Source organism: Lissotriton vulgaris, chromosome 1_1, assembly GCF_964263255.1.
Source record: "Lissotriton vulgaris chromosome 1_1, aLisVul1.2, whole genome shotgun sequence".
NCBI lineage: Eukaryota > Metazoa > Chordata > Amphibia > Caudata > Salamandridae > Lissotriton > Lissotriton vulgaris.
The window spans coordinates 1,620,795,539-1,621,867,114 of NC_141685.1; the positions used below are offsets into that span (position 1 = coordinate 1,620,795,539).

A 1,071,576-nucleotide genomic window follows, 5' to 3' on the forward strand; every position below is an offset into this window, starting at 1 on the left:
TCACCTGCACATGTGTTCTTTAATGTACGTTCAGAACTCAGGCTTGGGCCATGTTCACTTATCACTCCTGAACTTCCCAGCACGCCAAAAACCTTGCCATCTGATGTGAATGAAAGTGTGCCATGAGTGCTAGCCGGGTCTTCTAGGGTGATAGCCCGCCATGTGCTCCGGCTCCTTGCCCGCATACTTCAGGTCAGGTGCAGGCTTGACGTAAACCTGGCGGCACACACATCTATATTATTTAATGACTGGGTTCCTTACTTCGGAGGATTATCATTGCATAACTTAAGACGCTAACTGCTGTGCCGGTGCCTGATGTTTCCTGGTAACATGCTGTTCACTACATTAATTGCGCCTTACTTTTGATTGTTCTCTCTGAACAGCATGATTTCATGACCTTGAGGGGACAGGCATTCTTTTATGGCCTGTTTCACAAACTGATTTAAATTCCACTGCTGGAAAATTCTCATAGCCCCGGTACTCTCCCTGTGTACCCTTTCTCCCCTGTCTTTCCAATGGAAAAAAAAAGTGTTGGAGGGAATTATCGCTAAAAAGAAACAGCACGAAAGAGAAAAGTTGACAATCCAATCTGATGTCCAACGCACTGTTCAAAAACAGTGGCTTATATACTCTTAAAACCGCAACAGAAAAAAGTTACAAGCATAGTATTTGCATCAAAAATGAGTAGATTAAATCAGCAGATATAACATTTTCTTAGAAATAAAGTGTATATAGATGTGGGCCACATCCACCTCAATTCGCAAGCTGGCAGAAACCCCCTCTGCGGAGGCGCTGAGGAACGGAGGGACTGGGAGCAGCTAAAGATAAACTCAGGGATCTTCTTTGGTCGACCTCCGGTGCGGTGTTCAACAGTGGCACACGCCTAACAGCAGCAGCGACCTCTGTCCCCACCCAGACACTCTGTCCACAGTTTCACTATCTGGTTCCACCATAGGCTAACCAACTGTATCTGTACATGATTCAAAATTATGTTGTCATTTACCCGCTGTCATCACATTTTCTTTGTGTCCGTGTAAAACAGAAATGCATTTCACCATAGCAATGCAGTTATCAAATACATGTGCATGTTTATCCAAATCTAGTCAACACACACACACAAACTTATCAACATTGACTGCATACAAATAGAAATCACTGGTATGCAAACACTCAAATGCACACACCACGGACAAGCCCACAAACATCACATGCATATAACCACATACAATAGCACACACATAAATATGCACATGTACCACATAGACACATTTTATACATTCATCTGCACAAACATTCCTATAAGCACGAATTCATCCATACGATCACACATTTTTAGTTAAACCTCCAAACACTGTTTCTCAGGATGTGGAAACATTCCTTCTCAGATCTCTTGCTCACTCCTCTTGCTGAATGTGCTGCCAACATTTGCTTGCACCAGAAAGGAGGAGATGAGTTTGTACAAATGCGCCCTGTGTCTCATGTCCATATCTTTCTGCAACAGAATACGCCCATTCTCCTGACACTAGAGCAGCTTATAAGAAGTCCTTGTTCGCACATGCTGTTGGAAAGAGGGAAATAAAGTTCAAATGACATATCCAGTAATTAATGCATAGGGCTGACTGGACAATGGGGCATCCGGGCATTGCCTGGCGGGATAAACTACAGGTCAATGTGTGGGCTGTTTTTGGGCTGTTTGTAGGCCTGCTTATGGTCTGGTGGGCCGTTTTACTGTTGATTTCCTTCACATTAACACAAACGTTGAGTGTAGGCAACACAAATACATGCCGTTTCCCATGCCTTGCAAAACATCTACACAGCGAGTCTTTACAAGTTTAAAACTGCATTGATTTGCAAATGTGGGCCAGTTTTGTAGCCAAAGGTAATTCACATTTATTTTGATGCCTGGGAGGTAGTGACTGGTGGCTTTATCACAGAAAACTGTCTCATGCAGAGCAAGGCGACCTGAGTGTCATCATGTGCCCACTCAACAGAGCAAATATCGCCAACTTGTTCACTCCCGAAACACTGCAACATTGATAGATGCACAGCTGTATGTGTATGAAATGATAATTCTCCTACCCCTGACACGCACATGCCCATACTCAACAGGCTCAACAAGCTCAACACACACACGTGCTCGGAATGCAAATACAGAAGTGCAGGTGCTCACTTTTAGCGTACCTGTTTGCTTCTGAGAAGTGACAGTACTCTCCCATTAAATGTATTGCAGCATTGGTGAGAAGTGCAAGTCCTAAGTGCCGGGCAGGACCTGACCATTTAAAGCACTGGTCACACACCTTCTACTGTCCCCTGCACAGTACTGAAGTTTAGAGTGGGGCAGTGCTACATCAAGGCTAAAATGGCTCCGTATGGCAGCCTTCAAAACAGGCTCCCACCCCTAGCTGGGTGGTGAAGCAATCATAGTGGGCATGCAGTCAGACAGTTCATCTACGGGTCCCAGTGCTTCTGCACCTCCTGCACCGATGAGAGCTGCCCCCATGGGCGAGCGGCAATGGGGTTTCTTTCAGTATGGCCCATGGCAGTGTTAACAAGTGTAGTCTTGCATATATGTCAAGATGAGGCATGGTTTGGTAATGTCACATTTTCCTTACTCTTCAGAAGTGTTTCCTCTGCAGTTTTCAATTTCACATAAATAAATAATCATCACAGAAAGTTCTCCTTCACATAACATTGTCGGAATGATAATCTGCTCCCCAGATTATGCAGATTGGAGGGATGTAGGATTATCCTGTGGATGCGAGTAAACCAATGGAAAACAGATGGGCCTGGAGTGAATCCATACTCTATGTTACTCAATTCAATTCAAAAGACCTTTATTCGAATTTCATAAAATCCATAAAAGTACAACAATAAAACAAACAGTACCATTTCATAAATAGATCAATTTACAGTGATCATAATCAAAAATGTTGTTATAGCTCTCATAGGTAAAATTTTGCGTACGCGAGATATCAGTCTCAAAAAAGTGCTTGTGCGAAAAGTTAGTTCATCTGTGTCCAGTGAAAGCAACATTAAATAAGACTCCCCTAAAGAGAGAGGTCTTCTTTTTCTAAAATATGGGGTTAAAAACCAGTTGATATACTTTAAATAAAATTTCCAGAAAAATAGGAAGTGCAAATCATTCTGTGTACTTGTACCATCGCACGGACATGTGTTATAGTGTGCTATATGACAATAACCCAAAGGGAAACCCAATAAAAATTTCACAGAGCCCGCCCTGAGGCGGAATAGCAATGATCTTTCCCAGTTGTTCATGGGGAGAGTGAGGTAGGATGGAAGTGGTTGTCTACACAGTTCATTCCCCATGTATGTCGCAACGGTGGATTTAAGTGTTTCCCTTCCCATTCTTTCTGAGTTATAAAATGCATATAGAGCTTGTTTGATCTCATTCTTATCTTTAGGCTCTATCCTAAGTGGATCAGAGAAAAGATCTCCCCAACCCACGGCATGCAATGTCTTTGAAACTCCCGCAAGCCAGGGGATAGCTAGGCCCTGTTCGCATTTAAGACAATCTTTCATAATATCCTGTGTAAGGGCAGCTGAGTTGTTCCTCCAGATCCTAATCCAGAATAGAGCTGGTCTAGTTCTGATAAAATCACATGTATAAGGGAGGTTTAATTCATTATGACAAATGAACTCAGATGATGAGATTGGGGCACCAGGCATTCTTCTACAGAACCGGTTTTCCTCTCGTTGAATGCTGGGACTTGTCCCTAGACCCCAAACCTCTGCCCCATATGTTGCTGCAGGTACGCACTGTAGCCTCAAATTTTTTAAAATAGCTCTAGTGGCGCCTATTTTCTTTGCGCGTGGCAAGCTCAAAATAGAATTGGTGGCTTTCGAGAACTTGCCCGTGGTGTGGGCCAAATGCCCATTCCATGAGCCATTCGCAGCGAAAACCAACCCTAAATATGGGAATGTGTTCACAGATTCTAATTTATCTGTCCCTACATGTATAGTGTTGAGCTACCGCTTCCCAGGCCCACATGCCATAATAAAAGATTTTTTAAAATTCACACGCAGATCTAAACCCTCTATATATTGAACAAAAGTTTTAATAAGTGAGCGGAGGGCATTAGGTGTGCGGCTCATAAGAACCGCATCATCTGCGTATAATAAAACTGGTAATGGTTGTCCCTGGATAATTGGCACATCTGTAGTCACTTGTTTTAGGAATTTAGCTAGGCCATTGATATAAATGATAAAAAGCAGGGGAGATAAAACGCACCCCTGTCTTACCCCCCCACCGATTTTAATAGGTCCTGATACTTCCCCGCCTGTCCCGATCCTGACTTGTGCCTTAAGGTCAGTATGGAGATAAGCCAAGAAATTAACAAGAGCTTCGTCCAGTCCGTAGTCCAAAATAATAGACCATAGTTTGGATGTATTGACTAGATCGAAGGGGGATGAAAGATCCATGAAAGCAAGGTAAATAGGGAACGATCGAGCGATGTTATACTTGTCAATTATTAACTTCAAATTCAAACTTTGCTCCACCGTGCCCACCTTGCTCCTGAATCCCATCTGACAGGGGTCCAATAAGTCACTATCTTCTGTCCATTCCAAAATCCTGTTATAAAGGACTCGCCCCAGGATTTTTAAAGTGTTATCCAAAAGTGAGATAGGACGATAATTGACCGGATCTGATCTATCGTCCTTTTTAAAGATTGAAACTATGGTGCTCATGGACCAAGAATCAGGCATGGGCACAGAGGGCAAACTATGAAAAACATTAAGAAGAATCGGTGCCCATAGATCTAGACTAAACTTAATAACATCTATAGGTAGTCCATCAGGACCTGGAGCCTTGTTGCCAAGGCTCTGACTGATGGCTACTTCTACCTCATGGAGACCAAACTGTAGGCAGTTGACAAGGAACAAAGCTTATTGTTATCTCACTTGGTAAAGCATATATTATTGAAAAATGGGCCTCCCAAACACTGCTGGTTATATTACAGCTAATCAGATTTAATTGTTTGCCCATGTCTCGCATTTTCCTGACGGCAGTCCAGAAGGGGCCACTGCTCTTCTGATTTGCACTTCCAACCAGTGACTCCCACCGCTCCGTCAGTAATGCTGGTTTCCGTTCAGCTATTTTAAATTTGTAATATTTCCTAGCCCCCTGTATCTATGCTGTGCATCTGGACCTATTAGTTAGTGCCTTACGCAATGCCCTGTTTGCCAATGAACAAGCGGGGTCAAACCACCTCGGGTCTTTCTCTTTCTTTGGCAATGGGACCGATAAACAGGTTTTTATAACAAGACATAATTTGCCAAAGTCCGCGATTATCCTGAGGGGATTCCCATCAGAGGATAAACAGGAGGAGATTAGGTGGGGATGTTTCTTTTTCACATTTTCTAATATGGTCCCACTATCAACTCCCCTCCATTTTAATCGCAGGCCATCTCCCGAGGGTGTAATGTTACTAGCGCCATTTAAATTAGCATAAACTGGGTTAGGCCCTACATGCAAGGTGACTCAAGCTCAATGTTACTCGTGCACAGAGGGTGTGGCAATATAGTTTTAAACAATTGAGAATGAACAGCTGGTTGCATTTAAATGCCATATCATGCGCCATTTAAGCAACAAAAAACGTCACAACAAAATGGTTAGTAGGAAAAGTGTGAAAATGTAAAGTTTTTTGACTTTCTAAAACACACACACACATAATTTGAGGCTGTCATGCTTTTGTCGCTGTGTGGAATGATATGAAAAAGAATGCTAAATATCCGTGTTACCAGATTTAAGAAAGTCTGATTATGGCTGTTCTTCTGAACAACCTTACTTCCTGGAAACCTAATCAGGACACAATTCAAAAGCCCTTGTCACAGCAAGGGTAGGTTATGAGTAAACAAGAAGAGAGTGGCGACATCTATTACAGCATACCCAATGCTTAATTTGACCCGGTGATTTCAGGGCGTGGCCCTAAATTGTCAATACCAGCACTTTAACACATCTACATTTACAATGCCAATAGCTCTAACTCTAAAAAAAAATGTGAGAGCGAACGCATTGCAAGTGCTTGTTATACTTCTTGAATGTACTACAGAAGAAATTTTGCCCCATGGTAGAACATCAAATTGATGGAGATTTGATGAATTGATTGTATATATTTGAAAAGAGTTTTATGAGGGATATGTTGGAGAGACATCCATGTTTAATTGAACTGATCTAGGTGGTGAATCAATGAATAGTCGGTCTTAAAAATCTTTTTATCCACCCGATCTGATACTAGATATACATATACGTGATGATGATTGTATGTAATTAATTTAACAGTAACTTGCTTATATGATTTTAAGGATAATCTAATGTTGAATAAATATTTTATGTTGATGATTCCTCAAATTTCTAACTCAAGAGCTGGTGCAAAAGCCTTTTCTGTGGTTGCTGCTTACCTCTGGAATGGGCTACCAGTTTCCCTTCAGTTAAAGGAAAATGTGCAATCTTATTGAACATTTAAAAAAAAAATCTTTTTATTAGTTTTAAAACAAGAATAATAAAGGCATATCAGGTGCAATACAGTCAATTACGAACATTAAATCAAACAATTGAAAGATCAGGATATATGCAGGACAACAAGCAGGACACTGAGACCCCAACGCCTATAATCAGTCGACAATACAACACAAATAAAATTCACGATATACCCTAAGCGTGCAGCTCTCAGGCCCCGCCCACCCATAAAGTCAGGATAACGAAGCTTGTATTGCCCCCTTGATACTAGAACCATAAGCAGGTTAAACTTCAGACATCTACACATAAAATAAACAAATCAGGATAGTAAAGCTTGTATTGCCCCTTGGTACTGGAACATAATCAGGATGAATCACGGATATTTACGAACGAAAGAAGCCAAAAAAGGAAGACAAAAAAGAAAAATAAACAACGTAACATGCGCAACTCCACACCCCCCACCCTGCATCCCTGCATGTAGCTTACGCTGGACCCCAACTAGCAGTGTGCCTGTCGCCCCATCTAATCTACAATAAAGAAAAATAGTAAGTGGAGGAGGACCTTCGTTCAGGCTCCCGGCCTCCCCCCACCAGATCTGAGCCTCCCGTTTATTTACGGATTCACTAGCAAATTATCAATCGATCAAAAATCAGGGGATTCATTGTTCGCCTACTTCGCCTCCCGTTACCAATATTGTAAAGTGAGTCCCGCACAGTCACCAAGTCAACAAATGTCATCAGACGGTCAACCATTTTCACCCTTGGCCCGTCCGATCAGGCGCATGGATGTTTCCTAGCCGAGCTGTCGCCATCTCAAGAGATTTAAAGGACCCAAAGTTTTCATCCAGTTGCACACTGAAGCGAGCCGGGAACAACTGAGCATATTCAATCCCATTGTCCCCGAGTTCCCACTACACCGACAAGAACTCCTGGCATTGTTTCCGGTCCAGTTGTATAGAATCCGGGAAGGAAGAAAGGGCCGTATTGTCGAACCACATTTGAGTCCCAGCATGAGCCGTCAGAAGAATAGCACGGAGCAGTTTTCCCACAGTCAGAGTTGATGTCGGACACACTGACTCTTCCAGGACTCCCTGTGCTTGGACATAAGTCAGGTTGTAGTCCAGAAACTCCTGCACCTCCCGTTTCATGGGGTTTACGTCATTGATTAGTTTGGCCTTTGTGGGTGTCAAGGCTCTCATTTTGTCATGCAATCGAACAAAGGCCATTCTCATAAGCCCCTGTTCAAACGTAACTGCGACCAGTTTATTTTCCTGGGCTTGAGCTCGCTGGCCCAGGGATGAATGTAGACCACCGATAGCCGCCATGACAGCTCCAAGCGTCGGTTCAACCCTGGCCAGCGCCAATTCTTCTCCCTCGATAGTGGCAGTCTTTTCCTCTTTCGGAGACCCCTTAGACAGGATACATCGTCCCAATTCATCTGTTTGGTCTTTTCCGGTCACTTTGGAGGAGCAGGTCTGAAGTGTACATAGGTCGGTATTGGGCGCCATTTCGTTCAACTCATTCGCGATCTATGCCTCGTGTCTGTAGATGTAGGCCCACGTATTAACCCACTGATTTGCTGGGATACTTCAGGTTAGCCTTCCAGGTTACGCCCGCATTCATCGGGCCGAGTTTCAGACGATGTCCGAGCCGTTCACACTCCGGGCTCCGTCATTTATGGCACTCCAATTGCAGCCGCCGTGTTATTATTTTGCTCCATTTTTGCCGCTTATCAGTTTGGATGTTCACCACTAGAATTGGGCAAAACTCCACTTCCATACCGGTTGACCGGTCCCTCCCGGACTCCCACGGCCGATGTTGTTCAACTAGTAGCCGGCTACTCCCTTACTCGAGGCCCCGGCTCCAAAGCTGATGTAGGCCTCAATCTTAAAGGCGATGTTTCTCCGTCCTCAAATCTGGTGGATCACTCAGGATCACACGATCAGGCTTCGTTTCGACTCATCTATACGGGGGCGTTGCATAGGCGCAGGATAAATAGCAGGATCTTGTGGCAGGATAAGGAGGTCCACGGAGCCGGGAGTCTAAGCGGCCATCTTGGCTGCCAGCTTGGCTCCTCCTCCTTTTAGAACATTTTTAAAATTCATTTATTTTGCTAGGGACTTAGATTGTTTTGTCTCAATTGGAAGCACCGTGAAGCCTTAGGACATCCGTGTGTGCTTTTCAAATCTCCATTCATTCTCTCGTTAATTGAATGGTTTGTTTAAATTCGGACCCTGTGCGAATGCTTCCAGGAAAAGGTTTTGTTAGCTGAGTCGTTAGTAAGAAGCTTTCCTTCTGCTCAACTACAATTTTAGGAACTCTCCGAACACACATCACTGCAGGAGTAACAATAAAACTAATGGCAGAATTCATATTGTAGAACTATCAAGAATTCCTATTGACCACACAAACCCTGTGTTGAAATGAATGATGCACCCTATCGAGATATATAATATTGCACAGAATACTACCGAACCAGGGCACTTAAATGCGCCTTGTTCCTGCTGAATATAATAACATCTACAATAAACACCTTATGAATTCGGCTCTGCAGCTCAGCATTTTCTTTGAATCGTCCATATGATTTATGTAAAGAGGGACAGAATTGACCTTTTAATCCCTCTAAACCCTGGCTTTGGGAGTTGCTGGACCCATACCCCAGGTAAAGGAGCGCTTTACATGAGCACCAGTTACATTACACAGGACACATTACTTTTTGGTAGGCACAGGGAAATTAAGTGATTTGCCCAGAGTCACAGGATGTTGAGCCAATGCCAGACTCAAACCTGTTTCCCCAGCCTCAAGGTGGCTAACTATGGCCATTATGCCATGTCCTCTCCCTAACATTAACAACATTAAATTTGTCCATTTGTTCTATATTTAATACTTGCTCACTTACTAATGTGGACAGTACCAGCAAACCCCATTAACTAAGAAGCAATTGTGTCTCTTAACAAAGTTTTTTTTAAATGATTTTAACACCCATAATTTTTATTTACAACTCTTGTTCTTTCTGCCCGGCTGCAGGATCCCTTTCAGAGGCTGAATCTGAAGTGAAGTATTATTTAGTCTGCAGTCATTCACCCATGTGAGGAGCAGCTGATCCCCTTGACTTGAAGAGACCTTATGACTCCTCTCAACCAACCCCGCAATAAAACCATCCCCTCTAGGGCATCTCGAGCTGCTTCCATCCAGTCTTTGAAAAACATTTTTTTTAGCATCAGAAGAGAGCAAAGATCAGTCTTGTGTTGCCAGGCTACCAGAGAGTGCACTTTTTGTATTTTGTCAGGCATTTTTTACAGCGTCCTAGGACTCAAATTCAAAACTAGCTGGCATGACCTGTGGCTAGAGTCCTTTTTGCACGCAACAATGGCGGTGATAGCGGCTCAGCAAGTTCTCCTCTGCTTGTGTCTGGCACTGGTGCCCACCACAGCTACGCCACCAAATATTGTGCTGATTTTGGCTGACGATTTGGGCTACGGTGATCTGGATTGTTATGGTCACCCTTCCTCCTCGACTCCAAACCTGCATCGGTTAGCAACTCAAGGACTAAGGTTCACTGATTTCTATTCCAGCAGTTCACTGTGTACTCCCTCCAGGTATGTGCTGTTCACCTTCTAGATCACTTCTCGCTACCACAAACACAAACTAATTAATATCCACACAAGTTTCCTAAATTTGAGCATGATTGTCAAGAGTGTGACGGTGAGCCTGATTCCCTTATGGGCTTTTTTTATGTGTTCAAGTTATATACATCAACATTATAGCTCAAAATGGAAAGACCTAAACCTCCAGATGTGTAAACATTTAACATTTAATGGTTTCTCAATCATTTGAGTTATGTTTTCCGGTAAACAATTACATTCATTTGCAGTAGTGATTTGTTAAATCCATAGTTTGAATTTCACAGCGAGCAGTTAACTTCAGTGATGATTAGACCTAAGAGCTTTAAAGGCATCAAGGTACATAACAATAAACCTATTATTACGGGGTTATTAATTATATAAACATGTTAATATTTACATTTAGACTTAAGTATTGTTACAGGTTTCATGTCTTTTTAATTAAATAAAATATGCATCTCCGAGGAGAGTGACATATCTTTTACTGGGGAACCTAACCTGAACCTCCAAGCTGCAAATCTTAGGTTTTGGGAACCAGTTGCTTTGTGGTGTTTTTTGCTTTGAAGAACTTTTTTTAATCCTTTTAGCATTGTTATATATTTTGTCTAGAAAAAGATCTGGCACAGTACCAATACACAGTCGATGTGAGGGATGTGCAAGTAATGAGAATATGTAAAGAACAAACAAAACACACAGTAATTGTCTCAGTTATAGAGCAACCTAGTGTGGTCATGTTTCTGTACCCTCTTTCTGTATAACAAACCCCTACATTGTCTATATTGCGGCCTTTTTATATAACCACCCACCTCTCTGACTCTTTTTTGACGTACTATACCGCAAGAAACTAATCCCGTCTGTAAAATATATTTCTATAGGTGTTGCTCCAAATACATTTTCTGACATATTATAACCAATTTCCTAGCCTCCTCTTAAGCTCAATCTAAGTCCTATGTGGTGACTGGTGAAGTAAACAGATACCCAAAATATAAAAAATTAATTTAAAAAAGTTGCAAGGACCCTACTATCTCTCTTTCTATCTCTCTCTCTCTCACTCTCTCTCTCTCTTTCTCTCTCTCTCTATATATATATATATATGTAATATATATATGTGTGATATATATATATATATATATATATATATATATATATATATATATATATATATATATATATATTCACTGAAAAAAACATAGGTTTCAGGCACTTTATAGTTAGAAATTAGCATTTAAAAAACCTCAGAAATTCACTGAAAGAACCATAGATTTCAGGGACGTTATAGTTAGTTGGACATTTCACTCTTACAAAACCATGCAAATTTGCCCATTATAGTTAGTTCAGCTAACAATAACTCGGGCCCCGCAATGCACTGCAGATGACGTCACATATTACATCATTCATGACATGGTCAGCGACATCACTGATGACATCACTGATGATATCTCAAATGACATCACTGATGACATCATCCAGTGACTGTGTGTTTCTCTAAAGTTTAAATATGTTTTATATATATATGCCACGGTGTATTGAAGAATGAGTGGGTGTATAAGTATCTGGATGGAGGATTTAGTATGTGCGTGACTTACTGTATAAGTGAGTGATTAAATGTGTCTTACTGAATGCATGGGTTAGTGACTAAACTCTCTGAATGCGTGTATCAGTATGTCTGTTGTTGTGTAAGCTGCTGCATGTGTTGGTCAGTAGCTACATAAGTGTCTTTATGCGTTATTGATTGGTTGCCTGAGTATTTGTATGGGAGACTGAGTGTGATGGTGGGTGTGTGGGAGGTGAGTGACTGTGCATAGATGTATGAGTGGTTAATTCACTGGGTGTATGGGTTCAAGAGTGCATATGGAAACAGCTGCATGGGCGGGTGAGTGTGTGTATGGGTGTGTTGGTGAGAGATTGGATGTCTCAGTGGTACCTGTCCAAGTAATTACAAATGTAAGAGGCAGTGTATGTGAGACTTGGAGTATATAAATGACTATACGTGAGATTCAGTGACTGTGAGAGTGGCTGTATGGATGAGTGTGTACTTGTATCAGTGATTGTAAGTAGAGTAAGTATGTGTTAGTATATGTTTGAATAAATGAGGTGGTGTGTTTATAACTGTATAGAGGGGGAAATGGGAGTGTGATTGATTATTTGCATGACTGACTAGGTGTGTGAGTAACTCCATGGATGAGTGGTGGGGTGTGAGTGTCTGTATAGGTGTATGAGTGCATATGATAGTGTTGTATTGATGAGTGATTGTATGTATGGAGATTGTATGGGTGTATGAGTGAATATATGTGTAGAACTAGGAATCAGTGAGTGCGTATATTGTAACTGGTATTGGTGTGTCGATGGTTTTGAAAATGGAAATCTGTATTTTACAGTGGGTGTATCACAGATTATATTAGCGAGTGAGGAGGTGCATCAGAATTTGACGTGGATGATGTCATCAGTGATGTCATCAGTGATGTCATTTGAGATGCCATTAGTGATGTCATCAGGGATGTCACTGACCATGTCAAGAATGATGTAATATGTGACGTCATTGGTGCATTGCGGGGGCATGAGTTATAGTTTACTGAACTAACTATAACGGGAAATTTCTATGGTTTTGTATGAGTGAATTATCCGACTAACTATAACGTCCCTGAAACCTATGGTTTTTTCAATGCTAATTTCTAACTAAAACGTGCCTGAAGCCTATGTTTTTTCCAGTGAATTTCAATGGTTTTTTAAATGCTAATTTCTAACTATAACATGCCTGAAACCTATGCTTTTTTCAGTGAATTTAAATGTTTTTTTAAATGCTAATTCCTAACTATGCCTACAAACTTAGGACATGTGAAGAAAGAGGAAGAAAAGCGCAGCAAGCAGCAAGACAAATGTAGAAAGAGGCAACAGAAGTCCAGAAAGACGAAGAAAAGTACAGGAAGAAGCAAGAGATGTGCAAAAAGAGCCAACAGAGGAGCAGAAAGTCCTCCCCTGCCCCCAACTTTTTAGTGACGGGTACTCGTGGTAAATGACTCTGACTAACCAGGACCGGAGTCAGTGCTATGCTAAAAGACACTAAGAATACAGTGAAAACACCTATATACACTAGGGAACACTATGCGTTGGGGTACCCCTGTAAAGAGCATGACCTCCTCTGTATTTGCTATGAGTTAGTGCCTGGGTCATTGCATGAGTACACGGGTAGTGACTGGATGATTAGTGTGCCACAAGGACTGTACATGGTGATTTTATAACTGCTTGGGTTTTGGCGGAGTGATTGGATAAGTGCATGATGCTGGATGGCCGATTGGAGTAGTGCATACATAGTGACAGAGGAATTTCTGGAGTGCATGGGTACAACCTGGGTAATTGTAGAAGTGAGTCAGTACTGTGTAGGTGGTTAGAGGTCTGCATGGGTAGTGCACATGGGATTGTAGAAGTGCATGTGTTAGTGCCTGGGTAACTCCATGAGTACATGGGTACTGACTGGAAGATTACAGTACTGCAAGGAGAGTGCATGGTGAATTTATAAGTGCCTGGGTTTTGTTGGAGTGATTGGATAAGTACATGGTGCTCGCTGAGTGATTGGAAGAGTGCATGGGAAGTGACAGGGCAATGGCTGGACTGCATGGGTACTGCTCAGGGTATTGTAGCGCTGCATGAGTTAGTACATGGGTCATTGCATGAGTGCATGGGTACTGACTGGTTGTTTAGAGTGCTGCAAGGAGAGTGCATGGTGAATTTATAAGTGCTTGGGTTTTGGTGGAGTGATTGCAAAAGTACACACATGTCCCATCAGGCCCGCCCCCTCCCTTCACCAATGTGCAAACGCCCCCTGGTGGGTTTTAATTTGGGAGATTGATTCCCCTTGAATTCTGAGGATCCTTGTGGGCCAACAAGCCCACCATGTACCTCCAGTAAGCGCCACAGCGCTGCTTTGCAGAGAGGTGGTCCGAGGCCACGCCCCTTTTTTCCTGTCCATCACGGTCAATTACAGTAAACAATGTACTGTTGCATAAAACTTAAACGGAATAAAAACCTTTGTACAGAAATAATTTTGGTGTTGCGCTTTAGAGAAATATGTGTATTCAATTAGTGTGTCAACAGAGTCTTGGGCTCAGCAAATTATTCATGATACTAGTATTGTAGGTTGTGATTTAATTCCTCTTTTAAATTAGGTCTAAGACCATTGTCTTTTGTATCATATCAAACCCAGGTCCAGGACCACTGGGTCACCCCATTTTCCTAATGGCTGCCATAGCAAACAGCAGTGTCCCGGAGGTGGGCACCCCGGCACACTGCAGGAGCCATCCCTGGGGGGTGGCGGACCCCAGGGCCATGAAGGGCTCCAGGAGAGGGGGGCCGCATAGCCCCCCTCCCAATGTTTGCAGAGCCCCGGAGGGATGGTGGTTCCTGGGGCTCGGGGGCCCGTAACAGATCCCCACATTTGTATCTTAGTGCCCCAGGGAGGTGGCAGTCCCCGGGGAATGTGAGGGGGCTTGAGCCCCCCACAGGTTTAATTATTTCTTTAAAAAGCCCCGGGCCAGTGGGGAGGCCGTGTGCCCCCGCAAATAATTAATAAAAGCCTTGGGGTGGCCCTCCCCAGAGCTTGGGGGGCTGTGTGCCCCCCCCCACAACTCATAAATCAATCCTCGGGGCCCCCGGGAACTGGCCCACCCGGGGGCTTTAATACAACTAAGCGCGGGAGTCCACACCTCGTTTTTTTTTTTTTTTTGCTGCCAAAGTCGCGCACCCAGCACCAATTCGGCCATTTAAAAAAAAAATGTAATGCTATTTTGGGCCCTGTGGGTCCTTGTGGGATCCCCTAAGCAGAACTAGGGGGTCAGGGTGTTTCTACCCTGCCCCTTTTTCTTGTTTTTCGCGTTTGTTTTTCTCTTTTCTTGTGACTCGGTTCTAGTTGAGTGAACATTTCACTTGTACAAAACCATAGAAATTCCTCCGTTATAGTTAGTTCTGCTAACTATAACTCGCGCGCCCACAATGCTCTGCTGATGATGTCACTGATGACATCTCAAATGTGAAATGTCCAGCTAACTACAACACCCCTGAAATCAATGTTTTTTTCATTGAATTTCTAAGGCTTTTTAAATGCTGATTTCTAACTCTAACGTCCCTGAAACCTATGGTTTTTTTCAGTGAATCTCAAAGGTTTTTTAAATGCAAATTTTTAAGTATATTAGTAGGTATACCTATGTTATTTGTACTGAATTTCAAGAGTTCTTAACAGTTTTTTTGTAAATATATTGTTTATTAAACAATATTATATACTTTTCTAGAAATTGCAATAAAAAAATGTAAAAGTAAAATATAGTATAATTATTTTGTTTTATTTTTTTATTTTAATATATTTATTATTTTCTTTTTTACATTTTTTTCCTACATTTTTGGGAGTCGCGCACCCAAAGCGTACCTCACACAGGGGTGCCCGTATTCAAGCCGCCATTTTGGAAAAGTTGTGAAGGATCCGCGTAAGGTGTGCAACAGGTACGTGTTTTCCAGTTAAGTCATATAAGTATAATATTACTTAGTGTGCGAGATTGGTATGCGACCGTTCCGCCACTCCTGCTCCCACATATTCGTGACACATGCTCATTACGGTACGCGACGTTTGCGTGGTGGCGGGCCCCACGTGACGGAATATACGTGCTGGGGCGCGCTGAGTGCGTGACTCCCGCGAAATGTTTTATATTTTAAAATGATATGTATGTTAACCCTGGGCGTAGTTCGCGTAGTAGCGCTACGCGTAGGTACTCAAAGTTCACTTCACATTATGCAAGCTACGCGTAGCTACGCAACTGCGTAGTGTACTGTGCAAAATGCTGTTCGCACTGATTGCACAGTGCCGGATGCTTGTCCGCACTGTGCAATCAGTGCAAACCGCATCTTGCACAGTGCAAGTAGTTGTTTTCTGCCGCTCGAGTAGATTTCTACTCGAGCTGCAGCTTTCTCAACGCGGACTGGTAGTTTCTCATCACGAGCAGTTGCAAGCATATGCGACCACTCGCAATGAGAAACCTGACCCCCCCCCCGCGTTGATAATCTCGCCAGGAGGATTATTTTCCAAGCTCACGATCTGCAACTTGATGTTGCTGATCGCAAACGAGGAAAAAGTCTTGCCGGGATGTCATTTTGCTCGCTCGCAGTCCCCAACTTGACGTTGAGGACTGTGAGCAAGCAAAAAATGACAGCTAAGCTACGCGTGTTTGCACTGTGCTACGTGCAATTTGTGTAGTGCGAAGCAGCGCAAACTTCGCAAACTACGCAAGCATAGCATAGTACTTCGCTCAGAGTTAATGTATGTGGGCCTGATTCACAGAATTCACTTAAGACAAAATCCTGAACTTACTACTTTTGGTATTCACAGTATGCACTTACTACTTTTGGTATTCACCAAATGGATTTACGACTACTAACTTTACGTCCGCACTGGGGCTGGAAATTCCGGCCCGGAGACGGAGCTTCTGGCTTGGAGGCAGAGCTTGCAGCCTGGAGGTGGAGCTTCTGGCCCGGAGGTGGAGCTTCCGGCTCGAATGTGGGGATTTAGCCATGACTGATGACTGAAATCTCCAACTTTGGGCCAGAAGCTCCGCCTCCGGGCTGCAAACTCCGCCTCCGGGCCAGAATTTCCAGCCCGAGTGCGGACGTAAAGTTAGTAGTCATAAATCCATTCTGTGAACACCAAAAGTAGTAAGTGCATTCTGTGAATACCAAAAGTAGTAAGAGCATTCTGTGAATACCAAAAGTATTAAGTTTAGGATTTTGTCTTAAGTTAGTTCTGTGAATCGGGCCCTGTATCTTTAATGTACATATTAGGACAAGAGATTATCTAAGGTATTCATAAAAATTATATATTTCTACTTGTAATAAACGTATATTATTTTAAAATATTTTTCGTGGAGTCGCTTCGGTGCGTTCTTCGTGCGCGCTGGATGCGCCACTCTCATGTGACCTTAAAAAAAGGATTTGATTGGTTCATAACATTTTCCACTGTAACTATTGAAGGACCCCACCCATTTTAATCATTCTTGTTGGAGCATCTTTTGAGGAACATCTCATCTTCTACAAGAACATCTTTGGCATTTTTTGGGTGTTTTTCTAAAACTAACTAAGAAAACGGCATCGGGACAGCAGCAGCAGGTGGAAGTATCTTCGGAGGAAGAACTGTTGGAGGAGGCACCATCTAAGCAGAGGCCAGAATCTGTTGTTTGGAAGTTTTTTTTACTTTTCCACCAAGGAGAAAAAAAAGTCAATGCCAGTCAGGTGACCTGCATAATTTGCGACAGAATCCTTTCAAGAGGCAGTGAGAAGAAATACTCATTTGGCACTGCCAGCATGTATAAGCATTTGCGTACTCTGCATCCTCGCTATCTTGCTCGGGAGGAAATGAGGCAAGCTGCTCAAAATCCACCAGCAGCTGGAGCTAGAACATCAGGAGCATCATCATCACAGCCTCCTATGGAAATAAGACCGGAATTCTTGGAGCAGCACTGTGTCAAGTGCAAGAAAGTAATCTGCTATGGAGAACAGTCGGTGGATGCTGTTTGTGCTGCTCAAAGAAACCACCTCTGTTAAATTTTTTGTTTGTTTGTTTGTTGTTGAAATGATCTTTAATTCCAAAAGTTAGCTGTTTACTTTGTTCCTTTTGTTGTACAGTTTTTAGAAAAACACCAAAAAATATACAAAATTGTTCAAAAACTACAAAAAAGAAGAAAAAAAAAGTTCTTGTCAGAACTGCGTTATCTGGGTAAAAACAATCACTATAATTGCATGGTAATGTCTGAAAGTTTGGTTGAATATATGTGTAGAGCATGATTGACTGAAAGAAGCATTAGTAGTGTATGGTGAATTTATAGGGGCAGATCTATGAGGAAGTGCTGCAGCATGGCACCGCAAGCCCTTTTGCTGCACCGCGCTGTGACACTTTTCTGTGCTTCCCTCTGCACTGGCGCACAAACTGTAGCCATGCGCTGACGCAGGCACCCTTGCACCGTGGTGCAAGGATGCCTGCACTTGTGGGGAGATTGTTTTTGTGCAGGAAGGGACACCTTCCTGTACAAAAACAATCACTAAAGGCATTTTCCTCCTTCAATGCGTGCTGTGGAATGCAGCAAGCATTGAAAGAGGAAAAAATGAGGAGAAATGAAAACATTTTCTCCTCGTTGGGCCTTGCTACTCCAGCTCAAGGGTGGTGCAGCATTCACACGCATCTCCAGATTTACGATTTCTCGTAAATCTTGTGATGTGTCTTGTTCCATAGGTGTTATGTGGGAACATACACAGCAACACCCATGGAATGCCACTTCAATGCAAATTGCTGTGTGTGTAGGGGCCGTATTTACAAGAAGAGGAAAAGCCACAGAGGGTGGATTTTTCTCTCCTTGTAAATATGGAGGTGCCCCGGCGCCACCACTATGTCACAAAAAGTGACTGTAGCACTTATTGTCTTAATGCCTGAGTCACTGTATAAGTGCATGGACAGTGACTGAATAGGTAGAGTGCTAGTAGTTCACAGCAGGGTGAGTTTATAAGTGCGTATTTTTCAGCACAGAGATTAGATGAGGACATTGTTTTGTCAGGATGATTGCAGGAGTGGACAGAGAGTAACGGTGTGATTGCTGACTTGCATGGCTACTATCTTGATTTTTACACGACTAAATCACTAGTCTGCAGGGGGTTAGGAGACTGCATATATTGTGCACATTTGCCTGTAGCACTGCTTGTCTTAATGCCTGAGTCATTGTGCAAGTGCATTCACAGTGACCGGGTACCTAGACTGCTGGTAGTTACCAGCAGGGTGAGCTTATAATGCTTATTTTTCAGCAGAGTGATTAGATAAGGACATGGTTCTGTCAGGATGATAGCACGAGTGGACAGAGAGTGACAGTGTGATTGCGGAACTGCATGACTAGTACCTGGATTTTTGCAGGAGTAAATCAGTAGTCCACAGGGGGTTAGGGGACTACATAGATTGTGCACATTTGGCTGTAGCACTGCCTCTCTTAATGCCTGAGTCATTGTAGAAGTGCATAGACAGTGACTAGATAGTTAGAGTACTGATAGTTGACAGAAGGGTGAGTTAGAAGTGCTTGTGCTTCAGCACAGAGATCAGATAAGGACATGCTTCTTTCAGGATGACTGCAGGAGTAGACAGACACTGACAGTGTGATTGCTGACTTGCGTGGCTACTATCAGGATTTTTCCAGGGCTAAATCAGTAGTCTGCAGGGGGTTAGTGGACCGCATACATTGTGCACATTTGACTGCAGCACTGCCTGTCTTAATACCTGAGTCATTGTGTAGGTGCATGGGCAGTGACTGGATAGGTAGAGTGCTAGTAGTTCACAGCATGGTGAGTTTATACATGCTTATATTTCAGCACATGGAATAAATAAGGACATTGTTCTGTCAAGATGATTGCAGGAGTGGACAGAGAATGACAGTGTGATTGATGACTTGCATGGCTACTATCTGCATTTTTGCTCAACTGAATCACTAGTCTGGAGAGGCTTAGGGGACCACATACATTGTGCACATTTGACTGTAGCCCTGCTTGTCTTAATGCCTGAGTCATTGTGCAAGTGCATGGACAGTGAATGGGTACCTAGACTGCTGGTAGTTGACAGCAGGGCGAGTTTATAAGTGCTTATGTTTAAGCAGAGTGATTTGATAAGGACATGGTTTTGTCAGAATAATAGAGGAGAGGACATAGTGTGACAGTGTGATTGCTGAACTAGATGACTAGTACCTGACTTTTTGCAGGACTAAATCAGTAGTCTGCAGGGTATTAAGGGACCACATGGATAATGCACATTTCACTGTACCCTGTGTGTCTTAATGTCTGAGTCATTGTACAAGTGAATGGACAGTGACTGGGTACCTAGAGTGCTGGTAGTTGACAGGAGAGTGCGTTTATAACTGCTTATGTTTTAGCACAGGGATTAGATAAGGACATTGTTCTGTCAGGATGATTGCAGGAGTGGACAGAGAGTGGACAGAGATTGCTGAGTTGCATGGCTACTATCTGGATTTTTGCACATCTAAATCACTACTCTGCAGGGGGTTAGGGGACCGCATACATTGTGCACATTTGACTGTAGCACTGCTTGTCTTAATGCCTGGGTCATTGTACAAGTGCATGGACAGTGACTGAATACCAACTGGGTAGCTACAACAGTGCATCAATAGCATGTAGCTAATTAGAGGTCTGCATGCATAGTGCACATCATATCTCAGTAGTGTTACTGTCTACACCATTCCATAAGTACATGACTAGTAACTAGAATAATTACAGTGCTGCAAATAGAGTGCATGGTGAATTTAAAAGTGCTAAGGTATTGGTGCAGTGATAGGATAAGTAGATAGGACTGAATGGGTAATTGGAGAATTGCATGAGACAGACAGGATGATTCCTAATTTGCATAAGTACTATCTGGGTATTTACAAGAGTGTATCAATAGTATGTAGCTGGTTAGACATGTGCATGCATAGTGCACAGAATAACGTACCTGTAGTAGTGTTACTGGCTAGGGCATTCTATAAGTACACAACTAGTAACTGGAATATTTACAGTGCAGCAAACACAGTGCATAGAGAATTTATAGGTACTTAGGTATTCGTACACTGAATGAATAACTGTATGGTGCTCGATGGGTGATTGGAGGAGTGTCTCAGTACTAACAGGGCAATACCTGCTCTGCAAGCAAACTCTGTATAGGATTAAAGTACTGCATACATCTCTACTGCCACATTACTTTTCTACAACTACTTTAAATACTACACCAAGCCAAACACAAAGCAGAAACCATTCACATTTCTCTGCTATAAGTCTCACCGTATCACTGAAAAACATAAATGAGTGTCTCTCTAACATAACACTATCTACACCACATAAATTCACAGAACAAACTTTAAATAGAAAAAATGATGTCGCATATTTTAACTGTACCTCTTTAGAGACTTATAAAAACTAGCCTCATCACTAATACCTTAACTCAACATATGCATTTCCTATTTGAAATCAACACCTAAAATTATGCAGGTATCCTACTAATGGACATATCCACACACTGAAACAAACTGCCATAATCAGCAATCCCTATTCGAAAAAACACACATAATACTATACTAAGTGTATGTTAAACAACATTTAAATACATTACAAAAACTGCAATAAATATTTCTTCATTACAAAATATATGACTAACTTCAAATTTTATGATTTATATTTAATGTTAAAAAACAAAGGCAACACATAGTACACCTCACAAATTGATAACTCACCTTTCAAATTGATTTGTAGATTGTGATGTATCTGAATCACACACAAGATTTTCTTATGCACACAGTGAATATACTGCACTGCTCTTAGCAAAAGCAAAAAATGGCAAGGTTTCCCTCTCATTCTCCACACATATACATGTAATTATCAAATCACATTGCTTCCCAGGTTAATTCAAATTGTAAAACACATTTCTATTGGTTACACATATCAACCCTTGCCAACTAACCTCAAACTGAACCAAAATTGCTTCTGGAATTTTCTGGAGTCGCGCCTGGACCATGCACCGTTAGCAATGGAACTGTGGATCCATACGAGAATTCAAAAGTATATTACAAATAATTTTTGCTTTTTTTTAATAACACACCACTTCTAACCATACCAGTGACTTGGGAAATCTCACTGCAATAACATATTACTTTAATAGTTATAAGAAATACAAATTTGGCACCTTGATGCCCTTGGGCTAAACTGCGCTCGACAAATTCCCCTTCATTCATTCATTCATTCACATTTTAATGTCACACATAACTTCCAACCCTACCCCCATTCTGCTTAATGCCTGTTTCCATAGTAACAGTTCATGGAACACTCAACACACAGGTCACAAGTTCAGCACACAATGTTGTAAATTCAAACAGCAAGTGTGCTTGGCTTTCCAACGTATCTGCTTATCCTATGTAATGTACCTTTCAAACATTTTTTTGTAACCAATAAGAAACATGCTTTTTAAACACCGAAACATGCACCCTATTTTTCACTCTATAATGTTCTCATTTTAGAGACCTCTTATTCTACCAACTGCCTAATTCCCCTACAGACATCTAGTCAGTGCATCCAGACTTCCCTTCAAGATGCTTAGAGTGTGAATTGTGGGACACAGCTATGTTTTCTGGTGCAAAGGTATTGACAAAGACCTAGCTTTGCAAAATGTAGACATTAAATGGATTGGACAGAGAGGATTAAAGTGGCACCATTTGATGCCATTGGTTAAATCCTTTTTGCATCTCCAACCCCCTGACCTCATAATTGTGCACTGTGGGGGCAATTACCTAGGCACATTGACTGGGGTAGGTCTGGAAATGCTAATGAAGGATACCTTTACAGAATGGATGTTACTTTTCCACCAAACTGCCTTTGTCTACTCTAACATATGCCAAAGACAGAAATGGAACTGGTCTAATCAATTTTGTTCACAGATTGAGAAAGCTAGGAAAAATGTCAATAAATCTGTTTCTGCTTATCTCAGAGATCATAGTATGGGGTCCGTATACAACAACAATCTGCGTTTTAATATGGATGGCATCTACAGGAGAGATGGTGTATATTTCACAGATGAGGGAAACAGAGTCGTTCTCAACAACTTCAGAATCTGCATTGGCACTTACATGTAGCCACCAAATTCTCCTAATAAACACAAGGGGTCTTTTTAGAGCCACCCAAGATCCAAACATACAACCTAGATTTGTAATTAAAAAATCTCACATTTTTTCAGTTTGGAGTTGCGCACCCAGTGCGGCTAGGAGTAGCGCACCGCTCGCATTTACATCACAGGGCCGTGCTGGGAGTCACGCACCCCACGCGTTCACACCAGGGTGCCGCATTGGGAGTCACGCACCCCTCGCGGTCACACCAGGGAGTCGCGCTGGGAGTTGCTCACCCCTCACGTTCACACCATGGGGCCACGCTGGTGGTCACGCACCCCTTGCGTTCGCATCAGGGGTTTCACGCTGGGAGCCGCACACCCTTCATGTTCACACCAGGGGATCATGCTGGGAATTGCGCACCCCTCGAGTTCACACCAGGGGGCTGCGCTGGGAGTTGTGCATCCACCATGTACACCCCAGGGGTCCATGCTGGGAGCTGCGCACCCCTCGCGTTCCCACAGGGGGCCGCACTGGGAGTCACGCACCTCTTGTGTTCACACCAGGGGGTTGCACTGGAAGTCACGTACCCCTCGCATTCACACCAGGGGGCCGCACTGGGAGTCACGCACCCCTCACATTCACACCATGGGGCCGCACTGGGAGTCGCGCACCCCTCGCATTAACACCAGGGGTTTCACGCTGGAAGTCACGCACCCCTCATATTCACACCAGGGGGTCACGCTAGGGAATTGCGCACCCCTCGTGTTCACACCAGGGGGCCAAATTGAGCACCGCACTAGAGTCGTAACTTCAAATTTTTTGAGAAAAAAACGGCTCCTACCAGAAATGTATATTCGCCCCGGGACCCCATCCCCCAGGGCCTATCCACTTCATTGGAGACCATGGGGAGAGCCCCAATGCCATCGAAGGCTCCAGAAGGGTTGCCGCGCGGCCTCCTTCACAACTCATGAAAAGCCAAGAGGTGGTGGTCCCCGGGTCCAAAAAAGACCCCGCAATTTTAACGGTTAGTACCCTGGGGAGGTGATGGTCCTCGGGGCATGTAGGGGGGCTTGAGCCCCTTGACACAGGCTTTTCTTTAGTCATAAAATAGAGCCCCTGGGAGGTGATGTCCCCTGGGCTGCGGGGACCCCAACGGGCCCCCGCTTTACATTCTCCAAATCCACCCAGGACCTGACCAACCCGGGGGGTTAAAAGTAACAAAGCGAGGAAGCCCTTGTTTTGTTTATTTTTTATTTTTCGTCCAGATCCGCGCACCCAGCGAGCATTCTGCTGTTTGACCCCCTGAGCAGGCCTAGGGGGTCATGGTGTTTCTACCCTGCCCCCTTTTCTTCTTTTTCATCTTTGTTTCCCTGTTTTCTTTTGACTCGGTTCTACCGAGTGTTGACAGCTTGTGGTCGGGAGGGTCAGCGATCCACTGTGCCTTTAAATAACAAAACTTTTATTTTTGGATTTTCTCAGCAACTTCCGAACGGATTTACACAATTTAAAAAAAAGGTTTCTTTTTGAACCAAGTACTACCTTTGTGCCAAATGTGGTGTAATTCCGTTCAGCAGTTTTGACTATAACTGTGTCTAAATTTTCAATAAGAAATTGATTTTCCAACCTCTATTTTTTTAATTTCTCAGGAACTACTGAACGGATTTACTCTATTTAAAAAAAAAAGGTATCTTTCTGAACCAAGGGCTTCATTTGTGCCAAATTTGGTGTTAATTCCGTTCAGCAGTTGCGGCTGTAGCCATGTCTAAATTTTCTGCTGGGAATTAACATGGAGAAAACATGTTTTGGGACCCCCCTTTTTTCTCTGCCCCCGCTTGCCGAATCACCCCAAAACTTTCAAGATAGGAGCTGACGGGGGGAGCCATAAGTTTTGAAAATGTTGCTAGGATTCATCGACCGGCGCCAAAGTCATTGGGAAAAGAAGAAATGCTTTTTGAATATAAACTGGGTCCTAACTATAACTACCTACTGGGCTTTCCTTGTGTGCTGTGAACGGTTTAATCTAATCCAGTTTATTTTGGGAATAAGGATCTGAACTCCTACAGCTGAACATTTCCAGAATTGTAACTGAAGAGAGGTTATCATGTTGATTTGACTCTATGCTGCAGAAGGGAGCTGAGGCTGACTGGCCGGGCGACCCCTAGTTTCACCATTAGTACATGGAATATGCAGAGATCTGTCCTGGTGCCCTCATTGCTTAGCCTTTATAAAAATCACATGCTACACATTTTACAGGAAGTTCTCATTTCGGACCAAAGGAAAAGAAAATCACACCGTATCTCAACTCTTCAGGAATTATTCTGTTTTGCTCTTCAGGAAAGTCAACAATAGCCTTCAGCAACTGCTCAACAAAACAGCAACTTACCACTAATGCATCAGCAAGAACGTATCTAAACAAATTGACTGACATCAATAGAAAAAGTCCTCACAAAACAATCTAGTTATTAGAGCTTTGGAAAAAGCCAGACGATTTGATGAAACTGGGTGTGACATCTTCTTGTCCAGCAGATTGAGGACTGGGAGGCTCATGTATGCTTTGGTGGGCAGCCCAGCAGTTATTCCACTAGGTTAACTGAGGCTCTGGGCTGTGCTCCACTGGAGGAGGATCGCCCACTATAGTTAGCATTCTCCAACTCTAGGCTCTCTGCACCTAAATGGCATTCTCCAACTCTAGGCTCTCTGTGTCTAGTTAGCAATTTTCAACTCTAGGCTCAATGGCCCACATGCATCAATATGGGCTTTTGCGATTTCTAATTTGCGAAAAATAGCGATTCGCAAATAAGAAATCGCAAAAGCCTATGCATGAATATTTTTGCATTTTTTATGCAATTCGGTAAAAATCGCAATTTTTACCGAATCGCATAAAAAATGTCATTTTCAAATTGCGAATTCGCAATTCCCATTCATTCCTATGGGCTGAAATGCCCATAGGAATGAATGGGAATTGCGAATTCGCAATTTGAAATCGCAATTCAACAAAGCATTTCAAGGGTGGAGAGGGGGGTCCAAATTACCCCCCCTGCACGCATGAAATGCACTTTTACCTATAAGTTACATACATACATGTCCTAAGGACATGTGTGTCTGTAATTTAACAGTTTAAAAAAGGCATTTTTGTGCATTTTTAAACAATTTCGCAAATTACAACGAGGTTCAACTTCATGGTAATTTGCACTTGCAATTTCAAATTTCCCAATTTGAAATCAATTGATGCATAGCATTTAAGAAATCGCAAAATTGGGATTTCTTAAATGCTATCGCAATTTTAGAAATCGCAAAAAAGTTGCAATTTCTAAAATTGCATGATGCATCCCAAAAAGCACTTTTGGAATCGCAAACGGCCGGTTTTAAGGAATCGCACCGTTTGCGATTCCAAAAATGCTTGATGCATGTGGGCCTCTGTGCCTAGTTAGCATTCCCCAACTCTCGGCTTTCTGTGCCTTCAGTTTGTCCGCTGGCATATTAGATGCACTGTTGGTAATACTAGTGTAAGCATTTTAAAAAGTGGGACTTTGTTTCTGAAAAGGAAAATCCCAATCACCCTGACTCATATGAGGTTTCCTTCATGCATGTCTGGACCATTTCATGATTTCCTCACCTGGGGCCGCCTTTGATTGTGATCCTGTGCAGGGGAATTCAAAGGCAGCCACCCGCCTTAAGCAAGGTGGGTGACCATCACATCACATGGTGATCTAATGATGGATGGGAACACGGGCAGCTGAGGTTCTCTGTGTGTATGGTTATATATGTAAAAGTATATGTATATACCGAGAGGGATATTCCATCACCTCTTGCGACATGGACAAGAGACATTTGCAAAGGTAAAGCGGCAACACTAAAAAAATAGCAAAATATTTACTTCAGTGCACCCTACGAGATCATATGCACTTTGCTTGGACTGGTACTTACTGTGATGGTGCATTGTGGGACTTTGAGACTTTGACAAAGCTGCTGAAAGTTTGTTATGATTAAGGCTATTAAGTTGAAACGTGTCAGACCAATAATACGTGCTGCCGCCCAAAGGCATTATAAATGCTCTGTTTCATACTTCCGGTGCTTCGACAATTTCTTATTTTTGCTGGTTGTAACATAGCGTAATGCTTCGTTCCCGTGGTCCGCCGAAGCTGCCCTGGAGGGTCATGGGCTCTCGCTAAATGAAGAGACTTTTGTGGCATTAATGACGGGAGACTGACCCGCTCCAAACCCAGGATTTCCTCATAAAAAATCACTTGACCAGAGGGAGAGGAGCAAGGGAACCAAGAGGGATATTCCATCATCTCTTGCGACATGGACAAGAGACATTGCAAAGGTAAAGCGGCAACGCTAAAAAAAGCAAAAGATTCATTTCAGTGTACCCTACGAGATCATATGCACTTTGCCTAGACTGGTACTTACAGTGATGGTGCATTGTGGGACTTTGAGACTTTGACAAAGCTGCTGAAAGTTTGTCTATGATTAAGGCTATTAAGTTGAAACACGTCAGATCAATAGCACGTGCGGCCGCCCAAAGGCATTATAAATGCTCTGTTTCATACTACCGGTGCTTCGGCAATTTCTTTTTTTTGCTGGTTGTAACATAGCGGATGCTTCGTTCCCGTGGTTCGCCGAAGCTGCCCTGGAGGGTCATGGGCTCTCGCTAAACGAAGAGACTTTTGCGGCATTAATGACGGGAGACTGCCCCGCTCCAAACCCAGGATTTCCTCATAAAAAATCACTTGACCAGAGGGAGAGGAACAAGTGAACCGAGAGGGATATTCCATCACCTCTTGCGACATGGACAAGAGACATTTGCAAAGGTAAAGCGGCAACACTAAATGAACAGCAAAGGATTCACTTCAGTGTACCCTACGAGATCATATGCACTTTGCCTGGTCTGGTACTTACCGTGATGGTGCATTGTGGGACTTTGAGACTTTGGCAAAGCTGCTGAACGTTTGTCTATGATTAAGGCTATTAAGTTGAAACGCGTCAGACCAATAACACGTGCTGCCGCCCAAAGGCATTATAAATGCTCTGGTTCATACTACCGGTGCTTCGGCAATTTCTTTTTTTTGCTGGTTGTAACATAGCGGATGCTTCGTTCCCGTGGTTCGCCGAAGCTGCCCTGGAGGGTCATGGGCTCTCGCTAAACGAAGAGACTTTTGTGGTATTAATGACGGGAGACTGCCCCGCTCCAAACCCAGGATTTCCTCATAAAAAATCACTTGACCAGAGGGAGAGGAACAAGGGAACTGAGAGGGATATTCCATCACCTCTTCAGACATGGACAAGAGACATTTGCAAAGGTAAAGCGGCAACACTAAATAAACAGCAAAAGATTCACTTCAGTGTACCCTACCAGATCATACGCACTTTGCCTGGACTGGTACTTACTGTGATTGTGCATTGTGGGACTTTGAGACTTTGACAAAGCTCCCGTTAGCGCTATTTCCGCGAACGAAAACATCATCGTGACGTATCACGTAGCCGCGTCCGCGTGATACGCATGGCGTAAGCGCACCCGGAAGCACTCGAGCGCATATGATCGCGCTACGTAACCATCTGACAGGCTTACGCAACGCCCCCCGGGGCACATAGCATAAGCGCGTCGGGCTATGTGACCTAAAAATAACACTTTTTATTGGTTCAGGACAGTTTTGGTTTCCAAATGATGAAAGCCCTGGTCATGTGACCTGAAAATAACACTTTTCATTGGTTCAGGACAGTTTTTTTTCCCTAATGATGAAAGCCCCCACCTTTTTTCCTCATTCTCACTTTGTACTTTGACTGAGGAAGACCTGTTTCCAGAGCTATTACTAATTTGTACTCAGAAATGGCTTCAGTAGCAGCAGCAGCAGCAGGAGCATCTCAGCCACCACCACCACCAAGAGGACCACCACAACACCACAGTGGTGGAGATGAAGAAGAGGAGGAGGAGGAGGAGGAGGAGAGGAGGAGGTTCCTGCCAGAAGATAATACCCCATGTAAGCCAAAGCAGCACATTATCTGGGAGTTTTTTTCAATCCCAAAGGACCTCAAAAAAGTAAATGCGCCAAGGGTTACTTGCCTAATCTGTGGCACTGAACTTTCAAGGGGGAACCCTAACAAAAAGTACTCTTTTGGCAATAACACCATGATTCGCCACATGCAACGCCGGCACCCTAACAACTATGCTGCGGCAGAGGTCAGAGAACTGGCCAGAAACCCTCCCCAATCTTCACCCAGCACCTCCAAAAGTAAGCAACCCACTCCATCGGGTCCAGAGACAAGGGAGATGGTCCCAAACATACAACCCCAGTTTGGACAATACAAAACCAGTTGTATATTTTGTGGTAAAACAATTACCTATGGTGAGCAAAGCATAAAACTCATCAACCGTGCTGGTGACAACCACAATTTCCCCAAAAAACCTTAATTTTTTCCTGATGTCTTTTTGCTCCAGTTGAGCCATTTACAATTCCCTGTTTTTGTTTCTCCCCATAAAAATAACAAAAAAATATATAAAATTGTTCATAAAAGCCATAAAAAGTAAAAAATGTTCAAAAAAACAATAAAAAAATATAAAACAACAAAAAGAAGAAAAAAAACAGTTCTTTTTAGAACTACCTCCAATTTATAAAAAAAGGCTACATTTTTTAAAAACTCTGTCATTCTTTTTTCTCTATGGTACGCTCCCCGGTGCGCGTACCGGGCGCTCCCCCGCGCAAATCGATTTTTTTTATTTTTTTGCCCCGCCTGGCCCTTTTATGGCCCCACATCAAACCTAGGGGGTCAGGGGGGGTCTATTCTGCCCCCTTTTGGTCATTTCCCCCTTTGTTTTTGCCACCTCTTGTGTCTCGATCCTACCGAGACACAAGATGGCGGCCGCTCCGGACTGTTTGGAATATTGACAGACACCCGAGAGCCAATCAGTTTTCCGCACGCAAACTCGCGTAGCGTGCTGGTACACGCCCCGGTGCACGTACCGGGACGCGCTTATAGATATATATATTTTTTTGAACCTAAATTACTCAAAATCCACTGGAGCACATATCTTGAGACAGCAAAGGCACATCGGGCTACCAGTCCCTACAATTTTGCCAAGTTTGGTGGTGGTGGAAATCCATTCAGCCGTTCGGGCCGTTCGGGCCAAAAGTGAGTTCAACCGCCCTATGGAAATTAACATGGGGAAAACACGTTTTGGGACCCCCCCTTTTATCTCGGCCCCCACTTGACGAATCCCCCCAATCTTTCAGGGAAGGAGCGGAGCGCCGCGAGGCAAATTTGAGGAAATTTTCAGGCAGATTCCTCAACCGGCACCAAAGTTATTACCAATAGAATGTTGCGAATTCCCTATACAAAATAATCCTAACTATAACTACCTACTGGCGACCGGTCAGTGAGCAAGGGCACAGCCGGTGCCCAAAACGCGTATGACGAGGCTTGCACCCTTTTACCACAAATGAAATAAATCACTTTTTGATTCCAAGACTGGCTCTGGCGTTTAATTGAGTGGACCGCGTATCTGTCGGCGCAGCACGCGCATTGAAGGCAAGTTGGAGTGTATATATATATATATATATATATATATATATAAATTACCTACTGACGGTCGCCAGTAGGAAGTTATAGTTAGGACCTAGTTTCCATAGGAAAAGCGTTTTTCGTTTTCTCAATATCTTTGGAGCCAGTTGACGAATCTTCGCAAAATTTTCAAAACTAGTGACCCGCTTTGGTCAGCTCCTGTCTTTACAGTTTCGGGATGATTCGACAAGTGGGGGCTGAGAAAAAAGGGGTGTCCCAAAATGTGTTTTCCCCATGTAATTTTCCATAGGATACTTTAGACACAGCTACGGCCCTAACTGTTGAACGGAATGACACCACATTTGGCAAAAACTTAGCCCTTGTTTGAGAAAGAGCCCTTTTTGCTAAATGGTGTAAATCCGTTCAGTTATTCCTGATAAATTTGAAAAAGGACAAGTTTCTATATCTAGGGACGCGGTGGAGTCGCAACCCCTCCCGAGCACAAACTTCACTGTGATTGGCTGTCAACACTCAAACCAGGAAGTGTTGGCAGCCATCTTGTGACTCAGTAGAGCCGAGTCAACAGAAAACAGTAAAACAAAGGTGAAAAAGAAGAAAAGGAGGCAGGGTAGAAACACCCGACCCCCTAGGCCTGCTCAGCGGGTCCCACAAGGACCCCTAGGACCAAAAAAGCATTTTTAAAAACAAATTTCTGCAAAATTTGTGCTGGGGTCACGAATCCCGCCCCCCCCCAAAAAATTGTTTTATTTAATTGAGGCCCCCGGTTGGTCCAGGTCCCAGGGGCATTGCAAAAAAAGATTAGCGGGGCCCCCGCAGCCCCGGGGACCACCATCTCCCGGGGGCTGCCACCCCCGGCTTGTTCAATTTGTGGTGGGGGGCCTCTAAGGCCCCCCCAAGCCCTGGGGATCACCACCCCTGGGCTTTTGTCAAATATTCACGGGGCACACATTCCCCCCTGCAGCCCCGGGGAACCGCCACCCCAGAGGGCTTCAACTTAAAAAAATTATTAAAAACGTATGGGGGGGCTCAAGCACCACTACATGCCCCGGGGACGGCCACCTGCCTGGGGCACTAAAAATGTCAAATGGGGAGTCCCCCTCCAGGAGCCCTCAGTGGCCCTGGGGACTACCACCCCCCAGGGCCAGCTCCTGCAGTGTCCCAGGGTGCCCTCCCCTGGGAAACTGCTGGTTGCTATGGCAGGGCGCCCTGTGGCATGTTTTAAGTTGGAGGATTAAGTCCCCTTCAATCCTAATAGTCCTTAAGGGCTAACTAGCCCACCAGGTACCACCAGTAAGTGCCAGGGAGTCGTGGTCCAAGACCATGCCCCTGAAACCTATGTTTTTTTCAGTGAATTTCAGAGTTTTTTTAAATGCTAATTTCTAACAATATCGTCTGTAAAACCTATGGTTTTTTCAGTTAATTTCAAAGGTTTTATAAATGCGAATTTCTAACTACAATGTCCCTGAAACCTATAGTTTTTACGTACATTTTAAAAAGACGTGCATACTTTTTGTAGTGAAAAACTATCTGTAACAGTAGTCTGTTATAAGTTATAAGTTAACAATGTTTAAAACTTAATTAGCAGTAATTAACATATAAGTGTGGAAAAAGTGTGATGCAGCAACTATGATACCTGACTTCGTACAACAGCATTCACAGTTCAATTCCCAGCTCCAGTGGCATGTTAGCCCACCACCATGTCACTGTGGAAAACACCTTTTTTTTTTTTTTATAAATTTGTAAACAAAAAGACAGTGCAGCTGATCAGTATACATATATCTCATACATGTCCGTAGGCGCCAAAGGGAAACAACACAGAGATTGGTAAAAAAAAGGAAACATGGAATCAGGAAGTACAAACAGTTCATCAGTAGCAATTTGTCCATACCACAATGCTCAATCATCTGTAGAGCGGGTCAGCATGTAGGCAGTGTACGAACCCCATACATCACAAGGTTGTGACGCACTTGGTAGGTCTTCTGCGTAGCAAAGAAGTTGATCACGGCAATAAGCAATATCATGTAGCCAGCTTTTCATCATAGGTGAAGGTCAACCATCCCAGTTTAATGCCACTCTACGTTTAGCCAACTGCATTGACAACACCACCAGTTTGCGAGCACCTGACGGAAGCTTGGAAACATTACCCAAAAGACACATCTTCACATCTCTTTCAATCGAAACACCCACCATTTCAGTTAACGTTGTTACCACTCCATCCCAGAAAGCAGCCACTTTGGGACACACCCATGCTAAATACATAAAGTCTGCATTGTCCATACCACATCATTTGCAGCACTGCGAGCCCTGCAGACCATATCTATACAGTTGTACAGGCGTATATTACATCTGATGAATGTACTTGTAATGAATGAACTTAAAAGTCCTGTTAATCACAAAACTCCCAGTCATTCTACAGCTTTCTTTCCATTCCTCATCCGTAAGTGGCTGTGCCAGACACGCATCTCATTTGTCCCTGGAGGCAACCTGTGCTGCACACTCATCCAGCTGCGAGATGCGATATAATCGTGAAACCAATTTAGTCTGGGTTTGCGTAGTATAAAGGAGCTGCAAAGCCCCCAGCTGTAAGGGTTCCTCAGGAAAGCATGGATATAAGCTACGCATAGCAGAACGAAGCCTAGCATATATAAATGTGGACATTGCCTCACAAGTCCCATCTTTCAAAAAATCCTGTAGGTATAGACATGTCCCACCAGGAAATACATCTCCCATGGTCAGCACCCCTGCTGCTTGCAATACCTTAAGGGTTCCTGCTTCACCCGTCACAGACAATGCAGCATGATGTAGCAAAGGCATAGCTGGAGCATACAGTGGAAGTCGCATTGCCCACCGTCCCAGCTCATGCCATGCCAGAGCCGTGCTTTGAACCGTATCCACCTCCTCCTGTTCGAACACTGAATGTGGATTTGTAACCATTGCTTTCAGGGGTAAGGGGTGGACAGCCCCAGCTTCAACCGCCATATGCGGTGTAAATGGTGGGGCGTTCTGCCAGTAATACGCAAACTGTGCCTGAGCACAGAGATAATATAAGTCAGAGTGTCCCAACCAATGCAGGATTTCTTGCCCCCCCCATGCAAGAGTGATCAACAGTGATCGTAATGTAGTAAAAAAATTATGCGGTAAAATAATAGGGACATTAGCAAATAGATATAAACATTTTGGCAGCACTACCATTTTGATTATTGCTACCCTGTCAGCGAATGTGAGAGTCAAGTGAATCCATCGAGCCACTTGATCTTCTAACTTTGATATAGCAGTTCCAAAATTGGTCCTAATAACAACCTGAGGGTCCCTATGAATCCAGACCGCAAGATACTTTACTGGGTCTGTAGCCCACTCCAGGGGATAATTCAACACAAAGGGCTTGGTACAATCCGTAAGTGAGAATAATATAGACTTGTTCCAATTAATGGTTAACCCAGACAACCACTCAAAACATACATACTCCAGTATAACCTGCTCTAGATGTGTCGCCGGCTCCCTCACATACAGGACCATGTCATCGGCATACATGGATACTGCCAACGGCCTTTGGTAAAATCTTAGTGCAGACCAAGCATGCCGCTGCCGTAGCACGCACGCAAGTGGTTCCAACACGACCTCAAAAATCAAGGGCGAGAGCAGACAGCCCTGTCCAGTACCCCTCTTAATTGAAAACAGCTCTGACGTATGACCATTTATGGGCACTCGGGCTACCGGCTCAGGATATAGTAACTTTATCGAACTGGTGAAAAAGAAAGGGACCCCCATTCTATGCATTACAGCGAACATATACGTCCAGGCAACAGAATGAAATGCCTTCGCGGCATCCAAAAGGACTGCTGCCGCTGGGAGTTTGGGTTTTAAAAGATGCAGAACCGCAAATAGTGCCCTCAGATTATGCGCCCTGGAGCGGGTGGGAATAAACCTAGACTGATCTGGAAGCACCATAACAGTTAACAACCGGTGCAACCGGGTCGCCAAAACCTTTGCTAGAATGTTTTCATCATTGTTCATGAGGGAGAGTGGCCTATATGACTCTCACCGGTCCGGTGGTTTGCCAGGTTTTAGCAATGCGTCAATTAGAGCTTCACGAAGGGAATCGGGCAGCCCTTGTTGTTCAAAAGCCTCGTCATACATAGCTGTTAAAGGAGGCAATAGTACATCAACATACTCCTTATAGAACTTGGGCGGTAGCCCATCAGTGCCCACTGCTTTCTCACTGGGCAAGGACGAGATGGCATCTGTAATTTCGTCGGCCGTTAGCGGGTGCATCAGGAAATCTATTGTCCTTTAGACAACCAAACCAACACCACATCATCCAAATACTGTGCTAGGTCCTCCTCACTAGCCGTTCCCCTGTCCCCTAACATATCTGTAAAATGCCTAACAAATTGTGCGAAGATACCAGCCGAGTCTGAATATATAGCATCCCCCTCTGTAATCCCTTGTACCGTGCAGTATCTTGCCCGAGGTTCTAGAATCCTGTCAGCTAACGCCCGCCCTGGTCTACCACACTCACCGTAATATCTAGCCCTGCAACTCCAAGTCATATGTCGCACCTCCTGATCTGCCAACTCATTGTACTCAGTGACCCTCGACCATATAGCAGCCAAGGTCACACTATCATGCGTCTCCTCATACTGTCGCTCTACCCTCACCAGGTCCTGTTCTATCTGTTGCATGTAGCCGCGCAAAGATTTAAGCACACCCACCCGCAGGCTCATACATGCCCTCTGAATAGTGACCTTGAATGCCTCCCACAAAGTGCACAAACTCTGTACCGAACCAGGATTGTCACTGAAATAACTTTCAACGGCTTCCCGTATGCTTTCTTTGAACACTGGTTCTAGTAAAGCCGAGGGCTGCAGTTTCCAGTGGAACGGGGCCGGAGCATAAGTGGGCACCTGCAGAACAAGCAACATGGGAACATGGTCCGACAGAGTGTGTGGTAAATGCGAGACACGGGACACCCATGTACTGACATCTTGCGTCGACTCGTGTGCCAATAATCCAAATGGGACCATGGATTATGTGCGGGTGTATAGCATGTCCCCTCCCTCAACCCTGGGTGTCGCAAACTCCAAACATCAAGAAGTCCAAGGTCACTCATACCATCATGCACCCCCTGCACAGTTTTTTTAACAGCTACAGATGTCCCCGCACACTGATCCAACCCTTGATTTAGCACCACATTAAAATCCCCCCACAAATTATGGCAGATGTCGGAAATTTATAGACTTTGTTCCACAGCACTTTAAAAAACTCTGGATTGTCGATATTCGGGCCATATACATTCACCATTGTGATGAGAGTGCCACATAACCTCCCCTGTACAATTATATACCAGCCTTGATCATCAACCTCTTCAAAACTACTTTCAAAGGAAATGCTTCTTTTAACTAGTACCATCACTCCCCTTGCATACGAGGAATAAGCAGAGGCAGAAGGTGCCCCCGCCTACATTTTCGCCACAGCTGAGACTGCATGCTTACTGAGATGTGATTCCTGAAGAAACGCTACACGAACATTGTGACAGTCCAAATACGCCAGTACCTGCCTTCTTTTCTTCAGGTTATTTAACCCCCTGACATTCCAAGTTGTCCAAGTAATCTTCCCTGCTCCCTCCATTATATGCAGTACTGAAACAGCACATAGTGTATAAAATCAAACTTTGCACTACCAGACATATGAGATAAGATATTAACACTCCAATTTGTACAGCTGCACATAAGACTATTCCCAACAGCAGCCACGCCCGTCCCACTCTAGCACCACAACTATGCCAACAACATCCCTAGACCCCCGGTACCCACCACTCCCCCAATCCCACCGAGATAACACAAACCATACAACAAGAAACCAAGAACCCTAATCCCTCCCACTCATCGTGAGTCACAAATACACTCATCGCACCCACCCCCAACACACAACATCTTGGGGTGCTCCCTCATGAGGGACACCAGCGGTCCATTGAACACCTCAAGAAAAAGAGGGGAGGTCAGGGCTCCTCTCCAGTAACATACCCCCACCCTCCAAAAGTAAAGTTATGCGTGTGCATTTCACAAACCATTCCGAACTTGCCCCTCAGTAGACAATATATAATCCAACACTCAGAACTAGGAATATTGCCCACCCATGTAGAAAAGGAGGAGAGGGATATCTAAACATACCATAACTGCCCCTGTTCGCAGTACAGCATCACCAAAGACTCTAAGCAACTAAATTCCACGAGGTAACAGTTAAACAGAAACAGTGACATACCCGTCAATACGCCCTGGTGGGACACATCTGATGTACTCTTTAGCAATAGGTATACAACCCTACAAGTCAGGGTACCAGAGCCTTGCTAGAGGGGAAAAAAAATTGTTATTAGCACACATATTACATCAGTCTCAACTTCAAATTATATCAGAGTATAAGATAGTGAACCGGCATCCTGTAAGAACATCAGTCTTCAGCATCTGCCTCTGCCCCCGTATTTTTGGCCTTCTACTTACGTTCCAGCTGTGTGATTAACTGTAAGGCATCCTTAGGTGTAGTGAAGATCTTTGGCTTGCTACCGTGTTGAATTCGTAATTTCGCCGGGTAGAGCATTGCATATTGGATTTGCAGCACTTGTGGTGTCTTCTGAACGAGGTGAAATTCCCTCCTGGCCTGTTGCACGGCTGCAGTAAAACAGGATATATCGCAATCTCCATCGCTTGATACTTGGTCGTGCCCATTTCTCACGCCAGCGGAAGAGCTGTGTCCCTGTCCCGATAATTAAGGAGCCGGGCGATGATTAGCCTGGGAGGTGCTCCCGGGAGATGTCGTGGCACCAGAGAACGATGCGCTCTTTCCACCACCATAAGTGAGGAAAAATGTTCCGCACCAAACATAGACTTGAGCATCTCCTCCATGTACAGCTCCATTTTCCCCACATTGGTTGTCTCCGCCACTCCCATGACGCGCAGATTATTTTAGCGCGATCTGGCCTCCAAGTCCTCATTTTTGGACTGTATTACTGCTAGCAACTTGTCCATTTGCGCACAGGAGGTAGTGACTGCCTCCACCCTATCCTCCACAGTGGATATACGTTGTTCTGCTTCCGTTAAGCGATCACCATGCTTATCCAACTTCGAAGCCATGGTGTCCATGCGGAGGTTCAGATTGTCTATTTTCCCATCTATTGTACGCAAACTCTGTTGCATGGCCAGCATCATGCCCTCCAACTTACTGGAGCCGCTAGCCTCCATTTCTTGTTCGCCGTCCGACTCCGCAGGGGCAGTGGATTTCTTCTGTCACTTGGATTCGAAGGACTGCTTAGACTACAGCTGCCAGTCCGCCTTCCCCATGATAGCCTTACGAACACTACCTGCCTTCCACAAAGCCCACCAGCACAGCACTCCAACTCAACTAGTACCGCCACCCAGCGTCCACTAACCAACCACCTGCACAGTCCAACCAGCGCCGATAAGGGGAGTCTCAGCAAAAGCACAGCAGCAGGGCACCAGGCTCCACAGCAGGCTCTTATCCACAACGTAGCGAGGCGCAGCTTCACCATAAAGGTGCAATCCTCAGATTCCTCGCACCCACAGCAATTCACAGGGAACAGCACCTCAGTGTCACTCACATACAGGGTCAAGGCGACAGCAGTGCCTGCGGAAACACACCAATATGGCACCAGGCACCTCAGCAGGTTCTGCACCGCCACGTGGCACAGTCCAGAGTCTGCATAGAGGGCTCAGTACTCAGTTCCAGCACCCCAGCAGTGTCTCACAAGTAGCACACCAACAACGACAGCTGTATAAGGGGCCGGGGTGTCAGCGACAGCACAATGTCCCTTCTTTCCACTCTCATTGAGAGGTTAGCAGCATGCAGGTTCCAGAGTCAGCAATTTAAAAATGGCAGCATGTCCCAGCGCGAGGGTCAGGAAGAGGGCCTCAGCACCACAGTGTAGTCGGATCGCAACCCCGGGTAAATAGCCAAGCAGCTTCGTGATGTATGTTGGCAGCCGCTGCCACCACAGACCGTGCCGCGACAGTCACTCTCGAGTGCAATGAATTGCGAGGAGCAGCGCAGTCACACTAGCGACCACTCCGCCGCCTACCTGCGCTCCGACCATCGAGTGATTAGCGGCCGCACAGCACCGTCCTCTCTTCCGCCACAGCCGGCGACCACCTCAGCTGCAGTGCTCCCTGCCAGCTGCAATCTCGGAGAGCCACCTCACAGCTTTGGCTCCCCACCAGCAGCAGCGTCACGTCCAGCAGCAGCGGGTCCCGGGACAAACAGCAGCAAGTCTCGGGTCAGACAGCTGCCATGTCTCTTCTCGCAAGCAGCCAGCCGTCCGACAGCAGCATGTACAGGCGGCAATCTCCAAATGCCGCTGCGCATCCAGACAGACACTTCAGAGCGACATAAACCTATCGGTCCGATGCCCTGAACTTGCAGTTTCCAAATCCTGCACGTAGAGTTGTGGATGGTATGTTAAAAGCAGGATAATAGCCCCGACCAGCAGAGCTGCACTAAGGTGCGGACATCTTGCTTTGGGCTCGCTGGCGCCCCCCACTGTGTGAAACACCTTGCTTAATCTTCCCTACGCCCCCGAGTGCGGGCACAGCTTTCGGGGGTAGCTTTGCGCTTTACAAATGCTGGCATTTTTTTTAATTTAAAACCACAGTGAGGAGAAATATTATCACATCTTTTTTTTTATTCTATTTTGAACGATATTTGTTTCATGTCTTCTATTTAGAATTGACAATTACTAGATGTTTTTAGTCATGAGAATGGAAGTGACACGGTTTGCCGGGTAACAGTGTTAGGATCGAAATCGAAACCTTTACTGCTTCACATTTTGTAACTTTTCCCAACACGTGCACAAGTTAAACAGTTAAAACGTGAGCACGTGTGAACTGTAAAACGTTACATCTAAATGTGCGGAGCTGCATCTTCCTTCCATAGACTACTTAATAACCAAAAAGTATGTAAACCACACCCGTTATTCGATTAGTTTTGTTTTTGCAAGTTATTTACCCTTGTCCATTCTGTGATGTAGGTTCCATTTTCTAGTGTTGGATTCTTGTTTTACGGCAACAAAACATATTCCAGAGTTGTAAGTTGTTTGATTATGGTATTGTATATATATTCATAATACATAGCTATTTGTGAATATTTAAACATTTGTATTAAAAAAAAGTGTTATTGGCTGTTTTTGCCTTTTTTCTGTAATGTCAGCAGCTTGTTTTCAGAAACATACAGAATACAGCAAACATTGCTAGTTTTCTGGCTCATTTGCGCTCATATACTGTGACTTTTTATACCATAATATTGACACTGTACTTGACTTCAGAGGTGTTGGTGACCCGTCAGCGAGAAGACTAAAGATTTATATGTAACGTCATCAGCTTCTGGTTGTTACTGTGTTTCCCCCTTGAGATCATATACTGTCAATAGGTATATTATAATATTAGCAGTGATGGTGATCTCAGAGGAGTTCATGACCAGTCGGCGCAAAGAGTAAAGATTTATATGTAACGTCAGCACCTTCTTGTATCTAAGTCTGTTTCCCCCTCTGCATTATATAGTGTGAATATGTATATTATAATATTCACAGTCATTATGATCTCAGAGGAGTTTATGACCTGTCAGCGCGAAGAAGAAACATTTCAAAGACCCAGAGAAAAGAAACTCTGAACATCTTCACCGCTGGAAACTATTTTGTTATTGATCTTGTTTACTCTATTTTCCTTTTCCTTTTTGTGTAACAACAGTGACACTCATTATATTGTAATAGAGTGTCATGTTGTCACAAAAAAGAAATTGGAGATTTGTCGGCGCCAGGAGTAAACCATCTGAAGCACAGCTTACTGACCTTTATAAATTACTTGATCAGATATTTTTACCGTGAGAATATTTTTCGAAATTGCAGTCTAAAAAAAGTTCTTTTTAATAGATACTTTCTTAGTGAATACCTTTGATAAACCCTAAATTTCTGAATATTTAGTCATTTCTATTTTCCTCAGTTGTGGTTTCTATTCACCTTCTCCCTATAGAATACATAGGACCAGTAGTGTATATTATAGTACTACTATCCAATATATTCTTAACAGAGTACGTGATTTGTTAGCGGAGCAGTGAGCAAGCTCTAAGCACTATGACAGAAGGTTCCCGAATTCTACAGAATAGAAATTGTAAAAAAGGATAAAGCGTACATTTCTATGTAATATAAAGTCATTTGAGTTTAACAGTTTTTTACTTGTTGTTGTTCTTGTGACCTCAGATGATGTAGTGCGGGAGTGTTTCTTGTAGCACTTCTTTTCTACTTTATCTAAAAGCAATTCATGCCCTCTTATATTATCAAGAACATGGGGCAACACTTTTACAAACTATATCAGAAAAGAGTGAGGGTGTGGCCATGCTTAAGTGATATTTTATGAATTGCGTTTTTATTTGTCACTTCTTTGATATATACAGCGTTAGTTTCCGAAGAAAGTTTATTTGTAATTGCTTAATAAAAACTGTTTCAAACCTAGACTGGAATTTTTGCTGCGCAACCAAACCTCCCTGTCAGAAAAGTAAACACCACATTCTAAGTGAATAGGGCTTCTGGAAAGTATCACACACACACAGACTTAACAAAAAGAAGACCGCAATACACTCTGTTATTTTCCCACCGTGATTTATAGGCCCCAAGCAAATTATATAAATGGCCCTTGAAATATTTAAAAAACTATTTTTACCGTAACAATCCCTAACCACAACCGTGTCACTGTACAGAGTTATGAGTGTTCCTTCCCTCCTTGCTATTACTTTGTTTTCCTGTATTCCATTGAAGTGCATCACAAAATGACTGACAACAGTGAACCGATCCCAGCCAATAATGAGCAAACTTGTACATAGAACACTTTAACCAATAACATGTTCATGGTGTTCCGCAGAGGGGGAGGGAATCACTCCCAACACTTCTACTTTTAATTATTCCCACCCAATGAACATTAAGCTTGGGAAGGTCCTGCTTCGAACATGTTACCCAATTGGATATCCCTGATTCTCCGTGCAGGGGAAAGGAATGGCTGGCAACACTTCTACTTTCAAGGGTTGATAGACAATGAACATTAAGCTTGGGAAGGCCCTGATTAGAACACGTCAGCCAATTCAATGTCCTTGCTATGACACGGAGGGGGAGGGAATGGCTGGCAACACTTCTACTTTCAATGGTTTACCGCCAAGGAACATTAAGCTTGGGAAGGTCCTGCTTGGAACACCTCAGTCAATCAGATGTCCTTGCTACTCCAAAAAGGGGGAGAGAATGGCTGGCAACACTTCTACTTTTAATTGTTCACAGCCAATGAACATTGAGCTTTTTGTTGGTACACTTCTGCCAATTAAATGGTAATTTTGTTCAGCTCACAGGAACAGAACACGCCCTCCCACATAATATTAAATTTAATTTAACAAAGTGACACTGTCCATGATAAAAGTGAACACCGCATTATAAGTAAACATTTCTGCCCATTATATTAAAGGAAAGCTGTAATACGGCGCATTGTTTTCCCAATATGATTTCCACAGCCTAGTGAACATTGTTGCAATAGCATTGCTTTTCCGACGGGATTTCCAGAGCATACACAACCTTACTGCTTGCCGCAATATGGCGCATTGTTTTCCCGATGGAATTTCCAGAACCTATGCAACATTCAAACTCCCTGCCTCTACACCGTACAGACTTCTTAAACTAAGACCACAGTGTTTCTACTATACACTCTTATACAATTTTTCTCTTTTTTGCCCCCTACTCCTTTCAACTGAGTCACAGAACTGCGGACCCGATGGCTTGTAGAAGGAGAGATGCGAGCTGATGGACGGAATCACAAAATGGCTGCCAACACTTCCTAGTTTCAACCTTTCACAGCCAATCAGCCGCAAGTGCGTGCTCGTAACCCCTCAGCCAATCAGATGTCAGAATTTCCAAATAACGATATCTGTATCGTTTGATATTTCTCAAAAACTACTGAACGTATTTACACCATTTAAACAGAAGCATGCTTTCTGGACCAAGTCCTTTCTCCCTGCCAAATTTGGTGTAATTCCATTCAGAAGTTTGACCTGTAGCCTTTTCTAAAGTTTCCTATGGAAAATGCATTGAGAAAACATGTTTTGGGACCCCCCCTTTTTCTCAGCCCCCCCTCGACCAATCACCCCCAAACTTTCAAGATAGGAGCTGATCAAAACATAGAAACCTTTTTTTTAATTTTTTTTAATTTCTTTTTTTAAAACCTTTATTACGAGAAAAGCAGTACAATTACAGACCTACAACCACAGAGGCCGGCCAGTAGTAATAAATACCAAGTTCACAATGATACACAGCTCATCAGCCGACAACCCGAGGGCCCGGCAGCGATACCGCATGATAGTATAGAGAACCTGTGGCGATAGGAGGATAAACGAAAGGTTTCACATTTTATATTTTATAAAACAAACACTTAAACAAAAAATTTGAGGCGATAGACTATACATTTTAGTGGCTGTCTCGAACAGTAGGGGGAGCGATCTTGCCAAAGGAGCAATTTAATGAAGGATGAAAGATCTCGGAGAGGGAAGGGGGCCGAGAGTAGACAAGCTAGTCATACACAATAGGAAGTAAATAACATGAAATGCACGGTCACGGGGACAGAGGAATGTCAGAGACTTCTATGAAAGGGGGGGTGCAAATCTCTCCACGATACGAATTCCATTGGCCCCATATCCTCCCCCACTTATTGGGCCTGCCACGGGAAACATATACAATTTTTTCTCTGAACATGCACCAGTCCATATTTTCTTTCCATGTTGAGACTAAAGGTGCCCTTTGAGACTCCCACAGTTGGGCAATGTCCCTTTTCGCTATCATGTTGCCGAGGGTGGCCCATTGAGTCTGAGCAACACTGTAATCATTCGGCTCCCAGATGTTTAACAAACAGGGTCTGGCCTCAGGCAATAACGCAACACCCGTCACCTCTTCCATAACAGCATGCGCTTGGTTCCAAAATACCGCAGCATCCGGACATTCCCATATAATGTGAAGGAAAGTAGCAAGCATACCGCAGCCGCTCCTACACAACCCATCCACAGAATAACCCATACACATCAGGCGTGGACCCGTGACATAGACACGGTGCAAAATCTTCAGTTGCACCAGCCGGAGACACGGCGGAATCGCGACTTCCTTGGGGGAAGATATCGCAGCCTGCCAGTCTTCATCATCCAACTCCAGTCCATCGCTGGTCCAAGCCCCACGAAGCTGTACAAGGAGGTCAGAGCAGTCATTGATAAGTTTTTTGTAAATGAGTGAGATAGTGCTATCGGGGATGTACCCGTCAAGCACTCTATCGTCCAGGGGAGAGGACTCTGGAATAGTGGTTCCGGCTGGGAAGGCCGACTCAAGCGCATGGCGGATCTGGATATAGCGGAAGTGTTCCCTATCACTCAATGTATATTCCCGTTTGAGTTCGTCGAAAGTCTTGATTCTGTTCTTGACCCAAAGGTCACCGACCTTACTGATGCCGATGAGGTCCCATTTGTCGAATCCCTTTTCGTCCAAAGACTCCCCAGTCTCTCCGCCGCATACAGGGAGGTAGCTATAGTTAGCTTGTCCGACCACCCTGTGGCCGCGGTTGCACTACCCCACACCCGTACCGCTACCCCAGTGGGGCCAGTCAGATTCTTCCTAGCCGCTCTAGAGTAGAGTGCCCTATTATAGTCTCCTCCCGGTAGCTGCCATCTATCCATTTCAAATGCGGGATTCGGAACAGGACCGTACATTGCATGGTTAACTGCACTCAATTGGGATGCCCAATAATATCGTTTGATATCGGGCAACGCTATGCCGCCATCGTACCAGGGCAAAGTCAATTTCGCCAGTGCAATACAACAAGTGAGGTACAACAATACCGCATACAACGATATACGATCCTCGAAGTCAGGGGACCACCTAATGCCTTCGAGCGATGGTTCCCACCGAAGCCACGCTCAAGGGCAAGCGCAAGGGCAAGCGCGAAGAGCAGCGGCGACAGAGGACAGCCCTGCCGTGTGCCCCTTCCGAGGACAAAGGGTTCCGAGGCCCTGACGCTGACCACCACTTGGGCTAGCGGTTGCTCATATAGGAGTCTAACCCACCTGATGAAATTGGGGCCAAAACCAAATTTTACAAGGGCCGCCCACAAATACGGCCATCCCACCGTGTCAAAGGCCATCGAGGCATCCAAAGAAACCAAGATGGCCGGTTCACTAAGAGACCCCGCCCTTGCCAATACGCCGTGAAGACGGCGAAGGTTGAGCGCGGTGTTTCGATGGGGAATTAACCCAGACTGATCCGGGTGTATCAAATCACTGACCACCTTTATCAGCCGATTTGCCAAAAGCTTCGCCAAGATCTTTGGCTCTACGTTCAAAAGCGAAATCGGCCGGTATGATGAACATTGTTCACGGGGCTTCCCATCTTTATGGATGACTACAATGGACGCCAGTCTCTGATCCCGGGGAAGGGATCCGAGATCTCGCGATGCCGAAAACATTTGGCGAAGATGCGGTGCCATTTTGTCGGGGCACAGCTTGTACAGCTCAATCGGGATACCATTCGGGCCTGAGGCCTTCCCCGAGCGAAGGGAGCGGATAGCGAGCGCTATTTCATCGGTGGAAAATTCGGCCTCCATAAGCTCTCGAAATCATCCAGCTGACGGGCAAACAAGTCATTAGATTTTCGGAGATTACGAACTTCGGTCTGAAGATCCGAGACATCCATAGTGAGGCTTGCAGTCTTGATGTCCAGGGACTTGACCCGCTCATTGGTCTTCGCAAGATCCGTCCTGATGAGGTTGACTTCGATCGCCACCGTGTCTATCTTAGAAGCCAGTGTCTCGTACTGCTGGCCCATAGAGGTCTTAACACTTGCGATGGCGCCCATGACGCCCCTCAATGTCAATTCCTCAGTTGCAGGAGAGCCATCTCCAGTCTCGTCCAAGACTTTACCCACACCACCAGGGGATCCTTTCGGGCGGGTGATGCGATCCATAGTATTGGATTGGGTAATACCCCCTCGGCATGTGCCCCTGGTTGCTCCCTTCTAGCTCTCCGTCTTGCCTGCCATTTTGAGCGGCGAGCCCTGACAGGCCTTTTGGGACCTGGTTAGAATGGCTCTCCACAATACAGACTTGTAGAGTCAGGGGACGAAGGCGAAGGACAAGCTTAGAACCGGCAGCAAGACCCAGGCCAGCCGTGTCAACAGGCAGCAAGTCGCGGTAGACAATGACCAAAAACGAAACCGAAAGTACCACAGGGGCAGTGGACGAGTCTCACTGGCCGTTGTTGTTCAATTGCCACCCGGGTACCTCGGGGACTCAAGTCCGTGGATAGTCCTCGATATAGGCCACAAAGTTCGAAGTGCAGTAAGTCCAGTTCCCGGCGGCAAAATCGATTTTTGAAAAGAGATATCGTGTCAGCAGGGCATCAGCTAGTAGAACCCGTCGTCTAAATCAGGATACGTGGCAGGATATATGCGGGTGGCGGAAAGGGTCTCGGGGGCCCTGTGCTCACGCGTCCATCTTGGATGCGCGTGAAGCTCCTCCCCGTTAGAAACCTTTTTGAGAATTTCGTAAAGATTCGTCCAACGACGCCAAAGTTATAAGCACATGAAAAAAGGCTTTTCCTATGAAATGTGGTCCTAACTTTAACTACCTACTGGCGACCCCCAGTGGGTTATATGTATATAGTCGATCACTCCACTTCCAGCAGTCACTCCCGCTAGACCTTCAATTCTGTAAGAATGGAGCACGGACCACAGATAAGGTGCATCAGAATGGTTTATTCACCCCTTGGTGTGTCGGCCATGTGTATATGTGTATATTACCTACTGGCGGTCACCAGTAGGTAGTTATAGTTAGGACCTATTTTCCATAGGAAATCAGCAACATTCTATTTACAATAACTTTGGCGCCGGTCAACGAATCTTTGCAAAATTTTCAAAACTTATGGCCAGCTCCAATCCACTCCTATCCTGAAAGTCTCGGTGTGATTCATCAAGCCGGGGCAGAGAAAAAAGGGGGGTTCAAAACTTGTTTTCCCCCTTGCATTTTCCTATAGGAACCTTTAATTGTAGCTACAGCCCGAACTGCTGAACGGAATTACACCAAATTTGGCAAAGAGGTAGTCCTTGGTTCACACTCATGCCTTTTGGCTAAATGGTGTAAATCTGTTCAGTAGTTTTTTTAGATATTGAAGGAGAAAAATACATATATATCTGGACGGAGCCTAACGACACATCTCATCGTGAGATCTGATTGGCTGTCAGCACTTCATCAAAGAAGTGTTGGCAGCCATCTTGGGACCAATATACATGATAGCACCTCATTAAAAAGCATTGCAGTTAATAGAAGGTTTTAAGACTTTTGTTACATTATAAATACTATGTTGATGGTACCCTGCTCATTTTAGGAATTGTGGTGTGTTTGTTCTAAGGTGATTTTACCATGTGAAAAAGCCTTCTGCTGGGATATCATGAATCATGTTTGAGAGAAAACTATTTTCTCATGCTTTTCCCACAGAGGTTTGGAAGGTGATCTATAAGCTAAACTGAGAGCATATTTTCTGTAAATTCACATTATCTTTCTCAGTCATGTGAGAATGAAGTCTAACATTCTCAGTAAAAACTTATACATCCAGCAAGGGCGGAGACTGTCAGTTGATTCCTTTATGTTCTACTGCAGCTTCCTAGAGTGTTCTAAAGAACAACTAGAGTGCTAACAGCTTAATTATGACAAAAGTATAGCTCACCTGAAGCCATCTTGATTGGAATAAAGTTCTAACTCTTAAAACATTTAATTTAAAAAGGAACAAAATGAGGGGGTTCATTTTGCCATAGAAAGTATGATTAGTGCTGCAGAAAGAAAAATTAGGGCACATTTTGAGTGACTTTTCAAATCCTCTTCTATTTCATTAAAACAAATTCTGACATGCAGACTGAAACATGTACTTTAAGCAGCAGACTTCCCTGGTGAGAAGTAGCTTTACTACAGTGATCTAATGAGCAACCAGAGTGCTAATATTCAGAATTTATGGCAAATGTGTGACACATCTGAATGCCTTCTTGATAGAACTAAAGTAAAACACTGAAAGTATTTACAACTGAGGAGACTGTAGTAAATGAGGAAATTAGGAAAGTTCATAACAAATAAGTCTCCCAAGATGGCCGCCAGAGACAAAAGAGCCCAAATGTAGCACAAATATCATCCAGATGTAGCCCAAGTATAGCCCAATGACAGAATGTCCCAGAGTGTTCTAAAGAACAACTAGAGTGCTAAATGAAATGAAATGAATTTGTACTTGTAAAGCGCACTCATACCCCAACCGGGATTTCCTGGCGCTGTACGCATACCGCTCAGGAACCCTTCCTTGATTTTCCCTGTGAAATGTCCACTCCTGGGCACCCCTAAGGTGAAGCCAGGCATCCCAGCGCTGTTGGGGCAGTTGTGGAGATTAAGCAAGCTATTGCCCTGAGTTGCAGAGTGGGACCCATGATTAGAATAGGCACCAAGGCGAGAATTATCAGGTCTGAGGAAATTGAGCCCAAGACCCCCCGAGGCAGGAATTGAACCCTGGTCCCGTGTTAGACATCTGCATCAGGGTCTACAGCTCTAACCATTGAGCCACACTTCTCCGCTAACAATCTTATGACAAAAGTATGGAACACCTGAAGCCATCTTGGTTGGAATAAAGTGGTAACACTTAAAATATTTCATTTGCATAGGAACAAAATGAGGGGGTTCATTTTGCCATGGAAATTATGATTAGCGCTGCAGAAAGAAAAATTAGGGCACATTTTGACTTCTCAAATCCTCTTCTATTTCATTAAAAAATTCTAACATGCAGACTGAAACATGCAGTTTGAATACCAGCAGCAGACTTCCCTGGTGAGCAGTAGCTTTACTACAGTGATCTAATGAGCAACTAGAGTGCTAACATTCAGAATTCATGGCAAATGTGTGACACATCTGAATGCCCTCTTGATGGAACCAAAGTAAACAAGCATTGAAAATGCAATAGGTCTCGCCCTCGTTTAAGTTAAAGTAATTCTGTTTGTAATTTGGTGGCTTTTTAGCTTTGCTTTTATTAGTGTTTTTCAAACTTTCATGTACATAACATGCATATTTATGCATATATGTATATGTATGCATGCATTTATTTTTGTATTTATATAGATGTGCAGATTATATATATGTTTATATGTTTATATATGTATATATATATATATATATATATATATATATATATATATATATATATATATATATATATTCAATGAAAAAACCATTGGTTTTAGGCCATATATAGTTAGGGATTTGCATTTACAAAACCTTATTTTACTCGCATAAAACCATTGAAATTCCATATATAGTTATAAGCGCTAACTATATATCGCGCACCCGCAATCCACTGCTGATGATGTCACATATTACATCATTCATGACATGGTTAGTGACATCACTGATGACATCACTGATGACATCTCAAATGACATCACTGATGACATCACTGATGACAACATCCAGTGATTGTATGTGTCTGTAAAGTTTAAATATGTTTTACATATTGAAGAATGAGTGGATGTATAAGTGTCTGGATGAAGGATTTAGTAGGTGCATGACTGACTGTATGAGTGAGTGATTAAATGTGTCTCACTGAGTGCATGGGTTAGTGACTAAACTGTCTTAATTTGTGCATCATTATGTCTGTTGTTCTGTAAACTGCTGCATGTGTTGATCAGGAGCTATATGAGTAACTATATGGGTTATTGATTGGTTGCCCAAGTATTTGTATGGGAGACTGAGTGTGTGTGTGGGTGGCTGGGAGGTGTATGACTCTGTGCATAGATGTGTGAGCAGTTGATTCACTAGATGTATGGGTTCAAAAGTGCATGTGGAAACAGCTGTATGGGCGGTTGACTGTGTGCATGAGTGTATTGGTGAGTGAATGGATATCTCAGTGCTACATGTCAAAGTAAGTACATATGTAAAACACAGTACATGTGAGAGTTGACATATATAAATAACTGTGCATAAGAGCCAGTGAATGTGTGAGTGGCTGTATGGATCATTGTGAACTTGTATCAGGGATTGTATAAGAGAGTAAATATGTGTTAGTATATGTTTGAATAAGTAAAGTTTGTATAACTGTATATTTGAGGAAATGGAGGTGTGATTGATTCTTTGCATGACTGACTAGGTGTGTGAGTAACTCCATGGATGAGTAACAGTCTATGAGTGTCTGTTTACACTGATTGTATCTAAGGTTATATTAGAGTCTGAAGAGGTTCATCGTATTATCACATGAATGATATCATCAGTGATGTTATCAGTCATGTCAAATGAGATGTTTTCAGTGATGTCATCAGTGATGTCATTTGAGATGTCATCAGTGATGTCATCAGTGATGTCACTAACCATGTCATGAATGATGTAATATGTGACATCATCAGCAGTGGATTGCGGGTGCGCGATATATAGTTAGCGCTTATAACTATATATGGAATTTCAATGGTTTTATGCGAGTAAAATAAGGTTTTGTAAATGCAAATCCCTAACTATATATGGCCTAAAACCAATGGTTTTTTCATTGAATTTTCAAGGTTTTGTAAATGCAAATTCCTAACTATATATCCACTATAACCTATGGTTTTTTCTGTGAATTTCATTGGTTTTTTAATAGCAAATATGAAAAGCTTAAAAATGTCAAGTACGTGATAAATAAAAACATTTTCGTATTTATGCACGCTGATGTGCTTTGAACGCTGCACCCCCCACCCCCCCCCCCCTCTTTTGTCATAGTAGTACTCTCTCTTTGCAGATACTGAAGGGTAGTTAACGCAGGCCTTTACCCCCGTTGTAATCCGTCGTGGCTGCTTGTCTCTCCATTTGATTGATTGTTGTCCAAGCATTTACTGTTTTAGAATTGGTTCTCTTTGGATCATTCTCTATTTACAAACAAGCACAAAGTCGCAATACTCTGTTTAGTCTTTGCAGATAGTGAAAAATCGTGTAAAAAAAATAAAAGTAATCGAGCAAAATCAGTAGGCCACTAATTGGATCTCTTTTTGACCTCGCTAAAATAGAAATATTAGGAACAACCCTTCATGAGAAATACGAAAATAGTGAGATGAACTGAGCTCCACACCATGAGGGCTGCAAGACAGCTCGGCTCCATCACCCATCCCGCACAAAATAACGACAAACCGTATGCAAATATGAAAAATATAGACAACACACCAGCAAAGAAACAGGGTAAAACATTTTATTAAAAAACTATTTACATAACGTTGGTTTATAAGATGATGTCAGTAGTGGACCGATGTGTGAATAGATCGAAAGCAGCACAAGGCTCCAAGATCCGGATGGCAAGCTCCTGGATGTTGGGTGCCATAGTTTAGAGTTCTGAATTTGAGCCTTTTTGAATGTCTGTGCTTAGTTGAATCAAATTTGCGACTTGACACAAAGCTGACTCAAGCGTTGCTACTGATGCTATGCAGACCAAAACTGGTTTTCAGTTTGTACATTTTTCTAGATTTTTAATCCAAGTTTGGTTGACTTTGTAGAACGATGGCTTCAAATTTTCAACATACTGTGTGGTGGCGCTGACTGGGAGGGGGCGCTTTGCTCCTGCCCCCTCCCCAAGTAAGATTTTCATACGTGAAAGTACGTTAATGGTTTTGGTCCCTGAGATGCTTCGATGTCACTGCCATTCTCAAATAGCATAAGTTCTGGATGTTGGGTGCCATAGTTAAGAGTTCTGAGCAGCGCTTGTAACACTGTCTGAAGCTTATTTCCACCTACTGCAGCTTCACTATTCTCAAAGTAAGTGAGTGTCGTTTGTGGACCTGACTGCATTAGAAAACAATGTGATATGTTACCTTCCTAAACAGCTTGACGGAGGTCCCTGAGGGGCGGTGTGATGGCCATGGACTCGGAGAAGACGCTTGGCTCCGACACCCTCCCCAAGTCTTATAGCACTGGTGTAGCCTGAGATCGCCCCCGACATAGGCGGCCGGCTCCCGGGATCCGGCGGAACTTTTTGCCTTTTGATGACTCTTCAATTCTGAACCTTGTCCCATCCAGCTGAGTTGCGCCCACTCTTGCGGCTACAGCGTCTTGCCCACCATCCAGCTGAATTGCGCCCACTCTTGCGGTGCAGCGATAGGCGACTGCCACAGGACTCTCAAAATGGCGGCCGGCTCTTCGGTTTTGGGCCTGGTCCACTAAAATGGCCCTGGGACACCTTTGAACTCGGACGCTTCCCTGATAGGGCTTGGGTCCCATTCTCGAAAAGCGTCCCCTCAGCCGTGAAGATTCTACAAAAGTCTTGGGGGCCTCCGACTCCCGCAGGCTTCTGGTGGGGAGCGGCTGCCATGATTGCTCGTGGAATGGCCACGACGGAGCTACGAGATGGTAGTGGTCTCATGCTGACGCCAGCTTTAGTCTGAAACATCCAGAAACACTGTAGACTACCAATTCGATCAGTTCCGGTAGCGCCCCAACATGACCCGGAAGAGAAGAACTTGCCCTCCCCTCTTTGACTGATGGTTCTTGTTGCCTGTCCCCTCTGTTGTCATTTAACAGAACTTTTTGGACTGCTGAAAGGAGTTGTGTTCCGAACGCTGGTTGGTGGAGACATTTTGACTATATTCTTGACCTACGTTGTCGCGTAATGCGTTATATGACACGCCGCGTTACCGCACCCGGAAGTGATCCGCGGCGCGGCGCGCAGCGCGCAACGTAAGCATAACAGGACATGTGACTTGTTAATAAAACTTTTCATTGGTTCATTTTACTTTTGTTAATTTAATGATGAAAAGCTTGGTCATATGACCTAAAAATTACGCTTTTTATTGTTTTCGAACAATATTTTTTTTTCAAACATATGTTATAATATTCCAGGCTAATGTACTTTCCCGGAAAATCTACAACTGTCTTGAAAGTAAAATATATTCCTTTTTCGAGAAAAAGGGCGTTTCTTCCTTCCATGACGGAGCCGTTGAGTAAAAGAGATTCGGCCTGCTATCTTAGTCGCCGATACGCCTGATTATCAGATTCTTATCGATCACTTTATATTGCAGACATGAAAAACACAACTGCTATTAAGCATTTATCTTTACTGCGTTCCTACATATTATACCTTTTATCCGTCATGTAATTGGACTGCTTTATTTCACTTGCCTTTACTGATTCGAAAACAGTGACTAAAAGTAAAAACTTTACCAATGTAAATACTACTACCGTGTTTTGTTTTAAAAACCTTTATTGTGAAAATGTCAGTATACAAATACGGGCCTATAACCACGTGGGCCGGCCACGGAGCAAACTGAAATCGTATATGATGAGGAGACATTTACACTGTAGAAGAACGTAACGAGCGGGCCATTAGGTTGCAAGAACAAAGGTGTCTAACAGTTGCGGAATCGGTGGACGTACATTTTGTAATTAAAATACGACACGGCCACTTACAATAACATTTTCTAGATATACATTTGCGGGCAAGGAGTTACGAGTCCCATTTATACCGGCGCCATTTTGGGCGAGGCCGGGCAGGTCCAAGATATAGTCAAAATGTCTCCACCAACCATCGGCCAGACCAGAACCCCTTTCGTCCCTTTATGCTACAAGATGATGTCTTCCATTCAGAAAATATTGTTGGCAGCATTTTGAAAGGAAACAGAACCAGCCATTGTCCTAGTGAGTTTCACATTGTTACATTTAGGAAGAATGTTGAAGAGTAGTATGTGGAAAATCTGAAGCCATTTTTCTACAAACTCTCAATCAGACTTGGATGGAAAAAAAAATCCTGAAGAATGTACAAACTGAAAACCAATTTTTGTCTGTATAGCATCAACAGTAACGCTTGAGTCAGCTTTGTGTCAAGCCGCCATTTTCATTCAATCAATAGCGTCCCCCTGCACACATTCAGGGACCTGGTCGTGTCTTCAGATGAAACGGATTGTAGGAAAAGAAGCAGAAAGGAAAAGGCAAAAAGTTCCGCCGGACCTCGGGAGCCGGCCGCCTATGTCATGTGCCACCTTTGGCCACACCAGGGCAATAGTGAAGCTGCAGCAGGTGCAAATAAGCTTCAGACAGTCCTACAAGCACTGCTCAGAAATCTCAACTGAGGCACTCAACATCCAGGACTTGCCATTCGGATCTTGGCGCCTTGTGCTGGTTCCGACCTATTCACACATCAGTCCACTACTGACATCACCTCATAAGCCAACGGGGCACCCCACGCCGACTTTCGGCGCAGCATTGTAGGATGGCCACACCAGTGCGGCCACTTGCTGGACACCACCTCGGTGCCATCCGGATCTCGGCGCGTTCGAGTCACTGTGCCGGAAGAGTGACCGGAACTCAGCTGAACACGCCGTCTTTCGGCGCAGCATTGTAGGATGGCCACACCAGTGCGGCAATTTGCTGGACACCACCTCGGTGCCATCCGGATCTCGGCACGTTCGAGTCACTGTGCCGGAAGAGTGACCGGAACTCAGCTGGACACGCCGTCTTTCGGCGCAGCATTGTAGGATGGCCACACCAGTGCGGCAATTTGCTTGACACCACCTCGGTGCCATCCGGATCTCGGCGCGTTGTGCTGCCTTCGGCCTATTCGCACATCGGTCCGCTACTGACGCCGCCTCACGTGCCAACGGATTTTCTACGCTTTTTGTAGCCCTATGCCGCATAACAGGTCATGTGACTTGTTTATAAAACTTTTCATTGGTTCATTTTACTTTTGGTTTCCTAAAGATGGAAGGCTTGGTCATATGACCTAAAAATAACACTTTTCATTGGTTTAGAACATTTTTTTTTCCCAAACGATGAAAGCCCCACCTTGTTTCTGGATCATTCAGACTGAAGCTGGCGTCAGCATGAGAGCACCACCATCTCGTGGCTCCGTCGTGGTCATTCCGCGAGCAATCATGGCAGCCGCTCCCCACCGGAAGCCTGCGGGAGTCGGGGGCCCCCAAGACTTTTATACAATCTTCACGGCTGAGGGGACGCTTTTCGAGAATGGAGCCCAAGCCCTAGCAGGCAAGCGTCCGAGTTCCAAAGTGTCCCAGGGCCATTTCAGTGGACCAGGCCCAAAACCGAGGAGCCGTCCGCCATTTTAAGAGCCATGTGGCAGCCGCCTATCGCTGCACTGCAAGAGTGGGAGCAACTCAACAACATGGTGAGCGAGACGCTGTGGCCGCAAGAGCGAGCGCAACTCAGCTAGATGGCCGCCACCTGGGGAGGCCCGTTCACGCCGGCTCCCCCACGCCCCCCCCCCCCGGGCCGCCGCACGCCAATTTTCGGAGCAGCATTGTAGGATACCAAAACCAGTGCGGCAGTTTACTGGACATCACCTGGGTGCCTGTCGTACATGTTGTGTCAGCCATGTGACACTGGACACAGACCGCTACTGACGAGGCCTCCCCCCGCACCACCCGGGACGCCCCACGCTGTTTTTCTGTGCTGCATTGTAGGATCCCTAAACCAGTGCGGCACCCAGGCGACATCACCTGGGTGCCGTCCAGAACTCTGCACGTTGTGCTGCCTTGGGACTATTCGCACAACAGACCGCTACTGACGAGGCCTCCCCCCGCCCCACCCGGGACGCCCCACGCCAATTTTCGGAGCAGCATTGTAGGATCCCTAAACCAGTGCGGCACCCAGGCGACATCACCTGGGTGCCGTCCAGAACTCTGCACGTTGTGCTGCCTTGGGACTATTCGCACAAAAGACAGCTTCTAACCATTGTTGCTTTTTGTGTTGAAAAATGTTTAAATGTTTTTAGTTTTTGTTCCGTTCGTTATAGTTAATAGTTAATAAAGTTTTATAACCTTACTTTGTTGGAGTGTTATCTATTTTTTTTAAAACGGGTGAATGGGGCCTTGAATCGGGTTATTGTCATGGGTGGGCTTTGGAAGTGTGCTGCTGCAGGATCGGACATTTCAAACTCAAATGCACGTTCTTTTTCTTACCTTTCCGAAGCATGGAGCGCAATAGCAGGCAGAGAAAGGGTGATGCACGTGTTGAACACTACCTGACCTGGCAAGTTGCTGGCAATGCCCCCCCGCCCGCTCCTAAAAGAGGGCACACACACACCGCCGCCCCGAGTACTTCACAAATCTTTAAAAGACCATGCGCTTGTTCATGAGGCTTAAATGGTTTATCACCTCTTCTAGAACCCCTGCATCGACCCTCTGACGTTTCCTGGAAAAATTACCATGTAACACAATACCAAGCCCTGTCAGCTGAAACCCCCAAGGAATCGTGGGGCATATTATCAAGGGGGTTTATCTCCGCTTTTTTGGCTTTAAAAGCCATGAAAGCGGAGATAAAATTATCTCCCTATTACCAAGCTGTCGCTAACACCAGTTAGTGACAGCTAAAAGGAGATAGCGACCATCTTGGGCCCCGCTTTGCATGTCAGTGATACTTATCACTAATGACATGCAAAGTGGGCGTGCCAAGATGTTAGCGACTGGAAACAGTCGCTAACATCGCTATCTCCTATTACCAACTTTTGGAGATATTCGCGCTAAGCGCGAATATCTCCAAAATCTAACACCTGCCCTGAGCAGTTCTTAGCCATGTTATCCAATGGGAGGTGGATAACATGGCTAAGAGCATTTGCTCGATAATACATGAATATCGCTGACTTTTCTGCGATAATAGCAAGGTTTATCTGTGATAAAAATCGCCGATGTGCGGCGATAATTTTTGTCTCTAAACAAGTTAGAGACAAAAATTATCGCTAGTTGTTCGTAATATGCCCCCGGGTTTTTGCTTGCAGAAATCGGGAGGCGGGAGACTAGCACTGAAATCAGTAGTCACACGCCTGAATCAGGAGAGTTGGCATGTCTGAATTCTCTACAGCTGGGGCCATAAACTACATCCGCAGGGTTAGGTGATAGCCTGGGACCAGCCTGGCATCTAAAATGGCTGCCGTGCACGACAAAATTGTGGCATTGGAAAAAAGGCAAGATGGCGCAGCCGCTGGAAGAGATGTATCAACATATATCAGCCTCCTCAGCCACCCTCAGGAAACATAGGGAATTAGGATACGTCTCCCGCACCCCCTTATACCTAGTACTTTAATTAACGAAGCACAAAATGGCGAATTCCCGTTTCGCTACCAGTTTGCGGCCCAGTTCGCGGCCCGTGAAGCGCTTCTACCGTTAAAAAGTCATTTTTTTTTTATTTTCCCCACGGGACCCTTTAATAACCCCAACAACATTCCTAGGGGGTCAAGAGGGGGATACCTTGCCCCCTTTCATTAAATTCCCCCTTCGTTTTTCACCTTTTCTTCTCTCTCGATCCTACCGAGAGACAAGATGGCGGCCGCTCCGGACTGTCACGCAGCAAAAAAAAAAAAAAGCTCACGCACAGCCGCTGGAAGAGATGTATCAACATATATCAGCCTCCTCAGCCACCCTCAGAAAACATAGGGGATTAGGATACGTCTCCCGCACCCACTTATAACTAGTAATTTAATTAACGAAGCACAAAATGTCGAATTCCCGTTTCGCTACCAGTTCGCGGCCGCGCTTCTACCGTGAAAAATCATTTTTTTTTTATTTTCCCCACGGGACCCTTTAATAACCCCAACAACATTCCTAGGGGGTCAAGAGGGGGATACCTTGCCCCCTTTCATTAAATTCCCCTTTCGTTTTCCACCTCTTCTTCTCTCTCGATCCTACCGAGAGATAAGATGGCGTCCGCTCCGGACTGTTTAGAATGTTGACAGACACCGGAGAGCCAATCAGCTTTCTGCGCGCAAAGTTCCGATAAGCGAAAAGTAAGCGGACCGGATCGCTGCCCAGAGCGCTGTTACAGATATATATCTTGGTTTGAACGTTAATTTCTCAAAAACTACTGGAGCACATATATTGAGACCTAGCAAAGGCACATCGGGCTAACAGTCCCTACAATTTTGCCAAGTTTCGTGCAAATCCATTCAGCCGTTCGAGCTAAAAGTGAGTCCAACCGCCCTATGGAAATTAACATGGGAAAAACGCGTTTTGGGACCCCCCTTTTTTCTCGGCCCCCCCTTGACGAAACCCCCCCAAATTTTCAGGGGCTGCTCAGAAACAAAATGTGCCATTTTCCTGAAAATTTCAGCCGATTCCGTCCACAAACGCCAAAGTTATTAGACATAGAATTTTCAAAAGTCCCATAGAGAAAAAATCCTAACTATATATACCTACTGGCTATCGCCAGTAGGTAATATATATATATATATATATATATATATATATATATATATATATATATATATATATATATATATATATATATATATATATATATATATATATAGTAGTAGAGAGTGAGTAGTAGATACTAGAGTAGTGGAGAGTGACTAATAGAGAGTAGTAGAGAGTGTGCAGTAGAGAGTGAGTAGTAGAGAGTGAGTAGTAGTAGAGAGTAGTAGAGAGTGAGTAGTAGAGAGAGAGTTGTGGAGTGAGTAGTAGAGATTAGTAGAGTGAGTAGTAGAGACCAAGAGTAGTAGAGAGTGAGTAGTAGAGTAGTAGAGAGTGAAAAGTAGTAGAATGAGTAGTAGAGAGTGAGTAGTAAAGTGAGCAGTAGAGAGAGTAGTATAGAGTAGTGGAGTAGTCGAGAGTCAGTAGTAGAGAGAGTAGTAGAGAGTGATAGTGAGCGAATAGTAGAGAGTGAGTAGTAGAGAAAGAGTAGTAGAGAGTAGTAGAGAGTGAGTAGTAGAGAGTGAGTAGTAGAGAGTGAGTAGTAGAGATTGAATAGTAGAGAGTGAGTAGTAGAGAGAGAGTAGTAGAGAGTGAGTAGTAGAGAGTAGTAGAGTGAGTAGAAAAAGAGTGAGTAGTAGAGAGAGAGTAGCAGAGAGTGAGTAGTAGAGTAGTAGAGAGTGAGTGGTAGAGAGTAGTAGAGTGAGTAGTAGAGAGTAGTAGAGAGTAGTAGAGAGTGAGTACTAGAGAGAGAGTAGTAGAGAGTAGTGGAGAGTGAGTAGTAGAGAGTGACTAGTAGAGAGAGAGTGGTAAAGAGTGAGTAGTAGAGAGTGAATAGTAGAGAGTAGTAGAGAGTTAGTAGAGAGATAGCAGTAGAGAGTAGTAGTAGAGAGTGAGTAGTAGAGAGTAGTAGAGAAGTAGAGAGTGAGCAGTAGAGAGTGAGTAGTAGAGAGTAGTAAAGAGTGAGTAGTAGAGAGTGAGTTGTAGAGAGTAGTAGAGAGTGAGTAGTAGAGAGTAGTAGAGAGTGAGTAGTAGAGAGTGAGTAGTAGAGAGAGAGTAGTAGAGAGAGTATTAGAGTAGTAGAGCCTAGTCAGTCAGTGTAAGTCAGCATCAGTCAGTCAGTGACAGTCAGTCAGTGTCAGTCAGTCAGTGTCAGTGTCAGTCAGTGTGAGTCAATCAGTGTCAGTCAGTCAGTGTCAGTCAATCAGTGTCAGTCAATCAGTGTCAGTCAATCAGTGTCAGTCAGTGTCAGTCAGTGTCATTCAATCAGTGTCAGTCAGCCAGTGTCAGTCAGTGTCAATCAGTCAGTGTCAGTCAGTCAGTCAGAGTCAACTAGAGCAGCTCTGCCGACCTGGTTCTCTGGCTCTAAAGCAGCTCTTATGACAGGGTTTCTCTGGCTCTACAGAGGATCTGCTGACCTGGTTCTCTGGCTCTAGAGTGCGCCTGGACCAAAGAACCCAATTCAAGCCGACAGGCGGTGTCAATTTCACCGGAGCCCGTCGTATGGAAGGAGTCAATCCATCATTTCCAAACGAAGTTCCATTTGTCCGACGGGCTCCGGTGAAATTGACACCGCCTGCCGGCTTGAATTGGGTTCTTTGGTCCAGGCGCCCCTATTACCGATTCTTTGGCTTTCAGCCAACTACACCGGCGCAGCAAAAAATGTGAGCTGTTCATTTACCCTGAGTGTGTACCGCATGGCGGACATCACGTTTTCAGTTCATCATTGTGTGAATTACAGAACTGATTGCTTTTTGAGAATTACCCACACTACGGCAACGTTTGTGCCCTTGTGCAGATTTATCATCCCCAGTCCCTGTCCTGAAGAGAACCTATAACATCCAGGTTCGAAACGCGTCGACACCCCACCCTGTGGCAACCTCAAAGGGTGCCGCTAGGATACAACTAATTCCACTTCATTGGACCCTAGCAGTGCAACCCCATATAAATACCTGACCACAGGTTTTGGTAGACAGGCAGGCACCCACTTCCATCTTTATCCCGCCTGTCCCTTGGTTTCATAGTTCTAAGGACTGGTTCTCCTCTTTGTTTTATGCATTAGTATTGCACTGTTTAAACTGCAATTGAATTGAATCACTTTATGTTTCATTGTCTTGGTGTGTTATTATTCGTCTCGTTTGACTCGATTGTTGTAAATACTGTACATTTGTAAATTTGTATTTTTGTAGATACTGTGTACATGAGCCTACTGCTTTGATGGTTATTTTGTTTGTGCTCGTGTTTTTGAAACTTTAAGAATCTGAAAAAAAGAAAATAAATATGTTTGGAATATAAATCCAGTGATCTTATGCTCTAGAGCAGCTCTGCTGACGTGGTTCTCTGGCTCTACAATAACAGCTCTGCTGATCTGGTTCTCTGACCCTAAAGCAGCTCTGCTGACCTGGTTTCTCTGGCTTTACAGAAGCTCTGCTGACCTGGTTCTATGGCTCTAAAGCAGCTCTGCTGACCTAGTTCTCTGGCTCTACAGCAGCTCTGCTGACCTGGGTCTCTGGCTCTACAACGGCTCTGCTGACCTGGTTCTCTGGCTCCAAAGCAGCTCTGCTGACCTGTTCTATGGCTCTAAGGCAGCTCTGCCCACTCCTACAATCACCCTGACAGAGGCATGTCCTTATCTAATCACTCTGCTGAAACATAACTGCTTATAAACGTATCCTGCTGTTAACTACTAGCACTCTAGGAACCCAGTCACTGTCTATGCACTTGCAGAATGACTCAGGCATTGAGACAAGCAGTGGTACAGTCAAAAGTGTACAATATTTGCGGTCCCTTAACCTCTTGCAGACTACTGAGTCAGTCCTGCAAAAGTCCAGGTAAAAGTCATGCTTGTCTGGAATCACACTGTGAGTCTGCGTCCACTACTACAATCACCCTGACAGAAGTATGTCCTTATCTAATCCCTCTGCTGAAACATAAGTCCTTATAAACTTATCCTGCTGTCAACTGCTAGCACTCTAGGAACCTATTCACTATTTATGCACTTCAAGAATGACTCAGGCATTGAGACAAGCAGTGTTACCGTCAAATGTGCATAATGTGTGTGGTCCCTTAACCCCTTTCACAATACTGAGTCAGTCCTGCAAAAGTCCAGGTAATAGTCATGCTTGTCTGGAATCACACTGTGAGTCTACATCCACTACTACAATCACCCTGACATAAGTATGTCCTTATCTAATCACTCTGCTGAAACATAAGTCCTTATAAACTTATCCTGCTGTCAACTGCTAGCACTCTAGGAACCTATTCACTATTTATGCACTTCAAGAATGACTCAGGCATTGAGACAAGCAGTGTTACCGTCAAATGTGCATAATGTGTGTGGTCCCTTAACCCCTTGCACAATACTGAGTCATTCCTGTAAAAGTCCAGGCAATAGTCATGCTTGTCTGGAATCACACTGTGAGTCTGTGTCAACTCCTACAATCATCCTGACAGAAACATGTCCTTATCTAATCTCTCTGCTGAAACATACGTGCTTATAAACTTATCTTGCTGTCAACTACTAGCACGCTAGGAACCCAGTCACTGTCTATGCAGTTGCAGAATGAGTAAGGCATTGAGACAAGCAGCGGTACAGTCAAAAGTGCACAATGTATGCGGTCCCTTAACCCCTTGCAGACTACTGAGTCAGTCCTGCAAAAGTCCAGGTAATAATCATGCTTGTCTGGAATCACACTGTGAGTCTGTGTCAACTCCTACAATCATCCTGACAGAAACATGTCCTTATCTAATCACTCTGCAGAAACATCGGCGCATATAAACTTATCTTGCTGTCAATTACTAGCACTCTAGGAACCCAGTCACTGTCTATGCACTTGCAGAATGACTCAGGCATTGAGACAAGCAGTGGTACAGTCAAATGTGCATAATGTGTGTGGTCCCTTAATCCCTTGCACAATACTGAGTCAGTCCTGTAAAAGTCCAGGTAATAATCATGCTTGTCTGGAATCACACTGTGAGTCTGTGTCAACTCCTACAATCATCCTGACAGAAACATGTCCTTATCTAATCACTCTGCAGAAACATCGGCACATATAAACTTATCTTGCTGTCAATTACTAGCACTCTAGGAACCCAGTCACTGTCTATGCACTTGCAGAATGACTCAGGCATTGAGACAAGCAGTTGTACCATCAAATGTGGACAATGTATGCGGTCCCTTAACCCTTTGCAGACTACTGAGTCAGTCCTGCAAAAGTCCAGGTAATAGTCATGCTTGCCTGGAATCACACTGTGAGTCTGTGTCCACTCCTTCAATGATCCTGACAGAAGCATGTCCCTATCTAATCACTCTGCTGAAACTAGATGCTTATAAACTTACCTGCTGTCAACTACTAGCACTCTAGAAACCCAGTCATTCTCTATGCACTTGCAGAATGACTCAGGCATTGAGACAATAACTAAGCACTTATAAATTAACTGAGCACTCTGTTAGCAGTCATCGTTCTAGTTACTAGTGATGTTCTTATAGAATGACCTAGGCACCAACACAAGTACACATACAATATACTGTGCACAATCCCTACAAACCTCTAAGCAGATACATACCATTGGTACACTCCACTACATACTGAAGTAGTACTCATGCAGCCTAGGATACCGCCTGTTAGTCTCATGCAGTTCGTCAGTCAGCCATCCAGCACTATGTTCTTATTGTATCACTCTGTCAATACCTAAAGCACTTATGGGGCAGAGTTACAAGCCCCCTGTGCCACCAGTACGTCACTTTGTGTAACGTAGTGATGGCGCTGGGGATTCCTCCATATTTACAAGGAGAGGAAAAGCCACCCTCTGTGGCTTTTCCTCTCCTTGAAAATGCGACCCATTCAAACGCACCACTTTGCGTTGAAGGGGCGTTCCATGGGTGTTGCTGTGTCTGGCTGTGTCTGTTCCCACTCAACACCCATGGAATAACACATCTCAAGACTTACGAGAAAGTGTAAATCTGTAGATATGTGTGAATGGTGCGCCACCCTAGAGGTTGTGTAGCGAGGCACAACAAGGAGAAATATTTTCATTTATCCTTGTTGTTTCCTCTTTCAATGCATGGTGCATTCCACAACACATATTGAAGGAGGAAAATGCCTTTAGTGATTGTTTTTGTGCAGGTAGTAGTCCCTTCCTGCACAAAAACAATCTCCCCACGACACAGATATCCTTGCACCATGGTGCAAGGGTGCCTGCTGCGTCACAGCATGGCTGCAGTTTGTGTGCTAGTACAGAGGGAGCACAGACTTGCAACATATTCACGTAAATATGTCACATCCCTGTGCTTCAGGAGTGCCACAGCGCAGTATAGCTAAAGGGCTTGCAGTGTCACACTGCAGCACTTCCTCATAGATCTGCCCCTATAAATTCACCATACAGTACTAATGCATTCTTTCAGTCAATCATGCTCTACACATACATTCAACCAAACTTTCAGACATTACCATGCAATTATAGTTCTCTTTTTAAATCAGATAAGGTAGTTCTGAACTTTTTTTCCTTCTGTTTTTTGTTTTCTTTTTGTGTAGTTTTTTTAACAATTTTGTACATTTTTTGGTGTTTTTTACAAATTGAACAAAAAATGAACTAAGTAAACAGTTAGCTTTTGCAATTCAACATAATTCCAAAAACCAAAAAATATAACAAAATTGCATTTGTGGTTTCGTGGAGCTACACAAATAGCGTCCACTGACTGTTCACCATAACAAATGATGGTTTTTCACTTAGTGCAGTGCTGCTGCAGAAGCAAATTCTGGCTGAATGTCTACTGGTGGTGCTGAAGTAGATGCTCATGTTTATACATACCCACTGTTCCACAGGAGTATTTTTTGTCATTGCCTCGTGACAGGACCCTGTCACACAGCAAGTATGTGACTTTTCTTGCGGCAGGAAAGGTAAAAAATGTCCATACCACTGATTCAGGCCTCTGCTTGGGTGGATCTTCCGCCAAGATATCTTCATCTGAAGAATGATGAGGAGCTTGCGAACCAGATGCCATTTCTCCAATGCAATTATTTAAAAACACCTAAAAAATTCCAAAACCAGCTCTGGAAGAAGAGATATCTCTCATTAACTGCTCCAAACAGAATAATTAAAATGGGTGGAGTCCTTCAATAGTTACAGTGCGAAATGTTATGAACCAATCAAATCTTTTTTTTTTCGGTCACATGGGATCCGCGCACCGTGCGCTCACGAAACGTGCACCCGACTTCGCGGAAATATATTAAAAAATAATATAAGTTTATTACAAGCTGAAATATATTATTTTTATGAATACCTTAGATAATCTTTTGCCCTAATATTTACATTAAAAACACATACATATCATTTTAGAACAAAAAAAATTAATGGGAGTCGCGCACCCAGCACCCCCCAGCACGTATATGACGTCACATGGGCCCCACCACCGGGTAAGCGTTGCATACTGTAATATGCATGTGTCACAAATGCACGGGAGCAGGAGTCACGGACCGGTCGCATACACCACGTACCATTGTACGTATATGATGTAACTGAAAAAAAAACACACTCGTCGCTCACCATATACGGATCCTTCACGACTTTTCCAAAATGGCAGCTAGAATACGCGAACACTCTGCAGTAGGTACGCTTTGGGTGCGCAACTCCCCAAAAAAAATTGAAAAAAAAAATTACAAAAGAAAATTATATAAATATATTAAAATAGAAAAAATATATATATTTCAATTTTAAATTTATTTATTTATTTTTTGCAATTTTCAGAAAAATATATCATGTTGTTTAATAAATAAAATATTTATAAATAAACAGTTAAACAACTGTAGAAATTCAGTACAATAAAATAGGTATAACTACTATTGCACTTAAAAATTAGCATTTAAAAAACCTTTGAAATTCCCTGAAAAAAACATAGGTTTTAGAGACGTTATGGTTAGAAATGAGCATTTAAAAAAAACCTTTGAAATTCACTGAAAAAACCGTAGGTTTCATGACTGTTATAGTTAGCTGGACATTTCACTCGTACAAAACCATAGATATTTCTCCGTTATAGTTAGTTGTGCTAAATATAACTTGCGCGCCCGCAATGCACTGCTGATGATGTCACATATTACATCATTCATGATATGGTCAGTGACAGCACTGATGACATCTCAAATGACATCACTGATGACATCATCCACGTGCCAATCTGACACACCTCATCACACACTAGTATAACCTTTGATCACTCACTGTAAAATACAGAGTACCCTATTTGAAAGCATTGACACACACATACCAGTTACTACATATGCACTCACTGATTCCTAAGTCTACACACACAACTGTCCATTCACCCACAGAACCACTTATACATAAAGTCACTGATCAGTGATAACACTATCAAATGTACTCATACACCTATATAGACATTGACACATCAGCATTGATCCTAGTTTGTTATGCAGTGATGCTATTTACTTATGAAAAGAATCAATCACACTTATATTTACTCACCTATACAGTTATACACACAACACCTGATTTATACATACATATAGTAAATCATAGTTACTATGTTAAAAAATCGCTATTACAATTATACACTCATTCATACAGTTACTCTCACAATCACTGACTCTTACGTATACTTATTTATATAAACCAACTCTCATATGCAATGCCTTTTATTTTTCTTCTTTATTGGAGATGTTCCACTGACACATATATTGTAAACTTGGGGATTTATAGAGCGCAGTTGTTGCCCGAAGGCGTCCAAGCGCTAGGATAACCGTGACCTACAGAGAGCAGGGAAGGGGAAAAAAAAGACAACGGTTTAGCAGGCAGATGTAAATAGGTGAGTCTTCAGTTGCTTGCGAAACATAGTAAGGTTCTGGGTGGCTCTAAGATGAAATGGTAGAGTATTCCAGGCCTTAGCTGCGTTGTACATGAATGTCCTTTTCATTTACCAACACACAAATAAAAACACTCAGACACCCAAACAACTGTTTCCATAAACACTCCTAAACCCATATGCCTAGACAATCAAACACTCACACATCTATGCACAGTTACAACTCCCCCACCCAACCACAGATACACTCAGTGTCCCTGTTCCGATGCCGACCAGCCCAACACCGCAGGAGTGAAGAACGTCCCAATCCTCTACCCTCACCGTGACCCCCAACACCCGAAATCAAAACGGATGGTGGAGAACACGACACCGGGAGAAGGTGGGTAACAAAACAAGGGAACCCAAGGTCTTGGGGAACACAACTCGTCTCCTCTGGCTTCTTGGCAGCTGACAGCTTGACACAGACGAGACTGCTAAAATGAAAGAAGGGGAAAAGATTAAATACAACCCTATTACTATGACCAGTGCCAAGTACACACGCAAACCACTGACCTCCCTGCTTACCCCGGATAACAAACGGGTGTAGCTTGATACGAAACAGGAATTCTTCCACTGCAATCGTATTGGTTGTTACTTTGCGTAACCCCAGACCAACCACGCCCCCTCGGGAAACACCGAGAATGACTATGGGGTGCAATTCACAATTCTTTGGACAAAAAGGGACAGGGGAAAAATGGTATCAAGGGAATATGAAAGATACCTAAAAAACCCCTGCAATCTAAAAAAGAACACGAAGGTAGCACAAAAACGGCCGTTATTCAGCTCCTTCGTGAAACCACCCAAACAATGCGCAAAACAAGATGGTTAGGATACAAAAAGGGGATAATTACGGGACGATACAACTCAAGGAAACGCAGCCGCGAATCCTGGAACGTCACCAAGGATCAAAAACAGGTCCCAATAAAAAGGGTTCAGAAATACCCAAGGGAATAGGAAAACAGGGAGGGGGCATGGCAGGGAAAAAAGGGGATCAAAATCCAGCACTAGAAAAGACCGCTGGAAGGGAGCTCGAAGGAAGGGAAACAAGGTAGAAACACAGGAACAGGAATCACTCGGCAAGGGACCAATAATGAAACTAAGCACCTGTTTCCTGTTGGCAGCCCCCTTTTAAAGCAAGCTCTAGGGAGCGTCCACAAATTCACATATGCACTTGGCACTTCTAAGGATTTAACACTAATGGGGAACTAGACAGAAAGACCCAGGCCCCCTTGAACCCCAACAGTACCTCCTCCTGAAAGCCTCCCTACAGGCCATGGCTTCCTAGGGTGCAGGCGATGAAACAGACGAACCAACTGGGCAGCGTGAACCCTACTTGCAGGAACCCAAGAACTATCCTCAGGGGGATAACCCTTCATCCGCTTGGAATTCAAAACAGTTCTAACCTCATACTCCAAGTCTATATGATCCGTATAGATGGTAATGGGGTGACAAGCCCCCCAAAGATAATGGCGCCATTCCTCAAAAGACAGCTTTATGGCCAATAGTTCCCTTTCGGCTATAGTACAATTCTGCTCAGCAGGTAGTAGTTTCTTTGAAAAATACGCAATTGGATGCATCAACCCAGGAGCAAACATAAAAAGCCCAATCAATATTTCCAAAGCCAACTGAGCCGCAGGCGTCCACTCAAACACCACTCCCTTCATCAACAATGAAGTCATAGGCGAAACAACGTCAAAGAAATGACTGATAAAACGCCTGTAGAAGTTGGCGAAACCAAGTAGCACCTGTATCTCCTTAATACATGTGGGTATGGGCCAGTTAACAATAGCCTTGATCTTCCGGGGATCCTTCTTTATACCATCCACAGATATCAGGAATCTCATAAACTCAACATGTGTCGCACTGAAAGTGCATTTATCAAGCTTGACAATTAAACGGTGTTCCAACAACTTAGACAAAACCTGCGAAGCATGTGCAACATGTTCCTCAAAGGACGGAAAAAAAAACCTAAATATCATCAATGTAAACAATCACACTGACATCCAAAAACTCATTTATAAAATACTGAAAAGCGACAGGGGCGTTACACAAACCAAAAGGCATAACGTAATATTCAACCAAACCAAACTTAATACGGAACGCCGTTTTCCATTCGTCGCCCTAGCGGACGAGAAAGAGATGGCAAACACCTCTTAAATCTAGCTTTGTGAACACCTCCTTATATGCTACCAATGACGGAGGCAAACCATTCTGATCGCAACCACTCGCTGCACAAGACAACGGAGACACCCAATCAGTCCTCTCACAATAACAGTGAAGAAGACTATACTCCACATCAAGCGTAACCAGCCTCCGCGCCCTATTGACTCCGGGATCACGGGCCTGCAAACAGGGCACCCCTAGTACCACCCCAAAGGCCGGTGCGGCAACTAGATCAAAACAGACCGTCTCAAAATGTCCATTATCGAATGTCATCAACAAAGGTTCGGTTTGTCGTACAATCGACCCAGAAGTTAGCTCCGTACCGTCAATAGCCCTCACCTGTTCAAGTTGTTTCTTCATCACACAGGGAACAATCAACGACTCAGCCAACCCAATGTCCATAAAGTTCCCTGTGGCCCCACAATCCAGTAATACCGACAAGGAAGCCCTACCACAAGATGAATAAATGAAGCAAGCCGATACCGTGAAATGATGCGGGACTCTTTGAACCACTCCTTGTACATCACATGGGTTACAAAAACCACTATCATGGACTAAAGGACGCTCATAATCCCTACCCACAATAGCCACAGCCATATTCTCCGGGGACCGGGACGGTTTCACTGGACACTCTCGAGCAAAGTGTCCAGCCCTCCCACAATACAAACACAACTGCATCAAGCGCCTTCGCTCCTTCGCTCCTTTTCCTCCTTGGATAAGGCACCCCGCACCCCACCCAAAGGCACATGTTCAGGATCTGTTTTCACACCTCCACTCTCTGATGTTTCTCTCTTGGTTACAGTTGTTCTTGGGGGTTGAAACCTATTCTTTTCCCCTTCTCCTTCACTCATTCGGTGGTTGAGTTTGACAACCAAATCGATAAACTCAACACAATCTGCAGAGGGGTCTACAACCTGAGAGACTATATCTTTCAAGTCCTCGCACCAGCCCTGATAAAACAAGGAGGTTCTTTTTGTCATGGGCCATTGTGTCTCTGCTACTAGGCGATTAAAAGTAGCCACGTAACCCAAAAGCTCCTGCTTACCCTGCCGTAGTTTTAACAATTCAACATCACTTGCCTGCATAAAAGCATGCTTAGCAAACAAACTATGCATCTGGTTCTTAAAGGCCGGAAAACTATTCAATACAGCATCATTGTTTTCCACTAAGGGGACCGCCCAGCTAGCTGCAGTACCCAAAAGATATGAGATCACAAACGCAACTTTAGTAGTGTCGTCAGGAAAAGCGGTTGGTCGACACATAAAGTGCAAATGGTACTGATTCATAAATATAGTGTATCTGCTACTATCTCCGGTAAACCTCTCTGGAGCTGCTAGAGGCACCGGCACGGGAGTGTTCACTGTAACGGACAAAGGAGAAGAAGAACCGCTCTGCCCCCCACTCCTCTCATATTTAAATGTGGCTGGTTGAAGCAATGGGGGCTTAGTCTTAACTTCACTCAGTGTCCCCCGTAATTCCTGATTCTCCTGACGCAGGGATTGGACTTCACCCTGTATACGCGCCAAAGCCCGCAAAATATCATGCATCGAAAAAGCCCCCCCTGCTGCCTCCTCATCCATTCTTCACTCTGGCGGTGTGTTAATTCGTGGGCTTGGTTTTCTGTTCCGATGCCGACCGGCCCAACACCGCAGGAGTGAAGAACGTCCCAATCCTCTACCCTCACCGTGACCCCCAACACCCGCAATCAAAACGGATGGTGGAGAACACAACACCGGGAGAAGGTGGGTAACAAAACAAGGGAACCCAAGGTCTTGGGGAACACAACTCGTCTCCTCTGGCTTCTTGGCAGCTGACAGCTTGACACAGACGAGACCGCTAAAATGAAAGAAGGGGACAAGATTAAATACAACCCTATTACTATGACCAGTGCCAAGTACACACGCAAACCACCGACCTCCCTGCTTACCCCGGATAACAAACGGGTGTAGCTTGATACGAAACAGGAATTCTTCCACTGCAATCGTATTGGTTGTTACTTTGCGTAACCCCAGACCAACCACGCCCCCCTCGGGAAACACTGAGAAGGACTAAGGGGGTGGAATTCACAATTCTTTGGACAAAAAAGGGACAGGGGAAAAATGGTATCAAGGGAATATGAAAGATACCTAAAAAACCCCTGCAATCTAAAAAAGAACATGAAGGTAGCACAAAAACGGCCGTTATTCAGCTCCTTCGAGAAACCACCCAAACAGTGCGCAAAACAAGATGGTTAAGATACAAAAAGGGGATAATTACGGGACGATACAACTCAAGGAAACACAGCCGCGAATCCTGGAATGTCACCAAGGATCAAAAACAGGTCCTAATAAAAAGGGTTCAGAAATACCCAAGGGAATAGGAAAACAGGGAGGGGGCATGGCAGGGAAAAAAGGGGATCAAAATCCAGCACTAGAAAAGACCGCTGGAAGGGAGCTCGAAGGAAGTCAAGTCAAGTCAAGTCAGAAATTTGTATAGCGCGCTACATACCCAGAGGGTCTCAAGGCGCTTGAGGGAGGGAAGGGAATTACTTGTCGAATATCCAGGTTTTAAGTTGCTTTCTGAATGCTAGGTGGTTCTGTGTGAGACGTAGGTGAGTGGGGAGTGAGTTCCAGGTTTTAGCAGCGAGGTAGGAGAAGGATCTGCCTCCCATGGTGGTTTTATTGATGCGAGGAATGGTAGCAAGGGCTTGGTTGGAAGATCGTAGCTGGCGAGGGGGGGTGTAGAAGGAAAGTCGTGTGTTGAGGCATTCGGGTCCAAGTTCGTAGAGTGCTTTGTGAGCGTGGGTTAGGAGGCGGAAAGTAATCCTCTTATTGACGGGGAGCCAGTGGAGGTTTTTCAGGTGGTTAGAGATATGGTCTTTACGCAGGATATCTAGTATGAGTCTGGCTGATGCGTTCTGGATGCGTTGGAGTTTTTTCTGGAGTTTTGCGGTGATACCGGCGTATAGGGTGTTTCCGTAGTCCAGGCGACTTGTAACCAGTGCATGGGTGACTGTTTTTCTGGTTTCTGTGGGGATCCAGCGAAATGTTTTTTTGAGCATGCGGAGGATGTTGAAGCATGAAGATGAGACTGCGTTGACTTGTCTGTTCATAGAGAGTGAGGAGTCCAGGATGATGCCCAGGTTCCGTGCGTGGTCCGTCGGGATGGGTGCTTTTCCAATGGCCTCTGGCCACCAAGAGTCGTCCCAAGCGGAGGGGGAGGTGCCTAAGATAAGGACTTCTGTTTTGTCTGAGTTCAGTTTCAGACGGCTGTGCTTCATCCACTCTGCTACCTCTTTCATACCTTCATGTAGGTTGGTTTTGGCGGTGTTGGGGTCTTTGGACAGTGATAGGATCAGTTGGGTATCATCTGCGTAGGATATGATGTTGAGGTTGTGTTGGCGAGCGATGGTCGCGAGGGGGCTCATGTATACGTTGAAGAGGGTGGGGCTGAGTGAGGAACCCTGGGGTACGCCGCAGATGACTTCAGTGGCCTCGGACTTGAATGGTGGGAGGCGGACCCTCTGGGTTCTTCCGGTGAGGAATGAGGTGATCCATTCCAGTGCTTTTCCTTGGATCCCGATGTTTTTGAGGCGCTGTAGAAGAGTGCTATAGCAGACTGTGTCGAAGGCTGCGGAGAGGTCTAGGAGGATGAGGGCGACTGTGTCTCCATTGTCCAGTAGAGTTCGAATGTCGTCTGTTGCTGCGATGAGGGCGGTCTCCGTGCTGTGCTTGGCTCGGAAGCCGGACTGTGAGGAGTCGAGGGATTTGTTGGCTTCGAGGAAGGCGGCGAGTTGGTTGTTGACAGCTTTCTCGATGACTTTGGCCGGAAATGGAAGGAGCGAGATGGGGCGGTAGTTTTTGAGTTCGGTGGGGTCCACTGTGGGTTTTTTCAGAAGGGCGCTGAGTTCGGCGTGTTTCCAGCTTTCCGGGAAGGTGGCGGAGTTGAGGGAGCAGTTGATGACGTCTCGGAGGTGTGGTGCTATGATGGAATCTGCTTTGTTGAAGATGTGGTGAGGACATGGGTCTGTGGGGGATCCTGAGTGGATGGAGTTCATCAGGCGGATGGTGTCCTCGGTGGAGATTGGGTTCCAGTCGTTAAGGATGTTCGAGGGGGGTGAAGGTACGGCAGGAGATTGGGTGGGATGGTCTCCGGGTTGGTTGTCGAAGCTGTTGTGGATGTCCCTGATTTTGTTGTGGAAGAAGGAAGCTAGGGAGTCGCAGAGGGCTTGAGAGGGGGTGATATCGTTGGAGTTTGCTGAGGGGTTGGTGAATTCTTTGACGATGTTGAATAGTTCCTTGCTGTTGTGGGCGTTGTTGTCTAGTCGGTCTTTGAATGCGGCTTTCTTGGCAGTCCGGATCAGTTGGTGGTGTATGCGGGTGGTGTTTTTGAAGGCGTCCCTGGTGCTGGTGTTTGGGTCTTTTTTCCAGGCCTTCTCGAGGGAGCGGCAGAGTTTCTTCGATTTCTTAAGATCATCGTTGAACCAGGAGGCGTTTTTGCTGCCAAGTTTGATTTGACGTTTTTTCGGTGGTGCTAGGATGTCGGCGCTGTTGGATAGCCATTGGGTGAGGTTAATCGCTGCTTGGTCGGCGTTTGAGGAGTGGGCAGGGGGGTTTTGAAGGAGCGATGAGGAGATCTGGTCGGTGGTGATTTTGTTCCAGTTTCTTCGTAGAGTCGGTTGAGGTTGGTTGTTAGTTGTGAAACAAAGTAGAAACACAGGAACAGGAATCACTCGGCAAGGGACCAATAACGATACCAAGCACCTGTTTCCTGTTGGCAGCCCCCTTTTAAAGCAAGCTCTAGGGAGCGTCCATAAATTCACATATACACTTGGCACTTCTAAGGATTTAACACTAACGGGGAACTAGACAGAAGGACCCAGGCCCCCTTGAACCCCAACAGTCCCTTACAAATACTCTGCCAATGAATCAATAACTAATATAGACACTCATGTAGTTAATGGCCAATTGATGCAGCAGGTCATACAACAACAGAGACAGTGATACACACATTCACATAGTTTGGTTACTAACCCATATATTTAGTGAGACACATTTAATTACTCACTTAACCACTTGGAAGCTGATGACGGAACCGCTCCGTCATCAGCTGCGGGTGCGCTGTGCTGATGACGGAGCGGTTCCGTCATGGCCCGCTCGGAACACCTGCGCGACGCAAATTCCGCGCCTGCACTGATCGTTCTATTGAGCGGGGCGGGCCATGACTGAACTGCTCCGTCATGAGCACAGCTCAACCGAGGCTGGTGACAGAGCGATTCCGTCACCAGCATGCGGCCGCCGCGCGGCCGCCCCGCCCCCTTAGCACTGCGGCGGAATAGCCGCCGCAGTGAAGGGGTTAAACAAACAGTCGGACAGCTACTAAATCCTCCATCCAGACAGTTAGATATCCACTCAATCTTCAATACAGATTGGTATATATATAATAGATATTTAAATTTCAAACACAACCACATTCACTGGATGATGTCATCAGTGATGTCATCATTGATGTCATTTGAGATGTCATCAGTGATGTCATCAGCAATCGTCCCTCTAATTTTTTTCCTCTGTGTGCGGCAGTGGAGGGTCTTTGTGCGCTGCAACCATGGCTATGAGCGCCAGAAACCAGACAACGCGTGTACAGCGCCAAATGTCACTCCAAACGTTTGCTTAACAAAGTGAAAAGATGGTGCATTTTCACACATACAGCTCCACGTTAAGGGTCTTAGGGCCCATTTGTAAATTGGATAACGACGCCATGACATTGAGGCAAGTACACTTAAGGTTTAGAAAAGCACAAGACTGCAAAAGGTGGTACCATCATAAGATTTTACTAAATATTCTTACTTGGAGCAATGTTCATTGGTTGGGGAAATGTTGAGAGCCTATACAATGTCACATATTCACAAAAAGTTAAAAAATAACATAACATTTACAATTTGATGTGAAAGCTACTGAGTAATGTTGGGCTATCCCGCCCGGGATAGTTTGTAAAACTCTGACATCCTGGACAACATGGACTGTGGGAGAGGGACGGTCAGACAAGTCAAGTGGCATCACTAGATGGGTGACAGGGTTGCTTCTCACGGTGATCCTTGTCATTTTTCCAGTGCTTATAAACTTTATCAAGGTCAACTTTCCCATTCAGGAGGTAGGCCTTTGTCCTCATCAGCATAGCCAAAGGCTTCTGCTCTAGTCTATTCCTCAATTTATTCTTGATAGTTTTCATGAGGCTGTATCCTCGTTCACAATCTGCACTATATGCTTGAAACTAGCTGAGACATCACACTATACTGAGTGCATTGCGTACAGTGAAATTCACCATGTCTTGAAATGTGGTAAATAAACAACCCTTTACTTGTTTTGCCACCACATATGTATAGTCTCTGTATTGTCGAACAACATCTTCTGGTGTTTCACAATCACCCAGGACCAAGACATTTTTATACTTTTCAACAAGTCTTTGTATATTCTCAGTCCCAAAACCAAAATGTGATTGTGTTGATATTGCCTAGATTTCAAAACTTACCCATTCTTTCAGCTATCCTCAGGGAACCTTTTTTGCATGTGCTCACAAAGAAGAGAAACAAAAGACAGAATAGGCCCACTGTCAAATTCTTGCCTTTCCTTGTACAACACCATTATCTCTCTTACATTGCTGCTCCAAAAGACAGTGTCCCCCAAATACTGTTACTTAATTTGGCCAATCTTTGCTCTTGCATACTGTACAGCTTCAACAGTAGTCAAAGACTTTTTTGGAACAGTTTGCACAATGATGCAAATTCATTCAAAATGTCATTAAGTACTGTAAGGGAAATATGGTAGTTTGAGTCAGATAGCCTTTTGTAATAATATTTAGCAACTGGATCATTCTCTTCAACTTCCTCATGCTCAAAGTACTTAAGAACAGCCTCGTAATTCCAAATTAGTGCACCAACTGCAAAATGCCTTGTTAGCCACCGGACTTCATTCAGTGGTCAAAAAGAGACCACTTCACAGTCAGTAACAATGCCATTTCATCCAGCTTGGACTTCTTTGCAGGAGATCTAGAGAACACAGTGTAGACATTCCTCAATAATGTCTTCATCTCTTTAATCATTGGAACCCTCTTCCAGGCATCATCAACTACCAAATCTTCTCGATGAGCGACACAATGTTGCTCAACTAGATGGGGAATAGATTGTTTAAGGCGAGTAGCAACACCATTATTTTTACCCAGAATCACAGATGTACCATCGGATGTGAACATGACCATTTTCATGAGGTCCAGTTCGTTGGCAGTGTAGAATTCCTTCACAGCAGTAGTGATAGCCTCAGCATTACAACTAGTCAGCTTCACTATGCCCCTAAACTGTGTTTTGTGCTCTGTTGAGGTTACAGGTCGGTACTTGGAGTACAGATTGAGCCTTTTTGTAACAGAAATATCTGTGCTCTCATCAATTATCAATGTGTGATACAAAGCGCTACGAAGTTCTATCATACCCTCAGAGTGTATCACGCTATTGAAGGCCTCAAGGAACTCAAAGGCATAGTTCTTGCTCCTCCAGCTGTCTGGTATCTTCACATACAAAGCTAGGTGGTCATGGATGTCTTGTACAGATAACATTGAAATATGCATCTTGACTGCCAGCACCACATTGTTGATGAGAATCTTTATCTCCTCAGGCAGGGATCTTTGTCGTTCAACTACTTCCATTCTATTTGCTTTGTCAGTGGCAGTTTCTGTCAGCATTGCCTGCACTCCAAAACCAAAACCTGGCAGCAGCACTTCTGTTTCTCAATATCACCATGGCAGACTCATGAACTTTGCTAATTAGATGGCGTTTCAGGTAATCCAGTTTTCAACCATCACTCCATTTCTTCCCTGTGGAAAAGCCCCCAAAAATCTTGGCTTCTGCACAAGCTTTGCAAATCAAGCCCACGTCTGGACTGTATTGAAATAGTTCCCCAAGTTAGATTGTAGTTCCGTAGTTTGAGGGTCTGTGGTTCGGTGGTCCGAACCCGTTCAATAAAGGTCGTCGGAAATAGACGATGTTGGTATCAGCAGACCGCAAATCACGAGTGCGGTATGTACAAGTGTTTTTGCATTAATCGATCAATGAGAACACTACGTATTCAGGGATTTAGTTTGAACCTTCGGGTTCCATTTTGTGTACGGCAGCCATTTTGTGTGGTTGCCCTAACATAGGCCGATGACTGCGGCCGAACGAGTCTTTGGGACACGTACACCTTAGCTGACTACCGAATGACCTGGCCGAACTGACTCCCTTGCCCGAGGCTGACCTCATTGAGCCAGTTCCTTGCTAAGCAGCTGGTCAGAAAAAGATCAAAGAGCAGGACATGCTGAAGTTTATAGTACACTGCACCCACTTTTCTATCTTGCTACCAATCTGTTTCTGCTCCTTCCTTTACGACATAATCAAGGATTTGGGTTGAGGGTTTTATGATGGGTTTGTCCGGCCTGACCGAACAGGATATTGGAATGTGCTTGGTCATTTCTGGTGGGCTGGACAACGGAAAGTGGGATTGTCGTCATACGCTACTTTTAAAATGTCATGTTTCTATTGGTCAGTTTGTATGAACCCAATGCTAATTTGGAATGTTGCCTGAGGCTTGATTTTTGGCATAAAAGACCATGCTCCGCTCATTGAATTTGTGCAGTCTCTAGCGAACCACCCGTGTGTGCTTCGTAGACCTCTGTTCCTGGTTGCAACCAATAAACTTTGGTCTTTGACGTCATCAAGAAGTGTCCCTTGTCTCTGTTTGCCAAGGCAGGGCAACTCGAAGGCATCGGGCATTTTCCCTGACGCCGTTGGGTTCTAAAACCCGGTCCTTCAGCATGCGAGCCTTGCTTCATGATATCTGTGTCTCAGCCTCCACAATTTCTTTCATCCACTCTTCCTTGAATACAAGGCAACATTTCTTCCTTTGTGGTGAAGGATCACACTTTGCAGAAGGTACAGCTTTGCGCTTGAACATATTTGCGATAACTGGGTTTAGCCTGCTGTGCCACAAAGCCTGCAAAATAAAGGAACATGGTTAAAGTTGATGCCTATGATTGCAATCTGTCACATAATACTGAGGCATCGACGGCAAAACATAGAGTGTAATTACCTGGATTTTTCTGTCCACTGCCCTGCCCTTTCAAACTTAAATGTAGCACTGTCTGTAGAGCCTGCAATAGAAGTAAAGATTGTTACAGCACATTGTGAATTTGTAATACAGAAATATACCATGTGCACCATAAGGGAACTCTACCAAACAATTACCTGTTGTGCTTGTACTCACGTATGCCCGGTCAAATGTGTGGGGTACTGTCTGCAAAACCTACAACAGAAGAAAAAATGGGTAAGGCATGTTGTTATACTACAATGCACAAGATGCACCACAGTTTAACTCTACCAAACAATTACCTGCTCTGCTTGTACTCGCGTATGCCTGTTCAAATTTGTGGGGTACTGTCTGCGAAACCTACAACCGAAGAAAACATGGGTAAGGTATGTTGTTATACTACAAGAGTGATGTCACTTAGTAGTTCGTAAATATCGCGATATTATGCTCGCAGAGGAATTTGGATGTTCCACCAGCCCAAAGGCAGACTATTGGTTCCTATCTCGGATGTCAAATTTGAATACTATTTTGGGAGCTGGCAATTGGTGTTTTCTATCTACTGGCATTTGCTAATGGTCCTTCCTGTTCAGAGACACTATTGGACCATATGCCTAAGTAGCCACTATTTAAAGCACTATGAGTGGTCCAGTCCTTGCCTCCCCCTGACTCAGGATCCGCCATAGGCAACGACGGACAGGTAGGCAAGGTTCTTTCCTGCTGTTTTTCCTAGTTCTACCAGATGTGAGTCGCTTTGATTGGGACTTTGTTTCTTTTTCTACAACTTAGTCATAATATTATCCTTGGGTTATTTACATCTATACCCCTGAAACTTAGATTGGAGATTGCGCTCCAACTTTTCCAAATCTTTCTTTTTTGTAATACAGTAACTTTTGGTGTCTTCCCTCACAGGGTGAGCCTTGTGGCACTGATGAGAGGTTAAATGGGTTACTCAAGGATGTGAGGGAAATATTTGGTGGTTACACAGCTAAACTATAAGGGGCAGTAATGATAGTTCCCAGGTTTATGTTAAGCCACTACTTTCCTCACACCTTTAGAGCGGGCCTCCAAATTCCTGAGCCTGGTCCAGGAGAGGTGAGGTCTGGTCTCCGGACAATCCGGGTGAGTGATAATTTACTTCTTACCTAATATTGGTGAATAGCATCAAACTTTTACACAGTATTCTTCATATAGTGTTTTGTTGTTTCAGGTGTGAGACATATTGGATTGACATGGAGAAAAGAGTAATTAGTTTCCGGTCATACATATCCTTTTTTGTATAGCTTAATCACCACTTCTCAAAAGTAAATCATATTCTTTTTGAATAGCACATGCAGTAGCATTAAAAATTAAAGAACAGAGGCCTGAAGAAAGCCTAGGGTATTGCCCTTAAGGCTGAAACATGTTGGCCCCTATACAGTTATTTGTTTGAAACTGTCTATTCATGCACTGTTCCTGGTTTTAATTAGGAAGAGGCCAATCTCTATTAAAGTTTTTCTTTTTGCCCTCTATCCTATTTTAACTCACTACTCCAACAATTTCTTTTTGGTTTTGCACTGCACTGGTTCCCATCACACACCAATGTCTACATGGTCCTGGAGTGATTGTGGGTCGGAACCCAACTCCGACCGGGGTCTGGTAGAAACGTCTCAATGATCTAGAGACACACCATCCCGAAGGATGACCAGATGATAGTATTGATCACAACAAGACTTTGATGGGAATCCAACATTGATTTGTTTCACCCACAATCACTATTTGGGTCTGTGTGCATTGTTTGAATGCTCAATTTAGCAGCAGGATCGCCTTGGTATTCGGTATTCTTGATGGATATCGTTACCTCTAAATAGAGGTTCCTCTTTTTTCCTCATACTCAACACCCCTAGGTTTTCTAGTAGTGAATAGTATTATTGGGGATTGTAACCTAGGCTGGTCTATAAACTTCCCTTAGACCCTCCATACAGTATTGGTTTTCATGTTATACTACAATGCACAAGATGCACCACAGTTTAAATCTACCAAACAATTCCTGTTTGTTCTGCCTGTACTCACGTCTGCCTGTACAACTATATTTGTTGCAGTCTCACAAACCTGTAAAAGAAAAGGGGTGCAGATTGTGAATCTATTTACCAAGCACCCCCCCAAATCCAACGTGGAACATATCAGAATTACCTTGTCTTTGTGGGTACTCACGCCTGACCATTCAAATACAAATACCTTACAGACTGCAAACCTACAAATGAAGACAACATGGTTAGCAAAGACTCTAAGAGTTGCAAACAAATGAATGGGACTGGCCCAGATACTCCACTAGGAAAAACGACCAAATAGTTACCTGGGATTCCAGTTTAGGCAAGTAGGCACGTGCCCCTGTGCTTCATTATTAGCATCCATTAAGCTAAATTTATCTGCACCTCCCCGCACAATCCAGCCACTCTCATGCATTTTGTTTACCTTTTGCCATGTCAATGTTTTAACCGAGACGCGTCCCATTCACACACATTTGCATGTAATCACATTTACAATGGACCATTTGAGTGGCGTATGTATGGTGTGGTAGTGCACCACCATTACAGACAACACATTTCCCATTGAAATGAGCAAAGCAACTGTCACCACCAGACCCAAGGGGTTTGCGTTTCATTTGGCTTCCTCTTCCATAGACAAAATGCAGAAAATCAGAACAGCTGTTGTGCTGAGAGCGGTGCACCCAACACATCACCACAGTAATCCCCTTCAGCAGCCCACAACTTTTCCTCCATCACACCAGCCAAACCTTCACTTGTTTCCTGTTTATCCAAAAGCCTCAAACGCAACAAGAAGAAGCAACAATGGAAATGTCATACATAACCAATCTGAAAATGTGGTGGCTATGCCGTAAGTCATGATCTCCTATTCTTACACTCACTTTCTATGCTGTGAAAATGTGCCTTTCCTGGCGCAGTCACTTTGCTTAAATGGGTGTAATTTCTGATATATATGTTTAAAATGGCGAAAATGTTTGTCCACAAACGACACTGACGAAGCCTTGAGCGAAACGCGTCTGTCGGGGGTGTAGGGGGGTTCGGAAACGAAATAAAGAAGGAGATCACATCATCTGTGTGCTGGCCGTCTTTTCTGGTAATTATCACTGGAATCGTGTGATGATATATTTATATATATATATATATATATATATATATATATCTCCAAACAAACAGTCTGTAACCGGTGCGCTTCTAATGTAGCGGGTGACGATGTCGAGACCAGACCAAGCATCGTAATTGATTGACCAGCAACTTTTACAAAAATCGCTCTCCCTAACACAGGAACTTTTCCTGAAGCTTGTATATTAAATCATAGTAGAAACCGCCACCACCACCCACCAACGTTTCGAACAAGAGATGTTCTTTTTTATATATATATATATATATTGAATAATCCTTAAATTCCCCAGTCACTGTCAACGCATTATGTAGATATTTTTATGGTTTTATCTAAAAGGATTTATCCTGAAATCAATTGTGTGATACCATGTTTTGAGAAACTGCATTTTTTCTCCTTTTTTTTTAAAATGTGACATCTCATTGTATTTATAGCGTTTGTTATAAATCAATTTACATACTACGTGTAATTTATACAGAAATGAAATGTTAAAAAGGAAAAATGTGATATGCAGCACCTCTCTCCTTAAGACAGGAGAAGTATGTCTTCTATGTCTACACAAAACCAACATCATGTGACTGGGCGGGCTAATTGGGTGTGCACAGCATTATAAAATAAAAAAATTGAAACTGGCTCACTTTCATGTGAACAAGGGCTTTCCTAGCCCGAAACGCGTAGTGCCCTCTTGCCTACCGGCTTCTCTGCAAATAAAGATCCTGTGAAGCGCATCTGGTGGTCCGTCTCCTATGTTTCCTCGCCGGTCTGACTCCCGTTTGACCTGGAAGTGGTGTTTGGAGTTTCCGCGTATGCTAATTACGGAAGCCGGCTTGCTTTCGTTCCGGACCCCCTTTCCAGTTCGTGGCGCCACTGTCAAGCCATTTTGTATCAAAGTTTTCCTGGAGGAAATCAATCGTGGCAGCCCCTTCACGCGACCTGAAACAAGACACTTTCAACCGGCTGTGCAACCCGCGCATTAATCGGCGGATTCGGAAGGCTCTGCCAGACGAGTGACAGCGGTGTACGCGGTGAGTTTAAACTTGCTAAAAGAAGCGGAGGTGGAAAGGTTTTTCCCGTTTTCGGGGAATAGCGCATATTCAACACACCATTCGGAACTTTAGATCATCTCGGTGGTGTCAATTGCAATATCTTTAAGCCGGGCAAAGCAGAGGTGATGTCTGCGGAGGAGTTCCGTGCAAGGGAGGAGGAGGCGGAGTTACTATTTAGTCAAGTTATGGCGCCAAGCAATAACACCAGCGCACCAGCGATAAGCACAGAATCACAAGACAAGCCTAATGTAAAAACACTATATAAAGAATTGGAAAAACAAAAACGGCTGGAAATAACTAAATGGTGAGAACATTATTCCCTTTCCAAATATGCAGAAGTTAAAAGGGTGCCACGAGGGCTAAGAATCATGTTAGCACCAAGCTTCGAAAATCCCAACCCGTTAATGCTAAAAGAGTGGGGTCAGAATAATCTTGCGGCTTCAATGAATCTAGTCCTTATTCTTATCAAATACGCCGCCATAGACAGAGATGCTATTCTGAAAATCATTGCTGAGTTGGAAGAACAAATAAATGCATTGGGTGAAGTGGAAGGGGCGAAACAGTTGAAAGAAGGAATGATCGCATAAAAAAGCACGCTGAGAAAATCAAAGCGAGAAAAATCAGCAAATTCGCCCGAGACGCTTCTGACTATGCGAATGGACAAATATTCACCTTCGCAAGGAAATATAACGCAACTAAAAGACAACAGTTTAGAGGCGCATCTAATCCCACACCCAATGCTCAACTCACAACAGTTGAAAATGAAGTCTATGAGGAAGACGCAGCTGGCGCTAGCAGCGACTCATTGTCCAGCTACAGTGGATCAAGTGGTTCAAGCACAGATTTAAATGTCAGTAACCAAACTTTGCCCGTTTTGAATATTGATGAGGAGCGGGGTTTTTTAGTGGCAGAAAGACTACGCACATTAAGGCCACGCCAAAAAACGGCAATAGATCCCGCCGTAACCAAAAACGCCGGGAAAGGCGGAGAAGATCCAAACAAAGGGTCCAAGAAACAACAAAAAAATCAATCAACAATGGAAGAAAAAGAAACAGTAATGGACAGATCCATCATTAATCTGTCTGATGTGGTCCTTACCAAAGCGGAGCAACAACTTCTGGCTTTAGGCTTAAATTACTGTCCCAATCAAAATTTCAGCTATGCTTCTACCAGAGAGGATGTTTATTGTTACATCCGCAAATTAAAGCTACGCAAATTCTTCGCTTTACAACGCCTCAAAACCCCTGCTGGCACAAACAACCCTGCCAATCTAAATATCACCGACACAGAGCAACCCTTTTCAGTGTCAGATGCACCAGCACTCCTTGCCATTCACGATTTAATAAACGATGACAACTTTGAAACATGCAAAGAAAATGAAGTGGAAAGCACGCAAAATCAACTTGAAAGAATTAATATCGCTAAATCAGGAGCTGGCATCACTCCTTTCAAGCGAAAATCTGACTTTGTACCAATTATGACCCGTGATGCAGTTGACGTTTTTCAAGATTGTGTCATTACAGAAATGAAAAAGCTGCATAAAACTACCAAAATCCGCAAAAAAAGAAAGAAATTTGATGTAAAACAAGCACAATACTCTTCATTAATTAAAAAACTAAAGAACAATCAAGACATTGTTGTCAAAATGGCAGATAAAGGTGGAAACATAGTTATTTGGCCTAAGGCAGCGTATATTCTAGAAGCCCAAAGACAGCTATCGGATCCAGCTTGTTACAAAAAATCTACAAACAAAGAATATACTAAGGCTAATGAAAATCTGAATAAGCTCCTACAGAAACATCGAAGAGGGGGCCTAATCTCGGAGGAAGAGTACCAATTTATGCTCAAAGAACATCCCACTTTACCAACTATGTACCTGATTCCCAAAGTTCATAAAGGACAATCACCAGTGCCAGGTAGGCCGATCATCTCTGCGATTAACAGCTGTGGAGAAAGAGTAGGCCAATATGTGGACTTTTTTCTGCAGAAGTGGGTAAGCAGCCTGCCTAGTTTTGTACGTGACACTGGAGACTTTCTAGCTAAAATAGAAGATCTAGAACGGCAGAATGATATGCTGCTAATAACTTTGGATGTTGAACAGCTATATACCAGCATTTCACACACAGATGGTATGAACGCAGTTTCTCATTTTCTGGGCCGTCGGCCAATTGACTTCTATGAGCATAACAAAGTGATTCTGGGCTTAATAGAGTGGTGTTTGTACAACAACTATTTTTTATTTGGCAAAGAGATTTGGAGGCAACTGAGGGGCATGGCTATGGGGGCCTGCTTCTCCCCCAGCTATGCGTGCTTGCACGTTGGCTGGTGGGAGGAGAGGGTCCTCAACGTCACGCATCAAGTGTGGGTGTCACGTTTTAAGCCATATAGTGGAACTACAAATCCCAGAATGCTTGTTGTAGTCCTTTGTCTCTGTCTCTACCTGTCTATGTCCGTTTTCTATATATGCCTTCCCAGCGCTTGCCGCGGTGCTTGTCACCTGTGTTTCTTCGTAACTTTTGGATTGAGCCTCGTGAATCTCGTGCATGCCCTGGATTGAGTTTTGAGAAACGGAGTCGGGAAACTTTCTTCCTCGCCCGCTTTGTTGGAGTGTGGACGCTAGGATCAGCGGAGAGCAGCGTTGGGGATCCGCGCTGACAGAGAGCCACGCTGGGTGTTGGAGAGAGAGAGGCAGCGTCGGGGAGCCGCGCTGCCAGAGAGCCGCGCTGGAAGCAAGGCAGCGTAGAAGAGCCGCGTTTACACGGATATCGGCTGTGGAGCCGTGGGGTGAGCTGGGGTACAAGTTGAGCCCTGAATTCGGAGCAATGACTATGAAGTGTGCTGTTTATCACTATTAACTCCAGTGACTGACATTAGTCCGTGTGTATTCTAGCGGTTGCTAGTATAGAAGGGTGCTTTTGAAACTCTTCTGGTTATTTTGCACAACTATTTTTGACATTTGTTGTTTTTTTGGCAAAGGTACCTTGCTGAACATTTTGTGGATTTCTCATGAGCTGTTGAGTGGCTCGGATCCAGAACTCTGTTACTTTGTGTTTGCTTTGAGTCTGATTTTTGGAACATCCTATTGGATCTTTTGATCTTATGGTTTAGTACACCAGCCTGTGGCATCACTGAAGAGTACTGTAGAAGTCTTGTGCTTCTTTCCTGATATAAGGATTCTGGGCAAATCCTTTCTTCTTTTCTTTTCTTTTATTTTTCCTATTTTGCCTTCTTTTTCATTATGCAAGAGTGGAAGCCTTATTGAGTACGTGCCAGTCCTCCTATCTAATACAGAGAAAGGTAGAGAGTGGGAGGGCAAAAGGTAACTGTCTTGCTCTTGTATTCCTGTGCAGGTACCTACTTACAACCTCTACGTTTGGCGTTTCTCCTGCTGTCAAGTCCTGTAGATGGTTTCTGGCTGCCACATCTTTATATTTTATTTATCCACTTTTCCCCTTCCCGGGGTGGGGTCCTATATGCGAGTGCAAGTCTTGCGCTCGTCTGTAGTACCGTGTCCAGGGAGGAAGGAAGTTTGCTTCGGCCTCGCTCCTGCTGTACCGGATATCCAGGTTAGTCAGTCTGGCTAAACACGACAGAGTGACAAGCCTACATTCTACTACAGCCTGAGCGATGGAGACTGAGAATATTTTAGCATCTATGTTAGAAGCCCTTAACGCTTTACGGGTGGAGGTAGATGCCGTTAGAGGGGAAAATCATGAAATGAGAAAGATGATGGGTACTCTACGTCAGGAAGTAGCAGGAATGGCACGTACCAGTCCTGCTGGTTCAAGAGGAGCCCATTACATTAAAGAAGCTACTTTCCAACCTCCGACGCACACTCAGAACCCCACTATACAGGGAGGAGGGCAAGGGCCTTCTACCATTCAAGTAGTACAACCAATTCAATTGCCTCTGGCGCCTCCATAAAGGTTTTTGGGGGACCCTAAGAAATTTGGTACCTTCCTGGGTCAGTGTAGGTTACATTTTTTATGTAAGCCAACGGTATTTCCTGATGACCACTCTAAAACAGCCTTTATGTTGTCATATTTGGGGGGTAACGCAGCTAGTTGGTCGTTCCCGCTCATTGAAAGGAAGGATCCCGTATTAGACGACTTTGAGGGGTTTTGTGATGAGATGCGTAAATTGTTTGATCGTAAGGCACATATGCTGTCTTTAGATAGGGAGTTGATTACATTGAAACAAGGATCCCAAGACTTGTTGTCTTATATTACCAATTTTAATCGTCTTGTTGTTGAAACTGATTGGCCAACCTCAAAGAGAATCTGCTTGTTCTATCAAGGATTGCGAGGTGAATTAAAGGATGTATTGGCGCAGGTAGTCACGTTGCCTACCACCTGTGAAGAATTGATTGACCTCACAGTTCAGCTGGATCATCGATTACAAGAACGCAGGGGCGACAAACATCGGTATGATTTCCGGTTTCCCATGGTAAAACCTAAAGCTGCTGCAGAAAGCGCTACAACCTCCGATACCCCTGAACCCATGCAAATCGGAGGTGTAAGAGGACCATTATCTCCAGAAGAGCGTACTCGCAGACGCAATCTAAAACTCTGCATGTACTGTGGGAAATCTGGACACTTCATTAGAGAATGTAGAGCAAAGACCAAAGGTACCCGTTCTCTTTCTGTGGTGGAACATCCCCTCAACGTGGCGGGAAACGAGAATGCTCAAGTGAGTCCCAGACCCCTTGCTTGAGCTCAGACATCGAACAAGAGGTCTACCATGCCGTAGCCAATACAATGCAGCCAGCTGTACCCCACATGAATGTCTGCGTTACAATACAATGGCCAGGCGGTCAACCTGTGATGGTACATGCCATGTTGGATAGTGGAGCAACAGGAAACTTCATTGATCTGCAATATGCCAAAAGACTTGGAATTCCTTGTATCCAAAAAGAGACCCCTGAAGCTGTGAAGGCCGTGGATGGGTCTGAATTAACTTCCGGGCCGGTGTGTTACCATACAAGTCAGTTGGTGATGCGAGTGGGACAAAATCATCATGAATATATAGCCTTTGATTTGATAGATGCCCCGCAGTTCAAGCTAATTTTGGGAATGCCCTGGTTAACTTTGCATGATCCTGTTGTTAAGTGGGCTGCTCGTACTATCACCTTGAGTTCCACGTACTGCAAGGACCATTGTTCCCTCCCTTGTATCCATGAGACCATACACGTGGAAACCCCAGCAAGCACTCTAGCAGGACCAGGAAAACATCTCGAAGTGAATGCCATCTCCTCTCTTCCTGAGGTGTATAACCAGTATCGAGACGTCTTCGATGAGAAAGAAGCCAGCAAACTACCCCCTCATCGGGATTATGATTGTGTGATCGAGTTAGAACCTGGGGCCAACATTCCATGTAGCAGAATATACGCTCTCACAGAGGCAGAAAATGTTTATCTTCAGGAGTATCTAAAGAAGCTCTTAGCCTCAGGTTTCATACGTCCCTCCACGTCTCCAGCATCATCTCCTCTGTTCTTTATCCCGAAGAAAGAAGGGGGTTTGCGAACCTGTATTGACTACAGAGCCATCAATAGGGTAACCAGGAAGAACAGATACCCTCTTCCATTGATACCAGTGCTATTGGATCAGCTAAAGGATGCGACGATCTTCACCAAACTTGATCTGTGGGGGGCATACCATTTGGTGCGGGTTCGTCGCGGTGACGAATGGAAGACTGCTTTCCGCACTAAATATGGGCTCTACGAATATCAGGTGATGCCCTTTGGCTTGTGCAATGCCCCGGCGGCATTTCAATTTTTTATGGATGAGGTGCTGAGGGGTTTATTGGATGTATCATGCATAGTTTATATTGATGACATCCTCATCTACTCTGCCACGCAGGAGGATCATGTTAAGCATGTAATGGCAGTATTGGAAAGGCTCCAACGGCACGAATTATACGCCAAATTGGAGAAATGTTTGTTCCATGCCACTGAAGTGGAATTCCTTGGATACATCATTGGCCCTAAGGGATTACAAATGGATCATAAAAAGATTCAAGCTATCACACAATGGGAATCACCAGTTAGTGTAAAAGCATTGCAAAGCTTCATTGGTTTTGCTAACTTTTATCGGCGATTTATACAAGGATTTTCCAGGATTATACAGCTGTTAACCCTTCTCTTGAGGAAAGGAGCTACATTCAAGTGGACTGAAGCTGCAGAACAAGCTTTTCAAACTCTGAAAACATGTTTCATTTCGGCACCCATCTTACGCCATCCAGATGCCAGACAGCCATTTGTGTTGGAAACTGATGCGTCGTATTTTGCTCTTGGAGGTGTATTATCCCAGCGGAATCCGGATACAGGCCAGCTGCATCCAGTAGCCTATTTCTCCAGAAAACTGTCTTCTAGTGAGGTCAATTACAGCATAACTGATAAGGAGTTATTGGCTATCAAGCGAGCTTGCGAAGAATGGAGACATCATTTGTTGGGGGCAAGACACACCGTGGAAATCTTTACAGATCATAGAAACCTTCTCTTCTTGAAGAGTGCAAAAGCTTTAACACCTCGCCAATTGCGGTGGTCACTATTTTTCTCTGATTTTGATTTCATAATCAAGTATCGTCCTGGCCCACAAAATGGCAAAGCGGATGCTTTATCAAGACCTGAATCAGTGCTAAAGAACCAGCCTTCAGAGATGGAAGATCCCCCCTTTCTTTTACACAGAGCATCCTTCAATCAAACAGTAGCAGCGGTTGTCGGTCCTGCGGATTTCCTGAAACTAGTCGAAGACAAAAGCAACCTTTTAGACGCACAAGCCTGGTTAGCCAAGGAGCCACTGCAACGGCAGAAGAAAGATAATCTCCTCTTCAGAAACAATCAGTTGTTCCTACCAGATCATGAAGTGCAGGGTTTAGTCCTTCGATGGACCCATGACTCATCTTTGAGTGGACATCCAGGTATACTCAAGACTTTCCAGACTACCTCCAGGTACTTTTGGTGGGAAACCATGCGGAAAGATATTGAAGAATACGTTACCAAGTGTCCCATATGTATCCAGGCTAAAGCACAACATCAAAGAAGCACTGGATTGTTGCGTCCTATACCTGTTCCTCCCTATCCATGGCATACAGTTTCAATGGACTTCATAGTGGAAATGCCTATCAGTTTCGGCAACAACACCATTCTAGTGGTGGTAGACCATCTCACCAAAATGGGTTATTTTATTGCATTACCCAAATTGCCCACCTCAGGTGAATTAGCTATAGTCTTTCTACAGAATGTAGTACGGTTGCATGGGCTTCCTTCTGTTCTAATAACAGATAGAGGCACTCAGTTCACTTCAAAGTTCTGGAAAGCATTGTGTGAAGTGATGAAAATAGATGCTAGACTATCAACAAGTTACCATCCGCAGACGGATGGTAAAACAGAAAGACTGAATCAGACGTTAGAGCAGTATTTAAGGTGCTTTACATTACAACAGGAGGAAGAGTGGAGGACGTTGTTGTGGATGGCTGAGTTTGCCTATAATAACACGACTCACTCTTCGTTAGGATGCTCTCCTTTCTTTTGTCTCACTGGGTATCACCCCAATTCTTTGCCATTTGATCAGTTATGCCCCTCCACTCATCCCTCCATACAACAACATCATGCCCATCTTCAATCTGTTTTGAAGTCAGCCAAAGAGCAATTGGAGGCAGCCAGAAACCATGACAAAATGCAGGCAGACAGAAAGAGAACCCCAGAAACTTGCTATGTAGTGGGAGACAAGGTATGGTTGAGTACTAAACACTTGAGAGTGAAAGGCAACACACGTTTACAACCTAAGTTTGTGGGTCCATATCCCATCGTTGCTGTGATTAATCCAGTAGCCATGAAATTAAAGCTTCCTTCTTCCTGGCACATTCATCCCGTTTTCCATGTGTCCTTGCTGAAACCATATATCCAAGGGACAAGAGCTGTAGCTAAACCTCCGCCGGTGACGGTGGAAGGGGATGTTGAGTATGAAGTCAAAGCCGTACTGGATTCCAGAAGGGTGAGGGGAGCCTTACAATATCTGATTGATTGGAAGGGGTATGGCCCTGATTAGCGTTCTTGGGAACCTCTTGGTAACTTGCACTGTCCTGGGTTGTTACGGCGTTTCCACGCTAAATTCCCTACGAAGCCTGGTGGACCGCCGAGACGTCGGTCATTGAGAGGGGGTTCTGTCACGTTTTAAGCCATATAGTGGAACTACAAATCCCAGAATGCTTGTTGTAGTCCTTTGTCTCTGTCTCTACCTGTCTATGTCCGTTTTCTATATATGCCTTCCCAGCGCTTGCCGCGGTGCTTGTCACCTGTGTTTCTTCGTAACTTTTGGATTGAGCCTCGTGAATCTCGTGCATGCCCTGGATTGAGTTTTGAGAAACGGAGTCGGGAAACTTTCTTCCTCGCCCGCTTTGTTGGAGTGTGGACGCTAGGATCAGCGGAGAGCAACGTTGGGGATCCGCGCTGACAGAGAGCCGCGCTGGGTGTTGGAGAGAGAGAGGCAGCGCCGGGGAGCCGCGCTGCCAGAGAGCCGCGCTGGAAGCAAGGCAGCGTAGAAGAGCCGCGTTTACACGGATATCGGCTGTGGAGCCGTGGGGTGAGCTGGGGTACAAGTTGAGCCCTGAATTCGGAGCAATGACTATGAAGTGTGCTGTTTATCACTATTAACTCCAGTGACTGACATTAGTCCGTGTGTATTCTAGCGGTTGCTAGTATAGAAGGGTGCTTTTGAAACTCTTCTGGTTATTTTGCACAACTATTTTTGACATTTGTTGTTTTTTTGGCAATGGTACCTTGCTGAACATTTTGTGGATTTCTCATGAGCTGTTGAGTGGCTCGGATCCAGAACTCTGTTACTTTGTGTTTGCTTTGAGTCTGATTTTTGGAACATCCTATTGGATCTTTTGATCTTATGGTTTAGTACACCAGCCTGTGGCATCACTGAAGAGTACTGTAGAAGTCTTGTGCTTCTTTCCTGATATAAGGATTCTGGGCAAATCCTTTCTTCTTTTCTTTTCTTTTTCCTATTTTGCCTTCTTTTTCATTATGCAAGAGTGGAAGCCTTATCGAGTAAGTGCCAGTCCTCCTATCTAATACAGAGAAAGGTAGAGAGTGGGAGGGCAAAAGGTAACTGTCTTGCTCTTGTATTCCTGTGCAGGTACCTACTTACAACCTCTACGTTTGGCGTTTCTCCTGCTGTCAAGTCCTGTAGATGGTTTCTGGCTGCCACATCTTTATATTTTATTTATCCACTTTTCCCCTTCCCGGGGTGGGGTCCTATATGCGAGTGCAAGTCTTGCGCTCGTCTGTAGTACCGTGTCCAGGGAGGAAGGAAGTTTGCTTCGGCCTCGCTCCTGCTGTACCGGATATCCACGTTAGTCAGTCTGGCTAAACACGACAGTGGGTACGAGAAAAAATTGACCGATACCTTCGCTATATTGATGATATTTTTGTAGTTTGGCAAGGTGATGAAACAGAAGCTTGTGCTTTTATCAATGCTATCAACGACAATCCATACAACCTCAGATTTACTTCTAAAATGAGTAACAAACAAGCCGAATTTTTGGATGTCACTGTGTACATTGATGAACATAGTAGGGTCCAAACTACTCTCCATCGTAAAATGTAAATGTAAATGTAAATGTACATGTATTTATATAGCGCAAATCGCCCACATCGCAGGCATCTATGCGCTTGCTTAGGGAACCCGTCCCGGTATTCCCCTGTGAGATACCCCGGCAGGGTATCCACAAGGTGAAAGCCAGGCATCCCGCCGCGAGGGGCCGTTGTGGAGATTAAGCAAGCTATTGCCCAGAGTCGCAGAGTGTGAACCCGTGAGTCGAGTAGGCACCGGAGTGAGAATTATCGAGTCCGTGGAATTATTGAGCCCAACCCCCGTCGGGGCGGGGAATTGAACCCTGGTCCAGGGCCGATCTCAGCTTCCGTGTCTGCCACCTCTAACCCCTGAGCCACACAAAGTACTGCAGGCAACACCACCCTTCATGCCTCTAGTTTACACCCTAGGCATACAATCCAAAGCATTCCCTATGGTGAAATACTCAGGCTGAAAAGAATATGTAGCAGTACTACTGATTTTGAGATGTGTGTCAATGACCTACGCAGCCGTATGAAAGCCCGAGGATACACAGAAAAAATGTTTAACCTAGCGTTAGCAAAATCCCAAGACAGAACCCGGGCTAGTCTGTTAAGTAAACCTTCTGAGATTATTGATTTACCTGATGAGACAACAGATACCATCAAACAGGAATGTCCCAGATTTATCACCAACTACAGTAGCCAACAGAATAAAATAAGACAAATTATCAACCATCATTGGCCTATTATACTAACGGACAATGTATTGGGCAATATGCTTCCTAATAAACCCATGGTTACTTTCCGACGTGCTCTAAGTATGGGTGCTGTGCTCGATCAAAGCAGTCCGGAGCTCAAATGCAAACAAAACTGGCTAACTAAGGAGGGATTCCGGAAATGCTCTACCTGTAGGGCATGTAAGTTCGGAATAAACAAGACACACTACAAAACCCCCTTTAGTGATACTGAGATTCCCATCAAAGGCCAGCATACCTGCAAAACAGAATATGCAGTGTATGTTCTGACATGTACATGTGGCCTCAATTATATAGGCAGCACCATACAGCCTGTACATGTCAGAATTATGCAACATATCCGAGCCATTTTGTACTCAGATCCTGCATACCCAGTTGCACGTCACTTTTTGAGCTCTCACAGTAAGGATATCAATTGCTTATCTCACTATGTATTAGCCTCAATCCCCAAATTAAGACGTGGTGGTAACCGTGAGCTCAAACTCAGACAATTAGAATCACGAATGATCCTCGAATTTGATAGTAAATGGCCAAATGGGCTTAACATTACTGAGGATCTTTGTCATTTTCTGTGAGCCCCCTAGTTGCAACACTGAGTCCTGGATACCTTTATGAAATCTTGATGTTCTTCCCTCTAGATAGTCAGGTTCCCTGTTATCTAGTGGGCCAAATTTTCTGGTCCAAGTGATCAATAATGGTGCTTATATAACTAAGTGTGAGTTTGGCCAGTCAAGTTCCTTGTTGGCCATTCTACTATTGATAGATGTAACTCTTTACCTTCTCTGAATTTTGTAAATACTGTTATATAATATTTTGTATACACTTTTTATCTAAATTTTGTACACTTTTTAGCACTGTATTTTACACTGGGTGTTTTTAGCGATAATGAATTTTACATATTGCAGTTTTATCTAGTATCAAATGTTTTTACAGTATTTTATGAGATATATAGAAGGACAGGGTCCTATTTCTTACTGTTTGCATTCATGCAATGACTACACAGGATACTTTGCAATATGTGGATTTAGCACTTTATTCCCATTCCCCTCATTTCCCTATGCACTTTAATACTCTCCACTAGACGCAGGCTTGGAACCAGTCTAAATTGTATATATTGGCACATTGAATAATCCTTAAATTCCCCAGTCACTGTCAACACATTATGTAGATATTTTTATGGTTTTATCTAAAAGGATTTATCCTGAAATCAATTGTGTGATACCATGTTTTGAGAAACTGCATTTTTTCTCCTTTTTTTTAAAATGTGACATCTCATTGTATTTATAGCGTTTGTTATAAATCAATTTACATACTACTTGTAATTTATACAGAAATGAAATGTTAAAAAGGAAAAATGTGATATGCAGCACCTCTCTCCTTAAGACAGGAGAAGTATGTCTTCTATGTCTACACAAAACCAACATCATGTGACTGGGCGGGCTAATTGGGTGTGCACAGCATTATAAAATTAAAAAATTGAAACTGGCTCACTTGCATGTGAACAAGGGCTTTCCTAGCCCGAAACGCGTAGTGCCCTCTTGCCTACCGGCTTCTCTGCAAATAAAGATCCTGTGAAGCGCATCTGGTGGTCCATCTCCTATGTTTCCTCGCCGGTCTGACTCCCGTTTGACCTGGAAGTGGTGTTTGGAGTTTCCGCGTATATATATATATATATATATATATATATATATATATATATATATATATATATACATATATATATATATATATATATATATATATATATATATATATATATATATTACCTACTGCCGGTCGCCAGTAGGTATATATAGTTAGGATTTTTTCCCTATGGCATTTCTGAAAATTCTATGTCTAATAACTTTAGCGTTTGTGGACGGAATCGGCTGAAATTTTCAGGAAAATGGCACATTTTGTTTCTGAGCAGCCCCTGAAAATTTGGGGGGGGTCGTCAAGGGGGGGCCGAGAAAAAAGGGGGGTCCCAAAACGCGTTTTTCCCATGTTAATTTCCATAGGGCGGTTGGACTCACTTTTAGCCCGAACGGCTGAATGGATTTTCACGAAACTTGGCAAAATTGTAGGGACTGTTAGCCCGATGTGCCTTTGCTAGGTCTCAATATATGTGCTTCAGTGGATTTTGAGAAATTACCGTTTAAATCAAGATATATATCTGTAACAGCGCTCCGGGCAGCGATCCGGTTAGCGAACTTTTCACGTATCGGAACTATGCGAAGCGGAGCTGATTGGCCCTTCGGTGTCTGTCAACATTCTAAACAGTCCGGAGCGGCCGCCATCTTGTCTCTCGGTAGGATCGAGAGACAAGAGGAGGCCAAAACAAAGGAGGAAATGAAGGAAAGGGGGCAAGGTAGACCCCTTCTGACCCCCTAGGATTGATGAGGGGATATTATAGAGCCACGCTGGGCCCCAAAAAAAAAAAAAAAAAATCCGTTTTTTTCGCCGTAGAGACGCGTCTTGGTACGCGAACTGGGCAGCTAACCGGGAAGCTAACCGGCAGTGTAACGGGAGTCTGACGAGTAGCTGATTGGCTGTCAACATTGTAAACAGTTCGGAGCGGCCGCCATCTTGTCTCTCGGTAGGATCGAGAGACAAGAGGAGGCCAAAACAAAGGGGGAAATGAAGGAAAGGGGCAAGGTAGACCCCTTCTGACCCCCTAGGATTGATGAGGGGATATTATAGAGCCACGCTGGGCCCAAAAAAAAAATTCCGATTTTTTCGCCGTAGAGACGCGTCTTGGTACGCGAACCGGGCAGCTAACCGGCAGTGTAACGGGAGTCTGAGGAGAAGCTGATTGGCTGTTATCATTGTAAACAGTCTGGAGCGGCCGCCATCTTGTCTCTCTGTGGAATCGAGAGACAAGAGGTGGAAAAAAGGTGTAAATGAATGAAAGGGGTAAGGCAGACCCCTCCTGAACCCCTAGGATTGATGAGGGGGCTATTAAAGTTCCCTGGGGGGTGAAAAAAAAATGCGATTTTTCGCGGTAAAGGTGCCTCCTGGTACGTTAACCGGGCAGCTAACCGGCAGCGTAACGGGAGTCCGACATATTGTGTTTTTTGAACGTTTGTGATATGTGCACATGTGGATTTTGTCTAATTAAGGTTAAAAAAATATATATATATCTTTAAGCGTGTTTTGGCGCGCTTACGTTTTGGGTTTGGTTTGCGCTGCAGAGACGATACGTCACGGTTATGCGATGCATCATGAGGCGTCTCACGGGCTACGTGATACGTCACTTAATAAAGAATATATTTTACAGCTATAGATATTAGCTTTTAAAAAACCAATGAAATTCACAGAAAAAACCATAGGTTATAGACCATATATAGTTAGGAATTTGCATTTACAAAACCTTGAAAATTCACTGAAAAAACCATAGGTTATAGACCATATATAGTTAGGGATTAGCATTTAAAAAACCTTATTTTATTTGCACAAAACCATTGAAATTCCATATATAGTTAGTTGCACTAACTATATATCGCGGACCCGCAATCCACTGCTAATAATGTCACATATTACATCATTCATGACATGGTCAGTGACATCACTGATGACATCACTGATGACATCTCAAATGACATCACTGATGACATCACTGATGACATCTCAAATGACATCACTGATGACATCACTGACATCTCATTTGACATTACTGATTACATCACTGATGATATCATTTATGTGATAATACATCTTCAGACTCTAATATAACCTTAGATACACTCAGTGTAAACAGCCACTCACAGACTGTCACACATCCATGGAGTTACCCACACACCTAGTCAGTCATGCAAAGAATCAATCACACCTCCATTTCCTCAACTATACAGTTATACACACCTTACTTATTCAAACATATACTAACACATATTTACTCTCTTATACAATCCTTGATACAAGTTCACAATGATTCATACAGCCACTCTCACATTCACTGGCTCTTATGTTCAGTTATTTATATATGTCAACTCTCACATGGAGTGTGTTTTACATATGTACTTACTTTGACATGTAGAACTGAGATATCCATTCACTCACCAATACACTCATGCATGCAGTCAACCGCCCATACAGCTGTTTCCACATGCACTTTTGAAACCATACATCTAGTGAATCAACTGCTCACACATCTATGCACAGAGTCATACACCTCCCAGCCACCCACACACACACTCAGTCTCCCATACAAATACTTGGGCAACCAATCAATAACCCATATAGTTACTCATATAGCTACTTATCAACACATGCAACAGTTTACAGAACAACAGACATAATAATGCACAAATTAAGACAGTTTAGTCACTAACCCATGCACTCAGTGAGACACATTTAATCACTCACTCATACAGTCAGTCATGCACCTACTAAATCCTTCATCCAGACACTTATACATCCCCTCATTCTTCAATATGTAAGACATATTTTAACTTTACAGAAACATACAGTCACTGGATGTTGTCATCAGTGATGTCATCAGTGATGTCATTTGAGATGTCATCAGTGATGTCATCAGTGATGTCACTGACCATGTCATGAATGATGTAATATGTGACATTATTAGCAGTGGATTGCGGGTCCGCGATATATAGTTAGTGCAACTAACTATATATGGAATTTCAATGGTTTTGTGCAAATAAAATAAGGTTTTTTAAATGCTAATCCCTAACTATATATGGTCTATAACCTATGGTTTTTTCAGTGAATATATATATATATATATATATATATATATATATATATATATATATATATATATATATATATGTATATATATGTATATATGTATATATGTGTATATATATATATATATATATATATATATATATATATATATTTATATATATATTTATATATATATATATATATATATATGTATATGTATATATATATATATTCACTGAAAAAACCATAGGTTATAGACCATATATAGTTAGGAATTCGCATTTACAAAACCTTATTTTACTCACACAAAACTAATGAAATTCCATATATAGTTAGTTGCACTAACTATATATCGCGCACCCGCAATCCACTGCTGATGATGTCACATATTACATCATTCATGACATGGTCAGTGACATCACTGATGACATCACTGATGACATCTCAAATGACATCACTGATGACATCTCAAATGACATCACTGATGACATCACTGATGACATCTCATTTGACATTACTGATCACATCACTGATGATATCATTCATGTGATAATACGATGAACCTCTTCAGACTCTAATATAACCTTAGATACAATCAGTGTAAACAGACACTCACAGACTGTCATTCATCCATGGAGTTACTCACACACCTAGTCAGTCATGCAAAGAATCAATCACACCTCCATTTCCTCAACTATACAGTTATACAAACTTTACTTATTCAAACATATACTAACACATATTTACTCTCTTATACAATCCCTGATACAAGTTCACAATGATCCATACAGCCACTCACACATTCACTGGCTCTTATGCACAGTTATTTATATATGTCAACTCTCACATGTACTGTGTTTTACATATGTACTTACTTTGACATGTAGCACTGAGATATCCATTCACTCACCAATACACTCATGCACACAGTCAACCGCCCATACAGCTGTTTCCACATGCACTTTTGAAACCATACATCTAGTGAATCAACTGCTCACACATCTATGCACAGAGTCATACACCTCCCAGCCACCCACACACACACTCAGTCTCCCATACAAATACTTGTGCAACCAATCAATAACCCATATAGTTACTCATATAGCTACTTATACACACATGCAACAGTTTACAGAACAACAGACATAATGATGCACAAATTAAGACAGTTTAGTCACTAACCCATGCACTCAGTGAGACACATTTAATCACTCACTCATACAGTCAGTCATGCACCTACTAAATCCTTCATCCAGACACTTATACATCCACTCATTCTTCAATATGTAAGACATATTTTAACTTTACAGAAACATACAGTCACTGGATGTTGTCATCAGTGATGTCATCAGTGATGTCATTTGAGATGTCATCAGTGATGTCATCAGTGATGTCACTGACCATGTCATGAATGATGTAATATGTGACATCATCAGCAGTGGATTGCGGGTGCGCGATATATAGTTAGTGCAACTAACTATATATGGAATTTCATTAGTTTTGTGTGAGTAAAATAAGGTTTTGTAAATGCGAATTCCTAACTATATATGGTCTATAACCTATGGTTTTTTCAGTGAATTTTCAAGGTTTTGTAAATGCTAATTCCTAACTATATATGGTCTATAACCTATGGTTTTTTCAGTGAATTTCCAAGGTTTTGTAAATGCTAATTCCTAACTATATATGGTCTATAGCCTATGGTTTTTTCAGTGAATATATATATATACATACATATATAAACATATATCATCTGTATATCTATATAAATACAAACATAAATGCATGCATACATATACTTATATGCATACAGATGCATGTTATTTACATGAAAGTTGAAAAAACACTAATAAAAGCAAAGCTAAAAAGCCACCTCATTACAAACAGAATGGCTTTAACTTAAACGAGGGCGAGATCTATTGCATTTTCAATGCTTGTTTACTTTGGCTCCATCAAGAAGGCATTCAGATGTGTCACACATTTGCCATAAATTCTGAATGTTAGCACTCTAGTTGCACATTAGATCACTGTAGTAAAGCTACTGCTCACCAGGGACGTCTGCTGCTGGAATTCAAAGTGCATGTTTCAGTCTGCATGTCAGAATTTTTTTAATGAAATAGAAGAGGATTTGAGAAGTCACTCAAAATGATCCCTAATTTTTCTTTCTGAAGCACTAATCATACTTTCTATGGCAAAATTAACCCCCTCATGTTGTTCCTTTTTAAATTGAGTGTTTTCAGACTTACCACTTCATTCCAATCAAGATGGCTTCTGGTGTGCCATACTTTTGTCATAAGTAGGACTGTTAGCGCTCTAGTTGTTCTTTAGAACACTCTGGGACATTCTGTCATTGGGCTATACTTGGGGCACATCTGGGTGATATTTGGGCTACATTTAGGCTCTTTTGTCTCTGGTGGCCATCTTGGGAGACTGTATGTCAGAATTTTTTAATGAAATTGAAGAGGGTTTGAGAAGTCACTCAAAATGTGCCCTAATTTTTCTTTCTGCAGCACTAATCATAATTCATATGGCAAAATATACCCCCTCATTTTGTTCCTTTTTAAATTAAATGTTTTAAGAGTTACCACTTTATTCCAATCAAGATGGCTTCAGGTGTGCCATACCTTTGTAATAAGTAGGACTGTTAGCGCTCTAGTTGTTCTTTAGAACACTCTGGGACATTCTGTCATTGGGCTATACTTGGGCTACATCTGGGTGATATTTGGGCTACATTTGGGCTCTTTTGTCTCTGGTGGCCATTTTGGGAGACTGCATGTCAGAATTTTTTAATGAAATAGAAGAGGATTTGAAAAGTCACTCAAAATGTGCCCTAATTTTTCTTTCTGCAGCACTAATAATACCTTCTATTGCATAATATACCCCCTCATTTTGTTCCTTTTTAAATTAAATGTTTTAAGAGTTACCACTTTATTCCTATCACGATTGCTCCAGGTGTGCTATACCTTTGTAATAAGTAGGACTGTTAGCGCTCTAGCTGTTCTTTAGAACACTCTGGGACATTCTGTCATTGGGCTATACTTGGGCTACATCTGGGTGATATTTGGGCTACATTTGGGCTCTTTTGTCTCTGGTGGCCATTTTGGGAGACTGCATGTCAGAATGTTTTAATGAAATAGAAAAGGATTTGAGAAGTCACTCAAAATGTGCCCTAATTTTTCATTCTGCAGCACTAATCATACTTTCTATGGCAAAATATACCCCCTCATGTTGTTTCTTTTTAAATTAAATGTTTTAAGAGTTACCACTTTATTCCAATCAAGATGGCTTCAGGTGTGCTTTACCTTTGTAATAAGTAGGACTGTTAGCGCTCTAGTTGTTCTTTAGAACACTCTGGGACATTCTGTCATTGGGCTATACTTGGGCTACATCTGGGTGATATTTGGGCTACATTTGGGCTCTTTTGTCTCTGGTGGCCATTTTGGGAGACTGCATGTCAGAATGTTTTAATGAAATAGAAAAGGATTTGAGAAGTCACTCAAAATGTGCCCTAATTTTTCATTCTGCAGCACTAATCATACTTTCTATGGCAAAATATACCCCCTCATGTTGTTTCTTTTTAAATTAAATGTTTTAAGAGTTACCACTTTATTCCAATCAAGATGGCTTCAGGTGTGCCATACCTTTGTAATAAGTAGGACTGTTAGCGCTCTAGTTGTTCTTTAGAACACTCTAGGAGGCTGCAGTAGCAAAGGAATCAACTGACAGTCTCTGTCCTTGTTGGATGTACATGTTTTACTGAGAATGTCAGACTTCATTTTCACATGACTGAGAAAGATAATGTGAATTTACAGAAAATATGCTTTCAGTTTAGCTTATAGATCCCCTTCCAAACCACTGTGGGAAAATCATGAGATATTAGTTTTCTTTCAAACAATATTCATGATATCATAGCAGAAGGTTTTTTCACATGGTAAAATCACCTTAGAACCCACCACAATTCCTAAAACGAGTATGGTACCATCAACAAATGATTTATAATGTAACTAAAGTCCTAAAACCCTCTATTAACTACAATGCTTTTTAATGAGGTGCTATCATGTATATTGGTCCCAAGATGGCTGCCAACACTTCTTGGATGAAGTGCTGACAGCCAATCAGATCAGATATGTGGTTAGGCTCCGCCCAGATATATATCTTTATTTGAACCTAAATTACTCAAAATCCACTGGAGCACATATATTGAGACCTAGCAAAGGCACATCGGGCTAACAGTCCCTACAATTTTGCCAAGTTTCGTGCAAATCCATTCAGCCGTTCGAGCTAAAAGTGAGGCCAACCGCCCTATGGAAATTAACATGGGAAAAACGCGTTTTGGGACCCCCCTTTTTTCTCGGCCCCCCCTTGATGAAACCCCCCCAAACTGTCAGGGGCTGCTCAGAATCAAAATGTTCCATTTTCCTGAAAATTTCAGCCAATTCCGTCCACAAACGCCAAAGTTATTAGACATAGAATTTTCAAAAATCCCATAGAGAAAAAATCCTAACTATATATACCTACTGGCGACCGCCAGTAGGTAATATATATATATATATATATATATATATATATATATATATATATATATATATATATATATATATATATATATATATATATATATTCACTGGAAAAAACCATAGGTTTCAGGCCCTATATAGTTAGGAATTAGCATTTAAAAAACCTTTAAAATTCACTCAAAAAACTATAAGTTTTAGGGGTGTTATAGTTAGCTGGACATTTCACTCATACAAAACCATTGAAATTGCTCCTATATAGTTAGTGTACTAACTATCACAGTGCGGCCAGGTACATTTAGAGGCACAGCGCCATTGCTTCCCTAAGACTCACCACTGCGCTGATGAAGGCCAGAACAGGCCAAAATGCATTCGCCAAAATGAAAGAAATAAATGGTGTCACCTTTCCCCGATGTGGCTTCTGCTCTTTTCTTCGGGAGGAGTTCTTTGCATACTTATCACGCGCTCTCCAGAAGCGCGCTACAGAAGCCCCCCCTTCACAAGCTGGCCTGGAGTCTCTGGCACCTGCTCCGGCAAGACTTTTCCTTCAAGTTATTGAATAACTCCAGGCCCGCCTTCAGCACGAGTGAATTAGAGTGGTACAGCGAGGTTATTAACCTCTGCCTGGGCGGGATGCATGGTTCATTCTGCCCCCGTGATGTGAAACCCGTGCCCAAGGCTGAAGAGGTCAAAGGGGACTCGAGGTGACTTCGTGCAGTTTCTTTCATCAGGGCCACTGGTATGCTGTGCAGAGTACCCGGCCATCTGCTGATTACTTGGACTATTCTGAGTACGACCCTGGGCAGCACCTACCTGGGAGCCACTGGTGCATCCTGGGAATTTGAGTTCTGGATTCATCCAGGACCGAGATCAACGTCAGCGATTTCAGCTGCTGAGGGGCGGAGCGGACATCGCACCTATCACAGTGAGGCCAGGTACATTTAGAGGCACAGCGCCATTGCTTCCCTAAGACTCACCACTGCGCTGATGAAGGCCAGAACAGGCCGAAATGCATTCGCCAAAATGAAAGAAATAAATGGTGTCACCTTTCCCCGATGTGGCTTCTGCTCTTTTCTTCGGGAGGAGTTCTTTGCATACTTATCACGCGCTCTCCAGAAGCGCGCTACAGAAGCCCCCCCTTCACAAGCTGGCCTGGAGTCTCTGGCACCTGCTCCGGCAAGACTTTTCCTTCAAGTTATTGAATAACTCCAGGCCCGCCTTCAGCACGAGTGAATTAGAGTGGTACAGCGAGGTTATTAACCTCTGCCTGGGCGGGATGCATGGTTCATTCTGCCCCCGTGATGTGAAACCCGTGCCCAAGGCTGAAGAGGTCAAAGGGGACTCGAGGTGACTTCGTGCAGTTTCTTTCATCAGGGCCACTGGTATGCTGTGCAGAGTACCCGGCCATCTGCTGATTACTTGGACTATTCTGAGTACGACCCTGGGCAGCACCTACCTGGGAGCCACTGGTGCATCCTGGGAATTTGAGTTCTGGATTCATCCAGGACCGAGATCAACGTCAGCGATTTCAGCTGCTGAGGGGCGGAGCGGACATCGCACCTATCACAGTGCGGCCAGGTACATTTAGAGGCACAGCGCCATTGCTTCCCTAAGACTCACCACTGCGCTGATGAAGGCCAGAACAGGCCGAAATGCATTCGCCAAAATGAAAGAAATAAATGGTGTCACCTTTCCCCGATGTGGCTTCTGCTCTTTTCTTCGGGAGGAGTTCTTTGCATACTTATCACGCGCTCTCCAGAAGCGCGCTACAGAAGCCCCCCCTTCACAAGCTGGCCTGGAGTCTCTGGCACCTGCTCCGGCAAGACTTTTCCTTCAAGTTATTGAATAACTCCAGGCCCGCCTTCAGCACGAGTGAATTAGAGTGGTACAGCGAGGTTATTAACCTCTGCCTGGGCGGGATGCATGGTTCATTCTGCCCCCGTGATGTGAAACCCGTGCCCAAGGCTGAAGAGGTCAAAGGGGACTCGAGGTGACTTCGTGCAGTTTCTTTCATCAGGGCCACTGGTATGCTGTGCAGAGTACCCGGCCATCTGCTGATTACTTGGACTATTCTGAGTACGACCCTGGGCAGCACCTACCTGGGAGCCACTGGTGCATCCTGGGAATTTGAGTTCTGGATTCATCCAGGACCGAGATCAACGTCAGCGATTTCAGCTGCTGAGGGGCGGAGCGGACATCGCACCTATCACAGTGCGGCCAGGTACATTTAGAGGCACAGCGCCATTGCTTCCCTAAGACTCACCACTGCGCTGATGAAGGCCAGAACAGGCCGAAATGCATTCGCCAAAATGAAAGAAATAAATGGTGTCACCTTTCCCCGATGTGGCTTCTGCTCTTTTCTTCGGGAGGAGTTCTTTGCATACTTATCACGCGCTCTCCAGAAGCGCGCTACAGAAGCCCCCCCTTCACAAGCTGGCCTGGAGTCTCTGGCACCTGCTCCGGCAAGACTTTTCCTTCAAGTTATTGAATAACTCCAGGCCCGCCTTCAGCACGAGTGAATTAGAGTGGTACAGCGAGGTTATTAACCTCTGCCTGGGCGGGATGCATGGTTCATTCTGCCCCCGTGATGTGAAACCCGTGCCCAAGGCTGAAGAGGTCAAAGGGGACTCGAGGTGACTTCGTGCAGTTTCTTTCATCAGGGCCACTGGTATGCTGTGCAGAGTACCCGGCCATCTGCTGATTACTTGGACTATTCTGAGTACGACCCTGGGCAGCACCTACCTGGGAGCCACTGGTGCATCCTGGGAATTTGAGTTCTGGATTCATCCAGGACCGAGATCAACGTCAGCGATTTCAGCTGCTGAGGGGCGGAGCGGACATCGCACCTATCACAGTGCGGCCAGGTACATTTAGAGGCACAGCGCCATTGCTTCCCTAAGACTCACCACTGCGCTGATGAAGGCCAGAACAGGCCGAAATGCATTCGCCAAAATGAAAGAAATAAATGGTGTCACCTTTCCCCGATGTGGCTTCTGCTCTTTTCTTCGGGAGGAGTTCTTTGCATACTTATCACGCGCTCTCCAGAAGCGCGCTACAGAAGCCCCCCCTTCACAAGCTGGCCTGGAGTCTCTGGCACCTGCTCCGGCAAGACTTTTCCTTCAAGTTATTGAATAACTCCAGGCCCGCCTTCAGCACGAGTGAATTAGAGTGGTACAGCGAGGTTATTAACCTCTGCCTGGGCGGGATGCATGGTTCATTCTGCCCCCGTGATGTGAAACCCGTGCCCAAGGCTGAAGAGGTCAAAGGGGACTCGAGGTGACTTCGTGCAGTTTCTTTCATCAGGGCCACTGGTATGCTGTGCAGAGTACCCGGCCATCTGCTGATTACTTGGACTATTCTGAGTACGACCCTGGGCAGCACCTACCTGGGAGCCACTGGTGCATCCTGGGAATTTGAGTTCTGGATTCATCCAGGACCGAGATCAACGTCAGCGATTTCAGCTGCTGAGGGGCGGAGCGGACATCGCACCTATCACAGTGCGGCCAGGTACATTTAGAGGCACAGCGCCATTGCTTCCCTAAGACTCACCACGGCGCTGATGAAGGCCAGAACAGGCCGAAATGCATTCGCCAAAATGAAAGAAATAGATGGTGTCACCTTTCCCCGATGTGGCTTCTGCTCTTTTCTTCGGGAGGAGTTCTTTGCATATATATATATACATATATATATATATATATATATATATATATATATATATATATATATATATATATATATATATATATATATATATATATATATATATATATATATATATATATATTCACTGAAAAAAACATTGGTTATAGACCATATATAGTTAGGGATTAGCCTTTTCAAAACCTTATTTTAATCACACAAAACCATTGAAATTTCATATACAGTTAGTTCCACTAACTATATATCGCACACCCGCAATCCACTGCTGATGATGTCACATATTACATCATTCATGACATGGTTAGTGACATCACTGATGACATCACTGATGACATCACTTGCATTTACAAAACATTTTCAAGGTTTTGTAAATGCAAATTCCTAACTATATATGGCCTATAACCTATGGTTTTTTCAGTGAATATATATATATATATATATATATATATCAACGCTCCAACTTGCCCTCGCAAAAAGCAGCACCCAAAACCAGTGTTCCTTGAAAAGGCTTTATTCAGGTACAAACATCCACTGCCACACGATGTCGGTTTCAGTTATCCCATTCTTCATCGCCTGACGCGTTTCGAAGGAGTTTCCTTCTTCCTCAGAGGCTGGATGGAACAAGTACGTCCACGCCTCCCACTTCCTGTTAATTGTATGTTTCCACACCCCTCCTGGATTGGAGGTCATATGGCGCTGTGGAGCATTGTGGGAGACGTAGTTTATTCGTGCTGTCCTGTTAAAAGTTCAAAGCCCGCAGATGAGCCTCGTGTGGTAGTGTCCATTTTAAATCCTTCGCTGGTTTCCGCAATGTAGTTCTTGTGGATTCCGAACTTACGGCCCCCGTTGTGGGGTGGTGCCAGCTTTGGCGGCAGGGCCACCGCCTAATATCAACGCTCCAACTTGCCCTCGCAAAAAGCAGCACCCAAAACCAGTGTTCCTTGAAAAGGCTTTATTCAGGTACAAACATCCACTGCCACACGATGTCGGTTTCAGTTATCCCATTCTTCATCGCCTGACGCGTTTCGAAGGAGTTTCCTTCTTCCTCAGAGGCTGGATGGAACAAGTACGTCCACGCCTCCCACTTCCTGTTAATTGTATGTTTCCACACCCCTCCTGGATTGGAGGTCATATGGCGCTGTGGAGCATTGTGGGAGACGTAGTTTATTTGTGCTGTCCTGTTAAAAGTTCAAAGCCCGCAGATGAGCCTCATGTGGTAGTGTCCATTTTAAATCCTTCGCTGGTTTCCGCAATGTAGTTCTTGTGGATTCCGAACTTACGGCCCCCGTTGTGGGGTGGTGCCAGCTTTGGCGGCAGGGCCACCGCCTAATATCAACGCTCCAACTTGCCCTCGCAAAAAGCAGCACCCAAAACCAGTGTTCCTTGAAAAGGCTTTATTCAGGTACAAACATCCACTGCCACACGATGTCGGTTTCAGTTATCCCATTCTTCATCGCCTGACGCGTTTCGAAGGAGTTTCCTTCTTCCTCAGAGGCTGGATGGAACAAGTATGTCCACGCCTCCCACTTCCTGTTAATTGTATGTTTCCACACCCCTCCTGGATTGGAGGTCATATGGCGCTGTGGAGCATTGTGGGAGACGTAGTTTATTCGTGCTGTCCTGTTAAAAGTTCAAAGCCCGCAGATGAGCCTCGTGTGGTAGTGTCCATTTTAAATCCTTCGCTGGTTTCCGCAATGTAGTTCTTGTGGATTCCGAACTTACGGCCCCCGTTGTGGGGTGGTGCCCTTGCAGGGCAAGTTGGAGCGTTGATATTAGGCGGTGGCCCTGCCGCCAAAGCTGGCACCACCCCACAACGGGGCCGTAAGTTCGGAATCCACAAGAACTACATTGCGGAAACCAGCGAAGGATTTAAAATGGACACTACCACACGAGGCTCATCTGCGGGCTTTGAACTTTTAACAGGACAGAATCATTTGGGAAAGTGAGCTGGTTTTAACAGAATAAAAAGGATGTTTCCTGTTCTTCTGCGGAGTGGCGTCTCTGAGCTCTGGGGCATCTGGAATAATATATATATATATATATATATATATATATGTTTCCCTCTTCTTCATTGCTTGATTTTGCGCACAAGAAAGTTTCACTCATAGTTGTTGAAATGTCAATCATAATTACACTTAAATTATGAAAATGTCACACACAGCAATCTGAAACCTTGCCAACTATGCATAAGGAGTGGAGAACCGTCAATCATAATTACACTGAAATTTTGAACATGTCACAAATAGCAATCCGAAACCTTGCCAGCTATGCATAAGGAGTGGAGAAATGTCAATCATAATTACGCTGAAATTTTGAACATGTCACACATAGCAATCCGAAAACTAGGCAGCTATGGCTTCCTCTACCCAGACCAGCTGCCTATACCAATAGTCCTTCACACCCCCTCTCCTTAATTCCTGTGGTAGTTTGTTGGCAGTAGCACCACGAGTAGAGACCTTCATGAAGCTTCCTCGGTGCTACCCATCCCACGCACTTCATTTACATGCCTTTCCTCGCTGTATTGTTTTGTTAGTAATGCGAGGCTGCGGGACAGATTGAGTGCGTTTATTTAAGTAATCATGTTAATTGCAGCCCCTTCACGAGCTGCAATTAAGATGGATACCTAAATAAATGCACACAATCTCCCCCGCAGCCTCTCGTTACTAACAAAACAACATAGCAAGTTTAAAAACACAGCGTTTGTCTTTTAGGCTAATCTGCCTTGTTTGCAGACTTGTTTTATTTTTTTTGTAGTAAAACAATACTTTAATCAGTTGATTCAGAGTGTAAGAGACTGAGAAATTACACTGCTTGTCATTTAAAATTTTTGTAAATCAAAAGGATAGGTATGAGGAACGGTAGATCACTTATCATGAATGTTAGCAAAGCTGCCAAAATGCGCTCTTTTTGCAAATTAGAAAATAGCATATGACATTTTAAAATATATATAGATATTTATAAAAACATTCTGAGAACTGGATATAAAATTTATTTTCAATGCAGATCTAATTTAAGCACAGACATTTCGCTTCTTTATGTCCACAATAATTAGAAACAAACAAAACAAATGACAATGTACTGTATGTAGAGCTCTAACATTTGAGTTCTGCAGACAAATGCAAATACATTCTTCGTAGAGCAGTCACAGTTTGGCAATATTTTATTTATTTGTTATTTTATTTAGGAATTTATAGAGCGCATGGCTCACCCCATAAGGGTATCTCCGCGCTAGGACTCCATGACACTCCATCAGACAGATCAGAAGAGAAAAGTTTTCAGTTGTCTTCTGAATAACAGAAGGTCAGGACACTGTCGCAGGCAGATAGGTAGACTGTTCCAAAGCAGGGGGCCAAGATGGAAAAAAGGCGTTGCCGCCTTGTCGTGACTTGCTAATACGTGGAACCTTAATCAGAGCCTTATCTCCAGAACGGAGCGATCTACTGGGAACATAGTTTACAAATTTCTCATTCAAGTAGCTAGGACCTAATTTGTGAATAGCTTTAAAAGCCATGCAACAGATTTTAAAATGGATCCTTTTAAATATAGGCAACCAGTGTAGTTTCTTAAGCAGAGGGAGAGAGGAAGTTATGCGTGGGACATCAGCCATGAGACGAGCAATAGTATTTTGGACTACCTGCAGTCTATTGATGTATTTTTCAGATGCTGATATAAGGAGCGCGTTGCAATAGTGTAGGCGACTAAAAACTAGTGCCTGAATTAAGGTTTTCCTAGCAGACAAGGGTAAAAAAAGGAAATACTCTTCTGAGCATTCTGAGAACATGAAAGCAGGCTTCGACAGTCGTGGAGACATGATCTTTCAATGTTAGTTTATGGTCAAGGCGAACTCCAAGATTTTTCACTACTGATTTAGGAGAAGGGATAGGGCCCAGTTCCTCTGGCCACCAAGTGGGTGACCAAATGAAAGCTGCCTCTCCAAAAAACATTATGTCCGATTTTGAGGCATTCAACTGGAGATCATTATCTTTCATCCACTGTGCTATAGATTTCATACCATTGCGATAGATGGTTTGGCAATTAGGGTCAGATGTGTCTAGTGGCAGAAGTAACTGGATATCATCCGCATAAGATATGGGGATGAATCCCAGAGTTCTCAATAGTCTCGCCAGGGGCGCCACATAAAAATTGGACAAAGTAGGGCTCAGACATGAGCCCTGTGGTACTCCCTTGGTGACCATTGAAGTTTTGGAATGGTAAGGACCTAAGTTGACTGTCTGTGTTCTGTCCGAGAGAAAGTTGATAAGCCATTCCAAAGCAAGCCCAGTAACACCAATATCACTCAGTCTCCTGTGCAAGATTTGATGCAATATTGTGTTGAATGCTGCTGAAAGGTCAAGCAGCACTAACAGTACCACCTGACCCTTATCCAGCAGTATTCTGATAGTGTCTGTAACTGCCACTAAAGAAGACTCCTTACTTTAGCATGAACGAAAGCCAGATTGAGAGGGATCTAAACTATTAGTGGTTTCAATGTAATTAGAGAGGTGTGTGTTAATATGTTTTTCAAGAATTTTGGTGTGAAGAGGAAGCAGAGAGATAGGACGATAATTTGTTATGTCTTCTGAGGGAGATTTTAAGTTCTTTTGAATTGTCAGAGTCTGTGCGTCTTTCCAGGCTGGAGGAAGGACTCCTTCAGTCAGGGAGCAATTAAGAATATAACAGATGGGTTTAGCCAGCTGTTTAGCCAAAGTAGATCTTATTTTCGCAGGAATCTAGTCAACCGGAGACCCGGATTTGGCGTTTTTAAGGTGCATTTCTGCCTCTTCAATCGTAAGCAAAGGAAAATTATCAAGAGAGTAGTTAGGTAAAGAGGTAGGTTCCAGCTCCCTGACTACTGTAGAGTGGAGATTGCCAGTCAGGATGATATTATTATAAATCATGTCAATTTTCTCAGTGAAATGACTAGCAATACTGTTGCACTGTGTTTGAGAAGGTAAAGAGGACGTAGCACAGGCTGCAGTACTAGTGAAAGATTTTAAGATTTGGTAAAGACATTTCTGAGAGTTCCCAGCCTGTAGGAGTGTGACTGCTATATGGGTTTTCCTGGCATTTTTAAGATTGCGGTGATACTGCTTAAGAGCCTCTCTGTATTTTTCCTTGTCAGCCGAATGTGTAGATATCGATGCCAGACGCGCTCTAATCTTTTGCATAGGCCTTTTGTAATCAATATGCTTGGATAACTAATTTCCTCTATCGGTTGCAAAGTCTTTCTCTCTTCATGATGATGATCAATTTCTTGAGTTCTGATCACTTTTACCTCCACCTATGGGTTGATGATGTATTCTAATTAATCTGAATATTCCTTTTCAAGTTGCTCGGAGCCTTAAAGTCACCCTTCAAAACCCGGTTAGTGTTATTGACCACCAAACGCGAGGCAAGATCCCAGTAGCAGCCTCCTTATTGTTACACCCATTCTGATTGGTTTTCCACATCCAGGGTTGCTAGATGTGCCTTCTCGTTGATCTTTCAGTTAACAGTTAATAACTATTCCATAGCAAACCTTGAGGAGACCGCCGCATTTCCTTGTATTTTCAGCAAGATTGCTGCCATTTCAAAGTTGCAGAAACTGATCTCTGTTCTGCTGAATCTCTCACACAAAAGCAGCCGCTAGCTGGAGAGCTTCAGACCGCAGACTTGTTGTATTGGTCTTTTAGTAAAGCGAGGCTTCGGGGGAGATTGTGTGCATTATTTAAGTATCTGTGTTAATTGCAGCTCCTTCACGAGCTGCGATTAACATGGATATTTAAACAAAAGCACTCAATGTCCCCCGCAGCCTTGCGTTACTAACAAAATAATACAGCAAGTTTAGAAACACGGCAGATTAGCCTAAAAAACACACACTGTATGGATATTTAAATAAACGCACACAGTCTCCCCGCAGCCTCGCATTACGAAATGAACAATACAGCGAGGAAACAGTGCGTGCAGCCTGAGGGAGTCAAAAATAAGAAGCGGCAGAAACAAAAGAAATACAAGGGGGCACATAACACTTACCTCCGGTCCTGAGTGATACCTTTCGCGAACGTCCTCCGTAATCTTCGTAATCTCGAAATTCCCGTTTTTCAAGCCGCGCGCTTTTTAAAAGCGGCGGCGCAAATACTCTAGCGGAATGTGCGCGCTCCACAAATGGGAATGCGTGCTCAGGGGTTGGCAAGTGCGCACACGGGCACGTGCCTTGTTGGGAACAGTGGTCATCGGTGATGTCAATGACCATGTGCATGAATGATGTAATATACGGCATCATCTGCAGTGCATTGCGGGCGCGCGACTAACTATAACGGAGGAATTTCTATGGTTTTGTACCAGTGATATGTCCAGCTAACTATAACACTCATGAAACTTATGTTTTTTTCAGTGAATATATATATATATATATATTTGAAAAAAAGGGTTGCCCTACCGTTGAGGAGCACTCGGATGCAGCATCCAGTTGTAGAGTCAAGCGCTCAGGGCACAACATCAATCTCAATGCTTGCCTACGCGTTTCGGGCTTTACACCCTTCTTCCTGGGCAAGCAGCAACAGAAATGGCTGCAAAGTTCATTTAGAGAGCTAAAGAAATCTCGCTCCTGTACGCCTGCATGTCACACGGCCTCCACCTCCTCACGCCATGCCGTCTCAATGGACCCCCACAGAGTCCCGCGGTTGTGCTCCTCGTGACCCAGGCTGGCCACAAATATTTGAAAAAAAGGGTTGCCCCCTCCGTTGAGGAGCTCTCGGATGCAGCATCCAGTAATAGAGTCAAGCGCTCAGGGCACAACATCAATCTCAATGCTTGCCTACGCGTTTCGGGCTTCACGCCCTTCTTCCTGGGCAAACTGCAACAGAAATGGCACACAAATGACTTCAAGAACATCCCCTTTATTTTCCACAGCGATTTAACACAGGTGAGTAAAATGCTCAGATTTCTGAGACTTGAAGTTTAAAGTTTAAAACCCCCAGTGGGTCGCTTCCATCTCTGCTCGCTGCAAAGTTCATTTAGAGAGCGGAAGACATTGCGCTCCTGTGCGCCTGCATGTCACACAGCCTCCACTAAGCATGGGCTGAAAATCCGTTCCGCGAGTGGAATTTGTGAATTTTTGACAATTTCGCGGTCCGCGAATTCGCAATTTGCGAGTTAGCAGATTATTTTTGCTTGGTCCCACTTCAAAAATACAATCTCGCGCGCGCAGCGTTGACTTACTGTGATTCTGAGTTCTCCGAGTTGTTTTCCTTCCGCTTTGCGTGCGCTGTACCATTTTCGCTCTTGCTGCGTGATCGCGCGAGACTTTTCGACCGCGACTACGTCATAGCGTCCCGCCATCTTGCACTGCAAGACTTGTTGAACGCGATACGTCATAAGGGCCCGCGATCATGCACTGCGAGAGAAAACACTTGCGAAGACGTAGATGCGACGCACAGCTGACATCCGGCGGGAGATTTGAACAGCTCGCTTTCGCGAAATTGCACAAATTGCAATTCTGCACAAGAAATCTATCGCTGGCACCATAAACCTCCTGAAAATGAGGATTTGGATCAGAATAACTCCTCAGATTGACATTTGGCTGCATTGTTTTGTGCAAGGAGTCCATTTTTGGGGGGGTGGGAGGGAGGAAGTGCCCCACAGTCTCAATCAATCAATCAAGTAATTTGTAGAGCGCGCAACTCACCGGTTAGGGTCTCAAGGCACTGGGAGGGAGGGGAGTCGCTACTTCTTGAACAGCCAGGTCTTGAGTTGTTTCCTGAAGGGGAATTGCTCCTGGGTCAGCCGTAGGGGGGTGGGGAGGGAGTTCCATGTCTTGGCCCCCAGGTAGGAGAAGGATCTTCCTCCGGCGGTGGCTTTGCGAATTCGTGGGACGGCGGCGAGAGCGAGGCTGGCAGATCGGAGCTGGTGGGTGGGTGTGTAGAATGTGAGGCGGCTGTTGAGGTATTTGGGGTCCATGTCGTGGAGAGCCTTGTGTGCGTGGGCGAGGAGTCTGAACGTCATCCTCTTGCTGATGGGGAGCCAGTGCAGGTCTTTCAGATGGGCAGAGATGTGGCTGTGACGGGGGATGTCCAGGATGATTCGTGCAGAGGCGTTCTGTATGTGCTGGAGTCTTTTCTGGAGTTAGGCTGTGGTTCCAGCGTAGAGGGTTTTCCCGTAGTCCAGTCGGCTGGTGACGGTGGGGATCCACTGGAAGATCTTTCGGAGCATGCGCAGGGTGTTGAAACAGAATGACGAGACGGCGTTGACTTGCTTGGTCATCGTGAGGGATGAGTCCAGGATGAAGCCCAGATTGCATGCATGGTCCGGTGACTTGGGGCGGTGCCCAGCACAGAGGGTCACCAGGAGTCGTCCCAGGCAAAGGGGGATGGTCCCAGGATGAGGACTTCCATCTTGTCTGAGTTCAGTTCCAGACGGCTGAGCTTCATCCATTCTGCGCCGTCTTTCATCCCTTCTTGGAGGCTGGCTCTGGCGGTGGCGGGGTCGTTGGTGAGGGAGAGGATTAGCTGGGTGTCATCAGCGTAGAAAATGATGTTAAGGTATGTTGGCGTGAGATGGCTGCGAGAGGGCTCATGTAGACGTTGAAGAGGGTGGGGTTGAGCCAGGATCCTTGAGGAACGCCGCAGTCTCCAACTTCCTGTTCCTGTCCAGCAGGCTCCTCCCAGTGCTTTGTCCATGTCCTGGTCACTTTTCATTTGGATCTGGAGCTGGAAGGATTACTCTTTGTGGCTGCTGCTGGATTTGAGGACTTTTTTCGGGATCACTTTTGGACTTGAGATTTTACAAGTAAGTTGATGTTGTTTGTTTGGGGCATTGCAGTTTGTTTGGGGCATTGCAGTTGCTGCAACTAAATTTATAAACTTTTTCAAGACTTTAAAAAATATATATTGTGGGTACCCACAGTATCCAGTAGGCCCAGGGTTAGTCATGGGTGCATGATAAACTGTTTCTGTGAGCCAGGCAGTGTGCTTTGTGCCATAGGCCTGCACCAAGTCTGCCTTGCTTTCATCTATTATGCCCAGGGGTAGTTAGTGGTGCATGGACCAAGTCTTTCTGTGGGGTCTCTTGAATTTGAACATCATTTAGGGCATGGATGGTATTGGATTGAGGTGATTTTTGTGTGTATTTTGATTTTTTTGGTGTTGTTGGGGCCTGGTCCAGGGCCTGGCAATGTGGGTGGGGGTCTAGGGGTCATTTTGAAGCCAAGCAGTGTGCTTTGTGCCATAGGCCTGCCCCCAGTCTGCCTTGCTTTCATCCATTTTGCCCAGGGGTACTCCGTGCTGCATGGACCAAGTCTTTCTGTGGGGTCTCTTGAATTTAAACATCATGTAGGGCATGGATGGCATTGGATTGAAGTGATTTCTGTCTGTATTTTGATTTTTTGGGTGTTGTTGGGGCCTGGTCCAGGGCCTTGCCAGGTGGATGAGGGCCATTTTGAGGCCTGGTCCAGGGCCTGGCCATGTGGTTGGAGGGGCATATGAGGCCAGGCAGTTTTTTGCCATAGGCCAGCAAGCTTGCGGGCCAGTAAGCCTAGGATTATGAATGGGTGCATGAAACAACTCTCTCTGTGTGGTCTCTCTTCTATTAATCTAAACATCCATTTTTGATTAGAATTGCAATTTTTATTTTGGGTCTTTCCGTTTGTGGGTGTGTTGTGTTAATAATAATAAAATGCCTAGCTGCAATAGTATTAATTGAAGCACAACATATGCAACATTTATTTAAGTGATGTTCCTCTGGTTTCTTTGCTTTTAGGTGCACAAAGACCGAGAAGTGAGAACCAGGAATCATCCTCATCATCATTCATCACTTATTGTAGTGCCAGGAAGAAGTCATGCTGCAGTGTGTGCACAGCGTCACGTGATGTCACGTGGCCACAGACAACTCTGCAACTCGTGCAACTGCGTCCTGCTGTTCTTTTGACATCTGAAGAAGATGGGCCCAAAGAAAGGTAGCCGCAGTTTCTATACCAAGAAAGTTGCCAGTGTCACTGCCATCAAGAAGGAGCAGAAGAAGCAAGAGGCACTACTTACCAAGGAGACTGGTGTGTCGACCGACACTTTTTTTGGGAAAAAAAACTATGCCTGCAGCAGCAGTGTCTGCCGCCGGGGACCAAGCTGGGAGCAGCACCTCTGCTTCATTGGTCTCAGTGCCACCACGCCAAGTTAGGCTCAAGCCCATGAGTGCCGCAGAGGCAGCCACTTTAATTGTTCTTTCACCATCGACCAGTGATGTTGGCGCTGATTCATCGCAAACTAACATCCAATCAACGCAGGGTGTAACTCATCTGATGAGTGTTCAACCACAGGTGCAAAAAGGAGAGTCGCAAGGAGAGGCGCAAGGAGAGTTGCGAGAAGGGGCGCAAGGAGAGTCGCAAGGAGAGTTGCTAGGAAAGACCCAAGGAGAGTTGCAAGGAGAGCTGCAAGGAGAGTTGCAAGGAGAGTTGCAAAGAAAGGCGCAAGGAAAGTTGCAAGGAGAGGCGCAAGGAGAAGCACAACTGCCGACAAAGCTTGTTCCTCCAGAAGTAGCGACACATGAGGAAATCGAGATTCATGCGGAGGTATCAGCCGAGCAAGCCACTCTGATTCCTGATGATCCATTGTCTTCCAGATCCCCAGCAAGGAAAAGGAGGGCGAGCACAAGTTCTTCTTCAAGCCCCCTTCCTTATGATGAAGAGCCTCCATCCAGCTCGACCTCCGTTACCTCAAGTAGTGGTACTGTAACTTTAAGTGCACAACAGAGTCAAATTCGGCCACGCCCATCCTCCACTTCATCTGGCATTGAAAGTAGCATCTCCACCACCACCACCAGAAATCTCAACTCCCCAGTTTGGGACTTCTTTAGCATTAGCAAAAAGGTGGAAAACCTAGGTATTTTTTCGATTTGTAAACAAGTAGTTAGTCGGGGTAAGCTTGGTACCAACTATGGTACCAGAGGCCAGAGAGGTCATCTAAAAAAACACCACAATATCCAGTGGGAGGCACACCTAAATAAGATCCGGGAAGCCAAACATACCACAAATCCAAATGTATCCATTGATATTGCATATGATGATGATGATGAGGGGCTAATTGTGCAGGGGGGAGGTGAACAGACAGACATTTTTTCTGGTACACACAGTACCCCTGGCAGCAGCACTGCAGTGGTAGCGCCCACACCCTCTACCCCAGCAACATCTATGAGGCACAGTAAGAGTCTGGTAGAGACACCAATGTGAAAAAGTATATCAATGAGCCTAACTGGGTTAAAGAAATCTGGATCATCATCATCATTGGTCGGAGGCGCCATTTGAACGCAACCACCCAACGGCACGTCTGTATAATGCAATGCTGGCTAAAATGCTATTGCTGGACCTACTCCCTTTTTCTTTCGTGGAAGGGGTGGGTTTTCTAGAATTAGTGGCAACAGTCTGCCCTAAATGGAAGGTTCCTAGACGGTCCTATTTTGCCAGAGTTGCGGTTCCAGCACTACATGAAGATGTGCTGGAAGTGATTGGACTCAAAGAACAACGGAGAGTTTGCTCTACATCAGTTAGGCTGAGCATTTAAACATAATAGACCAAAAGATATGCCAGAACTGAGAAGTTGATTTAACCTGAAAGTTTTTGTTCATAAGTTAGAAACAACCGTTGCTCACGATTGGTGATACACTCGGACCCCCTACCTGCTTCGCAAAAACGCCGGAATTAACTTCTAGGCGCCCATAATTGAAACTTTCATAGCGACGAACGTGCTCAAGCAGACCCCCTACCTGGTTCAAAAAAATTGCCGGAATCAACTTCTAGGCGCCCATAATTTAAATTTTCACAGCGAGGAACGCACACAAGCAGATTTCCTCGCTCTGTCTAATCATTCAATCCAAGTAGGACCCTCGTCTAATTTAAAGTGACCGAGCGCTACCTGGATCATCAAATTGAGAGACCCTTTTGATTAACTATTATATTCTCTCCAGAAAGCAACCTCCAATTCAGTTTCAGCATCAAAATATCATCCTTGCCTGAGAATGCATTGGCAAGTTTTAGGAAGCTCATCAGTCCTGATGATGATCTAAAGCTATATAGATCGAAACGCCGTCGACATACCCAAGGATTTTTTACTCATTCTATTGTATATAATTGTTGTTTTTTAACCTTGTTGTTGTTGTGTGACAGTTCGTTCACTTTGATCACTTTTGTCACGTCCTGCACCGTACTATTCACCTGAGCACCTGAAATACAGTATAAATATTTATGTATACTCTATAAAAAAGAAAAGATTAAAATAAATAATTTTTCTACCTACACCTACAGTCTTTGCTCCCCAGCGTTTATTGAATACTCGCTACCCAGACCTTTTCTCCAGGACCTAATCAGGCCAAAAACTGAACCATTGTGACTTAAAAAGCATCATTCCACCCCAGGTTCTACTAAGTGGAGTTCCCTTGTTTATTAAAAACAGTAATATAGTTAAGGCCATGAATGATGGTGGCTATTTCAGAGTGCCATGTTTGGCGCACAGCATTAACATTAATGATCAAGATTTCTTGAAAAAAGAAAACACAGTCAGCAACTTACTGACCACCTGCCGAAGAATCTGCACACATTTCAGCCATTCTTTTATGGCCCGGATGCAGCTGAGGACAATTCAACGTAACCGTAGAGTGCCAGTCAGAGGACTCATCCAGGAGGTGGCAACACATTGGAACTCAACCTTCTACATGCTTGAGCATCTGTTTGAGCACTACTTGGTAATCAATGAGTATGTCTTTAACGCACGGGCTGCTGCTATGAAAGACATGAGGCTAGAGGTGGAGGTATGACACCGAGTTAAAAGCCTGACAGACATGCATCGTCCTTTTGAGGTCTTCACCCGTGAAGTCAGCAGGGAGGATTGTAGTTTGGGCAAAGCTATCCCATAGTTGCGCATGCTAGAACACCAACTGAAGGCGGTGTCTTCAACGTTCCGAGTTGATGCTGAAAAACAAGGCGCATATCTGTTGGCGGACAGCCTAATAAGCCGCCTAGTTGACAATGTAAGGCTTAAAGGCATACATTCACAACAACATTACGGTTGTGCCACTATTCTGGATCCACAGTACAAAAAGGCACTGGCCAGCAATGAATTCATTTCTTTTTCTGAAGAAGATGTTACAAAGTACAAACATTGGCTAGCTCTGTCAGCCGCTCGGTTTGAAAAAGAGAGGCAGGAAATTGAAGGAACCACCACAAGTACTACTGAAGCAGCAGGCCATCCGGCGTCAAAGTCCACTTCTGTGGCCGAAATCAGTCACTTTCCCTCAGAGCCGTTAAAGACACCAGCAACTGGATCATCACCTGCACCAGGCCCAGCCATAATATTATTGGAAGCAGATTGGATAACTCATCAAGGGTTTGCTCATTCCAGTGTTGATGCAAAGGCAACAGATGGTACGCAAAGTGGAGCACCCCTGGAGGACACTGAGCGGATGGTGCAGGCCTATCTGGATGACCCAACAGAGGTCTTCTTTGATCATAACCCATTGGTGTATTGGTAAGGGAAAAGGCCTCAATGGCCACTGATCACCAGGCAGGCTATAAATTATTTGGCTTGCCCACTCGCAAGCGTGTCTTCTGAATGTGTTTTCAGTGCTGCTGGTGCCATTGTCACTTCAAAAAGGACCCGCCTCTCGCCCAAAAATGAGGAGAAGTTAACAATGATCTAGATAAATCAGCACTTCATACCATCAGATTACAAAATATGTGAATCCATGCAGGAAGAAGAGGACACTGACTTAGGTGACGGAAGTTCTTCTCTGTTAGCTGACCTACTCCATGTTCAATTCACAGAGTTTGAGGACCAGCTTTACTTCCCTGACAACTAGACTTGAAATACTTACTTTTTTTTTCTTCCGTCCTTATTGACTTTTATTTTTGTGTGTCTTTCTTTGATTTGCAACTTTTAGCACAACAAAACTTTAATCACAACAAATCCATCAGCAGCACTATCTTCGTCTTATTTCCATTGTGACGTGCCGCTGTCTGCATTCCTGAAGTTCACAAGTTCACAACTCAGTCATGCTCCTCTATCCTCCTCCTCCAGACTCCCCCTATCCATTTCCCTCAAGGCAGATGGCCGGATTACACAGAATCAAGAAACTGTCGCTTCGTAGACGAGTCCCCTCAAAAGAAGTAGGACTGGAATGACTGACTATGCTGACTGTTACTTCTGAAATTGACAGTAGAGGCTGCCCTGTGGCCCTTCACTTAAGAATAAGATGCTGACAAGTGGAACAGGTAATGAATGATGAGATGGCATGCAGTGGACAACACTGGCTGTTTGGCTCTGATGAAAGCAATTGTTGTTTGTTTATTGTGCATGAAGTGAATCCTATCTATGTGTTCTGTTATTATTTAATCTTTTACACACTAAATGCAACTCAAGTGTACTCTGTTTACCTCGTTTAATACAAATTGTACTTCTACTGCAGGGGCCACTACGTTGCATTTTTCAATATGGAAAATGTCCTTAGACTCACTCTGTGTAGACTGTGACTGCATGAACAACATTGAGTTTGCAAACACCATGATGATGATGATGATGAGTCATGATGACCAAAGTTACATAATATCTTTACAGTCGCTCACTGAGATGGATGAATCATCATTGTCGATTTACGGAAGAACTATGGCTATTTCGTGAGTGGCAAACAGGTAAAGAAGTCGACAACAACCACAGCAGAACTACATGTCTCTCTAGTCGTGGTATGGAGTGGTCGAGCCAGTGTAGTAGGGTTATGCTAGAGTCCAGACAGCAGTTCATGTAAAATTGCGGCTATGTGGCTTGCTGTATAAAATTAGATCTGCTTTGTCTGTCTGTGTCAAAGAGGTATGCTACATGGAGGTTGGTTCACTCAGTGGTGCCTGCCTTGACCGTCTGCATGGCCCTGCCCCTGGCCTGCTGTGTGCTATAATTATCCTGGAAACAGAGACTCAGAGTTTAGAAATGATGCATGTATGTAATACTGTCGCCTTTGAAAGTGAAAGTGTTTTTTTTTGCACTACACAACGTACCTTATATTTTTCCTCCGTTGTGTTTTAATATCCCTTTCTGTTTTTCCATCAACAATTACAGGCCGGCACTTACCCTGTGCGATGGGAAAAACATTAACTCAGGCTTACCATAGCAATTCCGCATTCGGCAGGCAGGCAGTGGACAGTGTGGTCCCCAAGATTGGTCGACGGAGCGCCCGATAAAATGGAGGAGTACCGCGAATAAGAGGAATAGCTGGATGCATGCAACTTCCCAATTTGACCAGGACAACTACAACAACATACAGTTACAGTATCCACTTCACTTGTCCTTATCTTTTAAATAATGTTATTGTTGTGAACTTCTATGAGGCTTGTATCCAAAGATTTGTTTTTCTTCATTTGTTGTTTGTCTATGCTGTAGTTTTTTTCTCTCTCCAAAAAACTTTCCCAAAAACCCCCATTCCCATCCATTTTTCAAACCCTAACCCTCTTCCCCCGGGCTGTGTGGTTTTCATTGAGGTGTGTGGGTAAATAACACCAATAATTCCACACGCTTGCTGGGGAGTATAAGGTCAAAGCAACAGAAAAACAATTTAAAGGCAGGTCAAGGAATCCGCGGATATATTCCTTTTCTGCTTGACACACATCCATGAGTATTTGCAAATCATTTCAGAATTTCATGTACGCCATCGAGTGGATTCAGCAACAAAAACATCCTCCTACAAGTAACAAAAGCTTACGCTGCTGTGTTCTTCAGTACTAGTTCTTGTAGTAATAATCCACAAAACTACTAGTTCACTTTTGATTGAATACTTAAGCATTGCTTAGGCTACAATTTAATTTGTGGCACTGTTCTTGTGTACTGTACTAGCGCACTGTTCTAATGCTCCTCTCAGGCCACTCAATGTCTCATTTCCTTTTTTTTCATATGCTGCTACTGCCAGTGTGTACCACTACTACTACCACCACAACGATGCCGTTTCATCCGTCCAGGATTCCATAGCTAACCTTAATCGCCATTTGCCATGCAGCCAGCCCTGAGCCTAGCCCTATTCTCAAACACTAATCACAGGTAAGATAAGAATTTTGGGGGAGGAAGAATAATGGAGTAAGAGGAGAGGAGAGACTGACGGAAGTACTAGTAAAGTAGGGGGACAATTGAATTCACTAACTCTGTCAGTGGCACTTTTGTAAAAATGTGGGCGATTATTACTTAGGCAATTTGAATCAAGCAACCAGTTAAGTTTCAGGAATGCAAACGTACAGTTACCCCCCCCCCCCCCTGCCTCCCCCACAAAACATAAAAACAAGTATGCTATGTTTAAGTAGAAAATAAATAATTATATTGACCCTAACAAAAATAAACTATCCTGCAAGACCCGACCCACCCTCTCCCTAACCCCAACCAATGTCCATGAAATGTCCAAAAGTCCAAAAACCCCAACGCCCAATCCCCACCACCTCAAATGTCTTTAAAAAGGGGCAAGGGAGAGTCTCTACTTTTGCCGGCAGTGTCCTGTGGCCAGGTGGTTGTGCAGCTCTATACGGATGGCCTTGAGCAGGGCTTTCTGCCTCGACAATGTCGCCACCTGCTGCTCAAGGTAGGCCACTCGCAGGCTCAAACCGGTGCATCTGAGCCTTGCAGGCACTGTCGAGGGCAGCTGTTACTTTCACTGCTCGGCAGCGGCGGGTGGCTGCTCGACCATGGCGCTGTACCGCTGGAGGATTGCGCTGACTTCATGACCCTGGGGCAGTGGAGGAGGATACAGCTACTGTGTATGTAGTAGTAGACTGTGAGTCATCCTCCTCCTGGGCCACCAGCCGCCGATATTCGGCGACAATTGCCTCCAGCTTCCAGCGCCTGGACCGGATAGCCAACTCCTTCCTAGATAGTTTAGAAGGAGTATCGATATGAAGAAAGGGAAAATACTATAACCAACACTCTTTAAGATTAACACAAAATAATTCAACAGAAAGTTGTGTCACAGCAGCACTAGCAACTTGCAAGCACAGTACATAACATTTGTGGCATGTATCTTTCTAACCTCCCACTTCGTGGGCCTCTGCTCTAACATTAGTGGGAGTTTCAGGAATTCTAGTAGCACTATATGGAGTCACTACATTAGACTCAGACAGTACACCAGTCTTATTCTTCTCTCTTGTTTAGCGAAATTAGTACGTAAACTTGTGGAAGCCGGCATAATGCCAGCGCAGTCAGCTTGCACCCAAGAACAACAGATGCAAGCCATGATGACGCAGACTTGCGTTACTGTTATCAGTCCAGTACATGCAGGTGGTGATTGGTGAAGCTCTTACTTTTCTATTACGGGTCGCACTGGCCATACTATGTTACAAGGGCTACTGCTCAATTAATTTACCTTCCACCCTTCCCTGTCTCTGACTACTACAAAAGGAAAATGAAGAAGATAATATGATCATCTATCCCTTCACAGGATATTTGCTTATATAAGGGATGACTATAGGTGCTTTGTTTTTATTGATTGAGTGAACACCGATAGGCCACACATGAATGACAGAGTTAAAAAAAATTATTAACAGAGGTAGTGAGTGGTCCCCGTAATCGCCGGAGGAAGGCACTTGTGAGTTGTGCCTTGACTTGATAATGCGAACTATACAATAGATACACAATATATGCTGTGCTTGCAAACTACTGTTAGTCAAGGGAGTATTCTGAAAAATTACAACTTCTACTTTCCTCTGCTTTGCTACTCTGGCACGGACGTGCGGTGTTACATGCTCTTCAAAGTAACACTCTTCATCGAGTGACCGTCTACTCTGTCTACTCTATGTACACCTATGCTATCTATGAGGAAGATACCATTCAGGCATCCATCCATTCAAAGTAAATATCAATCCTTCTTCTTAATAGCTCAACTGGACAAACCTTACTTTTTCTCACCGAAAAGTACCCTTCTTATTTTGTTTTGTAAACCGCCAGACATGCATCCGTGCTTGACTTGTTTGAATTTGCACCAAAGGATATATTGCGCACACATACAGTTTCTGTTTCACCAACCCAGGCAGTCCTCTTTTCTTTCTCCTTCCACCCATCCTTGCTTCAGCCTTCAACCGGCCATGCATCAGATATCCAGCCACCTATGCCTGCATTCAAAAGCACGTATCATTCTTTGCCAGTCATTAATTTAACTCGCCTGTCCCTCCTCACTTGTTTCTTTCCCTTTTCGTTCATCCCATCCATCAAGTTCATCTCTGATCTGACTTGGCTTCTCGATAAAACTTGCACAGCTGAGTTGAAGTCAAATTTAGAGGAGGCCATTAGTTACTCGTCAACTCCTGCCGCTAATGCTATTGCTAATGCGAAGTCAAGGGTGACTGTCTTCTACCTGGTTGACAAAAGCTTAGCTCTAAATTTGTAAGTCTTCTTAACAGTAAAGTGTACTTACTTGTACTGTACAACATATACACCCCTGCAGCGAGTGTACTCTGCAATCTCAATAAGGAAGGAATATTATAACTTAAGCTTACTACTGCCCGCCACCACCGTGGCATCCCCCACAGCAGTTCCTGCTGGCACCGCATCCGCCCCTGAAGTGACCGCCTGGCCCTGGCACTGGAGGTGGGCTGTGCCGATGGTGTTACGCCTAGAAAATACATTTAATATTTTTAGATGCCATATACACCACTCCCTATTTTGTCTAGGAATGAAAAAATGATATGTTACTACATAGACAAATTTAATTATTTGTGACTCTCTAGTCTAAACTAAAAATTCCTCTTTCGGAAGAGGGGGGGGGTTTATTTATGCTTAGCCATAACATGCTACACTTTTTGGCACAACTGATGAATGCTTGCTTTTTAACACGCACCATTTTTCTCATAACAGACGCTTCCCTTCTACGAACAAGAGCAAGATGTTACTCGGAGTCGTCATCATCACCACCAAGACTTTATGTTCCAACCAGGTGAGGGATCTCCCACAATTAATGTGTAAAATAAGCCACTGTTCAGTTTTAAAGAGTTCACCGTTTATCTTATATGAATTAAGTTGATTTTAATAAATGTTTTATATAATGCACGATTGAAATGTAATATACAGAGTACACACAGAGCTAGCTGTTTTACTTTTTATAAAGCTTTAAAACTTACATAGACTCTGTGGTTTTTGGTCATGAGTGAGTGAGCGAAAGGGTTTGCAATTTGCAAACACGAGTCCGGACTCTGAGAGGTCGGGACTCTGACTCCGTAGTCTTATGTTCTGGGTTGTATAATCACTGGGGAACATCGCTGCATTCGGGAGATAAATAATGACTGATACACTAGCTAATGAGTACAGAGATTGGGGGTTCAACTTCTGTTATGACTGAGGTATGTGGAAAGTCTAACTGCGCCTATTATCACCAATGCCCTATTTCTTGTCCATAGTTATGTTTGTGCAGAATAGTCCCTGCTGAAACAGTAGTAGTATGTCCTCCTATCCAATCAAAAAATAAACTAGTATCTTATTCTTGGTGGCCACTGCCATTTTATTGTTGGGAATTGTCAAAGCATAAACATTAAGAAGACTTCAATAGACATTATGGACAACCCCGAGGACTACACTCAGTGCCTAGAGCTATTGCTGAGTGAATAGGAGTCGAGGCAGGATAATAATTTAGAAACAGTCTACAAGAAGATCAAAGACGAATTAGGAAAAAATAGAATTATAATGAACGTTTGGAATAAATAGGTGCTGTAAAAGTTAGGGAAGTATAATTATTAATATTAACCGGAAGACTTACTGAGACCAGCAGAGGAGCCCTCGGCGGAACCATCTTGGCCTTCCTGCTCCGCCGGCGCCGCTACCTCCTCTGTCCTCTTGCCCCTGGGAGAAGCTGATGCACATGAAAGAAAGACAAAAACATGGATGATTGTTGTCAACTAAAATCAAACATTTCAAAACAAATATTAAAAAATTATTTCGGGGAAATAGACAACAATTGCACTAAATGTATTGACCTACCTGATGTGGTCTACTAGGATATTAGTATTGCTGGATTTGCGGACTGTCTACTTGGAAAGTTATGTAACTCACTAATCCAACTACAAAAAGGTTCTACTAGATATGGCAGGCAGCACTCCACAGCACGCGAAGTGATAGACACAGTCCGCCATGATTACAGACCACTAAAAAGTTTCCTACTAAATAACCAGTCATAATATACTCAAACTATCAATCCACCACCACTATCTCTTCTTAGTGGCAGGAGAACAAAGGAAGGACTGGACTTGAGTCTCTAGTGTCTAGCATTACGCAGTTCTGTAAAGTACACTCATACATAATCACTCAGGCCAAATGAGCACAACATTGAAAACAAGTAAGCGTACTAGCACACCAGGGAGCAGGCATGCACCTGCAATCACAGAAGCTTTTGAAACATAATTTACCTGCAGTGTAATCTCTAGTGTCTAGCATTACGCAGTTCTGTAAAGTACACTCATACATAATCACTCAGGCCAAATGAGCACAAAATTGAAAACAATTAAGCATAGTAGCACCGCCAGTGAGCAGGCGAGCGTCTGCAATCACAGAAGCTTTTAAAACATAATGTACCTGCAATGTAATCGGCAGCATTCTTGCTCTTCGGAAAAAAATATATTTGCAATATCATAACAAAGAGCAGAAGACAACAAAGTAGTGATTAAATAGCTACTAGTACTCACCAAGCCTAGGGATCTCCACGCCAAGCAGGTCAAGCAGGTTGTGTTCCCGGTCCAGTATGTCCGACCACCGATGCGTCACCTGGTTGTAGGTGCACCGAAGCCCAGACTCCCTATACATGGCTCGGCACACCTTACCCCATAGCTGGCGACACTCCCGGAGGCCGTACCCGGTACTGGGCCGGCCGCCTGCTGCGAGGGTCTTGGGGAGGTGGCGCTGCACGAAGAAAACCAGTGTGGCCACCTCCACCGTGCTGAAGATCTCCCGGGCATTTACTACCTACCCCCTTAAGCACCCGGAAGGGAGCCGGCTACGGGATGCAGGACCCTTCCCCTTCAGGATTTTGCTGGCTCCCTTTCGGAATGGTCCTGGACAGTTAAAGGAAAATAAAATAGGAAAGAATAGGAAAAAAGTAAATAAAAGAAAAGAGAGTTAAAAAAAGTAGTTTTAAAGTAACGAAAAGTAGAAAAAAACCAAAATATAGGTTTACAAAAATAGAATGATAGATAATGAGTAAAAAAGATGTTAAAAAAGTTCAAACAAACAAAGGATTACAAAGATTGAAGGAGGATTGAAAAAGCATGCCCAGAACCTTAGCAATGAATGAAAAACAAGATGGCCGCGCCCATGTGGGTAAGTTTGTGCAATATTTCCCCCGCGAGCACGCGAAAACGGACGCAAACACGCAATTGCGCACCGCACGTAGGAAATGCACAACGCGAGCATGCACGCAACGGGAACACTGAAAACAAGATGGCTGCGTCCATGTACGACCGCATGGGTAATTTCGCGGTTGCCGCGTTGAAAAAAATCCTGCGAACACGCACAAATAAAAAAATCTGCAAGTTCGCAAAAGTTCACAGGTTTTGCGGACCGCGAGTACGAATTCGCAAAATTCGCCCATACTTAGCCTCCACCTCCTCACACCATACCGTCTCACTGAACAGCTGCGGACCCCCGCAGAGTCTATGGGTGGTGCTCCTCGTGACCCAGGCTGGCCACAAATATTTGAAAAAAAGGTTTGCCCCACCATTGAGGAGCACTCAAATGCAGCATCCAATCGTAGAGTCAAGTGCTCAGGGCACAACATTAATCTCAATGCTTGCCTACGCGTTTCGAGCTTTACGCCCTTCTTCCTGGGCAAACAGCAACAGAAATGGCACACAAATGACTTCAAGAACATCCCCTTTGTTTTCCACAGCGATTAAACACAGGTGAGTAAGCTGCTCAGATTTCTGGGACTTGAAGTTTAAAGTTTAAAACCCCGAGTGGGTTAATTTAGAGAGCTAAAGACATTGTGCACCTGTGCGCCTGCATGTCACACGGCCTCCGCCTCATCACGCCATGGCGTCTCAATGAACAGCTGCGGACTCCACAGAGTCCCGGGGTGGTGCTCCTTGTGACCCAGTCTGGCCACAAATATTTGAAAAAAAGGGTTGCCCCACCGTTTAGGAGCACTCTACCGAGGCACAAGATGGCTGCCAACACTTCCTGGTTTGGAGTGTTGACAGCTAATCAGCATGAAGCTCGTGCTCGGGAAGGTACAGAGTACAGTACAGTATACAGTACAGAGTAAGGTACTTCATATATAGATATATCTATGATTTTACTTTTGATTTTCTCAAGAACTTTTGAACAGATTTACACCATTTAAAAAAAAGGGTAATCTGCGAACCGAACTCTACCTTTTTGTCAAATTTGGTGTAATTCCATTCAGCCGTTCGGGCTGTAGCCCTGGCTAAAGGTCCCTATTGAAAATTGTATGGGGAAAACATGTTTTGGGTCCCCCCTTTTTTCTCAGCCCCTGCTTCACGAATCACCCCCAAACTTTCAGGGAAGGAGCGGAGCAGAGCAGGCCATTTTTCCGGAGAATTCTGCGTGTATTCGTCGACCAGCGCCAAAGTTATTTCAAATTGAATGTCGCGGATTTCCTATGGAAACTAGGTCCTAACTATAACTAGCTACTGGCGACCGCCAGTAGGGAATATATATATATAAGCATATTAGCACAACCAGATGGTGTTCCTACCATGCACCCCAATTCCTGGTTCTTTTTTTTAGGGCAACCTCTCATCTTGTAGGTAGTTTTTTCAGTTATTACTAAGTAATCCATTCCAATGAGCCATTAAGTAGTGGGCAGGGCTTGAGAGACTCACCAGTTTCAGGCAATATCCCTTTTCGCTAAGATAAAGCCACTTGCCACCAAAGCTTTGGCTCCTCTCTGACCATCGCATTCAGGCACAGTTAGTTCCTAGTATGGCCTCTTTAGGGTTTTTTTCTAGTGCTATTCAAATCACATCTTCTAGAATATTGCATGTTTGAGACCAGTACAGTGTGAAGGAAAGTGCTCCTGGCTGCTCTGCATCTAAGGCAGTTTGTGTTAAAAGCATTCCCCATCTTCCATAGGCTTTCAGGTGAATCATAATTTGGGCTCCGGGATTTATGGTATTTTTTTTTAACATTTCCGTCTGTATTTATCCATATTTATTTTGTGGCAATTTTTTCTGTATTTATCCATGTTTATTTTGTGTTTTGTGTATAAATGCAGCTGTAAAACTGTACATTTCCATATTTATTTAAATGATGGACGTGCACTCATCCTTTAATGTCTATCGTCTTTTAGCTATTTAAATTGTCAAATAATACATAACAGTACATCCACTGGCAAATATCAACATTATACCACAAATGTATGTTGACATGTGCAGTTATTTAAAGAAATGTCATCCTGTTTTTTAATTTTTCATGCTTTCCATTCGCTCAGCTGTTGGGCTATAATTCATGAAAGAGACCACAAAGAGTCTCTTAAAAGAAGCAAATGTTCTGTATGAATCCACTTTTAAAAAGAAACGCAGACAGAAAACACATTGTTTTCTGCCTGTATTTATCTGTAAAAATCTGTAAAAAAGGAAAACAGGGAGCCTTAATCATAATACCCTAAGAAAATAGTTTAATTGGATGAAACATAGGTGAGCCAAAATCACTGAGTGACACCATCTTGGCATCTATCCAGTCCTGATCATCGATGGCCCTAAAATCTTGTTCCCAAAAAATTATCACGTCATCAACCATCAGAGCTTAGTAGAGACGAAAAAATCTGCCCCCTCTGTTTTCTCAGTAATTAGTTTGGACTTGACCGGATTAAAGTCTAGTGTGGGCCTATTGCCCTCTAACACGTCATAATTGGAAATAATGAAAGCACTGCAACATGTAAAGTTCAATGTTTATCGCTAATTGTTCAAATGTTTGAAGGAATTGGATATCCAAACATCCAGGAGTTTTGAAATCCCTACCATGTCCTATCCCTGAAATCCCTACAGTTAGGCCACTTCAGATATCCAGGTCCTGCACCATAAACGCATATCCCTGGTGATTGGTGTGTTTTTTCCTTGTACAGTTGGGAGAGTAGACACATATCTCCACAGGTATCAATTTCTATCTACCTGCATGATCTTCCCGATTTTCAAAAAGCCAGTCATTCAAAAGGAGGAGCTGAGACAACCAATAGTACGGTTTTAAGTCCACAATTTCCAATCCAGCTTCATGTGGCGATTGCACACACACAATATGGGAAACCCTTGGTGGCCTAACCGCCCAGAGCTAAGTTGTCAGAGAGGATTGTAGTGTTGTAAAGGTTGTGGGGAGAGTGTAGGAGGAATTTTTAAGAAAGTACTATAACTGGTGCAATGCAATCTTCTTAAATAAAGTGTCCCTCCCCATATTTGATAGACAAAGTTTACTTCAAGCATCCATTTTTTTCTTAACATTTTTGCAAAAGGGAGTGAATTTGGGTCACAGTATTTTAGGGGGAGTCACACGAAATGTGCATACCTAAGTAATTAAAATGATCCATTGTCTGTTTGGCTATCGACTTCTACTATCGGAACAAGTGTGGGCCCAATACCTTGAGTATTTGCATATTCTGTGGAACGGCCAGCTTGGGGTTTTGAACAAAAAACAGCACATCCTCCACATTGAGTGAAATGCGGGTCTCATATCCCCCTTTCACCCAATTTCCAAACCAACACATCGCCCCTCACCCATTCAGAAAGTGGCTCCATGACCAAAGCAAATAAGGTGGCTTCACAGGGTGCAACCTCGCTCTATATGGAAGGGATTTAGAGAACACTCGACTGACAGGAAAATTATCTTTGCAGAGGTCCAGAAGTGAGGGTCAAATTTCATTCTCTCAAGCACCTGGCAAAGAACAAGCCAGAATACCGAACTGTAAGCGCATTGAAAGTCCACCAGAATCAAAGCAGCAGGGTCTTGGATCTGCCCCAGGTGCGCCATCGCCCCTGATGCTGCCTGTTACAATGCAGCGTCCCCCATACCCAGCAAAAATGCATAAATCATTTCAAAATAGCTTTATTCGACAGATGTGTCATAAAAGCACAACATAGACATTACAACATACACATTAAAAAAATTACATAAATATTTCAGACCTAAAAACATATTTAAGAAATTATTAAACGTTTATTAACTGATGAATAAGATGTATCTAAAAATTTAAAATATTCAATACCATAAAAATCAACATTAAGCCACCAGCAGCATTTCATAACTCCAGGTCATTACTTGTATTACAGGGTAACATTAAAGGTTATCATTTGGTGTAAGCCTGGGGAAGCACCCTAGATCGAATAAACCAGGCCCATCCCAAAAACTTGGCCATTGCGATTGCTATTGGTAGGGTTGGATCCGTAGTAAGGACTCTCAACGCCTCTTCATGCCTTCTAAAGCCAAATAGCTTGCAGATGGGTATAACCCACGTAGAGCGGGGTTTATTATATAATTGGAAAGAAAACAACAGATGACTGATCGTTTCGTGTCTATCTGAACACTTTGGGCATACATTCTTGGTGACCTTCCCATTTACATACCCTGGGCATGGGACGGAGTCCGCACTGGTCACCGTACTGGACAATCTTCGTTCACGTGTCGACAGTGGTCGGGCAGCCTTTTTGGTGCTGCTCGACATGTCGGCCGCGTTCGATACGGTGTGCCATCGGACCCTCATTAGGAGACTTGAGGAGTGTGGGGTCACAGAGAAGGCTAGAGACTGGCTGACATCTTATCTCAGCAACCGGCAGCAGCTGGTTGTGCTTCCTCCATTTCAATCGGAGCCACGGAAAGTAGGGCAGGGGGTTCCACAGGGCTCGGCCATCAGCCCTATACTCTTTAATCTGTACCTCCGCCCTTTGGTCCGGCTTATAAAATCTTTCGGCATCTCGGCCTGTAATTACGCCGATGACACCCAGCTGGTCTTTTCCCTGGAAGGTAACAACGCGGTTCTGCTGGAGACTTTTCATCGCTGTATGGCAGCCACAGCAGATTGGCTGCGGGCCAACTCTTTACAATTCAATAGCACTAAGACCGAGGTGCTCTATTGCTCCATTGATCGGATTCCGCGGACACTTCCGGAGAATTTTTGGCCTGCTACCTTCCCTGAACCAGTATCAGCTGCGGAGTCTGCCCGTAATTTGGGGGTGATTTTCGGCCCAAATTTACAACTTGACATGCACGTCCATAAGACCGTCGCTTCATGCATGATGTTGCTACGTATGCTGCGTAAAGTTCTGCCCCTTCTCCCCACTCAAGCTAGACCAGAAGTAGTTCGCGGGATCATACTGAGTCATATAGACTACTGCAATGCGCTGCTTCTGGAAGCACCAAAAAATCTGTTGGGGAAGCTACAGCGGGTGCAGAATATGGCTGCCAAGTTGGCTCTTTCTCGCCCTAATTTCAGCTCTTCCACTCAAGCTCTAATGGACCTACGTTGGTTGCCGGTACATTCGCGTGTACTGTACAAAGCGGCGTGCCTGGTGTTTAAGGCGGTACATCAACAGGGCCCAGTGCCCTTACAGAACATGTTCGTCTGGTACTCGGCCCCGCGGCTCCTTCGCTCCTCTTTGGCGCAACTGCTTGTGGTCCCAAGGTTCCAAAGAGTTAGGATGGGTGGCCGCTCATTTAGTGTAGCAGCGGCCAAACTTTGGAACTCCCTGCCACTCTCGCTGAGAAGCCATAGGGAATACCTCTTGTTTAGGAAGGCGCTAAAAACGCATCTCTTCCCTAGAAATGCCTGAGCAGTGAAAGCATGGCTGTCTGAATCTAAGCGCCAGGATGCCCTTTGGGTGACAGGTCTGCGCTCTATAAGTACACCTACATACATACATACATAATGAATGACCTGACAGGTAGGGTACCGACCCTCAGCTGGAAATACAATTTCCATTCAAAGGGTTTTTCAATGGCATCCCAATATTGTTCAAAAGCGGGCCTTGTCTTGAATTCTAGGAACCGGCCTGTTAAAGGCTTTGCTGATCCACTAGAGCATGCTGTAATCATAATCATTTCCCAGTACATTTCCTTCAGGATCTTCTTAGAAGGAAAAGCAGTGTTAAGGGGATCGTCCCACAATTCGCTCAGGCCAGGTTCACCAACAGCGCCCTAATCTCCTTCAACCAATTAACCTTGTGGAAGCAATCTGCATCCATTACATCTTTGAGACCCATGGCATAACGCGATAATTCAACCGTGCACCACAATCTTCGCCAGTATAGAAAGGGGCGAAGTTTCGCCAAATCGATTACTGCTTTCCTGCCCAGATCTAGCAGTCGTGGTCGCATAGGTGTACTTTTTGGAGCGCTGGTGACCTTTAGCAAAAAATAATTTTCAACTGGTGAAGGCATCAACTTTTTCAAGGGGTGCATTGTTCTTATATACCTTGCCCCGAAATGATCTATGTTCGTTGAAAGACATGAACTTTGTCTTTGCCGTATTGATTACTAGGCCCCGGATAGAACAGAAGTCCTCAAACCTACGTAGGGCTTTTTGCAGGCCACTAGGTGTCCTGGAGATAAACAGGGTGTCGTCCGCGAACATGAGGATGGGTATATGTTCATTTGCCAGCCTGGGGGCGTCAGAGGGGACCACCGAGAGGAAATCAGCCACCCCGTTTACAAAGAGTGAGAACAGGGTAGGTGCTAGCACGCATCCCTGGGGCACTCCCCTGTTCACAGCAAATGACTCGCTAACCTCACCCCTGGCCCCCCACCGAACCCGTGCATGGTTGTCCTCATGTAAGCGGACGATCAGGGTTAGCAGTTCAGGAGCCAACCCCATCTCACTCGAGACACGCCACAGCCTGCAACGCGGTACTAGGTCGAAGGCTGCCTTCAAATCTACGAATACCGCGTACAAAGCCCCTTTCCCCAGAACAACTGTCTTCCAATAGATAGTAATTAAATGGACGACCTGATCTATGGTGCTTGTGAGGGGTTGAAAACCCGCCTGGAGTGGGGTTAGGATTTGCTCATCTTCTATCCATAACTGGAGGTTTTGTATAATCAGCCTACTCATAATCTTTTGGATAGAGTCTATAAGGCTAATTGGCCTATAATTAGCTGCCACTGATTTGTCACCCTTCTTAAATACAGGAATTATCTCCGCCCCTTTCCAGGAAGGCGGGATTGGAGCGCCACAAGCAATTGCATTTGCTACATGTCTAATATACAGACGCCAAGATGGCTTATAATTTAAGAAAATATCCGCGGGGATGCTATCAATTCCAGGGGCATGTCCTGGTGTGATAGAATTTAACGCCTTATCTACCTCCTCTAGTGTAAATGCCCCACTAGTAAAAAAGTGTGGTCAAGCGGATCAATATTCCGCTCATCATCAAGGGAGGAATACTGAGATTTGAAGTGTTCAACCCATAGGTGATGGGCAACATTATTCTGCGTGGGTTCTGGGCACCCTCCCCTGTCCCATTTGTACTCACTCCAAAATAGTTTAGAATTTCAAGACTCACATGCTTCCTTGAGCTCCTGCCATCTTGCCTGGTCCCAGAGCTTTTTGGCTTCCTTGACTGCTTTTCTGTATCGGTCCCGCGCCAGCCTTACTCTAGCTGAGTCACCAGAACCTAAGGCTACCCCCAGAGAGCTCCGTGAGTGCCGACATTTCTCGTTAAACCACCCTTCTGGTTTCTTGTTCGTGCCTTTCTTGGTGGTACCAGGTTTACAGAAGAATAGCTTTAAACTGCCATGTCCGTTCTGGGAAGGACATGGCTTTTGCAGTTCGGACTGAACTGTTCCCATGGGGCACAGGGTCAGAGCTGATTTGCATATCGCCATTGTCTAACCCAGGGTGGTGTGGAGTGCAAAAAAACGATGGATTTGGGCCCAGATCTTTGGACTGGTTGAGTGTGTGACATTGATCCACATTCGGTCCATTACCTGTTGTGTTTGCATATTCCGCCCTAAGTGCGCTGGGGATGCCCAGACGTGGGTCCCAGGCACTCCACACCACTGGAGTCAAGCTAGCCGGGCTGATGAGAGGTGTTACCTCGAAACCGGTCCGGTCCTCGGATGCTTGATTCCGTTCTGGGAAGGACATGGCTTTTGCAGTTCGGACTGAACTGTTCCCATGGGGCACAGGGTCAAAGCTGATTTGCATATCGCCATTGTCTAACCCAGGGTGGTGTGGAGTGCAAAAAAACGATGGATTTGGGCCCAGATCTTTGGACTGGGTTGAGTGTGTGACATTGATCCACATTCGGTCCATCACCTGTTGTGTTTGCATATTCCGCCCTAAGTGCGCTGGGGATGCCCAGACGTGGGTCCCAGGCACTCCACACCACTGGAGTCAAGCTAGCCGGGCTGAGAGGTGTTACCTCGAAACCGGTCCGGTCCTCGGATGCTTGATTCCGTTCTGGGAAGGACATGGCTTTTGCAGTTCGGACTGAACTGTTCCCATGGGGCACAGGGTCAGAGCTGATTTGCATATCACCATTGTCTAACCCAGGGTGGTGTGGAGTGCAAAAAAACTATGGATTTGGGCCCAGATCTTTGGACTGGGTTGAGTGTGTGACATTGATCCACATTCGGTCCATCACCTGTTGTGTTTGCATATTCCGCCCTAAGTGCGCTGGGGATGCCCAGACGTGGGTCCCAGGCACTCCACCCCACTGGAGTCAAGCTAGCCGGGCTGATGAGAGGTGTTACCTCGAAACCGGTCCGGTCCTCGGATGCTTGATTCCGTTCTGGGAAGGACATGGCTTTTGCAGTTCGGACTGAACTGTTCCCATGGGGCACAGGGTCAGAGCTGATTTGCATATCGCCATTGTCTAACCCAGGGTGGTGTGGAGTGCAAAAAAACGATGGATTTGGGCCCAGATCTTTGGACTGGGTTGAGTGTGTGACATTGATCCACATTCGGTCCATCACCTGTTGTGTTTGCATATTCCGCCCTAAGTGCGCTGGGGATGCCCAGACGTGGGTCCCAGGCACTCCACACCACTGGAGTCAAGCTAGCCGGGCTGATGAGAGGTGTTACCTCGAAACCGGTCCGGTCCTCGGATGCTTGATTTCGTTCTGGGAAGGACATGGCTTTTGCAGTTCGGACTGAACTGTTCCCATGGGGCACAGGGTCAGAGCTGATTTGCATATCGCCATTGTCTAACCCAGGGTGGTGTGGAGTGCAAAAAAACGATGGATTTGGGCCCAGATCTTTGGACTGGGTTGAGTGTGTGACATTGATCCACATTCGGTCCATCACCTGTTGTGTTTGCATATTCCGCCCTAAGTGCGCTGGGGATGCCCAGACGTGGGTCCCAGGCACTCCACACCACTGGAGTCAAGCTAGCCGGGCTGATGAGAGGTGTTACCTCGAAACCGGTCCGGTCCTCGGATGCTTGATTCCGTTCTGGGAAGGACATGGCTTTTGCAGTTCGGACTGAACTGTTCCCATGGGGCACAGGGTCAGAGCTGATTTGCATATCGCCATTGTCTAACCCAGGGTGGTGTGGAGTGCAAAAAAACGATGGATTTGGGCCCAGATCTTTGGACTGGGTTGAGTGTGTGACATTGATCCACATTCGGTCCATCACCTGTTGTGTTTGCATATTCCACCCTAAGTGCGCTGGGGATGCCCAGACGTGGGTCCCAGGCACTCCACACCACTGGAGTCAAGCTAGCCGGGCTGATGAGAGGTGTTACCTCGAAACCGGTCCGGTCCTCGGATGCTTGATTCCGTTCTGGGAAGGACATGGCTTTTGCAGTTCGGACTGAACTGTTCCCATGGGGCACAGGGTCAGAGCTGATTTGCATATCGCCATTGTCTAACCCAGGGTGGTGTGGAGTGCAAAAAAACGATGGATTTGGGCCCAGATCTTTGGACTGGGTTGAGTGTGTGACATTGATCCACATTCGGTCCATCACCTGTTGTGTTTGCATATTCCGCCCTAAGTGCGCTGGGGATGCCCAGACGTGGGTCCCAGGCACTCCACACCACTGGAGTCAAGCTAGCCGGGCTGATGAGAGGTGTTACCTCGAAACCGGTCCGGTCCTCGGATGCTTGATTTCGTTCTGGGAAGGACATGGCTTTTGCAGTTCGGACTGAACTGTTCCCATGGGGCACAGGGTCAGAGCTGATTTGCATATCGCCATTGTCTAACCCAGGGTGGTGTGGAGTGCAAAAAAACGATGGATTTGGGCCCAGATCTTTGGACTGGGTTGAGTGTGTGACATTGATCCACATTCGGTCCATCACCTGTTGTGTTTGCATATTCCGCCCTAAGTGCGCTGGGGATGCCCAGACGTGGGTCCCAGGCACTCCACACCACTGGAGTCAAGCTAGCCGGGCTGATGAGAGGTGTTACCTCGAAACCGGTCCGGTCCTCGGATGCTTGATTCCGTTCTGGGAAGGACATGGCTTTTGCAGTTCGGACTGAACTGTTCCCATGGGGCACAGGGTCAGAGCTGATTTGCATATCGCCATTGTCTAACCCAGGGTGGTGTGGAGTGCAAAAAAACGATGGATTTGGGCCCAGATCTTTGGACTGGGTTGAGTGTGTGACATTGATCCACATTCGGTCCATCACCTGTTGTGTTTGCATATTCCACCCTAAGTGCGCTGGGGATGCCCAGACGTGGGTCCCAGGCACTCCACACCACTGGAGTCAAGCTAGCCGGGCTGATGAGAGGTGTTACCTCGAAACCGGTCCGGTCCTCGGATGCTTGATTCCGTTCTGGGAAGGACATGGCTTTTGCAGTTCGGACTGAACTGTTCCCATGGGGCACAGGGTCAGAGCTGATTTGCATATCGCCATTGTCTAACCCAGGGTGGTGTGGAGTGCAAAAAAACGATGGATTTGGGCCCAGATCTTTGGACTGGGTTGAGTGTGTGACATTGATCCACATTCGGTCCATCACCTGTTGTGTTTGCATATTCCGCCCTAAGTGCGCTGGGGATGCCCAGACGTGGGTCCCAGGCACTCCACACCACTGGAGTCAAGCTAGCCGGGCTGATGAGAGGTGTTACCTCGAAACCGGTCCGGTCCTCGGATGCTTGATTCCGTTCTGGGAAGGACATGGCTTTTGCAGTTCGGACTGAACTGTTCCCATGGGGCACAGGGTCAGAGCTGATTTGCATATCGCCATTGTCTAACCCAGGGTGGTGTGGAGTGCAAAAAAACGATGGATTTGGGCCCAGATCTTTGGACTGGGTTGAGTGTGTGACATTGATCCACATTCGGTCAATCACCTGTTGTGTTTGCATATTCCGCCCTAAGTGCGCTGGGGATGCCCAGACGTGGGTCCCAGGCACTCCACACCACTGGAGTCAAGCTAGCCGGGCTGATGAGAGGTGTTACCTCGAAACCGGTCCGGTCCTCGGATGCTTGATTCCGTTCTGGGAAGGACATGGCTTTTGCAGTTCGGACTGAACTGTTCCCATGGGGCACAGGGTCAGAGCTGATTTGCATATCGCCATTGTCTAACCCAGGGTGGTGTGGAGTGCAAAAAAACGATGGATTTGGGCCCAGATCTTTGGACTGGGTTGAGTGTGTGACATTGATCCACATTCGGTCCATCACCTGTTGTGTTTGCATATTCCACCCTAAGTGCGCTGGGGATGCCCAGACGTGGGTCCCAGGCACTCCACACCACTGGAGTCAAGCTAGCCGGGCTGATGAGAGGTGTTACCTCGAAACCGGTCCGGTCCTCGGATGCTTGATTCCGTTCTGGGAAGGACATGGCTTTTGCAGTTCGGACTGAACTGTTCCCATGGGGCACAGGGTCAGAGCTGATTTGCATATCGCCATTGTCTAACCCAGGGTGGTGTGGAGTGCAAAAAAACGATGGATTTGGGCCCAGATCTTTGGACTGGGTTGAGTGTGTGACATTGATCCACATTCGGTCCATCACCTGTTGTGTTTGCATATTCCGCCCTAAGTGCGCTGGGGATGCCCAGACGTGGGTCCCAGGCACTCCACACCACTGGAGTCAAGCTAGCCGGGCTGATGAGAGGTGTTACCTCGAAACCGGTCCGGTCCTCGGATGCTTGATTCCGTTCTGGGAAGGACATGGCTTTTGCAGTTCGGACTGAACTGTTCCCATGGGGCACAGGGTCAGAGCTGATTTGCATATCGCCATTGTCTAACCCAGGGTGGTGTGGAGTGCAAAAAAACGATGGATTTGGGCCCAGATCTTTGGACTGGGTTGAGTGTGTGACATTGATCCACATTCGGTCAATCACCTGTTGTGTTTGCATATTCCGCCCTAAGTGCGCTGGGGATGCCCAGACGTGGGTCCCAGGCACTCCACACCACTGGAGTCAAGCTAGCCGGGCTGATGAGAGGTGTTACCTCGAAACCGGTCCGGTCCTCGGATGCTTGATTCCGTTCTGGGAAGGACATGGCTTTTGCAGTTCGGACTGAACTGTTCCCATGGGGCACAGGGTCAGAGCTGATTTGCATATCGCCATTGTCTAACCCAGGGTGGTGTGGAGTGCAAAAAAACGATGGATTTGGGCCCAGATCTTTGGACTGGGTTGAGTGTGTGACATTGATCCACATTCGGTCCATCACCTGTTGTGTTTGCTTAAACTGTCAAAGAGCGTGGTGTGCATCTTGGTTATTTGGGGCATCAGGGTCTGGCTTTCCTCACTAGTTCCCCAAACTTCCAATACCCTATCTACCTCATTATTCATGGCTAGCAGTGTTTCCGGTTGTTCTATAACGTTACTCCATTTCAAATGCCGGGTATCGTTAGACAGTACCAGGTCACTGGCCACTGCCTCTTCCCTGCTGGATAAACCTTCACCTAACAACCCAACCATTGTGATGATAAGGGGGTTATGATCACTTTCAACTCGGAGAGTAACAACCAAATCTTTAAGAAACTGCCACAGGGTTAGGCTCCCTAGCACATAATCAATACGGCTAGACCTGTGTCCGTTGTTAAAAGTATCAACCCCCATCCTGTCGGACAGTGTACGCCCATTTGCGGTCCTCAACTGGTAACCTATAGACATCCCCTTCATTTGAATGGCCGCCTCTGACCATTTTTTGATTGGCTCAATCTCGAGGATAGGTATACCCCACTTTGCATCTTCTTCTTCCATGAGACACTGGTCCTCAAGCCCTAGTGGTTCAAACGTGGTGTTGAAATCCCCTACGACTATCGGACTGGTGTTACTCGGCGTACCATCCAACAACCTCTCCACAACTGCTACAACTTCTGAACGTCGCCCACCAATGAGGCCTCTTGTGTAGACGTTATAGATATTCAAACTAGGACCCTGCTCTGGAATAATTCTTATTGCAAGAATATCAATGTTATTTGTGGATATTTGGGATACTTTACAGGGCAAAGCCTGCCGAACCCAGATCACCAGGCCCCCCACTGGATGGCCTTTCAATTGTTTTACTGCTGGAACCTGGAAGGTAAGATACTTCGGACGATATACAGGCTCTACCGCCCATGTCTCTTGAAAGAGACATATGTTGTGAGCTTCTATGAAATCTGACCAGTCAGGAAGTGCTAATTTAGAACCCAGCCCTGCAATGTTCCAGGATAAAAGTGACACAGTATTGGACCTTTGGGTACAGAGATCCAATCTTAAAGGACAGCCATCCTGAATAGAGGGCGGTCCAAGACTCCTATTCAACCCTGTGATCGTTAACAAATCTTTGACACCATTTTCACTAGTAGGTATTAGATTACCATTTACAGGGACTGTACCTGTGTTCTCTGTACAGGATGTAACTCTGCCGAGCGGGGGATTAGTTGAACTAGGGTCACCGTGTGCTAGATCATCCAATCTACGGCCAAAGTTATAGGGGATATAAGCTTGCAGGGCACATACGGGAACGCTATGATTAGGAGTGATTTGATGTCAATCACACTCTTCTAGTGCATTATTTTTGAGTCTCCCAAACGGGGAGCACTTTAGGAGACTGGTCCTCCTTCCACTTGCACTTTTTTGTACACCTTTTTACTTTCACGTCCCTTGGTTAGGGTGGTCCTTAGTGCGTCCACACCGCTAGGGTCTAGCCCACTATTGTCCTGATGAACGCCTGGTAAATTGACACCGTTTCAAGACAGAAACATGTTGACTGACCATTATACTGGAAATAATCAAACAATTTATTTGGACAAATTTTCCACGCCTTAACTTTTAATATGTCCAAGTGATCAAACATTAAATCTTCTTTTTTGATACACTATAGACATTTTTAACATCACTTTCACCTTAAATCACTCACTTACACGTCTACTCACTAAAAACATGCTCCACAGTAGTTCTGGTGTTGTAGCACACTGGGGAGGTACTCGGCCTCTCCAGTGGGTCTCAATGATGAAGCATGTCACCTACCAGGTAGGTGAGTGAGGGCTTTTTATACACACCTGAGTGGGGTCGTGTATTTACTCTATACAGTTGCTCCCTTTGTTGCTTTTGACTGACCTTGGACACTCTTACTATCCTCAGGATCACCCACAATACCATCCCCGCTCGTGGTCCCGTCCGCAGACCCAGGCCTGCTATTATCTTTGACCTTGGCCCTTGCAGATTCTAAAATTGTGAGTCTCTTTTCAATGGTGTCCAGTCTATTATAGATGGGGGTACAGGACCTATAAAAAAGCTGTTCAAGTTTATCCCATACGTCCTGGCTCCATTCCAATGGAGACTTCATCCTAGTTGGCATCACTGGATCCACCACGACAGACTTCAGAGTCATATCCTCTGCACTGTTATTTAATGATGCCAATGTTACCCCAGGAGTTTCTACAAAAGCATTTGGCTTCTTGACTTTAGCTTTTCTGCCCTAATGAGCTGCACCCCCACGTTTCCTTTTGGTGACCGGTATTGGTTTCCCAGATTTTGCACCACGAGTGAGTCGAGCCCTTTCAGTACTCTCCGGGGGTCGGACAAAATGCTGCATTCAGGGGAGCCTATTCGCACATCAGACGTATTACCTTGAGTTGAGCTTGGACAATCGGGATCACCCTGGGCAGAATGGACTTGAACAGAATGAGCCCCATGATCCACCCTAGCACCTTCACTTAAGGGAGCATCAGGGCCTGAAATGGTGGTAGGGGACACCACCCGAGCCAGCCTTCCTATTGAAGACCTTTTGTTAAAAGCAGGGGCCAGTGACAGTCTTTTTTCGGTGTGGTCTATTTCATGAGCTAGGATTGACGAAGCCCGTACAATGAATTGATCCAACGTACCCATAATTGTGCCAGTAGTTGTCGTTTTCCCTCCCTTCACCTCCTTTAAGGACATTTTGTCAATGTATGTAATCTGCCTTCGGTATGATATTCCGGTGACAATAACCTTCGTGAGGCAGTTTACCAAGCTACAAGTTACAAATCCATGGAGAGCACCGAGTAACAATTGAGAACTAACCTTGGCAAATCAGTGTTAGAGGGTGGCCTCATCCCGTCCTCGAGCCGTTCTCGAACGGGCTCAAACGGGCCTACCCTTGGCACGGGCTTTGCCCGGCGCGCGATCCGCGCAACGGATGTGACAATGTGCTATGTAGGCACCGGTCAGCAGTGAAGCAGACTCAGGTGTGGGCTTGATAGCACGCCCCCTGGGACTTGTAGTTTTCAGCCTCCAATGTTCAGCAAAGTGGCAAAGCGTCAAAGCGGCTCCTGCGCTAGCGGGAGCAGCAAGGCGCTATGTAGGCGCCGGTCAGCAGTGAAGCAGGCTCAGGTGTGGGCTGGACAGCACGCCCCCTGGGATTTGAAGTTTTTAGCCTCCAACATGCGGATTATTGGCCATATCACCTTAAACAATCTATTAGTGAGGGCCTTTACAAGCATTTCACAGGTGGGGACTTGTGGGGCTAATAAATAACTGTAGTGGTAGCTCCTAGCATCAAGTAGATCACATGCAATATGTGTGTCCGGAGGGGTTCTTCGAACATGGCCATAGGGTGGGGGACCATGTTGGAGGTATTTATTTTACGATTGCAATTCCAAACAATCAAATGAGTAGAAGAATGAATCAGAAGGGAGAAAAGACTTGTTGCTGTGTGATAAACAAATTATTTTGACTTGTTCATGCACTTAGTTTTAGTTTTCACTCATCTGATATTGAGTACTCCTAAAAATTTGAACTGACTCATGCTCTATTTGATTTGGGGTTTTCAGCCAGGAGTCAAGGGCTCTTGATGACCTAACAGCCTTCTTGTCTACCGTCCCTGATAACTTTTTATTAATCGTTTGTGATGATTTTAATTGCAAATTTAAGGCCCTTGGGTGGCCTGAAAGTTGGACATTTCAGTGAAGAAGATCAATACCTGGGCATCCCAGAGACCAACATTCTGCCAGCTAAGGCATGGACTCCATTGGCGCTCCAGATGAATTCCCTCACACTAAAACATTCACAAAGGACATGTAATGGGTGAACAAAATTGGACTCGCTAGGTAACTATACCCTTAATAGAACTGAGCATGCCTCCATTCCAGATTACATCCTGATAGATATAAAATCCTGGCAGAGGGTAATAGATTTTAAGATTGTGCCTCACCATGATAGCGACCACAGTGCCCTGATCCTAGACATGAGTGAGGAAAAGGAGGGGTTGTGTCCAGTTTAGCGCTGGGTAGGACACGATAATATGTAAGAAAACAAATAGGAACCCAGTCGCTTTTTGGTTCTGCCACTTATTTTATTTTGGGCAGATTTTTACACCCTATTGTATTTAATCAATGGGTGTTTTGATTGTTTCTTTGGAAATATAAGTTGCTACACTTGGATGAATATTTATAGTAGTCTGAGGACTTACTTTGTCATACACAACATGATATTCGTTATATACAAATTTTTACATTTAACACAAAATACAAACAATTGTGATACAACTATACATAGACATTTCAATTTACATGTTACATAAAACGAGGTTTAGACTGTACCCTACTAACGGATTTCATCACCAGACCTTCCTCTAGTGTCTTTGGTATATTTAAGGTCTGCTATCGCAAGGGCAGAGTTTGCAAAAGTTATTCTGTTGACTGAAAGAGTAACTTAGTATATAACACCCTTTGCGCTAAAGCAGTTCGTCTATTGGAGTGAACAAAGGTAAGCCGACGCGTTTCCAAGCCTGTGTCTTGATCGGATCGTCAGGCTCTTCTTCAGGGCTTTTGTTAGTGGGTACCTTTGCGGGGAAAGGAGTCTGAGTCTGTCTTGATCGCGACTTCTGACTGACAACTCATTCTATTTTTCTTGGTTGTGGTGGCCGTGTTTCAGAGTCTTATTTTATTCTTTAATCAGGTGTTATTAAAGCGGCGGCGGCAGGGTTTTGGATTTCAGCCCGCAGGCTGGCCGCTGTTCTCGTAATACTGACGGCGTCTGTATTCTTTCAACTAGGTGTTAGTCGTGTTTGCTTTAGAAATCTTTCGTGGCTCAGTGATTTTCCTGCCTGCTTCCGTGTTAGACGGTTTGCTACACCCTGAGAGCGTAACTGGCTCGGAATTTTCAGCTGATGACAGACTGATCCTTGCCAACTGCAGGAAAAGAGTTCGATGGGTGGACATATGTAAATCACAAGAAAAGCTGTCCTCCTTATATCATACTACTATCCCGAGCCTCACAATTGCGATGCAATCAATTCTGGCTGACAGCACAACAATTGAACTTTAGAAAGTTGCTGAGAATCACACAACATTAACAACAACAATGGCCAATTTCTTTTACCCCAACAAAAGAATCAGGGCATGCAAAAACATCGACACCCTTGGTTCAATTAAAGCTTTTGTACGGCCAAATCAGCGCTAATTTCTGCAATTAAGGCCAAGGATAGGCTATTAATTAAAGAGAAAAGAGCGATCAACAGAAGGAACATGGATGAAGTTAAAAAAAGGTTGGGAATGTGACAAGTGGGAAACCATGAGAAGTTCCCTGAGCACACATCATATGAGGACTTTTGGAACTTGGTAAACACATGCAGATCTGAAGGCAAACAGGCAATACAACCTGACCTAGGGGCGGACGTGTGGAGGAAAGACTTTGAGTCCCTATACTCCAGGGCAGAGATACTAGATACTGCAGTAGGGAACAATCTTATTCCCTCACAGGCTAACTGTATTGAGGTCCACATGACAACCTCTAAGGTGACAGCAGACGCCCCTGTGATAACCCTTAAAGAGATTTCTGCAGCCTTGAGCACATTAGCACCATCTAAAGCTCCTGGGCTTGATAAGATCCCCGGTGACCTCTTCTGCAGTGAACCTACAATCTGGGCATAGACCCTATTTAACGCCATCCTGTTAGGAATGGCGATTCCCAGCACCTGGGCAGGTGCGGATATCATACCAGTCCACATAAAGGGCTCACCACTTCTTCCCACGAATTATAGGCCCATAAGCTTCATCAACATTAGTCAAAACATATTTTTTCAAGTGTTGTTGGGTCGCCTGAGAGCTGGATGGAGGAGCATAATGTTCTTAGACCATTTCAAGCCGGGTTCAGAGAAAGGATGTCCACATTAGATCAAATTTTCAGGCTACAATTGTTACATTGGAAAACTGGGTGCATATAGGGTGGCACTCTCTACCTAATATTTGTGGACCTAAAATCTGCCTTTCGACCTGGTGCCGAGGGACAACCTGTGGGCAACCCTACTGGACCTGGTGATTTCAGTGTATCCTTGCCAACTTTTGAAATGATTACATGAAGGCACTTTGCCCAAATTTGGCTCTGTATACACGATGAACTTACTAACCCAATACCCGGAGACAGAGGTGTCCGTCAGGGCTGTGTCTTTGCCCCAACTCTTTTTTGCCTTTTTGTAAATGGATTAGTTAAAGTTTTAACTGCAGGGAAGGACATAGATTCCTCCAAGTTGCCAAACCGTAAAGTACCGGTCATGATGTTTGCTGATGATACTCTGTTACTTTCTAAAACATCTATGGGTATACAGAGGGCCCTTGATAAGTTTGACGTCATCTACATTGAAAGGGGGCTTGAGCTCAACCTGCAGAAAACAAAATGTATGGTGTTTAATTCAGGTAATAACACCCGGCCAAATCCGTGTTTGGAAGGTGGACCGCTGGAGACAGCGTCCATTTTTTAGTACCTCAGCATTACGATCACAGAAAAAATTGACTGGGGAGCCCAAATTACAAAAGCCAGCCTGGAGCTTACTCAGACAACGGGGGGTTTGACAAAAGTATTTCGAAATTCTATTCACAAACCTTTTGGCCTGGTAGGTGAAACATACAAAGTGCAAGCTAGAGGTGCTGCCCTATATGGGGATGTATTTTGGGGCCACTGTTCACCTGGCAACATAGCAAAAGTCGAGAACACCTTTGCCAGGCAACTATTTGGCCTCCCTCATAGCTCCCCCCTCACACCGCTTCATCTGGACCTTGGGGTCAGATCAATCACAGACCAATCCGCCATTAGACCAATTCTATTCTGGCAACATCTGTGGGCCAACCCACAATTGGTTAAGTACAGGGAAGAACTGAAAGAGGTGTTGAGTATACAAAGGGTGGGGAAACTACAGTGGCTGCCGTTCATCCGGGATACATTTATGGCTACGGGAAGGGGCAATTTGTGGTACAACCCAGAAGTAACCTGTCCCATAGTATCAAGGAAGGACTTGAAAGAGAGCTACTGGGAGAATAAACTGGCCCGCATCCAGGGGAGTTCTACAGTAGGCAAGCTTACCACAGTGTTTTTAGAAAATACTAGCAGCCCGTCCCGACCTTGTCCGGGAGCAATCAGGCTTCCCCGACCCCCGCCTGCCCCGACATTGGCCATCAGCCCGGGTTCCCATCCGCCCCGTCCCCCGGCTGCCCCGACCCCCACCTGCCCTGACATAGTCCTCCGGAGGCTTACCTCACACAATTATGCCAGAGGCCCAGTGTTGCAGTGGTGACCAGCAGCAGCGCCTGAGGCACTGGGGAGCTTTCCGGGTATGGAGCGGCCAGCTGGAGTTGGGAGCTTGAGCACAATTATGCCAGAGGGTCCCCCGCCTGTCCCGACCCACGCCTGCCCTGACATTGTCCCCTGGAGCCTTTTTGTTGTAACTCCCCGACCCCCGCGAGCCCCGACCCCCGCCTGCCCTGACATTGTCCCCCGGAGCCTTAATTCAGTCGCCGCTCCTCAGTTCAGTGCTCCTCGCCGCTGCGCCGCTCCACTGCTGCTCACCGCCAGTGTGCCGCTCGTCAGTGCTCCTCCCCCGCGCCATGTCCGCCGCTCAGCCGCCGCTCCTCAGTTCAGTGCTCTTCGCCACTCCGCCGGTCTGCTGCTGCTCACAGCCTGTGTGCCGCTCGTCAGTGCTCCTCACCCGCGCCATGTCCGCCGTTCCTCCTTGCGTACCTCGCGCTCCTGGACGACGTCAGCACGCAGGTCGCGGCCGGCGCTACTTCGAGGGGACTACTTTTTTTTAAATGTAAATTTTTTTAATATAACGTATTTTTTAAATTTATATAGCCTATGTCCATCTGCACACCCTGAGGATTCCAACGATGTATCGGGTGTGTGGATTGGCGCTGTGGTTCCCGACGAGTTTAACCACCTCAAAGCCTCAAAGTTCTTCCTTTATAATAGTAGTATAGATAGAACAGTACAGATTAGAGCCCGTACTGGATGAAATTAAACCGGATGCTGCGAGGAAGTTATATCTAAAGTTTAGACATAGGGTTCTCCTGCTGTGTGCTTTTACAAATAAATGGGGGCTTACAAACTTTGGGATGCAATAACGCAGAAGAGACGGAATATCATGTACTCTTTTTCTGCCCAATATATAAGAAGGTGAGAAAACGATGACTGATCCAGCTATGTAGAAACCTGGGAACCAGGCACTGCATAGTGGCTTACAGGATATTGAAATATAATACGTGTCTCCCTGTCGCATTTTCGGTCGCAGGCTTTTTATTCTCTATGTTGTGCACTCACAGAGCTTTCTTGAAGTTCGCACCCATAGATTTTGGCTGATTACTCTATAACATTTTTACTGAACTTTGAATGTCTTTTTATCTGTATGTAATATTTATGTTTTTTACTGAGCTCTTTTAACTATATTAGCGATGTATATTTAGTTTCATGAATAGTGTACATGCAACTAACAAGATGAAATGTGGTTTCTGGGATAGGGTGTATGCCATGTAAACAGTTTACAGTTGATAGGCACAGGCACTTTATAAAAATACTACTGTAATGGAGAGCCAGTGGGCTTGAGCTTGTCCTTACGAGGCTTACTGTGTGTTTACATAGGCTCCCTTTATTATTGCACATAAATTGCACTGCACTTTAATGAAGTTTTTGAGTTCTGGCCAGCCAAAACACATTTAATTTCCATTTCATATTTATGTGATGAACATGCACTCCTGTGAGATGAATGGATTTCCTTTTACTATTTTATCTTTGAATCGAATGAAATGTACTGTATCATACATATACTTTTATGGTCAGTCAAATCAGTCAAATTAACTTTATTCGGTTACAAGTACCATAGAAGTTTGACAAAAACGTATTGCGAAAATAAAATTAACATATCATAATTACAGAGGCATAGATAAAAAACAGATAATACTAGCAATCAATAAAAAGTACTTACATATTAAAAGGAAATATAAGCCCTGGTGTCAGGTACCCTAGACATCCAACTCCGACATCACCTATATAGTATAGACTGTGTAACTCATTTATAGGGAACGGTTACTCAAGATTTCTTCAATTATAATAGTTCATAGCGTTTTCTTATGGACATTGCGACTCTAATAAATTTCATAAGAGCAGTGCAAATAGTTAACGTAGACAAGGACAGTAAATAATTAAAGCCACCTTTGAAAGTACATGGCCTTACATCCCTTAATAAATAAAGTGCTACGTGCTTTGTACTGTCGAATTGTCACACTGACAAGCTGACAAACTATAAGCCCAGGTTGATTTTTTAGGAAATGCCACTAAATAGTGCACTGTATTTAGTCGAAACCTAGTTAGGTAAAATCATGCCTGAACTTTAGTGGTAAAAGTTGAGTAACATTTCTGTTCACCAGGGAATAAACATGGGATCTGTCCAGGACCTGCAACTGTCGGAATTTATAGTAGCCCCAGAATCCCGCCCCTTATGATGCCACCAACAAGCATTTCGCTTTATAGAGGGTAACTAGTTCAGACACTGGTTTATGGCCCAGCTTACACGACCCGACTGGTCTGTTTTCCCCTAGCTGCATGCAATAAGATGATCCCAAGTCATAGTTTCATTAAATATTTTCCCTATGTATGTAAAATTTCTTAACTTGTCAATGGTCTTGCCCTTAACCGCAAATGTTCTTGTTTCAGTACCTTTAGGGCCACAGACCATGACATACGATTTAACAAAATTCACTTTTAAATCCAATGGCGCCATAAAATCAGTAAAAGCGTTACCAGACTTTTGGAGGCTATTGGCAGTCAAAGCCATTAAAATGGTATCATCTGCATAAGATAACAATGGGATTGGATTGCCTCCAATTTAAGGGAAATCAAGTTTCTTCTCTATTAAAAAGGTCTCTAATCAATTTGTGCATAATAAAAACAGAAATGGAGCTGAAATACAGCACTGACGAACTCCTTCCGTAGAGACAATGGAACCCTTCCTCTCCCCCCCAGGGCCATAGCGTACGACAACCGTTGTGGAGGTGTGAAGGCTGCGTAAAAGGGATATAAGAGCTTCTTCGAATCCTATTCGCTCCATCAACCCCCACAACTTCTCCTGGTTCACTGTGTCAAAAGCACTGGACAAGTCCATGATGGCCAAATGAATGGAACCCCTCCTGGCCCTCATGAACTTTTATGGTCATATTGGCCGAAATAAAGTTTAAAAGAAAAATAAGTATTTTACTCCTTTGGCAAAAAGTGTGGACTTCCGGTGGGTCTGCTCCTATGAATTGAGACCAGGCACGGGATGGCCTACTGCTTCATCTTTTGCCGTTTCTCCAGCCCACACTCCAAAGTTGTTTTCTATTTTGCCACATCTGCGGTACAGATTTTGGCGATATTCGTCAAACTGTTTTACTGCTCTCGCTGTCAGGTTTAGGAGAGTCCCTTGCTCCATCTAAAGAATGTATTGAGGAGATACCATACCCACGCCTGCAAGCAAACTCAGGAAGGCACATTCCCCACAAAGTCTGTCCCTGCATCTAAAGAGTTTAGGCTTAATTCCCACATCCATACCCAGAATCAACAGAGTCTTTCCCTGCAGGCCCACAGCCTTATTATTAACTTCAATCGACTAAGCGCCATCATCGGAGCAGTCTTTTTTACAAATAAAGTGAGGTCTGGGTCCTCTTGTAGGACTTGAAAGGCGTAACTGGTTGCTGTATATCCACGCTGATTCTCACTCCCATAAGCAACCTTAACGCTATGGTGTGTTAGAGAGGCAGCACTTAAACACCTGCAAAGCAAGCAGTCTAATTTAGGGTAGAAGTCAAAGGTCATTTTCCCTGCAAAGCAGAAGTACATCACAAGCAAGATAATCAATCTTCTGCTGTGATGCATGCCCAGCATTTCCAATAAGTTATCCAAACTGCTTTACTTGCTGCAGGGTTTATCCACTTCTGTGTTATTGCTGTTTCTAAGTAGCCTTGCTTGTGTTGAACATCTGTCCTGTTTTGTGTCCTATCTAATCACCTGCCTTTCATCCCCAGGGCTGCCTTACTCACTGGCAGGTTCCAGACCCGCTCTGGAATGTATCCGAGGATCCTCGAGCCAGGATCCCGGGGAGGCCTTCCACTCAGTGAGATCACCATGGCAGAGGTGCTCCAGGCCCATGGTTACTCCACTGCAATGGTGGGCAAGTGGCATCTGGGTTATGGCGCCAATGGAATGTATTTGCCTACACACCAAGGCTTCCAGACATTCCTGGGAACACCTTACGCTCATAATCAGGTAAGTGTGTGGTGAGAGTGAAAAAGCACTGGCAGATCATTGCACCATTGATGTATGCACATCATACCGTCTTCTAAACTGTGTCTGGTACTCCTGTCACAGCACCTGTATTTTGAACTATGCAGCTTTCTCAGCACAACCAAGGATACCCAAAGTAAATTCCAAGCATTTGAGTAATGTTTTTAGACCTATAATGCCGGGATTCAGGGCAGCCTTAACTATTAAATCATTTAAAAGACAGGCATTAATCAACACAAAATAGCATTTGATTGTAAAAACACGTTCAGCACCAAAGAGAACTAGAAATATAGGAATTAAAAGATGCAAAACAAAACCTAACTTTCAAAAAGGACCACGAAGAAGGGCACAATTGACAATATGGTTGAGATGGTTAGGAGAAATATATAGGTTCATTCTTCACCTACTTTCATTGTCCACACCTTAAAGTACAAAATCCTGAAACTATTCTGTTACCTTTTGGTGATCTGTTAATTATTTTATTCAGCAGTTCAAGATCCCCCTACAGTTTTGCCACTTCCTCCATGTATTTAAGGTGAAAGCGACTGCAAAATTATTTTTCTTTCAACCCAAATTTGGCATACCTTATTTTCACTATGCTGCTACAGTAACACAGTTCTCTGCACCTCTCTCCCTATAGTTGGGACACAACGTGAAAACTCGCTGATTATTTGAAAAAATGCTGCTAAACTAAAATATTGTGTCCAGCTAGGCCCTTCACTGTACCCGGGACTCAATCAGCTAGATTGTGGCCCCTTCTCTGAGCACCAGTGTCTGGACACCAGGTCATCCAGGAGACCTCCAGGAGAACACAAAACTATTTTTGTGGGTGGGCACCTTATTGTTTCGATGGTGTTTGGGATTGGGCCATTTTTTTGGCTTGCCATTTAATTTAGGGACTATTTTTAAGGGTGACACTTTATATCAAGAAATAAAATGGGTAGAATGCTTGCCTTAATCTCAGCAAATGGAAATTGCTCGCCCCATTCTAATCAGTTGTTTTCTGCCTAATATACCACAATAGCCAGAGGTTAGTACAATGGAAATCTGTCTTGGTGCTGCTTCAATAGGAATAGTCAGAGTAGCGAAATGGTGCAGAAATTCTTGAGCTCACTAGGATGGGCAGAAGGTTTACGCAGGTGCAACTTGACATTTGTGTGCTTTCATGCGTCTGGGACAATGGCCGTGGTGATGGAAGAGTTGAGGATCTCTGTGAGGCTGCTGCTGCTGATTGCTTTTCTTCCTGGGTTGTAGATGTGGTGCAGCCAGGGGTCCATGGGCGCCCTGGAGTAGACTGAATTTATGATGGTGGTGGTATCTTGGATCGAGAGCTGTTTCTAGTCAGTGAGTCGGTGGCTGAGGGTAGCATCAGTAGGCGTGTGGAGGTAGTTGAAGTCTGTGGGTTGTGGTTCGACGTTGCTGTAGATGTCTGTGATCTTGTGTTGGAAGTAGTCCTCCAGGCTGACGCAGGGGGCCTGGATGGGTAGATCATATTCTTAGTGGTGGCTGGCGAGGAGAACTCTCAGGCGATGATCAAGAGTTCCTTTGCATGGGTCACACTTGCCCTGATGAGGTTGGCGAGGGCATCCTTCTTGGCAGCCCTGTTGAGGTGGTGGTAGTTGTTGAGGTTGGACCTGAAGGTGCTGAGATTGGTGGTGTTCTTGTTGGAGCACCAATATCTTTCCAGTCTCTTGCAGTTGCATTTGAGGGTGAATAGTTTGGGACTGAACCAGCTGGCATGCTTGATGTGTCTGCTTCTGGTGTTGTTCCTCATTGGGGCAATGGAGTCAGCGGCGCAGAGATCCAATATCAGAAGCTCCGGACATTGCAATCAAGGGTGTCAGAGAGGTCGAGTATGGTTTCTTTGAGGGCAGAGTTCCAATGTCGTTCTGTGACTCTATTTCGGCAAGGTTTGCGTGAGCGGTTTGGGCGGGGGTTCTGGAGAGGTGGCGATGGTGAAGTGGATGAAGCTGTGGTCTTTCCAGGTTAGCTTAGTTGTGTGGGAGGCCTTGATCATGTCAATGGCGGAGAGGATAGGGTCCAGGGTGTGTCCTGCAATGTGCATGGGGGTGGTGACTAGCTACAAGAAGCCAATGTTGCGCATGCTCTCCAGGAGAATGGGGGGTTTGATGTTGTTGGAGCCTTCAAAGTGGAAGTTCAGGTCTCCCAGAAAGATGTAGAGATTGGATTTGAAAGCAAGGGGGGGTGATGTCTGGGATGACATTGCAGAAACTTGGAAGGGGCCCAGGGGTCTGTAGCTGAGGGTTCCTCTGATGATATTATTAGCATCTAAGCTGATCTGAAAGTTGAGGTGTTCCATTCTCAACGTACTATGATCCTCCATGGTGGTGCATTGGAGGGTATCCTTGTGGATGATGGCGATGCCTCTACCATGTCTGCAGGGCTGGTCGCGGTGAAGCATCTTGTAGTCAGGGGCATTGCAGTGATGATGTGGGGTGCCGATAAGGGGGTGAGCCACGTTTCTGTGATGAACTTCACATCAGAGCGAGGGTAGTGATGGTGTCCCAGATTTCGTGGTGTGTTTGCAGAGGGACCAGGCATTAAGCAGCATGCAGTGGAGCGTTGGCCAGTGAACGGGTGTCGGCTGAGTCGGAGTTGTGGGTTCTTGACCTCGCAGGTGAAGTGACAGTACTGGCAGGTGAAGTGACAGTACTGGCAGGCGAAAGGTACGTCTGTGGCACTCTGTGAGGCGCTGCAGCAGTTGGTGTCCCTCCTAGGATTGAGGGACCGAAGCTCGTCAGCAGTGTACTGATGAGGGCGGAGAGACCAAGGTTCCTGGGGCTGGGCATGGTCCAGTCATGGGCGGGTGCACACAGGCATGCCAGAGGAGCACCTTCGGTACGCCGGCGGCATAGCCGCCCTGCGGCCTCCATTAAGTGGGTCCTGGGGTTGGGAGGGTCACTGGGAGGTGGGAGGCATCGGCGGAATATGGCAAGAAAAGTGCAGCTTGGTGAGGGCTGACTGCAACAGCAGACCTGTGGGGGCGGAAACAAAAGCACAGAAACAATGGCACAGTGGAGAGAAACATGTGGAGAGAGCTCAGGATAGCAGAAGTTTCATGGGGAGCTGGTGCAGAACCTGTATGGGTACAACACGGACCAGGAGCCTGCATATCGCCAAAGTGGTGACAAAATATTGTAAGAAAGAAAAAATAAGAAAGCAAGTCGTCTACTTTCATGCTTCCAGGATCTAGAATCTATTCAACATTAGATCAGATCAGCACCAACTTCCATGCATGTGAAAAAAAGCTGAACAAAAACCACTTCAGGGAGCACTACCCCTGATCCAACAGTCTGCTCATGAACTTTCCCCAACAATGATATCTTATCAGGGGCCCTGCTGCCTGTTTAGGACTCCATTGCTCTTGAGCTAGGTTTGTAGTAAATTCTTTATTTGATTAAATACACCAACACAGGATCCGCGTAGCAGAGCGCAAGGAATGCTGTCGCTCTGCTTGTCATCAGCTGCCCAAATCAAAACAAACTGACAGTTGGTGGCAAGGGTGGTGGTAAAGTGTCTAACGGGGACATATGAACAGAGGAACAACAAACTGTGTCCTCGCAGGGACATACAAGGCAAACATAACACATCCTCCTCCTTTGGAAAGAGAGAAAGAAGGAAAGGAAGGAAGACAGAAGAAAAGAAAGGAAGAACAAACAGTGAGAAGGGGGAGAGAGAGAAAGTGAGAATGGAAGAGATAGAGAAAGAGTGAAAGAGAGTGAGAGAGAAGGAATTAGCATATGGCATAAAACATGTGGTAGCTGCGTTAGTGGGGTTACTCACACATGTAATGCACCAGTTTGATGGGAGGTAGCAAATTGCTGCCTGCTCTGCTAGTAGCGGTGGAATGCGAGGGGTCATGCACAGGTGTGACAGGTAGTTGCCTTCCGGGTCTGTTCACAGTGCTTCCATCGGGTAAAACACACACCGGTGCAGTGGTGGGCTGCACAGCCGTGTTGGGTAAGCAGGCATCGGTGGTGCAGGATTCAAAGTCAGAGTCATTGTCAAATAAACCTGTGGATTTACATCTGTCATTCCTGGTCGTAGGAAACTCACTGGAATCATTACAGGGCTCCCCGTTGGTGGGCTCCTTCAACATTTTATTGTACAAGGAGAGGGCAGAGAAGTGCCACACTTTACCGTCGCTCAAGAGAGCGGAATTGCAGAACACTTAAAGGTGGGGAGTACCTATACTGACATTTGCCTATGTGCCCACTTCTCTTGACCTTGACAGAGTCACTGATGTTGAGCTCAACAGGTTTGCAGCTACGCTTTAGGTCGTATCTGGCCTTACTACTGGATTGAGCCCGTATCAGGCTCTCTGTAACCCGGTCGGCTGACCATTGTACTCTTTTTGTGGCAAAGGTCCAACCCACATTTATTTTGGACAACGGTGTCCAAAAACCGCATAAGCTCAAAAGGGCTGTGACCAGTGGAGTCCATGGGTGTTATGCGATATGCCCTGATAGTTTTAAGAATTTCTTGTCTCCAACTCAGGCCGTTGCTGCAGGCCAGTTGTACAATGCCCTTGAGTACTCTGTTAAAGCGTTCAAAGGCACCGTTGACTGCTCGGTGTTAAATAGAGGTAGTTTTGTGTTCAATTTGGTTTCTCAACATATAAGCTTTGAACACTTCTGACATGAATTGAGGTCCATTGTCACTTACAATCTGTTTTGGGAGTCCTTCATATGTGAACACATCGTCTAAAAATCTGACTACGCATGTGGAATCCGCTTTCTTATCAATCTTGAGTTCGGGCCACTTGGAAAAATGGTTGATGACTACAATGATATACTATTGCTCCATATGCTCTAATATGGGACCCATTATGTCCACCCGTATCCTCTCCCAGGGCATAGAGGGGCACGGAATGGGGAGAAGTGGTGGTCTGAAGGTGACCTGCGTTTTCTTGAATTAAATCATAGGGTGCAATCTCTTATTTTTCCCTATGCCTAAATGTCCTTCGTGGCACAAGTTCAGTATTTTCCCCCTGAGACTACTGGGAGGGATGGGTCTACCCCCTCTTGATGGCAGATCATTTTAGAGTGACAGATCATCCTTGACCTCCCAGAAGTGTTGCAGCGACTCGGATAAATTGCCCTTACATGACCACCCATTATTTAACATTTTCACCACTTGTTTTAAGTCTACGTCCTTGTCCAGCTCACTTAACCATACCTCCTTAGAAATACCATCAATTGTACCATCTGTGGTGGCTATTCATGACTCATCTACCTCCTGCTGTTTGTCAGCGTCCTTTAGCTAAACTGGCATTCTGCTCATAAAGTCTGCTACAACATTCTTTACATCTGGCACATACTGAATGTTGTAATTGTAGTCAAACAGGCGCACTGATAAACGCACCAGCCTTGGTGACGCCGCATACAGCCCCTTTGTTGTGAACACTTTAGTTAGGGATTTGTGGTCAGTGCGCAGAGTGACTTTGTTTCCCCAAATGAATTGTCTGAAATGTTCCAGAGCTCATACGCACGCAAGTAATTCACGCTCAATGACTTAGAATTTCTCCTCAGAGGGGGTCAAGGCAGGCGATGCAAAAGCTATTGTACACTTCACCCCTTTTTTGTCTTTTTGGGTGAGTACAGCTCCTATCCCTGTGGAACTTGCATCTGTAGTGACAAAGTTCTCTAGAGACGGGTCAAAACCTTGCAATGGAAAGGCGGATCACATTTCTTCTTTTAATGTACAGAATGCTTGTTGACTCACCTCAGTCCATTGGAACTTGTTTTTCAGCTTCAGAAGTTGTCTCAATTTGAATGTCTTGAAAAGTTCATACAAACTTCGAATAAAACTCAACAAGGCCCAAGAAGAATCTTAATTCATCCTTGTTGCTTGGCACAGGTGAATTCTTGATTGCATGTAAGAGTTATTTTTAGGTTTTATACCCTCTCCTGTGATTTCATGGCCTAGATAGTTCACTGAATAGCATGCAAATTTGCACTTCTTGTGCTCTGCTGTTAATCCTTTGGCATCCAGGATATCTAGAACTTGCTTTACTTTGGCATTATGTTCCTCCTTGGTCTTACCCATTATAAGGATATCATCTTGGAACATAGGGATTCCAGAGACTTCTTTGAAGGCATGATGCATTAGCCTCTGGACTTCGCCGCAGCTGAAGCCATACCGAATGGTAAACCTGAAACATCCAAAGGTTGAGATGAAGGTAGTTAGCTGTTTGCTGTCACGATGCAGGGGTACCTGGTGGTAGGCCGACCTCAAATCTATTGTAGAAAACCACTTAACCCCCTTGGTGTTGGCCAACACCTCGTTTATCCTTGGGAGAGGAAATTATTTGATGACTATGTTGCTGTTGAGGTCGTGCAGATCGACGCACAACATCAATTTTCCATTGGGACGTTTGGCCATCACCAATGGTGCAACCCACTCTGAGGCCTCCACTCGTTCAATGATGCCTTCTTCAAGCAGCTTGTCCAGTTGTGTTTTTACTTAAACTTTGATAGAGAACGGTAGATTTCTTGCTTTATGTAGGATTGGAATGGCATCTGGTTTTATTTGGATTCTATGTTGGTACCCCTTCAGTGCACCTATTTTACCGCTAAAAACCCTCAGGTATTTGTGCAGCTTGGATTCGCCATATTTGTGCAGCATGGATTCGCCGATTTGAACTACCAAAACAGGATCAGACTTACTGGGGTCGAGTATGATTCCTAGGTTACCCTCGAACTGATGGTCCAACCGCAGCCACATACAGTTTTCTGGTGAATTGCCTTCCCTTGAACTCGAAAACTAGTTCTTGAAACCACATACATCAATTGTTTCACCTGTGAAGTACTTGATGATGATGTCGGGTCTTTCGAATTGTCCACTAATGTTAGGCTTGAACTTTTCCTCTCACACTTTGTTGTTGACTATTGTATATGGCGAACCGGAGTCAGATATATTACTGATCACGACCCCACCAATGGTCATGTTGCAGACTGGCTTTTTGTTTTTAAGCGCACTGTCGTCATTGATCTTGTCGATCTGATCTTCCTCTATGTTTAGCACAAACATGTTGACATCATCCTCTTCTGATGTGTCTTGGTATTCTGCTCCCTCCTCATCCACAACTTTGACTAAGGTGCATATTTCTTATGGCATGCTTTTTGAAAATGTCCAATTATTCCACAGTATTAACACTTTAGGCTGTGATCTGGGCATTTCATGTCATATTCCATGTGGGTAGTGCTTCGACACCTGTAGCATCGCCTCTTGTTGCCCCCAACAGGTTTGATGTAAGTACATTTTGATCCCTGTTGCTCCACCTTTGTTTGGGATTGCTTCTGAATTCTGTTATTTCATTTACGGTCTTCCCCTCCTTCTTTGGCGCAACGACCTGTAAGTTCTGCTTTCTTCGCATTGTCAGTGATGTTCTGTAGGGGACATTCACCTTTGGCCCTCAAATTGTCCTGTATGTTGGAAATTGACCCTTGCATGACAATTTGGTCCCCCATGAATTCATCGTGCAGACCTCCAAAACGGCAATTGATGGCAAGGTTTTTTGGTGCCGACACATAGTCGTCAATGGACTCATCTTTCCCTTGCTTTCTGTGGAAGAATTTATTCCTGTCCACACCTACTCTAACTGTAGGTTTGTGGTAGGTGTTAAGATTGTCAATTGAATTTAGAAATTCATCACCCTCATTCTCCCCTCTGGCTTTCTTATTTATTTTATTGAATACTTTAATACCACCAGCACCTAGACAGTGTAGCAATATAATGTATTTCTTTTCTGCTTTAAAATCTTTGCCATCCTCAAAATTCGAGGTATAGTTTATGAAATATTCCCTCCATTCCTCCCACTTGAGTAATGGTTCACCACTTGTGGACAGGAATGCTTGAGGGGGTGGTAAGTTCCACAAATGCCCAGAAGCTTTGTTTTTTTAGGTTAATGTTTTAGCTTAAGTACTGTTGTGACTATATTGCATAAGAATCTTCTAACTGTAAATAGTTCCTGAGCAGGTTTCTGTTGAATGTGTTGCTACTGTTTATTATGCTACTATCCTTTATTATTTTGGCAAAGCTCTGCTTGGTAACCGTCACTATACAATGTGCTCATCTTTGTTGACAGTTTCTCCAACAGTTTTCTGTGAGCTGAATAGTACTTCTAAGAGTTGCAAGTGTGTTGCTCCTTCTGTGCTCCGGTCAATTTTGTTTACTTTCCTTTTTGTCTGCTGAAGGCTAAGATGGAGGCACGTTTACGTGTGGCTGCATGATTTAATAGGCTGAAACGTGGGTTACTGGTGACTTAAGATGGCCGCCGGTGCATGACGTCAGCATGGTTCTCTTATCAGCTGTTGCAAATACCTGCCACTTCTCAGCTGACAGTTGATGCCGGTGGTTGATTCCGTTGAACTGTCACAGTAGAGTCGTTGGTTCTTCACTCTTAACCGAATAACTTCCAACCGTTTTTCACATGCAGTAGGTTTGGGGAATTACTAAACAGTTGACAACCTGTCACATTTTCATTCCATTCCTTCACCACAATGAGTTATGCCACTTTTCAATCTTCAATCATTATCATTCTGTTCTCATACATCGCTTTGAACTTTTCAGTATTTCATTGTCCTTTTTCACTGATTTGACTTTTGCTGACTGACCTTTTTTTAAAACTCTTTTTTTTTTTTTATTCAGCTTTGGCAGCGTATTATTTCGTAAAATTCTATCATGTTTCATCTTATGAAGTGCTGATAGAACTTGCTTCTGGTGGGTCCGCATGTTGGTGCTCGTCGCCAATTCTTTAAAGAATTGTCTGCACACGAGGCTAGTGTAGTAAATTCTTTATTTGAGTAAGTACACCAACACAGGCTCCTAGTAGCGGAGCACAAGGAATGTTGCTGCTCTGCTTGTCATCGTCTGTCCAACTCAAAACAAACTGACAGATGGTGACCTCACGGGGACACATGAACAGCGTAACAACAAACGGTGTCCTCGCAGGGACGCACAAGGTAAACATTACACATTCCACATGGGGATAAGGGAGACAGGGTATGCAGCACCCCTATATCTGCTGACAGCACGACAGCAGCCCACAACTGTACAAACACAAGGGGAGAGAAGCGCCACAGCAGCACTGAGCTTTTGGTGCTTCTATGTTGCAGGAAGAGAGGAGCCCCCACCCCTGATAAGCCTGCAGGTGAGAGGGTCATGTATAGGCCCGCAGTGTCCATCGGGAATGATACATCCCCTGGAGCAAGATGAACTGAGCCGGCAAGGAAGACGTGGCCCACAGCGTCGTAGCCCCTTCAGATAAAGTGTAGTGACACTTACTTGGGCACGTGGTGTAGAGCGGCCAAGGCAAGAGTTCAGACAGGAGGAGCTTCCCTGCTGCCCCAGCATCAGCAAGCCCACGTTTGCAACTCAACCCCTGTGCTGCCCACAGTTATAGAGAGACTGCTGCGGCTGATAAGGTGTAACTGCATTGTCAACTAGTCCCTGTGCACTCCACGCCACCTGAGCGCTGGTGAAGCATGCGGCATAAGGAAGACTGCCTAGTAGGAGTTTAATGTTCACCTGAAAAGGCCAGCAGATTCTTACCAATGTACAGGGAGGCTCTACTTGCCTGAATCAGCACCTGCTCCAACTGTGGACAGCCTCTACTACGCCCGCCTGATGCGGCATAGGATTAGTAGTCCCAGTACCTTCCTGTGCTGTGGCGAGAGAGCCAAGTGGGTCCGCAGCATGAGGAAAGCTGCCGGGCCTCTTTGAAGTTGCTGGCAGGGCCACCCAGTGACGGCGAGTGGGACTGCATTCCAGTAAAGAGCATAGTCAATAAAAAATAGAATAGTGTCCCTCAAAGGAACACGGGTACCTTCTATAGGCATCCTTGCATGTTACAAGACTAAATCAGTGGCCCTCAGCATGACGGAGTGAGGCAAGCCCCCAATAAAGTATTTACATGCAGACATGTGTTTGAGCATTATTGTTACAAGCACTTCATAATAAAAGGGTGAACTGTAATCACACACCCTGCATTGGGAAAAGTGGCTGCAGCACCCCTGGGCAGTCACTCCACACTCTACACCTCAGACAAAGGCCACAGCTCCAAAGTAAGATGATGCTCACCCCTGCACAGAGTCCCTGCCAAAAGAGCTGCCAGGGGTACGGAAAAAGCCAAGGCTGTGAAAACATGTGCAGCCAAGGAAAGTTTTCTGTGAAAGACTTAGCAAAAACCCCAAGGAAGCAAGCCCACGAAAGGCGCAAGGAGAATGTGTGCTGGGTGTGCGTTCCAAGTGGCTGTATGATGCCACTGCAAGTGAGGGGACAGTGCCATATGCCCCATTGGTAAACAACCACCACAGCAAGCCAGGAGAACGGGAATGCAGAGCACCAGCAGAAGGCAACCAAGCCAGGAGAATAAAAGGCACAATGTCAGAAGTTTTCAGAGGGCCAAACCAGTGAACCAGACACCACAAGCAAGAACCCAGGAGAGAGAAACCTCTTTCCAAATTGAAGAATCAGGCATACAGGGAGCCAGCCGAGAGTACCCTCAGAAAGACAAAGCATGTTACAGTAAGTGCCTGGTTGCCCGCCAGGTGCCTGCAAAAGAGATGCTGAACATGGCCAGCGTTTCCCGCAGAAAAGAGGGGAGTAAAGGCATAATGTGACCTTAATGCAGGAGGAAGAGACTCTACATCTCCACTGCACTTGCACCGCCTACAGTGGGCCAGAGACAATCAAGGGAGTTCCCCAACACAGCTGTAACCGGATGAACATAGGTGCACTGGAGAGATCAACAAGGGGAGAAGACCGAGTACTCATACCACCACAAGACAAGAGTGTTTCATGGTGAAACACAGAGCTGACAGTGGTGATGGAGTCATCACTATTGGCCTGGAGAGGCTATTTGGGAGAGGTGGCGATCAGAGAAATCTTGTTGCGGCTTGAAACTGAACTGCATTTTAACTTGAAGTAATGGGTGATACGCTTCACATTGAAGACCTTCCTACCAACAATCAGAGTGCTGGCACATGTCCTCACAGACACTACCACTGCCATGTGGTACTGCAGCATACAGGGCAGAGAGGGGTCATGGATCTTGTACTGTTATATTCCATATTGGTACCCCATATAGGCACAGGTAACACTGCAACCTTTCACCTATATCCTTCCCTACATTACATACGTAACGGTTCTTAGGGAATGACCTTTTACCTAGATATGACACTGCATTCAAAATGTGGGTTTTCCCTAGTTCAAATCTCATACATTATGCTTGAGGTTTCTTGGAAGCACAGCAGGGCTACCATCTCCTGTATAATATATCTGTATAAAGTTCAGGCACAACTTCATCCTTTAGGCTGACACAGTAACACAGCAAAGTAGGAACCCTGGGGAGACCTATAGGTATATATATACATCACATCTTGCTCAGCAGAACAGAGGAGACAGTGACTTCCCAGCTGACACACTTACCAGAGATGCTGAGGTTCCTGCATGCAGACACTCCAGCTCGCAGTGGTCTAACATCCCTCGCGGGGTGCTACCTCAAGCCCAGGACAGGTTCCCATATTTTCTCATTCTCAGGTAATGGGGTTGACTAGATTCTAAGGGGATTCTTGGCATAACACCTACATAGATGCTAGATACATTTAGATATATCTAGTTAGGAAGGCATAGTAGGAGTACACACTTTTATCATGTGTTTCATATACTTGTATGTATTCATGATCATTGCAAAATGGTAGAACTTTACCATCTTTTACTTTCAAAGTACTGCTAATCATATATATATGCTACTGTCTAATTGTTGTTACAGCTCATAGATTCTAATGGCACTGTTAGCTAGCTTTTACGAATAGGCTAACATATCCAGTGGGGGTGCACGGAACCAGTCTGCCACCAATCCCACAGTTTATGTTTCCAAACGAGCAGATCCTATATAGGGTATATAGGAACTACACAACATGGCGCCGCCAACGTTGGTTGGGTACCTATTTAATGTAGAATCTGAGTAGTTCAGTCGTGCTATTCTCAGAGACCCCTACTCACAAAACACCAGAGACGTCTGCAGTGGGTGGGCACAAACTCCTCCACAGCTGACTAAGCGAAAAGATCCTATTTATTAGCTGTTGATTAATCAAGTTTGAAGGACACATAATTCCTAAATTTTGCAAAACACCTTATCATAGTTTCCTTGAAAAGTTAGTTTGTGTTCTATACACAATGACTAACCAGATCACAGACCCAATACAACAAGCACACCCCCTCACAGACGAGGAGGAAGATGCGGACGCAATACAAATTGCACCAAACTTTTGAACTATAGTCACCCTGAAACTGCTAGAGCATGGTTTATCATCTAGGGGTGGCACAGTAGTTTTTGTGATAGAGGCACACAAATCAAACAAAACAGAGGTATTTTATTTATGGGTTACATTCCCAGCAGCAAATGCCAGATCAAAAATATTTCACTCCTACACAGATGGAGATGCACCAGCAAAATAGTGTCCATTCAAGGACATAGATGTTCTGCTCACATATCAGGAACACTTATACTGGTTTAGAGGCGCCCTACCCCATACAAGAAGAAAAGTAAGACTCAGCCCACTATGAGGAGAAGGGGCAACATGGCCAGTATTAGCAGCCTACACACCACATCCTGACATTGATACAATGCCAGTAGGAGACTTACTCAAACAACACAAAGAAGTTATAAAAATATATAGAAACTTGACTGAATTCGTCATGAGGACACTTAAAGTCCACCTAGCAATAGTTGCAACAAATGGACCTCAAGTACAGGTACAGAAACTAAAATCACACCACAAATATTACAAGCAGTGATTTGTAAAAAGCCCAAAAAACTTGATCAAATGCCATTCTGGGTAGCTCAGAAAATAACACAGCTAGAGGTAGTATTCCCAAATACCACCCCGTATGAAAAACACAGAATGCTAACAATCTGCTTGCCCATGGGGATTACACCACAAGTAGAAGACTGTACCACTTGGGGGATGAAGTTACTAGGTAACTATGCCCAGGTATCAGCTATAATATTAGCTAGTATTAAAGGGGAAGCAGCTTCAGCCAACGCCTAAGGGAGTTCAATCCTTTATAACAGGAATATAAACTACCAAAAAATTTTGAAAATGCATATGCAGAATTAGGCAGAGACAGTTTAGGTGGGAAAGCTTTAAAACCACAACTAATGGGCAGTTCTGAAAAGGGCACTTCCAAGTAGACACTTGTTTCAACTAAAAAGACGTGGGATAATAAAAAACAACAAACATTTAAAGTAAACAGATCTCAATTCAGAGGAAGATCTCCTTCATAGGAGCCCTCTGAAAAGAGGTATAACCTCAGGACTAGGGATAATATTAGGAATCCTAACAGGTATCAGGATACTGATACACGTACCTCTAGTTCCTTTCAGAGTTCATCGAAAAACTCTTAGATGGAAGGACGGTCAAACAGACCAGAAGAGCATACAAAGTGCAGAGACAAGCAGCACGCTCAGGATTACACTTATAAGAAAGAAGAGAAGCCAAAGCAAAAGCCACAGTTCAAAAAGAAGAAGGTTGCAGGTCTAAAGATCAGACATGCCCAGAATTCTGAGGATGCGACTACTGAATGGGCTCTGACGATGCTAGACAGTGCGGCAGAAGTAACAACAGCTCACAAGAACCTGATGGAATTTCTGGTGATAGCAGACTTGAATGATTATATCACAGTAGAAACATCCGATCCTGGGGTAAGTGTCCCACATAAAGTATATGAAATAATGCTCCAGATGGAGGGGGACAAATGTAGAACAGGGAGAGGTCTCTTTTGGGAAAACCTGATGTTTGGCTATGACATTTTGTTAGCTGAAAGAGATTTGCCACCAGCGTTAATCATGGATTGCCCTAAAGGAGGAACAGTAATTTTTCTCAGATCATATTCCCAGGCACTTGCAACACACATATGCGCAGGAGTGGGCGGTAGCAAAGCCTTCTGCATTATACAAAAACCAAGTTGGATGGGATGAGGCTTCAACCCACCACATAATTCCTTTAAAAAATACTCCAACTGCACAGAGGCGGTATCCAATAAATCAAGAAGCTAAAAAACAGGTCAGGGAGATCCTAGATCAAATTGAATACCAAGGGGTGATCGAAAATTGCACCTCATCGATTAATAATCCTTTGTTTCCAGTCTTGAAACTCAATAATTTATATAATCTAGTTTTAGATTACAGACATTTAAACACTTGCACTAAGACATTTGCAGTCCAAAATGCACACAGTGCCGCATTAATGAATAAAATTTTGAGGAAAAAATTGCACTTGATAGCTCAAATGGATTTTTCTGCCAAAATATAACGCCGGAAAGCAGCTATCTGACTGCAGTTTTGTGCCTCTAAACCGGCGATAATTTTAACACCATCCTTGATAATATGCCCCTAAATTATTTTAAAAAATGGATAAAGAGGCATTGTCCTATGTGTATGATATTTATCTGATGGACGATGACCTGGAGGAACACTTGAACAGAGTGAATACCATAATTTTAGGATTTGTATCTTATGGCTACAAATTAAACTTTAAAAAATCTAACATTGCCCATCTCAGTGTCCTGTTTTTAGGATATGAGCTTTCAACTGAAGGGAAAATTCTGGCAGTCAATTTTTTAGAAAAATGCGCACTGCTTCAATTTCCAAAATCATTAAAAAATTTACAATCAATCCTGGGATTCATAAATTTTGGTAGAACATACATTTTTGATTACGCAGAGAGAGTAAAACCTTTCTACGATTTCATAAAATCTGATTTTTTAGTAAGACAATGGACACAGGAACACACAGATACACTTTGTTCCTTACAAGCTGACATGATAACTTCCAAACACTTACAGACACGTGTAAACATATGCAACCTGGTGATCCGTATAATTGCGGGTCAATAGGGGTACACCTATATGACATATAATGAAGGTGACTATTGCAAAAATGGAGGACCCCCTCTATTGGAGATACTTTAAGACTAGGGAGGAGAGGGGAAAGAGACAACACACAGCTAAATATCCTTCCTCATAGCCTATTCATGCTTTACATCAAGACGTGGTTCTTGTCAATTAATAATACACATATATTCACAACAGTGACATTAAACAGAGAGCATTTTTCATTGTCTTTATTTTTTACATAACTTCATCATTTTTGTTCTTTTTATTCTTCTTTCTTTTTTGTTAATTCAAAGTCAAAAATTCTTTTTAGCAAATACAAAAGTAAGTACAATCATTACAATAAATATTCTTTAGACAAATCTATACAATAAAAAAGCAGAACACCCCTGAACTCTATTCAATAAATACACACATATCATGCCCATTCAAACACATCCACACACTCACAAAACTTCATAAGACTTGCATCTGCACATGGTAGATGTTACAGATGACCAGCTGAACCTCTGCAGAACACAGATGTCAAAATTAAGAGCACAAGGCTCAACAAAGGGTTGACGCGTGTTTCAGTGGTGTAAAAAGGATTAAACCACCTTTATCAGCATGTGTGAGGAGGGGGAGGAGGAGTCGCGTCAGCAGCAAGCAGTCCATAGCACCAGGAGTGGTAGGAGCAGGAGACCAAGCGGACTGCAGCAGTAAGCTGAGAAAGAACACGGAACACGGGGAGGACCCGGGCCAAACCAGGGTCAAGCTACCGGGATCGAGTGGTCGAGCAGAGGCGGAGGTGCGCAGGACGAGGTTGTGCAGCTGAGCAGGTTGGTGCGGCTTCCCTGCTTCCCTCGCCCCTCCCCCAGTATCTGCACCGCCACCGCCATCTCCCCCACCCGCAGCCTTTCTGCTGCTTGCAATCCCGCGTATTCTCCTCTCCCCTGCACCGAAAGAAGCAGGCCACCGGGGTGAGTCGAGTCACGGAGGAGTGAGAGAGACTCTGGCCCCGGTCTCAGCCTCATCTTCAGATTCAGGCGGTCGTAGATCTCTGGTGGCCAGGGTGCCCGGGAACCCGCGGTCAGTCTTGCTAAAGAACCAAGATTCTAACTAAAGAACCGAACCAATGGACAATGAATCTCCGAGCCACGGGGTGAAGTTCGTAGGAGCAAAGCTCCGTGGGCCTCCAAGCCACCTCCAGTACTGAGAGAGCATCAGAGGTCATAGGAGCAACAGGAGCATCACGTGCGCACACCTCTCACACTCCTCAGCTTACAGGGTCCCAGTATTGAGAGAGCTTCAGGGGTCCTAGGAGCAACAGGAGAAAACATAACGGTGGTGTGCGGGGGGGGGTGCGGCTGAAAGGAGAAAAGGGAAGGGTGTAGGCTCATCAAACATTCACACTCCCTCCCCATTATGAGATCGGGGAGAGTCAGAATAGACCCTACAGTCATCCCAAAAAAAGGAACCAACAACACTGCAGAAAAATGAGCGAAGGGACAAATTATACCTCCGACAAAGATCCAGTAGACCCACTTGACACAAAGGTCAGTGCCCTTACGGTCAGCACGCCCCAGATAATCCCAGGACTTAAAAACTGCAAGATTACAGACTTCCTAGTCTTACCTACATCACTGGCACCTTTGGCGCTGCGAGCACAAAACTGAAAGACTGCCAAGAGCATCAAAAGAATGTCCCAGTCGGTGGGCTCGCTATCAAAAGCTCTGCAGCCTTAGAGCAACACCCAGAGCAACATTTCACAAGAGACAAGCCTAAGCCCCTGGAAAAATCCTTGGAATAATCCTATAACCAACAAACAAACAGTGATAGCGCAAACTAACACAAGGGAAGCAGCTAACAACAGCAATGCCCACAAAGAGTCATGCGCAAAACACTCGGAGGCAAAAACATCAAACGCACCAGAGATGCGTTGCTCACTAAGTCTGGGCTCATACTTTGGCTCCGTGGCACCTGACTCTGGGGCTGACAGCCTACTAGCCCCAAGAAAGGACGTCAAGGACAATTTGGACAAGGCTACAACAGATAAAGAAATCGTAGTCCCGCAACAAGGTGAACGGACGAAAGCCAATGTCCCAATTATCCAAAAGAATCATCAGGCACAGAGGACCCCCAAAGGATGACACAACACCAAAATGCCCTCCAGGCTCAGTAATACAGGAAGCATTCGATAACTTAAGCATAGGCAGTTCAACAATTCGACATGTGGCACACACTCAACCAGCGAACGGACCGTCTGGGCTATTTCCCCTCCATTAGACCATTTCTTCACCTATCAAAACAACCTCCCCAAAAGGCCCAGAGCCCTGGAAAAAAAATGGAAAGCCAAACACCCATCCCAGGCACAGCTCACGGCGGAGACCCACGAGTTTCAGTTCAGAATAAACCAGGGGATAAAGCCTGGTCCAGTCCCCAAGCAAGCAGCCATCAAACAGACTATTTTCTACCAGCACAGGCTCCATTGTGGCCGCCATTTATAAGTATCATGGAAACCATCTCCTCATCGCTACTCCAACACTCTGAAAAATTGGAGTTACAGATAGATCTTCTTCAAATTCTGGCATCCCACGTGGTGGGTATAGACAGAAAGATACTAGAGCTAAACTCCCTTAAAGAACAGGTACAGAAAGACCCGCACACAATGTATCATGAAGGCCAGTGCTTCGAAACAATGAACCATCTCAAAGTCCTTCCGACCATACCTCTGCTGTTTGGAGCACCCTCTCGCTGCGAAGCTACCTGTGGCCAAAAGTTCTCTACTTACTCCCGCTGACACCGCTAACCCCGCTGGTTGAGTCCCTCCCGCCGCCGCAGTTTCCAGCTTCTCGCGGCCGCAGTGGGGAGGGACGCTGGAACTACAAATCCCAGCATCCCCAGGGGCGGAAGTGACATCGGCGAGCAGCGCGTCTGGAGGCGCATAAATTAAAGCATAGCCCCGGTGGAGCGGGCATACCTCTGCTGTTTGGAGCACCCTCTCGCTGCGAAGCTTCCTGTGGCCAAAAGTTCTCTACTTACTCCCGCTGACACCGCTAACCCCGCTGGTTGAGTCCCTCCCGCCGCCGCAGTTTCCAGCTTCTCGCAGCCGCAGTGGGGAGGGACGCTGGAACTACAAATCCCAGCATCCCCAGGGGCGGAAGTGACATCGGCGAGCAGCGCGTCTGGAGGCGCATAAATTAAAGCATAGCCCCGGTGGAGCGGGCATACCTCTGCTGTTTGGAGCACCCTCTCGCTGCGAAGCTTCCTGTGGCCAAAAGTTCTCTACTTACTCCCGCTGACACCGCTAACCCCGCTGGTTGAGTCCCTCCCGCCGCCGCAGTTTCCAGCTTCTCGCGGCCGCAGTGGGGAGGGACGCTGGAACTACAAATCCCAGCATCCCCAGGGGCGGAAGTGACATCGGCGAGCAGCGCGTCTGGAGGCGCATAAATTAAAGCATAGCCCCAGCTTCGCGGGACGCGAGCGGGATGCCAGGCGAAGCCCGGGCAAAGGGCGGGCCCTCTGTGGCCCTCAGTGACCGAGGTAGGCCGGGCTGGGCCCGGTCCCTTATATTTCATTTTATACACTGTTATTACCTGTTTGCATTTGTGCCCACTTGAGTAGAAGGGTAAACTGATGCAAGTACTGTGAAAGCTATACTGCACCCTGGTCCGAACTGGTCTGACAGGGACTGAAGTTATTCCAGACTTTTATACGTTTTAGAGTTCGACATTTCTTTCTAAACTTATTACTGTGGAAAATGTCTAAAACATTACGATCAGGAAGGGTAGTGGGAGAAAAAATTGCCCGAAAATCAACTACCATCCGTACAAGAAATAAGTCAGTAAATAATCCTCCTTTGAAAGGACAATGTCAGTTATCTGAACTTTGGGATTTATCTGGTATAAAAAAAACTAAATGTGCGACTATAGATAATCCGACTATAGATAATCCAGATACTAAAGTCCTGAAAGTACACTTACCAACTACCACTGATCCCCGATCTCCCCAGGTCCAGCAGGGGGCCCCCCAATCTATGGTAGGGGGGTCTCCCTTTCGGGACCATACAGACGGGAAGGTGATGAATGGAAGTGAGCCAGTGCACATACCATCGATTCCTCAGTTACTTATGACTGACAGGCCGGAAGATGATCTATCTGCACTATCCATTGATCTGGAACTATGGGGACGCTACGTAAGCCCTGCTAAAGTGGAATCTCTGGAGCAATTTAAAGTTCCGGGGGGAGCCACCCCATCAGGGTTAATGCTGTACAGTAGCACCCCGTCGTTAAATAGACATGAAATATCTGACTTGCTAATCTCCTCCAAGAGCCCCGACCTTAATCTCCTGGATAATATTTGCACTGCGGAAGCGCGAGAAAAGCCGATATCTGAGTCCATGATCGCGCTGGAACAACTTCTTGCTTCAATTTTGCTGCTTCTAGGGAAATTTGTACGATTTAGAAAAGGGGGTGGTGATGAACAGAGTGTCTGAGTTAAACAGACCACTCTTACCCAGTCCAAAGATCAGGGCTTGATCCATCACCGTTATTTATCTCACTGCCCCATCCCAGCTCAGAACCTGGCTATATGCAAATCAGTCTGTCCCTGGCCCAGTGCATCATGGGAACAGGGCAGACTAAACTACCAAGCCAATTCTTCACCAGAAAGGAGACAAGCTACGGGGGACCGGTTTCTGGCATTTCAGCCTTCTTCGGCCCGGCTTGCTTGAATCCTGATGGAGCAGTGAGAAAGGGACTCATGTCTGAGTATACCCTGCCACACCTATAGTGGCCAAAAACGATTTAGAAAAGGGGGTGGTGATGAACAGAGTGTCTGAGTTAAACAGACCACTCTTACCCAGTCCAAAGATCAGGGCTTGATCCATCACCGTTATTTATCTCACTGCCCCATCCCAGCTCAGAACCTGGCTATATGCAAATCAGTCTGTCCCTGGCCCAGTGCATCATGGGAACAGGGCAGACTAAACTACCAAGCCAATTCTTCACCAGAAAGGAGACAAGCTACCGGGGACCGGTTTCTGGCATTTCAGCCTTCTTCGGCCCGGCTTGCTTGAATCCTGATGGAGCAGTGAGAAAGGGACTCATGTCTGAGTATACCCTGCCACACCTATAGTGGCCAAAAACGATTTAGAAAAGGGGGTGGTGATGAACAGAGTGTCTGAGTTAAACAGACCACTCTTACCCAGTCCAAAGATCAGGGCTTGATCCATCACCGTTATTTATCTCACTGCCCCATCCCAGCTCAGAACCTGGCTATATGCAAATCAGTCTGTCCCTGGCCCAGTGCATCATGGGAACAGGGCAGACTAAACTACCAAGCCAATTCTTCACCAGAAAGGAGACAAGCTACCGGGGACCGGTTTCTGGCATTTCAGCCTTCTTCGGCCCGGCTTGCTTGAATCCTGATGGAGCAGTGAGAAAGGGACTCATGTCTGAGTATACCCTGCCACACCTATAGTGGCCAAAAACGATTTAGAAAAGGGGGTGGTGATGAACAGAGTGTCTGAGTTAAACAGACCACTCTTACCCAGTCCAAAGATCAGGGCTTGATCCATCACCGTTATTTATCTCACTGCCCCATCCCAGCTCAGAACCTGGCTATATGCAAATCAGTCTGTCCCTGGCCCAGTGCATCATGGGAACAGGGCAGACTAAACTACCAAGCCAATTCTTCACCAGAAAGGAGACAAGCTACCGGGGACCGGTTTCTGGCATTTCAGCCTTCTTCGGCCCGGCTTGCTTGAATCCTGATGGAGCAGTGAGAAAGGGACTCATGTCTGAGTATACCCTGCCACACCTATAGTGGCCAAAAACGATTTAGAAAAGGGGGTGGTGATGAACAGAGTGTCTGAGTTAAACAGACCACTCTTACCCAGTCCAAAGATCAGGGCTTGATCCATCACCGTTATTTATCTCACTGCCCCATCCCAGCTCAGAACCTGGCTATATGCAAATCAGTCTGTCCCTGGCCCAGTGCATCATGGGAACAGGGCAGACTAAACTACCAAGCCAATTCTTCACCAGAAAGGAGACAAGCTACCGGGGACCGGTTTCTGGCATTTCAGCCTTCTTCGGCCCGGCTTGCTTGAATCCTGATGGAGCAGTGAGAAAGGGACTCATGTCTGAGTATACCCTGCCACACCTATAGTGTCCCTCACCACCCCTTGTTGTAAATATTTTTGTCCACCCTTAGCGTGGAAGGGTATACTCAGATGTGAGTCCCTTGCTCATTGCACCATCAGGATTCAAGCAAGCCGGACCGAAGACGGCTGAAATGCCAGAAACCGGTCCCCGGTAGCTTGTTTCCTTCCCAGTGTAAGAATTGGCTTTTGTAGTTTGGTTTACCCTGTTCCCATCATGCACTGGGACAGGAACAGACTAATTTGCATACAGCCAGGTTCTGAAACTGGGATGGTGCAGTGAGCTAAAAAACGGTGTTGGATCTAGCCCTGATCTCTTGACTGGGTGAGAGTATTCTGCTTAATTCAGAGACTCTGTCCCTCACCACCCCTTGTTGTAAATATCTAGGGAAATTTGTAGGCAGCTCGGACTGTATTCTTGAATCAGTTACCCAAATCCTAAAGTTATTGTTGCAGAAAGCGCCGGATATGAATGAGGCCGCTCCCCCTAAGCCTGAACAATTTGTATCTGAGGGGAAAAACACAGACATTAGAAGCGAACTAGATAGGAAAAATGAAGTCCCTTCTTTGGTCCCTCATAAGGAGGTGCCTCATACTGCAGCATCCAACTGTATCAAAAACATAGTTCTGGAGATAGAGGAGGAGGATAAAGTCTTGCCTGGCCCCGAAACGGTCCAGGAGTTTTTTCCTATCTTTGTCCCAGAAGGCGGAAAAGATCTCCTGGCCGACAAACCTGAGGTCAATGAAGAAAAGAAAATATATGGCAAACAAAAAAGTACCAAAGCCAGTAAGAGGAAACCAATTCGAAAATATAGAAAGAAGAAGCAACGGAGGATCATTTTCCAAAAATGCACAGAGGCAAGGGAGAATGAAATAAGGAATGGAGAATCCTCATCTACATCCTTAAAAGTGGACAGGGATGTGAACTTAACCGCTTCAACCTCAGTGGAGGAGGAAAATGAACAAGGTAGCCTGCTTACTCAGGAAGATTTACCACAAATTGGGGGCTCTCTCCCAGGCTCTCCTTCACGGAGTGCACTTGGAGGACCAACTTCCTATTCCATCCGGGACATTAAACCCGTTGGCCCCCCCCTTTGTGGTAACAATGGATTCTGAAAACTCTTGCCCCCTGGCCCGGCCTGTAAATATGTCAAAGGCCCCTGTGGATGTGCGTGTATTAGATTTTGTGCCATTATTCGATACTGACCTTTTGTTAAATAGAGCCTGGCTTCTCAAACGTTTCAGCGAGGTTGAAAGTCTCTATCACATTCAGTCGAGAGACATAGAACTGGTGTCTCTGTTGGGTGGAAGTCGGGTTTTGAGTATTCGGGTGAAATTCTATTCCCCTATCATAACAAATCTGATACTAGAACAGGCTGAAAATTTTCAACGTTTAGGTATTGACATTCTCCCTATCTCTACCCCAGGCAAGCCAAACTCTCTTAGTAAGCAGGGGATGGGGGGTGGTGAGCACAACGGGGTAACCTCTCCTCTGAGAGACCTGAAAATTTGGGTTTCCAGGGGAAAACGTTCAGTATCCCACGTGAAGCCTCTTCCACTAATTGAGAGTTCCACACTCAATGATGACAATAATCGGTGGAATTGGCTCCATAGTGCATTATCATCAAAAACTAAGGATAACCCCAAATTGTTCCACCATCTTTAACCCAGCATTAAACATAATCTCCTGGAACGCGGCCGGATTCCACAGCAGCCCGGAGAAAATGGCCTTTTTATCCACTCTGGAGGCTGATATATTGTGCATTCAGGAAACATGGTGCATAGATAGGTTAACGCCTTTAAAAGATTTCTATGTTTTGGAAGTTCCGGCTGCGCCCTCTAAGAAAGGGCATGCTAGGGGGGGGCTCGCCTGTTTACTGTCAAATAAGTTTCAATGGAGATTTGCTCATTATATTGATCCCAGTAGACTTTTCCACACAATAACATTAGAAAATTTGTTTTATGATAATGTAAAATACCCCATGGTAATTTTTAATGTGTATATTCCGCCTGAGGAATGTTTTAATGATAAATTGCAGCGGGTTCTCCAGTATATGGAAAAGATAAAAAATTCCCCTCCTTTTCCTGTAATTTTGCTTATTGGCGATTTGAATTGTAAAATTTCAAACGCTAGTCTAAAACTCTTCAGGGATAAAGTTAAGGAGGAAGTACATTGCATCCCCCAGACACTTTTCCCGGAAAACTTAAGGACAAATAAAAGGGGGAAGATCTTGTTAAAAGAACTAGCGATCGGGGAGGGTATTATCTTAAATGGAAGATTTCCATCTGACGTCCCCGCAAATTATACCCACAAATCCCCCTTTGGGTCATCAATTTTGGACTATGCTATCGCCAGCTATGGTCTGTTTCCCCAGATTCTTGACTTAAAGATCATACCCACGACTCTGAGTGACCATAGTATATTGTTACTATCAGTTTCTTTAAACTCTCTGAATACGGCGTCCTGGTCGCTAAATGGCAAGGAGGTTACCTTCCACTCCACATCTGGAAGATGCTTCTGGAATAATGCTGCCATCAATGGGGTGCAGGACCTATTGGCCGATACCCTCAGGGAAATAGAAGAGTGGAACGGAAATGAAATAGTTTGTTTTGAGGAATTTATGTTAAAGATTCTATTGAATGCTAAAAAAACTGTCCCCCCTAGGAAAAAAGGAGAGGTAGTTCCTCTGCCTCTGCGTAATTTGAATAGGGAATTAAATAAACTAATACGTGCACAGTACGTTGAAAGGGTACTAGAACGTGGGAAAGATATCGCTAGGTTAAGAAGAAAGAGAAGCAGACTTAAGCTAAAAATTAAAAGGGACAGGGAGGATGAAGTATGGATTAAATTAAGGGAATCTTCTGCACATGGCAACATTAAAGATTTTTGGGCAATAATCGGGAAAGGATGTGGCATACGCCACTCCCCTACTCCCATATCTATACCAGAAGATCTTTGGTCCTCCCACATCCGAGAATTATATGCAGGGAACGGGACCACTGGTGTGGATAACTTAGTGTATGCTGCCCCGGATGACCTGGTTTTCTTTCCCTCTGAGAAGGAAATCGAGACGGCTATAAAAAATATGCGATCCTCTGGGGCCATGGGACCGGATGAGCTTCCGATGACGGTCCTAAAACAGGACCCCTTAAGTTGGAGCAAAATCTTGTACCCCTTGTTTAGGGCATGTCATCTTTCTAAATGTGTTCCTGCTTCGTGGAGAGGAAGCATTCTGGTCCCTATCTTCAAAAAGGGGGCAAGGGATAGCCCCAGTAATTATCGCTTGATTGCGCTCCTCGACTCCATCGGAAAGGTCTTTGCGAAATGTCTCCTTAGTTCTCTTTCTGATTGGGTCGAGGAGCGCAACATTCTGCCGTTGGAACAGACAGGTTTCCGTAGGGAGCATGGCACTCTGGATAACCTGACTGCCCTCCAGGTGATTACCGATAAATATGTCCAGGTGAGGGGGGGTGTTGTATACGCCGCCTTCATTGATTTCTCCACAGCGTTCGATAAAGTAGATCGTGGAACGCTGTGGAGAAAATTGGCGGCGCTGGGTGTCCCTACTCCCCTGTTGGAATTGGTGCGGGCTCTGCACACTGAGACCTGGTGCAGGGTCTTAATGGGGGGCGAAAGGGGGCTTTCGGCCAAAATACCATCTCAGAATGGCCTTAAACAAGGCTGCTTATTGGCACCCCTTCTGTTTTCCCTATATACAACTGACCTCCCTGCTGCTGTGTCTCACAGTGAGGGGATCGCGCCGTTGATAGGAGGGGCGCCAATATCCTGTCTGATGTATGCCGATGATGTGTTGTTGCTCGACTTAACTCCCGTGGGTTTGGCAAATCGGCTTCTGGCCCTTCAGGACTTTGCCGGGGTGCATCATATGAAGATCAATATTAATAAAAGTAAACTGATGTGTATTGCTGGTAGGAAGAAATGCCGTTCGACAAATTTTGGCTGGGCTATTGGAGGGCATAGGTTGGAGGTCGTAACTTGTTATACCTTTTTAGGGAAAATATTCTCGGCCAATATGAGCGAGAATCTCCATATAGAGCACTGCTCTCGCAAAGCTCTTGCCCATGGCAATGGGCTAAAGTCCCTATACCTGGCAACGGGGAAAAGACATTTTTCTAGCCTTTTAGAAGTATTTAGAGCTAAAATCCCCGCAACCATCTTGTACGGTATAGAAATAATAGAGATAAAATATTGGGACTTTTGCCACAAGACTGAGGGAAAACTCCTAAGATCCCTCTCGACTCTTAACAATGCCTGTCCACTGGCTGCCTGCAGGCTGGATTTTGGACTCAGGAGTGCCTGGGTTCAGGGGCTGTGCGCCCTAATAAGGTGGGTAGCCAGTCTGACCAGAGCGAGAGAAGGAACCCTGCGAGTTTTACTCAAAAATGAACTTTTGGGCAATTTTAAGGAGTTCTCTAAACTCGTTAGTAATTTCAGAGGGGCTGTGAAAATCCTTAAACTGGATGAAAGCGCTCTTTTCTCCTACTCTCCCACGCAGTTAAAGCAGGTACTTAAGGAGGCTTCGTGGGAGTATTGTTTTTTATCCGACAAAAAAACAGTTGGAGATAAAAGGAATGTGGAGCTGCTCATCTCCTCCTATAGGTTGAAACAGCCTCAACCGTATGCCCTATGGAACTTACCACATGGGATAAGTAGGTTTTGGTTTTTATTACGTTATGACTTAATCCCTCTTAACGTGTTGATGTCTAAATGGCATGGAACTTCACCTTTGTGCAATTTATGTAAAATGAATAACCAGGACTGTATGCATGTACTTTTGATTTGTCCTATGTTACGTAACTTGCGCGATCGATGGCTTAAAGTAATCTGTCTCCGCCTCAGCATTGTCACTTTACAAGATTTTCTTCATGCACTTTATTGCCCACCAAATGAAATGTTTTGTGCTTATGTTTTTAACTTTTTTAAAGGATTTTTAGCTATTTATTAATTTTGCTGGAAAACTATGTCTGCCCGGCCTGGTTGGACTGATGGACTGCAGTGTAGCTATTACGGTTCGAATATTATGTTTTTATAATTCTTGTACCTTTGATGAGTGTGTTGCTTTGTTTGTATATGTTTATGTGGCCCTCTTTGAGAGCCAAAACATAATAAATAAATTTGAAAAATTTGAAATCCTTCCGACCATCTTAACTGACATCTTGTCAGAAGTACAAAATTTAAAAAAAAGGATCATAACAAAATCACCGAAATCCCCGGTGCAAAAATTCTTCCTGAACATTCGACTAGTTCAACTGGCGGCGATACATCAACCAGTGAGGACACACGGGTTGACCTAACGGAAGGCAGTCCAATATATAATTCATCAATAGCCCAGATAGCAATTTCCAAAAATAAAACATCCCAACACAAAGGTATTGGCGATCCAGTCAACTCAGGGAGAGAAGATTTCGGCCCATCACAAAATGGGCGACAAAATCTCAAAGGCACTGACGATCTAGTCACTCCAGGGAGAGAAGATCTCGGGCCACCATTCAACGGCCAACAAAAACAAACTAATCCTTTAACTAAACGAGAACGCAAGAGACTGAGGAAAACCAGACAAAATAAACATCATGGTAAAAAAGTAACGGCACCACCCAACAGGCTTCAGGACCAAGACCCCCCAATGGCTAGTAACCCAAAAACAAGTTTGACTCTAGGAACAACACCGCAAAGACTAAAGGGCAAAGAGTCAACCAAAAAGGACCACGAAGAGCAAGGGGAAATTTGGCAGGATCCCTCACTGCTGAACCGGCCCCAGACAGTGAGAGTCACATTAACAGAAAACCCTAGTAGCCAAAGAATCCACAACCCAACACAAGATCGCATAATAATGCAACTGGCGGTTCGTCCCCTCGCGCAGAAGCTGCAAGCAGAACAGAAAAGCATTTAGCACTACTTTCCAAAAATGGTAAAGGTACAAAAAAAAAAGCCTCTGGCAACTGAGCCGCAACAAAGAGTAACCACGCAAGGCCTAGAGTGCCCAAGATCCTACCAGTACGCTTTTGACACCAAGCCAGTAGCTCAGCCGATTTTTTCAAATCAGGGTAACCTAGTCAAGAATTCCAAAACAAACAATCAAATAAGGCACATGGATCAGAAAGAAGAGTCAGATTCAATCTATCCAGCCGACTCAACAACACACGAAATCATTCCGCACTATAATTCCAGGGGGAAGCACGACATTCTCAATAGGAGCGCCATTTTAAAACTCTCTAATTTGTTTGAAACCTTGAGTCATGTGAACACAAATCATATAGAAAGCATTAAATTCAAACCAATTTCAAATGCAAATGGGAGAGAAATGACAGCATCCACATGGCAGGATCCCGTGATAGCCAAGGATTTTTGGCGACATAGAGAAGAATTTGCAAAATGGGGAATTGAAATCAGACCAGTAGCATTAGAAAGATACCCGGGCCCGTTATCCTTGCTGGCAGAGGAAAGATCACAACCAGACAGTGGAATACTTCGGAGGGCGGTTGGCTGCTCGGACAGCATCAAGGGAGGATGGTCCAACTTACGTATCATTCTTCAAGGCTCGTCAGGAGGATCCAGCGAGAGTCGAATAATCCTACCCCCAACGCCAAGTCACGCGGACCACATGATGGAGGAAGCATGAAAATCGAACCTGAAAGCATGCTCATGGAACATAAATGGACTGGGGGGCAAAACAAATGACGCAGAATTATTAGCATTTTTAAAACAATACGATATTATTTTACTCCAAGAGATCTGTTCAATTGCATCCGAGCACATAGAGGTCTTCAAAGAAATTCAACAACATGCCATCAAAAGAGGCCCTTTAGGCAGGGCAGCAGGAGGCCTATCGATCTATTTGAACACCACCATCCCTTGGATCTACGTCGCCATCGATACGGGACAAACATGGATCCAATGCATCAAAATCAAGCTGTCGCCAGACCCCAGCCCAGGACCGCAGGGTGCTCAAGAGGCTCGGTCATTGGTTATCTGCAACATTTACATACACCCAGAATCCAAGAAGAAATCAGAGAAAATCTTGACGCTGAAAGCACTCGTTAAATCTATGCAATCCATGTACCCACAGGCAGGGTTGGTTGTGTCAGGTGACCTGAATATGTTCCTACTTCAAAAAGATCACGCCCAAAACATCAAACAAAACACACAGAACGGCAAACAAATTCCTCCTCTGATAACAAACCACCAGAAAAAGGATAAGCACGGTCAGCAGTGTGCCTTAATGTTCACCGAGATTGGAATGATCCCTTTGAATGGCAGCTTTCCACAAGATCAGCCAGCATCCCCGACCAGAATTGCCAAACAGTCTCAAGCAGTTTTAGATTATACCATAGGGGACCTAGATGTATTACAAACAATCGTTACCTACAAAATAATCCACAAACTGGAGAGCGATCACAGTCTGCAATCAATCGAGCTCAGCTATCAACATACAAGGGTACCAGTATGCAAATCCCTGATCGAATCTCCGAGTCTCTATAATCCAAAGCGATTAGTATGGAATGGAAATAATATCGAGGAAATAATGACACATGTGAAAAAAGTCCATACAGAAGTCACTGGGAAAAACCCATTAGCATACCAGGGTAATTGGGAAAAGATGATCATAAGTCTAACTGATAGATTTGGTCACCAAATTCATACTCACAAAATTATACCAAGCAAAGTATTCCAGGCGCCCATAGGTTCAATAGTGTGTAAAAAAAGGACCTTAAATCAAGAAATCAGAAAGTTACTAGGTAAAGACAAGACAAAGGGCGAAGATACCAAGCGACAAATTGATAACCTGAGGCAAAAATATAAAAAAGACGTCTGGTTAGAAAAATCAAAACATCAAACAGAAATTTGGCAACAATTACTAGAATCTAGCAAATCTAATAATAACAGGAAATTTTGGGCAGAAATTAACAAAGTTACAAACGGAGCAGCCCAGGCCTTCAATGCAAATATTTTACAGGAAGACTTGATTCAGCATTTAGTGCAATCCCAAATGAACAAACTTCCAGCACGGAATCTAGACTGTCCTATCTATCAACAAAACGAAATCCAAGAAGCGGATCATAACTTTGATGAAAACTGGATCATGTCATCCCAAGTAAATATGGTCCTAAAAAAAACTGAGGTCAAAACGGGCGCCGGGCCCAAATGGTCTACCAAATGGACTGTTCAAACATGATCAACTCTTCTGGGTCGAATATCTTACCCCATTGTATAACAACGCCATTCAAACCGAAAGCATACCTCCATCATGGAGCGGAAGTATTTTGCATCCAATCTATAAGCCAGGTGCAAGAACAGATCCAGCCAATTACAGGCTAATCGCTCTCATAGATGTAGAGGCCAAAACATATGCATCAAATCTGTTGAGAGCCTTGGAAGACTGGGTCAGCTCGAATAAAATTCTTCCAATCACCCAGACCGGGTTCAGGCCTGGAACCAACACGTCATGCAATCTGCTCGCGCTAAACCTTCTGGTCAACAGAGCAAGGGAAAACTCAACCAAACTGTACACCTCCTTTGTAGAAGCGGCGTTCAACACAGTACCAAGGGAGATCCTATGGCAAAATATGGCCAATTGGGGAATACCATCGAAGTTGTTACAGGCCATTATAAACCTATACTCATCCACCTGGGTTAAGATAAAATTAGGTAATGGCGATAGAACAACATTAAAAATCCCCACCCATGTCGGCCTCAAGCAGGGATGTGTATTGGCCCCCACCCTTTTCAACATCTTTACCTGGACCTGGATAAGTGCATCTCGGAGATACAAAGTGACCCTCCAAAGTTAGCACATCAAAAAATAAGGAGTTTACAGTACGCTTATGACATCGTACTTTGCAGCAAGACTCCTCTGGGACTACAATGTTCCATCATGAAGTTGCATGAATACATCAGTGCACATGGGTTGCTATTTAACTATAACAAAACGAAGATCGTCTGTTTTGCATCACGGCCAGAGCGGCAATCTTTTAAATGGCACATTGTATGCAACACCATAGAACAAAGCCTCTCTTACAAGTACCTGGGAGGAGTGGTCGACTTAAGGTGGTCATTGAAAGATCACCAATCACATAGAAAAGCTCAGGCTAACAAACTACGGTTTGCCCTAAATTTACTAAAAACAAAATTGAAATGCCCATCCAACTTATACCTGTTGAAGGTGATCGCGGCAACGTTTTTACCGTCCCTTACGTACGGTTCTGATTTATACAGGGGAAAAGACGCAAATTTCCTGAATCTACAACAGTCGGAGCTGTTCAAATACATCTTTCAGATTCCGAGGTTTGCATCTCAAGCGCAAGTTCGCCTTGAATTCGGGTTGCTAAATCAGTACCAAGTCAGACAAGCTGCCACACTAAAAATGTGCTGGAAATTAAGAGCAGCACAAAAGGACACGCTGATGGGTCTCTGTTGGATTGAAATGAACAGCCAAACAAACGCAAAAAACGCATGGAAAACAGTACTCGAAGAAGCACTGATAAATCTCAACATGCAAGAGGCATGGAACACCAATCACACCTTCGCGGCCTTTAAAAAAGTAGCCAACGGTGCGGCAAAGCAAATGTCCTGGATAATTGATAAAGCCGCACTAGCAAAGAAAAAACATGGCTGGATGGTGTTGGCCACGTACGAGAGATGTGCGCTGCAACTGTCCTTAGTAAACCATATCACACCAGTCATCCAACATATGCTTCTAAGAATACGGTTGGGAACCTACACTTCAAAAGATCAGATCCCCGCTTGGAAGCAAACATGGCCGACTCAAGTCTGCAAACTATGTGGCAGTGCAGAAGAAACACTGACTCATATATTGTGCATTTGTCCATCTCTGACCAATTTGAAACGTTACTATCTACTCCATATATTTTGTTTATTCCAAATCAGAACATGTCCCCCTGCTGTCATGTTAGCACTGAACAGTCACCAGCTGCAGACAGCTTGCAGGGCTGCCAGATTTTTTCAAAAGGTGAGCCTTTTAATACTGAACACTAAAAAAATGGTGACCAATGGCAAAAAATCGAAGGCTTGACGTGCAAGGAATGGCTCAGAACACAGACAAAGTAACATCACTTTTTAAAAAAAATATGGACATTACAGAGTGTCAATTTTCTTTTATCCAATGTCAATTCGAATATATATTCTTTTTTTAATGTATCAAAATTGTAAAGGTTTTAATTAACTATTTGCAATAAACTGACTACTACTACAACCTTCACCAGGACCTTGTCAGATACCAACATACAAAACACAGTTCCAAGGGGATAGACAAAGTCTCGCTGGAAATAGATTTCCTGAAGTCTAAAGGATCACTTATTAAATTATCCCTTTGTAATGGCAGAGTTTTTGGCTTTATTTAGCAGTGATATAGATCATTAATCTTGCTCGCATCTAGTATAGGTATTCTTAGCCTGTGTTGGCCCTTTTAAGCCCTTTTTTCCAGATCTAGAAGAGGATAGCTGCTTAATATGCCTTTATTCTTGACTTTCACCTGTCTATTGCCTATTGGCTTTGACATATTAGACACATTGGTATGGTTTATGTAGGTATTCTGACAGAGCTAAGGAGCATTTCACCCCTTTCAGGCCTACAGGCCTAGAGCTAGAGGGACTCCATCTTGATGAAGCTGAGAGGCTTTTCAGGGCAAAGGCAAAGTTTATAGTTAAGGCTGTTTTTCACTTGGAGAGAACCGGTCTGGGCCAGCCCTTATCGGTAGGCTGTATTATTCTCTGTGTTGAAGACACCACAAAAGGCTGGCCAGCTGGGTGTGTGTCCTTGATGCGAAGTGGTGCAGAGATCTGGTGGGCGGCAGGCTGATGGCTGGAACTTTCCATGAGGAAACAGCATTCTATATCAGTGAAGTGCAGAGGCGGAGTCAGTCAGTCAAGCAGAGGGTCAGTCAGCCAGAGAGTCGAGCAGAGGGAGTCAAGCAGAGCGGGTTCAAGCTGGAGAAGAGCTGAGTTGAATAGTGAGCTGGAACTGAAGGAAGCAGTCAGAAGCAGTTGCTTATCAGGAGGAGGTGTGAATAGCTGGAGTCTGAAGTAATGCCTTTTAGAAGAGACAGAGGAGAGATCGTGGACTAACCTATGGGAGCAGATGGAGTTAATTGGACATTGGCGCAGAGACAGAGTGAATAAGCTAGTGGAATGAACGGTGATCAGAGCGGCAAGAACCATTAAGATTGAAGATAGAAGGTGGAGACAGTCCGTGTGGGGGAGAGGAGTCCAGAGACAGAGCGATCAGCGCAGAGGTGTACCCAAGAGTGCAGGAGAGAGAGAGAGTCTGAGATGAGCCAAGGCACAGACGAGAGAGGAACCCAGATGACAGCTAGAACAAGACTTCACACTAATCAGGTGATATTGTTTTCATCACATTAGTTACACTTACACTTTATGTCTAATCTTTTCCCTTTCAGCGGAGTGTTCCTGTTATGTTTAATCCTTCTCTTTCAAGCGGTGTGTTCTACCTATAGTCTTTGTCAGTTCTGTGTAAAGGTTTATATTGTACTAATAATAAATGACCCCATTAATTAGTGAATTAGTGTGCATGAGTTCTTTTATGATAAAGTTATCCTGGCTTCAAGCCAGTTGCTGTTGAGCCACTGATGGATCAAAAAGGGGGGTAGGAGCGCTTAAATCAAGAAATAACTCAGTCACATAGTGTGTATATCTTTATCCCCATACAGTGAAGTTAATCACTCCTGGTAGGTATTACTGTTTGAACAGATGCTACCCCTGATCAGGTAAGTAATAGTGAGGGAGAGAGGAGACTTGCAACCAAGGGACTAAGTTAGTACACCATCCCATAATATTATTGTAGTAGCAGACCCTTAGTGAAGAGACTTCCCAATATATATATATATGTATAGGTGTTCATAGGAATGTGGTCGTCGTTGATATGCGGCGTTAGTGAGAGCACTGGGGAGGATTACCAGTGTGGATACCCACTGGATTGTGGCTTGAATAAGTGAGAACACTAGGAGGTTGAACTAGTGTGTAGTTTCGCAGGATTGCGAACAGTTTGGAAAAGGGAGCATTGGGTTCTGCAGGCCCGTGTGTAGACGCACCGGATTGTGTGTCATATCTGCCCTAGGGTAGAACGGTCTGGGTCAGGGTGGCCGCGAGACCAACTGATGTGAATAAGTGTGGTGTAGGGTATGGATATCCCTAGTAATCAGTGAGTATTCTTAGTATCCCTATAGATTTAGTGGTGTTTTTAATAATATGAGCTTGTATATTGCGAGTTCCCCATCCTCAGGTAGGTACCAGGTGCCTGGATAGAGGAGTCCTGAGGAGGGAAGGTGAGTACGTTCTGGCTGGGTTGGAGGGGCCCCTGGGGGCTGATCCCACCTACTCAGAAAATCCAGCCATTACATTTTGGCGTAGTCGGACAGTTTACGAAGCCTGTGTGCCTGGCCATGTGCTTAGATTGTTTCCCATGTGTTGTGTGGGAGTGCCCTGAACGCTGGTTCCATCTGGCGTAATGTTGCAGTTTATGTAGCTTGTTAGACATAAGGGCTTGAACAGTTGCAGCGTGAGGAGATTGCATTACATCATGGCATTTGGTTTATTCAGGGTGGAAGGAATGGTTTTCATCTTGGTGTTTAAACTGTCAGGGTTGAAGGATGGCATTACATGAGGAAGTCAGTTACATCTATGTGATGGTCCAATTGTATAAATGTGTGTAAAAAGTGCTTTTAAATTGCCCATTAAATTGCTTGCTGCATCTGCTTATGCTGTGCAATGTGAAATGTGTTCATTGTTCTATGATTTGTGAAGTTCTTTGAATATAGCTGCCTTGTAAATATGACTTGTGAATAGCGCCATATTATTGTGGCTTGTGAGGTGCATGTTCTCATGTTGATCTGCTGTGTTCCTTGTGCATTGCGCCTTGGAAATGTTGTTTGTGAAAGGCTTGTCTTGTAAATATGGCTTGTGAATAGCGCCATGTGGTCATGGCTTGGACAGGGCATGTTATCATTACGTTTGGCAGGAGGGAGCTGGATCTCTCTCGGGTGCTTGGGGATAACGTTTTTGAAAATATGTGTACGTGTCATCTGTAAACGTGAAGAAATGTGATCATGATTTTCCCATGTATCTGCAATGGTTGGGAAATGATTCTGCTTGAGCTGCCAAAGGGTTAATATCTTGAGTTGAGATGGCAGTCTTTATTTTTTTTTTACATGCTGTCAACATGCATGGTTATCTGACCTGACTATAAAAGTCAGTGGATTATTTGATGGTTTGATTTTGACTTTTTTTGATTCCTTGGTCTGCCTATGTGCTTTGTCAGTTTCTTGACGGAAAGGTACCATCTTGTGTTTTGCGAAGGGTTCTGTTCATTTAACATTCCTTTTGAAATGCGTCTACGAATTTGTGTGGGTTTGCCTTGGAACTGATGTGGTTATAAATCAACCAGTCGGATTACGGAGAGAGCTGTGTTTTTTTTTTTTAAATGAGTGAAATGTTAAAAAGATGGCCCGTTAGAGTGCACGCTACGGAGCTGTTTTCATTAATTATTTCTGTGAGGGGTTTCCATCTAGACAGGAATGTGCTGGTTGCAATAATGATAGGTTCAGTATAATGAATCTTGCCCGACAGTGCATGATAACATGTGCTTTTAATTAGTGGAAGGCAACCATGTGCCTTTGAAAGAAAAAAGTGTTAAAATGTAACATTATTATTTTCCCAAATGTAAATTAAAATGTATGCTTTTATAAATGTGTCAGCAAAACATTAAATTAAATACAATGTTGAAATGTATCTGCATTTTATGTTGTTTTACAAATTATTTCTCTTTTATAATGGACCATGTTAATTCGTTTTTTCTCAAATGCAGAATGTATAATCTTGTGTGCAAAAGGTAGTTGCCCCTTTCTAAATAAGTGCCCATATTTTAAGTGTCTTGCCTTTAGCTGAATTAGTTGGACAAAAGTCTTTTTAAAAACTGGAGCTTTTTTAATTGGCAGTACACTGTAACAGAATTGTTTTTTTTTAAAATGCTAGCTTTCGTTGGTTAGCACAAATAAGGCATGAGAAATTTGTTTTTCGACCTTGGCAGACCAGCTGGTTTGTGCAGACGAGTTTTTTTCCTTCATTCTGCAAGTTTCGATCACGTCCCTGTTCGTTATGATTGGCTACAATCCAATTTTCTTCCGCGGATGGCTTGTTTATGTAAGGGAGGGGCTGGTTTAGAGAGGCTCATCATATTGCAGTGTTTAAAGTAGCTTCCCACTGTAGCGTGGCTCCTGCTCTGAAGGGAGGGGCTGGCTTGGGGAGGATTAGGGTATGTTAGGCCCTGCACAATGTTATTAAAAGTTAAATTTTGAATGTTTTTAATTAATTAGGATATTTTCTTTTCAATAATGAAAGGCACCCGGGGTGCTTTTTAAATGGAAAATCTTATTTTGCAAGAATAATGATACTTGTTCTCTTGTTCCTAGGATTGCTGAAGTTGTGGTTGTGCGTGGGTCCCTCCCCCTTTTTTTGTTTTAGCTTTTTACTTTCATGTTTTTATTTTAGTTTATTGTTTTTGGATGATGGAACCAGACCAGACCAGACCAGACCGGAAGGGTGATGGATGGCCGCATTGGAGGAAGTGTCCGGATACCGAGGATGCAGGGTGGTGGCCTACACTGAAGACTTTTGGACTAAGTTATTTAATTCCTTAGCCTGCATTTTTTTGTTGACATCACTACGAGCAGGCCCCACTTTTAATAAAACAAAAAACCCTAACATGTTTTATTTGTAACAGTATTATAAAAGGATTTGATGAATAATCCCTTGGACAAGCAGGCCCCACTTTTTAAAGCAAAAAACATGTCACCTATTATAGTTTTTCTGTTTTCTTCAAAACAGTTTTTGCCAATGAAGGACCTTTTTTTTTTAATGGTGGTGCCCACATGTGTTCCACAATGTGATTTAAAATGGATGTTCTTGGCCTGGTGTTACACCAGCTATCTTGTAGAAATGGGGTTGTTGTTTTTGTTTTACTGTTCTTGCATTTTCACCTTGATTGATCAAAGGGTGGTTACCTTAACATTTGGATTGTTCTGGGTGGTGTGTCTTTTAGTATGATTATGTATTAATGTTTGCCCAAACCTTGACACAGTTTGTCATGTTTACTTCTCAGATTTCACTTTAAATTGACATATGTCAGTAGGTAGGCCTCATTTAGGCCTATTGTTATTTTCATCCCACAAACAAGCCCCTACACCAATAGTTTCATGAGTCATCATTAGCTTACGTTGCCTATAGTACGTAGGGCTCATTTAGGCCCTTTGTTGTTTTCTCATTAGGAGTTGAAACACATTTAGTTCTTAAGTTGACAATAGTAGGTAGGCCTCATTTAGCCTTAAGTTGTCCGAAGTAGGCCCCATTTAGGCCCCTTGCTGTTTTCCCTATATCACTAGATTTCACCAGTTATCATTAGAAGTTGAGGCACATTTAGTTTGAGGATGCTTTGGTTGGTTTCTTTTGTTATCAGATCCAATTTCAGCATTCAAGTCAAGGGTGCTTTGATTTGTTTTTAGGTTTCTATTCCATACAATTGAGTTTCAGGTGGAATTTTCTTAAGTTGTCATTCTTTTTAGGGAGTTTTTTAGGTTTTGATTTGTTGATAGATTGTGTTGATGTTTGTTTATCTAGATGTTATTGTTTATAAGATGTTCGCAAGATAAGGATCTAAGGGTGGATGGCAGAGATATTTAGCAGTGATATAGATCTTAATCTTGCTCACATCTAGGATAGGTATTCTTAGCCTATGTTGGATAGATTATGTTGATGTTTGTTTTGATGATTGTTGTTGTTTACTGATGCTCGCAAGATAAGGATCTAGGGGTGCAATGTAATGGCAGAGTTTTTGGCTTTATTTAGCAGTGATATAGATCATTAATCTTGCTCGCATCTAGTATAGGTATTCTTAGCCTGTGTTGGCCCTTTTAAGCCCTTTTTTCCAGATCTAGAAGAGGATAGCTGCTTAATATGCCTTTATTCTTGACTTTCACCTGTCTATTGCCTATTGGCTTTGACATATTAGACACATTGGTATGGTTTATGTAGGTATTCTGACAGAGCTAAGGAGCATTTCACCCCTTTCAGGCCTACAGGCCTAGAGCTAGAGGGACTCCATCTTGATGAAGCTGAGAGGCTTTTCAGGGCAAAGGCAAAGTTTATAGTTAAGGCTGTTTTTCACTTGGAGAGAACCGGTCTGGGCCAGCCCTTATCGGTAGGCTGTATTATTCTCTGTGTTGAAGACACCACAAAAGGCTGGCCAGCTGGGTGTGTGTCCTTGATGCGAAGTGGTGCAGAGATCTGGTGGGCGGCAGGCTGATGGCTGGAACTTTCCATGAGGAAACAGCATTCTATATCAGTGAAGTGCAGAGGCGGAGTCAGTCAGTCAAGCAGAGGGTCAGTCAGCCAGAGAGTCGAGCAGAGGGAGTCAAGCAGAGCGGGTTCAAGCTGGAGAAGAGCTGAGTTGAATAGTGAGCTGGAACTGAAGGAAGCAGTCAGAAGCAGTTGCTTATCAGGAGGAGGTGTGAATAGCTGGAGTCTGAAGTAATGCCTTTTAGAAGAGACGGAGGAGAGATCGTGGACTAACCTATGGGAGCAGATGGAGTTAATTGGACATTGGCGCAGAGACAGAGTGAATAAGCTAGTGGAATGAACGGTGATCAGAGCGGCAGGAACCATTAAGATTGAAGATAGAAGGTGGAGACAGTCCGTGTGGGGGAGAGGAGTCCAGAGACAGAGCGATCAGCGCAGAGGTGTACCCAAGAGTGCAGGAGAGAGAGAGAGTCTGAGATGAGCCAAGGCACAGACGAGAGAGGAACCCAGATGACAGCTAGAACAAGACTTCACACTAATCAGGTGATATTGTTTTCATCACATTAGTTACACTTACACTTTATGTCTAATCTTTTCCCTTTCAGCGGAGTGTTCCTGTTATGTTTAATCCTTCTCTTTCAAGCAGTGTGTTCTACCTATAGTCTTTGTCAGTTCTGTGTAAAGGTTTATATTGTACTAATAATAAATGACCCCATTAATTAGTGAATTAGTGTGCATGAGTTCTTTTATGATAAAGTTATCCTGGCTTCAAGCCAGTTGCTGTTGAGCCACTGATGGATCAAAAAGGGGGGTAGGAGCGCTTAAATCAAGAAATAACTCAGTCACATAGTGTGTATATCTTTATCCCCATACAGTGAAGTTAATCACTCCTGGTAGGTATTACTGTTTGAACAGATGCTACCCCTGATCAGGTAAGTAATAGTGAGGGAGAGAGGAGACTTGCAACCAAGGGACTAAGTTAGTACACCATCCCATAATATTATTGTAGTAGCAGACCCTTAGTGAAGAGACTTCCCAATATATATATATATGTATAGGTGTTCATAGGAATGTGGTCGTCGTTGATATGCGGCGTTAGTGAGAGCACTGGGGAGGATTACCAGTGTGGATACCCACTGGATTGTGGCTTGAATAAGTGAGAACACTAGGAGGTTGAACTAGTGTGTAGTTTCGCAGGATTGCGAACAGTTTGGAAAAGGGAGCATTGGGTTCTGCAGGCCCGTGTGTAGGCGCACCGGATTGTGTGTCATATCTGCCCTAGGGTAGAACGGTCTGGGTCAGGGTGGCCGCGAGACCAACTGATGTGAATAAGTGTGGTGTAGGGTATGGATATCCCTAGTAATCAGTGAGTATTCTTAGTATCCCTATAGATTTAGTGGTGTTTTTAATAATATGAGCTTGTATATTGCGAGTTCCCCATCCTCAGGTAGGTACCAGGTGCCTGGATAGAGGAGTCCTGAGGAGGGAAGGTGAGTACGTTCTGGCTGGGTTGGAGGGGCCCCTGGGGGCTGATCCCACCTACTCAGAAAATCCAGCCATTACACCCTTAAACTCTGCAGGAACCGTTTCAAGGTCCATCTCTAATAGCAAAATGCATAGGTTATCCTAGTTAATTCCGTTGTCCCATTCGCAAAGCAAGGACCAAGCCTGGCCTAAAGAGTTTAGAAAGACAGGTCACTGGCCAAATATCTGCATCTCTTCACACCATTGTTCCTTCCACCTCTCTGGCATGACGTACACTCAGTTGATTTATAAATTCCACTGTTGTTTTAGAAGCGATTCCACAACGGGATAAATCCCAGCTCTTCGATCAATGTATGTCAATGTGAGTCTTTGTCTGTCCCCTGGGAGCTGTGTATTGTATGTTGGTATCTGACAAGGTTCTGATGAAGGTGGTTTAATCCTTTTTACACCACCGAAACACGTGTCAACCCTTTGTTGAGCCTTGTGCTATAAATTTTAACATCTGTGTTCTGCAGAGGTTCTGCTGGTCATCTGTAACATCTACCATGTGCAGATGAAAATTGAATGAAGTTTTGTGAGTGTGTGGATGTGTTTGAATCGGCATGATATGTGTTTATTTATTGAATACAGTCCAGGGGTGTTCTGTTTTTTTATTGTAGAGATTTGGAATATTGATTGTACTTACTATTGTATTTGCTAAAAAGAATTTTTGACTTTGAATTAACATTACAAAAAGAAGAATAAAAAGGAAAATAAATAAATGATGAAGTTATGTAAAAAATAAAGACAATGAAAATTTTCTCTGTTTAATGTCACTGTTGTGAATATATGCGTATTATTAATTGACAAGAACCACGTCTTGATGTAAAGCATGGATAGTCTATGAGGGAGGATATTTAGCTGTATATAATGAAGGTGAAACAGTACCAATTGCATAAAAATGTTATTTGTACACAAATGCTGAGATGCATTTCACATCTACAGAAAAGATTCTGACAGCAGTACAGACTGCTGTAGTGAGAGAAAGAGCACTAGCTGGGGAAACGAATAATAGTAGTGACTACAGTTCCAGCCTTGAAGGCTACGACAAAGGCAAACGTTCCTAACGCAAAAACCTTACATCCGAGATGGATACAATGGGCTAATTCTCTCACTGCAACAGATGTAGAATATAGGTATGACCAAAATCTAAAAACACAAGCATTTCTGCAATACGAGCAAGAATATTCGCTACCAAACGAAATGATACCTCTAGATCAGTATGAATATATAATTTACACAGACGGATCTGCTCAACCGGTCATAGGAACTAAGCAACAATATAGCGCAGCATGTGCAAACGTTAAAGGTCACATGCGGGATGGGAAGTTCCATCCAAGTTGCACTAAAACACAATCTCTAAGAGACTGAACAGCACAGTTGGCAGGGTTAAAAGCCTTGATACTGGCTCTGGTAAATACGGATCGAGAATTCCCCACACTAATTGTGTGCGATTCCTTTTACTGTGTGCAGTCATATAATGAATACCTGCAATACTGGGTTCAAAACAGGTTCAAAGACACAAAAGGTGGCACAATTAAACACAAAATGCTAAGGGAACAGGTAGGGGAGTTGAAAACCGAACAATCGACTGCTTAAGTGATACATACAGTGAGTCATCAGCGTGATGGCGTTCACGTTGAAGGGAATTCATTGGCTGATGAAGCAGCAAGGAGGGCTGTATGCACTGCTTCTGTAGCTGCAATCACTCGTTCTAAAATGAGAATAGACGGTGAGATTATGGTGGCTGTTGCTGTTTCACGCAAAAACAGAGGTGCTCTGACCGCCATGGAAGTGGGAAAAAAACGCCCGCCGGGACCGTGGAAAAACCGGTGGTCAAATTAGGAACAACCGCCAAAAAAGACCGACCGCGGTGGAAGGTGGCAAAGAAAAAACGCCTGTCGCGGGCGGTGATGTCTAAAATCCGACTGCGGCGGTCAGAAACGCAGCAGAGAATCTATAACCCGCTGCAAGCATAGCGGAGACACCGCACAGGAAATTAGGATATCCCCGATGGTCCCGTGGTACGATCTGCTGTTTCCGACCGCCGCGGTCGCACACTGCAGTGAATGGGAGAGCCAGCGTAAGAGCTGCAGCACAGTCACCGCAGCGGACGATCCATACTAGACATGGCGGACGATGCTAAAACCCCACAATAATGCCAAACATTAGTAGACGTGCCACTCAAAGACACAAAAAACATCCCAATGAAACAAATACATGCCAAACTGAAACATACAATTCCCAGGACAACACCCACAACACACCTGACAGCAAAACCCCATTTAGGCACACCCACATAGCTGAGTATAAAACCAGCCCCTTCACTGACCACAATCCTTTACAACACCCCAGAAGAGAAGGGCATACACCAGATCTGAGAGGAGAGGCAAAAGAACATAGCACACTCAACACCACCATCACACCAGCACCAACAAGCCCCCAGCACATACCACACCTCACAGACCAATACCACACCCACCACCCACACCCCTGCATCCACAAACACTTTGCACACCACATACCATGTCCACACATAAAATGCCAACATTCTCAGAGAGTGAGTTGACAGTCATGGTAAATGAGATAGTCAGAGTTGAACCACAACTGTTTGGTATCCTGGTCCAACAGACACCATTAGCCACAAGGATGCAAATGTGGGAAAGGATAGTACAAAGGCCCAATGCAGTAGGGACTACCCTGTTATCCAAGAAGGAGATCATGAAGTGGTGGCATGACCTAAAGACGATTGTCAATGAGAGGAGGAGCAAGAACTATGAGCCTACTAACCGGACTGTCAGCAGCCCTCCCATCCCACCGAAAACATTCACACCATGGGAGGAGAAGGTGCTTGCCATACTGCATCCCGAGAGTCTCACAGGAGTATCCGGGGGAGTGGAGGCTGGTAAGTACAAACAAATGTAACCCAACACACTGATATGTACTGTCTTGCACAAGCAAAAACCCACACCACCCCAGAGAAATCCCATACATCTGCACCACACACCCACAAAAACCTGTCTCACAGATCCAACAGTCACTCACTACCATTTACCCTAAACATAGCTACCAACATTACCAGGGGAGCATGAGCAAAGGCAGCCTGCACCACTACTTCTACCATGCCCCGTGTCCCACCCCCACAGCAGGATGGAGTACTCCCTCTCACCCACAAGCAGTTGGAAGCCATTGCATTGTTCACCAAACAAACTAACAGGTAGGTAGCCATCTTCTCTGGGAGGGCTGTCTGGGGGTGGGAGGCCTGTACTGTCACTCCCACCATGCTCCCTGTCCTACACCCCAGCAGGATGGAGCACTCCCTCCCACCCACAAGACTGTGGCAGCAATTGCAGTGTCCACCTTCACCTAACAGGTAGGTAGCCACCTTCCCAGATTGTGCTGTTTGGGGGTGGGAGACCTGCACTACTACTCCCACCATGCCCCCTGGCCCATGTCCCAGCAGGATGGAGCCCTCCCTCCTACTCACAAGCAGTTGGAAGCCATTGCATTGTTCACCTAATGAACTAACAGGTAGGTAGCCATCTTCTCTGGGAGGGCTGTCTGGGGGTGGGAGCCCTGCACTACTACTCCCACCATTTCCCCTGGCCCACACCCCAGCAGGATGGAGCACTCCCTCCCACCCACAAGCATGCAGCAGCAATTGCAGTGTTCACCTTCACCTAACAGGTAGGTAGCCACCTTCCCAGGTTGTGCTGTTTGGGGGTGGGAGACCTGCACTACTACTCCCACCATGCCCCTGGCCCATACCCCAGCAGAATGGAGTACTCCATCCCACACACAAGTAGTTGGTAGCCATTTTATTGTTCACCAAATAAACTAGCAGGTAGGTAGCCATCTTCTCTGGGAGGGCTGTCTGGGGGTGGGAGGCCTGCACTACTACTCCCACCATGCCAACTGGCCCATACCCCAGCAGAATGGAGTACTCTATCCCACCCACAAGTAGTTGGAAGCCATTGCATTGATCACCAAATAAACTAGCAGGTAGGTAGCCATCTTCTCTGGGAGGGCTGTCTGGGGGTGGGAGGCATGCACTACTATTCCCACCATGCCCCCCTGGCCCACACCACAGCAGGTTGGAACACTCCCTCCCACCCAGAAGCAGTTGGAAGCCATTACAGTGTTCACCGTCACCTAACAGGTAAGTAGCTATCTTACCTAGGAGGGCTGTTTGGGGTGGGAGGCCTGCACTACTACTCCCACCATGCCCCCCTGGCCCACACATCAGCAGGATGAAGTACTCCCTCCAACCCACAAGCACACAACATCTCAACATTGGGTTTATCGATGTGGCCTCATCCCGCGGTGTTGCTAAAAGTGTTATAATTCAGTATAAGTACATATTACTGATATCACTGTAGCCCAGGGTGTGCCCTATAGCCTTGTGACATAGCCTTATTAGGATTGTGAGGGTGGTCCAGGGATGAGAATGTGTCGCACCACATACACACATAAATCTCATGGTACCGGATGTGCCTGTGGGACTCTCTTTCTCAGAACATGGATGATGCTGATGGTCGAGTAGCTTGGTGGAGGCCCCCCATTTGACCACCAATCTTGAACATCTCACTACTGGTCAACTAATCTCTGCTTTAGCCTCCTGCACTGCTTGACATCTCTCCTCTTGGCTCAAAGAGGGCTGGGCCTTTCACTCTCCACTAGACGGCTCCTCTTTTGCAGCTCATGGCTAGGTCATCATTGATTGCCTCGCCCACAGCTGCCTTGCCTTCTTGACCCTCCCTTGTGTGTATTACTGCAGCCTAAACATAGGTAGCAGAGATCCCTAAACAACGTAGACTAACTTTGGAACCCTGCAAAGCTATGGACTGTGCAGAGAGAACGTTGATACGGAAGAACCCTGCAACCCTACGTACCCTGCGGACTCACTTGATGCCGCTACAGTGATCATGGTGCAGCTTCTGGCAGGTTTTGGCACCATGGGCATCTGCCTGGATGCCTCGGTCGTACATCTGGACCACATGGGGGAGCACCTGGAGCGGCACGGACAGTGCCTGGATGCAGTGGAGGAGCGAGTGTCTGGGGTCATAGATACCTCAAACACCATGGCTTGCAGCCTGGAGAAAATGGAGCACCTCTTCAAAGCTGTTGCTATCAAGAACGAAGACTTGGAGGCCAGGTCGTGACACAACAAGATACGGATAATGGGCATTGCGGAAACAACAAATATGGGCCCCTGAACTGTTTGTTGAGTCACTGCATACCAAACTCTTCGGTTTGATGGCGTTTACATCCACCTTTATTGTCGAGCGGGTGCGTAGATCCTTGGGCCCGTAGTCCCCACTGGCACTCTCCCACCCTATAATTGCACTTCTCCTCAATCTCAGAGACTGAGACCCGGTCCTGCGCCTAGCCTGTGAGAAAACACCCCTGCTATATCAAAATACCACTGTCTCTAAGTACCCAGACTTTACGCTATCTGTCCAAAAGGCCAGGTGAAAGTTCAATGATGCCAAGGCAATGCTGCGCAAAAAGGGTTTCAATTATAATATCCAGCCAGGCTGATACCCTGGTGAAGGTCATGTCCTTTTGCAAGCAGCAGAACAAGCGCACCTCTCCTGACTTGAGCATACCATTGAGTGCAGAACTATTCAACCTGGGCTGAGGTCCGACTGAACCACACTGTGAAAGCTGGACACTCTCTTCTCTCTTCTCTCTTTTTGATCACCCCTAACCCCCTCATAGATCTTTTTGTCTGTGTAACCTTCTCTGACTTTTACAACACTTGTTTCATATTGGGCATTGGTCCCTTGGGGCATTCCTTAACCCCCCAGGAATACTCAGAGTACCATGTTGGGTTTTGAGTTTATTTATTGACCTATTTGGGATTTGCTGATGCCCTTTGGCTCATTGGGGGCGGGGGGGGGGTATTGGAATGGTTTGAATAGGATTTTTTGCCTTTTTGCTTTTCTTCTCTTTAATATTGCTCATGGTAGACCTGGCCTCATATCAAGTTTTTCTTCTTGTTGTTGGATCCTACATCCAACCTTTTGTTCAGCGGATCGAATGGCCGGCTGTGCTCAGCAACATGTAGACCTCACACTTCTCATGTAGAACATACAAGGGCTCAACAACCCCTGTACGAGTAAGCAGGTTTTATTCTATTTCAACCACCACTCTATAATGCTGGCCTTCCTACAGGAAACACACATCACTCCCCAACAGTCACCCATCTTCGCTGCCACCTGGGGAGCACACAGACACTTTTAAAACTACAGCTCCTACTCCTGCATCGTTTGCATACCGATTAATAAACACATTCCCTTCCATCATCATACTACTATAAAAGACTCAAAGGGCCGATAAGTTTTAGTTACCAGCCCTCTCATAGGGAGGAAGGTCCTGCTGTGCAAAATCTATGCCCCCAATGTAAATGACCTCATCCTTTTTCCACAATCTCTCTGTATTAATGAGATGCTATGATCCACAATGTGTGCATACTGGGGGGGGGGGGGGGTGACCTAAACCTCACCCTCGACCCACAGGTAGTCACCACTAGCAATTGTCCAACCAGCAAACCCCCAGGGATTACTAGCTTTTCGCACCATACTGACTGACCACTCTCTCATAGAAACCTGGGCACTTCACACACCTTCTGGGAGGAACCTTCTGTTCCTCCCCTCATGCGATTTAGACCGGCTGGATTACTGGTTTCTCCCCGAACATTCCATCCCTTTGCTGTGAGTTTTTCAAGTACTCCCTCACACATTGTCAGATCATGCCCCTGTCCATCGGATTTGCTTGATACTTTTTTAAGCAGGTGGGAACTTAGATGGTCTTCCCCCTCAACTGCTTTACTCAACAAAATATTTCACTCTGACTTGAGAGAAACGATCATCAACGGTTTACACTCATTCTGTGCTATGGGACGCCTTCAAGTAATATATCCAAGGGATATGCACATCAAAACATGCCGGTACCTTCCGGACCCTACATAGGGACCTAGCCCTGGTTGAGTCTGACTTGCAATCCCTGTACCTTTTAAATTCCCCACACCCTGACTCAGGTATTTATTCAAATGAACCCAGCTACTGAACAAATTCACAGACTTGTCGGCAAGGGAATCCACTTACTCACAAGGACACAAAAGCACACCGATATGATGAAGGCGAGTGCCCTGGCCACACACTTGCCCACCTACTCTGTCCCCCTTGAGAGCAGGGATGAATGATCAAATTACCCCCCTCAGACGGCCCTCAGATTACGGCAGCTGAAGATATATTTTGTGAATTAATTTCATATTACAAATCATTATATACTGTTGCAGGGATTCTGCTCATACACAGAACTGTGCACAGAGACCCAGGACATCAGGGAGTTGTGGTGGACCCAAAAACTCACCTCAGTACCTAGAACCCCTAACCGACTAGCATCAGTGTCACATTAGCTCTTCGTCCTATAGCAAAGTAACCAACTGATTAGACAACCCAGAACATGCGAACATGTGAACCCTTCACTTCAGAGGAGATCACCTCAGCCATTAATTCCCTAGATGGGTCTAAGGCCCTTGGACTAGACGCCTTATGAGCACCTTTTATAAGGCATACAAAAGGTCTACTTGTACCTCGCCGTTTGAGGTCTATTACAGTAGTGTGGGAAGCATTGCGTCCATTTCTGAAGGTGACAGCAACTGACACATTTGTTAATGTTAAGACAGCTGACACTAGAGTGGCTCCCCCTGAAAGACTCTATGAAATAGTCTTTTTAATGGAAGGAGACATACAACATACTATAAAAGGGGTACGTTTACCTGCAAACATTTAGAGGTGAATTAACCTAGGAATGGATGATATGTACCACTGCGGACAAGTATACATTGCGCAGGATCGATCATGGTCATTCATGAAGCATTAGGTGGTGTATGCGTGCCTCTAGAGATGTAAGCTATGAGACGGTACCGCGTGTCTGAGTAAGAACCCACGTCAGTCACCACAGCACGAATAATTATTCTCTTTGTATTATCCCCTACAGAATATCAAGTATGTGCTAAGTAGGGATACCCTTCCTGTAGAAACAATAGGTCCCCAGGGGTACCTAATCCTAGTATAGAGGGCATAACGCTATTGGGATCGGAAAGGTCCTGAGGAATGCTGGTGTGACCCAACACTGTGGGCACTATGAACACTGCAGAAACATGTAGACCATTTGGCAGTCCGGAGGGGTGAAGGAACTCTTAAATCTTTCCTGTCACCGCCATCCTTCACATTTTTAGACCTAGCCGAGGGGGTCCAGAAATACATTTTGGAGCAGAGACACCTCCAAGCTAGTTTTAACCTTCACTGCACTTCTCTTTCAGTGATTCCAATATAAATTTGCAAGAAATATATATATATTTTTTCATGTTTGTATTGTCTTCCCCTCCTTTTTGCTCCACCCCAGGCGTTGGTCTACACGGGGGTGCATTGAAGCAAGCCCAATGATTAAGCATGTCACAATTTTGTGAGTGAGGGCAATTTTTTTTCACTAAGCATGTGCCGCTGTGTTGAACAACACTCACCACTCTCTACTTCTCCGGGTGTGTAACAGTTCTGTGATTAGGGAGGCCAGAGTAGAGTATTTTGCCTCTCTCCCCTTTTGTATGTGTGAGAATGATTAAAACTACACTGGCTTTCGGCTAGGAGGGGTTTAAGTTGGACATTGCCTTCTTAATGGAATATCCTCAAAACTTTTTGCTTGTTCTGCCTTCTAGTCTTCGCCTACTCATTGTACGCTACCCTAGAACTCCAAGCCTGTTCTCACTGTACTGCAGTTGGAAGGTACAATCACCCTCCCCACAAGGGGTAGGAGTGGGGTGCCCGAATGACTGGGTTAAGTGTCATCCCTGGGCGTGCCCTCTAGAAGTCTACACCACATACCCAGGATGGGTACAGTATGGGTGAGTCGGGAGATGTGGCCTCGGGACGTGCCTGATTATTATGTCTTCTACTCAGGTTGATGTCACTACAGGTGAGCCAACCTGGAGGGGGCCTCCTTTTCCACCAGAGCAGCCTTGGGGTATGTCCTGAGGGGAGAAGCTTGGAGTTGGTGAATGGCCGGATTGGGGCCCAAACGGGACCCTTGCCCACACAGGGAAGAATGCCTAGGTGCCGTCCCCCACCCCAGAGGTCAGTACCCCTCTGTGGGATACCTCTTGAGGTTGTCAAGGCCCCTTTGCAGCTGTAAAGCTGTGTCCTTCCCCACTGTGGGTGCAACGCGGAAGAGCACACAGCCTTTCTACATCCTGTAGGAAACTGCGCTTAGCTGAGGGGGTGAAACAGATTGTTCATCTGTTATAACAAGCTGTGGGTGAGCTAGCGTCAAAGTTGTGTTGGGCCTGTGTCCAACCTGCTAGTGCCAGTCGGCCTGGGCCCTTGCGTCAGTCATATTTCTAGACCCCCGCCACTAGATTGCTAAGATAAGCCGTGTGCGTAGTGGCACCACAGAAGTGCCTAGGATGTGTACCGTCTGCCAATTGTCACCACGAGTTTTCTGGAAACCCAGGCCACTGTCCTGCCACAGCAAGCCTGTATGCATGCTGGTTCTTATGTGGCGCCTTAAGGCTCTGGGCACTTTCCCACTGTATTGCAGTGGGAAATAGTGCTCACCCTCCCAACACATGTTGTGCAGACATGATGTTTGTAAACGTAGGTCAGTCCTGCCATTGCTACCTGGGTGCACACTTACACCTTTGTTGTGGTTTGCCTATGTGTACGACCTGCTCTGGCAGGTTGGTGTACGCACCCGCATGGACTACGTGTTTCAAACATGTGTCCGACCTGCCACAGCAGATCTGTGAGAGCGCCCTTGCACATGTACTCCAGCTGGCCCATAGCAAGCACGGTCCATCCTGAGGGGGTCTTTTGCCTTCAATAGAATGGAAGAGGAAGGTTGGGCAGGCACCTACCAGTGTTCATTGCCCAGGGAGGAAGGAAGACCCACGTGGATTCCCCTGCAGAGGAGACTTGCTCTTCCCTTAAGATAGCATAGGGAAGGGGTCACGGGTATTTCAAGCTGCATTAAGGGATTGCAATGGCGCAGCCTCATGATGTTTCCTATCAATGGATTCGCTATGCCAAACCCATTCCAAAGGTAATGGTGGGCTAGGCATATCTTGCATGAAAATGTCAATTATGGAAAGTTTACTTTTTTTTTTCATCAAACTCTTTGTGTGCCATTGTATTTGGTGTGGGTCGACACCAGAGGCCGGGTGGAGCACATCTTGGAATTCCCCAGCAACAGTCATAAACCATTGAGAGTGCAATTGAAATAGCTGACCTCTGACATTTGCGGGCCAGGGGACAGTATGGATGGGGGGGGAAGGAGGGGGGGGAGGGCAGAGATTGCGACACCTGGCCTCTGGGGCCAGATCACATCCCCCATAACAATAGAGATCTGCATTCTGCTGACTCATGGCAGACAGGACGGACATTTAAGAGACACATCTGTGATTCAAAGAAATACCTCTTGAACATTCCACCATCTTCAAAGGCCCAAAGGGTTAACACTACCCAGTGCCACCCAACAATGAGTAGAGATCAGCTTGGGGGGACACAGGACGGGAGAACCTGGACTGCGTGAAACACACTGCCAGAAGACTCTGCTGTGCACATGGAGGATAACTGCCCATAGAAAGGACTGTATGCCATCATGTATAGTGGCTGCCCTGGGCCAACAACCTGCTAACATGTGGCACTCTGTAGTGGGCTCCCAAGGCACCAGTTGGCTGGTCTCCTGTTCTCTCAGAGGTCTCAGGGATGTCAAAAATCTCCTACGAGGGGCCCACAACATCTACCCAAGACATCTGGAGAGCTGTGCCCTCTAAGTGCCCACATCGCCTGCTGAAAACTGGCCAGTGGGGTGTGAGCTTGGGACTACAGAACCGTGCCTGGAGACTGGAGTGCTGTAATGGCTGGATTTTCTGAGTAGGTGGGATCAGCCCCCAGGGGCCCCTCCAACCCAGCCAGAACGTACTCACCTTCCCTCCTCAGGACCACCTATCCAGGCACCTGGTACCTACCTGAGGATGGGGAACTCGCAATATACAAGCTCATATTATTAAAAACACCACTAAATCTATAGGGATACTAAGAATACTCACTGATTACTAGGGATATCCATACCCTACACCACACTTATTTACATCAGTTGATCTCGCGGCCACCCTGACCCAGACCGTTCTACCCTAGGGCAGATATGACACACAATCCGGTGCGTCTACACACGGGCCTGCAGAACCCAATGCTCCCTTTTCCAAACTGTTCGCAATCCTGCGAAACTACACACTAGTTCGACTACCTAGTGCTCTCATTTACTCAAGCCACAATCCAGTGGGTATCCACACTGATCTCATACTCAGTGCTCTCACTAACGCCGCATATCAACGACGACCACATTCCTATGAACACCTATACATATATATATATATATTGGGAAGTCTCTTCACTAAGGGTCTGCTACTACAATAATATTATGGGATGGTGTACTAACTTAGTCCCTTGGTTGCAAGTCTCCTCTCTCCCTCACTATTACTTACCTGATCAGGGGTAGCATCTGTTCAAACAGTAATACCTACCAGGAGTGATTACTCTCACTGTATGGGGATAAAGATATACACACTATGTGACTGAGTTATTTCTTGATTTAAGCGCTCCTACCCCCCTTTTTGATCCATCAGTGGCTCAACAGCAACTGGCTTGAAGCCAGGATAACTTTATCATAAAAGAACTCATGCACACTAATTCACTAATTAATGGGGTCATTTATTATTAGTACAATATAAACCTTTACACAGAACTGACAAAGACTATAGGTAGAACACACCGCTGAAAGAGAAAAGATTAAACATAACAGGAACACTCCGCTGAAAGGGAAAAGATTAGACATAAAGTGTAAGTGTAACTAATGTGATGAAAACAATATCACCTGATTAGTGTGAAGTCTTGTTCTAGCTGTCATCTGGGTTCCTCTCTCGTCTGTGCCTTGGCTCATCTCAGACTCTCTCTCTCTCCTGCACTCTTGGGTACACCTCTGCGCTGATCACTCTGTCTCTGGACTCCTCTCCCCCACACGAACTGTCTCCACCTTCCATCTTCAATCTTAATGGTTCCTGCCGCTCTGATCACCGTTCATTCCACTAGCTTATTCACTCTGTCTCTGCGCCACTGTCCAATTAACTCCATCTGCTCCCATAGGTTAGTCCACGATCTCTCCTCTGTCTCTTCTAAAAGGCATTACTTCAGACTCCAGCTATTCACACCTCCTCCTGATAAGCAACTGCTTCTGACTGCTTCCTTCAGTTCCAGCTCACTATTCAACTCAGCTCTTCTCCAGCTTGAACCCTCTCTCTCTCTCTCTGCCAACTCCACTCCACTGCTGGACTCTCTGGCTGACTCCCTCTGCTCGACTCCCTCTCTGCTTGACTGACTGACTCCGCCTCTGCACTTCACTGATATAGAATGCTGTTTCCTCATGGAAAGTTCCAGCCATCAGCCTGCCGCCCACCAGATCTCTGCACCACTTCGCATCAAGGACACACACCCAGCTGGCCAGCCTTTTGTGGTGTCTTCAACACAGAGAATAATACAGCCTACCGATAAGGGCTGGCCCAGACCGGTTCTCTCCAAGTGAAAAACAGCCTTAACTATAAACTTTGCCTTTGCCCTGAAAAGCCTCTCAGCTTCATCAAGATGGAGTCCCTCTAGCTCTAGGCCTGTAGGCCTGAAAGGGGTGAAATGCTCCTTAGCTCTGTCAGAATACCTACATAAACCATACCAATGTGTCTAATATGTCAAAGCCAATAGGCAATAGACAGGTTAAAGTCAAGAATAAAGGCATATTAAGCAGCTATCCTCTTCTAGATCTGGAAAAAAGGGCTTAAAAGGGCCAACACAGGCTATGAATACATATACTAGATGCGAGCAAGATTAATGATCTATATCACTGCTAAATAAAGCCAAAAACTCTGCCATTACATTGCACCCCTAGATCCTTATCTTGCGAGCATCAGTAAACAACAACACCCATCTAAACAAACATCAACATAATCTATCCAACATAGGCTAAGAATACCTATCCTAGATGTGAGCAAGATTAAGATCTATATCACTGCTAAATATCTCTGCCATCCACCCTTAGATCCCTATCTTGCGAACATCTTATAAACAATAACATCTAGATAAACAAAAATCAACACAATCTATCAACAAATCAAAACCTAAAAAACTCCCTAAAAACAATGACAACTCAAGGAAATTCCACCTCAAACTCAATTGTAGGGAATACAAACCTAAAAACAAATCAAAGCACCCTTGACTTGAATGCCGAAACATATCTGAGATTGGATCTGATAACAACAGAAACTAACCAAAGCATCCTCAAACTAAATGTGCCTCAACCTCTAATGATAACTGGTGAAATCTAGTGATATAGGGACTTATGTGTTGAATGAAAACAGCAAGGGGCCTAAATGGGGCCTACTTCGGACAACTTAAGCCTAAATGAGGCCTACCTACTATTGTCAACTTAAGAACTAAATGTGTTTCAACTCCTAATGAGAAAACAACAAAGGGCCTAAATGAGCCCTACGTACTATAGGCAACTTAAGCTAATGATGACTCATGAAACTATTGGTGTAGGGGCTTGTTTGTGGGTGAAATCTGAGAAGTACAGTTTCAAGGTCTGGGCAAACATTAATACATAATCATACTAAAAGACACACCACCCAGAACAATCCAAATTTTAAGGTAACCACCCTTTGATCAATCAAGGTGAAAATGCAAGAACAGTAAAAAAAAAAAAAAACAACCCCATTTCTACAAGATAGCTGGTGTAACATCAATCTTAGAACAACAAAACAACCATTTTACATCACACTGTGGAACACATGTGTGCACCACCATTCAAAAAAGTCCTTCATTGGCAAAAACTGTTTTGAAGAAAACAGAAAAACTATAATAGGTGACATGTTTTTTGCTTTAAAAGTGGGGCCTGCTTGTCCAAGGGATTATTCATCAAATCCTTTTAAAATTCTGTAACAAATAAAACATGTATGTGGGTTTTTTTTTTTTAAGTGGGGCCTGCTCGTAGTGATGTCAACAAAAAATGCAGGCCAAGCAATTATGTAACTCAGTCCAAAGTCTTCAGTGTAGGCCACCACCCTGCATCCTCGGTATCCGGACACTCACTCCAATGCGGCCATCCATCACCCTTCCGGTCTGGTCTGGTCTGGTCTGGTCTGGTCTGGTCTGATTCCATCATCCAAAAATAATAAACTAAAATAAAAACATGAAAGTAAAAAGCTAAAACAAGAAAAGAAGTGGAAGGGAGAGGGACCCATGCACAACCACAACTTCAGCAATCCTAGAAACAAGAGAACAAGTATCATTATTCTTGCAAAATAAAATTTTCCATTTAAAAAGCACCCCGGGTGCCTTTCATTATTGAAAAGAAAATATCCTAATTAATTAAAAACATTCAAAATTTAACTTTCAATAATAATTAGCAGGGCCTAACATACCCTAATCCTTACTAAGCCAGCCCCTCCCTTCAGAGCAGGAGCCACGCTACAGTATGAAGCTACTTGAAACACTGCCATATGATGAGCCTCTCTAAACCAGCCCCTCCCTTAAATAAACAAGCCATCCGCGGAAGAAAATTGGATTGTAGCCAATCATAACGAACAGGGACGTGATCGAAACCTTCAGAGCAAAGGAAAAAAAAACTCGTCTGCACAAACCAGCTGGTCTGCCAAGGTCGACAAACAAATACCTTTGCCTGTTCTCATGCCTGATTTGTGCTAACCAACGAAAGCTAGCATTTAAAAAAAAAACAATTCTGTTACAGTGTACTGCCAATTAAAAAAGCTCCAGTTTTTAAAAAGACTTTTGTCCAACTAATTCAGCTAAAGGCAAGACACTTAAAATATGGGCACTTATTTAGAAAGGGGCAACTAACTTATGCACACAAGATTATACATTCTGCATTTGGGAAAAAAAACGAATTAACATGGTCCATTGTCAGCTGCTGAAAGAGAAATAATTTGTAAAACAACATAAAATGCAGATACATTTCAACATTGTATTTAATTTAAGGTTTTGCTGACACATTTATAAAAGCATACATTTTAATTTACATTTGGGAAAATAATAATGTTACATTTTAACATTTTTTTTCAAAGGCACATGGTTGCCTTCCACTAATTAAAAGCACATGTTACCATGCACTGTCGGGCAAGATTGATTATTTTCAACCTGTGATCATTGCAACCAGCACATTCCTGTCTAGATGGAAACCCTCAAAGAAATAATTAATGAAAACAGCTCCGTAGCGTGCACTCTAACGGGCCATCTTTTTAACATTTCACTCATTTTAAAAAAAAACACAGCTCTCTCCGTAATCCGACTGGTTGATTTATAACCACATCAGTTCCAAGGCAAACCCACACAAATTCGTAGACGCATTTCAAAAAGAATGTGAAATGAACAGAACCCTTCGCAAAACACAAGATGGTACCTTTCCGTCAAGAAAAAAAAAAAGGTCAAAATCAAACCATCAAAAATCCTTAAAATAATCCACTGACTTTTATAGTCAGGTCAGATAACCATGCATGTTGACAGCATGTAAAAAATAAAGACTGCCACCTCAACTCAAGATATTAACCCTTTGGCAGCTCAAGCACAATCATTCCCCAATGTCCATGGATACATGGGAAAATCATGAGCACATTTCTTCACGTTTACAGATAACACGTACACATATTTTCAAAAACGTTATTCCCAAGCACCCGAGAGAGATCCAGCTCTCTCCTGCCTAACGTAATGATAACATGCCCTGTCCAAGCCATGACCACATGGCGCTATTCACAAGCCATATTTACAAGACAAGCTTTTCACAAACAACATTTCCAAGGCGCAATGCACAAGGAACACAGCAGATCAACATGAGAACATGCACCTCACAAGCCACAATAATATGGCACTATTCACAAGCCATATTTACAAGACAAGCTTTTCACAAACAATGTATCCAAGGCGCAATGCACAAGGAACACAATAGATCAACATGAGAACATGCACCTCACAAGCCACATTAATATGGCGCTATTCACAAGTCATATTTACAAGGAGCTATATTCAAAGAACTCCACAGATCATATTACAATGAACACATTTCACATTGCACAGCATAAGCAGATGCAGCAAGCAATTTAATGGGCAATTTAAAAGCATTTTTTACACACATTTATACAATTGGACCATCACAAAGATGTAACTGGCTTCCTCATGTAATGCCATCCTTCAACTCTGACAGTTTAAACACCAAGATGAAAACCATTCCTTCCACCCTCAATAAACCAAATGCCATGATGTAATGCAATCTCCTCACGCTGCAACTGTTCAAGCCCATAGGTCTAACAGGCTACATAAACTGCAACATTACGCCAGATGGAACCAGCGTTCAGGGCACTCCCTCAGAACACATGGGAAACTCTCTAAGCACATGGCAAGGTCACACAGGATTCGTAAGATGACGACTACGCCAAATGTAATGGCTGGATTTTCTGAGTAGGTGGGATCAGCCCCCAGGGGCCCCTCCAACCCAGCCAGAACGTACTCACCTTCCCTCCTCAGGACCACCTATCCAGGCACCTGGTACCTACCTGAGGATGGGGAACTCGCAATATACAAGCTCATATTATTAAAAACACCACTAAATCTATAGGGATACTAAGAATACTCACTGATTACTAGGGATATCCATACCCTACACCACACTTATTTACATCAGTTGGTCTCGCGGCCACCCTGACCCAGACCGTTCTACCCTAGGGCAGATATGACACACAATCCGGTGCGTCTACACACGGGCCTGCAGAACCCAATGCTCCCTTTTCCAAACTGTTCGCAATCCTGCGAAACTACACACTAGTTCGACTACCTAGTGCTCTCATTTACTCAAGCCACAATCCAGTGGGTATCCACACTGATCTCATACTCAGTGCTCTCACTAACGCCGCATATCAACGACGACCACATTCCTATGAACACCTATACATATATATATATATATTGGGAAGTCTCTTCACTAAGGGTCTGCTACTACAATAATATTATGGGATGGTGTACTAACTTAGTCCCTTGGTTGCAAGTCTCCTCTCTCCCTCACTATTACTTACCTGATCAGGGGTAGCATCTGTTCAAACAGTAATACCTACCAGGAGTGATTACTCTCACTGTATGGGGATAAAGATATACACACTATGTGACTGAGTTATTTCTTGATTTAAGCGCTCCTACCCCCCTTTTTGATCCATCAGTGGCTCAACAGCAACTGGCTTGAAGCCAGGATAACTTTATCATAAAAGAACTCATGCACACTAATTCACTAATTAATGGGGTCATTTATTATTAGTACAATATAAACCTTTACACAGAACTGACAAAGACTATAGGTAGAACACACCGCTGAAAGAGAAAAGATTAAACATAACAGGAACACTCCGCTGAAAGGGAAAAGATTAGACATAAAGTGTAAGTGTAACTAATGTGATGAAAACAATATCACCTGATTAGTGTGAAGTCTTGTTCTAGCTGTCATCTGGGTTCCTCTCTCGTCTGTGCCTTGGCTCATCTCAGACTCTCTCTCTCTCCTGCACTCTTGGGTACACCTCTGCGCTGATCACTCTGTCTCTGGACTCCTCTCCCCCACACGAACTGTCTCCACCTTCCATCTTCAATCTTAATGGTTCCTGCCGCTCTGATCACCGTTCATTCCACTAGCTTATTCACTCTGTCTCTGCGCCACTGTCCAATTAACTCCATCTGCTCCCATAGGTTAGTCCACGATCTCTCCTCTGTCTCTTCTAAAAGGCATTACTTCAGACTCCAGCTATTCACACCTCCTCCTGATAAGCAACTGCTTCTGACTGCTTCCTTCAGTTCCAGCTCACTATTCAACTCAGCTCTTCTCCAGCTTGAACCCTCTCTCTCTCTCTCTGCCAACTCCACTCCACTGCTGGACTCTCTGGCTGACTCCCTCTGCTCGACTCCCTCTCTGCTTGACTGACTGACTCCGCCTCTGCACTTCACTGATATAGAATGCTGTTTCCTCATGGAAAGTTCCAGCCATCAGCCTGCCGCCCACCAGATCTCTGCACCACTTCGCATCAAGGACACACACCCAGCTGGCCAGCCTTTTGTGGTGTCTTCAACACAGAGAATAATACAGCCTACCGATAAGGGCTGGCCCAGACCGGTTCTCTCCAAGTGAAAAACAGCCTTAACTATAAACTTTGCCTTTGCCCTGAAAAGCCTCTCAGCTTCATCAAGATGGAGTCCCTCTAGCTCTAGGCCTGTAGGCCTGAAAGGGGTGAAATGCTCCTTAGCTCTGTCAGAATACCTACATAAACCATACCAATGTGTCTAATATGTCAAAGCCAATAGGCAATAGACAGGTTAAAGTCAAGAATAAAGGCATATTAAGCAGCTATCCTCTTCTAGATCTGGAAAAAAGGGCTTAAAAGGGCCAACACAGGCTATGAATACCTATACTAGATGCGAGCAAGATTAATGATCTATATCACTGCTAAATAAAGCCCAAAACTCTGCCATTACAAGTGCCTAGTGTGGAACTCAAGAAGTTGACCCATCTGTGGTGAAAGGGTGCATAAGCGTCGTGTTGGTGGCGAGAGGATTCACCTGTTGCGGGAGCCAACGTGGCCTGCTTTGTCAACTGTGTCGCATTTCTCTTGTACACTACACCGACTGCATGCTCATTGCGTCCGGTGTCCGATTCACAGGTTAAGACCCTCGGAGGTGGAGGACACAACCATTGCAGATTCTCATTGTACCTCTTGATACATTGCTGAACTTGCACCTATGTGTGAGACCAGAAGCGTCTGATGGAACCGACATCATGGTGTGCCAGACCTTGTGCCTCATTTCCAGAGAGGTACGGAATTGTAACTGTACTTCGTGTTACCGGAAGTGTCTGGTGCAAATGATCTCATTGGGCACCAGACCCTTTTCCCAGGTTGACAGAGCACAACCCAGATCATCATATAACCTATGGGGTGTCTTCTCAAGCTGTGAGGGTCCTCTGTGTGCTGTTCACCATTTACTGCTTGTTCCTTCACTGGCCCATCATGGTGGACCAACTTTTCTCCCCATCTGGCCTTACGAAGACTTTGTGGCACCAGGTAGGAGTGGGATGAATTCACTAGGTCGGAGGGATGCTTCTGAGACGGTTTTGGAGCAGGTCAAGAGACTGAGTGACCCCTCCCCCCATGCTGCGCAGAACTGGGCTGGTGCCAGAATGCCCTAGTGGACCCCTGTTTGCAACAAATTGTTGCTGTTAGCCCGTTTCTACTTCGCAACTGGTTTGTGAAGTTACTGAGTTGTGCCAAGACCCTACATCTTTTTTATGCTTACTGCCTACCCCCATCTGCTTTCTCTGGACCTAGATGAGCTGTGATGTCAGCCATGAGTGGCCTTGTGTCTGGAAGGAGTGGCTGGTGAACTTCCATCTGTCGTGTCTGAGACAGTAGGGGTGAATTAGAGGGTGGCGAGAGGTTTGGAGCCACATGGTCTGTGTAGTGTTACCTATTGACTTGCTTGGTATTAGTGGCACTACATTAGGGTGTTGGGTGCGTATGTGACTGAAAGTGCCCATACAGACCTGGTTGGTCCCTGTTGCATTGCGTAGCGGTGCAAAGTGAGTGTGACTAAGTGGGAGTGACCGTCTGTGAACCGCCTGTGCTTTATGAGGCTGGTTGGCGGTGTGAATACATGGCTCTCATGTCAAAATCACTTCACCTCTCAACATTGGGTTTACCCATGCGGCCTCGTCCTGTGGTGATGCTAAAAGTGTTATAATTCTGTACATATTACTGATGTCATTGTAGCCCAGGGTTCACTCATATAGCCTTGTGAAATAGCATTTTTAGGATTGTAAGGGTTTCCAGGGGGTGCCAAAGTGCTGCATCACATTCGGGTGCTGAGGGGTGGCGTTTAGAATCTGACTTTTCCCATATGTGCATATTATCAAGATCTAATCACCACAAACTGAGTCTTGTACTGCTAGTAATATTGCCAAGTGTGACTCATGCCCAAAATGCCATGATTTTCGTGTTGCATTGTTTAATGTGTGTTGATTATAAATTAATTTTTTTACATTAATTTTAAAGTCTCTCTTTTGTGTCAGGCTTTACACATTGCTTTGCCGAAGGATGCCTGACTGCTCAGTGCCAAGCTACCCAAGGGTGAGCACAGGTTGTACAGTGTGTGTAATCATCTGCCCTTTATGGGAGCTGTGCCTTTTGCCTGGCTGCGGCATCCTGTCGGCCCACCAGACAGTGCTGGCTCCAACAGGGGAGGACCAGAACATGGTTCACGACCTCCTCCTAGACAGATCTGATCAGCCCCGACAGCGCACCACCACAGAGGTAGGCCTCTTACGTGACTTTGTGTCAGATGTATCACTGACAACCAATGGAGACTGCTCCATCCCACCAAGAGGAACTACACCTTCACCTTCAGGGTTCATGGCACTGGGTACAGAATAGATTTCTTTCTTCTTTCTGGTTGGCCACATGGCGGATGCGGCAATGGTTCTCTCTGGGGTGTCGGACCACAGCATAACCCTACTCCAACTTGATTTAATTGCCCTCTGCTCCCCCCCCCCCGAATTTACATTTCAAACTCTCGCACTACAAGTCCCTCATAGACAAACATAGATTTTGCTTGTATTTTTGTTCTTCCCTTGATGCAAACAATGGGTCCAGTAATTCACCAGGTACCCTGTGGTTGGCGAGAAAGGCAATCGCAAGGAGGGATCTAATGCAGAATACCTCCCAGTGGAAGTGTGAGGCCTCGCTCAAACAGCTGCATTTGGAATCCATTGTTGCCTTTCTTACCAGCCCAGTACTCTCAGTACCTCTCCCTGGTTAAGCTACAGGCCCTGCTGCAGGCCAAATATGACCACAATGCCCTCTACACCTCTTGTGCCGAAACACCACTATTCCACTTTGAGCGAGGTGAGAAGGCGGGCCGGCTCCTGGTGCTGCAGTTTCAAAAACAGGACTCTTCATACCCCATACCTAATGTCCAACGGGTGGATGGCCAGCTCCTTAACCGCCCGCTGGATATTTTGGAGTCCTTACAGTCGTACTATGAGACTCTGGACTCCTCTGACACTGTGTGTCTCTTGACGAGTTTGAGGACTTTTTGTCCCACATTGCTATCCCAGCCTCACGACTGACCATAGTCTGGCCTTTAGGCCGATTTCACCCTAAAAGAAATACTAGAGGCGATTAAAGACTTGCCTTTTGACAAAGCCCTGGAGCTCAATGGTTATCCATCTGAATACTAGAAAATAATTAAAGATATGCTGGCTCCCCTGCAAAAGTATCTTGGAGATGTCCACGCCTCACTTAGTCCTTTTGGAAGCTAGTAAGGCATTTATCACTCTCATCCCCAAACCAGGCAAAGACACATTTGCCAGCTAATTTCCAATCTCCCAGTTGAATGTGGACATGACGGTGTTCACTAAGATGGTGGCCGATAGACTCAAGAGGGTGATTCCCTCCTTGACCCATAGGGGCCAGGTTGGGTTCCCTCCCTGTACCTTGTCGTCCCATCCCCGTCACAGTTGTATATCCTTTGGAGGGATAGGCTGGACGAGGATGAAAAACTGTTGTTTCCCTAGATGCCGATAAGGCTTTGGCTTTGAACACGGTTGAGTGGAGTTACACTTTTTGGGTGTTGCACCATTGTGGGTTATGCCAGGTGTTTCTAACTTGACTCTGGAGGCTGTATTATGACCTCACGGCCGTTGTCACCTACAATGGTCATGTCTCTGCCCCTTTGATGTCTGTAGGGGGGCTAGACAGGGATGTACCCTGTCCCCTACTTCTTTTCACCTCTGGCTATCGCGATTTGCATTTGCTACTGACTGGCTTCAGTTATTCATAACACCTTGGATACACCCCGCTGGATATGTCTTGAATCCTGTCTTATAGGCCACCTCCAGGGCTTCGCCTGCTGCATACTGGTGCCAACTCCAAATCGCTTGCAAACCACCCAGTTTTGGAGGCCAAGCTCTAAGCATGGCAAAAGGAGCACTAGCTGGTGAAGGTCCACCACCACCATCTAGGCACAGGTCCCTCTGTAGTGCCATGCCTCTCTCTGGATCAGGAGATATGAACCCTAATGCCCAGATTTTGAATCCAGGGTGCTATATCATCTTTCTGACCTGGTTAAGACGGGAGACTACTAGTTGTTTGCAGAAGCGCAGGAGCAGTATGGTCTCCTGACGAGGCATTTTGGGACAACCAACGCCTGCAGCGCTGCCCTCACCAGGGTCTGGGCCACCCTCTCTGGAGCTGCCCTCCTCACCACTGATGGACTACCTATGTAAATGGGGCACCTATAAGGGAGCTGTCTCCAGGTTATACTGGATTTTGGTGTATTTCTTTACTCTGCTCTGCTGTCAGCTTCTTTCGGAAGAGGTGGACGGACAGACTGCAGCTTCAATATTTGGAGGTCTACTGGGAGAGAATCCAAGGGAATTTTGTGTTTGGCTACTGGGATGACCTACTTGCAGATCACGATTGATACCTCAAGGAAACCCACCTCAAATTCAGTTACCTTTGGATTGGTTTGGACTTCCTGCCCCCCCAGAGTATGACCTTTGGTGACCATTGCTGAGGCTTGCCTGTGCCAACACTCACCTCCTTTGGCACCTGCAACCCTTCCTCCATAGGTAACCTGATGAACCTCCCTCCCCTTCCCCCTTTTCCCCCTCCCTCTCTCAGATCACTCTCAGATGAGGCTGGCACCTGACCCCCAACTCCCCCTTTATTCCGTCCTTCACCCGCTGACCACGTCCACTGCAAGCCACAGACTTGATGGGTCCTCTTTGCGTTCCTCCATGCCTTGACGCTTACCCTTGATGTGGGAATGGTATGTAACTGTTACCACGCATCTTTTACCACGCATACCATTACCACGAATACTTTTACAACGCAGGTCATTTTACAGCAAATACCTTTACAACGCATTACACTACAACGCACATACTATTACAACGCATACCATTACAACGTAAGTATAAGTATAGGTAAGTTTATCTTTTTTTTAAAACATTTATTAGGGGTATTGGGTTATGGGGTACAGGGGTCTTTTTAGGTTTCAGGGTTGGGATCGGGTTTTGGGATACAGGGGTATTTTTAGGTTTTAGGGTTGGGTTTGGGTTTTGGGGTACAGGGGTATTTTTAGGTTTTAGGGTAGAGTTTGGGTTTTGGGGTACAGGGGTATTTTTAGGTTTTAGGGTTGGGTTTGGGTTTTGGGGTACAGGGGTATTTTTAGGTTTTAGGGTTGGGTTTGGGTTTTGGGGTACAGGGGCATTTTTAGGTTTCAGGGTTGGGTTTGGGTTTTGGTACAGGGTACAGGGGTATTTTTAGGTTTCAGGGTTGGGTTTGGGTTTTGGGGTACAGGGGTATTTTTAGGTTTCAGGTTTGGGTTTTGGGGTACAGGGGTATTTTTAGGTTTCAGGGCTGGGTTTGGGTTTTGGGGTACATGGGTATTTTTAGGTTTTAGGGTTGGGTTTGGGTTTGGGGGTACAGGGGTATTTTTAGGTTTTAGGGTTGGGTTTGGGTTTTGGGGTACAGGGGTATTTTTAGGTTTCAGGGTTGGGTTTGGGTTTTGGGGTACAGGGGTATTTTTAGGTTTCAGGGCTGGGTTTGGGTTTTGGGGTACAGGGGTATTTTTAGGTTTCAGGGTTGGGTTTGGGTTTTGGGGTACAGGGTTTTTTTAGGTTTTAGGTTTGGGTTTGGGTTTTGGGGTACAGGGGTATTTTTAGGTTTTAGGGTTGGGTTTGGGTTTTGGGGTACAGGGGTATTTTTAGGTTTTAGGGTTGGGTTTGGGTTTTGGGGTACAGGGGTATTTTTAGGTTTCAGAAATGGGTTTGGGTTTTGGGGTACAGGGGTATTTTTAGGTTTTCAGCATTGGGTTTGGGTTTTGGGGTACAGGGGTATTTTTAGGTTTCAGGGCTGGGTTTGGGTTTTGGGGTACAGGGGTATTTTTAGGTTTTAGGGTTGGGTTTGGGTTTTGGGGTACAGGGGTATTTTTAGGTTTTAGGGTTGGGTTTGGGTTTTGGGGTACATGGGTATTTTTAATATATATATTTACAAATAATAAAATTAAAATTAATATTATTAATTAAATTATTTAATAATAAAGTAATAAATAATGTAATAAAATATTTTAAAAATTATTATTTACATTATATATTAATATGATATACTTACCTATACTTACGTTGTAATGGTATGCGTTGTAATAGTATCTGCGTTGTAGTGTAATGCGTTGTAAAGGTATTTGTTGTAAAATGACCTGCGTTGTAAAAAGTGCGTGGTAATGATATGCGTGCTAAAAGTATGCGTGCTAACATCATATATCCGTGGGAATAAACCCTCCTGGTGGACTCAAGCCCCCTATTTACCCCGTGGCCCTTCTGGTAGTTCCCTTATTGCTACGCCATGACTAGAGATTGTCTGTGTTTTGGTTGTTCTTTGTTCATTGGCATGGAGGCTATCTGTGCTCAAACCATGTATCGCTCCTATTTCTCTCAATAAAGTTTCACATTTAAAAAATAAATACATTGTGACAGCTTTTTTATGTGACATGTGTGAGTCTCTGGCAGGTGTCTTGGAATTAGAGGGGGACTTGCAGGAACAGTACCACAGTGTGCTAACCCCATCTGTGTCCCATAGATTCTTCACAGAAATGGAGGTATTCCTCAACTTCAAGGGTTATTTAATGCTAGTACTGCAATAATACATACTACGTAATTTATGAACATGTGCATTGCTGGTGACTGTTCTACTGTATTTATGGGTCACATGACATGGAAGCATGACTTTAGAGACACAATGCCCTTGGTGGATAAGGTGGAAGTCATAGACCTCCATCTTTGCTTAGTATATGAATATTTGGGACCGCTGGCTTTTCTCCTTTAGATGAATCTACATTTGATTTGGCTGTTATTTTTTGCATGCTACCCTTTCCTTTCCACTAACTACTCACCTGGATCCATTTACATCCAGGGGCTGGTCATGTTTCCTATTCAGCCTCCCATTCAGACATTCCCCCTACACTGGCATGCTGTTTAATCTCACCACCAGGACATCCAGCCCAAGTATCCAGTTTGTGAACTAGACTAACGGCATAGAGTTTAATTAGGTCTTCCTGGGGCTTATTGCCCTGAATATCACTGACAGCTTTTTCATTCCCAACCCAAATTCATTGTCATTCTCCATTAACTACCTCCACTGGGTGAAGTCATTGGTCCTCTAAGCTATCTGTTGCCTTGGTTACAGCATCCCCATAGCAATGTGTTTTACTAAATTTAACTGGATCATAAAAGTACTTCTCCTAGCTAAACCCTTCAGTCCCATGTACAAACGGTCTCTATGGCAGTTTTATCTTTAGGTATCTTGAGAAAATAATATACATTACACTTAGACAAGTTTCTTTATCATAAACAGCCATGTTTAAATGTTATTGACAGTCCAAGTAAAAATCTAAACCATGTTTTGTCAAGACTTATCTAGGTAAGCCATTTTATTTTATCAGTGGATGCTGCTTTGCAGTTGTATACTTTTATTCAGGCAGCATTCATTGGAACATTCGCATATATATAATGATCTCCCTCTAGGCTGAGTCTGTCAGTGGGGTGATGATCCACATTGCCTGTCACAGCTACCCTTCACTCTGGTGATATATACGTCTACAACATTTAATGATGTAGCCTCTGCACATATGTACAACATTGAGTCTGTCTGGATAAATGTTTTCCATCCAAAACACATTCAGCAGATGCCATAAGATGTCCCAGCTTGATGAGTCTTGACATAATGTTGTGTTGATGTTTACATGTTCTGTACTTGCCTCTAACCCTGCCTCATAGACTCAGCCCCCATTGTGATCACCCTCCAAGCTCCCATGGCTTTGGTTGCTATATCACACAGTTCCATACTGTTTTTGACCACTGAGTAAAAGTGTTACAGTTCCTACTTGGACACCTCCCAATCCATCAACCAGTCCACTGCTTTGAGATGTTCCTGCATGTTCTTGTACTATACCTATAACCATATTAATGATTGCTCTGCAGCCAGTCAAAGACTCTCATACGCAAATGCCATAAAAAGGTTATCACTTTAAGAACAGAACAGTATACAGAAGGATATACAGTATGCAGACATAACATTTAGTAAAAAATATAGAATTGCACAAATATCGAAGTAAAAATATAGAATGGACAAAATATCGAATGGACAGAATATAGTGGTGAAAAATATTGTTTTGAAGGTAAGTAATGTAATACCGATTTTTAAAATACAGAAAGATAAAATATCGATGTATATAATAAAGTTATTGAGAAATATCGAATTTATAATAATATCGAATTTCTTAAAGTGTTTTTTTTGTTATGTTATTCAATTTTTGCGTAATTTAATTCTGTAGCGGGTTGGGGTTTATAGGGGAATAGGGTGGGAAGTAATTTAATTGTAATTAATTAAATATGTTAATTTATTAGTTGATATTCATTTTGAAATAATTGCTAATTAATTTTTATTTGGTAATTAAATAAGTTTTAATTGGTAATTAATTATTATTGATCGATGAATTGATAATTATGTTAGATTTAATTTATTTTAATTAATTTAATTGTAATTAATTAAATATGTACATTTATTTATTGGTATTTATTTTGAATTAATTATTAATTCATTATTAAATTGTAATTAATTAATTTTTAATAGGTAATTAATTTTTAATTGGTAATTATTTTTTTTAAATTGATTAATTGATAATTATGTAAATTTTATTAATTTATTTTTGGTAGTGGATTGTGTGTTTATTTGGGAATAGGGTGGAAGGTAATTTAATTGTAATTAAATAAATAATTTTTATTTATTCATTGGTATTGATTAATTGTTAATTGTTAATTAATTTGTATTAATATGAAATTAATTTTAATAACTAATATGTATTTTTATTTTTAATTGATTACTTATTACATAATTTTAAATTTGGAATTTATTTTAATTAATTTTTTATTGGTATTGATATTTAATTTATTTGTATTAATATATTAAATCTTTACTTTCCCTACTGTTAAACTCACTAGAGTGGGAATAGTAATTTTTATCTCTACACTATCCAACGCTTCCCCTACTGTTGCACTCTCTGGAGTGGGAATAGTAATTTTTACCCCTACGCTATCCAACGCTTTCCCTATTGTTGCAACCTCTGGAGTGGGAATAGTAATTTTTACCCCTAGGCTATCCAACGCTTTCCCTAGTACGCACTCTCTGGACTGGGAATGGTAATTTTTACCCCTGCGCTATCCAACGCTTTCCCTACTGTTGCACTCTCTGGAGTGGGAATAGTAATTTTTACCACTATGCTATCCAACGCTTTCCCTACTGTTGCACCCTCTGGAGTGGGAATAGTAATCTTTATCCCTACGCTATCCAATGCTTTCCCTACTGTTGCACTCTCTGGAGTGGGAATAGTCATTTCTACCCCTAATGTAGCCATCACTTTCCCTACTGTTGCACTCTCTGGAGTGGAAATAGTAATTTTTACCCCTACGCTATCCAACTGTTTCCCTACTGTTGCACTCACTGGAGTGGGAATAGTAATTTTTACCCCTACGCTATCCAACAGTAAAAATATTGTATATTATTAATTATTATTAGGTTAATATATATATATATATATATATGTGTTAAAAAATGTAATTGTATGTTTTTTTATCTTAAATTAATTATTTAATAATTATAAAATTATTTAAGTAATTTTTAAGTATGTTTTAGTTAATTATAGTTATTATTTCATTAATTTAAAATAATTTTTAAGACATTTAAAAAAATTCGATATTTTGACTAACTATATTTTTTGAAACTATATTTTTGATTCGATATTTTTGTACTTACCTGTTTGTAGTTAGGAATTCGATATTTTTGTATTCGATGTTTTAACTTCGATATTTGTGTATGTCTATATTAGTGTAATCGATATTATGTCAGTGATCCACAGAAGACATGATACAAATACAACACATTACGCGCTAAAAACCATTGCAAAAATTATTAAAATTCATTGTAGTATGTGGGTAAACTTTGTGTATTGTCACTTTAAATTTGAAGTAGAATTTGTGTATCTCATTGAGAATTTCTGTGCTTGAAAACCTTCTCTCCTGTTGCCTGGTGAGGGTCAGTTGGGTAAGAGCTTTGCCCTATCAGCTGCTCCCTAGTCCTGGGTTTCTCATTGTGGACTACTTTAAATAAATGATTACTAGCTACGCTACTGCTACAGATTTGGTCACTCCTGCATTCCTCAATACCACATTTTGGTACCGGGAGTGGGGTAAGCTGTTTCGTCACTGACTGCGTAGGCGAGAACCCACGACTATTTCTTATCGTTTGACTACATGCTTGGATTCATACTTTCATCAGTGATCGTTAATGTTGGGTCACCTATTCTACTTCTGTGAACTTGGCCGTGCTAATTAACATTCAAACCTTATTTGCCGTGGCTGTTACCCTGCTTGTGCCTGCCATTTTTGAATCACCTGCCTCTCACTCTGTGCCTTCTGTCGGCTTTGCCGTTCTCTCTAAAAAAGAGAGAGGGTCCCAACAGCCAAAGGGGTAGGGTACCAATGAAGACAAATGTCAAACATGAAATCCCCTTTGGGCAAGGTTACACAACAGGCATACTTACATAGACAGCACTAGATTTGCAACAGAAAAATGAGCAAAGAGGAAATGTAAAAATAAATTCTTAAACACAGAAATGGGGAACACAATAAGGAAAAAATGATTCCTATTGAAACGAGGGAAAGTACAGTAGTCATAAGGAAATCAGCTCTGATTTATATTCCAATTGCAGTCAGAGTTGTTGTCTTCACAGACGTAGCGTGATTTCCACTCAGATGCATATGAGTGGAAATCACGCTACGTCTCTGGAGACAATAACTCTGACTGCACTTGGAACATAAATCAGAGCTGATTTCCTTTTGACTACTGTACTTTCCCTCGTTTCAATAGGAATAATTTTTTCCTTATTGTGTTCCCCATCTCTGTGTTTTTATTGTAATTCCTTACTGAAGAGTATTGGATTGATGTTAGGGTTTGATCATGTTTTTAATAATTGTTTTAATAAATTGTAAACCTTTTTAAGATTTTTTTTTACATTTCCTCTTTGTTCATTTTTCCATTGTACATTTAGTGCTGTCTATGTAAGTATGCCTGTTGTGTAACCTTGCCCAAAGGGGATTTCATGTTTGACATTTGGCTTCTCCGTTCTCCCAGCATTGAGGGGAGCACGCAACCGCACTTGGCATTGTTGCCCTGCACCAGTCTCTTCAACATTATACGTTGGCTGTGGGAGCTTGTGTGCGACATTCATGCCAGTGCTCTCGCCCGGGAACTCCGTGACGCCTCTCTTCCTGACCCGCTAAGAATTCTGGGTCAATGCGCTTTCATCACATGTACAGCGGCCATCTTCATTGAAAATCGTTTTTCTTTGCTGACCTGCCAGGATTTATGGCTTTTCTTCTTTTTCATTGTTGATGGCATTTGACGTAGGGTGACCAACCGTACGTAAATTTCACAGACCGCCCATTATTTGGGCCTCTTGTCCGTTGTCCGTCAGGAAGTCTTTCACGGACGCCTTTTGTCCGTAATTCTGGGCGTTGGTGCAAGCTGTTCACCCTGGAAGCAGCCTGAGAGTTCTCTAACTCTCACTGCAGGGGGCCAGCTCGCACTGCTGTGAACTGCAGCAGCCCCTCTAAGCACAGATTGCTATCGGCCATTATCATTCTATTGTCTTCCTGATTATCAAACACAGAATGATAATGGGGCCCTCTGTACAGATACAGCATTTGCTGCCGCCTCCTGCCAGAGGTCTTCATACAGTGAGGTGCGCCCCCCTGGGGGTCTGTGACTGCATTCCCAGTGGGGTGCAAACACCTTAGCAAAGAAGTGTAAATGAAGACGGGCTAGAAATGTGGCCTTCTTTATTGGCGTAATTCCAGGAGGTTTTCATTTACAGACTTGAAGTGTAAATTATACAAATTGTGCTATGGGGGCTCGGGTCATTAATAGTGGTGGCAGGGTCAAAGAGGTAACTGAGAAGAACCAACTATTCTGTAAGGACTTTATTTCATTTGCAGTTACAAACGCAAAAAAGTAACATACACACAATGAAATAAAAAATAAATTCAGGTTTAAACATTGTGTTATTCTGGCAAATCCCTTAATCTCCAGTGCCTGCAAACTAATGTGACCTTGTGTAATGTAATAGGTGCTCATGGCATTCTGCTTTTGTTCAGAAACTAGTGATAAATGAAGGCGTCCAAAGGTATTAATGTAAGACGTCTGATATTTATCAGAAAATACTTCTACTATGTCACACCAGTAGGTGCACTGAAAATACCTGGAAGGGTCCAGAAAAATGCAAATCAAAAAAAACCAAATTGGTATAACATACATTATATTTGTGAACAGTGTGGCAAATTCAACAAATACATATGCCAGGGTCAGTTCACCGAAACTGATTCAAGTGTTCCTGAGCTTCTGCATGATGCTGGTGTCTCATCTCTCGCACAAGGGACAGGATTCCTCTCCGTTCATAACCAGTTTTGCAGCCAGCAATAGATTTACTCAAAACACAGCTTTGATAGAACTGGCTCTGGTCTAATACTACTGAGGTAGTTGATCCTGTGGACGAGTGTTCTTAAGTAATATTTAAGAAACTTTGGGGCAGATGTAGGTAATCTTAATTTACCGATTCTAAAATACCGAATTTTACCGATTCTGTATTTTAGAATCGGTAAATGGGATGTAGGTAAAAATTCTGTAATTTTTACCAATTCGGTATCTGCCATTTAGTATTTACCGAATCGGTATTTACCGATTCGGTATTTACCGAATCGGTATTTCCCATTCAGTCCTATGGGCCTTTTGGCTAGGAAAAAGAAAGTAAAGAAAGTAAAACTCAGGAGTCAGCCAATCAGGTGTAACCATGCCCTCCTAACCAGGAAGCGGCTACACTCAGGCAGCTGGAAGCAATTAGAAGTTTCTGGAGAGGCTATGAGAGCAGAGCTGAGTCCCTGAGCCACAGGAAAAGTTTTGTGCTTTTAAAACTGAAAAATGGAAAACACCAGTGAAAAGGAACTCCCAGAGAGGAAGAGAAAAATAAAATTCAGCACCATGGAACTGCAGGTCCTCATGGAGGAGGTGGTGAAAGAACACCATAAATTGTTTGGAAAGCAGTCAATGACTGTACCTGAATCTGCCAAAAGAATGTTTTGGCTGGAAATACAGTCTGTTAGACCTGGCACCTTGGTGTGAGTTTTCCTTCCACTTTTTGCTGATGTGCCTCAGATGTTTTGCTGGTGTTCGATGCTCAGGGCACTGCGCCACGGCCAATCCGTGCCGCAGTGCAAGTGCTCCCAATGTAAAGTGTATGTGTAATTGATTTCCACAATTGGGTTATTTGGTTTACTGTCAGTCCCCAGTAGAGTGCACGAGGCGTGCCGGGGCTTGTAGATACAAATGCTGCTAGTGGGCCTGCAGCGCTGGTTGCGCCACCCACAGAAGCAGCCTCGTAAGATATGTCTCGGGTCCGCCATTGCTGACCCTGCGTACAGTCTCGTACTGTCACGCTGACTGTGCAAGTGCCCACACTTGCCAGTCCCAGAACCTTCCCTCACCTTCATATCAGTCACCCCTATGGTAGGCCTACGGGCAGGGTGCATTGTAAGCGTAAGGTAGGACAAGCCTAGAGTGTGGCATGTCCTAGTAGTGAATTACCGCCCTTTCTCATTCTTCACTATTGAAGGGCTACCTGTTCTCTTAGGCCAGATGAGCTGTCGGAGCTATTACACGCTATAGTCCCGGCAGGCTCAGGGAACACGGTGGCAGATCGAGTTTAGTATGCCTCAACTCAGAATAATAAAATACTTCCTTTAGTGAGGTTTATTTTAATATCCTGTGTTTGCAAATGCTACTTTTAGAAAGTTAGCCTTTGCTCGCCTAACTGTTCAGCCCGCCTCTGCCAGGATGTGTATCTGCTGTCTGGGTTTGTGTGAGTGACAGGGCTGGGAGATTTCCGGAGATAGTCGGGTGCTCCAGGTGGTGAAAGGGGTGCTTACAACAGGATGGGTGGGCGGAGTAGTCCTTGACTCTGAATAGGGTTGTGGTCCACCACCACAATGCTGGCTCCACCTCCTGCGGAGCGTCTGATGTCTCTGCCCTGCACCCTGAAAGAAGACGGCAGCGTCCTGTCAACAAGGTACTCCAGAACCGGGTTGTACCAGGCTCAGGCCCCCTGGCCTGCAAAGACAAAAGAAATGCAGTATAAATATAGGAGCTCCGCTCCTTACAAATCAGATCCAGTTTTGACCACGACGAACCTCTGCCTCACTAGAAGGACCAAGAGAAGCTGAAGGACGGAAAGCAGTCTGTATCCTGTTGGACTGGCCTGCAGTGGTGCCTTGCTGAGAATGGAGAGGAAAGGACCAGAAAGGACTTTGTAGACTTGTGCCTGAAACGATCTCCAAGGGCTTGATCGAGAGCTTGCCCCCTGAATGGAACGCCAGGACCATTGGGTTCTATCTGCTTGTGCCCGTCTGCTGTTGGGCCTCAGTTCTTATTCCCTCACCAGAGTTGTGACTCGGGTGCCTTCGCCCCCTCCCAGGTCGTGACAGCTCGGAGCTTGTTCGCCCCGCCGTAGAGAACCCCGCTCATCCCAGAGTCGCTCTCCGCTTCAGTGCCGGGCCGCCTGCTCTCCTGTCACCTCGCCACTTACGGAGCGCGCTGTGTGCCTCTCATCTTCTCCAGCCGGAATCTGCACGGAGAGCATTTCCATAGCCTCGGACGGTCCGTACGTCGTAACGTACCCGACTGTCTCGCTTTGCGCTCCTGCATACCAAGGCTCGTGCCGCACCTCAAGGAAGGCCTCCCAGTACCGTGGTACCGGAAGCCTGGTGCTGCACCCGTCTGCCCGAGAACTCGACGCCCCTCACAGATCCATGAGTACGACCCGGCATGCTAAGAAGTATTACGTCCCGCAGCCCTGAACGGCGCCTCGCCCCGTGAGCTGCATCGATCCCGGATCGCCGCAACCCTCCACAGTCTTGCTCCCCCGCCTCGCTCCTCGAGGGGGACTGAGCCGGAGAGATCCTCTGGAGAACCTTCGGCCTCGTTCGGGGTCCGCCCTCACCAGTAGCCGTGCCTGAAACGCCTCGGACTTCCACCAGCAAGGTACACTTGAACTCCGTCCCGAGTTCATATCGAATCCAGGGTCCGCAACGTTCTTATTTCCCTGTCATCGTACCTTGCTAAACAACGAACATTGAAAGACAAGTTTGCCTATTGTAATCTGGTGACCTCAACTTACTAAACGTTATTTTGGTCTTGTGATAATCCTGCTTGAATCTATCTTTTATATAAAGTATACGTATTTTTGATACAACCATACGACTGGTGTCCATTTGTGGTGGGTCAGTGGGTTTACTGTGTGTGATCCTGAATGCTTAACTTACTATCGCCCTGAGGATTAGCCTTGTCTGCTCGCGCCACACTACCTAGAGGGTGAGCAGGGGTATTCGAAGGAGTAGTTCCCTTGCCCTGACGTGGAGCTGAGGGTCCTTGCTTGTCACAAGTGCATACCTGTGCCAACCAGAGACCCCCGGTTCCAACACAGTCCAAGGTGAATGCTGTAGGAGTGACTCCAACGGACATAGATGACCTGAAAAAGAGGTGGTACGACCTCAGGAGCCTGACTAAGAAGAAAATGGCAGAGCTCCACAAAGAGGCAAACTGAACTGGAGGAGGGAGGAACCGTGCACCTCCCCTGACTGAGCTGGAGGAGCTGGTGGAGTCCACCATAGAACCAGAGAGCGCCAGTGGACTGGGAGATGGAGACAGCTCAGCCAGAGCTGCCACTAGAAAAGGTAAGAAGCATGCACAGCAATCACCCCACCCCATAGTCTTCCCTTTCCCCTATGTGGCAGTGTTAACCCCACTCCAGTAGAGGTAGCAATATACAGCAGCAATGCATTATGGGAGATGTAGTCATATACAGACTTAGCATGTCATACAGCCCACCAAGCAACAAGTTATGCAACACATAATAGTGATAATGAAGCCAAGGCAAAATGTACAGTGTTTCAGTGAGATGAATTTAATTGTATAGGCAGTGAGGCAGGAGCACATAGCTAATGTACGCTTTTATGTCCACAGGCGAGACATCTTGCAGGAGTACCAGGGAGAAGGAAGGCAGTGCACCACAGAGGGACGACAGCCAGGAGGCAGGCACAAGTGCAGGGAATGTCACTGAGGACACTGGTGCACCAACTACACAGCCACCATCCCAAGACCTTGAAATGTCTCCACAGCTGCAGGCATCCCCAGAGCGTTCAGGATCCCCTCTGCTACTGTCCTCACCTAAACTGCCTGCATCACTGCCGCAAACAACACCTGCACCTCAAAAGAGCAAGAGGCATGTCGTTGCCCCACAAATCGAAATGGAAACATCAGCAGGTGACATGGAGGGGGATGAGACACCAACCTTGGCTGGGGAAGGAAGCACTGCCACACAGCAGTCCAGCGCAGATGGTGCCCGCACAGATACCAGACGTCACAGGCCCAGCAGGGGAAGGCCATCCAGTCGGTGCAATGCCAGATGAGGCCCATGAATGCAAACATGGAAAACATTGAGAAGGGCATCAGTGCACTGGTGGTTGAGAACAAAGAGATGGCATCAGGTATGAGGGGGATGGCTGCAGGGATGCGGGACATGTCGCAATCCGTGCTTCTCTTGTGCACGAAACTAGATCAGGACAGAGCAACAAGGAGGAAGGGCAGGCAGGAAGCACAGTGACACACCAAGGCTGTTAACCGCCTGGCCACAGCAACTTCCCTTCTGTGCAGGCGAAGTGCAAACATGCAAGAGGGCTTAGCACACAGCAGCAATGAGGTTTCCAGGGGTCTTGCAAGGGTGACGAGTACTGTAGAGGTGCTGCTTACTGCACAGTCAGCACATACTGCTGCAATGGATGTGCCAGAGAGTGCGGAAAGCACCAGTAGGAGCAGCATGACAAACCCCCCTGTTGCAGAGACACGGAGGAGCAGCAGGCTCCATGGTGCTCCAACTTCCCACACACCTAGTGAGGACAGGCAGCCAATTACATCTGGCACCGGTAGGCGTGGCCGAAAATTACTTATGCTGTCCATACTCCATTACTTTTAATGGGGAAGTGAGCCAGGACTACGATTATTAATGGATACTATTTGTGTTGCACATTTGTGCCTTTGAGTACCTGCGTAGTGCCAACAATTAAACTACGTTGGGTACATACGCCACCTGTCTGTGTCTCTTTACTTACTCAAAAATAGTTGCATGTGATCTCTGTCCATCTCTGTCTGCCATTTGTAGCTGTCACTACTCCTGCTGGGTTGGGGTCCGGCAGTGCATGTTCATCATCATGGTCCTGGTATTCGCACATAATTTCCACCTCTGTGCCCTTCTTTGTAGCAAGGTTGTGTAACATTGCACAAGTTGCAATGATCTTACAGCAGATGAGTGGTGAGTACTGCTATGCGCCTCCACTTTTGTGGAGGCAGCAAAACCTGCATTTTAGGAGCCCAAAGGTGCGCTCTACAATGTTCCTAGTGGATTTGTGTGCCACCTTATATCGTCTCTGGCTTTGCGTTTATGGGTTCAGGTAGGGTGTCAGGATAAACGAGCAGACGGCATATGCGCTGTCACCTACTGGAACATAATAGGGCCATTAATCACATGCACAACAACACATACATCTGCAATTTCTATCTGGGTGGGTCACAGTGTTTTACCTAGCAGGTATCCTTCTCCGAATTCCCCCGCTGTCAGGCGTGTGTATATCCCACTGTGCTGAAAGATGTAGGAGTCGTGGGTGCTTCCCGGTAATTTGGCCACAATGTCTGTGATGATGTTCTTGGCATCACAGATCACCTGCACATTGATGGAGTGTGTTGACTTCCTGTTGCGGTAAATGTACTCTGTGGCAGCAGGTGGGCAGATTGGGATGTGGGTGCCATCAATACAGCCGATCACTTGTGGGAAGTGTGCCAGTTTTGATCTTTAGCAGTTCCGCAATTGTGTCAGGGAAGCTGATATAATGATGCATTCTATGCATCATGGCCTCTAGGAACTTGCGGAAGAAACAGGAAAGGCAGCTCTGAGACACCCCACCTACCACTGCAATCACCCCCTGGTAACTCCCAGAAGCAAGCAGGTGTAGGCTGCAGAGCACCTGCACATGGGGTGGGATGACGTGCACCCTTGGTGTTGGATGCTCCAGGAGTGGGTGCAGGCCCCTGATCAAGTCCAGGATGGTTTGGGGGTCTAGCCTGTACCTTTGCAAGATCTTTGGCTCAGTGAGTTGGTAGAGCGTTATCCGCTGTCTGTAGACTTGCTCCTCCCGTCTCCAGACCCTCTCTCCTACTGCCTGTAGCCGTAACCGCCTTGCTATCACATAGAATGCAGCCATTCTGGTCAAACTGTTGCATTTTGGAGCCTTTTTTATAGCCTGCACCTGGTTACCACCTGCTTTCAATCCATGGTAATTACCGACTCTTAAATACTGAATTTCATGAAATTCAGTATTTTAGAAGTTACCTACATCTTGATAGTCATTTTTTAACATTTCCTATTTACCGATTCGGTAAATACCGAATCGGTAAATACAGAATCGAAAAATACAGATTCGATAATTTCCGATTCGGTATCTTCCGATTCGGTAAATTACCAACTCGTATTTACCAAATCGGTCTTTTTTGGGCTCCTACATCTCAATTGCCCAATACCGGTCAGTAACGGCCGAAATGTGGTATTTTCGGCCGTTACCGACCAATATTTGGCTACCTACATCTGGCCCTTAGAATCTTGGGTTAGTTTTTCATTATTCGCCATAGTTTTTTTCCGATGCTGCAAAAGTCTTTTGCCTTTATTTTATTAGGGACTTTTGCCGAAGTGTACACCACACCCAGAGCAGGGAAGGTGTCTTATTTTTTTTTTAGACTAGGTGGGCTGCCTGCTCCTCTGCCACTGTAAAATGCTGACTCAGCAAATATAGGCGTCAATAACAAAGGTTTTCCAAACATTTGCCCATTCTCACATGTTTTAAGCATATCTGGTTTTAATTTATGGGTTGCGCCGGTGAGAGGTATGCGTGTTCGAGTTATTATAGCAACTTGTGATTTATGTGAGTTCCTACTCTGTGCATATGATGTGGCATGTGTGCGTGATGGTCTGTGTGTTTATGTGAGAGTGCATCTTTATGTGATTATGTATAATGTAGGGTGACTAACCATCCATAAATGTCATGGTCCGTCCGTAATTTGGACCTCACGTCCGTTTTCCGTGAGGATCCTTTTTACGGACGCCTTTTTTCCGCAATTTTGGGCATTGCAGAGAACAGCATGAAGCCTCAACTCCCTGATGGGGCCGCCTTGGACTTCTCCTCGGAGCACAAAAGCAGCCCCACCTGCCCATTGTCAATCTGTATGCCTGCTGATTGTCACATACAGAATGACAATAGTCAAATCTAGGCTGCAAAAGCATGTGGTGGGCCTCCCCCAGACTCTGTCTAGGGCAGGGCATTCTGTCAGAAAGAAGAAATGTGCAAAAACGCCAATGTTGCCACATGAGAATCCAGCTCAACAAAAGGGACTGGTGAAAGAAGTTAAAAAGAAGGAGCTAGAGTTCTTTCACAGTCTTGTCATTTCAGAACCGATGCATTTTCAATATTATATTCAAGGAACTCAGATTGCTACTTTTTTATTTTATGCAACTAACACCCATTGACAAAGCCAATAGTTCTGGCTTGTTGCAGGTGTAACATTACTTATTGTTATATATCTGGATACAATGACAGAAGAGGCAAAATATCATTCAGACAGCACACTATATTAAGCACAGATTTTTAGTTTACGTGTTTTAAGCAACACCCTTAATTACATTGAACACCCCCTTTGGAGAAACCCCCCCGGTATTTTCACTCCACTTAAAGCCCTGGAAACAACACCATCTCACAGTCACCTCAGGGCCATCCACTGTGCATCATGCATGATCCGTGAATTTCATGTGTTCAGATTTCCTATGTGCAGGGGCATAGGGAACCCTACCCCCACCCATTGCTTTAGGAACTACAGCATGGGTGAAATTCTTGATGGGCCTCTTCTGTCTGCATTTCTGCAGACAAAGGCTCAGCTCATAATTAATATGAAAACGTGGGCGAGTGAGTGAATGAAGGAATGGGTGGATGGCTGGATAGATTAGTGAAAGGGTGAATGGATGGATAATGAGAGAAAGGATGTATGGATGAGTGAGTGGAAGGATGGATGAGAGAAACTGTGAAAAGATGTATGTATGGTGGAAGGGTAAATCGATGGGTAAAAGGGTGGATGGATGAGTGAAAGGATGGATGGATAAGTAAACAGGTGGGTGATAGGTGAGTTAATGGGTGGATGGATGAGTGAAATGATGGATGGATTGATAAATTGATAAGTACAAGGGTTAATGGCTGGACAGATGAGTGAGCGGGTGGATGTAAGGATAGATGAGGGAGTGAAAGGGAGGGTAGATGGAAAAATGGATGGCTAGATGAGTGTAGGAGTGAAAGGGTGGATGGATGACTGATAGGGTCAATGGATGGATTCATGAGCGGATGAATAGATGGATGGGTGGAAGGAAGGATGGCTAAGTGAAAGGGTCGATGGAGAGAGAAAGGGAGGATGGATTGATGACTTAAAGGGTGAATGGGTGGAAGGATGAGTGACTGGGCGGATGGATGAGTGAGTGAAAGGATGGCTGGATGGGTGAAAGGATAAAAGGCTGGATGGATGAGTGAATGGATGGGTGGAAGAATGGATGGATGAGTGTACAGATGATTAGCGTGAAAGGATGGATGGATAATGGATGGATGAGTGAAAGGGTGGATGGAGGGATGGATGAGTGAAATGATGGATAGAAGGATACATGATGGATAGGTTTGCAAATGATTGAATATGTTTGGATATGGACAGGCTTAATTATATTCTATTGTGCGACCTCTTCTGATGTGTCTGTAAAAATTACCTTTTTGTCCTGAAGTTTTGTCCTGAATTTTTGTCCTGAATTTTGACCCTTTGTCCTGAATTTTTACACTCACCGTCCTGAACTTGCACCCATGTCAGTTGGTCACCCTAATTTGATGATTAGTGTGTAGTTTTCATTATCGGTGATTTACACACCATTGTTCATGTGCAACACTCGGATCGTTGATTCGCACACCAGTTACATTTTGCCTGTTGCTTTAGGAGGTGAACATTTTTTCTCTTCTGTTTGAACCCTCAAGCATATTTTGTTCAGTAGCTGCACTTATCATTTTCTGGTATTACCAAGCATCTGAGGGAAAAGCTTGCACAGGAACATATTCCTGGGGACTGTTTTCTCTCTATAATTTAGCATTTAAGATTTTGTGGCTTCCAGGATTATTGTTTGATTTGAAGTTGTCTTTACTATCCAGCTTTGATTCACTCTAAAGGATGGCCAGCAGTCAATGTGTCAACCAATTACGGCCCTTCTTACAGAAAGCTAGCAAACCTGACATCAAATGGTTGGAGTGGCTTCATATTTTTTAGAACTCTGACATCAATAGACGCTGATGGATTTTCTCCTTCAAGGGAAATGGTTTTGTTACTAACCACTTGGGGGTAGGGAGTCAGAGAGTTTTTGATACCATCCCTCGCTTTCCTGCCTCGGTATCGGAGGACACCCCCTGGAATGTTTATTTGGAAGCCAAGAAGCGTATAAGAAAATAATATTCTGTTGCATCTAACGTTCTTTTAGAAAGATTTAATCTTGCAATGTGCAAGGAGTCTTGAGATGAGTCAGTACAAGACTATGGGCCCGATTCACAGAATGAACTTAAAACTCAATCCTAAACTTACTACTATTTTGGTATTCACAGAATGCACTTATTACTTTTGGCATTCACAGAATGAACTTATTACTTTTGGTATTCACAGAAGTTAGGATTTTGCTTTAAGTTTGTCTTAAGACAGACTTAAGACAGACTTAAGACAAAATCCTAACTTAAGTCTGTCTTAAGTCTGTCTTAGGTTTGTCTTAAGACAAACTTAAGACAAAATCCTAACTTCTGTGAATACCAAAAGTAGTAAGTTCATTCTGTGAATACCAAAAGTAGTAAGTGCATTCTGTGAATGCCAAAAGTAGTAAGTGCATTCTGTGAATACCAAAATAGTAGCAAGTTTAGGATTGAGTCTTAAGTTCATTCTGTGAATGGGGCCCTATGTTGCTACATTGAGGGTGTTAGCACAAAAGTGTAAGTTTGGTGCAAATGTTTTCACACATTTGGGACCAATTTATTTTTTATTGCTTTTAAAAAAAATACAAGAGCGATTGTTAATTTGCCAAAATCACATATTAGCAGAGAACATAGATGCATCTAAAAGCACTGAGAGGTCAATAGTTACTTGTAATGAGGTGTCTAATCATGCCACTCAAATATCTGTCAATGCAGTGGCAGATGATAGGTGGGTGCGTGTGGTCAGTTCCAAACAGGTGGGTGATAAGAGATATAAGAAGAACCAGCCTGGATGAGGGTAAATGGTTTGTTCCCGCTGTGGTTCGAAGAATCACGTAGGGAACAATCTGAATTGTTCTGCCATTGGAAGGATGTGTAATTGCTGCTGCAAAATGAGCCATTTCAATGAGTGTTCAGGTTGGCGGCCAGTATGGGCACTAATCTTAATAAGGTCAGGATTTCTAATGTACGTGTGGAAGATCCTGAGTGTGAGGTACAAGAGTGTAGCAAAAACTTTGCTAATGTGATGTTAACTGTGGCTCTTCCTGACAATTCTGGTGTCAACCCAGAGAAGAAAATTAAAGTGCACCTAGTGGATTCTGTGATTGACGAATAATCTATTATTGTAATGGCGGATTCAGGAGTGCCTGTTACAATCTTGGTAGATCGTACCTTCTGTAGACTTTGGGCAACAGAAACACCCCTTTCGGCTCCTGACATCAGTCCCAAAGCATTTAGGGAACAATATATTGACTTGTTAGGATTTTGTTTGAGTGATGTGGAATGCCTGGGCAGATCCATCAGAACGAAAGTGTACTTGCCAATCAATGGAAGGAATATTGTGGATTGGAAAGATATTGCACGTTTGGGTATCATTCTGCGCCCAGGTCAAGACACTCCAGTTGTTTTGGGAGCACCTTTCACTGATATACTATCTTTGGATGTGGAGCAAGATGTTGTTTGTAGCATGGTTGCATCCTATCCTGGAGGTTTTAAGAATGTTGTAGGGACTGTACTGGTTTTTGAGCATTGCATAAAGCTCAAGAAGAATGCTGTGCCTGGTGTGCATAAAGTGAGGCTCAGTATAAGAGAAGAACTCAAACTACTATTAGAAATAATGCAAACCGAAGGGATCATTGCGCCCATTGATGCCTCTAAATAGATTTCTCCAGTCATTTTAACTAAGACGGACTGGAGATCTCATGTTATGTGTGGATTTGAGGTCCCTAAATCAAAACATCTTAGTCGATTGTCATCCTCTTATGCATATTCAGAAAAATATTACTAATATTGGTAACTAAGTACTTTTCTACTATTGATTTGCATTCTGCGTATCACCAAATCCAACTCTCAGAGCGATCTCAATCACTCACTGCATTTGTAATTCCATTTGGTGCTTTCAAATTCTTGAGGTTGGAAAATGGATGAAGCAAGTGTTTTTCAAAAGTTAATGGTTGGATAGTTAGGGGATATGGCACATGTGCACGCATTCCAGGATGATATCCTGATCTTTACAGAGACCAGAGATGGACACATTCAAGTTTTACACAAAGTTTTAGAAGTGTTGCATACAAGAGGAATGACTGTGAAACTAAGCAAATGTAAACTTCTAGTAAAAGAGGTTACATACTTGGGATATCTAATTTCTGAGAAAGGAATCAAGCCAACATTTTGCAATGTAGAAGCTATAAGAAATACCCCACTCCCTTCTGACAAGGATGCCTTACATTTTTTTCTTGGTTTATGTGAATTCTACGCTAGATATGTACCAGGATATGCTCTTATGGTCCAACCATTAAGATGTCTTCTTAAAAGAGGGTGGAAATTTGAGTGGAATGGCTCTATTCATGAGGTGTTTAAGAAAGTGAAACGGTTAGTGGCCAATTCTTCCACCTTGCCCCCATTTGTATCCAAAGGTAAAATCTTCATTTCGGTAGACTCCAGTCCAGGCTTACATCCAGGCTTACATCAATCTATAAAAAAAGCCAATAAAGTATTCTTTGTGACCTCCATCCAACAAGCTGAACAATCTAGCAAAGAAGTTTTTAAGATTGTTCAATCCTTTTTAAACCAAGAGCCATTGACACTGAGATTACCCCTTCAGAGAGACTATGCGAAGACATCTCGGACTTTTTCGACAAAAAAATTATCCAGGTCTATGAGACCTTTTCAAACCCCACGCCCACTGTAATGGCGGACTCAGAAATAAAAGTTTCACCCCCTCCTCCCTTGGCCCAATTCCATCACATCTCCCGTGAAGAGGCCATGAGTGAGTTAAATAAATGTAAATCTGGAGGCCAAGACGGCCCCTGTCCGCCAAAACTCTGGAAAATGATGTTGACAGCTATTGTTGAACCTCTTCTTCATATTTGGAACACATCCATTGAAACTGGCATTTTCCCTGACTGCTGAAAACATGCCACCCTCCTCCCTTTAAAAAAAAAGCCAAATGGTGCTCCTGACGACCTGACCAACCTGCGCCCTATTTCCCTGCTAGCAGCCACCGGAAAAATGCTCGAGAAGCTGATTCAGCGTCAATTGAACAGTTTCATAGAGAAAAACGGAATCCTACATGAAACACAGTCAGGTTTCAGGACCGGTTTCAGCACCGAGACGGCCCTTATTGAGGTTGCTGCGTCGATTAGATGGTCTTTAGACGCAGGAGCATCAGCTATGCTGGTGCTCCTGGATCTATCGGCCGCATTTGACTCAGTGGGCCATGGAAGATTGATGTTGAGGCTAAGAGACACAGGTCTTGAGGGTAAAGCACTGAACTGGCTTCAATCCTACTTAACGGGTCGCTCCCAGAAAGTTGCACTAGGCACCTTTTCCTCCAAACCAAAACGTCTCTGGTGTGGTGTCCCCCAGGGGTCTGCGCTCAGCCCGTTACTTTTTAATGTCTACTTGGCCCCACTTTTTACCTTGATCGCCAAATAGGGGGTCAAGGCAATCTCTTATGCCAATGACACTCAATTAGTCTTCCCCTTTCATGAAGTATCTGAGGTTGCTTTTAGCAAAATTAAGGGCTGCCTTCAAGATATAGCCAACTGGATGAATACTAACAAACTTAAGTTGAATGCATCCAAAACGGAAGTATTATTCTTTGGAAAAAATACGTGTCCTTCTCCAGACCAATGGTGGCCCTCCGAAATGGGACCAGCCCCAGTCCCTGGAACCAATGCGAAGAACCTGGGAGTAAGATGGGATGTTAACCTCTCTTTCTCCTCGCATGTTCAGCAGGTCTCCACATGTTGCCTTCACAAACTCAGGAACCTTCGCAAATTTCTGTCTCTCCGACCGGCTGAGTGCCGTAAAACGGTAGTCCACGCTACAATTACCTCTAGACTAGACTACTCGAACGGCCTCTACGTTGGTCTGCCCAAATATCTGGTGCAGCGCCTGCAGACTGTGCAGAATGCGGCTGCGAGACTCATAAAATCGATTCCTTTTAAACATCATGTCTCTCCACACCTGCGCGAACTGCACTGGCTCCCAGTGGCGAGCAAAATTAAATTCAAAGCTCTTACTCTGGCGTTTAGAGCACTAAAAGTCATATGCCCTAACTATTTAAAACTTAGACTCCCCCGCTACCATCAGGAAAGACATTTACGCTCAAACTCCCTGCTTCAGCTAACCATACCAAGAGTTAGGAAGGCCAGACTTGGGGGCAGATCCTTCTCTGCCGGCACGGCGAAACTCTGGAACGCCCTGCCTCTGGATATTCAATCCACCTCGACAGAAGCAAGTTTTAAGAAACTCCTAAAGACCTGGCTTTTTATGCAAAAAACCTAAGCATTTCACCTAGTTTCTGTCTTAAGCTGAAAGCTCTCTACTAGCGCCGGGACACCTCCTTGTGAGGTAGCTGTTCGCGCTTTACAAGCATCAGTATTATTATTATTATTAAAGGGCTTGGAGTGATCTTTGGACAGTGGGTTGAGGGACGTGAGGACACTATTGCGTTTGCCTCTAGAGCTTTATCTGGTGCTGAAAACAATTACAGCACTGTTGAAAGGGAAGCTGTAGAAATTGTTTAAGCAGTGCAAAGATGTAAGAAATATATGTGAGGCAAAAGTTGTGAAATCTTTACTGATCATAAATCTTTAGTCTTCTTATTAGCTGGCAATCGTTTAGGGAAGGCCTCTGCACGTCTAGTAAGGTTGCTGTCCAAACTACAAGAATATGATCTTGCAGTCAAGTACATTCAAGGTGGAAAAAACATCCAGGCAGGCTGTTTATCTCGAATTCCTCTTCCTTGTGATACTGATGGTGAAGACGATTTTGACAATGAGTGTATTTTGGTCTTGTTGATACAGTGTCAGCTTGCAATGAAAGTGTCACTCAAGAAGAGTGGTCAGCACCTATGAAGGGGATGAAATCTTAAGAAATGTGGAACACGTTATTAGAACCAAATGGCCTACTGGAAGAGTGCTCAGTCAGGAATTGAGCAGCTTTGCACCAATCAGTGAAGAATTGTCATTTGAGAATGGGATTTGTATAAAGAACAATACCTCCTGTCCACTTGAGGGAAAGGTTTATTGGCATTGCACATGAGGGACATAAGGGAATTTCGGCTATGTGTAAGAAACGTAAGCAAATATATATTAGTGGCCTGGTCTGGATCAACAGGTGGCCTGTTTCATTGGACTTTGTCCCCAATGTGTAGTCTCAGATAAACATTGGAAGTTGAACAGGAAGCCTTTATTTCCTGTTCCATTTACTGTAGTGCCATGTAAAAAGATTGCCTTGGATGTCCATGGACCTTTCAATATGCTCCCTTCTGACAAAAGGTATTTATTGGTAGCAGTTGACTATTTCTCGAAATGGTTTATTTCTCGTTTGTAGAGTTTGCAAATTCCGCAACAATGGTGTCTTTTATGGAGAATATTTTCAAGACTGAAGGTGCCCCTTGCTGTATTGTGGCAGACAATGGTTTATCTTTTGTTTCAAGACAGATAACAAGCTTTATGGAAAGGTTTGAAATCAAGCACTGTCAAGTTGGAATCACTGATACAACATCGACTCCTATAACATCAAACTACAAAAGTATTGAGTCAACAATATTGTATACGCAAACCTGAAATAACACAAACATTGATAAAAAAATATCTTTAAAAAAAACTCGATGACAAAAATATCGACAACAAAAACAAAGAACACAAAAATATCAACATTAAAATAAAATGAAACACATCAAAAACATGGATATACACAATTTCCACAACATGAATATTGATAAAATACATATAAACTAAACCGAAAATAACATTTAACCATAAAAATATACTATTTTCAATAATATAATAAAATAACATGTACCAAATATTTTACAAAAACAATAAAAATACATAACATTAAGGGGTCGTTTCCGATTCTGTAAAATCCCAAACGAATCGCCGTACGGAGCATTTTTACCGTACAAATCTTACACCTTGAACGTCCCCGTACGTACGTACGATGAAGTACGATCTGAACCCAAAGCAGATCTCCGTACAAATCGTACGAAAGACCATACGACTTAAAAATACATACAGATCGTATTCGGAACACGCAGTACACGACGTCCGTATGGATTGAAGCAGTTTTTCACGAACCAGCAAGTACGATTCATTACGACAACACTCCATACAGCTCTTTTCTATGCAAGTTTAAAATGTACGTGAAAGCATATTTCGACTCGAACCACGTGCGAACCTGACTCCCCCAGGTATCCGAATGCACCCCATGATTGCAGGGGTACAGTGCGTAGGGGTACGGAGCGTAGGGGTACGGTCCATCGGGGTACAGTTCGTAGTGGTACGGTGCGTCGGTGTATGGTGCATGGGTGTAAGGTCCGTAGGTGTACGGTGCATGGGTGTACGCTGCGTAGGGGTACAGAGCATAGGGGTATGGTGCGTACCCCCATGATTGCAGGGGTACGGTGCGTATGTGAATGTGTGGCTCTCTGTACGAATTGCTCATACGACGTTTTCCGTATGAATCACGTTCTCGTTTCCCGGTCCAGATCGTACTTGTCGGGTCTTACAGCATGTTTACGATTCGTACGGTTCACCATGAGGGGCCTGTATCGTACGGATTTTCCATTGCTTTTCGTACGGTTCGCACACATTCGTACGTATTATTTTCCTACGGATCGTACTACGCGATTCGGACCTCGCGGTGCCTGTCACTTTGTGCATGACAATGCACACAGTGCATTCCCAGCATTGTGGCGGGCGGTGCTGTGAGCACTGCCCACCACAATGCTGGGAATGGAGGATGCCACTGCCACGGTGGCAGTGGCATCCTAATCGCCCATGCAGGACCGCCGCACCACTGGCGGCAGGTCCCAGCACCGCTAGGGTGGCGGTCGGACGAAAGTACGCCCGCCATCCTAATGGGCCCCTAAGTATTTTTTTCTCAACTAAATAAAAATAGAAACTAAATAAACAAAATTATCAAATTAAATGTTACACTTTAATAAAAATAACATTTTGCTTTTAAACCAACAGAAAAAAACGAGTGAATAAACTACGACCATCGAAAAACGATCCATCAAGAAAATTAAAGCAAGACAAATGTAAGTTTATTTTCAAATATAATAATTATACAAACATGCTTACTATTCAAAATCATATGATTAATACATTTATAGGCAGAGGTGCGTGGCAACAAATTAATATTTACACACTGCAAATTGGGTCAGTTTTCGTCCTTGTCTTCTCAAGTGGATGTTGTGTGGTGAAGTTCTGTGAGATATATGTATAAAATGGCAGAAGGAGCTAAATTCATAACTTCACAAAAGAGAAAACTACTTCTATGCTACATGGGCTACACTTATAGGCAAGAAAAAAGAACTGGAAACAAAACCCATTGGAAATGTAGTAAATATTACTCCAATTCTTGCTATGGGAGAGCCACTACAGTAGAAATAAATGTAGTTAATATCTGAGAACATAGCAATTATGATGGGACCCCCTCAAGGAATTAATTATGGCCATGGAACAGAGGGGAAGAAAAAAGACATTACTGTGAAAAGGTTGTTCCAACACTGACCCTAGTCTACAATACTGGTATACATCCTACTGTCAGTCTAACCTCGGTGACAGATATACATCAGTCATATTTTATCATATTTTTTTTATTATTTTCAGTTTGTTCATTATTTTATGTTATTCATTATTCTTTAATTTGTAAAAGGCATTTCATCACACATTCATTTTTTATATAAACATTTCAACAATACAAAAGATAATAAATATATACAGAAAAATGATACAAAGTACTTCAAGAAGGTACCACCTGATCACATACACACAGTCTCAAAATCCTACCACATTCACACCAATACTTCACTCAAACCACACCATCTAGGGAAAAAGGAAGAACTGAGTCTTAGTTGGTAGAATCTTCACGCCAACTTGAAGGTCTCAAAAACCTGCATGAGACCCCACTCCAGGTCGACGCGCGTTTCGGCGGCTCCAGGCCACCTTCCTCAGGACCTCTTTCAACTAATCTGATCCAAGATATCAGGGTACAGTTAAAGAATATATGATGTTCCTAATCCGTGAAACATATTTTCATGAAAGATATTTCCATCATTTTTGAGACACCACATCTAAAGGCAGCGAGAGACCAAATCTTAGCGTTGATTAGGTTCTTTATATAAGTGCATATCTGGTCTTCCACAAGGCAGTACAGCTTTTGGTTCAATAGCAGCTTAAGTTCTATTATTTCAGATTCGAGATAATTCTCCAAATTGAGTTAGTTAGGTAGTGACCAAGGTTTCCCGCTTCACTCGTCGGGAATCAAAAAATATTTTGTCCGTCGTATAAATAACCGCTTTCCTCTGCCTAATGTTAGTTTCGCAGGGACGGAAATACGCTGCTACGCCCGTTCTGAATCAAAGAGTCATCCGGTATACGGATAGCCGTTCTCCTCTGCCTGATGTCATCGTTGCAACATGAGAACTGAGAACATAACCATCCCCCCAATGTGACTGAAATCAAAGTCAGAGATGCTCTACAAACAATCAGAGAAGCAAGTACCAGCTCCCAACAGACCAGTACCCAAATACTAAAAAAATGTGTTAACTATGGTTCCTGAACATGTCACAGGACAACTACCATCCACCACCACTCTAAAAAGATGAATTGCCAGAACTAAACACCACCTACTCCCCAAATGTTTGCAGAAATTAGAATTTTAAGGGCATACACCATCACCCACAAAGTTGAAAAATTCCTTCTTCATGACAATAACAGTCATGAAAAACAAATTATCACCTTTGCCAGCAACAACAACTTACAAAAACTTAAAAACTGTGAAACGTGGATGGAACATTCAAAGTTTGCCCCAGCATTTTTACCAACTATATACCATCCAGGGCGAATATGAAGACACTAACATCCCCTTCATATACGCACTACTACCTAACAAGCAACACCACCTACATAGAGCTCCTTTCAATACTAAAACAATACACCGACAACGACTTTCCACAAAAAATAATAATTGACTTTGAACAAGCAATGATTCAGTCAATTTTAATATTATACCTACACATTGCAATACAAGGTTGCTGTTACCACTTCAAACAAATTATCTGGAGACACCTACAAAAACGTACCAATTCTGATCTCGTTCGGAAAGCAAATCGAACAACTTGTGTCCGGAATGCTTTCCCTAGGACTCATGTCAGGGGAGTCCGACCAAACAAGTATGATGCATTTGAATGCATCCGGATACGATTTGGTTGGACTCCCATTGACTTCAATGGGAGCCTGTGTACCAAGCGCGTACATAGGCTCCCATTCACAAAAGGGGTGGTTGGGGATCATCGTGCACCCTGTGGCGGACACCCCTTGGCCTGCCACACTGTGTATGGTCTAAAAGGGGGGACACACGGGTACACCCATGGTCATGATTCGGAAGACCCTTGGTGAAGAGGGGCCTGCTACAGGCCCCCAAAGACCGATTCCGGCAGCCTTTTGGATCTGGACAAAATGAATTGTAAAGGCTGCCCGATTCGTTCATCGTACTTGCTCACTTGGAAAACCTACTCCATAGAGTTGTACCATTTGGCTCCGGAGGGCTCTACCTCTCCGTATGCCTTTCAGCACCGATTGGGTCAGTGCTAAGGGTTTCCAGGCATCGAACTTGGTCTTTCGGAATTGGGAACTAGTCAGTCGGAAACAAGGGCTCTGGATAAGTTTAGGTAAAACCAAATCCAATTCGGAGCTCTTCCGACCGAGATCGGAATCGGGCCCTAAGTATAGATTATGCCACAATTAGCAACATCGCCTACCAAATAAAAAAAAATGAATAGCCCTGCCTATGTACCAACAACAGAAGTAGCCAACCATTATAACATACTTCTTGAAAGCCCTTTCTATCAAGCAAACAAAACTAAACTAACTTCCTTCCTAGATTACTTTGAAGACACTTGGGTAGGAAGGCTACATAGGTCAGGACACCATAGACAACCAAAGTTCCAAATACCCTGGTGGAACGTCTACGGTAGCACTCTAGCGCAAAAAGCTAAAACTAACAACGCAGTGGAAGGATGGCATAATGCTTTCAAAGCCACAATAGAAAGAAGACAACCAACCCTACACAAACTAATAGAAGCTATAAAAAAGAACAGAGCTATCAAGAGCTAAGGCTAGAGCAATCCCTAACTAAGGGCCTCATTAGGATTGCGGTGAATCCGCATCCTCCGGCCCGGAGGATGCAGATTCACCGCTGCAGACAGAAAAAAGACCCCCCCCGCCAGATTAGGATGGCTGGGGGATCTTTTTTCCATCCGCCGCTTTAACATGGCTGGCGTCGGTCCTATGCCTTTCCACGGCGGCATTTCCGACATGGAAAGGCATACGGACTTTTCTTTGGGGACCCGTTGTGGGCCCCCAGGGGTGAAGGGGGGGTGGGGGGGGTGCACATCGGGGGTACCATACCTTTGCGTGCACGAGGCGGCAGGCACCACGCGGTGCCTGCAGCTTCGTGCACGCAAAGGAAAACATGGTTTATTTAACATTGCGGAGTGTGCTGCTTCAAGCAACACCCGCCGCAAAGTTAAATATACAGGGTGGCGGTCACATCCTTATCTGCATGGAGGGACCGCCGCTGCCCCTGCGGACGGTCCCTCCTACTCTGGTGTGGCGGCAGATGCTATCCTAATGAGGCCCTAAAATTGGCCCTAAACTCAGTAAACAAACAAAAACAATGTATGAATACCTACAACACAAAACTCAACTATTTCCAAACACAAAAGGGCTGGAATACCTAGACATGATTGCTAAATGTATACTTTAAACAAAACATTATGCTAGACATCATAAGCATTTTAAAATCACAAAACATTTCAACAGCATAATTCTACTCTTTTTCAAATTAATAATTATAATTATATCATTAAAATTTTTAAAACTAACACAAAAATATATGACATATTATAATTATTAAAATGAAAAAGACACAAACAAACCAATGTAACCAAAAACCTTTCCTACCCATAATAATAAAAAATAACTTACAATTATGTTGCAGTAGATACTCAAAAACTTAAAAATCCATAGTAGATCAATCGAAAGACAAATTCATTAAAAAAGAAAGCCCCCCAAAAATTTAATTTTCAAATAATAATCTAAACATTTTAAATTACTCCCCACTATTATCCCCTTTAAACCCAGTATCCTGCTCCTAAACATTAATTAAAAAACAATGAAAATAAACATCTTAACATAAAAAATATAAAACAACATAAAATTACTAATACCAAACTAATTAACAAAATACATTAAACCGCACTGACACCCTCGGATCATGCACGCAACCTGGGATTCATCCCGGACCCCTTCCTCACGATGACCAAAGAAGTCAACACTGTCTTGTCATCATGCTTCAACACCCTATGCATGCTCCGTAAGATCTTCTGGTGGATCCCCACCGAAACCAGAAAGACGGTCACCCAGGCCCTCGTCACAAGCCGACTGGACTACGGAAAACCCTTTACGCAGGAACCACCGCCAAACTTCACAAACAACTGCAAAGCATACAGAACGCCTCCGCACGACTCATCCTCGACATCCCTTGATACAGCCACATATCCGCCCACCTGAGAAACCTGCACTGGCTCCCCATCAACAAGAGGATCACATTCAGGCTCCTCATGCACGCACACAAAGCACTCCATGGCACGGGCCCCGAATACCTCAACAGCCGCCTCTCATTCTACACACCCACCAGCCAGCTCCGCTCCACCAGCCTCGCCTTCGTCACTGTCCCACGGATCCGCAGAACCACCGCCGGAGGAAGATCGTTCTCCTACCTGGCGGCCAAATCTTGGAACTCCGTCCCCGCACACCTACGAACCACCCAGGGCCATCTCTCCTTCAGGAAACACCTTGAGACCTGGCACTTCAAGCAGCAGTAGCACCCCCTCCCTCCTCAGCGCCTTGAGACCCTCACGGGTAAGTAACGTGCTCTACAAAGGGTTTGATTGATTGATTGAAAAAGAAAAGAAATCGATATTATTCACAACTAAGGGGACGATTCCGATCTGGGTCGGAAAGCACTCCGACCGAGCCGGATCCGTTGTGTTTTCTGACCGATCCGGACTCCTGCAGTCAGACCTAGTGAGTACGATGCAGCCGTATACTGTCGGGCTCGGTTCAGTCGGACTCCTATAGAAGTCAATAGGAGCCGGTCATACGATGCGTACATGAGCTCCCATTGACTGAATGGGTACGACTCGGACAAGTGTGCCCCCTACAGTGGGAACGAGTCGGTGCTACCCCCACCGTACATGCCTGTGTTGGGGAGACCCATGGGTCTCCCCCTGTGTCTGAGTCGTAAGGGGGTCTGACGTGGACCCCTGAAGTCCAACTCCAAGAGTTATTGCGAGCCGGATGCTCCGACTCGATCCAGCTATCCGAATCGAGTATCGTACTAGGTCGGTTGTGAAACGTCTCCATTGCGTGCCACGGTTTGCTTGTGAACAAGTCGTATGGAGCGGTTTCACGCTTGTTCGCATCGTACTTTGACGTCCGGACCCGTGTATGACTCGAACAGAAATTCAGCATCCGAATCAGATCCGCTGATGCCGAACCTGATTCGGTGCCCTACCGACTGAGATCGGAATCAGCCCCTATATATTTGCCATCAATATTTATAATCAATATTTCTACATTACACAAAAATCAATATTTTACATTCTACATAGTAGATCAATCGAAAGACAAATTAATTAAAAAAGAAAGCCCCCAAAAAATTTCAAAATACACCTGTAGAAAAAAGGTTCCAATAATGCAATCCTCGAAATAACGAAACTCTCAAAAACCTAAAAACTAAAAAGTGGCTTAAAAAAATGCCCTAGCAAACAATTAAAAAATAAAAGGAAATGCAATGTAACTTGATTTAAAAAGTAACTTGTTTTAAAAAAATGAAGTACATTTTCCTTTAAAAAAATATAAACGTGTTGTTAGCACCATCCGTTCATGAAACGGAATACCTTTAAAGAAAAAAAAATGAACCCCCTCCCACAATACCATGTGCAAACCCACACACATTAATATCAACATTAAATACAAGATAATAGAATTAAACAACACGTAACTAACTCTACATAAAACTCTACTTGTGTGTTGTGTCCCTCCTGCATCACACGAGCCACCTCCTGCGGTATGTTGTTTGACTGTCTGTTTACTTCCACAACTGTAGTCAGTTCCCTCACACTCTCGGCCATGACTGATATGTTCTTAATCATTTTTGTCATCTGCAGATTAATGGCTCCCATATGCCTCGCTTGCAGGCGCTGCACCCCCAACATCTGTGACTCCACGCCACCCCACACATTGGGCGATCCTGCCTCCTGTTCCCTGATAAGGGTCCTTGGCCTGCGTCTTCTACTCATCCGGACATGTGCCTGAGATGTAGCTGTGTGGCTCACACTTGGACGGCTTGTCTCAGGAGCAGTTTCATGTTCTTGATCTGTCTCCATTGGCTGCAGGGGTGTGACTGTGGCCCTGCGTTTTGGCGCTGCCTTGGGTTTGGGTGGTGGTGGTGTCACAGGTTTCGACACAGCAGCCTCTTCAATGACCTGTGTGCTGTGTCCACATTCACTGTCATCAGTGTCTACTTCTGCTGCATCTGTGATGTGAAACAGTGCAAAAATATTTTGTGTTGGTGCTAATGTTGTGCAACATTAAATTAACTTACATTTAAACTCTCACTGTCTCTCATCACTGACTGTGCAGCATTTTAGTTGCATTTAGGCTTGCAAAGTTGTATCATTACTAGCAATGTTGTTCTGCAGCCTACAGGTACCATAATGCATTTGGGTCCCTATGTTAAATGTGGCCTGGACTGTTTTTACTGTGAGTTTGGTGGTTAATTACAGATTGGGCACTTTTAATGTGTACATTGATATGTTGATTTTCATGCATCTTACCTTGTGTGCTACTGGCTGCCTCAGATGTATCCAGCTGCGTTACTCCCACCCCTGTTTCAGACTGGATAGTGCCCTCAACCAGGTCCTCCAGGGCTGTGTTGTCTGGGACTGTTGACCTTCCTCCTCCGGTCCCCTTAGCCTCCTTCAGCCTTTGAGCTATCGGCTCCTTGGCACGGCTGCGCAGGTCGTACCATCTTTTCTTTAAATCATCTATGCGTGTCACCCCACAGCATTTACTTTGTTCTTGATCCTGTTCCATATCCTTCTTTTTTCAGCTTCAGGTACTTTCAGTGAGAGCTTCCCAAAAAGCTTGTAATGGCTGTTTGTCACCTCCTGAATGAGGTTCTCAAGTTCTCTCTCACTGAACTGTATCTTTCTCTTCCTGGCCACTGCACCCTCTTCTGTTGGTGTTTGGGACATTTTGGCTGTCTTCTCCTCCTGTCAGCAAACAACAATTTTTGTTTTCTGCTCTCTCCCACAGCACTCTGCTCCTGCCTCTCAGTTCCTCTGTGCACAGGAAGCAGCATGGGCTGATTGACTTCCTGGTTGTGAGGTCATCAGCCTGCTCCCAATGCGACTCTGTAGTTTTTCCGGTATCGCAATTTGCGAGATCGCAAATTGCGAGAATACAGGTTTTTCACATTTGCGAGTCTTTAACATGGAATCGCTAATGTATTTAGCGATTTTTTGCGATTATTTATTTTCTCGCATTTGGCATCATGCATAGGTAATAGCGAGTCCTTATTTGTGATTCCTTAAAAATCGCAAAAAACGATTCTCTATTTCTTTGCTTGATGCATCTGGCTGCAAACTACCAAAACAACACCTAACTACACCAAAAATGAACAAATAACGTCCTAACGAATCTAATTGCACTACTACTACCTCGCTCCTACCCTAAAACTAACTTAACTGTAAATTAAATTAAGCTTCTTTTAACCGACAAAACACAGCTCTAACTATTAGGGGCCATCTTCCAAAATGACCTAAAAACAAAACAGAGGAAATGGGAAAAAATGGCCTTGTCATAAAAATAATAAAAAGGCTAACTCCCCATAGACAAGAATGGAGAAAAAACAAAAAATAAAAAATAAATAATGTATATTTTTATTAATTATAAAATATTTTTTACAAATGTTCTAAAAAGATCCAATCATTGTTTGAAATATACATCAACAGGCCAATTTAGATTCGGGAAAATGCGCTCCGAATAGCCGCACGGAGTTTTTTTCCTGTACGGTTTGTATGGAGAACCGTACCAGTACGTACGACCTAGTAAGATGTGTACCCAAAGCAGTTCTCCATACCAATCGTACCGAAGACCGTACAATTCACTGATCCATACGAATTATTATTATTATTATATTTCTTATATAGCGCCAGAAGGGGTATCTCCGCGCATGCCTTGAGAACCCGTCCTGGTTTTTCCCTGTGAGATAGCCCCTACAGGGGATCCCCAAGGTGAAAGCCAGGCACCCCGCCGCGGGGGGGGGGGAGATTAAGCAAGCTTAATGTCCAGAGTTGCAGAGTGTGAGCCCATGATTAGGTCAGGCACCGAAGCGAGAATTATCGAGTCCGTGGACATTTGAGCTCAACACCCTGTCGCGTCGGGAATTGAACCCTGGTCCCGGGTCTGACCTCTGCTTCAGGGTCTGCCTGCTCTAACCAGTGAGCCACGCTTCTCCACATTCGCATTTGGAACGCGCAGCACGTAGTATCCATATGGATCAAAGCTGTATTTTCTGACACAGCAAGCTAGACTATAAGTCCCTTGTCACGGATGCTGCAAAAACAATGTACAGGGAGCAGCAGGGTAGACTCTATGATGTAGAGGATAAGGCGGGTAAATTGATTGCGTGGCTTGACAAGAAAGAAAGGGCGAATCGTGTGGTCCCCGTGATTTAGACTTTGGATGATGAGTGTGTGACTGACCCCAGTGAGATTGTGGAGTGTTTTGCGGATTATTTTCGTACTGTGTATTCCCCGATGTCTGAAAGAGATGAGAAAGACTCCCATTTCTTGCTGCGTGATATTGTGCTGCCCTGCCTATCCGAAGAGGACCGAGAGTGCATGGATGCTCCGTTGTCTGCAGATGAGATTGCGACTGCAATTCGTTCTGTCCGTTCGGGCAAGGCTATGGGCCCGAACGGCTTGCCTATTGAACTGTACAAACTGCGCCCCGATAAAGTTGCACCATATCTGCGCGATATGTTCATAGAATCACAAGACCTTGGCACCCTCCCTTGTGATCAGCGTTTGGCAACGATCGTGGTAATTCCTAAGGAGGGCAAGCCTCGGAATGGCTGCGCATCGTATAGGCCCATCTCCCTGTTGAATGCTGAGCCTAAAGTCCTAGCCAAAGTTCTCGCCAATCGTCTGCTTACGGTGATTTGTGACCTGATCCATCCAGATCAATCCGGTTTTATCCCACATCGGAACACCGTACTCAACTTGCGGCGCTTACATGGTGTTCTCGCGAGGGTGGGGTCTCTTCTAGAGCCGGCCATCTTGGCTTCCTTAGACACCACGATGGCCTTTGATATGATAGAATGGCCTTACATCTGGGCCGCCCTCGTGAAATGTGGCTTCGGTTCGGAATTTATTGGGTGGGTGAAGCTTTTATATAGGGAACCACTGGCTCAGGTGGTCGTCAACGGTCGAGTGTCCAAGTCCTTCACTCTTGGGAGGGGTACGAGACAGGGGTGCCCGCTGTCCTCCCTGCTCTTAGCTCTTGCTTTAGAGCCCCTTGCAGCCTGGCTCCAATGGGAGCCGTTGATAAAGGGCATTCAGTGGGCTCCCGATTTTGAGGATCGAATCTCGCTGTATGCCGATGATATTCTCTTATACCTTACCTCCCCCCGTAAATCCCTTAACGTCTTGTTTGACGTTCTCACTTCGTTCGGCAAGAATTCCGGTCTGGTCATAAATTGGTCTAAGTCTTGTGTGTATGTCATTTTGGGTGGCCTCCCTCCCTTGCCAAGTAGATTTCCTATTCAGGTTCCCAGTCCGGTTTCAAATATTTGGGGATTTTCATATCGCTAGATCCAGTTGCTCGCACAATCTTTTCCCCCCTCTCCAGAGGTTGAAGCTTGACGTGGTTCGGTGGCGTAGATTACCGTTGTCGCCGCTCCGTTGCGCCGCGCTCTCTAAAATGATGTCTCTGACTCGGTTTTTATACGCACTCCAGAATTCGTTTGACATCATCCCGGCAAGTTACTTTCGGGAGGTGGAAGGCCTGCAGAGGCGGCTCATTAGGGATGGCCGTGCAAGAATTGCTCTTGCTAAACTAACCCTCCCCTGGTATGACGGGGGCATGGCGCTCCCGGATATCAGGCGGTACTATTGGGCCTCCCAACTGTGCGCGATTAATCACGCAATGTATGCACCCAGCCCAAATCCGGCATTTGAGATGGACAAGCACCAGTTGCCGGGTGGGAACTACAATAGGGCGCTTTACTCAAGGGCAGCAGGGAGGAATTTAACGGGACCCACTAAGATTGCTGTGCGCGTGTGGAGTGATGCAAATGCTGCCCTGGGATGGAAGGATCGATTGACACGAGTGACCCCTTTGTATGCGTCGGAGAGATTGGGATGCCTCTGGACAACCAAAGGTTTTGAGAAATGGGATATGATTGGTATAAGCAGAGTGGGTGACCTTTGGGTGAAGGTTGCAGTTAAGACTTTTGAGGCACTACAGAATGAGTATGAGTTGACTGAAAGAGAGTTTTTCAGGTACACACAGGTCCGCCATGCCTTGACATCGGTCTTTGCTGCCGATGCCAATGTTCTCGAGTCCTCCCCACTGGAAGACCAAATACTCAATGGTCATCTGCCTGATAGTACGATTTCATTAATATATAAGAAGTTAATCAACAATCGGGCAGATCTCCTTGTGCATCTCAGGAAGGCCTGGACTGGGGATGGGTTGGAACTAGACGATGAAGACTGGCAGTCAGCACTGTCTTCCCCGAAAGAGGTGGCCATACCCGCCCGTCTCCGTCTCGTCCAACTCAAAATTCTTCATCGGGTATATGTTACCGGTCCTCGTTTAGTCTCCATGGGTTTTTCTTCAGATGGTGGTTTGTGTAAGCGTGGATGTGGTTTGAGTAGTTTCCTCCATATCATCTGGGAATGCCGGGAGGTGGCTGCGTATTGGACTTGGGTGCATGCTGTTATGGAGTGTGTCACCGGGGTTGCTCTACTGCCTGAGGCCCGGAGATGTCTGTTGAATGTGTGGGAGCCGAATGATTACAACGTCGCTCAGGCCCGGTGGGTGGCCCTTGGGAACATGATCGCAAAGAGATATTGCGCAGTTGTGGGGTTCCCAACGGCCCCCCACCGTGTCAGTATGGAAGGAGAACATGGACTGGTGTATGTTCAGAGAGAAGACTGTGTATTTAGCTGGGGGCAAGCCTGGGGCGTGGACTAGAATCTGGGGCCAATGGAACGCCTATCGAGGAAACATATGTACCCCCCCGTTTGAGGAGAATCCGGATATTTCCCTATCCCCCTGATCCGACATTCCTGGTGTAGTCTACTCTCTTTCCTGATTTTTGACTTCCCCACTGACTCCCCCCCTGACTATCTCTATTGCTTGCTCAGTTGTTCATCTTGTATTGCAGGTTCCCCCGTAGGAGCACGACTTTGTCCATAATGTTTAACGCCTTGAGATTTCTTTGTTTTTTCTCTTTGTTCTTTTCTATAAAAAACAAAAAACAACTATATCCTGATTTCATCAAGGGTTGCTGAGAATTGTATCTTGTGTTATTGCCGGACCTCTAGGAGATCGGCCGCAGTCCTGTGATAGTCAATGATTGCTTTTCTGTGCTCTAGCGGCCGGCCCCTGTGGTTGTAGGCCCATGGTTGTAATCGTATTTAAATTGCACAATAAAGTTTTTAAAAAAAATAAAAAAACCATTCTGGACTCAATATCATGCAATTCCATATTTCTGCATCAATATTCTGTCTCTACACCATCAAGTTGTATTGTACAATTATTCTCGCCTGTTGCCTGGTGATTGTCAGTTGGGTCAGAGCTTTGCCCAATTAGCTCCTCTCTAGCCTTGGGTGTCTAATTGTGGACTTCCTTTAAATAAATGATCACTAGTTGCACTACAGCTCCGGATTTGGTAATTCCTGCATTCCCCAATACCACATTCATCCTATAATATTCTAGCATTTAACTGATTGTTCGTCAACACTGTAATTTGGTGCCAAAAACAAAGATCACAAGCAATCCCTAGATGTCATATTATTTCCTAATTCTGAAAGTGTTACAGATGTAACTAGTTACAGCAAAACAAATAAGCTGCGTATGCACGATGTTCGATGATTGGCATGTAACAAAGGTCACAAAAATTGGATTCCAGGTGTGAAAAAATATACAACAAAAGCTAGAATGATTAATGGATTGCTGTGGCAAGGAGGAAAACCAGGTACCACTCTTTCGAAAGGCCATCAGAAAATGTGTGTTGTACTTAGTCTAAAACGTGTCAAGTTAAATCAGCTTTCAGGGTTGGCTATCCAGAGAAAAGCTCTATCTCATATGTAGTCATAATTGCTAAGTGGCGGAGGACCTACTCCATTGATCACATTCTAGAACATCTAACATTGTTTCTAAGTTCATAAAATAAAGCTTTTAATTTTGTCTTGAAATTATTATCTATTTTACTTGGACAATAAAATACATTTAGATTTCTTCACATTAGCCAACCATAAAATAGAATCCATATGGTCTTGTTTTATGCAGTACTCAAGCACTATGCAAGAGAATTTGGTTAGAGGAGAGTGCTATATCTTTATCCAGAGGAGCAGAGGTGCACTTTTCACCAAGTCCGCCAAGAAAGAGAGGCCTACCTCTCATTGGGTAAGAAAGTTCGCAGAGCTCCTGGGAGTTGCTAAAATCCTACATAGGATTTTATTTTTGACAGTTTGCAAATTCCCTGGGCTGAATGAGCCCCACACACCTGCCCCATGTATACCCACAGAAAGGTATTTGCTTTTATATAGCATAATTAATTCTTTAATAGGTTCATGACCTAGTTTCTCTACAAAATGAAAAATAGCATCAACTGCCTCAGCAAACTTTAAAGCCCTTTGAATTAAGAGCTTGGCCCATTTTAGATTGGCATCGAGCAGGATTCCAAGATAATTAAAATTCTGTACCATATCAACAACAGTCTCTCCTAGAGTATTCTTTCACAGTTAGATCATTCAGATTGCCCATAAATTCTTTAAAAAGATCTAGTAAAACCTGCAGACAAATGGCGATGCAGGCGATAAGGGCCGTATTGTCCGCATAGATTAATATGGGGACTGGGCGATTTTGACCATGGGTAGATCCTTTGATTTTCATGCTAACACTCAAGAGATTTCATATAAAAAGGAGCTAAAATACAACCCTATTGCACTCCACGGTTAGATCTGAAAAAGGGGTGCATTCTCCATTCTGACTGTATCTAACTTGGGCATTCGTACCCCTGTGAAGACGATTAAGGAGATCTGTCAAGGAATTGATACCCACCTCTTCCATCAGAATTGAAAGCCTCCCCTTGTCCACCATGTCAAAGGCCATATGCAACAAACCTCTCCTAGCTTTTTATTTATTTTCCCATTAACAGAGTTAGGTTCAATGATTGTTGTACGGTACCCACTCCAGGGCAGAAGACATATTGTACATCTGGAAAAAAAAAAACTTTTGTCTCCATCCAATCTTCCATTTTTTGGAAAATTATTCTCCCTAGTATCTTTACGGAGGAATCCAAGATGGAGATAGGCCGATAACAAGATGGTTGATTTCTTTCCCCCTTTTTAAACATTGGCACTATGGGCCCCAATTGGATGGCAGGCGGACATCCTGACGTAAACGGGCATGGCATTACAACTGGCCCTGTGTACATGCCCTTAAGTTAACACTGATGCTAAAAACATGGATTGACTTGCAAACAATGAATGTTAAAAACGTTGAGGGAATGCATATCAGCAATTTAGTTCCACTCTTATTTTACATGCTTTACTTAATCTTGCATTCCCTATGAGTTAGCTATTTTATAACGTTGTTGTTTATCTGTATTTTATCCTATGCATACTTTGAAGCTTGAGCCATGCCATGTATTTATGAGGAATGCAAAAACAACAGTTGATGGACAGAATGCAGAACAATGTCATACATTCACCCCTGTACAGAGATCTGGGCCTAAATTTATGAGGGGTTTTGTCTCAGGCGCTAAGGCTAAAGCCAACCAAAGGGCCTGTCAGTGGGTTGGCCTATTTGCAGAGCACATAGAACACTTTGTGTATTCCATTTTCAACTGAAATTCTGTGGATATGTGTGTGAAGGAGGTACACTGATGTCAAAACATTTGCAAGACTAAATTAAGAGAAATTAAAGTGCTTAAATTTGAGGGATTGCAGTGCATGTTGGGAGCGGTGAAGTGACAGATGTGAGAAAGGGCATTCGGGAAAGAGTGAAAAAAGGATGCTGAAGAGAAAAGAGTGGGGGTTGAAGATGTGCAGATGGACAAGATATGCAGAGAAAAAGAGGATACATATCTAACATAAAGCACACATAACTGAAGGCCAAAACTCTTCCCACAGGCCTCAATGCTATTTAATTCACAGACTCACTATTTCAAATTAAACATTTCCTATGTTAATTATTTATAAGAAATCATTGTTGTTACTCATTTATCTTAAACAGCTAACACCCAGTGACAAGGCCAACCATACTGACAGGCTTTAGGCGAATGTCAGTTGCTGTGCTATTTATCTGGATAAAATTACATCTCAAAGAGAAACCAAAATATCGGTCTCGTGGCACACTATGGGACTCACAGAAATATATTCGGCATGATCCTTTATAGAGAGCACCCACTTTTTTAATCTCACTTAAAGACCTGTCTGCACATATTTCTATATGACTGGTTACAGCTAGCACCTGTGGGTGCTTCTCGAAGTCTAGTTAGAGCATATTTTTCCAAAAATTATTGCTGTATGCAGTGCAAGACACTGGGCAAGTATACATTTTAAAGGGCTAAAGTTTTCATGCAGAACAATTTATACATTATACATTACAGTAACTGTTGAGCAAATGAATGCAAGAAGATATGGGGCAGTTTTTAATGTGTTTAATATTTCAAGACTATACGTTCCCACTGCTTAATAAGCCTTGATTAATCGCTGCATTCATTTGCTTTAAAATGCACCATTTGGCAATCTTTTTTTTAATTTCTTTCTCAGGAGAGGGACTCCCCCTGGACCACAGTTTTGCCCATAGAACATGTTCACATCGCTTGCTATATAAAAATCATGCCCAACGTTTACGCCCACCACTTTCAAATGTCACCAGCCGCCGCTGCTGGAGTCACAACATTTATGACCTCCCCCACATGATTTCCCATCCTATTTTAAAGGACTCCTAAGCCTAGAGCTTTTACTCTTCAGCTAGGAGTGCAGTGCCATGTAAGGGTTAGTTTTATGGCTGTATGTTTTATGGCCTGAAGGTGTATAAAAAAAGACACAGATACACTGTTGTAGCTTTATTGACAACATGTTGTTGACAGTGGTTTTTATTAATATTGTAATGCTTTATTGACTCTAATGATGGCTTTAAAATATTATTATTGCATTTTGTGATGTGACGGTTGCTGTTAACCTGTGGATTCATGGTATTTTAATAGGGTGATCCCCTTGACAAAGTCAATAGACCTTTCATATATGTTGTTGTGCTGAGCCTTTGTCAAAGCCTGTATATTTATTATGATAACCCCCTTATTGTGATGTTCTTCTGGTACATGTGGTAGAGGAACTTTGGGCCTTTAGGTGAAATATAATTTCAGAGTGTTACCAAGGTATCTCCTTGCGTATATATTTGTAAATTAATGTGCAGTATTCAGTAGTGGGAGCGTGTAATAAATGTACCTTTCCTTTTTCAAAGAAAAAGCACTGATTGGACATCCATTTATTGAGTGTTAGTATTGTGTGCCAGTGAATGGTGATTACTAGCCCACACAACCTCCCCTAAGTAGGCACTGGACTGCTCTGCTTCACTACCCCAGAGGGTCAAGTGCTTCAGTGAGGTGCGTGGTTACCAGTAAAGAGAAATTGTGAATGTATTACTAGCACAGGCCTCACAACTTGCACAACTAATAACCCAATTTCTTACAGTGACCAAGTATCTCATAGGCCAAACTGTAAATGAGACCCCTTTTTTCACTGCTGCCTGTCACAGAAACTAGTTGCCAGCAGTCTGGCTTCCTCTCACATGGCTGTTTCTCTTGTGATTTTTAGGGTGCTAGCCTAAATCAGACCTGCTTCCCACCTGATATCAAGTGTTTTGTGGCATACTGGATTGAACATGTGCCCCTTCCTCTTTTCTGGAATGAGACGATCATCCAGCAGCCAGTTGACTTCACCCATCTTGAACCCATGTATGATGACTTTGCAGAATGTTTCATTGCTGATGCTGTGGAAAGCTCCACACCCTTCTTCCTCTACTTTGCATCACACGTAAGTCATGTGCTTTATAAAAGCCCACAAATAGTTATCTATTTATCTATCTATCTATCTATCTATCTATCTATCTATCTATCTATCTATCTATCTATCTATCTATCTATCTATCTATCTATCTCCATCCGTCTATATGTACTTATCTATTTCTCTATCTCAAATTTCTATTTCTTCATCCCTATATCCATCCTCCAGCTAAAACTTGCAAAGCATACACACACACACCATGTGTAATCACTGACATTGAAAAGGAAGCAAGAACACACAACCCAGAAAAAGTAAAAAAAAAAGGCTCAGCTTACTTATATAAAAGTGCCATTTTCTTTACTGGTGCATCTGAATGGCTCCTAATGCAGTGCCAAATACATGTTTATTAGCCCCACCCAGATCAACCCTATCGGTTTTTCAGAGACATTGATTGCAAAGACGTTTTTCTGGTCCTGGGGTAGCCAGTGATAATGGGTAGCTCTCGTGGTGGGTACTTTAAACCAGCCTTGGCGTTCCAGGTCTTTGCTTGCCAAGTCAATCACCTTTTATTCTTATTTTATTTTATGTAAAAGTATTCTAATGTGCGTCTTTCTCAAACTGCAGAATAGAACAGACTCATTGAGTAACTGAAAACACAGACCTACAATGCATAGTTTTATTTTATATATATATATATATATATATATATATATATATATATATATATATATATATATATATATATATATATATATATATATATATATATATATATATATATATATATATATATATACCATCGTAGAGTTTAGACCTCGCAGGAAGAAGTCACAAGATTGGTAAAATTTGCATCCATTTCATTTAGGAATCAACTGCAACAGGAGATGCAGAGCCACCATCTGTTCTTTTCAGCCAAACCGGTTTCGGGAATCCTATCCCTTTCTCAATGGCATCTGCTGGCAATGATGATGCAGCATGCACTGTAATTTAAAGCGCCTGCCTCCAAGGGCGTGGTCACATAAATGGCCTTATGGATCTTGTAGTGCATGACCCAATTGTCTCAAGTGAGTTCATCATTGAAGCAGTAAATAACTGAGTGATTAAAATCCCTGTGGGCTGATGAAAATGTTGCGCTGGGTGTCCTATTGTCTGTGGTCAGCTGTTCCTGGACACCAATCTCCCGTATATTGATATCGCCATTGGGCGCCATCACGGGTCCGCAGCAAGCGTCAGGCTTTCTTCCACGGCTGGGCTACAGCAGCAGACATACCATCGTAGAGTTTAGCCCTCGAAGGAATAAGCCACAAGATTAGTAAAATTTGCATCCATTTCATTTAGGAATCAACTGCAACAGGAGACGCAGAGAAAACAGTCACCATCTGTTCTTTTCAGTCAAACCCGTTTCGGCTTCTGGGCTGAAAGGATTCGTTATTTACCACCAACGATTAGTTGGTGGTAAACAAGGAATTCCTATGTAAATGCAAATATGTGCATTTACACCTGTGCCATGTGACAAACATCCTTAAGGCATGTATGTATGCCACATGTGCACACCAGCACTATTCAGGGGTGCAACAGGGTGTCAAAGTGACACCCTGCCACCCTTGACTATTTCCCTATTTTAGCGAATCGGTATTTAACGATTTGGTAATTGCCATTCATTCCTATGGGCCTCCGAATCGGTAAGTAATTACCGAATCTTTACCGAATAATTACCTACATAGGATTAACGTATTCTAAAATACCAAATTGGTAAAATTCGGTATTTTAGAATCGGTAAAACATATTTACCTACATCTAGCCCTTAGTGAATATTATAGTAGAGCCCGAGAGCCTGCCCCTTGAGCAATGTTTTGATATTGGATACTATAATATTCACTGCACCCTAGAATATTGTTCCATAATCCTTTGCAGGGCATTTGGTTGGGATTGTATTTTTTGCCCATATCTGTGCTTGGGGTGGTCCTATGAGGATGGGACCACCACCAATTGTTCAGCATGATGTGCTCTTTGTGTTCAAGGAATCTGCTTGGTTCTCTCCCTAGGTTAGTGAGGACATCAACATCATCCCCTCTCTCACTGCTTGCTGTATTTTCATTTTGACTTTTGTGAGATGATTATATGCATTTTAGCACGTAATAATAGTTACTTGTTGTTTTACCAAGGGTATGTGAGGTTTCTGTTTTATTAATTGTGGTGAGACGGAATGGAGTTGCGGAGCGGAATTCATGAAGTTTTTGATCAATTCAGCAGAATTCCAACTCGCCCACCCTTAATTATACCTCAGAGGCTAAGCAGAGTTTGCTCTGAGACTGCAGTAATCTACTCTTAGAGGGTCATTAGGATGGCGGGTAAACTTTAGTCTGCCTGCCACTCTTCACAGCTTCTCATCTCCATACCTACTGCACAACAATGCTACTATACAAAAACAACACAGCTCACCAACTCACTCTCAAACACAATCTTCACCACCTACACATGCAGACACATCAAAAGGCCTTCTAAGCCTGCTGGATGAGGAACAACTGCACTATTGCTATCCTCATACAGCTCATACCTGCACTAGGGATGCGCCTGCTACAAGCCCACAAAATACTCCTCACTCTTCTTCAAAACAAAGTCACACCATCACAAAAGCACATTGTCTAAACAGCCTACTAAAAAATGCTCGATCACTCTGCAAAAGCAAGCTTCACAACTACGACCATCTCGCTGCCACACACATGTGACTTACTCTTCATAACTGAATCATGGTTGGGAGATGACATTGCTCCAGTGCTGCATGAAGCCGTTACTCTAGGCTATCAAACTATCACACAATATCATGTTGTCAAAAGAGGAGGTACCAAGCAGTTGTATTCAAGCAAACATTAAATATTACTAAAGCTGACAACGTGTCCATACAAGGCTGTGGGACGCTCTTCACCAGATGCAACCCTACACCATCTTCCTTCTGTAACTTCCTACTCCTTTACAGACCTCCACCTATTAATGCAACATTCCCAGACACACTTCTAGACACAGTTTCAAACCTTAAACACTACATTCCAAACTACGCATTCTGGGTGACCTAAACATTTGGTTTGACACACCCAATATGCCACATCCAAAAACAATTGTCACTGGCCCAGACTCAACTGATACTACATCAGATCATCCATAAACCCACACACATTGCTCGGCACATTCTAGATGTAATTTTTGCAAATGCAGAACTACCTTTCAAACAATGACTCTAGTCACATGGTCAGACCACTATTTGTTTGCTTTCCAACAAAAAACAACACAAAGCAGCACTCCTAAAACTACCTTACATGCATCCACCTATGGACTGTGAAACAAACTCAATTTTGAACACTTAGAAACACAGAAAACATCCAGTACAGATCAAGATACAATATATTAAATTTAAAAACTATATGAGTGGCTACAGGAAGCTTTTGATATTCTTATATCACTAAGAACAATGCAACAGAACAAAAGAAAACAGGCACCTTGGAGAAATATAAAGATAGATGAGATAAAACAGCAAATTAGAAAGCTACAACATACCTGATTCAAAAACATCACCTATCAAGACAAACTTCACCTAGAGAAACTTAACAGAGTAGACAAGTCAGCGATTAAAAAAACTAAGAAAAAACACTATTCAGACAGAATTCAAAATGCTAAGGGGTCCATTAGAATTGCGGGTGGATCGCCACCACCCGTTTGGCGGTGGCGATCCGCCCGCGAAAAACCTCAACCCGCTCTGCATTTACCCCCCACCACATTACCATGGGGGGGGGGACCCCGACGGACCAAAAGACCGTCCGCTGGTTTTCCGCCCGGTCGGCAAATTGCTAACATGGTGGCGGTGTCTGGGAGACACCACCATCCATATTAACATGTCTGTAGGGTTGTACCTTTCTGTGGCGGCAACGCAGACACATAAAGGCAGGCAGTTTTTGCAATTGGGGGCCTGTAGCGGGCCCCCTGGTATTTAGGGGGTAGGGAGTGCACATGGGGGGTACCTATGGTACCCCGCTGCAGTTCTATGCACAACATGGCAGGCACCGGCGCGGTGCCTGCCCTGTTGTGCATGGAAGTGCGCAACAGGAATGTCAGGAATGCAGGATGCGCCCGCCAGTTTAGCGGGCGCATCTTAAAGACCACCAACGAGACCCCCGCAGCATCGGCGGGTGGTCCCAATCCCCGAAAGTCTGCCTGCCATCCTATTGACCCCCTAAGTGTGCAAATAAAGAAATCTATAACATTCTCACTGGATTTCGTAAACCAAATTGTTTAGAAGGAGCTCACCCCATTACTTAAGATTTCACAGACAAACTGGCAATTCATTACATGACCAAAGCAGACACGTCGGACTCCTACTTAAAATAAAGAATAACCACCAGCACAAATCCTTTTCCAAAACAATCCTCCAAGAATACGCAAACCCAGCCTCTCCATTCCTTCCAACAAATATCACACAATGAATTTATAGACCTGCTCAAAGCAAGCAGGCCTGCTGGTTGCCCTTTTGTCCCATGTCCACCACAAATCTTAAAGAAAATTCTTCTAACTACCTCTGCTGCCAGAACAGTAAGAAGAATCATCAATAGTTTCTTAAGTACCGGAATATTTCCAGATCTCAAAAAGTCATACACGCCCATTGCTAAAACAAAATAACCTGGACCCTCTTAACCCCGACAACTACACGCCAAATTCAAATGGACCTTTCATGGGCAAACTGGTAGAAAAAGCTGCATTTGCTCTGATGTCACAATTCATTGAAGGTACTTCCATACTTTCTGACTTCCAGACAGGATTCCATCTACCACTGGAATCAAGATAGCCTGGCTGATGAGGATTATGAATCTGAAACCGGTCCAGGGATGCTTGTTTCCGGTCCAGGGAAGCCATGGCTTGACAGTTCGGATTGGACTGTTCTCATGAGGCACAGGGTCAGACTGATTTGCATATGGCCTGTCTGAACTGAGGTGGGGGAGTGAGCTAAAGAATGGTGATGGGTTAAACCCAGATCAGTTGACTGGGGGTGAGTGTTTGATTTGCTCAAACGCTCTGTCCATCATCCCCTTTGGTATCGCTTTGTTCATCCAGGAAGAGGCATAGAATCTGCCCTCGATGTCATCTGGGATTACCTTAACCCCTTCCATGCTCATGACGGAACGGTTCCATCATGAGCGTCAGTTAAGCTGTGCTTATGACTGAACCGTTTCGTCATGAGCCCATAGGCTCATTAGAATCTTCAGCACAGCGTGTAAATTCGCTCCGCACTGAAGGGGTTAAGACCACAGTTGACCGAAACGGGGTTGCTGCACTAATTCACTAGGACCTGTCAGCTGCATTCGACACAGTTGACCTTGACACTCTAATACAAAGACTATACTAAGCCGTCATAGAGTGGACTGCTCTTGATTGGATAACATCCTACAAAACAGAACTAATGTCATGCATAACCTGCTGCCAAACCGTACTTCAAGACTCTATCATCTCACCCATGCTTTTTAACATATACATAAATTCATAACCGGCACTGATCATTCAATTAATCTCACATACTATAACTATGCAGATGACACACAAATACTCCTTAAACTGGAAAGCTCCACAAACATTGGAAACTCACAATTTGTCAGTTGTCTCAAAGCTGTGGAACAGTGGATGACAAGAAGCCATCTCAAATTGAATGCTTCCAAAACAGAAATACTCCCATGTGGCGACTGGAAAAATTATGAACCACTTGCTTCTTGGCCTGATGATCTGGGAACACCGTCTAAAGTATCTCAGGAAGTAAGAAACCTTGGAATTACCATGGATGCCATGCTATAAATAAACACACAAGTGAACAAACTAGTAAGATCAAGCTTTGTTACTATAAAAACTCTGCGACACATCTTACCCCACCTGGGATTTCCACACAAGGTCCAGGCTACTATCTCTCTTGTTCTGGCTATTCTCAATTACGCCAAAAGCCTCTATCATGGATTGTCTTTAGCAACTGTGAAAAGACTACAACAGATTCAGAACTTGGCTCCAAGACTACTCTTACATATACAGCCACAAGCTCACATTTACCCTGACTTGAAGGCCCTACACTGGTTACTGGTTGCCAGAATCCACATTTAAGCTGCTTAGTCTCACCCACAAAGTGATACATGGAACAGGACTGCTCTTCATCAGGAATAACCGTGGGCGTAGTACTCCACTCTGCCTGTGGAGTGTGTGTAGTGTTGCCTACTTTGCGGTACGTGAAGTAGGCATAGTAGGCAGGCTACGCACACGCAACGGCGAAGCGGAGTTGCCTGCCACCCGCCTCCCTCTCGCCCTCTTTTAAATGCCCTTACAATCTTTAAAAGCATTTTAAAAGTAATTAAAATGACTTATCTGAGCTGCGGAGTCTGGGGCTCCCTCGTCCTGCTTTATTGCGGACTTCTACCCACAAATGCACATGCGCGGGTGCATTTTGTATGTATTGCTTTATTTGGAAACAATCAATAAAATAGTTTTGAAATATTGAACCGCTAATCCGCCCTCTGTAACGGGGCGCTGAAGCTTACAAAGCGCCACCCGGTATTACCTGCTATCAAGTCAATTAGCAAAGTATCAGTTCCTGGAAAGTACTCCTGCGGATGATTAGTGGCAGTGCTGAGAAGTAGTAGAGAAATACTGGTAGGACCACCATGTTAGCAGTAGCAATGCGACCTGCTACTGTTGTCGGTAGAGTTTTTCAACAGTTTGGGCCAGACTACGTTGCATTCAGTGCCGCTCCAGCATTATCCTCAAGTAGATTATGGCTGTCGGGTAGATCTTCACCTAAGTTCACTTCCCTCTAATGTTTGCGCTCGGCTGCCTTGCTCACCCTCTGCCTTTGTGCTGGGCACAAAAAGATTGAAAGCACTCACACACCAATTATTTCTAACTAGGAGAGCATTGCCATAAGCTTCACAAGGTCAATTGTAAGGCACTCGGGCGGGGCGGCTGCAACAGTTTCCTGCTGTGTTATGGCTGCCGCACCGAATTCCTCCTAATCAGCACTATAAAAATAAATAAAATATATTGCTAATATGCTGTCTATTGTATGAATGACACTTCTGCCGCATCCCCAGCTTCTCAGATAAACAACATCAGGTAATTGAAACAAGGTCCGTGTTCTTACTACCCCTGAAGGTGGAGTTGCACTATAAATTCACAGTCTGCCAGGAGCATTCTGCCCAGGAACCTCTGACTACATCAACATAGGCCTTCACATTCTCAGTCAGAATGGAAAGTGAGACTCTCGACTCTGGACTACTGTGATTAGAATTGTTTACAAGGTATGCACACATCAGAAAATATTGAAATCTTGTCTGCTACATTTGTTAAATATCCAAATGATATCCGGACTGTACAAAACAAAACACCTCATGTGAAAATAAAAAATAAAAATAAATAAAATGTGGCATTTTAAGTTTGTGCATTTAAAGCATGTCGATTCAAAATGAATGTGACTGGAAAATCGGATTCAAAGGATATCTTTTCATAGGTTACTACATTTTTGCTAGTACTATTTGAAGGGGACTGGTGAGAATGGAAGTTTGTGAGACTTTTGTATATATTCTGATCGTGGTAATAATCCTGTTGAAGAGTTTGTTGTTTGTTGGAAGAGTCCTAACTTTTAGATTTGGAGTTTTCACATTACGTTTCCCCTCCTGGTTCGTAAATAGTAATCTATGGATGTGTCAGTTGTGAAATGTCTATTTAATTATTCCAATTAGTTATTTCCTATAATTGAATGGAGGTACTAATCAAGTTAAGCTGACACTTTGCATTTTGTTAGGTATCCAAATAGTGCATGGGCTGTGTGTGCTTTAAAAATGGTATAAAGCAACTGATAAACCATAACTTTCGGTCCCTATTGAAAACATTCCTAATTACTCTACCTATTTTAGAGATTTAGGTGGACTGGTAAGGAGTAATCTGAAGTTGTTCCATTAAAAAGACTGCATTTCAGGGAAAAAACAATGGCATTGGTTAAATGGCAGGAATTGTTTGAGCTTCTGGAGATAAGTTTACTTTCATTCCTCATCCCGCCCCAATGTTGAGGATATCACCATGTGCCTTGTACAATTCTTATGATTAGAGTATAATGAGGAGAAAGACTTTTTTAGTTCTGGTGCTTGCCTTGGCCTTTTGATTTCATTGACATAATGTATGAAGTACACACAACACTTGTAGAGGGGCTTTCCACCTGCACTCATTATTCATTGATATGTTGCGTCATTCACATTTTTCTTCCGTCCACTAAAGCAAGAGCATACGGAAATGGTTGAGCTCATTTCAGCCATTGGCTTATTTCACTGAGTGGCAGCATTTGCTCTTTCACAAGGAGGATATCCACAGACATAGTAGTTCCCTTCAGTACCAGGAACTACTAAGGTGATGTGTGCTTTTTGAGACAAAAACCTCTTTTAGCTTTAAGTGCATGTCCTATTTTGGGAGATTCTGTACGTTCCTTTAAGGAGCAGGTGTCTCTTTCCATTTGATAAAAATTATAATTTTGCCACCCTAGAATGCCGGGGTCCCTGGGAGCAAATTGAGTGTCCAAATTGTAGAACTAGATCCCTATCAGAAACAACCGAGAACATCTTTACTTTTGTTGATTGTTTTTTGATAATCATTTTGACTGGGCCTCTTCAGCCTACTACCGCTATTAGCTAATGCTTCCCAATCTCTCAGATCCGTTAGCTTACTCGCCCCAATAATTTGCTTAGTGGATCATCACTACTCTTGATCTTGCACATAGTAGTGAATGTTACACCCACAAACATATTATTGCCGCCTGAGGGGGAAAATAATTACACGAACATTGATCTTCACCCCCAAATACTTCGGACACTTGGGTTCCCACACCAGCCCCTCACCATCTGGGCTGGTACAGGTACAGCATTTATGGGAAACAGGCTAGTTATAAGCCAGTTAATGCCCAGAGCCGACAACTCTCCAAAGATATCTAATTGCCCAACAACTCTTGCTGACTCAGAATGAGCATCCTTTAGAATTAGCTGCATATCATCTGCATACAGGGCAATGTGGTGTCGCATCCTCCGCTCCATTAGGCCTTCATAATGGACGCTGGATAGTGCACTGAAAGCCACAGAGCTGGCAACAGCAGGCATCCCTGCTGTTTTCCTAACCCCGCTGTATACAACTCTGAGATCAGGCCACCTGTCTTGACATGGTTGGTGCTGCTTGAGCACATGAGTTTCGTCCAGCACACAAATCCCCTCCTCAGCTTCATTCTCTCCAACCCCCTATAAAGATACTGCCTGTCCAGGCTGTCAAAGGCTTTTTCGAAATCCACTGCCATCACTACTGCTGCCCTGATTTGATTTGAGATTTGGATAGCACTCAAATGGCCGAGGGCGTCTTGGCGCTGTTGCCAGCAAGAACCCCTTCCTACACAGTGTGCTCTATTAAATCTGGGGTCTGTAAGAGTTTTTATTTATTTTTTTTATTTTGGGGATTTTTATTGCGCAAACAATTACCCTGAGGTGTCTCGGCGCATGTGTGAGCTAGCAGGACCACAATAGTAGAGTTCACTGATCAAACAGCCATGTCTTTATGAGCCTCCGGAAGCTCATCAGGTTGGGGGCATTTTTGATATTTAGTGGAAGAAGGTTCCAGAGTTTTGGTGCAGCCACTAAAAAGCGACGGTCTCCCCAAGTTGCCGTTCTGGTGCGAGGTACAGGTAGAAGGCAAGTGTTAGCCGATCTCAGCAATCTTTTGGGGGTGTACAGCTGGAGTGCCTCAGTCAGGAATTTGGGTCCTGTGCCATGCACTGCCTTGTAGGCAATGCAGAGGGCCTTAAACTTAATACGGCTCTCTACTTTGAGCCAGTGAAGCTGGCGGATGGCAAGGGTAGTAGGCTGGCGGCGAGGGATGTTTAAAAGAATTCTGGCAGCCGCGTCCGGTACAGACTGTAACTTTGACAGCACATATTTCAGGGTGTTGAAGAAGAGGGCATTTCCATAATCCATTTTGGAGAATACCAGAGTGGTAACTAAAGTCTTCCCGGCAGAGGAGGGGAGATAAGGCAGCAATTTCTTTATTTTCTTTAGCATGAAGAAAGCAGAGGAGACAACCTTGTTGACATGAAGGTTGAAAGTTAGTTTGCTATCGAAGATGACTCCCAAGTTCCTCGCTTTTACCACTGGGACGGGTGGAGAGCCCATTTGTTTGGGCCACCAGATGGAAGACCATTCTGGGGCGAGGTTGCCAAAGGTCATAACCTCGGTTTTATCCGAGTTAAGCCTTAGGCAGTTGGAGGACATCCACGTACTGACAGCAAGCATTGCTTCCTGAAAGTTAGCTGCTACTGCTGTGCCGTTCTTATGGATTGCCAGCACCAGTTGGGTATCGTCTGCGTAGGCAGTTAATCGCACCCCATAGGCTTTTATTACCCTCGCTAAGTCCGCTACGTAGATGTTAAATAACGTGGGACTTAGCGAGGAGCCTTGTGGTACTCCACATGGTAGTGCAGCGACGGGAGAGTAGAAATTACCCAACTTGACTGTCTGGGTGCGGTAAGCATGGGCGAATTTTGCGAATCTCGCGTTCGCGAATTTTGCGGATTTGCGAACTCGCAATCCGCAAAATCCGCGAATTCTCGCGAATTTGCGGATTTTTTTTTTTTTTGTTTGCGCGGGTTTCTGCCAGTTCGCGAGGGTTTTGTACAATGTCGCAAATTGCGAACTTACCTGTCGGGTCGCAAGTTTCGCGAACTTGTTGTTTCTACGTGTCCAGCCTGTTTGGGACACTCTTCTTCATCACTGCCACTCTCTGTCACCACTGCCACTCTCTGACTACTCATGCCACCCTCTGGCCCACCCATGCCACCCTCTGTTTCATCACAGCACCCTCTGGTTGTCCAGTCAGTGTACATTATTGTGGCAACGCAAGCACACCTTCCCTGCCTCAAGTGACCTGAATTAATTTGGGGCTGATTAATGTGTCACAGAATATTTTTTTAGCTGGCACCTGCTTCCTTAGTGCTTCCTGATTAGTGATCTTTTGCACTTGCTAAATGCTTTCATTGTTGCAAAATTAGTTACAACACCTGCCCTGCCCCAACTGACAATAATGAATTAGGGGCTGATTAATGGATTTGAACCTCCAGCCTGGCTCCTGCTTGTCTCCCTTAGCTGTAATTCAGGACCTTTGTGGCATATGTGTAACTATTCTGAGGTTCAGAGCAGGGTCACATAATAGTTGCAATTGGCAACTGAACTCTGGAGGGGCCCCTCAGGAAGCACTACAGGAAATGGCTACTAATGATGAGCCTGAACTTTTGAACCTGGTAAGTAGTTTCAGTTTTGCTAAGATCGTATTTCTGCAATTTTGCACTTATTCGCGGGGCGCGAAGTTGTACTGGGAAGCCGCGAACTCACGCGAACAGTGCGAGCAGTGCGAGCAAAATCCGCTGCTCGCGGATTTGCGGATTTTGCGGGAGATTCGCGAATCTCGCGGATTGCGAATTTACCGAAAATCCGCAAAATCCGCGAGCGAAACGGATTTTCCGCCCATGCTTAGGGTGCGGTCGGCCAGGAAGGATGAAATGAGGTCTCTAGCCGAACCGTCAATCCCCAGAGCTGTGACACGGTCGACCAAAATGGCATGGTCGACCGTGTCAAATGCTGCGGATAGATCCAGAAGAATTAAGATGGCCGTTCCTCCCTGATCCATGATGGTTCTGATTTCATCAGAAGCTTTTATTAGAGCGGTCTCCGTCCCGTGTCCCCTCCTAAAGCCAAACTGCGTTTCGTCTAAGAGTTGGTGCGTATCGACGAACTCTGAGAGCTGTATATTCATCAGAGCTTCGCAGATTTTGGCCGGGAAGGGAAGACAGGCAATGGGTCTATAGCTGACCGGGGCGGAGGGGTCCAGGGAGGGCTTCTTCAGAAGAGGCTTAATCACTGCCTTCTTCCACGGGGCTGGATAACATCCGGTTTGAAAGGCAGTGTTGCAGATTTCCATGAGTGGGTGAGAAATCACCTCACTTAGATTAGCCATCACTGAGGGAGGGCATGGGTCCAGAGGGGATCCAGACTTGGTGATGGAAATGTGTCTGCTAATTTGGTCTTCTGAGATGTCAGCAAATAAAGAAAGATGGTCATGGTTGATATGGGGAAGTTCCTTATTGATGGCAGTGGATCTAGCCCCTGTATCTCTACCAAAGGATGCATAGATATCTGCCACTTTAGTAGTAAAGAAAGTGGACAATGCATTACAGAACAGTTGGGAGGGTTCTACTCCGAGACCCGATGGAGGTGTAGATAGAGAGTTGACCACTGAAAACAATTCTCTGGTTGAATTCCCAGCGTTGTTTATTTGGGTCGAGAAAAAAGTCATTTTCCGAGTAGTGATGGCCTTTTTATATATAGTTAAGGCATCTTTGTAGGATTGCTTAGCAGTGGGGCAGTAGGATTTCCTCCAGTGTCTTTCTAAATTCCGACAATATTGTCGGTGAAGTCTAAGCTCTTCTGTATACCATGCCGCCGAAGGCGACCTTCTATTAGGTTGGATGGACTTTTCTGGAGCGACCTGATCAGCAGCGTTCCTAATCCAGTCTTGAAAATCAGAAGCTGAAGGGACAGGATTGGACCCTATAGTAGGGGAGGATAATGTCAAGATATTTGTCATCTGAGGGATGTCAGCATTCTTCCAGGCACGAATTGCTGCCCTGCTAGGTGGTCTAGAAGCGGGGAGGTTGACTGGGCGAGTGTCAATACCAAATATAATGGCCCTATGGTCAGTCTAGGTAAGGGGTAGAATGTCTAGTATCGTAATAAGAGAGTTGTTAGTGAACACACCGTCTAGTGTGTGTCCCGCCTGGTGAGTAGATCCCTTTACCAATTGTTGGAGTCCTAAAGTAAGGAAGTCAGCAGTGAGTTGGGAGGTGTCGTGATTTCCCTGTTCTTCCAAAGGGAAATTGAAATCTCCCAATACTGTGTAATCAGCGGAGCCTATAGTGTAGTCATTTAGCTCAGAGAGGGACACTAGAAAGGAATTCCGAGGTCCAGGAGGTCGGTAGAGCAAAATGCCTTTAAAAGTTTGTTTGCAGTTAATGTTGATTGCAAAAGTTGCTGCTTCACAATTGGTGGATGAAATGGGGTCAAACGTGGTATGATACTGATTCTTATAAATTATAGCAAGTCCTCCACCTCTTCCAATTTGTGATAATTACACCCAGGACACGTGGCGGGATTAATACCCACAGCGGTTGGAGGAGGCAAGGGGATACAGTGGTGGCTAAAAAGGCCCGGATTGAGCAATATAAGTTGGACCGCAGAGTAGCGCACAGAAGGGCCAGGGGTCATGGCCCTGGGCCGTGTCCGGTCGCGGACGGGCGCAGACGGGCTTGGCTTAGGCGCAGCTTCGGCGCGCGTCCGGCGCGCCCGCTGCGCCAGCCCGCTGCGCCGTCTGGCCATGACACTGCTTATATGGAGTGTAAGGAGGGTGGGAGGCCGGCGCGACTAGAGCGCAGCCCCATCCCCAGTCACACCTAAGATGGCGCCCGCCGTCGCTTGCAGCCGATTCAGTAACAACGGCTGGGCGAGGCAGGGATCAACAAACAGCAGCGTGTAAGGGGTGTCAGTGTGCCTCTTCGAATTCCCTTTTTAGCTAAAAGATTTACAGCCCCCCAGCAGAGAAAATATTAACACGAATTAAAAAGATTTATAACAATTATCAGCAGTAAGGTAAAATAGTGAGCACAGATATATGGTCCAGCGCTGGCTCGCAGCCCTCGTGTTCTCACCAGGGAGAGCTAAAAGGCTCTGTACGTATGTACGTATGGGAAAATAAAATACTGTTGGAACTTATGCTAATATCCTGTTGCTGATATACCCTGCCACCCATCTCAGATTCAAGCTCCAATATCAGCAAACCTCGTTTCATAGGCTTGGTCAACCAAGCCAACAGGGTCCTAGTCTTGTTCCACCCAGCGTGTGCCTTAATCATATTCTCTCAATAGTCAAAACAGCAAAGATGTTCTATATGTTCTACAAGTTTCTCTTTTGTGATTGTTACAGTGCAAGGTTCCAAGGTCTCTCCCTCTCGACAGTCCTGAGTGCCTCTTCATGGACTTTAACGTCTCACATTGGGGTTCGGCACCCCCCTAAACTTTCAGTTTACTGTGAAAAGACCTTACGTTTCTAGAAGGTGAGTCCAAATCAGATGGTTCTTCAAATAGTGTTACCCGCACCGTGCAGTGCCTTATATGCTAAACATAGGGATTTGAATTTGATCCTTTTTCTGACTGGAAGTCAATGCAGTGTTCTTAGACCATGGGCAAATGACTGATATTTTGGGATATCCCAACATCAAGCGTGTTGCTGCATTTTGGAGCCGCTGTAGCTGTTGTAGGTACTGTGTTTTGATATTCACATAAAGAGCATTTCCGTAGTCCAGTCTAGACAGGGCTAATGCTGTCACAAGTGTCTTTTGCATGTCTGAGGTATAAAAGCGCTAATTTTTCTTATCATCTTTAAGATGAAAAAGATTGCGGAGGTGAAGGTGCTGAACTGATCTTTAAAAGTCAGTTTATCATTAAAGATGAAACCTATATTTTTCACCTTCTTCACTGGTGATGGAAGATCGCCCAACATTGATGGCCACCATGTAGGTGACCAGAAGGAGGTGTCTGCACCCAAGAGGAGAACCTCTGTTTTTCTGCTCTTAACTCATCCACTGATTTATCTGAGTCATACATTTGTCATACATTTGTTAAATTGATCTGCTATCAAAGGTATAATTCATCAGAAAATTTAGGAACTGCCGTAATAAAGACTCCCTGGTACGAATGTATCAGTCCTGGCATGTAGGGCAAATATACGACTAAGGATTTATGGTCAACAATTAGCATTGACAAAGGTACATAGACCTTCACGTAATGCTATGGACGGCCCAGCATGAAAAGTGGGATCACCAATGCCTCCATTGTGGATGTGGGTAAATAGCCAAATTGCTCCGCTACTTTATAAAGCTCTGCCAATATGGGGGCTAGTTGGTCAGTATAAGTGGCATAAAACTCTACAGGGAGTCCATCAGATCCCAGCACTTTCCCACAGGCCATATTCTTCACAGCAGCTTTAATTTTGTCAAACTGTGATATCATTTTGGAGGAGGTGAAGAGGATGGGTGATGATATCAAAGAGGGGTAGGGGCTCCAAAAAATCATTAATCTCCCATTGTTCCAGATAGAGGACATGTACGTATGGGGAAATAAAATACTGTTGGAACTTATGCTAATATCCTGTTGCTGATATACCCTGCCACCCATCTCAGATTCAAGCTCCAATATCAGCAAACCTCGTTTCATAGGCTTGGTCACCCAAGCCAACAGGGTCCTAGTCTTGTTCCACCCAGCATGTGCCTTAATCATATTCTCTCAATAGTCAAAACAGCAAAGATGTTCTATATGTTCCACAAGTTTCTCTTTTGTGATTGTTACAGTGCAAGGTTCCAAGGTCTCTCCCTCTCGACAGTCCTGAGTGCCTCTTCATGGACTTTAACGTCTCACATTGGGGTTCGGCACCCCCCTAAACTTTCAGTTATAGATTGCCCCTAAATTACTGTTTTAAAAGCATCCCAATCCAAGTGCGTTGCAGTGACAGTGTTCTAATTTTTTGCAAAATAATTCCTTATCCCCTCCCTGACAGTATTTTGAAAGACCTGGTCTTCAAGAGTTTCAACCTTCAATCTCTCAATATGTGAGCGGGAGTGTGCTATTACCCTTGAAAATGATAGTAGGATAGGATTGTGAACCGATGTCTTCCAGACAAATGCTCAATATTCTGAACTGTTACATGAACATCCATCATGCAAAGAAATATGTATAGTCGAACATGCCACTCGGATGAGTGCACCTCCAATAATTTATGACCTTCCAGTGGGGTCTCCCACACTGTAAATTTCCACACTAGTTGCATTACTGAGAAATCGTGTATAGGCAGGTGGGATCTATCTAGCACGTGGTCTGCTACACTATTAAAATCAACTCCAATTTTCACTGACAGTGGCAGATGGGTGCTATGACTCTTGACAATCTGGCTACGAGATCTAGCCTAGTCTGTTTTAGGGGCATGGATGTTGACCAGGTTATGTCTTTCCCACCAAGACAACCAGTAGTCAGCACATATCTTCCAACTGTATCCACTATCTCTCCTATCATCTGAAATGGAACCCCAGGTCGCATCGATGAAAGGACACCCTTTCCAAATGTGGATCAATGGTGTGAAACGTTTTCCCTCTCCATCTTTTGAGCAGTGCTTGCCCTTCATTCAGTCAGTCAAGTGGGTTTCTTGTAATAGGGCAAATAGACTCCCAATCTTTAGATGTAGATGTAAACTTTATACCGTTTAGACATATTATTCAATCCCCTGACATCCAGGATATGATATTATAGCTTACTGAGTCTACCATTCACTTTATATAGGCAAATACATCATCAACCAGGTAGAAGTGCCCTCTCCCCTGTCCTCCTCTCATCTAGACCCAGGGCAATACAAAAATTTCAGCAAAGCATGCAGTTGAAAAAACTTTCCCAACTCCCCACCTTAGGATAGTAAGGCAAATATTCCTCCATCCAAACTATCAGTACAGCAAAAGACATTCTTGTAAGCACACGACTAACAGAAGTGGGGGTGGATGCCATGATCAGCAGGCTTCCAGCATTCCAACTCACCACCCAACTATAGTATGTCATGGGTTCCTTGCACTGTTGCTGCTTCAATACAGTGATGGTGCCTATCAGTTCTTATAGCAGATGCTCTGCTGTTTGAGGTGTAATTCTAAGTAGAGCTGAATCAGAATCTAATGTGGAGATTGATGCCCTATCTGTTCCATCTCATGTGTGCCTTCTTCGTCTATTGTTGGCTGTGGGCTTGCTCCTGCTGCACTCAATGTCTTCGCTGAGGCCACTGCTTGCATCTGTTTGCGATTTGCTTGCAGTTTAGTTGGGGCAGTGCACAGGCCTTGCTTAGTGCTCTTACTATATTTCTTTGTGGCAGTCGTTGTCTTGTTGTAGTTGAGGGAGCTTTTAGTCCACTGCTGTTCGACCCACTCTCACACCTCATGCAGACTAGTGAAGAATTACACTCCATCTCCAATAGAAAGCTTGAGTATGGTGGGAAAAAGCATTGCATATTGGATTCCCATAAGGCAGAGCTGTTGTTTTACTTCAGTGAATGATGCCCTTTCTTTTGGTACCTCTTTGATAAAGTATGGGAATAGCATTACTCTGGTGTTGTCCAGGAGCAATTCCCCTACCATCATTGCCTGTCATAGGATGTGGCAACGATCTCTACAGTGCTACAGTTTGGCAACTACTGGGTAGGGGGGTGCTCCCGGAGGTGGGGGTCTTGTGGGTTCTTCGAGGGCCCGCTGTAATGCCGACAGTTGACCTTTTAAGGACTTTACCTCAGGGGAGAAGACCCCCAGAGTACCTTCATTAATTGTGACCCTCTCAGCTAACCTGTCAGGATTCCTGCCACAGCTCACATCTCTTGACTATCACAATATACCAGAATGACTCACATCCTTCCTTCCATCACTTATGAATGAACAAACGTCTTGTACCCTGACTTTTGACCATATTACATGCTGTTCGTAATAGCTAGCTGCAGCTGGTATTCCCCGATTTGTTTGAAAAGGATAAATAGCTTTTACAAATGTTTTGCCATGTCTATGCAAGATTCAGGCTCCACTGAAACATCCAGAAAACTCAACAGAATAAGCATCAAGCAACCGGCATAGATGACCTTAACATGAAACCTCCGGAAGACCGCCCTCATCAAATTATTCCCCTGCTGCTGTTCCTTGCAATAAGCAATTAGAATGCAACCTCTGTGAATATTCTAAGAAACCTTCTAGAAGACAGACTCATAAAATTAATCATCTGAACCTGTTCCTTGCTATAAGCAATTAGAACGCAACCTTTGTGAACATTTTAAAGCCCCTTCTAGAAGACAGCCTCATCAAGTTAATCATCTGCACCTGTTCCTTGCTATAAGCAATTAGAACGCGACCTTTGTGAACATTTTAAAGCACCTTCTAGAAGGCAGCCTCATCAAGTTAATTATCTGCACCTTTTCCTTGTTACAAACAAATAGAATTTGACCTTTATGAATGTTCTAAAGCAGTCCTATTTAAAGACTGTCCACACTCCTCCCCATTGCTTAGCTTCTTCACTTGGCACTAACCTGTTTCCCTGCTTCCAGGACTGTGTCTTGCCAGCTCCCTTGATCCCCCGCCTTGACCTCACTGCAGAGAATGTCCTGCATTAGGCTTGCACCTGGATGGAAAAAAGAACAAGAAGAAAAGGAGAGATGCATTAACAGACTTGATTTTACTATGCACTGAGCTCAGTCACAGCATCGTGCGGCAAACAAAGGTAACCAGTGTTTTTGTTAACCCCCTCCAAATGTGCTTGTGGATTTGATGCTGAAATCATACTCACTACAGTTTCGAACATTTTGATAAAGGAGCCTCTACGACAATCTAAATGAAAACCAAACAACAACAAAACTAAAGGTTGGTTGAGATTTGAAAAGCTTTTATGAGGTAATACCTTAAGAGATAGAGGTAATACTAGATTAAAGCCTTATTATTTGTTTGTTTATAGGAACCAAATCTGCCAGTACCATTCATCAGACCAGACTGGTGTGAATGTCTGCTGCAGTGTTGCTGTTGAAGTAGATGAGCTACAGCATCTTTGACTATACACACTCTCTCCTTCCCAACCACCTTCCCCTTGGGATTTGCCACCCGTGCAGTATCTCCTCCTGTAAACCGAGGGCAAGTCTCGGGAGGATTCGGGAACTAGCACCGCTGCCCCATTGGAATCATACGGGATCCATGTAGGTGGCTTATGACAGAAGGCTAAGCCACACACCTAATATTCCTTTCGAGTGGTGCCATGACCAATCAAGGCCAAATATTCACAGATGATCTAGCAGGTGCCTTAGCAGAGGACCTCAATGACGCTAACAATTTGTCTTCGTTCATGCAGCAGTTGAAACTAGATCTGAAAAGGTTAAAAGTAGAAAATGCAACATTTAAGGAACAGTTCCAATGAGAGAGGACACATTTCGCACAATGGAGGGATACTAAACCCAAGCATAGTTGCCCAGTTTGGAAACATTTCAGAGAGGGGTGTTTACAACTACTTGCCAGAATCTGCATGTATCTGTCTCTACACCCAGTCCTGTGGCCTTAACAGCCCCAGAATGCTTTTATGGCAACAATACTATATTTGCAGCCTTTATGAGTCAATGCTAATTACATTTCTTATGTGTACCTCAGGCGTTCCAAATGAGGCGGCTAAAGGAGCATTTGTAATCTCTTATTTGGGAGGTATATCTGCTAACTGGGCAATTCCTTTAATAGAATCAAACTATCCCCTTTTGTACAACTATTCTGCTCTTAAGGCTGCCATGACTAAGTTATTTGCAAAACATATTTCTATCCAAGCAAGTGAAAATGACTTATTAAACCTACGACAAAGTCCTAAGGACCTAATGGCTTATATCACTACTTTCAATCGACTGTTGGTGGAATTGCGCTGGCCAAAAAAGAACATCCTTCTTCTATTGAGGGTTAAGAGATGACCTTAATAATTCCCTCTCATAGATTGTTGATCTGTCAGACGATTGTACAGAATTTATTGATCTTGTGGTTAAGCTAGATCACCAATTGGGCAAGCAAAAGGGTGACGGATCTAAGTATGGGCGAATTTTGCGAATCAGCGGTGTGCGAATTCACACGAAATCGCAAAAAATCCGCAAATTCGCTGATTTTTTTTAGATTTTGCACCACCGCTAGTGTGTGTAGGGTGGGCAAACGGGGGGGCTTCTATGCAAGTTCACATGCCTCTTGTGTGTATAAAAGGACAGGCACCGATCAGAGCAGCAGATAAGGAGAAAGAAGCTTGTGGTCACAGGAACTGCACGGGGATAGAGCTCGTGAAAGTCAACGATGCAAAGGCCTCCATCAAGCAACATAGCTAATTTTCGACGGTAGATATGGGGAGAACACACACCTGCCAAGCCTCGAGAAAGCGCGCACTTTTTGGGGGCTGATTAACTTTGCCATCGCGCTAAAGGGCGCTGGGGTTCCTCGAGTGAGCTGTCCATCATAGTGGCTAAAGGGCGAGAAGACGGTGCACACCACTAGTGTGTGTGGGGGGGGCAAATTGGTGGGCTTCTATGCGAGTTCACATGCCTCTTCTGTGTATAAAAGGACAGGCACAGATCAGAGCAGCAGATGGGGAGAAAGAAGCTTGTGGTCACTGGAACTGCACGAGGATAGAGCTCGTGAAAGTCAAGGATGCAAAGGCCTCCATCAAGCATCATAGCTAATTTTCGACAGTAGATATAGGGAGAACACACACCTGCCCAGCCTCAACAAAGTGCACATTTTTTTTGGGCTGATTAACTTTGCCATCACGCTGAAGGGCACCGGGGTCCCTCGAATGAGCTGTCCATCATAGTGGCTAAAGGGCGGGAAGACGGTGCACACCACTAGTGTGTGTGGAGGGGGGGGCAAACGGGCGGGCTTCTATGTGAGTTCACATGTCTCTTCTGTGTATAAAAGGACAGGCACCGATCAGAGCAGCAGATGAGGAGAAAGAAGCTCATGGTCACAGGAACTGCATGGGGATAGGGCTCGTGAAAGTCAAAGATGCAAATGCCTCCATCAAGCATCATAGCTAATTTTCGACGGTAGATGTGGGGAGAACACACACCTGCCCAGCCTGGACAAAACCCACTTTTTTGGGGGCTGATTAACTTTATCATCACGCCGAAGGGTGCCGGGGTCCCTCGAGTGAGCTGTCCATCATAGTGGCTAAAGGGCGGGAAGACGGTGCACACCACTAGTGTGTGTGGGGAGGGAAAAGCGGGGCTTCTATGCGAGTTCACATGCCTCTTCTGTGTCTAAAAGGACAGGCACCGATCAGAGCAGCAGATCCGGGGAGAAAGAAGCTCGTGGTCACCGGAACTGTACGGGGATAGAGCTCTTGAAAGTCAAGGATGCAAAGGCCTCCATCAAGCATCATAGCTAATTTTCAACGGTAGATATCGGGAGAACACACACCTGCCCAGCCTCAACAAAGCGCCCATTTTTTGGGGGCTGATTAAGGAGTTACTGAATTTGACCTTCAACTCAGGCACCTGCTTTATCTATATCTGTAAGTGCTTCCTGAAGGAGCCTTGTTGCCTACTTGTAACTATTCTCTGACCCTGCTTCAAGGGTCAGAGCAGGGTCAGAGAATAGTTGCAAGTAGGCAAGGAGGCGCCGCTCAGGAAGCACTTACAGGATTACAGCAGGTGCCCAAGTTGAAGTTAATTTCTTTGTAACCATTTTGTAAATGGTTACAAAGAAATTAGCTTCAACTTGGGCACCTGCTGTAACCCTGTAAGTGCTTCTTGAGCAAAATTCGTCCCACTCGCGAATTCGCGGATTTTGCCGCGATTCGCAGATTGCGAAATTGCAGAAAATCCACAAATTTGCGAGCGGAGCGAATTTTCCGCCGATACTTAGACCGATCTCACAGTGACACCAGAGTAATTGTTCTGAGAACCAAGAAGAAGGCGTTAGACAGTAAGACTCTTGATACTGCAACTATGCAGATAGGAAGTATAAGGGGTCCACTATCAAATGAGGAAAAGGAACATTGACACAAATTAAGCCAATGTCTTTATTGTGGCAAAGCTGGTCCTTTCGCTAGGGAATGTTCTGCAAAATCAAAAAAGACTAAGGCTGTGGCTAGTGTAGAGGTCGATCAAGAACAGGGAAAACTAAGGCTCGAGAGAAGCCGTACAGATCTCACAATATATGACTAATGTAGGAACACGAATTAAGCAGCATCTGACTATCCCAGTCACAGTAATCTTATCCCCACAGTGGAGGCACAGAATATCCATGCTTATTGACTTAGGGGCCACAAGCAATTTCTTTGATCTGACCCTAACTTCCAAGCTCAGGCTCACAAAAGTTTCCAAAGAAAAATCAGAGCCTGTGCGAGAAGAAGATGGTTTAGAGATGTCTTCGGCACTAATTTGTTTTCAGACAGAGGCTCTTACCTTAATGTGCGATAATGGGCATACTAAATGACTTGTCTTTGATCTAATAGACACTCCCACCATTGGAGTATTTTGGGAGTACCTTGGCTAGAAAACCTTAAACTACCAAAAGAATACCAGGACTCTCAAGATGTTTTTGACCCCATGAAAGCCACCTAACTGCCCCCACACAGAGCCTTTGATTGCCGCATATTTATTTATTTTATTTGCGGTATTTGTAGAGCGCGACACTCATCCCTAGGGATATCACGGCGCTATGAACCAGGAGGGACTACTGAAGGCATATGCTGAGAGGTTACGCTTTGGGGAAGAGGTGTGTTTTCAGTTTTTTTCGAAACTGAAGGTAGTTCGTGGTGTGTCTTAGGTCGGTAGGCAGGTCATTCCACCTTTTAGCTGCCAGGTAAGAAAAGGAGCGACTGCCTGTTCTGACTTTATAGATTTGTTTAGTTTTGGCCAGAGGTGATTGACTTGATCGTAGATTCCTATTGGGAACATAGAAATCGATCTTCCCTTGAAGAATTGTGGGGCCAGTTTTGTGTAGAGCTCTGTGCGCATGGCTAAGCAGTTTGAAGGCAGCTCTCTGGCGCATCGGGAGCCAGTGGAGTTTCTTTAAGCATTCCGATGCCGAGTCTCGTTTGCCTTTATTGCAGACCAGTTTGGCCGCCTGGTTTTGCAAGACCTGTAGGCGGGAGAAGAACTGTTCATTCATCCCTTCGAATAGTGCGTTGCCATAGTCTAGGCGGCTGACCAGTAGGGACTGTGTGACTGAGCGTCTGCAGTACAGGGGTATCCAGGGAAATATCCTGGTGAGAAGTTTTAGTATGGCAAAGCCCTTGCCCCAGAGGGAACGGACGTGATCCTTCATGGACAGGGCGTCATCCATGATGATTCCCAAGTTCCTGGTGTGTTGTTTGGGAGTGGGGGCCAATCCCAGTGAGGGTGGCCACCATGTGGCGTCCCACACACGTTTGGTTCCACCGAACAGGAGAATCTCTAATTTGCCTGCGGTCAGTTTTAGACAGTGGTTGTGCATCCATTGGGCCATCTCGGGGAGGCAGTCATGTAGCTTTTTTTTTGGTTATCTCAGGCCCTTCGTTCATGGCCACCATCAGCTGTGTATCATCCGCGTAGGAGCAGATGCCAATGCCCCACTTCCTTCCAATGTCAGCAAGAGATGAAATATAGACATTGAAAAGAGTGGGGCTCAGTGAGGCCCCCTGAGGGACCCCGCAGCCGATGGGGTTGGGTTTTGAGTAGAACAGGCCCATATGCACTGCCTGAGTGCGATTGCTCAAAAAAGATTGAATCCAGTTCAATGCTGTGATAAGTGTGGCTCAAATCCACCCGAGTGACTTACCACACTCACCTATAGTTACTCAGTAAGAAGTCAGCCGGAGAGTGGAGAAGAATGAACAAGGTAATTTTATTAGGCCACAAACTCCCATATGAGAGGGCCCTGTCCGACCTCACCCCTAAGAGTGCGCCGAGAGGACTAACTCATATCATCACAGCAATACATTATAACATGGTACAGTGAAGTAAAACACGCCCCTTCTGGAAAAATACTGAACCCCAGAGAGAGGAACAATGGCATCATACAAGAGGCATCTGCACCTGCAAAGGCAACATTGGCTATCTCTGCCCAAGGCCGCGGAGCCGGGCCTCAGCGTCTCTGGTGCATGAGAACACTACTGATAAGGAACTTGTTAGTTTCGGCCACAGCTAGCTGAGAAACGAAAACTGCTGCATTAGGGATTTTCTTATTCCTACGGGAGGGGTGGATGAGCGAGTGCAACTCGCAGACACAGAGGAATACTCAAAATGGAGGCACACAAGCTAAGCTAAGGAAACCAAATATCATCACACGTATAAATGAATAATCACATGAACAGTAAAAATAACGTAAGAGCATAAGTATATACTTCATCAGTTAGACACATGATGTGGTAAATAAAGTTATTACCCGGTCATAATTTCTATACATTAATAAGGAATAAGGATAGCTCACAAAATGAGAGGCAGAGTCCGTGGTGTCCGATTCAAAAGGGCTTTATTTACAATGACTCGAGTCAGTGGAGAATCGGGTTCCATCACCACTAAGGTTCAGGAAGGGTTGTCTTCTAAATCTTTATTCACAAAACACATTATATATAGTAAAACCATATAATTGCATTGAATAGAGAAGGCGGGGCGCTCCAGGCGGAGCAAGTGAAAGAGAGAGATAAGAACACATGGGCGTGAAAGAAGGCGTGTAAGGAGGCGTACACGTGGGTGTTCACTTGATGAGTCATAGGTGTGTCATAGGTGGGTGGATGCATAGAGGAGGTCTGCAGGGTCAGCAGGAACCTTTACCCTACTTGTGCGCGCAAAACTGGTCATGACGTGGAGTTTGACGTGTAACTGGGGAGAGCTGGGGGGAGCTGACTTTAGCACTAGTAAAGGAGTCTGGGATGTCAGAACGACCTGCACCTTTGGCATTATCTAGTATCTTGTGTTTGGAGGATGTATTGTCTGAAGTAAAGGTCTCTCGAGCAAAGGCTGCTCATCAGTAAATGCTAGTGTGTGCATATATTTCTTCATGCATTGCGTGGGGGCCATGGGCCTTCTATGGCAACGGGTTCAGTAAATCACTTGAATGGAGACAGGAAGGCTAGGCCCTATGTTCTGCAGGCGGAATATGTTTTCCTCTTTCACTAGACTGGAATGTGTTTTACGGAGCTGAGCAGATAACTGTAGGCAAAATACCGTCTTGGCAGGCCAGGCTGGGCACCTCTCGGCTGAGCAGGAAATAAGGGAGAGGTCAGGGATGCATAACTAAACTGCAGCTTTCAGAATCAGAAGAGGCTCGGAGCCTGAATTCAGGGCCTGGCTCGGCTGGGCCACAGGAACATTTGCATCTCGACTTTTAAACGTGCACCATGTAAATGCATTGGCAACGTAGGCCTCAATGCGGAATTAACATTTCATTCATGGAGGGCCTAACAACTGACATGCTAACATTAGACGGAAATGCAGAGGCATTATTATTACAGGCATGAGAAGGGGATCACATGATAACATGGACATACATGGGGCATAGGTACATGGATAGGGTGCGAGTGGGGGACACACTGGCCACGTAAAATTTTCTATTTCCTCATTCCCTCCTTGTCCCCTACTGTGCCCTTCAGGACACATCTATTTTCATGAGACCATCTATTTGTTCATATAGCATCATTTACTCGTCTTTTTTCATTTGTGCACGCGAACGTGTACGTGAACGGGGAATACAGGCAGTGGCACACAAGCCGCAAATCGCTGGGCCACATTGCAGACAGAGACAGCAACTAAATACTACGAGCAGTATTATTCCTAGGAATGACAATACTTTCCATCCCCAGGCTGATATCACACTCCAGAGCCAACCGGACCAGGTCCAGGTGCCTTGATTCTGGTGTATCTCGTGAACTATCTTATGGAGCCTTGTTATTGCTGCATACACTGATGGTGCGTTATTAGGAATAAACACACAACAACTGGAGCCGATCACTCTACAAGCTCCGCCCCTATCGGCCAGGATGACGTCAAGAACAAGACGGTTCTGAAGAACAACAAGTCTCATAGCAGACTGTTCTTCGGTCAAGTTACCTAAGGCAAAAGTAGTCTCATTCACTACTGTTTCCAGTGTTCTTGTTAACCTGCGTATTAATTTACTATTTTGGACGGGACCTATAAACCAGAAATACCCTTTAATAAAATCCTTATACCGTTCCCACGTTGACTCAGTCTGATCGACAACTGGGGAATCGATCTCCCTCTTGTGTCTAACATGTACTAGTCGTGAGTCTCGATGATAATGGGATGGGGCTAGAAAAACAGGTGGCAGTAGGAACGCTATATAACACGTCCCACCCCAGTCTAAGGGCAGACGTACATAGGCTGTCTGACCGCAAATGAAATAGGAATGGCGGGAAGCTTTGAAAGTAGACTTTTCTTTATCATTGAATTCGACCACAGTATTACAATCACTGTGTCCTAAGTGCACGGAACCATTCTTTCTAACACATAATTCACCTTTTACTGATAAGACTGTTATAAACGGTGCACCTGTATTTGTCTCGGACTGGACGTTCAGAATCATGAGGCTAAGGGAAACATTTCCTAATTCGTACACTTCATTTTCTAGATCCGTTCCTTTCCTTTAGGGAAAACCATCTTTATCGAGAAAACATGCCTTATTCATTACTATATTCAGGTCCCCCCAAATCCATTCACTCTGGGAATCTGTGATTCTGTCTTGTGTTGATGACATTAAAGCAAACCAAGCTCCGCACGAACCATTGTGCGAAAACGGATAAGGAAAAAGGGGCAGAACTCCCTTCGTTTTTTGATAAGGTGGGAGTCGGCCACATATCCAGCAATTTGTTACATTGCTGGCCTGGTGAGAATGGTGTAACATACGAATAAAAGTGTTGTTGCGCAGTGCTAGTCGATATGACAGTTCATGGGGTGGCAGATCACTGAATGTGTGCTCTACAGTGTCATTGAAGAAAGAATGTATATGTGAACCAAGAGGAGGAAAGAAAACATGTAGCGTCAAGATTATACATATAATCGATATACTTAGAAAAAACATAATGATCAGAGTTACTATGCATCTGCTGCGTACGTTTTTGCAGTATTTTTCTTTCATCTTTTTCTGCCTATCTCTCTGTCTCTTTCGGTCTACCATCTTATACATGTCAGGAACCTGTCTAACCGCTTCACCCAAGGGGGACTTAAACAATTAAACGCTGTCTGACTTACTAGACCGTAATCGCTGTTTATACTCCTGTTGCGGAGTCTTTTCTAGCAAAGGGAGTTTTGAGTCACTGGTTTCAAGACAGTCCTTAGAGTCTTTTACTGAACCAAGTCCATGGAAGCGTTTCACGTGGTGGGCATGGAGCCAGCCTTTCCTCCCCTCGACCTTGACGGCAGTCCTCGTCGTGAGAAGAACCAGCTTGGGTGCACGCCAGCGGGGCTCGAGAGGACTTGAACGATCAAAATTTCGGACAAACACCAGGTCTCCCGGGGCAATTGAATGATTCTTCACCTGGGTGTTGTCGGGGAAAGCAGCTGCAACCTGTGAACGACAAGAAAGGAGTGCAGACATCAAGGAAGCCAGGTAATCTGTCAGCATATTACTGTCGACATCAGTTATTCACTTTGACATAGGCGTACCCCACATATTCGGCGGTCTACCAAAAACCACCTCGTACGGGGATAGTCCGGTTCTGGAATGAGCTACCATACGCATGTAAAAGAGGGCAACCGGCAAGGCTACCATCCAATCCACGCCTTTTTCTGCACAGACCTTCGCTAACTTGGTTTTGAGTGTCTGATTGTGTCTCTCTACGAGACCTGCTGCCTCTGGGTGTCGTACGCAATGGAATTTCCACTGGTACCCTAACAGAAGAGATACTTGTTTCATCAGCTCAGAAGAGAATGGCTGACGGTTATCTGAGTACACGACACGGGGCAGGCCGTATCGCGGAAAGAATTCTCGGACCAACTGCTTGGCAGTGGTCACAGCAGTATAATCTGGGACTGGGTACGCTTCTGTCCATCTAGATAGGGCACATACAACTACGAGGACATACTTGAATCCTCGACATCTGTCCATCTGAATATAATCCATCTGGAGGACTTCAAAAGGGTGGTCAGGAGGATGAAATCCACCTTGTTCCACTGGGATGCCTTTGCCTGGATTGAACTGGCAACAGATCATGCAGGTACGCACTTTCTGTTTCGCTGCTGCACGTAAATGCTTGTTGAACCAGATATTCTGTAAACTGTCTAACATGGCCTTTTCTCCTAAGTGTGCTGGACTATGTGCTGTATTTATGATAACTTGAACCATGGAGTCAGGAAGAAACCATGTGGCTTTGCCTTTTGTCATCCAACCCTGGTCGGTCTGGACCCCTCCTTGTTCAGTCCATTTCTTTATTTCGTCTGGAGTGGCATGTGTCTGTATGTCGAGTACATCCTGTGAGGGATCCCTGACTGTCATGCAATTCGTCAGTGATGGTACTTCTGTCTTTGTCGTGTCAGTTGGAATGTCTGTTGGAGTCTGAGCTGTAAGTTTAGCTGTTCGATCTGCCAGGTCGTTACCCTGGGAAATGGTGTCAGTGACTTTAGTATGTGCTTTGCACTTCATGATGGCTATGGCTGTAGGCAAGTGTATTGCATCTAACAGAGCCTGAATGAGGGGACCATGCTGAATCTTGGCCCCATGAGAGGTCAGAAAACCTCTCTCCTGCCAGAGGACTCCAAAGTCGTGAACGACTCCGAAGGCATACTGTGAATCTGTATATATGTTTACTTTCAAGTTCTTGGCTCGTATGCAGGCTTGGGTCAGAGCGATGAGCTCTGCTGCTTGGGCGGACAGTGTGTCAATTCGATGTGTCTCTATGACTTCAGTATCAGTGGTCACTGCGTATGCGGCCACTAACTCTCCTGTGCTTGTTCTCATGCATGAACCATCTACATAAAGTGTCAGGTCTGGGTCGGGTAATGCAATGTCTGTCAAGTCCTGTCTTGGCTTTGTCACTGTGTTAATAACTTCCACACAGTCATGCGGTGCATTGTCTGCTGTGCTCGAGGGCAAGAGTGTAGCAGGGTTCAGGGTATTGCATCGTCTGATCTCTATGTGTGGCTGGAATAATGTCAGTTCATATCCTGTCAGTCTTGCTATAGTCAGGTGTTGTGTCTGAGTCCTGTTCAAGAGAACTTCCACTGAGTGTGGAACCTGTACTGTCAGGGGATGTCCTAACACTATGGAATCGCTTTGTCTGATTGCTAGAGCTGTTGCTGCAACTGATTTTAGGCATGCAGGCAGAGCCTGGGCCACTGGATCCAATGTACTAGAAAAGTAAGCACAAGGCTTGTGTTTTCCTGCTTGATCTTGTGTGAGGACAGATAATGCTGTGCCTTCGCGTTCAGTGACAAAAAGTGTGAAAGGTTTGCTGTAACATGGTGTCGCTAAAACTGGTGCTTGACATAGAGCTTTTTTCAATTCATCAAATGCAAGTGTATGTTCTTGAGTCCAAGGGAGGACAGTCGAAGTCACTGCCTCCTGTGTTGTCAACTGTATGAGTGGTTTGGCTAGATATGCGTACTGAGGAATCCATTGTCTGCAGTAAGAAGTGAGGCCAATGAAGGCCCGTACTTCCTTTTGTGCCTTAGGTTGTGGAAGATGTGCGATTAACTGAATGCGGTCTGGTGCAAACTGACTACCCCACTTGGACAGCAAGTGTCCAAGGTATACCACTTGCTGGGCACAGAATTGTAACTTTGAAGGGGACACTTTGTGCCCCTTTTCTGCCAGGAAGTATAAGACTGTCAGTGATGCACATTCACAATCTCGTTCAGTTCGTGCTGTAATCAAAAGATCGTCAACGTATTGGAGTAATGCAGTGTCAGTAGGCATGTGAATACTGTCTAGTTGTCTTTTCAATGCTTGGCTGTAAATACTAGGACTTTCTGTGAACCCTTGAGGAGCCCTCGTAAATTTGAAGTTTCGTCCATTTAAACAGAATCCGAAGAGGTATTGGCTCTCTGGATGGATCGGGACACTAAAGAAGGCGTTCTTGAGATCTATCACAGTAAAGAACGTCGCTTCGGAATCAATTGCAGTCAATAGTGAAGAAATGTCTGGGACTACTGGGTACTGGGGTATTATGCATTTGTTCAGTTCTCGAAGGTCAATCACTAGTCGGTAGACTGGTGCTACATCTGGGTCAGTTCTTTTGAGAATCGGAATGATAGGAGAATTACATACATTGGAGTCGGTCTCTACAACCACTCCCTGTGCAATGAGTTCGTCAACAATTTTCAGTAATGCTACTACAGCATCAGGTGGTAACTTGTATTGTTGGATTCGTGGCAGTACAACTCCCTGCTTGAGTGTGACACGGTATGGCGTAATGTGCATGTAACCTACATCAGTCGGACCGTGCGCCCATAAATGCTGTGGTACATTCTGGAGTCTGGGATCAAAATCTCTCAACACATAATGTCCTTTAAAATCACGTAAAAACAATCTCACTCCTTCCGGAGAACAACAAATCACTGCTCCTAGTTCTTTCAATGTCTTTATACCAAGCAAGTTTTCTGGACATGATTTAGTAAGTAACAAGTCTGTAGTGCGGGGCAATGGACCGACTCCTAGGGAAACTGGCTTTGACACTTCGTTAACAATAGGCTTTCCTGAAAATCCCAGGGAAATATTCTGTGAGCCTGAGAGGGGTGCCCCTGGAACCTCGTCATGACTGATGGTAGTTCTGCTCGCCCCTGTGTCAATCAGGAATTTTCTGTCTTTTCCCAATACATGACTATGTACATAGGGACCCTCTTGATCTACAGGTACCTCAATAAGGGGCAAGCCAACCTCCCTCTCTAGGCTGTTTCATGAGTACTGTTGATAGTCTGGATAGTCTGACTGTGCATACTGATACATTTGTTGCGTGACATGTTGTGTGGCAGCAATGGGTTGGGGTACAGCTACTGACTGTTGCGTGTTCTGTGGCGTTTGCGTGTTCTGCGGGATGTTATCCTGTCTAGGAGGACGCGGTCTTTCTTTCGTCTTGCCTGTAGCTATATTGTGTTTCAGAACAGCACATTCATTTATATAATGACCTGGTTGTTTACAGTAATTACAGTTCCCTTTGACAGGTGCCGCACCCTTTTTCTGGCCATCAGCTGGAACTGATTGATCAACCAGTACTTTCATTTTCGTATCTTTCATGCGTCTCTTTTCGTGTTCCTGTTCATCTCTAATTCGGTTCTGGTGGTACTGTAACATTTGTAACATTTGGGATGGGCTATTTGCTTGCCAGGTACTCTCAACCTTCAGTACTCTTTTTTTGATCGGGGGTAAGGAATTCTCTACTAATTTGCTCACAAAAAGATGTGGGTACGATTCACTATTTGGCTTCAGGCCACTGTTAATAATAAAACATTTTTCAAATCTAGAATAAAAATCACTAGTGTCTTCATCTTGTTTTTGTTTGCAGGCTGAAATAGCATCCCAATCTTCCTTTTTAGTAATCAATAATCTCGGCAGAACCTGTATCAATAGTTCGGGTAGTTCTTTAGCTTTGTCCCCAAGACCAACACCAGGGCCTCGGAGTTTATCCTCGTCTTCTAATTCTGTCCAGCTGATCTTTTTCTCTCCCACTTCCCAATCTTTTTCTTTAAGCTTTTCGTAAATGCCTGCTGGTAACAGTACTTTCAATAATTTAATGGTATCAGCGTATGTGTAATCCCCCATGCGGAGCATGTCTTTTAATTCACGGTGGAATCCCCCTGGGTCTTTATCATGACAGGGCAGTAATTTTTTCATTTCCAATAATTCCATTTTCGTCAAGGGTTTGTAAACGTATACTCGTTGAAGCTCACCCCCTGCAGTTCTAACGGGATGTACCTCTCGTAGGGGGTTCTGTCTGTCTATGTTCTCCCCTGAGCCCTACCCTGTTTAACCTGTACGCAACTCCGTTGGTGGAATTTGCGGATGGCTTTGGTGTGGGGGTGGTCTCTTATGCCGACGACACCCAGCTGGTGATCTCCCTGTCTCCGGCACCGGACGTGGCAGCTTCTAATTTCAGGGCATGCATGCAGGAGCCTGCCTCCTGGATGGCTGAGAACTTGTGGTAGGGGGTGATCCGGCAGGTTGGACGTTGGCGTGGTGGCCTCTGAGTTTGGGCCCGACACCTATACAATGCACCCAGGCGTTAAACCTTGGGGTATGGCTGGATCCCACTCTTTCCTATGAAGTGCACTCCAGGCGCGTAGTGGGGAAATGTTTTGGAGTCCTAAGATCTACGCAAAATGATGGATCTCCTGCCGATAGAGGCAAGAAAGAGGCTGGTACACACCCTTATAACATCTCGCCTGGATTATGGGAACATAGTCTATCTGGGTGCCACTGCTAAATGTCTTAGTAGATTGCAGGTTATGCAGAATGCTGCTGCACGACTGGTTCTCATGCAGTCAAGGAGGGCTGCCTCTAAAAGAGCCCTCGACACCTTGCACTGGCTCCCAGTAAGGAAAAGAGTAATGTTTAAAGCACTTTGTACTTGCCATCGTATCACCAAGGGATCTGGTCCCGCCTATCTGAGGGATCTTGTCACCAGCTATGTGCCGGGGAGGTCCCTGAGATCAAGTGGGACTGGTTTGTTAAAAGTACCGAAGGTGAAGAAAGCCAGAACGGGAGGCAGATACTTCCGGGTCCTGGCAGCTCAGAACTGGAATAAACTCCCGTTAAAACTCCGGATGGAGACCTCTGAAGTTAAGTTCAGAAAGGCCCTTAAAACCTATTTATTCTCTAGTTAATCCCGCCGCCGCCGTGTAACGCAGGCTGGGCTGTCTCCTCCTCTCTCACTGCAGCGCGGGGACACGCCGAGATGGCGTAACCATGCGCTTTATAAAATCCTTTAATAATATGTGGAAGGTCTTTCTTTCACGGTGGGGGGCAGGAATCAAGTGCGGGGTCAGGAAAGTCAAGTACTTATGTCGTTGATCTAGAATAACATTAATTAACTCGGCACCTAGGCCTCTCCATCTCGCTAGAAGTAAATCGTCCAGTAATTTATACAAGGGACCTGGATCAGAATGCTGACTCTCGTACAATGTGATGAGATGTTGAACCATGTAAATACCAGCTAAACGCTGTTCTTCCGGAGGAAGGCTTAAAAATGTTTGCGCTACTATGTCATCCTTATATATGTTAGAATTACAAGCCCATTGAACTGCTGACCGGGCTAGTTCCTGTTCATGCATAGTACAAAGTTCACTGCTCCCTACTCGTTTTTTCAGTGCATGTTCAGTAGCTTGGAATAGGTGTTCGAGAGAATATCTTTCTGGTATTGGAGAGAGGGAACGTTTACTATAATCTAGGCCTATAGGCCTGTCAAACGGTCTTGCCCTGCCTACGTAATTCATTTTATCTATTTCGTCTGTTTCTGTATCTTCCTCATCTGTGACTACCTCGTCCTCTTTCTCGCCTTGCTCTTTCTTGTGTATATTCAGAATTTCTTTACGAATTTTCCTGTACATGCATTCTATTTTTGACAATGTATCATGTTTACCGACAGCTATGTTGTCACTCCAATTGATCATACCTCTAGTCACTTCTTTATTTGGCTGGTCTTGTTCCCTGATCAAACAATTAATCAAAAATCGTAAAAGCATGCTTTGAATCTTCACCTTTCTATGTGCCATGGCCTCATGTATACTTTCTGGTCCCTCCCCCGTTCTAACGAAGTGGTATATTCTGTCTAAATGTTCCTTCATGTCTGGTAAAGTGATCAAATAGTCTGCAACGCGTCTTAAACGTATTGAGTATGTGAGCATTGAGCCCACACCTGGTACTGGATCATATATACAATTGGAAAGAGTTTGTCTGAGAGATGCTGTTGTCATTGTCGTTTTTGGCGTGCGTTGTAGTGCCAAGTCTCGTAGTGTTCGTGATGGTGGTGGTGTGTGCAGTATGTCTCTAGTGGGCCCCCCTCCCGATGCCCCTTGACTTGAGTCGCCTTGGCTTGAATCGTCTCTCACTGTCAGTGTCACTACTGGTGCGGGTTGATCTGGTGCTACGGGCGGTTGGTGAAAAGGATTGCTAGGGTTGTTGACAGGAAGAGGAGGAGGAAGATCTGTATTAACGTAATCTGGAGCAGCGTCTTCTAAATAGGAGGAAAGAAAAATGTCCGCTGCTGTCTGTTTATGTCTATGGACTTTTGTCGGGGTCAGTGGTGGCGGCAAATTACTAGGTACTTACGGGGTCACTTTAGGTAGTCCTTCGGCGAGGACAGGATACATGCCTTTAATAAGGGCATTTCTTTGTCTATCTACTTGTTCTGCCTTAACCCGTTCACCTTCTTCCTTTAGCTCTTTTTCTTTGGCTTTTTCTGATGCTTCTCTACTTCTCTCTGCTTTGTGGATTTCTTTCTCTGTTCTGGCATCTTTCTGGGATTGTCTAGCTTTCTTTTTCCACAGTGCTTCCTCTACTCTCAAGATGCAATCAGCATCCCATGTCCCTGAGACAGGCCATCTATATTTCTCCTCCAGATCCTTCGTGTAATCTACCCATAAATCTAAAAACAGTATGGCATCTAGCCCATGTTTCCGGTACATAAAATGGCCAGGAGTGTCCCTAGGCGGGACGGGAACTGCCTCTTCGAGTATCCCTTTCCTGGTCCTTATCTGACGTAATTTCGGAAACAGCGGCATGTTTGAACTAACTCGAACAAAAACACAATAAGCACAAGAATAGACTGGAAACAATCACTCATACCACGACATTAAAACATTAAAAACAGATACATCCTAACTAGTACATAAAAAAACACAAACCTGGAAAAACTTGTTTACTTTATGCACTGCTAGAACAGTACAGACATACCGGTCTCATGAAGAGACACGTCTTTACCGCATCCACCTAAATGGACACGTCTTTACCGGATCTGTGTACCCAGACCCGTCTTGACCGGGCTCAAATAAATGAACCCGTCTCTATGCGTTCCCAACAACGGTACTCACCGGGAAGCAAAACTGAAGGCCTCGGAAACTCGATACTGGACTGGACTGCTACGGCTTCTGGTACTGCTACTGCTGCTTGCTGCTACTGCTGCTTGCTGCGCATGCGCCTCGGAACAGGTGGGCCTCGGGATACCTCGGACCTTGCTCTCTCGGCTTGGGCTCTGGTCGGGATGGTCCGCAATCCTCACCGCCTCGTGTGGATGCCTGGTCACAGTCTCCGTCTCCTCCGTGGGCCTGAGGGAGTTGGCAGGAAGTCCCGCTGTCGTGTACACTTGAAGTCCGTCACGGCTATAGAAGGGGTCAGGGGGCTGGACCTACATCGCCGGCGAGTGGGGAAGGGGACTAGTACCTATTCGGGCACCAGATTAATGTGGTAAATAAAGTTATTACCCGGTCATAATTTCTATACATTAATAAGGAATAAGGATAGCTCATAAAATGAGAGGCAGAGTCTGTGGTGTCCGATTCAAAAGGGCTTTATTTACAATGACTCGAGTCAGTGGAGAATCGGGTTCCATCACCACTAAGGTTCAGGAAGGGTCGTCTTCTAAATCTTTATTCACAAAACACATTATATATAGTAAAACCATATAATTGCATTGAATAGAGAAGGCGGGGCGCTCCAGGCGGAGCAAGAGAAAGAGAGAGATAAGAACACATGGGCGTGAAAGAAAGCGTGTAAGGAGGCGTACACGTGGGTGTTCACTTGATGAGTCATAGGTGTGTCATAGGTGGGTGGATGCATAGAGGAGGTCTGCAGGGTCAGCAGGAACCTTTACCCTACTTGTGCGCGCAAAACTGGTCATGACGTGGAGTTTGACGTGTAACTGGGGAGAGCTGGGGGGAGCTGACTTTAGCACTAGAAGAGGAGTCTGGGATGTCAGAACGACCTGCACCTTTGGCATTATCTAGTATCTTGTGTTTGGAGGATGTATTGTCTGAAGTAAAGGTCTCTCGAGCAAAGGCTGCTCATCAGTAAATGCTAGTGTGTGCATATATTTCTTCATGCATTGCGTGGGGGCCATGGGCCTTCTATGGCAACGGGCTCAGTAAATCACTTGAATGGAGATAGGAAGGCTAGGCCCTATGTTCTGCAGGCGGAATATGTTTACCTCTTTCACTAGACTGGAATGTGTTTTACGGAGCTGAGCAGATAACTGTAGGCAAAATACCGTCTTGGCAGGCCAGGCTGGGCACCTCTCGGCTGAGCAGGAAATAAGGGAGAGGTCAGGGATGCATAACTAAACTGCAGCTTTCAGAGTCAGAAGAGGCTCGGAGCCTGAATTCAGGGCCTGGCTCGGCTGGGCCACAGGAACATGTGCATCTCGACTTTTAAACGTGCACCATGTAAATGCATTGGCAACGTAGGCATCAATGCGGAATTAACATTTCATTCATGGAGGGCCTAACAACTGACATGCTAACATTAGACGGAAATGCAGAGGCATTATTATTACAGGCATGAGAAGGGGATCACATGATAACATGGACATACATGGGGCATAGGTACATGGATAGGGTGCGAGTGGGGGACACACTGGCCACGTAAAATTTTCTATTTCCTCAATGATGCTAACTTGCATATGTAAATGTCAATGGGCGGGGCATCGAAAATGAAACCTATCAGCTGTAGATTGAACTCCCTTGCTCAGGAGTGTGTTCATCAGGCAGCCGTGGGATACCGTGTCAAACGCCGCTGACAGGTCAAGCAGTATCAGTGCCACTGCTCCACCTTGATAGGTGGAGGATCTGATACTGTCCGACACTGCCAGCAACGTTGCCTCTGTACTGTTGTTAGCTCTAAAACCAGTCTGGGAGGGATCCAGAAGAGAGTTGTTTTCTAGATACTTAGTCAGTTGTATGTTGACCAATTTCTCTAAGGCTTTGGAGAGGTAAGGGAGCTGGGAGATAGGTCTGTAGTTCTCTGGATTGAGAATATCGGATCCCGCTTTCTTCAGGAAAGGTGGCAGTGACTAACGATTTATTGAAGAGTTGGGTGATCAGGGGGCAGAGCGTGGGTGCGATTTTTGAGAACACAAAGTGAGACAGGGGTTCGAGGGGGATCCAGATTTGACTGCGTTCAAGACTGCTAAGACCTCATCTTCAGAGAGTGGTTCAAAACTGGTTAGGCGGGGTGCATTGCCTGAGTCTGATTGGTCTTTGCATCTTTCTGATGACATGGCAGTTTTGCATGGGTTGTCGGGGGTGCTGAAGGTATTTCGGGGGGTGAAGGTGGAATATATTTTCTTGATTTTATCAGAAAAGAAGGTGCTAATACGCTTGCAAGCCTCAGTCGAGGGGGTGAGGGTTTGTGAGGTGCTGGATGGTTTACTGAGCTCCTTCACTATTCTGCACAGTTCTTTTGCTGAGTTACTGTTTTCTTGAATGCGTTGGGTAAAATAGACCTTCTTTGCACCTTTAATGGCCAAAATATATTGCTTCCGTTTATGGACATAATTTAGTCTTGCTTCACTGTCTTTCGTCTGTCTCCATAAATGTTCATTTTTTTGGCATTCCTTTTAAGATTTTTTAGGTGGGGGTATACCATTTCTCGGTTATGGTTTTTTTTCTGGATTCCCTCAAGGGGGCTAGTTTGTCTAATGTTTGCCATATTCCGGCGTCTAATAGGGAGACGTTGTTACAGACAGGGGAATCGTCCGGTAGTGTGACGTCCGTCTCTCGAAAGGATTTCTCAAAATTTGATTCATTAACTAGCCTCCAGGCTCTATTGGAGATGCGAGGGGCTGTTTTGGGATTCAGAGGTTTACCGGGGAGGTTAAATGAGAAAGATATCAGGGAGTGGTCTGACCAGGATAGGGGGAGGACTTCTCTTATATCGGTGGATTTGATGTTGGTAAATAGTAGGTCTAGGGTGTGGCCAGCTAAATGCGTGTGGCCCACTATCCACTGTCTCAGTTGGAGAATTCCCATGTCGTATTCCAACTGGGAGGTTCCTGGGGCATCAGTTTTCTCATAATGGATGTTGAAGTCGCCAACAACCATGTAGTTTTTGTTTTTTAGACAGAGTGGTAGCAGTTGATTCAAGAGTTTGGCGCCGAGACTGGCTTGATGTCCTGGGGGATTGTATATAACTGCACCAGCTATGATAGTGAGACCCTCGAAAAGTACTTTGAATGGTAGGGTCTCATGTTCAATGTGGACAGTTATTGGTTCAGCGAGGCATGTTAGGTAATCCCTGAATATCACAGCGACCCCGCCTCCTCTTTTACCAGGTCTATCTTGTGTAATGATTTTGTAGTTGGGGGGAAGGGCGTTTGCTAGGTCCGGAGCACTGGTCTCTGATAACCAGGTTTCGGTGATGAAAACCAGGTCTGGGGTCTTAGATATGAGTAGATCCCAGATGTCCAGGGCATGTTTAGGTAGGGATCTGGCGTTAAAATATAGACAGTTCAACGCAAGGTGTTTTTTTTCAGGGATTGTGTGGTTGTCTGTTGGGGTTTGACTCATGCTGGACCAGCGACAGGCGAGGCAGGAGATGGGTCCATAAGATAAGCCTGGGCCAGTTTGGGTGCATAGATGTGGTTTTGTGACCGTATTGACTTTGTGAAAGGCTAATAGCTTGCTGCGCGAGCAGCGAATCGGTGTGGACAGAGTTTGAGTGGGACCAGTAGGGGGTATAACCCCTACTCCCAGCCGGTCTCGGACAGGCGCGGACGGGCTTACCTTTGGCACGCCTTCGGCGCGCTGCCGGCGCACCCGCTGCGCTCGTCTGCTGCGCGTCCTACAAATGCACATCTTTGTAGTGGCTGGAGGGGCGTGGCCTCCCGGTAGTGGGCGTGGCCTATAGGTCAACGAGGCAGCTGTGTAATGGTGGCTGTACCTTTTTTCCAACCCGCGGCAGCGTTGTCAGGAGCTGCGCGGGGATGTTCCAGCAAGTCTGCAAAGGGGGGGAGGTGCCCAGGGAGCAGAGTGATTACAGGTAAAACAATTAGTGACAAAGTGCGCATTTTAAAATGCGATCGATTTCTCCCAGCCTCCGCCTCAGGAGTCCGTTCTCTAGTACGCGCTAGTAATTCAGAGCGCCTTAAATAGAGAAAAAGGGTCGTGGCCTCCCGGTAGTGGGCGTGGCCTATAGGTCAGCGAGGCAGCTGTGTAATGGCGGCTGTACCTTTTTTCCAACCCGCTGCAGCGTTGTCAGGAGCTGCGGGGATGTTCCAGCAAGTCTGCAGAGGAGGGGAGGTGCCCAGGGAGCAGAGTGATTACAGGTAAAACAATTAGTGACAAAGTGCAAATTTTATAATGCGATCGATTTCTCCCGGCTTCTGCCTCAGGAGTCCGTTCTCTAGTGCACGCTAGTAATTCAGAGCGCCTTAAATAGAGAAAAAGGAGCGTGGCCTCCCGGTAGTGGGCGTGGCCTATAGGTCAGCGAGGCAGCTGTGTAATGGCGGCTGTACCTTTCTTTCAACCCGCGGCAGCGTTGTCAGGAGCTGCGGGGATGTTCCAGCAAGTCTGCAGAGGGGGGGAGGTGCCCAGGGAGCAGAGTGATTACAGGTAAAACAATTAGTGACAAAGTGCAAATTTTAAAATGCGATCGATTTCTCCCGGCATAGATCTCCTCCCAAGAGCAACACTGCCCTGCAGTAGAGTTTACACATTGACAGAACCTGAATCTTCATATCCGCAAAAATATCTGGATGAACTACTACAGATCGGTTTTATACGCTCCTGCATGTCACCTGTGTCTTCCACACTCTTCTTTGAACCCAAGAAAAATCGGGAGTTGAGGGCTTGTGGGGGTTAAAGGGTGGTCAATAAGGTGATTATAAAGAACCGCTATCTTCTCTCTTTAATTCCGGTACTACTCGATCAGGTCAGAAATTCCACCATTTACCCGAAACTAGACTTACAGGGAGCTTACCACTTAATCCGTGTACGAGAAGGCGATGAATGGAAAACCACCTTTAGCACTAAGTTTAGGCTTTATACTTTTATGCCCTTTGGGTTATGTAATGCTCCGGCGCATTTCAATGTTTCATTGACTAGGTCTTTAGGGAGTTTTGGATGTTTGTCCAATTGTCTAAATAGACGACATTTGATTTACTCAAACTTAGAACAAGAACAGGTACAGCATGTATGTGCCATCTTGCAGCGCCCTAGAGGAAGCGCTCTCTTTGCTAAATTAGACAAATGTTCCTTCCATGGATAGTCAGTAGAGTTTCTGAGGTATCACTTATCTCCGACACGCTCACTATGTACCCCAAAAAGGTAGAAGTAATTACCAATTGGCCAACTCCAACGAATCATATCACAAAACAAAAGGTCCCGGGTCCGGATTGATAGGGAGGTACAACAAAAGGCTGAGTGTACTCTTAGGCGCACAGGGCGAATCCCTTTTCAGAACAGTTCCCCTCACACACCAGAGGTGTCATGCTTCATCATAGGGTACCTCCTCGCGTGAGAGACCAGGGGGCATATTATCAAAGACAGGCGTTAAAATTATTACCGCTTTAGCTGCAGAAAACTGCTGCTAAAGCGGCGATAATGGGCTTGAAAATATGCCCTTGAGAATTCCAATAGAAGCCCATGTTCTGGTGTCAACATCGGCTTCTATTGGAATTCTCAAGGGCATATTAACAAGCCCATTATTGCCTCTTTAGCACCAGTTTTCTGCCGCTAAAGCAGCGATAATTTTATTGCTGTGCTTGATATTATGCCCCCTAGTTTCTACGTGGGCTACAACCCCCTCTCTGCGAAGGAGGACCTCAGGGATGTTTTTATTTGAGGTCGGAGGGTATTCTAAAACCCTATGTGAGCTTGGTGGGTTGGAAGTTAGTGCAGTGCTATGATGTGATGTGAGTGATTTAAAACTAACTATGGGGTTAGCTATACTGCAACTTTTATTCAGGTACCCGGTGTCAGGATAAAAACCAGAATATCACTGGTAACACAGATGCCGTAATTAGAGGCTTTTGTGTTGCATCAAGATCAACATGTTTCGGCCAGCAGACCTACAATAGTGTCAAGGCCTTCTTCAGGGTCAGTTATACAGCTAACTGCAATAAATGAGTGTACAATACATGAAAAAAACATGTGCGACAAATAATAGTGTGATGCTGAACCAGTGATTTTAGCCTGTTAAGTATGTTCAATGCACAACCACTTTTGGTTTGTGTAGTTCACCACATCTGTCCCGGCATAATAGCCAAAAGGTACGTACACCAAAACCACAAGCGGTTGGGTCCCAGGGCCTCGTACACTATTGTAGGTCTGCTGGCCTAAACAAGCCCCCTTTGGTAATTATCAACTCCAACCAATGTAAAGGAATTTCAACATATACTTGGCTTTGCCAAAGCCGATGATTTGCAGGTAGCCATAGGAGGAATTTTATCTTAAAAGAACCTAGGAACTGACAACATGCATCCCCAAGCTTTTTATTCCAAAAATTGTCAACCAGCGGAGCAAAACTATACGGTGGCTGAAAGAGATCTTCTGGCAATCAAACTTGTGTTCACTGAATGGAGGCATTACCTACAGGGGGCTAAACATGCAGTCACAATATTCTCAGATCATACATATTTACAATTCTTTAGCTCCATTAGAGCGCTCAACCCCGTCAAATGCGATGGTTGCATTTCTTTAGTCGGTTAAATTTCATCATCACCTATCGCCTAGGGACCAATCAGTAACAGTCTGATGCTCTTTCTAGGCTGGGGTATGATCATCTTCCCATTCCACATCAGACTCTCCTACTAATATTACATTGGAAACGCTAGTTGCAGTCAGCAAGGGCGGCCAAACATGAAGCGTATTAAAAACTAAAGGCCGAAGAATGAAACAAAACACCTAACCATACTATCACAGACAAGCTGTTCCCTCTCACTCAGAAACTGGAAATCCAGGCTATAGAATTAAGACATCAGGTAATTCAATGGAATCACGACACAGTATTAGGAGGGCACCCAGGTACAACGTACACCCTTAGGAATTGTCAAAAAACCTTCTGGTGGTACAGCATGCAGAAGTGTGGGCAAGAATATATATCTGATTGCCCAAATTGTGCATGAAGTAAGAACACTCACACTGTGCCTGCAGGCCTATTACAGCCTCTAACTATACCCCCAGTCTTGGCACACCATTAGTCTTAATTTTATTACTAACCTTGCAGCAAGCAATACCTTCATTACCATTTTAGTAGTTGTTGGCATGTTATCAAAAATGGCACATTTCATCCCCCTCAAAAAGATACCCACCCCTGCAGAATTTAGTCAAATATTCATTGATCATATCGTAAGATTCCAAAGTCTACCGACTAAGATCATCTCAAATCGTGGAGTTCAGTTCACATTTAAATTTTCGGGAACACTCTATGATAAGTTAGGAATAGAGGTAGCCTTGTCATCTGCCTTCCACTAATACACCAACAGACAAAATAAATGGGTCAACCAATCCCTAGAAACTTCACTAAGATTCTTTTCTTACTATCCACATATACAGGACAATGGGATCAGGCCTTACCCCTAGCTGAATTCACTTCTAAGAACAGCACCCACTCAGTCACAAACTGCACACCCTTCTTCTTCGTGTCAGGACAACATCCTCGGGCCCTTGCCCTTGCCACAGAAAGATTAGAACAACTGCATGAGATTAAAAAACACGCTAGGACAAGTTTAGCAAAAGCCAAATTGCGCATGAACGCACAAGCATAGAACCCCAGCACCTATATACAAGGAAGCAGGAAGGTTATGCTTATCAACACAATCTCTACAACTTGAAAGCCCAAGGAAACTCCGACCACAGTTTATAGGTCTCTATTGTATTATCAATATAATTAATCCACTCACCGTCAAGCTACGGCTTCTTCCTAAATACACTATATACCCAGTGTTTCACATTTCACTGATCAAGCCATACCACCCCACCGCACGAAAAGATACTCCACCCCTCCCGTTCTAATTATTGACCAACAAGAGTACAAAGTTCTCTGTATCCTGGACTCTAAATGATCTCAGGGCAAACTATATTACCTTATGACCCTTCAGAGCTTTTCTGGGAACTGGCCTACTCAGTTCATGCCCGCCCATCTGGTGAGACAATTTCATGCCTTCCATCCCACCAAACCATGACCAGTAAGACCAGGATTCCTGCTACAGGTCACTTCTCTTGACTATCACAATATACCGGCATGACTCATATCATTCCTCCCAACACTTATGAATGAACAAACATCTTGTACCCTGTATTTTGACCATATTACATGCTGTTAATAATAGCTAGCTACAGCTGGTGTTCTCAGGTTTGTTTGAAAAGGCTTAATAGCTTTTACAAATGTTTTGCCATGCATATGCAAGGTCAGGTTTCAGGCACCATGGACACATCCAGAAAATCCACCAGAATCATCAAGCAACTTGCATTGATGTTCTCAAAGTGAACCTTTCGGGAAGACAGCCCTCATCAAATTAATCCCCTGCACCTGTTCCTTGCTATAAGTAATTAGAATGCATTCTTTCTCAACATTCTAAAATACCTTCTTGAAGACAGCCTCATCAAATTAATCATCTGCACCTGTTCCTTGCTGTTAGCAATTACTACACAACCTTAGTGAACATTCTAAAACGCCTTATAGAAGACATACCTCATCAAGTTAATTATTTGCACCTGTTGCTTGTTAGAAACAATTAGAAGGTGACCTCTATGAACGTTCTAAGCAGTCTTATTTGAGGACCGTCCACACTCCTCCCCTTCGTTCGCCTGCCACTTGCCTATTTCCCTGTTTCCAGGACTCTGTCTTGCCCCCTCCCTTGACCCTCCAGCTTTAACCTCACTGCAAAGAACACCCTGCATTAGTCTCACACCTGGATGGAAAAAAGAACAAGAAGAAAATGAGACATGCTGAGCTTAGTCGCAACATCTTGCTGCGAACAAAGGTACCCAGTTTTTTTTTTTCAACTTTGTAATAACTCACAAGACGTAAAGTATGAAGAGAAGACTTTATTGTCAATAAGACTTCCGCCAGCACGACATGTAAGCACAAAATGGCAGTGGACTCTAAAGCGCTCGAGCCACCAACTGTCAAACACATTATGTAGGCAGCCAGCACGAGATCAGTGCCTCGCGCGTTGCTCACAGTGCGAGCGCGAGGCAGGCTAGCTCACTACATATCTCCTTTCCCTAAAAGGAGAAGAAAAGGAAGAGAAGTAGAGAAGAATCAGAGGAAGAGAGAAGAACCAGAGAAAGAGAGAAGATCAGGAAAGCAAAAGGAAGGAAGAGAATATTCAACGGAATCTAATAGGAACCCTGATGGCTCTGGTGCTCCTCCTCATCACCGAGGATTGAGGAGCTGATGGCTGTACACTGGTATCACATGGGAAATCGCCACAAGAAACATTTTTAGCACCATTAGAGTTCAACATGTTAACATCAAAACTTTTAACTTTTACCACCTTGTTGACATTCCACCAGTGCTGTCCATTAACCCGAACAGCATTACCACAGACTTTGTCGACCTTAACAATATCACCGAACTTTGCATCACCTTTCTTTACAAACCCTTGTTTCTTAATCCTTATACAGTCCCCCACAGCAAATGCTCTGCTTTTCACCCGTTTCCTTTCATCAAAGTATTCTTTCTGTTTGGACTGTACTTTTTCATTCTTTTTCCTGACTTGCTCATCAATCTCTTGGGGAGAAGAATGGGATTTGAACCATTTGGACATCCATGCAGGCCTAAATTCAGTGCATGGTTTCCTGCCCCTTAGTAATTCAAAGGGAGACACCCCTGTAGATGAATGTGGGGTGGTCCTGTAGAACCACAGCATGGCTCTCACACTCTGGGGAACCTCTTTGTTGTGAACAATAGCCCATTTGACACAATCACCAATAACTCTGTTGAGTCTTTCCACCAAACCATTGGTTTGTGGGTGGTAAAGGGAACTTCTGTAATGAGTGATGGCAGACTCTTTAAGGAACTCTTCCACTTCTGTGGACACAAACTGGACCCCATTGTCGGATATGATGGAAAGGGGAAACCCCTCTCTCATGAAAATTTCTTTCATGAAGCCAATGATCTCTTTCGAGTCAACTTTGGAAACAAATTTAGCCTCTGGCCATTTTGTGTAATAATCCATCATTACAATGGCAAATTTACACTGATGGGGTAAACTATGGAATGGTCCTAGCACATCGATGCCAAGTTTCTCCCACGGCGCACCTGGAAGAGATATAGGCGTGAGCGGAGGACTGGCTGTGCGAAAACCTTTATCACTAGAAGAACAGATAGTGCATTCTTGCACCATGGCATCAATATCTTTATCCATCTGTGGCCACCAGAAGTACTCTCTTACTCTACGTTTAGTGAGTGTTGCTCCAAGATGTCCTTCATGGGCCTTGGCTAAAAGTGTGGCTCTAATTTTCTCGGGGGGAACCAATTTCTCTGTCCTAAAAACTAGACCATCTTCGATAGAAAGTTCATCACTCACTTTCACATAGGGTTGTAACTCAATACCAACATTTCTTTCCCTCGGCCAACCTTGGACAATGTGTTTTTTTACTTCTTTCAGAACTTGATCACTTTCTAAAGCTTCCCTCCAACCTTCTTGCCCCACAGAACATACATGTAACAATTCAACACTAGCAATAATACAGTCTTCATCATCATCATAACAACAGTCATCATTACTCAGTGTGGTTTTGCTTGTGGAGGAAGGTAGGCGTGACAAAGCGTCGGCTCTCACATTTTTCCCACCAGCAATGTGGACAACATCAAAATTGAATTGCAATAACTTAGATGCAAGGCGTGCAATATGGGGAGTAGCACTGCGTCCTTTCGTGTTACCAAGAATTGACACTAAAGGTTTATGGTCTGTTTGAAGAGTGAATTTGCGCCCCCACAGATAATTTTTGAACTTCTCAATGCCCCACCAACATGCCAGGAGCTCTTTCTCAATCACGGAGTAATGCGTTTCCGCCTCTCTAAGTACTCTGGATGCAAACCCAACGGTATGTTCATTTTCACAAACATCCTGTGTCAATACAGCTCCCAATCCATGGTTACTGGCATCAACAGTCAAAGTGCAGGGGACATCCTGCACGTAAGGTTTCAAAGCACTGACAGTGCACAATTTATCCTTGATCCAATCAAACGCTTTACTACACTCTTCATCCCACACAAATTCACTTTTGTCTTGTAACAACTTTGAAATTGGGCGAATGTTGGTGGCATAGTCTTGGATAAATCGTGAATAGAACTCTGTTAGGCCTAAAAGTGATTTTACTCCTGCTTTGTCCTTAGGAGCTGATGCGTCTACAATTGCTTGAACCAAACTCGGTTTTGGTGTGACGCCTTCACTAGAAATGGTGTGACCCAGATATTCCACACTGTCTTTAGAGAATACGCACTTATCTCTTTTAAGTACAACTCCATGCTCTTGGAAAATTGACAAAATTTTAGATAACACCTGGTCATGTTCCTGCTGATCCTTAGCATATATGAGGACGTCATCTTGAAATATGGCAACATTTTTGATTCCTTTGAGGAGGTTGACCATGACTCTCTGGAAAACAGAGGCTGCTGAAGCAAGGCCAAAAGGCATGCGGCAGAATTGATACAGTCCAGATGGTGTGTTGAACGCAGTGAAGTGGCGTGACTCCTTGTCAAGTTCGATTTGGTGGTATGCAGAGGCCAAGTCAAGTTTGGTGAAAACCTTAGCCCCTGCAACTACACCTAGCATTTCTGTGATGTTGGGTAATGGGTGTGAGTCCACCCAAATCACTTTGTTTAAGCTGCGCAGATCAATGCAGATTCTGAGATCATTGTTTTTCTTTCTTGCCACAACCAAAGCCGAAGACCAATCCGAGGATTCAATCGGTTCTATTACACCTCTTTTATGCATAGACAAGAGTTCTTTTTCTAGATCATTCCGGATGCTGAAAGGTACACGCCTTATTTTGTGTTTGACAGGCACAGCATCATTCTTTATTTTTATCTTGTGCTTGAACCCTTTGATTTTTCCAAGTTCACCAGAAAATACTCTAGGGAATTTATTGAGGAGTTCTTCCACATGTGTTTGGTCACGAATAACTAAAATTTGTTCCTTTGCTCCAGGACGTAGCATCATACTGAACAAACCTTGATGGAACCACCCAAGAATGTCCAATCCATTGACAGCCACATATATTTTTCCATATATGTGCCTGTTCTTGAACACCAGGACATCTTCAAAATACCCTAGAAGTTCAATGCTCCTCCCTTCATAGGATACAGGTTCGCGATCAGGTGGTTGCAAAGGTCTATTTCCCCATTTCTCTTTGAATAAGGATTCACTGATCATTGTTATCCTGGCACCTGAATCCACTAAAAGTCTCAGATTTTTATCGCCAACACCAATGATAGCATAAGGATCAACACAGTCATCAGGATTCCCTGTTATTATGTCTCCTTCTTTTACCACGAGAACCATGTCTTTAAGTTCACATAGGGCGTCATCACTGTCACTTTCACTTGAGTCCTTTATACATGCAACTTGGTTAGTACTTTTCTTGTTTGTCTGGCAGACTTTGTCAAAATGCCCCAATTTCCCACATTTTCGACATGTGGCATTCCTCGCAGGACATGGCCTTCCACTTCTAGCATGTGAAGGATAACCGCACCTGAAGCAGATATCAGTTCTTTTGAAAAATTTGTTCTGTTGAAAATCTTTTTTTTTCACCACATTTTTAAAGCGAACAGGAGTCACCAATTCAACATTTTTACTTTTAAGTTCTCTGATAGAGGATTGTGACGTTTCAATACTTTTTGCTATGCGGATGGATTCATCTAAGGTTGGATTTTCCAAAGATAATAGCTTCTGTCTGATGGATTTATCCAGGCATTTACTAATGAATTGATCACGCACTAGTTGTTCACTGAAATTTTCAAATTCGCATTCTGCAACCATTTTTCTCAAGGCAGTAACATACGTGTCGACATCTTCTACTGTTTTTTGTGCTCTCTTGAAGAACTTATGCCTTAGGACCACGACAATGAGTTGCTTGTCATACCTTAACTTAAGTTTTCTAACAGTGTTTTGATACTCATCAGTCTCTTCACCGCCTTCATCAATAACATCAGGTAAGTGTTTGAGAGTTTCTCTACCCTCAAAACCCAAAGAGTGAAGAAGTAAAAAATTTTTCCTTTCAGCTCTAAACCTGTGTGCTCCAATGGCACCCAAATAGTTCTCGAAAGCATCAAACCATTTTCTCCATGCCACAGGTGGTTCCCCAGGAGTATCCAAGAAAGGGGGCGGAGGGTGAATTGACTGCATCATTTACTATATAGTGAAGACAGCAAGTAGTAGAACATATGCCACAGCAGTTTATTTTATAGTCACCCAGCAGCTAAACTGCAGTCAGAAGACACAACTGTGACTGAACTTACATAGAAGCAAAGTCCAATATGCTGGGCCAGACAATGTCAATAATTTTGCTAATTTGTTATACGTTTAAAGCTTGTGCGTGGATTCCCTTTGAATTCTCGAGTTATATTTTCCCTCCTGATATATATATGTTGTGCTTTTGAATGCAGTTTCCTCAAATGAGTGATAAAGACCACATCAATATTTATTCTATAGTCCAACTCTTGTTTGTGCTGCAGAACACAGGTTTTTAACGTTATATTTCCATTGAGCATATGCACACGATGAAATGGTTACTTCCCCTTTAAGAAGAATAAGAGGAAGCCTTCTGCCAGGGAACTAATGTGGTAGGCGTTGACTTCCTCGTGCTCGACTTACGTGAAAGTGCGCAGTCTCCTCAGGCAAAGGGAGGAAGAGGCAGGTCCAGCGTCGTCAAGAAACAGCGCCGATTTCTCTTTTCTGATGTTCCAACACTGTGCAGGAAACACAGCGAGGCGTCCGATCTCCAGTCAATATCGCCACCATACGAGGTAAACCTTAGACAGCTTTTGTTAAATCAGCGGGTCCGTTGCGGAAGCCTTAGGTTGTCGTCGCCAGAAATGAGTGTAATAACTCACAAGACGTAAAGTATGAAGAGAAGACTTTATTGTCAATAAGACTTCCGCCAGCACAACATGTAAGCACAAAATGACAGTGGACTCTAAAGCGCTCGAGCCACCAACTGTCAAACACATTATGTAGGCAGCCAGCACGAGATCAGTGCCTCGCGCGTTGCTCACAGTGCGAGCGCGAGGCAGGCTAGCTCACTACAAACTTGTACATACTGTTGGTAGGGCTCTCCCAGAGAGGACTTGGGTGAAATTAACCCCATCCAAATTTGCTTGTGAGTTTGATGTTGAAATTATACTCACTACAGTTTTGAACATTTTGATAAAGGATCCTCTAAGGACAATCAAAATGAAAACAAACCAACAACAAAACTAAAGGTTGGTTGAGATTGGAAAAGCTTTTGTGAGGTTATTCCTTAAAGGATAGAGGTAATACTATACTATTCCCTTATTATTTATTTGTTTATAGGTACCATAAATGCCAGTACCATTCATAAGACTGGTGTGAATGCCTGCTGCTGTGTTGTTGTTAAGCAGACAAGCTGCAGCATCTTTGACTCTACAGGCTCTCTCCATCCCAACCCCTTTCCCCTTGGGATTTGCCACCAGACCAGTGTCACCTTCTGTAAACTGAGAGCAAGCCTCGGGAGGATTTGGGATCCAGCATTGCCACCACATTGGAATCATCTGGGATCCAGGTAGGTGGCTCATGGCACAACTTGCGCTGATTGTCTTGCGTTATCTCCATGTCTGCCCCCACAGTGTCCATTTTAAGTTCCAGGGCTTCTCTTGTGTCTTTGATCACCCTGAGAATAGCATCCAAAGCAGTCCCCAGCAAAGCATCTTCAGTCCCAGTGGAGCCGTGTTCTCTATCCTCAATATCACTGGCCGTGGGTGTAGTACTATAGTGGGGGTCTTCCGCCTCCTTTCTCATACAGTATTTTCTGATTGTTGCAGAGCTGCGGTCGCAGGACCAAGGATGACCAGCTGCCCCTCAGACTGACTCTGTCGCTCCACAAATATCTCCACCATATGAATATAGATCACTCGTGTAGGGCCACATCACTGTGAGGGAGTATTCTCCCAGCAACATCAGCTTTACATACTAGTGTATGATGGGTGATGCAGGGACCACCGGCCATCTAGCTGAGTTGTAAATTAAACAACAGTCCTGCCCCCTGTAGCATTCACCCTCAAAGCACCAGAGCCTTAAGTCCAGGCAATAGTCCACTGTCCAGACCCACCAGGGCTCCTTGGCACCCTACACCTGTGCTACACCTCCGAGGACACTGTCGGACACTCACCGCAGCACAGAGATTTGTGCAAGATCTATATTGTGTTATCTTGTGCATAATTCTTTGTTTGTTTTTCCTTTTTAGTGCAATATCATTGGTGCTTGCTGTATCTATGCAGAATAGGTGCCGTTTATCCTCAGTCTAGCTCTCTGGGGCAAGGGAGAAGCTTCTTTTTAGAATATCAAGTTCATTGTGTGGATTGTATAGGTATTTTTTTCAAGATCAAGTTCTAATTTGACACAGTGTTATTAAGAGCTGTCTTGTTTGCTGTGTTGGTTTCATAAGTAAGCATTATGGGTGCCTCCAAGCTGACTGCTCAGCAGGTTGCAGGTTTGCATTTTGATTCTGGCTCTGAGACTGACTGCATCTGAGGCAGAGGACCAAGTTGAAGAATCTGGCAGTGAATTCTCTGTTCCAGAGAAATAATCTGATGATGAATCCACTATTAGTGCTGATGAAGTGGCTCTTTTAGAGGACAGTGATATGCTGGCAGTGCAGCAAGAGCAAGCTGTACAGCAGCCAGGAGCTGGAAGGCTTCCCATAGGAAGTTGTTATCCCTGAGTTGCCCCTGTGATTGTGCAGTCTGTTTGGGAAATGCCCAAAACAATGTGGCAGGAGCCAGGCGTTCTGTGACAAGTATATGCGTCGTTAAGGCAGATGCGCTCTAGTGTTCAGAATGGGCGGGTACTCAGGGATAACCGTCGGAACCGGAAGCTCAGGACACAAACAGGTAAGTGGGGCTGGGTCTGGTGGTTGCTTTCGGGCGAGGGGGGGTCGCTTTGGCAGGGATCAGGGTACATTTGAGAAGGGGACAGATTTTTAGGGCTCAGGGAGGGGGAGAGGTACTTTTAAAATGGGTCAGGTTTTTAGGGCTCAGGGCGGGGGGGGTTTGGGGTAGTTTTAAGATTTGGGTTTGGTGGCAATTTTCTAGGAATATGGCAATTGTAGGGCTCAGGGTGGGGGGATATAGGTAGTTTTTTTATTTGGGGCAGGGTTTTAGGCCTCAGGGCAGTGGAAGGGGTTGGGGTAGTTTTAGGGACAGTGTAGAAGGGTGAGAGGTCGGGGTAGTGTACATTGGCCTCAATGCAGGAAGCGGGAAAGGGGTAGTTTTCAGGGCAGGTTTTGGCCCTTAGAGCACAAGAGTGCCAGGTAAGGGGTTGATAATTTAGGGCTTAGGGCAGGGGAGGGGGGCTGTAGTAGTGGCAAAGTTATCCACGCATACCCCCGTACCATTCATGCCTTTACCTCGAAATTACATGGTAAAGTCATGCGTCGTAAAGGAATGCATGATTAACGTGAATTTGTGTTTCAGGCAGCATGGTAGAGGCACGTGTGGTTTAACATGGTTTACCAAGAGTGCCTCTTTCATACAACCAAGCTTTTATGCCTGCCTTTAATGGTGTTTCAGGGTGTGGTCAATAAAGAGAACCTTTTCGACAACAACAGTGCCACACTTAAGACCCACTCCAGACACACTTAAGCCCCACTAAAGAGCGATCCGGTAGACTCCCACAAATCTCCATGAAATTAAGCAATTCTGGGGTTTTACTTTCCTGGTGAGATTGATAATGAAGCCATCAGTTTCTTTATATTAGTCTACTAGTCCCTTGATGGCAACTGTTATATTTGTAGCAACTATAAGTCGAGATCAGTGTTTGCTTGTGCATTTTGTGAAGAATACTACAGCATTGCCACAAGATCACCCTGATTGTGACAGTCTCCTCAACATTCAGCCTGTCCTTGATCATTTAGTAGATTGATTCTCAGAGATCTATATTCCAGGGAAAGATGTTTCTGTGGCTGAGTCTCTGGTCCTGGTCAAAGGGCATTTGGTTTTCATACAATACATTCCCAGCAAGAGAGCATATTATGGTATTAAGCTGTATATGCTTTGTGAAAGTGCAGCTGGATACGCATATCATTTCAGGGTGCACACTGGTACGGATTCTTCATTGACCCCCCTGCCTGGTTGTCCTACTTTGGAGTCAGTGAGAAAATTGCGTGGGATTTTGCCAGAGCACTTTTTCACAAAAGTCACCATTTATACATGGGTAATTTCTACACAGGTGTGCAATTATTTAAAGAATTGTTCAGAGTGGGCACTGTGCCACTTGGCACACTCCACTCTAACCGCAAATGTTACCCCAAAGAACGTGAGTGTAAAAAGAGTGAAATGGGATAGAACAGTGCTTTGCATAGGAAAGAACTTCTTTCTGTGAAATGTTTAGAAGAGATGTACACATGCTGACAAATATTCATAATGAAATTACTACGCTTGTGACTGTTTGGGGTCAGTTTGCAGACGTGTACAAACCAGTGTGCATTCTAGACTACAACAAGCACATGCGTGGTGTAGATAGAGTAGATCAAAGGTTGTAGCCTTACAATGCTGCTCGAAAGTCCCATATCTGGTACAGGAATTTAGCTGTGCATTTATTTCATTTTGCATTCTGCAATTCATACGTTGTTTTCAAAAATCGTTCTCCAGAATCCAAGATGACGTTTGTACAGTTTCAGTCTGTACTGAATAGCAGCCTTGTTGCCACTGAGCAGGCAAGTGTTCCTAGATTCAGAATGGTGGAGTATGCGGCTAGATTGTAAGTTTGCCCCTTTCCTGAAAACATTACTCCAACACCCAAAAAAACCTTTCCTTGTTGGAGATGTAGAGCCTGTGTCAGAAGAGGAGTACAAGAGGAGAGGTGTATGTGTTGCCCTGAGTGTCCGTCTATCCCTGGCCTTTGTGTGCCCCCATGTTTTAAACTGTCCCAAACACAACTCAAGTATTGGAGTGCCCATGACATTAAAAGGGAACTGACTGTAGACTGTATTGCTATATATTTTCTGTTTAGATACCTATTTGGCAGTAGTTTGATATGCTTAGATACACCTGTTGTTTATGCAGTCATACTTGGTATTTCATATTCTACCAATAGGTTGGTTCTTTCTATTTGAAAAAACAAATTGTTGGTTGTTTTATTTTTTTCCTTATATGTGCTTTGTGTATGTGCAATCTATTTATTGTGGGAGTGTTTTAGAAATGAAAGCTTCATGTATGGAGCTTCATGGTGATGTCTGAGTAGCTTTTGGCAGGCGGCGTGTGTGCCTGGCATCTGGCTGGTGGTGTGTGTTCTGGTAGTTGACTGCCAGTGGGTGTGTGGAGACCAGCAAAAAGTCACTGCACACACACACTGTCAACAAATGTCAGTCCACACATTTTGAAGGTGCCAGGTGGTGTGATTGCTGTGTCTGAATTGTGGTCTGGCTTTGGGGTGTGTGGTTGGTGTCTGGCTGAAGGTTTGTGTTAACTGATGTTTGGCTGGTGGTGAGTGTGTGTAGCGAGTTGCTGCTGGTCACTACACACACACTGACAGACAGCTGCCAGGCGATGTGATTGACGTGTGTAGGAAAGTGCCCTTTTTGTAAAGCAGCCACCCCACACTTTTTACTCCAATACTGATGGTTATGAGTCTGAAAGTGCACTGGAGCCTGCTGCCGAGGCCCCTACGGCAGTGCTCTCTCCCTAAAGCTGATATGTTTGAATTGGTAACCCCAATTGGTAAAGAACATTAAGCCCCCTATAAATCTCTAGTATATGGTGACAGTGGTACCCAGGGCATGGTGTTAAAGGGGGCACCATAGCCTGAAGCACTGTTTGCGCCACCCTGAGTGACCCAAGTAAACTACTGACAGCAGGCCTGCCACTGCAGAATGCAGGAGGAGTGCAAACTGCTTGAACTCGAATCTGCCCTCATCATGTGTGGCAAGGTCAAATAACTATCTTTAATATATGTCAGTCATTCCTAAGGAAGGCCACCACAGCCCAAAAGGCAGGGTGCAATATATTACGGGTGAGGACATATAAGAAGCTTATATGTCCCTATAGTGGTCTTTACCGTTAAAGGACACTATAAAAGATAGATGGTGCATAGGATAATGTGGGCTGGCACCCAGGATAACCCAAGATCTTCAGCTCCCTTATTGCGCAACCTAAATAGGTCATATTTGGTATCACACAACGTGCCTCCACATGCCTGACACAAATCTCGTGCCAGAGGCGATATGGCATGCCCCCAGGTGGCTACCTTAGAGGTTGCCCACCTGGTTGCCCCTGCCTTCCTGTGCTCAGGCTGCCATCCCGCCTTTGCTGCCACCAAGACAGGATTTTAGCCCTTGCCAGGAGGAGTAATCTCTCACAGGAATCAGAATCAAAGGCCTGGATGGGAAGGAGGACACACCTCCTCCCTTTACAGTGAAGAGGCACATCAAGGCAGTGAGCTTAAAAGGCTGCACCGCCTGTGATATGAAACCAGGCTGCCTCTCAAAGGAGAAAACAGCCCTCCTCCGGCCCCACAGTTGAAAATTAGGTCTTCAGGAGGAGTTCATCCCCAAAAAGCTAGCCACACCTTAAGGGTGGAATACCTGTTCTGTACAGTTGGGGAAGACTTCTGCCACTTTTGGAAATAGTAGAATAGAGGGTTCTGAGTAAACCCAGACTCCTAAGTCCCCTAAATATAGAATTTATGGGCCACCCTTGACACCAGAATCTCAATTCTGATCTGGCTTGCAAAAGGACAAAGAAAAGACCTGTGTTTACGACAACAGGATCTGCACAAAGCAATGCGTAATACTCTACACCTGTGGAAACCTTCCTTGAACTGCATGACTACGACTCGTCCTAGACCAGAGTTCAGTTACCCCAAGAAGAGGGACCCCATTGAGAGCCAAAGGCATCAACAGACTCCCTTGGACTAGTGACACTAGTCCCCTGCAACCACAGGTAGAAACAGTGCACTGGAACCAAAGAATCGCTTATCATCAGGTCCTCCAAGGAATCGCCCAGAAGTAGATGGTCCAGTGCTTTGTGAGGACTGTAGTCCTGCCCTCCACGAAGTTTCAGCCAGCTATCTTGTTCCTCCACATGTCAAAATAACTTTCTGCTTCTCTTACTGCTGCCATGATTTAGGGCCTGATTTAGATGTTGACTGGACTGCGACGGAGGGACCTATTTGGGCGGTCTTCCTATCCAGCAACTTGGCGGTCCACCGGTTCTATTTAAATGTTAGCTGGCAATAGGAGAGGAAAGCACCACGGTCCTGCCGACTCTGCCAAGAATTTGTTACCTGCCTGTACAACAGGATGGGCTGCAGCAGGCGGCGGAGGGACTCCAGCTAAAAAATGTAGTAATTACATCAGACAACAGGAAGGTAACCTTAACAACTTTATTCTCTTCAAACTATACAAATCTCACGAATCGTGATCCCACCTTCGCCAGACACGGAGCAACTGCCGCTTATGGAACCCGCGACTGTGGCATTACAGAGAGGTAGAACTCCGGAGCAAAGTACAGCAAAGCACAGCGCAATGCAAGTGCCACATTACAACAGATTCCCGTCCTCCAGTTTCGAATCTGGGTTGTCCCGTCAGGAATTCTGGTGGGAATCCCTCTAACTTTGAGTCTACAGAAAAGTAAGAAAAGGGGTGAATACTCACCTTTGCAAGGGGTAAGTAATGCAGTTTCCTCCTTATCACTGTTGCCCTGGTCCCCTCTGTCCTGCTGAACCCTGGCCACAACGGACCGGCAACCCATTTTAACAGAATCGAAGGTAGGTGTTTGTGGTGTGTTTGGGCATACATTGCATGGTGTGCATAAGTTGGCTGTGTGCACAGCAGTATGTACATTTTCACATCACTACACATAACCTACACACACCTATGTACACATACACTACATATATAGATTGTACGTAAACAAATAAATGTGACTTACCTGTCTCCCCACTACCGCGGTCACCCCGGTCTGAACTCCACCAGCCCAACGGGAACATCTAAATAGGCTCGGCAGGACTCAGCCGTCACAACGGCAATGGAGGCAGCACAGAAGACCGACGGCTTGGTTGTCTTCTGTGTATCATGTACACATCTCAATGTGGAGGGCGGGAGGTCGTCGGCTTGATGGAGTCCTCTGGACCACCGCCATAGACAGCCGGCGGGAAGGCCAACAACATCTAAATCAGGCCCTTAGTGGTCGCCAATCCGATAACCACCACCTTTACTCGACGCGTCACCTTGAGGCAACCCACAAAACTTTCATCCGATTTCAGCAGTGGCTTAGTTGTTGACATTTTGCACCCTGTTTCCCACCAGCACCAGCTCCCCTGCGGCTCCCATTCAGCTCCTTGGACATCCAGGCCAACCCTGTACCCAGGCTTCTTGTGCCAGGTAATATCAAACTGACTGCCATGGCCCGGTCCTGGGACCCACATCACCTTAATCCTCCTGGGGTTCCACTCAAATAGACCTGCAAGTGACCAATTGTCACTAGTGGTATTTTCCATTCACCACAATGATAAAGTTCTACATCGCAAAATTTGCACTGATTTTATTTTGCTTTTAAAATCAATACCTCCAGTTATATGCATCTGATCATGTTCATTTTGGACTGTAAATTAAGATAATAATCTACTTTATTTTTATAAATTGGTGTTGAATTTCTCTCGAATCGTTTTAATTACCCACATTTTGACCACGTTTTCACTCTTAAATGCTCAGCACAAGTTCCTCTTGTGAAGCATAACTGCTCTTAGCCACACTACCAGGACAGAGCTAGGGATTTATTATTGTGAATCCAAGGACCGTCTTAGGGGTTTGTGAAAGTATTACATAGTGAAGTCTAACCAGTATCACTACATAATACTTCCTAAATCAAAAAGCTCCTCAGCACCTACAAAGAAGAGAAGCTAGAGAAGGACAGTCCATTACTAAGAAGAAGATCCTGAAGATGGTGAGAATGATGCCCTAGTCCATATTGATGATAATGGGGAAGAAGTTGAAGACCAAAACTCTCCACCCTTTCCCAGACCCCCTTCACCAGTGGGAAGTGATGAATCACTCTAGCATGTAAGGGATAGGCGGACAACTCCGTTCCGGCCACGGAATGTGCGGAGATTTGCCTCTTCCGCTATGTAGGCGGAGAAACAAGGCAAATCTCCGCACACTCGGGCGGAACGTGGTTGGCCTCCCACCCGCCTCCCACCCACAAAATTAACACTTTACAAAACATAAATAACAATTTAAATAACCTTACCTTATTGGTGGCGTCCACGGGCTTCCCTGCATCTCCATTGCGTCTTCTTCTGGGAACTGCGCATTCCTCGCGAAGAATGCACGGGTGCCTGCGTCGTTGACAGAAGAAGAAGTGCTGGGATCGGCCACCAGTGGTGCAGTGGTCCTGTACCGCCAATTAGGATGCCACTGCCAGGGTGGCGGCGGCATCCCGCATATATTACATTGTGGGGGGCGGTGTTGTGAGCAGCACCCGCCAGAATGCAATATATGCATGTTGTGCATTGGCATGCACCATGAAAGGCACTGCGCTGTGCCTGCCACCTTGTGCATGCCAATGTTGGAGGGTACCATGGGTCCCCCCAAGTGCAGTCCAACACCCCCCGGTGCTCCGCAACGGGCCCCCAAACAAAACACTGCATGCCTTTCCATGGCGTAGTGGAAAAGGCACTGGAAAAGCCACATCAGAATTTGAATGGCACGCCACCATATGGTCGGCCTTTTCCGCCCAGTAGGCAATCGTGATGATTGCCTACCGGGGCAAAAGTGGGGTACGCTCTTTCCGGATGGCGCCCGCCATCCTAATAGACTCCTATATTTTTGCAAACGATATTAAACACTTTGATATTCTTAAAATCGATATTACTTACCTTAAGTCAATATTCTTGACCACGATCTTGCTGTCGATATTTTTGACCCACGATATTAAAGACTGGATATTTGTGCAACTCGATATTCTGTCTCTGCACCCATCCCAGTGGAGTGTCTATTGGCAAATGATCTGGGTACTTAAAGCTTGGGCAGATGTTAAAAGGAAGGCTCATGTCGAAATGTTGGGTCTCCCTGAGTGGTTGTATGATACCACAAGAGCACAGGGAGATCATGGGGGCCTGGATCCTGCAAAAGTGGACCAAGAAACCCAAAGCATGAGGAAGAGCAAGAAGTCTTGAGACCCTACGGGTATGTAGCGCGCTATATAAGTGTCACTGATTGATTGATTGATTGGTCTGCTAGGGCAGCTTCAAATAGGGCACAGGACCAGGGGTAGAGTTCTCCTGAGGGAGATGCCCTGGTGCCTGAGGAGGAAACTGCAGCTGAATGAGCTTGGCCTTACCTGAAAGAGCACCTAAGTGCAGGGGGACCCTTCAGAGAGGACCCATGCCAAGGGCAAAGGACATGTTCAACTCTTGAAGGCCTGGGACAGCAAGGTGCCAGGCAAGAACAGGGTTATGTCGGTGGCACCCTAGGTTCTACAGAGAATGTGGGCATATGTACATTGAGGCCAGGGACACCAAACCAGGGGTAGCCAAGAGAGTGGTGGTCCCCAAGTATACAGAGAGTTTATTCTGACCTTAGCACATGGCATCCCCCTAGCTAATCAACAGGGACGAAGCAAAAACCTGGGACACGATGGTTACCCATTTGTATTGGCACCAGTTGTCTGGAAAAGTAGAGGAGTTTGGTCATTCCTGTGTCACCTGTCAAGTCAGTGTTAAAACGGAGGTACAACCAATTGCTCCCTTAGTTTCACTTCCAGTGGCTGGGACTCTCTCAACATTGACATTGTTGGTCCCCTTATCCCTCAAAGTGCATCTGAGAACAGATTTATTCTAGTGGTAATGAACCAGGCCACTAGGTACCCAGAGGCAAATCCCCTCAGGACTGCCACTACTCCTGCAGTGGCCCAGGCACTTCTTAGTATCTTTATCAGGGTAGAGTTTGCTAAAGAGGTGGTCTCTGATAGAGGGACACATTTCATGTATGCATTCCTTAAAAGATTATTCACCGCCCTCTATTATCCTCAGACAAATGGTTTAGTTGAACGGTTTAACAAAACCATGAAAGACATGATAATGGGACTCCCTGAAAAACTCAGAAAGAGATGGGACATTCTGTTACCTTGCCTCCTGTTGACATATAGAGAGGTTCCACAAAAGGGGTTTGGATTCAGCCCTTTTGAACTTTTGGTTTGACCATCCCATAAGGGGTCCTCTAAGGTTGGTGAGGGAAGGTTGGGAGAAGCGTCTCAAAGAGCCCAAGCAAGACATAGTGGACTATGTACTGGGCCTGCGTTCACGCATGGCTGAGTACATGAAGAAAGAAAACAAATAACTGCAAGCTAGCCAGGAGCTTATCAAGCGCTGGTACGACCACAAATCAGCAGTGGTTGAGTACCAACCAGGTCAATTGGTGTGAGTGTTGGAGCGTATGGCTCCCGGGGCCCTTCAGGATGGATGTATGATTGAACCACACAAGCAAAAAGCAATCATGCCTTTATCTCATGTGGGTACCTTTACCACGCATTACCTTTGCCACGCATGAAGTTACCAAGATTATGCTTTACGCCGCATAATTTTTCAACAAATGTCATTGTACAAGCATGTATGTTAAAGGCATATGCATAGTAAAGGTTTTTCCTCACATTTTAAAACCACCTCTATAGGATCTCAGCTCTGATCCCTAAAACTGGCCCTGGCACAACCCCCTTTGCCCCCAGCCCTAAACAAAAACCCAGCCCTGAGTCCTAAAACGGGACCCCGGTGCAACCCCCCAATCCCCCCGACCCCAAAAAACAAACCAGGCCCCAGCTATGAGCTCTAAAACCAGCCCTCGGAGCTACCCCCCCCCCAGTCCCCTGTCCTAAAATAAACCCAACCAGCTTCAGCACAATCGTTCACAAGGAACTCATTTTAAACAAAGATTTTTCACTTTTGCAAGTATATGACTTATTGCAACAACGTTATCACAGGCCTAAAATAAGTGTGATGCAATCAATATATTCTAATTAAGTTTCACATTTTAGTCTTGCGTTAGTTCTTTACTAGAGAAAAGTAGCCCAAAAATGAGCTAACACTCATTTCAGTCAAAGTGGGTGATGTTTATTCGTAAATACAAGATTCTTAGTAAAAGCATACACTCACATAACACAACACAAATAGAGTTGTTGCAATAAGTCATATATTTGCAAAAATGAAAAATCTTTGTTTAAAATGAGTTCCTTGTGAACGATTGTGCTGACGCTGATTAGCTATTACCCAGTTCACAGGGACATATGGGTTGCTCTTGTGTTTCGATATACTAAAATAAACCTAGCCCTAGGCCCTACACCACCGAACAAGACACCGACTTTATGAACATGGAGCGGCGTGATCCAGAAGCAAATGTAAATGACAGCAGGAGGTAAGGCAGGCAGGTGGAGACTAGAACAAGAAGTGTCCTTCCGCCTGCATTGCCCAAGTTTTTTCTGCCACTGCTCCGCCCCACCACAGATGTGGACAAGCATGGAGTAGGCCCAACACGGACCTGCAGCGGAGCCAGCCCTGAAACACCCACGCCCCATGCCCTCTTGTGTAACGCCTCTTAACTACGAGCGGACAAGGCCATACCAGTTCCAGTTGTCCTATGAGCAGGTTTTTCTTTTTGTCGGTCTTCTGAGGTAAATATGCTGACTGGCTGTAAACATTACAATGTGGCTGTTACCATGTAAATTCTTTTACTACCTGTATCATATATACGCCTTTTCCATACATGCATGTACACCGTAATTCGATGTAAAGGCATAATCGTTGCAACATCATGAGTGGTAAAGGTAATGAGTTTGAATGGTATCCACGCTGTAAGCACCAAGTGGTAAAGGCTGTACGTGGTAACAGCTGCGTTGTAATAGCTGTTTCCCCTCCAGGACACGTGGACTGGGCCCAGCCCCATTTTGGAGAGGAAAGGGGAAGTCACCGACTTGGTAGACTTAGGCACCCCTAGGAGTTCTCACAGAGTTCACTATGTAAATTACCTAAAGCCACACCAGTACAGAGCTGACATGACAATTCTCATGGTTACTGATGGAGGCCAGGAGGAGGAAAGTGAGCCCCTCCCTGACCTACTGTCAAAGAACTTCCAAGATAGTTCAGTAGAGGGTGTTTTCTTATCAGACTCTCTAAACAACAGCAAGCTGACTGCAGGCAAGCCCTAGGCCAGTTAGCTGAGCTCTTTTTTTTTACCTCTGATCAGACTACATGGTATACCCATGATGTGGGCACTGGTGACAGCCTCGTTGTCAAAATATAGAATCTATAGATTGTCTGACGAGGTCAAAAGCTGCAAAGAAACTGAAGTAAGCAAGATGCTAGAGCTAGGGTTATTTGAACACTCTGACAGTCCCTGGACTAGCCCAGTGGTATTGGTCCCCAAATTCCATTCAAAAGGTGGAGAACCAGAGATTTTGGGGCTCATTAGAATGATGGACGGACAAAGTCGTGTGTAGGGACCTCCCGCCTCAACAGTCCCCCGTAGGGTGTCTCCACATGCCTTTCCGTGGCGGCATTGCCGCCACAGAAAGGCATTGGAAAATGCCCATGCTAATATGGCTTTAAACTGTAGGGGTTACGTCCATTAAGGGGGCCGGGTAGGACGTTTCAAACTATTATCAAAAAGGGTTAACTGGCCACCATTTTATGTGCTGCTAATTTATTCAGCATATACAGCATACAATACCATTAGTCATTGTATTATACTTCAGTACTTGTAGTCGATTCAAATCATTTTCAAACTTAAATTCTTCATTTTCAATGCATTACAAGAATACACATATCATTCTACGTTGTGTACCTTTGTGAACTCTTAACAAACATCTGTGCATAATCTCATAACAAAGAAATTAAATTATATATAAACAGTAACATCAAATCATTAAGTTACACCAGTCAATACTGTAAAGTGCCAGCCAGCGCTGAAACTATTTTCATTATACTTCGGGCGCAAAAGACAGGCATGCTACGGGGATGAATCCTATTTAAAGTGTTCTCTCTCGGGGTATATTTCATGTAGCGCCCTCATTAGAATCCCAATTGATGTGGATCCCTCATAGGTAGAAAATGGACGAGCTGACGTGTTTCCAATCTCCCTCTGCCTTAGGGGAATTATCATCAGGGCATAGACCACGGTGTAATCTATATGATTAATAAAATAAACACCATAAATTGTAGATCTCATCTCCCCTTCTTTCTCTTCTTTTAACGAATAGTTTATGAATTACTGTAGGGGTACCTTATATTCTTCAGCATCATTTATTTACTTTAATAACAGCTGTTTCTTCATCTGTGGTCAATGTGTACCTAAACATATGATAGTTATATCAATCTACGGGTCAGAAGGTTGCTGGTAATTATTGTCATTACATCTTTGTTTATGAACTTACTCTGTGTCTCGAAACGAATGTATCAGTAAGTACTAAATCGTGTCCTTCTTCCTGGTCAATAATACGTTGAGGCTTTCGTTAGGAGGATCTATGTGTCTGATAGAGCGCGCAGGTCACCCGGGTCACAAGTTTACCAATTTTCCCCACGCACTGGGCCCTGTCGTGAGTACGATGACTGAGTTTGCGTGAACCGGGTGATTTCTTGCACGCCACTATGAGTAATTCGGGGGGTTACTCTTACACCACTTACTAATCATGTACCTGACTTACCACAGGCACATTACTCCTGACGGATCAGGAGCTAGCAGTGGACAGGTGACAAGTTTCCTAAAAGGAATAAAACTTTACATATACCAAGTACGTTTATCCACACTTTTACTGTGAAATGACCACAGACACCTGATGAGTTTTAAAGGTTTATCAAAAAAGATTTCAGAATGAATATGCCAAGAAGATAAGCCAAATACACAATAACACATCAAGTGTTAAAATTAATGCCACAATGTAACTATGGATTAGGGCAAGTACCATTAGAAAAATTGAGAACACTGAAAGGTAATGGGCTATTCACCGCAAACTTAAACTAGGGCAAGGGACATAAAACAGGACCTAATATGAGTACTTAACTAAGCTAGTTGTTCTATTCTTACTGAATTTCACTGCAATCATGCTAAGGGAAAGGGGAAAAATGGAACATACTACTATAATATGACAATTTAATAAAGTCCTATAGGTAGGGAAAAAGTGGAACAGTACCAACAAACAATTGCATAGAAGTTGCTTTAAACGGCAATAGGGTAATATCACAGGCAAGAGTGCTTTATTAAGAAAAAGGAGAGAAAAGAGAGAGAGATAGAAAGACGTAAACCCACAGTTTAATAATTACCTAGATAGGAATGAGGACTAACCCTGGCCACGGGTCAGTACGGGAGGACGGGGGCAAGGACCCTCAAGGAATGGAATACCAGAATGCGAGCAGGTACAGCTCACGGACAGTCAGGACAGGATACCCCTCAGGTTTGGGTCAGGACTGGGCTCACCAAGGTACGACCAACACCCACAGCTTCGGATGCAACGCCTGCGTTACCCCTCTCTGCAAGTAATCCGCCAGTAACCCCGATTGGGTTTTCGAATTTCCCCAGCAAAGTGCTTCGCCAGCACTTAGGACTATTTCCACCCATAGGAGTTTGTGGAAAGTATGGACAGAGTGCTCCACAGCACTCAAGATTGGTCACCTATAGAGTTCGTAGGGTCAGTGACAGGTCTGCTACTCGGACAAGTCGGACAAATTCCCTAAGCTACACTAGGCCAGTTATACGGATTTGGGGACCCTTAGACCACCCACTAATGTTGCAAGTGACAGTTTCCCACATTATGATTGGTCAGGAGAGGTGACTTGGTCATTGTCACCTCCTAGAATTCAGTGTTCCCATCATTACTATTAAATTTTACACACCCGCCCCTTGGGTTCACGTTCCCAGGCATAGGAATACAGAAGACAATACAAGTGCATAGCATATAGCAACAGTGTTGCTTCGGTCAAGGTAGAATTCAGTCTCCTGGAGAGGGTTCCCAGGCGCATCGGGCTTCAGGAGCCAGCTGGCTTGTTTTAGCTTCTGCGCAGTGAGGTTTCTCCCATGTCACATGGCAGGTTTCAGAGGAGCTTCATCATGGCGTAGCTCATGTTTGCCCCAGCCCCCAGAGACGTGGTACATGAAAAGTAAGCGAGAACAAATTAGAATCATACATAAAAACGATCACACTGTATACCGTGATAGATTTAAACACACCCCTTATTTTATAACATCTATAGTATTAAAGTTTAGTGCGAAAAGACAGATAGGCGAAAGCAGCGGTAGCAAGCAGAGAGCGTGGTGAGAGACAAGCGGCCATATTTGCATCAGTGCGCATGAGCAATACAATCCCTCCAAAATGCGAGTGCGTCACATCACATGGGTATGACCGACGCATGCGCAGACTAGATTTCTGCAAAGCAGCCATTTCCTTAGTGCAAGCATTGTAAGGATGAAAAGACACACAGGCAAGCCTCTCGGGGACACCCGCGTGTTGGGGAGAATGCTAAATAAATGACGAACAATTGGATTAATATGATTATACATTAGGCGAGGTTCATGAGTGAGAGCAAGTCGCTTTACGTGCAAATCCTTGCTCCATCAATCCCCTCTTTGATGATATTTACTATCATCACTACAACGGAAACAGATGCCAACTTTCATTCTTCCATATCATGCATCTCAATTTCTATAAACTTATTGTTGAGTTTTCTTTCTGCTTCTCTATGAGAGTGGTGATTCTTGGCCTTTTTGTAGATTTTATTCTTCAATTCTTCTAATTCTAACTCATCAATGTTTCTTTTCACCCCTCTTTTATTCACTGCATACTTTCTGCATTTTTGACATTTACAGCAGATGAATATGATCAGTACAACCACACCTATTCCAATTATTGGCATCAGTATTTTCCACAGAAGATTTCTACCTAAGTTAGAAAACCAACTACCTTTTGAGGAGAGACCTCCAGTCAGTCTCGTCCAGGCACTGTCAACCTCCAATGGTTTGAGCTCTTTTTCCAAATTAGTTATATTCCTTACATATCTTTTAAGTTCGATACTTTTGTCAGGTATATAGGTGCAACAATGTTGCGCCTTCAACATTCTACAGACTCCGCCCTCTTTTGCCAATAAGGTATCAAGAGCAAGGCGATTCTGTAAAACCATTGATCTGATCGCAACCATCTCAGTATTGACCAGCAGGAATCCAGCAGCAGTGTCAGTAGATAACCGATCCACTACTGTAGACAATTTGCAGATTCTGTGTGTGTTCAGAACTACCCCCATTCCAGGTATCAGTGCACTAAAAATATCACCTATGATTTCTCCTACACTCTCACGTTTACTACGCACTAAGCCATTAGTGTCTTCATCATTGCTTCCAGCAGCATTATTCACATGGTATATTTTCGGGAAAACAATGCCAAAGTAGCAGCTTCCATACCAGTGATTCGGTAATTTAAAATAAGCCTTGTTCACACATATATAATATATTCCGGGAAACACAGGTTCTGACCCATTTTTGAAACCCCAACCTCCAATTACCTTATAATTATGTTCACACTCGCTGGAACCAATGAATACATTGTTATAATATTCTGTCCTTTCTCTATGGAGACAAAGTTTTCCTTTCCGTTCAAAATCCAGTAACAAAGCAGGATTAGCTTCGCCTTGCGAGGTGTTATCCATATGTTTTGCCCACCTAGGGACTCTATCCTTTTCGTCATTTGCCTTTTTCTGAAACTTTTCTCTCCTTCTGTCTGCCATTTTTATGAACATCTTTTCCTGCTCTTGCAAGGAACAGGTCAGATTAGCCTGTCGTGCTTCATTTAAGTCTATGTCACCTATAGTCAGGAAATATTCTCCCATATACCGGGTTACCTCGCTTCTAATATGTACAAGGTTCAGGTGTCCCCTAATAGGGAGTTCGGAAAAGACTACGTCAGCATTTGAATAGTAGTACTGCAAAGTGCTTCTATAAAACAAGCTTGCCAATATACTACAGGAAATTCCGTAGGTTAGGGGTAAGTGGTGATATGTCACACCTTCAGCTACAGAAGTGGGTAGCTTCATGCAGACATAACAATCCTCTATTTCCATAGCTTCTACATAATGTACTAACAGGTTAACGAAAACATTTAAATGCGTCCTGTTTTTCATCTTGTGAAAGTGCAGTTCACCCTCATCTGATGCTTCTAATTTTTGTCGTGTGTGTCTCTGACTAACTGGGTTGTCACGTCGTTCTAAGCTTCGTGGTGTTTCTGCAGTCTGTACAACGTCTGTGTCTATTACTTCAGGTTCAGTAGGGGACAAGTTAGGATCTTTACTTATCATAAAAGGAATAAAAACTGTTAGTCCTATCCACATCACTATTAACATAGCTACACTACATAAGCATATCTTACAGCAAGTTTTACAACACCCAAATCTGGACCTTCCAGTTACGTTTGAATCAGACATTTTTGCTTACAGGTGGCTTTTGCAACCCCTCTTTGTCTCCTTACACCTAGAGTTCACTCGGGTTTGTCTCAAGGAGGGTCTTCGTCAGAACTCCGATCAGTCACTTTTGCCACTGTGATTGGGCTCATCAATTTCTTCCAGCACCAAGTATGTCCATTCAGGGCTCCGATACAGTCTGTTCTGTTTCTTCACTCTGCCGCTCTTTCTCAGAGACTTGCCTCGGGCTGCTTTTCTTTCACTTTCAGCCCTCTTACGGTCTTTCAGTTTTTCCTCGACTGTTTTTATTCGGAGTCTTAGCCTTTTGACGTACCTGGGTGTACTCTTGCTTCTGTGACTTTCAGTGGTCGAGGACACTTGGCTTTCCTCGTGCACTCTTTTTATGCGTTCTTTGGGTCTGACAGAGTCTATTTCCCTTCCTGTCTGACTAGTTCCAGGTCTTTCATCTATTTCTTCTGCCTGGTCCTCAAGCTGGCCCTGTTCAGGTTCGCTTTGTATGTTTTCTTTGCTTTCAGGTGAACTGGATTCTGATTCCTGAACACGTTCGTCTATTTCTATCTGCTCTCTATCTGTTTTCTTTGCTTTCAGGTGAACTGGATTCTGATTCCTGAACACGTTCGTCTATTTCTATCTGCTCTGGTTCATGCACTTCGTTCCCTTCATTTTCTTCCGCATGAACTTCAACTTTGACCACTATCTGTCCCTTTCCAGATTCCGGAGTCTCAGGAGGAGTGTCGATGTCTTGATCTGTCCCTACTTGGCCTATTTCCTGATCAGGTGTGATGTGAGTCTCGTTGACCTGACCTTCGTCCTCTAGTTCTGTCTCACCTGGACTATCCCACTCACTGTCTAGGTAGGAATATTTCCTGGTTCGTATTGGATCATGAACCTGGTCGTCGGCAGGGTACCACTCAACGTCTCGACTTGTGCTCGGCAGTTCGATGTCAGCGAGATCCGGACTCTCTTCGGGAGTCTCCTCAGCGGTGCTGCCTTCAGCTTCAGTCGCGTTTTCTCCGGTTACCCGCTTTGTGTGGCTGGCATGGATCCACTTCGGTACACCAGCACACTTTACAGCAGTAGTGGTGACAAGGATCACTTGTCTTGGCTTTCCCCACTTTGGTCCAAGGCAACTCTTCCGGGTGTGTTTCTTTAACACCACCCAATCACCTGGTTGTAGCTTATGTGCTGGAGTCTTGGGCCAGTCGTCAGCTGTCTCTCCAATCTGGTGGGAGAGAGAACGCACTTGGTCACCCAGTTGCTTGCAGTATTCTAGCACCAAATCATCAGTAATGCTTAGCAGTTTGTGTCCAGGTACCCATGCTTGTCGCATCACTCTCCCTATTAGTACCTCATGGGGGCTCAGGCCTGTTTTTCGATTCGGAATACTTCTTAGACTCATCAGCACAAGGGGCAAAGCTTCTGTCCAGTTCATTTTGGTGGAATCACACATCTTCGCCAATCTGGACTTGATCGTGCCATTTATCTGTTCAACCACCCCAGACGCCTCGGGATGGTAGGCACAATGCAGCCTTTGCTTCATTTTAAAGGCCCTACAGAGTTCTTCTAGGACCTCGTTGGCAAAATGCCCACCTTGGTCTGTTTCAATCGTCTCAGGAATTCCATACCTAGGTATCAACTCCCTGAGCAATAATTTTGCTACAGTCAAGGCATCATTTTTCTTTGCTGGGTAAGCCTCCACCCACCGGGAAAACAGGCACACTATGACCAGGACATACCTATATCCCTTGCATCTGGGCATTGTTATAAAGTCCGCCTGCATCCTGACAAAGGGACCTACTGCCTTTCCGATGGTACTTTGTTCTACTACAGTCCTCTTTCCTGCATTGAATTGCTGACACACTAGGCACCTCTGGCAAAACCTTTCCGCCTGGTTCCTGAACTTTGAATTGTAGAACACCTTGTCAAACACACGACACATTGCGTCCCTTCCCATATGTGTTGGTTCATGTATCATCCTGACCATGGGATCTATCAGGCTGTCGGGCAGCACAGGCACTCCAGTTGGGTTTACCACCACACCGTCATTCCTCACTTTGCATTCATTCTCACTCCATCTGCCTTTTTCTTCCCTGTCTGTTGATTGTTGCAAGTCTTTTAATTTATCCCACGTTGACACATTATCAAACAACATCAGTTGGCAGCTGTGTCCACCCCATAACCCAATTTGGAGGGACATTTGGTGTCGGGCACAAAACTGTGCGATTTGGTCAGCGTATCTGTTTCCGGCTGTCACATCATCATTTCCGGATCTGTGAGCCGCACACTTGACCACAGCCAATTCTTTAGGCAATTGAATAGCTTCCAGTAATTCTTGTACCACCTTTCCATTTCTGATAGGGGTACCTGAGGAAGTCATGAATTCTCTTTGTAACCATAGTTGGCCGAAGTCATGAACAACCCCATAACAGTACTGACTGTCGGTATAAACAGTTATTCTTTTGTTTTTACCCCTCCTACAGGCTCTTGTCAATGCGATGAGCTCTGCCACCTGTGCAGATTTCACCTCGCATAGGTAAGAGGCCTCTATGGTGTTTGTCAATGTGACAACAGCATAGGCAGCACACAGACCTCCACTCTCATGTCTTAAACATGAGCCGTCCACAAAGATTGTAAGATACCCATCAAGCAAGGCTACTTCACGGATGTCAGGACGGGGCTTAGTGCTGAATTCTGTTAGATCAATGCAGTTATGTTCCATTTCATCCTCGGCGTCTACATCCAGAGGAACAGGTAACAGAGTTGCAGGGTTCAAGACATTGCACCGAGAAATTGTTACATTCTCAGCACCAATCAAAATTCTCTCATACTTAGTCAGGTGTGAGATACTGGGTCTTGGTTCTTGTCAATAGAATTACAACAGAATGGGGAACATATACAGTGACAGGATGTCCCATGACAATATTTTCACTCTGTTCCAGACTGACGCAAGTAGCAGCTACAGCCTTCAGGCATCCGGGCAATCCAGCAGCCACCGGATCTAGAGTGGCCGAGAAATAGGCCACAGGACGCCTGACCAGCCCATGCTCCTGGGTCAGGACTGAGAGCGCACAATTTTCTCTGGTGTCACAGAACAGTTCAAAGTGCTTGGAATAGTCAGGCATACCCAAGGCAGGAGCGGTACATAGACAATTTCGCAATGTTACCCAAGCGGACATGCTTTCACTGTCCCAACTGACTGGGTCTTCTACTCCTTTCTTGGTCATTTTTATCAAAAGGTTTGGCTAGAGTTGCGAATCCCACAATCCACTGCCTGCAGTACCCCACAACTCCTAGAAACATCCTCACCTCTTTCTGAGTTCGGGGTAGGTCCATTGCTTTAATTATCTTGATCCTTTCCGTGGTGACTTTTCGGATCCCTTTCTCTATCTGGTGCCCCAGATATTTTACTGAGTTTTTACAGAACTGTAATTTGTCAGGGGATACTTTATGTCCTCCCTTTCCTAGGTGATTCAGCAAGCGCGATGGTGTCGGTGACACAGTCAGTTTGAGTTTTAGATGCCACTAAAAGGTCATCTATGTACTGCACCAAAACGGACTCTCTGGGCAGTATTAGAGATTCAAGGCATTTCTTTAGGATCTGGTTGAAAATTGATGGAATTTCAGTGTACCCTTGAGGGACACGATTCCAGACATAAATATGGCTGTCAAATTCAAAACTAAAAAGGAACTTGCTTTCCGAATGCAATGGGATGGAAAAGAAAGCATGGCACAAGTCAATGACAGTGAACCATTCCGCATTCCAAGGAATCTGATATAGGATCACTGCAGGGTTGGGCACAATGGGACAGCAAGGTACAACAATTTGGTTTACCTTGCGCAGGTCCTGCACTACTCGGTACTTTCCACTAGGCTTTTTAATCCCAATGATGGGTGAATTGCAGGGACTGCTCATTACTTCCTGTATGATGTCTGCTTCGAGCAATCTGTTAATTTCAACTGCGACTCCTGCTTTTACTTCTGCACTCATTTTTTACTGTCTTGTTCTGGGGTAAACAGCATTTGTTTTTATTGCTATTTTAACTGGGTCCACATTTGCCATTAAGCCTACATCTTTTCCCGTGAAATCCCATACTTCAGGTACCACCCTTAACTGGAGCTCTTCAGGTAAGTCTTCAACGGACAAGGGTCTAATATCAGAGTCAGGTCTCACTAACATCAGTTTGTACAAGCCATCTTCATCGGGGGTCTGAATTTCGACACCTTTTGGTGTGCAAAAGATGGTACAGTTCATTTTGCACAACAAATCGCGTCCTAGCAGGTTTACCGGACTGGAATCACAGACCACAAACCTGTGCATTTCTTTAAAATTTCCTATGGATATTTCCATTGGTTCTGTTACTGGAGTACTGATTATTTGATTGGAGACACCCACTACTTGGATTGCTTCTCCCGAGAGGGGTAGGTTAGGAACATCCACTGTTCTCACAGTGGACCGGGTAGCACCAGTGTCCAACAGAAAGGTGACGTCTTTTCCCTCAACCTTTCCTTCAATGTATGGTCCAGTCTGGTCTACCGGTAAGGAGGCGCCAAGTACGCACTCCTTATCCTCCCCCCTCAGGCCCCGTCAATCTTGTTCAACATAGAGGAACGTATCGTTTAACAAGTACTGCGGAATTGCTGCATTTCTCTCATTCTCTCCTTCCCATATTTCCGCCCTTTCATTCTGCTGACCCTGATTCTTATAATTCTGTCTAGGAGCGCGAGGTACTGGAGGTAGCTTTACCTGTTGCTGGTTCCTTTTCGTCCCCTCTTTCTGCACCTGTGGATTTAAACCATTTATAGGGGCATTACCGGCCTGTAGGTGTGGACACTCGTCTCTCCAATGCCCTATCTGGCCGCACCCGTGGCAAGGAAACTTTTTCATAGCTTCTTCCCGACTCATTTTTGCACGGGGCTTCCCTCCTCCCCCAGCATTGGTACTTTGGGCATTATTATTAGAATTCAATTTACTTAACTGTTTTTCTTGCTGTTCAGCCAATTTCACTTGTGCCCACATCACTTTCTCCTTTAGGGCTTTCTTTTTATTTTCGATTTCATCTTCACAGTATTTTGCGTACTTAAGGACATCATCTATGGGCTTTCCCTGCCAACTTATTTTATTGTCTCAAATCCATTGTGATATTTCAGGCCTTAATCCTAGCACGAATCTGTAACTGAAATGGGTCATGTCTTTCATGTCCACATTATCGATTCCACTGTAAGTTTTGAACACTTGTAGCAACCTTTCATAAAAGGAGTGGACAGTTTCATCGCGCTCTTGGGTAGTTCTATCTATCCGGGTCCAATCTGTTTCCTTTGCGGGCACCTTTTTCTTGAGGTATTGTATGACTTGATCATACTTCCTCATTACTTCGGGTGAGGGAGCTCCGGTTTTGTCGTCCCTTGCATATTCCTCACTGGGCCAATCAATTTCAATTTTACATTCGGTCCACAAATCCACAGGCACTACAATGTCGAAAAGCCCATCCAGGTCTTTTAAAAGGCATTTCTGAACCTTTATGAAGCGTTCGACCTGTCTGTACCAATCAACTGGTTTTTCCCGTAATTTTGGAAAGTCATTTGTAAATGACACAATATCTTGTCGGGACCAAGGGACATGGACATATTTTCCCCCAGGGACCTCTCTCATGGGACACAATTTTTCTGCGGGACTTACTTCTTTCAGCACATATTCTGAAGCCTGGGATTTTGCCCTACTGTCTTCCTTTTTCTTTGCCCACCGGGTTCTCCATTTTCCTACATCCCCCCATTTCTGTAAGAGTTTTAATAATTCTTTTATCTGGATCTGTTTCCCTACCACATTCAAGCTCTCTAAGTCTTTGTCCGAAAAATCTACTCTGTAGGGTTTCTGAAGGATTTTGGAGCGACTGACATCGATTCCCATTTCTGCGGCAGTGTCCATTAATCTCTCATGGAGCAATCTAGCGTTCCGGGTAAGATTCTTGCTGATGAACAGTAACTCTTCTTCGCTAAAGGAGTGTAATCAATCTAATCCTACATTTCCAGCCATTAGCTCTTCTATTTCTATCCTTAATTTATAGATTTCTAATTGTTTGGGTTGGGGAGTGGTCTCCTTTTCTAACTCTTTGGTCCATCTGTCCAATTCTTCTGGAGTTACTACTGTGGCACTCCTAACCCCTGATGTACTTTCAATCTGCACTTCTTTTGCCCTACTCTGACTCCTTGGACCTGGCATGCTCGCTCTAGATTCCCTAATGGGCATATCCATCAGGACCACTGACTCGCACTCACTTTCCTGATCGTCATCTATGAGCACTTCTTTTCTCGGGAGTGGAATGCTAGGAGTTGGCATGTTTGGGGTCATGACACGAGGACTAGCCAGTCTATCCCCGTAAAGAGGAATAGCAGGCCCAATAGTTACTGGGATGGTCAGGGAATCTGGATGGGGATGTATCTGGGCTATGGTCCGAACCAAATCCTCTCGCTGTCTAGCTAGAGCTTCCTTCTCTCGCTCTTGTAAAGCCTTTTCTGCAGAATTGTCATGCAACACTTGCGGTACCAAGGGAGGGTAAATACTTGGGGCAGTCGGAGTAACCAACCGAGGTGGATCTTCTCCAAACGGGCAGTAATTTGGGACCGTGGAACTAGGCTTGCAAAACCCATCCCCCTCACTGGTCTTACTATCCGTTCCTGTTCCATCCGTCTCACTATCCCTCCGACATCTCGGATATTTTGAAAACGGGTTTGGTGAACTCAGGGGCTCTGATTCGGCAACATAGGGAGGGGGGTTTTTCATCAATAAATCCTCTAGGTGCTCATCTTCAGAGTCCCCCCCAGCCATTAAGTGGTGAGTCTTCTCTTTGCACTTCCCTTTCTTTGGTTCTAATACCCCCATCATTGGAAACAACCCCTCCACCAACATGCTTTGTCTCCAATGTTTCATTTTCTGCTCTTTGGTTTCTCTATGGACCCTCGGATACCATTTGCTCACTCCCTTGTCCATCCGGGGTCTATCTCTCTCCAAAGCCTCAATTTCCCATTCTTCTAGGGCCTCGTACTGGGTTAATCTGGGTCTGGGATGTAATTCATTCATGCAGGTCCTCAAATTAAACAGGATTCTGCCATTAAACGTACCATCAATAGGAAATGCTAGGACTCCGTCATCTGCAGTATACTTTGCCCAATTCTCTAGCCATACACAGGTATGATACCCCTTTTCAAACATCATGAAGGAAGCAGGAGTATTCGGTGGAGGAATGATCACACCCTCCCTCGTTCTAATGGGCCTGTCTGTTTTAAAAAAATTCTTTACCTTGTCGGCAAATGACATTTTTCTTTTTATTCCATACATCATGTGCGGTCTACCTCGTATAATCTGTTCCTTATAGAAGCCTGAGTTTTGTGGATTAGGTAAAAACTCAGGATACCACATATGCCTTTCCAGGCTCGCTTCTAACTCGGCCTGATTAATTTTGTTTACCTTTGTACTTCCAATGCTAGCGCGACTTTTAGTTGGTAGAAACCAATCAACACTGCGAATACAAAAATCCTTGTCCAATGGGTGCGCGGCCTTTCGCGAGACCAGGTCTCACGCTCCGGCACTCACCCCTCCCTTACAAATTCAGCTTCACTACACACCCGCTGTCTTGACCAATACCAGCGCGGCACGGAGTGACGTCAGAGCAGTCTTCCGACCGACTCCCTCCTTTACAAGGTAACGGAAACTTTTAACTTTTCCTAAAGTGCGTGTGCAAATCTTAGTTAACAACACACAACGTCTGCCACTGTGTTTGAGTGTTCTAAACAGGTAGAAAAATTTTCTTTCACTACTAGTAAACCACTTCTGTCTACTTTTCATTCACTCCGGATAGACTTCTTTGCCTAACCCTTCACACGAGCAATATAGAACCTGTTACTCCTCTGACTCATCCACTTCTTTCCGGGATATATACTGAGTCAGAATTTCACCAGCGGACTATTTTACTTACCATTCAAGCCTCGGAGACCCTATTACTCCTCCCGTATGTGACCCTTACTAGGTGATATCACAATGGAAGTTTTATAACGGACTCGTAGCTATCACTTATGCAGATGCAAGAAGGTCCTAATTAGTGCTTCCAGGTATTCCTAACCCTGCACTAATGACTCACAACAAGTGACTTTTCCAGCTAACCGGATTCTGCTCACCGTTAGCTATATACCTCCCCGGGGATTCGGACTACACTGAACACTTACAAACAATTTCTTCGTTAATATTACATATAACACTTATAGCAGCAATGCAAAATCATTTACATACATATACAAATCCTTAAACAGTTGCACAGTATAAAATTAATGCAATAGAAATTTCAGCAGCACATTTTATTTTCACGGTTTGTTTATCAACTATCCTGTCTACCTATCTTAACTAGTCCTAACCATACTACTGCTACCAGAAAATTACTGATAGAGCGCGCAGGTCACCCGGGTCACAAGTTTACCAATTTTCCCCACGCACTGGGCCCTGTCATGAGTATGAGGACTGAGTTTGCGTGAACCGGGTGATTTCTTGCACGCCACTATGAGTAATTCGGGGGGTTACTCTTACACCACTTACTAATCATGTACCTGACTTACCACAGGCACATTACTCCTGACGGATCAGGAGCTAGCAGTGGACAGGTGACAAGTTTCCTAAAAGGAATAAAACTTTACATATACCAAGTACGTTTATCCACACTTTTACTGTGAAATGACCACAGACACCTGATGAGTTTTAAAGGTTTATCAAAAAAGATTTCAGAATGAATATGCCAAGAAGATAAGCCAAATACACAATAACACATCAAGTGTTAAAATTAATGCCACAATGTAACTATGGATTAGGGCAAGTACCATTAGAAAAATTGAGAACACTGAAAGGTAATGGGCTATTCACTGCAAACTTAAACTAGGGCAAGGGACATAAAACAGGACCTAATATGAGTACTTAACTAAGCTAGTTGTTCTATTCTTACTGAATTTCACTGCAATCATGCTAAGGGAAAGGGGAAAAATGGAACATACTACTATAATATGACAATTTAATAAAGTCCTATAGGTAGGGAAAAAGTGGAACAGTACCAACAAACAATTGCATAGAAGTTGCTTTAAACGGCAATAGGGTAATATCACAGGCAAGAGTGCTTTATTAAGAAAAAGGAGAGAAAAGAGAGAGAGATAGAAAGACGTAAACCCACAGTTTAATAATTACCTAGATAGGAATGAGGACTAACCCTGGCCACGGGTCAGTACGGGAGGACGGGGGCAAGGACCCTCAAGGAATGGAATACCAGAATGCGAGCAGGTACAGCTCACGGACAGTCAGGACAGGATACCCCTCAGGTTTGGGTCAGGACTGGGCTCACCAAGGTACGACCAACACCCACAGCTTCGGATGCAACGCCTGCGTTACCCCTCTCTGCAAGTAATCCGCCAGTAACCCCGATTGGGTTTTCGAATTTCCCCAGCAAAGTGCTTCGCCAGCACTTAGGACTATTTCCACCCATAGGAGTTTGTGGAAAGTATGGACAGAGTGCTCCGCAGCACTCAAGATTGGTCACCTATAGAGTTCGTAGGGTCAGTGACAGGTCTGCTACTCGGACAAGTCGGACAAATTCCCTAAGCTACACTAGGCCAGTTATACGGATTTGGGGACCCTTAGACCATCCACTAATGTTGCAAGTGACAGTTTCCCACATTATGATTGGTCAGGAGAGGTGACTTGGTCATTGTCACCTCCTAGAATTCAGTGTTCCCATCATTACTATTAAATTTTACACACCCGCCCCTTGGGTTCACGTTCCCAGGCATAGGAATACAGAAGACAATACAAGTGCATAGCATATAGCAACAGTGTTGCTTCGGTCAAGGTAGAATTCAGTCTCCTGGAGAGGGTTCCCAGGCGCATCGGGCTTCAGGAGCCAGCTGGCTTGTTTTAGCTTCTGCGCAGTGAGGTTTCTCCCAGGTCACATGACAGGTTTCAGAGGAGCTTCATCATGGCGTAGCTCATGTTTGCCCCAGCCCCCAGAGACGCGGTACATGAAAAGTAAGCGAGAACAAATTAGAATCATACATAAAAACGATCACACTGTATACCGTGATAGATTTAAACACACCCCTTATTTTATAACATCTATAGTATTAAAGTTTAGTGCGAAAAGACAGATAGGCGAAAGCAGCGGTAGCAAGCAGAGAGCGTGGTGAGAGACAAGCAGCCATATTTGCATCAGTGCGCATGAGCAATACAATCCCTCCAAAATGCGAGTGCGTCACATCACATGGGTATGACCGACGCATGCGCAGACTAGATTTCTGCAAAGCAGCCATTTCCTTAGTGCAAGCATTGTAAGGATGAAAAGACACACAGGCAAGCCTCTCGGGGACACCCGCGTGTTGGGGAGAATGCTAAATAAATGACGAACAATTGGATTAATATGATTATACATTAGGCGAGGTTCATGAGTGAGAGCAAGTCGCTTTACGTGCAAATACTTGCTCCATCATGTCCGCCCTGTAATAGATGCATTGTGTTCAAATAACTAATTGAATGCCCTTCTGTTATTAGCATAGAACGAGCTCATAGTGGCATTTCTCTTACTTGAACCGTACGATTCCTCTTTCAGTAGTGGCTTCAACCATCCTTGTTTCGAGGTTTGTACTTGATGGCCTAATAAGATAGATAAAACCTTTGTCACTTGACGGATTCTCATAATCTCAATTGCATGTAGCGTCTATAGCTGGCACTTATGCGCGTATGCACTGTTGCCTGGGCTCCTTTTTTTGCTTTATGTGTTGTGCGTGTCACTATCTGCAAAACGGATCTTTAATGGCAGTATTCATGTTCTCGCCTTTTCAATTCACCATTGCGCTTTCGTTCTTTGCTTGGATGTCCGTTGACGAAAGTGGCGTGTTATGCAGTTTGATTAGCGGCTTATTTTGGGTTTTTCTGCAGTGTGATGGTGTGCTATGACAGTGCATGGGGTTTTATCGTTTATTCATTTTTCCTCATATTAGCTCGCTTCTCCGATTTAAACCTGCTAAAGATTATGTGCACAATCATTTCGCTTGGCTGCTGTTTCTACATACTCAAGTTTGAACACTTACGTTGTGGACGCTTCCTTTGGGCCACTGGTTATCTGTAGAGTCTCTCAGTCGACACGCATCAATCTGCGCTTGTGTTGACTCTTCTTTTACATGTTCTTGCTCGTGTCATTGGCTCCAGAGGATTCTGGGACTTGTAATGACACGGGGTGTTGAAATTATTCTCTAATCGGTTCTAAGTTCCATTTCCCAAGTTAATAAAAGGATCTTCCTTCATATTAGCGCTTGGTTCAACTCAGTCAGTCAGATCATTTAATCCCTTTGTGGTGCAATGAAACTTTAGAATTAGATAAGCCTCCTTTTTTGCTAGCAGACTTTCTATGTTCCCCCCGCGTGGGGGCGACTTGACTCCGGATAAAACAGTCCACTCAAAGTCTCTTTCAGAGTGGTTGTGTTATGCGAAATGTTGTACCATCGGGGCAGTCAGAACTCGATTTTTAATGCCTGATCTGTGCTGCACAATTCTCTGATTCACTTGTTGTGTTGTTTACCCAATATATAACTTGGAGCAGAGGCATTTAATTGCATAGATGATATTTCTCGTTTTGCAGTTAGTGAATTCAGTGTGGGTCCACTTATTGGAATCATGCGAAAACTCTTGGCCCTCAATTGTCATACTGCCAACTGAACAGGTGCGCACTTGCGATGACCTTGGATTGGAGGTAAATTCCATTGTGTCCGTAAGTCATGGACCTTGGGTGATGCTATGACCATATCTGCTCAAATTATCTTTTGACTGATGCTTTTGTTCTTGCGCATAGCAAATAAGGGTTTTTCCATTGGGCATTCCAACTCCGTTAGAAGGTGTCAATTTGATAAGATTATTTTCTTGTATTTATTAGTGTGAGGGCCAAAGTGGATACACACACTAGTTTCTCCATAGGTGGCTTCTCTCTTTTAGTTAGCAGTGTTTCCCGCGGGGTATACCATGCTCTTTTGTTGGCATGTTTCAACAGCCTGTGGGGATAACCCCGATCTGTTAGTTGGTCGCAGAAGATGAAAGCATTTGCCATGAAATCTTCTTTGCGTGCGCAATTGCGTCTGATTCTCAATAGCTGTCCGTATGGTAAATTGTTTTTTAGATTGCTGGGATGAAAACTTCGATAATGTAGAATAGTATTTCTATTTGTCGGTTTACGGTGTAAGGTTGTTGTCATTTTTTGCTCTTCTTCAAAGACTTCTACATCAAGGAATGTGAGTATTGATTGACTTTTCGTGATGGTGAACTTAATGTCTTGGTGCCTTGTATTTAATCATTCGTGGAACTGTACTAGTCGTTTTCAGACCCGCTCCATACACACCACATGTCGCCGTTGTATCTATACCACTGTTTGATACATTCACTGAAAGGATTATCATTATCAATAAATCTTTTCTCGAATTGTTCCATGAACAAAATGGCCATTTCAGGTGCAAAAGGACACCCCATTGCTGAGCCTTTGACCTCCATGTAGAATGTATTTTAAAATCTGAAATAGTTCCGTTTTAATGCAATGCGAGCCAGATCTAAAATAAATTCAGTTGGCACTCTTTGTGGTCTTATGCAAGTCTCAAGGTAGACCTCCATTGCTTCCAAGGCTTCGTCTTGAGGAATTTGTGTTTATAATGGTGTTATATCAAAGGACACTAACCACTGTGTGCTTGCATTGAATGTCTGTCCTTCTATTTTATTGAGGAAGTCAGTAGTGTCTCGTAAATAGGATGGTACTTGATGAACGAATGGCTTTAAGAAAATGTCAAAAATGGATGTATGTGGGTACTGCACTCTACTTGCTCTTTTTAATTATATGTTTGTTCGGTATCCGTGCTGCGCTAGATTAGTGCCTGCTTACTTTGATGAATATAAATGTGTAGCCTGGTCCCAATCGGTCACTAGGACTCTAACGCGCACAGCAATTAATTCAAATTCTCCAATAGTACGTTTCAACAATTTTATCAGAAGTTCAAAAAGCATTTCAAGTTTTACTTCACTGGCATATACATTGTAAATTAATCACAAAATCAACAGTTGCATTTTCATCATATCAATACATATTCACAAACATGATTCCAATAAATGCGTTAAAAAACCCATTTATTGGAATCATGTTTGTGAATATGTATTGATATGATGAAAATGCAACTACAGGCTACACATTTCTTTAAGAAAATGTCAACATATTTGGCGATTAAATGCCCCTGCTCAAAGTTATATATTGGGAAAACAACACAACAAGTTAATCAGAGAATTGTGCAGCACAGATCACGCATAAAAAATCGAGTTCTGAGGTCGGAGCTACGCTAGCAACCAAGATGGCCGCTTAGGTTCCCGGCTCCGCCGACCTCCGTCTTCAGCCTGATAATCCTGTCATATATGTTGATCGTACGCCCGACCTCCGAGTAGATGAATTGTTGCTGAGTAAGATTGAGCAATCCCGGTAACTTTATCGCCCTGATTGACGAAGTTGTGTCATGTTTTGGATCTCGGCCTAACCCAGCGTGTGAGCCAGGGCCTTGAGTACTGGCCCAGCCGGGTTACAGTTGAACAACATCAGCCGTGGGACTCAGACAGGGTCCGGTCTCTCGCAGTGGAGGTTATCCTGGCCCGATTCTGATGGCGGTCGTTTGGCCTGATTGAAATCGAAGGAGTGGTGTCAATTTTCATTTGTGGCTCTGTGGGGGAGGAGTCCCTGTCCCTGCGCCCCGGTTTGCCGCCCCCGGGGTCTGCTGGGTTGGGGCCCTTTCTTACGGTAGCGGGACACATACCGAGGCTGTTTGTCCGATGATGCACCCTCCAATGCCGTCCTCTCCGCTCTTGCTTATCCCCCCGGAAGAACCGGGCTCTCCGGGGAACACGCCTAGGATTGAAATCGACAGAGCAGAGATGGGTCGGCCTAACTGTGAACCGTCATTGAACACCGCATTGGCCGCCGTCGGGGCACTGCATTCACATCTGGAAGCCATTGTTCACAAAATGATCGCTGGTATCATCGAAACTGGGTACCCGAGTCCGGACCCTGATTTATCGCAAGTACAACAACGACCTGAATTTCCCACGAGGTACATAGTGCCAGAGGATGAGGACCCCGTGCCGGAAGAAGTGTTGATGCCCTTGGCTAGTATGCAGAGTGCTTGCAGACTTAGTTCTTTGACAGTATCGCAGCAATCACCATCGCTGCCGATTGAGACTGATCTACTTGGTTTTTCACTCTTTGGGACTTCCATTAGTGGCTATCGTAAGGCAAAGACGTCTTTTCCCTCCCTAGCTGTTGTACTGCATCTACGTTGGACACTACATCTGGACTTAATGTTGGTGAGGGAGATCATATGTGTGGCTGAGATTTGCATAGGCTCATTGTTTTTGATCCGTCCCAGACTGATCTTTATTGAACTCCTTACGAACTTTGACTCTCCTGCGATTGTGATGGTATTGTCAGATAGAGTTCACATGAGGGATCGGAAGGGCCAAGGATGAGATTGTTTGCCTGGGTCTGATTTTGGGGCTTTAGAGGACACGGGATCTGTTACCATAACGTTTGCGGAAGGTTGGGCAGTGTTTAACGTCTCCCCTGTCTAGCTCTGTTTATAACTTCTGGCTACTTTTTGGTTTCCACATGGGTTGTTCGTTGCTGGCGGGGGGAAGGGAGACCGGGAGCTTGTATGAAACTCTCCTCCTCCGTTTTCTTTTCTACTTTTAGAACTTAGTTAGTTGGGGCGACAGGCACACTGCTAGTTGGGGTTAGGCAATAGCCATATGCAGGGGTGCAGGGTGGGGGGATGGGTCTATTGTTTCGTTTTGTTTTAGCGTTAGTTCTTATGGTTTTCCCTTTTTTTTTCCACTCTCTCTCTCAGTCTCTTCAACAATATTGGGAATTATCCTGTACTTGTCTATATTCTAGTATCTGGTGAACGTGCTTCTTACTATCCTGATTCTATGGTTGGATGGGTTCTGAGAATTTACGCCTGAGCTGGGGGGTAGATTGAAATGTCATAAGTCCTGTTTTGTAATTATTAACGCAGGCGTCTTAGCTACTCCCTTATCGCATTGTGTTAATCCTGATTTTCTACTGATCCACCTATTAATATGCTTGAATATATGACACCGGATATGTCTATTCTTTTTCCTTGTTTTCAATATAATAAAAAGATTTTTTTTTTTTAATCGAGTTCTGACAGCCCCGATGGTACAACATTTTGCACAACACAACCCCTCTGAAATAGACTTTGAGTGGACTGTTTTATCTGGAGTCAAGTCGAACATAGAAAGTCTATTAGCAAAAAAGGAGGCTTATCTAATTCTAAAGTTTCATTGCACCACAAAGGGATTAAATGATCTGACTGACTGAGTTGAACCAAGCGCTAATATGAAGGAAGATCCTTTTATTAACTTGGGAAATGGAACTTAGAACTGATTAGAGAATAATTTCAACACCCCATGTCACTACAAGTCCCAGAATCCTCTGGAGCCAATGACACGAACAAGCACAAGCGCAGATTGATGCGTGTCGACTGAGAGACTCTACGGATAACCAGTGGCCCAAAGGAAGCGTCCACAACATAAGTGTTCAAACTTGAGTATGTAGAAACAGCAGCCAAGCGAAATGATTGCGCACATAATCTTCAGCAGGTTTAAATCGGAGAAGCACGCTAATATGAGGAAAAACGAATAAACGATAAAACCGCATGCACCGGCACAGCACGCCATCACACGGCAGAAAATCCCAAAATAAGTCGCTAATCGGACTGCATAACACGCCACTTTCGTCAACGGACATCCAAGCAAAGAACGAAAGCGCATTGGCGAATTGAAAAGGCGAGCGCATGAATACTGCCATTAAAGATCCGTTTTGCAGATAGTGAAACGCACAACACGTAAAGCAAAAAAAAGGGGCCCAGGCAACAGTGCATACGCGCATAAGGGCCAGCTAGAAACGCTACATGCAATTGAGATTATGAGAATTCGTCAAGTGACAAAGGTGTTATCTATCTTATTAGGCCATCAAGTACAAACCTCGAAACAACGGATGGTTGAAGCCACTACTGAAAGAGGAATCGTACGGTTCAAGTAAGAGAAATGCCACTATGAGCTCGTTCTATGCTAATAACAGAAGGGCATTCAATTAGTTATTTGAACACAATGCATCTATTACAGGGCGGATACATAGATCCTCCTAACGAAAGCCTCAACGTATTATTGACCAGGAAGAAGGACACGATTTAGCACTTACTGATACATTCGTTTCGAGACACAGAGTAAGTTCATAAACAAAGATGTAATGACAATAATTACCAGCAACCTTCTGACCTGTAGATTGATATAACTATCATATGTTTAGGTACACATTGACCACAGATGAAGAAACAGCTGTTAATAAAGTGAATAAATCATGCTGAAGAATATAAGGTACCCTTACAGTAATTCATAAACTTTTCATTAAAAGAAGAGAAAGAAGGGGAGATGAGATTTACAATTTATGGTGTTTATTTTATTAATCATATAGATTACACCGTGGTCTATGCCCTGATGATAATCCCTTAAGGCAGAGGGGGATTGGAAACGCGTCGGCTCGTCCATTTTCTAACTATGAGGGATCCACATCAATTGGGACTCTAATGAGGGCGCTACCTGAAATATACCCCGAGAGAGAACCCTTTAAATAGGATTCATCCCCGTAGCATGCCTGTCTTTTGCCCCCGAAGTATAATGAAAATAGTTTCAGCGCTGGCTGGCAGTTTACAGTATCGACTGGTGTAACTTAATGATTTAATGATACTGTTTATATGTAATTTCATTTCTTTGTTATGAGTTTATGCACAGATGTTTGTTAAGAGTTCACAAAGGTACACAACGTAGAATGATATGTGTATTCTTGTAATGCATTGAAAATGAAGAATTTAAGTTTAAAAATGATTTGCATCAAATACAAGTACTGAAGTATAATACAATGACTAATGGTATTGTATGTTGTATATTTCTATTTCTGGATTTGGTGAAGCGCAGCAGCTGCCCCAGCAATGGGGTGTCCCGGCGCTGAGAAACAGGCACACAGACTGAGGATAGAGGGGGAGGGGGGGAAGGGGAATCTAGGGAGCGGGGAAGAGGTGAGTCTTAATTGCTTTACGGAAGGCTGGGAGGGAGTCTATGGAACGAATGCTAAGGGGGAGATCATTCCACAATTTGGGGCCAAGGACGCTAAAGGAGCGGCCTCCAGTTCGGCAAAGTCGAATCCTAGGGATTGTCAGGAGGAGTTGGTTGGAAGAGCGCAGAGCACGGCCAGGAACGTAAGGTTGGGCAAGGCTACGAAGCAGAGGGGGATTTCCTTGTTTAACGATCTTAAAGATCGTGACTAAGGCTTTGAATTTAATTCGGAGTTCCACGGGCAGCCAGTGGAGCTTGCGGATGGTAGCTCTGGCTGAACATCTGCGTGGGAGGCCGACCAGCGTTCTGGCTGCCGCATTCTGGATACGTTGGAACCTAGTTGTTTCCGCTTTGTTGGCTCCCAAAAGGAGGACGTTAGCGTAGTCCAGGCGCGATAGGATGGTGGCCTGGACGATTAACTGGCGAGCCTTAGAGTCGAAGAGCCCAAGTATGGGCCTGAGGTTCCTTAGAAGGCCTATGCAGGTGGCTGCCACTTTTTTCGTGTGGGCCTGGAAGCTGAGGTTGGCATCTACCCAGACTCCCAGATTTTTGACACAATTTTTGGGGAGTGGAGTGGCGCCTAGGGATGACGGCCACCAGTGCTCGTTCCAAAGGCTGGTGTTGCGGCCTAGGAGGAGCACCTCGGTTTTTCCGGCGTTGAGTTGAAGGTAGTTGTCCGTCATCCAGCGGGCCACAGCAGTCATGCCCTCTTTGAACTTGGATGCCACGGAGGACGGGCTTTCCGAGAGGGTGACAACCAGCTGAGTGTCGTCGGCGTACGAGACCAGCGTGAGCCCCCACTCTCTAGCCACGTCAGTAAGTGGCTGGACGTATAGATTGAAGAGGGAGGGGCTCAACGCTGAACCCTGGGGGACACCTTGAGCTATGGGGTGGGGTTTAGAAAGAAATGGAGGAGCCGACACCTTAAAGGATCTATCCTTGAGAAAGGATTGGAACCACGCAAGTGCGAGGCCAGTCACACCGGCCATCTCCAGACGTTTCAGAAGGATGTCATGGGATACCGTGTCAAAGGCTGCGCTGAGATCAAGGAGAATCAGCGCAGCACTTTGACCGGAGTCTAACATCGTCCGGAGATGCTCCGTAGTGGCCAGTAGGGCAGACTCCGTACTATGGCCTGCGCGGAAGCCGTTTTGGGAGGGGTCCAGGATTCCGTGACGTTCCACATGTTTCGAAAGGATGCCATTAACATGGGTTTCGGCTATTTTGGAAATCCAGGGGAGAAGGGATATAGGCCGGAAATTTTCTGAATATGCTGAATAAATTAGCAGCACATAAAATGGTGGCCATGCTAATATGGCTGGCGGTGTCTGATGGACACCGTCACCATATTAAACCTTTTCCGCCCCGGCCCCAAGGCGACCGGGGCAGAAAAGCGGCGGACGGTCTTTCCGTCTGCCATGGTCCCCCCGGCATACTAATATGGCTGGGGGTCATTCCGGGTATGATGGTGGGCAGATCGCCCCCGCCAGGCCGGCGGTGGCTACTGCCAGCCTGGCGGGGGAGATCCGCCCGTCATCCTAATGGGGCCCTTTGTGTGGATTATGGGGGTTTAAATGCAGTCATTAAAACTGATGCACACCCATCGCAAGAGCAAATGAACTGGTTGACAAGCTGGGTGTAGCCAAATTCTTAAGTATCTTTGCTTTAACGTCAGGGTACTGGCAGATTGGACTAACCCAGGGCACAGAGGAGAGGTCAACATTTTCAACAACAGAAGCATACTTTCAATTTAAGGTGATGCCATTTGGACTGAAAATTGTACCTGCTATTTTCCAAAGGCTTGTGAATTAAGTTTTTTCAGGCCTGAACAACTTGCAAGCCTAATTATCAAGACCAGTGTGTGCCAGATAGGCAGAGTTCTGTCTTGTACTTGGGCCACCTTGTAGGTGGAGGCCAATTCCAACCTCTCTAACCCAAGATCCAGGCCATTCCGGCGTGGGAGGATCCCAAAACCCAGACCCACATTACGGCATCCCTTAGCTTGACTTGGTACTACAGGACGTTTGTGATGGGGTATGGGGCCATTGTAGCCTGACTTACTGACCTTACCTCCAAGAAACAGCCTAATAAGGTCATCTGGACAGGATGCCATAAGTCCTTTGACACCCTGAAACAGGCTATGTGCTCAACACCTGTCCTGAAAGCGCTAGACTATGGAAAGAAGTTACTTGCTCACACAAATGCTTCTGAACATGGGATTGGGGCAGTGTTATCACAAACAAACAACGAGGGCCAGAATCAACCAGTTGGCTTATCAGCAGGTGACTCCTCCCCAGAGAGCAGGGTTGGAGTGACAGTTAGAGGGAAGCCTTTGTTGTGGCTTGGTCCGTGAAGAAGCTGAGATCATACTTGTTTTGGACTCACTTCAAGGTTCAAACCGACCATAGGCCTCTTGGGTGTCTAATTCAGATGAGAAGAGAAAACCCCAAACTGATAAGGTTGTCCATTTCCCTACAGGGTATGGACTTTACAGTGGTATTCAAAGAAGGGACTGACCATGCCTATGCAGATGACCTTTCCAGGTTTTTCCACGTAGATGATCATAACTACCAGTGCATAGGTTAGTTGCTCAACACTTTTCGTCTGGGGAGGGTCATGCAGGCAATTACCCTTTTTGTATGGGTACCCCACCACACATGTTTTGCTCCAATACAGATGGTTATGACTATGAAAGTGCACTGGAGCCGGCTGCCTTGGCCCAGTGCGAGTGCTGTCTCCCTAAACCAGATATGTATGAATTTGTAAACACAACTGGCATAGAACTTCAACCCCATTATAAGACCTTAGTACGTGGTACCAGGGGTACTCAGCAAAAGGGCGCTCAAGGGGTCACCAGGGCCTAATTCAATGTTTGTGCCACCATGACTGACCCCAGTAAACTACTGACAGCAGTCCTGCCATTGCAGACTGCAGGAGCAGTGCAAATTGCTTGGACTCAACTCTGCCCTCACCTTGTGTGGCAAGGTCAAAGCATTATCTTTAATATATGTCAGTCACCCAAAAAGGAAGGGTCCCACAGCCCAGGAGGCAGGGTGTTTTAGATTAAGGGTGAGGACATATACGTGCATGGAATCACTGACAGAATATCGATGACCACAATATCGAGGTCCCAAAATATCGACACTTAAATATCGATGTCAAGAATATTGACAGCCCATCTACATTATGATAAGTACAAAAATATTGAGAAAAAATAGCGGAGAAAAAATATCATTGTTAAAAAATTTGTTTTTAAAAATGTTTTAAAAAATAATATAAAATAAAGTAAATAATACATATAATAAAAAAATAGATAGTTATAATTATTATAATTTTTTTTAAATTAGAAATAATAAATATAATGTAAACAAAAACATACATATAACATATAATATACATATCTACTTAATATTATTAATAAATAATAACTATAATACATTATAAAAAGTTAGAAACATATATATATATATATATATATATATATATATATATATATATATATATATATATATATATATATATATATATATATATATATATATATATATATATATATATATATATATATATATATATATATATATATATATATATATATATATATATATATATATAAATGAAACAATCTCAGCTTTGTCTCGCCTGGAGCCCAATCCTGGATACCGACGGCGCAGAAGAAGAGAGGAGACCCAAAGTGCAGGTGAGCAGTGGTTTATTCAATCGTGAATAAGGCGCACCTTAGCATAACGTTTCGGCCTTCACAGAGGCCTTGGTCACATGGCGCATGCAAGGAAAGAGGCAAAATTTAAAGTGCTAGTGCCATTCAGAATACAACGCCATTGGTTGAATATGGTCAGATGTAAAATGCCATCAGCAATAGACATAGACAACAGATTCAAAAGATAAAATATATATATATATGTATATATATACTGATTCCACTCTCAACGCCAGCATCCATAAGGCGTTTACAAAAAACGAGAGGGACGGACTCTTTTCCAAATTCAGCAGCCGCTGATGTTCTTTATTTTTGCAATTTCATAAAGTGCATTACTGTGCCTAACCAAACGCGTTTCGGCGTACCTGACGCCTTGCTCGCTGGTGGTGATCGTGAGGTTCCCTCCATTATTTAAATTATAAAGTGCTTCGTGATAGGTCATTGCATTTGCACAGAAATAGTAAACATACTATATATTACAACATTAAAACCATTTTCATCATCAATATAGCAGCATTCATTTAATCTCTTCTGAAACTATTATTATTGTCATTGCATTCTTGTACAGTGCGAGCTCAAAAATAATTACTAGTCATTCTCAGACCGTAAAATATATAATGTCAAAGCAATTGCACATATCGAGTTTCTAATAAAGGAGATTGTCCCATTTACTTTCGTGAGTGACCCTAAGCATTTGAAAATGCTGCATATTGAAAGGTTTCTTGTTTATACTAGTCTTGGTTTTCACTAATGCATTTCAGACCAATAACTTCACCTATTGTGTGCAAATGTGCTCAAAAGTGCCAAATTAAAAAACACAATCAGTAATGGTAACACATTTATCCTTCCAACAGGAAGTATACAATTACCATACTATAAAAATAATTATTTGTATTTAAAAAGAGGGATTTATGAGGGACCGAAAGGCGGTTCTATACAATGCTATGGGTTTACCTTTATATCTGTACAAATACATTATTGCAATACTACACAATGTTATGATGTTATTATTCAGAATGGTCTCATTTGAAACAATATTCTACTTCTGATTGATTTTAGTACCTTTCAATTAATGTCCACTCATTCTGTATTCTAGTCGTTGTCCAGAGCAGTATATATTGTTAGTAGTGTTGTTAATTTCATATGAAACATCAAAAATTCCTATTTTTGGGAACACCATATAAAAACTATATAAATATATGATCCATTTAAAACCCTTATATAAAATGTAAAATATAAAAGGTTTTCCTAACTATTACGAAAAAAAAAATTCGGAAATAAAGTGCTTCATACTCCTCTACTACGTTCTTATATAAAGAAGTAAGTACCCTGCCCTACAACTATTATCAGGGTTCCAGGTTTACGGGACACTTAAAGGAAGTGATACAAATCATCACATGTATTCAGGCCCTTTGGACTCTTGCTATCCAGCTCTAAAATGTAACTGGTTTCCAATCTGCTGAGTTTTTTCTCCCTATCTCCCCCTCTTTTGCTGCTAGGAACATGATCATTTACAAAATATGTGAGAACATTAAGATTGTTACCATGTTCTGTTTTTATGTGTCTAGCTACGGGGTAGTTAGGGTCCGCATTCACTATGGCCCGTAGGTGCTGCAGAATCCTAGCCTGTGCTGGAAGCTTAGTGCTTCCAACATATCTTAAACCACAAACACATGTTAGAATATACACAACATACTCAGTCTTACATGTGTAAAGACCTTTGATTTTAATGGGTCGGTCTGAGAATGCGGTTGTGTATGTGGTATTATTGGAACCAAATTTGCAGGCTCTGCAAGATGCACATTTAAAAAAGCCATTACGGGCGGATAGCCAGTTGTCTTTATTAAAAGTTTCAGGGCTGGTTTTTACAATGTCTGATTTCATTGAATGGGCCTTTCTAAAGGTGAAATTAGGTTTATGCATGTAAATCTCATTTAGGACCCCATCTGTTAATATGATTGGCCATTCTTTAGTAACGATTTTCTTTATTAATTTAGACTGTCTACTCATAAGTAGTATTTTGTTATGACCATAGTTTTGAATATTTCGTAAACTAAGGAAATATTCCACTGCTGCCAAGCCGTCCTCTTGCTTGATACACTATACAATGATTTAATATCCAATGTTATCAATAGATAATTCTCATTCCATTCTACATTATTTAATTTGGCCAGGAAGTTTCTAGAGTCTTGGATAAAAGAAGGCAGTGTTCTTACAAAGTCCTGTAGGAAAAAGTCCACATATTTAGATGTGTTTTTCAAAGTTACTGTTTTGCGCTGAGATAATAGATCTTCCTTGGAGTGGGCTGAACCCCTTGTGAACTTTTGGGATTAAGTATAATGTTGGTAACTTTGGAAAATTGTTGGTTAGAAATGTATTTTCCTCCTTAGTTATCAATCCCTCGCGTGTCCATTTGTATAGTTCTTTTTTGTATTGTTCATTCGTTTTATGGACCGCTACACCATTGGATAACTCATAGCAATCAGTATCATCTAGATGTCTCATGGCTTCTTCTCTATATAGATTCTTATCCCATAGGACAATATTGCCCCCTTTGTCTGTTCGGTTTATTACCACTGTATCGTTATTTTTTAGTTTGGCCATCAATTGAAAGTATTGCTTGTTTTTATTTGAGTTTTTTGTCTTTTGCATGCATGTTTTTTTATGAAGAGTTTTAAGTTCTTCCACCACTCTATCATGAAAAACATCCACTGCATCCCTCGGCATAATTGGGACGAAAGTGGATGGGGCTTTAAATGGACTTGTGCTCCCTCTATTTCCATCAATATTTTCCTCATGTAGTAGTTCCTGAGTACTAAGAGTGGTGTCAGTGGATGTATCATTTCCCAGGTTATGTAATGTTCTTAGCAGAGGAATTTCTTTTACTGCCATGCCCACTATATATCATTGTTAAAAAATTTGTTTTTAAAAATGTTTTAAAAAATAATATAAAATAAAGTAAATAATACATATAATTTAAAAAATAGATAGTTATAATTATTATAATTTTTTTGAAATTAGAAATAATAAATATAATGTAAACAAAAACATACATATAACATATAATATACATATCTACTTAATATTATTAATAAATAATAACTATAATACATTATAAAAAGTTAGAAACATATATATATGCATGTCCTGAAATAACCAAGGCGATGCATTATGGGGCCTGTAGTATGTGGAGCAGGCACGTGACCACTGAGTCAGAATAATTGTGCTCACCTGTGATCAAGACGTCTGTGACGTCGAAACGCGTAAGGACACGAGCATTTGCACAGGATTCGACGAATAAAGTCTGCTGCATCATCAGACACTGTGGGGCTCTTTTCTTTGGAGTGGCTGAAAGCGCAGTTTCTCCAGGATCTCCGTTCCTGGCTAGAGCCCGCCCTGCAGGACCGGTGGCCCCCGGTAAAGCGGAGGTGTTCTTTTGATGTTTATTGAGGGGGCATGGACCGCTCCTCGCCTGTTTGCCAGCACAAATGGACTTCCGCAGCAACTTGGTGAAAGGCGTAGGAGAAAGGGAGATAAGAGAGGACAATGCCTTTCTTGGAAGCAGTGCGGATGCAGCACAAATCTAACATCCTGTGGCAACCTTTGCACTAAGCAACAAACTCTTGCACTAAGCAACATATTTTTTAAAGTGCACCGACCAAGGACAGTAGCTGGCAATATCGCTATTGAAGCAAGATTCCAATACTCGGCATGTCCTGAAATAACCAAGGCGATGCATTATGGGGCCTGTAGTATGTGGAGCAGGCACGTGACCACTGAGTCAGAATAATTGTGCTCACCTGTGATCAAGACGTCTGTGACGTCGAAACGCGTAAGGACACGAGCATTTGCACAGGATTCGACGAATAAAGTCTGCTGCATCATCAGACACTGTGGGGCTCTTTTCTTTGGAGTGGCTGAAAGCGCAGTTTCTCCAGGATCTCCGTTCCTGGCTAGAGCCCGCCCTGCAGGACCGGTGGCCCCCGGTAAAGCGGAGGTGTTCTTTTGATGTTTATTGAGGGGGCATGGACCGCTCCTCGCCTGTTTGCCAGCACAAATGGACTTCCGCAGCAACTTGGTGAAAGGCGTAGGAGAAAGGGAGATAAGAGAGGACAATGCCTTTCTTGGAAGCAGTGCGGATGCAGCACAAATCTAACATCCTGTGGCAACCTTTGCACTAAGCAACAAACTCTTGCACTAAGCAACATATTTTTTAAAGTGCACCGACCAAGGACAGTAGCTGGCAATATCGCTATTGAAGCAAGATTCCAATACTCGGCATGTCCTGAAATAACCAAGGCGATGCATTATGGGGCCTGTAGTATGTGGAGCAGGCACGTGACCACTGAGTCAGAATAATTGTGCTCACCTGTGATCAAGACGTCTGTGACGTCGAAACGCGTAAGGACACGAGCATTTGCACAGGATTCGACGAATAAAGTCTGCTGCATCATCAGACACTGTGGGGCTCTTTTCTTTGGAGTGGCTGAAAGCGCAGTTTCTCCAGGATCTCCGTTCCTGGCTAGAGCCCGCCCTGCAGGACCGGTGGCCCCCGGTAAAGCGGAGGTGTTCTTTTGATGTTTATTGAGGGGGCATGGACCGCTCCTCGCCTGTTTGCCAGCACAAATGGACTTCCGCAGCAACTTGGTGAAAGGCGTAGGAGAAAGGAAGATAAGAGAGGACAATGCCTTTCTTGGAAGCAGTGCGGATGCAGCACAAATCTAACATCCTGTGGCAACCTTTGCACTAAGCAACAAACTCTTGCACTAAGCAACATATTTTTTAAAGTGCACCGACCAAGGACAGTAGCTGGCAATATCGCTATTGAAGCAAGATTCCAATACTCGGCATGTCCTGAAATAACCAAGGCGATGCATTATGGGGCCTGTAGTATGTGGAGCAGGCACGTGACCACTGAGTCAGAATAATTGTGCTCACCTGTGATCAAGACGTCTGTGACGTTGAAACGCGTAAGGACACGAGCATTTGCACAGGATTCGACGAATAAAGTCTGCTGCATCATCAGACACTGTGGGGCTCTTTTCTTTGGAGTGGCTGAAAGCGCAGTTTCTCCAGGATCTCCGTTCCTGGCTAGAGCCCGCCCTGCAGGACCGGTGGCCCCCGGTAAAGCGGAGGTGTTCTTTTGATATATATATATATATATATATATATATATATATATATATATATATATATATATATATATATATATATATATATCCATCCTACTGGCGGTCGCCAGTAGGTAGTTATAGTTAAAACCTAGTTTCCATAGGAATTCCGCAACATTCTATTTGGAATAACTTTAGCACCGGTGGACGAAACTTCGCGAATTTCTCCAAGAGAATGGCCTGCTCCGCTCCGCTCCTTCCCTGAAAGTTTGGGGGTGATTCATGCAGCGGGGGCCAAGAAAAAAGGGGGTTCCTAAAATGTGTTTTCCCTGTGCAATTTTCCGTAGGACCTTTAGCCAGGGCTACAGCCCGAACGGCTCAACGGAATTACAACAAATTTGGCAAAAAAGTAGAGTTCGGTTCTCAGATCACGCTTTTTGTTAAATGGTGTAAATCCGTTCAGGTCTTCCTGAGAAAATCAAAAGTAAAATCATAAGTATATCTATGGGCGCTTACGGTACGAGTACGGTCTGCGTACAGGTACGAGTACCGTACGAGTACGTACGCATACCTTTCCGAGCACGAGCAGCATGCTGATTGGCTGTCAACTGGCTGTCAACACTCCGAACCAGAAAGTGTTGGCAGCCATCTTGTGCCTCGGTAGACTGAGGCACAAGAAAAAAGAAAAACAATTGTGTAGAACGCAAAAAGGGGGCACCCTAACCCCCTAGGCCTGCTCAGGGGGTCCCACAAAGACCCCCAAGGCCCCCCGCCAAATTTTTTTTACAAAAATCGCAGGGTACAAATACTGTACGTGTACCGTACGCGTACCTTTCCGAGTACGAGCTGCATGCTCATTGGCTGCAAATACTCCAAACCAGGAAGTGTTGGCAGCCATCTTGTGCTCGGTAGATCGAGGCACAAGAAAGCAGAAAAACAAACGTGTAGAACGCAAAAAGGGGGCAGGGTAGAAACACTCTGACCCCTAGGCCTACTCAGGGGGTCCCACAAGGCCCAACAAGGTCCCCCAATTTTTTTTAAAAACCCGGTCTGCTTTTTTTCAAATTACGTCCCTCCCGGGGGGACCAAATCCCGGGATCATAGCGAAAAAGAGGCGTGGGGGGGCCCAATCCCCCCCACACTTTTTTTACATCAGTGATGTCATCAGTGATATAATTTGAGATGTCATCAGTGATGTCATGAGTGCTGTCACTGACCATGTCATGAGTGATGTAATATGTGACGTCATCAGCAGTAAATTGCGGGCGCACGAGTTATAGTTAGCTGAATTAACTATAACGGGGGAACTTCAATGGTTTTGTATGAGTGAAATGTCCAGCTAACTATAACTTGTGCAAAACCTATGGTTTTTTCATAAAGTTCTAAGGTTTTTGAAATGCTAATTCCTAACTATAACGTGTGTAAACCTATGATATATATATATATATATATATATATTGTCACAGTGCCCTCTCGACGGGAGGAAAGGTGAGCCGCACACGTCATGATGTAGCCGGTGAAATTTATTGCATGTTACGACAAAGTGCTGGCATCTTACAAGTCCCTGATGCATTTCGGTTTTACTCGACCTTTCTCAAAGCAGAGCCAGGAGCATCTGCGCGGCTGGGAGACAAACAGGAAGTTGTATTTGCTCTCTATATATACATATACCAGTAAAATTAAAATAAAAAATATATATATGAAAATTAAAAAATAAAAATATTTTTATTCTTTTACAATTTCATTTTACACTACATTAACAGCAATAGTAGGGAAAATATTGGATAGCGGAGAGTATAAAATTACTATTCCCATTCCAGGGAGTGCAACAGTAGGGAAAGTGTTGGATAGCGGAGGGGTAACATTTACTATTCCGACTCCAAGGAGTGCAACAGTAGAGAAAGTGTTGGATAACTGATGGGTAACAACTACTATTCCCACTCCAGCGAGTGCAACAGTAGGGAAAGTGTCGGATATGTTTATGTTTAGATGCTTGTAAAGCGCTCGAATGCCGAAGCGTCTTGCCGCTAAGATGTACGGGGTAGAAAGAGAAGAAGCTAGGACAATCATGAAAGCATAGCCTATGTAGTTGTAAAGAGCCAGGTTTTTAGATTCTTTCTGAAACATTTAAGATTCAGCTGGTGTCTCAGGGACAGAGGCAATTTGTTCCAGAGCTTGGCCACACCGTATGTAATCGCTCGGCCACCCCATTTGGCTCGTTTATACTTCACGATTTCTATAAGACCTTGAATAGCCGATCTGAGGGCCCGAGCGGGGACATATGGAATGAACAGTTTTTGAAGATCCTCAGCGCTCCCTCCATTTATAGCCTTATAGACTAAGGTTAAAGATTTAAATTCAATGCACTGTCTAATGGGCAGCCAGTACAGTGATCTAATTCCTGCTGACGTTGGCTGTCCTCTTTGTAGCCCCAGAAGGAGGGTAGCTGCAGCATTTTGCAGAGACCGTAATTTTTGCAGTTGGAATTTATCAATTCCTAAAAACAGTGCATTTGAGTAGTCTAGTTTTGACAGGAGTAGCGCAACCATCACTGTTTTTTGGAGCTCTTTAGGTATAAATGTGAATATTTTTCTCAGAATCTTCAAAAGAAAAAAACATGAAGAGATGAGATTGTTCACCTGTGCTCTGAAGTTTAGCTTGTTATCAAACATGATCCCTTAATTTCTAACCTTTTCATCGGACAGGGACATTCTCCAGCTTCAGGTGGCCACCAGGTCTGGTTCCAAAGAGGTGTTCCTGGTCCAACATCACATCACCTCTGTCTTCTCTGTATTAATCTTTGATGCATCCAGGTCATGATGTCAGTAAGGCAGGTGTGGAACCTGGTTGCTGTGGTCTCTGGTTGGTTAGTGATGGAAATGATGAGCTGAGAATCGTCAGCATACGAAACCAATCCAAAGCCATGTCTTCTTACTACTTCTGCCAGAGGGGTATCATCAAGATTAAAAAGAGTTGGAGATAAACCTGTTCCATGCGGAACTCCACAAGGAAGATGAAAGCTTTTAGACTGCATGCCGTCCCAAAAAAGCTGTTGCTCCCTTTCCTCCAAAAAGGAGGACAGTAGGGACAGGGCGGTCCCTTCGACTCTTATATCCCTCAACCTCTGTACCAGAGCCACATGGTTCACGGTATCAAAAGTGGCTGATAGGTCAAGGAGTACGAGGACCGCCCTGCCTCCTGCGTCTACAGTTCTGCGGATTTCTTCAACAGCAATATTTAATGCCGATTCCGTCGAGTGACGCGGATGAAAGCCATGCTGTGATGGATCTAGCATATTATTTTCGTAGAGATATTCTGTAAGCATTCTGTGCAGTTGTTTTTCCAGTACTTTTGCGGTAATGTGGAGACCAGCTATGGGGCGTTAGTTCTTAGGTTCACTGGGATCTAAATGTGATTTTTTTAGAAGGGGTGTGATTGCTGCCATCTTCCAGGTTGCAGGATAGCGACCTGTGGTTAAGACTTGATTCATGATAGGGGTCAGATTTTTACATATCTTGGAAGCTGCTTGATGCATGATACGGTGGGGGCAGGGATCAGTGGGTGCGCCTGACTTTATAGAGAGTAGGAGGTTTTCAACCATTTCATTTTTGATTGGCTGAAAATAGGTCACTTTACATTGGGGACTAGAGTCGAACATTATCGTGTCCAGTTATCTAGCAGGGCTCGTAAAGTTGTTGTATATTTCTCTTACCTTCTCTTGAAAATAGCTCGCCACTTTATTACATAAGAGCTGATCTGGCTTAAACCCTTTATCTTGCTGTGGTTTAGCCAACATATTAACTCTTTTAAACAGTTCCCTGGTCGAGTTGCCCTCCTCTTTTATTTTAGCGGTAAAAAACTGTTTTTTTGCGGCGGTAATTGCTTCTTTGTATAATAAAGTGGTATGGTTGTAGAGGGCTTTCATATCGCTATCGTAGTTTTGTCGCCATTTGCGCTCTCCTTTCCTTCAGTTAACTTTCAAACTTTTAAGCTCAGGGGTGTACCAAGGCGATGACATTTTAACTCTTTTAACTTTCGGTAACGCTGACTCAAAGTCTCCAACCTTGGTTTTATCCCATCATCTGATAAATGCCTTTGAGACTTTAACTTGAGCTCCTGATTGTGTCTGAATGAATTTAAATTTAAAATGAATAGCCTTATGGTCTATCCATAGTAAGATTTGATGTTAGGGTCACTTGTGAAAATCCCGTTCAGCGTATGGGTAACAATTACTATTACCACTCCAGCAAGTACAACAGTAGGGAAAGTGTTGGATCGCGGAGGGGAATAATTTACTATTCCCACTCCAGCGAGTGCAACAGTAGGGAAAGTGTTGGATAGCGTAGGGCTAAAAATTACTATTCCCACTCCAGCAAGTGCAACAGTAGGGAAAGTGTTGGATTGCATACAGGAATAAACGAAACCACCAATGTTCAAAAACATAACACACTATTAAAATAATTATTAATAATTAATTACTTCATTAAAATTAACCAGCAATGTAAAAACAATAAAAAGTAATTTAACTCACACAATTAATATTATGAAAGAACTTAAAATAAAATCTACAATAAACATTTTTGAAAAATATTTTGAAATTAAATTACTTCTCAACCTACTCCCCTTTCAACCCGCAACACGCTCTTAAAACAATGACACAAATAACTTAATTGATAATTAATTCAAATGTATTAATAACCAATTAGTAAATAATTAAAAATATATTATATACCACAATTTACCATATACATTTTGTAATACATAAATATTAAATATTATATATTTTTTAACATTATTATTAAATTACTTCCCACCCTACTCCCCTATAAACCCACAACATGGTCCTAAAAAATCACAATTTACATATTTACCAATTAATTATTATTAATTAACAAAAAAATAATAACTAATAAATAATACATTATTTACCACAATTAACAAAATAAAATTTTAAATACCTAATTATACATTAATGAAAACATATTAATTAATTCTTTATAATTAAATTACTTCCCACACTATTCCCGTATAAACCCATAACAGGCTCCTAAAAAAATAACACAATTAACGTATTTACCAAATAATTATTAATAATTAACAACCAATTAATAACAAATCGATAATAAATTAATTACCACAACTAACAATATAAAATATTAAATATATACAAATTAATCAATACAAATATAAATTAATTAATTATAATAAAATTACTTCCCACCCTATTCCCCTCTAAACCAACAGAATAAAAACGCCACATTTTCTTTAAAATAATGTATAACTTCTAAAAATTATCATTACATTTATTATAATTAAATTACTTCCCACCTATTCCTCTATAAACCCACAACCCACTACAGAACTAAAATGCAAAATTTACCTAAAAAAAATTAATAATTTCTGAAAATGTAATACATATACTAAAAAATAAATACAATACTTAAACAAAAATATAGAACACATGCATTTAAAATACATACTAAAATACATAACACATATAAAAATCGATATTATTAACAACAATATTTCTACAAGCAATATTACTGTCTTCGATATTAAAAAAAACAATATTTCTTACCTTACTGTCAATGTTCTGGTCCACGATATTCTTGCAGTCGATATTCTGGAACCTCGATATTTAAAACTTGATATTATATTATGGTACTTTAAAAAAAAGCTCGATATTCTGTCTGTCACCACATGCAAGCTTATATATCCTTATAGTGGCCTTTACCATTAAAGGACACTATAAGTGATAAACGGTTCATAGAATAATGTGGGCTAGCACCTGGGCAAATCATTATGGTACCGCCTAAATAGGTCTTGTTTGGTATTAAACAACGTGCCTCCTCGTCCCTGACATGAATCCCATGTTAGGTGATGTGACATGCATATAGATGGCTATCTTAGAGGATGCCCACCTGGTTGCGTAATCTTTCCGGTGCTCTGACTGCTAGCTTGCACTTGCTGCCGCCAAGACAGGATTCAAATCCCCTGCCAAGAGGTGTGATCCCTCCCAGGAGTCAGAAGCAAAGCCATGGGCAGAAAAGAGGTCACCCCTCCCTCCCTGACAGGCTGGCTAGTGAAGTGGCATATCAAGGTGGTGAGCTTCAAAGGCTGCGCTCCCTTTGATATGCAACCAGGCTGCCTCCCAAAGGAAGAAACAGCGCTCCTCCTGCCCCCAGGCACATTTTAACCAGGCAGGTGGTAAAAGTAGGTATTCAGGAGGTGTACACCCCCAAATGTCTAGCCACACCTCTAGGGTGGCATACCTGGTTTGCACAGCTGAGAAGGACTACTGGCATTTTAAAAAGTGGTAGAATAGAGGGTTCTGGGTAGATAAAGTGATCTAAACCCTCCGGATGTGATCACGTCTGGGACGGATTAATAGCTGGTGCGATTAGCCTATTGCACTCACACCCCTGATGACCCTAAATCTAGGATTTAAGGCCTCCCTTACACCAGAACCTCATTTCTGATCTGACTTGCAAAAGGACAAAGAAGAGACCTATGTCGGTGACAACAGGACTTGCACAAAGCATTGGCGTAATACTCTGCACCTGTGACAACCTTCCTGAAACTGCATGAATGCAACTCGTCCTGGAACAAAGCTCAGTTCCCCCAGCAAAATGGACCACCTTGAGAGCCAAAGGCATCGCCAGCCTGGACTGGTGGCACTGGTCTCCTGGAACTGCCGAGTTATCACCCATAAATAGATGGTCCAGTGCATTGTGGGAATGGTAGTCCTCCCCTCCTTGAAGTTTCAGGCAGCTACCATGTTCCTCCGGATAGCAAAATATCTTTATACCGTGCTTACCGCTGCTGAGGCTTAGTGGTTTGAAGAATAGGGGAGTCAGGTCTTGGGACGTGGGGCTAGCTGGACCATTAATAAACTAAGAATACAGATTGCCAACCACACACTTACTTTAATCCTCTGTTTTTGAGGGAACAAACCAAGAGAAACTTCCTGGTTCGTCCGGGTATATCACTATAACCCTTATATTTTTGATTTTTTATCTTTTTTTGTTTTGCTGTTTGAAAAAGACACCTTATTGTTTTCTATTTTGCTCGATAAATGCTTATTTACAACTTACAGTTATTTACAATTCACAATTATTTACAACACAAAAACATACACATAACTGGTTGTATATACAAAGTAATTTGCTTTGATATATATACACTTAGATATTCAAAATATGAAGACAAAATCATTCATAATTACGTAAAGACAAGAGTCAAAAGTATAAACTTGAAATTTAGACTAGACAATTGATGGCAATATTCAATCAATGGACTACAGTTTGATGTAGTAAGCTCAAAAAAGAAGAAATAGACTTTAAATTAATTCATTCAGTCTATTCAGGAAATGAATGTCTAATCTTTTTTCGCCAACGCGTTTCGAATCCGGTATGTCAACTCTACGGATTCTCATCAGGGCTCTGCCTTATTACGGTGTATCTGCAAGTGTATAAAGCAAAGCTTGTTTTAGCTACATTTTGAATAATTGTTTCAGCTTCCAACTGCATTTAGACCATGTTCCTCTTATTACCTGTTGAACCAGCCGTCGCCGGTCAGGGGTAAAGTGTTGGTCCTGAGTTTCTTATCTTTTCGAAATCTAAAAATGAATATAGGTATCATGACCTATTTTATCTCTTTTTGTTTGAGCAGAACAGTGGCACATCTGTTATTGACATACCTTACTGGATCGTTTACATGATCCTTCGTTTTTGCCAATATGACTTTTTTTCAGTCTTGTATTTCACTTACAGCCTAAAAATAATAAAACACTCGTTTTAGGAGCTTGAAAGTGCAAACAGGGAGAGAAAGGCACCCAATGCTCTACTCGGCATACCTGTTCCGAATGACTCCTTGCTTAGGCTGTTTGTGTTATATTTGGATACAGCGGTAAACGTTCTTTAACAATGCGGGCAACACTTCCGAAGTCCTTGATAGTAACACTTGTTTTACCTAAAGCAAATAACATTGTTTTACTAGACTTCGGGGGGTACATTTAAACGGGCAGTTTTAACCTGTGTTGTCTCTGGACTTACTTCAACACGCTGCAACTCGGCGTCTGGCTCGCAGTCACTGGGTTTGGCAGCCATGTTGTAACGTGGTTTTAAACCTACTTTAATCCACTCACGTGGCGGCCATCTTAGAGTGGGGTGGCTAGAGAAGGCTATCCATTTGGATGTGGGTAGAAGGTGAATTTCAATCACGTGTTTACCATATGCGCATTTGACATCGACCCTTTTATATGAATACACTGTACTGAATATAGTTTAGACTCTAGATATTTCAGATAGCGAATTAAGTCCGCTTAGTGCACTGTTGAACTTCAGTATCAGATATGCCTCTTTTTTCAGTAGAAGTTTATCTTGGTCAATGGGTCTCGACTGTCGTAGTACATATAGAATCGACCATTTAAAGTCGTTCTCAGTGTGTTTATTCTCAATAAAGTGCTCCACCATTGGGGTGGTTAGCACCTTATTCTTAATTCTTGATTTATGTTGCGTTATGCGCATATTCACTTGTTGTGTTGTCTTGCCTATGTAGATTTTATTGCATGGGCAGATGACTACATACACCACATTACGTGTTTTGCAGTTTGAGAAGCTCAAGTGTTTCCACTTAATATTCCCATGTTGAAATTCCTTCCCTTCCACAGTAGTCCCACAGGCCGCGCATGTCCCACATTTATGATGTCCCTCAATGGGTTTCATTCCCCATTGCGACAGTAAGTCGCTCTTAGGTTTGGGTAATGCTATCTCAGCTCGTACGAGATGTTGCCCGATACCTCTGTTCTTACGGTACGCAAAAAGGGGACGGGGAAAGGGACAGTCCAAATTTTCTAGTAAGTGCCAATTTTTTAACACAGTTTGTCTGAATTAATTGGTGTCAGGCCCAAATGTGGTGACACAGACCAGCCGGTCTAGTTCTGCCTTTGATTTTACCTGTAGTAAACATTCACGTGGTGTACATCGTGCCCGCTTGAATGAGTTTTTCAACAATTTTTTAGGATAACCTCGGCTTTCCATTTCGTGACAAAATGTGTCAGCATGTCTCTCGTATTCTGACAGTTCTGTACAGTTTCTCCTGATACGGAGCAGTTGGCCATAAGGCAAATTGGCCTTCAAATTCCTGGGGTGGTCGCTTTGGTGGGGCAGGATTGTATTTTTGTCAGTCTGCTTCTTATACAGAGAGGAGACTAACTTCCCGTTTGAACATGTGATTTCCACATCCAGGAACGTCATTCTTGTGGTACTAACCTCTATTGAGAATGTAATGTCTGGATGTCTAGAGTTAAGCCATCCGCGGAACTCAATCAACTCCGTGCGGCTCCCCTGCCACAGGAGGCACACGTCGTCGATATATCGTAGCCACTGCTGAATGTGACTGCAGTACGGGTTGTCCTTTTCAATGAATTTTTTCTCAGATTCAGCCATATACAATATAGCCATCTCAGGAGCATAGGGGCATCCCATAGCAGTCCCTTTGGTCTGCATAAAGAACTGCTCATTAAATCGGAAGTAATTATTGCGCAACGCTATTTCTGCCAATTTAAGAATGAAGCTGGTCGGGACTTGGTGTGGTCTAACACGAGCTTCTAAATAAAGCTCAATTACTTCCAGTGCCTCTCCCTGGGGTATCTGTGTATAAAGGGACGTGACGTCCATTGTCACAACCAATTGTGACGCAGGATTAAAATCAGTTCCTTCTATTTTAACTAGGAAATCCATTGTGTCTCTGAGATATGGTTTGACAGAGCTAACAAAGGGCTTTAACAAAAAGTCCACATATTTAGCAAGTAGTTCAAGGCAGGAATCGCACCCAGAAACAATGGGTCGTCCTGGCGGCTCATTTAGACTTTTATGAATCTTAGGGAGGAAGTACCGGATTGGAGTCCTGGGATATTTTTTGATTAAAATTTCACCTTCTCTCACACCCACATAGCCCTCATCTAGCCCCACTTTTACTATGTCAGCTATCAGTCCCTAAATGTTTTTCACGGGATCTTCCTGTAGGCTTCTGTACCAGACTGTATTGCTCACCTGTGTATTGGCTTCAGCAAGATATTGCTCTCTTGGCCAAAGGACTACAGCTCCGCCTTTGTCGGCCTGTTTGACAACTATCGACTGGTCATTCCTCAAGTCATGTAATGCACTTCTTTGTCCTTTGCTTATATTCTGTTGGAAATATGTTTTAGTTCTCTCTAGTTTGTCGATTGAGGAAAGCATGATCTGTTCGAAGGCATAGATCTGTTTTGGAATTTTTTGACTAGGTATAAAGGTCGATTTGTGGCGTAACCCAGTAGTTTCTTTTTCCATCATCGGTGGCTGGTTGGCAAAAAAGGCCCTGAGTCGAATTTTACGACAAAATTCTATAGTCTCTAACTTCATTTTAGTAAATCCTGTTTGTTGACAGGGGACAAATTTTAATCCAAGATTTAATACAGATTCCTCATCTTCTGTGAGTATTTTAGCTGATAGATTGACTATTGTGGATGGTGCATTTATGATTTGTAAAAATTCCTCCTTGTCCGCATCTCCCATGGTACCTTGAATCTGGTCTTTCCTTGCTGGTCCTTTTCTAAAAAAGACACCTGCTTCTTGTTTTGGTTTCCACGTTTATCAGTGCCCGATGAATCTGATGATGATGAGGTTTCGGAAAAGGTTTTAAACCTATCACGGGACCTACCCTGATAATTACGCAATGCTCCCCTTGACTCGGGCTGAGTATAATACTCGTCTTTCAGAAATGGATATGCTTTCTCGAGCGTGAATGCCTTTGAGTCCCTCTCGTATTGTGCAATTTTATTATTCAGTGTGTTGTCTTTAAAAGTCAAAAGTTCTTTCTCTATTTTTTCTAATAGCGTTTTTGCGTCGGATATTGTGGGACTGTCTTTTTTTTTTTTTTTTTCCGAGTGGGCGCTGAGTTTTATTTTTTTTGATTTCTGTAAAGCCTGGGTTAGTGTTTCTATTTCCTCAAGTTCTTTTATACTGATTCTCTGTGCAGTTTCTATGGTATGGACCATCAGGTCCCTACTGCATTTTGTGTTAATGCAACTGAATCCCTTTCTATATTCAGTGTCCTCAGTAAAGATCACAGGGACATTCTTCACCTGTAATCCCCAGGGAATAGTTCCACCTCTCAAATGTTTTATTAGAAAGTGCCCGTGTAGTTCTGTCCTTAAGTGTTTCTTGCTCAGCCTTATTAGTTTATCTGACTCGTTCTGCTGTTGAGCTCAAAGCAAGTGGTTGTCAGTCCAATACCCAGCACCTTTACTTGATGCTGCACCTTGAGGCAACTAAGAAAAACCTTCATCTGATGTCAGTAGCAGCTTTATTGTTGACATTTTGCACCCTTTTCCCCACTAGCATCATGTAAGCGGTATAATGAGCTCCCCTGCGCCTCTATTTCAGCACCTCAGACAGCCAGGTAAAATCAAACTGACTGTTGTGGCCTGGTCCTAGGACCCATATAACCTTAACATTTCTTGGGTTCCACCGAACTTGACCTGCAAGTGACCGATTGTCACCACTCATATTTTACACTGACTGCAGTGATAAAGTTTGGCATTGCTATTTTGCACTGATTTTATTCTGCTTCTAAAATGTATAACTACTGTCATATTTATATGATCTCATTCGTGTTGGTGTCTAAACCAAGAATGAAATCTGCTTTAGTTTTATAAATTAATGTTGGATTTCTTTAGAGTTGTGTCAATTATTTATGGTCCATGTTGGTACTCTGAAATGTTTAATACATGTTCCTCTAGTAAAGTCTGACTGCTCTTTACCATACTATCAGGAATGAGCTAAGGATTTATTATTGTGAATCCAATGACCATCTTTGGGGTTTGTGAGGGTATTGTCTAGTGAAACTTAACCAGCATCACTACATAATACTCCATCTTCCTACACTATATCAGTCCTGTGGGCATATGAAAGTGATGGCCCCTTATATGGCGCTGTTTGTTGATGTAGGTATGTAGTTCGCCGTGTGAATGGTTTTGGGTGTGTGATGCATGAAAGGTGTGTGACTGGCCTGTAAAGCAGCTGGTGCCTTGCTATGGCTTTACAAAATTACAAACAACAGGAGAAATCGCTACACCCAGTTGAGAACTGTTTAATTCTAGTATCAAGCAAACATCTCTCAGTGAAAAGGGCAAACATTTGTAATAATTTATTTATAGAAGACACAACAACATAAAGCACCAACTATTTATCAATGCAAACAAAACCACAGCTTAGAGAGCAGCATCAGCATTGATTAAAAATTGTTTGTTATATGCAGAGATAACACATTCTGCTTGTGAGGGACCATTAAATGGCACAAGTGAAACACGCAAGTGTGGAAATAAAGAAGCAGTGTATGGAGATAATGAGTTATTACGCATGAATGTTTTGGTAACAATATTATTTTCACAAAATCATATCATGATTTAAGATCTAAAATTTTGCTGGCACATGTTCCAGCGTTTTGACCTTCATGAATTGAGGTCATCATCAAAACTATATAAACACAAAAAGAAAGATTGCTGCCCAACTCCAGTGTCCCAATTCCCTATGAGAGAGATGCATCCTGTTTTTTACCCTGAGATCCCAGAGCAGCGTAACCAGAATGGAGATGTGGTTCAGCAGCTGGTAGAGGCTCATTTTCAGAAACAGTGGGTCTATACTCCATTTAAGAGAAGTGAGGTGCTTGCACTTAAGAGTAAGTTACTGGACCCTAGGAAAAATCCTACCACATACTATAAAGAATGAACAGAGCCTGCCTCCTCGTCAGTTATGACCCGAGCAGACATTAAGATGTTTTTTGGGCTTTTTGTGCCAGTGGACATTTGGCAGCAAGTGCATATGCAGGATCATGCAGTGGAGCTGGGTGGTACTGGGAATGAAATTAGGGCATGGGACAAGGAAGAGACAGGCTGCTGAAAAGCCCAAAGCTGAAATTTTGGCTTTGCCAAGCTGCATTATTACCTATATGCATTAAGAGAATTCATATAGACGGGTGGATTTCGACAAGTTATCGGCATGTCGTCAGAAGAAAGACGAGAGTGTGTCATATTTTTCACTCAATTTGAAAGGGGTGTTTTATATTTCAGTGGGCAGAATTTGTCAGTCGAAGGCAATGTTTGTTTGTTTGTTAATATGTTTGTTACGAATTTGCTTCCTGAAATTGCGGCTCAGCTGCAAGCTTCTGAGAGTACTTGGACTACTTCCTTTCCTTCAGTGACATTGAGCTTGGCTCAGTATTATGATCATCGAGAACATGAGGAAAAGCATAAGGTGGAGAAAAAGAGTAAGGATTTGAAGACAAGGGTATTGCTACAGCAGGCTGCAGGGGGATCCGGAAGGGGTTGAGGTGCTGGTTCAGCTCAAAGGTCCCGGGGTGCTGGTAGAGGTGGTTAGCCCTTGGGACCAAATCAGTGCGCGTATTGTAAAAAGGAAGGACACTGGCGAAGCAAGTGTCCAGAACTGTTACAGAAACTTGCAGGACCCTGGATGCATGCCCGAAATGTAATGTGGTAATCTGTACCTTGGTAAAAGAAATATCACTCAGGGCACTACCAAGATCTGACTGTCACCCAAGAGGCAGGTATTTATCCTGCGTGTTGCCATGTAATAAATAGCAGTGCTGCTTATTTGTATGTCAATTGTTCTAGAGAAGTAGTGTGCAGAAATGTAATGGGTTTAGGGAGAAAGGATGATCCTAGTAAGAAGGGAATGAATACTAGATTTGCTCCATTAGATTATCAAGGTTCACTCTATGCACATCCAAGTTTTCATTTTTTATCAACTGGTATGTATTCTAATATGTACAACAGTAACGAGGACGTGACTTTGGGAATGGTGCTACCTCTTGGGGTACCTTGTAGGTATAGTAGACCAAGGAATTCTGTGAGGGAGTTACCAATTTGGAAATTAATAATTATAGTAATGGTATCACCTTTGGATATATCCTTTCCTCTATTGTTACATTTGGTGGTACCGCCATGGCCAGGGATAAACGTACTAGAGAGTATTTTGGGTGTAAGTTGCAAATTTTATCTAATTATTCAGTGGCAGATTCACTGGACATCACCACTCAGTTGGAAAGTATGCGAATATATTCCGAGCAAACGAGATATGCAGTCGATTTTATTTTTGCCAAAAATGTTGGTGCATGCGCAATAATAGGAGAGCAGTGTGTGGTCGGTATTACGAATATGGAAAAGAATATTACACAACATATTTTAGACATCTTGGAAAATGTTATAAGAATGGAGAGCGGATATTGGAGCTGGTCTTCATTCTGTGGTTGAGGTTTAATTCTAGAAAAGGTGATTTTGTAGTGTAGTTCCTATATTTCCAATAGGCTCTGCGCATTGGAATAACATAAACAATAGTTTAGACGTAGGACTGACGTAGGATCTGGGTGTCCCATTATTTGCCATACGAGCGCCACTTCCACCTGCATGTTGTCCCTCTATTCTTGAGATCGGTCTAGGGGCAGATGCCAATGGGACTCTTCTTTCAGTTCTAGAACCCAGTTACTACAAAAAAACAATGTTTAAGGTTATTGCAACAATGTTTTCGGTTTGGAGGAAGGTGTGCCGATACTGCTCTACCCCCAATTTTCATTTTTATACACCCCTGACCGCGGCTAGGCTTTTGCCACCTATCTTTCAAGATTCTGTTACATTTAGGTGAAACTCTCTGGGTATTAATGTACTGGGTGATCTAGCTCATGATGGTAATATAGCTCCGTTTTCATTTATAAAAGATAAGTATGGATTGGATGCTCATGAATTTTTTAAGTATCTTCAGGTACGCAGCTACTTAACTCAGCTTCTTCACACTGTCCCAGCTGCGCTATCTAGAAACTCATTGATGGACCTGATCTAAAGGAGGGCTCGTATTGGCGATCTGTACCAAAATATAATACTGGCACTTCCGGACGACCTTGCTGTACAGAAGGCAAAATTAGAAGCTAAGTTAGGGAAGGGTGGTCTGCATGTTGCGTATGCATTGGAACTTTCTAATTCTGTGTTAATTTCTGGGAGCTTACGCTCTCAAAGCTATATGGCCCTATTTGATTTGTGTTTTACTCCCGCTAAAATATCGAAATGGGGAGGTATCACTGTCCATGGGTGTCCGCGATGTGGTTTTTTGGCATCTAATGATACACACATGTTTTTTTCATGTACTAAGCTAGATTCATTTTTACAAGATGTTCAATCATTTATTAATATATTTCTTAAACTACTGGTGTTATTATCTGCAGAATTGGTCATTATGGGGTGTGAACTAGATATGTCTGTGTTTAGGTCCTCTCATGAGGTAGCGCTCCTGTGTATTTTTGTGTCGCTTATGTATAACCTCGGAATGGATCAACCCGGTTCCGCCCACTTTTCTAAATTGGAAGGCAAGGATATTAGCCCTTTATAATTTAGAATCAGCAGTGTTTTTGAGAGGAGGTAAAAGATGGCGTGAAAAGGGTTTGAAAATTTGGGGACCCTTCAGGCTTTGGTTGAATAACTAATTGTTTGTAGGGTTATTACTGTTACTTGGTTTCCGATGCCTGTATACCCTCTCGTTAGTTTAACCTACACTTATTTTTCCCAATGTATTTTTTTTTCCCATTTTTTTTATTTTTGCTTATTGTATTTTGATTTTATAGTTCACAACGATTTGTAAATGGTTTATATTATGTTGGCCTGAATTTAATCATCGGTTATTGAAATTTCTTTGAGTTTTCTTCAAGCTGACCAATAAAAAAAAAAAATGAATTGAGTCGGTGTGTGTCAGCGACTGTATCCATGAGTGAGTGGGTGTGTGAGTATATGTAGCGTTGTGTGAATGGGTGTGTGAGTGGGTGTATAGGTGAGTGTCTGGATGTCTGAGTGGCTATATCACTCTCTACCTCAGTGTGTACCTTGACAATGTAAGTTTTTAGAAAAACACAGAAAGAAGTAATGAGGAAATTACATCAGTCCAATAGATGGTGCCATCCATCTGTGAGAAAAGAAAAGGAACTTGAATATAAGTTAGTATTATATTTCACAAAATTACAGAATAAACTCTTAATTTCAGCATTGAAAAAAAAAGGCTCTATCTATGTAGCAGGGTTGCCGTGCAGGTGGCATGAAAGGTTATTTGATTAACCTTCGCAGGCTCCATGCAAGTTAATTCCTTGGCACAGAAGTGTGCCGCTTAGTGATTTTTTAGTTGCCCCACTCCAACATCTATGTGTATAAGGCAAATGCCAGGTTGACTTGATGTATCCTTTACCCAACCTTTCATACAGGCCTGCTGGTATGTACATTTGTATTGAAACTGAAAAGTTGTTATCGGGATTGTAATGGTGCCATGAATTATCCACTCAATGACTGGTCGTTCTGACATTGTCAATGGTAATTTTTCGAGTTTTTCAATGCTCAGCACCGTATAGTCTGCCCCTCTCTGTGCCAAAGAGATTTGTCTATCAGTAAGGTTATAGATAGAAAATAATGACGTTGTGTTGATTAGATGCCATGGCACGTTGCCTGAACGCAAATTTTGTAACGTCCAGCCTAACTGTACAATAGAACGTAATTGGGACTGGCCATGTTGTAACATTAGCATATCCTGTTTATTATATCAATAGCAGATGATACAATGCTGTCCAGTGAATAAATTCTGGAGGACAGAGTCGTTAACCCATTGTCCACTACAGAAAGTGATTTTTCCAAATTAATACGATCAATTTCTCGTATTTTTTCTGCAGTTTCAATTTGTGTTATTTCCCAAGCTTCATTGTAAGCTTCTTATATACCGGCGTATATGAAACGTTTTTTACGCTGGTTGCGAGGTCCCAGTAAGAAATCTCGCAAGTCAACACCTTCTTTAAGTAAAGTTAAGTGTTGCTTAATTTCGGGTAGTGTGGATTTCTGCAGCCATTCGAGGCATAGTTTTCCTACACTATATGTTGTAATTATCCCTGGATGTTGTCTCTGGGAATATCTTGGGTCTGGCCATTCTGTTTGAACCCCTGTACTTTGTTCAGGAATCTATCTTGGCAGTTATTAGTGTCTGTGGGCCAGATCAACAAATTGTTCCAATCAGGGTGTGTTCTATTTTGTTTAAAAATATAGGATATGTCTAACCCCTCATCTGTAGTGTAATTTCTATCAGGCATAGGCTTTGGTATAGACGGGTTGTTTAAATCTTTTATCTTGGCTAGACCAAGACAGGTTGTTTGTTGAATGGTGTCATTCATCGATATTATTTGTTCTGGGATCATGCAGGCTCTGAATAATGATTCTAAACCTTGTACCTGCCATTCTTTTGTACCCCAGACAGTTTTTGTCTCAATGTTGTTTTTCCAGAATTCAAAACCAAATGTAGACATTTTTTCATAACATTTTTCAGAATAAATCAGTTTAGTGTTTGTCAACATGTTTTTCATTCCTGTCTTATTCATAATTTTAAAATAAAACGTTTCTGGATTAGTGATATTAAACCCTGAGAAGTATGGGAATTTCTCATAAAATGTTTTCGAACTGCTTTTTGGCGGAGTTGGACAATGTTCCCATTGATTATAACTGAAAACATTTCTAGATTTATGCAAATAATGATGCCCAAAATGATTAAAGCAATACATTTCTTCATAATTTGATGAACCTTGTAAATAATCATGTTCTGTAAATGTTGCTGACATTTCTAAATCTGACATCATATTATTAATATTTTCAAAGTCCCTATCATCAGAGAAAGTACTAGGTGCTACAAAGTCACTTAAAGAAGTCTTGAACTGATGTGGATATTTCAAGAGTTCAACCGGGTCATAGATTTCGTAATCAGTATTGTCCCATTCTGTGATGGCTGTGATGTTCACTGATGATAGTTCTCTTTTTTCAATGTGAGAGGATCTGTGAGGTTTTAGAACCAAGTTGAAGTTCTGACTTGCTGTGTCCATTGTACTGTATTTTCCATCAATCATTCTTCCCAAGCTTAAAACTAAGATGAGCCAGAGCAGGAGGAAAAGTACACCTAACAAAATCCACAGTTCAATCCACGGTGAAATCCAATATGTTTCTCCAAGTTGATGAAAGAGTTCTGTAATTTTGTCTTTGAAAGTTTTGTTTGCTGGCTTGTCTTCATGTTCACTTGGATCATCAGAAAAGTCATCGAAATTGATGAAATAGCCAGATGCAGTTCTGCCAATTGTTTGGATGGCATCAGGATTGTTATTAGTCTTTGTAGTTGCTTCTTCCTTTTTCAGATTGGTATAGTCCGAGGCTACATCATTGTAGACAGGCCTTTCTTGACGAACTGTTGCAATGTGGGTTTCAAGAGGCACACGTTCCATGGCTTTGTTGCATAGTCCTTTTTAATTCACTACAGGTTTATCGAATGTGATCAGTCTCTCAGTTTGAACCTCTTGGATTGTAGCAAGGTTTGGTCTTCTGCTACTTCTTGGGAGTCCACTGGGCCTACTACTTATTATTGGCCACATGGTTGTGGTTTTACCAGATCGATTAATACAACTCGGTTCTCCTTTTTACCAGCAAGGGGCGGTAGTACTATTCATCTTGTTCCGCTGATGGCTAAGACAGGTACTGCTTTTATGTAAGAAGGCCCAAATTCCTTCTTCACCGCGATCTTTTCTCTGACCAAATCCCCAATCTTTGGAATCCAGACAGGTCTTGCTGGGACAGGTGGTTTCTCTTCAGTGGCCGTTGGCTTTAGCTTTGTGTTACTTAGACTTCTTCTTGTTTCATTCAAGTCCTGTAAAACAGCCAAACGATCTTTGATATCAAAAGCTTTTTGTTCCACCACTGAAGTCTGACAATCGTGGTCTTCGATTATCATTCTTGTACCAAACAAAAGTTCATACGGAGTGATTCCACCCAGAGAATTTCTTGGCAGATTGTTAAGACTACGTTGGACACTTATTAGATGTTTGACCCATCCATCACCCGAACCTAATACCCTCGCTGTAATAGATTGCTTTATGTCACGTTTTTTTCTCTCCACTACTGCATTTCCCTCAGGATGGAATGGACTAGAGTACTGCAATGCAATGCCCATGCTGGCCATGGCCTCCTTGTAAGCTTGAGAGCTAAACGCAGGACCCTGGTCAGAATGTAGCATGCCAATTGCGTATGTGCCAATAAAGACTTGCAAATCTTTTATAACAGTTCTGGCGTCAGCGGAGCGCTGGGGCCACATCCAAATGAATCTCGTGCAGGAATCCACTGCGACCATGATATATTTATAGTTGCCATCCCTTTGTAAGGGACCACAGTGGTCCAGGTAAACACATGCTAATGGTTTGTCTGAGATTAGAAGGGTCGTCTGCGCTAGTCGTTTCACTGTTGATACCTTAATTTTTTGGCATATCTCAAATTCTAAAACATAGTTTCTAGTCTGTTTTCTCATGAGTGGCCACCAGTATCTCTGTTTTAATAACAATACTGTGGCGGAAACACCTGCATGTGCAGAGGCGATCCCTTCGTATGCCGCTAAGATTAGTCCTAACCTATGTTCCATGTTGGAATTGCCCTATCCCCCACTCCAGGGATTACAGCAAAAGGAACATTATTTGCATCAGTTTTGTACGAGTACTTTACTGGAAAGCCTTTCGGGAGTGTTTTACCACTGTCTTTTACTGAAGCACTGACAGCTAGCAATATATCGCTGTCTATTTTTGTTTTTGACCGGGTGATTGCAGCTACGGAAGCCGTTTGAACAACTGCCTTCGCGGCTTCATCAGCCAATGAATTCCCTGCAGCCTGAACGCCATCACGCTGATGACTCAGTGTATGTATCACGTGAGTCTTTTGTAGTTCTTTAGGCAAAAGAATTACTTGTTTCCAAAGCATTTCATGTTTGATTGTGCCACCTTTTGCATCTTTGAAACCATTTTGAACCCAATTCTGCAAGTAATCATTTTAGGACTGGACGCAGTAATATGAATCGCACACTATTAGTGTGGGGAATTCGCGATCAGTATTTTCAAGCGCCATTTTAAAAGCCTGTAGTTCAGTTCGCTGAGCTGTACGATCTCCTAGTGATTGAGTTTTAGTGACCAATGGTCTAAATTTTCCTTCGTGCCATCGACCTTTAACAATTGCGCACGCAGCACTATATGCTTGTTTACCCCCAACTGCGGGCTGTGCTGAACCGTCTGTATATATTATACAGCCGTAATGTTCCAGAGGCAGAATCTCAGTCGGCAGAGGACATTCGTATTCGTATTGGAGAAATTCTTGCATTTTTAGGTTAGGATCAAATTCGTATATTACGTCTGGTGCAGCAAGAGAATTAACCCATTGTATCCATCTAGGATGTGAGGCTTTGGCATTCGGAATGCTTCCTCTTGTTACTGCTTCTAAAGCAGGTACTGGTGTAACGATTATTATACGTTTACCTTGTGAGAGGGGTCTTTCTTTTGCTACAGCAGTTTGTACCGCAGTTAGAATCTTTTCAGTAAAACTGAATTTCATTTTAGCTTGTGTGTACAAGTGTGATTTGTAAGCTATTGATACTGTTTCTCCCTCATTAGAGGTCAGGTATGTAAATCTGCATCTTCCTGGGATGACTCGGATTACTAGGTTGCGTTCGTTTGCGCGTGTTTGCAGTTTTGTTTTAGTTAACATGTCTGTTTGTAATGATTGTAAACTTTCTGTGTGTTTCTAAGTCCAATTAATTGGTTTAAAAACCGGTTTTATTAATTCGTAGAGTGGTTTAACCCTCTCTGCATAATTTAGAATGTAAGTTCTTCTGAAGTTCAGGAAACATAGAATTGATTGTAAGTTTTTCAGCGTTTTTGGAGCTTGGAGTACTGCACATTTCTCTAAGAAGTTGTCAGCTAGGCTTTTGCCTTCACTTGATAATTCATAGCCTAAAAATAGGACAGTCTGATTGGCAATTCGTGACTTTTTAAAGTTAAATTTGTACCCGTCAGATGCGAACCCAAGTATGATGGTGTTCACTCTTTTCAAGTGTGTCTCCAGGTCATTTTCTGTAAGATAGATGTCATCGACATAAGATAATGCCTCATCATCATATATTTGTAGTAACTCTATTACCCTGGCTGAAAATAATCCTGGGCTATTCTTCAATCGACAAAATTGCTTTTGGGCCCCCATGCTGGAGAAAGCGGTCAAATACCAGCTTTCTGGTGCAATGTTTTGACAGAAAAAAACATTTGAAATATCTAATGTTGTTTTATATTTTTTGCGCACAATGTTATTCATCAGTGCTGCACTGTGTGAATTTTGTACTGCAAATGTTTTGCAACAGGAGTTTAAGTGTCCGTAGTCCAATACTAGACGATATGAATTGTCTGGTTTGGATACAGCAAACAAAGGATTGTTCATTTGTGAGGTGCATGTTTCAATCACCCCCTGGTACTCAAGTTGATCTAAGATCTCCCTGACTTGTTTTCTAGCATCTTGCCTAACAGGATACTGCCTTTGTGCAGTAGGTTGATTTTTTAACTGGATTTTATGTAATGCATGGGCTTGGGCTACTGACCATTTTCTGGCATATGTGTATTTTTTATGAATTGGAATGTGATTTGAGAAGGCAGGCACTCCCTGACCAACTCTGGTGGCCAGTCTTTCTCTGCTAGGAGGATATCATAACCTTTAGATAGTTTTTCCCAAAAGAGACCTTTTATTTTCCTAGTTTTGTCCCCCTCTATACGTAATGTTAATTCATATAGTGTATGGGGCACGCTAACTCTGGTGTCTGAAGTTTCCACTTGAATGTAATCATTCGTGTCCACTGTCTCCAGAAGATTCATCAGGATCTTGTGAGCTATGGTCACTTCTGCTGCGCTGCCTAGCATTGTTTGGGTCCACTCTCCATTCTTGAGTTGTGTCCTCAGGATCCTTGGCATGTTTTACTTTAATACTGGCTACCTTCTTTTTGGGAAATTGTAATTTTTTACTTTGATGAGCAGGTTCTTTGTCATTGGACTTGATGCGCTCTTCTTTATGTTCTGACCGTCCTCTTCTTTCCGATTTCTGTGAGGAAGTCTGAAAAGATCGAGAGGGACGTGTATCAATATCTTGATGTCTGTCAGGTTTTCTCAAATTATCCCCATTTCTAAAGTTATATCTTTTTTCAGAGGGCTCCTGTTGTGGAGACTTGCCCCCCCCCCCTTCTGGAGATCTATCTATTCGTTGGGGAGACCTTCCTCTGGTCTGAAAATGTTTTTCTCTGGGAGCGGTTTGCTTATTATCCTCCCACTTCTTCTTTTGAGAATTGAGATTATTTTTAATGAAAGTTTTTTCAGGATTATCAGTTAGTTGTGGTTTTAGTGGTTTCACACCCAAACTATCTCTACCTAATTCTTCATAGGATTTTTCAATTATTCTGGCAAGTTCAAAAGGTTGGTCTGCTATATCTGTTTCTTTTAAATTCTGGGGAATTGCTGTACCATCAATTGTCAATTGAACTTACTGTCTATGTGCTTTTGTTAATTCTTTTGTTTGAACTAAAAGTTCTTCGCTAGACATTTTTTCAATGTCAGGATGTGGTGTATAGCTGGCTAGAACCGGCCATGTGGCTCCTGGTCTACCTAGTGGACCGAGCCTGGTAACGTGATTTTGATGTTTGAGGGCGCTCATGCTCCTGGTAAGTTAGTGGAATTTCAACTTCCTCGAAAGGGGTGTATTCCTCTGGAGGTTCCCCTGCTTTGTAGTAGTGGAACTCGTGTGTTACAGCATTTGCTGCTGGAAAAGTTATCCATGAATAGAATACCTCTGTCTGCCGATATTCATGTGCCTCGACAACAAATATGACTGTACCACCTCTTGATGATACTCCATTTTTTATAAGTTTTATAGTTAAGGTTTTCCTTACATTTACCGGGATTTTTTTCGCATCCAGGTCATTTTTATTAAACCCTGTAACGTCAAAACCCGGTTGATTTGCATCTACTGCAGCTCCAACGGTTTCGTTGTTGTCGCTGTTGGTTCACATTGTTTAATGAAAGTTTGCAGAGCAAGTTTCAAGGAAACAAAGATTAGGTCACAATATTTTGTATCACTGTATCCTTCAACGTTGAATAAACCAAAAACTATTATATGGGAATCTCGGGGCATATTACCAACAACTAGCGATAATTTTTGTCTCTAACTTGTTTAGAGACAAAAATTATCGCCGCACATCGGCGATTTTTATCGCAGATAAACCTTGCTATTAACAAGGTTTATCGCAAATGCGATAAAAAACGGCCGAAATGCATGAATATCGCTGGAAAGTCAGCGATATTCATGCATTATTGAGCAAATGCTCTTAGCCAAGTTATCCACCTACCATTGGATAACATGGCTAAGAACTGCTCAGGGCAGGTGTTAGCTTTTGGAGATATTCCCGCTTAGCGCGAATATCTCCAAAAGTTGGTAATAGGAGATAGCGATGTTAGCGACTGTTTTCAGTCTCTAACATCTTGGCACGCCCACTTTGCATCTCATTAGTGATAAATATCACTGACATGCAAAGTGGGGCCCAAGATGGTCGCTATCTCCTACTAGCTGTCGCTAACTGGTGTTAGCGACAGCTTGGTAATAGGGAGATAATTTTATCTCCGCTTTCTTGGCTTTTAAAGCCAAAAAAGCGGAGATAAACCCCCTTGATAATATGCCCCCTCTTCCTTCTAAGTTTTGGCGGATATTAACCTTTTACCCACTCCAGACGTCTATTTGAGTTTTTACGGAAAAGGGGTCTGTGTGAAAAGCACGACTGAGTTACTCTAGTATCTAGCGTTAAATTATCGCCTTACCAAACGTTGGGCGCCATGTAGTGTGGTTCCTATATTCCCAAAAGGCTCTGCGCATTGGAATAACATAAACAATAGTTTAGACTAGGTCTCTATTGAATATGTTAAACTTAATTTTGTGTGCCAGCTAGCTCAGAGGTCACTAGAAACTTTCTTGAGTGAGCAAGAAGGTGTTTAGCTTTCCTGAATAGACAAGAAGGGATTAGCTTCTGACAACCGCATAAACATGACAACTTTGCTCCCTCCAGAATAAGGAGTATATCTCCAGAGTCGCGGAAACAATAGATAGCTATTTTACTCAGTCAATCGTGCATGCTTCGTTTCACCAGAGATGCAGAGAAATAGAGAGACAGGTGTTTTCAATAAAAGGGTTATTTATTGAGCAATCTTCTTTCTCATGCAAGAGGAATGAATTGCCACAATTGCAATACTTGTCATAAAGTAAAGTGCGTACAGTAAAATGAGTATTATGAAATAATACTGTAAAAGCATGTATATGGTTTCTAAGCCATAAGATACTTAAAATGGATAAAATACATATACGAACGATAAACTAATGACTAAACGTACTCAACTGGTGTTTCTAAGATACGCCTACCCCAATGTACCTAACCGAAGCCTAGTACGTGGGAAGGAGTAGATGAGTTACAGTTTTTGCAAAGAATATGAATCAAGAATTCTCTGTGGGTCTAATCAGCTCCGTACCTTGGTTATAGAACGAAGGAGGTCTTGTATCTCTCTCTCAGGACTCGATCTCCCAGCAACCCGCGAGGGTGTCAGGGAAACACTGGAGCTGGATTTCTCGGCAGGAGAAAAGACAGCGTCTCTCTCAGTGCGTCAGCAGGGAGGGTCAGCTTCCTTCGGCACTCGCATCAGCAGGGAGCCGGGCAAGTACATAGCCGATCTGCTCCAAACCACTGTGTGTTGCTTAAGGCAGATGTTGGTATATTTATACCTGGAAGGTGCCGAGTTTGACGTAAGGTTGGACATAAGACGTCACTAAGAACTGGCAGTTCTTTCAAGACTCTAGGAGTTCTAGGACAAATCAAAACAGAAGCAGGGGGAATTCCCGGGCTGCTGGAGGCTTGGTTTGTTTAAGAACGTGTTGTGCTTTCTAGGAGTCTATGGGAGTAGCCTTGTCGTATTTGGACTGCATTGGCTATGACTTAATATGGATATGATTCTTATGCCTTTATAAGGATATGATTTGTTATAACCACATAAGGGCATAAATCAGGAATGTCTTAATTAGGGTCCTAGATACATTCACAACAATATATTTCATTGTCCTTTTAATTTGCTTCTGTGTTTTGATTTAGTGTCTTTCCTTATGTTGTTCATATTGTGCTACTTATCTCACCCCTTGACCCTTGGTTCAAGGCCAGCACTCTCCCCAGCAGCGCTGCCGTCAGCCGCTCTCCAATCTCCCAGCCCAGCTCTGCGCTGGTCAGGGTTCGAGCCTGCTGCCCGTCCCTGCGCCACAGTCCCCTGTCTGCAGTTTGGCCCAGGTGTGCCTATATTTGTCATCCGCTTAGTGTAATACTTTTTACTTTTACTTACTGTATTCTTTTCAACCCTTAGTGTGCCTGTATTGTCGTCAGCTTAGTTCAATTCCTTTACTTGCAGTATTCTGCAATTAACCCTGGATTGTTCCGCTCCCTTTTGTGTCAGTTTCCCGCCACTGCTGGCCCGGCAGCCCTCCCCTAATCCTGCATGCTCCTGACTCCCGTCCTCTGCTCCCACCCTCTCCCCTTCATATGGTTACTGCTGCGTGGTCACGTGCAGCAGACGCGCCACTGGCACCCTGAAGGCATGCCTAAGGCAAGCCCATCTATGCCCATCCGTGCCTGGACCTCGACCACCACAAGATCCGTCGCAGCTACAACTCAAACACCCGCTACGCACTCAACATCGGATGGACTTCCACCTGCTTCCAGGCCACCCCAAAGCTCACCCACTGACCCTTCACCTCCCAAAACTGCAGCTACACCAGCCAGCTGCGTACTACTCAACACCCGCTCCGTCCACAAGCACGCCATTGAACTCTGGGACCTGCTTGACTCCCCCGCACCAGACGTCACCTTCCTGACAGAGACCTGGATGAACTGCTCCACGGCGCCCGACATAGCCATAGCCATCCCAGACGGCTACAAGATCACACGCAGGGACGGAAACAACAACAAACCAGGAGGAGCAATAGCCATCATCCACAGGAACACCATCAGAATCTCAACCATCACCGAAGACTCCCTCAGCAGATCCAAACACCTACACTTCCAGATCCACGTCGATCACAACACCACCCTCAGAGGAACACTCATCTACAGACCAACGGGACCCCAACCACTGTTCAACGAATCGAGTGCCGACCTCATCAGCATGCACGGCCTCGCCTCCAAAGACTACATCCTCCTCGGAGACCTGAACTTCCACCTCGAGAACGCCAACGACAGCAACTCCACAACGTTGATCGCCAACCTCGGACTCAAACAACTTGTCTCGACACCCACCCACTCCGCCGGTCACACACTCTAGCCCATCTTCTCCCCCAGCGACCATGTCACCTTCAGCCACACCACCGAACTCCACTGGACCGACCACCACTGCATCCACTTCTCCTTCGAGAAACACACCGCACACAACCAACCACAACGTATCCCATACCGCAGCTGGAAAAAGTCAACAAAGACCAGCTCACCACCACACTCACCCGAGACCCTCCACCCGAGCCCTCCGAGACCGACGCAGCAGCCAACTACTTCAGACAATGGCTCGACGACTGCGCCAAAAACTTCAGACAATGGCTCGACGACTGTGCCAACATCCTCGCCCCAATCTGGAAACCCTCCAACAGGCGTACCGACAAAAGAGCCATCTGGTTCAACGCCGACCTCCAGAACTCAAAGCACATCTGCAGAAGACACGAGAAACAATGGTGCAATGATCAGACACCAGACAACCACGCAGCCCTCATGAACGTCAGACGCAAACACCACCAAATCATCCGATCTACAAAAAAGAACCTCCTTCAAAGAACGCATCAACAACAATGCACACAGCGAAGAGCTCTTGAACATCAGGAAAGAACTTGCCACCCTCAGCTCCTGCTCCAATGACATACCGCCATCACAAGAACTCTGCGGCTCCCTGGCTACTTTCTTCCACTGCAAGATCGCAGACATCCACAACATCTTCGACACCCAGACACTGATGACAGACACCATTACCCCTGACTCTAAAACCACCAAGCACATCGACCTTCTACTCTCCTGGCACAACGTCAAAGACGGAGACACCATCAAAATCATGAACACCGGTCACTCCGGCTCACCCTCCGGCCCCTGCCCCTATTACATCTTCAACAAGGCAAGCTCCATTATCGCACCCCAACTCCAAAAGATCACCGACAGTTCCTTCGAGACGGCCACCTTCCCAGGAAGCTGGAAACACGCAGAAATCAACGCCCTTCTCAAGAAACCCAAGGCGGACCCAAAGGACCATGAGAACCTCCGACCCATCTCCCTGCTCCCGTTCCCGGCAATAATTGAGAAGACCACAAACAGACAACTGGCCCACTTCCTGGATGAGAACAACGTCCTGGACTCCTCCCAATCTGGATTCCGGAGCAATCACAGCACTGAAACTGCCCTAACCACAGCCACTGACAACATCAGGGCCACAATGGACAGCGGCAAAACCGCAGCCCTCATCCTTCTGGACCTCTCAGCCACCTTCAACACCGCCTGCCACCACACCCTGCACACACGTCTCCACTACGCAGGGATCCGAAACAAAGCCCTGGACTGGATCACCTCCTTCCTCACCAGCAGAACGCAGAGTCCGCCTCCCCCCTTCAGGTATGAAGCCACCATGATCACCTGCGGCGTACCTCAAGGATCATCTCTCAGCCCGACCCTTTTTAACATCTACATGGCACCGCTAACCAGCCAACATTGTCCGAGCACACCACCTCAACATCGTCTCATACACCGACGACACCCAGCTTATCCTCTCCCTCGCCAACGACCCGTACACCACCAAATCCAACATCCATGAGGGAATGAAGGCCGTCGCAGAGTGGATGAAGACTAGCCAGCTGAAACTGAACTCAGACAAGATAGAGGTCCTCATCCTTGGCTCCACCCCCTCAGCATGGGACATCTCTTGCTGGCCGACCACGCTGGGAGCGGCCCGACAACCACCAACCACGCACGCAACCTGGGGGTCATCCTGGACTCAATGCTCTCTATGACCCAGCAAGTCAACATAGTATCCTCCTCCAGCTTCAACACCCTCCGCATGCTCCGCAAGATCTACAGATGGATCCCCACCGAAACCAGAAGAACAGTCACCCAAGCTCTTGTCAGCAGCTGGACTACAGCAATACCCTCCACACAGGAACCACAGCCACAGTCCAGAAGAGACTCCACCACATACAAAATGCCTCTGCATGCCTGATCCTCGGACTCTCTCGCAACAACCACATCACCACCCACCTGAAAGATCTGCATTGGCTCCCAGTTAACAAGAGGATCACCTTCAAGCTCCTCACCCACTCTCACAAAGCACTCCACAATGCCGGACCAGCATACCTCAACGAACGACTATCCTTCTCCACCCCGAACCGCCAGCTCTGCTCCACCGACCACGCACTCGCCATTGTTCTATGCATCCACCGAACGAACACCGGCGGAAGAACATTCTCCCACCTCACCGCAAAGACATGGAACACCCCGACCACCTGCGTCAGACCCAGGACCTGCTGACCTTCACGAGACATCTCAAGACCTGGCTGTTTGACCAGTAGCTGCTCCCCCCTCCCCTTAGCGCCTTGAGACCCTCACGGGTGAGTAGCGTGCTCTACAAATGTTTGATTGATTGACTCCGAAAATAATTTCAGTTTATGATACAAATGCAAGTATAATGCTTCAAAAAGAGCTTGATACTATCATGCAGTTGGATGAAATAGTTTTTGGTTCAACTACTTCCCTTGCAGGTTGTGTTCCTCATGTTACTTGTACTGCTACTGTTTAGTGTCATATTTATCTTTATGTCGTGCCTATATACATATTCATACCTTACATATTATCGTCTGTATAACTGTTTTTTCCTTTGCCCTGTTAGAATTGTAAAGACCCTTACCGTATAGCAAGAATAAAGGTGTCCATATTAGCTTATAATGCTAAAAGGAGGGTCTGGTAGAATTGAAACTTAACATTGTCAGCTTACACAATATCATGTTAGCATTTATATAGCTAATACATAATATTTGCATATAGTGTGTAGACGCAACTAGTAGATACAGATCTTGAGTTAGTTAGGTTGACATATGTGCCTCCATTTTAGTTCTCAAGGACGCCATTTTGTATTATAATCAAAACTGTTACTTGCTCATTTATGAGAAATGGTCCTTGGTAAGTTTAGTTTCTGCAATGTTGAAACTTGCTCAAAAACGCAGGCCTTTTCTGTTGCATAGAGGCCGTCTCCCACCTGTCTAGAGGGGAGGATATGCCAGACGACCTTGGATGTAGATAGCTTGTAACAGGCTGCGGAATCGAAACTTATGTTCTTTGCCCCCATAATAGGCGGTTCTTTGTGGGCTCCGCAACCTACATAATGTACCATTATGCTTGTTAGAATCAGTCCCCCGTCAGCCATCGTAGGAGGCTGGCCAGGCTGGACTCCACTGCAGTGTACTCTGTGACTAAATAGTTTGCTTGCATTCTCTACTGCAGCAGTGACTCTTCATTATTGGAAGGCTAGAGGAGGTTGAGAGTGACCCGGGTGACTCTAGTTGGGTCCCTTCCTTCATGGTACCTGAAAATCCATCAAACCTATAAGGAGAAGTAGAGAAGGGAGGCTGTTTTAGCTATTAATAGCAAAAAATGGACGGTTAAGCCCTGGGAATTTGAACTGTATAAGGAACATCAATACAGATGCAGAGAGGACCCCTCTGCAGTGTATAGGCGTATATCCTGAAAAAGCTCAGCGAGTCACCAGAGTTAGTGCAAGCGATTCCACAATGAAGTGGTCAAAAACAAATCACAAGAGAGCCTAGATGCTCTATCATCAGGGAGTGTATGAGTGAGTTAATCAAGAGAACAGATGCCAAACCGTTTCTGAAAAGGAAGGGGAGAACAGCTGTGGCTGTCAATGAAGCATCCTAGTACACATATGTTAAAGACCAAATAGTTATCAAACGTACTCCCCGGCAGCGAATGCGTATTCCAGGATGGTGTAGAATGAATTAAATGCACTTTAAATTAACTTAAGCATGAGGAAAATTATTTGTCCCCATTGCGCTTGACTTGCAGTAGATGAGTAGATCTGCACAGGAGAAGCAGCAAGGTTCAATAAATGAACAGACCATTGGTCCGGCATTACAGAGGACGTTTAGGGGGACTGGGATGGAAGAGGAAGCCCCGTGGGGGACCAGGCAAGATGTGTGTATACTCGTAAGCAAAAGTGATAATAAAAATAATACCAAATTAAACACTCAGACAACAATGCTCCTATTCCAAAAAATTAGGCGTACAGTGTAGTAAGTGATCCATGCATATTGAGCCAAGTAAATAAGCAAACAAAGGAAAAAGGCAGACTAGGCTGCATCTTAAAAGCAGCAATTGCACATCAAGACAATTGTCAATCTTTAAATACAGACAGTATATTAGTAGGTCTGTCATTGAACAATATTCCTTGGCCTAATAGATAATCATGTGCTAGTCATGATGTGACACTCTGTAGAAGGGAATGCATGGTTCATAGGGTTGGTATACAGTTGAAGTGGTAACCGTGTTTAGCATTTGTCGTGGGTATTAAGACCATTGTTGATGAAAACAAAATGGGAGATCCAATGGCACTCGCATCTTAAAAGTAGCTACAGCTGGTCACCACTATGCACTGGAAGGGAGGGTCGGTCAATCATCTGCCAGGTGAAATCATTTTCGATATGGTTGGAGGCGGTGAAATGGAATACCAAATGAGCATTTTCAGCTTGCCTCCTAATCCTACTTTTATGCTGGTTGATGCAGCCTTAACCATCTGTCCAGTTTACCCGATGTTTATCAAGTCACAGGGACAATGGATGACATGACAGTATTTAAACGACAATTGCTTGATTGTTTATGTGGGTAACTGTTGGCACCACTACTGAAGACCTTATGTTTGAAGTTTGTGTGCATACTGTGCAATTTTGGCATTTGAAGTGACCTGTGGGTTGGTCTCATGTAGTGGTAATAGACTTGTTAGTCTTGCTTTTAGGTGTCCATGTGATAGCATGGGATACATGGTCACCTAAATTGCTCTCTCTTTTATATGAGAAAGGTGGGGGCTTAGCAAAGATGGTTTAGGAGTATAGAATGGCCCAGTTCTTTTAGAATATTTTACTGATCTTGTAGCTTACTGGGCAAAGGATGAACACAAATGGTATACGTGTATTGGGGGTTCCTAGACTTGGAGTGAAAAAGATTTCCTTTGGGCAACACCATGCTCGATTTAGCAGGGGCCGCTCCTCCGCAATGGCAGAGGAGCGTTGCCCCACTGCTTTTAAGCAGTGTAAAGAAGGGAAACATGAACGTTGTTATTGCCATTTTATGCTATTTGACTTGTCCTGCTGCTTTGCGACGGGCGGGTGGGGGGGGCTGCTCTGCTTTCAGAGCAGGGCAGGGGAGGAGTGGTTTGCCCACTTCAAAGTGCGCAATTACTGTTTGGTTGACCCTCTGTGGCTGCCCAAGCCATTCATGCGCACTTTCCCCATCAGGCTGCATTACAGATTGCATGGAGAACATTCCCACCCCCTCCAGCCCCGGGCTGAGCATCATATTACGGCAATCTGACCAATCACAATGCTGCCATTGCAGCGTTGTGATTGGCTTAGGGGAGGGAGCCTGCCTGCTTCCTGTTCCTGTCGGAGGCAGGAGAGCAGGAGCAGAGAACATGTAGAAACTGTCGAGGTAAGTTTAGATAAACTTTTTAAATTATGTATATGTTGAGATATATTTGTGGTCCTCGGTTGAGTACCAGTACAAATAAAACTTTTTTGACTTTTTTTGACTTGAGGTAAGTTTAGCTTTATAAATATTTTTTAATTATTTTGGACCCTGTGCCCGACACCACCAGTGACCCCCTCCGCAGCACCCCCGCATGTACCCTGCCCCGCCCCCCATCAGCAAGCCCTGCCGGCTGCCGCTGCGTTTCAGTGAGCAGTAAATCAGGCATCTAGGGTAACCTCGTGAGATCAGTTTTTCTTTCAATATTGCTTCAGTAATCCTTTTTCCATTTGCAATTTCTGTGTATGTTAAGGAATTGTCTTTAAGGCAGGCCTTTCCTTAGGCCCTTGGGTGATTGGTTACTAGTGCACAGTAGTTGTTAATTTCTTTCTGTAGGCTTTCTAAATAGGGGGTGTGCCTATTTTGCCTTCCTGGACTAGTAATACAAGGTCATTACTTTTACCTTCAAAAGTGAATTTGAGATGTGATTGTCATGTGCTAAGCCGGTTGACAAAGAAAGCAGGGAAGTCTTTATCACCATGCCAAATGAGCAGGATGCCATCAATATAGCGTCGCCAAAATATAATCTGGTTAAGGAATGGATTGTCATGTCAAAGAATTTTATTTTTTTCAGGTTATCAACATACAGAATGGCAAAGTTTGAGGCGAAGCATGCGCCCACTGTGACATCTTTCTATAAGATTGAAGTTGTCTTTGTATAAGACATATTTCTGCATGAGAGCTATCTGTAGGAGTTGTACTATCAAATCCGTGGGGATGCATGTAGTTTAGGGTCTTGAGTCAAGTAGCTCACGCATGACCTTTATGCCCTCAATTTTGTACATGCTGGTGTATAATGACTCAATGTTCAATTCCATAAAAAGGTCAGTTTCTGAGTCGAAGTATATTCGATTTGGCAGATAAGATCTATACTGTCTCAAATAAAAGTACTTTTAAGAGAAACAAATTCTGTGATTACAGAGTCAGTGTATTTGCCTAAATGCTCCAGGGCCTAACCAAAGGGTTCAAAGGGTCCTTATGTATTTTTGGAAGGACATAAATGACTGGGGTGTGTTGGTGTGTGTTATTGAGGAAACAATGTTGTTTAGTTATGATGATACCTCGTTATAGGGCCCTGACCAAAGTAATTTGTGCTTGAATCTCTTGTGGGGGGTCATATATTAATGGTAAATAGTGATCAGTGTTGGATTGTTGTTTTAATATTTCTGTGCTGTATTTAACCGAGTTTATTGGGGGTACCCCATTGGTAAAACTTCCACTGGGTCTGCTTTTCTACAGGGGAATCATACTGGAACTCTGCCCTTCTTCTTCTCCTGCTGCGGCCCCTCCCTAAAAAACTGATTGGTTTCAGGTGCTGGGACAGGAGTATTACTGTCTGATTGTTCTGTGTTGTTTTAGTTTTTTTATTATCACGTTTCCTCGCAAGTATACACGTTCATTGCTACCTATGCCCTCCCCCCCAGAGGCTTCCGGTTCCATTACTGTCCCCCTGGGGTCCTTTGTAATTCCGGACTACCATCTGTGTTACTGCAGTAGTCTAGTGATTTCCCCACTTGCCACGCTTCTCCTCAAATAGTTAACAAATAGATAACCCTTCCATCCTCCCTCTACTTTTAATCCCCGAGGTGATGCCATTAAAACAAGACTTACAGTCCATATAATTCACCCCTTTGTGAAAAGATAGCCCTGGAATCGCTAAAAAACAATCAGGACCTGATTATCAAGTCAGCCAATAAAGGTGGTGGAATAGGGGTCATGGACTCAGTAAAATGCAGCAGGGAAATATTAAAACAACTATCCAACACTGATCACTATTGCTTGTTGCCACCTGACCCCAAACCAGAGATTCAACCAAAAATTACTTAGGTCACTTATAAGGCCCTGGAACAATGTATCATCACCACTAAAGAACATTGTTTCCTCAGACACACACCCACGCATCCCACTGTAAAAATACAGAAGGACCCTTTGACATCTGGAGACAATTGGTCTTCCTGAGGGGTTCAATCGGCCCTGGAGCCCTTAGGCAAATACATTGACTCTGTAATCAAAAATGTTGTTCCTCTTGCAAGTTTTTTTTATCTGAGACAGGATGGATCTTATCTGTCAAATCAAAGAAAAAGACTTCGACGCAGTATCTGGCCTTTTGGTGGGATTAGATATTGAATCATTACACATCAACATCCGTCAAACTGAAGGCATAGAGGTTATACATGAACTACTTGACTCAAGACCCACACCCACACGCATCCCCACATTTTATCATGGAACTCCTACATATAGCTCTCATGCAAAAGTATTTCTTAAACAAAGACACTTTCTATCTTCAAAAGAAAGGTGTCTCAGTGGGTGTATGCTTCGCCCCAAACTTTGCCATCCTGTATGTTAATAATCTGGAGAAAGCAAAAATACTTTCACTTGACAATCCATTCCATACCCAGATTGCTTTTGGCTACGCTATATAGATGACATCATCCCAATTTGGCATGGCAAAAAAGAATTCCCTCGCCCTTTTAGTCAACTGGCACAACACCTCACCATAACATCTCAAATTCACTTTTGAAGCTAAAAGTAATGTCCTTACCTTCTTGGACCTCTTAATACAAGTCCAGGAAGGCAGAATAGGCATGTCCCAGTTTAGAAAGCCTACAGAAAGAAATACACTACTACTGTAGATTTACAGTCACCCAAATGGCCTAAGGGATGGGTTTATGAACAGTTCCTTCGCATAAGCAGGAATTGCAAATGGAAAAAAGGATTACTTCAAGGAGATAGCAATATTGAAAGAAAATCTGGTCTCAAGAGGTTACCCTTGACGCCTGGAATCCTGCTCACTAAAACGAGCATGGTATTGCCCAGGAGAAACACTCCTCACTCCCAAGTCTAGGAACCCTAATAAATGTATTCCATTTTTGCCCAGCAATCAACATGATTAGCAAAATCGTCAAAAAGATCATGGGCATTCTACGATCCCAAGCCATCTTTGCTGATACCCCACTTTTCTCATGCAAAAGAGAGATCAACCGAGGTGACCATTTGTCCTGCGATGTCATGTAGACACCTAATATCAAGACTAAATAGTCCATTACCACTTAATGGTGTTTACTGCCTGTGGTTGGCCACTTCAAATGCCAAAATTACACAGTATGCACATAAACTTCAAACATCAAGGTCTTCAGGAGTGGTGCCAATGCTTACCCACTTCAACAATTAAGCAATTGTCCTTCGAGTACTGTCACATAAGCCATCCAGTATCCATGGGACTTGCTATGCATCAGACAAACTAGACAGATGGTCTACATGATCCAGCATAAAAGTTGGATTATGTGCTAAGTTGAAAATGCCCCATCGGTATACCATTTTACCGCCTCAAACCACACCGAAAATGATTTCACCTGGCAGGAATTTGACCAGCCCTTCCTTCCAATGCACTGGAGTGATCAACTGCAGCTATTCCTACACTGCGATTGCCACTGGATTTCCTGTTGTGATTCCGTCAACAATGGTCTTAATACCCTCGATGAATGGTACAGCATGATTACCACATGAACTGTAAAACAACAATGAGACCCATGCATTCCCTTCTGCAGAGTGTCACATCATGACTAGCACGTGATTATTTATTAGGCCCTTGATCTACTGTATTTATGCTAAAGATTGACATTGTACTTGTTGTGTAATTGTTGTTTTTAATATGCAGCCCAGTCTGCACTTTTCTTTTCTTTGCTTATTTACTTGGCTCAAAAAGCATAGATGACTGACTAGACTGTACTCCCAATTGTTCTCGGACAGGAGCATTGCTGTCTTACTGCTCAATTTTATTATTGTTTTTATTATCTCTTTTCCTGGCGAGCATATACATACCTTGCCTGGTTCCCCATTCCATCCCAGTCCCCCCGGGGTCCTTTGTAATGTCAGAATACGTCTGTATTACTGCAGCGGTCTAGTGGTTTCTCAACTAGCCACACTCTCCCTCAAATAGTTTTACCTCGGTCGGCGAGTCGGCGTTCCAAACCTGCTTTATTTGGGATTACACCGCATACAGACCACAGATGCGGGAGAGGTCAGTAGCTGTTAACTCTGCAACTCTTTCCTTTGACCACTGTTCTGATCATTTATTGAACCTTGCTGCAACAAGATTTACTCCTTGACTGCATGGCAATCGCTATGTAGACAATTCATTTTCATTCTCCACCATCCGAGAACACGTGCTCGCTACTGGTGAGTTTGTTAATTAGATGGGCAATAACATACACATACTTGGACGCTTCTTTGACAGCCACTGCTGTTCTCCACCTCCTTTCAGAAATGGTTTGGCATCTGTTCTGTTGATTAACTCACTCATACATTCCCTGATGATAGACAATTTTGGCACTCTCGTGATTTCTTTTTGGCCTCTTCATTGTGGTATTGTTTGCACTAATCCTGGATATTCACCTATCCACACTGGCAGGAGCCTCTCTCTGTGAGTGTATTGATGTTCCTTACATAATTAAAATACCCAGGGCTTAACCATGCAATTCCATAGATATCGCCAGCCTCCCTTCTCTACTTCTCCTTATATCTTAGATGAATTGTCAGGTACCTACAACATATCCTGTCTTCTTTAATTATTGGTCCAATTTCATTCTGGACTAGGCTTTTAATTCCAATGTTTTCCTTTCTATCCTGAGGCAGCAATCTTTCTTTTTGTGTTACTATTGTTTTGATGAAGGTCAAAACGCAGGGACATGTGCCAGTGAAATCTAAAATTATGAAAATAATATTGTTACCAAAACACTCATGCATAATAATTCTTTATTTTCACACTTGCGTGTTTCACTTGTGCCTTTTAAAGGTCCCTCACAAGCACAATGTGTTCACGCTGCATGTAACACACTATTTTTTTTATCAATGCTGATGCTGCTTTCTAAATCAGGATTTGTGTACCTCTTTGAAAAAATACAATTGCATTGATAAAAAGTTGGAGCTTTATGTTGTAGTTACTGCCATAATTAAGTTGTTACACATTTTTGCCCGTTTGATTCTTACCCATTGAGACATTGTTGCCTAATACTCATTGTTGTAAAAAAGGACTGTGCACAAAAGGGAGTGCTCGAAGGCTCCAATTCTTATTTCAAAATTCTTTTATTCAGTTCCATTTTAAAAACACACTTCTCAGCCAACGCGTTTCGTTCGCAATGAACTTCGTCAGGGCTGAAACAATTCAGAATTACACAATCAATGCACATGGAAAAGGCCAATAAAAAAACACCAACTCACAATAAATACCAAATTTAAAAATAACATAGTTGTTTTTAAATTTTTTACATGAACAATTTTTTACATGAACCTTGAGATCTGCTTCGCAGGAGATTATTGGTGCGACATACTCTGGACGTCTTGTGCACAATATATGGACTTATGCATCATACCTTGAAATTTTCTGTGCATAACCTTGGTCAGCCGCTCTTTCTCTTCGAATTAATACTCGTTGTGGCTTTACAGCTCAAAGGCTTTGAGTCATTGGTTCAGTATTCTGAACTTTCAAATATCTTATTAACAGTGATTTTATTTTCATGGAATATTTTGTTAATAATATTTACATTTTGAATTGTTCACTCACCCTCACGTCAAATCCAACCAGTTTGTATGAGTGCTTGAGTAGCACTCATATTTGTCTTTTTTTATTATTATTTTATTATTTTATGCAAGGATATACAGAAATGGTCAATCACATATCAATACAGAAGAACGAAAAATAAAGCGATAAGAAGAAAACAAAAAACAACCAAAGTAAAGTAAGAACCACATCAGCATGTCGCTTCTATTATAAGCAGCGTCAAACAATGTCTAATTCCATTCAGTTATAAACTCATAATTTTTTCACCAAAAGCTCTTCTTCTGACCCCTTTGAGTTTATATATGGCAGATTCAATATTATACATATGAAATAATCTTTCCCTCCATCTAAAAAAGAAGGGGGGTCTGCATTAATCCATTCCCTGTTAATACATGCTCGAGCTACTGCCATACAGATAAAAAGAAAACAAGTTAAAGGTTTAGGTCTTAACACTCCGGCCTCTAAACCAATTAAAACCATCTCAGCCGTTACTTTAATATTAAGCTTTACCACGGCACTCAAAAAATTCTCAATTTGTTTAAAGAACTCTCTCAATTTAGAGCAACCAAAAAACATATGTTCAGCATCTGAAGCGTACAACCCACAGCGATGACATTTTGTCCCAGTTGTCGTACTCCATTTTCTAACTTTGCTAGGGGTATAAGAAAGATCATGTAAACACATACAATGTTGAGATTTCATCATCCCAGTTATTAAGCATTCGGAGGCAAGTTTAACTGAATCAAAGACCCTAATATCAGGTATCCCCAGTTTGCCATCCCACCTCCCCAGACATTCCGTTAAATCATCCCCAAATTCTTGCAATAAACAAGAGTAGAAAAGGGCTATCGGTGGTTTTTTTTTGCAAAAGATCCAGAAGGGGAATTTTATTCATTTGAGTTACTGAGACAAGTGATGGATTTTGAAAAAAGCTGCGGATTTGAAGAAACTTATAAAAGCCATTTTTACTTAATGAGTATTTGCTCTGTAATTCTTGAAAAGAGACCAACTGATCTCCACAAAACAAGTCGCCCAAATAGCGCACACCTTTCGAATTCCATCTAATCGCAGCTAAGTCACAAAAAATTGCGGATGGTAATAGACCAGATGCTTCAAAACGTGTATATGCATTCAGTTTAGTTAACCCCAAATGTTTCCGAATTTTTTGCCACACCATAAAAGCTGCTTCAATACCTTAAATTTTGTCTTCTTGTAGTAACTGGGCTCTGTCATCTTAAGGAAATGGGATTTTGCTCCTTCTCCTAAAGTCAGCTCATATATAGAGGGAGAGCTACAGGCAGGTATTCGAGCTCGCTCCCCCATTATCAGCGGACTAATAAATTGTAAATTTGCTGCAAAATAGTAAAACAAAAAATATGGAACATTCCATCCTCCGCGCTCTTTGCTAAGAATCAATTTTTTGAGGGCCTTTCGATGTCTTCTATACCCCCATAAAAATCTGGATGTTGCACTTTCTAAATTTCTAATACAAATAGGGGAGAATTCCAGGGGTATAGAACGAAAAAGGTATAAGACCTTGGGTAGAATCAACATTTTTAAAACGTTGCCATGATAAATGTAGATGATCTAGCCTTTGCAGTGTGGAATTGATCTTAGCAAGCACTGGGTTCATATTTAGATCCGGGATGCATGATACAGGTAGCGAGATTTTAATCCCAAGATATGTAACCTCAGAGACGGTCGGGAAATTAGTCTGCATATTTTTCCCTGCACATAAGATCTGAGTTTTTGACAGGTTTAATTTGTACCCGGAAAAAAAGCCGAACTCTGACGCCAGATCATTAATAGCTGGGACCGCATTCTGGACATCAGTTGTTATAACAACAATATCATCAGCGTAAGCTAATGCCCGATAGTTTACGCTGGCCAGACAAACTGGTTTAATCCTCTCGTCCAAATTAAGAAAATTAAGTAAAGGGTCGATATAAAGTGCCAAAAGTAAAGGAGAGCAAGGGCACCCCTGTCGGGTACCCCTGGTGATTGAAAAAATAGAGGACACCTGTGAGTTTATTCGGATGCGTGCTTTGGGGGTGACATACATAGTTTTGAGTGCAGTTATAAAGCCCTCACCAAATCCCTTTCTGCCCAAAATATTCCACAGATAATCCCAGGCAACCCTGTCGAATGCTTTTTCAGCATCTAACAAAATTATTCCAATATTCGATCGGGTTGCCTGGGCCCAGTCTAGGTAAGTTATAATTCGCCGAATATGGTCAGTCGTGTCACGTGCGGGGATGAAGCCATGTTGGAATCTAGAAACTAATGGAGTTATGACTGCAGAGAGTCGGGAAGCCAATATTTTAGAAAACATTTTGCTGTCTGCATTTATTAAAGAGATAGGACGAAAAGAAGATGGGAGAAGAGGAGGTTTTTCCTTTTTTACAAAGACCGTAATTGTTGATTCTTGCCACGATAAAGGGGATATACCCTGTTGTGCTGCTGTAAATAAAGAGACCAGTTCGGGCTTTAAAATAAATCGAAAGACCCTATAGAATTCAAGAGGGATAGAGTCAGGCCCAACTGCCTTCCCCTGCGCTAGAGATAAGAGAGAAGACTCTATTTCCTCCCAGGATATAGGAAGATCTAGTTGTTCTTTTTCCTCCTCTATCACAGTGCCATTAATGGTTAATTTAATAAATTTAGAAGTCCTATCTTCAAGATTCGCACCCCCATCCTCTGGCTAAAGCCTAGAATAAAATCCACAAAACACTTCCAGTATTTCTGAGGTTTCATTAACAGTTTTCCCTGTATCATCCGTTATTTTATCTATAGAGGAAAATACCGCCTTCTGCCGCAGCCTTTTGGCCAAAGTGTTTACCAGAGTTTTCCCCTACTTCATAAACTTCCTCTCGAAACACAGTAAGTTGTTGTGCAAATTTCTTAGCATAGCATTGATGGATTCTAACCTTGTGAACCAATAGATCTCTTAAAATACTGTCAATATCCAATTCTATATTACAAGCACGCATTAATTGAATTTCCAGTTCTCTCAGTTTATGCATCTCAGCTTCTGCCTTTTTTCTAATCTCTCTCTGTTTTCTAAGCGAGTAGCTCAAGGTTTCCCCACAAACCCTACATTTAAAAGCATCCCATATTGTTACAAGTGCGGCAGACCCTTTATTATTCTCAAAAAATTAAGGGATCCATTTCCTCATGTGTTCGATATAGGATGAGTCATACAGGAGTTTACGGTCAAAAGACCGTGGTCTAAAAGTTGGTGAAAAATTCCAATTGAATCTAAGAAGAATAGGATTATGGTCAGAAATGACCTTAGGTAGGATCCTATATGATAAATTTGCAGAGACATTAATAAGGGCTTTAGTTAAAAAAAAAATAGTCAAGTCTAAAATGCTTCTGGCGAGGGGCAGAGAAAAAAGTGTGCCCGGGCAGACCTCCAGCTCTAACATATCCTATATCCGTCAGCCCAAATTCCTGGACCAGTCCTTTAACAGCTCTGTATACATTTTTCTTTCTGCCAACATAAGGACTGCCACTAGATAAGTCAAATGTCTCTTCTAGATGTAAGTTAAAATCTCCACAGATAATTAACAAAGGTGGCCATAAGGCCAATTCAATGCTTAGTTGGTGTAGAACAGAGGGGTCATCAGCATTTGGCCCGTAAATTGAGCAAATAGTCAAAGTTATTTCACCTAATTTCAGTGCAGCTATAGCCCAGCGGCTCAATGGGTCCTCTTGAATATTTTTAACCTGTCCCAGCCCAAATCTTTTTAATATTGCCACTCCTCTTACAGTAGAGGTCTGTCGGGAAAAGCTAAAAATCTCTAACCCAAGATCTTTAAGCCACCCTCTATTTTTCCAAGCTAGATGACTTTCTTGAATACATAGAATGTTGACAGCCATAGTTTTCAGCATCTGTACAATTGTCCCCCTTTTTTTGTCATTTAGCCCACACACGTTCCATGAACATATAGATATTTTACCCATTATCATTTTTATTAATGAATTTATCACAGACCTCAGAAATGTTGCTTGATATATCAAATGTATTAAGATAAGAAGACACAAAAACAATCCCAATTTGAAGTTTAACTGCCAAAAATTGCCCATTAACTGTTTTCCTTGCCCCCAGAAGCCCCTCTCCCCTCCCCTTCCACACACCCACCCTATCCCCCCCCCCACCCTTGCAACACCCTCCCAACAGTCCTCATTGATGGTGGGTGGCGTGAAATAGTCTCCCTGTCTGTGCTGATCAAACCTGGCCTTATCTGATTAACACCCTAGACAGAAGTACCCCATCAAGACAAAGGAGAAAGAAAAAAAAGGGAAATAAATCTTTCCCTAATTAGCCTTACAGTCTATAAACTGCTGAGTTTTGATCTCAGATACAAAAAAAAATGTCTTCCCCTTATAGACAATTTTCAATTTTGCGGGGTTTAATAAGAACACCTGGCCCCCCTTCGCTTTAATAGGTGTCATTAGCTGCCTAAGCCTCCACCGTTGCTGGACTGTTGTCCGGCAAAAATCAGGACGGACAAAAAATTTGTGTCCCAGTCCTTTCCTAGGTTTTGTAGGTCTAGCTAGATCATACAAAGTCTCACGCAGGAGATAATTATGCAGACAAATAAGAATTGCCCTGGGCTGAGTCGCTGCCCTCCCTGCATCTCGTCTTTGAGTAAAGGGAAAGCGGTGAGCCCTTATGATTTCTTTGTCCCAATCCCAGTCTTTAAGGTCCGTGAAAGTTGCAGCAAAAAGATCAACAACATATCGGCGAACATCTTTTCCCTCAGAAAGTACCGGAATCCCCAAAATACGCAAGTTATTCCGGCGTGCCCGGTTTTTCAAGTCGGTGAGTTTCCAGTCTATATCTAAGTCATTTTTTTGCATCTGATTGATTGAAGTTTTCTGGCTGGAGAGCTCATCCTCAACTGTAGAAACTTGGGTTTCCACTTCTTGAACTCTCCTGGTTGTGTCAGTGCAGTATTTAGCCAATCGACGAACCACATTCTGCAATTTACGAACAGCCCTCTGTGTCCGAAGCCCCTCTGCTTTGGTTTCCTCCCTATGGGCCATAATGATTTTATACATGGATGTTTGTAGGTTATAAATTGATTTTAAGAAGATCTCCCCTTCTCCTTCCCCTTCCCCTCCAAAGTTATGTGCCTCAACCTGAGTTTCTTCAATTTCCGTCTCTTCCGCCTGTTCCTGCCATTGTGGTTGATCAATCAAGTTAGGTTTGCTATTGGCAAGGGATTTCAGTGTTTCATTAATTTTCCTAACTGTAACATTCGGGGAGTCAGGTGATAAGACATCTTCTCCCAAGCTTATATTAGCATTAATGTCATCTCCCCAGTCACCAGAAGAAGGGACTTGTTCATTGTCCTTTCCATCCCCGTCTTCTTCCTCACCCTCTGACATGGAGAAGAACGGGCCCCCTGAATCAACAGATTCCGCATCGTTTACGGCAGAAGGCAAAGTATCCTTTTCTTTCTCGAAGTTTTTCCTAGTCTGAGGTGAGACACTAGCCTCCCCCACTGCCTGGCATAAGACTGCCAGCTCCCTTTCCAGGTCTTCCTCTTGCATTTGCCCATAGTCTTGCTCTTGCTCTCTAGGGGCCTTTGCTAGAGACGTTTCAACTGAAGATAAGTGGTTCTGAATAGCCCTCTTTTTGAGGATTGCACCAGAGGGATCGGGAAGGCCGTTATTAGGCTTAGTCTTGAGAGGTATCTGCGCAGAACTACTAACAGCACCCATTGTGCCACCTGTGTTTTTCTTTCTTATTAAATCGAGTACTGTGCGCTCCTTAATATTCTCATTGGGCGCCCGGGGATTATTGCTATTCACAGGTGTGGTAGCAGTGTTGGATGGAGGGTCCTAATTACAGGCAGAATTAGAATTGGTATTGATATTTTTCCCTCTTCCTCCCCTTCCTTTTGGTGCCATGGCTGTATTTTTTTTTTTTATTTCCCACTTTGCCAAAACGTGCTTTTTTTCTTTTTTTTTTTTAAATTTTTTAAAACCTTTATTTTCAAATAGTGCACACAGCTATTCAGCCTTACATCCCGGAGGCTAGGCAGCAAAGCGATAGGCAGCAAATCAGAGTGCAAGTAGAAAGGTACCAGAACGAATGAAGGTTGTGATTTTTCATTTTTTATATTTTATAAGAAAAAGAAACAAGTACAGTAAGAGGCGCAAAAACTAGCGCTAAGAAAGAAGGCAATTAACCCATTATGCAGTGAGGCCTAATCGAGGAGCCAGCTAGGCACAATGATAACAATTATATTCAAAACAAACTGGATACAAAGAACCGATGGGGGGGAAGGGAGCACAGGATAATAAGGATATAGAACCATCAGTTGGAGGTATAGGCTATGGGTTCAAGTGTTCTTCAAGTGGAGCGGTGCCCGGTGGTATGCAGATGTCACCCCTATACTCATTCCAAGCCCCCCACAACTTCTGCCATTTTTTGGGTTTACCCCTGGCCACATACACAGTCTTTTCTCGGAACATACACCAATCCATATTGGTCTTCCACTGTACTACTTTCGGGGCTGTTGTTGCTCCCCACATCTGTGCAATGTCCCGCTTTGCGACCATGTTCCCAAGGGTTACCCACTGGGTTTGAGCAGTGTTGTAATCTGTTGGGCCCCAGATATTTAAGAGGCATCTCCGGGCCTCCGCGTGTACTTCTACCCCGGTCACCTCACTCATGATCATGTGCACCCGCCTCCAGTAAGAAGCTATCATGCTGCATTCCCAAATAATATGCATAAAGGTGGCGAGAGCACCACAGCCACGCCGACAGAGGCCGTCAACCGAATGTCCCATATGTATTAACCTGGGGCCAGTGACGTAGACTCTGTGCAGGATCTTTAGTTGCACCAATCGAAGACGGGCGGGGATAGCGACCTCCTTAGGGGATGACACAGCACATTGCCAGTCTTCGTCGTCGATCTCTATCCCGTCCCGCACCCATTGCTCTCTCACCCCCAGAAGAAGATCCGTGCGAACATTAATCCGTTTTTTATATGTCAGAGAGATAGCGCTGTCCGGCATGTGTCTATCCAGAACCCGGTCCTCCAAGGGAGAACTTTCAGGAATTGCCACACCCTCCGGTCTGGCAGACAGGAGAGCATGTCGCAACTGAGCGTACCGAAAATATTCCGTACCACCCAGCTGGTATTCTGTCTGTAGTTGGGCAAAAGACTTCACCTCCCCTCGCAACATCATGTCCTCCACCCTAGAGATCCCGATCATGTCCCACTTATCAAATCCCTTAGAGTGCCACAGTTTACCCAGAATCTCAGAGTCATAGAGTGGAGTTGCCATTGTAAGTTTGTCTTTCTACCCCTGTTCCTTTGTGATCGTTCTCCAGATGTGCACAGCGGTTTTCGTTGGCCCAGACATCCGCCTGTCAAGAGATCTCGTATACAGCGCCCTATGATATTTCCCGCCATCCAGGAGCCCCCGATCCATGGCGTACCCCGGACTATCCACCGGGCCGTACAGGCCATGATTAATGGCCGCCAACTGGGAGGCCCAGTAGTATCTCCGAACGTCGGGTAATGCTATTCCCCCATCATACCACGGGAGCGTGAGCTTCGTGATAGCAGTGCATGGCCGGCCGTCCCAGAGCAGGGCACGTTGCAAGCTCTCGATTTCGCCAAAGTATCTGGCAGGGACCGGGTCTTGAGTATTTTGCAGGGCATAAAAGGAATCTGGGCAAGGACATCATCTTAAATAACGCCGCGCGCCCAAGCAGGGAGAGAGGAAGTTTACGCCACCCCTCCACATCACGTCGGAGACGAAGAAGAGGGGGAAGCAAATTGTTCTCATAGCGTGCTTTGGGGTCAGTGGAGATATAGATCCCCAGGTATTTGAATCCCTGTCTCGCCACCTGTATGCCACAGTCCCTCGGGAGACGAGGTGTCCCCCCTCTCAGAACGTATAAGTGCGACTTAGACCAATTAATAACTAGGCCGGAGTACTGACCGAAGAGTCTAAGCACATCACGTGCCACAATGAGAGACTTGCAAGGGGAGGTGAGGTACAGAAGGATGTCATCTGCATATAATGACACTCGGTCCTCGAATTCAGGGGACCAGCGAATACCATGTATGTCAGGGTGGTTACGTATCCAGGCTGCCAATGGTTCAAGTGCAAGTGCGAACAAAAGGGGCGACAGAGGACAGCCCTGCCTGGTGCCCCTCTGAAGAGCAAAGGATGTGGATACTCGACCATTGACCGTCACATTAGCCAGCGGGCTGGCATACAGAAGTTTAACCCACCCTATGAATTCCGGACCAAAGCCGAGCTTCGCCAACACTGCCCACAGGTAGTTCCATTCAAGGGAGTCAAACGCCATTGTGGCATCCAACGACGCCAGGACAGCTGGCTCCTCGAGGGTGTGGGCCCTAGCCAGGGCTCCATGGAGTCTACGAAGGTTAAGGGCAGTGTTGCGGTGTGGGATTAAGCCCGACTGGTCCGGGTGCACTAAGTCGCCGATCGCGCCAATCAAGCGGTTGGCCAGCAATTTGGCAAGAATCTTAGGCTCCGCATTCAACAAAGAGATGGGGCAATATGATCGGCACAAATCTCTTGGTTTCCCTTCCTTATGGATAACCACAATGGTGGCCAGCCTCTGGTCGTGGGGAAGCATGCCCGTCTCCCGCGCCTCCAGGAACCTGTTTCGTAGGGGCGGAGAAACGGCATCTGGCTTGATTTTATACAATTCCACTGGAATACCATTGAGGCCGGGCGCCTTACCAGACCTGAGGGAACGAATGGCAAGGGCTATCTGGTCCGCAGTAATGGCCCTGTCCAGGTCGGCACGGTCTGCCTCCGGCAGGCAAGGGAGATCTATGTCCGCCAAAAGAGCACAGGAGTCGACCTCAGACCGGTCCGAGACCGAAGTGTAAATGCCCTGAAAGTAATCCGAGAATGACTCAACTATTGCCCTCGGATCAGTGACAAGCAGGCCATCGTCCCCCAACACCTGCGGAACTACGCGGCCAGCTCTCTCCTTCCTGTCAAGCCAAGCAAGGAGCTTGCCCGCCTTGTCTCCGACATCATAAATTCTACCCTGTTGTTCTCTACCCATGACAATGGCGACATCGGAGGCAAGATCGCGATATTCTGATTGCTTAAGAGAGAGGGTATGGAGCAAATCCGGCGTCGGGCCCTCTTCCAATTGGGAGTACAGCTCCATGATCTCCGCTTCGATGCGCACCATGTCGGCATCTCTATGCCTGCGGACGTCCGCTATGAGGGTGAGAGCCTCACCCCGCAGAACCGTCTTAAACGCCTCCCATAGAGTGGCGGCTGATGCGACCGACCCAGTATTCTCAGTAAAATAGAGCTCAATAGCTCTGGCCAGGAGTCCGCGCATCTTCGGGTTTCGAAAATACCACGGGTTGACCACCACGGGCCGCTCGGTAACCACGATGTCGAAGTCGAAGGACACCCACACCGGGGAGTGGTCCGAGATGCCTCTTGCCAGCATGCGGGCCTCGGAAATCGCCAGCGCATGGGCCGCCAAGGCCAGGACATAATCTATTCTGGAGAGGCTACCGTGCGCCCCAGAATGGAACGAGTATTGACTCTGGGTGGGATGCATAAGTCTCCAACAATCAATCAGTCCCATAGTGTCAAGGAAATCGGGCAACCAGGATTGTGAACTACGGAGATCTCTAGGCGGATGTCTGTCCAAGGTCCCTGAGCAAACTGAGTTGAAATCACCACCCACAATAAGCAACCCCTCGGGCAGGTTCGAAATGGCGCCTCCAAGGTCCTGAAAAGTGTTGTTTTGTAACCCCGGGGGAACATAAACTGAACCCAGAGTCAGGGACCGCCCCTCCCATTTCCCCGTGACGGCAGCGTACCGCCCCCTCTCATCCACAACACTGGAGTCAATCTCAAATGGGAGAGACGTGCGCACCATAATCCCTGCCCCCCGCGACCCCAAAGAGAACCCTGAATGTGCCACCATCTTGAAACCCTTCCTGTTAAGCGCACGACACGTATTTCCCACCAGGTGTGTCTCCTGTAACAAAATAACATCAGGCATACTTCTCCTAAACAATTGCAAAACCACCCCTCTCTTGATGCGGTCACCCAAGCCATTAACATTCCAACTCAGAACTTTTAATTTCCTACCCCCCATCGTCAAATCCCGGGCCTCCGCCGACCCCAGTAGGCCTCATAGATACATTGAAAAAATTATAGCAGACGTTGCATTGCCTTAGAAAGGGAAAGAAGTAACAAAGAAAGCAAACAAAACCAACCCAAACACCACCCCCCACCCTGCACCCCTGCAGCAGACTAATTAGCCCCCCAACCAGCAGTGTGCCTGTCGCCCCATGAACTAAACTACAAGAAGACCCTAGAGGAGAAAGGAGATCACGTAGTCCCCCCCGCCACCCTCCATGTTAAGAAGAAGGATATTCACAATAAAGTGCTACAGTAGGGCTAGTAGGTCATAGTCAACAGGAACACCGACCGACAAAGTTAGTGAAATGAGTACTACTCCTGACGATCAGGGCCTCCCGAGGCCCCCTCCGAGTGTTCCTCCCGTTCCTCGCGTCTGTGCGGCAAGGTGTCCAGCCAGTCGCTTACAGTCTCAGGCATGTCGAAGGATACAGCACGCACAAAAGTCGTGGGGTATTTCTTTAACCCCACTGCAGCGGCGACAGCCTTATTTTTAAATTGCAAATGCTACCATTGTCTCTTATTCAACATCTTTTTATCATGTCTTAATCCTTATGTTATGCGCAGCGCGTTCGTTTTGCTATTCATCATCTTTCTTGAACTCATCCTCATGCAAGGCAAATGCTGATTTCCAAAGTTTCTCATGTCATGGCGGGCCATCCGAACCTCTCGACCATAAACACGTACTAATGCATGGTTCCATTCAAGCAGTATAGTTTATTAATCCAATGCATTTCGGACCCAGTTGGGGTCCTTCGTCAGGGAACATACTGAAATAACAATAAAACATGTATCAACAAACCGCTTTATAAACCATGGACTCCAGTTCATTTAAAACACTTTCATTCTAAACTGTGTGTTAACCATAAATATCATTTAAATATGTCCTTTGCGTGGCATTTTTTCGAATACCCTATTACTGTCTACTTCATCTACCTGACATAACCCCCGTCGAGTGTGTTATAAATTAATAATATGCTGCTTCTCTTTCCCTACGGGTCTACACAGTTTCATCTCTGCTCTTTTCCCTTGCTTCCATTCCAACGCCCTCTTCCTCCCACGGCTTTTCTTACACCCGTCAGTAAAACCTTCCTTTACCCCCCATCTGCTATGTCGTCTCGCATTCAATACTTCACTTTAGCCAACCTCGACCTGATCTCTGCCCTCTTAGCGTTCAACATACCTGCTTGACTAACGACATCTTCCTCTCCTGTGTAAAAATAGAAGCCCTCCTTGTTCTGTTACTCTCCGTCATTTTAAACTCAAAACTCCCGCCTTCATGACTGTGACCCGCCCCTTGCCTTAAACCCACAGTATTCACCGGCATAAACAACCATATTTAGGATCAACTACATCTCCCATAATCCCCCATGGTATCTGTAATGATTGAAAGCAGCGCAAGAACTCGCATGCGCCACTAACCTTAGTTCAATGCCCAGCAGGGACGACGGGATGACTGTCCTTGCAACCTCCAACTGCACGTCACCCAACAATGGGACAGACACCGCTATTAGAGCACGCACAGCCGGAGGCCGCAAGGGGAAATAAAAAGGTGGGTTGCTCAGATCTCTTCAGCTCAGGTTCTAGGGTCAGCGGCTTCACTGAGAAGACCTCCCTGGAGGTGGGTGAGAAGATAGAGAGAGAGAATAATGTGACTCTGTACTGCTTTGAACAGCCCCACTTCCCCTGTGTTCCGGGACTTACCACTAGCATGAATGGATACTCCGTGGATGAAGTCTACAGCTTCTACGGAAGTCGTTGTAGCTGTTCAACAGGTCTCGGAGAGTTAACTCACTCTCCGCTCCAATATCTCGCACGGAAGATATTTTCCCCGATAAATGTTCTTGACAAGGTACTGCTTGTAGAAAGGCCCAAAATGCTCCTTTTGGGGTGTAGTCTAGCAGCAACTGCTCTGCAGGCGCAATCCCGCCTGATATCCAAGGATTCCAACTCGATAACAAAAAAGAATGGTGTGACCTGCACAAGATCTCACTAGGTTTTGAAACGGATAACAAAAAGGAAAACAAAAAAGGTAATGGAAGAGAGCGAGCCCGCTCTCCTCGATCTTTACAAACAAACGCGGTTCTGATAACTCACAGGGACGCGCTTGTCTCCGCTGATCTGACCTTGCTGGCACTTCGTCGTCGCGGCGGGTGTTTGATCACTGACCTCGCTGGCACTTCGTCGTCGCGGCGGGTGTTTGATCACTGACCTCGCTGGCACTTCGTCGTCGCGGCGGGTGATGGAAAAAAGGACTAAATGGCTTGAACACGAATCTCCACGGCAGAACTCTAGATGCATAAACAAACAGGGAACGAACTAGGCATGGGCGGAAAATCCGTTCCGCTCGCGGATTTTGCGGATTTTCGGGAAATCCGCAATCCGCGAGATTTGCGAATTTCCCGCAAAATCCGCAAATCCGCGAGCAGCGGATTTTGCTCGCACTGCTCGCACTGTTCGCGTGAGTTCGCGCCCCGCGAATAAGTGCAAAATTGCAGAAATACGATCTTAGCAAAACTGAAAGTAACTACTTACCAGGTTCAAAAGTTCAGGCTCATCATTAGTAGCCATTTCCTGTAGTGCTTCCTGAGGGGCCCCTCCAGAGTTCAGTTGCCAGTTGAAACTATTATGTGACCCTGCTCTGAACCTCAGAATAGTTACACATATGCCACAAAGGTCCTGAATTACAGCTAAGGGAGACAAGCAGGAGCCAGGCTGGAAGTTAAAATCCATTAATCAGCCCCTAATTCATTATTGTCAGTTGGGGCAGGGCAGGTGTTGTAACTAATTTTGCAACAATGAAAGCACTTAGCAAGTGCAAAAGATCACTAATCAGGGCGCACTAAGGAAGCAGGTGCCAGCTAAAAAAATATTCTGTGACACATTAATCAGCCCCAAATTAATTCAGGTCACTTGAGGCAGGGAAGGTGTGCTTTGCTTTGCCGAAAATAATGTACACTGGACAACCAGAGGGTGTGGTGATGAAACAGAGGGTGGCATGGGTGGGCCAGAGGGTGGCATGAGTAGTCAGAGAGTGGCAGTGGTGACAGAGAGTGGCAGTGATGAAGAAGAGTGTCCCAAACAGGCTGGACACGTAGAAACAACAAGTTCGCAAAACTTGCGACCCGACAGGTAAGTTCGCAAATTGCGAAATTGTAAAAACCCTCGCGAACTGGCAGAAACACGGGCGAACACAAAAAAAAAAAATCCGCAAATTCGCGGGAATTCGCGGATTTTGCGGATTGCGAATCCGCAAATCCGCAAAATTCGCGAACGCGAGATCCGCAAAATTCGCCCATGCCTAGAACGAACCAGGAACAGGATTGACAAGCCCCGTTTTGGTCAAGGGGTGGAGCTTAAATAAGTTCTTCCCATTGTGCCTGATCCCGGCGTCGCTTGGCCTTCTGGGACTGGTAGTTTTTCCTGAGAGGACCTATAGTACGATGTCTGCAGCAACCTGCCCTGCTGCCTAGGGCGATCGCTACAGAACCCCCTCTCGAGGACTGCCGTCCCGGCGGTCGTCCTGGCTTCCCGGGGTATCGTTCGTGAAAAAGGGCAACCAAATCGGGACAATGCAAGTGATCCGTAGGTTCCCAGGAGCGATCTTCGGGGCCGTAGCCTTTCCACTCGACTAGATACTGAACCCGACCCCGTACGACACGGGAGTCCAAGATTGCCCCTACTTCATACTCTTCTTGCCCTTCCACTTCCACAGGGCCAGGGCGCTCTGGCAACCGGACACTAGGTAGGCAAGGCCGCAGAAGCGATACATGGAAGACCGGATGTATGGACCAAGACACAGGCAAAGAGAGTTTCATGGCCACAGTGTTTATCACCTCGCAGATACCATATGGACCTATATATTTAGGTTTCAATTTATTCGCACCTTTCAAGTGTAGGTTACGAGTAGAGAGCCAAACCTTGTCGCCCACCTTATACTCGGGCTCCTGAGACCTTTGTTTGTCAGCGAAAGTTTTCTGGGCATTCTGAGCCGTTCTCAAACTGTTCCGGGCCTCTATCAAGATCGCTCGAAGATGAGCATGGTGTTCCTGAATGGCGGGTACGAGGGAATGAACTGGCCACTCAAAGGGTAGCATGTTTGGATGGTATCCGTTCAGACAGAAGAAAGGAGAACATCCCAAAGTGGAGTGTACTGCATTATTGTATGCGAATTCCGCCAACCATAGAAGAGTGGTCCAATCGGTGGCGTTTTGTAGGGTGAAACAGCGAAGATATTGTTCTAGGGTTTGGTTCAACCGTTCCGTCTTACCATCCGTTTGCGGATGATAACTGGAAGATAGGCGAGCGTCTATCTGTAGGGTGGTACAGAGAGCTTTCCAAAAATGTGAGGTGAATTGTGTACCTCGATCTGTTATCACCACACTCGGTAGCCCATGTAAACGTACGATGTTTTGCAAGAAATCCTTCGCTAATTCTCCGGAGGTAGGCAAACCGGGTAGGGAGATGAAGTGTCCCATTTTGGTGAGATGATCTACCACCACTAAGATGACTGTTTGTTTCTCACAGGGAGGCATTTCTACTATAAAATCCATGGACAAAGTATGCCAGGGTTTGGGCGGAATAGGTAAGGGGTGTAACAATCCTGTTGGTTTAGCATGACAAGATTTTCCTTGCGCACAAACCGCACAGTTTTTTACATAGTCTTTCACATCCTTTCGGATACGGGGCCACCAAAAAGAGCGTTCCACCGTAGCTATCGTTTTGTACACACCCATGTGTCCTCCCAATACTGAGTCATGGGCCCATTCCATCACTGTCTTTTGTAACTCAATTCGGGGAATGTATAATGCATGGTGATGATATGCCAATTGGTCCTTTTCGCAATGATGATTTGGCTCTTCAAGGACCCATGCGGAAATGTCAAGGTCAGTGAGGGCGATTTTGACGTCCTCCAGAAAGTCATCTGAGGTGATCAACGCAATGGATACCTCGGCGTTCTCAATGCCTTGAAGTATAGAAGGGGTTTCAACCGGTCTTAAGGTCTCTTCCTCCCCCAATCGAGAGAGAGCATCTGCCTTGCCATTTCGGGTTCCAGGTCTATATTGGATAACAAAGTCGAAGTCAGAAAAGAAAAGGGTCCACCTCAACTGCCGAGGTGTCAAGGCCTTTGCTGTTTTTAAAAACAGGAGATTGCGGTGATCCGTAATGATTTCCACTGTATGCACGGCCCCAAGGAGGTAATGTCTCCACTCCTCACATGCTCTTTTAATGGCCAGGAGCTCCTTATCTGTGATGGTATAGTTTATTTCACAAGGAGTGAGCTTCGTTGAATAGAACGCCACTGGATGAAGCTGTCCGGTGGTAGGGTTCACGTTGTGACAGTATTCCACCAAGAGCATATTGGGAGGCATCCGTTTCGAGAATGAAAGGCAGCTGCGGGTCTGGATGCCGAAGGATAGGTGCTTGAGTGAACTTCTCCTTGAGGGTTTGAAAAGCTTTTTCTGCTTCTTCCCCCCATTTGAACAGAACATTTTTCCACAACAGAGCCGTGATCGGATGTATTATCTTGGAAAAATCCTGAACAAAGCGCCGATAATAATTGGCGAAGCCAAGAAAGCTCTGAACGGATTTGACATTCTGCGGTGTTTTCCAAGTGAGAATGGCCTCAACCTTTCTCATGTCCATCCTAAATCCTTGGGCATCAATCACATAGCCCAGAAACGCCACCTGCCTGACATGGAAAAGGCATTTCTCAAGTTTCGCATACAAAGAGTTGCGTTGCAGCCTCTCCAATACTTCTTTGACATGGGTGATGTGCTCTGGGAGAGTGGCAGAATAAACCAAAATGTCATCAATGTAGACGATACAAAAGGACTCCAAACACCCCCTCAACACCTCATCCATAAAGAATTGGAAGGCGGCAGGGGCGTTGCATAGTCCAAACGGCATCACCCGATATTCATATAGGCCGAATTTGGTTCTGAATGCCGTTTTCCACTCATCCCCGGTTTTTACTCTCACAAGATGGTAGGCACCTCGAAGGTCGAGTTTGGTGAAGTACTGTGCCCCCTTAAGTTGGTCCATTAACACGGGTATCAAGGGCAAAGGATAACGATTTTTAATTGTCACCCTGTTGATAGCTCGGTAATCGATGCATGGACGCAACTCTTCGCAATCCTTCTTGGGAATAAAAAACATAGGAGAGGACACAGGGGAAGTGGAGTGTCTGATGAACCCAGTGGCCAAGTTGTCGTCGATATAGGTCTTTAGATATTGTGTCTCCTTTTCGGTTAAGGCATATACTCTGCTGCAGGGGAGATCTGCCCCTGGAACAAGGTCCACACGGCAATCATACGCCCTATGTGGGGGCAGATGGGTAGCCTTTTTCTTGTCAAACAAGGAAGCGAATTCTTGGTACTCAGATGGTAAGACGGTGGCACAGCAGAACTTGTCCACGGAGCAGGCCCCAGCTAAGTAAGAAGCAGGCGAGGGTTCGAGGGAACTGTGGAGAAGTTCCGGGTTCTGACAATGTTCGTGGCAGTATTTGGACGTCATCCTTACCGTACGAGTTGACCAGCATACTGAGGGGTCATGTAGGGTAAGCCAAGGCATGCCTAAAATGAGCCGGAATTGAGGTGCGTCTATGAGATCGAATTGGATGTATTCGTAATGATTGGCTCCGTATTCCATTAACAGTGCCAGGGTATGCTGAGTCACAGGTCCCGACGACAGGACTGATCCATCCACTGCCTTGACCGTCTCGGGCGTTGTTTTCTTGTCGCAGGGGATACCCATTTGCAATGCATAAGCTTGATCAATATAGTTCCCTGTGGCCCCCGAATCCAACAAGGCATCGACCTGAAAAGGTTTCTGATTTATCACCTGTAGAGACACATTGATATTCATGTGCGCAACTGCAGGGTGAAGGGTGTTAGCTACATAAGGAGAGACCGGAGGGGACGGGAGTCTTGGATCAGTGGTCTCATTCTGATCCAAGACCTTCAGTTTTCCAACGGCTCCTCCATCCTCACGGTGGCCTGAGCTCTGGGAAAGGTGTTCTTACCGGATGTAGAAGCCCGAGCTCGACATTCATTATTAAAATGTCCACTTTTGCCACAATACATACATAATTTAAGTCTTCTTCTCCGGTCCTTTTCTTCCTTTGTAAGGGGGCCCCGAATCCCTCCAATTTGCATGGGTTCTGGCCCTTCTTGAGGCTTAGCTTTTTCCTCACCCGTTTGTCGGGGTCTGAACAGAGGATATGAGTACCTAGCGTCCCCTCTGCTCCGATCCCCTCTCCGTTCCAACAAACGGTGGTCCAGTTGTACGGTTAGATCAATAAGCTCTTCACATGTAGAAGGCAATTGCACCACCTGTGCTAACACGTCCTTCAATTCTCCACGAAGGCCCTGATAGAACAGAGAGATACGTTTCTGAGCTGGCCAGTCTGTCTCTACTATGAGACGATTGAAGGTCGTGATGTAGGATAGTAGATCCTGTGATCCTTGGCGTAGGGTCATTAACTCCCGGTCTAATGACAGCATGTGGGACTTCCTGTCAAACAGTTTCCGTAATTCAAGACAGAAGTCGGCAAAATTGTGTAGCACGGGATCATTCCGCTCCAATAAAGGAATGGTCCAGCTGGAAGCGTTTCCTCCCATGTATGACATTACGAAGGCTGTCTTGGATGATTCATCCTGAAAGATTTGGGGTTTACAGAGGAAATGAAGGCGACATTGGTTGAGGAAAGTCTCAAACTTACGAGGGTCTCCGAAAAACCTTTCAGGAGGAGCGAGAGGTATGCCATGGGTCTGTAATATGTGCACCATAGGGGCGGCATCTGTGGACGTGGAAGGGGCTGCAAATGCTCCTCCAGGTTGAAATGAAGGAGGAGGGGGCAAGGTTGCAGGCCGAATCAAAGATTTGGTGCTCGACTCCTTCTGGGCAAGATCAGACATATCTCTGCGCAAGTCCGACACTTCTTTATATAATGCTTGATTCTCGGCACGAGATGTTTGGACCTCGTTTTGTAACTCCGTGAAACTCTCCAACAGAGAGGTAAGGATGGTATTGGTATCCATCGTCCGGGCTGGTTAGCGTTCTTGGGCTTGTCAATCTGTAATGATTGAAAGCAGCGCAAGAACTCGCATGCGCCACTAACCTTAGTTCAATGCCCAGCAGGGACGACGGGATGACTGTCCTTGCAACCTCCAACTGCACGTCACCCAACAATGGGACAGACACCGCTATTAGAGCACGCACAGCCGGAGGCCGCAAGGGGAAATAAAAAGGTGGGTTGCTCAGATCTCTTCAGCTCAGGTTCTAGGGTCAGCGGCTTCACTGAGAAGACCTCCCTGGAGGTGGGTGAGAAGATAGAGAGAGAGGATAATGTGACTCTGTACTGCTTTGAACAGCCCCACTTCCCCTGTGTTCCGGGACTTACCACTAGCATGAATGGATACTCCGTGGATGAAGTCTACAGCTTCTACGGAAGTCGTTGTAGCTGTTCAACAGGTCTCGAAGAGTTAACTCACTCTCCGCTCCAATATCTCGCACGGAAGATATTTTCCCCGATAAATGTTCTTGACAAGGTACTGCTTGTAGAAAGGCCCAAAATGCTCCTTTTGGGGTGTAGTCTAGCAGCAACTGCTCTGCAGGCGCAATCCCGCCTGATATCCAAGGATTCCAACTCGATAACAAAAAAGAATGGTGCGACCTGCACAAGATCTCACTAGGTTTTGAAACGGATAACAAAAAGGAAAACAAAAAAGGTAATGGAAGAGAGCGAGCCCGCTCTCCTCGATCTTTACAAACAAACGCGGTTCTGATAACTCACAGGGACGCACTTGTCTCCGCTGATCTGACCTCGCTGGCACTTCGTCGTCGCGGCGGGTGTTTGATCACTGACCTCGCTGGCACTTCGTCGTCGCGGCGGGTGTTTGATCACTGACCTCGCTGGCACTTCGTCGTCGCGGCGGGTGATGGAAAAAAGGACTAAATGGCTTGAACACGAATCTCCACGGCAGAACTCTAGATGCATAAACAAACAGGGAACGAACCAGGAACAGGATTGACAAGCCCCGTTTTGGTCAAGGGGTGGAGCTTAAATAAGTTCTTCCCATTGTGCCTGATCCCGGCGTCGCTTGGCCTTCTGGGACTGGTAGTTTTTCCTGAGATGACCTATAGTACGATGTCTGCAGCAACCTGCCCTGCTGCCTAGGGCGATCGCTACAGTATCACAACACAACATCGAGTGTCAAAATCCCACTGCTGTCGCCCACCCACGTCTCAACAGCTCCAAATTGTCTCATTTAAACAGTAAAAGGTGAACTGCCCACAATTAATTGGTCAAATGTCCATGGTGAAATGTTTGTTTTGTCTTCCATTAACTCGTGTTCAGAACTGACTTGCTGAGTGAACCAGGGTCTTCCACCTCGCATGAAGTGCTCGATGTTTCCTTTTTCATCTTTTCTAGAAAGTACAATTACTCGCTGGGTGCTAACCCCTGAGGGCTCTATTCGATAATATCACATAAGAAAAACGGGTTGCACACCGTTTTTTAAACCATGTTTGTTATGTCCTTTTTTTTAAACCATTATTTTTCTAAGTGGCGTGCTCACTGAATCGTGCCAAGCCCACACAGCACGTGTAAATCATAAACACAAAAGTCGTGGGGTATTTCTTTAACCCCACTGCAGCGGCGACAGCCTTATTTTTAAATTGCAAATGCTACCATTGTCTCTTATTCAACATCTTTTTATCATGTCTTAATCCTTATGTTATGCGCAGCGCGTTCGTTTTGCTATTCATCATCTTTCTTGAACTCATCCTCATGCAAGGCAAATGCTGATTTCCAAAGTTTCTCATGTCATGGCGGGCCATCCGAACCTCTCGACCATAAACACGTACTAATGCATGTAGTTGATCCTAAATAGGGTTGTTTATGCCGGTGAATACTGTGGGTTTAAGGCAAGGGGCGGGTCACAGTCATGAAGGCGGGAGTTTTGAGTTTAAAATGACGGAGAGTAGCACAGAAAGGAGGGCTTCTATTTTTACACAGGAGAGGAAGATGTCGTTAGTCAAGCAGGTATGTTAAACGCTAAGAGGGCAGAGATCAGGTCGAGGGTGGCTAAAGTGAAGTAGTGAATGCGAGACGACATAGCAGATGGGGGGTAAAGGAAGGTTTTGCTGACGGGTGTAAGAAAAGCCGTGGGAGGAAGAGGGCGTTGGAAAGGAAGCAAGGGAAAAGAGCAGAGATGAAACTGTGTAGACCCGTAGGGAAAGAGAAGCAGCATATTATTAATTTATAACACACTTGACGGGGGTTATGTCAGGTAGATGAAGTAGACAGTAATAGGGTATTCGAAAAAATGCCACGCAAAGGACATATTTAAATGATATTTATGGTTAACACACAGTTTAGAATGAAAGTGTTTTAAATGAACTGGAGTCCATGGTTTATAAAGCGGTTTGTTGATACATGTTTTATTGTTATTTCAGTATGTTCCCTGACGAAGGACCCCAACTGGGTCCGAAATGCATTGAATTAATAAACTATACTGCTTGAATGGAACCATGCATTAGTACGTGTTTATGGTCGAGAGGTTCGGATGGCCCGCCATGACATGAGAAACTTTGGAAATCAGCATTTGCCTTGCATGAGGATGAGTTCAAGAAAGATGATGAATAGCAAAACGAACGCGCTGCGCATAACATAAGGATTAAGACATGATAAAAAGATGTTGAATAAGAGACAATGGTAGCATTTGCAATTTAAAAATAAGGCTGTCGCCGCTGCAGTGGGGTTAAAGAAATACCCCACAACTTTTGTGTTTATGATTTACACGTGCTGTGTGGGCTTGGCACGATTCAGTGAGCACGCCACTTAGAAAAATAATGGTTTAAAAAAAAGGACATAACAAACATGGTTTAAAAAACGGTGTGCAACCCGTTTTTCTTATGTGATATTATCGAATAGAGCCCTCAGGGGTTAGCACCCAGCGAGTAATTGTACTTTCTAGAAAAGATGAAAAAGGAAACATCGAGCACTTCATGCGAGGCGGAAGACCCTGGTTCACTCAGCAAGTCAGTTCTGAACACGAGTTAATGGAAGACAAAACAAACATTAACCATGGACATTTGACCAATTAATTGTGGGCAGTTCACCTTTTACTGTTTATATGAGACAATTTGGAGCTTTTGAGACATGGGTGGGCGACAGCAGTGGGATTTTGACACTCGATGTTGTGTTGTGATACCATGGGGGATTATGGGAGATGTAGTTGATCCTAAATATGGTTGTTTATGCCGGTGAATACTGTGGGTTTAAGGCAAGGGGCGGGTCACAGTCATGAAGGCGGGAGTTTTGAGTTTAAAATGACGGAGAGTAACACAACAAGGAGGGCTTCTATTTTTACACAGGAGAGGAAGATGTCGTTAGTCAAGCAGGTATGTTGAACGCTAAGAGGGCAGAGATCAGGTCGAGGGTGGCTAAAGTGAAGTAGTGAATGCGAGACAACATAGCAGATGGGGGGTAAAGGAAGGTTTTACTGACGGGTGTAAGAAAAGCCGTGGGAGGAAGAGGGCGTTGGAAAGGAAGCAAGGGAAAAGAGCAGAGATGAAACTGTGTAGACCCGTAGGGAAAGAGAAGCAGCATATTATTAATTTATAACACACTCGACGGGGGTTTTGTCAGGTAGATGAAGTAGACAGTAATAGGGTATTCGAAAAAATGCCACGCAAAGGACATATTTAAATGATATTTATGGTTAACACACAGTTTAGAACGAAAGTGTTTTAAATGAACTGGAGTCCATGGTTTATAAAGCGGTTTGTTGATACATGTTTTATTGTTATTTCAGTATGTTCCCTGGCGAAGGACCCCAACTGGGTCCGAAATGCATTGGATTAATAAACTATACTGCTTGAATGGAACCATGCATTAGTACGTGTTTATGGTCGAGAGGTTCGGATGGCCCGCCATGACATGAGAAACTTTGGAAATCAGCATTTGCCTTGCATGAGGATGAGTTCAAGAAAGATGATGAATAGCAAAACGAACGCGCTGCGCATAACATAAGGATTAAGACATGATAAAAAGATGTTGAATAAGAGACAATGGTAGCGTTTGCAATTTAAAAATAAGGCTGTCGCCGCTGCAGTGGGGTTAAAGAAATACCCCACAACTTTTGTGTTTATGATTTACACGTGCTGTGTGGGCTTGGCACGATTCAGTGAGCACGCCACTTAGAAAAATAATGGTTTAAAAAAAAGGACATAACAAACATGGTTTAAAAAACGGTGTGCAACCCGTTTTTCTTATGTGATATTATCGAATAGAGCCCTCAGGGGTTAGCACCCAGCGAGTAATTGTACTTTCTAGAAAAGATGAAAAAGGAAACATCGAGCACTTCATGCGAGGCGGAAGACCCTGGTTCACTCAGCAAGTCAGTTCTGAACACGAGTTAATGGAAGACAAAACAAACATTAACCATGGACATTTGACCAATTAATTGTGGGCAGTTCACCTTTTACTGTTTAAATGAGACAATTTGGAGCTGTTGAGACGTGGGTGGGCGACAGCAGTGGGATTTTGACACTCGATGTTGTGTTGTGATACCATGGGGGATTATGGGAGATGTAGTTGATCCTAAATATGGTTGTTTATGCCGGTGAATACTGTGGGTTTAAGGCAAGGGGCGGGTCACAGTCATGAAGGCGGGAGTTTTGAGTTTAAAATGACGGAGAGTAACACAACAAGGAGGGCTTCTATTTTTACACAGGAGAGGAAGATGTCGTTAGTCAAGCAGGTATGTTGAACGCTAAGAGGGCAGAGATCAGGTCGAGGGTGGCTAAAGTGAAGTAGTGAATGCGAGACGACATATCAGATGGGGGGTAAAGGAAGGTTTTACTGACGGGTGTAAGAAAAGCCGTGGGAGGAAGAGGGCGTTGGAAAGGAAGCAAGGGAAAAGAGCAGAGATGAAACTGTGTAGACCCGTAGGGAAAGAGAAGCAGCATATTATTAATTTATAACACACTCGACGGGGGTTATGTCAGGTAGATGAAGTAGACAGTAATAGGGTATTCGAAAAAATGCCACACAAAGGACATATTTAAATGATATTTATGGTTAACACACAGTTTAGAACGAAAGTGTTTTAAATGAACTGGAGTCCATGGTTTATAAAGCGGTTTGTTGATACATGTTTTATTGTTATTTCAGTATGTTCCCTGGCGAAGGACCCCAACTGGGTCCGAAATGCATTGGATTAATAAACTATACTGCTTGAATGGAACCATGCATTAGTACGTGTTTATGGTCGAGAGGTTCGGATGGCCCGCCATGACATGAGAAACTTTGGAAATCAGCATTTGCCTTGCATGAGGATGAGTTCAAGAAAGATGATGAATAGCAAAACGAACGTGCTGCGCATAACATAAGGATTAAGACATGATAAAAAGATGTTGAATAAGAGACAATGGTAGCATTTGCAATTTAAAAATAAGGCTGTCGCCGCTGCAGTGGGGTTAAAGAAATACCCCACGACTTTTGTGTTTATGATTTACACGTGCTGTGTGGGCTTGGCACGATTCAGTGAGCACGCCACTTAGAAAAATAATGGTTTAAAAAAAAGGACATAACAAACATGGTTTAAAAAACGGTGTGCAACCCGTTTTTCTTATGTGATATTGAAGAATACAGCACGACCATCGTGCTCAATACCTAGTCTAGCGGGGAACATCATTGAGTATTTCATCCCCATGTCTCAGAGACGTTGCTTCAATCCTGCGAAACTTTGACGCTGTCTCTGAACAGCCCTAGTAAAGTCCGGATAGAAGTTGACATCCGCGTTCTGGAACTTGAGGGGCCCTTGTCGCCTCGAGGCCTGTAGGATCACATCTCGATCCCTGAAGTTGAACAGGCGGGCGATGATGGGTCGCGGAGTGGCGCCCGGCTTCGGCGGTCCACCCGGCATTCTGTGGGCCCGCTCGACCGAAAAGAAATGGCTGAGGCCAAGTGAGTCTTTATCAGGTCCTCGACGAAGAGGTCGGTGGCCGATTCCTCTGCACCCTCCGGAACCCCAATGATGTGAACGTTCTGCCGCCTGGCACGTCCCTCAAAATCTTCCAGCTGCCTTGAGAATAGGTCGTTGACTGACCTCAAATTCCGGTCCTCTGCCTGCAGGTCCGAGACATCAGTCATGAGGCTCGCAGTTTTGATATCCAGTGATTTCACTCTATCATTGGTTTTGCCAAGATCGGCCCTGATCAGGTTGAGGTCGATCGCCAAGGTGTCGACTTTGTGCGTAAGAACCTCATGTTGCTTGTGCATCTCCGTTCTGATGCCAGCTATAGCCCCCATGATGTCCCGGAGTGTCGGCTCTGACTCGTCCGGCGAGCCCGCACGTAGAGTGTCTTTGGAATGAGCGTCCACAGTTGGCGAGGTCCTTTGATGGGCGTAGCGGTCAATCTTGTTGGTCTGGGATTGGACCGTCTTCCTGCTGACCCGGTTCGCCGTTCTGTCTGGTCGCCCTTGCCCGCCATGTTGAACCCAGGGACAGAACAAAGGGTGGCACACCACAACCCCTATGAGTACACAAGCAAGTGTGGAGCGTAGCAGCCGCAGATGTTCAATCAGCGATAGGCCACTCTGCAACTCCGCTTACTCCGCCGGCCGGAACAGGAGTCACTCACTCGGCATATCGATCATGCGCTTCAGTGTCGCACACGTCGGCCATCACCGAGACACTGGTCCGCCCCTGGCACTGGACCTTCGACACGACATATCTTCGTCAAGGAGTGCCGGATTTTAAATCGGACAGCAGATCCCTTCTCTACGACCGTTCACAAACAAGAATCCACCACCGTGGAACAGGATTTCGATCAGGATTTATGCGGAGGGTCGGAGGGTCTCCGGAGCTCCGAGCTTACGCGGCAATCTGTCTTGCCCGCGAAGCTCCTCCCCGCTTTTTTCTTTTTTTACGTTTTTTTTTAAAAATGTCGATGCTACACCCTGTATGATGAGAAGTCCGGAGAATCCAGAAGAAGATCCTCAATCCTTATAGACTGGGATTCCACACTATGAATAACTGTTACTCCTCCTAGACTGCTAGACACGAGCTTGCACTTCTTTTAATTTTTTTTCCCCAGTCACTTTTCAGCAAAATGCAAAACGTACGTAACTCCAAGTAGTCCGTGGTAACCCACCTCTGCCTCAACTGCAGCTTCACCTCACTCCAACCCCCCCACACACTGCAACTGCTCTCCCCTTCCAGCGCCAGCAATTGTGCACAGCTGTGCTCCTTCACTCTTGAAGCAGAGGGGCGGAGGTAGCCATCTGAAGCTGCTCCATTTCCACCACGCCTGCCTTGCCTTGCCTTGCTCGTCAGGCTTTGTGACCGCAGCTGCCTCTCTCCTTCGAACGCCGACACCTTTGCCTTCGCGGCACAGAGGCGAAGCCATCACCAATCCCGCACCCACGAGCGCCGCCTTGCTCCTCTCTACCCCGCAGTCACTCGGCGCATCTCTCGGGGAAGACCCGTCAGCAGCTCCACACAATCACCACATCAGGCTCCGAGGTACAACACAGGAGACCCGGTTAAAGGATGCCAGGCAGGTCAGCGACAGGTAGGAGCTTAACACACCAGCTCACTCGGCCGCTGCAGCGGCCGCCATCTTGCCCCTAGACAGTGCAGTCCTATATTTGTCTTTTTTCTGCCAGGATCTACATGGTTTCTAGGGAAAATCTACTACTAACCCCAGATATTTTGACCAACTGGACACCAGGAGAACTCTAGGATGGTGTGTCTTGGGTGGCTCTCAGAAGGATTTCATACCCAGAAGGCTTTACAATACTCAAATAAAGGCCAAAAATACACCTTTTCCTCATAATTTTTTACTCACATATTGGTATCTGCAAGGAGCCGCTTATTTCCTACCTCCAAGCATTCCCATTATGTCTCCCAATACAAAAGGTACTTCGCCTGTGTTGGTGGGTCTAACACCCGCAAAAGTATGGGGTCCAAGATGCAATGTGGCAAATCATCAAATAGGATACTTGCAGTTTTTTGGGCCTGGGCTCGGCTGCCACCCAGGGAAACCATCCAAATCCAGTCATTTCTGAAAACTAGACACCAAGGGGAAGATAGCGTGATGTGCTTCTCATGTATCCGACAAAGTATTCTAATCCACAATGATCTACCTCAGAATTTGCCTAAAACCACACTTATCCATGTGACATATTCTTCCAGAATCAGACGGGATCCACAAAATTCCCACTTGCCTCGATACAAATGCTGCCCCACTAATGTGGCTTGGCCATGTGCCCATGAAAGGAATGGACATTCATTGACCTTGGATTGATCTGTTTCCGTCACAGCTACTAGCACTATCCACACAAGTGCGTTACCATTTTTACTGGGAGGCTTGGGGGAATGGTCAGTGGTAGGAACTTTGTTGCTCCCTACAGTTTCCAGAACTTTCCATCACAGTGTTTGAGGTTTACAAAGGCTTCTGGGCAAGACAACTTGGTGAGAGCCATGCTAGTCACCAAACCCTATATTCCCCCAGGTGTGTAGTTTTCAAACATGTGCAGGATTGCTAGATTGCCCTAGGTCCCAGCTGAGCTAGGGCCCAAAATCTACAGCTAGCCACATTAACTAAAAGGGTCAGTTTTCAGTGTTTAATGGGATGTGTCCATGTTGCGTTTTGGCGCTTTTCTGTTGACCATTAGCCCTACTCGCATAAGTGAGGTACCATTTTTTATCTGGAGACTTGGGGTATTGGTAAGTGGTAGGAAAGTTGTTGCTCCCTGCAGATTTCAGAACTTTCCTTCACAGAAATGTGGGAAAAATGTGTATTTTTAATCAAAGTTTGAGGTTTGCAAGGACTTCTGGGTAGGACAACCTGATGAGAGCCACACAAGTCACCCCACTATGGATTCCCCCGTGTCTAGTTTTTAAAAATGTGCAGGTTTGCTAGGTTTTCCCTGGGTTCCTGTCGAGCTAATGCCTAAAATCTACAGCTAGCCACATTGCATAACAAGGGCCAGTTTCCAGTGGAAAATGATGATGTGTCCAAGTTGCCTTTCTGTGCCTTTCCTGTTCCAGCTACTAGCCCTAACCACACAAGTGTGGTACCATTTTTATTGGGAGACTTGAAGGAATAGTTGGTGGTAGGACATTTGTTGCTCACTTGAGACTCCAGAACTTTCCATCACAGAAATGTGAGGAAAATGTGTTGTTTAGTTAAAGTTTGAGGTTTGCAAGGGCCTTGGGTTAAGAAAACCTGATAAGGGTCATGCATATCATTCCACTCTGGATTCTCCTGGTGTCTAGTTTTAAAAAATGTTCTGTCTGCTAGGTTTTCTTAGGTGCAAGCTGAGCAAGTGCTCAAAATCCACAGCTAGCCACATTGCAAAAGGGTCAGTTTTCACTGGAAAATTGGATGTGTCCAAGCTGGGTTTTTGCTCCTTTCCTGTTGCACCTACTAGCCCTACCCACAAAAGTGTTGTACCATTTTATCTGGAGACCTAGTGGAATGGTTGGTGGTAGGATATGAAAAATGTCCTAATAGACATAAAGGAACGTTTCAATTCTATTCAGGACACAGAGGCACAGATTATGCTCAACTTTCTTTTATTTCCATTCCAGCAATCTTCAACAATAAACAAAGAAAACTATCTTTCCCAAGATGTACAGGGAAAAGGTCAACATAGGTCAACCAATCAATAATCCAGGATATCCATAAAGGTAGGTGTCCCCTGAAGAGCTTCCTTTTCATTGATTGCAGCAGGATCTCTTCCATCACTTTTCATTGTTTCTGCTTTGGAACCATCCAAACCTGAAATAATCCAGATACAGGAAGATGAATCTGAACCTTCCGACATCGATCAGGTTAAAACTGATATAGCTATATAGAACCAAAACATTAGATACTTATGAAGTTCCTTATGAGAAACAGGCACAATGAAACAGGACATAGTCTCAGATAAGAAGAAAAAAGCGAATACGTATGCCATACAACAGTCCTGAAACCTTGCTGCAGAAGAGGACTCAAATCCCGTACATACCTCTTGTCTGAGAGAAAGAATATTCCTCACCTCCACGTCCTTAATAGAATTCCTTCTGGCTTATTGGACCACTTCTCACTGCACAACAAGGTGATCTCCAGTAGCAATGTTGCTGGGGCTCTCAGGCTAAGTTATCATCCAAAAGAGGCCAGTGATGCGAGCCTCAGCCCCAGTACCCAGAACAGTCGGAGGATGAACAATGACAAGCACAGTCAAAACCGCAGAACCAAAGTATTAAACCTAAAGCCAGGGGACTACATCTTCATCCAAGACTGCCACCCAGGGTGGAAGTTCCACACACCCAATGAATGGGGCCTTTGAACAGTTACTGCAGTAACTAGCACTCAAGTGTCAGCTAACAGGGGCTTGGAGGTGGTGACTCAGAATGTGTCAGGGTTCAGGAAAGTAGAAACCAGGTTGATGTCATACGCCAGGAGGAGCCGAGAAAGTGCGAGAGCGGACTGGGCAAATCAGGATAGTGGAGTATAGGAAGGACAGATTCTTACAACACTGAGCCAACCACCACCATAAAAGACACCCACTATTGTGTTGTCAGCAACCTCCAGTGTGCTGCCACCCAAGCCAACCTGGTGGAGGTAAGCTGGGTCCCAGTTTCTGTTCCAGCCTAGAGCCAGAGGTATGAAAAGCATCACAACCCAGCTTCCAGCCAGAAACTTAGATACTTTGTGTGTGCTATGAAATAATAGCATTAGTTTTGGACACTGCAACCCACACTGTTTTTCTTTGTGTCTGTGTCAATACCACACAATCTACATATTCCTTCATCTATAATTGTAGACAATATACACTTGTTCTCACAGGATCTCTAACAATAATGCACTTTCCAAACATTGTGTCTCCTTTTCTTCATATTCACAATTATGTCTGAGCATCTTAAGTGTTACTACTATATAGGTCCATTTTTCCTTCTCACAAGTTCACTCCTTTAGCACCTTATGCTTCCATAAGCTATCAACTCTAATCTTTGATTCTAGCTTCTTATTCTATAAGGAGGCAGTTTTCTCCCTAATCATTCCACAACAATATGTGCTTAAATGTATATATTCTGTAGCAATACATCTCATTATGAGGCATGCGCAAATTGGGCCTGATTCACAAAGGTAACTTATAATTTTGAGTTAATTTTCATCTTGGCGTAAGTTTACTACATCAAATGAATTTACATTAACATTAAGCACAAAATATTTTTCATATTTATTTTCAAGTTAAATAAACTTTCTTTTTCCGTAAAGTTTGCCATGTGGAGATCTCTTCCCCGATTGTGGAGTCGCCCTTTGTAAAGTATAGGGAGAATGTAAATACATGTACTTAACTCAAAAATAAATATACCAAATCTGTTTATGTTGACTTATTAATTATATTTTTTTAAATATATTTAAGTGAAACAAATAAATTCCTTCCTAAAGACAAATATTTTCAATGTGCATTTATAATTTTTAAAAGTAATGTATTCAATTAAACAAAACAGTGTAATCTTTAACTTCAACCACTGGATCAAGAACTGCACAGATGCCCTGGTACTCAGCAAACCCAACAAGCATAGCAGATAAAGGAAGCAGGGCAGTTGGTATACAGAATACCTCAGAGACACTAACCGACACTGTAGACAGCTAGAAAGGGTACAAAGAACCAGCAATGACACCACCATCAGAACTACCTACAAGACTGCACTCAGGTGCTATCAGCAGCAAATTAGAGACACCAAGAAAAAAGCACTAATGGACCGTATTGAACGAAGCTCCACCAGCTACAAGGAAAACTTCTCGATCGTCAAGGATTTTATTTCATCCTCAGCCACTGTCGACAGGATTTCTGCCTTTAAACAACTCTGCAACAACCTATTAAACTTCTTCCACAGTAAAATTGAAAACATCTACAGTAACCCAACCCCAAATAACTCATTGCTAACCTAGCCACCTCCAACCAAGACTGCCACCTGTCGGAATGGACAATCCTCACCACAAACAAAACAGCAGCAATCATGTGAACCATCAACTCAGGGGCCCTAACGGACCCATGTCTCCATCACATCTAAAACCTGGGAACATCACCAATTAGCACTACCATGACCCACATCATCAACACCTCCATTACGTCAGGCACTTACCCAGACAAATGGAAACTTGAATCAACTTCTGACCCATTTCCCTGCTCCCCTAACAACACAATACCCACCTCGAACTTCAACATCTTCTAGACAACACCCATTCAGGATATAGAAAGAACCAAAGCACTGAAACAGCACTCATCGTGGCCATCAATTACATTCGAAAAGTCCTGGACTGAGGAGAAACAGCAGCCCTCATCCTGCTTGACCTCTCTATAGCCTTCCACACTGTCTCCCATACCATCCTCATGAGAAGACTCCACTAGATTGGCATACAAGGATCCGCTCTCAAATGGATCTGCTCCTTCATTACGGGAAGACTCCAAAGGGTCAGGCTGCCATCCTTCACATCTGAGACCAAGAAACTGATATGCGGTGTCCTACAGGGATCATCTCTCAACCCCACCCTTTTCACTAATGCATGACACTGCTCGCCAACATCATCTAATCACAAAACATCACCATCATTTCCTTTGCCAATGACACCCAACTAATCCTGTCCCTGACGGAAAAGGCAAACATCTGCAGAAACATCTTCACCAAGTGCATGACCATGGTTGCAGAGTGGATACAAACCAACTGCCTGAAGCTCAACTCCGACAAGACAGAAGTACTGGTCTTTGGTAACAAGACCTGGTAGCCATCGGAGCTAGAACCAACACCCACAGACCACACATAAAATCTGCGGGTTTATCCTAGATGACAAGCTCAACATGGCGGCTCAAGTCTACACAGTTTGCAACTTCTGCTTCCCCACACTACGCATGCTGCAAAAGATCTTCAAATGATTGCCTCAGAACACCAGACGGACAATCACAGAAGCACTCATCACCATCACGATGGACTAAGTCAACACTCTCTATGCCGGAATCTCCAAACAACTCCTAAATAGACCATTCAGAACACTACCACAAGACTCATACCCTAACTCCCATGCCACATTCATATCACACTGCACCTCAGGAAGCTTCACTGGCTCCCCATTAACAAGCACAGCCAATTCAAATTTCTCACGCACACATGCAAAGCTATGCACAACACAGGACCAGAATACAGCAACAGCTGCATACGCTTACATCAACCTACCAGACACCTAAGCTCTGCATCATTCCCACTCGCACACTCACTCGCAACTACAAAAGCAAAACTGAAGGTCATGTTTTTCTCCTACAACGTACCCATGACATGGAACACCTCCCTCAAAATGTCAGAGCTTCATCCTCCTCCTTACTAATCCTGGGTAGGGTGTTTGATTCCACCAGCGGAATCAGAGGAATTTACTAATTCCGCATTATTTTTGTACTGCGGAATTTCATATAAATTTCACCGCTCCACTGGCAGAATTAATCTGCAGTAAACTAAGGGGTCGATTAGGATCACGGATTTTCCGCATCCTCCGGGCCGGCGGAAGCCACCGCCGGCCCGGAGGATGCGGAAAATCCGCTGCGGACCCACCAAAGACCCACTGCCACATTAGGATGGCTGGTGGGTCTGGGTTTCAGTCCGCCGCTTTTCCGCCGCGGTCGGCTTACAACCGCGGCGGAAAAGCTCTAATATGGTGGCGGTGTCTCTCAGACCTGCCAGACATATTAGGATGGCTTCCCAGACATGCTTTTCCATGGTGGGTTCTCCGCCTTGGAAAAGCATACAGATCTTCACTTCGGGGGTCCATTACAGGCCCCCTGGGTGAAGGGGGGGGGGGGGGTGCACATGGGGGTACCTATGGTACCCCCCTGCATTTACATGCAGAAAGCGACAGGTACCGTGCGGTGCCTGCCGCTTTCTGCATGTAAATGCAATGCATGCGTTTTTAACAGTGTGGCGGGTGCAGCTTGAAGCCGTACCCGCCGCAATTTTAAAAATAGAGGATGTGACCGTCAGGGTGGCGGTCACATCCTAATTGCACAGGAGGGAACGCCGCAGCACATGCGGACGTTCCCTCCTACTCAGGGCTCGCGGACAGACGCAAGTCCGTCCGCGATCGTAATGTGCCCCTAGGTTTCTAAAGAGGGCTGGAAGAGGGAGCAGTCCCTCTACGTTTAAAAAGACTGCAAATTAAAGTTTAACCTGCAGTGGTTTTTAAACATAGAGGGGCTGCTCTCTCTTCCACCCCTGTTTAAAAATATTTGCAGTGCATTCCCCTTGGCACCTTCACATACTCTACAGTGATAACTGCAGAGTATGGACGGGCATTTTGATTTCTTCCAAGATGAAATTGATTCTACATACTTTTTTCTGTAGTTCAATATTGTACATTTTCCTTAATCTACAAGACTGTGGCTCATTATAATTGCACACAGATGCTCCTAATACACTTTTCTGAGTATCTTTTATTAGGTTTTAGCTGTTACGGATTACAGTAGCTAAAGGTATTTGGGCACAACACACATGGCTCAGTCTTTTTCTTTGTGTTTTTTGTTTAAGCTCTTTCCACATAGTACTCGCTTGCTAATAAATAGTGCTTTCTTTCTCGGCTTTATTTGGACTTCCATACAACTTCTCTTTATTAACTTCTTTAACTTCCTTTGCCATGATCCCTATGCATGTAGGAATTAAAATATACTTTTTCTAAAAGGCATTTATTACTCAGTCAGTCAGTCAGTCAAATTGGCTTTATTTCGATATAAAAATATCTTAAAAAGCAGTACATACATATTACAATAAGGATAAAAAGATAAAAGCCTAGCCATAAAATACAATCATGCAAAATACAATACAAATGGTGGCAACAAATTACCTAAAATGTTCTAACAAAATGACCTAAATTAAACAATATGCATAAGCCTTTTTGACCTAATCAACCATGCCCAGCTTAAAAACTTTTATTACTCGGGAACCCAGTCTTCTGCCTCTTTTTACATCATTAGCCACCTTGTGCCCAACTAACTTATATTGAACATATATTCCTAAACTCACTTCTATATGCAGCCCATCCTCCAGCCTGCTCCCGGGATTACTTAATTTTTCATTTAGTCCTGCACTCACCTCAAAACGCAAAGCGTTCTTCAGTATAATCTTTCACATAGACTCACCTCCTTCACAAACATCTAGAGTGCCGTACTTATGGAAAAAGGTACAACTGCACAAGTGTATAGGCAACCACAGTGTGCGCTCACACTATATGAAATGTAGTATTTTGTGTTTTTGTAAATTTTCATCTTATTTTGTTTTCCTTATTATTTCTGATCTCTATTTCTTTACTTTCCTTTATTTCCTTTATTTTTCGTTCCTTTTTTAACTATAGCTTGGAAAAAGCACCAGTACTGGGCGAAACAAGAGTTAGCTGAACTACTTAATTTGTAAATAAATGATGAATGTTTGTGAATATTAAATGTCTTACATGATTTATACTGAATATACTCTTATATGTCTTGATGTGCATGAACAGCAAATTGGGTTGCATTTGATACCACAGTTATCAGTACTTATTAGTATGGGATATGCATCCTTATACTATGTACATATTTCTCTACTGCAGTTGTGTTGGCCCTTTCTTTCTGCTTGTTTCCATCTTCTTTTCTTTATTTTGTTTGCTAATTCTCAATTGTTTCTTTCCCTCCTGTTTTTTGTATCTCTCTTGCACCTTAATTTATTTCTCCTGCTCTCTTTCTGTTTATTTGTGCCTCTTCCTTCCTCTGCTGTTTTTATGCTTGTCTCATCTACTCCTTTTTGCATTCCCATTCTCTTTTACCCTCTCACCTCCTTTAATTCAACCTTTTTTTCATTCCTTTGATTCTGTAGTCTAACTACGTTTGCCTTCACATGTTCGTCTATCATTCCCATCTTTGTCCCTGCCAATCTCCTGCTTTGCTTTTGTCTCTTCTTTTCTATTGATCTAGTGCTGTCTACATTCCTTTTCCTTTTTCTCAAACTTTCTTTTGATATCTATATCCATGAACTCTTCCAAAGCTTTGCTTTCTCTCCACCAGCACACTCATACCCCTCAGTTTGCGAGTGCAGAGTACGCTGGAAAGTCTTCACGAGGCCCCTACGGAGATGCCCTCATGGAGTTGGATGGCTCGGTTGGTAAACTGATTGAAACTCTGAAGAAGTTAGGGGTAGAAGACAACACTTTAGTGTTCTTCATGTCTGACAATGGGTGAGTGTGAGGGGGCGAGGGCCTCGTGTGCCTTGTCCTCTTCAGGGTATGTGTATAGATTAAAAATGGAGACTGCCATAGATGCAAAGTTCCACCAGCTCCAGCTAGCGTGCCAACTGTGCATTCTTAACACACAATCATTAAATGGCTTTCAGCTTTAGAGAGATATTCTAGGTACAGTTATCCCACTGTTTTTAAGACTGACCTGACAGCACAGCTATCAGCGTACCTATTGTTACCAATTCCTAAAAATGTTAAAAAAGCTGCCAATGATGCTATTTACCTCTTAATTCATGCTATTTACTCTTCGTTGGAACCTTCCACCTCCAATAGGGTGTTTGCAATACAGTGCACAAGGGATTGTATTGCATCTCCAAAGTATACAGAATCATCACACATTAAATTTCTTATCTCGTACATGATTGTATTCATAAATCAATGCTTTTTAGGCCTTGCCTTGTCGGTGTCAGAAGACTTGTTTTGGTCAAAATCTGTACTTACAGTGGGGTTTGGTTGTCTTTGTTGCCAATGTAATTTACTCACTTCCTATTCAATGACCTTCTTTAGTTTATCTTGTCAATTTAGGGAACAGTTTCCCTATTACACTTTGACTGGCTGAATTATATTATTCTAATACTTACAATTCTGGAAACTACATTTTTCTCATGAGAGCACATGTGCTTTCTTGCTTCCCCAACTCTTTCCTAGGTGCTGCTTTCTTTCCCTTTCACACAACCCTATGCTCTCCATATTTCTCTCCTACCACAGCTCATGTCTTGCTTCCCCCTTCAATCCCTGTTCTTGTAAATTTTTGTAAATAGGCTCCAGTTTGTTTGATACTCTCCACCCACATCCCATCCTCATATCTAAACATTTTAAGGAGAGCCTGACAGCTGCCATTTTCTACTAGATCACCACTCCTTTTTAGAAATGTCCTTTTGAGCACATTTTTTTTTTTTTTTACCACTTCATGATGGACTTCCCCCATTCAGGAATAGAAAATAAAATAAAAAACGGCTGCTGCATCATGAGTTATGTCCACTTATGTGCAGTGATGCATCACATATGTTGGGGCCAATGTAGCATCATGACTAGGGCTAGGTGACAAATTCCGTTTTGCCCACACCGTGTTCTGCTTGCAACACAGAGTCCCAGCAAAACCCCACCAACCGCTGTTTTAACACACACGCGGCTCGCCAACATTAAGTTGGTGAGCGAGAATTTGCATCCCCATAGCTTGAGGTTCCGGCACTGATGCACCTCCCTGTGAGATTTCTCAATGCAAGCAGGTTGCGACCGTACGGTTGAGAAAGTTGCAGCTCAAATAGAAAATCTACACGAGCAGCAGAAAGAAGTAGCGCCCCCTGGAGCGCTGAGTGGTGCCATTTGCGCTGATTTTACAGCATAGAACAAGCTTCTAGGCTAAAGATCAGTGCCACACACTGCCTGCGCAGTCTGAGCTCACCGCCGCCGCAGGCCCCCACCCCTGGCCACACAACTGGAAGGGGTGAGCGCCGAGGGCTCTCTGTTTTTGCCCCCACCCTGCACAACCTCCTAACGCCAGACCCACGGGGCAGGCTCCATCCCCGTCCCCCCCAACCACATGTGTCCTGCTCAGCACCTCGCTCGACCGAGTGTTGGCACTGACCTGGGGGGGTAATGGTGACCGCCCTGACTCCCTGGAGCTGACCAGCCCCCCTTCCCTAGCGGCAGCCCTTGGCAGTGGCCGGCATAGGAGAAGACTCCGCCGCCACAGGACCAAATGGGAAGGGGGCATTGCACTCACCGCTTCTCAGCTCCAAGGGATCATTGGTCATGTCTAAACAGCGAGACTGGCAGCAGTCAAGAGGCTGCACAGTGGGCGGGGGAAGGTATTTATACCCTTGTCCTCCCCCACTCTACGGCCAGAAGTGACGCGGCCGACAGACCCTCTGGTCCCTAGACCAGGGAGCCTGGTATGCTGAAACCTGTGCACTAAGGAGGCCGCCATGTTGGAAGGTTCCCTACTGGCCCCCCGGGCAGGTCTGGCAGTAGTTGTGCCACGCTCAGCCACGGAAACAAGCCAGGCAGCCTGGCAGGAGGCCACTCGGGGGGAAAGAGCCATGGCCACCAAAGGGCCCCTCACTCACCAGGGTCCCTCCAAAACAACCCCCCCGGGCATGCACCAGGCCTGCAGTGTGCGCTGGCAGGCCTGTCCCACCACACCATGACGAGAAGCTCAGCAACCCATCATAAAATGTACCCGCCTGACACCGGAGCCGCAATGCCACAGAGCATTGGCCCGCCAGTGCAGAGCCCGCGACTACATGGCAGGAGAGGAGCAAGTAATAACACCAAAAAATGGCCCGAAATCCCACCCAGCTCCACCAGACAACCAGGCTCACCCACAAGGAGGACAGAGCCACCAGCTAAAAGGGGGAGGAGTGGGGGTGTAATGCCCAACACTCATTGCGGAAATACTGACGTGCCCCGCCAAAATAATTGCTTTGTTGTGAGATTCACACGCCGGAGACTCAGCCCAACCGAGCACAGCCAGGCCTCAATGGCGCCGCCCGCTCACCACACACCTCTACTGGTACTCAAATACCTCATGAGAACAAGATAGGCTTTCCAAGGCAAATTGTTTTTTAACTGGCAGGCTATTATTTTCACTACGAGGATGAAAATAGTGCACCGACCGGAGACAAAGGGGGGCACGCTCGCATCTGGCCCTAAAGCCCATCTTACTTGGGACCATTCTCGCACTGGTCCCCTCTCACCCACAGTATGGGGGAGGGCATATATGGCGGATCAGCCTCACCTGCTGCTACCTGTGGACCCAGTTTGCCCTTGTAACCAACGGCCCTGTTGCCTCTGCCCCGGTAGCCCCCCTGGACAACATAAAGGGCGTACCCTACAGCGCCACAGGCCCTTCACCCCAGCCACTCCACCCGCAGCATACACATTACCAGGCTTGGGACGTCCACCTGAGCACCAAACAGGAGGTCAGAGCCGCTGGATTTAAGGGGGAAGGGGTAGTTGTGGGAAGATACTGCCCCTGACCCAGCGAACCAAACCGACCAGGGACACAACTGCGTAACCCGTGGGAGCCCAGCCCTGCTCTGCAACAACCGAGGCAGCAGCGCTGACTACAACACCACCTACTCTTAACACCCTGTACACCCGACATGCTACACAAACTCTCGATGTCTCGACTCGATGCGTCAGCTGCAGCGGCGACACCCTTGTTTAGAGATGCGACAACAGCGGCTTTAGCGACAACACTCTTCTCACTTGATGCGAGACGCTTCCGCTCGATGCGTCAGCTACAGCGGTGACATCCTTGTTCAGCAATGCGACGGCAGCAGCTGTGACGGCGACACGCTTCTTTGATGTTGCGAGACGTTTCTTGTGATGTGGTGCAATGTGTCAGCTACAGCGGTGACATCCTTGTTCAGAGATGCGATGGCAGCCGCTGCGACACGCTTTTTCTCTGTGAGTCTCGCTTCTAGTTCCTTGCGACACGCAGTCCCTCAGAAGGCCCAAAACAGCAGCAGGCACTTCCAAAGAACTCTTGGGGAGCTAGTGGTTGAAGTCTGCTGTCCCTGAGACTTCAGCAGGAGGCAATCTCTTCTCTCAAGCCCTTGGAGATCCTTACAAGTTGATGAAAATACACAAAGTCCCTTTCTCCTTTCTTTGGCAGTCAGGCAACCACTGCAGGCCAATCCCCCATGCAGCACTTCAGCTTAGGGATAGTCTCTCCTCAGTTTCTTCTGGTTCCTCTCCTCAGCAAAAGGTTCTTCTTGTTGTGCGAAAGTAATCTAAATTCTTGGGGTCAGGGTCCCAATACTTATACCCCAAAATCCTTTGTCGTCTGAGTGCAGAGGGGCCTTTGACTAGTCCAAACCAGTTTTGGTCAGTCCTGGAGCACTCTGTTTACAAGACTCCTCTCCTTTCACAGAGTAGGGCAGAGACATCAGACACACCACAGAAGGTGGAGCCACCATTGTGGAGGGAAGGCACAGCCCTATTCAGGTCCCAGGTGCAACTCCTCCCACCCATCTAGATGCAGATCTCTCTATTCACCACTGGGCTGACTCACTCTGTCTCCTGGAATCCCCCAGCCCTGTCACTCAAACTCCAGACAAGGAATACACAACCTAGCAGAGGCAGGCTTGGATAGTTAGACAAGAAAATACCTACTTTCTAAAAGTGAAAATTTTCAAACACAGAATGTTAAAATCAACTTCACTAAAGGATGTAGTTTATCATTCTGAGTTCAGGCATACTAGACTCGAATTTCTACCATGCTCCCTGAGTCAGTTAGGATTATAAAATGTAATAATCTATCTGCCCATTCTGGCCTAAGGAGAACAGGTAGCCTTGCAATCGTGAAAAATGAAAATGGCTGTAATTCACTATTAGGACATGCCACACTCACAAGGGTTTGTCCTACCTTATACTTAAAATGCACCCTGCCCTTGGGCCTACCATAGGTTGTGTCTGATATGAAGAAAAGGGAAGATTTAGGGTCTGGCAAGTGGGTGCAATTTCTCAGTCAACATGGCAGTACCGGACTGCACACAGGTTCTGCAATGGCAGGCCTTAGACACACTTTTGCAGGCTGCTTCTGTGGGTGGCACAACCAGTGCTACAAACCCACCAGCAGCATTTGGCTCACATGCCCTGGTGACTCCTGGTGCACTGTACTAGGGTCTGACAGGTAAACCAAACCAGCCAATCATGAAATCGCAAATTCATACATTAATTTATAATAGGCAACACTCTCACTGTGGCACTGGACAGCAGTGGCACAATGCCCAAAGCATATAACACCAGCAAAAACACATGAGGCAACAGCAAAAATGAAAGGGAGAGCCACGCCAATGGTGCCAGGTCTAACACGGGCCAAGACCCCCCCCCCATGCTCCCCCCTGCTGTAACCGGAATAAGCCGCATTGGAGGCAGGGCAGAGGGGATTCTGCTGCAACCTGTCTGCTTGCTCCCCCTCACCTTGCTGTCCGAATCATTAATGCCCACTCGCCCTGCTAATTACACGGTCCCATGGATAATAAAGAGGGACTGCTTTGCTGAAAACCCCTGGTATGAAAGGAGGTTGCTAACAAATGGTCATCTCCAGCGCTTGCCTCATTTTTTTACCACATTGAAGATCGCAGACACAGACGGCTGTTGTCTTTGGAGCTCACCTTGGAAGCTGCCTCTTAGCAGGTTCCTCATAGAAGGGACTGTTAGACGGCATATATGCAGCTAGACTATGGCTTAGAGTTGCTGTGGAGAGGCCGATCACTGGGTCCTCGGGCAGGAGATAATCTGTTGGATGCTATTCCTGTCTTGTTGCAAGCCACGCCCCTTATCTGTAGGCTTTACAACAGAGAAATAAAAATTCACACGTAAAACACCTAATCACTTTAATATATGCTTTTCATAATCAATGTGTTAGGTCTACTGCCTTTATCGTAATCTTTCATAATTAACAGATCAAACCTACAGCCTCTTAAACATGTTTTTCCTAGTGAACCAATCATGCCACTGGATATCATCATTGTTTTGTCACCATAACCAACTGATGCCTCCTGTGCTAAGCTTAAGCTTTCACACAGTGTAACCTTAGGCAGACAGTCATAAAGTTACATAGTATGCAAACTTATAGTTGGCAAAGCAAAATACTGTCTCTCCTACAAGGGCCAAATAAGAATGTTGAAAGTGCAAGTCAATCAATCAATTAATGAGTATTTATAAAATGTGGCTAATCACCCTATAGGCTTGCAGGTCTTGGAGGTTTATTCAAACAGTCAGGTCTTGAGGGCCATTCGGAATTCTGGAAGTGCGGTGATGGTCCAGAGGTGCGTGGGGAGGCTGTTCCAAGTCTTTGCTGCCTTGTGGGAGAAGTAGGGTCCTCCACTTCTGCTTCGTTAGATTGAGGGTGTAGGGGCAAGTGAAAGGGAGATGGAGTGTAGTCCTCTCGACGGTGGGTGGAAGTTCAGGCAGTGTTAATGTATGCAAGTTGTTGGTGTTGTAGAGCCTTGTGTGCGTGGGTCAGCAACTTAAACTGCCATCTCTTCTGTAAGGGAGCCAGTGGAGTTGCCTGGGCTGGGGTGTGATGGGGGTTTGTCGGAGAAGGCAAAGGATGAGTCTGGCTGCGGCGTTCTGTATGATCTGATGTCTCTGTTGGAGATGTGTGGCGATTCCTACGTAGAGGAAGTTGTCTTAGTCCACTCGGCTGGTGATGAGGGCCTGTGTCACGGCATGTCTTGTGAGTAGGCATAGCCACTTGAAGATCTTACGTATCATGCACAGAGTGTGGAAGCAGGTGGAGGAGACAGCCTTGATCTGTAATTTCATGGTGCAAATCTTCTACACCGACAGTTTGTCAGAAGGGTAATCAGCACCCAAACCCTTACCTACTAGGTTAATCCTACTACAAAGGTAATCTGTGAGATTCCACATAACAAAATACCTATCTGTAGGCTTTAATACAGAGTAGTAACAATCTACCGTTAAATGTCTATTAATTTTAACATATGCTTTTCACAATCAATATGTAAGGCCTACTGCCTTTATTTGAACTTCTTGTTATAAACAAACAGGCCTATAATCTTAATCATTGGCTTGCCACCATAACCAGCTCAGACCTACTATGTTGGTCAAAAGCCTTGCAACAAGGCAGCCATTAGGTAAAATGTAATAAACAGCAACAATATAAACTCCCCTCTAATGCAGTGCAAATTGTCTATCCCTGTGGTTTTTCCAGGTGGCTCCCAAGCACCAAGACCCTTGTCTACTACAGTAATCTTTGAGATTCCATGCAACAAAATACTTGCCTACAGACTTTAGTACAGTATACGAAGAATTTGTTCTTAAAATTCTATTGTCTTTAACACATTTTCCCAGAGCAAACCTTCTATAGCCACAATTTGTAGCACAAGGTAACCAACACCAAAATCATTGTCTAGCTTAATATTTGTTAGATTCAATGTAACAATTTACCTATCTGTAGGTTTTATTATAGAATAATAAGTGACTATTGACATTAACATATGATATTCGCAAAAAATATGTCAGGCCTACTGCCTTTAGCATAGCATTTTACAATAAACAGATCAGGCATGTAGCCATGATCAGTGGCTTGCACAGCCAACTCACTCTACTTATTTGAGTATGAGCCTTCCTACAAGCAAAAAGTGCAATGCAAGCAGTCTTTTAAGGAGAACCACACGAATTCGGCTAAATCAAATCTAATCTTGCACTCAAGAGAACCAACATTAAGGTGGACCCTAAGTCCCACTCGCAGTAGTACTCGGAAAACTCTTTTTGTTGATGACAAAACATTAGCGATGGCTGTATTGTTAAGCCAGGCCTAAGAATCCATATAGATTAATGTTGCCCTGGGTATCTCATACAGCTCTCAAACTCAAAACTATGCTTTGGAGTCTAAGGTTAATGATTGAAGGGAAGGGTGCTGGAACTGCAGCACATTCCTCAAGACTTCCTTTCTCCCATTTGTGCTTGTGTCAGAGAAAAGCAAACATTGTTAATTATCTTATTATCTACGACACTAACTGCATTATAATGCCATAAGTGTGCCCCTGAAACTTCAATCTTAGGCAGCTGCTGCTTCGGGTGCTGGATAAATAAACAAAATAATCACAGCTTTGCCAAGGTAAGCACATTTTTTGTGGAAGCACACAACTTCTGCCCAATAACATAATTTACTCCTGGTATCAACATGTGGGCAGAGCAGGACAGCCGGTGCAGGTAAGAGCAGTGGGGCAATGGGGTGGGGGGAGTCAACAAACAACGATTAGGGAAAATGAAATAAAACATTAAAAAAGAACACGTTGCGCTCGCCGCATCTCTGACTCTGGGATATAGCAAGCACAAAGGGAAGTGGTTTCCTTTTTTTTACATTTTATTTTCCCTTTCCCCCTGGCCTACCACTCCACTGCTCTTACCTGCACCAGCCGTCCCTGGGACAAAGACCAGATCTCCTGTTCTTTTCAAAAGAAACTCCCAAAACAGACTATGAGCCTGCTGAGGACAAAGAAACCGGACACCCGGAACCACCACTGCACCTGATGCCTACTGCCCGAATCTGGGTGTCTCAACAGTCCCTGCGAGGTTCCCCAGCGCTCCAGAGTCCGAGTCTACCATGGGTTGACCCCTCCAGGACTCCCCGACATGCCTACAGCCTCTGCACGGAGACCCCCCCAACCACCAGTGGCCCGGTGATGTGAAATCCTACCTCAAAAGACACCCCTGCATCCAGCTGCTCTGCACCCAGAGAAGATAACTCAAGGTGAGGCTACATGCTCGAGCTCTCCAGCTTACATGCCCAGTTGTTGGTTCCTCCCGAAAGTCTTCCTAAACCGAGCCTGCAGCCAAAATCTAAAACTAGCAACTCCCATTGAAAACAGGGCACCCAACACCAAAGCAGCACCCTGCAAGCGGCCGCCCCTGTGCCGCTGTGGGTGCACCTGGTGTGCTATCTCGGATCCGCCTTTGCCCTGAGCTTTGCTCCCTCAACCTTGTGACCTGCTTGTGAACAGCCACCAACCGGGGGCCCCATATCTGCCATTGGATAACATAGGGCCTCAGCACTATGCACTAAGTCACCCTAGAGCTGCTGAGGGTGTTCTGAGAGTGCATACTCGACCCTGGGGGAACCCTGGTTCTAACCCCATAATATCAACTCACACAAACAAGTGCTTACCTTCAAACTGATAACTTAATTTCCTCCAGAAGGATTGCATTGACTGCTTTTTTGGGGTTGTATTAAAACTTGAAAAACTGCAAACGTACCATAGTGAATTACTTACGTTTGTCTAGGAAATGTCTCAGAGTGATATCTAGGCATATCACACTGATTAGCAAAAGTAACTTAAAAGGTAATCTAAGAAGTAACGAGTATTGTAATCTACAAAGTAACTGAAAGTAATTCTGATTATTGACAAACCTGTAAATCAACCAACTGCATTTGAACCTGCATTCAACTGTAATTAATTGCATACATATGGCAAAGTATTATTTCACTTACCTGCACCAGGCCTGGCTTGGCTCACTAAATAAAATAACAAATAATATTTGTATACAAAAATTATGGTCTGAGTTCAGTCTTCAAGTGTGTGACATAATTTCTTGCCTGAGTTTGTACAATAAATGCTTAACACTACCCTTTGATAAAGCCTTACTGCTCGCCCACGTTACCACAAATAGAGAGTAAGGTGCTATCCACTTTTCCCCCTGCCTACCTATGAGGTTCTGCTGGACTCTGTGCACATGCTACCTCATTTTGGTATAATATATACACAGCCAGCTTCCGACAGTCATGTTCACTTCAGAAACCAGTATCTCTACCTTAGAAACGGGGCTTGCTATATTATGATGTGAAGATGCCTAGGTTCCTCCTAGGGACTCATTCATTTAGGGGTGGTTTGATGGTACAAATTGCTCGTTCATGAGGCTTGGGTGTACGTGGTTGTTGTGGGTTTAGAGCTAATTCCTTCATAACATTAGGAAATGCTTCAAAATGTTATTGTTTTAAAGAGCCTAGTTTGTCAGCGTGAAACTCTAGTTTTCTTGCAACAACTTTCCTACTGCTTGTTTTCATTTCTTCTTCTGAAGCACACCACGCTAAGGCACAGAGCATGTAATAAGTACATTTTCAAAATAATTCTAAAAATGTAGATTTGTGTTCAGAACTGCTTATTAAATGTTTTACTTTCTTCCTCACTTCAGCCCTGAAACAACCGTCAAGCTCGAGGGTGGGAGCTCAGGCCTACTCAAGTGTGGTAAAGGGACAACCTATGATGGTGGAATGAGAGAGCCGGCCATTGCCTACTGGCCAGGACACATAGCTCCAGGTACAGCATTATATGATACCATATATAGTATTCTGTTGCATGAGGGAAGCAACATCTGGATAATGAGAAGCCTGTTATTGGCTAGGACAGAAGCAGAACCTTCCAATAGGCAAGTTTTGTCCTCTCAGAGGTGAGTCAAATAAGCTCAATATCCATGTTAGCAAGTTACAGTACTGTGCAAATATATATATATATATATATTTGCTTTGAGCACAATTTTGGTGCATTCATGCAGCCAATTGAACTATTGTAATAGACCACAATATAAACAAGATCATTGTGTTCATATGTCGAAACATCAGGTTTTATGAATTGGAAAACCTAGATGATTTTAAAGCATTTATAAGTATTTATATTTATTTATATGCTATATTTGCACAGATTAGGTGGCGTTAATTGCACATATGCATTTGCACTTTTTCTACGCGCATTGCACTTTTCAGTGACATATGGACAGTGGTTACACTATATTGTCTTTTTGCAATCGTATATACAAGCGCATTTATGCGGGTATCATGCGCCACCCCAAATGGGCGTTATCAATATTTGTTTGATATTGAATTCTAAAAATAACGACAAATTTTACAATTTTATAAAAATGTTAATGTCAGTGTAAACTTTGGCAACAAAATGTAAATAATGCATCAATACCTCCTTTTATTCACCTGTATATATACATATATCAAATGATGGTTTGGAAAACAGACTAGCTATGTCTAATATATGTAGTATGTTCTCAGTTTTAATGCTTCTAATCACATGGTGTTGCAAAAAGAAAAAAATGGTAATTGTAATTTGTGCAATGGACCCTTTAAAAGGGATGTTCTTTTACTTGCCTGACGATCTGTGACCAAGGGCGGACGCCCGAAACGCGTCAGATTTGATGAACTTGCCTTTCCATTAAATATTGCCAAATGAAGATTGGGACTCGCGTGGTTTTTCTGCTCAGCTGCCTTGCCGGTGGTTTGTGATGAAAAATTGCTTTTGTTTTATATATATATATATATATATATATATATATATATATATATATATATATATATATATATATATATATATATATATATATATATATATATATATATATATATAAATATATATATATATATATATATTTGCGCGCTTGCCCACCACTTCATGTCCATTGAAATAAGGCAAGTGTAGACCAGTATTCGTCGATAGTGATTATTATTCAGCAATCACCATGTCGACATGACGCGTTTCGGCTGGTAGAGACGGCCTTGATCACATGTCAGCGCCTGGGCGGGTTTACCTCTATTTGAAGTGCAAGTATAGCAGCAATAGACATAGTAAAAATACCACACATTATAATTACATTGTTAAGCATCTTGCTAGAATCATGTACAACGTGTGTTTAAAATTACAACTTCAACCCGGATATCAAATCACTGTAAAATACATAGCTCAGTGACCTGCATGATTGAAAATAACAATGATACTGATAGTTGCGGGGTATGTTTAAGTCTTAATACATTTATATAAACCCCTCATTCATGCATGCTTTCCTATCCTAGTTAAAAGTAAATCTTGCTGCTGTATGTGATTAAAAGTGACTAAGCGCATAATTTGTAACCCCTATCATCCTGATGTGCGATTCCCTTATGAATACTAATATGGGCAAAAGTGCAAAAAATTAGTGCAAAATGATTCGATATATGCAAAGAATAGCTAGCATCCTAACTGGTACTGGCTAATGCCTGTTACCTAATGTCAAAACCATCAATTGATGGACGGAATGTTGCACAATGGCAAAACATTCAACCCCAGTCACAGATCTGGGTATAATCCAGCGTTATTTTGCTCACCAAACCACCCCAGTTCAGACATGGCCATATGCAAGTCAGTCTTGACCCTGTGCCTCATGGGAACAGTCCAGCCCGAACTGCCAAGCCATGTCTTCCCTGGACCGGTATCAGGCATCCTGGGACCGGTTTCTGGCTATCAGCTGTCATTAGCCAGGATAGCTTGATTCCAGGGGCATGGAGAGTACAGGACTCATGTCTGAGAATACCCGTCCCACTCGTGGTGACAAATGCAAAAACAACAATTCATGGACGGAATGTTGCAATGGCAAAACATTCACCCCCAGTCACAGATCTGGGTTTAATCCATCGTTATTTTGCTCACCAAACACCCAAGTTCAGACATGGCCATATGCAAATCAGTCTTGACTGTTGGACCTGGCCTAGTGGCGTGGTTCCTCCCCGATCCTCAGCACCCCATTAGCTCAGCCCCGCACCCAGAAATCCCTGATCGTCCCATCCATGTCCGCCCAAAACACCGACGACCAGCCCCGGCTTACCCCCGTACCCTTCCCCGGCCCTGCGCGCCAGACCCTGCATGGCCCCATAAGCCCACTGGCAGGCATTTTCCCTTCCCGAGATCCCTTCTCCCTGGGCCTAGCATGACCCCCACCCCCAGCGACACTCAGACTCCAGACACGCCAGCCCCGATGGGAGGGTGAGGGCTCCCCGAGTGAGATAAGACAAGGAGTTTCGATTACACCTCCGGCTTCCCCTGAGAGACTGGTTTCTGTCACACCTCTGGCCATCCCCTGGGAGCCGGTTTCAATCGCACCTCTGGCCTCCCCGAGTGCTGGCTCCAAACCCTGCTGAGCGTCTGGGAATTCCCGAACGCACCCTCAAAGAGATCAAAGGGCCAACCGCCGGACCGCACCAACGACCAGCCCCCAAGGCCTAAGACCTCCGCCTGCGAGGGTCCGGACATCAAAGAGCCACTGGGCTATATCATGGCTCGCCCAAGGACTAGCGGGCAGTTGTATCCTGGACAAGAAAGCACCGCTGATCTGATCGTGGCTGACCCTTGGGGAAAACTAAACTTTGGAACTCTTCGAGCCCTGCTGACGCTGTCGCGGCTCTTCATTGCATCTACGGAACCGGAACATCGAAGCCCTGCTGACCTCGTCGCGGCTCGATCTTGAACCTCAAAGATCTTCATCGAACTTCCCGAGCCCTGCTGACGTGGTCGCGGCTCCTCAAGAACTTTCTACGGAACCGAGCCCTGCTGACGTCGTCACGGCTCGAGGAGTACTCTGGTCTGGCTAGACCATCGACGCTATCAACACGAACTGAGTAACCCGAAGTGAATAGGACATCCAGTACGACCATCATCTCCCGTGTCCCCCCGGCTCGAGGATTGAGAGCTGTGCGCAGGGTATGCATCGTACTGGCCCAACAACTAAGACTGTCCCACTTCCCTGTTACCCGAATTTCTGAGACGTTACGATCCCTCGATTGCCTGTAAATAAGAGTGCTGATTCCTTTTTCCTGTTCATAAAGAACGTGTTACTGAAAACCCACAGGGTGGTGTCTGTTCATAAGTGTGGTGTGGTCTCAGTGTGTATGATTATTTACTCGAAGTCCTCCCAGGTGGGGACCTCTCGTCAAGGCTCGGCATTATTGGCAGGAGAGGTGGGTCACGGAGCAGTCGGGTAGACATAACCTGACCTCTGGGGCCGCCCCTTCTAACATGTGCCTCATAGGAAGAGTCCAGCCCAAATTGCCAAGCCATGTCTTCCCTGGACCGGAATCAAGCATCCTAGGACTGGTTTCTGGCTATCAGCCGTCATCAGCCAGGATAGCTTGATTCCAGTGGCATGGAGAGCACGTGACTCACGTCAGAGCATACCCGTCCCACTCGGGGTGACAAATGCAAAAACAACAATTGATGGACTGAATGTTGCACAATGGCAAAACATTCACCCCCAGTCACAGATCTTGGTTTAATCCATCGTTATTTTGCTCACCACGCCACCCCAGTTCAGACATGGCCATATGCAAATCAGTCTTGACCCTGTGCCTCATTCAAACAGTCCAGCCCGAACTGCCAAGCCATGTCTTCCCTGGACCGGAATCAAGCATCCTTGGACCGGTTTCTGGCTATCAGCCGTCATCAGCCAGAATAGCTTGACTCCAGTGGCGTAGTGAGCACGGTACCCACGTCTGGGCATACCCTTCCCACATAGGGCGAACAGCAAAACGCACAAGGTGATGGATGGAAAGTTGCACATTGGCAAAACATTCACCCCCAGTCACAGATCTGGGTTTAATCCATCGTTATTTTGCTCATCACGCCACCCCAGTTCAGACATGGCCATATGCAAATCAGTCTTGACCCTGTCCCTCATGGGAACAGTCCAGCCCGAACTGACAAGCCATGTCTTACTTGGACTGGAATCAAGCATCCTAGGACCGGTTTCTGGCTATGAGCCGTCATCAGCCAGGATAGCTTGACTCCAGTGGCGTAGTGACCACGGGAGCCACCTCCGGGCATACCCTTCCCACATCGGGCGAACAGCAAAACACACAAGGTGATGGACGGAATGTTGCACATTGGCAAAACATTCACCCCCAGTCACTGTTCTGGGTTTAATCCATCGTTGTTTAGCTCACCAAACCACCCCAGTTCAGACATGGCCATATGCAAATCAGTCTTGACCCTGTGCCTCATGGGAACAGTCCAGCCCGAACTGCCAAGCCATGTCTTCCCTGGACCGGAATCAAGCATCCTAGGACCGGTTTCTGGCTATCAGCAGTCATCAGCCAGGATATCTTGATTCCAGTGGCATGGAGAGCACGGGACTCACGTCTGAGCAAACCCGTCCCACTCGGGGTGACAAATGCAAAAACAACAGTTGATGGACAAAATGTTGCACAATGGCAAAACATTCACCCCCAGTAATAGATCTGGGTTTCATCCATCGTTCTTTAGACCAAACCACCCCAGTTCACACATGGCCATATGCAAATCAATCTTGACCCTGTACCTCATGGGAACAGTCCAGCCCGAACTGCCAAGCCATGTCTTCCCTGGACTGGAATCAAGCATCCTACGACCGGTTTCTGGCTATCAGCCGTCATCAGTCAGGATAGCTTGATTCCAGTGGCATGGAGAGCCCGGGACTCACGTCTGAGCATGCCTATCCCATTCGGGTGACAAATGCAAAAACAATTGATGGATGGAATGTTGCACAATGGCAAAACATTCACCCCCAGTCACAGATCTGGGTTTAATCCATCGTTATTTTGCTTACCAAACCACCCCAGTGCAGTCATGGCCATATGCAAATCAGTCTTGACCCTCTGCCTCATCGGAACAGTCCAGCCCAAACTGCCAAGCTAAGTCTTCCTTGGACCGGAATCAAGCATCCTAGGACCGGTTTCTGGCTATCAGCCGTCATCAGCCAGGATAGCTTGATTCCAGTGGCATGGAGAGCACGGGACTCACGTCTAAGCATACCCGTCCCACTCGGGGTGACAAATGCAAAAACAACAATTGATGGACTGAATGTTGCACAGTAAATAAATAAATAAATATGTTATAAATATTTAAATAAATATTCAGTGAAAAAATCTGTAACTTAATTTTATCAAAGGTAAGTATACATGTTATGTTATGTTAGTATGAATTTGTATTTAGACCCCTGGTTGCTTGGTATCCAGTTCTAAAATATATCTGGCCTCCAAGTGTCGCAGTCAGGCCTCCCTGTTACCACCTCTCTTATCGACGCGGCCACTGTGTCCAACACATAATGTTTAAATTGTTTAAGGCTACTTTGATGATGTTCCTTAAAGTGCCTTGCCACCGGGTAACTAGGGTCATTATTTAGAATGGCACGTGTATGTTGCAGAGTTCTTTTATGCACTGCAAGTTTAGTACTGCCTATATATAATACATTGCAGCTGCATACTAGTGAATACACGGCAAATTCAGTTCTACATGACAGATATTTTGTGATGGTTTGTATCATGGGGCTAAATGGCATTTGGTAAGTCTTGGTATTAATACCAAATTGTCATGCCTTGCAGTTGGCACATTTGTAAAAGCCTGTCCTAGGCGCAAGCCATATACTGGAATCCCCAGTTTCTGGGTTATTTTTCACTAAGGTATTAACCATAGTTGCAGTTCTTCTAAAGGTGATTGCTGTTTTTTTAGGTATTGCTCCACCTATGACTATGATGGTGGATATATATATTCTGTCCAAACATTGGCACATTTTAAAATCGGATCAGATCGTAGGGCCTGATATTCCTAACACTCCACTTATTACATTCAGAAAGGCCAGATCTCTTAGAGATCAAATAGTTCAGAGCTACCTACCATCCATGAAGAAACCATTAGGAACCTTGAAAGACACCAAAGGATTTTTCCCTTTGGGAAAATGTAAAGCCTGTGCTTCAAGTAAAAGGACATTAACATACCAAGTCCCGGGTAAAAAGGATGGGAGGAGAATAACAAAGTTTATGTCATGTCATTCTGACTTTGTTGTCTATTGCCTAATGTGTCCCTGTCTGTTACGGTATGTTGGGAGTACCATTAATCCTGTTAAGTTGAGAATATTAGAACACATGCGGGCCATTGTGAATAAGGACTTTACGTATCCCGTGGCCTGGCATTTCTCCTTAAAACATAACAGTGATAGGAACCTTCTCAGATATTTTTGTTTGGACCAAGTCGAAGAGAATCCTAGAGGGGGCAATAGATTGCTCACACTCAGGAGACTTGAGTCCCGGTTCATCATTGATCTGGAGACTAAAGCACCTGGAGGCTTAAATATGGGAGAAGAACTGGCCTCTCATTTGGGTTAGCTGTGTGTATTATTGTGCTATGAGTTCTGTTTAGTTGAATACTGAGTTTCCAACTTCGACTTTACAGTTTGATTATCGATGCAATACTTTCTGGAATTGTTCTGAGTGTTTTTGTTTTTTGTTTTCTGTTGTGTGATGGATGCTTTCATCACCACTGAGACTGAACTAGATGACTTGTTTTAGTTTTTGACCACATCGAATGTTTTGGCAGTCCACACTGGGGCTGCAATTGCCGATCCACGGCAAGATTATGTCCGACCTGATCACATTCTAGTTTTGTGTTTATGTCGTAGGTTGGGTAATTCCCAACAGCATTTTGCTGTCTTAGCCATGCAATGTATTATATTTATATAGTACTTGGTTTTACTTTTAAGACACCAAGGTAGCCGATACACAGCAGTATTTGGATGTGGTACACTTACTAGGAATCAAGTGTAATATATGTTAAATTTATACATTTCAAGATGGCGCCCCGTGCTGCAAACAAGAATCAGTCCTTTGTTTGTTTTTGTAATGTTTTGAAAACACTCATAATGGCGCTGCGCACGTCTTGTCAGATGAAATACATTGAGAAAGGGAGGGCTCTCCCGAAACGCGTCTGTCTTTAATAAACTGCCCTGTGAAACGAGCTGAGCCGTGCCTGTGAGTGCTTTTTCGTCCTGGAACCCGGCTGGGTATTCTTAGGATTTTCGGGAGCTTGGATATATATATATATATATATATATATATATATATATATATATATATATTCCAGCTCCGTTGCACCAAAAGCCGGGTCACTCGCAGACGGGTGCCTCTCGTGGTGGCGCCCCACGTCACAAATTGCAGCTCCGATTGTCTCTCATTCCTCAAGAAAGAAAATCCGGCACTCGCAGGGAAAGTGTTCAGGTTAGTTTTAATTTCAAACACTCAGCAGACAGTCTGCTGAGTGTTTGAAATTAAAACTAACCTGAACACTTTCCCTGCGAGTGCCGGATTTTCTTTCTTGAGGAATGAGAGACAATCGGAGCTGCTATATATATATATATATATATATATATATATATATATATATATATATATATATATATATATATAAATATCACAGCTCCAAACATCCACAGATTGGTAATCCAAAAGGAAAGCAGCACACGCAGGGGGTAGTTCCTCAAAAAGATTTATTGAAGGGAACTAAACAGCAACGACGCGTTTCGCCATAGGGCTTTGTCAAATTGTGCAAAGAGCAAAGACGCTCGTCTACTTAAAAAGACGTCCTTCAGCATGATCGAGAGCAGGGAAGGACTACAATACTATTGTCGTAAATGGCCGCCATCTTAAGACGGTATACATCACTATGCAAGTAGACGTACAAACATATGTAACTCAAGTTAAATAATCAAAATGTTACATAGCCCGACAGATAACATACATGCATGAATGCCACAATTATAATTCATAAACAAAACAGCCCATGATGGGCAATAGTAGTCCAACTCTGTTCCTCGTGTAGATACAGCCCGTGATGGGCATGACTAGACCAGGCATGTCATATCAGATTACGAGTGCACAAAAATAGTACTTGACACCGAAAAGATATAGTAGTAGTACCGTCATATAAAATAATGACGCACAGAGTACCATATCCAACCCATATTGATTGCACATGTGGTGCAGTTGCAGCATTTGAAGCGCTAATGCTATTGGTACTGTGTCAAAAACAGTCGCACTCGGTGTATATGAATGAAACTCGCCCTGGATGGGCATAAATAAAACACCTATGAAATCCTGTATATACATACAACCGAATGACATCAATTCATTTACAATTTTTTAGCCAAGTTGAATGTTCAAGTTAATTGATCATATAATTAATTACCAAAGTTAATCAAAGCAGGGAAAGGTACAGTTGAAATGATGCAGTGCAATAAAACAGAATATAAAATATACAGAATATACAGAATATATACAGAAAGACTGTCCAACTCTACTTAGCCCAAGTGTACTGATAGCTCTTCATGCATGTTAAGGCCATTAGGATTTTTGCTCTGTAAATTGATTATGTACCTGGATTCTAGCCGTCTAAGTTTCAAAAGACGATCTCCTCCCCTGATGTTTGCCGGAACACTATCGAGACAAATGTAAGATAACAGATCCCTGTTACTTTTATGCATCCTCTCAAAGTGCCTTGCTACAGGGTAGGTTTCATCTTTCTTGGCAATGGCACGCATATGCTCTAAAATGCTCAGTTTAACTGCATTAGTCGTGCTGCCAATGTAGTTCAAACCACAAGGGCAGGTGAGGCAGTAAATGGCATACGGCGTGGAACATGTCAAGAATTTCGTGATACGTTTAGGAATGGCCAGACCGGGTATCTTATAAGTGAGCGTCCGCTTACTATATTTACAAGCCTTGCACCGGCCACAAGGGTAAAAGCCACTGAGTACCGGTAGTTTGGAGATTCTTTCGGGAGCAGAGTAATGGCTAGAGACCAAATGATCCCTAAGAGATCTTGCCTTCCTAAAAGTGACTAACGAGTTAGTCGGCAAGTCCGCTTTAATGATGTTGTCAGACATTAAGATATTCCAGTTTTTCTTGAATATCTTCTTAATTTGCCCTGCATTTTGTGAGAAGGTGGTAATGAGGCGGAACGCCCCATTACTGGATTTTGCTGTCTTCTTGGGTTTCAACAATTCTTTTCTCCTCATCTTTTTAGCTCTCTCATAGGCACGAGCTAAAACACCATCACTATAGCCCCTTATCCTGAATCTTTGAAGGCTAGCATCCGCTGCCTTCTTAAAATCATCATTGTTTGAATTGTTCCGCCTTAACCTTAAAAGTTCTCCATAAGGGATACTCTCGATTAATTGGCGAGCATGACTACTCGTGGCAAAGAGTGTGGAGTTACCCGCCATCTCTTTTCTGAACAGTTTAGTCTGTATCATTCCATCATTATCAATGTACACAGTGAGATCCAGGTAGGTAACAGTTGTCCTGCTGATGTGACCAGAGAATTTAAGATTCAGATCATTGTTATTAAGTACGTCAACAAAGGCACTAGCAGTTTCTACAGGGCTTTCTAGAATAATGAAAAGATCGTCTATGTAACAATGCCACCCTATAATCCGGTTAACCCACTCCTGATTGGTGTTACTCCAGGCCGCCTGCTCCTCCCACCAACCTACAAAAAGGTTGGCAAAACTGGGAGCAGAGCAGGCTCCCATAGAAACTCCGGACATCTGCTTATACAGTTGTTTACTGAAAAGAAAAATGTTGTTATTCAGACTAAAATTCATGAATTCCATATATATATATATATATATATATATATATATGTGTGTGTGGGTGTGTGTGGGTGTGTGTATATATATATATATATATATACATATATATACATATATATATATATATATATATATATATATATATATATATATATATATATATATATATATATATATACACGCTCCACTGCACCTTGACCAGCGCACTCCTGGACGGGTGCTCAAAACGCTGAGGTGCGTCTGGAGTACCCTATAGTTTGGAATGGAACGACAGAGTCAGCAAGGGAATTCATCAACAACCTAAACAGCAATTTCAATCAATCTAGAGTTTAGTGGTGAGATCAATTCAGATACAGTAAACTTACTAGACCTCAAAGTGAACATTATTGAGAATAAGCCCATTGTATCGCATTGTATGGCTAACCAACGGGGAGCTTTTAAAATTAAAACGTAACAGCTCAAGAGAGAATGATTTTAATGTAGCAGCAGAGGCCAGTCTTAACAGATTTGCTATCAGAGGCTACAATGAGGGTTTCCTGGATGCCACCCTCAATAGAGTGAAAAATATTCCGAGACAAAAACCCTTAAAAGAGAAAAGGAAGGATGAAAAAAAAAAGGATGACAAATACTAAATTTAGGATGATAACAACTTTCTCGGATGATGCCAATGAATTAAGAAAAAGTACTAAGGAAATATTGGCACATCCTTAAGACTGATAATATTATTGGTTCAGATATTCCAGCCTCCCCACTCATAACCTTTAGAAAGGTAGATCTTTGAGGGATAGCCTAGTACAGAGTCATCTGGAAACAAAGTCGAACACAGGAGGGACCTTAAGGAAATGAAGAGGATTTTATCACTGCGGGAAGTGCAAGACTTGCACAGGAACACTCCTGTACAAAGTGCCAAGTCTTAAAAAGCAAAGGACCATAAATGTTTTACGTGTAACACTACGCATGTGGATTGCGATACGTTTCCAGTACTGTCCACCCCATAAAAACGAGTGTTAGAGCACATGAGGGCGATAGGCAAAAAGGATGCCACGTATCCGGTGGCAAGGCATTTTGCAGAGCATCATCACAGTGACAGGGAGCTGTTACGTTATTTTGGTCTAGGTCAGGTTCCAAACAATATACAGGGAAGAGACAGGATTATGAGGTTACGAAGATTAGAATCAAGATATATAATTGATTTAGAGACCAAGGCCCCGAAAGGAATTAATTTAGGGAGAGAACTAGCTATACATCTCGGTGATTAAGTAGTGATTCGTGAAATGTGGTCAAAATTAATTTATGAAACTGTTGAGGTAACTGAAAAGAAATGTAATGTCTGTGGACATTTCGGTTTATCGAATGTTTTCTTTAAAAAAAAAAAGGTTTTCCATCAATGTGTCCTTGATGAACTATGATATTCTTAGAGGGTTAGTATGTCAGCCGATACACAGTGATATAGCGAGTTATATAGCTGCCACTGGATGTAAAAGTATCATAAGAGATATATATACATGGCAAAATGATATAATTGTAATTGGGCAACTACCATGCCGATACACGGCTCGATTATAATGATAATTCACCTGCTTTAATAATTGCTGTGCAATGTTGCAGTTAATTTAACATTGGGTTGATATAATGCCAATGCGGATTTATAACAAGGCTGAAACAGCAATTACAGGTTAAGTAGTAAAGTATTGAGGCTTTCAGAAAGTATATGTACTAAGATGGCGCTCATGCTTGTACGGGATATGCTTGTCAGCTGTTGCTGGTTATGTCAGTAGATCATGAGAATTATTTATGGATGTTTAAAAAATGTCGTCTTTTGGCGTGAAATTGAAAAACATTAGACTAAGGAGCAAGCCGAAACGCGTCATGTTAACTGTACGAATCAAAGCTGTTTAACGACAAAGACCCCTGTGAGTGCCTTTTTCGATCCAGAGAGGGAAGAAAGGGAGTGTGAATATGAATATATATATATACATATAGGGTTTACCATTTGTTACCTGCACAAAACTGACATTTATTTTGGTCAACTGCATTGTCTTATTTTGCTCACTTATAATGAAGGTGAGGAGTACGGGGGTTGGAGTGTTATAGGGTGTTCTGTGATATTGGGACTATGGCACATCGAATAGAACATGAATATGGGTAAGGGCATTTTTAGAGCTTTAAGCTATATTTGACCCTGTAGCTGTCCACCTAAGTCCAGAGGGTTCTATTGTTGTGTGTCTGATGAAGGGATCTCAGTTTAGTAGGCATGAGCTCTGAGCAGTAGTGGAGATAGGTTCAGTCCTAATAGAAGACAATGAAATAAACATTCGATTGACAGCAGCCAGAGACTCTTTGGACTCCATGTGATATATTTTGAGAGTAATGGAGGGGGGCTGGGGCCTGGACGTAGTCTGGAGCAATTTGATTTCCTCATCAATAGTAGCGTCATCTGACTCTGAGCTCAGTGGGGAGATGTCCTGGGTCTAAACATGGAAAGTATCTCCAAGCCCCTGAACAAAAGGGTTTGTCTCTAACGGAGTGTTGTACTTCATCATCCCTAGGAGTGACCCATGAGCTGGCCAGTACTTTGGATCTCCTGCCGACCATTGTCACGCTGACTGGAGCATCTAAACCCAACGTCACCTTGGATGGATATGACATTACTAATGTGCTCTTGAAGGGTGGACATGTAAGTAATTCCATTAACCACAACTTCTTGCTCTTGTACATTGTCAGACCTGATGTGCTGGGCTCCGTTTTTAACATAATCCTTTAGTGTTCACCAATTCGCTCTCGGTTTCTACGTGTGTAATCTGGTCTGGGGAGTCTCAAGGTAATCTGAAGTTCCTGAACCCGAGCTGTAACTTTTTAACTCGAGTATCCTGGGGAACCTCAAACCCTCTTTAACACTTGACTCTTATGATAGAGAGGCTGAGCTGTCGAGGACGGACTCAGGAAGGTGCTGTGGGCTGTGAACTCAGAGCTCAGCAATGCACACCAGTAACATTCAAAAATTGATGCCCAGCCACTGCATTTACTATGCACAAAATTGCAAACATACACAAGATTTTAGAAAAGTTGATTAGAGAGGCTTAAAGAATAATCAGGGTCAAATCACCTACCCTACAATTGTACTACAGTGCACAAATAACCCTGTAAGTCTCATTATCAGTGAGGTACCATGCAACAGTTTACCTGCCTGTAGACCCTGAGCTAGAAAACAAGCTAGACCATCATTACGTTTCAAAGATATTTTCTTGGGCAAGGGCTTTTCCCAATCAACAAGTTAGGCTTTTTTTAGGTGTTCATGATATAAAGTAAAGTCTTTAACAATGGTTTTCAGAATTGATGAAACAAGGCTCCAGCAATATCATGCTATTACATATGAAAGAGACACTGGCTGCAGGCTTTAACAAGAGGTGTCAATTAACATTTACATGAGCATAAGATAGGTATATGGCAAAGCAAGCTAATGTACAGACTGGTCTAGCAAAATGTACCTTTGCATGAAGTCTACTCCAGAGACACAACCATTACATATGGTCAGATCTTAGAAAAATGAAAAATGTTAGCATGAAGTCACAGAGACCTCCTATATTTTTTTACCAGACTCAGTATTCAATCAATCAGTATATGTAGAGCACGGCTTATCACCCCTGAGGGCAACCAGGGGCTATGATTTAGCTGGTCTCAGTAGAAAAGCCAGGTATTGAGTCCCATTCTGAATTCCGCAAGCAAGGGCGAAGTTCGCAGGTGGAGGTGTAGGTCGTTACAGGACTTGGTGGCGAGGCAGGAAAAGGAATAAACTCCACTGTAGTTTTGACAAATGTAGGGCATGTTGGTTAGAGAGGCAGAGGGCAGGTGTCTGGTGGATTGGTGGAAGTTCAGGCAGTTATTGATGTATGCTGGTCCCTAGTCGTTGAAGGCTTTGTAGGCATGTGTCAGCATCTTCAACTGGCATCTTTTCTGTTTGGGGAGCCGTTGGAGGTTCCTGAGGTGGGGGTGATATGGGTCCGATCGGGTATGTTGAGAATGAGTCTGGCCACTGAGTTCTGTATAACCAAGCAAAAAGTACAGAGCCTCAGTAGGGACCTATATTTCTTTTGACATTGAGTAAATCTAAGAAATTTATAAGAAAAGATGCCAGAGAGAGAAACTTTAAAGTATTATTCAAACATATAAGTTTATTAATCTTTTTTCATTTTTTTAAAAGAATTTTTAAAGAAACATTTGTGCAACTGTACAAATCATTTTGTTGTCAATGGAAAATTAATCATTTTTACATACATATTTTTTCTCTAAGGAGAGTTTTCGTGAAATGCAGAACATTTAAAGTGCCCTCTAGTAACAACTAATCCTAACAATCAAACATACATACTCACATACCAGTCATACTGTTTCCTGTTTTAAAAGAAGCATATCTGTCAACATAAACACAAAGACTAAATTTTTACAAGACATAAGACTAACACAATTGGCAACTCTAAGGTGTACTTAATGGAATACACATGGGAACCTAGATGGTACAGTTCTACTAGTTGTGATGGAATTAACCAGTTCGTATCCAAAACAGTAGATGTTGGGCCGACGTAAGTTTCGGTGAGTGTCACCTTCCTCAGGGCCAAGGACAACGTATGCAAAAATGTAACATAGGTAATCTTAAAAGATTGAGGGCATAATACAATTTTCTATGATGTAGTCAATATAGACGCTGGATGTGTTGTGGGACAAGTGCTGGTCAGTCTATTTTAAGGCAAGAGCTCAAATTCTGGGGCAAAGTCTCTTTGAGTTTTCTTAGTTATGGAGCCATCTAGTTTGGTGGAACGGGAAGCCTCTGTGTATCGAGAGGTTTTTTCTGATCGTTTGTATTTATCGATGTTTAAAACATGGGTAATATGGTTCAGTACGCCTCTATTTATATGCTTATATTAGAGGTCTGACGCCGCGACCGGGGGTTCCAGGGACTTGGCCCAATGTAGGGAGTTAATCGGACATTCGTAGCTGGAGCCTTTTCCACGATGAGCTGTTGCCGCGACCAGGGGTTCTTGGGAATAGTCCCACTGAGTTCTGTATAATCTGGAGTCCCATGAGGAGTGGATGGTGGTTTTGCTGTAGAACGCTTTTTCGTTGTCCTGCCGGCTGGTGATGAGAACTTGAGTCACGGTCTTCCTGGTGTTGACAAGGATCCACCTAAATATTTTTGGGAGCATGTGGAGGCTGTGGCAGCAGGCAGAGGAGACTGCTTTGATCTGGCAGTTCATGGTGAGTTTGCTGTCCTGGATGATGCCAAGGATATGAACATGGTCAGTCGGTGTGGGTCCAGGCTCAGAGGGCCACCAGGTGTCGTCCCATGAGAAGGTGTTTTTCCCAAAAATCAACACCTCTGTCTTGTTTGTGTTGAGTTTCAGGCAGTTGATCCACATTCAATTGGCGACACTCAGCATGGTGTTGTGGAAGTTTGTTCTGGTGATGGAGTGGACTATTCTGTGAGTTAGAGTATGAGCTGGGTGTCTTCTGCACAGTATACAATCTTGAGTCCGTGGGTTCTGACCATGTCAGCCAGGGGTGTTATGTAGGTGTTGAACTGGGTTGGGCTGAGGAAAGAGCCTTGGGGGACGCCGCAGATGATGTACTTGGGTTCCAAGGTGAAGGGTGGTAGGCAGATTCTCAGGGTGCACCCTCTGAGAAAGGATGTGTTCCATTTGAGGGTGTCTCCTTGGATGCAGACATGTTGGAGTCTTTTAATGTGGGGGTGGTGGGATACGGTATTGAATGTGGCTGAGGGGTCCAGGAGGATCAAGGCAGCGGTTACACCCCGGTCGAGGAGGATTCTGATGTTGTCGGTGAAAGCGATCAGGGTGGTCTCAGTGCTGTGGTTGGTGAGGCTGTCCTTCTCAAGGACTTTTTTTAAATGTTGTTATTGACATTTCTTAACAGATACAACAGTGAGGCCTACAATTAACAAGGTGGAATGTGGAGAAGGAAGAAAGGAGACAGGGATAGGGGGAAAAGGGCTCGGTGGCAGAGTCAGTACATTTGGATGACTTTATGACATCAGCACTACAACATATCACTTTGAAACCAGGACTACGGAAGGAGAAGCATAGAATTTAGAGAAACGGTGCAATGTTGAGAAACTGTGCAATGATGCCCTATCCAATAGCAAGGTGAAGGAGAACACAGTTCGAAGGGTGCACTTGCTCCGAGAGTTTTCAAACATTTAGGGGGTCAGGACCATTTGAGGCATTCGGCACACTTTCCAAGCCTATAGGAGTGTCCCTTTCGAGCGACACCCCTCCTGATGTGGGTGGGGGTATCTCTTCTTCTGAGGTAAGCTAGGAATGGCTCTCAGATGTCCTGCTGGTGGGAGCTTGGTGGCATCAGGTCCCTGTATAGGGATAGTTGTACTTGACAGTAGCCCGTGTCCCGCAACCAGGCATCAGCCTTAGGTACAGGCCTTCTGCCCCAGTACATAGTAACTCATTCTTTGGTAAATTGCAAGAGCATAGCTGTGAGGAGTCCAGGAGGGACATCCTTGGCATAGCCCAGGAGTCCAACCTGCAGGGTTTATCGGAGCAGGTACCCTGTTATCTGGTACAGAATGGAATACACCTTGGACCAATATCCCGCCATATGTGGACATTCCCAGGCAAGGTGAATGAAGGAGGCCTGTGGAGCCAAGCATCTCAGACTGCGCACTTCATCCACCAGCCCCATGCATAGTAGTTGCAGCGGAATGTGATATAACTTGTGCAAGAATTTAAAATGAATGAGGCACAACCGTAGTTGACAGCAGCAAAATCTGACCCCAGCAATATGACTACTGACCGTCTGTGATGCGGGGGGCTCAATGTCAAGATCCTGGCTGTGTGAGCTGCGGGAGGGCACTCTGGTGTCTTATCCTGCATTGTTGAGTGTAGGTGAGTTACAGTTTGCAGGAAGAGGTGCTTGTTAGCAGGTGTTCAAGCACATAGAGATTTGGCGGGGCACAGGAAACGTCGGGTGCATTGTGCAACAGGTAGCATGTAGCTGGTAGTATAGCACAATATCTAGCACACTGGGCCTAAGGTGATCTGCCGTCGCAAAGGGGGGATGAAAATGTACCATCTGGGTAGAGATCAGGAATGGTGTAAAGGCTGCATCTGTGTGCACGCGCTTGGGCGCCATCATCTTGAAGCGCTTGCAGCCGGGGGCTTCATGTGAGAGGAATGGAAGATGAGTAGCGGCTTAGCAGGTGAGGGCAGCGTTGCAGGCCATTCCAAGCCCATTGGACATACTCCAACGTATGTAATTCTACTCCCACGGGCCTGTAAGGCCGATAGAGCACAATGGACAGTGGACATGGGCTCACTATGTCTGCCTCCAATGCCATGTGGGGCTGAAGCGCACGGAGTATAGCCAGAAGTGGAGATATTGAGCCTGATCTCATAGGGTATAAAGTGTCATATCGGGTGCACTGAGGCCTTCATGCTGGGAAGGTAGTATGAGCATCTCCCATGTGATCCTCATTTGTTTCTCAGACCAGGGACATCGGATTGGAACATAGGTGCCGGAGAAATTGTGAGGTGAATGGAATCGGGATATTGAGGAACAGGTATAGGAATTTAGGTAGCCCGATCATTTTTGTAATCGTAATCTAGCCAGCAAGGGACAGTGGTAGCCTCCACCGAGTAGTGATTCGCTTCTCTAGGCACATCATAGCTCTGCCATAATTGGCCTGCCAAGGCACATTTATGTTGTGTCTGATCGAAATACCCGAATATCGTACCGGTTCCGAGGCCCATTGCAGAGGTATTCTGAGTCGAAAGGGTGCATGCTATCTGTGAGGGGTATTAGGATGGATTTGGCCCAGTTTACTTGGATGCCAGAGTAGCCACCATATATGATGACTGGATCTAGATTGGATTGGATTGGTTTACGCCCTAATATCCTATGGGCGTAAAGTAGAGCTCACAGTTTGCAAGGTGTTGTCATAGCCAGTGGCTCCATAGCCACCGCAAAAAGGAATGGGGATAGTAGGCACCCCTTTCTCATGCTGCGTGTAACCGGTAAGGGGTCTGAGATCACCCTGTTTAATTGTAATCTTTCCGTTGGGGAGGTATATAAAAGGCAAATTAGGCTCACAAATCGCAGGCTGAGACCTAGGCGTGCAAGGAGGGAGAAGAGAAATGACCACTCCAGCGAGTCAAACGCCTTTGTGGCATCCAGTATGGTGGCCACAGTGGCAAGCTGGTGATCCACTTGCTGCATGAGGGCAAGCATTGTGTGCAGGTCGTGTAACATAGACCGCCCCAGTATTACCCCAACTGGTCGGGGCATGCTGTCTGACAGCAATGGGAGCAGATGATTCACCAATAATTTGGTAAGAATGTTACTGTCAACGTTGATCAAGGAAAGAGGCTAGCATGAGTCGCATTGATTCGCCATCTTGTCCGGTTTAAGTATTGTAACCATTACAGCCTCGTGCAGTGATGGCAGAAGCCGCCTGACGTCAGGGCATCCTTGTACATTGCGAGGTGGTGTGGGATCAACAGGCTAGTTACTCCTTGTAAAAGGATGTGGTGAGCACATCTAATTCAGGCACTTTGTCATCAGGGAGGCTCTGTCTGACCTGGAGCACCTCCTCCTCAGTAAAGGGGTAGTCTAGTTAAAGGCAATGGGTGCAATCCAGCCACAGAGGCTAAATGATGTTGAAGTAAGTGGTCAGTTCCTCTCCACAAAACACCGTGGTAGCACTGTAGAGTCGCGTGTAGAAGGGGGTCATAGTTTGGAGTAGGCTGGCCAGGGTGGATTGTCATTTTTACTGTTCATCAAATCATCAAGTAGTTCAACCACTTAGTCTGAAGCGGGCAGCTTATGGAGAAAGTGGGCCAGGGTCTTCCTGGTATGGTCTTCCTCACCATAACGGCGCGCACTTGCCTCCATAGTCAGATAGTTATTTTCCTGCATGGCCTCCTCATCGTATTCCAATACCTTTTCACAAATATTCGCCAAGATAGAGGCACTCTTGGTGGTGCAGTATTCCATTTCAAGGTATCTGAATTCTCCCCTGAGCTTTTCTAGCTGTGCTCAAATTGCTTTAAGAACGGCCCCTTCCATCGCAGTGCATACGCCCCAGATAACTACATTAAAAGCCTCCCACAGCGTAAACAGGGAGGAAAGAGACCCCATGTTGGTGGCAAAGTAGCCAATAATCGCAGTGTGCACCTTGTACCAAAAACCAAGTAAAGGCCCGCAAGAGTTAAGGGCACGGTTAGTTGTGGTAGCACTGGCACATCATCCGAGCGTGTGCGAGGCAAGTGTGACACTGAGATTGTCCGCATGAATCATCTTGGGTAAGTAGCCAGTAGTCAATTTGTGACCACGCGCCACACGCAGATGTTATACATGTGCCCTATGAGCTGCATGCATGTTTTAGCTGCCAAACATCTGTCAGTCAATTCTCGTCCATCAGGGTGTGGAGCTGCGCAGCTACTATGGGGTTTGGTTGGCGCGGAGTGGGGCAGGACACCGGAGATGTCTGCTTTGGGGTTGAATAATACATTAAAATCGCCACGCCATATCACCGCACCCTGTCACAGGCCATTAGACATTTGAGAAGAATTCCGGGCTACAGCAAGTGGTGGAGGTACTGTTCCTATCAGGAAGCAAAGAGGACAGAACCGTGGATGAAAAAAGGGGGGATTCTAAGGATTATTTTTTGGTACCCTCACACATCCCTGGGTGTGTCATGCTTCATCATCGGGTGTGATCCTCACAGGGCTGGTGCTACAATGCCCTACCGACCTCACCAAGGGTCGCTTTGGCAGATATCATTTTATTCTTGCTGTTTGATGAGAAGTATCAGTGTGAGAACATCTTTAATGTGTGGGGTGGGTGAATGTGTATGGAGAAGTGGAGGAAGTCTAAAAGTGTCTAAGAGATACCAGACTGGATTTTAATGTGATGGCTCTCTTGGCAGGATTAAGAAAAACGTAAATAGGTCAGACCTACTGTAGGGGCATAATGTACCTCAGTAGGTTCAAGTTTTTGGGTGTGGTCAAGTTGACATGTTTTACACCCTATGGGCCAAAACAAAAGGATCTGTTGTGCTTCTTCAGGTAGCATAGGTAATAAAATAGCTGTTACAAAGGTTTGTGAGCAGAGGAGGTTAGGTCTCTTGCACTCTGTGTGCAGAAGCCACTTACTAGCTGTGTGCTAACCTATGCTTCTGTTGTACAGAGCATAGTTGATTTGTCCACAGGGTTAGACAATCTATTTTAACCTTTGTACCAGTTATTTTCTTCATTGTTTCGTCCACCATTCTGTCCTCTTTGCTTCCTGATAGGAACAGTACCTCCACCACTTTTTTCATTATTGTTTTCAGAGCCTAGGTACTGGACCTTTGTTGGCTCCTTGTCCTCCCCTTCTTTTTTGTCTTGGGAAGAATTCTGGGCTGTCAACATTTGAACCGTAGATCACGACAAGAATGACTGGGTGTCTGTGAAGTGTTATCACACTTGCGCAACGTCGTGATTGGCTGGCAGAGTACTGGAGCCCGGTTGCTTCCGCTGCTACCACTAGATGAATTGGATGGAGGAGAGGTGTGCGGGACCGCAGCAGCGAAGGTAAGTTTACTTTTTTATCTATTCCCCACCTCAAAACCCCCATTCGGAGGCAGCCGCCACTGTTGGTCTGGCCTTCTGCTGGCAGCTCAACCTGCAGATGTTCCAGATCAGGCATTTAGTCGCGGTCATCCCACTGTTGAAGGGGAATAGCATGTAGTGATAAGTGGCGGCCAAGCAAGGCCCAAAGGTATACAGGATAAACCCACATGCTTATGTTTTGCAAAGCATGGGATGTGAAATGTCATGTAAAGGGAGGATGATGCAGGGAAGGGGTAAAAAATACAAACCGTACAAAAATTGTTACTTCCCACCCACTTTAACAAGGTAACTCGGGTGAACCCATCCAACCCACCCCCTTCCCAATCCCACAACCCAACCACAGAGTTTCATTAGGGAAATCATACATGGTGGCATCAGAGAGCCAGGCCTGCAACCCATTTAAAGAAAGAACTGGGCAGGCAATGTAAAGTGTTTACGCACCGAAAGAAGTCAGTGTGTGAACTTGAGGCACAGGGACCGTGGTATGCCGGGAAGGTAGCCATTGGGGAGGTTCCTAAAATGTTTCTCATATTGGGTAAGAGTTAGTAGAGTCTCTACGGCCGAGGTAGAGTGGTGGAATGGAGGCTCGGTATCAATAGTAGAAGAAAAAAACACAAGATCGCCAGCTTATGCAGCATTATTAATTGTCATTGATTCGGCCCTCTTCAAGGCGAGCCGAGGAAGACTGGGAGGATGCCACTCGGGCTAAGATCTGACAAGAAAATGTCAGGGTGGCTTTGGCATCTGTGAACTAATCAAGTTTCCCATCATGGAGTATATGAAGCTTTGAAGGGTAGAGCAGCGAGTATGGAAATTCTGCCTTCTTAAGTATTTGTTTGGCCGGGACGAATGTGGAGTGAGTTGCCTGCACTGCCAGCGTGAAGTCTGGAAAAAAAGGAGACCTCCTTCCCTTGGTACTGAATAGAGCGGCACTTGTAGGCTTGCCGAAGGTTTGTGTCACAGTCGCAGTTGTTGAGGAGTCTGACGATTATGGGTCAGACTGGCATGTCAGTTAGAGCTCTGAAGCAGAGCGACCTATGAGTCCTCTGTACTCGACCGCTGAGCGAGAGTCTGCAAGCAAAGATTGCAACATCTTTTCCATTCTGTCTATTGTAGTGGATTCTGGGACCCCTATGATACGGAGGTTATTGCGCCGAGATCGCACTTCCAAGTTTTCGTTTTTCTGTTTAATAATCTCTAGGACTTTGTCAATTTGGAGCAAATGTTCGCCGGTGGCTGTTTGGGTATTGTTTGTGTCAGAGAGTTGTCCCTCAAGGTGATCTAGGCGATCTTTGTGTCTCTCTACTCTCTCTTCCATTCGGTCAAGGCGGCTGGTGAGGAGATCAATCTTGGCATCAATAGCATGCAGGCTTTTTTTAACATCAATAAGGGCCTCTTTTAGTTCCGTTTCTTACAGAGAGGTGCCTCAAGGCCGCTCTTGTGGGTCAACAATGGCTTTGTCCAGTTCGGTGTGGCGCATCTGCTGGTTCTCCTTGAAGACCAGCTTGGACTGGTGCACCTCTGGCATCCCTTGATGCAATGGTCCACAGGACAGGTGGACACCAATATTGAGCAACCTGCCATGGTCACTTGACTGTGTAGGGCCAATGAGAGCAGGGGCACCGAGGCATCTGGAGCACACCCTTTGGGAACCACAAATCTGAGGCAAAGGACAGCTAAGTGTCACAGCTGCAAGAAATGTTCAGCAGCCTCCCTAAGCCCTGCTACATTCCATCTGCAGCCAGGGTCCTATCGGGGACACGAGTAGGCCAGCGTGATGGGGAGGGCTGAAGTTGGTACCAAGGGCGGCCTGTTTGTTTACAACCCAGATGGCCCACAGCAATCCCAGTGCTCAGGAGTAGCTGGGATTGACTAGGGGAGTGACAGTAATGAGTAGTGGCACAAATATTTAACAGGTCTTCTAGGCCCTGCCACACCATATCAATCACTGCTGCCAAATAGGGTGAAAGAGCAGGCCAGTGTCACCAAGGACAGAGAATGTGGGCTAGGGGGGAGGCTTGCTCCATAGCTAGCACAAACCAGCTGGAGATTCTACCCCGTAGGGCCTGCTGCACTAGTTTGGGCCCCCGCACAGCTGTGCAGGGTCTCTGGATGTCAGGCTACTGGTGGGGCCCATAGGCTCCCACAGGAGGCAGTAGCTGGTGGTTAACTCGGGGAATCCAGGGCACAATCAGGTCTGTGTGCAAGGGTAGGTGGGGTGCAGGGTCCTTTAGTGTCACTCGTGGTGCATGAGACTGCCGCCTATTACTGCCCTGGTGCTGCGTGCAGCAACAGCAAGGCACCCCGCACTCAGCTCAGGCACGCTTGAGCCCCCCACACACACCGAGACTGAGCATCATCCTTACTAGGGCATCGCAGGAGCAGTCCTAGCAACCGATGGGTGCCAGGAGTTCAGTGGCATCACCAAGGGCAACTCCTCCAGGGGGCCAAGTTCACTGAGCTAGCGTGTATGGTGGGCCTCTGCCATCACCCCCAGCAAGGCGCAGATTGTGAAAGGAGTAGCAGCGGCCGCCAGGCCCCAACACGGCCATGTCACCCCCTCCAAGAACCCACTTCACCTCCTTCACCACAATCACCACACCAAGCTGCTCCAAGGGGGCTTCCAGAGGAGAGAAGAAACGATTTCCGTAGGGGTGGCCACCCACTGCTAGGTGTTCCTCCACTTCTCCAGCCTTCTAGCCCGACAGGCTCAGCTTTGCATGTATGCCACATGATCTCAATGGCGCCTGTGAGGTTTCACAGTTTTCGGCTTTCAAATAACCTAAATAAGGGCTCCAACAGCCTCTCACACACTTTACTAGGTCATACAAGGCAGAGGAGCTTCAGATCTAGCACCATGACTGCAGAAAAATGCAGAAACGTAGCATCGATCAGCAGAGCCTTAATAAGCAGCGGGCATCTTGCTGCTGGACACTCTAGCGCCCTTCTCAAGGACTTTCGCTAGGAATAGGAGCGGCAATATGGAGCAGTATTTCTTTGATTTGCTGCAGGTTTTTTCAGGAGGGGTAGGACCGCTGAGTGTTCCCATCCGTCGGGGAAGGTTGCTGTTGTGATGGATGCAATGATGATGGGGTGAGTTCACCTCTGATTTCTTTGCTTCCAAGGTTGAAGAAGTGATGGGGGCAGGGGTCCTTGGGTGCTCTGGAGTGGATGGACCTCATGATCGCTGTGCTGTTCTGAGTGGTAAGTGAATTACATGCAGTGAGTGTGTGGCTGTTGGTGGTGTCCATTTGTGTGAGAAGGTTGTTGAGGTCAGTGGGTTGGAGTTCGAATTTGCTGTAGATGCTGAATATCGTGTTTAGGAAGTAGTTCGCCAGTGTGTTGTAGAGTTCCTGGGAAGGGTGGATCGTGTTCTCGGTGGTTGACAGGTGGGAGAACTCTCTGATGATGTTGATGAGTTCCTTGCTGCGCTTGCCATTTGATTTGAGGAAGGCTTTCAGGGCGTCTCTTTTAGAGTCCTTGAGGCATTGGTGGTATTTGTTGAAGGCAGCCCGGTTGGTGGAGTCTCAGTTGGTGTACCTTAATCTTTCTAGTTAATTGCAGTTACATTTAACGGTCCTAAGGTCTGGTGTGTACCAGCTAGCTTCTTTGGTGGATCTGCCGGTTTTGACTGAATTCAATGGGATGATTCTGCCGTGCAGTTGGTTATCCAGGTGGAGAAGTTCTTGACAGTCAGTTCCAGGTTGGTAGTGGTGTAGGGCTGGGCAGTGTTGATGGTGTCAGTCCACTGGGTCTCTGTCACTTTGGCTTGGCTGCAGTGGTAGGAGCCAGAGGCCTGGTTTTGGTGCCTGTGGAGCCTGTGAAGGTGTATTTGATGATGTGGTCCAGGTGATTTTGGTGACGTGGCTGTGATTGATTCTGTTGCTGGCTGTGAAGATCGGATCCAACTTGTGTCCTGCGCTGTGTGTAAATTTGGTGACCAGTTGGGCCAGGCTGATGTTGCTGATGATTTCCACTAGGTTGGTGGACTTGGCGCCTTTGGGGTTGTCAAGATGGAAGTGGAGGTCACCGAGGAAAATGTAGTGCTTGGAGTCGATAGCTAGTGGGGTCATGGATTCGGAGATGGCATCGTCAAAGCAGGGGCATAGAACTGGGTGCCTGTAAACGAGGGTGCCTCTGATGGTCATCTTGCAATTGGTTTGAAGTTGTAAGTTGAGGTGTTCCATTATCGGTATGACCTCGGCTTTGGTGATAGTGCAGCAGAGAGCATCTTTGTGGATGATTGAAATGTCTCCTCCGTGTTTGTTGGTGAAGTCGTAGTGTATAATCTTGTAGACATCTGGTGTTGCACTGTCAGGGGTTGAAGAGGGGTTACGCCATGCCTCCGTGACCAAGATCACGCCGGATGTGAGGGTGGTGATCATGTCCTAGATGTTGATGCTGTGTTTGCAGAGGGAGGGTGCGTCAATGGAAAAGTTCTCGGGTGTTCTCGGTCGGTGGGGAGGATGTAAAATATATTTCTTTGTGGGTGGGAGGTTCTGAATTGCCTGTGAAGCAGCAATGGTGGCAGACGATGGGTCCTTCAGTTGATTGCAGAGAAGCGCTGCAACATTTGGGCCCAGATCTTTTGACTGGGGGAATGTGTGACATTGATCCACATTCGGTCCATCACTTGTTGTTTTTGCAATTGCCGCCCTAAGTGCGCTGGGGATGCCCAGACGTGGGTCCCAGGCACTCCACACCACTTGGAGTCAAGCTAGCCGGGCTGATGAGAGGTGTTACCTCGAAACCGGTCCGGTCCTCGGATGCTTGATTCCGTTCTGGGAAGGACATGGCTTTTGTAGTTCGGACTGGACTGTTCCCATGGGGCAACAGGGTCAGAGCTGATTTGCATATCGCCATTGTCTAACCCAGGGTGGTGTGGAGTGCAAAAAAACGATGGATTTGGGCCCAGATCTTTTGACTGGGGGAATGTGTGACATTGATCCACATTCGGTCCATCACTTGTTGTTTTTGCAATTGCTGCCCTAAGTGCGCTGGGGATGCCCAGACGTGGGTCCCAGGCACTCCACACCACTTGGAGTCAAGCTAGCCGGGCTGATGAGAGGTGTTACCTCGAAACCGGTCCGGTCCTCGGATGCTTGATTCCGTTCTGGGAAGGACATGGCTTTTGTAGTTCGGACTGGACTGTTCCCATGGGGCAACAGGGTCAGAGCTGATTTGCATATCGCCATTGTCTAACCCAGGGTGGTGTGGAGTGCAAAAAAACGATGGATTTGGGCCCAGATCTTTTGACTGGGGGAATGTGTGACATTGATCCACATTCGGTCCATCACTTGTTGTTTTTGCAATTGCCGCCCTAAGTGCGCTGGGGATGCCCAGACGTGGGTCCCAGGAACTCCACACCACTTGGAGTCAAGCTAGCCGGGCTGATGAGAGGTGTTACCTCGAAACCGGTCCGGTCCTCGGATGCTTGATTCCGTTCTGGGAAGGACATGGCTTTTGTAGTTCGGACTGGACTGTTCCCATGGGGCAACAGGGTCAGAGCTGATTTGCATATCGCCATTGTCTAACCCAGGGTGGTGTGGAGTGCAAAAAAACGATGGATTTGGGCCCAGATCTTTTGACTGGGGGAATGTGTGACATTGATCCACATTCGGTCCATCACTTGTTGTTTTTGCAATTGCCGCCCTAAGTGCGCTGGGGATGCCCAGACGTGGGTCCCAGGCACTCCACACCACTTGGAGTCAAGCTAGCCGGGCTGATGAGAGGTGTTACCTCGAAACCGGTCCGGTCCTCGGATGCTTGATTCCGTTCTGGGAAGGACATGGCTTTTGTAGTTCGGACTGGAATGTTCCCATGGGGCAACAGGGTCAGAGCTGATTTGCATATCGCCATTGTCTAACCCAGGGTGGTGTGGAGTGCAAAAAAACGATGGATTTGGGCCCAGATCTTTTGACTGGGGGAATGTGTGACATTGATCCACATTCGGTCCATCACTTGTTGTTTTTGCAACATTTGTTGTGGCATCCAGGTCCTAGAACCCAGTGGTTGAGTATCGGTTGGTGGCTGGAGAGCCAGTGTTTCTGGATTTGGGTGCAGTTCAGGTACAGACATGTGCAGACAGGCTTGCCTTTGGTGTGTCTTCGGCACACCAGTGGCGTGTCCACTGTGCGGCTACACTGCTGCCTCCATTTAGTAGTTGCTGGGGGAGGGAGGGGCATTGGGCAGCAGGAGAAGTGAAAAACAGCAGTAAGCAAGCAGCGAGGCGGCTGGCTCGCTTACAGCAGATACCACAAGTAAATTAGGTAAATAAAGTAAATGCTAGCTAAACCGGGAAAGAAAACGGCTAACTAGACACTGCAATTGGACATGGAACAAACAGTCAGTGGAATCTCGGCTAAACAGGCTAAACTGAAAGGAAAATGCAAAACGGTACAAATAAATGACAATCACAGCAAAAAAACAGGCAAGACAAGAGAGGAAGGAGGCCGTGAGTGGGGAGGCGAGTGGTCGCGACAGCTGCACAGAGGCGGCACAGCAACCTGCAGCAGGGGAGCCTGAAGAGTCAGCGAGAGGGAGTATTGTATTGTATGGACTTGCTTGCTCCATCCAGTTTGTGTGGTTTTCTAGAATGCATGGAAACCAATTTTTCCCTTGCTTCTCATTTCCTAACCAAAAAAATCATGATGTCAGTGTGGGATATATTTTGCAGGTACCCCAGCTCAAATAAGACACACACTCTCTTTTTCAGCTGCTCCTCTTGCTGCATGCAATCACTTATTCATAATCACACAATTAAGTTGAATTGATCCAAAACAGATGAGGGTGCATAGTGTTTTTATTCTCACAGCACCATTAGCCATTCAATGATTGAAGAATCAATAATAATATACACAAAATTAAATGCGCCCACAAGGAGAAAGGGGAGAGTGCAAGGGAAAAACACATTTCTGATAGTTAATACATCACTAATCAGATTTCATATGCATGAATCCACAAGTCAAATCATAAATGCCATTGATCCATATACGAGAGGTCAAATAAAATGCATATATCAACAAAACTTTTTGGTAGAAGAGACTCCTAGGTTGCTGAATCTATCAAGCTAATATTAGGAGTTCTTGGTTGTAGATGAATGTCTACGTTTCGACCCAGAAAATGTAGGACAGTAATCCCTTACTGCGCGGGTCTTCATCAGGACGTGAGGGGAAGGTAGGGGGTAAAGTGGGGCTGATTCCTAAACATAATGGAAGGAAAAAGAACTAATTACTTAAACTGGTCTATTAAAGTCCCAAAGCAGTGAATAAACGGAAAGGGTCCGTTAATGAAGGATTAAAGGGTTTAAATTAAGTTAGATTAAATTAAAGGTCGGGGGTTATACTGAGGCATGTAGAGCATAATCGGAGTTATCTGTTAGGAAGAAAAAGGCGGCCCGAAAAGACGTGGTCCGTGACAGGGCTGGGGTTTTTTTCGGTTGTTTTTTGCTGGGACTTTTTGCGGTTGTCGTTATCCGTATCTAAGGACATTAATAAAATAGGCGCCAATCACTCATATGCTAAGGACATCGTTATGGCCGTGTACATTGTGGATTATTTAAATTTAGCCTACCTCACCACAGCGGGATAGTAGAAAAAAGGGGTAGATTGGTTCCAGCTCCTTTTTCAATAACGCAGATGTTTCAAAAATATCCGTAAAGTGAAAAGATCACTCTGCAATCTGCAAGGGCAAAGGGTCAGGATGAGTAAACGGGTAAGTTTAGGGGCCCCACATCGGCAGCTGATTCAAAAGATGGCAGATATCGCCTGTGGAGGACTTACCCGAAAGGATTAAGCTATTCGCGGAGCGTGCGAGCCAGAGTCTCACCGCGTCTGCTGCAACCAGGAAGTGTTGCCCGGGTAACTAGGTGGGTTAACAAGCCTCGGTGAAGAAAGACTCCCGTTGTTATGGTAACCGGGAGAGCAAAACGCCGCGATTGCTTTCACATACCCAGTGAAGAAAAGACTCCCAAGGTAGCAAAACTTATTAAAGGGGGGAAAAATTGAACCTCGCTAGATTAGGTAGAATGTACGATTGTCTTACTTGTGAACAATATTTCAGCCAAAGGTGAGGGCTTGTGTCACGGATTGCGCAGACCTGCCTAAACGGAGCAGTCAAAGCGCACTATGGAACATAAGAAATTGTTGGCCACAAAAAACTGCAAATGTACATCAGATAAAGCACATGCTGAAGCATCATTCTGAAGGCGCGGACCTACCAAGCATGGTGGTCGGGCGCACGATGTATCAATTAAAGGGGGTAACCCAGAGATTTAGTGAATAATTAAAAAAGGGGAAGTAAAAAATTTAAAAACATTAGGAACCGTCAGTGGGGTCCCAGAGTTCATCAAATAGCATAACACGTTACAGTATTCAGGCGCAAACCTGCCGAGTATGGTAGTCAGGCGCCCGTCATATCAGAAAAATTCAATTTGACATGTGAAAAGCATTACACGCTGCAGCATTCTTTATAAAGGCGCGAACCTACCGAGTATGGTGGTCAGGCACCCGTCATATCAGAAAAAATTCAATTGACATATGAAAAACAACACAGAGGCTTATTGAAACATGGACAAAAAACAGTAGGTGATCATGTCACCGGGTTCGCGCGAGCCTACCACATGGTGATTAAACGCATAACCATTTCAGAGGATAGCCATTTGCGCAAAACTGCTCTCGGACTCATTCAAACCCATGCGTACTGAGTCAAAAAATCTGATCCATTTAATCTCCCTGACATTGAGAATGGGTTCTATACTGCCACCCCTTGGGCCTAATCTGACCTGTTCCAATACAATCCACCTCAGACTTTCCGGGGGGTGATTTTTCTCATTACAATGGTCAACTAAGGGGGCTCCTGCAACCCTACACCTTACACGGCTGCAGTGCTGCAGAAAACGCACTTTGGCTCGTTGTTGTGTCTGTCCCACATATATCAAATCACAGGGGCATGTTATGCAGTACACCACATTGGTGGAATTACAGTTTGTATGTGACTTAAGTGGAACTTGTTGTTGTTTGTGACTAAACACTTTGGTTTGAATTGTCGCTGGACAGGCCTTACATGAACCGCATCGGTAATGTCCCACAATAGGAGGTAGGTTCCACATGGTTGTTATGGATGGTTCATTGGGGGTCGTGAGGAATGAGGACACCACATGATCACGGATGTTCTTCGCTTTCTTGAAAGCGTGATGGGGTGGGCCGCTGCTATCGAGGTCCTCAGATACCAAATTTCAATACTTATTGATAGTTTTCTTTATCATATTACTTTTTGTAGAAAAAGTGGTTACACAGATAAGACGTTCATCATTGTTACTCTGTCTTTCTCCAGATTGTAGTAAGGTTTCTCTTGGGTTGAACCATGCTCGCTTTTTGGCTTGCTTGACCAATCGCCTCGGGTATCCACGTTCAAGTAGTCTATCCATGAGTATTATCGATTGCTCCATGTAGTCATCTTTCCTGCTGCAATTACGTTGAATCCGTAAAAACTGGCCGAAAGGCAAGTTGTCACGGAGTCCTCTCGGGTGATGGCTGGAGTATAGAAGTAGGGAATTTCTCTCTGCGGGCTTCCTGAAAAGAGTAGTGTGGAGGGTCTCATTCTCCACGAAAATTGTTAGGTCCAGGAAATCAATAGATTTTTTATCAAAATTAATGGTGAATTTTATATCAGGAGATCTACCATTGAGCCAATTGAAAAAGTTGGTGATTTCATCTTCAGTTCCTGACCAAATACAGATGATGTCGTCAATGTATCTCATCCACATGTGTATTTGGGATCTGAAAGGGTTGACATCATTGAGTATGAACATGTCTTCATACATTGACATGAAAATTATGGCCAAGTCTGGGGCAAAAGACGCTCCCATCGCGACCCCCTTAGTCTGGAGGTAAAAACAATTCCGAAATATGAAAAAATTCCTCATCATTGCAATTTTGAGTAATAGGATGATAAACGATGTGGGTACCCGAATGGGTGCCTCCCGTTTGTCAAGTGCAATTGTCATAGCCACAAGGGCCTCCTCTTTGGGTATGCTAGTGTAAAGTGACACAATGTCACAAGTTGCCAACAAATCTTGGTGAGAATCAAAAGGATGTCCGTCAATCAAGTTGATGGTGTGTGTAGTGTCCCTTAGATACGTTGTGGTGGCCTCCGCCAGGGGTTTTAGAAAAAAATCAATGTATCTACACAAAGGTTCCAATAATGAGCCGCATCCAGACACTATGGGTCGTCCTGGGGGCTGGTGGAGATCCTTATGGACTTTAGGTAGAGTATAAATGGTAGGGAGGCGTGGGTTCTTCTGGTTCAGATACTGGAATTCATGATCCGATAGAAACCCTTGTTGTAAACCATCCTGTGTGACCCTCAAGATCTCAGCCATTAAGTCTTTTGATGGGTCGCCACTCAGTTGTTTGTAACTGGTCCCATCGTTCAACTGTCTCATGATCTCCCTCGTGTAATCATCCAAGTCCTGGACGACGATGGCACCGCCCTTATCCGCGGGTTTCACAACTACTTCCGTGTTGTTTTTTATAGATTTTAGCGCAAGTTTCTCGGCTCTGCTGGTGTTGTACTTAACAAATTTCTTCTCATCCAAGATTTTCTTCACATCCCGTAGCACAAGACTTTCGTATGCCAGGATGCGCTGAGTCATGGCATAAGTTGATGGTACAAAGGTGGATGGTACCTTCAGATTGGTTGCTGACGAAGACTGTTGGAAAGGTTTGTCCTTGAAGAAATATCTGATTCTTATTTTCCTAAAGAACTTATGAAGTTCAACTAAAGTGTTGAAAGCATCAGGTGTAGAAGTCGGCACAAAGGATAGGCCGCGGCTGAGCACTTTGATTTCATCATCCTTTAGGGTGTATTTCGAGATGTTTATCACCGGGGAGGTTTTCTCTACCATCTGTAGTTCTTCCTGCGGGTTGAGAAAAAGTGGTTACACAGTGGTTACACAGATAAGACGTTCGTCATTGTTACTCTGTCTTTCTCCAGATTGTAGTCATTTTCCTTGTAAATATACATAGTTGAAACCTGTACAGTTCACTTATTTTCACACGTTTTTTTGTTTCGCTCACAGTATCACTTGGGACACATTGCACTTTTGTATATTCTGTGTATGTCGCAGACCTAATTACAGTACCATCTGTCCTGTTTGAAATATAAAAAATCGTTACAAACTGGTACATTAGTGTTTCTTTCTTTTGCCAACCTCCCTCTAAGAATTGAATTGCCATTGAGCTTGTTATACTTACCAAGTATTGTATAAATAATATGCCACAGGAACCATTGTTTACCAGTAATCTGGACAAGAAATAATTCAATATCTTGTAGATATTTGGCCAGTTTCAAGCAAGAGAAAAACATGTGGATCGTGACAGCAGCCAAGATACCACATCTGCTGCACGAGTTCCCACGGTTACTAGACCATCTCGAGATTTTCCTGAGGGTATAATATAAGTCAAAGGCTGACATGTAATGTTGGGCTCTCAGACTGCTAGTTATCAAAATCTGATTGGCCAGCTCCAATGAAACTGCCAAGTCAGTACCCTCTTGTCCAAATTTCCTGTCCCACCTATCATTTTGGATAGTAAGGTCGTCGGGCAGGCCAGAGATAAGTGTTTGATATATTACTCCAATCCGAGATCTTTTCTCTATGATCCCCACCAAAGGAATTTTCACAAACTTGTCCACTCCTAGGCCCCCATTAGGATGGCGGGCGGACTTTGCCCACCCACCATTCCTGTGCAAAACGGGACCGCCCGCCATAGGAGCGGCGGTTCCGCCTTGGCAATTAGGATGCGCCCGCCACACTGGCAGGCGCATCCTGTATTTTTACCATTGCGGCGGGCGGTGCTGAAAGCGCCGCCCGCCGCAATGGTAAAAATGCACGTTGTGCATTCCAAAGCACAACATGACAGGCACCGCGCGGTGCCTGCCATGTTGCACTTTGAAATGCGGGGGGTACCATAGGTACCCCCCATGTGCACCCCCCACTCCCCCGGAGTCCCTGGGGACCCGCAACGGGCTCCCACAGGGATTCTCCGCATACCTTTCCGTGGCGGCATTGCCGCCATGGAAAGGCATTCAAATTTGCCCATCATAATATGGCTGGCGGTGTCTGATAGACACCGCCACCATATTATACCTTTTCCGCCCCGGTCGCCTTGCAACCGGTTCTGAAAAGCGCTGGGCGGTCTTACCGTCCGCCACGGTCCCCCGCCATCCTAATATGGCAGGGGGTCTTTAGAGCAAGGATGGCGGGTGGATCGCCCCCGCCTGGCTGGCCATGGCTTCCGCCAGCCTGGCGGGGGCGATACGCCTGCCATCCTAATGGGCCCCCTGGTGTTGCGTACTTGAGCAGGTTGGTCCTGATTTGTAAGAACTTGATAAAGTGCCTTGTAGGTAATCCATATTTGTCTTGAAGGCCAGAAAAAGAAGAAATTTGGCCCTCGGAGAAGAAATCGCCCAATACAATAATTCCTAAATTACCCCAACTGAAAGTGATCGAGTCCTGAAAAATTGGAGGCAAAAGACCATATGACAGCAGGGGGTATGAGCATTAATATTCGATATGCCGAATCGCCGTCAAATTTTTATTCCAGACAGAATAGACAGTTCGAAGGACTTTAAATTACATTTCTGACTAAGCAATTAGGAGCATCTTCCCCAAGTAGAGTCTCAAAATTGTAGGTCTGGCAAATTGCGGCACCACTGCCTTTCCCCCAGACACTAATAACCCCATTTGCTGTAACAATGCACCCAATGATACAGCATTAAGGAAGGTAGACCATAGCCACCCCTTGATCTGGGGAGTATTAGCCATTTGAATTCCCTTCTGGATTTGTGATAACCCCACAAGAATCTTGTACACGCCCTTTCTGCACTAGAAATACAATGTGCTGGGAATTCGATGGGGATGGTCCTAAATAGATATAAACATTTAGAAAATATAGACATTTTGATGATATTGGAGCGACCATGGAGTGAGAGATGCAGATGGTCTAATCTCTCCAGAGTCTGATTCACATTTTTAATCATTTGTTACATATGATTTCTTGTATCTGCTCCACAGATGGCAAGATCTTCACCCCCAATTAGGTTGCTACTGGGGCTATTGGAAACCCTTCCAGTTTTGAGTAATCTGAATGTTTGTCTTGGCTTTTGTCGACATTAAGCGTATAACCCGGGACTGCGCCAAATTGCTTGGCTAAATCATAAACTACTGGGAAAGCAGAGCAAATATCCTTTGTGAAGATGGCGACATCGTCGGTGTAGGCTAGTGTTTTATAAGCCACACCATTGACAGTAGCAGCCTGAATTCGTAGATCGTAGTCCAATTTACTCAGAAAAGGGTCAATATAAATTGAGAATAGAAGCGGAGAACAGGAGCACCCTTGACGGGTTCCTCTGCTGATAGAGAGGGAGCACGACTCTTGACCAGAGATACGGACGGAGGCCTCTGGGGAGATATATAAGGCTTGGATGGCTGTGATGAACTCCTGTGGGAATCCCTTGTTTTTTAACAACAGCCATAGAAAGCCCCAGGAGACCCTGTCAAACGCTTTTCGCCGTCCAACAGGATCATTGCCAAAGGTTGTTTGCAGACTTGGGCCCAATCGAATAATGCTATTGCCCATGGTCTGATGTGTCGCGGCCAGGTATAAATCCATGCTGGCGGGTGGAAACCAGGGGGGCAATGACCTTTCCTAGCCTGAGTGCGATGATTTTAGCATAGATTTTGCTATCAGCACAGATTAGGGAGATCGGGCGATAGGAAAAAGGACTTGGCTCTGGTTTGTCTTTTTTTATAAAGACTACAATAGTAGTCTTGTGCCATGAGTCAGGGGTCCGGCCATTCTTACCGAGTGAGAACAGGGATTCAAGCTCTCCAAATAGAGTGTGCCTAAATGTTCGATAGAATTTGAGAGGCAGTGAGTCAGGACGAGCAGCCTTCCCCGCTGCCAGTGAAGCTATCGCTAGTTCCATCTCCTCCCTGGTTATCGGGGAGGAGAGCACAATCCTCTGTTCCGATGTGACCTTGGAAGTTATATAATCATCCAGAAATTCCTCACCCGATATATCTTCTTCGTCCTCATCTGGAGAGTAGAGCGTCTTATAGAACTCTTGAAATACCTCCAGCACCTTGCCCAGTCGATCCTGAATCTGGCCCTTTTTATCTTTGATTCAGCATATCCGATTTGAAACACCCTTATGCTGTAGTCTTTTAGCCAGCAATCTGCCTGTATTCTCGCCATACTCATAAATGTCAGTTTCAAATTGAGTAAACCTAGCATCGAGTTCCTCCCCGAAGTGTTGGTGTATTCTATTTCTGCCAATTTCTATCTGACGTTGACAATCCTCGCTTTTTTCCTGATCTGCGATAACTCGAATTAGCTCTTCCTCTACTTCTCAAAGCTGGTTAACCCAACCATTAACCCTTTCTTTGATCACCTTCTGACGATGAAGGGAGAAACTGAAAGTCTCCCCCCTCACGGCTGCCTTGAAGGTGTCCCAGACAATTAACTCGGAGGCTGTACCCTTTTCCTCCAGAAAAAATCTGTAATCCAGTTTGTCATGTAACTACAATACCCTTGGTCTAATAGTAGTTTTCGCTCAAATGTCCAGGTTACCGCAACTTGTTTTGGTCCACTGGACGGAATTTGCATTAACGGATTATGATCTGAAATTACTCTGGGATGTATCTCACAGCTAGTCCCTTCAAGAATCGGATCTGAGACAAAAAAATAAACTAAACATACAAAATTGCTATGGGGTGCAGAAAGAAAAGTATAGCAAAGTTCAGTTGGTCGCAGTCTTTGCCAGACATCTACCAAGGCATGTTCGTGGCAAAGCCCACAAATAGCTTTGAATATCTTGCCCTTCCTCTCGAAGTATGGGGTATTACTATATAAGTCAAAGTTAGCATTCAAATGGATATTAAAATCCCCACATAGAACTTTGGCAGAGGGCCACTGAGCAAGTTCGATACTCAGGAAATTGTTAATAGAAGGGTCATCGAGGTTGGAGCCATACAGAGAGCAGATAGTGTATGGTGACCCCCTGATTAATATGTCAGCGATTACCCAACAACCTAAATTGCCTACCTTCACTTGCTTAGCGATACACATGCCTTGCATGGCCATTATAGCTACACCCCTGGTAGTTGTAGCTTGTCGGGAACATGCAATCAGATCGAGACCGACTTCTTTTAACCAGGCACGGTTGTTCCAAGAGACGTGAGTCTCCTGCAGACATAATAAATCTATGTCCAAATGCATAATGAGTTTAGCTAAAATTCCCCTCTTCCTTCTATCATTTAACCCACAGCAGTTTAGAGAACAAATTTGAGTGAAGTTATGCCTACCCATCATCATTTACTACTGTCCAGACCAGCCCAGTGAACCCAAAGTGCATCGATCTGGAGTCTCTGATCCGGATATGGCCCGAATGAGATTAACCAAGCAATGCTTTAAGATAATTTGTATTGTTTGCCTTAACGATGTTAAAAAAAAAGTTTGTACCCCACCACTAAACACCCTTGTAGCCCCCCCGACCCTCCCCCTACCCTTGTAACCTTACCCCCCCTGTACCCTACAAGAACAATGAAGAGCAACTAAGTAGAAAACAAAAGAACAGAAGAAGACCCTGAACTAAGAGAGACCGGGAAAGACCAGGTCTAACCAAGAGCATAGAGAAAACGGGAGCCCTCTCGACCAAGGTTAATTACAAAGTTAATTAAAGCAAGAAAACAATAAAATCCTACATTATAGACATAGTGCTGTCCACTAACAGCTCTAAAAGTTAAATCGGGGATTTTGCCCAGTCTTCATGGAAAGTAGAAATTCTTTAGCCTGAACCTCTGACTGGAAAAAGTGAGTTTTCCCTTTAAAAATCACTTATAATTTGGCTGGGTTCAGGAGAAAAATCTGAGCACCCTTAGCCTGGAATTCGGGCATCAATTGTTGAAGGTGCCAATGCTGTTCAACTGTCTTCTGACAGAAGTCAGGGCGCACGAAAAAGTTTCAGCCTTTCCCGGCTCTTTTGCGGTCGGGCCTGGCCAGATCATACAGGGATTCCGGGGCCAAAAAGTTGTTGAGGGAGATCAAGATGGCACGAGGGCGATTGTCAGACTGCCCCCCTGAGCTACGTTGATTAAATGGGAAGCAATGCGCCCTTTGAATTTGGGTCTTCCAATCCCATTGAGGGAGATCTGGAAAAGCTTTCTCAAAAAGTTCGATCACGAATTGGCGGATGTTGGAACCTTCATTGCCCTCAGGAATATCCAAAATTCTTAAATTATTGCGCCTAGCCCGATTTTCCAGGTCAGTTAATTTAAACAGAGTGTCATCTCTAATCGATTGTACAGATTCCATCTTAGATTTTTGGGCGGTCAGTTCATCTTCGAGTTGGGAGATCCTGGTTTCTGCATCTCCGATTCTAGAGGAAAAGTCTGAGCATGTCTTAGCTATACGACGGATAGAATGTTGAAGTTTCCTACAAGCCCCTTGTGTGCGGGAGCTTTCAGCGCTTGACTCCTCCCTATGTGCCATCATCACCTGATAGATTGTAGATAGCGTGATTTCTTCAGGGTAGGTGAGAGCTGTAGCCATTCTAACAGGTATTGCTTCGTCCATAGTGTTGTTTTTGTCTACCAAGTCTGGTGAATAAGAATAGTTCCAAGACATAGCCCCTGTGACCTCCTCAGTCAGGGTAGGACAAGCAGAAATTGCTCTGAGTTCATCTGAGAATGATCAGAGTCACCCTGCCAATGGAAGCTACTGGTGTCGCTTCCGTCACAAGCCCAGTCCTAATCCTGGATGTCATCTTCTGAGGAATTAGATACATCAGATAGAGAAAATAATTTATCAGCTGAGTCAACCTCTCTATTAGAATCAATACCTTCCATCTGAGTATTTAAGGCTACTGTTTTAGATGTATCCGTGCCCGCGGGCTCTTGCGGTCCAGCTAAGGAAACTGCTTTAACCAGAATGCATTTCGTTTGCTGGGTGGAGATTAGGTCGATATCTGGTCTTTCCAGGGAGTCAGTCACAGTGCAGCCAGAGGCTTCACCTAATGCTGCACAAACAGACACCAATGACTCTGCATCCTGGTGTATCGGTGCGTTCCCCTGCAGAAGCGCAAGTAAGGAAGACTCCCCAATGACATGAGCTGCTGGCAACTCTGCAGAGTCATCCGGAATGAGAGTTGGCGGCTTTAGTGATGCTTATCCTCTGGCCCCCATGGGAGCATTGAGTGGCGGCTTGGCTTTCTGTGACTGCACTTTAAACAGCGCTGGGACAGTCTGTTTCCCCCAGCCAGCGGTGTGAACTTTGCTGGTGGATTCCGTCACGGAGGTAGGCGCTGCTTGGGACTTGCAGACCTCCCAGCCCTCGGCGCTAATATCGGCTGCAGGAGTTTTTGCCTGGTTGCTTGGGGCAGAGGATGAGCAGCGGCCCCTGCCACTTTTGCTAGATACCTTTGGCGGCATGGTAGCAGGCAACGGATCAGTACCGCAGACTGTACAGCTGTCAGGAATGTGGCAGATGCAAGAGAGCTCCGGCTCCGAGACGCCAAATAGCAGGGGAGCGGAACGCTCCATGTCCAGATCTGAGAACGCCAAATTATTCAGGGGGACCGGCCAAGACTACGTTGGTAAGTACCCGGTTCTTTCAGTTCAGGTAGTTCAGGTAGCGAAGTTCTTCATTGCAGGATAGACAGGTCAGTGGTGGAGAGTGAGGGAGCAGTGCACTCAGTTGTCTGTGCGGCCGCCATCTTGCCTCCCAGATCCACCTCAATTATCGATAACTAGAGTTTCAAAAGGAAACTAAACTGGGCCTCTTACACAGTTTGGACCCAAATCCTTTACTTCCTTTAGTTATTCTGCAGTTAGTTTTCCATGTCTTCTCTTAGTAGTGCTGGTCGTTGTTGTGCCCTAGGATGATATGCTGGGTGATGATTAAAGACAGGACTCTTGGAGCATGGGGAAATACGTAAGCAACAACACAGGGCCCCATAGAGGATATCAATCCACACCAACATCCAGGCAGATGTTCAGGCAGCATGAATAAATGCAAAGGCAACCTGCATTGGTGCCCCAACTTTACTTCTATTAGCAGTCCCCCATTTTGGATCAAATCATCATTGCCCTTTGCCGAGATCTTAGCATATTCCAATGTTTTCCCCAAGCAAATCCCAGATCGAATTGGAAGTCAATGGGTGAATAGCAAAATTCCATATTTTCACAAAGCTGTCTGCTTTGACAAATAGTGGGCTCATTGTGCCAACAAACAATATAAATACCAACAGCCACAGTCTCTCATACATGCTGCTTGGTTGATTGTTGCACCTATCTCTCTAGCACTACTCATTAGGAAGACTCTGGCAGCTTTCTTTTGCTGAAAGACCTTTGTTGTAATTGCAGTATTTTGCCATGTTTTGCTTTTACTATTCCTACTGTTAGTGGCGCTCTCTTAACTGGAGTTAACTATGTATCTGCTGTGCCTTCTTCCTTTTTCAGAGTGAGAGGAAGTCTATGTTCTTCTACCCAGATTACACAGAGGAGGCAAAGGGGGTCTTTGCTGTGCGCTATGGCAAATACAAAGCACACTTCTTCACACAAGGTATGTTGGAATCCATATGCTTAATGGGAAGTAGAAGTGACTGGCTGAGGACAATGAGAGGTTGGTCCTCCCAGAGCAGAATGAGAGTTGATGCAGAAGAATGAGAGTACCTGAATGGAGAGGTGTGGCACTGGGTGGAATTATAAAAATGTGCTAATTGCAGACTAAATGGGAGTGTGTACAGTAACTGGAGATTGATTGAGAGCATGCACATCGATTTAAAGGGTGTGAGAGTGCAAGATTGTTAGGGAAGTGTGAAAGTATGTCGGGGCAGTTTAAGAACAAAGTATGGTGATGGGTAGGGAAGGGAGCTTGTGAATGGAATGATGGGTAGTATAGCAAATGGAAACAGACGAGGGATGAGCACAAACAGGGGACCAGGAAGGTTGAGATAACTGCGATTAACATAGGGTATGATGTCTGAGGCAGAACGGTTTGGTGAGCATTGCATGAATTTCAGCAGTAGCAAAGTAGGGGAACAAATAGGTTGGCAGTCAGAAGGGCGAGTGGGCAGTAATATTCAGATAGACTGTTGAATGGGATAACTGGTTAGCTGGGCTGAATGTGGTGAGGCTGTTTAACAGAGTGGTGAGTCAGCAAAATAGGCAAGCAGATTGGCCAGTTGGAGGTGGCCAAGAGCAAAGCTGTGTCTGTTTAGTGTAGCAGGTTTTCAGAAGCTTAATTCATGACCCCATGTCTACTTACTTAGTAGACCACATTTTTTATAAGAATTAGGTTTGCAAGATGATAATATATGCGGTGGGGATTGGATGCATCATTAATTTTGTCAACTCGCATTTTTTATTTATGTTGGGCGAAAGAATGGTCAGGAGATTCTTGCATCATATGATTGAAGCTTATGGTCCCACTTTCACCTTGTGTCTTACTGATACCATTATCAAATATTTTTGGAAAATATCTTAAGATTGGGTGCGAGGGTTTGGAATATTCTATTCTATTCACCTGATTTGTACAGTGCCTAGCTACCCGACAAAGGGCTTCCCCACGCTGTGAACAACTGCTGGAGTGAGGAAAGTTAAAAATAATGAGATTAGGGATACAGGTAAGTTTTTAGGTTCTTTCTAAAACTCATAAAATTGTCGTCTGTTCTCAGGCTAATCAGCGAAAAGTTCCAGAGTTTGGGTCCCAGAAAAGTGAAGGAGCGACCTTCACTTTGACTTTAGCTTTCTGAAATCTGGTAACAGCAATAAGCTCAAGATTGCTGGACCTGAGAGCCCTGTTGGTCCGATAGGAGGTGACCAGCTGATGAAGGGCACATTTTATGTTTTGCCCTATGTGTAACACATAGTGCCTTAAATTGTACTCTACATCTTAAAGGCAAGCAGAGAAGATTTTTCAGCGCTGCACAGGCTGACATTGTGTTAGGGATACCTAGCAGAATTGGAGCTGCAGCGTTTTGAATAACTTGAAGTTTGTTGATAACCGAGAGAGGACTGCCTAATTACAGTGAGTTGCTGTAATCAAGGCATGAGAGAGTCAGTCCTTGGATCACAATTCTCTGTGACTCCATTGGAAGCCGTTTCAGAGTTTTTCTTAAGGCTCTCAAAAAGCCAAAGCAGCTGCCAGCCACCCTGTTTACTTAATCCCCAAGCGCTTTCCTTCCGTCTTAAGTGGTGGCCGTTTTCCTAATGAATAAGGCCAGCTTATCTGGTCCAAGAGTGTTGGGTTATTGCCAACAACCAGGACCTCAGTTTTCTCTTAATTAAGCTTTAGGCAGCCGACCTCCATCCATTTAGAGAGCTTCTCTAGACAGCTGTTCAGTCTCATGGATGTAGAGCCTATGTCTGGTGAAAAGGACACAATTATCTGATTATCATCTGCATAGGATACCATTGTGAAGCAATAAGAGCAGATGATATCAGATAGAGGACGGATATATAAAATAAAAAGAGTAGGGCTTAAAGATGAGCCCGGTGGTACCATACAGTTTAACAGATGACTAGTTGAGCGGAAAGGCCCCTCACTGACTTGAAAACTATGCTTCTCCAGGAAAGAAGCAAGCTATTTTAACATTGCCTGCTTCTATCATAATATGGAATATAATTGGTGGGAAACCATGTCAAATGCAGCACTTAAATCGAGGACGATCAGAGCCGCTGAGCCACCCTGGTCCAAGACCATTTTAAGATGTTCTGTGACCTTTAAAAGCACTGATTCTGTTCTGCATCCAGAGCGAAAACCTCTTTCACAAACTGTGAAACAAGCAGTATCTGCCCCCTTTGAAATTTGACAGCAGAGCCAAATTGAACTATGAAACATGCTGAGGCGAACATATGGAATGGATGAATTTTAGGATATGTGATAAGGAAGGATCATGTGGTTCTCATTAGATCTTGTTTTGTTAGTGAGTTGGTTCTGGGGTCTGTGGTTCTCTTCTAGGGGATCCTCATCAATACGAAAAAACAAATGTGCAGGGGGTCAAAAGGGGAAATAATTTAACGACCTGTCAACTCATGCCCCTAGAGACAATAAGAAACACACGAAGAGAAGACCAGGTCTGAGATGGTGGGGTGTCCAGAGTGGTGAACGTGGATCACAAGGGAAAATGTGTGAAAGAGAACATTTTGAGTATTAACTAGGCCAAAAGAACCATCAGACCACCCATGTGGCGGTATATCATCATATGGGATATATTTTAGTGGTCGCCCCATATACCGCCTGTATCGTCAAATGACGGCGCAGGGGAAAGCAGCGCCACATTTCGGCCCAGTCACACTCAAAGTAATCTGGAAAAAGTGCAGTGCTCCAGAAAAAGTGCTCGCTAAAATTGACTACCTAAACTAAGGAAGATGTGTAGGTGTCAAGATTAAAAAGAACGCCTCGTAGTAAAAGAGTGAAACTACATAGTTGCGCTGTGTAAAGTGGTCGACTAGTTTCAGCTAAAAAGAGTGTTTACTCTAGCTTTCATCAGGACCTATAGGAAAATATGCTACTGCAACTCAAAAAAAGGGGTTGTACGACCATGATTAGGAAAGAAATACATCCATATCTTGCAGTGTACTTTAGAAACTCATGTATCACCCCAACATGTGGAACCTCAGTTTCCAATGATGACAGGAAAAGATCTTCTCCCTGTCAAAAAAACCAGAAAATACAATGTATTTATATTCACACAGGAAACCACATAACCCAGCAGACACCATCTAAACAAAGACCACCTTGTAAGAACAATTTGCGTTCTATACATTGATTAAGCATATTAGCTAAATCACAAGGAGGCATTTCCTCCTAGTGATACTCACCCAGCTTTGTGTGGGTGAAGACCTCACCTCACCCGGCAACCGCTCGGGAAATTGAGCCCCCGCTCTGATGTGTAAAGAAGAAAAAAAAGATGGTGACCACTAAAATATATCCCATATGATGATATACCGCCACATGGGTGGTCTGATGGTTCTTTTGGCCTAGTTAATACTCAAAATTTTCTCTTTCACACATTTTCCCTTGTGATCCACGTTCACCACTCTGGACACCCCACCATCTCAGACCTGGTCTTCTCTTCGTGTGTTTCTTCTGATCCTCATCAATAGTCATAAGCACTAGAATATTCCCGCCCATGCGTGGGACACTGGAAACCCAATCATACATCTGAACGCAAAACGAAAAGCATTTCGGAAAAATGGCACAGAATCGGATAAAAAACAACTACAAGAGGCTGCAAAAAGCCACTCAAAGAAAGTGTGGGCCGCGAACACTGCGAAGGGCAATGGCTGAAAATCTTCGATCTGCTGAGCCCTTGTAAATCGCAAGAGTTCTGGAGCTTTTTAAACAATCTCGGACGAGGAACAAATCATGGAAAAAACTCCCTTGACGCCCCAATCTGGGTTGCCCACGTTAAAGCTTTATACAAAGAAGATCCACTTGACCCCCACCTAAAGAAAGCAGCTACAGCAAGGGAAGAGCCATATTTCGTCATTCCCAAGAAGTCCGCTCCTGGAAAACTGCTAGTATCCAAAATCCTAAAAAAAAATCAGGCAAAATGGTGCACCGGGTCCTAACGGCCTCCCAGACTCCCTGTTCAAGGCGAACATAGAATTTTGGTCCGAAAACCTGACCCACTTATACGCCAAATGCTGGCTCCTGGGGGATGTGCCAGACTCCTGGAGAGGCTCGCTCTTGCACCCAATACACAAGAAAGGGCCCAAATCAGATCTGTCCAACTATCGCATGATTGCCCTCCTGGATATCGAGGTCAAAGCTTATGCCAGTACCAACTTGGCGGACCTCGCAGATTGGGCAAGCGAAGAAGGTCTTCTGCCCCTCTTCCAAACTGGATTTAGACCCGGGTCTTCAAATGTGGACAATATAACTGCACTTTCTTACCTGGCCCACCAAGCACGGTCGCGCAAAAGCCTCCCTTTATTTGCTTGCTTTATCGACTATTCTGCAGCGTTTGATGGGGTAGACCGCGCTATCCTATGGCGAAAGCTGACATTATGGAATATCAACCTGACCGTGCTAAGAGCCATTCAGTCGCTGTATCAAAAAACGTGGGTCAGAATCAAACTTTCGAGAAACTCTGCATCAGAGAAGATTGAAACGGACCGAGGTCTAAAGCAAGGGTGCGTCTTAGCACCACTGCTGTTTAACCGATACACAGCAGACATGGACCAAGCCTTGACTGGAGCAGCTTTAGCCACACCAAGGATCAGGGGAACTAAAATCCAGTTTATGCAAAACGCTGATGACCTGGTACTCCTGGATCACACCAAGATAGGCCTACAAAAGGCATTGACGGCCCTGGCAATATACAACGATAAAAACAGGTTGGTAGCCAACCCTTCCAAATCAAAAATAGTAATCTTTGGGCACTACCCCAAAAAAAAACTAGCTAAATGGAGGTTTGGTGAGTTGACCCTGAATGCACGCAGCAATACAACTACTTGGGCGTCTAGTACCACGAGTCAGGGCAACCTGGTGTTCACCTTAAGAAAATCCAATGCAAAGGGAAAATAATCACCCACGCCCTCTGCAAATTACAAGCCACTTTACATAGCCCCACCACGATGGCTATCCAAAGAGCAGCCACGGCCGGTGGAAGGTGTAACTGCAGGGCGGTGACGTAGGGAGGCGGAGGGGCAGGGTGGGAGGTTGTAATGTATGGATTACAGACGTTAACAGGTAAGTAAACATATAAATAAATAAAACGAATTTTGTTGTGTGCACTGCATCGCATTTGGTGATGCAGTGCACACAACGAAATTTGTTTTATTTATTTATATGTTTACTTACCTGTTAAAGTCCGTAATCCATACATTACAACCCCCCACCCTTCCCCTCCCCCTCCCTATGTCACGCCCTGCATTTACACCTACCACCGGCCGTGGCTGCCAAAGAGTACTCAAGGCTAAACTAATGCCAGCCCTTAATTTCGCCCAACAAGCGTTCCCTGGCAAACTGAACAAGGAACTGGAAAAAATCAACTGCAGAGCATACAAGAGACTATTCCATCTACACATGTGCACCAGAAACACTCTTGTCCGACTAGAATTCTCTCTCAACCAGCAAAAATTGGAAGAGATGGCCGCTTTGAGCAAATACAACTATCTCACAATAGCGGCACAAGAGAAGTCACTGAAGGCAGTTTTGAAAAATATCTTCACGGAACCCAGGAACACTTGGTCAGCCACCCTTACTGTGGCAAAGGACCTCCTTAACTTAGCTACCGAGTTCTGGGACACTGAGCTAGTCAATTACCCTGCAATTAAAAATGCGATTAAAAAACAAGTTCGCACCCGCTCCCGGACATTGGATTTGGAGTCACTGGCAAAAAGAGACTTCCATGAGTCCCTATGCCTGCCGCACATAGTGCACAACCCAAAACTCCATCTCACACAGGCCGTGGGCCGCCCAGCCTTACACAAGATTTTAGCCGACAGACTACACCCCCTGCCCCTTAAAGAATTATACGCCAGCGAACGGGCAGGATCGGCAACTCTGGAATGCAAGCTTTGTAACTACAAACGGGAGTCTCTGGCCCATCTTTAATTCTGCTGCCCGGCCCTTTTCACAGCACGCAGCCTTTATCTCAGGCCTATTATCAGACAACTGGTGACGCGTACCGCAAAGGAGGCGGTCCATCAATTATATACATTGAACTCAGTAAAACAGATGGCCTCATTTGGTAAATTCATTCAACAGACTCGGACTAAGCTAATGGCCACTCAGGGCAAAAACGATTAGAGACTTAGCTGAGGCATGCTGGGCCACACTAATATGGACACTATCCATTTCAGCTTACCAGCATCCAGGTCTTAATTCATCTGTTCCTTTTTAACTTTTGTAATTTTTGTACTTCGGTTTTAATGTAATGGTTTTGAGTAACCAAACAAAAAATTAATCAATCCAATCCAATCCACTGAGAAGGAGTCCCGGAGCCTTGCGGGCTCCATTTTAAAAGTCCCGGTCCCGAGATGGGGGACCGGGTGAAGCGGGTCGGGTGCCTTGTGAAGGCGGGGCTCTTATGTGGTGAGAGAGCCCCACAAAGCGCTACCGCCGCACCGGGCAAAGGAGGCGAGCCGCCGAGAGGAGACGCCACAGGAGAGGAGACGCCGCCTCCCAACTAGCCGGTGAGGGCAGCCGTCCCCGAGGGGTTCCTGGGGGCATGATTTTGTCTTCTCAAGTCCCTCGAGTGGGACTCCAACGAGGGGCATATTTTACTTCAGAGCCCACAAGAGGCTCCTAGGGGGCATTTGTTTCAGAGCCCTGAGGCTCGTAGGGGGCATTTGTTTTAGAGCCCCGAGGCTCCACCTACGTCCCGGGGGCATTTGTTTAGAGCCAGAGAGGCTCCTACATACACAGGAGGCATTTCACGGGGTAGAGCGGCCCCGGTTGGCAGCGGGCCGCTCCCCCACGTTGGCAGCATTTCTTTCGAGCCCACAAGGCTCCCGGGGGCAATGTTGTGTTTAGAGCCCGTGGCTCTGAGGCCCCAGTTTATTCCTAGAGCCAGAGGGCTCCCATTTACGCAATATGGATTTCTAGGGCCAGAGGGCTCCAACCTTTTGTGCAGTCTTTCTTCCAGAGGGCTAGTGAAAGCCCTGTCACAGTTTTATCCCAGCTGCCCAGCAAGTAGTGGGCAGCTGCACCGTTTAGGTTTTGCTTCCTAGGGACATGTACTTTGGACTCAGGAGTGAGTCGCACTCCTTCGCCCTACCTTGGCCTTCCCCAGCTGCGCAGCACTTAGTGCCAGCTGTAGCGTTTAGGCCCCTTGCTATTGTCCCCAGCTGTCCAGCAAGTAGTGGGCAGCTGCTATGTTAAGTTTTGGCGCAGTGGCGCGACCTGGACTTTAATGTGATTTATGTCCTGTTATGATGTATGTGCTAATGCTTGGGTGTTACGAAATGTCCTATGTGTAGTATGTTTTGCGCACCCTGTGTTCCTACACCGCTGAATGTGTTTTTATGCATCATGTGTCTTCCCTAGACCGCTGAATGTGTTTTTATGCATCATGTGTCTTCCCTACACCGCTGAATGTGTTTTTATGCATCATGTGTAAGGCTTCTGGCCTATACCCCAAAGGTATTTTTATGCTTAGGTGGTGGTTTTTCCTAGTATAGTTATGCTAGTGAGTTCATGGTTCCCTGCGTGATATTTTCCTAAGGTGGTTAGGGATGCATAGGTAGTACTTACCTTTTACCAGTGGTTACTGGTTGTGTGCTACATTTTGGCTATTTGGTGCTACACTTATTATAGGTGCTATGTTCCAAGTGCTTATTCCTGACAGTGGTCCATGTGGCCCTGTCCTGTGTATATAATCCCTTGTAAATACTGCCCGTGCCTATGGCACATTGTAAAGTATGTGTTTATTATCTAATGTGTTGGTATAATACAACAGCTATTTTTATATATAACCTTGTGTGGAGTTCCTCTTGTGGGGGGCCTGGGATGTTGTTGCTGGTGGGTGTGTGCGCAAATGCTTTACACATCGCCTCTGAGATAAGCCTGACTGCTCGTGGCAAGCTACCAAGAGGGTGAGCAGGGGTTATCTTGGCGGGTGACTTCCTTGCCCTGACTTAGAATGGTGGTTTCTGCCAGGCTTTGGCGCAAGCCTTAGCCAACCAGAAATACCCATTTCTAACAAAACCCATGAGCAGTGGCTTTCTCTGGCACCGTTACCCACTCCAGTGGGAGGAAGTGCTTCACATCATCTGGCAGAGTGGTGCAGCATCACAAAAGATTGTTTGGTGCTCAATATACTGCGCAATGGATACACACTATGTTTCCTTGTGCTTCCAAAGGACATTCCTCCAAACAGATCTCGTCCTCACCAACTAAAGTAGCTCCGACAGGAAGTGAAAACCCTTCTACAAAAGCAAGCCATAGAAGAGGTTCCTTCCTCGCAGTGGGGAAAGGGAGTCTACTCCAGGTACTTTCTTGTGCCCAAAAAAGATCAGGAGCACAAGTTCAGACCTATTCTGGATCTTTGCCTACTGAACAGAGTCATCGTGCAGGAGTAGTTTCGCATGTTGGACCATCATCAAATATGTCCACATCTGCAAGTAGGAGATTGGATGTGTTCAGTGGACCTCCAAGATGCGTACTTCCACATACCCATGGTACACAGACAACATATCAAGTCCAAAATATAGAATTGCACTAATATCGAAGTCAAAATATTGAATGGACAAAATATCGAATGGATAGAATATAGTCAACAAAAATATCAAATGTAAGGTAAGTAATTTAATATCGATTTACATAAATATAGAAAGTCAAAATATCGAAGTAAATAATATAGGTATTAAATATATCGATTTCTTAATAATATAATTTTTTTTAAGTGTTTTGTGTGTTAGTATATGTCAGTCAGTCAAAAGCAATGTTTATTTAGACCGTAGTCTTTAAACTGCCAAACCTAACAATATAAATATTAAAACAGAGATAAGTACGTATTCAGTAACAAACAATAAGAAACAACATATTCATCAATACATTCTTATTCCTCGATATGCTTTTTGATGACCAAATACAATCTGAGACTCACAAAGTAGATACAGATGTACTTACTTATTAAAATTCTACCCGTGTAGCACAGGGAAAGAAATATTTAGTTCATATTGAGTTAAAATTTAGAAAAACTCATCATAAAGGGCCCGATGTAGGTAAACTCCAATTTACCACTTCTTAAATACCGAATCATACCGATTCGGTATTTAAGAAGTGGTAAATTGGAGGGGGGGAGATGTGGGTATTTCAGAATCGGTAAATACCGAATCTGTAAGATTCGGTATTTACCGATTCTGTAAATACCGAATCGGTATCCCCCATTGCTTCCTATGGGCCTTGAAGCCCATAGGAATCAATGTGCATTACCGAATCAGTATTTACCGATTCGGTAATTACCGATTTCTGCAAGGGTGCAGGGGGTGTCAATTTGACACCCTCTAGCACCCCCAATACTGGCTTGTGTGCCATGTGGCACACAGACATGCCCTAAGGGCATGTCTGTCTGTCACATTGCATAGGTGTGCATGCAAACATGTGCATGCACACCTGGATTCGGTATTTTAACACCCAATTGGATTGGGTGTTAAAATACCGAATCTGAAAGGCCTGTGGGACTGAAAGTAGTCCCACCTACATCCCGATTTTTTAAAATCGGTAAACTTACTGATTCGGTATTTTTCCGATTCGGTAATTTTACCGAATCAGTAAAATACCGAATCGGAGAAAAAAAGGTCCCCTACATCTCAAAAGGCCAAATACCGGTCGGAAACGGCCGAATTCGGCCGTTTCCGACCGGTATTGGCCACCTACATCGGGCCCAAAATCACTAAAATCCAATATCAATTCTAAAAATATTACAATCTTTTGCTAAGAGCTTTTTACAGACTTTATATTAATTCCGATTGCAATTGCAATCTCGAGGTTAGGCATTTCTGTGAGTAGGTCAACCGCCTGAGCACGAGACCTTATTTCATATTTTACAAAAACCGGTCTCAAATGCAATTTACGCTGAGATATAAGCTCCATACAATCTAACAAAATATGCAGCATGTCAACCTTATTGCCTAGCAAGCAATTACAATTCCCATCCGGGTGAAGCCTAATAGCCTTCTCCCTCTAATTTGACAACCAGAGGTTAATGCCTATCCTAACTCTTAAAATTTCACATCTGAGCCACTTTTTTGGAAGGGTGTCTAGGTATGGGTACTAAGTCTCGTGTTGACGAGCTGCAGTCATAAATTGAACTGATGGTTTCCAGCTCAAATAGCCTTGATCAATTGTTCCAGACAACTCAAGGCCTTGAGTCCTGAGCTCCTTCTTGGAAAATTCAGCCTGGAGTGAAATCTCCCCTTTAAGTTCTCTGCAACCTTAATCCATTTCATTCTTATCTCCTTGGCCCATTTTAAATCACTTGATTCAATCTCCTTCCTACACCAGAGGGAGACCTTCTGCACCCTCCGGGTCCTGTCATCTCCACAGCCTTAATACATTTACTTGGGCCTGTTTGCTCCATGAAGTTGTACCTAGCTCTAGTCTGATTGCCTGGACCATTGCTGTGCTGGGAAGCAAGAGTAGGGATTTCAGGCATTTACCCTCCTCCACGTCCCAGTTATCTTTGCCGCCAAGACAAAGTACTTCTGAACCATACAGGACTTGAGGAGGGATCATTGCATTAAATGCCTGTAGCATCGGTCTATGTGACATGTCACCATACTCACTATTACTTTTTTTTTAATATGTGTGAAAAGTGTACATTTATTTCATAATTTGTTTTAAGTTATGAATTTTATGGTATTTAATTTTTGCATAATTTAATTCTGCAGCGGTGTGTGGGTTTATAGGGGAATAGGGTGGGAAGTAATTTAATTATAATCCATTAAATATTTAAATGTATTTATTGGTATTTATATTGAATTAATTGTTAATTAATTTTTAATTGGTATTTAAATAAATGTTAATTGGCAATTAATTTTTATTAATTGATTAATTAATAATTATTTTAATTGTATTAATTTTTTTTAAGTTGCGGGTTGTGGGTTTATAGGGGAATAGGGTGGGAAGTAATTTAATTATAATTTATTAAATATTTTAATTAATTTATTGGTATTTATCTTGAATGAATTAATCAATTTTTAATTGGTAATTAAATCAATGTTAATTGGTAATTAATTTGTATTAATTGATTATTTGATAATATGTTAATTTTGTAAATGTATTTCCTGTAGGGGGTTGTGGGTTTATAGGGGTATAGGGTGGGAAGTAATTTAATTATAATTAATTACATATTTAATGTATTTATTGTTTTCTATTTTGAATTAATTGTTAATTAATTTTTAATAGCTAATTAATTAATTGTTAATTAGTAATTAATTTGTATTAATAGGTCATTATTTTAATAATTGTTATTTGTATTTTTAATTGATTAAATTGGTAATTACTTTTAATAAATTTTTTATTGGTATTAATATTTAATTTACTTTTATTAATACATGAAGTATTTACTTTCCCTGCTGTTACACTCACTGGATTGGGAATAGTAAGTTTTACCCCTACGATATCCAACGCTTTCCCTACTGTTGCACTCACTGGAGTGGGAATAGTAATTTTTACCCCTACGCTATCCAACGCTTTCCCTACTGTTGCACTCTCTGGAGTCGGAATAGTAATTTTTACCCCTACGCTATCCAACGCTTTCCCTACTGTTGCACTCACTGGAGTGGGAATAGTAATTTTTACCCCTACGCTTTCCATCGCTTTCCTTACTGTTGCACTCACTGGAGTTGGAATAGTAATTTTTACCCCTACGCTATCCAACGCTTTCCCTACTGTTGCACTCTCTGGAGTGGGAATAGTAATTTTTACCCCTACGCTAACGCTTTCCCTACTGTTGCAATCTCTGGAGTGGGAATAGTAATTTTTACCCCTACGCTATCCACCGCTTTCCCTACTGTTGCACTCTCTGGAGTGGGAATAGTAATTTTTACCCCAACGATATCCAACGCTTTCCCTACTGTTGCACTCACTGGAGTGGGAATAGTAATTTTTACCCCTACGCTGTTCAACGCTTTCCCTACTGTTGCACTCACTGGAGTGGTAATAGTAAATTTTACCCTTCCGCTATCCTACAGTAAAAATATTGTATATTTTTTTATTAATATTATTATGTATATATATATATGTTTTAAAAAATAAAAATTTATGTTTTTTTATAACTTTAATTATTTCATAATTTTAAGGTTATTTAAGTATTTTTAAGTATATTTTAGTTAATTATTTTTAATATTTTATTAATTATAAATTCTTTTTAAGACATTTTAACAAAATCGATATTTTGACTAACTATATTTTTTTAAACAATATTTTTGATTCAATATTTGTGTACTTACCTGTTTGTAGATAGGAATTCGATATTTTGTCATTCTATATTTTGTCATAGATATTTTGGGTATTCTATATTTTGGTAATCTATATTTTGTCAGTGATTCCATACCCATTGATCCACGTCATCGCAAGTATCTGCTGTTTGTGGTCGGACACAAACATTACCAGTACACGGTCTTACCCTTTGGGCTCAAGTCTGCCCCACGAGTCTTTACCAAGTGCATGGCAGTGGTGGCAACCACCCTTCACAGAAGAGGTCTGTTCATCTACCCTTACTTGGACGAATGGCTTCTCAAAGGGCCATCTCCTCGACAAGTAAGGAGCGACTTCCAAGTTTGTCTGCAACAGTTACACGATCTGGGCCTTCATGTCAACATGGAGAAGTCCGTGCAGCAGCCCACCCAGACGATCCATTATCGGCTCTGGATACACACAAAGGAAGAGCGTTTCCTTCGGAGGAGAGACTTTCTTCAATGCAGCAGAAGTGCAGGATTCTGCTCCAGACAAGACATTCAGCAGTCCGACAATTTGCATCTCTGCTGGGGTCAATGGCCTCCTGCATATTTCTCAACCCCAACGCCTGGCTGAGAATGCGATCATTGCAGCAAGATCTAGAAGACAAATGGGTTCAAGCAACGGGTCGTGGGGAAGATCGGGTAGTGCTCTCCCAAGCAGCGAAATCATCCATCAAGTGGTGGACTCGGCCTCAGAATCTGTTGGTGGGAGTCCTTTTTCACCAGTCAGTTCCAGTGCAATTGTTGGTAACAGATGCATCTCTGCAGGGATGGGGGGCACACATGGGGTGCCTACAAATTCAGGGCCGGTGGTCCACAGAGGAACAGTCCTACCACATAAACATGTTGGAGCTACGAGCAGTCCACCTTGCTCTGAAAGCCTTTCTACCTTCGATCAAGTCCAGCTCGGTCCTGATCCAAACAGACGACAAGACCACCATGTTTTATCTAAACAAGCAGGGTGGTACAAGCTCTCGCCCTCTCTCCCTGTAGGCTCAAGCGATCTGGCATGGCTACTAGCTCGAAACCTCTCCATAGTAGCAGTGCACCTTCCAGGAGAACAGAATGTCAAAGCAGACACACTCAGTCGGCACTTCGAAGATCCGCCAGACTGGGTGCTACACGACGAGGTGATGGCAGGTCTTTTCCATCAATGGGGTGGTCCATAAATAGATTTGTTTTCAGACAACAAAAACAAAAAATTCTGTGCCTTCGCATCCAGATTCCACCGTCCAAGGACAAGGGGGAATGCGCTTTTGATGGATTGGTCAGGGACATTTGCCTACTCCTTTCCTCCTCTGCCTCTGATCCCGAAGGTGGTATCCAAGCTCATCAGATCCAACATGAAGATGATTCTGATAGCTCCAGACTGGCCGGGGCAGTGGTGGTACCTGGACCTTTTTTAGTTGTCGGTGCTCCCACACAGGAGACTTACAGAGCGGACCTACTGACCAAGATGGACTGGAAGATTCTCCAAACCAGCTTTCTCTCACTGAACTTGGCAGCATGGCTCCTGAGGTCTGTTAGAGCCGGCTGTCTCTAGTTGGCAGAGGTATACACTTCTGACAAATAGGGACACACCTTTTCTAGTCAGGGCAAGGGGATCACACCCTTTGATAACCCCTGCTCACCCCCTTGGTAGCTTGGCAGAGCAGACAGGCCTATCTCAGAGGCTGTGTGTTAAGCATTTATGACCACATACAGTAATAAAGTGAATACACTACAAATGGACACAACACAGTAGTATTATAAAAATAAGGATTTTTATATAAGGCTTAGCACAAGACCAAATAACGACAAAAATATACACAATCTTAATAAATACTCTTGGAAGGGAAAATAATAGTTCAAACGTAGTTTCTTCTTAGCACAAAGTCTTTTCGTATCAAAGCAACTCTTCTTCTTGGAAACACAGTTCTTGGCAACAATGTAACCCACACGGGAGTTACACGACGTCGAGGCAAAGTTAATCCAAAGGTTCGGCGTCAACAGCGAGGAGCGCTACGTCGAGCCCGGAGTCACACGGACCCCCAACAACACAGTACCTTAGGAAAACGAAGCACACGATGATCAGCGGCGTCAAGCAATCCGGCGTCGCGTCTTCGGTGTCGATCAGGCCTCAGCAGGCGTCATTGTTGATGATGCAGTTGCAAGAGTGAGCAGCGCTCACGGCATCGAGAGGGCACGAGGTCGATGCGATCAGCAGCGGTGCGGACACGAGGTCCCTTGGAGCTGGAGCCGAACTCACTACTCACTGGCGTTGCTGCTGGCATCAATCAGGCCCGGCGGCCAGCGTCGAGGAAGCGGGACACTTGAGCCGTCACTCACGGTGTCGAGCTGGATTCGGGACGTCCGTCGGCGTCGAGATTGCTGGTGTCTTTCAGAGGCGCTGGAGTCACAGGTTCCAGCAAATGGCACTTGTAGCAGATGAAGTCCTTTAGCCCTGTGACTTCAACAGGAGACTGCAAACAAAACAGGTGATGGACCGAATGTGGATCAATGTCACACATTCATCCCAGTCCAAAGATCTGGGCCCAAATCCATCGTTTTTTTGCACTCCACACCACCCTGGGTTAGACAATGGCGATATGCAAATCAGCTCTGACCCTGTGCCCCATGGGAACAGTCCTGTCCGAACTACAAAAGCCATGTCCTTCCCAGAACGGAATCAAGCATCCGAGGACCGGACCGGTTTCGAGGTAACACCTCTCATCAGCCCGGCTAGCTTGACTCCAGTGGTGTGGAGTGCCTGGGACCCATGTCTGGGCATCCCCAGCGCACTTATGGCGGCAATTGCAAACAAAACAGGTGATGGACCGAATGTGGATCAATGTCACACATTCATCCCAGTCCAAAGATCTGGGCCCAAATCCATCGTTTTTTTGCACTCCACACCACCCTGGGTTAGACAATGGTGATATGCAAATCAGCTCTGACCCTGTGCCCCATGGGAACAGTCCTGTCCGAACTACAAAAGCCATGTCCTTCCCAGAACGGAATCAAGCATCCGAGGACCGGACCGGTTTCGAGGTAACACCTCTCATCAGCCCGGCTAGCTTGACTCCAGTGGTGTGGAGTGCCTGGGACCCATGTCTGGGCATCCCCAGCGCACTCTGTCCCTCACCACCCCTTGTTGTAAATATTTTTGTCCACCCTAAGCGTGGAAGGGTATTCTCAGACGTGAGACCCTTGCTCATTGCACCATCAGGATTCAAGCAAACCAGGCCGAAGACGGCTGTAATGCCAGAAACCGGTCCCCGGGAGCTTGTTTCCTTCCCAGTGTAAGAATTGGCTTTTGTAGTTTGGTTTGCCCTGTTCCCATCATGCACTGGGACAGGAACAGACTAATTTGCATACAGCCAGGTTCTGAAACTGGGATGGTGCAGTGAGCTAAAAAACGGTGTTGGATCTAGCCCTGATCTCTTGACTGGGTGAGAGCTTTCTGCTTAATTCAGAGACTCTGTCCCTCACCACCCCTTGTTGTAAATATTCAACAGGAGACTGGCACTCTTCCAGTCCTTGGAGATTTTCTTAGCAAGCGTTAGAGTACACACACAGTTCCTCTCTCCTGGTTCCTTGGCAAAAATAAAGAAGCACTGCAGGATTCCCCCCAGCAAACAGCACACTGGCAGAAGGGGTAGGCAAGTCCTTGGATCAGCAGGCTTCTTGTCCTTGGTTTCAGGGTTCCTTGTCAGAAGTGATCTAAATTCCTGGTTCAGGGGTCCTTCTCTTATACCCCTTTTTGGCTTTGATCCCTTTGTCCATGCAGGGGAATTTCCCAACATCCTGGGTCTGTTGTGGGTGGAGCCAGGCAGAAGCACCTGGCATATTCACTGAGCAGGGCTGGGTCCTCAGACACCCAGCAGGAGGTGGAGCCAGCATTGTCACTGGCAGGAGCAGAGCTATCGGCCTCCTGGTAGGAGGTGAGGCTAGGATCGTCCATGGCAGGCACAGAGCCATCAGCCGCTTGGCAGGAGGTGGAGCCAGCATTGTATCAGGCAGGGCAGGCTATCAGCAACTACTCTCCCCCTACTCTCAACGCAAATGTCCCACTCATCCCACACTGACTCATCCAGACCTCTGGAGCCACCCAGCTCCTGTCACACACACGCAAAACCAGCAGAAACCAGAAGTGGTTAGACAAGAAAATAGACACTTTCTAAAAGTGCTATTTTCAAACCCAGAGTCCAAAAACCATCCACACCAACGGATGGGTAATTAAACCCCGAGTTCAGGGATACCAAACTCGACATTGCACCATGCTCCCCGAGCCAGCTAGGATTATAGCATTAATAATCCCGGCGGCCCATTCTAACTAATGGAGAGCAGGTTACCTCGCAATTGTGAAAAACGAAGATGGCTGTAATTCACTATTAGGACATGCCAACTTGGTCAGGCGTGTCCTACCTTATCCTTACAACGCACCCTGCCCGTGGGCCTACCATAGGGGTGACTAACATGAAGTTAAGGGAAGGTTTGAGGGACTGGCAAGTAGGTGTACTCGCGCAGCCAGCGTGACAGTACCAGACTGCACGTAGGTCTCGCAATGACCGACCCGTAGACATTCTTTTACGAGGCCGCTCTGGTGGGTGGCACAACACGTGCTGCAAGCCCACAAGCGGCATTTGTATTTACAAGCCCCGGCACTCCTGGTGCACTAGACTAGGGACTGACAGTAAATTAAATAAGCCAAACATGGAATTCAATCGATACATCAATTTAACATAGGGAGCACTTGCACCGTGGCACTGATCAGCAGTGGCACAGTGCCCAAAGCATTATCCAGCAAAACATCGTAAAACAGTGGAGGCAAACAGAAAAAATGGAGGAGAGACTCAAGCCAATGATGTCAGGTCTAACAAGGTCCTTCAATACGGACACTTGAAACTGCTGCAGGACTGCATACACATCACTTTGACCCTACAAAGGGGCAGGAGGATGTCATTCTTCCTTACCTTCTATATCTAGCTAAAGCAGGTTTAAAATATGCTTCAATCAGGGTTCATTTGTCAGCCATTACGGGGTACAGAAAATCATCCAGCCGCCCTTCTTTTTTCCAAATGCAGGTGGTTAAGGACTTCTTACAGGGGTTGAAGATAGTATATCCCCCTGTTCGGAACCCTTCGCCTCCATGGGAGTTGAATCTGGTGCTATCCAAATTATTGGGTCCTCCTTTTGAGCAGCCGCGGCCGGCAGTGGGAGTGCCTGCAGGGCGGTGATGAAGGGGAGTGGGTGGGGCAGGGTGGAGGGTAGTATTGTATGGATTACGGAGCTTCCCAGGTAAGTAAACATTTAAATGAATAAAATGAATTTCATTGAGTGCACTGCATCCCCATATGCGATGCAGTGCCCGCAACAAAATTTGTTTTATTTATTTAAATGTTTACTTACCTGTAAAACTCCATAATACATACATTACTACAGCCCACCCTGCCCCTCCCCCTCCCCACGTCACCGCCCTGCAGGTACTCCCACTAAGGGCTGTGGCTGATTTTGAGCCCATCCACAGGGCCTCTTTACAGCATCTGACCTGGAAGGCCGCTTTTCTGGTAGCGATAACATCAGCGTGCAGAATAAGTGAAATCCAAGCGCTGTGTGTAAAAGAGCCTTACACCGTTTTTCACCACAACAGGGTTGTATTAAGGTTCATCCTTCTTTTCTGCCTAAAGTTGTATCTGATTTTCATATTAATCAGTCACTCTTCCTGCCATCCTTTTTTCCAAACTCCGCGATTCCTGCGGAGAGGTCGCTGCATTCTTTGGACCTCAAAAGAGTGCTTAAATTCTATCAAGAGGGTACCAAGGGCATAAGAAAATCGGATCAATTGTTTTTAAATTATGGTGCCATGAGAACAGGCTCCCCAGCCTCTAAAAGATCCATTTCTAGATGGGTAGTGTCCTGTATAAAATTGGCTTACCAGCTGGCTCATACACCCTTGTTGTTGTCTACTAAAGCACACTCCACTAGGGGAAACGCTGCCTTAGTAGCTTTCTTGCATGATGTTCCAATGTCAGAGATTTACAAGGCTGCGACCTGGAGATCAGTTCACACCTTTACAAGGCATTACTGTCTAGAATCCGATTCCAGGGCTTATACTCAAGTGGGCCAGGCCTCCTTGAGCCATCTTTTTGGATAGTGATCTATCTTGCAGGCTTGGTTATCTAAGCTGATTGGTTAATTTACCGTTATGGTCCTTTGCCCGCAGGTGGATGAGGTGACGCTCGCTATTCTATTCTAGTGCTTATGACTATTGATAAGGATCCCCTGGAAGAGAAGGATTAGTTACTTACCTGTAATCCTAGTTCTCTTCAGGGGATATCCTCATCAAAGTCATAAGCAACTCTCCCACCTCCCCAGGCTAAGGATTCTGGTATTTTAAAGTTATTGTCAACTCTTTGTGCCATGGCTTTTTGAGTCACCGCAAAGAACAACTGACCTAACTGTCACCCCTGAGGCATGATGGGAAGCTGGGGGTTATGATTGCGTTAAAGGCACAGTGCCAGTTTATCTTTATGTTGCTATGAGTTAGCTTTTGTCTTTTTAGACTGTGTTTTTGCAATGCAGCCTGGGAGCTGTATATGCTTCAGTCCAATGTGAGAGTTTTCTACTGACTGCTGAGCATTAAAACAGATTCAAAACATGTTTTGCTGTTGGTTTCCTCTGTTTCCTATGCTGTGTTATGATATAATGGGGAGTTCTTAAGCATTATACAGCTCCAATGTTGCTAAGGGTGCAATTGCTATTTTATATATATATATATATATATATATATATATATATATATATATATATACATATATGTGGGGCACATATATGATTGTGTTTCTGGGGTACTGCGCATGGGTGGGAATATTCTAGTGCTTATGATTTTGATGAGGATACCCCTTGAAGAGAACTAGGATTACAGGTAAGTAACTAATCCATCCTGTATATTAATATCTCTGGCAACCTGGTATACACTGTTTTACAGTAGCTTAGGTTCCCATCACCTGGGTTCTCATCAGCTCCACCCAGTGGTCTTGGTTGAGGAGTAGAAGGATTCTCTAGAGTAGTGGAGATAAAACACATTGGCATAAAGATCAAAGAAGAGTTATAAGTATGAAATGACTGAAAAGTTCTGTGCTTTGTGTGCATTAGGTAATAAAGCTCAGTTTATAGCTCAATTCGAAAGGCAGACTGGTGGCATGGATTCCTTTCCTACTATAATCATAGTTTCTGTATTTCTTACATTCAGGCAGAGGAAACCCTTTCACCCAGAGAAATATATTGTCCAGGAAAGTGGAGATGTTGGCCTGATTTCCAGTCTAATTCGATTAGAAAGTGGATTTTGGATATCCACCAGGTCCTGGTGTGCCACAGGCACATATCTATACTCTATACTAATATAATAAAGAGAGAGCCCAAACCTTTGAGGCGGGTAATCTCAGGAACCAGAGCACCAATCCCAACACCCAATACAGCGTTGGAAAGGGCAGTTGCAGCAGAAGGACATAGGCTATGCAGACGCCCACCATATACATTTAAAAGGTGAAAGAACCATGCCAGCAAAGTAGTCCCTTGTGGGCGTGTCTGCGGTGTGCTGTGGGCGTGTGCTGGGGGCGTGACAAATGCTGGGGGCATGTGGTAAGTTCCGCCCTTCATGCCATGTCTCAAATCGTGTGCTGTGGACGTGTGCTGGGGGCGTGGGCGTGTGCGGGTCGCGGGATTACGGAAACAAAAAAGCGAGCGTTATGCCCAATATTTCATTGTTTTTTCTTCCCAGGTTCTGTACATTCCAGCTACGGGTGTCCACCCTGCTCCCTTTAAATACCCCTGCACCCCATAATCATAACCCACCCGTACTCCTTAAAATACCCCAACACGCTTAAACACTAACCCATCTTAACCCTATAAATATACCCTGTACCCCAAAACCCAAACCTAGCCCTAAACCCTATAAATAACCTTGTACCTCAAAACCCAAACCTACCCCTGAACCCTAAAAATAACCCTGTACCCCAAAACACAAGCCTAGCCCTGAGCCCTAAAAATACCCCTGTACCCCAAAACCCAAACCTACCCCTGAACCCTAACATACCTCTGTACCACAAAACACAAACCTAGCCCTGAACCCTTAAAATGCCCCTGTATCCCAAAACCCAAACCTACCCCGAACCCTAAAAATACCCCCTGTACCCCAAAACCCAAACTTAGCCCTGAACCATAAAAATAACCCTGTACCCCAAAACCCAAACCTACCCCTGAACCCTAAAATACCCCTGTACCCCAAAACCCAAACCTAGCCCTGAACCCTAAAAATACCCCTGTACCCCAAACCCCAAACCTAGCCCTGAACCCTTAAAATACCCCTGTACCCCAAAACCTAAACCTACCCCTGAACCCTAAAAATACCCCTATACCCCAAAACCCAAACCTAGCCCTGACCCTTAAAAATACCCCTGTACCCCAAAACCCATAACTATCCCTAAACCCTAAAACTACCCCTGTACCCCATAACCAAAAACTATATCTGAACGCTCAAAATACCCAAACACCCCAAAACATATACATCAGTACCCCAAAACATATACCCCTATACCCATACTTACCTTATCCAAACATTAAAAAAAACATGCTTTTACCATTCATGCATTTACAACGAATTTCGTTGTAAATGTATGCGTGGTAAAAGGATATAAAATGTAATGCCATGCGTTATGAAGGCATTGCGCAGTCATGGTACTTTCGTAATGAAAGTATGCGGAGTGATGGTATGCGGAAAGAAAGTTGCGGAATTATGGGTGTTTACCCTCCCCCGGTAAGTACATTGGTGGCACGGCGGCCGACATCTCCAGCAACATACTCATATTTTCTCACCACCGATTTGAAAAATGCACAGGTCTCCTTCATTGATGGCCAGCACTGACATACACTTTTAGACACACCTCCCGCCACAAGTTCTAGAATTGCGAACTTTAGAGCTGGGGAGCTACGTTCCAATCTCGGCATCAGCTCAACATCCTGTGATTCCAGGGTAATCGCTTTGTCTCCCCGTGCCTACCACAAATGAATGTGTTCTTCTGTAAGGTAAATTGTGCTCATGCCATGTTGTCCAGTTCGCGCTATATAATATTGCAAGGAAAAAAAAAGTAGGGAAACTGAACGCACACTCTTAAGTGCATTAGCAGTGCACTGTGAATTGTAGCGTTTCACTGGCCTGTCACAGATAAGAAATGCTATCAAAACAAAATCCTACAAAACAATATACTACTGGCCGGAAGCAATTCATACCCGGACAACGTCGTGACGGGCTGCTAGTAGATATTGAAATGCAGACATGAAAGGGAACCCACAAGACCCCATCTGCAGTGAAGATTGTATTTGACCAATGACGTGTGGGTATGGAGGAAAGACTGGGCCAATTGCAACATTGGTCCAGTAAATTAGACTCATTCCACAAGTCTACAAAGCATTGTGTCATAATCCATGATGTTGTAGGCTGCTGAGAGGTCAAGGAGTATGAGAATTGAATTCATCCAGGGACAGAAGCATCTTTTCTCTAATGCTCAGGGTGATTCTGGTGTAATTTTCTTTTTTTTTATGTATAACTCCTCCTTCTTTACCAGACACCCTGAAGCATGCCTTCATCACGCGTCTGCTAAATGAGCAAGATCATGGTTGTTAGCTCTGTTTCAAGAGAGGGAGTGGCGTGGCTGCTTCAAACTGGCTGCTGTGCAGCGGGCTGGGGCAATGCTGTATGACTTTGTCCATTGTTCTGCCTAGAACCCTCCACTTTGGTCTCTGGTTTACAAGAGGTGAGGGACGACTGAATCAGGGGAGGGGGTCCCTGGATGATCAACGTGGACTACATGTTCTTAAATGTATGGCTAAACTTGATGTGCTTGGCTACTGTAACTTATTAATAGCACACTCGCCATTGAAATCACCATCAGCTACCGGTCTACCTACCTACCTACTCATACCCTACCCATAGGTGGGGGCTATGTCTCAAAATTAATTGATACTGTTTTTAAACATTTCTCCTCCAGGTAAAAAGCACCTTTCACAACTTAACTGATTATGGTGGTTCAAGGTGACAGTTCTTGTGCTTCATCAATTTGGTCAAATGTGTTTCCCATCACATAAAGAACTCCTCGCCAGTTTTGTATATCCAAAAAATTAATCAATTGTATCTCTTTTTTTTATTTTTTTATTTTCAAAGTTTTTTTATTTGCATCAAAGGATCACATAGGCAATAAACAATTCATTTTTTCAAGGAAAAAAAAAATAAAATAAAAAAAGAAACAAAAATATGACGGTATTCCATAATTGCATTTAGATAAATATATAGCATTATTTAAACAGTGCAAAACATAAAGTTAAGAATCGATAGACATATATTTTAAGAAATATTACTAAGACATAAATAAACCCCATATTCTGTCAATTTTTCGTCTGGCCTGCAATCCCCTTGAATCTGCAATAGCGGCTTCCATACTATGGATCTCCTTTACTAAACTCCACCATTCTAAAACTATTGGTGGATTCTTTTGAATCCATGCTCTGGCAACAATTAACCTTGCACAAGTAATTAGGATATTTAACAGATCTCTAAACCTTTCACCCCCATTGACGCCTACGCAAACATCAATATTTGTGAATAAGAAGGGTTGCTCCAGCCTCTCAGTGATGACCTTGGTTATTCCTTCCCAGTATTCTTTAAGGTGAGGGCAAGTAAAAAACATGTGGACAATATCCGCGCCACTCATATTACATTTAGGGCATTTCGTTTTATCTGAATGATTATTGTTCATTGCCCATTTAATTATCCTTTCAGGCGTGTAATATAATTGACAAACTGTTTTAAACATCTGCAATTTTAGGCTGGAAGATTGAACTGATGTATTTAGGCTTTTAAATGATGTGACAATTAGATCTGTTGGGATGCTCATTGCCAGTTTCCTATTCCATTTCTCTGTTAAAATAGTAGCATCACCGGTCCTGAGATCAGAAAAGAGCTTATAACCCAGGCTTATAATAGATTTATCAACATCTCTATAGATACAGTCCCATATCTCAGATTCTGAGACTGCAGTGAGTTCTACTTTTTTCACTAAGTAATCTCGAATCTGATAGTATTTAAACCTAGCCCTTTCTGGTAGGTTGTAGCAAAGTTTCATTTTATCAAATGCCATAAACCCAAGATGATCATATAAATCCCCCAGAAATCTAATACCGGAGTTTAAAAACATTTGACAGGCTGTGTCATGAAAAATAGTAGGAAAGCCGGGATTGCCCCATAAAGGTGTTTGACTGTGAAAAAGAGATGTATTGCATTTAGCCATAATAGATCGCCAGACACTCACCGTATCCCTTATGGTCTTAAATTTAACCCTTTTAAAATAGTTGGGGTCATTTATCCTATACAGAAACATATTGACATCTAATCCTAGTAGGAACCTGTGAAAGTATAAACACTTATCCAGAACTGCCAAACTGCAGATCCGAGTCATAAATGCTGACCAGTAGTAAAATTTCAATTGTATCTCAGATAAGATTCTAATAATGCTGTGTCTCTTTCTTTTGAGGGAAAACTTTCGTTACGGTACCTTGTAAAGAAAAACATGTTGCACACAAGTATGAGGCGCTTGCTATTAACACAGGGGATGTCAAAAAAGATTTGGCTAATTTTGTTAGTGAAGATATAACACTGAGTTCTCAGTAGTCCCTATACTGTTCCCTCTCCAATGAGCTCACAAACCTTTCAAGAAATTGGAAAAAGATAGATGTGATGTTGAGCTCAATAAATCGGGTAACGTCACATTTTTAAGGAATTGCGCAGATGCATTTGACTTCCAAGACGCCAAAAATGTTTACAATTAGAAACTGTCTCTGTAGAAAACACTAACACATGAAAAAGTAATACAATGTAAATACTATGGCAGAAGAAGAAATCACTGGTGCTGTGCATTTATAAAAAAAATACAACAAACGCAAGACTCAGTAGAGATAGTTTTTCACAGTACTATTCAGCAACGAAATTTAACTTCTCGATACTGTACCAGAGAATTGTGTTTTATGCTTAATGAGCAAAGTATAAGCATGTTATGTGATGTGTATTTGTATAATCTACAACCACCGGGGGGTGGGGGGGGTTCCTGGTGCTGAAGCAGGAGCTGTATGGACTGGTCCAGGGTCAGGGCTTAATGAAGAGCCAGTCTTTTGACCAGTTGAGCCTTGATTCCAGCATATAGTACGTTGCCGTAGTCCACTTTGCTGGTGATGTGAGCTAGATGAAGGTTCTGCGAGAGTTGGTGGGAAGCCATTTGAAGATCTTCCTGAGCGTGTGAAGGCAGGAGACAGAGTCTACATTCACTTGGCCAGTAATAGAGAGTTGATTACTATTCCGAGCTTCTTGTGAGGGTTGCCAAAGTGGTAAGGGTCTGAGTTTGGTAGGCTACGAGATGGAGTCCCGGAAGAAGGTGCCTTTGCCAAAGATTATTTTTACTGTCTTGACAGTGTTGAACTTAAGGCAGGTTGGGTTTCATCCATCAATAATGGGCATGCAAAATATTAGGCTCACGTTTTGTGCTGTTAGGACGAGAATCTTTCCTCCATAGTGTACTATCATGTTCCTTGCCCAGAGGAGTATCTAGTATTTACATTTTGGGATTTCTGTGCCCAAACCTCACCCTGATACATCATCCTTTTCTATTGCATGCCTAAGGACCTAGGACTGCCACTGTTCTGTGACCTAAAGAAGCACACTAAATGCGCCCTCATTACATTGACAGTGGACTACTCCCTTTTTCATGAGTATAACATGCAGAGCATTAGTGACCGAATACTGTGTTTTGTGATTCTGGAAGTTGTGACCAACCCGTTTTATCTTTGTAACTGTAGTAGAGGTCTAATGGCCCACTTGTGTAATGTTCTGCTATCATGGGCTAATCCAGATCCTGGTGCTAACATACCAAGTGTATTTTGTGCTTGGTTATGTCTGTGGCCATATATATGTATGTGGCCAGTGTGGTACATATATTGTTAGTTTGAGTTAGACAGAGTAATGGAGACCTGTGGGATACCATGTTGGATGCCTTCAGTCCAGCCCTGTGCACAAGATGAAGTTGAGATTGTTTTCCGAGACAGTGGAAGTTTATGGCTGACATTCCTGAAGCTGGTGGGAGGGAACTTAGGCACTGGAGTGGAAAGAAAGGGAACATGACTACTTTAGTTATTCAATTAGGCCTTTTACTGAGAGGAACTGCAGATTAGTTGTGAACCTTCCATACGGTAGATGGTGGAAGCAAAGGGTGGAACTGCAGTCTTTATTGTTCAAGGAGAATGGGACCCCTTGGGTGAGACCAGCTAGTTGTCTATCTCTTCCCTGTGTGACTTTTTTTCCTGTTTGTATCTTTTATGTAACTCATGTAATCCTAAGTCCTTATGTATCGCAACAGGTTCTTTTGTAAAGCGCTCTGACACCTTCGGGTAATGTTTGCGCTATAGAAAATCGCATGAAATAAATAAATAAATAAATAAATAACTCTTTGTCGTAACTGATGACAGCCAGATGTATATGGTTCACTCATCTTTGTGTCTCTGTTGTGTCTCTGTTGTGGGTGGGTCCCTGCTGTGAAGAAAGTCATTCTGCACAAAGACTGTGTCTGAAGAGCAGCCTGAAAAGGGCACTTAAAATGAGAACCACACTAACCCAGTACTGAAAGTATGGACAGTGGCTACACATCTCCTGCCCTCTTTTACTGTATAAAAGCTGGTGCCTCTGACCCACATGTTGTTCTAATTCCAAGTTTTCTTTGTACAAGACTGGAGTGCTCTGCAAAGTATTCAAATGACTGCTGTACAACCAGAGCTGATGTCTGGCTGACATCAAGCTTCCCAGGAGCAAGACAACTTCACCTGAAGTCTTGCCATGCTGGATTCAGCTACACATCTGAGCTGAAGTGCCTAAAAGTTGCTCTGTCTACTGAAAAAGGTAATAAGTCTGCCAAATCTTTTGCAACTGGGACAGTTCAGGAAGAGCCAGAAGTAGAGACACTACAGTGCAATTGGAAGGAGGGTGATAACAGCTCTTTACATTCCCCAGGTGTTGGTGGGCATCAGACTCTCTTTAGCAGCCGTTCCAGGCAGTGTCTGTAGATCTGCAAATGGTTACACTACGGCCACCAAAGACATGTTCCTGTGGCTGTCTATGCTTCAGTGACTAAATGAAGTTTGCCCACAGCCTTCCACACTGCTGTAACCAGAGAAGTGTGCCTCAGCTGTTCACTTTGTGACCCAAGATTGGTATGATGCACACAAATAAATCCACCACTGGATATGCCCGGAAGCAGACAAGGGTACCACAACTTCCTGTTACCTGAACTTCCACCCAAAGGCTCCAACAGCAGAAAACACTGCCGTAATACAATATCACCACCCCAGGACCAAAGGAGGCTGTGCAACTTGAAGAGAGTGCCTTCCCATATAAGCGGAAACAGGAGATTGCACATGTTACTGGTTTCACAGTTGGCCTTGGCCTTCCATCAAGGAAGACATGCATGAAGAGAAACATTACTAACTGAAAATGGGGAACAGTACTCAACTGAGCACTACCATACCTAAAGGGGTAATCTGCACCTGAGCCTTGATGAATGCCTTCTCAGACGTGTTAACCCCTAGGGTGACCCTTCTAATTCAGAAAAGGAGGGACACCCGAAGTTGGGAAAGGGTAGGAGGCATACCAAGGCGCTATAGCCCCAGCGCAGTTCCCTGGACCATATCTGTTAGATATTGCATGTGTGTTATTTACATTTGATTGTGTAATTAGGTATGTTTTTTAAAAACAAAGTAAAGGACTGGACTGAACCATCAGGTATTATGGTGAGGAGTGATTGTTAAGTACATAACTTGAGCATCCCCATGCTTCTTGCATGAGAAGCCTGTGACATCTTGCCGTTGCTATCACTGAGACTAAAATGGAAAAGAGTGTGTACTTGGCCCAGTTTGCAGATCCATAATAGGATAGACCCAGGACATCAGAGGTAAATGACCCCAAACTGCCACAGTTGAGGCCCAGTGGCCCCTGCTTGCCCAGTAGGTCACTGAATAGGGTTTTACATGAGCCCTGGGGCAACGTAAGCGGCAAAACTATGGTTGCTAAGTTGCTTATCTCAGCAGGATACACTGTTGCAAGATCTTTTCTTCAAAAATTATTGTTGTTGGAGGCTTTTGTTCAATTGGCTTAAATGAAAGCAAAAACAGAATGCACTGATTTATTAAGTGCACGCCAGGAACTTGACTAAACCTTATGGCTCTCAACCTCGGGTGATTTGTTGACATTACTCCTAAAACTGCCAAAAGTAGACAAAACTGTGTTGGAGAAAGTCTTTGCAAGGTTGAGCATCTGCTGAGTAACCCCCTAACTGCACAGTCCGCACCATACCTCAGACAGGGTTTTCAAGTTAAATATAACAGTGGGTGCAGACCCCAGGAGCAGGAAAGTGAGCTAAAACTAGTCTGTGACTTAGCAACACATGGAGCCTTCATGTCACCTATGTGAGTTGTGATTAATGTATAGTACTTTATTATATGTGGTGCTAGTGAAAATGTATGTTTTTACATTAAGGCCTTCATTCATGGGGATTTGGCGTACGGCAGTGCAGCAAGGTAGCTTGCTGCGCTACCCAGCGCCAAAGTGAAAGGGCAGGAATCTACCGTATTTATGTAATAAAGTGCATTCCTGTCCTTTACGCCAGCGCTGGTGCTATTTCGGCAGCCTAGTGCCAACACCAGGGTGCAAGGGTGCCTGTGTTATCAGCAGGATTATTTTTGTGCAGGAGGGTGGACCTTCCTGCACAGAAACAATCCTAGGAGGTGTTTTCCTCTATGTGTGCTGCAGACATGGAAAGTGGAAAAAACAAGACGAAATAAAGATATTTCTCCTCGTTGCTCCTCATCTCGGGAGACGTACATTTTAAATTAATTTTTATTCATGTTAGGCAGATCCACATAAAAAGGAGATGAACATAACATTACATATCAAAAGTATCAAGTACATATTCTCAAAGATTGTTAATTTCATAAAACTTCAATAACGACCATACAAGATTAAGCCAGAAATCCTAAATTTGCAAATTTAAATAGCACTTAAAAAACCTTTCGGGTGGGGGGCATAAAGTGACTGTAAAGCTTCTTAGGTGGTTCGTATAGCTAACTGCAAACACATAGGTCTCAGCCATTTCCGTCAGTACAATAAAAGAACTGAGCAGACAAATAAGACGTGATTTAAATCCTGAGTCCCATAATAACAGAAATTACATTCTGCAGCGGTTCCATAGCATTTAGCTGTAGGAGAATTCAAAGGCAGCATGTCTAACTGCAACAGAATCCAAAATCGTCTCACTCCATGGGATAAATTCTACTCTATTTACTAGAATCGAATCTTTTATATTTTGGAATCCCCTTTTTTGAGACGAACCTCACTATCCAGGTGAAATCTTGGCCTGTTTTAGGCTAGCCTTTAGCTGTAGCACCGGTAGTGAAAGGACCAAGTTTGGATCTAGTTCAAGTAGAGCAGAGCTACAGCAAATGAGAAGTTTCAGTAGACTAATGTATTTTTTTTGTCTACAAGGATTTCTTTACTCATTAAAAAACCTTAAGGTGTCCTCTTGACTCCTCCTCAGGCAAGCCTCCCAGTGGACCTGCCGGCCAGGCCCTTGGCAAAAGCGCTTTCTAAACCCATTTCTAGCCTTAGTACTGCCACTGAAATCGGGGTGTTACAAGAGGTAATGTTTCTTAGCACCTGTGTAAAGAATACTCCAACCTCCTTGATGAGTTGTGAAGTAACTTCTTTATTATAATACACCAACACAAGCTCCATGGAATTCGGATCTCAACAAACGCCTCCGCTCAGCCGGCCACCAGCTGTCAACTGTCAACATTCCAGTGATGACAGCTGGTGACGTAGGGGGCAGCGGTACGGTGTCCATAAGGGGACACATGACAATCATAACACATCTTCCCCCCTGAGGAAAAATAGAGAAAAGAGAGAGAGAGATAAGGAGAGAAAGAGTGAGTGAGAGTGGTAAGGAAAGGAAGGTAGGAAGAAGAATGGGAAAGCATGGTAAGTATAAGGCAAAATAATGATATAACAGGTGTAGGTTTGTACAGTGTATTATTCACAAACATAGTCTGGCAGTTTAACATGTGATAATAACCTTCTACCCGCCCTGCTGGTGACATGGGTGGGACCAGTGTTGAGTGCGGGTGTTGGAGGTAACATTTTACTCATTCCACCCGTACTTGTAGTACATGGCCCTCTGTGAGTGGGAGATGCATTGGTTAGCTCTGGAGTGGAATGCACAGCTGTGTTATGGGTGTGAGATTTGCAGTCCACTTCCTTGTCTGACAATCCAGTGTGCATACTACCCAAGGCATGTGTATGGGTTTGGGTATCGCTGCTATGATCAACCAGGGTGTCTTTGCACCGTGAAAGGGCTGAGAAGTCCCACACCCTACCATCACTGAGCAAGGCTGAATTGCAGCACACTTTGCGAACAGAAAGGGGCTGTGTGAATCTGTCATTGTCCTTGCTAATGTGACCGCTTCTTTTAACCTTGACGGTGTCCCCAGTTTCAAGCTTGACAGGTTTGCACCCATGTTTCAAATCATACCTTTCCTTGCAGCTAGCTTGTGCTACCTTGAGCTTACTCCTAACTTGCTCTGTATACCAATTGACCCTTTTGGCTGCCTTGGCCCAACCTACATTGTCCTTTGACAAGGGAGTTCGACCTCTATGGCCAGTACTGACACACGGTGTGATACGGTACGCCCACACGGTTTTAAGTGTTTCCTGTTTCCATTCCCGTTTATTGCTATTTGCCAGTTGTACAATGCCTTTGATGACTCTGTTGAACCTCTCTACCACCCCGTTACCAGCCTGATATACAAAGGTGGTTTCTTGACAGATTTTGTTTCTCTGTGTGTAGCTCTTGAAGGTGTCCAACATGAATTGAGGCCCGTTGTCACTGATAATGGTTTTGGGTAGCCCCTCACGTGTGAAGACTTTGTCTAGAAATTTTTCAACACTTAAGGAATCTGTCTGAGTGACAAATTTAACCTCAGGCCATTTTGAGAAATGGTCGATAAGGAAAATAACATACACCTGTTCCCCATTTTTCATTATAGACCCCATAATGTCTACTCCTACCCTCTCTCACGGCATGGATGGGCAGGGAATGGGTTGTAATGGGGGTCTAAAAGTCACCTGTGATTTCTCCGAATTAAGACATAAGGTGCGGTCCCTAACCACTCTCTCAACTGCTAGACTTACTCCAGGCCACCAGTAACTGTTCTTGATTCTATTCTTAGTTTTTGCAATACCCAGATGCCCTTCGTGGCAGATCTCGAATACTTTCCTTCTTAGCGTGTTAGGTGGGACCACTCACCCCCCCCTTAACAGTAGACCATTTTCATGGGAGAGTTAATGTTTCACTTCCCAGAAATGTTTCAATCTTTCAGGCAAGGTTTTCTTACAACTCCAACCCTTTGTTACTATGTCAATCACTTCACACATTGTTTTATCTTTGTTTCGTTCTGAAAATCCATTCACCTGGAGAGATTCCCTCTATTTCCTCGTTTACACTAGCGATACATAGTTAATCACATTCGTCATGTTTCCCACGTTCTGGTATGGGTATGCCGCTTAAAAAGTCTGCAACTACATTCTTTACCCCAGGGACATACTCTACAACATAATTGTAATCAAACAATCGCACCGATTGCCGTGCTAGCCTAGGCGATGCTGCGTACAATCCCTTAGTGGTAAAGACTTTTGTCAGTGGCTTATGGTCACTTCGTAGAGTAACCTTGCCACCTCAGACAAACTACCTGAAGTCTTCAAGGCCGAAGACGCACGCCAGTGCCTCACGCTTGATGACTGAGAATTTTTCCTCACTCAGGGTCAGGGAGCGTGATGCAAAGGCTATGGAACACTCTTTGCCTCTAGCATCTCTTTGGGTTAAAACTGCACCCAGTCCCCATGCAACTCACGTCAGGTGTGATAATGTTTTCAAGTTGAGGGTCAAAACCCTGCAATGGTACAGTTGAACACATTTCCTTTTTTAAAGAATTGAAAGTGTTCTGACAATCCTCATCCCATATGAATTTGTTCTTCAATTTTAACAATTGTCTAAGGGAATAAGTTTTGTGAGAGAAGTTTTTTATGAATTTTGCGTAAAATTCTACCAATCCTAGGAAGGATCGTAGCTCCTCTTTGTTCTTAGGCACTGGTGCGTCATTGGTGGCCTCCAATAGTTCTTTCTTCAGACATATACCATCTCCTGTTATTTCATGCCCCAAATAGTTAACCATGCGGCAAGCAAACTTGCACTTTTTGTATTCAGCTGTCAAACCCTTTGCTGCAAGTATTCCAAGAACTTGGTTTACCTTGTCGTCATGCTCCTGCCTAGACTTTCCCATGACGAGGATGTCCTCTTGAAACAGCAATAAATCTGGGATGCCCTCAAAAACGTTTTGCATTAGCCTCTGAAACATTGCTGCCGCAGAGGCTAAACCAAAGGGGACTCTATTGAACTGGTAACATCCAAAAGGCGCTACGAATGTGGTAAGTTTCTTGCTCTCCCGATGCAGAGGGACCTGGTGATAGGCGGATTTCAAGTCTATTGTCGAAAAACATTTCACACCTTTCGTTTTTGCTAGCATCTCATTGATCCTTGGCAGTGAGTATTGTTCAACCACTATGCTTCGATTCAGATTGCGCAAAGTCGATGCACAGCCTCAAGTTGCCGTTGGGTCGTTTAGCCACGACCAATGGTGCTACCCTTTCGGATGCCTCGACGTGTTCTATAATTCCATCCTGAAGAAGCTTGTCAAGTTGTGCCATCACTTCTTCTTTCACTGAAAATGGCAAGTTACATACTTTATGCACTGCTGGGACAGTATTGCTCTTGACTTGAATTTTGTGCTTGTATCCCTTAAATGTGCCAATTTCTCCATTGAAGACACTGGGACATTTGTTAAACAAGGACTTGCTGTAATCTTTGCTGTCATGTACAACCAGGACTGGATCTGACCTACTGGGGTCAAGCTTGATTCCTAGATCCCCTTGGTCCATCCACCCGATCACAGAGGGTCCTACTGAGGATACATAGAGTTTGCAGATTGCCTCCCTTCCTTTTAAGGCAAAATTTAATTTTCTGAATCCACAAACCTCTATGGTGTCCCCAGTGAGCGTTTTGATTGAGATGTCCGCTTTATCTAGCTGTTCCCCAAGTTGAGGTGCAAATTTCTCCTTCCATACACCATTGTTCACAATTGAGTACGGGTAACCAGAGTCCGCCACAATACTAATCTCAACTCCACCTATTGTCATTTTACAGACTGGTTTCTTGGTCCTTGGGTTGTCCGTCACATTGACACTTTAGATGCACTCGTCATCTACATTTAACACAAACGTGTTTATGTCTTTGTCGTCAGATGTGTCTGGATTGGATGTTTCCTCACTTTTCACTATTTTTACTGTGCCAGCACTCCTTCTGTGACACACCTTTTGGAAGTGACCAAGTACTCCACAATATATGCATTTCACACTCCATGCAGGGCACTTTTTGTCATCTGCCATGTGATTTTTGCTTTCGCACCTGTAACAGCGCCTACTGTTACTGTACTGTGTCCTTTATGGTATTGGTTGGGAATTTCTGTAACTTCTGTTCTGTTTAGTTATCTTTTTGGAGTTCGACACACGGTTTACTGTACCTCCTTCATTTTTTCTTTGTTTTCATAAATGACTGCTTTAGCGTAGAGTCCAGTTAGTGCCGCCTTCTTTGCAATGTCAATTATGTTTTGTAGTGGGTACTCACCCTTAGCCCACAAATCGTCTTTGATATTACTGTTGGACCCTTGCATCACAATCTGGTCCCTTATGAACTCATAATGCAAATCTCCGAAGCGGCAGTTGAGAGCTAAGTTTTAAATGCTGACACATAGTCATCTATTGATTCCTCTTTTCCTTTTTTCCTGTGGAAGAACCTGTATCTATCCACTCTCACACAGACTGTGGGTTTGTAATAATTATTTAAGTCATCAATAGCATTTGCAAATACATCTCCTATGCCAATCAGCACAAATGGGGTTAATGAAATGCTTGGAGGAAGTAAAAAGCTGGAAGACAACATCCTTCCTTAAGCTTAACGGGGATAAAACTGAGCTGATGCTCCTGGGCCCGCTGTTCCAACGCACTTTGACTCCTTCTGGCCTCCATGCCTAGGTATTCCCCCTGTACCCAAGGACAACATAAAAAGCTTGGGAGTATGGCTGGATAAAGCCTTAACCTTTAACTCCCAGGCCACAAAGCTTTCCAGCAACATGTTTTGGCCTCCTTAGGATGCTGAAAAAAGTACTTCCTCTCCTACCTATGGAGGGCAAGCAAGTCGCTGTCCAAGGTCGGATCCAGTCTCGGCTGGACTTTAGCAATGTCTTGTGCCTCGGTGCGCCCGACTACACATTGCGCAAGTTGCAGATTGTCCAAAATTGCGCGGCTCGCACATTGCTCCAGTTGCCACGCAGACTGTCAGTCAAACCTGGGCTGAGTAGCATATCCCACCAAGCCTTCTGGCACAAAGGACCGGCAATAAGCCGCCAACTAATCACACAGTACCACCCCAGAAAACATGTCCGTTCTAGCCAGTCCTTTCTAGCCATAGTTCCCAGAATTAAAAGAGCGAGAGCTGGTGGCAGGATGTTCTCCTATAATGCCGCCAAAATGTGGAACTCCCTTCCCCTCCAACTTAGGTCTAACCCTGATCTGCCCTCCTTTCGTAAACAACTAAAGACCTTTCTTTTTAACGCGTACAACTAATTCCCTGGCTGATCGCCTTTGACAAAGTGGCCCACTCTCTAGTTAGCGCTTGGACGCCTCAGGGCAGGAATCGCGCTCTATAAGTTTACGTTTCATTTCATTTCTCCTTCACCTTCTCCCCTAGTCTTCTTATTAATGCTATTATATACTTTTATACCTCCAGGTCCTAAACTATGTAGCAACATTTTGTGCTTTTTCTCTGTTTTGAAGTCATCATCATCGTCAAAATTGGATATGTAGTTTATAAAATACTCCCTCCATTCCTCCCACTTGATTTCAGGTTGACGCTTACCTGGAAGGAATGCTTGTGGAGGTGTCAGGTTCCATAGGTCCCTTGAAGACATTCTAATTTTTCAACCTTTTGCCCTATAAATTACCTTAGTTATAACATACTGATGCCGTCACGAGTTGCTTGTTTTCGTTTATTATTACGCTGATGCATCAGAAATAATACCTGCTTGCTCCGCTTACCCTCTGTTTCTTTTTTTTTTGTCTTTTTCTTTTCTTCCAAGAGTTGTTTGTCTTCTCGCAATTACCTCCTCATCCGATAGATTCTTCTAGTTAAAGAGTGCCCTCGCTTTGCTGGCGTGATGCGTCACACGTTGTGATTAGACTGCAACCCTGACTTTATTTTTCTTTAAAATGGCCGCCTCTTACGTCGCGTCACGTTCCTCACTAGTGCGTGTCTTGGAAACAGCTGAGTTCAATCTCATCTGTGTTCAACTACGTCATGAATAGCATTTCGTTTGACAGTTGGCTGAGTCGTTGCTACACCGTTTAACAAATCAAATCAAAACCACTTTATTTGATTGATAAAAAATCATAAAAGTATGCTATACAAAATACACAATAATGCCAGGTTTGCATGTATTCACAATAAAAACTGTTTAAAAACAATTACACGTTAAAATCAATTTATCACTTTCATTATAACTTAATGCGTCAGGAGATATGGCACTGTTGGGACCACCAATCTAAGTTTCCTGCAGCGAATAGATGCAACAAGGAAATTTGCTACACTAAACATAATCACAGGGAATTCCATTAATTTTAAGTAGAGTAATGCTGGTTTAGTCTGTAAAAACCCCTGATGGTTTATTAGTGGAAAAATAAACTTTTTTGTGCCTCCTATGTAGAAAGGACAAAAAAATGTGAAATGCATTGTGTCTTGATGAGAGTGGCCGTCACACTTATAAGGGGCAGCATCCTCAGGCCTACACCACCCTTTGGATTCACTTAATAACAAATGGATCTGATTGAATCGAAATTTCTTTACACCGTTTAACAGTTTTGACGGTAATGTGCGTATGTCTCCTCAATCTTTTGACAGGATTTTTTATCATCCTTCATTGCACGTAGATGCTTCCACATGTGTTGATTTATTTTTACAGTATTACTTGGCGTTTTAATTTCTTTATATTGCGCTTCTTACTTGACAAAATTAGACAACATTTTCCTTCTCAAACATTCAACATCCACTCCTTAATGTTATTTATTTTTCCACATTCTTCGTTACTGATGACGATTTTTTTGGTATAAGATTTCTTGTAATGACTGACCTTGCACATTTTTGTTGTCTTCTTTTCTTGTATTTAAATCTTCCTTTATGTTGAAGTTTTTTTCTTTGCTGTCCAGTCCCTACCTAGTAATACTCTACACCAAGTAGAGGAGTTGAGGGTGATTACTAAATGTGAAAGGGTGCCTGGCATACCTAGTCCTGACAGCTTTCTCCACATCATTGTTCGGTCCATTTTATCAAATGACGTGGAGAAATCTATACAGGCCGCATAGTCCACTCCTTCTCTGACAGTTACATATTTCTCATATTTCAATTGTAAGGCAGCTGTATTATGCTTCTGTGATTTCTCTTATAGCCCATTTGCTCAAGCGGTATGATTTTATTATCTTCAGTCCACTCGCTTACCTGTGACAGTAAACATTTCATAAAAACTTTACCCACTGCATTTAAAAAGGGCAGTCTGCGGTAGTTACCTGGTAGTTTACAGTCTGCCTTTTTAAATAGTTGTGCAATTAGAAAAACAATGTCCTGAAAGGTAAAAGTCAATAGACAATTAATCATAGCATGCACATAGCATTACTTGGATGGACAAGAAGGAGATAACTCATAGTTTTTGTCAAAAAGAACTTATTCAGCTTTTTGTGGAAACATTAATTTCATGGTCGGATACAGTTAGAAAAACAGCACTGCATAGAATGTAATGACAACCACATTGGACTTAGTGCAACAAACGTGAATAAATAGTGCAGGTGGCGACGCAAGTGAAAGAAAACAGCGTAGTCGGTGCACTGTGCAAGTGGTGCAAGCTATTTACAGTGGGTGGCTAGAACGGCGCATGTGACATTGCGATATCACAGTGGGCACAGTTAATTTTGGTTCAGGTCTAAAGCCACTAAGGAAAAGTGCGCCTATTAGTCAGGCTGTTGGGTCGACGGCGTTTCTATCCAGAGAAATTAGGATCATCATCAGGGCTGGTTGTCTGAGTTAGGAAGTGCTTTGTAGGATCCCAGAGATTATGAGTCCTAAGGATTTAGTAGAATGGGTTGGTTGGAGATAACTAGGTATAAGACAGCTTGGTGAGTCACCGTTAAGTTGGTGTCATCGCTAATGGGCCAGGCGGTAATTCATGTCCAAAATGAGATTAGATGAATCTATGTAGCATACATATTTCCACTTGATTTTAGTAGTCAGAAGAATCCTTACCCGAACCTTTTCTGTGACCCCCTCCCTTTTCTGTGACCCCCTCCTACACGGTCCAGCTTTACAATCTAAAATGAAGTAATCTTCTCACTGAAACTACCCATCACATCAAGCCTCCTGGAGCAAAATCACCTCCACATTTAACGAACTTGGGAATTGCCACTTCTCTCTACTATTATTTATTGCCGCTAAATTCCAGGAGATAACTTTTTGCTTATTGCTAATTATTGGGCAACAGAGGAAAGCAGGGCATACATACTTAAAACACCTGGCAATCAGGTCCCTTTTCGAATTCTGTCTTTTAGACATTCATCATAAGTTTTGTCAGTCTCCCTTAAAGACACCTGTCCATCATGCTTTCTGAAACTGACTTTCAGCCCCTTGGGGTCTACGAGAGGTTCACTGTTGGTGGGATAAGATGGGTTAAAACCCCCACCCTACCATTTCTTTGCTATAAAACCAGACTTTTATCCTATCCGACAACTTCTTCAAACACAGGGAAAACATCAATACCTTTGAGTAGAAACTTTTACAACTTTGCAGTGTCGTATTCGCAACAATTTATGAATAAAAAGTTACTCTTAATTTTTCCCCTGGCCCAGTGTACAATAAAGTAACCAAAGAAATGTAACTACTTTGGATTAATTTCAATGTATTTATGTCCTTAAGACAAGCAAGTAAAGATGTACGATTCAAAATTAAATCTGAATCAAAAAGTGGTACAAAATTTAAATGAGAACATCAGCGTTGCAAGAGGGCAAGCGATTGACCTCTGGATTGAATAATGACCGAAGACACTTCATCTAATTCTGTCCACAACCGGAACAGCCACTGGATTAAGGGATGAAGAACAGGAAAACAGCTGACAGATAAGAGGTACTATTACAGGCTTGACCGAATTCCTATCAATATGTAGGCTTGTAGTTGATGATTGTGGAACCGTCGCCAGATGATCTGATTGACGATATTGACCTGAACCCTCAGGATAAGTTTTTTGTGACCCATTCATTCCAGTTTGTCGATTACGTCTTTCCTTCCCACTCTGTTTTTATCTCTTACATTTAAACTGAGGTTGAGTGGAACACAGAACAACCACACTTGAATCCTGCATAGAAGATGTAAAGATGGGGAACATTTCGCGTTACGTATACGACGCCTTCTCTGAGGTTCCCAGTTCTTCAGGATAAACCGGACCAGAGTAAAACATATATCTTCTAGAGCGAGTGGGGCTTTTGACAGTGAGGACTTCTTTAAGAATATCTTTAAATTGTGGGTTTCCTGCAAAATCAGAGTTTGTAGTTTGTGTAATCGCTTCCTTGGGGTCACACAATATATTTACTACTGGGTCCACATCAGTGGGGGCCATTTGGCCAATCGCACAAAGATCGCTTTCTGCTAACTTTCCTTTATCTTCTTTTTCATTAATCAATGCCTTCAATATTGCATTCACCGTATTGTTAATAGAATCAGACCCTCTACAAGAGTTTCATATAGGATTAAAATAGAAGATAGCATTCTCTCTTAGCCCAACAATGATGTGGAGACCTTTGACTCTTGGTCAGGAGAAATACACAACTGATTATCAATTACTTGCAGATCTGGCATAGCCGATATCTGGCACAATATTGAGGAATATTCTCAGGATGTACTGCTGAAAGTTGCAGGCCAGTGTCGGTGCAGGGGTGACCAGAATGTGTGATTTAGTGTCCTCTACTTCCTGCATAGTTCTAGATCTATATCTGAAAGAGTTAAATCCTCATTCAATATACAAGATGCTTCTCTTTGAGACAAATCCTCTTGAGGCATTGCTGTTAGCTTATCCACAACAGGGGACATTACTATTGGCATATCCCCTACTGAGTTTAATGCGCAAGAATGTTCGGAGGGATTGGCCCCAATTCGCCCCAATGCGGGTTTCGTAATATCATTCAATTCCTCTTGGGTCATTTTCTTGTTACCCCAAAGGAAGAAGATTTGATTCTTACCTTTCAGTGCATTAATTAGAGGCGCTCTATTTTTTTGGGCACTTAAACTTGGTTTTTGCTACAGACCCTCCCCATAATCAAACACCTAGATCTCAGTTTCCTTGCCATCATTATAGTTTTGATCCAACAATACCAATAATGAAATCACACTGCTTATGGGAGAGAAATCAAAGGGCCATCTTAATCACTCCTGAAACAATATCACCAGGTACTATTGAGCGTGGAAGCACCCAGCTTTGAACAACCCACACCATGGTCCATGCTTCTGATCGCTATCGGCTCTAGACTCAGAAGGCATGCTGTGTACCTCTAACCACTTGGCCTAGGTGGGCACCTGCAAGTTTCTGAGACTACAGAACAACAGCAGGCAGAAGTACATTTTAAAAACTGCTTCACATGTGGGTAAAAATCAATCACCTGCACATCACTGAATAGAAAAAATATGCCAGACCTAAGCGCTGGGGGTTCCTTCAAATGCAGGGTGGGCAGAAACCATCGGAGGATACAAGCAAGTGTAGGCTGAGGATTGGATGCTTTATCAAGATCCTATGGGCATTTAAAGAAACCTCAATCACGTCCCGGCCCAGCTTTGCAAAGGCACTCCCTTGCGAGCATTAGCGTATTGGAGAAGACTTGCCAGGGTGATAAGGACGTGGACTGCGATTGGTGTTCCATTGCACCTGCTTGCTTGTGAAGAAAGGAGGGGAAGAGGAAGCAGGCCCAGGAGGGCGCAGGATGACAAGCAGCACTAAGCCCAGGCCCAGGCACCTCTGTTGCTTTTACGCTCCCCCCGGCAAGGCCCCTACTGTACTTGCATCTCCCCGGGGCTGCTGGTCACCACTAAGACCCAGAGAGAGCGATGTTGAACCAAGCTGCAATTTCAGGCTGCAGGCAGGCCTGTGGGCAGGCTGGTGGGGTCGAGTTGACTTCTACCCAAATTAATCGTCAGAGGCACTGGGTCATCTGCCGAGATATTTAAATGGCCGTGGGCACTGCCTGTTCCGCTGCCCACTGCCTCCTCTGCTGCCTGCTGTGCGCCCTGCTTGCTTGGGTTTCCTCACACTTTGCAGCACATTCTATGCATCACACCTACAGGAACATGAAGTCTCTACTGCTTGTTGTCATGTTTGTCGGGAGGCATAAGGTTTTGGTGCTTCCTTGGGTATACTTGTTCTTGTAAATCTGGGGAAGTGTCAAAATCCATTGGTGTTAAGCAGGAAATTCCACTGCACCACCCATGAAATGCCTTCCGAGGGAAGAGTAAGGCAACGCAGCGATTTGCACTGCCTTATTCCACATCTATGAGGCCATTCAAAGCCACACATAGTGGTTTTGCATGGACTCATAGATATAATTTTTTGATTTGCACCGCCAGAGCGTCACAAAAAAGTGCAGCTCTGGTGGCGGAAGGGGCTCATAAATTAGCCACTATAAGTCTAACAATCTACTTAAAACACAGAACTTGGGTCCTGTAAATATTGGAATGAAAGACTGGGAGCAAACTCTTTGGGTATCGTAAACACTCCTTCACCTCTTGGTTCAGTGCCACTGATTGTCACCCAAAGGGCAAATACATAGAAATTAAATAACATTGTTGTAATATACATTGTATTAATTCATTCTAAAATATCACATTCTACTATTCTCTGTGAGGAAAGGAACATTTTAAATTCAGAGTGAATGGTGTGTCTTTATTTACTTTTGGTTTATAAGAAGATTAGTTCATGCATCATCACTTGAGCTGGTTTTGTTATTGTTGGCAGATTAGAATGTTTCATAAAATATCCTAGGATATCACTTAATTATTTCTCTTTTCATTGATCCAGGCTCCTCTTATAGTGAAACCACCCCAGATGAAGATTGTCCTATTACAGCCACGCTGACTTCACATGACCCGCCACTTCTCTTTGACTTAGAGTCAGATCCCGCTGAGAACTATAACTTGTTGGCCATGGGAATAACTCCTGACCTCCAGCAGATCCTGGAGAACATTAAGCAGGAAAAGGACAACTTTGACACAGAAATGACATTTGGGGTGAGCCAGATTTCAAAAGGAATTGACCCACAGCTGGAACCTTGTTGTAAGCCCACTTGCACTCCTAAGCCATTGTGTTGCCGATGTAGCTGATTATACAGTCCATTTTCATTGGGAGACATTCTTGCTCTAAGCACCATGGATTGGATACCCAAGAATGTGTTTTATTGAATGCACAAGTATATTTCCCTGCATAAGTGTTATTCACATGCAACTGCACTTGTCTTGCTCTTTTGAATGGACCAGCATCAGGCAGAAGGCACATGAATGGAGTCCACTGAGATGGAGCCAGCAGCTCTCTTGAACCCTCAATCTTGATTTCTCTAAAACAACTTTCTCCCTATGCGTGCTGTTGATAACCTTGTAACCTAATGCTGTTCACTTTTCTCTATCTGAAGGGATGCTCTAAGTTATTTGATAATCAAAGGAAGAATGGACACTAGTTACCACTTTAACCATTGGTTAAAATTGGACACTCTCATAAACGCGGTGTTACTCGTGCGGTGTATGTCTTTCTTCCGCCCCTCACACGCGTTATGGCATTTATCATCGAGTGTTCCAATAACGTGCTGTATGCCAAGCCTCAACCCGAGGCAACCTCTGGCGTTAGTGGCAGTGTCCAGAGATAAGGGTAGGGGGAGGTAGAGCACCCAAAAAAAGGAAGATAAAAAGCTAATACTACACCGGTGAAAGTTTTATTAAAGGAGGTGAAGTATTGCCAGTAAAATAAATTGCGGTATAATGGGAGGTCGAGTTAGTGGATCTCTTTATACCTCTTTAGTAGCGTCAACATGTTTCTGCTCCATATCGCCCAGCCGGGTCTACGGAGCATTCGTCAGGACAGGTACACAATACAAACAACAAATAATAAAAATTACTTGCACCTGAAGCTTTATTCAACAAATACAATAGGTAAGATTACCGCTATTTCAACCATGTGCGCACATTGCTTTGTAAGCCTTACTTCTTTCTTGTGCCACTTTTAAATTTAAAACGCTGCATTTAATCTCGCTGCCCTGCGCGTATTGACCGACATAGCCTCAAACTTCACACTGAGCTAACTACCACGTCAGTCCTTCTCAATACAGGGCAAGCTTCTTGCAGTAACTTAAAATCCTCCTAAAGAAGCCATTAGTACCACGTTTCCTCCCAGAGCACTATTCCAGTTCTTTTTCCTTTTTACATATCGGCTTTCACTTAATTAAAGCTGTTTTCCACAAAATGGTGAGAAATCTCTTGTATGCTATAGATGCACCCAGAAGACTTAATTCCTTAATATAGAATTATTTCTTTTTTCAGACAAAATTCGCGAAAAGGCGAGAACTCGACATAATCATTACTACACAAATGGTGCAAGTAATTTTTATTATTTGTTGTTTGTATTGTGTACCTGTCCTGACGAATGCTCCGTAGACCCGGCTGGGCGATATGGAGCAGAAACATGTTGACGCTACTAAAGAGGTATAAAGAGATCCACTAACTCGACCTCCCATTATACCGCAATTTATTTTACTGGCAATACTTCACCTCCTTTAATAAAACTTTCACCGGTGTAGTATTAGCTTTTTATCTTCCTTTTTTTGGGTGCTCTACCTCCCCCTACCCTTATCTCTGGACACTGCCACTAACGCCAGAGGTTGCCTCGGGTTGAGGCTTGGCATACAGCACGTTATTGGAACACTCGATGATAAATGCCATAGCGCGTGTGAGGGGCGGAAGAAAGACATACACCGCACGAGTAACACCGCGTTTATGAGAGTGTCCAATTTTAACCAATGGTTAAAGTGGTAACTAGTGTCCATTCTTCCTTTGATTATCAAATAACTGCTACCGGGGTGATGAATGGACCGTCTACCCTACTCCCCAATCTTTGATTAATTGCCTGGGATGCTCTAAGTGTCAGTATTGGAGCTTTCCTGAAACACTACATACAATGAAAATAAATACAAAAAAACAAACATATACACAGTTCCTTCTTCAGGGTGTGAAAATGGTATCAGGTATTTCAAGAGCCTTCTGCATACAATTGGAGTAACCGCTGGATATGTGGTATCACAGGCTCAAAGCCGTTAATCTGCGGGAACAACAAAGTAGACAAGAAACCTACACGGTCTGATAAGACAAAAAAAGAAAATAGAAACAACCCAGTTTGAGCTTGAACGGAGACATATGTCTAGGTATATTGGCATACATGAAAGCAACGTTACCAGTGTTAAGCAAAGGATTAAATTATAGACAAGACACCACCACCAGACAGACAGCATACCTTTCAGCCAGTTCCTCCGCATCCGGACCTCAGGCCCTTGAAATACCTGCTACCATTTTCACGCCCTGAAGAAGGAACTGTGTATATGTTTGGTTTTTAGTTCCGAAACACGCGTAGGCGTTCTAACTGTATAGTATTTGTTTTGTATTGTTGTTCATTACATTATCATATAGCGTGTCTTTGTTAGATGTTTATGATTGTTAAAAATGTTCTTTAAGTTAATGTCTGAAATGTAATGTTGTGTATGTTAACTTGTGTTTCCACCATGGGTCTCTGTTTATGTATTGTTTACATTGCCATATGAAAAAGCAAACAATTTAAATGTGCTTTTAAGCGTTTTCCCTAATTTTTTTATACTAATAAAATGTGAGATTATATCATGTGGTAATGTTTCATAATCTGCGGGACAACTATTTATTTAGTATGGAGTAGTTACCCACTAAAGTAAAATTATATGGAGGAAGACTGTTCTTCATCCTGTGTTTTTCCCTGCTCTCTTCCTCCACATTGAGATTTCCTACATATTAGATGTAATAATAATAATAATAAATGAGTTTGTAAAGCGCCTGGTGACGCCTTCCCGGCGTGTCCCCGCGCTGTGGAGAGAGTAGCTGGATGCAGAGGCCAGAATCATAGGGTGTACAGGTGGGTTTTTAAGCTTTTCCTAAAAATGGTTTCTGTTTCAGCTAGTCTGATGTGCGTGGGAAGGGTATTCCAGTGTTTGGCCGCCAGAGCGCGGAAAGAGCGACCACCCATCCTGGCCTTCTTTACGCGAGGAATTTTAAGGAGACCCTTCCCCATTGAGCGGAGAGCTCTATTTGGCTCATAGGGTATGGCTAAGTCTGTGAGATAGTCAGGAGCTGTCCCGGAGATGATCCTGTAGCTGTGTCACTGTGAATTTTTATTCCCCATGTAAAAGCAATAAAAGTAAGCAGTTTAAGGTAATTTAATGACTCCTTATCTCTTCATTTTACAACAATGCAGCTATTGGCATCTTCCATGATAAGGTGTCTTCTTTCTCCTATTTCCATCTGACTCTGTACTCGTGTGGCTTGTTCCCCATATATCTCTCCCAAGCAATCTATATTTTAATAATGCTGTCTGTGGAATATAGAGCGGTGAAATTTAGCTCAAGTGTCTCCTTGTCTCCTAATAATGTTGCTCAGTCCATGGAAAGTGCCTGGAAGTGTGCTTCAGTTTGGTTGCAAACTATAGACCACGGAAATATTGTGATACTAAAATATTGACAACCAAAATTTCGAATTTGTATACATATATTGTAAAGTACATCAATATTAACTACATATATATTTTCTTTGTAAATATCGATATTACATTGGAAAGTGTATTTGTTTATATGTAAATAATATTACTTACATTTGAAATGAGAGTTTAAATTAAAAGTAATACAATTTTATATTTATAAATTAATTTAAAAAATGAAAGTTTACAGGTACATTATAGTTAAGCTCAGGGTACACTCATACAAATCTAGTGAAATTCAGCTGTTATAGTTAGCTAAGCTAACTATAACTAGTGTCTGCCACAATGCACTTCTTATGACCTCAGTTATTACATCACTCATGTCATGGTCAGTGATATCATTGTTTTTTTTCAATGAATTTCTAAGGTTTTTTTAATTCCAATTTCAAACTATAACGTCCCTGTAACCTTTAGTAACTTTCAGTGAATTTCAAAGGCTTTTCAAATATGATTACTAACTATAACATCCCTGAAACCTTTTTACATTTTATTTTATCTGTTTTTATTATTTTCATTAAAAACATCGGCAAAAATAACATGATGCTCATAATGGTATGTTACAATTAGTGTGCAGAACCATTGACATATATCCATGTTCAACCCCTCATGCAATTGGGTATCATCAATCACAACCGTAGGCAGTATGTTTATCATTGTCACTCTACTCCTCCCCAGGTTCCTCTTCTGAGCTGTCCACATCAGAGTCAGGTATCGGATCACATATGTCTCCCCGGTATGCATTCCATGCTGCCAAAATTTTGGCCCATGTCCGAGGGCATTTACGATTTGTGTAGACTGTTCTCTCCGCTAGCATATTGAGGTCCATATCCCTACACCAGGTCGCTAGCGAAGTTAGCTCCATCGCCCCCCATTTCTGCGCTATATCACGTTTCGCTACTATGAGTCCCAGCGTGACCCATGCTTGCCCAGGACGCACAAGATCATTTGGTTCCCACACGTTTAAGAGGCACCTGCTCGTTTCTGGCAGAAGTGATACCCCCATTGTCTGTGACATTGTTCGTAAAACAGCCCGCCGGTAGTCTGCTATAGCTGGGCAGACCCACAATGTGTGAAAAAAGGATCCCTCCTCTCCACACCCCCTGAGGCAATACGGATGTTGTGCTCTCCCCATTTTGTGCAGTATTGTTCTAGTATGATACGTGCGGTGTAAGATCTTTAACTGCCTCAATCTAAGCCTTGCAGGCATTCCTACCTCTCTGGGTGAGGCCAGGGCCTCCTGCCATTCTGTTTCGTCCATGTCTCCCACGTCCTCCACCCACCTATCTCTTAATGGGGTTGTAGGGTCTGGTAGATTGTTGATTATTTTGCGATATGTAAAGGACGTGGCGCTCTTGGGCATGTGATCTGTAAGCAAGCGATCTTCTAGTGGGAATGCCTCAGGGACTTCAGTGTCTTGTGGTAATACCGCCAGTAGCACGTGGCATATTTGTGCACAGCGGAAAGTCTCCATCGGGCCTAGGTCATATTGTTGCCAGAGCTGGTCAAATGGTAGCACGTTCCCCCTGTCCCAATGGTCTCCCACTGTGGAAATACCTATAGTGTTCCATTGGTCAAACCCTTTACTTTTTCTCCTAGCCGCTTAGTGTCCCAGAGAGGTGTGAGTTTGGTAATGACCCCCTTCCACCCCATCCATGTCTGTGCTGCGTGCCACAGCATGGCTGTATGTTTTGTGTTTCCCATTAGTTTTGTAGCCTGTCCTTTATTGCATAGAACTGCGAGCATATTTCCTGTTCCCAGTTGAGCCCTATCTGCCCTGTCTGCGGGGTCTGCCTTTGATGCATGTATCCATTGGTTAATAATTTTGAGGTGTGCCGCCAAATAATACATCTGGATGTTCAGGAGTGCTATTCCTCCATCGTACCAGCCACGATGCAATTTTGCTTGGGCAATTCGTGCCGGCCTGTTACCCCAGAGTAGCGTGGATACTTGTGCTTCTATCTGTTTGAAATATGTTGGCGCAACTGAATACGGTGTGCTTTCAAGGGCGTACAAAAACCGAGGTAGGGCCATCCTTTTGAACAATGCGGCCCTTCCCAGCAGTGACAAAGGAAGGGACTCCCAATGTTTCACATCTCGTTTCAAGTGATCCAGGGGGGGCGCCAGATTCTTGGAGAAAAAGTCAGCTGTGTCTGTCATAACGTGAATGCCTAAATATTTAAACGAGTCCTGCATGACCACTAGTGGGCAATCATCAGGGAGCCGTGGTATGGGACCCTTTAGCACATACAAGACTGGCTTGGACCAGTTGATAGTGTGTCCTGATATTTTCCCGAAGCTATCACACGCCTCCAGTAGCACCGGTATGGAGCTCTTGGTATCCGTTAGTATACCAGGACATCATTGGCGTAGAGAGAGAGGCGGTCCTCCCACCCTTCCGCCCACTGTATGCCTTTCAATAATGGTGCACCTCTAATATAGGTCGCCAGGGGTTCTAACACTAATGCAAAGAGGAGCGGTGACAAGGGACAACACTGACGCGTCCCCCTCATCAGTAGTATAGCCTCCGATAGGTGCCCATTAGCTGTTACACGTGCCTGGGGTTTTGCATAGAGGAGGCGGATCCATGTGCAGAACTTAGGACCAAATCCTAGATGCCGGAGGACCGCAAAAAGATAGTTCCACTCCACCATGTCAAAAGCCATCCTCACATCTAGGGATACGAGAACCTCCGGATCTGATAGGGATGGTGCCTTAGCCAGTGCCCCGTGCAGGCGTCTAAGGATCAGCGCAGTGTTTCTATTTGGCATGAAGCCTGATTGGTCCGGGTGGATTATTTGTGGGAGGTTTGTTATCCGTCTTTTTGATAGTAGTTTAGCTAGAATTTTAGCCTCTGCATTTAGCAGGGATATTGGGCAATAGGAAGTACATTCGGACGGAGGTTTACCAGGCTTTGGGATAACTACTATTGTGGCGAGTCCACCTTTCTCAAGACTCTCGGTGTACATTCTTAGTAGGTGTGGGCTAACAGTATCCGCCAGCTGTTTGTACAATTCTATCGGGATCCCATTGGGTCCCAGCGGCTTTCTTGATTGCAGCAAACTGATTACTACTTGCAACTTCTCCTCTGTAAGATCCGCTTCTAACTCTAGAGAAGCTTCCTGCATCAGTTTGGGCATTTCTATATTGATTAGTGATGCTGCGGCTCTGCTTCTGATACCCCCGACGTCGATATGTATACCTCTCGGAAATGCTCGGCTAATTCGCTCACTATGGTCTGGAGTCTGTCGTGAGTTGTCCTGCCACCGTCCGTAGTTGCACTATACCTCTATTGCCCCCCTCTCGTCTGTCCAGCCATGCCAGGAGTTTTCCTGCCTTTTCCCCTATATCATATAGCCGATGCCTGGTTGCTGTAAGGGCAGATACTGTTTCATTTCGCAGTTACTCCCTATATTGTTGTTGCTTAAGTTGTAGAATGTGTGCCGCCTCAGGTGTAGGATCTGTCGCGTGGTCTGACTCAGCCGTGTGTAAATCTAGTTCTAAGTCCATTAGCTCTCTTTGTTTTTCCCGTTTATGACCCGTAATGGTTGCTATCGCTTGTCCCCTAATGACCGTCTAATAAGCTTCCCACACCACCGATGGGGAACTAACCGATGCAGCGTTTTCGGCAAAGAAATATTTAGAGTCTTTACAGAGTTTTTTCTGAATTTTGGGGATTTGCAAGTACCCAGGGTAGATAGGGTAGAATCTTCTATGGGATTTATGGCGGTAAGAGATGGTCAGCACAACTGGTGAGTGGTCTGATATGCCTCTGGACCTAATCGTAATGTCCTTAACATTCTGCAGATTAGATTCCAAGGTCATGAAGTAGTCTATCCGAGACAGACTGTTGTGTGCGTTAGAGTGGAACGTGTATTACCGTGTTGTGTGATGGGTATACCTCCAAATATCGACAAGCCCTAATGCCTCCGTGAAGCTCTGTAGGCGAGAGACTCCAGGTGCATGTGTCTTGATTGGACATCAGTCTAAGTTAGCATCCATTGTGGCATTAAAGTCTCCTCCAATAAGGAGGTCTCCCTCCGGCAGAGTAAGTAAAAAGTCACTAAGTGCTGGGAGGGCCACCGCGTGGAGCGCCGGGGGAATATAAACTGATATCACATTAATAAGCCTACCTTCCCATTCACCCTGTAGTGCAGCAAATCTACCCTGATCATCCTTCCTGATCTGTAGTACTATGAAGGAAGAGTTTTTTCGGACCAAGATGCCCGTGCCCCTGGAACCCGAGGAGAACTCTGAGTGTATCACCATCTTATACCCCCACCTGTCTAGCACCTTACATGCCGTACCTGTGAGGTGAGTTTCTTGCAGGAGTGCCAGTGTGGGAGCTTGGCATTTTAGGGTCCGTAGCACCAGTCCCCTCTTAATTTTGTCTCCTAGCCCGTGAACATTCCAGGTCAATAGTGTGAGGGGAGTTACCTGAGCTTCAGGAGTCGTGTCCTGGGCGAGGTCAGCTGGCGTGTGTTTTGCCATGGATGTGGTGATTGATGAGCATGAATCGTTTTCTAATTGTGACAAGTGGGGATTCGTTAATCCGAGGATAGTTCGCCATGTCATGTGTGCCGTAACAAAATAGAACAAAGAAAAACTTAACCTAAACTTCCCAACCTTCTGCTCCACCCTCCCGCCCTGCCTCCCTGCCTGACGGACTTAAACCCGCCAACCACACTAACACAGCAGAGTGTTTCATCCCTCCCCAAAGCAGTGTTCTTGCTTGCTAGGGTTAAGAAGTCCAAGGGGGGTGCAGGCCTTCCCTCCCTTCCAAAGCCCGCTTCCGACCAGTGTCCAAAGCTGACACCACCACAGCTGTGTCTATGCGTGAATGGTTCTCACGTGGCTGTCCGAACATTTGAATTTTCATCTGTGGCCAGGATCGTTCGTGTCCGACTGCTGCGAGACCTCCAGGTCCGATTGTCATGGATCTTGGCTGTCTGGTGCTTCTATCTTGCTTCTGCGGCGTTGGTTTCTATTCCCGCGGCGTGGTCTGTCCACTCGTTGCCATCCTTCAAGCCAGTCATGGGCTTCCTCCGGCTTTTCGAAGAACCACGTCTTGCCCTCCGCCACCACTCTTAGTTTTGCAGGGAATAAAATGGAGTAGGGCAGTTCTTGAGCCCTCAACTCTTTTTTAACTTCCAAGAAACTACGTTGGCTCAGTGAAACCACTGCTGTATAGTCTGGGAAAAAAGAGAATGTCGAGTTCTGGATTCGAATTGGTGGGGATACTCTCGCAGTTTGTAATATGGCGTCTGTCGCGGAAGTTGAACAGACGCGCAAGCACCGGTCAGGGGGGTGCTCCCGGTTTGGGCCTGCCGCCTAGGACTCTGTGGGCCCTTTCCACAGAGAAAAAAGTGGACAGTCCTTTGGGCTGCATCCGGGTCTTTATCAAGTCTTCAACATATAGGTCCATAGCTTGAGTGCCTTCACTTTCTAGAATCCCAATAATGCGAACACTGTTACTGCAAGAGTGTCCCTCCTGGTCGTCAAGCCTCTCCGCCATTACTTTATTTTCCAGTTTGAGCCGGGACACCATTTGTTGCAGCGTGGTAGTGTCCGTCACCAAGGTTTTGGTGACCTGTTCCATGTCCGTAACCCTAGCTGACATTTTCTGGAAATACGCCCGCAGCAGGGACAAGTTCGTGGAAATGGATCCCACCGTGGCCTGGACATTTGTTAAGGCCGCCATTATGTCATCCAAAGTAACTTTTTCAGACCCATTGCTCTCTGTGGCTTTCCCCGAGAAGTTCCGTTTCTCAGGAAGTGGTGGAAAGTCCTTCCCATAGGCATATTTGTCCAATTTGGACTGTGTGTTCTGATTGCGTGGGCCCCGTCCGGCCATAGCGTCACTGTAGGAATATTCAGAGCTCCCCCCTCGATATAGCAAGGTCTTAAAAGGCCCCCGAGCGGGCGGTAGCAGGGGTGTGGGTCGGTGACTGATCCCTTTCTTCAAGGATTGTGCCTGGGCTCACTCAGCGGATCACGGTGTGCTCCCCTTTGCAAAAATTGCGCCAACTATGCAGAGCCAGTCTTTGCAAAGCCGCAGGTTCTCATGCGGCGCCAGGATTCGCTTGTCAGGCAGGCAGTTAGGAGGGGGGGTGCCGATAATTTGTGGTCCCCCACCTGTGGTAGCGTTAATAGCTTGGGACGTCCGCTAATATGTGGGCCGCCGCACTCCCCGGCTCTTCGGATGTCTGGGCCTTCAATTTAATTCAGTCCCCCACTGTGCTCCTGCTGGTAGGCCCCACCTCGCCTCCTCTCCTCTTTGTGCCAAGATCTCGGTGTTTTAGGCATTTACATGTTTTTCTGCACTCATGTGCGGTGTGCCTCTTTCCGCCGTGAGCCGCGGTCGTCCCCGCGCTTGCTCCGCTGTGCGGCTTAGTTCACCACTGTTGCCTCTCACACCGGGAGGGTCCGCCACTCCAGGCCCCGGGCTCTACTCGGGGCAGTAGGCCGCGGCAGTCCGCTCTCGGCCAGCACTTGCACCCGATGTCGGATTTTTACCGGAGTTGCGCCGGTAGTCGCCGCTTGGTCCTGGTCGTCAGCGCAAGCTTTTGGGGTGCATAAATTCAGTGGATAATTATGCAGATCGGCGTGGAAGGCTACGTTTCCTCAAGTCAGTAGCCATCTTGCTCGGCTGCTAGCCACACCCCCCTTTAATTTATGTTTTAACTAGCAGTCATATTCACAACGTGGTGGTTGAAAGGGGACAGGGTCCGTGACCATCTCTCCACAATCCCCCTGTCAGGGACTTATTGGAGGTAACAGAAGGACCCTCAGCATCCAAGGGGACTTCATCCCCCAACCAGCAGTGCACCAGGAGGCACGCTTGAAGAGTTGTGGAAAAAATTGGTAAAGCCTCCATCAACCTCTCAGGAATCCCGCTTTGTGAGAGTTACTGGTGATAACAGGAGAGGTATTTGGCCCCCCACGACCCTCAGCAGCCAAGGGGACCTCATCCCTCAACTAGCCGTGCACTAGGAGGCATGTTTGCAGAGTGGTGGAGAAAGGGGGCATGGCCTCGGAAGACCTTACAGCAATTCTGCAGTGTAGAATTTACTGGAGGTAAAAGGAGAGGCAGTTGGCTGGAGCCGGGTGGACTTAATTCCCCAACTAGCAGTGAGCCAGGAGGCGCATTTGCAGAGTGGTGGAGAAATGGGGTGTGTCCTCAGACATCCTCTCAACAATCCCTCTGTTTGGGACTTGCTTGCGGTAACAGGAGGGCTTGTTGGCGCACAAGGGCCCTCAGCATTAAAGAGGGCTTCAAGCCCGCTGAAAGACGAGCAACATTTGCTATGGCAATGGTGGGGCGGTAATGCTCCTGCCAAGCCATAGTAAACTGTAATGTCCTGCGGGTGGGCATCCTGGGTCATTGCAGAAGCCAGCCCTGGGGGGGAGGTGGCGGTTCTCAGGGCCATTATTGCTCCAAGAGCGGGTCCGCACGGGCACCCTTTTTTTTGTCATTTGCCCCAGGAAGGTGGTGGTCCCTGGGACTGTGGGGGGCCACACCCCCTGCTATCAAATGTTCAAAATCCCGGAGGAAGTGGCTGCAGGTGTGTCTGCACAGCTCCCAAATTCCTTTAAGAAAAGCCCCAGGGGGATGGTGGTCCCAGGGGTTGGGGTGCCCAAGAGGATCCCCTTACTAAAATTTAAGAAGCCCTGGGGAGGTGGCAGTCCCAGGGGCAGCGAGGGAAGCCATATGGGCCTCCCTAGCATTAATTAGTAAATAAACCCAGTGTAGTCCCTGGGGAATTAATAAGCCAGCAGGAGGGGAGTTGTGCTCCCACTCTTCTATATTTGCATAATGACCCAGGAACCAATAATGAACGCAGCACAGAAGCCCAGGCTAAGTTTTTAAACATTTTTAGCCGGATCCATTAATCCCACCAAAAATATTTTAAAAATGCTTTTTTTAGCCCAGCGATGCCTAGGTGGTCAGCTACCCAGCCCCCTTTTCTTATTTTAGGTCTCGTCTGAGCGAGCGCATGCGCTGCTCTGGTGAGACCTTTAGTAGCTGCTTCAAAAAGTGCTACCTTGCCGGCGACCAGCTTGGTAGAATGCGCACATGAGCGTGCGACATGCACAACACTTGTTCTGGTCGCGTGTGCGCAAAACTCACGGTTTTTTTATTGCCACGCTGCGTTACTTTTACGGTCGTGCGGCCAATGCTTGTTTTATAAAGATACTTTCCACGAAAGCCCGTCTACAGTCAGTAGGAGTCCTGGCAAATATCATCGGTTTGTCAGAGGGGAGGTTTGAGCGGCTTCTGAGAGCCTGTATGGTGCCGAAGGATTAACTCGGATAACTGTGAAATTACCAGCAGCACCAAAAATTGACTAAAGGATTTCAGACCTGATTAGGGTCGCTGCCACGGAGGGATTTCATTTACAAGGAATTTACTTTCAGCTGAATCTCGAGTGTACTTGTGGAGTTGTGAAGTAGCTGGATGGCTGGCTGTCAGAACAATTAGAGCTTCAGTGCTTTGCTTTACGGTCGCTTCCTACCTGCCTTCCTCTCTCGCACATGTCTTCAAACTCCCTCCCCCTTTCCTCTCATCTTTCTTTAGTTTCTTTTGCCCAGGCTCTGTGCTAACCTGCCTTTCTTCCTTGTTCTCTTTCTCTGTCTTTCTTCCTCTCTTCATTTCTTGCTTCTTCCGCTAGTTTTTCCTCCCTTCTTATCCCCATCCCTTCCCACTTCCTCTGGACTTTGCATCCTGTCTCCACATGCTTCCTTTCATCTACCCTTTTTACTTCATTTGTATTTTTATAGTTTTTTTTAACTTACCGTTGGACGTAAACTAACTCCTCATCTTCTCCCTACTCGATATAAGATTAGCCATGTGCGGCAATCATTTGCTTAGAGGGCATAATGGAAATTAGCTTCATTGTGCTAATTGGGCAAAATATAAACTGTCAATGGACTACTAACTTGAATTTAAGGCATCTACAAATGGTTTATTAAATTGATGTAATGGTGACTATAATTATGTGATATGTGCGCATAATGGGACCCTGTACTGATGTCCTACATGACTATAATGGCACAAGCCTGTAAAGAACTAAATGGGCATAACAGAAAGAGGCAGTGAAGTGCTAAATGCATAACATAGACATTGTCTGCTATAGTATTTCCTAACTCGACATAATGGAAACTAGCCGCGATGCTGTGAGTGGGCATAATGGGTGTAATAGAAAAAAACGCTGTTTGTCAATTAAAGCAGCGACAACACTGTACATAATGGAAATTGATGATTATGATGCACTAACTAGGCATAATATAAACTTAACATGGCGGGGTAGTTGCGAATAATGACAACTTGTTTTATTATGCTAACTGGGAATAATGCCAACCGATCAGGGTGTGGTAACTAAGTATAATAGAAATTGGTTATGAAGTTGTAACTTGGTATAATGGAAACTGTCAGTGACGCACAATCTGGGCATAACAAAAACAGGGCTAAGCTTACACTGTAATGTAAATGTTTATAATGTGCTATGATAGTATAAGGGAAACTATTATAAAATAATTGATCATAATGGTATCTGACTATGTTGAAGTAAGGGGGCATAACTGTTACCCAACTGTGCAAATGTAAAAAAAAACTGATAATGACGTACCAATTGGTCACAGTGCTGACTAGCTGTGATGTGCTAACTGTGCATAATGGAAAGTGAGCATGACATGCTTATGTGGGATAATCAAAGTTGTGCAATCTGCTAACTAAGAGTTAGTAAAAGAATGTAAAGCAAAGTTAAGACAAAAATTACATTCGGAACTTAATGATTTATAATATAACTACATAAAATACAGTACAAACCAGCAATAACATTTACGTAAGAAAACGTTTGGTGTCATATGGTAGCATTGCCCTTTTTATTTGAACATGTGCACTATCTGTGTATTCACCACCACTTCACATACAGTTGCTAAAATATCCAAGAAAGGGTATATCTTTATTTGACTGCTGCAGCTCACACACTCTCATATCATGACCTCAAGCTACAGGATATTTCTTCTTCAGAAAATTGGCTTCCATTTCAGGATGTAAAATCTTCCATGATAACCTCTCTGCTCCTCTTTTAATACTGTAATAACCTTCTGGAGCTTTTCATTGAGGAAGTTGTAGCAACTACCATGCACAGTTTCATAGCCCTCTTGCCTAGAAACTGGTATACCTGCCTATTGTTGAAAGACCAATTGTGTACATTGCTAATACTTACAGTGAGTTATGTGCCAGCCCATTGTTCACCATTGACTTATTTGGTAATCTCCTTTCTTTGCTTCTTAGTTGATGGTTTTCCCTCGTCTTCTTGTGTTGTGCATCTCCTTTACAACCTGTTTGGCTGGTTACCCTCTGCTGCCTATATTTGGGTATCTAGGGCCAGATGTAGGTAGCCCTTTACCGATCGGAATCGGCCGAAAATACCGATTTTCGGCCGTTTCCGACCGGTAAAGGGCTATGGAGATGTAGGGGCACATATTTGGTAATTTTACCGAATCATTATTATTACCGAATCGGTAATATTTACCGATTCGGTAATTTTTACCGATTCGGTAAAATTACCGAAAATGCAATGTGGGTAGCCAATTTTCCATTGGCACATGCCTTTCAGAATCGGTATTTTACCATGGAATACAAATCCATAGTAAAATACTGATTCCTGTGTACATGCACATCTGTGCATGTACACATGTGCCATGTGACAGACAGACGTGCCCCTAGAGCATGTCTATGTGCCACATTGCACACATGCCCGTTTTGGGGGTGCTAGAGGGTGTCAAAGTGACACCCCCTGCACCCTTGACAAATTCGGTATTTACCGATTCGGTAAATACTGAATCGGTATTTGAATTGAATCCTATGGGCTTCAAGAATCATAGGATTCAATAGCAAATACCGATTTGGTATTTACCGAATCGGTAAATAACTAATGTCAAGGTATCAGTAAAAAATCTAGATGTTGGTACCTACATCTCATTTACCGATTTTGAAATACCGAATCGGTAAAATTCGGTATTTCCAAATCGGTAAATGGGATTTACCTACATCTGGCCCCTAATGTTTTCTCTTGCTTTCAGCTTTCCATGAGATTGCCTGTGTTTTCTTTGCTCTCCTACCTTCCACTTATTTGCTTCTTCCCCCTTCACATCTACACCCCCGTGTTCTCTTCCTGTTGTTCCCTCACCACCTAGCTTTTCTTTTGATTCTCCCTCTCTGTGCAGCTCAGTTTTATTGTTATCCTCATTCCCTAGATCCGCAGCTGCTCTCCCACCAGTTCAGTTGATGTTCTTGCACCAAGGATATTGTGCTGCATAACTAAGTACTTATACGGTTCCAAAAGCGAGACCTATTGGTTATGCAAATGCTTGTTTCACATTGACTGTGGGACTTGGCTTGAGGTGGCTTCCAAAACGTCCTGGTTGAAGTGTTGACAGCCAATCAAATTTTTGTAGGATTTTGTGCTCCCAGATATCTGTATTTTTTAAACTTAAATATATCTGAAACTAATCAATGGATTTACCACAAAATCACAAAAAGAATGCTTTCTGGACTAACATCTAACTTTCTGCCAATTTGGTGTAATTCCTTAGCCTCCTCTTGGCGGATCACCCTGAAACTTTTAACTTTTTCACTTTTAACACAGCAGCCAAAATAAAAGGGGGATGTTTTTTGGAAAATCTCATGAAGATTCATCAAGCGGTGCCACATTTATTGACAAAAATAAACGCTTTTCATATGGAAACTTTGGTACTAACTATAAAAACCTACTGGCTATATATGTTTAATCTTAATATATGAATGGTAATACATACAGATTTAATTAATTAAAATAAATAGACAATGTAAATATATATGATTGTTAAATATTGTTCTGTTATTACACCATTATGTTTTTTAAATATGTACCAAATTGAAACATATTTAAAAGGATTAAAAATAAGATAAATATAAAATTAATTTAAGAAAACACTACAGAAATATAATGAGAACAAAATAAACCAATGGCTAAATCATTAAAATAAAACAATTTAAAGAAATTCCAGAATGAAGTAACACTTCTTAATCTAATACTAGTCCAAAATAAAATGATATTGCAAAATATAAAGCATTCAAATCCAGTTATGTAACTCCAATCTTATAGAATTGCGGAATACACAAGCATTGGGGGTCTGTTCCTTGCCTGGTGATATAGATGGATCCCTACCATTAGTGCCACAGCTGCATGAATATCTGGGCCACTGGTACTGATTTTTGGTCATTGATGAACAGAGATCATGCATGTACGCCATTACTTAGGCCTGTCTCATGGAAAGAAGATCCAAAAGGATCTGACCAAACACTAAACCTCATAACTTATCAAAAGTTGAGTGGCATGAGCACGATGGAGGCAGAGAACCTGTTTTGTAGTAATCAGTCATGCAAACAGGCCTTCTTATCGTGTCACTCGAGTGGTGCCTATCCGCCACTCAATGATAGTTCCACTGCTGCGTAATTATCTCACGTTTGGCCTACATGATGGCTGACTGTAGCTCCAGGCAGCACATGATGCTTGAGAGTGCATGCTTTTTTGTAGGTGTGCCTGTGCTTGGGTCTTAATATGGAGGGCTGGGGACTTTATTTTAGAAGCCCAAGTAAGGCTAGTTGGAGAGGAGCAGTGCACGGCAGGCAGGTGGTGAGGATTGCTGACATTGCTGAGTACTGGGGTGGGGACACACCAAGGAGAAAGGGAAGCAGAGCACCCTCTATGCACATTAATGGTCTATCTCATTCCAAAAGATTTACTTGTCAGTAGGACCTGGGCTCATTGCAGGATGAGATGGTGGACTAAGGTTGGCACTGTAGGACCAAGGAATCATGATAGAGGGGAGTGCTGAGGCCTTTGAACTATTTGTGAAGCTTAATTAGGAGGTGCCAGATGTGATCCCCAGTTAATCCTTTGGTCTGTTATGTGGCTCATTCTGAATTGCAGATGCTCTTGCTGTAGCATACTGTCCCTCTGACAAAGGGTAGCGCAGAGGAGAGAGCACTTCAAAGAAGACGATACCTACAAAATAAATTTCAAAGAAAAGACACTAAATCCTATCTATGTCAGGATATGGACGATAAAGGTGAGAGCATGAGCCCCACAAGCTGTTAACCATCGTTGAAAGAAGATCACCAAGACTTCGAGCTGTTCCAACCCGGACTAGGAACCAAGGTCTGCTAATCTCCCTGCTGGGTGAGGGGCCATCGCCCAGGAAGTCAAGACCACTTGCTGTAATCCTGGAGCTCCAGCCTTCTGCATGCATACCAAGCCCAATTGACCCTCCATTAGGAGGACAGCATCCAGAGAGAGAGAGAATCCAAGCAGGGAGCCTGTAGAGTGGATCCCTGTGAGAGAAATGTGAGACGCCAAGTTTGGTCAGGGCCATTGGGAAAGTGCGGGAACTCCTTCCCTCTTTTTGAAAGTCAGTGGCCCCCATATGCAATTGGGGGCCATAGTAAAGATAAGGGCTATCACCCTTACTGTGCTGTACGTCGGTGACCCCCGAATGTCAGAAGGAGGCCATCATGAAGATTAGGGCCCTGGAACATATTTCAGAGAGGTTCACTGCTAAATGATAAACCGAGAATGTCATGTCCTAGAGGCCACCACTCATGGGAACACTCACCAAAAACTAAGGCACGCAGAGAGATGATGTCCAACACCACTGTAAGCCTTCCGGAGACTGCAACTGGTCGACACATCATCTGGAAGAAACCACAAAACAAAGCATTTCTCCAGCATCAAGAGGCACCCCAGTCCAACCTGAGATTGCCAGCTGCCCTGGGTAAGGTAATATAGTTGCTAGAATATTAGGCCTTCCGGGGACTTGCACAAACATAGTTTTTCTAGCTCTATCCCCTGAATGGCAGGAGTTAAAGAGCACAATCACCATGTTTGGCCGCTTTAACCCCGGCCTTTCTCATGACCATCTGAAAGGAGATCTGACAGGGTGGTTCAGACTTACTATTATAACTCAAATATAACACATACTTGTGGAAAGTCCATACATTGGGGTGTGGGGTCAAATTTACTATTTTCTCCAGTCTAAAACACGTTGAGGAAAGTACATACATGGGAAGATGGTCATATTTATAATTCTAACTCCAGTCCAGCTAATATTTTGAAAAACGTATAGTTGGGGGAGGGGGTTATCACTTGGCTATTGTAATTCAAGTCTAATACTGTGGAAACAGAACACTTGGAGAAGGTCAGATTTATTATTCTGACTCCAATCTAACACATATTGTAGATTAATATTAGTTATTCTAACTCTAGTGCAACAAACATTGGACAAAGGTGTATTCGGGAGAGGTGCTGGGCAGACTTAAAATTCGAACTCCAGTCCAACAAATATGGTTGTTGCTGTACACAGAGTGGGGTCACATTTAAATTCTAACTGCAGTCCCACAAACATTAAGAAAAGTACATTGGGAAGGCAACACAATTACAATTCTCATTCCAGTCAAACAAATGTGGTTAATAGTTAATACAGTGTTGGAAATGTGCACGTTGGGAGGTCTCACATCACTCTAACTGCCATTGAGGGAACAGGCACAAATTGCGGTGTCATATTTACTATTCTATCTCCAGTCTAAAAACATTGGAGACATTGATCACAAAAGGGCAGATTAGATTTACTACTCTAACCCCAGTCCAATAAATATTAGGGAAAGGACATCCATTGGTAGAATTTTGAAGGAGTTCAAATGTACCATTCTAACTCCTGAGTACTAAACATGAGGGACATTTGCATAGATTTGAAGGTTGCAATTCAGTATTTTAAAAATTAACAACAAACATATATGAAATAGTATATTTATTTTAAACCTTCTGTTAATGTAAATGGAATATTTAAGTGAAGACCCTAAAGTTAAATGTAAATATTCCTTACAAAATATAAATATTTGGTAGTTTCCTTTATTTTAAAAACTATATGTATTAAATACATTTAAAAGAAAACTTTAAATTGAAAAAACATATATAATACAATTTAATATTCAGTATTGAAACAAAAAAGTAGCAACCCTTACAAATATTGAAACAAACCCATTGAAAAGTATTATCTAAAAGTACTTTTGAAAAACCAATATTGCAGATAAATTAATTACAAAATATTAGATAAATCATTGAAATAATGTTTTAATATTAGCAAATAAGAATTTTATACAGTCTTCTCAAATTAGAAAATATATCTTATTTTAAATAAACACAGCTCCTCAAGCCTAAAAGAATGGAGAAAGGAAAAAATTACAATTTGGAAATATTACATATTTGTGGTTATTTATGAGCATTTCTCGGCCATTACACACTAGCCACAAAATCCCCCAGTACAGCCAGAAACATTTTTGTTTCTATTAGTGAATTTTTAAACAAATATTTAAAAGATAAATAAAACAATTAACATATTAAACAGTTATCAAAAAATTAAGATATGCCTTTAATAAAACACCACCTGCCCAAACCCCAATAGACCATACACCCCTCAACAAATTCACAGCTTGTAAACAAACACTGTGGTGACAGTGACCTAACACAATTATTGGGGTAGGACTGGACATCCTAATGAAGGATACCTTTGATAAATGAATGTCACTTTACCCACATACAGTCTTGGTGTTCCCCAACATCTTTCAAAGACAGAAGTAGCAGTGGTCAACCCAATTATTTCCGCAGTTAGAGAAATCTCAGAAACATGTGAATAAAATTGGTTCTGCATTTCTCCGAGACCACAACATGGCCTCTATGGACCATAACAACTTATGCTTCAATATGGATGGAATACATTGAAAAGACAGAGTCCATTTGGCAGACACAGTCAACAAGGGGTTCCTCAACAACTTAAAAGACTGCATCCAGCTCTATGTGTAGCTTTCATCTACACACTATAAACACAAAGGCTCTTTTTAGAGCTAACTCTTACCTCAAACACTGGTTCGCTTTGTTTTCAAATACGTTTTTTATAGGTTCTAACTCGGGTCCACACCGGCTCCTCGGTCAAATAAGGGGTGCCCTGGCTATGTTGCAGGCGGAACCACGACAGATCAGCGGATCCAACCCAAAAGCACACATTCCATACAAAAACACATTTAATACAAATATATCCTATTAAAATTTATATAACAGTATCACTGCCTGTGTGTGCCTGTGTGTGGGTGTGTGAGTAGCTGTGTAAGGAACTGTGTAGTGCCTGGGGGGCTATTTGGCTGTGTGAGTGGGTTTTGATGGGGTGTTCATATTATTGGGAATAGGCTTGGATTTGCAAACAGGCAACCAAACCTGCCACAGTTAATGTGAAGCTTGTATGCTGTTGAGAGAAATTCCTGTGAACTTTTGATCCACTAGCAGACAGAAACTATTGAAAACATGGTCGCTATGGAAACTGAGCTAAAAGGCTAAAAGAGTGTAGGGGGACGGGAACAAAAGAGACTGCAGGGTAAACCTGGAAAGCAGACTGGTCTACAAAAATTGCTCATTAGGGAGTGTATGTCTTGTAATTGGCAATGTTTTACAAAATAAAATATAAATGAAAAGCATTAACAGCCGATTTTCGAATGCTTTTACGGACTTTTTGTGTGGATCCATGAATCTGCCATGGATTCACATGGAGGGCTGTGCTAAGCCCCGCACTTGATCCGTGGATCCACCCAAAAATATGTATGTTTCTTTACATGAAACATGGAAAGGGTTAACAAGTTAAAGTGGTATAACAAAAATAATAGATTAAATGAAGTCTGTGATTTGCTGAGTATAGGAGTTTGAGTGATAGCACATTGGGAAGGGTAGACATTACTGATACTTTTATACTGAGAGTGGAGGAGGATTGCAATATTTCTGACTTGAGATTTGGAGAGGAAAACCAATACAAAGAAATATTAAAACAACAGTTGGACAACAGCAAAGAGATTTCACAGGTTTAATAATTAGATTGTACTAGAAAAAAGAATACTTTATAAAAAAACTATGCGTCTATATTAGGTGAAAGAAAATGTGTGGCTTCTAGACAATACAGTATAAGGCAAAATAGAAAGGAGGTTAGATGAGAACATTAATTAAAAATATAGTGAGGGGCAAAGGAGGAAGAGAAATTGCTATACTGAAAATATAGTACTTTAGGTATGCCAGTATGAATGAATATGTTTGAAATCAGATATGAGAGGTTGCTTATAGTATGTATTTAATAGTATCTAATTTACACCCACTCACGCACTCAAGTAGGCACTTACACACCCAGTTTCACTCCCACAAAAGAAGGTATGTACCCACCACTCATATAGCCTGACAGTGACTGACTTACTCAGTCACATACCCGTAAAACCATTCTCACACCCTTTTTCTTACTTATACATCCACTCATGTAGTCATTCACATACCCATACAGGCACTGTCACACCCAGTCACACACCTATACAGCCATTCATACACCCAGCATTTAGACAGTCATTTACACATGCACTTACACACTGATAAACCCAGTTATACACACAGTCACCCACCTATACAGCCACTCACATACCTATTTATGAAACCATACAGTCACTCGCGCACCAAGCAGACAGCGGCAGAGACACTTGCACATCCACTCACACACCCAAAAAGCACGTATGTATCCACCACTAACAGAGCCACTTGCACTGACACACCCAAACACCCACTAACAAAGCCAGTTAACAATCCATACAGGCATTTAAATGCACATTTAGACTCCCAAATATTCTATCACACCAAGTCACACAACCCCACACATCTACTAACACATCGAACGACACACCTACAGAGGAACTGATACACTTACTCACATATCCACTCAACCACACACACCCTGTCACCCAGGATACAGTCACTCATGTCCATTTATACACCCATACTCAGACACATACATAGCCTCTTACACTCTGGCATAATCAAATATGTAGCTACTCACGTGCTTATAATATGTAATCTAATACTATGCAAAGTAAATTTAAATGTATTTTATATTTACCTTTAAGATATCTACTTGTGTTTAAAGAGGAATGGTAGGTGGAATGGTGAGGTGAAACAAAGAACAATTATGCTTGTTGATAGCATCCATAAAGTGGGCAACAGATGACATATTTAGTGCAACTGGCAAATGACATATGCTACAATGAGTCACCATGTCTTCCAGTTTTTGTGAAACGGCGGGGATGGTAACCATCTGGTCGGGTGGTAGGTGTCCCAGAGATGGTCCACCTGCTGCAGATGATGCATCACCTTCCTTCTCCCTTATCATACAGTCACACATCCTTTTATGTATGGTTTTCAGTTGTTTCCACAGAAGGGATATGTGATATAAATGCTTCTTCCCTGTTCCTCTTGACAGTTTTTTGCTGCATATATTGCACTGGACAATTTTTCAAAGAAGTTTCTTTTCTCCTGATAGGATGGAGAAATATTTTCAAATGTCAAAGGATTCCTTTGTAGGTGGTAAGTCTTCCTCTGCTTTGTCCTGCTCTTTCCTTTCTCTTTTATCTGCAGAAGAAGACATCCTGACTTTATAACGCTGTACTTTGGAAGGAAATCCAAAAAAGGATGGAGATGTGGTTTTCAGTCTGACTCCAGAGAGATGTGAAACCCAAATAAGTAATTTAGGGTGCGATTTGCTATGTGCATGGGTGGAGACTTAGGGGGTCATTAGGATTGCGGTTTTTCCGCATCCTCTGGGCCGGTGGAAGCCACTGCCGGCCCGGAGGATGCAGAAAAACCGCAGCAGACTCACCAAAGACCCACCGCCACATTTGGATGGCTGGTGGGTCCTGGTTTCCGTCTGCAGCTTTTCCGCTGCGGTTGGCTTACAACCGTGGCGGAAAAGCCCTAATATGGTGGCGGTGTCTCTCAGACACCCCCAGCCATATTGGGATGCCCCAAAAGAAATGCTTTTCCACGGCGGGTTTTCCGCCGTGGAAAAGCATACGGACCTTCACTGCGGGGCCCGTTGCGGGCCCCCTAGGTGAAGGGCAGTGGGGGGTGCACATGGGGGGTACCTATGGTACCCCCCTGCATTTGTATACTCTAATCGGCAGGCACCGCGCGGTGACTGCCGCTTTCTGCATACAAATGCAATGTATGCATTTCTAACATTGCGGCGGGTGCTGCTTGAAGCCGCACCCGCCGCAATGTTAAAAATAGAGGATGTGACCGCCAGGGTGGCGGTCACATCCTAATTGCACTTGAGGGAACGCCGCAGCCCATGCGGATGTTCCCTCGTACTCAGAGGTTGCGGACGGACGCAAGTCCGTCCGCGATCACAATGAGGCCCTTTGGGCCCGATTCACAGAACTAACTTAAGACAAAATCCTAAATTTACTACAAGTTTGTTATTCATAGAAGGCACTTACTCATTTTGGTATTCACAGAAGGCACTTACTCATTTTGGTATTCACAGAAGTTAGGAGTCCTAACTTTAGGACTCCTAAATGCCTTCTGTGAATACCAAAAGTCTTAAAGTTAGGATTTTTCTCAGTTTAGGAGTAGTAAAGTTTGGAGTCCTAACTTTAGGACTCCTAAATGCCTTCTGTGCATACCAAAAGTCTTAAAGTTAGGATTTTTCTCAGTTTAGGAGTAGTAAAGTTAGGCCTCCTAACCTTAGGACTCCTAAATGCCTTCTGTGCATACCAAACGTCATAAAGGTAGGATTTTTCTCAGTTTAGGAGTAGTAAACTTAGGACTCCTAACCTTAGGACTCCTAAATGCCTTCTGTGAATACCGAAAGTCTTAAAGTTAGGACTTTTCTCAGTTTAGGAGTAGTAAAGGTAGGACTCAGTGCCTGACCAGATCATAATAACGTCATCTATGTATCTCTTCTAGACAGCTATGGAGTCGATGTATGGGTTATCATGTAAGTATAGATGTTCCTCCTCATAGCTGTCCATATAGATGTTCGTTAGTTATCTTAGAATTGCCCAAATAATGTAATGCGCTTGAATCTCTTTGAAACCCCTCACAGCCCCACTCGCGCTACCACCACTAGCATCGGGGGGCAAGTGTAAGGCTTCTTATGTCCACACAAAGCTGACCATGATGTTCAACCATTCTTAACAAGGGACCCCTACAAGCAATAATAGCGCCTTAACGCCACTCACTGAGCACAGGCAAGAAATGACGATCACTGCTAACAGTCATCCTCACACCGGGCCCTCACTGACGCCATCCACTGAGCACTGGCTAGACCTTCACCATTTCTCTGTGTGGACCACGACACACAACTCCAGAAAGGGACTGATTTATTCCGTTTCTTCACAGACCTACGACCATTGCGCCCTACATATTCAGACAACTCTCTCCGGCCTGGATTACAGGGTGAGTATTAACCCTGGGCGGAGTTCGCGGAGTGGGGCTTCGCGGAGCTACGCGAAGTGGGCGAGAAACTACGCCCACCTCCGCACTCCGCGTAGCCCCACTCCGCAAAAACACTGGCCGCCAGCCCCGCCACCCGCCTCCCTCCCGCCCTCCCTAAATACTTTAAAATAAAGGAACGCGATAATTTTAAAAGCACTTACCTTGCCGCCGCTGGCCGCCGCGTTCCCCGGGGCTCGTTATCTTCCGTCTTCCATATTTTGCAGTAATGCGCATGCGCGGGCGGCCGCGCATGCGCATTTTCTCGTGAAAATGCGCATGCGCGGCCGTCCGCGCATGCGCATTACTGCAAAATACGGAAGACGGAAGATAACGAGCCCCGGGGAACGCGGCGGCCAGCGGCGGCAAGGTAAGTGCTTTTAAAATGATTGCGTTCCTTTATTTTAAAGTATTTAGGGAGGGCGGGAGGGAGGCGGGTGGCGGCCAGCTACGCTCCGTCTGCGGAGCGTGCGTAGTGCCGCCTGGCTCCGCCAGCTCCGCAAAATGCGGAGTGGGCGGCACTACGCACACTCCGCAGACGGAGCGTAGCTGGCCGCCCACCCCTAGTGAGTATACTTACTGCCCGTCATGTTAGGCAATTAACGTTACCCTACCACACCCTCTGACACACACCCTCTTACTCCATTTACAGACTGTCCTGCATTCCACTCCACACTTCGGTCTTGAGAAAGACCCGCCGCGACTGCATACCCAGGCGCCGAAGGGTCGAAACGTCGAAGCTTTTCAAAGGCCCAGTACTTCTAGGATTCTGAAGAACTAAAGAAACATTAAGAGTCTCTGGATATCAACCAGTACCTGGCTACCAGAAAAACACTTGTACATATATGTATATATTGACTGTATTGAATGTATCCTTCACTATATATACTTCTTCACCACTTGATCACTATTCACTATTGTCACGCATTTGCACTATAAACTGACTTTGACAGTCTATGTACGCAATGTATGAAAAATCCTTTGAATGAACTTTATTTGGATAAATACATAGTACAACTAATTGATCTCAGGTCCTAATTTCATTTATTGAAAGGCCCTAGAATTGTGTTGATTAGAGGGTGTTATTCTCAGATTGCATTAACAGCATTTTTAAATCACCCACGTTCTACCCGACAGAACCACTGTTTGTTTAACCATTAATTACCCAGGTTCTGAGGGACACAGGGTTACCCCTTTTTCTTTAACAACTTCTAGAAGTGGCACTTCCACACTGGACACATTACATTGGCACACATCATCGCGCAGCATTCAATCTCACGAGGCCGTACATACCAAACTCGATCCTGCACTCCCCACACATCAGGAACTACCATGGACACACATATCCCTCATGCATTCCTATGGGAGGGCAGGCCAATCTCACACACGCACTCAGAGAGCGCACGCACTTTACACTGGGACACAGAGTCAAAGTGTGCAAAGACCAGAAATCACTATACTGATGTAACATTAAAAGGCAAAAAGTTCAGGGGTGAGCCTGGCAGAAGGGCCAAGTCCAACACAACCCCCTTCCAGCCAAATCGCAGTTGCAGACCAATCACCACTGTGATGGGCTTCCCTACTTTGGGGGATATAACACGGACGCGGGCCTGCACTGCAGGGACACCCTCCGGTTCTACGCCATGTTGTTCCACAAAACAAGCACATACAAAAAATAATAAAATTCAGGCCCAACAAGGATACCCCACCGGTACTCCTTAGTGGTCCACGGCTAGGACCAGGCCCTAGGTCCCCCAGATACCACTGGTCCTTGTCCATTCACAGAGTGGATGGTGGTAACCCCCGGCATACAATAACCATTCTCCACTTCCTTTCTCAGTGTAGCTCCAAACTACCACTGATCCTTCAACCTAGGGACCGCACCCTCAGGCTGACCAGAGGTCACAGGCAAGAATGCCCACCCTACCTCTACTTCTGGGGTTGCACACTCTCCCAGGAGAAGCACCCTCCAGAACACTACTCTCCCACCAGTTTAGGACCTCTCTCCCTCAAATGATCTACCACCTGGGATCCAAATTCACCAGATGCACAGGGGTCAGAGGCGAGGTCTCCCTCCCTCTGCACCCCCTTCCAGAGGTCTGCATCCTCCCACTGTAGAGCAGGGTCCATTTCCTTTAAGATGGGCCCTCCCTGCTCTCAGGGCAGTATTACCCTAGTCAGCCAGGTACCCTAAGGATCCCGGCGAGGCCTGCACCACCCCTTCTGGGAAACACAGGTTCCCTCTCCTTTCAGATGGGTCCTTCCTATATTCACAGGTGTACCCCTAGAAGGCAACCCGGCCACCTGAACCTGGCTCCCCAACCTAAGGATGGACCCTTTGGTCAGATGCCTGGCGCACCAGGACTTCACAAGTTTAAAGTAAAGTCTAAGGCTTTCTCCTCTCCTTCAGCAACAAGGCAACCACTGCAGGCCAATCCCCTCGGTCAGGGACAGTATTCCTCCTGCAGCTTTCCCAGTTCCTTCCCTTCAGGCAGAGGTTTCTTCTTGTAACTTCAGGACACTGCTTACAGTTGCCCTTACGTCCAGATCCGGAACCACCAGCTACTGTCTCCCCAACCTAGGAACGTACCCTTTGGTCAGATGCCTGGTGCACCAGGACTTCCTTGAGGGTGACACATAACTAATGTGTCGTGTAACAAGTCTGCCTGTCACTCAGGACAGAAGTGGCATCACCATGGTCATTCCCCGGCGACACAGCTCTTATGGCTGGCCCCTGACCCACTGGTTCTTCCACTGGGGAGCCAATCTCCCTCGCACCCCTCCATCTGGACTTCTGCACCCTCCCGACTGGAGCGGTACTGCCAGACAACAGAACTAATGGAACCCTGCTTACAGATGTTCCACGTTCTCCAGACAATGGGAGATCCTCCTCAAATGGCCTATTAGTACAGCCTAGGCCCCTGACCTGATGGTCTCTTAAGAAACAATCTAGGCCCTGAGACTGGGTTTCGGGCACCTGGAGACACGCAGTCCCACCCACTCCTTCTCCTCAGAGAAAGGACGTGGGCCCCTATACCGGGACCTAGCTGGGCTACTCTGAACCTCTTCCACCATGCTGGGCTGGAAAACTCCTCAGCCACTCCTTTTGAAATCACTCCCACCTTTATGTCTCTCTCTTCGCAGAACCTTACCAACTCTAACATACTGTATCTAAACAGACCACAAAAATCAAAAGCAGGCTCCATTTTGGCGGACGTTCTTGAGAAAAGTTTAACACAAGGAACCTAGGTGTCTGATCTAAAACAGGAGTACACACCAAAGTATTCAGCAAGCTCCCTATCTCAGAGAACTCACACCCAAGTATTCAGCAAGCTCCCTATCCCAAAGAACTCACATCCAATCGTCCAGTGCAACACACTATTCATCCACACACATCACCCCAGACCTGTGAGACAGTATCTACTGCCCCTGAATCTCAACCTGCACCCATCCTACTGAGCACCAGGTACCACACTCTGGGAACGGGATGGGGAACAAATGCACTAGACATCCTTTTGCTGCCACCACTGGATCCGACCCTTACTGGTGAATCCGGAAAACTCACACTGCACTTAGGGGATGATCTACCCTCCCGAGCTACAGATACCTAACTCACAGTCCACAAGAAACACATTTCCCAAGAAATGAAATTTTTAGAACCAACTTAAAAACAATAATCCCTTTCCATGTGACTATCTAAAATGCAGAGTTTTGTAGTAAAGCCAGTTGTCGCTGTGGTACTGCGCAAACACAAGTCCAATTCCCACCGCTGACAACCAATGTTAGAAATGGGATTTCTGGTTGGCTAAGGCTTGCTCCAAAGCCAGGCAGAAACCACCACTCTAGTCAGGGCAAGGGAGTTACATGCCCAAGATAACCCCTGCTCACCCCCTTGGTAGCTTGGCACGAGCAGTCAGGCATATCCCGGAGGCAATGTGTAAAGCATTTGCGCATGCACCCACCAGCAACAGCATCCCAGGCGCCCCACAAAAGGAACTCCACACAAGGTTATATCAAAAATAGCCTTTGTATTATCAAAACACATCAGATAGTAATCACACCATATACATTGTGCCAACTGGCACGGGCAATATTTACAAGGGATTATGTACACCTGACAGGGCCACATGGACCACTGTCAGGATCATCACAAAGTGAACTTGGTAAAGGTGAACTGAAACATACAAGTAAAAATAGGTCATAGAACGTACAGTCAGTAAACACTGATAATCACTGCACTTGCAACAGTCTTTGCCATGAAATCCATCATACACAGTATCCCATCAGTCTAACTACATTGGACCCTCACCACCTAAGTAAAACATTACACTAGGGGCGTAAATCACACAGGGAAGTACAATCTCCCTAACATAAACCTAAACAGGTAAAACAACCTCCTATGCAGAAATTATATCTAGAGGCATCAAACACAGGGTGTGCAAAACATACTACACATAGTACATTTCCTAACACCCAAAGCATTAGCACATAAATCACATCAAGGTCCAGGTTTCGCCACTGCGCCAAAACTTAAACGTAGCAGCTGCCCACTACTTCCTGGGCGGCTGAGGACAAGAGCAGGGCCTAAACGCTGCAGCTGGCACTAAGTGCTGCATAGCTGTGGAAGGCCAAGGTAGGGGCGAAGGAGTGCGACTTACTCCTGAGTCCAAAGACATGTCCCTAAAAAGAAAAACCTAAACGGTGCAGCTGCCCACTACTTGCTGGGCAGCTGGGAACTCAAAACTGCGACAGGGGCTCTCACTAGCCCCTCAGAACAAGTTGCGCCAACGTTGGAGCCCTCTAGGCTCTAAAACAATACTGCACATGTTGGAGCCACCTGGCTCTGGACCAAAGAATGTGCAAAACGTGGGAGCTTTCGAGGCTCTGACTCACAATATGTGCATTTTGGGAGCCCTCTAGGCTCTTAAAACCAATGTGCCCCAGGTTGGAGCTACGGGGCTCAGCACGGGCTTCTCCGGCTCCTCACGGGCTTTACAGCAACTTCTGTGGGGCGGGGGGGGAGCCACCTCGGCTCCTTAAACAAACATGCCCCAACGTAGGAGCGGCCCACTGCAAGACGGGGCCGCTCGTGAGCACTCTCTCTGTCCCCGTGCCTTCCAGGCACTTTTAGGCATACCGGAGCTTCCCCCCCCAGCCCTTTGACACTCACTGGGCTATTTTCTGGCGGGGGAAGGCTCCTCCGGTCGGCGGTGCGGGCAGGGCTCTCTCCTCCGCCTGGGAGCCCTGCAGTGCAGCTCACTCCTGCATCTTCACCCGGTTCCCCGTCTCGGGACCGGGACTTCACAGATGGAGCCTGCAAGGCTCCGGGCTGACTGGCGCTAATCCTTGCTGGCGGCCCCGGGGCTCTCCACAGCTCACAGAAGCCCCCGGGCCGCGGGAGGACTTCCGTTCTTCTCTCCGGGGCCTGAGGAGGCGGGGGTGGGCTCCCGGCCTCCTCTCTCGGAACATAACTTCCGGTTGCACTTCCGCTTCCGTTCTGCGGCCCCACCCACAACCAGGAGGGCCGCGGGCGGCGGCGGCAATCTGGGCATTAGATGAGGGGTAGACTCCCTTGGGCAGGAAAACAAGGTTTAGGAGCGGGGTAGGCACCTGCCAGGGCTCTAAAATCGAGCAACGGCCATACTCGGGGTGGGCACCTGAATGTAAATAATTAAATAAGCGGGGTGGTCACCCGTGAGGCCGGTAAGATCGGGGGAATCCCTACGTCGGGGTTCCCTTGAGGAGGAGATCGGAGCGCTCCTCTTCAGCTGCAGAAATGGCAAATAAAAAGAGGCACAGCGTTTCCCTGCATCAGGAAAGGAGCAAGGGGCTTTTAAAATAAAACTAAGGTCCTGTAGACTTCAAAAGTACAGCAGACAGGGTTTCAGGGCAAGGAAAGGGAGCAGGCAGCTCCCAGCAAAGCAAGTCCCCCAGTCATCCAGCATTAAGGGCATCCAGGGGCTGGGCAGGGCCCAGGGAGGCAAGCCTTCCCCTGGTAGTTTCAAGTCAGGAAACAAGAACATTTTACATGAGGTCACAGCCTCTTTTCATACACACAAATCCTTTGTCTACAAAGGTGTAGGCAAGGGGCGAACCAGATGCAGCTGGTTCTGGAGCACTTTGTTTTGCTCAGCCCCTCTCTCTATTCACAGGATGGGTCAGGGACATCAGACACACCGCAGGGGGTGGAGCCAGCATTGTAGAGGGAAGGCCCAACCCTATTCAGGTCCCAGGTGCACTCCTCCCTGCCATCAACATGTAGATCCCTCCATTCACCACCGGGGCAGACCCATTCAGACTCCCGGAGGCAGGCACACCAGCCAGCTCCAGGCAATCACAAGCCAGACAGTCAATTCACATTTACTGCACAGACAGGGCAACTTCTAGAAGTGGCACTTCCACACTAGACACATCATCAGCCAGCATTCAATCTCACGAGTCCGTACATACCAAACTCGACCCTGCACTCCCCACACATCAGGAACTACCATGGACACACATATCCCTTATGCATTCCTATGGGAGGGCAGGTCAATCTCACACATGCACTCAGAGAGCGCACACTCTTTACACTGGGACACAATGTCAAAGTGCGCAAAGACCAGAGATCACTATACTGATGTAACATTAAAAGGCAAAAATTTCAGGGGTAAACCTGCCAGAAGGGCAAAGTCCAACAGAAGGCCAGTGGCCAGTTCAGGGTGCAGAGTGAGTACATAAGAAGCTGCACAGGGAATAGTCCTACACAGCAAAGAACAACAAGGCCAGTAGTCAGGGTAAAGTGCAGAATGAGTACATGAGAATATGCACAGGAAATGTGTGCGACTGCACCCTTCCATGGTCAGTAACACAGTCAGGGGTTACAATTGGCATCACAGGCCCACCTGTGTGGGAGACAGGTGTGTGAGGGGGACTACCACTCAGACTTGGCTGTCAGGCGGACTGGGAGCTGGCTGTGTGTCGGGGATAGTAGGAGCACTTGACTGGGGAAAGAGGGGCCCAGGTGAGGTAGAGCTATCAGTGGCTTGGCAAGCCGGAAGGCTGCTTGGACAAGGTGGTGTAGTGGCACGTGGAGGTGGAGTCATGCAGACCTGAGACACAGTGTGGCTGTGAGATCGTGGAGGGGTGCCTTTCCAATTCTTGGGGATTCAAAATGGCTCCCCTGTACTGCGATTAATGAAAAGTGGTGTGGACACAACAGGCACACACACTAACGAAGCTGCATCAGGTGCAGACATTGGCACTCCCTCTGGGGTTGTGCTGGAACAAGTGGAACTCGTCGTCTAGCTTCGCCTTTGACCCTCCATCCCCTGTTTGCCAGGTGTAACCCCTACATTGCCCTCCTTTCCCTGCTTCACTGAGCTTGGAACGGGAGTCGAGGTGGTGGGTGAATCTGCCTTGGAGCCCTTCTTAGGTGTACCCTTGCCATGCACCACCTCCTCAGTGGGCACAGAAACTGCATTCCTCTTTTTGCGAGATGCTTTAGGGACAGGCAAGTCCTTAGCTGGGGATGCCTCTGAAGCATGTGAGCCTGAGGTCTGCTTCTTTGATTTTTGGCCTTTGGTTTTGCCTGACAGGCTTTTGTCTTTGTGCTCTGGGGAGGCTTTGCTCTTTTGTGGGGATGGTGTCTGCGGGTGGGACAGCTTGGGTTGTTGCTGCTGTGTGCTTTGTGTGCTGTATCGTGACTGTGACGTATATGTGAACCATGGTCACTATCATCAGACATGGCCACAACCTGGGGGTGGACAAAGGCCACGGAGCAGGACTGGGAGTATGTGCTTGTTGAAGGGCAGACGTCACTGTGGAGTACAAAGCCTGGACAGTCCAGTGCAGCCCTCCCATGTCTGACTGTATGCCCTCCATGAAAGCAACCACTTGGGCCAATTTTTTGTCATGGTCAATGAAGGCATTGAGGAGAGCTTTCTGGCCTACACACAGCTGGTGCAAAAGCTCCACAGACTCAGCAATGAGGGCAGCAGGGGGGACAGGGGTAGCGGTGCCAGGTGTGAAGGAAACTCGTCCCCTCTTACTGACCCGGCAATGGGTAGCACCAGAGGAAGCGGCTGGGAGGGCGAGCACTGGCCGCTGTGTGGTTGAAGATGATGCAGAGTCCCCATTCCCTGTGCCCGCCAACATGGATGCATCCCCGCTGGCATCAAATGATGTGGTACTTTGCGTCTCAGGCAGGGATTCCTCCTGCAGACTCCGGTCCCCCTCTGAGGCGCTGGTGACATCTGTGTCACTGGACTCCTGTGCAGCTGTAGTGCTAGTTGCACCCCCACTGGTGTCCGGCTTCTGTCCCTCCGTGACCACAGGTGATTCTGCATGAGCGAGAGATGCAGGGTCAGGTCAGTGGCAGAAACAGAACAAACCAATGCAAGCAATGCAGTACAAAAGAGGACCAAATCGATATGTTGCACAACACCCTCTGCAATCACATTGCGGCAACTCACTACATTGACCCAAACAGTGTGTGTAACCCGTATTTTCTGTTATGACTGAGCCATGTGATGGCACACAGCACAACACCCTGCCTGTGGCACTAGTCTACCAGACACACAACTTGTTCTGCGCACACCTAGGGACATGATGGGGGCACACCACTTGTTGCCACTGACAGACTTGGATGGAACAGGAGGGGACAACACAGACACAGACTGCAACATGACAGTCCACAATGGCAAAGAGCCCATGCCAACCACCATGTTGTACTTTGAGGCCCAAAGACTGGTGCACATTGTTGTCAGATGTCTAGGCCTCAGCAATCTGGGTGCATGCAAAGGATGCATTGATGAAGTCACACTCAGATTGGGAACACTGCCGTACCCTCCCAATGTGATTTCCCAGACTAACCCAATGCTGAAGACACCTGAAAAGCACACCTCAGACTGCAATGGAAATGCACAGCAGGGAAATTACCTTTGTAGTACAGTAGGGCAAATGCATGACACTGGCACCCAGTCCAGCAGTCACTTACATGACACTGCATCACACCACCAACATCACATAGGCCAGCGGTGGCACAGGTTCTAAACACATGCAGCCTCTCCCAGCCCAAATTAACCCTCCCCAAATAGTCACCCCTGCCTTGCTGCTGATGCTCCTTCAAACATGCATCCACCTCAGGCTGAGTCACCGCCAAGATTCGGCCCATCAGTGGTGTCATGCTGAACCGTGCCAACTGCCCAGTGGGAGGAACCAGCCCCAAGGTCATCTCCGCCACGTTCTTTGCCAGCCGGCGGATGTTGTCCCGCCTCTTGTGGCAGAGGGTGCGCCGTCGGTTAGAGACCCCCAGAGCTCACACCTTTGCTGAAATGGCCTTCCACATGGCCTTACACCGGTGTACCTTGAGCTGCAGGCATGGGAGACAAGAGGGGGAAATGATCAGTGACACAGTGTTATGTACCAACATCTATCAGTATAGCAGCCAGATACAAACTCATTTTAAATTCTACGATATGTCCATCAGAGACTAGGGTACATCTCACATGGGACATCTGCATGGGATAAGCTGATGTGATTGCATGAAGTTGTGAGGGGGAACACAGTCCCTGTACATCTCACACACATGCAGGATGCCAGCACTGAAACCCCTATGTGGCCTGCACACATCTCCAGTCCTTTGCATGGTTGAGCAACACATACATCACATATCAACATGTGTCTGGGGGTGGACTCACTGTGTCCAAGACTGTGCAGCACTCAATGTCCCTGCCCTCAGAATGGATAAGTATGTCATGGGCGTGGTATCGAGGGACATGGACTCACAAACAGAAATATCTCAACACAAGTCCGGTTGTGTGCAATCTACAGGGCTGAGATGGGGCATATCTGGAGTGCAATGATTAAAAAATTAGGAACACAGTAAGTGAAGTGATGTCTCCTTGCCTTGATGGGTGGGTACTCTGCTGACCATCTAGGCTCACACTGAGATGGACAACAGAGGCACACACAGCCATTCAGCCAAGTAATCATTGTCCTGGCTCCTGCATGACCAACATACTGCATCAGTGCAACTACATGTGTGCCCCCTGCCCTACACCTCCACTTTTGAGGACTTATAGGCTTGGGTACTGTGTGAGCATCTCGTCCAAAAGGACCTCCAGCTCCTCGCTTGTAAATGGACTGGCACGGATCTTCTCTGTCCTTGTCATCACTGTGGACATGGAACAAATGTGGCGGAATTGGGTGGTAAGGGGTCTCAGGCAGCAGTCCCTTAGGTAGCAGCAGATGGGGGGTCTCAGGCAGCAGTCCCTGGAGGCAGCAGCAGGTGAAGGGTCTCAGGCAGCAGTCCCTGGAAGCAGCAGCAGGTGAGTGGTCACAGGCAGCAGTCTCTGGAGGCAGTAGCAGATGAGGGGTCTCAGGCAGCAGTACCTGAAGGCAGCGGCAGGTGAGGGGTCTTTGGCAGCAGGCAGGTGCAAAGCTGCAGCAATTGGAGGTCCATGTCTGCCTCTCTCAAATGCATCCAATGACCACTTCTGTGGAGCACACTTACCGCGATTTCCAAAATTGCATCATGCCACCACAATCCTCATTCCCATTGGCTCTAGGGCATGCTCCATGGCAGTGATACACCACTGGGGCCCGGTGTGCGCTACCGCGATGGTGCATCTTTCAAAAGCATCCAATGACCGCCTCCGCGGTGGCGGAGCACACCTACAGCGATTTTTAAAAATGTCATCATGCCACTGCAATCATCGTTCCCATTGGCTCTAGGGCATGCTCCATGGCGGTGATACACCACTGGGGCCCAGTGTGCGCTACCGCGATGGTGCATCTTTCAAAAGCATCCAATGACCGCCTCTGCGGTGGCAGAGCACGCCACCACGATTTTCAAAATTGCATCATGTCACCGCAATCATTGTTCCCAATGGCTGTAGGGCATGCTCCATTGTGGTGATACACTGCTGGGGCCAGGTCGTAGCTACCGCGATTTGGATGCCATATAATCACATGAGGCCCTGCGATTTGGGTGGCGGAGCATGCCAACCTCCATTTGGGCATGTCTCCATGCCAATGACTACCGCACCTGTTTGAATGGGGGTGCTGGTGACACACTGCTGAGGACAGGCGATTTGGGTGCCATACAATGGCGATGGCCATCTGGCACACATCAACAGTGCACACTGGCTACATTGTCAATGGCACATCATCGTGCACACGATGCCAATGTTCCATTGACTCCAATGGTGACTACACATGTCATGTTTGTTTATGTGTGTCGTAGATTGGCCTGTACTCCCTCACATGTCACTTATGAATTTGATGGTCAATGAGGCAGGACAGTGTTGTAGAGGACTCTACAATTGTACACGTCAGTGTGTTGAGGTGCAGTGATAATCACAGCAAGGCTCATCTTACTGTATGATGTAGCTTCTTGCATGGCCTCTTATGTCTGCTAATACACACAATTGTCATTCCTGCTCCAACTTTGGTCATTGTCTTCTGGATGTGTGCTAGTTTGAAATGATGCATTAAGGTGTGACAGGTACAGCAGCTAAGTATGAGTCAGTGGTGTTGTTTTGTTACACATTTGCTGAATGACATGCTCACAGGCATGCACATGTGAAATGTGGCCATATCACTATGTGCATTCACATTGACCTATGTGGTGTTTGAGGTACTTGTGTATTGTAATTTGAGAGGTTTGCCCTTTGTGTAGCTGAACGCGTCCCTACATGTAAGCTGGTGTTTCCCTCAATTATTAATTCAGTCATTGTCGTCGCTGTGTCATCCAGAACGTGATATGCTGTGCCCATCTCATGATGGATTGCATTGACATGTGTCCACTTTCATCTCAACTAGGAGGAGGACAAATCTTCTGTGTCACTTGACAGTGCTGGAGGACATGGAGGATGTGGCGATCATCTGGAAAATCCGTCTGGATAGAGCACCCTAAAAACCCTTTGGGATATGTTGGAGCCCCACCTGCAGCCTCGCAGGACATATCCAACAGCTTTCACCCCAACTTATAAGGTGATGGCTGCCCTGCATTTTTTTGCAACTGGGTCATTCCAGGAGACAGTGGCCAGCGCTGGTGGGATGGCACAACCGAAGTTCAGCATGGTGCTGCGTGATGTTCTGTCTGCCATGATGATATACAAGGACAGATATATCCATTTCCCCAGGGGTGCTGAATTGCCAGTTGTGAAGGGAGACTTCTATCCCCTTGGGCACATCCCCAATGTTGTTGGTGCCATTGATTGCACACATTGGTATTGTGCCACCACAGGCAAGTGAGCACATTTACAGGAATCGCAAACATTACCACTCCATAAATGTGCAAGTGGTGTGCCTGGCAGATATGTTCATCTCCGACGTGTGTGCCAGATTCCCAGGCTCAGCCCAAGGCTCCTACATCCTGTGGAACAGTATTGTGCCCCAGCTGATGGCTAATCTTCTTCCCGAGCGTGCATGAATTGTGGGTGAGAATGCCTAGTCGTATGGTGTGCTGGGTGTGTGACCTGCTGCCCTCTGCCTCTGCGACATTGCAATGTCGATTTGTCATACCTAAGTGACTCTGCATATCCCAACCGTCCCTGGTTGTGAACTCACTGCGGAATCCCAGGACCCCGGCTGAAGTCTGCTACAATGAGGCCGATGGGAGGACACGTCGTGTGGGGGAGCATACTTTTGGTCTGCTCAAGTCACGTTTCCACTGCCTGGAGAAGACCGGAGGTGCACTGGCATACTCGCCCAGGAAGGTGTGTCAGATCGTAGTGGCATGCTGCATGCTCCACAACCTAGCCATTCGCAAGGAGATTCCCCTGCTCCTGGATGATGATAAGTACCCAAGACCCCCACCTGCACAACAACCTGAGTCCAGTGATGAGGACAGAGGAGAGGAGGAAGGTGGTGACATGCGTCAACAGCTCATCACCCACTACTTCACTTGAAGGTGGGTGACAATGTACAACATAACCATTGTCTGATGATATTGCTGTTGTCGTGAAGGGGTATGTGAGAATTGAAACAACAGTCAGTTGTAGACTCAGCAGTGGGTGGCAATGTTTCTGGGACATGTCATTTTTTAACGTATACGGGAGGTGTATGTTGACACTTGTTGCCTATTGTGATTTCTGCATGTTGGCTTATGTAGATGGTAGGTGTTGTGTGATGTCTGTGATGCCACAACCACACCAGTGAGTGCTGTTCTGTTGTGTTTCCATGGGTGCCTTAAACTTATCCTTGCCTCATACAGTACATACTCCTGATACATTATGGACATGTTGAAGACTGTACATCCTGTAATAATAAGAGCTGACACAACAACATGTGTGTAAGGTTTTTTTATTTTCAATGTTTACATGTGAGGGGGTGTACATTTCAATTGAGGTGGTGGTGGAGCAGTGAGCCGACAGTCATGCTGAATGAGATAATAGAGTAGACACCACATTGATGTGGTGACCCAGTCCAACAGACAGATGCCATTCCCAAGGCAGTGTGGGGAAGGACAGTCCAAATGGTCAATGCATTGGTGAAGAGGGTTGCCATCAGGGCTGGCTCTGCGACTGATGTTTTGCAGGTGCTCTGCCTCCAGATACTCCCAGGCTCTTCTTAGGACGGCCCCTTGGTCGCACTGGCAGGGGTGGCCTGCTGCAGGGACAGTGGCGTCTGTGGACTCACCCCTCTCTGTGGCCGCAGGGGAGGAGGGTGAACTGTCATCCTGCGGCCCACCAGAGGAAGGTGGAGGTGTTGGTTGTGGCGCCGGCCTGTCCCTCAGTAACACCACTTGCTGGCCCATGAGATCCACCATTTGTCCAATGCGGGTGTCGATGAACCTCATCATCAGGATGAGGTCGTGTAAGAGGTTGTCCGACCGGCGACTTTGTCCCTGGGCCTGTTCATATGCACCAAGGACTCTGGTGATGTGTTCCAGGGATTGGGTTCCAGCCTTCTGGTGTCTTTGGGTGACCCTGGCCCTCCTACCTACCCTGCTGCCACGGACCTGTTGCCTAACCACTGTGGGCACCCGCACCCACACCCTCTCCCCACCGTGCTCAGTCGGTGGTGTGGGATGGTCATCCTCTGGGACAGGAAGGGTGTTGTAGGCGGCACTGGTGGTGGTAGTGGTGGTGGACGCACAGGTCGTAACAGCAGGGGTCTCCGGTGTTGTTGTTGTTGCAGCAGATGTGGTAGTGGGGAGGATGGGATCCTGGGACCTGTTGCTCCCTGGCACACCAGATGGGCCGGCCTCAAGCTCATCGTCCAGAGAATCCTGGGAGTCAACATCCGAGAGTCCATGTACCGGGGGGAGACTGGCTCTGCAGGTTGCTGGTGTTGTCCTCTTCAGTGAGTTCTTGGTCACCTGTGGATTAGATGAGAAATGGTCATTGTCGTGCACCCCGCAAGTTTGTGTTAGCTGTGTGTTATCCACTGTTTGTACACTACATAGTTGACTGATCATGACATTGTTTGCTGTGTGCACTACTGTGCCTCCTGACATGATGCAGTGGTACATGCATTACTTGTCCATGGTGTGAGGTGTCATTGCATACCAGGTGACCCGTGAATAATTTATGATTGCAGGGACCTGCTGCCATCTAGGGACTTGCAAAAAACACAGTTGATGGACAGAATGTAGAACAATGTCATACATTCACCCCAGTACAACGATCTGGGCCTAAATCCATCGTTTTTTTGCACTCCACACCACTTGGGTTAGACACTGGCTATATGCAAATCAGCTCTGACCCTGTGCCTCATGGGAACAGTCCAGTCCGAACTACCAAGCCATGTCTTTCCCGGACTGGAATCAAGCATCCAAGGACCGGTTTCTGGCTATCAGCCTTCATCAACCTGGATAGCTTGACTCCAGTGGTGTGGAGAGCCTGGGACTCACGTCTGAGTATACCCAGCACACTCAGGGTGAAAATTGCAAAAAACACAGTTGATGGACAGAATGTAGAACAATGTCATACATTCACCCCAGTACAACGATCTGGGCCTAAATCCATCGTTTTTTTGCACTCCACACCACTTGGGTTAGACACTGGCTATATGCAAATCAGCTCTGACCCTGTGCCTCATGGGAACAGTCCAGTCCGAACTACCAAGCCATGTCTTTCCCGGACTGGAATCAAGCATCCAAGGACCGGTTTCTGGCTATCAGCCTTCATCAACCTGGATAGCTTGACTCCAGTGGTGTGGAGAGCCTGGGACTCACGTCTGAGTATACCCAGCACACTCAGGGTGAAAATTGCAAAAAACACAGTTGATGGACAGAATGTAGAACAATGTCATACATTCACCCCAGTACAACGATCTGGGCCTAAATCCATCGTTTTTTTGCACTCCACACCACTTGGGTTAGACACTGGCTATATGCAAATCAGCTCTGACCCTGTGCCTCATGGGAACAGTCCAGTCCGAACTACCAAGCCATGTCTTTCCCGGACTGGAATCAAGCATCCAAGGACCGGTTTCTGGCTATCAGCCTTCATCAACCTGGATAGCTTGACTCCAGTGGTGTGGAGAGCCTGGGACTCACGTCTGAGTATACCCAGCACACTCAGGGTGAAAATTGCAAAAAACACAGTTGATGGACAGAATGTAGAACAATGTCATACATTCACCCCAGTACAACGATCTGGGCCTAAATCCATCGTTTTTTTGCACTCCACACCACTTGGGTTAGACACTGGCTATATGCAAATCAGCTCTGACCCTGTGCCTCATGGGAACAGTCCAGTCCGAACTACCAAGCCATGTCTTTCCCGGACTGGAATCAAGCATCCAAGGACCGGTTTCTGGCTATCAGCCTTCATCAACCTGGATAGCTTGACTCCAGTGGTGTGGAGAGCCTGGGACTCACGTCTGAGTATACCCAGCACACTCAGGGTGAAAATTGCAAAAAACACAGTTGATGGACAGAATGTAGAACAATGTCATACATTCACCCCAGTACAACGATCTGGGCCTAAATCCATCGTTTTTTTGCACTCCACACCACTTGGGTTAGACACTGGCTATATGCAAATCAGCTCTGACCCTGTGCCTCATGGGAACAGTCCAGTCCGAACTACCAAGCCATGTCTTTCCCGGACTGGAATCAAGCATCCAAGGACCGGTTTCTGGCTATCAGCCTTCATCAACCTGGATAGCTTGACTCCAGTGGTGTGGAGAGCCTGGGACTCACGTCTGAGTATACCCAGCACACTCAGGGTGAAAATTGCAAAAAACACAGTTGATGGACAGAATGTAGAACAATGTCATACATTCACCCCAGTACAACGATCTGGGCCTAAATCCATCGTTTTTTTGCACTCCACACCACTTGGGTTAGACACTGGCTATATGCAAATCAGCTCTGACCCTGTGCCTCATGGGAACAGTCCAGTCCGAACTACCAAGCCATGTCTTTCCCGGACTGGAATCAAGCATCCAAGGACCGGTTTCTGGCTATCAGCCTTCATCAACCTGGATAGCTTGACTCCAGTGGTGTGGAGAGCCTGGGACTCACGTCTGAGTATACCCAGCACACTCAGGGTGAAAATTGCAAAAAACACAGTTGATGGACAGAATGTAGAACAATGTCATACATTCACCCCAGTACAACGATCTGGGCCTAAATCCATCGTTTTTTTGCACTCCACACCACTTGGGTTAGACACTGGCTATATGCAAATCAGCTCTGACCCTGTGCCTCATGGGAACAGTCCAGTCCGAACTACCAAGCCATGTCTTTCCCGGACTGGAATCAAGCATCCAAGGACCGGTTTCTGGCTATCAGCCTTCATCAACCTGGATAGCTTGACTCCAGTGGTGTGGAGAGCCTGGGACTCACGTCTGAGTATACCCAGCACACTCAGGGTGAAAATTGCAAAAAACACAGTTGATGGACAGAATGTAGAACAATGTCATACATTCACCCCAGTACAACGATCTGGGCCTAAATCCATCGTTTTTTTGCACTCCACACCACTTGGGTTAGACACTGGCTATATGCAAATCAGCTCTGACCCTGTGCCTCATGGGAACAGTCCAGTCCGAACTACCAAGCCATGTCTTTCCCGGACTGGAATCAAGCATCCAAGGACCGGTTTCTGGCTATCAGCCTTCATCAACCTGGATAGCTTGACTCCAGTGGTGTGGAGAGCCTGGGACTCACGTCTGAGTATACCCAGCACACTCAGGGTGAAAATTGCAAAAAACACAGTTGATGGACAGAATGTAGAACAATGTCATACATTCACCCCAGTACAACGATCTGGGCCTAAATCCATCGTTTTTTTGCACTCCACACCACTTGGGTTAGACACTGGCTATATGCAAATCAGCTCTGACCCTGTGCCTCATGGGAACAGTCCAGTCCGAACTACCAAGCCATGTCTTTCCCGGACTGGAATCAAGCATCCAAGGACCGGTTTCTGGCTATCAGCCTTCATCAACCTGGATAGCTTGACTCCAGTGGTGTGGAGAGCCTGGGACTCACGTCTGAGTATACCCAGCACACTCAGGGTGAAAATTGCAAAAAACACAGTTGATGGACAGAATGTAGAACAATGTCATACATTCACCCCAGTACAACGATCTGGGCCTAAATCCATCGTTTTTTTGCACTCCACACCACTTGGGTTAGACACTGGCTATATGCAAATCAGCTCTGACCCTGTGCCTCATGGGAACAGTCCAGTCCGAACTACCAAGCCATGTCTTTCCCGGACTGGAATCAAGCATCCAAGGACCGGTTTCTGGCTATCAGCCTTCATCAACCTGGATAGCTTGACTCCAGTGGTGTGGAGAGCCTGGGACTCACGTCTGAGTATACCCAGCACACTCAGGGTGAAAATTGCAAAAAACACAGTTGATGGACAGAATGTAGAACAATGTCATACATTCACCCCAGTACAACGATCTGGGCCTAAATCCATCGTTTTTTTGCACTCCACACCACTTGGGTTAGACACTGGCTATATGCAAATCAGCTCTGACCCTGTGCCTCATGGGAACAGTCCAGTCCGAACTACCAAGCCATGTCTTTCCCGGACTGGAATCAAGCATCCAAGGACCGGTTTCTGGCTATCAGCCTTCATCAACCTGGATAGCTTGACTCCAGTGGTGTGGAGAGCCTGGGACTCACGTCTGAGTATACCCAGCACACTCAGGGTGAAAATTGCAAAAAACACAGTTGATGGACAGAATGTAGAACAATGTCATACATTCACCCCAGTACAACGATCTGGGCCTAAATCCATCGTTTTTTTGCACTCCACACCACTTGGGTTAGACACTGGCTATATGCAAATCAGCTCTGACCCTGTGCCTCATGGGAACAGTCCAGTCCGAACTACCAAGCCATGTCTTTCCCGGACTGGAATCAAGCATCCAAGGACCGGTTTCTGGCTATCAGCCTTCATCAACCTGGATAGCTTGACTCCAGTGGTGTGGAGAGCCTGGGACTCACGTCTGAGTATACCCAGCACACTCAGGGTGAAAATTGCAAAAAACACAGTTGATGGACAGAATGTAGAACAGTCAAGCTAGCCGGGCTGATGAGAGGTGTTACCTCGAAACCGGTCCGGTCCTCGGATGCTTGATTCCGTTCTGGGAAGGACATGGCTTTTGTAGTTCGGACTGGACTGTTCCCATGGGGCACAGGGTCAGAGCTGATTTGCATATCGCCATTGTCTAACCCAGGGTGGTGTGGAGTGCAAAAAAACGATGGATTTGGGCCCAGATCTTTGGACTGGGTTGAATGTGTGACATTGATCCACATTCGGTCCATCACCTGTTTTGTTTGCAATTGCCGCCATAAGTGCGCTGGGGATGCTCAGACGTGGGTCCCAGGCACTCCACACCACTGGAGTCAAGCTAGCCGGGCTGATGAGAGGTGTTACCTCGAAACCGGTCCGGTCCTCGGATGCTTGATTCCGTTCTGGGAAGGACATGGCTTTTGTAGTTCGGACTGGACTGTTCCCATGGGGCACAGGGTCAGAGCTGATTTGCATATCGCCATTGTCTAACCCAGGGTGGTGTGGAGTGCAAAAAAACGATGGATTTGGGCCCAGATCTTTGGACTGGGTTGAATGTGTGACATTGATCCACATTCGGTCCATCACCTGTTTTGTTTGCAATTGCCGCCATAAGTGCGCTGGGGATGCTCAGACGTGGGTCCCAGGCACTCCACACCACTGGAGTCAAGCTAGCCGGGCTGATGAGAGGTGTTACCTCGAAACCGGTCCGGTCCTCGGATGCTTGATTCCGTTCTGGGAAGGACATGGCTTTTGTAGTTCGGACTGGACTGTTCCCATGGGGCACAGGGTCAGAGCTGATTTGCATATCGCCATTGTCTAACCCAGGGTGGTGTGGAGTGCAAAAAAACGATGGATTTGGGCCCAGATCTTTGGACTGGGTTGAATGTGTGACATTGATCCACATTCGGTCCATCACCTGTTTTGTTTGCAATTGCCGCCATAAGTGCGCTGGGGATGCTCAGACGTGGGTCCCAGGCACTCCACACCACTGGAGTCAAGCTAGCCGGGCTGATGAGAGGTGTTACCTCGAAACCGGTCCGGTCCTCGGATGCTTGATTCCGTTCTGGGAAGGACATGGCTTTTGTAGTTCGGACTGGACTGTTCCCATGGGGCACAGGGTCAGAGCTGATTTGCATATCGCCATTGTCTAACCCAGGGTGGTGTGGAGTGCAAAAAAACGATGGATTTGGGCCCAGATCTTTGGACTGGGTTGAATGTGTGACATTGATCCACATTCGGTCCATCACCTGTTTTGTTTGCAATTGCCGCCATAAGTGCGCTGGGGATGCTCAGACGTGGGTCCCAGGCACTCCACACCACTGGAGTCAAGCTAGCCGGGCTGATGAGAGGTGTTACCTCGAAACCGGTCCGGTCCTCGGATGCTTGATTCCGTTCTGGGAAGGACATGGCTTTTGTAGTTCGGACTGGACTGTTCCCATGGGGCACAGGGTCAGAGCTGATTTGCATATCGCCATTGTCTAACCCAGGGTGGTGTGGAGTGCAAAAAAACGATGGATTTGGGCCCAGATCTTTGGACTGGGTTGAATGTGTGACATTGATCCACATTCGGTCCATCACCTGTTTTGTTTGCAATTGCCGCCATAAGTGCGCTGGGGATGCTCAGACGTGGGTCCCAGGCACTCCACACCACTGGAGTCAAGCTAGCCGGGCTGATGAGAGGTGTTACCTCGAAACCGGTCCGGTCCTCGGATGCTTGATTCCGTTCTGGGAAGGACATGGCTTTTGTAGTTCGGACTGGACTGTTCCCATGGGGCACAGGGTCAGAGCTGATTTGCATATCGCCATTGTCTAACCCAGGGTGGTGTGGAGTGCAAAAAAACGATGGATTTGGGCCCAGATCTTTGGACTGGGTTGAATGTGTGACATTGATCCACATTCGGTCCATCACCTGTTTTGTTTGCAATTGCCGCCATAAGTGCGCTGGGGATGCTCAGACGTGGGTCCCAGGCACTCCACACCACTGGAGTCAAGCTAGCCGGGCTGATGAGAGGTGTTACCTCGAAACCGGTCCGGTCCTCGGATGCTTGATTCCGTTCTGGGAAGGACATGGCTTTTGTAGTTCGGACTGGACTGTTCCCATGGGGCACAGGGTCAGAGCTGATTTGCATATCGCCATTGTCTAACCCAGGGTGGTGTGGAGTGCAAAAAAACGATGGATTTGGGCCCAGATCTTTGGACTGGGTTGAATGTGTGACATTGATCCACATTCGGTCCATCACCTGTTTTGTTTGCAATTGCCGCCATAAGTGCGCTGGGGATGCTCAGACGTGGGTCCCAGGCACTCCACACCACTGGAGTCAAGCTAGCCGGGCTGATGAGAGGTGTTACCTCGAAACCGGTCCGGTCCTCGGATGCTTGATTCCGTTCTGGGAAGGACATGGCTTTTGTAGTTCGGACTGGACTGTTCCCATGGGGCACAGGGTCAGAGCTGATTTGCATATCGCCATTGTCTAACCCAGGGTGGTGTGGAGTGCAAAAAAACGATGGATTTGGGCCCAGATCTTTGGACTGGGTTGAATGTGTGACATTGATCCACATTCGGTCCATCACCTGTTTTGTTTGCAATTGCCGCCATAAGTGCGCTGGGGATGCTCAGACGTGGGTCCCAGGCACTCCACACCACTGGAGTCAAGCTAGCCGGGCTGATGAGAGGTGTTACCTCGAAACCGGTCCGGTCCTCGGATGCTTGATTCCGTTCTGGGAAGGACATGGCTTTTGTAGTTCGGACTGGACTGTTCCCATGGGGCACAGGGTCAGAGCTGATTTGCATATCGCCATTGTCTAACCCAGGGTGGTGTGGAGTGCAAAAAAACGATGGATTTGGGCCCAGATCTTTGGACTGGGTTGAATGTGTGACATTGATCCACATTCGGTCCATCACCTGTTTTGTTTGCAATTGCCGCCATAAGTGCGCTGGGGATGCTCAGACGTGGGTCCCAGGCACTCCACACCACTGGAGTCAAGCTAGCCGGGCTGATGAGAGGTGTTACCTCGAAACCGGTCCGGTCCTCGGATGCTTGATTCCGTTCTGGGAAGGACATGGCTTTTGTAGTTCGGACTGGACTGTTCCCATGGGGCACAGGGTCAGAGCTGATTTGCATATCGCCATTGTCTAACCCAGGGTGGTGTGGAGTGCAAAAAAACGATGGATTTGGGCCCAGATCTTTGGACTGGGTTGAATGTGTGACATTGATCCACATTCGGTCCATCACCTGTTTTGTTTGCAATTGCCGCCATAAGTGCGCTGGGGATGCTCAGACGTGGGTCCCAGGCACTCCACACCACTGGAGTCAAGCTAGCCGGGCTGATGAGAGGTGTTACCTCGAAACCGGTCCGGTCCTCGGATGCTTGATTCCGTTCTGGGAAGGACATGGCTTTTGTAGTTCGGACTGGACTGTTCCCATGGGGCACAGGGTCAGAGCTGATTTGCATATCGCCATTGTCTAACCCAGGGTGGTGTGGAGTGCAAAAAAACGATGGATTTGGGCCCAGATCTTTGGACTGGGTTGAATGTGTGACATTGATCCACATTCGGTCCATCACCTGTTTTGTTTGCAATTGCCGCCATAAGTGCGCTGGGGATGCTCAGACGTGGGTCCCAGGCACTCCACACCACTGGAGTCAAGCTAGCCGGGCTGATGAGAGGTGTTACCTCGAAACCGGTCCGGTCCTCGGATGCTTGATTCCGTTCTGGGAAGGACATGGCTTTTGTAGTTCGGACTGGACTGTTCCCATGGGGCACAGGGTCAGAGCTGATTTGCATATCGCCATTGTCTAACCCAGGGTGGTGTGGAGTGCAAAAAAACGATGGATTTGGGCCCAGATCTTTGGACTGGGTTGAATGTGTGACATTGATCCACATTCGGTCCATCACCTGTTTTGTTTGCAATTGCCGCCATAAGTGCGCTGGGGATGCTCAGACGTGGGTCCCAGGCACTCCACACCACTGGAGTCAAGCTAGCCGGGCTGATGAGAGGTGTTACCTCGAAACCGGTCCGGTCCTCGGATGCTTGATTCCGTTCTGGGAAGGACATGGCTTTTGTAGTTCGGACTGGACTGTTCCCATGGGGCACAGGGTCAGAGCTGATTTGCATATCGCCATTGTCTAACCCAGGGTGGTGTGGAGTGCAAAAAAACGATGGATTTGGGCCCAGATCTTTGGACTGGGTTGAATGTGTGACATTGATCCACATTCGGTCCATCACCTGTTTTGTTTGCAATTGCCATCTAGGGACTGGCACAACATGTTTTTCATTGAGGACTGTTTGTAGATTTGTCTGACCTGGCAGCATTCACATCTGGCCCTGGACTGGCCATTGTCATCTCCAGCATACATTTGTCCGGTCATGTGCATATCTTGAGTCATACTACCACACATGCTTTGTTAAATTCTGAATGGTCCTTGTTACTCTGGCCCCATGGTGATGCACATGTCAATCACTGCTGTGTATGATTGTGACCAGATTTTCTTCTACATGTTATGTTATGTTATGTTATGTTATGTTACAAAAGTTTTGGTACCGCGCTCATACACCAATTGGTTTCTTGGCGCTCGAAGACAGTGGGAGTAGGCACGGGGAATGTGAACAGCTAACCGTGAGCAAGGTGGAACAGATGAGTTTTTAAAGATTTGCGGAAAGTGGGATAATCAGGAGTGAGCCGAGTAGAGAGGGGGAGGGAATTCCAAGTGAATGGGGCCAGAAAGGAGTGTGTCACACTTTGGTAGCTGTGACAGTTTCTTTAGCTTACCTGTGTGCACATGGTGCGTGGCAATGGGGTCGGTGCGAATATCAGTGCAATGAGAGTGCTTGTGTTGTCATGTGGCACCATATTTGTTGTGAGAAATGTGTGGGTGCACGTACTGGCTACCTACCTGTCATGTGCTAACATTTGGCTTTGTAATGTGACACACCTGTGTGTGCATGGTGTACGCTTACATCCTGGTCAGTGGTGTAATGAGACAGAATGATATCTCTACCCACCTGTTAGTTTTTTTGGTGTACTGCAATGACTGCATACTGCTTCTGGGTGGGGGAGTGCTCCATCCTGCTGGGTTGTGTGTCCAGGGGGCATGGTGGGAGATGGTTTGTTGTTTTTCCGCAGCGTATCTGACCACTGCGTATGGATTTCTGACATCACCTTCTGACATCACTGCCCGCTACGAGCGTTTTTTCTCAGCCCGGTTCTGCCACGGTCGGTGTTTTTTGGCGGATGATCCTAATTTGACCACCGTTTTTTCCACGGTCCCGGCGGGCGGTTGTTTTCCACTTCCATGGCGGTCAGGGTGGTTTTCCAACCGCCATGCTAATAGGCCCCTTAATGTTTGCTTTTCACGTGTGGCATCTGAAATCTAACTGTCCCATTATACATACAATTCGGCTACGTGAACACAGCTCAAATCACAACTCCAATGAATTTACACCAAATTACAAAAAGGTCGCTTGCTGAATCAAATTCTTCCTTTCTGCAGTATTTGGTGTAATCCCGTTCAGTCCTTTGGGATAAAGGCATGTCTAAAATACCTATAAGAAATTGCATGGGGAAAATGTGTTTTGGGACTCCCCTTTTACTTTGACTGCTTGGCGAATCGCTTTGAAACTTCCCACACAGCAGCTGAAGTGAGTTGCATAGTAGTTTTAAAAATATTTTTAAGATTCGGCAAACAGCGCCAAAGTTATTGTAAAAACAAAATAACACTTGTCTATAGAAACTATATATATATATTTGCACAACCCTGGCGTGATTTGCACATATTCTTACAAATTGCACTATGCTATTTATTTGCACTGTTTCCGAATTCTTTTTTTTGTTTAAGAAATTTTATTAGTTTTCAAATACATATAAAAGCCATCGAATATCATATAAAACATGAATAAGATAAATAAGCAGGCCAAATAGCAAATAACCAAAATAAGAATGTGAGAAATAAAAGAGGGGGAGAGAAAGGAAAAGCAGAAAAGAGAAAGGGGAAAGAGAGAGAGAGAGAATTAACAAACAGGAGGGTGTGTAGAAAGATAGGTAGTGAAGCCAAAGAAGATCTGATTTAATTTTGTGGGAAACAGAAGAAGAGGAAACAGAGGCAATTCGATGTTCATCACAAATAAAATTCCACCAGGTGAGTAAATAAATCTTTGAGTTATCCTTCCAGGATGACAAAATAACTTTAAAAGCTAATGCAATAAAAAGATCAAATAATTTAGGAGAAGAAAGTGTAACATCTATATCAGAAGATAATGACTCAAGGAAAACATTTTGTAAAGTTAAAACAGTAGTAAAGTTAAACACTAACATGCAAATATTCCAAACAGAATTCCAGAAGGATAAAACATTAGAACATTCATAAAGTAAATGTATCAACGTGCCTCTATCAGTGGAACATCACCAACACAATGGAGAGGAGGAAGGCAAGAATGTACAAATGTTAATAGGAGTAATAAATGCTCTTTGGTATAAAAAATACAAGGATTGAGTTATACGAGTAGCAGCAGAAGTTTTAAACAATTTAGACCATATTTTATCCCAGGTGGTAACAGATAGAGAAATGGATAAATATTTCCCAAGCAATCTCAATTGGAGACTTAGGACGTTGAATATCAATTGACATTAATAACTTATATACAATAGCGGCAGCGTCTTTAGGTCTGTGAATAGATAATAAAGAATATAAAGGTGTGGAAGGGGATAAAGACGGTACATGTGGTGGCAGAGAAAAAGTAATTAGATGAGATTGTATGGCATTAACAATAATATTGTACTCAAGAAGAAAGGAATCAGGCAAATGATATTGTGTCTGTAGGGTAGCGAAGGGGATATTACAAAAGTCATTCAATAATTGGTAGATATAAATAATACCCTTGTCTTTCCAGTGTTTGTATAAAAGGATTTACCTTTATACCTGAGAAATTTATTGTACCATACACTAGAAGACAAAAAACATTGGAGAGGAGCAAGATCCTTAGAGAAAGTATTATAGAGCAAAGCTCGGGAGTATTTTAAAATGGGATTTGTAGACACAAAGGTATAATTTGACATAAAAAGTATTTGTTGAAAGGAAAAATCTTTCATGAGGGAGTGTTCAAAATGAACCTATTTGGGAACGGGGCTATCCACAAAATCATACGCTGATGAAAAAGATTGTTTAATCAGAAAAGTGGTAAGCAGTAAAATTTGGAAAACGCACACCACCCTTATTCTTAGGACGTATAAGTTTGTGTAAAGCAATTTGTGGGTGTTTATTATTCCACAAACATTTTATGCATATAGAGTTTATTTTAGAGAAATATGAATTAGGAATTTTAACAGGAGGCATAGATAATGCAAATAAAACATGAGGCACAATCATCATTTTAATAGTATCTAATCTGCCCCACCAGGAGAGATATAGGGGAGACCAAGTAAGGAGGAGTGAATTAATTTTATTTAGAAATGAATCAAGAGTGAACTTAAGTGTGTCGTGAAGGGAAGATGAAAACCAAATGCCAAGATATTTAATTTTAGAAGGACACCAAGCAAAACTGGTATCACTGAACATGAATTGATAACATGAAGAATTCAGGGGTAGAACTTCAGTTTTGGAGAGATTAGGGGCCAGATGTATCAAGATTCCGTTTTGCGAATCCTAAATAGCGATTTTTTGCGAATCGCTATTTAGAATTCGCAAAACGGAATGTATGTTCAAAATCGCAATTTTTTAGTGATTTCTTATTATTCTTTATTTGCGAATTTGCATTTTGTGAATTCGCAAATAAAGAATAATTTCCAATGCATTCCTATGGGCCTGGAGGCCCATAGGAATAATAGTGCAATAATTCTCAAATTACGAATTTGCAATTTGCTAATCGCAATTTGAGAATTATTTCAAGGGTGCAGGGGTGCTCAAAGACACCATGCTGCACCCCTGAAATCTACATGTGTGTGCATGTGGCACACATACATGCCCTATGGGCATGTATGTGTGTCACATGCCGCCCTCACAAATGCCAAATAGGGCATTTTTAAAAGAAATCGCAAATTACCACCAACTACAAGTTGGTGGTAATTTGCGATTTCTTAACACAAAAACGCAATTGTAAAATGTTTCAAACATATCATTTAAGGAATCGCAAAATTTGCGATTCCTTATATGCTATGGCAAAATAAGGAATCACAATTTTTTGCGATTCCTTAAATTGCGATTATTTCATACATACCAGAAAATGCTAAAAGGCTGTTTGCGAGTCGCAAAAGCCTTGATACATCTGGCCCTAAGTTTGTAGCCGGAGATACTGGAATATAGTTGAACCTCATTTAAAAAATGAAGCAGGGAGTCAGTGGGATTGGACATATAAATAAGGATGTCATCTGTATAAGCAGATAATTTAGTTTCTACAGAGTTATGTTTAAAACCAGTAATCTGGGAATTAATACGAATAAGTTCTAGGAAGGGTTCAAGGCATAGGATAAAAAGTAAAGGGGAGAGGGGGCAACCTTGCCTCGTTCCTCTGGATAGGGAAAATGAGCTAGAAGAGTAATTATTGACAAAAATACTGGCTTTGGGACATGAGTATAGGAGCTTAACAAAGGAAATAAAGAAGGGTCCAAAACCAAACCATTTGAGAGTGTGAAACATAAATTGCCAATTAATACGATCAAAGGGCTTCACGGCATCCAAGGACATCGCTGCAAGGGGAGATTTATATTTTTTGGCATAGGAAATGATATTAGTAAACATCCGAGCATTATCAGATGCTAACCTACCCTTCACAAAGCCAACTTGATCAGTCCTAATTAAGAGAGGAATAATAGTGTCAAGTCGGGTTGCAAGAAGTTTGGCAAAGATTTTACAGTCATAATTAATTAATGATATAGTACGAAAGTTTTTACAATAAGAATGATCTTTATCTGGTTTGGGTATAATGACAATGAAAGCGTCCATGAAAGAGCCAAAAGCTTTTGTGTCAGCAGTAAATGAATTAAAAAGCAGGAGTTTAGGGACCAAAATGGAGCTAAAAGAATTGTAAAATTCAAAAGCTAAGCCATCGGGTCCAGGAGCTTTTGATTTCCTATGGCTGTAATAGCATTCATTATCTCTTGAGAAGTGATGTCACCTTCCAATGCACTAAATTCATCAGGTAAAGGTGGAGGAGAGGGTAGACCCGAAAAGAAAGTTTTTAGGTTTAAATCAGTGGGAAAAGTGTCATCGGAGTAAAGAGATTCATAGTAATCATGGAAAACCTCAGCAATGTCCTTATCCGATGACACTAGTTTATTAATGGATTCATTGAGAACAGGGCCAATAGTCTTACGTTCAGATTTAATTTTTAAATAATTAGCTAACATTTTTCCCGCTTTATTTTGTCCACCATGGTAATTACATTTAATTTAAGTAAAATATGGCATGCATCAGTTGTTGCCAATTTGTTAAGTTCAGATTTAGCCGCAATTAAATCTCGAAGGGCATTAGAAGAACGGGAAGTAAAATATGTATGTTCTAAACTTTTGAGGTGACGTAGTTGATCTTCATATTTCTTTCTGTTGGACTTCTTTTTTGATACAAAAGAGATGGTAAAAGCACGAAAGGTAACCTTAAAGTGATCCCAATTGTTAGGAACAGAGGTATCTGATGGGTTATTGATACTAAAAAATTCATTAATAAAAGAGTAAGTTTCTTTTAGAAAAACCGAATCATTCAACAAAAAGGTATTAAGCTTCCATCGACTAAATTGAGGGGAAAAATGTGTAAGATCCAAAACAGCATAAACAGGAGCATGGTCCGATATAAAAATAGAACCAATTTCAGATTTTTGGATAGAGGGGAGCAAAGATTTATTGGCCAAAATATAATCAATTCTGGAACGCGTGTGATGCACATTAGAAAAGAAAGTAAATTCAGTTAAGTCAGGATTACAAGTCTTCCAAACATCATATAATGGACGAGAGGCAATGGCAGATTGAAAAGTTTTGTGGGTCTTATCAGGTTGAAGTTTACATTTGGATAGTCTATCAGAAAAGGGATCTAACCATTGGTTAAAGTCACCGGAAACAATAATATTGGGACAATCAATTGAAGCAAGGAGGACTTTAATATCATTCAAAAATTTGTGACCAGGCTTAACAGGACCATAAATATTCAAAAGAACCAACGTTTTATTTTGTATCACAATCTTTGCCATTACCCATCGTCCGTCCGAGTCACATTGTGAAGATAAAATCTGTACTGCTAAAGCTTTATGGAACAATATTGTAACACCCCCTTTTTTGTGGATAGCAGGAGAGAAAACAACTTGGCCCACCCATTGCCTTTTTTTAGTTTAAGAGATTCAACATCATTACAGTGAGTTTCTTGAAGAAAAGAAATTTGCGAGTTAAGTTTTGATAAATGAGACAATACCTTTTGACGCTTGATAGGATTCCCAAGACCACGTACGTTCCACGTAACGAAATTACACATAATGTAGGTGAGGAAGGGTAGAACATAGTTGGTGAAGACACATCTCAAGGGCACGACTGTAAGGGAAAGCACACCACAACGAAAAAGTACATATGAAACAGACTACATTTGATGGAGATAGATCAAAAAAGGAAAAGAAAGAAGAGAGAGGGGATAGGATAAAGAAAGAAAAACAAACAAACAGATCAAAGCAAAACAGATCTGAGGAAGATAAAGAGGACAATGAAGAGGGAGCATAGTGGCGCGAAGCAAGGTGGAGCACAGGAAGAGAACTAAGATAAGATGAAAAAAGAGCCATAAAAGAAGAACATATTTAGAAAAGAAAAATAAGAAAAAGGTAGAGCAATAGATCAAAGTTAAAGGCAAGAAACTAAAAGTTACAATTACAAAAATGAAGCAACGTAGTTAAGAAAAGAACTCTGGATATGTCAAACAGGTATAGACAAGAAATACAAACGAAAAAGGAAATCAAGTGTTAATGTCCATTCCATTGGAAGAAAAAGATTGAAGAAAGAGTTTAAGTTTTCCAGGATCATCAAAGGAACGAGATCGTCCATCGTGAGTGATCTTGCAGAGACATGGATGGAGTATGCCATATTGAATGTTGAGGTGTCTCATCTGAGGACGTAAAGCCAGGAATTCTTTCCGACGAGCATTGGTTGCATTGGAGACGTCTTGTGAAATAAAGATGTTATGACCGGACCAGATGAGACAGCGTTTGAGTTTAATAGCCTTCAGAACAGTCATAAGTTCAACAAACTCCAAAAAGAGCATGATGATACCAGGAGGTTTAGCAGGATTCAGAGTGAGACGACCTAGTCGGTGGGCTCTTTGTATGTTGAGGGGAGATCCAGAAGCAGGAAGATTAAGGAGCTCAGAAAGAAATTTCTGGAGGAACAAGACCATATTGGGGCCTTCAACACTTTCGGGAAGGCCATAAAGGCGTAGGTTGTTATGTCGATTTCGATTTTCCAAGTCCTCGGTGTGAAGTTTCAGTTAATGAATTTTCTGCTCAAGTGTTGGAATCTTAGTAGAAACATCTTGTAAATCACTAACACGTTGTTCCAACTCCACTACTTTATTCTCCATAACTATCCATCTATCTTTCATTAGTGGCAGTCATGAAGGGTTGAAGGACTCTCACCTCATCCAGAATAGAGTCCAGGACAGGATTCTGTGAGGATTGAATAGGTGACAGTGGATCATTCTTGTGCCTTTTTGGGGTCGTGCCTTTGGTAGAGGACCTAGCAGAATGGAGATCCGTGGCCATATTAATAAAAAAAAATAGGGAATACCTGAGTATGAGTAAAATGTATTACTCAGAAGAGAGAAAAATTGTATTCAGTCAGTGAGGATCGTGAAGTACGTAGGTATATAAAAAAAATAACAGATCTACAATTTGCTGTAAAAAGATATAATACGGGAACGTGAGCTCAGCGGCTAATAAAGGCAGCCGCCCCCGTCCCGTGTCAAAAAAGAAAAAGAAAAATAAGGTTATTCAGAGTGTAATTGTAAGTAGCGCAGCCCAAATAGTTGCGCAGAAATCAGGTTATCCGTAAATAGTATATAGCATATATCATAAAGACAATGTAAAAGACATCAATCTGCATCAAAGAATCATTGCGGCAAATGCTATCAATCAGCCTCCAAAATCATTGTGAGCTCAGTCAGTTTGTCAAAAAATAAGATGTTCTGATGTGGAGTTGAAACTAGCGCAGCCCAAATCGTTGCGCAAAAATCAGGCCAGCCACAACAATATATAGAAGAAGGCAATTGTGGTAAAAAAAAACACAATAAGATGAGCTCACTTTCAAGAAAGCATCAAATGCCAACAAGTAATATCAAAGTGCAACAGAAATCATCGTGAGGCAATTGGTTGAAGTTATGGTGCATGCCTACATAGCCTATGGAAAGAAATGATAGGATAGGCAGCAAAAAAGGTAGAGAGTTGTTTCCCACGACGAAAAGGAAGAGCACTGGACATTCATTAAAACATTTTTTGAGTCTCTGTAGTAAGTATTCCACCAGGAAAGAGGTCATTAAGCAGGAGGAATCAGAAATAGAAAAGCGTTACCGGCAGTGAAAATACGAGCGCGACGGCCCACAATGGCGGCCACTCGCGATGTGAGGAGAGAAGCACGGAACTGCCAAGGAGGTTCACCAAGCAAGGAAGTGTCCGAAATTAAGTCCGGACAGTCACTGCATCATGCGGCGCAATTCCCCAGCGTTTCAGGCCACGTAGAGTTGAAATGACGGCCCACAGAACGATACGAGTTCCGCCTTTGAGCAGAGCTCAAACAGGTTCCACCATTTTGCAACGGCGCCGAAACCACGCCCCCCTTTCCTGATTCTTTTTAATTGCCTAAATTGTATAGATTGACAATGTCTCATACAGCATTTTAAGCATTGTTTGATGATCTATTTTTTATGTCCATTGGCCTGGTGGTTACGTGATATACACTGTTGCACTTTGAATGTCGGGGTTATTTTGATTAACGTCATGTGATCAAGGTTCATCGGGCCCGAAACGCGTCATGGCAGCATATGGTACACCGATGAAATAAATCACTGCAAATCGTTTCCATAGGTCTGTTTTCGTTTTTCCTGAAGACTGGATGTGTAGACGGAGTTCCAGATATATATATATATATATATATATATATATATATATATATATATATATAAATCCAGAAACAACGCGGCACTCCAGATTAGGTTATTTATGGTATTGTTTATTCATACCAAACACCAACTCGACCAACACGTTTCAGCCTGACTGGCTTTTTTCACGGTCAGTGAGTCCCTCTTTACTTTCTCTATTTGTACCCATATTTGCCACAATGAGGCATTATGGGACTTGTAGTGATGCTAGCAAATTTAAACAAGCACTGGCGTTGCCAATAGGTCTCGCAGTAGGAAAGTTGGAGCTATTACAATTGCAAATAACAATGCCTTTTATTTTTGTTTTCATTTTAAAAACATAAAGGGCTTTGTCATTTACAAAACCAATAGCTCCAACTTTCCTACTGCGAGACCTATTGGCAATGCGAGTGCTTGTCTGCATGTTCACTTTTTTTATCTTTTCTAAAGGTTTTTATTATCCATACAACAAAATACAATACAATACTCCAACCAGCAATGACATTTCATCTTCCCTAATATGATTAATCAACCACTGAATTTTTTAACTCAAATCTATCCTGTAATTTCTAACCTATCTGTTAGACCTGGCACCTTGGCGTGAGTCTCCCTTCCACTTTTTGCTGATGTGCCTCCGATGTTTTGCTGGTTTTCCGATACTCAGGGCACTGCGCCACGGCTGATCCGTGCCGCAGTGCAAGTGCTCCCTACTGTAAATTGTACATACGATTGGTATCCATGATTGGTGCATTGGATTTACTGTTAGTCCCTAGTAAAGCGCACGAGAGAGTGCCGGGGCTTGTAGATGCCAATACTGCTGGTGGGCCTGCAGCGCTGGTTGCGCCACCCACCGAAGCAGCCGTAAAGATGTGTCTGGGAACTGCGACCGCAGAACCCGCGTGCGGTCTCGTACTGTCACGCTAGCTGGGCAAGTGTCCCCACTTGCCAGCACCGACCCTTCCCTTGACTACATATTAGTCACCCCTATGGTAGGCCTACGGGCCGGGTGCATTGTAGGTGCAAGGTAGGACAAGCCCTGATGTGCGGGGCATGTCCTGGTAGTGACTTACCACGAAGACCGTATTTCACTACTGAAGGCTACCTGCTCCATTAGGCCAGACTGAGCTGCGAGGGTTATTACACCCTATAATCCCCGCAGGCTCAAGGAGCATGGTAGTGAGTCATGTTTAGTATGCCTGAACTCAGGATAAGGAGATATTTCTTGTAGTCAAGTTTATTTCAGTACCCTGGGTTTGCAAATGCTACTTTTAGAAAGTTAGCATTTGCTTGCTTAACCATTTCAGCCGCCTCTGCTGGTGTGTATCTGACTGTCTGGGATGTGTGAGTGACAGGGCTGGAGGGATGACAGGTGGTGAGTGCGCAGATTACACCTTAGTGGGAGGTAGGAGTGCCTCTTGACTCGAGCTGTCACTGTGCTCGACCTCCACAATGCTGGCTCCACCCTCCTGGGGAGCGGCGGATGACTCTGCCGGCACCTGGCCCAGGACGGGCGAAGCTCCCATCAACAAGGTACTCTGGCCACTCCTGTCCGGACAATGCTGGCTCCACCTCCTGTGGGGCGTCTGATGCGCCTGCCCCTCACACTGAAAGCAGAAGCCGGAGTACACCCGCGGGGGTACTCCAGAACTGAAAGTGGCTATGCAAAGGCCCCCCTGGCCTGCGAGAACAAAAGAATTGGCCTATAAAAGACGGAGCCCTGCTCCTTGAAAATTAGATCCGGTTTGGGCCACAGAAAGACTCTGCCCTACGAGAAGGACCGTGAGAGACAAGGAAGGGTGCTGACTCTTGCCTGTGTCTGGTGCCTTGCTGCTGAAGGAGAGAAAGACAATAAGACTACGAAAAGACTATTGTGCTACTTGTGCCAAACTCTGCAAAGAGATCTCCAAGGGCTTGCAACTGAACTTGCCCCCTGACCAGCGTCCCAGGACCAGTGGACGCTACCCCCTTGGAAAGCGACTGCGGGGGCTGACCATCGCCGCAGCACTGACGGAGGAATCTCCTCTAAGGCATCAACCTCCTCCCGACCACCGTGACCGGGGCCCAAAGCAACAGCAGAAGCAAAGTGAGGACCAGCCGCCGCTGGCCCGAACACCGTGACCGCAACTGCACCGGGAGCCCGAGAGCAAAGCAAAGGAGGACCCGTCCGGTCCGAGCTATCGAGGGGACTGCATAGCGAGCAGCCACTCACCTGCAAGGACGGACAGTTGCCCTACGAGAATCCGCAAGGTCGGTAAGCCTGCCCGACAGCCCAGCTGTGAGCCCACAGCTACACCGACATTTGGCTGGGTACGTCCTGCACTTGGGGACCGTACTGCCACTTGTCGCAACCGCACAGCCGCCACCTCCAGGGTCGGAGCGGACGACGAGGAAAGGACCCTGCCGCCACAGAACACCGCTGCCCCGGACGACCAGTGACCTGCTCGGCCGAAGAGCCGCAACGATCAGCGACCCCGGGAAGGCAACGCGACGTGGGACAGATCCCTTGGAAGCCGCCGGCTCCACAAGAACTTTGAATAACCCCGGTCTACGGACCGCAAGAGAACTTCCATAAGAACTGTGGTAACCCGAATTACGTAACTTGCAACCGTCTTCATAAAGTTATTGACTGTATTCACAAGCCTGCTCAAAATCTATATAAAGAGATATATTTTTTACAAGAATACAGTCTGGTCTCGTTGTGTGGTGGGTTGGTTGTAAAGGTGTACTGTTGCAAGTGTTTAACCCAATGTGCCCCAAAGATTAGCCTACGACTGCTTAAGCCACACTACCTAGAGGGTAAGCAGAGGTTGTCTGGAAGGTAACCCTCAGCCCTGACGAGGAAGAGAGAGTCCCTGCTTGTCGCTAGTGTTGCACTGCGCCAACTAGAGCCTCCCCCTTCCTACACTATCCATTACAAAAAATGATTAATTTCAATAACAAATCATCGTGAATGAAATGCATGACGTAGAAACTTTTTGAGTGCGCAAGACCTTCAACAGCAAGAGTCTTAGACTAAGGTATGATTTGGATTATATCTGAAGAGTACAAACCAAAAGCTCATTAATCTTGAACTAGCCTCTAAATCTTGGTTGCTATAGAGGCCTGCTACTCGTCAAAAAGCAATTCAATGCCTTGTGAGCGTTACTAAGTGCTAAATAAAACAATGGAAAACTGAACTAAATTTCAGACATCTCAGACAATATTGATACATGATTTGGCCTATACTCCTGAACATTTCTGTTTTGTTCTCATTCCTGGATTCATGTGTTTTTCACAACGAAGAAGACTTTTTGTCTTTGTGCAAACGCTACTGAAGAGCAACTGATTCATGCAGTGCTGACATCAATTGTCTTCCACACAAAAGCTCTGCTTATAGCTTGCCAAGTTGGCAAACAAAGGAAACATTTTTATTGTTACCCAACTCAATGATACTCATTTTACTGACTTCGGAAAGACTGAGGACAGCTACCTGGATTTTATCCTGTGACCTGTAAATAGAATGCAGATTCTTGAAGTATATGGATTAATCTACTTGGGTACCTGATTGGGAACAAGAAAGAGTGAGTGAAAATCTACTGTGAATTCATGTGTTTGTCTTACAGGTTACATGCAGCTGTTTTTAACAGGCACATAGGGATCTCTAAAACAAATACATTAGCCCACAGGTTTAACTTACACAGAACTGTGGCCTGCAGGTTACACGCAATTTTCTATAACAGGCAAGTTAACCCACTGAACTATTTCAGCATCGTGCAAACCTATGCCCTGAAATTACAGATATTTGTGGCAACTATATTACCCATGTGATACTATATGCAGATACGCGGTTATTTTGAGTAGATTAACATGTGTTCTTAAATCCATAAAATGTGTCCCTAAATCCAGCTCCGACCGTCTTCTCTACATAGCAATTCACGTCTATCGTTCCATATTTGTGGGTCACATGAGCACGGAATTCTTTTTCAATTGCATGCACTATAAATCCCTGTTGGGTTGTTCCTCCTGGGTTCAAAGGAAACAACATAAAGCTGTAGGCATGTTACTCGGCCCTCCGAGTCGCTGCCTGCAGTATTCCTGCGGTCAGTATGCAGCAGATAAAAGCAAGGTACTGGGAAAGCGATCGCGCATTGTAAAGCTTCAAGCAGGCGCTTCCACACGAGCCACCTGGGGCCGGGAGATGAGGGGCGTTTTGCAAGCAGTTAATTTGACACTGCAGCTCGAAAGCTCCGGGGGAGGTTATCGGCGGCGTTTAATGTAAATATGACTGCCATCGGTCACCCATTTACAAGGCTTCATCTGAAAACTGTTTCATACAAGTTACCTTAAAACCTAGAGCGTCAACACACTGCCACATTGGTGTTACCGCTCATTCAGCTCCCAGGAAATAATGTATTGAAACTCTGACCCAACTCAAACTTCTGCCATCATATATGAGAACCTTGTATAACACACATTAACTTGAGTTTGGTAGGCACTGGTTTTGGTTTGCTTCACTTTGATGAATGCCGATCTGAACGCAGTGATACAGAGCGAGTTGCCCAGGATCACACAACTGAGGCAATTCCTCAGAAGACTGCCTCTGCAGCAAACCCCCTGACCGACACAGCGTAGATCTTGTTGCAGTGACAAACAGAGCTCTACAGACACGTCCCTGTATATCTGGCGCAGCGCAGTGCTGTGAATTAGATTACACAAAACGGAGGGGTGTACGCGTGATTGGGACAGTAAAAAATACAAGTGCTTTTAAATGACATATTTACATGAAACATAAAATGAGTATCACTGCAGCGGGTAACAGTAAACCTCTGTTATTCAGCGCCAAGAAGCTCCAGAGGTGAACGTGCACTTAGCAAACATGCATGTTACATTCACGTTTACATGCACGAGCAAATGAGGCGATCTGCCAAAAATGTAAAGATTTTTGTTGAACCTCGGTAGGCAGGAGTAAAGCCCGCATCATCTCCCAGTCCCGCCACGTTCCTGCCCCTCAAGCAAACCTCTTGCTGTAGCAGTAGCGCCACTCCAAGAGACCTAAGAGCAATGCAGGCAGAATGAGAGAAGACTGCCAAATATCGGAAATGTAAGATCATAAAGGGACCGCGGAGCCGAATGGGAGATTTGACATGGCGTGCAAGCCATCTATTTCACTAGACAGCAGTGTAAGCGCCTCTCTGTCATCTGCAAACACCCCGCCCCCCAACAATCCCCTTTACAATCAAAGAAACCTAACAGTCTCTGTGAAGTCTGAGAGTGAGTCAGGGACGCATCACAGCATCACGGGCCGTGGGAGACGGAACGCAGGGGTAAGATCTGCACGGAGCAGAGGCAGGGGAGAGGGGTGACAGGGCAGCATGTGACGGATGAGGGGCCCGCTAGCAGGGTAAGGCAGATGGAAAAGGAAGGAGAGAGGGGTGGAATAAAAAGGAGAAGAAAAAATGAGAAAGAAAGAAGCAGAGACGAATAACAATTGAGAACTAAAATAGAAAGAAACAAAAGGAAGGAAAGAAAAATAAAGAAGGAATGTGAAGAAAGGAACAAAGAAGGAAGAAAATCGGTGATGTGGGGGAGGAGAGGAAAGAAAAAATAACGAAAGAAAAATAAAGAAGGAATGTGAAGAAAGGAACAAAGAAGGAAGAAAATCGGTGATGTGGGGGAGGAGAGGAAAGAAAAAATAACGAAAGGATAAAAGTGATAACAAGACGGAGGGAAGGCAGAGAAGGGGAGGGGGGAGGAGAAATGCGACACAGTGTGAAGCAGCAGGGGCCTTTGAAGTGAAGCTCAGCTTCACTTCAAAGGTGTGGGAGGAGTGCTGCTATGGCCTGGGGGAAGCTGGCTGGGGAGGGGGAGGAGAAATGCAAGTTTATGGCCCAAAAGCGCATGCTTGTGGCCACGTGAACTTAATGAAAACCGCAGCAAAAAGCCCGCAGTTTCACGAGGATTTTGAGCACTTGAATTCTCGCTCCCTCAATGCGCTTGCGTGCATTGTAGGTCACGAGACCTAAACAAAACTTTATGCAGTTTGAACATTTTAAACATTTTCAAAAGGACCTTGTGTGAGTGGCTTGGTTTCGATCATTACATTGTATAATCATGTAACTTTTACTTTCATGTCAGTTATTTGTGACAACGTGTTCAATATTTTGGATTTATCGCGCTTTGGTAAAACGGTATAGTACACAGTTCTTTCCTTAGCGGAGTATTGTCTCTGATGGTTTCAGACATTTTACGTTTTGGGTGTAGTACCCAATCGGTTGTTTTGTATTCAGTCATGTTGAAGTCTTTTCAGCACCTCTCTTAATCATATTTTGCTGATTATTCAAGATGAACATGAAGTTCCTCATCGAAATTGATGCCACGAGGATGTTTCGTTCTGAGTCGTATGATGTATTTGGACTCAATTTGACGCAGTTTCCTGATTCTATTTCCCCCTCGTTCTCCTGGGGGGATCATGGGGATTGCATAATATTGCATTGCTTTCCAGTTCCCTTTTTGGCATATGGCGAGGTGTTTTGCTGTGGCGTATGCAAAGTTACCATTTTTGACAGCTCGAATATGCTCCAGTATGCGCTTTTTTACCATGCATGTAGTGCTGCCAATATATCTCATCCCACAATTACACTCTATCACATACACGACAAATTGTGACGTGCAGGTGATCTCTTGTTCAATGTTTATTGTTTTGCCATTTGGGTCTTGGATATTTTTAGTGTTCTTTCCAATCTTGCACTCCTTGCACGTGTTGCACTTTCTGAAGCCATTCCGTTGATCTAACAGCCAGTTCGTTGTTTTGCTCTCTTCAAAATGGCTATGTACAAGCACATCTTTTAACGATCTTGCTCTCCTGTACGTCACATTAGGTTGAGAGCTCCAATATTTTGCCGATATCAGGGTCTCCTGAGATTAAGTGCCAGTACTTTTTGATTTTTTTCGTTATCATTGCACTTTCTTTGCTGTAAGTGGTTATGAATCGTGGTGCTTGTTGCTCTTCTTGTTGATCTTCCTTTCTCTTTGATACTAGAGTGTCATCTTTTGTTTTTTTCGCCGCTCTTTTTTTACATTTTTTCAATGTTGATTCATGATGTCCTCTTGCTTTCAGTTTTTTAGCAGTTTCTTCAATTTTGTTTGTGGCATCAGCTGGTTTTGAGCAATTTCGCTTCATTTGTATGAATTCCCCGTATGGGATACTCTCCAAGAGAGATTTGGGGTGGAAACTGGTCCCATAAAATATGCTATTTGTAGGGGTTTCCTTTTGAAACAGTGTCGAGTGGATCTCATTATTGTCTATCTAGATCCTTGTATCCAGAAACTCAATATCTGTTTTGCTCCTGGTGCTGGTGAAAGAGAGACCCATTCCATTTTCATTCAGTTTAGTAAAATATCGATCGAATTCTTCTTCTGTGCCCCTCCATATTAGAAAAAGGTTGTCGATAAAGCTGACCCATAGCACTATTCGATCCAGTTCATCCTGATTGTCAGTGTTCCAGGCCCACTCTCTCTCCCACCAGCCCATGGTGATATTGGCAAAGTTTGGGGAAAAATGAAATGCCCATTGCAGTTCCACAACATTGTTTAAACAGTTCCTTGTTAAACGTGAAGACATTATTGACCAAGCAGATTTCAATCATTTTTATCAACATCTCTGAGTGTTTTCTTTCTTGCTTTGTTGTTTCAGAAAGAAGTTGCATGCTTCCAAGCCCACTTCCTGCCTTATTGACGTGTATAAGGATACCGCGTCTATTGTTACTAGTAGCAAATCCTCCTCCCAAGTAATGCCAGATAGGATTCTGAGAAAGTCCCCAGTGTCTTTTATATAGGAACTCATGCTCTGGGCTATCGGAGATAAAAATTGATCAATGTATATTGAGAGGTTCTCATATATGGAGTTGCATGAAGAGACAATCGGTCTCCCGGGCGGATTATCTAGTGTTTTGTGTTTCTTGGGTAAGAAATATATAGTTGGAATTGTTGGAAAATCTTTTGTTAGAAATTTGACTTCTTCATCACTTAGTAGCCCTTGTTTTCGCCATGTTGTTAAATTCTCAGTTAATTCCAATACCATTCTATTCATTGGATTGTGTTTCAACCTCTGATAGTTCTTTGTATCATTCAGTATTTTGAATCCTGTTAGATTTTTTACACCTTTGGAATCATACACAGCTTATATATATATAAAAAAAAGTCATTTATGCTGCAATATATATATTTTTTGTTATATATGTGATTCCAAATAGAAGCAGTTTTTAAATTGTGGGTTTTTATTTGGTTAGTGTTCATTGTTTGCTGTACATTTATGTTTTTATATAAAAAGCAATTTTGCACTTTATATTTAACAACTAGTGCTATTTGTACCATTTAAAAATCACCTCGGATAGTATTTTTACTATGTCTATCATCTGACCCGGCATGAGTTGCTTCAGGGGGGGCGTGCACTTTGTTCCATATTATAAAAACAAGAAAAAGATGTAACTGCTCTGCATGTGATCAAGGGCTCACAAACCCGAAACACGTCATTGCTGTTTACCTGTGCCAGTAAAAAATATCTTTTTTGCCAGATCCTGTGGCCCGTCTCCTGTTATTGCTTCGCCGGTCCGAGGATTGGAGGTGGCTTTGGGAGTATTTGTCTGCATGTTACTTTGGAAGGTGGCTTGCTTCCGGTAATGGAGCCCCTCTCCAGAAGCTGGCGTTCAACATCAAGCCGCTCTTTTTTCAGAATCCTCGTTGGAATCTCGGTGGACGCCCCCTCTCGCCGCCGGAAGACTCTGGGTGAATATTAGCGAAGAAACAATCGACGCCTGGGTCGGAGGACCCATCGATGGTTGGAGTACGCGCTACGCAGTGAGTCTGTGGCAGAGCGGAGGTGGGCAGGTTTTGTGATCGGCATTATCAAGGGTGTACCTGCCTGTGAAGAAGCAGCGCTACTTACTGAAGTACACAGGTTCTACAACAGCATGTCGGCTGAAGCTGTCTGTGCACGAAAAGCGGAGGCTGAGGAGCTATTTGGTAATATACCGGCTTCAGTAGCAGGTTCCAATATAGTTCAGAATAACAACGATGCTAAAGAGGATACAAATTCTAAAACCTTATATAAAGATCTAGAGAAAAACAAAAGACTCTAAATTGCAAAGTGGTGGGAGCACTACTCACTAACTAAATATGCTGATGTGGGGAGAGTACCAAGAGGTTTGCGTATTCTTCTTGCACCGACTTTGAAAAGCCTAATCCCCTAATGTTGAAAGAGTGGGGGCAAAGCAGTCTGGCAGCATCCATGAATTTGGTCCATATATTGATAAAGTATGCCGCAATTGATCATGAGGAGATTTTAAAGGAAATCGAGAGATTGAACATTGAAATAGATAAGTTCGAGGAGACGGATGCTATCAAAAAACTGAAAGACACTATGGCCGAAAGATTGAAAAGACATGAAGATAAGATAAAGATCAGAAAAGTGCATAAGTTCGCACGTGATCAGGCCGATTATGATAATGGCCAAATCTTCACTTTCGCACGCAAATATAGCGCAGTCAAACGTCAACAGTACAGTGAAAAAGGCACCAAAAAATAAACTCCTCATAAATCTACAACAGCAGCAACAAGCAATATTAATGATGACTCATTCAGCTTGGATTCTGTATCCCTCACTAGCGAATCTAGTCGAGACTCAGATTCCTCCTCACATCCAACAGCTATTTTGAATTTGGAGGAGGAGGTGGAATTTTTAGTGGAGGAAAGACTTCAAACGCTAAGACTGAGGCAAAGAAATCCAACAAAAACCGCAGAAACAAAAACAGACGAGAAAGAAGAAGAAAGTGTATTAAAAAAGCAACAACAAAAAAAGAAGCCAAAACCAATGTGGCAGAGGAAACAGCAAGAATTGATAAGTCTATCATCAACCTATCTGAGATGACGCTAACTAAAGCTGAGCAACAATTGCTATCTCTAGGTTTGAATTTTTGCCCTAAACAACCCTCATGAAAACTCAAATTGAAGAAATTCTTTTCCTTACAAAAGTTGAAAGAGTGTAGTGAATCTGTGACTCGACCTTCTGCAGCTACATGTATGGGTGGAGCAGAACTTTTGTCTGGGGATGTTTCCACTCTCCTAACTCTTCATGATTTAAATGATGCGACTGATTCTCAGCCTTCTGGTCCGGATGTGAATTTAAGTACACAAGCCTGATTAAGCAAGATTAACAAGTAACAAAAAGGAGCAGGGATAACTCCTTTCAAAAGCAAATCAAGTTTTGTCCCCATAATGACCAAAGATGCGGTAGACACATTCCACAACTGTGTGACTAATGAAATCAAACAACTATATCGGTCTACCAAAGGCAACAAAAAAAAGAATGCATACCATCATCGGCAAGCAGAATATACCACCCATATGAAAAAACTAAGTAGCAATACAGAAATAGTGATAAAAACATCAGATAAGGGTGGAATTGTTGTCCTCTGGCCTAAAAAGGACTATATCAAAGAAGCATACAGACAATTACAGGTCGTCAACTGCTAAGAAAAAAACACTCACAAGGAGTATGTTAAAGCTAAAGAGACTCTACTCAAGTTGTTACACAGATGGCGCAGAGAAGGCTTGATCTCTACGGAAGAATTCAAGTTTATGAACAATGAATTCCCTGTCCTCCCTGTGTTTTACCTAATCCCCAAGGTTCGCAAGTGTATCAATCCAACGCCAGGAAGACCAATTATCTTGGCGATCAAAAGTGCCAGTAAACAAGTTGGGCAATTGTGGACTTTTTTTTGCAGGACATGGTAAAAAGTTTGCCCAGCTTTGTCAAGGATACCAGGGATTTTCTGCAAAAAATTGGGGATTTAGAATGGAATGATGAAATGTTGTTGATAACTTTGGACGTAGAGTCCCTATATACAAGTATAGCACATACATGTGGTTTAAAAGCGATTGAACATTTCCTGAGCAAAAGAGTTGTTGAATATTATGAACACAACAAAGTCATTATCAGTGTCATAGAATGGTGTTTACACAATAACTTTTTTCTTTTTGGCAAAGGTGTTTGGAGACAACTTAGAGGCGTGGCGATGGGATCGTGTTTCTCCCCCAGCTATGCGTGTTTACACGTAGGCTGGGGGAGAAACAGGTTCTTAACATCAAGCATCTAGCATGGGTCAATGAAAATGTTGTAAAATACTTATGTTACATTGATGACGTTTTTATTCTTTGGCAAGGTGATGAGGAAGAAGCTCTAACATTTTTAAAAGAAATAAATACTAACTCCCTCAACCTCAATTTCACTTCTCACATCAGTAAACATGAGATTGAGTTTCTAGATGTGAAAGTGTATGTTTAAAACGCCAGATTAGAAATAACACTTTTGAGGAAACCCATGGCTGGCAACACAACATTACACGCCACTAGCCTGCGTCACAAATACACTATCAGCAGCATTCCCTAAAGAGAGATTTTACGGCTCAAAAGAATATGCAGCTCCACCAGTGAGTTTGAGAAGTGTTTAAAAGCGATGAATGCTAGACTCAAGGCACGTGGCTAGTCGGATGCTATGTTACATCAAGCACTCATTAAAGCCAATACACGTCCCAGAGAAAGTCTTTTTCAATTGAACCCTGCTAGCATCGATGATGCAGATATTAATGTGGTGCCCCTGATTGAGATCAATGGTTGCCCTAGATTGATCACTGCTTTCAGCAATGAGGAAAATAAAATCAGGACCATTATTAAAAAGAATTGGCCGATAGTGTTAACGGATACAATATTGGGTTACCAATTACCCAGTATGCCGTTGGTCACTTTTCGAAGGGCCAAAAACATGGGGTCAGTTCCAGACAGAAGCAGCCCAGAGATGAGACAGAAAAGTATGTGGCTGCAACTAGCGTCAGGGTTCCGGAAGTGTTCTTCTTGTAGGGCATGTAAATTTGGGACCAATAAAATCCATAACCAAACTCCTTTTTGTTCTACTGACATTCCGATTACAGGTAGTTACAATTGTAAGACGGAATATGCTGTGTATGTCCTGACGTGTACCTGTGGCCTGAATTATATAGGCAGCACAAAATTACAGGTACACTTCAGGATTTTACAGCATCTCAGAGCCATCCTGCATAGTGCCCCTGCCTATCAGGTAGCACAGCATTTCAAAAAGAAACATAACAATGACGTAGCCTGCTTAACCTATTTTGTGGTGGAACCACGCAGAGGTGGCAATAGAGAGCAAAAACTGAGGCAACTTGAGACAACTATGATTTTAGAATTCGACAGTAAATGGCCGAATGGTCTCAATAACACGGAGGACATGTACAATTTCTTATAAGTTTTGTGTCCCAGTGGTTGCTCCAGTTGTGGGTTTTGGTTGCCTTTTACCCTCTTTCTGTTTTCTTAGGCTTCCGGTATGAGTCTTAGCTATGTTTTTTCCACATAGGTAGTCAGGTTCCCTGTTACCTATTTAATGGGTTTTTGAGTGTTTTACATCTTCACTCTGTACCAGTAGTATCCTCATAGGTAGTCAGGTTCCCTGTTACCTATTACATGCATCATCACTACATCAGTCTCTTATACATATTATGATTTTTTTTCCTTTCATTCTATGTACACTTGGTGTGCGCACTAGTTTTAAATATGATGAATTACTGTTTTTGGAGAAATTTGTTATTTATGTGTTTTTAACAATGGATTTAGGCAATGACCGATTTTTATTGTTAATTATATTTATACATATTTATACAGATTTATTTATCATACACTTTGCACTTTATAGCATATTTTTGCACTCATTTTTGCACAGCTTTTTGCACATGAGGCAGAGGTGTTATTTAGTAATATATACAAAAAAATTGTTATGCACTTTATCTTGACAAGATCCTCCCTTCTTTACTGCTGTTGCTTCAAAATGGATTCATCAATGATATATATTCATTTGAATGGAGACTGGACTACGTGGTAGGATTTATCCTGTCATGAAATATTTTGAATCCAGTTAGATTTTTTTACACCTTTAGAATCATACACAGCTTATATATATATAAAAAAAGGCATTTATGCTGCAATATATATCTTTTTTGTTATATATGTGATTCCAAATGGAAGCAGTTTTTAAATTGTGGGTTTTTATTTGGTAGGTGTTCATTGGTTGCTATACATTTATGTTTTTATATAAAATGCAATTTTGCACTTTATATTTAACAACTAGCGCTATTTGTACCATTTAAAAATCACTTCGGATAGTATTTTTACTATGTCTATTATCATCTGACCCAGCATGAGTTGCTTCAGGGGGGGGTGTACTTTGTTCCATATTATAAAAACAAGTAAAAGATGTAACTGCTCTTCATGTGATCAAGGGCTCACGAGCCCGAAACGTGTCATTGCTGTTTACTTGTGCCAGTAAAAAATATCTGTTTGGCCAGATCCTGAGGTCCATCTCCTGTTTTTGCTTCGCCGGTCCGAGGATTGGAGGTGGCTTTGGGAGTATTTGTCAGTATATATGCTAATTTGTATATGGGCTGGTGGGAGGAGCAAGTACTCATGACCCAACACCTTGATACCATAACCAATAACATTGTCTTGTACAGACGCTACATAGATGATATATTCATCCTATGGCGAGGTACAGAAGAAAGTGCACTGCAATTCTCCAGAGACATCAACTGTAACAATCTGACTCTGAAATTTACATGCACAGCCAGTAGAAACAGCACTACCTTCTTAGATTTAGAGGTTTTCCATGAGGGAGGCAAAATACACACTCGCACCCACAGAAAAGAAACGACAGGGAACACCATTTTGCACTCAACAAGCTCCCATCCTCTAAGCTTAAAAGAGAGCATATCTTATGTTGAATGCATAAGAATGAAACGAAATTGCAGTCTTGCTGCAAACCTCCAGAAAAGCACAGACAATCTCTGCACTAGACTTAAGGAAAGAGGCTATAAAATTAAATGACAAAAAATTCAGAAATTAATGCCACAAGTATTGTACATGCAATGCAAGTCGTAGCGGATATATCTGTGTAAGCAAAACATATCGCAATTCTATATTGCTGCATCAGTTTCGATATTCATTACAAAACATGGCAAATATGTCAGCTTTGTTCTGATTGGCCCCATTTGGAAGCTACTCTGTTATAGGTCAAGGTGTCGCTGTAGCTAGGGAACAAAATGACAATTTTTTGTCATTTAATGTGAAATTGTCAAATGTGTCGTAATAATGATGAAAACAATACATTATCTGGTAATATGTTATCAAGACATTGGGTGCACTTATATGTTGCACAACTGTTTTATATTAATAGAATGCCTGAAGTATATGCTTATTACAATATGTCTGCCGCTTTTTCGTGTTGTAACTTGTGCACAAGAGTGTTCGGTGGTTTAAAAATGGCTGTCAGCACAACTTGACGAGTGTGACCAAGCCTTATTGGCGAAACGCGTCGTGGAGACTTTTCATCTGCCGTAATAAATTCCTTAACGGAAGCTCTGGGCGTCCTGTTACGCAGGACCGCCCGTTGACAGCCTGACCTTCTCACCAGCACTAGTGGAGTGTTCATTTGAAAAGGAGTCGGCTGACCCCCTGGATTACATGAACGCCTGTATGGGAACAAAGGGATACATGTTCCTGTGAAATTTTCATTCTATCGCACCTCTAACTTGGCGAGGTAAATATACAGGCGTATCTCAAACAAGTGCTGTGCTGTACGGCAGGAGTTCGTGACTACGGGAAAAGGAATCTACGAGTGCTGCATCAGTCCCTGGTGTGGCCTGTGATTCTGGATTACCGGAGGAGTTCGAACGCATTATCGGCGGCACACAACTAAATCCAGGGGCTGGGAGCATTTTACCGATTTAACCGCTAACGAAAAATCGGGGATTTGCACAGAGCTTCAAGAGGATATTTACAACATCTAAGATGGCAGGTGAACTAGATGCTTGTCGTAAGAAGACTGCAGATAAACTATTTTTCACTAATCCGAGTACCAACATTGATGAAACACCTACCACCTCAAGCATTGGGACAGAATTAAATTTACAAACTAAACTGAAAGCACTTGAAAGACTGTATAAGAAAGAACTATCGAAATGGTGGGAAGCGGAGTCCCTACAGAGATATATTGAGGTAAAAAGGGTACCGAGTGGACTTCGTATTTTCACCATTCCCACGTATGAGGATCCGGATGCTGACATGCTCCAGGAATGGACCAATAACTCAGCAGCGTGTTCAATCACAATGATGCGCATATTGGTCAAATATGCCCTAAAAGATAGGGCAAAACTCCTGGTGGAAATAGAACAATTGACATCTGAAATTAGTTCACTGATGTCCAAGGAGGCACTGCGTTGTAGTGTATTGCGTTGTAAAGGTATCCGTTGTAAAATGACCTGCGTTGTAAAAAATCCGTGGTAATGGTATGCGTGCTAAAAGTACGCGTTGTAACATCATATATCCGACTGGATTAGCTGTGATAAAACCGACAACATCAAGCCCTGGACAAGAAGTAACAGAAAGTGATATATCCGACGGGAACGTTTCGGATGCTTCCAATCCAGAGGGCAATCAAGATGTGGTTACAGATCCAACAAGAAATCCGAATTTTTTATTACAATTTCAAATGATCAGCAAGAATCGGACAGAAATGTATCAGGATGGGAGCTCGCAAAGAGGACGAAGATGAGGCAACAGAGGCGGAATCACCGCAACAAACAAGCCAAAAAGAGGAGGTGCCGGCGCAAACAAAGCTCCAATGGGAATGGCGACACGGAGCAAGATTCAAAAATGAATATGACCGTTGTTAATCTATCACAGAGAATACTTACCCAGGATGAGAAAGACACCATGGGTTTAGGACTTTCGTTCTGTCCATCTATGAATATGAATTTTGCAGAGACACGGATTGATCTATTTTTGTTCTCAAGAAAACTGAAACTAAAAAAGTGGTTTGAAACAAAGCCTAAGTCTGGGGAAACTGTGAGTATTTCTACAACCATCAGTAATCTTGACATGAATGATGTAGAATTATTGCATGTTATTGATTCGGACTCTGGGGATGTCAACAATACTCCAGAGTGGGACATATGGGGAACTGATGTGGGAATTAATCCGGGTTCCAACTTTAAACCTAAATCAGTTTTCCTCCCAATGATCCAATGCGATGCGATTGATGTTTTTGAAAGAGGGGTTTTAAAAGATCTAACCAAAATACGCAATCATAAATTATCATGGACTAAGAAAAACCTGACCATCGAACAAATTACAGCTTTGGACAATTTAAAGTGTGACACCAGTACTGTTATCAGACAAAGTGACAAGGGTGGGAATGTTGTGGTACTAGATAAGATCAAATATCTAAATGAGGGCCTACGTCAACTCAGTGACGCTAATTGTTATTGTGAAACTGACTGTGACGAGCTATTACGATCTAACATAGCCTTTAGGGATCTATTGTTGGAGTGGAGTGATAAGGGATTATTGGAGAGGGAAGAGTTTCAATATTTATATTGTGCACATCCCAGAACACCGATTTTATATTTACTCCCCAAATTACATAAGAATCCTAATGAACCTCCTGGACGCCCCATCGTATCCTCCATTGGATCTCTTTTGGAACACACTTCAAAATATATAGATCATTATCTCAGACCCTATGTGATGGCTCTTCCATCATACATTAAAGATACCACACATTTTCTAACTGTTGTCAATGGACTACATTGGGAGACAAATTACATCTTGGTCACGTTAGATGTGAGCAGCCTATATACCAGCATTCAACACAAATATGGCCTAGAGGCAGTCAAACACTTTCTCAAAACACGATCTGTTTCTTACCTTAGACACTCTGAAATGATCATATCCATGATCGATTTCTGTCTTAAAAACAACTTTTTTTTCTTTAACGACATCTTGTATCGACAGTCACAGGGCACAGCCATGGGGACCTGCTTCGCCCCCAGCTATGCGAATCTTTACATGGGCTGGTGGGAGGAGCAGGTCGTCAGGGAAATGGCAGAATTTGACAACGTTGCCCTGTGGCTTCGATACATAGATGACATTTTTTTCATTTGGTGTGGAGATGAGGTGTCTGTACAATTATTTATTGACAAACTGAACCTCAACAATTTGAATTTGAGACTGACTGAGCATATCAGTAAGCAATTGATTGAGTTCCTGGATGTGATTGTAGAAGTTACTAATAATCAGCTTAATACCAGACTTTTTCGTAAAAAGACGGCGGGAAATAGCATTTTGAATGCCAACAGCTGTCATCCCCGCAATCTAGTATATAGCATTCCTTACGGAGAACTTCTTTGCGCTAAACGCAATTGCAGCACACAGGAATCATACAATGAGGAAGAAAAAATCATGTGTGAAAGATTTCGAAGTAGGGGTTATAGTCAGAAAATGATCAACACAGCTAGAATACGTGCTGAACAATATGTGTTTCAAGGGTTACATTACACTGAAAGGAGGTCTGTCACTCTGTCACAAGGATGGTGTCATCAGTGATGTCATGAGTGATGTCACTGACCATGTCATGAGTGATGTAATATGTGACGTCATCAGCAGTGCATTGCAGGCGCGCAAGTTATAGTGAGTCCAACTAACTATTACGTGGGAATTTCAATGGTGTTATGTCAGTAAAATTTCCAGCTAACTATAACTGGTGTGAAACCTATGGTTTTTTCAGTGAATTTCAAAGGTTTTTTAAATGCTAATTCCTAACTATAACTGGTGTGAAACCTTTGGTTTTTTCAGTGAATATATATATATATACATATTACAGTAGGTAATTATAGTTAGGATATAGTTTCCATAGGAAGAGCGTGTTTTCATTTACCAATAACTTTGAGGTTGAATTTTCAAAACTAATTTGCCACTCATTTCAGCTGCTGTCTTGAAAATTTTCAGAATGATCTATCAAGTGAGAGGCGAGAAAAAAAGGGGGTCCGAAAATGTGTTTTCCTCATGCTAATTTCTATAGGAACGTTTGACACAACTACAGCCCGAACTGCTGAATGGAATTACACCAAATTTAGCAGAAAGGTAGCTGTTGATCCAGAAAGCAACTTCTTTGTTAAATGGTGTAATTCCCTTCAGTAGTTGCTGAGTTAATCAAAGAAATTTCCAGTTGTAATTATAGGATTGTGAGGGATCCATGGCCCTTTGATCAGTAATCAGTCCCATGCGAGCAGCAGTGCTGAAACTGAGTAGAAAGCCACTCAACTAAGTGCACTAAAAGACATGAATTGGGGCGTGTACCTTTGTCTTTTCATGTTTTATAGTCACCATAAGTTAACCTTCACTTTGGAATGGCTTTGAGGCTGCCCACATGCCACTATTGTTTTCGATGTTGTGTAATGGAGCACCGAAGACAGTTTATTGTACTTTTCGGCTGGCATGATGTTTATCGACACCACTGTCTATGATAAATGGTGTATAGCAACCATTTATCTTTATTTTGGGAGAATGTCCAAATGAATTTTGGGATTTCACTTGTTGATCCTTTTTTGACTTGTATTCTTCCTTAGAGGAAGCCAAACCTACATGCACACATCTTTCAGTTGTCAGCACTGACATCACACACCCATCTTCCTCACTATTGTTTGACGGTGATGTTGAAGAACCTCTCAGTTTCTACTTTCCTCAAATGATGTTGCTGTTTACTTTGTGGGCGTAACTGCAATGCTTATGGAACTTGATAGCAGACAATTTGTCTTTTCGATGTGACGCACTGGCAGCCATTTTGTATTCACTTTTTCTCTTGCTTTGCGAATTGTTATAAAATGTTTCTCCTTCCTTTAGCATTTACATATCTGTTAAAATGCAGAACATTTACCCTCATGTGGAAAAGAAAATTCACGTAAAAAACAAAGCTTCTTTTATCTTCAGAGACATCACTTTGCGGCCTTCTACATTGTGTGTTCTCTTGCTTCTCATACTCAACGCCGATTCACTCTCAGCTCCTCTGGCCTCACTGTTAGTGGTTTGCTTGTCAGTGCGTTCATCAGCTCTGCCCGCCATAAGCACAGAATCCAGACTGAGCATTTCTCCCAGCATTTGGCATCTGAAGGAATCGGACAAACAACCATCGGTGACCAGGAGACGAATGGCTTCTTCATCATTGAATTTGTTGAAGTTACAGTGTTTGATGAGCATTTCAAGCCTTTCAAAAAATTCATTCATTGTTTCACCATCTCTCTGTCTCTACTGATTGAAGTTGTAACCTTCACAGTCAACAATGTGCATCGTATTGAATATGGTGTTCAACAATTTGGCGGTATGAAGTTTCTTCGCCTCAGCTTTTTTTTGATAATTTCTTTTACTCTGTCACCTGCTAAGTTTTTGAGATATTTGATGATCTTTTTGCCGTCTGCTTCTATCAGAGCATCAATTAAATAATCAAGAGCTTTGATCCAGACAGTCCATCTAGTGCCAATATTCTGCTACATGGCAACATCAAAAGTGGATGGAGATTTTACCAAGGCGGCAGCACCATATCAGACCCTCTCTGCAGCAGCCATGGAAGAGCTGAAAAGTTGCATGATTCTGACCACCACTTACAGCCTCTTTTGTTGGTTTGGAAGGGTTCGTCAGCCTCGTAAGCACAGCTCCCATGCTTGGTTGGGATGCTGTGCCTGGAGCTGACGTCGGATGGCCCTCTTTACTCTGGATTTTGGGTAAGTAGATGATAATTTCTTGCATCTGAGGCGTGCTTCACTTGGTGTTTCTTCACACTTGCACCTGGTTGATCTTTGCCTCTTAGTGCTTCTTTGTCACGGCCGGACTGGCACCAGTCCTGGCAATCTGCTCGGACCGCTCTGTAGCGGGGTGGTGCTAGTGATAAGCACCACTCCCACTGCACCACTTTTGCTTTTGTTACAGTTCCCGGATATTGCAGCACTGCTGCAAGACGGCCACCAGTAATGAAACCGACCCCCACAGGTCCAAGTTCGTCCCCCACCCTTTAGACCCACCAGGAAATTGCCCGGTGCCCTCTACGTCCACTCTGGCCCTGTTCTTTGGGCTTATATACTTCGGCTTGCAGCATTATCTTGCTCCTGGCTGTTGCTGCTTGTTGCGCTTTCTGTACTTGGTTGATACTGCCTTTTATGTTTCTGCACTATATAAATGACAGCTCTGTGTTAACTTGTGGCGTTATTCTCTTATCTTGATTGTATCAGCAATTATGTGACCAACGATAACTGAAACTTTCAATGGGTCCTTCATTTTCTTTGAAGGTCTCATACTGGTTGGAATGTGCTTTGACTTCACACACACCAACCATCGACTCTTCACTTCAACTGAGGCGCAAGTGGCATGCAAAAGCAGTTTGCTGGATCTCGGCAAATTCTCTGGGAGAGCACTCTTGACTCTTCGTGTTGCGGGGTTTACTTTATCCTCTATCTCGTCCCCGGTTGTGCCGTTCTCCCCATCCCGGTAGCATGTAAATAAATTACGCTACACACAGAAATCGGTATTACACATCTTTATTTCTCAGAGTGTAACTGGTAAACTGACACGAACTGAGTCATGAATTGTTTTAGTAACCACACCCAGTCACTTACATCACTAGACTACAGAGTCTGTTATGGACCATACACCTTCTTTCTACTTAAGTGCAGTATTAGAAACTCACTGAAAACACATCTTTCTAGGTAATAGCCATGAAACTAATGTAAAAATTCATACTGCAGTAGTATAAACAATTCAAATTGACCACTCTTGGGCCACACAAACCCTGTGTCGAAATTTATGAGACATACTGTTGAAATGTATAACATTGCACAGAATTCCATGTAAATTGGACGCTTGAATCCGGCTTGTACCTGCTGAATATAATAATAACTATAATAATCAGCTAGTGAATTCTGCTCTGCAGCTCGCCATTTTCCTTGAATTTCCCACATGTTTGCTTAAGAGTGACGGAAACAGACATTTTGGTCTCATTACACCCTGCCTTCGGATGCACCTCGACCCATCTTTCAGAAGTCAGCAATATTAATTTCCATTTTTCTTCTATGTAATACTACCTCATTAACTAATGTGGACTGTTCCGGCAATCCCCATTACATTCAACTAAGAAACATGTTTGTCTCTTAACGAATGTTTATAAGTGTTTTAGCACCCATAATGTGTAATGACGGGCCTTCTCATTCTGTCAGGCTGTGGGATCACCGCCAGGGTCTGAAGAGAATTTAGTCGGTGGGAAGCTGCCATTCACCCATGTGAGGACCATCTGATGGCCCTCTTGGCCTAAAAACATCTCATGCCAACTCTGTCTTCCAACCCCGCCCCAGGCCCATTAGTTCTAGGACATTCCGAGCTGGTTCTTAGAACATATTCTTTTTTATAAACAGAAGACAGCAATGATCAGTCTTGTGTTTCCCTGCTGCCAGAGAGTGCACTTATTTAATCCTGTTGAGTATGTTTTTTTTAGAGTGGCGTTAGGACTCCAATGCATAACTAGCTGGCGAGGAATCTGTCATAGGCTCCTTTTGTGCATGCATGAGATGGAGGCAGCGATGGCAGCTCAGCAATTTCTCCTCTTCTTGTTTCTGGTGCTGGCGACCAGCACGGCTGCTCCACCAAATATTGTGTTGATTGTGGCTGACGATTTGGCCTACGGTGATCTGGGCTGTTATGGTCACCCTTCCTCCTCGACTCCAAACCTCGATCAGTTAGCAGCTCAAGGTTTGAGGTTCACTGATTTCTATAGCAGCAGCTCACTCTGTACTCCTTCCAGGTAAGTGCTATTCATTTTCTAGCTCATTTCTCGTTACCACAAACACAGTAACATCCAAATCAGTTTTCTAAATTTGAGTGTGAATGTCAAGAATGTTAAGGAGCCTCCTTCCCTTCTGGGCTTGTTTTATGTGTCCACGTTACAGCTCATAATGGTGGGATGTAAAGCTCATGTGTAAACATTTAAACTTTAATGGTTTCTTAATTAGCTATGTTTTTCGGTAAACAATTACATTGATTTTCAGTGGTGATTTGTTAGATCAATAGGTTTAATTTCAGATCGAGCAGTTGGCTTCGGGGATCAGACTTAACGCCGTTTAAAGGAATCATGGTGCCTGACTATAAACCAAGGGGCTTATTTATGAGCCCGTGCGTCACTTTTGCGCTGCCGGTGCATCACTTTTTGTGACGCACCAGCAGGGTAAAAAATGCGGCATGTTGCGTCATATTTACAAAGTGACGCATCTTGGTAGATGTGTCACTTTGTAAACCTATGCGCCACATTATACCTGCGCCAGGTATAATGTATGCAGAGGGGGCGTCCTGATGCAAGTAAACTATGTAGAAGTGACGCAGTGAAATCTATGAGATTTCACTGCGTCACTTCTAGGACGCAAATGCGTCAATATCTTACGCCTGCCTCACAGCAGTTGTAAGACTGACACAGGCACATTTGAAATGGGACTTGCCCATTTGAAATGAACCATTGATGGTGTTGCATCACTTTCGGGACCCACTCCAGCAATGTCTCATTTTTGCACCTACAGATACGTCAGAAATATTTGTGACATGATACGTCATACTGTAAATATGACGCATCCAGCATGTCGCAAGGAGGGCGCAATGAGAAGTGACGCATTGCTGTTTTCAGGCAGGATGCGTCACTTTTCACAAATGAGGCCCCCAATATTTATGGGGTATAAATTATATCAATGTGTTCCTGTTTACATTCTAGACTATAGCATTTTAACAGTTTTCCTTACTTTTTTAATTAGGTTGTGTAACTAAGGAGAATATGTTTGCAGGTCATGTACAGAAAAAATAAAACATGACCCATTAATTGTCTCTATTATACAGTGACTAAATATGGTCATTCAGTTCAATGCAATTTCATTTTTATTCGGCTCATAAAACCATAAAAATCAATAATATACAACCATTGTATCATAGCAGTTGTGTACTGAGTCAATTGCATGAGTTAATTCATGAAGTGACGTGCAGTGAAAAAGTTAATTAGCAGCAACAAACAAGTATTCCGCGGGGGCGTGGCTAGCAGCCAAGCATGGCGGCAGCATAGCGTGAGAGCTCCTGAGGGCACTGCGGCCTTATCATAAATCCGACACACAAATCCGATACACTGCTCACCTGAAGCGGCGGCGATCGGGTCCGGGCACGAAGCGGTGTCACCGGACCAACTTTCGGCTAAAACTGAAGACCGGAGCCCGCCTGATTCCACACAAACGCATCTGGGCCTACACGCAGGACGAAAGCACCGGCCTTGCGTAGCACACCGACCCCGGCGGAAGTGAGACCGGGCCAGCCTGGATGAGCGGACACGTCCCGGCACCCGCCCGGCAGAGCAAAATAGCCACCTGGGACTCCGCATAGTGGCGTCGCTCCACGGGACACATACAGGCGTCTGAACACCGCTCGTGTAGGACTGGCGTAGAGAACAGACACGAGTGAGAACCGGTGCGGCGAGAGCGCACTACGCAGCGGTAATCCCCCCCCCCCACCCCCCGGAGGCCTAACGAACTGCACGGGACGGCTGCGGCGATCTTCACGCCTCAATTGCCCGCGAAGACGGAGTGGGCGCAGATACACGCCCCGACCAGAGGTGAGAAACACAGGTACCCCCGGGGGACAGTGGTAAATAGTGGATCCACGCAGAAACTCACAGAAGGGGCTCGGGGCTCACATACTAACCCAGAAGCGTCAGCAGCCCCGGCACAGTGGGGACGCAGGACATATTCACCAAGCGGGAGCGCTTACCAGCCTGCCTGGCCTATAGGTGGTGTTGTAGATGCCTTGAAAAGACCCTCCGCCATCCGATGTACACGAATGATGTGGACCAGCCCAGATGACCCAAAATAGAGGCCGCCGGAACCGTCCCTGCTCAGGGAGGAATCACTGAAAGGCGAGAACGCAGAACACGAGGCGCGGCCTGCAGTGAGACGAACCGCAGCACACGCCGCAATCAACGGCGATATCACGCGCCACAAAAAAGGCTTGTATGGCCTGTACAGAAGGCGGGAGATAGTACTCAGCTGGTCACGCGCCAGCCTACTGCTCCCTGAATAGTAGCTACGAGCCGCGGAACACGACGAAGCGCTGATCACGACTCAGCAGGGAACGACTCCGGCTTCCACGAGCCCCGGAACCATGGCGGGCAAAGGCACTAGGAGTGGATCCACGCAGGCCAAGTTGGATAAATTTGCCTACGGCCAGCAAGGTCAGTCGCACAATACAGGGCGCAACTCCACGGGTAATACCCAAGACGCGGAAGGGACAAAAAAAGTAACGCTGGAGGATATTATGAGAACCCTCTCAGAGGTAAAAACTACAGTGGGCGCCATCTCCTCTGAAGTCACGCTGCTGCGAGCGGACTTCCACAAATTGGCTGAAAGAGTATCCCAGGTGGAGGTGGTCACGAAATCTCTTGTGGAAGATACATCAGACCTGCAGGTGGCCATGGAACGCATGCAGAAAGTCACCAAGCTCCTGCAAGACAAGCTGGGCGACCAAGAAGGGCGTTCGCGACGAAATAACGTACGCATCCTTGGACTTCCGGAGACGGAGGGGAAGGGGGCCATGGACCTCTACATAGAGGATCTCATTAAGAACAAACTGCAGCCCAAAGGCCTGTCCCACTTCTTTTCCGTGGAGAGGGCGCACAGGGTTCCGGGAGGGCCGCCCAAGACAGGAGCAGCACCAAGGCCTGTGCTGGCCAGGCTTTTCAATTTTAGGGACAGGGATGCGATCCTACAAGCAGCAAGAATCTCACCACCTGTTAGGATCCAAAATGCAACCTTGGCTTTCTTCCCGGACTACACGGCAGAGGTGGCCAGACACCGTAAATCATTCACGTAGGTGAAAAAAGCACTACGGGACAGAGAATTGCCATACTCCATGCTGTTTCCTGCTAAATTGCGAATTGTGGCCGATGGAAAGACATGGTTCTTCGACACGCCGGAAATTTCACAAGAATGGCTGGATGGCTGGAGGCAGGTAGGACAGCGGCATCGCTCACATCGGGATCGACCTACTCATCGTAACGATAAGACAATGAACAGTCAGACCTCCCACTCACCCCGTCAAGGAGGCGCGGAAGAAACGGAATCTGACCTTGAAAGGGACCCGCTTGACTCTGGACAACCGGCTCCGGTCTGAAGGCAGACTGTATCTGTACAGAACTGATTGTGGCACGAGGGGCCTTGGACCTGGCGTAGCTGAGTAAGGTGGGCACAGTCAGTGCCCGTAAGGGACTCACCAACCCCACGAGCAAGTAAGATAGTTGGGGAAGGACTAAAGCACTCTGCAAAGTTGTGGAAACGGGCGGGGGTTTGTCCGTGGAGCAGGGTAGCAGGGAGGGGGGACGGGGATAAAGTTTTCTTGTTAGTGTTCATGTTTTTGTTCATAGTCATCATTCAGCCCTCGCATTATACTACCACCCCGAGTATCGGCATACTCCTACACAGTGTAGCACAACGCAATACATGCACTAACCCTATGGACGCACTACGTGCGACGCTCTCACACCGACTCAATGGCCAGGCCGCTTCATAACACGCCCGCTGAGGGCTCCCCTGTGACTATGGGGGTGCCCCCACTGCGCATGCTAACCTGGAATGTCAGAGGCCTGGGGGACAAAATAAAAAGAGGCTTGGTACTGCAGGCCATAAAGCGGCAAAGCCCGGATCTGGTCCTACTACAAGAAACCCACCTTGCGGGGACAACCTGCAAAGCACTTGATAGGCGCGGCTATGCAATGGCAATACATGCGGAATTCACTTCCGGCTCCAGGGGGACAGGGATACTAATGAAAAAATCATCTCCCTTTATCATAACACACCGCGTGGCGGATGATCAAGGTCGCTTCGCTGCAGTGCATGGCCAATGGGAGGGCAGACCTCTCAATATAGTATCTGTATATATCCCCCCGGCACTACACTCCGTGGCCCTGCCTGCACTAGGCAAATTCCTCCTTGACCTCCCTGAAGGGGATACGATTGTGGGGGGGACCTCAATGCAATCATAGATCCAATAATGGACACCTTTCCCTCTAGAGCCCGATCACGAGGAACTACATCGCTCTCGGATTTTTTAGAAGCCCTGGGCATTGTGGACATCTGGCGACATCTGCACCCCGAGGATACTCAATACACTTTTTACTCAGCCGTCCATAATAGTTTATCTCGCATAGATTACTTTCTATCCCTGGGGTTAGAACTGGGGATGGTGGATAAAGTGGACATCCTGCCCAGAGGCATTTCTGACCATTCACCGATTACTTACCACCAGGGAAAAAAAATGCACAAGGATCTACCCAATATACCCAAACTTTTTAAAAGTCCCGAAGATCCGGAAGAAACTTAAACTAGTAACAACGCAATACTTTGCTGAGAACACAGAGACGGTGGCCTCGCCATCAATCTTGTGGGAAGCATACAAAACAGTCCTCCGGGGGGGCGGCTATAGCAGCAATAACGGGGCACAAACGGGATTCCCGGAAAGAACTCACAGAGTTGGAACTAGCGCTCAACGACGCCAACAATGCGCACATGGCAAACCCCTCCCCGACCACAACACACACACTCATGATTCGGCAACAGCAATACCAGGCTCACCTTAAGGTGACAGAGAAGGGGTACATCGCAAACACTAAACATAGAATCTATGATGTGGGGGACAAAGCGGGGAAAATGCTGGCATGGTTAGATAAGAGAGGGGGTGGAGCGAAAGGCATTCAGAGACTACACACGGAGGAAGGACAGGAGCTGACACACCCAGAGGAAATAGTATGCGCCTTGGCTCAGCATTATCAGAAAATATACACCCCAGACCATGTAGTCACAGAGCAAATGGCAGCGGCATCACTGGCGGACATTGCCGTCCCCAGCATAACGCAAGAAAATATGCGAGCCCTAGAAGTAGATCCGACAGAAGAGGAAATTCAGCTGGCAATTCAGGCACTACAGTCTGGCAAAGCACTGGGTCCGAATGGGATACCCGTGGAATGGTTTAAGTCCATGGCTCCGGAGCTCAGTACACCACTGCTGGCCATGTATTTAGAAAGCAGGGAAAAGGCGGAATTACCACTGGATCAACGCACGGCCACGATTGTGGCGATACCTAAGCCAGGGAAACCCCGACTGAATGTACCTCATATCGCCCGATATCGTTGCTTAATATTGAGGCCAAGGTGCTGGCTAAGCTTCTGGCCAACCGTTTGCTGCCGCACCTAAGTACCCTGATCCACCCTGACCAGTCAGGTTTTATGCCTCACCGGAGCACGGCACTGAATCTCCGGAGAGTTCATGGAGTGCTGGCCCGTTCACACCTCCTCTCGGAGAAGGCTGTGATTTTCTCCCTCGACGCCAAAATGGCTTTCGACCTCGTGGAATGGGAATATCTCTTCATGGTACTCACACGTATGGGATTCGGGCCGAAGTTTATAGCTTGGATAAGATTGCTCTATACAAAGCCGGTCGCACAAGTAGTGGCTAATGGCCACATATCACCAAGGTTCCAATTAGGCAGGGGAACTAGACAGGGTTGCCCCTTGTCGCCCTTGCTCTTTGCGCTGGTGCTTGAGCCCCTGGCGACTCAGATCAGGACTACGCCCTTATTTAAGGGCATTACATGGGAGGAGGGGTGGGAGGACAAAATCTCCCTATACGCCGACGACATGCTCATCTACATGACTGCACCTGACGACGGAATCCCAGCCCTGCTGGAACTCTGTAACACACACGGGAACTCGTCGGGCTATACCCTGAATTGGTCGAAATCTGTCATATACACACTGAAAGGCCCGGCACCGAGATTGCAGGCTGACTGTCCCCTGGCTACGTCAACGACCTCCTTCAAATACCTAGGTATTGTCATCACGAGTAATGAAACGGACTTCTTTGCCAGTAACTTAAAACCGCCTATAGATCGCCTACGTGCGGACGTTAAACATTGGGCGGCCCTGCCCCTGACCCTACAGGGAAGGGCAGCCTTATACAAAATGATGGCACTCCCAAGGCTCCTATATGTCTTGGAAAACACCCCACACCTAGTACCACCACGATATTTCAAACAAATCGTAGCGCTGGTCTCTACCTTGCTCTGGGATACTGGCCCGGCACGTATAGCATACGACAAATTGGTTAAAAGCTGGTATGAGGGAGGAATAGCACTCCCTAACATTCAGCTATATTACTGGGCGGCCCAGCTTAAAGTAATTAATCATTGGATCCACACCCCGAAAGAGGACCCAGCTTATCGGGCAGACTGGTCACAGCTTGGGACGGACTGTATGCTATCAGTACTATACAATAAATCGCAACTTAAAAGTCTAATCGGTCCAACACAACACACGGCGGCCCTATGGCACATGGCACAGGCACGACTGGGCTGGGCAGGAAGAATCACCAAAATGACACCATTGTGGGACACGAAAGCATTGGGAAACCTCAGAGGGTGTAAGGGATTTGCGCGGTGGGACTCCATAGGCATTTCTACGGTGGGGGACCTCTGGGACAAAGACACGGTAATACCATTTCCACACCTACAGCAGCAATATAACCTCGGACCCACGGAAACATTCAGATACGTACAAATTAGGCACGCATTACTCCGGGCGATTCCTGAGGGTACGACTCTGCCGGAATCCTCACCATTAGAAGATAGACTACTAACAGAATTCATGATCCAAAGCGCGACCTCACTCACATATAAAAAACTGATCAATAACCTGAAGGACCCCACACTGAAACTTAAAGAAAAATGGGAGGGAGAAATAGGTGAGGCGGATGAATCTGAATGGAATGAGGCGTTGGCCTCCCCAAGAGAGGTTGGGATCTCGACTAAGTTCAGACTGGTGCAACTCAAAATTTTACACCGCATCTACTACACCAGGACGCTACTCCACAAAATACAGAGAGCGCCACATCCCTTTTGCTTGAGAGGCTGCGGGGAGGAGGGGACACTATTTCATACATTATGGGAATGCCCACAGATACGAGAATTCTGGAGGCAGATACTACGCACGATCTCCCAGACGCTTAAAACTTCCGTGTTGCCTGAACCACGCAAATGCCTTTTGAACATCTGGGACCCCAATGACCTGGGTAGATATGAACTAATTTGGGCAACACTGGCCATGACAGTGGCCAAGCGAGATATTGCGCAGAAGTGGGGCGCTCCAGAACTACCCACCGCGAGCAGGTGGGCTAAAAACATGGACATCCTGATGGTTACAGAAAGGGCAGTATATGTCCTACGAGCGGCGCCCCGCAAATGGAACAAGGTATGGGCAGCGTGGAATATATATAGGGGGGAGATCTGTGACCCTTTGCCAGAGGGGGACGACCTAGAATCCGAAGGAGAGGATGAGTAAAAGATAGGAACGGGGGTATTAACCTCAGTGGACCAAATGCACAACGGTTTTTGCGCTAACCTGGCTAAGTAACGACGAGAGAACTAAGGGAATTCCTGATTGGGAAAGTGGGTGAAAACACACTGGCAATGATGACACATGTTTGGGGGGGGGGAGGGGTGTTTGTTCATTCTATAGTATAAAGGTAATGTTAATGTTGAACAAAGCATAACGGGGGGAAAATGTAACGAACTACAATGATTACGACTAGACCACACGGAAGCGTATTTAAGGGTTTTCAAAGGTTTACTACATCACAGTTTATGCTTATGTCATGAATGCTGCCACATACGAAGAGATATATGTACAAAATGTAACCCTAACCACATGACTGTACGATACTAAATGCATATTATGCCTTCATGTCAATAAAGATTTTTTTTTAAAAAACAAGTATTCCGCTATTAAAAATTGGAATCATAAGTGACATGCGTAAAAAAGTTACAGTTTTAAAACTACCAAAAAAAAATTGTCTGGCCCACGTGTTTAATACTCAATATCTAAAGCCTATCAGAAAGACTAAAACAAGTTAAATAAATAAATCACAGTTAAAACCTTACTTGCCCACCATATTCCTGAGTCTTACTGCGGCCGAGATGAATTTGTGGACTGTTATACAGACATATTTCATTTGCAGAAGTTAAAAAAATAAAGAAGACTGGTCTGCACCGACTAATGTTCCAGGACCTAAGTAATGGAACTAAAAATGGTTTCCTTGGTAAAATATACAGTTTGCAAAAAAAAAAGAAATGTTATATAGATAGATCTGACTGGAAGTCACACGGGTATAACTCAAAGCGTAGTTCTCCATGGATGTCGCTTGGATAGGAGATCATTAGATAGGCTATATTAAATCTAAATCTATGCAGCTGGACTCTCAGGTGATGATGTGGTAGAAAATAAAGGTAGGGCTCCGTAAAATCTGCAGAAACTAAAATTTGATGAGCAGCCACTCTCTTCTTGTTAAGCTCTTGGTATTCCCTTCGCCTTAGCCACATAGTGAAGAATTCCGTTTTAAGTTCAGCTTAGGCTATGGCGGTAACAACCCATTGGCTATTACAAAGTTGAGGCCTCCCTAAAACATTAACTTGATCTATGACATTTCTCAGGCACAGGATTCTGTGAGCATTATCAAGGCATTAGCAGTCAGTGATTATGTCCTGGTTAAGAAGGGTTTCATGTTTGGATCATATGGAGAACCATAACTTACGTGGGACGATCTTAATACATTCCTCCAGAAACGGTAGGTAGGCTTAGCTCCATGTGGCATGCATAAGTGGCCACACTAGTAAGAACAGGTTGCAGTTGTCTCAAAAACATATTCTCACTATCCTGCAAATGCGAAATACTCCAATACCCCCATTTGCCTACACCATACATCTAAACTGAACAACATCGGCCTTTGTCGAAATTTACCATCACGTCTGGGGGTTTAGAGCCTAACTTCAGAGTGAACCTAAAAATTGCCTCCATTGTTTGTTCAAATTGCGTTTTCCTAATTTTCATAAAATGCACCCAGTTGCATTTGTTATCAAAGGGTACCCCAGTACTTAAAAGTAGGAATGCAGAGGAGTTCAATGCCGTTGATATAATGGGATTTCAAGTTTTTTGAGGCCCAACCTCAGACCATAGTGTGCAACTTGCCTATAGTGGTCTTCAATCCTAGTTCCCTTGTGAACAGGGCAAATCTATCCAGTAATCGCTAGAGACCCACACCAGTTCTTGACAGTAAGATACAGCCATCCACGTATAACAGTGCAGGGGGACTCCGGGCGCATCCACCTTCCCTAGTGTTAGGAATGTATCATGGTCATTAATGTATAAACAAAAAAGAAAGGGAGCCAACACACAACCTTGCCTCACACCACTCTTGATCTTAATCAGGGTAATGCATTACCATTTGGTCCATACCTCATACACCCAGTCACATCTGCATGTAGTTGGCTTCCTGCCTTATGGCAGACTTCCTTTTAATGATCACCAGTTGTAGTTCAATTTACATAGTTTCACTTCCTCCGCATCCCTAGGTGTCTGCTTGAGGACATAAATAAGACATCTCTGTGCCTGAGAGCAAGGCCCGTTGAACCAGTTCTGATGGCTGGGCTGCCTGCTCGTCTTTGTAAGTGTTAAGAGGTCAGTCACAGTGTCACAGATCACATTATACACCCATAACATTCATAAAGGTTCCATCTCAATCTCCAAACGCATCTACATCTGCTCCCCATTTCTGGCCTGAGGCTCAGCTAACAAGCGCCTAGAGCCCATAGTTGTCAATTTGTGGAGGATGCTCTTGTTATTGCTTACCACTATTGATAAAATGGAATGAACAAACTGGTAAGTGATGTAGCTCACAGGCAGACATAGTACCAAAGGGTTATTTATTGTCACTCATACAGTTCTGTAAGCCAGAAAAATTGACAACCTTTATTTCTACACCTCTCTGAAATGGCAGTAAAATCAACCATACTGCCTGAGCCCCAGCCAGTGAAAGTAATTTTTTTATGGACTGATGCGTTTTCATGCAAGCACAAAGGAGTCTTTGCTCATAATTGTGTTTAGGGCATTACCACATGAGTTATGTTCAAAATGCAAATAATCATCATTAACACATCCCATCGCACCACAAACAGAATTTCTAGAAATTGGACAAATTCATGCAAATAACTAGGACCCCGTGCAATAATTTGCGATTTATAGTGCAGGGCAATAACATATTTAAGGGTAAATCACTAGGCAGTCATGTGGTCAAGATCAGTCAAAGACTCATATCAAGAACAAACATGATGTAATTAGCTCAGCGTCATCAACAGCATTACTCCAAAAAATATTCCATTTTAATATTAATCTCATGTTAAAAACATTTCTGGACATATATGTATATATAACACATCAATGCTATAGAGCAAACAACATACAATAAATAAAAAGACAACATGAATATAATACAAAATAACATACTTCATAAAATCCACATATAAATCTGACAAAAAATGTATTACGTTTGATAACGTAATTACAAAGACAGATGTGACTGAACAGTGGCTATGAGATGGATCTTCTTCAAAACGCGTTTCGGCTCAAACTGTGCCTTCATCAGGAAAAGCCACAAATAATATCCTATGAAGGGAATTAAAACCATATCAGATACAATAATATGACACTGAGTTTCAAAATTTACAAAAATCTATGATCAAGCCAGCAGTTAAAATCTCCCCCAGTTTACCACAAGGTCCATCTTAAGCTCGCTCAATGCCTTGCTAGGTGTCCGATCAAGAGAGTCTACATTATCTGTGTTATAAGAATTAAAATGATTGTGATAAAAATTGATAATGACATTCATTTTCCTGACAACAGACAGCAAACATATAATTTGAAAATATGGTGATTCAAGATAAGTTTTGAGAATCGGTCTATGTAGGGAAATAGAGACCAGAGTTGTTCCTCTGCCCTCTATGGTACCCCAGTTCAGAGTAAACAGCCAGGTTGACACTGAGAGTAACCCATCGATTTGTACTGTACAAGACCAGGTCTCTTGCAGGCACAAATTATGAAATTTCTTTGTCTGTTCATTCAATTCTGCATTGTCCAATTTATAACAAAGGCCAGCCACATTCCAAAACAGACAGTCAAATCTGACACAGATGCTTCTGTCTGTGTAGAAGTATATAGTACATTCCCAGATCCATGCTTTATCCCTTATGTAGGAGAGTAGGGTCTGCAATCCTATGGTCACCCCCGATTTTTGCTTTTTGCTTCACTGGTTTACGACTTTCCCTGGCTGTAGGCCTGCTAATCAGACCCACAGCCTAGCTGTTCCCTCTCTAAATTGACAACCATGTACCTTAGGTGCATTTACCAATTGGTACTGGGCCACCTTATCAGTCCCTGTACAGTGTACCATAGGTACCCAGGGCCTAGGTGTACCCAGGGCCTACCAGGGGCTGAAGCATGTATTATGCCACCCCTGGCTGGCCATCTAAACAGGCACATCTGGCTGCACGACAGCTGGGGCAAGGTGGTGTAATCAACCTTTGCTTTAGATATAGTATCCCTATATCTAACCCTAAAATGGACACATATATTCCTATCAGTCACTCCTATGGCAGGCCTTATCAATCCTGAAGGCAGAGTGCTTGGAATTATGTGAGATGGTGCTCTGGCATGAGCTGAGCCCGTTTGCAGCTTGCGGAACCAAGTCCTAATAGCTGTTCCATGATAACGCTATACCATATACTCTTAAGTGCATTATGAACCTCGCGGTCAAATGCTAACTTTGGTATAGCATTATCAAAACATGTCGAGTAAGGTGTCATACGAATTGGAATACTACCCCCTCGCCAATTCTGGCGACGGGGGTAGCATTCCACCCTTCTAGAGGGACACGACATGTATGTAACTGTGAACCCCGGTTAAAGTTAACTCGAGCCTCAGCATCACAAAATGGATGCTGCCACCACAGACACAAGTCTGACCTCCTGCTGCTGGGAGTCCTTCCAGCGAGGGAGGCTTGGAAAAAGGGTTTCCTGCCTTGGGAGGTGCTAGCACCACCCCAGAAAGGATTTTGTATATTAGGTAGGACAGGGCTCAAAGGAATGAGACATGCCTGGGGCACACAAGGTGCCCTGTGCATACACCGGTCAGAACCAGTTCCTGGGGCACTCCAGCTCCAGAGCTGGTGCAAGACCGGACAAAGGAAAGGGGGTGTAACCACCCCCCTTCCTGGTCCCACCCAGAGGAGGGACCTAGTCGTAGTGCAGCCCCCTTTAGCTGAATAAAGGTAGGAGCTGGTCCCATTCCAAATCAGATTAATCTTGACAACTTCCACGAAGAAACTCTTGACCTTCGACCTCCTGAACATCAGAAGACTGAAGAATCTCCCCTATGGTCAGGGAGGGACCATCCTGCTTCGCAGGCACCATCAAGCTACTGTGCGGTTTGCTGCAAGTCCTTCCATCCGGAATCCGAGGACTCAGCTCCACAAGACCCGGCCCTCCAGACTTCTCTGACCTCTACCCACATCCACAGCACAGCTGGGACCCGTGGGTGCGATGAGCAACGTGGAGACGGCCATCTTGAGAAACCTGCACAGCGCTTCCAGCACGACCGCCGAGGGATCCTCGAGTGAGTGCATTGGGGTCTGAGAAGCCCCACACCGACGCAGCTCCTGCACCAAAGACCAGCCCCCCAACATCCACGAGATCTGCGTGGGGCCCTTTTGCCTGGTTGCTGCTTTTCCTGTTGTCTGGTCACTTGCCGGCTGGCTTGTGACCTCTGAGACAATGAGCCGAAGAAACCAACACCGCTGGTCTGGTCCCCCAGACTGGCCATTGCTTCCTTGTAAAAGAGGAGCACCCCGGACCCTCCTGGTCCGCACCAGACGCCATCTTTGTTCCACAGCGTGGCTTGCATTAGCCAAGGCCTGTTGACCAGATCGACGATCCAACACCGCCAACAGCAGCAGACTATGTGGGACAGCTCGTGCCTCCAGCCTGGTTGTGAAGAGCAACTCCTGGTCCGTGCAGCTACAGAGAGAAGCGACCCTTCCTTCACCTGACTGCGGCGACAGCATCTGGTTCCCTCCTGGTTCCAGCACCGTCACTGGCTAGTGACTCTGTCTCCTTCCCTTTCAGGACTCCTTCTTCTGAGTTCCATCCTTGGAACCACCGGACTCCTCCATCTGGCTGCCTGCCAGCAACTCCTTGTTTCAGGCATCACCGGGATCAACGCAGCAAACCCGACGCAACTTCAGCCCTATGCACCCGCAGCCTGTGGGTTAGGTAACTAAAGCTTCTAGGTGCTGAAGTCTGTGTTCACTCTCCTAGTGTCCAGGTCCACTGTTGTTTTCCCTCCATCCAGCCGGGTTCGTCCGGAATCCGTAACTTTCTAAACTTTCTAAACTGTAAGATCCATAGACGTTGGTACGCATCCCGCGTGAGAGTTCCCACTCTGCACGTGAGTCCCGTGGGCCTCCTGCTCCTTACTTACCTAGTTTGTAGCGTAGTCCCAGCGATCCTCCAGCCTCTGGATCTCCTTACAGAACTTTCTTTCCTCGCATTCCATTGTTTTGAGTATATGGTTTGTCGTGCCCCTAAGGCGCACTTGTAAATATTGTGCGAACTCGTATTTCCTTTTTAGTATTGTCATGTGCTTAGCCCTCTGACCTCATAAAGAGTTCAGAGGCTTATGTTAGTTAATAAATATCTGTTTATTTTCATAACAACTTGTGTGGTGTCCTTTCATTTGGTATTCAAGGGGTTATATGTGGTAAAACAGCTGGCTTCACATGCCACTCAGAGTTTAGCCTAAAGACTGCTTTTGTCCACGCTACTAGGATAGCTGGTCTATAAGGTTGATTTACAACCAATCACCATAAGGGTTGTTTGGACTGATACAAGGTGATCACTAGAACTAGTGAGCATCATATATCAGGCCAACTTCTCACACCTTAGACCATTTTTCCGCCGGTTCAGAGCTTGCTTCTAGTCCCTCCTGCATGCATGAAATTCCTGTTTACATCAGCGCACTTTGTGTAGGGCATCTTTTAGTCTCCTATGCACCTTTGAGCACATTAGGTCAAACCAACCTTTCATCTTACGTGGTGAATATATCCTAATAACAGATAGGCCATCTTTGACCACTTTCGTTATTAACTGAAAAGCCCCTATGACTTTAACAGGGTTGATTGTATCATCTAGTTACACCCCAAATGCCTCTTTTGCGTATTTAGCTGTTCTAAAAATGTATTAGGCTCAACTTGAAACCGTTTACACTGGCAATGTGAATATTCGACAACATGAAAGTTATCAGTCTCAATGAAATTAGCATTATCATTACGAGCAGAAAATGGTTGTTTGTCGAGTTGTGTGCAGTAAAATGTGTAATACTAACAGAATATTGTTTGGGAAATAGTATATAGTCTATAAAAGAATTATCAGCTCTCCCATTAAAGGTACAATGAATGGTACTGGCGGAGTGCATAGTTCATTAGAGAAAGCCAAATCATTTTCAAACAACAAATCATTTAATTTTTCTCTGAAACAATTTTTTGAAAATGAGTTTGGTCAGTGTAATCAATACTTGTTAAACCACATATCTTTTTAGATGGATTTGAACACAACTTGATATTAAAGTCCATGTCCCAGAGTATAAACAAATCATTTGTGGTACCATTACAGATTGGCCCAAAATCATTGCCCAGTTGCCGAAGGGCCGAACTTATTTCAGGCATTGAGGCATTTTTATAAAATGTAACTAATGCTAACAGGTAATGAGATGGAAATTCAATGGTGTTAAATTGATAATACACTTTGGACACCACTATGGTTATATTGGTACAACGCATATAATTAAAAACACAAATACTAAATCCCCCCTTTGGTCTCCCAGAGCTGGATGGCACAGCTGGTACATGATAAGTCCTATACCCATTGACATATATGATCCACCGCTCAAGTATCCTGGAAACAGAGAATGTGGAAATTGGTAACAAATTAGACCCATTCTACAGCCATATCTTTTTTTACATAGGCATGCCACATTCCAATATAAGACCTCAGTGTAAACAGGTTTAAGGGTTCCAGGGGGGCTGGTTTCAGTGTTTGAAGATACAGTTAAGTTATGTGTCGCTGGAGGGATGGCAGAGGGAGGTACATTTTGGTGGCCTTCAGTGGAAGCCAGCAAAACCATCACCAGTGAGCCCAGAAGCCAGAAGAAACAAAGGGTTCCACAGCGAGTCAATCTACTCTATTTATTTTATTTAAAAAAAAGACAGAGGAATAAAGGACTAGTCCTGATCCCCTGAGGTAATATGCTTAATCAAAAGGAACTAGTCTAGCTAGACATGATGGGAGTCACAAGGGTGTATGATTGATGATGTATATTTAAGGAAAAGTGTATTTCCTTTTTATAAAGCCCTCACCCACCAACCTAGTTGGTGGCATGCTTCATCATCGGGCCCCCCGATGACACCGAATTTGTCCCGGGTCTACTTCTACGCCTGTATTACAGCAGAGCAGGTGTGGTACTGAGTGTGCAGTGTTGGTGAGGTGAGAAGTGAAAGGTTTAAAAACTGTTCAGTGGTCCCATATACCCTAAGGATTTACTTTAATGTTTGGGCCTCTGGCAGTAGTAAAAGAAAGGCGTTGGATGTAGGTTGAGTGGTATTTAGGGTACTCCTGCATCCACAATCTACTCCTTTTAACATTGCCAGATTATCAAATAAGTTCTTAGTCGTGACTGCATAAGACAACCCTGGAGGACAACCAGAATTTAATTCACCAAGCAGTCTGGGTACCTCCATCTTACTTGCTGGTTGTTAGAAATAACCAAGCGGTAACAATGTAATATGAAGACGGGACACTATAAGGCTACTAGCTCTACTTAGTATCCATCTAGTTTTAAATGACATGAACACACAATCCCCCTGTAAAACTTTACGGCCCGTCCAACCGAACGTACTCTTCTGACTATCTTAATGTTTGCAAAAAGGGCCTGAGTTAGCCCTGTTTTGTTGCCCACCCAATGCAGCAATTTATTTCTTAGTGAGTCCCATGATTAAATTTCTAAGGATGATAGAATTGGAACATTGGCAAAGATCACCACGTAAGGCATTGTGGCAGGAGGTAAGTCGAGAAAATCAGGTATAACTCACAAATCAGCCGCTGTCATACTTGTAGAGGTATGAGATGTTACAGGGAGGATTAATTCATCCGAGTTGTGGTCCCTACTTGACATATGTGAAGGCAAATAGGGGTGAGATTACTGAACCAGCAGTACATTTAAGCAACTGTTAGGCCAGTCTTTGTTAGCCCCATAGGAGACAGCAATACCGCAGTAGAGCCCCGCTGATTAGTAGTAGCTACACCATCTACCTAAGTATGACCCCCGGATACCTCAGGCAATTTCTGGTTGGTGGGTAAAGAATGCTTGGCCTTCAATAGATTCAAGCAGGTAGAAGCCAAACCTTCCACTTGATTGAGTCTAGCAGTCAAAGAGCCCAACATGGACCTCACAAAGGTATCCAGTGATTTCACCATGGAGGTTGGAGTTTTAGATCACCAGGAGAAGGTTTAACACAGGGTGTTTTAGTTGTTAGCTTAGCAGGGGCTGGTTTAAGGGTTGAGTTCGAATAAATAGTTGGTACCTGTGCTTTCCCTGCCATTGCATCTGAGATTTTGGAACAGGTCCCTGGATTCCTGGGGTGCTTTGGTGGTGGGTGTAGGTCAGTGTCGCAAACAGAAATACTATCAGAAGCACTTTGTACACATCCACTACTACTCATAAGTATTGCTTTTACCACTAGATCTACAGGGGGTCTAGCAGGATCAGAATCGCCCAGCTGCTCAGGGGATACTATTGTGCCGTGAATACAAGTAGACAAGGTCTCTTCCATAGTCATAATTTGTTTTTCAATCACCCCCATGTCCCCCGTAATGTAATTCATCAAGGTTCTACATGTTTTATCTTGGGATTTGGGTTTAGCCACATTGGTAGGGGCTTTTCTCTTACCCATCCTCGCAATAGCTGAGTTAGAACCACCCAACTACAACCGGGTACTAAGCATAAGATCAAAAACGGGTGATTCAAATATTGTTGTTAATCCAAAAACCAGATAGAGGTAGTGTCTCAATACCAAGGGAATGGCACCCTTTAACCAACCACCCTAGGTCCTATATAACACAAACTAGGATAAAGGCCCAGTTATGTAATGTAAACGGAGAAAGAAAAAAATTGACAGTGAAGTCCAAGAAAACCATAGGTCCACCAACCTTAAGATATACAGATCATGTCCATAGGCACCAAAGGGGACAGTCGGGGGAACCCCAGAACAGAGCCAAGGGCACTGGCCCTGCCCCTTCATGACACTGACAGGCCCGGCTTGACCTGGGCTTTGTCTGTGTGAGCCCTACGCCACGGGAGAGGTCAAAGTGCTATATAGCACGGAGTTCAAGGCTCCTCGACTTTCTCCTGGTGGTGCCTCCTGGTGCTGGGCACTATGGAAGCTGAAGTCCCCTTCTCCAGCTCACAGAGAGACTGTCAGCTTTCGGGAGAAGTCAAACACCAATCAGCGTGGGTGTCAGGGTTCCCCCCCTTTTTCCTGGCGACGCCTCCTGGTGTTGGGCACTTTGGAAGCTGGAGATCCACTTCTCCTGTCCACAGACAGCATGTCAAATTTCCCCTTGAGTCAATCTACCTGCTCAAGAGGTGTACAGCGATAATATGTCAGAATAGTATGTGATATGCACATAGAGGCTGTACGCACAATGGGCCTGGAGGGCATAGCATTGAGTGGCTTATACAATAGCCAAGAGGGTCCACCCTGACATTACTTTGGGAAGCTCCTCCACAGGATAGTCTGTTTAGTAGAAAACCTACCAAAAGTATATCATTAAAATTATTTATTGCAGTCCCCTGACTCCCCTTTAAGACTGCTCCTCACCCAACTGACTCTTCGCTCATTAACATCGCTATACAGGGTATCAGAACTGTGGGATTTCAGTGTTCTATCAAACCAATGCACAACTTCATTTTTTAGTTGAAAGACATCCTCAGCTTGGTTATTGTGTGTAGGGTCAGGACATTTTTCTGGTGGCAGCTGCAAAACCTTATTATGTTGCTGGGGGACAAGTCCTCACTAATAAGATCATCTATCCTTGACTCCCTTTTTCCTGGTACTGAAGGGTATGGGGCTATTCCCAAGTGACTCAATTGAGGGATAGAGCTCACCATAGGGAGAAAATTGTGATAAATTTGCACCTGAAGGTTTGGCGGTGCTCTATATTGACAAGGATTAAGTCGCCATACTTTCAGTGTTTCTCACTAGGCAGAGCACAGGTCTAATGTAATTTGTGTCTCATAAAGGACCCGTAGCCATTGTGACTCCATCTACAACCTTGGGAGTCCCTTGATCTTTTAACAACTTATGTAAGGAATCTATGTGGGGTCAAAGGATTTAGGACCAGATGTACAAACATTAGGAATACAGATTTACTAATTGCGATTCTCTCCAAATCGCTATTATGAAATCAGGATTCCTATTGTATGAAATTCATTGAGTTTCATTTAGGGATTGCTTGTGGGTCGCACATCGACCTACCTTATGAATATGAATGAGGTAGGTCACAGTTAGTGACCCATTAGCAATCACAGCCATCACAAGGTTGGTGGCCTGCTGAGGTCGCAGACCACCTTGTCTGTGATTTCTTTTTAATAAAGCAATCAATTTTGTTTTAATTCAGCCCATTTTCCTCGATGGAAAATGGGATGCCTTCAAAAAGAAAATAATGAAATGCTAAAGTTTCCTTTTTTAAGAGTAGGAATTGGCCCGGGGGACCACTGACTGCTCTTAAAAATATTTTTGTTTACATTCTCAAAGGGAAGAGGTCTCTCAGGGACCTTTGCGAATGGGCTACCACTAGTTTTAAACTGGTGGTAAAGTATTACTGTTTTGTGACCAGAATTTGGTCCTAAAACTGTAATACATACCATAACGATTCGGTATTTGGAAGGGACACCCAAAACACACCCCTACCAAATACCGAACCGATAATGCCCAGTGTAATTTTGTAACATGTTCCCGGATCACATTTTGCACTTTGTACATCAATAAAAGTCTTTTTCTGTTTGCAAATGGCCCGATTCTGCCAATCAGTCTATTTGCAACCAGCAAAATGCTTTGTACATCTGGCGCCTAGCTAGGGCTGCCTCAACCTCCTTGATAAACATAGATTGAAAGCAGTCTTCTCTCTGGCTTTGATTTGACAAATGTATTGACAGAGTCTCCATCCCACAGCCCCTACTCAGAGAAATTAAACTAGCCTCTGGCAATGGTGATGCTTTAGATCTGTTAGGTAGGCTTCTATTATGTGGGTTGGCCAGCCAACCATTGCCTTTTTTATTTTTCTGTGGTGGGGTTCCATGAGTTCAGTACTGTCAGTTAAAGTGTTTTTATTGTCAATCGAGAAATACGCATTGATTGGATACCTCTGCGGGGAATGAGATTTTGATATCAATTTATGATTATGATCAATTTAATAATTTATCTCATTCGTCAATTTCGGACCGAGTTGTATCTGTCATTGAGTAAAAGACAACCCCCGCATAGGTTAGACAAACCCCATTAACTGACGCCACTCTGAAGAACCACTTACAACTGATAAAGTTTAAGAGTTTTATATGAAGTAATTTTGAATGCAATACAATCCACTCAGGATAAAATCTCAAAGTATACAAAATACAAAATCAGTTACAATATCAGCCGCTTAAGCTTCGATGTGAAGTGGTTCCTTCTGCGTCATCTGCAGTAAGATAAAATAATCAAGTTAAAACTGTCCCTACTCTATGCTATGTGACATCCCTACTTCGCAAGTTTCTTCCCTAAAAAAGGTGTCAGCAGTTTGACTTCCAAAGAAGTTCAAACTCTCTTAGCCTCTAAAGGAATCTTAAGTTTCAGAAGCAGTACCCTATCTGCCTACCCATCCGCTCTCTCTAAGGGTCCTCGGCCTACTGCTCCCTTGCGCTCTGATCTCTCAGCGCATCTGCTCAAGGCATCTACCCTTGCCTTTGCTCTGAGCAATTCGCCCTTCTCTGATTGCCCTCTCCTGATCGCCAATTGCTACCTCCTCCCCGGGGTGCTGTCCCTAAAATACACAATCACAGTGTGGGTGGAACGCCCCTTGACGCCCACCACGGACTTTCCCCGATGATGTCAACTTCCTGCTTCTTCCATTGGTCCACTCCTTGCGTCGTTCTTTAAGTTGACCTTTCTCCTTAGATGTCATCTTCATCATCTCATTGGCGACTTTTACTGACTCTTTCGGATCAAATGTCATATGAACTTAGACACGTCTTTAACTCATACCTGCAACTCTTTAACCTTCTAGATCCTGTGAATGCTCTTGTCAAAACATAGTTCACATTCAAAAGTGTCTCTCCTCACGTTCGAGCAATAAGCTCCGTCCGGCATTGTCACCTTAAATCTAACAAGTGCTAGACTTCTTGGCTCTCACGTCCACATCAAGCTATTTACGACTTTTACAAGCCCTCTAAATTACATACATTTGACTATGCTTCTTCGAACTCTTGGTCAGTCGGGTTATAATCACAAATGACCTAAACTCTTCTAGCATTCCTAAAAACCCCTCTACACAGTATAACCTTTGGCATACATTTATATATTCGTATTTTAGCAAAAAGTCTTAGCTATACTTGAATACATTTTACATAGAATATATAATACGTAGAATACGACTGCGTAGAGTATAACTTATGCATTCTCCTTGGTTACATCGTTATGTAAGTTCTCTTATACATTTATCCACGTTACATTTCTCTACGTCTTTCCATATGAAGTTACACAGTACACGAATTCTACTGTGCACGTTCTACATTTCTTAAGCATTTCTACATTTACCCATTATGTATACGGGCCTTCTAAATCTAATGCATGTTTAACACGTGAATACATTTACATTTCCTATACCATGTTATCACGTTAGTTGACCTTTATGCTATTATCGTCAGCTTTACATTACGATATGCGTTTCATTCCTACGTTTATAACATATGCGTCTAGATATGGCTACGATATACTTTATATTCAAATTGCGCTCTCTCAGTTCCCCCCTTTGATGACTTTTAGGAGTCATCACTAAAAGCAATTTGAATACATCTTTTATACAGAACTAGTTACATCAGTTCCTCTTTTTATCGATTCAAGTGCTCTCAGACTTTTATACTGTTGATCTTGTAGAACAGCTAGTCTCCTTTCCTGGTCTCTCATCGATCTTTGTAACTGGTTCGACCTATACCACTTATACAATTTTACTAATCCTAATAATGTAATTATGCAAATTAATACTATTAATACAGGCTTTAATATGTACCATATTATACTTTTGCCAAGATTAGCAAACCAACTTCCAACCTTTCCCACTCCATTTCCAACTTTTTCCCAAACATTTATTTTTGATAAATCTTCGATTTCTTGATGAATCTGTGTAATGTTCCGTATGACTTTCTCAAGTGGTTTTGAATTATCAGGAATATTAGTACAACATTCCTGAACTTTCAAAGCTTTACAAACTCCGCCTTCCTTTGCTAATATCACATCTAAAGCAAGTCTGTTCTGTAAAACCATTGCTCTGATCGACTGCATCTCACCTTCTACTAACATTAATGACCTTGCGGTACTGGCAGACAATCTATCCACGACTGTCGCTAACCTTCTAATTTTAACATCGTTGAGGATCAAGCCTAACAATGGAAACATCGCTCCAAATACATCTCCTACTACCTCTGCATCTCCTACTTCCCTTTTCGTTCTCGTCGAAGCCTTTCCTTCTATTATCGCCAAATCCTTTGCATGATATATTTTGGGGAAGACAATTGCCAAGTAACACGAACCATACCAATTATCAGGTAGTTTTACATAGGCATTTCTCCCACATACAAAATACACATTCGGAATAGCTTGCATCCCTTTCATAAAATCTTTCGTGTAGTACTCTAGTTTAAAAGAGTGCTCGCAACTAACTTCACCTACAAATTCACTCTCATAATATGTCTTGCTTCGAGTTAAACATAACTTTCCCTTCTGCGTTCTATCCAATGCTATTGGACCATTGCTACCTTTCCTTTTATGTGCCTTCTCTTCTTCTGTCCAGTCTATTTTCCATTGTCCTGACATTTTTAGAATCTTCTGCCTTCTGTATCGGTCATCTACTTGTGCTATAAACCTTTTCTCTACCTCTGACACTTTGCAAGTCAGATTATTTCTGCGTGCATATGATGTATCTAGTGTATCCCAAGGAAGAAAGAATTTAGCCAGTCTATCCTCCTTTTTGTAATAGTCCCACTTATTCATTTGCTTATAATTCGGAACTTCAGGCAGTACCGAATCATAATTTGAAAAGTAGTACTCAAATCCTTCTCTACCATAAAATATACTAAGCAGTAAACTACATGTTATCCCATAAGTCAATGGGAGATGGTGATACCTAATGCCTTCGTCTACAGAAGCCGGCAATTGCATACAAACGTAGCAATCTTTGGCCTCCATGGCATCGATATACTCATATAACAGTTTAGCGTATGCGTTTGACCTGAAATTTCCCTGTGACTCGTCTACGTGTAATCTACGAGCTTCATCTGCAAGTAACGCCTTTTCACGTATAACAGTGCTCTCCTCCTTCTTTCCCACAAGAGCAGGTTTCAAAGTCGTTACAGTTTTTACATTCGCTATTTCTTTATCTTTCTCATGTCCTATTATGTAAGATATTGTCACTACTGTAATTATGAGAAATATCACTACCGCTATAAGTGTACCTACTATACATCTAGCTTTTCTGTTTGGGTTGCCGTTCTCCATGTCATCAAACAGCGTACCTCGTTCTCTAGCAAATGGTTTCCTTTCCAGTCTTCGGTTGCTTGGTTGCTTTCTCAGTCTTTAAAGTGCTTTTTATCTATAAAGTCTCTTTTTCACAAAATGTCTTTTCTCTCTTAGCAGCAGACAACCCTAGCCCTTCTCCGTCCTCTAAATGTAATCCCTAATTTTATTCTTCTTTCCACTCGGCGCTAGGTTATCTTCTTCTTTATAACATACATACAAAAGTCCTTTTTATGCATCAACAATGATTTTCGGACCTGCAGCTTTTACAACAATTATCAATAATTCAAAGCGAATAACTTTTTCTTCTTCTTCTGACATTTGCTGACCAACTGTTGGAAATTGTAATCTTTTTAGTACTAGATCTTGAATTTGACTCAAACGTGGGGGTATGGGAAGTGTGAAAGTCAGTAACCCCTCAGTCTCGAGTCCAGGCGCCAACATCCATATCTCCACTGCCACAAATGGATCGAGATCGATTACTTTCACGCTCTTCACTCTCCCAGATTTCTGTCCCCAATACATCTGCCAGATAAGTCCACTCTGGGGTGGCGTACCTTCTGCAGGGCACACGTACCCTTCTCGATCTTCGTGGACTCTCCGTTCCTGAGTCTGTCGTTTCTTCCTCCTGATCCGATTCTTCAGCGATCGGAGCAAGAGTTCTTTCCTTCTTTTCTTTCGTACTTGGCCTTTTCCTTCTCTCCGGCCAACTGGCTTCGTCACTCCTTGTCTTTCCGCTCCTTATTCTAGGACCTGTCTCTTAGTCACTCTCAGTTTGTTCAATATCTGTGTCGGACTCCCAATTACTTTCTTCTCCTGAGGCGACTTCAGTCCCGCTAGTGTCCTGACCTTCGTCGTCCTGTTCCAACACAGTTTCAGTTTCTTCGATCACCTCCCCAGCTTGGTTTTCCCCCTCTATGGCTTCTCCGCTTCCCGTCGGATTTTCATCCGAGAGAGGAGCTGTTTCTTCTGGAGGTGTTGGCACTCTTCGGGTGTGTGAGGCATGTATCCAGTTTGGCAGACCTCCACACTTCACTGCGGTATTCGTTACAAGTATGACTTGAAATGGTCCTCGCCAACGCACGTCTAAGCAGTTCTTCCTGACATGCTTCTTCACCAGGACCCAGTCTCCTGGACTCAGGTCATGACACAAGTCCTGTACTGATGGAACCTCTGCAGCCTGGACCTGGAGGGACACAGAATTAACGGCATCAGATAGTCCCTTGCAGTAGTCCAAGATCAAATCGTCTGTGATGTTCACTAGCGCTGCAGTCGGAACCGATGGCAACCTCATAGCTCTCCCCATTAGCACTTCGTGTGGAGAGAGGCCTGTCCTTCTATCAGGTGTGCTACGTATGCTCATAAGAACTACTGGAAGTGCGTCTGGCCAACTCAGGGATGTCGATGAACAAACTTTAGCCAGTCTGGACTTGATGGTACTGTTAATTTGTTCTACAATCCCTGAAGCTTCTGGTCGATAGCTGCAGTGTAACTTCTGATCGATATTCAAAGCTGAACACAGCATCTTCACCACTTCGCTATTAAAATGAGTTCCTCTGTCCGATTCCAAAGAGGATGGCATCCCAAACCTCGGTATCAACTCTCTAAGTAACAATTTTGCTACTGTAAGTGTATCGCACCTACGTGTAGGGTAAGCCTCAACCCATCTAGAAAATATGCAGACAATCACTAAAACGTATCTGAGTCTGTTGCATGGAGGCATTTCTATAAAATCAATCTGCATCCTGTTGAGAGGCCCCCCAGACCTCCCAATGTGACTCAATGTAACTGGTGTTCTCTTTCCCACATTTAGTTGCTGACAGATCGCACATCGCTGACACACTGCTTCTGCCGCTACTCTAAATTTAGGATTGAACCACGTCTGTCTGAATACTCTCACCATAGCGTCTCTTCCTATGTGTGCTGATCCATGCAATTTCCTTGCCATTGGACTAACAAGTTCATTTGGTAATACTGCCCTTCCGTCGGCAGAAACCCAAAAATTCATCTCACTTTTTCCGCAACCTGCTGTTTCCCAGCTCCTTTTCTCGTCATCTGGTGCATTTTCTTGTACTGCCCTTAATTCATCCCACGTATCTACAGTATCTAGCAACATGGTCAATTCAGTTCTTTCCTGGACTCCCCCCACCTTGACATCAGTGTGAGAATATCCCTGCTCTGCGCAATAACGCGCTACTTCATCAGCATATCTGTTTCCTAGTGATACAAAATCAACATTTTTTGTATGCGCAACACACTTGACCACAGCTATGGCCATAGGTTTTTGCACAGCCTCTAACAGAAGTCTCACGAATTCTCCATTCCTAATGGGAGAACCCGAGGAGGTCATGTAACCTCTTTGAGACCATAACTGCCCGTAATCGTGAACTACCCCGAAACCATACTGGCTATCGGTGTATATGGTGACTCGAAGTTTGTCGCCTGCTAAGCAAGCACGAGTCAAAGCGACAATTTCAGCTACCTGTGCGGAGTGTACTCCTTCCAGGCAAGCGGCTTCTATAACTCTGGTAATCGTGCATACTGCATAAGCTGCTCTCAGCTGACCGACATCGTTTCTTACGCATGAACCATCAACGAAGAAAATTTCGTCTGGATCTGTCAATGGCTCATCTACGATATCAGGTCTTGGTTTGGTACATAGTTCAGTCACATCGAGGCAGTCATGATCTGTACAATTTCCATCGTCCACTTCATTCGGAAGTGGCATCAAAGTTGCAGGATTCAAGACAGAGCATCTCTTTAGGGTCACATTCTCGGCAGCCAGTATGACTTGCTCGTAGCGTGTGAGCCTGCTATTCGTCAGATGCTGAGTCTTCGTCCTGGTCATTAACAATTCCACAGAATGCGGCACATACACCACTAACTGGTGTCCCATTACTACACTCTCCGATCTCTCAATGCTGACACCCGTTGCAGCTACGGATTTGAGACATCCGGGCAACGCTGCGGCTACTGGATCTAATGTAGCCGAAAAATACGCCACTGGCCTGCGCGCATCTCCGTGGATCTGAGCTAATACCGCTAAAGCGCATCCCTCTCTCTCGCAGCAGTAAAACAAAAAAAGTTTGGTGTAATCTGGCATTCCCAAAGCCGGGGCGCGACATAAGTCCTCCCTCAGCTGCAAAAATGCCATCAAACAATCTTTGTCCCATGGTACCGGATCACTTACTCCTTTGTGCGTCAGTTGCAATAACGGTTTGGCCTTCAGTGAAAAGTTTGCTATCCACTGTCGACAATAACCAACCATGCCTAGAAACATCCTGACTTCTCTTTGGGTCGTAGGCGCGTTCATTTTCATAATCGCCTCTATTCTGTCCGGAGACACCTTCCGCTTTCCCTTTTCAATCCTATGGCCCAAGTATTGCACCTCAGTTTTACAATATTGCAATTTACTTGGAGACACCTTGTGTCCGTTCTCGGCCAAGTGATTTAACAAGGTGATGGTGTCTTCTCTGCAAGCTTCCTCAGTTTCTGACGCAACTAGGAGGTCGTCTATGTACTGAACCAGAACTGAATTCTTGGGCAGTACTAGACTCTCAAGATTTCGTTTCAATAACTGGTTAAAGATCGACGGGCTTTCTGTATACCCCTGAGGGATACGACACCATGTTAAGACACGATCTTCCAGTTTGAAAGCGAAAAGATACTGGCTCTCTTCGTCTAAAGGTATCGAAAAGAAAGCCTGGCACAAATCTATCACTGTAAACCATTCAGCTTGGAACGGTATCTGAAATAATATCACTGATGGATTCGGTACCACTGGACAACATGAGACAACAATGTTATTAATCTTTCGAAGATCCTGCACTATTCTGTATTTTCCACTAGGCTTCTGCAAACCCATAATCGGGGAGTTACATGGACTACCCACGATCTCTTTCAGTATTCCTTGCTTGACCATGGATTCGATCACAGGCTTTATTCCTGCAATCGTCTCTGGCGTTAGCTTATACTGTGGTGTTCTTGGATACTCAGCATGGGGTCTTACCAAGATTTTTACCGGTTCTACTCCTTTGATTAATCCTATTTCTTCCCCAGTAAAATCCCATACCTCAGCTGAGACTTTCTCCCTCAAGTCCTGTGGAAGCTCCTCCACTGTTAAGGTAGGATATAGTTCCACACACTCTTTTGAGTTTACGACTTTAAAATCAGCATCCTCGTCATTAGTCTGCACTTCTACTCCTTCTGGTGTACAATGTATCGTGCAGTTCAGTTTACACAGCAAATCTCTCCCTAGTAAGCACACAGGACTAGAGTCGCAGATCACAAACTGATGTTCATCACTGTAATTCCCTATCCTTACTGACACTGGTTCGGTCAGGGGATTCGTCATCCTTTTGTTCGCGACTCCTACCACCTGAACCATTTCTCCTGATATTGGCAGACCTGGGACTACCGCGGATCTCAACGTGGATCGAGTGGCCCCCGTATCCACCAAAAATGTTGTAGGACATCCCGCTATTTCAGCCTCTACGTATGGTCCTCTCTGATCTACTTCCAAGGCGGCTCCTAGAGTACAATCTTCCTCCCTATTCGCCCGCTGCCCTGTAAGTGGATCAACGTAGTAGCATTCCTCTCCTCCTACAAACAATGGCATCTGTCTGTAGGTTTTCCCTCCGTTTGAGATGCGAGGTGGTTGAGGAAACGGGGCTCGAGGAGTCTGAGTCCCCCCTTTGACAAACTTGCCCTTCGGGACTGTGGCTCCCTTAACCACGTTGTTCTGAACCTCTTCCTCCTCCTGCTCTATTTCCCCTGACTCAACATTGTAAGGACACTCGCGTCGCCAGTGTCCCACCTCATTACACTGATGGCATCTCGTCGTCTTTTTCAGTGTCGCGATATCCATTCTCGGTCTCGGTCTTTCTTCCTCATCCCTGCTCTGATTATTCTGTTTCTTTGCCTGCGTTCCTGTTCCCTGTTGGCGCGGTTTATCCTTTCCAGCAGCTTGCATTTGCACTAGCATTAACTTTTCTTTAAGCTTCTTTGCCTTAGAGTCTATCTCGTCACTGCAGTACCTTGCATACCTCAGAATTTCATCTAAAGGTTTGTTCTGCCAACAGATCAGATGCTGTTGGATCATTAGGCATATTTCTGGTCTCAATCCGAGGACAAACTTCGAAACAAACTGTCCTATGTCCTTGGGATCCATCACATCTAACCCGCTGTACTGTTTGAATGCTTTCAGCAATCGCTCATAGAACTCATGAACTGTCTCTTTCGGTTCCTGAGTAGTTCGATCTATCTTTACCCAGTCTATGTCTTGCACTGGCACTTTCTCTTTTAGCCATGTTATTACTCTCTCGTATTTTTCCATGACTCTAACTGATGGACCATTCGTCCGGGTATCTCTCGGAGGCTCACAATTAGGCCATTCAACACTAAGCTTGCACGCCGTCCACAAATCTCCGGGTACTACGATATCAAACAGTGTGTTCAAATCGATCCACAGTACCTTCGAGATCTTCACGAATCTTTCTACCTGTTTGTACCACTCGACGGGATTATCCCTAAGCTTTGGGAAGGAATTGGTAAATGCCGCCAAATCCCCCCTACTCCAGGGCACGTGAACGTAGCTTCCATTCGCGATTTCTCGCAAAGGGAAGGCTTCCATTCGCATCAAGTCTGCGTCCTGGGACTTCCCAAGCACACTCCGTCTAACAGAGCCCTTCTTGGACCATCTTTCCTCCCATCTATCCAGATCTCTCCATATTCTGATACTTAAAATCAATTCCCTTATGTGTACCTTCAGCGCGATCGTTCTACGCTCATCCAGATCCCGATCTGTGCAAGTTAGCCTATGGTTACTCTGTAAAGCCTTAGTTCGCGACAGGTCTACCATATACCTGTTTGCCAAATTAGATAGGTTCTCATGAGCTGACCTCGCCCTCCGAGTAATATCCTTGGATAAGAACAATATTTCGTCTGGTGTATACAAGTCTAATCTCTCTAGTGCCACTGTGGCATCAATCATTTCATCCAAGTCTGACTTCAAACTCATTACGTCAAGCCGTTTTGCTTTTATTTCAGCTTTCAGCATTTCAGTTCTGTGTTGTTCTCTCATATCCCTCTCACCTCCACTATGCGCCCTACGCCTGAGCACAGGTGAGTTATGAGGAGTCTTCCTTCCTTCTCTTCGTTCCCACCCCTCTAGATCCCAAGCCTTTCCATCTTCACGTGGGGTATGGTGGAATAATGCGCCGTCCCCCAACCCTACGTTCCGACTTTTCGGCTCGGTTTCTCCAGATGTGAGATAGGATCCACCGTTCTGTTCTAACCCACCGTAACTCGCTTGTTGTCTGGTGTCGCTTAATAAACGATAAGGTCCTTCACGGCCCTCCATGTTCCCGTGATCTCTTTCGCGATCACCGGATGGATGGCGAGACGTTTCGCGACTCCCTATGTTCTCCTGACTCCGTCCACTATCGCCGGATGCATGCCGAGACGCTTCGCGACTCTCCATGTTTCCGTGACTCCAGTGTCTCACATCTTCACCTGGGGCATGGTGTGTGCACCTAAAGGTATTCCGGTACTCCTGTGTCCTACGTTCCCCTTCACTGAAGGTGACGCGAGGCACTTCGTCACACCCTGCACTTCTGTCTTCGCACATTGGCCTATTGCCGGTATTGGTAGGACAAGTATCTCTTCTGCTCTCTTGACTTCCTCTCTCCCACTCGGGGCTGCTTTCGCCAGCTCCACAATGAGAGAGAATCCTGTTGTCCTCCTCTCTCCACTCAGGTCCCGTTTCTAAACTCCTACCCCGAGCCTCTTCGACAGTTTCCCATTCTTTCAAATATTCTCTTAACTCCTTAAAAGACTTCGGTTTAGGACCTCTCAAATCCATTGGCCCTCTTTGACCTCCCTGTTCTATCCTGGGACCCGTTGCAGAATCTAATGGGGTACTCCGACTTATTGGTGCTCGTATTTGCCTGTGGGGATTCATTGTGGCATTCCTATTCTCCACTTCTGCTCTTTCACTGTCCCATCGTGCCTGTTCCTCCTGCTGGACCCCTTCTGGGTTATAGATTGACACAATAGGGCCTATGGTAACCGGAACCTGCAAGGCGTCCGGCATTTGGTACGACCTAGCGCATTGCGTCTCTGGCACCTTCTGGACCACAAATCTTCCCACTACTCTCTGTTCAGAACTAGTTTGGGGTATTTCCTCAGTCTTGTTAGCGTCCCACTCTGTTACTGGGATCGATTTATATTCCCCCCACCTAGCTCCGTCTGCTTGCGGTAATATGGGACTCGCAAGTTCACCGCTGTATGGAGGTGGCCTATCTGTTAATAACCTCTCTAGTAGATCCTCCTCCGACTCGCTTTCCTCATCTTCTTGTTCTAGAGGTTTCCTTTCTCCCGTAGCCTCTATCATGGTGAACAGTTTGTCCACTTCTACCTTTTGTACTCTCCATTTCTTAGCTTCTTCATCCCACTTGGCATCCTGTACTGCCTTTACTGATCGTCTCACTCTCTCTTGGCGCCTCTTTACGCCCCTTTCGTGTGCTGTTCTAAACCACACACCAAGAGCTTCAAATTGTGTTGGCCTCGGTAAAGGTCTCATTGAAAGCATCGTCGCCTTCAGTTGGTTCAACACATCTAATTTAAACGTTCCGAATCTTGGAAACGCCAGTTCTTTATGCCCTTCAGTTAGCCTGTGCCACTCGGAAATCCACAGTATCGAGTGTAAGCCTACATTTACTGCCATGTGATAAGCTGGTGTGCCCTCTGGTGGAGCTTCTTCTCCTGCATATAAATTTCTCCTTTTTCTCCTAAAGATTTTTCCTAAACCCTTGAAACACTTCATTTTGATAACGTACGATATTTCTTACTAATTCTCTTCCTTGTTTGCGTCTTGATAACAACCACCAATCCCCGTGCGACTCTCGCTTAACCGCCTATCCCAGCACGGTTCTACGCTGACCGACCAATCTCAGCGCGGCTCTACGCTGACGTCACTTGTCTCTTCTTCAGCAGCTTCCCTCGTTTCTCAACTCGTCTCACGATCTCATATGCGTTTTCATTCATACACTGAAAAATGACTACTTCCGTCCAAGCGATCACTTTTCTCTGACTGTACGGCCACAGTCTAACTGTAATTGCCACCTCAACTGGCACAGCGTCTTTCCTTTTACGGTCGGACACTTGCCTCAACTGATAGGTTACTTACACACAGTAAACGTACGACCAGCGTCCGCTACCCATTCACTCACACATACGCTCCCCCTATCATCGGTCTGTCGGGAAATCAATGGTACCTCATGACCCCCTTTCAATGGTAGACAAATTACTCTGGGTGTTCGATACACCCGAACCACTTAAGTCCTCTGGACATAAGATTTCATCCGGTTGCGCGCGCTCACAACCTTCCCCCAATCACACTACAGGCATTCAACTCCGCTTGACATTACAACACAGGAACAACATAAAACACCGCAATCTTACAACGCATGACCCTTATACTCACTCTCGACCGATTCTGCTGCTTTTCCCTCGACGCACCGTCAGCACCGTCTTCGGCTGCAATTCTTCTTCTGGTCGTCGATGACTAGGGACCTTGGGGTAAACTAACCTGGCCTAGGTCGTCTTCCTCAAGAAGATAACCATCATACTCTGCTACCAACTGCGGGGAATGAGATTTTGATATCAATTTATGATTATGATCAATTTAATAATTTATCTCATTCGTCAATTTCGGACCGAGTTGTATCTGTCATTGAGTAAAAGACAACCCCCGCATAGGTTAGACAAACCCCATTAACTGACGCCACTCTGAAGAACCACTTACAACTGATAAAGTTTAAGAGTTTTATATGAAGTAATTTTGAATGCAATACAATCCACTCAGGATAAAATCTCAAAGTATACAAAATACAAAATCAGTTACAATATCAGCCGCTTAAGCTTCGATGTGAAGTGGTTCCTTCTGCGTCATCTGCAGTAAGATAAAATAATCAAGTTAAAACTGTCCCTACTCTATGCTATGTGACATCCCTACTTCGCAAGTTTCTTCCCTAAAAAAGGTGTCAGCAGTTTGACTTCCAAAGAAGTTCAAACTCTCTTAGCCTCTAAAGGAATCTTAAGTTTCAGAAGCAGTACCCTATCTGCCTACCCATCCGCTCTCTCTAAGGGTCCTCGGCCTACTGCTCCCTTGCGCTCTGATCTCTCAGCGCATCTGCTCAAGGCATCTACCCTTGCCTTTGCTCTGAGCAATTCGCCCTTCTCTGATTGCCCTCTCCTGATCGCCAATTGCTACCTCCTCCCCGGGGTGCTGTCCCTAAAATACACAATCACAGTGTGGGTGGAACGCCCCTTGACGCCCACCACGGACTTTCCCCGATGATGTCAACTTCCTGCTTCTTCCATTGGTCCACTCCTTGCGTCGTTCTTTAAGTTGACCTTTCTCCTTAGATGTCATCTTCATCATCTCATTGGCGACTTTTACTGACTCTTTCGGATCAAATGTCATATGAACTTAGACACGTCTTTAACTCATACCTGCAACTCTTTAACCTTCTAGATCCTGTGAATGCTCTTGTCAAAACATAGTTCACATTCAAAAGTGTCTCTCCTCACGTTCGAGCAATAAGCTCCGTCCGGCATTGTCACCTTAAATCTAACAAGTGCTAGACTTCTTGGCTCTCACGTCCACATCAAGCTATTTACGACTTTTACAAGCCCTCTAAATTACATACATTTGACTATGCTTCTTCGAACTCTTGGTCAGTTGGGTTATAATCACAAATGACCTAAACTCTTCTAGCATTCCTAAAAACCCCTCTACACAGTATAACCTTTGGCATACATTTATATATTCGTATTTTAGCAAAAAGTCTTAGCTATACTTGAATACATTTTACATAGAATATATAATACGTAGAATACGACTGCGTAGAGTATAACTTATGCATTCTCCTTGGTTACATCGTTATGTAAGTTCTCTTATACATTTATCCACGTTACATTTCTCTACGTCTTTCCATATGAAGTTACACAGTACACGAATTCTACTGTGCACGTTCTACATTTCTTAAGCATTTCTACATTTACCCATTATGTATACGGGCCTTCTAAATCTAATGCATGTTTAACACGTGAATACATTTACATTTCCTATACCATGTTATCACGTTAGTTGACCTTTATGCTATTATCGTCAGCTTTACATTACGATATGCGTTTCATTCCTACGTTTATAACATATGCGTCTAGATATGGCTACGATATACTTTATATTCAAATTGCGCTCTCTCACCTCCATTGTTTGTTTATTGTTTGAGATAGTGTTAATAGAATATTGAAGGAGGAAGTCCTATTGCAGCACCGTTATCTGCACCTATTAAAAAAGTACTTTTCTGTTGCATCTAACCTTTCTTCTACACATTCTATCCGAGAGTTGATATCACCCATAACCTAAGTAAGAAAACTTGTTATGGTGGTGGTTAGGGGTTGCTTCTTGGAAGATAAGGGTAGTACCACACATTTCTCTTACAGATAATGCATGGACCTTCAGGAGCCAAGAGGATCCCTGCAAATTCTCAGAATAAATGGCCAAGAGGGGTGGCCCAGTCCAGACTTGTCCGGCTGCAGATGCGTGCAGATGGGCCCACTCTTGGTCTAGTCTTTACCCGGACACGAGCCCAAGCATGTCTGGCACAGAGGGTCCTGAGGTGCCCTTAAGAAGTGCAGCACGGCGCAGTAATCAGCTCCCTCTGCCTCCTAGCGCATGGGAGCCTGGGAGTTAGAGGCTCACTGAGGTTCTAAGTTCCCCGTGCTGCGTGTCCTGCAGTGGCTTTAAGAAGCATCTGCACACCAATCAGCTCCCCATCTCCTGCCATAGGGAGCCTAGGAGGTAAAGTTCGGCTGACGTTGTTTTTCTTAACCCTGTTTCTGTATAACAGACACTTGAGCAGTCTAGATTGCTGCTTTTGTATAACCATTCAAATCTCCAATTCGGTTTTGACCTACTATACCCCCAAAAACAAAGATTGTGACCATCCCTTAGGTAACTGATGTTTCATCCCATATGTATTGCTTCAATCTAATGTTTACTCAGACATATTGTAACCAAGTTCCTAGCCTCTTCTTAAGCTCGGTGTAAGTCGTATGTAGCAACTGGTGCAGTAAACAAATACCCCAAATATATAAAAGGTGCAAATACCAATTACTGGCTTTATATATCAAAACAAAATGATGGGATTCTCTTGTGTGCTGTCAATGGATTCATCTAATCCAATTCATTTTTGGACTGATGGAGATCTGAACTTCTATAGCTGGAACCTTTCCAGAGTTATAACTCAAGAGAGGTGTTCATGTTGATTTAACCTATGCTGCTCATCTGCAGAAGGGAGCTGTGGCTAGATGGCTGGGCGAGCCAATGATTCAGCATAAGTACATGGATAAAGCAGAGATCTGTTCAAGTGCCCTCATTGCTTAATCTTTATAAAGATCAGATGCTACACATTATACTGGAAGTATCTCAAGTTGGGCCAAAGGAAAATCATTTTAGAGTATAACTCTACTTTTTGTAAAATTAGTCTGTTTTACTCTCCAGGAAAGGCAATAAATAACCTTCAGTAGCTACTAAGCGAAACAACTACATCATCAAGAACGTGTCTAGAAAAATTATCTGATGTCAATAAAAAATGGCCTCACAAAAAAATCTAGTTAGTATAGCCTTGGAGAAGGTCAAGAGTTTGATGAAACTGTGTTTGACATCTTATTGTCCAGAAGAGTGAGGACTCCGAAGAACATTTATGCTTTGTGAAGCAGCCCACTACTACTAAGTCCACTAGGATAACAGAGGTTCAGGTTTCTGCTACACTAGGGGAGGAGCACCCGCCATCATACGCAGCTGCCTTCATTTTTTCTGCTAGCATAGCAGATGCATTTTTGGTAATACTATTGTGAGTATTTTCAAAAGCAGGACTGTTTCTGAAAAGGAAAAAGCCAACGACCCTGTCACTCATGAGGTTTTCTTCATGCATGTCAGAACCACTTAATGATTGTCCTGCCAGGGGTTCCCATACCTTCCATGTTGGTCCTGGACAGGTGAATTCAAAGGCAGCCACCTGCCTTAAATAAGGTGGGTGAACATCACATGACATGGTGATCCTGTGGTGGATGGGAAGACGGGCCACGCGTTTTTGACGGCAGAGCTGTCTTCACTCCAAAATGAGATGTGGGAACGCTGAGGCTGTCGGATAGGGCACCTGCTGTTTTTAGGCAGGTGGCCTACATACACCAACCTTTAAGTAAGGCTTTATTAAAATAATGCAGAGGTAGCCCTTACCCTGTCATAACAACCTTATAGAGCGAATAATTCAAGAGTTCGGACCCATAGGAACACACCAGCAATATTACTTTGACACTAAGGCACTTGCTTTAACTGTCACAGTCAAATTCAACATCCTTCTTGGAGATGGGCTATTGTTATGAAACACTGAAAAGCCAAGAATGTATCATTGAGATTGTCTCTGTTGGTAGCTGCACCGCTGAAGCAGATGAATAAGTATTTCAACACCTTCTATCTCTTCATCAGCTTTTCAATCTGCTCCTACAAGCAAGGGAGCTCAAGCAGAGAGGGAAAACAAATCTTGACCCAGCTATCCCTGCATCGAGGACATAAAACTATTATTACGAATAAGAAATTGACATCCTAGAAATAACCACATGAAGTCTTAGTGATGGAATTTTCCAAAAGATGTAATAATAGCTAACATTTGAAAGACAACAGTGAAGGAAAGGATAAAATCCTCTCAAATTATCTCCCTAAAAAAGACAGAAGGACATCGTGAAAAAGTTCTGAGAAACGGCTCAAGTTTTCACTTTTACTATACCATAACTGAACATTCCCTATTTAATAAAAGCTTTCCTTAATTACTCTTCCACTAGACCTGCATGCGAAATGGAAGAGTTTTTTCTTCAGAACAGTGTTTTCGGCTGCAAAGTAGGTCATGGATCTACTTTTTTCTTGTAGTTGATTTTCTTTTTCAACTTGTCAATTCCATTAACCTCTTTGTGCAGACCAAATGTTAAACATATCTTTACAGTTGACTTTTCAAGGACACTTACATGAAAGTGCTTTATTAGGTGCAGGTCCAAGGGAAAGATGTAGTGAATACTTTATTTAGTCCAGGGACCATTAAAGTGCAAATAAAATACACACATCACGATGGTGAGAAAAATATGATAAGAATAATAACAAGAAAGGAAAAAGAATGCATAAATGCATTACAATAACATATAGTCCATAGTATGAGCTTGATGGGAGACCTCGGGAAACATGAATACCACTATCAACATAAACCTCTGCAATTGCCTAGCTTCATGCCAATGTGTGGTCCGCCTTGTCAGATGGCCTAAATCTCCCATTCACTCTAACTGTCAGCAATAGGTATCATATTCTACAAATACAAGTATTGAAAGATAGTAAAAGGTATTATATAAAAAACTATTTAAGAGCAATTCATCGATCAATTTTAGGCACTGATACTATATTCATAAAACATGATCAATATTTACATAGCAGCAATGATAACTACAGGTTCACAGATATTAGAATTTTCCTACGATTATTCAAGGCCCCCATAAAAACCGTGCAACGGCAAATACTAACAACTCATTCGTATCACTTTTCAGATTAGGCATTGCCTCCCAGTAATGCCTTACACCCTTAAATTTGCACCATGCTAAAAAGTATTTTTGCCATAACATGGAATATCTAGGACAAAATAGCAGGAAGTGAACCTCTGTTTCCTTTATTAGCAGGTAGAAGGGGCATTTCTCCAGATCACCATTCGTTTTCCACCATCTAAAGTAAGGCTTCTTAGGGGTAGAATGCTGAGTTGTAACTGTATGTACACTCATGTCACCCTTGCTAGATACATCCTATCCATATAGGTCTCAAAACTAGGCGAGCATTTATGAAAAATAATTAGCCCTGTTAGTGAGCTCTCCCTATGCTCATCCCAAATTCTGGTCAGGTCATGTTCCCAATAATTTTTGTTTAATAGCAGATTATCATCTTTAGTAACTTCATCCGGTATAGCCCCCAATTTTCCTGGATTTAGTTGCACATGCATCAAACTAAGAAGTAGCGATTCATAAATAGCGAAAATTAAGTAATCACTATTTAGGAACTGCTATTTCCAATGCATGACCAAATTAGCGAATATTTACCGAATCGGTAAAATTCGCAATCGCAAATTGCTATACAGCCACCGAGACGCGATATTTCAGAAAAGACTAATACCCACCTTGCTATTTGCAAAATCGGTATTAGCGAAATCGCAGATAGCGAGGTCGCTTTTGATGCATGGTGATGACATAACAACCAGGAAGTCAGTGAGAGTGAGAAAAGGAGGCTGAGTGCAGGAGCAGACCAGGACATCCAACAACTGTGCTTGCAGACCTGTCCCTTGCTAAAAATGGTTACTTCAGCACCAGGGAAGAGTATGCCAGGCAAGAAACGCAAGATGAAGTTTAGTGAGAGGGAAATTAAACACTTTGTTGAGGAGGTAGTCATCAGACAGGACAAGCTATTTGGCAAACTGTCACTAAAGTTTCCAGGGGCACAGAAGCACAAAATCTGGCTCAGGGTCCAGAATAAAGTTAATCCACTGCTCAATAGACAACCTAAACAAACATTGGTAAGACCTGCGCAAACATGCCAAAGAGAGGATTGCTGAGAGGTTGAAGGAGGCCAAAAAGACCTGAGGGGGACCAGCAGCACAGCCTGGGAACACACCCATGGGGGACCTAGTGGAGTCCAAACTCCAGCCTGAAGCTGTTGGGGGAGTGACCCAGCTGGACACATCTGATGCGGCCAGCCCATCTCAAGGTAAGATGCATGCAAGTGACCATTACAAGAGACATATTGAAATGTGCACTTCACCTCAGTTCAGCACAAGTGTACAGACAGCAACTCCAGTCCACATTTTCCACCCACACCCAAATGCCTTATGGGAGACGCATGCAGGTTAGACAGGTTTGTAGGCAAACAAGGTAGCTTTGTGGTATCAAATTTTAATTGAAGCAGAGAATAATATAAAATATGATATTCAAATGCTATGGCAAAATCTGTTGGAAAATATAAACTTAAGTGAGATCTGGCTGGCTTCATTTTCATTGCTTTGGAAGATAGTTAAACCTGCTTATTTTAAGCGCAATCATCTCTTTACTCTTTATCGGGTCTATTGGACCCCTGCGAAATTGACAACATTTTCTGGAACTCAGTATGTATGCTCAAGGTGCCAAGATTCCCTGACAGATGATTGTCGTATGTTTTTAACTTGCCCAGCGATCACTATATTTTGGATTGACATTGTTGAATTTTTGAAGGAATTTACAGGAATTCAGCTACAAATCACACTGTTACTCATTTTCTTTGGTTTATGCAAGAAATATGTAAAGCTTGGGAATTGGCTACCCCACCCCTTTTCTCTGAGTGCAAAAATAACATCATACGTACTAGTCATACGTACTAGTCAATCAGATATAGGATGTGACTCTAGATGTCAGGAAAAGGTCTGGGTTCTGCTGGTTGACTGGTGTCAGAGGAATGGGGTCCAATGATTAAGTCAATTAATGTTGTCGGCCCTGATATCCCCTCATCCGATATGTGTGAGGGGTGGGACTGGAAGCAACTATATCTTGTGAAGAAAAACAAAAAAGTTTCGCCTACAAGTTAATTGGCAGGATTAGGACCACCAAAAAAATAACCAAAACAAAAAAAAGGTTTGTAGGCAAACAGACAATAAGAAGTTAAAACACGTGAACAATGTGTGACAGTCAATAATTTATAGAGAGCCAAAGTATGCATAATGTGACACGACATAACCCTTCCAAAAAAATTAAACATTGCACTGTTTAACAGCATAGATGCAGCAGAAGGAGAGGTTGAGGACAGTGACTGCAGGGACACCCAGGATACTCCGGCTGTGGATGACAATGAAACACATTTTGTCCTAAAAACAACAGTCCATGCCCCCACTACATGCAGGGAAACCGTTCCCCCACTGCGGACCATGGAAATTGAGAATGAGCCAGTAACAAGCCAGCCTCAAGGTACCCCCAACAAAGGCACCCTAAGCTCTGGACCGGCACAGCACAGTCCAAAGCCGGAGGCGCAGAGCAAGGTCACGCTTCACACCGCAGGAAGATCAATATACAAATGTCTGGGGTGGGCTGGAGGCACATATGCTCCGGGTGCAGCGCCTGCAGGCCAAAAACATGAGATTAGTGCAGGCCCAAATCAGCACAATGGCAAGTAACATCGCTGTCATGAGAGATTGCATGAGGGAACTCACTACAGCTGTGGTGGAGGGCAACAGACAGTCAAATGCGGCCATGCAGGAGCTGACCAGTGTGATGCAGGAGGCCCAGGTGACAGAGAGGAGACAGCATTGCCAGTTGATGCAGTACTTACAAGGCTATACCGAATCAAATAATCACCTGAGCGCCAACTCTGCACTGCTGTCCTGTAGGATCGTCTCCATGCAGATCCAGATGACCCACTGTTGTGGGGATGTGGCCAAGGCCATGGGCCAGGTAACCAATGCCGTGGAACTAATGCAGTCAGCCACTGTTGGGGTTAGCAATGTGACGGGTGAAGAGGGTAGTGAGGAGGCCTCAAGCCTCAGTAGCCTGTCAGTGCCAGTCACCACTTCTAGGAGGCGCGCCACTCGAAGCACAACACCCTCCGTAGGCTCCATGAGGGATGGAGATGAAGCAGGCCAAAGGCGTCTGGAGGTGCGTGGAAGGAAAAGATAAACAGGTATGTCCAGATCCAAATAACCATGGTGAAGTAACCATTGCCATTGACATTACTAGTGACTGAATTTCAAGTCTGTTATAAGTCTGTTATACCCTACTTACTTGTATAACATGTACTCTAGCCCTGCTGCCTCTGGCTGCTCAGCCAGAGTATGAGTTGGCATTGGAATGCTGGTGTGCCTGTGATGGGTGGAATGCCTGGGTGTCTGAGTGGGATGAATGTTGGCAGTTAGAGATGGGCTGAGCAGCTAGGCAGGCTGCTCCTGGTGGGGCTGGTACCACACTAGGCTGGCTGCAGTCAAGACTGATGAAACCTGAACTGAAGACGTATTAAAGAAGTGTTGTTGCAGGATCTGCACCGCTTATTTATTTTATCAGACTTCTTGCGGTGTTTTGTGTGTGTCACAGATTTTAGGAAAAACCATATACCGATCCCCGCTGCAATGGTTGATATTGAGCAGTTTAACCGCAATCTTCATTTTCGAATCGATTCTTATCACGAGCACTTACCTTGTTCAGTCACTATTGCTTTTCTCCTTTAGTGGTCCCAGTCTGAAGCAGAGATAAAGTCCACACAGTTTCCTTTTGACAACCACGGTGCTTGTGTTCATTTTAAATAAAGTTTTTGGAAGTCGACATGAGGGCCGGGTACAACGAAGAGTCTTCATAACTTGAATATCATCTGTGATCGTCGATCTTGGCTTTTTCTTGTAGAACCTCCATTTCATTGATGTCGGAGGTATAGTACATGTATAAATGATCCCACAGTTGAGTGAATGCCTGCTACACGTCGCAACCACGAACTCTGCTACACGTTGTTTTTTCTGCCTTCACTTATGATTTGCAAGCAGTGCAACCGTTTTGAAGGTGACTTTAGCTTTCTGTATTCTAGCTTCCTGAACATCACGCCGGATAGTCACTGTATTTAATTGTACTGTGGTACGTGCCAGCATTCTCTCTCTTTTGACATGCCACACTGGATGGGCTTGGTGTACTAGGAAACACACTAGATCTTATCTTTGCGGCAGAAGACCTACTGACCCTAGACACTATCCTTCCAGTAGTTTGGTCAGATCACTACCTCATCAGGTTCAAATCCCACATCCCGTCCCCCACAGGAGCCACGATTTCGCAAGTCAAAACTTTCGTAGGTCGGGACTGGAAGAACTTGTTGAAGAGGAAAGAGGAGAGAAAGCTCGACCTACGCCAGGTTGAGGCCTCGTTCAAATTAGAGAATGATGTCACCGCAAACTATCTTTCCTTTCTCCACAATACCACAAAAAAACTCGACGCCGTCATCCCGCCCAAAACAATCACAAAAAGGGGAAAACCCTCCACCCCCTGGTACACGGAGAAACGAAGAGAACTAAAAAATACCTGCAAAAAGGCAGAGAAGCTCTGGAGAAAAAACTATTCAGACCAGGAGAAAGTACGATGGAGGCTTACTATCTCACAATACAAGAAGGAAATAATCACAGCCAAATCCAACTATTTTGCTGAGGTAATCCTCAAAAGCTCTAATAAATCCCGGGATACATTTAGGCTCATCAAAGAGCTTTCCCACCCCGCCTGTGCTAATAGCCAAATCAAACCCTCACAAGAACTCTGCAACGACCTAGCAGTGTTCTTCCAAGATAAAATCAGCAAAATTGTAGAGGGAATGAATAGTAATCCTATCTCCCCACTGCAAGACAACAGCATCCCAACAATTAAAGACGGAAAGGCGGATCCTGATACGTACCCCCTCTCAAATGCCACCCTGGAAAACTTTATGATTCCTTCGGAACAGGAATTCATCACAACAGCCCTCCATACGTCCTCAGGCTCTCCTCTAGACCCTCTTCCCCATAGAATAGCCAAGAAATTCGAGGATGACGTATTACCAGCCCTGCACAAACTATGTAATCAATCTCTGCACACAGGCTCCGTTCCCAAAGACTGGAAACTAGCGATCGTCACCCCGCTATTAAAAAAACCTAATCGGGACCCAAACTGCCAAAAGAACTACCAACCCATATCCCTATTACCATATCCTATAAAAATCATGGAGAGATGGGTCAGTAGAGCTCTAGCCCTCTTCCTAGAAACCAACAACATCTTGGAAGAGGAGCAGTTTGGCTTCAGACCAGTTCATGAACGGAGTCAGCCCTGCTGACAGTTATGGATGACCTGCAAATGAGGGCTGACAGGGGAGAATCAGCAACTCTGATTCTGCTTGACCTGTCCGCCGCGTTTGATACGGTGAACCACGGCATCCTGATTGAAAGATTAAGGAACATCGGAGTCAGAGGGGTCGCGCTCGACTGGTTCCGCTCCTACCTGACGGACAGGTGGCAGGCAGTATCTATCCCTCCCTACCAATCCGAGTTCACGAAAGTCCCGCACGGAGTCCCACAGGGGTCTGCCATCAGCCCCATACTCTTTAATATTTACATGCAACCCCTGATGCGGATCATCAAAAGCCATGGCATCAGCGTGAATAACTATGCAGACGACACCCAGCTGATAATCTCGCTGGACGGAACTCGAGCAAGCTCAACGGAAACTCTCCACACCTGTATGCTGGACATGTCTCTCTGCTCAGTAAGAACTCACTAAAATTCAACAGTGAGAAAAATGAAATACTACATTGCACAGTAGGAAAAATCCCCAAAAGTCTACCGCCAGATTTTTGACCTCAATCGCTAGGGGACTCGCCCACCCCAGTGAGCTCTGTAAAAAACCTTAGAGTCACTATCAATAACAAACTAAGCCTAGAGACCAACGTCAACAAGCAGGTTAGCCGCTGTTTCGCCTTACTAAGAGGACTCCGAAGACTGCTACCTCTCCTGCCCCCACAGACCAGAGCCGACATAGTCAGGAGCACTATCCTCAGCCGCCTGGACTACTGCAATGCTCTCCTGCTGGAATCCCCTGCCTATCTCATCTCCAGACTGTAGAGTGTCCAGGCAGCTGCAGCCAAATTGGCACTCTCCCATGAACGTAGATCTTCCACCACTCTTGCCCTGGCTGACCTACATTGGCTGCCCATACACCAAAGGATCTGCTTCAAATCCCTATGTATTGTTTTCCGGGCAGTTCATGGGCTAGGCCCCCGACCACTCCAGTACAAATTTAAGTGGTATGAGCCCAGCCGGTCTCTTCGATCCTCATCCTTGAACTTCATCAGTCTCCCCAGGATCAAGAAAGCCATCTGTGGTGGACGAGCTTTCAGCATTGCTGCTGCCCACTTATGGAATAAACTCCCCTTGGACATCAGAAAAACTAATGATCTTCTGACCTTTCGGAAAAAGGTGAAAACTTGGCTTTTCCCAAAAAATCCTCCTAAAACCCTTCGCAATAAATAAATCTACCCGGTTCAGCATCTCGTTCATGCTCCTGTCCCCACAAAGCTTTAGCTATGTACCTAAGCGCCAGGATGCCCGTAGGGTTACAGAGCGCTCTACAAATGCTATTAAAAAAATAAAAATAAAAAAGTTGTTTCCAACAAGGCATATCCTACCTTCTTGTTGCATTATGGTTATTTAAGTTTATGCTATTTCTATGTCATAATGTATTTTATTTGGGAGCGAGTACTTTCAACAGTGTGTTGCATTGGGGCATTTCAGTGTTCAGTGGGGTAAGTGTGTTGTATTTAGTAGATGTTCTTCTATAGTTCAAATGTTAACCATCCTTTCTTGCTTTTATGGTTCTATCTTCTTTGATGCTCTGTCAATTTAGCTGCATCTTTGAGATTCGTTCCATTACCTTACCTGTGCTTAGTTCTCCCATTTCATTTTTGATTTTGCTTAAGGAAAAAGGGATAATGTTATACCCTACTTACTTGTATAACATGTACTCTAGCCCAGCTGCTTCTAGCTGCTCAGCCAGAGTGTGAGTTGGCCATTGGAATGTTGGTGTGCCTGTGATGCGTGGAAGGCCTGGGTGTTTGAGTGGGATGAATGCTGGCAGTTAGAGATGAGCTGAGCAGCTAGGCAGGCTGCTCCTAGTGGGGCTGGTACAACACTAGGCTGGCTGGGGTGAAGACGGATGAAACCTGAACTGAAGACTTGTTAAAGAAGACTTAAATATACATCCTGGCTCCTGGTGTCTATCTTCATAGGACACAGTATATTTCTATGATTATGCCATTGCATATGTTTTCTAAAATGCAATCCCTGTGCTACTTGGCACGTGATATGTATGCGTCAACACTACAACATGATTTCATTATGACAAATATAGTACAGTTCAGAAATGATGTGTCTTGTCTCATCATTACTCAACTCAGAAAAAAAGTTGTGTGATTTCTGCAGTCTCCTTCGCCCTTTCTGGTGAGCTTGCCCCATGTGCTGGTCTTAATTGTGGCCTCTGCCGGTTGTCCTTCCCTGGTTCACTGGTGGTGAGTTCATTGGGTATGTCCCTTCTGGTGGCAATATTATGCAACATGGGCATGGCACATGAAGCCACAATTCTGCAGCAGGTGTTAGGCCGGTACTGCAATGCACAGCCACTCTTGTGGATGCAGTGGAAGCGACTTTTCATCAGCCCAAAGGTGTGTTCAATGACATTTCGTGTGGCGATGTGCGCTGCATTGTAGCTCTGCTCATTTGGGGTGGCCAGGTTAAGGTAAGGCTTCATTATGTAGTGGCGCACAGAATATGCACTGTCACCTACAGGGTAGTGAGCAAAGGGTTAGTAACAGTTATGCATTGCCATTTGACCATTGTGTGTGAGGAAACATTATATGAGTTTACCAAGCAGATGTCCTTTGCCAAAATCGTCCCTGAGCAGACGGATGGCGTATGCCAGTGTGCCTGAATATATAGGAGTCATGAGAGCTCCCAGGGTATTGAGCCACAATGTCTGTGATGATACGGTTGGTGTTGCAGACTACTTGTATGTTATTTGAGTGATAGGATTTACGGTTCATAAAAATGTATTCATTCACTGCTGGGGGACAAATGGCAACATACTTTTCATCTATGCATCCTATTACGTGTGGGAACTGGGCTACCTGGTAGAAGTCCTGTTTGGTCTTATTCAATTCCTGTGGGGTTGTGGGGAAGCTAATGTGGTTATGGATTCTTGTCATCATGGCACTCAGGAAAGAATTAAAGATACGTAAAAGGGAACTTTGTGACACCTCTCCAGCAATAGCTACTCCCCCTGGAAACTGCAGGACGCAAGTAGGTGTAGGCAACATAGGACCTGCACATGAGTGGGGATGGCATGTGTCCTAAGAGTGTGGCACTCCATTAGGGGTTCCAATTCTGCTATTAGGTCAAGGATCATGTTACCATTCAGCCTGTACTGGTTGTAGATTTCTTCATCTGTTTGACCTAACAATGTGATGCGCACTCTGAAGATGCGCTCCTGTATTCTCCTTCTTCGCTGCAGTCCTGGAAACAGTCCAGCCTGAACTGCCAAGCCAGGTCCTCCCTGGACTGGAAACAAGCATCCTAGGACCGGTTCGGGCTTTCAGCCCTCATCAGCCAGGATAGCTTGATTCCACATGGGTAATGCCCATTAGTATAGGCAGTCTTTTTATTCGTTTGTTGACGGACATAGAATGCTACTGTCAGTCAGTATTAGGGAAATATATCATAAGGTCGAAAGCATGACTCTGGATATTTTTGTATTTGCCTCTTTAGATTGATGAGCCAATCGAATGGGCCATTTAATCTAAAGAAAGGCTCGCTTGAGGAGCTAAGAGATTTACCTCTTCAGCTGGTACGAGAGAAGTGAGCTGGAAGAGGGTAATGATCACAGTCTGGCATGATAAGGTATAGTCGGATGGGGTGCCTTGGGTGGTTTTTAATATATGTATTCTTTCAATTTGACAGTCACAGAGAATAAGGTGTCCAACATTGGTGCGGTGACAAGGTGTTGAGCTCTGAAGAATCTGCCAATAATTTTACAGGCAGAGAAACATGTTGGCAATAGGTAATGATATGCGGAGTTAGCTACCAGCATTTTTAATTCAACAAATCACACCTAGTAAACCAGAATAAAATTGTGCGAAAGGTGTGTTTGTTGATTTTATTCACTTTGCATCACAAGGAGTGAATGTTTATCGCTCTTCTGCACTATATACACTTTTCATTTGTTGTTTTGAACACTGTTTTATTCATTTTTTGAACAAAATGACTGCCAGTGATGAGAAAAAGGGCCCAATCTGGTGAGTACCTGCTAGTTGTCCCGAAGGTGGTGCGCCGTGAAGGATCATTTTGTTCTTTACACATTTCTTCACAAAACTATTTTCTTGTGTTTTGATGTACTGTGTGAATGGTTGACCCAGACATCCTTTTTTTCTGGTTCTGACTGACTGTCATTTTGAAGTTTACAAGGAATTCCCCCCCCCCCAAATTTTTAAGCAATGAAGTTTGGACACAATACGGTAATACACCCAATGACTAAATTAGGAATTTTGGGGGGTCTAGCAGTGGAAATTGATACGTGATCCCTCCACTGAATAAAATACTAATACCAATATTTAATGTCTAAGGGACAGTGTTTTTTTTTATATTGATGATTTATGAGTGGAGGGCAACCCTGGTCTTCTTTTTCCCTCTAGGCTCCTGTGTGAAATAGATTCACTGTATACCACCCATCTCTTTTTTTTTTTTAAACCTTTATTAGTTGCGCACAGTACAGAAATGACAAAAAAAAAATAAAAAAAGAAACATGACAGTGACAGCATTTGCCATACAGTAGAGCAAGTCTCATGGTACGATCAATAGAGAGGTAACAGCTTCGTACAGTTCACTACAATGCAGGCATCTTATCATGTGTACATCAATGGGTTGCCAGAGCACCGGCAGCTTCCCTGCTAGGTAATGCAGCTAATTTCCAGTGAAGGGATATGCGGGGCAAGTCACAGCGCTAGGCCGTGCCCATCGTCCCCCTTCTCAAGCATCGATTGCAGCTCCGGGTGTATGTGGCTATCCGTGTGAGTGCCCACCCTCTCTATCCCAGGATCTGGATGGGCGCAGGAGGTCCCTCCCTACCCCATTGTCCCAAGGTCTTCAGGTATCCCCAGTCCTACACTATCAGTGTTTTATCAACCGTCATGGCCACCCATCGTACGTTAGGCGGTGTGAGTACCCCCCCATCATGTATGAAGTAATATGGTGAATACCATGCACATCGTCTATATGCTCACAGGCCCGGGGCCGGCTCGTCATCTCCAGAGGATTTGCTATGTGTCGCCTGGGACAGCAAGTATACCTGCAAGGGAGACCAGAAGTCGCTAGGCGTGCAGCGGGTCGGCAACAGTTCCGCATATACACCATGTTGGTCCTGGCAGTATGTGAGGTCTTCAAGCCAGTCCTTAAATTTTGGCGCTCTCCCCCTCCCCCATCTGCAAGCTATCCTCCGCTTAGCAAGGAGCAGCGCAATGTCAACAAATTTGCGATCCGGTTTGGGCACATGTTTGGTGTAACCCAAAAGCATCACTATTGGCTCCATGGGCAATGAGCTAGCAATCATTATCTGGAGTGCGGCATGTACCTGTTCCCAGTACGTGTGTATGGCTCCACATTCCCAGGCCAGGTGGAGGAAATCCGCGCCGCTCGCACGGCATCTTACACATCTATCATCTTCCGAAAGATGAAACCTGAGTTTCCGGACTGGAGTATAATAATAGCGTTGCACAAACTTGTAATGAATTATTTTCAGCCGGCAGCTGGAGGAGACTCTCGCCGTGCCCGAGCAGCAGTAATCCCACTGCTCATCTGTGAGCGCAGAGGGCAGCTCGGAGTCCCAGTTAGTACGAGCCTTTGACAACATCGATGGGCGTTGCCCACGTATGGCGGCATACAGTTTAGACACTAAGTGCTTGCCATCCGACACGAGCATGGTATGCAATGGCAGCACAGTCCCAGGTTCTTCCGGGAAGTTGGGGAGTATGTCTCGCATGCCCTGCCTGAGTCTGATATAGTAAAACACCTCCATGGGCGTCGGGGGGGTAGCCTGGAACATCTAATCTTTTGTACGGAACGTCCCTTCTAGAAATAGGTCACCCCATGTATTGAGGTGTATGCGTTTGCACATGGACCGAAATCCGGTTTCCGTTAGAAGTGAAAGTTTCGGATGGTACGCAAGGGGCAGTACCGGGGAATAAAGTAAGGGGGCGTCCAGCAGTTTAGTTACTCTCCGCCAGGCATCAATAGTGCAGGTAACAGTAGTAGCAGGCGTCTCGACATCCCCAGTTAGTCCCATCAGCATGCCCTTAAGCGGGAGCGGATGAACGATCCAGTCCTCGGCAGCGATCTGTGGCATGAAGGGAGCGGGGTTAACCCAATAATAGGAGTGTTGAGTCTGAGCGCTGAGATAGTATAATTCCATATCGGGCACATCAAATCCGCCCCTATCGTATGGCTGCGTCAGGACCCTCCAGCTAATGCGTGGTTGCTTTCCACCCCAGAAGAGGCGCAAGAGCTCAGAACGAAGCCGTTTAAAAAAATAGGCCCCTGGGTAGTAGGGAATGTTTTGGAATAGATAGAGGAACCGGGGGAGGACGACCATCTTAATCAGGGAAGCTCTCCCTGCCATTGATAGTGGTAGGGCCCGCCAGCGGGATACATTATCAGTCAGCTGCGAGATAGCCACCCCATAGTTTGACCGAATAGTGTCGTCCTTAACGAGCGACACCTCTATGCCCAGGTACCTCAATTCGGAATCACACCATTCCAGGGGGTAATCCAGCGGGAACCGAGCCACTGAAGGTGTGAGGGGGAAGAATTGCGACTTCTTCCAGTTTATATGTATCCCTGATATGCCGCCAAACGCCACGAACTCCCTCAGTAGCGAGTTAAGGTGATCTTGTGGGTTACGCACGTATAACGTGACATCATCCGCATAGAGCGAAATACTTATCTGCCGCTGATGGCAGTTAAAAGCACTGGCCTTGTGCAACTGTCGCACTCTACAAGCCAACGGTTCTATCGCCAAGGCGAAAAGCAGGGGCGACAGGGGGCAGCCCTGCCTAGTTCCTCTCGTGATTGGCATATGTGCCGAAAGCACCCCATTGACTACGACCCTGGCGACAGGTGAGGTGTAGAGCAGCTTCACCCAGGCTATAAAGATACGGGGGAACCCCATTCTGCCTAGTATAGCAAGTAGGTAACCCCATTCCACCGAGTCGAACGCCTTGGTGGCGTCCAGGAACACGGCCGCGATCGGCAAGTCGGGAGAAATAGTGGGTATAAGGGAGAACAGTGTGCGCAAGTTGTGGGACGTAGCTCTCCCCGGGACAAAGCCAGATTGATCAGGTAACACCAAGGTGTTCATAAGCAGGGACAGCCTCGTCGCCAGCACTTTTGCGAGGATCTTCGCGTCGCAGTTTAGCAGCGAAAGGGGGCGATAGGCATCCGTGTCCTTCGGATCCTTCCCCGGCTTCAACAGCGACGTTATCGCCACCTCCCTCATGGATCCCGGCAGTATCCCAACCTCGAGAGAGTCCTCGAAGACTTCCTTCAGTACCGGCGCCATAATGTCGATATAACATTTATAAAATTCGGCCAGCCCCGCCGCCTTGCCATTGCTAAGGGACATAATCGCCTCTCTGATCTCGTCCAGTTCGAACGGGCACCCCAAGAACGCCCTATCGCTATCACCAAGCCAACAGAGCGCGATATCGTCCAGGAAGTTCCCGAACTCCACCTCTCCCACCTGCTGCGTGGAGTATAAACGCTGGAAGTGCTGTAGGAAGGCGTTATGAATTCCCTGGGAATCTTGGTGAGTCCTACCCTCCCTATCAGAGATTTCCAGGATATGGGTGGCGAAGCGCTGGTGCCTCGTGAGAGCTGCCAGCACCTTTCCCGGTCGATCCCCTTCGCAGTAGCGCCGAGCCGTCCAATATTTGCCCCGGAACTTTGCTTCCCTGGCCGCTTCTTCCTCATAGGTCGACAGCAGTGCCCTGAACTGTCCAGCGAGGTCAGGACAGGGGTCCCTAACCATCTGTGCCTCCAGCGCTTTAAGCTCTGCTTCAATTTTAAGTAATGTGCGCACAATGCCCCTTAGTATCCCGCAACTTTTAGAGATCGTGATCCCCCTCACTGTCACCTTAAAGGCTTCCCAGATCGTTTCAACCTTATCGACCGACCCTTTGTTCCTCGGAAAGAAGGCTTCAATCTCCTCCCCTAGTTCATGTCTAAAAACAGGGTCCAGCAAGGCTGAGGGAAAGAGCCGCCACGGCGGGCGCACCCTAGCGTACCCCGGCATCTCCAGGACCGTCAGGACAGGGCAATGGTCCGAGTAGGTACGAGGCAGATGTTTCACCCGAACAACTCCTCCAGCGAGGCCTCGTGAGATAAAGCAGTAATCGATCCGTGCCCATGAGCGCGCATGTGCCGTAAAATGTGTACCCTCCCTAACTGTCGGGTGTGTGTGCCTCCAGCCATCCACTAGTCCAGCCTCTGTCAGTATGCCCTGAAGTGTATCCCTGGCGTTCGTGTTGTATTGTGTACTGCCGTCCGATCTATCCGTCATAGGGCATAACGACAGGTTGAAGTCCCCCCCCCAGAGAATGTGAGTGGCTTCAATGTCCAGCACATGGCCCCACAGCGACAAAAAGAATCCAGGAGTGTCAACATTAGGGGCATAGCAATTCACAAGTATTATCACATCAGTGCCCAATCTTCCCCAAAGAATGACATACCTCCCCTCATTATCCACCCGCACACCCAGCTTTTGAAACGGTAATCGTTTGTTGACCAAGATAACAGTCCCCCTAGAGTAAGTGGAATAGGAGGAAAACTCTCTCACACTCGCCCATCTGCACGCAAACTTAGGGATACCATTCGGGTTAAGGTGGGTTTCCTGGAGCATTGCTATCTGCACATGGTGCCGATCTAAATAAGCAAGCACATTCCTGCATTTGCGGGGGTTATTAAGGCCACGGACGTTCCAGGACATTATGGAAACAGTATTCGGCGTGTCATCACCTGTATTTGCCACCATATCCCTGAAGGGAGCTTTTAGCCGACCCTGCAGCTCTCGACCGAAATGTACCTGACGCATATCCTTCCGCTGTCCAGAACATTCTCGTCATGCAAACATCCGAACGTTCACACATACGGAGTTCAGTACCTGCGCTCTCGTCACTCATTCCATACGCAACAGTAATTCTACGTTCAACAACAACTCGCACCCCAACATCCAAGTCCCGCACCCCCCCCCACGCACAACTGTTCAGCCCCCAACCCCCAACTCCCCCCTCCACCCACTGAAGCAACCCAATCTTGCCAGTATCACAACCCCCCCCCCCTCCCCGACCCCCACAATCAAGAGCTATTGAAAAACCTTTTGGGGAATCCCCTTCTGAGGACACCAGAGGAACGCACTCCAACACCCCAACACTCCTCCCTCGACCCGCATGCACCATACGGAGAAGACAGAGAAGGTGGGGCGGTGCCTGGCATATGTTACCCCTGCAGGTTAGTACCCATATGACAAGACATTTTCTCATATCCCCTCCCCTCATGCCAGAAAAAATACCAAAAGATTCAGGAGGTCTATCACAGGAGCAATCGCTACCCAGTTCAGTGCAAATTCTGCCTCCAGTGTGGCCAACTCTAGAACAACTTCAGCAGAGGGGCAGGTATATACCAAAGCAGTCGTCGCTCACCAGTGACCCGCAGAACCACAGGTCTACCATAAGAGCCATCCCTGGCAGTTACTGATCCCCTCACCGGCAGCAGGCATCTCCGATCTGAGTCCAATCTCTAATCCATAGTTCAGAGCCAACAATCCATTGTCCAGAAGGACGCAGTTAGGGATCCACGTGGTCAGCCGGGTTCACGTCTGCCTCCTCGTCACCCTCGTTTCGCCTGTCCCTCCTGGCGGTGCGCAGCTTGCGGGCATAGTCCTCGGCTTGCTGTGGGTTTGTAAAAAAATGTTGTTTACCCTGGTGGGTCACCCTGAGCCGCGCCGGGTATAGTAGTGCATAGTCCACTTGCATGTCCCTCAGTTTTTTCTTCACGTCTAGGAATTTCCTCCGCTGGTCCTGCACCATCGGTGTGAAATCCGGATACAGGGAAAACTGCACTCCGTCACAAGCTAGATTCCGAGCCGTGCGGGCTGCACGCAATGCCGTGTCGCGGTCCCGGTAGTTAAGTAACCGGGCAATGATAGGTCGCGGCTGCATCCCCGGCTTTGGGACCGGGCCCAGGGAGCGATGCGCCCGTTCGACAATAAATTGGCTGGAAAAGGCCTCCTTGCCCACTGCCGTGAGGAGGATACGCTCCACATAGTCCTCCATGCGTCCAGTGTTGGTGGATTCCGGGACCCCCGTGACGCGTATGTTGTTGCGTCTGCTCCTCGCCTCCAACTCCTCGTTCTTTGCCGCTATTACTCTTAGGATGTTATCCATTCTAGTTAGGCGCGCGTCGTGGGACGCGGCAGTGTCCTCAGAGGAAGAAATGCGTCTCTCCGCCTCCCCCAGGCGCTCCTCATGGACCTCCAGTTTCTGCGCAACCCCATCCATTCTGGAGGACAGGCGGTCGACCTTGTCAACTATCGTAGCGAATCCTTGCCGCATTTCCTCCATCATCAACTTAAGTTCTGGGGCCATGGGGGCAGTGGGGGGCTCAGCGTTCGATGGCCCTGGGGCTCCGCCGGTCCCCGTCGTGCTGCGTAGCGGTTTTTTGGCAGTCGCCGGCTCGAAAGAGAGCTTGGGCTGCTTGTTGTCGTTTTTGCCCATAGTGCCACGACAGGAAGCACCCACACGGGCACCGCAGCTGGCTGTTCAGCACGTGTCTGTAGCTCCCAGTGAGTGCGCGTTGATGGCCCCCCCGAGCGGCAGCCACGTCCAGAGGGGTGTCCCTTCCTCGGTGCACCGATTGTCCCAGGTAGCCCCTCGTCCCAAGGATCCCCGCTCCGGCGTATCAGCTATGGGAGGTGGGCGGCCGCGGCCGACACCGCGGTCCGGAGCCCAGGGAGAGTCAACAGGGGGCGGCGGCAGGCCGCTGGGGCTAGGAGGAGAGCAACGCGCCACATGCGCGGGGTAGAATTCGCAGTCCGGGCAACCACTATGCCCTCAGAGTGTCCGCTGGTGCGTCGCAGGACCCCGCTCACAGGTGGCGGCAGTGATCGGTGTCAGTAGCGGGGTTGTGGGGAGATGGCCGCCCCACACGGCGGCTGCAGGCGTGCCCCGCGATGGTCTCCCGGTCCCGTTGAAGTGCGCCGGAGCAGCACAGAGCCCCCACACGTTGTGCAGCGGCTCCGCAGGGGGAGAGACTCACCTCCGCAGTCCCTCGAGGGCCGCCAGCAGTGCCCTCCGTCCGGGATACAGGCCTCTCAGTCCCGAGGCCCAGCCGCCTCGTGGAGAGCCGCGGCCTTGCGTGGGCCGATGTCCGGGGGCCACCGCAGTGCACAGCAACAGCGCTCACCGGTCCGGTCGCTCAGCCCCGTATCTCAGGCTTCCGAGGGCGGATCGCTCCCAAAGTTGGACCGGAGCAGCAGCACAGGTCGGGCCACCGGTGTAGCGATTTCTGGGCGTCTATTCGCAGGAGAACAGGATAAATTCAGGATCTGCCTGGCCAGGCTGCCAGAGCCACGCTAGAGTGCGGCCATTAGCTGGTGCGCCCTCTAGCGCCTCCAACCACCCATCTCTACTCTAATCCCCTTTACTTACTAATACTTTCCCCACATTAGCATTAGTAAATTCACTCCATTTAGTTTCAAGCAAGCGGATGCAAAGCATGTGAGTCTTCAAGACTCCATATTAGTACCTTCTGCTCATGCGCAAGAATTTCCCTCCAAGCGACAGCTCGTCATAAAGCGTAGATGCAGTTGACGCATGCGCAATAAAGGTTTCCCATTTGCAGCCATTTTAGATAGCCTCTCTAGTTATTCATGTTAGCAAACACATACGCAAGCTTCACTAGCCCTTGTTTTCATGTGGTGCGGATTAGTTTTACACAATACGTAGTTAATAACATGTTAGAGAGTTTAAATTAGGGATTGCTTCTAAGCAAGTCTCTTTTCTACGAGTTTATCGGTTTCATTCCAACGTTATTCATATCACATATTCTAGAATATTGTAAATTTGAGACCAGTACTATGAGAGGAAGTAATCCTGGCTCCTTTGCATCAGACACAGTTTGGGTTAGAAAACTTCCCCATCTTTTATAGCTTTTCAGGTGAATAATATACCCTATGAAAATAGTTTAATTGGATGAGATGTAGGTGAGTCGAAATCACATACTGTCTTGGCACCATCTTATCATCTGTCTATCCGATCATCCTATGGCCCCCACATCTTGTTCCCACCTCTCTTTTAGGCATAAGTAAATATCAGGTTATTAACCACGAGGGTTTGGTGAAGCCTCAAAATTCTTTTCCCTTCTAGTTTTTCAGTAATCAGTTTGGACTCGAGTGAGTTAAAGTCTGGTATAGGGTTAACTCTAAGGCATGTCACAAGTGTAAAGAAGGAAAGAACTGCAACTTATGAAGTTCAAGAGTTTGACGTGATCGCACACCGAAACATCCGAGTTTTGAAATCCCTATCATATCACAGGACTGAAATCCCTCCATTTGGGCTACTACAAATATCCAGGGGTTCTGCACCATAAAGGCATCTCATTGGTTAGCCTCCCATGCAGACCAGTCATCTTCAGAGCCTGGTGAAAGCCTTCTATCGGTATTTTGGTAATTGGGGGAAGTGATCTGTGTGTTGCTTTTTCCAATACATTTGAGAGAGTAGACAAATAATTGTCAAACATATCAATTTCTAGTCTCACTGAAGGACTGCCCGAATTTTGAACAATCAATCATATAAAGGGAGGAGCTAAGACACCCAATAGTATTGTTTCAAGTCTACAATTTCCAATCCATACTCATGTGGCATGTCACGACCCTGGAATACTTATCCAGGAGCAGATTGGTACCCGGCACCGCCCTTTCCTTGGTGTGGTAGCCATGGATGGACTCGAAGGCAAACCATAACAAGACAAAAGGTGAGAGAGATAGGAAGGAGACTGTGAAATTGAACCTGCTATTTTTGGAGTGAGGTTATACCTCAATATTAGAGGTTGCATTCAGTATGCACTTATCAGCTCTAATATGGTAAGTAAACTCTTCTACCTCAAATGGCTGAAGTCCTGAGCCAACTGTATGAGAGGGAGAGAAAAGCTGAACCCTCCGGTAGGGACACTGAGAGGAGCAGAGGTGAGCTGCTGGGTTTGGAGCTGAGACCCTGTAAATAAACAACAATGTTAATACACACCCTTATCATAACACTTGCAATCTTCAAATGTGTTACTTTACGGTAATGACATCAGTGTTCACCTCTTCTCTTGTTTAAATGTCTTCCCAAAAAACCTTCAGGGCATTAAATCTATGATCATTGAAAGTCTCTTGCATTGCTACTAGCCAGTTTCTTCAGTGGCTATTAAAGGCAAGGATGTGGTTTAAATTTATCTCCAAAATAAAGAAGCATGAATAACCCAAATCTTTAGTCTCAAAACAATTTCTTTCTGCGTAACCCGTGGAGCAGTCAGCGTGGGGTTTTGAATGAAATGCAGCACAACATCCACATAGAATGAAACGTAGTTCTCAAATCCCCCTTCTACACAGTTTCCAGACAAGACTATCCCACCTAGCTCATTCAGAAAGTGTCTCCATGACCAAAGAGAACAAGCCTTGGCATAGCCAATAGGTCTCGTTTTTGGGACAGTATAAGTGTTTAGTTATGCAGCACAATATCCTTGGTGCAACAACATTAAGTGTTGCAAGGCTAAACACTTATAAGGTCCCAAAGGTGAGACCTATTGGCTATGCCAATGCTTGCTTGGTTTGAATTCTGGGACTTGTACTCTTGTGTATTCCATTATAAAACAGGACTATGAGTTCCAGGAAACATTACCTCCTCGTAAGTCTTCCTCGCCACATGATTTACATAGTGAGCTTTAGCTCCACAACAGAACCCTCCAAAGCAAAAAGAAACCACCTCCCACCCCCTCCCAACATGGCCGACCAGTCCCACCTGACCTCTATAAGAGGCGGGCCGGCCCAACCAATCAGCCTGTTTTTTTTGTTCTGCACGATTCTCTCCAGAGCACTGTACAGGTAAGATGGGCCGGCGTGAGCTGGCCCTTGGGGTTTAGGGTGGAGGACCTGCTCTAGCGGTCTCGAGTACCTTAGGCCTACTAATCCCCCCCCCTCTTCCTTCCCCCGGTCCTGTGGGGCCGGTTAGGTGCTGCTCTAGCGCGCCAAGGGTCTACAGGGGGGGGGGGCGGCCGGGGGTGTGAAGTGTTTGTAAATACCCGTGTCTCCCCCGGTCGTGACTAAAGGGCCCTTGCCCGTTGGTGGGCTTCGGGTCCGGCGCTGGTTCCCCTGTGTGTGTGCTGGGGCTCCGGTGGCATTCAATGCGCTGGTCGCGTGTGTGGAGTACATGTTGGCCGTGCATTTGGTGCGCAGATTATGTGTGTTGTACCTCGCCCGTGAAGGGGCAGGGGTTCATTCACGTGCCTTTGCCCATGGATATATCCCAATGCATTGTGGCGCACAGCCTAGTTACAGGCAGCACTACGATATTAATGACTTCAAGAATGTTGTCTCTGAAATGTGCTGTTGGAATGCAGGGATTTTGTCTGGGGGCACTACGTGCAGGTAATGGGGGGTTCGAACCCCAGGTTGGGCAAAAACGAGTAATTTTTTGCCTGGATATTGCATGTGTTGATTCATCTTGCGTTTGACCTGCAATGACATCCTTCATAAAATAAGGATTAGTCTGCATACCGTCTTATGTCACTTAAACTGAGGCCTGGCCGGGGTAGGAGCCTCGGCGTGCAGCGCGTGCCGGTAGGTCCTACCTCATTTTCGGCTGCTCTCCTTTCCGGCCAGCCTGGGTCTCGGAGGCGCGGCGCTGGTCGCGGCCGCCTCCCTCCGTGCATGTCTTTCCGTTCTGCCCTACGGGCCGCGGCGGTTTGACGCGCTGATGCATGGTCCGGGCGCCTCCGCCCCTCAGGGGCGGGGTTTGAGTGCCGCCAGGTGCGGCCGTTTGATGATGGACACGGCCCTCTCCCATGGCGCTGCGTTTTTGAACGCGGCTTGCGTGAGAAGGAGCTAGGGCGCGTTATTGCACAGACAGCCCTCGCGGCCAGGGTTCGACTCCGATGCGTCTGTAACGTTCCTCGGTGAGTGCATTTTCTTCTCTGTAAAAACCTGGATGGCTCAGTCAGTAAGGAGTCAGTCTTTTAACCTGAGGGCCAGGGTTCAAGTCCCTGTTCAGGCGGCTTGGTTAACGGAAATGTGTGTCAATTGCATTCTCTTAGGATTCCGTTTGACGGTGCACTTCTATTTGGCCAGGAGCGCTTTGCGCGTTCTTTTCGGGGATCGGCAGCAGGCCCTGATGCAACATGGGGACTGCTCGAGATTCTGTAGTCCTTCTTCTGGCACCCTGGGAGCCCGTGTTCTCCTCCTCTGCAGGGGCCGTCAGGATGCGCCGGGCTCAGGTGTGTTGGCACTGCTGGGCTCGGTACCCGGTGGGGGAGTTTGACCCACTGGTGGGTAGGGCAGGCCCGGGGGCAGTGGTCTGGCCCGGGACCGGGGTACGGTCCCTCGGCGGATCTGGGGTGCGATTTAGTCCGGGGTCCGGGTTAGTCGCGCCTCGGGGCCTTTTCCATTCATGGAGTCCCGCTCTGCTTCCCTGGGCAATTGCATGCTTTTTCCCCACATTCGGCCCCCACAATGCTTTGGATGCCTGGCCTCCTCCTCGGGGGTGTCCGGGACTAAGGAGCTATAGCTCATAAGTTAGTCGTGTGCCTTTGGTGCGGACTGCCCTCACAGACCACGGGTCGACTCCTGCCGATGCTGTTGTGGTATCCCAAGGTGAATGTTTCACCTCAGGGGGTTAGACGGGATGAGTCTACAGCTGCTGGCGTCCAAGCGCCTTGTGCCCTTGCGGGGGTGTAGTACGCTGGTCTTGTCTCAAGTTGCGCTACTGGGTAGTGTGACAGGACCCCTACGCGGGGAGGGCACACTTACTTAGTGTTTCGCTCCGGTTTGGAGCTTGCATTTGCCTCCCCCGGCGGCGGGGGTTGTTCCCGGGGGTTCCCTGGGGGCGTTCTCTGCGCAAGTCTCCGGGATCCCTTCCTCTACCTACGCCCGTTGACCCGCCCTTGCAGGGGTGGGGTCCTTCGGCCATTCCACCCGGATGTCAGGGTGTCGGTCGGGGCGGTCAGGTTTTGGCTCCCGGGCCCGGGTGTCGGTTGTCCGGTCTCGTACTGGTACCGCCGCTCCAATATTCGCCCCTGGTTCCTAGCTTTCGGCCCTCTCACTCCTGGGGGTTCCCTGGGGGGGAAGGGGGCTGTCGCCGCCGTTGCGTCCCGTCTTGGGCCGTGGCTGCCGCGGTTCCTGGGATCTTCGGGCTGGCTGGCCGGTGACCGGTCTTGCTGGTATTGCGGTCTTTCCACGGGGTCCCCCCCTTCCCGACGGGTTCGGATGCCACCTCCTTCCCTTGTCTATTCTGTGGACCTTGGGTTGGCCTGGGAGGCCGGACTGCGAGTGGGGGTCCCCACTCTCGGTTGCGGGTGCCGCTGTGGGGCTGGCCTTCTGACCCGGGGGTTGGCCCGGTGCTCATGACCCGCCTGGTGGATCTTCTTCGCCGGGAGGGAGTCCTGGGGTTCCCTGTCTGGGCAATTGATCCAGCCCGGCCTCATCTTTTTCGTGGGTGAGGCATCACGTCAGGCGGGGTCTCTCCTCCGTCGGCTCCCTGTTCTATGTGCGGTGGTCCCTTCGGTTCCTGTCTCGGGCTCGTCCTCCTTCGGGGGTCGGGTGCCTGGACCCGGTACTTCCCTCTGGCTCTGTCAGGGGGGGGGGGCATCCTTTGGCGCCGGGTCGTTTGGGGGCCGTTGGGTTCTCCGGCGGTCGCGCAGCTCCTCGTGCTTCGGGTGTTGCTGGCAGTCCTCCTGGCCTGCCGCCTTGGCACCTATGCATCGATGTCCCCATGTATGGGCCGTACTCACTTCGGCTACTCATATACAAAAGTTGGGACGATTCTGAGGAGACTGGCGTGGCCCCTGCGCAAGGTGGACTCGCATGTTCGTGAGGCGTTCCATATAACGGGTCAGTCGCCCTGGAAGGGTCGGTTTCGCCGGTCCTGTCCCTTCGGGCCATCCTTCCCCCGGGGGCCGGATCTGTGACGGCTCAGCTATGTCGGATCTTCCTTCGTTGCCTTGTCCCGCCCTGTCCCGGTGGTGTTTCGGCGCCTGGTGCCGCGGCTCGGTCTGCCTCCGGGGGATCGGGTCTGGGTGGGGGACGCGACCCTCCGGCCCCGGCTCTACTCCTCCTTCCGGGTCCTTATTGCCCGGTCGTTCGCGTGTCCTTTCAGTCTGATGTACGCGTTTCCCCCGTGCCCTCTAATTTCGCGGGTCCTCGGCTGGATTCGCTTGGACAGGGCTGGGGTGCTCCTGGGTGCTCGACCCGGCTGCGCATGGACTTGTTTTGGGGTGATGTGCCGGGCACCCGCGCGTGGTTGCCACGCATGTCCTGGGGCATTCCTGTTTTTTGGCTCCCGGCGGCGTCCTCCGCCCCGGGTTCCCTCCCCTTTGGCCGAGCTGGCGATTCGAGCCACCTGGCCGATCCCGGATCTTCCCGTACAGTGATGGGGTCCCCCGCTCTTGGCGCCGGTGTTGAGCCGGCTCTTGTCGGCTGGCCTGCCTCCTTGTGCAGGCCTGGTCTGGAGCAGAGGAGGCTGCTTGCTCGGGGGTGGTGGCTTTGCTGCTGGGTTCCCGCGATTGTTCCTATGCTCGCTCCGGCGGCACGTCTACATGATTTGGAACGATACTGAGAGGATTGCTGCGGCTCCGGCGCAAGGAGGTCACGCGAGTTCGTGGAGCGCTCCATGTTAGTGGAGCGGTGTGGCTCAGGATTGGAGGGGCAGTCCCGGTAGCTGAGATGGTCCTGGACCAGGGTTCAATTCCCCGCCTCGGTGGGTCTTGGGCTTCAATACTTCCTTGGACTCGTGAATTCTCATGCCGGTGCCTACTCGTCTCACGTGTTCACACGCTGCAACTCTGGGCAGATGCTTGCCTAAATCTCCACTTGGGCCCCTTGCGGCGGGAGGCCTGGCTCACGCCTTGTATCCTGCTGGGGTTATCTCACAGGGGTATACCAGGTCGGGTTCCCAAGGCCCGCACCTTGAAGCCTTTGGGTGATACGTGCGCTAGGCACATCGCAATACTCTTGCATACCCCCTCTCTCGTTCTACGAGCTCTTCGGGGTCCGCCCTTTCGTGCCCCGGCCCTCGGTGGCTCTGCGGTTCCTCGCCTGTCAGGTTTCCATGGTGGCGATGGTGTCTGCTGGGCGGATGGACGTGCGGGGGTCGTTCCTCCGCTCCCCGCCCTTCTTGCGGGTTTGGCCGGACGGGGTTGTTCCGCCGGCTTGTCCCCCGTGTCCTTCCCGGGGTCCCTTCCCTGGGGCCTCGGACTCAGGTGGTATCTTCACCGCCTTTTTCCGGCCAACGTGGTCCCTCCCTTGTCCGGGCTGGTTGTTCGGCGTGCTGTTTTGGCTTCTCTTAGCCGCACGTTTTATTCCTTTCCCGGTGGGATGACCTGTGTTATGCCTTTTGGGCCCGGTTCGTTCGGGCCGCTAGCCCTCGTTCCTCCTTGGCTCGCGGGCTTCATCAGGTTGGCATCCTTCCCTACGCCTCGCTGGGTTCGGTGGATCCGGCGGGGGCCCTGGGTCGGTCCGCGAGGTGTGGCTCTGTTCCCTGGGCCCCCTTCGTGGGTGTCTCCTCTGTGGAGTATTGGTCTGACTTCGGCGTGGTCGTCACCCGCCTGGTGGGTGGGTCTCTAGCAGTCCCGGGGGGACTTCGCTGGGGCCGTTCTGAGTGCTGGAGCTGCGACTCCTGGTTGGCCTCCTTTTCCTGGAGGTCTTGATTTCAGGTTTCCTGTGGGCCCTGTTTTCTTTTCAGTTGTTTACATCAACCTTGGGTTGGTTTCTCTGCATCACCATGTGGTGTTGTGGTTATGGTGGTCAATGAAGCCTTGTTGGCTTGGGTATTTGCTCACTATGTAAATCATGTGGCGAGGAAGACTTACGAGGAGGTAATGCCCCGGTTACTTACCGGTAATCTTCATTACTCCGAGTATAGTCTTCCTCGCCACATGAGTTCCCTCCCCCCCTCCCTGTCTGGCTATCGGCTTCATTGTTTGCTTGGTAGATCAGGCTGATTGGTTGGGCCGGCCCGCCTCTTATAGAGGTCAGGTGGGACTGGTCGGCCATGTTGGGAGGGGGTGGGAGGTGGTTTCTTTTTGCTTTGGAGGGTTCTGTTGTGGAGCTAAAGCTCACTATGTAAATCATGTGGCGAGGAAGACTATACTCGGAGTAATGAAGATTACCGGTAAGTAACCGGGGCATTAACCGCTTTTATCAGAGCTCGGAGCTCGATGAATGGTTAGCAAAAAAAAAATGTGCCGAGACGCAGACGAAACAGAAAAGAGTTCAAGGTCAGGGAGGATGGGAGACCATTTTAGAGCAATTGAAAGGACAAACATGGCGGGTTGTCTTGAAGCATACCGCTTTATTTGAGTGCTTTGCTATCAAATTCTCTGATGCAAGTCCATTTTAAATAAAAATGATGAATTGAGAACCGGTCTCAGACACGAAAAATGCCCTTGCTGAGAAATATTTTACCGTCCAATGAAATGTATTTTTGGAAGCTAAATTTAAAAAAAAACAATATCATGGAAAACCATGCTTGCACCCACCTAAACTCCGTTTGTGTAGGTCCTGTTATTTATTTGTCTGCTTGTATTGCTCTCTGAAGAGGTAGACAACAAGTGGGTGAAACAACTGCTGCAAAGATTCGCGGGCAATCTGCCATTCGCATATTTAAAACCCGGTAGTGTGAGCTCCCCTTTTCATCCTTCTGAGGTCAGTGGAATGAATTAAACTGGGTGCGGCTTTAACTAATGCCTGTTCTGTGTAGCTCGTAGAAGCTGGGTACCTTTGCCATGACATTCCAAAGAAGTACTGCGTTTATTCTTAAGAAAATCGTTTTGAGTGGTGCACCTTGTTAGCTTCACTTGCTGAATTTCCATGCTGTTTCAGGAGACAATGAAAACACTTTCGCACACGTTTGTCAAGCGAGGAGGATACGTGAGGGAAGCGAAACTGCCCCCCTGGAGGCCAGGGGCCCCCGCTTCAGGCTAGAGCGCCCCCCCCACCGTAGTGGCTGTGGGGGCCTGTATTACGCCCCAGGTCGTGTGCAGTGCCAGTGTGCAGTGCACCAATTAATTTATTAAGAGGTGAGGCCGGGCGTGTTTTAAATCTTCTTCTATATGAAGTGAGGGGGCCCGAGGGGCCCCCTGGCGGACGAGGTCCCCCCGCAATGCAGGGGCTGCGGGGGCCTGTGTTACGCCACTGGAAACTGCTGTTATTTATAAATTGCCACACCGGTGGGTTCCGCTGCTATTAAAGTGGTCTGGGGGGGTAGCAAGCATCACCGCGAGTTGGGGGAGGGTCAGGAGTATCCACCTTACCCTCATCTCTTCATCTCCCTCTTCTGCATCCCCTGTCAATGCACATAGCTGCAGAGCCTGCCACATTACCCAGTTTCCCTAGCACACAGGCCAACCTTTTTCATTCCTCAGCTTGCTGTTTACCCGTGAGCGTCTAAGCTGCGCATTCTCTCTGCTCTGGTGTCTCAGGGAGAGGAGGGGGGTGGCGCTTAAAAGGAGCGAAGGTATTGAGGCATATGAGGTGGAGCCGAGGAGGGAGGGGCGCATGCGCGATTTGCGCGTGGAATCACAAATTTGCTAGCATTCGCGACAAGAATTTGCAATTCTATTAAGGACACGGAGGCGAGGATTATGCTTCTCAATCTTTACTAGAAGCTCACAGCAGCCAATGAAAATACTTGCTTTTCATTCAAAAATAACGTTAAACTACATATCCCATCATGTCTCACACAAAGGCACGCCCCCCTAGTCCATAAGAAGCCTCAGCCTGCCGCCATCTTCCTATTTCTTTCGGCGAACAGCTCCAACGAAAACTTGGAAAACTTCCTGGCATTCTTTGAGTCTCAGTCGCTCTTTTTATCAGAACCTGAAAGAAAGGATATGAGACCGTAACCACCGTAACCACTGGGTGGGCAAGCATTTATATATATATATACATGCCGGGTGGGATAATCCTCGCCTCCGTGTCCTTAATAGAATTGCAAATTCTTGTCGCGAATGCTAGCAAATTTGTGATTCATGTCAGGACCGGAGGCTTCTGATTATGCTAGTTTAACGCTTATTAAAAACTACAGAGGTAATATCCCCCACCGGCTTATAATAAAATGTTTTGAAGGTCGATTCTGACGACCAATCTGCACTATGCATGATATCATGAATGCTGGAACCAACATGAACGATTTTGATGCCATGGCTGACAGAATGCGCACCAAAAATGGTGATGTCAATGCCTGCTTCTTTCATAACATAACGAAGCCATCTGGCAATGGTGGCCGCAGCCACTGCTTTGAAAGGCTTTTGTAAGACGATCAAGAGCTGCGAACAGCCCTGAGGGCTAATAGCCGCTGTACATTCCTCATAAGTCTTTAGACATTGCACAACACACAACTTTTCATTCTCCTGAAATGCATTATAAGAAACATGAGTAGATAATGTCTTAGTGCGTCTAACAATTTGAAAAGAAACTCCTTCCGGAGCAAATACTCTACCTGTTATGTCCAGCGCGCGTACATCCGATGACCTCCTGCAAGCCGACAGGCAAAGCAACATGGCCAGCTTGGCCGACAACTGCTTTCTGGATAGAAGCGAATTCGCTGGCCATTTGTCAAATAGGTCCAAAACCCGAGTAACGTCCCACAAACCGGAATATTTCAGTTTAGGAGGATTTTCCACCCTAATGCCTTTTAACAATTTGCAAACGACAGGGTGCATATCAATTGGCTACCCATCCAGCTGGACATGGCCCGCTGAAATGGCAGATCTGAAGTTGTTGACCGACCTATAGGCCAAACCCTGTGATGCCTTATCCATCAGGAAATTCAGCACATGGGGTAAGTCGGCCCCCACGGGATCCAGATGTCGTTCCACGCACCAATCCACCCAACCTTTCCAGGCCGAGGAGTATCGTTTCCTTGTGGAAGGTGCCCAGGCCTGCTTGATGAAATCTGCAGCCTTGCTCGAAATCCCTGGCACTTGCCACTGTTGCCTGAAAGCCTCCAGGCCATCAGCCGAAGTCTGCCCTCCGTTATCAGAGGGTGAGGGTGCCTCTCCTGATGAGGGCCCAGCAACAGCGTCGTCGACTCCGGGAGGAGTCGGGGTAGGTCGCAGCTCCACTGCATCAGCTTGGGGAACCAAGATTGCGACGTCCACCAAGGCGTCACCATGACCATCTCTGCTTTCTGTCTGATTACTTGCGATATCGCACAATGGATCAGCAAGAAGGGGGGAAAGGCATATTGCACCCCCAGTGGCCAGTCCTGGAGAAATGCGTCCGTCGCTTGCGCCAACGGATCCGGCCTCCAACTGAAGAAGCGAGGGATTTGGAACGTCAGTCTCGACGCGAATAAATCCGTCTCGAACGGACCCCAAATCTCCTCCAGCCACGTGAACATCCTCGGGAGCAACTTCCAGTCGCTGAAGTCCCTGAGGTACCTCGAGTTTCAGTCCGCTACCTGATTGAACTGACCCGGGAGATATTCCGCAATGATTGATATCTGGTTGCGAAGGCAGTAATGCCAAAAGTCCTTGGCTATCTGCACAAGCATGGACGACCTCGTGCCTCCCAACTTGTTGATGTACCTCACTGCCGAAATATTGTCCAGACGCAGGAGGATACAACAGGATGTCTGCTTCGGGGACAACGTTCTCACCATGAACGACCCCGCGAGCAGCTCCAGACAGTTGATATGAAGGGAAAGCTCTTCCGGGGACCATCTCCCTCCTGTGGAGATGTCTCCACAACGCGCGCCCCAGCCCCAACGGCTGGCGTCGGAATCTATTGTGATTTCTGGAAGGCAACCGAAGATCGCTCGGCCGTTCCAAGCGTCGACGTGTCCCAACCACCATTGCAATTCTGTCCTCACATCCTGCGTGAGGGGAATGCTGTCCGAATACGAGAGACCTTTCTGAAGATGCCTGATCTTCAATTGCTGCAGAGCCCTGTAATGCAACGGGCCCGGGAAAATCGCCTGAACTGAAGACGCTAGAATCCCTACCATTCTTGCCAGTGCCCTGAGAGAGACAGTCTGGCTGGTCAGCAGCTTCCTGATCTCTCTCTTCAGATCCTTCAGTTTGTCTTTTGGAAGAGACAACTGGGCTAACACCGAGTTCACCGTGAACCCTAAGAAATCTATAACCTGCGAGGGGGTCATGACCGACTTTTTGGAGTTTATCACAAAACCCAGATCCTGCAAAATAGTCATGGTCAGCTGGAGGTGCCGCAAGAGTCTGCTGGCACTGGTCTACTATCAGTATATCGTCGAGGTAAATGATGAGGCAAATACCCCTCTCTCTGAGGTACGCCACTACCGGCTTCATCACCTTGGTGAAGCACCAAGGAGCCAAGGAGAGCCCGAAAGGCAGAACCAAATATTCGAACCATCGGTCTCTCCACCTGAACTGCAGAAACCTGCGATGCGGGGGAAAAATCGGAATAGAGAGATACGCATCTTTCAGGTCCAGCCGGACCATCCAGTCCCCGACCTGCAGAAGATCTGTTAAGAGATGGATGCCCTCCATCTTGAAATGATTGTACGTCAGAAACTGATTGAAGTCCCTGAGATTCAAAACCAGTCTGTTTCCGCCCCCTTTTTTCTGAATAACAAAGATATTGCTGCAGAAACCGTGAGGGCTTTGAAGACTCGGCGCTATCGCGTGTTTCTGCAGCAAGGTCGCAATCTCTTCGTCTATAAAACTGGCCTCTAGTTGGGAAAAACGGAGAGCTGATGGTATGTTTGACTGAACAGGACGTGAGTAAAACTCCAAGTGAAAACCCTGAACAGTCTGCAAGACCCAGGCGTCCTGTGTAAGTTCTCTCCACCTCCCCAGACAATGCTGAGTCCGACCCCCCAACGGAAGAAGGGAAATATCCGTAAGTCTCACCTGAGCTTTGTTGGTGCTTGAAGTTCCCCCTTCCATTGCCAGATTGGTATCTGTTCTTGCTGAACCTTCTACGGGAGGGGTAGAAGGTCCCTCCACGGGTGGAGTCGAAGTAACTCCTGCCCCTTCCGAAGTCGCCTCTATGGGAGCCTGGAGGACCTCCACGGCCTGACGAGCGACCTCCGCCTCTTCCGGCCCTGTGAAAAACACCTTGGTTCAACGCGCGTTTGATGCCCGATTGGGCTTTGTCCAACGCCGTAAAGGTACCCACGTACTTGGACACATCTTTGACGAACTTGTCACCAAACAATAGGCCCTCTGCAAGGGGCCCTGGCTCTGCGTCCGCGAGCTCTGTGAGATTGGAGTCTATTTTCATGAGCAACGACTTCTTCCTCTCCGCCGAGACGGCACAATTAGCGTTGCCCAAAAAACAGATGGCCCTTTTGGTCCATCCGGCCAGCACGTCGGGATCAACGGGGACAGAGGTCTCCTTGGCCGCCCAGGCCCTCTCCAAAATCTTTGCCAAGGGGCCGATGGCATCCAGCATCTTGTCCTGACACCCCTTCCAAGCCCTGTCCAGGCCTCTCTTAGGGTCCTTCGTGAATTTCTTTAAAAACGTTAGAAGGTTGGGGTCTATTTCAGGCGTTTCCGCCACCTGGTCCGGTTTGTCGGGTCTAGGGCATTCCGACCGCAAACGATTCCTTACATCCCTGGGGAAGCCCTTGCATAAGTTCTCATGAATATAGGCCGTCACCGCCACAGGCGGCACCCAGTCCTGCGACCTGGGGTGAATAATCTCTGACGGGTCAAAGGTGAAGGGGGTCTGAGCAGGCACAAGGCTCTTGGGTTGCGCCGATTTAGCCTTCTTCGGAGGTTTGTGATCTTCAGAGGTGTCCGTACCCGTATCCGTGTCTGTACCTGTGTTTGTGTCTGTGTCGGTATCATGGACCCTACGCTTAGCTGTGGCTTTGCCTCCTGCGTATGAACGGTCCGCCATGTCCGGCAGGGTAGCTAAGGCCTGAGTATGAGGCCACGTGGCAGAGTCACCTGAAGGTTGACTCGAGGCCGAAGCCTCGGCTTTCTTTTTCTGAGGTTTCGTGAAGCCATGTCGCTTGGCGAAACCTTCAAGTTGTCGTCGTATGGGACGAAGGGCTGAAGCAAGGGCTTGTTGCACCTTCTGCGGGACCGTAGTCTCCATAGCCCTATTGACGGAGGACTGGACTGAAGCGTCCAAGGCGCTAACAAGGTTGTCCTCCAAGGCAGCCATCTGCCTGGTCTCAAAGCTCTCCTCCTCATAATACTCTTCATTATACTGATCCTCTGCCATCTTGAAATGATCTCACTAGAGGCTCCTGACAGCGCAGGGACAGTCACAAGGAGGGTCAAGGGGGGGGTCAGCCCTCACAGCACACTCGATCACTACCACCTTCAACCCCCTCAGCAAAGCTGTAGTCACTAGGGGTCAGAGACCCAGGCCACCACCAATTCCCTGAGCGTGTGCACACTCCAACGGGCCTTCTCTGTATTTTACAGCCTCACCAGGCGATCGAGAGGTAGAGGGACGCCTTCCTAACAACTCTGATGGAGAAACGCAAGTGAAACTACTTTCGAGGGTCGCGCCGCGACGTGCAGCCCAAAAGCGACTGAATTCTACCAAGAAGGAGCCCAAATTCAGCGCGTTTAGGCGCCGGTCGCGGCCGAGAGCCACCCGGCCTGTACTCGCGTCAGCAGCTACTAGGGATGCTCGCTGCGCATGCGCTAGGCGCGCACTCGTGAAGGGGAAAAAATCACCGGGAAAACCCACGGGCTCAAATCAAACAAGGCGTCCGTCTGCCTCCGGTCAGCGACCGAAGCTACCCTTGCGCTGCGAAGCGCGCCCTCAGCCACAAAGAGGAAAGAAAAACTACGGCGGGCGCCGAAGCACACCGCCAAAGCACCACTACTCCCCACAAAAGTAGATAATCTTGTAAGGCATACAACCCTGTTAAACAGTGATCAATAGCAATACTTCAAAAACAGTGCCAATATAACTATCAGTCAAAACAGCATAACACATCAGAGGGAGTAAACGAAGGTGCACTTAGCTCTGTGAGCAGCAAAGAAAGAGGAAGATGGCGGCAGGCTGAGGCCTCTTATGGACTAGAGGGGCGTGCCCATGTGTGAGACATGATGGGATATGTAGTTTAACGTTCTTTTTGAATGAAAAGCAAGCATTTTCATTGGCTGCTGTGAGCTTCTAGTAAATATTGAGAAGCATAATCAGAAGCCTCCGGTCCTGACATAGAATCGTGTGATTCGTGCCTAGGTGAGCTGTGAGGCGATGGAATGGTTCCTCTGCGAGGTGGGGGCATAGGGCATTAAAAGTGAAAAACGAACCCCCGCGGTAGTTTGCTGCTACTGCAAAGACATCTGTTGCAACATACAACTGCAAATGGATTTTTTTTATTATTGTACATTATTTTTATTTACTTCCTGGCAGTGAGATGGGGTGGGGCAGGAGGTGGACGGCAGACACTCTGCAGATGTGTCAGGCCGTGAGATGTCTAAAGTTTCTGGTACGCTCTGAGAACACTGCTCCCCTCTCTAGCCTGTGATGGATGACACCTCCTGCGGCAACAGAGCTCGTCTGTCAGTCAGGGTAGAGGGAAAGGAGCTGAACAGCTGGGTGGAGCATCCGGGTTGGTCCCGTGGTGCCACATGGAGAGCTGGGGAGGAGGGGGCGGTTTCCACAACAGTTGGCCAATGTTCTTGCCTTCTACTTTGGCCTACATCTTCGTGCCTGCAGCTTTGAAACAGAGAGAGAGAGGCAGAGAGCGCAAGATTAGCTTGGATTGCATTTTGCAATTGCAACTTTTTCAGAGATGCCGTTTCTACCTTACCGTGCTTTTGGGGGGGGCAGATTTAATTGAGCTAATAGGATATTTTAGAGTAATTTATAAATGCCGATGTTTTCGTAGGAACAGCATCTGGGGGAACTTTCAAGTTTGCATTTTTGAACTTCACTGTGCACGCCATTGGGCAAAGAGGTTCCTGCAGAGCAAGTTTATTATCCGTCTTGGCCGAGAATCAAGTTCATGTTCAAGGTCCCTGAAGACCTGGTTGTTTCCCAAGAGTAAAGCTTGAGTATGATCTCCGAAGTTGGCTGTGGGCGGTTTCATATACAGCGCCTTGACGCCCTTGGGCTTAGTTTGCGCTATACAAATTGCTCATTCATTTATGTTTATCCCAGTGAGCTCAGTCGTGGCCCATCATAGCTCTTCGGAATTTCAAGGTGGTTGAAAAAGCTCTACATAACTGCAATTGCAAATAATTAGCATTACAGTGCAGCTACTGTGACAGTCAGAATTATTGTGCTTTTAAATATGTTCATCATAATAATTACCTCACTGAAGTTTCGCATCAGTTATTTGGTCATGTAAGTGGAAAATCCACGGAACTGGATGCAGAGCTTTGTAGATTTACATCAGATATTTGCAGTAGCACTCTGTGTAAACAAACGCCACGGCAAAACGGATACCGCAGACTGTCACTGTGAAGACAAATAAAGCAAGCAATATGGATCAATCAATCAATCATCGTATTTATATAGCGCACTACTTACCCAGAGGGTCTCAAGGCGCTGGGGGGGGGGATCCGCTACTGCTCGAACAACCAGGTCTTGAGTTGCTTCCTGAAGGCGAGGTGATCCTGGGTCAGGCGGAGGTGGGTGGGGAGGTAGTTCCATGCCTTAGCGGCGAGGTAGGAGAAGGACCGTCCCCCTGTGGTGGCACTGCGGATGCGGGGGACGGCGGCGAGGTCGTGGCTGGTCGAACGAAGCTGGCGTTTGGGAGCGTAGAAGTTGAGGCGGCTGTTGAGGTATCCTGGGCCTTGGCTGTGTAGGGCTTTGTGTGCGTGAGTGAGGAGACGGAAGGTGATTCTCTTGTTGATCGGGAGCCAATGCAGATCTCTCAGGTGTCCGGAGAAGTGGCTGCGACGGGGGATGTCCAGGATGAGTCGTGCTGAGGCGTTCTGGATCCGCTGGAGTCTCTTCTGGAGTTTGGCGGTGGTTCCGGCGTAGAGGGTGTTGCCGTAGTCCAGACGGCTGGTGACGAGGGCCTGGGTGACCGTCTTCCTGGTCTCGGTGGGGACCCACCGGAAGATCTTACGTAGCATGTGCAGGATATTGAAGCACGACGAGGAGACGGCGTTGACTTGTCTGGTCATGGAGATGGAGGAGTCCAGGATAAAGCCCAGGTTGCGTGCGTGGTCTGTTGGTTTGGGTGCGCTGCCTAGGGCGGGGGGCCACCAGGAGTCGTCCCAGGTGGAGGGTGAGGATCCCAGGATGAGGACTTCCGTCTTGTCCGAGTTCAGTTTCAGGCGGCTGTTCTTCATCCATTCGGCTACCTCTTTCATCCCTTTGTGAAGGTTGGCTCTGGCGGTGGCCGGGGCGTTGGTAAGGGAGAGGATCAGCTGGGTGTCGTCGGCGTAGGAGATGATGTTGAGATTGTGCTGGCGTGCGATGTCTGCGAGGGGGCTCATGTAGATGTTGAAGAGGGTTGGACTGAGTGAGGAGCCTTGAGGGACGCCGCAGATGACTTCGGTGGCTTCAGATCTGAACGGGGGGAGGCGGACTCTCTGTGTTCTTCCGGCGAGGAAGGAGATGATCCACTCTGTGCCTTCTCTTGGACTCCGATGTTGCTGAGGCGTTGTGCTAGGGTACGATGGCAAACAGTGTCGAAGGCCGCGGAGATGTCAAGGAGGATGAGGGCCTCTGTTTCTCCGTTGTCGAGCAGCGCTCGGATGTCATCTGTGACTGCGATCAGGGCGGTCTCGGTGCTGTGGTTGGCCCGGAAGCCAGACTGCGAGGGGTCGAGGGATCCGTTCGTCTCGAGGAAGGCGGCCAGCTGCTTGTTGACGGTCTTCTCGATGACTTTTGCAGGAAACGGGAGCAGCGAGATGGGGCGGTAGTTCTTGAGGTCGGTGGGGTCAGCCGATGGCTTCTTGAGTAGAGCGCTGAGTTCGGCGTGCTTCCAGCTCTCCGGGAAGGTAGCGGTGTCGAAGGAGGTGTTGATGATGTCCCGCAGGTGGGGTGCGATGATAGCGTCGGCCTTGTTGAAGACGTGGTGAGGGCAGGGGTCGGTCGGAGATCCGGAGTGGATGGAGTTCATTGTGCGGATGGTGTCTTCGGTGCTGATCGGAGTCCAGGTGTGGAGGGTGGTGGTGAGGGGGCGGTGGTTCGGTCGTGGTGCTCGTCGGTTGAGTGCTGAAGCTGTTGTCTATGTCCGCGATCTTGTTGTGGAAGTAGGAGGCAAGGGAGTTGCATAGGTCTTGCGAAGGGGTGATGTCGTTGTTTCCGGCGTTGGGGTTGGAGAGCTCATTGACGATGTTGAAGAGTTCTTTGCTATTGTGTGCGTTGTTGTCCAGTCGTTCCTTGAATGCAGTTTTCTTGGTGGCGCGGATGAGTTGGTGGTGTTTCCGGGTGGCGAGCTTAAGGGCAGTCATGTTGTCCGGTGTTGGGTCTCTGCGCCAGGTTCTCTCGAGGGCTCTGCAGTTCTTCTCGGAGCTCTTGAGTTCGTCGGTGAACCATGGGGCTTTCTTGCTGCCGGGTCTGCTGGGTGGGGTCCTCAGGGGGGCAAGCTCATCTGCGCAGTCGTTGATCCACTTCGTGAAGTTGGTGGCCGCCTGGCTGGGGTTCATTGTGCTGGTGGGAGGGTTCGTGCTCAGGGAGGACGCGAGCTGGTCGGCTGTGACCTTGTTCCAGTTCCTGCGTGCAGCCTGTTGCTGGTGGTGGTGGATCGTGGTCCTTGCGAAGCTGAAATGGACGCAGCTGTGGTCCGTCCAGTGGAGTCCGGTGGCGTGGCTGAAGGTGATGTCCTTGCTGGATGAGAAGACAGGGTCGAGTGTGTGTCCGGTGTAGTGGGTGGGGGTGGTCACCAGTTGCTTGAGTCCCAGGTTGGCGAGGTTGTCCAGCAGGGTGGTGGTGTTGTGGTCGTTGTTGTTCTCCAGGTGGAAGTTGAGGTCCCCTAGGAGGATGTAGTCAGCGGAGCAGAGGGCGTGCGGGCTGATGAAGTCGGCGATGTCTTCACTGAATTGTGTGCGTTGTCCAGGGGGTCTGTAGATGAGGGTGCCTCTGAGGGTGGTCTTGGGGTTGATGTGGACTTGGAAGTGCAGGTGCTCGGCGGTAGAGAGGGTGTCATCGGTGTTGGTCCTGATGCGGATGGTGTTCCTGTGGACTATGGCGATGCCTCCTCCGGTGTGGTTGATGCGGTCCCTACGGATGATCTTGTAGCCGTCTGGGATGGCGATGGCGATGTCAGGCGCGGAGGAGGCGTTCATCCAGGTTTCCGTGAAGAAGGCGACGTCTGGGGCTGTGGTGTCGAGCAGGTTCCAGATCTCGATGGCGTGCCTGTGCACGGAGCGGGTGTTGAGCAGGATGCATCTCAGGTGGCTGCTGCTGTTGCTCGTCGAGGTCTTGGGCACTGCTGGAGTGGTGCAGGTCCGGATGCAGGTGAACTTGCAGGCGTTGCAGCAGAAGGGTCCGTGGGTGCGTCTCGGGGTGGCTCGGTAGCAGCCCGGGACTCGGCCGGCGTTGAGTGCGTTGAGGGTGGCGGCGTCGTACGTCCGGCGGGTGGGCAGGGGTCTGCAGGGGCCAGGGGTTCCGGCACTGGGCGCGGTCCAGGCGCGGACGGGCGCAGACGGGCTTACCTTTGGCGTGCCTTCGGCGCACAATCGCGCTCCCGCTTCGCGTTCGCACGGTCGCCATATATGGCGAAGTGCGAGGGAGGGCGGAGCAGCTGGGAGGCGGGAGCGGGGAGGGCACAGAAAGAAAGGGGGCGTGGTTAGCGGCGGAGGCGGGAAGCGGGGAGCGAGAACAGGGGGACAGGCGATAGAAAAATACAACAAAAGCAAAAGACAATCTCACTAACAGCAAAGGGGCACACAGCAAGGAAAAACGGGGCACAGGACCCTAAAATCACAGCAAACACAGCACTAGACCGCAGGAGACCACGCCGCTCGGTGGCAGGGGGCGTGGTCAGACGGCGGCGGCAGGGTCAGCGAGGCAGGCGGTGGCGGGAGGCACACGCAGCAGCTGGTGGCCGTGCGGCGCGGGGGTGTCCTAAGCTAGGTTAGCGGACTACAACTGGAAAAAAGTAAACAAGAGGAAAAACAAATACTTGCAGGACAGAGATGTCTGTCTGCTCTTGCATGAAGTGGTGTCCAAGAAGAATAGTCTCTGGGAACTAAGAGACAAGCACTATTCTTCTGAAGTTCAAATTATTGCATCTAGTGTCGGGAACAGCGCATTTCAGTGCCCAGGCGAACTCTGTTATTTTTACACTTTTTCAGTACAAGAAGCTTGTGCTCCTCGCGCTGAAAGGAGGCAGCAGGGAGAGAGGATAGGGCCTGCGCCGGATTCCTCCGTTGCGGGAGCGAGCATTGGCACCATATGTTTGCAAGTTAATTACAAACATATGGTGTCAAGGCTCGCTCCTGCAAGGGATTCGCCAAACGTGCATGCGTTGCCATTGAAAGCAATGCAACTCGTGCACGTTTTTAGGGCGAAAAGCGAATCCATTCCAAAAATGTCTTTTTCCTATGCAGCACGCAATGCGTGCTGCAAAGGCGAGACCTAAAAAGAGGGGGTATTTGGGGAGACGTTGCTCTAGATAGAAGGGTTTAGAGAGCACTCCACTGACAGGGACTTTTTCAGGGTGGGTGGGATTTATATGACCTTTTCAGAGGTCCAGAAGTGGGAATCAAAGTTCCTTCTCTCAACCACCTAGCAAAGAACAAGCCAGTTTACCAAACCATAAGCATATTTAAAGTCCACAAGGATCAAAGCAAAAAGGTTTTGGAACTTCCAGGTGCGCCATCGCCATCTGCAGTTGTCTGATACAATACAGCACCCGCTCCCTACCCAGCACAAATGCGTAAATCTATTTTGATCCCAGCGGACTAATAACCACCTTAACCTTAAACAATCTATTAGCGAGGACACTTGCAAGAATTTTCACTGCTACAAAATGTGAAAAAATGGGTCTGTTTGAGATAAACACAAGTGAGGACTTGTCAGGCTATGCAATACCTGTAATGGTAGCTCCTAGCTCCCACATAGATCATATGCAATTTGTGTGCAAAGGGCTTCTTTTAACATGGCCATTATGCGGGGTACCAAGCTGGAGGTATTTATTTGAATAAATTCCAGCAAAACTCACGAGGGCTCAGTGTCACCTTTGTAGGCATCTCTCTAATAGCTAATAACATTTCATCTTCCATCAATGGCAGATCTAGACTCGCTCTATCATCATAGTGGAGGGTAGCAATAAGAAGGTCCTTAGCTATGGGGTTTCCTTATTTCAGCAGGGATAGTCCCACCTGGCATAAAGTCTCTCATGGTAAATAGTGAATGCATATTCCTGGAGAGTCAGTCACATGCCCTCATGCTCAAGGGATCTGGATTTTCGATAAACGTCTGGCTTGCACTCCCCTGTTAGCTAACCAGTAAGTTAATTTGCAAGTTTTTTTTCCAGCATCAGAGATCCTATGTTGTGATGTTATTCAGTTCAGCAGTCGTTTCTGAGAGATCAAATCACCTCCAGCAGATAAACAAAATCCTAGCCTACAAACTTTATTTATCTTTTCGCAAAGGCTCAGTTGCTCTAATGAGATATTTTCTCTGACCATCTCTTTTGACTTGCAGACCATATTAGAAACAGATTTCCCCTGGACGACTGCCTCTAGTGCCTCCCATATTATAATTTTAGAAGAGGCCAAGTTTTTGTTTAGTTGTAGATAAAAATATTTTTCTTACCTCAAGTAATTTGTAAATTTATAGTCTATTAATCCCAGGCATTTGGTCACAATTGATATCTAGCCCCTCTTTGGGGCAGCTAAGTGTGTTTTTTAAAAGGGGAATGAATAGGGAGACCACTCTGCAGGATACATCAGCCAATTGTTTAAGACAACTGGAAGTGTGTGTGGAGCACATATAAGTAAAATATAAATTCTGTAGTGTCTGAGTGTCCCTCTGGCCACAGGTAACTGAGCCTCAACAGGGCAGTCTATGAAAGCTACTAAGCGAATCTCTCTCACTGGTCGACACCGCCTCATACAATTTAAATTCTTTAACAAGATATACCATACACCAGTGCGGTTACGTAGATTTGGGCTACGAGAGACAGCTGACTGTGAAAGATGCGGGATGAGTGAGGCTGACTTGGTTTGGTGCCCCACTATTGCGACTTTTTGGCTACAGGTCTTTGCCGAAATAGGTGCGGTCATACAAGAAACCCTTAGCCCGAAAACTAATTTCGTAGCGTGCCCTCCATCGCAAAATGCGATGCAGCGCGCGCTACGAAATTTGTTTTATTAATTACATTGTTTACTTACCTCCAATTATCCATATGCCGGTTTTTAGCACCCCACACCCTGGCCCTCCACCGCCCCACCTCTCTGCCCCACCGCAACTCCCTCCATGGCCCGCGACTGCTTATAAGGACTCATGAAGGTCCTGTTTCTATCATGCCATTTTGAGGATATCTCAGTCTACGTTGTTCAATATCCTAGAGACTATAGGTCAAGGGGGGCGCACGTGGGGTGTTTAGCAGCCAAGGCTCAGTGAGCGCTCAGAATTATAAGGCATGGGGAAAGTTTGTTGCCCAGTATCCAGGTCATGAACCATGCTGTTAGAAACTGTTCTGGTCTGGGAACTTTCAGTCCCTCTGGGGTTACGATCAATTGTACATTATTACTTCAAAAACATCCTTCTAAAAACGCTCAGGGCCACAAATGACAGGCCTGACGGGGAGGGAGGTTGACCGGAACGGGGCGACCTCAGCAATGAACCTGGTACACAATGATAATCGCCCGGTTCCCAATTGTGACATGAATGCAGCGGCACCTGCGCAACGGACTGCCACTGGACACTGGGCTGGGCAACCTCTAGGAGGGAATGAGGGGCCGCCGACTCCGGAGGGTCTTCCACCCCGACAGGCAAGTATTCTGTGTAAGGGAGGGGTAAAGCACTCTGCTAAGTTGGGGGTTCGGGCGGTTCAAAGTCCATGTAGCAGGGAGGCAGGGAGGGGGGGGGGTTGCAGGAGGGGAAAGTTCTTGTTTTGCATGTTTCACCAGTAAGGGACATGCTAGTTGCACTGTTGACTCATCATGGAAAGGTACTACATGACGACAACGACACACTGACTATCCAGAGATGAAGAAGGCCAGGTGTGCCCGGGCTGGGAATTCGCTTCTGTGCACACCATCTGTTACATCATGACACACGATACACAGGGTGACGCCTTGGTGGGAGATCCTGGGGACACACAGGTAGCACCACTACAGATAATGACATGGAATGTGAAAGGCCTAGGTGACAAAATCAAAAGGGAACTGGTTCTGCAATGCATAAAATGACTGGATCAAGCATTAGTTCTCCTGCAGGAGACACACCTTACAGGCAACTCGTACCAGGCACTAGATAGAGGAGGCTATCATATGGTAGCACATTCGGAGTTCACGTCGGGGTCACGAGGGACAGGTATATTGTTGCGGAAATCATCTCACTTCATACTCAGAAGCACCAATACTGATGATCAGGGCCGATTCGCGGCAATACACGGACAGTGGGAGGGCAGACCATTGGTCATAGTCTCCGTCTACATCCCTCCAGCACTTCATGCGGTAGCCCTTCCGGCACTTGGCAAATTCCACCTAGAGCTACCAGAGGGTGACCTTATCCTTGGGGCGGGATTTCAATGCTGTAGCACATGAAGCACAAGATAGATACCCAGTACGCTCCCAGACAGCGGGGGACTCATGATTCCACAACTTCCTAGAGGCACAAGGGCTAATGGACATATGGAGACATATGCACCCTTCCGCTCAGCAATACACTTACTACTACGCAACGCACAGTAGTTTGTCGCGAATAGACTACTTCCTGTCATTAGGCGACGGTCTCCTCACTATTGATGAGGTACAAATCCAACCCAGGGGTATATTAGACCACTCCCCTATGACATTGACTCTATCATGTTCAGAGAAAACTCGCAGAAGAATATATCCGATCTATCCGGGGTACCTTAAGTTCCCGGCTATAAGAAAGGAACTTAAAAAAACGACCCGACAAGAATTCAGCGAGAATACAGCTTCAGTTGAGTCCCCATCGGTTTTATGAGAAGCATATAAGACAGTCTTGAGAGGTCAGGCCATAGCATCCATAGCGGGTCACAAGCGCACACAACGACAGGAAATAGCGGAGCTGGAATTAACGCTGCAAGCAGCGAACACAGCTCACATGACTGACCGGTACACAGTCAAAATATCGAGTTGGAAATATCGACCTACCATAATATCGAGTCTGAAATATCGAAGGAGCATAATATCGAAGTCAAGAATATCGTAGGACAGAATATCGACCCAAGGTAAGTAATATCGAAATTCTTATTATCGATGTAATTAATATCGAAGTTAGTATTATAGATAGCATATATATCGATGTTACTAATTTCGATGACACTAATATCGATATTTGTATTATTTTATAGTTTTTTATTATGTATGTGTTATATGTTTAATTTAAGTATTTAAAATAATTACTATTATATGTGTATTAATTTTATATAATAATAAATTAATTTATAAGAAAATTGTATGTTTTAGTACCGGAGCGGGTTGTGGGTTTATAGGGGAATAGGGTGGGAAGTAATTTAACTATGGTAAATTGATTATTAATTAGTAGTATTTATTAATAAATTATAATTAATTGGTAATTATTTGAAAATAATAGGAAAATAATTTTATTTAATTTATTAATTGATATATATGTTCTGTAGCGGGTTGTGGGTTTAAAGGGGAATAGGGTGGGAAGTAATTTAATTATGGTAAGTTGATTAATAATTAGTAGGATTAATTAATTAATTATAATTAATTGCTAAATATTAAAAATTAATTGGAAAAAAATGTAATTGATTAATTGATATATATTTTCTGTAGCGGGATGTGGGTTTATAGGGGAATAGGGTGGGGAGTAATTTAATTAAGGTTAATTACTTAATAATTAGTAGGAATTACAAAATAAATGTAATTAATTGGTAATTAATTTTACTTAATACTTAATTAGTTTTATTTATTTGATATTAATTTTTCATTATTCATTATTGGATAAATGTGTTATATTATATGTAGTGGTTTTATAGGGAAATATGGTGGGAAGTAAAGTAAATTTAATTAATTAATAATCTATTAAAACTAATTGTATTGTTAATAATATAATTGTTAATTAATTAATAATTGGTAATTAAATATTAATAAATTGTATTAATTTACATTAATTTTAGGTAAAATATATTTTGTTAAGCATGTGTTTTATAATTAAGTATAGGTATTGTATATGGTTTATATTTATTTAATAGTTTATTTATTTATAATTACAAAAGTCGTTTATTTATAAGTATGTTATTTTAACCCCTATACTATCCAACACTTTCCCTACTGTTGCACTCTTTGGAGTTAGAATAGTATTTTTTACCCCTACGCTATCCAACGCTTTCCCTACTGTTGCACTCTCTGGAGTGGGAATAGTAATTTTTACTCCTACGCTATCCAATGCTTTCCCTACTGTTGCACTCTCTGGAGTGGGAATAGTAATTTTTACTCCTACGCTATCCAACGCTTTCCCTACTGTTGCACTCTCTGGAGTGGGAATAGTAATTTTTACCCCTACGCTATCCAACGCTTTCCCTACTGTTGCACTCTCTGGAGTGGGAATAGTAATTTTTACCCGTACGCTATCCAACGCTTTCCCTACTGTTGCACTCTCTGGAGTGGGAATAGTAATTTGTACCCCTACGCAATCCAACGCTTTATCTGCTGTTGCACTCTCTGGAGTGGGAATAGTAATTTTTACCCCTACGCTATCCAACGCTTTCCCTACTGTTGTACTCTCTGGAGTGGGAATAGTATTTTTTACCCCTACGCTATCCAACGCTTTCCCTACTGTTGCACTCTCTGGAGTGGGAATAGTAATTTTTACCCTTACGCTATCCAACGCTTTCCCTACTGTTGCACTCTCTGGAGTGGGAATAGTAATTTTTACCCCTACGCTATCCAACGCTTTCCCTACTGTTGCACTCTCTGGAGTGGGAATAGTAATTTTTACCTGTACGCTATCCAACGCTTTCCCTACTGTTGCACTCTCTGGAGTGGGAATAGTAATTTGTACCCCTACGCAATCCAAAGCTTTCCCTACTGTTGCGCTCTCTGGAGTGGGAATAGCAATTTTTACCCCTACGCTATCCAACGCTTTTCCTACTGTTGCACTCCCTGGAGTGGGAATAGTAATTTTTACTCCTACGCTATCCAACGCTTTCCCTACTGTTGCACTCTCTGGAGTGGGAATAGTAATTTTACCCCTACGCTATCAAACGCTTTCCCTACTGTTGCACTCTCTGGAGTAGGAATAGTAATTTTTACCCGTACGCTATCCAACGCTTTCCCTACTGTTGCACTCTCTGGAGTGGGAATAGTAATTTGTACCCCTACGCAATCCAACGCTTTCCTTACTGTTGCACTCTCTGGAGTGGGAATAGTAATTTTTACCCCTACGCTATCCAACGCTTTCCCTACTGTTGCACTCTCTGGAGTGGGAATAGTAATTTTTACTCCTACGCTATCCAACGCTTTCCCTACTGTTGCACTCTCTGGAGTGGGAATAGTAATTTTACCCCTACGCTATCAAACGCTTTCCGTACTGTTGCACTCTCTGGAGTAGGAATAGTCATTTTTACCCTTACGCTATCCAACGTTTTATATAATTAATTGTAAAAAAATTAAATGTTTATTTTATTTTTTATATTACTTACATTTTATTTATGTTATTGTTTTATGTTTGTAAATGTATTAGTAAATTAGAATATATTTTAATAATTTCTAAATTAGTAAAATAATTATTAATACTTATTGCTCAGTACATATATATTATATATTTAGTGTATATATTTAATTAATGTATTATTAATATATATGTATTATTTATTAATTTTAAACATTATTAGATACTTTTAAATATGTATATTTAATTTATTAGTATTATATACTTAATTTTACATTTATATATTAAAAGAAAAAAAATCGATATTTTTAACATCGATATTTTTTACATCTATATTATTTTTTCGATATTTTTGTACTTACCATGTTGTAGATAGGATGTCGATATTTTTGCCCTCGATATTGTTGACTCGATATTCTTGTAGGTCGATATTTATGAGGTTGAAATTCTGTCTGACCCTACACCAGACACACTCCATACACTACAGCTGTGCCAACAGCAGCACGACGACCATCAGAAACGTTGGGCCCTTGACAATATAGCAGCGACTACACATAGAATTTATGACGTAGGAGACAAGGCTGGCAAAATGCTGGCGTGGCTGGACAAGAAGAGGGGGGGCAGCAAGAGTATACTACAATTAAACGGAGCGAATGGTGAGACTCTCACCCGCCCGGGCGACATAGTGAGCGCACTAGCTGACCACTTCCAGGAGGTCTACACAACAACAGTGGAGGTGACAGAGGAGACGGTGCTGGCTTACCTCCATACTGTTCCGACACAAACCCTCTCGCAAGAAGCGATGTTAGAACTGGAAACCGACCTCACAACTGAGGAAATACAATTGGCCATCAACGCCTTGCAATCAGTCAAGGCTTTGGGCCCCAATGGGATCCCAATCAAGTGGTACAAGTCGATGTCAGAGATGCTGAGCGCGCCGTTACTAGCCATGCACGTAGACAGTCTGGAACTGGCTGTGCTCCCATTAGACCAACGATCGGCGACAATAGTAGCGATACCGAAACCCGGCAAACCGTCGACAGAATGCGCATCCTACCGCCCAATATCGCTTCTCAATGAAGAAGCTCAGATACTGGCGAAACTACTGGCTCTCCGATTAATGCCTCACCTCGCGCAATTGATCCACCCAGATCAATCGGGCTTCATGCCACACAGGAGCACCTCTCTAAACCTCCGCCGAGTCCAAGGGTTAATAGCGCGTACACCTTTATTGCAATCACCAGCAGCTATCTTATGCTTGGATGCTAGAATGGCATTCGACATGGTCGAATGGCACTACTTATTTGCAGTACTTAACCGTATGGGGTTCGGTCCTAAATTCATTTCATGGATAAAGCTCCTCTACGCTAGCCCACTGGTGCATGTGTCAGCAAACAGCCACATCTCTCACATGATACCACTGGCCAGTGGAACGCAACAGGGATGTCCGCTGTCACCCCTCCTATTCGCCCTAGTGCTGGAGCCATTAGCAACTTTGATTAGAACTACTCCGCTGTTAAAGGGGATCTGCTGGGGGAGTGACTGGGAAGACAGAATCTCCCTTTACGCAGATGATATGCTGATATACTTGCTTGACCCCGAAAGTGGAATACCCGCACTCCTACAGCTCTGCGACGATCATGGGGTAATATCAGGTTATACGATTAACTGGTCGAAATCAGTAATTTACGTACTGCACGGTCCTGCGCCGTCTCTCCCCCCCAGTTGTCCACTGGAGATAGCAATCACCTCCTTCAAATACCTAGGGATTCATATCACAAGGAACGCAACTGACTTCTATGAACTGAATTTAAAACCCCCCCTTGAACGACTGCGGCGCGACGTACCTCATTGGAAGGCCCTACCCCTGACACTGCTGGGAAGAGCGGCGCTTTTCAAAATGATGGCATTGCCACGCTTCCTGTATGCGCTTGAAAACACCCCGTACTTGGTGCCACCGCGCTACTTCCAACAAGTGACGGCTATGGTATCTGGCTTATTATGGGGAGACCAATCAGCCCGAATAGCACATGTGAAACTAAACAGGAGCTGGTACGAGGGAGGGATAGCCCTGCCAAACATACAAATGTACTACTGACCCAACTTAAAATCATTAACCAATGGTTGCATGTCCCCCAGGACGATCCAGCCTACCAAGCTGATAGAATACAGTTGGGTACAAACAGCTTATTGGCGATAATCTATCACAAGGGGTTAGCGGCAAGGCTGATTGGGCCCACAGCTCACACAGTGGTGCTGTGGTACAAAGCACTGACCAAACTTAAATGGGGGGCGTCATCACAAAACACACCCCACTATGGGACACTAAGGCACTAGGTTACTTGCGGCAAAGCAAGGAATTCACGCAGTGGGATAACATTGGCATTTCGACAGTGGGGGATCTGTGGACCAACGGAGGGGTGGTTCCTTTCACACATCTACAGCAGCAATACTATTTGGGTCCCAATGAAACCTACAAATATGTGCAAATTCGGCATGCACTACAGGCCGCACTGCCAGAGGGCACGGTGGTCCCGGAATCATCTCCGATGGAAGACCGCTTACTCACACACAGACTTCATGCAACACAGCGTCACCTCTCTTACATATCGCAAGCTAATGAATAACTTACCGAACCCACTAGACAAATTGCGAGAGAAATGGGTGGGTTAATTGGGAGACTTGGATGAGACGGACTGGAATGCAGCGCTAGCGTCTCCAAAAGTTGCGGGTATTTCGGCTAGGTTCCGACTGGTGCAGCTTAAGATACTACACCGGATATACTACACCAGAGCCACACTCCATAGACTCCACAGGGCGGACCACCCGTACTGTTTCCGGAATTTTGGGGAAGAGGGCACCTTCATACACACGATCTGGGAATGCCTGATTATAATGGAATACTGGAGACAGGTAATGCGTACGATCTCACAGGCGCAAGAGTTATCCATTCCACTGGACCCCCGCAAATGCTTGCTTAATGTGTGGGAACCAAACGATCTCACAAGTCAGGGTCAACTGTGGGACACAGTGGGCATCATGGTTGCGAAGCGGGAAATTGCACAGAAGTGGGGGGTGGCAAATTCTCCTACCTTGACGCAATGGTGTAAAAACATGGATGTGTTGATGGTAACTGAAAGAGCGGTGTATAAATCACGAGCAAACCCGCACAAGTGGAATAAAATATGGCTGCCTTGGAATGGATACCGGGGAATATATGTGACCCGCTGATGGACAAAGACAAAGACAGTTCAGATGATGAGGGGGAGGGGATTAGCGATGATTCCGTAGATTGACAGAAGTAATGATAACATTGATATCAACGGAGGGGGTTTGCTGTACGGATGGGGCGCGCAAAAATGGATGAAGTGCAACACACTAGGAATGTTGACACTATACCATGATGCCAGTGCTAAAATGTCGTCGCCCAGACACAGTTATTGTTTCAATAATGCCTGTCCACTTCAGTCTTGATGTTTTTGGTTATGGTTTATAAAAAACAAAAAAGTAAGACTTCATGTGATTTTGAATAGACGATGATTGTCCTATGACTGATTATCTTTAATGTAACGCCGCCGGACCAGAGGTTGTCGACTAATGGGCTGTGTAAAATAACTATATTTTGACTCTACTCTTCAATCTCTGCCGGCCCCAGGGTTGTAGGCGCATTGCTGTATGCTTATCTTGTTTAACAATAAAGGTCTTATGAGAGAAAAAAAAAACATCCTTCTACACCGTCAGCTCGACACTCAAGCATGGCTGTAATATCCCATAGTTTTTTTAGCTCTTTGGTGTGGGATTGGAGTTGGTCCTCTGCTATAGAGGGCCTATTTTTGGCTTCTTTTGTGCTTTCTGCTCCTTTTTGGAGTTCTTACCGAATTAAAGATACCTCCACACCAACTCCCCCAGTTTTGTCTTCTGGGACAAGTTAGGAGATCTGAATACCCTCATAATAGTTGCTGGGAGATTGTCTCAAGCACTCGCTCCATAGACATTCCCAGGTCCTCTGGGTCTAGCACCAGCTGGGAAAAACCAGGCCTGATGAATCTGGTGATTCCTCTGCTGTTGTGGTCCCTGTTCTTTGTTCTTCCACATCTTTCACTCAAAGGGTAGTGCTACGGGCACTAGTAAAATTTTACTTCTGACTCAATTCCATTGAGGATGTATGTGACCTCTTACTTTTGCAGTGAAATCAGGGAGAATTTGCAGGGTCTCCCAAGGAGGGAAGGCCTAATCTTTGGCAGTGATAGTCTAATGTCACTAAGAGGGCGATTTCGACCTATGACCCAAGGAAGGCTATCACTAATTCAGCTCCTAATAGGCTGTGCACAATTTGATTATCATTCCAAGGACCAACTGGGCCCTACTTTAGTTCAGTGTGTGGCAGTGAATCACGCCAATTTCTATATCTCTCATCTAACACACTGCTCCTGCCACTGTGAGAGTTGAGGAGGGGCCAGGCGAGTGAGGCACAGTGCCTACCTGCCCCTTCATTGCATGTATTGGCTGGTCCCAGGGTGGCCAGGATGCTCTGTTCCTTGGCCCAATACCTCAGGGGCAAGATCTCCCCTTACTCGTTCTTGTCACTGAGGTGGGTTAACATTTCCCACTGTGTAGTTGTCTCAGTGGCAGAGTCTTTGGTCTCATCCGAAGGGCACCTCCATTGTTAACGCTCAGTGGTGGCATTCACCACTCTTGCCACCATCTTTACGATGCCCTTCACCATTTATCTGCTGCCATCTGACTGTTTCTTTAGCCGACATGCAACACCACTGGTCCTTGTAGCACCTCTGCAGACCAGGCAGGTAACTCCTCTGTCTACGTTCCCTTGCTGCTTTCCAGGATCTTCAGCCAAAAGCTTCATCCATGTGCCAAATATGACCTGACACATTGTCTTTCCTGTGCTCAGGGGCTGAAATATTCAAACATGTGATCGGTTTTAGAAATAGCTTCCGACTTAAAGCATGAGTGGAGTGTTTTGAGAGTATTAAATCATGGCAAGATATGTACCTGAAACAGAGATCCCATTAGTGGTGTGTGTAATGACCAGATTCTCAGACCAGATAGAACCAGCTCACTGAGCAACACCAACCTGGCCAAAACGTAACCACCTCCCTCCTCAGAACCATCTATCCAGGCACCTGGGTACCTACCTGAGGATGGGGAACTCGCAATATACAAGCTCATATCATCAGAAACACCACTAAATCTATAGGGTTACTAAGAATACTCACTGATTACTAAGGACGTCCATGCCCTACACCACACTCATACCTCATAGTCTCGCGACCACATGGGTCCAGACTAATCTACCCTGGGGCAGTTCTGATTGTCTACCATTACACACTGATTACCCTCAGTGCTCACTCAACACGCAATCGGCGTGTCTACACACTGAGCTGCAGCCCCAGTGCTCTCTGTTTATCCGGTCCACAATCCGGCGGACCTACACACCGTATCCCCCCGGTGCTCACTCACTTACAAGATGATCCACAATCCGGCGGATATACACACTGACTACCCTCAGTGCTCACTCAAGCCGCAATCTTGCGGGTATACACACTGACCACAATCAGTGCTCTCACTAACGCCACTTACCAATGACGACCACTTTCCTATGAATACCTTCAGCTCTCTCTCTATGTTGGGAAGTCTCTCTCACTATTCACTAAGGGTTCGCTACTACAATAATATTATGGGATGGCCGAATCACTTAGTGTCAATAATTCCCTAGCTCAAGGGCTCCTCTCTCTCCCTAATTATTCAGGGGCTACTTACCGGATCAGGGGCAGCATCTGTTCTGGCTGTAACCCCTGACTAGAAGGAAAGGTTACCTGTGCTTTAGGAATAATGGACACACACTGTATGCCAGAGTTATTCCCTGATTTAAACGCTCCTATTTCCTTTTGATCCATCAGTTGCTAAAGCATCTGGTTAGAAGAAAGGCTAGCTTTATCATAAGAATAACACATGCACACTAGTTCACTAAGAACTGGGGTATCTTTATTACAATAATGATAAAATACACATATACAAATCTGCGGGGTCTCTATGACTAACAGGAACTTTAACACACCGCTAAAAGAAAAGGATTAGACATACAATATAACAGGGACAATGTTATCTGCGGGGTCTCTGTGAACTTTTAACAGGAACTTTTAACACACCGCTGAAAGAAAAGGATTAGACATACAATATAACAGGGACAATGTTATCTGCGGGGTCTCTGTGAACTTTTAACACACCGCTGAAAGAAAAGGGATTAGACATACAATAGCCTAGGGAATAAAGACAAGATTAAGGTGTAAGTGTAAAGCGGACTAGTTTAGACTACCTCACCTATTAGAAGGAAGATTTATTTCTGTCTCTGGTGGGATCAGGGCTCTCTCTGTCTCTCCCTCCGTCACCATAGCTTCACGCCTCTGGCTCAATTGCTCCAGCTGACAGCCTCAACTCCTCCATCTGCTTTAATGCATTCTGATAGTCTCTCTCCAGCTTCAGCAATCATCTGCCTTCTTTCTCCATTCCAGAAAACCAATAGAACTGCACTGTATTCTGCAGCTCCAGCAGACATCCTACTCTCCAATCTTCAAGAACCAAACTGACCACTCCTCCTCTCCTGCAATTCGCTAATATGGATTCCTCTCCTCTAGTGGAAAGCTCAAGCCAGCAGCCTCATCCCACCAGGTCCATGCACCGGGCTCCTCGCTCTAGACGCTCCCACAGTGATCAGCTGCTTGTTTCGTCTAGAGACCTGAGCCCAGGGACACTTCTTGATTAGATTCAGCTCTGGCCGGTTCTCTCCGGTTTGCTTAGGGCGAACAACAGCTCAAAACCAAAATATTACCTTTCCCCTTAAAGCATCTCAGCTCTGCAGGGATAGAAAGCAAAATGGAGTCTCTCTAGTTCTGGGCCTTGTAGGCCTGAGAAGGATGAAATAACCCTTAGCTCTGTCAGAGTACCTACATAAACCATACCAATGTGTAATATAAAGTCAGGACCACAGGATCCACCCTCTACTATAGGCAAAATAATGAAAGGCAAAGCCAATAGGCAATAGATGGATTAGAGAGAGTAAGGGATCAATCATCATATAAAGCAGCTATCCTCTTCTAGGTCTGGAAAAAATGGCTTAAAAGGGCCAACACATCTAAGAATACGGATCCTAGATGTGAGCAAGCTTAAAGTCTTTATCAATCCGAAATAGAGCCAAAAAGCCTGTCAAGACATTCCACCCTTAGACTTTATCTTGCGAACATCTATAAACAACAACATCCAAGTAAACAAACATCAACATAATCTATCAACAAAACCAAAAACCAAAAGGCTCTCTAAAATAAATGACAACTTAAGGAAATTCCACCTGAACTTGATGTAGGGAATACAAATCTAACAACCAACTGAAAACAAATCAAAGCACCCTTGACCTGAATGGTGAAACATATCTAAGATTGATCTGATAACAACAGGAACTAACCAAAGCACCCTCGAACTAAATGTGCCTCAACTTCTAGTGATAACTGATGAAATCTATTGATGTAGGGCCATGTGTGTGGAATAAAAATAACAATGGGCCTAAATGAGGCCTACCTACTCCGGTCAACTTAAGAAAGAATTTGGTGAAATCTGACAAATAAACATGACAAATTGTCCTCAAGGTCTGGGCAAACATTACTAATAGATGTAGGACATAACCTGACTAAAAGACACACCTCACAAGACAACTTAAAGTCTAGGGTAACCACCCTTGGAACTAATCCCACTGTTCTAATGAAGAGTTGATGAAACAAAGTGAAAGTGGAATAACAGGAAAATAAGGATAACCCCATTCCTACAAAATAGCTGGTGTAGCACTATGCATATCAAGCATGAAATCAGAAAAAAGTTATCTAAGTGTGGAGTATATATTCTTCTAAAAGATAATTCAGACATACATAGTCTGTCCAGAAATCCCTATAGCTAAAATAGCTAAATCAGAAACTTAAACTTGGGAAATTCAATAATAGTAGACCATGCCAAAGTCAATAGAAAAAGGTAATAAGTCATCTAACTCAGGAAACAGTTTGAATCTAATCCTTCTGTATCGATCTGTGGAACACATGTGTGCACCACCATTTAAAAGATTACATTCCTTTCATTGGCAAAACTGTTTTGCAGAAAACAGGAAAACTATAAAATAGGTGAAAGATAAACAAGTGTATCAATAATAGAATAGCATAGCATACTAAAGGCAATATATATCACTGCATAAACATCAAAACCATAAACAGGATTGTGAAAATCTTTTTAAGTGGGGCCTGTATATGGTAAATGCAAAAGTGGCATAATGTCCATCTGAAATAAAAGAATGCAGGCCAAGAAATACATTGCAGATTCCTTTTGTGGGAAACATTATCATAACCAAATAAAAATGAGTTCTTTTAGAATAATTTTTGGGGTTAAAGGCAGTCAATTATGGAAAGACAGTCTGTTGATTCATCAGTGTAGGTCACCACCCTTCATCTTCATCTGTATCCGGTGCCAAGGAAGCACTTCCTCCGATCTGGTCATTAGTCACCAGCTTCCGTCGTTCATCCGCCACCAATCCGGTCTGGTCTGGTTCCATCTTCCAAAAACAACAAACTAACATAAAAAAATGAAAACAAAAAAGTAAACAAAGGGAGTGGGAGGGGGGGTGGGCCGACGCACACACCAAACACCACAACCCAACAACCTGAAACGAAAAAACAAGTATAATTAATCTAGCAAAAATAAATTTTCCATTTAAAAAGCACCCCAAGTGCTTTTTATTATCGAAAGAAACCTCCTAATTAATAAAAAAATTATTCTAAATTCAAGGAATAATTTAAATCATATACTTTTAAATTTGTTTGGGCAAAATCCAATTTTGCCATACACAGCCAGAAGGGCTGGGGCCTTAGCTACTCCCAACTCATCCGAGAAACAGCCCCTCCCTTCAGAAAGATGTTCGCGCTCAGAGTTTTGAATCCGATCCAATCAAAATAAGCAGAAGCCAGGCTACAGTGCGATGTAATTTTGAATCACTGCCAAGTGCTGATCTCATTGCAGGAGCAAGGCTGCTGCCAACCATTCTGTCAAAGCGTCTCTAATCTCTAGTCAGGGAAGCTCACTTAGGCCTACTGTATTTATCTAACTCCAAGGGCCAAGCGTCTGCCAATTTTTCTGCATGTGCAAGGATCCCTAATCTGAAGTCCATGAAGCTGTCTGCGCCGACAGCAAGGAAGAGCGACTTGACCCCCCTTTACATAAACATTTCTCCGCGGAAAGAAATTGGAATATAGCCAAGAATAACAAGCTGGCTCTCTCTGCTCTCAGAAGTTACACACTGGGCCTCCTCCCTTACAAAGCTCTGAGCTGAGAACTGGTGCCTGGCTCATATCAGTCAAGCTTTAGTAGCAACCGCACCTAGCTCGGTGTGGTTGTCCCTCCGGGCACCGACTTGTGCTGACTCAGCTCTAAGTTTTCTGTTATTCAAGTATTGAGTTCATTTTAAGTCGAAATAAAAATAATTATTCATTGATTCTGGTATGTTTCATTTATTTTTCATGAAATTGTTTTACGCCAAAAAACGTATTCCATATATTTCACATGAATTCCAATGCATTTCGGCAGTATTATTCTGCCTTCATCAGGGAAATAGTAAATCTACAAATAAAATTAAAGAAACACTGTTTTAATCTGTTGTACTATAAGTTTAAACTAAACATTTCTAGTTGACTTGCGTTTGCTATTCTCTAAATTCACCGGTTCCTTTTATTCAAGTACATCTTAACATTTGTAAGAAACATTCTAATTTAGTGCATTCTTTCCAAAGCGTTATTCGGTTCTTTAAAAGCGCATGTTATTAGCTTTTAGTTATAAAGTATCTAGTTTAGCCGGCTGTTGCGTGATGCCGTCTATGCTGCGCTTGGATACAATGTATCAAAAACCTCGCGTTACGCGCTGGTGGTATCTCGTCCCTCCGTTCTAAAGTTTATACTCCGTCTAAAGGGCTGTTGCTGGACTGTGTATAAACAGAACAAATGCTGAAAGATTTACGCGCATTAGTCGCCTAAAATCTGGGTTAGCTTACTTTCTCGGCGTTGTTGTTGCTCGCGCCATTCCTTCTCGGACTGCTTAGAGTTACTTCCGGTATAGCGCTCCTGGCGCCTGCGCTCTAATATGCTCACTTAAACTCGGAGTTTTTTCTACAAATGCTAATTTGAATGCTCTAGCTTTATTAACGTTACAAGTTTAGGAGGTCTACGCCAGAGTTCAGTACCACTATGTATAGTTTGCCGCAAGTGCGCTTGCAAGCGTGTAAACATGCTCTATAAATGCTGTTAATGTAAGGATAAGTGATCATGTATTGATCTTTCTTAATTTCATAAATAACACAAAAATTCAGTTCTTTCGTTTAGTCCTCCGGGCTTCAAGCTGCCCAGATTGTAAATCCAGTAGTTCTCCTGTTTTAGTAGTCTGGTTTTATTCATGGGTCCATCCAGTTTGGGCAGTATTTCAAGTACACATACTCTTAGTTGACTCACATTATGTTGTTTTTGTGTGAAATGTTCTGCTACACTCGTTTTCTGAGTTTTAAGTCGGATTGTGCTCTTGTGTTCATTTATGCGGACTTTAAGTTTTCTTTCAGTGTGTCCTACATACACGTCTCCGCAAGGACATTTGATCATGTAAATCAGATTGCTTGAGTCGCATGTTGCGTTCACTTTCAAAGCTATGGGGTGTCCCCTTTGTGGATGTGTTATACTTGCTCCTTTAATTATGTTGTTACATGTATTACAGTTATAGCACGGGACTGTGCCCCGAAATGTTTTTGCCGTCTGCTGTTCTTCTTGTGGTTTTAAAAAATCCGCTAGGTTTTTAGCACGAGTATGTGCAAAGATGGGCTCTTCTGAAAAAATTCCTTTAAAGTCTGGTTCCATTGTGAGCATTGGCCAATGTACGTTAATTCTCTCCAGACGGGGAGAGAGCTCCGGAGGCACGAAAACTACCTTTACTTTCCAGTTGAAACAGCGGTGCTCTACCCCACGCCTACAGTTCATATCAGTCAAGGTCATTTCAAATTCTTTGTAACTCAAAACACATCTGTTCCCAGGCCAGAGAGCTAACCATTATTTTCTAACTAACCGAAGCAAATTTAAAACGTGATGAAAAGCATCCTAAAATCAGTAATTAATAAGGAATATTTTTTGCAACTAAGTCACATGCTAGCATTTTAAAATAAATCTATCAAAAAACAGCTACTGGCTGAAAGGGAAAAATATTAGAAGCAAATACATTTCATTTTCCATTTTGAAAATAACATGAGAAGTAAAACAAGGGGTAACATGTAATTTTGCATTGCAGAACCAAGAATTCATAATTTAGTGTGCAAGCATTTGTACTTTATCTATTAAAAAGGGCCAGATTCAACATTATTAATTTTCAAATAGCCATTTGTCTAACTGAGTGGGTTAACTTTCACACGCTATTCTAAGGGGCAGCTTGCATTGGAAAAATTAATAATCATGTCTATTTTCTAGAACACATTTATTTTTTAAAAAGCACACGGTTGCATTTCACTAATTAAAAGCACATTCTATGATGGGTCTGTTTTTATATTTTCGTTCTTCACAACCGCGAAAGCATCAATTAAAACACTGGTTCGTGTGCCATCCACAGCTGAAAACCCTTATCTCAATCCGACTGGTTGATTTATAACTTTCCGACCTGCGAGTCAGACACATTAAATCATGTGTTCCAAGGCAAACCCACACAAATTCGTGGTCGCATTTCAAAAAGAATGTTAAATGAACACAGCTTTTCTCTCTGCGCAAGATGTTACCATTCTGTCAGCAAGCTAACAAAGCACATAGGCAGAACCCAGCAACCAATGAAAGTGAAATCAAACCATCATTCATCTAAACAATCACTGACTTTTAGTGTCAGCTCACATAACCATGCATGTTAAACAGCATGTTAAAATAAATACTGCAGTCTCAATCTAAGATATTAACCCTTTGGCAGCTCAAACACAATCATTGCCCAATGTCTGCAGTACATGGGAAATTCAAGAACTTATCACTCTACGTTTTCAAATAACACGTGTGCACATCTACAAATTAATTTCCCCAAGCATTTGTAAGAGATCCAGCTCTCTCCTACCTAACGCAACAATAACATGCTCTGTACAAGCCATATCCACATGGCACTATTCACAAGCCATATTTACAAGAAAGTCAACAAGTTCAAAAAATGACATGCTCTTCACAAGGAATATATTCAAGGCGCAATTCACAAGGAACACAGCAAGTCAAAATGAGAACACGCACCTCACAAGCCATAATAACATGGCGCTATTCACAAGTCATATTTACAAGAAAGTCAACAAGTCCAAAAAAAAATGACATGCTCTTCACAAGGCATATGTACAAGGTGCAATTCACAAGGAACACAGCAAGTCAAAATGAGAACATGCACCTCACAAGCCACATTTACATGGCGCTATTTACAAGCAGCTATTCACAAGGAACTCCACAAGTCATATTACATTGAACACATTTCACTTTGCACAGCATAAGCAGACGCAGCAAGCAATTTAATGGGCAATTTAAAAGCATTTTTCACACACATTTGTACAATTGGATCATCACAAAGATGTAATTGACTCCCTCATGTAATGTCACCCTTCAAGCCTGACAGTTCAAACACCAAGATGAAAAGCATTTCTTCCACCCTGCATAAGCCAAATTCCATGATGTACTGCAATCTCCTTACACTGCAACTGTTCAAGCCCATAGGCCAATTTTCGTGCCAAGTGCAAACCATCAAGATAAAAACCAATACAGCGCACACAGGCTTCGTAAACTGTTCGTCGACGCCAGATGTAATGACCAGATTCTCAGACCAGATAGAACCAGTTCACTGAGCAACACCAACCTGGCCAAAACGTAACCACCTCCCTCCTCAGAACCATCTACCCAGGCACCTGGGTACCTACCTGAGGATGGGAAACTCGCAATATACAAGCTCATATCATCAGAAACACCACTAAATCTATAGGGTTACTAAGAATACTCACTGATTACTAAGGACGTCCATGCCCTACACCACACTCATACCTCATAGTCTCGCGACCACATGGGTCCAGACTAATCTACCCTGGGGCAGTTCTGATTGTCTACCATTACACACTGATTACCCTCAGTGCTCACTCGACACGCAATCCGGCGTGTCTACACACTGAGCTGCAGCCCCAGTGCTCTCTGTTTATCCGGTCCACAATCCGGCGGACCTACACACCGTATCCCCCCGGTGCTCACTCACTTACAACATGATCCACAATCCGGCGGATCTACACACTGACTACCCTCAGTGCTCACTCAAGCCGCAATCTTGCGGGTATACACACTGACCACAATCAGTGCTCTCACTAACGCCACTTACCAATGACGACCACTTTCCTATGAATACCTTCAGCTCTCTCTCTATGTTGGGAAGTCTCTCTCACTATTCACTAAAGGTTCGCTACTACAATAATATTATGGGATGGCCGAATCACTTAGTGTCAAAAATTCCCTAGCTCAAGGGCTCCTCTCTCTCCCTAATTATTCAGGGGCTACTTATCGGATCAGGGGCAGCATCTGTTCTGGCTGTAACCCCTGACTAGAAGGAAAGGTTACCTGTGCTTTAGGAATAATGGACACACACTGTATGCCAGAGTTATTCCCTGATTTAAACGCTCCTATTTCCTTTTGATCCATCAGTTGCTAAAGCATCTGGTTAGAAGAAAGGCTAGCTTTATCATAAGAATAACACATGCACACTAGTTCACTAAGAACTGGGGTATCTTTATTACAATAATGATAAAATACACATACACAAATCTGCGGGGTTTCTATGACTAACAGGAACTTTAACACACCGCTGAAAGAAAAGGATTAGACATACAATATAACAGGGACAATGTTATCTGCGGGGTCTCTGTGAACTTTTTACAGGAACTTTTAACACACCGCTGAAAGAAAAGGATTAGACATACAATATAACAGGGACAATGTTATCTGCGGGGTCTCTGTGAACTTTCAACACACCGCTGAAAGAAAAGGGATTAGACATACTATAGCCTAGGGAATAAAGACAAGATTAAGGTGTAAGTGCAAAGCGGACTAGTTTAGACTACCTCACCTATTAGAAGGAAGATTTCTCTCTGTCTCTGGTGGGATCAGGGCTCTCTCTGTCTCTCCCTCCGTCATCATAGCTTCACGCCTCTGGCTCAATTGCTCCAGCTGACAGCCTCAACTCCTCCATCTGCTTTAATGCATTCTGATAGTCTCTCTCCAGCTTAAGCAATCATCTGCCTTCTTTCTCCATTCCAGAAAACCAATAGAACTGCACTGTATTCTGCAGCTCCAGCAGACATCCTACTCTCCACTCTTCAAGAACCAAACTGACCACTCCTCCTCTCCTGCAATTCGCTAATATGGATTCCTCTCCTCTAGTGGAAAGCTCCAGCCAACAGCCTCCTCCCACCAGGTCCATGCACCGGGCTCCTCGCTCTAGACGCTCCCACAGTGATCAGCTGCTTGTTTCGTCTAGAGACCTGAGCCCAGGGACACTTCTTGATTAGATTCAGCTCTGGCCGGTTCTCTCCGGTTCGCTTAGGGCGAACAACAGCTCAAAACCAAAATATTACCTTTCCCCTTAAAGCATCTCAGCTCGCAAGGGATAGAAAGCAAAATGGAGTCTCTCTAGTTCTGGGCCTTGTAGGCCTTAGAAGGATGAAATAACCCTTAGCTCTGTCAGATACCTACATAAACCATACCAATGTGTAATATAAAGTCAGGACCACAGGATCCACCCTCTACTATAGGCAAAATAATGAAAGGCAAAGCCAATAGGCAATAGATGGATTAGAGTAAGGGATCTATCATCATATAAAGCAGCTATCCTCTTCTAGGTCTGGAAAAAATGGCTTAAAAGGGCCAACACATCTAAGAATATGGATCCTAGATGTGAGCAAGCTTAAAGTCTTTATCACTCCGAAATAGAGCCAAAAAGCCTGTCAAGACAGTGTGTAAGTGGTGACCTGAATACCCTACTGCATGTTACTACTCAGATTTCCAACTTTATTTAATCTTTATATGCGACCCTAGCTGACGTGATCGAGCGTAATGCCGTAAGATCGTGTCTTATGTTGATGACATGCAGCTAATTATCACTCTGGCGCAGGACAAATGCAATGCAGCGGACAGTCTTACAGCATGTATGATGGATTTAGCTGAATGGATGGACAACAGCTGCCTGCGACTCAATGTTGAGAAGACTGAAGTCATGGTTGTGGGGAAACAACCATCTATATAGTCTTCTGCCTGGTGGCTAGACAACGTTGGCCTAACACTAACTCCTAAACCAAAAGTCAAAAATCTGGGCCTTATGCTTGACTGCACCTTGTCTCCTGATAGCCAGGTAAATGCCCTGGCTGGAACTTGCTTTGGTATCTTTAAAATATTTCGAAGGAATGTGGGACTCCTCCCTAAGTCGGCAAGAAGGACAGTTGTTCAGGCTTTCCTGATATCCAGGCTAAATTATTGCACTGTCCTCTATCTTAGGGTTACCCAGGGTAGACTCAAAAAATGCAAAGGGTCCAGAATGCTGTGGCACAGATGCTCTTAAATATTCCCAGATACTCTCCTACTGGCACTGCTCTTCATAAGCTCCATTGGCAATCCATTAGAGAATGAGTCTCTTTCAAGGCTCTTTATATCGGCCGCAAAATTTTTAATCAGAAAAGTCTTTACCTCTTGCCCCTGATTAAATTGTACCATCCTAATAGATGCCTATCGTCCGCGGGGACAGCTTTGACTGTAATCCCCAATATAAACCATGCACATTTGGGTGGCTCTCTTTTAGCTACTTGACCGCAAAGCTGTGGAACTCTCCCTATGGAGTTGAGATAGGAACACTCTGCAACCACTTTCCGTAAAAGACTTAAAATCTGTTTTTAGACAACTTTAATAGTACTGGAGTATTTTATAGAACCCCTATGGTCTATGAAAGCCTAGCGCAGGAACACTCTGAATGGAGTAACCAGGCACTCTATAAAATCTCATAAAATAACATAACATTCCATCAATTACCAGAGCAAGGCTGTTGGTCTTGAGGGCTCCCATTGAGGAGAGCACCCCTTCATGCTGCAAACCTTCTAGACATGAACTTCTGTTTCTACATGTCCCTTCATCTATTGATCAGGGCACAAGAATGTGTTCTTCAATAAGTAGTCCAAACAGTGAAGGAATACTTCTGGTTTTAGTCCTGGAGCCTTTGCTGGTTGCCCTCTGAATTATCTGCTGGCAGGTCTGAGTGCCAATTCTAATGCTCGCTATTTTTAAAACAAGTGAAAGGTTGTGTTCCCCGAACTTGTCTTTGGAACTGTCTGCGGAAGAGAGAATGCCTTGTGAAATGTTTTTATCTAAGCACAATCTTTTAGTGAACTATGAGAAGAATTTATAATTTTGTTCAGCTTTGGGATAAGTGAAGGGGGCAGTTTTATCCATATCCATGACCATTTTAGCTGTCTTAAAATTATTCATTCTGTGGTTCTGCTGTCTTTTTCATGTACTTTAAATTTCATATTAAGTTGATACAAATTGTGAAGCAATGTACATGATGGCGAAGAAGAAGTGTGATACTTGTTCAGAGTTGAGAGGAAGGAGGGTGTGATATGTGTTAATTAGTAAGTTATGATTTGTAGCAACCAGATGAGCAGACACATGAACGAACCAGAAGGGAGAGTAGGATTGTTGCTGTATGGTAATGCAGTTATTTTCAGTTTTCACTTATTTAATAGCGGATAGTCCCAAAAAATATAAATTGACTCCTGCACTTTTTGATTTGGGCATAACTTGACTCATTTAGCAAAAAGCCTGGACTTCTGGTGGATATTTTTCCAATGAAGTAAAATCAGGTACTGGGTGATCTGTTGCTGCATCTTCAGCCGTCTCTGCAGCGCCAGACTCCAGAGGCATTTTGCCACATCTGTGATTCAGATTTTGCCAGTATTTGTCAGGTTGTTTCGCTGCACTTTCTGCCAAATTTGGGAGAGTCCCTTGATTCATGGACGAGATGTATTCAGCAGATACCAATCCTATATCTTTAAATCAAACTAGGGAAGGCCCATTTCCACAACAACAGCCAGAGTCAGGACAATCGAAAAAGCTTAGGCTTAGTTCCCACATTCATGCCTAGAAGTCACAGAGGGGCCTTGATGGCATTGATACTTCATCGTACTGGACATGGAGTTTCTATACCTTTCGTAACGGTCAGGCCTTCAGACCTGTTGGGACTGGAACCGGAAGGGCGTACACGGGAACCGGAAGGCGGCCATCTTGTGTGGCGCCGAGCCGGTAAAGAGAGGTGTGGTGTCCCGGCAAATTACTCCAGTCCAAGGAAGAAGAAAATACTCCTGCACAATTTAGGACCAGAAGGTTTAAGGGTGTTTGACAACTTGGTGAAAGTCACAAGGGACGCGACGGACACGGATGTGTTCCGACACGAGATAGAGGACCTAGATGCGCACTAAAGACAATTGGTATGTGTGGCCATAGATCCGTGCACCTTCTTCCAGAGGAAGCAGGAGAGTGGAGAGACCATAGATAAATACGTCGCAGCGCTACAAAAACTGGTGTTAACGTGCAAATTTGGCGACCTACACCACGAACTGGTAAGGGATCAAATCATCATGCATACGTCAAACTCGGCAGTACAAGAAAAGCGATGGGTAAATGGTGATGCCCCCCTCAAGGAAGTATGGGCCTTGGTCAAGAAAGCAGAGTTATCTAAAAGATGTGCACAGGCAGCCAGGAAAGACACAGGAAGCGTGCAAACGCTATGCAGAGTGATAGTGCACAATAAAGGAGACAAAACCAAACAACATGGACCACCTAGGAACCAATAGACGAAGAAAAGCCAGCAGAACGTAGGAGCGCCACCGAGGACTGGTGGGGATAGAAGAACAAGTTGCTACAGGTGTGGAAGCACCTCACATTTAGGAAACGACAAAGTGTGTCCGGCGTTCAGGGCAAAGTTTGCTTTCTGCGGCATATTTGGACATTATGAGAAAGTATGCAGGCGGAAACCCAAAGGAGCAGCTGTCAAGAACATTGGCCAGGGCAGCCCAGACGAAGAAGAGGCGCAAGGAGAGGAGGAGTACCTCGAAGAAGTCCTATACATAGATGACCAAGTCCTGGATGTGGACTGCAAAGGGTCCAACAAACCGATACTGAGCATGAGCATGGGGGGGGTGAAGATCGACATTGTAGCCGACTCAGGAGCTCCCATCACGATAGTACAGAGAAAAGTGTTGGAAGAGAAGATCTTAGAAAAATTAAAGGAAGAACTACGTCCAATGGATTTGAGACCGTTCACCTACACAGGACAAAGGATACCCATGTTGGGATATTGCCCTTTGCCATTCGAATTTAAAGAACGCCGAGTCATCTGTAAGCTGTATGTGGCAGAAAAGGGACCTTCGGTGCTGGTATGGAAAGATCAAGGCGCGTTAGGGATCCAACTCAATCCCGTAGGTATAGAGAAAGTGATGCTGATGGACACAGAACGAAGACATGAAGGAGAAGCATGGAAAAGAGAATATCTCGGAGTGTTCAGCGGAAAGATAGGAAAATTAACAAAGTTCATGCACATGATATGCTTGAAGGAAGGTGCAAAACCCGTGAGCCACAAGGTCAGGAACATACCGTTCCGCTGCAGAGAAGCAGTGCAAGAAGAACTAGACAGGTTGGAGAAAGGAGGTGTGATAAAAGCAATCGAAAGTACGGAATGGTTGTCTCCCTTAGTGGTGGCACAGAAACCTAATGGGAAGGTGAGGCTATGCGTGGACCTCAGGGAACTCAACAAGAACATTCTAATCGACAAATTTCCACTTCCACGAATAAACGAGATGCTCACGATGACCAAAGGAATAAAGTGGTTCTCGACGGTGGACCTGTCCATGGCATACCATCAGGTGACACTCCATCCCTCATGCAGCCACCTCACATCCTTCATAACGCCGTTTGGGTGTTATAAATTTGTGAGAATGCCGTTTGGATTGGCGCCAGCACAAGCTATTCCAAAAAGTGGAAGGAATTCAATACTTCCAGGATGATATTCTCATAATGGGGAAGTCCAAGCCAGAGCACAATGAAAAGCTGCACGCTGTGCTAAGGATACTACAAAACAATGGACTCACCGCGGAGTGAGCGAAGTGCAAATTTGGGGTGTCGTCAGTGACGTACCTGGGGCACTAAATAAGCGAGAAGGGGGTTGAACCAAAGAGAGCCAACATGGAGGCGATAAAGAACGCACCAGCCCCCTCGAAGAAGGAAGATGTCAGGTCGTTCCTCGGCATGGCGGAATTCTACAGCAAGTTCATCCCAAACTTTGCCACCAAGACACACTACCTACGTCAACTGTTGAAGGAGAGAAACAGGTTCAAGTGGGACAAGGAGGAACAGGAAGAATTTGAGCTCCTGAAGAAGAAAATTAGTGAGGCCATACCACTCAAGGGCTTTGACCAAGCGGCAGAATCCATACTTACCACGGACGCCAGCGACCGAGGCCTAGGAGCGGTATTGATGCAAAGGTCAGACAAAGGGGAGGTATCAACGGTCTGTTTTGCATCCAGATCCCTGGCACCAAATGAAGAAAAATTCAGCGTCATCGAAAAGGAAATGCTGGCCGTGGTGTGGGCGATGGAACGTTTCCGACAATTTTTGTGGGGAGCCAAATTCTTAGTCCGCACGGACAACAAACACTTAATAAAAGTATTGACCTCAAATGGACATGCTCATGCCACCCCGAGGATAGCGAAAATGACACTAAGACTCCTGGACTACGTATACGAGGTGGAGTATATACCAGGACCCAGGAATAAGGTCGCAGATTTCTTGAGCAGAGCAGCGGCCAAAGAGAGAGCAGACGAACAGGAACCTCCAGGATGGGAGGGTTACATGGTGGCGACCATGCAGGACATGGAACAGGTTATAGGCGAACCGGAATGGGCAGAGGCGTACAGGCAAGATGATGACCTGGACGCGATCAAGGGGTATGTTACACATGGATGGTCGGAGAAATGACACCTAGGCAAAAAAATGAAGATATACTGGGAGGTGAGAAGAACTGTCCCTAGGAGAGAACCCCATGTTCCTAATGAGGGGAGACAAGGTCATTCCCCCCCAAGGATTGGTGGGACACCTGTTTTACTTGAAGGACACCAAGGGATCACGAAAACCAAAGCATTGGCTAGACAGGCTTACTGGTGGCCGGCGATTGACGCCCAAGTGGAGAGGTATGTGAGAAATTGCGACTCATGTGCCAGGGCAGACAAAACCCAAACCTTGATAAGACCACAATTGGGCAAGTTCCCCGTGCCCAGCAGCCCATGGGAAATGGTATCCATAGACATCATAGGGCCCATCTTGAACATTGAGGGAGTACAGAAATATGCCATAGTATTGGTGGATAGATACTCTAAGTGGCCCGAAGTAGAAGTAAGAGAAACAGTGGACACTGAAGCAGTACTAGCATTCCTGAACGCGATATTTGTAAAAGAAGGAATCCCCAAGATAATAACATGTGACAACGGACCACAGTTTGTATCAGCCAAATGGGAAGCGTTCATGTCAAGGAACGGAATAGAGGTCAAGCACACTCCCATATATCATCCAGCAGGGAATGGACTGGCCGAACGGTTCAACAGAGTTATAATGGGAACCATCCAAGCAGCCATAAGCGATGGACAAGATTGGGAAAAGGAACTACCCAAGATGCTATGGGCTTACCGCATCACGCCTAAAAGTACAGGTTACAGCCCATTCAAAATGTTAAGGGGAAGAGAACCTTTCACAAAGGACAATATCACCTGGAAACAAATGGAAGTGCAACGCAGATGGTCTCCTGCGATAGTGAAGAGGAATCTGGAGAGAGCACAAGAGGCATATACAGAACACTACAACAAAAGACGAAATGTGCGTGGAGTGACACTAGAGAAAGGAGACTGGGTCAGAGTGAAAGTAGCTACATTGAAAAGGAAAGGAGAAAGTAAGTTCACACCACCTCTTCAAGTCCTCGAACCGTATGCCCGATCTGCGTTGCTGAGCGACGGCAAAGTGTGGTCACAAGACTGGATGGCGAAATGCAATAAAATCCTGAGATGGGAAACGGAAACGGAAGGAAGTATGGAGGTTGGAGAGGAAGTTCTGGAATGAGAAAACGGTGGAAGAAGGAAAGAGCAGGTAAAGAGAAGGGAAGAGCAAGTAGAAGGAACGGAGAACGGAAACATCGGAAATGGTGAGGACAGAGTAACTGGAAGAGTCTCAAGTCTGAAGGAAAGTGGGGCTGAGCCAGACGAAGAGAAACTGGCAGAGGCAAAAAGTAGCAAGAGCGAGAGACAAGGGCTGCACACAGTCCCGGTGACCTAGGGAGGTGTGAAGGGAGCAGAAGCAGTAAGAACGAGAGCAGGAAGAATAGTGAGAGTCCCTAAGAAATTTGAGAACTTTACCATGAGCATCAAGTAAGACTATGTGCACCATCTACTTGTTGTTAAAGCGTTAAAGGGGGGAGATATGTGGTAACGGTCTAGTCTTCAGACCTGTTGGGACCGGAACCGGAAGGGCGTACACGGGAACTGGAAGGCGGCCATCTTGTGTGGCGTGGAGCTGGTAAAGAGAGGTGCGCTGTCCCAGCGCTCCGAGTAATAAAGAAATTTATATCACACACGAGGCTCCGAGTATTATTTAAGTGGTAGAGCAGCATTCCTACAATACCTCCCCGACAATTGTGCGCCTGCTGATTTCAATGCGGTGATCCTTGGGTTTGATCAGCCATGATGAAACCTCTCGATGGGCCTGCAAAGTAAGGGCTGCCAGAGGCAGACCAGTAATTCCACCCACCTGATTTTGATGGGAGGAATTACAAGTCAGTTTTCACTGCCCGTCACAGCCAGGAAAACCCTGGTTGTAAAGGGCAATGAGAACAGCTAAATTCTTCCCTTACCATGGAAGAAATGTCCCATGGTGAGGGAAGCATTCACTTCATATATTTTCACAAACAAAATTCCGTTTCGGGATTTCCTTTGTGGAGATAAAAAAAAAAGCCCTTTGGTACAGGGCTCCATTATGTTTCCAGAGCCTTGCACCAAACCGCGAAATGCATTGACAGAAACCACTATGACAGCAGTTCCTGCAATGCTTCATAAATGACTGCCAACTTGGCGGTCATTTATAATTCTGACTGGCAGTAGTACCTCCACCTAGGCGACAAAATAATTTATTCCATTACCCAAGCGGAATTACAGGCAGTCCGCCCGGCCAAGAGTCTCTTCCTGCAGGCCCATAGGCATTAACCTCAGGCTGCTATGAATAACCGGAGCAGTCTTTTAAAAAATAAAGTTAGGTCTGAATCCTCTTGTGCAACTAGTTACTGCATATCAATGCTGATTCTGACTTCAATAAGCAACCCTAATGCCATTGTGTGGTAGAGAGACCACACTTAAACATCTGCACAGGAAGCATTCTAGTGTAGGGTGGAGGCCAAAGGTTACTTTCCCTCCAAAGGAAAACATGTACATTATAAGCAAGCAAATCAGTTGACTGCCATGTTCCATGCTCAGACACTACAATAAGATGTCCAAACAAATTTACTTGCTGCAGGTTTTATAAAGTGCCGGTATTATTGTCAATTCTATGTAGCCTTGCTTGTCTTGAACAGCTGTTCTTTTTTGTGTCCTATCTGATGACCTGCCACTCCCAATGAAAGTTACTGCACACAATGAAGATCCTGCCTGTCTTTTCCAGGGCCGCCTTACTCACTGGCAGATTCCAGACACGCTCTGGATTATACGATGGTCTCCTCATCTCTTCATCCCAGGGAGGCCTTCCGCTCAGCGAGATCACCATTGCAGAGGTTCTCCAGGCCCATGGCTACTCCACTGCAATGGTGGGCAAGTGGCATCTGGGTTATGGTGCCAATGGAATGTATTTGCCTACACACCAAGGCTTCCAGAGATTCCTGGGAATACCATACACTAATAGTGAGGTAAGTGTGAGATAAGAGTGAAAAAGCACTGGCAGGTCATGCACCATTGATGTATGATATATTTTCTTCTAAACTGTGTTTGCTACTCCTCTCATTGCACTTGTCTTTGGCAAAATGCAGCTTTTTCAGCACCACCAAGGAATGCCCAGAGTAAATTCCAATTATTTTAGTAATGCCACCACACCTACAATGGAAGAATTCAGAAAAGCGTTAACTATTAAATAATTAAAAATATAGGCATTAATCAAAAAGAAAAAACATTTGATAACAACAGTACATTCTGCGTCAATGTGAACTCGCAATGCAGGGCCACATGTACAAATCTTTTTGCCTGTCGCAAACGGCCTGATTCACAGTTCTCAATTTCCCAGTAGGAAACAGCCAGAATGTGTGACAGCGCATCATTATACGTTTACAGATCTGAGGACAAGGCTTCACAGGCCAAAAGCACGACTGCTGCTGTATTGCTACAGACGGTTATTCAACTGCTGTAGAAGCACATATGTGGGCCACTGAGTGACTAATAAGAGCAAACAATTAGAGGCCGGGTACAGCAGAAAATGATACAATAATTTACTCTCAGGTGTTGTAAAGGCAAAAGCTGCAAATTCCAAAATAACTTTCAAACAATACTAGCCTTTTTGGATCAATTGTTTGACGCCTTGGTAGGAGGCCCTAGCGGAATTAAATGTCACAGAGTCTCACATTTTAGGGGTAATATTGTTTATCACTGGTGTACCAGTGTCACAATAATGTTGCACGCCAAATTGTACAGCCAGAGACTCTCTTTCAGCGATTGACTCGATCAGGGTAGTGAAGGCAATTCGTCTTATGCTAGGAGATGCAGAAACTTAAGAAATGAAAACAAAATACAGTAGCCAGCACTCAGTAACTGCAATGCCTAGTCAATTTAATAATCGGTAAGAAAATATTACGCTGAAAATTCCATAAACATTGAAAATCAGAAGGTCCTTGAACCTTTTAACCCAGCTTATTCCTCAAAATGTCTATATGCCTCCAACACACTAGAATTCTGCTGTAACATTAAGTCCTGTGGCCAATGTTAATCTATGAGAGATACTTTACGTCAGGCTTCTCCAAAGAGTAATTCGTGAGCTCATGGTAGCTCTTGATCTACCTCTAAGTAGCTCTCCTCTGTCCAGGTCAGCCTGTTAAATTAGGGTTTTCTTGATTTAATTAGGACATGTGTACCAAAATTAAAAAGCGTGTCTTGGAGATTAAAATGTGTGAATTTGTTCAGTAGCCTTTTTACATTACTATTAAAAGCTCTGCATGATGCATTAAGGTGATCACTGCTGGCAAGCTTGCATGGAGTGGCTACTAATGTAATTGGATTTTATATGTTCACTATTACAACGCTAATAATATTAGCATGTCTGGATGATTTTAATTAAGAATATGTAGCTCTTGCTATAGAAAACGTTGGCAACTCATGCCAAAGGTCAACACTGATTTTACCTGATGGGGGTGAGTCACTGGTGAGGTTCTGTAAATTACGAACTCGTTCGTGCTCAGCCTCCATTTTGTGATCCCCACTATTTTATGTTGCCCTCACTCAGGCAGCTCGGCGAACGCGATGTTTTTGTCGTCTCTGCCTTTGCGTGTCAGGTGGCTTCTTAGCTCATGTTTACTAACGAGTGTCAGGGTCTGGCCGAGTACACTAATTCCTGTCTGAGCTGATTAATCCCCGTCCGGACTACATGTTTGTTCACACCATTGTTTCCTTTTAGTTATCTTATCTGCTCTCCTTCGCTACACGTCTTATGCATTCTCCTGTTTCACGACTGTCCTTCTACAACACGCAGCTGTGTTTTCTCTACTTGTAAATTGAATTGTGTGGATTAATTTGTGATTTACTTAAGGGGTCGAGTGACAAACAGATCCGGGAACTTGAGTTGCTTTGGTCTTAAAACATTGTCTATAACGTTTTCCTATAGCTCATGCTCTTGTGTGATTGCATTTTTAGTAGAGAAGTGTGGCTCAGGGGTTAGAGGCGGCAGACCTGGAGCTTGAGTTCGGCCCGGGACCAGGGTTCAATTCCCCGCCTCGGCGGGTCTTGGGCTAAAAAATTCCACGGACTCGTTAATTCTCGCTCCGGTGCCTTCTCGACTCACGGGTTCACACTCTGCGACTCTGGGCAATAGCTTGCTTAATCTCCACAACGGCCCCTCACGGTGGGATGCCTGACTTTCACCTTGTGGATACCCTGCCAGGGTTATCTCACAGGGGAATACCAGGACGGGTTCCCTAAGCAAGCGCTGAGATGCCCCAGGGTAAGTCGTGCGCTATATAAGTCTCATTCATTTCATTTCATTTTGCATTGTATTGTATCGTATATAAGCCTGTGCGCTACAAAGTTAAGTGGAAGTCTCTTTTGAACCTCGTTGTACTGATGACTTCTAAGACCACTGTACTAGCTGCAGCTAATAAATACTATCTTCTACGCCAGATGAAGAGTCCATGTCTCTGTTTTGACAAGGACGGTAAATCCCAGGAATTTCAGGCGTACCCTGTGCCGCCGGGCCTTAAGGCTGTGATTCTCCACTGGTTGCAGTCAGGGATACTTGCATCCAGGCTTTGCTCTAGCTTAACTGCCCCAAAAAAAGGCAAAAACTGGACAGGGGCTGTGTACGATGCCGTCTGGCAGAAATATGGCCTGGAAGTTCGAGCTGCACTACTCCTATTGGGGTAGAGCCAAGCAGATTTCCATAGTGAACATCTCTGGCTAGTGTGGTTAATGGGCAAAAAGCAATGGACTGAAATGGGGCATGTAATTTTCACAGGTTCAGATGTATTCAAGCATTTCACCCATCAATTGTTAGACCCTAAATTAAAAGAGTAAGACATAAAAATACCCGAGCCCAATTACTATCAAAACAACTGAGTCCTGTGTACAGTTAAAGGCCCAGTTGATCTCTATATTTGAGTTAGCAACATTTTTTTTAAAAAAAGACGATGAGTATCTACCCTGTGTTCCAAATGTGCCTTCTAGGTTTAGGGGGCCTACAGCTCTAGGTTTAACAGATACTGACCGAATTACTAACACATTTTTTAAAAAGGTACACTTATTTTTCCTTTCTGCTTGGATCATCTTCAAAGTCAGATGCATCACTTGTAGAGTCATCAGTAACAAGAACTCGGTTTACTGGACAAACAAAATAGCCAGGCCTGGGGGACAACACCAACGAGACAAAACATTGCAAGGAAGAAAAGAAAATAAGAATGAGTGATGATAACCAACTTTCTCCTTGCCCCATTGAATCTAAACTGGATGTTGGCACTGGCATCTTTTGGTAAAGGGGAGGGTTCAAGAAGGAGCAGTCTCAACTATCTCAAGGTGATGGAGCAGCTCTTCGAGCCATCTGTAATTCTTCATCAGGGCAGCTATGTTGTGGTGACATTTTGGTGCTTGGGCAGTCCTGGTTCCTTGATATCCTCATGAAGGTGCTTCTTGTCAGCTGGGCCATGTCTTTTGTGCCCTTTCCCATAATCTAAGTATTCCTCCTATCAGGCTCAGTCTTGCTCTTTGAGCTCTTCCTTCTCTTTCAGATCAAGTGACAGGATGAGTCCATCAGCTTCCAAAACTTATACCGAGTCTGGAGAATAAATGACAAGCACACACAGGTTTCACTCCTGGTACTTGTCTTCCATCTTACAATGCTATGCAAGCCTCCTGAGTGCCCAGTAAACAGAGATAATTCAAGTACATATCCTCCACTAATGGAGAAATGGTGGAATGCTAGTCAGAGGGGATGCTGTTTTCAAAAGTCCCAAACCGTGTTCCCACTGATGCCGACCTACTTTATGGACTACCTTCCTAGTTTGACACATCAAGACCTGCATCGACAGGCTCTGGTACCTTGTGTAGTCATCTCATCTCATCTGAAGGGTGCGTTGTCAGGAAAGATGGCCACACCACAAGGAGCAGAAAGAAGGGAACAAAACTGAGCTAAAACAAATGCTCAGGGCTGGTTAACTTTTTGCCACCCAACGAGGTATACTTATTTTAGGGTAAGGGGACATGAGAATGCCAATGTGGAGCCTAGAATGTTTGAGATGGCCATTGACATCCTAGCACAGAGGAGACCACCACCTTGTGCAGCAAAGCTACAGTCACAAGTGTGGTCCAATGGCATCACTGATTACCAGTCTAGTTATACAGAGATAAGTGGCAGGAGAGTTCATCACTTACAGTAGGAAAATACATGCTATACACCAGATCAGAACACTGAACCCAATAACCACCCTACAAAAAGGACACCACAATTACTTTTTAGAGTAGGAAAAGGACTCAAAGCAATTACTCAAATAAATAAAATGGTAAAGACAGAACTTTACGCTCACACCAAGCCCAGGTGGAAAACGAAGCTGAAAAAAATGTTCACAAAGAATGGGACAGAATTAGAATCTTCCCAAAAATTATGTTTAGGAAGGCCTATTTAAATACATACACTTTTATCATTTCTATGAAATACACCTGACCCCCAGAATATAGCACCTTATTTATCCCAGCATACATGTGTTGTACGTGTAGTCCTCGGGATCGGTTTGAAGATTATGTTCCACCTCTCAATCTATTCAATGACTGGAATAGCCGTTATGGCACAGTACATCGAACGAATTAAGCGAGGGGCGTTGTGGGGGGGATGTTAGGAAACACGAAGGAAAGGAAGGGGACAGCAGGGAGGGAGATCTGGAAAAGACAAAAAGAAAACAAACACTCATGAATAACTTTCCTTTTTCGGACAATATACAAACAGAAATCTCAAGTACACCTAACCTAGCTATATACCTGTAAAGAAAAAGAATCCTTCAGGGGAGAGGTAAGTGATGGCAGATGAAGGGATAGAGGTGTAACTGTAAAAATACAAAAGGAACAGTGACTTGTAACCTCCTGTTATGCCAGTAGATACGATAATGAACACCAATGATCTAATGAGGTTATAACATACCCCTAACTCACTCCTTGTACACTTCACAGGGATCGAGAGTTAGCAACCACTCCAAATCAATCCCTGTTAATAAAGGAGTTAAAAGACATAGGAATTAAGCATGGGCGAATTTTGCGGATCTCGCGTTCGCGAATTTTGCGGATTTGGGAACTCGCAATCCGCAAAATCCGCGAATTCCCGCGAATTTGCGGATTTTTTTTTGTGTGTTCGCGCGTGTTTCTGCCAGTTCGCGAGGGTTTTTACAATTTCGCAATTTGCGAACTTACCTGTCGGGTCGCAAGTTTTGCGAACTTGTTGTTTCTACGTGTTTGGGACACTCTTCTTCATCACTGCCACTCTCTGTCACCACTGCCACTCTCTGACTACTCATGCCACCCTCTGGCCCACCCATGCCACCCTCTGTTTCATCACCACACCCTCTGGTTGTCCAGTGTACATTATTTTCGGCAAAGCAAAGCACACCTTCCCTGCCTCAAGTGACCTGAATTAATTTGGGGCTGATTAATGTGTCACAGAATATTTTTTTAGCTGGCACCTGCTTCCTTAGTGCTTCCTGATTAGTGATCTTTTGCACTTGCTAAGTGCTTTCATTGTTGCAAAATTAGTTACAACACCTGCCCTACCCCAACTGACAATAATGAATTAGGGGCTGATTAATGGATTTTAACTTCCAGCCTGGCTCCTGCTTGTCTCCCTTAGCTGTAATTCAGGACCTTTGTGGCATATGTGTAACTATTCTGAGGTTCAGAGCAGGGTCACATAATAGTTGCAACTGGCAACTGAACTCTGGAGGGGCCCCTCAGGAAGCACTACAGGAAATGGCTACTAATGATGAGCCTTACCTTTTGAACCTGGTAAGTAGTTTCAGTTTTGCTAAGATCGTACTTCTGCAATTTAGCACTTACTCGCGGGGTGCGAAGTTGTACTGGCAAGCCGCGAACTCACGCGAACAGTGCGAGCAAGCCATAAAATCCGCTGCTCGCGGATTTGCGGATTTTGCGGGAGATTCGCGGATCTCGCGGATTGCGAATTTACCGAAAATCCGCAAAATCCGCGAGCGAAACGGATTTTCCGCCCATGCTTAATAGGAATTAAACACCATACTTCTCACACCCCCTTCACCGCAATACAAAGAAACAATATGATGTCGTCCCTGTGTTTACTTCACACACGAACGAACTCTGTTTATGATATAGCCCCCTGTTCGCATATCGAGCACAGGAGCCTAGAACTCTGGTTCTCCTCAATGTTTTAAGAAGAACAGAAACCAAAATGATACTGTAACAGGGTTCCGTGGATGTCACCGCATCCACTACCACCGTCAGCCAACAATGCCGACCGGGACAAATCCTTTGGACAAGAAAGGGGTGAAGACCCCGAACGCAACCAGTTACAAGCGGCCCTCGCAAAGCCACGTACAAAGACCCAAGAAGTTTCCAGAAAGGCGACTGCAATAGGATCCAGGTGCAAGCACCCTTACCGCACCAAACGGCGAACCGCTAACCACGGACAGCTCGGACCGGAGCAATTCCCGATGCTGTGCGCTGCAAATCCTTCCTCCTTATGCTTCCGCGATCAAATCTCGCGAGATCGCAAAGGAGCATGGGAGCGGTAGTTTACCCACCGTATCCTGCTGGGAATTGTAGTTCCTAGCGCAGCGCGATCGTGACAACTAGACACTTATCCCAGAGGTGGGGGGAGGGAGCATCCTTCGTACACATGGTGTGGTCTGGCCATTCATAAAAAGATGGACATTTACAATCGGAAGGAAGTCAGAAAGAGTTTGACTGGCAGAAATCACCCGATGACCAGTAAGATGCGGCTGGACAAGGGTGTACCACAGGGCTCATGTTTGAGCCCTACTCTGTTTAATATTTATATAGTATCAAAAGAAATTCCTTTCTTTGTTAATGACTTTCCATATGTGACCAACAGGCCTGCACACTAATCTCGCTTTACTGGTGTTCAAACGTGACTTTCCGTTTGTGACCAAAAGGCCTACACGCTAGTCTCACTTTATTAGTGATCAAATTTGACTCGGATAATTATTTCTGCACAAACACTGGAATTTCTTATGTCTCTCAAAAATGTTATTCTCATAAAATTAAAACCATTATGATCACATTTATAACATCACATTTCTATTAAGCATATGTTCAAAACTGATCCTGCTCTGATACATATGATAATTCTTATACTAATTTTACTCAACCTAAAACAATTTTATACAGTTTAAAAATCATACATTAACAAGATTTTTTGCATCATAACATTTGATTGAAGAGAGTCCTTTGTCGACGCGTTTCGGTGTGTTGTGTTGTTATTACACATTCTTCAGGACAGACTTATATTTAAAAACAAATGATCTTCATTCTAAAAACAAATACATACAATTAATAACTCGTAACTGATTGAGAGCAAATTACATTATTTCCAGTTTGGTGCATGCTTTTACCAGGTCACTTTATTATATTATTTTAGTGTTAAGAGGGCAGTCTTACTTAGATTATTTTGCCATCAGTCTTCTTACTGAAGAATTCCACACTTCTGAGGATTGATTAATTCTGGGTCCTCTACGCAAGTGGAATGGGTATCTAGCAACCTGTGTTTCTCTAAAAGAGTAGGATACCAAAGTTAATAATCCCCTTTCATGGTTTCCATACCTCAAGCCAATGGGGAAATTATCCTGGTTCACACTTACTTACAACCGGGAGAATAATCTTTCTTGTGTCTAATGTATATCTTGCGACTTTCAATCTGCGCGAGATCTCTCGTGGCTGTTGACTTGGGTTTAACCTATAGGAGAACATTTTATACGTTTATCTCTCTGTCCTTCAATGTAAAAGCCTAAAGTCCTTGCCCTAAAACAGAATCTAAACATACCTTTTGATTTTGATATCGTATATGAAGTCCCTGTTTGAGATTCAAGGGCGGAATGTCAGTTCGTCTTGGGGATTTCTTCACTTTAATCCCTCATATGATTATTTGGAAATATCTTTCTCACAAGGTTACCTGGATATAAGAGAAATGATTGGTCTTAATTTTAAATGAGGATACTCTGTTGTTAATAGTACTTGTCATTGGTTTCAAAGCTTTAAAAAGGTGGTTTATTGTTTAGTGCTCTAGGAGAAACAATATTCACATGTAGTATTTCTATGATATTAATTACTTCAGTATACTGCTTTTGCCCGTGTAATATTAGCACACGGTGTAAATTTATATTCAGTACACCCCAAATATTGTTGTGCGCTATCGTTATGCTTAAATTTGTGTTATTTTTGTCAGATACGCGGTAGATATGGACTGAAGGTCTTCCCATATACACTGCGCATGCCCCCCTAATTGTTGGGCGCTGGTATTGGTACAAGGCTGCTTTGTTATCTATTTACCGAGCAGTGCGCAAACATTGTGAATTAACAGCATTTAAACTGAACTCCACTCAATTAGTCTGCACTCGAATCCTGCCAAGTACGTACTCGGCATTCGTACCGCTTACCTCGTCTTATTGCACACGGAGCTGCCGACACGTTCTCTCTCCCATGGGTGGAATGAGAGAGCGCGCCGGCTGCCGGGTTTATATACCGCTCTCACATGATGATACTTTAGTATCCTATGCTGATGACACTTTTGACAAGAATGTGGCCGAAACCAAAGATCATTTTGCAAAGGGAAAGCTAGCTATTTCTATTTGGATGACAGCTATCTGTCAGTGTCTATAGCTGAATACCAATAAGACCAAGATCATGTTGTTTGGCAAGGCAACAACTCTCTGGTCCAATGAGTGCCGGCCCTCTAAATTTGGCATAGATACGTCTCCCAGACAGTCTGTGAAGAATCTTGGCATAAAAATTGACCATGCCCTTACAATAAAAGGGCAGATTTTAGTTACCACTGGATTGTGTTTTCACACTATGGGCCCAATTACGATGCGGTTTGAAAATCATTGTGACCGAATCAGTTTGGCAATGGCTTCCGACCTACTTGGATCGGGAGAGTCGGACCGACCGATTATGATGTATCCAGATGCTTCCAAATACGATTTGGTCGGACTCACATAAACTTCAATGGGAGCCTATGTTACGACCGAATGCAAAGGCTCCCATTGAAGAAAGGGGTGACTGGGGAAAGTCGGGCACCCTGTGGTGGGCAGCCCCTGGTTCCTGCCACACTTTGCATAGCTGGTAAGGAGGGACCCATGGGTACACCCAAGGGCCAGATTGAGAAGGCTCCAGGTGTAGGAGGGCCCGCTACAGGCTTCCAATGTCTGATTCGACTACCGATTTGAGTTGGACAGCACGATTTGGAAAGGCTGTCCAAATCCAGCATTGTAATCGGTCGTTCGGAAATGTGGCTTGTAGAGATGTACAAGTCTGCTCCGTACGGCTTGGTCATTCCAAATGCAGCTGGGTTCGGATTAGGATATTCCTAACCCCTAACTCGCATCGTAATTAGTCGGTTGGAAACGTTTCTAATTCTGTCGGAAAGACACATTCCCGATCTGTTTCGCATTGAGCAAATGACGTTAGGAGACCTTCCAAACCGCATTGTAATTGGCCCCTATGTGTCTATTACATAGAATCTTTCCCTATCTTCTGATGACTGTCAAAAGAACGTTAATCCAGGCCCTTGTAGTTAGCCGACTGGACTATGGGAATGCTCTACTGGCCGCAGCAAATGAGACATGGAAGGCTAAACAAAGGGTAACAAATACTGCAGCCAGGCTTGTTCTCAATATTCTGCGTGGAACAACTTTGGCCTCTTCATTAAAATCCTTACATTAGCTACAGGTAAGGAAGAGAAGCATTTTCAAAATCTGCTGCCTAACCTATTTTGCTTTAAGGGTCAAAGGCCCCTGATATCTCCAATAGAAAATCAACTACGCACCCAGTAGAAGCTTAAGATTTCAGGACAAAGCCTTGTGAGCGTACCTCGCATCCGTTTGTCTAGATGCGGTGGTAGAGCCTTTTCTTATCTAGCTCCACTTCATTGGACCAAACTACCTCTTCGCATTTGTCTCTGCACTAACTACTGCCGATTTAGGAAATTGTGGAAAGCTTCCTTATTTCAAGTGATTACTCTCTTGTGGATGCTTGCCTGCAGCTGTGAGCGAAAAAGCAAAACACACACAATTGATGGACGGAATGCAGAACAAATCAAAACATTCACCCCCAGTCAAGAGATCTGGGTTAAATCCATAATTCTTTTGCTCACCATGCCACCCCAGTTTAGACCTGGCCATATGCAAATCAGTCCGAACTGCCATGCCAGGTCCTTCTTGGGCAGGAAACATGCATCCTAGGAATGGTTTCAGGGTTTCAGCCCTCTTCGGCCAGGATAGCTTGATTCCAAGGGCACAGTGAGCCCAGGACCCACATATGGGCATACCTGGCACACTTAGGGCAAGAAAGCAAAAGACACACAATTGATGGACGAAATGCAGAACAAATCAAAACATTAACCCCCAGTCAAGAGGTCTGGGTTCAATCCATCATTCTTTTGCTCACCATGCCACCCAGTTTAGACCTGGCCATATGCAAAGCAGTCTTGACCCTGTGCCTCATGGGAACAGTCGAGCCCAAACTGCCATGCTAGGTCCCCCCTGGACCGGAGACAAGCATCCTAGGACCGGTTTCGGGGTTTCACCCCTCTTCAGCCAGGATTGCTTGATTCCAGTGGCACAGTGAGCCCAGGACCCACGTCTGGGCATACCTGGCACACTTAGGGCGAGAAAGCAAAAGACACACAATTGATGGAAAGAATGCAGAACAAATCAAAACATTCAACCCAGGTCAAGAGATCTGGGTTTAATCCAATATTATTTTGCTCACCATGCCACCCCAGTTTAGACCTGGCAATATGCACATCAGTATTGACCCTGTGCCTCATGGGAACAGTCCAGCCCGAACTGCCATGCCAGGTCCTTCCTGCACTGAAGATAGGCATCCTAGGACCAGTTTTGGTGTTTCACCCTTCTTCAGCCAGGATAGCTTGATTCCAGTGGCACAGTGAGCCCAGGACCCATGAAGGGGCATACCTGGCACACTTAGGGCGAGAAAGCCAAAGACACACAATTGATGGATGGAATGCAGAACAAATCAAAACATTCACCCCCAGTCAAGAGATCTGGGTTAAATTCATCATTCTTTTGCTCACCGTATCACCCCAGTTTAGACCTGGCCATATGCAAATCAATCTTGACCCTGTGCCTCATGGGAACAGTCCAGCCCGAACTGCCATGCCAGGTCCTCCCTGCACCGGAAACAAGCATCCTAGAACCAGTTTCGGGGTTTCACCCTTCTTCAGCCAGGATAGCTTGATTGTAGTGGCACAGTGAGCTAGGACCGACGAAGGGGCATACCTTGCACACTAAGGGCGAGAAAGCAAAAAACACACAATTGATGGATGGAATGCAGAACAAATCAAAACATTCACCCCCAGTCAAGAGATCTGGGTTAAATCCATCATTCTTTTGCTCACCGTGCCACCCCAGGTTAGACCTGGCCATATGCAAATCAATCTTGACCCTGTGCCTCATGGGAACAGTCCAGCCTGAACTGCCATGCCAGGTCCTCCCTGGACTGGAAACAAGCATCCTAGGACCGGTTTCAGGGTTTCACCCCTCTTCAGCCAGGATAGCTTGATTTCAGTGGCACAGTGAGCCCAGGACCGACGAAGGGGCATACCCAGCACACTAATTATAAATCGAAAATCATACATTCTTATATAGCGCCTTTCACCATACGGTCTCAATGCGTTTGCTTTGGGAACCCGTCCTGGCTTTTCCCTGCGAGATAACCCTTACTGGGCATCCCCAAGGTGAAAGCCAGGCATCCCATCGCGGTGGGGCCGTAGTGGAGATTAAGCAAGCTATTGCCCAGAGTTACAGAGTGTGAACCCATGATAAGAGTAGGCACCGAGGCGAGAATTATCGAGTCCGTGGACATTTTGAGCTCAAGACACTGCCACGTCGGGGATTGAACCCTGGTCCCGGGTCTGACCTCTGCGTCCGGGTCTGCCTCCACTAACCGGTGAGCCACACTTCTCGATGAGACGAGAAAGCAAAATACACACTATTGATGGACGGAATGCAGAACAAATTAAAACATTTCACCCCCAGTCAAGAGACCTGGGTTAAATCAATCATTCTGTTGCTCACCATGCCACCCCAGTTTAGACCTGGCCATATGCAAATGAGTCTTGACCCTGTGCCTCATGGGGTGCCGGAGTGAGCTAAAGAATGATGATGGACTAAACCCAGATCCGTTGACTGGGGGAGAGTGTTTGATTTGCTCAAACGCTCCGTCCATCATCCCCTTTGGTATCGCTTTGTTCGCCCTAAGTTGGCAGGGTATGCCAAGACATGGGTCCCTTGCTCACTTTGCCACTGGATTTCAAGATAGCCTGGCTGATGAGGGTTATGAACCGGAAACCGGTCTAAGGATGCTTGTTTTCAGTCCAGGGAAGACATGGCTTGGTAGTTCGGGATGGACTGTTCCCATGAGGCACAGGGTCAGACTGATTTGCATATGGCCATGTCTGAACTGGGGTAGTGGAGTGAGAAAAAGAATGATGATGGATTAAACCTAGATGAGTTGATTGGGGGTGAGTGTTTGATTTGCTCAATCGCTCCATCCATCATCCTCTTTGGTGCAGCTGTAGGGAGCACCAAGATGCCCTGGGGTGAGTTGTGCGCTATATTGCATTTATTTAACATAAAATAACCTGCCTATTGGGGGGCAGTGACAAGACGCAAAGAATCTAAAATTGAATGGGAATTCTTCGACTTATCAATCATATTGGTTTAAAGTCAGATATTCAGAAACTGGAGCTCAGCCATGCCCTGAAGATGTTGAGTAGGACATCTGAGACTCTGAGGTGTGCGGTGGTAGAGATTAACATGAAAAACTGAGCATGAGGCTGGGTCCATCGACATAGCACTCAATATCTATGGGAGTAGCCAACAAAGAATGAATGGCAAGAGCTGTGGGTTGAATGCCAAGGGCCAGGCCACAATAATAAACAATTAATATTTGTCATAACCTAATAAAGTATTACACTAATTGAGCCTTAATGGAAATGACCCTGATTGTGTGTGAGGTCAAAAACTACTATATGTGACCAAGTCTAAATTATTTCTGAGAAACTTGTCTTGATAGTCAAAGTCGTGTGGAAAACAAACAGGGCTTCCCAGAAAACCCACAAGGACAGAGTGGCACAGCTTCACAAAGCCGTGCAGTGGACATTCATCCTATCATTATGCTTACATATTTCTTTTTACTCTCAAACACTCTTCACGGGCTCCAGGCCAGGGCTTAACAAAGTATTGAACCAGAATTATGCTTCAAGGGAGGCATTTGAACCAAAGAACACATTTCATAGCCGTAATCTGAATTTGGCAGTCTTCTCCCATAGATTCTTCTACTTTCATACATTCTTGATACCTAAGTGACAATAATAAACTATCACTATAATCCTTTCAAGGCCTTTTCATCATCACGCTTTATTTGACAAAAATTCATACAAGCAATTGAAAAACATTACAGATAAAAAAATATATTTACATTAGAACTATATTATGGAGGTATGAGAGCCAATGGATCGCAGCACACCTGAAGATAAATACTAAAATAATAGGCAACAAAGTAAAAACAGATTCAGTCCTTGTTCTACAAAACTCGAATTCAAAACAATCACAATATTCTAAGTACACGTATAAAGCAAATGCACATTTCCCCGAAAATACGGATCAATCTCACAGACTAAAAATAGTGTTTCATAACAGTTGATTCTTTATGCTGGCCAAAAATGATACAGAATGTTCTATAGTGGCCAGGGCACTTGTTTCTAATAACTCACATCTCGCTCAGGAACTTTGATTGCACATGCATAGACAAGGCTAAGATCTGATTTTAAGATTCCGAGGGCAACAGAACTACTACCCCCTCCCCATTACCTGAGAGGAGCTGTGTGGTCAACTCTGGCATGTCTGAAATCGTGTGAATAAATGCTGTGCAATAGTGTGCGCAGATTTATTGTGGTTATTTTAGAAATGCCACTTTTAGAAGTTGGCCTTTGTGTGTCCTATGTGTCTGCCTGCCCGATGTGAATTACATGTCTGGCTTGTGAGTGACAGAAGCTGAGAGGTGTGGGTGGCTCCAGGAGCCAATGGAAGTCTACCCAGTGGTGAATAGAGAGATCTGCATGCAGATGGGAGGGAGGAGATGCACCAGGGACCTGGATAGGGCTGTGCCTTCCCTCCACAATGCTGGCTCCACCCCCTGTGGTGCGTCTGATCCCTGAGCCCCCACCTGACAAAGGAGAGAGGAGCTGAGCAAAACAAAGTGCTCCAAGGCTCCCCTAAAACCCTTTCTGACTGTTATCCCCATGCCCTGCACTTTTACACAAAGGAAATACTAGTATAAATATAGGGGCTGTGACCCCATGACATTGTTCAGTTCTTGGTGTGCTGTTCTTGCGGGGGCATGCTGCTGCTGGGGCCCAGAGGGGCTGCCATGAGGGCTTGCCTCCATGGGCCCTTCCTTGCCCTTGGACCTGGAAGACCTTTTGGGACACTGACAAGTGTATCAACACTGACAAGTGTATAGTGGGCCCTAATGCAAAGAAGGCTGTTACACTACATCCTCTTACCAACCGTTAATTGATTACTCAATTCCAGAGCCACTGGAATTATACGTTTCTGAGGCAGCAGCATTCTGCATTGCTATGGCTTTACCACATTTGCTACATAACCCATCATCTGCAGCATAATCTGCAGATTTTAACGAAAAAATGTGATTCTAGTTCAAAGGGATCAACAATGACTTAAAACGTGCCTGGTGACATGTTCCAGAGCAGTAGAAGGCCCTTCATAAAGGTTGATTGGTCATCTTGCAGTTGCTTATTGATATATTTGGCTCTTAAATTGGTACTAAAGAGGCATAATATTTAACCTCAGTGTTACCATGACTAAAAATTAAATAAAGCTATACACAAAATGTGACAGATTATGCTGCATAATTTACCTTTACTTCCTGCATAATTTGGTCCTCTCTTGCCACATAATTCCAATGGCCCTGCTTAATACGTCAAAGTGACAATTATTTTATAGAGGTATTGTAAGGGTGTTATACTTCAGAAAATGCTTACATTAGGGACAGTAGTAACTGGTTATAGGAGTGTGACCCATAGAGCACATCGGGACTGGGTTAAGGAAGTACATAAATAAACAGTGTCCCAACAGGTAATAGTGAAAGGCAAATACGCATGTATGCAAAAAGCATTACAGAAACAGAAATAAGGAGGCCACTATTCAATTGATTTGAGATTTGCTGCAAAAAGGAAGGGACAAATCAGGGGAGGTAGAGGGGAGAGGGAAAGAGCCGACGTATGCATAATTCTGTGCAGTAAGATGGGGTCAGGGGTGTGGGGGGTTGTGCTGGGTCCTGGTAGGCCAGGATAGGTGGTGTAGCTCATGACTTGGAGATCAGTGGCAATAGATCAAATAAATTACGGGCTAACGACGAAGCGGGAGGTCAGTGTGTGCATGAGAAGCAGACCCAGCGTAGTAGGTTGCAGACTTTATATTGACTGCATGGTTGACAAGTAAGGACTTAGCCTGTGAGTAGAAGACCGCGTGGTCGAGCAGGGGAAGTGACTGTGGGTGATCGGAGAGTGACACATACCTGGATATTGGTGGCGATCTGGAGAATCTTCGTGAACAGTGAATGGCAATGTTACTCTGTACAAATAGTCGATGTGTCTGCACAGGGGCACTGAGGGTGAAAAAAGGAACGAATGAGCACCGGAAGGAGGAAGGACAATCTGAATAATTGAAGAGCCAAGAAAATACTTAACAGGTATCCGATGTATCACGGGCTGTCTGAATCTCGGCCATGCGAGGGGAACAGGTCCTGTAATTGAAACGGATCAGGGTGTAAGTGGGCGCGAAGCGCCCGGAGGAGATGGAGAAGGGCACGCAGGTGGTGGGAGCCCTAAATCATACCTGTATCAATCGTGGAGACTGCGGTGGGGTCAATCCAGGGGCTGGTTCGTGTCAGCGGTAGCCGAGAAGTGACTGACTTCAGTGTATGAGTTGGCGAACAGGGTCACGTGATTGGTGACGCGTTCAGGGGGCGTGAGCTGGTGGGTGCGCGAGTGGGCGGGGAAGGAAAAGAGGAGGCGAGGAGGGAGAGGTACATTTAATGTAATAAAGTTTTCAGCATTCAAAAACAAGGAGGCGACATTATTTCGCAGTGTTAAGCACACTTATGTGAATGAAGTTAAAGTCAAGGTAACATAAGCACAAATGCTAATTAAAAGCAATAAAATATACGATAAGGACATAGGAGAGGAAAGAATGAGGTAAAATCAGATTGAAAGCAATTGGGTGTGCAATGAGAACACATGAAAGGAACGAATGAGGTAGACAGGTGAAACTCGGGTAGCTGCTTGATGGCACAATCATTATTGTAAATTGCCAGGGAAAACACATAAATCACAAAAAATGAAAATAAATGATATTGTTAACAGTGACACATGTAGTTCACAAAAATTTAAAATAAATGATATTATTAACAGTGACACATGTAAATCACAGACAGGGAGACCATAGGTTGTGAATCATTGTCGATTCCGAGAAGGGGAGGGTGGGGGTAGTTAATGTAAGGGGGAGCAAAGGTTCAAGGGGACATGCACAGTGGTTTGCGGGATCGGAAAAGTTATATATCAGGGAATCAGAGAAAGGACGCCTATGTGGTCACAGCACTGTTCCACTCATCAATGGTGTTAAGTCCGTTGTTAATGGAATCACAGAGGGTCATCCATTTACATTCCGCTTTGTTGAGGAGTATTTTGATATCGCCTCCGCGGATGGGGAGGGTAGGTTTCTCGATGACTTGCCATTTGATGTCTGTGTGAAGGTGTTTGAATTCTAGGAAGTGTGCGACCAGTGGTGCTCTCAGAGTTTTACAGTTGATTCTGCTTTTGTGCTGAATGATCCATTGTTTTATCATCTGCGTAGCTTGACCCATGTAAGTGAGGTCACAGGGGGAACCTGATTGCATAGATTACATTCTGTGATCTACAGTTCGTGTGGCTTCTTAGTTTGTGGATGCGTCCATGGAATATGAAGTCCTTAGAGTTAATGGTTAGTGGACAGACGCTGCAGTTCTGGCACCTGTAATGTCCCACGACGGAATCTAGTCCCCAATCTGCCAATCTGCAGTTATGGTGTGTTTGTCTATGGGGGATTGTGGCCAAGTGATAGCATGCACTAGGTTGCTGGCAAGGTTTTCTCCACATTGGTAGGAAAACAATGGCTCTTCTTGGAATTGTTTGTGGGAGTGTAGAAGGGGCCAGTTTTTCTTGATGATTTTGCTGATTTTGTTGCAAGTATAATTGCCTTCTAGAATTGCACATTTTTAAATGCATTTCTCTGTTCATTATAAATTACACGTTAATAATGCACAGGTAATTTATAACTCTATTCTTTTGCATTTTTGATAAATTCTCAAGCATTACCAACTATCAAAGAGTGGCTTGCACATGTCCACACAGACAATAATATAGGACTACCATGTGGTACTGAATTAAGCAGAGCGGACTGGGTTAATGGGTCCTGTGCCAGGTGGCTCTATGCCAATGAAATTGGCTGAATCACCAGTGCATTTCTCTGATATTGAACCACCAGTTAAACTCAGTTGTCACCACCTAGTGGGTCACACATGACAGTTGCAGTCGAAGTTGGTACAGGGCATGTTCTAGCAGTGGGGAGAAACGTGGCTTGATCTATACGCCACTGCTACAATTGTGCAGTGTCAGCATGTTTGCGCACTAAAGTTCCCAATACTGCTTTTTCTATGAGGCTCATTCCATCTAGAGTGGAGCTCACGGCGTCTGTATGCCTCCCCCCAAACTACTGGCTCGAGTTCTGAAGAGGATCAAGACCAGTGGGACCCAATTCATCACGTGGGCCCCCGATTGGTCCAGGAGGTTGTGGTATCCAGAGCTTCTGGGCATGATCATCTGCCCTCTAATCAAGTGTCAGCTGTCTAATGTTGCATAAACAGGCATGGTCTTACACCTGGGCTCATGCAATCTGCCTTTCCATGCATGGAGACTGAGCGGCAGTAGTTTGTTTCCTTCGATCTTATTCCGAAGATTGTTTACTTTATACTGGAATCTAGGCACACCACTATGAAATCAGTGTATGCCAGGTGCTGGGACGAGTTTGTAGCTTGGTGGAAGTATAGTTGTTTTGTTTCTTGCCCAACAAGGACTGGTGTCAGGTGTCGTTAAAGGGAATTTGTTATCTCTTTCGGTCTTTTTATAACTGCTGTATCAGCCTCCTTAGTTTAAATAACCCATTGTGATGAGATTCCTCAAAGGTTTGCAACACTTGTTTCCTCCTGAACCCTTTGCGATGCTGCAGTGGGACTTAATTCCTCATGTATACCGCTTTTGAACAACTGAAAGTTATCCATTGTGTCTTTTGACCTCGAAAACTATTTTCTCGGTCACTATAACATCAGCTCAGCCCGTAGGTGAGCTTCAGATGTTCTTGGTCCTATCGCCTTGCACATCAGGTTTCCTTGACGAACAGGTTTTGAGAACTCAAGCCTCTTTCCTACCTCTAGTGGTAACACCGTCTCATGTTGGATAGGGCGTCTCATGTTGGATAGGGCATCACCATTCTGGCATTCTTTGCCCCAACTCACACCCCAATGGGGGAGAAGAGACTGCTTTGGTTGGATCCTAAGAGAAACTATAGTTTTATATATTGATAATTTCTTGGACCTCCAATGGCGGGTCAGCTCTTTGTGTGCTTCTCGGGGCAAAGAAGGCAAGGCAGTGCAAAAAATAAGCATCCCTTGGTGGATAGCGTTTCACTTTAAAAACGGTCATTTGTTAGCTAAGAAACAGCAGCCCAAAGGGTTACATGCTCACTCCACTCAAGACAAGGCTTCTTCTTTCACACTGGCACACACACGGGGTGCCTGTTGTGGACATCTGTCTGGCTGCTATGTGAGCACTGATGCACATGTTCACAAAGCACTATTATTATTATTATTATTAAAGGGGTTTGTAAAGCGCCTGGTGACGCCTCCCGGCGTGTCCCCGCGCTGTGGAGAAAGAGTCATAGGAGGACGGAGAGAAAGGCTGCTAGAGAGCGAAAAGATAAGTTTTCAGCAATTTTCTAAAAGAGGACTCACTACTGTCTCAATAGTCAAGTTCATAAGGATGGGAATAAGGATTGTTCATCCTGCAGGACTTTTTTGGTTTGAGTCATTCTACAAATCCACCACCTAGGGAGGTATGACTTATGAATCTATTTCAAGCTTAGGAATGTGAAGTATCCAACAGAAGGACACGTTAATTACCTTTGGTAACACTCCTTCTGGTGAATACTCTTCCCTAACAGCAGATTCCTCACTACACTCTCACCTTCTGTTCCATGGAATGGGCTCTCCTTTACAGATGAGACCACTGGTCATGCCAATTTTCCGATGAGCTCCGCATCAGAGGGTGCGGAGAAGCCTTCAAAAGTAACTGACATAAGGGTGCATGGGTGGCACTTATATGCGACTCTGCTGATCACTTCGGAGAAGAACGGCATTGGTGCCGGGATGCACAATTGCACCTACTGGCACACAGGAATATTGAGTTTGTGTTTTAGGATCCAGACAGTAACCCTGAGTAATATCTACAAAGTAAGGAATCTGTCGTTAGATCGAAAATCCAACAGAAAGTGCTTTACAGAATTAAGTGAGTGCTTAGAAATATTCACAGGTACAAGGCCCACTTGTGAATACCAGGGCAGAGAGCCCAATGTGTACTGCCTTGCTCAGGTACCTGTATACTGCCCTATCTCCAGATCCTCCATCCTTTGCTGAGCACAGAGGATGTAACAAGCTGCGTCCAGGAAACAATGCATAGGTCAGATCAGGCGCACTACAGAGAAAACGCACAAAATGTTTGGGTTGATCCAATTTAAAAAACTGTTCTAAAATAGGGACGGCTTGGTTACCCATGCAGGCTGATACCATCCTCAGCTTAACAATAAAATTGCCTACTTAAAAGAGTAGAGGGCTCCATGCAAGTTTTCTAGTGATATCAAACAGAGATATTTCTAAAATAATGGACTATGTGTTAAAACGCATCGCTTTAGATAGAGTAAAGTTATCATTATGTAAGCTCATAAAAAATTAGAATGCCATGTTTTCTGAGTCTTAGTTCAAGAAGAAGGAAATTCAGAAAAACAGTCGATCTATCAAGTAGAGTGTAGTTTTATCATTACTAATGTTCCCTTTCATACTACAATAAAAACGATAACATTCTAAATGCATGTTCATATTAAAATTAAAAGAAATTGGAAGAAAACCACAAACTTTGCTTTTTTATACTACTTCCAGGTAGCTCCAAGTCATGTGATGGAGTCAACCAGTCAAGGCTTTTCAGCCAACAGCCTGTTACACTCGGGGGTTTGTAGGGTTGCTTTAGTTTTAACCCTGTCAATATGGTCTCAAATATATTAACATGCAGTGATGTTGACTACAAAATCCACACGCAGATGGCTGAGGGTGTTACACATGACACCGAGCCACTAAGCAGCTAGATTAAAAATGTAGTCCATTTCAAAACTGTGACTGTATGTTTCATGTGACTTGTTCAAATCTCTGTCAGTGGGCTTGTAATGAGAAATTTCCTAGTTATCACGAAGGAAAGTTTCAATTCTATTAAGGAGGCGGAGGCGAGGATTTTGCTAGACCTTTCTCCATTTTATTGGACAGCAAGTTAGAAGTAAGAAAAAACAATAAACCATGGACTACCCAAACCACCATGGCAGCGGTAGTCACAGTAACATATCAACCAATCAGAGTCCAACAGTCAGCATATAGGGAATCCCAGCTGTTAGTCCTTCCTCTTTCTTGGGTGCTGCCGCAGGAAAGAAGTCATCCATCCACTAGTCCGCTTTTTGATCGGAGCCTAGGGAAGAGAAACAATAATAATAATATCTCGTCCAAAACAATGTCGAACAAGTCAAGAACATTGCAATGGAGTAAAAAGAACGAATTGCAAAGAGAAAATAAACATCATTGCACAGTTTATCAATGAGAACATTAATACATAGGAAAAAGATACTTCCCTTAGACGAAGTAAAATCATCATAGTCCAGTCTCGGGAGGGAAGGCTCGATAAAGCCTGGGTGGGAAAATCCTCGCCTCCGCCTCCTTAATAGAATTGAAACTTTCCATTGTGATAACTAGGAAATTTCTCATTCTATGTCAGGAAGAGGAGGCGAGGATTTTGCTTGTTCAAAGCTTGCTCACCACCAACGATGCAGCCTCATGGATTGGCTTAAAGTAGAACTTTTTAAAAGTTGAATCCGAGGACCAATCCGCTGCATTCATGATATCTTCCAAGCGTCCACCAACCTGTACAGCCTTGGAAGCCATTGCACCTCTAGTGGAATGAGCCCCAAAGTCAGTGATGTTAATTCCAGCTTCTGACATAATCCACCTGACCCATCTGGCAATGGTGGGAGAGGAAACTGCCTTGAAAGGTTTTTTAACCGCAATAAGCAGTTGTCTCTCGCCCGGGGGGGGGAGCTCAAGAGTAACATCCTCATATGTCTTGAGGCAACGAACAACACAGAGCTTTGGCGAATCTGGGAAAGCCGGGTAAGTTACTGACCTGGTATTACATTTAGTTCTTCTTGAAACAGTAAACGTAACCCCTTCTGGGGTAAAAACCCTGGCTGAGATATCCAGAGCACGAACATCTGAAGCACGCTTACATGAAATCAGGCAGAGAAGAATCGCTAATTTGGCCGAAAGTTCCTTGCGGGAAAGGCACTGATTATCCTGCCAGGACTTAAGAAAATTCAAAACCACATTAACATCCCATAATCCCGAATAACGGGGCTCTGGGGGGCGCGAAAGGCGAATACCTTTAAGGAGTTTACAAACCCAAGGATGCTCACCCATCGGAGAGCCATCAACAAGGGCATGACCAGCAGAGATTGCCGACCTGAAAGAGTTAATGGTGCTGTATGCCAATTTCTTTTTGAAAAGATCAGCGAGGAAGTTAATCACATCAGTGACAGAGGAGCCCATGGGATCCAGGTGTTTTGCCACACACCAACGAACCCATCTGTTCCATGCTGATCTATAACGTTTAGTGGTGTTAGGGGCCCAGGCTCCTCGAATGAGGAGCTCAGCGTCTCTCGAAAGCGAGTCACAAGACCAACGTCCCCTGAAATCCTCCATGCCATGAGATGAAGATGGCCCTGGAGAACCAGAGGATGCGGGTGACCCAAAGGATCCGTCAGAATGTGATCGAAACGACGGTAACCGAAGAGGTTTGTCCCAGGACAGCTCCAGAAGAGAAGGAAACCAGCATTGAGCTTTCCATATTGGCGTGATCAGAATCAGAGAAGCTCTCTGTCTGCGGACCTGAGCCGCCACCCTATGAATGAAAAGGAAGGGAGGAAACGCATAAGCTGTAAACTGGGACCAGTCCTGTAGGAAGGCATCCACTGCTTCCGCACCCAGATCCGGTTTCCAGCTGTAGAAGCGGGGAAGGTGGGCGTTCCACCTGGACGCAAATAAGTCCATCACTGGAAGACCCCAAAGGTCCGAGATTTTCTGGAATACCGAATGATCCAGCCTCCAATCTCTGGCATCTCGAAAATTCCTGGACTGCCAATCCGCTACCTTGTTCAGATCTCCTGGGAGATACTCCGCCGTGACAGAAATCTGGCGAAGAAGGCAATAGTTCCAGAAGTCTTTCGCAAGATCTGCTAGGACCTTGGAATGAGTGCCGCCCAACCGATTGATGTACCTGACCGCAGTCGTGTTGTCCATCCGAAGAAGAACACAACATGAAACCTTGGTCGAGGTGAAAGAGCGGATTGCGAACGAACCTGCAAGGAGCTTCAAACAATTGATGTGGAGGTGAAGTTCCTCCTCCGTCCACCTGCCGCCCACCGAGAGGGAGCCGCAACGGGCACCCCAACCCTGGCGACTGGCATCTGACTCGATCACAAGATCTGGACGGGAACCGAAAATCGCCTTCCCGTTCCAAGCATCCATGTGATCTAACCACCAAAGAAGTTCCGACCGGGCTTCCAGATTTAAGGAAATCAGTTCCGAGTAAGTGAGACCCTTGCGAAGGTGAAACGCTTTCAGTCTCTGAAGAGCCCTGTAATGAAGAGGGCCTGGAAAAATGGCCTGGATCGACGAAGACAGTAAGCCCACAATCCTGGCCAATTGGCGGAGGGATATTCAATCCCGTCGGAGAACCTTGCGAATCTCCTTCTTGATCTTGGAGATCTTTTCGGAAGGAAGATGAAGCGTTGCATCCGTAGTTATGATCAGAGAGCCAAGGAAAGTCATTTCTTGACGAGGAATGAGATCTGACTTCTGGGCATTGATGATGAAGCCCAGAGACTGAAGAAGGGTTATTGTAACCTGAAGATGGTGAAGAAGGAGATCCTTGGACTGACTCATTAAAAGAATGTCGTCCAGGTAAACTATTAGACGAATCCCCAGGGTACGGAGATGTTCTACCACCGGGCGCAGGAGTTTGGTAAAGCACCAAGGTGCTGAGGAAAGACCAAAGGGGAACGTACGAAATTTGTAAACCTGATCCTTCCACAGAAACTGGAGGAACCGACAATGAGGAGGATAGATTGGAACTGAAAGATAAGCATCCTTCAGATCCAAGCGAACCAACCAATCGTTCTGCAACAGAAGGTCTCTCAAAAGATGGATGCCCTCCATCTTGAAATGTCTGTAAATCAGCCATTCGTTGAAGGAGCGGAGGTTGATTACCGGTCTGAACCCCTTGCCCTTCTTTTCCACAAGGAAGATGTTGCCGAGGAAGCCGTTTGGGTGGAGCACCGAGGGGATGATGGCACCTTTTTGTAACATCGCCCGAACCTCCAAATCTATAAGTTCTTGTTCTGTGACAGAAAAAACTAGAGGGCGAGGACGAGAGAGTTGAACGGGGGAACCGTAAAATTCGATGTGAAACCCCTGAACAGTTTTTAGAACCCAAGGATCTGAAGTTATCGACGACCAGGCCTGGGGAAACAACGCTAACCTTCCCCCCATTTGAACCAGAGAGATGATACAAAATCTTACCATTAAATCCTCTGGAGTTGGACTGGTTTCCACCACGTCCCCTGCCTTGGCCTCTGCCTCCTCTGGAAGGGTAAAAGGTACCCTGTCGTCCATCATTCCAGCCGTTATTTCTTCTGGATTGGCCTCTGTTGGGGCCTTGCTGGACTTGACGGCCGGAAGAGCGACCCCTGCCTCTGCCGGCACCGCCAAAAACCTTTTTGAGAAAAAACCTCTTCATAGAAGCCTGAGCTTTGTCCAGAGCAGAAAAGGTTGCAACAAACTTCCCCAAATCCTTCACAAAGGGGTCTCCAAACAAAGCACCCTGCGCAATCGGGCCCGCCTCAGAAGACGACAACTCTCCTAGCTTTGGATCAATCTTACGAAGCAAGGATCGTCGACGCTCCGCCGAAAGCGCGCAATTGGCATTGCCAAGAAGGCACATTGCCCGTTGCGACCAACCAGCAACGTCATCAACCGACTCTTTAGAACGTTGGGCCACTTAAATTATTTTTGTCAGAGGACCCACGACATCCAAAAGCTTATCTTGACAGGCTTTCCAGGACCTATCTATACCCTTTTTAGGGTCCTTGATATACTTGGCGAAGAAGGTACACAACTTGGGATCAATCTCAGGGGTGCATGCCACCCTAAAGGGAAGGGAAGGGCGTGGGCACTCAGAACGCAGGCGAAGGCGTACATCCTGAGGTAAAGGCTGTCGAAGCTTAGCTGCGACATAATCAGCTGTAGACTGCTCAGGAAACCACTCCGATGACCTGGGTCTAACAATAGTAAATGGGTCGAACATATTAGGAGGCACCAGATCACCCTCCGTAAGACTAGGAGCACTGGGTTTTGGGCACCAAGACCTGCTAACATCAGAAAAATCCTCTGAGGAAGCGTCCTCATCCTCATCTACGTACTCGTCCTCTTCATCATCTCCCTCGATGGGGAACCCTTCCTCCGGGTCAAGGTCCTGGGTGGCAAAACCACCAGTCTCTCCGGGCGAGTCGTCCCCCCGGTAGGGTGCGCTTCTAAGCGTGCGCGCACTCTTACGAAAGACCTCAGATAATTTACTGAAGCCCTCCAGGTGCCCCGCGTCACGCTTCCTGGCCGTACGTGGTAGAGCACAAGGAACACCACTGGGCCCTGCCCCACTGTCCCCAAAAACACCTGTATCAGTCTTCAAAACATGGGCTGACAGTCTATTTACCCTGTCCTGCAGAGGTGCCAGAGCTTGAGCTATCGCAGAAGAGAGAAGCCTGTCCACCTCTGCATGAGGGTGCGAAGGGGTCAGTTGTGGCTGATCATTAGGAGCCACCACCTCAACAGTAGAAGGACCGGACTGCATTTTAGCAGAAAAACTGGTACCCATACACAAACACCCCAACTATATATAAGGGGAAACCCTTCACACAGGTACCACACAAGCTAACACCAATAAAAAGCCTGAAACACAAAAATTCTGACTGAAAATAAATTGAAATTTATAAAAATCCAGTCAGAAAATAATTCTTGCCGTCAAAAATCGGCGTCAGTGTGAGGGAAGAGGCAAAAAACAAATGAAGCGCAAAGCCTCAGCGCGTTTCTACTCAAGCGCGAAGAGCGCTGAGGAGAACCGCTGGTCGGCGTCAGAAGCCGACACCAAGACCGCGCAAGCGCGAAGAAGAAACGCTCGGGCTGAAAGCCTACCGCGTTAAATACACAATAACACAGCCTACAACAAAGGTGAAGTCAAAGGCAAGTCAAAAGACATCCAAACAAAGCTGTCTACACTCAAAATCAAAACTGCCACGACAAAGATCAAGCTGAAGTAAAACGTGACTTATCTTGCCGAGGCAGCAATGGAGAAAGAGGAAGGACTAACAGCTAGGATTCCCTATATGCTGACTGTTGGACTCTGATTGGTTGATATGTTACCATGACTACCGCTGCCATGTTGGTTTGGGTAGTCCATGATTTATTGTTTTTTCTTACTTCTAACTTGCTGTCCAATAAAATGGAGAAAGGTCTAGCAAAATCCTCGCCTCCGCTTCCTGACATAGAATTAGAAGGGGACTTGCAGAGTTACTACTGCAGTGTGCCAGCACCTTCTGTCCCCCATTGTTCCTGCACAGACGTTGAGGTATTTCTCAACTTCCAGGGTTATTTTAGTCATTTACCTACTTTGACAGCAGCCCTGCATTAATAACAACCCAGTAATTTATGAACGGGTACCTTGCTGTGGATTGTAATGCAGTATCTGTGTGTTACAGGATGAGCACGTTTGACTCAGGGAATTAATTGTGAGGGTAAATGATCTGCACTTTCTGCATTCCCTTGGCAGAAAAGGTGGAAGCCATAGAACTCCATCTTTGGTTAATGCAAAAGTATTTGCGACTGTTGGCTATTCTCCTCCCTCAGATGAATCTGCATTTGGTTCACCGGTTCTTTTTTCCATGCTACCCTTTCCTTTCCACAAAGTTCTCCCCTGGCATCATTTGTGCCCAGAGGCTGGTCATATTTCCTACTCAGCCTCCCAATCGAGCACTGCCCCAAAACTGACCTATTTTATCCCACCTTCCAGGACGTCCAGCCCAAGTGCCCAGTTTGTGAAGTAGGGTAAGGGCAAGGAACGTATGAGTTTGTTGTGGCTTATTGGCTTGTGCATCTCTAGTAGTCTCTCTTCCTTCCCACCCCAAACCCAGAGTCGCTCTCAGTTAACTACCTCCAATATGTAGACTCATTGACCCTCTAAGCTATATGCCGCCTGGGTTTCTGCATCCCCATAAGAATGGTTTCAACTAACTTTACCTGGATCATAACATCACTTCTCCTCACCAAACCCTTTAGGCCCCTGTACAAAATGTCTATTTGATATTTTTCCCTGGATCTCCTGAATTTATAATATACATTAAACCTAGACGAGGCTCTTTATCATAAACAGCCACATGTAAATGTTGATGACAATCCAAGTAAACATAGAAAACATATTCCTATCATGACATATCCAGGTAGGCCATTGTATATCATCTGTGGATCCTGCTTTTAGGTTGTAACACCAGCTAGTCTCCATTGGACATTCATATGTACATATAATGGTCTCTTTCTGGGTGGTGTCTGTCAGTGGGGTGATGATCCACATTGCCCCTCTCAACTACCATCCACTCTGGTGATATATACATGAACAACATTTAATTATGTTGACATTGTAGAGGTCTGAGGCAGCGAGTCTGTCTGAATAAAAGTTTTACATCCAAAACGCAGAGTCAGCAGATGGCATAAGATGGCCTAGCTTGATGAGTGTTAAAGTTTGATAAAGACATTTTCCAGACTTGCCTCTGCCCCAGCCTTACTGCCTCTATCCCCATTGGTATCACCCTCCAAGCTCCCATGGCTTTGCTTGCTACACCATAGTTCCCTTACTTTTTTCCCTCTTTGATCACCGAGTAAAACTGTAACAATTCCTACTCGTACACACCCCACCTCACCCCAATCAAATAGCCAGTCCAGTGCTGTGTGGCTATTACTGAGATTCTTGTACTATAACTGTCTCCATATTCTATTAATTGTGAGGGTAGTTGATCTGCACTGGCAGCCAGGCATAGTGAAATAGACTCAGAGTGTAACATGTTCATGTCCACTAAACAACCAAACAAGAAAACTTCAACCAGAAGTCTGGTTCATTGTTCTAAAGACAGGCCTGCAAACTAGCTGGTTCTGTATCCTGTAAACCATAGCACCAAGACTGGGTTCCAGGTCACTGACCAATGCACATCAACCCACAGGACCTTTGAGATGCCTTGGAGATGATTGAGCCTTTATTGGAGCAACAGTTGAGAACAGTGTCTGCTCCCTCCCACTGGTCATAGTAACCCCCGCATGCAACGATAAAAGCCAACGTGGCTACCCATGGTATAAAATACAATTAAAGCGCCACAAGCATTGTGGGAAATGTTTGCTCAGTCTGTGTTATCAGTGCATTTGAACAGTACAGTGCCTACCCTTACACAGCAAGCCATACATGACTAGCATATACCTTGCACAACAGTGACAAGTGAATGATGGCCCTGGAGCCCATGTGGAGCTGCCCTTGCATTTAATTATAAACAAGAAAATTGATGCAATGGTGTGTTTTCTGAAAATGGAAGCGAATTCACTCGAGGGTGTTCCTCAATGGTTGCTGACCTCCTCAATTCCTTAGGTAGTCTCTCAGCCTTGATCTGCGCAGGGCGTGGTGTTCCGCAATCCATACTATTGCACATAATACTAATTACTCAACAGAAGTATTCAAGGCCTAGCCATAAGGAAAAATATTCTTAATTCCGCTCAAGATGCATGTAATATTTTCATTTGACACTGTAAGTTACATTTCTAAAAACAATTATTTACGTTTACTCAAAGGCCCTGATTCTGAGCATGTCAGTGTTTTCTAACCCCAGCACAAAATCCTATGGTGTCCATTTATGACAGGAATTACACACAATGTACCAGAATGTTGCTATTGCTGCCATCTGAATTCCAAGGGTAACCCATATGTCAAAAATAGCTATTAGGCCAGCCTTTTGGCCTGGTTGCCTGTCCCCAGCTCAAATATGGCATTGTGGTCCTCCCTAATGCCAATAATTACCTCCTGTTTGCCATTGCCTGCATCTTGCCACAGAGATCCTAATTTGCCAAGAATTACATCTACCCTGTCAGTATTAGCATTTTGCAATGGATGCCTGTTATGCTAAGAATGTTTCCGAATATGGCAGCATTGTATGGTAGGTACCCTTATGACTAGAATTCACTGTAGTGAGCCTGCATTGTGCTACATGTGATGCTTGTGTAAAGAAATATCTCTAATATGCCAGAACCAGGATCTTGTGTGGGTGACCATATGCAAAGATTTACCTTCATAATTCCACCTCCAGCATTTTGCAAGAATGCCAACACCTGGGACAGACTCTCAAGTGTATGACACACTCGGCCAATGATCAGTTAATTAACAGACTCATTCTCATTCAGTCTGTTACTCACTTGCACACACTTTTTCTCACAGACTCACTCTCTAATTCTCACACAGTTATACTTATTGTCACTCAGTCTCACATTTTCTCACTCACTCGCACCGGTACTCGCTCCCACTCACACACAAACACACATATATTCACACACTCTTCCCAGATGCCCATACATGCACACACTCTAACACACATACACTCTCACCCAAATGCATACAATATTCAAGAAATATAATATATATATATATATATATATATATATATATATATATATATCCAAACAACGATTCCTTCCACGGAAGGAAATCCTGGAATCGCAATTTACCCAATATGATTCACAAGGAGGTTAGTTTCAAAGTTATTTATTCCAATCCATGGGGTGTCAAACAACACCAAGGCAAAAACCAACGCGTTTCGACAGCCTCCGCTGTCTTGGTCACGGTCAGTTTGAAAAGTGCATTATCACAGATATATAAACAAACCACATTTCCTGAAACACAAAAGTTACCGCCCAGGTGGGCGTGGTTAGTATCACAAGGTCAATGCAACAAATCCCACCCTTCGGAATTCTGGGTTATGTAGTTCAATCAGTCTGCTGTTGTTTCCGTTATTTTCACAGAGACATTCATGTGTCTACCCATCACAGTCAGTATCACATGGTCATTGCATCCAATCCCACCCTTCAATATTCTGGCTTATGTAGTTCAATCAGTCTGATGTTGTTTCCGTTATTTTCACGGAGACATTCATGTGTCTACCCATCACAGTCAGTATCACATGGTCATTGCATCAATTCCCACTCTTCAGAGTTCTGGGTTATGTAGTTCAATTGCTATGTTGTTGGTTCCGTTATTTCCACGGAGATATTCATGTGTCAACCCATCAGTTAGTAAGTTTATTTATTCAGTTTTTGTTTGGTGGGAGCTGTTTGACCGAGTTGATTTCAGATATAGCCCTCCAGTGGGCTGATTGGAAATGATGGGATTAGTTTGATTGGGTCCTGGCCATGGGATTTGTGGGTCTTGTAGTTCACAAAGTTGCGTCGGCAGGCCTGCTTTTGGCGAAGTGATTTTGGGTCCCCAGGTGAGGATTGTGATTTTGGGTTTTGGGGATTTTTGGTTTTCTGCCCTCCAGTGGGCTTATAATGGTTGATTTATTTGACAGATATTGTGATTTTGGTTTGCTTTGATCTGTGATGTGGTGAAAAAACGTGTGAAAGTGTCAATTAAAATTGTATGCAAACGGGATGGTTTGTCAGGATTAGGATTGTTTTTGGTGGAGTTTCAAGACCTTTGGACTTTTCACAGGTGTATGTACAGTTCCTCTGATTAGTTAAGGCCAAAAGGGTCATTGTCCTGAAGTTTAGTATGTGCCTTGACTCCTTTTGCCGCAGTATTTTCTCATTGTGTCCTCCTCTTTCTGAGGGAATCATTGTTTCGATGCCCCAAAAGCGTAACTGTTTCCAGTCCCCTTTTGGCCTTAACCAATCGGAGGAACTGTACATACACCTGTGAAAAGTCCAAAGGTCTTGACCGCAGGAGTAACGCGGCCGCACCTAGTAGCGCCTACCGGGAAAGAAAGGGAGCCATATGGATTGATATATATATATATATATATATATATATATATATATATATATATATATATATATATATATATATATATGTAGTTATAGGTAGTTAAAGTTAGGACCTAGTTTCCATAGGTAATCCGCAACATTCTATTGAGAATAACTTTGGCGCCGGTGGACAAATCTTCGCGAATTTCTCAAAGAAGATGGCCCGTTCCGCTTCTTCCCTGAAAGTCTCGGGTAGATTCGTGAAGCGGGGGTTGAGAGAAAATGTGGGGTCCCAAAACGTGTTTTCCTCATGTTAATTTCCATAGGACCTTTAGACACGGCTACAGCCCGAACCGCTGAACGGAATTACACCAAATTTGGCAAAATGGTAGAGTCTGATTCTCAGATCACCCTTTTGCTTGAATGGTGTAAATCCTTCCAGTAGTTACTGAGAAAATTAGAAGAAAAAAATATATATATATCTATAAGCGCGCACCGTGCACGAAACGGGTGTGCGCGAGCTGAATTCTGATTTGTTCTTAGACGTCTGTCAACATTCTAATCGGAGGAAACCAGAAAGTGTTGGCCGTCATTTTGTGTCGAAGGCAGAAGAGAGCCCAAAAAAATAGTGGAAAACGTGAAAATGGGTCAGGGTAGAGACTTTCTGACCCACTAGGCCTTCTCGGGGGGTCCCTGAAGGACCCCGAAGGACCCACATTTTTGAAAAAAAAATGTTACATATCGCGACGGGCGTGCACGATGCACCCCCCCCCCTACGAGGCAGAGGAGAGCTAAAAACAAAAGTGGATAACGTGAAAAGGGGCCAGGGTAGAGACCCCCTGACTCCCTAGGCCTTCTGAGGGGGTCCCTGAAGGACCATGAAGGCCAAAAAAAACATTTTTTTTTTAAATCGTGAGGTGCGTGCATGGTGCTCGCACCCTTTAGCCGCCATTTTGTGTCTCTCAGGCAGAAGAGAGCCAAAACCCAAAGTGGATAAAGTGAAAAGGGGGCAGACTAGAGATCCCCTGACCCCCTAAGCCTTCTGAGGGGGTCCGTGAAGGACCCCGAAGGCCCAAAAAAAATATATATATTTTTTTCAAATCGCAAGGTGCGAGCACGGTGCGCGCACATTGGAAAAAAAAACAACAAAAAAAAAGTTCAATAACAAATGACACAGTATATAAGAAATACAGCTCTTCTTGGAGAAGTGAAGTTAGTTTTTAAAAGAACTTTTTTTTGTCTTTCTGTTTGAATTTTTTTTTACCGTTTTATATTTATTTATTTTATTTTTTTTTAAACAAAAAACATAATCAGAAAACAGAAAACTGTTCAACAGGAAAAAAAAATAAAAAAATTATCTTCGGGAGCATTGGTGCTGCCTAATCTTCATCTCTGCTCCCCATAGCAGAGTATTTCGTTGCAAAAATTGCATCTAATATGTACATTGGCCAAAAGTGGCCTGAGATCTAAATTCGATGTTGATGGAGATACTGCTGCTGCTGATGAGGTGCTGGGGCAGCAGCTGGAACTTCGGCGGCAAGGGCTTTTGTGGATGCTCGTGCGAAGTTGTTGGGATGCACATTCTTCACGTGCCGCATCATGGTGTGAATGCTGAAAGAGTATTTTTGTTAGGGTTTACCCTCGACAGCACACTCCCACAGATAGTGCACGTTACCTTTGGTGCATTTACTTTTTTTACTGAAGAATTTCCAGATGAAGGATTCTTTTATCTTTTTGGCCCGTGGCTGCTCTTCCACCAACTCCACATCTGAGTCTGATGAGGAATCCTGTGGCTGCTGTTCGGCCATGTTGATAATAACAAAAGCAGGAAAAAAGCTCCAAAGATCCTTCTCTCTGGAAAACAGAAAGAGATAGTGAGGGAAGTGGGTGGGTTTTTGAAGATTCTGGAACTGAAACTATTATAAACCTATCAAAAGGGACTGTTTTGTAGTCACATGACTTTGTTTTCAAGTCACATGACTTTACGTGCGCGCAACGTGCGTGCACGCATGCTCGCACAGTGCACGCATGTGTCGCAAATTGACATTTTACCCGATTTTTGTAAATGCTTTTAAAAACGTGTAAATTCCCTTTTCACCATCCTTTCCAACATAGCATTTTAAGTATTCATCTATGTTTCGCTTACTCTTTAAGTTTTACATCCCAGGACTTTATATTCATTTTCCCACTCGTAATATTTTAGTATGTTTACGCTTTCTCTTTTATCATAACTTTATTTTCATTCCCCTGCTGACAAAATACACCCGAACTCCCTGTTCTGCATGAACGCTTGTCCTCATGTCACATGATCGACCCCCGGTTGAGGTTCCGTACTCCATCATGTCCCCGCCTTGTTCGTATTCTCTTTGATCCATGCCCTATTTTGAACCTCTATTTATTTCAGTTTTTATATTCTTCTTTACTATATGTGTCACGCTTCAACTTTTCTCATGTATACTGGCTCATACGTGTTCCGCTGTTTCCCTTTGAAGCTTTGTTCCCCACATCACGTGATTAGCTCCGTGGCTTCTTATTGACACTCTGTTTCGAGCACCGGACACCAGTCTTCCTTTTATTCCGAGTAAGTCATTCCATTCGACAACTCACACGTTCGTTTGATTTTCTGTTCCACTTAATGTCCCTTTCACTGTTCCCTCACGCCGTCTGCATTACTTAGTACCACCCCGGTCACATTACTGTCAGCACTTCTTGTTTCACCCAATCTCATTTGCAATGTTCCCCCACGCCGCTTGTATTACTTAGTACCATTTTCTTCACATTACTGTCAGCACTATCCTCTCCACCATTTCCAATGTATGTTTTCTTCTCTTTTATGCAGCACCGCCCTCCATATTATTTTTTATCGTCTACCACATGCTGTGGTTATTATTCTTCTCCACGTCCCTCCACCACCACTATTTTTCCTTGTGCTAGTAAATAACTCACATATGGGTATGCCCACATTTATCCTAGTATGTATATATTAATTTGCTCAAATATCATGTATGCTAAGGTCCTGTATTATGTTATTTATTTATTTTTTAAAACAATTTTTATTATTTTTCAGTGTCATAAACATACACGTTGACAATCAGTACGACAATAGTTCTGTGAAGATCTGAATACATAGTTGCATATAATCGGAGTGTATAAGTACAGTACCACGTGAGGTAGTCCAATATTTAGTCTACTGCGGCTAGCAGGTCAGTTGTCACATTCCCATTCCCCCTCCTCTTCTTCGTCTGAGTTGGTGTCATCATCTTCTGGCAATGGGTCACATAGTTCTCCCCTATATACATTCCAACTAGTCCAAACCTTGTTCCACTTACAAGGGCAAGCCCTAGTTACATACACCGCCCTTTCTGTAAACATCAATAAGTCCATATTCCGGCTCCACTGCACCAAGGTGGATAATTCTGTAGTGCCCCATTTTTGTGCGATATCCCGCTTAGCCACCATGAGGCCCAACGTGCCCCATATTAAACCATACCTGGACTAGTCATTTGGATCCCAAATATTCAAAATACATTTACGTGGCTCTGGTGTCAGTGACACCTTTAGTGTTTGTGAAATCGTGCGCATAACTTCAACCTAGTAGGCAGCTATGAATGGCCAGTCCCAGAGGGTATGCAACAAGGTACCTTCTTCACCACAGTTCCGAAGACAATAAGGATGTGGAGCCCCCTGGAGTCTGTGTCATGTGGTTCTAGTATAATATATGCGATGGGGGATATGGGATGGGGTCACACTTCTGGCCGGCGGAACTGGGCCCGTCTCCCACTCCTGTGGCCTCGGTGAAGAGCTTAGGGGTCACTATTGACTCTGCTCTATCCCTAGGGCCGCAGGTGGGGACCGTGGTCTCATACTGCACTTACCAACTGCGCAGGATCAGGAAAGTGGCATACCTCCTTACACCTGAAGCCCTCCTGCAGGTCATCATGGCCCTCGTCCTCTCTCGCCTAGATTTCTCCAACTCGATCTACCATGGTCTGCCCAAAACATCGATGGGCAGACTACAGGTGGTCCAAAATCAGGCGGCGAGATTGGCCTTAGGGATCCCGAAGTGGCAATCTGCCAGGCCCCTCCTCGTCAAACTCCACTGGCTCCCTGTCGCCTCTAGGGCAGCCTTCAAGATCGGCTGCCTCATCTTCAAATCCCTGGCTGGCTCCTGTCCCATCTTTGTAAAATCTCTTATCCTACCCTACTGCCCGTCCCGCAACTTGAGATCCTCCTACCTTCATCTCTTAACCGTCCCCTCTTACAAGCTCTGCAGATCTGGAGGCCGGAGATTTGCTTACCTGGCCCCCAAGTTCTGGAATTCTCTCCCTCTTTCTCTTAAAACTTCTAATTCTTTGATTCTTTTTCGCAAATCTCTAAAAACTTGGCTTTTCCCTCATTCTGGTTAGTCTTTCTGTCCCCTCTATTTCCAACCAGCGCCAGGAAACCCATGGTGTCAGTGCGCTATACAAGCACCCCTTACGATACGATACGATACGATGCAGGATTTTTAATTGTACCAGCCTGAACCTAGCTGAGATGCCCACCTCCCTCGGGGACGCCAGCGCTTCGTTCCATTCCGTATCATCCATATCGCCCAGCTCCTCCACCCATCTCTCGCGCAGTTTCAATGTAGGGTCTGGCAGGTTATTTAATAGTTTTTTGTAGGTGAGGGAAGTGGCACTACGTTGCATGTAATCAGTGAGTAGTCTAGCCTCCAGTGGGGAGGACTCCGGAACTTCAGTATCCGTTGGTATTGCCTGCAATAGTGCATGTCTGATCTGTACGTACCTGTAGGTTTCGGTCGGACCCAGATCATATTGTTGCTGGAGTTGAGTGAATGGGATTACTGTCCCCCTGTCCCATAAGTCTCCCACTGTGGATATCCCTATGTTGTCCCACTGCGTAAACCACTTACTCCTTCTCAATTGCCCCAACGCCTTAGTGTCCCAGAGAGGAGTGAGCTTGGCGATCGTTCCCTTCCAGCCCAACTTTGCTTGCGCCATGTGCCATATCGCGGTCGTGTGCTTCGTGAGTCCTAACAACCTTGCTGCCTGACCTTTGTTATATAGCATTGAGAGCATGCTGTCCACGCCTAAGTGGATTCAGTCAGCCCTGTAGGCTGGATCATCCCGGGGTGCATGAATCCATTCGTTGATGATCTTGAGTTGGGCTGCCCAGTAGTACAACTACAGGTTTGGCAATGCAATCCCCCCTCATACCAACTTCTATTTAGTTTGGTATGGGCAATACGCACAGGTCGGTTATTCCACAGCAGGTTGGATACCATTGAAGTCACCTGCCGAAAGTACCACGGTGCGACTGGGTAGGGTGAGTTTTACAGGGCATAAAGGAAACTCGGGAGGGCCATCATTTTGTAGAGTGCTGCTCTACCGATCAGTGTCAGCGGCAGCAGCGCCCAATGCTTCACATCGTTTCGTAGCCGGTCTAGTGGCAGTTTCAGTTTTTTTTCATAGAATTCCGTCTGACTGTCAGTGATATATATACCAAGATATTTAAAGGAGGTTGTGGCCCTCATAAGCGGGCATTCCCTGTCAAGCGTGGGCGCCGGCCCCTTCAGAACATACAATACTGACTTTGACCAATTTAGCGTGTACCCTGACGTTTTCCCGTAGGCGTCGCATATCGCCAGAAGTGCCGGTATACTCCTTTCTGGATCCGTCAGATACACCAACATATCGTCGGCATATAATGACACCCGAGCCTCCCAACACTCTCTCCAGTCAATGCCTTTCAACAAAGTTGTACTCCTAATCAGTGCCGCCAGTGGTTCTAATACCAGTGCAAATAACAGGGGCGAGAGTGGACAGCCCTGTCGGGTCCCCCGCGCCAGTTGTATTGTGCGCGAGATGTGTCCGTTGGCTACAATATGAGCAACTTGATTGGCGTATAGAAGGAGTATCCAGGCTATGAATTTGGGGCCGAAATCCATGTGGGTCAGTACTGCGAATAAGTGACCTCATTCCACCATGTCGAATGCCATTCTTGCGTCTAATGAAAGGATTACAGCTCGTTCTAGTAACAACGGAGCTTGTGCCAACACCCCATGTACTCATCTGAGATTGAAAGCGGTGCTCCTGTGCGGCATAAAACCTGATTGATCAGGGTGGATCAATAGCGGGAGATGGGCCATCAATCTAGTGGCTAACAGCTTCGCGAGAATCTTTGCTTCCGCATTGATAAGAGAGATAGGGCGGTATGACGCGCATTCTGTCGGGCGCTTACCAGGTTTCGGTATCGCAACTATCGCGGCTGTCCTTTGATCCCGCGGGAGTTCCGCCTTCGTGAGACTCTCTGTGTACATAGCCAGCAGTGGTAAGCTGAGTCTATCTGACATTAGTTTGTACCACTCTATGGGGATCCCGCTGGGGCCCAGGGCTTTCCCGGATTGTATCGCCCGTATAGCTAGTTGTATTTTATCGGTCAGTCAGGTCAGCTTCCAATTCTTGGACTGCCGCCTGTGGAAGCGTCCTGGTCACTATGTGGTTAAGGGAGTCCAGGGCTGCGCTTTCCATGACCTTACGGTCAGGGGTATATACCCTCTCAAAGTGATCTGCCAGTATGTTCACAATCTCCTCGGGGTGTTCCAGAGGTTGCCCTTCAGTAGTGCATAATTGCTGTATGGCCCTATTGCTTCCTCCCTTTTTTTCTAACCAAGCTAACATCTTTCCGGCTTTATCTACCATGTCGTAGACCCTGTGGGTTGTAGCCGAGATATTGTCAAGGACTTGCATTCGGATGTGTTCCCTATACCGCTGCTGGTGTAACTACAAAGTGTGCGCTGAGACTACTGTGGGGTCCGCCATATGGGCTACTTTCGCCGTGTGCAGGGACAGTTCTAGTTCTGAGAGTTCCCTCCGTTGTGCCCTTTTGTGTTCCGTAATGGAGGCTATCACTTGTCCACGAAGGACTGTTTTGTACGCTTCGCAAAGAATCGAGGGAGAGGTCACTGACGCTTCATTTTCGTTGAAGTAGAATTTGGTCGCTTTCTTGAGATCTTTCTTGATTTTGGGGACTTTCAGGAAATTAGGGTAGATAGGGTATATTCTCCTCCTAGTCTTCTCTCTGCTGGAGAGAGTTAGCACCACCGGTGAATGGTCTGATATGGCCCTAGGGAGTATTTCTATGGCGTCTACGCCGCTCATCCCATTTCCCAGCATTAGGTAGTAGTCTATACGGGACAGACTGTTGTGTACTGCCGAGTGATAGGTATACTGTGTCGAAGTGGGGTGTTTTTACTTTCAAAAATCTGCTAAGCCCAATGCTGTTAAGAAACCCTGAAAGCCTGAGGGACAAGACACGTGGGCCCGCACTGGGAATTTATCTAATACCGGTTCTGCCACTGAGTTGAAGTCTCCCCCAATGATAATGTCTCCCGCCGGGAGATCCAGCAGAAACTCTCCCAATGCTGGTAGGGCTACTGTTTGAAGTGCCGGTGGTATATAGACTGATACCACATTTAAAAGCCGGCCTTCCCACTGCCCATGTATCGCCACAAAGCGCCCTTGGTCATCTATTTTGTGTTGCAAGAGAATGAACAGGGAGGCTTTCTTCATCAGAATACCCGTTCCCCTGGAGCCAGATGTGAATTCAGAGTGTGCTACCATTCTGTAGCCCCGTCGGTCCAGTGCTTGACATGCCCTCCCCGTGAGGTGTGTTTCCTGTAATAAAACTAGCGCCGGGAAATGTCGTTCGAGAGCCTGCATTACCAGCCCCCTCTTGATTTTGTCTACCAGTCCTCATACATTCCATGCCAACATTTTCAAGGGCGGAACCGTGGTTTGGTGCATCAAACCCTCATGGGCGGTGGATTGCGAGTGTTGTGACATAGTGAAGTGGTCTGAGTGCGACGAGCCCTGTCTCCCTCATCAGTACAACACATCTGCTGCCCTGTCGAGTGGTGTGTGTTCGTATCTTGTCGTATCGTGCCATAACGTGTGAAACATGAACAATAACAATTGAACTCCCCCCCCCAAACCCACCTCCCTGCCTCCCTGCTCCACGGACCTATAACTGGCCGCCTCCCCAACTTAGCAGAGTGCTTGTCCCTGTCCCAAACCATTGTACTTGCTGGCGGGGGTAAGGAGTCCCATGATGGCAGCGGCCCCATCTGCCCTCTTTAGCTTTCCCCGGTCAGAATCCAAAGGCAACACGCCCTTCGCAGTGGACAACAGCCGCTGTATCCACTAGAGCCGGTCTATTAGGGGTCCGGCTGACGTTCGCCATTCACAGAACCTGATTCAGAAAGCGCGGAAGGGTATACTCAGATGTGAGTCCCTAGCTCATTGCACCATCAGGATTCAAGCAAGCCGGGCCGAAGACGGCTGAAATGCCAGAAACCGGTCCCCGGTAGCTTGTTTCCTTCCCAGTATAAGAATTGGCTTGGTAGTTTGGTCTGCCCTGTTCCCATGATGCACTGGGCCAGGGTCAGACTAATTTGCATATAGCCAAGTTCTGAGCTGGGATGGTGCAGTGAGCTGAAAAACGGTGATGGATCAAGCCCTGATCTTTGGACTGGGTAAGAGTGGTCTGCTTAATTCAGACACTCTGTTCATCACCACCCCCTTTTCTGAATAATGTTTGTCCACCATAAGCGTGGAAGGGTATACTCAGATGTGAGCCCTAGCTCATTGCACCATCAGGATTCAAGCAAGCCGGGCCGAAGACGGCTGAAATGCCAGAAGCCGGTCCCCGGTAGCTTGTTTCCTTCCCAGTATAAGAATTGGCTTGGTAGTTTGGTCTGCCCTGTTCCCATGATGCACTGGGCCAGGGTCAGACTAATTTGCATATAGCCAAGTTCTGAGCTGGGATGGTGCAGGGAGCTGAAAAACGGTGATGGATCAAGCCCTGATCTTTGGACTGGGTAAGAGTGGTCTGCTTAATTCAGACACTCTGTTCATCACCACCCCCTTTTCTGAATAATTCACAGAACCCATCACCGACGGATTTTCCAGCTTGTCGCGCCCCGACGTCTGTGTTTCTGTAAGGAGCTCGCCTCGCAGGTTACGTTGCCCCTTGTTGGTGCGGCGGGGCGCTCCGACTTATGTTATTTTTAGGCCCCTGAGGAAGGGTCATCTCTTTCGACCCGAAATGCATTGGGCAATGGATAAATTGTAAAGACTGTAAACACAGAAGAAAATCTTATGAAACACAATAAGAAAAAAAAATACTTCTGCAATAAACATCATACAAACTATGTAAAAATTCTCATGGATTAATCATTGACACACTGCACACACATGTTCACACATGTGTCGGCTGCACATGTGAGACTACTGTTGTGAGAAGCCTAGTCACTTTGCATGTGTATCCTAGTGCAGAGGGGGCTCTGCAAGGTAAGATGTTGACTTAGGATAGGCCTTATAATATTAGGTGGCATTCATAGGTAAATTCAGTATGGTTTACTGTTTTGTCTGCAGTGACACTATATTATACAGATAATGGGAAATCTGCCTTAAAGTACGGTTTGGCTTCCCTTAGGCCTCCAAAGTCCCTTAAAGTATGGAACTGGGATGAAACATGTGCATCCATTTGAATACACAGGTCCCAAGATTCGACTTGTACACCTAATAGGTCATCCAGAATTGTGATATTTCCCTGGCTCAGCTCAGGATCAGAGCCCAGGCGTTTTGTCACGCTGCTGGGCCAAGTTAATTACACTGCTCTCCAGGTGGCTTGGGCTTGCCACCTGGAGAACAATGAACCCAAGATCTTTAAAATTGGCCCATCAGAGCCAGAGATATCGACATTTGAAGATTATTGGCCTTTGATCCCCCAGTGACGAAACACGTCTGGCTCTGCTGCAGTTTTGGAAGATGCCCCAGTGTGTCAGTTCCCAAAAGTTGGGTTTTTATAATGTGGAGGGAAGCAGGTGGGCATGTCGCCCCCTCCCCTGTGGTTCAGTTGCATCTGATGGCTCACATCTCCCTGTGGCCCAAAACAAAGGAAAAAAGGGTCCAGGACCCCAACTCCAGACACAACTGACAGTTGTTTTTTTTAAATTATTATTGCAATGCTTTATTGAAAAGTATGATTCCTTTCAAATACTGTTATTGAGTTCAGCAGTGTCATGGTTGCTGTTAACCTGTGGATTAATTGTCTTTTAATGTGATGACCCCCTGGACTAAGCCAATAGACTTGCCTTATAAATTATTGGGATGACCTCTTGACAAAGACTGTTTATTTAATCTCGTGGGGAGGTACTGTCAATTTGAAGGACATTACCCTTTTGGAGTCAACTGTGATTTCATAGTGCTAAAAGGGTACTTCTAATCTCCTTGTGTATATATTTGTAAATTAGTGCACAGTATTCAGTAGTGGGAGCACACAATAAATGCACCTTTGATTTTTCAAAGAAAAGGCACAGAGTGGGCAATCACTTATTGAGTGTTATTATTGTGTATCAGTAAATGATTACAAGCCCACAACACCTCCTCTAAGTAGGCCTTGGACTGCTCTGATTCGCTACCCTGAGAGAGTCAAGTGCTACAATGAGGTGCTTGGTTACAGTAAAGAAACTCTGTGGGCTTATTACTAGTACAGGCTCACATCTGCACAACTAATAATGCAATTTCTTACAGTGAAAGAGTATCTTATAGGCCAAACTCTCAACAGGGCCCTTTGTTCACTCATGCCTGTCACCAAAACTAGTTGCCAGCATCCTGGCTTCCTCTCACATGGCTGTTTCTCTGGTGATTTTCAGGGCCCTTGCCACAATCTTACCTGTTTCCCACCGGACATCAAGTGTACTGGGCCATGTTATGTAGACAACGTGCCCCCTCCTCTTTTCTGGAATGAGAGGATCATCCAGCAACCAGTTGACTTCACCCAACTTGAACCCACGTATGATGCCTTTGCAGATTGTTTCATTGAAGATGCTGTAGAAAACTCTACACCCTTCTTTCTCTATTTTGCTTCACACGTAAGTTGTTTGCCTTATAGAATCCCCCAAAAGGTCTACTTACATGTCTGTGTCTGTCTGTCTGTGTCTGTCTGACTGTGGGTGTCTTTGTGTGTGTGTGTGTGTGTGTCTGTCTGTCTGTGTCTGTCCTTCTGTCTGTCTGTATATCCGTCCGTCTATCTATCTATCTATCAGTCTATCTACCAATCTATCTATTTATCTCCATCTGTCTATCTCTATCTCCACGTGACTCTCCCTATCGCCATCCGTCTCTGTCTATATGTACTTATCTATTTCCCTATCTCCAATTTCTGTATATATATATATATATATATATATATGTGTGTGTGTGTATATATGTATGTATATATATATATATATGTGTGTGTGTGTGTGTGTGTATATATGTATATATATATATATATATATATATACATACATACATATATTCCTCTTCATATTCCTTTCCCTAAAACTTGTAAAGCACACGCACACCATTGCAATCACTAGCATTGAAAAAAGGAGGCAAGAACACGCATCCCTGAAAAAGTAGAAAGGAGGATTACCTTACTTATATGAAGCTTCATTGTCTTTACTGGTGCATCTGAATGTCTCTTAATGCAGTGCCAATCACATGTTAATTGGCCCAGCATAGCCCCATCGGTTTTTCAGAGACATAGATAGTGAATCCCTTTTTTTTCAGCGCTCGTAGTGGCTACTTTAAACTACTCTTGGTGTTTCCGGATCTCTCCTTGACAAGTTAATGTATTGGTTTTCTTATTTTATTTTTTATCTATAAGTTTTCTAACATGTCACTTTAAGGCCAATTTCTTGCTCAAATTGTACAATGGAACAGACACATGGAGAACGGCAGCTGAAAACACGGACCTAAAAATTAATAAAGGTATTATATATACCAATAGATAGCGGATACAAAGAAATTAATATCTAACGTTCAGATTCTTTAAACAACAACAAAAGTAAAAATGAACGTAGGTTGTGAAGAAGAGCGGCATTTAACATGTGGTAGAAAAAATCCTCCATTCACGAATACCTTGGAAGATAATCTCACACTATCGTAGTCTATCCTTTAGGTCATTGTTTCATAGTACTACACCATTTCAAGGGTCCATCCACTGTAGGGGAAAAAACAGTTCTCTTTTCCCAGTCTTGCATCCCTCACAATCAGTAACAACTAACAATAGGTACTCTACAAAGTGTGTTTGTTTCATGGTGTCAGCTTCTGGTTTTCAGATCTGTTGGGACATTATTATTCCATTGCTGGCCGCTGTAAAGGGGGAATATATGGGAAGCCGTTCACGTCAAAATTACAGATCCCCATTTACGACACCTTCTGAAAAGCATATCATGATGCAAAATGATTATGACACACACCAGAAGAAATATAATATCTGTCAAGGTAAATATGATACCTGGCAGAATGAATCTGACTTGAACCAAAACAAATATGAAGCGTGGCAGATTGAATATACTACTTAGTGATTAATATAAATAACACACACTCTGAATTGAATAAGAGATATATTGAAATATATATCAATGATACTTTAATGAACATGCCCTCACTATAAACAATATAGCAATCAGTGAAACAAATACAATATGCATCAAAAAGAATTGGAGATTCCTTGAAATGACTGACATATGCCAAGAGGAATATGACATACATTAAAATGAATATGACAGATTGAAATGATTATAAGTTACTGAAATGAATATATTATATTCTGAAAAGAATATGATGCATATTAAAATTGTAATAGCATACACTGAAATGAAAATAACACATGTTGCAATGAACATAAATTGAGTTGAAATGAATATTGCCTACATTGCAATGAATATGAGATATATATAAGAAATGAATAGGAGATGATTTCAAATGAATATAGCTTGTGTTGAAATAAATATAAGCCCTGTTAAACCGAATTTGACATGCTTTAAAATGGGTATGAACAAAGCTGAAATTCTCATGACATTTGTCAAAATTAATATGGCATGCATTGAAATTAATATGATACATATTCAAATGAATATGATATATGTTAAAATGGATAAGTTGCATATTAAAATGAATACAACAAGTGTTATATGAATATGACATCAATTGAAATAAATATAACATTGATTGAAAAATATCTAACAGATGTTAAAATGAATATGAAATGAGTTGAAATTAATATTGACGTGAACGGCTTCCCATAGGAATACTCATCCTGAAAGTATCACCAATCATTATGTTCTGACTTCCTCCTTAAGAATTTTTTTGCAACAGAATTTTGTTTGAGTTTTCCACAAGAACACAAGACCACATTACAGTAATGGCTATCATATCAATCACGTTATATGCAATCAAGCAATTAACATAGCCATCAGTTCATTACAATTTGGAAGTGATGTACAATATAATACTTAGAGCTTTGAGTTGCAACAAAGTCTAGCTACCCCTCCAAACAGTCCAACAAATACCCAAAACAGCTCAACCTCCTCCCCTCGGTCCTAAGACGACTTGTATTCAAGGACGTGCTATTACATATGTGTTTGTCTCTCCTTCCTATGTTTGTCCATGTCTTTCTCTTTGTTTGCTTTTGTCCCTTTCTTTCTTTTGATCTAGCACTGTCTACATTCTTTTTGCTTTTCCTCAAACTTGATTAGACGGCTGCGTCCATGAACTCTTAGGAGTCATTCAATGCTTTTCTTTCTCTCCACCAGCACACTCACTACCCCCAGTTTGCAAGCGCAGAGTACACAGGAAAGTCCTTAAGAGGTTCCTACGGAGATGCCCTCATGGAGTTGGATGGCTCCGTTGGTAAATTGATAGAAACTCTGCAGAAGTTCAAAGTAGAAGACAACACTCTAGTGTTCTTCACATCTGACAATGGGTGAGTGTGAGGGAGGGAGGTTCCTCCTGTGCTTCTGTAACACAAGTGTATGTGTAAAGAATAAATATGGAGACTGTCACAGCTGAAATGTTCCACCATTTTTCTTAAATAAAACCCCCAACCCCTCCTCTTCTCCCCTCTTCAGCGGTGTTTGTTTAATACCATCCACCCATATCCTGTTCCCAAATTTAAACATTTTCGGGAGAGCATAACAGCTAAAATTTGCTACCAGGTCATACCTTTTTAGATTTCACCTGCACAGCCTTTGCACTGTGCTTGAGACATCTTTTGCTTTTAATATAAACTTAAAAGGGACTTACATCCTGCCTCCTCTCTTTCCTGACTTTTCATTGGTTGCTGTGCGTGACACTTACTTTTCCTCTATTTCTGTTGGCTGTAGCATATTTTCCTGCATTTACCATTGCTTGTTCCTCGTCTGCTTCTCTTATCAGTTTCCTGCCACCGACATACTGTTATCATTTGCTTTGGTGGAACTATATTTTCATAAAGTTTTGTCTTCTACTATTGGGGCATATTTATATAACAATTTATTACCTGGAGAGATTAAGGTCCCTATTTTGGTGTCGTTTGGAAAGCCTCCGACCTGCGGTTGGAGACTTCCAACCGACATCTTTGGTTTCACTTTTGACCGCCGCATCACAATGCTGTGGAATTATTATGCATTAAAATAAGTTACATAGCCCTGTAACATTGTTGTCACTGTGGAATCGGAGGGGGAGCAGGAGCTGGCGAGGGCGAGGTCGGCGGAGCGGAGCTGGCGAGTGGGGGTGTAGAAGCTGAGTCATCTGTTGAGGTACGTTGGTCCGGTGTTGTGGAGTGCCTTGTGTGCGTGGGTGAGGAGCTTGAAGGTTAACCTCCTGTTGACTGGGAGCCAGTGCAGGTCTCTCAGGTGGGGTGTGATGTGGATGCGGCGAGAGATGTTGAGGATCAGGCATGCAGAGACGTTCTGGATGCGTTGGAGCCATCTCAGGAGTTTGGCCGAGGCTCCTGCGTAGAGGGCGTTTCCGTAGTCCAACCTGCTGCTGACGATGGCCTGGGTGACCGTTCTTCACGTTTCAGTGGAGATCCACTTGTAGATCTGCGGTGCATGCAGAGGGTGTTAAGGAATAAGTCTTTACACCTACTAACTGTCAGAACAGGCATTACAACCCCGCTATTCACAGAATTCCAGATGGCTTGGCAAATTGACCGGGTTGGTAATTCTTAAAAGACCCTTGATGGAGATTGTGTGGTCCTAACTTTTAGGACTCCAGCTCCGGTCCGAACCATACTAGGTAGGGGGGGCGATTAAGAAGTCAGTACAACAGGGATAAACATCTTACCCCTGGGCTCCTTTTACCAACCATATAGATCCCTGGGATTCTTCTACCAACCATATAGATCCCCGCAGTATATGCTAGAGGAAGGTAGACCAACCGGGTTAAGGCAAATTAGGTATGCTATCCTAGTCAACAATCACTTTGATATCTTTAACACTCTAGAGGCTATCGATTGACTGGCATCACAAGGCAGTAACTCGAATCAGGAAAAGGGCCTATCTAGATCTTGCGGTGATGCAACCCCTTCCAAAGATAGCTCCCTCGTGTTAGAGGAACTTGTGCCTAAGCCACCGCCTAATACATTAGAGTTGGAACCGAACAAGAGAACACTTAGTACCAGCAGCATAGCTGAAGTATGTGTGAATGTGGAGCAGATAAGCGAAGGTAACTATTGTACCCCATCAAAAGGTATGGAAGCAGATACGATAGAAGCACTGCAACTAAATGTTTGTGGTGATCCCATCTTTCAGAGCGGTTTGTTTGGGGCAGCTTCAACAGGCCATCCACCGGTTGGGTCGCTACAAATTATGTCATGGGATGTTGCAGGGGGCCAAAAATAAATTGCATAATCCAGTATGGCTTAAATGTATTTATCATTGCACTTTAATCCTCTTACAGGAAACATGGTTGACAGAAGTCTTTTTTATTAATTTTTTTTAAACTATTTTTTCTAAAGCGATACTGTCTAAGGCCGGGAAGGCAAGTGGAGGTCTGGCAGTATTCATTTCTGTGTTTGCACCCCAACCATAAGGAAAGAATATACAAATTCACAGCACTTCCAGTTCTTAGGGCCCGATTCACAGAACTAACTTAAGACAAAATCCTAAACTTACTACCATTTTGGTATTCACAGAAGGCACTTACTCATTTTGGTATTCAGAGAAGGCCTTTACTCATTTTGGTATTCAGAGAAGTTAGAAGTCCTAACTTTAGGACTCCTAAATGCCTTCTGTGAATACTGAAGTTTTAAAGTTAGGATTTTTCTCAGTTTAGGAGTAGTAAAGTTAGGACTCTTAACTTTAGGACTCCTAAATGCCTTCTGTGAATACCAAAAGTCCTAAAGTTAGGATTTTTCTCAGTTTAGGAGTAGTAAAGATTCTCCTAAACTGAGAAAAATCCTAACTTTAAGACCTTCGAGATACTGGCAGCATATGACACCACACCAAGCACTTTATCTTTTTTCTTTGCTTTCACTATATCACAATTTCTGTTATGGTTAGGCGGTTGCTGATGATGAGAACCTGAGGACGCAGGTGAATACCTGTCTGCAGACTCCCATGGTGTTCCTGCCGTGAGGCACTGCCTACCTTTCCTCACCTTTTTTCATATTAGTTTATGTTGGATCTTTCCACACCAGAGGGTGAGATAGACAATGGGAGAGAGAACACACAGACACAACTGTTTTTAATAATAAACTGGTGATCGAGGTCCCTCCTGAATAGACGGTATGAGGATTACTGCTTGTTCATCACACAAAGTTGGGTGATTGGCTGGAAGGGCTATTGAGTGAGTTGTTCACCCTATGAAGACGTCATTTTTGTGTATGATTGTGTGAGTGGGGGGCGACCTGTCTAACACCTTTCTCAACTCCTTGTTGCATGTTATACATTAGTCAGGCCAGAAGATTGGTTAACCCATTTTGAGAATATCTTCAATCCCTCACAACAGCCATCAGAAGTAGACGAAAATCGCTCCATCGCCATAACATATATACCAGTGATAGAAACAATTACCATAAAAGAGATAAAAATAGCTTTAAAAAATAGCGCAAATTGAAAGGCTGCAGGACCTGATGGGAGCCCCATTGATGTTTTTAAGCATAATGTATATTTCTGGTCCCCTGTTCTCGTTAACTTGTTTAATGCTATCATCAATGGGGTGTTACCAGTAACTTGGGCTGAAAGTGTGATTGTGCCTATTTTTAAAAAAGGCAAGAGAAGTAGCGCAAAATGCTACCAACCAATATCCCTTTTTGATTCCACCTCTAAACTAATGGGCAGAGTTCTACTAGCCAGGTTGGAATGTTGGGCAAAAGATAAAAACATCTTAACCAATGCCCAGTAAGTTTTTAAAAGGGGTATTGGAACGGTTGAGCAGTGCGTCAACCTCGAGCTTCTTATAGGGAGATACATACTTGCCAAAGAAGGTTTACTACATATCTGTTTTGTTGACCTCTCCAGTGCGTTTAACTTGGTAAACCATTCCAAGTTATGGCAAATATTTTCGGAGATGGGTGCCCTGTGCGATATTATAAATTTCCGATCTCAGATATATGCCCATTTAACCTCGGAAATACGCTATGGCCAGAATAGGGAATGCACAAAGCACTTTAGAGTAACTAGAGGAATCAGACAAGGCTGTGTCCTTGCCCCCCTTTTATTTTCTCTTAATATTAATGGGCTTGACAATTTATTACAGTTTGAAAGCTGACACCCCTGTTGTTGATAAACATGTCACTCCAGTTTTATTATATGCAAATGATGCAGTCCTTATATCTAGGACTGCTAACGGCCTCCAATTCTTGATAGATAATTTTACAGACTTCATGACCAAAAAAAGACCTAAAAATAAATCTGAGCAAAACACTTGTCATGACATGTGGGAAAATGAAAACTAAGAGTAGAACCCATAATGTTGGGGGAACACCCATTGAAAGAACATCTACTTTTGCCTATTTGGGGCTACTTTTCAATAGCAAAGGACCATGGTCTGAGAGAACAAGCAAGGCTATTTTTAGAATCTCCCAGAAAATAGGCAATAAGCCAATACGTGAGATCGTAAAGCTTTATGAGAGCAAGTGCATCACAGAGGTTTGTAATGGTGGAGTAAGATGGGGCATGGCAGATATCTCCCCATTACAAATCCTTGAGAATACATTTCTAAGAAGGGTATTATCGGTCCCAAACTCAACAGCTATTTATATAGCCCACAAGGAGCTAGATGCACCATATATGAGTGATTTCATCAATGTAGCTGCCCTCACACTGTGGCATCGAATTTGGACAAAAGACGAAGGACACTTTACAAAAGATATAATCCTGGACTGCCTTAAACTAGAATACCATAGGAATATACCACAGTTACATTATATCAGTAGTCTAATAACTGAGTGTAACATGGTAACTAATTTTAAAGGTCCCTAGAGCATCCAGATCTATAGTAAAGTGGAGCTCAAGAGTAGATTCCTGAAATCTAGAGAAAAAATGAGAGTAGCCGAACTCAGCACACAATTCGGTGTCAGATCCTATTGTGAAGGACCAATCTCTCTGGGCACACAACCGTATTTTATTATTACTAGAAATGCACACCATTGATTTTATCTAACAAGATTAAGATTGAGTATGCTCCACTTTCAAGTAGCTTTCCCTGAGATGGGTAAGTGGAGCTCTAACTTGCTCAGGTACCAGTGTGATGATAAAACCCAGCAGAGCACTTTGCACTTTATACTTTTCTGCAACTTTTACAGGGACATTAGAAAACAAATTTTATGACCACTTTTTATTACTAATAAGCTGTATTGTTATAAATCTGCCTTTTATCATGTTTGTAATCTGGAAAATGCATCGATATGTAATGCAGTTATCCTTTTCATTCAGATGGCTATTAAATGGAGAAAGGATCTTACATATCTGGAAATGCTGAATTATGAAATCGAATAGATTGCATTTTAATATATACCTTTTAATATTACACACCCTGCTATACATTTTTGTTTTATTTGAGATTCTTATTACTTTGTATGAATAATTGAATGACTTTTCTGTCGATCTTTAGTGCATACTGTAAAGACTTGTATACATATAAAGATACGCTTCACTTATGTTTGTGAGGAAATGTGCTTTTGAGAAAAGATCCTATATGAATATGTATTTTTGAAACTTACAATGGAATGTTTTTATTGTAGAATGCTTTTATGGTTATATTTCTATAAACCGAATAAACATGAAATTACATATTTGAAATAAGAAGAACACACAATGCAACAGTGCATTGCAACAGGAAAAGCTAACGTGACATGACATAAGCTTTGCTGCACACAGGTTTAGTTTTCATCCTTTTTTCCCAGTACCCGATCAACACATCACCACTTAGGTGTTCATCAGAATCGTGGCCAGATTCTGCAATTTTACTGTTGTTGTTGGTTTCCTTAGGCCACAACCACATTTGTACTCTAACAACATTACTCATACTCCACACATTTCCATCAGATAGTTGTACATCCTGATGTCCCACCCTGATAATCTTCATGGGTGCAAACCCTGGACTCACCAGATCTGGCCATCCTTCCTTTCTTTTGCCGACACAATCACCAACCTTGAACTGTTGTATATGACCATTTTGTCCACCCTTGACCACTAACGTGTCATACAACCTCCATCTATGATCAACTTTTTTTTAACCCTGATCCACATCGGCTTTCCTTTCCATCATTCACATCTGGTTTAAGTTGCAAACTGCTTTTCTTCGTCTCATCTTCTCAAACGGAGACACATCTCCCAACAGTTTGGGTGTAACCCTGTAACTCCACAACAAATCCTTCAGAGCTTGATCACAATTTTTCCATTGGATAATGCCAAATGTAAGCCTTCTTTCAATACACCTTCCCACAATGCCATTACTTTGTGGATAGTAAAAAGAGGTGTGTATATGACTAATGCCATGTTCATCTAAACACTCTTTCATTTCCAAAGACCTCAATTACCCCCCACTGTCCATGACCAGACATTTTAGAAAACCTTCCTTCTCAAATACCTACTTGAGAAACTGTATTAAAGTGTGAGAGTCAACCTGATGAACTCATTTGACCTCTGGCTATTGAGATAACTGATCAATCAGAACTTAACAAATTGAGTACTCAAGAAGGCACATGGGACCTGCAATGTCCAGGGAGATGCTCTCCCACACTCTATCGGGTCTAGATAAGGGAGCTTTATCTTAGGTGATTACCTTCTGCGATTTGTTACTGATTGTACATTCAATACATGATCTAATTTTGGCTTCAATGCATCTGTCAATGGCTGGCCACCAGAATTCACTGCAAATTTTTCTTTTCATACTGCTTATGCCAGGATGACCTTCATATCCAAAATGACCAGTCTAAGACTCTGGGGTACCACCAACTGTTCACCTCAAAACAAAAAGTAATTTAACTAAGGTAATAAATCTTTGTTCAAATCCTTCTTTTCTGGCCAACCTGACTTATTGTGTTCTATAACTTCCTGAATTTCTTTATCCTGGTAACATGCCTCTTCCCATTGGTCTTGTTTAATACAGCCACTAGACACTTGACAAATGGATACCATTTTTTTCGTGTCAGGTGGATGAAAGATGGCCTCCAAACATGCGCACTAACAGTACATACGTCAGGCAGCACGAGACTATGTATGCGTGTGTAGCCGATTTATCGTTTATTCCCAAACAAATTTCTGCATCCATTTACAGTTTGATGCGGACCTGAATCTGAATCCGCGGCTTTATTTTCCACACACTGCGATCCACTGGGCTAAATGAACATGATCCAATCTCCAACTCCGCAGATGGTGGTCGCTGCCCTCTGAACTGCCAGAAATTTAAGTCCCTGGGTTCTGGCATAGCTCCAGGCTTTCTTGAGTCGAATTCCAATCGTCTCCATTATTAAGTTCCATACATGAAGATACTACATGAACCAGGAGTGGTTTTAAGGTAGGTTTATTAGAAAGTCTGGGTCATTGTATGGAATCTGGATCACAGCACGGTCCACCGGATTCCATCCAACCTCATTGGCCAGGATGCCACACTCAGCTTCACCTTTAGTTCTAGTTGACTTGCATTTAATGATGTCATTTTTTGTGTTGTATTTACTTCCTTCTATAATTTATGTGTCTGACTCATTCTGGTATCCCTCTCTTTACCATGGATTGGGCACAGGTCTCTAGATTGTCTCTAGTTTATCATTACTGATTTATGCCTGATGTGCCAGTTTGTATCAAGCTGGATTAACATTGCACTTACACTCTGCACCTATGGCACGTAGCAAACTGTGCTGTGTTCAAGGCCTGTGGTTTCTTCCCCTTCTTGTAGTTATTTAGCAGGCTTCCTCTTTTTCATATTCCCATTTACTTCATTATAGCACACTATCCTGAGGGCTCAAACCACATCAGTTAATCATAAAACAAATTTGACAATACCAATAAGTATGGCTTATGAGTATAGGTGCCTTTTGTGTCACTGATAGGCTTAAGCACTCAAGCCATCCTACATGTACTCTGTTACTCAATCAATTCCAATCTTTATTCCATCAAACTAAAATGATCATAAAAGCACAGATGAATACATAATCGTAGAATATTTTTAAAACTGTAAATAATTCATCATATATTCTAAAATAAAGAGCCTAATACAATAAAATACTTTCATATGTTAAAACTATACAATTGGGTTATCGTGTAACAAGCTCATAGATCTTAAAACCCCCCATTCCACTTTCTCATGCAGGCCCATAGGAATGTTGCTACCGAACAGCAAACCAAGGGTCGGGTAATGATTTAAACAAATATAATGCCACCCTACATTGGGTAAAATTCCGTTGTTTCAAAATTGGGTTACGGTAGTCATTCCTTTCTTTCTGGTAGAGACTGCAAAATAAGACTAGATGCAATTTTGTTTGTAGTGAGAGGTTATTGCATGGACACGCACACTTAGATCCCAGTGGTTATATATTTTTTCTGGGTACACTAACATCAAAGGGATCATGTTCATGCGAAACCTCAATGATATAAATCTGTGTTGCGGCAAAGTGACATTTACTAAGTAGGAGTTCCTCTCCTCTGTTAGTGGAGGATTTTGGCGGTATATACAAACTGCGTGTTTCTCTTTGTGGTATTCCTTTCGCTTATACTCAGACATCAGAAGGATATGTTGGTGACCTTTTGTTTAGAAACCTTTCTGCAAGCCAGTGGGTCCTTAAACAATTCAGAGAGACCAATCTCCTTTAGCACTGACTCCACATAGCTGAGTCCCCTAGACATCTTCCACTTGTTACTCATCTTTGCACTCATACATCCAGTCATTCATCCACTGACTCATTCTTGCTGTCACCCTCTGACACAACCACAATAAATCGCACACATACTCAAAAATATATGCGAGATAAATTAAATGAATACAAGTAGAAAAAAGAAAACATGCTGCCGTACAGTGGGCATATCCTTGCAATAACAAAACTAAATATAGCAGTAGGTGTCCATCGTGAAAGGGGGATTGTAAAAAGTCTATAATTTTAAAGTTTCGTCATGGGTGCCTGTTTTCAAGTGGATGTACACATGTGATCAGAAAATACTGTCATACCCAGGGTGAGAGAGCCAATGACTGAAACAGTACCCCATGTTGCATGCTATTAAGGATGAGAACTGAGTGTAAATGACAGTCAGAAAGATCAGTGGTGGAACAGAGCTGACTCAAAGGACTTCCTTGAATCTATATGGATATATTTATATGTATAATCATATATGTATCATTTAATTATTTTATCATTACAGGCAGCTAAGGAGAGCTTCAAGCAAGAATTATTATGGTACCTATCTTCTCCCCTAGGGTTTATCAGAGGTGGTAACCACTACCAGAATCCTTCCCTATGAAGGTAATCTGTGACATTCAATGTAAAAACATACATATCCGTAGACTTTATTAGAGAGAAATAACAATCTACCCTAAAATATCTAATGAGTTTAATATATGCTTTTCATAATCACTGATAGGCTAACTGTGTTTATCATAGCATTTCATAACTGATCAGACCTATAACATATCAAACATTTTCCTAGTGAACCAATCATGCCTCTGGCTCTTATCACCATCACCAAGTGAGGCCCATGTAATGATCTAAAGCTTTCCCACAATGCAGCCTTAGGCATACAATCATAAAATTAAATTTGACAGTGCAAATCTTCTACAGCCACAGTTTGTCAGAGGGGTAACCATCATCAAAACCCCTATCTACTAAGGTAATCCTAGTCTAAAAGTAATCTGAGAGATTCCTTGTAACAAAATACCTATCTGTAGGCATCAATACAGAGTAATAACAACTTACCATTAAATGCCAGTTGACTTTAACATATGCTTTTTACAATTAATGTGACAGGCCAACTGCCTTCATTGCAGCTTTTCATTATAAACAAACAGGTCTATATTCTTTATCAATGGCTTAGCACTATAACCAACTCAGACCTGCTGTGTTAATCAAACTTCCCAAAAGGCAACCATTAGGTATACTGTAATAAAATTACAAATATATATCCAACACTCCAGTTGTCACAACAACGTAAACTTCCTACTTAACAGAGCCTAATATGGAATACCATAGTGTACATTTTCTATCCCCATGATTTGTTCGGGTGGATCACTAACACCAAAACCCTTGCCTGCTACAGTAATCTGTGAGAATCCATGTAACAAAATACCTGTCCACAGGCTTTAGCACAGCGTAATAACTATCCATCCTTAAAAGCCTATGGTCTTTAACACATTTTCACGGAGCAAACCTTCAATATCAATGGTTTGTGGCATGAGGTAACAAAAACCAAAGCCATTGTCTATTACGATAATTTTTTAGACTCCTTGTAACAAAATACCTATCTTTAGGCTTTATCATAGAGTAATAACAATCAACACGTATGTGACTATTGACTTTTGTTATAATTTTAAAACGTATAATATTATTAAAGATAAACAAAGTATAGTACCATAATACAAACATTGGCACTCAGCTATAAAATTAAACAACATAAAGAAAAAGTAGTGCAACATTTCTAATAGTATAAAAAAGAAAAAGAAATAGAGGACATACGGAGGAGCACTGGGAAAAATGTTGAATAACAGTAACATAATCATAGATTTGCATATGGTGTAGTATGAAACCTGCACGCTACACTTTACCCTTCACATTACGCATGGATTTAGTTGCACCTTGGGTCATACACTCTGTTGAAATCTCCGAACACGGTAATACACTTGCCTAAAGGTGGACGCACACTGTTGATTCAAGCATGCATCAATGCTTATTGTAATGTATAATTTTATTGTATTCATGGTACCTCTTTTGATTTGAGTTCATATTTTGTTCATCTTTGCAGCGCTCCTTGAGAAAGGACTCTTCGAGTCCGAAATGCATTGGAGCATTTCTGATTAATTTTGGCCATGTTGACAAAAACATACAACATGATATTTCACATGAAGAGTATACAAACTTGGAAATGATATACTTCAAATAAAAAAACAGCAACATCAACTAACTTTCTTTGAAAGTTTTATTGAACTATTGGAGTCTGTTATTTACAACGAACCACACAAGTGTGCCCGACTGCAGGGATGCGCCTACGCCCTTGTAGCGCACTCAACCTCGTAAACATTTGGACGCATTAGGACAGTTGTGTCACCTGGGGGAGCACCTTCATCTTCCCCAAAACCAACACCAACCATTTGTATCAAAACCATCTCAAAACACACGCTGTACGCCGTGCCAACTCCTTTATTTTTGTAGTATGAAAGCAGTCTGATATTACATAAATAGCCTAATAAATAAAAAACTGGTATAAATATTGAAATTAACGATACCAAGAATGTAAAATAAGTCAAGGGGTTTGCGAAACTTCTTCTGCAATGGGTGGACAAGCACAAGATATATCTGCAGACTTATCAAAAAAAGTAGTAAGGGACCACAGATGAGTACTTTTGCACACAAGAGATATGTGTTGAAAGTATGCTAAATCTAATCTGTAGTTAAGAAATATTGCATACCACCATGCTTGAAAGGACAACTGAGAGTGATCTTTTCAATTTTTCATTATTTGCAGAAAAGCAGCTGCTAGTAATAAGTCTTATATTTGGATATGAATTGTATTAAGTTTCCACTCTTCGCTAAACTTCCCAAAAATATATTGACAAAAGAAAAGTGTACCTTGGAATTGAGGATGAAAATAATTTAACTTTTTAATCAGAAATCATGGACAAAAGTGCATGAGAATAATAAGAGTTTGATTTCCACATGCTGAGCTTGACATGACGAACAAACACGAGGGTAAGCTGGGTAAATCTTGTGCAATGTTGTGGTGGGTAAGGATAGTCTGTTATAAATGTAAAACAATGTTTGCATGTGTGATATTTTCCTCCATAAGGTGATAGGCCATGTTACCCCTGGGTCTTGTTCCCTGGCCAATTCTGCATCTCTAATGCTTCTGTCAATAGGAATTTGCTTGATATTGTAAATAGTAGACGCTTCGGAGGTAAGCAAAATTTCTCTGAAACAGGTATTGAGAACTAAAATACCTTGAGTATGAGATTGGAACCGTGTATGCGCTTCAGATAGATAGTTCGTAACAAACAAATGTTTGTGTGGAAAGCCAAACTGAATTTGTGCTTGAGAAATGATATCAAAGTGTCATCATGTATTGGGGGCATATGTAGGTAAATCCGTTTTTGCGATTCGGAAAATGCAATTTTTGGCGAATCACTCTTTCAGAACCGCAAAATCAGATGTAGGTAAAAAATCGCTATTTATTAGCGATTCTCTAAAAATCGCAGAATATTTTTGAGATTACTCAAATAGCGATTCCTTATTAGCGAATTTGCTAATAAGGAATCGCAAAAACGGGAAAGAGCAACTCAGGTGCAGAATGATGACATCACAACGAGGAAGTGTGAGTCTCCATGCTGCACCTGATTGCCTGCACCTGTCCCAGAGTCAGTTGCTGGCTGAGAGACAGAGAGGAGGGAGTGTGGAATTGGCTCTGACTTCAAACTGAGCAAAATGGAATCACAGGGTGCTGAAAAGCAAGGTGGTGAGAAGCAGGCAGATGAACAAATCAGAAAAAGGAAGCAGAAATTTTCTGAGAGGGAGTTGGAGGTATTAACAGAGGAGGTGGTGAGGCAACATGACCTCCTGTTTGGAAAGGCCTCCCTTTGTGTGCCTGAAGCCAGAAAAAAGAAAAAATGGTCAGACATACAGGAAAAGGTAAATGCAATTGGCGTTACCCATCGTACCACTGAGGACCTCAGGAAGCAGTGGTACCATATGAGACAAAGGTCCAAGGAGAGGGTGGCCACGAGATTGGCAGAAGCCAAAGAAACTGGAGGTGGGAGCTCCACTACACCTGAACCGACGCCCCTGGAGGAGTTGGTGGAGACAACCCTCATGCCTGAGGTAGTGATGGGCGAGGCTGACCTGGACAGCTCTGAAACCAGAGACACCACAGAAGGTAAGATGCATGCCAAAATCACCGAATGCTTTCCCATCCCATCCAGACCCCAAAATCCACATGCATGAATAGGAATCCAGTCCATGTTTTTAGGAATACCCAGTGAGGCATAATGAGAAATGTAGTCCTATATAATGTCAATAGGGGCTGATACACATACAAAGGGTACATAGGGAACAGTTCCAATAGCAATATGCAAAGTACACAAAATAGGCATGTAAATAGTATTGTCAAAAACTTTATTGAAAAAATAATTCAATTGACACACAACTCATGTGTGCTATTTTTTGGCAGATGGACCAACAACACAGGACACTGTTGCAGCAGTTGGGGAGACAGCTTCAGCAGAGGACCAGGCAGGGCAGGAGAGCCAGGGTGCCACACGTGACACACCTTCTGCGCAAAGCAAACGGCGCAAAATAGTACCTGCATTGATACAAATGCCATATGGGTACACAAATACAGGAGATGAAACACAGTCTGATGCATCACCAAGCACAGCTCAGGGCAGATCCCAAACACCCACATCCAACACGACTGGCAGTGGAGCCAGACAGAAGGCACGGGCCAACACCTGCAGGGCCTCAACAGGTACTGATTCTGTTTTTGCTGTGCTGGAGGGCCAAATGTTGCGTGTGCAGCACCTGCAAAGCAAAGGCATATCGTCAATACAGAGTCAGCTGGCGCAACACAATCGGCACATGTCAGAGTTGAGACTTGGCATCACAGCAATAGCAACAGCAACAGAGGCAAATCTAAATGAAGCAAGAATTGCTAGGCAGGCCCAGTGCAGGGACTAACAACGCTTAAACACATGGCTGGACCAATTTGCAAGGGCTGTGAGCCGCCAATCAACAGCCATATCCATGCTTGCTAGAAGAACTGTGAGCATGCAACATGAAATGGCACACTGCTGTCAGGACGTTGCCAAGAGCCTGGTGCAGGTAACCCATGCACTTGGGGGCTGCTGTTACTGGGGGGATTGTTACGCCAGGTAGCATAGACACTGATGGCCAATCCATCAGAAGCACACCTACTCCACCAATACCAGCAGAAAGGCGTGGGAGTGGCCGTCAGGGCAGAGGTGTGGACAACAACACTGAAACTACTGAACAGGCTGACGGTGTGCATCAGGGCATTCACCCCGTAGGTGAAGGGGCAGAATGGACAATGGTATGTTGTGAAGCAACACATCCCATGAGGACTTACGTTAATGATATTTGAGCACTGTGAAGACATGAACAGGTGCAAATTTCAGACTTACAGTCGCACTGTGTGACATTGCATATCCTGCATTTAAGGAAGTAAACTTTTTTTGAACAACAACATTGGTCATTGTGGTGTTTTCTCTTACCTAGAAGTAGTTCTGTGTGATGACATCACACCTCATGCGCCCAGCAGCTGCCCCAGCTCCTCCTGCACGTCTGTGTTAGGGGGCTTGTTCCTCCTCATCGGATGTGTCGGAGTCAGTCAGATCCACTGGGGTGCCCTTCTTGATAGCAATATTGTGTAGCATAGCGCAGGCCGCCACTATCTTGCAACACATCTCCGGACTGTACTGTAGAGTACTCCACTCTTGTGGAGGTAGCGGAAACGGCTTTTGAGGATTCCAAAGGTTCTCTTGATGGTGGCTCTTGTGGCTCTGTGGGCAGTGTTGTATCTCCGCTCAGCAGCTGTGGTTGGATTTAGGTAGGGTGTGAGAATGTAGTCACGCACAGCAGATGCACTGTCTCCTGCATGGAAGAAGAATGTTGATGTTTAGTGAGATGCTGCAAGTTGAAACATTTCATACTACTGTTTGTGTGTGCCATGAAATTACCTAGCAGGTATCCCTCTCCAAAATCGCCATTTGTAAGTCTGCGATGTAAAGCACAGTGTCTAAAAATATAGGAATCATGAGTGCTTCCTGGAAATTTTGATATGATATCGGTGATGAGATTTTTGGCATTGCAGACTACCTGGATGTTAATTGAATGGTATGATTTTCTGTTTCTAAAAACATACTCGTTGCGTGATGAGGGGGACAGTGCGACATGTGTTCCGTCTACACAGCCAATCACGTTGGGGAAATGGGCAATTTGATAAAAATCCTGTTTGGTTTGGTCAAGTTCCTGCTGTGTGTCTGGAAATTTGATGTGGTTACGCAAGCCCGTCTGCGCCCGTCCGCGGCCGGCCGTGGCTAGGGGCCTCCCACTATGCCCGATTTATAACTTATTCCCGAGAGCAACTTTGCTCAGTTCAAGGCCCCTGGCCACTAAGTGCCGCTACCATCGAGTACATTGACAATCTCGGCCTTAGCCAAGCCAACTCCTCTCCTTCCCTGCCTCCCCGCATGTTACCTCCACCAACCCCTCTAGCTGGCCCCCCTGCCCTGCCCTGTCCTGCACCGGCCATCTCAGCCTTCCTCCTTACCACCATGTCGGCCGTCAAGCACCATCTTGAATTATTCATCTTTTTAGACACTGTCAAACCAGATCTCTTGTTTTTTACAGAAACCTGGTTCTGCCCAGACTTGTTACCTCATGTGCTAGCAGCCCTCCCTTCTTCATATTATGTCCTACGCGCCGACCGGCCCGTGTGAAAGGCCGGAGGCGGTGTTGCCCTGGTTGTCCGCTCCGGACTCCATTTCCAATTGTTATCATTTCCTTCCATTATGGCGGTCGACTGTTTAGTTGTTTGGTCGGCCTACTTCCTCACCCCCATCACGTGTGTACTTGTTTATCGCCCCCCTCAGCAGACACCGTATTTCATCTCTGCTATCCAGGATTTACTGGCAACTCTAGCAGTGAATAACTCGTCTGTTTTACTGCTGGGGGATTTTAACTTTTGGTCCTCTGACCCGGCTGAGGACGCAATGTCGAAAGAATTCACTGAACTCCTCCTCAGTCTAAACTTTCTATCACACATCCGTACCCCGACCCATGTCCGAGGCCATATTCTGGACCAGCTTTGGTCACTCAATATACCTGTCTCCCCCCCCCTGTCGTCACACCTTGTTCCTGGTCCGATCACTTCCTGGTCTCTTTTTTCTTAGACCAAAGTCTTGCTAAAAGCCCCCCTCTCCCCAGAAATACCTGGGCCCGCAACTGGAACCAGGTAGATGTACCCTCTCTTTGTTTTTCCCTCCTAGCTTCCTGTCCCACTCTTACTGACCTGTCCCCTCTATCCCAAGCAGACACCATTAACAACTGGTTGTCCACAGAGTGTGACCAAGTGGCCCCACTCAAACGCGTTAGAACCAGGAGTGTACATGACGCCAACAGATGGTTCAACGCAGAGCTTAAGGATAAGAAACTTACTGTGCGGCAGGCAGAGCGCGCTTGGAGACGCGCTTACTGCCCCGCACTGAAATTGCAGTACATTTCCATATCCAACAAATATAAAAAAGCCATTCTTCTGGCCAAGACCAACTCTTTCTTCTCAAAAATCCTCTCCGCTGAAAACCAACCCAGGGAAATTTTTGCTACCGTTCATGAGCTGGCTTCCTCACACAGAGCCACCCTCAAACCCTCCCCTTCCCAATCCCTCTGTGGCTCTCTCAATGAGTACTTCATTGAGAAAATCGCTGTCATCAAATCCAACATTCACCGCCCTCCCCGTCCTTCACCGACCCCCAAACCCCATCCAATCTGTCTCACCTGGATCACATTCCTCCTCTGATCAGGGAATCCTTCTTGGCCCTGATTACCAGAGTCAAGTCAGGATCCCCTTCCGACATTTGCCCGGCATACATCTTAAGGGAGATCTTTTTGGCTTGTCCCTTGCCTCCTCTCACCTTTCTCAATGATTCCCTGACCCAGAGCATCGTCCCTGCCCTTCACAAATCAGCAATCATTATCCCTATTCTTAAAAAGCCTGGCGCCGACCCGACTTCCCTTCCCAACTACCTCCCCATCTCCCTTCTCCCGTTCTTGGGTAAAGCCTTGGAAAGCCATGTCACTAAAGTTCTGAGTGCTTTTATGGAGGATAGCAGCAGCTTAGCTCCCTGCCAGGCAGGCTTTTATCCATCGCACTCCACGAAAATGTAGTTCTTTCTGTCATAGACAAGCTCAGAGAGGGGATGGATGTGTCGAGGCGACCGGCATTAGGGGACATGTTCTGGCTTGGCTTACCTCCTTTCTGAGTGGCCGCACGCAGGCCGTCCATCTGGCCGACTTTTCCGCACCCCCACGTACGGTTCAATGTGGCGTTCCTCAAGGCTCTTCCCTTTCCCCTCTCCTTTTTAATTTTTACATTTTTCCTCTCATTTCTGGTTTACAGCAGATGAAGGTCACGGTCCTCAACTACGCCAACGACCTCCAACTCATTTTTAACCTTTCTTCCTCCCCTGAGTCCATTCACAATTTCCAATCGGTCATGATTTTCATCAGGGACTGGATGAACTGGAACCACCTTAAGTTAAATCCAGATGAAACTGAAGTACTACTCACAGGTGGCTGCTAAAGTCCCTGGACCCCATTGTTCTGGCCTCCTTCCTTTGGTACCCCTCCCTCACCTTCCTCCTCAGTCAAGACACTAGGGATCACTCTCAACAACCACCTCACTCTTCATCCCCAGACCAGCTCAGTGGTGTCATCTTGCTTTTTCGTTCTTCGCACTATTCGTAAGATATCTCGTTTTTTTTCCTTTCCTGCTCTCAAATTGATCCTATTGGCCATGGTCTTGTCACGCCTCGACTACGGCAACATCTTGTACAATGGGGTCCCTGCCTATGATCTTCGGCGCCTTCAAATGGTCCAAAACCAGGCTGCTCGTCTCATGTATGGCCTCCCGAAATTCCACTGCGTCACTCCTTTACTTAAATCCCTGCACTGGCTCCCTATTCAGGAGCGCACCCTCTTCAAGATGGGCTGCACGACCTTCCAGGCTCGCGCTGGAACTGCTCCAGCCTTTATTAATTCGGCAATCAAGATTCATGGTCCCAGTTGGGAGCTGCGTTCAGGCCCGGACTGACAATTTCGGGCACCGGGAAATCCCCCGGTAGGCTGGATGGGGTGGGGGCCGGTTTTGTGACAGGGGGGCCGGTTCTGTTGCTGGGGGCCGATTTGGCCGTGTCGGACCGACCCTGCAAACAAACCTAGCATTAACTTCCTTTCCTGCTCACTGCCGCCTGCCCTGAACATAATGATTCTCTGCATAAAATGCTGGTGCTGTGACGTGAGCAGTGATCTGACCCGCCAGCCGATTTCATTTCATTTAGGCCCGACTCGTTATAATTTACACCCCACCTGACCATGTGATCATGATGACCTAGCTGCTCACTGATGTCACCCCCTCCGCGTCTGCGCACAGAAATTTTAGTTTAGTTCAGCCTTAGGGTGGGGTCTGCTGCCTGGTAATGCTCATGCGCAATTAAAAGTAAAAGGGCGCGTGACTCTGAGGCAAGGTCAAGGAGGAGGCAGGCATCGCTCGCTCTCAGAGGGCAGACAGACCACATAATTCAACCCCCCTGTCTGCCCCCCGCAGCCACAGGTGAGTCTATTTACGACTGGACCAGGGGAAGACCTCGGAATCGGACTCGGTCCGGTCCCGGACCTCTGATCCAAACGTGTGCCTGATACCAGGCAGGTTCTGAAATGAAACGGCCGTCTCCAAAAAGTGTATGAATCGCCTGCCCAGTCAGTGCCACAACACCGAGTGACGTACACTCGTCTAATGCAAGACATCCCCTGCCCGCCAAACCCCACTTCACACAATTACCTACTCGCAGATACCCACAGCCCAAGGAGGGAGGGCTATGGGTGAAAATAAATCCCAAGGTCGTTAACCCTGTCCTCTCCTCAAAATAGGCCCGTTCCAGTAAAGAGTGAAAGCGCTCTGTCCAGCGCTTGGATGAAGTGCTGATGACTATTTTCAGAGGCCCTACCGAAAAGGATCATTCTGTCCAAGCAAACAAAACAAGGGGCCCTTACCCTGGTCAGACCTTTAAACTCTTGCATGTGTAAAAAACAACAATTAAGGAGCAATGCTTAAGAACAAGTCCAGGGCAATACACAGCTGAAGTATACAATTGCCCAATTTAGACAGAAAAACAATTCAAATAATTGCGGGGAAACTGAAAGAGCATCAGTGGGAGCAAACCGCAATTCGTATTAGGTTTCATTTTCAAAGCGCTCTAATCTATTGAAACGATTTATGACTTTCCTCTGACGAGGAAGCCACTGCTCTCACACGACGCCTCCATGTATTCGCTCCTCTGACTGTACCCCGGAACCCAGGGTTAGTGGTAAATCCAGTGATGGTTGTTGATGACTACGATTACTTATGCACTCTCAAAGATCCATCCATCCGTCACCGAGGAGCCACACAGCCTTCCCTCATCACTGCCTACTCCATCCACCACCCCTGACCCCACCTCTGTCCAGTTCATCTTTGCCTCTGTGTCAGACTTCTTCTCTTGTCTCCAGCATCCTCCATCAATTTACATTGACCCTCTTCTCGTCTCTCGCACACACGCCTCTCTTTGTCTTCATTCTCATAATGTTTTTGCTTTTCCTTCCTTTCTTTTCCTCCCTCTCCTTCCTACATCGCTTCTCCTTCGCTCCCACTTGTAAACTGTTGCTTATCGTCCCTCCCCCTGTCTGTCTCTACTTCTCTTCCTCCATTCTCTCTTTCCCTTTCACCACATCCCTTTCTGTCTTGCTTTTTCACTTTTCATTTCCTTCTTCCCTGTACCGTCCACCTCTATCCTCCGCCTCCACCCCTCTGGTTCTCTCCACCGTTATCGTCTTCTCCCTCCTCCGCCGCATCTCTTCTCCCTTCTACCATCAATGTAAACACTTTCTTTTCTCATAAGTGCATTTCCTTCATCCCACCCCTTACGTCCATCTCCTCTCTAGTCTTATTTCTCTCACACCCCTCTTTCACTCCACCCCCCTTCCTTTCTTCATACCTCATTCCTTCTCTCACTTCCTTTCTCTGTCCAGTCCTATCCCTCACTCCATTTTCCCACAGGTGCTTGCTGCCTCGTTTCCATCTCACCCCTCACCTGCCCTCTCTTCTCTCGCTCCCTTTTCCTGTGCCTGTTTCACTCCCTCTAACTCACCCCTTCCCTTTTCCCTTCCCTGCCTAATCACACTCTCTCTCTCTCCACTGCCCTTTTTCTCTCTCCCCTCCCTCGCCTTTCCTCCTCATCCTCTCTGTCTGGCTGTGTGTGTGTGTGCTCATCTCCTCCGAACCTCCTTTCTCTGACTCCCTTTACTTCGCCCTGCTTGTCTTCCCTCCCCGCCCATTTGCACCCTTCCTCACGACCCCCTTCCCGTCTCCCTAGCGGCCTCCCACGGCCAGTGCCACTCATGCCCTCTGCCTGGTCTCAGTGGCTGCGAGCTGCTGCAGTCTGTACCCATGGCTGTCTGTCTTTCCCTCACTGACCTCACCCAGTCAGGGCTGAGCCCGTCACTCTCAGGCTTGGCTGAGAGTAGGGTGCACATTTGCACTGGACTCCTGTCTGCAGAGGGCCCGCACCCCGACACTCTGGGCTGGGGGAAGGGGTGATGGCTAAGTTTGCGCTGCCGCCCTTCAAGCCCGTGAACATTTGCACGTTCTGCCTGAATTCAGTCTTTAGCCAGCCAACATGGTCAGGTGTCCCCTCAACCCAGCCAATGTGGTTTCACTTGCTTGCAATATTTAAAATGTTAAATAATACGTGTGAGAAAATGTATTTGGTACTTTGGCTAATGGTGCTCGAATAAATTATTGGACACGGGGGTAGGGCACAGAATTAAAAAGTTTGAAGACCATTGGTCAGATGATAAGTTGCTGAGCTTTGAAATCAACACCAAACGTATGACGCAGTTCAAATAATTCCTTCCCTCTCTGTGCCTACAATTGCAAATCAGTGCACCTGTGTAATGCGCGTATGTGTACAATCCAGTGTACTGTGCAGAACTCTAAACATGTTCCAACCCTTCCCCCTCAGCCCGTGCACATGTTGCATCCTGGCAGACGCCTTTAAGCACTGACTGCACAGCTTTTCATCTGAGCTGCTGAGCACAGGGGACATTGTGGTAAACACGGCTTAGTGGGTTAATGCATGTGCTGGTGAGCAGATCGCTATGTAGGGGGACAGATTAAGACATTTCAGAGGGTTAATGTAGCTGCTTTGAAGCTCACTAACCTCCAGGTTCCAATCCGGTAAAATAGCATAGAGGTTAGTGCACCTGCTGCAGAGTACCAGCAGGGAACAGACTTTAAGTCAGCATATATCAAAGATTTTAAGTGGACAGTCCTTAGCTGGCCAGTTTCACAAGAATGACTGTAAAAATACTCAGTCAGGGTGATCTAGGTCACCCATGCAGCCCCGCTTACATTTCACATTTTACTTATTGCATTCCTTATGAGTGTTTGCTTTCTCCATATGTGTTTCTGTAGTTTTTATACAGGGTATGACTCTTGTACAGTGCATATTGTGAACTGATCTGACTCTAGGCTTATGAGTGAGTTCAGGTTGTTGGTGGGTGTTTACGAAGGAACACGATTGATAACTCTGCAGCTGAGGTTGAAGAAGAGTGGGTTTCTTTCAGTTCCTGTCAGTAGGTTATACAGGTATTCAGACTGAATGCACATCCCATCCTTGGCCTCTCCGCAGACCGCACAGAGCGATGGTCTCATATTTTGCAATGATAACTGTTGCGAAGTGTGTGAAGGAAGTACACAGCTGTCAAAATATAGACCGTGCCAAAGGAATAGAAATGAAATGCTTCCAGGTGTGTGCGTTGAGTGTGGCAGGGAGGGTAGAGTGGAGAAGATAAAAACAGGTATGTGCAGAAGGCGAGAGTGAAAGGAATGGCGCAGAAGAGGAAAGAGATGACACTGTTTTGCTAGGACGTGAAGAACAGAATGTTAGTTCCTGTGTTTTCAGCCATGCCCTTCCTTACATAGACCACGACTCTTGGAAAATAATTCTAATTCTACTTCTTTTACCACATCCCTTCTAGAGACCCCTTGCTGTTTTTATCCTACTTGAAGCACTCAGTATGTACATAGTACACTAAGTAAATGCGTCTGTTGTCCATATGCGTGCATAACCCGCAGTCAGCAGGCTCGATTCCTCATCTGACGCGTTTTCACTCATGCTGCAGCCAGCTGCAGGCTGCAGGTTCAAATCCCAAACCCACGAGCCGCAGTCTACCCTACAACAGTGGGTCATTGAGTGTACCCAGTCCCTTTCCAGTCTTTTCATTTCTCTCAGACTCATTATTCTCATGCTCCTCATGGTCAACAACTTCATCCTTCTTACACAACTACAGTATATCTAATGTCATTTGCTTGTGCCTTTTAAAGGAAAATAAAGAAGAGAAAAAAAATCAATAGCGAAAAAAGAAAGGGATACAAAGGGGAGAAGGAAGTGAAAGAGAAGCTAGGATGGGAAAGAGTCGAAGGCAGAGGAGACAAGAGGAAGAAGTGAGAGAAGGAATGGAATAAAGTAATGGGATGAAAGGAAGGAGGAACAAGGGTAAGGGAAGGAGAAATGAGAGAGAGTTAACCAGGATAGAAATTAAGCAAAGAATCTTAGGTGATCATGGAGAGATGGTAGGGAAGAGTGGTAGGGAAGAGTGAAAGGGAAAAGAAAGGAACACAATGGAATGAGAGGGGAGATTATATTTAGAACATGGGTTATAAAAAAAGGAGAGAGCATGAGGATAAGAACTGAAAGGATAAGAGAGCAGAGGAAAAAGAGGAAAATCAAATGGCAAAAAAGGTTTAAGAATGGAGAATTTGATATCTGAGTAAAAAGCGTATAAGGCAGGATTAGGAAAAAGAGTAGCAAGGGAAAGAAATGTAACTGAGAGAATGCCCTTCTTTCTGGGAAAGAACACGTTTAAAAAAAAAAGCATAATAAACAGCTTGATGAAGATTATTGAATCTGACTGAAAGTACTTGAACAGGAGTGAATGTGAAGAAGCCAGGGACATCTCATAGGAAATTTGTTTAATAGCCAAAGTAGTGCAGTCAGAACATACTATTATATCTGAGCTAAACTTGCAGTTGCATTTTATGGAGATAGTGGTCTTGTTCTACCTGGTGCTCCTCAGTGAGACACTAGATGCCACCCCCAGTGTATTTATTAAAATGCAAACAGAAAATAAGATACAAGTCAGTACTTGTGTCTATTTTTGGTGCTCTCGTAAAAAATGTCTATGGGTACATATGAATGGGTGGGTAACCAGGTGCTCTTTAAGGTCATCATCCACTATTTACTGTGCTTTCAAAGTTGATACAATAAAATATGTAATGAAAAATGTGCTGTAAAATTCACCATTTTTGTCTGTCTTTTTCCCAAACCCCCCTAGTAGCGGTCGGGCTCGCTAAGCTCGCTCGCTACGTGCCGTACGGGGGCTGGTCTGGGAAAATTTGCCAGGGCTGCTTTCAGTTCCCAGTCCGGCCCTGGCTGCGTTCCTCTACCCAGTTCCTTCTGACTGTACCCCGTTTCAGGAAGAAAAAATCTGGAGGCGTGAAGTTTTCCGTCCTTGCACCCACCTTCTGGAACACCCTTCCTTGCTCGATTAGATCTACGCTCTCCTATCTCGACTTTCGTAAAGTCTTGAAGACTCTACTCTTCTCACAAGCCTTCCCAGCCTAAGCATCCACCCTTTGCCCTCTTAGGTCTGCATCCATAGCGCCAAGGAACCGCCTGGTAGACGTGCGCTCTATAAGTATTTTAACTTCAACTTCAACTTCATCCTCTGCATCATAGCATTGAGGAAAGCATGGAAGAAACACGAAAGTGCGCTCTGAGACACCCCTCCCACTGCAGCAATTACCCTCTTGAAACTCCCTGACGCTAGGAGGTGCAGTGAGCACAACACCTGTACGTGTGTGGGAATGCTGTGGGCCCTGTATGTGGGGTGCTCAAGCATGGGTGTCAGCTCCTCTATCAGCTCAAGAATACTGTCTGGGTGTAGCCTGTAGTGCACATGGATGTCCTCCTCAGTGCGTTGGAAGAGGGTGATGCGTGTCCTGTAGATCCTCTCCTGGCGTCTCCTTCTCTCTTCAGCCTGTCGGATGCGCAGCCTCCTGGCTATAACATAAAGCCCAGCCATTGTGAGAAGCCACTGATGCATCATGGGCCACTTTAAATAGGTTGCACCTGGTTACCACCTGGCCAGAGTTGGTGGTAATTGAGAAGTGCAAAATTGTGATTTTCGTAAATTCGCGATTTTTTAATTACATTGGAAATTGTGAATTCGCTTTTTGCGTGTTGGTATTTGCGATTCTCGCAAATACTGATATGCAGCTTGCGAATTCGCATATTTATTCGCAGAACCCATTACTCGCAAAATTGCTAATCGCAAATTTTGCCATTAGCAATTTTGCATGGAACATTTCTTACCTACATAGCATCACATTCTTTTGCGTTCGGAAACATCAGTAATTCTGCGAATTACGGCGTTTGCGAATCGCAAAAGCCACCTACATATGCCCCATAGTTGTTTAACCTACAGTATACCCTGTTTTCTCCAAATTTGCTAATAAATAGGTTTATTAATAATTATTATTAGCTTATTGTGGCAAATAGTGGGGTTTAAAAATATATTTATGTCAAAAGGAGAAAATGGCAATATGGGATTTAACAGATTACATGAATATTTAAATATTGGTGTAAAATATTCTGTGACTTCCTAGGGAATGTTAATAATTCATGGAAAGAGAAAGGAGTAATTAAACTTCTCTCCAAATCAGGCCAAAGTGTGCAAAAAAGAATCTAAGAGACACAATATGTTTTGCTTTAATAAAAAAAAGCAGTATGGAAGTTGTAAAAGTCTGGAAAATTAACACCACCGTCTGATTTCGGACATTTTAATTTTAGCAACAACATGCTTGGCTTCTTTTTGTTCCGTTAATTTTCTTAAATTATTTAGAAGGAATATTTAATGGTATGTTAGATATAGTGTATAAAATAATGAGTACCAACATCTTTTTGATATTGTCAAGGCTACCCCACCAGGAGAGGTGTAAAGGATGGCAGCAGTTAAATAAGGCTGTTAATTTAGTTACACAAGCCTTTAAATTCAAAGGGATACACATTTTGATGGAAAGAGTGATTCATAGGCCTAGGTATTTAATTTCCGCTTTGTTCCAAAAAATGTAGTAATGAAGAAATCTTGTTTATAGGTGTAGTTATTAAGGGGTAATATCTCATATTTATCACGGCTTACTTTATAACCACAAACAAAAAAGTAGGTAGTTAGAAATGCTGTGATGAGTCGGGATTTCAAATGAATAACAAAATGTTGTCAGCCCACCCTGCTAGTTTAATCTGTTGATCATTATATGAAAAACCATGGAGATCATGATTGTGCTTTAATTGAAGAAATAAAGGGTTTCCAAAGCGAGGTTACAGAGAAAAGGTGAGAGAGGGCAGCCTTGTCTACCCCCCTGCCAAGGGCAAATGGAGAAAAGGTAAGTCAATTTATAAAAAAATCACTGCCTATGTAGAAGTATATAAAAGGGAAATGAGAGTGATAATTTTCGGTCCAAAGCCGAACCAACAAACAGTACCAAAAATAAAAGCCCAGGGAACTCTATCAACTGCCTTCTCAGCGTCCGGCATACTTGGGGCTAAAGGAACTGGTAGATGAGGGGATTTGGCTAAAATATCAAATAATAAATGGGTATTATCAGAAATATACCTCCTCTTGATGAAGCCACATTCTTCTCTACTAAGTAAATCATGTATAAAAGGCTCCTATGTAAGAGCTAGTAGTTTAGAAAACAATTCTAATCAATCTGTTCCAGGGGTATAGGTCATTAATTTTTACAATATTGTGGATCTTACCATTCTTTTGAAATTAGACATATAAGGGTGTCTGGGAAGAATCCACAGGAGTTACCTAAATGCATAAAAGAATCCATGAGAAGTAAAGCTCTGGAAGGGGCAAATGAGAAATATTAGAAAATATTTCAGCAGTAAACCTGTTAAGACCTGGGGATTTATCTTTTGTAACTGAATGCAATGCAGGGTAGAGTTCTGTCATGATTGTATCAAATTCTAGGGCATGGCCTGGGCGCCGATGGGAGAGGCGGCGTGAGCTCGGAGCTCCGCACCAGATCCCTGATTTATGCTGCATAATTACGCTTTGGACCCACAACTTTGGCCCGAAAGTTATCTGAAGGGTGCAGGAAGGGAAGTGGCAGATCTGGGCACAACTAGAAGCCCTTCCTGACCTATGCGAGGTCCTCTCCGCCGCGACGACGAGCCGGAGGAGGAGGGACCCAAGATGGCCACCATCTCTCGCTTCCAATGATGCCAAGGAACGCGTAGCTGGGCTATAGTTGCCGGGAGAGTCCTGAAGCGGAAAGTGCTGGTATCTTTGCCGGGGGGAGCAAAGCAGGTGTGTCCCAGCGACCGGGAGGTGAGCGGCGACCACGCGAGTTGAGGCCACTGTGGACGCCTGGGAGCCAGGGCAACGAAAATGGCGGCGGCCCGGAGCTTGTGGAGGCCAGACGGTGGAGTGAGACCTGTACTGATGATCTAGGGTGCCGCTCACTGACACAAGAAGCACCTGCAGCCGGCCACATACCACTGCCTATTGGAGTGACGAGAGCGGGGCGAGCTAAGCCCTGCCTGTTGGAGGCCCGGAGTTCAAGGCGCCAGGGGAAGGGGGCACAGAGATCGGAGCTTCGAACTGGCTGGGCCCTATCGCGCCATTGTAGTCCAGGACAAGTGGCGGAACAGCGATCGAGGTGCGGAGGAGGAACGCGCTGGGCTGGCCTGCTGACAGTGACCCGGGTAAGTGGGGCGCAGTGGACCGGGGACCCCGCTCTGCGGAGGAGGACGAGAAACGCGGGCGAGCTGCGTCCTGCGAGCCTGGGGCGGCGCGGGATGTTAGATGTGAAACTGAAGTGAGCAGCGCAACTATCGGCGGTGCTAAGAAGCGGTCTGGCATTCCAGAAGAAGCATCGAAGACAGAAGGCCCACGCAGTAGGGTGGCAAGACCAGCGGAGACCGGCGGGGGCCCTGCGGGACCAGTGGAGACTCTTGCGACCATAGCAGGCAGGGGCCTCCTCAAAAGGGAGATAGCGCGGAGCATCTTAGCTGCTGCTGAGATCGCCTGGGGTGGAGTTCCGAATGAATCGAGTGCGGAAAGTATAGTGAACAAGGCTACCACGAGCATTATAGTGGCGACAGGGACTAATGAAGTTGCTCTAGTCCTGGACCTGAGCTGGTGGCGGATGAGAAGGTGGAACAGGGGTGGCCCCGCGGGGACGGTGTAGGAGCAAGTGGTGCTCACGGACCGCTGAAACAGGCACTGACTTTATGTGACTGATAGCCGCAGCTAGGGTATCTCGAGCAGTAGAACTTTGGTCTGCACAAGGGCCTGCCCAATTGAAACGCGTAGGGGCATTCTTGACCCAGCTGTACACTTAGCACTCGATATACAAGGCCACACACTGCCGGCTGCGGCCGGTATAAGGACTCATTGTTCATCCTAACTTGTGGTAAAGATCTCTTGACTATGGGTAAACCCAAGGGGAAAACTGAGGGGAGCATGGAATCTGAAGTGCCAGACCAGACGAAACAGGGGAAAGCTGATCTGCAGCAGCAGTTAGACCGCATTTTGGAGGCCATTGCGGCGTCACGAGAAGCCCTACAACAGTACATTGCTCAGGTAGTGACAGGATTAGGGCTAGTGCGAGCGGATCATTCTAAATTAGCGGATAGAGTGAAAATAGCCGAACACACGCTCCAAGAATTGACACCAGCCCAGGCGGCCCTTGAGGGTAAGATGGCTAATGCCCTGGAACGTATACAAGCCCTGGAAAAGAGGGCCGAAGACTCCAAAAGCAGAAACAGGTGCAATAATATACGCGTAGTAGGTCTTCCGGAGAAAGAGGAGGGAGAAGACATGATCGGCTATCTGGAAACCTGGTTGCGGTCCGCGGTGGCCCCGGAGGGACTGTCCACGTTCTTCACGCTCGAGCAGGCACATGGAGTCCCAGTCTCCACTACCGGGTCGCCCACCGAGACCAGTGGTTGCAAGGCTACTTCATTACAAATATATCAACAAAAAGAGAGAAAGGGTTACAGGGCACTCTTGGTCCCCAGTCAATATAGCAAATAAACAAAGAAAGAGTGTCCGTAAGGGAGGGGTACAAAGTGGTTGTAGCACGTGAAGTCTGAGGCCAGTTGTAAGTGGTCAGATGATAAGACCAATTTCATGGAAAAATACAAGATTTTTTCAGGAAACCCTCACTCACCCTAGTGTACGGACACTCTTTCTTTGTTTATTTACTTCATTACAAAGACAAGAATTTGTTACTCCACAAAGCACGCAATGCTGGGCTTTTCTCAGTGGGTAACAGCAAGGTGACTATATTCCCGGATTATACCCTCGAGACCCAGAAGCTCCGAGCGTCTTTCCTGTCGGTTAAGAGGGAACTCAGGACCGAGGGGATTCAATACTCCTTGCTCTTTCCATCAAAACTGAGGCTCATAATGGACGGCGCCACGCAGTTCTTCAGTACCCCTGATGAAGCTTGGACATGGCTGGAAACTTATAGAGTGGGCACGGACCACAGGGGACACCGGGAATCCGCTCTACAGAGGGCTCTGCCAGTGCGTAAATCTCAACGAATCCGTCGGAGAAGACAGGGGTCGCAGAAACCATCGCCATCTCAAACGGATGAATTACGGCAGGCGGTCCTGCAGGCGGTGCTGGCGCTCTCAGGGGTGCAACTGACTCAGTCAACACCAGGAACTGAATCAGAAGGACATAAAACAGGCTCAGAAACTGAAATGTCGGAAACGGACAGGGTACGAGACCCGAGGGTCACACCAGGGACTGCTGATGGTGTATTAGATGCCTAGAACAGGGAGAGAATGCATCTGATGTTGGAACATTGAAGTTAAAAGGGGCTAGAAAATGGTGGTTCTATATTCACACGCAAAAGGGTCCAGATGCTGAGGCTTTTCGATATGGGGTCATGGCACATGGGGGCTGCGGGTTGGCGTAGCTGCCTGTCGGACCAGGGTCACACCCCACTTGCCCTTAAGGCAGACCCGCAGTGACTACTGCGGGATATAGTTGAGTGTTTTGGTCTCTATGGTTTGGATGGGGGCTAATAGACTGTTATTAGGTTCTGTTCTGGGGCGGTGGAGGCGGTGTGGGCAGTTGCTTGGAAACAGTCAGGAAGGGTTGGTCCATTGGCAATGGGGACGTTACCTGAATTGGTTTGCATTTCCTGGAACGTGCGTGGCTTACATACAATTACAAGGCGACACAAAGTCCACGCATATTTGGTCAGGAGGGGAGTCCAGATAGCCTTCTTGCAGGAGACTCATCTCACCAAAGCAGAGGGCCAAGCGTTGCAGCGTAGATGGAGAGGTCAGGTCTTTTGCACATCGTATTCAGCGTATGCTAGGGGAGCACTGATCTGGGTGCGGGCTGGGGTGCCTTTTCAGGCCATACAACATGTTGTGGACCCCGAGGGCAGATATGTGGCAGTAGAGGGACGATTGCACGGGAGGGATGTCACACTTTGCAGCATATACACACCTAACACTGATCAGGCACACTTTTTTGAGCACATATCGGGCGCCCTGGCACATTATTTAGCTAACCCGATACTGGCAGGGGGAGATTTTAACTCACTCACAGATACTGTGCTTGATAGATCACACCCTCCGCTGGCCGACTCACCAGTACGTAGACTAGCACAGTGCAGACTGAACTGGCAGGAGAGATGGGGCTTGATAGATATCTGGCGTAGACAGCACCCGAGGGATAGGGATTATTCCTTTTATTCGGCTCTACATGAGCTCCACGTTTGCACAGATTCGATCTTATGCTCTCAGTCGATAGCCCCAATAGTGAGACGGTCGGAATATCTGGCCAGGACCATCTCGGATCACAATCCACTGTTGTTGTCCATTAATTGGTGGAGGGCTAGATCGTCAATACCTACATGGCAATTACGCCCTGAACGCTGGAAGATCAGGTCTACCAAGCAGCGATACGAGAGGGCATCGAACAATATTTTGAGGAAAATGTGGGTACAGCGTCCTCTTGAGCAGTGGAGTGGGACGCCTTCAAGGTCGTAATACAAGGGCTTTGTATCAGCAAACATACAGGAATGAGGAAGGTATTGCTAACTGATATAGATAAGGCTGAAGAGAAATTGAGAGTGCTAGAGCAACAGCGGCCGGGGCAGCCGGCTTTGCAAACACAACTACTGGAGGCAAAAGAACTAACAGCGGCAGAGGTGGAGAGATTGCGCAGTTTTGATCACAAGATATACACAACGAAAGTACACGCAGAGGGGGATAAGGCTGGGGCATTGCTAGCATGGCTGGCCGATCCAACGCAGAGAGGTTGTCCGGTTCTGGCTACGGAAACAGACACGGGTAACATAGTGTACACCCAACACGAGATCATGGCACGGTTCTTGGACTACTACGAGTTGTTATACCAGAGTAGCTTGAGGGTGGAGGACGAGGCAATAGACAAATACTTGGCAGAAATCCAGCTTCCCCAATTAGAAGATGAACAGAATGACGCACTAGGACAAGATATCACTATAGCTGAGATCCGAATTGCAATCAAGCACATGGCCCGGAAGAAAACTCAGGGAGTGGACGGATTGCCGGTAGAATTTTATGCGCTATACATTGATCTGCTAGCGCCCCGTCTACTTGAGATATATAAAGAAACTAGAGAATTGGGTTGGTTGCCGTCTTCTATGCGAGAGGCACTGATTATTCCCCTATTGAAACCAGGCCGGGATGGGGAGGATGTAACATCCTATAGACAGTTATCCATGCTGACGACGGACTACAAGATCCTGAGTAGAATATTAGCGTCTCGATTGTTACCTCATATGACCGCCCTGGTCCATCCAGATCAAGCTGGATTTATACCAACTAGAAACACTTCTTCCAATATACGACGGCTCATAAGAGTCATGGGGATCGCACACCTTGGCCTAGATATGCCGGCGATCCTTTTGGTCGACATAGAAAAAGCTTTTGATAGCCTGGGATGGACATATCTCAGTAGAGTACTGGAGCGGTTCCGTTTAGGCGAGCAGTTTGGGAATTGGGTTAGAGTTTTATACTCTTCAGCAGTAGCGAGAGTGAGGTTGGAGAAACTGATATCCACCAAATACCCAGTGTTAAGGGGGACAAGACAGGGATGTTCCCTGTCCCCCATGAGGTTTGCGCTGGCAATAGAACCGCTAGCGGTGCAAGCGAGATCAGGACTGCACTTTGACGGACTGAGGCATAATGCGATACCGCTACGCATATCGTTGTATGCGGACGATTTAATTTTATATCTGGAAAACACGGATGGGGCACTTCGAGGCACAATCACGCTGCTAGCTAGATTTGGAAACTTATCAGGACTCAGAGTGAACTGGCGCAACGCATGCCTGTATCCAGTGCGACCATGTGAGACAATTCCAACTCTTCCCCAGGGGATAAAATGGGAGCCGAGGTGCCTCACTTATCTTGGGGTTCGAATCTATCATACTGCTACCGACATCCTAGAAGGTAATGTAGGACTCTGCGTGAGGGCCTTGAAGGGGTGCATGGCATTTTGGTCCACGCTCCCGTTATCAGTAATGGGGAGGATAGCCTTGCTTAAAATGGTGGCATTGCCACGGCTGCTTTATCATTTCCGAGCACTACCGGTTTGGATCTCACCGCCGCTGTTTAAAGAATTGAGGTGGATGGTCGTTGGTTTTTTATGGGGCACTGGCAGGAAGCGAATAGCCTTAGGAACACTTATGCGACCTAGACTGGAGGGGGGATTTTGAACTTTACTATCTGGCAGCACAGCTGCAGGTCCTTACGCAGGTGGTAGCCGCAGAGTTTTGGGGCCCCGAACATATGAGAGGCACAGGGATTCAAAGACATATCCTCTCCTATTTAGTCCTGCAACAAGCACTTCTCCCCAAGGACCTATCGCTGGAAGAAGGCACTCTGAGGTCATGCTGGAACCATAGCCAACGTAAAGTGGGAGCCTTCCATCCATATGCTCCTGAGACCCCATTGGGAATGTTGACAGCACTTCCACATGGAAGTGACTGGACTACTCTGGAGGAATGGGAGCACTTAGGAGTCCAGATGGTAGGGGACCTATATGATGAGAGCGAATTGCTGTCTTTTCAGGCCTTACAGGAAAGATATGACCTCCTGAATGGGGACTTCTTGATTCATGCAGCGGTGACAAGCGCGATTAGGAAACACTGGAAGAAGGGGCAGGTAGAACCTCAGACTACAATGGCATGCCAGTATGTTTTGATGGCGGCGGGGACCTTTAAAGCAGTTACGTGCCTCCAGTCTCGGATGCTGCACGAGGGGCTACTACCTTTAGCTGCCCTAAAGTTGAAATGGCAAACAAGCATAGGTCGACCGCTACCAGATGCCACATGGGGGCAAGTTCTCAGGAGAGCCTGGAAGGGCACTCGAAATGCACAACTTCAACTGATACAGTTTTTCATAGTGCACCGAGCCTAATAGACACCGGGTAAGATTCCGAGGTACTTCCAGGTGCAGGATGCAGCGTGCCCCAGATGTTTGAAAGAGTGAGCGGAACTGGAGCATATGCTCTGGGACTGCCCGAGCCTGGGGAATTATTGGACAGAAGTGGGAGTACTTCTGAATGAAGTTACAGGCAGGGAATTATCTTATGACATGGCCATGTGTATGCTGCTTTGGTTCCCCCATACGCCCAAGACGAAAATAACAAGTACATTTATAAATCTAGGGCATATATTAGCGAAGAGAGAAATCACCCTGCATTGGAAGACTAGAGAGGGCCCGTCACACAAGCGCTGGAGGGCGGAGCTTTCTAAATGGGCAAGGGGTGAGAGCACAATTCGGATGCAACAGGCCCACTGATCGAGTTAGGAGAAGGCCCTGGATCAAGCGAGGGCATGGGAAGCTTAGTTCAGGCCTTGCTAGATCTACAACGGGATGATGAGAGCTAGGGCACGTAGAGTTTCAGTGTTATGCCTAGATTTTACAACAAGTAGAGAAAGTACCACTGTTAACTGAGTAGCATGCGTTATTATGTTTTGGAAGTTACATGCCCGCACCACTTAGGGGGGGAGGGTGCTCGGGAATGTTGGGTTATAAATGAAGACATATTTCGCGAATGATGATAAGGTGTTTCATATGATGCTGTATGATGATAAATCTTCAATAAAATATGTTTTCAAAAAATGATTGTATTAAATTCTAGCAAGGTTAGATTCAAATAAATGTCAAAATATTTTTTAATTTCGGAAAGGGAAGTTTCAATTTCATAATCGGTTGAAGGAATGTCAGGTGTACATAACTGTGTATAAAACCTGATTCAAAAATATCTATATATTATCTTATATCTTTATATTTTAGTAGTTGATGATTATCTAGAATAAGTTCCCATATATTTTTTTTTTACATTTTAAGGTCTTTTACTAGTCATTTTCCTGAATTGTTTTGGTCGCCAAAGTACCTGGTGCTAAATTTAAGAAAATATGCAGATGCGTTTTCAGTTGACATCATGTTAAATTAAAATTTTGTATTAATTAAGCCTATCAAACAATCTTTTGACTTAGATGTGTAGTATGAGTCCTTTAATCTTTTAATTATTTTAAGAACTTTTTTAGTTTTAGCATTGGAGACTTTCGTTTTTTAGAATATCATTTATAATGAAATCCCATGCCGAGGCCTTCTAGGTATACCAGATAGTATGAAAAGTAATTTCGTTGGTTTGATTTATTTGGAAATATTCACAAAAAATAAGGTAAAAGAGGTTGTTAAGGGAGCAATTATTAAATCTCCAGTATATAGTAGCTGTAGATTAGGGGTAAACATCTAACTAAACAAGAACAGGAAATTAAAATTGACCCTATTACCACAGATTGTAAATTTTGAGTGAGAGTATAATAAAGGAAAATTAGATCTATTTGTCATTGTGTATGATAATTAAACTTGAGTAACGTGGGATTACAAAGTCGCCAATCATCAGTTAAAACTCTTTGTTTAATGGTATGAACAAATAGTTTTTTTTAATTTGTTTGGTACATATACAGAGGTAGAGTGTCTATCTATAAACTGGTCAATAATCTCTAGCTACTGATGGGTAAATAAGGAGGGCAAGGTGTAGAGTTATCCACCCAATATACGGTTGATGGGGCAGTTTCAATCCTTTTTCTTGATCGGGATCTGAGACCCAAAGCTCTGGTATACTTGGGCAATGAGGACAAAACAAAAAAAATAACAAAAACGAAACCAAAAAATTGGTCAATAATTCGATTACAATCCCCTTAAAAGATAAAGGGCCATATGTATGAAGCTGTTTTGTGATCACAAACACTGCGAATCGCAAAAAAACGGTATTTGCGATCGCAAAACAGAGTGCTCATATGTAGGAAGGGGTTCCGGTGTGCAAAAATGGTAATTGGAAATTTAGAGATTACCAATTTTACGAGGCATGGAATCTGCTAATAAATTTGCAAACACACAATCAGCATCATGTCATTTGCTAAATTTGCTAATACCTTGCTCGCAAATTCGCAAAATGCGATGCAGGAAAAATTCGCAAATTACGACTTTGAGAATTTTGCACATCGCAATTACCACCAACTATGAGCAGGTGGTAACCAAGTGCAACCTATGTAAATAGGCCCACAATGCCACAGGGGTTTTCCACAATGGATGGGCTGTATGTGATAGTCAAGAGGCTGCGAATCAGAGCTGCTACACAGTGAAGGAGACGCCAGGAAAAGATCTTCAGAGCGCGCATCACCCTGTTTCAACGGACTGTGGAGTAGATCCATGTGAACTACAGGCTGGATGCAGACAGCATCCTGGACTTAATAGAGGAGCTCAAACCCATACTAGAACACCCCACTCGCAGGACACACACCATTCCCACCCATGTACAGGTCCTGTGTACTGCACTTACTGGCATCAGGGAGTTTTCAGGGGGTGATAACCACAGCAGAAGGGGTCTGTCAGAGTGCACTGTTGCGCTTCTTCCACAGTTTCCTTGATGTAATCGTACAGAGGCAGCACACAACCGGCACTAGATCAGACCAAGCAGGAGGTCTACCAGATAACCCAATTCCCCAACATAATTGCCGGCATAGATGGTACCCATGTTGCAATCTCCCCCTCTCACCGAATGAGTATGTGTTCTGGAACTGCAAGTCCTATCATTCCCTGAAAATACAGGCACTGTGCAATGCCAAACATGTCATCACTGATATTGTTGCTAAATACCCGGGCAGCACACACAACTCATTCATTTTTCGCCACAGTGGAATTAACCGATGACTCACAGATGCTGAGTTTGGTGAGGTCTACCTGCTAGGTAAATGCATGGCTTTCAAAAACACAATCAGTAAAGGTCAGAAGTGTCAGGACAGTGTTTAACCTGATTTTTGTCACCCTGCAGATGACAGTGCGTATGCTGTACATGACTACATCCTGACTCCGTACCTGAATCCAGCCACTGCTGGGGAGCGGAGGTATGACAGCGCCCACAGAGACACCCGCTGTGCCATTGAGAGAACATTTGGAATCCTTAAGAGCTGTTTCTGCTGCCTACATAAGAGTGGAGGAGTGCTACAGTACAGCCCGAGACATGCTGCAAAATCGTGGTCACATGTGCCATGCTACACAACATCGCCACCAAGAAAGGCACCCCAGTGGAGCTCACAGAATCCAACTCATCAGATGAGGAGGGGCCAGCTCCACGATGCAGACCAGCCGGTGGTGTTGGTGCGGCTGCCGGCCGCCAGAGACGAGATGAGATCACACAGAATTATTTCTAGGTGAGTAATGATGGCACAATGCTACAGATAGGTCAAAACTGTGTTTTTATTTCCTTGGGTGCTGGGCCATATCCGTCACACAGCCTGACGTGCACATAATGTGAGTCCCAATTGCTTTCCACATGTTAAACATACAGTGCAAGTATGTTGCTCAAACATGAGTCAAGATGTAATTTGTTGCCTCACCCATTGCCATGTGCCACTCATGACACTTCATCTCCTGCGGGCACGGCCTGTTGCCCCTCGCTCATGGTGCCCACTGCCCTCCCCTGAGTAATCGGCTGTTTTCCCCTGCTGTGCACTCTGTCGTCTGTCCTGGGGAATAGGTGGAGTGATGCTGCTCCTGCTGGACTGGTCCTCACACTCCAGTGAGCTCAGGGGTGCTGTGCCACCTGTGGCTGCTGCCCGCAGCTGGTCCACAGTATGTGTGACCTGTACCAGGCCCTTGGCCACATCATGGCAGCAGTGAGCCATTTCATGCTGCATGCTATCACAGGGACGTGATAGCAGTGACATGGCAGTTGACAGGTGGTTCACAGCTTTGGTGTATATGTCCAGCCGGCTATGAAGAAGTTGTCTCTCCCTGTGCCTGGCTGCCCGGTCTCTTCTCATCTCTGTACACAGTCCTTCTAGTGCCCCTGTCATGCCCATGAAACCATCCCTCATCTGCGTCATGTTGTTGTTATGTGTGGCAAACAGGCTCTGTATTGACTTTAATGCATTTGCTTGCAGGTGCTGGACTTTTAGCATGGTGCCTTCAAGCCCTTCAAACACTGTGTCTTCGCCTACGGCAGCTGTGCTGGTGGATGGCCGTGCCCTGAACTAGGACGGACAGAGGACTGTGCTGGGTGTTGTGCTGCATGCTGGCCCTGGACTGGCTGATATTCTCCACTTGCCTCCAGCGGTGGGAGTGGTGGCACTATGAGGCGCCGTCTGTGTGTCACAAGGATTGTTGGTCAGCCTTCCTCCTGTTCCTCTTGCCCTGACTGGTCTGCAGTGTGGGATGCATCCTCCCCTACTGCAATTGTTTCAGGTGGTGCTGTGAATGTAAAGGCACACATTAATTTGGTGTCCTGCTTCGCATTGGTTATGCAATACAGTTTTCACATTTTGAGTTGCATGGGTACTTCCTGTCTGTTTTTTGCCTTTCCTGAGTTATTCATCCTAATTTTACCTTGCTGTATCTCACTGCTCCACTGTTTGGTGCATGTGACTACATCTTCCATAATGCATTGCTGGGTGTGCTTTTAACATGTACTGGAGTTGCATTCATGTTTAGTGCCTGGGTCTTTCCTGAGTGTCTGAGTGATGTGGTGATGTACCAGGAGAGTAACAGCATGCTTCTTACCTTGTGTGGTGTTTGGGAGTTCGGAGCTGTCCAGGTCAGCCATAAAACTGACAGAAGGGTGACTTCCACCAACTCCTCAAGAGGCATAGAATCAGTTGCAGTGGATGTTCCCCCACCAGTCTTCTTTGCCTCTGCCAAACTTGTTTCCACCTTTTCCTTTGATCTTTGGTGATTGTCATAACACCTTTTGTGGAGGTCCTCCATGGTGCGGTGGGTCATGCAGATGGCATTCACCTTCTCCTGTATTTCACTCCAGATTTATCTTTTGCGTGCCTCTGGCACATGTAGGGATTACTTCCCAAACAGGAGCTCATGGCTGACTGCCATTTCCTATATGAGCACCTCCAGCTCCCTATCATTGAACCTTTGCTCCCTTTTTCTGACATTCTCCTCCTGCTGCTTCTCTTTCTACTGTGTATCCATTTCCTCTTCCCTCAGTTGCAGTGCACAAGTCTCTCACTCTCCTCCCAGACTCTCACTCAGCTTCTGGGAATCAGGTGCAGCGTGGGCAGTCACACTTCCTGGTTGTGATGTCATCAAGCTGCACCTGAATTGCCGATTCTCAGATTTGCGATTCCTTATTTGCGATTTTGCAAATAAGGAATCGCAAAATAGGTATTCGCATTAATATTCTGCAAATTTTAGGAAACGCTAATATTTTGCGATCTTTTATTTACATAGGGTTTTGCAATTCTCAAAATGTGATTTTTTAAAATTTGCATTTTGAGGATCGCAAAATCCTATTTTGATACATATGGCTCAAAGTTTGCATGAGCATTTTTCTGTAATGGTAGACCAGAAGTGACAATCTGTGCCAGTTGCATTATAAATATTGAAAATGAAGATTGGCTTTGTTAATGAATAGTCTAGTGTATACCAACCATCCTTCATTATCAGTCTCTTATGACATCAATTGAACACTAACAGATTTGTGACATAGGGGCTGATTAGGATGGCGGACAGACTGCTGTCCGTCCGCCATCGACCTGGGAATGGGGACCGCCTGCCTATAAGGCGGCTGTCCCACAGATGGCATTACATGTTTTCCATTGCGGCGGGTGCTGCAGGCTGCAGCACCCGCCCAAATAGAAAAAAATAAAGTTTTGCATTTCCCTGCACTACAAGGCAGGCACCACGCAGTACCTGCCACATGTTGCAGGGAAATTTAGGGGGACACCATAGGTGCCTCCCAACCCCCAAAAGAAAAGGCCCTGGATGAAGGGGGGCCAGCTACGGGCCCCGAATGTCCCTCCCTGCCAGGCTTTCCATGGTGGGTGAATCGCCATGGAAAGGCTGGCAGGGATAGACCTTCGTAATCCCATAGGCGGTGCCTGGTAGGCACCGCCTAAGCCCCTAAGCCCCTATTGCCACAGTAACGCCACATTTTTTGACGTTCCTGTGGCAATAGGGGCTTTGCTACATTTACATGGCTTAATGCAGCTTTGTAAATAAGGCACCCTATCATACTATACTTGGCGTGTAAGGGGTGGGAAATGGGTGTTGTGGTGGCCGTTCTGCCTCAACACCAATTGATTATGACACTGCCCCATATTTACAAGGGCAACAAGTACAATTGATTAACAGAATGCAGAACAATGTCATACATTCACCCCAGTACAGAGATCTGGGCCTAAATCAATCAGGATAGCTTGACTCCAGTGGCATGGAGAGCATGGGACCCACGTCTGGGCATACCCATCCCACTCGGGGTGACAAATGCAAAAAGAACAATTGATGGACAGAATACAGAACAATGTCATACATTCACCACAGTACAGAGATCTTGTCCATAATCCATCATTTTTTTGCTCACCATGACATTCCAGTTTGGACCCAGCCATATGCAAATCAGTCTTGACCCTGCACCCAATGGGAACAGTCCAGCCCAAACTGCCAAGCCATGTCTTACCTGGACCGGAATCAAGCATCCTAGGACCGGTTTCTGGCTATCAGCCGTCTTCAGCCAGGATAGCTTGACTCCAGTGGCTTAGAGAGCACTGGACCCACGTCTGGCCATACCCTTCTCACATATGGTGAACAGTAAAACACAGCAAGAAACCGGTCCTGGGAAGCTTGCTTCCGGTCCAGGGAAGGCATGGCTTGGCAGTTCGGGCTGGACTGTTCCAATGAGGCACATGGTCAAACTGATTTGCATGTGGCCATGTCTGAACTGGGGTGGCAGAGTGGGCTAAAGAATGGGGATGGATTAAACCCAGATCTGTTGACTGGGTGTGAGTGTTTGATTGGTTCAGATGCTCCGTCAATCACCACCCCCTTTTGTACCGCTTTGTTCGCCATAAGTTGGCAGGGTATGCTCAGACATGAGTCCCTAGTTCAAGTTCAAGTTCAAGTTTGGCATTTATTTAGCGCACTACACACCCATAGCGTCTCAAGGCGCTTGAGGGAGGTGGGGAGTGACTTATCAAATAGCCAGGTTTTGAGTTGTTTTCTGAAGGAGAGGTGGTTTTGAGTAAGTTGGAGGTGGGTGGGGAGGGAGTTCCAGGTTTTGGCAGCAAGATAGGAGAAGGATCTTCCCCCCATGGAGGATGCGGCGAGGGCTTGGTTGGACGAACGGAGATTGCGGGTGGGGGTGTAGAAGGAGAGGCGTGTGTTGAGGCATTCGGGTCCTAGATCGTATAGTGCTTTGTGTGCGTGGGTGAGGAGACGGAACGTTATTCTTTCGCTGACGTGGAGCCAGTGGAGGTCTTTTAGATGATTGGAGATGTGAGCTCTGCGGGGGACGTCTAGAATGAGTCTGGCTGAGGCATTTTGGATACGTTGGAGCTTTTTCTGTAGCTTGGTGGTGGTTCCGGCATAAGGGGTGTTTCCGTAATCTAGTCTGCTAGTGACCAGTGCATGAGTGACTGTTTTTCTTGTTTCGGTAGGGATCCATCGGAAGATCTTTCTGAGCATACGTAGGATGTTGAAGCATGAGGAGGAGACTGCGTTGACTTGTCTGGTCATCGATAGGGAGGAGTCTAGGATGAAACCTAGATTACGTGCGTGGTCCGTAGGTTTGGGGGCATTTCCCAGAGCCGGTGGCCACCATGAGTCATCCCAAGTGGAGGGGGATGATCCTAATATTAGGACTTCCGTTTTGTCCGAGTTCAGTTTAAGGCAACTGTTCCTCATCCATTCGGCCACTTCTTTCATTCCTTCTTGTAGATTGGTTTTGGCGGTGTTTGAGTCTTTGGTGAGGGAGAGGATCAGCTGGGTGTCGTCTGCGTAGGAGATGATGTTGAGGTTGTGTTTGCGAACGATGGATGCGAGGGTCTCATGTATACGTTGAAGAGTGTGGGACTGAGTGAAGATCCTTGTGGTATGCCGCAAATGACTTCGGTGGCCTCTGATCTAAAAGGGGGGAGGCGGACTCTCTGGGTTCTTCCGGCGAGGAATGAGATGATCCAGTCCAGTGCTTTTCCTTGAATTCCGATGTTTCTGAGGCGGTGTATGAGGGTGCTATGACAGACTGTGGCGAAAGCTGCGGAGAGGTCAAGTAGGATGAGGGCGACTGTTTCTCCATTGTCTAATAGTTTGCGGATGTCGTCTGTTGCTGCGATGACAGCGGTCTTGGTGCTGTGTTTGGCACGGAATCCGGATTGTGATATGTCGAGGGATTTGTTGGATTCGAGGAAGGCGGCGCGTTGACTGTTGACAGCTTTCTCGATGACTTTGGCAGGGAATGGGAGGAGCGAGATAGGTCTGTAGTTTTTAAGTTCAGTGGGGTCTGCTGTGGGTTTCTTCAAGAGGGCGCTGAGTTCGGCGTGTTCCCAGCTTTCCGGGAAGGTAGCGGAGTTGAAGGAACTATTGATGATGTCGCGAAGGTGGGGAGCGATGATGGAGTCTGCTTTGTTGAAGATGTGGTGGGGACATGGGTCGGTTGGCGATCCTGAGTGGATGGAGTTCATTAGGCGGATGGTGTCTTCAGTGGTGACTGGTTTCCAGGTACAAAGGTTGTTAGGATGGGGATTAGGTTCAGAGGTGGGTGGGGTGGACTTGTCACTCGGCTGTATTGTGAAGCTGTTGTGTATGTCGGCGATTTTCTTGTGGAAGAATGAAGCTAGGGAGTCGCAGAGGTACTGGGAGGGAGTGATGTCATTGGTGCCGGCTGAAGGGTTGGTGAATTCTTTTACTATGTTGAACAGTTCCTTACTGTTGTGGGCGTTTTTGTCGAATCGATCTTTGAATGCTGTTTTCTTAGTGGAGCGTATTAGTTGATGGTGTTTACGGGTGGCGTTTTTGAAAGTGGCTAGGTTTTCGGTCCCTTGCTCACTTTGCCACTGGATTCAAGCAAGCCTGGCTGAAGATGGCTGTAATGCCAGAAACCGGTCCTAGGAAGCTTGTTTCCGGTCCAGGGAAGGCATGGCTTGGCAGTTGGGGCTGGGCTGTTCCCGTGAGGCACAGGGTCAGACTGATTTGCATATGGCCATGTCTGAACTGGGGTGGCATAGTGGGCTAAAGAACGGTGATGGATTAAACCCAGATCTGTTAACTGGCTGTGAGTGTTTGATTGGTTCAGATGCTTCGTCCATCACCACCCCCTTTTGTACTGCTTTGTTCACCATAAGTTGGCAGGGTATGCTCAGACGTGAGTCCCTTGCTCACTTTGCCACTGGATTCAAGCAGCCTGGCTGAAGACGGCTGTAATGCCATAAACCGGTCCTAGGAAGCTTGTTTCCGGTCCAGGGAAGTCATGGCTTGGCAGTTCGGGCTAGACTGTTCCCATGAGGCAAAGGGTCAGTCTGATTTGCATATGGCCATGTCTGAACTGGGGTAGCAGAGTGGGCTGAAGAACGGTGAGGGATTAAACCCAAATCTGTTGACTGGGTGTGAGTGTTTGATTGGTTGAGTTGCTCCGTCCATCACCACCCCCTTTTGTATCGTTTAATTCTTTGGTACATTGATTAATCTTCCTGGGGAATTATGATCCACTTGATAAAGACATCATATATGGTTACCTAGGAATCATGGATTAGGAAAAATTGTTTATTGCATTTCATGTGTTTGTGTTGTTTGCGATGGTTCATATTTTATTGGGAAGTGTGTTCCACGGTTTGTGCCCAGGGGGGTTTTCCACCTATGCTGGTTTTTCTGTAAGGAGGGGTGGTTAGTAGAGGTGCTAGTCTTATGGAAATGTTCCTTCTTTGGATGTAAAGTCTGAATTTGAATGATAGAAAAACTGACCTAGTGTTATGAATGGCCTGATGGGCAATGCAAAGAACTTTGAAGGATAGTTTTTGTTAGGTCCCGTGAATTGTGAAGGTTCGGCTGGGCTTGGGTCTTTCTTTTCTACTTTTTCCTTAACTTTTTTGTGTGCTGAGATTTCATTATTGTATGCGTCTGTGGGGATCTCTGTGTGAAGGCAGCGGGTATATAAATGCCGTTCGCTTTCACTTCCTCGCTTGGTTTTACCTCTGGTGCAGGGCATTGGAAGGACTTTGTCTGTAGCGTCTATGGGTTTCACGCTGCTTCCTTTTTGCCTTGTTCCGCATTTGGGGCCAGATGTAGGTAGCTAAATACTGGTCGGTAATACAGAAAATCAGTAGATTTCAGAATTACCGACTTATATTTAGCACTCCTCAATGTAGGAAAGGAATTGGTAATAAGAAATCGTTATTTACTGATTCCTTATTACCGATTCCTAATTTACAAATTCTGAGTTACCAAACCCCCAAATACCTAATCGGTAAATAAGAAACGGTAAAAACGAGAAAAGAGATGTAGAAAAATTTGGTAATACAGAATTTCCACAAATTCGGTATTTAAGAGTCGCTAATTACCACTGACTCAAAGCAGGTGGTAATCAGGTGCACTGTATTTAATCAGCCCCAAAATGCAACAGTGTGATCACTATGGCGGCCCTCTATGTTATTGCAAGGAGGCTACGGCTACAGGCAGCAAGAGCGAGGATCTGGAGACGGGAGGAGCGCGTTTACAGACAGCACATCACACTCTTCCAATTGACTGAGGCAGAGATCCATGAAAGGTACAGACTACACCCCCAAACCATCCTGGACCTGATAAGGAATCTGCACCCACTCCTGAAGCATCCAACACAAAGGGCGCACGCTATACCACCACATGTGCAGGTGCTCTGTAGCCTACACCTACTTGCATCTGGCAGTTACCAGGGGGTGATAGCTGCGGTAGGTGGTGTGTCACAGAGTTGCCTGTTTCTTTAACAAGTTCCTGAATGCCATGATGCAGAGAATGCATCACTACATAAGCTTCCCAACCACACAGGCGGAACTACAGAAAACCAAGACAGACTTTTACCAAAAGGCACAGTTCCCGCGTGTTATAGGGTGCATTGATGGGACACACATTCCAATCTGCCAACCTGCAGCCACTGAGTACATCTACTGAAACAGAAAATCCACCCACTCCATTAATGTGCAGGTAATCTGAGATGCAGCCAACTTAATCACCGACATCGTGGCCAAATTTCCAGGGAGCACCCACGACTCATACATTTTCCAGAACAGTGGGATCTACACACGCCTGACTGCGGGAGAATTTGGAGACGGTTACCTGCTAGGTAAATCACTGTGGCACACCCTGATGTATACTGCAGATGAATGTGTTGGTGACTGTTACTAATGGCACTGTTTTCCCCACCTAGATGATAGCACATATGCTGTGCGGTCATTCATCCTCACTCCTTACCTAAACCCATCAACCCCAAGTGAGAGACGATCCAATGTGGCGCACAAATCAACACACAACGTTGTGGAGCGCAGGTTTGCACTATTGAAAAGCGCAGGTTCCGCTGCCTCCACAATAGCAGAGGCGCACGTCAGTACCAACCTATTATCTGCTGCAAGATCATCGCAACTTGTGCTATGCTGCACAACCTTGCCACTAAGAAAGGTACTGCAGTTGAGTTAACTGGCTCTGAGGACGATGATGATGAATTTGCACAGCCAGAGCCCAATGCAGTAGGAGTGGTGCTAGCACCAGATGGTAGACAAAGACGGTCTGAGATCACACGCAACTATTTTTTAGTAAGTAAGCAGCCAGTTGTTGTATTTGAATGACGTAGTTTAATATTTTGGCACCATGCCACTACATGAAGGGCTCAACATGGCACTCCTATTTCTAAACACCCTCCAAAGATGTCATGGGTTAAGTCACCCAGTTAGCTAGACTAAGTGTGGCTTGCATTACCTCCTGCGGCCATGCACAACACTGCTGCATTCCCTTTGATGACTGTCGTCACTGGCAATCAATCCAGTGCCAGCACCTTGACGTCTGCTGCTCCTCCTGAACGCAGTTGCAGGGAGCGTTACACTGCTGCCACTTGTTGTCTGCTCACTGTCCCCCACATCACCTGCACCAGTATTGGCAACCTGATTATTTAGGAGCACTTCAAGTGCAGTGGTCACTGTCACAAGCCCCCTTGACACATCACAGCTGCAGTGTGCCATCCCTTCCTGCATGGCCACAGAGCACCTGCAGAGCAGAGAAGTGGCAGTGTTGAGGAAGTTCACCGCCTTGGTATACTTCTCCATTTTCTGCCTCTGCCTGCGCCGTGCCATCCATTCCTCATCAAGCTTGTTGCACAGCAGCCTCACTGATTGGGACATGTCCCTCATGCCGTCAGCCATGTCCCCCATGCCATCAGCCAGTGTTGTGTTCATAGAGCAGATGCCATTCTCTATATTCTGCATGTTTGCTGTCGCATGTCTCATCTGCCACTGAACTTTTTGTATTGCTTTCCCTTGCAGGTGCTGGACCTTTAACATGTTCACCTCCAGACCTGCAAACACATCATGCTCCTCACCCTGCAAAGGTGGACTGGGTTCCCTAGCCCGGCGGCGTCTGGCACCTGTGTGTGATCGCTCTGTGGGGAACTGTGATTCTGCATTATTGCCATCCACGGGCACCGTTGACTGTTCTCCACCCCTTCAGTCTTCCATGGACAACTACATCTCTTGGAGTCTGGCAACTGCATGCCTCCTGGGTTTCGGTAATGCCGGTGGTGACGCTGCTGGTGATACAGGTGGTGGTGTTGTTGTTACAGGTGGTGGTGTTGATGCCGGTGGTGGTGTTGATGCCGGTGGTGGTGGTGTGGTGTGACCTGCAGTTGAAATGGCCTCCTCCGTTCTCTCCCTCCGGGGTGCCTTTCCTGCCTTGACATGTGCAGACCTGCGCATTGTCTCGCCTGTGGAGACAAATTGTACATTAGCTCATTTCAAATAGAATACATTTTCATGTCTGCCAATCTATCTGACTGTCCTCTGCTTGCTTATCACTGATGTGTGGCACATGCCTTTGTGTTCAGTGGGATGACTGTTATGAAAGGTGTTACACTTACTACATCTCCCATAATGCATTACTGGAGTTTACTAAAACATGTACTGGAGTGGGATTTACACTGCCTCATTGGGGAATGGTGCCAGGGAGTGGGGAGCGCAGCTTGGTGTGCATGCATCTTACCTTGTTTGCTGCCAGCTCTGGCTGAGCTGTCTGCATCCCCGATCCCGCTGACACTTTCAGGCTCAATGTTGGACTCCACCAGCAGTTCCAAAGCAGTCAGTGCAGGTGCTCTATTTCTTCCTCCACCTGTCAGGCTGGCTTGTTTTTTCCTTTCAGCCATCTTCTTCTTTGCCAGGCTCCTGACGTCATACCACTTCTTCATGAGTACGTCTATTTCACGGTGGGTCACTCCAATGGCATTTACATTGTCCTGTATTTCAAGCCATATTTTTTTCTTATGGGAATCTGGCACTTGCAGTGACTTTTTCCCAAACAGCTTTGTGTGTTCTCTTGCCACCTCCTCAATCAGGACCTCCAGATCCCTTTCACTAAATTTGATTTTTCTTTTCATTTCTGCGCCTTCATTTTCACTCTCCTTATTGGCCATTCTGCAGTTTGTATCAGTAAAAGTTCTTTCAGTTGCTCCTGTGTTCTCCTCTGCACTCCCTGCCTCTCCAGCAGATTCTGATTCAGTGCAGCTGCTTGGTTGTGGCCTTTTCCTGGTTGGGAGGTGAAGTGGATGCCCAGGATTGGCTGAATCTTCAATTGCTGTTTTTTTTAATTACCGATTCGTAATTTCCCAAATCAGTATTTAGGAAAAGGTAATACCAATCGGTATTAAGGAATCAGTCAATGTAACCGATTATTACCCATTCAGTATTTTTTATGATTTTTTATCTACATCGGAAATACCGATTTCTTAATACCGATTCGGTAAAATTCGGTATTAAGAATTCGGTATTTCTATTTTACCTACATCAGGCCCTTGATTTCCATTCTAACATGACGCTGGTTACCTGCAACGCTGGGTTCTATTTTTGGGAGATTCACCGTAAGCATTCTGCCCATTGCTGGATTTATCATTCGGGACATTCCTCAGTGAGTTACAGGATGTCAGTTTGTTTTCCCCGTGTCAACTTATTTTCAGTTAACCCCAAATTTGCTACATATCATTTTCTATGTGAGTTTCTTGGGCGCTTCTACGAAGCGTAGAGAAGCTGTGAAGTATAAAAGGTATCCCTTATATTTTTACTATAGAAACTGTCTTTATGCCTTGTCAGGTATTTTCTCGTGTATCGAAAAGGTGGCACTCTACATTAGTTGAACTGGACAGCCTGTTTTTGTGTTCCTTGTGACTGCATCGGATAGGTTCCATTATAAGAGGATGGAGTGGTAGCGGAACAGTTTTCTTGTGACTGGCAACCAGTGCAGGGCTTTGAGGACAAGTGTGATTATGTTCCATCAGAAAACAATGCCCAAATGTAAATAGCTCAGTAATAAGTGTGGACACCACAAAACAGCAAGATGGATTCTGATTTATATGTAAAAGCTGCTTTCCTGGAATGACATTCTTCTCTTATAAAGCAGACGTGCTAGGAATAGCTACATCTGCCCACTTGATCACAGTCAAGTTCTTTCTCAAAGTATGTTTTGTGGTTTCTGAACTGTTAAAACTGACTTATTAAACTACCAAATATGAATCAATAGCAGTGATGAAATGTATCTCATTTCGTTCAGTTGTACGTTTATCATCTGTTTCTTTCAGAAAGAATTGTGTTCCTTCCCCATTCTCCAGACAGAAGAAGGGTAACTGCTAGGCCGCATTGCTCACTTTTTAGGGTAACTCAGACTGATTAGGTGAAAAATGAAGCCTACATTTTTTCTGAGTAAGGACTAACCATCTAACTCAATAACGACTAACCTAGAACCTCGCATTCTTGTTCCTTTCCTTATTATGTGTAGCAGCAGTGCTACTTACCAATGATTCAATGGGACACAATATCAAGGGCAACATATCCAAATAAATATCGAAAGTTAGGTATGCCTAGATTTTCTATACCCAGCTCCACATGTATGTACCTACGCTGAACATATATCTGAAAGGTACGCCGATGTGGAATTAGGTATAGTAAATCACTATTTGCTCTTACATTTCGAAATTGGTCCCTCAATATTCTGTCCTCAATATTATTGTACCTCAATACTAGTCGTCGATATTCAGTAGTACAATCCTTCCTTCCGACATGTCAGAATAATGAATTTCTACTTAACTTTATGTCAATTTTATGTTCTACCATCTGTTGATGACATGTCCCACCCATCAAAATACTCTCCGGCTTTGACTTCTGCCTTCCAGCTTTCGGCATACTACAGTTTAAAGCAGGATTGAAATTAGAGGGCGAAAAGAGAAGTGAAATATTGCATCTGCTCTCTAAGCTGCAAAAGTCTGAATATCCTGGTGGTTGGGTGTTGGCAGTATGGGGATCCAGTCTCTCCTTTAGCAGATAAATGGAAGATGTCAAAGGAAACTGTCTTATGTTTAGATAGGGTCTGACAAATATTTATTTAAAAAATGTAACAGTATGAGTTACAGAGTGAACAAACAAAGGGATCCACCTACAGCTGTAATGTACGCAAGCTCCCTGACAGCAGCCAAGCTTTCAGTACAGCCCTGTCAAGTACCACACATTAGTGGTTAGACCAACGCATTTTAGTGCTGGTGTCCGCGTCATGCGCCCTGATTAGGGCCGAGACCTCAAAAAGGAAAAATATTGGAGGGTTATTGCATCTGCTGTAGGACTATTTATAGGCAATTACGCTACAGAATATGGGGATTTCTCATATTGCTTGTCTGTTGAACCCGGTCTCACATTGCTTGTCTGTTGAACCCGCAATAAAGTGTCACTCAAAGTGTCACTCAATGCATAGAAGTGTAACACATAGGCACAGTAAATGTCACTCATAAGCAAACTGAAGACCTGGTACAGCTATGCAGCTAAATACCCTATGACAAACTGTTTCTAGTATTCATTGCAAGACTCACTGTTCAGCAAGAATACAAGTGGGTACATAAATGAGTTCTTGATAGAGCTTGTAGAGAGTCTTCCTATGTAACAATAATGTATAGTGGTTCAGGTAAGCAAGCTAGTTTTGCCAAATTTACACCTTAGGTGCCCAGGCACATTTTCTCTCACCTCAAAAATGGGCATATCTCGTGGGAAGAGTTAGAATAAGCAGAAAACATGTGAGTTACAAGTTATAATAGTCAAGAATTAGCATTTTAGTTACACAAAGCTGAAATTCTATATTTTGGAGCAAGAATTACTTCCACATTTCTTGACATCCAATTCTCTCTTGGTCCCAGATGGACAAGGGCAATTTGGGCAATCTCAATGGCTGGTCAACAACAAGTTCCACTGTCAGCAACGTACTGCACATTCTTGCCCTTATGTTTGGCCCAAGGTCCTCCAGCCCATATTATCATGTCACCCAAAATACTTTGAATGCTTCTGATACATGAAACTGATGGGATATCTGTAATGGAGGCTACTGTAGAGCAGTACAATAAAAAGATTGCAGGCGTTAATACACTTTCTCCAGTTTCTGTTGAAACAGTCATCCCACCTGACTCCTTAAAGCTCTTTGTTCGTTCAGAAACAATAGCTGATGTGTGTCATAAGAACACCAACCCTGCCAGAAAAGCGATAGTTTCCTTACTGGTAGTTTCAGAATGGGGCGCAAAATAAATATACTTTTGTATAATGTGCTTCTGTTGGGTTCAGGGTTCCCAAGGACTAGGCAAAACATGGGATTGCCTCAGAGGTTAGTCCTTCTTGGTGTGATGCAGTGGTGTTCAATCCAGAAACCAGTATCTATATCATTGAAAAGGTGCTCTATAATGGTGTGAAGATGTCTAGGTTCCTTTCAGGGACTCATTCACGTAGGGGTGCTTTAGTGGCAGGAAGTGCTCATTTATTGAGCTAAGGTTATGGTTGGTCCAGGTGTAGCATCTGAGAGGGGCACTTTGGACGGTGTAGAGAGAATTACTTCTAAACATTAGGAAGTGCCTCAAAATGTTATTGTTTTAAAGACCATCGCTTGTCCGATAGAAACTCCAGTTTTCTTGCCAAAACTTTGATACTGCTTGTTTTCATTGTGCCTTCTGAAACACACCGCCCTGAGGCATGGAGCATGTAATAAGTACATTTCTTACAGCTGTTAAAAAGCAGGTTTTGGGTGCTGGACTGCCAATTAACTGTTTTATTTTCTTTTTCACTCAAGCCCTCAAACAACACTTGAGTTCGATGGTGGGAGCTCAGGCCTACTGAAGTGTGGTAAAGGGACGACCTATGAGGGTGGAATGAGAGAGCCCGCCATTGCCTACTGGCCAGGACACATAGCTCCAGGTACAGCATCATATCATGCCATATATAGTATTCTGTACAGATGGGAAGTAATGATCTGGATAATAAGAAGCCTGCTATTGGCCAGGACAGATACCAGCATGTACACTAAAGTGTAATGCTTTAAACAGAGTCTTCTGTGAGGCAAGTGCTGCCTTCTCAGAGGTGAGCTGAATAGGCTCAACATTCCCTGTTAGTCAGTTACAGTACTGTGCAACTCTATATATTACTGTTTTAGGAGAGCCAATAATCTTTGGCTGGGAATGCCATGTCCAGGTGCAATACAGACTAAGGGCCTAATTTTGAGTTTGGCAGTCTGATGGACCGCCAAAGCCGCTGTGGCAGTGCGGCTACTGCTGCACCAGCGGGCTGACCACCGTATTACGACTTTGATCGTCAGACCTCCATGAGAGCGCTGCTACCATCGGGGATTCCTGATTCCTCAGCAGTTTTGCAACAGTATGAGGCTCTAATATGTTGGCAGTGCCGATGCGGCACCAACAACCATATTATGAGTTTCCTCACGGCCACAGTTTTCATGGTGGTGAGCCTGCCATGGAAAGTGTGGCAGTGAGGAAAATAAGGGGGCGCTACAGGGCCCCCTGATGCCTCTCTGCATGGGGGTGTAAGCAGGGGGGCATTTGTGTGCCCCCTACCTGGTACGTGTGCACCCCCAGCTCTACCACAGCATGCACTGCACAGTCCATGCCATGTTATGTTATGTTATGTTATAACAATTTATTATGCGCACAGCGACTCCAGCGAAGGAGCATCCCGGCGCAGGGACACGGAGCAACACAACACAACAAGGAGATAATGCCACAGAAGGAAGGCTAGAACAGGCTAAAACAGGAAGGCTAAAACAAAAAGGTCTTTATGGCTCTACGGAAAGACAACAGGTCCTCAAGCAGCCGAATTTCGACTGGGAGGGTGTTCCAGGTTAACGCAGCTTTCACCCTAAAGGAACGACCCCCCCATCCTGCTGAGCCTAAATCTGGGGACAACAGCAAGGGCCTGACCTTGAGATCGAAGGTTGCGGGTAGGGACATAGAAGGAAATGGAGTTGGCCAAAATCTCAGGGCCTATGCCTCTTAGGATTTTAAAGGTCAGACACAAGACCTTGAAAAGAATACGCTTCCTGACCGGGAGCCAGTGCAGGGAGCGAAGGACATGAGACACCGGGCAAAACCTGGGTAGGCCGACAATGGCTCTCGCCGCGGCGTTTTGCACCCGCTGCAGACGGGTTAACTCAGCCTGGTTAGCCCCAGCCAGCAGAGAGCTAGCGTAGTCCAGACGGGAGATGATGGTTGCCTGGACCACAAGCTGTCTGGTAGGGGCATCGAAGAACTTAAGCACTGGCCTTAAACCTCTTAAGAGTCCAAAGCAACAGGCTGCAATTTTTTTGGTGTGCCCTATGAATGTGAGACCAGCGTCTAACCAGACCCCTAGGTTCTTCACCTTCGACACCGGGGTCGGAGTGGGGCCCAGCTCCGAAGGCCACCACTGATCGCCCCAGAGCTCCACTCCCTTCCCGACAACCATAACCTCTGTTTTTGTGGCATTAAGCTGGAGACAGTTACCTGTCAACCAGCTGGCCACCGCCTTCAGTCCAGACTGAAACCTGGGGGCATCCTGTTCCGCATCCCCACTGAGAGTAACCGCCAGCTGTGTGTCGTCGGCATATGAGACCAAAGTTAGGCCCCACTGCCTAGCGACATCAGCCAGCGGTCTCACGTAAAGGTTGAACAACGTGGGGCTCAGTGAGGACCCCTGCGGAACCCCCATGGCCAGAGGCTGGAACCTGGACTTGAAGGGAGGGATGGCAACACAGAAGGAGCGGTTGGCTAGGAAGGAGCGGAACCACTGCAGCGCCTGACCACCGATACCGATCTCCTCGAGCCGCTGAAGGAGGATGCTGTGCGATACAGTATCGAAGGCGGCGCTGAGGTCTAACAAAATCAGCGCCGCCGTCTGACCAGCATCCAACCTCGCACGGAGATGTTCCACCATCACAAGAAGGGCAGTCTCCGTACTGTGGCCAGCACGGAAGCCATTCTGTGTGGGATCGAGGGCATTGGACCGGGCTAGATGTTCAGACAGGGCAAGATTGACATGGGCCTCTGTCAGCTTAGCTGGCCAGGGTAGCAGCGAGATGGGACGATAGCTTTCCGGCTTAGACGGGTCGAGGGAGGGTTTTTTAATGATCGGAGACACCACCGCCTGCTTCCAGCTAGTAGGGACAACCCCCGTCTCTAGGGAGAGATTGACAAGGGAGCATATAGCCAAGCGTCCCAAAAAGGTCTGGTCTCGAAAGAGGGCAGGCCTCACTGGATCAGATGGAGACCCAGACTTAACTTGCGTAGCAAGTTTGTCAAACCCTTCCAGGGTGAGAGGGGGAAACGAGAGCAAAGTGATCTGGTGAAGTGTCTCCTTGGGGCTACCCGGCACATTACCAGTACAAGGGAAAGTCCGATATATAGCCTGGACTTTTCCCAAGAAATAGGAAGCGAGGGATTCACAGTGTGTGACAGAGCTCTCAGCCGTAGAGGTAGACCGCTTAGACATAAGATCTTTAACCGCCTTAAAGATGGCCTTCGACGGGTTCGTGCTGTTCCGGAATTCCTCGGCATAAAAAGCCGCTCGGGCACGACAAATGGCCCGGTGAATGCGCTGTGGCAGTCGCACAGCGCTGCCTTTCTAAGGCTCCCATATAAGCCTTTGAAAGGCACTGCTGTGGGACTGCTGCTGCAGAACTGCCCGTCAGGTTTCTACTCGGAATAAGACAGGCGATCTGCATACGGGTTTAGAGGTCTTGGAAACAGGTGTTGGCGTGGCGGCCAGCTCCAAGACCGCCAAACGTCTAATCAGGCCCTAACATTGTATGGTAAGTGAATCCCATTTAGAGATGGGATTAAGAGCTTGCCATTGCCTCTTGGCCAAAACTGACATATTTATTTTAGTATAATGCATTTTCTTAATATGTCCACATATAATGAAGGTGATAAGTATGGGGCATTCTGCAATGTAGAGACTATGGCACACCGGTTGAGATACTGAGCATTGCAGTGTCACATAGAACATGAAGATGGGTAATGGCAGATTGAGAAGCTCAAACTATATTTGACCCTCTAGCTGTTCCCTGAAGTCCAGAGGACTCTATTGTTGTGTCTCTGATGAAGGGATTACAGTTTATAAGACTTGAGCTCTGAGCAGTAGTGGAGACAATTTCAGTCCAGATAGAAGATAATGGAATAGACATTTGATAGGCAGCTGCTACCAGGCCAGAAACTCTATGGGCTCCACATGATATATTTTGAGGGTTATGGAGGGGGATGGGGCATGGGCGTAGTATGGAGTAAATTGATTTCCTCATCAATAGCAGCGTCGTCTGACTCTGAGTTCAGTGGGGAGATGTCCTGGGTCTAAACATGGAAAGTATCTCCAAGCCCCTGAACAAAAGTGCTTTTCTCTAACTGAGTGTTCTACTTCATCATCCCTAGGAGTGACCCATGAGCTGGCCAGTACTTTGGATCTCCTGCCGACCATTGTCACGCTGACTGGAGCATCTAAACCCAACGTCACCTTGGATGGATATGACATTTCTAATGTGCTCTTGAAGGGTGGACATGTAAGTCATTCCGTGAACCACAGCTTCTTGCTCTTGTACATTGTCAGACCTGATGTGCTGGCCTCCTTTTTTAACATAATCCTTTAGTGTTCACCAATTCGCTCTCGGTTTCTACATGCGTAATCTGGTCTGGGGAGTAACAAGGTAATCTGAAGTTCCTGAACCCTAACTGTACCGTTGGGGACCTTCTAACTCTGGTGTTTTGGGGAACCTCAAACAAAGCACCCCTTTTAACACTTGACTCTTATGATAGAGAGGTTGAGCTGTCGAGGACGGACTCAGGAAGGTGCTGTGGGCTGTGAACTCAGAACTCAGCAATGCACACCAGTAACATTCAAGAAATGGCTGCCCAGCCACTGAGTTTACTACGCACAAAATTGCAAACATACACAAGATTTTAGAGGAATTGATTATAGAGGCTTGACGAATAACCAGGGTGCAAATCACATACCCTAAAAATGTATTACAGTGTGAAACTAACCCCGTAAACTGCATTATTAGTGAGGTATCATGCAATAGTTTTTGTGTCTGTAGACCCTAATATAGAAAACAAGCAAGACCACTTCCAAAAATCCCTGTCCTAAGATATTAACATGAGCAAGGGCCTTTCACAATCAAAATGGTCGGCTTTTTTCAGGTTTTCATGAAATAATGTAAAGTCTTAATCAATACTTTTCAGAATTGATGAAACAAGGTTTTAGCAATAGCATGCTGTACACTATGAAAGAGATATGGCTGCAGGCGTTTAATAGAGGTTTCTATTTACATTGACATGAGTATTAGGGTCAGTAGTGGCTTGTAGTGGCATTGCAGCACGCGCAATGCAATTCGTTTTATTTATTTAATTATGTATTTACCTCCAGTCGGCCGTATGCCGGAGTTTACTACCCTCCATCCTGCCCCTCCTCCGCCTTTCCTGCCCCATGGCCCGGCAACACTCCCACTACAAGCCACTACTGATAAGGGTGGTATCTGGCAAAGCCAATTATTACACAGACTGGCCTAGCACATATACCTTAGCAATACGTCTTCTCCTGAGGACCAAATATTACGTATGGCAAGACCTCAGAAAAATGAATAATGTTAGCATGAAGTCTCTGAGACATTCTAAACTATTAGCCAGACTCAGTATTGATTTATGTGGATTTGTGTGCTCCATCCAGTTTGTGAAGTGTTTGTAGGATGCCTAGCAACCATTAGAACTGATTTATCATCTCTTCTTTTGCCATTACTACTTTTTTCATCACACAAGTAATCATGGAGCCGGTGGGGGACATCATTTGCAGGCACCAATGCTCATCTATGACACACAGCCCTCTCTTGTGCACTCACTCCTTTTACTGCTTAGTCCCAGAGATGTTTGTCTGTCCGCGCTCTCCTGTTTCTCGGAACTACTGCTACCTTCCTTTGATGGTGAGATGATATGTAGTGCTACCTTCCTTTGATGGTGAGATGATATGTAGGGCGTTGATGAAACACAGGGCTCAGAGAGCATGTGGAATACATAAGCAACAACACAGGGCCCCGCAGAGGATGTACCACCACACCAACATCCAGCCAGACATTCTGGCAGCATGAATGACTTGAAAGACAACCTGCACAGGTGCCCCAGCTTTACTTGTATTAGAAGGAGGCCCTCTTCTTTTGGGCAGATCATACTTGCCTTTTCCCGAGATCCTAACATATTTCAGTGTTCTCCCCTAGCAATTCCCAGAGCACATTGGAAGTCAATAGATGAATGTCAAAATTATGTTCACAAAACAATCTACTTTGACGAACAGTGGGCTCATTGTGCCAAGAAACAATTAAAAAAAATACAGGAGCAACAGTGTTCCACGCATTCTGCCTGGACTGCTTGGTTGATTTTTTGCACCCCTTTTTTCAGCGCTACAAATGTGGAACTCTCAGGCATCTTTCGCCTGCAGAAAGACCTTTGCTGTAATTGCAGTATTTTGCCATTTATTGCTTTCACCATCCTTGCTGTTAGTGGTGCTGTTCTTAACTGGTGTTTACTATGCGTTTGCTGTGCCTTCTCCTTTTTCAGAGTGAGAGGAAGTCTATGTTCTTCTACCCAGTAAACGCAGAGGAGACACAGGGGGTCTTTGCGGTGCGCTATGGCAAATACAAAGCACATTTCTTCACACAAGGTATGTTGGTGTCCAGATGCGTCAAGGAAAGTAGAAGTGACTTGCTGAGGACAATGAGAGGTTGGGTCTCCCAGAGCAGAATGAGATTTAGTAGAGGAGAATGAGAGTACACAACTGGGTGGAAATATAAATATGTGTCAACTGCAGGGTGAATGGGACAGTACAGTAACTGGAGATAGATTGAGAGCATGCAAGGTGACTTGGAGGGTATGAGAGCGCAAGATCGTTAGGGAAGTGTGAGAGCATGTGGCGCAGTTGATGGTTTTTAAGCAATTATGGTGATGTGGAGGAAAAAAGGTTTGTGAAGGGATTAGAGAGAATTATAGCAAGTTGCAACTGAGGAAGGATGAGCACATGCTGGTGAGTAGGAAGCGTGAGATATCTGTGATTAGCAAAAGGTAAGATGGCTGAGGCAGAACAGCTTGGTGAGCATTGCATGAATTTGTGAGGTTAAAATGTGGGAGGGGGAAATTACTTGGCAGTCAGAGAGGGGAGTTGGCAGGACTATTCATGTAGCCTGTTGAATGGGATGACCAAATCTGTGGCCTTAATAGGTTTGTGAATGTTTTGATGCAAACATGTCAGTTTGCAATGGTCTCAGAATCTGTGTATGTTTTGGTGTCCAATGTGCGCTTAAGAAATTAGGATGAAATAAATCATGAAACATTTTCAACTGCTGCGCAAAGTCTGGTATCTGGTATGTATGTTGCACAAAAGCTGATGCTAATATGGTTAAAGTTGATTCTGAATCTGATATGAAAAATTATACATTCATTTATGGGATCAAAATCACGTGTTTGTTAACAAATTCACCCGTTGTGAATCTCCTCAAATACATAGTTAGCAAGCACTGAGACCTAGGCTCAAGGTTATTGGTTGATAAGTCACAGATGGGGTGGCACACAGCCAGCAGGCAAACACACAGACAGGAAACCTTAAATCAATTCCACAGATAGATGCAGTGACACTACAGTGATCGTGAGATATTGGCCCCAATGAAGCACACATGGGGGAGACGGAACGCGTACTCCTAAAACACCATAAACTCAGATGCCACATGAGTTAGGAACATACAGCCAATCAGGACACCGCACACGCAGTGATTACGTGCTCCACATGTCGTACATCTGGACATGTTACCCATTGACCACATTGTGTCCATGCAAGATCAAGGCCCACCTGTATTATCCATTATCCGGTTAATTTGTGACTCAAAATGCAGCAACTCACATTCCTCACCTTTCAAGGATCACCAGAAATCTTTACTATCTACAATGAACTGTATATAAGAAAGTCGCAGATCGATTGTAAATTGAGACAGTCCTCAGACCCTGTGCCTGTAACTGTTCTCCCGGCCGTGTTGTTTAATTAAACAAACTGTTCCTGTTTCGCCAAACATATCTTGTCTCTTGCTTTTTAAAGGTATTTCATGTTCAAGTAACTCAGAGAAAGCCCAAAAGTAATAGCAGCTTTTTTATTGTCAAGTCAAATTCAGCTTTATTCGAGGTTCACTCATAAAAGCATTGAGATATCCATATATTTCAAGAATACAAGTTTAAAAATGAGATTGAAATATGCTTTATAAACAGATTAAAAGCGCAATCCAAAAGGTAAAATTCCTCTCAGTTGCTCTTTACAAATGACATATAAATCATGAGTACTTGTATAATACATTGACTTACAAATCTAATGTTCCATTACGAAACAATTACAATCAACAAACAGTATCTAAAAACTTCATTCTAACCACCCATGCCCAACCTAAATATTTGGCAGTTGCTACTGAAATCAAAGTTAAAGTGCTAGTGCGTTTGATTCTTAGAGCTTCAGAAGTGCTGGTAATACCTAAGGACTTACACAAAGGGGTAAGCAAGGCTCGCCTTGGAGATTCATAGGCCGGGCAGGCAAATAGGAAATGGCCAGTAGTCCCTTTATGATCACTGCATACAGGGCAATTACTACTAGTTGGGTTACCCCACCTACCGGTCAAAGACCTAAGGGGGAGGGAACCAGCTCTAAGTTGGAAAAAAAGCTTCCTGTCCCCTGGTTTGGTAATTAGATCCCAATAGGGCTCTAGACATGGAATACGTTTTGCCTCTAAGAAACCTCCGGCCATAGTCAAGGAGCCTGCACCGTTCCAATTTCGGAGAGCCACCGTCTCCCAGTACATTTCCTTTATATCCGTTTTTGATGGAAATTGTGAGGTCTCTGGATTTTCCCATAACATTTGCAAACCTAGGCCAACTAAGCTGTCTCTAAGTTCATTCAGCCAACTTACTTTATGAAAAACATCAGATTTAATAATGTCCAGGAAACCTACCGCATAATGAAGGAGCTCTGGAGTAGTCCAGAGCCTCTGCCAATATAAAATCGGACGGAGCCTTGCTAGATCCAGAATAGACTTCCTTCCAAGGTCATACCTCAAAGGAAGCAAGGGGCTACTTACAGGAAGTCTAGTGATACCTCGGAAAAACTTGTTTTCAGATATTATCAAATGCTTCAATTTCTCATACCCCCACAGTTCAGCGCCATATAGCGCTGAGCTGAGAGCCTTAGCCTCGTACACCTTTAGTACAAATTTTATTGGCTTAGTTAAGGATCTTTTATGCTCCAAATTAAGGGCTCCTGCAAGTTGCCGGTGCCTTAGTACCGCCAAATCTATGTGTTGTGACCATCCTTTGCCACAAAAATCCCTAAATACGTGAAAGCATTGACCACCTCTAATGGGTGCCCATTCATGATGATCTTATTTTTAAAACTACGATGGGGATTAAAAACCATGAGCTTAGTTTTGGCTGTGTTAACTTGCAGACCATGGTCCACACAAAGTTTTTCAGAAATAGATAGGGCATGCTGCAGACCACTCGGGGTCTTTGATAAAATCAGCGTGTCATCTGCAAACATTAAAATTGGTGTCTTAATGCCAGCTAAGGTAGGGGCATCAGTGTTTGCAGATAACATGCACGCGACAACACCATTAATATATAACGAAAAAAGCATAGGTGCCATCGAGCAGCCTTGACGAACCCCTTGTTGGACCGGGAAATCGGAGGTAACCGATCCCGGCCCTCCCCACTGAATCCTGGCAAAGTTTGCTTTGTGCAACCTCATCAATAATGTTAACAAATCTGATGGTAGGCCCAGATTTTTTAAGTCTGCCCATAACTGAGATCTCGGAACTAGGCCAAAAGCAGCACGTAAATCGACAAATGCCGCATACAGACTGCCTTTGCCCAGCAACACAGTCTTCCATTGCAGAAGGATAAACTGGAAGACTTGATCTATCGTGCTGGTAAACTTTCGAAACCCTGCCTGGAAGGGTGACAAAGCACTAGTCTCCTCACCCCAATCAAGCACCCTATTCACGACCATCCTCCCCACCATCCTTTTGGATGGTGTTAATGAGGTTTATGGGCCTATAATTGCCAGGTTGCGATTTGTCGCCTTTATTAAAAACTATTCAGAAAAGGGGGTGGTGATTATTATTATTATAACTGCTCCCTGCCATGTATCTGGGACTGGAGCTCCCAAGGCCACAGCATTAGCAAGAAGCAAAATATACTTGCTGTAACGCTCTTTATTAGTAAGAAAAACGACAGCAGGGACCCCATCTAATCCCGGTGCTCTACCACTTGCAACTGTGCTAAGGGCCATTAGTACTTCTTCAATATTAAAAAAGTTGCCTTTATAAAATACTGGCCTGGGATCTACTAGTGAATTATCCAACTGATTACAGGCATATTGTGGTTTAAAAGTGCTTTTTTATTATATTTGGTGGTTGTGGGGGCTATCATTTCTTTAAGAAATGCGGTGCTAAGCTTGTGCCTTTATTCGATAACTCATATCCCAGGAACAGGACGCTGAGGTAGGCAATGTTTGGTTTTGAGAAGTTGAATTTGTAGTCATTTTCAGCAAAGCCCCTGACAAGCAATGTACTCTGGCTACATGTGTGTTTTTGGCATCATCTATAGGGTATAAGTCATTGACTTAGTACAATGCTTCTTTGTCAATTTCTGGCAGAATTGGTGTTCCATGAGCAGAGCACAAGCTTGAACTGTTCTTATACCACTGAGGGAGTTGACAATATCTTTTTTGTGACCCCCAACGCTGTGAAAACGGTTTAATCCCTGCTTTCTGGTGGTATGTTTTCGGAGAAGAAGCCATTTGAGATGCCTAATGTTGTTTTATATTTTTTGCACACAATGTTGTTCATTAGTGCTGTGTTGTGTTTATTTTGTACTGCAAAGGTGCATGTATGACTGTTTCTATGTTTGTAGTCTGTAGTCTAAGTCTAAGCGATATGAATGATTTGGTTTTGCTACTGGAAAGAAAGGATTATTCATTGGTGAGACACAAGGCCATATCATTCCTTGATAGTGAAGTTTAGTTAGAATTTCTCTAACTCAGGATTTAGCTTCATGTTTAATAGGGTATTGTGGTCGTACTTGGGGCTGGACCTCATAGGTATGATATGAGAGGCTAGCAGCCTGATTCATGTAGCTAAATTGCACTCGCAAAGGGCCAGATTCTCAGAATCTGGCCCTTTGCGAGCGCAATTTTTGCATTTGGTATTCATGATACCAAATGCAAAAATCGCTATTTAAGAATTCGCATATTTGCGTGGAATGGCATTTAAGGAATCTCTAATAGAGATTCCTTAAATGCTATTCATGACACACAACAAAATAGCGATTTTGGACTTTTGGGGCCGCTATTTACCGACAGGTCAGACCTGTCGGTAAATAGCAAAAACTCTGAAAAATGCTTTTAAAAGCATTTTTCAAAGTTGCATGTAGCACACACACATGTCCTTTGGACATGTGTGTGCGCAACACCTGTCCAAAAGTGCATTTTAGGGGTGCTACAGGGCGTCCTTTGGACACCCCTGTCACCCTTAAAATCGCTATCTCAGTTGCGAGTAGCAAATTGCTACTCGCAAATCCCCATTCATTCCAATGGGCCTCTTGGCCCATAGGAATGAATGGGGAGTATTTGCGAGTAGCAAATTGCTACTCGCAAATAAAGAACATGTAGGAATCGCTATTTAAGTAGCAATTCCTACATGAATGCCGTTTTGCGAGTCTCAAATAGCGATTCCTTATGATTCGCTATTTGAGCCTCGCAAAACGGCCCGTACATGAATCAGGCTGATAATCTTAATCCCAGGCTTGAGCAAAGGCCCACTCCGTGGCATACGCATGTTTTTCTCTTTCAGGAACGAGGACGGAAAAAGACGGTAAAATTATGTCTTCTCATGAAGGGACTTTCCAAACAAACTCAGCCGGCAAATCCCTTTCAGACAAAAGAAAGTTGTATGCAAGTGTTACATTTTTCCAATTACTTTAATGGTGTGAGGTATATCATTCTCAATTTGGATGTTCAAATCATATTATATCTCTGGAAAGCTAAGCCTCTGATATGGTGTTTCCACATGAACAAAATCATTACTTGCTTTTGTAGCCAGAAACAAGTGTAATTGCCCTCTACTTGTTCGGCAGCATCCTCAATATGTGTGGCATATTTGAGGGCAATACCTGCCACTTTCCTCTGATTGAATTGAGGCTTTTGTTGTAGAAGTTCTGCTTCCTTTTTTATGATGATGTCAGATTAGTATTAGAGTCCTTTTTTGGTTTCACGTTTTCTTCAGATTTGCGCTCTGATCGTCCTCTCTCTTTAAGCATTTTTCAGATGCTTCTTGAAGGGAACGAGTAGGACCTGTATAAGTATTCTGATACCTACCAAGCTGTTTAATTGTCTTGCAGTTGCACAGATTGCAGTGCTTTTAAGTGAACTCCCGCTGGGGAGATCCACACCGTGACTTAGTTTTTTCTTTATTTTTCTGTTTATCCCAGTGTTTATTTATCACCTGCCTTGAGTTATCCTTTTTAGAATTATTCTATACTTGTGGTATATTAAGTATGGCTCCCAAATTTTCACGGCCCATATATGTATAGGTTTCAGCAATAATTTGTGTTAGTTCACATTGTTGATCCACTACAGTACTTGCATGAGGTGTTGGTGTACTGTCAAAGCTGCTGCTTCCCTTTTAATGTTACTTAAAATTATTGAGGCTAGTGTGGCAAAGTTGCCAATAAGTTTCATCCCAAAATCCAGGGCAGGGGAAGCCCCATAATAATTTTGAATCTGTTTTAGCAGTTTGGACAAAACAGCTATGGCTAGTGTACCATTGTTTAAAATGGCCCTTTTGCAGGTACCCCAAATTGTTTTCCTTCCTCCTCCTTTTTTTCTGAATTCTTTTTGTTGGCCTTAGGACTGCTAACCAGTGCTAAAGTGCATGTGCTTCTCCCCTAAAACTTGTTGACTTTGGTGTATACCTGATTGGCATATTTAGTTTATCTGTGAGTACCTTGTAAAGTGGTATTCCATATACCCAAGGCCTGTAATGTAGATGCTACTAGTGGGCTTGCAGCACTGGCTGTGCCACTCACACACGTAGCTTTTCAAACCTGTCTCAGGACTGACATTGCATTACCTGTGTGTGCAGTTTTCTGCCACTTTGACTTGGAATTTAAAACCCCTTGGCAAGCCTTAAACTCCCCTTTTATGACATATAGTCACACGAAAGATGCCCTCCATCGCGGGCGTGGCTTAGCAAGATGTCCGAGTAGACATGCTCCTTTAGAGCTCCAGCCCCATTCAATACATCCTACAGCATCCTGACAAGACCGGCGGCCTATCCAGCTGTGAATGACACATGAGGGCAAAAGACATACCCTGTGATTCCAGATGGAAATCCTGCCCAAACATTTGCTAAAAAGGCATGAGAGAACGTAGCAAAGGGGTACCTGGCTTGTCCTGATACGGAGTTGCCTGACCTGTGATTCGGCCACTATGAATCGGAAAAACACAGATGAGGGAACCTGCCTTGCACTGCCAAGAGAGGAGACAAGAGCTGCCCCGGGGGTGAAGCTCTGGATTGCCCCCTCAGTAGTTGTGGATGACCATGGGGACCTAGGTACGGCGGAGGCACAGAGCAGCTTGGATGGCCATTATGGCGGACCACAGTCGGCCCTGAGCAGAGGCCCTGCCAGGAGTTGTCGGATGAGCGCCTCCCGGTGAGAGCTGGCAAGGGAGTAGTGCGGAGGGGAGCCTTGTGATCTGCGGTCCACGTAGGAGTCATTAGAAATGATCACAGGCGGTTGAGCCAGAGTTGGCATAGCTGTGACCTGGCCAGAGAGAAGACGGCCTGAAGTGGAGGCCACGGTTGTTGTCATCCAGCGTCCCTGTGTAATTGCCAGGTTCAGAAGAGATGGGCCCAAGGTCGGATCATTGTGCTGCACTGGGAGGGCCAATCAGAGATCCTGTGAGGCCTGGAGTTACTGGGCTGGCCCCCGCGGCCCAATATCAAATGCTGGAGAGCTCCCACAAGTGACCTGAGACCAGGAGCTGAAGGTATGAGCAGAGCTCCCTTCCCTGAAGGGGGCGCAGATTCCAGGTACGTGAGGCCTGTTTGCAGTGGGAGGCCTCTAATTGATTATACAGTCTGCTTTGGGGAGAGACCTGCCCTGGTTGGGTGAATCTCAGACCTCGTTTGGGTGGCTGGACAGGGGGAGCCCAGAGGCGGGAGTTGTGCCGTGGCTGTGCCCTGCGGGGTTGGAACAGGCATCCGCTGAAGAGACAGAGGCACCATGCAAGGGCTGCTGGTCTTATGAGACAGTGGCATTTTATCGTAGCTTGATCTAGAAGGCACCTTGTACTGCTTTTTGCACTGTTTAGTGAAGTAGCAGGTGATTTATCCATTGGACGTCCACCTGTGGCTCATGTGCTCCCCATACCTGGAGGGGCAGACTGGTGTAGGCAGCGAACAGTGGAAGGTGAAGCTGTGTGGAGTGCTGCAGATTAGGCGCAGGGGGCATGGACCCCCTATAAGCACTGCCTGAGACCTCTTTAGGGAGTGTTGTGTAGGGAGCAGTGGGAGCCCTCTGGCTGCCGGCTTGACCGAACCCAGTAGGTTGGGTTGTGACAACAGTACTATAGAGAAACGCAACAGGTCCATCCAAGGCACACAATGGTTAAAGTGAAACCTCAGAGAGGGGCGTAGGCCAACCAAATATTACATTATACAATCTCTGTCAATGCAGCTGTGGAGCAGGGGCAGAGTGATAGAATAGCCCCAGAGTGGAACAAACAGACGAAGGATAAGTTGGAGATCCTCGAGGCTATACGGGCTCCCAGGTGGCGCTGGATTCCAAGATGGACAGTATGGCAATGGACAATAACTATCTATGCCTTAAATATATAAGCTGACCATGAACTATAGGGAAAATCATTACACTAAAGCCCGTCTAGCTTGGCAGAGAGACTTGGGTAGGGATATTGATGACGTTATGTGGAAATACTGCTGCGACAGCACAAAGTGCATTTCATTAAATGGTAGACACAGACTGATCCACTTTAAGTATCTAAATAGGGCTTATTACATCCCAGAGAGACTATGTAGGTACGGTCTGCAGGATGGGTGGATTGCGAGCGCTGCAGTGCACAACTGGCTGATTTTTTCCATTTGGCTGGCTCTGTCCAGTGATAACTACATTTTGTGACTTAGTCTTCAAAGAGCTAGGACAGGTAATTGATTTGCCCCTTGCACCAGAGCCAGCACTGGCTCAGTTGGGCTACTCTAAGCCGATACCAAAGGGGTCCGTAGGTTGGTTGACATGGGCCTGCTACTAGCTAGGTGCAGGGTGGCAATGTGTTGGTTGCGTGGCCCGACCCGTACTATAGCTCATTGGTCGAGAGACATGGTGTACTGTAGCACGCAAACTGAGAACTTCAGTGATCTTCTTGCACCGCGTAGTAGAGCCAAGAATTTCTGGGAGTTGTACAAAATGTATCTGCCAACCAGGGAACGGGACACTACGTAAAACAAGGCTGGGGACCAGGAAATGAGGACGTGCAGTTCTGCTGAATAGTTGCATGAAGGTGGGTCTGGTCTTTTCAAGCTTCTTTTTAGTGTTGTATGCTGACCAGGTGGGGTGCGAATTTGTTTGGTTACTTCCGGATCTTGCTGTTAAAAAGTGGACATCTAAGGTGTTGGAAATGGAGCGGTAGTAAGTGTAGACCACTAACAAGATGTTATCGGATATGACTAACCTGCTAAGCTTTGGAACTGTGTAGCGTGTTGTCTGATTATCATATGTCATCGCACTTGCCATATAGAAGGAACAATATCTCATGATTGTATTTGAAAAATCAATAAAGAAAAAAACAGCAACAAAAAGGATCTACTCCTTGATCTCCCTAAGGTTGTCGAGAGGGTCACAAATGCAGAGGGGAAGTAGTAATGCTACATGAGAATGTACCAATGTTACAGGAAACAGTGGAGGCTCACCAAACCAAAGTGGCGCAAATGGAAGGGCGACTGGAAGATGCCGAGGGGTGCTCAAGGCAAAAAAACCTGCAGTTCTTGGATTTCCTGAGAAAGCAGAGGGCCACTCAGCAGAGCTATTCTTGGAAGACTGGATTGTTACTGAGCTGAGCCCTGTCAGCCTCTCTAAATTCTTTACAATTGAAAGAGCACATCATGCGTTGGGTCCTGCCCCCTACCCAGAAGCACCTCCCCACGTGCACATTGCACAAATATTCATTACAGAGACGGGGAAGCAATCCTACATATGTGCGAGTTCATGGCACACCCCGGTACAAGGATAAACTTATTAAAATTTACCCTGACTACACATGAAGAATCCAAGACCTCCAGAACAGTTTCATGGGGGTCAAACAGAGGATGAGAGAGCAAAACATCAAATATAGACTGATCCTTTCTTCGAGGCTGCGAGTGCATCAAAACGGGAAAGTACATTTCTTTAAGACCTTATGGGAAGCAATAGATTGGTTGGACGCTTTGCTCCTCGGTGGGAAGAGCAGGACCAATCATGAAGAGAACAATGGAAGAGGAGATGTCAGTACAAATCCAGTAACAGGGGTCTCCAAAAAGGAAGCTCCATACCCCAGACAGACAGACCAGAGGGTGCATATTGGTTGGAGACAACAGTACCCTCCGAACAAAGGGGGACTCCCTGGAGTCAGTGAATCCCTTCTCACAACTGAAATTGGTATAGAAGACTGTCGCAGGGGGGGGAAGGGACGTAGGATAGGAGTCTGACACAACGGGTACACCTGAGGGGGTATCAGTCAAGAGAGAGGCTGACTCCTTAAATAGTGTTTTAAGTGAGGGTTTTATTTTTATATATGATCTCTTCCTGCGACTGGTGATCCGTTCTCGGGCAAAGGCAGCCGGGTCGAAGGTCGACTTCTTGTGTATCTCCAGCTTGCTTAAGGGTCGGGTCTTGTCTTCCCTCCGGTTCCAGTGCGTTTAGGAAAGAAGGAGAAAGGCTATGTCAGGTCACAATATGGGACCACGCTAGGTGATCAGGGCCGAGAGTGAGGGGAACCGGTGCACGTGTGCAATATGTACAACTCGTGAGGTAGGTGCTCGTGAGAAGGAGGAGAAGGTATCAAGACTGTACAAGAGGCTATACAACTACTCGGGAGGTTGGATCCTACATCCCACCCAGCCCGCCACTCTGCCCCGTACCTGTTGGAGCCACGCTCCTCCTGTGGGAGCGAGGCGGGGCGAAGCGTGGAAACATTGGCCTCCTGGCTTCTGCAAGGTTGCTCCGGACTCTCCGACCTCGGTCACTTCTCTCTTCTCAAGTTCTCCTCCCGTCTTCGATCCGCTCCCGCTACTCCAGTCAACTCCTTTCGCCTCCAAGGAAACGCCGTCCGTCGCTTCCGGGTTCCGTCTCTCTTTTGACGTGCTGTCCACGCTGGTTGGGGGAGGAGTTTGGTCATTGAGTTCCCAGTTAAAGGGGCCGTGTATCCTTGTCTCGGTCGGCCAGCATGATTCCTGTTCCATGACGTCCTAGTGGGAATTATGTGGCTGTTAAGAGGTAATGGAGGAAGGTAAAAGAGGGGTGGCGGACCACCAGTCCTCTTTTGTGTTCTCTTCCACCCCGCGACTCTCACCCGTCACAAAGACACAAACAGATGAGCAGCCAACTACTTGGGGACTCAACAGGTTGGGGGACAAAAGTGGTGCTTTACTCCTGGTAGCAGGTAAAGATTTGCAGGACAATTTAAGGGAAAAAAGGGTAACCAAACTGATTACTGCCCACCCTGGTGTGTGCGGGGGTTGTAGGTCGGTGGGTGAGTCAACATTGTTTAGGCGGGACGGTCCAGTCACCATGCATAGGCGCTTTGCTGAGACCCTGCAGTGGACTCGTCTCACGTCATGATTCTGGTGAAGTGGTCTGATTTCATACTTGATGAAGTTGTTGGTGATTTGGTAACAATGACAGGGAAAGGGTGGGCAAATTGGGTGGGGTTCATAGTCCTCTTGCTTACAGTTGAGCTGGGAGTGATGGATGACTACTGCCTATGGGAGGGATGGGGTGGGTTATTATTTGTTTGTTATTATGAATGCCGGACATTAGTTCGTAGAAATGTGTTATTGGTTGACAGTTGGGGAAGACGGGAGACTTTCCAGATAGATATACCTAGGCAGTTCTATGGTAGGTTTTGAGCCTAACACTCACGCTTGAGAGTTTACTCAATGATACTACATGAAAGGCGAGAAGACTGAATACAAATTATTCACCTTGAATGTGGCGGGACTGAATAATTATGTCAAAAATAGTTGCATTTATGGATATTTGCGATGATAATGGGTATTGTTTGCATTTCTCCAGGAAACGGATCTATGGGGGTATTGCATTAAATGTGTTAGGAGACGATGACTACCTCCTATTTGGGGTAAGCCTGAGGAGCGTTAATATGGGTGGCACCTGGAGTTCCTTTTAAAACTACCAGAACATACATTGATATAGACGGTAGTTATGTGATGGTTGAAGGTACTCTTTATGCACATAAATTATGTTTATTGAATATATATATATATATATATATATATATATATATATATATATATATATATATATATATATATATATATATATATATATATATATATATATATATATATATATATTCTCCCCACCACCGCTGGTTAGGAGATGAGCTGGCGTGGGCGGCCCCGTTGCAGCCACCAGCTGGCTGTGTCAATTCACTCCACAACGCATCAAAAATATTGATGAAAACGGGACACCCAGGGCTGCAGTATACAAAAGTTTTATTAGGCAGATGAAAAAAGTTCCACTGGTGGAACTTTTTTCATCTGCCTAATAAAACTTTTGTTTACTGCAGCCCTGGGTGTCTCGTTTTCATCAATATTTTTGATGCGTTGTGGAGCGAATATATATATATATATATATATATATATATATATATATATATATATATATATATATATATATATATATATTCCCCAGATTCTCATGATAGAATTTTCCTGGGTGATATGCTGTGGAAAGTGCAACTCTATGAGGTAAGAAATGTAATGGGGGAAACTTTAACTGTGTCCTCAATGGCAATATAGATAGGTCCCCACCCCGCAACAGACACTAAACTTGAAATGGTGGCGGCACTACAACAAACATACACTCGAACTAGTAGATATTTGGGGACAGCAAAACCTAACCATACGTTCATATTCCTGCAACACCCCAGTGACTGACACATACAGCTGCCTAGATTTTTTTTTATACACAATGGAAATATCTGGCCCGTTATCTATCGGAAAATTCTCCACTCCTAATTAAATATACACTACACAAACCAATACCCACAATACCACTCTGGAGACTTAATATAGACATGCTTAAGGACTAGATATTCTGGAACACTGTATATGAAGACTTAGTGCAATACTTTGAGCATAATTGGTAAACTGCAGGTAACAGGGCAGAGGAATGGAATGCCAAGAAGGTAGTCCTTTGAGGAGTGTGTATGTCTGCCACAGTTGGGATACAATGTACACTGGAGGACAACTTGGTGAGGCAGGAGCGTAACCTATTGATCTTGGAAAAGACACTTCCCACAGACCAGACAATCATAATAGACTGGAACAAACAACCAAAAAGGGTTGGGGAGGTCTGTGACAGACTTGACAAGTATGTCAAGAATACAGGTTGGAAACTCTGGTACGTGGAGGGAGACAAGTAGGGGAGCTTATTGGCACACCTGATCTGATCGGAGAATCAAGCTCAGTCTGTGTTAGAGGTACAGAGTAAGGGAAGAGACCTTGTTTACATGCAGCAGCCATCTGTAAGGATGTGGCATGACCACTCACCTGAATTCTCAGGATGTCTGCAGGAGTGATGAATGACAAATGCTCCCAATACCTCTTGGAACATCTCTCAGCGCTGTGACTAGAACGCTGTCACAATGGCAGATCTTCTAAAAAGGGAAGGGGAAGTGAATGAGAAAGAAGAGAAGAGAAAAACACTGCTTCTTCACTCAGCCTGGTCCAGCCGGGCACCACGTCTTGCGTCTCTGAGGAATCTACAGTGTTTGTTTGTGTAATACCGTGCCATTAAAATAGTAAGGTTGAGTAGAGTAACACTTCCCCGCACACATACACACTCACAAGTTTAGGTATATCAATGTCTTATAATAAACATGTATTAACCTAATGCAAGGACCACTTGCATTCTCTTAATATCTCAATCCAAAGGGAGATATATGTGAATATAATATGATTTCTCTTTATAGTATACTTCCTGCTTTGGTTTAAAAGTATAGTCTCTTGTTCCAACAGGAGTAAGTATATCAATAAATATATCAAAATAAAAGATTCAAGAACAAATATCACCATTTATAACATGTACTACAGTTTCAAATTTCTGAACTTGCCACTGGAAAGTACAGCACATTATGCCACAATACTAATAATAATAAATATTGAGTACAAACACTGTTGGTTAATTCCTAAAGGGTGATAAGTGCACTAAAAGTCTTTCTTTTCTTGTTCCCAAAAGTCTTGTATTTGAGCGTTATACAGAAACCAAGAAAATCACCTCCAAAAAAAATGTTGTCACTTCAGAGACTCTCTGGCTAATGTTCTACACCGAGCGCGACAGAAGTAGCCAAGCGCGAGGTCAAGAGGTCACAGAAAAGATAAAAAGACAAGGAGAAGAAATGTGTAACTTGTCCAATGCGCTAGGAATCCTCTTGAAAGCCTGATCGAAGACGTCGGATAGGGCGTTGGCATTTGACAGCCAAAGAGATGCTGAGACAGCAACCTGCAGGAATCCAGAAAATAAGCCAAACACTAGCATGTGCAGGGCTTTCCCTTTTTCTAGCAAACACAAGGAGATGATCTTTATCTCACTTCGCCACCCCAGTTCAGATCCAGTCATATGTAGATCAGTCTTGACCCTGTGCCTCATGAGAACCGTCCAGACCAAACTGCCAAGCCAGGTCTTCCCTGGACCAGAAACAAGCATCCTGGGATCGGTTTCAGGGTAACGGACCTCATCAGCCAGGCTAGCTTGAATCCAGTGGCAAAGTGAGCAAAGGGCCCACGTCTGGGCATACCCTGCCAATTTATGGCAAACAAAGCAAACACAAGGTGATGATGGACAGAGCGCTGAAACTTTGCAGACACTCACCCCCAGTCACAGATCTGGATTTAATCCATCATCATTCTTTAGCTCACTTCGCCACCCCTGTACAGACCCAGCCATATGCAAATAAGTCATAAACCTGTGCCTCATGGGAACAGTCTAGACCGAACTGACAAGACAGGTCTTCCCTGGACCAGAAACAAGCATCCTGGGACTGGTTTCAGCGTTCCACCCCTCATCATTATAACCAACAGGACTGGTGCTTGTAAACATGAAGCAATCCATACCCTCTACATGAGGCAAACCACGTCCCTCCATATGCAGTTGCACATGGCTTGATACAGCATTGTTATCACATGGTTACATGTTTGTAACTGATTGCCTGCAGTTTTTTGTAAAGTCTTTGCTACAGTAGTTGTCGATAAGTTGGGTTGGGGATATCCTGTATATGTATACTGCAGAAAACCCAAAAAAGACATATGCAAAAAAACAAAATAATAATCCACCCCTAAAGTAGACCGTAGGTAGCCCTATGGGCAGGGTGCTGTGTAACCAAAAGACAGGACATGTACTTGTAAGTTTTACATGCCCTAGTAGTGCCAAAATTTATTTTTCTCTACTGTGAGGCCCACTCCTCTCATAGGCTAGCATTGGGGATTCCATAAAATCCTTTTTAAGCTGTAATTCCTGATCAGAAAAGAGTAGCTTTATCATATTTCATATCTATGGAATGGGGGTGATAAATCCTCTTTAATGGTAAAGTTGGATGTGACATTACCATTTTAGAAATGTCACTTTTAAACAGTGGATACTTCTCTGCTCTAAACCTTGCTCTGTGTGCCAGCAGCCTGTCTCCAATACACATCTGGGCTGGGGATCAGCTAGACTTTGTATACCTGAGAGGGTTTCTTGGTGTTGAAGCAGGAGTTTTATGGACCGGTCCAGGGTCTGGGCTAAGCAAAGAGCCACATCTTCAGTTTCTTGTGGAATTCAAGAACTGAGGATGAGGTGCTAATGTGCAAGGGTAGGTTGATTCAGGCTTTTGGAGTGAGTTAGTAGAAGGTACAATTGGCAGATCTGGCGCTGCGAATTATGTATGTGTGCGCGAGGATATGTTAGCGTGAGTGGAGGTGTCTAGTAGGTTTCTGGAATTTATGTGGTTGTTGAGGTTTGTTGGGCCAATGTTGTGCAATGTGTTGTGTTGGTGCATGAGGAGTTTGAAGATTTGTGGATTGGGAGCCAGTGGTTCTGTTTGAGGTGTGAGGTGATGTGAGTGAGGGATGAGAAGTTGAGTGTGAGCCTGGCTGCAAAGTTTTGTATGGTCTAGAGACTTGTGGCCAGTTGAGGGTTGATTCCAGCATATAGTAGATTGCTGTAGTCCACCTTGCTAGTAATGAGGGCTTCAGTGGCAGTTTTGCAAGTTTTAGTGGAGAGTCATTTGAAGATCTTCTTGAGCGTGTGAAAGTAGGAGACAGAGTCCACATTCACTTGGCCACTAATAGTGAGTTGGTTGCAGATTACTGTTCTGAGATTATTTGCTTGAGTTGCTGAAAGCTGAGTTGATCTGATTTTGGCAGGCCACCAGGTGGTGTCCCAGAGCAAGGTGCCTTTGCCACAGATTTTTACTTCCATCTTTTCTATGTTGAGCTTGAGGCATTTGGTTTTCATCCACCTGGGTACAGCATGCAACATATCTGGCTCGAATGTTGTGCTGTTGGGAGAAATATCTCCTCTTCATGGTGTATAATCATATTTCCTGCACAAAGCTGAGGAAGTATATGACATTGTAATTTTTACTTCCATCTTGTCTATGTTGAGCTTGAGGCATTTGGTTTTCATCCACCTGGGTACAGCATGCAACATATCTGGCTTGAATGTTGTGCTTTTGAGAGAAATATCTCCCCTTCATGGTGTATAATCATATTTCCTGCACAAAGCTGAGGAATTATATGGCATTGTAATTTTTGATTTCTGTCCCTTACCCTCACACTAATCTACAGTGTGTTTAAGGGCCTAGGACTACCATTTGAAATGAGTGAGGTCAGGGACCTGTTCGGTGATCTAATGGGTGCACTAAGAGGTCTCTCCTTACATTGACAGTGGAGTACTCTCCTTTTCATGAGTTTATCATGTAGAGTGGTGGTGATAGCCTAATGTGTTTTTGGATTCTGGGAGTTGTGACCAAACCTTTTTATCTGTGTCACTGTAGTGGAGGTCTAGTGGCCCTCTCCTGTAAAGTTCTCCTACAATGGGCTAAACCAGGTCCTAGGGAAAACATCACAAGTGTATTTTGTGCTTGGTTATTTATAAGGCCAGTATGGTACATATATTATGTGTATGAGTGAGTCAGAATAATGGAGGCCCATGGGACCCATGTTGGATGCTTTTAGTCCAGCCTTGTGCACAAGCTGGGGATGAAATTGTTCCCCATACAGTGGAAGTCTGTGGCTGCTATTCCTGAAGCTTGTCAGCAGCAGAGTGGAGCAGGAGTGAACACGGCTACTTTAGTCTTTTAATTAGGCCCTTTGATAAGAGAATGGTAGATTAGTCTTACATTGCCTTTTGGTAGATAGTGGCAGCAAAGGGTGGAACGCAGTCTCTGTTGTTCAAAGTGACAGGGACCCCTTAGGTGAGGCAGCTTCTTGTCTCCACTAACCACTCTTCAGTGTGGCTGATGAGAGCCAGGTGTAGATGGTTCACACATAATTGTGTCTCTGTGGTGGATGTTCAACACTGGACACCGCCCTGCTGTGAGGAAAGTCACTCTGCACAAAGGCTGTGACTGGAGAGCAGCCTAAATGAACACTTGAAAGGCGAATCACTCTAAACCAGTGGCTCCTCATCTCCTGCCTGCTTTTATTGTACAAAAGTGGGAGGACTGCTTTATGACCAGAGTTGGTGTCTGCCTGACACCCAGCATCCCTGGAGTAAGTGGGCATCACCTGAAGTCTTTCCATGCTGGATGTAGCTACCCCTCTGGGCTGAAGTGCCTAGGACACAACCTGCCTGCTGAGAGAAGGAAGAAGTGTCCCTAATCTTCAGCAGGTGGGACTGCCCAGTAAGAGCCAGAAGCAGTGAGGGCCCAATCCGAGTGGGGTGTGCCAAAGGAAGAAGGGCAGAGAACAGCTCTTTGCATGCCCCAGGTTTTGATGGACACCAAACTCTCCTAAGCAGCAGTTCCAGACTGGAACAGTGGATCTGCGACTGCCTACATCACTGCCACCACAATGTGTGCCTGTGGCTGTCTATGATGCAGTGACTGAATGAAGTGTGCCCACAGCCGTTTACACTGCTCTAACCAGAGAAGTGGGCCTCGGCTGTTGGCCTTGCCACCCAAGCGTGCTATGATACGCATGCATCAACTCACCAGTGAGTATGCCCAGAAGCAGACATGGTCACTGCAACTTCCTCTAATTTTATTATAAATGTTTTTATTGATTTTAACAACATGGGTTGTACAAGCAACAAATTATGCCATTTGACACACCACTTTGGGTAAATACATTTATGGATGGGCTTCAAATGATATAAACTTGGCACTTGTATTAGGTGCCTGGTCTGAAAACATCTCTGAATCTGATGGTCAAACATCAAAACAGGTGAGTCTGGTGTGTGATTGCAGGATACCCAACTGTGGTGTAGGTTAGAACTATGGAGGAGAGCAGCAACAGGAGGATGGCGATGAGGCGGGTACAAGGGGGGCTCTTGAGTGTGGGTGGGAAAGTAATATGGGTGTGGGCTATATTGTGTGTGGGGTATTGTTCCATGACCAGAAGTGTGCACAAATGGTGGGGTATCAGAGGGGGCTCTCTGATCCTCTGAGAAGGGTACATAGGGTTGGTTGAGGTTGAAGCTCGAGGTGTGGGGCAATGTGGTGTGTTTGGGGTACACCGTACACCATACACAATTTGAGGTGTTAACCGATGCAGTTCACAGGGGAAGGTCGTTACTTCCCACGTGTTGCAGAAAGTAGCCCACTTGAAAGAGATATGCCACGTCCTTTTAGGGGAGAGCATCCTCCTCTGATCCCGCCCACTTTCACATCTCTCCATGCAAGCCGCTATCGGTGGTGCCACAGTGGATCTCCACTGGAGTGTGAGTGCACAGTTGGCCAGATTATTTTAAGAATCCTGCACTGAAGACTAAACATCGCTGAACCTCATATCCACAGATGGCAGTCCCTCTAGAACTTCCAGTATCATGTCGAGTGAGCATAGATGTTCATCTCTGGTTCCCACAGCAGCCGTCGGGGAAGAATTAGATGCCTGCACGCCTGATACCGATGCCTGTACCTCTGGAGCAGAGCCGATTTCCCTTCCAACAGGAGCAAAAGCATTCTGTGGAGGCTCCAAGAATGCCATAATAAACATGGGAATATGCTGTGGACAACTGGGCAAATGGGCCTGCAAAGGCACAAGTAGAACTTCTATGTCCGGCGGCGCAACCGATGGTCTAACACACAGCCAAATCAGCAGAAGAGGCAACTGAACACAGGCAGAACACAGTCAAATTTAAATTCAAAAACTCTATTCGGTTTATAAGCATGAAACCATAAAAGTATACAGTAAACATTGTAAACATTAAAACATTATGGTCACAGGATAAATTAAAAGAAAAACAATCCATGTCCATATTCACATACTAATATACATTAATTTCACGGTGGCCGACATAGGCCTTAAGGTCCTTGCTATTCGTGTGGCTACAGGCTCTGCCTGGTTTCTAATCAATGGGGCAGCGATACAGAGGCTATTAAATTCCTAACACGCAGTCAGACTAGTATGTCGCTGAGTGCTCTAATTACTCATATATTGGACCTTGAGATATGCTACTTTTTTCCTTATTCCCATAGCCATTGTCATGAATGTTATGACAGATAAGCAAATATCGCTATTTTCCAGGGCACATAAATAGTTAAAAGCATCCTGATAGTAAAAATATTTGACTTTTTTAAAAAGTGGGGCTAAAAAGGATTTCCTACGGTCCTTATAGAAGCTACAAAATAAAATTAAGCTCATTGTGCATAGTCGTGACTTGCCATCACATGGCATTTTGCTAGATTTTTTGTCCATGCCCACCTTTTTGGGAAAACAAATTGTATATGCAATATACCTAAACATAATCTGGTTAATAAAATCTTTGCTGGCTGCTGTTAACAATTGTCAAATATGTTGGGTGGCTTTCGGGTACATAGTGTAACAAGTAACTAACTACCATGGATTTCTTACTTTCCTGTAGTTGTCTCTCAATTTCTCTTTGTTCCCTAAGTATGGCTGTGACCTCTGATTTGGAGTAACTAAGGATTTTAATGGTATCATTTGCTCTTAAAGCAGGGTCCATTTTTCTTATGCAAGCATCTTAATAAGATAGCCATTCGATTTTCTTCCATGCATCTAGCTTGAGACAATATAAAATTATCTCCTTTTTAAATTGTATTCCTGTTTTACTCCATATATTGTACCACAGAATGATGGGCCTAATATGTAAGTCATCCTCTGCAAAGGGGGCTGCCAACTCCTTATGTAATATGTATGTTGAACTTGATTTCGGTACTGCCAATAAACGAGCCAAGAACAGGGTTTCTAGTATCTGCAACTTTGCACAATTTGTGTAATCCCATAAGGCAGCATCATAGCCAACACTTGGTAAACATTTGGTTTTATACAGCAACAACATTTATCTAATTTGTTTTTGGCCTATTTTTCTAGAAAACCTCAAAATTGATTCTGCTGCCCTTAAAAATTCAATATTTGATATATTTCATTGACTTTCCCAAGAGCCCGAAGCAGTAAACTGGACACCCAAGTATGTAAATGTTTGGGACTCCTCCAACCTCTCCCCCTTAATATGAGGTATCCTCTTTTTTGGTCTACCTTCTCCAGCTACCATGGTAACAATTTTCTTCAGATTAACCTTTATGCCTTTATTATCCATAAAATTAAAAAAATTCTTATCATGAGTTGCAGCCCATTTGCTGTTCTAGATAAAAGGACGGCATCATCTACATATAATAAAATGGGAACGGGGCGAGAACCGACCATGGGAACATCAGCTTTAGTTTTTTATAGGCATTTATCAACACCATTTATGTGGAGTGAAAAAAGAAGGGGGGCAAGAACACATTCCTGTCTAATACCACAGGTGACCACAAAGCTATGTGTACACTCCTCATTTGGGCCATATCACACCTGGGCAGTAAGGTGGGAGTGCCATTGGGACAGGTAGTTGATGCCCATATTGAGTGTCAGTAAGTATATTTTCTTCTTCCACACATTGTTCTAGCCTGCCCAGAAGGATTCTCCCCATTAATTTAGCACTGGAGTCCAAAAGACATATTGGGCAGTTACATTTCGGGTCACCTCTGTTTCCTTTTTTTTATAAATTTGAACTATTGTGCTTTCTGTCCACGAAGTGGAAAGAAACCCCTTTAGTGTAGAATTACATACTTGGGTCAGCATCGGGCCCATAAAGTGACATGTGCTTTAAAAATATCAATTGGGACCCCATTGGGGCGCGATGCCTTTGCACTTGCTGCTTTATTTCAAGCGTTAATGACCTCCTCTAGGGATATGTCGGGAATGTCCACAGGTTTAATTTGTTTTAAAAAAAGGAAAAGACAAATTTAATATACAACCTCTGGATTAAAAATTGTGTTAAAAGGTTCTATCCAGTCCCCCTGTTGTACAAAAGCCTCAGTCTTTGGGACTTCTCTCTCTCTCTTTTATGAATGGCTGGTTTATTATTTTCCAAAAAAGGGAGTTATCATTTGAATCAGCAGCCTGGAGCAGATCTTCCCATATTTTCTTCTTTTACCTCTCTTTTACTCTTATCAAGAGCATTTTTATACAAAGTTCTCAATCTGTTGTTGCTCTATCTCTTGGTGTGTCCCGTAAGGCTTTCTTAATTTCCTATTTAACAAAGAACATTCTGTGTTAAAACAGCCTCTATTTCTGTTTTTGTTTCCATCTCGGTCAGCTCTTTAATTTCTCTGCAATTTTAGCTACAATTTTACTAAAGTCTTCCATGATAAGCATTGGAGGAGACATAGAATCTATGCAGTATAAAAATCACTTTGTTTTTGCTATGCCATCAGTATTTGCCCATCTTAAGGTTATATCATTTTTACCTTGTATTTCAATTTGTTTCAGTTTTTGTAAACTATTTAGCTTTGTGATGTTTATATTAAGGGCTAATGTCAGGGCAGCATGATCACTGAGGGCATTTGGAGTAACGGTAAAGGAGTCTATTAGATGTTCACCATTTTCTGTAACCAGCACTGGATCAATAACAGAGCTTCTGCCACTCCCATAATATGTAGGTACTTCCATGTGGCCTGCACAATACATTGTTCCATAAGAACCAAATTGTATTTATAAATCATTTCATTTAATACTTTGCCATATGGGTTATCAAAAAATGTAACATGCCATCACCATTTGTTTTAACATAACCACAACGTTTTGGTCCCAGTCTATAACATTTACTGATATTAAAATCTCCTACCTAAAAAATTGCATAATCATCCTTGATATTGTTTAGGAATAAATCAATTTCCTTGTTTAAATGTATTATGACTGTCACTTTGGTTGTATCAAAAGCATAATTATAAAAATTAATTATAACCAAATTAGCCTTTTCTTCTGTAATTAAATGGATAAGCTGGAAATATGGGGAGGACCGATAGGACCATGAAACTTTCAGTAAGAAAGTTATTGATATTATTACAGCCAGTCCTCCCTTAGCCCCTCCCCCTTCAGAAGGTGTTGTAGGGTTATAAAGGAAATAAAACCCTCCATATAAAAATCATCTGGTGACCATGTGTCTTGTAGACAGACTAGTTGTGTTTGACCAATGGTCTACAGCCACTGTGGGTTCATTAGTTTATTTCTTATTCCTGCAATGTTCCAAAACATCATTGCAACTTTAGAGTTTTCCATATTTTGGACAATTTGAGTACCCTGTTCCTTATTCTGTAAATCTCTTACTGTATCCTGTGCAACAACTTGCAGGATAGATGGGTCAATTGTTGGGCAGCTCAATATTCCTGCATCTGTATTCTTTAGATCATCATCTTGCCGATATACCTTCATATTTATTCATTGATAAGTAGGTAGACCCAAGTCCAGGTTGGCTATTGCAGTATCTCTAGTATGTGCATCAGTTTTCTCCCACCCTCTCTTGCTGTCAATTCTGGTCATCATAATACGAGAGAGGTAGGAACTGATTCATTGTTGGAATTATAAATTGGGTTTTGTTTGCAAATATCGGGTCATGTCTAAAGGCAGTCTCTCAGTCTCGAGATACTGTTTGGATTATTGCTTGTAAGGAATTATCAGTTTTATTCATAAACATTTCTGGCCTATAGAACTGCCCTAAAGGTTCAGCTCAGCTATTCCTGTTATTATTTCTGCCATAAAATGTATTTGCAAGATCAGAAAAAAGGGTTCTTACCAGATGGGGAGTACAGACGTTCACCACAATACAATCATCCTTACTAGTTTTCCTTGAGGGTCCTATCCATCCAACTCTTCTTACCATTCTAATTTCTTTATACAGGCAATTTGTGCTCCGTGATTATTTAGCCAACCAGTGTATGACCTTATTTTTAGCTCAGTCCAATTTTCTATAACACTGGGTCTTAAGATGGGCACATTTTCAATATAATTACATAAGGTGTAGACTCCGGCAGGAGATGTAGGGTTGTTGGGGTTTTGAATTTTCATATAGCTGATTAGTGTCATTTACGGGTGGAACCGTCAAATTTTGCATAGGGGTCAAATCTGCGGCCGTAGGAGCAGCTTATCAGGCTGGGGCTTGTAGTCCTGGCTCCCGCTGAAAAAACAAACAGTGAAACGGACTCCCTTGCTGCATAGTATGACATTGGGTCAGATGTATTGAACCCTGAAAAGAATGCAAATTTCTGTGCAAATGTGGCACTGCCTTTTTGGTGGTGTCGGGCAATGTTCCCATTGATGGTAAGTGTTTACAGTGCATAGAACACTAGCTCTGTGCAAAAAGTGATGACCATAATGATGGCAACAATACACACTGTTGAAGTCAGGTGTGGCTTCATACAGTTCCCTGTTAGAAAATGAAGCAGATTGTTCTAAATCTGAGAGCATAGTATTTACAGTCTCAATGTCCCTATCACCAGAGAGTGTACTTGGAGTAATGAAATCATTCTTTGAAATTTTAAATATGTATGGAATTTTCAAATGGTCAGTAGGACCAAATACATTATATGAAACCCTATCCCAAACTATACCATCCGGTACTGGAACTCCTGTAATGTTCAGAAGAGACAGGTCTCTATTTTTATGGTGTGATGACGTGTGAAGTTTCAGGACCAAGTTTACAAGTAGTATTGCAGAGCGTTGTGGGAGGTAATGTCCATTTAGTAGTAGGAAAAAGACAGTTACTATATCAATCCGAATTAACAGGAACCGGATCCCTAATGCAAACCAAAGATGCAACTAAGGGGACACAAAGTACGTTTTTTCAGCCAGAGATAGTCAGATTTTTTTTCTTTCTTAGAAATGGGTGGCATTTGCTCAGGTTCACTTGGATCTGAAGAAAAGTAATCAAAGTTGATGAAGTAGCCAGACGCAGTACAATATATCTTTGGTAGCTCAGCAGTGTTTGTAGAACTGGCAGTTGCTTCTTGTGAGGGCATCTTGATCTAGAGTTCATTATTGGGTCGAATTGCAATTTGCGTTTCAGTTTCATTTGGATGTTATTCTGTTTCAACTGGTGTGATTCGTACTCCATTATTTGCTACTCCGGCATCTTGCGTAGAGGAGTCTTGAAATGTTATTAGTCTTTCCATCTGAAATTCCCTGCATAGTAGCAAGAGAAAATCTGCGGCTTCTCAGGACTCCACGTGACCTACTGTTGAGAATCGGCAATATAATGAGCAATGGAACGACGGAAGATGTACTGTTCTTGTTCCTTGAACCGTCAGGACAGGTACAGGTGTTCTGTAGGACGGCTCAAACTCCTTCTTGTCCATGATTTTTTCTCTGACCCCAGATGTAGGTAATTTCCATTTACCGAATGGAAAATACTGACTCATACCGAATCGGTATTCCTCAATCGGTAAATGGTATGTAGCTAAAAAGTCGGTAAAAGTTACCGACTCGGTATGACTCGGAAAGCCAAATCGGTAATTACCGATTCGGAATTGACCGAGTCGGTAAAATCCGAGTCGGTGAAACCCAAGCAATCCTATGGGCCACATTGCCCATAGGAATGAATGGGATTCACCGAATCGGAAAATCCCGAATCGGATTTCACCGACTCAGAATTTACCGATTCGGTAATTACCGATTTGGGAGTTTGAAACACGCCATGTGAGCCTGTCAACCAATCAGGGAGAGCCTACACACCCCACAGCCAAGGCCCTGTGAATCTAACCAATGAGAGAGAGGCACCCCACCCCAGTACCTGGGAGTGGCCACACCCATGCAGGTGGAAACCAACTGAACAAACAAATCTGCAGAGGAGAGAGGAGCACAGCATCCACAGGCAAGCAGACTGACAGAATGGACGCACAGGAAGGACAGAAGGATGCTGCTGAGAGGAAAAGGAAGCTGAAGTTCAGCCCAGAGGAACTACAGGTGGCTGTGGAAGAAATTGTCAGCCACTACAGCCAAATATTTGGGAGACAGTCTCTGCATGTTGCAGAGACTGTGAAGAGGAACATATGGCTAGCAATTCAGGGCAAAGTGAATGCCATAGGAGTCACCCACCCGGACATTGAGGACATCAAAAAGCGGTGGTATGACCTGCGTATAGTGACCAAGAAGAAGATTGCAGGACAGAAAAAGGATGCAGGTTTGACTGGAGGTGGCAGGGGCAAAGCCCCAAAAGTTACACCAATTGAGGAGCAAGTTGCATCCACCATGGAGTCTGAATGCATCCATGGGATTGGAGACCTGGACAGCACAGCGAAAGCAGCCAGGAAACAAGGTAAAAGGCATGTACCCACATGCACCCCCAGCTATCCCACCCTGCACCCCACTGTGTACACACGACACAGCAGGAGAGGTCACAATTTCTTGCTGCAATGCATCATGGTAGACGTAGACATGTACACACAGATGCAAAGTACACCACACATGACTCAGCAAGGCATGCCACACACATCCCCAAACAAGCAATGTGGACTCTGCAAAGGTGTGCAGACCATTTAATTAAGAAACACACACAGACAAACTACAGCATTGACACTATGTCAATTTCATTCCACAGGAGAGTCGTCACGCAGTTCTGCACCGCCGAGGGAGGAGAGGGCAGCACCATCTAAAAGAGGGGAGAAAGAAAAAAGAAAAAGTTGCCACAGCGCAGGAGAAGGTGGAGACGACCCTACCCAGGACCCCTCATCACCAGACCCACCCACTACACCGTTCCCAATGTCCCCTCTGTTGTTTGGATCTCCTGACCTCACAAACACGCCAATGCCGGGAGGGGAAAGTAGCCAGGTGGAGCCCCCGCAGAGGATTCTGCAGACCTCTGATTCAGAGGATGAGGAAGATGTCCCCCAGAAGAGTGCGCCCGTGCCTGACAGGCCAAGACCAACTATGTCTGCACGCTCAGCGCGCACTACTGTCCTTGGCAGGAGGGCACGTGATGGTGGGGAGGGCCAGGATGGGGAGAGCGTGTTCTGTGGGCTGGAGGGCACGATGGTGAAGGTGCAACGCCAGCAGGCCAAATCACTGCAAGCCATGCAGCGGCAGGTGCGCGTTTTGAGCGCAACAATGTCCAACATGGACAAGGGCATAACCCAAATGGCTACTAGCCTGGACCTGTAGCACAGGGGATCTCTGACATTTCTACCTACATGGGGGTCCTCTCCGACAAGCTTGACAGGGAACATCTCCAGCGTGCCAGGGTGCAGTACATGCGCCAACAGACCAAGGCCATGAACAGGTTCGCTGCCAACACAGCTCTCCTCTGCAGACGCTCCATCTCAATGCAGGAAGCAATAGAGCACTGCTGCACTGACTTAACGCGGGGCATGGGTAGAGTGGCCTCTGCAATGGAGCAGATGTTGACCTCAAACCTAGGCAATGCTGGTGACACGGGTGTGGAGGAGACTGAGGGGTCAACCAGCAGGAGTGGCTCCAGTACACCTGTCCAGGAGGAGCGCAGGAGCGGCAGGCACAGCCAGGCAGAGTCAGGCACCAGCAGGGAACTTGAAGGACAGGCACCTAAATCCCGCAATGTGGTGCGAGGACGAAAGCACTGAACTATGCAGGGGACTGACTCTACTGCACACAGTGACAGCAACTGAGTATGTGCAGCCAGTGACATTGACGTACAGTCATGTGACCACCATGAAGTAGTGCAGAATAAACTACTCATGTCCGGAAGTATACCTGTGTGTGTGTCATACTTTACCTAGAAATAGCGTTGTGTAATTTCAGTCCGTCTCAATCTGCCATCTACTGCGGCTGGCCCTGTTGCCTGGGGCTCTGCATGTTCTTGGTCCTCATTTATGTTTTCATGATGTGCCTTCCTTGGTAGCAAGATTGTGCAATATGGCACAGGTCACTATAATTTTGCAACACAGGAGGGGGGTGTACTGTTGCGCACCTCCACTTTTGTGGAGGCAACGGAACCTGTTTTTCAGGAGTCCAAAGGTTCTCTCCACAACATTGCGGGTAGACCTGCGTGCCACATTGTATCGCCTTTCTGCTCTGTTGGTTGGGTTCAGGTACGGTGTCAGCACAAAGGAACGCAGGGCATATGCACTGTCACCTGGGAGAGAACGAGAGGTACATGAGTTTCATACACATTGCACATGGAGCTGAGATACATTTCAGGGTGTGTGCTACATATTTACCTAGCAGATAACCATCTCCAAAATCGCCATTCTGTAGCCGTGTGTATATTCCACTGTTCTGTAATATGTAGGAGTCGTGCGTGCTCCCTGGAAATTTAGCAACTATGTTGGTTATGATGTTCCCTGCATTGCATATCACCTGCACGTTGATGGAGTGCGTAGACTTACGGTTTCTGTATATGTGTTCCGTGACTGCAGGTGGGCATAGGGGAATGTGGGTGCCATCAATGCAGGAAGTGAGCCAGTCCATAGAAGTCTGTTTTAGTTTTGGCAAGTTCCGCAGGTGCGTCAGGGAACTGTATGTAGTCTCCCATTCTCTGAGTCATGACATCCAGGAACTTCCTGAAGAAACGGGACAGACAGCTCTGGGATACACCTCCTACAGCAGCTATCACACTCTGGTAGCTCCCAGAGGCAAGCAGGTGTATGCTGCACAGCACCTGGACATGGGGAGGTATGGCGTGGGCCCTGGGTGTTGGATGATCCAGGTATGGGTGGAGGTCCCTTATTAGGTCCATGATGGTATTGGGGTGCAGCCTGTACCTCTGGAGTATCTCAGGCTCAGTCAATTGGAACAGAGTGATCTTCTGCCTGTACACCTGCTCCTCCATTTGCCATACCCTCAGTCCTGCTGCATGTAGCCTTCGCCTCCTCGCTATCACATAGAGTGCAGCCATTTTGACTGGAGGGTTGCATTTTGGGAGCCTTTTTATAGCATCCACATGGTTACCACCACCTTTCAGTCCATGGTAAATACCGACTCCAAAATACCGAATTTGGATGAATTCTGTATTTTTGGCCTTTCCTACATCTCGATGGCCATGTTTTCCGATTCCTTATTTACCGAATCGGTGTATGCCGACTCGGTATTTTTCCTATCGGTGAATACCGAATTGGTAAATATGAACTCGGAGAATTCCGAGTCTGTATTTTTCCGATTGATATTTACCGAATCGGTATTTTTTTGACACCTACATCTCTTTCTCGCTATACCGCTCGGTAACGGCCAAATTTACCGATTTTGGGGCGTTACCGACCGGTATTTGCCGACCTACATCTGGCCCCAAGTCTCCAATCTTTGGGACCCAGACATGTCTTGCCAGAACTGGTTTTACTTTCCCAGTGGCAGTGCTTTTTACTTGGATGTTGCTTTGTAATGCCTGTAAATCATTGAGTTCCTGTAAAAAAGCCAAACAATCATTCAATTTAAATGGTTTTTCATCCGCCACTGTGCTGTCATGATCGAGGTTAGGTACCCAAATTCTTGCCACAAACAGGATACGGGTACGTCCTCCCAAGGATTTTCCTGGCATATTGTTTAGTGCCCTATGGATCCCATATAGGTGATTGACCCAACTACCACCTGCACCTAATACCCTTCCTGTTAAGGATTGCTTTAGGTCCCGGTTTTTCTTTTCTACTACCAGATATCCCTCAGGTTGGTAGTGGGAGGAGTACCGCAAGGCTGTGCCCATACTTTTCATGGCGTCCTTGTAAGCCCGAGAGCAAAACGCAGAGCCACGGTCGGAATGTAACGTGCCAAATGCGTATGTCCCAATAAAGACTTGCAAATCCTTTATAACAGTACGAGCATCTGCCGAACGCTGAGGCCAAACCCATAGAACCAAGATGTACTTGTAAGCCCCCATCTGAATTTAAGGGCCTGCAGTGATCCAAATAGACACATGCGAGAGGTCTGTCTAAAATGAGTAAGGGTGTTTGTGGTGGCCGTGCTACGGTGGAACCCTTCATCTGCTGGCAGATGCACACTTTAAGACATACGCCTTTATTTGTTTAGACAAACTTGGCCTACTAGAATTGCTGCTTCAGTAATGAAATTGTAGCAGTGATTCCTTTTTTTTTTTTTTAATCTTTTTTTATTGAAGTTGTATTCAGATTATATACAGCATACATAAAAAAAGAAAACACAGAAAAATAACAATTACATTTAGTTTCAACTTAACGTAATGTTAAAACAATTTACTCAAAATAACATCCCCAAATTTGATCGAATTTTCTAATACCCCCAACTCTTTGAGCATATAAAAGTTCGCTTTTCCTGACCCTTTTAATTTTTTCCAACCATTCCTGCAGCATCGGGATATAGGTTGAAAGCCAATTCTGCAGTAATAAAGATCTAGCCACAGCCATTATAATATAAATCAATTTTGCCAGGTGACTGGAAAATATACAATCAGGGTCATATCCAAATAATAACATTGTTGCATTGCATGGGACAGATAACAAACAATAAGTCTTTAAAAATAATTTCTTCCCAGAAATGCTTAATTTTAGGACAAGACATAATAATGTGAGACCAATTGGCTTGTTCACAATTGCAATGTCTGAAACAAAAAGCAGACGCATTGTTATACATTTTAGCAATTATTACTGGTGTACGATATAATAGCCACTTGCTAAAATACAACATTCGGCGCCAGTTGGCACCACGCAGTACGCAGAAATTAAATTGATTAATGGTTTTCCAAATTTCCGGTGACAATATAAAATTTTCTTGAGTGTACCATTTACGGATAGCTTTAGCAGTCAACTCTACCTCCCGATTTTGTGTCAGACACTGTTTCCATACTCCTGGTTTCTTCTCCAAATTATTAATAAAAAGATCTAAAACAAGAGTAATAGTATAATTCGCAATGGTACCGGGATCTAATTGCGCCAACATAGGATAAATTAAATTAGAGTAGGAACCAATTAGCAAAAAATTGCCACCAATTCGAGCTGACATCTCAGTAACTGAGAGCCAAGTCCCGCTTACCAAAAAGTCAGATAATGTTTTAAACCCAGACCTACCCCAATTTTTTATTACAATGGGATCGATTTTAATCTTTAAAAAAGAAAACACTCCAATTAAGGGAGTTAGTAAATGAAATTGTGGAAGTGAATATCTCTTAAGCATTGCATTACGTCGTTTAAAAAACCAATTTAGGATTTTATACCGCACAAATTTGGGGGATTTCAATACAAACAACGGGGATGGTATTTGTATTTCTGAGCATATCAAATCAAAAAAAGAATTTATAAAACAACTAGTTACTGCATTCCTGTTCTTAAATCTCTCTAAGTACTGTGCAAAGTAAGCAAAATAATAATCTTTCAAATTTGGTAAAGAAAGACCGCCATAGTTAGTTTCTGCAGTTAATGTCCGTATATCTAATCTAGGTGTTTTTTTTGCCCAAATAAATTTAGAGAACATAGATTCTATTTTGGAAAAAAAAGTACCCGACAAATAGACTGGAATTGATGCAAACAAAAAATTGAAAAGAGGAAGGATTGACATTTTAATTAAATTGATGCGTCCGAGAATAGTTAAAGGCAGAGGATCCCAGCGAGTGAACATTGATTGGACTTTTTTAATTAATGGAACAAAATTAAGTGTATATAAATCCAAAATATTTGAAGAGAACAAAATTCCTATATATCTTTTAGGTTTTAAATTAATGCAGCCTTGTAAATCTTTGTGTAAAACTGGGTTTCCACCTCCACAAACCAATATTTCTGTCTTTTTTTTATTAATCCGATAACCTCCTAGAGATTCAAACTCTTCAAAAATTTGAAAAATATAGGTCTGTGATTCCAAATCAGGTTTAATAAGTAGCATAATATCATCTGCGTAAAGTTTAATTTTGGCCATTGAGGTAACTGGAGGTTTGATCTGGAAACAATTCCTGATAGCAATAGTTAATGGTTCGATAAAAAAGGCAAAAAGAATAGGTGATAAAGGGCAGCCTTGCCTAGTGCCACGTTGAACTAAAATTGAGCCTGCTAATGACTTGTTAACAATTATGTTTGCTCTAGCGCCTACATACAAATTCTTTATCAAATTGATGATGCGTTGAGAAATGGCAAACTTAGATAAAATAATGAAAAGGGTGTCCCATACCACCAAATCAAAAGCTTTTTCTGCATCTAAAAGTAAAACCAAGGCCTGTATCCCACGTGCTTCAAAATAATCTAATGCTTCAACTAAAAAATGTGTGTTTGTAAATAATTGTCTGCCTCTTATAAAGCCATTTTGATCTGGATGGATCAAATCCACCGCCTGATCATTAAGGCGTAATGATAACATCTTAGTAGTTATTTTGTAATCGGAGTTTAATAAAGTAATTGGCCTGTATGAATTCGGATCTTTAGATTCTTTCCCTTTTTTTAAAAAGCTAATGACTGTACCTTCATGGAAGGATTCCGGGACTTGTCCTCCTTCCAGCATTGAATTCAACAGAAGCAGAAATAAGTCACTAAAGGAGCTAAAAAAAACTTTAAAGAATTCTGAGGGGAAGCCGTCAGGACCACAAGCCTTGCCTAATGGAAGGTTTTTAACAACTTCTTCCAATTCTGCTTTAGAAAAAGGTCTCTGCATATGCCTCTGATCTTCGAGGGGTAGATTCGGAATCTCATATCGGTCTAAAAACTCTGATAGTTTTTGATGATTAAAATTATGTTTTACTGAGTAAATACGCTCATAATGTTTAAGCATGATATTATTTATTTCAACCTGATCAAATGTTTCGAAATAAGTAAGAGGGTCTTTTAAGGAATGAATCAAGTTTAAAGCCGCTTGTTCTCTTACTTGCCAGGCTAGGAATTTCCCTGAAAAATTACTCTCTTCGTACACTTTTTGTGATTGTTTCTGGAACACCAATTCACTTTGCTCATAATAATAAGCGCTGAGCGCTTGTTTAGCTTCCCTCAGTTGGATTGCAACTTCATAATTTGGTTGACATTGATAGCTAAATGTTATATCCTGAATTTTTTGAAGCAAGGAGTTCCTTTTACTTTTCACAGCGCTCCACTCAGCCGCATCCTTACTAATAAGAACCCCCCGTAAAAATGCCTTTTACGAGTCCCAGATAACATGAAGAGGGGCCGTGCCTATATTTCGGTTAATGTACTCTGCTATCTCCACCTTTAATGCTGATATCCAATTCAAATTCTGTAAATACATTTTATTAAACATCCATCTTTTCGAAACCTTTATAGTCTCTACATAGTCGAAATTAATCACTATCATAGCATGGTCTGAAAAGCCATTGTGGTAAAATCTCTGTGAACTGAATTTAAGCTGTCTGGATGTTAGAAAAAAATCTATACGAGATGAGGATTTAAACCTTCCTGACCAGCAGGTGTACTCCATTTTCAGAGGGTTTCTCACACGCCATGGGTCACATAAACCAAATAAAGATATATAATTTAGGATAGTCTTAAGAGATCTAGGCTTAGACTGCCTCTTAAGAGTTGATGTAGAATCTAAACTAGGGTTCATAAGTATATTAAAATCGCCACCTATAATGATATCTCCACCAACCAATAGAAGAGATTGAAACAGAGCGTCATAAATCTGGGGGTTATCCTCTATAGGTGCATAAAAACAAACAAAAGTAATCAAGGAGTGATGATTTTTGACTTTACATGAAACCCAACACCAACGACCTGAAGAATCATTTTCCGTCTGGACTATCTCAATCTCAAAATTTTTATTTATGAATAGAGCGACGCCTCGTTGTGAACCCATGGCGCACGAAAACCCCCGAAAAGAAGCCCACGTTTTAAACATCTTAAAATCCTCTTTCTTAGCAACCGCTATATGAGTCTCCTGTAACATGATCACTGTAGGATTATCAGTTCTAATCCAGGACTCTATTGCACGCAATTTTCTGGCATTATTCAGACCATTCACATTGAAGGATATCAATTTCAACTCCATCCTAGACGACATGGCCCATCATTAATTGCACAAAGAAATACAAAAGTTTTAAACTCAAAAATACTTAAATTACATATATATATGCAAAAAAGCATACAAGAGTACCAAAAATGCAGGATCTTGCCACATTCAAATCCACTGAAAACAACCTCAATTTTTCCATTTTTTCCCTTCCCCCCTTCACCCATGGCCCTCCTCCTACTGCTCTCCCCCACGCTCGCCACCGGGTCTCCCCCCCAACCATAGAGTTGTCTTGGAATAACACCCCGCTCCCTGCCCTCCCCCTCCCGCTCCCTCACCCCTCACCCCTCCACCAGATCCACCATATCTGTAACCATGGTATAGCCATCATTTAACATAATTTAACAAAAGAAGAAACCTGAGAAAAATATAAGAAAAATACAAGAAAAGAGTGTGCTAAGAAATCATAGAGTTCGCCTTCAACCTCTATCCGGGTGACATTTGGCTAAGTAAAACATTGGCTTCATCAATATCTGTGAGCAAATGAAATTTGCCTTTAATCAGCACCTTCAATTTTGACTGTTGTGCTATAGAGGCTTGTGCCCCTTTAGCTTTAAACAGGTGTAAAAGTTTAACAAACTCTTTTCTACGCTTCGCAGCAACGGCTGACATATCGGTAAAAATCCGGCATTTGGAAGTAGCATTTGCTGCGAACTGACCCTGTTTAATGGCTCTTGTCAGAATTTTCTCCTTAACCCGATAGTCAGCGAAATTAACCAAAATAGTACGGGGAAAGGGAGAGTTTGGAAATGGCTGAGCGGGCACACGATGAGCTCGGGTGATTGTCAAATCACCTTTAAATTCCGGAATTACTTCGTGCGATATAAAAGAAGTGACCCATTGAACCATATCCGAGCCCTCAATCTTCTCTGGAACCCCTACTATTCGCAGATTTGATCTACGATTATAATTCTCCAACTCATCAAGCTTGGATTCCAAGGTCTTCGATGATTTATAAACGTCCTTGACGTCCTTTTGAAGTTTGGGGATTTCATCCTCTTAACTTGAAATTCTGGCTTCAGCCTCCTGAAGACGAGGTGGGAAAGAAGTGACAATAACCTCAATTTTTTCCAAACGATTTTGAATCCCGGCAAATTCTGCTTTTTGAGACTGTTGAGACTGCTTCACTTCACGAATCTCATCCAAAATTAAGTTTAGCATGTCCTTGACTGTCAATTGCATTGTTTTTAAACCTGTTGTCTGGTTAGTCTCGGTATTCAAAGACAGGATGGGGCTCGTCATACCCGCTTGTTCCTTCCCGACTTGTATCCCAAAACTTGCGTCTTGAACCACCTGACCATCCGCTCCGTCCTTCAAGTTAGTGACTGCTATTGCAGCAGCAGAAACTGTACTTAGATCTTGAGCACAAGCTGAACCAGAGTTAGGGTTAGGCTGGGAGGTAACAAAACTACTTGACATGTGCGAGTTATTAGGCAATGGAGACTGTGCATTCGCATTAGCAACCTCTATAGGCTCGGAATCTTGTTGAATAGATTCAGTTTGGAAAGTCTCAAGTGGGTGAGCGTTCCCCAATGTATCGGGAATATCAGAAATATCCGGGGATTCTGTAATTGCCTCAGTCTCCCCCTCAGAGCTCACCAAAGAAACCTCCGCTCTACCTTCCATTTGGTCAGTTGTTTTATCAGTTGTTTTATCAGATGCGGCCTCCTCTAAAGCTTTAAGCCGTCGGGCTCTCGCCTTAGCACGAACATTTGTTAGTTTGCCCATTTACAACTGCAGTTAAACAAAAAAGTCTCTCAAAAAGTGAGGGGAGACACGCAATAGAGATACTCTTGCATAGAACAGTGCAATAGAATAGGCAATAGCGTGAGGCCGCAAAGCTTTTCAGGTTTTTTTTCAGGTTTTTTCAGGTTACAGGCTTTTCCAGGTAAGCAGGGCACTATGGGAGATGTAGTCCTGTAGTCCTGTATTCCTTTATGCAGCGTGTAGTACTTAAGCATTCAATGCGACTGCAGAGTGAATAGCGCTATTTAATTACTTAATGCTTCGTGCTTGGTGCTTAATGCAGAGTACAAATGCCGTTTATATTTAAAGGAAAAGTCAAATGCTTACTGAGAACCATTCAGCATGAGAACCATTCAGCATATCCATATCCAAGCATAGCAGCAGCTCAGCTTTCCGACCTCAAAGTCCGTCTCAAATCATTTCCCACGTCTCCCACCGGTATCGAGTTGCAGTTACAGGGAATAACGAAGGAGCCAATATAAGAACCCCTACAGCGGCAGCGGCAGCCAAAACCAGGCGTTTTCCACTCCTGCTCACCGTGTCAGTTGAATGGCACACCTGTGCTGTTTAAATATGCCGCTCCTATCACCCTGTATCTCTCGCAGTAGATAAGATAGCTTTGCAGCCCAAAGGATCCCAATCGGGTTATCAGCTCCTGAGGCGCCGGCCTCTGCTTCGGACGCTTTGGATCAGCTTCTCAGAGAGACGCCATCACCCTCTCCTCGCCTCGCCATCAACATCACCGCCGCCGTGGTCACGTTCATGGTAGGGGGGAGGAGCAAGGAGGCAAGAGGTGGGAGCGTTCAGGTGCTACGTGGAGGCGTGGAACTCCACCGTAGCGCTCATGCTCTACGCCCTGATCTCAGTGATTCCTGAGTGTGCAGAGCCCCGACCCTCGTGTGCAGCTAGTATTTAACCTAATCTGCAATCTATGTTTGGGATGCGCCAGTTATTGTGCGCCGCAGCTCCGCCTCCCATGATGCCCTGCATTTACAATGCGGCGCTCCATGGGGCAAAAACGGCACAGATGCGTGACGCATCTGTGCCGTAAAGGTGGCGCATTGCTGGAGTTGGTTCGCAGGTGCAACGCAGCTCCAGCAAGGCTCGGGGGTGCCCTATCTGTCCAATGCTGCGTCAAGCCTTACGCCTTGCTCAAGAAGGCGCAGGGTTTTGACGCAGCATTGGCCTAAAAGTGACTGAGTGAAATCTTTTAGATTTCACTCAGCCACTTTTGCGAGGCGCACCTGCCCCGGAATGCCCACCCTGCGCCGGAACGCCCACATGTGGCGCAGGGCTTTGCAACGTGACGCATCTGCCTAGATGCGTCACGTTGTAAATGGGTCGCAGGGATGCTCCACGTTTACGCCGCCGTTGCGTGATGCAACGGCAGCGCAAGTCCGACATAAATCTGTCCTCTAATTTATAGGAATATTTGAGTGGGAAGCCTTTCAGAACAGCAGAGCTGTTCTTTGAGGTGTTGACTGCTAGCACTATGTCTCTGTCTATCCTTGTGCAAGAAAGAGTGATTTCAGCAACAGCCGCAGTTTGCTCTGTCGCCTTGGTGGCTTCATCAGCCAGTAGATTCCCTTCAACGGGTACACCAACACGCTGATGACTCAAGGTGTGAATAACTTGAGCCCGTGGCAGGCATGCTTTCAGATTTGCCACTTGTTCCCATAACAATTTAAATTTAATTGTGCAACCCTTGGAATCACTAAAACCATTTTGGCCCCAGTAGTGACGATATTCATAATAGTGGTGGTAAATAAAGTGAGCAACCCAGTAAACCTTTGGGGACTTGGGTAAAGACGTAATAGAATGGGTAAGGTTGCCTCCAAAGGAGTTTGTTGTCTTAATTAATTTGAGCTGGGAGTCGACGTTTCGGTCTTTATGGACAACTCTTCAAGACCATCATCAGGACAGTAGATAGTTAATATTATAAATCCCTTAGGTTGATTTCTTTGGCTGCGTATGATGGAGGAAGCTGATGTGTAAGGCAGAGGCAGCGGTAGATCTACTTAAGAAAACGGGGGTCACAGAGCAAATTGGAAGTCGTCAGGATTGAGCGATCTTCTAGACGCACCAGGAGGAACAATTAGGGCTCTCTTCTTCGTGTGTCACTCCTCACAGATTTGTCAAGGGGATCACAATGATCGTCAGGGATGTACGATCTGTTCAAGTCTTCAAAGTGCAAAAGGAAAAATCTGCTGTCTCTCTGCAAGCAAGAAAGGCTTGCAGAGAGACGGCGGATTTACAATATTAACTATCTACTGTCCTGATGATGGTCTTGAAGAGTTGTCCATAAAGACCGAAACGTCGACTCCCAGCTTTATCCAAAAGAAAACTCGGCTAAATCTTTATTTTTGGATAGGCGGCTGACAGGCTTTACAGAGATTTTTGATTTGTGTTCAGACATTGATCCTGTATTCCTGTTTTGCATATTTCTTTCTGCATTGTATATTTCCCTTTATGACCTAATTTTGATAAAATTCATTTTTTTGCCTATACACACGTCTATTTGTTTCTGTCTCAATGTTAAGTCTTGTTGTGTCTATGAATGTTTTTTAATCTAGTTGTTTTTTAATCTACTTGAATTCATTTCACTCAGGACAATTAAGTTTCCTGTATTCAACTCAGTTTCATAATTAACTCAAATTAATTAAGACAACAAACTCCTTTGGAGGCAACCTTACCCATTCTGATATTCATAATAGGGCTTATTTTATTTGAAAGGTTTTATATAGCGCTGGCTTAACCCGGGGGTATCACAGCGCTTTACATGTGCAGAAACAAGATTACAGGACAAAGAACGGATTGTTCAATAGCAGAACATTAGACCGGTAATATAAAAGCAAGTAAAATCAAACTGAAATTTGCAGAGAGCAATATACATGAAACAGGCTCTCAACTGAGGTCTATTAAACATAGTAACTACAATAGCAAATACATTTGCATAGAAAGTGACAGAGGGAGAAAAAAAGATTTTGTGCTGGGCTGTAGATGAGGCATAATTAGATATGAATAGGTGAGGGGAACCAAGTTGGGGTGGGGGGAAACAGTCGACCAGGAGAGATTTTGGAGGAGGGAGGTAAGGGATGTGGATGGGGTGAGGGGATAGAATGGGAGGGGTTGGGGGGAGTGCACATGGAGAGAGAAAAAAGAGGAGAGGGGAGAGGTGAGAGAAAGGAGTGAAGTAGAGGAGGAAAAGGACAGGGAAGAAGAGTGCGGGCTCCGATGCCAGGTTAAGGACCCCAGTATTTGCTGTGAAGGTGCAGTTTGAGTTATTTTTTAAAGCCAATGTAGGAGGGGTTACAACTCAAATCCTTGAGGAGGGCATTCTAGATGTTCCAGCACGTTTCCTGAGAAGGAGCGAGATTGAGTGTTTTTCTTTTTTAATAAGGGGGAAAGAGGAGGAAAGTGTTAGTGCTCCTCATCGGTCTGGAGCCGCCCGCTTTATTTAGTTTATTTGTGAAGTACAACGGGGCATTCTGGTGTAGAACTTTATGCGTAATGCATGCTGTCTTGTAGGAGGATCTACCTTCAACGGGAAGCCAGTTAAGGGCCTTCAGGGCAGGGGAGATGTGGTCAAAAGGTTTATAGTCAGTGATAAGCCTGGCTACTAAGTAGAGCCCAGATCTGATCGGGCTAGGTGAATTTTGGGGGTTTATGTGAGGATAGCGTTACCATAGTCAATTCTAAAGAGTACCAGGGATTGGACAACCCATTTGAAGTCTTCAGGAATGCACACAGTAAAACGAATCGCACACTATCAGTGTAGGGATTTCCCAATCTGTATATTGAAGTGCTAGTATCAGGGCTTTCAGCTCTGCCAACTGTGCTATTCAATCTCCTAGAGATTGTGTAGTTGTATTGTTGGGATTGAACTTCCTGTCCTACATATGTCCCTTCACCATAACCCATGCTGTGCTATACTGTTGTTTACTTCCTGTTGCAGGCTGAGCAGAACCATCAGCATGAATTATGTTTTTATATTTCTCTAGAAGCGAGATTTCATTCAGGAGAGGGTATTCTTGTTCGTACTGCAGAAATGTGTTTTTAATGTTGAATCGTACTTGTATTCTACATTTGTTGCAGTGAGAGAGTTAGCCTGTGGTATCCATCATGGATACAGTGCTTTTGCATTTGGAATGCCTGCTTTGGTAACAGCTTCTAAAGTCTGTACCGGGGTTTTTCTCTCACTACAGTAGTTTGTACTGCTGTCAGTATTTTTTCTGTTGCTGCAAATTGCATTTCAGTATTTCTGTACAAATGTGATTTATATGCAATTGGAACTGTCTCACCTTCATTGAAAGTGATGTAGATATATCCTGATTAATCCGGGACCACTCGGATCACCAAGTTAGTAGTATTTACACGTGTGCGCAAGTGTTTTGCTGCTATCATTTCAGCCTGAATGGAACAGTGAGTATCTGTGTGTTGATTTGTCCACTGATGTGGTGTGAAATCAGGTCTGATTAAGACATAGAAAGGTTTTACTTTTTCTGCGTAATCTAGAATGTATGTTCTGCCAAAATTTTGAAATCCTAATATGGATTGCGAACCTTTGAGAGCCTTTGGCGGCTGGAGCTGCGCACACGTTCCCCAAGTGGTACAATCCCCAATCTAGGGAACCATCAACATTGGCAAAGCAAATGGTTAGCATTCTATGTTTCTCCTGCGGACCCGTATGGGGAAATACTGCTTCCAGCTGTCCAATTTTCTGTGCTATCCAGAATGGAATTTGCTTCTGTTTTGAACGTATTGTCTCTATGACTGATTTTAGTGTCTGTGGGTTAATGGTGGGTGTGGTCTGATGTGGACCGGCTGGAGCATTCATCGCAGGTTGGACTGTTAATGTTTGCATGACGAACTGGACGATGTGTCTGTATAGCCTGACTATGTCTTTATATATTGCACAACTTCATCCACTGGTAGTGTACCTATGTTAATGTTAATGTTAATGTTAGTTGGAATTTGTTAAGCGCTCGTACGCCCGGAGGCTTCATGGCGCTGTAGAAGGAGCCAAACAAGACAGTCAAAGGACAGGCAGTGCTATCAGTAGTAAGCTTGAGAAAACAGCCAGGTCTTCAGAGATTGCCTAAAGCTAAGTATGTTATCAATCTGCTTTATATGGAGAGGAAGAGAATTCCAGAGTACAGCAGCTTGAAGGTCGAAGCAGCTGCCTCCGTGGCGTTTCCTCTTGAAAGGAGGCACAGTCAAAAGTGATTTGTAGGTGGATCGAAGGTGACGGGAGGGGCAATATTTTTTGAAAAGATCTCTGATAAAAGAAGGGCCAGAGTCGTTCAGAGAACGGAACAGAATACACCCAGCCTTGAAGGCCACACGTTGCTCAACTGGCAACCAGTGTAGTTGCTTAAGGCCAGGTCTGATGGATTGCCTCCTGGGTATATTCAGCAGCAGCCTGGCAGCTTGGTTCTGAACAAGCTGGAGGCGTTTAAGCTCACCAATTTGGAGGCCGAGGTAAAGACTGTTAGAGAAGTCCAGCCTGGACAGAACCAAGGAGAGGACAATCTGAGTAAGGGCTGCTGAAGAGAGAAAGCGAGCAATTTTCCTTATTTTCTTCAATTGAAAAATGCTGGAAGATACCACCGCTCCAACCTGTCTTTTTAGCGAGAGATCCTCGCTGATAAAAATGCCTAGGCTTTTAACCACAGAAGATTTAGTAGGGGGGGCTCCCATGTTAATGGGCCAGAAGTTAGGGTTCCAGCTTAGTGGGCTCTGTCCGGGCAGGACCAGCTCGGTCTTGCCCGGGTTGAGCTTCAGATGATTGCAGCTCATCCAACTCAGTATGTGGGACATGGTTCTTTGGAATACGTCCACTGAGTCAGTGTTGTTGAGAGGGAAGATGAGCTGCAAATCATCCGCATAATTGAAGATGGTTACATTAGCATGACGCAAGGAGTGCAAAAGAGGGCGTAAGTAAACATTAAAAAGAAGGGGAGATATCTCTGGATGTGGAGTGTATGTCGCTAAGACCGGCCAGGTCGCTCCTTCTATGCTGAATGGACCGAGTCTCACGACAGATGTTGTGTGTGGGAGGGCACCTTTAAACCAGTTTTTATATTGCTGGTAAGTTAACAGGACTTCAATGTCTTCCTATGGAATGTATTCTTCCAGTGGTTCAACTACAATGTATGTGTGGAACAATTTGGTCTGTGGGTCTGCAGGTGAGAACTAAACCCAAGAATAGAATACATCTGATTTGAACACCTCCTGTGCCTCAATCACGAAGGTAACACAGCCACCTGTTGCGGGTACGCCATGTTCTATCAATGTATTAGTTACTGCATTTCTACAGTTCTCTGTGATGTTGAGAGCGTTAGCATTTTAGTCTACTACTGAACCCAAACCACTCGCCTTGTCAGGCATTCTCAAAAAGGAGATGAATAAGCAATTTTTAGTATTTAGGGGTTTAGCACAATGTCAGGAACCTTTTATCCTTACTAGCTTGTTTAACCCTGCAGCCAATACACAGAGTATATCTGCTCAGCTGAGGCGGATTGCCCTTCCCACTTTAGACGTCTCTGAAAAGTGTGAGTAGGGCTTTCTGAGAAAGCACGACTGAACTACTCAGATTTTTACTGTTAATATAAGAAACAAACCAACGTTGGCGGGGCAATGCCGTGTAGTTCCTATGCGTCCCTCAGAACCACCTACTTGAAGTAGGTAGTAAACTGAGAGTGTTTTGCTGCTGCAAATGTGGTTGCAAACAAAAGTAAATGACATGGAGTCTCGCTATATGGAAGGGATGCCCGTTCCTAATAGCGAGAGTTGCAAAAACTATTTTGCGAGTCAGTGCCTCGAAAATAGCATTTGTACATGCCATGACCCTTTTTTGCGGTTGCAAACGGGCCAGTCTCCTGTTTGCAAGTCAAAAAAGGGTCATACATCTGGCCCTTAGAGCCTACAGCAAACAGCAGTATGCTCAAACAATGCACAAGTGGTAAATTTACAGTATCATAGGGGTGATGTCTTGGCTACTGAGGTGAGATATGATGAGCTCTGTATGAGTATGTCTGAGATTCATCAGGCACAGCTAGGGCTTCATGAGGCTTAGTGATCTAATGCTAGTATGGTGCTCACATGTTGTCAGGACAGGACCATGTGATTTAAGTGCAGGACCACGTCGGCAACCAAGGCCTATGAGTAATGCAGGAGAAAAGTAGGTTAACTGTCTTACCGTTGACATTGAGATACAAATGAGGAATGTTTTTGCTTTAAATAATATTGCCTGATTTTTAAGGAGTCACCACTTGTGGGGTCTGTGAGTCCAGGTACGAATCATCAGACGTGAAACAACTTTATGTCTTTGTCTACGACCCAGACGGGCTACCTGCCTGGCACCATGGGATGAGAAGGCCCTCCTGGGGCTGAGCGGCGCGATGGGTCTAGATGGGCCCTTCCCAAGGAAAAGAAGGGAGTACGTTCTGATACTGGGACAAACGATGTGTGTAAGGTCTCAAGGTATGCCAGGAGGTTGTGTCTCTCAACTCCCTCCGGAAGGCCCAAAATTCCGAGATTGCTTCTCAATAAGATCCCCTGCACATCATTCACTCTCTCTTCGAGTTGGCGGACTCTGTCCTGAAGAACGCAGATCTCAAGCTGGTTGTTTTCTCTCCGTCAGTTACTTTATCCACAAGCTTGTGATAATCATCACATAGATAATCAAACTCAGCGGTTAAGGACCCAAACCGAGTTTCCTTGCAGATTTGTGAGTTCTTGATTGCCGCTTAACCTCCGTCCAGTTTGTCCAAGGTTGAGAGAAGTGGGGTTGTGTCCAGCATTGGAATGTCCAGGATACTTGAGGAGTCTGATTACGCCCCCGGCAGCTACCCACCATCACCACTTCTGCATGTCTCAACATGTGTCACTGTTGAAATCTTCAGGCGTTTGATGGCTGATGCCAGAGAATGCTGTGCATCCCCAAGTCTTCCCCATTTCTCAGGCCTCAACCAGGACTATCAGGAGGTCCTCATTCACCATGATGCAGCATATTGTCTGCTAGGCCAGCGGTCCACGTCCCCTGTGCACCCTGATCTGGGCACCTGTATGGAGAGAGGCTGATGGGACCTTCAACATTCACAGTGGCAGAGCGGGCCCACCTCTCACCAGGAGTGGCCACACGTCACACTCTCCACCAAGCTCTACAGCAAAGCCAGCTTAAGACTTTGGGGGAACTCTGTGGCTGCCCTCCGCCAGATCAGCCTGCACGCCACTTTATTGCCGGGATGTTGATAGAGGTGACCCGAGTTGGGTGTCAGAGGGTGTGTTTTAGCCCCTCGGACTAGTCGAATGCAGCAGTCCACCAGGTCACTACCCACGAGGCCTATCAGAGTCAGCTCTCTTCCGGGTCCAGCATTGGGGTCCTGGCAGCGTGGACCCCAGGTATCGCCAACTAGGGTTGTTTGGGGGTAATATCATCCCCAATTCTGGGTCTCAGACCTGGATAGTGTCAGATGTTCTGGTAAGCGGACAGAGTGCTAGTGAGTTGCGGCTGCCATCTTGGCTTAGCAAGCCACGACCCGCACCGTATTTTTCTGCTGCCAGTACTTCCACCCAGAGGGCTTCAACAGGAGGTTTGGCTGCCATTCTACCATGTGACCTTTAAACCTGGGAGAGTTCTTCTCCACGAAACTCTGCAAAGTGACTCAAAAACTCAGCTATGCTCCGCTGAGTTCCGCTAGTAGTGGAGTATGGCAAGGAGCACAGCTTGCACTGATTCTTAGCTCCAGGAGTTTGTCCCGCACTATAAAATCAGCGCAAATAGCACTAGGTGCAGCACAAGAGAGCACTGCTTCATCTTGCACCTCGAGTAGATGTTCTACTTGAGCAGCAGCATTCTAAATGTGAGCGGTAGATTTCTCAATGTGAGCCAACTTAACGTTGGTGAGCCTCTTGAGAGAAAAACTCCGCTCTGCCTCACTTCGTAGAGTTTGGTAGAACTTTGCGCTCTGTTCAGAACTCAGAGTGTGCAAAACTCTGCAAACTCTGCATGCGGAGCAGAATTCTTCACCCACGCCTAATGACCTTCCCAAGAGTAATGGAGGGTACACCAACTTAAAGAGCGCAACTTCTCATATAAGTGAGAATGAAAGACTACACATGTTGCTGGTTCAACATTGGCCTTTACACTCTCTGAAAGAAGAGATGCGTGAAGCAAAACTTTACAAACCAAAATAGGTTACCAGTAGTCAACTGAGCGGTTACATATCTAAAAGGGGTAATCTGCACCTGAGTTTCGATTAATGCCTTCTCAGACAGTCTAACTTCTGGGTATACCCTTCTAATTCAGAGAGGGAGGGACACTCGATGTTTGGAAAGGGTGGGTGGGTGGCATAACTCATTACAATAGCCCCAGGACCAATTCCCTGGACTGTGTCTGTTAGATATTGCATGTGTGGTATTTACATTTAGGTGTGTAGTAAAGTATATTTCTTGAGAAAAAAGTAAAGGACTTGATTGAACAATCAGTTATTATGTTGCTGAGTGATTGTTCAGTACGGAACTTGAGCATCCCTATACGACTTGCATAAGGAGCCTGTGACTTCTTTTATTTATTAATTTTTTTTTAAAACCTTTATTGACATTTCAACCAAATACAAGGATGGGCCTACAACCCCCGGGGCTGGCCGCTAAGCAGTTAGATTAGCAGAGAGCAAATTTTAAATCACATGCAGCACCTCGGGGAGCAGAATCACCACACTAGCGTACTCTTGGTCACTGAATAGCACAATTAGAAAAACAGGATATAAAAGGTTTTCATTTTATAGTATAAGATGGAAGGATCAGGTGCCAAACAATTACCCAGCAGCGAAAAATGGCAGGCAGAATAGTAAACGTGTCAACAGTAAACAGTAATCGGTCAAATAAATGGCGGAATATTACGGTCAATTAGCGCCTGCTAGTCACCTGCCCTAAGACCCAGAGAACACCACGAAAATTGAGGCACAGATGAAAAAGCAGTGATTGATACCAAAGGGAACCCACTGCACTGACCCAGAAAAAGAAAAAGACAAAGAAAGATAAGAGAAGAGAACAAAGGCCATAGAAACAAAATAAAAATGAAAAATCCCCTCCCCCAACCCCCCACCCTGCACCCCTGCAGATGACTACGGCCCCCCCCCCCAAAAGTGTGCCTGTCGCCCGAGAACCAAACCCGAAATATAGAAGAACAGAGAAAAAGGAAAAAGAAAGGAAACCCCACCCAACGGGGAAGTGGAGGAGGGCGATAGTCTCTGCACTCCCGGTCTCTCCCCCCGCCCTAACAAAGGGGGCCCCCCTAAGCCAGCACGAATAAAGTTGTCCACCATACAAAAATACCCCGGGGGGAACCACAAACCCCCCGCCCCGAAATCCGTCTGTTAATGAAATAGTCCCGTTACCAATAGATCCATCGTAAACAATTCAACCCACAATCTCAGCCTTGGCCCCGTCGATCAAAGTTGCCGAGTCCCTCGGATAAGTAAAGCCCCATCCCCGGAAAGTCAAAAGTCACACAGTAGCAGCCGAAGCTTGGGTCAGCAAATGGGAGAGGAATTGCAGATCCCAACGCACACGGCTTGCACAAAAGATGTCCCACCCCGTCTCCGAAACCAAGCATCGTTACATCCGCCATGTTGGGAGACCGATTGGGGAGGGGGTGCGACTCGTTCCAATCCAAATTATAGTGTGGGCCAGCAGTGTCCAGGATGGGGGAAGCAGTGAAATGTTTCGATAACTGTAGGACCGATGTTTCCGAGAACGTAAGAGGGTCACCAATCTCAGCACACACGATGAGTTCCATTTCTTCGGGGGCAGGCACAGCTTCCAGCACCGGGTCCAAACGCGCCACTAGGGCACCCAACAGGAGGCAAGTCGGCTGCCGGGTCTCAAAATTCGATTCAGAAAAGGAGGTAGTGATGGACAGAGTATCTGAATTAAGCAGAACACTCCTACCCAGTCAATAGATCAGGGCTTGATCCATCACCGTTTTTTAGCTCACTGCACCATCCCAGCTCAGAACCTGGCTACATGCAAATTAGTCTGTCCCTGGCCCAGTGCATCATGGAAACAGGGCAGACCAAACTACCAAGCCAATTCTTTTACTGGAAAGGAAACAAGCTTCCGGGGACCGGTTTCTGGCATTACAGCCGTCTTCGGCCCGGCTTGCTTGAGTCCTGATGGTGCAGTGAGCAAGGGACTCATGTCTGAGCATACCCTTCCACGCTTATGGTGGACAAAACGATTCAGAAAAGGGGGTGGTGATGGACAGAGTATCTGAATTAAGCAGAACACTCCTACCCAGTCAATAGATCAAGGCTTGATCCATCACCGTTTTTTAGCTCACTGCACCATCCCAGCTCAGAACCTGGCTACATGCAAATTAGTCTGTCCCTGGCCCAGTGCATCATGGGAACAGGGCAGACCAAACTACCAAGCCAATTCTTTTACTGGAAAGGAAACAAGCTTCCGGGGACCAGTTTCTGGCATTACAGCCGTCTTCGGCCCGGCTTGCCTGAGTCCTGATGGTGCAGTGAGCAAGGGACTCATGTCTGAGCATACCCTTCCACGCTTATGGTGGACAAAACGATTCAGAAAAGGGGGTGGTGATGGACAGAGTATCTGAATTAAGCAGAACACTCCTACCCAGTCAATAGATCAGGGCTTGATCCATCACCGTTTTTTAGCTCACTGCACCATCCCAGCTCAGAACCTGGCTACATGCAAATTAGTCTGTCCCTGGCCCAGTGCATCATGGGAACAGGGCAGACCAAACTACCAAGCCAAATCTTTTACTGGAAAGGAAACAAGCTTCCGGGGACCGGTTTCTGGCATTACAGCCGTCTTCGGCCCGGCTTGCTTGAGTCCTGATGGTGCAGTGAGCAAGGGACTCATGTCTGAGCATACCCTTGCACGCTTATGGTGGACAAAACGATTCAGAAAAGGGGATGGTGATGGACAGAGTATCTGAATTAAGCAGAACACTCCTACCCAGTCAATAGATCAGGGCTTGATCCATCACCGTTTTTTAGCTCACTGCACCATCCCAGCTCAGAACCTGGCTACATGCAAATTAGTCTGTCCCTGGCCCAGTGCATCATGGGAACAGGGCAGATCAAACTACCAAGCCAATTCTTTTACTGGAAAGGAAACAAGCTTCCGGGGGAGAGGAATAGCAGATCCCAACGCACACCTCTTGCACAAACGATGTCCCTCCCCGTCTCCGAAACCAAGCATCGTTACATCCGCCATGTTGGGAGACCGATTGGGGAGGGGGTGCGACTCGTTCCGATCCAAATTATAGTGTGGGCCAGCAGTGTCCAGGATGGGGGAAGCAGTGAAATGTTCCGATAACTGTAGGATCGATGTTTCCGAGAACGTAAGAGGGTCACCAATCTCAGCACACACGATGAGTTCCATTTCTTCGGGGGCAGGCACAGCTTCCAGCACCGGGTCCAAACGCGCCACTAGGGCGCCCAACAGGAGGCAAGTGGGCTGCCGGGTCTCAAAATTCAAGTCAGGGCTTGCTCCCGGTCCTATGATCCCATCTGCTGCCGACAGCAAACGATTGACCTGGGCCCTCATCGTCGCGCGAAGCGCCGCAAGTTCCGCCATTACCATCCGCAAGGAAGGGCCACATTGAGTCCGTTCCGCCAAGTTCCATACGTCCGCAGGCATAACGATCTCCACGGAGAGGCGCCCTCTCCGGGACAGGACAAGCCGGAGCAGAATTAAGCCGTGAGGGACGGGCCAGCAGCACGCAGCAACGCGCGGCGGGACCCCCGCCCCGGGGCAACAGCGGTGCCAGTGCCGGGCCTCCGGTCCGGGGCCCCCCGCGACGCAGCACCGCACGCCACCCGTCACCTCACCTCAGGTACAGCACCAGGCAGCAGATGGTTGCAAAGTAGTCCAGAGAAATTTTCAAAAGTTCCAAGGACCGGACCCAACCACTCTCCTCAGTCCGTTGTTGTTCACTTTGGACCCGGGTAGACCAGCAATCGAGACCCCGGCTTCCAGTCTGGCTTAGGCCTCAAAACATTTTCGATGTTACTTCACCCCAGAACATCAGAAAAATTCCGTGGTCACACCATCGGGGTGCCGACTAGTTCACCCACACGAATCCGGGGCAGGAAATCAGGATATTCGACAGGATAAGCTAGCGCAGGTTGGAGGTCAGCGGAGCCGGGAGACTATGCGGCCATCTTGGTTGGTGTCGTAGCTCCTCCCACCGAGCCTGTGACTTCTTGCTGTCGCTATCATTGAGCCTAAAATGCGGAAAAGGATGTACTTGGCCCAGTTTGCAGAGCCATATTAGGATGGACCGAGGACATCAGAGGTAAATTACCCCAGCTCCCACGGTTCAGGCCCAGTAGCCCTTGCTTGCCCAGTGGCCCTCCAAACAGTGTCTGACATATGCACTAGACTAATGTATTCCCCCAAATTATGGTTGCAATGTCGCTTATCTCAACAGGCTGCTGTGTTGCGAGACCTTTTCTTTAAAAGTTAGTGTTGTTGGCATGCTTTTGTTCTATTGGTTCAAAATGCAAATCTAAGAGTGCACCAATGTATTTAACTTGACTAAACATAATGACCTGTCAGCATTAAGTGGTTTGGTAAAAGTATTACTAAAACTGCCCAACGTGGCCATACAGTGGTGGGCAAAGTCTTTGCAGTGTTGAGCATCTGCTGAGCATCTCCCCGTCCTCACTGTCCACACCATACCTCAAACAGGGTTTGTAGCTGCAAATGAAAGGGTGAATATAATGGAGGTGGCAGACCCCGAGGGCAGGAAAGTGAGATGATCATAGTCTATTGCATAGCCCACAAAATGATGACTGAGTTAAAGCCTTGTCCGGAGGCTACCCTGGGTTTGGGATTGCGATTTGCTTAGATCTGCTTAAATCCCTGTAGTATCCAGCCCATCACATCGAATTGAACCCCTATCAGCCCCTTTTTCGCTTTATGGACTGCAAAGCCGAGGGCAGCAACATCTCCGACAATCAGCATACTTTGGCCGCAACTGCCTGAAGCCAGCACCTCGACTTACCGGACTCAGGACCGGCGATCTCCCTCTTAGGTGATTGCCCCCCATCGGGCTGAGGTGCGACAAGCTTACCCTCTTCACCTCCTGGAGACCTGAAGGTGTTGCGTTTGGACTTCCCGGTTTGGTCTGACCTCGTCCTACCTTCACGCAGCTACCTTCACGCGACCACGGGCCACAGTGCAGGGCGCGTACCCGGACAGATATCGATCCAAGCTGCTGACGGAGAAGCCGCCCCTTCAAGCTGGGGAGGAGCTCCACACTCAAGCAGTGGGGTTCCTCATCGTGACGGTCCTGACTGCCCAGCGGACCATTGCCCCCCCGACCAGCGACACAAGGAGGGGAGTGGACAATCTCAATTCCCGCGATGATTCCCGCAACCGTGCCAGTCTTGCCGGGGATCGTGGGTGAAGCACCGCGCCTCCTTTAGCACACGAGCTTGCCGGTTCACACTTTAGTCTAGGTCCGATTCTGTTGTGCGCTGCATCACCGCATTGCGGCTGGTGTCCGTACAATCCCAGGAGATACCGATTGATGCTCTACATCTGGCTGGAGAATCATCATTTCAAGATGGCCCCCTTATTGACTCTTCCAGGTGTGACTTCATCTTGTGTTATTTGGTGCATAGCGCGGACTTTGCCCAGGGGGTTGGAGCGCTCCGCTGTAGAACCGGGTGCTTTGCATGAGGAGAAATTGACATATTTACATGCCACAGATACAAATAAGAAAGAGGAGAAAGTGAAATAAAATAAAAGATCCACCCTTCTTCACCAATACCCACCTCTGCAAGATGGTGCCTGCTTGTGGGCCCACAAGCCAAGGATATGCTGTACAGTGACCCCTACCACAGTTGAGCTGCTGTCAAAAGGGAGATAGGACTAACCTCTCCTAAACTAAACCCTTACCTGCTCTGATTGATGCAATAATTGCTCTCACCCCCCTCCCAATCCCCCTAGACTCCTTATACAGTCTAGGTTTGGGCGGGATTTGCAAAATTGACTTTTGCAAATTATCGTGAAAATGACGAAACTCTCCACAATAACGCGGAAACATCGCAAAGACACAGAAGTTTCTTTCCCGCCGATTCGCGGTATTTTCTGCGTGATCGCGTTGGAATTTGTCTCGCCAACGTACCCATGCGGTCGCTCATGGGAGCGGCCTTCTTGTTTTCACTTATCCCGCCCGCTTGCGATTCTTACTTCCTATTCCTTATCACGCAATGCATGCTCGTGCCCGTTCGCGGTACTTATTTTCTGTTTGGGAATGCTTTTACGTGTTCGCGCCGCTTTTAGCGTGCTCAGGGAGAAAATATTGTGCGAACTTGCACACGTGGTCGCAATGGGCGCGCCCATCTTGTTTTTCACTCTATTGATATGGTTCTGGGGCCTGCATTTCAATCCTCCCTCTATCTTTCCAATCCTTTGTTTCAAGACACTTTTTTTTAATCTTTTTTATTTATTATCTCTCTGACTTTTTTCCTGCTTCTATGTTTTTGGTTTTTGTCTACTTTTTGTGTGTGTTTTTAGCTACTTTTTCACTCTTTTTCTATTGCCTGCTCTTTTCAATTCTTTTACTTACTTTTTTAATTTTATTACCTTTTCTTTCCCGTCCCGTCTCACTCTCTTCTACCCCAGAACCATGTTCAAGGGTAGGGCTTGCCGCAAGAGCCAGAGCCACGACCGCCTTCCTTGCAGAAGGCGGCGCCCACAAGGGGTGCAGGCATGGGCCTTATTTGGGGAGATGGAGTTGGCTGCACTAGTTTTCTTTGTGCAGCACCACCTCCCCTTAACCCTGGCAGCAGGTGGCAGGCCTGGGTCTGGGTTCGGGCTCCGGGATCATTGACAGCAGTGGGGGAAGGTGCGCCGGGCAGTGTTTCGCTGCTCTGGGGTCCGGTGCACCCAGAACCAGTTGACGCACCGGTGGTTCGATATCCTGGACCAGGAGCAGGACCTGCTGGACCTGCTAGGTGTGGCGGTCCTCGGTCTTGGTGAGTAACTATTTAATTATTACTACTTTGTGTCTGTTCTTCTGCTCTGTGTTATATATTGCGAATATCTTTTTTTTCCAACCAGCTAGAATCCTGCTACTTACATTACAGGTAAATTACGTTTAAAAGACTTCTGTGATTGTTATGACACAGGTGCTCTTCTGCACTACTAACCTTACTTGTTTGCAACTTTGCGTTTGCGCTCGCTTAGTGTGATTATGTAAGAGTTTAATAATTGAGAGAAATTAAGTAACATAATGCTATAGTGACTCTAGACTTTACTTTGCGTTGTCACTAAGAGATGGGGAGGATTGATACTTAGGTTTAGTTACCACTTTGTATGAGTTTGTAATTTGTTAGTGGTATGCGTGATGCCCCCTCTGTTAGGTCAAGTGCTGTTAGTACCCCAGTCTTTATTAGAACCTTTTCTAGTTTGTTCAATGAGTGGTAATAGGCTTAGCAGCACTAGCAGAACATCAGCATCAATCAACCAAAAATTTGGTGTATACAAAAATGTAGTCATGTGTCCTCCATTTGACCATATGCACTGTTGAGGACTAAAAGAAGTGGATATGCATACTTTAATGTACAATTGGCACGCCTGGAATAGGTGGGCTAGGTCAGGTGGTACGTCTTACTTAGGCTTAGTTAGTATTCTGGAATCAGAATGGAAGAGTGAATTAGTGTTGATAAATAGTAAGTAGTCGATCCGCGAATCCCCCGATACTACTTGTTGACCAGATGAGATCGGTCAATTTAGTTATTGCAATTGTTGTACTTTGCATAAGTTTTGACCGTTCTTTAAAAATATTTTATTTCTTTTACACCATTCATCAATGTTTGTCTCTTTCTTATATGTTTCCTGTCCCGCACCCAGGGGCAGGCAGACAGGGGCGCAGTTGGCGGGAGAACACCTACAGGAGGACACCAATGCAGGCTCTTCTGCTGGCCCTAGTAAGTCTTCTTGTTTTTGATAATAATTCTTATTCCATAACTTTTACTGCACCATATTTTTCATGAACTATTGTTTCCGTTTCCAAATGCTACTTTTTACCAACAGTTCTCCTTCGATCTGTACTGTTTCGAAAATCTTGTTATCCCTGCCTCTGCTATGATGACTCTCTGTACTACTACTATTAGTCTGTCTGTACTGTAGTAGCTAAGCTTGCCCAGTTGGCCACTCTTTACTTAAAAGGTTTTAAATAAAACTCTGATTCACCAGTAGCTCTAGTCATTGAGTCCAGTCCTTTGGGTCGTCCTCTTGTACTACTTCTAGTCTTATTGATCTTGAGTCTTTGTTATTCTTGAAGCTTTTCGACAATCCCCACTAACAAATGCCCAACTATATTTATTATTATTTTGATAGGATAGGACATACTACTAATGTTGTAGGGATTTTGAACATACAGGACTTTGCACAAGAAAATAGGATGTTGGTGATGGGAGGTTGAACATTCCTTTCCTCACACAGCTCAATCAGAAGTTCAGAACCCACGACAATCCCCTGCCCGACTAGTTATAGTAGTGTCTTGTCATAACTATTAGCTCTCCGAACCCTCTGCCCAAGATACCCAACAAGTAGACAACCCAGAACATAATACACCCAACCTCTCAGTCGTGGAAGCAATGCACAGGCACACCCTTCCTTTTGCTCGCTCACTCGTGTAAGTCCAAACCAAATACCACCCAGTCTATGTAAGTTAAAAAAAATATTTTGAATTGACAAGCTCTGTACGTTGTTCTATAATGCAGCACCAACAGGAAAATCAATAACAATAAAACAATAAACATTGTTACACTTACTTACAGTTGGGAAATAAATCATGATAACTGAACAGTGGTGGAAACACACCATCCCCTAGGTAGGAATATATAGTTTATATAAATTTATAAATGAAGATCTCTGAGTAAATTCGGGAGACCCCTCCCCTTAGAAGAACCTAGTACTGGTAGTTGTTGAATCATAAGCTCTGCAAAGCTCTGGTTCGTAGAAGGGAATCTTCGGTCTGTAATGCAAAGAATTAAATGGTGTGCGTTAGTATAGTGCAAGGATTTCTCAGCAGTGCCAAAAAGTGTAGCATTTATGGATAAGCAATATGGACTAACAGTACACCAGAACTTCATAAACAAAGTGGCTTGTTAATGTTTTGGCTGACCTTGTACGCAGCGCTTAGACAGTAGCAGTATGGGGTCATGTGGGCTTAAAGGTGTCTTATACAACAAGCTGCAAGGTAACGTCACATGTGCAAAAATAAAAGACACAAAGGTAAAATGGTTGCGTTGCTCGGGCTAACTAAGCAAAGGCTAGAATGACCCTCTGGACCATATATAACTACTAGTGTCTACTCTACTACTACCTGATTTGTACTAGTGATGTATGTTGTATACTATTAGCTCATTTTTTAATCTTGCTACTGACCAATAGGGTAGGTGTATATGACTCCTAAAAAATGTGTAATGTTTTCTAGGCGCACTATCGACCACCATTGCCGGGGCCAGCGGTGAAGGCGACGCGGATGGAGAGGAAGCGGCAGTTGCCGATGGAGTGGTAGGGGCGAGCCAGCACCAGTGGCGGGCGATGGTAAGTTAGATTCATAATCCTTAACTATTGACATTACACTCACTGTACTGTATGTATACTGTACTGTTGAGACTTAGGATCCCATTAGGATGGCGGGCGTATTGCCCCCGCCGGGCCGGTGGTAGTCACCGCCAGCCCAGCAGGGGCAAACCTCCCGCCATCCCTGTAGAAAAGAGACCCCCCAACATATTACAATGGCTGGGGGGTCCTCGGCGGATAGAAAGACCGTCCGCCAATTTTCCGTACAGTCGACATGTTGACCGGGCGGAAAAGGATTCAATATGGTGGCGGTGTCTGAAACACACGCCAGCCATATAATGTGCATTTTGGAATGCCTTTCGGTGGTGGCATTGCTGCCACGGAAAGGCATGTGGAGTATGCTTGGGGTCCCGTTGCGGGCCCCTATGGAGGGTACCTATGGTACCCCCTGCCTTTCAAAGCACAACGTAGCAGGCACCGCGCGGTGCTTGGAAAAGCACAACATGTATTTTTAGCATTGCGGCGGGCGGTGCATTCAGCACCGCCCGCCACAATGCTAAAAACACGGGATGCGTGGCGGGCGCATTCCTAATTGCCCCCACAGGACCCCCGACCTTATGGCAGGCAGTCCCTTTTAGGTTGATGGCGGGCGGACTTCTAATGATGCTCTAAGTAAGCAAGAGTTGTTGTGAACGTTGGAAGAGTGAAGACACCCTTTAATTGGCATTAGTAAAGGCATTAGGGGAGGGAGTATTGAATAACCAATGGCCTCATCTATCACTGAAGTTTTATGGAGAAGACTAAAAGTCAGATCAGATCACCTAGTGTTGAACTAAAAAGTGAAAGACGGGTGGAAGGAAGAAGGGCGGGCGAGATTTAATATTTATGACTGACAGAGAGAAGGATACGTGTGATGCAAGCATGCACATTGCAAAGGTGGCTGATAGTAAAGAATCTGATGCATGGTTGGTTGAATGCCTGAAAAAAGTCCTGCAAATGTTAAAGCCCAAGCAAGTGGGAGGATCGATACATACCACAAATGTTATGTACTGTGCTTTATAGTGCTACCATGCCACTATGTGTATAATTAACTTGTCTTACTGTTTTTCTAAGAGAATATTTTACAATTGTCTTGTTTTTTTCTTTTTGATATACAGCTACACCTTCCAAACCTGATCAGAAGGAGTTGGCCGCCAAGGCACGGCGTCGCAAGCTGGAGGCAATCCTTTGAGAATATCGGCAGCTGCTGGTCTTGGAAGAGGAGGAGGAGGCTGCAGCAGCTGAAGACTCCTCCAGTGACCCGGGCCCCAGCCACCTCCCTCCAGTGATACGGCGCCACCGTCTGGCAGCCGCCTGCCGCCCCATTTCCATCTCTGGTGCCCCCCCACTGTGGCTGCAACTGCCGCGCTCTAAAGTGCTGCGTCGCCCTACTAGAGGAGGCAGTGCATGTCCTCCAGAGACAATCCCGTTAGATATAGACCCTGTCTATTGCCCCTTTTTTAATTTTTGTTCTGGCGGGTGGGAATTGGACGTTGGGGTGTGGGACATTTGGACTTTCTTGTTACGGACATTATTTGGGGTTAGGGAGAGGGGTGGGTCAGGTTTTGTGTTTTTTTTTACATAGTTTATTTTTGTTAGGGTTATATTAAAACTATATTTCTACATACAATGTTGTTAATGTTTTGTAGGTGGGGTTCCTGTTTTACATCACACTGTTTCCTTGCTGGTGCAGGTCCGCCCATAGCCAGTGTTTGATTTAAATAATTGGCTGACTGTGTAAGACACAAACAGATAGATGAGACACCTTTCACTGATTGAGTTGTCCTACTAGTACTGTCAGTCTCTCTCTTCTAGTCTATGCATTCTTTATCTGGACTCAAAGGGGTGTGTGAATTGATTGAAAACTTGTCCATTATTAATTATGCCTCCCCAAACTCCTCTTACCTTTGATTGATGTTTAACTTAGGCACAGCGATGGCTGCATCGTGATGATGGTTTCCTTTTTGTAACATGCCATGATTGTGGTGGTGGTGGGAGTAGTAGGAGTAGACACCGGCAGGGCAACAGCATTTGCAAAAAAAGAAAATGAGATAGTCAGTCGCCTTTGAGAGACTGTTCGAGGAGTAGTAGAATGAAGTACAGTACAGAACTTACCGAGCAACAATAATATGCAAAAATATTTTACAACAAAACATAATGGCGGTGGGGATAGCCTACTAGACAGAGTTACAAAACTCTATAGTTGTGTCGAGTCACTTGACTAAGCCTACAGCGTAATAGTTAGTGCTGTGTATGAGGATGACAACAAATCCAATCAATGTCGGCAATTAATGCGGAGGTATATGTTCCTTTTGTTAAATAAAAATCACCTCTAAAATATACTGCTCATGAGTGGGTAAGCAGAAGAAGATCATCGCTCTGCCTTGAAATTGAAGGACTGTTGCTTTCGCCACATCCGCCCCAGCAAGCGTGTTATTGGTGTACATTTAATTTAGTCACACCTCAATAAGTCACACAGCCCGGGGGAAGAGGGTTATGGGTTGGAAAATGGATGGGAAGGGGATGTTTGGGGAAAGGTTTGAAAATGAAAAACAGACAGTACGCATGGACAAACACCAAACAACAAACTCTGTAGACTACCATATCCATATCAATATGTTAAGGGAGAAAAAGGAAATGCATGTATGATGATGATTGATAAGGAGACCCGGATTACACACACTTCTTGTTCAGTTGTTCCTGACTTAATACTCTTACAGATAGCAAATACAATTTTTAAACATTGGTAGGGATGAATCATAAACAGAGAGCAAACCTAATGATAATAACAACAACAAGAAGAACAACCTGTTGTAAAGATTGTAGACAAAAAAATTAATCAAATTATTTAAAAGATGATGAAAGTTGATACTGTTACTGTGTTATCCTGGTCAAAAATGTGGACTGGATTTGCTTCCTCTTAGTCCTCTAGTCCATCAATCTTGGGTGTCCCCATCGCCAGTCGCCACTGCCCGTCTGGAAATGTAGATTTATTGGTAAGGTAAGTGTGCATTGTAATGTTTTCCCAAGTATAGGGCAAGGCCCGGCCTGTAATTGCAGATGGAAAAGTTGAAAGAAATGCACAAGTTATGGTGTAGTGCAACAAGAACACTTTCCGAGCCGGCATGTATGCATCATCTCTAATCTAGTCTGTTTCCAGCATTGACCTTCAACAACAACAGGATAAAGCAGGCCCACAGTGACGGCACGTTGCTTAGCACATCCTCCATTTAGAGTACTTTTTTTAAAGAGTTGGACAAAGCACATATCCAAACGTAGCATTTTACCATTTAAGTTAGTAAATCAATGCACCGCAGTCATTCCACCGCTACACTCGACTCCACTTCTACACAGACATTTTGGTCTGCAGTGGTTGTTGTTGACATGTTTACCTTTTATGCCACTCATGAAACATCCTCCTGACTTGTTATTATTCCATGAATCATCTCCGATACGTGTATTGACTGACTGTGAAGATCGGCCTGCAGTAGAATTAAAAAAAATTTATTACACAACAAGAGTAGAAATATTATTGACTGTAGTCACTCTTTAGTGTGTACAGTAAGACTTATAGTACACTTTGACTTCACTTCATGCACAACGAACAAACAACAAAAAACCCAATTGCTCAGAGTCAGGTGTCCAATGCATGACATTCATTTTCATTACCTGTCCCTTTTCATCTTAAGTTAACTGGCCATCTTTTTCGCCATCATTATCATGGACGGTGCTGTTGTCATACTCAGTGTGCAGATTGAGTCCCCTTCCTGCATTCAAACAAAAGCAATGTATCAAGCTGAATTAGAAGTACAAATTTCTTATTAAAAATATTTGCAAGGATAGAGAGGAGCCAAGATGGCGGCGGAGACGGACGTGTAGTCGCCCGGCTCCCCGAGCCTGTACCTTCTGCAACACTATCCTGTTTTCCAGCCTGCTACAGCGTTATTGCGGAAGGACGAGGGAAGCGCGCTGCTGCCGGGGGTGCTACTCCGGTGTCCCTACCTGCCTGCTGGATGGTGTTCCTGGAGTGCTCGCCTGACGATCGGTGCAGAGCCCTGGGTCTGGACCCCGTGTTGCTGCGCACAGCCGGATACGGCCGGAGCTCCTGTGGCCTGCCTCACGACTGGTATGCCTGCCATCCCCTGCCGACCTGCGATTTGCGAAAGCCCCTGCTCTGCACCGCTACTCCTACTTTGAGCGACGCCGAGGTAAGCCGCGCTGTCTTCTTCTTTGTCGGTGCGGGACTGGCCGCTGAGGCTCGCCTTTGGGACTTCTTCTGCTTGGGCTCGCACGAAGGGGACTTCCATTGTTTACCGCTCGCAATTGGGGGGCCCAGTTCCTGCCGTGAGATTACACCCTCACTGCCTACTGTGAAACTCGTTTGCGTGGCCGGTGCACCCCGCATTGTACCTAACATGGCGGCTATCCCCTCTAGAGTACTGGTGGGCTCCATATCGGCCCCTGACTGGGTCGCCCCACATTGTCTCGAGAGGCGTATGGAATACCCTGATGGACTTCGGGCTGTGGATACCTTGGACCGCCCGCCTGTATACACCTTTGCCTCCATTATTGGCGCGCTTGCTGAATTGAGGGCAGAATGGCGTGAGTGTTCTCGCGCACTCGGCGCGAAGTTGGATGCAGCCACTCTCGGCTCGCAAGGTGCATCGTCGGCCGGCTCTCCTTGCCGTGTCGATCGGCCCCCTCCTGGTATTGCAATGGAGACATTGTTGCTGCGTGACTGTGAACTGGAGCAACTTCCTCACAGTGAATATTCTACGGAACTGTCGCCAGCCCATTGCGTTGAGGCTACATTGTTTCCCATCCTGACACAGTTTTCATTTTCAGACATTGACCTACTATCCTTGTTCACGGCGCTGCTGAAGATGCTACTATTTTCCTTCACTGACTATGTTATGCACGATGTGACTCCGATTCAGTGGTTTATGCAACATCAGGCGGACCTGGTAGTGGCTTTCCTTTGTATCGCTACTATTGCGTTTGACTATAGGTATCCATCTTGTGTTTTGGGACCTTCTCCCTGCCGAGGGCGGCCATCTTACTCCTTTGTTCTGTTTGGGGCGGGTCCCTTTCCGGGGCCAGGTTCAGGGGGACACTTGAAATCTGGCCAGGGCTAGGAAAGTCCTTATTCCAATGGAATGTGAATGTGGGGCGGGCGGGGACCCGGGATGAGGTGCTTCCTCAACGTGTGCTGCAGTGTTCTATGATGTCTCTCCCTATTCCATATCGTGCATGAAAGTCCTGATTTTGGTGTTACGTTGGGGGTGGGGAGTACTTTATGGCCGAGGAGTTCGGGGGACTTAGAATTTGGTCCTCATCGGGTATCGTAGATTTTCTGCCACGGGCTGAACCGCATTTTACTATGCTGATTGTTTAATATGCTGCTTTTCCCCACTTAAGATTGTACTTGCTATGTTCTGTCTTTTACTCCACCTGACGGGGATGCGTGCTCTTTGCTGTCCCGGGGACCTGGGTGTGACTGATTTCGTTCCTATTCTTGGTTCTTTGTCTTCCGCATTTATTGTTGGACACGGTGTAGAAGTTGTAGATGGCTGGGGAATCCGGGTGACCTGATGTTGAGTGGACTCCTCCCCACCTTCTTTTTTCTGGGAGTCTAGATTAGTTTATTCTTTTCTTACTCCCTATATTACAAGTGTTACGGTTTTTCTTTCTTTTTCTTCTCATTCTCCTTTTCCTTTCTTTCTTTTCTTTGTCTATATTTCGGGTTCTTTAAAGGGCGACAGACGCTCTGCCGGGGGGGGGGGGAGGGGGGGGAGGGGTAGGCCGTAGCCTCCGCATTGGTGTAGGGTGGGGGGGAAGATTTAGTTTTCTTTATGGGCCTTATTTTTTCTATTTCTCTGCGCTTTCCTAATCTGGTTCGATTCTGAGTCCGCGATCGGGGTTGGTAGGAAGGGGGTGGCGCTGCATGGGGTGCGTAAATGCTGGCTGATGATCTTGCTGTTTACTTTGCACCGCCATATTGCCCGTGGTGTTAACTTCCACTGTTGTTTCCAGCTATGACCCCGCTTGCCCATGTCGTGAAGCTATTGTACGGACTCAGTTCTCCTTAGTTCTTATTCTTCACTGATTTATCTTTATGATGGAAAAAACGAAAAAAACTTTAAAAATTAACCTTCAATTCTCCTTCTCCCCGGCGACATGACTCTTTCCAGTGTAACGTTCATTGATTGTTGCTATTTCACCTGATGCCGCTGAGGAACTGTATAGCTTGCACCTGTGCTTAAAAAGTATTGTGGCCGGCCTGACGGTTGTAGGCCCGTATTTGTTCTTTTATTCATGCACAATAAAGGTTTTCAAAAAATTAAAAAATATATATATATATTTGCAAGAAGGGGAAAAAATTGCCTTGAGTTACGTTTAGTGTGTACTGCAGAAAGATGATTAGTGCACAATGACAATACTACACGCACAACAAACAACAACAAAATCACTCAGTCTGCGACTCTGCGTCCAATACATGGCATCATTACCTGTTCTATCTCATTTTAGTTAATGGGCAGTCTCTCTCTGGTCTGAAAGGAGGATAGCTATAGTAGTCATCATGTTCCACTTCTTTTGGCGGGACTAGGAAAGTTTTTATTTTTACTGAGTATTTTCCATCATCCAATCACCATGAGGGCAATGGATTGAGGGAATAGTATGATGGAGCGGAGGAGCTGGATTCGGAGGACTGTACTGTGAAATGCAGACACCTGAAACGTGTATATTAAAATAAGAAGAGTAGAAGACAGTGGTAATAGATTTGTTGTGATTCAAAGTTTGTAACCCGAATGACAGACACACAAATAAAGGAAAATAAGGGAGGAAGACAGTAAGTGCAAGCCTAATTGTCAGGAAGTAGAGCTCGTCCTCAAACTCTGGGGGTTCAGCCAGTGGCAGGTAATCATGTGACACACTTCTTCCGTCACCTGAGCCGCTGTCCTCATCTTCCTCCCTTGCTTCATGTATTGTGTAATTCGGTGGTATGAAGTGCTGATTCATTTTGATCATTGTTAACCGCTCCACGTTTTTGGGCGAGAGACTGGTCCTTCTCATTGTTACAATGGAACCAGCAGCACTGAAAACACATTCGGAAGAGGCTCTTGCGACAGGGAAGCCAGATAGCTTATCGCCAGCCTGCTGAGCAGTGGCCATTCATCCCTTTTCCTATACCAATACTGCAATGGATTTTGATCAATGTACACCTCTGTTGGGTTGTCCAGATAGGCCTGGACCATCCGCTTAATGTTCAGGGGTGCTGCTGCTAACCTTTCGGGCTCTTTTCTCTGTGCATCAGCACTGTGCTGATTAATGCCCAACTGTAAATACCAATCGTGTAACGATTCTACTGGGCCTAATGATCCAGTTATTGTTGCTGTTGTCGATAGTTATGGTGAGTGTTGTGAGCCAAACGCACTGCCCTCAGCCTCCGCAGTTGCACTTGATGCTGCATGCCCTGCTGCAGTACTTCTTGTGGGTTGATCTAGCGGGCTTTAAATTAGCAGCCGTTCATTTTCTAACTTACTTCGCCGCCTCAGCTATCCAAGTTTTGAAGCGGGCAACATCCATCTCTGAAAAAGGAATGAATGTCTTCAGTCCCAATTTTGCCCGTGGATCCAGAATTGTGGCAGAAATGTAATGTTCTTGTGACAAAATATTTTTGTGCACCCTTGTATTTTTCAGCTAAGCTGCGGGCTAAGCTCTCCACCAAGTCATAGGCTTCTTTTTTTTCCTCTACACCTTTGTATGATTCAGACACCTTCTTCAGCTGATGCTCTAGCATTTGCAATAATGGGATAGCTTGGCCCATTGTACAGTCCTCCTTGCTGACTTCACGTGCGAAGACCTCAAAAGGACAAAGCATCTCAGTCAGGCATTTAACTAGGCACCATTGGTCCATCTGAATGGTCATGCCTTTCACAGTAGCATCCAGTCTTTGCATGACATATTCATTGAGTGGCCTGTACTGCTCAAACAGACGATCAAGCATGTAATACATTGAGTTCCAACGTGTTGCCACCTCCTGGATGAGTGCTTTGACTGGCATGTTATAATCACGTTGAATGATCCTCAGCTGCTTCATAGCTTTAAAAGAATGGCTGAAATGAGTGCATATTCTTCGGCAGATGGTCAGTGAGTTGCTGACTATAAGTTCTTTTTTCAGAAAGTCTTGAACTATAATGTTTATGCAGTGCGCCAAACAGGGAACCCTGAAATAGGAACCAAGATCCATGGCCGTTAGTACATTACTGCCATTATATGTGGCAACAAAACCAATACTAAGCCCTCTTGGGCGCAGCCATTCAAAAACCTTGCTGCGGAACTCTTCCAAAATGTTTACAGCAGTATGAGATTTCTCCAAGGCGAACATGGCTACAGTTGCATGTTTCCGAGTAGCTTTAAAAATCTCAGCTGTGTCAACAGTACCTCGTTCAGATAGCTTATCTCTAACCCCCACAAAAGAGACCCAGTGTGCAGTGATGCACTTGTAATTTGTGGCTAGGCAACTGGTCCATATGTCTGTTGTCAGGTGGATATTGTGAACAACACTCTGCTGCAAAACTTGTCCAACCAATTCCAGCACTTCACGATGTAGTGCCCGAACAGCAATTCTTGCTAAATAGGACCGGCTGGGAACCTTCCATTTAGGACAGATGGCCGACACAAATTCAAGGAAACCCACCCCTTCCACAAATGAAAAAGGGAGAAGGTATAACATTTTAGCCAGTTTCGCATTGTACAACCGTGCCGTTGGGTGGTTGCGCTGGAACTGCCCCTCCAACCTAAGCATGCTCTCAATGGTATGCTGGATTACTTTCCTTTGTGGTGCTGTTATTTTCATTAACCCACTTAGGCTCACCGACGCAGTTTGTCTCATTGTAGTACTCGGTCGCCTTGGTGTTTCAGGCTGACTCGGAGTATGGCTCTTACTGCGGTGCCACTCAGATGTTACTGAGGAGGATGTGGGTGGTACCACCACACTACTGGGGACAGGGCTAGAAATGCCTCCCTCTTCACCTTCCACCGCAATAATATCGTCCCCTGGTTCTTCATGCCCCACTTCAATGGGTTGAGATTTTTTACTTTGTTTTAAGTGAAGTAGGTGATTCTCCCACATGATAGTGTGATGTATTCTGACATGACTTGCTTGGCCTCCGGTACCATGGTTTGTACCAAGCTTACCGCGCCGAACACCTGTGTGACAAATTGAACATATACCAACGTTCTCCTCATTGATGCTAACAGAAAAGAAGTCCCAAACTGGGGAGGAGAACATTCTGGCACTGCTGGATGTGCCACTTTCAATACCAGATGAACTGGAGGATGTGCTTGGAATGTGACTCTGTGCAGCTACACTGTGACTTTTACTACTACTACCTACTGAGATGGTTGAGCTGGATGTAGTAGGTACCTGCCGGGCCTTTGAAAATATGGCAGCTGGAGGTCATGGTGGTGTAACCTTTGCTGGTGGTATCCATGCTACATACCGCTCAGTAGCAGCCTTTCTGGATAGGGTGAGAATGTTGGTCTCCATCCCCTTTGGGGCGGGAGTGATGTGCGTGATGACTGGCTCGTCTTTATCACGCAAAACAACAATTGATGGACAGAATGCAGAACAATGTCATACATTCACCCCAGTACAGAGATCTGAGCCTAAATCCATCGTTTTTTTGCACTCCACACCACCCCAGTTCAGACATGGCCATATGCAAATCAGCCTTGACCCTATGCCTCATGGGAACAGTCCAGCCCGAACTGCCAAGCCATGTCTTTCCTGGACAGGAATCAAGCATCCTAGGACCGGTTTCTGGCTATCAGCCGTCTTCAGCCAGGATAGCTTGACTCCAGTGGTGTGGAGAGCATGGGACTCACGTCTGAGCATACCCATCCCACTCGGGATGACAAATGCAAAACAACAATTGATGGACAGAATGCAGAACAATATCATACATTCACCCCAGTACAGAGATCTGAGCCTAAATCCATCGTTTTTTTGCACTCCACACCACCCCAGTTCAGACATGGCCATATGCAAATCAGCCTTGACCCTGTGCCTCATGGGAACAGTCCAGCCCGAACTGCCAAGCCATGTCTTCCCTGGACCGGAATCAAGCATCCTAGGACTGGTTTCTGGCTATCAGCCGTCTTTAGCCAGGATAGCTTGACTCCAGTGGCGTAGTGAGCACGGGACCCACGTCTGGACATACCCTTCCCACATAGGGTGAACAGCAAAACACACAAGATGATGGACGGAATGTTGCACAATGGCAACACATTCACCCCCAGTCACAGATATGGGTTTAATCCATCGTTATTTTGCTCACCAAGCCACCTCAGTTCAGACATGGCCATATGCAAATCAGTCCTGGCCCCGTGCCCCATGGGAACAGTCCAGCCCGAACTGCAAAGCCATGTCTTCCCTGGACCGGAATCAAGCATCCTAGGACTGGTTTCTGGATATCAGAGGTCTTCAGCTAGGATAGCTTGACTCCAGTGGGATAGTGAGCACGGGACCCACGTCTTGGCATACCCTTCCCACATACGGTGAACAGCAAAACACACAAGATGATGGACGGAATGTTGCACAATGGCAATTCATTCACCCCCAGTCACTGATCTGGGTTTAATCCATCGTTATTTTGCTCATCAAGCCACCCCAGTTCAGACATGGCCATACGCAACTCATTCCTGGCCCCGTGCCCCATGGGAACAGTCCAGACCGAACTGCGAAGCCATGTCTTCCCTGGACCGGAATCAAGCATCCTAGGACCGGTTTCTGGCTATCAGCCGTCTTCAGCCAGGATAGCTTGACTCCAGTGGCATAGTGAGCACGGGACCCACGTCTGGGCATACCCTTTCCACATAGGGTGAACAGCAAAACACACAAGATGATGGACGGAATGTTGCACATTGGCAACACATTCACCCCCAGTCACAGATCTGGGTTTAATCCATCGTTATTTTGCTCACCAAGCCACCCCAGTTCAGATATGGCCATATGCAAATCAGTCCTGGCCCCGTGCCCCAAGGGAACAGTCCAGCCCGAACCGCCAAGCAATGTCTTCCCTGTACCGAAATCAAGCATTCTAGGGCCGGTTTCTGGCTATCAGCCGTCTTCAGCCAGGATAGCTTGACTCCAGGGGCTTAGTGAGCACGGGACCCACATCTGGGCGAGTCTCGAGCTGTGAGGTTCCCTCACACACTATGGCCTTTGGATTCAACGAAAGATCCCCCTTCATGCAACCCTCTTTCTACGCCACAGGATAGACCAGAGTCTTGGCAATTGCCCTCCACAGACCATGATCAGCCAATCCCACTCTACCCTTACTTGACTGTCCCTGATTCACAGCTCAATGACCCTCCCACCCTCTCACTTTTACCAACCTCTCTATCAATGCATCCTGGAACACAGCAAGTCCTCAATGACCAACTCCCCCTTCTGGAACCTCTCAATACCAGATTAGACCCCTCTGGCACACATTGAGCCCCCTCCTCTCCGTCAGACCCCCCCCACACAACCTCTACCCCTCGCCTAGCACTCAAACCTGGTGGCGCGCCTGAACCAAATATCTCTCCAGCTACACCTTCTCACAGTCGAACTTCATGATTTGAAAGCCCTCTCATTTAATCATCTCCCTTTGTTCAGTTCACTCCTCTCTCTTGCGAATCTGCCCAGAGCTCCCACTAGCGTTAGAGCTCGACTTGACCAGCTCTCCCTCTCACTATCTCTAAAACCATACCCCTACCTATCGCTCCCTCCCACTCCAGAAGACTGAAGCCCTGTCTCGCGTCTAACGATGTTGATGACTTACTCACCTCTTACTCAATTATCCCCGACACCAAGAAGATTCCTCCAGGACGAATTCAGGCAATTCACTCTAACCCGAACAGAGAACCCACTCATAACCTTAGAGTCATAAACAATGACAACCTCATGAGAGTGAACATCTTGCAGACTCCTCCCCCATACACCGGTACAACTTAAATGCGTACTACTCAACTGCAGGTTAGCTAGCAAACATGCCTCTGATATCTACGACCTCATCCAACACAATGAGATAGACATCATCATCCTCAATTAATGGAAATCATCTCTGGCAATGTCGATTCCGTTAAGTCCCATATCTTCCTCACTGATTTCAACCTTCACAGGTCTAACCCTAATGACCAAGCTGTTATATGTCTCAAATCCTTCTTAAGTGACCACGAGTCGATTCAACACTGTGACCGGCCAACTCATTATAAAGGAGAAATCCTGGACCTCATCATCACCAAAGGTCACACCATTGCAATGGATACCATTACCCCTTGCGATTGGTCAGACCATCACAGCATCTTATTTTATATTAACATAGAGGTGTCTCTGAGAAAGGCTCAACCAACGAAATCAAAGATTTGGAAAAGGGACCTCAGATATCAATACAACCGATTTAGCGACCCACTGTAAATCTGCCTTCTCTCCCCAAGTTGACATGTTTGAGGTTCATGCCCTCACTGACTTTTACAACCCTACTATCTCTAGCATCATGGATTCCATTGCTCCACTCCAACAAAAAAATGCCTCAACAAAAATATCCAAACCATGATTTAACGGCAACTTAAACTCGGAATACCACAACCCTAGGGCAATCGAACAATCCTGGAGATCCAAACAATCCTCAGACCAGCTGAAAATCCTTAGATCGGTAAGGAGCTCCTACAATGAACAAATCAAGAGCAATAAGGCCGACTACTTCAGATCCCAGCTTAATCAAGCCGCTAATCGCCCCAAGAAACTTTTCGAGCTGGTTAAACAACAATCGGTGGAAGCACCAAACCGCTCTGACTCTGGAGTCAGCCCACCTACATGCTATGAGCTGGCTGCCTTCTTTACTGAGATATCATGACTCATCAATATTGATCTTGATTCCAGGAAAGCTTTACTACCATCCAATGGGTCCACGCCCCGTTCAGCCCTATTAGACAAGAGCGATCCGACTTGCCTGAGTACCAAGAACAATGCCACTTGGGTCTCCTTTACTCCCCTCAGTGATAGAGACATAAATAAGGTTCTTCAGAGTATCAACCCATCTAATCACTTCAGCGACCCGGTGCCCCATTCCATCTTCAAAGAAATCAAGAATGCCGTCACTCCCATCTGGACAAAGATTGTTAACGCATCTCTGTCACAGAGCATGATCCCGGAATGCCTAAAAGCAACTCAGGTTACACCTATATTTAAAAAACTACAGCAGATAGCGCTGACCTTAACAACTTCCACCCTATCTGTATAATCCCCACTCTAGCCAAACTCCTAGAAAAATGCATCAAATCTCAACTCTGTGCCCACATCGAAAATGTCCATCTCCTGGACCAACATCAATCTGGCTTTCGGAGTGGGCACAGCAGCGAATCGGCTCTCACGAATGGTATGGATGACATTTTAAAAATGCTTGACCAAAATTAATCTTGCCTCCTTATCCTCCTTGACCTTTCATCTGTGTTTGACACTGTTAATCATGACAACTTCCTATTAATTTTGGAGCACAGGATAGACCTTTCTGGTCTGGTGTTGCAATGGTTCTCTTCCTTCCTCTACCACAGATCCCAAAAAGTTTAAAAAGTTAAGGCGAACCACTCTCTCTCCCAGCCATCAACAGTATCCATGGGGGTCCCCCAAGGGTCCTCCCTATCCCCGTACTTTTCAACTTGTTCCTGGAACCATTAGCTAAAGCACTAAATTCCGCTGACATTCTTTTTTATGCGGATGACATTCAACTCTATCTGAAAATCTCCACCCCGGATAACTTCATCTCACTCAACACTACCCTAATGAATACTCAAAACTGGTTAACCGAGAACCACCTCCTTCTCAACACCTCTAAAACAGAATTCCTTCTCATTTCTCCTCCAAATCACATCCCCAAGTTAGACCTCTGGATGAAACACCTCACTGTCTTCAACTGCTACCCCCTCATTATTGACTCAGCAAAATCGCTCGGAATCATCCTGGACCAGTATCTGAACACGAAGAATCATATTAGCAATGCGTGCAAGGGAGATAACCATCTGATGAGGATACTCAGGAATCTCAAACCTTTCCTCCCACAAGCTGACAACAAGCAAGTGGTCCGAGCGCTTGTTTTGCCAAGGCTAGACTATGGCGGTGCTACTCTCTGTGGCCTCCCCAAATATACATTGGCCCCACTAAGGGCCTCATTGAATGCGGCGGCCAGAATGGTTACGGGTACCAAAATAAATGCGCACATTTCCCAAGTCTTATTACCCCTAAATTGGTTGCCCTACGAAGCAAGAATACAGCTAAAGAAAGCCTGCCTGTCTCACAAAGCCCTCCATTTCAAACCCCCAGTTATCTAGCGCAAAAGCTAGAAATATCCAGAAAGAGTAGACCTTCCAGGAGTGTGAACTCTCTCCTCCTGAAAACACAGATCTTTCGCAAAAAGAGAACCTGTCACCGTGCCTTCTGTTGCTCTGCTCCGAAGATCTCAAACTCTCTCCCACCGGAAATATGGAGAATCTCCTCAAAGGTTGCTTTCAAACTGGAATAAAAAGATTCCTTATGAACAAGTTCTTACCGTAAATTTTGGATCGTCTGCACCATTGCATTGGACTTACACCGTCAAGCCCTGTGATGGGTGCTATTCTTGTTTCTACGAATCATCTTCTCCCCTCCTAGCTCGCCATGTTCCAGTTTATTATCTTATTCTTTGCTGACCCCTTTTATCTGTAACTGTTTTGTTTGGTATTCCTATTTGAATTGTGTGTGTGTTTTTTGGTATTTCTATTTGATAACTGCACTGCAATTGTTACCTTCCTTTCCCTACAATTTTAAAGCGCTCTGATATCCCTAGGGATCATTTAAATAAATTGCTTACCACCACATGGAGCCTTCATGGCCCTTTAAGTGAGGTTTGATTAATGTATAGTACTTTATTGTGGTAACATTATATGTGGTATTTCTTATAGGTGGGGTTGTGCTAGTGAGAAATTATGTATTTACGTTAGTTCTGGGATCTTGTTGTCTTCTGATACAAGGGATGTGACTGTGCTCTTGTTAAACATATGATTTAATACAGTTCTTAAATTAATTCATCCTAAATAAATGTTGGAATGGATGTGCTAACTTGTTTCATTTTTGTAGCAATGTGGCAGTGCGCAGAATTGGTAAGCACTATATGTCTGACAATCTAGTTATAATACAGAACCCAGGTCATGTAAACATTGTAATAAAGGACTAGAAGCAAACTGTACTGTTTAGGTGCTCTAAATCCTCCCTCGCCACTAGGTTCAGTGCCACTGATTGTCACCCTAAAGGACAATTACATAGAAATAAAATAACATTGCTGTAACAGACATCGGTGTCACTTCATTGAAAAACATCACATTCTTCCATTATCTGTGAGGAAAGGAACATTTGAAAGTGAGATTAAATGGTGTGTCTTTATTTACTGCTGGTTCAAAAGAATGTTAGTTCATGCTTAGCAGGATAGAATGGGTCATGAAATATCCTAGGATATCAGTTAATTATTTATGTTTTGCATTGATCCAGGTTCAGTCTTTAGTGAAACCACCCCCGATGAAGATTGCTGTGCTACAGCCACGCTGACTCCTCATGACCCCCCACTTTTCTTTGACTTAGAGTCAGATCCAGCTGAGAACTATAACTTGTTGGCCATGGGAATAACTCCTGACCTCCAGCAGATCCTGGAGAGCATTAAACAGGAAAAGGACAACTTTGACAAAGAAATGACATTTGGGGAGAGCCAGACTGCAAATGGAACTGACCCGCGGCTGGAACCTTGTTGTGACCCCACTTGCACTCCTAAACCATTGTGCTGCTGGTGTAGCTGATGCTACAGTCCTTTTTCAACGAGAGATATTCTTCCTCTGAGCACCATGGATTGGATACTCAACACTGTGTTTCATTGGATGTCAAGATACATTTTCCGTCATATGCCTTAATCACTTGTACCTGCACTTTCCTTGCTCTTCTGAATAGACCAGCTTTAGGCAGAAAGAACAGAGTGGAGTCCACTGAGATGGAGACAGCTGCTCACTTGTGCCCCTTACATTTGACTTCTCTGAAACAACTTTCTCTCTATGCCTGCTGTTTATAACCTTGTAACTTAATGCCCTCTATTCACTTTTCTCTGCCTCCAAGGCTACTCCTATTGGCAATAATGAGGCCCTTCTGAAACAATACATACTAAATCTTTCTTCTAGTCGCAGCATCCAGTTCCTTCTCTCGCAAATAAACGACTTACATTTTGAAGAATGGAATAATTTCAATATTTAAAAATTTGTGAAGGGATGCAGTATTAGGCCCATATATATGTATATGTATATATATTTATATATATATATTTTTTTTTTATCCAGAAGTTTTTAGCCTATTCAAGTGTAATAATTATTGGTCGAATGTACTTCTTTGCTATTATAATGAAGTATTGTACACTGGGGTTTTATCATAACTTTCATGTTTTAAGCAAAATTGTGGTTTTTAGGGATTTGAAGGATTTCTTTAAAATTTCCTGATATATTGTTACAATTTTCAAACGTACTTAATATTTATGATGCAATGTTTATTATGTATAGCAATTATCTTTTGTTACCAGTGCTAGCATCTTTTGAACTTAGGCACTTGCCTAATACTTACAAACGTTTCCTCTATTGATTATGTGCTGCCTGCTAATTACAAATATACTTAGCACTTTAATTCTGCACTTTTCCTCCACAAGCGTCATGTGATCAAGGCCTCCTGAAGGCCGAAACGCGTCATGGCGGACATGAAGGGTATCCAATAAACGTAAACTTTGCACCGACTTTTGGATCTGCTTTCGTCTGTTGTGCTGAGGGATTGCAGTGGCGAAGGCTTTCGCATAGATACATACAGGTTTGTGTTCCCCCTTGCACTACACAATAGGATGCAAGGGTGACACAAAACATAAATCAGATTTATCAAGTTACGCAAAGCCACCTTGACAGGGGGGCGTTCCATGGGTGGAGAGTGGGTGGTCCCACATATCTGCGTATTCCCAGATTTCACCAACAGTGGCAGCCCCGGTAAAGCATCAGAATTGTACACCTCCCGACCAGAGGCACAGCAAGGACAAATATATTTCTTTCTTCCCGTTGTTTCCTCTTTCTAAGCTTGCTAACATTCTGCAGCACACTTTGAAAGTGAAAAATGACTCTGAGGATTTTCTTTATGTGCAGGAAGTTGCCCCTTCTTAGACAAAAACAATCCTGACTACAACACAGACATACTTGCATCATGGTGCCAGGGTGCCTGCACTGGAACCAGGCAGCCCTTTGTGCTCCAACACAAGCAGAGAGCAGGAATGCACTGTTTAATGCTAGATACAGAACATTCCTGCCCTCTCTCTCTCACACAGCGCAGCAAGGTAGCTTGCTGCATTGTGTTGCGTGAAATATTGATAAATATGGGTCTCAGTTTCTATGCATTGGTTTTGCATTCGTCGATGCATTGTAATTCGATGCATGCTGTGAATTTTTATTCTGCTTGTAAAAGCGACAAAAGTAAAAATGCATTGTATTTAGGTGCACGTTGTGAATTTGTACTCCCCTCGTAAAGTGATAAAACTAAAACAGCTTAAGATACTTGGGTGGCTCCTTGTCTCCTGAGTTCCCAACAATGCAGCTATTGACATCTTCCATGATAAGGTGTCTCCATTCTCCTATTTCCCCAACCTCTATTTTTCCAAGGAATCTAGGGGCATATTAGCAAGGGTGATATCGCCGCTTTAGCTGGATTTTTTCCCGCGAAAGTGGAGATATTTTTACTGCCCTATTAGCAAGCTGTCCCTAACAGCAGTTAGCGACAGCTTGTAGGCGATCACGACAGATTTGGTGCCCGCTTTGCATGTCAGCGATATTTATTGCTAATGACATGCAAAGTGGGCGTACCCAACCTGTTAGCGACTGAAAGCAGTCGCTAACACAGCTATCGCTTACTAGCAAGGCAGACGAAGCAATAAAAAACTCGCGCTAAGCGCGATTATCGCCAAAACCTAAAGCCTGCTCAGACCACTTCTTAACCTGTATATCCAATGGGAGCTGGATATTCAGGTTAAGTCCCCATTAGCGATGATGCCTGAATATCACTTGATTGCCTGCGATATTCACGCATTGAGCCGCTATTGCCGGATATTTTATCGCTTTGGGGATAAACGTTGCTAATAGCACGTTATCTCTGTGATAATATCCGGCAATAAAAAAAAAGGTCTAAGCACATTTAGCGATAATTATCGCTATTTGTTGCTAATATGTCCCCTAGATTTTACCTAGTGTGGTGAAATAAGTGTGATTCTGCTGTGGTGCAAAATATAGGCTATGTGAATATAGTTGTGCTAAAATATCGACATCAAATTATAGACAACCAAATGTGAACTTTGTATACATATATTGTAAAGTACAAAAATATTAACTACATAAATATTATGTTCCTACATATCGATATTATATTGGAAAGTTCATAAGTCTATTTGTAAATACCATTACTTACATTTAAAATCAAAATACATTATTTAAAGTAGTGCAATTTAAAATATATATTATCATAAAATAGCATAGACATAAATATAAAAACAGTTTTTGAAAATTATTATTCATAAAAATACATATAACTTTAAAAATAAAAGTCAAAGAAATATTTTGCCTCAATGTATTAATTACAATATATGCAAATACAAATTTGCAAAATAAAGAAATAAAAATAATTTATACAACAAAATCAACAATATAAATGTATATGATTGTTAATCAATAAATAAAACAATACATAAAACATTAAACATCACATATAAAAACAGAATGAAGCAACACTTCATAATATAAATCTAGTCCAAATAAAAAAATGTGTACACTATTGTAACTCCTATTTACAAAATTAGGGAACATACAAGCATTGGGGGGGTGTTGGGATAGAAAGGTTCCCTACATGGTCTATACATGCACCCCTACCATGAATGCCCCAGCTGCATGGATATCTGGACCCCTGTTACTGACATTTGGTCATAAGTAAACATGGATCATGCATCTATGCCACAACTTGGGTCTGTCTCATTGTAATAAGGTCTTGTTATACAGGGAGGATCAGACCAAATGATACTCACATAACGCTAGAGGACTAGTAAAGGGAGTTGACTTACATGAGCATGGTGGAAGCAGCGTACTCATTTTGTGTTTGTAGTTATCAGTCATGCGAACAGGCCATTTTACCTGTGTCACTGGAGTGGTGCCTACCAGTCACTCAAGTATAATTGTGTAACTGTGTATTTAACTCACCCTTGGCCTATATGATGTCTGTGTGCAGCTCCAACAGCACATGCTTCTTGGGGATGTGTGCTCTGTTGTATGTGTGACTGAGCTTGGGTCATAAGATGGAGGCATGTGGTATTCATTTTAGAAGCCCGGCGAAGGCTAGTCAGGGGTGAGGAGTGCAACCCCAAGCAGGAGGTGTGGATTTGCTGACATTACTGAGGGCTGGCTTCAGGACACACCTTCGAAGAAAGGGAAGTAGATCATCCTCTGCACATCAATGGTCACTTTGATTCTGGGAGAGTTACTGGTCAGTGGGGCCTGGGCTCATTGTCAGGCGAGGTGGTGGGTCTCTTAAGGTTAGCACTGTAGGACTCCAGGATCATAATAGAGGGGCGGGTTTAGGACTTTGAACTTTTTCGAGGCATAATTACATGTAGGCTGGCAGCCAGGTGTAATCCCCCATTACTTCTCTGGCCTGTGTTGTGGCTCGTTGGAGTTGCGGATGCTCTTGCTGGGGCATACTGTCCCTCTCACAAAGGCAGCGGCAAGAGCACTTCAAAGGAGCCAACATCTGCAGAACACATTTCAAAGGACAAGACACTAAATACCATCTGTTATGTTATGTTATTTTGCATGGCGCAACTTATTACCTGTGCGAGTATACATGCCCTAACACAACGTAGAAGATCAGCTTGAATTGGCAACATCTTTTGATGGGTAGCCAGTGTAGCTCAGTGAGGTAGAGAGTGATGTGAGTGGTTCTGGAGACATCTAGGATTAGTCCGGTGGCGGTGTTTTGGATGTTCCAAAGTATTGCCTGAGCTGGTTGGAGATGCTGACAGAGCACATTGCCACATTGAAGTCGGCTGGTTATGAGGGCCTGAGTTACAATGCGTCTTGTGTGTGTGGGGAGCCATTTGAAGATCTTGTGAAGTAATCCGAGAATGAGGCAGCTGGATGCAGTCAAATAATTAACCTGTTTGTTCATTGTGAGTTTGTTGTCTAGGAAGAGGCCAAAGTTTCTGACTTGGTCTATGTAGGTGGGCCTTGGACATAGGTCAGATGGTCATCAGGAGGAGTCCCATCAAGCACTCTTGTTTCCAGAGATCAGGATCTCCATTTTGTTCATGTTGAGTTTAAGGTAGTTCCTTCTCATCCAGTTGGCCAAATTGGTCATGCAAGTGGTGAAATTAGTCCTGGTGGTGCTGTTGGTATCGGTGAGGGAGAGGATACACTGCCTGTCATCAGGGTAAGAGACAATGTTGATGCATTAGGCCCCTATATTGCAGGAGAGGCGTGCCATGTCAGCGCTGGGATGCCCTCGGGTAACCTGGCGCTTTATAAATGCTACCTCATTCATTCATTCATGTACACATTAAACAGTGTTGGGCTGAGGGAGGAATCCTTGGGGACTCTGTAGATGAGCTTCTTGGGTTTGGAGGTGTACGGGGGAGTAAAAATCATTGAGTCTGGAAAGAGGCGATCAATCTCAGATCGGGCCTCTGAATTCCTGAGTTTTGGAGTCTGGTGATGAGGGCGCCATAGGAGACGGTGTTGAAGGCCACCGAGAGATTGAGCAGGATGAGAGAGCTGGTTCCACCTCTGTCCATTATGGACCAGATGTTGTCTGTTGTTGCCAGGAGGGCGTTTCCATCTTTGGTTGCTGCAGAACCCTGACTGGGTGGAATCCGGGAGGTGGCCCTGTTCTAGATGGATGGAAAATTGTCTATAGATCTCTTTCTTCTGAACTTTGCATGGCAAAGGAAGAAGTGAGACAGGTCTGTAGTTGCTGAGTCTTTCAGGTTAGCTGAGGGCTTCTTCAAGAGATCAGTGACTTCTGCATGTTTCCAGCTATCAGGGAAGGCTCTGCTAATGGTGTAAGGGTTGATGAAATTTGTGAGGATGACGCTGATTAGTGTTCTTTCCAGGTTGTAAATGTGGTGAGGGTAGGGGTCTGTGGGAGATCCAGAATGGATGGCCTGCATAATTCCAGGAGTGTCTTCTGTGGTGAGTGGGCTACAGTCCATTAGATGTTGAGTGCTGTTGGCGGTTGTGGGTGGCTGCATGATGATGTCTTTTGAGGTGGCTTGGTGCAGGTCTTGAGTATTTTGTTGTGTAAGAAGTCAGAGAGGTCATCACAGAGGCCCTGTGAGGGGGTAATGCATTTGGGGGCTGCTGTTGGATTAGTGAGATACCTGAAGATGTTAAAAGGTTCTTGCTGGGGTTGGAGCAGGATTCTAGTCTTAGTACGAGGACTGTTTCCCTGGCTTCTTTGATCTGGGCATAGTGCCCTATGAGGGCATATTTGTAGATGTCTCTAGAGGTGTTATCTCGGATGGTTCTCTATCTTCTTCGGGACAACTGTGTCTAGAGATGGGCTATAAAGGTGAGAGTATAAGCCCCAGAAGCTGTTTATCAGTGTGAAAAGAAGATAATCAAGAATTCGAGCTGCTACAACCAGGATTGAGGACCAAGGTCAGCTAGTCTCCCTGCTGAGTGAAGGGCCATTACCTGGGAAGTCAGGAACACTTGCCTGTAGTACCAACCTTCTGCATTCCTGCCAAGCCCAACTGACCGTTGACTAGGAGGAGAGCACCCTGAAGGAGAGACCGCCCTACTCACCGCCACAGATGACATCTGCACCCTCCTGGAACAAGGCCATTCTGCAGCCCTCATCCTACTCAACCTATCAGCGGCCTTCGACACCATCGCCCACTGCACACTAGTCGCCAGACTACATCAGGCAGCCATACAAGGAACAGCCCTGCACGGGATCCGATCATTCCTTACTGGAAGAGGCCAATGGATCGGACTCCCACCCTTCCACTCTGACCCCACGAAAGTCACCTGGGGAGTCCACAGGGTTTATTCCTGAGCCCTAACCTCCTCAAGATCTACATGGCCCCCCTCTTAGCCATTGTCCGACAACACAGCCTCAACATCGTATCCTACGCCGACGACACACAGCTCATCCTCTCCCTCACCAAAGACTCCACCACTGCCAAACTCAACTTCCAGAAAGGAATGCAAGACATTGCGGTCTGGATGACCAACAGCTACCTGAATCTCAATGCCGAGAATAAGAATTCCTGATCCTCTGTACCACCCCTTCTGCTTGGGCCAGCACCTGGGGGCCGACCACCCTCGGATGCCCACCTACCCCCTCAGACCACACCAAGAACTTCGGCATCGTACTCGACTTATCACTCAACATGAACCAATAGGTCAACACCGTCAATTCCAACTGTTCAACACCTTCCGCATCCTTCGCAAGACCTTCAAGTGGATCCCCCCTGAGTCAAGGAAGACAGTCACCCATGCACTCATCACCAGCAGACTGGACTATGGAAACGCACTCTACGCCGGCACCAACAAGTCCCTACTCCGCAAACTCCAGACAATACGGAACACCGCTGACAGACTCGTCCTCTGCATCCTTCAACACAAACACCAACGAAGTCTCCCCTGGCTCCCGATGGAGAAAAGAGTCATTTTCAAAATCCTCACTCACGCCTACAATTGCCTACACAACAATAGACCCAAATACCTCAACGACAGAATCAACTTCCATGTAGCAAAATAAACCTCCAATCTTCCAACCTTGCTCTGGCCGCTACCCCGCGTATCCACAGAGCCAGGGCAGGCAGAAGATCCTTCTCTCACATAACAGCCAAGACCTGGAATGACCTACCGGCAGACATCAGGCGCGCCCCCTCCCTGAACACCTTCAGGAAGACCATCAAGACCTTTCTCTTTGGCTAAACAGATCTGCGGACCCCCCTCCCACCTCCCCCCAGTGCCTTGAGACCCTCACGGATGATTAACGCACTTACAATTCCCTGATTGATTGATTGAAGGAGAGAGGCCCAGCAAGAAGCCAGTTGAGTGGATCCTGGTGGGAGAAATGCGAGACGCCTAGTCCTCTTGGGACGGCTGGGATAGTGAAGGTTCTCCGACCCTCTTGTTGTAAGTCACTGACCACCCTTGCTGTGTGGTAAGTTGGAAACCCCCATGTGCCATAAGGAGGCCGCCATGAAGATTAGGATTGTCATCCTAGAAAATCATTCAAAGAGGATCCTAACAAATAGGGACCTGTCCTAGAGAACACCACTTGTGGGAACACTTAGCAAAAACCAAGGGAGGCACAGAGGTGATCTCCAACAACAATGCAAGCCTTCTGGAGACAGCAATTGCACCAACACATCATCTGGAAGAGACCACAAAATGCAGCACCATCCAGCATCAAGAGGTGCCCTGGTCACCCCTGATATTGCTGGTTGCCCAGGGTCAGGCAAGACTGTTTCTCCATTTGTGCTTCTGGTAACTTTCACAAACTTAGCATGTGGTGATGGCGAAAGTGACGCTTCTGCCAGAATCAGACTTTGTTATGTGGTTACTAGCATGGACGACACCTGAAGGTGGCCTGCTAATTATAGAAGGAGAATTGCCAATTTAATTAGAACGAAAGGGGGGATTTGGGGAACTGCCTGGAACCTTAAGAGACTGTAGATATTATTTAGTGTCCTGTGTATATATTATGTGTGCTTATATTAAATACTACTGTTATCATAAAACTGAGAATTCGACTAGACAATCGGCTTATTGAGGTAAATGTTCGTTATTTGATCCTTGCGCCTGTGTATGCCTCACACCTTTCACCCATCCCCCACCCCGAGAAGGATCATTAGGAGCAGTCCATCTCCTTCACCCTATCATTTCACAAAATACAGAATTTTCACTAAAAGGAACAGAGTCCCAGAACCTAGCATACAAACCAGCACCAACACCGGGAACAGGCCCGAAAAGGGTCTTACTAGATTCCGATCGGAACAAACCAGAGGCAAAACCTTGCTACAGTCCCCAAACCAGCAATAACCATTCAGACCTCTTCTCCCCACAACAGGCTCCATTTTGGCCTCCATTCATAAGCATCATGGAAACCATTTCGACAGCGCTACTACAACACTCAGTAAAACTAGAGCTACAGGTCGAACTGTTGCAACTCCTGGCTTCCTATGTAGCAGGTATAGACAGGAAAATTAACGAGTTTAACTCCCCTATAGAACGGGTGCAGAAAGACCCGCACACAAGGTTCCATGAATGCCAGTGCCTTGAAACAACGGTTCATCTTGCAGCACTGCCAAATATATTATCAGACATTTTGTCAGAGGTTAGAAAAAACACGAATAAGCCCCACACAATGCGTGAAGATCCAGGTGCAGGAAACGTCCTCCATCCCCCGACAAGTGCCATCAGCAGGGACACTCCAACTAGCAAGGACACAACTGCGGCCCAAATGGGAGGAAACACCCAAGCTACCTCCGCAATCATCGGCGGGGATTCTCCAAAAAGTGAGAAAAAATCAGAGGATCCATCGGGAGAAACCATCAGTCACCAACGCACACACCGAGACAGCTACTCTTAAAAACTACTCCCAAGCTTACTCAACTGGCACTGACGATCCGGCCAATCAAGGCAGCCAAAACCTAGGGCCTCAAATAAACGAGCAACCAGAACAAACTAACCCCTTAACAAAACGCGAGCGAAAACGCTTGAGGAAAGCCAGACAAAACAAACAACAAGAAATAAAAAGAGCAACATTATTGAAAAGGCACCACTACCAAAAGACCTCACTGGTCAACAACACAATTCAAAATCACACAACAGAACTAATAGAGAATGGAAATAAGGGCAAAGAATCAATGTCCAATGCAGAGGTCGACCAAGGAGCATTACCTCTGCACCCCTCCCCACAAACACTGCCACAGTCAACAACCCAAAATAAAATCCAAAGTAATCATAAAGTTTCTCATCAAGGCTTATTGAGGTAAATGTTCGTTATTTGATCCTTGCGCCTGTGTATGCCTCACACCTTTCACCCATCCCCCACCCCGAGAAGCATTGACTGCTTGATTCACCCTACGACTGAGAGTCAAGGGCTAAAGTATTACTTGGCCCAGCTGCTCAGGATCCATACCAGGTTTAGCCCCTGGACATCAGGAGCAAAAGGCCTGAATCCTCATGTTTGGGCCAAGTAACCCCTAAATTTTTCTGAAAGGGAATCTGACAGTATAGTTCAAATTTACTCTTTCTAACTGCAATACAACAGGTACTGGTGGAAAGGGCATACATTGAAAGGGAAAGGAAACTTACTATTTTCTCCAATCCAAAAAAACATTCGGGGAAGTAAGTATGTTGGAGAGGAGGTCATATTTGCTACTCTACAGCAAACGTTTGGAAAAAATGTAAATTTGGGTATGGGGGGTAATCAAATGTATTATTATAACTCCCGTCTAACAGTGGGGAAACTGCAGAAGGTCAGATTTACCATTCAAACACAATCTAACAAACAATGGTAAAAGTGTATACATGGGGGAAATATTAATTATTCTAAATTGAGTTCAACACACAATGGTAAATGGTATTTTGTGGGCCAGGTGGAGGGCTGATTTAAAATACTAACTTTATCCCAACAAATGTTATTGGTGCACACTTTGTCGAGTCATATTTACATTTAACTCCAGTCCAACAAACATTAAGAAAAGTGCATACATTGAGAGGGCATCAGATGTGCAATTCTAACTCCAGTCCAACAAATGCAGTTTTATATTTAATACAGTATTGAAAATGCATACCTTGGGAAGTCAGATTTACTATTCTAACTCCATTCTTACTGCCTGTGGGCAAAAGTGCACACCTTGGAGGGGCCACTTTTAATATTCTAACTTCAGTCTAAAAACATTGGTGAAAGTGCATCCACAGGGGCTGATTAGATTTACTGTTTAAACTCCAGCCCAACAAATATTAGGGAACTGGAATACATTGGTTGGGTTTAGAAGGGGTTGAATTTAGAATGTACTATTCTAGCTCCACAGTACTAAACATGAGGGACAAATGCATACATTTGAGGGTTAAAATTCAGAAGTTGAAAAAACGAACGACAAACATATATGAATAATATTTTCACTTAAAGTACTCTAATAACGTAAATGAAATATTTAAATTAAAAACCTAAAATTAAATATAAAACATTATTTACAAAATGTATATATGTTGCTAGTTTCCTTCATTTTTTAAATAATACATTTAATAAATATATTTTAAAGAAAAACCTACATTGAAAAACCATATATTATATCATTTATTATTTAGTATTAAAGAGAATAAATAACAGCTTTTCCAAATACTATCACATAACCATTGAAATGCATTCCATAAATTCAAATAAGAACTTTTGAAAACCTATATTCAAGTTAAATGAATAACAATTATAATAAACCATTGAAATAAATGTTATATAGTCTTGTCAAACTAAAAAAACGATGTCCTATTTTAAATTAAAACAGCTCTTCAAGCCTAGACGAATACTAACAAAACCAAGTATAATAAGTAATGCAGTAAACAACTAAGGAAACCGAATTACAATTTTAAAAATGTTCATATTACTTGGCCATTCAACACTAGCAATCAAATCCCCGAGTACACCTTAGAACTCTGAAATAGATTTTTTCTATTATTGAACGTGTTTAACAAATTTTTAAAAATAAAAAAATACAAAATTAACAGATTAACAATTTTACAAAAATTAGGATATATGCCTTTAATAACATTATTTAGAATTAACTATATACAAATAATATCTATTTTAAAATTAACATGATTGACAAATAATTAATTATTATCATTTTATATGTATTCATTTTAACCGCTTAACTGCTGAGGCTTTTTCACCCCGGTGGTGAGCCCTTTTCTGGCTATTGAGTGAACTTTGCGCCTCTGCCTCCATACCTTTATTTCCACATAATGTATTCAGGTCTCGTTTGTATCCTTTTTTCTAACATGCTGGGGGTTCTAAAGTTATCAAGTGTTTGTGGATTCCCCTAGAGGGGACCAAGCAAATAGCCAAAATATAGCTACATTTTGACTTTTGGCGAAAACATTAAATAAGTGTTTTGCATAAAAGTATGTTTATTCCCTAAAAATGTCAAGCATTTTTCATAGAGGTAGAATATTTTTGCCCATGCTTGTGCTGTCAACCTACTTCCAGTTTCTGGTGGAAAATAAACCAGTGTCAAACTCATGGACGATGCCAGAAAGCTATAGATTTCTGAAACGTAGACAAGCTTCTGAATGCAGCAAGGGGTAATTTGTGTAGATCCCTTAAGTTTTTCCTAAATAAATTGACTATTGAAATAAAAACAGATTGAAAATAAGTAGGAAAAACATCCATTTGAAACGTATTCATCTATAACTTATTCTCACAATGGCTGATTTAAAAAGCAAGATACAATTACATCTACTCGATACTTCTGGTTGCGGGTTTAAATAGTGTTTGTAGGTTGTCCAAGAACTTGAGGTACCCAGAGCAAATAACAGCGGCACCTTATGATGGTTTAGAGTATAGAGCAATTCATACAGTAAAGTATATAGGCTGAAAAAGTTAGGACGGAAACCTATGGTGATTTGGCCTTTTTCTTACCAGTAGATTGGCATTAAGGTTCAAGTCATATTGATGTGCCCTCTTATGCTAAATGGCCACAGATTTCTCTTTTTTCGACACGGGTGCTACTTTTCTTTCTTTTTAAATATTGAAATAATTTCTCTGTTGACAGTATCTAAATGTTTATGTATATTGTATATACAGGGATATTTTTTGGTTCCATATTCAACCTCACGTCCTGAAGATGGTCTGACAGTCTTATCGCCAAACACAGACCGAAATGTCGACTGCAATATCTTTTTCTTCACACATTTGTTGGCTTTAAGGAATTGCTTACTGTTTTTTTCAGATCATTTTCCTTGTTTATCTTATGGAATAGATGTACGCATAGTTGCTCTGTAGGTTAAGGTGTTACACCTCTAGCACTATGTTTGGTTGATTCTGATTGTATTCTCCGGTGTTCATTTTTGTATATGTATATATATATATATATTGATTACCAATCCGATTCCCTCTGATGAAAGGAAGGCACTGACTCCGTGACTTTGACTCAAGAAAAGATTTTAATCCGACATGCTGCACAGACGCGTTTCGGCGGAAGCCTCCGCCTTGCTCATATATATATATATATATATATATATATATATATATATATATATATATATATATATATATATACAATCTCAGCTTTCTCTCGCCAGGAGCCCAATTCACGGATACCAACGGCGCAGAAGAAGAGAGGAGACCCAAGTGCACGTGAGCAGTGATTTATTCAGTCGTGTTGAAGGCGCACCTCAGCATAACGTTTCGGCCTTCACAGAGGCCTTGGTCACATGACGCATGCAGAGGGAAGGCAGAATTTAAAGTGCTAGTGCCATTAAGTTTGTTACGTGATTGGTTGAATATAGTCACATGTAAAGGTATTAAACAATAGACATAGACAACAGATTTGTTCAACAATGTCAAGAATCTCGGGGTAATCCCCATTGAACTAGCAGCAATGTGCAAAATACACGGTGCTAATAATATCATCAAGATAATTTATGCTGTCAATAAATAACAGTAAATATTTTGTACAAATAACGGTATAAGAATACAAGTACAAAAAGAATATATATATAATGTATATCAACAATAATAAATATATTTACAATGACTGCATATCATGGTATATACACTGGATAAAACTATCGATTAATGCTGCACGTAACCGCATAAATGCAATTTACGGACCCATTAAAACATAGCAACCATAAATAAATAAATATATTGCACTGAGAAAGAGATCTGTCTATGTCATTAAATTCATGTGGGGAGGAGATAATCTTTGTTTCGAATACATTATCGCAGCCTCCCCATACGTACTATGGTAGAATATACTGAAATACTTCACCCAAAAGCATGTGATTTTACAACAACACTAGTGATAGTGAACAGTGATACGTGAATCAGTTTGTTTTTTGTGTTTCTCAAAAAGATAGATTAACCAATCCTGTATATTATACAAGCACATAGCCTAAGCCTAGGCTATGTTACCCAACTTGGTTGGTCGCAGTACTGGACACTATCGGGACTTAGAGTTTTTTAGGGAATCTTATACAGCCCGATTGATTCACAGGACACATATGCTCAACAAAACTCCAGACAACCGAAATCAGTATAATGATTGTACTTTAGGTAACCCATTAGCACAGGGGGGTCCCTAAAGAAAGGGATTATTGATCAGAGACAGGTATAGAAATCTTCCGTGGAATTTAACCCCCCCGGGGCGCTACTATCCATTTCTAATATATACCTTGTCTCTAATCTTCTCAGTGCTCCCTCCCTGTCGCCTCCTCTTCTTAATGGACCTACACTGTCTATTGCATAATATTTCAATAGAGTACTATCGTTGTTATGGCACTCTTTGAAATGGCGTGCTACTGGGTATGCCGGGTCACTGGTGTTGATGGCCCTTATGTGCTGGAGTATCCTCTTGTGCACCTGCAGCTTGGTACTCCCCACATACCGAGGGCACACGGACACTCAAGCACATATACCACAAATTCACTTTTGCAAGTCAGTTGTTTTTTGATCTTGCGTGCACTGGTAGTAAAAGGGACCACATATTCTGACTTATTAAGCCCATGCAGACAGGCCTTGCAGGAAGAACATTTCCTAAAGCCCTTGCTCTTATTCAACCAGTTTTTGTGTGTTACAACCCCAGGGCTGGATTTTACAAGGGCATCCTGCATAGAATATGCCTTCCTATAGGTGATGGATGGTTTAGATGGAATTTTATCACCTATAATTGGGTCACATTTAATTAAATCCCAGTGCTTGGTGATGATCTTTCTAAGCGCGCCATGTTGCCTGTTGTAGGCCCAAATCAGTCTTCCTGACTGATCTTGAGAGGTTGCAGCTCCTGATTTATCCTTGCGCTGAAGGGTCTGGCTGCATGACAAAGCAGGATTCCTATTTTAATTACACTGAATCAAGAATTGACTTGTTCCACTACATACGTAAATTGAAACTTAAAAAGTGGTTCTCTCACAAGGGAGAGAAAAGGATTGGGGAACAAGCCAGTGAACATGTAGGTATTAATGCTAGGACTATCTTTTTGCCCGACTTCCTATTTTAATTACACTGAATCAAGAATTGACTTGTTCCACTACATACGTAAATTGAAACTTAAAAAGTGGTTCTCTCACAAGGGAGAGAAAAGGATTGGGGAACAAGCCAGTGAACATGTAGGCCTACAAATAGGCGACATTGAGACATTACACACGGTGTTTGAACTAGCTGAAGTGTGTGGGCCAAATGAAGACCCTATTGATGACCTGACAAACACTGACTTGAGGGTCCCCACCCCATTTAAACCTAAATCGGTTTTCATACCCCAAGTTAACTGCGAAGCAATAAATTGTTTTGAAAAAGGCATGATCAATGAGTTTAAAAGACTTAAATCAAATAAAAAAGTGATCAGAAACAATTTAACTAATCAACAACGTAAAGCACTGATGTCATTAGAGAATAATCACGATTTTGTTATCAAACAAAGTGACAAAGGGGGCAATGTTGTTATTTGGCCAATAGAAATGTATAAGCAAGAGGGTCATTTACAACTATCAGATACCAACAGATATTGCACAGCCACTAGAAGTGAATATGAACAAGCAATGCATGATGTAGCTAACCTAATTACTGAATGGAAAGATTGTGGTCTATTGAGTATTGACGAATTTTCATTTTTGGCATGTAAATATCCCAAACTACCTGTTATGTATTTGCTGCCTAAGCTGCACAAAAATGCTGAAAAACCTCCAGGCAGGCCTATAGTTTCATCCTGTGGAAGTGCTTTGGAAAACACGTCAAAATACGTAGATTATTTTCTACAACCTTTGGTACAAGCACTTCCTTCATTTGTTCTTGACACCAGTGATTTTTTAAGAAAAATCAATGATATTGAATGGTCCCCCAGCTATCTCATGCTAGGCCTAGATGTATGCAGTCTTTACACCAGTATTCCGCAACAGCTAGGTCTAGATGCCTGTAGACAGTCTTTTAGCAACAGGCAATTATGTTTTCTTCAACATACCGAGATGTTACTCAAGATGATTGAGATGTGCTTGAGTAATAATTTCTTCATTTTTGATAACACCATCTTTAGGCAAACCCAGGGGACGGCGATGGGGACCTGCTTCGCCCCCAGCTTTGCAGGTATTTACCTGGGCTGGTGGGAGGAGCAGGTAGTCCAGAAAATCAGACTCTTTAAAGACCACGCCGTCCTCTGGTTACGTTATATTGACGACATTTTTTGTGTATGGAGTGGTACTGAGGCACAAGCAACTGAATTTGTGCAAAGCCTCAACACTAACCAGTTGAATCTCCAATTTACACACCTGATCAGCAAAGTGACCATGGAGTTTTTGGATCTTAAATTGGAGGTGATCAACAATGCCATTGTAAGCTCGCTGTTTAGGAAAAGTACAGCTGGCAACAGCTTACTGCATGCTGGCAGTTGCCATCCCCGCAACCTAATTGACAGCATACCGTTTGGGGAGCTACTCAGAGCCCGCAGAAATTGTAGTACATTAGACAGTTTTGAAAAAGAGAAAACTATCATGAAGGAAAGATTTGTGTCACGAGGCTACAGCCTCAAAGTTGTCGACAAAGCTATTGCTAGAGTGGAAACACTCAATCGACAAGACTTGCTGTTTCCCAAACCTGTCGAACCCAAACTAGAACAGACAGTGAGATTCATTACCACGTTCAGTACCCATGCGTGGGAAGTCAAGAGAAGTCTGGGTAAATTTTGGGAAGTCCTTAAGACTGACAATGACCTTAAAGACTACATAGGAGAACATCCATCACTTACATTTCGCAAACCCAAGGCACTGCGGGATCACTTATGTAGCAATATGATATCCACCCCCAAGAAGGACAATGCTGTCAGAGGTTTCTTCACATGTAATCAGTGTAAGGCCTGTAAATTCAGTAATAGTGCCAAGATTATCAAATTCAACAGTAGCAACAATCCATGGGTTATACAAAAACACTTGAACTGTAACACTGAATATGCCGTCTATGCTTTGAAATGTCCTTGTTCCAAGTACTATATTGGCAGTACCATCCACAAGAGCAAAAAGCGAGTATTGGAACACTTAAGAGCCATAGGAAAACAGGATAGAACCTATCCTGTGGCACGGCATTTTCAAGAGCACCACAAAAGTAATGCTAATCTCTTGAAATTTGTCGTTATTGACTGTGTTGCCCATAATCCTAGAGGAGGCAATAGGCTTCTGGAACTAAGAAAGCTAGAATCCAAGTTCATTATACGTTTCAATACCATGGTGCCCCAGGGTTTGAACATGGACGAGGAACTGTCAGTACACCTACACTAAATGTCGAACTATTTTCATACTGTTTTTTGCCGTAACATCTTCTGCTTTTTGTTTTAGAAATTTTGTGTGTTTTCATAAATAAGTAAAGTTTCCTCTATTATGAGGATTTTAATGGGACTTTGCATTTATCATTGTCTTAGGTGTTGCAAGTACTCATTCAACATTGACAGATGAGAATTCAACCTTGGCTTCCTACAGTGCACCAGCCCACTGGGGCTCTATACAGAGACTGCCTTTTCATTTGATTGATCTTCTGATCCAACTACAATCCAGATTGTTTGTCAGGCATGACTCGAATTTTGATTTAGCCCACTAGGGCCCAATCTTGTTTTGTCCTTTTGTCTCTTTTAACTTGTATTTGACAGCCCACTTGGGCAATATATGATTGTAGCTTTATTAGCTTCATTGACAGTGTTCAGATATCGCTTATAAATCAGCCTCGGTCTTGTATTCACCAGCGTAGCCTGGAGGTTCGAGCGATTGCTTATATAATTTTTCCCGTTTTTGAGGGTATGGGTTCGATTCTACCCCGCGCCACATGCCGCACTGAAATATATTTAAGTTGACATTTATCTTGACAGTTGGGTTATATTAAGAATTGTGTGTAACCAACAAGCGCCAGATGGCATTAACTGATTTGCTTTACTAGCCTTTCATGTTTTGAAGAGACAGGGACCCGTGATTTAACTGGCACGTGAGTCCGTGGACAAAACCTCAATATCTTGCATTTATATTGTATAAACTTCATGAATGGTGCATCCAACTCTGAAATTTTGGGGAGTTGCCAAGGTTAAGTAATGAAATGTACAGTCATTTGAAATTAAGAGTACGAACACAATTTGAAAATTGTATAACTTGCAAAGTAATTTGTTTATGTTTATTATCACGTGACTTGTTTTTTTACTTTATTACTCTAATTGTGATTCACAAAGTTTGCCCGTGATGAAGGAGTAGGCTTACTCCGAAACGCGTCGGACGGTGTATCAACATTAAAACTGCACCATCAAATGAGGCCACGGCTCCTGTGTCGTTCTTTCCTAAACCGGGAGTGAGAGGACGCGGGTGTAACGTGTTAATATATATATATATATATATATATTTTTTTTTTTTTAAATATATGTCTCTTTGAAGAAAAGTTCGACCGTGAAATCCAATTTGATGTCTGCGAGAAAATTGTCCGCCTGAAAAAGAAATGTCTTTTGTTTTGTTTGTTTGGTTAATCATCACTTCATTACTAATTCGGGTTGAACAGAAAGCTATTTTTGTACAAATAACTATTAAATCACGTATAGAAACAAAATCCCTTTTAGGCACCCTTTTACTTATTTCATGTATACTAAAGCACTAACATTTTTGAGAATGAAGGTACTATAATTGAAGCACCAGCACTTTTTCATAAAATTGCTAATATTCGAAAAAGGCATCCTAGTTATAGAGGTTTGCACTGCCAGGAATAGTCACAATGGCAACAAGATATTGTCCACCTCAGATGGTCAGCTGCCACTTGACCACAAAATTAAACATTTATTCAAAGGGTACGAGAGGCAATATATATACACGGTAAATCATAAAGTATGTACAGAAAGCGAAAAAAGGAACTCCACGTTGTTGTATATGGTCTCATGGTGTCTTTATTATAGATGTACTCGGTTTTCACAGCCAACGCGTTTTGCCCAGACATGTGCTTCATCAGGGCTGTAATAACATACAAAATATATATATATATATATATATTTAAAATCCAAACGTATAACCAAGTATTATTAATTACAGGTAAATGGTGACTTATATTTATAGTGCTGATTGTGAGAATAACACAGGGTAAGGTGTGGGGTAGTGAAGTGAAGTGAATATAGTGAGGAAGGAGCGTCCTTCAGAGAGAAAGTAGAGAAACCAATGCTGTGAGTAGTGACGGAAGGCCTGTATTCTAGATTCCTGGAAGTGTTCTCATTTTGCTGGGGAAGATACCGCTAAAATCCCAAAAGATTTATTTCAATTGGAGGACATTAGAAGGGCGACAACAGGTATTTAAGAGTACGCTTACTGATAGCAAATAGCGGTAAGTTCACCAGGGGAGTAAAAATAGGTCCGCATCTTATTAAAGTCCACGTCGAGACATTGGATGTGAGAGGAATTAACCTAGGCAATTAAGAGATGATATCAGTAAACAATATTCCCATCTGTTTATGAAGCAGGATGAATTGTGCGTATTTATTCAAACCAACCTCTTTAGTTAGAAGCAATAATAGTCCAATAGGTGAGAGGCCTCAAGTCTCCGCCTTTGTTGAGCTGATCCGTGTTAGAGGCAATAAGTATCTATAGGGAAAGCGACCTCAGATGAGAAAATGGAAGCAGGCCTGAATGAGTTCATTTAACAGAGTTTAGAGTAGGCCACATTGTAATCCATCCCGTCACAGCTAAAATCTAGTACCTGATCAGTAACAGTGGGCTCAGGCAACTACAGCAATACCTACAATGTACCTGTGGCTTTTAGGAACGCACAAGACATAAACCAGTCCATGATCGTTGACAGTGGGCGCTGGCAACGTCAGCAGTTTGTGCGCTATGCCTATTGTTTAAAAATGTGCAAGTGGAGCAGAGACAAGTGTGCTAAGCTCCAAATCCTAGACAGGGACAGTAAGCCCAGGAAGCAGACGCTTATTGCACGTTTGTGTTTATGGCTTAAAATAGCGCTGGTGCAGTAGAGACAATAGTGCATGCACCCCAGTGTGTTTCCAACTTTATGTTCTTTAAAAATGTCATGAAGTGCACACACACGTGTAAAAACATGACTCGTCTAAAAATAACTGTCTTTCCCTACCGTATTTAAGCTGGAAGTTGCAAAGTGTGTGAAGACCTGTGGCATATATGATTAAAAAATTAGCCATACAGTCTCCTCTGACATACGTAAGACTTAAGACAAGATACAAGCGGGTGGCTAGAGCCTGGCTCATCATCTTGCCTAAGTGTCTATATAGGGTACTAGAGCAAATTCAATTAAGGGACCCACTCCTTGCTCTCCGGGTCCCACAACAACCCCTATCAGCGGCTGATCAAAAACAAGGGGGGCCATGACCTACGTCCCTGTCACAGGCACGTCCGCTTGTCCTAAAGCTTACTTGAATGAAGAACAGGCGGGGGGATGTATTTACTGTGAGTCTTTCTGGTTCCCATCTATGTAATGCACCCGTGCAGTGCTTCCGGGTTGGAAGCTACTTCCTGTTAGGTGACTAGACTGATAACCTTTTATCCGAAGGCCGTCATGTTGCTAGTTGTCACGTCGTGACATTCAAATAAGGACAGACGCTTAGCCTATGCTTTATATTACAGAGCTTTATTTATACATCTGCTCCAGTCCCTGTCCCTACTCTAACTGTCCTGGTTCCTGTCCCTGGCTCCTCCCATTCCTGTCCCTCCCTCTTAACTCCACCCCAACCACTAGACTACATCATACAATCCGACATCTCCCCCCTTCTTAACAAAATGAACTTAATTTCCACAGTGTTCGCAATTCTTCAATCCACCACACGGGTTGGCGGACAGCTTGTTCTTCAAGCATCAGTTGTGTCGAATCCGTGGTGGTCCTGACGTTGATCAATCTTTCTGGTGTCTTAACCAAGACATCCTTGACTACGGGAGTGCACTTTTGAGAATGCAACCCATTGCATGTGGGCTGCTTATTATCCGGTTCCGCAGTTATCATGGTTCTTTCATGTTGTGTGACTGCTACTGGCTCAGCTCGGCAGTGGCAGTCTGCTTTCCTTGGTGACTCTTGTTCTATTGACGGTTGATCTCCTTCGGGAGTGGACAATGTTCTGGTCTTCTTCCAAGCTCCCACCTGTAAGGTTATTTCTCTTTGTCTTGTCAGGTTGGGAGCAGCACTGCTCTTCTGTTCACCATCAGGCATGCCAGACGTTAATGTACTATCTGAAATGGGTGTCCTGTCTTGATTCTTGGACTCATTTGCTGCCTCTGTTTGTCTCTCCCCCTCCCACTCGTGTTTGAGACTGGCGAAATCCCTGACCATCCGGTCATGTACCTGTTTCTCTCTCATTCGGTGACAGTCTATCTCTGTCACCACTTTTGGTCCTCCTCCCGGGGTGACAGGATAATCCTTTTCCACTTGATAGATACTGTCCCATCTCTTTGTTTTCCTTCCGTCAGTTCTTTTAGTCAGCCTCGCTGACCCCATCAGGGGTGACGGCATATTACTCATGTCTTGAAATGGCGATGACTGATGTGACATGTTGTCCTTTGGTTCTGTTGTGCGTTCGGGTGATTGATGCCATGGACGTGGTCGGGACCATGATTTTGTTGACCTGAATGATCGAACAGACATGTTTTCCTACTCGGAGGAGTCGTTCGCCGATTCCTTTTGAGAACGTTCCTTTGAGGGCATCATGACTGATAAGTTTATTGAGTTGGTGGTCTGGGATGACATGCTCCTGGAGTCGGAGCTATCTACGGAGCATTCCTTTGGGTACGTCTCTTTATGTGTCTTTTGTGTTGTTGCGATGGAGAGATTGTTTGCTAACCACACGTTTACTTGTTTAGTTTGATCTCGGAGCATTTGGTCTTTACCCTTTTCACGGGACATCACTTGTCCCTTCTCCGTTTTCTCATTGACACAACTGTCTTGAGTGCACGTGCCCCTCCCTTTTCGGTGTCTGAGTGACTTACCACTCCTCATGTGGTTGGTTTCTTCTTCTCATTTGTTAGGCATGCTGACGTCCGTGCCATTAGGGTGATATGTCTCGCTGATTGATGCTTCCTCGGACTCATCTATGAACTTTGGTGCATAGCGGGAGGATGCCCGGGGATGTTCGTGTGCCGATTTCCGGCGTTGACGGGACTGGTCCTGTCTTCTGTAGTTTGTCTTGCTTGCCCTCTTGTTGAGCAATCTGCCATCTTGTCCATGGGTGTGATCTGACCAGCTTGACACTTCATCTGCTTCATAACCATTTTCATCATCGGTTGACTGACTCCTTGAGGTTGAGTAACTCTGTGAGGTTGTATCAGTATCATCATCTGTTGACTGACTCCTTGAGGTTGAATAACTCTGTGAGGTTGTATCAGTGCCGCTTTCGCAATCCTGATTCATCCTGGTCTTTTGTGATGGTGACTTGGAGTGTTCCATGACGCTGTGTCTCTTGTTTCGTCTTGGCTCTGATTCACCCGCCTTCCTTTCAGTTTTGTTTGTTTCCTGGGCCTTGCCCCCAGACATGAGGGATGTCTCTCTCCAGACATCCATGTGTCTTGCATTCGAGTGCACGTCTTTCGATAAGTCTTTTGCTTTTATCCGCACTCCAACCTCGGCCCCTCTGATGATTCTCTTTAGCGACCACTGTTCCTGAAGAATCTTGCGCTTCGTGTCTGCGCTTGAACAGCCTTCGATTATCCGGAGCCGAACTGCTTCTTCATTTGTAAATGTATTAAAGTAGCAGCAGGGTACTAGACTTAGTAACCAGGTGATGAATTTCGGCAATGGTTCTCCTGGTTCCTGCCGTGCTGTATTGAAAGCGATGCAAGCATGATCCACTTCCACCTGTGCATGGAAATGGGCACGTAACTTCACTTGCAGTCTTTCATAGCTCTCTGTGTCCCTTTTGGGAAATGTTCTGATTAAGCGTCGGCCCTCATGACCGCTCAGTTGAAGGAGTAGCATCAGACATTTTCTATCTCTTCGCTCACCAATTGCCTCAAGAAAATCGTCCAGTGATTCTAGCCACCGGGTCCATTTGAGACTTAAACTCTGACTGTCAGTCTGTTGCACTGGGGGTGGTACTTCAATGCAGAGATTGGACCGATGGGTTGCATTTACCACCGCCATGAGGGAGGAAAGTTTCCGTCTGCTACCGTTGCAGGATTGTTCACTTTGCCTCCCGTCTTATTTGCTGACCTTCTTCTGCCGAGGTCCTGTGTCTGGTCGTTTCCTTTGATTCTGGGAAGGTTCGCCACTCAGCTACACCATGCATGACTCAGCAAATCCCCACTTTCTTTTGAGTTGCCTGCTAACTGCAGGTGATTTGGGGCTCTTCCGCGATGATACGTGACACCAGTGACATCTCGTTCTTGCGCTTCTTTCGGCCTGGCACAGGTTATCCAGTGGTTTCAATGATGAGAGAATGCTTTCTTGATGTTTGTTTACTCGTGTTTCTGGATTATTTTAACTCCTTAGCTCTTCTTACTGTTGACCATTTATCTTCGCGTGGTGCTGAAAGTTTACTTTGGTACTGGCCTTTATCTAGTGTTTGTTACGTTCGGGATCTGCATTTGCTTGGTGCATTCAGGATTTGCACTTGCTTGTGCTCGTCGACTTCGGAACTTGCATTCGTCCGTGCTTGGTATGGTCGGGTTTGTCTTGGCTCGTGCTTATTGTGTTTTGGATTTCATTTGCTTGTGTTTGTCGCATTCGATATTTGCGTGGGCTGTGTGTGTCTACGTTGAGGCTTGCGTTCGCTCGGACTTGCGTATACTTGAAGCGTACATTTGCTTGTGCTTGTTGCGCTATAAATCTTGCCGTTCGCCAGCCCTTGTTGCTAACGGTCACTTTTGTTCATTCCACTTTCGTTGCTTACAACAGTGCTTGTTTGTGCTCACCATTGTCTTTATTTGTCTTTTGCATTTGCTTATGCTCGTTTCGCTCCTCTGCTTGCATTAGCTTATGCTTGTTCTATTGCACTCCCTGTCTTGGCCAGTGCTTATTAGTTTACCTTTACCAATGCTTGCTCCTTTACAATTACCAGTGTTTGGTCTTTCACATTCACTAATACTTGTTGCTTTACATATACCAATGCTTGTTCTCTCGCATTTGCCAATGCTTGTTGTACTATTTCTCTCCTTGTCTTTATCAATGCCTGTCTTCTTAGACTGCTTCTTGCATTTGCATGTGCTTGTTTGTCGTCTTTTCAGCACTTTATTATTCTTCACTTGCATTCGCCAATGCTTGTTTGCATGTGTCAATGCTTGTTTTTCCAGTCGCCAATGCTTGTTTTGATCCAATCTGCCAATGCCTGTTTCCACCTCTGCCTGCCTGACCTCAAAATGGCCGCTCTGGATACTTAACAGGGTTTGGGACAAAACCCGCCTGACTCCAAGATGGCCGCCCGGAAATCTCACTCTCCACGAGATTTGGGATACATTCAGTCTCCAGCTCACCGAGCCACACCAGATACTCACCGGGAGCTTCTTCCACGGCCAGCAGGTCTTTTCCAGCGCAGCCCACGATCTTTGGCCATATTCCACACTTCAGGTAGGCCAGGGATAAACTCCCGACATCTTCCTTTTGTCCACGTGCCGTCTCTCACGCATCGGGGGTGAGCCCCGATGTCAGCAAAATCGGTGCTTTTCTTCCGGCGCCTCCACAGGGGTCCCTCGCTTCTCTGGACACCCCTCACTCCTCAGGGGGCTTCAGGAGGGCTGGGGTGGGCTCCCAGTTTCCTCTTTGACCTCAAACCCTTCAGGGGTACTCCTGGTGCACTCGTGCTGTTTTGGCGCGAACCAGCGCTCTCGGAGCTGTAGCTGCAGCGCTCAGCCACGCTGGTCATGCAGGGGCACTACACGATCACCTGATCGTGGGGCTACTCATTTACCGCTGGCCTCAGTCTATGGGCGGCGGCTTCGTGGGGCACACGAGTCGCGACGGCGACCACGTCCTTGCTGGTGCCCGGGACAGGGCTTCTTTCTTGTTTTGCAGGAGATGGCAGGTCACCTCATCCCACCCTCGTCGCCAGGTGTCACGTCGTGACATTCAAATAAGGACAGACGCTTAGCCTATGCTTTATATTACAGAGCTTTATTTATACATCTGCTCCAGTCCCTGTCCCTACTCTAACTGTCCTGGTTCCTGTCCCTGGCTCCTCCCGTTCCTGTCCCTCCCTCTTAACTCCACCCCAACCACTAGACTACATCATACAATCCGACATCAGTCTACCTGCCAGAGAGCCAGAGAGGAATTAAAATACCCTGTCTGTCGATGTGCATGCGGTATGTTGGTTATGTCATGTTAGAAAAACAGTCTCAATGAGATCATGTCTTAAAGCGCATCGGTTAAGGGCGAGCTGTGTGCCATCTGGGTAAGAGTGGGAGCGTGTAAAGAGATATTATGTGGCAGATAGTGCGTGATTTAGGATTTACCATGCATTATAATAATGGAAACGGGCAGGATATGTAAGAAATATTGCTGAAATATTGCTGAATGCAGGAACTTTACCATTGCTCCAGTTTAAACAGGATCTGCGATTTACTGAGCATTGATGTGACAGAGTAGGGTAACGTGCAGACAGGAACAAAAGTCATAACGTATAAGGAAATGGTAACATGATTGACATTAATCTATTATATACAAATAGTGAATACACATAAGCTGTCATGTTACAGGAAATGGGTACACATCCTGTGTTAGTTATCAATCTCGTTTAAGTATATTGATGTCATATTACATTACAATTACAATAGTGATGAGCACCGTTATCTTGTCATTCCAAAGAACGAGAAACTTGCGTAAAGCAACCAAGCTTCAAAGGGTGCCTGGTAATATAGGCACAGCACAGCACTAGGAGCCCAATCAGTATGTACAGAACATGTGTTGTAAACAGTCAACTCAGAGGTTTGTACATCCCACGGAAAGCGGGGGATATATTTCTAGGGACATAGGGTGGTACATAGTCCATATGGAATGTGACACAACAAATTGGTATTTGGGTAAAGGACACATAGATCAATAAACCCCCAGTACTAACAATCTCAAAGACTGGGCTGTTATGCAAACACATCTCAAGGAAATTGTAAGTACATTTCAATGGTCCGGACCCCAAAATGCAGCCTGGTAGTTTCAACATCCATCAGTACAGTATGAATCATTGGTAACCTGGGTGCCAAACAGAGCACTATCATAAATGGATTAGAGTGTGGTGTAAACAGAGCATCATCATATGGAGATCTCAGTGTGGTGTAATCAGATCACTGTCATGTAGGGATTCTAGTATTGTATGATAAGGACAGCTACTACAAAAAGTAGTGCATCTCATTGTCACTGTTAAGACCCAAAGTGGATGAGCGTTGGTTGCAAATCCACCTGGCTTTAAGTTGTCTCAAGCTCATTTCTCTGTTTCCACCTCGTTTGTTAGGCAACACCACATCAATGTCATGACAGTGAAATTTAGTTTTGTCAACCCCATCCGTACAGACATGCAAGACTAAGGCATACGAGGTGTCTCCATTCATGACTGCTCTACGGTGTTCCTGGAAGCGTGTTTTAAGTTGTCTTACAGTACTTCCAACATATATCTTTCCATAACTGCAAATCAGTATGTAGATCGCAAAACTGAGACAGGTAATAAGTTGACGTATCCTGTAATATGTGTGCCAGTATTGTATCTGAAGGTGGTGGTCTTATTGCACCCTAGATTACAAATGTTGCACGTGCTGCAGGTGTCAAATCCTAGTGGTTTATGCAGCCAGCTTTGTTGTTGTGGTGTTTTGCACTGTGTATAACTGGGACACAGGGAGTCCCTGATAGTTTTGCTCTTCCTGAAAGTTATGGAGGGTCTTTGAGTAATGACGTTCTTTGCTCCTGGTGCCCCCTTCAACAGTGGCCAGTGTTTGCCTAGGATCTTGAACACCTCATGATTGAGTCTAGAGTGTGCTGTGATAAACAAGAGTCTGTCATTTCCCATTCTGGTGTCGCTCTTGTTCTTGGGTGTGTCCTTTATCTGAGGTTCTTAGCCCTATCTCTGGCTGTGGACAGGACACTTTTTCGTAACCCCTTCTACTCAGTCTGTGTATAGTGAGTTTGGTTTGTGTTTCAAAGTTGTCATCCTCACTACTGTTTCTACGAATGCGTACCATTTTCCCATATGGGATTGCCTTCTTAGTTGATATTGGGTGGGAGCTGGTGTAGTGTAAGACGCTATTGACTGCAGTGCTACTTAACTTGCGCCCTTCCATATTTCAGGACTGTCTCGCTCCCTTTGATCCCATGAGTGGCCCGGTTACTTGCTCTTGTGATCAATTTAGTCTTCCGGTCCCTACTACTACAGGAGCCTTTATTACTTCCTCTGCACAGCATCAACTGAAAGTGCTTCGGTTAAATGTTAGATCTTTATCAAAGCCCCATGCTGAAATATTCGATCTCATAGTGGACGAATCTCCGGATATCCTTTTCATTACTGAAACTTGGATGAGTGATGATCTAACGACTATTCCTAACCTAGCACTTCTGCCTGGATAATCGATTACTCTGATAAACAGGGCATCGAGAGGAGGTGGCATTGCTGTGATTACTAGAATAATCTATTCCTGCTCTTTTGAGAAGGTTAATTTAAAAGGGGCTGAATGTGGACAGTTTAATATCTCTGTTAACGCTCATTTTACTTTTTCGGGGCTATTAATATACAGACCCCCTGGACCTATATGCAGGTTTAATACATCTCTTCTGGAGATCGTGGAAGCCTGTGCCATGATATCAGCCAAATTCAGTATTTTGGGTGACCTCAATCTTCATTTTGAGCTGGAGCAAGAACCGCTGATCTGCACCCTGATTGCTGATCTAGCAGCCTTCCAGCTCTTCCAATTAGTTAAAGGTCCCACGCACAATGGAGGTCATACGCTGGATCCTATCTTTACGAATATTGAATCATCCAGCTCCCCTGCTCCTACACCTATTGTCTGGTCAGATCATTCTATGGTTGTACTGATTTTTTGTATATCCACCCTTGACAAATGTAAAACTCAAAGAGCCGTACGTTAAAGGCCCTGGCGTAAACTCTGCTTAGCGGACTTTCACGCCCTTTTGGAAAGCGATCCTTTGAACCCCTTTTCTGACGTTGAATCAGGTTACGACTCGTTCTGCACCTGGCTTACCCGAGCACTGGATGGACTTATTCCAGTAACCTGGAGTATGAGAAGTACCCAGGACACCAATCCCCGGTATAACGATACTTTCGCGGGCCTTAAAAAGATCTGTAAGAGATATGAACGCGACTGGAGAAAAGACTATTCCACCGAGAAAAAGGTCTGCTATCTAAAACAACTCAAATTATATCACAAAGCCATCTGTAGGACTCGGGCAGTATGCTATGCCACCGAAATAAAAATCAGCTCCAATCCAGCTAAAGTGATCTTTAAAATTCTTAAGGAACGTAACACCAAGAAATCCGCTGCCAATATTGTTACTTCAGCGGCTCAATGCGCGGAGATAGCCTCCTTCTTTGTGGAAAAGATCCGGGGCATCTACCTAGCCTTCACTCCTGAGACCCAGCCCTGCGGTGGCTTAGACACGAGATCTAGTCCTGTCTCTAGGTTATCAGCTATCCCCGAAATCTCTAATGAAAGGTTCGATCAGCTAACTAAGCTCATTAAATCGGGCTCCCGGATGGACCCTCTTAAGCCTGCCCAATTTAGAGACTCTTCCCTGTACTGTTTTGCCCCACTACATAGCCTTATTAATGGCTCCTTCTCAACCGCAATTTTGCCAGCTAAATGGAAACAGGCATGGGTCTCTCCTATACTAAAAAAGCCTACCTTAGACCCTCAGAAGCCCTTACATTTTAGACCCACATTGTTGCTTCCCTGGGCCACTAAGATCGCTGAGGCCCATGTAAATTCCATCCTTACTAATGTTCTAAACTCCAATGACACTCTGGATGATACTCAGCACGGATTTTGTGCCGGTCATAGCACGGAGACGGCGCTCCTGGCTATGACGGAGCATCTTCGGACCTCTCTTGACCAGGGCCAAACGGCGGCACTGATCCTACTGGACCTCAGTGCCGCGTTTGACACTGTCTCCCACCAGATCCTGCTCCGCCGGCTTGAAGAGGCAGGGATCACTGATATGGCTCTTGCTTGGTTTAGGTCTTTCCTGACCAACAGATCATTTCGTGTTTCTACTCCTCCCTTCCTCTCTAAGGCATACTCTATTGAGCAGGGGGTTCCTCAGGGCTCGGCATTAAGCCCCACCCTGTTCAATTTGCACGTTCAGCCGTTAGCTGCTGTCGCCAAAGCGTGGGACCTTAACATCGTGTCATACGCTGACGACATGCAGCTAGTGGTCGCCCTATCAGATGGAAATGCTATGGATCATCTCAAATTTAATTCAGGCCTGGCTGCTGTAGCAGAGTGGCTAAAAGCCAACTGTCTACAACTTAATGCCGCCAAGACGGAGGTGCTATTGGTGGGCAGAAACCTGGAATTTTGGGGAGACCACTGGTGGCCTTCTAATTTGGGAAAAGCTCCTGCACCTAAGCCAGAAGTAAAGAACCTGGGAATCTGGTTATATCCAGCACTAAGTTTTATTACCCAAACAAAAAAAGTTGCCGCTACGTGCTTCGGCATACTACGTAGTTTAAAAGCAGTTTTGAATTTTTTTGACCCAGCTACCAGACAAGTTATTGTTCAATCTACGGTGCTGTCCAGATTGGACTATGCCTCTTCTCTGCTTCTTGGTACCAATAAAGCGGAAACTGCCAGTCTGCATTGCATTCAAAATGCGGCTGCAAGAGCTTTAATAGGCCTGCCTCGTTTCAGCTCTATCTCCAAAACCAATTCGCAAACTCCACTGGCTTCCAGTAGCCCCGTGAATACAGTTTAAGGTTTTATGTATCTCTTTTAAAATTTTAAAACAGTCGACCCCTAAAATGCTAAAACCTTTGCTGAAGATGTATGTGCCCACGCGGGCCCTACGATCAGCTGGCCAGAATCTGGTTGAGATCCCCCGGTTCAAGCGAAGCAGGGCCGGTTTCTAGCAGCAAAGCTATTGAAGGACTGGGTTCTTTAAGACCCAGCGGTGCCAGGGCACAACACCTGAAACCTTCGTGGGTAACCTGCTCCGGCGTACAAGTCACAGAGACACGGGACACTTCCTTCGGCGTCAAAGATTCAAGGTTTATTTGCTGCAGGGAACACAGAGATCACGACAAGTACACAGCGTGCAACTTGGGGAGACTGCTTCAAATTGTTTCTGTGGATCGCTCCTTTTATACAGTTTTTACCCATAGGATAACATTGAACACCAAAGTTTACAACCCGGTTCCCACAATTATCCCCCAGAGGGGTCGCTTTGGTCACTTTGAAGCACATCAGGTCCGGAACATAAGTGCGAAAACATTTGGCGGTTCCCAACTGTAAAAACCCATCTTCCCACCATTAGCAAATTCCAATCAGCAGTAAAATAGATCGAAATAGGAACGAAGACAGGTGCAGAGGAAGACGGAGACAGTGGGGAGATCGGAAAGGGTGTAAAAGGGGAGGTATCGGGAAACACGAGATACAGGCATCAAAGGGACGTGCCTAATGAGATGCACGGCTGAGACAATAAGTCCGTGCGGCAAGATGAGCCTCGAGCGGCGCCATCTGCCTCACAGTAGCAACCCCCTCGTCATAAAGACACTCACAAAGAACATGTGTCTTCCGCAAATATCTTGGGAGTCCCAGGGTCGCGAAGCGGACAGCGTCCGTTCGCTGGCTACTTGAGGGCAAGAGACAAAATGGATGCCGTATCTAAGATGGAACCCGTGGGTACAGATGAAAAAACCCACATAACAAACGAACGGTTTAAGTTAGCACAGCGAAACTGCGCACACTTACTAAACTCATCATTTGCGGTTCATAGATACCAGACTCGACCATATTCGTGCGAGTCAAAAACACCACTTACAATTGTCACGGAACCTCAGACGCTCCTTTTGCCCTCATGTAGGCAAGCACTAGTCGGAATCATATTCGATATTCATCAGACCATCGAGATGTTGCTGTAGCATAGCTCTGTCCAACCGAGTCCCCTTGGTAACAGATGGTTGTCTCATACACGTTGTAGCACAGAGGCCACATAAGGCAGGACCACACTGCACACAAAGGCAACACGTGAACAGGAACACTACCACAACTCCAATGATCATCAGAATCTTCCAACCCCAAGTCGACATCAGGCCCCAAAACCATCCAAGTAGCGTCCAATCCCCTACATCCACGTGTATGGATTCGGAGATCTTATGCAACCTCGAGATGGCTTGATAGACAGTAGGAGCATTATCTGGAATGAAAATGCAGCAGCTCGAATGGATCACCTTACATACCCCACCGCGATCTGCTAAGATGACATCTAAAACCATACGGTTTTGTAACGTCATAAGTCTCTCCGCCTGAAGTTCTGTGGTGATATTACCAAGGGCACTGGCAGTAATATTAGCTGTCGATTCTACCACTCGAGTCAACTGTCTCAGGTTCCTACTATTGACCATAGGTCCCCAAAACGGGAGGAAACCCTTGAAAAAGTCTCCTGCCTCTTGACCGGCAGTATCCTCTTCACTAATTACGCCTCGCACAACTCTAGTCTTATGATAATCGGCATCTACAGTGAACGTCGGAGGCAACAGATTTGCAATAAAACAGGAGCCCATGAAGTCAGCGGGCAACCATGTGTATGCACGATCATAACAGATAAAGTATGTACCCTTGGCAGCCAGAAACACAGGGGACGAGAACATCGGCAGAATGTAATTTTCAGTGCAAGCACTTGCTCCAAGTCGGGCTTGCGATCTTCGGCCACGACCCATAAGACAAAAATTACCAGTGTGGGGTACGACCCATATTGGAGGCGAGCTTTTAAGCTGCTTCTCGCTAGTGAACACACTATATTCACCTCTACTTAGGACTCTATAGGCTTGTACCTCTTCTTCAGGGATAAGCGAAGGATCATAGATCTCACTATCTAAATCCTCTATGGCTATCGACAAACATTTTTGGTACGAGGTAGGACCAGAGTAGGGGGAACGTGGTTCTCGAATGGGGTGGAAACCCAGTGCGCTTCGAAACATTGTTTGAAATGCTCGAGCTGACCCTTGGGAACTATACGGTAACACCAGATATGGAATTCCCTTATCCGTAGTATGTGGCATCAACCCACACACCCAACAATTAGTAGTGTTAACCACTAACTGATGCTGATGGAGGAGCTGAATAAAGGAATTGTTGCGGAATTCTACACGTCTAGCCTGCTCGTGTTCCGGTAACATGTGAAAGGAATGGGGAGAAGCAGTAGAGGTAAGATTAGGGTAAGGAGTAGGAGTAGGTGTAGCAGGTAAGAAATAAGACATCGTGTAATACACCCCACCCGCCAATAATGCAGAAGCAGTCAAAAACAACACAAACAATTGGAATATGAAGCATTTGGTACGACTGAGTTGCTGCAGCTTAAGTCTGTGCGCCTTAGCTCCCTCCAAATCATTCAGCTTCGAGAATGCCATTCCCTATGACCGTCCGCAACGTTTCTTGACGCACTTCGTTCTGTGTAGCAATAGTCAATCCCTAGGAGTTCCTAGGAACCGACGGCCTTTAACCTAGCGTCAAGACCTACTATCCAGAAGGAAGTACGCGCGCGGCCCTACGGCCTTCAATACACAATATGTATATACAAGCACAAAGTCTCTCGGCTGTGGAAGTAAAAAGATACAAGGGAGGAAGCTCAATATATATATATGTACACAAATCACAGTGATACGAAAGTTCAAAACTGATCACGGGAAACGAGGATAATGCAGTTGTCAATTTCAACAAGGCAATAAAAATTTTATTTGTCCTTAGTGCGAGATCGCAAAGAATATCGGTGTTTCCCGGGACGTGTCTGCTCGTCGAACAAAGGATCAGTTGAAGAGACAGCGTCCTGCTGATCAGTTGATTGTTCTGGTCTTGAGTCTTTTGCTGACAATTTTTCAACAGTGGCTTTCGGCTGCGCTGAGGATTCTCCAACAGGCTGTGCGTCGCTGAAAGGCACAAACGCCGGCAATGTTTCTGTTTCAGATGACGCAATGCCTTTCCTTACCCACGGGTCTGCCGGCAAAGGGATAGGGACTCGCTTAGTATGGGTGGCATGCACCCAGTTTTTACGCCCCTCAAGACGAACGGCAGTCCTCGTGGCCAGGAGCACCTGGTAAGGTCCGGTGAACCTTGGGTCCAGATTATTCTTGCGTGAAAAGTTTCGTGTTACCACCCAGTCTCCGGGCTGGAGCTGGTGGCCTGGACCCTCCGTCTGCGTCGGCAATGCGTCGTAAACCTGTTGGTGAATTAACCTCAGTTTAGCAGTCAAGTCATGTAAATAGTCAATCAACATTGGATACTCAAGATCAGAAAACATTCCTGGCCTAGGAACCCCCCACACATTCGCAGGACGGCCGAACACTATCTCATAGGGACTAAGCCCTATTCGGGAGTGCACCGTCGCCCTAGTTGACAGTAATGCTAAGGGTAAAGCGTCAGGCCACGAAAGACCAGTCGAAGCCTGAATCTTCGCTAGTTTTAGTTTAAGGGTGCCATTGTACCCCTCAACTAATCCAGCCGACTGGGGATGATTGGCGCTGTGGAATTTTTGATTTATTCCAAGGCCCTTACACACACTCTTCATCACACTTCCAACAAACTCACTTCCGTTATCTGACCACACGACTCTAGGCATTCCATACCGAGGAAAATATTCCTTCAGTAGGATTTTCGCAGTAGACAAAGCAGTATTGTCTTTGAGGGGATAGGCCTCGATCCATCGGGAGAATGCGCAAACCACAACTAAAACGTATTTCAGGTTATTGCATCGCTCCATATGGATGAAGTCCAATTGAATCACCTCAAAGGGATACGAAGGAGGAGCAAAACTGCCAGGAGGAGTTGGGGTTCCTTTGCCAGGATTGTACATTATACACACCATACAATTCTTCACCAGACGTTCAGCACATTTCGTAATGCCATCATTCTTCCACACAGCAGCCAGCAACTTGCAAATACCTTTCGCGCTAATATGTGCTAACCCATGTGCCATTGTCACAACGGCCAGCACATACGCATCAGGCAACATCCATCTTTTCTGATCCGACAAATCAATCCAACAACCATTCGCATCCAACTTTCCCGTACTTTCTTTCCACTTCATCTTTTCAGTCTCAGTGGCCTCATTCTGAATTGCTTTCACACCCTCGATAGTATCTTCACACATACTCGATTCTGTGGGCCACCTAACCGAACTCGTCACATACATTCGAGTGCTAAGGTTCCGGGCAGTCTCCTTAGCAGTCTCGTCCGCAAACGCATTACCACGACCAACATCATCCGTCACTTTACGATGCGCACTACACTTAACAATCGCAACTTGCGTAGGCAAAGTCAATGCATCCAAAAGATCATTCACAAGCTGGCCATGCTGTATCTTCGTACCGTGCGACGTCAAGAAACCTCTCTCTCGCCACAATCGTCCAAAACTATGCGCTACACCAAAAGCGTATTGACTATCGGTGTACACATTCACACGTTTCCCTTTTGCTAAGACACATGCTCTAGTGAGAGCAATCAATTCCGCAGCTTGGGCAGAATTCTGATTCAATCTTGCAGTTTCAACAACAGTATTCAATGTTACAACAGCATAAGCGGTAGTCACATCGCCATTCGGCAACTTAAAACATGACCCATCCACATACAGAGTGCCATCCGGATCTTCCAATGGGGTGTTTTTAAGGTCCACTCGACCTTTCGTTTCCTCTTCAGTCCTCAAGTAGCAGTCATGTTCTGCTACTTCATCTGACTCTGTGCTAATTGGTAACAAAGTTGCCGGATTTAGGACATTACAACGTTTTATCTGAATGTGGCTTGCCAAGAGCGTCAATTCGTACCCAGACAACCTCGCACTCGTCAAGTGCTGAGTTTTCGTTCGATTCAAAAGAGTATCGACTGCATGCGGAACCATCACCGTAAGCATATTATCCATGACCAATCCTGCTGATTGTCGGATGGAGACCGCAGCTGCCGCTGTTGCTCTCAAACAACTCGGCAATGCTCTAGCTACTGGGTCTAAGGTCGAGGAAAAATATGCACATGGACGTTGCTTACCACCAAAAGGTTGCGTTAAAACACTCAAAGCACAACCTTCCCTCTCGTGAACATATAACGTGAACGGCTTACCGTAGTCAGGGGTACCTAACACAGGAGCCGAACACAATGAATCACGCAGTTCAGAAAAACTTTTCTGACATTCTTCCGTCCATGGTAAAGGAGTGGAAACATCCTTGCACGTAAGAGCCACCAATGGTTTCGCTAGCAATGAAAAATTAGGAATCCATTGCCTGCAGTACGACGTGATACCTAGAAAGGCACGCACATCTCTTTGGGTTTTTGGCACAGCCATTCGCGCAATCGCTGCAATTCTCTCTGGGGTCAATCTCCTTCCCTCCTTTGACAATAAGTGACCTAGATAGGTTACTTCTTGACAACAATATTGGAGTTTAGAAGGGGACACCTTATGATTTAACTCACAGAGATGTTGCAACAATGACACCGTAGCAATTTTACAAATGTCCTGAGTATCGGCAGCCACCAATAAGTCGTCGACGTATTGGATTAAGGCCGCACCAACCGGCAACCGAAACGCATCCAGTTGACCCTTCAAGGCTTGACTGTAAATCGATGGACTTTCACAGTAGCCCTGAGGAGCGCGTTTGAACCGGAAGCTACGTCCACCGAGAGAGAAACCGAAAAGGTCCCTGCTCTCTACGGCAATCGGAATGCTGAAAAACGCGTTTTTCAAATCAATCACCGAAAACCATGATGCAGTAGCTGGAATCAGAGTCAGTAGCGCCGTGATGTCAGGCACAACAGGAAATTGAGGAACCACAATTTTATTTACCTCCCGTAAATCGATAACAAAGCGATAAACAGGCGGTTGTGAAGGATCAGTACGTTTAAGAATGGGCAGCACAGGGCTATTGCACACGTTTCCCCGAGTCTCTTCAATAACATCCTTCCCGATCAGATCATAAATGATCGCTAACAAAGCTCGTTCACCATCAAGGGAGATACGATATTGGGGAATACGTGGCAATCGCACATTAGCTTTCAACTGAACAACATAAGGGGAGATATCAAGTAGGCCCACGTCGTTTGGACCCGTCGCCCACAAAGACGCAGGAAGAGAACTCAATTCCGATGGAAGCTTATCAAGAGACAAATACATGGGAGAGACAACCCTCTCTCCTAACGTAAGCTTTACACCCGCAGGAGAACAATACAAAGTTGCATACAAACGTTTAAGCAAATCCAGGCCCAAAAGATTTTCGCCACAACCTGTAGTCAAAATCAACGGAGCTTGGAGCTCACGTGGCCCAATTTGAAGGGGCAAAGGGCGTGAAACTGGATTGCTAACGGGGGCGCCAGAGAATCCAACGGAAACATTTGTTAAGCCAGACAAAGGTGCGCCAGGGAGTTTCGAATGCATGATAGAACTTTTCGCTGCACCAGTGTCCAACAGAAAAGGCTCAACGACGCCCGATGTAGCAACTGCGACGTAAGGCCCTCTCTGATCAACCGGAACTGATACCACTCCCTCTCCTTGTCTTTGGCTGTCCTAGTAATTACTGTCGTCAGTTCCCTGATCGACGTAATAATCGTCTACATTGTACTGCGCAGATCGTCCTTGCGATGATCCACGTTGATCGAAACAGTTATTAGAATTAGATGAGTTGTCTGAGCGATCGTTTTGAGCACCACGACCTCTACCACGCGATGCCTGCTGTGAACCACCACGGCCTCCTTTAGACGAATTACCACTATTACGTTCATTTAAAACAGGGCAGTTGAATTTAATGTGTCCTTCCTGTCTACAATAAGCACATTGATTGTACCCTAACGAGGATCTTTGGGAGGAGGAATCATTACGCGGCTGCGATCGATTCGATTGCGACTGCGATCTATTCTGTTGGGGCGCATTCTGATTAGAACGCGGCGGATACGCTTGTTGTAACAACACTTTAATTTTCAGTTCTTTCGTCTTTTTGTCAGCACGGTCATTCTCCTCTTTCTCCCTATTCTCATAATATTGTGCCGTAGCCAATATCTGAGCTGAGGTAGAAACGGCCCATGCACTCTCCGAATTCTTTAATTTATTGCTCAAATCGGGCAACAAATTTGACACAAATTTATCCACAAACAACCTTTGTCCACCCTCAGTACCCATATCCTGTCCACTGTGGTCAATGAATGCTTCCTCAAACCTCGTAAAGAAGTCCGAAACACTCTCGTCTTTCTTTTGTTTGCAAGCTGACAATTTGTCCCAATTTACCCTCATAGCTGGCATAAGAGTCTTCATTAATGTTATTATTCGCTGAGGAAGAGCAGTAATCAATTGGTCGGGTTTAGTAGCAGCCACTTGTCCAGCATCTGCCGCTATAATAGCAGCCCAATCACCGCCTAATTCATTTGCGTGATCTTGCTGGCGAATCTTAGCCCATACCGGTTGCGGTACGACGTTGCCAAACAACATGTCGATATCGGCAAGATTCATTACCGTAGCATCTACGAGCTGCGATAATTCCTTGTAATACCCAGTAGGATTCTTGCGAGGATCGGGCAAAGATTGTTTCACCTGTAGCACTTCCGAACGTTTCCATGGGAGATGTATCCACACTCTCTGAAAATGCGCCGCTGTCGCAGGATTAGCATTAGGATCAGCCGGTACCCAAACCGGCGGAACTTCACGCATAGGATATTGGCCAGACTCGTCTCGTTTGTTTTCAATATCCTCGACAAACAGTGCATGAGGTATTGGAGCGGGGCGGAAAGATAGTAACCGCTCAATAGCACGTCGGACGTTAGTATCTACTATCAGTCCGTTTGCGAACTGAAGCCGAAGTTCAGACAGGGCGGTCAGCACCTCGTCAGGCGCATCAGCCGCTATCTGATCATGAAGGAACTTGCACATTTCATCAAACACGTATCTCTGGGTTGGTATATTAAATTGACAAAACGTTTCGAGGACAACACGGGGTGGATTTCTAAGAGGGTTTACCATCCAACCCATCGCCATATTATATAGCGCAACGCGTTCTCTGTTACCAGGAAGCTGACTACGTCTATGAGGACCATCGGAACCAGCAGACCCATGAACAGGTCCGAGCGAATGAAAGAAGCTAGTCGCAAGGGGAGAATTACGATTACGAGTAGAGGGAGAGAGATACGACACAGGACTAACAAGAGAAGGAGTAGAGACAGTAGCAACAGCAGGGGTTAACAAAACAGGAGCAGTAGCGGGAGCAGGAGTATGTGGAAGTGGAGGAGCAGTAGGAACAGCAACAGGCAAAGGAGCAGGAACAGTCGGAAGAACAGGTGCAGGTTGAGGAACAGGCGGAGGAACAATAGGTGGAAGAACAGGTACGGCAGGGACCACAGGAACTGCGGTACCCTGTACGTACGGAGGTGGCGACTTCATAAGATAGGACATTAAAGGATCCTCAACTGCCTCTTCCTTCTTATCCGACTCCGTAGGCAAAGCAGGATAACATTTATCTATGGTCATACGCTGTAGTCTTTCAAACACTTCCTTATCCTTATCCTCCTTATCACGCTGGAACTGCTCAGCTTTCTTCACTATGGTAGCAACATTATCTCGCTGACTACGTTTATTCTGTCTGATCTCTTTCTGTCGGGCTTCTTTGCGCCACAACCGAAAGGCATCAAACATGGCCGGCCTTGATTTACGTTCGAACAGCTTCATTTCTAGATTATCTAAGATCGACGCCTCGAAGCTACCGTGAGGTGGCCAACGAAGGTCGCCGTCTTTCTTTGTATATTTAATCCAATAATCGTTAAAGGTAATCGGGCCTAGCCCATGTTTGCTATACAAGTCATAAGTAGGAGTCCCAACCGGAGGTATCGGACACGAGTCCTCCAGTCGGGAATCTGCACCACAAGGTCTAAAACAACTGAACAAAGTACTGCGACCAGGCATCTTGCACACTAGCCGAGTTTCACAAACGTCAAGGGTTACGGGATTTACCAAGTCCCAGCAAAGAACAAAACCCTCGGTTTTTGGCGGCTGCAGTCGTCAAACAACACAACAAAGTACCAAGAACCACAAATGCAATGGAACCATGCGACCACTAAGTAACCACAACCAAGAACTCTGGGAGCGACCCACAAATACTTAACTCAAAGATCGATGGCGTCACCAGGAAGGCCCGTCAATCGTCTCGCTATACCAAGGTCTACGCCAGGCGCCAAAACAGGTCTACAGTCAGGGCAGCAGTCCGTCGCAGCCGTCAGGAGGCGGGAATCTTCGCGGGAAAAGTCTTCGGGCCACTTATTTCGACAACAGGATCGATGAAGCGGAGTGCACCTTCCCTCGGAGATTTCACACGAAGTTCCTCACGATCGTCGGGCTTGGACCGGTACCACTGATGCAGCCCCACGTTGGGCGCCAACTGAAGGACTGGGTTCTTTAAGACCCAGCGGTGCCAGGGCACAACACCTGAAACCTTCGTGGGTAACCTGCTCCGGCGTACAAGTCACAGAGACACGGGACACTTCCTTCGGCGTCAAAGATTCAAGGTTTATTTGCTGCAGGGAACACAGAGATCACGACAAGTACACAGCGTGCAACTTGGGGAGACTGCTTCAAATTGTTTCTGTGGATCGCTCCTTTTATACAGTTTTTACCCATAGGATAACATTGAACACCAAAGTTTACAACCCGGTTCCCACAATTATCCCCCAGAGGGGTCGCTTTGGTCACTTTGAAGCACATCAGGTCCGGAACATAAGTGCGAAAACATTTGGCGGTTCCCAACTGTAAAAACCCATCTTCCCACCATTAGCAAATTCCAATCAGCAGTAAAATAGATCGAAATAGGAACGAAGACAGGTGCAGAGGAAGACGGAGACAGTGGGGAGATCGGAAAGGGTGTAAAAGGGGAGGTATCGGGAAACACGAGATACAGGCATCAAAGGGACGTGCCTAATGAGATGCACGGCTGAGACAATAAGTCCGTGCGGCAAGATGAGCCTCGAGCGGCGCCATCTGCCTCACAGTAGCAACCCCCTCGTCATAAAGACACTCACAAAGAACATGTGTCTTCCGCAAATATCTTGGGAGTCCCAGGGTCGCGAAGCGGACAGCGTCCGTTCGCTGGCTACTTGAGGGCAAGAGACAAAATGGATGCCGTATCTAAGATGGAACCCGTGGGTACAGATGAAAAAACCCACATAACAAACGAACGGTTTAAGTTAGCACAGCGAAACTGCGCACACTTACTAAACTCATCATTTGCGGTTCATAGATACCAGACTCGACCATATTCGTGCGAGTCAAAAACACCACTTACAATTGTCACGGAACCTCACTATGGAACACTCTACCAGGCCATATCCGAGAAATAAATGAGCTGTACCAATTTAGGAAAGCCATTAAAACTCATCTATTCCCTTAAAATCCGGGTGTCCTTCCTGTTCTCTGTTGTGTTTTGCTCAGGATTAGCGCCGGGACGCCCCTTTACAAATTTTCATTACATAACATAACATAACATAACATAACATAACATAACAGTGTCTTTCCTGTACAGTGTGCTGTGTATTCTGTTGTTACGGACATATAGCTCAAGGTCAAGGAAATGTATTATTGACTGCAACATTTCAAGGGTAAATGTGAAATTAAGTGTGTTCTGATTGAGGAAGTTGAAGTATTCGGGACAAAAAGCACAAAGAAAAACCAGGAGAGGGGTGAGGCACACGCGCTTGCGTATTTTTCGCAAGACATGCACAGGGCCGTGCGCATGCGCAGTTCTCTCAAGCAGTACCCATATGGTGAGGAAGAGGAGGAGGGCAGCCCGGGGACACCGCGGTAAACAGGTAAGTCGTTTTTACTTTTTTTAAATTACTTGTAGCTTATATCTTAATAGGGGGGTGTAGGTGGACGGCGGTCCAACTCTGCTCCACTGCGGAGTGTGCAGAGATTTACCTACTCCGCGTTCTCTGCGGAACGCAGAGTAGGTTAATCTCTGCACACTACGTGGGCAGGGCGGAGTTCTCACCCACAGTTATACACAAATAATACACACTTTCTGCCTGAGATCATTACTCTAGTGTTAGAGAAGCAGACCACAGAGTCCCTCTTTCCTCTCTCACCTGGTAGTGGTAATTCCCCATTTTTGATAAGAAACATTCAGATGAAGCACCACTAGAGGGCTCCTAGGGGTCTTGGGGGTCCCACTCTGAGTGTTTCAAAGTCAAAAGTGTTTCAACGCCCACTGCACTATGAGGCAGAACAAGTTCCCCTGGGTCCTTCAGCCCTGTGATCAGTCTTAACTGCTTCTGCTGGGGTAATTCTATTAGAGTCCCCTGGAGTGTTCCAAGCTCAGATGTCGGGAGGTCTGCAGAGGCTGCCTGCAGTGAGTAGCACTCTTGGATTTGCAGGGGCAGCAGCTGGATGTCCACGGCGCTCCTTCCAATGAAACAGTAAGTTCCTCTGATTGCTCTCACTGGTAGGAATGATTGTTCTGGTTTTCATACTTCGGACAGGCCTCAAGCAGTAGCAAATCACCATGGCAGCCTTCCCAAGCAGCATCAGCTATACCAGGTGAGAACCCTTGCTCTTCATGGTGGCCCCCTCTGGCATATGGGTTGCTGACCTTACTCTGCATTTGGGCTACAGTCCGATCAGCATGGCAGTAAGGCACTCTTCACAATGGCCTCCTCTAGAATAATGGGTTACTGATTTTACCCTGCACACAGGTGATGGGCCGATCAGTGCAGCAATGGCTAATTACACGGCACAAACCCCCACCCTTCCCCCTCGGCATTCCAGTTCACTGACTTAAGCCTGCACATAGGTGATGGCCCAATTACTGCAGCGAGCGATTCCTCACACCTCGCTATAGGATTACATTCACCAGGTTCCCCCAGTGCACTTCACTCCCTGCAAGAGCTCTCTGTTTGCTCACGGAGCACACTGGTCTTGGCAATCAGTCTGGCACTTGTGCTCTAGGATCCAGGGCAGGTGGTCTTGGATTTCCATGTGCGATGTCCCCTCACTCAGATAGGAGGCGGGCAGACTTAAGCCCCCAATCCTGGTACAAGCAGAAGTCTATTAGAGCTTCTATTCCTCAACCTACAGCCCGACTTGTTACTTGGCTGTTGACAATGTTGGCGGCTGCACGCTCCCCTACTTATTGTCCATAATGTGATTTAGAGTCTGAGTCTTTGAAGTATATGTTGGGGGTCTACTTTTTCTTGAAGTGCTCACTCCTCTATCCTGCCATTCCTCCAGAAAGTAGTCCAGTTGAAGCAAGACGACTTCAAATCTGAAAACACAGACCATGGGAGTGAATAGTGGTTCAAACCAGGCAGTCAGTCACAGATTTTGTGCATCAAAGCGTTATCCCAGGGCCCCAGCTCTACTACTTATGATTTGCTTATCAGCCCCATCTATTTCCTAAAATGTGCCTAGACCCCTTCCCTGTGACATCTCTCAGAATCAAATAGCCTCATTTGCAGTGTGCTGAAGAGCCCGCCTCTTCCTTTCTCCAATGTGTGTCCCCAAAGCCGGTTTTAGGGCAGTGCGACTGGTGGGGCTGCACTGGGTGCTGATCGTGGAGTGGGCGCTGACCACGGGTTGGGCTCTGTATTTAGAAATAAATTATGATTGGAGAGATGAGGCACTTTTGCCCAGTGGTAGTGAGAGAATCCGAGGAGGCGGTCATCTGGGCGCCAAAAATGATTGCTGCGCCGGGCGCCACCAGGGCTAAAGCCGGCCCTGTGTGTCACAACCAGCTTTCAAGAATGCAACAATTCACACATCTGTCTATGGGAATCCTCTACCTTGCTCTGTTCCTCCAGTCAGCCCTGGGTCTCCTAAAATTGAACCCAGAGCCTTCATTGTGCTGTACCCTCACAAGCACACATACACCCAGCACACGCATGCACCATACGCGTGCTGCACATCGCTCCATACTAACTTGATATAGGTCATAGAAAAGTTAAGCACATAGTAGCAGAACTTTACATGAGTGGCCTATAGGCCTCACTCAAGTGGCACAGCTTAAAAGGGCTGTACACCCCCACTGATCACTACACAGTGTGCTACCACTAAAGCTTTTGTGCTGCTTAACTCCTGGTAAAGGCAGTAGCACCAGGGATCCAATCATTCATTCAAAAAGCTTTATTCAGAAAGAGGTGTATCCATAAAAGCATTTTATCACATAGCTAAGAAAAAAATCTTACATAAACAAACACCGTATTATAAGCGATAAAAACAGAATTCATTAAGAGCTCTCTTAATTTAATTTAGAAATTAATCTGCACACAGTGTCCATTTAAGTCATAGTAAACATATTGAGAATATATCAAAATAATTCAAATAACGCACCTTCATAAAGTGCACATTGTATTACGGGCACGTACTGCAGTGTTGAAAAAGGTGCAAAGGCGGAAAGTTAACTCATCATTTTCTAATTTAAGAATTTCCATGTACGCTGTTTCTAAATAAATAGGCAAGTTTTTCTTAAAAAACAGTATCAAAAATGGTTTTGCATATTCCATATAGAAATTAGAAAAAAATAAAAAGTGAAGTGTTGTTTGCCCGCTCCGACCATCTCAGGGACATGGCAGTTGATCTTAGTTAACAATACTATTTAGAAGAGTCGGCCATCACACCTGAAGTTTCTAAAATTATTCAAATCGTAAAAACTGATGTACTCAATATTTTAACACAGTTTGGCGTGCCTTCACGCTGTGGGGTTTAGCCCTACAGCCTGACTTGCTGGTCAGCACAAAGTTTAAACGTGAACGGCATGGTGGAAGCCGTTTTGGCTACCTGGCGCCACAACTTTGGAACTCACTCCCAAGGGAGATCCGTTCCTGTCCCCATCTGCTCCAATTCAGAAAGCAGCTTAAGACATGGCTGTTTACACAGGCACATGAGTAATTCTCTCCCACTGCTACCATTTCAGATCAGGCTACTCAGTACAGTGTCAACAGCGCCATGAAACCTTGGTCAAAGTGCGCTTTATAAATTAGTTAAACATAAACAAACATAAACATGTCCCTCTCAGATATGACTGTATGAAAACAAGGCCGTGGGAAACCCAAGACCTGCGTGAAGCACAGCTAAAGACACTAATGTCTCTCCAGATTTTAAATATTTTCCAAAATACTTATTCAAAGGTCATTTGAAAAAACAAACTCGGAAAACAATCATAATAAGAGTTAATTCCACTCTCTTGTATTCAACAAATTTGCAATTCTTCAATATACCGTATTTTCCGGCGTATAAGACGACTCGGCGTATAAGACGACCCCCTACTTTTCATGATAAAATGTAGGTTTCATGCTATACTCGCCGTATAAGACTACCCCCACTTCCAACGCAGTCCTGCATAGCGATTTTGGTCATTCACGGCACCATTTGTTCTATTTGCCTATTACTTTTTATTTGCTATCGATACTTGCACAGTGCTTCCACAGTGCCACCATCACCTACGTAACATTAGTTCTTGTGTTTGTGTGCCCTCTATTTATTTCAATATTATACCGTACCTCTACTTGCACACATGTCACTTTTTCCTCCTGTAATGCACCATTTTCTATTGAGAAGCGGTCTGACACCTTCGGGTCAAGTCCGCACTATGTAAAAACGCATGAACACATACCTTAAAGTTAGGTACCCGGCGTATAAGACGACCCCCAACTTTCCAGAACATTTTAAGGGGTTAAAAAGTCGTCTTATTCGCCGGAAAATACGGTACATGAGACATTATTAATTTTGTCATCATTGATATGATATGCACAGATGAAATTAAACATATTTCAAATTTGCAAAAAACCAATACAAACAGTTCAAATTAAATCCAAATGCATTTCTGGTTTACACTAAACTCTTCGTCAGGGGAAATGTAACAAAGAAATTGAGCGCTACTATCATCTCTTGTAGCGTTGTGGTTATGACTTGCTTTCGAGGGGAGGTCTGAAGGCAGATTTATTATTTTTGTTGCAGAGCACAAACGATATCCTTTTACTTCATTGCGGGGCGAACGTGAGGTTTGGTTATACGAATCGGTAAGCTTTCATATACCAGGGTGGTGGGCACGGCTTATTTATGAAGGTCTTGCGCCGCCGGTGCGTCAATTTTAAAATGGGAAAAAGTGACGCACCAGTGACGCAAAGCCTTCATAAATTTTTGATCTTAAATTTATGGCGCAGTCTATTTACTTAGTATGTGGCGTCTTTTCATTTTTAGCCATGTTAGAATTGCAGCAATTGGAGCACCCAGGTGCACGTTTGGGTAAGCAGCATTTGCCTCGATACAACCTGACTATGTGTATGAGTTCACACCGGGGAGCGGTGACGGAGAGTGGCCGGTTTCAACTCACGCTCATTTACAAGCAGCTTTTTATTGCGCATTTTCACGAACTTGCCATAAGTAATACAGTTTCTTTTCACGTACGTTATACTTTAATCACAATCAACCCCTCCCGAGTGCAAATCCTAATTCCTTTCACACATTATGTTGTATTATTGGCTCATCAAATATCCTTTTGGTTTTGTTGTAGCTCTGAACGGAGGACATCACGACTACTGATTTTCTGAATTTCTATGTTACATTACCCCTGACGAAGGGTTTAGTGTAGACCCGAAATACATTGAGATTTATTTTGAACTGTTTGTATTGGTTTTTTGCAAATTTGAAATATGTTTAATTTCATCTGTGCACATCATATCAATGATGACAGAAATTAATAATGTGTCATGAATATTGAAGAATTGCAAATTTGTTAAATACAAGAGAGTGGAATTAACTTTTATTATAATTGTTTTCTGAGTTTGTTTTTCAGATGACCTTTGAATAGGTTTTTTGGAAAATATTCAAAATCTGGAGAGGCATTAGTGTTTTTAGCTGTGCTTCACGCAGGTCTTGGGTTTCCCACGGCCTTGTTTTCATGTAGTTGATCTAAATTGGCATTATACCCCAAAGGGAAGCAAAGTAAGAATTTGACTGTGCCAGCCCTTAAACGAAAGAGGAGTCCTCTCTCCCAGGGTCCTATTGGTTTTAAGAGTTAACTCAATGGCATGTGTGAAACATACTGATGTGAAATGTAGGTTGACACAGACGTTTTCAGGGCCTCTCTTTCGTGTCTTGCTTTCCTGTAGTGTGTGTATAAAGCCCCACAAAAGACTTTTTTAGGTCTCGGCCTAGTGATACACTGCACAGCAGTGTTCGCGCAGCCAGAGTCCTTTTCTCAGGGTTTTCAAAATAGTCCTGAAAATTCCACACGCTTGTGCGTGTTCATTTCCTATGGTCCATTGTGATTAGGCTTTGCGTGCGTGTTGTTTTTTAACAGAACACGCAATAGGCCATGGGCGGTCGCATAGCTCCCCCCATGCCCTATTGGTGTCTGTTACGCGCACCGAAGCCCATATGTCTTCAATTATCGTGTCCAGACACGGGCGCGATAATTGAAGACATATGCCTCGCAGTGGCACGCGTACCACTCTAAGGCATTTTTTTTTTACAATAGCGATCGCGAAAGTGATTGCTTTCAGTGCTGCTTGTTGCAACTTTTCTATCGTGCACATTTGTTTCTGTGTGGTTGCAAATACAGGACCTGCACTAGAGTTTTGTTGTTCTTTTCGAAAAAATTCCCATTTATACACCATCAGATTTCCCCCTCCCCTGAATATGTGCACAGACACAGATACACTTATTTGCGTCTTCTTTTCATCATTATGCCCTTGTAACACGTTTGTGAGAACAGAAATGTTGAAAAAAGGTTTTATTAGCAGCTGTTTAAACTTGTGCTAAATGTCTCTAGAGCATCTTTTCTAATGCCAAAGATGCCCCTGGTTAATGTTGAGTGTGCTTTATTGCCTTGTAAACTCATAACAGTACTTTTTTTTAATGATTTAAGGGTTCATAGCCTTTGTGATTTCTTTTCTTACACATGCCTGAGCAACAGATAAAACAGTGTGTGATGGCTCATTCTTAGACCGGCCTACAAAGGGATGAAGTGGGGTTAGGAGATAGCTTGCGGCATCACACACAATACACACATACTCACGCACACACACACACACACATACAAATGCACACATGAGCACACACACACCCACACACATACACCCAAGCATGAACACATACACACTCACACACCCATGCACACACACATGTGCGCACACCTGCATGCACATACTCATACACACACCTACAGACACACATGTGCATGCACATACTCATACACACACCTACACAGACACACCTGCATGCACACACACATGCACACACACACTCATGCACACACACACAAATGCACAGACATGCACAAGCGCATGCACATGCATGCACACACACAAATGCAGTTACTGACTGCAGAGGAGACTCGTTTATGTGGCGTGAAATCTATCCTCGTGGAGTGACTCTTGGGACCCCAGAGCAGGGGACCTGCATTACTGAGGTTGGTAGAACTGCAGATACAACAGTAGAGGAAAATGGATGGCTATTTGTGGGGTCTCATTTACAACTGGGGGCTAACACTAGCATTTTTAATATTGAGTGTGCTTTATTGCCTTGTAAACTCAAGCGGAGTACTTTTTAATGATTTAAGAGTTCGTAGCTTTTGTGATTTATTTATGATTACTCATTCCTGAGCAACAGATAAAACAGTGTGTGATGGCTCATTCTTGGCCGGGCTTACAAAGGGATGAAGTGTGGTTAGGAGATATCTCGCGGCAATGCACACTATACACACATACTCACGCACACACATACACCCAAGCATGAACACACACACAGACTCACGCACACACACACGTGCACACATCTGCATGCACATACTCATACACACACCTACAGACACACACATGCATGCACATACTCATACACACACCTACACAAACTCACACACACAAATGCACACACACATGTACACACACTCATGCACACACACTCATGCACACGCACTCATGCACAGACGCACGCAAGTGCATGCATGCACATACACACACATGCGGACGAGGACTGCAGAGGAGACTCGTTTATGTGGCATGCAATCTCTCCTCGTGGAGTGACTGTTGGGACTTCAGAGCAGGGGACCTGCATTACTGAGGTTGGTAGAACTGCAGATACAACAGTGCAGGAAAACGGATGGCTATTTGTGGTGTCTCATTTACAACTGGGGGCTAACACAAGCATTTTTAATATTGAGTGTGCTTTATTGCCTTGTAAACTCAAGCTGAGTACTTTTTAATGATTTAAGGGTTCATAGCCTTTGTGTTTTTTTTATGAATACACATTCCTGAGCAACAGATAAAACAGTGTGTGATGGCTCATTCTTGGCCCGGCCTACAAAGGGATGAAGTGTGGTTAGGAGATAGCTCGCGGAATCGCACACAATACACACATACTCACGCACAAACACACACATTCAAATGCACACATGCGCACACACACCCGCACACATACACCCAAGCATGAACACACACACACACTCACGCACACACACACTTGCGCACACGTGCATGCACAAACTCATACACACACCTACACAGACACACACGTGCATGCACATACTCATACACACACCTACACAGACACACTCGCATACACACATGCACACACGCACATGCACACACACTCATGCACACACACTAATGCACACAGACTAATGCACACATACTCACGCACACATACTCATGCACACATACTCATGCACACACACTCATGCACACACACACACAAATGCATGCACATGCATGCACACCCACAAAAGCAGATGCGTACTGCAGAGGAGACTCGTTTATGTGGCGTGTAATCTTTCCCCGTGGAGCGACTCTTGGGACCCCAGAGCAGGGGACCTGCATTACTGAGGTTGGTAGATCTGCAGATACAAAAGCGCAGGAAGACAGATGGCTATATGTGGTTCCTCATTTACAACTAGGGGCTAGCACAAGCATATTTAATATTGAATGTGCTTGGCGAATTTTGCGAATCTGGCGTTCGCGAATTTGCGTATTTGCGAACTCGCAATCTGCAAAATCCGTGAATTCTCGCAATTTGCGGAATTTTTTTTGTGTTCGCAAGGGTTTCTGCCAGTTCGCGAGGGTTTTGTACCAATTCGCAATTGCGAACTTACTTGTCGGCTCGCAACGGTCGCGACTATGTTGTTTCTACGTCTGGTTCATCATCACAGGTTCACAGCACCCTCTGTTTCACCACTGCCACCCTGTTTCACGGACCATGCCACCCTCTGGTACATCAAAGCCACCCTCTGGTTCATCACTGTAGATTATGGGGGGGGGGGGAAGCAAGCACACCTGCCCTGCTTCAACTGACATGAATTAATTTGGGGTTGATTTATTAATGTGTCACTGTTTTAAAATTCCAGTCTGACACCTGCTTCCTTATCTGTAATTTGCTTTCTGTTGCAGTGCAATTTTTTTTCCAGGACCTTTGTGGCCTACTTAGCTATTCTATGAGCCTGCTGTGAGGGTCAGAGCAGGGTCAAAGAATTGTTGCAACTAGCAACTGAACTCTGGAGGGGCCCCAGTCAGGAAGCACTACAGGGAATGGTTACTAATGATGAGTTTGAACTTTTGCACCTGCTGAGTGCTTTCAGTTTTGCAAAACTCGTTTTTCTGCAGAACAGCAACTGTAAGGCCCCAAACAAACATAGGCAACTGAACTCTGGAGGGCCCCCTCAGGAAGTACTACAGGGAATGGTTACTAATGATGAGTGAACTTTTGCACCTGCTGAGTGCTTTCAGTTTTGCAAAAATCGTTTTTCTGCAGAACAGCAACTGTAATGCCCCAAACAAACTTACTTGTGAAAGTTGATTTCTAATCCAAAAGTGATCCATAGAAAGTCAAAAGGCCTCAAATCCAAAAAAATGCAGGCAAATGTCAACCTGAGGAGTTATTCCGATAAAAATCATCATTTTCAGAAGGTCTATGCTGCTTGCTAGTGGATTTCTTGTGCAGAATTGCAAATTTTGTAATTTCGCGAGGGCGAGATTATTGCTGCCCGCCGCACCTACATGTACGCAATTGCGAACTCTCGCGATGCGTCGCCAAACTCCTGCGGGATCCCACAGCAAGATCCAAAATGGCGCAGCACTCGCAAAATATCGAGAAAAGCAACTCTGCAAACGCTGAATGACGGTAAGTGAACGCCGCACGCCTCAATATTGTATCACCAAGAAAAAAAATCCGCTGCGTGCGAATTTGCGGATTTTCGGTAAATTCGCGAGAGTTCGCAGATTGCAAATTTACCGAAAATCTGCAAAATCCGCGAGCGGAACGGATTTTCCGCCCTTGCTTACTTGTAAACTCAAGCAGAGTACTTTTTAATGATTCAAGGGCCCGTAGCCTTTGTGATATTTTTATGATTACACATTCCTGAGCAACAGTTAAAACAGTGTGTGATGGATCATTCTTGGCCCGGCCTACAAAGGGATTAAGTGTGGTTAGGAGATAGCTCGCGGCATCACACACAATACACACATACTCACGCACACACACAGACAAATGCACACATGCACACACACACCCACACACACACCCCCAAGCATGAACACACAAACACACTCACGCACACACACACACACGTGCATGCACAAACTCATACACACACCTACACAGATACACACATGCTTGCACATACTCATACACACACCTACACGGGCACACTCGCACGCGCACACACACATGCACACACACATAAATGCAGTGAAATAGCACGTGCGCCAATTTCACTTTCTTGGCGCACAGGATGTCGGTATTCCACCCGTCTGTTACAACTATGTTAACTGGGCAGGTTGGTTCTCATCGTGCTTTTACAGTGGATATCCGTTTCCTAATAGTTTCAGTCTTGTAACTAGGCTCGGCCACTTTCCATTTACGGATAATGCCAAACAGCAGCCGATGAAACCTGAATAATCCATACTTGAGCTCCACCACAAATTAAGCAGGGGAGCTTCCAGCACGAGCAGGCTGACAGCACTGCGCAAGCCCACGTTTTACCACCCCCCAATCAGTGCTATAATGGGCAGGGGCTGTCCCTTACTTAGTGCGCCACCTGTGCCCACTGAAGGTGCTGCACTATGTGGGAGCCAAGGCCCGGCATCCGCGTTTACACACAGGCTGAATTCCCAGTTCGAGGCGCACATGCACGCCTGTGTTGTGAGTGCCTCCCGGGGTACATGCGCTCTAACACTATAGCGTCTCAAGGCGAGAGCGGCATGTACTGTGCCCTGCCCCAGCACAGTCTGTCTGTGTGTTTGTGTGTATGTGATGTGAGAATGTGTTCGTATGGATGTGTGTATGGGTGCGTGAGAGAGCGCAAGAGAGTATGTGCCTGTGTGCCTACCCAGAGGCGCACACTGCACCAGTGCACATGCCTCTCCTTTTATTTAAAAGGATTCCCAGCTCGAGGTGCACAACCACAACCAGACACACACACACAACCACACACAGAACCATACACACACAACCACACGCACAACCACACACAAATACACACACACATCCACACACGCAACCACACACACACACAACCACACACACACAGCCACACACACACAGCCACACACACACAGCCACACACACACACAACCACACACACACAACTACACACACAATCACACACACAACCACACACATACAACCACACACAAACAACCACACACACACAACTGAACACAACTACACACAACCACACACACAACCACACACACAACCACACATACAACCACACACACAACCACACCGTCAGTGCACACTTTCACCAGGCACAGACACCATCAGTTGTCAATGCACACTTTTACCGGGCACATACACCACCAGCCGTCAGTGATCGCTTCCACCAGGCGCACACCACCAGACGTCAGTGCATGCTTTTATCCGGCACACGCACACCACCCGCTGTCAGTGCATGCTTTCATCAGACACACACCACCAGCTGTCAGTGCATGCTTTCACCAGGCACACACACCACAAGCCTTCAGTGCACGCTTCCAGCAGGCACACACACCACCAGCCGGCAGTGCACACTTCCACCAGGCACACACACCACCAGCCATCAGTGCACAATTTCTACAGGCACACACACCACCAGCCATCAGTGCACACATCAATTGTTAACGCATCCACAATTAACTATTGTAGCAATCGCAGTATGGTCACTTTACTTTTAAACATATTAATCTAAAGCACAGAATACCACCATTGCTACAAAAATAAATACACATTATTTTGCCCTACAATGTCTAGACTTTTGTTGCAGTTGGTGTTGCAATATTTTGCAATGCCAATAGCTCAAACTTAATTAACCCGAGACCTATTACATTGTAAATGCTTGTTTTTCATCTTGTCAGTTTCAGTAGGATTTGAGAAAACCTGTGCCTGTCAATTTCTGGTGAAAGAAATGCAAACTGTCCTTGCGGTTTTACACTCCCGCAAACAAAAAGGATTAGTGCCCTCCAGCCCCCCAAATTTCCTCAGAGTTATGACTCCTGGAAACTTACAGAGAGCACTGAAATCCATTGTGGCCTTCTAAATGTCAGATCCCTGGCAAAGCACAAGTATGAAATTGTGCATATGATCTTGAACTATGATCTAGACTTACATTTCATAACAGAAACTTGGGCAAATGCTGTCTCAAACCCTGACTTTGTCACCAGATCCCCCGCCGGATTTCGGGCTATCTGGGTCGATAGGCCACTAAAACGAGGTGGTGGAGTAGCAATCACCTTTGGGGAGCACTTTTCAGTAACCTTACACTCTAGCCCCACACCTTTGTATGAGGCTCTTGGCTTTGCTCTCGAACTCAGCCCAAGGTTGACTTTTAGAGGCATCTTGTTGTATCGACCTCCAGGTACCAGAAGCACCTTCACATCGAATCTAGAGAGCCTTTTAGAACCTACACCTTTAAACAATGATTTTACCATCCACAGAGATTTAAATTTTTATCTTGAAGACAAGGACAACAGAGAGACAGGGGTACTGCTAGACAAATTGGGAGCTGTAGGCCTAACTCAACTAGTACAGACCCCCACTCATGAGGCGGGGCACACACTAGGTGGTATCTTTACCTCGGCCCATTCTCTCTCACTAAAAGAAATCCTTCCTCTGACATGGTCAGACCATTCGTTAATTATGTTCAATATTCCACTCATTTCCATTGGGCTCGGAGGTACCTTCAAGCCACCTACCTCAACACATATAGAGTGGAGTAAAATGGACAAAACGATCCTTCGTACACATCACGTTTAAACAGTCATCCAGAATTAACTGTCACCAAATGTACAGAATGGCTTGATGAAGCAGTTAAGGTCTCAGTACCTATACAAAAAACTCAAGGAATAGGAGCCCCTTCTCCGCCCCCTGGTTTTCTGAAGCACTATGGAAAGAAAAGCAAAAATGTTATCGACTAGAAACTTGTTGGGGAGCAAATTATCACTCACCTGAGAGAAAAGCATACAGATACAGAACGGCCCTAAAACAATATAAAAAAATACTGATATCAGAAAAGAGAGACTATTTTACTAAACAGATTGAGGAAGCAAAAAATTCCTCTAAAGCACTATTTGCAGTAGTAAACAAACTCACTATACCCAAAAATATAGGGACCTAGGGCAACCAAAGGTTTTGTGAAGACATTGCAGCTGCTTTTAAAACCAAAGTCTTGGACATTTTAAAGAACTTTGAGGATACATCAGTTAACCCCCCACTCTTCCGACAAGCCCTGTCTCAGAAAAGAACACCCTGCTTAGCTTCTCCCCCATTTCAACTGAAACAGTGAAAAAATATATAAACGAAGCAAAGTCGGGATCCCCCTCCGACCCATGCTCACCGGCACTTCTGAAAGTAATAGCGGACCTGGTCAGTCCTGGGCAAACAGAAATCTTTAACTATATGCTTGACTCTGGCAATTTTCCTACTTTGTGGAAGAATACTTCTATCCTTCCACTGCTAACAAAACCAAAAACCTGGATGCGACCAACCCAAACAACTATCGTCCAATAGCCCGGTTGCCGTTGCCAGCTAAAATAATTGATAAAATCATGAATAGTCAATTAACCCAATTTATTTGCGAATATAACCTGCTTCATTACTCCCAGTTTGGTTTCCGCCAAGAACACATTACAAAAACGGCACTCATCAAAGCCACAGAGGAGATCAGAGCAGTGATGGATGGAGGAGGCACAGCTGCCCTTGTGCTCCACAATCTTTCACCCGATTTTATTACTGTTGATTACTCTCTCTTGCAACAGCGGCTGGAGTGTCTGGGGTTCAGGGTACAGCACTAGCCCTACTGTCCTCCTTTCTCAAGGACAGGAGATTACCAGTATTGGTTGATGGGTATCATTCAGAGCCTTATACCCTCCCCTGCAGAGTACCACAGGGCTCCTCCTTGAGCCCTTATCTTTTTAACATCTATATCTCTGAACTGGCTCCTCTGATCCGGGACTTTAGGATCAATCTGACTTCTTACGCCGTTGACAACCAGATAGTGGTGGCTGCATATAAAAATCAAGCTTTTCCTACTCAATAATTTCAGAATTATATGTGTTCTATAAACAGATGGAAGAGTACACATTGTCTTAAACTCACTCCAAAAAACAGAGGTCCTGATCTTTGGTAATATGCAGCCAAACTGGGGTAATCTGTGGTGGCCGGCAGAGATGGAAGAACCACCAAAACCAGCGGTCAAGGCTAAGAACCTGGGATTATGGTTTGACAACAAACTATCACTTTCTCAGCAAACAAATGCAACTATCTCCGCCTCCCACTTCCTTATCAAGAAAATAAGGAAGATTATTCCTTAAATCCCCGTGGACACCAGAAAAACAGTGGTAACATAATTAATTCAGTCTAAACTGGATTACTGCAATAGGCTGTATTTGAACATAGATAAGCAGTGTTTAAAAAAGCTTCAGATTGTTCAAAATCCAGCAACACGGTTACTGGTTAACACCCCTAGATGTAAATCTGTATCTTAGAGAGAGTCGCAGCCAGGACTGGCTTCCTGTAACACATCAAATTTAAGGCTCTGTGTTTGGCTTACAAAGCACTGAACCACACAGGTCCTTCTTTCCTGCAAAACCTTTTTGTCTGGTGTGAACCAACCAGACATTTCCGTTCTAGAGGGACCAAACTCTTGACAGTGCCCAGAATTTGAACATCGCACTGGGGTGGCTGCAGCTTTCATTATGGCACCTCCAAACTCTGGAACACTCTTCCAAGTGAGCTCAGAAGTGCGAGTTCCCGCTCCTCCTTCAGCAAAGGACTAAAAAATGGGTTGTTCCAGAACTAGACGCCAGAGGGGGCTACTGTGTTCTCAGCACCAAGACACCTCCAGGTATTCGTGCACTTTATAAATCCCGTTAACATTAACATAACATTAACATAGAACTCAGACTCTCCCTCACTGCAGCAAGCCACGGCATTTCTTTTCCCTTTTCGCACTTGAGGAAATCTCTTATTATCTCTCTGGTGAGAGATGCTGCTGGGTTTTTCCAGATTGGTAACCAAAATATGGCAGGGCAAGCCTTTAAATAATCCTCTATATAGTGCAAGTTCAGTTCGCTGTGGCAGACATATTGTGATGTGGAGATCGGTACTCCCAAGAGTTTCCAACAAAATCCATTTTCTTCACGTTGGGTGGTATTACTCTTTGTGAAGCTCCAGACCTCCACAACATATGTTGTTGTTGAAATACACTGCGTTTGATAGATTTTCGTAATTGATAAAGTAACCTCTGCCCTTTTGGGCTGCGGGAGGCCAAGAATTGAATTAATAGCTTTCGAAAACGTATTTCTGCTGTATACCACATCGTCAGCCCAGGACACATTAGCAGCAAAGACTAGCCCCAGGTTGGGAAAAGTGCAATTGCGTTGTAATTTTAGATTGTCCACAGTGATGGAGTTTAAAGGACACTTTTTTGGCCCACAAGACGTGATAAATAATTTTTTTAAATTAGTACAAAGTTCTAAGCTAGCCACAAAACCCTGCACTAGGATACGTAAGGCATTGGGTGTGCGGCCCATTAGGACTGCATCATCAGCGTTTAGAAAGGCGGGAGAGTCTTACCATTGATTCTAGGGGCATCATTAGTGAGTGCTATCAAAGAGTTATGCCAAGACACACCCCTGCCTGGCCCCTCTGCCAACTCTTGATGTAGTTTGAAACCTCCCCATCCTTATTAATCCTCACTCGAGATTTCAGGTCCTTGTGCAGGTAAGCTAAAAAATTAACTAAAACCTCACCCAACCCATATTTTAAGAGAATAGTCCATAAACAGGAATGGTTAACAAAATCAAAGGCAGAGGTAAGATCCATAAAAGCCAAATATATTGGAGATTGTTGAGCTACATTATACTTCCCAATAATTAAGTTAAGATTTAGGCATTGTTCAATTGTGCCTATTTTGCTTCTAAATCCTAACTAGCATGGTTGTAGAATGCAATCCTCCTCGGCCCAAGTTTTTGTCTCATTATATAAAATCCTTCCTAATATTTTCATTGTGTTATCTAACACGGAGATCGGTTTATGGCAGCTTGGCTGGGAACGGTAACCCTTTTTTAAATTGGTACGATTATGCGTGTTGACCAAGTTTTTGACAGCGGAGCGTTAGTTAGATAATTAAAAACATTTAATAAAAGAGGCGCCCAGAACTCAGGTTTGTGCATAATCAAATCAATAAGCAAACTGTCAGGTCCAGGAGCTTTGTTTGCCAAGCTCTGTTGGATAGCTTCGTGTAGGGATATTGAAATCATTCATTCATGTAAGCTTTATTCGACAGTTAAGTCATAAAAACACAAACATTAAAAAAGAACAAACATCATAGTTCAAAATACAACTCAATCTAAAACATCCATATTTGATCATGTTATATAAATAGTTAAAATACGATTACATTCCTATAATGACTGTCGAATAGATTGTTAAACATTAGAAATAAAATTGTTTGTAGTTTAAAATTCATTACTACCACATTTCAATAATATTTTGTATAAATTTGATAACATTACTATATCAAGGTATCCAATTTAGACAAGGAGAACTCATACAACCATGTTGAATACAATAAACATAGGACTACTATCACTGATAAACAAAAAAGTACTAAAGGATAATACAAGGGGCTAAATACTAGCTAACCAAAAGCAGCACCTATGAACGAATAGACCATGCCCAACTCAAATATTTGCCCATGGTTACGGCTATAGGTGGGGTGGGACCAGTACATAAAATTTGCAAAGCCTCAACATGTCTTCTAAAGCCCATTGAGTTGCAAATTGGCTTAATCCACATGCGACGTGGTGCAGAATATAATGGGCAGAAGAACAGAATGTGACTTACTGATTCCTGCTGATCCAGACACCTAAGGCATTTGTCACTAGTGGCTCCGGCCCATTTACCAGTGAATAACCTTGTTGGCAGGGTGCCCACCCTAAGCTGAAAATACAATTTTCGATCATAGGGCTTCTCGATAAAATCCCAATACTTCTCTAGAACGGGCCAGGACTTATGTTCTAAATAAAGTCCAGTAAGATGGGTGGAGAATCCTTTACAACATGTTGATGAGAGGACCATTTCCCAATACCTTTCCTTCAAGATCTTTTTTGAAGGAAAGTCAGCATTAGAAGTGTCATCCCATAATTCGATCATACCCAATCTCACTAGCAAAGATCGGATCTCCTTCAACCATTTAATTTTGTGGAAGGAGTCTCCTTCAATTATATCCATAAGGCCCTGAGCATAATGTGATAGTTCCTCTGTGCACCATATTCTACGCCAAAATAATAAGGGGTGAAGCTTGGCAGAATCTTCCAGTGCTTTCCTACCCAGGTCCAAAAGAAGTGGCCTTAGGGGAGTACTTTTTGGAACACCAGTAATTTTGCATAAGAATGCATTCTCCGCTAGAGTTACGTGCTTTATGTTTTCAAACCCCCACAATTCGGCACCATATAGGGCCGAGCTCAATACCTTCATACCATAAATATCTAGTACAGGGCTAATTGGTTTGGTAAGTGAGGATTTAAATTTAGATACAAGGATCCCTGATTGCTGGTGATGTTTCAAAGCAGCCAGATCAAGTTGGCTTTTCCAGCGCATATCCTTCCGCAAGGTGACACCTAAATAGGTAAAAGCATTAACCTGTTCCAAGGGGAGTTCATTCATATACACACTACCTCTAAAAGATTTATGTTCGTTAAAGGACATAAATTTGGTCTTGGCAGTATTGATTTCTAGACCACGAAGAAGGCAAAATTCTTTGAACCGTTGTAAGGCCATCTGAAGGCCGCTCAGTGTTTTGGAAATAATCAAGGTATCGTCCGTGAACATGAGGATAGGAATACGAATTCCTGCCAGTAGCGGCGCATCCGTGGGGGTCAAGGAAAGGTGGTCTGCCACTCTATTGATAAAGTGCGAAAACAGGGTGGGCGTCAAAACACATCCCTGTCGCACTCCTCTATCAACTGGAAAGATTTCTGATACTTCACCCTGTGACCCCCATTGGACCCGGGCAAAATTGTCCTCATGTAAGCGGACGATCAATGACAGCAGCTCTGGGGGCCATCCCCATCTCCCCCAAGACTCGCCACAGTTTGCTATGCGGTACTAAGTCAAAAGCTGACTTTAGGTCGACAAACACGGCATACAATGCCCCTTTTCCTAAAACCACTGTCCTCCAGTAAATGGTAATAAAGCGAAATACTTGATATTGAAATCAAAGAGGGGACCTGGTGCGCTGCGGGGTCCTCATTAAGTATTGGTGCTGAATAGATCATAGAAAAATGAGCCTCCCATACTTCGCTAGTTATATTACAGCTTATCGCGGTTAGTAATTGTCCCATGGATCCCATGTCTTTAACCGCTGCCAAAAAAACATTCCCATTCTTGGCAGCCATATTAGCGCATCCCACGGTTCATTCACATGTTGTTCCTTCCTATATGAGATCGCTGCCTTATACTTTTTCATTAGTAATTTAATAAGAGAAGGATTTCTGGGGTTTGTTAGGAGTGCCTTTCGAAGATGTCTGTTAATTAATGAACAGTCACTGTTAAACCATCTCGGTCCATGTTGTACTTTTGAGATTGGTTTAGATAATATGAATTTAATGCCCTCACATAATTTTGAAAAGGCACTAATTACCTCGGGATTAAAGTCTTGTAGTGACAGACACAAGTCATTAAGTCTCGGATAGTCCTTTATCATCTTAAGGAAGAGATCAGTATTATTGACTCCTCGCCAAACTAATCTTAGGTTGTCTGTAGAGGTGGAAAGGCTCCTGGCACCACATTGAATATTATATGTCGGCTTAGAGGAAATTTGAAATGCTATTTTAAAAAGGATTGTGGTCACCATGGATTGTCGGGACAACCTCAGCTTTCATCAAACAATCCTCAAGAGTAGGAGGAATAAAAGCATAATCTATAGTTAGGCGCAACCCCTTCCTCTAAATGTTGGTTCAGGGAGGTTATTCTTATTAGTTATAGCAGCAATTTCATCACATTAATTAGGTTATGTTTAAGTAAATGGTCCAGTAATTCAACACCCCTATTACATGAATGCACCTTAGAACTGTGTCCTGTGATTGTGGTGATTTCCCTAGGAATCTTGGCATTAAAATCACCCCCCAAGCAAATCCCAACTGTGTTGCTGAATCCGTTATGAGGTTGTAATGTTGCAATAAAGCAAATGAATATAATTTACATTGGGTACAGAATGAAAATAGTTATTATAGAAATTAATTAAACTTATGGATACACCCCTTCTATATATTAATTCTTGAAATTTGGATTGTGTGTATCTAAAACCTTGACACTACCTCCCGCCGCAATATTAACCCAGATTGAAAGACAGCCAGATAGGCTACCAATTTCAGAGTTAAGGCGAGAATGTTTAAACATTCAAAGCCTTTGATATATAAATCTTCAGTGACCAAATTCTCCTGGAACATAAGAATGTCCTGCTCACCCTGTGTAACAATTTGTCTTTCTCAGCACCTCTTTATGGCCCGCATTGTAAATCTTGACGACCGCACCTTGCCGCACATGTTTGGTTTGTATTGTTTTATGTTGTTTTTTGCTATAAAAAAGATTTATTTTTTTTGAAGAATGTCCTGCTCACGTACAATGTCTAATCAATCTGGAAGGATTCTTTTTTACTCTAAACCAGAGAAATTCCAATTGAGAATGTTTAGATTTAAATTGTTAATTAGTTTTGTTAAAGTGTCATGTTCACCTAGCTCTGATGAATACAGAGGAGCATTCGGTGAAAAGGTGGGCTTGTGGTTACTGATGATGGCGTCAGTCAATCCTGGGTATCCAAATCAGAAAGTGCTAAAAACCTTTTATGCATGACAGTGTAGTGAATGTCTTTTATTGAGGGCCCAGGAATCGGTTTATAAAAGTAGCCTAGCTGTGGTGTGTAAATGCACGTAGAGTTGATAGTAAGTTCCTCCTGTGCCTTCAATAGTGATCTGACCATGGACGGTCTACGAATGTTGATCACTATGCAGTTCCCCTCTATCTTCTTTGGTGATGCGCCCACCCACCCTATTCTACATACCATAATGATGTTATTTATGTCTGACACCTTAAACCTCCTATGTTTGGATAGCCAGTCTACACATTTATTTCGCAATAATTCCCATGTCTCCCCCTGGTCTTTCCTAAGGTCGGTACCCCTGCCAGCACCAAACCAGACCAGCTGGCGGCAATCCTAAGACCTCCGTGTTGGGCTTGGAGGTTCCCTTTCTCAGAGGATCATGTGCACTATTATTCAAACTGCCTAACTTTGGATTCACATGAGGTAGGCTGGTCACTGATTCAAGCCGGCGGATTGTGGGCAAATTTTGAACAGCACTAGCTTTGTTTTGTGCACTATTAATGGCAAAAGGAGTTACTGACCCAACATTAAGCTTTGACAAAAAGCACTCCTTAACTTTGCTACATATTATGCATGAACTTTCAATTAGAGGACCATTAGACAGAATTGACATTTGAAACGATGGATCAGCACTAGGCCCAGCATCAATTGGTGAGATTGAAATTGCACTCTCCCCTGTAGTGGCAGCAGTCGGATTAGTCTCTTGTTGTTGGCTCAACTTAATCATCATAGTGTCCAGATGATCTAAAAGTTCACAAATGTTCACAAATGTTCACAAATGTTGATTATTGTCTATCAAATCTTTGATTCATACAAGGACAGTGTTAACAATAGTGTCAATAAGCATATTCCTAAAGGCACTATGTTCATATTTAGTAGATATAGCCTCAGTCTGCGTACTAATAGTACTAATTGGTGCAACCTCTGGGATAGGAACAATCAAAAGGGACTGTATCCATGAGCTCAAGACAGTACGCGAAGAACTAGAGTGAATAGGTTGCTTCCTTCTACATCCCAGGCTTCCTTTTATGCTTGGCCACTAAACAGCAGCTGGCGCTGGTGTATCCCTATGTAGCTGTAACTCAGTCATATCGGCACCCTTGGGGCTCCCGCAAGAAGGAGCTGATTTGTTAACACTGAGTCCCTGTGGTAAATATTTTTGTAATTTACCTTGATCGGAATTTCTATAATATCAATAAGGTCAAGCATGAAGAGCAGTGTCTGTGGTGGTTAGAATTCAAGGGTCTTTATTCAGTAACTCGAGTTAAGGGAGAGCTCCGTCACCTAAGGAGGCTCGGGAATAGTCTCTGCTTTAATCAAAGAAAAAATGGTATTTATACACTTTAGACATACGAAAGCTTCCCTTGAGCAAAACTCGGATAGCTGCGTTGTATTTTACAGAAGTCAGTAAAACTTGAATAGCAGTGTCGTAATCTTACAGAAGTCATGGCAGCGTAATTGTGTCAAAATCATACAGAAGTCATGACAGGAAGAAGCGTGACTGTGTCTTTAATCATGAGGAAGTCACGGCAGAGGCAGAGTGTTAAGAAATAACCCTAGGCTGGTTCCTTAGATAAGAGAGAGAGAAAGGGAGAGAAAAGAGAACTGGTCGTTGACATGATGTCTGGTGTTGTGTCTTTAGCAAACGGGCCCTGGTTTATCGGAATTGGTTGTTGTGTCTTGGCAAACAGGGGCTTATTTCTCGGAATTGGCCTGACCATAAGAATGTGTGGTTGCAACGGGGCTCGTTTCTCGGAATCGGCTCGGACATAAGAATACGTGTCTGTAATTAGAGGAAGTAGCACATTGAGTGCGACCTTACGTTCATGTGCCCGTGTTTTCTAGTTTCTACCATGGTGGGTTCGGGACGAGAAACAGAGGGTGTATAATGGGACATATATAACGAAAAATATTCAATTTCCACATTCCCTCCTTGTCCCATAATATACCCTATTAACATTGTTTTTCTTAATCTACCTCTATGTTCATTAAGTTGTCTACTTGTTCCTGTAACATGATCTCTTCCTTCGTTTTCTTTCTAGTTTGGGGTCTGGGAATGCAGGTAGTGATACAGAAACTACAGAGTGCTGGGCCACATTGAATACAGAGGCAACAGGTGAAGAGGATGGCTAGAGCGAGACCTATGACTGTAAGTGCCTTCCATCCCCATGAGGACAGGAGGCCCCAGAGCCATCCCGTCAGGGACCAGGCATCAGTGTCTGCATCTAGCTTTCTGGAAAGTACATGAAGGTGGGAAATAGCAGAATACACAGAGGGCGCATTGTCTGGAATGTATATACAACAGCTGGACCCGATCGGTTCGCATACGCCACCACGGTCAGTCAATATGATATCTAGAACCATACGGTTCTGCAACGTCATGAGTCTGTCGGAAGCCATCTCAGCCGTGATGTTGCTTAACGCACCAGCGGTCTCGTTTATGGCTCCCTGAACTACACGAGTTAGTTGTCTTATGTGGCGGCTGTTGATCATAGGCCCCCAGAAAGGGATGATTCCTTTAAAGAAATCGCCAGCCTCTTGGTCCGCTGTGTCTTCAGCATCTATGATCCCCCTTCGCCGTCTGTTGATTACGGTCGGAGGATCACTTAGATGGTAATCTGCCGGGGTGGTGTAGGTAGGGGGAAGAAGAAATGCAAGGTAGCATTTCCTGGACCAGCCTTGAGGTAGCCAAGTACGGGCGTGGGGTCCACAGATAAAATAGGTGTTGGGAGCAGTGGCCATTGTTGGGAAATTTAGATCAGGTAGGGTGTATGTCTTATTACACTCGCTGTCTCCCATTTTCTGACCCTTGCCCTTTCCTCTTACACAGAATAGGCCCTTATGGAGCACAGCCCATCCTCCCTGATCTGTCTGTCTTCTTTGGATGGAAAACATTTCCCTAAAGGAGGTAGTGTCAGTAAAAAGGGAGTAACTGGTATTCTCATTATTATCTGCTCGTCCCCACATCGTGGTGAAATTTACCATCTTTTCAACGGCTCGTACTGTCTTGGTTTTGATCTCGTTCCAGGTACTAATGTTCTTGGCCTTGGTCTTAGGAATGTTCCTAACAGAAGCTGAGAATATAAAAGAGAATGCGTAGATAGATCCAGCATAGCCGAAAGGGAGGGGAATAAAAGGTATTCCCCCATGTACGGAATGTGGCAATAAACCACAGACCCAACAGTTGGTTTTGTTAATAACCATTTGATGTTGGTGGAGGGTGGAGATGAGCGTGTTATTGATAAATTCTTTTCTTCTGTTCTCGAGATGTGGAGGGAGATCTACATGTGAATGCATAGCAGTGTTATTCAAAAGCGTGGGGGAAACAGGTGGAAAAGCAAGATGAAGGAACCAACCTAGGCAAGCCGTGATACAGAAAATGAGAATTATGATGGAAAGGAAAATTGAAACTTTGTTAAATAATAATTTTGCGGATTTGAACATATTTTCCATGATTTGTCGCTAGTTTTAAGTCAATAGTGCATACGTGACCGGTCACGTCCCAGCAACCGCTTCACCAAGACTACGTCTTGGGCTTAATTAGCCACCGGTAGGTCGAGGTCAAATGCAGTGTCTCTAGCTTGTTTCTGATGAGATCGCAGCCGCGATCTGTACTCGTCTTGGGGAAAAAGTTCAGGAAGGGGTGAAACAAAGTCTGTCGCTGCAGTGTCTATTGTTCCGGGGTTAGCAAAAATGTCAGTAGGAGTTGATCCAAAGAATTTCTTGCAGTGGCTGACATGAAGCCATCCTTTTCGTCCTTCGACCTTGACTGCAGTCCTCGTCGTGAGTAGCACCAACTTGGGAGGCGTCCACCTTCTTTCCAGGGGACTGGCACAATCAAAATTTCTCACGAGAACCCAATCGCCGGGTTGGATGGTGTGTTCCCCGGGCATGGTTTTGTCTGGAAAGGCTGCAGCCACCTGTGAACGACAAGAACGTAGTACAGATATCAAGGAAGCTAGGTAATCTGTCAAAACATTCGAATCAATGTCAGTTAACTTTTTAGGGGATGGGACGCCGCAGATATTTGAAGGTCTCCCATATGTGACTTCGAAGGGGGACAGACCCGTCCGGGAATGTGCCACCATTCGCATATAAAAGAGAGCAACCGGAAGAGCTGTAACCCAGTCTATTTGTTTGTCAGCACAGATTTTGGCTAATTTGGTCTTTAGGCTCTGATTATGTCGTTCGACCAGGCCTGCTGCTTGGGGATGTCGAACACAGTGAAATTTCCAGGTGTATCCTAACAGTAAGGAAACCGCTTCCATTAGCTTAGAGGAAAATGGTTGTCCGTTGTCAGAGTATATGACTCTTGGCAACCCATATCGGGGAAAAAATTCTCTAACTAGTTGTTTAGCTGTCATTTGGGCACCATAGTCTGGGATGGGGTATGCTTCAGTCCATCGGGTCAAGGTACAGACTACTACGAGGACATACGTATATCCTCGACATCTCTCCATCTGTATGTAGTCCATTTGGAGGACTTCAAAGGGGTGATTAGGGGGGTGAAACCCTCCTTGTTCAACTGAGACACTTTTCCCTGGATTGAACTGACAGCAAATCATACAGGTTCGTACTTTTTGTTTGGCTGCTGAGCGCAGATGCTTGTTATGCCATACCAAATTCAGACTGTCCAACATTCCTTTTTCTCCTAGATGTGCAGGACCATGGGCAGTTTCTATGATTACGGGAACCATTATGTCAGGGAGAAACCATTTGGATTTATCTTTTGTTACCCGGCCCTGATCTGTGTGAGAACCTTCCTCTTCTTTCCATTTCCTCTTTTCGGTTTCTGTAGCTTGGTTTTGGATGTGTACTACATCTTTGGTGGGGTCGATAACTGGATAAACAGTCTTAATAGTAGTTTCAGTGTTCAGTGTTCCTGTCTGAGCAGCATGTTTAGCTGTGGCATCCGCCAGAGCATTGCCTCGGGTGATGGAGTCCATGACTTTTGTGTGTGCCTTGCATTTCAGTATAGCTATTTCTGTGGGTTTGTGTATTGATTCTAGCAGCTGAAGAATGAGGTCCCCATGTTGTATTTTAGTTCCATGAGAGGTCAGGAAACCTCTCTCCTTCCAAAGGGTCCCGAAATTATGGACAACCCCGAACGCATATTGCGAATCGGTGTAAATGTTGACCCGTTTTCCTTTGGACCATTCACATGCTTGGGTAAGAGCTATTAGTTCTGCTGCTTGGGCTGAATGTACGGGTATTCTGGCTGCTAAGAGGACCTTATTCTCTGTATTGACAGCATAAGCTGCTGAAAGCTCGACTGTTTGGAGGCGCATACAGGAACCATCTACGAACAGTGTGTGTTCAGGTGTACTTAGAGGTATGTCTACAAGATCAGACCGGGGTTTAGTGACTAGTTTGACTATCTCTAGGCAATCGTGAGTTTGGTTGTCTTCGGGAACAGAGGGTAGCAGTGTAGCTGGGTTGAGGATATTGCATCGTTTGATGATAATGTGGGGTTTGAACAATGTGACTTCATAACCTGTGAGACGAGCTATGGTTAGGTGTTGTGTCCGTGTCCTATTCAGAAGTAATTCTACTGCATGTGGGACTTGTACTTCAAGAGGATGTCCTAGCATTATGGCTTCACTTTGTCGAATTGCCAGAGCTGTAGCTGTAACAGATTTTAAACAGGCAGGCAGACCTTGTGCAACAGGATAAAGAGTACTGGAAAAATAAGCACAGGGACGATGTTTATTGGCCTGCGTTTGTGTGAGTACTGACAAGGCTGTACCTTCCCTTTCCGTGACGAAAGGGACAAAAGGTTTGGCATAATGAGGTGTAGCTAGGACAGGTGCAGAGCATAATGCTTGTTTGAGAGTGTCAAAAGCAAAAGTATGATCAGGTGTCCATGGCAATGGAGAAGAAGTGGCAAAATCGGAGGTCGTTAATTGTATCAGAGGTTTGGCTAGATAGGCGAACTGGGGAATCCACTGCCTATAGTAGGAAGTGAGTCCAATAAAAGCACGGACTTCATTCTGTGTCTTAGGGACAGGAATGTTAAAAATGAGTTGGATTCTTTCAGGTGTGAGTGCCCTACCGTCCTTTGACAGCAGATGTTCTAAGTATGCCACCTGCTGTAAACACAATTGTAATTTTGAGGGTGATACTTTGTGGCCATGCTGTGCAAGAAACATTAGGACAGTTTGTGAGGCTTGTTCACATTCTGGTTCGGAGTGTGCAGTGATCAGTAAGGCATCGACATATTGTAACAATGTCGTATTAGAGGGAAGAACAATGTCATCTAGTTGTCTTTTAAGTGCCTGACTGTAGATACTGGGACTTTCTGTGTACCATTGAGGAGCTCTTGTGAAACAGAAACTACGACCTTGCAGTGAGAACCCAAATAAATACTGACTATCTGGGTGAATGGGTACACTGAAGAAGGCATTTTTAAGCTCAATAACTGTAAAATGTGTTGCATCAGGATCTATAGCTGTTAGTAGAGTGCTGATGTCTAAGACCACAGGGTACTGTGGTACCACACATTTGTTGTGTTCTTGTAAATCTACCACAAGTCTATAAACTGGTGGTGCACCGTCATCTGTCTTCTTTCGCACTGGTAGAACTGGTGAATTACATATATTGGATGGTACTTCTCTGACTACTCCTTTTTGTATCAAGTCATCGATAATCTGAATAAGGGCTTGTTCTGCATCTGGAGGTAACTTGTATTGGCGAGCACAAGGTAAGACAACACCTTCCTTCAACGTGACTAAGTGTGGTGTGATATCCATGAACCCTACGTCAGTTGGATCCGTAGCCCATAATGTAGTAGGAATGTCCCTTAATCTGACATCTAATTCTCGTGTCGTGAAATGACCTTTGAAATCTCGAAGGAATAGTCGTATTCCTTCTGGGGAACAGTGTATCACAGCGCCTAGCTCCTTCAATGTCTGGATGCCTAGTAAATTTTCAGGACATGATTTAGGAAGTACCAAATCGGTGGAAGTTGTAAGAGGTCCAACCTGAAGTGATACTGGTTCAGAAACGTTGTTAATGACTGGTGTACCTGAGAAACCCAAGGAAATACTATTTGAGCCAGAGAGGGGTACCTTGGGAACTTCATTGTGTTGTACTGTCATCCTACTGGCCTCGGTGTCAATTAGAAATTTTGTTTCTTTACCCAAGAGTTTAGCCTGTACATAGGGACCTTTTTGGTCAACCGGGACCGGGATTAGTGGACGACTGTCGTGTTCCTCCCAGCTGTCTCATGAAATTGTAGGGAATTCAGGATAGGATGCCACGGGATACTGATAGAGTTGTGTGGCTAGTTTAGTATCAGCTGGGGGAATTGATGTTGGGGCAGAGGGACGAGTGTTATAGGGGCGAGGCTGTTTCATTCCAGCACCAATATTATGTTGTAAGACTGGACAGTCACGTACAAAATGTCCAGGCTTTTTACAATAGTTGCAAGTAACCTTTTCTTGTGTTTCTGGACATTGCTTATGAGTCTGAGGAATTGTATTGGTCTGTGCTACCAGTACTTTCATTTTAGTATATTTTGTCCTTTTCTTCTCCTGTTCATGTTCGTCTCTAATCCTATTCTGTGGTACTGGAGCATCTGAAGTGCTTGTGAAGGGGAACTTGCTTGCCAAGTACTTTCAACCTTTAATACTCTGTCTTTTATTTGTTGTAAGGCATTCTCTACATGCTTCGAAACAAACAATCGACTAAAGGCGTCTCCACCTGAGGAGAGACCGCTATTAATAAGAAAACATTTTTCTAGTCTGGTATAATAGTCCCCTACATCCTCATCCGGTTTTTGTTTGCATGCAGAGATAGCATCGCAATCTTCCTTTTTAGTGGTCAACAACTGGGAGAGTATTTTCGGGAGAAGGCGAGGGAGTTCTAGGACTAGAGGTCCCAAGCCTTGTCCAGCAGCACGAGTATTTTCTTCTGTCTCTAAAGCTGTCCATGCTATCTTTTTCCCTTCTACCTCCCAATCTTTCCCTTTTAGTTTGTCATATGTTCCTTGAGGCAGTAAGACTTTGAGGAGAATATTGAGATCCTTATAAGTAAAGGAACCCATTTGAAGGATGTCTTTGAGTTCCCTATGGAAACCCGAAGGATCTTTTTCATGAGAAGGGACCATTTTCTTTATTTCTAATATTTCTATTTTTGTCAGGTGTGGGTAGACAAATGTTTGTTGTAGCTTTCCTGCAGAATCTGCAACGGGATGTACTTCTCGGAGCGGAAATTGACCTTGGTCATACTGAGGAGGATTTGAGTCATAAACATTAGAATGGTATTGGACATAGCGTTGTCGTTGGTCTAGGAAAATGTTTAAAAATTCTTGTCCCCTTGTCACCCACCTCCCCTCTAGACAGTCTCGTAAAAGAGGATGTAACATTTTGGATTGGGTGGCTAGTGGCTTCATACAATGTAATGAGGTGTTGAACCATATAGATACTGGCTAGTCTCTGAGATGTCATGGGGAGCGATAAGAACATTTGGGCGACTATGTCAGGGCCCTATATAGAGTATTGGGACACCCAATGGGTGCTTCATCGGGCGAGTTCTTTTTCTCGTGTGGTGAGAGGAGGTTCGTCGTCCATCCAGTCATCTAAAGCCTCTTGTGTTAATTGAAATGATTGGTCTGAAGAAGCTGGTAATTTTTTAGACTTATTCCTAAGTCGTCCGCTACTTTGGAAACGAGGGATACAAGAACGTACTGATCCCTGAAAAGCAGCTCCTTCTTCCCTATCTTCGTCTGTACCCCCATTCTCTGTCTCTTGGGTAGGGGTATTTTTCTTGTGAGAGTCGGAGACCTTACTGGTAAAGAGAGGGATGAAGAAGTCTATTTCCTTAATTTTATTATAACTCCCCGCTACCACTGCCTGATCTAGTTGAAGTAAGTCGTCGGGAACCTTTTTCCCTGCACTTGATATCATACGGATAAAGCAAGTAATCATAAATCGTGAGAGGCACTTTTTATGAGCGATAGGTCTGTTTTTAATAGCCTCTTGTAGGACTTCTAAATTTTCTCCTGTTCGGAGAGCTTCGTAAATTTTATTTAGGCAATTTATGATATTTGGTACCTCCCGTATGCCTTCTAAAGCTTCCCGTAAGCGATAGGAGACATCTGCTTGTGGACCTTCCACTGGAGTCGGGTCGAACTCACATTCTAACATGGGCGGAACACCATCTGAAGTATCAGGAATGGTTTCCGTCTGAATAACTATCTGTCTGACTGTTTGATTAGTATAAGCAGGAGGTGGTTCCATTAAATAGGTGGTAATGAATTCTTTCTTAGGACATGGAGGTGCTGTGGGAATACTAGGGTTATCATCGGACTCTGTCTTTTGTGAAAGGATGGGATACATCCCTGTCACGGAGGCCGAGGTCTCCCTCTTTATTTGTTCAAAATTAATATCCGCATTCTGTTCTCGTAACTTTCTCATCTTACTTTCTTCTGACATTCTATTTGCTTTCTCTACTTTCCTTTGCTCTTTCTGTTCCCTTTGATGTGCTTCCTTTCGCCATAATTCGATACTCTCTAACATCGAGGGTCTTGCTTTCTTTTCTCAACATTTCTTTTCAACTGCCATGATACAATTCAAATCCCATGTGCCACTCTTTGGCCATCTAATCGCAATTTCTAAATCTTGAGTGTACTCTTTCCAAAGATCTAAGTACAAAACAGCACCAATTCCGTATTTCGTATACCTAAGAAAACCAGGGGGTACTGGTACATCCTGTTCCAGTAATCCCCTCCGGGTACCCAGTTTACACAACTTTGAAAACAAAGGCATTGTGACAACAAACAACAAACAACAAAAACTTACACTTGATAACTTGATATATCCTGAGTATCAGAATACAAACATACCGTTTTCTAGAAACCTAGAACCCGTCTTGACCGTGCTCTGAAAAATCAGAACCCGTCTTGACCGTGCTCTGAATAAATCAGAACCCATCTTGATACACCCCCAGCAGTACTCACCGAGGTGCAGAGAACTTGAAGATCTTGAAGATCTGGACACTGGACTAGTTGCGCTGCACTCTTGATCGGGGACTTGTCGGGGTTCTGAAGACCTCGGACTCGGCAACTTCACAAGATTCGGGCTTTGGGTCGAGACTTCCGCTGTCGTCCTCACCGCCTACTATGGATGGCTAGGCCGCGGCTCAGTCCCTCTTTGACAGGAAGGAGTTCCTGCAGGAACACCCTGCAGTGTGCACTTTGAAGTCCGTCGGTATCTGGAGAGACAAGTTCGGGTCCGCATCACCGGCGTGTGGGGAGAAAGGTAAGTCCCTGTTCAGGCGCCAATTTGCTTGGGAAATATTTTAGTAATTTACCTTGATCGGAACTTCTATAATATCAATAAGGTCAAGCATGAAGAGCGGAGTCCGTGGTGGTTAGAATTCAAGGGTCTTTATTCAGTAACTCGAGTTAAGGGAGAGCTCCGTCACCTAAAGAGGCTCGGGAATAGTCTCTGCTTTAATCAAAGAAAACATGGTATTTATACACTTTGGACATACAAAAGAGGAAGGAGCTTCCCTTGAGCAAAACTCGGATAGCTGCGTTGTATTTTACGGAAGTCAGTAAAACTCGGATAGCAGTGTCGTAATCTTACAGAAGTCATGGCAGCGTAATTGTGTCAAAATCATACAGAAGTCATGACAGGAAGAATCGTGACTGTGTCTTTAATCATGAGGAAGTCACGGCAGAGGCAGAGTGTTAAGAAATAACCCTAGGCTGGTTCCTTAGATAAGAGAGAGAGAGAGAAAGAGAGAGAAAAGAGAACTGGTCGTTGACAGGATATCTGGTGTCGTGTCTTTAGCAAACGGGCCCTGGTTTATCGGAATTGGTCGTTGTGTCTTGGCAAACAGGGGCTTAAGAATGTGTGGTTGCAACGGGGCTCGTTTCTCGGAGTCGGCTCGGACATAAGAATACGTGTCTGTAATTAGAGGAAGTAGCTCGTTGAGTGCGACCTTACGTTCATGTGCCCGTGTTTTCTAGTTTCTACCATGGTGGGTTCAGGACGAGAAACAGAGGGTGTATAATGGGACATATATAACGGAAATATTCACTTTCCACATCCCAGGGACATCACTGTGCTGGGTGCAATTATAGGCATATAGGTGGCTGCAAGTCCAGGAACAAAATCAACTGGAGGCCCCCCTCCTGTTGAGCCGTTTGATGGTACCTCGCTTCCTAGGGATAAACGTCACTCAGTTAGTTCAATTTTGCTGAGAATAATACTAACAACCCTTTTCAACATACTATCAATGCTAGTCGTAGCAGGCTGCAGAGGCAAAGTCCCTGTACGTTTCCCCATAATTGATGTGTAATGTCCGTTCTATTGGTCCAAGATAACATAAGGGGACTCACCTCAGTCACTTAGTCGATTAGCTGTTGGAAAATGAAGGGTGAGGCCCAGCTCTGCCTCTTCCTGGTGCTTACGGGTGCAAACAGGCCCGCGCTGGCCAGCGCGCATCCTGCGCCACGGGAGACCCAAACTGAATTTATTATACGCCCCTGGGCGCAAGAAACACGCTGGCGCCTCCTTGGCGCAGGGATGTTGGGGGATGGAGTCTCCAGGCAAGATGCAGTGAGGTGTGGCAGGCAACGTGCAGCAGTGACGGGCTCCCCAGGGATTTATATATCACTGTAACTGAGACACTCAACCCAGGGATATACTTCCATCACCATTCGAGGGACATTTTCGTCCCAACAGTTATGATCACCGAAAGGACTGGTCCATGAATAGAGCTGCCAGTCATCATATTATCAGTTGCTATCTTTATCATTTCAGTTACAGAATTAGGCGAGTGAATGTAAACATTTACAGGGAACAGCCCCGCTCAAGGAAGGCAGGACCGAGAGCCCAGTCTGTCCCTTTGCTGCTAGATCAAGCATGTGTATACTGCCTTCCTCCAGACCCTCTAGCGTCCCTTTCTGAGCACAGAGAAAATAGCAAGCTGCCTCCAGGAAATGATGCCCAGATCAGGGCACTAGAGAGGCCAACATGCAAAAAGTCAGAATTAATGTTATACACATTCCAGTCGAAAAGCAGTTCCAAAAGAAGTACAGCTTGGGGGTCTGTACTAAAGGAATGGGAATCTGACATTAAGTTAGTTAATGTGGTTATCCACGCAGGGCAATCGCTCTGCCAGATTGGCATAAAATTTGCCTACTAAAAAGAGTAGAGGGTTCCATGTAACTTTCCTGATGCTATCAAACAGAGTATTTTCTAGAACAGTGAACTATCTGTTTAAACTCATTACATTAGAAGAAGTAAAATGATCATTATAAAAGTTAATTAAAAATAGATTGGCATGTTTCCTGAATCTTAATTCAAGAAGCAGTATATTCGGAAAATCAGTCTTTCTAGCTAGCAGAGGGTGGTTATATCATGACTAATATACACTTTTCATACTACAATAAAAATGAAAAATAATACTTTAAGTGTATGTTCATATTACAAATAAAACTCGGCATTATTAAAGGTAGAGCTATTGGCATTGCTCATGACATTTTTTTTCATTTTTTTTTAAACATATAAATGGTATTGTCATTTACAATGGCAATAGTTGAGCATTAGAGAGTAGTAGAGAGTATTCGCGGACACAGAGCCACACACACACACACAGAGACAGAGGCGCGCACATACACACAGACAGAGCCACGCACACACACACAGACAGAGCCACGAGCACACACACAGACAGAGCTACGCACACATACACAGACAGAACCACGCACACACACACACAGAGCCACGCACACACACACAGACAGAGCCAAGCACACACACACAGACAGAGCCACGCACACACAACCAGACAGAACCACGCACACACACAGACAGAGCCACGCGCACACACACAGACAGAGCTACGCACACATACACAGACAGAACCACACAGACAGAGCCGCGCACACACACACAGACAGAGCCACGCAAACACACACAGACAGAGCCACGCACACACAGACAGAGCCACGCACACACACACAGACGGAGCCACGCACACACACCCAGACAGAGCCACGCACACACACACACACAGAGAGCCATGCACACACACACACAGACAGAGCCACGCACACACACAGACAGAGCCACGCACACAGAGGCTCAAAAAAAACGGGATGACAAGCAGGGAACAGAGGCAAAGAAAAACCAGAGGAACAGAGGCACAGAAAAACCGGGGGAACAGAGGCAGAGGAAAACCAGGATGACAAGCAGGGAACAGAGGCACAGAAAAACGGGATCACAAGCAGGGCACAGAGGCACAAGCAGGGCACAGAGGCACAAAAACCGGAACACAAGCAGGGAATAGAGGCACAAGCAGGGAACAGAGGCACGAACAGGGAACAGAGGCACGAACAGGGAACATAAGCACGAACAGGGAACAAAGGCACGAACAGGGAACAGTGGCACGAACAGGGATCACAAGCAGGGAACCAAGGCACAAGCAGGGAACAGAGGCACAAATAGGGAACAGAGGCACAAAAACCAGATCACAAGCAGGGCACAGAGGCACGAACAGGAAACGGAGGCACAAAAAACGGTGCATCCTGAAGGTAGTACAAGTCAAAACAACTTACCGAAATCTACCCCTTGCTAGATGTTCGTTACTGGAAAATAATAAAAAATAAAGGAAATGCTGCACACCAGGTAAAGACAGAAGCTTTATAGTCTTAGTCAAGAGCTATGAGGTAGAGGTTCCGGCGTTTATCTGCATCACTCTAAAATAATTGAGGATGTCCGTCAAAATTTGCTAAGATAAGCAAGCCACAGATTGCCCACAGCTACCTTGCATGAACCTCCGACTGTAACAAAATCCTACTCTCATCACACACAGAAGCCATTCCAGTCTATTGGTTAGGAAATTCCTGGGGTTGTGATTTGGATGAGTGGAGGGATGTAAAATGTGTTCATGCCCACTTTGCGAGGGACTCATGAAATGATGTTGAAAAGAACAAACTACAAAGATTTATGAGAATCGTTTTGAAAATGTTATAGCCACCATAGGGCGAGGACCGGACACTGCCTCAGAGGGAACACAGTAGTGGCAGTAGCGCCAAGAAACCGTTTGGTGAACGCGCGATTTATAAAAAAAATTTCACATAACATAACGTAGTAGTAGGGTGTGATTTTAGTGACTGAATCTGGTGGGATTTCGTAGTGGAAGACAGGACACTTTACACACATGAGTAAACGACCCGGGCAGGTGCATTTTGGGAGATCTATCCGATACTACTTTTGGCAAGAAGCAGCGAGATACTGCAGATGGGAAAACTACCTCTCGGAGCCGCTTCTGCGCCTAAGCAAAATCACGGGGTTATTAGCGGTTTAAGATCAAGGGGCTTCTTTACCAACTTCAAATCAAGGACAAACGGTTGTTTCAGGCTAGATTTTCGATATACCTGTTTCGTACAACAGCTGGGGCTCTGGAAGATCACGTATATTTATTCAACACATAATGTCATTTACATACTTGTATGGGTAAAACCGACCTTCCATGCATAAAAAACACACATAGTTTGGGGTAGTCCATGCAACACTTTGGGGCCATATTTCCAATACAGTGGACAGTGAGTATGGCCTTTTAATGAACATTAAACAAACTTTAGATAGCTTAATATCATGTTTATAAATCCCCGGGGGCTCACGGTAATTGAATTACTGTGTTTGTGTGAGCGAGGCAGAGCTTCTCTCTGCCTGGACAACCAACAAGGCACCCTGTGATGCAATTACAGGTCATCCCTATACAGTAGCCCCATAAAAGCACAACAAAAACACGCCGCTAATGACATTTCTGCTTTTATTGCAGCAACTGGAGCGCTGGCGTTTTGTTTTCACAGTGATTTAGTCTTTAAAAGCCTGCAGTGTTTGCCTGCAGTGGAGGTTACACCACAGAAGCAATGGCTGTGCAGTGCCCTTTGTGTCCCTGCATTCCCCACATTTACGATGCAGTTATTGTGTGGCAGAGAGATGGCAATTATACAGTTTTGTCAGGTAGTTAGCACTGGTTTCTAAAAGGGCCAACAATGAAACCTACATGGAGGCTCAACCAACATTGTGAAAAAAACACCTAAATTTCCACAGCTTTGTTCCAGGCTGCCACCAATGTAGAAGGCGCGCAGCTCGAATAGGCGGTCCTTAAGTGGGACATGGTGGCTACATTAAGATCAAAACAAACATGCAATCCTTGAAGAGGCACTAATGAAAAACATATCATCAGATCTGGAAAAATGGCAAGGACTCTGTCCCAAACGAGCATTAACGTTGGCTGAAATGTGCAATGAAATGAGCTTAAATTGTCGACGCGGGTGCAGGAGACCCGGTTTCGAGCCTCGAGGTCGCCTTCAGAGCCTGCAACTATAGGCAAATCGACAGCAAGCACAACGAACGCGGGGGCAGCACAATGAACGAGGGAGCAGGTCAGCATGCACAACGAACACGGGGGGCAGCACAACGAACGAGGGAGCAGGACAGCATGCACAACGAACGAGGGAGCAGGACAGCATGCACAACGAACGTGGGGGCAGCACAATGAACGAGGGAGCAGGACAGCATGCACAACGAACACGGGGGCAGCACAACGAGCGAGGGAGCAGGACAGCATGCACAACGAACGTGGGGGCAGCACAATGAACAAGGGAGCAGGACAGCATGCACAACGAACACGGGGGCAGCACAACGAATGAGGGAGCTGGACAGCATGCACAACGAACGCGGGGGGCGCAGGACAGCAAGCACGAACAACAATGGGGGCAGGACAGCATGCACTCACCTGAGGACGACTTCTTCCAGTGGCGGTCGGGCTGAAATGGCTTCAGCAAAGCGTCGACATTTTCCGATTCAGGGGCGGGGTTTTCATTCTCTCCTCTTCCCATTGGCTGGAAGGTAAAATTCCAGCCAATGGGAAGAGAACAGAAAGTAAATAGAAAGAAGCTTAAAAAAACGCCCCTGAATCCGAAAAATACGGGCCTTGAACCGAGTGACACCCCTCTCCTCCAATGGCTGGCCTCCGTTTAGGAAGCCAGCCAATGGAGAAGAGGGGCGGGTTCCAAGCCCCCTCTAAAAAACATTAAATCTTCTGAGCTCTGCCCACTGCTTACGCAGTTCGACGGAGTCCTCGATCTAAAAACTAGGAAGAAAACCACAAACCTTGATATTTATACCACTGCTATAGCGCCAAGCCATGTGATAGAGTCAGTCAGTCCAGGCTCTTCAACTAACAGCCTGTTGCACTCTGGGGCTTATAGTTTTGCTTTTAGCATTGTCAATATTATCTAAAAAATACTAACAAGCAAAGTGATGTTGACTACAAAAGCCGCTCATGGCTGAGGGTGTTCCACATGAGAAGGTTAACATTTAAGTCCATTTCAAAACTGTGACTGATTGTTTCCTGTGACTTGTTCAAATCTCTGTCAGTGGGCTTGTAATTAGAAGGGGACGCTACTGCAGTGTGCCAATACTATCAGTATCCAATTGTTCCTGCACAGAATATGAGAGATTCCTCAACTTCCAGGGTTATTTATAGTCATTTACCCAATTTGATGACAGTACTGTATTAATAACTAACCAGTAATTTATGAATCCCCCGGTGCGCCGCAAGGGTGGGGGCCGGTTTTGGGCCCCTGGGGGCCGTTTTTGCTACAGGACTGTATTTGCAGCATAGCTGCAAAATCGGCCTGGAATAAAATCGGCCGAAAACCGGTCGCACCCCTGTGGGGGAGGAGGGGGTGGGTTGGCAGCCGAGCACTTTGCTGGGGCCGGTTTTCGTTCGCAGTCCAGCCCTGGTAGGATGCGGTCTTGGCTGAAGCTGCAGAGTCGGTCGGAGATCCCAAGGAGTCGGTTAGCGGCTGATGAGGCGACTGGGAGCTTTGTGAGTCGTCGTCCAGTAACCGCAGGCGTTCGGTGACGAAGACGGCCGTCGGTCGTGGTTGCTCTTTCTGGACCGCTATGGTTATGGAGTCAGTCGGGGTGTCGCCTTCGGTCGCAGTTGAGGGGACCTTCCGGTTCTTGGCAACAGGTCTGATTTGAGAGATTGTAGAGGGAAAGGAGTCAGGGAGATAAGATCCAGGCTAGGATCACGGGGGGATCTCCTTAAGGTATTGGCTAACCCGGGCTCGGTGCGCCAGGAGCTGAGTGGTAGAGTCTCAGAGAGTCGGCCGGAAGTCATAGTTGGTTGGTTTTTACACAAGTCAGGTGCTCACGGGAGCCACATTTTTTTGGGATTGCGAAAGCAGTGCAGGTTCTCCGGGGTTTTTGAGGGCTGCTTGCTGCAGGACAAACCGTGGTTCTGCTGTAGGAGTCTGAGGTTGGTACAGACCTGTAGGGCGGGGCCAAGTCAGTGGGTGTCCTCCTCTTCTTCTTTCAGTGCGGCTGTTCGGTCCTTTTTCTTCTTGTTTCTTCTTGTTGGTTCTGGTCTGAGGAGGCAAGGTTCAGGGTTGCCCATAAATACTCAATTTAGGGGTGTTTACAGGTATGTACCGGTTGGGACCTATAGGTCCCTTCCTTGGGGTGGGTACACTCCCTATTATACCACCCTCCAGGGGAGGAGGGCATATGCCTCACTCTGGTTGGCTGGGTCCCCCCATCTGCCAGGTGAAGGAGACTAGAAGTTGTGCTTCACCTCGCCTCCCCACCTGATGGGTGGGGTTGGCAAAGATGGGCACACTTCTCCTCCTAACTTGGTTTTCCCACTGTTTCTCCCACCCAAATTATGGGTAAGAACCAGTGGGGGCCAGTTACTGGGAGCAGAAAATGGCTGGGGTAGTCCACAAAGGTATCAGGCCTTTGAAGCTTCCCCTTCATGGACTCTGCCTATCCTGGTTTCAGGACCCTGAGAGTGGTAGGCTCTCGACCCAAGGGTCCAGAAACATGTCTGGTGGTGGCAGCTGGCGAGCAGCAACTCGGCCAGGACACTAGAGTTAGGTATTTTTTCAGGGGGTATCTCTGAGATGTCCTCTGAGTGCATTTTTCATTAAATCTAACACTGGCATCAGTTTGGGTTTAATTAGCTGAGGAGTTTGATACCAAACTTCTCAGTTTTCAGTAAAGCCATTATGGTGTTGAGGAGTTCGTAATGACAAACTCCCAGACCATATACTCTTTATGGCAATACCGCAATTACAATGTCTAAGAATTGACTTTGACACTGTAGGGGTACAGGGCTCATGCTCCTGTACCCTCAGCACTGGTATAGTGCACCCATCTAGAGGATTGGATTTTGTAAAAGTACAGTTTAAAGATTTAGGATTTATTCATACATGTGACTGTGCATCTTGTTTGGGGACCTGACGAGGCTCCATTTTGTGACACATTCAGCAAACGTGCACGGTCACACACCTCCAACGCCTTTGATTATGATACATTTTGGATTCATATCTTGGAGTGCATGCTACCACTTTCAGTGTGCAGAGATCCTATCTGCCAAATTACAGATATTGTAGGCTCTGATACAATTGTGATACAGTGGACATATTTGTGACTGCGTATCCTATAGGCCAAACACTACATACGGCCCTTTGTTTACTGTTGCCTGTCACAGAAACTAGTTGCCAGCAGCCTTGCTTCCTTTCACGCCTGTTTCAATGGTATCTTTTCAGGCCCCTTGTCAGAATTTGACATGCTGCCCACCCAAAATCAAGTGTTTTGAGTCATGTGGTCAAGACCATGCGTTCCTTTCCCTTTTCTGCTACGAGAGAATCCTCCAGCAGTCATTTGACTTCACCCGACTTGAACCCATGTATGGCGAATTTGCAAAATGTTTCATTGCTGATGCTTTGGAAAACTCCACACCCTCCTTCCTCTATTTTGCATTACAAGTAAATCATGGGCCAAAGGAACGCCCAAAAAATAACCTGTCTGTCTGTCTTTCAGCCTGCCTGCCTGCCTGCCTGCCTGCCTGCCGGTCGGTCTGTCTGTCTGGCTGGCTGTCTGACTAGCTAGCTATCTGTCTATCTATCTCTGTCCCCATCTGGATCTATATATCTGTCTCTAACTCACTATGTAATACTTGTAGAGCACAACACATCACGTGTAACCTCTGACTTTGATAAAAGAAGCACTAACACACAAACAGAAAGAGTAAAACGGAGGCTTAACTGTCTTGTAGTTTCAGTGGCTTGTTGGTGCATTGGAATCGCTCTTAGGTAAGTGCCAAACACGTTTATTGGCCCAGTACAACCCTATCAGTTTGCACCAGTTGTGAAGCGGATTTTCTGGTCCTGGGGCAGTCAGTGGTTATTGGGCAGCACCCATAGTTTGTGCTTTAAAATAGGGTGTTCGATAGCCGAGTTAGTCCCTTTGTACACATATTTAATATTAATCTAATGGTTTTCTAAGATGTCACAATAAACTCAATTTCTTTCTCAAACTGTGCAATAGAACAAGCAAAAGGACAACCGCAGCTGAAAACACAGACCTAAAAATGAATAATGTTACTCTTTATACATAAAGATAGACAATATGAAGAAATAAACAGGCAAAACATCGAAACTTTAAAAAAAATACAAACGTAAACATGGACCTAGGTAATCAAGACAAGCTGAGTTTAAAATATTTTTAGAAGAATATCCCTCCACAAGCATTTAGGAGATAATCCCAAACTAAAGTGGCCATGCGTTTAAATTAGTGTTTCATACTTCTAGAACATTCAAGGGGTCCATCCAGTATACAAAAAGCGGTTCTATTTTCCTAGTCCTGCATCTCTAACAACCAGCAAGAGTAGCCACACTAGAATGTATTCAATTATGTCAGCTGAGGTTTTTGAGATCTGTTGCGGCATAATTTGAAGGCAGATTACAAACTTTGTCATACAGTGCTCAGACATCCGGCTCTCTGTATCTAGCCATTGCCTCAGGTGGCGGTGCCATTGATAGATGGCACAAGTATATAGGCACTTTACAGTTGTAGTGTGCTAAGGGCAAGCAAACAAGTCTTACTCCAGGTGATGATTTATTTGAAAAAAAGAAAGGAAATCCATTATTAAAAAGAAAGCCCATGAAAAAGCAGAGCGGTGACAGCATTTTCTGGATCCAAGAGAAGACCGTAAACATAAGCACACTGTTCATACAAAGAAAGGCACTATAGCATAATGAACATGACCAAATTGTTTATAAAGAAGAAGGTCAAAGGTAAATTTCCATTTTTGAAGCTTGCATTACTAGTTTGAATGGCTGTGACACAGCTAATGGGGCAGGTGTGGAGGAGCTGTTAGTAACATTCTAGATATGTCATCTTGATGGGTATGTTATAGAAAATTAAGGTCTAGTACTACTGATAATTGGGCTGAGCTCCTTTGAACCTGGTGAATGGTACTACTGACAGAGGTACATGGCATAACTGTTAGAACTAGTAATATTCTTGAGACCCAGAAATGTGCTATTCTTAGCTACTTGTATTAGAAAAAAGACTTCTGAGTAGCCACTGTGTATCAACAATGTTTGGCCCTCCAAACAACTCTTACACTTCTAAACGGTCATCTGTTTGTTTCTGACAGATGGCGCATGTGTGGCCTCTTCACCCGTTTTTTACAAAGTTGACTACTAAGGGGCTTATAATGATATTGGGCAGACTTGTGTCAGCCAGACACCCTCGCAGAAACGTGACCGACCGACCTCTGGTCAGCGGTCCCAATCGCCTTAATACGATGCAACCGCACACTGTGTGGTCGCATATTCCAATATCTGTATGGGAGCTCGTGCTAGGGACTTAAACTGGCCGTAGCACAAGCTCCCGTAGAGAAATGGGAGCACATGTAAATCCCTGCACCTTAATGTGCCTGCCACAGGGATTGCAGGGTGCAGGTATTGGTGCACCCCTGGCCCACAACAATAGGCCGCAGAGGCAAGAGGGCCCTGCTAGGGGCCACCAAAGTCGCTTTTGGTCAGCCTATCCATGTCAGAAGGCCGGCACGGGAAGGCAGTTGGATCAACATCGTAATCCCGACAGTGGAAACGCTGTCCTATTGGGATTACAGGCCAGTCTCCAACTGGCTGACAGGCTCCTTGAGCCCATCGGAAGCCAGCTGGAATGACTGGCCAGTTTCAATTCCGACCACCAACATTGTAATGGGCCCCTAAATGCAGTGTACAAGGCTGCATTGTCTAATGAATATTCTGAACAAGCTGTACTCCGTAAATTAGACTAGAGTTAAATATATTGCATGATGGTGTGAACATTGGAAGTTTTGATTGTACGCATGAGGTATGGTAGGCGTGCATAAATACTCTGCTGTTGTTCAACGTCAATGTAGAGTGCTATACGGAAGATCGCAGTGGAGCAAGGCTCTTTCCTCATAACTAGAAAATGGTTGCATCTCTGCCTTGTTTTATGCTAAGGATCAGCTATTTTAGGATAATTTGAGAATAGAATTCTCCTCCAAGGAAGTTACAGGAGGTTTGGATTCAGTTAAAGCCATGGAGGCGAAGATTATGTCAATTCTTCTTTCCGGAAAATCTCTAGCAGGAAGAAGAACAAGATACACAACATGGATGAAGAATATTAACATAACATGTAATCTGAGGTCAGCGCTCCAGTGCAACTATGACCTAACAACAGAGCCATTAGCATCCGCCAATCCATGGTATAATTCCTGTCTGCCCTGCAGCAAATCTTCTTCTTCTTTTATGCTCTTGCAGACGTAGGTACTACATTGCCTTTTTCTTTCCTCAAGTGAATGCCTGCTTTTATTGCTAATTTTGAACACTTGTGTGTTTTATTTGTTTTTCATGCTAGTTGGCTTTGTTAACACTTTAAATTCTCTGGGTGTCTGTTCTCTGAGTGTCTGTTGACTTTGGGCGCGAAGAGTTACTTCATAATGGACACCCTCACAGAGCCGTCTCAGAGCGGCATGCTTCCTTCCTCAGCAGTCGTTTACTCTTCATCTGCTGGCTTCGGGAAGCACAAAGAGATACCTTGTATGACACTCCCTCGTCGAAGACTTCCTTCAGCAACTCTCGGCTGAAGAAGTCGTATGTTTAGTTTGTTGCACTTATGTTTTTTCCTCATGCTGGTGCTTTTCAGTGAGGGTAGTATTTTATTTTACCTTCAGAATTTAGGTTTGCATCTTTATAACAAGGTTTAATATATAAATGTCTGGTTATCTTTCCATACATATTTGTAATAAAGAAAATAGAATTCATATATTCACACATTTCAAGTGACTATCATTAAATTTCAGTTGAATTTTTTAGACTGCTTATCTCTTCTGAGCCTACACTTAAAACCTTATATGGGGGACTGACAAAATTGGCCTTAAGAGGCTCTCCATGACTAAACCTCCTTTGACGTCAGAGCCTCAGAACCTCAGGACTCCAACTTCGCTCTGGAATAGCACTGCCAGGAAGGGCGCAATGGACCGGCGCCTGTCAGTGATGGGCAGGTAGTTGTGGGAGAGGTCAACCAGTCAGCAGTTTTTGCATCCATGCAGTCAATTCAAGAGGCCATAAGCCATTCAACTGAGGCTTCCTTTAATAATGTAATTACTCACCTTCTTCCTTGCCCTCGAGAAGAGCTCCCCACCAGTCAGGGATGCAGTTCCCAATCTATGGAACAACCTCCCCCTCTCCCTCAGAGAATGCCAGAGTCACTCAGTTTTCAGGAAACGTCTAAAGACTGTACTATTCTAGGAGGAGCTCTTTGACCTGTCCACCTCACAGCACCGCGCGGAGATACACCTTCGGGTGTGATGCCGGCGCGTAACAAGCCTATAAATAAATAAATAAATAAATAATCATCTGGTTCTAAACATATTCCCTCAAGGAAACGGAGTGCTGAAGCATCTCAGACACATACATAATCCGCGGCTCCTCCACTTTCTGACACCCAGGATATTCCCACAACACACAAGTTTCCTTTTGCTACTCTGCACTGCTAGAGATTTTCAGTAAGGATGACATGTCATAATCAAGCCTTTAGTCTTATGATAGAATTGTTTTGCAGCATGCCCCAACAGCATGCTTTGCAAAATAAGTGAATTCGCTTTTTAGACAAATGGACAATTCTTAGTGCTTGGGAGGCCTATGTAAGAAGGGATAGCAACTGGGCTGGTCCACATGTGCACCAGCTGACCGAGGGCATAGCTACTCAGGTCTTCTAGTTCATCACCAACAACTTTGGGTCCCTATGTCAAAAAAACATTTCCAAAGGAGCGATAGCTGAGCAAATTACATTTGGACCTGATTTAGAGTTTGGGAGAAGAGTTACTCCGTCACAAATTAGACGGATATCCCATCTGCTGTATTACAAGGTCATTATCTTCAATGTCCCATGTAATATAGCAAATGGAAAATAAATCAAGCTAAACTCTAAATGTTTAGTCACAAACATGGTGTTCTGACAGGTATGCCACTATTTAAAGTATACAAAGCAAAATGTGAGCTCAATTTTGTTGTGAGGTGGCAGCAAGGTTCTTGCCTTAAATCTGCAAAAGTGGTGTTATGGGAAAACATTGAGAAATTCAAGTGCCCTGGAAGTAATTAGGCCATTACACCATATTTGAGGCAGTTGGCTCATTTAGCATAGAGGGCCTCGGGCGTCATTTGGCGGTGATAAAATGGAAGTCATGAATGTGGAAAATAGGATTAATTAAGTTGAGACAAAACTAACTGGAAACTGCAGGCCCCTGATATAACAGTAAGTACACAGGGGCAGATGTAGCAAGCATTTTTGAGTTCGCCAAAGGGCAGATCCGCAGAATCTGCCCGTTTGCTAATGCAAACATTGCTTTTACGATGCAGCAAACCAAATTTTGCGATTCAGTAACCTGTTACCGAATCGCAAAATGGGTTTGCGATTCAGTATTAGGAAGGGGTGTGTTTAGGGTCGGTCCTTCCTAATACCGAATCACAACAGTATGTATAAATGTTTTGTGACTGCAATTGCGGTCGCACAACATTTGCATTTTACCACCTACTTCAAGTAGGTGGTAACTTATTCGCAAATGGGAAGGGGTCCCCAAGGGTCCCCTTCCCCTTTGTGAATGTTTGTAAAACTATTTTTGTAGTTCAACAAGATTTTATTGAGAGAAATAAGGATCCAAATAATAGCAGTCAAAATACAAAGAGGTGATACATTCCAATATGAGTAGAACGTGAAAAAACAAACATGGATATCATTTGATCAGTAACTCAATTATATGTAAATAAAATTAGAAAGAAGGGAATCAATATGGAGTTACCAATATAAGTCAATAATGGGTATATCGTGCAGAACGTGGAACATATCAGCCTCTGAGATGAGGGTAGGGACAGGGGAAGAAACAAGAGCAAAAGGAGGAAGGAAGGAAAGAAAGGAAAAATAGCAGTAGAAAGAAAGAACGGGATGAGAGGACAGGAAAGAGGGAAAAAGAGAGAAGGAATCCCACAGGAATAGCCCAATGCAACGTAACTAGCAGACCAAACATTAAGTAGACAAACCAACAGGAAATCGAGGGACTACACCTTGCGAGGAGAGTTCCATGTATTTATCCAGGGATGCCCAAACCCCACTCGAAATGGAAGGCGATAGGTGTGCTAGATCTACTGAGGTGTGAGCACTGCGTAAGAAGGAAACCCATGCCCACCACGTATGGTAAGAGACTGACGAGAAAGATTTCCAGTCCATAAGGATAACCTTGACCGCAATAGATAAAAGAAGATCTAACAGCTGTAATTGCAACAAATCAAGGGGAAGGGGCGTAGGAGCAGCCCAGGGACCTAATATAACTAGAGGAAAAGAGAGCTGGAGCTGAATGTCAAAGATAAGAGATAAATGTTGCTGAATAAGGTCCCAGAAAGGTTTAAGTAAGGAACAATTATAGAACATATGAGGGAAATCCCCCGCCTCCAGGCCACAACTCCAACAGAGATCATCTTCTTTAAGGTTGAGAGAATGAAGACGTACAGGTGTCCAGTGGAGTAAGTTAATCGAGAAAAACTTGGACTGTATTAGGGAAGGAGCTATTTTGTTACGAAGCGCAAATTTGCTAATGGATTGCCAAGCTTCAGATGATAAATGATCTGTAATATTGTGATCAAAATGACGCATCCATTTTTGTTGTGCAACCGTCTGGTCAGGAAGCGAAGTAGAAGATAGAAACTTATATATGTGGGAGGCAACATGCCCAGCTTTGAGCCAAATACAAAATAGCGAAATGGTCGGGGAGGAGGGGTGAAGACGAGTTTTTGAGATGGCAACCTTGATTTTAAGAAAGGTATAGAAGTCTAGATTAGTTAGAGAGTGTTTGAGCGCTAAGGTAGAAAAAGGTAAGGGCTCCCCAGAGTCACTATATAGATGTTGTACAAGAGAGACACCTTTCGTAGCCCAATATGACATGAGGGTGGGAGTGATATTAAGTTTAATTTTGGAATTACGCCAAATGGAAGACCATCTAGTTTTGTGCAGAGGAAATGCCAGCTTCCTGTCTACTTTCTTAATTGCGGTAATTGTATCAATAATTATAGAGCGGGAAAACAGAATGTGCAAAGTGGAAGTAGTACAGAGAGAGGCAATTGGTAGAGGTGCAGCTAAGTCCTGTTCTATGAGTAGCCATAAAGGAATATGATGAGATGGGGGAGAAAACCATAAGGCCCCCTGAGAGGCCAAGAAAGCCGTCTGGTATTTTTCCCAGTCCGGGAAATTACAACCCCCCATATCACAGGGTCTACGTAAATATTTATATGCTAATCGAGCGCGTTTACCATTCCAAAGAAATTTGGCGGTGATACCATCGATTTCCCGAAAAAAAGAGTCGGATAATTTCATCGGAATCATGGATGAGACAAAATTAATAATCGGCGTGATCATCATTTTTAGGGTTTGTAGGCGACCCCACCACGAAATATGTTTCGGAGACCATGTATCCAGAAGACGACGAACCTTAGTAAGAGTTTGAGATTCATTATAGGCAACCGTGGTATGTAGCGTGGAACAGAAATAGATGCCTAGATATTTGAGATGGGTAGATTGCCACTTAAAGCCAGCCGAACCCATATGAGCAGGAAAACAGTAGGCATTTAAAGGGAACATTTCTGTCTTATCTCTGTTTAGAGTGTAGCCGGATACTTTAGAGAACAAAGAAATGGTGTCAGAGATAGCAGGGATGGCCAACGCTATATCATCTGAGAAAATGAGAACATCGTCAGCGTAGGCAGCGGTTTTAAGACAATGAGGGCCAAAAGAAAATCCTTTGATATCAGGATGTAAATCAATCAGCCGAAGGAGAGGATCAATAGATAACAGAAACAAGAGAGGGGATAAGGGACACCCTTGCCTCGTGCCCTGGCAAAGATTAAAAGAAGAGGATGTAGCACCATTAACCCTAATAGTAGCTTGAGGTTGGGAGTATAAAGACATTACCATGTTAATAAAAGAGTCTCCGAGGTTATGTGCACATAAGACAGCTCGAAGGAAAGGCCAAGAGACCTTATCGAAGGCCTTTTCCGCATCGAGGGCTAAGGCCGCGGCAGGTAGTTGGGATCGCTTAGCCGCTCCAATAATATGACAGAAAGTGCGGATATTGTCTCTTGCCAGTCTACCCTTAACAAATCCAGTTTGGGAGGGATGGACTAGATGAGGAATAAAAGATTCTAGACGTTTAGCCAAGATTTTAGCAAAAATCTTCGCTTCCATATTAAGAAGCGAAATAGGGCGGAAATTCTTAGGATCTGAATGATCCTTACCTTCTTTCGGGATCACTACAATTGTGGCATCAGCAGCTGTACCAGAAACAGAACCATTACGAACGAAAGTGTCAAAGACAGCTTGTAGCTTAGGAACAAGTAGCGGAAGAAAGGTTTTATAAAATAAGATCGGGTATCCGTCTGGACCAGGAGCTTTCCCCGAGCGGGTGGCCTTGATAGCAGCCGCTATTTCCTCCGGTGAGATAGGAGCATTCAGAGTAGAGCGATCACCTTCTGAGACTGATTGAATCGGAATTGATTTTAAAAAGTCTTGGCACTTGTCAAAAGAAGCCTGGTTAGAGGGGGTGTATAGTTTGTTATAGAAATCGCGAAAGACTTCAAGAATTTCCTCAGTTTGGAATTTGGTAGAGCCAGTGTGATCTTTAATAGAAGAGATCTGGGAGGACTTATAGGAAGAATCTTGGAATTTTAATGTGGCAGCCAAGAGTTTCCCAGCGCGATTCTTTAAAAGTAACTTCTTGGACTTTTGCGCCTGGAAACCAATATGAGCTCTTTTAGTGACAATAGTATTATATTTGTATTTTAGGAGCTTAATTTGTTGTAGGATAGTCGGATCTTTGGTATGTCTAAAGGAGGCCTCCAGAGTTTTGATGTTAGAAGATAAGTCAGTAAGTTCCCCCTTAATCGCCAAGTTACGTTTGGACATGCATGCTATAACTTGGCCCCGAAAAGTACACTTAAAAGAGTCCCATAAAGTTATTGGAGAAGATACAGAGTCCTCATTTTCACGGAAAAAAGTGTTTATTTCCGTGGAGAATTTATCCACCTGGGCAGAGTCATGTAACACTTCCGTATTAAGTCTCCAGGAACGACCACGCGGTTTCGGCGCAAAGGACGTAAGCGTAAAAGTGACCGCAGCATGATCAGAAATGACAATGGGATGAATCAGCGGAGAGGAAGAAGCTGAGACAAGAGAGGAGTGAACCAGGAGATAGTCAATACGAGAGAATGAGGAATGAGGGGAAGAAAAGAAAGAAAAGTCACTGCCAGTGGGATTATGGAGACGCCAAATATCATGCAAGTGAGCAGTGGAACACATGTTAATCATCTGTTTATGTGCTTTAGGCGGACGAAACTGGAATGCAGAGTTCCTGTCTAATAAAGGATCCATTGGTAAGTTAAAATCGCCACCAACAATGAGATTACCAGCATGAGGGGTGTCATGCAATTTTTTAGAAATGGATTTCCAAAAGGCTGGATTATCAACATTCGGGGCATATATATTCATAACAAACAAGTCATGTTGTCCATCCGACAATTTAGATAGAAGCCAGCGACCCTCAGAATCATGCTCAGAAGAGATGATTGATAATCCTGAATTCCTCGAAACTAACATAAGCACACCATTGCGTTTACCAGAAGCATCAGAACAAGACACATCCGACACCCATTCTTTCTTTAAAAATAAAGCTTCTCTACTGGTAATTTTAGATTCTTGAAAGAGGACTAAGTCTGCCCTGAGCGATTTACAGTAATCCAGGATTTTAGATCGTTTCACTGCATGATTTAATCCCTTAACATTAAGGGATAATACATTTAAACCTGGCATGGAACAAAGGGGGATACAAACGGAGACAGCATTGATGACAGAGAAAGAACGGGGTGCAAACAAACAGTGGACCAGCTATTAAGCAAAATAGATGTTACGGGAGCAACCATGTGGGAAAACCAGGAAAAAAGAAAGGGCAGAAGAGAAGAAAGACAAGAAGAGAAAAAGAAAAGAGGCAGAGGGGGAGGTCTAAAAGAGACCCATATCATGCAAGGGAGAACGTGGAAAGGGCGAGTAGGGGAACCGTATTAAGAGCAAAAATTGGTAAGGAGAAACAGCCCATTATTAGAAAAAATCTCATGAAAATAAATAAACCATATGAGAAACAGCCGAACTCAGTACACATACATTTTGAAAATGAGGAGCTGAGACGCTATAAGAGGAATAATACATTTCAGGGTAGATTAGCGATATCATAACATGAACAAGATCATATAATGAAGAACAATTGAATAAAAAATGCAAAAAAAGCTTATTTATGCAATAAACAACCTAAATAATATGTAACATTTCATAAATATAGTGACGAATATGCAGCGAAATCACATATTAATAATAACAACAATTACATAACTATACTATAGAGTGGAATCGTAGAAGGAAAAAAGATAAGTGCCAGAGAGGAGCATGTAGAGACAAGGAAGAGACAGAGATGGAAGAGGAAAAGGAGCAGAAACCGTAAGGAGAAATCTACTCCGCTATACTAGAACGATACCTAGCATAAGGTAAAGATGAGAAAAAAAAAAAAAAAGTGCTAGTGAAAATAGAAATAGTATAATAATTACAACCAAGAAATCTGCACCCAATAACTATAACAAGGCAAGTACCATGCAAAGGATAGACCAGAAAAAGAGGCTGAGAGGACGGAATTGAGAAGGAAGAAGAGATTCAAGAGTAGTATGGAGAAGAGAAAGAAAAGAAAGAAAGTACAATAGCAGAGGAGTAAATTAGCGTGTAAACACTACTAGAAAGAAAGAAGAGGAATTCATCCTGAAAACAGCACAACCACAAGTATAGAGATAAACAAATCAGGTCCCTGAGGCCCCAGGAGCCTGCGTCGTTGCTCTTTGAATCTCCATCTCTATCTCCTCCTGGTTGTCTAAGAACGTTGTCAAGTCTGCCGGTTCATCGAAGATCCTGGGACGTCCTTTATAAGTGATGCGAAACTTGGATGGACCTGAAAAGGAAAAAGGAATGCCTAAATCGGTGAGACGTTTCCGAAGGTTCAAGAAGCCTTTCCGTCTTATGACTGTGTCTCTGGCAAAGTCTTGAGAGATGGAAATGCGATGACCCTCCCAGTTGAGTTGTTTAATCTTGCGCATATGAGACAGAATCAGTTCAGTGTGTTGATGTCGTAAGGGCTTAAAAATGATTGCTCTTGGCTGGGTGGCTGCCTTGGAACGAAACGTTGGAACACGGTGTGCTCTTTCAATCTCAAAATCTCTGTGAAAAGATAGCTGGAGTGTATCCGGAATCCAATGAGATAGGAACTCAATCATAGAGGAGGATGATTTCTCTGAGTCCTCCGGCAGGCCAAAAATACGGAGATTGGATCTCCTATTACGGTCTTCCTGCTCCGTGAGGTCTCTGCGCAACGCCACCATAGAACGCTCCAGTTGAGAAAGGGACCTGGATTGCTTTTGCATCCCATCCTCTGCAGAACTTATTCGTGTTTCTGTCGCTGATACACGAAGAGAAAGGGCTTTAAAGTCATTCCGGATAGCAGACACTTCTACTTGCAGTAAGTCAGTGTTAGTTTTTGTTGACTGCGCAATTTCATGAACTTCATTGAGGCGCGCCAAAATGGTGTCCAATGTGGAAGCATTGTCTGCCTGAGGAGATTCAGGCGTCGGAGAGACTGACTTAAGTCTTTTTAAAGATGCGCCCAGGTCCTTAGAGTCTTTGGTGTTCAATGACCGACTCATAATGACAAGTGACGTAGCAGGAGCGTGAGAGAATACACTGGAATAGGCTGGAACACCAAAGTTGCGCAAAATATGTAGACTCAGTGTAAAACAGTGGCAGTTTACGCACAAAACACGCAAAGCAAGAGTAGCTGTTCAAGTATGAGGAAAGTTGCGTAGGAAATCTCTTCAATAAAGCAAAACGGACACCTCCATGAAGAATGTGAGAGAAAAAATAAAAGCGAGCAGCTCAAAAAACCAGCCAAGAAGCAAGAAAGTAACATTAAGGAAAAAGCATAAATGTTACCATTTCAGCCGTCGTGTGTAGAAACCCTCAGCCGAGCGCTGAATACCGCAAGTTTGTATCCGCTGCGGTGCCTCAGAAGTCCGATGACAGGAACGTCATGCGCGACAAAATGGCGGTCGCTCTTCAGGAATGCGAGCGCCTGTGAGGGATAATTCAGGAAACATCTCCTCGGTGGCTGAGAACGCGGAAAAAACAGCGTCGTGAAGGTCACCGCATGTTCCGCCGCTGGTGAGTGATGTTGCAGGTCAAAAGGGCACGAAGAAGCGGAAAGAAACGCTCTACGGGACCAACTCACCCCGGAGCTCAAGCGCGACACGCCATGCTACAGCGGCGCGCAAGCCACGCCCCCTTGTAAAACTATTTTTAAGTGCAGGCAGTGGTCCCACGGACCACTGGCTGTTCTTAAACAAACATTTGAAATGCACTAGGTCTCGCATTATCTAAAGTATGAGCTATTGGCATTGCATTATTATTTGCAACGCTAATACCTCAAACTATTAGTTATGCGAGACCTATTGCATTGCAAATGCTTGTTTCTTTTGCAGTTTGTCCATAAGGATGGCAGTATATTTCTATTTCTTGCTGATTGAAAGGCATTCCAACCTATATTAAATAAAGCTTGATGCTTACTGTTACTTGCATTTACCTTTAAATATGTCTTTATTTTGAATTGTGACACCACATGCATGCAACGGTAAAAAGTGAATCTGTAAGTCTTGCAGCGCTATGTTGTTCTTGTTGCTAAAAATCTAGCACGGGCTGAAGGTAGTACACATGATGGGGCCACCTCGTAGCGATACAGGATAACTCACTGACCTTGCCAAAAAGTATTAATGTTACACAGGCCGACGTCATCTATTTTTCACTACTCTGCAGTGCAGAGGAGGTGTCCCACCCATGTCATACCTTTAATCTCAGCTGCAGTGCTGAAAAAATGATATCTTTGGTAATATTGTACATTTTTTGCATCTAATTGCTTTCCGGATTAAACTACTTAAGTGAAATGTTGCTATTTGTAATTCCTTAGAACGGGAAACATCATCCTACCGTTCACCATAAGGGATAGGTTTTGAAAGTGGCAAGCTGTCTGTTGGCCCTGTCTTGGGTAACCGGCCCCTTCGGTGTTCCTAGTTGTTAGCAAAGACCACTACATTAACATATCAGGGATGCTGCGTCCAGTTTAAGGCCATTTCTAGCCAGCTACGCTACAAATAAACAGGGTCACTACTTACATCCTTGCTGCTTTAGTCCATCGGTAATAAAGTATCACACGCAATGCATAGACATTTCATACATAAACCCAGAAAGACCTAGAAATGTCACACATAAACAAACTGGAAACTTGGGAGGCGGAGCTATACTAACCTAAGATCGACGCATTTCAGTGAGGCATGCGAGTGGCTGGGGCTTTCGGGGCACTCGCATTTTACATTACGCCACTGCAAGGCATGAAGCAGCAGCATCAAGATGATTCACGTGTGCAACCGCCCAGCCTGCAAGGAGACGACAAACCGGTTTCTTTCCTCACAAAACATGATTAATTACTCAAGCCAAGGGAGATGTGGAGCGCACACAGAAAATTCTGATAGTCTATCGCGGGATTTAGATTTCAAAGTATTTTACTGAAGGTTATATATATATAGACAGTACAGTAGTATTGCCGTAGTAGTGCGTGAGGGTGAGTACAGACGCCTTTGGGGTTACATAAGGCATAGTGACACGTATGGCTTGAAGTAAGTCGAAAAACGCACGAATAGCTGGTTGGCGTAGATTGTTCCAGGTAACACTGTTATACCCTCACTGAGAAGAAAGAGAGGAGTGAGGAACGGAGGAAAAGAGGAAGGTAGATGTGGGGGGAGGGGAGACAGAGCATTATGATGTTTGATTTTTCTCCGCGGTGAGCCTCCAGTGCCCATTATTGGCTTTGGTGGGCAGAGCAGAGTGCGGCGGTTTCTATTGGGGTTTATTTGGACCCAAGTGTCTATCTAGCGAGGCCCACATTTCGTCCCTTGCTGTGTGGTTGGGTGTGTGCAGTGCCGTTATGTTGTCCGCACCTCTGAGGAAGGTGATCCAGTTAACCCAGCCTTTGAAGGTCGCCTTCCCTAAGTCTTTCCAGTTCGCTAGTATTGTTTTGACTGCTGTAGTGAGGAGAAGGTCTATCAGGTCTCTGTTCCCCTTGGAGTCTAAATCTGGGTCCATGAACGCGGTGACTTGCCCCACAAAGCCTGGTTGTATTTCCCGTCCTGCTATCTTAGTGATGAAGTCCCTAACCTTCTTCCAGAAATTCGTAACTTTGCTGCAGTAAAAAATCAGGTGAGCAAGGTCGCCTCTCTCCCTTTGGCAGTTCCAGCAGGTGTCCTTTTCTCTGACTCTGACCTCCACTAGGCGGGCCGGTGCCCAGTAGGCCCTGTGTAGCAGCCAGTATTTGGTTTGTGCCACCTGGGGGGATTCTTTGTTTTGCGAGGCCGAGATCCACAAGCGGCTTTTTTCCCTCTCGCTCAGTTGTCTCTCAAGCAGCGTTTCCCAGAACCCTATCGCCTTAGTGTTGAGGTTCGATGTCGTGGGGCTTAGAAGTTTGTATATGTGGTAAGTTTGGTGACCAATCTTGTTCGAGTTGTGCATGTATTGTATGATGGAGGGCACCTTTTTGTCTAAGTTTGCTTTTGTGATGGTCACTCTAATTTTGAAGAATTCATAGAACTCTACCGTTGGTAGATTATGGGCTTGTTTTAGGGCCTCGAACGTTAGTGGTGTCCATTTCTTTTCGAGTTGTGTGGGGGTGGAGATTCCTTTCTTGTACCAGGTGTTGCTGTCTAGAATCTTCCCTTTGTATTGGACCTTAGAGTTAAAGCAGATGGATTCCCAACTAGTATTCCTGATTGTCTGTTCCATCTTTTTGTCTACTTTTAGGAGGGCTGCCTTTGTGTTTCTGAGGACTGTGTTTCTGATCTCTGGGTGTTTGTTTGCTGTGAGCATGGCTATGGGGTCTCGTCCACCCAGGGTCGCCCTCTCCAGTGCAAGCCACACTGGTGTGTACTCCTGGTTAGGGGCGAGCCAGGGGGCACCCTGTTTGGCTAAGTATGCTGTTTGGAATAGTTTGAAATGTGTAATGTTTAGCCCTCCCAAGCTTTTGTTCAGCCTTAACTTCTGCAGGCTTATCCTGGATCTCTTTTCTTTCCATAAAAATGTGTTGATCATATTGTCTAGCTGTTTGTGGAAATCGTCCGTCAGTGTTAGTGGTAACATACCTATCATGTAGTTAATCAAGGGTGTGACCATCATCTTGATTGTCTCTACCCTGCCCCACCAGCTAATGTGTTTGGGTGACCAAGAGTTCAATTTCTCTTTTACCTTTTTTAGGGTGGCTTCCTCATTATGGTCAAGCGTCGCCCTGAGGTCTCTACCGAAGTGGAGGCCAAGGTATTTCAGGTGCTTTTTTTGCCATGCTAGACCTGATTCGCCCAGGACTGCAATTGTAGTGTGGACATTCATGGGTTTGCACTCAGATTTGTCCTTGTTCAGTTTGGTATTGTATAGCAAAGCAAACGGCTTTAACTTAATGAAAGGCGAGACCTAGTACATTTTTAATGCTTGTTGGTGTGGAGGTACCAGGTAATTTCTCTGAGCAATAACAATGTCCTTGGAGAGTGCAACATCTGTTATTGACAAGTGCTCTAAGGTGAGTGAATGGGTGCGTAAGAAGATAATAGAGGTAATAATTAATGGAATATGTCTCGGAGAGGTGCTGCCTAAGACGTTTAACCTATTAAGTACATTTTATTCCTTGATGTGCACTTAATACTTGCCTTTTTACTAAATTTGAGTATTTACCAATGTTTCTGGTTCATAGTTTTACAGTTTAGATGTGTTTATTATGCTTTTATAAGTTATATTCATTAGTTGTGCTTTGTGGTTTTAAGGGTGAAGGTGTGTGTGCAGTGCTGTGTGTGTTTTTGGAACGTAGAAGGTGGAATATGATTGCAGGTTGTGAGGGAGTGCTGCGGCGACTGTTGGAAGAGCTTGCGATTTCTCGGTCTGGCTTCTTGTTTTTCCTTGCGTCTAAGTTTCCACAGCCTTTTCATGTCGTTTTTCAAGTTATATTAAATATCTTAAATCCACTATCTCCTGCATCTTTTAAGGAACACGTTTTGTGTTTTCGAGGTCAATAAAATAAGACTACTCTGAGGGTTTATAATAATACATTATTTAAGCACCAAGTTCATTCTGTTTGTGGTGTGGACTTTTTAAATGGTCATATTGATAAAAAGCAATTCAAACAAGGATCCATTGTCTAGGCCCTCTGGGTTGTCCAGGGTGACGTTTTGTTGTACCATTTCACTTCAGTCCGAAAAAACCTGAATTCCAGACACACTGCTTATTTTACAGCATTCTACTTCAAAGAATGTTGCTTTCTGGCCTGTAATAAATAGACGGTGGAGTGTAACCTTGGCCAATATCACTCTATTTTATGTATCATTTCCTAGGACTATCTAGGCCCTGGTCCACTGGAATTATGTTTCAATGGAGGACCAAATTATGTGGCAGATCTAAGCTGAATTATGTAGCAATTATATATCAAGAAAACATAAATAATTTGACACATTCTGTGGAAGTATTATTTTGTATTTTTACCAAAATCCTGGGCAGAAGTTTAACCACATAAGTACCTATTAAAACCTGAAGAACAGCTTTTGTCACGTCTAAGGTGACCAGATACTTTAGCAAAGGGTCTATCGGTGCATAGGACAACATAATGCTCCTTATGTTGTGCTTTTTATCAATTTGAGCTCGAAACAGCTGGTTGAAATAGACAAATTATGCAGTGCATGATGGATTATGTGACAAGTGCAGTAAATCCATACTAATGCAGAAAAAAACTGGGCCTGCAGGGTTACTTAAGTCCAGGAACCATGTTCTGCACCAGGCCATGCCATACCACAGGTTTAAGGGGCATCCCACATCTTTTTACTGTCTAATACATAGCGGTGGCGTGGTCTGTGTCTACACATGGTGCTAAAATTTGAAATTATATGTAATAGCACCTAAATTAACTTATAGATGTTCCAGTTAAGAGGACCTAGGATGTAACCATTACGATGCTCTCTAGCCCTGGATTCACTGTACTTGGCGGTAGTGGTGGTTACAAGTGACAGCAGTCAGTATTTGTTAAAGTAACAAAGGCACAATGAGTGTGGGATTTGCCCTACGTGGATCATTTGAGAGGTGTAAGTTAAAACATCACTTGATGAAGATCACACAGTGCGTCAAGTTGTGAAACCACTGTGATCACACTAGTGCATTGTCTATGCAGGCTTGGACTAAGGATTCTCTCTGCGGTTCTTCGAGGTGTCGGTCAGTATTCCTGTCCATTACTAGATGTAGACCCTGTCCACAGGGTTGTTAAGGGACAATCAATTAGTAATTTTATGCGAGGGCCTAGCTTTTTCAGAATATTATTGCCTGGAGGTGAAGGGTGAAGTGGCACGTAGAGTGCCCTTTTGTGGACAAACACACACCCAGGGGAACGTGTGCATCAGTTAGTTAACCACCAGCAGCGACCAAAGGCTGAACCTGTGAGGAACATGCAGCAAAGTGATATTGTGTAATACATTCTGAGTAAGGCCCTGTCCATGTTGTGACATTTAACCTTAAGGAGCGGAGCCTGGTTTAGTGGAAAAATAATGTTCCAGGGTCTGAATGAACAAACCACAGTTCCGCTGCTTTGGCACTTGTTCGAACATAAATACCATGTCTCAGATTTCAGTATAAAGCATTTAAAATGATGCTACCTCCCCTTCCCTGTATAAAATAACGTCTAAAAGGATGAGTTGAATATATTACACCATACCCACGATAAACACATTGCGTCAGCGCTCTAAATGGAAATACAGCACTGCTGATAGTCTGTCCCTGAAAGGATCTGTTTGTGCTGAGAAGTGTCCCCCTGAAAGTATCGCACCAGCACAGAAGATCCGGAACTCTCCGTTTCATATTTAAGAAGTGCAGGTACTCCGTACCACATTGTAACTTCCCATAGCAATGGCGTTTATTTTTTATTACAGCAAAACAAAACAAGCATTTACAATGCAATGGTCTCGGCATTATTAAAGGTAGAGCTATTGGCATTGCTCATGACTTTTTTTTTAAATCATAAATAAATGGCATTATCATTTATATTGCCAATAGCTTACATATGCGAGACCTATTGCATTAGTACCCACACACAGAGTAAGTAGTAGAGTGAGTAGTTGATAGTGAGTAGGAGAGAGTTATTAGGAAAGCAAGTATTAGAGAGCGAGTAGTACAAAGTGAAAGAGTGAGTATTAAATAGTGAGAGAGTGAGTAGTAAATAGTCCTAGAGCCACACACATATTTACATGCACAGCCACACCCTTACATATACAAAGTGTATTTTTAGTTTCAGTAGTAAAGAGTGAGTAGTATAGAGTGACTAATTATGAGTGAGTAATGTTGAGTAGTAGTGTGTGTGTGTGTGAGAGAGAGTGAGTGTGTGAGAGAGAGTGTGTGTGTGTGCGTGTGAGAGAGAGAGTGTGCGCGTGAGAGAGAGAGTGTGCGTGAGAGAGAGAGAGAGAGAGAGAGACAGAGACAGAGACAGAGTGGGAGAGAGACAGGAAGATGCACTGGCCTACAAAGGCCTGGCAAACTTGTAATGTTTTGAAAGTGTGATCCTTTAGGGTTTCGGCATGAGCCATTAAGGTTGGCCGTGGCTTTTGAGAGTTGACTTTGTCAAAGCAGCTCGGGAACTACAGTTAACAACCCCAACAGAACCACCAAAAGTACCCGATGCTGCCTCCCATCAAAGCTGAAAACACTGCACTGAGTTACAACAGTGCAGAGCTACCAGCCAAGACCTGGAAAGCTACATGTAAGGTGTTCCAAATCACATGGCTGTTCATCGTGCAAAAATGTCTCATCACCCGATGTGACCGTGTGAAGAGTGTCAATACCATGTAGCACACAACAGCACAGCACCGTCTGAGCAGGATGCTGTGTACACATCAGCTGAAAAACAACCTTCAAATATATAATTTTTGGGCCATTATCAATAAAAATATTGAATAGAATTGCATGGCAGAATACATTAATCTTAATATAACGCTTCATACCACACTCCTTCCGTTTTTAAATACTGTATACAATAATGTGACTATCGCCCACTTTAATGATACCTAATTTACCGACCTCAGAAGGGTGAAAGTCAGAGCCAGCCTTGCCAAGATTCGAATTCAATGACTTGTAGATCACTGCATGTTTCATCAGTAAATATTAAACTCATCTATCCTGACGGCCTTTACATAGGGGCATTAAACCAGGAACAGTTTGGAAACAGAGTTGCAACAGCCCAGTATACTTCCTGTTACTTCTACTGGCTTTAGACTACGGGTAGACGAGCAATGTCAGGGGTACCAAAGCCCAAACATCGGATCTATTGATTTTTTTATACCGCAAATTTAGCCCAGGGTCCTTACAGCGCTTTGCATGCCCCAGATTATATTACTCTCTGTTTTAAAGCGCAGGGAGATTAAGTAATTTCCCCAGAATAACAGGTTGTTGACCTAAAGCCAGGAATGGAACCTCGTTGTCCAAGTCCAAAGTCAGCAGCTCTGTCCATAAGGCCAAATTGTACTTTAGAACTAGCTTTGTGATTTACATTGTGTGGGTGTATGCAGATAGATTCCTTCCTGCCCTCTCTACCGAACTCCTGCAATGCGCAAGAGTTCCTGAAGGGATGGAGGGGGAGAATGCACCCTGCAACGACAGACACCCCAACATGTCCCCTGTGGACTCACCTCCTCCAGACGCCTTAACGATGAGAGGAAGGGCGAGGAGGGTTAGACACACTCCCTGGACCTTCATCCTTGCAGAGCCGATGGAAGACTGACACCTCCGTCTTCTGTTCACGAGTGTTCCACCAGGATGGTGCACCTCCTAGGTTCCCGTGCACTAGTGCTCCCACAGAGCGGAGCAACCCCCTGGCCCCTCTCACCGGTGCTCTTCCCGAAGTGGTACAGGAAGGACACTGCCTCAATTGCACTAGTGTCCACAGCAGTCAGCCCCCTGGTCCCCGTGCAGGAAAGGAGACACGGACAGGGGGGGAGGGGGGGAGGAGGGGGGGCGGTGGCCGGAAAGGAGACACGGACAGCGGGGGGCGGGGGGGGGGGGAGTAGAAAGGAGACACGGCTAGCGGCACACACACATCATACATAAAGACAGATGCCAGCTCCTAGGTTCCCGTGCACTAGTGCTCCCAGAGAGCGGAGCAACCCCCTGGCCCCTCTCACCGGTGCTCGTCCCGAAGTGGTACAGGAAGGACACTGCCTCACTTGCACTAGTGTCCATAGCAGTCCCCCGTGCAATAATGCCCACCGCACAGCAGTCAGCCCCCTGGTCCCCGTGCACACGTATCTACCCCCGACCAGTCCGGCACCCTGGTCCAACAGTCCGGCACCCCGGTGCACACATGTCAACTTCAGAGCAGGTGCCTACTTTACTTCACCTCAGCTGTGGGGGGGGGGGGGGGAAGGAGACACGGACAGTGGGGGGGGGGATACCGGAAAGGAGACACGGACGGCGGGGGGGGGGGCGGGAAAGGAGACACGGACAGGGGGGGTGGCCGGAAAGGAGACACGGACAGCGGGTGGGGGCGGAAAGGAGACACGGACAGCGTGGGTGGGGTGGGCGGAAAGGAGACACGGACAGCGGGAGCGGGAGGGGCGGGAAAGGAGACACAGACAACAGGGGGGGCATCACTCTGCTGTCACTCTCAATCATTGTCTTTTAAGGAGGCAGCTGGTAAAAACAACCTGAAGGTTCAAGAGCACCCTTTCTACGTGGCGTAACACAAAAAAATGTGCAAAGGTACAGCTCGGTTGTAAAATACATTAACTATGAAAAGTCGATGGCTTTGTTAATGCACAGTTCAGAAAGAAGCATTTGCAGTTACTGGGTTATTTATGATGGTTTCACTCATTAGCATGCGTAGTCCCGGGAACAGCTTATAGTGAAAGTGATGGGGGCGTCACTTCACTCCCAACAGCTCGCGCCTTAAGCCATATATCTTATTTCACACAGGCTTTTCTCAGTTCACAGACCAGGCAGGCCGGAGCCGCCCCTCAGCTGTCGTAGAGCATGGCGTCTTCCCTGGTGTAGATTTTGTCTGTGTAGGCAGAATATAATTTTGCCTGCCGGAGCGCCCCCAATACACTGAAATAATTAAATACATAGGCCTTTCATATATATTTGCTGAACAGAGTTCTTTCCCTTGCATCTCTCTGCAGCCAGATGAGAGTCGACAAGTGAAAGGTGTGAGAGGTGGTCAGCCTTTCTGTAGCAAAGGGGGGCGCAGGTTCAGAGGTGTGTGATGTCACGTCCCCTCCCCCTGGCTTGGTGAATTGAAGTCATTCTGTCGGGCTGTCTGTCTCATGCTACCCGTCAGCGCTCAGTTAAAACGCCACTAGAGGGTTTTGCTATGAGCTATCCTCGAGGAGCCGGTAAAGTATTCACGGTTTGATCCTGAGGCATCTCGCAGGAGCCGGCTGCCATCGACAGAGAACCTATCCCTGGCCCCAGAACAAAGGCTTGCAGTATTGACAGGAGCCGGGAGCCGCCTCTGCGCTGTTAATTAAAGCACCTCCTGGATTCCGCGCCATTACACCACGCGCCAATTAAACCCAAGCGCCACGAGCTAATCAACAGCTCGAAGCGGTGTTTGCCCAAATCCTCTAAGCTCGCCTAAGCGCGACAACCCGCAGCCGTGGCACAAGAAAGGGCTACAGGGGAGGGCGGGCTAGGGGAGGCGACGGGGCCGCTTTGTTTCCAAGTGACGCCGGGCGTGGAAGATGTGCTCAGCGGGGCCTTGTGAGCGGTGTATATGGATTTCACTTAAGCTCCCTCTGACGGTTGTTGGGAGGTGCAGGGGAAGAGAGAACATTTTGTAGTGGAAGAGGCTGAAATGTCCCCCGGGAGCCGGAGTCTGTTTTCGGCGCTTACTTTGCTGAATTCAGGCGCTCTGAAACCGGAGCTGGGCTTTACTCACAGAGCGCCCGGGCCGGAAGCGGATCTGTTGTCCCCTCCCCCTCTTTAGTTGTCCACTGGTTGAGAATTTGGGGAAAGTAGGATACTATGAAACGGGAATGGGAAATGTCAGTTCGAATGAGGTCTCCCTTCGTAAGCACTTACACTGTACTGGCAGATATTCACTTAGAGGAGGGCGGTGGAGGGCAGCTGCGTGTCCTTGCTTCTCTCCCGGTTGCCGATACACAGTCCGCCTCTCGCTGAGCACCGCATCAGGGCTGCCTGCAGTCACCGGTAGAAATATGGGACAAAAGGATGCGTGGGCCTCGAACGGAGGCCTCCTTACTCGGCGCTGGCTGGGAAACAATGGCGGCCACAAAGCTTACGGCATTTTTCGGATTTGGGGGCGTGGTTTTGATGTTCTCAGTGACGGACGACGTCACTGTCTAAAGAACATCAAAAATTACGCCCCCAAATCAGAAAAGGACGGGGCTACATCGGAGTGACTGATCTCTCCTCCAATGGCTGGCCTCCGTTTAGGAAGCCAGCCAATGAACGAGAGACAGGGCAGGGAGGCGGGACCTTCTGCGCTACTGAGTCTCATTAAATCTCCGGCCTAAGTCTGCGCAAGCGCAGCCTTTTAGGCCTCCGACCTAAAAACGGAATGTTGCTAAGATTATTCTTTCGCAATGCAATAGGTCTCGCATTTACGCGAGTTTCAGCTATTGACATTGCAAATAACAATGCCTTTTATTTTTGTTTTTGTTTTTAAAACATAAATAAAAGGCATTGTCATTTACAATGCCAATAGCTTAAACTTGCAGAAATGCGAGACCTATTGCATTGCAAATGCTTGTTCTGCTAGACATTAGTTCAATGTTCACAATCCCTCTATACTGCACTAGTATGCTGCAGAATCCGTATGAAACGGATGTATGACGTTACAACGCATACTTTTACCAGGCATACCATTACAACGCGGTATTTACAACGCATACCGTTACAACGCATAGCGCTTAGAGGTGCTGGATAGTGGTAAGTATAATTTTATATTCCAACTCCAGTCCCCGTGGACACTAGAGAAGGTGTTGGATATAAAATTATACTTATCCCCTATCCTAGAGCGCCCCCCAGCGCAATGCGGTGTAATGGTATGCGTGGTAATGCCTGCGTTGTAGTGGTAGTGCGTGGTAAAAACTTCGTTGTAAACGTTGTATACCGTATGAAACTGACATCTGGAATTCCCAATGTATGAGACTGTGGGGCTTCCTGCTGCTGTGTGTTGAAAGAAGGGTCAAACTCTGCCTCCCGCCTCCACAACAGCAACCTCAACCTCCCACCCTTGGAAATTATATCTTAAACCATGCTGGGAGGACACGTGGAGCAGGTGCAGCGGCGCAATCGTGGCGTCTGGCTGTAAGTCTTCCAGCTAGCCTATCCCTCTTCCAGCCAGACGCCACGATTGTGCCGCTGCTCCTGCCCTGTACCCGGCTACTTTGCCGACGGGCAGCTCCTAGTGCCATTACGCACTCAAGACTCCGCCTGCTCATAAGCCTGACGCGGAACCCTGGTTAACTAAGATCGGGGCATCAGAGGCTTCCAATATTAGGCATAAGAATTATGTCCTGATGATGATCTGTGTATCTAGCTAAAAGATCGAAACGCCGTCGACCCCAATGACACCTTATACAAAACTGTATTTTTACTATTGATGTAAAGGTGTAGACTATGTTATGATGTACTATGACATTGTGCAAACTCTGGTAATTCAAACCTCACGCTTGTGCCTACAAGCCCTCTTGTTCTTTTGTTGTCACTGTATGTCAGTTTCACATGTGTAAGTCGGGTACAGGCTTGTGCCCCACATTGTGAACCGTTGTGTAACATTCTGTTCTAATTCTCGCAAGTAAAAACATTAGACCTCTGTCCGGCTGGACAAGTCTGGAACTTAATATAGCTACGACTGTGTCTATATTTATTCTCCTTGTCTTCCTTCGAAATGGGACCACTGTTGTCTAAATAGCTTAAATTTAGGGGCACGTTCATCAGACTAATTTCCCATTCAGGACTGCAGGTAAAACGGCCTGGTCTCTGCACTGAGAATCAACCTCTAGCAATTATCCCTCTCAACATTGTCTTGTTGACAGGGCAGTACCTACCTTGAGTATGCTGGGATATGCTTCTAGGGTCAATATTGCTTCCTATTTTTCTCTCACTTCCTTCTAATTCAGTTTCTCCATCTTCTATCTTTTCTTGTCACTCTTTCTATATCCCTCTACCCAGATTGTATGATGTAGGCACACAAGGCTAAACCACATGTGCCTCTACCACGCATCCCATACCACATATGTGACTTAACCATGCATTCCCTTACCACGCATTTCTATCCCGCCAATCTCATGGTAAAGGCATGAATGGGAAGGATGTATGCGCTGCCAAGTTTGCCACTATTATGACCCCCCCAAGCCCTAAATTACAAATCTCCTACCTGCCCCCTTCACCCTAAGCCCTAAATTACAAGCCCCCACCTGCCCCCTAACCTAAGCCCTAAATTACAAACTACCTATCTGCCCCACCGTCTGTGCCCTAAAAGCGCCCGTTCCTTAAATACGCCCCCAAATCCAGCCCTTAAGGCTACCCCAACTCCGTCCTCCTGCCCTGAGCCCTAAAAACGTGCCCCCTCCTTAAAATTACCCTGACTCCCTCCCTGAACCCTAAACAAATTGCCAATTAGCCACTCTGATAGTGACCCACCGAACCCGAGCCCTAAAAACGTGCTACTGACTCCCCCGCCGCCGAAAGCGACCACCAGAACCAGCCCAAGCCCCACTTACCTGTCCGTGTCAGCTTCCCGTTCCGACTCTCCTGTTCCTAGTCCCCGGCCATCCTGAACACTAGAGCGCATTTGCCTTAACCACGCATGGTTTAGGCAAATGCATTGTTCCGGCAAGCATGTTAAAGCTTGCAGGCTTCTTGAACGCGTGGCTCTGGCATTGTGGTTCCGGATGTTTCCCCTCTACCCACCATCCTGATGTTGCAGTATTGTGGTGTCTGTATTCCTTCTCGAACCCACCATTGTAGGAATAATACCACCAAAGTGTGACCTTTTAAATTGGCTCTACTTTCCCGTCACCATTTTTATCTTACTTTATTTCATTATGCTCCACTGCCTTATGTGTTTAATCTCTTCTTTTTTGGTCACTTATATGCCTTTATCTCTCACCTTTGTTTCATTCTCTTACCCCAGTGTTTGTCTTTTATCCTTTAATGTCTCTTCATTATTTGACCCTACCCCCTATATTTTGATTGAGGGTTTCCCACATTGCTTTGCCTGTCCCTCCTATTGTTGGCTCTTTCTTCGTTTGATTGACTCTATCTCCCAAACTGAATATCTCTCTCTCGTCCTTTATGTTGGTCTTTTTCCACCTAGCCTGTTTCAACTTCTTTGTTTCTCACTTCTCTCTTTGTTTTTATTTCTCCTAGCCTATCCCTCTTACCTCACACATACATGCCTTAAAATTCTCGAATTATTCATAGGTTTCTACTGCATTTGTGTTTACCCTTTCTTTCTGCACTTTTCCACCTCTCGATCATAATTTTTATTTTTCTCAACTCACTCCACCCTGCATTGGTTCTTTTGCTCTCATTCTATTTAGTTGTGCTTGCTCCCTGCTCTCCTTTTGTATTTTTGTCTCTTCTACTCTCTTTCCCATTCCCATCTCGTTTTTCTCTACCACTTCCTTTAATGCTGCCCTTTTTTAGGTCTCGCCTGCGTTTCAGCACATGCGCTGCTTCTCCTTGGCGAGATCTATTGTCGTTGTTTTTGTGTCCAGCTTCTCTGGAAGCGGGGTTGGTGTCCGCCCTGTCTCCCTTAGGCCCCACCCACCCTGACTAGCTATTTTGCTCAGACTTGCTCGCGCTTTTCAGGAAGCATTCTTTGCGTTCATTGTCTGCATTTTTCGGCACAATAACATGTATGTCGGCGTTCTGTGGCTAAATACTTCATTTTAGTCATAACCATCACTTCGCTGTACTTACACCCTTTATTATTACACCACCAGCCTGCTTGCGTGTGAATGTATATACAGTGTGTGCTCACTGCGTATTCTTCCATAGGGATGTACAGGTCGTGCTCCATTTACACACCTGGATATATTTTTTTTAAAACCGCTTTCATTGCATAGAACTAACTCTGTGTGCACAATTAGACACGGCGTGAATACTTGTACCCTTTATTATTGCCCACCAGCCTGCCTGCGTGAGCATGTATGTAGAGTGTGTGCTCACCGTGTGTTCTTCCATGGGGCAGTACAGATCGTGGTCCGTTTACACACCTAGATTTATTTTTTAAAAAGGCCCCTTTTCACTGCACAGAACTAACTCTGTGCGCACAATTAGACACGGCGAGAATACTTGCACCCTTTATTATTACACCGCCAGCCTGCCTGCATGTGCATGCATGTACAGTGTGTACTCACCGCGTGTTCTTCCATGGGGCAGAACAGATTGTGCTCCGTTTACACACCTAGATGTATTAAAAAATAGAGCCCCCTTTCACTGCACAGAACTAACTGTGTGCGCACAATTATACATGGCGTGAATACTTGCTCCCTTTATTATTACACCACCAGCCTCCCTGCGTATGCATGTATGTTCAATCAGGCACATGCATCAAAGGATTTTGCGATCGCAAACGGTGCGAATCGCAAAAATCGGCCGTTTGCGATTGCAAAATCTGCTTTTGGAATGCATGAAGGGTGAAGGCCCTCGCAATTTGAGAATTCGCAAATATTTGCGAATTCTCAAATTGCGATTGCATTTAAGGAATCGCATTTTGAAACTTTAAAAAATTGCGGTTTCGCAATTAGGGGGAGCAAATTACCATGAGGTTGAACCTCCTGGTAATTTGCGAAAACTTTGAAAAATTCACTTTTGTGCATTTTTCAAAGTTTCATGTTGTGCACACACATGCCCTTAGGGCATGTGTGTGCACAACATATGTGCACAGATTGATTTCAGGGGTGCAACAGGGTGTCCTTTGGACACCCCTGCACCCTTGAAATCGCATTCTCAATTTGCGATTCGCTAATTGCTAATCGCAAATTGAGAATGTCTTCCCATTCATTCCTGTGGGCCTCTAGGCCCATAGGAATGAATGGGGAGGTATTCGTTAATTGCGACTCACAATTTGCGAGTTGCAATGAAGGAATATTAAGAAATCACAATATATTTAGCGATTTCTTGATGCATTGCCTTTTGCAATTCCTTAATTGCGATTCCTTATTTTTCGCAATTAAAGAATCGCAAAAAGCAATATTGATGCATGTGCCTGATAGTGTGCTCACTTCGTGTTATTCCATAGGGCAGTACAGATCGTGCTCCGTTTACACACCTAGATTTATTAAAAACATAGCCCCCTTTCACTGCACATAACTAACTCTGTGCACACAATTAGGCACAGCTTGAATACTTCCACCCTTTATTATTAAAACGCCAGCCTGTCTGCGGATGCATGTAAGTACAGTGTGTGCTCACCGCATGCTCTTCCATAAGGCAGTACAGATCGTGCTCGTTTACACACCTAGATTTATTAAAAAGCATTTGTAGGAAGGTGGATATCTGACTATGGTTGCCCCCAACTTTTTGGCTGGTGTTTTGCTGGTTTTCGACTTAGTTGGCCTGGGATCCTGCTATCCAGGACCCCAGGCTTCCTGCTCTCTCGGTAAAATGGACTCCATGTACCTTAGGTACATATCTAATTGGATAATGAGTCACCTTATCAGTCCCTGTACAGTGTACCCTAGGTACCCAGGGCATAGGTGCACTCAGGCCCTACCAGGGGCTGCAGCATGTATTATGCCACCCCTGGCTGGCCATCCAAATGTGACACAACTGGCTGATCAATCAGCTGGGGCAAGGTGGTGTAATCACCCTATGCTTTAGATATAGTATCCCTATATCTAACCCTAAAATGGACACATATCCTCCTATCAGTCACTCCTGTGGCAGGCCTTATCAATCCTGAAGGCAGAGTGCTTGGAATTATGTGAGATAGTGCTCTGGCATGAGCTGAGCCTGTCTGCAGCTTTCGGAACCAAGTCCTTTGGCTGTTTCCATGATAACGCTATACCATATACTCCTAAGTGCATTATAATCCTCGCCAACTTTGGTATAGCATTATCAAAACATGTCGAGTAAGGTGTCATACGAATTGGAATACTACCCCCTCGCCAATTCTGGCGACGGGGGTAGCATTCCACCCTTCTAGAGGGACACAACATGTATGTAACTGTGAACCCCGGTTAAAGTTAACTCGAGCCTCGGCATCACAAAATGGATGCTGCCACCACAGACACAAGTCTGACCTCCTGCTGCTGGGAGTCCTTCTAGCGAGGGAGGCTTGGACAAAGGGTTTCCTGCCTTGGGAGGTGCTAGCACCACCCCAGACAGGATTTTGTGTATTAGGTAGGACAGGGCTGAAAGGAATGAGACATGCCTGGGGCACACAAGTTGTCCCTGTGCATACACCGGTCTAAACCAGTTCCTGGGGCACTCCAGCCCCAGAGCTGGTGCAAGACCGGACAAAGGATAGGGGGTGTAACCACCCCCATACCTGGTCCCACCCAGAGGAGGGACCTAGTCGTAGTACAGCCACCTTTAGCCGGATAAAGGTAGGAGCTGGTCCCATTCCAAATTAGATTATCCTGAACAACTTTACAAGAAGAAACTCTGGACTTCGATGTTCTGCTCCACAGAAGACTGAAGAAATCTCCCTTATGGGCAAGGAGTGTCCACCCTGCACAAGCAGGCACCATCAGCGTCCAGTGGCTTCCCTTTGTCGTCTTCTTCCAAGGATCCAGACTTCAGAGCCCGACGAGACCCGGATTCCCAGACCTCTCCGACCTCTACCTACATCTGCAGCTCAGCTGAGATCCGTGGGTGCGACGAGACACGTGGGACCGGCCATCTTGAAAGAAGCAGCACTTCGCTCCAGCATGACTTTTGAGGTATCCTCGTCCAAGTGCTTTGGGGATTGAGAAGCCCTGACCCGAGCAGCTCCTGTCTGCACCAAAGACCAGCCCTCCAGCATCCACGAGATCTGCGTGGGGCCCTTCTGCCTGTTTGCTGCTCGACGCGTTGTCTGGTCACTTGCCGGCTGGCTAGTGACCTCCTAGACGACGAACTCCAAAATCTTCACTGCTGGTCTGGTTGCTCCAGACTGGCCCTTGCTCCCTTCCCAAAGAGGAGCACCCGGACCCTCCTGGTCCACTCCAGACGCCGTTTCCACTCACCGCGTGGGTTGCCTTTGCCAAGGCATGTTGACTCCGAATCCGAAGCCGACACCGCCGACAGCGAGAGCCTGCGTGGGACAGCTCGTGCCTCCATCCTGGTCATCGAGGACACGACCTGGTCCACGTGGCTGCAGAGACAAGCGTCCACCCTCACCTGATCGCGACGACGACATCTGGTTCCACTCCTGGTTCCACTCCAGTCACTGGCTAGTGACTTTGAACATTGTCCCCTCTGCTTTCAGGCTCTTCTCTTCACTGATCCACCCTTGGATCACACCGGACATCTTCCTCCTGACCGCCTGCAGCATCTTTCCCTCCAGGCTCCATAGACTTCAACGCCGGAACCCGACACGACTTGGCACCTATGCACCCGCAGCCTGTGGGTGAGGTAACATGAGCATTTCGGTGCTCAAGGGTAGCTTGACTCTCCTAGTGTCCAGTTCCACAGTCGTTTTAGTTCTACCTAGTCAGGATTGTCCGTACTCACCTTTTTCTTGAACTGTACTGTCCATAGACACTGTTATGCATCTCGCGTTTGAGTTCACACTCTGCACGCGCGTTCCGTGGGCCTCCTAGTACCTACCTAGAGTTAGTATAGCGTGGTCCCAGTGATCCTACAGCCTCTGGACAGCTCCATTTCTTTTATCGACTTTCACATTCCACTTACTTAGTATATGGTTTGTCGTGCCCTTAGGGCACCATTGTAATTTGTGCAACTTAAACGTATTTTTCCTAAGAGATTGTCATGTGCTTAGCCCTCTGATCTCATAAAGAGTTCAGAGGTGTATGTTAGTTAATAAATATCTTGTTTATTTTCATAACAACCTGTGTGGTGTCCTTTAACTTGGTATTCAAGGGGTTATATGTGGTAAAACAGCTGGCTTCACATGCCAAAAGAGTTTAGCCTAAGACTGCTTTGTCCATGCTACCATTAGGATAGCTGGTCTATAAGGTTGACTTACAACCAATCACCATAAGGGTTGTTTGGACTGATACAAGGTGATCACTAGAACTAGTGAACATCATATATCAGGCCAACTTCTCACATTGGTGTACAGCGGTTGGGATTTGAGCTTGCTGTTGTTTTTACCAAATATAATCTTGAGATATCATTTGAAAGATCACATAAATTACCATAGGTACATATAACAAGCTTAGAAATACTCTGAGTTCTACTGAACCAGCTGTTGTAGTGGAAAGGGAGTAGCACACCCTGACTAGAACTCTTAGCGAGGGATCAGTAGGAAAACCCATAGTGTAGGTAAGTGCACCACTTACACCTCACTAGAAAAGCATGTCTATCACAGGAGAGAACACAGTGGCTCCCCTTGGTGATATTGACCCTCCACAGGTCATGTCAAGATATGCAGCCCTTAGCTTCCAGGAGATGAGACAATTGTGCACCTCCAGGAAACTAAAACAGGGTTCTAACCCTACAATTCCTTTTCTGATAGGTCTCTTAGAGACATTTGATGCCAGAAGGGCTTCTAATCCAGGCCTATCTGACCCTACAGAGGGAAACATACCCCCAGTAGAGGAGGACTCTAATCTCCCTGAAACTGATGAAGTAGAGGGAGATGGAGACTCATCTGATGGAGAGGTAAACCATGGTCAGGGAGGAGTCAGCAGACTTACCAGGGCCAACTTAAGCATACATGAGAATGGAACTGGGGGAGCCCCAGGCCCATACTCAGGCAGGCTTAACCTTGGGAATAGACGAGTTATGTCTCTCTCCAGAGGCTCTAACAGATCTATTCACACCCATGTCTCTCAGGCAACTTCTCAGAGAGGGATGACATCCCCTCAGAGAAGGGAGCATGAAGCTAAGATGAGGGAAGTCAATCTGAGGATTGAGAGGGAAGAACTTGCCCTTGCCAAAGAAAGACTTGCCTTTGCCAGAGAGCAGAAATTGAGTGGGGCAGACCCCACTGGTGGCAGCATTATCCCTAGAGATAAAGACAGGAGTTTTGATACTAGACACCTGAGTAAAATAGTGCCCCCCTTTAAGCAAGGGGATGACATCCACAAATGGATGACTACTCTGGAGAGGGCCTGCACTGTCCAGTGCATCCCCCAGAGTCAGTGGGCAGCTATATTGTGGCTCTCCTTTGAAGGTAAAGGTAGAGATAGGCTCCTCACAACTAGAGCTGAGGATGCTAACAATTACCAAGTCCTGAAGAATACACTGATTGATGGGTTTGGCTTCACAACTGAACAGTACAAGTTGATGTTCAGAGACACCCAGAAAACTCAGTTTCAGGATTGGACTGGCTTTGTTGATTGTGCCACTAAGGCTCTAGAAGGCTGGCTACTGGGAAGTAAGGTTACTGATTACACAGGATTGTATAATCTAATTATGAGAGAGCAAGTCTTAAATAATTGTCAGAACCAGTTATTACACCAGCACCTGGTAGACTCTGATCTGACCTCTCCACAAGAATTGGGTAAGAGGGCAGACAAATGGGTCAGAACCAGGATTAGGCCTAAGAACCAGGGTGGTGACCAAAAGAAAGAATCAACCAAGCCTCAAGAGAAGGGTGGGAATAAATCTTCAGATCAAACCATATCAGGGCCCCAAAAATCCTCAGAAGGGGGTGGGTCCCAGAATCCTTCCAACACCCAGAAGAAACCTTATTGCCATACCTGCAAACAGGTAGGCCATTGGAAAACTGACAGCAGTTGCCCAAGGGCCAACAACAATAAGGAGAACATACCCCCATGTAACACATCCAAGCCTCCTGTTACTACTAGTAGTAATACCCCAGGTGGTGGGAGTGCCCCCAAGAATTTGTGTGGATTTACTTTGTGAGTTCCTGGGGACTCTGGCCTAACCAGGTCCCCTGACTTAGATACTCTTGTCTGTGAGACTGGCATGGGGTTTGCCAACTTCGCAGCTTGTCCCAACACTTTGGACAAGTACAGACAGGAGCCCCTCATCAATGGTCTAAAAGTTGAGGCCTATAGAGACACAGGGGCTAGCATCACCATGGTGACTGAGAGCCTAGTCCCCTCAAGGCAACTTATACCTGGAGCCACATACCAGGTGACCAACATTGATGGAGTGCAGAGAGATCATCCCATGGCGGTGGTCAATCTTAGCTGGGGAGGTGTCACTGGTCCCAAGAGAGTGGCAGTGTCATCAAACTTGCCTGTAGATTGCCTACTGGGGAATGAATTAGAGATCTCAGCCTGGGCTGAGGTAGAGCAAGAAATCCATTTTAAAATGGTAAACCTCCATGGTAAGGTTAGTGGGGCAGTGATAGCCACAGCCTCAGTCCAAGATGTCCTCCCTGAACAGGTCAGGAGGGCTGTGCCAGTCACAGCCCAATCTCAGACAGATTCCTTCCCTGAAAAGGTTAGCAAGGCCGTGATGGTAACAGCCCATACCCAAACTGAGTCCCTTCCTGAAAAGGTTGGTGGAGTTGTGATGGCCACAGCTCAAACTCAGACAGATAATAGTATTGTGAAGCCTGAAACTATGGATCACTCCACTCAGGCAGAGAGCATTGAGGAGGAAGAGAAATCTCCCTCCCACCACACTTTAGGAAAGGATCAGCCTCCTCAGGGAACTGATCTGACCCCTTGTGAAGAAACTGCCCCAGAGGTAGTCAGGCCTAGCCTGGCAGAACCCCTGATGTCAGTGGACCCTTCCAAGGTTGGACCCAGTCTGGAGCAGGTAACCTGCCCCTCTCTACCCTGCCTCAGTCAGCCCAGAGCTGTAGAGGTCAGGGAGGCCAGTGGTGGACCCCAAAGGGCCCCCTGTCCAAAAGAACTCCCCAATCAGCAGATTAAGGGCACTGAAGCTAGCAGACCTAGCCAAGTGAAAATAAAACAGACTCCCGAGGGATCCCCCTGAAACTTAGTTAGGGACCTCCCACAGATGGGCACTGTTGGGCACAGCCAAACCTGGGACCTAAGGGCCCCAAACCTGACCTGTCCCTCCAGTAAGCCAAACAGAGGGACCCAGCCTCCAGCTTTAGGTAGCCAGAGGTTGACCCTGAGAGCACACTGCAACTCAGTCCTGAAAAGAAAGGCATATATGGTGGATAGTGATTGGAGGAAGTTGAGCCCAACATTAGTGGAGCCTCACTTCAGTACTCCATCCCAACACCAGCCTTTTACTTTGCCAAAACACACCACAGGTAGAGATTCCCTATGGTGGAGACCCTCAGATACCCTTAGGGTGAGGGATTGCTTAGTGGACCATGAGATAGGGGGTAACCATGCCAGTGCATATACCACCTCATATGGCCACTCAGGCAATATAGGCTTACCTGGTCGAGGATAGCCTTATCTCCTTTCGTTTGGGGGGGGTTATGTAGGAAGGTGGATATCTGACTATGGTTGCCCCCAACTTTTTGCCTGGTGTTTTGCTGGTTTTCGACTTAGTTGGCCTGGGATCCTGCTATCCAGGACCCCAGGCTTCCTGCTCTCTTTGTAAAATGGACTCTATGTACCCTAGGTACATATCTAATTGGATACTGAGTCACCTTATCAGTCCCTGTACAGTGTACCCTAGGTACCCAGGGCATAGGTGCACTCAGGGCCTACAAGGGGCTGCAGCATGTATTATGCCACCCCTGGCTGGCCATCCAAATCTGACACAACTGGCTGATCAATCAGCTGGGGCAAGGTGGTGTAATCACCCTGTGCTTTAGATATAGTATCCCTATATCTAACCCTAAAGTGGACACATATCCTCCTATCAGTCACTCCTATGGCAGGCCTTATCAATCCTGAAGGCAGAGTGCTTGGAATTATGTGAGATAGTGCTCTGGCATGAGCTGAGCCTGTCTGCAGCTTTCGGAACCAAGTCCTTTAGCTGTTTCCATGATAACGCTATAACATATACTCTTAAGTGCATTATAATCCTCGCGGTTATTGCCAACTTTGGTATAGCATTATCAAAACATGTTGAGTAAGGTGTCATACGAATTGGAATACTACACCCTCGCCAATTCTGGCGACGGGGGTAGCATTCCACCCTTCTAGAGGGACACGACATGTATGTAACTGTGAACCCCGATTAAAGTTAACTCGAGCCTCAGCATCACAAAATGGATGCTGCCACCACAGACACAAGTCTGACCTCCTGCTGCTGGGAGTCCTTCCAGCGAGGGAGGCTTGGACAAAGGGTTTCCTGCCTTGGGAGGTGCTAGCACCACCCCAGACAGGATTTTGTGTATTAGGTAGGACAGGGCTGAAAGGAATGAGACATGCCTGGGGCACACAAGGTGTCCCTGTGCATACACCGGTCTAAACCAGTTCCTGGGGCACTCCAGCCCCAGAGCTGGCGCAAGACCGGACAAAGGATAGGGGGTGTAACCACCCCCTTCCTGGTCCCACCCAGAGGAGGGACCTAGTCGTAGTACACCCCCTTTAGCCGGATAAAGGTAGGAGCTGGTCCCATTCCAAATTAGATTATCCTGAACAACTTTACAAGAAGAAACTCTGGACTTCGATGTTCTGCTCCACAGAAGACTGAAGAAATCTCCCTTGTGGGTAAGGAGTGTCCACCCTGCACAAGCAGGCACCATCAGCGTCCAGTGGCTTCCCTTTGTCGTCTTCCTCCAAGGATCCAGACTTCAGAGCCCGACGAGACCCGGATTCCCAGACCTCTCCGACCTCTACCTACATCTGCAGCTCAGCTGAGATCCATGGGTGCGACGTGACACGTGGGACCGGCCATCTTGAAAGAAGCAGCACTTCGCTCCAGCACGACTTCTGAGGTATCCTCATCCAAGTGCTTTGGGGACTGAGAAGCCCCGACCCGAGCAGCTCCTGCACCGAAGACCAGCCCTCCAGCATCCACGAGATCTGCGTGGGGCCCTTCTACCTGTTTGCTGCTCGACGCGTTGTCTGGTCACTTGCCGGCTGGCTAGTGACCTCCTAGACGACGAACTCCAAAATCTTCACTGCTGGTCTGGTTGCTCCAGATTGGCCCTTGCTCCCTTCCAAAAGAATAGCACCCCGGACCCTCCTGGTCCACTCCAGACGCCGTTTCCACTCACCGCATGGGTTGTCTTTGCCAAGGCCTGTTGACTCCGAATCCGAAGCCGACACCGCCGACAGCGAGAGTCTGCGTGGGACAGCTTGTGCCTCCATCCTGGTCATCGAAGACACCACCTGGTCCACGTGGCTGCAGAGACAAGCGTCCACCCTCACCTGATCGCGACGACGACATCTGGTTCCACTTCTGGTTCCACTCCAGTCACTGGCTAGTGACTTTGAACATTGTCCCCTCTGCTTTCAGGTTCTTCTCTTCACTGATCCACCCTTGGATCACACCGGACATCTTCCTCCTGACCGCCTGCAGCATCTTTACCTCCAGGCTCCATAGACTTCAACGCCGGAACCCGACACGACTTGGCACCTATGCACCCGCAGCCTGTGGGTGAGGTAACACGAGCATTTCGGTGCTCCAGGGTAGCTTGACTCTCCTAGTGTCCAGTTCCACAGTCGTTTTAGTTCTACCTACTCAGGATTGTCCGTACTCACCTTTTTCTTGAACTTTACTGTCCATAGACACTGTTACGCATCTCGCGTGTGAGTTCACACTCTGCACACGCGTTCCGTGGGCCTCCTAGTACCTACCTAGAGTTAGTATAGCATGGTCCCAGCGATCCTACAGCCTCTGGACAGCTCCATTCCTTTTATCGACTTTCACTTATTTAGTATATGGTTTGTCGTGCCCCTAGGGCACCATTGTAATTTGTGCAACTTAAACGTATTTTTCCTAAGAGATTGTCATGTGCTTAGCCCTCAGTTCAGAGGTGTATGTTAGTTAATAAATATCTTGTATATTTTCATAACAACCTGTGTGGTGTCCTTTCACTTGGTATTCAAGGGGTTATATGTGGTAAAACAGCAGGCTTCACATGCCAAAAGAGTTTAGCCTAAGACTGCTTTGTCCATGCTACCATTAGGATAGCTGGTCTATAAGGTTGACTTACAACCAATCACCATAAGGGTTGTTTGGACTGATACAAGGTGATCACTAGAACTAGTGAACATCATATATCAGGCCAACTTCTCACAGCATTTGCAATGCAACAGGTCTCGCATTTGCGGGAGTTTAGGCTATTAGCATTGTAAATGACATTGCCTTTTATCTATGTAAATAAAAGGCAATGACATTTACAATGCAAATAGCTCAAACTTGCGAAATGCGAGACCTATTGATTTGCAAATGCTCGTCCTTCCTTTGATACTGCACTCTCCCTAAGTTTGTCTCCACTTGTGTTTGTCTCTCCAACCTAACTTTGTCCTTGATTTTCTCCTGCTTTGCATTTCTTCCCTCCTTCCTTTAGTCCTAGTACTAGTACACTCACAGCAGCAGAGTGCAACTAACGTGAGGCAGCGAGACCGGGAGGCACAAGCCGCGAGGAGGAGAGAGAGGAGGCGCGCTCCTATGGTCCTGTGGCAGTTCTGTGGTGGACTGGTGGCGGACCTACCGCAGTGAGACTGACAGCGGAAGCCGGGGGCACATGCCGTGAGGGGGAGAGAGGCAGCGGCTCCTGCAGTCCAGTGGCGGACCTGGGGCTGATCTGAGGCTGCCTGCCGTGGTGAGATTGACAGCGGGAGCCGGAGGGAGGAGGTGAGAAGCAGCGGCCGCGACAACGCGATTGAGCACAGCACAGCGGAGTTTTGTGGTTGCAGCGGGTTGCAGCGGGTGCGGCACGGTGGGAGGACCTGAAGCCATAGAACTGCTCTGAGGGCGCCGTGAGTGCCATGAGTGGGCACCGTCGAGTGCGGCCAGGGATTCCTGCGGGCGCCACGGGGGCAAAGTGTGCTTTGAATAGGTCTCCCAACAGTGCTGCTTCGGAGCTGTGGGGTCTTCCCCGGTCTCCCTTCCTGTGACTTATCAGTGCTGATATTGGGAGCCCTGTGCGGGAATTCCGAGGTTGAGGGAAGCGCGACGCTCCTCCAGCAGTGTAGCCAGACGGCGGACGCCTGATGGCGGACTGAAGGAAGGCTTGAAGGGAGAGCATCACCGGCCTTATTCCTGGTCGGTGTGAGGTAGGAGAGGTAGGACCTGGATGCTGACGGTCCCCTCCCTCATCTCCTTGAAGGCTGGCAGAGCGGAGAGAGCTTGAGCTAGAGCAAGGGTTTCATGCAGGAGGCTCGCTCTCTCTCTCACAGGGGTCCTCTCGCTTTTAGGTGTCCTCCTGCTCCTCTGTATAAGGGCCCCTTCTGATCCTGAGTCTACAACAGCGCCATAGAAGTCATATAAGTCATTCAATAGCTAGAAATATCCTGATACAGCTGCAAGGGGCTATCGGAGCCACTACTGACCTGTGGCCCAGAGAGACCACCTAGGATTAGACTTTCACCTGCAAGGCACTTTCCACAGTACTCCAAAGGCATCCCTACGGACACAAGCAGTTGACTGAGCGCGTGAGTAGGGCAAAGGGTGAAGGGCAAGCAGTGGGATATGGAGGCCGCCGTCAGTGGCTGACTATCAAATCCCGATTACCCAGCCACAACAACACCACATTACAAAACAGCACAGCACAACTTGCCTGCTTGTATAGAATTTTGGGACACTTGGAGTTTGGTATAAAAGCGAGGGGCCAGCGGAACGACCTCTGCTCCAAGGGCAAACTGCTTGAAGGGTACAGGCCCATGGTACAAGTCCTGTAGGGAAGGAGGAAACTAGCTGTGGCAATCAACCACCACAAAAAGCGACAGCCAGAGACTGTTAGTCCACCCGCAGGCTCAGGGCAGGGCAAGGTCTTTGCCCTATAGAAGCAGACCGGCTCAAATACAGTACCAAGCACAGGATGCGATCAGGGAGGCAGAGGAACACACTCCCTCAACATAAAAAGAGATGGAGAGGAAAAACTGAGACATCTAGTGCTGCGACTGATCACATTCTTGACCTGTCACCAAGCGCGTCAGGTGGCATAGCAGCTAGCTTATCCACAGGAAGCCAGTTCTGTCGGACACAAATCAACTGGTCTTCAACCAAAAATAACATAAAAATTCTCCTTTCTGAAAGACGCAGGGTCAGCCATTTTCTCAAGCAACATGAAAATCATGGGGTTACCTGTTCCTTTGAGTTCCATAGTTACCATCTGTAAGCCCAGTTCTGGTGAGACTACAGCGTCAAGAATGTGACTAACACACCAAGCAATTGCTATCGGCAAGTTGGACGATGAAGAACCACAAGAAGTGGTGGGAACCTCAATATACCTACTATAAGCAGACAAGGGGCCTCATCTTCAGTCTTGGTTGCAGAAAACATGTTACCAACAAATGTGCAAATTTATATAGATCCAACGAGGGATTCAGCAGCCAGAAACATATCCTCTCCCCAGGTTAGTCCAGCTTTAAAGACCGACAATGTCACACTACCCACAAAGGGCAGTATAACCGATGCGACGAAACAAGGAGCGGATTGCCATGCAACCACACAGCAGGCACCACGTGAACATTTGTCTAATTGGAGGGAGGGCAATACTGATCCAGCCCAGTCCTCAAATGAAAGGCAGAGCTGGTCCTTGCCTCCACCAGATGATCTAGAGGCTCATGCCGCGGAGAAAGACCTCTCCTTTTGAAATCAAAAGAATGGGAGAACATGCTTACATCATATGGCAAAGATGCTTCTGCTCATACTGGCCATCCCCAGCCACAAAGGAGATGAAAAACAGGAGTCTGCATGGGCCACTGCCTTGGATATCTTACAAAAATCAGCTGATGCTATGACCTACCAAGCTAACAAAATGGACATACAAATCAGCCTACTAAACACCTTGGCGATGTACGTCGCCAATATCGACGATAAAATCACAAACCTAAATAACCTGATCAGACAGGCCCAAGCGGATGCAGACCCCCCGCGACAAGGCTGCGACTGCTCACCAATTATAGAAAACATAAGCACGCTGCCAGAGATGATGACAAAACTATTGGAGGACATAAAAGAGAGCACAAACGTAAAGTCTCCCCCCTTAAGCAAAAGAGATGACGACAAACGCCCAGTAAATGACGCCAAGGCGGCAGCAAAACTAAGGGCAAGAGGGGCTGCAGCCAGGGCCACAACACCATCTTTAGAAATTCCATCCACTGGCGGTACAACAGCTGACTTTCAAATACTCCAAGTTGCAGGCAAAGGGGACACCACCCCACTATCTCATGTAGATCAGGACTTAGAGGATCTTAACAGAAAAGGGAAAAGACAAAAGAAGCGAAAAAGCCGCAATAAGAACTGTTGGCCCAGGAAAGAGCCAAACCTATACCCACTGTTCAACATCCACAAACGACCAGATACAATCGAGCAAAACGACCAAACAAACACAGACGATGAAATCAAGGAGATGGAAAACCCCAAAACTCTATCAAGTCGTGCAGATTCAATCGGGCAAAACGACTAAACTAGCACAGATGAAGAAACTAAGGGGATAGAAAACCCCAAAATTCCATCAAGTCGTGTTAAGCAGTACCAAACGGGCTCTCCACCCCACCTTCTTTCCAGGGGACTGGCACAATCAAAATTTCTCACGAGAACCCAATCGCCGGGTTGGATGGTGTGTTCCCCGGGCATGGTTTTGTCTGGAAAGGCTGCAGCCACCTGTGAACGACAAGAACGTAGTGCAGATATCAAGGAAGCTAGGTAATCTGTCAAAACATTCGAATCAATGTCAGTTAACTTTTTAGGGGATGGGACGCCCCAGATATTTGAAGGTCTCCCATATGTGACTTCGAAGGGGGACAGACCCGTCCGGGAATGTGCCACCATTCGCATATAAAAGAGAGCAACCGGAAGAGCTGTAACCCAGTCTATTTGTTTGTCAGCACAGATTTTGGCTAATTTGGTCTTTAGGCTCTGATTATGTCGTTCGACCAGGCCTGCTGCTTGGGGGTGTCGAACACAGTGAAATTTCCAGGTGTATCCTAACAGTAAGGAAACCGCTTCCATTAGCTTAGAGGAAAATGGTTGTCCGTTGTCAGAGTATATGACTCTTGGCAACCCATATCGGGGAAAAAATTCTCTAACTAGTTGTTTAGCTGTCATTTGGGCACCATAGTCTGGGATGGGGTATGCTTCAGTCCATCGGGTCAAGGTACAGACTACTACGAGGACATACGTATATCCTCGACATCTCTCCATCTGTATGTAGTCCATTTGGAGGACTTCAAAGGGGTGATTAGGGGGGTGAAACCCTCCTTGTTCAACTGAGACACTTTTCCCTGGATTGAACTGACAGCAAATCATACAGGTTCGTACTTTTTGTTTGGCTGCTGAGCGCAGATGCTTGTTATGCCATACCAAATTCAGACTGTCCAACATTCCTTTTTCTCCTAGATGTGCAGGACCATGGGCAGTTTCTATGATTGCGGGAACCATTATGTCAGGGAGAAACCATTTGGATTTATCTTTTGTTACCCGGCCCTGATCTGTGTGAGAACCTTCCTCTTTTTTCCATTTCCTCCTTTCGGTTTCTGTAGCTTGGTTTTGGATGTGTACTACATCTTTGGTGGGGTCGATAACTGGATAAACAGTCTTAATAGTAGTTTCAGTGTTCAGTGTTCCTGTCTGAGCAGCATGTTTAGCGGTGGCATCCGCCAGAGCATTGCCTCGGGTGATGGAGTCCATGACTTTTGTGTGTGCCTTGCATTTCAGTATAGCTATTTCTGTGGGTTTGTGTAGTGATTCTAGCAGCTGAAGAATGAGGTCCCCATGTTGTATTTTAGTTCCATGAGAGGTCAGGAAACCTCTCTCCTTCCAAAGGGTCCCGAAATTATGGACAACCCCGAACGCATATTGCGAATCGGTGTAAATGTTGACCCGTTTTCCTTTGGACCATTCACATGCTTGGGTAAGAGCTATTAGTTCTGCTGCTTGGGCTGAATGTACGGGTATTCTGGCTGCTAAGAGGACCTTATTCTCTGTATTGACAGCATAAGCTGCTGAAAGCTCGACTGTTTGGAGGCGCATACAGGAACCATCTACGAACAGTGTGTGTTCAGGTGTACTTAGAGGTATGTCTACAAGATCAGACCGGGGTTTAGTGACTAGTTTGACTATCTCTAGGCAATCGTGAGTTTGGTTGTCTTCGGGAACAGAGGGTAGCAGTGTAGCTGGGTTGAGGATATTGCATCGTTTGATGATAATGTGGGGTTTGAACAATGTGACTTCATAACCTGTGAGACGAGCTATGGTTAGGTGTTGTGTCCGTGTCCTATTCAGAAGTAATTCTACTGCATGTGGGACTTGTACTTCAAGAGGATGTCCTAGCACTATGGCTTCACTTTGTCAAATTGCCAGAGCTGTAGCTGCAACAGATTTTAAACAGGCAGGCAGACCTTGTGCAACAGGATAAAGAGTACTGGAAAAATAAGCACAGGGACGATGTTTATTGGCCTGCGTTTGTGTGAGTACTGACAAGGCTGTACCTTCCTTTTCCGTGACGAAAGGGACAAAAGGTTTGGCATAATCAGGTGTAGCTAGGACAGGTGCAGAGCATAATGCTTGTTTGAGAGTGTCAAAAGCAAAAGTATGATCAGGTGTCCATGGCAATGGAGAAGAAGTGGCAAAATCGGAGGTCGTTAATTGTATCAGAGGTTTGGCTAGATAGGCGAACTGGGGAATCCACTGCCTATAGTAGGAAGTGAGTCCAATAAAAGCACGGACTTCTTTCTGTGTCTTAGGGACAGGAATGTTAAAAATGAGTTGGATTCTTTCAGGTGTGAGTGCCCTACCGTCCTTTGACAGCAGGTGTTCTAAGTATGCCACCTGCTGTAAACACAATTGTAATTTTGAGGGTGATACTTTGTGGCCATGCTGTGCAAGAAACATTAGGACAGTTTGTGAGGCTTGTTCACATTCTGGTTCGGAGTGTGCAGTGATCAGTAAGGCATCGACATATTGTAACAATGTCGTATTAGAGGGCAGAACAATGTCATCTAGTTGTCTTTTAAGTGCCTGACTGTAGATACTGGGACTTTCTGTGTACCATTGAGGAGCTCTTGTGAAACAGAAACTACGACCTTGCAGTGAGAACCCAAATAAATACTGACTATCTGGGTGAATGGGTACACTGAAGAAGGCATTTTTAAGGTCAATAACTGTAAAATGTGTTGCATCAGGATCTATAGCTGTTAGTAGAGTGCTGATGTCTAAGACCACAGGGTACTGTGGTACCACACATTTGTTGTGTTCTTGTAAATCTACCACAAGTCTATAAACTGGTGGTGCACCGTCATCTGTCTTCTTTCGCACTGGTAGAACTGGTGAATTACATATATTGGATGGTACTTCTCTGACTACTCCTTTTTGTATCAAGTCATCGATAATCTGAATAAGGGCTTGTTCTGCATCTGGAGGTAACTTGTATTGGCGAGCACGAGGTAAGACAACACCTTCCTTCAACGTGACTAAGTGTGGTGTGATATCCATGAACCCTACGTCAGTTGGATCCGTAGCCCATAATGTAGTAGGAATGTCCCTTAATCTGACATCTAATTCTCGTGTCGTGAAATCAATGACCTTTGAAATCTTGAAGGAATAGTCGTATTCCTTCTGGGGAACAGTGTATCACAGCGCCTAGCTCCTTCAATGTCTGGATGCCTAGTAAATTTTCAGGACATGATTTAGGAAATACCAAATCGGTGGAAGTTGTAAGAGGTCCAACCTGAAGTGATACTGGTTCAGAAACGTTGTTAATGACTGGTGTACCTGAGAAACCCAAGGAAATACTATTTGAGCCAGAGAGGGGTACCTTGGGAACTTCATTGTGTTGTACTGTCGTCCTACTGGCCTCTGTGTCAATTAGAAATTTTGTTTCTTTACCCAAGAGTTTAGCCTGTACATAGGGACCTTTTTGGTCAACCGGGACCGGGATTAGTGGACGACTGTCGTGTTCCTCCCAGCTGTCTCATGAAATTGTAGGGAATTCAGGATAGGATGCCACGGGATACTGATAGAGTTGTGTGGCTAGTTTAGTATCAGCTGGGGGAATTGATGTTGGGGCAGAGGGACGAGTGTTATAGGGGCGAGGCTGTTTCATTCCAGCACCAATATTATGTTGTAAGACTGGACAGTCACGTACAAAATGTCCAGGCTTTTTACAATAGTTGCAAGTAACCTTTTCTTGTGTTTCTGGACGTTGCTTATGAGTCTGAGGAATTGTATTGGTCTGTGCTACCAGTACTTTCATTTTAGTATCTTTTGTCCTTTTCTTCTCCTGTTCATGTTCGTCTCTAATCCTATTCTGTGGTACTGGAGCATCTGAAGTGCTTGTGAAGGGGAACTTGCTTGCCAAGTACTTTCAACCTTTAATACTCTGTCTTTTATTTGTTGTAAGGCATTCTCTACATGCTTCGAAACAAACAATCAACTAAAGGCGTCTCCACCTGAGGAGAGACCGCTATTAATAAGAAAACATTTTTCTAGTCTGGTATAATAGTCCCCTACATCCTCATCCGGTTTTTGTTTGCATGCAGAGATAGCATCCCAATCTTCCTTTTTAGTGGTCAACAACTGGGAGAGTATTTTCGGGAGAAGGCGAGGGAGTTCTAGGACTAGAGGTCCCAAGCCTTGTCCAGCAGCACGAGTATTTTCTTCTGTCTCTAAAGCTGTCCATGCTATCTTTTTCCCTTCTACCTCCCAATCTTTCCCTTTTAGTTTGTCATATGTTCCTTGAGGCAGTAAGGGCCCGATGTAGGTAGGGCTTTACCGATCGGTATCGGCCGAAAATACCGATTTTTGGCCCTTACCGATCGGTAAACAGCCATCGAGATGTAGGGGACCAAAAACAGAACGAATCGGATAGAAAACCGATTCGGAATGTGTACCGAATGTGAAAGAATCCGATACGTACATACCGAAAATCGGATATGTAACGAATCGGAAAAACACCGATTCGGTTACAAAGACCGAATCGGTCCATGTACCGAATCGTTAGTGACACCGAATCGGAAAATCACCGATTCGGTCCCACTACCGATTCGTTAGCGACACCGAATCGGAAAATCACCGAATCGGTCCCACTACCGATTCGTTAGCGACACCGAATCGGAAAATCACCGAATCGGTCCCACTACCGATTCGTTAGCGACACCGATTCGGAAAATCACCGATTCGGTCCCACTACCGAATCGGAAAAAATACCGATTCGGACATGATCCGATTCGGAAAACATGCCGATTCGTATAAATCTCCGATCGGGAAATTCCCCGATTCCGACAGTTGGGGAGATGTAGGGAGGCACAGAAACACCGAAATCGGCTCAAAATCGGTAGAATTCACTCGGTATTTACCATGGATTGCAATCAGGTGGTAACCAACTCCAACCCATATAAACAGTCCCAAAATGCATTGCAACTTGCAGGATGGCAGCTTTCTATGTCATTGCGAGGCGGCTACGGCTACAGCAGGAAGGACTGAGGGAATGGCTAAGAAATGAACAGGTCTACAGACAGAGGATAACCCTGTTCATGCTCACTGAGGCTGAGATCCTACAGAGATACAGGCTGGACTCTGACACCATACTTGAGCTCATCAGGGACCTTAAGCCATACTTGGACCACCACACCCCAAGGGCACACGCCATCCCTGCGCACGTCCAGGTGCTATGCAGCCTACACCTGGTAGCGTCTGGCAGCTATCAAAGTGGAGCAGCAGCAGCAGGAGGGGTGAGCCAGAGCAGCCTGTCAAGGTTCTTCCACATATTCCTTGACGCCATGATAGACAGGATGGACCAATACATCTCATTCCCTGCAACCCACGCAGAACTGCTACAAACCAAAGCGGACTTCTACCAGATGGCACACTTTCCCCAAGTCATCGGTTGCATAGATGGCACGCATATTCCGATTTGCCCACCAGCGGACACCGAATACATATACCGCAATCGGAAATCGACACACACCATCAACGTGCAGGTGATCTGCAATGCCAAGTGCACCATCACAGACCTGGTAGCAAAATTTCCAGGGAGTACCCATGACTCCTATATATTCCAACAGAGCGGCATATATGCACGGCTGATGGCTGGCGATTTTGGAGAAGGATACCTCCTAGGTGAGCCACATCATCAGACCCCCATAACACATAGTAGGTAGGTGTAATACATGTATGCATGTGTCTAATGTGACCCCTTTCTCTTCCAGGCGACAGTGCATATGCCCTCCGCTCATTCATACTCACCCCCTACCTCAACCCCTCCACACCCAGCCAAAGGAGGTATAACCGTGCCCACATACGCACCAGGAATGTTGTTGAACGGACCTTTGGCATCTGGAAAAGTAGATTCAGATGCCTGCACAAGAGTGGAGGTGCAAGGCAGTATACCCCCATCACCTGCTGCAAGATCATAGCTGTATGTGCAATGTTACACAACCTTGCGGTCAAGAAGGGCACTGAGGTGGAGTTGTCTGACTACGAGGACTATGACGACGACGAAGCTGTGCCACTGACACAGCCAGCTGGGGCGTGTACGCCATGTGATGGCAGATACAGACGTGAGGAGATCACTGAGAACTATTTCTGACTGAGTACAGATGCAAAGACAGCTAAATGTTGGTTGGAAAATAAACTTTTTAATAGTGATGCACCACAGTTACATCACTGAAGTGCATAAAAAAATGGAGTCTGTCAAAACAAATAAAGTCCAGGCTTCTGGTATGATCACCCCCCCTTGCCAGCCTATTTTTTGGCCCGCTTTCCAGACCCACTGGGGTGTCCCTCGGCCCCCTCCGAATGGCCAGCAGCATCAGCGGAGCGCCTGGTGCTCCTCCTTGGCTCTGATGCAGCGCTGGCCGGGCTGCTGCGGCTGCTGCTGTCACCAGCATCACCCAGGTCCAGGGCAGGATTGGAGGCGGCGTTCGATATTAACATGGCCTCCATGGCCGTGGTGATCTTGGCCATCCCCCTGGTCAGCTCTGCAGTATGCTGACTCTGCACCGACTCCTGATTTGCGCTACGCTGGCACAGCTGTGCAGTCGCCGCTGCAAGGCGGGCCATGGCCCGGTTGAGCACCCGGGCATCCCTCCTGCGCGCAACCTCATGCTCCTCCTGCCTGGCAGAGGAGTGGGTGATGGCAGTGGTCAGCCTGCCCAACCCTGCTGCCACCTCCTTGTTGCTGTCCACAACAGCCTGGAACCCCTTCACCAACTCCCCCATCTGCAGGTTGTGCTGCAGGAGCTGGCGTTGGCAGGCCATGGTGGATCTGGCCTGTTGGCGCTGGATTTTCACCATCTGGCCCTCCAGGCCCAGGAACACACTGCCCTCCCGTGCTGGTGCAGCAGTGGTGGTGGTGGTGGTGGTGGTGGTGGCACGGCGTCTGGCACTGCTGCCTCCGGCCTGCTGAGTGGGCTGGGGTGCCACTGGTGGTGGTGTGGTGCTGGCCGGTCCCGGAGCCCCTGCTCCCAGGACAGGTAGGACGGGTGGCAAGGCCACGGTTGTGGCAGGAGATGTTGTCGGCGGAATGGTCTGCCGTGTTGGGGAGTTGGATGGGGAAAATTCCAAGGGGGGTGAGCTGGGCAGTACTGGGGAGTGCACTGCCTGGAAATCAATCACCAGGACTCCCTCCATTCCAAGCCCTGGGGTGTCTCCTTCCTCATCCTCTTCCTCCTCCTCCTGGCCAGGCTGGCTGGTGCTCGGCCCTGCCACTGCAGTATGTGAAGTCGTAGCTCCCTCTGCTGCCACAGTGGTGCCGCCTGATGGTGCCCCTAGGTACAAAGAAGCATTTGTAAACTGAGTGCCGATGTATTACAGTCAGTACAATTATGGCATTCCACATGTCCTTGCATCTCCTTACACCGTGTCACACTGTTTCCTGTCTTGTGATTCTGCACTGACATATTTGGCTAACTCCTGCTGACTACATGTACCATGATGCTTGTCTCTTGTATGTTGGTGACAGTACAGTGCTGGTGTTTGCCTATGCATTGTGTATAATGGGGAGGTGTCTGGTAGGGTGTGTCATGATGCGCATGCTTCTTACCTGTAGCTGTGGCCATCGCTGTGCTGTCCAGGGTCCCGATCCCTACAATGCTCTCCCTCTCGATGGTGCTGGAGACAATTTCCTCCAGCTCGGTGAGGGGTGGCGCCGGGTTCTTGCCTCCTCCGGTGAGTCCTGCCTGCCTTTGGAGGTCGGCCAGCTTCCTCTTGGTGAGGCTGCGGAGGTCATAGAACCTTTTCTTAAGTTCCTCAATGGACCTGGGGGTGACTCCAGCAGCATTTACCTTCTGGGCGATCTCTGCCCACAATCGCCTCTTGGTGCTGTCTGGCACGTTGAGGGACAGCTTGCCAAAGAGCTGGCGGTGCACCCTCACCACCTCCTCAACCAGCACCTGTAGTTCTGTGGTGGTGAATTTGGGCTTCCTCTTTTGGGAGGACTTCTGGCTTCCTGCCTGATCTGCCATAATCTCTTGCTCCTGCTCAGTCTGCAACCTCCTTCTCCCACTGCTGCTAACTGTGTGTTGGGCTCAGGCAGGCTTTCCAGAAACTTCTAGAAACTTCTTAATTGGCTGCACCTGCCAGGGTTGCCACTCCCTGTTTGGGTGGGGGAGGGGGAGCCACCTCATTGGCTGAATCGCCTATTGCCGAGTCTGGTTTTACCGATTCGGTAAAATCCGAATCGGTAAAATCCGATTCGGTAAAATCCGATTCGGTATTATCCGAATCGGTAAAAGCCGAATCGGGTCATGCAATGCATTCCTATGGGCTTTTTCGCCATGGGTCTATGATTGCCGAATCGGTTTTTACCGATTCGGCATTTACCGAATCGGTATTCGCCGAATCGGAAATATCCGATTCGGTGGTAGCCGATTCGGTATTTTCCGATTCGTTGTTGGCCGATTCGGTACTTTCCGATTCGGACCGAGCTGAATCGGAACGTACCGAATCTCATTACCGATGCCGACCGAATCGGTCTTCAGTCGGTATTTATTTCCTACATCTCGTTTTCCGATTTCAGAATACCGATTCGGCCCGCCTCGGTATTTTGAAATCGGAAAATCCCGTTTACCTACATCGGGCCCTATGACTTTGAGGAGAATATTGAGATCCTTATAAGTAAAGGAACCCATTTGAAGGATGTCTTTGAGTTCCCTATGGAAACCCGAAGGATCTTTTTCATGAGAAGGGACCATTTTCTTTATTTCTAATATTTCTATTTTTGTCAGGGGTGTGTAGACAAATGTTTGTTGTAGCTTTCCTGCAGAATCTGCAACGGGATGTACTTCTCGGAGCGGAAATTGACCTTGGTCATACTGAGGAGGATTTGAGTCATAAACATTAGAATGGTATTGGACATAGCGTTGTCGTTGGTTTAGGAAAATGTTTAAAAATTCTTGTCCCCTTGTCACCCACCTCCCCTCTAGACAGTCTCGTAAAATAGGATGTAACATTTTGGATTGGGTGGCTAGTGGCTTCATACAATGTAATGAGGTGTTGAACCATATAGATACTGGCTAGTCTCTGAGATGTCATGGGGAGCGATAAGAACATTTGGGCGACTATGTCAGGGCCCTATATAGAGTATTGGGACACCCAATGGGTGCTTCATCGGGCGAGTTATTTTTCTCGTGTGGTGAGAGGAGGTTCGTCGTCCATCCAGTCATCTAAAGCCTCTTGTGTTAATTGAAATGATTGGTCTGAAGAAGCTGGTAATTTTTTAGACTTATTCCTAAGTCGTCCGCTACTTTGGGAACGAGGGATACAAGAACGTACTGATCCCTGAAAAGCAGCTCCTTCTTCCCTATCTTCGTCTGTACCCCCATTCTCTGTCTCTTGGGTAGGGGTATTTTTCTTGTGAGAGTCGGAGACCTTACTGGTAAAGAGAGGGATGAAGAAGTCTATTTCCTTAATTTTATTATAACTCCCCGCTACCACTGCCTGATCTAGTTGAAGTAAGTCGTCGGGAACCTTTTTCCCTGCACTTGATATCATACGGATAAAGCTAGTAATCATAAATCGTGAGAGGCACTTTTTATGAGCGATAGGTCTGTTTTTAATAGCCTCTTGTAGGACTTCTAAATTTTCTCCTGTTCGGAGAGCTTCGTAAATTTTATTTAGGCAATTTATGATATTTGGTACCTCCCGTATGCCTTCTAAAGCTTCCCGTAAGCGATAGGAGACATCTGCTTGTGGACCTTCCACTGGAGTCGGGTCGAACTCACATTCTAACATGGGCGGAACACCATCTGAAGTATCAGGAATGGTTTCCGTCTGAATAACTATCTGTCTGACTGTTTGATTAGTATAAGCAGGAGGTGGTTCCATTAAATAGGTGGTAATGAATTCTTTCTTAGGACATGGAGGTGCTGTGGGAATACTAGGGTTATCATCGGACTCTGTCTTTTGTGAAAGGATGGGATACATCCCTGTCACGGAGGCCGAGGTCTCCCTCTTTATTTGTTCAAAATTAATATCCGCATTCTGTTCTCGTAACTTTCTCATCTTACTTTCTTCTGACATTCTATTTGCTTTCTCTACTTTCCTTTGCTCTTTCTGTTCCCTTTGATGTGCTTCCTTTCGCCATAATTCGATACTCTCTAACATCGAGGGTCTTGCTTTCTTTTCTCAACATTTCTTTTCAACTGCCATGATACAATTCAAATCCCATGTGCCACTCTTTGGCCATCTAATCGCAATTTCTAAATCTTGAGTGTACTCTTTCCAAAGATCTAAGTACAAAACAGCACCAATTCCGTATTTCGTATACCTAAGAAAACCAGGGGGTACTGGTACATCCTGTTCCAGTAATCCCCTCCGGGTACCCAGTTTACACAACTTTGAAAACAAAGGCATTGTGACAACAAACAACAAACAACAAAAACTTACACTTGATAACTTGATATATCCTGAGTATCAGAATACAAACATACCGTTTTCTAGAAACCTAGAACCCGTCTTGACCGTGCTCTGAAAAATCAGAACCCGTCTTGACCGTGCTCTGAATAAATCAGAACCCATCTTGATACACCCCCAGCAGTACTCACCGAGGTGCAGAGAACTTGAAGATCTTGAAGATCTGGACACTGGACTAGTTGCGCTGCACTCTTGATCGGGGACTTGTCGGGGTTCTGAAGACCTCGGACTCGGCAATTTCACAAGATTCGGGCTTTGGGTCGAGACTTCCGCTGTCGTCCTCACCGCCTACTATGGATGGCTAGGCCGCGGCTCAGTCCCTCTTTGACAGGAAGGAGTTCCTGCAGGAACACCCTGCAGTGTGCACTTTGAAGTCCGTCGGTATCTGGAGAGACAAGTTCGGGTCCGCATCACCGGCGTGTGGGGAGAAAGGGAAGTCCCTGTTCAGGCGCCAATTTGCTTGGGAAATATTTTAGTAATTTACCTTGATCGGAACTTCTATAATATCAATAAGGTCAAGCATGAAGAGCGGAGTCCGTGGTGGTTAGAATTCAAGGGTCTTTATTCAGTAACTCGAGTTAAGGGAGAGCTCCGTCACCTAAAGAGGCTCGGGAATAGTCTCTGCTTTAATCAAAGAAAACATGGTATTTATACACTTTGGACATACAAAAGAGGAAGGAGCTTCCCTTGAGCAAAACTCGGATAGCTGCGTTGTATTTTACGGAAGTAAGTAAAACTCGGATAGCAGTGTCGTAATCTTACAGAAGTCATGGCAGCGTAATTGTGTCAAAATCATACAGAAGTCATGACAGGAAGAATCGTGACTGTGTCTTTAATCATGAGGAAGTCACGGCAGAGGCAGAGTGTTAAGAAATAACCCTAGGCTGGTTCCTTAGATAAGAGAGAGAGAGAGAAAGAGAGAGAAAAGAGAACTGGTCGTTGACAGGATATCTGGTGTCGTGTCTTTAGCAAACGGGCCCTGGTTTATCGGAATTGGTCGTTGTGTCTTGGCAAACAGGGGCTTAAGAATGTGTGGTTGCAACGGGGCTCGTTTCTCGGAGTCGGCTCGGACATAAGAATACGTGTCTGTAATTAGAGGAAGTAGCTCGTTGAGTGCGACCTTACGTTCATGTGCCCGTGTTTTCTAGTTTCTACCATGGTGGGTTCAGGACGAGAAACAGAGGGTGTATAATGGGACATATATAACGGAAATATTCACTTTCCACATCCCAGGGACATCACTGTGCTGGGTGCAATTATAGGCATATAGGTGGCTGCAGGTCCAGGAACAAAATCAACTGGAGGCCCCCCTCCTGTTGAGCCGTTTGATGGTACCTCGCTTCCTAGGGATAAACGTCACTCAGTTAGTTCAATTTTACTGAGAATAATACTAACAACCCTTTTCAACATACTATCAATGCTAGTCGTAGCAGGCTGCAGAGGCAAAGTCCCTGTACGTTTCCGCATAATTGATGTGTAATGTCCGTTCTATTGGTCCAAGATAACATAAGGGGACTCACCTCAGTCACTTAGTCGATTAGCTGTTGGAAAATGAAGGATGAGGCCCAGCTCTGCCTCTTCCTGGTGCTTACGGGTGCAAACAGGCCCGCGCTGGCCAGCGCGCATCCTGCGCCACGGGAGACCCAAACTGAATTTATTATGCGCCCCTGGGCGCAAGAAACACGCTGGCGCCTCCTTGGCGCAGGGATGTTGGGGGATGGAGTCTCCAGGCAAGATGCGGTGAGGTGTGGCAGGCAACGTGCAGCAGTGACGGGCTCCCCAGAGATTTATATATCACTGTAACTGAGACACTCAACCCAGGGATATACTTCCATCACCATTCGAGGGACATTTTCGTCCCAACAGTTATGATCACCGAAAGGACTGGTCCATGAATAGAGCTGCCAGTCATCATATTATCAGTTGCTATCTTTATCATTTCAGTTACATAATTAGGCGAGTGAATGTAAACATTTACAGGGAACAGCCCCGCTCAAGGAAGGCAGGACCGAGAGCCCAGTCTGTCCCTTTGCTGCTAGATCAAGCATGTGTATACTGCCTTCCTCCAGACCCTCTAGCGACCCTTTCTGAGCACAGAGAAAATAGCAAGCTGCCTCCAGGAAATGATGCCCAGATCAGGGCACTAGAGAGGCCAACATGCAAAAAGTCAGAATTAATGTTATACACATTCCAGTCGAAAAGCAGTTCCAAAAGAAGTACAGCTTGGGGGTCTGTACTAAAGGAATGGGAATCTGACATTAAGTTAGTTAATGTGGTTATCCACGCAGGGCAATCGCTCTGCCAGTTTGGCATAAAATTTGCCTACTAAAAAGAGTAGAGGGTTCCATGTAACTTTCCTGATGCTATCAAACAGAGTATTTTCTAGAACAGTGAACTATCTGTTTAAACTCATTACATTAGAAGAAGTAAAATGATCATTATAAAAGTTAATTAAAAATAGATTGGCATGTTTCCTGAATCTTAATTCAAGAAGCAGTATATTCGGAAAATCAGTCTTTCTAGCTAGCAGAGGGTGGTTATATCATGACTAATATACACTTTTCATACTACAATAAAAATGAAAAATAATACTTTAAGTGTATGTTCATATTACAAATAAAACTCGGCATTATTAAAGGTAGAGCTATTGGCATTGCTCATGACATTTTTTTTCATTTTTTTTTTAAACATATAAATGGTATTGTCATTTACAATGGCAATAGTTGAGCATTAGAGAGTAGTAGAGAGTATTCGCGGACACAGAGCCACACACACACACACAGAGACAGAGGTGCGCACATACACACAGACAGAGCCACGCACACACACACAGACAGAGCCACGAGCACACACACAGACAGAGCTACGCACACATACACAGACAGAACCACGCACACACACACACAGAGCCAAGCACACACACACAGACAGAGCCAAGCACACACACACACAGACAGAGCCACGCACACACAACCAGACAGAACCACGCACACACACAGACAGAGCCACGCGCACACACACAGACAGAGCTACGCACACATACACAGACAGAACCACACAGACAGAGCCGCGCACACACACACAGACAGAGCCACGCAAACACACACAGACAGAGCCACACACACACAACCAGACTGAACCACGCACACACACAGACAGAGCCACACACACACACAGACAGAGCCACGCACACAGACAGAACCACACACACACACAGACAGAGCCACACACAGACAGAGCCACGCACACACGGACAGAGCCATGCACACATACAGACAGACACGCACACACACAGACAGAGCCACACACACACCCACACAGACAGAGCCACGCACACACAGACAGAGCCACGCACACACACACAGACGGAGCCACGCACACACACCCAGACAGAGCCACGCACACACACACACACAGAGAGCCATGCACACACACACACAGACAGAGCCACGCACACACACAGACAGAGCCACGCACACAGAGGCTAAAAAAAACGGGATGACAAGCAGGGAACAGAGGCAAAGAAAAACCAGAGGAACAGAGGCACAGAAAAACCGGGGGAACAGAGGCAGAGGAAAACCGGGATGACAAGCAGGGAACAGAGGCACAGAAAAACGGGATCACAAGCAGGGCACAGAGGCACAAGCAGGGCACAGAGGCACAAAAACCGGAACACAAGCAGGGAATAGAGGCACAAGCAGGGAACAGAGGCACGAACAGGGAACAGAGGCACGAACAGCGAACATAAGCACGAACAGGGAACAAAGGCACGAACAGGGAACAGTGGCACGAACAGGGATCACAAGCAGGGAACCAAGGCACAAGCAGGGAACAGAGGCACAAATAGGGAACAGAGGCACAAAAACCAGATCACAAGCAGGGCACAGAGGCACGAACAGGAAACGGAGGCACAAAAAACGGTGCATCCTGAAGGTAGTACAAGTCAAAACAACTTACCGAAATCTACCCCTTGCTAGATGTTCGTTACTGGAAAATAATAAAAAATAAAGGAAATGCTGCACACCAGGTAAAGACAGAAGCTTTATAGTCTTAGTCAAGAGCTATGAGGTAGAGGTTTCGGCGTTTATCTGCATCACTCTAAAATAATTGAGGATGTCCGTCAAAATTTGCTAAGATAAGCAAGCCACAGATTGCCCACAGCTACCTTGCATGAACCTCCGACTGTAACAAAATCATACTCTCATCACACACAGAAGCCATTCCAGTCTATTGGTTAGGAAATTCCTGGGGTTGTGATTTGGATGAGTGGAGGGATGTAAAATGTGTTCATGCCCACTTTGCGAGGGACTCATGAAATGATGTTGAAAAGAACAAACTACAAAGATTTATGAGAATCGTTTTGAAAATGTTATAGCCACCATAGGGCGAGGACCGGACACTGCCTCAGAGGGAACACAGTAGTGGCAGTAGCGCCAAGAAACCGTTTGGTGAACGCGCGATTTATAAAAAAAATTTCACATAACATAACGTAGTAGTAGGGTGTGATTTTAGTGACTGAATCTGGTGGGATTTCGTAGTGGAAGACAGGACACTTTACACACATGAGTAAACGACCCGGGCAGGTGCATTTTGGGAGATCTATCCGATACTACTTTTGGCAAGAAGCAGCGAGATACTGCAGATGGGAAAACTACCTCTCGGAGCCGCTTCTGCGCCTAAGCAAAATCACGTGGTTATTAGCGGTTTAAGATCAAGGGGCTTCTTTACCAACTTCAAATCAAGGACAAACGGTCGTTTCAGGCTAGATTTTCGATATACCTGTTTCGTACAACAGCTGGGGCTCTGGAAGATCACGTATGTTTATTCAACACATAATGTCATTTACATACTTGTATGGGTAAAACCGACCTTCCATGCATAAAAAACACACATGGTTTGGGGTAGTCCATGCAACACTTTGGGGCCATATTTCCAATACAGTGGACAGTGAGTATGGCCTTTTAATGAACATTAAACAAACTTTAGAGAGCTTAATATCATGTTTATAAATCCCCGGGGGCTCACGGTAATTGAATTACTGTGTTTGTGTGAGCGAGGCAGAGCTTCTCTCTGCCTGGACAACCCACAAGGCACCCTGTGATGCAATTACAGGTCATCCCTATACAGTAGCCCCATAAAAGCACAACAAAAACACGCCGCTAATGACATTTCTGCTTTTATTGCAGCAACTGGAGCGCTGGCGTTTTGTTTTCACAGTGATTTAGTCTTTAAAAGCCTGCAGTGTTTGCCTGCAGTGGAGGTTACACCACAGAAGCAATGGCTGTGCAGTGCCCTTTGTGTCCCTGCATTCCCCACATTTACGATGCAGTTATTGTGTGGCAGAGAGATGGCAATTATACAGTTTTGTCAGGTAGTTAGCACTGGTTTCTAAAAGGGCCAACAATGAAACCTACATGGAGGCTCAACCAACATTGTGAAAAAAACACCTAAATTTCCACAGCTTTGTTCCAGGCTGCCACCAATGTAGAAGGCGCGCAGCTCGAATAGGCGGTCCTTAAGTGGGACATGGTGGCTACATTAAGATCAAAACAAACATGCAATCCTTGAAGAGGCACTAATGGAAAACATATCATCAGATCTGGAAAAATGGCAAGGACTCTGTCCCAAACGAGCATTAACGTTGGCTGAAATGTGCAATGAAATGAGCTTAAATTGTCGACGCGGGTGCAGGAGACCCGGTTTCGAGCCTCGAGGTCGCCTTCAGAGCCTGCAACTATGGGCAAATTGACAGCAAGCACAACGAACGCGGGGGCAGCACAATGAACGAGGGAGCAGGTCAGCATGCACAACGAACACGGGGGGCAGCACAACGAACAAGGGAGCAGGACAGCATGCACAACGAACGAGGGAGCAGGACAGCATGCACAACGAACGTGGGGGCAGCGCAATGAACGAGGGAGCAGGACAGCATGCACAACGAACACGGGGGCAGCACAACGAGCGAGGGAGCAGGACAGCATGCACAACGAACGTGGGGGCAGCACAACGAACAAGGGAGCAGGACAGCATGCACAACGAACACGGGGGGCAGCACAACGAACGAGGGAGCTGGACAGCATGCACAACGAACGCGGGGGGCGCAGGACAGCAAGCACGAACAACAATGGGGGCAGGACAGCATGCACTCACCTGAGGACGACTTCTTCCAGTGGCGGTCGGGCTGAAATGGCTTCAGCAAAGCGTCGACATTTTCCGATTCAGGGGCGGGGTTTTCATTCTCTCCTCTTCCCATTGGCTGGAAGGTAAAATTCCAGCCAATGGGAAGAGAACAGAAAGTAAATAGAAAGAAGCTTAAAAAAACGCCCCTGAATCCGAAAAATACGGGGCTTGAACCGAGTGATACCCCTCTCCTCCAATGGCTGGCCTCCGTTTAGGAAGCCAGCCAATGGAGAAGAGGGGCGGGTTCCAAGCCCCCTCTAAAAAACATTAAATCTTCTGAGCTCTGCCCACTGCTTACGCAGTGCGACGGAGTCCTCGATCTAAAAACTAGGAAGAAAACCGCAAACCTTGATATTTATACCACTGCTATAGCGCCAAGCCATGTGATAGAGTCAGTCAGTCCAGGCTCTTCAACTAACAGCCTGTTGCACTCTGGGGCTTATAGTTTTGCTTTTAGCATTGTCAATATTATCTAAAAAATACTAACAAGCAAAGTGATGTTGACTACAAAAGCCGCTCATGGCTGAGGGTGTTCCACATGAGAAGGTTAACATTTAAGTCCATTTCAAAACTGTGACTGATTGTTTCCTGTGACTTGTTCAAATCTCTGTCAGTGGGCTTGTAATTAGAAGGGGACGCTACTGCAGTGTGCCAATACTATCAGTATCCAATTGTTCCTGCACAGAATATGAGAGATTCCTCAACTTCCAGGGTTATTTATAGTCATTTACCCAATTTGATGACAGTACTGTATTAATAACTAACCAGTAATTTATGAATCCCCCGGTGCGCCGCAAGGGTGGGGGCCGGTTTTGCTACAGGACTGTTTTTTTTTGCAAAATCGGCCTGGAATAAAATCGGCCGAAAACCGGTCGCACCCCCAACCCCCCCCCCCCCCCCCCCCCCCCCCGTGGGGGAGGAGGGGGTGGGTTGGCAGCCGAGCACTTTGCTAGGGCCGGTTTTCGTTCGCAGTCCGGCCCTGGTAGGATGCGGTCTTGGCTGAAGCTGCAGAGTCGGTCGGAGATCCCAAGGAGTCGGTTAGCGGCTGATGAGGCGACTGGGAGCTTTGTGAGTCGTCGTCCAGTAACCGCAGGCGTTCGGTGACGAAGACGGCCGTCGGTCGTGGTTGCTCTTTCTGGACCGCTATGGTTATGGAGTCAGTCGGGGTGTCGCCTTCGGTCGCAGTTGAGGGGACCTTCCGGTTCTTGGCAACAGGTCTGATTTGAGAGATTGTAGAGGGAAAGGAGTCAGGGAGATAAGATCCAGGCTAGGATCACGGGGGGATCTCCTTAAGGTATTGGCTAACCCGGGCTCGGTGCGCCAGGAGCTGAGTGGTAGAGTCTCAGAGAGTCGGCCGGAAGTCATAGTTGGTTGGTTTTTACACAAGTCAGGTGCTCACGGGAGCCACATTTTTTTGGGATTGCGAAAGCAGTGCAGGTTCTCCGGGGTTTTTGAGGGCTGCTTGCTGCAGGACAAACCGTGGTTCTGCTGTAGGAGTCTGAGGTTGGTACAGACCTGTAGGGCGGGGCCAAGTCAGTGGGTGTCCTCCTCTTCTTCTTTCAGTGCGGCTGTTCGGTCCTTTTTCTTCTTGTTTCTTCTTGTTGGTTCTGGTCTGAGGAGGCAAGGTTCAGGGTTGCCCATAAATACTCAATTTAGGGGCGTTTACAGGTATGTACCGGTTGGGACCTATAGGTCCCTTCCTTGGGGTGGGTACACTCCCTATTATACCACCCTCCAGGGGAGGAGGGCATAAGCCTCACTCTGGTTGGCTGGGTCCCCCCATCTGCCAGGTGAAGGAGACTAGAAGTTGTGCTTCACCTCGCCTCCCCACCTGATGGGTGGGGTTGGCAAAGATGGGCACACTTCTCCTCCTAACTTGGTTTTCCCACTGTTTCTCCCACCCAAATTATGGGTAAGAACCAGTGGGGGCCAGTTACTGGGAGCAGAAAATGTCTGGGGTAGTCCACAAAGGTATCAGGCCTTTGAAGCTTCCCCTTCGTGGACTCTGCCTATCCTGGTTTCAGGACCCTGAGAGTGGTAGGCTCTCGACCCAAGGGTCCAGAAACATGTCTGGTGGTGGCAGCTGGCGAGCAGCAACTCGGCCAGGACACTAGAGTTAGGTATTTTTTCAGGGGGTATCTCTGAGATGTCCTCTGAGTGCATTTTTCATTAAATCTAACACTGGCATCAGTTTGGGTTTAATTAGCTGAGGAGTTTGATACCAAACTTCTCAGTTTTCAGTAAAGCCATTATGGTGTTGAGGAGTTCGTAATGACAAACTCCCAGACCATATACTCTTTATGGCAATACCGCAATTACAATGTCTAAGAATTGACTTTGACACTGTAGGGGTACAGGGCTCATGCTCCTGTACCCTCAGCACTGGTATAGTGCACCCATCTAGAGGATTGGATTTTGTAAAAGTACAGTTTAAAGATTTTGGATTTATTCATACATGTGACTGTGCATCTTGTTTGGGGACCTGACAAAGGCTCCAATTTTGTGACACATTCAGCAAACGTGCACGGTCACACACCTCCAACGCCTTTGATTATGATACATTTTGGATTCATATCTTGGAGTGCATGCTACCACTTTCAGTGTGCAGAGATCCTATCTGCCAAATTACAGATATTGTAGGCTCTGATACAATTGTGATACAGTGGACATATTTGTGACTGCGTATCCTATAGGCCAAACACTACATACGGCCCTTTGTTTACTGTTGCCTGTCACAGAAACTAGTTGCCAGCAGCCTTGCTTCCTTTCACGCCTGTTTCAATGGTATCTTTTCAGGCCCCTTGTCAGAATTTGACATGCTGCCCACCCAAAATCAAGTGTTTTGAGTCATGTGGTCAAGACCATGCGTTCCTTTCCCTTTTCTGCTACGAGAGAATCATCCAGCAGCCATTTGACTTCACCCGACTTGAACCCGCGTATGGCGAATTTGCAGAATGTTTCATTGCTGATGCTGTGGAAAACTCCACACCCTCCTTCCTCTATTTTGCATTACAAGTAAATCATGGGCCAAAGGAACGCCCAAAAAATAACCTGTCTGTCCGTCTTTCAGCCTGCCTGCCTGCCTGCCTGCCTGCCGGTCGGTCTGTCTGTCTGGCTGGCTGTCTGACTAGCTAGCTATCTGTCTATCTATCTCTGTCCCCATCTGGATCTATATATCTGTCTCTAACTCACTATGTAATACTTGTAGAGACCAACACACCACGTGTAACCTCTGACTTTGATAAAAGAAGCACTAACACACAAACAGAAAGAGTAAAACGGAGGCTTAAATGTCTTGTAGGAAGTTTCAGTGGCTTGTTGGTGCATTGGAATCGCTCTTAGGTAAGTGCCAAACACGTTTATTGGCCCAGTACAACCCTATCAGTTTGCACCAGTTGTGAAGCGGATTTTCTGGTCCTGGGGCAGTCAGTGGTTATTGGGCAGCACCCATAGTTTGTGCTTTAAAATAGGGTGTTCGATAGCCGAGTTAGTCCCTTTGTACACATATTTAATATTAATCTAATGGTTTTCTAAGATGTCACAATAAACTCAATTTCTTTCTCAAACTGTGCAATAGAACAAGCAAAAGGACAACCGCAGCTGAAAACACAGACCTAAAAATGAATAATGTTACTCTTTATACATAAAGATAGACACTATGAAGAAATAAACAGGCAAAACATCGAAACTTTAAAAAAAATACAAACGTAAACATGGACCTAGGTAATCAAGACAAGCGGAGTTTAAAATATTTTTAGAAAAATATCCCTCCACAAGCATGTTCGGAGATAATCCCAAACTAAAGTGGCCATGCCTTTAAATTATTGTTTCATACTTCTAGAACATTCAAGGGGTCCATCCAGTATACAAAAAAACGGTTCTATTTTCCTAGTCCTGCATCTCTAACAACCAGCAAGAGTAGCCACACTAGAATGTATTCAATGATGTCAGCTGAGGTTGTTGAGATCTGTTGTGGCATAATTTGAAGGCAGATTACAAACTTTGTCATACAGTGCTCAGACATCCGGCTCTCTGTATCTAGCCATTGCCTCAGGTGGCAGTGCCATTGATAGATGGCACAAGTATATATGCACTTTACAGTTGTAGTGTGCTAAGGGCAAGCAAACAAGTCTTACTCCAGGTGGTGATTTATTTGAAAAAAAGAAAGGAAATCCATTATAAAAAAGAAAGCCCATGAAAAAGCAGAGCGGTGACAGCATTTTCTGGAGCCAGGGGAAGACCGTAAACAAAAGCACACTGTTCATACAAAGAAAGGCAGTATAGCATGATGAACATGACCAATTTGTTGATAAAGAAGAAGGTCAAAGATACATTTCCATTTTTGAAGCTTGCATTACTAGTTTGTATGGCTGTGACACAGCTAATGGGGCAGGTGTGGAGGAGCTGTTAGTAAAATTCTAGATATGTCATCTTGATGGGTATGTTATAGAAAATTAAGAGGTCTATTACTACTGATAATTGGGCTGAGCTCCTTTGAACCTGGTGAATGGTACTACTGACAGAGGTACATGGCATAACTTTTAGAACTAGTAATATTCTTGAGACCCAGAAATGTGCTATTCTTAGCTACTTGTATTAGAAAAAAGACTTCTGAGTAGCCACAGTGTATCAACAATGTTTGGCCCTCCAAAAAACTCTTACACTTCTAAACGGTCATCTGTTTGTTTCTGACGAATGGCGCATTTGTGGCCTCTTCACCCGTTTTTTAGAAAGTTGACTACTAAGGGGCTTATAATGATATTGGGCAGACTTGTGTTAGCCAGACACCCTCGCAGAAACGTGACCGACCGACCTCTGATCAACGGTCCCAATCCCCTTAACCGCATCGCTGCAGCGCGAATTCCCCGCCCATGCTGACTCCGCCTTGCGCGGGCGGAGTCATGACGGAACGGTTCCGTCATCCGCACAGCTCACCCGACGTGCATGACGGAACCGTTCCATCAACAGCATCGAAGGGGTTAATACGATGCGACCGCACACTGTGTGGTCGCATATTCCAATTTCTGTATGGGAGCTCGTGCTAGGGACCTAAACTGGCCGTAGCACAAGCTCCCGTAGAGAAATGGGAGCACATGTAAATCCCTGCACCTTAAGGTGCCTGCCACAGGGTGCAGGGATTGGTGCACCCCTGGCCCACAACAATAGGCCACAGAGGCAAGAGGGCCCTTAGGGGCCACCAAAGTCGCTTTTCATCAGCCTATCCATGTCAGAAAGGCTGGCACGGGAAGGCAGTTGGACCGACATCGTAATCCCGACAGCGGAAATGCTGGACTATTGGGATTACAGGCCAGTCTCCAACTGGCTGACAGGCTACTTGAGCCCATCGGAAGCCAGCTGGAATGACTGGCCAGTTTCAATTCCGACCGCCAACACTGTAATTAGGCGGTCGGAATTGAAATCAACGATGTCTCTCGGAGAGCCCCCGGCCTGTTGTCGGAGGCTTTCCGACCGACATCGTAATCGGCCCCTAAATGCAGTGTACAAGGCTGAATTGTCTAATGAATATTCTGAACAAGCTGTACTCTGTAAATTAGACTAGAGTTAAATATATTGCATGATGGTGTGAACACTGGAAGTGTTGAGTGTACGCATGAGGTATGGTAGGCGTGCATAAATACTCTGCTGTTGTTCAACGTCAATGTAGAGTGTTATACGTAAGATCGTAGTGGAGCAAGGCTCTTTCCTCATAACTAGAAAATGGTTGCATCTCTGCCTTGTGTTATGCTAATGATCAGCTATTTTTAGATAATTTAAGAATAGAATTCTCCTCCAAGGAAGTTACAGGAGGTTTGGATTCAGTTAAAGCCATGGAGGCGAAGATTATGTCAATTCTTCTTTCCTGAAAATCTCTAGCAGGAAGAAGAACAAGATACACAACATGGATGAAGAATATTAACATAACACGTAATCTGAGGTCAGCGCTCCAGTGCAACTATGACCTCCCAACAGAGCCATTAGCATCCGCCAATCCATGGTGTAATCCTGTCTGCCCTGCAGAAAATCTTCCTCTTCTTTTATGCTCTTGCAGACGTAAGTACTACATTGCCTTTTTCTTTCCTCAAGTGAATGCCTGCTTTTATTGCTAATTTTGAACACTTGTGTGTTTTATTTGTTTTTCATGCTAGTTGGCTTTGTTAACACTTTTAGGGGCATATTACCAACAACTAGCGATAATTATCGCTATGTTGGCTTAGCAGCAATATTTTTATCGCCGAGCTGCGGCGATTTTTATCGCTTAGGAACCTTGCTATCATCAAGGTTTATCTCCTAAGCGATAAAAATCGGCCGAAATGCATGAATATCGCTGAAAAGTCAGCAATATTCATGCAATACTGAGCTAATGCTCTTAGCCATGTTATCCACCCACCATTGGATAACATGGCTAAGAACTGCTCAGAGGCAGGTGTTAGCTTTTGGAGATAATCGCGCTTAATGCGAATATCTCCAAAAGTTGGTAATAGGAGATAGCGATGTTAGCGACTGTTTCCAGTCACTAAGATCTTGGCACGCCCACTTTGCAAGTCATTACTGATAAATTTCACTGACATGCAAAGCGGGGCCCAAGATGGTCGCTATCTCCTACTAGCTGTCGCTAACTGGTGTTAGCGACAGCTAGGTATTAGGGAGATCATTTTATCTCCGCTTTCTTGGCTTTTAAAGCCAAAAAAGCGGAGATAAACCCCCTTGATAATATGCCCCTAAATTCTCTGGGTACCTGTTCTCTGAGTGTCTGTTGACTTTCGGCGTGAAGAGTTACTTCATAATGGACACCCTCACAGAACCGTCTCGGAGCGGCATGCTTTCTTCCTCAGCAGTTGTTTACTCTTCATCTGCTGGCTTCGGGAAGCACAAAGAGATACTTTGTATGACACTCCCTCGTCGAAGACTTCCTTCAGCAACTCTCGGCTGAAGAAGTTGTATATTTATTTTGTTATACTTATATTTTTTCCTCATGCTGGTGCTTTTCAGTGAGGGTAGTATTTTATTTTACCTTCAGACTTTAGGTTAGCATCTTTATAACATTGTTTAACACATAAATGTCTGGTTATCTTTCCCTACATATTTGTAATAAAAAAATAGAATTATTATTATTATTATTATTATTATTATTATTTTTATTATTATTATTAACGAATTTTATATAGCGCCTGGTTACCCTTGGGCATCCCCGCGCTCATCCAGAAACGCTACCCCACTAGGCCCAAGTTTTTAAAAGTTTGCAGAAACGTAGGAAATTCGTTTCCGACTGAAAATGCAAATTAATATATTCACACATTTTAAGTGACTTATTAAATTTCAGTTGAATTTTTTAGACTGCTTATCTCTTCTGAGCCTACTCTTAAAACCTTATATGGGGGACTGACAAAATTGGCCTAAAGAGGCTCTCCATGACTAAGCCTCCTTTGATGTCAGAGCCTCAGAACCCCAGGACTCCGACTTCGCTCTGGAATAGCACTGCCAGGAAGGGCGCAATGGACCGGCGCCTGTCAGTGATGGGCAGTAAGTTGTGGGAGAGGTCAACCAGTCAGCAGTTTTTGCATCCATGCAGTCAATTCAAGAGGCCATAAGCCATTCAACTGAGGCTTCCTTTAATAATGTAATTACTCACCTTCTTCCTTGCCCTCGAGAAGAGCTCTCTACCAGTCAGGGATGCAGTTCCCAATCCTCTGGTTCTAAACATATTCCCTCAAGGAAACGGAGTGCTGAAGCATCTCAGACACATACATAATCTGCAGCTCCTCCACTTTCTGACACCCAGGATATTCCCACAACAGACAAGTGTCCTTTTGCTACTCCGCACTGCTAGAGAGTTTCAGTAAAGATGAAATGTCATAATGAAGCCTTTAGTCTTATGATAGAATTGTTTTGCAGCATGCCCCAACACCATCACAAGAGTATGCTGTGCAAAATAAGGGAATTCGCTTTTTAGCCAAATGTACAATTCTTAGTGCTTGGGAGGCGCATCTGTAAGAAGGGATAGCAACTGGGCTGGTCCACATGTGCACCAGCTGAACGAGGGCATAGCTAATCAGGTCTTCTAACTCATCACCAACAAGCTTGGGGTCCCTATGTCAAAAACACATTTCCAAAGGAGCGATACCTGAGCAAATTACATTTGGACCTGATTTAGAGTTTGGGAAAAGAGTTACTCCGTCACAAATTAGACGGATATCCCATCTGCTGTATTACAAGGTCATTATCTCCAATGTCCCATGTAATATAGCAAATGGAAAATAAATCAAGCCAGACTCTAAATGTTTAATCACAAACTTGGTGTTCTGACAGGGATGCCACTATTTAAAGTATACAAAGCAAAATGTGTGCTCAATTTTGTTGTGAGGTGGCGGCAAGGTTCTTGCCTTAAATCTGCAAAAGTGGTGTTATGGAAAAACATTGGGAAATTCAAGTGCCCTGGAAGTAATTAGGCCATTACACCATATTTGAGGCAGTTGCCTCATTTAGCATAGAGTGCCTCGGGCGTCATTTGGCGGTGATAAAATGGAAGTCATGAATGTGGAAAATAGGATTAATTAAGGTGAGACAAAACTAACTGGAAACTGCAGGCCCCTGATTTAACAGTAAGCACACAGGGGCAGATGTAGCAAGCATTTTTTGAGTTCGCCAAAAGGCAGATCCGCAGAATCTGCCCGTTTGCGAATGCAAACATTGCTTTTACGATGCAGCAAACCAAATTTTGCGATTCAGTAACCTGTTACCGAATCGCAAAATGGGTTTGCGATTCAGTATTAGGAAGGGGTGTGTTTAGGGTCGGTCCTATATAATACCGAATCACAACGGTATGTATAAATGTTTTGTGACTTCAATTGCGGTCGCACAACATTTGCATTTTACCACCTACTTCAAGTTGGTGGTAACCTATCCGCAAATGGGAAGGGGTCCCCAAGGGTCCCCTTCCCCTTTGTGAATGTTTTTAAAACTATTTATAAGTGCAGGCAGTGGTCCCACGGACCACTGCCTGTTCTTAAACAAACCTTTGAAATGCACTAGGTCTCGCATTATCTAAAGTATGAGCTATTGGCATTGCATTATTATTTGCAACGCTAATACCTCAAACTATTAGTAATGTGAGACCTATTGCATTGCAAATGCTTGTTTCTTTTGCAGTTTGTCCATAAGGATGGCAGTATATTTCTCTAATTCTTGCTGATTGAAAGGCATTCCAACCTATATTAAATAAAGCTTGATGCTTACTGTTACTTGCATTTACCTTTAAACATGTCTTTATTTTGAATTGTGACACCATATGCATGCAACGGTAACAAGTGAAGCTGTAAGCCCTGCAGCGCTATGTTGTTCTTGTTGCTAAAAATCTAGCACGGGCTGAAGGTAGTACACGTGATGGGGCCACCTGGCAGCTATACAGGATAACTCACTGACCTTGCCAAAAAGTATTAATGTTATACAGGCCGACGTCATCTATTTTTCACTACTCTGCAGTGCAGAGGAGGTGTCCCACCCATGTCATACCTTTAATCTCAGCTGCAGTGCTGAAAAAATAATATCTTTGGTAATATTGTACATTTTTTGCATCTAACTGCTTTCCGGATTAAACTACTTAAGTGAAATATTTCTATTTGTAATTCCTTAGAACGGGAAACCTCATCCTACCGTTCACCATAATGCAACACAAACATCACTCCCCCCCCAATCAGTACATGTCACTGTGTGTGGGAAGGGATAGGTTTCTAAAGTGGCAAGCTGTCTGTTGGCCCTGTCTTGGGTAACCGGCCCCCTCGGGGTTCCTAGTTGTTAGCAAAGACCGCTACATTAACATATCAGGGATGCTGCGTCCGGTTTAAGGCCGTTTCTAGCCAGCTACGCTACAAATAAACAGGCTCACTACTTACATCATTGGTCTTTAGTCAACCGGTAATAAAGTATCACACGCAATGCATAGACATTTCATACATAAACCCAGAAAGACCTAGAAATGTCAAACATAAGCCCAGGAAGACCTGGAAATGTCACACATAAACAAACTGGAAACTTGGGAGGCAGAGCTATACTAACCTAAGATCGACGCATTTCAGTGAGGCATGCGAGTTGCTGGGGCTTTCGGGGCACTCGCATTTTACATTACGCCACTGCAAGGCATGAAGCAACAGCAACATGATGATTCACGTGTGCAACCGCCCAGCCTGCAAGGAGACGCCAAACCGGTTTCTTCATCACAAAAGATGATTAATTACACAAGCCAAGGGGTTGTAAAAAGAATTTCAATTAAATGTGAATACAAAATGTTGCTTCCTTGGAGGCAGCTACAGTGAATAAGAACAGATGTGGAGCGCACACAGAAAATTCTGATAGTCTATCGCGGGATTTAGATTTCAAAGTATTTTATTGAAGGGTATATATATATATATATATATATATATATACATACAGTACAGTAGTGGTGCCGTAGTAGTGCGTGAGGGTGAGTACAGACGCCTTTGGGGTTACATAAGGCATAGTGACACGTATGGTTTGAAGTAAGTCGAAAAGCGCACGAATAGCTGGTTGGCGTAGATTGTTCCAGGTAACACTGTTGTACCCTCACTGAGAAGAAAGTGAGGAGTGAGGAACGGAGGAAAAGAGGAAGGTAGATGTGGGGGGAGGGGAGACAGAGCATTATGATGTTTGATATTTCTCCGCGGTGAGCATCCAGTGCCCATTATTGGCTTTGGTGAGCAGAGCAGAGTGCGACGGCTTCTATGGGGGTTTATTTGGACCCAAGTGTCTATCTAGCAAGGCCCACATTTCATCCTTTGCTGTGTGATTAGGTGTGTGCAGTGCTGTTATGTTGTCCACCCCTCTGAAGAAGGTAATCCAGTTAACCCAGCCTTTGAAGGTCGCCTTCCCTGTGTCTTTCCAGTTCGCTAGTATTGTTTTGACTGCTGTAATGAGGAGAAGGTCTATCAGGTCTCTGTCCCCCTTAGAGTCTAAATCTGGGTCCATGAACGCGGTGACTAGCCCCACAAAGCCTGGCTGTATTTCCCGTCCTGCTATCTTAGTGATGAAGTCCCTAACCTTCTTCCAGAAATTCGTAACTTTGCTGCAGTAAAAAATCAGGGGAGCGAGGTTGCCTCTCTCCCTTTGGCAGTTCCAGCAGGTGCCCTTTTCTCTGACTCCGACCTCCGCTAGGCGGGATGGTGTCCAGTAGGCCCTGTGTAGCAGCCAGTATTTGGTTTGTGCCACCTGGGGGGAGACTTTGTTTTGGGAGGCCGAGATCCACCACCAGCTTTTTTCCCTCTCGCTCAGTTGTCTCTCAAGCAGCGTTTCCCAGAACCCTACCGCCTTAGTGTTGAGGTTCGATGTCGTGGGGCTTAGAAGTTTGTATATGTGGGAAGTCTGGTGACCTATCTTGTTCAAGTTGTGCATGTATTGTATGATGGATGGCACTTTTTTGTCTAAGTTTGCTTTTGTGATGGCCGCTCTAATTTTGAGGAATTCAAAGAACTCTACCGTTGGTAGATTATGGGCTTGTTTTAGGGCCTCGAACGTTAGTGGTGTCCTGTTCTTTTCGAGTTGTGTGGGGGTGGAGATTCCTTTCCCATACCAGGTGTTGTTGTCTAGAATCTTCCCTTTGTATTGGACCTTAGAGTTAAACCAGATGGATTCCCAACTAGTATTCCTGATTGTCTGTTCCATCTTTTTGTCTACTTTTAGGAGGGCGGCCTTTTTGTTTCTGAGGACTGTGTTTCTGATCTCTGGGTGTTTGTTTGCTGTGAGCATGGCTATGGGGTCTAGTCCGCCCAGGGTCGCCCTCTCCAGTGCTAGCCACACTGGTGTGTTCTCCTGATTAGGGGCGAGCCAGTGGGCACCCTGTTTGGCTAAGCATGCTGTTTGGAATAGTTTGAAATTTGTAATGTTTAGCCCTCCCAAGCTTTTGTTCAGCCTTAGCTTCTGCAGGCTTATCCTGGGTCTCTTTTCTTTCCATAAAAATGTGTTGATCATATTGTCTAGCTGTTTGTGGAAATCGTCCGTCAGTGTTAGTGGTAACATACCTATCATGTAGTTAATCATCATCTTGATTGTCTCTACCAGGCCCCACCAGCTAATGTGTTTGGGTGACCAAGAGTTCAATTTCTCTTTTACCTTTTTTAGGGTGGCGTCCTCATTATGGTCAAGCGTCGCCCTGAGGTCTCTACCGAAGTGGAGGCCAAGGTATTTCAGGTGCTTTTTTTGCCATGCTAGACCTGATTCGCCCAGGACTGCACTTGTAGTGTGGACATTCATGGGTTTGCACTCAGATTTGTCCTTGTTCAGTTTGGTATTGTATAGCAAAGCAAATGGCTTTAACTTAATGAAAGGCGAGACCTAGTAAATTTTTAATGCTTGTTGGTGTGGAGGTACCAGGTAATTTCTAGGCATGAGCGGGAAATCCGTTACGGCCGCGGATTTTGCGGATTTTTGGGAAATCCGCAAAACAAAAAATCCGCGGACGTAACGGGTTCAAAAGTTGAACCCCCATACTATTTTACAATGGCGCCAGCAAGCTGCCAGCGCCGTTGTAAAATAGTTACAAAGTTAGCTTGCACAGGAACCACTAGATAAAACGAAGCAGGTGCTGCTTTATTTTATCTAAGTGCTTCCTGTGCAAAATAACTTTGTAACTATTTTACAACGGCGCTGGCAGCTTGCTGGCGCCATTGTAAAATAGTTACATCATACATGCCAACATTTCAGAAGAGCAAAGTGGGAGATAAAAAAAAAAAAAATCGGGAGAATGGGGCCTTGAATCGGGTTACTGGCATGTACGGCCTTTGGAAGTGTGTTGTGTGCAGGATCGGACATTGAAACGCCAATGCGCGCAATGGCAGGCAGAGAGAGGGTGATGCAAGTGCTGTGCACCCCCCACCCGTGGGCTTTCCAGGGCGCACACACAGCCGGCATGTCTGTTACATGAGTAGGCTGGGCACATTGTGTTCGCACAAGTTTCTGCAAGTTCGCGAGGGTTTTGTACAATTTTGCAATTTGCGAAATTGTACAACAAAAAAATCCGCAAAATCCGCGAGAATTCGCGGATTTTGCGGATTTTCGCAATCCGCAAATTCGCAAATCCGCAAATTCGCGGATTGCCAATCCGCAAAATCCGCCCATGCCTAGTAATTTCTCTGAGCAATATGCAATGTCCTTGGAGAGTGCAACATCGGTTATTGACAAGTGCTCTAAGGTGAGTGAATGGGTGCGTAAGAAGATAATAGAGGTAATAATTAATGGAGTATGTCTCGGAGAGACGTTGCCTAAGACGTTTAACCTATGAAGTACATTTTATTCCTTGATGTGCACTTAATATTTGCCTTTTTACTAAATTTGAGTATTTACCAATGTTTCTGGTTCATAGTTTTACAGTTTAGATGTGTTTATTATGCTTTTATAAGTTATATTCATTAATTGTGCTTTGAGGTTTTAAGGGTGAAGGTGTGTGTGCAGTGCTGTGTGTGTTTTTGGAACGTAGAAGGTGGAATATGATTGCAGGTTGTGAGGGAGTGCTGCGGCAACTGCTGGAGGAGCTTGCGATTTCTAGGTCTGGCTTCTTGCTTTTCCTTGCGTCTAAGCTTCCACTGCCTTTTCATGTCGTTTTTCAAGTTACATTAAATATCTTAAATCCACTATCCCCAGCATCTTTTAAGGAACACGTTTTGTGTTTTCGAGGTCAATAAAATAAGACTACTTATTATTTAAGCACCAAAAGTTCATACTGTTTGTGGTGTGGAGTTTTTAAATGGTCATATTGATAAAAAGCAATTCAAACAAGGCTCTATTGTCTAGGCCCTCTGGGTTGTCCAGGGTGACGTTTTGTTGTACCATTTCACTTAGATAGCAAGACAGTCCGAAAAAACCTGAATTCCAGACACACTGCTTATTTTACAGCATTCTACTTCAAAGCATGTTGCTTTCTGGCCTGTAATAAATAGACGGTGGAGTGTAACCTTGGCCAATATCACTCTATTTTATGTATCATTTGCTAGGACTATCTATGCCCTGGTCCACTGGAATTATGTTTCAATGGAGGACCAAATTATGTGGCAGATCTACGCTGAATTATGTAGCAATTATATATCAAGAAAACATAAATAATCTGACACATTCTGTGGAAGTATTATTTTGTATTTTTACCAAAATCCTGGGCAGAAGTTTAACCACATAAGTACCTATTAAAACCTGAAGAACAGCTTTTGTCACGTCTAAGGTGACCAGATAACTTTAGCAAAGGGTCTATCGGTGCATAGGACAACATAATGCTCCTTATTTTGTGCTTTTTATCAATTTGAGCTCGAAACCGCTGGTTGAAATAGACAAATTATGCAGTGCATGGTGGATTATGTGACAAGTGCAGTAAATCCATACTAATGCAGAACAAAACTGAGCCTGCAGGGTCACTTAAGTCCAGGAACCATGTTCTGCACCAGGCCATGCCATAGCACAGGTTTAAGGGGCATCCCACATCTTTTTACTGTCTAATATATAGCGGTGGCGTGATCTGTGTCTACACATGGTGCTAACATTTGAAATTATATGTAATAGCACCTAAATTAACTTATAGATGTTCCAGTTAAGAGGACCTAGGATGTAACCATTACGATGGTCTCTAGCCCTGGCTTCACTGTACTTGGCGGTAGTGGTGGTTACAAGTGACAGCAGTCAGTATTTGTTAAAGTAACAAAGGCACAATGAGTGTGGGATTTGCCCTACGTGGGTCATTTGAGAGGTGCAAGTTAAAACATCACTTGATGAAGATCACACAGTGTGTCAAGTTGTGAAACCACTGTGATCACACTAGTGCATTGCCTATGCAGGCTTGGATTCTCCCTGCGCCTCTTCGATGTGTCGGTCAGTATTCCTGTCCATTACTAGATGTAGACCCTATCCACAGGGTTGTTGAGGGACAATCAATTAGTAATTTTATGCGAGGGCCTAGCTTTTTCTGAATATTATTGCCTGGAGGTGAAGGGTGAAGTGGCACGTAGAGTGCCCTTTTGTGGACAAACACACACCCAGGGGAACGTGTGCATCAGTTAGTTAACCACCAGCAGCGACCAAAGGCTGAACCTGTGAGGAACAGGCCGCAAAGTGGTATTGTGCAATACATTCTGAGTAAGGCCCTGGCCATGTTGTGACATTTAACCTTAAGGAGCGGAGCCTGGTTTAGTGGAAAAGTAATGTTCCAGGGTCTGAATGAACAAACCACAGTTCTGCTGCTTTGGCACTTGTTCGAACATAAATACCATGTCTCAGATTTCAGTATAAAGCATTTAAAATGATGCTACCTCCCCTTCCATGTATAAAATAACTTCTAAAAGGATGAGTTGAATATATTACACCATACCCACAACAAACACATTGTGTCAGCGCTCTAAATGGAAATACAGCAGTGCTGATAGTCTGTCCCTGAAAGGATCTGTTTGTGCTGAGAAGTGTCGGGACTCTCCCCCTGAAAGTATCGCACCAGCACAGAAGATCCGGAACTCTTCGTTTCATATTTAGGAAAGTGCAGGTACTCCGTACCAAACTGTAACTTCCCATAGCAATGGCGTTTATTTTTTATTACAGCAAAATAAAAAAAATGGAATGTTGCTAAGATTATTTGTTCGCAATGCAATAGGTCTCGCATTTACGCGAGTTTCAGCTATTGACATTGCAAATAACAATGCCTTTTATTTTTGTTTTTGTTTTTAAAACAAATAAAAGGCATTGCCATTTACAATGCCAATAGCTTAAACCTGCAGAAATGCGAGACCTATTGCATTGAAAATGCTTGTTCTGCTAGACATTAGTTCAATGTTCACAATCCCTATATACTGCACTAGTAGGCTGCAGAATCCGTATGAAACTGACATCTGGAATTCCCAATGTATGAGACTGTGCGCTTCCTGCTGCTGTGTGTTGAAAGAAAGGTCAAACTCTGCCTCCCGCCTCCACAACAGCAGCCTCAACCTCCCACCCTTGGAAATTATATCTCAAACCATGCTGGGAGGACACGTGGAGAAAACAGTTGGCATGGAGGGCGGGAGGATTCCCTTCTAAGACACACACACTGGCGTCCCGGGGGGAAGGTAAAGGGGGTGCTCTGACCAGTGCAACCATTCAAGGTAGGGGTTTAAAGGCGATCTGAATGCTGATCACCTTGTGGAAAAGCAGGCAGATGTAGGTATCATTGAATTGGCTGATTTAATGTTATCTTCAGAAAGGACGCTTTCCCAAACGCATGGGCTATGGCAAGTAAAGATGACCAGGAGGTGAATATTACTGTTAATCCCTGTCGGTGCACTACAGTGGGCTTATACCACTGCCAGTCTCAGTGAGAGGGTCCGAGCAGAACTACGGGCTGCAGCTGGACCCTATGCTGGCCAACATCTATGGAGGTATGACAGTAGGGGCACCGGGTGTGGGCATGCGGGGTTATTTGCTTCGGAACACCGGAGAATAGATCCTTACTGATGCATCTCTGCCCTATCAACCCCTGGGCATAAATCAGGAGTGTGCCACTCCAAGACCTGTGTTGCTGCATTCAACACCACACGTGGTGGCAGCCTGTGTTAGGCTGGCAGTGACCTGAAAAAGAAGGAGGGGAGGAGCGAAGAGAAGACAAGCTGTCGCCAGCGTGAAAAATATAGTGCGTCTGTCTTCCGCTGCGAGTAAAGCATCCAGTCCCCGCATGCACATCTTCTGTCCGTCTGCGTGAACATCTGGAATCCGTATGGATTCCAAAAGGCCCTCGCATAGCGAGTGTAGCGCATGCACGCTGCTAAGACCAGGCGAGACTTAAAAAGGAAAATAGCAGAGCACAACGCTGAGCAACTGAAAGAAAATTATTTTAAAGAAAGCGCTAGACTCTATGGCAACCAGCAGCTGCAAGCAGATGCCTTCTTCCAGTTCCGAGGTGGGTGGGGGGTGGGCATTGTTGCAGGCGCTATAATAAAAGCGAGCCCTGCTTACAAAATAAACAAGCACTAAAGACACAAGCAGGAAACAATAATAACAAGGAGTGAGGGGCGGATAACACTGGGGGGGGGGTGGCACACAGAGGACATAAAGCACTGCCACAAGCATGAAGCAATGCTGTAAACACAAAAAAGAATTCCCAAAATAACAGTTACCCTGTCTAAGTGTAACAAACCTGTACTTGGTCGGTGCTGAATGGGAAAAAAACAGAAGTGACGTTGGCTGCCTAAACCATTTACACGGCAGCAAACAAGACCGACACTGCCCTGAACGTATTGTAAGCAGAAGGCAGGCAGCAGACTGGAGCTACCTCAATTTACTGAATACTTCAGGTCATGCGACAGCGCATGCACTGTCAAGGCTCGACCCAAAAATGAAAAGAAAACTTTTCATTTTTCGTTTTGTAAAGCATCTTGTGTTCCTTTAAGGAAAACAGGCTGCTTAACAAAAAAAAAGATTGCTTTATTAAAAATGCAATCACAGACATGGTGGTCTACTGATCTCAGCAGGCCACCATCCCCGTGATTTTTGCGATTCCTAGGGGGTTGCGAATTGTGACCTACCTCGTTAATATACATGAACCCTTAGGAATCGCAAAAGATGTACTATACACCTTCATACATTGCATTTTGCTACTTCTTAATTGCGAATCCTTGTGATTCACAATTTGGGAATAGCAAAATGCGAGCTACATACATCTGGCCCACAGTTATTTAAAGGGAATTGCGAGAGAGCTGCAAGATATATTCTAGGGCTGTGGACTTAGTTGTTCTATAGAACCTGAAAATGTATCATCTTTATATTGCTCAGCATGAATTCATAGGAACACATATCTGAAGGAATCAGTTTCGGTAGAGGAGATATAAAATTCGGTTTTTCGTATGGGATTACATCCTAATTTGATAAGGCAGATGCATTAAGAACATTAAAGGCTGCAAATCGATTATGTAGACTGCAGTAGATGCATGCGACAGAGGAAGGTCTGTGCTAGTGTGCACAAGGGCGTATGATTAAAACTATTGAGCAGGGTGTACCAGTTGTGGAATGTTAAAACCCTTTGCAAGATGTTTATAGTTATGAATTATTGTAGTCAAAACTACCTTACAATGATGGCTGTGATTGTGTATTATTTATTAATGTTTTGTTTTTATCCAAGATGTTGAATAATTGTAAATATTTAGGAATAATAAAATCAAAAATAATTATAAATTAAAAAGTGTCCCAATGGAAAATATTTTCCTGTGCGGTGGGTGTTGGGGTCCTTGGTGGTCTTCTTGAACTAGTGGTTTACTCTGAGCTGTGTTTAAAACCATTAGCTATAGATGAAGGAGTACATGGATGGTACACTGTGTACAGCTGGATATACTATGTCTTTCTAATATTTTCAGAGAATGTAGGTGCAAGACTGGACAACCTGGTGGGTTTGAGATCAAATGCCACAACTTCCAGTAAAACATCCAAAAGACCTATGTAACCCATAAATCAAAATTTAGCAGGGCAAGTAAAGGGCAGACAAGACAGTTTCTGGGTGTAGAAAACAGGGCTAGTGAAAGTAGAATGTGTCTAATTGGGCAACAAATTAGTAAAAATGTGACAGTTCATGCAGCCTATCAGCTTCTCTGGGAGGAAGATGCAGGGACAGCGACATACAGGTTGTCAGCTTCACAGGGTGGAGAAAGAAAACTTGAAAAGCAACAAACATTTTTATGCAGGCAGTCACAGTGTCCTACATATGGCATCAATCACCCTTCCACCCATACAAGTCTTCCAGCTAGCCTATCCCTCTTCCAGCCAGACGCCACGATTGCGCCGCTGCACCTGCCCTGTACCCGGCTACTACGCCGATGGGCAGCTCCTAGTGCCATAACGCACTCAAGACTTCGCCTGCTCATAAGGCTGACGCGGAACCCGGTTTAACCAAGATCGGGGTATCAGAGGCTTCCAATATTAGGCATAAGAATTATGTCCTGATGATGATCTGTGTATCTAGCTAACAGATCGAAACGCCGTCGACCCCAATGACACCTTATACAAAACTGTATTTTTACTATTGATGTAAAGGTGTAGACTATGTTATGATGTACTATGACATTGTGCAAACTCTGGTAATTCAAACCTCATGCTTGTGCCTACAAGCCCTCTTGTTCTTTTGTTGTCACTGTATGTCAGTTGCACATGTGTAAGTCGGGTACAGGCTTGTGCCCCACATTGTGAACCGTTGTGTAACATTCCGTTCTAATTCTCGCAAGTAAAAACATTAGACCTCTGTCTGGAACTTAATATAACTACGACTGTGTCTATATTTATTCTCCTTGTCTTCCTTCGAAGTGGGACCACTGTTGTCTAAATAGCTTAAATTTTAGGGGCACGTTCATCAGACTAATTTCCCATTCAGGACTGTAGGTAAAACGGCCTGGTCTCTGCACTGAGAATCAACCTCTAGCAATTATACCTCTCAACATTGTCTTGTTGACAGGGCAGTACCTACCTTGAGTATGCTGGGATATGCTTCTAGGGTCAATATTGCTTCCTATTTTTCTCTCACTTCCTTCTAATTCAGTTTCTCCATCTTCTATCTTTCCTTGTCACTCTTTCTATATCCCTCTACCCAGATTGTATGATGTAGGCACACAAGGCTAAACCACATGTGCCTCTACCACGCATCCCATACCACATATGTGACTTAACCATGCATTCCCTTACCACACATTTCTATACCGCGCAATCTCATGGTAAAGGCATGAATGGGAAGGATGTATGCGCTGCCAAGTTTGCCACTATTATGACCCCTCCAAGCCCTAAATTACAAATCTCCTACCTGCCCCCCTCACCCTAAGCCCTAAATTACAAACCCCCACCTGCCTCCTAACCTAAGCCCTAAATTACAAACTACCTATCTGCCCCACCGCCTGTGCCCTAAAAGCGCCTGTTCCTTAAATACGCCCCCAAATCCAGCCCTTAAGGCTACCCCAACTCCCTCCTCCTGCCCTGAGCCCTAAAAACGTGCCCCCTCCTTAAAATTACCCTGACCCCCTCCCTGAACCCTAAACAAATTCCCAATGAGCCACTCTGATAGTGACCCACCGAACCCGAGCACTAAAAACGTGCTACTGACTCCCCCGCCGCCCAAAGCGACCACCAGAACCAGCCCAAGCCCCACTTACCTGTCCGTGTCAGCTTCCCATTCCGACTCTCCTGTTCCTAGTCCCCGGCCATTCGGAACACTAGAGCGCATTTGCCTTAACCACGCGTGGTTTAGGCAAATGCATTGTTCCGGCAAGCATGTTAAAGCTTGCAGGCTTCTTGAACGTGTGGCTCTGGCATTGTGGTTCCGGATGTTTCCCCTCTACCCACCATCCTGATGTTGCAGTATTGTGGTGTCTGTATTCCTTCTTGAACCCACCATTGTAGGAATAATACCACCAAAGTGTGACCTTTTAGATTGGCTCTACTTTCCCTTCACCATTTTTATCTTACTTTATTTCATTATGCTCCACTGCCTTATGTGTTTAATCTCTTCTTTTTTGGTCACTTATATGCCTTTATCTCTCACCTTTGTTTCATTCTCTTACCACAGTGTTTGTCTTTTATCCTTTAATGTCTCTTCATTATTTGACCCTACCCCCTATATTTTGATTGAGGGTTTCCCACATTGCTTTGCCTGTCCCTCCTATTGTTGGCTCTTTCTTCGTTTGATTGACTCTATCTCCCAAACTGAATATCTCTCTCTCGTCCTTTATGTTGGTCTTTTTCCACCTAGCCTGTTTCAACTTCTTTGTTTCTCACTTCTCTCTTTGTTTTGATTTCTCCTAGCCTATCCCTCTTACCTCACACATACATGTCTTAAAATTCTCGAATTATTCATAGGTTTCTACTGCATTTGTGTTTACCCTTTCTTTCTGCACTTTTCCACCTCTCGATCATAATTTTTATTTTTCTCAACTCATTCCACCCTGCATTGGTTCCTTTGCTCTCATTCTATTTAGTTGTGCTTGCTCCCTGCTCTCCTTTTGTATTTTTGTCTCTTCTACTCTCTTTCCCATTCCCATCTCGTTTTTCTCTACCACTTCCTTTAATGCTGCCCTTGTTTAGGTCTCGCCTGCGTTTCAGCACATGCGCTGCTTCTCCTTGGCGAGATCTATTGTCGTTGTTTTTGTGTCCAGCTTCTCTGGAAGCGGGGTTGGTGTCCGCCCTGTCTCCCTTAGGCCCCACCCATCCTGACTAGCTATTTTGCTCAGACTTGCTCGCGCTTTTCAGGAAGCATTCTTTGCGTTCATTGTCTGCATTTTTCGGCACAATAACATGTATGTCGGCGTTCTGTGGCTAAATACTTCATTTTAGTCATAACCATCACTATGCTGTACTTACACCCTTTATTATTACACCACCAGCCTGCTTGCGTGTGAATGTATATACAGTGTGTGCTCACTGTGTATTCTTCCATAGGGCTGTACAGGTCGTGCTCCATTTACACACCTGGATATATATTTTTTAAAACCGCTTTCATTGCATAGAACTAACTCTGTGTGCACAATTAGACACGGCGTGAATACTTGCACCCTTTATTATTACCCGCCAGCCTGCCTGCGTGAGCATGTATGTAGAGTGTGTGCTCACCGTGTGTTCTTCCATGGGGCAGTACAGATCGTGGTCCGTTTACACACCTAGATTTATTTTAAAAAAAGGCCCCTTTTCACTGCACAGAACTAACTCTGTGCGCACAATTAGACACGGCAAGAATACTTGCACCCTTTATTATTACACCGCCAGCCTGCCTGCATGAGCATGCATGTACAGTGTTTACTCACCGCGTGTTCTTCCATGGGGCAGAACAGATTGTGCTCCGTTTACACACCTAGATGTATTAAAAAATAGAGCCCCCTTTCACTGCACAGAACTAACTGTGTGCGCACAATTATACATGGCGTGAATACTTGCTCCCTTTATTATTACACCACCAGCCTCCCTGCGTATGCATGTATGTTCAATCAGGCACATGCATCAAAGGATTTTGCGATCGCAAATGGTGCGAATCGCAAAAATCGTCCGTTTGCGATTGCAAAATCTGCTTTTGGAATGCATGAAGGGTGAAGGCCCTCGCAATTTGAGAATTCGCAAATATTTGCGAATTCTCAAATTGCGATTGCATTTAAGGAATCGCATTTTGAAACTTTAAAAAATCGCGATTTCGCAATTAGGGGGAGCAAATTACCATGAGGTTGAACCTCCTGGTAATTTGCGAAAACTTTGAAAAATTCACTTTTGTGCATTTTTCAAAGTTTCATGTTGTGCACACACATGCCCTTAGGGCATGTGTGTGCACAACATATGTGCACAGATTGATTTCAGGGGTGCAACAGGGTGTCCTTTGGACACCCCTGCACCCTTGAAATCACATTCTCAATTTGCGATTCGCTAATTGCTAATCGCAAATTGAGAATGTCTTCCCATTCATTCCTGTGGGCCTCTAGGCCCATAGGAATGAATGGGGAGGTATTCGTTAATTGCGACTCACAATTTGCGAGTTGCAATGAAGGAATATTAAGAAATCACAATATATTTAGCGATTTCTTGATGCATTGCATTTTGCAATTCCTTAATTGCGATTCCTTATTTTTCGCAATTAAAGAATCGCAAAAAGCAATATTGATGCATGTGCCTGATAGTGTGCTCACTTCGTGTTATTCCATAGGGCAGTACAGATCGTGCTCCGTTTACACACCTAGATTTATTAAAAACATAGCCCCCTTTCACTGCACATAACTAACTCTGTGCACACAATTAGGCACAGCTTGAATACTTGCACCCTTTATTATTAAAACGCCAGCCTGTCTGCGGATGCATGTAAGTACAGTGTGTGCTCACACCATGCTCTTCCATAGGGCAGTACAGATCGTGCTCGTTTACACACCTAGATTTATTAAAAAGCATTTGTAGGAAGGTGGATATCTGACTATGGTTGCCCCCAACTTTTTGACTGGTGTTTTGCTGGTTTTCGACTTAGTTGGCCTGGGATCCTGCTATCCAGGACCCCAGGCTTCCTGCTCTCTCGGTAAAATGGACTCCATGTACCTTAGGTACATATCTAATTGGATAATGAGTCACCTTATCAGTCCCTGTACAGTGTACCCTAGGTACCCAGGGCATAGGTGCACTCAGGGCCTACCAGGGGCTGCAGCATGTATTATGCCACCCCTGGCTGGCCATCCAAATGTGACACAACTGGCTGATCAATCAGCTGGGGCAAGGTGGTGTAATCACCCTTTGCTTTAGATATAGTATCCCTATATCTAACCCTAAAGTGGACACATATCCTCCTATCAGTCACTCCTATGGCAGGCCTTATCAATCCTGAAGGCAGAGTGCTTGGAATTATGTGAGATAGTGCTCTGGCATGAGCTGAGCCTGTCTGCAGCTTTCGGAACCAAGTCCTTTAGCTGTTTCCATGATAACGCTATACCATATACTCTTAAGTGCATTATAATCCTCGCGGTTATTGCCAACTTTGGTATAGCATTATCAAAACATGTTGAGTAAGGTGTCATACGAATTGGAATACTACACCCTCGCCAATTCTGGCGACGGGGGTAGCATTCCACCCTTCTAGAGGGACACGACATGTATGTAACTGTGAACCCCGGTTAAAGTTAACTTGAGCCTCAGCATCACAAAATGGATGCTGCCACCACAGACATAAGTCTGACCTCCTGCTGCTGGGAGTCCTTCCAGCGAGGGAGGCTTGGACAAAGGGTTTCCTGCCTTGGGAGGTGCTAGCACCACCCCAGACAGGATTTTGTGTATTAGGTAGGACAGGGCTGAAAGGAATGAGACATGCCTGGGGCACACAAGGTGTCCCTGTGCATACACCGGTCTAAACCAGTTCCTGGGGCACTCCAGCCCCAGAGCTGGCGCAAGACCGGACAAAGGATAGGGGGTGTAACCACCCCCTTCCTGGTCCCACCCAGAGGAGGGACCTAGTCGTAGTACAGCCCCCTTTAGCCGGATAAAGGTAGGAGCTGGTCCCATTCCAAATTAGATTATCCTGAACAACTTTACAAGAAGAAACTCTGGACTTCGATGTTCTGCTCCACAGAAGACTGAAGAAATCTCCCTTGTGGGTAAGGAGTGTCCACCCTGCACAAGCAGGCACCATCAGCGTCCAGCGGCTTCCCTTTGTCGTCTTCCTCCAAGGATCCAGACTTCAGAGCCCGACGAGACCCGGATTCCCAGACCTCTCCGACCTCTACCTACATCTGCAGCTCAGCTGAGATCCGTGGGTGCGACGTGACACTGGGACCGGCCATCTTGAAAGAAGCAGCACTTCGCTCCAGCACGACTTCTGAGGTATCTTCATCCAAGTGCTTTGGGGACTGAGAAGCCCCGACCCGAGCAGCTCCTGCACCGAAGACCAGCCCTCCAGCATCCACGAGATCTGCGTGGGGCCCTTCTGCCTGTTTGCTGCTCGACGCGTTGTCTGGTCACTTGCCGGCTGGCTAATGACCACCTAGACGACGAACTCCGAAATCTTCACTGCTGGTCTGGTTGCTCCAGACTGGCCCTTGCTCCCTTCCAAAAGAGGAGCACCCCGGACCCTCCTGGTCCACTCCAGACGCCGTTTCCACTCACCGCATGGGTTGTCTTTGCCAAGGCCTGTTGACTCCGAATCCGAAGCCGACACCGCCGACAGCGAGAGTCTGCATGGGACAGCTTGTGCCTCCATCCTGGTCATCGGAGACACCACCTGGTCCACGTGGCTGCAGAGACAAGCGTCCACCCTCACCTGATCGCGACGACGACATCTGGTTCCACTTCTGGTTCCACTCCAGTCACTGGCTAGTGACTTTGAACATTGTCCCCTCTGCTTTCAGGTTCTTCTCTTCACTGATCCACCCTTGGATCACACCGGACATCTTCATCCTGACCGCCTGCAGCATCTTTCCCTCCAGGCTCCATAGACTTCAACGCCGGAACCCGACACGACTTGGCACCTATGCACCCGCAGCCTGTGGGTGAGGTAACACGAGCATTTCGGTGCTCCAGGGTAGCTTGACTCTCCTAGTGTCCAGTTCCACAGTCGTTTTAGTTCTACCTACTCAGGATTGTCCGTACTCACCTTTTTCTTGAACTTTACTGTCCATAGACACTGTTACGCATCTCGCGTGTGAGTTCACACTCTGCACACGCGTTCCGTGGGCCTCCTAGTACCTACCTAGAGTTAGTATAGCATGGTCCCAGCGATCCTACAGCCTCTGGACAGCTCCATTCCTTTTATCGACTTTCACATTCCACTTACTTAGTATATGGTTTGTCGTGCCCCTAGGGCACCATTGTAATTTGTGCAACTTAAACGTATTTTTCCTAAGAGATTGTCACGTGCTTAGCCCTCAGTTCAGAGGTGTATGTTAGTTAATAAATATCTTGTATATTTTCATAACAACCTGTGTGGTGTCCTTTCACTTGGTATTCAAGGGGTTATATGTGGTAAAACAGCAGGCTTCACATGCCAAAAGAGTTTAGCCTAAGACTGCTTTGTCCATGCTACCATTAGGATAGCTGGTCTATAAGGTTGACTTACAACCAATCACCATAAGGGTTGTTTGGACTGATACAAGGTGATCACTAGAACTAGTGAACATCATATATCAGGCCAACTTCTCACAGCATTTGCAATGCAACAGGTCTCGCGTTTGCGGGAGTTTAGGCTATTAGCATTGTAAATGACAATGCCTTTTATCTATGTAAATAAAAGGCAATGACATTTACAATGCAAATAGCTCAAACTTGCGAAATGCGAGACCTATTGATTTGCAAATGCTCGTCCTTCCTTTGATACTGCACTCTCCCTAAGTTTGTCTCCACTTGTGTTTGTCTCTCCAACCTAACTTTGTCATTGATTTTCTCCTGCTTTGCATTTCTTCCCTCCTTCCTTTAGTCCTAGTACTAGTACACTCACAGCAGCAGAGTGCAACTAACGTGAGGCAGCGAGACCGGGAGGCACAAGCCGCGAGGAGGAGAGAGAGGAGGCGCGCTCCTATGGTCCTGTGGCAGTTCTGTGGTGGACTGGTGGCGGACCTACCGCAGTGAGACTGAGAGCGGAAGCCGGGGGCACATGCCGTGAGGGGGAGAGAGGCAGCGGCTCCTGCAGTCCAGTGGCGGACCTGGGGCTGATCTGAGGCTGCCTGCCGTGGTGAGATTGACAGCGGGAGCCGGAGGGAGGAGGTGAGAAGCAGCGGCCGCGACAACGCGATTGAGCACAGCACAGCGGAGTTTTGTGGTTACAGCGGGTTGCAGCGGGTGCGGCACGGTGGGAGGACCTGAAGCCATAGTGCCCACACCGCCAGCGCTCGCTCCACCTTGCGCTCCATACACTTTCATACCAAGGAGACTCATGAGACATAATTGTGGAAAACGGTGGTGCAGGTTTATTTTGCATAACAAGTAGCAGATAAGGTGGGTCATCTTACAGGCGATCCAATGCGGCAGCCCCTCGCTGACCCGCATGCCTAATTAGCCATCTTGCACGGTAAGTCGATGCTCTTGACGGTGCAATACGTTAATACTTTAGTTCGTTTTACTCCCGCCCCCCCTGTCAGGGCGGAGCGATGAGGCACACCCCCGGTCGGTTCAGGCCCCCCGACCGCCCGAAGGACTAACGGGGCGCCAACGCTGTTTCCTGGAACCCCCTCGGCTCCAGGTTCTTGGCTCAGGCACCCCTACTGTGCCAGGCAGAGGTATTGACTGTCTCCTTCTGCCGCAGAGGTACCCTTACTGTCCATCTGCTTCCAGATCGCCCTGTGACTCCGCCTGCAACACAAAACAGACCATTAGTTGTTCACACTCGCCTGCTGCTCTGCTGCTGGGTCAGGGCCAGGGTGGGAACAGCGCAGAGCAGTCAGGAAACGCGGCGAGGAAAAGACCGAGCAAAACCAAGCTGCTCTAGATAAAGGCCCGTGGGTCCGCCTCCCGCACTTCAAACTCACCATTCATTGGCCCTTCGTAAAGGGGGCGGCACCCGGGCCGGCGCGCTAACGTTTTACTCGCGCGGCATGTGGCACTAAGACGCTGTCTCGCGTTATCTCCCCTTCGCGTCGCGCGGCCAGCGGCATAGTGCCCACACCGCCAGCGCTCGCTCCACCTTGCGCTCCATACACTTTCATACCAAAGAGACTCATGAGACATAATTGTGGAAAACGGTGGTGCAGGTTTATTTTGCATAACAAGTAGCAGATAAGGTGGGTCATCTTACAGGCGATCCAATGCAGCAGCCCCTCGCTGACCCGCATGCCTAATTAGCCATCTTGCACGGTAAGTCGATGCTCTTGACGGTGCAATACGTTAATACTTTAGTTCGTTTTACTCCCGCCCCCCCTGTCAGGGCGGAGCGATGAGGCACACCCCCGGTCGGTTCAGGCCCCCCGACCGCCCGAAGGACTAACGGGGCGCCGACGCTGTTCGGTGGAGACTCATGAGACATAATTGTGGAAAACGGTGGTGCAGGTTTATTTTGCATAACAAGTAGCAGATAAGGTGGGTCATCTTACAGGCGATCCAATGCGGCAGCCCCTCGCTGACCCGCATGCCTAATTAGCCATCTTGCACGGTAAGTCGATGCTCTTGACGGTGCAATACGTTAATACTTTAGTTCGTTTTACTCCCGCCCCCCCTGTCAGGGCGGAGCGATGAGGCACACCCCCGGTCGGTTCAGGCCCCCCGACCGCCCGAAGGACTAACGGGGCGCCAACGCTGTTTCCTGGAACCCCTTCGGCTCCAGGTTCTTGGCTCAGGCACCCCTACTGTGCCAGGCAGAGGTATTGACTGTCTCCTTCTGCCGCAGAGGTACCCTTACTGTCCATCTGCTTCCAGATCGCCCTGTACTCCGCCTCAGCTCTGGAGGAGGCCCCCGTCGATGACAGAGCCCCCCACCACCTAGCCACCTTTATACCTAGCACCCTCAGATCATAGGCACCCTGCTGCTGCCAGAGCTTCCTGTAAGTCAAGGAGGAAAACATCCATCCCAATCCCAGACAAGTGAACCCCATCTCTTTCATAGTAGCCCACTGTTCTGTCCTGTATCAGCGCGTGCCTAATAAACCCCAGGCCCCTCTTCTCCATGAATTTTTCATGGCCCTGTTCACCCTCCTCCTGCCTTGCTCGATGGCAAGGGGTGACCGCGCTCCCCTCCAGGTCCTGCGGGGGACAATCTCTGACCATACAAATTCAGTAGCCCCCAGTGACATCCCGCTGCATGGCATCCACTAATGCTCGCCTCCCCATTGTCACCAGATCATTCCCACCCAGGTGTATCACGAGGATGTTGGGAGGCCCACCCCGGGCTGCCACACATTGGTCCGTTTAGAGCACCTCTATCATAGTACCCTTCACCACACCACTTATGGAGATTTCTTAGAACGGTTCTTAGGACACGCCCTTAGTTACATAAGCCGCACCTCTAATGGGGATTGCTTAGATGTGTTTACCTTTGCATTTGCACAAGTGCCACCCTTGCCTACGTAACGTTTGTTCTTGCGCCTGGGTGTCTGGTATGTATTGCAGTATTTCACCCCTAATTATACTGTATTTTCCCTTGTAACCTGCACACTGTTGTACTGCTTGCTACCTCCTGTATTTATTTACTCACTATTGTCCTCTTACCTCATGTAACTTGTCTGCTTTTTAAAGTTTTTTTTTTTTTTATCTGTTATTTTCTGTAAAGTTTCTCGCCCGTCATTTCTGGGTTGGTTGTATACCCTTGCGTTATGCAGTGATCCACATGTCACTAGCGACTTACACTTGATGCCTGAGTTGAGTTTCGTGGATGGACTGCGCCTTCCCACATCTGACACCCATGCATATGCTCCTATTACCAATGTAATACATCCTGGATGACTTATAATAAGGTGTCTTGTATGTCGTCACTTTTGTCCCAAAGTAACCTGACTGATTCTACCTCAGGCACTTATTGCGATTATCATTGGCTATGGGAAAGTACGGGGCAGACAAAGACATCTGGTACTCTTACAGTGCCTGCACTTATTTTTATAGTGAACAAGTCGCAGGCATGCCTCTCTTAAGTCCCTGTGGAGTATCTGCCTTGTACCTGCGTTTAGTACTATTTTGTACATGCACCCACATGTTGTTTGCCTCTGCTGCTTACACCAGTGCCACCATCGCCTACCTTACGTTTGTTCTAGGCCTGAGTGTCTAGCACATATTGCAGTATTTTACCTCCAATTGTACTTTGTCTCTCCTGTACCTGCACACTTGTCAATTATCCCTTCTGTAATGCACTGTTTGCCACCTCATGCATTTTGTTTGCTCACAATTGTCACTTTTACCTCATGTAACTTAACGTCTGCTTTTGTACGATTATTACCTGTCATTTCTTGTACTTATTGTGACGAGCTCACGTCATTTAAGATGGTATTATTCCAAGCGTGTGCGTAAGAAAAGTACATTTTATGGGAATTTAATCCCATAATAACATTAATACTCAAAATTAAATTGGAGTAATTATGCAGGAGTATGAGGCAGTGCTTTAATCACTGCCAGCCACAGATGCATTGGAAAGCATGATTCTGCATTTCCCCGAGTGGGTTGAAAAGTGAACCTCAATGAAGGCATTTGGGGCTTGTTTTACAAACCTTTTCCAGTGTGCGCAGATCCCTCTTGGAGTAATTGGTGGCGAGTACTGCATAATACTGCAGTGCCTTTTAGGATTACATGTGTGAGTTAGACACATTCGGATTTATGCCTGCAGAATTAAAGAAACCTGCAATCCCCCTTTAAAATATTTTCCCACGTGTCCTACACCATAGCTGTCCGTTGTCTTAAATATCTGTTATGGCTACGTTCACCCCCCAGATCTATTAAGTTTCATTGCTTGAAGTTAACTTCGCATAGTTGAACTTCACAGCAGCTAGATTTTATTGGAAGGGAAGTGTAACAGAAGCTGCGATGGTTTACTGTTTCATATCTCACTCTCCATCATACCAATGAAGGCTGTATCACAGATGTGCAGCTCAGCTTAAAAGATGTGAGTCAAGGCATTCATTTAAGGACCAAAAACAGTGCTTGTACAGGCTGCTGCACAAAATCTGCACTAGCCTATTAGCTGGAGGCTTAAATACAGATTTAACAGCAGCATGCTCTTTGATTTTATGAGCAGAGCTGCTTTTTACATGCTTTTTTCCCTCGGTATGTTCGCTGTAACCTTTTAGTATAAGCCTATTGTAATCATGAAAAACGTTTTATCTGTAGACTACTTTTTATGCCATCATTGTGTAGGCGAACTCATTCCAACAAGTTTACATACGATAAAAAAGACTACACCTTGGGTTCGCCGTTATTACTATCGAATAGTGTTCTGAAAACCATTTACAGCTGGCGCTTTATAGCTACCACAAACAGCATGAAATAGGTAGTGCTCCGAGGTAGGCGCACTGAAACCCGGCCTGTATCTCGCTGAACGATGTAGTAAGAACAACTCCCCCTGGACCTGCTCAGCTACCAGAGGGCAGTGTTGAAGGAAGAATCAACATTAAATCCCTTTTTAATTCGCCCTGAAGTGCTGCCTGCAATATTACCGTATTAAACACAGTTGCCTAGTGAGGAACCAGCGATCACAAAGGTAGCCAAGAAATCCCCTATAACCTTAAGCAGGCTTGGTTGCGTGTGGATTCCAAGCCCAGTGGCAAGGCCGATATGTCTGCTTTCAGCACTAGATGTGACGGGTATCTTATTACTGTGAGCATACGGAACAAAGTAAAAGCAGAAAGTAAAAAGGCAACCATTTTAAAGGTGCTGGTGAGGGGTGTGGCCACGGCAACATGGCACTGGCAGATTGCCACAGTCTATAGCTCGTCGCATAAGTAGGGTGCCCACTGCATGGGTGCAAATTCAGGACATGTAGTGTAAAAATTCAGGACAAAGGGGAAAAATTGCGGGACGATATTCAACCGGAGACACATCAGAGGCGGTCGTGCAGTAGACTATACTCGTACACAGCGGACATCATCAACAGAGAACAGGCAACCCAGGAGCCAGAAAGGGCACTCCAGGAGTAAGAGAAACGCACGCACATAATCCCACACAAAGTCCGCAAAAGGGAGGAATATTTTTCTTCTGCTACTAATGTCAGTCAAATCTAACCTGAAGACAGCTCGTTCACTAAGGGTGATATACGAAGCAGGCGTCAAAGCAGGTAAATCGTAACCAAAAGGAGCGAGGACTACTGGAAACGAGGTGATAGCGGAGCCAATGGCAGACTAAATGCAGTAGTTCCATGTAGGGAAGTTACCCGGGACCCCAACATGCAGGAATTTATGTACCACATGCCTGTAAAGTATTTGGAGAGTCCAAAGCATTTGGATTCCAGGCACCTGACTGAGCATGAGATACAAACATTCACGCAGTTGTAATACAAGAAAGCCAGTGACCCTCACCCTCTGCGAACTAAGCAAAGCGGCACAGAGCGCACCTACCACCTTCAACGGCACCCGGCTGGCTCCGGCAAGGACACATTCAGCGGCACAACATTGGTAAAAGCTCCGGGGCCGCCGCTCATCAGAACACGAAATGCGCACAAGTCCAGCTCCTAGCACCTTCTACATGTTGTAAGAAACAATTTCACATGAGAATGGAAAACCAAGGGCACATCAAAATAATACATATGAAGTCAGCTTGCCCTGGAATAAAGGAAAGACACGTGATATGAAACCAGGCAGAAACCACATTTAACCATTGTAACATACAGCCAGACATTAGCCGGTGTCCATCTAAACGTGAATAATACACAACCAGACCATTTGTGTGTTACGTGTAACTGCGGATATAAATGAAATTCTCTCAATATCAAAATTATCGTGTTATTGGCGAATTCACCGGACCCACGAGGGAGCTGCCACGGAAGCCCCATTCACAGACCGTGAAAATAATTTCGCGTTTAGAGAGGGTCTCGCGGTTTCTAGCGCAGCTTAAGTGATTTGGCCTAACCAGAAGATGGTTTCTGGCGTCATTACCGAGACTCGAACCCCACTCCCCAAGTCCGAGGTCGAGCGCCCTAGCAATCAGCCCACGGCAGCGCTGAGAAATAAGTGCCTCGAAAAGGTGCTTCAACACTTCTTAGATGTATTTCAAAATTGATCCCATCCAGCAGCCATATGAGATTGAATTCATTTCTCATCAGTGTGTAGGAACAGTTGCAAAAAACATCTGCGACAAACTTGTACACAAATGTGGCCGCTAATAAACAGCTGTATCGCTTAGGAAACCGTGGACGCAACAGACAATGAGATGAAAGCTTCAGAATAGATCCCCAAACTCACCAGTACATTCCAGCAACCGGCCTATATATGAATAAATGAAACCAACCCAAGTGTCATTTTAATTGCTCCCAACGATGACGCCCTAATGTTGGCGCATGCGCAATCCACCAATACATTTTCCGCCCTCACATGCCCCGAGTTTTGCTTGGCAGACTACATGGGAGCAATACCTTATTGACAATTTCCCAAGTATTCCTCTCATTTTTCACCGACAAGGCTTCCAAAATTGACATCATCTGAACCCTCGTATCGTAACTAACGTTACATGGAAGACGCAAAGTTTCCACTTCTCCCGTGTGGCACGCGGTCCACTGCAGGCCTATCCCCCAACACTCTTGCTGTTACATCATTGAAACATTTAGACGGTGTGTCCGCGTTAGTGCAGCAAGATGATCCTCACCTAAATTCGCCCTTAAAAGAACACCACGCAGCGGTTTTTGACACGCAAAACACAAGCCTGGCACTGGGGATTAATTTAGCCATATGTGACTAAGAAATAAACGGAAATGTCATACCCCACGGCTACTGCACGACACTGCATCTGAAGGTAAGGCGCGCTGAGTAGGATGTATGAAGACTCAGCCACTGGTCACTGTGACGTGCGCTGATTTTGAGGTCAAGGGTGGTTTCAGAGGCTCAGGTGGTATCCAGCAAACAAATGGCCCCAGGGTGGACACCGACTCTGATTAGAACAGACGCTGCCAGTCACAGACTAGAGCAGGATGTTTACCAGCACGGGGGAGAGCAATCACATGGCTCTCTCCACTTACTACACCTGGTCCCCAATCTTTCCCTAGCATGTTCAACCGGAAGGCCCACGAAGGAGTGAGTTAGTTTTCGGTGAATGCAGCAGCGGTTGCTAACGTATAACCACCCTACCCAGCATGGTGATTAGTCTGGGGCGTCCCTTAAGCACATCCCTGTACCATGCCGGCACTCTAACCTGCCGCAAGCAATTCGAAGGCCCCGCGGCCGCAGCACATGAACTAACTTGCTAATAACCATTGTGGCTATGCTCCTAGTAACCCCCATGCCTTGCGCCCACTACCCATAAGTTCAACAGTAATGCCCGGCAGCACTGATACAATACATTTAATGGGTATAGTACCAGCACTTCTCAGCAGCAAACCTGCCTGCTGCACTTCTATATTTCCATTGAAAGCACCAGTGACATGGAATGAGGGCTCGAAAGGGTCCCAACCCGTGCTTAGTTGGGGTTGGAGAAGCGCTCTGAGAGCCAAGGAGGGAGGAATGGAGAATTACTGTTAGCGAGGGATGGAGGGGCTGGGCGATGGTGAGCAAAGAGTGCGCGCAGAGAGAGGGATAATGAGCAATCAGTGAGGAATAGAGAGCTAATGCTAGGGAAGGATGGCGTGGCTGGGCAAGGGTGACTGTCGCATTAAGGTTAGGGAAGCACAGATTTACATTTATCAACTCCACATCTTATTACCTTGGTGATGTGTTGGAAGTTCAAACTGTGACGTCGGTTTAAGAGTAGGTTTAAGAGTGGTAATATGTATTACACGCACTTACTGTGTACATGTTAGCCGAGACCACCCACACAACGAGATCAAAGGACGGAACTTCCCTGTAACTCCCACGGCACAAATCCTAAAATTATCATTTGCAAACAGCCCCAACCTAACCTTGCTCACTTAAAAAGCCAGCCCGTGAATTAAGGCGCCAACCTAGCCCCCTCGCCATTGTGTGTCTGCATGCATACACTGGCTCGTCCATGTTCCTCTCAGCTCACTCAAGATCGTGCCAGTCACAGGAGAAATGTCGTCATCCAGAAACCTCTATGCTTATATAACGAGGCGAGTCGTGCCGGCGCCCGCTCCCCAAGTGCGCTGCGCTGGGCAGAAAACACCGCTGCGAAGGAATCGTGCACCCGTCCCGACCCCTCCGACAAGAAACATCACCGACCACCGGAAGTTTGCTGGAGGATCTCGGAACAAGAACAAGGGAAATGCAAATGCCTTCAATCAGCGAGGCCAACCCAAAGCAACGACCGCGTTCCCGGCCAATCAGACACATCAACAGGAGGATGCACCCCTCGCTCAAGAAACCTCAAGCGTTCGCCAAGCGCCTCGAAACGCGGCTTCGGGTGAAATGCCCCGAACGCCAGTGTCTACAACCTGGGCGTTCAGCCCGCCTCTTTTAGGGCAATCTCCACCGCACATCAACGGCGCAAGTGTTCCCCAAAGCCGCGACTCCACCTCTACCTCTGCGCATCTCTCCAACACCGCCGTAACAGACACCACCCGGCACACTCTCCCTCGGCCCCCCCCCCCGGCCACACAAACCGCTGCTCGGCATCGGGGACAACCCACGTCCCGCAAAAACCTCCGCTCCTCGCCTCCTCCCGCTTCGAACCCCGCCATCGCAGAACACCCGCAAGCAGACCCCTGAACCCAGCACTCACCGCAAACCCGTCAGGGAAAAAACCCGACGCAAGACCCGCGAGGCAGGCAGACGCAGGACGGCCACACGCAGGACGGCCACACCAAGGCCGGACAGGAAAACAAACAGTGCAGAGCAGTCAGGAAACGCGGCGAGGAAAAGACCGAGCAAAACCAAGCTGCTCTAGATAAAGGCCCGTGGGTCCGCCTCCCGCACTTCAAACTCACCATTCATTGGCCCTTCGTAAAGGGGGCGGCACCCGGGCCGGCGCGCTAATGTTTTACTCGCGCGGCATGTGGCACTAAGACGCTGTCTCGCGTTATCTCCCCTTCGCGTCGCGCGGCCAGCGGCATAGAACTGCTCTGAGGGCGCCGTGAGTGCCATGAGTGGGCACCGTCGAGTGCGGCCAGGGATTCCTGCGGGCGCCACGGGGACAAAGTGTGCTTTGAATAGGTCTCCCAACAGTGCTGCTTCGGAGCTGTGGGGTCTTCCCCGGTCTCCCTTCCTGTGACTTATCAGTGCTGATATTGGGAGCCCTGTGCGGGAATTCCGAGGTTGAGGGAAGCGCGACGCTCCTCCAGCAGTGTAGCCAGACGGCGGACGCCTGATGGCGGACTGAAGGAAGGCTTGAAGGGAGAGCATCACCGGCCTTATTCCTGGTCGGTGTGAGGTAGGAGAGGTAGGACCTGGATGCTGACGGTCCCCTCCCTCATCTCCTTGAAGGCTGGCAGAGCGGAGAGAGCTTGAGCTAGAGCAAGGGTTTCATGCAGGAGGCTCGCTCTCTCTCTCACAGGGGTCCTCTCGCTTTTAGGTGTCCTCCTGCTCCTCTGTATAAGGGCCCCTTCTGATCCTGAGTCTACAACAGCGCCATAGAAGTCATATAAGTCATTCAATAGCTAGAAATATCCTGATACAGCTGCAAGGGGCTATCGGAGCCACTGCTGACCTGTGGCCCAGAGAGACCACCTAGGATTAGACTTTCACCTGCAAGGCACTTTCCACAGTACTCCAAAGGCATCCCTACGGACACAAGCAGTTGACTGAGCGCGTGAGTAGGGCAAAGGGTGAAGGGCAAGCAGTGGGATATGGAGGCCGCCGTCAGTGGCTGACTATCAAATCCCGATTACCCAGCCACAACAACACCACATTACAAAACAGCACAGCACAACTTGCCTGCTTGTATAGAATTTTGGGACACTTGGAGTTTGGTATAAAAGCGAGGGGCCAGCGGAACGACCTCTGCTCCAAGGGCAAACTGCTTGAAGGGTACAGGCCCATGGTACAAGTCCTGTAGGGAAGGAGGAAACTAGCTGTGGCAATCAACCACCACAAAAAGCGACAGCCAGAGACTGTTAGTCCACCCGCAGGCTCAGGGCAGGGCAAGGTCTTTGCCCTATAGAAGCAGACCGGCTCAAATACAGTACCAAGCACAGGATGCGATCAGGGAGGCAGAGGAACACACTCCCTCAACATAAAAAGAGATGGAGAGGAAAAACTGAGACATCTAGTGCTGCGACTGATCACATTCTTGACCTGTCACCAAGCGCGTCAGGTGGCATAGCAGCTAGCTTATCCACAGGAAGCCAGTTCTGTCGGACACAAATCAACTGGTCTTCAACCAAAAATAACATAAAAATTCTCCTTTCTGAAAGACGCAGGGTCAGCCATTTTCTCAAGCAACATGAAAATCATGGGGTTACCTGTTCCTTTGAGTTCCATAGTTACCATCTGTAAGCCCAGTTCTGGTGAGACTACAGCGTCAAGAATGTGACTAACACACCAAGCAATTGCTATCGGCAAGTTGGACGATGAAGAACCACAAGAAGTGGTGGGAACCTCAATATACCTACTATAAGCAGACAAGGGGCCTCATCTTCAGTCTTGGTTGCAGAAAACATGTTACCAACAAATGTGCAAATTTATATAGATCCAACGAGGGATTCAGCAGCCAGAAACATATCCTCTCCCCAGGTTAGTCCAGCTTTAAAGACCGACAATGTCACACTACCCACAAAGGGCAGTATAACCGATGCGACGAAACAAGGAGCGGATTGCCATGCAACCACACAGCAGGCACCACGTGAACATTTGTCTAATTGGAGGGAGGGCAATACTGATCCAGCCCAGTCCTCAAATGAAAGGCAGAGCTGGTCCTTGCCTCCACCAGATGATCTAGAGGCTCATGCCGCGGAGAAAGACCTCTCCTTTTGAAATCAAAAGAATGGGAGAACATGCTTACATCATATGGCAAAGATGCTTCTGCTCATACTGGCCATCCCCAGCCACAAAGGAGATGAAAAACAGGAGTCTGCATGGGCCACTGCCTTGGATATCTTACAAAAATCAGCTGATGCTATGACCTACCAAGCTAACAAAATGGACATACAAATCAGCCTACTAAACACCTTGGCGATGTAGGTCGCCAATATCGACGATAAAATCACAAACCTAAATAACCTGATCAGACAGGCCCAAGCGGATGCAGACCCCCCGCGACAAGGCTGCGACTGCTCACCAATTATAGAAAACATAAGCACGCTGCCAGAGATGATGACAAAACTATTGGAGGACATAAAAGAGAGCACAAACGTAAAGTCTCCCCCCTTAAGCAAAAGAGATGACGACAAACGCCCAGTAAATGACGCCAAGGCGGCAGCAAAACTAAGGGCAAGAGGGGCTGCAGCCAGGGCCACAACACCATCTTTAGAAATTCCATCCACTGGCGGTACAACAGCTGACTTTCAAATACTCCAAGTTGCAGGCAAAGGGGACACCACCCCACTATCTCATGTAGATCAGGACTTAGAGGATCTTAACAGAAAAGGGAAAAGACAAAAGAAGCGAAAAAGCCGCAATAAGAACTGTTGGCCCAGGAAAGAGCCAAACCTATACCCACTGTTCAACATCCACAAACGACCAGATACAATCGAGCAAAACGACCAAACAAACACAGACGATGAAATCAAGGAGATGGAAAACCCCAAAACTCTATCAAGTCGTGCAGATTCAATCGGGCAAAACGACTAAACTAGCACAGATGAAGAAACTAAGGGGATAGAAAACCCCAAAATTCCATCAAGTCGTGTTAAGCAGTACCAAACGGGCTCTCCACCCCCCGATATGGAAAAAGAAACAGCAGGAGCGGACCAGGTCTACTCAAGCAAAGGGGGGATGACTGAATCAAGTATTATCATCAAAGGCCCAGTTTTGGACCCCATGCCCTCAACAAGTGATGTGAGCCACAGGCGTATTAGGCTTTTAGAGTCGCTAAAGTACAAAATCAGACTCAAGTCAGCAGCCAGCACAATTTTTATCCAGACAACTTTTTACCATCGGCCCTGGACAAAGGAGACAATGCGAAAAAAGGTTGTGATACGATTTAAAAAAGCCCTAGAGCATTGGAAAAATTGTCCCCACACTTGAACACAAAAAAGTGAAGGGGGGAATACTTGGACCCTGGTTGGGACCAGCCCAAGCCCACGGGGCGACAAGACCTGAGTCTCCAACCGTGGTTGATAGGGCCTCTTCTCACGATGCTACAACCATCACACTCCTATACCCATAGTATAAGTCAAAAGGCAGCTATGACATATTAAACCACGGGAACATCATTAAGCTGATAGATGCCATTGGGTTGTCAAATGCTGTAACCTCACAAGATATCATCTAAATTGAATTCATAGCACCTGAACAAGGGCAAACAAATGAAACTACGAAGGTCACCTGGTGCACGAGTGAGGTAGCGAATAGGATCTTAAGCCACACCGAAACCTTTAATCAGTGGGTCATCACTATACTTCCTGGCAGGGAACCAGGATATCCGTATGTCCTAAAGAAAATCCAACCCATTGACCACCCATGAGCGGAACAAAGAAAAGTCTACTCGGTCCTGAGGAGTGCCCGGGAAAAGACTCCTGCCCCTGACTCGGAAGATCAAAAGGTACGAGACAGCCTGTACAAATCAAAAGGGGGAATGGAACTAAACTCAACCCGGCTGCTACGATGACAAATCAGCAGTCAAAAGGAAAAGGTAACCTGCCCACTAAGGGTCTGCTCTTGGAACATTAATGGTCTATCGAACAAATTGGGAGAAGAATCGATGATCACTTACCTTCGGTCATACGAGATCATACTATTACAAGAGACTTGGCTGACAGAGCCGCAGCACTTGGAAGGAATTAAAACTCACCACACACCTGCCACCAAAGCGAACTCATCAGGAAGAGGCAGCAGAGGTCTAGCGATTTTCATATCATCACATAATGCAATTACTTCATGGGATCTCGCAAGTTCATCCTACTCTTTCCAGTCTGTGGGAATCTCCTTCAACTCCCCCCAAGGCCAGCCCAGAACCATAATCTTACTGAATGTGTACATTCATCCAAATTCCGCGTCCAGGCAAAAAGTCTCAGAAGAGTTGATAGCGACAGTACTAAGAATGAGATCAAGGTTTCCGAAAGCTGACATTGTACTTTCTGGAGATTTTAACATGTGGTTAATGTCGGTCCTCCAAAAAACCGAAGTAATTAAATCACAAGAAAGTGTTTGGGCTATACCACCACAGGACTACCCTGGATGGCGCGATGAAGACCTGAAAGGATGCACCCTACAAGGAAACCTAGAACATCTTGGCCTCTGAGCACTTAATGGAAGCTTCACTCCAGACAAGCCGCCTGGCCTCTCATTCTTATCAAACACCGGTGCATCTCTAATCGACTATACTTTTGTTAATCTTTCTCTCCTGAATCAAGTAATTACCTTCAGGTTTGGTGACAGACCTGAAAGTGTTCATAGGCCTCAAGAAATATTGTTCAGCACCAGAATGATGCAACATGACGAGGCGGGAACACTAGCTTTTGAAAGCTTTACGATCAACTTAAAACGAATAAAGTGCTCAGTTAAAAACTTACAGCTAGTATCAAAGGAGGCAAAGCACATGGTACAGACCACTGGTGAGGTCATTGAAGATCAAATTGCCAATTGGACTAGCTTTACAAGTAAGCTGTCAGCCAGACATGCAAAGCCAACAAAGCATGGGAAAGCGACAGGGTCCCAACAGTCGATCTCATGTAACCCAGTAATACGATCGATGAAAAAAGGCATGAATCAGCTATGGCGGGAATTAAAATCAAAGCCAATGGATACATCAATCTTAACTAAACTGAGAGGAGCTTGCAAGAATCTGAAGGTAGTAAAAAGAGAACAAACATGGTAGGGCACACTGGAACTCCTTCTGGGCCAAACTATATCAAGACATAAGGTCAAACAACTCTGCGAGATTCTGGCGCACTGTTAATAGTCTTGGGGGTCGTGTCCCGAAAGCCACCTCATCAAACATATTGGAGTCTGAGTGGTATTTTTTACTGCTCACCCATTTCAACAACCAGGTCACTGGCACAAAGAGCACCAACACTTTAACAGAGTTAAACACAGTTTCAAAACACCTTTGAATAGGGTCAACAACGGACGAGCTTTCCCACAAAAACTTAAATCACAAAAAGGAATCAGAGGGACAAAAGCATGACAACCGCATTGAGTACGGCATGGGTTTGAAGGACAAAATCGAAAGGCAGATAAAAAAGGCTCGGAAAGATTGGGCCCCAGGACCAGGCGGAGTTCCTACGGCTCTATTTACGGAGGACCAGCTTTCTGGGCATCCAAACTAGCTCCACTTTTTTCCTCCATTTTAGCAAAGGACCTCATTCCACCTTCTTGGCGAGGATCGATCCTTGTTCCAATCTTCAAAGGAGGGGACAAATAATCCCCCAGCAACTATCGGCTAGTTGCTCTCATTGACAATGAAGCCAAGTACTTTTCAGGTCTTTTGCTAAATTTACTACGGGAATGGGCACGAGGATCATTCAATAATCCCACTAAACCAAACTGGCTTTACAAGTGGGACAGGCACTATGGTTAACCTCATGGCTCTATCGTGCTTGATAGACCAGGTGGAGCTTAGCACCAGATCTCTTTACATAGGATTTATAGATTTTATTTCCGCATTCGACAAAGTCAATAGGGGCAAGCTGTGGCAGAAGCTTCTAGATCTGAATATCCCAGATAGTTTATTAAGAGCCTTACAACTACTGCATCAGGACACTTGGGTCAGGATTAAGATTGGCGACGGCTCCAGACTGTCAAGACCAATTATTACAACAAAAGGACTGAAACAAGGTTGCGTCCTGGCCCCACACACTTTTCAATCTATTTTTAGCAGATCTTTCGGAAGCCCTGAACAAAGCAAACTCCCATGCTTCCAAACTAGGTAGTCTACAGCTGTCAAATATTTTATATGCAGATGACATGGTTCTTTTAAGTAGCACAAAGATGGACTTACAAAGACACATGGACGCAACCGCCGCATACTCAGACAAGAACGAGCTTGTGATAAACAACAAGAAAACAAACATCTTGGCAATTCGTCCAGGAAGACCAAAAAAGTTGACATGGGTCTTAAATTCTGAAAGAATTACAGAAGCCAAATTCCAAAAGTACCTAGGAGTGATCTTCAACAACAACGGAAGATATAAAACCCATTTGGGAGAACAAAAAAAGAAAGGCACAGTTCCACCCATAAGGAATTATTTGGCGCAACTTTCGCTCTAACACTACAGGTGGCGCAGGCAAAAGTCATTCCAACACTAACATATGGAAGCTAGGTGCTTAAGGGATTGGACAGTGATCAACTGGATACAATTATAGCAAACATTTTTAGAACAGTCATTCACTTACCATCTTTCAATTCAATTCAAAAGATCTTTATTTCGATCACATGATCATAAAAGATATACAACTCATCACATTATAAATGAATTTTAAAAACGCATTAAACAACTTTAGTTATCAAGGTTAAAAAGGTATGTCAGGAATTCAAATCTGTCCTGAGTCTCCAAGTCTCTTAATACAGCGAGTTCGTGCGTACCACATTGAAGTTAGGAATTTGGAAAGCGCAAACACTGTGGTTGGGGCTAGGCCTGTCTTTAGGACTCTATAAGCGGGTAAAAGAGTTCTGACCCCCATATTCTTAAGCAAGGGGACTAGCCAATGTTTCCTGCTCCTCTCGTAGGCCTTGCAAAAGAAAACCACATGGACATCATTCTCCTTTAAGTGGCCGCATGCGGGGCAAGTTTCTGTGGGGGAGCGACAAGACCATGATGCTGTGAATGATGCCAGGGGAAGGGTTCCGTATCTCCATTGGAGGAATAATTTCCTGGTTAGTGCCGGAGTCATGGCATCTAGGACACTTTCCAGTTGATAAGAGTCTTTAATTTTTATGAACTGGTTAGTTAGTGATCCCTCACGAGTCCCTTCAGCAGCTCTGAAGAGCATACAATCGTAATAGGCTCTCGAGAGCACCTTTCTAGGGGTCCTGGCGCTTGTATTTGCTGGATCCAGCCATAGTTCAGGGAGTCCAATTGCCTCAAAAGTTCTCTTGATGTAATTCAGCCAAGGTGTTCTTGTGGCGTTGGGCAACTGTAGGAATTCCTGTTACTCGGCTCTGTAGGTTGAGAGATCTGGGCTGCTCCATAGACGCCGCCAGAATGCTAGAGGTTTGAGTCCCAGCTCCTCCGTTATGGGCCGGAGGCCCATGTCCAGCCTGAGAGGAAGTATAGGAGTGCTCTGTGGGAGAGCAACAATCTGTCTCAAAAATTTGTTCTCATAGTTAGTAATTTTGGTGATGGGATATGACCCCACAGCTCGCCCCCATATGTGACACCCCCCCCGGGCCTGTGCTTTGTAGATTTGAATAACAGGGGTAAGCGGCCGGTAGGGTGACTTATTCGCTAGTCTCATGGTGCCCCCCACCAACTGTGCCAGTTTGATGTTAGCTTTTGACTGGTGGGACGACCACGTTAAGTTTTCATTGAGGGTAATCCCCAGGTATTCGATTGTGTGGACCCGTTCCAGTTGAACTGTTCCCAGCTTTGGCGGTGGGCGGTTGAGGGGCTTGGGGTTGGGAATCATGTATTTTGTTTTCTGTGGGTTAATTTCGAGTCCCCTCTCTGAGCAGAAATACAAAAAACCATCCAAGACTCGTTGTATGCCCATTGGGGATTTAGACAGCAGCAGGGTATCATCCGCAAACATAATTGCGGGCACCCTGCTGCCAGTCAGTTTTGGGGCATCAGTGTTTGGAATCCTGGTCAGGTGGGCGATTACCCCGTTCACGAAGAGGCAGAACAGGGTCGGTGCGAGCACACAGCCCTGTCTTACCCCTCTGCGAACGGGGAACCTTCCGGTTAAATTGCCACCTCTGCCACACCTAACGCGGGCATAGTTGTTGTGATGTAGTCTCATCAGGATTGCCAAGATATCTCCCGGGACATTCATCTCCTCCATGACTTTCCACAATTTTGCTCTGGGGACCAAGTCGAAGGCGGCACGCAAGTCCACGAAGACAGTGTACAAGGTGCCGCCATCGATTGTTGCTGTCCTCCAGTATAAAAGATTCAGCCTGAAAATTTGGTCTATTGTAGAGACCCCTTGTCTAAATCCCGCCTGATAGGGAGTCAGGATGTCTGTCTCCTCCATTCAGTTCTGTAGCCGGTCCAAAATCAGTCTTCCGAAAAGCTTTTGGGATATATCGATAAGTTTGATCGGACAATAGTTGGCTGGGAGCAGAGGGGAGCCCTTTTTAAAAATTGGAACCACCTCTGCTCCCAGCCAAGTATCCGGCACCTCCATCCCCCCCAGGACAGCATTAAATTTCAGCGTGAGGTATGGGCCCCATATCCCTGGTTCCTGCTTAAATAGGTCGCCGGGTACCCCGTCAAGACCAAAGGCTTTCCCTGCTGGCAACCTAGCTATAGCCACCCTGACCTCTTTTTCGGTAAAATGTTCTCCTATTGGACCAGACACAATCATATTATTTGATGAATTCGGAGCCCCTACCTCCATTGAAAACAGTGACTGAAAATGTCTCTGCCATATACTAGGAGCTATGTTAGGCTCTATTGCTGAGGATAAATCCTCTGTTCCATTGGACACTATGCGCCAGAATTTACTCGAATCTTTAGTGGCAAGTGACCTTGAAAGTTTCTCCCAGTATTGTTGGTCCCACTCAGCCTTGGCATTCGCCAATAGCTTCCTGTAGGACCTTCTCTTGGTTTGAATTTCTTCCCTGCCTTTGCGCCCCTTTATTGCAAGTAGCGATTTGGTTTTTGAGTCCCGGCATGTGGCATTATACCACGTCCTCTTGGCTATGGAACCTGTTTTAGCCCCTCCTTTTGAGAATAGGTCCAGCTCCAGGGTGCTAATTAGGTCTGCATGGATTTCCCCCAGCTTTTCTCTATTTCCCCCTTCTCCTATATTTGTCCCTATCAGGAATGCCCTCTCTAAAAGCGGGGTAATTCTTGTATATAATTTTGGTAACTTATCACCGCTAGTGGCCAGTTTCTCCCACCTGACTCTTCTCCGGTTATTTTCCAGGAGAAGGCCTGACTTATCTTTGTTCGGACCACGAGATATATCCTCGTAGTAGAGTTCCAGGGCATTGTGGTCACTGTCCCTTCTCTCAATGACTTTAAAATCAACTATTTGTGACCACATTGCTAGTTTGACAAGGATATAGTCAAGTCTCGATTCACTACCGGATTTGTTATAGGTGCATATGCTTGGCATGTCTGATTTACAACGGCCATTACAGGCCCTTAGGCCTTGATTTAAAGTGAGGGCAGTTATCTGCAAGGCGAGTGGGGACCAAGCTCTGGGCGGGGGCGCCACAGTGACCGGCACTAGCCATCGTGAATCTTCCTCGAAGGAGGGTCCGTCACGTAGTCCTGGTAATGGTTCATAGTGAGAATTTAAATCACCTCTCACCAAGTAGTAGAGTTCCCATGGGATACCATCTAAGAAAGCAGAGAGTTCCTCTATGGTGTTGGATTCTCTTGACATGGGTACCGGTCGCGAATATACATTTACTACGACCTGTTTCGTGGAGTTTGGCCACTCTAATAGGACAGCTAGAATATCGTCGGAATCGGTGTTCATACAGCTGGCATGGCAGCCTAGATCTGATGCTACCCAAATTGCCAATCCTCCAGATGGCCTGCCCCGTCCCCCCCACTTAGCTGGTTTGGAGAATACTGCATATCCCTGAAATGTGAGTTCTTCCCGGGCCCAAGTCTCCTGAAAGAGGCATACACTTTTTGAGTTGATAAAGGAAACCCACTCCGAACAATCAATTTTGCTGGCTAATCCAGCCACATTCCATGAGATCAAGGTCATGGAGTGTGATTTGATAATAGATTGCCCAGTGTCGGAGGTATTAACACCATGAGTCTCCTGGGTGGCCGTCGGAAGGGGGGGCGAATGCCCCCGAGCCGACCTTATACTGGTGTCAGTCACAGGTATGTCCACTGGGACAGGCTCCAGGACTTGATACGGTGTTAGTTCATTCAGTGCACTTGTGACTAGTGTTTGTTCCAGGGGTGTGCTATTCCCTGTCCAATGGAGTGAGAAGTGCTCTTTCCCCTGAATCTCAGGATGTCAATCTACCATTTCAAGAGTACTATATCTGCTGTAGGTGGGAAAATGAGCTGGATAGTGCATTCTGTGGGGCCCCGGAATTCCTCTCGTGCTCCCCCCCCCTCCGCCCCTCCTCCTGATGTTGGACTCCCAACCCACCTCCTCCCCATACGATAGGAAGTGGTCAAAAGGTCTACCCCTCTGATGATATGGGTCACTTCTCTCCCTACGGCAGTTCTCCCAGTCATCCAACAGCTCTTGGTGTTGGCCCCATCTCTGATCCTCCAAATTATATAGATTTGAGAGATAAACAAACGAGAGGGGGAGGGCTTGGATGTTACTGCCTTGGTCATCAGAAGCCCAAGCACTGATGTAAGAAGCTGTGCCTGGCTCTCTGAAAATGACCAAAACACAGTCTCCTCTGATTGATTTTCTGGAATGTCCTACCCAAGGAGCCCGCCTAACCATGATAATGTCACTGGTTGTGCCTCGTGGGAGTGGTCTATATATGGATAACCAGCTAATAACTTTGTTTTTGAGGGAGGAAGTTGATTCAGTTATCGTAGATTTTAATTCAGGGACCCCTGCCAGAATCGCAGTATAGGGGGACGCCTCTGGAGGGAGATTAACAGGTTTAGGTTTTCGTGGAATGTTTTGTTTCCCCCCCAGAAGAGTTGGTCCACTCTTAGTGTCTGTCGGGATTGTAACAGAATCTTTAGATGAGGAGATGATAGTGGGAGTTAAAATCGATACCTGCTGAGTCTTTGGAGGGGCGGTGTTTATGTTGGGGTTGGGGTTGGCCAGGGATTGGGGGGTCTTTTTTTGGTTAGGTTGTGAATTTTGAGTGTCGGTAGCTAAGCCCTTTTTCTTTGAGGTTGAAATAGATTCACTTCCCTTATTGGACTTTGGGTCTGGGCCCCCTTTAGCTCCTTTCAGTTCGAGTTTCATCGAATCAGCTAGTTGGACTGTAGATTTTTCGATATTGACCAACCTAGCTTCGATCTTAATCAAGCGAGCTTCGAGGGGACTCAGTAAGGACCTGAAAAGTGTACCTATATCCGCCAGTGTGATATCATCACTAGAATTATCCACTAAGGTGTCATTTATTGCGGCTGGCAAGGCCGTATGGATGGGGGCTAGAGGTGAAATTGGTATACTGGGCTTATCTGAGTTACTATCCATGGTGCCTCCTTTCGTACTATTTCACCTCGATGGATTAGATTTTGGTGTTTTTATCTTACTACCTACTTTATTTTGCCCCCTTCCTCTTTTTTTGAATTGCACCTTCCCTGACGGCCCTTGCTCGGTCGGGGCTAGTCTCTTTGTCATTAACTACCACTATATTGGGTTCAAGTGTCGGTGGCAGGATTCCAGGTGAAATTTGGGGTGTTTGGGTATTGGGCAGGGCCATTAAGCTCATGTCCTCGAGGTCGCTGGGGGCCTCGATTGTGAAGTCTGGGTGAGTAGTTGAAACACTAGGTGGCTGATTTTCTCCCATATCCCTCTGTGCACTGTTTGTGGGATGGGACCTCCCATCCGGGGTTCTAGCTTGGGCCATTGGCCCCATTGAAGATCTCCTGACCCAGTCTATTTCCTGGGAAATTCGTCTCTCCAAAATTTCTATTTCCTCTATCAAAAGTGATCCGGCTTTGACGAAGTAGTTGTCAATGGTACCTTTAGCGGCTCCAGCCGCAGCCAAGGAAGATTTGCTCCTGGTTTCTCTGGTGCACATTGCTCCGTTATTTGAATGGAATAAAATAACAAGGGGAAGGGCCCGGCCCGGACTCTTCCGTCCTCGAACGGCCCGCTCTTTGCCCGGTCTTAGCCCCGGGCTGAGTCCCGCGCGCGTCCCGCGTGCGCGGGTATTACTGAGGATATATACGTGTGTGTTGTGGGCGTGCCTTGCAGGGAGAGCGGGCCAGGTGATGGTGATCGGCCTCGCGGGGACTCCTGGTTGCTGGAGTCCCCCGCGTCATGCTCGCAGCCCTGCACGCCTCGCAATTAGCACACAGGTGATGGCCGGGTGACGCGGGACCCGCGGAGCGGGTCCGGCGAACAGTTTCCCTTTATCCTTTCTCCGACTGGGCAGCTTAACAGGGATCTCGGTAACACGCACTCCGTTCCTTGCACACAGCAAGAGTCTCACCAGGTCCGCAGGAAGGGCAGAGTCTTAACAGCTCCGGTGTGCTGTGGGCGTGCCTTGCAGGGAGAACGGGCCAGGTGATGGTGATCGGCCTCGCGGGGACTCCTGGTTGCTGGAGTCCCCCGCGTCACGCTCACAGCCCTGCACGCCTCGCAATTAGTACACAGGTGATGGCCGGGTGAAGCGGGACCCGCGGAGCGGGTCCGGCGAACAGTTTCCCTTTATCCTTTCTCCGGCTGGGCAGCTTAACAGGGATCTCGGTAACACGCACTCCGTTACTTGCACACACCGTCACCGGCACAAATCAGGCTGGAACTGGGCATCTGTAAGCAAACTCTGGGCAGAATGATGCATTTCCTACTGTGCTGCCACAAGCTGAGGCTACCCAAAGAAGGCAGCTTAGCAGAACACCTATGGTCTGATCTGAAAACAAAACGATGGCAAGCGGGGCATCAATGTTTGTCAAGTGGATTAAAAACCTTAGGCCTGAGTGATGCATGGGACCTGCATGTCAGCCAACATGAGTTTAAAAGGCTAGCGAAAAAATGCACAAAGAAGCTCTCCTCAATGGAAGATAAGGCTAGCCTTGCTAAAAGAAGCCATGGTTGGATGACCCTCATCACATATGACCAGCTGACACCTCAGAGCTACTAAACTTGTATTTTCAATGCACGCACCAAACTCAGATTTTTAAAATTAAGACTGGAGTGATTAACCTGTCTTGCCACCTCCCCAAATGGAAAAGAGAACAAGTCCCGGAGACATGTCGATTTTGCGGCAAGCATAGGGAAGATATAATTCATGTTGTGTGCCTGTGCCCTAGCCTCCTGAAAGAAAGAAGGCTTCTTCTGTGGAGGGCCTGGAACAATAAGGAAGTCAGATCATGCAGATCCGCAGTATTGCCCTGCTTCGACCCACGGAACACATATTTAAACTGTGCACTGGTGAGGTTTATGGACTGTGCAGTTAAAAAACTAGGGAAGGGGAGATGCCAATCGCCAGCTCAGCCAGAGGCGCAGATGGTTGGACCTCCATAAGAAGGACAATACTGCCCTGTGGGCACCTCCAGAAAACCGGGCAGGACTCTAAATGTACAATCAACACAAACAAAGGGTTGTGCACACTGGCTGGACACCTTCAGTCCGCTAAATACAAACCTGGCAAGACCCATTTTGAATGAGATAGTTTCCATAGGTGCAGGGCAGAAATAAGAGAGTTCGGACACATGGTGAATTGGGCATTCTGTTTTTACTTTTATTATAGTTATTTAACAAGTGTTACATTTTTACTCACAACTCTATCAATTGAATAAGTATCTAAATTGTTTTATCTTTTGTATTGTGCAAAGGTTTTCTTTTAAATCATGCAATAAAGTTCTTACACTCACAGCCCTCAGTTTGCGAGTGCAGAGTATGCTAGAAACTCTTTACAAGGCCACTACAGAGATGCTGTGATGGAGTCGGATGGCTAAATCAGGAAATTGATAGAAACTCTGCAGAAGTTCAAGGTGGAAGACAATACCCTAGTGTTCTTCACATCTGACAATGGGTGAGTGTGTGGGAGGCAGGGCCTCCTGTGCCTTAAGATTAAAAATGGATACCATCCCAGCTACAATGTTCCACCAGCGCCAGCTAGCCGGCCAACTGTCAAGGCATTGTTTACCCACCATCATTAAATTGCTTTTGGTTTCAGGTTGACATTCTGTGTACAGTTAACCTGCTAGTTTTATATCAGTCTTGGCAATACAGCTGTTTGCACTCGCATTGTTACCAGCTCCTTAAAATATACATAAAGTGGGGGCTAAGGCTCTGCCAAGATTAGATTTTATCTTGTACTCCTTGCTGTTGACTTTTTGTTGTATCCACCTCCTGTAAATTGCGTACCTTACAGCGTATGAGGATTATTTTACATTTCTAAAATAAGCAAAAACATCAAGCATTACATTTCTTATCTTGCACATGACCTGCATTCAGAAAATAGACCTTTTTAGATCTTGCCTTGTCATTGTAGAAAGACATATTGTGAACAATATCAACACAGTGGACTTTGGGTCAGCCCTTTGTTTATCACTTGTTGGCTTTCTTGCCAACATTAGATAATTGCTTCCTATTACGCAGCTTTCTTTCCTTGTGTTTGTTTCTCTCTTAGAGCATAGCGGCTTTACCATCCTTTTGATTAGATCATTATTATATGCCTTCACTGCTTACATTCTGGGAACTACGGGCCAGATGTATCAATCGTTTTCCCATTCGCAAACGGGCTGATTTGCAAAATCGGCCCGTTTGCAAACCGGAAGAAGTTTTTGGGAATGTATCATCCCAAAAGGCATTCGCAAAATAGGTAATCCCAATTTTTTCAATTAATTATTTTGCAAATGCAATTAGGGAATCGCACTTTGTGATTCCTTAAATGCAATGCAGGAAGCAAGAAAAAATTGCGACCTGGCTTTAAGGAATCTCACATTACCACCAACTTCTAGTTGGTGGTAATTTGTTAATTCCTTTAAAAATGCACTTTTTAGCATTTTTCCAAGTGGCATGTGGCACACATACTATGCGCTAGATGTGCACACATGCATATTTCAGGGGTGCACCAGGGTGTCCCTTTCGCACCCTTGAAATTGCATGCGCAATTTGCAAGTATCTATTTGGTAGTCGCAAATTGCGAATTCAATTCTATTCAATCCTATGGTCCTCTATGCCTATAGGAATGAATGGGAAGGTATTCCTTAATAGCGAATCGCATAGCGAATATGCAGGATTCGCAATTTGTCTGCAAATCCTACATACATTGCATTTTGTGATTCTTAAATAGTGAATCGGTACAATTCACAATTCAAGAATCGCAAAAGCAATTCTTGATACATCTGGCTCAAGATTTTTCTTTTACTTTCAGACTCCATGAGATGCATGTGCTTTCTTCCTTTCCCACCCCTTCCGTTTGTGCTGCTTCTCCCTTCACACACCCCTATACTCTCCATTTTGCTAACCCATCAAGCTTATCTGTTTCTTCCACCTTGCCCTGATCTGGTTATTTTAATAAGCTCTCACCTCCAACCATTTTTGCTCTCTTTTTCAGCAGAACTTACTTAATGGCTCCCACCTATTCCCATCTGCATATTTGTTTAGAAATTCAAAACATTTTTAGGAGGGCCTTACAGCTATTTTTTGCTAGTGGGTAGTTCGTTTTGAACATATGCTTTTGTACATGTTTTATTTATATGATTTATTTTCCACTCCTAGATGGGAATCCTCCCATAGGCTAGCTGACTTCCTGGTTGTGATATCATCACCATGCATCAAAATGCGACCTCGCAAATTGGAAATCGCTATTAGCGATTCTTCCATTTGCGAGCTCGCAAATAGGTTTTCTTTAATAACAAGTTTTTATGTGCTATCGCAATTAACGATTGCGATTTTTAGCTAATCGTAGTTTATTCGCTAATATTTTCATGCATTGTTAGTAGTAGTGCTTTATTTGTGATTCCTTAAATTTCACAAATAAGGAATCGCTTTTTTGAAGTTTGATGCATGTGCCTGAGAGTCACTGTCTGTCAACTCTCAGCTTCAGCTTTGGTACTAGGAGTAGTCTTGACAAGCCATAACTTTATTATGTCAGTGAATCAATACCCTACTACACCAGTCAAGTACAGCTGCCCAAGCAGTCTGCATTAAACCAGGATGAAGGATGCTATAGGTGCATCAGAGCCCAGTTGAGGCTCTGCCACAAATTAACTGTATACAACCCTACTACCTATGTGCCAAGTGACAGTATAAGAGCTCTATCCACAAGTCCATCAAAGTAAATAACAAGAAGTGACTAGAGATAGCTCTTTGAGTATTCAAACACTCGCTCCTGGGTCACAGCGTCACCTTTGAAAATTGTTCTATTCTGTATGCATGTGTCTTGAGCACATATACCAGTTCTGTACTGCCAATCACATCATCAAGGTGCAAACAATAAAGCATTGTGCTTTTCACATATTGGTGGAAAAGACGAAGGCATAGTGCCTGCTGGACCCTCTCCTACACCACCATCTACCACTTCACATTAGCAAACACACTCATGCACAAGTGCGGCTTTGTGTATGCTTGTTCAGCATGTTAAAAGAAAACAAAGCACACAGTGTGGAATGAAAGCAGAATATTATTGACAACTCTCTATCTTTTGAGTCTTGTTTTTCTTTGTATATGAAATGAAGGTCGGACACAAGCTAGACTTCGTTATAGTCCTGCTTTATTTTCTGTGGTATAGAAAGAAGCACATAACTGTTAGACCTGGCATCATTGGCGTGGGTTTCCACTGCATTTTTTGCCTTTTGCCTCCTGTGTTTTGCTGTGCGTTGGGCTTTGTTTTGGTGGCTTAGATGCTTTAGGCACTTTGCCACTGCTGTTCAGTGCCAAACTGCAAGTGCTCCCTCTGTAAATTGTTGGTATGGATTGGTGATCCATGATTGGCATATTTGGTTTACTATTAAGTCCCTAGTGCAGTGCACTATGTGTGCCCAGGGGCTGTAAACCAGATGTTGTAGTGGCCTTGCAGCACTGATTGGGTCACACACACAAACAGCCTTTCAAAGGTAACTCAGACCACTGCAGTGTCTGTGTGCAATCTAGTACTGCCATGTTGACTTGGCAAGTGCATCCCCTTGCCAGGGTTTACCCTTCCCTTTTCTTACATGTAAGTCACCCTTAGAAGAGGCCCAAGATACCCCTGTGGGCAGGGTGCAATGTATGTGAAAGGTAGGACATGCCTGATGTGTGTGACATGTCCTGATAGTGAAATATTGCCAATTTTTTTCACTATTGCAAAGCTATCTGTCCCATAGGATAAAATGGGGAATTAACTTATAACATCTTATAAGTATATCTGCTCATGCGAAAAAGATAGGAAAATGGAGTTTAGTATGCCTGATCTCAGAATATAAAAATACATGTTTTAGTAAATATGATTTTTATATTTTGTGTTTAAAAATACCACTTTTAGAAAATAGGTATTTTCTTGCTGAGCCATCTTGTGTGCCTCTGCTACGTTTGTGTATTGACAGTCTAGTTTTGGAGTGGCAGGGGCTGGATATGTGTATTCTGTTCAGACACAGCCACGTGGAGGGGGAGGGGTGTTTCCTGCCTTACCAGGGTGAATCAGGGGTTGCCTGGGCTGCACTTAGAGTAGGGGGAGGAGATTTATTTCACATTTGAATAGGCCTGGTCTGCTTTGAACAATGCTGTCTCCACCTCCTGCCAGGAAGCTGCACTGGGGAGGAGAGAACTGGTTTTGGCTGGGCAAAAGACTTATATGCACCAGAGAACAATGGATTTTGTACTAGAAAAGTTGGGGTCCAGACTCCAGACTTTAAGATCACTTTTGGACTTCAAGATGAACCTCTGCCAAGGAGAAGAGCTCGAACAAACTGGAGGAGGAGTACTGCCCCTTTGTTCTGTGCTGTCTGAGTTTGGCATGCAGTAGTTTCTGCCAAGGAGAGGAACTGTGTGTGTATCCTGCTTGAGAAAGTATCTCCAAGGGCGTGGAAGTGGAGCTTGCTCCCTGTTCAAGAGGTCTCAGGAGCAGCAAAGACCTCGCCATCCTTCTGGACCCCATCTCTGGAACTGCTGGTTTCAGTTGTCGCAGATGAAAAAGGCAACCAAATCTGTCACTGAGTCTGTCAAAGGATTCCGTGTCCTGAAGGCCCCACAGAAGGCACCTCCGCACTTCGCTCCACATCTTCGATCTCACCAATGCCGTCTTGACGATCGTCACTGAGACGTTGCTCGCAACACGTCCTGTGGGCCCCACTTTCTGCAAAGCCTCGCTTCACCCTACCTGGACGTCACCGACACCGTCGCTGGTGGACCGGTACATCGACCAGATCCGTCGCTTGCACCACAACCTGCCAGCACAGCATTAAGCACCGCCTCACCCTGCACCATAAGCCGTGGCCTCACAGACGCTATCTGGACGATCGTCACCAAGCCGCTGCCTGCACTGCATCGTGAGGGCACCACACTCTGCACTGCTTCTATTTTTTGCAACGCAACTGTGATGGTTGCCCCGACCGTCTCGTACTATCTTGTCAGCTTTCGCTTTAGCTGACCCCAAACCAACGTGGTCAGCTACAAATGTTAGACTCTGTCATTTTCAGCATTGAGGCAGCCCCAACTGTTCTTTAATTATTTCAGCAATTTAAAGGTTATCTTGCAAAGTAAATATTTTTACAGTATTGTATGTTGGATTGTTGCCCTTGTTGGCCTTGTTTGGTTTAGAAAAAGATTTGCTTATTTTTCTAAACTGGTATGGTGTCCATTTGTAGTGTTTTCACTGTGTTACTGTATGCATGCACAAATGCTTCACACACTGCCTCTGAGATAAGCCTGACTGCTCGTGCCAAGCTACCAAGGGGGGGAGCAGGGGTTATTTTAGAAGTGTATCCCCCTTACCTTGACTAGGAAGAAGGGTCCCTACTTGGACAAAGGTGCAAACCATTGCCAACTAGATACCCCCATTTTGAACATTGGTGGTCGGTGGTGAGGATCTGGACTCACATTTGTGCCTTTTATACAGTGATTGGTGTACACTACAAGTATAATGCTAAGCATTGCGCAACCTCGTACTATTGGTGAACTTTTCGTTTTGGATTTACTGCAACTGGAGAACCAGCAATTTTCTCATCATGACCAAGCCAGCATCTATTGACATTGAATTTGAAGAAGAGAGGGTGGAAACCTACACTGTGTCTCAACTGAAAGCCATCTGAAAGAAATTCTAAATTTCAGTGACAGGCCTCACCAGGAAGGAGGAATACCAACAGGCGCTTAGGGACTGGTTGGAATCCAGAAATGCCAATGGGCAGGAGGAGGATCCTCTGGTGGAGGCAGAAGGTTTTGATGGGCAGCAGGAGGGGCTGCTGAATTTGCCAGGGGGGAGGGCACCTTCCAGTGATCACAGCAGTGTGTCTTCAAAAGGTCTGTCTCCAGAGGCATTAGAGGACAGAAGAAGGAAATAGGGTGCATGAGCTGGAGCAGACAAAGCCCAGTTAGGAAAGGAGGATAAGGAATTGGAGCAGGAAAGGCAGAAATTGGCTCTAGAAGAAAAGATGCTCCTAGAGCATGAAAGAGGGTTGAAGGAGCTGGATATAATGGCCAAAAGTGCAGAGTCTAGTTTCAATGGTGGCAGCTTGTTGCCAGTGCCTGGATAAGGGAAGGTATACATCCTCAAGGAAGTGATTAAGTATTATGTAAAGAGTGAGGACATTGGTCAGTGGTTTTAGGCATACGAGGTAGCAATGAGGTCCCACAAAATCCCTGAGAGATACTGGGGAGTGGCGTTGTGGAGCCGCTTCGTGACAAAGGAGAGGAAAACTTTGTTAGCCTTACCAAGCAAGGAGCAAATGCCTTATGTGTGAGACCTTGTCATCTGGGCCAAGGCCAGCACTCTCCCCAGCAGCTCCGTCACTCAGCCGCCAGGTTTAAAGCCTATCCCCTGCAGGGTTCGATCCTGCTACCCGGCACAGCGCTCCAGAGCCCACCCGGCTGCCTCTGCCTCCCGCTATCCCCTGTGCTCCCTCTCCTGTTGGTGACTATTGGCATACTTCTGTTTTATTTCTGTTTTTCCTCATGTATTGCAACATTCCTTGTATTTATTTTGCTGCATTTTGTTCATTTTTGTTCCCCACATAACCTGTTGCCTTGTACCCTCATTTGTGTCTCTCCGCCCGTTTTTCCCGCCGCTGCTGCCCCTGCGGCCCCGCCCCAGATGCTCCCACCTCCCTGCCTCCCTCTGCTCCCGCCCACCTCCCCTTCTTATGGCGACCACTGCGGGGGAGCGCTTCTGAGACCTTGACCTCTGGGCCAAGGCCAGCACTCTCCCCAGCAGCTCCGCCACTCCGCCTCCAGGTTTAAAGCCAATCCCCCGCAGGGTTTGATCCTTCTACCCGGCACAGCGCACCAGAGGCCACCAGGCTGCCTCTGCCTCCAGCTATCCCCCCGTGCTCCCCCTTCTGTTGGTGACTATTGGCGTACTTCTGTTTTAGTTCTGTTTTTTCTTGTGTTTATTTTGCTGCATTTTGTTTATTTTTGTTCCCCACATAACCTGTTGCCTTGTACCCTCATTTGTGTCTCTCCGCCTGTTTTTCCAGCTGCTGCTACCCCTGCAGCCCCGCCCCATGCCCCCAGATGCTCCCGCCTCCCTGCCTCTGCTCCCGCCCACCACCCCTTCTTATGGAATCCGCTGGGCGGTTGCACAGTGGACGCGCGTAGCGGGCGCGCCTAAGGCAAGCCTGTCTGCGCTCGTCTGTGGCTGGACCACGAACACCACGATACCCGACACCACTACGATGCCAGCACCCTCCACGCACTCAACACCAGACGAGAACACGCATGCTGCCTGGCCGCCCCAAAGCGCTTCCATGGACCCATCTCCTGCTGGAACTGCAGCTTCACCAGCATCCGATCCGCAAACCCACCCACCTTGAAAGAACGCAACCACCTCAGATGCATTCTTCTCAACACCCGCTCCGCTCGCAAACACACCGTTGAACTCTGGGACCTACTAGACTCCCTGGATGTTGCCTTCCTGACAGAGACCTGGCTGAACCCCTCCTCGGCACCCGACAACCCCATAGCCATCCCGAACGGCTACAAAATCACCCGGAGGGGCCGCACCAACGGAGTAGGAGGAGGGACCGCCATCGTCCACAGGAACACCCTTAGAGTCTCAACCAACACCGACAACAACCTCAGCACCGCCAAACACCTACACTTCTAGATCCACACCGATCCCAACACCACTTTCTGAGGAACCCTCGTCTACAGACCCCCCCGGAACAGGGCCACAGTTCAGTGACTCAATCACCGACCTCATCAGTACACACGCCTTCGCCTCCATGGACTACATCCTCCTCGGGAACCTGAGCTTTCACTCCGAGAACAAAGACAACACCAACTCCACCACCCTGATCGGCAACCTCGCCAACCTTGGACTTAGACAACTCGTCACAACATCCACCCACTCCGAGGGCCAAACGCTTGATCCCATCTTCTCCGCAAGCTACTACGTCACCTTCAACCACACCACCGAACTCCACTGGACCGACCATTGCTGCATCCACTTCACCTTACGGAAACCCACCGCACCCAACAGATCCCCCGCCGCTGCTGGAGCAAAGTCACCGAAGATCAGCTAACCACCGCCCTCACCTGGAGCCAACCCATGGACCCCACCGACCCCGACACCGCTGCCAGCAACCTCAGACAGTGGATCGATGACTGCGCCAACACCCTCGCACCGATCAAGAAATCCTCCAACAGACACACCAGCAAGAAAGCCAGCTCTTTCACCAAGGACCTTCAGGCCTCCAAGCAAACCTGTAGAAAGCTAGAGAAGAAATGGCTCAGTGAACGAACACCGGATAACTACGCTGCCCACAAGGAAGCTACCAGCAGACACCATCACCTCATCAGATCTGCCAAAAGGGCCTCCTTCAAAGAACGCCTAGACAACATCGCACACAACAGCTAAGAGCTCTACAGCATCGTAAAGGAACTCTCCAACCCCAACTCCAACACCAACGACATCCCACCTTCACAAGACCTGTCCGATTCCCTTGCCACCTTCTTCCATTGCAGACATCCAACACAGCTTCAACATCATGGCCACCCCAACAACCACTGAGACCTCTGTTCACACGACCACCATCCGCACGGATCCCATGCTCTCCTGAACCAACATAAACGACGACACCATCAAAATCATGAACACCATCCACTCTGGATCTCCGTAAGACCTATGCCCACACCACATCTTCAACAAAGCAAGCACCACCATTGCACCCTACCTCCGGAAAGCCATCAACATCTCCTTTGAGACAGCGACCTTCCCAGAGAGCTGGAAGCACGCCGAGATCAACGCCCTACTCAAAATACCCAAGGCTGACCCCAAAGACCTCAAGAACTTCCGACACATCTCCCTGCTCCCATTCCTGTTGAAGGTCATTGAGAAAACCGTTAACAGACAACTGACCTACTGCCTCGATGAGAACAGCATCCTGGACCCGTCACAGTCCGGGTTCTGAAGCAACCAAAGCACCGAAACCGCCCTCTTCACCGCCACCGATGACATCAGGGCCCTGCTGGACAACAGAGTAACCGCGGCCCTCATACTCCTGGACCTGTCTGCCGCCTTCGACACGGTCTGCCACCGCACACTACGCACCCGCCTCCATGACGCCGGGATCCAAGAGACGCCCCTGAACTGGACCACTTCATTCCTCTACGGCAGAACACAGAGCGTCCAACTCCCTCCCTTCCGGTCCAACGCCACCGCGATCATCTGTGGCGTTCCTCAGGGCTCAATTTTTAGCCCCACACTGTTCAACATCTACATGGCACCGCTCTCACACGTCACCCAACTGCATGACCTCAACATCATCTCCCACACCGACTACATCCAGCTGATGCTCTCCCTCACCAAGGACCCCCACACCGCCAAAACCAACCTCCACGAGGGGATGAAAGCCATCGCCGAGTGATGAGAACAGCCGACTGAAGCTAAACTCAGACAAGACAGAGGTCCTCGGCCCCACCTCCTCAGCCCGGGACGACTCCTGGTGGCCAACAGCACTAGGAACAGCTCCAACACCCACCGACCACGCACGCAACCTGGGGTTCATCCTCAACTCTAGTCTCTCCATGACAAAGCAGGTCAACCCCATCTCATCCTCCTGTTTCAACAACCTCCGCATGCTCCGCAAGATCTACAGATGGATCCCCACTGAAACAAGAAGAATAGTCACCCACGCCCTCGTCAGCAGCAGGCTGGACTACGGAAAGCCCTCTATGCGGGAACCTCTGCCAAACACCTGAAACTACTTCAACGCATTCAAAACGCCTCTGCACGCCCGATGGTTAGAGCGGCAGACCCTGATGCAGAGTTCTGGCCCGGGACCAGGGTTCAATTCCCGCCTCGGCGGGTCTTGGGCTCAATTTCCTCGGACCTGATAATTCTCGCCTCGGTGCCTATTCTAATCATGGGTCCCACGCTGCAACTCTGGGCAATAGCTTGCTTAACCTCCACACCGGCCCCAACAGCGCTAGGATGCCTGGCTTCACCCTGGGGGTGCCCAGGAGTGGACACTTCACAGGGAAAGCCAGGAGGGGTTCCACAGCGGTATGAGTAATAGCGCCAGGAAACCGCTTGGTGACAGTGCGCTCTACAAATACCTTGACATTTTCATTTACATTTACATTTACATCCCTTGCCGCAGCCACATCACACTGCACCTGAGAGACCTGCACTGGCTCCCTGCCAACAAGAGGATCACTTTTGAACTCCTCACCCACAAGGCACTCTACAACACCAGACCAGCATAGCTCAACAGACGACTCAGCTTCTACACCCCCAACCGCCAGCTCTGCCGACCTCGTCCTCGTCACCGTCCCCCGCATCCAAAGAGCAACCTCTGGTGGCAAATACTTCTCTCACCTCACCTCCAAGACCTGGAACACCCTCCCCATCCCCCTACGGCAGACCCAGGACCTACTGACCTTCAGAAGACTCCTCAAGACCTGGCTGTTCGAGCAGTAGCTGCACCCCCCATACCTTGAGACCCTCACGGGTGAGTGGTGCGCTTTACAAATGTCTCGATTGATTGATTGATTATGCCCACCTGAAGGATGCCTTGATCAGGAGGTATGGTTTGACCCCGGAACTGTACAGGCAGAAGTTTAGGAACGGTAAGAAGCTTGAGTCAAGCACTTGAGTGGAGTATGTGTCCTATTTTTACAGAGCACTGGATGGTTGGGTGAAGGGTAGCCAGGTAAATGATTTTCAGGGGCTCTATGATTTGGTTGTATGGGAGCACTTGTCTGGTAGTTATTTTCCAGAGCTACGCCACCATTTGATTGAGTAAGCTGAATGACCCCAGGAAGCTTGCTGTGGAGGGGGACCGCTGGGTCAGTACCAGAGTCCACAAAGGTCATGCGGGAGACTCCACCAAAGGTGGGCAGGGTCCCCAGCAGAAGAGTGGGGGGACAAGGGTAAACATAAGGAGTTCCAAAAAGGGCCCCAAAGTAATTCCCTTGGGAACCAAGGGAAAGGTTCCCTGCCCCAAGTGAAAAACTGCCATGGGTCCCTATAGGTAAGCTTGTCCAGAAAGGCCCACAGGCATATTATGGTTGTGGCCAGGTGGGCCACTTCATAGGGGATCCTAGGTGACCCAAAAACACCACCCACAGGTGCACAGTACCGTGGGTTGACTAGTGTAACCTTGGAGGAGGTGTTGGAGTCCCGGGTGTGGGAGCCAGCTTAATTGACCCTAGTCTCACTAGGAGACAGTGAGATAGTCCCAAGGGCACACCTGCCTGCTAACACTAAGAAATACGGGCAGCGGGTGATCATCAATGGCCATAGAATGCAGGCTCTGAGAGACACAGGAGCCAGTATGGCAGCTGTCAGTTGCCGGCTAGTGTCTGAAGAGCAGGTGGTCTCCAATGTACTCTACTCATTAGTTGCAGCAGACAACTCAGACTGCCTCTGCAAAGTGGTATAGGTTCTCTTTGAGTGGGGGGGTCTCAGGGACCTTGAAAGTAGTTGTGAGGCCAGCCCTGCCTGTTGACTGTCTGCTAGGTAATGATCTGATCTGGAGAGTTCCCCTTGGGAGAAGGTGGAGCATAAGTCTCATTGGAAATCAAGAGAACCCGGAGCCTGAAAGAGTGGCTGAGGTGCTTGCCAGAGACAGAAGCAGAAGGGGGACTGGGAAACTGGCCCCCAAAGTTCCCACGGTCTAGGAGGAGTCAAACTTTGAGGGGGATGTCCTGGAGCCTACAGGGGAGCAAGTGGCTGAACTGGGGAACCTGCTTGAGCTAACCCATTGGCAGCAGGAAGGGGAACCATCCAGGAAGGAATTCTGCAAGGTGCAGCAGGAATGCCCCTCTCTAATTGGTTTGTGGCAGCAGGCTGCAGACCAGGCAGCAGATGATTAGTCTAGGTCACATTGGATCTACTGGGAGAATGCTCTCCTGTATAGAGAGCCTAAGGTTGCGGAACCTGGATCAGCCTGCGTGCTGGTGGTACCCCAGCGCTTCATAGCCTTCCTACTGGGTCTGGCTCATGATGTGCCTTTGGCAGGGCATTTGGGGCAAGACAGGACCTTTGAAAGGCTTGTCATCCACGTTTACTGGCCGCAAGTGCGCAATAACTCCGATACCCATTGTAGGTCTTGCCAGACTTGCCAGGCAAGTGATAAGAGTGGGAGTAAGTGCAAGGCTGCTCTCCAGCCTTTCCCTGTAGCCAGCACCCCCTTTGAGAGGGTGGGTATTGACATTGTGGGACCTCTGGACCCCAAGACAGCCATGGGCAACAGGTTCATCCTGATCTTGGTGGACCATGCCACCCGGTACTCCGAGGCCATCCCTCTCCGGACTGTGATGGCCCCTGTGGTGGGTCAGGTGTTGATGCGAATCTTCTCCCATGTGGGGTTTCCGAGAGAGGTGATATCTGACTGGGGTACCAACTTCATATCCAAGTATATGAAGTCTCTGTGGCAGGAGTGTAGTGTTACCTGCAAGTTCACCACTCCTCACCACCCCCAATGAAATGAGCTGGTTGAGAGATTCAACCAGACCCTGAAGGGCATGACTATGGGTCTTTGTGAGCCCATGAGACGTAAGTGGGGGGACGTCCTCTTACCATGCCTGCTGTTTGCTTACAGGGAAGTACCACAAAAGTCCTTTGGGTTCAGTCCCTTGGAACTCCTGAATGGACATCCTGAAGGAGGACCTCTGAGTCTGGTCAAAGAAGGCTGGGAAAAGGCTCCCAGTAAACCTCCCCAGGATATATATAGCTACATGCTGGTCTTCAGGAACCAGACTAAGCGCTTCAGACAACTCGCTCAGGCAAATCTGGAAGCCAGCCAGGAAGAGTTGAAATTTAACTAGTTGGATAAGGCTGATTCTTCAGGAAGGAGGTGGAGTTGGCGTCTTTGGGGTTCTCGAAGTTTAAATTGATGTCGCCAATTAGGACGTAGTGGTAGGAGTCTAGGGGTAGGGAGCGATAAGGTTGGAGATGATGTTGCAGAAAGACGGTTGGGGTCCCGGGGGTCTGTATATGAGGTTGCCTCCTATCATGGTCTTGGCGTCGGTCTGGAGTAGGAAGTTGAGTTGTTCCATGAGGGGTGTTGGGTTGTCGTTGGTGGCAATGCATAGGACGGTTTCCTTGAAGATGCTGGCAATGCCTGAGCCATCTCTGTTGGTGCTGTCTCAGTGTATCATCTTGCAGCCGTCAGGTGGTGCGGTGGCAATGCCGGGGTTCAAGGAGGGGTTGAGCCATGCTTGGATATTGAAGGCAACAACATCAGGGGAGAAGGTTGGGATGGCGTCCCAAATTTCCATGGCGTGCTTGCTGAGGGAACTGCCTGTGAGCAGGATTCATTGGAGTGGTTCCGGGTTCTGGGTGGAAGTGGTGAGGGATCCAGGGCGGGCTGGCACCCTGTGTTGAAGGAGAAGCTGCAGTGGCAGCAGGTGAAAGGTCCTTTGGTTGATCGCGGGGAGGAAGTGCAGAAGAAGTTGTCCTCGGTGCAGGGCCAAGAGCTCCTTGTCGGTGTAGAGGTGGGTGGCAAGAGGCCCAGGGGTCCAGGTGCTGGACGTGACCCAGGCACAGACAGGCTTGCTTTTGGCGTGCCTTTGGCCTCCATTAAGTAGGTCCTGGGGGAGGATGGGGCACTGGGTGGAGGGAGGAAGGAAACAGAGGGAGTAGGTAAACGGCGGGAAGAGGGAAGAAAAGAGCAGAAAAGGTAAAACAGAGAGGGCAGAAACCTAGCAGAAAAAGCAAAACAGAGCAAGAAACGAGCAGTAGAAGCACAAACAGAGGGCGCCAGGTAGACAGACAGTAGAGGGTAGTGGACTGCACGCAAGCTGGACATGAGAACTGCTGCAGGGGGAGGTGGCACATATACCTGCTCAATGAGATCACGCTGCATCTCCATTTAGTATGTCATTGGGGAGGGTGGGGAGCTGGGCGATGGGAGGAGGAGAATGGCAGGAGGAGGGAAACGGCAGGATGAGGGAAGAAACTAGCAGATAAAAGCAAATGGGCAGAAAAGGTAAAACAGAGGATAGAAAAACAAGCTGAAAAGGCAAAACAGAGTAAAAAACTGGCACAGGAGGCACAAACAGAAGACAGAGGGTAGGCAGGCAATAGAGGGTAGTGGACTGCGGGCAAGTTGGATAAGAGAAATGTCTCAGGGGGAGCTGGCAAGAGGACCTGACTCCTTTCTCCTTTTCCTTCAACCTGTTCCAACCATTCTAGCTTGTACCAATGCTGTCTGTGGTAGTGTGGTAAGATCAATTTTTTTCTAACCCTGATGATGTTGCTCTGCCCCTCCCCTAGCAAATGACACGGAGTGTTTTTCTGCTTTGTTGCAATATATAGACCACAAAATATTTGTGGTACTAAAATAATATCAAAATATCGCCAACTAAAATTTCAACTTGGTATATATATATATATATATATACATATATACCAAGTGATCAAGGGCTCAAGGGCCCGAAACGCGTCATGGTGGAAAGAAAAGCGCACAAATAAAAAACTTGCAAACATGCCTAAATGGGTCCGATTCTTTTCTTATCCTGGCTGTAATGGACGGATGACATAAAGGAGTTCTTGGAATATATATATATATATATACATATACATATATATATATATATATATATATATATATATATATATATATATATATATATATATATATATATATATATATATATGTATATGTATATATATATATATATTTATATATATATATACATACATACATATATATATATATATATATATATATATATATATATATATATATATATATATAATGTAAAGTACAAAAATATTAAGGTATACATTATAATTGAAACTATATATTTGAATATAACATTACTTAAATCTAAAATCGAAATTAAAGGGTTTTCTAAAACTGCAAAGCAAGTTAAAATACATATATCATTAACACATAACATTCACATTTTTACAAAAATATAAAATAAATATTATTCACAATGTTACATACTGTTTAAAAAAATTAACGCCAAGAGAAAGTAATAGTTTAAACTTAGTATAGGAATTACAATAATTCTAATGCAAATGCAAATTTGTGAATTAAAGAAATAAGAATAACTTATATGCAAATCAATAATATAAACAAATGATTATTATTTAAAATAAAAACATTAACATATTTTTAATTTAATACACAATTATAATTATTTTCAGTATGCAACAAACCATACCATTTTCAAATGACTATTAACATAACAAATAGGGATTAAATTACAAAAATAAAACTAAACACAACAGATAAATATAACAAAATAAACCAATATATATAATTAACATTTAAATGTAGCATACACAAACAAATTGCAAGATATAAAGAATTCAAATACACTATTTTAACTCCAGTCTTACAAACATTGTGGGAAATGCATGCATTGGGAGTGGTCCAGATTTAGTCCTCTAACTCCAATCTAACAAATATTGGTAAAAGTACATAAATTGGAGAGTCAGATTTGCTATTTTAACTGCAGTCCAACAAACATTGGGGAAAGTATATAGATTGGGGAGGGGAGTCATATTTATTATTGTAACTCCAGTCCAATAAACATTACAGGAAAATGTATATTTTGGTGATGGGGTGATCAAACAGTTTAACAAACACTTAGAAAACTGCATACCTTGGGGGGGTCAAATTTACTACTATTACTTGAATCTAACAAACATTATTGAAAGTGCATACATTTGGGTTCATGTTAGTTATTTGAACTCTAGTCCAACTAACATTAAAGAAAGTGTTTATTGGGGGCTTGGGAGTTGGCAGATTTACAATTCCAACTCCAGTTCAAAAATATTGTCTTTAGTGCACACTTTTTATGGTCATATTTAAAATTCTAACTCCAGTTCAACAAACATTGAGAAAAGTTCATAGATTGGGAGGGGATTATAGCTACTAGAGCAACCCTCCAACCCATGGGAACATGAGTATTTATTTCCCATGTGCTACATTGGTTCTGAGACAACCAGAGGGAGCAGGGGTGGTCCGGTGTCAATTACTGAGGGAGTGAGTGGAGTGCCTCGAATTAAATTAGGCATATAATGCAAGGTGCTCATGCCACCCAACGATAAAAAAATAACCTAACTCGCTTGTCGGGCGAACTGAATTGAAAACATGTGGAGAATGCACTTGTTAATCTGTGGTTGTTGTGGGTTGTGTTGTAGTGGGCATCAAATGTACCTTTCTAACTCCAGTGTACCAAAAACGAGGGACAATTGAATACATTTGAGGGTTAATATTCAATAATGATCAACAAACATATGAAAATATACATTTATTTTTTAAAAATCTAATAACTTACATGGAATAATTACATTAAAAAAACCTCAAATTAATATAAAACAATGTTTATAAAATATAAATACTTTAAATAATTTCCTTTAACCTAAAAATTGATTTAAATTGAACATTAAAATTGCAAAAACAATATAATATACAATTTAATATTCTGTATTAAAAAGAAAATTAAAACTTCTCCCAAATGAAAACGGTCTCCAGCAGGTAAATACTTTGTCTCTATTGTTGAAAGCTTACAATCAGGCAACAGCGTTAGGCAAACATCCATCTTGTAGCAAAACCAGACGCGTGTCAGGAAAAGACATTCTTTTCATCAGTGGCGTGCAAATGCACCTTATATTTTCCAAGAGCCGGCCCTGTGGGCGTTGCCAATCTCTTAGCCTCATGGTTCTTGTAGTGCTTGAAACAAATAAAACTTTAGTGAGTCTGTCTTTCAAAAGCATAAAATGTAAGTGCAATTTTCTACCCCAGTGGGTGGTGCAGGCTAGCGTTCGTGTGCTTGCCATGTTTCTTAGCTTTCTTCCGGAAAAATGCTGTCCGCATCGCGCTGACACCAACCTGGCGTCTGCACAACCCGCAACTCAGCGGTGGGCCTCCTTCCGCAGCTGGGCTCAGCTGCTTAAATCCAGTCCAAAGGTTAACCCCAAAGGAAAAAGGCCTCCAGCAGGAAAATACTTCATCTTTATTGTTAAAAAGCTTACAATCAGGCCACAGTGTTAGGCAAACATCCATCTTGTAGCAAAGCCAGACACGTTTCAGGAAAATACATTCTTTTCATCAGTGGCGTGCAAATGCTGATAAGAGACGGCGTGTTCCATGCACCTTATATTTCCCAAGAGCCTGCCCAATCTCTTAGCCTCATGGTTCTTGTAGTGCTTGAAACAAATAAAACTTCAGTGAGTCTGTCTTTCAAAAGCATAAAAGGTAAGTGCAATTTTTAACTCCAGTGGGTGGTGCTTCTATTCATGACACCTCACAGGAGGAACACTACGGCAGCACTCAAGACATCACGAGGCAGTACGAACGGCCACACCCAATGTGGGCGGGTAGCAAGATTGAAGATAAAATGCACCGCTTGCCATGAATACGAATTAGCTGGCCTGGATAAAGGGCGGGAGCCCGAAAAGCGTTGGCCTGAAGCAAAGGCTGTGAGGACTGAATTGTTCACGCTGCAGCTTTCAATAAAACTGAAACAGCCATACCTACCTGTGCGGGCATCTTCTGTAGGGGGCAACTCTTTGTGTGGATTTTGAACGGCTGGTCCCAGCCGTGGAAGAGGCCCCGCTGCGAGGGAGCAGACCCTGACGACGCTAACCGGCGATTGCGAAGTACGGACAGGGGCGGCATTGAAAGTAAGCATGAGCGAATTTTGCGGATCTCGCGTTCGCGAATTTTGCGGATTTGCGGATTCGCAATCCGCAAAATCCGCGAATTCCCGCGAATTTGCGGATTTTTTTTTTTTTTGTGTTCGCCCGTGTTTCTGCCAGTTCGCGAGGGTTTTGTACACTTTCGCAAATTGCGAACTTACCTGTCGGGTCGCAAGTTTCGCGAACTTGTTGTTTCTACGTGTCCAGCCTGTTTGGGACACTCTTCTTCATCACTGCCACTCTCTGTCACCACTGCCACTCTCTGACTACTCATGCCACCCTCTGGCCCACCCATGCCACCCTCTGTTTCATCACCACACCCTCTGGTTGTCCAGTGTACATTATTTTCGGCAAAGCAAAGCACACCTTCCCTGCCTCAAGTGACCTGAATTAATTTGGGGCTGATTCATGTGTCACAGAATATTTTTTTAGCTGGCACCTGCTTCCTTAGTGCGCCCTGATTAGTGATCTTTTGCACTTGCTAAGTGCTTTCATTGTTGCAAAATTAGTTACAACACCTGCCCTGCCCCAACTGACAATAATGAATTAGGGGCTGATTAATGGATTTTAACTTCCAGCCTGGCTCCTGCTTGTCTCCCTTAGCTGTAATTCAGGACCTTTGTGGCATATGTGTAACTATTCTGAGGTTCAGAGCAGGGTCACATAATAGTTTCAACTGGCAACTGAACTCTGGAGGGGCCCCTCAGGAAGCACTCCAGGAAATGGCTACTAATGATGAGCCTGAACTTTTGAACCTGGTAAGTAGTTACTTTCAGTTTTGCTAAGATCGTATTTCTGCAATTTTGCACTTATTCGCGGGGCGCGAACTCACGCGAACAGTGCGAGCAGTGCGAGCAAAATCCGCTGCTCGCGGATTTGCGGATTTTGCGGGAAATTCGCAAATCTCGCGGATTGCGGATTTCCCGAAAATCCGCAAAATCCGCGAGCGGAACGGATTTTCCGCCCACGCCTAATTGAAAGCTACAAGGTGCTAGCGGAACAGTGTTTGAACTACACAGCAACCCACTGTGGTTTTAATCTCTGAACATTGCTTCTATTCATGACATCTCACAGGAGGATCTTGTCGCCAAGTGGCTGAATCCTAGGGTGGCAGGGCAAACGTGAGGTCAACATACTAATCCATCTCCAGATCCCCACGTCCTCATTGTACTATGGGTTATGTCAGAAACATAGATCAGTATTTGTGCAATGCTGTGAGGAGGACAGGAAATGTTGAAAGTCCATTCACTGAGTACGATTGTTGTACATGTGGTTTGAAGTCACCCTATGCACCCTGAGTATGAGCTTACTTGGCTGTGTACATTCGACTTATGAGCGGTGGGCTCCGCTGGCATAGCGCACCAATTACAAATGGGCATGTGGAGGCAGAGGGATCAATCGAGTCTGTTTATAGATATTTATCTATATCTATAAATATATATATACAGGTGCGGCTCGTTCTTTTCCTTGGAGAGGGGCGTGGTATGGATATATATATATATATATATATATTCACTGAAAAAACCATAGGTTATAGACCATATATAGTTAGGAATTTGCATTTACAAAACCTTGAAAATTCACTGAAAAAACCATTGGTTATAGACCATATATAGTTAGGGATTAGCATTTACAAAACCTTATTTTACTCGCATAAAACCATTGAAATTCGCATATATAGTTAGTTGCGCTAACTATATATCGCGCACCCGCAATCCACTGCTGATGATGTCACATATTACATAATTCATGACATGGTCAGTGACATCACTGATGACATCACTGATGACATCTCAAATGACATCACTGATGACATCACTGATGACATCTCAAATTACATCACTGATGACATCACTGATGACATCTCATTTGACATCACAGACAGCATCACTGATGACATCATTCATGTGATTATACGATGAACCTCTTCAGACTCTGATATAACTTTAGATACACTCAGTGTAAACAGACACTCACAGACTGTCACTTATCCATGGAGTTACTCACACACCTAGTCAGTCATGCAAAGAATCAATCACACCTCCATTTTCTCAACTATACAGTTATACACACCTTACTTATTCAAACATATACTAACACATATTTACTCTCTTATACAATCCCTGATACATGTTCACAATGATCCATACAGCCACTCACACATTCACTGGCTCTTATGCAGTTATTTATATATGTCAACTCTCACATGTACTGTGTTTTACATATGTACTTACTTTGACATGTAGCACTGAGATATCCATTCACTCACCAATACACTCATGCACAGTCAACCGCCCATACAGCTGTTTCCACATGCACTTTTGAACCCATACATATAGTGAATCAACTACTCACACATCTATGCACAGAGTCACACACCTCCCAGCCACCCACACACACACTCAGTCTCCCATACAAATACTTGGGAAACCAATCAATAACCCATATAGTTACTCATATAGCTACTGATCAACACATGCAGCAGTTTACAGAACAACAGACATAATGATACACAAATTAAGACAGTTTAGTCACTAACCCATGCACTCAGTGAGACACATTAAATCACTCACTCATACAGTCAGTCATGCACCTACTAAATCCTTCATCCAGACACTTATACATCCACTCATTCTTCAATATGTAAGACATATTTTAACTTTACAGAAACATAAAGTCACTGGGTGATGTCATCAGTGATGTCATTTGAGATGTCATCGGTGATGTCATCAGTGATGTCACTGACCATGTCATGAATGATGTAATATGTGACATCATCAGCAGTGGATTGCGGGTGCGCGATATATAGTTAGCGCAACTAACTATATATGCGAATTTCAATGGTTTTATGCGAGTAAAATAAGGTTTTGTAAATGCTAATCCCTAACTATATATGGTCTATAACCAATGGTTTTTTCAGTGAATTTTCAAGGTTTTGTAAATGCAAATTCCTAACTATATATGGTCTATAACCTATGGTTTTTTCAGTGAATTTCATTGTTTTTTTAAAAGCTAATATCTATAGCTGTAAAATATATTCTTTATTACGTGACGTATCACGTAGCCACGTGAGACGCCTCATGACGCGTCACATAAACGTGATGTCTCGTCTCTGCAGCGCAAACAAAACCCGTAACGTAAGCGCGCCAGAGCACGCTTACAGATATATATATATTGTTTTTAACCTTAATTAGACAAAATCCACACGTGCACATATCTTGAGGCCTTGCAAAGGCACATCAAACAAACAGTCCCTACAATTTTGCCAAGTTTGGTGGAAATCTATTCCTTTAAATTTTATTTTACTTTTTTACTGTTTCTTTTGGTTTTCCCCTTGTTCTGGTTACCGGAACGCTACCCGGTACGCAAACCAGACGCTCCAAAACACAAGATGTCGGACTCCCGTTACGCTACCGTTTAGCTGCCCGGTTGGCGTACCGGGAAGCGCCTCTACCTCGAAAAATCTCAATTTTTTTTTTCTTTTTTCCTTTTGCCCTGCGGGGCACTTTAATATCCCCCTCATCAATCCTAGGGGGTCAGAAGGGGTCTACCTTGCCCCCTTTCCTTTATTTCCCCCTTCGTTTTGGCCTCCTCTTGTTTCTCGATCCTACCGAGAGACAAAATGCGGCCGCTACGGACTGTTTAGAATGTTGACAGACACCGGAGAGCCAATCAGCCTCGCTTCGCAAAGCTCCGTTATGCGAAAAGTACGCGAACTGGTGCGCTATCCAGGACACTGTCACAGATATATACATTTTTTAAAACATCAATTTCTCAAAATCCACTGGAGCACATATATTGAGACCCAGCAAAGGCACATCGGGCTAACAGTCCCTACAATTTTGCCAAGTTTCGTGCAAATCCATTCAGCCGTTCAAGCTAAAAGTGAGGCCAAACGCCCTATGGAAATTAACATGGGAAAAACGCGTTTTGGGACCCCCCTTTTTTCTCGGCCCCCCCTTGACGAAACCCCCCCAAATTTTCAAGGGCTGCTCAGAAACAAAATGTGCCATTTTCCTGACAATTTCAGCCGATTCCGTCCACAAACGCCAAAGTTATTAGACATAGAATTTTCAAAAGTCCCATAGGAAAAAAATCCTAACTATATATACCTACTGGCTATCGCCAGTAGGTAATATATATATATATATATATATATATATATATATATATATATATATATATATATATATATATATATATATATATATATATATGAACAAGAGATTCCTCCCCAGTTTGCTCTGCGCTCGCAGACACCGCCTCCACGCCAGCAAGGAAGAGGACCGGACCAGCAAAGTCAGCAAGAATGGTAAGTTTATTGATTGATTAAAACAGAACCAGCGACGCGTTTCGGGCCAAAAGCCCTTGATCACGCTGCAACATGTTTACAATCATTATGCTCTTTTATACGTATATGCAGTGATATAGACGCCACCCCCTGGTGACGCCCACCATGATCATGTGATAAGTGATAAACAGTAAAAACGCACTGTCGCTGATACTTTGTTGCCATTGCAGACTAGTATACAGAAAATCATAGCTGGTTAAATCCAGGATTTTATCCGAATACATCAAAATATATTTAATTATATTAATATACCAACACATTTCATCCAAGTTAAAAATGCGAATGAGAAATATATCCATTCTGTGCAAAAAAGCAATCTCGTTATGTAGCAGCAAAAATGTAAAGTGCGTATTGAGAAAAGTGCATAAGTGATGAAAGATGTGATAAAGTGCAAGAGTTAGCGGAGACATATGGAACTACCACTGGAATAGTTATCAGCAATTTAAGCATCATATCTCGATGTTTATACAAGTGAATTCGTCCAAATCATCCTATTCCGTAATGAATTCTATTAAACATTCAAAATAGAAGAAGAAGAACCATTTTTACAAGAAGCTAAAAAATAATAACAATATGTATAAATAAGGCCTTATTTCATGTATATACACACGCATGCACACACTCTCTCACCCACCACCCCACACACCCAGCCCATTGCAACGTGCAGTTAATCCAAATGAATTTACAAAGCATAATATGTTTTGCCTAGAACAGTACAGATGACAGTAGCTATATACACAACCATATATGTATGTGTGTACATAGATATACACCCATACACACACACACACATATATATACATACCCCCACACACACCAACAGCCCTATAAAACTCTCACATAAATATTTACAAGTATTGATATCTGTGTAATTCCATATATACACACACCCTCACACACTCTTCTTTGTGCAGCCCTAAGTCAAAAGTCAAAAATAATATCCTAATTCCATACAAGATATCCACATGTTAAAATCCCTGTACAATTAAAAATTACCACAAGATTGTCATCATCGAGATATTGTACATGATATGCGAATAGGAATGTATGAAAACATCTATATACTGATGCTATATGCATGATAACTGCCAAATAAAGTGCGGAATTGTGTCACCATAGGTGAATACCACGGTAAGATTCACCAGTTGTTACTACAGATTATGGGACAGGTGCAAGGAACTTCTAATAGGGAACCTAACTAGAAGAACGAGTAACTAGGGCACAGATAAAAATAGTACTAGAAGCTAGCAATACCAGAATTTATTTACAGAAAATGATGCATTTCCTCAATATTATTGAGCCCGTTGGGCCAACGGCTATCGAGCTCCAATATGTATCTAGACTCCATTTTTCTGAGCTGGGTCTCACGATCACCTCCTCGTCTCATTTGGGGAACTGCCCCAATCACAAAATAGCTCAGACAATTAAGGTCTTTGTTGTGTACTCGCTTAAAGTGACGGGCAACTGGGTAAGTAGGGTCACTATGCAGAATAGCCCTCAGATGCTGCAGAATCCGGGCGTGCACCTGGAGCTTAGTGCTGCCAACGTATCTAAGCCCACAGGTGCACGTCAGAACATATACAGCATGGTCTTACAGTTGTAGTTGCCATTGATGGTTTTGGCAACTTTGCTGAACGGGGTGCTGTAATGGGTAGTAGTGACTCCGAACTTACAAGCTCTACAACTGGAGCATTTAAAGAAACCTCTGGAAGGACGAAGCCATGGGACCTTAGTTTTTAATTCAGGGGCTGCTTTGTCCAGATGGTTGCCCATTGTTTTAGCTCGCCTGAACGTTAACGTAGGAGAAGGGGGCAACCTGGTGTTTAAAATATGGTCGCTCATTATAATCGGCCAGTGTTTGTTGAGAATTGACCTGATTTTCCTATCTTCCCTACTGAAAGTAGTGATCAGACGTGGGCACTCCAGTTGGGGTTTGATGGTGAGAGGAGGTTCGGTTCCAAGAGTAGAGTCAGGAAAGAGGCTCTCCCTAGATCTTGACAGAGATTTGGTAACTGCTGAATTTAATAACCGCTCGGAATATCCTCTAGCTCTCAATATGGTTAAGAGTTCTTCCAAGCAGGCACCAAAATCAGAGGGAGAACTGCAGATTCTCTTTAATCTAAGGATTTCCCCATAGGGGATTCCAGAGATTGTATGCTTAGGGTGCATACTGGATGCATGCAATGTGGCATTGCCAGCAGTCTGTTTTCTATGGAGGGTGGTATTTACAATTCCATTAGAGACATACACCTCCACATCCAAGAATTGGATGCGATTTTCATTGATGTGTGCCGTGAAATGAAGATTAAGCGAATTGTCATTAATATCATCAATAAATAACAACGCTTCCTGTTTACTACCCTTCCAGATGATGAAGACATCATCGATATATCTTAAAAAGCACCTTACATGCCCATCCATCCACGCCTTGTGGCGGACCCTAAGGACCTGCTCCTCCCACCAGCCAACGTGCAAGCACGCATAGCTGGGAGAGAAGCAGGCCCCCATAGCTACGCCCCTCAGTTGTTTATAGATCTCCTTTCCGAAGGAAAAAAAGTTATTATGGAGGCACCATGCTATCAAACCAACAATCACCTTATTGTGTTCATAGTACTGGATGGGTCTGCTGGAAAGGTAGTATTGTACCGCAGATAAACCCCTGTCATGATCTATGCTGGTATACAGCGATTCAACGTCAAGAGAAATCAGTAACATATCACTCTACCATACAAGTGTAGATATTTTGGATATAAAGTCACTGGTATCTCGAGTGAAGCTGGGAAGTTGCTTGACAAAGTCTTGCAGGAAAAAATCAATGTATTCTCCAGCTTTTTCTCCTGCACTGCCAATAGCCGAAACAATCGGCCTACCTGGTATTGGTTGTACGGCTTTGTGCACTTTCGGAATGAGGTAAAGAGAAGGTAAGATGGGAAAGTTCACATACATATATTTGTGTTCTTCCGGTGATATTAGACCTTCTCTCTTCCATTGATTCAAAGACTTGTGCAAGTCAGATATCGCTTTATCGTATTCCTTTTGGGTACTCTTTGCATAACAAGCTGGGTCTTCAAGTTGGCGTTTGGCCTCGGTGATATAGTCTTTTTTAGGCCAAATCACCAAATTGCCCCCCTTATCAGACTTCTTAATCACTATGTCAGGGTTATCATCAAGTTTCTTCATCAATTTGTTATAGGCAATCCTGGTGTATGTCTCCTTTTTACAACGTTTGTTGTTGGTTTGGGTGTACAGCTTTTTAGTGTCATTTGTGACACAATCGTGAAAGATGTCGATCGCATCCTTTGGCATCAGGGGTACGAATTTTGATTTGCTGTGGAAAGGGCTCAAACCTGCACCTTTAGGAGGAATAGGGATCTGTCTGAGACGATCTTGAGTGGAGGCCGTTACATTCGGTTCTATATCGTCATTTGAGTTGAGCAGATCATTAGCATCGAGGAAAACATGAGTGTCAGATGCCCTTAATGACATAGTTTCATTTTCTCTTATATTGTCATCTTGGGTATCCAGATCCTTGGCTGTTTGTAAAGCAAAATGTTTTTTCAGTTTGAGTTTTCTTATAAAGCAGAAGAGATCCACCCTAGTAGTGGTGTAATCAAAATGTTGGATTGGTGAAAAATTTAATCCCAATGCTAGCAGTTGCTCTTCCGCTTTATCAAGGACCACATCGGAGAGATTGATAATAGTATTGTTCCTTATCGTCGTTTCCCCCATGTTTTTTTCTTTTTCTTTTGTTGGAGTTGTTCCCCGGCGTTGCTTCCCTCTGCGTCGTCGTTCTTTCCTGCGTTTGTTCCTCCTTTGTTTGGCTGTGGGTTGTGTTGCCATGATCTCAGGGTTTGGAGCCTCTCGTCCACTACAAAATCCATTTCCTGCTGGAGATTTAATGTTTCCAGTCCAATTAAGTTTAAATCGCTATTGGTAGAGCCAGGGGATAGTGATTCCATGCTGGATGCGCTAGTTGTCGATGAGTCAGTTGGATGTGACATTCCGTGTGTATCAATGGTGTTGGATGTTGTTGAACCAGAGCTGCAAGCTGGCAGAGTATTGTTGGGATTAGAGGCAGAAGCATTCTTCTTTTTTGTATATGCCTGCCTTTTAGCCGAGTTGTATTTTTTGTTATATATATATATATATCGCCAGTAGGTAGTTATAGTTAGGATGTCATTTGAGATGTCATCAGTGTGTCATGAGTGATGTCACTGACCATGTCATGAGTGATGTAATATGTGACTTCATCAGCAGTGCATTGCGGGCGCGCGAGTTATAGTTAGCTGAACTAACTATAACGGGGGAATTTCAATGGTTTTATATGAGTGAAATGTCCAGCTAACTATAACATGTGTCAAACCTACGTTTTTTTCAGTGAATTTCTAAGGTTTTTTAAATGCTAATTCCTAACTATAACGTGGCTGTAACCTATGGATATATATATATGTGTATATATATATATATATATATATATATATATATATATATATATATATATGTGTGTGTGTGTATATATATATATATATATATATATATATATATATATATATATGTGTGTGTGTATATATATATATATATATATATATATATATATATATATATATATATATCCTTTCACAGCTTAGCTCCTTCTGTTCTCCCATGCCCCGTGGAACTTGGAGTGCTGTTGCCTGCGATGCACACCGGACATCGTAATTCCCATAAATGCAAAAAATATCAAGTGCTCACTCAGGGGATATTCTTCTACGTAGTTTGTTTATTCCAGTTACGCGTTTCGACTGCACATCAGAGTTCCAGTTAAATTAATCAGTTATAATAAGTCATTAAATAAATTATGTGATATGTACACGTATTTCAGACTTTTATATAGCTTTTCCCCTAACAAAATTATTTTTAAATGAAAACAAAATCCGCAAACTGAAACCTAAAAGAATGCTAATGAAATCAGTTATAATTAATAAATTCCACAATAAAATACAAAAAATAAAAAATGTTAATTTTACACATTACATTATTTGTGAATTCTTCTTGCCCTTAAACACAACCCTACCAATCTATCAATATACCTAAGAGCCCACAATATATATTTTTTCAATTATTAAACTTGTAAACAAACACTTACAAAATAAAATACAAAATGAGTATATTAAATAATTTTACCATAATTAAGATGTAGGAGCATGGTTACGGCGCAATGAGAAGATGAAGCTCGGAGCATGGGCTCCTGTCATAGCACCTGCATCTATACAGAATTTACCCAGGTGCTGATGAGAGGACCTGGCAGAAGAACGTGTGAAGAACCCTGGGCCCGCAAAGGCAGCCATGGAGAGACGATACAACATAGGAAAACTGACACTCGATCAGCTTGCCGGCAGCAACAGAGTGGCGCAAGATGGCTGCTGGCTTCCGCTGACCCAGACTGGCTTGGACTCAGAGATCATGCACAGGTTGGGCAGGGCCTCTTGTGGCACCCTGAAGGGTGAAGGCAAAGACAAACCGTACTGTGTCTGGCCCAGAGACACTGCAGATATGCCCTGTGGTGGTGTGGAGCTCTGGGTCATGGTTGCAATGCTGTGGAGCTGCTGTGTGGCCCTGGAAGTCCAAAACCTTGCTCCTCCTGGTTTCGGGCTAGGTGAAGCATTGATGCAGCAATCAATCATGACACACACCTCTTCCTTCCAAGATACACAGCGGTTAACACCAGTGTATCAGAGTCATATTCATCCAAGGACTCACTTGAGTGAGCTCCCTTAGCATTGATACCAGGGATGACCAAATACCTATACTGTAAGCCATAATCATCTGGGATGAAGGGCAAAATATGGCACAAAAAACAAAATGGACAAATACGCAATTAGAACGGGTGCCGGGTGACGCGGGGTTACGCAGCTGGTCCCAGAGTAGGCTGAGGGTGGTTGAAAAAGACCTATTGCTAAGAAAATTGTTCCTCGCAATTAAGAAAACCAGATCCACTCTAGGAAAAATGATCAACACAGTGGCAGTAAACATTAACTTACTCCATATGGACGTTTGTAAAAGAGTATGCTGGTTCCCTCAGAACTCTATAAATCGGCATCTTATGGAGACAAATCGTCAACTACAAGTAAGCGAAGAGGATGCAGACAGGAGTTTTAGGTGCTACAATATACCCTTGATAGGTATTTCAGAGTAGGCAGAGGGCACGGCAATGGAATGAATAATTGAGGAATTTGTGGTCAATAAAGTAAAGCCAGGAGCAGTGTCCCCCCCACTTTTGTTGTCAAAAGAGAATGTTGGATACATAGGACACCACCAAAGCCAGGGTTAGGGCTGCAAGCAAACGTAGCCACATTCACAGACCCTCGTGCAATCCTGCAAGTGGCTCACTTGCACATTTCACTGCAGTTTGAGAATCCAACCAATTATAATCTTCCAAGACACAAGAGGCAGAAGCCAAACAGAGATCCTTTGACAAGGTCAAATGGAAATCCGAAACCAGAGCCTGCAGTACATGGTGATCTATCAAGCCAAATTGAGAATCCTAAACAAAGAAAGATTGTAGTTCTTTGCTTCACCAGAGGAAGCTTAGGAATGGCTCAAGGGGTGGTGACCTGTAAAGAGGGGGAACAGCGTTTACAATGCAACTTTTACCACGCAGTACCTTTACCACACAACTATTACAACGCAAGTCGTTACAACGACTTGCGCTGGGGGGCGCTGTAGGATAGACAATAGTTTAATTTACTATCCAAAACCTTCCCTACTATTCAAGTGGACTGGAGTTGGAATAGTAAATTAAACTATTCACTATCCAGCTCCCCCCAACGCAAGTCGTTGTAACGACTTGCGTTGTGAAACCTGCGTGGTAAAGGCATGCGTTGTAAAAGCATGCGTAGTAACGACATACATCCGTAAAGAGCAAGAAACGGGAGTGAAATGCATTTTCCAAGAAGGTTGAAAGGCTGGAACAAGAAGAGGCATTGGTTAGCGACAAGATGGCAGTGAAGGGGCACAGAAGGGAGCGAGGCAATGGGGTCATCACCATTCTGATAGACCCTTTAGAACCCTGGTAGTGGACACAGCAAGTTCAGCAGATATATGAAGGGAATGAGTCACAACCATGCACATACAAAGACTAATCGACATTTCTTTTTCCAGGAAGAGGCAGAAGAGACTTGTGTACTAGAGTTTACAAGCAGGTTTGATGTATAGAATGGGAGGGCAACAGGAAGCTTAATTTTTGGGGAGGTAGATAGTTTCATGCTTGCAGCCTGAGGTATTAGGGAGGTTGGAGATATTTGAGAGGGAGGGAAACTTGACAATACGAGATGCACACAAATAGAAAATTCAGGTCATAGAGGTTATTATTCGGTGAATACAGAATATGACCACACATGGCAAGCTGGCAACTGGGGGGATCAGAGCTCACATCCTATCCTGGAACAGAAACTGATTGATAAACAGGTTAAAGAGAAAAGTGGTGGTGCATTTCTCATCCTGGGATAACCCCAATATCAACCCATTGTAAAATACCCACTTAGTGGGGGACAATTGTGGCTTTTTAGGTGGGGAAATATAAAATCTTGGTGCACTCTGGATTTACCCCTGGGCAACGCGGGGTTGAGATACTGGGTCATAGATTGCTTTCATTGCAGGATGCCAGGACGTGGGTGGACCTGAGGGAATGACAAACAGCATTGAGCGGAGAATGGAATAGGGAACAACTGATGGCCGCCCCTTGGTACTTCCTATTTTGCCTGAAGACACTGATGTTGGCGAAGCTCGAAGTCTGGTTAGCATGACTGCCAGATATGCTCCTGATCACAAGGGGGTATTTTAACCTTACAAAGAAAGGAAACCTGGATAGGCTCATCAAAGGCAATCAACTTAAAATATGCGTTGCCCTGTGCTGTGAAATCATCCTCTGTCAACTTTCTCTCCCAAAACCTTGGTGAAGAGCCAGTTACCACCTTCCCTTATAAGTGAGTGCAATAAAAAAAAGATGCATCAAAAGGGAATCGTGAATTATTGTGTTTACTGATAGGAAATCATAGGGCAGGACATGAAAGCTAATCAGGGCTAGGGTGGTGCAGCTTTACATGGTTTGTCTGGGATAAGGGGATGTTCATCAACGTAGTATAGGTGATGGGGAAAATTAGCAAATGGGTTTATACCTTGTACTTTTACTGTCAGGTATATGACCTTTTTATAGAACCTATAGAGAAACTTTGAATGGACCATAAGATGTCCTCTGTTTCAAGATTATCCCTCCGTCATGGGACATTGCAGGCTTGATACTGAGGGAGACATGGGAGAGGCTAGCTGTGGGCAGCAAGCCCCCACCTGTGAAGGACCTTTCCTTATAAAGAGGTTCCTTGCCATGCCCCCTCTTTTGTCTTTGGAGCCCATTCTGCTACCAAGTATCCTTGTTCCCTCTCTCAAAGGGTAGTTAAAGAAGAACTAAAATCACCCTTCTCTTTTCTGAATCCCTCTCGTCCATCTATGCCATGCAATTGTGTGGCAAAGTTGCCATTTATCATTGAAGACTATTTTCAATGCTTGCCTTGGTAATCCGGTATAGTTTTAAAGAGTTTTATCCTTCTGACTTAAGTTTTGAATAGAGCTAATGTAAATGGGGATGGGAGGTGCATACCTCCACACCGGCCCAGAACGTAGCTGGGTAGCTACAGCAAGTTGGAATATGAGCTATGACACCTATCAGTCACCCACAGCCTGTTTCTGAGGGTGGCCAGTGTACTTTTCAAGCCCCTGAGACATATCTCTCCTCTCTGGTCGGGCGCCCTAAGCCAGACTATCTCTAACAAGCATTGGCTATGCCAGTCAGTGTTGCTTACACTTTCATACGTGAGCAGTAGGGGACCGCATGGCTGGCGGGTGGTGGGCCCATTTGGTGGGGGTGCAGTTTTAGGTTTAAAGTATTTTATTAGAAAGGTACAGCAGCAAAAGAGAACAACCATACAAATAGTCAGCGTTTACGCCAGAGGCATCCCAGGAATATAGTGCGAGTGTCCCAACCCTGAGAGGCTGCCCTAGTATCCTGCGCCGTGCGTGGGAATGTGCAAAAGAATCGAAGGAGCAACGCCCCAACTTCTCATACCCTTCATTGAATAAACGATTCCCCCCAACAACCCTCTCCCCCTCTCCCCCTCCCTCCCCCCACCCTGTCCAGTGCTGTGTAGTATAGAACGTAAGTGTCATCCCGGCCATCCTCTCTTTCCCCGGCGTCGCCCACTGGGTCACACACCCCTCCCCCCCCCATTGGGACAGTACATTACAACGGTGGCGTAAGCCTCATAAGTCTTAGGTATCTCGGGCATGTAATTTCCTTGAATTCTGTGGCCAGTAGTATGTGAAAAGGTTGCCACAGCTCCTCAAAGCGGGCCACTTCCCCAGCTAGTGTGAGCGACAGCTTTTCCATCCCCAGAACATGCCACAGCCTATGTAGCCAGCCCGTGAGAGAAGGAATGGTAGGCGTGCGCCAGTGTATTAGGATGTTCTGAACTGCTGAGCCCAGCATAATAGCGATCTGCCTTCCCCTCCTAGATTTCAACGGGTACATCAAGCCATTGGGGAGACCTAGCAAGGCGTATGCCGGAAATTGGGGCAGTTCAATATCAAAGCATGCATCAATCTCATCAATTACCTCTGACCAGTATGCCTGCAATACCGGGCAGTCCCACAGGATGTGTGTCAGTGTGCCTACCCGGCCACAATCGCGCCAGCATTTGTCACTTATGAGCCGGTTCATCTCGTGCAGTCGTTCCGGGGTGTGATACCAATAAGTGGAAACCTTGGTGAAGGTTTCAGTGAGGCCTACATGGTAAGCTGAATGTCTTGCCCTGTACGAAATTTGTTCCCATTCCTTATGGCTAAGTGTCCGCCCTAGTTCTCTGTTCCAGCGTTACCTACCAGGAATGTGGAAATGGGAGGATGGGAGCTGGAGCATCTTGTAGAGGTCGGTTATGAGTTTGGTGTCTGAAGCGCGTGTCACCAGCCATCTTTCATACGGCAACAGCTTCCTGTCTGCCGACTCTCTAACGTGTGGTTGCATGGCCCAGTGTCGGACCTACCAGTATCTCAAGCGGTCTGTTTCGGCCATCTGATAACGATCTTTAAGGCTCTGAAAGGGGATGATCCCCTCTTCTGCGTACATATGAAATAGCGCTCTGCAGCCCTTCACCCTCCAGTGCGAAAAGGCCCCAGGTTCTGTCCCCGGCGTAAAGTCAGGATTGTCCACAATAGGTGTCAACGGAGAAGGGAATGTGGTGAGATCGAATGTGCGATTGGCGGTGTCCCACACTCTCAGCGGCACCCGCATTATGTAAGAAGCATAGAGATTCGGGGGCGGTGTGACCTGCGAAGGAACGGTATTTCCTGTAAAGGGCGCCCAGCTACTGCCTGATCCTGGAAGAGCCAGTGTTTATCCGACTGCCACCGACTCCATTCCACCAAATACCGCAACTGGGATGCCTGGAAGTATTTGCGCAGGTCCGGGACCCCCAGTCCCCCGGACTCCGGCGCCAAAGTCGTAAGGGCGCGGCGCATACGGGGCTTGCGGCCCTGCCATACAAAGCGGGACACTTCAGTTTGCATCTGCTGAATCCAGCCTCGGGGGGGCTGTAGAGGCAGTGCTCGAAATAAGTACAGAATTTGGGGTAAAACTGTCATTTTAGTCGCCGCGACCCTGCCAAGCCAGGATATCGTCCCCTTGTTCCATCTCCCCATTTCTTCCTTAACTTTCTTACTCATCGCCTCATAGTTGATGGAAACCATCGCTTGTAACGTCGGAGCCAGCGCAATCCCCAAGTATTGCACCTGGTCCCTCGACCATTGCTGAGGAAAGAGCCCCTGTAGTTCGCGTCTCGTTGCGGGCGTCAGGGAGACGTCCAGAGCCGTCGACTTCGTCACGTTCATCCTAAAGCCGGCTACGCCCTCGAAGGCCCTAAGTTCAGCCATACATGCGAACAAGGCCCGCCTCGGGTTCTCCAATGTGAAAATTACATTGTCCGCGTAAAGGCTGATCGCATGGGTGTAACCACCCATTCGCACCCCAGTCACGTCCGGGTTCTGCCGCACTCGTTGAGCAAAGGGCTCCATGGAGAGCGCGAAAAGAAGGGGGGAAAGGGGGCATCCCTGTCTCGTTCCGCGTTCGATATCGAATCGCCTTGAACCACAGCCGTTCACTCGCACAACCGCAGATGGGAATTTATAGCAGTTAAACACTATGCTCCGAAATTTCTCCCCCATCCCCAGCCGCGCCATCACTTGCTCTAGGTAGGGCCAGTGCACCCGGTAAAATGCTTTCTCAGCGTCAACCGAAAGCAGCATCCTTTCCCCCGGAATACGCGAGGCCTTTTCCAAGACATGTACTATCCTTTTAGTGTTATCCACAGTTTGTCTTCCAGGCACAAAGCCAGACTGGTCTGGTTCAATTAAGCCGGGGAGGTACTGCGCTAATCTCGCTGCTAGGATCCCAGTATAGATTTTAAGATCCACATTTAGGAGGGAGATCGGTCTATATGAGCTGCACTGAGTCCTGTCTTTCCCTGGTTTGGGTATAACCGATACCGTTGCCTGCAGGAGGTCCGGAGGGATAGCCCCCGGGTCGGAGAAGGAGTTAAACAGCCTGGTTAAGATGGGTGCTAGCGTCGCGCTAAACGTTCTATAGAAGAGGGTAGTGTAACCGTCCGGGCCTGGGGCCTTTCCGAGTTTAAGTCTGGAAATCGCTGCTATAACCTCCTCAAGTCTTATCTCTCTTTCTAAGTAGGTTGCTTGCTCTGGGGTCAGGGACGAGAGGGCCACTGAGTCCAAATAAGCCTCCGGCTCCTCCATTCGCGCGTCATCCGCCGCATACAGTTCAGCGTAGAACCGGCGGAAGGCCTCGGCAACTTCAGCGTCGCCCGAAATCCGCTGCCCCGCTTCCCCCTCTATGTCTTTCACCTGGCGACTCTGATGCGCCGCTCTCAGTTTGGCCGCTAGTAGGCGGCCACATCGATCTCCCCCCGTATAATAGGCATGTTTCAGGCGCAGCGCAGCGTATTCAGCTCTATCTAAATCTAGTGAGGACAAGAGTTTCCTGGCTGCTTTCAGCTGCCTCCAAACCCTAGGAGCCCCAGTGCAGCGGTGCACCTGTTCAAGTTCCCTGACCTTCTGCGTGAGCTCATCCCGCTTTAGTTTCCTGTCTCGATTGTCTGCAGCCGAAATCGTAATGAATTCTCCCCGCAACACCGCCTTAAGAGCACTCCATTGAGTCGACAGCAGAGTGTCAGAGTTAGAGTTGTGCAGCTGAAAGTCTTTCACCGAGTCTATTATATGCTGCACTACTGCCTTTTTATGTAGAAGCGTGTCCCGAAGCCGCCAAACCCCCCGCCGAGCGGAGCTCGGCGGGAGAAGGAAGGTTCCCAAGACCGGCGCATGGTCTGAAAGAGAGATAAC

The 1,071,576-nt window shown here is 45.1% G+C and overlaps 2 protein-coding genes and 1 non-coding gene across 3 annotated transcripts; all 3 read left to right on the forward strand.

The window, feature by feature from the left end:
• Positions 1–9,714: 9,714 nt before the first annotated feature.
• On the forward strand, positions 9,715–505,511 carry LOC147750913 (arylsulfatase A-like). Its single transcript, XM_086937290.1, has 9 exons — positions 9,715–10,076; positions 148,559–148,799; positions 222,974–222,981; positions 250,912–251,122; positions 415,010–415,179; positions 424,915–425,039; positions 437,478–437,605; positions 464,083–464,185; positions 504,934–505,511. Exons 1-9 carry the CDS (start codon positions 9,847–9,849, stop codon positions 505,233–505,235), a joined length of 1,518 nt encoding a protein of 505 aa, XP_086793416.1. The 5' UTR covers positions 9,715–9,846; the 3' UTR covers positions 505,236–505,511.
• Positions 505,512–582,115: 76,604 nt separating this feature from the next.
• LOC147750914 (arylsulfatase A-like) lies at positions 582,116–854,444 on the forward strand. The gene is made up of 8 exons (XM_086937303.1): positions 582,116–582,348; positions 684,883–685,123; positions 726,481–726,699; positions 729,412–729,581; positions 778,811–778,935; positions 782,433–782,560; positions 784,605–784,707; positions 853,719–854,444. Exons 1-8 carry the CDS (start codon positions 582,116–582,118, stop codon positions 854,018–854,020), a joined length of 1,521 nt encoding a protein of 506 aa, XP_086793429.1. The 3' UTR covers positions 854,021–854,444.
• On the forward strand, positions 641,117–641,223 carry LOC147750915 (U6 spliceosomal RNA). Its single transcript, XR_015300378.1, has one exon. It is a non-coding gene; the product is annotated as a U6 spliceosomal RNA (small nuclear RNA).
• Positions 854,445–1,071,576: the final 217,132 nt, after the last annotated feature.

Excerpts from the sequence above, each read along its gene's own strand:
- LOC147750913 (XM_086937290.1), top strand. The coding sequence starts at position 9,847 with ATGGCGGTGATAGCGGCTCAGCAAGTTCTCCTCTGCTTGTGTCTGGCA. Across the intron at positions 251,123-415,009 it reads TCCTCTACTTTGCATCACAC|CACACTCATACCCCTCAGTT; the intron begins GTAAGTCATGTG and ends TCTCTCCACCAG. Across the intron at positions 464,186-504,933 it reads AGCACACTTCTTCACACAAG|GCTCCTCTTATAGTGAAACC; the intron begins GTATGTTGGAAT and ends TCATTGATCCAG.
- LOC147750914 (XM_086937303.1), top strand. The coding sequence starts at position 582,116 with ATGGAGGCAGCGATGGCAGCTCAGCAATTTCTCCTCTTCTTGTTTCTG. Across the intron at positions 685,124-726,480 it reads TACCATACACTAATAGTGAG|GGCCCTTGCCACAATCTTAC; the intron begins GTAAGTGTGAGA and ends GGTGATTTTCAG. Across the intron at positions 778,936-782,432 it reads GCCAGGACACATAGCTCCAG|GAGTGACCCATGAGCTGGCC; the intron begins GTACAGCATCAT and ends CATCATCCCTAG.